Source organism: Copidosoma floridanum, unplaced genomic scaffold (genome assembly GCF_036245765.1).
Source record: "Copidosoma floridanum isolate Cflo_tuat_1 unplaced genomic scaffold, Cflo_Japanese_pri ptg000034l, whole genome shotgun sequence".
In the NCBI taxonomy this organism is placed as follows: domain Eukaryota; kingdom Metazoa; phylum Arthropoda; class Insecta; order Hymenoptera; family Encyrtidae; genus Copidosoma; species Copidosoma floridanum.
The window spans coordinates 6,862,132-7,945,498 of record NW_028321911.1 but is presented as its reverse complement, the minus strand read 5'-3'; the positions used below and the strand labels follow the sequence as shown (position 1 = coordinate 7,945,498).

The 1,083,367-nt window shown below is 33.6% G+C and overlaps 5 protein-coding genes across 6 annotated transcripts; 1 reads left to right on the top strand and 4 right to left on the bottom strand.

Moving 5' to 3' along the window:
* Window positions 1–67,871: 67,871 nt before the first annotated feature.
* Window positions 67,872–68,489, top strand: LOC149373259 (histone-lysine N-methyltransferase SETMAR). The gene has a single exon (XM_089597578.1). The coding sequence runs from the start codon at window positions 67,872–67,874 to the stop codon at window positions 68,487–68,489; it is 618 nt and encodes a 205-aa protein (XP_089453704.1).
* A 117,131-nt stretch (window positions 68,490–185,620) lies between these two features.
* LOC149373258 (uncharacterized) lies at window positions 185,621–186,083 on the bottom strand. The gene is made up of 2 exons (XM_089597576.1): window positions 185,745–186,083; window positions 185,621–185,653 (listed from the first exon to the last, which is right to left on the bottom strand). Exons 1-2 carry the CDS (start codon window positions 186,081–186,083, stop codon window positions 185,621–185,623), a joined length of 372 nt encoding a protein of 123 aa, XP_089453702.1.
* Window positions 186,084–200,737: 14,654 nt separating this feature from the next.
* On the bottom strand, window positions 200,738–687,227 carry LOC106641746 (G protein-coupled receptor Mth2). Its single transcript, XM_089597612.1, has 5 exons — window positions 686,983–687,227; window positions 613,009–613,175; window positions 389,226–389,459; window positions 305,665–305,934; window positions 200,738–201,270 (listed from the first exon to the last, which is right to left on the bottom strand). Exons 1-5 carry the CDS (start codon window positions 687,210–687,212, stop codon window positions 200,855–200,857), a joined length of 1,317 nt encoding a protein of 438 aa, XP_089453738.1. The 5' UTR covers window positions 687,213–687,227; the 3' UTR covers window positions 200,738–200,854.
* A 190,333-nt stretch (window positions 687,228–877,560) lies between these two features.
* Window positions 877,561–970,816, bottom strand: LOC149373257 (uncharacterized). The gene is made up of 4 exons (XM_089597575.1): window positions 970,740–970,816; window positions 970,557–970,663; window positions 970,450–970,515; window positions 877,561–877,999 (listed from the first exon to the last, which is right to left on the bottom strand). The coding sequence occupies exons 1-4, from the start codon at window positions 970,814–970,816 to the stop codon at window positions 877,707–877,709; spliced, it is 543 nt and encodes a 180-aa protein (XP_089453701.1). The 3' UTR covers window positions 877,561–877,706.
* On the bottom strand, window positions 901,998–952,377 carry UHRF1 (ubiquitin-like with PHD and ring finger domains 1). Of its 2 annotated transcripts, XM_089597617.1 has the most exons (3): window positions 951,957–952,019; window positions 946,289–946,379; window positions 901,998–904,101 (listed from the first exon to the last, which is right to left on the bottom strand). In XM_089597617.1, the coding sequence occupies exon 3, from the start codon at window positions 904,096–904,098 to the stop codon at window positions 902,092–902,094; it is 2,007 nt and encodes a 668-aa protein (XP_089453743.1). In that variant the 5' UTR covers window positions 904,099–904,101; window positions 946,289–946,379; window positions 951,957–952,019; the 3' UTR covers window positions 901,998–902,091. The 2 variants fall into 2 exon arrangements, with proteins under 2 accessions (XP_089453743.1, XP_014205107.2); XM_014349621.2 differs by lacking the exon at window positions 946,289–946,379 and having other exon boundaries at window positions 951,957–952,377.
* Window positions 970,817–1,083,367: the final 112,551 nt, after the last annotated feature.

Sequence of the window (1,083,367 nt, the reverse complement as noted above, 5' to 3'; positions counted from 1 at the left end):
TACAATGGACTTTTATTTTCTTCGGCCTACCTTGAATTCTCCTCCTAAGAGTTTCCCGTATTTTAAATATGCGCGCCAGAGGTCAATCGCTATCAGCCAGTTCTTTATTCTCTTGTTCGTCGGTTAGCTGATATAGCTCTTGACAAGGCCTTGCGGGATTTACTTCCCCCTCTTGTAGTACTGGGTTTTGTGAAAATGCGTCAGGTGGTCTGTTGCTTACGCCCGGGTGGTGTACAACTTCAAACTCATACCCTCTCAGTTCCACTTTAAGCCTGTTGAAGCGAATATCAGGTTTTTTAGACGAAAGAAAGTGCTTAAGCGGCTCGTGGTCTGTCACGACCTTAAACTTGCGCCCGTATAAATATGGTCTAAATTGCTCTTTTGCAAATGCAATTGCCAACAATTCTTTGTCACACGCCGGGTAGTGGAGTTTGCTCCCTTTAAAGCAGTGAGACGCGTATTCGCACGGTCTATCTTTTCCGATCTCTCCCTGACTAAGAATTGCTCTGATTGCGTAATCTGATGCGTTTGTTGTGGCGATAAAGTGTTTTCCTAAATCTGGGGCGATAAGCACAGGTACACTGCACAGTGTATTTACGAGAGTATTAAATGCCTTCTTCTCTTGGTCACCCCATTTAAATGCAGTGCCTGCTTTTAGGAGACTTGATATAGTCTGGGCAATTCGTGCATAATTTTTGACAAATCGCATGTAGTAATCTAAAAATTCTAAAACTTGTTTCATTTTCTTTACGTTTATCGGTCGAGAATAATTTCTAGCCGCTTCAAGTTTCTTAGCGTCAGTCATTATTTGTCCATTGCCTACAATGTGACTGAGCACTTTTGCTTTTTTTTTCAAGAATTGACACTTTTTAGGTTTAATCTTAAGGTTTGCAGCTGCCAGCCATTTTAACAGTTTCATTAATTGTCTCACATGTTCCTTAAGGTCAGGGGCAAAAACCATTATGTCATCAAGATACACTTCTATTTCATAGCCTTGTAATCCTGAGAGTGCTAGTAATACAGTCCTTAGAAATATGTTTGGCAAGTCTATGCATCCCATTGGCATTTTCTTGTATTGGTAGTGCCCGTCTAGGCCTGAAAATGCTGTCTTGTATGCATTGTCTTCGTGTATTTCCACCTAAAAAAATCGCGATTTGAGATCCACTACCGATGTTGCAAAATGTTATGGCTTTAGGTGGTTTGACTGTATTTGACACATTTGTTAACTTTATAGCTAATGTCTTTCAAAAAATTTATTAAATACTCTTATTGAAGCTGAATTGTTATTATGGGTTATTGGGTTATTGGTGATGTAAACGGCTGACGCTAGGTTCTCTAAAATTTCACTTTAAAACGGTAGTGGGTAACATGAGCCTACCGTAACTTCGTTTAGTAGTCGAAAATCCGTGACTACTCTCACCCTTTTTTCATTGTTTGGCCCTGGTTGTTTCGCCACTATTCAGGTGTTCGAGCTATATGGCGAGGTAGAGGGTTCAATTATTCCTTGTTCAAGCATTTTCTTTATTTCGATTTTCATCTGATCCCTTACCGCCAGTGGATATCTAAATCTTTTCGCCACGATGGGTTTGTCCGACGTCGTTATAATTTGATATTTTAATAGGTGTATTGCCTCGAGAGGTTCTCCATCAAGGCCAAATACGTAAGGGTTTGACTCGATCAGTCTTCTCACATGTTTTATTTGTCCAACGTTGCAACCGGCTGTGTCTACAAGTTGCATTATCTTGTCCACCCATTTTTATTTCTCTAACTCCTTTTTGTTTTTCGAAAAATTTTCCGTTTTTTCCTTATTAAAGAACCTTATCACTGCTTCCCTCAAGCTTTTATTATTGTCCTTTTCAACGTCTTTTGAGTGATCCCGGTAAATTTTTTCGTAATCTAGTAGCTTTACTCCTGGAATAGGCACGTATTTTATCGCTTTACTCATATTAGTGCATTCTGCGACTTATTTCCCTTTTGTATTTCTGGCTATAAAGTTTCCAAATAATATTCCTTCCTCCACCTCTTGGAGGGGTATCCAGTCATATTCTGCTTCATTCTTGCTTTTTATTATTCTCGCATAAATTATTTGTCTCGATTTCGCAGGTATTTTAAAACACTCCGGGTTTGACAGTGGTATCTCTACATCATCTTATCTAATCATATTTTTGGCGACGCTCTTCTGGCCCCGATATCGCTTAGAAGTATCCCACCCTATGATTCCTTCCGCTTCAATAGGAAAGTCATGGCGGATGACATGTAATGTGCACTCCAATCCGTGAAATTGAGTCTGTACTGTGCCCAGTGTTCTGCTTGTTCCGTGAGTTGCGCTAATTATATCCACTCGATACCTACTATCTATTAGCATGTCTGTGCTAAGAAAATTCTCCTTTATAACCGAAATCTCTGCGTCTGTATCCGCATAAAAAGTCGCCTTTACATTCTTTCATTGTGGTCCCCGTTACTGGACCGATGGTGGCATATGCCCCATTCCTAAAAGTTTTATAGTTATTTTGGGAGGCTGCTTCGTTTTTTCGTCACACTCTGAAAGCTTTGTTTCGTCATTCTCTAAATGTGTGTCCGACGCCTTTATCCGATTACTCTTTCTGCGGGCACTTCTGTCTTTCGTTGTGCGTCTGCTCCCCTGTTGTGTAGGAGTATCTTCGCACTCTGCAGTGTTGCATTCTATACTTTCTTGCACTGCGTAAGTACTCGGACTGTTGACGTGTGATTCTGCCTCCACTATTTTTTGCTCTTCCTCTTGTAGCCTTTCTCTCACACCTTCTCTCTCGCCGAACACTCTGTTTCCTTCTCTAATTTATGTTCGACGTTTGAGGAGCACGCCGAACATCTTGCGAGTTTAAAGCTGCTGGTTAGTCTTTCCTGTTATCAGGGCCGTATGCGCTGTTTTTTCACTACTGTGGACCCCCATCCTGTGGTGGCCCGTTTCTAACTGGATCCCTGTTATAGCCGTTCCTGCTATCTTGATCCTTATTGTTGTTTCCATAACGATTGAATGTTTCTCCGTTGTTGTTATTATACGGGTCACTGCAGCTGCAGTTGAAGTAATAATTACTGCCTGTGGAATTGTTGTTATTGTACCTATTATTGTAATCATTCGTATCATTATAATTATTTTTATTTTTGTAACTGTTATTTCTGTTATTTCCATAACTGTTATTGTTGTTTTTGTTATTGTAGTTGTTATTTCTTTTGCGTTAGTTATTATTTCTGTTATAAGGCTCTGTTGGGCCATTGTTAAAGCCGCTGTTATAATTATTATCATTATAATTGTGAGCATGGTCATTTTCATTCCCGTAATTATAGGCGTTTCTGAAGGTATTGGTATTATCTACGGGTTGGTTGTGCCCCTTGTTTCGCTGTCTCTCCTCCTTCTCCCTGTCTTGCTTACGCGAGGGGCAGTCTCTCGCATAGTGTCCCGGTCTCTGACAATAATTGCAGTTTCCCTTTGGTTCTCTCCCGTTATCTCTTAGCGTTTTTCTGTCGTTTATCACCGCTGACAGTTTTTGGCATTCTTCGACTAAATGCCCGATTTGGCTATCGCAGTATATACAGCGTTATACGTTTGCTGCTGCTGCTGCTCCTTGTGCTCCATTAGTGGTTTCTGTTGTTTTTCCTCTTATATTCTCCAGGTTTACTATTGGCCCCCATTCGGTTGTTGCTTTATTGTGTACGGGCAGCCTATGTACTGGTATCGCATGCCGTAAGCTAAGATTGCTCTCTATTTTCAGTGCCTCTATGATTGCTTCGCAGAAGGTCCTTGGGTTTAAACACGTAATTTCACATCCATATGTTAGATGCAGGCCATATGTAAATTCTTTTACTGCCTCTGCCTCTGCACTTCATTTTAGAACATGCTTCTGAATAGAATTCTGATCAGAATCATGCAGCATCGTCAGCCTGTTATACAATCCTTGTACTCTTCAGCCGTAATCGTCTATCGGTTCATGGTTTTGCTGTCTAATTATATTTAGTTGTGCCATCAGCGTGTCCGAATTATTTATGCTCCCATGTCTCCTCGCAAGTTCCCGAAGAAATTCCTGAACTGTCATAAACTGAGCCAGTCTGGGCGCGAAATGTTCAGCCACTTTTCCCTTTAGCCTGCTTGCAAGTGTGCCGAAAAAAATAATTCATTTTCTGGGCCCACCCTTTCTGCAGTCATCCTTACCATCCTTTTGAATTTGAATGTGGCAGGTTGATTGGGTCTCCATCAAAGAACGGGGTATTGCTAGCCATGTGACTGAGCGTGGGCAGAATATTTAGTTGCGCGTTCTGCGGTCTGTGTGGGTGGTTATGGTTGCTTGTAGCATGTATGTATTCTGTGTTTTGGGCCTTGGTAGGTGCTAAATCATCCCATGTTCTATCTCTATTTACTTCAGAATCGACTCGATTTGCATAATTATTATTTAGCGGTAGTACTATTGCTATAAATGCGGCTTTCTTCATTCTTTCGAGTTCCTCGCTAATATTTTTTACTATGTCCCACAGCTGTTAATTGTGTTAGTCTTTTATCGCGGCGTTACTTTGTATTCATGATAAATATATTCGTTACTAGATGCAACCGAAACCCGCTGCTCTGATTTTTCCGGTATGCCCCCTTGTGTCGATAGCATTCCGATTTTGTTTGTTCAAGCTCCACACACTTCTTCAGCTATTCTCGTATTTCGCTCGCTGACTAATCCACTCGAAAAAAGACCCGCTTCTTTGTTCATACATCCTGTGTTTACGTCTGTGTCACAAGATATGTCCCTGTAATCCCCATTTGTCGGTGACAAATTTTGGATGGTTCCTGTGATCACCTTGTGCGGAACGTCCACCTTCTCTGTCTTCTCTAGCTTTACCCTAATCATTGAAAATTACCCTATTACTATTGCCTTAGTCTTTCCGTCTAGGGCGTCAAGTTTTTCACACCCTTCTGGTTCGGGCTCCAATTCTAACCTTTGCTCCGTCATATTTTCTTTTTTCTGTCTTCTACCGGGCCCTGGCGTGCCCATGTCAGCTATAATATCATTACCTGGGCCTTCAATATTGCCTTCCATATCGTTAAGAAAGTCACTGAACTGAGTCATATTTCTTTCTACTTTTTATATCTATACATATGTCGTATTTCCTTTCTTGATTGTAATAAATCTTGTTTATTTTCCTAGCTGCAGGGCTTTTTTCGATTACCTACGTGGCAGCTCAATGATAATTCGACGAATAGAAACGTAAGTGGCGAGATAAGATGGTAAAAGAGCGGCGTTCGTCTTTCACTTGACTTTTGCTTTTTATCGCTATATTTTTGTTTGGTGGTAATTGTGTGGAACTATTATTTTGGGGCTGTCTGTCGTTTATTTTCGTTAAAAAGATAATAATAATAAAGACAGCTGTAAAATCCTCAGCCTAAATAAATGTTCGTAATTAATTACGGGTGTTCCGTGTATCTGTACCAGGCGTACTAATAAAATCTCTTTGTTTCCCGTTTATTATTCAAAAATTTGTCTATTCAACTGTATATTTAAGTCTGTTATCCCGCGTGATTTTTGTTTCGAGTCTTGAGCAAAAAACCACCAAAAAAAAAAAAAACAAAAAGGGTAGCCGGTGAAATAATAAATATATATTTAAATTAAAAATTTTCCCCAACCCTATCTTTTCCTAATAAGTGCCTCGGGAGTAAAGAAAAAAAAATTACTACAAATGTACTTACGTGCACGGCGCTATGCACACCAATAGGAATAAGGTCTTGGAGACCATTTCCCTCGCCTTTTGTCTGCTTGATCCCGTGATTATCAGCAATTAGTACCCTAGTCCTACTGGCTCCCGGGATGCTGTCACCGCTGCTCGTAATTCGGTCCTGTCACTTATGGTTGGACCCTCGGCTTTTTGATTTCAAATCGTCGTATTCTCGTGGCACTGCACTATGTGTGCTTCTCGGCGGAATTTTTTTGAAACGCGTAAAATAAAAAATTCAGATTCTCACCAAACCTCACACTTAGCACCAAAACTGTTACGTGGGAATGATATTGGTGTGAAGGTGCATTGCGGAATTGACCAACACTGATTATGTCAAGAGCTTTATTTAAGATACCAGAATTAAAGGCAAAGTAGTGCGCGTGTTTGTCTCTAAGGCTCGTCGTGTACTCCCCTTGGTCTGTCCGATCTTCGTGGTTCGCCTGACCCCCTTGAAATGCCTGAGCCCCTTGAACTGCCTTGATCTGAGGCTCTCTGTGTTTTATATAATCTCGTCCCCCTCCTGTTGATTGTCTCTTGCTGAAATCGCCTCGCAGTGGCCATGGGGGTCAGTATGATATGCCCTGCATATCGTACGTAATAGTAATGTATAAATTTTCAAATTTCTTAAATTTTATTTTTAAGAATGAGAAATCCAGAAAAAAAGTAACCATCTGTTTTTTAAATATACATAAATATTTTTTAGGTTCTATGGAAACGTTATGAAAATTAATGCAAAAAAAAGTGCATTGACATTATTAATTGAAACATTAAAATTTTTAACTTATTTTAGGTCACATGATGCAGTTGAGCTTAAAATATAACACTGAACTCACACAATCGATTAAATACAACTTGTAACAAAAATTGTGTTTCAGTTTAAAAGAATTATTTATCTGCAGTGTATGCAAAACACAATTTTTTAACCCTAAAAAGTTAATAAAACATAAGAAGACACATCAAAAATTATTATACATTTGTGATATTTGTAAAATTGTATTTTTATTTAAAAAAAATTCTGTTAGACATCAAAAGGAACACAGCTTAGAAAAAACAATTATATCTATGTATTGTAATAAAAAATTCAAGAGATCAACACATTTGAGTAGACATATAAATCAAATTTCTACAAAATGTGGAAAAGGATTTTCAAGGTTTTTGGATTTTCAAGGTGTGGATAAGGATTTTACTATGATATAAGTTTAAGACATCTTAAAAACATATCAAAGTCTTTTTTACAACGCTTGAATTGATTGTCATAATCAAAACAACTACCCTACAAAACGCAATTATTTTTTAAACTGTTAAAGTTGTTTAAAAGTAAGGTGGGGATGGAGGGGGATGCATGGGGATGCATGAGGGATTGAGGAGAATGGATGGGGATGTAATTAAATAGACAAAACAGCAAGATAACAAACGAATAACAAGGTATTTTGAGGGGGATGGGTAGGAAATGGAGGGGGTTAGAGGCTTCATTCACTCGAAATAACTGTATAGAAAGATATATACATTTATTTTGAAGTTATCTTCTCGTTGTTGTAAAGTTATCTGTATGTCATCTTTAAAGCAAATTTTAAATTATTTAAAGTTATTGTTCAGTCATTTTTATGATCCGTCCTCCTCTATTTTGTTTTAGACGCAATTTAAAATTTAACAGGTCAATATTGTATTTTACTCGTGATGCCAGTTTATGCGAAACCTATAACGGATGGATTTTTGAAAAATATGTAATCTGCCATTTTGTAATGTCTGCCATATTTTGTTTTTAGCAACGTTATATAGCTTATTGTTTTGGACTTGCTTGCCCATTTATTTAATACACACATTAATGGGATTGTAATAAAGTTGGCAGTCAGCCATTTTGTAACTGGCAACATATTGAGTCTTAAGTAATGATGTACAACTTATTATATTCTCCTTGGGACGCCCTTACGTTCGATATTTATGACAAGAGGGTTTGAAAAGAAAATGCTATTTTCCATTTTTTTAATTAGCGCCATCTTGAATTTCAAGCAATATTACATATCTTATTGTCTTCTACTCTCTGTGCCTGTTAACTTGATACCCATATTGATGGGGTTGTAGTAGAAAAGGTACTTCGCCATTTTGTTGTCACAGCCATGTTGGATTAACTATCCTATTGAATATACCATATTGCATTCTCTTCAGAACTAGAGGTGTGTGAAAAATTTCAGCCTGATTGGATATTAGGAACTGGTCGAAAAATAGATCACAAGATTTGTCCAAGACAAACGGGAAACCAAGTAAAATAAAAGATTGTAAAAACATATTTACAATTTTCTAAAGTACATGTCAGGGGCATTATTAGTGTACGTGAAATTCCTCTTGACCAAAAGTTGTTAAGGTGTATTGAGACGTGCACGGGCTTAAAAAACCAGTTTTTATCCTTTAATTTTTTAGGAGATTTGAAAGTATTATGTAGAGAGGTGAGGAACAGAGAGTCCCCCCGAAACGCACAGATGTACTCCTTTACCACGCACCTCCTCGTGAACTCTACAAACTTGAAACTGTACGACTGTTATTGATTATATTTTTGAAAAACGCCTGGCAGGTCGTGATGTTTTTTGGTGAGCATTTTCCTTTTGTACTACGATATCTATAAAAACGTTGTTTTTAAATCTCACACAGTTTGAATGTACCCCAATTTCAATTAAAAGGCCACATAACGTCGTTCCTTTATAAGAGGCCGTGTTCAACTTTGAATATTTATTAACTTGTTTTAATTTTTCAAAAATTTTCCTGGTGAAAAATCTGAAAAAATTCATGTGCATTTCTGATATGCTCCAATATAACGTACATTTTTTGAAACGATTTTATAATTTAAACTCTCCTCCCAAACCTCCCTAATGCCACGTGGGATAAATATTAAATCAAGAAGAGCAAACCTTAGTGCCTCTTATAAGCCAACAGAGTACTTGAGAAAAATAAATTTTTTTATTATTTAGCTTCATAAACATTTCTAAAGATAGAGAAAAAGGTTGAGTATGTATAACTATCATTTTTCAACATGATTATGGTTCTAACTATAGTTAAAAATACGTTTAACTACATCTTACCCCAAAAGACTGGTTAATAATTGTAAAACACGTAAGACCGACAACATGTTGTTACGTTGTTTATGAAGAAACGGTTTTTTTTCACACGGATATGAAATTATAACTTTGTTACTGTCCCACCTGTATAAACAGTTGCAACTATACACTCCTAATCTCAAAAAATGGTAAATGCAACTGTTTTACTTTTGAAAAAGAACTCTTTGCATGATTTTGAAACCAAAAAAAAGAGTTTTCTTCACGTGATGCTCACTGCCAAGCACCACAGAAACCTTAGCCTGAGCCTAAAACTGGTCACATTATTATTAACCCCAAGAAAGTAATTGCATAAGTAATTTTTTGCCATATTTGGCTCTTTAGCCCGTCAAAACCAAGAAAATAATTTTTTTGAAGCTTTGTTATTTTTAAATATAGTAACGACTATCGATTAAATCTAAATTTCAGTACCTCTTCTATAACCTTGAAATAAAAGACTAAGAAAGCTTTTTTACGTTATAATAGAGCTGCTAGTTCGAGTCAGGGTGGTAAAAATATTTTTCTAGCGCTTTTATTATTTTTGAACAATATTTTAACCAAAATCTTGACTCACAACATGCTGTGATATTTTTTTCTTCAAAAACAGTGTTCAACATTCGTATTAAATTCTAGAAAGAAGCATTGGGCTCTTCTGAAAAATCTGAAAATACCTTTATCATGTGTGATTCTCAGTTTGAAGCACTGCAAAGACCAAAACGTGAATTGATAGCCCTACGCATTATCTATTACCTCAAAAATGTGTACGCAATTCTGACGCACTGCAAGTGTGGCAGACTGTACGACCAGAGTATTTTTGACATCATATATGTCATAAATCTTAAACCTATAGATTTCCTTTTAAAGTGCACTAAAATAATAATTAATACTTATGTCAGTATAAATATAATGGTTCGTACATATAATAATTAATTAGTAAATCTAACTTATTGTTTTTACTCTTGTTAAGTTTCCGTAACGTCTATTTACAAGTTTTTGCTGACATTACATTTTTAATATAAATACTTAAGCGTATTTGGTTGTGCTGTGACATACCTACAACGAAACTGATCTGGGTGATCAAGCATTTAAAGACATCATGTATTGTGTAGTACACGTGTAGAAGGTGTAATACATGTGTGAAACTTATTTTTATACATGAAGTGCACAGAAAAGAGGACATAAATAATATTATGTTGAACGTTTTCGTAAATAATATTGAATAATACTTTTGAACTTCTATGTGTCTGTTTGTCAGTTCATTGTTTTATTGCGATAAGCAATGTATGCCATGTTGGAAATAAAACGTTTGCAAGATTTTAATTTTGAATTTAGAGTTTTTATTAAGTTTTTATCAAATTTAACATTGCGTTGTGTTTTATTAACGTGTTAAACAAGTGATAATCTTTCTCTTACGTGCTAAAAATTACTTATGTGCTCTGCTAATCTTATTTCAAATCGTATTTTGGTTTGTCATGTACACTCGCAGTGAAAGTTGTCACAAATTTTTGATTAAATAATATAAAAAGTTCATCACTATTTGGTTTTTATTGAATATTATCAGGTATTCTTTTTTAATGATGAGTATTATGAATTTTAATTTAAGTCTCATTTGTATATAAATGCCAGATTTTACTTCATCCCTAACCTAAGGGTAAAAATAACATTTTATTTGAAAAATTTCTTCGAAAATAACCTGAAAATAGCTTCAAATTTAATTTTTCTTCCGTTTTAACTTAAACTATCAGTTGTATGAAAAAAATCCAGATTCTTTGTCAAATTTCATATTGTAAAAAACACTCCAATTTTTCCAAAATATCAGGAAATCTAGAAAACGAGAAGAGATAAATTTTAATATATACATGACGTTAAAATCTGTTTAGTCAAAGTGGCACATTAAAAAAACTTTTTTAATGGTTATCCTAGTAGAAATCTCAATATTATCAACAAAAAAAGTCTTTAGGGGGTGGCACAGGTAAACATAAAGTATTGGTAAATAAGGGACATCTTTAAGAGTGTATGCATCTGAGTAATAAGAACTTCATTTTTTTTCAGTAAGTATCAAAAGTTAAAAAAACTGGAAGATGATAGCAGATGGAAAGTATATATTTTTACCCTTTTTTGCAAATTTAAGAACTTAACAGTAACGATTTTCCAAAATAAACCTAAATTCGGAAACCCTATGTAGGTCTACGTAGACTTGTTTCATGACTGTTAATTTTATTCTTCCGATCTAAATTCTTACTTTACTTAAAGTCATCACAGATGGTTTTAGACAATGATACATGTTAGCCAACAGGAGGGCATTATAAGTAGGTAAATTAGAATTATTTTCCCTACGCCTGCTCCATAGTTTAAGGACCGTTTCTCTGCGTTCCACAGTCGTACACAACATCGTTTTTTTTTTATTTTGTGTACGCAGCTTTTACTATTTAGATTGCATTTTGCCATATCCAGCTATCAACTAGCTTTCTGTTTCTTTGCATAGGGCATCGTTTAATTTATTTCAATATTTTTTAAATATCACCTGCTCTAGAAATGGTCATTATTTTTGCGATAACTAGAAGTAAGCTTCTTTAAAGAGGCTTTCAAAAAATAGATTTTTTAAAAAGATTTTTAAATTTATGTACGTATTTTATTTATACTTATTTCATACAATTAAATTTTTAATGACTAAAGCTATGCTCTTTTCAGGTATTTCTGAACTCACGTATTTTTACCTTCGTACACATATTTTTAAATAAAAATTCAATTAAAAAATACTTCTAGAGTGCCTAAGTTCTAAATCCGTGGGATTTGTAACAAACAAAATAAGGAATAATTTTTTACTGTGGATTACAACGTATTTATTTTTCTAAAAGCTGCTTTGAATTTCTTATTTTTATAGTTATTTATTATTATTTCAGTTGATTTTATTTCTATTTATTACATGTAGTATTATTTACTATGACAAGAGCTATACTTATACCAGGTATTTTGCAACTCACGTGTTTTTAAATTCTTATTTTTATTCCGAAAAATATAATTTCAAAAAAAACCCTGTAAATGCCTTAAATTTTAATTTACTGCTTTCTTAACAAATAAGAAAAAAAATAAAAAAAATAAAAAAAATAAAAATGAAGAAAAAAAACTTAATTTAGTCCTTTATTTTACATTAAATTTTTTTACTTTATAATTAAATTCATAATTTACAAACTTTGTTCAATTTAATTAGATTATTAAATGCATCTTCGTAATCTGCAAGTCAATAGGAATCGAGTCGTACTGGTAGAATTAAGTTTCAATCTAATTTAGTACTTTAAACTAAGGTTTTTATATTCTAGCGCCACGACTTCCGCTTACGACGTTTTATTTTGCAAATATCTCGCAAACTATTGATCTGCAGATAAAAATTCAAGAGGAGAATAAATCTGCTAATTAGTAGGAATGGCTAGAGCCCCGAATGGTTGCAAAATATTGATGTTTAATATTTACAAGCAACCGCTTCACAAGTCTCCTATATAGAGAGAGTTCCTACGCGCATGCACACACATACACACGCTCCGGCTTTCTGCTGTGTAGTATATTGGTTTCTAAATAAGTATATCCGTATTTATGTAGACGTGTGTGCTTGTTCTTTCTCTACCCCTGCTACACATTCACTCCAATGCGCATGCGCGATACTCCCATGAATCTCTTCCCGCTCTTTCCTTACCACCAAAATCCGGATGTACACTATTGCGTTGCATCAGCTAGTATAACTTACCGCTACATTTCTAATAAGTGGCTGTAGATGTTTTACTTTAAAAATTGTTTTAAACTGTGTTCGGTACAGTAATGAAACATACATATATACATAATATAGTTGTATTGACGACAGTGAGTCTCAGCCTCCCCCGATACTCCCAGCTCCCCGTCGATTTACGTAGTTATTTGCTTGTTTTAACGTCATTTTTAATCAAATTATATTTGAGTGAGCTCCCCCTTAGCTCTCCCTTGCTCCCCCTTCACCTCTCCCTTAATAAAATACTTATTTATCTAATGTTTTACAATCATAAATGTTATAAAATATACGCAATTCAGTACCTAAAGCATACCTCGTTTTTATGGTTTTTTAAGTCACTAATCATAGGTCTCCCTCTGTCTATTCGCTTCCCCTTACTCACTATGTGTCTCTGAAGTACCATTATTTGTTTAACTTGATTGTACTTTTACATTTCAAATCTCTTTCTGGTCCATGTCTACTTTACCCAAAAAAAAAATTCTTGATTACTTGAGGACTTTATTAAGTAAAAGACCGAATTCAGAAGGAGATATAATTAAATAGACAAACACAATTAAGCTTTTAAAACAATAATTTATTCTGTTAGCTTAATGTTGTGACATTTTATGTGTCATTATAACCCATCTGTTCTTTTAAAACGTCGTTATTTTGTCTACTTAATCTGTTAGCGGGGGGTTGACGCGTGGAGCGCTCAGGGGGGCCGCATCCTCACTAGTTCATAACATATATACAATAGTATAGTTAATATACAATAGCGGGGCTTCGTCCCCTTGCTGGCTTCGCGTGCCATCTGCTTGTGTAAAAAAATAAAAACTTATTTTTTGTAAATTTTCAATTACTTTGACATAGTCAATCAACTATTACAAAATCTGTTCGTGGTATTATTTTTCCTTTAAAATACACTTTCATTAACATTCTGAAATAAATTATATTTACATAATGTCAAAAAATGGGACTTACGGAAGGAGTATTGAAAGCAAAAGCTTCTCAGATTTATTTGATGTTTGTATAATATATTATTATATTAATTTCTCGAACAACAATATTCAAACATTTAATAATTCAAATAGTAATGTTAAACTAAAGTTTTTTTTTTTGGAAATACTGATTCTGGTCATTATGAAATATTAGTTTTTAAAAATCTAACAAAAAATTTCATTGATGATAGCTTACGAAAATCATTCGGAAAACCAAAAGAAATCTGTCTTAATAATAATAATAAAAGTAATAATACAAACAAAATTTTAACCAACAGATCAACAATACTACATCTTCAAGACACGAATTAAAAAAAAAACTTCTGATAAATCATGTAATATCATAAATAATTATTATTATAAAAAAAATCTTTCTCAAAATAAAAAGCTTCAAATCCTCAAAAAATTAAAATAATATTGAACAGAAGTTGACAGTTCAACAAGTAATATGTTAAACAAACAATGAAGAGAATCCTATAATAACTCAATAGTTAATGATACGCAACCGAAATAATTAAAAAACTCATAAGATAATAATTTATTTTATACAGATGGGAATAGATTATTCAAGTATTTTTTTTTTTTATGTATGATAAAGACTATTTTCATTCTTGAACAAGATAAATAAGAGTTAAAATTTTCGTGGGAAAATGGAACTAACATGTCGATCTCATTATTGGGAATAAATGTTTTAAAAATGTAAAAATTCTTAGGATTATGTTTTAATAATAAGTAAATCAGGAACTTAGGGTACGTCAATTAAATTTCAAAGTTTTGTGAGTGTAATGAACATCCTCAGTAACTGTGAATTCAGGTATACTTAAGTTATTGTGTTATCAAAATATAGGTATTAAAATAAAAAAATGAAATCTCATATACATTGAATCTTAAATAAAATAAAAATCTAAATACAAGAAAATTATTAAAACATTTGGTAATGAAAATTAAAATCAAATTTTGAAAAAAAATAACGATTTATTAGTAAATCCTACGTTTTGTATTAAAACGAGTTATAAGTGTATGTAGTATTTAGCAGTAGTTTGGCTAGAAGAAAGAAAAAAGTCAACGTGTTGTCATAAGGAAAAAGTTCGTCTTAGTACGTTGGGTAAATATAATTTCAAATTAAGAGAACCTTTACTTTATGATAAAAATTGCAAAATACTTATCAGGTATTACAGTAATATGTTTAGCTATGCATCTTTGATAAGTAGAGGAATAGAACAATCAGAAAAAGGTGTACAATATTCTAAAATTCAAGATCAAATTTTTCATGTTGCCTAAAACGCTTCAAATTCTGATCTTGAGAAAAACCAAAAAAAAATCAACTCTAAATGTATGATGATAAAATTGCTATTGATATAAGGTTGAAATCTATAAATAATTGTAAGATTCTTAAAAAACATATCGAAACTTTGACGAAAATTTCAAAGGAAAATCCAATAGCAAAAAAGTACAAACATTCACATCAAATCACAAATGTAGAAAATCTATTAAACTATTGAATAATTTTTTTGAGGAAAACCAGGGAGCAAAAACATACATACAATAAACTATTGACAGCAAAATGCAGTGCTGTTATAGTTTCAGACTCTGGACTACCAGAAAGTTTCGATCTTTGTGTACACCCGAAAGAATCACCTGATAATTATCCTAAAGAAACATTTTTAAATAAACTGTCTCATTTTATCGATCCGATAGTATTTCCATTATTTTTTCCCTTAGAAGTGCTGGTTATTTTAAAAATTACTTCAATAAGAGCGAAAAACTGACTACGTTACAGTATGATTCATACAGGCTGTCTTACAGACCAAATGAAATAAACTTTAATCCATTATTATAGGGGAAACGGCTGACACAGCAGTTTTTTATTCATTCTTACATTATGATAGAATATAAGCATTTAAATTATTCAAGATATAATAAACAAAATTAAAGAATAGAATGCTGTCAAGGTTTATTAGACGTAATTGTTAACAGTGCATCCAACATTTCTAAAAATTTCGAGACACAGGAAAAAATTGAAAATCTTTTTATACTTCTATCTACATACGTTAAAAGTCCAAGATATATGCAGAAACATCATTTAGATGCAATGTCTATAATGAGGAAATGTGGTATGCCAGATTTATTTAAAACAGTAACATGCAATTTCAAATGGAAAGAATTAAAGTTAATTTTATCAAACTTCCTAAAAATACATCAATTGATTTTTTAAACTTAACTATTAGACTATTTCACTTGAAATTAATGTTAGTTTTGGATGACATCATTTAAAACAATATATTCGGTAGAGTATCAGCATACGTCTACACCATCGAATTTCAAAAACGTGGTCTACCTCATGCACATATTTCAATAACCTTGCATCCTGATAGAAAAATTGTTACACCTGAACAAATTAATGCAATCATTTCAGTTGAAATTCCTTCTGGTAATACGAAGCTCACAAAATTAGTGATTCAATACTTGCTTTATAGACCTTATACAGAACAAAGTCCTTGTATGATTGATAAATACTGTACAAAAAATTTTCCCAAATCTTTTTCAAACGTTTTATAATTTGAACGAACCGTTACCCTGAATGTAGAGCTAGAAATAATACTTCCGAACAAAATTTTTATAAAATTGGAAGAAAAAATCAAATTTTAGTAGATAATTAAAAGGTCGTACCGTATACTAAATTTTTGTTAATGAAACATAAATGTCAAATCATAAATTATATTTATGACTATGTACATAAAGGCACTGACAAAGCATACATCAAAATTATAAAATTAAAAGACCAAAATGAAGAAATATTTGATGAAATTAATAGCTACATTGATGCTAGATATGTAGGTCCAATGGAAGCAGCTTGGAGATTACAAGAATTTCCAATTTGCGGTAGAAGTCATACAGTTGTAAATGTAGCTGTTCACCTTAAAAATAAAGAAAATCTGGTATTTGAAGAAAATAATATTGAAACTGTTATAGAAAACTACGAGACACAGTGAACACCTAGGTTCAAATTAAATGAACATGATGACTTCGCAAAATCCATAAAGTATGTTGACATTCTACAATATTAAATTTTTAATAATGTATTAAAAATTTGGCGGAGAAGAAAAAATGTAATAAATAATATTGCAATAGGTAGATTGAACATTGTATCTCCAAAAGATTATCAAAGATTTTTTTTAAACTTGTATTAAATAAAGTAACTGGTTCAACATCGTTCAAAGATATTAGAACGGATATAGGAATAACTTATAAAATTTTTAAAGATACTGCAATTGCAACTGGTTTACTAGACAATGATAAAAAAATTGATGATAATTTTGAAGACGTAACTGCTGTTATGTTTCTAAATTAATTAGGACATTTTTTTGCTTGTTTTAAAATTCAGAAAACGTTTAAGTTGATAAAATATGGAATAAATAAACTAAATCTAAAAATTAGTTCAATATTGATGTTACTCAAAAATTTAAGTATATCAGATAGACTGTGTAATAGAACATGCTTGCGAATCATAAAATTATTACAGTATAATGCAGGAGGAGAAATAATAACTGGAGAAAAAATTGGAACAATAGAGTCTTCATTCCAAGAATAACTTTAGTCATAGGAAACACATTAGCATTAGCTTTCATTTTGTATCGTTAACAGGTTTCAATCGTTTTAGGATTTGCTATGACAATGAACAAATCTCAAAGTTTCTATAATGTACGTTTGTATTCAAGAAAACTCTTATTTTCTCATGGTCAATGATATGTAGCTTCATCAAGATGCAAAAATAAGAATAATTTATTTTTTTAAGTAGAAAAAGAAAAAATACAGAAATAGAAAATATTGCTCCGAAAGAGATTTTTACATAACTAATTAACTTCACTTGAGAATTGTTATAGATAAGTCGGCAATATTTATGGCAATAAATTAAAAATTCCTATATTCATGAATATTTCATCTCTTAACAAATATAAATGACATGATGTATTTTTTAATTTTTTTAAAATTTTTTTCATAATACATTTTGTTAAGAAAGATTAATTTAAAATTTTTCAGAATGAAGTATTTCCAATTTTTCTAAAAAAATTCATTAGTATATTATAGCTAAGTGTCCATGTTATAAAAAAATCATTACAGCTGTTTTGTTAACATTGGGTTATTTTTTATCATTAATATTTTAAATTACAGTTATAAAATTAAATTTTCATTCATTAATTTACAAAGCTTAAGTACAACAATAATTATTTTATGACACGTATACGTCGAAGAAATAGGTTAGAGACAGATGGGTTGTTTAAATTAGGATAATATATATATTTGTACATACACATAAATAATTGATATATTCAAAAACTGTATAAATGGATAATATACATAAAACAAGCATATTTACATTGATATGAATATTATCCTGATTTAAAATTGGGTATGGGGACTTCTGTTTCTTTGTGGTTATGATATAGCTGAATTTAAAAGGTTATTTACTTAACCTTTTCAAATTAGGTGATAGTTCCACGTTTGTTATTATTCAATAATTATCTATCGTTTTAATTTGTAAATGTAGTTGTATCTTGTCATCTATATTCGTGTAAGGAATAATGAATTCTATATTGTTTTAAAATAATAGTAGCACAAGAAGCGTTGAATATACCGAGAAATTTATACTTATAATTGAATTAAAACAATTTGATGATCATTTTATTACGATTCTTAATTTATTCTGTATTTGCCTCCTTGTCCGTGTGAAAAAGTAGACGAAAATAATTATTTTTGCAACTAAGTATAATTAAATATATTGTGAATAGGAGTGATTTATACTTAATAAAAGAGGTTGTAAGGGGACAAAAAAAATGGTGTTGAAATGCTGTGGGGTAAAAGAAAAATGGTGTGGTGGGGCACACCCACCGGGGGATTTCAGGAAAAAGTGAGAAATGTCAATTTAATGTGGTGTGGGGGGGGATTATGTTGAATGCCCCACACGAATAACTATTTAATATAGGGAGATGTATAAATGGGTCATTCTTTGTCAAGCGACGACCCGCTATTGTCCAAAATTGTATTGAGTTAATTTAAACGAATTTGGGATTCATACAAAAGTATAACCTTATAGTTTTATATGCTGACAGGCATTCTACCAAAACTTATTCTTTTTATCCAAGATGGTGGCTTCAAGTTAGTGTAAACCTTGTTTTTGCTTAAATAGTGACAGAAAAAAACTTATTTTAGCACTTTTTCCATGAGAACATAGGTCTGTACTGGTTACTGTTATGAAATATAATGTTAGGCTTCAATTTATATTTTAAATCTTAGCAATAATCTTGAAAAATAATTTAAAAATCACGTGAAAAGCCAACCTTTTCGGTTTCACGTCAACCCAATAGTTAATACTTGCCATTAAACTGATACTAATAAGGGTATTGAAAGTTGGTAGCTCATTTAAATTTCAAAGGATAATTTCCTTACTTAATCACTTTCTTGACATAACCTTCAAATCAGGCTATGTTCATTTTTGTGAGTATCAAGTATACGAAACAGTGAATGTATTGGACAAACTGTAACTGTATACTATATTGAATTCATCGACTTACTTCTTTATTTTCTTATAGGAATTCTTATAAGAATATCCAGGACCTCCTATAGGATTTTGGCCCAAAAATCATATAAGAATCTTCTGACGCTTTTTCAAATTTTAATGTTGCATGGTAATCATTATCATCAATATAATCGCCTTCAATGGTATTAACATAATTAACATGTTAATTAACATAATACCAAAACAGGGGAGTTTGAGTGTTTTTCGTTAAATTTTGAAAAAATAGTAAAAAAATTTTTCTTAGAGAACTGGACGAAAAATACGTGAACCCCCCTGTGTTAACATTATTTTCAGCATGATAATACCATTTATATTAATTACATCTCAAATAATTGTCACCATGAAATTCTGAAATGCGGAAGAGCGTCTGAATATTTATATAGGACTTATGCACTAAAATCCTATAGGAATTAAATATTTTTATAAGACTTCTTATAAGAATCCTCATAAGAAAGTTTTGTAAGGGACGTTGAATCATATGCTTATCTTTGAATGTGGTATCTGTCACGATTCTATTAGCGTAGTGGTAGTTTAGGTACATAGCTGTATGTAAGTAAAACTTTTAATTTAATAATTTTTTTTATGCCTATCTATGAAGTCATACAAATTATTTTTCTATTTATTTTTGTATCGACAATTGAGTTCTTATCAATATGCATGTGTAAAATTGATGTAGAAAAAATTTTTGTCGCTAAAAAATACGTACCACCATGCCATTAGTACATTTTTGAACCTTAATCTTTTACATCGTCAAGCCATATTTACTCATTACATATAATTTACTCACTACATATACATAGTTAATTAACAGCTCTGTTTAAACTAATTTATTGAATTCTTAAGTGTTGCAAATACAGCAGCGTTTATGTAATAAGCTTAATACAACAAACCTTTTTTTCTTGCTTTTAAGACTGTTAAATATATACATCGGACATTCCACGTCAACCGGGACACCTGAGTGGCCAAAATCCAACGCAATCTTGAAAATTCATTTTGGGATTCAATTGTTTCGTATTATCATAGGCTTTTGAAAGTTATCTGGTCTTTTAAAAATTCGAAATGGCAGATCCAATATGGCGGCCTGACTCCGAAAAATAAGAGGATTTTATTTCTAAAAAATACTATCATACACTAATGATAGTTCTTAGCAAGAATTGTCTTTTGCGAATTTCTATTTAATTTTGCCGTTTTCGAGAAAAAAGATCATAAATACTTACAAATATGTCCAACTTGATAAAAACGCAAGTTTTGGTCCTATACAGAAAGAGATAGCCTAACTGGAGAAGTTTGCAAAATACGTCGGTGTTTAAGGTCACTGACTACGAATCCAAGATCAGGTGTATATAAATTTAAAATGGTGGATCCTAAATATCGTTGAAAAGGATAGGAAATCCCTAATATTTAAATAAGGTTATCAGTAAACCACTATTTTTTACCCAATGGACATAAGTGATAAATTTTAGCGTCATGTGTTAGAATTTGACATATTTCTATATTCTAGTGCATGTATAGATACCATAATATCCACACTGTGAATGTGCTTTTTAGATTCCAAGTCAAATATACAGGGAATCGACAAAGATTTCACTTGTATTATTTTATGTTAGATTTTTCAACGAAATTTACATTTCAAGTAGTGTCAAATCTATAATTTCAGTTACAAACATACCCTTGCCCTTATTATATACCCATAGCTGAGATAAACGTACGATAAAGATAAAGCCCTCAATGTAGAAAGTATTGTAAGCTCTTCTAAATGACCTGACCTTTGTATCTGATCGTGATATTTAACCTAATTTTACGGTCAAAAGTTTTTTTTTGTTCAAGAGTCCAACCTCTATATTATATCTGGTACAGAAGTTAGATTTATCAACGAAAAAATGTATCTAATCGTAAAGGTTAGTTGAATTTTAGGGTCAGATAAACAGGTCAGGTCATTTAACATCCCAGGCTATAGGGCAATCAAATCTTAGCAAGAAAAGAGGTTTAAGACGATCCAATCAAATCCATTAAGATATGTTTAACAACCTTGCTAAGTCTCCTTTAGTAGGCCGCTCCCATATAGAAGCGTGTGGACGCGTGCGTCCCGTGGATTTTAAAAATACTGGAGGTATGATAGACTTGTAAGGTTTGGATCTGATAAGTCTGGTAAGTTTGTTGTTATACCAGTTATTTTACAAAAAAGTATTAAGAGAACATTTCTACTTCAAATGGATTACCGGAACCAGAAGTTTTTTTTACGTAAGTTACTACTTTTAATATTTAATAAAATAATTTTTTTTCAAACAGCCACATACCTAAACTGACACTATGCTAATAGGTATAATCATGTCACTCAAAATCTCGCACTGACCGATTAGATTGAAACTGCACATATGATGCATGCGATATCTATCGTACAAAAATAGTGATACACTGATGAATACAAAAATTATTTTAATTAGAGAATACGTCAATCAAAATATGTTTCGTTAATAATAAGAATAATAATGAATTTTGAGAAATAAACTTAAATTAATTCATTAAAGGGTACATTAAAATTTCAATTAGTTTAAGAGTAAAATACAGTAATACGTTATTTTATACATTAACAAGACAATATCTTTTGTTCTAGCTTTCTGTAAATCTAGTAGTTGACTTTTTCGTGCTGTTTTCAAGAGCTGCTTGACGAGTTGATAATATTTTTTCTATTTTTTTTACTGTCGTGCTCATAACATGTAATATATCGTTGTCAGTATGTCTACATTTTAGAATGAGATGCATACTGATAGATGTTTTAATCCTTATAATAACCCAGGTCACGTAGGCAAAGAGATAAGATGTATTTCTAGAAGTATGCAAGCAGCATTCCCAAGTATCTCTCTCACAGCTAGAGTATGAAAAAATTGTCGACTGTTGTTCTCGGTAAGTCAACATTCAGTGAATGAGACTGATGAGCTAGTTAGTTCAGCTGATCCAGTACCCCATTCTTCGTGTTTAGTATTGGAAGATTTAGATGATGAAATGCTTTTACCAAAAAAAAATCCGTTTATCAAGAGAGGCTGCTGTAGAGAATATGTTACAAAATCTTAAAGACAAGTTTTCAAGTTTATCTGCAAACGATCCTCTGCGAATAACAATTTTGACTACAGCACCAAGTTGCTGGAGTATACGTGACACTGCGAAAGAGATTTGTACCTCTCGGAGAGTTGTTGTTTAAGCACATGAGCTGAGAAAACTTAATGATGTGCTAGCATTTCCTCAGATGAAAACTTGAAAATCCTTATCTGATAATACTGTAAAAAGAGTTGTAGAGTCTTATAAAAACGATTTTAACAGCGGAATAATGCCTAATAAAGAAGACTATGTTTCTGTAACAATTAATAATGCTAAAATTAAAATGCAGAAAAGATTATTGTTATGTGATTTAAAGGTCCTTCATTGTCAATTTAAAGAACAAAACCCTACATTTCCTATTGGCTTAAGTAAATTTGCAGATCCCCGACCAAAATGGTGTATATTGGCTGTTGCCAGTGGTACACATAGTATACATGTTTGTATACTACACCAAAACCTAATGTCAATGATCGATGCGTCAAATTTACAAAAATTGACTCTGAATCATGAGAATAAAATAACATTTTTTACAGACTCGTTCAAGATTGTTGTGTGTGACAATTCATCAGTATCTTATTATTTGAGTGATTGTAAAAACTGCCCAGATTTTCAAAAGTTTTCGAATTTCATTTATGATATTTTTAGAAAATATGGTATCTTGGAGGTTATTTTTTCAACTTGGTAAACAACTTACCGTTGTACTCTTAAGGAAGAATATCTTCCAGTCGATGATTTCGTTGATAATTTATCTACCAGACTAAAAACTCTTTTACCTTATCATTTCATTTCTAAAGTGCAGTCCCAATTTATATCAGACTCAAAAAATAATTTGAAAGAGGAAAAAGTCTTAGTACACACGGACTTTTCAGAAAATTATGCATATATTGCCCAAGATGCAGCGAAAGGGGTTTCATTACAATAATGTATAATGCACTGTGCGTCCCGTTGTTGTATATTATAAAGAAAAAGGAGTGTTACAGCATAAAAGTTTTATTTTATTATCCGACTGCTCGACACATAACACTACTGCAGTATTTATAATGCAGCAACTGGTAATTCCAGAAATTAAAGAATTCCGCCCACAAATCAATAAAATAATATATGTCAGCGACAGGGCTAAGCAGTACTACACAAATAAGTATCAAATGGGCAACCTCATCAGCCATGAAGAGGATTTTGGTGTAATAGCTGAATGGCATTGTAACGCTACTGCTCACGGTAAGGGCGTGTGTGACGGCGTAGGAGCTATCTTCAAACGAGAAGCGTCCCGTGCTAGTCTCCAAGCTGATTGGGCTGAAGCAATGTTGACACCAAAAAGCCTACTTGATTGGGCAACAGAAATGTTTAAGAACATAGAGTTTTCTTACTACAGCCCACAGCATCATAAAGGGACGCTAAAAAATCTGACTAGAAGATTTTCTAAAGCTCCTGCTGTATTAGGAATATCCACAGCTCATGCATTTATTGTGATTCCAAATAAAAAATGTAAATTATGAGATTTTCAACAGCTCAGGATCCAATAAGGATTTTGCAATATTAAAAATCGTTAAAACAATATAAAATTTTAAATAAGATTTTAGATAAGAAAACTCTTTATAGTAAAAAAACTGCTATTTGAGTTAAAGTCACAGAAACTTTGAGTTACATTGTTATTAATGTATTAAATAATGTTTAAATTTATTTAGGATGAAATAATGAACATGACTGGTAACTGATAACCTAAGTTAGTTATTGGGAGTTTCCTATCCTTTTTAATGCCATTTAGGATCCACCATTTTAAATTTATGTACACCTGACCTTGGCTTTGTAGTCGGCGACCTTAAACACCAACGTATTTTGCAAACTTCTCCAGTTGGGCTATCTCTTTTTGTATAGGACCAAAACATGCGTTTTTATCGAGTTAGACATATTTTTGAATATTAGAAATTTTTTTTATCGAAAATGGCTAATTTAAGCAAAAACTCGCAGGAATTAGTTCTTGCCCAGGATTATAAGTAGTAAGCGATAGAATTGTTTAAAAATACGATCCATTAGTTTTTTGGAATTTCCCTGCCATGTTGGATCTGCCATTTTTAATTTATGTACATCTGACCTTCGATTAAACGCCAACGTACTTTAGAAAGTTCTCCAGTAAGGCTATCTCTTTCTGTATAGGACCAAAACATGTGTTTTTATCAAGTTTAACGTATTTGTAAATATTCATAATTTTTTTTCTCGAAAACGGTGAAATTAAAGAGAAATTCGCAAAAGACAGCTCTTGCTAAGAATTATAATCAGTATATGATAGTTTTTTCAAAAAATAAAATCCTCTGATTTTTTGGAATCAGGCCACCACATTGGATCCACCATTTTTAATTTTTAAAAAGACCAGATAACTTTTGAAAGCCTATGATAATACGAACAATTTAAGCTCAAAACGATTTTCAAGATAGCGTTGAATTTTGGCCATTCAGGTGTCCCAGTTGACATGGAATGTCTGATATATATGTCTACACACACATATATATATATACACTTGTAGGGCTTCGTTCTCCTACGCGCTCCGCGCGCCAACTCCCTACTAGTGTAACTTAAAAGGAGAGTCCCTAAATTTCATCTGTTAGTGGGGAGAGGTTGGTGCCCAGAATTTCGTGAGGAAGAAGAGTTTTTGATTTACATCGTTAAGCATTAGTTATATATTTATCAGAAAATTTCCACAGTACCCAGAAGGTACTATTGTGGCACGTTTAGAGTTTTTTTGGAACTCTCCAATATGTTTAGAGAAAAAAGGTATATATAAGCTTTGCTAGTTTTGACAACTTTCATTTCATTCGAATATGATTAAGAAAAAACAGTCCTTTAACTTTCATGTTGAATGTTAATAGTACTGTAAAATAACAAGTAATTTTATCAATAAAAATATCATTACATTTTACAATATTCTTTGATTGTATAAATAACACTTATAACACAATAAAGCTTTTGATGAATTATATTATCTAAACAATATTTTTTTGGTTTTTTTTTAAATAGTCAGAGAATATAATTCTTTTTTTAAAACAGCCATGTGAATATTCATGAATATTTAAAATTCTTAAAAAACTTATCGAAACTTTGACAAAAATTATGAAAGAAAATTTAATAGTCAAAAAGTACAAATATTTAAATCAAGTTAAATAAAGTTACTGGTTTAAAATCGTTTAAAAATGTTAGAACATATAAGAGAATAACTTATGAAACTTTCAAAGATACTGCAATTACAATGGGTTTTAGAGACAATGATCAAAAATCGATGATATTTTTAAAGAAGCATTTGCTGTTATGTTTTCATATCAATTCAGACAAGGCATATCATACTGACTCTTCCTAGTAACAGCGAGGCTTCATTATCAAGAAGGCATCGACAGGTGGGGAACAAGCTAATGTAAGGCCCAGCGAGCTTTAAATCGCGGCACTCGGGCAGTCAACCAGTCAGGGAGTCAAGAGTCAAGAGTCAAGGAGTTGAGCAGTCAGGCATTTGCAGATTTGGGAATTAAGTGCTCACGACGAGCCTTTGAGGGAAATACACGCGCTACTTTGCCTTTAATTTCGGTGATTTGAATGAAGCTCTTGATATAATCAATTGTTAGTCATTCTCGCAACGCACCTCCTACCTATGTCTTTCTCACGTAACACCGGTACTAGAAAAATTAAAATTGAACAAACTGTTAAATCTTTATTTTTATGAAACTTATTCCAAATTTTAAAATCAAAATTATTGTTCGTTCTAGCGATAAAAAATTTATAAATTATTATTGAAAATTGGAAAAAGGAAAATAAAAACTTCTATCATTCCTAAAAATTAGATCTCAAATGATGTATGTTCTCAAATATTTTCTAACTAGTAGCCTCCCGTCTCGGCTTCGCTCAAGACTTACTAAATAAAACACCGTAGTGTGTTGACATGTAATGTGAAACGTTTTCAGTTAAAAATTTTACACATATTCCTGACACATCTCAGAACAAAAATCTTCTTATTAAGAACATATTTTTTCGGAATCCATACAGTTTGTTTGGTCGAATAATGTGTAAAATTCAAAAAAATAATCATGCTGAAAAGTACCGTGCGTTCTTTATGCCATAAAATAATCGGTGGCCATAAGGAGCCATTTATTTGCAGTTTCTCCCGTGTAATTCATGAAGAAGGCTATTTTTTGAAGCTGTTAACATTTTAAACTCCCAAAAAATTTATATTAAAAAAAAATTTTTTTTCTCTTATCTCACAACTTTATTACCAGAGCAACAAAGTCCTGGACCTTAAAACCTACATTTTTATTGCCACAAAAACACAAATACATTTTCTACTTATTTAAAAATCTGAAGTAGAATCTTTAAAGATTTCAGAGATTGCTGTGAGGGTACAATGAAAAGCTGATCTCTCCCGTAATGGATTCTTTATTTGTCGATTTTGATGCTGTTGTTTCAACCTCGATAAATTTTCTGCATCAGTTTCTTGACGCCTAAGTAGAATTGTATTTACTAGATACATTTGAAGTTTTTCTTTCAATTCACCCTCTTGCGACTTTTGGCATGCTTGAAATTTTTGTGACCCCTAATGGCTGTTTTCTGTTAACTTTGTTAAGTTCTAACGTAATTGTTGGCAAGGTAGTTTGACGTCTGATGGCCCTAAAAAAGACTGGTGAGCTTCTTAAATAAACTCTTTCTTGACTTCAGTTAACAGCAATTGTGACTGCCTGGATATCTCAGGGTGATCTTCTCTGGCCTGCTGTTGAAGACCTAGACCGATCGGGAGAAAAATTACAAAGTCTGAAGCTTTGGGGGTTAGTTGTAGTGCTCTTTCCCAACGTCTCCTGATATAACGTCGAAGACGTTGGTGTCTAAAGCACCTTTTTTATTTGCAGATTCAGTTGTTTTGGTGATCTTAAGATGGGGAGATTGGTTAGTGATACTTGTCCAGTGGAGGCTCAAGTCCCGTTGGCTCAAGTTTTTTTTCCTTCACAGCTTTTATAGCTGTTATAGGTTTGCCCAACGCAGACCTTGGAGAGGATTAGTGATTCCTGATTGAATGCTTAGAGTCGAGAGGGTAATATAGGGTCATCAGTCACCGGGTTTTCCAGCATTGTGAAGAATAACTCTGCACGTGACGTTTGCCAGTGAATGGCTGACTTGGTTTCATAGTGCCCGTCTGTAGTTATTATAGTCTTTTAGTCGACAAATTGCTTTCGGAAATTGCTACGTTTTTGGTAGTAAAAATGTATTTGTTGGCAAGGTAGTTTATACTTAGGTGGCCCCTTAAAGAACCGATGAGATTGATGGTTAAGTAGGAAACGTAAATACTTATAATGGCCACAAAAAGCGCCAGTGGTGAGACTTTCAGCTATTCTCTATTATTATTCCTACTTTTACTGAACTACAGTGGAAAGCTAGCGTATTTTTGCAAAACTTTGAGCTCATTTATTGCTATTGTTATTAAATTTTTTAAGATAAAAACTATACTAAAACCATCTAGGAAGTATCATGAATCAGTGTGCAAAATTTTAGCAAAATCGGTTCAGTAGTTCTCGTGGTTAGCGATTACAGCGGTTTTAGCGACTTTGCTTTATATATTAGTAAGATATCTACAGTTGTTCAATGAATAGTGTTTTACTTACATCGCATAACAAGTACACTTATTATTTGAATAATAAAATTCCTAAAAAACTAACTGGAGAAATTAAAACTCATTTTAGTATAGATAACGCAACTTATGAAGGGGTTGATGAATCAGACAATAATATTTATTTTAATTTTCTGGTGCAAATGTTAAACAATCTTCGTTAAGGATTACCACCTCATGAACTAAATTTAAAAATTGGTACAATAGTAATGTTACTGAGAAATTTAATCGTTGTGGCATTTGCAATGACAATAAACAAATCCCAAAATCAAAGTTTTGATACTATAAGTTTGTATTTTAAAAAACCCTTATTGTCTCATTTTCAATTATATGTAGATTTATCAAGATACAAAGATAAAAATAATTTATTTATTTAAGTAGAAAGGCAAAAAATTACAGAAACAGAAAATATTTTTTGGAAACAGATTTTTACATCATTTATTGACTTAAATTAATTATTTTTATAGATAAATTAGCAATAATTATTGTAATAAATTGAAAGTCACTTATTCATATTATATCATTCAACAAGTATACATGACATGCATTTTTTTTTAAGATGTTAATTTACGTTAAGAAAATTTAATGATTTACAGTATTAAAATACAACAATAATTATTTTATAACACGTATACGTTGAAGCAATAGATAAGAGACAGTCGGGTTCTTTGAATTGAGATAATATTTATAAATATACATATAAAATATTGATACATCTAAAACATGTATAAATTTATAATATACATAAAACAAGAATTCATGTGTATCGTTATAAATATCATCAAAATTTACGATTGGGTGCAGGGAGTTCTATCTCTTCGTGGTTATGATGGAGCTCAATTTAATAGGTTATTTACTTAACCTTTTAAATTAGGCAATATTTCCACGGTTATTATTATTTAATAATTAAGTAACATTTTTATTTATATATGTAGTTGTATCATGTCATATATGTACGTATAAAAATGAACGAATGATACATTGTTCTAAAATAATAGTAACACAAAAAAAGCTGAATGCACCGAGAACTTTATACTTATCAATGACTCTTAACAATTTAATAATTATTATATTACAATTTTTAATAAATTATTTATTAACATTATTACATAATTGAACATGAATCAAATATTCCATTTATATGTATGAAGTTCGTCTATTTGACTTCTTGGCGGTGTGAAAAAACAAATACAAATGAATATTTTTAAAACTAAGTAAAGTTAAAATTTATTGTTAATAAGAGTAATTTATATTCAATAGTGAAAGTTTTAAGGAGACAAGAAAAATGGTATGGAGAGGCTTTGGGAGACAAGAAAAATAGCGTGTTGGGTCAATGGGGGGCTGTGGCGGCACAAGAAAAATAGTATGGGGGCCTGTGGGGGGTCTGTGGAGAGACAGGCAAAATTGTGTGGGGGTTGTGGGGGGCTGTGGGTGGTTGTGGGGGGTCTAAGAAAAAGTTAGGAAATGTCAAATTCACGATGAAAAAGGTCAAATTTTAGCTAATTTGTGGAGTGGGCTGTTGGGAAGCCATGTAGGGGATCTGTGGGTGGAGGGGCTGTGGGGGGATATGTAGAATGCTTCACACAAATAACTTTATAATATAGGGAAATATATTTAAAAGTCTTAAAATCAAGAAAAAACCGCTTAGTTGTATTAAGTTTATTACATAAACGCTGCTGTATTTGCAACACTTAAGAATTCAATAAATTATTTTAAATGAAGCTGTTAATTAACTATATATATATAGTGATTAAATTATATATAATGAGTATATTAATAATGAGTAAATATAGCTTGATGATGTATAAGATTAAGGTTCGAAAATGTACTAGTAGCATGGTGGTACGTGCTTGTTCGAGACAAAAATTTTTTCTACATCAATTTTACATATGCATATTGATAAGAACTCAAACATCGACACATAAATAAATAGAAAAAGAATTTGTATGACTTCATAGATAGGCATAAAAGAAATTGATAAATTAAAAGTTTTACATGAAATTACAATTCATTAAATAAACGCTGCTGTATTGCAACACTTAAAAATTTAATAAAGTAGTTTTAACGGAGATGTTAATCAACAGAATATGGGAATCGCTTAAAACGTCGTGTGGACATGATAACTTTGGAAAAAATATTTCGAATGTATGATGTAATGTTACGTATTCCAATAATAAAACTGCGCTGAATAGTTAAGGCCACGAAAGTGTCAATCTGCTAGATGGGTGCCGCGTTTGCTGTGAGCTTAGAAAAACGTTGCCACGTGGTCGTCCTTAGACTCTTTTAAAGCTTTTATTTGTCATAACCTAGATAAAAGTTAAGTATTAAAATTAACAATGCTTGGGTATGTAAGACAGCTACATGTTACATGATTCCTTAAAATTAACGTTAGTTATAATCAGTGGATAATTAACGTAAAGTACGAACTCTTTATGGGTAAAATCTGTTCACTTTTAGTAGCATGACTATTTCATCTGAAGTAATTAAAAGACTATTTAGTCAATCGTCGAATCACCATTAATTTAATTGATTAGGACCTAAACTTATTAATTAGCTTGTGTCATTTAATTTTAATCATGTTGTGTATTTGAATGAGGGATCAAATAAAGGAAGTACATTTGGGATATAACTTGGTTGTTCTTTATTTGATACCCTTAACTTAATTACATATGTACGCTGGTTGGCAGTTACACGCGGACTGCTCGCTCCTCGCTCGCTTGTACATGGTCACACTTCTGACGCGTTCACACTTCTATGCCCTACATACATAAACCTACACACACACATACTTTTCGCGTTCGCTCATGTGTGCGTAAGCATTGACTCGCACCTAACAAATCAATAATTTAATTTCGAAACAGATTCACGCTTAATCCATGACCATATTGATTAATTTTTTCAAAAAAATTAAATTTGCTTTAGAGGATCATAATTTCTAATGAATCACAAACTTATTGTTATGATGAGAAACCGAAAGTTTAACTATTTTAATGAAAGCTGAATGTGAAGGTTCGAAACTTAGTGTCCTTTGATTGTAAGTGTAACAAACAAAAGCACCCACATTACACGAAGTTGTTAATTGATAGCACTGCATACATATTCACACAGTTAATTTAAGGTTACTGTTTTAATAGTAATGGGTATGGTCAGTAACTCGTGTCAACTTCGTAATTATTGTTATGTTTTTTTTCTAAGTCATCTATGTGTTTCTTCTGTATATTTTTAAAGACAGTTGATGCACGAAATTTTAAATACCACGTTGGTAGTATCTCATTTTTTAATTTATTTTTTCTTAGCTGTAGAATCTAATTTAAGTTTTTTGTTACTCTGGAAGTAGTACTTGTTTTGTACTTTAAAAAATATTATTTTGTTTTTTCAAACATGTTGAGAAAATACTGCCGAATAATATTATCACTTTTGCATGTTTCAAATAAACGGCTTAATGATTCTTTAATTTGCACAAGTCTTTTCTTTATATATTTACTGTCAAAATGTGTGGGTTATTCGATTTGAGACAATATCTGACTTTGGCAATATCTTTGATAGAGTTTTTGGAGAAATTTTGGGAAATTATAATCACAACACAGTTTTTGAGTTTTTGTATAGTGGCGTTTTGTTGACTGAAGCGTCTACCTCTTCAGGCTTCATGGAGAAATTTGACCATAAATAAATACAAAACTAACACATGATAAAAACAATTTAAAGCAAGATCACTTTTAATACAAAAGCTGACTATAATTAATTATTTAACGTAGCGAGTTTCACTCGTATGCAAGTCAAATATGCAAAAGCACCCATATCACACGAAGTTATCAACTGATCTCATAACATACTTATTTACACTGTTACTTTAGGCCAATAAACTGAAAGTAGTAAATATGGTCAGTAATGTATTAATTAAATAAAACTTGTATAGGTCCTCTTTCTTACTCACATTATTGTCGTCTGATACTATTTGGAGTGTTTCAGAACTTTTTTAAAAAGTATGATTATTCAAAATTTGATGTACAAATACGAAAGATTCGGCTTCGTAATTGTTTTTTCTTTCTTCTTGTTTCTTTAACTGTACTATTCGTTTTACCTATTTATTTTTAAAGACAGTTTTTGTACAAAATTTCATATGCCATATAAGTGTTAACCGATTTTTTTTCATCTTCTTTTAATTGTATAATATAATTCAATTTTTTCATTATTCTGGGAATGTAACATACTTTGACCTTTTTACATAAGGTTTTTTTCTTTCGGGCATGTTAGAAAAATACGACAATTAAATAATGTTGTCGTTTTTGCATGTTTTGAATGTATGGTTAAAAATTCCTTTCATGTAAATTAAGTCTTTTATTTATATATTCACTGATAAATTGTATGGGATATTTATTTTCAGACAATATTCGACTTCTAATCTTAATATTATTATCATTCACAAATTATTTGACAGTTTTATTGCCCTATCTACCAAATAATATTTGAAATTAATCTACAGTATGGCGTGCGCATATTTCAAGACTCTCAAGAACACGATCGCATGAAATATTTGTGAACAGTGACACAACTTCTTGAAATACCAACACATAATTATCAAAACTTTTTACTGTTTTAGAAAACTAGGATAGTATTAGTTTGTTGTATTTTCTTAACATACTTAAAAGAACAAAACATTATTTTAAATAGTTCAAGGTAAGTTATATTCCCAGAAAAATGAAAGAATTTAATCACATTGTACAATATGTCATATGAAACTTTGTGCAACAACTGTCCTAAAAAGTATACAGGTTAAACAAATAGATTACTTGAAACAACAAGAAAAAAACAAAAATAACAACAAAGCTGAATCTTTGGTATCTGTACATCAAATTTTGAATAATCATACTTTTAAAAGAAATAATATTAGAGTCTTAGACAAAGAGCCAAATTTCATGAAACAATTAAGTTCTAAAATGCTCCATATTGTGATAGAAGACAACAATGAAAAGAAAAAAGAGAGCATATACAAGTTCTTCCTAGTAAACACGTTACTGACCATATTTATTACTTTTAGTTCATTGACCTCAAGTAAATGTGTAAATATGTATGCTGTAGGATGAATTGACAGCTTCGTTGAATGTGGGTGCTTTTGCCTGTCTGACTTGCTTACAAGTGAATCTCACTACGTTTAATATGTTACATTCACATTTAACACAGACAGATCATATTATAAGTGAAAATGCGTATTGTAAAAAATTGTGTATACATATATACAAGCTCATATGACAAGTGAAGCTTACACGTCACTAATATGCATGTGTGTGTATTATGTTTAAGGAGGGTGTTTCATAGTATGCTGAAATATGATACGGCCAGCCTTGTCGTGAGAATGCATGTGTGTATTGAAATAGGACGTTACATTTATAAATGCATAAATTGAACTGTAAGTATAAATAAATAGTTGACTCGCGCATTAATTGTCCATTTATAATAATGTATGCCAATTACCAAATTGTGATTAACACATTATTTAATTGTACTCAAAGTTGATTGCAAAATGCCCAAAAGGATTAATTGCAAAATTTGTCAACTTACTGTCACACTTAAACTTGTATTTGATGTTCTCCTATTGCTGATGAAAGCTTCCATCATCACTGACCCAAAAACTCAATCGCACTGGTCAGAAAATGACAATTGATACTGTTGTATTGTTATTTCTTAATATGTAAAATCATAACATGTAACATCATCATGCAAGCCTACTGTTTTGCTGTCAACGCAGTCTGCAAGAACATCGCACATTGGTTGACTTAATTCAACCGAAGACCTCTTTTACTCGCTCTGACGCTATAAAAACGCACCATCAAAAGATACAATTGCTCTTTTTACGTCTGTCACCTGTCCTCTGAAGTTTTAGTCTACTCTTGATTCCCGAGACTCGCGAGATCTTTATGCACGTAAGGCATAACGTGTTGGATGAGGAAACTCAGGTGCATTTCGAGAACATCAATAGTATCGGACTACGCTAAGGAGTGAGGTACAACGAAGGAGTCCCGCCAAAAGTGGTTTTGGCGATAGCAGAGAAAGCAGAAACTGCAAAATTTTTACTGACCTCGAACTCATTGTGTCATTTTAAGAGCCACTAGAAATTACTACAAGAAGCATAAGGTAACCTCGAAGTAGCAGTAACAACAATCAGTGATGGATGTAAGTTATTTATCAGTAATATAATTTATATTAAAGCTTGTTAAAATAACCCTAGTAAACTGTATTTCAAAAAATAAATCATTTTAAATTGTTTTAATAAAGGAATACAGTTTCTACATCATGTGAATCGAAATTTTTACCAAACTAAAAAGAACAAATAAAGCCCACGAGTTGAACCTTAAGAGATCAATGAATGACACCACAATAACACAGTTAAGTCATAACAAATTGTAATCCCTTACGTGTTCTTTAAATCTTAGCTTTGTTCATAAAAAAAAAAATTAAAAAAAAAACCATTTGAATAAATTGTATGTGAGTTAATAAGAAAAAAAAAAAAAATAAATAAAATACCGGAGAATAGTAGAGAAAACCAGTCTGCGAACGACTCTCTTATACAACAGCTTTTAAATGTTCCACAGGGATTCAATGCGTCTAATTCATTAATATGCATAAATAAAGCATTTTAACATATACTCTTTCATGACAGATACTTGACTTTCTTAAAAGTCTTTTCACAAGACGTAGAAAATGAATAAACTCTCATAACAGCTACTCAAAAACCCATATACCTTTGTACAGTTATTTCTAGCCTTAAAGGCAAAGCTTGAGAAAGTTTGATAGATTATACTCTTGCATCAATTGATCAGTTAAAAAAAATATGTAAAACAAGAATTTTCTCCAACCAAATCGCATCATAAATATATAGTAAAAGTTTTAAATATTACAATAAAACAAAACAAATTAGTTCGAAATTTAAATCATAGCATGATTTCTCTCACAGAAACTCCTTTAACAGCCCTATTGACTAAATTGAATGATGACAAACTCACGACAACACAGAAATCACAACTTAAAAAATTAGCACTACAACCGTTTACATATAATGGTTTACCTGACTCTTGTAAATTAAGTAAAGCACTTTAAAAACCTAAATACATCCACTAAGCTTTGAAAGCTGCTTCACTTACTTAACGCACTTTCCCTCCAGTATATAATCAGGTCAAGTACGTTTACAAGGCCGTACCCAGGACCTCTATTTCTACGACTCCCGAACCTTTGGAACCAAATGTTACTGAAGTTCCTGTTCCTGTCTCTACTCACTTTGACCACCAAAAATAAGAAGTCAGTTTTAATGACCCATTGACCCATATTAGAAATTCTATTCCTTATACTTACGATAAAAATGATGTTTAGATGACTAAGCCAAAATTTGACGATTACGGTCCAAAAATTTTTCCATCCCACACTTACCTATGTACCTCAACGTCAATCAAGCACTCCGTCACCAAGCCATTCACCACCTCCACCCTGGAGTAATCAACCTAATCACTATCACTACCCTTTAAATTTCCAAGAATTTCCATATTTTCAACTACCACCCTTTTATACACCTTACTATCCACTAATGTATTTTCTTTTTTCTCATACTTAAAGCTATCCTTACTTTCAATAAGCCCCATTTCAATACCTTAATTAAAAGCAATATCAAACTCATAATCTAAAACGATACCGAGACTCTCACCCTAACTCCTAACTCTCCAAAAAACGAGGACAAGACTCGCTCTTTGGACACGACGACGAGTTTTAATCTGATCACGCGTCTGGAATCAATAATGACAATGAAACGTACAGAGCCTTCCGATCAAGAAAAATAGGAAATTTGTCAGCACTTAAGTCACGTTGCGAAACATTCCGCAGAGATTTGGAAATTTTATATTAGATTCAGGCGCAGAAGTAAATATAATTAGTTATAACGCATTAAAGATCGGCACAGAAAATTCTTAAGACTGAAAATGAAACAAAATTTCGAGTTAACTTTTGAAAAATTTGTTTTTTTATTTCATGACGGAGTTAAAATACCCACACCCCCAGGAGATACTGTTTATTAAAAATTTTCAAGAATTTAAAGTTAATAAAAACAGTAGTTAAAATTTGTCAGCCAGAACAAGAGTAGCTATTAAATTACCGACTTAAAATAAAATCATCGGCCATGCTTATCTTCGTAAGTACTACCGTACCTGGAATGTACATAGTTGAGGCGGTAGTAGATTGTAAAAAAGGTCACTGTTACACAATAACTATAAACACAAAAGATGAGCCAACAAAAATAGAAATACCTGCACAAGAACTTGAGCCTTCGGATATCATGGAATCTAAAGACTTTTTCGACACTGACTTCGAAGAAAACAATTTAGACGACATATAAGATTGCATTGAATTTATAATGGATAATATAAAAAGTTCTCATCACTCAAAAGCTAGTCTATCAGAAGTAAGGAAAATTGTAGAAAATGACGCTCACGTATTTTACATTTAAGTGACCGGCTCCTCGTACTTCTATTATGACTCATAAAGTACCTACGACAGACGACCGTCTTATATGTTCAACAATACGCTACTCCTAATCGTTATACCAAGAAACTGAAACTTACACAGAAAAATTATTAGCTGACAGGACGATCATAAAATTAATCAGCCTTTACCGTAAGCCTCTCTGGATAGTACTCAAGAAATAAGAACCTCATGGAACAAAAAGATACGAAGTAGTTATAGATTACCGTCAACTAAACAAAAAAATCATCTCTGATGCCTGTCCACTTCCAAACTTTACTGAATTATTAGAGCAAATCGAAGGCTCAAACTACTTCTCTGTATTTGATCTAGCCAGTAGATTCCATCAAATAGAAGTTGACCCTAAAAATAGACCTAAAATTGTTTTTAGCATCCCTAGTGGTCATTAAAAATATGTAGAAATGCCGTTTGGACTATGCAATGGAACCTGCGACATTTCAACATCTAATGGACGTTATTTTGTCAGGAAAACATTGAGTTATTTATATTTCTTGGTGATATAACTGTAAACTAAAAAACTTTAAAAGAGCATGTGGCAAAAATCACTCAATTTTTTAAAAAACTTTTGAAACTAAATTTAAAATTATATTTTGACAGATGTGAATTATTAATGACCGAGGCCATTTATTCAGGACACAAAATAGGTAGCTACGGAGTCGAACCAAATTCAAAAAAATTAGGAGCTGTTGAAAACTTTCCGAAACCAAAAAATCAAACAAATGTTAGACATTTTTTAGGATTAGCGAACTATTACTTTCGTTTTTTTAAAAATTTTGCAGAAATCGCAGAGCTTTTAACGTTTCTGCTAAGGGAGGAAAGAAATTAAAGCGGACAGATCCTCAGCAAAAAAGCTTTGAACAGTTAAGGAGAATAGTATGCAAAGTACCTGAGTTAGCTCGCGTCGATTTAAATAAGTCATTTATATTAACGATAGACCCATCTAATACAGCTATTGTGGCTGTTTCAAGCCAAGAAGAATCAGGAAAAGATCGCCTCATTGCGTACACGACAAAAACACTAAATAAATCTGGAAAAAATTATTTTACAACAAAAAAAAATGCTTAGCAGTAATTGTAGCAGTCCAATATTTTAGACATTATTTATACGGCAGAAAACTTACGGCTTACGAAGATCATGAACTACTATCTTGGTTTGAGTCTATTAAAGATTTTATGAGTAGGCTAAATGGATGGACAGCAAGACTTGGAGGTTATATCTGCACTTATTAATACAAACCTGGTAGACTAAATACTAACGCAGACGCTTTATCAAGAAATCCAATAGAATTGAACGAAGACGAAAGTGATGAAGATGATTTTTCGGACGAAAAAATATCATTGAAAGCTCGCTTGTTACCTATTAAACCTAAACAAACTAAAAATTTAATAGCTCGCCAAATTATGTCAAAAACCAATTAATCTAATTCCGATACAATCGGAAGCTTACAACTGGCACCAAGAGTTAAAAAAAACAACCTAGAGATACACATTTAAAAGTACCTTGGGGTATGGAAGGCAAACAAGGTAAATTAAATGCACTTAAAATAGTGCAAAGATTAAAATCGAGACGAAGGAAAGGAACACAAAGAGGTCAAACAAAAGTGTCTTCATCCGAACCTGACATCGCGTTGACTTCACAGTTTAGTGACTCACAATCTGACGTACCAATATTATTATAAAAACAATTATTTATGCCAAGTTTATAATAAACGCACTTGCAGATGAAACCTCAAGTGATGAAAATTCAGAAATCAGTAAAGTTGAAGAAATAATCGAAAGAAATGTAGGAATCTCAGCAAGACGATTTTTTATTCTAATTAAACTCAGTGCATCCTGAGCCAATGACTTTATTGAAAAATCTGTTACATTTCAACCACACAAAGACTACTTTTTTTGATGGAGAAATCTTAAATTTAATTATAATAAAACCAAAATCTTAATCTACTTTTCGACCCTCTGTACAAGATCAAGTACACTTTACAAATAAAAATAAGGAGCAGTTATCTGATTTAACAATCAATACTTACAGTAATCAAAATTGTGACAGAAAAAGATTTATTGAAGATTGGAATCAAAACTCATTATGGTGAGATGGTTACAATAAGAAAAATGAAATACCAAGTAACAGCGTTCTTGGACAAATATGATCTTTACCTACATCTCCTACCAAACGTCATGATGGCAGTTACTTAAATCAAAAACAAATAAATTTACTTCCATTGTCACGTCAAAATTTAATCTCTTCTACAACAGTTAATAAATGGATCGATGAAACAATGAATGAATTAATTGCAAATGGAAATTCTACGAGATCAAAGTCCCCAATTAAACCATACAGCAATGTTCCTACTAAAAATAAATTATAAAACTCTAATGATAAATTATTCAAAAGAACTTTATGACTTATTGAATAAAATAGTAGTGAAGAAAGAGACGACAACCTATCTGAATCAAAAAACATAGAAAATAAAACTGATTACGATACTAAAAAAACTTCCAGTTAAAATATTTTACTGCAAGCAAATTATACAATAGCGTTAGAAACCGAACAGCAAAATCACAACTTAGCTCGTAGCAAAAAGGCAACAAGAAATATAAGCCTGGCTGAAAATCCATCAAATATAACTTATACGACAAATAAATTAACATGTTTAAGAACTCGCGAAAATTTAACTTACACCAAGGATTATTGCATCCATTTTATCTTTGAAACTATAAATTTAAAAACAATAAACAATAAACTACTATCAGATATAGGAGTTATATCGAAAGGAAAATTATTAGATGTTCAACCAAAATTAGGAGACGTTATAACTATAAAAAAATCGAAATTGCTATATATTTTCACTGGTCATGAACATAAACTTTACTGATGAAATAACACCTATCATTTAACGAAGCTGCTTTAAAAATTTTGCATATGCTATATCAGTAAAGAAAGTTAATACCGCTCATATTTCTAGGAAAGGTGAACTTGCCAATAATCTCCATAGAGGAGAAATTTTATCAATTTTATATGAAGAATTACGTTACCCTCTCCTTACAGTAAAAATTTAATATGGTGCATGTTCTTATCTCCCTCTAGAAGACAGAAACGAACTAAGTTGAATGTTGAACTAGCTTATTCAAAGGTGATAGAGGAGTGGCAAAAACTCGTAAACGAATGAGAAAAAAATAATATTCGAAGGAAATGTGTAACAACATTGCTGATTACATTCAAAATTGTAATATTTGCCAGAAACAAAAATTAGTCCATACAAAAACCAGAGGACTTATAGTAATTACACACACAAAATTAAAAGTATTTTACAAAGCCGCAAAAGATAAAGTAGGTCCTTTTCCACAAAGTACGTCTACAAATAAGCACATTTCAACAACGCAATGCTTACTTACAAAATTTTTTATTACAGTTTATGTTTTTTATATACAGGCAATAACTATTGCCAATGTTGTATTAAGATATTTTATTTTAACTTTCGACAGTCCTAGTGGGATTTGCCTAAGTGGCAGATTATGAAATTTCATTAATCAAGTATTGACAGAAGTGTTAAAAATTTATGGATTTCGTTCAGCTCTTATTAGTGCATATCACCTACAACCTAATGGTTCGTTAGAGGGAAGCAACGGTGTGTTAAACAATTTTTTGAGAACTAACTCTGAAAACAAAAATGACTGTGATATAATGGTTTTCTGCAATGCATGAAAGACTTTAGTTCATTCAGCAATAGGCTTTACACCCTTAAAATTTGTCATTGGTAGACAATTACATTCTCCAAATCTACTTCCAGACGAATTCCAACTAGAAACATGCAGCTCATATGCTAGTGGCCTTGCCCGCTGTTAATGGGCAATTCTAGAAATAGCTTGGGATGGACTTCAATTATCATAGTAAAATACAAAATCACGCTTTGACAATAAGTCAAGGCCACAAAACTTAAAAGTTGGAATGACAGTCTATGTGCTCAAAGAACCCTGGAAAGGATAATTTAAAAAATTTTATAACGGAACTATCACCCCCCTCTTGACCATGCCCGACGTACTTAATAAAACTCCGTAGTGTTGACATATATTATGAATCGTTTTCAGTTAAAAATTTTACACTCATCCTGAAATTTCTCAGAATAAAAACCTTCATACTAAAACATTTGTTTGAAATCCATACAGTTCGTTTGGTCATGTAATAAGCTGTAAAAAGTAAAAAAAAAAAATATATTGAAAAGTACCGTGCGTTTCTGATACTATGAAATAATCGTTAGCCCTAAAGGGCCGTTAAGTTCTAGTTTCTCCTGTATAATCTCCGAGAAAAGGGATTTTTTATAACTGTAAAGATTCAAGACTCAAAAAAATATATAATAAAGAAAACATTTCTTCTCTTATCTTACAACTTTATTACAAAAGCAAAAAAGTCCTAGAGCCTAATCTGTAGATGTTTTATCGCCCCATAGATATAAATACATATTCTACCTATTTGAAAATCTGAAATATTATACAGATTACTGTAAAAGTACAATAAAAAGCAGGTCTCTCATGCAATGGATTCTTTCTTTATCGATTTTGACCCTGCTGTTTCAACTTCGATAAATGTTCTACGTCAGTTTCTTGATGCCTAAGATTTTATACATTAGATAGATTTAAAGTTTTCCTTCCAATTTTTCCTCTTGCGACTTTTCGCATGGTTGAGACTTTCGTGAGCCCTAAAAGCTATTTTTTGTAACTTTGTTTAGTTCTAACATATTTTTTGGCAATAGAGTTTGACGTCCGATAGCCCTAAAAATGACCAGTGAGCTTTTTAAATAAACTCTTCCTTGACTAAAGTTTCTAGCAAACGGGATTATCTCTACATCTTGGGGTGATCTTCTCTGGCCTGTTATTGAAGTACCACACTAATAGGAAGGAAAACTACAACGTTTGAAGCTTTGAAGCTAGTTGTAAGCCTCTTTTTCAACGTCTCGTTTTATTACGCCTAATTTTTCCTCCATAGCTCCTAGGTTCTCCCAGTGCAGACCTTGAATAGGATCAGTGATTTATCGTTAAATGCTTAGAGTTAATAAGATAATGTTGGGTTGTTGGTGGCGAAGGTTTTCAACCTTGTGACGAACAACGCTGCTTGTAACGGCTGCCAGTGAATGACTGACTTGATTTAATATTGAGCAGTCTTACATAGTCTCTTAGTAGACGAATCATTGACGGAAATGATAGTAAATGTGTGTTTATTAGCAAGGTAGCTTAACGTCGTTATATGGCCCTAAAAAGGATCAATGAGAGTTATCGTTAAGTAGAGAACATAAGTACTTATAATGGCCCTGAAAAGAGCTTGTGATGGAACTTTCAGCTATTCCTTATTATTCTTGATGATGGTGAGCTGGCTGCGGGTAGCTTGACTCTTACCCTCAGAGTCTCTGTGTGCAGAAATCGGGCTGAAGGGAGGTATCCCACTAACCAAAAAAATCTTTTCTTTAAGTCGTTCTCCAGATAAACAACTGCTCGTTGTAAATCGGAAAAATGGGCCTGGAGAATACCTTCTCTGTGGGTATGCCGTTGGGATGACCACTGAGAAGGAGGCCGCTGTGGCTGCCCATACTCCTTAGGGCTGTTTTTTGTGGCATGCATTTGTAGTGTAAATTCTCTGACCGCACAACGTTAGATGGTCTAACGACCACAAAACTCTGAAGTGTTGGAGTGGGTTTTGTTCTTGTTCGACGCGTCTCCTGGTATTCCGCCGCAGACATTATCACTTAAAACATTTTTTTATTGGTTGCATTCGTTAATTCGGGTAATTCAGGGTTAAAGTAGACGTAGATTGCTTTCCCATTGAAGTAAAGTGACGTCGGTAGCCGGGCTTCCCCTGTGCACAACTAATAATTATATTATTGATGTACTGCCCATGGATGACTATGGAAGTCGTTGAGACGCTCGAGTGTATTATAACCACAAATATTTAATTCTATTAAAGGTAGCCTCAATTTTACGTCTACACCACCAAGTGAATTCTACTAAACTACTGCGAAAATCTATCATTTTCTTAAAAACTTTGAGCTCATTTATTAATACTTTTGTTAAAAATTAATGAGCCTGGAAAAATAAATACTTTACAACATCTTCTATAAAAGACTTGAATTTATTAATATTAATACTTCATATATTACTTGAGACATCTTTCTTGAGCAACAGTTACCTAATCACTGAATATACGTATAGTTATCAAACATGTATCAATCACGCGAATCAAGAGCTTATACGCATGCTCAATGCCTTAGCATCCCAGCGTTGCGGGCATAATTTTAAATTTACTTATATTCTAAGACGCCTCCTTAAATTTAAAATTTTATCATGTTACACATTTAAATTAATCATGTTTTTATTTTAAATCAATCTTAAACCCTTTTTTGAAATTTAATTCTCCCTGATGCCTTAGTAAAAACGTCTGCTTCATTATCTTCTGAGTTTACTTTGACTATATTAATTATACCGTTTGAACAATTCTCGTTTACAAAGTAAAAATGAATCTCATATTTCGAGTTTTTCGTATAATTGCCGAATGTAGTAATACTAATCGCACCAGAGTTATCTTCAAAAATATTTATTTGAGAAATTTTTTAATATTTCTCTTATCCATGAGATTTCGCTAACGCTTTCAGACAACGCCACATACTCAGCTGCTACTAAAGATTTTTTTACACTTCCTTGTTTGTTAGATTTCCAATACATTACACTATTAAACAGCTTTATAGCGTAACTAGTAGTTGATTTTCTATCAACTCCATCACCTGCCCAGTCTGCATCCACAGAACAAGTCGTGATATCTAATTTTGCGTCAGATAATAGACACCTTGCTGTATCCATTACTCATCGGTTGTATCTTACTGCAGTTTCATTTAACTCATGCACATATGGAGGGCATGGATTTATTATAATACCTTTCTGTTTTGTAAATTCATAAATACTTTTGTTTAGGAATTTTTTCCCATTATCACATCTCATTTTTTTACTCTTTTTCCTGTAAAATTTTCCAAATTTATTTATTTAATCTACTAAACAATCATAAGTTCCATTCTTAAACCTTATGATGTATACTTTAACAATTTTACTGTAATCGTCATTAATAATTATGAAATATTTATCTCCATCATAACTATCTCTATAAGGCCCATTCAAATCCATATGTGAGATTTCTAAGATATCATTTGCTCTACGTCTATCGTTATGAAATTTAATATTATGCGTTTTGTTTTGAATACAAGTGGCACTTTTCAAATAATCATTCTATAAATTATTATGCAGACCTTCAACTAACTTTTCTTTACACAAAATATTTAAATAATCAAAATTAACATGGCCTAGTATTCTATGATATTTTTCTTTTTGACTCATATTACATGTTACATTGTATGACATTTTTTTATCTTTCATGCTAAAAATCTTGTATGCATTATTCATTTTATATGCTGTTGTAAGCATTCGTTCTTTTTACTAAATTTTTTTGCAGTATTGTTTTCCATAATAATTTTGTTATAATTTATTATTTTACTAACACTTATTAGATTTCCATCCATTTTTTTAACATAGTGAACATTTTTCATATTGACTTCTTTAATCTTATCATTTAGTCTAAATAATAGATTTATATTTGCTATTTTTGTAGCTTTCAAAGTTTTTCCCTCGCCTACTTTAAAATTGACTGGATTTTGTACATTTATATATTCCGAAAAATAATTAAAATTATTAATAATATGATCAGTACAATCACCATCCAAAATCCATTTGATTTCATAACTACGATTATTTTCTTCGCAATTGGCAAGATTGTCATTATTACTTACATTGCTATCTACAATTTTATAAAATAAGTCTTTGTTAGTACTTTGATCTTCGCCCTCACTTCTATCACAATTGGCACTGTTATCTTAATAATGTTGTTGTTGCCAATGTTGATTCTGTCACTGTTGATATCCACCATGACCACTCTGTGCTTTGCCATGGCTTCTGTTGTTGTTGTAAGAATTTTGCTGCTTTTGGTTGCCGAACTGACCTCGTCCGCCTTCTCGCTGTTGATTACTTCTTTCTCTGTTCACATTTGAAATATCAGTCTACGATCCTTTTGATGTATTTTGTCGTTAATTATAGTTGTTATAACATTGAGTTTAAAAATGTTCTGGTTTACCACACTTATAACAGTTTTTGTTTTTTTTCTTTTCCACTTTAACCACACTTGAATTTCCACTATTATGTTTATTTTTGTATCTTTGATCTCTTCTCTCGTTCATTTTAATTTTGTTTTAAACATATTCAACTGTTTGTTTCTCTTCTTTCAAAACGTCTATTAAATCACCAATATGTTCCAATACGGGAGGTAATGTTTTTAGTAAATAGTTAACCTTTTCTTTTCCAATAACAGTTGCTCCAGCATTTATTAATTCAATTATTATCTTATCTAATTCGCTAAAAAAATCACTAGATTTTTCAAACTCATTCAATTTAATTATATCTAATTTATTCCTCACACATATCTACAATGCTGTTGATTCTCTTAAGTATAACTTATCTAATTTTTTTATAATCTTATACGAATTTGTTTCCTCATGTTTCAATTCAAATTGCTTTACAGTTAATGCACTACATATGTAATTCATCGCTTTCAAACTTTTTTCTTTCCAAGCTGATTCTGTTTTGTTTTGATTTCTTGTTTCTCGATCAATTACATTTTCACATTTTCTCAACTCAAATACATCGATACTCTCTCGTTCCAAAAACAATAATCAAAAATTGGTAACATAAATTTATTATCGTCCGCTATCTTGCCTTCTCCTTTTTTGCTTTTAATTGCTTTTAATATACACATCACCTTTTCAAATTTAAAAAAAACTCTTTCTCACGTTGTCTTTGTCTTCCTTTTTAACACAAAATTTGCACTGTTTATCTCTTTCAAGATTTTTTCGTTGTCCACCTGTTAAGCTCTCTCTCATAAAGCTTTTTAATCATTTTGCATCTCAATAAATTTTTCTCTAAAACACATATGGAACACATAACTACACACATTTTACACTGATCTTTTTAATACTTTACATATTTTTTTTATCCATTTTTAATTTTAGCCTCACTTACAAGTGATTGTCACGTGCCTCCGAAGAGATAAAATTTCAAATTTACTTATATTCTCACAGTTATTAATTATTTTTTGATTATAAAAACTATACTAAAACCATCTAGCAAGTATCAGTTGTCAGTATGCAAAATTTCAGCCAGATCGATTGAATAGTTTTCGTGGTTAGCGATTACAACAGTTTCAGCGACTTTGCTTTATATATTAGTAAGATTTTTAAAATCAAAGGAACACATAGTAATAATATCGTCATATTAATATCATTAAACAGAAAATAAATTAACAAATATATTGACTACGTAAAACTCTACTACCTATAAAAAAAAAATTTTTTTAATAATTATTTTGCTGCAGGTTGATCTGATCTACATGTTGACTAAAAATATTGTCTTTTTACTTCTGCTATTACTAAGGCCTAGTGTTATAAAAAGTGAAAAAGAGATACGTGCAAAAACATACGACAGTATGCTTTTAGTAAATAATCTATATGTATGTGTATATAAAGAGGTATATATATATGTGTATATATATATATATATATATATATATATATATATATATATATATATTAAGAGTACACTAATGAAGTCAGACTGATTTTTACCGAATGGCACGTTACTACTACGATAGATTTTTGTAATATTGAAGATCAAACTAAATTATAGCATAAATAACTTGATACAATGTTAAAAAAATATACTAAAGTACTTAAAAATCAAGAATGCTAATATTTAATTCTCGATACACATTAAATAATATGATTCGCTTAACAAAATCAACATACGAACATTTAAAATTATTTTTTGCACCTGAAATATAAATACATAGTAAAAAAACAAACTGAAACAATGTGATAGAATTCATTCCTGGCCACATGATAATGAGACAAGCACCACTAGATTTCGTGAGGTGAATTTCGAAAAAATTATTTGGATCTATCGAAGCAGATAATATAAATACGGATATAAATAATTTTTTACGATTCTATACAAATAATGTCATACTTAGATGTAAAACAGACTCGTATTGTACTCTCAAATCTCGAAAAAATACGTATAGAATCAGAAAAAAATAAAAGACATTGTAAAAAAGTAATAAAAAATGGAGAGTTTAACTAAAGAAGATTGAATAATTATAATAGAAAAATTGAGTATAAAATTAATGTATAAAAATAGAGTATTTCTTCCGAAAAATCTGTATTTTTCATTTTAAATTCTTATAAAACGCTTATCAGTGCAGTGGAAAGCACATCGCAAGGACACCTACATCTGCTAATGATACAAATTGAACAACCATCCGAAATTTGTAATGAATTCAATTCATACAAAAAAGAGCATAGGTTACCTTGGAAAGATTTCACTGTAAAACTTGAACGCCTGCACGCACTATCCTAAAAGAAACGTAGTAGTAATAAAAGGTGTATAATCAGTTAAACTTAATTTCTTACTGATAGATAAAAAATAATGCAGTAATTATGCCATGCACTTGATTCCAGTTCCGAGAAATATACACTCAGATTTAAAAGGATATGTCAGAATTGATCCCCGACATAGTAATCTGGTTATAAGCAATAATCTTTAAAATTATTTCGGGACCAACGAAAATTGTCTAAATAATTGTATTAAAGATGAAAATATTTTATGTTGCTGACTGGATATGCTTATTTTTGAGTGAAATATAAATTATCCTTGCGATGATTGCAAATGAAGTAGATCAAATGAACTTAAAATTTTTATAACGCAATGTAATACTCTAAAAAGAGTACGAACAATTGAGTGAAATCCAGCATGACCACTTCCTGGTAGAACAACAGATGACTACTTGACGGTACAAGGTCACTATTAATTCATTAAATGTCTGACCAAAAGCAGTATATAAATACTTTTGTCGAGAGAATTACTTCAATTTTCATGAAAAAAAAATAAAAAAATAAAAATAAATTAAAAATATTTTACTCGCACATTTAGTAATTATATATGTTATTGTCATGACTTTTAAATTTTAGAACTACTTTCAATGTTTGAACCCAAGCTTAAAAAGTATACAAGAAAATCAGCAATCAAAAACTTAATCACATCGCTTTTTCTCCTCTTCTTTTACTTTGCCTTTCGTAGAGCATGAAACACAACCCTACAGTATTAGCACACGTTATCACCACTTGATTTACTGCATCTCACTTGAAAAGATTCTAACTACACAATTTATTTAAAACTTCAATCATTAAACCAATAAAGCAAAAAAAATGTATATTAAAAAAAAATACAAAGTTTTGAATACCTAATGCACGCATTTTTATTTAACAACTTGATACGTACACTGCCTTACGATAAAAGCAGGAGAGTTAAATGATTGACCAATTATTCTTTTAACAAACAGAGAAAAAGGAAATTTACATCTAAAACGATATTGTAATAGTTTTTCTCATCAACTCGTATGAATTTTCGAAGGTGGCAACAATCTAAAATGGGGGTGATACGTCCCAAGTTGATACAGAGGAGTCGTATCATAAGTAAAAACACAATTCCTCTTTACAATTCATACAAGACGTATTGTGTACGTACAACCAGCTCATATACCAAGTAGAGCTCATACGTCACTTATATGCGTGTGTATGTATAAGGTTTAAGGTTAATGTTTTATAAACGACCACCCTTGTCGTTAGAATGCATGTGTGTATTCAAATCGGAAGTTACATGTATGAATGCATAAATTGTATTGTATGTATAAATAAATAGTTTACTCGTGCATCAATTGTAAAAGGATTAATTGTGAAATTCGCCAACTTACTGTCATACTTGAACTTGTGTCTGGCGTTCTTTTATTGCTGATGTGAGCTTTAATCATCACTGATCCATAAAAACTCAATCGCACTTGTCAGAAAAATGAGATTGCTGCTATTGTATTGTTATTTCCTAATACATCAAAACATAACATGGAATATTATCGGGCAAGCCTACGGTTTTGCTGTCAATGAAGTCTGCAAGAACATCACTTATTGGTGGACCTAATTCAACTAAAGGCCTCGTTTACTCGCTTTGACGCTATAAAAACGTACCATCAAATAATGAAATTGTTCTTTTTACGTCAGTCACCTGTCCTCTAAAGTCTTAGACTACTCTTGACTTCCGCAACTCGTGAGATCCTTATGCACGTAAGGCATAACGTGTTGGCTGAGGCAACTCGGGTGCATTTCGAGAACATCAATAGTATCGGACTACGCTAAGGAGTGAGATGCAACGAAGGAGGCCTGCCGAAAGTGGTTTCGGTGATAGCAGAGAAAGCAGAAACCGCAACATTTTTACTGACCACCAACTCATTCGTTTAGTTGACAGAACCACTATAAATTATTGTACGAAGCGTTAGGGAACCCCAAAACAGCAGTAACAACAAGCAGTGATGGATGTAAGTTGTTTATCAGTAATGTAACTAACACTGAACCTTGTTAAAGCGACCTAAGTAAATTGTAATTTAAGGAATAGATTGTTTTGAATTGTTCTGATAAGAGAATTTATTATCCATATTCAAATCAAGATTTTATCTAACTGAAAAGAACAAATAACGTTCACGAGCTGAACCCTAAGAGATGCATGAATGACACTAAAATAAAACAGTTAATGCCATACTCTGAACAAGTCCAGTCATCACATTAGTAAGCGAAGAAAGCAGTTAATGTATTGTTTAGTGACTTATAACTACGGATATCCATAAATGTACTTGTGTACTTCAATTTAATGCTCTGAACAAATTAGTTTGTGCCACTATTAAGTGTTTATAACCAACATAAATAAAATACCAAAAGGATGAGTATGAATTCATACACAAACTAGGTGTGCAATTTTTATATTAAATCGATAATACAATGTCATGTTGTACACCAAAACCTTTTTTTGAGGTTATACGAACAAAAACGTCAACTTTCAAAAATATAAAAATACGTTTAATTTAAGTAATCACGTAGGTTAATTTTCAGAAATAAACTTGGTATTATGGAACAGGACTATTAATAACTAATAGTTATGCTCCATAATACCAATTTTATTTCTTAATATTAATAATGATGACTAAGGAGCAAGTGGAAGGAGTATATAGTTATGTGTGATTACGTAAGTGTCAGCATTTTTGATCGATTAAAAAATAAAAATTCTTACTTCATCATAAATTACCTTATGTAAATAAGTGCACTTTAAGTTAGGGTGTCTCAATTTAAAATACACAGGCTTATTGAGCCCCGTCGTAAGACCCGTACCACCCTGGCCATTGGGCAGTGTGGTTTTTTTTAGATACTAAGCTTCAATGTTGTTTTGTAAATGAAGCCTTCAGCTACCTACTATTTAAGAGGGTTAACTTTGTTCCTACATTGTCAAAGAATTTATTTAGCATTCTATAGTTAAGTATTTACGATAATATTCTTAATTTCCAAGTGATGTCAATCCATTGGTTACCCATACGGCCTTGGTATCCCCTAGTAGTGGTATTTGTCGTGGATGTACTAGTGTTGGTGGTTGTGATTGTGTTAGTGGTAGTGGAAGTTGTGGTAAAGTTGATGATAGGAGTTAGTATTTTAAATTTAAAGAATAATGTATTTACCACTAGGATCTATCCAGGAGTTCAGAAACTGCCTGTTCAAGATATCTTGGACCTGCCTGGTAGAATGAATAGGAGCACCATCATGCTGATACCATACTCACAGCCTATTTTGTTCAGGCTGGTTTTGGAGTAATCCTCTCAAGTTATTTTTCAGAAGTCAGCTCTAGTCAGGCACTAGCCATTCAGTTAGGGAACTGTACTGAACCATTTTTTTTTAAATTATATAATTATATCAGTGGTATGTTAAGTATAATATATTTCCTGCTCAACGATAGTTTAGTACAAAATATAGCACACGATTTTCGAGAATGCCTGCTTGCTTATTGGTACTAAACCTATGTTGGTGCTTATTTACAACTATTATATTTGGATCAACTTCTGAATAGAAGTTATTGTTGTGAATATTGAATGTCTCATCTCGACCAAATGTAGATTCATCAGAGAAAATTATCCTACACAGGAAATTCTCGTCTTCCATGATTCGCCTCAGCATCTCTTGACAGAAAGTCAGTCCAAAAAATAAAATAATTACAAATTTAAATGAACTAATCAATGCGTAATGCATACAAAGTCTTAATTGTTACTTATTCTAGAAAATTGTTTGTTTATCATCATTCCGAATATTATGCATGACTTATTTTAAATTGTTGATGGATATATTATACAATCATATTACTCGTATTAATTCAAATATTATAAATGCGATACTGAGACAGTAACATTAAGTTAGCAAAAGTAAAAAATTGAATAAGAAATGTAGTACGCAGATAAAATAGCCATATCCTTTATCGTTTATATATCTAGTTTTAAAATCTTGTTTTAAAAAATCATGCACGCTGATATAATATAAAATATATAATAAAATGATGACAACTTTAATAGAAAGTGAACATTTATATTTTTACTTCAATTAAATTCTTTTGTACCTTAATCCCTAAAATCTTTAGTTTTTAATATTTCAGTCTAACTTGAGAAAAAATACAAAGTTTTTGTTGATCAACTGCTTCGTTTTTAACTGTTAGCAGCAAATAATTTTTCTACACTGATAGGGAATAGGAACCCCTCTTACCCACGCATACACGACGAGAGAACAACTCTAATGGCAGTCCGAAGAAAATTAAAGTCTCCTACCTTATCGATGGGGTCAATTTAAGTCTTATGCATTGTAAAGTTATTTAGTCAATATCTAGCTATTTTATAAGAAAAAAAAGGACTTGATGCACATTCTTGACATTCTGTAGAGTAATTCAAGCGTAGACTTGACGAGGTTGATTGAAAATTGAGATGTCAAATCAGATGTCAAACGAACGATGCATGAACTGATTTTTCATCTTTTGTTCTTAAATCACGATTAATCTCACTATAATGAGGCCTTATAAACTTCTTAGAGAATCAATAATGTGCCCCAACTCTTCTTAAGTCAATAAACTGTACCAAAGATTATTTTTAAAATAACGCCAAAGAACTTCGATAGCTTAGTGAATAGCGTGCTAGCCTCCTAGCTAGAGATACTCAAAGGGATGTGGGTTTAAATCCCGTAAAAAATTATTGAGATTTTTTTCTTGGGCTTTTCCGATGCAATGAGTACCTAGAATGCTGAAACACTACTTATCCGAATTTAAAAATTTTGTTTATGAAGGAAAGTCAGCAACTGACCAGCTCATCGAGTATAAAGTCATTATTGGTTATAAGAAGGTCTGTACAGTAAAATAGATGGTTTATTGGAAAATATCTTTCCGTCAAACCTAATAATAGCTGGAGTGTACTTGAGACAATCGCTGCGCCCTGTATATAGCACAGTCCCTCGTTGGGCAGTGGGAAGAAGGTTACCATCATTATACCCACAGTTGACTGCAACAAAAATTGTATTTGCTACTGGGTTATGGAAATCGCTTAGCACACAACTGAGCTGCTGCTTCAGAATTGAAGTGACACCCATACATAAGGACCATGTCTATATATTCGTGGTGAGCGCAGTATTTCTAACTACCCAAGCGTTTTCGCGCACACTTGTGCGCAGGTTTACTCTCTCTCTCACACACTGACCAGGAGTAGGGGAGCGCCTTCTCCTCAACTTTAACTTAAGCCCCACCTCTTTCTAACAGCTTAAATATAACATTTCATGATCAGATCCCAAGTCAACGATAGGGCAATTGGATAAGCATTTTGCCCACACGAGACTCTGCACAGCCAAGTCTTCGATTTCTGGCCAATACAACTTTTTTTTTTTTTTTTTTTTTTGAAAATATAAATAAATGATAAAATGGAGAAACATTATGGCATTCAAAAACACGCTGGATAAATTTCTGCTTTATTTTATAAGAAAAATTATTCATCATAAGATTACATTTAAATGCGCCTGACAAAAAATAATGAATAAGCAGAGTACGATGTGTTAATTATCCTGCTTTTTATCAAACAACTACTAAAATTGTAAGTATGAATACTGTATTTTTCGTGCATGACATGCGTAAATTCGAAATATCGCAAACCAGACCAGCTTGATATAAATGTACATAATAAGCAATAACATACAAATTAACAAAAGGTATAATGCGCGCTTTTTTCTATTAATGAGTGAACTGTGTAAGGAGAAAATTATGTAGTCAATTTTATGTATTAAGTGATAGGGCGTGACAAGTCGGTTAGCGGACGATAATGCGCTTTCGGCGCGGAGATGTTTGTTTTGATTCCGCGGCTTCTGCACGTCGTTTTTTTTGGGAAGACGCATAAAAATAAGACAAAACGATACTGTTTCCACACCACCTAGCGGTAAGTATCTCGGCGCGTTTTTTTTTTAAGAAAAAATTAAAAAATGTTGATATAAATATGGCGAAAAAATCTCGTTACGTAAGAAGTTCAATTTACAGTGAATTTATATTTAGCTAAAGAATTATAAATGAAGTTTTAATTTTTTCTTTGAGTGGTTTCCCTCATAGGCCTAGTCCACTCTTGATCAGATATTAAAATAATATTTTAATTGATGAATTGAAGTGGCAAAAAATAATTTATCTTTGAAGTACTAAATGAAATAGATAATTATATACATTACACAAATTCCGATATTTTTATACAAGCAAATAAATTTCTAACTCATGCAATAACAGTAACAACCAACACCATCCCCAGTTATTAATTACTAAACGAATAGATAATATACTAATCGCAAAATGACTAGGTAAATAAGGTACACGTTTACAACATACAATACTATATTACAGAAATGTACATAATACTGTTGGTTACTAAAGTAGGAAGTAAATAATTGTATTAATATTTAAATTATTATTAATTATGAACGTCTTATTATTGAGTGACTTTCGTTTCGTGCTTATACATTTTTGCATTAAATAAATTAAGGTGACTACTGGAAATTTTAAAATTTATTGAATTAATACCGGCGAGTGGAAAATAAGATCTTATAAAACATATTGCATTTAATACTTTAACATCCATTTTATTTTGTTTTTTAGTTTTAACATCAGTAACAATGGAAAAAATTCTTTCAGCCTCGGCATTAGAATGTGGCAAAGTTAAAACACTATCAATTAAAATTTTTAAATTTTTAAACAATAAATTTCCTTTTTTGCAACGCGTATCAACTACTTTTTTCCAGAATTCGTCAATATTTAAATTACATAATTCATTCTCAATATGGCCAAAACATTTGGGTAATAACTTGAATTCGTCTTTTAATACATCAAAATTAATATCAGTGTATGGAAAGAATTTTTGAAGATCATTTACTATATTAGCATATTCGTTCCAAAACTCTTCACTCAAAGCATTTACAGGTTCTAAAAAATTAAGCGTAATCAAAACGTCGTCATTCTTAAAAAAAGTTTTTTGAATTTCTTGTAATGCTGTCACGTAAAATTTTAAACAGTTTCTTCGAACTTCTAACTCATCTTCTTTTGGAATACCTTTTAAAATTGAAGCGCACACTGTACCAACATTAATATCTTCCAAGGATTTGAAGTCTTCATCATTTACTTTACTACTTTTGTCTTTAACAATTCTTTTCACTGCATTTTCATTCAGAAAATTAGAGCAAACCGTGTGTAAAATTTCTGAACATGAACTACTTAATTTATGAATAATTGTACTTTTTGTTTGAAATTTTGCGTTAAATGTATTAAAGTGAATCAGACTATAATGCAAAAAATGTACGTAAGCTAAGACCTTTTGATTAGTTAATAATCTGTAAATATTTTTCGGTGAGCTCGATTTTTCTTCATCATTTTTGCAGGGTTGATTTTCGTGACACTCGAGCATAAAAAAATACTCTAAAGCTGGTAAATTTTCGACAACACGGTCGGTGCAATTAAAAAGGGAGAGCCATCTAGTATTAGCTAATTTGAGAATTTTTTTTGTTGAAACTTCATAAAAAATTTGAAAATCTTTAAAATTTTGTGACCTTTTAGAACTATTCGAAAAATATTTTGAAATCACCTTAAGCAATGATTGGCACTCCGCAGGAATATTCGCGCAACTCTTTTTCGCAACTAAAGCAGAACTGTGACAAATACACGGTAGCAAAATTAAGTTTGGAGATTTTTGTTTCAGCAAAGTGTAAAAAGAATTCTTAGAACCGGTCATTATACTCGCATTGTCGCAGCCTAAACTAGTAATATTACTAAGAGGAATTTCATTATCATTAAAAAATTTTTCAAACGAATTAAAAACTTCCTTTGCGCCGCACTCTCTTGCATCTAATTCAATCAAAGTTAAAAGATGTGACATAACTTTACCGTTGTCTGGACTAACGTAATTTACTACTATACATAAAATTTTTTTTAAAGAAATTTCCGTGGATTCATCAACCAAAACCGAGATCCGTTGTTTTCTCAATATATCGAGAATTTTTGTAAGCTCGTGTGCACTCAAAACATTTTTAATTATGCTTGTGCATTTATCTTTTTTCATTCCCATTTTTTCAACTATGTGAGGTTTTTTGCACATTTTTTGAATAAAGGGAATGAAATCGTCAACAAGTTGAATCGGTACGTTGTGTTCTGCCAAAAAAAGAGCAGTCATTAACTCAAACTCTTTGACTTGTGTGTCGATATCTACATACTCTTCATCTTTAAGGGTTCCATTTTCCCTTGCAACAATAAGATTATCTCTGTGAGTTTGAGTCCCAGCGTGCCTAATCAAATCTTGTCGGTTATAACAGGTAATGTTAACACAACAAACAAAGCAACGAGCAGGTTTATCAATATTTGAAGGATCTTTGCAAAGCCAATTGAATTCATTTTCTTGTAGCCATGCATCTACAAAAATACAAATTTTTTTTCGTTTTTTTGCTGTGTCATCATTACTAGAACTTTCGGGCATTCGCTTTGAAGTCTTTTTTTCAACTGAAGACATTTTTTAAATATTATTAATATACCAAAAATACTCAGAAAAATTATATTTGAATAATTTGAAAAAAAAAACTACGTTAAAAAATGATCAGTACAAACTAACAGAATTTATAATGTAAAAATTTTTGTTTAAAAAAATTTTTAAAAAATTAAAAGAACGCCATTAACAAGACTCTTGAGCTCCAACCAAAACTTTAAAAGTATGAATAACAGGTAAAATAAAAAAATCACGTTGATTTTCTGGGAAATTTTCATAAAGCTATTTGCATTATATTGAATACTTAAAATAAAATCAGTTTTCTTGTTAATTTGATAACAGTATGTTATAAAAAAAATTTTTTTTACGTAATTTAATATCACTTATAGTATCACAGAAAGTTTTATCAACATAAGCTTATATTAATTAATTTATATTTATGTCTTCAAAAAAAGGTCTAATTTCAAAAATATTCTTAAAAATATATTACTTTCTTGCTCAATTAATAACATGAAAAATAAATCTCTCACCTGCAAAAAGTTAAAATTATAAAAGTACACTAATAAAATAGAATCAATATACCTTCAGGTAAGACCAAACGAAGTGCGTTGAAGGTAAAAGTAACTTAAAATAATTTTTTGTATTAATAAAAGATAGAAAATTTACCAGACATCAACTCAATTGCACATGAATATACCCCAGAATCCTTGAATGCACTGCATGCTATTATCAAGGTGTCCAAGCATTACCTTACATATTTTTATCACATGCACCAACACGTTCACAAGTTACAAAATACACATTATGTTAAAATTCAGCCGATGCAAGCACTACGTTTTACTATATATAATTTTACTTCTTAATAATATTCAGAAAGCGAGAAAATACACGTTATTTATAAAGCACATGCACTTAGATACTTATAAACAATAATAATCACGTAATACAGCGACAGTACATGCACTACACAATGCACCGTGTACGCTGCATTAACAATCTTAAAAAAGTATTTAGGTTGAACGTCACAAATAAAACATCACCATGCACCAACTATATACCTACAATATTGCAGCCAACACAATACTTAAACAATTTACTTAAGAATTGCTATTTTTCCAGCTCGAAGCAACTATCAACACAATTCTATGATAAATATCAAGCTATAAACATTAAAAAACCGTTGAACTACCCAAGCAATCTAAACCAAGAAAACATGCTTTCTTGAGAGCTACACGACAACTGACGAACTGACGTAATGAAAACAAAAAACAACAGTCTGCATGCACGAGCGCGTCTTCCCAAAAAAAACGGCGTGCAGAAGCCGCGGAATCAAAACAAACATCTCCGCGCCGAAAGCGCATTATCGTCCGCTAACCGACTTGTCACGCCCTATCACTTAATACATAAAATTGACTACATAATTTTCTCCTTACACAGTTCACTCATTAATAGAAAAAAGCGCGCATTATACCTTTTGTTAATTTGTATGTTATTGCTTATTATGTACATTTATATCAAGCTGGTCTGGTTTGCGATATTTCGAATTTACGCATGTCATGCACGAAAAATACAGTATTCATACTTACAATTTTAGTAGTTGTTTGATAAAAAGCAGGATAATTAACACATCGTACTCTGCTTATTCATTATTTTTTGTCAGGCGCTTTTAAATGAATAATTAATGTAATCTTATGATGAATAATTTTTCTTATAAAATAAAGCAGAAATTTATCCAGCGTGTTTTTGAATGCCATAATGTTTCTCCATTTTATCATTTATTTATATTTTCAAAAAAAAAAAAAAAAAAAAAAAGTTGTATTGGCCAGAAATCGAAGACTTGGCTGTGCAGAGTCTCGTGTGGGCAAAATGCTTATCCAATTGCCCTACCGTTGACTTGGGATCTGATCATGAAATGTTATATTTAAGCTGTTAGAAAGAGGTGGGGCTTAAGTTAAAGTTGAGGAGAAGGCGCTCCCCTACTCCTGGTCAGTGTGTGAGAGAGAGAGTAAGCCTGCGCACAAGTGTGCGCGAAAACGCTTGGGTAGTTAGAAACACTGGGTGAGCGTAGGCTTGTGACCCACCTGGACGACGATCTGCCGATCTACATCGTCATCAACGAAAAAGTTTCTACCTTCTCCCAACGAGATCAAACGAGGGTGCTCACTACACTTCAACATCGTCTCCCCGCGAGACTCAAATTATTTCGTGGCGACGAAAATACGGTCCTGCCTGGCCAGCAGACCCGAGAAAGCCGAGTGCCAGCTCGCATAACCAGACTCTCCCCCTTGGGAAGCTTTCGAAGCTCACGACTTTGAGGTACATTTTCACCTTATGCAACATATACATATTCACATACATACTCACAAGAGCGATCGCTGTATTGGTTATTATTAACGACTGTATCACATTCTTGTATGTTAACACGAACAATAAAACAGGTTTTTTACCGAAAGGTTTTTTCCTGTAATGAATATCTTTTACTTACATCACTACTAACAACTCATAAAATAACCAATAAACAATAATAATATTGAGAGCGACGCTTACCCCTAAGGTCTTACTCTCATTGCGACATAAAAATTAAAATTTAAATCGTCGCCCACGCTACATACACAAATGACACAATATACGCACACAATATAATTAAATAGGAATCGCAAGCAGTTCCTTGTGAGACAATCGTAAGCAGATCATATTTTTCTAATACCGTAAATGAACGGGGCCCTCGAATCATAAACATCAAGTTAGCCTCCTTTCTTAATTGACGTAACGAGAGACTTGTAACAATTTTTTAATTTTTCTGTATCTTGTTGTCTATTAATATTATTTTTGGAATAATGTATATTTACCATTTCTGAACAATATAAGTAAGTAGACAGACTCCAATAGGCTTCCCGTTAAGCCTGCAAAAGCAAAGGCAGTTTGGTTTGGTACGCGAAATTTTCGATCTAAACTCTCTAAACAAGTTATACCAGATATTAGGCTAAAAAAAAGTATTATTGTTCTTTTTAACTCACTCAAATTGTTGAGCATAACCCTTAATGCAAATCTAATATTAGGACTACATACTACTGACATTGCTGACAGATATTTTGGGGCACTGGCCCACTTACGGAGAAATGCTTACTTTCTTCTAGTGAGTACTAGTCTAGTGATATAATAAGCTCATGCTTGTAAAAGCACTAGTTTTCTCCATCCTGCATAAGTGCCTGGCTGTTTATCTAGGACTGTCTTGTGAACTAACGGTGAAGCTCAGCAGGTGCAAAAATGCTGTCCTTCGTCTTGTGGTTGGCATTAAAAAGTCCGTCTGTATTACACACACCTATCATAGGTTTAAACTAATGACGTTTGAAATTCGGTCGAAATCTCTTACTGTGCGCTTTTTGGCCTCCATACTTAGGGCGTGACAACCATCCTGTTTATTGGGTTGCTTTGAATTGAGGATTACTGAATAATCTGTGACAAGAGTAAGTCATCTTGACCTGATTGTGTCCTCAGTGTGGATTGATTTTGATGTGAAATATCTATTGGGGCGCTTGGGAGTTCATTTGACGTGATGAAGTGACCTGTGCTATGGCGCCATCTCTGGTTAAACTTGGCTCGGCTCGGCTCTCTGTCTTCTTCTTCACTCGCTTACTGCATCCCTCTCTCATTTGTAAAATGTACTAACCGTACTATTATAGCTATATAGAAAAGTACATAATAATTAAACATCATATGTGTACTGTATATATAGCATGTGAGGAACTAGGTACATGTACAAGTGTCTATCGCCAATTTGAATTTAATCTAATACCCCTTAACACCGTCTATCTGATTTACTAGAATGTGAATACATAAAATAAATATAATAGTGCCTGTAATGACGATATAGAATACTTATGTGTATATCGAAACACACAATAGATGCGAATTGTGGCGAAATATGCAAGTCATTCGAGCCACCTAATCAAAGCCGCTGACGCCGCTGCTTCTCTGAGGGTATAAAAGGACCATGTAAGACCATGTTAATCACTTTTGCAAAGGAGTTAATGTACCTGCGAATCTTAAGGGCAACACGAAGTGGAGAGACTCCGGGGAATCAGCGACTTACCACACCCAACAGGAGCAAAAGAGAGTCAATAAAATCTTGTTAAGTAGTATCATAAGACCACGGGGCATTGTGTACCATGGGTCAGGGGCATTACGAACCTGATTACGTCCCTACACACCCCCTCTGAGGTATCTCATAGTACGAATTGGGGGCAATACAAATCTAACTTCGTACCTACGGGTCCTCATTGCTCCCCATCCCTCTTAAAGGTGAATCCATAAATACTAATACACATGAATATATGACGTCACGTGCAAGAACTGGAAAGTAATATTGATTCAATTAACAGTAAAAATATCTCTATATAATCACGACCCTCATAATTGGCGGTCGACGGGTTTAGTACGTGATATGTTCATGTAAAAAAAAAGGGGAGGGAAGATAGTAGAAAGTACATGTATAATAAAATATTGAAAGTTTCACATTCACAAAGATGTCAAGAAGAGCCACCATTTTCATAACAAAAATGGAGGAGAACACTCAAAATAAAACTGGTGAAAAAGAAAAATTAGAATTGGAATGGAAAAAAATACTAGTAGAATAACTACAACCAGTAGAAAAAACACAAAATGAAAACATAAGCGAAATGAAAACTCTCAAAAAAGAGAACGAATCTTTAAGAGCACAAATGGTAAGTATAAACGAAAATGTAAGAAAAATTTTAGAAGAAAATAGAAACATACAAGAACGTCTTCAAGTCATAGAAAAAGAAAACGACCAATTGATTGATTCAACTTATAATTTGAAAGTAAAATATGATAAAATTATACAAACTATTATTGTTAATGATGATCTTAAAGTTTAAAAATAAACATATTGTGATTAAATGAGTGAAAGCACGAAAAAAATTGACACAAAAATCAAATCTCTCGAGCAAAAAATAAAAAATAAAATAAGTATAGGCCTATAAATTGAATCTATACCTAAATTACCTAAAATTCCATTACCTAAATTTAAAGGTTATGCCAATGAAAAACCGATGAAATTTTCATCAAACTTAAAAAAATACCTTACATTCTTACAACTAGAGGATCACGATCTAAAATATATTTTTACATTGTTTAGAAGAAGCGGCTCAAAAATGGTGGTACCTTCAGGAAGATACGATGGATAATTTCAAAAGTTTTTTAGAAACATTGAAAAATCGGTACTGGAACAACAATACTCAAAAACGAATTATTCGTAAAGTAGAATCTCGAAAATACAACATTCATGGTAAATTAAAGCGTGTTGATTATGCAACGAATATTCTCGGCTTCGCAAAAGATTTAAAAATAGACTTTGTAGATTTCGATTTTATTTATATGATGGCTAATCATTTTGACAATAACTTAAAATTAATTATTAAAGCTCGAAACCTAAATAATATTGATGATTTATTGAAAATTTCATTGGATTATGATAATGAAGAGAGGCAACTTTACATGGAACAAAGTTCAACTAACAAAAATCAATATTCTTACAATACAGCTATGAACAATACTTATAACCAAAGCAGTAATGCCACATTCCACAACAATCCTAATCAACCATCTCAAAAATACCCTCAAAATAGTGCCAATGTTAGAAATATAACAACACATAATACCCCAAAAAATGTATATGCTCATGAAAATCAAGAGGAAATTAAACTGAATCCTGTATTAGAATATGAGGAAACGAATTATGATCTTACTTCAAGAATGAAATTTTTTACAAACTCAGGAAATGAGCAATTGTTGCATTTAAAAGTTCGGATTTTTTTCACAATAAAAAGCATAAAGAAAAATTAAATGCAACTAATATCAATACAGTATTCAAAGACACTAGAAATAAGCTAGTACATGATATAGAAACAAAAGATAGCATCCATTAAATTTAAAAATGTCCAGAAATAAGTAGCGAATTAAAAGGAATCAAAGCTAAAGCATTAATTCATACAGAGAGTGAAATAACTTGTCTATCAGAAGAATTTTATCGAAATCATATAAACATATTGAAATCTGTATGAATATTATCAATCACGGGCAAGTTTGTAAAGGGACTCATGGGAGAACGTTCCACACGTCTAAAAACACAAGTCTTGATAAATACTAGAACAGGTGAATTGGAAGTAGAACAGATTTTTATCATAATACTAAAGTTGATAAGAAATTGCATAATCAGATATGCCTTATTAAAACGAATAAAATTAATATTAAATAAGTTTCAGCAAGAAATAAAGTTAAGTCACTCATATGACACGGTACACTATGAAGATGTAATACTCACGAATGAAGAATATACGTTTATAAGGATAAAAGAAAAAATTGAACCTTTAAACTAAAAAATTCTTTTTCTTTGGACAATGTATCTTCATTTGATGAGGATCTTGAATATATAAACGATACTTCCCAAAAAGAGATCGTTTAAAAATTAAAAAGTTATAAAAATCTAAATGATCGACAACTAGATCAAATATTTTATTTAATATGAACTATAAAAATATATTTGAAAATAAACAGGTTTGTTAACAATCTATGAACACAAACTAGTGCTTAAAGATGAAAATCCGTTCTACTCAAAACCGTATCCAATACCCTGAAAATATAGAGAACAAGTAAAAAAAGAAATTGATAAAATTTTAAAACTTAATATCATCAGACGATCAACAAGTCTCTACATAAATCTCAATGCAATTACTATTAAAAAAGATGGAACAATAACAATGTACTTAGACGCTCGAAAATTGAACAAAAAATTAGTAGATGATTATGGCTCCGCCAGGTATTGAAGAATTGCTTCCTAGATGTAAAAATGTAAAAATTATTTGAAATCTGGATTTCACAAGTAGCTATTGACAAATTCCGCTATATAATATAATCTTAAATTAAAATTTGAAAAATCAAGATTATTTTTAAATTTCCACATATACATGAACCAGATAAACTAACTACGGACGCAAGTGATTTTGCCATAGCAGCGGTTCTTTCTCAATTAAGCGACAATGACGAAGAAGAAATAATAACTCGTATCAGTAGAACACTTAAAGGTAGTGCATTAAACTATAGTACAACTGAAAAAAAAATGCTAGCTATAGTTTGGTCCATACAAAGATTAAACCTATATTTAAAAGGGGCCTCCAAAATTATTGTGAAAACAAATCATCCAGCACTTTCATTTTTAAAAACCTGTAAATTTAAAAACTCTAGATTACACAGATGGGTATTGGCATTTTAAGATTGTAACCTACATCTAAAATACCTCCGGGTAATCAAAATTCAGTAGCTAACTATTTAAGCAGTTGTATACATTCATTTAATAAATATATAACTGAAGTTATTGTTGCTTCTCTTCTAGCAGACGAACCTAGTAAAGAATTAATAACATCTCTAAAAAAATTTAATGAATTTAAAAACCAAGATAAATACATTGAAAGTGTAAAAAGTCATATAAGATTCGGGACAGTATTTAAGTTGAATCAAGACAATTTGTTGTGTAAAATTCATGATGGGAATGAAAAAATAACAAATACCTCAAAATATTATAAGTATGCTCATAAGAGAAATACATATAATATGTGGTCATATAGGACCCAAAAAAATATTTAAGATAATAAAAGATTTTTCCATACCTAAATCAAAATTACATGTTTACGAATTATTACGTAAATTTACAGTATGTCAAAAAACCTAATATATGACATATAAATTGAAATAAAAAGCAGAAGCAATTTAAGCTGACAAACCGAATGAAATTCTCGGTATCGATTTTTATCGACCATTGTCTAAATCTATAGGTGGAGTTCGTTACTTGCTCACAACTATGAATGTATTTCCAAAATTTGTTATTATATATCCTATAAAAAGGCCAATACAAATGTAGGAATAAATAAGCTTTTTAAAGATTACTTTGAAAATTATGGAAAACCTACAAAAATCATTACAGACCATGGTAGTCAATACACAAACGATAAATGAACAGAAAAACTAAAAGAAAATAATATAATACTAGTATTTTTTTTAATAAGATTTCCACAATTAAATTCAGTAGAAAGAATTCATAGAGAACTAGGTCGATTTCTTAGAACGTTATTACAACAATGTAAACACACTAAATAGGTTTCTTTTGTAGAAATCATTCAAAATATCATGAATGAATCATACCATGATACCACCATGTTTACATTAATAGAACTACACTTAAATAAATAACCTACTCGAATGTGGGAAATATATTTCAAAATTAAGAAATATAACAACACGAAAATACACTTGGCTAGGAATCTTATGCATCGAAAACTAAGAAAACGCATGAATAATAAAAACATAAGCATAAGACACAAAACCATTAATATAAATGATCTAGATTTAATAAAAGCTTTGAATGTATCAAACAATCAAAATAAACAGATTGCCAAGTTTTTTGAAATACATGAAGAGCCTTTTAAAGTAAAAGAAATACTTGGAACAGACACTTACTTACTGTGCAATCGGGAACTTTTCACTTACAAAACACACATGTAGAATACATGAATGAAAAAAAAAAATAATAATAAAAATAATAATAGTAATAATATGTGTGAATGTAGTCAGAGGTGACAGCTCGTTCATTCACACATAACAAAAATATAACAATTTACACAATATGTGAGAGTGGTCAGAGTTGGCAGCCCGTACATTCACATAAACATAAAACAAATATAATATCAATGGCTATTTCTGTTTTCTACTTGAACAACGGTAGAAAAAATATTGAAAATCCTTATGATTGTCTAAAATCGCACAAAGAATCAAAAAAAGTGGAAAGAAAGGGCACTTAACGCTCCGTTGCTTCAATAACGCTGAACAGTTAAGATGTGCGATCAGAAAGTACAAGCCGAAAATTATCTGAAAGATTGAAGAACTAAAAAATTGATCTATTGGTCAGGTGCATGTCATGCAGCGCCACTCTTGATGTCAAAATCATGCAACTGTGAGTACCCACATTGTACTGCAACAGCATACACCGATGCACACTTTTAGGAATAATCAATTAACTATCAGAAAATTAGTATATTTTTTCATCTGATAATGGATGTTGTCATAAAAATAGGCCTTAAAAATATCACACTTTCGATTTTTCTTAACTCTAAAGCCCTAAAAAAAGGTTAACAGTTGGTTGAAAGTAGTCATGTGTGCGATGTTACAGAATTTCAAAGTGATGGAGTTAGCAATTTGCAATTGCCGTAGTAATAACGCAGACCTTGGTTACTTCAGCTTCCTACAAAGTTAACCTGTATGTACGTTTTATTCAGATTATTTTGAAAATTGTCTAATTGCAATGCACATTAACAATACCTTAATTTACAGTTGGATAATCATCGAAATTTATGTAATTTTACTTCATCTGTCTTTACGCTACTGTTACACTGAACAACACAGCACTTTCTTATACCCATATTTTATAAACGTTTAAATAATAGAAATCACAATAATCATGTCTTATTTCACGTATTTATCTTTCTTTTTGCCAACTGCTTCTGAGAGTGTGCTCTGGATTGAAAACTGACAAGGCTTCATTAATATATTGTTACATTCAAATATTTTATAACCGCTCTTGGCACAACATAGTTCTTTTTTTCACATATGTGTAACTGTAATTTTATAATATTGATACTTTTAATGCATACGTGATAATAACATCTGTAAATTTTACGAAATACTGTTATTATTTTTCTTTTCTTAATTAAGCAACAATGACAGTAATTTGGCACCCCAGGTTACTTGTTTTCGCTACTACGCACGCTGGCATTGACTAATCTATCCCCTACCGTTACTTGCACCTGGCCAGTAATTGGGTGTTTTTTATATTATATACAATAGAGCCCACCGATTTCAAAAGAAATAGTTATGATTATTTTTGAGTGGTTTATTAATGTCAAAACTGTGTAAAATTGTGTTTTAAAGTTCGTTTTACTTGTACCCTTAAAGGTTTCATATACAGAAAAAATAAAAATACCATCGTGTAGGACGAAACATTTTCTATCTTGCGCTTGTAGAATATGATTAATTATTATTAGAATAAGTATCATTTTTTCATCATTTAAGAAATTTTTTCTCTGTGAACAGGATTACTTTAAAATATCAATATTTGACCGTAATGCAAAATTTTCTCGGGTTCTCCCAAATTGTGTTTATTTGAACTTCACCTTAACCCGTCTTCAGTAAAGAGCCAACCCAGCGAAATTCGCGCACGTGCTTAACTTCGCACGGTAAACAGGTATCCAAATCCGAAAAGAGACAGAGAAAGTAATGCACGTGAACGGTTGCTGAACTAATGTATGCACTTCTGTGCAGGTAGATACTATAGATACTTTTTGCCATCTATTATTGATTTTCCTCGTTCTTGTTGTTTATATGTTAATGAACGAAAAAATTATAAGAATAATCTGATTTTTTTAAATCTAAAATACTCACTGATCAAGTTACATATTTATAAATAAGCTCTCCTTTTAACAAAAAACTGTAAAATAAAGATTATTTAGAATCAAAAAAATTGCTCCGTCGCTGCCTTACGTCTCTCAGGCCCTGCTTTGCATATCCCGTTGGCCGTGAAATAGCCCTGGAGATGATGGTACTTATCTGACAAAGACTACTGTTTTCATCATAGCCAATCAAATACTATCGAGTTTAACAACATGTTCTGTAAAGTTCCACGTCTTTCGTGGGTTCTGAGACCCACCTGATTTTTTTTTGTAGCTCCTTTTAGAGTTAGTGCAGCTAAGTTATGGAAAAAAATCCTGACGTATGTTCGAGCTTATTTCTCAAAACCATGCTTTGGTGATAGACTGTACAGGCTTTATTTTCAGGGATCTAGTCTAGTTAACTCCTGAGCCTGTGATTTAGTAGATTTAGTGGATATTCCAATCCCAGTGGTATTTATTTTTTGCTAAAATTAATTTAGCTACACTGATGATTGCTTATAAGCTACATTTTTATTCTTACTTTATAGGTTTTTTGTATTACTATACATACTTTTAATGTTATTTTATTTGTATAACTTATGTATTTGTATGTCTATTATGTAGTATAGTGTATTAACTCTATCCTTTAGTTTCGTACACACTACGCTTTTGGCTAACTTGGACCTTAAGTCCCTAGCTACTTATGAATCAAAAAAAAATCTAAAAAAAAAAATCTTAAGAAGAGTGGTTATCTCTTTTGTAGTATCCTTTTCCTTCTTGCTACTCGTCAACATCATAAAATACTGAGTAAAAAGCTAGTTATGACATGCATTTATATTATCTGTTTATAGAATGTAGCGACATCTCCTCTAATATACTAGAAAAATTATCAACAATACGAATATGGATAAGTCTTTTACAAACCAGACAGATTGAGATAAAATTTAACCGAGAAATTTTTTATTTGGCTGTAAATTTTTTTATGAGTTCTATATTGAACAAATGAAATACCTATTAAAAATTTTTTTTTAGATAGAGGGGGTTGATAATTAGTGATTTTCGTAATTTTTGCATTGGAGACTCATTTTCAAACACTTATAACCCTGATTTTTTTAGGTAGAGTAAGAATTTTTTTATTTTGAAGATAATAAAGTAAATTTTAACACATAAGAAAAAAAAATCGTAAACAATTTCATATTGTTTTTAATAGTTCAAATGTTTGAGTTGATTTCTAACTATGGTCCCCAAAATTTAGAAATTATGTAATACAATCATCGTATTCTACGTCAAATTTTATATAAAAAACATTTTTTTATTAATGGAGAAACTATTATCACTGGAAGAGATACGCTAATTTATGTAGCGTGGCACGTCGTATCGGTGCGTGGACACCTCAGCACGGCTCTCTTTCTAACCCTTCATCGTTTTTCTTAATAATATTCATGGTCATCAATACTATTACATGTTAGTAAATGAAAAAACATACGTATTTTCATTTTCAAACATGACTTACAATCAACTTAATATCCATTTAAAGATTCTTACAGATTTTGTTTTAACATTTAATAAAAATGTTTTGGCTTTTAGTCTCTAAAGAAAGATCGGTATCATGCAAGGGAGTTCTGAAGTGCATTTTAATTGTTAAAGCTTTTTGAAATTGTTCTGACAATATTTGTTCTTCCTCATCACATTCATCATTAGTTGTACGAGGGTGGATTGATAAGTTTCCGGCCTGACCAAGAGATGGTGCCACTAGGCCTACCTTGAGGTGGCGTTCTATAGTACCATCCTTAGATAGCCTGTAGCTATAGTTTTAGTCCAACCGCCATGTTAGTTTAGGTTTGAGAGCACGCTGAACAAGACGCCTCTGTGTTTTTCGTAAAAATGGAAAGCTGGAAAATCGTGCTGTCATCAAATACTTTTATTTGAAGGGGTTAAAGCCAAAGGAAATTAAAGAAGAGATGGACTCAACACTGGGGACATCCTCCCTATCATATTTAACCGTTAAGCAGTGGGTTTCCGAGTTTAAAAAGGGTCGTGTGAGCACCTCTGATGAGCCTCGCTCAGGACGCCCCATTGAGGTCACAACTCCAGATATGATCGAAAAAATATATCAAATAGTGCTGAAAGACCACAGATTAAAAGTGCGTGAGATAGCTGAGACCTGTAAGATGTTATATGAACGTGTACAAAATATTTTGCACCAACATTTGTACATGGAAAAGCTCTGTGCAAGATGGGTGCCGCGTTTGCTAACAGTTGACCAAAAATTGATTCGAAAGAACATTTCTACCGCCAATTTGGCGTTGTATAAGCGTAATCCAAGCAAATTTTTGCGTCGATTCGTAACCGTTGACGAAACTTGGGTCCACCACTACACTCCTGAAACCAAAGAACAGTCTAAACAGTGGATTGGACCAGGGGAACCAACTCCAAAGAAGGCAAAAACAAATTTTTCGGCGAACAAGGTTATGGCTACTGTTTTTTGGGATGCAAGAGGTATTATATACATTGATTCCCTTGACACTTTACACTTTACGCTTTGCAAAGCTTCTGTTGCTGAGGTGAATAATTCGTGAGGTATTCAAATAGTACCATATATCCTTTAAAGACCAGCTCTGGCAGCAAGTGGCTTTAACGTCCCAACTATTCCATTGCATGGTCCCTTGCTATGAGACGTAGGGAAAAAATTCCATTCAGCTAATAGTCCATAATCTTCTACATGATAAGTAAGATTAATAAAGTTTTTTTGTTTTTGTACTGTGTGCTTAAATCGTCCAAAAAATATATTAATTTATTAAAACCTTTTAAATTTGTCTTAATAAAGTCTACAAGTTGTTTTTTAAAAAGATCAACAGCAACTGTGTTATGATGCAAGCATCAGAAATGCAAGCAGAACTTTTGACATTTAATTCATCTTTTTCATCTTTGTAGTAAATTGCGAATGGATGTACAGTTGTTTCATGATTATTTTAGTTCACACATTGTATGAAATTTTGTAAAACAAATACATAACTTTTGCTAAAATCACATATCAAAATACATTTATTTTTCATTAGGTTTTTTTTTTTGAAGTCTAAAAACTCCATTTGTTTTTTGACCAAAAAAGAGTGGATCAGCAATTTTTTCAAGCCATTGCTTAAAAGTTGTAATAATTAATCTACACTAAATATCAAAGTTTGTAGTGAATTTCTATCTATTGTCACCCACTGTTTGTATTCTCGATTTGTATTCTCACTGCACATTCTCGATGAATTTGTTATCAAAATTTTGTTGTAATTCTTCAATAATTTTATCTACACCATGGCACTTATCGTATAATCTCAAAAAGCAAGTAGTAGATAGAATATTACAAGTCATACAATTCTAACAACTGCAATGATTATTTATTGGTTTTTTAGAGTTGACTGTGAAACATTTAACGTTTTCTCCATTTATCGTGAGTTTAACATTTTTACGTATTGGACACACACACTGAATGAGTACCATTGGCTCCTGCCGTACACAAAGTGTACGTCATATGCTGGCAAACTTTGGAAACTGCACTTTACTGTCGAATATTTTTTTTTTAGATAGTTCATACAATTGTTTTAAATTGTTAAAAATCAGCCGTTTTTGCATCTGTGTTTTGTGACCATCTACTATCATAGAGACGAGATCTTTTATCAGGAATAATTTTGTGTGTGTTTATCAGATTAATAGACGTTCATCGTATTGTTAGTAACATTCACTCCTAAAGATGGATGGGTCATTGGAACAGGTATATTTTTTGTTCGATATAAGACCCTTAAAAAAATTTTAAGCTTAATAAAAAATATGACATTCTGAAAAGTGTTCAGTTTGTAAAATAATTACCCATGTATGATAACCAGTGTTAGAATGATGTATGCGTAACCTTTTTTTATAACAGCTACTTCCTACTTTTTCTCTCTCTCTCTCTCTCTTTCACCCTTACTATCTACTCTATCTTAACAAGACCTTTCAAAAATAACATAATTATTATTATGTAATGAGTAAAAGAGATAAAAGAAACAAGTGACTCACTTTTCACAACTATAACAATTTCTTTTTCTACAGAGTTGGTATATGATATTTATTTAGTATAAAAATTTTTTTTTAAGAAATTATAAAATTAGAGAAAAAATGGATGTTTTCAATTTTGTAAAGTATAACACTATTTATTTTAGAATTTTCCTCAAGATTTCTTTACATTATCAAGTCTTACTATATGTAAATTCATCACATTTTATATGATTATTACAATATATTTTGTCACCATCTTTTACATATGCATACCAGAAGACGCACACCAGTCATTTTGGCAGTCATCATCTTGCGCACAGCTATTACAAATATATATGTTATCGTATTCGTACGTATTATAAATAATGATTATTATACCTTAAGATTTCAGCAATCATTACATTTTATAATTCCTGAGTATTATAGTTATTTTACTCAGAACCATGATAATTTATTATACTTTAACTTATAAACTAGCCTATAAGTTTTACATAAAATAACATATTTTAACTTGTTTGCATACTGTACATTTTTTAAAAATAATTATCTATAGACGGGTATGAGTCTTTTCTTTTTTAATTCTATCAAGGTATGAAAAAATGAGTGCCACGATAAGCCTTGCAGCGTCTGGCGAAAAGTTGAAAAGCACAGACATTCAGAGAATCTACAAACTTTTTCAAGACGTGAACATGTTGGTGAAGAGCAGTATGTTTAAATAGTACGTAAGAGATCTATAACAAACAAATTAAAGTATTCAATTAGTGTACTCAAGTAATTTTAGTATTAATAAAAACAAGAATTCTAAGAATTCATTTTCTAATAATCTTAGTCTACGTCTATGTTGAATACGTTAACCAGTTAGTTGTAATATGTTCTTTTTATCAAATGATCGCTGCGATATTTAAAAATCACACCGTCATCACGCTGCTCTTCATCCGAATATTGAACTTTATAAAACTGAATTCTTATAATTTGATTTGTTATGATTAGATATAAGATTTCTCATGTTTTAATATTCTAAAAAAAATGCGCATCTAATAGCTTGTTATACAATACAGTGTTTAACTCATCGTTAAAGTTCCAACTTTTAACAGATTTTTGAAGCTTCCATATGACGATCAAAATATTAATATAACCTAATACTCTTACATGCTCAAACAGCGTTTCAAACAAGTTATACTTAATCAGATTTTCATACGTTTCACGATACACTCTGACTTCTTAATCTGCTTTAAGTTTAATTATTGCATGTAAAAGAGAGTGCTATGCTAACCCTCCTATAGAAGATTTGGCAGGTGGATAGTACTTGCATATTGGTACACGACAATAGTACAGATGTCAATCACAATTTTCTTTAGCACATACTTTTTTGGTTACCCGTACTGATTCTATAGCAATAATAATTTATTTATTATAAATTCATTTTTCCTTATAACTGGAAAGATAAAATAAGGCTTCCAAAATAAACAGTTGCTTTTTAAAAACTATTTCACATGTTTTTTCCTTATTACGCGTTACTACTTCATGTACATTAGACTTTCTGATCATCCTATTTTTAATTTTTATTGTGCTATCTGATTCTACGTTATTTTCATTTTATTGATCAACCATAGTTACAGTGGAATCAAAATTTATTATTAACGAATTTTCGTAATTTAAATTAATACCCTTGACTTTGCATACATTCTGAAACCCTCCAGTAACTGTTTGCACACGATGGAGTGGATGATAAATATTTACTGAGATTTTCGTCATTACTTGTAAATATTACCGAATCTGTATAGTAATATAAAACTCTTTGATCAATTTTTTAAAAGTATAAGTATAGTTTTAAGCGTGTTTAAGCTGTCGTATATGCAGCTACAGCAACGTTTGTACCCGGCTAAGAAAGAGCTACTTCCTCTTTATATCGCCACGTTACACACATAACACTATCATTTACCACTAGAAAATTTTTTACATACTTTTTACTATCACATAATATCTTAACTAACTCCTTATAATCATTAACTATACTAGTTTGAGGTTAATTTCTCCTCTGACCAAATTTTTGCCGAAACAAATTTAAACATAATTTTGTTACAGAACGGAAACCAGGATTATTTTTAATGTTGCTGGTATCTAACTTAATACCTTCTTTATAATCATAACTATTTATGTGTTCTAATTTACCTTCTTCTTTTTGGACTATACTGGGCCCACCGCTTGCTTCTGGGTTAATTTTTAAGAAAGTGTTTACATACTCTGTAGATAAACTACCACTTTGGGAAAGAGGATCGTACTTAGCAACTTCATATTGCCATATGAACTCAATTTTAATAATTAATACCCTATTTCTAGAAATTGTCTCATTTCTGTGGATACTCATGTACTGGATAAAGCCTGACTGGTACTAAATCATGAGTACATTCTTCCTGGAATAATGTTGCCATACACATGTGACATAACCCAATAAGTAAACGACTATTCTTTTTTGTAGGGAGTATAGGGTGAAATAAATGTCGTTGTGATAAAGTTTTACATTTTACTAAGCCCTTAATATTCTTTTAAAAATTTTCAAAGTTCTTTTTAAGTAATTTCATACAGTCATTCCCTGTATAAATTTTTGGATGGTTGGGTGGGGATGTACCTGTTTTACGAATACGAGGTCGGTCTGGAAAGTATCGGGCCTACCTCTACATTTCCGCGCTGGCGTTATTTTTCATCATCCAGTGCATGACATCCTTCAAAGTAATCTTTATTTAATTGAACAACACAGTTCCAGCGATGTTTCCACTTTTCGAAACAGTCTTGGAAATCACTTTTAGGGATGGCCTTGAGTTCTCTCGTCACATTATTCTTAATCGTCGTTTTGTCATCAAACCGCTGTCTTTTAAGTGGTTTCTCAGTTTTGGAAACAGCCAAAAGTCACAGGGGGCTATGTTGGGACTGTGTAGAGGTTTTCTCAGTAATGCAATACTGTGTTTGGTCAAAAACTGTTGCACAAGATTCGATTAATGTGCTAGCACATTATCGTGATAAGGGAGCCAGTCACCACTTGACCAAAAGTTCGGGCGTTTTCTTCTCGCTGCTTCATGCACACATTTTGAAACCTAAATGTTAAATTTTTTATTGATTGTCTGATCTGTTGGTGCATATTTGTGGGGCACAACACCTTGCATAAAAAAAAAAGAATTAATATTGACTTAACATCGATTCGACTTTAACGTGCTTTTTTTTAGTACGTAAAAAAACTATATAATGACCTCTTTCTTCGTACACGATAGGGTGGTCCTGACGGCGCAAACTTTGAATCCCAATAATTCCAACTTAAATCCCAATATACTCCCCCCTTGATGACTCCCTATCAGCAAATTATCAAACAAAAAAAAAACAATTTTACGCAAGCTCGATTTACAACCAATATTCTCACATTTTTGAATGGTAACCATTTATAAAATATATCTAATACCATTAAAATATGAATTATATATTATTATTATCAAGTGGCAAAAGTTTGTACAAAAATTAAAGTTCAACAAAAGATTTTAAAAAGTGCTCTGAGCCGTAAATACAAATTCAACTATACAAAGACGCATAATTTAACTACAACCATACATTTAATTTATAATCAACTATAACGTACTGTATAGAATACCATGCAAAACATTCAACCAAGCAAAATGATTTTACGCTCTTAAAGAATGTCCAGTTTTTTTAATCTAACAGTTACTATAATGATTAACATCTACAGTCCATATTTAAAAACAGTCTATTTCACTTCACCATCAATTTCACATTACTTCTTAGCTATCGATTGGTTTTTCAAGTACTCTTCAATTTCTGGCTCAGTAGGCAATCTAATCAGCTCGGACGAACGAAAATAGTAGTAGCTGTCTTCAGCATAACGACTCGTACCAGATTATCCTTACCCTTACTTCCAAAACTTGTGCTAAAGGCCACTGAGCTGGTGGAGTAAGCTCGTCCTTGACTGTGATATCCAAGAATAATATATTAGTTCACTTATTTATATACCTTTGATCGGAATGCTCGAGTCAGTCTTACTCTGGTCGGCAACCGATAAACATCGAATATTATGTACACATTATATTTATACTTATAGTTACCTTGAATAAAGTTATACGTTATTATATGAAACTTCAGTTTAACCAGTATTCTATTTAAGCCCACTACTCTCCTTCAATACATCACAAATGGCGACGAGGATGATTTTCTAAAGGACTATGACGCGTGAGGTGTATGGAAAGAGAAACCGCGTTCAAATTGTAGAAAGGTACTTTTGAACTATCAGTGAAGTCGTGTATAAATGTAGAAAGGTGCATTTATATAAGTAATCGATCGAAATAGTGCAATAAGAAGTGAAATGGAGGTATGACTGATAAAAGTGGAACTAGCTGGATACAAAATCTTAGTAAACAGCAGATAATAGAAGAACTAAAAAATCGTAATATACAGAGTGATGATCAAGAGAAATATGAGGTACTTCGTGAGCGATTACGAAGAGTTTTAAAATCCTCAGTAGCTAAGCCGACCGGTGTCGAAAACATAAGTGAAAAAGAAGAAGAACAATCTTCGGAGAGCTCAAGTGAAGACTCAGAAACAAATAGCACGATGTCGAGTGAGAGTGTGAAACTGCAATTTTGTCTTGAACGTGATGATTGGGAAACTTTTATAGAACAATTTGAGTTTTTTATAATTGAAAAAGACATTAAAGATGATAAACGGAAAGTATCGACGCTAATGACGCGTATAGATCAGGAGGCGTTTAAATTAGTTAAGCAGTTAGTGGCTCCCGACAAAATAGTAGATCAAAAATTTGAGGATTTAGTGAAAATTGTGTCAACACATTTTAAACCAAAGCCTTCGGTAGCAATGGAGCGTTGCAATTTTCATCAGGCTAAGCAGGAAGCTAGTGAGTCGGTTGCTGATTATGCTGCCAAGTTGAAAAAGCTGTCTTTAAATTGTAAGTTTGATGATATAAAAGTAGCCTTACATGACCAATTAGTTTGTGGTATAAGAGATAAGGATATACGAGTGAAGTTATTTGAAGATGATAGTCTAGATTATGATAAAGCGGTAAAGGTGGCAATGGCACATGAATCTGCTGTTAAAAATGCTGCAGCGTCATCGAACGCACTAGAAAATAAATACAAAAAATCAGAGGTTTTTTATACACGCCGAGAACACGAAAGTCCACGTAATAGAGGCGGCAAAAATAGCAAGAGAGTTAGGGGTAGACCCGATACAGAGCATCGAAACTCCAAACCTACGACTCAGTGGAAAGGAACAGAAAGAGATAGTACACAATGTTCGAGCACAGCATATCAAGGAACGGTGTGTTATTGTTGCGGTAAAAACAATCATATCAGGAAAGACTGCCGTTTTCGTGATTATACGTGCAATTATTGTAGTAAAAAAGGACATATCGAAAAGGCATGTCGCAAGAAAGAAGAATCTCAACAGTCCAAAAGAGCGGTAAAATTGATGTCATGGCAAGAGGATCAAGGTGATATCCAGGCCGAACAAACACATCAAGAGGATTTCTTTAATTTAACGATGAATGCGTGTGAGTGTGAGAAAGAATGTGTGAATATCGAGTCGAATGATAAAGTTGGCGATAAGGTAGTTAACATAAACAAAGTTTTTGAGAACCGAGTAATCGTAAGTTCGGACAAAACATATAATTCTGAAAATCAGATTAAATACCTTCATAATACGGAACCTATGTATATGAACGTAACTGTAAATAAACAAAGATTAAAATTTGAAATTGATACGGGAACTTTTGCGACGGTGATTTCGGAGAAAATTTACATTAAATACTTTAGCGATCTTGGACTCTCAAAAACTAATGTTAAATTAAATGCTTACGGCGGAACACCTTTACAAGCGATAGGCAAACTTACTGAATTGTTGGTAACATTTAATAATAAATCGAGCGTACTTGAATGTTTTGTTTTACCTGGTCAGGGACCGCCGTTGATTGGTAGACAATGGTTAAATTGCTTTGAATTATGGCCGCTAATATTACCAGGAATAAGCAATATCGACGTAAATAAGCTAGACTTTGAAAATTTATCAAGCTACTTGATGGATAAATACAAAGAATTATTTAGTGATGAGCCTGGCCTATATAATAAAAGTACGACGAAAATTCATCTATCAGACAAGGCACGGCCGATTGCGTTGAAATGTAGGCACGTCGCGCATGCCATTAAGCCACTTATAGAAAAGGAACTTGATCGTTTAGTTTCATTAGGTCATTTGAAGCCCGTAGAAGTAAGTGAATGGGTTACACCGATCGTCCCCATATTTAAAAGCAATGGCAATATTCGCATATGCGGCGACTTCAAACTGACGTTAAATCCGTTTATAATCGTTGATAAATATCCGCTTCATACCATCGATGATATTTTTACAAAATTGCAAGGTGGTATCTATTTTTCGGAATTAGATTTAGCGCACGCATACATGCAATTTCCTGTAGACGAAAGCTGTGAGAAACTATTAACGATTGTAACTCACAAGGGACTTTTCCGATATACAAAGATTCCCGAAGGCATTTCTCCTGCTCCAGCAGATGTGCAAAGAAAAATGGATGAATGTCTTCGCGGAATAGATAGTACCATTGCATATTTAGATAATATCTATGTTACTGGTAAATCGGAAAAGGAGCACATGGAAAATTTGGAAAAGGTACTTAATCGGTTACAAGGGTGTGGACTGAGGCTAAATCGAAATAAGTGCAAATTCAAGCAAGATAGAATCGAAGTGTTGGGGTTTGTTATCGATAAGAATGGGCTTCATAAAGCGAAATCAAAAATAAATGCGATGACCAATGCGCCTCGTCCTACCAATACTAAAGAATTGGCTTCTTTTTTAGGGCTAGTAAATTTTTACGCGCGATTTTTGAAAGACCGTTCGGCTAGAATGAAACCGTTATACGACTTATTACATAGCAAAAACTTTGATTGGAAAAATGAACAGAGTGAAGCATTTGAGTGGGTGAAAAACGAACTAATTTCACCACGCGTATTAGCTAATTTCGATCCGAAGGAGGAAGTTCTACTGGCTTGCGACGCGTCCGATTACGGGTTGTCCGCTATACTTTCTCATAAGTACAAAGACGGTTCCGAAAGGCCCATCGCTTATGCATCCAAAAAAATTTCGAAAAACGAACTTAAAAGATCTATTATTGATAAAGAAGCTATGGCGATAGTGTTCGGTTTTAAACGATTTTATCAATTTATTTTCGGTAGAGAAATTATTTTAAGAACCGATAACAAGCCATTGGAACTCATCCTCGGACCACGAAAAGGTATTCCAGTCACAGCAGACAATAGGCTTCAAAGGTGGGCGTATTTCCTATCTGGATTCAAATATCGCATAGAACATGTTAAGTCTGCGGCCAATGCAAACTGCGACGCTCTCTCTAGGCTTCCGATAAATGACGAAACTAGTGTGTGTGATACCGATTTTTCCAACATTTGTTATTTTGAAAGTGGCACAGTTTCATTTAATGGCCAAATGTTGGAAACTGAGAGTAAAAAAGATAAGACAATAAGTAATATAATACGATATATTAATAATGATTGGCCAAGTTGTAACAATTTGTCAAGCGACGAAAAATTGTATTATAATAAAAGATTAGAATTAGTAGTAGAGAGAGGATGTTTATTTTGGGGTGTGAGAGCATGTATTCCCGAAACAATGCACAAAATTATACTTGACGAGCTACATGCCTCTCACCTTGGAATCGTAAAAATAAAGATGTATGCGCGCTCACATGTGTGGTGGCCAGGAATTGACCATATGATTGAAAGTATTGTTAATGAATGTTCAATTTGTTCAGTAAAAAAGAAAAAACCGGCGAATACCCCACTTACAACGTGGCCATGGCCATCAAAAGCATGGAGCCGCATACACTGCGATTTTGCCGGCCCGTTTTTTGGAGATATGTTTTTAATTGTAATAGACGCGCATAGTAAATGGCCGGAAATTATTAATTTTAAAAATAACACAAGAGCTCATAAGCTTGTTCTGGAATTGAAAATATTGTTTGCTCGGCATGGACTTCCCTTGCACTGCGTTACTGATGGTGGTCCGCAATTTCGAAGCACTGATTTTCAGAACTTTCTTAAAGAAAATGGTGTGTATCATAGTTTTTCACCTCCGTATCATCCCGCCACGAATGGCGCAGCAGAGAACTTTGTCCAGACTTTCAAAGACAAAGTCACAAAAATAGTAAAAGGGGGAGAGATGCTGGAAGCAGCGGTAAATAAATTTTTGTATGATTACCGTAGTTTTCCTCATTGTACTACGGGAGAGAGCCCTGCTTTTCTATTGTATAAGCGCGAACTTAGGACACGCTTAGATATGCTTAAACCAAATGTATTGCAAACAGTAGAAAAGCGACAGCGAGCCCAAATAGTAGCAAGACCGGGAAAGCGTAAGATAAATCTATGCGCAGGTGATAAAATATTTTTAGATAGTTTTGGAACCAGAAGCGAGAAACGTGAAAAAGGCGAGATTGTTAAGAAAATTTCACCATCTACATATATTGTGAAAAGCGATGAAAATAAAATCCAAAAACGACATGTAGACCAATTAATAAAATGTGATGAACCCATTTTGCGGCGATCTCAGCGCTTAATAAATAAAAGAGGGAAGAGTTGTGATATCCAAGAATAATATATTAGTTCACTTATTTATATACCTTTGATCGGAATGCTCGAGTCAGTCTTACTCTGGTCGGCAACCGATAAACATCGAATATTATGTACACATTATATTTATACTTATAGTTACCTTGAATAAAGTTATACGTTATTATATGAAACTTCAGTTTAACCAGTATTCTATTTAAGCCCACTACTCTCCTTCAATACATCACATTGACCAGCACAACGTCTCCCTTTTTAAAGTTGAGAACTAGTTTAATCCACTTATTTTGCTGCTGCAACTGATTTTGCACCTCCTTGCGCCAACGCGACCAAAATGCGTTTCGTATGCCAACTATTTGACTCCAGCGCTGCTTCAAAGTTGTAGAGACGTCTGGCTCGCTGTATGGCTAAGGATGCAACGGTAAAGCAGATTCCACCAAGAAATGTCCCGGAGTCAGGGCCAGATCGTCCAAGGCATCTCCACTCAAAGGACAAAACGGATGCGAGTTCAAACATCCCTCCACCCGAGCTGCGAGCATGAAGAGCTCCTCAAAAGTCAATGTAGCATTTCCCAGTGCACGTTGCAGATGATACTTAAAACTGCGCACTGCAGCCTCCCATGAGCCTCCAAAATGAGAAGCGCGGGGGGGGAGGATAAATTTTCATGCCGTTCCCCGCGTCGCCAAGCGACCCGAGACTTCACCAACGAATCCAGACGATCGTGAAAACAACCTCTTAAGCTTGGATGCCGCTCCTCGAAAATTCGTTGCATTGTCGGAGTAAAGTACCAAACAGCCTCCACGCCGAGCCACAAATCTAGCATACACTGCTAAAAAAGCTGCTGTTGACAGATCCGAAACTATTTTTATATGCATGGCCCTGGTCACGAGGCAAAAAAAAATTTCGATGTAGCCCTTTGTAGATCTTGCACCCCTACTGTACCAAAATCAGGCCCACGTAATCCACGCCAGTGCCTAAAAAAAGACGCTGTCGTTTCAGTCTGATCAACGGCAGCGGGGCCATTTGTTGCTGATTGTGCCACTAGAAAAACGCAGGCATTTTACGAATCGATGTAAAACTCCGGACACCATTCGTTGACCCTGAAGTATCCACAACGAACGGTCAATGTGGGACAGCACAAGCCGAGTGCCTCCGTGGAGAGTGGGCATATGAACTTCCTCTATGAGTCGTCTCACCAACAGACACCTGCCCGGCAAGACCACCGGATGCTTCTCTTGGAAGGACAACGAGAACTCCTGCAATCAGCCTCCCACTCGAATTAGGCCCTGTTTGCACACAAAGCGCGCCAGGCGGGCCAACGACGATGACCTTGGAAGTGCTTGTTGCTGCAACAAAATTTTTTTTTCGTTAAAAAAAAACCTATGTGCCTGAATTGCTCGATAACAAGTAAAACGAGCCCAACGATACTCTTTAGCTGTCAACTTTCGAATTCTTTGCTGATTCAACGGTTCAGCCTCTCCATGCAACCAGCGTCCACAGTACCCCACAATTCTTAGTACTCGTAAGAAACTTGAGTGTTTTTCCAACTTAGTGAGCACGTCCGATTTCACCTCTGATTGAGTGATGCATACGGCAACCTCTGCCTCTCTCTGCTCCCCATGCGACAGGTCCACGTGTTCGTCGATTGAGGGCCACTCTGAACTCGACCAGGTCAGCCAATCGGGTCCTTTCCACCAGAGCACTGGACAATTCAGACCCTTCAAGGCCCAAACCGAGTCTTTTGTTTTATCTAAGATCTGGATTAAATCTTAGAGATTTCCAGGTCTAACCGTCAATAGATTTATTAGGCTTTCAAGATGATTGTACAAGCGTATTTGAGAGTGATCGAAACGACGCTTCAATTTGTCCCACGCAACATCGAAGTTAGTGTCTTTTATTTCTAAACCTTTTAATCTCTGCAGAGCTGAGCACTGTACAATCGCTAGAAAATGCTGTAATTTAACAGCCTTAGGCATCTCCCAATCAACCACAAGCGATGTGAAAAGTTGTTTAAACGACTCCCTGCATTCTTCGTGTTTACCCGAAAAAGTCAGAAAAGTTGGAGCGGGAAATTTGGCTTTTATTAAATTATTTGGATGCTGGTACGCACTTATCACCGGGGGAGTCGCATGCTCGCGCTCCAATTCGATAACAAAATCATTAAACTTGCCCAACGAATCAAAGTACGCCTCAGCAACCTGATCGAGTAATTGCTTCGCGTAATAATCGTGTGATGCTAAAATATCTTTGCTTCCTTGAATTAAAGCGTGTTTTTTAAACTCAGCCAGATCTATATCAAGTCGGTTTATACGCGCACGAGCTTGATCTAACGTCATGTTCGCTTTTCCTTTTTTTTTTTAAATTCTTGATCACATTCTTTATTCTCTTTCCAATTTGTAACCTGATCCGTATACCACTTTTCCGATATTCTAATCAAACTATCTAGCTATCCAAAGAATCAACACAAACTTTACTAGTGATACTAATACGAGTGCACTACTCTCAATGATCCGACAAGAGAGAGAGAGAGAGAGAGAGAAAGAGAGAAAAAGAGACAACATTAATAACGTACGCGTACCTGTTTATCAGTTGCCGCAGTGAGCCCCCTCTCACCTCGGTCGCAGCCGTTTAAATGCTGAAGAAGGCTGACTGTGCGCGAATACCGTCAGAAGGCAAAGAAAAGGCCTGTAGCACCTGAATCCGCACCCCCCTCCACCCGGTGGGAATTTGGCGAAAGAAAGCCGTGAAACTGTTGTCGAAGCACTGACGATGACTCCGATGTAAACAATACACGTACTTCTGTTGCCTCTTGATACTTCTCTCTTCAATAACTGCTTGCTGTTTATGAACCACTCTCTGCTACCAAAATGTTAGGTTATCATTTTGACCGATTTGAATGGTGAAGGAAAGAAGGTCACTGAGATGTTCCACTAAATTTGATCATGCTTAACTGTGAAATTAGCAGTGGAAGCAACTTTTCCAATATGAATATAATTGACAACATTTCATTAAAGTTACGGCTATTTGCATATTCACAGTGTACAATAATAGTTAAGAATTACTATAATGAACGATGTAACTTGACTTGCCATTCATTTTCAATGAGCCGTGTGCATTTCCAAATTTCCTTTAGCGAGCGAGATAAAATTGAATGACAACGAAATTCGACTATGATACCTGCTGAGCCAATGGGAGCTAGCAAAGTGATAGGCTATCCAAGTATGGAGTGACCTTGATCCACACAACAATGATACGATGGTAAAAACTAATTTCTTGTGCAGCGATTCAAAACAGTTGTTCAAACGATCTTAGCTATTCGAAAGCTTCAAGGCAAGAGCGTGGAAGAGGCGATCCGTACGAGCCAACGAAGCAGTGGTCTAGCTGCCGCAAAAGAAGGAGAGGCTTCTCCTAATTACAATGGGCAGTTAGCCATGCAAAACAAAATTATGTAATAACCTCTTTCTTCGTACCAGACAGGGCAGCCCTGACGGCACGAACTTCGAATCCCAATAAATTCAACTTAAATCCCAACAAAGACTGTTGTATTATTTCAGGATCATAACCATAAACTCATAACTCATTACGAGTTCTTACCTTATTGACAATTTCTAAGTTGTCCTGTGCGATTTCTACGTGGAGCTATTTTTGCTCTGTGCTGAGCAATTTTGGTATAAACTTAGCACACACCTGTGTCATTTGTAAATTTGAGTTCAAAATTTTTTAAATTATAGTTTTTGGTATTTCAAGGTCTTCTTCTAGCTCCCGCACAGTCATATGACGATCCTGTTCAATTGCAACTTGCACCCACTCAATATTATCCAATGTTTTTGTCATTAAAAGTCAGCCAGAACAAGGATCACTATCAACGGAAGTACGGACTTCTTTAAATTATTTCATTTTTTTATTCTTTTTTATTTGTTATTTTTTGTTTATTTTTCTCTTTTTTATTCATGATTTGCTCATATACTTATTCCTCAAAGCTTTCTGCATTACCTGAAAAGTTTCAGAACTCGTTTTTCTGAGCTGACAGCAAAGAGAATACCACCTGTAAGACTGAAACATGGTTTATTTCGAACTATTTTTTTCTACTTGAGGTTTTAAATAAACATCAACAAGAGGATCTTCTATTAAACGATATTTCTGTAGTCACCCTGCATGTATAATCTCTACATTCATTACTTTTTCTTCCCACAGAAGCCAATGGATGGATTTCTTAGAAAATTACCCTGCGTGCTCATATTTGGTTACAGGAATAATATCGCTTGTACCTTTTTTTAAAAAGTTTTCTCTGTACAGAACAGAACACGCACTCAGTATTGTCATGCTTTTAACAAAGGGGTCTACTTTTTCCGACTTACATAAAACTTTTTTGGAAAGCCGTGCAAGATTCACGTATTACAACATATTACACACAGTATTTAACACGTTCTTTTTAAAGTCAAACTAAGTAGTTACGTTTTAAGTTACATTATCGTAACATTCTGAAAACTCTGTGCGATCGCGGGTATTGATAGAATCTGACATGTAGAAGCGTGAATCTGGATAAGGACCTTCATAATTTTTGTCATTCGTAACTAATAAATTTTAAAAACACCTTTTTTTATATTTCGTGCAAGACTAAACGTTTTGGGTACATTGGCCAATTTCATAAATGAGTAATTCAAACTTTTTTTAAACTTAGTCTTTACTAACAATATACAAAGACATTGCGCCCATTAGGAATAACCTCTGGGGCGGCTTTTTTATTATCTACAATATATTTCAACATAAACTGAACATTAAAAGCCTTAGAGTTATGTGCAATACAAATAAACGAAGTGTAAGTTTTGCTTTCAAATTTTACTGCAAAATCAACAAAATTGTTCAGACCCTTCTGACCCTCGAAAAAAATATGTTTAACACTGCAGAGAGGGCAAATCGTGTGGATATTTTCTTCTACCTCGTCTCTACATGCATAGCATCGTACTTGTACCACACAAAGGATCAGTATGTGTACATGCATGTCGGCAGTATCATGTTATTCTACGCCTTGTTACGTTTAAAAATCGTAAAAAATAAAGGAATTATTTTTAGTATTTAATCTATACTTTTATGTAATAGGTTGCATACTACATAGCAAGTTAAGCTTATGAAGACTTTTACACTCTTTGCAATAATTTTTTTCCGCAATCATGCTTACTTTTTGACAAATAGCTAGATCTGTCACAGGTGTTTCATATTTTTCATTGTCTCGCAAATGTTTTTTATCGCATGCATAGGAGATTCCGTTCTTGAAAGAAAACCTTTAGCTTTATGATTATTATCCAAACATTCCTGACCATCAAATTTTTGCCCAAAATTCGTACAAAGCATTTTTTTAAAGTTATTTATGTTACTGCAATTAGAATTTTCATTTCAGGCAGAACAGACAGACACACAATCATGACTTCCTTTATAATTATATGATTTATTACACGTAGTGTGATAGTAACTCTACTTTATAGCTAATATATTTTAATAAGATTATAGTAACCTATATTGTAATATATAATATTTATCGATAAACAACAACTATCTACTTCATCGTTATTATCATTATAAATTAAAGAAGATTCATAGCCAAAAGTATCGTTTTCTCCTACCCGAATATGTATATTATGTTGTTTAAAACATCGTTGAAATTTAGCAATTTCTACATATGCATACCCTTGTTCGTTATTTATTATAATGTCACACTCTTGCATTCGTTTCACAGCCTCTTTTTTGTTTATTGTCTGTTTTTATTTTCTTTTATTGTCTGGACCATGCGGGCGAGCAATTTTTTTCGGTCAAAACCTTACCATATACAGCGTATGAGCAAGTTACTATGATTCGTCTGAGAGTGTTGGATAAGGACTGATCTTTTTTTACGTTTTCTTCTTTTCCTTACGTCTTACCTACTTCGATACATCCTCCCTTTTAGCAAAAATTGTAGCCAATGTATGATGAACGTAAAAGGTATACACAGTCAAATAGCTCCACTGTAGTTATAGTCTGGAACATTCTATAGTTACAGTATGGTAGTAAAATAATGCACCTAAGGGGCCATTACTCACTTTTGCCGTGATAACTAACTCTTCTTCATATTTCAAAAAGATTAGAAATTATTGCAGCTGAGGAGCAATTGCACACATCCACTGTCATCACTTATTTTCTTCTACAGCTGTTTGCAAATATTTTTTTGCTAACTAAACCAGAGACTCTTTTAGGTTTAAGCATGTTTGACAAGTTTTTACGCAGTAGTTTATATGATAAAATGAAGAGTATACTATCTCTCCTTATAAATCATATATTAAAAAAGAAGTTTGAGTAGAAGAGAGCACCAGGTATAATAATTTTAAGAGAGAGAGTGTAACAGCTATACAAGTTTTTAAATGCGAGGGTTTCACTCTTCTATAGACCCATTAGTCTTTCCTACAACTTAGATACTGACCAACATAGATCATTTTTCCAGTGCCCGCAAAATTTGGTCGGTAAAGTAATTTTTAATTTAAATTGACTGTGTCGTACGAATCTGTAAATAATAGCTTGTGTTGAATCAAGACGAACACATTTTTTATTACGTTACATCTATCAGATTTTATTAATTCTATGTTAAATAAAAAAGACAATGAAAACGCTACATCATCTACTGCAAAAGTATTACTGCACATGTATCCACGCAACAAGACGGCTACGGAAAAGATCGTTGTGGAGCATCACTATAATATACATCATCAGAGTTTTGAGCCTTTGTTGCAGCTTTCCAAGTGTCAGTTTACAGGAGGTGTGATTATAAATGCATACGTATGGACCGAGTTGAGTGATTATTTTGCTTCTATAAATGATTACTTTACTAATAAAAATATCAGTCAAATCGAACACATACCAGCGGATGATATCGAGTTAATATTCACATCATTTCACGGAATAAAATCAGCAATTTTTAATAAAAATGCAATTAGTGACGAACAAGACGAAAATGAGAAAGAAAGGAAAACGTACGGTTCAAACATTATCATGCAACACTGTATCTTTAATTGTTTTATTAGAAAGTATAACTCTAGTGAGTAAAATCAGTATCAAATTTGAAAAAGCTGATTAAAGATTACTGAGCTCTACAAAAAAATATTAAAGAAAGTTTTCTTTCTGCAACTAATCATTTTTTTTTCAAAAGCCTTAATATTTACTGAACACAGTAAAAAAGTAGAGAAAATTTTTTTAAAAAGAATAGAGAAGAAAAATTTACTGACTAGACACAGTCGGTAGTGGGGTGCCCCTTCATTTTTCCTCCGCTAGAAAAAAAAAATTACTGACCAAGCAATGTCCATGATCATTAAAATTCCCCTCCGTGGGAAAATAAATTGTTGTTACCGGCCGAGCAACGTCGATAATTATATTTAAATTACGTGGGACACCTCGCACTTTTTTCTGCGCACCAGTTATTAGATTATTGGCTTGCTGGATCATGTGGCGTCTGCAAATAACGGACCCTGGGCCATGCCTCCAGCGCCAGCTATATGACAAACATTTATAAAACTGTCTGGAAAAAACTTTTCCCTTACAACTCAACTAAACACCATACTGCTTTTTTAATTTTTTAAAAATAGGTATTTTAATGGCTACATTTTTTATTTTGCTACAAATCGAAGATCAAGGAAACTTAACATTACAAATAAAACAATCTAACTTCTGTCTCATCTAAATGAGCTTAAAAAATTAAAATAAAAAAGGGTACACATCTAAACTTACCTTACTCTCTCATTCCAAGTGTAAAACGCTAAGACAATGTAAGGCAACTATGAATTGATGTACTTGATAATTTTGTTTTTTAACTATTGCACTCTAAATCTAAATTCCTCGTGCCACTTTTTAAGTAAAACCAAATTTTAAACATGCTAGTGATGCTGTCAATATGGCTAAAGAGCTCATACAAGCCATTGAGAAAAACATAAAAAATCGCAGAAAAATTGATGATTTTATTGAAAGAGAAGATAGAAAAATATCAAAAATTTAGCACCCTAACAGCTGGCGGAAGTTCTCCGCTTCCATCTGTACATCTCCCTTGCGACGAAGTAACCGAACGGTTGCAGGGCGCATGGAGAAAAATACGAGCTATGGCTGGCATTAGAATTTGAATAATCTCTCGTTTATGATTGTACAGTTACAAACATAGAATCTTGTACTAAACAAATTTTTTATGTAGATTCTTAAGCATTTTTCTCTTGAGTATTTTTTTTTTTCTTGCTACAAAGAATATTTTCATTGTCCTATAGGATAAAAATTAATACACTGAAAATAAAGATTTTAATTTTTCTAATGCTAACGGTTACTTCAAAGAAAACTTAAAAAATTTTTTTCATAAATTTTCTTGAAAAATTGTTTCGAAAAAAATGTTGAGTGCATTGAAGTTACAATTTGGAAAGAAGACTGCATATTGGTAATTCTGTTGTAACTGTCTCAGATTCAGTTTAAAATTTTTGATTTTTCGAATTGAACTTTATAAATATTTTGTGGCTAATTATTGATTATCAGTGTATAAAAAACAATTATCTACAATTAATTCGCTACAAACCATTAGTGTCAAAACTTATACAGCTTTTATGATTTTGCATGGGGGTTGGAACTGACCTATTTGTAAAGAATACTTATAATTCGTTTTTTAACTGTAAAAGTCTCGAAAAAATTTGTATGGATATTTCTTAACATGTTAATACCAAAAAAATAATTTTTGAATAATTTATTATTTTTTTTACATTTAAAACATAATATTTTAAAGTTTTAAATTGAAATATGAAGACTGCAACTACACACAAAATATTTAATTTTTACTATCATAAAAAAAATTTCTTTTCTACAATAACTTATTATAAAAAAATAGTTATCTCATCATTAATTCTAGTAATAGTTCATTTAAACATGATTAATATTTTAACGTTTAAACACCCTATTTTTCATTAACTATTTATTTATTCCTATACTATATTATAATTCTTCGACTTAAAATTACAGTTTGCTATAATTTTTGCTAAAAAGACTTATTTACTCAATAAATATAGTCAGTTTTAATTTTAGTTGCCTTAGGTACTTTGCTGCTCCGCCTCAATTTCACTGCATTCAAATCACTGACTATTTCATTTAAACTTTTCAATGGATCATGTTTCTGATGTTTTGGTTCTTCTTCGAACACTGTTACCGAGCCACATGCGAAAAAAGTCTGAAATTCATGTAAAGAATAAATATTCAATGATGAGAAGTTAATTTTTCAATGACTTAAGACCTTAAAATGTAGAGAAACTTAACTACAATTGATTATCAATTTTATGAGGTTGGAACTGACAAGGTCGGAGCTGACATTTTGAGCTTTAAAGCTCTCGGATTGTCAGCGAACGAGACACACTGACTTTTCCGCTTACACAATATCTGCCATCGCCAAATAGTGTAAGAAAGTACAATTTACGTATCTATTCAAGTAAATCTAGTAGCTGCTGTAGGGGAGGGTTGGAACTGACAAAAGTATTTGTACACACGAAAAGCGAGAAATGATTCACTAGCCAGTCCCAGTGATTTCAATTTTTAGCGGCACTGGCCAGTGCACCTTTCAAGTAACAGTATGTCGATCGAAAAATTACCATAAGGTGGCATTGCAGAACTAAATTAAGCGTTTTATAAAGCTATTTCTATACTTATTATAATATTTATATAAATCGAGGGACAAAAATTATGCATTATACGTTCTTACTTGTTTTCTTAAGCACGTGTAATTTCAGTATCAATATAATCTATGATGGCTAACGTTTTATAATGTAGGTGCACAAATTCCAGAAAAAAGCTTCATTTTGGTATGCTAGAGTCTTTAGTTTAAAAAGTTGAGTTTTGTTGGAACTGATATTTTGAGGTTATTTTTGCAATTTTCTTCGTGAAAGAAACAAGAAATTGGTTACATTTGTAATTAATCAATAATTCATAACATTTAATATGTCTTGGCACTGCAAGTATAATTAATTTTAGTTTCAAAACGCCGTACAAGTTCTAGACGCAATTTGAGCCTGTTACGGCGGAATCACCTATATACGATAATGCATTCAAAATACCTTTAACCTCAGACAAAATACCATACAGATTAGACAAAGTTACTGATACCAGTGTAACGCAAGAGTTTGTAGATGATAACAACTGTATGTCTACAATGATGGATGGTGCAACAAACACATACAATGTACAACTACTAATTTAAATTCTAAAGCCAGTCACCACCCATGTTTTGTCCCATTCGCACAGCAACCCGTTGGCCACCTAGTCGCTGGAGAAGGGTACAAATGGAAGCGCACAGCGGCCACTGGCTTTTACAATGCGATATTATACAATTTTTGCAGATGCAGATGATACACAAATTTTTTTGCATAAAAAAAGTAAATAGTTAGTCTGTTATTGAAAAAAACAATAATTTCTTTCATTTTGGTTTCAGAATAAGCTAGAGCATTTTTTTTTTTTTAACAAACATAATGCTGTTTATTGGAAAAAAATGGGCGATTGACTGAGATATTTGCAATTGTTAATGTTGCAAAATAAAATTTTTTGTGATATAACGTCAAAATTATTTTGAAATTTTACAAATAGCTTTTCTGATGTGCAACTTAATACCTTTATTTTTTCACAGTAACGTTCAAATTGACAAAATAGTTTTGTTTTCAACGTAAACTTTTCGGTATAAAAAGTGTCTATTATATAGGGAATCTTATGACTAAGCAATTGAGAGTCTTAAAATGCCTCTAAGAGCAATAGAAGCGAAGATTTAAGCAAATAAAAAAAAATTTGCATTTGTTTATAAATTGTTAAACAAATAAATGAAGCCGACTTCTGATTTGGACAAAACTATAGTTTCCGTAATACCTTAGGGGAATGACCAATTTAGTCTCTATTGGAAAACGTAAGATTAAAAAATCCGTTGCTCCACGGATATAATATGGAGCTGAAACTAGCCGATGTACTAAATGGAGCGCTTAATAATGTAACAAAAATTCTTTTTTTTACAGATGACCTAATTGCTTTTTTTTTGTTTCAAACTACCAGATCATATCTGTTTAGATGTGGGCTTGTATATATCTGTTTAGATGTGGGCTTAATAAAAATGCTTATTCAACAGTACTGCACGAATGAACATAAAAAATTGACATGAAACTGTACTAGATTACGAAGCGATCCTATTTTTGCTTCGAGAGTTACAGATAATTTTTCAGCTGCTAGGTTATGTGAGCTACTGCATTTATGCACGATCCGAAAATGAACGATCGTCCAGTGCTACAGAGGACTATGAATGTCATTGTTCAATTTTAAGTTGGTGTGTACTGTGTATTCCAGCATTGTACTGACTGATGATCTGGCTCTGCAGTAACATTTATTTCACAATGTGTAGGCTCTGACTATGCTAAAGTTTTATTACGTGGTTAAACTGTAAGTTAGATGCTGTAAGTCAGAGCCTGCAAATTGTATTCATTGTATTTAATTCAATAAGAAAAAACTGGTACTCAAAGTTGTCGGGCTACAATAAGCTGGGTTTTTTATTTTTGTAGCCAGTGTTGTAAGATAACTCAGTAGTAACTCACATTTGCAACCTCATCGTCTCCTTGCACTACCCTTTTGCAGCTGCGAGTCATGCATCTTTTTAGCGAGTAAGTGAGGACAAAAGACAATCTGATAATTTTCAGACTTTTTGTCTATAACTGTGTGAGTTTATGAGAGCACTTCAGTAGCAAGCTATGATCAAGAGCTCTCGCACATTAAATATCGCAAGTCAATCAGTTAATTTTTTTTTTCCAAAATTCAATGATAGACAAAACAAAAGTAAATGATTAAATCAATGGATAATTCCGAGTTCTAGATACTGATATTTTTATTTCAATTTTATCTCAAACTATTTACAAGATATTTTTATCTTTTGATAAAGTTATCTTTGATATTTTGTTTTCTTGGTGTTTGACAGCACTACTACGTTTTTGTCGTAGTCTACAAGTTAGAATACGTATAAGAAGTGTGCAGTTGGAAGAAAGATGATCGTATCTAACTAAATCTGCCATGTCAGATAGAAGTACAGGCGTGCTCTGTTTGAAATAAGTAAAGTTTGTATTTCAATTACTCCTATGCATTCAATGGCTCAACGATAAATGTTTTAAAGTAAATCGAATACAATCATGTTTTGTACCATAAACGCTGTATCATTCAAATTTACGAAATGAATTTGCCGACCTCAAACATTTTTGTTTTTATGAGAATTTAACGGTCGACATCAATTCGTCTAAATCCAGCCTGCTGATAGTTGTATGGTTTTCATATTGATATTTCGCTAATAGTTATGTTTTCTTTAGTGCATTGGTTATCAAATATTCTATATGGTAGTTCCGATGTGGTCCAGTGCATGTGAACGTGCATTGACATGCGCATGGTAATCTCTGTTTAAGTAAGCATGGTAGTGCTTCTTACGCTAATTGATCGATTAGAGAGCACCTACTAAGATCTAACCCTAATCGTGAGTTCGTGACTATAATATACGGGTGTACGTGTATTTGCGTACGTGCGTGCAATGGTGCAAATGTGCAACGCTTGCATATTGTTTGTGTATGTATGTACTTGTTTGTGAAAAAATGCATCGCTTGATATACACACACCGCACATTTGCATCATTGTACGACTGCTTACATGTATTAGAACTTTGCACATGGTGTTGATGATGTTACAGCCATTCCAATATGCTTATGCACGTTTGCAAAAAGTAAATTAAGGATTCTAAATACCGTAACTATTAATAGTATGAATGAAAATAGATAAACGTAATAGAATAGAACTAGAGCATTAATAAATATTGAATATTAAAGATGACGAACACTACTTACGAATGCTGTTTGTTTTGCCAAATAGAGCTTTCACTTATCCAGCCTATTCTGTACAAGGTAGATACTAATTTTGAAATTTCGTACAATATACAGTTTTTAACAGATATGAACTGATTGATACTGATACAAATCGATTTATTTCTTAATTTTAAAAAATAGACTCTTTGTATCTCAGGATTTTGCGTGTGGAAATTACGCAGGCAAATCGCCAATCGACACAAAGTGATTTATTAAACATTAAAATAGTTTTATTCCTTTGTGTAAACATTTTTAGCTGCTGTTCTTTAAACTAAAAAGATACTGGTGATATTTAATAACAGTCATGTTTATCATAAATTTATTGACCTGAACAATTTTTAAAAACTTGTTATTCATTAATCTTGAAAGCTTTCATAAAGTCTGCCAAGGTAAATAATTACAACGAGGAGAAGAATTCATCTACAGTACCAGAAAACTTGCAGATCCAAGGCACGGGTGAAACGTAATCTTATAAAAAAAATAAGACGTTCACTTAGAAAAAAACAGTTACAACTGTTGTATCAGTTTTCCTACTTCTTAACGTGGATCTTCGGTATAAGTTGATTACGGTAATGTTTGCATGTAATGCTAATGAGTTGTTATTTATTTGTTTATTTAAATTTTATTTTTTAATAAATTCGAATAGTTCCCAACCAAGGAGATGCTTCAGAAGAGGTGCAGGATGCATTAACAGCCAAAAAAATTCACCGAATCAAGAAACTTTTAGTAAAATTACATTTATAGCTTTTAATAAACGAAAATTTTCTAATACAAAAATAATTATTGCGTACTTTTAACAGCTTTAACAGTAATAGAGAAAAATACTACTATAAAGTCAAATGACGCAAATGAAGACATTACATCGAAAATACCTATGAAAACATAGAATAATATAGCAAGTACGTTTGCGGTGTGTCGAGAAGGAAGTCTTTGAGAAATAGAAAGGGACTTTTGGGAGAAATTCGATGGGCTCAAGGAGAACTTATCTGGACATTTCAGTTGTCCTTCTGTTGATATTATGAGTACTTGTAAGGGACTTGAGAAAGACTGACAGGAGACTTTTTAGGGATTTATAAAGAATGTGTAGAGGACTTTTTAAGAAATTAGAGGGTTCCATAGAGAAATTTTGGTGGACTTTTGTTGTATATGTGCGTGTACTGCGTGTGCGATAGCTGCAATGTGTATGTGTGTCGTATGCGCGTGCAAGTGAGCAACGAGGATAGATAGCGAGTGGGCAAGATCGGGAGATATAAGGTCCGAGAGACTCGAGTCGATTAAGAGAAGTCAGTCCGGTATACGACCTTACAAGTACGAGAACGGGCGCACTAAGAATCATGAAAATTGAAGAAACGAAAAAGGCAGCGTACCTCCTGCATTACATCGGCGAATAAGCTTACAATAAGCTTGGAGACCATTTGGGAAGTGATGATCCATATGCTAAAACTTTCCAAGAAATCAAAGACACTCTAAAAGATCTTTACGAGCCTGCAGCTTTAGAGATTACTGAAAACTTTAAATTCAATTCCCGGAAACAGCAACCAGACGAAGACACACAGTCTTTCGCTGACGCATTAAACAAGCTAAGCATCACCTGTAATTTCGGAAATTTCAAAAACACCGCATTACGCAACCAACTAGTATACGGACTAGCTAACAGACGTATACAAGGCAGATTATTGGAAACCAAAGATTTGACCTACACCAGAGCCATGCAAACAGCTTTGGCGATGGAATTATCGGAAAAGGAAACAAATAGACTTCAACAAAGCTCTAGCTCTGATGACTATTTACACTACAATACACGAGCAAGTAAGAATTCTAAGAAGAACATACCCAAAGGTACATCAAATCCTGTACACAAGAAATCGATGACTCATAGTAAAATTTATTGTTTTAAGTGTGCGGGGCCACACAAAGCAAATGCCTGTACACTCCCACCGAATATTATATGTAATTTTTGTAAAAACAAAGGACATGTTGAAAAAGCATGCTTTAAGAAAAGAAATGCAGTACATGAAATGCAACAGGAATCCAGTGGACAAAGTTCAAGCGATTGTGATGAAGTAAATTCTTTTGGAGTTGAAGACATTTTCAACGTAATGGACCTTTTATCGGAACACGCAGCAAGCAGGAAGAAATATCAAACCACACTCATCGTAAACGACAATCTGGTGACCTTTGAAGTGGACTGCGGAGCAGCCGTCACATTAATGCATAAGGACCAAGCGTTTAAGTTAAATAAGTACGATGCACTTTGTTAAACAAAATTGCGGTTAGTGTCTTTTTGCGAATCAAGTATTGGAGTGCTTAGCTATATGGAGGTAAGAGTGAGTGTGGGTGATATTGTGCTTGCGTTAAATACATACGTTACCGATTTTAAGAGAGAACCTCTTCTGGGTCGAGAATGGATTAGACAGCTGATGGCTATAGGGGGTAAAAATTTTCTAGGGAAATTGTTTGATACGATTAATGTAGTTGAAAAAGAAAAAATAATAATAAACGATAATGATAAAAATTCAGCAGTAAAAAATTTACTAGCAAAATACAAGAATATAACTAGCGATCAGCTGTCTAAAATTAAAAATTTGAAAACAAGTCTTTCTTTGAAACCGGACGCGAAACCAGTTTTTTTAAGGCCTAGAGCATTACCGTTCAAACTTGTTCCTTTAGTTGATAAAGAAATTGAGTTTTTGATTAAAGAAGGTATTTGTGAAAGAGTGGAAACCTCGGAGTTCGCCACGCCGCTGGTGCCGGTTTTAAAGAAAGACAACAGTGTACGATTGTGTGGCGATTATAGCGTCACAGTTAATCCTCAACTGTTGATTAACGAGTACCCTTTGCCAACAATCGATGAACTTTTCGCAGAGATGGCAGGGTGCAACGTGTTTGCTAAAATTGATTTAAAAATGGCATATTTACAATTAGAAGTAGACGATGCTAGTGCTAAAATTTTGACACTAAACACTCATAGAGGGTTATTAAAATGTAACAGACTAATGTATAGAGTAGCGTCTGCCCCGGCCATCTGGTAAAAATTTATGGAAGGTATTTTAAGTAAGATTGCGGGAATTAAAGTGTTTCTTGATGATATTCGCATTGTGGCTAAATCTCACGATGAATTTTTGTGCAGAATTAATTTGATTTTTGACACATTAAATGAATATAACATTAAAATCAGATTACAGAAATGCGAATTTTTCCGCACTCAGATAGTTTACTGTGATTACGTAATCGGTAAAGAGGGAATTTCAAAAGATAGAACAAAGATGGAAGCTATTACTGAAATGAAAAGACCCGAATCAATAGATAAAGTTCGTGCATTTATTGGAATGATCAATTATTATGAAAGATTTATTAAAAATGTTAGTATGATTTTAAACCCTCTTTACGAACTGTTGCGTAACGACAAGAAGTTTTTCTGGGCCGATCGCCAGGAAGAAGCCTTCGTCAAAGCAAAAGAGGAATTGATAAGTGAAAAGTGCCTGGCTTTCTACGACCTTGGACTCCCACTGATTCTGGCAACAGATGCGAGTCCGTATGGAGTCGGAGCGGTACTGTCCCATCGATACCCGGATGGATCAGAGCGCGATTCAGTATGTGTCGAAAAAGCTGAATCAAACGCAGTGCAAATATTGTCAGATTAACAAGGAAGCATTTACGATAGTTTTTGCCGTTAAACGCCTGTACCAGTATTTATATGGGAAAAGGTATACTTTGATTACGGATCACAGGCCTTTGACGCAAATTTTCTCTAACAGCAAAGGGCTGCCGGTTTTCAGCGCAATGCGCATGCAACATTACGCTATATTTTTGCGTGGGTTTCAGTTTGATATTATTTACAGGTGCTCTGATGTACACGAAAATGCCGATTGTTTGTCGCGTCTGCCCGTATATCATAAAGAGGATAACAATAACACCATTGATGTTCTAGATGCATTTTTTATTGACCAGAAACAAAATTCACCGGTAGACGTGAAGATGATTAAAACGGCATTAAAAAACGAACCAGACTTGAATAAAATATATACGGCTCTGCAACAAGGCATTGAGTTATCTCGTAAAGATACATGGGGTGTAGAGCCAAAAGATTTTGCGTTAGAGTAGGGATTATTAGTACGTGGTCACAGAGTAATCATACCCAAAAGTTTACGTAACACATTACTAAAAGAATTACATACAGGGCATTTTGGCATCGTTAAAATGAAAGGCCTCGCTCGTGAGTACGTCTGGTGGCCAGGAATAGATCAAGACATTGAGAAATTAGCAAAAACTTGCTCCGAATGTCAATTATTAATGAACAATCCAAGAAAAGTAGAATTACATATCTGGGAGCCACCAATTGAACCTTTTCAACGCGTACACATCGATTTCGCGAGACCGTATCTGAATTTTTTAAATTTATTTTAGTTGACGCGTATACAAAATGGCCTGAAGTTCACGTAATGCAAAATATGTTAGCAGAAACAACCGTCAATAAATAAAATAAAATAAAAAAATCGATAGCCAAAGAAAAGAATCACAAAGAGTTAATAACAAAAATACAAATAATCCTTGCTCAATACAGAATCACACCGCATACTACAACAGGGAAATCTCCCTCGAAATTGATGTTTTACCGGCGTATTAATTGTAAACTAGATTTATTGAGAAAGGAAATTAACATGACTGAAAGCACTCATTCTGGTAACGAATGTAATTTTTTTACTGTGGGTGAAAGAGTGATCGCTAGAGATTACGGCAAGCAAAAGTGGCAAATAGGTAACATAAAAAAACGCGTTGGACATTTGCATTACGAGGTATTGCTACAGGACGGCAGAGTGTGGCGTAGACACGTCGACCAATTACAAGCTGCTCCACCCGCCGAGCAGACAAATGAGCTGAACTGGGATTTCGATCATTTTGTACCGTTCGAAGAAATGATCGAGAACTCTCCTCATTTACACTCTCACCAACAATAATCGTCCAATAAAGCCCCAGGAGCTGTACCTGTAGCAGGATCTCAACATACTGGGAACAATAGAAAAAGCCGCGAACGAGGTAGAGGTTTGAGTTTGGATACAACAGGAGCAGCTGGAAGTCGTCCACAAAGAAACAGAACAGCACCTGTGTATTTAAGGGACTATGAATGTAATTTTTATTAATTGGAATTATTTGTATCCAGACGCCATCACGCGCATTCTTTTTGTACAGAGGGAAGTGTTGTATATGTGCGTGTACTGCGTGTGCGATAGCTGCAATGTGTATGTGTGTCGTGTGCGCGTGCGAGTGAGCAACGAGGATAGATAGCGAGTGGGCAAGATTGGGAGATATAGGGTCCGAGAGACTCGAGCCGATTAAGAGAAGTCAGTCCGGTATACGACCTTACAAGTACGAGAACGGGCGCGCACTACCTTACACATTTCTGTACTTACCATTACACTTACCTATAATAAATAATTACTATAATATATAGTGTGGCTTATTCTCTTCACCTACGCCCAGCCCTTACGAATACAATAACTTTCATCAATCTTGCCACGGATTTGTGGAGAGCTGGTAGAGAACTCATAGAGAAAATTGTGGGTGTATCCAGAAAAACTTTAAAACGGCATTGCAGCGGACTTTGTATAATTTGTTAATAACTTTTTGTGTACTTGTTGAGGGATGTTTGCGGACGTGTGAAAGACTCGTGTAGGACTTGTAAGAGACTATTCAAAAGGTTTGTGTAGAACTTAAGGGTAACTTTTGGGGGACTAAAAGGTAACTTGTGAAGGACTTGTCGTTCTCTTTATTTAGAATTTTGTAGGACTTCTATGGACATAGGGAGATCTTTGAAAAAAAATTAGAAAAATTATTGAACAGTTCAAAGAAACTTTAGAAAAATTAAAAGAAGACTGAAAAATTATCTCTCAGAGGCCATACTAAGGATGAAAAAAACCTCACAATAATACATTCTTAAAATAAATTTAAATGAAATATTCATTTTAGGTTAAGGTGCATAAGTCTTACAAAATCCCAGTTTCAAAAAAAAGTTGACTCGAGTTCTACGAAATGCGGGAAGTGCAAACGATTTGTTTACAGGACTAACAAAAGCCATTATCAGAGTAGAGTAGTTAATACTTATGCTAGTTACAGGAAGAGGAGTTTACGTAGCCATTCATAACGACATGTGCAAATGAGTTTATGGTATGTTGTTATAAAGTAAAAATACAGTTACTTAAATATTTGTTAACTGAATTACTTTTATCCTGACTAGGTTTTATGCAAGAAAAGGCAAAAGATGGATTGAATGCCAAAGAATATCATGTTGTCTTGACCAAAATATTCTGGCATCTTAGGAGCACAAGAAAAAAAATGCTTTATACGAGACTTATGCCATTACCAACTGTTTGTTACAAAAATAGTTTAAGAAGCACACATTAATTCCTTTTCTTCTGCTATATTTACTCTAAATAACACGTTTATAATAAAATAAATTTTTTCATTGTAATGCGTATTTTTAATATTACAAATCGATAAATTTCTCTAGAGTATATCACAGGTCTCTTAAAAGTCCCCCAGAAGATCTCAACAAGTCCTTCACAAGTCTCCCACAAAATCCACTGAAGTCCACTAAAACTACACCAAAAAGTTTCTCCCAATGTCCCCTAAAAATCCTCCACAAGTCCGTCAAAAGTGCTCCAAATGTACCCTTGACGTCTTCTACATGTCCCCCAACAGTCCCTAAAAAATCCTCTATAACTCTCCCAACAATCCTCCGCAAGTCCTTCAGAAGTACCTCAAAAGCCCACCACAAATTCTACGCAACAACTCAAAAATTTCTTGACGAGTCCCCCATATATCCTTTACATGTTGCTTAAAAGATTCTCAAAAGATCTTCGCAAATCCCTTAAAATTCCTCCACATGTAGCCTTAAAGTACCCTGAATGTCCTTTACAAGTCCTATGTAACTCATCCTGAATTTCTCCATAAATCTCTCAAAAGTCTTCACAAGTCCCTTACGAGTATACTGAAGGCCTCCTTAACGCACTTTACAAGTCCACAGTAAGTCCTCCAAAGGTCCTTTACAACTCTCTGAAAAGTCTTCTAAAACAACCTTAACAGTACTCCACAAGTCCTCTACGAAATCATTACAACGTCAATAAAAGTCTCTCAAATACCCGCAAAATCTCCTCCACAAGTCCTCTACATATCCTCAAAAAGTCCTTCACAAGTCTTTTTTACAAATTCTCCACAAATACTCAAATAGGTCCACAAAAGCTCCCCAAGAAGTCTCCAAGAATATCCTAAAAGTCCTACGCAAGTATCTCCTAATTACTCTGAAGGTCGCCTGAAGTACTCCACCAGAACCCCAGAAGTCCTCCACAAGTCATTCACAAGTCTCCAAAAGTTCTCTAGAAGTCCTTCACATGGCGCCCAAAAGTTCTTCAGAAGTCCACAACAAGTGCACTAAAAGTCCCCCTAAAGTACTCCACAAGTCCTCCTTAAGTCCTCTACAAATGCCCAAAAAGTATCCCAAAAGACCTTCTCAAGTCCCCTAAGAATCATCCACGAGTCCTTTAAAGGTATGTTTCAAGTTCACCTAAGGTCCTTCAATAGTACTCCGAAAGTTTTCCGTAAGTCTCCGAAAGTTTTTCAAATATCTCTGTTCCAAATAAACCGAGCTTTTATTTTTAAAGTGAAATATGTGAAAGTTTGTCTGTTGTGTACGTGTAGTGAAGTAAGAAAAACATTTTTGAATGTAAATGACAATCGTCGTCATGTTAAAAAAGATGTTAATTTTGGTTAAAAAGACGTTCAGTTTTGTTACCAACTTCAATGACTTAAAGTCACATTTTATTTTGCAGCAAATAAAAATCCTTAGAAATTCAATAATTTCCCAAAGATGCTTCTCTCTTTGCGCGAAGCTGATTTTTTCAGCTACATTTTGGTGCCTAAACCCGGGACTTATAGTTATATCGGGAGATCGAGCCAGAGAGAATATGGAAGAGAGAAAGCAAACGGCTCCAGAAAACACTTGAACAACACAGCGCAGCAAGAATAACAGCAATAACTGAAGCAGTGACCGTGACAGCGAAAGCAGCAGCATCGTTGGAGCAGGGGACGAGCCACCGCTGCCATTTCCCACACAATCTCGTGTGCCTTACCGTGTTTCTGCCTCCTCGTCACCCTTACCCTGGTACACGATAGTGTATTCACACACGTCATCTCTTTGTCGTCATGGCCCAGTTAATCGGTAGTGCTTTTGCTGCACACCATCCCCTCATCATTCTTATCCTTAAGCAACAGTGCGTTCACACACGCCGTTTCTTCTTCGTCCTGGTTCTGCTCAGCGGCAGTGCGTTCGCGCTCGCCGTAACCTCATCGTACTGGCATGGTCCTGTTAAGGTGGTTGATGCGAAAATTAAAAACTGGTTTATGAAAGTAAAACTTGGAGAGGATCTTAACGAACCTTATATATACCTCTCTGCAAAATTTCATATAGGCTTATGACATTAAATCACGAGAACGAGACGCTTGGAAATCGTCGCTGAGCACTGGGATAACACGGGCTCTTATGGATGTACACAATTTTGTCACCATATGTCATGCGACTACTTTTCGTAGAACTGGGCCAGGATAGTCAAAAACTAGAGCAATAAACTAAAAGTCATCCCATTTATAATGGTTCGTTGAAAATTGTACCTTAAAGGACAAAATTCAAAGATATCGATGGAAACGCAATCATGCATTGCCGTTTACTATGTTAAAAGCATAGACGAGAGTCGACTGCTAATTTTTAAAGGTTAATCAGAGTCACTTCAAATAGTTTTTAGAAACCTTAATATTAGATACTAGAGTCTATAATGTGACATGGATGCTTTATTTCTTTCAATAAAGAATCTTTCATAACATATTAATGAAAATTGACGGCTTGAATAGAAATTATCTTTTCAGTTGCACATTTATTTGACTCGGAAATCGAGCATGAACCACCTTAAGCGGCAGTTCGTTCACGCACGCTGTAATCTCGTCGTTCTGATCCATAAGCGGCAGAGCGTTCGCGCACGCCGTCTCTTTTTCGACCTGGTCCTGCTTAGCGGCAGTTCATTCCCGCATGTAATCCCTTCGTCGTTCTGATCCTGTTAATCGGCAGTGCTTTTGCGCACACCATCTTCTTGTCGTCATGGTCCTGTTGATCGGCAGTGCGTTCGCTACATGCAGTCCCCTCGTCGTTCTCATCCTTAAGCAACACTGCGTTCACGCACGCCATCCCCTCGTCGTTCTGATCCTTAAGTGGCAGTGCGTTCGCGCACGCCGTCTCTTTTTCGTCCTAGTTCTGCTAAGTGTCTCGTCTTCCTGGTTCTACTTACCGGCAATGCGTATGGGCACTTGTCTCCTTGTCATCGTGGTGTCTTAGCGAAAATGTCTTTATGCGTGCTGCGTTTTCCTCTTTTCACAAGTCCTACACCTGTCATTGCATTCAGGTCGTGCACAGTACGTTAATGTATGTCTTTATTCTGCAGTTAAGTAGTAGTGGGACAAGTGCGCGAATAACAATCTCATCTTGACTACGTAAAGGTGTTATGTATTGTATTGCATCTTCTACGTCTTTAAGTTACGTAGCGAAAGCATAATGACTCGTTACTCATGCGATTTTTCGTAATATTTTGTTATTTCTGTAAAGCAAGTTTTACTAGATAAGATACAACTTAAATGTAAATTAAAAGTTATTGGCCTATGAGCATTAAGCCTGAATTAGATTTGCTTTTAAAAATAATAGTCTCCTCAGCCGTGTCACTGACTTGTGATCCACTGTAAGCATGGTTAAACAATGCATGGCGGAAATGCCGGGCCAGTTAGTGGTCACGTGATACATGATACTGGGCTTGAGACGGCAGGGAAGCGCATCCTGAGCAGTGAAGGACCCGGAAGTTCATTCTGATATCGACCCAGATTGCAATGGCAGAGATGCGCTTCTCAAGTTGCTAAGGTCTGAGAGTGCTGGCAAGACGAAGCTTTCAGTGAGGGAGGCTAAGATTTTCTTGGTGAGAAGCCGCATTTAGTTGACCTCATACGCAAGCAAAGTCTTCTCTTGTCGGCTTAGCAAATCAGTTATTGATATTCTCCAAAATTTCAGTTTGCCTGTTATTTGATTATTTCTTGTTATTAATTTAGTAAAGTTAGAACAAACATTTATCGTAAGGTGGAGATTGTTCAGGACATCAGATAAAACAATTTGAATAAATATGAGGTTTGGATGCATGTTTTTGTAGTATAAATGTGATACGATTGTGACACAATTAGTAATGACAAAAAAATGTATTTATTTTATTTTTTGTAGCTTCGACGAATCATAATCAGAATCTTTTAAAACTTGTATTATCATACTCTTCTAGAACTATATTAATTTAAATGATCATTTCAAGAGAAGTTTTCTTTTGTTTCGATGAGGGTGGCACTTGGACAGAGAGATTAAAAGTGAGATTAATCTGTGGCTTGACTGTCAGTGATAATAACTAAAGAATATCTGATTTACGACGGATTGTAGTTTGAAACACATATTATTCAAAATAATTGATGGCTGCTGACATCTGAATTGAAAATTGGAAAGTTTGATTTTATTTAAAAAAATTGAAAAGAGTTTGCAAAGAAAGTTGTTTCAACACTCATGATTAAAAGGCGTCGTTTGTGTTAGCTGTAGTGTTGCAAAAACTCTGAGAGTTATCGGGAGCACATTCTCTGTAGATCCTATAGGCATCGGGTAACAATTGTAGAAGTTTGTTGCGGACAGTTAGCTGTGAGGCAATTATCTTGGCGTATTTTAAGTTATCGAATACAAGAATTAATTTTTTGAAGTGAATTTGTTTTTTACGAATTAAATAAGCCCACTCATCAAATGTAGACTATTTAATTTATCATGATTTTAAGTTTGAATTATTCGACTCTCTAAAACTAGTCATACTCCTACCACGTTATTCAGTTTTTATATATGGTATAAACCTAATGTTTGTACGCGGGGAAGGATGTTCTGGATAAACCGAGCTTGTATTTTTAAAGTAAAATATGTGAAAGTGTATCTGTTATGTATGTGTAGTGAAGTAAGAAAAATGTGTTCGAATGTAAATGACGATCGTTGTCATGTTAAAAAGATGTTGTTGATTTTGGTTAAAACGACACTCAGTTTTGTTACCAATTTCAATGACTTAAAGTCACATTTTATTTGGCAGCAATAAATATCCTTTAAAATTCGATAATTTCCCAAAGATGTTTCTTTCTTTGCACAACGCTGATTTTGTCAGCTACATTCTTCTAAATATCCTCCACATTTCTCCACGATTTTTCTGAAAGTCCTTAACATGTCCTCCATAAGTCCTCAGGCATTTCTCTGAAAGTCCTTCGCAAGTGTTTCACAAGTCCCTTAGAAGTCCATCACAAGTTCCCCAAATAATTTCCCAAATATTCCCTGACAGTTCTATACAAGTCCTCCGCTCGTCTCTTGTGAGTCCCCCTGAAGTCCCTCTGGAGTACTCTACAAATCCTCCAAAAGTCTCTTACAAGTCCCCCAAAAGTTCCCTGAAAGTCCCCTCAAAGTCGTTCACAAGTTCCCTTAGAAGTCCTTCACAAGTCTCGTGTAAGTCTTCGTGGAGTTCTCCAGTAGTCCCACTGGAGTTTTTGACAAGTCTTCGTTGTATTGTTAATTTTGTTGCCACTAAAAAGTGAACTTATGAAACATAGCTCCAAAATATTAGTCAAGGATTTATTGATATGTCTCTATACTTAGTTAAATGATATTAGGCAGTACTTTACTTAGAGTATTATACTTATAGATACGAATTGAAAGTGACAAAAATGTTTTACACCGAACTTTTATTTATATCTTTTGTTAACGTTTATGCGTGACAGTAAAAACTTCTTATATTGTGATATTGACATTAAATCTTTTTATTGTTTACGAAAGTTGAAAAAGTTTGAGCTTTTTTGGGAGTAGAGCGACGTGCAAGTGAAAAAAGATGACGTAATGCAGGAGCTCTTTGTTCTTCTAATCGTTCCATTTCGTGCTTGTAAAAAGAGTTCTGGTTTTTCTAATCTGGATAGGTTCAGGAAGTTGTGGTTTTGCCATACATCCAGTTTTGAAAATTAGACAGGAATGAAGGGAAGATGGTTTTGACTCAAAATCCCAGCTTGCTGCACCTGTAAGTATGGGAGAAATATTACGTAAGAATGTGAAATCCATAAATAAGCCATAAAATTTGTTGATCTATTTTTTAAAAATTATTATAATTATTTGTAAATATTAAAAAGTCTTATTATTTTTAAAGTCTCAGATAAATGATCCTTGGTCACGGTTAGGGGTGTCACAATGTTACTTTTTTAGCCCTGGGCTCTAATAAGAAAATATCCTCCCCCCTTTACCGCTATAAGACAAACAGTGACCCTAATAACTTAGTGCGCTGTAATATCAAGCTCTTATGTGTACCGTAAACAATAATAGTTATGCTAAGTTCATTATGGTTTATAACAAAAAGAACTCTGTAACATCCATAATTATCATGGTCTTTACGACACAGCTGTTCTTGTATTTTCTTATGTAGCTACAATACATCTTAATAAATATACAACTTCCAAAATGCCACAAAAGCACGGCTCAAGGACTTTTGAGTTATTTTTTTATAGCTTTTACGTATCCTTAAATAACATCTTGTTTTGTTTTATTATTGTTAAAGTATTGTAGAATATTACAAGAGTAACGTAGCATTGCCAAAATAAGATATTTTCTAGCGTATTTCTACGATAAATCTTCCTGTTGTTTTTACTCTGCCGCTAATAGATTATTGCGTAAATTCGACCAAATACTGTTTGTGTTAAGCTCAAGTCCTGTCCAAATCATACTCAATTATTAATTTTGTAAAAAAACAATGCTTTTTTCTACTAGAGAGACATAATAGAAAATTAAAAAAAACATGAGCGGGTATATTAAGTTATGGCTTACGCATAGTAATAGTTTTAACATTCTTTGCTGACTTGTAAATCGACGCTTAAGGAATATTAAATTTAGCCGTTGATATCATCAATAATCACTTATCGCGCTGTATTGCTGACTGTAATGTAATTGGACGCTTCCAAATGAGTGCCATGTCTTGGTCGATGGCGAATATGTCTACGTGGTACTAACTGACATACAGCTTCGTTGCTATGATGTTGTTATTTGTCAAAGCCTGCACCTTTACGTTGACCAACACTACTAAGATCGTGTTTTAAATAAACCAAAAAAAAAAAGATCTTGTATTGAAAATTATTTAGAAATAAATTATTGAAAATATGTGTAATATATATTTTAACGTATTTTAACTTAGAATGCATCGCTATACATGCTGGTACCGCTTCTTAAGTACTTAGGAATATCCCTATGTGTACTAATACTTTTTGAATTTTCTAAACAGTACTTTTCTCCTCTAGAGTGCTAAAATACAGGTTTAACTTACGTTCACATGCAAGTAGTTCAGATATTGGTTGCTAAAGTTATAAATTTGGTATTAGTATTTTGATTTGTAGGATTCTTTTAAGCTTTTGCCGCATCAGAGACTTTTTTAGCTTTCAATTTTTTTGCCTTAATTGCATGGTGTGTGAGTCTTTCATTAACAGCAAAACATATAAATGTTACATTCACTACGTCCATAAGCGTGAAGAGATAAATGTTATTAAGGAGTACTGTTGTAACTATGCTAATGGTCTACGGACGAGTGGCAGTTGTTGCCATGTTGCAACGCTATTGTATCATTTATCTCACGGTAGATATTTATCTGACGTAATTTGACCTGTGGATGTGCTTACAAATCTTTTTGACTTGGACAATGTATGTCCTGTAATCGATCAAGACAGTAAAGAAAATAAAAAATATGTAAAAATAAAACAAATACGTATATTATTTACTCATTAATTACTTATATATGATTTTGTTACAAATTACGTAATTGAAAACCTGCATTTATTTATTGCAGCTCTAACAGAAGCAAGCTTAGAATGCTAAGCAAATATTTGTTTAAGAATAGAAAAACTTGAAAATCCTGATGTTCTAAATGTGAACCCAACTAACGACGAAGACGATTTAAGTTTAAATCCTGTTTCTACAGCTATTGGCGAAATTTTCTGTAAAAAATATCAAACGCACTGGTTGTGGAATCTCAATAGTAGTATGAAAGTCCATAAAATACATATTTTCACTGTAAGAAAAATATTATTTATATAACAACCAAAAAAGTTCGAAAAGATGTAAAAACATTTTTGGCATGCTGAAAATGACCGATTCAAGGATTTGTCGCATTTTTCAACGTAGCACACTTCTAAATAAAATCTGAAAAAATGTATAAGAGTCTATTCTTTTCCACTCTACGAGAGAGTGTAATGATGTTGAACGTTCCAAATAGGCAACACGCTCAAAATCATGTTTTAAAGTCAAAATAATTTTTTTGGAGGTTGAGGCGACCCTGCATGACGTTAAAAAATGTTTCATATAAAAGTAATCAAAATTTCTATAATTTTTTAACGTATAAGAAGCCGAGATAAAAAATAAACGCAAAAAACAAGGCTTTTTGGGTTTCAAGGATCCAAAGAAAATATTTGGGTCTTTGGACTACTTTTTTTTTTAATACTTTAATATACCTCTTATCAAAATTAAAAAACAAATTGAGGGAATTTTATTCTTACTAACCGAGGATACCCTTTGATAATCTTAACAGTAACTTTTTGTTTTTTTCTGAAATAGCTATATAAGCTTTTATAATTCTTACACCTTATAAATTTAACTAAGAAATAAGTATTCAAAGAAATATAATGCCTTAATGACATTCCTATTTAAAGTTCAGTCTTGATTTTTAATAATTTCTTTTTAAATTAAATATTTCTTTTCAAACTATATTTTAAGTCATAAATTTAGTATCTGATTCGTTTCAAATAAAAATATTGTTGAAATTTTATGCTTAACCGTGGATGAAAAATGATTTTTTTAAATGTATCCTAACATAAAGAAATTTTGATCCTAAGCCTTTATAACTGTTATGGAAGATGCGGGTATCAAAGGAAATTATTTTTCGCTAGGAGGGGTTGAGCATGCAATTTTAGGTCCTCTCAAGTACCTAACGTATTTTTATGTTTTCGGGGTCGCTGATTCTGAATTTCGAGGGTACCAGGCCCAATTCTGGTCCCATTTCAAGCTAGGGCCCATTTTTGGCCCAAAATTGCTGTTTTTCAAATATTCACAGCAAAATTTAAAATTTTTGCCTTTAAACTATTATGTTTACATTAATAAAATGTTTTTTAAAATAGTTTTTATAAGTATAAATTATTTGTTAAATTAATATTTAGGCTACAAAGCAAACAAAAGAATATAAGTGTTGCTATATAGTAGTTATGTCACTCAGATAACGACCCAGGCAGAGAAAAGCTTAATTCATATTTTTCAATGTTATTTTAAACAGGACCTTTGAATTAAGTTTTTCTTCGTCTAGGCTATCGAATAATAATAAAAATTTAAAACTTTTAATATGTTTGATAATTCAAGAAAATGTAAATAGTTAAACTACCTCATATATATTGTTAGAATAACAGTTTATATGTAGCACTATCTGTACACGTAAATATGTACTATGCCTAGGTGAGCCCCGATGCTGCGCATCAGGCCAGTTCAGTTGATTGCTAGCCTCTAGCCAGTAAAGACTTATTTGTAACAACAGCTTGTAAAGGCAGTATAACGACAGTTTCATCAAAATAATAATAATTCTGATTCCTCTACAAAGTGTTTAGTGCTTTTCTCTTCTTGTTATTCTTCCTGGCTTTTTCCCAAATCTTGAGAGCCTCGCGCAATGGACTTAAACGTCAATAGGTTATGGGCCCAGCACGCTTCCACTGCGTGGGGCTTTCTTTATGATAAGGGACTTGCGCCGGGATTGACGCGTGTGCCAGAACGCCGTCACCGCGGCGCAATCATGGCGGTCGGCTCGTTTCTTTCCTCTTTGTAGTCCCATAGTTCGTGCACATGTGTTGTGTTCACATATGTGTGCGCATGTACAAGCAGCTCATGCTCCATCTTTTCCTCCTTTAATTGTATCCCGACGTGCCGGACTGTATGTGTTCTACGGTTTACGTGTGCGCGGGGAAAGGGCAGCTCAACCTGCCTGCTGTTCGCGCGCAAAGTGATCACGTGTGCTGTATGCGTGAACAACTGTGTCTCGCTGTTTACGCACGTTTGTACATTTCCATTTGTATCCCTTCTTAGAACTAAACAGGTAAACTTACGTAATGACGGCTTTATTTTAGATGAGGATGTGATCAACGCGTATATGCGATTTTTCTAACTCGGTGCGGATATTTGCGGAGAAGATCTCGTAAGAGATTTATCTGTGAGATCAGAAGACGGATTAATTATATTTGCGAATAAGAAAGAATCGATCGCAGCTATTTCAAAGGGTAACTTTAAGCCTTCAGAGTTTGACAAAATATCACGGACAATTAGAAACTCTGGCGGCGTTGTATCTCTGTCTGCAAAAAGGACTGAAAATTCGCAAGTCCCAAAATTTTTGGACGCGCTTGATTTCTCACCCAGGTATTCAAAGAAAGCACTGTTTAACAAGACTGAACTGCAAAAGACTGAACTTCTGACTGATAAAAGGACGGACGACGAGAGTGTTGACGAAATGCATTTTGGTAATTATCGTGACAAAGTCCCAAAAGAGAAATCAGCGAGTTCAACTATCTCGGGAAAGCCGAAAATAATAAAGAATAAAAACGTTAATTTTAAATACGACAGAGAAAAAGATAAACTGGTTATTAAAAAACAAGTTATCAATAACTACTCAAGACAAGCAATTGATTAAAATGAACTTTTAGTTAGAAGGAGTACGGCCGTGGAAGAAAGGGACAGCCTGAGACGTCGAATAGGCTGGCTTAAAGAACGAGTGAGGGCGGAGCACCAGAGTGCTGTACAGACCATGACCGAGGCCGCCGCCCGTATAAGGGACTTAGAAGAGGCAGTGGCAACAATGTCCAGGTTGTCCGAACGACTGGAACACTTTATGACAGCTCAAGAGGTAGGTCAATTAAATTTTTGAGTAGACGCGTTAAACTCTACTACAATATCTTCACCAAATCAAAATCGTAAACACAAAATTGATTCATTCTCGGAAAGAACCCTAGATTAAACACTGCATGACAGAACGACTGATCTTGATCGGAGTAAAAGGTTTCAACTCGAACTGTTAAACAAGGACTCACCTTCCCGTTACGATTATAAATTAACTTCTGAAATAAGAATAGAATTGTTTCTCGATAAATTATTTTTAGAATTAAAGATTAAAAAACTATTATACGTCTTGGATGATACCGTTGAGTTTACCGCATTTTTGTCTGCTAAAGAATTAGATGATCGCAAAGAAAGGGTACGACATGTTATAATCAATCACATTGATGACTTTTACTATTTAAAGACTGCTTATTATTCCGATCCTAAAGAACTGCTAGATAAAATGAAAGGAATCGAAAAAAACGAGTGAAACCTATCGTCAAATGAAATCAGACAAAAACTGTATACTTTTCGTTATTTATCCAATTAAATGACAGGGTCCGATTTCGTTGAAACATTTTAAGAGCTTTTTAGAAGCTACGAAAATTTACAGGGAAAACAACCCTTGTCCAAAAAAGAAATACGTGACGCATTTTATAAAGCCTTCGTTAATAACGTATCGCAGATTAAAACCCTCGACGCTGTGTTTGAAGATGCGCAAGGAAAAAGGATGACTTATGACCGATTAAAATCTTTTTTTTTAGAGACAGAGTCGAGATGACAGAGAACTGGAGCTGCTGGGGGAACTGTTCCTGCAACAGCGCTATAGGTGCACGAGCCCAAATCAACCCACGATAATGCCCGGTGTTACTGGTGCGATGATTACGGGCACCACTCCTATAACTGCCTGGTCGACGCAGGAATGAGAAAATGCTTCTCCTGCAGAAGGCTTCAACGCAACCTCATGGAGCATAAGAAGAATTGCAGGGGCGCCAAATCAGGTGAGACGAGAATTTTAAATTGGGTTTCAAAAGACGGGAAAACAAAGACGGACAAGTATAAAAAAACTCGATAAATAAAAGGGGAAAAAGAGAGCATGACAGTGAAAATAACAACCAAAATAAAAGACTGAAAAGGGACAGTGACAAAACTAGTAAAAATAAGAGAAAACAGAAGGACAACGTAGAAACACAAATGACAAGAAAGGTAAGATCGTTTTTAAGCAAAGCGACATTGCCTTTTCGCTGTTTTCAAGTTCTGCAAATAAATTAAAGACAGAAAACTACAATCTGGTTAAATTCATTGCCAACTCAGGAGCAACCCACCAATTGGTCAACTCTTGGCTAGTATTTAAGAGCTTCAATTATAATAAGACAGGCAAAATTAAGTGTGCGAATAGTAATCCTCTGGCAGACTTGAAAACGGAGGGAGAAGGCACCATCATCGGTAAAAATAATAACCATGATCTGACATTAAATAATGTGATCTGCTCTGAATCCTTGTCGGAAAACTTACTTTCTTTGAGAAAATTTGTGGATTTAGGCCTGGCCATATATCTCGATGATAACAAAATTGATATATTTGACCCGACTTTGAACGAGTCATTCGTCACAGGAGTCAATCAACAGCTGTACTGGCTTGTTAAGTTAAATGTTCACAATAAAGATAAAAACAAATTTAACAGAAAATTAGCATATCAAGTGACGAATCGCTCGGGTGAACCTCGGTATAATACACGAAGCAAAGCTATAACAAAAGACATTGATTAAGACAGAGACTTAAGTACAAATGTCAAGCAAGAGGAAGCTATTGGAAATCCGTTGGCACTACATCCCATAGGATCTTGCTTTAATAACTCAGTCAATGACCGTAAGCTTTTGAATCCAGATATAATAAGCGTATACAATACACCCATTAATTACAGCTATAAAACTCTCGAGAAGACAAGCCCCATCGACAAGGCCTTCCTATGGCACGTGAGATTAGGGCATGCTTTCCTCGCTTATCTAAAGGCATTACAGAAGAAATTTCTGAATTGCAAAGATCTGAAGAAAGTTAAATTTAAAGACAGTATAGCTAATTGTGATGTATGCTCCAAGGCAAAATTTAACAAACTTCCGGCTAAGACAGTTAGAGTGAGATCCACCGCTCCCCTCCAAATTATTCATTCGGATACCATGGGTCCCATAAGTCCAACTTCATACCCCAAACGCTACAAGTTTGTGTCAGTGTTAGTGGATGATTATTCAAGAATGGCCATGGCATATTCAATAAAAGCTAAATGTGACACAGGGTTTGCCTAGAAAATTTTGTCTGGAGCGCCAGAAACATCTTGGGGTATGACGCCAACTTATGCTATCTTAAGTCTGACCAAGGTACGGAATTCACTGGTGGCCATATCCGAGAGGTCTTAGAGGAACTAGAAGCTGAACTGCAGTTAGCCAGCCCAGATACACTGGAGCACAACGGCACGGCAGATTGATTCAACTAAACAATTACAAAGAAGACAAGAGTCTACATGTTCGACTCCGGTCTCCCAGAGAACATGTGGGACTTGGCTCTGAGTGCAGCAGTTTATGCTTACAACCGAACACCTCACAGGTCGAATGGAATGGAAATCCCGTTAGTAAAATTTGCACCGCATAAGGATCTCAATATCGAAAAACTGAAACGGTTTGGGTGCTTGGGATATATTAAGATTTGAAGAAATTCCGGTCCAAAGTTCAGTCCGTTAGCTCAACGAATTGTTCTAGTGGGATACACTGTGACAGGAATTATTCTGATGAAACCTAAAGACGGAAAATTTTATGAAACAACGATGTGAGATATTATGAGCAACTGGTATGCAAAGACAGATACCTGAAAAACGATTTAGTGAATTGGTAATTAGTTACAAGGACAGTTGATAACGACAGCTGGCTCCTGAAGTTCGACGAAGAGACGGAAGAGAGCACAAAAACAAAGAGAGAAATCTTCAAACGAAAGAAAGGACGACCGCCAAAAACATCTGGTTCAGGAAATACGGAAGAGCTCTTACCGGTGAAACGACGGAAGCTAATACGTGACACTAGTTACACAGGACTGCAGGTGCCCCATGATTCAAATAATAAATCAGCTTTGGACAGGAAAATTTTAATGAAGAAGACTGCTCTGTGGATCAAAATCAGGATAAAGTAAATCATGCATTGTTAGCAGAAATTTGCAAAGATTAAACCAGCTACTAAGATGCTCTGAAGAGCAAAAACAGCACAGAATGGTGGAAAGCTATAGAAGAAGAACTGAATCGATGAACGACAACTGTGTTTGGAAAATTGTAAAGAAACTAATGAGTGATAGCAAAGGCAGAAAATCAAATATAATTGACTCCCGGTGGGTTCTGAAAAGGAAAGAAGACAACTCTGGAAATATAAAATATAAAGCCAGGTTCGTTATCCGTGGATTTAAAGACAGAAACCAATATGATCTGTTGTAAACTTATGCTCCAGTCTCAAGACTAGCTGTAATTCGAGTCTTACTGGCAGTCATAAGCAAATATAACTTGGAAACACGACAGCTTGATGTAAAGACTGCCTTCTTGAATGGTACATTAAATGACGATATGTACATGAAAATACCAGATGGTGTTCCGTGTGCCCAAGAGTTAAGAGAAACTAAAGTTTGCAAGTTGGAAAGATCCCTGTACGGTCTTAAAATTAGTCCTAAACGTTGGTATGAGAGGTTTTCAGAGACTGCTACAAAAATAGGACTCCAGGAACACCCAAGTGAGCCCTGTCTTTTAATATGGAAATGTGAGGACTAATTTTTATTTTTGATTCTGTATGTGGATGATATGCTGATGGCAAGCAACGATGTCGATAAACTTACGGAAGTGAGTGATAAGCTTAAAGCCAAATTCGAAATGACAGATCTAGGGTAAGCAAATAATTTTCTGGGAATACAAATCGACAGAGACAAAGGAAATCAAACCATTCGGTCAACCTAGGACAAGTCATAAATCAGCGACGAAGAAACAGAGAAGAATCTGGAAACGAAGAAGAGCAAAGTGTGGATAAGCCGGAAGATTTCCCATATCGGGAAGCAGTTGGCAGTTTGCTGTACTTAGCAAACACTGTTAGACCTGATATATCTTATGCAGTGAACGTATTAAGTAGACATCAGATCAATCCCACAGAAGAAGACAGACAAATTGTCAAGAGAGTTTTCCGTTACCTCAATGGTACTAGAAAGAAAGGACTGACTTTTAAAGGCAGCACAGAAATCATGACAGCTTATTCGGACGCAAGTTTTGCAGATTGCAAAGATTCGCATACGACGAGTGGAGACGTCATAAAATTATTTGGTGACTCTGTATCTTGGAGAACGCATAACAAACTTACGTCTCGTTATTAACCTGCCAAGCTGAATATATAGCTATGAGTGAGGCATGTCAAGAACTCATGGCTCTAAGAAACACTTTGACAGCTGTGCTAAATATCACACTTTATCCTATGACTGTGTGGTGTGACAATAAAGCAGCTGAAGCCAGCGCCAAGTCCTGTGGAGGAACTAAACTTAGACACATGTCATCAGTGCGAGAACATTATGTGAAAGAATATGCTAAATATGGGTTCATAGAAATCAAGTAGGTTGCCCCTAAAGAACAGATTGCCGACATTTTTACTAAAACTTTACCGATTGAATTGCATGAGAGAATGATTGCAAAATTTTTAAATGTTTGTTAGAACTACACGACAGTGAATTCCGTTTAATCATTAGAATCTAATCCTTATGGTTTGAATTCTGTTTTAGGTAACAACCATCAGTGAGCAGACTCTAAAGATCTAAAGAACTGCGAGATTAAGGCTGACTCATTGATACCTTTTAATTATTGTTTTTATATTACTTATTTTATCACCGTCCAGAGATAGGCGCTCCATTAAACTGAAAGAAGTGTTAGAATAAGAGTTTATATGTAGCACCATCTATACACGTATATAAGTACTATGCCTACGCGAGCCCTGATGCTGCGCATCAGGTCAGTTCAATTGATCGCTAGCCTGTAGCCAGTAAAGACTTATTTGTAACAACAGCTTGTAAAGATTGTATAACGACAGTTTCATCAAAATAATAATGATTCTGATTTCTCTACAAAGTGTTCAGTGCTTTTCCCTTCTTGTTATCCTTCTTGGCTTTTTCTCAAATCCTCAGAGCCTCACTCAGTGGACTTAAAAGTCAATATATATTTTTACAAGTCTTTGTTGATTCTCATACACTAAATGAAATACAAGAAATTCCAGCTGATCTACAAGGGCATTGTTTTGTAGTGCATTTTTTACAATTACATTTTGGTGGTTAGTCTTCAACGGATGGGTATAATATATTTTTCTTTTCTGGTTGTTTGGGATTGAAAACCTAATGATTGTGGACTGTATGATTTGATTTACTGGTTTCGAGGAAAAAGAGTGGGAGCCAAATTGCTTGGTTTAATTGAAAGATTAACACTCACACCTTTTATATATAACAAAACAAAAAAGTATATTAACAGCAGAAATTACAACATTTGATGAGAAAAAAAATTGAAAAACTGTGGTAAATAACAAAATTACGTTTTATGTGCGCTGGTTTAAGGATATTGAACGAAGTTGAAGAACAGTTATTTTACTAATATAATTCAACTGAAAATAATGTTGTTTGAGTCACGCGAGTAAATAACACAAGACATTTTTTCTTTTCATTTAAAATGATTTACTCGAGAAAATGTCTGCTTGGTTGGTGTACACAGTAACCGCACTGTGATTCACTGGACAAGCGATCGGTGCGGACTGACTAAATGCTCACAGGCGAGTAGTCGTGAGCAGCCAAAGTAACTTAAACGTGGAGCGCTATGATTGGTGGTCACGCAGAACCATCGAACGCACGCTATTGGTTACAAAATACTAAAGTTAATTGCTAGCGCGCGAATATATAAATTCTATATAGTTAATGTTTGTAATACTAGTTTGATGTTGAACACTGGTACTAAATTATTTTCTTTAATAAGATAACCAAAGTAAGAAGGATCTAATTTCCTGATATTAGATTGCAACAAATTAATTCGAGAGTATGTTACATACAGAGCTCTCAAAATATGCAGTCTTATCGATTGACTTGTTGGTGGGAGTTCATGAATAGAAACTATATTAGCAAAGTGATACATCCAATATCTAAAATCGTCAAACGATGAACATACATTATTCTCTTTAATAACTTGTAAAAGATATTGTTCAGCTTTATAGACGGATAAATTTATTTCTAAATCAGACACACCTACAAAAAAAATGTTAAAATTATTTTTAAATACAATATAGTTCTTAAATTTAAATGCATTATTTAAATACGTAAATGATAAAAAACCTTGAGCAAAAGTGGTGAGAAACATTTCAGGGTGAGCTTGTAAAGCACCATATTTGGTGCCAACTTTGCTGTTATGATCCGCACCAGTGAGATGATGCAAAGCTGTAAGTACGGAGCAGAATTCATATCTGACTTTTTTAGCCAAATTATAAAGGGGTAAAAATGTTTTTTTCGCAGCGGCACCCACACAAATTCAAAGTTCCTAACATAAACATGTATTTGTACGTGTAGAGTGTATAACAAAAAAAAAAAAATTTTGAAAATGAAAATATTTTTACCCGCAAACTTTTTTCTTCAAATTTTGTCCAATAGTATAACAATCGAACAACCACATCTGTATCTGATGATAAAACTTATATTTTGCGATTTCCATCTGCGCATGTTTGGTATACATGGAAAATAATTTTAAAATCAGCTTCTTCGACATCATATTTTTGTAATGATTGTAATTTATTAGAATCATACAGAATATTGATTTCACATGGTTTCTCATCTGTTGCACTACATATTATTTCTATTCCTGGCCAATATTTCGTACTGTTCTCTAATACGTATTTCCGGAGAAAGTCTTGTAATCATTTTTTGTTTTTGTTGGATCCCCAAAATAAATTTTCTTGTTTTGGCATAGGTACATTTTCATTAATACTATGCACGTCTATCATTTCATTTTTATATCTTTGTAATCTCTCTCCAAATTTTACAGAATTTTCAAAATACGAGTCAACTATAAAGTCAATTCGATAGACTCCTTTTTTTGATTGTAAAGAGATAGAATCCCAAAAAGCAACTGAAAAATCCTTAAACGTTTTCATATTTTTCCATTGTAATGTTCGGCATACAAGCCTAACATCTAAAACTAAGGTAAAACTTGTAAGGGCACGGATATTCGCAATAAATTCAATTTCTGCCTTTGCCTATGATCCCTTTGTAAGATCGCTTTTGTTTTTTTTTTTTTTTTTATACTACCACTTTCAGTAAACAAATAATTAATTGGTATCAACTTGAATGTAAATAATTGACGTAAGCTAAAATTTGGCTCTTTTGCTAATTCTATTATTTTCTGAGCCATTTCATTTTGTTGGATCATTGAAAGACTTTTGTATGAGTTCTTAACCGTTTTAATACTTTGAACATTTGGAAAATCGATTTTGGAAATTGTGTCAGATAAACATTTTGACTTTTCAACGAATCTTTCTTTAAAAAACTCGGAATAAATGTCGCAACTTGTAAAAAAAATATTTAAAAGAGCTTCGCTACACTCTGATGGTATCAATTCTTGAGTAACTAAATTTTTGAGCTGTTTACTGCTGTTTTTAAAAGGATTGCCATGAGAAACTATAAAATCCATAATTTAATGAACTTCATGTTCCGAGCGTTCAGTAGTCGCTGTACTAAAATCGTGATGAAGCTGTAACTCTTGATTCTCGCATTTAAGGTTCGTCTCTTCTCTATAGAAGTTACATAGCGATAAAAGTTCGTGGTGGTTAAGATTCCATCCTGCAATATCTTCTTTCTTTTGCGTACAGCCTGTAATTCCTGCACGACCTTTTTGAGATTTATTGATTGTTTGCTCTAGACCTTGGTCACCTCCAACAGATGTGAAAGGAACTGATGACCTATTAACTTTAAACTGTCATTCGAAATACTTTTTTACATTTATCACGAGTATACGTACTGCAAATAATACATAAATGACTCTCACTTGAATTTTCGTCAGTAGTATGTGATTGTGATCTTGTTAATTTGGAAACATTTTCTCTTGTCGATTGATTACCACTCGCTAAACCACTAGCCTTGCTTAATTCATTCTGTTTACTTAATTTTTTGGCAGCCCTTTCAAGTTTTGCTGAATTTGTGTATGTTTTGTAACACTGATTTGTCAGGTGATATTCAAATGAATCTTCAGTTTTTAAATTTTTTAATCTTTCAAACACCAAGTCTTTTCTTTTATTTGCAACCCATCGAATCATTTCACAGCTATTGCTAGTACTTGTGAGTTTTCCACTTTTTAAACAAATGATACACACATCTTTAAACATTTTTAACTAAGTTTACATAATTGTAATGCAAGTACACAAAGAATTTTAACTATAATGACTGTAACATTCGTCTGCGGTTTACCAGCACTCGCATAGCTACTGGCAAATTAAAACACTTGATACGAGTCAAGTACAAGCGTGTGACGAGTCTAAGCGCGCTTATAAATATAAGCGTGTCCTGCACAAAACATAGATAACTAAGTTGCAATGCAAATTTCGAAACAAATTGTTGTCTGAGTATCTTAAATTTTATATTTTAAGTGTGTGAAAAAATTGTTCGTGTTTTTTATTTACTTTTTCAACAATAAATAAAGTTTTTTTTACCAATAAAATAAACTTCTTAGTAATAATTTATATAAGTAATGCTTTGGGAGAATAAATATTTTCAAAAAGTATAAACAAATTCATAATCAATCTATTTCTAAAAATAAGTATTTAGCTTATGTGTATAAAGCATCGCGATGAAGTAGAAGGCCATTGGTACGGTTTTTTTTTCAGGAAAAAAATTAAGAAATAACAAAACTATTTTAAAAAACATTTTATTGATGTAAACAATGTTTTGGAGGCAAAAATTATAAATTTTGCCGTGAATAGTCAAAAAACAGCGATTTTGGGCCAAAAATGGGCCCTAGCTGGAAATGGGACCAGAATTGAGCCGGGTACCCTCGAAATTCAGAATCAACGACCCCGGAAACATGTAAATACGTTAGGTACTTGAGGGGACCTAAAATTGCATGCTCAACCCCTTCTAGCGCCAGTAAAGAAGAATTTTCTGTGTTCGAAGTTTCAACTATCACTGAACTATTTACTGGAATTATTTGATTACTATTTCTTATTTTATAAATACTATTATCTTATCCATTATCCATTTTCTCATACTCCGGGTAACTTTTTGATTTTGAGACGGTATTCTTAGTAAACATCATTAGAAAACTTTTGATGTAAAACATTTATTGGCGCGTTTGGGGGTTCGAACGACTCGATGAAGCGACTTGTATGATGGCACGATCTCTGGTTTAACTTGTATATATAGCTATATAGAAGAGTGAATAGTAATTAAATATTATACATGTTGAAACGGTCCACTTTGTGAAGGGTAATTCGTGAAGGAAAGTGGATTGTGGTATAACGGCAGACAGAGGAGCTGAGGAGACACGCAACAAAAAAGAAACGAACTCAAATATTAATCTTATTCAATTCTTGGTATTTATTCAAATTTCTTAATTGACAGAAAAAAGGGCCTTTAATATCAATCAAATAAAATCATTAGAAATTAAAGAACTGAAATCGATTATCTTACACAATGAATCATTTTTTATCATTGAAAACAAACAAAAAAAAGGAATTTTCTATATAATTATTTTTGTTTCTGTAAAAATCTGACTTAATTACAGAACGCTATTTTTTACAAAATCAAGAGAAATTAAATAACAAAATATCGACGAGATTCTATCATAACAAAAAATTACATCATCGCAGAAGACTCGTTTTTGTAGAATCCCCCTTATATCTCCCCGTTACAAATATTTCACCTTTGTACATCAGATTTCTTTACCTTAAGTCTAGGCGTGAAAACTATGTTATGATAACTTAAAATACGACCCTTCAATGGGAGAGTTTCAAAGTTCGAACAATAATAGTAAGACGCATATGTATGAGATCGCTATGTATTAGAAGAAAAGCATCGCGAGTAAGATCAAAATGAACTACGGTTGAATACCTCAAATTCTTTATGAATGTTATATGCAAAAATCAAAAATTAAAAATTAAACAAGAGAAGGGCACAGAATTCGAGCACACATACAGTTAATACTACTGTGCGGATCGTTACACAAGAGCATCGCCGATTCAATCAAAAACTTGTAATAAAAAATAAATAAAAACCCTTAAGGATGACACAAAAAGCGGTCAGAAGGTCACCTCTCGGTTGAATGAACAACCGGGGATTTCTACCGACTAACTAAATGATCCCACGAAGTGAGATCAACGCTTGTCATCAAGCTTAAAAAAAAAAACCAACCAATCGGATTCTTCCCCAAACACAATAAGCACTCCGTTAAAAAGAAAACTATGTCTTCCAAGGCAAAGGAAACACCGGAGAAAACTCCTCCAAACTAAATCACGCTCACCGGGAGACTCAACATGCACAAAAAAATCTTCTTCGTATCCGATCGCTGACCTAAGGCCACCACTTGGTTGATCAATTAAGCAACTAGGGATTTCCGTCTTGTTTGGTCTAAACTCATCAACTAGAGTTGATGAGAAAACGATATCGGAAATCAAAGGGAACACTTACTCCTCTTACTGTGCAGCAATCTGTAATAATGTCAAAGTAGCTAAACGATTCCCAGCGATAACTAGACGCTCGACTGAATTCCACAGGTCCCCCTGGTACTGCTGCCAACGTCGTCCCCTTGGAGGCGAGCCGATCTAACTGCCCTCACGAGCTCTCTTTTTCGAACTCCTCTCCAGCGAGACCCTACTCTCGGACCCCGTCAAGCGCCGCCGTCCCGGTGCGCGTCCCTTACAAATCCCATTCTCGCGCAGTCCCATTCTAATTTTACCCCCCAACGCTCTAGTGCACACACACACACACAAGGTGCCCCTATATGTGTACTCTCAATGTATTTTATACATAGCATATACACACGTTCGCATGTATATTATATATTGTATGTGTAAATAAGGTTTTCAAATTTTACTGACTCCAAGAATCGAACCACATCCTTTGGATTGGTAGTCAGGGACCTTATCGATTGTGCTACGTAGCACGTCAATTCAATCTTTATTCTTATCATTTATGGATACCAACCGAGAAACTTTTGAATTAGAAAATTGATCGATAATCACGCATTTTTTATATTATATATAATTGAGCCAGCCAATTTCAAAAGAAATAGTTATGATTATTTTTGGGTGGTCTAATAATGTTAAAATTGTGTAAGATTATAATCGAAAGTTATTTTTGCTTGTATCCTTTAATGGTTTGATATACAGAAAAAATAGAAATACTATCGTGTAGGGCGAAAAATTTTCTATTAAAAAACATTTTTAATTCTGTTTCAGTTAGCACAAAAATGTTTAGAAATAAAACTAAAAACACAGTACCTGTAAAAGTAAGTAAGGGAGAGAGAGAGAGCCATTGATCGTCTGCTGTAGCACTTGCTCTCTCTCTCTCTCTCTCTCTCTCTCTCTCTCTCTTACAGCGTGACGAGCAATCACAGTGACAGAGTATACTCTTTCAGGCTGACCTGGATCTGTTGCAATGACTGCAGTGGCAGTGGATTTCTGCTTAAGTTTGCGAGCGCGTATTCCTTCGTTTAGCGCACCTTAACGTTAACTCCGTACGTGAGTATTTAGATGACGTCCGGTACCACCTGCATCACCATAATATTGATGTCCTGGTACTGTTTAAAACTTAGTTCACACCTTTGCAATGTTACTCTTTATTTTATACACCTGGTTACAAATTATTACGCAACTGTAGAGGCCTAGCGGCGACTACGGGTTGGCGACAGTACGTTCAAGGCGGCGGGGTGGCGGGATATTTGCGTGAGGACATTGACTGTGGTATTGTGGTGTCACCACAGATCCTTAGACTAAACGAAATTGAATACCTAATGTTAGATCTCAAGATTAATGATAGTTTTCGAGTCCAATTAGTGGTAGTCTATCGGCGTCCAAAGGGCGACGTCCTCGCTGAATTCTTTATTGCACTCCAGAGGGCCGCAGCACGTTTCTCGGGTATTCTGGTGACTGTTAATTTGAATTCGGATCTTCTGGGCAGGACTATTATTCGAATTATCTTTGTAATTTGGTCCTTGAGAACTCTCATTACTTGGTCTTCTTTGGGGCTACACATCATCGTGAGGCCTGACACACCTGGCTGGATGTGATCTTGATGGATTCGGGTGTACGTGTCCTGATGTTGTGGTCGTCTGATGCACCCTATATAAATGGCCACGACTATTTAATTGTCGATTACAGCGTTGTTGTGTCCCATCGGGTAACGCCACGCATGGCCCGAAATTTTCGTTGTTTTTCTGCTGCACGGTTCAATCAGGATGTGATTCTTGATCATCAAATGTGTGGAGCGGAGGAGTAGAGTGGTGGCTGGGGACGTAGACGTTGCCCTTGATAAGTTCCAAGAAGTCGTGTTGAGAGCACTTGACTCTCATGTGCCCATAAAAACTTGTCCCGAGCGCCGTGCCGCCATCACTAGCGCCGTGATTTGATTGGGAATTGAAGGCCAGGTGCAAGGTGCGTGATCGTCTTTACGGCTTAGCGAGAAGGACGAGTGATATGGCGTTGCTTACCCAGTATTGTGTAGTGCGCGCAGAGTTGCAACGGAATATTTGCTTGGCCTGTGACGAGTTTCTGAAGGGCAAGGCGAACCTATCTGGGTGTTGGTGGATGTTGCGCAAATATGGTCTTTTGGAAAAAAATCGTGAGTCTCTTTTGCGTCACTTCTCAGCCGATGCCGTTGAGTATTTCTCCCTCATGACATGCGTTCACCCTCCTTGCGATGATTCTGCGTTGGCACGTACTCTTCGACGATTGCCGTATATTGTTGCTGGGTTCACGTTTGCGCCTGTGACATACACTGAGGTTGACTTGGAAATTATGCATTGCAGCAGGAAGACCAGGGGCCACAGCTTCGATGGGTTGTCGTTCGCTTACCTTTATGAGTCATCTTCTTTCTTCATATTGTTTTTAGTTTATTTATTTAATTTATTTCTTAAAACATGTGTCCATACCAAGGCATGGAAAAAATCTGTGATTGTGCCACTCTCTTCGGTGCCACACCCTAGTGACCCATCGGATGACCGACCTGTGGCTAACCTCGCTCACTTGGCGAAGATGTTTGATGTCCTGATTGCGCAGCAAATTTATGACTATCTAGAGACTAACCATTTGCTATCGCCTATTTTGAAAGGGCCATAGCACGTGGACGGCATCGTTAAAAATCACTAATGACATACGCCTGGGTATGGAGCGTAGTATGGTAACGATATTAGTCTTGTTCGATTTTCGCTCAGCGTTTGACTCGATTAGCCATGAGTGATTGTTGCGCCTGATGGGTGATGGGGTTTCCAGCCAAGTCCCTAAAGTGGTTCCACTCTTACTTGTTAGATCGTTCTCAGGCATTCCTTACGCTTGAGGGGGGGGGGCGCACTGAATTTTTCCAACATCTATCGGTGTACCTCAGGGTACTTTTATTAGTTCCATCATTTTCTTAATGTTCATAAGTAAAGTTGGTAGCAATCTTATTTAGTACGTGCCAGCCGCTAATGAGGGTGGACCAGACTCGATTGCCTCATGACATTGCTGATGGTGTTGTGGTTCCTCTGGCCGAAAAAATTAAGGACCTAGGAGTCATGATCTCGAGTGATCTGACTTGGAACGCCCGTGTATTAGTTGTTTGCTCTTGGATCTTTTATATAGATTAAGACACGCCCATCTCGTATACATGAGCCTCTCCTGATATTTCGCATTGAAACTTTATCGACTTTGCAATACAGTTATACGTTATGTCTTTAATCTTCGTCACGATGCAGCAATGTTGCTGCATTATGCTAAGTTGGGTTGGCTGGCCCTAGTAAAAGACGCGAGTACTTTTTGGGAGTAGCAACGTATAAGCTCTTAACCACGCAGAGGCCACACCACTTGTTCAAATTGTTTCAACCGGCTTCAGATGAGCCCTGTAGACCAACGATTTGGGGGCGGACTGGACTGCAAGTTCCACATGCTACTCTTGCATCATACGCTTCCTAGTTTTCAATAACGGCAATGATGTTCCGGGAGTCAATCCCAGCTTCTATTAGGTTTAAAACATATAATTAAAGCATTCAAAGCCTCATTATTTGAATACCTGACCTTACCACTGCCAGAGTAAGGCCTACACGCATTGTACCTATATAAGTACGAAGTACATATATTACCTTTAATAAAACAGAGAGAGATTATACTGTATTATATTATATTATATTATATTATTTTATATAATTACATAGTTTAAATAGCATTATCAATATAATTTCATAAGTTTTTAGTTTATTACAAGTTTTTTATTACATTTCAAATTGCGATTTATTGGCTCTATATGTAAAGATTCCTTGTAAACTTATTCTGTTTTCTTACTGTAAAATTTTGTATTATTGTTAATCATGATATTTTTACAAATATAAATGTATATATATTAAATATTGCTTTTGCCATACGCACTGCAGGTCCTTGCCATAATAAAAAGTGCTTCAAGTCAAGTCTCTCTATTGTACTGATACAGGTAGGCCATTTTCATTGCTTTTTTGAATAATTTGCGCTTAATAAAAATGATGGATTAATATTATAATTAGTATCATTTTTATCATTTTTACATAATTTCTTCTTTGTGAGCAGGATTATTTCAAAATATCAATATTTTACCATGATGCAAAGTTTTCTTGGTGTCTTCCAGTAAAATTTACTCAAACTTCATCTTCACCCGTCTTTAGTAAAGAGCTAACGATATTCACGCACATTCGCAACTACGTACAGTAAACAGGTATCCAAAAAGAGATAGAGGGACAGAGAAAGTAAGACACACGATTGTTTGTTGAACTAATGTTTGCATGTATGTTAATGAACAAGACATACTTGTTTATCGCCAATCAGAAATGATGTTGAACTAGAAATAAACGTATGCTTATTTTTTCTGTTTATTCATAGTACATGTGCTAACGTGTAACGTGAAGTGTCCTCACATACTGGATTTCCTAATATTTATAGCAGAAAGAATGGCACTCAACTGGTGCATCTGGTAAGAATGAAGACAAATTATGTACTCTTCTTAATAAAATCCTGTAATAGTAACAATGATAAGAATATTCTTCGATAAATAACTAATTTAAATCATGCTAATTGCTAATTGATTATTAAACATGAAATAAACTTAAGCTTTATAGAAATAGCATAGTAGACTTGAATGTTATAACTCCTTATCAGATTACTACCACCACATGTATATAATGCTCGGTAATCTAATACACTGGAGTAAATTAACTTTTGATGAAAGACATTAATTTCAAGCATTTAATACAAAGTCATCTTAAAGCCTTGGGTCTGTGCACGTCAAAAGATGAAACAAATTATTTATTTTCTAACTTGAATTTAAGGAAGCCTTATAATTTAAATTCCCTTGCATTGTTAAATAATACGTATACTATTTATATTTTAATACAAATTTACTTATTAGTTTTCATTGTCAGAGTTATTATTTATAATACTTATCAAATAGGTCAAACGTAATTACATTTCATCAAAAGATTAACATCTTTAAAAACTCGTCTCAACAACACCAATCATCTTACAGTGTCTTCACTTCAAATTTATTATTTAATTGATTTGATTCATGACTACAAACCTTTTTTACTGTTCCACCTAACGCTCCCAGCGTCGTGCTTAAATCTTATCCTAGCTTCGGTGCGACTACTACACCCTTATGACCTTTAAGCCACTCTAGCATATCATGAAGCGGATCCTCAACGTCTTTAGGAGAACCTGAGTTTCTAGGCTCGCTCTCTTTCTCCAGCACACGTCGTTTGTCACCCAACAAATTTTTGGTAGCTTTCACCATCATGATCACACCCAAGAGGAAAGCATAAAAGATGTGGAGAGCAAAAAAAAGGTGAGAAAATTGGTTTGATCACTTACGAAAAAAAAAACTGGAAGTTAAAGATGTCTCGAGAGCACACCTACGTTACACTATTTTAGGGCCCATAATCTGTTAGCTATATAAGTATGGGTGTATGGACGTGTAAATAAAAGTTTGACACAGTCACTCTGATTTCAAATTAAAACACACTTATTTATTGAATCTTCAGTCCGTACTATCTTAACTATCTTGACTTTTCAATGCAATCAAAGTAAAAAGAACTAAGGAAAAGCGAAATTGGATTAATAGACAGAAAAAACGAATGTAAGAGAGGGTATCCACAGACTGACAGTGTGGAAATGAACCAAACTATACAATTTTTGATGCTGCAGTGCAACGCTGCAGCATCTCTACTTCTTGCTACAGCACATGTACTAAAATTTAGATATGAGTGCCAAATACAAATCTCACACATAACTTATGCGTACTGGAAAAAATACTATTGATAAAGAATTTTTTTTTTAAGTAAAAATAAATGTAGAATTTGTTGTTGAAAAATTTTATAAATACTTCCAATTAATCATACTATCATTCTTTTTCTTATACTTTCATCGTGATTTTACAGAGAGTTTTTTTTTAAACTATCTTCTAATAAATACTACAACCAACACAAGTACTTTTTTACAATAAATTTTATGTTTGGAGCATGAGACGATATATGTAAGAAACAATTATGTAAACTAATGGTTTTTACTTAAACTTCATTCTCAATGCAATTAAATATTTATTGTTTGGAAATTCAAAGTGATCAGTGATCCGTTGGGGGCGAAATGTGAGAAAATAAATAAATACAAGTAAAGTGTATTTAAATTTTCTTGCGTTGATTTATTAATGCGCAACGTTTCGCTGACAATATGCGTCAGCCTCATCAGGCGCAGGTACGCGAGAATTCGTAACTGACAGTTGATAGCACGACAGGTGACGAGTAAGTCAACCAATCTGAAAAAGGCTATATCGGTGTCTCATGAAAACATTGCTAGCAAGCGTAACCTTAAAATTTGAAAGATTTTTACCAACGTTTTTTGGCATTCGTTGATTTTTTTTTCAATCGAAGTTTTTTATCAATTGAAGTTCTCTTTTTAAAACTGTTACGTACTATATATTCATTTTTCAGCTTATTTTGTGTGTTTTTATCCTTATTTAAAGCATAAAGACCGATTGTAATAAGGTCAAATCTTTTTTACACGGTGTAAAAAAGTGCTACTTAAGTCACGGAAAAGCATGATCTTAGTGCGGGCTCAAGGCACGCAGTGCTAAGAAAGAGTAAATTAAACTCTCAAGTTGATTTGATTTGCGGAAAAGCTATACAATTAACATATTAATTGAAAAAGTATTTCATTATATCAATTCAAAAATATTGTAGAAGATAATAGTTATGTAAACAATTTATAAATTTATTCATTAAGTAAGCAGTTAATGAATGTAGCGAATGTTAATTAGTAATTTCGATCACTTGCGTGCTAACAACTATTACTAATATTGGATGGATGAAAAATTAAATATTGTAATTGCAATTCGCTTTTAATTCATACAATAATTAAAAGACCTTCTTTGCATTGCAATCAACTGCAAATTTATTGTTTTTTGTTGCCACTCGAAGTTCGAAAAAGTTCGTATAAATAATCTCATTGTACGTCAAAAACTTTTATTATCTACTTTTATCATACAAACCTTATGAGATGAGGTGATTCACCATTTTTTTGTTCAAACATACATAAATACATACATACACATATATTGAAGGTCCCAAATTCAAGACCTACAAGATATTTTTGATTTATTCAGTTACATATGGGTTACTCAGATTATAAGAATACTTATTAACTTTTTATGCCAATAAGTAAGAGCTACAATTTTTTTCTTATACTTTCTATTATCTTATAGTTTTTCTTATAAACTGCGAAACATGAAGAAAATTATATCTATGACAAGGGTATTCTAAGGAAAAAAGTGGTCGGCCATTTTGTTATGGCGGCCATATTAGATGTACCATAATATTAAATACTCTAAATTGTGTTATCATCAGAATCAGGGGTAAGTGCCGAATTTCAGGCTTACTTTCGACAGGCAGGTATAAAACCAAAAACTTTACAATAAAAAAAGTGTCAACATAAGGTCCTTATGACACATTTTGCACGGAATAAGTTTAAAAATTTGTTGTAAGTCACATTAAAAAAAAGTATTCATAAAATGTAACTAATTTTATTAGTTAAAACATAAAATATAGCTTTTACATTTTTTTTGAGGTTAGATTGCCGTCTGCGTGACTTTACTTTTTTTTTCTGTGTCTAAAATTTGATTTCCTACAAAATAAAAAAAAACAAACCTCTATCTTATTTCTATCTTAAGATATTAGATTTAGAACAAACCTACCTTTGATCTTATTATTTCAGAACATAGTGCAGACTATCGAATAAAAATTACTTGTTATTATATGATTTATAATAATTATAAATTTAACACTATTGTGGATAGGTCTCACACTTCTACGGGCCACAGGACCAACAGTATATCAAACTACTTACGTACTTGATTGTTCTTTTACTGCCAATTTGATGTGTTAACCCACTACTAGCGCCACCCTGGTATCTGGATAGAAAACCATACTGGGCTGCACATTCTTAATTTAACTACTTAAAAAATAAATTTGTTTTAAAATGACTGATTGTCAAAAAAGAATTCGTGTAAATACTTGTCACATTTCCGGATGCGGTGAAAAATCTTCGGAGAATGGTGTGACATTACACAAGTTACCATCACTCGTTGAAATTTTCTAACAGTGGTTATAGAAATGCAATTATACTTCATTAACGAAAGAAATTTTTATTTGCAATCATCATTTGAAGCCTGAAGATGATTTTTCCGTAAATCAGATTTATCGTTCATATTCGCTATATTCAATTAAACTTTATATAAGTACACTTTTTTTTGATTCCGTAGATACTAAATAGAAATTACTACAAAAATATAGCCGTGTCATCAGTGAATATTAATGAGAAAGGGAGAAATAAAACGCTGCGCAAGATAAAAAATACCAAATCATGGTACATACACCACCTCAATAATAATTTACTACATTTGTATAAAGTTCTTGCATGCCTACAAAATGTTTTAAGTTCCATGAATTTTTTACAAAAATCAAATATTTTGGTGATAAACAATGAAAATACTTTGCAAAAAGTTCAAAAGCCATGCAATGAACAAACAGATGATTGTATTGAAATCATAGAAACTTCTTGTCAAAACCATTTTAACGATTCTGCCCAACCAGCAGTGTACGAAAGCGAAAAAAAGAAAAACAATCTTAGAGAAGAGATGGTAATTGATAATAGGTCTCACGAAACATCGTTTATTAGAACAGTATTGTCAACTTCCATGACTTATCAAACAAGCAAAATAACTCTTGCAACTTTAATAAGAAACGAAAAAGAATTGCAAGGTCTTACAGAAGTTTCTAACAATTTATTGAAAAGTTTAGTAAATGCAGTTTATGCATGTAAAAAAAAAGAGGACGGTGGTAAATCATCGTTTGTTAATTCTTTTTAGAGAAGATTGATAATGTCTTCGACCAGGTTGTACTTAGATTTATCTTTTCACAGTTTAGAAACACTGTTTAGCTTAAGCAGGTAGAGCTTCGCTAATAATTTTTTCTAGATGGTTCATCTTTTGACAAGACTATTAAAAAACTTTTTGTATTGACCATCAAAAACTAAAATACTGCAAAACATGCCAAAATGCTTCTTAAATTTCCAAAGTACTTACTGTATATTGTACTGTACTAAAATTCTAATAGAAAAACCGCACGGCTTGAAATGCAGACTTGAACTTTATGCACACTTTTAGAGCATCCGATAAAAGTGTTTTCAATCAGTCTAGTAATTTTCAGAAACTGGTACCTACAAGGGATTCTTTGATGGGAGATGAAGGTTTCGATATCTAGTTGAAGTGCTTACAGAGTCACATCCAATTGATTATGCCTCCGAAATTGCGCAAAAGTAAGCAATTAAATGGAAATGATGTTTATTTTACCTATAGCCAAAGCTAGAGTCCACGTTGAAAAGACTATTCAGCGTTTAAAGACGTTTAAAATAACAAAAAATAGAATTCCGTGGACTCTTGTACCGTAGTTGATAATATATTCACAGTCATTGCAGCTATCGTCAATCTAAAAAATTATGTGCTGGCTGATAATAAATTTAAATTTTGATTGTATCAAACGCTATTTACTTTAAAAAACTAAGTAGCATTATAACATAAATAATCTTTTTTTTTTTTTAATCATCGACTGAAGTATCACAGTTTAAGACACTTTTGTAAGAATAAAGTATTGTAAGTTTTAATTACATAAATTTTACTACTTAAAGTATTAATAAACTTAATATATTAATTTTTGAAGGACTTTCTAAATGTTTCAAGTATAGGATGGAGTTTTCTTGAAATGGAAAGTAAATTTTAGAATTTAAGATTTGTTGAAATAATTCTCGTTCAATGAATGGAGATACTGAAAGTGCAGCTGTTTTTGGCCTTAATGTTCCGAATCCTAGTTTAAGTTTGATGATTATGCTTGAGAGATTGCCTAAAAAATTTTTGGTTTTGATATAAGTTTCAACAATGTATGCATTAAGTTTGTTGCACTGGTGAAAGTGTTTTATCAAGATAACTTTATTTTTTTTAATTAATTGACTTCCGTAAGAATGTGTTTCATGACTAATTTCTAGAACTTTATATTTTGAATGTCTGGCAGTGCCATGATGAAATTTTTTTTAAGGGTATAACTTTGTACATAGCATTTTCTACGTTCGGTGACTTTTTCCCCATATTTGTTTGACATCTGTACATGTCGCAGCTTCAATATAACATTTTTCAGTCCTATTTAATAGCAAAACAAGTTAAAGAAACATTACTGAGACTGTAAGAAATTAATATCAAGCTAATACCTAGGTAAAAACATTGATACTACAACACTATGTTTACATGTGCCGTTCTGTGCACCTTTGCAACTACATGGACAAATTAACTTTATCTCATTTTTTTCACCAGATACATTATTAATAATTTCATGAGGAGCTCCAAACAAATTACTGGATCTTAGAACAAATGATGTTATTTAGGTCTTGTTTGCAGTCTTACTGGTTATATACCACAAAACAATACATGATTAGTATTTAAAACATATTTTCCTTTGATGAATTTCCTTTTTCCATCACCTACGTAACTAACTAAATCACAGATTGAAATTAAATATGAATTTTTTCTGAACTGATCGCCCTACAATTTTGAAAATACGTCTGGCAGCCCAGTAGGGTTCTCTTTCCCGCCTAGGGTTATGCTAGTAGTGGGTTAACACGTTGAATACGTTGGACTCATAGTTCATGCGGAATGTGTCGTTGTTTACAAAGTCATTTTTGAGTTTGGTGGATTTCATGATTGTTAAAAATGACTGAAAAGCAAGATCAACGAATTTGCATTAAATTTTGCTTTCAGCTCGGAAAAACAAGTTCTGAAACCATTTAGATAATGCAGAAGGCTTTCGGGAATGATTGTATGATCAAATCACGATTAAAAAAGTGGTTTAATCGTTTCAAAGAAGGCCGTACTTCTGTTAATAGTGATCCGCCTCGTTCTGGCCTACCTTCAATGACAAAAATATTGGATGATATTTTGCGACTTGCGATCGAATAAAATCATCATATGACTGTGTGGGAGCCAAAAGAAGATCTTAAAATACCAAAAACTATAATTTGGAAAATTTTCAACTCAAATTTACAAATGACACGCGTGTGTGCGAAGTTCATACTGAAATAGCTCAGCGCAGAGCAAATACAGCTTTGCTTACAAATCGCACAGGACAAATTAGAAATGGTCAATAATGATTATACTTTGCTCAGAAAGGTCACTGCTCGTATGAGTCATGGGTTTATGGTCATAATCCTGAAACAAAGCAACAGTCTTCTCAGTGGAAACACTCTGGATCGCTAAGACCAAAAAAAGCAGGTCAAAGCCGAATCGATGTTAAGTCAATGTTGATTTTTTTTTTTGATTGGGAAGGTGTTGTGCCCCACAAATAGGCACCAACAGGTCAGACAATCAATACAAAATTTAATACTAAAGTTTTAAATCGTTTGTGTGAAGCAACAAGAAGAAAACGCTGGAACTTTTAGTCAAGTGATGACTGGCTCCTTTATCACGATAATGTACCAGCGCATTCATCGAATCTTCTGCACCAGTTTTTGAACAAACACAGTATCTTATTACTGTGACAACCTCCATACAGTTCTGACATAGCCCCCTGTGACTTTTGGCTGTTTACAAAACTGAAAAACCACTTAAAGGACAGTGGTTTGATGACAAAACGACGATTGAGAATAATGCAACGAGAGAACTCAAGGCCATCCTTAAAAGTGAGTTTCAGGACTGTTCCAAGAAGTGGAACCATCGCTCATGAAAACGTGTTGATCAACTAAATAGGTATTGCTTTAAAGAATGCCATGCACTGGATGCTGAAGAATAATTCCAGGTTATAGAGGTAGGCCTGATAATTTCCAGACAGACCTTTATTTTATTATTATCATAAAAAAAATCTTATTTGTAGAATATTTGATAACAATGATATTTCAGTGCATATTGTATTACTGTAATAAATTGTACTTAGCTGATTGCTTAATGTGGTCTATAAATACATTTGATAAATAAGTAAACCAGTGAACACTGGGGGCTTGAGTACCCAAGTAAGGAGTTAGACTTCTATAAAATTATATTGCAGATAAGATATCTAGATAATAATTATAAATATAAATACATCTATCATGAAACAATACTGTGTACAAAGGTGGTACAATTATCGTTTGGAAAAGTATACCTACGTTAGTTGGGTGCGGTTTCAATAAGTATTTTAATATAGTGGAAAGAGAATGTTGTGTGGCGTGGTCGTGTTGTGTGGTACTTTGGGACCGGAAGAACGTCAAGAGGGGTGGGTTGAAGGGGGAGAATGAACCATAATCCACTTTCGTTACACTTTTTTTCAAGGTAAAAAATCTGAAATCGTTAATTTACCCCGTAGGGCAGAACGCGCCTATAGAAGTACAACTTCAAAAAGAAATTTTTACTGCTCTTGTTAAGGTACAGTACACCACTAAAATGAAACGATATTTTTTGATTTTTAAAAAAGAATTTCCGTTGAACCTTCTCTTATCTAATGATACTATAATGGGATCTAGTTTTACATGTAAAAATTCTGACACGTCATCTAAATCTTTATTTAAAAGAGTTGTATGGCTGATTTGATTGCGATCACAAAAATAATTTTTTGACTCATTTTTCTTCTTTCTTTTTGAAGAATTATGTTGCAAACATAATACTTGTTAATTTTTGTCATAAAATAATCTTTTAAATATATGAAGATGGGTAAGTTTCCGTTGAGAATTTCTGTATATTTCTTGGCATACCTGACAAAAACATTTTATGAAGCATATTTGGGTAAATGCTAAAATGATTTTATTGAAAAAAATTTTAATTTGCATTTTTGACCTTATTTCAACACCTTTTATTAATGACAATTAATTATTTCTATGAATGTGTTAATAAGTTTTTATTTATTAAAAAACTTTGTTTGAAATACGTTTTTTTCTAATTAAAGGAAGTTCACTCGCTAAGAAAATAAAGTCCCTTCATAGCTTATAAAGTGAGATATCGATAATTTTATGTTTGAACTTTCAACGTGCAGTCTTATGAAAATTTGTACTGTTATGATACATAACCTGCAATATATGGATAATTGACGTCAAGATTTGATTGAAATTTTTTTTGAAAATAGCTAAAAACCTGGCGATTACGAAGCTATAGTCTCATCTTCATTCATGGCTAGTGGAGTAAGCAATTAATTAGTGAATAAAATAATTCTCTTTTGACAGATACTGTTAGTACGTCACTTTATATATGTATAAATAGTTATACAGATTACAAAAAAGCTGATCTTGTACGTCAAGAAGGTTGGGTACGAGTGAACTCCCTTAAAAGTAGGACTGAAATAGTAATTCTTTTAATTTTAATAAATTAGAGAATTTATCTTTCATAGTAGAATAATGCTTTATTTACAATAAGATTGTTAGTATCCAATGTTTCAAACACCAAATTTATTAAATCTTGGTTTTATTAAGTAAGACAACATCGTTATACTGATTAAAATTTGAAAGTACTTGCCTTCAATGAAAAATTTTCTGCGTCACTGTAACTGCAAAGTATATTCTTCAAAAGCTTACCACTTTGTTTGTGCTCAAATTTGGATAAGTTATTGGACACGCTATTTATTAATAGCTGTAAAAAACAAATTTTTTTGTAAAATTAAATTTTATTATGATTCAACAAGATAATGACAAGTTTTACAAAAATATTATTTTTGTTTTAAACGAAATAACATATTTTTCTGAAGAATTTTTTAAAAACATTCAAGAACATTTAAAAGAAGGGTACATAAGACTTTTAGTTATTTTCAAAAATGAATAACTATTAATGCTTTTATTTTTGTACATAAAATATAGAATATACTTTTACAAAAAAAAAATTTGCCCTTTCGATGTTTTTCATGTTGTTCTATGTTATTAAACGATTGCGTTTCAAACAAATTTTACGACTTCATTATATTGCTATACACAACATATTCAGGTTTAGAAACAAAAGTAGACATATACGGGTGATTCTGCTGTAACTTGCTCAGATCGACTTGGAAAACTTATTAAAAAGTAGTTAGCGAAAAAAAATTGTTTTTATAGTTTTTCTACTAATACAGCATCAGTAACCGATATCTCAAGCGATGCAACTATAAAATTTTCTGGTCAAAAGTTGTACGAAATTTTATAAAAGTCAGTTTTCATCGATTTTTGAAAAATTGTATCACTTTCTAGCACGTATAGCTAAGCTCCTTTAACAGTTTAAGTGTTCTTACTGGGCTAAAATAAAATCTGGGATCAAGACCTATTGATTAAAATAAAAATTTTGTTCGATTTTGTGCCTCCATTCAAAAGTTACAGCTGGTGGAAGCTTTCATAAGTGAAATTGAGTTGCGGACATGAGTCGGAATGGAAAATTTGACTCTAAATGATCGATTACCTCAATGAAGCGATCAATATATTGGTATAAGATGATATGCCAAGTAAAGTTGATAAAATTTGACACAATTTGATGTTTTTAAAGTTTTGGATTTCATTACGGCACGTGTGCATGAGTACCTGACACGATCTGAGCAAGTTACAGCAGAATCAACCATGACACACAACCCCATTCAATTGATCAACTCTCTCTCAGTTGTGTAAATAGTTATTTACAAATTTTTACATAGTTTTACGAATAATTGTGTTTTAGTGAGCTCCCCCACTCCTCCATAGTACCAACACCACTACTTCCCAATCCACCTCACTACCTTTATTTCTTCTAAATTACGTAATTATTTGTTCATAATATTTTGATTATTTCTATTTTAAGAAATGATAAAAAATGAGAAAAATGTATTCTCTGGGTATAATAGAACACCCAACCTTCTATATACTAGACAGTTTCTCTACCAACTGAGCTACTGAGGGTTGTACATTCACTTGCACTGTTATTCAGATAAGTATTTATTTTCAGTTTCAACTGTTTTCCATCCAAATTCCAGCCTAATGACATTTAGGTAATATCTCCCTTACCAATCTCTATTTTTTCAAGATTATTCATTGACAACTAAAGAACAATTTGTTTATTTCTTTCAATCCTCTTTAGTCTAACTCTACCTGATCCTTAACTTTCTGGGAAACTAACAGTTTGTTAATAAAAAAAAAGCTGATAAAGTTGTCATTATTTGTACTTATTTAAAATTTACCTCCAATAAATATCTGAGGGTTGTGAGCAGGACTGACGCTTCTATACAGGCCATGGAACCAGCAGTATGTTAAACTAGTTGCGTACCTTAATATTTATTAATCACTGAGGTCTTATAATTTTACTTCTGATTTTTATATGATATATTATACATTTATTTATTTTATGTGTATACTTAAAGAGTATATTTTTGAGTTTACTATTATCATAAGAAGAATATATTCTTAAAAAAAAGTATTTTTCAGTGGGTTGTTGCAAGAGGTTCAAAGCTACATTAACTGTATAATATTTACTGATAGGCTGGAACGTTAGTATAATCAAAAGCTTATAGATATAGTAGTGCGCAAGCTTTTGTAGTAATTTGCTGCCAGAGCACTTATATTCATACGTTATAGCAAAAACGAGATGCTGTGTGAGCACATTTTCTTATTCTTTCTACCTCTTTCTTTGTATGTACCATTTAGTAAAACTAATATCAGAGCACTGTGGATACCTGTATGTCCTTCAAATATTAAAAAAACAACATTCCCAACATATGTACCTTATTTAAGTAACCATCTTTGTATAGATTCTAGGATCAAGTGAAGCGATCCATTGTTATTAAATTACTTCACTAATAATTAATTTAGTAATGTAATTGTAAGTTACATTAAAAATTTGTACTTATTAAAAATTTCAAAAATTCTCTTGGTTCTTATTATATAAATAAATTGTAATTATGTTATTACATAGAATACATATTTATTTGTTGTTTCTTAACAAAAATATTAATTCAACGAAAATTATCATAGAATTTTCAATGTATACAACGGTATATTTGTCATTAAGACTACATTAAGTTTATATACTACATAAAAAGTTTGTTCTTACAAAAGATCCACAGACATTGACTTATCTAGGTTTCCAATATGTATAAGAAAATTTTCGCATCCACTCCACTTTCATATTTTTTAGAAAAGATTTTTATCAAAGGAAAACCAAGTAACTAAAGAAGCAGCTTGTGGTTAAATTACTTTATTAGAACTTTTTATCTGTGAGGGTAGTAGAGCGCATCTTTTGGTCTTGTAGGCCTGGTCCTTTTGCTCTTGTATCTCTTGCTAATCTTCGTTACTAACCGTCTCTTGCTTCGCTTTTCCTCTTCCATACCTTCTCTCCTCTATTTCCCTACCTTTTAGGGCCCATGCTAGAAGGGTCGCTCGGATACATAGCTATGTACTGTCGCACATAACATGTCCTAGACCTTGCCGTTGACATTCTTGGCGGCAATTTCCTTCTTGATTTGTATGTTTGTGATAGAAAAGTGTTCATGTTATGTTGTTTGTGTTGTACATTATTTCTAGTTCGAGAAAAAAAGGTTGTTTCAAGCACCATATCCCTATTTTCCCTAATAATTTATTTTCACTATATCTTATGTGCATACACGTTTGTTTATGTTCGTGGGCTTTCCTCATACAATTTTAAGTTTCAAAATTTTCTTAGCGACTTATGTTACATAATTACTATTAACGTCTCTTCTTGTTATTTTTCTTAAATATAAACGTGTGTATGGACGTTACACACTGGATTATAAGAACGAGTTTCTATTTTTTTCTTATTTTATTACCTCTTGGATTTTGTTTCTGTTATCTATTTTTCATTCATTTCCAATGAGTCGTTGGCTTCTGTTTGATTTCAAGGTGCTTCGGTTGCTTCTTATAATTTTATGACTGGTCTTAGTGCCAAACTATTGCCCCGTGATGTCTCGTTGGCTCTGCGATTGGTGTTTTGACGTCTGTTACCTGAAATGATTCTATTAGCTCCAACACAGTGCAGAGGCTACGCCCTCTACATCAGATATTTGACAAAAGTTCTTGTATGTTAACAGGGGCCTCATATCATGTGGCTGCTTGTGATTGGCAGGTTAGAGAGAGAACGACGATCCCCTCCTGCCCTTTCTTTCAGTGAACCTGCCAACCGCAAGTAGCTGTAAGCCATTTGCTTACATGCAAGAATTTTTTTTAGAGAGGCCCTTCTATGTTACGTAAATCTTTATTATTACTGCAATACCTGTAGTTACGGCTCTGTACATTTGCCCTTTGTCAATTTCGTACTATACCTATACTACACCTATATTCCTGACTACACTATATATACGTCAACAAGGTGTAGTCGTTCCTAGAACGTGCTTGATAATTTATCTAATTTCATTTGGCACGTATTACAATTTGATATAATTTAATGAGTTATTAGTTGTACGTCATAGTTAGTATAATCCTCTATATAGTTTAAGGGTTCACTATGGGTGCATATAAGCAATGCATTAAGTGCCTTGCAGTTTTCTAAAGTTGATGCTGGTACTGGTATGTATTCGCTATAATTTTTATCGACAGCAATGTACTGGTGGTCAGGTGAGATGTATACTATGGCTTATGTTATCTTTAGGCCTTATTGTCTTATAGATGAAGGCGAGGTCTTGTATAGAGTGAAACGTTTCTTATCGAACGGTGGTATTGCTATATAGAATACTCACTGCTTGCTTGTGTATATTATTGTGACTGTTGATATAGCTATGATATTAAGGGCACTCGCGTCTGTTCTTCGTCCGGGAAATACTAGGTTTGGTCTAGCTTGTTCTCCTATCGTTGCCGAGTTATAAAGACTTACGGGGATAAAAATCATCGATGAATTGTCTTTTTTTATGCAAATAAAATTGTGTCGTTAAGTTCCGCCGTATCCACTTGTTATTGATGCATGGTATCCACCAGATTTTCTCCTGCCAGTGACAAGGAGAATTATTGTTCTAGCAACTCTTCATTGAGTTTGAGTTTGTTTACTTTTTGTTCTGTTTTTATTTTTTCCCTTTTTATTGATGATATTTCTTTCATAACTTACTCCGTTGAATTTGCTAATAAGATGGCGAGTATTCTTATATTGTTGTTCCCGCTTTCGATGATATTTTTAATGTTCCTCTTGTCTTCCCCGTTAAATGTGCCAAATAGAGATCTATTTATTTTGCCTATGACAAGGCTTCTTGTCTGTCTCTTTCTTTTAGCCTGTATAGCGTGTTAAGCTAGTAGATCAATCTTTTATTCGGCTAGTTCTTTTATTTGTAATATGTTTTAACGGATCTCTGTTATGTGTTGGCGTAACATGGCTCTATCCAAGGAGTCTCTTAGGTGTTCAAAGATGGATGATATTTTTGTTAGTTTGCATTGCTTATACAATTTATCTTTAAGAATTAGCTACTGTGAGCCCTATGAAAAGTAGTGATCTAAATTGACCCTCTGAATTACTTTTCATGTAGTACGAATAGTGGCCATCATGAATTTATTTTCTACTTCTAACCCAATGCTGTTCTTAATTTGTATTATAGACCATGGATTATCTTTCAGAATCATGGCCTGGCTTCTGTAACAGGGAAAGGTTTTCTTATATTATCTTAGTGGTCATTGATTTGATCGGTTATTAGTCTTTCTTTCTTTTTTCTGCGTTGTTGTTGTTTGAATTTCTTGTTTCTTTGTTTATTTGTATATGTACTTCGTTATTAATTAATTTTTTTATTTATTCGTTGTGTTCATTATTTATTTATCATATTGTTTGTGTACGTATACATAGAGGTTTTGTGTTATTAGTCTATAATTAAGAATCTACATTATGCCGTATCATTATTTCTATTGTTGGCGTACTTTTCTTTCTCTTCTAGACTGTTACTTTTTTTTAAGTTATACTTTTATAGGTGTGTTATACGCGAGAGTACATCAACGATTTCAGATAAGTGACCTTAAGAAAATGTGTCATCGAAGTAGATTTTGTATTTTACTTCCCCTTCGTCCTTTCCCACTCACCGGACCACCCGTGGTCTTTTCTGGAAAAAAAAGTTTCCAAATAGATCTGAACCTCCAACTTCCTGCACCCTCTCCGAGTCCCTTACTCACTCTGCTACAAGTGGGCCCGGGATACAAAGTATGATAACTTTTTGTTATCGTGTGGTTCACACCTCATTTTTAGAGTCAATTTCAATTCACCGTAATGAATTAATTTAGTTTGATTATAAATAACATTAATAAGTTATTCGTTTGTGTAATAAACTAATGTTTTTCGAATAATGTTTTTTTTTAAACTTAGAAATTAGTATATCGTAGCAGAGCAGCTTTCCTATGTACTAATAAAAGTTTTTGTATTTTTTATTAATTTGTTACTTTTACAATGAAAAAATTATTATTCATACAATTACTTTATATTTTTCCAAAATTTTTGAAAATTAGAAAAAATAATTTTGTACTGAATAAGTACGATAATTTGTTCCTATTGCGTTTTATTCTTTTACTTTTTTTTCTTTGTAATCCGGATGATTTTTTAACTTCAGGACCTTCATCAGATAGTGAGTGGGAAAAAAAATCAGAAAGGTGGAAGGAACGAAAAAACATGCAACAATATGCAACAACGCTAGCAGTTGTTTTTCTCATACAGATGTAAAAGCAATTCCCGTAAAAATAGCTCTTATCAAAACTAAAATGTTCGGTAAGTTTAAAGTGTTGAGTTCAAATTTTGTAAGGAATTCCTAAAACTTTTATACATTGGCAATAAATAGTATTCTTTCTAATAAATCTGTAGCCTTAAAAAGTTCTGAAATCCAAACATAAAAATGGTTAAGTTTTTTTTTTACGTAACACACATTTTGTACAATACTGGTTGTATAATACTGTCCAGAACTCGTACTTTAACCAAATCCAACAAAGTAATATTGACTTTTGACTGGTACTTAATGCGAACTTTACGTACAATACATTCACGCCTTGCTATGTCAAAAGTACGTAAAAATGTTAGGGCACAAGTCAATATTACTTAGTTTAATTTTGTTAAAGTACGAGTATTTTACACTACTATAATACGAGTGTAATAAAAAATTTATGTTGCACCAAAAAAAAACTTGACCGTTTTTTAGATCTAATTTCAAAACTTCTTAAGGCTACAGATTTATTAGGAAGGATACTATTCATTGGCAGTGTATAAAGGCTTCAAAAATTTCTTACAAAACATGAACCCAACACATCAAACTTACATAACGTTTTAGTTTTGTTACAAGCTATTTTCATAAACATATCATAACTTTCAATGTTTATTCTTGAAAACTTAATAACATATAGTATCGCTTATATTTGGAAGTACTGGATAGAAGCGAAGTGTCTACAACATAGCAATTTTACTTTGAGAGAGTCATCAACCCACTCCACCCTCTCTCCTAACGCATTGTTGTTCTTTAATATTATCTGTAAATCTGCATGCGACAGTAAAAGATATTATAATATTTGTCTACTTATATGATATTCTAGTAATGAGATCATATAAAAAATACCACCTAGTTAACTGGGAGAAAGTAACGGAGTGGAGTCTCGAACCCAAACCTTTCAGGTGGAAAGCAAGTGCTCTTCTATCTTCTCCACTGAGAACTTCTAACGCTGCGTGCTATCTACTTTGAGATTAGGTAGTACCTGTCATCAATATCACATGGTTGGCAGTTCTTCTTGATTTCAAGAACACGCCTATCCCAATTATACACAGACAAAAATTTGGCTTGTAGCTCGCTTAACGATAATACCACTTTTCGTAAGGGTTGAGCCAGGAAAAGTACTAGGGTGATAGTTACCGAGCCATTTTGCAGTGTTCCCTTTAGGTGTCAATTGCATTTCCTCTAGGTTATCTGGTTGTATGTGTGCCGGCCTGTCCCGTCGACGTAGAATCGTATGAAGGCCAACCTTATGATTCTTGAGTTCTCTACCATCCTAGCTCTCATTGCGTGTCCTGCTCATGGCTCGATAACTTTTTTCCGATCTTGTTTTCTTTATTTTTTTTTCTTACCAAGAGCCTGCTGATGCGTATTGGCTGTTACAATGCCGACATCGGCTTCTCCCGTTGGCTGTGGTCTGGAGTCAACCAGGACTAGCTCCTTCATAGATGCCGAGGCTGCCTCAATGAGTAGGACATTTTGTTGTTTGCTTGGAACTTGGTCTAAAAGAGGGATATATATTATTTATTATGGAAGAATATTGTACCTTTAATTATTTATACAACCTTTTATACCGCAATTCATCTAGACTTTTTAATGTGAAACATCTTATGGCGGGCAGTGAACAGCTGCGTAAGGAGAATTATGCAACGAAAAGTCTGGTCCGCTCCTCAGTTACTGTACACCCCACTTCTGGGACTCGTTCTCTCCATACGCAGTGGAACTTGTGTCTACACGCAGTGGAACTTGTACATCTATAACTAATATATACGTGCATATAGTACTGTACCACTGGTACATTGCCGTGTATATATAGCTTTTTGTTTTAAAGTACGTGTATTGGTGTATTATCCGCCTCATTGCTACATAGAAATAAGTATATATATATACAAAGAAATATATATATACATAGAAATATGTGTATATATATATATATATATATATATATATATATATATAAAATGCATGTGTACATGTGTAATGTATATGCTACATACATACAGTACATATATGATGTTTACTTAAATATCGACGCCTCGTACAAAGATCAGCACAGTTCAGATTTTCCCGTTTAAAATAAAATTAAAAAGTCTTAACTGTAATGGTCTTCGTACGAGGCGTCGACATATACACGTACACTTCTATATAGCAATGAGGCGAATAATACACCAGTACACGTACTTTACAACAAAAAGCTATATATACACGACAATGTACCAGTGGTACAGTACCATATGCAAGTATATAATATTTATAGATGTACAAGTTCCACTGCGTGTAGAGACAAGTTCCACTGCGTATGGAGAGAGCAACTGAGCAGCGGACCAGACTTTTCGTTGCATGTTTCCCCTTACGCGGAAATATACATATACACTGATTTGGCTTCGCCCCCTGCACGCTCCACGCGCCAACCACCTCTTGTTGTGTTATAAGTCTAATTTTTTTAAAATAAGCTTTGTAGTAAAATTTTGTAAAGCCTTAAAAAATGATAAAAATAATTGTTAGCATGAAAAAAATATGTTAAGGTATATTTGACAGAATTCGGAAGACTATGGCATTTTTCAAAAATACTCGGAAATACATGTTCTACGCTGGAAAATGATTAGTAGGCTGCTTTTAAGGAAATATGAAGAACAAGCTGCTAATATTGAATAAAAGTGGTAAAGTTTATACAGAAAGAGAGATGTGCCCTTGACTTTTTTTTGGTGAGCTGTATTATTCCTTCTAGTCGCCCCCTTTTTTGAATGATCTGTCTTTTCTTCCTGTGTCAATAGATATTTCTAGAATTTTGTTCTAAACTCTTTCAACTATGTCCGCCCCCTGCACGCTCTGCGCACCAACCCCCATAATTGCGAGTATAGATTTACGAAGTATGAAAAAAAATACGCATTATATGAATTGTTACCTAAAATTTATATATGTAATAAATGTTTATTGATCATAATTAATGACAGGATTTTTCACAATCATTTTCTATTTTCTCTGACTAATGCCTAATTTTTATATTTTTAAAACGACAACGGATTGAAAGATTTTAAATATCGTCAAAAATTAAGAAGTTACGATATCGTTAGAATTACAAATTGATTTTGTTTTAACAGTATCGTTAGTTGATTGTTTTTTTTCTTTTAATTTTTTATAACTAAAATTTTGGCCCATTACTATATTACGGACTGATAATGTTAAAATCGTGTTTTAAAGTGTGTCTTCTTATATCTTGTAACGGTTTAATATACGGAAAAAATAAGAGTATTAGCGTGCAGGGTAAAAAATTTTCTATCAATGAACACTTTTAATTTTGATTCAACAAGCGCAAAATGTTGAGAAAAATAACTGCCAAAACGAAAAAGACATTTTGTCAGTACCTGTAAGACAGTTAGTAAAATAGAGAGAGCTATTGATCGTCTGCTTTGCTGTCACGCTCGCTCTCTTTTTATTGTACCCATAGAGAGAAAAAATGATAAATTTATATTGAAATAAGTATTATTTATTTATGATTTTTAATAAATTTGTTCTTTGTTAATAGGATAATTTTAAAACATAAATATTTGACCATAATGCAAAGTTTTTCGGGGGTCTTCCAGTTTTGTTTATTCAAACCCCATCTTAACCTATTTTTAGTAAAGAGCCAACGAAATTTGCGCACTTGCGCAACTACGCACAGGTATCCGAAAAGAGATAGAGAGACACAGAAAGAAATATTAACAAACATATTGTTAAATATGTATATACATACGTGTAAGTAGGCAGTACGGATTCTTTTTTCTACGTATTATTGTTCTTTGTCGTTCTCGTTGTTTATTTCTTAATGAACAAAAATAATATAAGCATTATTTAATACTTCCTTTTTCCTAATCTATAACATTCACTGATAAAAATACATATTCTTCCATTCGTAAGGTCTCCACAAGTCCCTCGGGCCGCAAAATAGCCCCAGAGACAATGTCATTTATCTGACGAAAATAACTTTTTTCGTCATAGGCAATCAAATACCACTGAGTTAAATAATATATTCTTAGATGTTTCACATTTGACGGGGTTTCCGAGACCCACACCTGGTTCTTTTCTCTCTGCCTGTCCCTTTTTGTTACATTGTACACATTTTTTTTCCAATCTTTTGTGCTCACTTACATTACGCGTTTTATTGTATTTCATAACACTTAGAGACGTGCGTTTTTTTGTAGGCTGAGGCAGTGCTACGCTCCATATTCGTATGCATAATTGGCTTAACCAACATAAGTATGATTGACAGGAGTCTGTTACCATTAGGAATAAAAAAATTTAAGAAAAGAAAAAAAGAATGATTGGTTTATCAACTCCTGATGATTTTTGTTGTGGTTTAAGTTGTTTTTTATTACTGTTTGTGTCTTTTTTCCCAAGAAACGTCTAATGGCCCCAAATAAAAAGAAGTAGTATACTTTATATATAGGTATACATGCCGTCTACATACCCATATATATATATATATATATATATATATATATATATATATATATATTTCGTGATATCAATAAAAGAGGTACGTTTTAACGTTATAAATAAATGGAATAACTTTTATGTTTTTAGTCGTACTAAGTTGGGAGTATATGCATATTGTGGGTGCTATTTTTCTACAAATTAAAAAAAAAAGTAGCTCTAACTATCTAAGGAGCTAAGATAATTTCATTTTCAGTTTGATCGTATTTATTTAAAAAATAGTTATTTTTCTTTAAAATTTCTACAGTGTACTCATTGATTGCTTATTTTCCTCATTAATTAATTCCATACAAAAATTGCTGGCCGTTATTGCATAACGGCATTAGCAATAGTAATTTATTGATAACGGAGGATTCCAAAGTGATGACGTCACCACTGCTCTACAGAGGCGCGAAGATATCCCTCAGTCTGCTTCAAAAATGAACCAGCCGTAAAAAATAGCATTATATCGGGAACCATAGGTCATAGAGTGAAATTTTTTTTAAAATTTAAGTTAGCTATTTTCAACTTGTCTCCTAAATCTTATATTTCAGCTTTACTACTTGCGAGTGGTTCATCGATAGTTTAATCATAATGCATGAAGTTATTTTCAACTTCTGCTGTAGTTATGTCCTCATTTGTGCATGATTTTCTATGATAGCCAGAGCACAGTAAAGTGCATTTTAACTTATGGTTTTTACAGCTGCATACATTTGACTTGCATTTTGAAGTGCAGTGACGCTGCATTTTTTTCCGTTGTCGTATTTCAAACTTCAATGAAATTCTATTTCTATTTCTCCTGTTGCCTCTCCTTCTTGTACAGTCCCGCAGCCACAGTCTCTTTAAAAAACATGAATTGAAATGCACTTCATTGTGTTCTGGCTGTCATGGAGAATCATATACACACGAGGACATAATTACAGCAGAAGTTGAAAATAACTTTATGCATTATGATGAAACTGTCGATGAAATACTCGCAAGAAGTAGAGCTTGAATGGAAGAATCAGAAGACTAGTTGGAAATAGCTACCCTAAATTAAAAAAAAAATGTTGCTCTACGACCTATAGTTCCCAAGATACTGCTATTTTTTATGGTTGGTTCGTTTTTGAAGCGGACTGAAAGTATCTGCGCACCTTTATAGAGTGGTAGTGACATCATCGCTTGCAAATCTTCCGTTATCAATGGTAAAATAATTACTATTTCTAATGCCGTTATGCAATAACAGCCAGCAACTTTTGTATAAAATTTATTTATTATGAAGATAAGCAATCAATATGTAAGCTGTAGAAATTTCAAAGAAAAATATTTATTTTTCAAAGAGATACAATCAAGCTAAATAAAAACTATCACAGCTCCTGAGATAGTTAGAGCTACTTTTTTTTCAATTTGTGGAAAAATAGCACCACAACATGGATATATTCCCAACATTGTACGAATAAAAATATAAAAGTTATTCTATTTATGTATAACGTTAAAACGTATCTGTTTTTCAAATACGTTTTAAAATAATATAATTTAAGAAAATTTATAAAATAAGAATCGCAGTTGATGATGTAATGGTTCAAAAAGAGGATTTAATTAAAAAAGTAAGGTTATATAAAAAAAAAAGGAAGCGATTTTACCGAAGTATTTTTGTTGTAAACAAATGACTTTTCACAATAACTATCTATTACATCGTTTTGAAATTTTGAGCGTTGATTAATGTCATCAAGACAAACAACTTTTGTTTGTTTTGGAAGCATTTAATGGAAAGGGTTATTTGTTATTGATAATCGAAAAATACGCTTGTTTTAGTGGTCATTTTAACTTTGTTGACTAACGAAATGACCTGTTGCAATCAATTTTCTTTTATTTTGTAGATCTCTTTAAGAGCTACATTTTACATGTATACCAATTCTTCGTACTGTATGTACTTTTTATGCTGTTTTGAAAAAAACAATTCTTTTAATTTTACGAATTTTTAAATAACGTTTCAAAAAACTTAGCTGTTTCGAAAGACGGATATTTAAAAGTCTAGGTTAATGCTATATGAAAATACTTTTTTTCCCACTATAGATATAGTCTATATATCTGTGAGTTTTTGAAACGGGGTCTTAAATAGGTATTTCTCTTTCACTACGGGCCGTAACTGCGTCGCACTTGAGTGGGGTTGCGATCTCTTCCTCTCTGCATTTCTTTAGCACGTTCCAGATGCTCTCTATGAGGATCGCTAAATTCTCCTTGGACGTACTCGTGGTGTCCTTCACTGCATCATGGACAGTCATTGAGGTCTGTCTCTCGGCAGCCAATTTCGGCAAAATCTACGGATCAGTGGTGCATCGCAATCTTCAGAATTATGCCTGCTTTTCTAGCAGGTGAACCAGGTGTGTGGTGGGGGATCTACACGCAGGTTGGTAGGTGTTGCCCTCTCCTCGCGGAGTATTACCCTTTTTATTTTGACAGACAAAAACTCTGCTTGTGGGACTTAGTCCCATGGCATTCTAGCTTCTCGCTGAAGGGGTGGGGGAGGGGGTAAGCAACGACTTCCGGTGCCTCCCAATTCCTTGCATTTACGTGCATAATGGGATTTTTTATTTTAGTTGGGTGCGTGATTTTCTTGAAGCAAAGAAGGTGGCCCGTTTTGCCATGTAGACAGATTGGATCTCGGCTCCTCATACTCCCAATCCATGAGGTCCATTTCTGCCAGAATCTGGGAGATTTTTCGAGGCTACGAGTCATAAACCTATGGGAGCGGCGCAAGAAAGTCGGATTTTGCGAGGTTACCGATGACTAGATCTCGCGTTAGCTCGAAGAGAGGTCTAGCGTTCTCAATAGAGGCAAGGTTATACAGTGGATTGTGTAGAGGGTGGCGTGGCTTTGTCTGGAGAGGTGGATCTCAGAGAGAAATTGGGTGACTCGTAGTCGTGTAGCTGAAGCTGACGTAATCCCTTAGCCTTATTATTTTTCTTTGGTTTGCCCTTTCACGGTCCCTTAAAACATTCTACCATGGTCTTAATGTCATGCCCGAGATCTCGTTTCGTTTTGGGCTCATTACGCAGATATCCAAGCGAGAACCTAACCAACGTTGGGATATCGTCTTACTCAGAGCTTGGCAAGGGGGTGACTCTTATTCAAAGGTGTTTCTTGTACTTTTTTCTGCAACTTATTGGCACTCTTCTCATCGTCTTCTTCTACACGTAAAAAGGGGGTAAATGTGACGTTTCTGAGGGAGCCACAGGCTTTTGTTCCAAACACAGCTTTCTGCTACAGACGAATCTATCTAGACAGGTTTAGCTTGCCATCCACCAGAGAATCTGAGTCATTGATCCATGGGTGTGCAAGAACCCGTCTCATCGTTGGCAAGGCAACTTCTAACCGTCCCTCTTGGTCTCCAACAAGATTCTAAGATTCTCGGTCATGTCCTGCTCCTGTGGCTCCATTAAGTCAAGAACAGGTGCGGCAAGATTTAGAGGGACAGCTTCTGACCCTTGTGCTCTGCTTTTCAGCTGCTTAGAAGCCTGGCATGACTCCTGGACAGCACTTGGTAGCTCAAAGTTTTAGAGAGGTGCTTGAGGTGGCTATCCACAATTTTTAAAGGATAGGATAGGGTCCTTAGGGTCAACGATTCTGGCTGGGTGACGGGGGAGAGCAAGGGCTCTCACCAGCCATAGTGCTGACCTTCACTACGTTGTTCTCTTTTGGCTCTGATGACTCCACTACTGGCACCTATTCTTGGCGTTACTCAGATGTTCACACAAACAAAAAGAGGGAAAAATATTAAAGTAAAGCAGAATTAGGAAGCGACACATTAAATAAAGACAGGAAAAAATAGTTAGAAACTTTAGTTGCAAAAGAAAAACGGGCGATTCCATTAATCATATCGCTTTTTTACTTACATTGGGGCTTAGAGGGATGTAACACTTTATTTCCGACACATGTGGAGCACGCTCTTTAGTCCCCTTCCTTAAAATGTGAAAAAAAGACGATTTTACTGCTAGAATCTCATAGGAATCCTCAAACTTTGGCGATAATTTGGCCGAAAACTTTTTTGCTGCGTCTGATTGAAAATGCGTTTACTTCATCACTTGTGTACCTAGTTTAAAACGTGTATTTTTTTAGCCCCAGTTTATAATATCTCTTCTGTTTTGACCTCGAATCCTCGATATACTTGGCTCCTAAATCGTGTAACTCATTAGGTCTCTTCACTCGATCTCCCCACGCTTCTGGCGTTATTCTCTCGAACGGTTCTCCTGCTTTAATTTCTTGGCGCAATCTTTTCACAGACTTCGGTTGTTGCTGCCGCTTTAAGGCGATCTTTGATAGATATTTCGCATTTCTCAACCTGTTTAAAATCACGTCCATGCTCAGTAACGGGTACGCGTCTCACTTCGTGACTTTATTTAAATCACGAAAATCTATGTAAAACTTGTATCTCCCATCTGATTTACTAATAATTACTGGCGCACTACTATAATCACTTCAAATTTCTCAATAGTGCCTTAATCAAAGAAACGCTCTACGCTTGCCCTCTGATTACCATCTATTTCTATTATTCCTGCACACTCTACATAAATAATTTGCTCTGGCTCGTCACTTCCTTCTACAAAAGAGATCCAAGGCCTTTAGTTTGCTCACCATAATCTCTCTCTAAACTTAGTCTTGATTTTAAAAGCTTGCTCCTGGATTGAACAAGGCCTTATACTCTTGACCTCTCCATGACATCTCCAGCCCATGATATCCCCTAGTCTAAAATCACTTTCTGTCTCAGTGCTAGTATGTCCAGCTGGTATAACATTATTGGGTAGTACGGGTCGATAAAAGAGCGCGGTTTGACTTGTGCCTGGGAATCGGTCTACTCGCTTACCAATCCTTTTCCTTAGCATCTCTTCTACTGTTCTTGTATTGTTGGAGACGGACTCTGTACTCTCGTGCGAAGAGGATGTGCCAGTGATGGCTCTGTATCAGTCTAATTGCTTGCTGACTATTGGTGTGCCCTTTGAAATTTTGCTTGTGATATATGATCAAGTTTTTTTGCAGGCTTTTCTGTGTCATGTTATGTGCAGTGATTAATCTGGTAATCACTGACTTTTACCGTTTTTATTAAATTCATGCATCGTGTGGGCTTGATGTTGATTCCCACACCTATACGACGCGCTCGCGTGGTCTTGACAGCTGAAACGTATGCGTTATGATTAGCTGTTGATGGATCTGGACAATTTTGATCAGACAGTGAGTAACAACACGAGGAAAAGACCGCGCAGTGACTCACGTGATATTGACGACTCGTGGCCTCGGCTCTTATCGGCCGACGATATTAACAAGCTGATTGAGTGTGCCACACATGGGCACGGTATCCTGCTCGAGCGTCTTATTAACGAGAAAGAGACTGGTACAAAAAAAGCAATCCATAATGCTATTGGCTTCTTTAGTGATGCATTATTAAAGACTTCCTCTGGTGGGGCTCCGCGGTTGGGCGTGTCGGACGGCTTGTTATCGGCCCGATAGAGAGCCGTTGACAGGATTTCCCGTCTTTTAAGGATACTAAGGAGACCATCCTTCGAACGATCAACCCTAGGAGTTTAAAATTTGGCGTACAATTTGTGCTTCATGGGCCTGATAGTTCAGTAATAATAGAGAGCAACTCGTTGAATGCCACGGTGCTCGCAGGCAATGCGTCTCTTGCTGCTACTGGCCTTCAAGTTCAGCTGGACCTTAAATTGAACCCACACATATTGATCCACGATATTTCTAAGGACTGAGATGGTGAAGAAATATCAGCATAATACTTGGCCAGAACCTCCTAAACGTCACACTGGACGATGTTAAAGTGGTATACCTATACCCGATACACGAAGGAAAAAGATGCAGATCGTGTGTGCTTAAAGTGAGGCCAGCTGCCATGGTGGCTCTCCGGCATCGAGCTCGAATTAGCATAGGCTGGCTTTTATATCGGTATGAGGACCATGTATCACTCGCTTAGTGCTATAAATTTTGTCAATTTGGGCACATAGTGAAGAACTGTAGCAGTGCCCTACGATGCGGCCACTGCGCGGGTAACCATGAATCAAGATCTTGTACTGTCAAGGACGCTGTGCGCTGTAAAAACTGGGTTGAAAGCAAACTTTCAGCCCCCTCACATGCGGCCACGGACAGGGAAAAATGCCGTCTGCTACGTAAGTGGTTGGAGCGTATTATCTCAATGATAGACTATGGATCGCTGTGATGCTTCTTTGTTTACGATCGGCCGTTTGAACGCTCAATCGCTTGAACCGCATTACCTTGACGTTAAACAGATCGTACTCAGTTGCAGATTGCATGTGCTTGCCATCAGTGAGTCTTGGCTGAGATCTGAGAGATACTTAAACCATGTTAGCATAGATAGTTACCGGCTTTTCCGTGTGGACAGGTCCGGGAGAGTGGGAGGGGGTGTGGCCACCACCGATATTAGATTAAATTCTATTCAAAGAATAAGGGCTCAATTATCCTATAGTGCCTACATGGCTTACATAAAGATAACGTACAAACGTTGATAAATACTAATAGGGTGTTTATATCATAGGTCTAGATACGTAGATGAAAAAAACAGTGAATTATAAGGTCACAAACATAGTAATAAGAAAAATTATGAATAAAAATAAAGTACAGTGAGATAAAGAAAGTTATATAAAAAAAAATAAAAATAAATTATCCTCGTAAAAACAAAAATAAAATAAATTACATAGAGATAAAAATTAAAATAGCCTCATATAGCTGAACAAAATGGAGCAGTCAATTATATAACTTATCCATAAAACACAAATCGTAGACGCATTTAGACAAAATAAAACAAATCAAAAACCGCTATCACAGATCATTAATACTAAAAGCGCATTGCCATTATAAAATAAGTCAGAAAAATTCCTGACTGTAGTCATCATAAATCTAGCGTTTAAAACATGGTCGCTGATTTAACTCTCTTGTTTTTATGGTAAGCCATTCTACCTTACCACACCACTGACATAGAAAGATTCCCATAGGTTCTCTATTGCAGTGCTAGAGATCAGCTAATCTAGACTTGAATTTACAGGTTACAGTAATAAAACGTACAGCGGTATTCATGCTCTGTCGAAGCTTGGTAACAAGCTCATTAGAAAGACAGAGAAACAGATCCGCTCAGTAATTAAAATACGGCAGTACTAGAGGCCTAACAAAGGTTAATCGGTAGTCAAAAGAAAAAGACGAATCACACGTGTAAAGGTAGTAGAGGTTAGCATGACACTTGTTAGCAGTCACATTACAATGAGCTCTAAAGCCTAATGTTAAATCCAAGGTCACATCCAGCAACTGAAGCCCATAGCCTACCAACAAAACCTTGTGACCCGAACCACATCGCACTTTTTTTTTCTTCATTAATGACAAGACCATTTTTCCGAGCTCACCACACAATAGTTGGCAGATCCCCATTGACCCGTCTGATAATATCAGAAACCTCATTAATACCAGCATGGAGATAAATAAAAAAATTATCTGCGTACAAGTAATGGAAACAGTACTGAAGTGATAAACTAATGTCATTAATAAAAAGTAAAAAGAGTAGCCGGCCTAAAACAGAACCCTGGAAAACCCCAGAATGTCGGGTTAAAAGCTGAGAGCGTTTATGGGTAGAGGACACAATGAATTGTGATCGGTCAGATAAATATGAATTGACCTACTTACAAGCAGACCACAAAAATCCTAAACTCTAATTTTGGTGCAAATTAGATCAATACTAATATCATCAAAGGCACGGGAAAAATGTATACTAATCAGCAGTGTAACCTGCTGTCTATTAATAGCGACTCTGAAATCGTCAACTAACTTAATAATATCTGTTTGTGTTCCATAGAACTTTTGGAATCTTAACTGAAACGGGTTTAGTAAATTAAATCTCCATAAATATTCTAGGATTTGATTATGCACTATGATTTCTAGAACCTTTGCAGTAGCACATACGTGGTAAGATCTAAAAGTTTCAGGCCTAAACTATAAAATAAAGAAAAAATCTTGAACCATTTATAATATTTTGCAACATAATCACCCCTTATTGCAATACATTTATTATAGTGCTTAATTAACATTTCTTTACCTTTGGATAAATAGTTTAAATTTTTCCCTTGAAAATGTTGTCACTATGGGACACGCCAGGACTATATGATGGATGATCGAAGTCAGTGAAACCGCATTCTTCAATGGTAGCTTTTAAAACACCTGATGTGTAAACCAGGGCGTTGTCATGAAGCAACAACACTCTTCATGACAGTTTTTCTCTACGTTTATTTTAATGGCATCTCGCAACTGATTAAAAAAGGAAGCATAGTATTCGCACGTTACAGCTTTGTTGTTCTTTTTAAAATCCACCAATGAAATTTCTCTAGAATCCCAAAATATTGTAGCCACAATTTTTTTTTGCGATTGAGTCACCTTTACTTTTTTTGGCTTTGGTGATCTTGGACGACGCCACTCCATTAATTCCCTTTTCAACAAAGGATCATAATAAAGAACCATGGTTTAATCTCCTGTAGCAAAATAATTCAAAACTTTTTCTGTCGGTCTTCACAAAGGAATAAAAAGTAAGCACAGCACTTTACACGTTCTTGTTTTTAAACGGTGGATAGGAGTTTTGGGACTCACCTTGCACTGACCTTATTCATACCCAAATATTTATGTAGGATTCTAAGCACAGTTTTTTTTAAAAGTCTTGTCATAGCTGCTTATTCTTTAGTTTTAAGCTGTCTATCTTCCAGTACTTTTTGCTCCACATATTCAATATTTTTATCAGTAATGGCCTCGGATGGGCACCCTGGACGAGGTTCATCTTCAATTGATTGCCTTTGCAAATAAAGTTGTTTTGCCCATTCTTTGACGGTGGGATACAAAGCGGAAAATTTTTTGTATACAACATCCAAACGATATTTGATTTCGGCGGGCGTGTTGCATTTTTTTTTTAAGAATGTGATCACAGCTTGATACTCAATTTTATCTATTTTAAATTTTCAATCATCTATTTGACTTTAAAATGCTATATCCTTCCAATGAAATGAAATGACTTAAAATCTTTTATTGTAGGTAGATTACTAAAAGTCTAGTAATTTATTGATATGTTAGTTTTGTGCCTCCAAGTAATGTAATGTGGGAAGGTCGGAAACTTTTGGACCTTACTACGCAATACACTAATCGGCCTTAAGTCCTTTGTAATTTTAGGGATCCTAATCTTAGGAGTTGGGCGTACAATAGATTGTTTTCATGGCTGAGGAAGAACTTTAGATTGAAGTGATGCGTTCAATATATTAATGAAAATTAGAACAATGTAGGGAATGTACTTTTTTAGAAATCGAATCGGTATGATATTAGGACCAATCGCACCCTTAGTGACCCTATTGATAGTGTAACATACATCCGGAGCTTTAATAGGTTTGAAATAGAATTTGTTACTATCATCAACTTCATCAGGATAAGTTTTATTGCTGAAAGTAAGGGCTACCTATAAAAAATCAATTGAGCGAGTTAAAATCAACCGGAAAATTGTCATTTTGCTTAACTCTATTTGACAGACTAGTCTCTCTTACACATCTCCAAAAGTCACGGAATATTATAACTTGAGAATCTGTGTTTATAATAGTTAGAAGTAGCATTGCTTATAGAAATCTTTTTGCTGTTACGAGGGTCATTACGAGTCACTTTATCACAGTCATGATGTGTACGATTATATTTGCTACAAGCAGCGTTTCTTGCATGGAAGAGCACACGCAGGTCAACAGTTGCGCAAGGTGTGGCATGGGCACAGCAAATCGAAAATGTGTGAGAGGGTGCATGGCAATCATACAGGTAAAGGAAGTTGCTCGTATAGCATGAGACCTTAACATCAATATTAGGTGAGTCATATTCTGGTTGCCAATCAAGTAGTTGGAAGTCATGATGAAGGCACAGAATATTAAAGTTTTTATAACAATAGCGAGTAATTAAATTACGTAGATGTGGTGTATGATCGTATTTAAAGCAGGCAAGAAGAACTTCATGTTTGGATATACTTAGTATAAAGTGCTGCAAGTAAAAGGCTAGTTGGGAGTCGCCAACGAGACAAAAGTAATCAATTAGTCAGATAGAAGTAAAAAATTCCCCTTGTGGAGCGTATTATCAAAAGGCAGATGCTTAAGATAAAATGCCTGCAGGGAGTCAAAAAGTGTGTTTTTCGTTCAAAGTGAAGAGTGCCAGTTAATATTAAAGTTCCCAAAAAGTAAGACGTTATCGTACGCACGATAACAGTTCAACAGAGCCTCCTCAACTGTCTCACATCAGTAGTCAGCCTTTGGGGGATTGTAAGCCAGGGTACAAAGAAATTCAAAAAATTCAACATATAACTTCACAAAAAAGTATTCTGCTTGTATGAACCCCAACGGCCACGCAGGCAAGGCCGCAATAATCCTGGACTTAACAGATTTATGCACATATATAGTGACACCCCCACCACCCCTGTTAACCTGATTTTTATGCAGCAGTGAGTAATGCGGAATGTTTTAGTTTGGCCGGATCAATTATTTTTTAACAGCCTCATAAATTACTTTAGAGGTAGGAAAGTCTGACTTAGTACCCTCACGTAGACCTACAGTGACACGAACAGATAATAGCAGAGCAAATAGCTCCATCTGTCTCCAAGTAATATCACCTCTCTCATGATGCGTACTGCCAAGAGCTAGCGTAGGAAGAACAGCGGCAACAAAAGAAGAGAATGAGTGTATATGAAAGCAGGCACCAATGATAGGTACCAGGTGGTGATCATCAGCGCACACTGTTTCAATTTTCGCGCATATACCATTTAGAGCCTGCAAACAGGAGCCTTGCTCATGCTTAATCTAAAGCTTACACAAATAGGGCGTGGCAATTTTAGTTATAATGGAACTAAAATCATTGATTGCCTCACGTATTTGTACCTTAATGTCAGTAGCCCTTTTGTTACCAAGTGAGGTAAGCATTAAATTGAGATGATTATTCACTTTATGTAGCATTTTTATAACAATCCTGTGAGAATGTGAGAAAGCAATGATGAGCCAGCAATCGTATTAACAGAAGCGATACTGCTATCACTGACGTCATCACTTTCAGTTTCGCTTTCGATTTCGTTACCCATCGAGTTATCAACGAAGAAACTATACGACACTATGTAAACACAGCTATGACAACACAACGCTACAAAGAACCACCCACACGTACTGTGATTTATATTGTATGATCAATATAATGATAAATAATCCCAGTAGATGCGCACCAATTCTCTGGAGAATAGCAGACCTGATGGCTACGCTGTCCAAGAGATGATATTTACCATGCTACGAAGGACAAAAATGTCAGGCTGAACATCTCTCTATGTATGGGCACCAATTCTTTCGATACTCAGCATACTCCAGAAGAAAAACCAGATGTTGTACCGAAGATGACACACTATAAAAGCAGTTGAGGGCAGCACAGCAATAAGGCATCCAGAAAGCCAGAGAATAGCAACTTCTATGGGAGATAACGCTCACGCAGAAGGTTGTACTAATGGAGCGTGCAACCAACCTAAAACAAAGATGCTCAGGGGCATTTGATGGCAGCAAGAAGCTCAAAAATAAGCAGAGCGATATAAGAAAGCGTAAGTCATGTATCGGGGGTGGCACATACTTACTGTCTAGGTCCTGATGTCGTTTCCACTAGTGTTCGTACTCTAAGATATTGTCTAACGATAGTATGAGCTAGCTGCACGTTGCCTTTCGATAATTAAAAAGTAATTTCTGACACGCGGTTTTAGTAACAATCTTGGCTGATGGCAGTTTGGTAAATTGGGATGCTATATACTTCACACATGTTTTATAATCATTAACCTTTTTCCCCTTTTCCTGGGTATACCAACGCAAGTCATTGAGCAGGTCTTCGTGATCGTACTTCTCAATAAACTGTCGTTGAAACGCACGCTAAAACTTTTTACACGTCACAATTCTCCTCTCACCACTCTGTACCATTGATTTGCTTTCCTCAGTCGTGTAATGGGCACTGCCTGATGAAACTCCCTTACTTGCTTCTACGCTTATACGACAATCCACTAGACGCTCGAGAAAATCGTCAGGATTCTCATTCTAATCTTCTGCGAAGAACTAGAGCTTTCAACTCTGGAGAACCTTGGGAGCATGATTTTCTCGTTGATCTATCCTCTTGCTCTCATTTCGCTCTGATCAGGCACTACGTCACACGTTACTTTTACAAATACGCTGGCCCGTAAACTCAACTTCACTGTCACTGTTAGCACTCGTAAGTTCTTCTGGAATACACGTTTTTATTCGAGAGCATTGAGCAGCCCGATAGTCATGGCCTGGTCTCTTCACTTGCGTAGCCTTGCACTAGTTTCTACTCTTTCTCTGGTCTCTATCGGTATCTCACTCTCCCCAGTCCCTTTCTGGTATTATTAGGTTAAGTACAAGAGTTTGATGAGTGGACTCCAAGAGTGGGGAAATCAGGCTGGGTCTTGGTAAACCTCGTATTGGCCTGCCACACTAAGTTAATGCTGGGCACTTATGCCTTATACATTACACGCATTGCTACCGTGCTTCAGCCCCTATCTTGCCGTGGCGGAGCAGTAACCTCACTCTTCATCGTAGCATGGCGCGAGGCCGTGCGCTTCCTGATCTGGCAGTTGTTTCTATTGTTACCATCCAACTCGTATGCCCTCATCACCTTGCGAAAGTCAGCAGTCACTTGAGCATACGTTTCTTTCAGACGCTGGTCACTCCAATCGCTCCTCTTAATCGTATCGACTGGTGGACTCGACAGCTGGCTTATGCACTAAGCTTCTGTCTCGTGTAGTTGTCAGCTATGATCTGGAATTATTAGTTGGGGAGCAACAACCATTGGCTCCACGCTCAAAGGACGCTCTAGCCCAATCTGTATGCCTTCCAGCAGTAGTGGAATAAATAAGGTCGATCTACTGGATCTCAATGCAGGAGAACTTTTATAACTCGGCGCCGAATTCTCTATCTGTCTCTTTTCTGGAAAATAGCTGGTTCTAAAATGCTATCTTTTAAATTCGTTTCATGAAAGTTTCATGCGTACTTTGACCCTCAGTTTTTTCGCTTGCTGCTCCAGCTTTTGGATTAAATTAGGCCACCTCGGGTGCTATGGCTTCTCCAAATCGCAAAGTTATCTTGCGGTTAAATAAACTGAACGCACCTAAGTCGATGTGCCCCAAGATAATGGCAGGCGCTGGCTCCACGAGGCTTCTGTTTATATGACCTGGTAGCAACAATCCTGGCCTGCGGGGTGGAAGTGACGCGGGCATTATGAAAGACGTATACACAGTCATCGTAGTCACTGTTGCTGGCAAAGAAATGAGGCATGCTTGCAGTATAAGGTTAAGTACATCAAGGCTCGTGAGGTAATCAAGGCTCCTAACAGTACTGGATACACTCGCCCCATCTGAAGAGCCTATATTTTGCAATACCAAACTTTGATGATAGGGGAGTCATGGACTAAGCCTGGTAATGTGTGGCCATAATATAAAAAGTAAAAGAATGAGACAGCGGAGGGGAGGGGGAGCGATTATGCAGGATAATAAATCGGAAAAAGGTTTGAAGGTTTAAAGAATTAAATTTTTGTTTATTCCTTTGATATCCAAAATCAATACGTCACGAAATATACAAATACTATCAGCAAGAATTCGCAGTTTTTTGTCTTTTAAATAATAATAGAATAAAGAGAAAACAAACTTTTCATCGCGATAAAGAATCACTCAAAATTCCAATTTCATCTAATAAAATATATGTAACGCAAGGTGGACGGACAACTTAGCGCTTGGAAAAAATATCATATTTTACTCGTACAAGACTCAGCATTTGATTGGTAGTCTATAAACGAAAGGTTTACTAAATAGAAAAAAGAAAACTTAAAAAAAAATTGTTTTTTCTGGACTTAATTCTATGTATTAATTGAATGTTGTACAATCGGCTTTCTCAGGAGTCATTGTAATCACGTTTGAAAATAAAAAGAAAAATGTAACTGTCACAGTTAATTTTTAACACAAGATTTCAACTTACTTTTGATGAAATGTACAGAATATGATTTTTCTGATTTTATTCTTACGCTCAATTAATGCGTCGCATGTAATTGCAAAGCGATGAGCGCACATGCACTCAAGCCCAGGAGTAATTGTGTTGCTTAATAAGCTTTTGGATTTTCCTATAATAAACTAAATTGACAAAATGTCACGGCTCAACAGTCCAATGAAAGAAAAATTGCACGTACCACTCAAAGAACGAGAAGATAAGATACCACCAGAAACACCCACGCACGGAAACACTGTCATGGAACCCATCAAGGCAGTGCACACTGAAATAACATAAAAGTGTTTCTCTCGCAACCAGGAGTCGATCCTAAGCCACTATTTGGTTGGGTCAATTAAGTAACCAGGGCTTTGTGCTATGGATCCAAATCTCTAAAATCCAGATATAGAGAGGGATTTTACTTACTTTCCCTACGACCTCTTAGTTGCTCCGCGAAGTCTTGATCCTTTTTCTCTCTTAATTACACTAACTAGGATCCCCTTGCACCTCAATCCTCTACACTTATCCTTTTGACAATCAAGCCACAGTCCCCTTCACCTTTTTCTGCCACTGAAAATGATATGCAATAATCAGCAAAATAAGTTTTTATGCATTTTCCCCTAGCACGGTACTCCTGACTCGGTTTACACACACACATACCCTCTCGCTCTCGTACGTGACCATTGCATCACCCCCCCCCCTTATTTTTTGTGAAAGGAAAATTCGAATGAGCAAAAAATTAAGAACAAAGCCTAAGATGAATTGTTGTGCAACTTAATGCAATTTACGCCCAAGGTTATCCCACCAAACTTCGTCCGAACATACTTCTTCTTCGTTGAATAAATAAAGACGATTATCAGAACTATTTGGCGTAAGGCCTGGATGTCAAATATTATATTCATTTTCAGATGATGTATTGTCCGCAGGTTCTATCTGTATTGCAACATCTCACTTCTTCTTAATTCCACCCCGATGAGCCGGCTTTTTACGCAGGTATAACGGGCTGTAGGATGGATGATGCTTTCCTCTTGAGTGGTTCATGGCTGTGACCACGTTTTTTAGTAGAAATCTCAGAAGCCTCTCTTTTTCATCGGTGATCATCGTGTTGGCGATCTCGTAAACGAAGTATGTGGGAGCTGTTGCGTCGGTCTTCCTGGCTCATAGTAACCTGAGAAATACGAGTAAAAAAAAAATTATATGGAGATCGGAAAAAAATAAGAATCTGGACGAGAGACAAATGCAACATATAGTCACTCGGTATTATCACTTGGAAAGGGTATGGTTTCACCACTTTTTCTGTTGATCATGACGCGTGCTGTTCTAAACAGATCTGTTCTCTGATCTAAGGATCTGCTCCTGCTCTTGAAATCGGTTGCGATGGTTAGTATCTCAAAGGGTGGACTCCTTTCTCTGTAATGCCGCATTTTTTGAGTCCCGAGTCCTTTTTGACAGCGATGAGGCACTGTGGTAGAGTTAATAAAGCTTTCGCTTGTGCTCTTCTCGTTTTTCTTCTTAACAAGCTGCTTGATAGGTACTCCATCGGATTTTTTTTGCTCGTCGCCGCTGCGCGTCCTTTAACATACGCTCGATCTTTCGAGACGGATGCTCCAGCCCACGTCATACTTGCTGAATAACTTTATGCATAGTCTGGATATAGAAAGTTAGCAAATCATATAGTAAAGTGAATAAGAATAGAATAAAACTTTTGGACTAAATTATGATATTAAGTGATAGACAAATGACTTGCATTAAACGACACAAACAAATAAATCACATAAACTATGATGACTTTTGATCACCATTCAATTCATCCCATGGCTCATAGAAATTGAGATTGAGCACATCGTCATCCTGATCCTTTTTGGATACTCTCGATGCAGAGACAGCAGGACCTTTGTTCATTTGGTCACACAGTACACTGAGACGTTCTTGGATTCGCAACAACCTTAACTTCATACGCTTGATCTTTCGATTAGCCCTCTCGCGTCTTCTGCGATTGCCCCCATCTCGTTCTACAAACAGTTGTAGCTCTAAGCCGTGATAGACTTCCTGAATTTTTCGCGCAACCTGATCTGTAAGTTCATATTATGCATTGTTGATAATCCTCGTGATAGCAAAAGGCCCTTCATATAAATGGAAAAACTTAGTCGTTATTCTGGAATTGGCAACTGAAAATTTATACGCTTTCACAAGGACTTTGTCATTTTTCTTGTATCCATGTCAGCTGTGACTTTCATTGTATTTTTCTGCATGCAATTGAACCGGAGTACACTCACCAGTATCGTGATAGGTCTTATTCATGATATCTTGAATAATCGGTGCATACTTTACCCAACCACTATTTGGCAACCAACAAAATTCTAATAAATCTACACGTTTCTTTTATGACTCGTTCGGCCTTTTTACTCTGTGGGTGGAAGATGGATTAAAAAACTGGTTTGATTCTCTTTTTCACAAGCACGACTATTCACTTGAAGTAAATTATGTTCCCTACTCACTCTGAATACGTTTTGGTCTTCCATATGAAGGAATGTAATGATTCAGAATCCTATTTAATGTAATCGCCGTAGTGGCTGTTTTAATTAGGTACAGAACATCTAACTTTGAGAAGACGTCGATAGTCACCAACACATAATGTACACCCCCACCGCAGGCAACAGTCCATAATAATCTATGGACAGCAAGTCGTTCAGACCCTCCGGAATAATAGGCCATGTTTCAAAATACGTCGGTCCTGTGTAAACTTTAACTTTTTTACACGATTCATGTAAACGAATTATTTCCAAGATAGTTTGCTTAAGGTGCGATAAAATAAAATATTGGTTAATAATATGGTAATACTTTTTCATCTCGATATACCCGTATACCTCATGAATTTCCTGGGTCAACGTTTTCAACAAATCGATTGGTACGATTCCCTTAATTTTGGAGTGAATCGTTCAGTACAGAACCCACTTTTCCATGAAATAATCAGTCACTTCATCTCTACCTGTCTTTGATCAATTTAGTTTAGCAGTCAGTGTCTTGGATTGGGCCTAAATTTCGGAAATCACTCAATAATTACCTATCAGGATTTCTACTCAAAAGATAAAAAATAAAAATTTCTTCATTCTTTTTTATACCCGTCGTATAGAAATAACGACTCAAGGCATCTGATACCAATTGATTTGTGTAATCTCAATATCATAACCCTGGATCGACAACATCCAACGCTCAAGACGACCGCTCAAAGTTGGGCATGAAAAAAAAGACAAGGCGTGGTCATCAGTTTTGACAATAACCGTGGTCCCCAAAACAAATGAACGAAATTTCTGGCACCAAGTCCGATTCCGCTTGCATCCGTGTCTAAGACAAAGGAGCGATCTAATTTCGGGTAAGCTAACATCATTTGATCGACGAAAAGCTTCTTAATGTTCTCGAAGGCGTCATTTTGTTTCTCACTCTGAAGCCACTGAATCCCTGTTTGCAGAAGGGAGAGCAAAGACTGAAGGATTTCTGTAACATTAACAGAGTCTTCAAACAGAAATTAATCAGAAAGGCTTGTGTTTGTTTAGTGTTAACGGGCTGAGGAAATTCACAAATGGTACAAACTTTGTCCGGGTCTATACCCAAACTGTTTTTTGTCAGAGTTGGATCTAAAAATCGAATTTCTCCCTAACAAAAAACAATTTTCTGGAAGTCAACTGTCACACTTTCCTTGAAGAAAAATTAAAATGCCTTTATAAATGTTTACGGTGTTCCGTAAAAGAATTTGACAAACAAATACAATTATCAACAAAATCATGGACGAACCTCATCACCTTACTTTTAATCCAAACGGAACTCGGCAATATTGATAAGTACGACCACAATGCAAAAAAATCGGTATACTTGTGCAATCCATGTTCGAGAGGTACATGCCAAAAACTGGTGGTTTGGTCAACAATCGGTATGACTTCAATATCCTGACAGTGTCGAAACAGATCATCTACGTCTAGTGCACCTTTATGATCGTTCTCAAGTTTCTTATTAAGCTCCCGTGCATCCAAGCAAAGTCTTGCACTATCGTTACTCTTAATAACCAGTCTTAGCGGGTTTATATAACCAGTATTTAACCTTTTGATAATACTCAACGCGATCATTCGTTCAATTTCAGCGTCAAATTTATCGCATAAATTCATGGGAATTGGATAATTTTTGTGGAAATAAGACTCATAATTTGTTAAAATTAACTTATGTTCGTATCAATGGAAACAACCGCGTATCTCACTAAAAAAAGGTTTGAATGGGCAGATCAAGGAACGCAACATACTTCTCTCCTCAGCAGCGAGTTCCTGAATAGGATCAACTATCTCGTTAATTATCCATCTAATAACACTGGTCCCTTCACTCCTATATAACACACTGTTTCGGGTTCTAACTCATCAATGTCTCTATTCACTTCCTGCTCACCCTCGAGAGCGCTTTTCTCAAATAAAAGAGATCTAATTACCTCACTCATCGAAAAAGATACAATTCCCTTCCCAGTACTGATTATGGGTCCCGTAATTTGTTGACTATCTATTCCAAAAATTCACTCTCATGCTAGCCAGGGAATGACAAAAAAAATTAAAAGAAACTTCCGACTCATTGATTTGAGTCGTACACCGAAATTGCTTTTTAATGCACCCTGATTTCTCTCTAACAAATCTCGTTGCCTGTATACCAACTGTTGGGAAAGATAAACATTTATTGAATCTTTCTTGATTTCTTTTAAAAAATTCCTCCGGCACAAAAGTCACGCGACTACCCGTATCGATCAAAGCTCCTACTTGGAACGCCATTAAGCTTAACATTAACCTCGGGGCAAAAAGGAAAATCTTATTTTCTACGAGGACTATTATTTGTAAAGTTATTCTCTTTGAGTAGTTCTTCCGCTGGAGGCACATTAAAAAAAATGACAGTGTGTGAATGAACAGATTTCGACTGATTACATCGATCAGACTTGCCCCAACCACCTTCAGATTTTGTTGTTAATGTCAGGGCAGAATTACTCACAACCTTTTCTAGTTTTCTGGGGCATCAATGGCAATCTCATTAACTTGCGGGCGACCTTTCCAATTTTCGCGGGCACCCCGAGTGTTACTTTGTAAAGGAAGGTGATAATGATCACTCTTGGACAAATGAAAGGGACTAAAGTGATTGTTAGAACGAGGAGAAAAATCCGTTGAACTATTAAAACTGTTATTATTATGCCACTTGAAATCCGATTATTTTGTCTATTCATAATCTGAGATAGGTTTCAAATCGGTGTAGAAGTTTTACGATCCTGGAAATGGGTACGCCACAGAGACTCATTTTTATAAAGAGAATATAAGCCTTCCATCTTATCTAACGAATCCAATGTTTTTGTTAGTTCATGAATCGTGTGAATTTTGCGCATTATAGTTAACTGCTTAACTTGAGCATCCAATTGGTACGCAACTCGCCGTACCGCTTCCCGTTCTGTTGGTCCATTCGTTAATTGACTGACTTTGTTCTACAGATGCATGACGTATTCACTTTGCAACAGATTTCCCTCTGCATGGTAATAGCCAAGTTTGAGATCCCAGTAGATTCTACGTCGTGTTTTTTTACTCAAATATTCCTCGTAAAAAGCATTTATATACTGGGAAAAATCTTGAAATGTTCCAGATTTATATAACGATCAATCGTAAGCCAACTTAAGGCTTACCCCAAATCGTATCTAAGCTCATTTTGGTAAACGCGCATCCTTTCAACGTAATCAGTAAGATCGCGTATAAAATGAGTTGGGTGATCAGAAGGTGCCACCCGCCCCCAAACGTGAGAAACTCTAATTTTAAGGTTTGAATTACTCTCTGTCTCTCTGCTTCCCCAGGCACGTTAACGGGCACAGGTGGAATCGCCCCATTATTAAGGTTATTAAGAAAATTGGGCTGATCTCAACATCGAGCAGCCTGTTCAAAGGACATCAAAACGAGCATCCTGCTCCAGGTGAGTGCGTCGAAGTTCCTTTTTCGTCCACTCCAGAGCGCTGCCCTGACCATATATTCCTGCGAAAAAAAAGTTCGTTCTTCAGCAGGATTTATGGCGTTTGTGAGAATCAAAGCAAATACCGAAAAAGCATAGCCTGCACTACTTAGAAGACCAAACCCATTGTCATTGGCATCAGGCCGAATGTCACCCCTACCGGCCTCATCCAAATTCTCCTCCGATGACCAGAAAATACGAGTCAAGGGTTGCAGATTTTTTTGCCCTTTTCTCTGTGAAGTAAGGATACCTTCCCCCCCCACCCCAGTTTGATTAGGAAGTCTAATTTTTCTTTGAGGAAAAAATTAGTAGTTTTTTTTTTTTTTGTCATGCTCTCGTAGAATGTATCCATGAATTCTTTTGCCCAACCAAGTGTACCAGATGCAAGGGCAAACTTTGAGTAGTGGAAAATCGTAGACTGAGCCCAGTAATGGGTGGCCATAAAAAAAAAAAAAATTAAAAAAAACAGAAAGAAGGAGGGATGGCGATTATGCAAGACAATAAATAAAAAAACGTTTAAAGCTTTGAAAAATAAGGTTTTTGTTTATTCTGTCCAATAGTGGTACTGTCAAATTTTGTATTTATTAAAAAACAAAATGACGTTTTGGCTCTTTGGGCAACGTCCCAGCCCTCATCAGGTACAAAAATCAAAGAGTAATAAGAGATTCTTTACAATTCAAATTTTGGTAAATACAATATACGCAAAACACGTGAAGTGTATAACATACCTCTGACTCTTACTAAAGGAATGTTAAATCATAGTGTAGTCAGAGGTTCAAGTTTAGTTGCTTTTATACCTTGCGCATACACAAATGACGTAGTGTACGCACGTAATACAATTAAATAAGAATCACTGTTAGTTTCTTGTGAGACGCACATAAACAGTTCATGTTTTCCTACTACTATAAATGAAAGGGTCCTTCAAATCATGTACATCAAGTTAGTCTTCTATCTGAAGTGACTTAATGAGAGACTTATAAAAATTTTTTAATTTCTCTGGATCTTGTTGTCTATTAATATTATGATTGAAGTAATGTACATTTAACATTTCGGAAAAAAAGCGCTTTTTGTAACTTTGTTCTGCGTCTAAAATTTTGATTTTATCAAAATTGAAGTTATGTGTAAATTTTATGCTATGTTTCGATAGTACGCATGTATTTTTTTTCTCTACGTCTCTTTTGTGTTCTGCCATTCTTAATTTTACAGCTCTCCATGTTTCACTGATACAACAGCAGTTGCAATTCGCATATGGTGTGTGGTAAACGACAATATTTTCATTGAGTGGCTCGATTACATCTTTTCTAAGTGAAAAAATGGAATTTAATTTGTTGTTTGAACTGTATACAAGACCAATGTAAAGCTTCTTACAATAATATTTAATAGTACCGTGCAAGTGGAGAATATACGGTAATGATAAGATTAATTTATAATTATTACTATTTATATTGCGATTGTCAATCATATTCATGGTTTTTATGGAATACATTTTTTTTCAAAATTTATAAATAAATTTTAGAGTATAGTTGTTAGCTAGTAAAAATTTATTACTTAATTTTAAATCATCGTTATGAAATTGAGTGTTTGCTGATTTAATAGAGAAGTCTACTATTGTGTAAATGATACCTATTTTTTGATGGTGGGAGAGGAAATTCAAGTATTAGCCTGAGTGTGTGGGTTTCTGGTGCCATACAGTTCGTATTGTGTTATTTCGATAAATAATAATTTTAAAATCTGAGAAACTAATGCTGTTATCATTACATGTCTCAACAGTGAATTGTGATTCTGGACAAAGCTATGAACAATACTTTTAGAATAGTTGATGCATTTTGTTGGTACACATACAAGGATATTATTCTTATACCGTACATACAGTTAAACATCAAAACATAACTCTTCTAAGCATGAAATTTCAAGCAAAGCATTGCAAGATCACGCAGTACTAAACTACAGGAAATGCCCATTAGGAAGCCAAAAACTTGTTTATAAAATTTGTTGTTAAAATGAAAAAAAAGCAAATTTAAAATAAGAAATACACCTGTGCGAAAATTCATTGATAAAAACATTGATTTTATTATTTAAGAATTTCTATAAACTCACACACTCTATCCAGAAATCCACACACTTAGGTCGATACTTGAATTTTTTCTCCCACCATCCAACATAACATAAAAGAGCTATCAATTATACGTTAGCAGACTTCTCCATTAAATAAGCTGACATCTAATTCCATAACGAGAGTTGACAATTAATCACTAAATTTTTACAAGCTTACAACTGTACTCCTAAATTTATTGATAAATTTTTAAACAAAAAAATTATTCCTTTAAAAACATGCCTATGATTAACAATCGCAATAGAAATGATAATAACTAAAACAAATCGTATCATCTTACTAATATATAAAGCAAAGTCGATAAAACCGTTGTAATCGCTAACCGCGAAAACTACTGAACCGATTTTGCTGAAATTTTGCACACTGATTCATGATACTTCCTAGATGGTTTAAGTATAGTTTTTATCTTAAACAATTTAATAACAATAGCAATAAATAAGCTCAAAGTTTTGCAAAAATACGCCAGCCTTTCACTTTAGTTCACTAAAATCCGCTAGGTGGCATCGACATAAAATCGAAGCTATCTGCAACATAATTAAATAAGTGTGGTTATAATACGCTGGAGCGTCTCGATAGTTATTGTAGTCGAACTTTGGCAGTTCAACGAGCTGTAAAGAGAATGATGATGATAGTCTTGCAGCTGGGTATCCCGGTTACGGACGACACATTTCTCTAAGGGAGAAGGGACCTAGGTGTCCATTCACCCTGAATCTCGACAAGTGCGATCAAAAAAAAAAAATTAATTCCAACCGATGCCGTCTCTGCCACAATATCAGGAGACATATCTAGCCAGAGCACAATCTGCACCAACTCTTCAGAGTTGTGTGGTAGTCCTGCCATCCCACCTGGTGGAGTTAGAGAAATTTTGGCTACAAATGTAAGCAAGGGAAAACAGCTCTGACGGGAATGGGCAGCCATAACGGCTACCTTCTTGGTCGTCGTGTCCCCAACGCGCTTACCCACATGTTCCCGTCTAACGATGAGCGGTTGGTTATCTGGGGAACGACCCGAGACGAGATATTCTTTGGTCAGCAGCGTACCTTCCTCCATCATTGTCTCCACACATCGAGACTCCTGGGGTAAGAATCAACCAACCCGTAGCCAGCTCCTCATCATCAGGAATAATAATAAGTATAGTTTCGAAGTTTCACCACAGGCACTTTTGAGGGCCATTATAAGTATTTACGTTCCCTACTTAATCATCAATTTCATCGGCTCTTTTTAGGATCCACCTAAGTGTAAACTACCTTGCCAACAAATACATTTTTATGACCATTTTCGGAAGCGATTCGTCGACTAAAAGACTATATAAACTAAAGATGGGCACTATTAAACCAGGTCAGCCATTTACTAGCAGACGTCACCTGCGGAGTTGTTCTTCGCAAGGCTGGAAAACCCGGTGACCGATGACCCTATATTACCCTCTCGACTCTAAGCATTTAACCAGGAATCACTAATCCTCTCCAAGATCTGCGTTGGGCAAACCTATAACAGCTATGAAAGCTATGAAGGAAAAAAAACTTGAGCCAACGGGACAGCCTCCACTGGACAAGTATCACTAACCAATCTTTCCATCTAAGATCACCAAAACAACTGAATCTGCAAATAAAAAAGGTGCTTTAGACATCAACGTCTTCAACGTTATACCGGAAGACGTTGGGAAAGAGCACTACAACTAGCCCCGAAGCTTCGGACTTTGTAATTTTTCTCCCAATCAGTCTGGGTCTTCAACAGCAAGCCAGAGAAGATCACCATGAGGTATCCAGGCAGTCACAATTGCTGTTAACTGCAGTCAAGAAAAAGTTAATTTAAGAAGTTCACTGGTCTTTTTTACGGCCATTGGACGTCGAACTACCTTGCCAACAAATATATTAGAACTTAACAAAGTTGACAGAAAATAGCTTTTAGGGGTCACACAAAATTTTAAGCATGCCAAAAGTCGCAAGAGGGTGAATTAGAAGAAAAACTTTAAGTGTATCTAATAAATACAATTTTACTTAGGCGTCAAGAAACTGACGCAAAAAATTTATCAAGATTAAAACAGCAGCGTCAAAATCGACAACTAAAGAGTCCATTACGTGAGAGATCAGCTTTTCATTGTACCCTCACAGCAATCTCTGAAATCTTTAAAGATCCTACTTTAGATTTTTTAATGAGTAGAAGATACATTTGTGTTTTTGCGTCCATAAAAATGTAGGGTTGAAGGTCCAGGACTTTGTTGCTCAGGTCATAAAGTTGTGAGATATGAAAAAAAAATTTTTTTTTAATATAAATTTTTTGGGGGCTCCAAATCTTAACGGCTTCAAGAAATAGCCGTTTTCGTAAATTACACGGGAGTAACTGTAAATCAATGGCTTCTTATGGCCACCGATTATTTTATGGCATAAAGAACGCACGGTACTTTTTAGCATAATTATTTTTTTGAATTTTTACAACCCAATAACCTTATAATTTGACTAAATGAACTATATGGATTCCGAAAAAATATGTTTTTAATAAGAAGATTTTTGTTTTGAGATGTATCAGGAATATGTGTAAAATTTCTAACTAAAAATGTTTCATATTACATGTCAACACACTACGGTATTTTATTTAGTAAATCCGGGCGAAGCCAAGGTGGGAGGCTGCTAGTTACCCAATATTCCCCACTTGCACGGTCCTATTATCACTGAAATATTTTCGTGAGCAGCTTAACATCGCTCTTGTATACAGTTTAAACAATAAATTGAATTCAATTTTTTTACTTGGAAAAGATGTAATCGAGCCACTCAATGAAAATTTTGTCGTTTACCTCACACCATGTGCGAATTGCAACTGCTGTTGTATCAGTGAAACATGAAGAGCTGTAAAATTAAGAATGGCAGAACACAAGAGAAACGTAGAGGAAAAAAAATACATACGTACTATTACAACATACCATAGAATTTACACATAACTTCAATTTTGATAAAATCAAAATTTTAGACGCAGAACAAAGTTATAAAAAGCGCTTTTTTTCCGAAATGTTAAATGTACATTACTTTAATCATAATATTAATAGACAACAAGATACAGAGAAATTAAAAAATTTTCATGAGTCTCTCATTAAGTCACTTGAGAAAGTAGACTAACTTGATGTACATGGTTTGAAGGATCCTTTTATTTATAGTATTCGGAAAATATGAACGGTTTATGTGCGTCTCTCAAGGAACTGCTTGCGATTCTTATTCAATTGTATTACGTGCGTATACTATGTCATTTTTGTTTGTGCAAGGTATAAAAGCAACTAAACTTTAAACTCTGACTGCACTACGATTTTACATTTCTTTCGTAAGAGTCAGAGGTATGTTATACACTTTGCTTAATTTGCGTTTGTTGTATTAACCAAAATTTGTATGGTAATTAATTTTTATTTTTTATAGATTTTTATACGTGATGACGTTCAGTACATTATCTAAGCAACTAAAATGTCGTTTTGTTTTTTAATAATTATAAAATTTGACAGTACCACTATTGGACGGTGTTTTAAATTATTTACCAATTTTCATTGGAAATTTTTTTTTATTATTTGTGCACGCTGGTTGGAGCTGTACGTCCTTTATATTTACATATGCATTCACACTTTGCTGCTATGGTGAAAACTAGATTACATTAACTATTTACCATTCTTACGAGTAAGGAGTTTGAATCACTTTTAAGGGTGCTTGACTCTATACGTGCATGCTTTGGTAGAAATGTAAGTTTTCATTTTCATAAGCTTAGTTATGTTCAGAACGAATTGAATTGCTAATTTTTCATGTAATATATGACTTATGACGTTTTTCCAAGTCATATCACACAATGTACTACAAAACTCAAATATGTTACCTTCTTTAGTTTCCGATCGATAAAAAAACATATATTAGCTAAATGTTAATTTCAAAACGAATCGATTTCAGAGTTTGCCGTTCATGTTGTCAAATAAATTGACGACTTAGAAGAAATGTGGGGTCATTGTTATTACAATTGAAAATAAAAAGGAAGATATTACTGTCGCAGTTTATTTTCAAAAAGAGATTTTACCTTACTTTCGATGAAATGTACGGAATACAATTTTTTCGATGTAATTTTTACGTTGAGTTAATGCGTCGCATGTTATTGCAAATTGATAAGCGCAAACGTTATTAATCCTAGGAGTAGTTGTGTCGCTTAGTAACAAACAAGACAATGCATAATGGAATAACATAAAAGTGCTTTTCTTGCAACCAGGAGTTGATCCTAACATTCCACTTGGTTAGATCAATTAAACAACCAGGGCTTTATGCTATGGATTAAAATCGCTAGAATCGTCTAACAATAAACTCGCTTATCTAGAGGGGAATCTAACTTACCTTTCCTGCGATCACCAAGTTGCTCAGTGAGGTCTCAATCCTTTCTCTCTCTCGATCTCACTAAATGGGATCCTCTCACACCTCGCTCCTCTACGCTTGTCCCTTCGACAGTTAGGCCATACCTTCTTCACCGGTATTTGCTACCAAAAATGATGCGTAATAATTAGCAAAATAAGTTTACGCATTTCCCCCAGAATTGTACTTCTGACTCGGTTTAAACGCACACATATCCTCTTGCTCTTGTACGTGACCATTGCAATCTGAACTCTTGGTGACTGATCATGAGACCCTACGTTTTTGATCTTCTTTACTGTGCCTTTTCTGGAATGAGGCCACACCTGTTTTGTTTTTACTCGCGTTTGTTGTGGCACTACGCTCCCACTATGCCATTAGTGTCTCGCACTTGAGGCAAGCTTGCACATCTAGCTCATTAACTTCTTCACTCACTTCTCTAGCTACATCAGTCTCAAACCGCTGTATCAGTAGATTACCTGGCTTATATTCTAAGATCCGATTGCTTAATAATCAATCGTGAAGGACCAACATAGCTCCCCCTCAAGCTCAACCTTGATCATAAAGCTGTTCTACCACTATTTTCAATGGTATTGCAAATAATTATCCTCCAAGCTCTCTCCGTTTCCGGATCCATACTACTCTTACCATGCAACTGTCCTGAGCCTGCGTCTTTGCCAGCACAACGTTTAGCAGGTACCCTAGTCCATGGTTCAAAGGATTCTTCAATCTTATATTTTCCAGGAGAAAAATTGATCTGGAATTATTATAAATAGAAATGGAATTTCTTTTTTCATAAATTAAAAAAAATTTTTTTTAGTGTAATTAAATAAAAACCTAAACAGTGTAGTTTGCACAGAAATAAATAAATAAATACTGTTTAAAACAAAACTGCTTTGATATCGAGCACGTTGAAGGTTCAAATAATTAAGAAGACTGCATTTACGACGATGTATCGAAAATACCTTCAACCCCGCACAAAATACCTAAAAGAATGGACAATAAAACTGATACCGATGTAACGCAAAAGTTTGTACACAGACGATAGGTGTTATAAAAGTTCATCATAAAAAAAAAAAATTTTTAAGTATCAAAAAAAGCTGAAATTTAATGTTATAATGTAAACTAAAATTTGAATAAGTATATATTTCTTATTATTATCTCTTTTTGTCTCTTATTTATTTATTAAGTGCCCTTTGAATTGAAAGAAAAAAATATCTTTATTATATTCAATCAACTTTTTTCTGTATTGCAATGAAGTTATACTTAGTAAAGATTAATAAATCAGGCATGATCAATGTTGAATTCTAAGTTTGTAACCGCATAGTTATATAAAACAACTTATTGAGCTTTAAATGCAAGCCGTAGCCCGTGTTTTGAAAAACGCGTACTTAAACTGGTCGGCCAGTTAGTCGTACAAGAGGTATACAGATGGGAGTGCTTGGCTGCCCCGGCTGTTACAATGCGACTTTCTTGATTTTTTTTTCAGCCTTTCTTTCTATAGATTAAGAAAGTGCTTTAGCAGTGTATTGCAAAAATACATGAAGATAATACACAAATTTTTTCGCGATAAAAAATTCGATTATCAGTCCGTTATTTCAAAAAACACCAATTCTCGTGTGTCAGCTTCAGAGTGAGCTAGAGCATTGTTTTTTTTTAATTCGTATTTTTTTACGATTAATTGAATGACATCCATTAGAAAAAATAGTATGCGAAATTAACTAAAATATTTGCGATCGCTTACGTTGAAAAATGCAATTTTTGCTGGCAAAACGTCAAAATTCACAAAAATTAGTTTTTTCTTACATGTTACCATTACTAACATTAAATACAATGGTTATATCAAAGCAAAATGTCGTTAAACCGACTGTGAAGTTTGTAATACCACTTCAAAGTTTTATTTTAAGAAGTTAGTTAATGAAAAACTAACAATTATTTTGCAATTTTACAAATAGGTATTAGTTATGCAATTTAATACCTATACTTTCTCTTGGTTACATTTACAGTAACATGATAGTTTTTCTTTACGTCGATCTAAAGTTTTTTAATGTATAAGAATTTTTTTCAGCACTTTTTTTCTATTTATGTATTATTAACACTGAAATAATGGATTGCACAAAAAACTAAATAAAAAATTGGCATTTTCCCATAAAATGTTCAATAAATTAATGATGTTGACGTTTGATTTGGACAAAACTATTTTTTCGTATTTCTTAGAAAATTCTGAAGGGGAATGTTCAACTTCTTGCCTACTAGAAAACATAAGATTAAGCTTTTTTTTGTCTCTGGGTAATGTACCACCCCATGCTCACACTTCCTTAAAAACACTTGCAATAAAAATTCACTCTGAAAAGATCCCCTATGCACAATGATAATTATTTCTTTTATTGCTTCCTTGACACTACCAAAAAAACCAAGTACAAGTAGCACTCCAGGAGTGCAGGCAGAAGTGAAAACTTGAACTTATGGCGTGTTGGGCACTCTTTTGGGTGAGCATTTTTAGGTGCGCTCGCGACATGAGAAATTGTACATAAAAAATCAAGTTTATCAAAGCAATGTGGGCACTTTTTGAATAGACATGAAGTATAATAATATAGAAACTATTTCAAATGAGTAAATATTAATAAATAGTAAATACAAAATTTATCAATTTTTTGAACACAATACCATAGCAGCAACACAAGTCAAATGAAATATTCAAATAAACACATTTCCAATTTAAAATTCATTTCAAAATAAATATAAAAAACTCTCAATCTCGTCTGTCGCGAGGGCACAAATGAATGCCCATGCAAAGACTGCGTATCAGCATTGGTCTGAGCATTATTCCACGCTCACAGTTCATGCTTGTGTGGGGACCCTCTCGCACACATGTACACTTCGGCTCTCCGTCCTTTTCCAACCATCCGCTAGGTGTCTAACCATTTAACTCGACCTTCTCGCAAGTGCCCGGATTTCATGTTGGTTAATATATAAATACACTTGATCGCACATAGCGCCACTGACTGGATCCCACCGAAAACTACTTCGCGCGAGAATTCGAATTCAAAATCGTATGATTTTTTCAACAGAAAGTAGGCGCGAAAATTCAAATTCGAAAGAATTCTTGGTATACTATTTATGCATGTAATCATACAACATTATCCAATATTTTTAGGCATTAATTAGCCGATACATACAAAGATTTCTTTCGAATTTGAATTTCTGCGCCTACTGTCCGCTGAAAAAATCATACGATTTCGAATTTGAATTCTCGCGCCAAGTAGTTTGCGCTGAGATCCAGGCAGCGGCGCTATGTGCGATCAAGCATGAACTGTAAGCGTCGAATAAATGAATAATACGCTGCTGCGTATAGCATGCAGCGCTCTCGCATACCTATACACTCTGAGTATACATATAGGTATGTAATCCCGTCTGTCGCGAGAGCACGAACGAATGCCCATGCAAAGAGCGCGTACAGTATACATATACACGTGGAGTATATCTGTGTAAAATCTCGTCTGTCGCGAGAACGGCTGAAAATGCTCACCCACAAAAGTGCCCAACGCGCCATAAGAAGTTTTTACTTCAAAAAAAAAAAAAACTTTATGACATATCGTGATTGATCCGAATCCTGGTGCTCCAAGTTCTGAGAAGAAAAAGTGACTTTGTCATATATTTATAGGGTTATATAAAACTATACGTTTCTTGGTATTTAATTGCTATTAGTGATTTATGGAATATAATGGATAAAAATTCAATTTGTAAATTTTATACTATGTACTGTAATTGCTGATTATTGTTTTCCAAGACGCTAAGTCGGATGCTTTAAAGGAGTAGGAGTGGGACTAAGAGTATGACATAAACAACACGAACACCTTTTATTCAGCAAAAACATTTCATTAACACATTAAAATATATAGCAAAAAACACAACAACGCTTGCTTTAAACGAAGCAGTTGCTTAACTGCTTGGAGCTATTGCATGAAAAAGAAGAATTGGTCTAGTTTTGATTATAATGCTCTTCAGATTAAACAAAGGAAACACTCTTATTAAAAAAATATAGTCATGCGAGAAAACTAAAAGGGTCACAACAATATGCCTAAGCGAGTATGCTTGTGGATTAGCTTATTTGCTTAAACAAACAGTCAGGACTGACTAGGATGTTGGTGCAAAGATCGCATTTAAGCGTTATGTTATGTCATTAAGCAATCTAGTTCGATGTCATGTATACTTCTCTGGTTAATAGACAGCAGTCAGTTCGAACGTACATCAAAAAATAAACAGAAATCACCAAATTCATAGTCGAAATCCGATACAATCTTTATTAAGGGGAGAAAATAAAGTTTTAATTCAGGTCACTTTTCTACTGACGAGTGTAACCGTTGACAACTATAAGAGATTGAAAAAAATTTAATTACACATACATATTTAAAAAAATGTATGTAAATAACGATCTTAAATGACACCCTTTGTTCAGTAATTAGATTTAAATTGTAGGGCCATTGAATGCAACGCAAAATCTTAACAGAATATTATTTCAACTTGACTGACAAAATCTTTCTTATATACATCTTGCGAGTTTGTTCCGACTTCAGAGTTACTCCTCAACAGAATTAGCTTATGAATGGGTCCAAATGTCATAGTGTTGCTTGTGTTAACCTTTACTACTCTGATAAGGGGCTAAGGATCCTTAGTAACTTCTACAATGTAACCCGAAGGCCATCTGCCAGGCGATGTCAATTTGTTTTTAATGAGTACTAGATCTCCAACTTGCATCGACCTTTAAGGTGTGAACCACTTATCTTTAGCCTACAGTGTGTTAAGATATTCAGAGGACCATTTCTTCCAAAAAAATTGGATGGACTGAGTCATGCGCCTCTATCTACGTAACTAGGATATTTTTTTTTTCTGACACGTCAGGTTTGGGAATAGTATAAAAAGGCCAGAGTGTTAACTAATGTGCCGGGGTGAGCAGATTAAGGTCATCGAGATCGTTGGTTACTGGACAAAGTGGTCACAAATGGAGGCAAGCTTCTATTCGACAGAGTAGAGTTAATAATTCTACGAAGGTAAGGACTCTTCAACGACCCACTTTAGGTGGTATTTGGCTGACTTTACATCAGATTCTTGAACACTACGAAAGTAGAATTTAGCTGGTAGATAACAGCACCACTAAGTGTCTGCAGATGCCAAACTATCCGACAAGGAGCTGAAGCGCTCTCGTTATAGCCACATCTACCTGAATTTGTTGTCAGCACTAATAAAATTGGTACCTCAGTCACTATAAAAATGGGTGCAGTGACCTTCACGGGACACAAAGCAATGGAAGGCCACTATGAATGACTCAGTTGAGTACTCCCCTGCTAATCCTAAATGCACAGCTTTAGTAGACATACATGTAAGCATAAATGTATAACCATTGAGAGTGCCTTTTTTTCGTCTATAGACTAACGAACTAAAAAGGACCAGCATAGTCCACTCCAGTTTTTTGGAACAAAGGACTAGTAATAACTTTGGAGCTTGGTAGACCATCTATGAGTTGCGTTTAAGTTTTAGCTCTGTATCTATTGCAAGTCATGCAATGGCTGAGCTCAGCATGAACAACCTCACAATATCACAGTATTCAAAATTTACGTCTTAGATTGACCAGAACCATGTCAGTACCTCCATATAACAAGTCACGATGACAATTATCAGTCAACAACCTCGAGATATAATCGTATCAATAGAGAACCAAGGGATGTTTCAATTCTTCATCTAACAGCAAGTATCTGAGTCTACCACTGACTCGTATTAGTTTGACAATGAAAATTAGTTTAAGCAAACGACTAGACAACGAAAGAAGTTCAGTTTTTTTAAGCTATGGTAGCAGAAAAACACTGTTGCTGGTGAGCATAAACTAACAAAACGAGAAGTGGTCTCTGATTCTTTGATCATTCGATTTTTTCAGAAGTGATGTAAATAGCTTTCTACTGCTATAAATGATAAGTTTCATAAAAGAGACACTTCTAATTTTGAAAAAGTTTGTGACTTCTTTTGCTTAAGTTAAAGAAGACATTCATAGACAAATCGACAACAGTAAGCAAAGACCCTAAGTAGCCTTTCCCACTTGGAAAAACGTCCATACGAATCTTTAACAAACATCTGCAGGATATAATGTGACGGTGGCATTTCACGGAAACAGCGTGTAGAGCAATTTTTTCTGATGTGAACCCCGTTGGAATTAATTTTTTAGGGCAAATAGCTTTTGAATGGGAGGTGCTTGAAAACACGTTCCAAACTACTCCTTAATGGGGTACAAGGGTATGGCGCGCACGCATGAACTCGCAACGTTGCCACATTGTCATTGAAATTATTTGGTAAGCAACGAGAACTGTATACATGGGTACATCCATGTGCGCACGCACGAGCGTCTGCTATACTATACTGCTGGGAATTTGAAGGTTGGATGTTACAAGATAAATATTGTCTGCACTTTATGCTGTCATGTTTTTCAGCCATGCATCAGATATAATTGCAAGAATTTTTCAAGGATAACATGTCAAATCATGTAACAACAAGAGTGTAATGGGATAAACGTATCACCTACTAATAGTCATAACAGTTATTAAAATTACATTGCAAATATTTTAACAATAATATTTTATATGTGATAATTTCAATTAATTATAAGTATCTCTTTTTAGATGAATAAGCTCATATCTTATACATTTTATCACAAACAGAAGTTTTATGAGCTGATCAAGTCGAGACAAACACAAATTTGAAGATAATAAGTAAAAGTAAACACACATCGTCATGTACATGTTTACTTATACATATTAATATTTGTTTGTCCACGCACTTTTTGTCTTACTTACTCTCATCTTTCGAAGGACCGAAAGTGATCTCTTTATTTCTTGGGCACGGACGGACTTTTATAGATTCTCCTTCCGAGTGCATGCGGCGTGACTGTGGAATAGATTGCCCTCGGATCTGCGAGCACTGATGTCTGCTCCGTGCTTCAAACAACGCTTTAAGGAGCACTTTCTATGTCAATACTTTGGATGGTAGACATTGTATGGGATTGTCGGTGGTACTTGGCAGGCACTTGGCGGATATTTGCTGGGTACTTAGCAGGCACTTGGCGGGTACTTGCCGAGTACTTAGCTGGTACTTGCCGGGAACTTAGCGAGAACTTAGTGGGTACGTGCCGGGTACTTGGCAAGTACTAGCCGGGTACTTACCATGTATTAGCCAGGCACTTGGCGGGTACTTGGCGAGTACTTGCCGCACACATGGTTGGCACTAGCCGAGCACTTGGCGGGTACTTGCCGGTCACTTGGCGGGTACTTGGCGGGTACTTGCCGGGCACTTGGTGGGTACTTGCCGGGAACTCAGTGGGCATTTGGTGGGTACTCGAATCAGACCGACCGATCGACCGACTGACTAAAAAAAACGTACCCTACGTTTATGAAAATTATGAATTTTGAAAATGAAGTATAAACAATTTTTTTCGTATGTGGCGCTATTTTGAAATATTTAATGGAGTGAATATCACGGGTTCATAATCTATTATAGGCTCTAAATTAGTATTCTGTTTGTTTCGTAAACGCATGTATGTGGCACTTCACATAACTTTACTTTCATGTAAACTGTAAATTCAGTCCACTGTAAATTGTATAAGAAAGTGTAAGATATGTACTTTCGTAGTCGAATAGAATTTTTCGTGCCTTAGAAGTGTTAACCGTAACCTATTTTGATTCATTTTTCTTTGTGCTTCATAAAGATTTACGTACTTAACGATTTATATTAATTATAACACGATAAATCAACTTATAATTTTATAAACAGTTTAAAAGACAAGCTTTACGTTCATTGATATATTTTAAAGTAAACAAAACATTTTCTTTAGTTTTCTACGTTTTCTACAGTTTCTACAACTTATCTACGTTTTAGGCAGTTTCTTATAAATCTATCAATGATAGTATCCAGGGATGGGTTTCTTTTTCTACAAAATTTTCAGTATTCTATGGTATATTCGTAAGAAACTAACAAAAACGTAAGAACGTACGTGAAGTTTCTCTTTTAATCTGTGTATAAAATTATAAGTTTATCTACGGTTTTATAACTAATATTCGTCGTTAAATATGTTAATATTTTTAAAATACAAAGAAAAATAAGTCGAAAAAGGTGAGACAAACACTTGTAAAGCACGTTATATTCAATTCAACAACGAAAGTACATATCTTACATTCTCTTATGAAGCTCACAGTAGACTGAATTTACGGTTTACTTGAAATTAAGGTTATGTGAAGTGTCGAAGACTCTATTTTCATTAGTATGTAGAAAAGCCTTAAAATTTTCTACAGTATTTAAAGTATTTGACGTGTTTTCTATACGTATAAAACTTACTTATTCCATACCCAGTTTTCTATATAAAATTCGTTAAACCTCACAAGTAACATCTAAAGGGTAGTTCTTGATGCTACATTTACTACATGCAATACAACTCGTAGATTACAAGAAAAACAGTTAAAAAATTAAAATTCATCAACACCGTCAAAATAGCGTATACAAATTATTTTGATAATATCTTGTAAATGGTGGGAGATAGAATAAAAATAAAAATACTATCATGTAGAGCGGAAAATTCCCTTCCGATTTAGTGTTTAAATTTAATTCGAGGTAGCACTAATTATAAGTCTAAAAATATAATAAAGATGAGAGTGAGTAAGACAGAAATCGCGTGGACAAACAAATATCAATATGTATAAGTATACATGTACATGACAATGTGTGTTTACTTTTACTAATTATCTTAAAGTTTGTGCTAGTCTTGACTTTATCGGCTCATAAGACTTCTGTTAGTGATAAAATGTATAAGATATAAGTTTGTTTATCTAAAAAAGGATACTAATACTTAATTGAAATCATCGCATATAAAATATTATTGTTCAAAAATTTGCAATTTAATTTTAATAACTGTTATGATTATAAGTAGGTAATACGTTTATCCCATTACACTCTTGTTGTTACATGATTTGATATGTTATCCTTGAAAAATTCATGCAATCACATCTGATGCATGGCTTCAAAACATGACAGCATAAGGTGCAGACAATATTTATCTTGTAACATCCAACCTTCAAATTACCAGCAGTATAGTATAGCAGACGCTCGTGCGTGCGCGCATGTATACAGTTTTCATTGGTTACTAAATAAGCTCAATGTCAATATGGCAACGTTGCGAATTCATGCAAGCGCACCATACCCTTCCAACCCTATTTAAGGGTAGTTTGGAACGTGTTTTCAATTGCCTTCTATTTAAAAGCTGTTTGCCCTAAAAAATTATTTCCAACGGGGTTCGCTTTAGAAAAGATTGTTCTACAGGCTGTTCCCGAGAAATACCACTGATACATATCATCCTGTATATTCCCTTTTTTCTAAGCAACAAACTTATCCATGGTGGGTCTTTGGGTATCTTGACTTTAAGCCTTGGATAATCGGGTTAAAACTCATGCAAAATTTCTCGTCCTGTCTACTATGAACATTGCTCGTGCATTTGCAAGGGATTAATGCCGTGGAAAACTATATCGGCTGGATCTTCCTTTGACCGTATTAAGTTTCACTTAGCCTTGAGAGTCATGTCCAAAATATCATAGCATTTATTAGCTACAAAGGATGACTACTTTGTAATCGAAGCGTTAAGCCAATGCAGTACGTTTATAGAGTCTGTTTATCAATTAACAAAAACTGATTTCACAGAACAGCAGTTTGGAAAGTGTTTGACAATTCTTATTAGTAGATGAGACGAGCAGAGCTTCAACCGTCATATATTCAGAAGTTTAATGGGACTTACCTCAGTCTTAGCTAATTGAAGCTTAGCAGCACTAGGATATAAATTCTGACGATCAACTGCTAGTTAGCGAAGAACTCGAAAGGCAATATAAGAGGAGCTTAGCAAGCTACAAGTAAGCGTTGTAAACAAATAGGTATTTGTAAGGCCTGAACACTCGATGCACGATAGAATCACCTGAAAGGGCTGATCATCAGGGAGAACTAATATTTGCTGAAACATCTTTTCCACATTAGTGGTCAAAGCAAATTCATAAAAATGCCATTTTAAAGAAATTTTAAATAAATCATGCAGCAAATTTGGGCCTCAATGTAGGACTGAATTTAGAGAAACGCCGTCATGATTTTTAACTGGTACGTTGAACTTAACCCGTAACTTCGTTTTTTCACCATTGATCTTAGAAACACCGTGATTTGGTGAGAAGTAAATGGCAAGATCATGCTCGGAGCCCTTCTGTATAGGTCTCATTGATAAATACTCCGAAGTAAATGTACTATGGGCCGATCGCAATTCAAAATTTCTCATGAGTCATTCTTCGAGTTACTTAAATATAACTACAGTGGTTCGATTCGTATTAATACTAGACTTTCTCAAATGATTTACTGCAGTCTTAAAAGGCAGATATATTGAAAAGCGACCACCCAGTAACCTGAGGTGAGTAGCAGAGAAACGGTTCTCATAATCAGTGTCCTCAGCACTGAGCGCTGGTAGGAAACAGGGCTTCATACTGCCTAAAATTTTTGTACAAACTCAAAGAGATCTGGCCTGGACAAAAGCCAACCTAGTTTCGAAAAAGAAACTATTGGCTGACCTATTTCACCCCCTTTAATGAAATGATCCATGATCAGGGTCTTCCAGGCTTGTATACAGTTCTCTTTGATGAGAGGAAAACTTTTCATTAGGTCTGAAGCTTCACAAGAAATGTGAGTCATTAAATGTTGTTACTTGATGATACCTAGAAGATCCTACTTCCTATGCACCAGAGCTCTCAAAGCGTCTCTAAAGATATTCCGACTTTCTGAATTACCGTCAAGAACTGGATAATCAATTGAAGGCAAAGAAGAGTTATTCTGAAGAGTAGGTGTAGGATTTTGAGGGTTGAGAAAAAAAGTAGGATTACTGCTTAGCAAGGAAAGCCATATGGTTTATATGGTTAAACTTTTCCAATACATCCTTGATCAGCTGTAAGCGAGACACAGCTTGGCCCCTAGTCATGTTTGCTGCCCCAAACTTTTTGAAATTGATAAGGGCATTTTTTAATTTAAAACGACGCCAAGCTGTGTACCATATAGTGCTCCCATCATGAACACTCGTAACATAGACAGACTTTGCCTGGCAGATAACCCAAGTTTACTAGACGTTAATAATCAGGGGCCTATAGTAAAGGCCTTCTAGCTTGAGTCAAGATTAAGTACCACTGAGTTGAGTTAGCTTACAACTTATTCACCGGTACAGCAACAGCAGCAGTGACGAAAGCAGTCATGAGGTGGCCTCCAGAGAGGCCCGCGCAGCAACAGAAGCACTTACGAGAGCAGGCAAAAAATGGCCCGCAGTGAAAGCCTGCGCAGCAACAACAGCAATGACGGAAGCATGGATGAAATGGGCTGCAGAAGCAAGCTGTAGTGTTGAGTGCCTGCCCAGACAAACGGGTGTAATAGAGTTATGACAACAGCAGCACTACAGAATATAAGAATGGAACAGAAGGCAGGATAGCCAACCAGCAATATCTTGCTGGTGGGATTATAAGAGAGCCGTGCGCCTCAAGTGTTAAGTTACTTTGGTTGGCAAAGAAGGCCCCAGTGGAAGCGAGCTGAGCGCTATATATTGTGCATGCGTAAGAGAGAGCACAAAAACGTCAACGGAGGCATGACTGTTAGTAACCTGAATGCTTTATTATTTGTGTGCGTGTGTGTGTAAGAGAGAAAGTTGGAAAACACACGAGAATATTGACCACATCTGCCCTTAAAAGGACCGGTCAGCTTTTGAAGTAAACTCTTTCTTGACTGAAGTTTCCAGCAAACGGGACTGTCTCTATACCTCAGGGTGATCATGTCTGGCATGTTACTGTAGCACCAGACTAATCGGGGGGGAAATAACAACGTTTGAAGCATTGAACCAAGTTTTAGAGCTCTTTCTCAACGTCTTCTTGTATTACTCCAGAGACGTTGGTGTCCAAAGCACCTTTTTTTGCAGACTTAGTTATTTTGGTAATCTAACGTGGAGGAATTGGTTCGTAATTCCTGTTTGTTAAATACTGTCCCGTTTACTAATGTTGATTTTTCTTTCATAGCTGTTAGGTTCTCGCAGCGCAGACCTTGAAGAGAATCGGTGGTTCCTCGTTCAATGCTTAGAGCCAATAGGGCAATGCATAGTCGTTGGTGGGCAGGGTTTCCAGCTTCGTGGCAAACAACTCCGCTTGTAACCTCTGCCAGTGAGGGGATAGATTTATGAGGTGGATAAACCAACTTTATAGTTATAAATAATTTTAAAAACCTTTTTTGCAAATGAATATATAAAGTTTCTTTAGTTACTTGTTTTGTAAAGTGGTTTCTAGACTATTCTTCGACATTAAGTTCTTAGTACGTTGACTTTACTATTATTATTGTTATTATTCTTATAATTATTATTATTCTTAGAGTTATTATTATTATTATCATTATTATTGATAGTATTATTATAAGAACTATAATAATAATTATTACTATTATAATTATCATAAATATATAAAAATGATATTATTCAAAATTGCGCTTAATAATTCGGGACTCATACTGGGCATGGAGGTGGGACGTGGTGCTAGAGGATAGTTAATGTAAACGATATGGGGTATTTACAACGGGGGTACGACTGTTAAGAGAAAATCAAGGTGTGTTAAATCGAATCAGTTTTTGTGCAGTATCCAGATGCACTTACTCGAGGCACGCCTAAAGTTTGTCAACGTTACCCAGATCTGTATAGTCCCGTTTTTAATCTAAAAACTACCCATACCGTTACGTATGTCAAAATAAGGGAAGTTTATTTACTTACTTATGTCTTTTCTTTGTCCTTTACATCCAAGTCTTACAGAATTTTATCATAATTAGTTGATCAAACGAACTTACCTGTAAGTGAAGTTCGATCACAATTATATGAAGAGTCCTCGTTCGAAGAGATTACATGTGGTAGTACCCCTCCTCTCTTGTTGAGTGCTATGGTGCTTTAGAGTCAAAACGCAATGAGGGGGGAAGGGGGGTCCCTGTGGTGTCCGCGCCCCGTGCTTGCGCGCGTTGCGTCATTTTTAAAGTGGTGGTTTGAAATTGCGGACTACTCTTGGGATGGGAGTGCTTGGGTGGGAGTGTAATCTCTTCGAACGAGGACTCTTCATATAATTGTGATCGAACTTCACTTACAGGTAAGTTCGTTTGATTAACTAATTATATTTTAGAGCCTCGTTCTCGAGATTACATGTGGTAGCTGCTTAGAGTTTAGCGATTTCGAAGTTCCCTTTAATTATTTATTTGGCACCGGTTGTTTACAGTCTGTGTATAACAGTATGCTATGACCAAACAACAGTATTATTAATGTTATTCTTATTATTATTATTTTTAATCTATTTTTTTTTTTTTTTTTTTTATCACATTCGCTTGTTCCCACTTCTTTGTTGATTGATCTGTGAGGCGGAGGCGGTCGCCAGTCGCTTTATTTGCTCATTGGGTTCGCTGACAGTAGTACACTGGAAGCGAAGGCGTGTCTGTTCAAACGAATTGGTCTATCATAAAATTTTGCAAGCACTCCGGAATTGGCGGTCCAGCCCACCGTTTTCCTAATTAAATCTATGCTTACTCCTTTCCTTTTTGCTGCAGAGACTGCCGCGTGTCTAACTGAATAGGCTGTATAAGTGTGCCTGTCTACCCCGCTTTTTTCTAGGATCTGGTTTATCCAGTTGCTGAGTGTTTGCGTGCTCGCTGCCTTGTGTGGCTTCCGGGTGCTTATAAATAGGAGGTCCACTCCACCCCTGAGCTCTTGGGTCGCCTTTATGTAGGCTGTTACGTGGGACGCGATGCAGAGTTCCGGATGGTCACTGAACTTTGGCAGGATTAAGTACGGTTGGACGGCCTTGGGCCCTGATGTTTTGATGTTGTCTGTGATTTCGACCTCTAGCCTGACTGGAGACGCGCGTATGTTTGACAGCTTTATTGCTCGCAGCGTCTGCATCTGGTGCGCAGTACCCAGGACTAGCAGGGTTACCGTTTTTAAGGGTGAGCATCTTAAGCTCTAGGTGTTCTGGTGGTTGCAGTTTCCTGAGGAAATCTGTTACCAGGTTCGCGTCCCACGTTTGCTCGTATTTGGGTCGCGCTGGCCGCAGCCTAAAGGCCCCTTTAAGGAATCTGCATACCACTTGGTCTTTGCCTATCTCTCGGTTCCCTAATATCCATGCTACCGCCAAACGTGCCGAGTTTAGAGTGCCGTAAGTAGCCCCTGCTTCGAACAGTGACGCCAAGAAGCTTAGGAGTGACTCTCTGGATAGTGCAAGTATATCTAGTCCCTGTTTGACGCAAAATGCGATCCACTTTTTTAATTCCGTCACATATTGTTTTGTCGTGGCTGGGGCAAGGGCCGCTGCGACTATGTCCAGGGCCTCTTCTAGCATGCGTGAGTTGATCAGCGCTTGTCGCATACAGTGCCCGCCAGTAGTCTCAGGTGTTGAGCTTGCGGGTGTGCCGTTCGCCTGGAATTAGACAGCATTACAGGATCTGGGCCCAGTATCAGGGGCTGGCTGTCCAGCATCTCCAGCAGCAAGGGGTACCAGATCTGCGTGGGCCAGTAGGGCACCACTACTACTCCCCTGGCGCTTTCTCGCTTCATTTTTGTTAACGTTTTCAATATGAGGCTGAATGGAGGAAAGGCGTAAAAGAAAATATTGGACCAACTGAGCGTGAATGCGTCTATTTGGTGCGCGCCTCGTTCAGGCGGCCAGGCTATGTATGTTTCGCATTTGGCATTGCCATTGTTTGCAAACAGACCGACGTCGGGCGTGCCGAGCAAGTTGCAGATTTTTTCGAAATATGCATCCCCAAGGCTCCACTCTGTGTGGATATTCTTGATGCGAGATAGCCTGTCCGCGTCTTTGTTTTCCCGCGAGGGGATGTATGTGGCCGTAAAGAAAATGTTCCGAGACAGCGTCCAGTGCCAGATACTTCTGGCTACCTCATTGTACGTTCTGTGTCTGACGCCCCCCATTTTATTAATGTACGCTATTGCTGTCGTGTTATCTGTCCGTAACAACAGTTCACCGTCCTTTGCGTTGTTTGCTAGCGCTGCTAGGGCAAGTTCAACAGCCATTAGTTCTTTGTAATTAATGTGCCATAGCATCTGCTGCTTGGTCTCGTGCCGTCCGTGGCTCCCCAGCCCTTGTCCGACGCGTCTGAGTAGATTTCTAGGATGAATTTTTGGGTCTTCATACGTCTCGCGTTGTCCAGATTTCCGAGCCACTAGAGGATGTCCGGGCGAACCGATGGTGGGGTTCCCATTCGTGCGCAAAAATTCCCACCGTTGCGAGCTAGGGCCTTGATCTTTTCCCTCTCTAATGCTCTGGTGTGTAGTAAATAGTATTCTACCCCCTGGCACGCAAACGTTAGTTTCCCTATGATGCTTGCAAATTTCCGGATGCAGTGCGACTTTTCTGACAATAGGGATAGCAGAAGTGCTCTCGTTTTTGATTTGGACTCCTCTGTGAGCTCTACCCAGTAGTTTCCAGAATCTAGTATGACCCCTAGGTACTTGCATCTTGTCGCTGGTGCTAGGACGCTTTTTTCGTAATTAACTAAGAACCTGAGCGATTGCAGTAATTTCACCGTATAGTTCACGTTCTTTTCGCATTTTTCGCGGCTTTCACCTACGCACAGAAAATTGTTCAGGTAGATTATAGAGAGATATCCGCCGTTCCTGAGAAGGTGTACTATGGGTTTCATTAGTTTCGTGTATACGAAGGGGCTCAAGCTCAGTCCAAAAAGCAAGCAGTTGAATTCGAATAGTTGACCTTGAAACTTGAATCTCACGTATTTTTTGCAGGACTCGTGCAGCGAAATCAGGAAGTACGCGACTTGCAAGTCGATGGTGCTCATCCAATAGTTTGGGAGTAGCAGCGCTGTCGCTGATTTTAGTCCCTCGAGCTTGAAATGATTTTTGGCTAAGAATTTATTGAGTTCGGTTAGGTTGAGGATAAACTGGTGAGACCCGTCGCGTTTTTGTCTAAGGAAGTAAGGTGACAAGAATTGATCGCTGTGGTGTTTGCACGGCCTGATCGCGCCCTTGGTCAGCAGCATGTCTAATTCGGCCCAAAGTCTTATTTGGTTAGATGCGCTCGTCACGTTCAAGGGAAGTCTAGTCTGATATGGCTTATCTATGAAAACTATCCTATAGCCTGAGATGCATTGCAACGTGAAAAAATTTCCCTTGATTTCCCTTCATTTAGCCTCGCGTTTTGTTAGTCTGCCAGCTATTTCACTTACGGTTATTGCTGTGGTTGCTGGTGCTTGGGGTCTCGTGGTTGTCTCGTTCGGAGGTTCCCTCGCCCTCTCCCTCTAGAGTGTTGTTGACCCTGCCTCGGAGGATGATTTTGCGCCCCTATGAAGCCTGCTTGGTTGGGAAAAGGGCTGGCTCCCTGCAGACCCGTGGAGTTTAAAGGCTTGACTACGGGGTTTGCGTTGTTTGCGATGACCTTCTTGTTCCTGAATCCTAACAGTTGTGCGCATGCCTTTTCCTCCTTGATCTTCTTTACGAGTTTTTCTCCGAAGAGGAGCTTGGTTGGCTTGGAGTCCACTAGCGCCCGTCTGATCTCTTTGGGAGCGACTGCTATGACGGACTCTGCTCGAGTCTTGGACTGGCTGCGGGAAGAGGTCTGCTAGCAGTGTCTAAGAGCGATTGGAACAGTGCTTTCTTGTCTAGTTCCGCTGTCTTAGAGGTCAAAATTTGCATGCTCTTGCTAACGGCTCCGAGCGCTCCACTGGTTAGTTGTTGCCTTAACCTCTGATATGCGTCCTTTGTTTTGATGTTTTTCGGTAGGTGGTCTAAAAAGTTGGTGTTGACTTCCGGAACGGTGAAGTCCTCCGGGGCCTTGTGGGTCTCCAGGAGTTATCTCCTGTCTAGCTTAGCCAGACCCTTGTTGACATAGTACTGCCATCTTTTTAGGATTGCTGGATGCACCTCGGCGTTTGACATTTTTGGTGTGTCTGGGTCAATTCCTAGGGCCTCCACCAACACGGGATCTAGAGGTTCCTCTGTCCCATCTTGGTCCTTCCCGTTTGTATCGCCTTCTGAAACGGTTGGGCCATTGAGGTTAGAGAGTTACATTTGTAATGTACGGATGCCGTCGTGCTTTCGGCACATGTCGGCTGCCTTCCTTATTACAGCGCCGTAAGAAACGTAACGCTGCCCTCTCTCCAACATGTTGCTCGACTATCATGGATTGCCTGGCTGGTTGCCATGGTTTCCTGCCGAGCAACGCTTCTCGCAGCGGACACTGTCAACGCTACGCGAGTGCTGGTATGGGTGGGAAAATATCTTAACCTAACTAAGAATATTTTACCTGTCTCCTTATTTTCCTCGTCTGAGATTTAATATTCTGGTTCCTTGAAGGAAAGGCTGGCCAACCACGTGCTCCTGCTTCCACGGTCGTCGTCCTTATCTGTGCTCGCTACCTGAGGCAGTTGCGCCGTCGTCCTCCTCGTCGGTCTCTGGAGTGCCTGGCGCCCTGGTTTTCTTCGTGAATCCTAGTAGGTCCTCTGCCAGGTCCAGAACCGCCTCGTGGTTTAGCTTGCGCTTAGGCATTGCAAAACTTCCTCTTTTTTTCCGAGTTCACTCACGTGGACTCACTTTCTACACACAAGAAGAGAGAATGACGCAACGCGCGCGAGCACGGGGCGCGGACACCACAGGGACCCCCCTCCCCCCTCATTCCGTTTTCACTCTAAAGCATCGTGGCACTTAACAAGAGAAGAGGGGTACTACCACATGTAATCTCGAGAACGAGGCTTTAACATATAACTTAATATTAACAGTCAAAATATAATATTATTAATATTTACTAATGCTAAACACCGTTCATTCACTCAACTGAACTCGTTGCAAAAAGAGTGGTGAAAATCGCTTAGCAATTCAATTAATGCTTGGATGAATAAGCGATCGGTGTGTTATAATACATCAATTAACACTAATACTTAAACAACAGTAACGATGGCCGTTGCCATAATAGCTTATAATTATAATATAAGTGGAGTAGTTATGATAATAATAATCATAATAATAATAATAATAATAATAATGATAAAAAAATCGTAATACGAATAATTGTAGTAGTAAGAATAATGATAAAAATAATAGTACTTCGTCTGTCGCGAGTTCACATAATTAAGTTTACGAGTAGTTTGACTGATTATAGTGTTAAAAAAATTATTAAGGATTTTAATAGAATTTTAGTCAACATGTTTTTCGCTTCTAGTCATTAGAGAGGGAGTCGACTCCTGGTGCTCTGGGGAATTGAAAATTCCGTTACCCCTATTGTATGCATGTACACGAATCGTAATTGTGCTGCAGATACAAGTCACTTGTAGGCGATTCACCTCTTTTTAGATGCACGTTGGTCCTTGTTCAAAATACTTTCAAAACAATATGAAAAATTTCGAAGGAATAAGTAGACAAATAATTAATTAGTAGTTTTAGTTTACGGACGTTATATGGTAATGGAAATTTTTGGCAAAACGGCTCATATACATTTAAAATTTTGAGAAAATATAATTTCTACTTTTAAAACGCCATGTTTACTACCGTGTGATATAAGCTTAGTCAAAATCCAGTGATAGCTATGTAAGTTATTGCAAGATTTTACATGTGCAATATAACGTAACGTGTAGTCATAATTTTAATATGTGCACTTTGTGATACGATCATCAGATAATATCTCAGCTGAAATTTTTTTAAAAGTGTTCTTACTGAAAAGAATGAAAAACTTATGTTCCTGTATTCAAAGCTACCCCGTTGGTGACACCATTTAGATAATACATCGAACAACACATCTTTAAAAGTGTTTTATGTCAATTTTTTAAATTCTTAAGTAAGATCTCATCAGATATTTCATCTAAAAAAGCACCTGAAATCTCACCTGAGAGCTTAAATTTATTTCATCTGTAAGAAGCTTACATAAAACACTTTTAACTATGTTCACAGTTATCTCGGGGGAGAACTCTACACGACCCCCCACAGCCTTCTATAGACTCTCATTTGACCCCTACCACCCCCTCTACACTGCCCCCCACAAAATAAGTTAAAAACTCGTTATTTTCTCCCTTACTTTGACACATTCCAGTTCTTCCCAAAACCCCCCCACAGCCCCACCACACTCTTTTTGGGGAACCTGACAGGGATCATACCGTTTTTCTCAGACCTTGATGTGTATACAGACGTGTACGTGTCGTATATGAATTAATCTTTTATTTGTAATTTGGTTCATTATTATATTACTTTAAAATAAAATTATAGTATCGCCATGATTGATCTCATCATCAAGGAGAAATTTAGAGTCATAATTGATTTATAGGGGATCGTTGCGCAAAATATTATTATTATTATATATTAAATTATAAAGTTAATTGTTATATTATATAGTTAACTGTGTGGGGCATTCCAAGCAACGTTCCACCATATAAAGCCATTTAAATTGGTAGTTGAAAGATTATTAATTTATTTATGTTTTACTCAAAGTCTTTTAATGCAAATATAATTTAATATATCATAAGAATAATATGTCATATAGATGCTATCTACTTATTGTAGATATGCAATAATATCTACTTTATAATAATTTCATCTGATTATTTCACACTGGGCCACTCGTACATTCCAGCGCTTATGACCCCAACAACTAAGTAACTTTTAATTAGTATAATGATTAAATATAACAATAGTAACAACAGATTACATTACCGTTTTTACTATGTATATATATATATATATGTCGGCTAATCGGCACAAAATAAAACTTGATATCACCGCAAGCCCGTCGTAATATTATCATTCCTTGAAATATTGAAACATTGGCTCCAGAGAGCTGCAGTGCAGCGTCAACCCTTTAGCAGATTTCCATTTCAGACGAGAAGCCGTGATATATATATTGAAGGATTTTGTTAGAGTCGTTGCAACTTTAAATCTACGTAAAACGACCCTTCTGTACACAAAGGGCAACTGTGCGCAAATTACTCGGATTTGGACCTAACAGTTGGTCAAATTTATTTTTTTTGATATTCAGGTAGTCAATGGAACGTAAAAAGTAAGCTACTCTTGTAAAATATGCCCGAAAAGTTACTGTTTTTTTTGCATCAATACCATTACCTTGACTCGTCGAAGATTTGAAACCACTAGGTGGATAGAAATAAAAAATTTGCACTCAAGTTTCCCACCCCTTGTGAGTACAAGTCTTAACTTTTGACCCTCAGTCCAAAAAATCATGGATGAGAGAGGACAAAAGTAGTATTCTTAAGGATATCCCAAGTATAGGTACTGCTCAATGACAGGAGCGTGCCACGCAAAAGCATTTCCACCCCCTATTCCTCTATCTCATAATTTTTCATAGATATGCACCTGCACGCACACGTATAACATTGAGGTACACCCTTGCGCCCGATGCCCATCAGAGTTGGGTGATGGCTCTCTCGCCTCAGCGTCCCTTTTCATCGTACATATTATCCAAACTTATCTAACGGAGGGCGTAGAAACTGGATACATGTATATACTCTTTACTACATCGGAAGCGGTGCTGTTACAGAGTACGAGTGTTCATTTCAAAGAAAAAAGCATAGCCACTGTCGGGCGCATTGACACTGACACGCTGTACCGTTTGGGACCAATACGCTTCCAAAATTGGTTAGTGTCAGTACTGTAGAGTCGTCAATGTTGGTAATGCAACTGTACCTACTTTCTCTCAGTGCACGTGTGTACGTACACACGGCAGCTGCAGTGACACCCGATCCTCTTCTCATCCCCAGTGTCATTCGGGTCTTCGGGATATTATTGCACATCTATGTAACAGCACATACAACGCAACCTGGAGTGAACTGCGCCTACCACTTTTTTTTCATTCGCTGCTCGCGATTCTCTATATATTTTCCATTAGAATCAAGAGGGTCTCGCCGTGGTGCACTCTATTGTAACTCCGTGTTCGACTAACGATATGCCCGCCCATTGCCAATATGTTACGTGCATACAGAGACTGTCCATGGGAAAATTTATACGAATATTATCATCTGATTTATCAACACCTTTATAGGTTGCAGTATCAATGCTGTAATAACCCGTTAGTTGTGTAAGGGATTGAAGTCACAATTAAATCTGATATGGTTTTTTACTATGCCAATGACGATAGCATATACGTGCACAGTAACACAGCAATGCAGAGCCGTTATACGCACCATTTGTCAGAGTGGTTATGAAATATAAAAAATTTGTCTTGATTTTTATTAAATTTCTACCGAGTTATTTAGTATTAGCCTTCCTCAAAATCTGTCAGCTACTCCTAAGCTCCATGAGTTAATTTATTTAATAGTGAAGTGCTTAACTGATTCAAAAGTTGGGGGGTTGGAGCGTGAAGCGAGATATTGTATGTAGTTATAAATATGTTTTATGCTCTTAATAGATGCACAGAATTAGACGTTGTTATGACATTTATACTCCATCAACAAAAATTTATTATACGGTACAACCATTGAATTATCTATTAAAATTTCATCGTTTCTCAGAAGTTTGTATATATGTTGTTTAGAAGTATTATTTTTTCTTTTATATTAAGGGTTTTTTATTCAATTGAAATAAAGTTACGTTTGTAAAAGATAAGGGAAAATTTTGTGTACATTTTTTATCAATTATACAAGGACTTTGTTGGTATGAGGTCCAAAGAGCATGTGTATAATCACTAATTTTGTTAGTTTTGTATGACCAGAAGAAATGTTAGCTGAAAAAAATGCATTAATTCGTTCAGGTGTAATAATTTTTTTATCAGGATGCAAAGTTATTAAAATGTGTGCATGAGGTAGACCACATTTTTAGAACTTGATGATATAAACGTATGCTAATATTTTACTGAATGTATTTTTTTTAATGATTTCATCCAAAAATGACATTAATTTCAACTTAAGTATTTTAACAGTTATGTTTGAAACATCATTTGGTGCCATATTTTTAGGACATTTAGATAAAATCAACTTTAACTCTTTTCATTCAGGATTGCATTTTACTGTTTTAAATACATTTGGTCCACCACATTTTCTCTTCGGAGACATTGCTTCTTAATAAGTTTTCTGCATACATCTTGGACTTCCAATGTATGTAAATGAAAGTATAAAAAAAGTACCAATTTTTTCCTTTGTCTCGAAATGTCTAGAAATATGGCATGCACTATTTACAATTGCATCTTATAAACCTTGATAACATTTAATTCCAAACGTATTTTATTACATCTGAAATAATTTAAACGCTTGTGTTTAATCACGATGTAAGAATGAATAAGAAATTGTTGTGTCAGCCGTCCACCATACAATAATGTGTTAAAACGTATTTCATTTGGTCAGTAAGATAATCTGTAAGAATAATACAACAGTTAGTTTTTTACTCTTATTTAAGTAATTTTTAAAATAACCAGTACTCCGTCCTAAATCTCCTGAAAAAAAAATTAATAGAAACACCATGGGATCGACAAAATGATTTAGTTTATTTAAAAATGCTTCTTTGTGATGATTATCAAGTAATTTTTTCGGGTATACACAAAGATCGAAGGTTTCTGAAAGTCCAGAGTTTGAAACTAATAGCACTATATTTTGTGGTCAATGGTTTATTGTCTGTGTGTTTGGGTAGCCAGTTTTTCGTAAAAAAATCATTTTATAATTTCGTAGTTTTTCTACATTTGTGATTTGATGTTGATGTTTGTATTTTTTTTCTATTGAATTTTCCTTCACATTTTTTGACAAAGATTTTATTGTTTTTTAAGAATCTTAAAATTAATCATAAATTTTAACCTTGGATCAATAGCGATTTCATTATCCCCATATATACAGGTATATATATAGCTGACTACTCATTTGGTTTTTCATTAGGATCAGAATTCAATTTGTTTTGCGTAACATAAAAAATTTTTCCTTGAATTTTAATATTTTATACACCTTTTCTTTATCGTTCTATTTCCCTACTTATCAAATATGCAAAACTAAATACATTGTTGTAGTACCTAATAAGTACTCTAAAACTTTTATCATAAAGTAAAAGTTCTTTTAATTAAAAATTATATTTACTCAACGGGATAGACGAACTTTTCCCTTATGAAAACACGTTGACTTTTTTTTTTCTTCTGGCCAAACTACTGCTGAATAGTACATACAATTATTTGAATATGAAACGCAAGATTTACTAATAAATCATTATTTTTATTTTTCGTAATATTTAAAATTCGATTTAAATTTTGATTATCAAATGTATTATTCGTTTATTTATTCTTAGATTTTTTTCTTATTTCAGATTCAGGGTGTATTCCGTTATTGTCGCGCGACTCGCAAAGAGAATCGGAACGCTCCGATATTCTCGCGAAAATAAAAGGGAGCGTTCCGAAACCTACGAATGCGAGACTGCGAGATCGCCGCGTGATTGCTTGCGTATGAGTATAGTCGGTCACGTCGAACGATAGCTGGCGCTGCGCATCATCAAACATGTACTTAATGTACGCAACTGTGGGGTTTTGCATTCGTTACGTATATGATTCGAAGCGAATTGCATCTTGGTCTCGTAATTCTCGACAAAATCTTTCTTTTTGTTATGTTCCCGTGTATTCTTCTGGATGTATTTGTCAACTTAATTTCAATTAGTTCTAGGAGAAAATTATAAGTGGTTCGATTCAGTCGAAAATTTTTACGAAAACCTTCATCGCTGTACTGATCGATTACATTGATGTAATTATAATTACAAATCTTGATTCTCTTTATTTTACTTCTTTGAACTGCAAGAAGCGACACTACAATATCCTCCTCTTCACTTGAAGAATCTTCGGAGGATTCTAATAAGTGGTTAATACGTATAATGGCATTTGTCCTAATGTTTCAAATCCGATTCATTGTTGTTGTTTTTTTTAATATTAAACTTTCACACGGGCTTACTAATTTCAATACGTATGGTTAAATTACAAAAAAAATACTAAAAGAAAAAGGTCCAGTCGAGAATTACGAGACCAAGATGCAATTCGCTTCGAATCATATACGTAACGAATGCAAAACCCCACAGTTGCGTACAATAAGTATATGTTTGATGATGTGCAGCGCTAGCTATCGTTCGACGTGACCGACTATACTCATACGCAAGCAATCACGTAGCGATCTCGCAGTCTCGCATTCGTAGGTTTCGGAACGCTCCTTTTTATTTTCGCGAGAATATCGGAGCGTTCCGATTCTCTTTGCGAGTCGCGCGACAATAACGGAATACACCCTCAATATACATAAGATTTCATAGTTCTCTTTTATTACCACTATTTTGATAACACAATAACTTAAATATACCTGAATATACAGTTCCTGAGCATTAAATAATGATTTTTTAATTCATTTAAACAATCACATTAATATAACACGTTAATAGAATTCTGAACAACAATTGTAATGTATAGATTTATTTTACCCACAAAACTTTGTACTTTCATTGACGTACCATAACTTTCTGAGTTATTCAATCTTTCAAAATAATTTTTAGAATTTTTACATTTTTGAAATATTCATTCCCAAAAGTGTAATTGACATGAAAGTCTTATTTTTTCCGATATTTTAACTTAGCATCAATCTTGTTTTAGAAAAAAAATAGTCCTTATTATGTAAAAAAGAAAAAGGAAAAAATTTTGAATAGTTCATTCACACTTTTTTTATGTAAGCTATTATCTAATAAGTTTTTAAATAGTTTAGGCTTCGTACGATTAACTATTGAGTTATCATAAGATTTTTGTTTTTGTTTAATGTTTAACATATTACTTATCGAACTGTCAACTTATGTTGGAATGTTACTTTTATTTTTCAAGGATTTAAATTGTTTTATTTCTAGAAAGTTTTTTTTCTGAGTTATAATCATTTATTCTATTATATGATTTATCAGAAGTTTTTTACATTTAATTCGTAATTTTAAATTGTAATATTATTGAGAAATTGGTTAAATTTTTTTTTTTCAACAAAACTTTCATCATTATTACGACAGATTTTTTTTGTTTTCTGAATGATTTTCATAAGATATTATTAATTAGATTGTTTGTTAAATTTTCAAAATCTTAATTATATAATGACTAGAATCAACAATTCCATAAATAAATAAATTTAGTTTAAAATTACTAGTTAAATTTTTAGTTGCTCAAATATCGTTTTCAAAGAAATCAACTATAACGTGGAACATCAAATAAATCTGAAAAGCTTTTGATTTCAATACCATGAGTCCCTTTGCTTCTCACGTTTGGAATGCTCATTAACCGTGAGTCCTCTTGCCTCTTACGTTTGCGGGGCTTAGTTTCTGTCAGTCCTCTTGCCTCTCTCAATCAGTTAAAATAAGAACGATGATTCCTCATTACTGTCATTTTTTAAATTATAGAGCAAACATTTTAAGCTGCCTCCATTCATTTGCAAACACATCGTAAAACTCCTGCAAAAATGACACATGGTGTTAAGCAAAGTTTGTGTTGGAATTGCAGCACATGCTTCACGAATGCGGTTTTGTGTATTTTCTCTATTTATGGGCCAATGTTGCTAATCTACATTTTTTAAATAATCTGGTAAGTAAAGATCTAAGGATGTTAAGTAAGGTGAGTTTGGTGGACAGTCAACTGGACCTCCTCTGCCCATTAAGCTGCCATTATAATTTTGATTTTAAAAAGTACATAGTATAAGTGCAAAATGTGTTACTGCGCCACGTCTTGCTGAAACCTATTTCTTCGTCTGGTTTTCAAATCAACATCTTTTAACAACTCTGGCAAATGATGTCTGATTAATTCTTAATATCTAGCACCGTTTACATTTTGCTCAAAAAATTAAGGACTGATAAGATATCCATTTACAATTTCGCACCATACCATTATACTATATCGATACTGACGTCTGCACTTTTGTGCCAGTGGGGGTCCTCGTTCGACCAATAATAGCAATTGTGCCTATTAACTTGTCCATCACTACCAAACTCAGTCTCATTTGAAAAAGCACAAACTTAAAAAAATTGTGTATCATTTTTTAAAATACGTAAATCCTATTGGCAAAATTGAATACGTAGTTGAATGTGATTTTGTCTCAGTTCTTGGACAAGTGTAATGTGATCAATATGATAACTAAGTCTTCTCAGAATTCTCAAGAATGTTCTTTTTGGGGTATTGGATTATTTCAACTTGACGACTGCTTACGTGAGGATCAAGATTAACTGCTGCAAGAATAGTAAGAACACAAGTATTCTCTTCATTATATTCACAACGCCTATATTAGCGAATTAGGTGTCCCTGACGATCTCTGATGGTTACACTGCGTATAGTCATATCGCTAGAATGTCCTCTATCTGGAAAAGTTTGAGCGTAACGCCTTGCCACCATACGATGATTATCATCCCATTGAATTAACACCGTTATCATGTCAACAATTTCATTAGCAGGATTGTCAGCCGTTCTTAAAATTCCACTTCAACAAAAAGACTGTTTGAATTTTATTTCTATTTTAAGTTTGCTAAACTAAACAGCACTAATTACTTAATATTAAACACGCTCTTATACGTACGTAGATAAAGTATCATAAGCTTTTTGTACATAATATAAAAAAAAAAACAATTTTTAAGCAACTGCACATCACTAAAATCATGCACTTCCTTTACAATAAAAATACGTTTTCTTTGCGCTAATAACGTTTGGAAATAAAATCACTGCAAAACTGAGAGGTCATTTTAAATTCTTGTGTGCAGACTGGCTTGAATAAGTGAAATTGATTATACAAAGTTAAAATAATCACATACATTAGATAAATGCGCAGCACGCAGTAGGCAGAAAACAATACAGAAAAGTGCGATATTTAATGCTTTTAACGAGAGTGCCCAATTTTTTTTTACTACATTTTTTTAACGGCTAACTATTCAACTATCCTATGTATTAAATCGTTAAAAGAATAATGGTGCCACGAAAATGTGATAATATTTTGAAAATGTGGTTTATTAACAGCGGTCTGGGTAACGTCGGGATAGCGCTTAAAGTAAGATTAGGGCTCGAAGAAAAATTTTTCAATTAAGAAATACTACTTAGATGTTTGAAAGACCTTGTAAGTTTTACCAGGATCTGAGACATTATGGCAATCAAAGGGTTTTTCATCAACACTAACAACCTTAATTAGCACAATTTTGTAATTCTGTTGTTTCAAATGGGATATTCAGGCATATTGCATGGATTTTAATTTCAATATGATGACTAACGGTCACTAAACACACCATGTGGTTCAAGGAGTACAAACACAAATAAAAAATTCTTAAAGTTCATCCTAAATTTGTTTTCTATGATATAATTTTCAACAATTTTTTGTGTTATTTTTTAAGAATTTTGACCTTAGAACGATCTTCATAGGTTACAAAAATGGATGCAAGCTCCCATTTTAAAACTTTGCAGTTTTTCAGAATTCGAAATAAAAAATAGGGCTTTTCATATGAAAAATATAATTTTACTTTAAAAAGACCTTGAAAATTGAGGTTAAGGTCAAATTTTAGGTCACCATTATACGTCCTCCTTTGTACTTAAGTAACTTTTGTTCAGGTCATTTTTTAATGGGTGGCACCTCTGGCAAAATATTTAGATCCATAGATTAAAAGGGGCCACCGCGTATATTATTAGTTTTTTAATGTCTGGGAATTTTAAATGTTTTAATTTTTTCTTCTCCAATCTTTAATAACATTTTAAAATAATTTATATCCAACAAATAAGTATTTGTAGTTTACTTTCAAATATGAAAAAAATTCTATAAAAATGATTACTTAAGGTAGTCGTTTCCTATTTCAAAAATATCTTAAAAGGTACGAAATTGTCAGCAAAACTAATGTAAGTATCGAGAAATATGTGTAAGAAATTTTAGACCGATTTGCCACGTCGTTATTGAAATATTCTCGTCAGAAAATCACTTTTTTAACATTGGAGCAATGGTGCAATTAAAGAAAGATTATTAAATTATATATATATTGTATATATATTATATATTATATTAGCCCATTATTAAAGAAAGTGTAACTTTCCGCATATGAATAAGTAATTAAAAAACTATTGAAAACTACCTTAGACAGTAAAGAAACCCATACATTTTTTTGAGAATTTTTCACCACATAGTTTTAAGGTAATAGTAATCAAAAAGTACTTTTTCTAAGGCATTTTCTTGAATCATTGATACCTCATCCTATATTATTAAATCCACTTCTTATAATATATTTTTCAGATTTCATTTCTAAAAATACAGTCTCTTTATTTTCTAAGTGCAATGGTAAACTAAAGGTTCTGTGACTGGTTATTTTTTTGGAAGCAATACTGTTGCAATGGCACTTCAAGCTATTGATACCATTTTTTTATAGGGAGAAATTAAGGAATAAATCGATATTCCGTACAAAAATGGTTTTTTCCAATCTTCCAGTACAATTATTTAAAAAAATTCTGTTAGTTTGCATGCATATAACTTTGAAAGTATTTTTTTGGACACCATGTAACTGAAGATACATTGAATTAAACATGTCTTTATGAAATGCAATTTCTTTAGCGTTATCATATATTAATACTGCGGTTAAAGATTCATGAAAGAAAACACAGAAATGAATTTTTTTTAATGTAACTAAGACTAACGGAGCTAAGACTTTCCTATTTTAATGAACATGGAAAAATCTGAGCTCCGTTAGTCTTTGTAAGAGACATATGGTTTTAGAGACATTTAGACAAATTATATGTCTAAATTTCTCTAAAACCTTATGTCTCTTAGGTTCTAAAATGTTTAAGAGACAAACATATCGATTTTGTGACATATTTATGCACACTTCTCAAAACTTAAAAATATATTCAGAATGTAGAAGTAAATTTTTGTGAAATGATTCACTAAAAAGACATTAAGTTTACGTAGATAAAAAAGTAAGTATATTAGAGAACTATTACTTTTCAAACTTTTTTAAAAAGGATCCTTTTATGAAATTTATTGATAAAGTTATCATAATTTTTAAAACTTTTAAAACTCAATCAAGAAGAAAAGTTTGTTTCTAGATAATGAAGAATAGTAAAAAAATATTTTTAGAATAATTAAGTAAATATAAAGTGATAAAGTTTTATATCAAAAAATAAAATGAAAAAATAAACGAAAATGTTGTTATAGAGTTTTTTCAAATTTATTTTACAAAAACCATAATTAAAATAATAAAATAATAGTAAGCAACACAGTAAAAGTAGTAACTTTAGAAAAAAGTTTTATACTTAAAGTTAAAATCTATTTATTGGGGGTTGTCACTCAAGGTATATGTATATGTATGTAACGTAATGCACAAGTTTCACTTGCCACACGAGCTTGTGTGCATAAATTTTCACATATTGTATGAATGTAATACAGTTGTTTTTGTAGTACGATTCGTCTGTATAAAGCCGAGATGTTACAACCACTTTCGGAGGACTACGGCTTTTCTTTGTGACTCTCTAAGTCACCTTAGCTGTTGAGAGAACTTTACCTGAACTTATATAATTTAATAACCAAAGTAATTGCAGATGACCATGGCAAGTTATACAAGGCAGGACGTGGGGGAAGTAAAATAATTTAACTTATACATAATTAAGGAAATATCAATCCAATTGTTTTATAATTGTTCTATATTTTGTGGATAGGAGTGATAGAAAAAGCTGTTGTCGAATACACTAAAAGAACTACGGAATATTTAAATGTGGATAAGTTTAAGTGCGCGTGAGTGTATTAGTATTCATATTTAAATATAATTTTCTTACATATTGCCATGTTTATTGCCAACCTTTCAGAGTAACGTTTTGTAATCCAATAAATTAATCAAACACTTATTTTTAATTCTAGACTTTATATCAATGAACTCATTGTTAAATTATTTGCCTTGAGATAAAATTTGAAAGACAAAGATTGTACTGAGTATCACTTTGCTTGACATCTGATATAAATTTTTTTATGTTATTTCCCTTCAAAACGTTGAGAGCAGTCGCTTTTACTTTGTTTTCTGTACCAGATTTAAAGGAAGAGAACTTATTATTCTATAATACTGTTAAGGTATAAGCTTCAAGAGAGGCAAAAGTCGAGGCAAAAGTTGTATGTGCAAGATGGGAAATATTTAAAATTATTGCATATATAAAACACATATTTGTTATTTCGAAGAAAACTGTTTTACTAAACACATGAAATAAGACGACATTACAAAACAATTTTGATGTATAATATGCAAAAAAATTTGGCAAAAATCTGTTAGAAAAATCATAAATGTCATAAATGTCTAAAAAAAATTTTTTTGATTCATTAATGGAAAGCTTTTTTGCGATTAGATAATGTATTTTATAGGTAATATATTTAGAAAAAACATGTGAGCATATACCTAGTAGTACCTGTAAAATAAAAAGGAAGTGAAAGGATTTAAGAAGTAGGCAAGAAGGACATGAATTACAGGAAAAACTTAAGTTCAACTGTATTAAATCAGAAGGAGCTAAGAAAAAGTGAGAAAAATGACACAGTTGAACGAATATGATGTTTAAAGATAAACTGATGATTTCCCTGATAAATGACAATTATTTTTTTTTAATTTTATGATAGACACTTATTATTCTGTACCATTGAACATTCATCCTATCATAAGTGATAAAAGTATGAAATATAAGTCTAAGCTGTTATTTTTCATAAAAGGCGGTCAAATAGATTTTGGATAGGTAAATCAAAAATTCTCCACTGTATTAGTTCACGGTAACAAAGGTGATTGTGGCTGTAAAGTTAGCTAGTAAACTTATTTGCTAATGTGTCTGTAAGATTCATGACCCTAAGACATTAATAGTCGTGTTCTAAGGTTCATCTGAATCTTGAAATGCCCGTTGATCCTCAAATCTGCGTACAAGATTGTACCAGATTATTGTTCGAAGTGGTGATCGTATCACAAAAAGTCCAAAGACGACAATGCCCTGGAGCGCATTGATAATATCAAACGCTGAACAAGCATGCCAACTGCTACCTACCCACCACGATGCAAGCTCAATCATCCAGTTGATGCCCATAAGACAAAATAGACCAAGGCATAAGAAGACAATGTGCTTTAACCAACGCTCTTTGTGCACTGACTGGATATTACTAGCGAATTGGCGCAGTTCTATCTTTCGCTGGAATTGTATGATTTCTAATGCTATCAGTACAACTAATACCAGATTCATGCAAATCAGCAAGCTTAACGGTACGTAGAATAATAGCTTGGCTCCTTTGTCAGCTGCAACATATAAAAATTCTCTTTTAGTGTTATTTTTATTGATTTATTAATGTATTGTTACCGTTTTTATTTTTGTTATCTTTACTAAAAAATATTTCAGAATTATAAATATCTGTCGTATAGTAGATCCTTGTTACACAGCGCTGCATAAAAAATAAAATTACTTTTTCGAACAATAAAAATTTTGCAGCAAGCGTTTTTTTAATAATACATTTATAAATTCTATTGCAAATGATAACATTCTAATGAAATGTAATATAAAGTCATCCATAAATGAACGCTGTATTACAAAGAATTTATTTTAATAATTATATATCTCAGAAGATTCACAATTCTGGAAATTTTTTTTATGGCGAGTGTAATGTGAGAATTGGATACTTTTTCTAAACAAGAAAAATTCTTATTTCTATCGTAACAAAGTGCAAAAGTAAAATAACAAATTTATTCCTACTTGATTCAACTATTTAAAATGGTACGAGTATTAATAAATGAATCATAAAACGTGGGAGTGCAATCAAGTACTTTACTTAGCTCTCAGAAATAATTAAATATCGGTGTGGTTGTCTTCTACAATCGTGATTTAATGTACATATTTCAATTCAATAGTTGAAGAAAATACATTGAAAAATTAAAATTTCTTGGAAAGTGTTTATAAGAATTCGAAAAAAAAAAATTGAAATCACCAAGTTTGTTAATATAGATAATACACAGTCTAAAATTGTACATACAAGTATGTGCACAATGTACATTACAAACAAAACCTATTCTCAAAATGAAGTTTCTTTATGGCTTACGACACATACCGCTTCCTAATTTTATGAACAAGCCATTATTATAAATAACCTAAGATCGTTATTTTTACAAGTTTTTAACAATTTTAACTTGTGCTCATTGTCTTACATTTATAATAGGACTTCTTTATACTAAACCTAATAACATGCGCACATCATCAGTAGGTTGATTTTAGCTTATTTTACGAACATCGGACCAAAAACCTAATGAAACCTTCATGTTATCTTTCAGAGTTTTTTCTTATATTTTCCTATGAATCACGTGGCTAAAGTAAACCATGGTTTCTAAATAAACTTTTTGCAGTAAAATTACATAACTTTACCTATTTAGTTCTTACTTACTTCTTAAAAATATCTCAAAGCAATAATATAATGTCTATATGACATAGTATAGAATCAGTTCTAATAACCAGAAATTTTTTTTGTATTTTGGAGAGGTATTCTGTTAGATTATAATGAGAAATGTGTAATGAAAGCTAAATCTAGAGGGCGCCAGGGCCATTGAGTCCTGATTTATGGACGTATTAGTGTATCTGTGTATGTGTGTAAAATTGTGTGTAGGGCGATACTATCGAGGAATTTGACGATTCACGTTATCGATGAATAGTATGTATTATATAAGACGCTTACACGGATACACGAATACATTTATAAATCAGGACCAAGTTTCCCTGGCGCCCTTTAAGCTCAGCTTTCACCATACTTTTGTTGGCACCATTTGCTTAACACAATAAGGTTCAGTGACAGTTTATAAGTGACAGTGAACACTGTCACTAAGGGACTGATTTACACTTTGAATAATTTATCTTATTAACCTATTATAAAAAAACCACACGATTGGTTTCACCACGTTAGTAAGAGTTTGTGAAATATGACATAGTCACAAGACTCTATCCCAGACAAATTAGATGGAGCGGCCCATAATTATTTTTAATACTTAACACACTCATGGTATACTTTGAAACTCGATACAAAGTGTCAGGTATAAGTGTTAGTTGAGTGTTCATTTGATTCACTCTTAAAAATATTTGTATCCTTCGAACTATAGCCTTGTGTCAAAAACGTTGTGCTCACAAAAATTTAACAAACCTTTCAATAGGCATTATTTGAGATACACACAAAGATTTATTAAATAAAGTCTTTTTTAGTACAGTCTTCACTGTTTTATTAGAATGTTATTCGTGGATCATCTGACTCAGGCTATTGTATTTATTGGAATTTTGTATTAGTGTAAGTAATCATTTATATTATAAACGTGCAGCAAAAATGCAAAATATAGTGTTTAAGGGCACAGAAAATCTACAAGAAGTCAAAGAAGAATGTATAATTATAAGCAGAATTCAAATTTTATACTGTTCTGTTATCATAGCCAACTGAGCTATGGTATTAATATTCTGAAGTTAAATGTAAACTGACTAACTGGAAAAGCGAAAAAAACGTCTTTTAAGCCATTTCGTTAAAAATATTATACGCTGACTGAGCCATTTACTTACTTGTCACCACATTTGTTAATCGATTAAATAAACGTTATCCCAAGTAGTTAATTCCCAATAACCCAGGGCGCTTGGTTGCCTCAACTTTTGTTTATTTATAGTACAAACAAAATTCCAAATAGCATATTCCCAATTATCTGAAGCACTTACTTGTCCGTATTTTCATTTATTTATTAAGTAAACAAACTCTTGAGCGGAAAATCTCCAGAAATACAGTGCACTTACTTGTCCACACTTTTTGTATTTTTAAAGTAAACAACGTTATACCGTTAGGATGACCACTGAAGAGGAAGCCGCTGTGGCTGCCTGTGCTTCTCAGGGCTATCTTCCCTGGCTTACATTTGCAGTGAAAAATTCTCTGACGGCACCAGGCTGGATGTTGGAATGGCCACATAATTCTAAAGTGTTGGAGCGGGTTGTGCTCTGGCTAGACACGTCTCCTGGTATACCGTTGGAGACGTTATCGGTTAGAATAATATTTATTGGTGGCACTCGTCGATCCTGAAGGTTCAGGGTAAAAATAGACCTAGGTTAATTGCCCATTGGAGAAGAGTGCCGTTGGGAACCGGGATACCCAGCTGCATGACTATCATCTACATTCTCGATGCAGCTCGATGAACTGCCGGTAGACGACTGCAGAAAATTTTGGAGACGCTCCAACCTATTATAACCCCTTACTTAATTCTGTTGCAGGTACCTTCGATTTTATGTCGACGCCACCTAGTGGATCCTACTGAGCTAAAGTGAAAAGCTGGTGTATTTTTTAAAATTTTTAAGCTTATTCATCGCTATTGTTATTAAAATTCTTAAGATAAAAACTATACTAAAACCATCTAGGAAGTGTCAAGAATCAGTATGCGAAATTTCAGCAATATCTGTTCAGTAGTTTTCGTGGTTAGCGATTAGAACGTTTTCAGCGACTTTGCTTTAAAAAGTAGTAAGATGTTACAAAAATCCTGTGCGGTTAACCCCAAATAACTAAGTAAGCTGACTTCTTCGCACGTTTATTTATTCATTAAATAGACAGAATCACAAGTGGGCAGTTTCTTATGACCCAGTGCCTTTATTTGTCCACAAGTTTTTTTAATTGTTAAATAAAGTAAATTAAAAAAAATCAATTTTCAATGACCAAGTGCGCTTACTTGTCTGTTTTTTTTTCTTAAACTTAGTAAGCAATACTTCATGCGATTAATCTCTAACGGCCTAGTGCGCTAACTCGTCCGCACATTTGTGGACTTATAAAATAAACAAAATCCAAGGAGGCCGATCCCCTACAACCCAGTGCGCTTACTTGTCAGCCCTTTGTTTTATTCATTTAGTAAGCAAAATCTTAAGTGGGCAATCTCCAGTGATCCAATGACTTATTCACATTTTTGTTTATTTAATTAGTAAATAGTTAATTACTAATCATCCAGTGCCCTGTCTTTTTTTTGTAATTTAAGAAAAATCTAAAGCAACAAATTCTGAATGACAAACTGCACTTACTTGCTTGTTTTTTATTTATTGAGTAAACAAAATCCCCACCGGGTTATATCTAATTATTATCCAGTAAGCTGACTCTTCTGGACTTTTGTTAACGTATGAAATAAACAAAATTCCAAGCAGTTAATTCCTAATAACCTAGTCCACTTATTTGTCTGCATTTTTTTCCATAATTGAATGAACCAAATTTTGAGCAGCCAATCTCCAGTAAATTAGTGCGCCTACTTGTTTGCTCTTTTATTTATTTATTGAGTGAGAAAATTCTTAAGTGGATAATCCTTAATATACCAGTACTCTCACTTTTTCGCACTTTTGTTTATTCATTAAGTAAGCGAAATTTCGATTGGTTAAGCCTTAATGACCTTTTGTGCTTGCTTGACTACATTCTTTTATTTCTTTAATAAACGAACCATTAAGTGGCTTATTTTTAGTGACCTAGTGAACTTACTTTCTTGCACTTTTGTTTTTTTCTTATACATAAACAAAATTCCAAGCAGCTTGGCCACAAGTAACCAATTTGCTTAGTTGTGTGCACTTGCTAATTTATTAGGTCAACAAAATCTCCTGCAAACAATCTCAAATATCCAGTGTGCTTATTTAAATACACTGTTATTAAATTATTATAAAACTAAAATAATTTATTAATCGCTTATTATCGTTATTAAGTGAGCAAAATCTTGAGTCCAAAGCCTTAATGACTTGTTGCTTTTTTCCCCACACTTTCGTGTATTTATAAATGAACAAAATTCCTAGTGGCCAATTGAGAATGCTTTTTTGCATCTACTCGTTAACACTTCTCTTTATTTATTAAATTTATGTATGTTTATAAGATCAACGAAATTTAAGGCAACCAATCTCTCATGACTCAGTGCACTTTTTTGTCCATTTTTTAAAATTTATTAAATAAGCAAAATCTCTACAATCCAATCTTTGATAATCCAGTGCACTTATTTGTGCGCATTTTTCAAAAGTTATTACCTTAACCAAATGTAAAGCAGTTAATTTTCAGTAAATGAGTAGGCTTACTTGTTTATACTTCTGATTATTTGTTGAGTAAGGAAAATTTCGAGCAGCCAATCACCAATTAACTAGTGCGCTTACTTGTCTGCCCTTTTTTTTCAATAATAAGTAAGCGAAATCCCAGACAGTTAATCCCTAGTGACCCAGTGCGCTTACTCGTCTACATCTTTGTTGATTCGTGAAATAAACAAAATCTAAGATGACTTACTCCTAATGTCCCAGTGCACTTGCTTGTCCGCACTTTTAAATTTAATAAATAAGCAAAATACCAAACGGTCATCCTCCAATGATTCAGTGCGATAACCTGTCCACATTATTGTTTATTCGTAATATAAACAAAGTCTTAAGCAGATAATTCCCCCTGCTCCAGTGTGCTCACTTGCTTGCACTTTTGCTCATTTAGAAAGTAAGCAATATTTCCAGCAGACATCCCTTAATTACTCAAAACTGGTTACTTGTCTGTACATATTTTTATTTTTAAAATAAACAAAATCTGAAGTAACCACTTCCCAAAAATCCAATTTGCTTACTTGTTTCCACTTTTGCTTATGTATCACAAAAACGAGATCCTAAGTGGGCAATCCCCAACGACCCAGTGCGATTACTTGTCTGCACTCTTATTAATTTATTAGCAAAATATTAATCAGGCACTTCCTTATGACCTAGTGGAGTCGTACACATTTTGCCCGGTTGACGTTTGGCCCGACGCTTGTTCCCAAGGCAACTATCATTGTTGATGAGTTGTCTTTGAAAACATTCTTAAGAAATTTTGTTTACCTACCAAAAAAATCTGAAGAAAATTTGAAGAAAATCTTAAAGTGATCCAAGATTTTTTTGAAAATTTTTAAAATAATCTGAAGGTAATCTTAAGATGTCTTTGAAAACTTTAAAAAAATTTTCGAAATCCTCAAGAAAATCTTGAGATGATCTTTACATTTTTTAAAGTATTTCCTAGAGATTATTTGCGATTTAAAAAGAAAATTTCAAGAAAATTAGGAGAATTTTAATATTAAGTTTATTATTGGCAATGAATCTGAAGGAAATCTTCTTAAAAATTGTAAAATAAAAAGTTATTGCCTAAAAGACGTTTGTTTCTACACGTGTACTTAAAGTGGGTAACTAACAACATCCTCGCGTTTTCCCTGGACATAAGAAGTAATATGAATTTGGTAGTGATTACAACTATAGATGATGCACGTAGAATAGTAACCTTATCTTCAACTAACAACGTTAATGTTGGCTAATTTTTAATTTTATCGAATAGAAAAAGAAATGTCAGTTAATCAGTTGAGAAAAGATAGTGTTGTTTTCAATTCTGGTAAAACTGTGTCTGACATTGATGATAAAGAGAAATTGTGGGTTAAAATAACAGTTTTTTTCAATGCAAATGTGCCTCTTGAACGAAAAGTGAAAAGGTTTTTTGATTTTTATTAATCATCACTTAGTTGTTTAACTTAACAATTTAATAATTTTTGTAATATTTAGAAAAATAGTAAGCCGTTAATGAGACATTTAAAAAACATTCAGAATACAATTGAAGGTGACATAAAAAAAATAATGTTTTGATTACTTATCAAAAGGGTGAGTTATTAACATTTATTCGAATATTTTATTATATATATTTTATTTTGTTTGTTATTTATAGATGTTTAAGTTCTGAAACAATACAATAATAATGCAAAAATTATGCAGATTTTCACACTCTGAGTTAAATTTTATATGTATTATGGTCGTAGAAACGTACATATTCGCAAAGTGTAAGTGCAATGTATTTTTTACCGATCTAGCTACCAAATGATCACCATCATCACGAGTGAAAGATGCTTCTTTTCAATCTCATTCAAAGACTTGAGGATTGGCTGGACGTCATTTTTTAGATTTTCAATCAAAAGAAGGTACTTGAATTTCTTTTGTCCTTAGAGAAATGTATGATAATGTTAGACATGAAAGTAATGTGTGTGTGTTTCCTGTACATTAACTGTGCCTAAATAAGTCAGTTTGTTAAAATCTATTAGTTTGTCTTTGACGTTTTTTTATCATTAGCAATTAACTCTTATATTTTTCAGTTATACAATGCTTAATTTTCGAGTTATCAAGCTTTAAACAGTTTTATAAATCTTATTGAAAAAAAAAATTATTTCTATTATTTACTTAATTTCAAAACTTTTTTTAAAATAGTAGTTTTCGTCGGGTAAGTGCCATCGTCTCTGGGGCTATTTTGCAGCCCGAGGGACTTGCGAAGCAGGACCTGAGGGACATAAGGTGGCCGCAGAGCGATGGCACTTATGTGGCAAATCCTATGTTTCCTACCGAGGGCACACCTAACACTCAAAAACGCTCGTGGTCGAAAAAAAATTATTTTGTTCTATTTTAAAGTTAATAATAATGACGACAACGACCAGTCAGTGTACGTGTACTTACTTTTTTATTTGAATACATATGTTTTTGATATTTAAATTTTGTAGATTTTTTTTAACTGTATTACTGTATTACAAGAAAGTCATTGGATATATCGATGAAACGACTGTTCCGAAGGAAGTTAGAACTCTTAGAAAATATCTACTAAAGATATTCGTGCTCAATAACAGCAATGGAAAGCGGATTACCTGTCTCATCATATACATTATTATTTTTTTTAGATTCTACATATTGATGGTGCTCATTGCAAGAGTGTGAAACAAACTTTCATGCATGCAGCGCAAAAAAATTAAAATAAATAATCTATTGTAACACAACAATGACTTTTCTTAGATTATATAATCAAAACAGCTATGGATCGTAGGAAGCAAAAGAAGTAACTTATGAAAATATTAATCGAGCAACTGGATTGATACGTAAGTTTTTTAATTAAATTTTTAATTTGAACAACAGTTTATCAGTACAATTTTGTTTTTGTATAGGTCTTCGAACTTATTTAAAGACACCGTTTGCTTTACCGACCAGTCACTTTGACAATTCAACGAATGGCTGTGGTTTTGTTACTGATCGCAGGTGGAAAGTAACTGTTATCACTGCTAACTTTGAATCTTTGTCAATTGACAAGGGTGTGTATATCCAAGTAACCAGATAAATTAAACATACTAATTTAAAGTTTAGTTCAGTCCAAAGAACTTAAAAGAAACTAAGTCAGAAGGATTTTAAATCCATACGAAAAAGCGGCGTTTTTGCAGAAAATGTGATTTTACGTCATTTTGAAATATTGACCTTAATGATTCGTACCTTTTCTTCTCATAAGTATTTTTGACTAAATCTGAGCTTACATTTAAGCTCTTTTTAAGCACTGCATAGTATTAAATGACTAAATATCTTACCTAATTTGGGAGTTGTGTTATAAGGAAAATAGTAGTACCATGTTTTTTATTTAAAGTCGTGCCATCACGGTTTTTAACAACCACTCGGCTTACTGTTTATTTGAGATATTATTTTGGACAGGAATTAAAAGCACTTTTACACAGTCTGAATTTGATCCTTAAATGGGTTAAACATAATGTTTAGATCAAAACTAACGAGCAATGTAAAGTATTGATGAAAAATCATTGATTTTATATTTATGAGCTCAAACTAAAAGTATTCTTGTGCGCTGTAGGTTGCTTCTTAAGTTGATGGCATAACTTAATTTCGAATCGAGCTACAGTGCCTGGATGAGATGTGTGATTTTTAGAAAAATTTGGTCTTAGCGCTGCTGCGTTTTCTTTACTGTAGCTCCTTCCAGGTTAAAATTTTTTATTAAAAGCATCCAGCTGGCCTATTTGGGTTTACCAGGATAAAACAAAGAGAATGAGCCTATTTGGAGCTTTTTTAGTTTTTTCGAGGCAATTTGATTCATGAAAATGTTTTTTTTATTTTTGGTACTCCAAAAGTGGTTATTTACTTTTCGTTGATTACGTTTATTATAATTGATTAGGTATTAATACTGCAATGAGAACCTGTAATAATTTACTTCATGTCGTTCCTTGCACATGGGTTCTTATGATAAGACAGACGACTAAAGCATGCAACAGTGTATGGAAATTCTTTAAAAATCGATATCCGTACTTTGATTCAATGAGAGCTATCTGTGATTATAAGAAAACGCTTATGAAATTGATGAATATGAATTTTTAAAAAACAGTCATTCATAAATCTTGTTTGCACTTTGCTCAGGTGTCGTTAATTATTTTTCTCCTCGCTGTTATATCTTGCTATTTTTTAGGCACAATTATTATACTGACAGAGTGCTTATGTTCTTGCCCACGCAAAAAAAGAGATTGATATTTCATTAGTATTTGGATGTCTTATTTCAACTCAATCGAGGTAAAATTGCAGCATTTAACTTGTATTTATTGAGGGAAGTTAGCAGCGCTAAGATCAAATTTTTCTAAAAATCACACATCTCATCCAGGCACTGTAGCTCGATTCGAAATTAAGTTATGCCATCAACTTAAGAAGCAACCTACAGCGCACAAAAATACTTTTAGTTTGAGCTCATAAATATAAAATCAATGATTTTTCATCAATACGTTACATTGCTCGTTAGTTTTGATCTAAACATTATGTTTAACCCATTTAAGGATCAAATTCAGACTGTGTAAAAGTGCTTTTAATTCCTGTCCAAAATAATATCTCAAATAAACAGTAAGCCGAGTGGTTGTTAAAAACCGTGATGGCACGACTTTAAATAAAAAACATGGTACTACTATTTTCCTTATAACACAACTCCCAAATTAGGTAAGATATTTAGTCATTTGATACTCTGCAGTGCTTAAAAAGAGCTTAAATGTAAGCTCAGATTTAGTCAAAAATACTTATGAGAAGAAAAGGTACGAATCATTAAGGTCAATATTTCAAAATGACGTAAAATCACATTTTCTGCAAAAACGCCGCTTTTTCGTATGGATTTGAAATCCTTCTGACTTAGTTTCTTTTAAGTTCTTTGGACTGAACTTAACTTTAAATTTAAGCTTTTTTAAAACTTTTGTATTATTTTCAAAATCGAGTAGAAGAGAAGTTTCAAGAGTTAAGCTACAAATTTTATCATTGTACTTGTGTTGTCACAATTCATGCGATAAAAAATGTAAAGAGTGTCTTTTCTATGAAAAATAAAAAGAGCAAATGAACTTTATGAAAGCTCTGCAAATATTAAAAGATTTTACCAGAAGTAAAGTCATAAGCATTTCAAATTGATACGACAAAACGGCGTTTTCGCAGAAAATCTGATTTTACCTCATTTGGAAGTATTCACTTTAAAGCTTTGTATCTTTCCTTCTCGTAAGTATTTTTGACAGAATAAAAGCTTAAATTATAGCTATTTTCAGACACTATGGAGTACTAAATAATAAGTTATCTTACCTAATTCGAGAGTTTAGTGATCATGCCATCACAGTGTTTAACACTCACTCAGCTGAGAGTTGATTTGAGAAATTATTTTGGACATTAATTAAAAGCAGAGTCTAAACTTTAACCTTAGTTGGATTAAATATAACGTTTGGATCAAAACTTACGAGCAATATAAAGTATTGATGAAATATCATTGATTTTATAGACGGTTACTAATTTTCAATATCAAATAAAAACTTTCATTACTGGCGCTCAGTATAAGATTTTTGACTCAACTAGGGCTTAAATCAAAGGTGTTTTATTTTCTTAAGGTTGTTCCTTAAGCCAATGGCGTAACTTTAATTTGAATCAAGCTGCAGTGCTACGAGAAGATGTGTGATTTTTAGAAAAGCTCGATTTTTGCGCTGCTGCGTTCTTTTTGCGGTAGCTCTTTCTAGGTTAAGAGTTCTCGGTATCCAGCTAGCCTATTTGGGTTTACTAGGAACAAACAAAGCCAATAAGCCAATTTAAAAGTTCTTCTGTTTTATCAGGACAATTTAATTCACGATAACGTTTTTCTCACTTTTGGTCCCCAAATGTACTTTTTCTTCGTAAATTTCGATGTATAAAATAGTTAACATAAAAAGTAACGAATTGGTAGTTTTTGTCAGATAAGTGCCATCGTCTCTAAGGCCATTTTGCGGCCCCAAGGACCTGCGAAGCAGGGACCGAGGGACGTAAGATAGCCACGGAGCGATGGCACTTATGTGGTGAAACCTATTTTTCCTACCGAGGGCACACCTGACCCTCAAAAATGCCAAGGTTGGAAATGGTACATTACGTCACTAGAGCAGAAAGTACAAACATAAGTGCCCGAAGGGCATGGTTGTTGTATGTTAGTGTCCAAGTCACGTATAATGTTATACTTACCGAGGGTGCCTGTGGGCACACTTTGCGCCCGGTAAATCACTTTCGGCCCAAGGGCAGAAAATAACTTTGCACAAAAAACTTTTTTGCCCGTGGGCCCAAATCAATTTCAAGGGCTGAAAATGAGACCCGAGGATGCAAAGCGGCAGTTACAGCTTAGGGCCATGGTTAGAAAAAGTTTTTTTCAGGCGGTTGCATTAACGTATCTTATATTGCTGGCTCTGGAAGCGTGTCCCGGAGTCTGTAATTTGTAAATAATGAGCAGTGCGCAGAAAAAGGCGTGAGGTGTCCTGCGTAGTTTCAATATTGCTTGGATCGTAACAGCAATTTTTTTTTTCCACCATTGGGAAATTCTAATGATTACTGACATTACTTGGTAGATAAAATTTTTTTATTTTTTATTTTTTTATTTTATTTTTTGTCACTGATCTACAAGGAATATTCCAGTTGTTGCTGCATGTATATTGCAAAGAGCTCTACGTAGCTTTAACGAGTCCATGATAAAAGATATGTGAATTTTTATTTGTTAAAATTCACAACTACTTGACGATTTGAGTCTATTTCCAATATGTTGTCCAATTCAGCATATAAAACGCAATTTATAGTTTTTATGAGAGCCGTCTTGAAGCATACTTTTATTCGTACTATACCGATCTTTAGTAAATTTCAATGACCTGCAGAATGTGACGAGAGATCGGGCGTACGATAAAATGTAAATAAACATTACACATACTGGATAGTCTTTTCAGTGAACACTATTTCCCTTACTCATGTAGTAGATCCCAATACCTGAAAATAACGTACGAAATGCTTTCACGTACATAGGTTTGCGTAGAACGACAAAAAAAATTTATAGAATAATTTTGAAAGTTGAAAGGATTCATCTTTCGATATCCATTGAAGGCCTTATTGTCAACAAAACCTAAAATGATTCTTTTCGGAAGTTGTCCAAAAATAGCATTTAAAAAATTTTTTTTTTTGCACTTTTTAACGAGACGCTTACACCACCGCTTCTATGCTGAGACTGTGCTTTTTTTATATGGTAAAGTAATATACCCTGATCCTTCTATCAGCTTCACAGTTTTTTTTGTAGCTTTGCGTTCTGAATTTTTATCAAATTCGTTCATCTAATTCTTATATGCATCTTTTAATGGTATATTTCTCTCTCCAATATCGTCAATTATATTCACTCCCGCTTGTAAAGCTTCTTTTCTAACGGCACAAGTACCTCTAACTATGTAAGGCATAGCACTCTGAAATAATCCAGTGAAAAAAGCGCCTAATTTATGCCCTCTCTGTCTATACGACCCTGCAAAAATGATATTGGTTTACCAAATTGATCACTTATATCTGTATCGATCGGATGAAACCTACTATTAAGGAGGGGGTTGTAGGCTGTCGGAGTATGCCTCTTGATAATTGTGCTTCCGAAATAAATTTTTTGAGTGGCTGAATTTACTATCTTCAGCAAGGAAGCAAATGTATCACCAGCAATACTTGGTTTATACTTACACATATTAGAATAGATAAAAAGTTGATCACGTACCACTCTTGACAAGCTTGCTGGTTGTTTACCATGCAACAATAGCCTGTCATTTCCTCTTATTTCGGCACGGGCACGTTCAATTCCTGTCAACCCCTCCTCAAACTCAATAACACGTTTTACTGTAGTCGATATGGCAAAAGTTTTTTCACATGTTCTTGTACGTCCTGATTCTGTTATTAGAAAACCAATAAATACAAATCCACCTCGATGATCACAAACTAGCTGCTGACATTTTTAATCCTTATGATAATATTTCAACCGTTTGCTGTTTATTTCCTCGCGTAAACTATGTACAGAGTCAAAGATACCGTGCTGAATTTACCACTCATTTTCTTTACTCGGTTCGTTTATCACTACCTCTTCTCGTCGAAGATGTAAAATGATGAATGGTACGTGAATTTTAGAAATTCTAACCTCCCATTTACCGCCCATTTTACTCCCAAAATTTGTTGTAGTGTTGTTTGGGAAAAATTGCATGCTACTATTACTAGGTAGAGTTACCGTGAACTCGTTATGTCGCATTGTTTTTTAAATCTCTTGAATATGTCCACCAGTTCAATTTTTCAGGGTATTCTACCTAACCAAAAAATTTTTGTTTTTTTTTTTCCTCTAGTTTTCAAGATCTTGGTAGTTTTATGCTTCTACTCGCTGACGCGCTCTTTATGAACAGGGTTAAGTTTTTAAAAGTAAAAAACCCCTCAATTTTTTCACCATCCGAATCATTGATCTTATACACATTTGAACTTTGTCTTTTCGAAATTCGAGTAGTTTCAAATATGTCTTCACTCCAGGTTTTTACTGCACCTTTTTCAAAGACATTTTTATTCCGGCTTATGCGTACATAATCACCTACTTTATATTTATCTTAATACTTTGACTGTAACGTTGTTTTGTTCGAGGCTCTCTCGAATCGGCTAAATTTTGTCGTGCTATATGTGCATTAGATATTGTTACACTTTATTACTGATTGGTGCTAGCTTAGTTGTAGAGTGAGGGGTATTATTGTAACCACTCATTAAATGTTGTAAAACGTCTACGTAACGGTACGTATTTTTGTATGTAAAATATCTGTTCATACGCTCTTTGAAGGTTTGAATGACACACTGTACTACGGCAGCTTTAACATCAGGATTTTTGACAACTCGGAATTTTATAGCACTAGATCTTAATCACGTGTACTACGCAAGCGATATTTTATTTCGGACGTATAGGCTTAAGACAAAAATATCCATAATGTAATGAACTTTAAAGTTACATTTTAAAAAAATTGAAAAGTATATGTTATTTTTCGTTATATAAATTTGTAGTGTATTATAAGTTATTGTGCAGCAATGTAATTTACAGATCCATTTACTATGCACAATTGTTTACAGATATATCCTCATATATTTTTCAAAAGATGCAAATAAACTTATAAACGCGTTGCAAAAGTTAAACTGATTTTTTAAGTTTGCCTAATATGAAATTTATTTTACTTAATAATGTCTTAGCTATACCTTTACCTCGCTTGCTAAAATTATTTGATATACTGCATATTTTCAAAGCACTATAGTAAATATTAATTGACTTTAATTTAAAGTGTAGGTAGCACGTACGTAATACTTAACAATAAATAAATATATTACTCCAACCTTGGGCGTTTTTGAGGGTCGCGTGTGCCTTCGGTAGAAAAAAAAGGATTCGCCAAATAAGCACCATCGCTCCATGGCTACCTTACGTCCCTCAGGCCCTACTTTGTAGATGCCTTGGGCTGCAAAATAGTCCTGGAGACGACGGCACTTATCTGACGAAAACTACTATTTATTACCATGGGCAAAAAGCCCTCGGGTCACACTTTGTGCCCTCGTAATCACTTTGGGCCCACGGGCAGAAAAGTTTTTTGAGCCTTCTGGGCCCAATGTGCTTTTCTGCCCTAGGATCCAAAGTGATTTACTGGACGCAGCGTGTGCCTATGAGTGCAAAATTGCACTTTGCGCCCTTGGTAAGAAAAACATTATACGTGACTCGGACACCATAGCCGCCCTACAACAAGCGCGCCCTTCGGATGCTCATGTTTGTACATTGTGCTCTAGTGGCGTAATGTACCATTCCATTTAATTTTACGATTGTATTATTTGAAGAATCACTAACGGAAAGCGTAGAGTTAATATTTGTATATACAACAGTAAAATTTCATTCATATGTATAATTCTTTGAAAACATAATTTTTAATGGTAGTGTCTTCTCACCAATGTCCTAAAAAAACGTTTAAAGTATCTCAAAATCGTACTATAGACATAGCTACGTACAGCTGATCATGATTAAACACGTCTCTACGAATATTTATACCTATTCTGTCAAATGTTTATCCTTGCAATTTATAAATAGTCATTACAGAAGCTACCTTAACAGAAAATTGCCTTCTTTTTAAAGAGAATGGATATTCGTTTTCACACTTAAGAGAAACGCGATTTAAAATTAAAATATTATTACGTTAATCACCAGTTAAAATTATACATTTTTAAAAATAGTAAAAAAAATCAATGACTTGTAATCGTGTTATATTGCATACGCCCTCAGTACTACTTATATTCCTTATTAGCATAATAATGCTGTATTTTCTTGAACGTAACTTGTAAGAAGGTAAGTTTGAAGGGTTCAGAGAATTAAGGTTTTCTGGTAAAAGGGTGCGAGAACTAAATTCACCATTATCACAACCATCGGTACTGTCAATCCCAGTGTATACATGCTCTCTAGTCTGATCTAACAAATTAATAGCTTGTTCATTGACGTCATTGACATCAACATTTCTTGCAGAGAGTATAGCGTATTTACTAATTTCTTCTGATCTGTTTTATTTCATTAGCTTACCAAAAACGTGATTTACGATGCATTCATTGCTTTTGAGTATGAGCTTATCTGGAAGGTTGATAGTATCATTTTGGTTGTTGATGGTACCATCACTTACATCTAGTAGACATTTAATGAATTCACTTCTTGTGATGATACTTTAATAATTAGTGTCAATTTGAATTTTAAAAAATGTTTTCATAAATTGCTGTACTTAATAAATAAGTTTAATATTTCGTTATGAGTTTCATGAACTTTGATTGAAAGAAGCTGCCTAAAATCTCCACCTAAATCCTTAACTTTGCCTCACAATAGTAAGTCGTTATTCATTGTATCTCTCAATGTTCTATGAACTATTTCTAAATCATACCTTGGTGCCATTGGTGCCTTATCCCAAATAAATACCTGGACTTCTTTCGAAAACAAACCTTCTTTTGATTACATTTTGATGTTTAATGAAGAATCATGAAACATTGGAACTGATAAGCCGAATGTTTTATAGACTGTTTTACCATTTGGAAGTAAAGTTACCGCAGTACCAATAAAAGCCATCGAACATACTTATTATTTTCAGAAGTAAAAGCATTATGAATAGTTTTATGTATAAATTTTTTTTGAGATCCTCCTGGACCGTCAATAAAAAGCAGTTTGACTCGTGACTTTCTTCTCTTAAAACTTCTAAAACTGTGTCTATTATTATTTAATTGTTCTACACTTAATAATATTGTTTACTACTATATTGTCCAATATTTAATTCATCATATTGATCTCGGCTTTTTTGTAATCTTGTTGTATAGTATTATTAATTTTTGCTGTATAAACTACCGTTTCTTTCAAAGAAGGATAATCACTTTAGTTTTGATCTTTAATATTTAACAAATTGTTTTTATGAGATTAAGCTAATTGATGAGTGATTTCTTTATCATACGTTCGTGAAAAATCTTCTGACATAGCATCTCTAAATATTTTCTATAATTCTTCAGGACAAATTGGTTGATAATGTATTAACATACGGACAAACAAAAGTCGAAGTCTTTGTGGCATCATCCATACTGTAGCTTCATTGATTGACTTAAACCACTCATCATCGTCCTCAATAACCCCTGAAGCTGAGCATGCTACTGTAAAAAAAGGTTGTAAGACACCATCAACTGTTTTTAAATCTGTAGAACTTGTAGCACCTTTAACATGTTATAACAGCAACCTTAAATGAAATAATTTAGTTTAATTTGGGCTGAAAACATACGACCAATACAATTAAAACGTTGTTTTCTTTCGTTTACAGGAATTTACAGTAACATTACCACATTTCTTTTTTTTACAAGAAAAAAAAAGTTGGGATTTCAGCATAGAAAAGTTGTCTTGCATTTTAGTTTTCCATATTCAATTTAAAATAATTGAGAAGCATACTACTAAAATTATTTAAAGTATCTAATACAGTTTGATCTTCAGCATTTTCTGGAACTATGAGAAGCTGTTTATTTGGTAAGTGCTTCTACTGGACCAACATATTGAGTTTCAATAAAATTTCGGACTTCATCGTGATCAATTGTACTACCTTCTTGTGCTCCTATTATTGTAACTGTGGCAGCATCTTATCCTTTATAAATAAATAAATATATATATATATATATATTTGCATTTGCTTCTACATTAATATGACAATTAAATATTTCTAATAATGTCGGGCAGTATGAGACAACCCACTAATTATTAACTGTATAACCACCAGGACGCTCGAAAGTTTTACCGGTATCTCGACGACGATCGTGAGGATAACCATTTTCATCGAAAATTGTTTTTGAATAAAACTATTTAGAAAATTTTTTCGATCACTTACTGTCTTTCATAAACCAATAAGCACTCGATCCATGAATCATATTTTTCATCACGATTTTATGCAAATTAGAATTTGTTCTTTCATCAGGAATTCCTGCAGAAATAAATTCATCTATAATTTCTGATGTAATAATATTAAAGCCATGTTCTAATGTAATTAATGAATACATATGAGGCAGTTCTTGCTTTTGAAATTCAATAACATATACATAAGCAGCAACTTTTTTGAAATATTCTTTTTTATAATGTGGTCAAGTAAACGATCCTTTTTTGAGTGAAAAATGCGTGCTACTAAGTCTGGTCTCTCTGATAACTGTTGTCCAGGTTATAAATGATCTTTGATTTCACACCAATTAGGATTGCATTTCATAGTTAAAAAAATATCAAGTTCTCCTTTTTTATTCACGATTGCCATGGCGTCTTGATAACATTGTTGCATATATCGAGGAGAACTAACAATTATGAAGGGAAGTATTACAGTTTTACCAACATGGCCACTTATATCGTATGTGGAAATTTAAAAGTAATCATGTGAACCTTTGTACGTATCTGCTTTAATTTCATGTTGATTATCTTTAATAAGTTGTATTTTATCTTTTTCTACTCCACCATAATTATTATCTAACTATTGTAGATATAATTTACGCCCCATAATAAAAGGATTAAATTCTTGAGGTCTCATAGTCATGCGGTATCTAATATATGCCATTTGAGTGACACTTTGATGCGAGTCATTGTTACACATGATATTTTGATACCATCCTTGTATACCGTGAGGGTAACATAAAGGATAAATTCAAGATTGAACATAAGGATCCATGTAACTAAAATATTTTAAATCCTTAGTATTTTTATTTCGAACAGTTACGTATAGGAGTCAGGAATTTACCATCAAGTGCTGCTGAAAAAATAGCAGCAACTTCATTAACTCTTTGAAAATCGTATTCACCTACATCTTGACCTGGTTATTATGTGAACAAGAATTGTAATTTGGGCCAACGTTTACTGTTATCTAACAGTTGTTGTGTTTTAATTTCTTTATGCATTATTTCATAAGACTTAGCAAAAAATCTGTTTAACGTAGATATAAGTTCATAATCTATAACAGAATTTTGTTGAATACGGTAATTAATTACTTCTTCTTGGTTGGTGATAAAAAGTTGACCGTAAGATAAATATTTATCTTTAGAAGAGTACAAAGCAGTGTTAATTTGATAATACCTTCAATCTTGTATTTTACAACAAAATAAGCCAAAATCAATTAAATTAGTATTAGAAGATGCCAAAAAAAGAAATTGTTATAAAGCCGAGTACGTTTAAAAAATATATTTGATTGTGGGTGTTGCCTTTAAATAATGATGTCAGATTGTTAGAAAATTCAGGTAATAGGTTTATTGTTACTGAGCCATGACCACAACAATCACTAAAAAATTATTCTTCACTTGAAACATGTTCACTACTGAAATATTTTGCTATATAATATGAACAAAAGTTGTCCACTGGCCCTAGGTTATCTTGTGTAATGGGCGCTTGATGTGATTGTCTGCCACAATTACCATCATTTTGAACTTGACGAGCATTTTGTCGTTGTTGACGCATAAATTCAGCGTGCCGTGTGCGTCTGTTTGGTATTACAATATTTCATTCGTCTTGCGACTGACTATTTTTTGCTACACGGCTCATACTTACCAAGAAACAGTTGAATGTTCTGAAATACGGTTGTTTTGGAAGTTATTGTTATAGGCATCGTTAAAATCAGTTGCAGTTTATTCTCATGTTATTGAATAATTCATGTACTGGGTAATTCGGTTTATTTCAGTAAGGTTGTAGTTATGACTATTGTTGTGGTTATGGTTGCGTTAAGGGTTGTGGTTATTGTTGTGGTTATGGTGGTTGTGAGGATTGTAATTATAATTATTAAAGTTAATTTGATAACAATTTCTATTAAACAAAATAGTTATAATGTATTTATTTCGTTCATATATTCACATGCATATTTAATATTAACTTAATATAATATTACGAAAAATCAGATAAAGGCACCTGAAAAAAGTGCATTTCAAACTAATTCAATATATTAGAAGGATAATTCATTGTTTTCATATTTAGTATTAATTATTAAAATCAGTAGAATATTTTGATTAACGAAGAAAAAAAAATTGTATGATATTGTACATATGTTTGCAACGATGTATTTCACATATACTCTAATATTTCCATGTAATACGATAACAATATCTTTATCAATCAATATTTATCAATCAATATTCCAAAAAAACGTAAAAAAAAGATTTTTCGTATTGTTGGTTAAAGTTCATCCGATTCGACTGAGAAAATCTTTAAAATTACTAAATCCTTTTTTAAAACATATCGAGAAAAACATTTGCAAAGTTAAAAAAAAAATTTGTTTGGAACGCAATTTTATTTAACCACAGAGTTATAGAAACGTTTAAATAATTACTGTATTTTTCAACCTTAAACGGTTGGACCTTGAAGCTCGAAAACGTCCGTTCCGATGCTACTGGATTAAAATCTAATAATACTATTAGGTCATTTATTAAATAAAAAATCATTCACAAATACGTGAAAAACATTGAAAAGAAAGGTTTTCTCGAATTTTAGGTTAGGTTGAACTAATAAAAAAAAGTTTTTTTAATATGTACAAGTTGTATTTTATCTCGCTGTAAAATATATCTTTGTCGATACATTATAAAAATCATGTTCAGAAATATAAAAACAATTTTGAGGTTATTACGATATCTATTGTTCCTAAAAAATTTCTTTAAAAAAATTGTTGCGTACAAAGTATACTAACAAATTTTTGAAGATACTTTTTCGTCCAAAAAAAATGAAATTAATATTCAATTAGGAAATAATTGTTAACCAGCTTAAAAACTTCAAAGAAAAAATCATATTCAAGGTTGCATTGAAACTATTTATTGCTTTTTGTCCTCTACACGTTTTTTTTTTTTTTTAATAAAAATAGACATATTAAATTGAATTACCTAAATAATATAAATGTATTTTGAATGTCATTTACAGGCTTTAGAAATAACTTTTATGTCATTTTTATGTCATATTTATTACCAACATGCACGGTTTAAAAAGGCAGTCTGAAAATTATAAACGTATGACTATTAAACATAGAAAAATATTATACTATTACTATACGTATTAAATACATATTCATGTATAATTATTCATTTATTAAGTAAAAAGGTATTTGGAAATTTCTGTTACTTTTTTATTTATGTAAGAAATAATAACTTTACTATAATGTAAGATTACAAATAAAAAATATGAAAACTATTTTTTTACTGCAAAATGAAATCTGATGTGTAGCGCTATATGCATTAGTTTCCTAAAAACTTTAAATTTGATGTAAATCAATACATAAAATATTTTCAGTTTCCATAATTATTTATTGAATTCTATTTGGTACAGTTTAATTTCAAGTTAATAAGCTTAAAATTGATAAGAACACAAAACTCAACGAAAAAGTATGAAATTCTTCAACGTTGACCAATATACATAATGATTTATGTAAGTTTTTATTTAATAAACAATATAAAGAGCAAAGACGATTCACCCATACTTAATATATTTTAAGCTGAATTTTACATCAAAGTATAAAGAGCTGTATGAAATCAAAGATAATTAACCGGTACTCCATACCTTTTAAGCTACATTTCACATAAAAGGATAAAATTTTTCACAAGAGAGATTAGAAGACAAAAAGAAACAAAACTTAAAATCAAACTATGGCAAAGATATACAATGCAATAAGAATTGTATCTTGTTAATTATAAATTGCAAAATGCCAGAATTTCAGAGATAATTCCAAGGAAAAATCAACACCAAAACAACTGTTTAATCAATAACTGTTTATGCCAGCAATCACAATGATACTAATTATAATAATAATAACAGTAATAATAATAATAATACTAATAATAATCATAATGATGATCGTGATGTTAGATGAAAAAACCAAGATAATTCAAGGGAAAATCGATGTTTTAGAACAGAAAACTGTTGTTTTGGAAAAAAAGTATACTACGGCTTTAATTTTTTCGTTTTTGTCCCTAGAATGTAGACATTTATAATTAATATTTATAAATACTTTGTTAGGAAAATTTATACTTTTCATTTTTTACTTTTAAGAGGTTAACAAAAAAGATGTTAAAAATAAAAGTATCTAAATAGTAAATACCTCAATAGTATGTAAAGCAAGGAAAATCTAGCTTGCCAAATTGAAAATCCTGAAAATTTGTAGGTTATACACTACAATGAAGCTAGCCGATTTGTAACTGTACTTTTCTATGGATTTACTGATTACAGCATTAAAACTTACTTCACAATTATTCAATTTTTATTAATAAAAAAGTAATCTGAGTATCGGAAGGTAAATCAATTGAAGACGAAAGTAACACGTACTAATATACGCGAGAACTATACACATATATATAGACTGCTGATACTCGTACAAGCGAATTACACTACCACCAGAAAAAAGGAACAAATGAGAACATCTATATATATAATAGATACACAATGTTTCAAGCTCAGGTTATCATAATACACAGGCATACTATCCAATGATGATGGGAAATTTGTTCGTGGTAAATAAATTAACATGTTTAAATGTATAAAAAAAAACAAATCTTAAAGTTTAATTTCAAAATCATGCAAATCTTTACAATGATAATACATTTTTCATAAAACCATTTTTTTGGATGTAACGACTTTTTGCTTAACAAAAATCTGAATATTTTTAAATATTTTACAAACAAAAAAGTTAACTTAAGCACTACTGTAGAAACTTCTAAGATACATATATATCTAACTAATACATAAAGCAAAGTTGCTAAGACCTATGTAATCGCTAACCACGAAAACTACTGAGCTGATTTTGCTGAAATTTTGCATACTGATTCATGATGATTCTGAGATGGTTTTCGCATAGTTTTTTTCTTGAAAAACGAGCTCGAAGTTTTGCTAAAATAAGGTAGCTTCACGCTTTAATTCAATAGGATTCGTTACGTGGCCTTGAGGTAAAATTAAAGGCATCCACACTCAAAGATAGTGAAAGTGGTTAAAAAGTGCCTTATCGAGTTATCGATTGTCGAAGTCGTTCAACGGCAGTACACCAAGCATAAAGGTGTTAGTCGTGCAGCGGGCATCCTGGCTACCGATGACACTTTTTTTTATAGGCTAGCGAAATAAATCAGTTATTATCCCGGATCCCTAAGATAACCGAGTACCACGGAAAAATAGGCCTTTAGAACGTCAACGTCAACATCTCCAGCGCAATACTAGAAGATGCGTCTAGCTAGAGTACAACGTGCTCCAACACTTCAGAGCTATGTGGCTGTTCAACCATCTAGCCTGGTGTCGTCAGAGAATTTTCTATTTTGAATGCAAGCCAGGGAAGACATCCCTAAAGAATACGGGCAACCACAAGGGCTTCCTTCTTAGTGGTCATCTCGAGGGTGTACCTACAGAGAAAGTATTCTCCAGGCTCACTTTTCCGACTAAATATAAGCAGTTGGTTATCCAGAGAACGTCCCAAAGACGAGATGTTCTTTGGTTATCGGTGTACCTCCCTCTGTCACGGTCTCTTTACACAGAGACTTCGAAAATGAGAGTCCTGCTCTCTGCAACTAGCTCTCCATCATCAAGAATAATGATAAGGAATAGCTAGAAATTTTCACCACTGGCCCTTTTCAGGGCCACTTTAAATATTAACGTTCCCCACTTAACCATCAATCTCATCTGTTCTTTTAAGAGCTACCTTGATTCAAACTACTTTGCCAACTTATATATTTCTACTACCATTTCTGAAAGCAATTCGTCGACTAAAAGAGTACGTAAAACCGGCCGCTATGAAACCAAGTCAGTCATTCACTGGCAGACGTCACGAGTGGAGTTGTTTGTCGCAAGGCTGGGAAACTAGGAATCACCAATTCTCTCCAAAGTCTGCGCTGGGAGAACCTAATAGCTATAAAGAAAAAATAAACTAGAGCCAACGGGACAACCTCTAATGAAAAAGCATCACGAACCAATCTCTCCACCTTAGATCACCAAAATAAGTGAGTCTGAAAAATAGGTGAGGGTCTGACAAATAATTAATTTGTGAGATAAAAAAAAACAATTTTTTTTTAATTAAATTTTTTTTGTGAGTTTTGAATCTTTGCAGGTTTAAAAAATAGCCCTAATTATAAATAATAAGGGAAAAGCTGCAAATCAATGGCCTTTTAGGTGCAACGATTATTTCATGTATTAAGGAATGCACGGTACTTTTCAGCATAATTATAATTTTTTCACGTTTAACATCTTTTTTCTTGATCAAATACACTTTATGGATTCGAAACAAATATGTTTTTAATAAGAAGATTTTTGTTCTGAGAAGTGTCAAAAATAGATGTAAAATTTTTCACTCAAAATGTTTAACATTACATGTCAACACACTACTGTGCTCCATTTAGTGATTCTCGGGTGAAGCCGAGATGGGGGCTATGTATATATATACTAGACTAACCTTTGGCTTGAAAAAAAAAAAAGTACGGCCTTTTCAACACTTTATTTGGTTCCTATTATACAAAAATCATTTAAATAAATAATTAAATATTTTGTAAATATTTACAAGAATACAGATGTTTTAAGAACATCGCAAACATTCAAAATTCAATAGTAAAGTGATCGTACCATTTTTTAAACATTGATAAATATAATATCTTAAACGAATGAGCTTGCCTAACACTTAGAAAATTATCTTTTTGTATGTCCTTATAATTTTAATTATATATGAAAAACAAATGTAGAGAAAATCTATTTTTGAACGTTACATACTTATTTTTTTATGTACGTACATCAATATAGAATTGCTTATTATTGTTCAACAAAATTAGGACTATATTTATAAATTTAAAATAAATTAATATCACTTCGTGATGAGAAAGCCAAGAAGCTGTACATTCTTTTTGAAAAACTTATTATGTGTACGAAGAAATAGTAGCTTAATGCAGCAGTACATATAAAAAAAATTAAAGTGGCCATTAAAAGTTAAATGTTGAACCTGAAAAAACCATAACTAAAGATAAAAAAAATTAAAAGTTACAAAATTGTTCAGTTTTAAAGTGAACTTGTGCTTAAATGAACTGTACATTTTATCGCTATGCGAAATTGCTGTAATATTTAAATGTCTGTTACTTCTTCGCGAGCTTCTAAGAATTGAATATCTTATGTTTCGTACGTTACTACTTGGATTAAAACAATACTCTAGAGACTGTGCTACATTTATACTTTTCTATGTTATAATATATTCAATAGTTGTTATCTGCGAAACGAAATATTCGCGAACATTCACATATAAGCATATAAATACACCGTGCTCTGCGTAGCACTAGTCAGTCCAAGCAAGCACCGCGGCTGAGTTGAACGCTTCACTCAGTTCGCACCTGTACATAGTATACCAATTGATTGAAAATAAATGTTGCTGTTAATTTACAACTACAAGTCTCGCGTTAATCCTTTTCCCTGTATCTGTCTGTCTTCGACGTGGTCTGGGCTTTAGCTCGTGACGGTAACGGCCCTTCCACGAACATTTTTGGTAGCAGAGCGTGGTTCCTTGAAACAAAAAGTCGAGGCAGTTTGAAATTGGAGGCGCGAGAATTTTTGTATTGACAGAGGTAGTGCTGTGCGGGTGAGTGTCGATCAAGCTTAAGAGTCTTGAGTTTTCGTTTAGTGTTCTTCGGCTGCGAGTACAAGCAGTTTACCGACGTCTAGGATTTGGCCAAGATGGGCGGGTTTTTTTGTCACCTTGAATTTATACACACTACTGCTAAGAGTTTAGGCATGTCGCTAACGCTAGATCCATTGGGTATCCGCCAGCAAGAGTTGTTCGGTAGAGTATCTCGAGCGTACGATAATCTACTGAAGCTTGGACAGAACAACATTACGCGACAAGCAATAGAAAATCGCCTCGATCAGTTACGCGCTAACTGGAATGAGTTCCTGCAGAATCACTTCCGGATTCTGGCGCTGCGCACGGGTGATACTACAGCGATTGATTACTTCAAGTCAGATTGCTATGGCCTTGCGGAGTAGGGTTACTTGAAATCAGCGTCAGGTATGTCTATAGAGCTACAAAAGCTACCTCCAGATCCAGTGCCACAACCTTCTCCAATCGCTGTTCCTGTAGTACGGAGAAGTTTGCCTGCCGTACCAGTGCCTACATTCTCGGGCAACTTCTGCGACTGGCTCGAATTCAAAGACTTGTTTCCAGCCATTGTGTTACGTGAGTCTCGCATAAGCAATGTTGCGAAATTGCAACAGCTGAAAACTCACGTACAGGGTGAGGCTGCCGAAATGTTGCGAATCGTGCAAGTAATCGATGCCAATTTCCAGGTCGCATGGAGGATGCTTTAGGATCATTACACCAACACAAGATGCCTGGTAGCAGCAATAACTCGTGATCTTCTCTCAGTGCCAGCTGTAACTGCGGAATCAGCGCACGACCTTAAGGCATTGCTCAGTGGCACTGTGAATGCCTTAGCCATGCTCAAACAACTTAAACGACCCACAGCTCAATGGGATGACCTGGTGGTCGCTTTCACTGTCCGGAAGCTCGATGCTCAAACTTTTAGAAAGTGGGAATCTACACTTAGCAACACCACCAAGCCACCAACATTTGCTACGCTCAAGCTCTTTATTGAACAACGTATCTCGATGCTTGAGATTGTCGCATCTTCAATAGACAAGCATAACCGCAAGAAGGACAAGGGATCGAGCAGCTCAACCTTCACGCACACGACGATTACGGAGAAGTGCACCTTATTCCAAGGCAAACACTTCATCCTGCGCTTCGTCGAATTCAAGGCTAAAGAACCGCAAGAACGCAAACAGGTAGTTGAAGCGAAGGGCCTTTGCTACAATTGCCTCGGGGCGCACAAGCTTGATAACTGCAAATCGCTCAAGCATTGTCAAACTTGCAATGGCAAGCATCATTCAATGCTGCATGGTAATCTTTCAACTGCAACGCATCTCGCAACTTTAGCTTGGCCTGCAACCCTTGCTAAAGGTAATCGTTTATCATGCAACTGGAGTGCATCTTCAGGTGACACTACACTTTTACCTTCTGCTCTGGTAAAATCTGCCTACATAAAACCGTCGTACCCTTACTTAGCAGTAGCAGCAGACCATAATTCGTATTCACGACTAAACGAAGTTACATTAAACCGATGTGATAAGATGGTATATAGTTATATATACTTGGATATGGAACCACTGAAGGAACCCTATTCTATGAACAAATGTGAAATTCTTATGTTATTACGACCTGGACCAGAAGTATTTAAATACTGTGAAATTATGTTTACGCTGAAAACCGATAGCCAATGGATTTATTTACCAGCTGATAGTTCATGGTTATTCTTAACACCCTATAAAGAACAATTGAACATTATCTGTCCTAATGAAATGGATCAACAAGAAAAAGTAAAAGGTATAGGTCTTCTAAGAATAAATGATAGATGTACCGGAAAAACTCACGGATTAACCTTAACCAGTAAACACAAAATTATCACTCAAATACAATATATCTATCAAGTAGTAGTAAACTTAAACTTAACAGCACTACATGAACCTTAAAAAGACACTGATGACTTCCATGACGCTATGAAATCGATTCAAGAATTAAACTTTAATAAACAAGCACGTACAGATGAAGAATTAAATGTACAAAATATAATGAATCATATGGAGAAAATACGGACCCGAAAGTTGGAGGAAAAGCAAACTCCTCTTTTTTCTTTAATACGATATGTCATTGAAGTTATTATTATTATGATTACAATAGCAATACTCATCAGCAAAGCAAGAAGCTGTTTCAAGAAGATTATGAAACGTAGTGTCTAGAAAAAATTTATAAGACGTACTATCAACCCACTGAACGCAGAACCCCAAGTAACCATAAAACAAGAACCAAATGAACACGAACCAACTGAACTGTATTTGAAAATTGAAGAAAAACAAAAAATACCTATATCATCTAAAGCTAGACCTATAATAAAGACACGGAGTTTCATGCTCCCACGCCATACACCCCAAAAACTGGAAATGGACTCATAAATCAACAGTAATTTGATACTGTTTTCCTTCCAGGTAGAACAATAAACCCCGAATATAAAATAATAATAAAGACTAGAGTCAGCATCAACCAATCTTTACATGAAGTTATCGAACAATTAGAAAATAAAGGAAATATTAAGGAAATTGACATACTTACGGATTTACATAGTTATGAACATCGAACTATAACTGCCAAATACAATAGTGATTCATTTACTAAAGTAACTGATGGAACACTAAATACAGGAGAAGAAGTTTAAGACTTTCTCCTTTTAAAATGAAATCCACTATTTACCAAGCAGAAAAGATCTCTTCACCAACACCATCAAGAAACTACAATGATACACCAAACATGGATCCAAAAAGACTTTTCTGTCTTTTGCCATGGGATATAGAAGAAACAAAAAGGGAAAGAGATTCCTTTATTCATTTCTCTTAATTTGGCACTCTAGAATATTGTTATGCCATTAGAGATCGGCGAGGAAGATTATCCCAAGGATATGTAAAATAGATGGATCCTAATTGCGCTATTTTAGCATTGCAGAACGATGAACCCGAATATTGCACGAAATACACTGAACTAATTAAAAGGAGTACAAATGAACCGAAAATTGACTCACCAATTATGTCAACAACAAGTTGAGTTAATGACCTACCACAGACATGTGATTACATGCAGAAGACAACGCTGTACACAAACTACAGAAACGAAATCAATCCTTACTAAAACCATTGATCTACGAGTAAAGATCAAAAATTGCAGAAAATGAACCCAATAATTAAACCCTATCATTCAACTAGCCACCTTCTACGTTGAATACACATCACTGAGTTCTTAGATTTTAACTTTAATGTTTGTAAAATCAATTTTTCTTTTCACGTATTCCTTCTTCTTAACTTTCTACTTAACTTCACTCTGAAGTTTAATTTTATCTGTAGGATTTATATGAAGTACGTTTATTATTAGTAAAAAAAAAGAAAAAAAAAAATTTATGTACATTAAAATTAACAAATCAATATAATAAATATAAAAATAATAATAATAATTCGGCTTTAAATTTAAAGCGCATGTTGTATTCTATTTTAGCTGCATGTTACTCTATTGTCAAGATTTTTTTTCTCCTCTTTTGTAATATTAAGCTTTAGCATGTATTAAAACTACTTGTTCAATTGTATTACAAATACGCAAAAATTTCGGCATAGCATGATAAGTAATAATTGTATCTATCCATGTATTCCCTACCCATTATCCAATAGTTTCATAAACCTAATTTTATTCTCATATCTGCATTCCATACATTACTTTCGAACAATAACAACACGAATTTCACTACAAGAACTCATTCATGTACAGTATCAAGTAATGATCCTCACAACATCCATCATATTTACGCTTGCTGAATTACACACACAATGGACAAACAAAACGCTAATATCACAGAAGCAATGGCTGATGGACCCCGGCTTAGCATACTACTGCAGGGGGATTACAGTAGGCTAATGCTAAAAAAAATTCTGGAAAACTTCAGGATCGTGAGGTCCATCGAACGGGAACCCTGTGCTATAGGGTACTCAAGTTACGAAGTGGCATTCCTTCCACCACGGGAGGCAGTGATAGCGGCTGATAACCTAAATGCAGCGCCAACGCTACAGGAGCTATTCGACTCATTGTCGAATGTATCAGACGAGAGGAATTGGGCAAAGTCAACGGCACCTGTCCCCTTGCCAAATAAAAGACAAGTCAAGGTCCACAATATATCGGAAAATGGACGTTGGTTAAACATAATGACCGAAGAACCAATTGATAAGCGCCAATTGGAAACATCGCTTAACAAATTTGGTCCAATGTTATCATTAAAAGAACAGCCATGCTCGGCCCCATACACCAGCTGCTTCGAGGCCGAATATTACCAACTATGTGATGCAGCAGTTGCTGCAGCAACCTTAAATGACACAACAACCATTTAAACAGAAGACAAATCATCTTCATGAAACATCGAAGCACCAACTAAGAATGTAGAGTCAACGACGGAAGTCAAAACCCTTAAAAAATTTAATGAAGAAGAGCTTAGTCCAATATTACGATTTGTAAGAGTAAATCGTACCGGGACTAAAATAAGCGTCATTTTAAAAAACCTATTAACACAAACTATATTATTGAATTTTTCGAAAACAAATATCTCATAGGAGATATTTATTATTCAACCAAAAAACAAACACGGCAAGATATTATTCCCGTTCATATAACGTATGGATCCGCTGTGTGGGCAGAAAACATGTGCCAGATAGTAGTGTATTGCATAACTCAGCAGCCAAAAAATGTAATCACAAAAAAACCAAAAATAGAAAACACGATCAAAATAAATAACGATTCAAAAGACAATGACTCACTTCCGCAAAAAGTAGTATCTAAGGTACCAGCCATCATGAATCTAGATGAATACACCCGGTTGTTAATGACCTTTGGCCCTTTAAGCCATTTAAACTACTACCCACTAGATGTCAAACGCAACTATGGAAGACAGTTATACCTAAGCTTCGCTACATACTGTAACGAAGAATCGACGGAAAGGGCCCTCAAAGGACTCAAAATGTATGGGGCGAATTACTCCCAAAAAGACGCGCAAAAAAGCCGTGAAATAGTAACACATTCATCGTGTGGAAATTGAATATCTGAATGCCACCTTACAGTGCACAGTCTTCTGTGCAAAATACAAATGAAATTTAAAAAGATCTGCCTATCATGCCAGGAAAATACCAACTTGGTAAAATACAACTGGCACTACAAACTATGTCTTGAGATGGGAATGTCAGCAAATCTCAATGCACTCAATAGATTAGTAATTAACAATACAAAATCAGGGGCCAAGGAGAAGAAGAAGACGTAATATTCACGAGTCCATTCCTTCCCTTACTCTCAGTCCCAAATAAACAAATGTAATAATTTTGTAAATAAATACTTTATTACATTACTATAATGATTATAAGGATCATTGTAAAATGTTTATGTTATGTAACTCATAAATGTTTACTTATAAGATGAAAGCATAAAAAAAAAAAAATTAAAAAAAACCAATAAAATAATATAATATAATATATATTCACCGAGGACGGTGATAGTTTTAAGAAGGGGAGGCTGTTAGGTGACGACTTGCGTAAATTAAAAATTTTTTATTTTTATTCTATTTTATCCTGTTATATTTAATTCCAAATGATAAAATTTCAAGACTCTTTACAGAGTCATACTCAACGAGAGTCGTCGCCTAACAAAGCTGACTGTGTACTTCGTGGCTCTTGGAAGTGTCAAGTGACAACCGTAGCGAGCCATGAAGCCTAAACACATGAAGTCAGCAAGTACCGGCCCCATAGCAAGTAAGACGAAGAAGTTTTTACCAAAACTTCGTGCAAGGTGCATTTCTTTGCGCGGCGTTTTAGTTGGTAGCCCGCTGCCGCTCATCAAGTGCAGACGTAATAACTAATTTTGTAAGATAAACCAGACGTTCCGTCCTTTTTTCTTTCTTTTCTGTTTCCTTTTATATGTATACTAGTGATATAAAACAAAGTGACATAAAACTAATTGGAAAAGGAATTTAAATTATTATAAAATAATAAATAACAAATAAATAAATATTAAAATGAATAATTATAAATCAACGGAAAGAGGAAGTAGAGGTCATCCGAATTAATAATTGGCGGAAAGAAAGGTAAGTTAATCTGGATATTATATTCAATACTCTACTTCTTCCTTCCTTTTAATTTTTCTTAAACAAACAAATAGTTGGACTATCTGCTGTCGCGCAGCCTATGAAGGAGCGTGAGACTGTAGTCCACAGTTTTTAGTTTTTGATTTGAAGCTAAAAACAAACTTAAATGACATTAAACGTTATTTAACAAGAATTAAATAATGTCCAAATCTTCCTATGATAACAGGTATAACAAAAAGCAAATTCATAATAAAGGCACGATTAGTTACTAGAGAATTATAAATTTGATCATTCCCAATAATTCACTCTGGATTTTCTAATTCTAATCGAATTGAGATTCATAATCTTCATCCTCAAATTCCTGATCATAACCCAAAAATAAAATATAATATACTTATGATTAGTTATGAATAACTACATTTTTATTATTCCATACATATAAAATTAAAATATTATGTTTTTAATATAGAAATAAAAAAGTTCTTATAAGTACTTTAGAATACAATTATTTTTTATGTATTTTTATTAATAAATTTTAAGATAAAATATTTAAATTTACAATTATTTTTATTTATAGAATGGATAATCTGAATATTATTATTAAATTGAAAAATAAGTTATTTGAATAAATTTTAAATTATAAAATTTTTTAATTTTATCAATAAAATTTTCAGAAATAAAATTTTGTAACGTACGAAATGCAAAGCATATCATACTGACTCTCTGTAGTAACAGCAAGGCTTCTTTATTAAAAAGGCATTGACAGGTGAGAAAAAAGCTAATATAAGGCCCAGAAAGCTTCAAATCGCGGCACTCGGGCACTGGGACACTCAGGCGGCACTCAGGCAGTCAATTAGTCAGGGAGTCAGGAGTCAAGGAGTCGAGCGGTCAGGCATTCGCGAATTTGGAAGTCAAGGGTACATGACGAGCCTTCAAGGGAAAGACACGCGCTACTTTGCCTTTAATTTCAGTGATTGAATAAAATTCTTGATATAATTAATTGTCAATCATTCTCGCGACACCCCTCTTACCTATCTCTTTCCTACGTAACAGTTTGTTATTTCTTTATAAATTAGAAAATCATTTTTTTTTACAAATTTCGATACATAAAAGTTAAAACTAAGATTTAGATTACGTAAGGAATATATTCCAAAAAAAAAAATAATTTTTTTTAAAATGTCTTAAGGAGGCTTGGGCGATTTTGAATTAAATGCTGGCTAGGTCTGAAATTCAGAGATTATATAGATAAAGTTTGCTAGATTTTTTTAGGAAAACAAAATAGGTAGGTCAACACATTTATTTTCGAGAAAATCGCTTGTGAAAATTCGTCATTTCAACACGCAACCTAACGGAACCCGAAATTCAATAGACTACCTTACCGCAATAAAAAGCTGTGGGCCCACACATTAAATTGGTACATGTACTTGAAAGTATAAAGAATCTATTATTTAAAAAAAAGAATAGGATCAACACGTTAAATTTTGAGAAAATAGCGAGGAAAACATCGAACATGAGAATTGTTTTGTTCAGGTACTTTAAGTACGCATGCGCTGTACATTCATAAACATACAAGCATGAAAATTTGAGTCTAACACAAGTATAGGTATATAATAGCAGATGAGAGCAAGAGAGTACAGTGCTGTCAGCTTTGTCGTGGCAGGGCCGTCATCTTTACACAAGGTACCTCGGGAAAACTAATAAATTTTTTAATATCGATTTTCCCAATGACTTTTCCGCGTATTATTGCTATTTTGTTAACACATGTGTATAATCAAAATGATTATAAAAAAAATATTACAAAGGATCATTTGTATGACAAATACCCCACAGGGGCCCCTCAATAGATACGACACCAAACGCCCAAGCCCCCTTAATTCGAATAGAAAAGGACTTAAAATTAAAGAAATCAAACATAGAATTCAAATTTTAATTTTTTTTATTTTAATAAAAAGATTATTTTAATGTCTATAACAATCATATGAAAAAGATATTTTTCGAAAATTATTAAATAAATTATTCAGATAAATATAAAAAATTTTTTAATTTTATAACAATAACAATTCAAATAACTTTAAAAATTTATTTTCTTAATAATTGAATAATAAATTAATCGGATTGAATATATAACAACTTATATAGTTAAAATATAAAAAGTAAAATATGAAATTAAAAAGAAATAATTTATAAAAATATTTTTTTTTCATGTAATCTTTAGAATAATATTCAGAAAAAGCTTATAAGCCACATAAAAAAAAGTAAGAAATTGTTATTATTATTAGTATAACAAAAGCTATACAATTTATTAGACTTTTAATAAAACGAATATCTTAATAATTTTTTATTGAATAAATAATAATAACAAAACAAATAAATATTATTGATTTGAATATTGCATAAATTACTAAATAAAAATAAAATAAAATAAAATAAAAAATTTTGTTTCATAAATCACTAATATTAATCCTAGTTGAGATAAGGAAGAATACGCAATAAATTTCTAAAAATTCTACTCAAAATAGGCAGATAAACCAGCTATTATTATAGCAATTATTCCTGAATAATAATTCTTATAAATCCCATAGTTAGCATTTTTTCAATTCCTCTGTACATATCAATAATATGAAATTTCGATTCATTGTAAGGAATTTGCTTAATAGTCCAATAAAATAACAGGATTACTTTTATCTTTTCATTATTGTCCTAATATTAATTCAGCATATTATAGAATTTTTTATTTTTGTCACGTACGATATCATAGCTAGACGTACGTGCGCCCCCTCTTTTTGGGGCCTACTACAGATGATTGTAGTGGGAAAGAGTAAAGCGATAAGCAGATAGGATGCGGAAAAGAGCACTTTCTCTGGCTGGAACCATCAAGGACGAAGGTCGTACACACGCAATGCGCTCTTCTCTCGTTTTTGCATGAATAAAGACGTTGATACTAGTTCCTCGACTATTTGTTTCGTGCGCACCCCAAGACCATAGAATCCTGTGCAACAGTTTTGGTGTCAGAAGTGGGACAATCATCACATAGTGTCGTGCTACGAAGTGAACTAGGAACTCCTACGAGAGAAGTTAGCGGAGCAAGGAGTTGCTGAAGTACAGAACAAAAAGCAGCTTCAATCAAGGACCAAGGCGGAGGATACCCGGGACTACGATAGAAATCAAGCAAACAAGGATGATAAAGATCTTGGTCGCTATTATTTTAGCCGGAGGCATATGGTAAGTACTTGAGATTTATAAATAAATAAATATATTTAACTGTCCTAGGGGTCCTGTTTTGTTTTTTTAAGTGCGTTATAAATTTATTTATTTTTTTGCTATATCGGTTTTGCGTTCGGTATCCTCCTCATAGTATCGGCGGTGCGTCATTAGAGTAATTTGTCATGAGTCAGGAAAATTTCGAACCGTGAAAATAAATTGGTCAGATTAACAGTAAGTAAATAATAAAAAAATTAATAATAAATTAGACACACGGTAAATGTCAAAGTAAAGCGGTTTTGTCATCGTGAGATAGGAACGCAAAGAATCGTACAGAAATTTACTGAGAAGTGTTTAAGCGCTCTCATACAAACAGGAAATAAAGAATTTCAATAAAAAAGAATAATAAAGAATCTACGATGAAAAACTTTGATGAAGCACACAGTGATGTAGTAAGTGTAAGGGAGGATGAAATTCCCTCGTATCCGAAAAATGAGTCGGAGTCAGAAATACTGACCGTATTTTTAGAGCACAGCCCCGAAACTCAAATGGAATGGGAAAAAATGGGTAAGAAACAGCGTATGCTAATGTTAAAGTTTAAAAAAAAAATGAAACCAGTTGTGATTAGGGAGAAAGTTTTACAAACAACGTCATGCATAATAGGGTTGGGTGCAGAATATTCAAACACCGTAAAAACGACGCCGCGAATACGTCACCCTTAAAGAATGCAGATTATACAGCCGGAAATGGGATGAGCAAAATTTTGAGGGACGTAAACTCGTACTCGAAAGATAGGTTTGACAGTAAAGATACACAGGACACCCCCTTCGGTATTTATGACAAGCACTTAACTGAGAAGGGGGGGAAGCAAAATTCTATGCGGACACAGGAGCTGAGATTTCTCCTATAAAGGAAGGCAGTATTTTTCTAAATGCATTCTTTGACGTGAGGAACCGAGTAAGAATTGTGGGTGTTACGCATGGAGAGCGTAGAACTTTATGTATAGTTGAAATACCACTGAATGGCCTTAAAAATAGGTTGCATGTGGTCCGACGCGACTTTTCAATAGATGGGAAAGGTATTATTGGATGGGACATTTTTAAGTTATATCAAGGTCGCATAAGCGCGGCAGAAAATATTTTTGAATTAGGAGGAACAAAAATTAATTTAATCGAGCCAGAGATGCTCGAGATTCTTGCTAGGTCAAGGCAAGTTATATATGCCCGTGTCGGGGTAAATAGCGAAAAAATAAAAGTAGGGTGGGTTCCTTTGCAAAGAATGAGAGGAGGAGTTTTATTTGGAAATTTTATAGCCACAAATAATGGTGAAAAAGTTTATGCTGCGTGTGTAAACACACTAAATGAAACAATAAGCATACCTGTATCGGAAATAGAGTTATTATAATGCGAAGTGATGCGAGAGGCCGATCCATTTAGCGTCAAAGGGGACGACGCTTGAGGCGTTAATGAGGCAATTATAAGACTTTTTGAGGCAGATGGCCGAAAAAGGAGAAAAATCAACAAAGTTGAATATGGCGTTACAAATAGTCATACAAGTGTCGGGAATAATAATGATTTCAAGAACACTGACAATTTAAGTAGGTTGTCAGATGAAGGAAAAATAGCAAGAATCGATAAAATAATGCAGCTTCTTGATGTTTCAAGTTGCAACGAGGAAGAAAAATCACACGTCCAGAAACTCATAGGGTATAATCCGTATGTATTTGGCCTAGATGGAGAACCACTGAAAGCAACTCATATATTAAAACACCGCATCATAACTATGACGGACAAGCCTGTGACGGCGAAGCGCTATAGGTACCCACCAGCGCTAAGAGAACAGATGGAAAAAGAGATAGAGAAATTGCTCGAGCAAGGAATCGTCGAGCCTTCGAAATTGCCGTTCAATTCCAACATGTGGATTGTACCCAAGCATCTAGGACTGGATTGGGAAAAGCGTTGGCGTGTGGTAACTGATCTTAGGCAGTTCAACGAAATTACTGTAGAAAACTGTCATCCCTTACCATTCCAAAGCGATTTACTCGAGCATTTAGCATCAGCTCGATACATTACAGTAGTCGATCTAAAACAGGAATTTTTATGAATAGAAATTCATGAGGATGACGCACACAAAACAGCATTTTCTGGGCCAGACGATCATTATTAGTATAAGAAAATGCCAATGGGGTGTACGGACTCGCCAAATACATTTTTAAGATTTATGTTACTTGCGTTAGCGGGTCTACAAGGGCATGAAATCGAAGTGTATTGGATGATATCATGGTGTTTACTCCAAACCTCGAAGAGCACGGGAGGCGTTTTATTAGACTTTTAAAGCGGCTTTCGGAAGAAAACTTGACAATTGAGCTGAAAAAATGCCAATTTTTAAAACGCGAAGCGAAAGTACTGGGACACGTAGTAGTAAACGGACAAATAAAAACAGATCCAAAAAAAATCGAAGCAGCGAAAAAATATCGCCTACGAATGAAAAGAAAATTAAAAAATTTCTTGGATTTGTCGGATATTATAGACAATTTATCCAGAATTATGCAAAAATTACTCAGCCACTCTTCAAACTCTTGAGAAAAGGAGCAGAGTTCAAATGGAAAGAGCAGCAGAAGCAAGCTTTCAAAACATTAGTTGACGCATTATGAAGTGAGCCGGTACTTATTGCACCTAATCTAGACAAGCCTTTTATAGTCACAACAGATGCGTCAGACTACGCAATAGAAGCAATATTAAGCCGAGGCAAGGTGGGGAAAGATTTACCGTGTGAATATGCTTCACGATGCCTTCGAGGGAGCGAATTACGCTACCCAACGTATGATAAGGAACTGTTGGCTATAGTGTTTGCAAAAGAACAGTTTCGGCCGTACTTATTAGGTCGCAAATTTACAGTGGTCACGGATCATGAGCCATTAAAACATTATCATACGTCAAAGAAGCCCGATATAATAAGCCTGATAAGATTCAATAGGCTAAAAGCAGAGCTACGAGGCTACGAATTTGACGTAGTATATTGGCCAGGCATTTCAAACAAAGCACCCGACGCACTCTCTTAAAATCCAGTAATAAGAGAGGGAGAAATAAACACTGAGCGGCCACGCCAAGAACTGTATCAGCTGGCGGATGAACAGGAGAAAGAAGGACTAGCCGATAGCGATGGGCCTCCAGCGCGCATTTTTAAAATACGAGCGACCCGTAAACAGCGTATTCAGGAAAATACTAAAAAGGGGAAAATTATTTACTCTGATTCAGAGGATTTTGATAAGAAAGTACAGAGAAAAAAACAAAATTTTGATGGACGGAAAGGAAATAAATATGAAACGAAAATAGATGGTTAAGCTGATGATGAGGGAGATTCTGAATCCAAGGAAAAAGTAGCCATAAACGAAAAATTAAGCAGGAAAATAAAAAAAACAGTGAGAGAAAAAGGTCGCCCTAGAAAGAATATTATAGTTGACAATTTAAAAACAGAAACTGATATGGAACGCAACGAGATTCCGTCAAAAGATGTTATTGTTGCAAATTGCGGAACACCAGTAATAATAAATAGCGAATCAGAAAATCACAGTACGGGACTCGATGATTGGGGCTGGCAGCTGATACAACCGAGCTTGGCGGCCGAAGAGGCGAGGGGAGTGAAAGGCATCCGAAAGTTAACGGAAGCCAACGAGGTAGCTGGAAGCATCGAAAAATTAGGAAGAGGCGTTTTCAAAGGCAGAGGCGTTGAAGCGTCGGAGAGAGCCGATCAAGCACGAGAAAGATCGAAGGAAGAGAAGAGTGAAGGAGAGACACCACAGTCAAACATACAGCAAATAAGCCGCTCACTGACGGTACTTATAAATGTAATAAAAGGATGCAAGAAAAAAAACAATTATATGAAGGACAGAACGAAAATAAGCTCGATATGGAAATATAAGGCACAGGTTCGGATACATCAGACGATGGAGTTAAAAAAATAACGAGACCAATCGCTACCGCAGGGGATGATTCTATTTTCCAAGCAACGACGGACGGAAAATGAGGTTATATTATGAAAGAACCGGGGTTTCAAAGGGGAGTAAAAATGACGAGTACGCCAGAAGCAGTACTAATCCAGGAGAGAAAACGAAAATTGCGCAAGAGACAACTGGATACATTAAATAGACAAAAGCCTAATTTTTCAATTATGCCAACAATAATGAGCCCTTTAAAGGAAATAATAATAGCTAATTGAGATACGTCACTAACGTCAAATAGTACAACGGCACAAAACACGGAAGAAGAAGAACGTTGGTCAGCGGAGCTCTCAGAGAGCGCGGAAACAAATTTCGCTCCAACAACAGAGGCAGACAAGGAACCGGATATACACGATTTGTTAGAGGGAAAATCAGACGAACTGCGGGCGCAAGTTATGATCGACGTAAGAAGGCGAGATGAAAAAGGAAGGCCGGGAATAAGGATTGACATGTGGGAGCCCAACGTAAAAAGCATAAGGCCTCCACCTGAACCACCACCCCCACCAGACCCTTAAAGCCACTGTAAGCCATTGAATGAAAAGAGTACAACGACGATAGTAATAACAATATTGACAATGTTAATAATAATAATTGTAATATTAGTAATAATAATGATGACAGAAGCAATACCGAATGTAAGAATAATAAAGCTAGTACACTAATATAGTATATTGTACAGAAGACAGGATGAACAGAAATATTTGTGTATAAATATATACAGGGAAAAACGTTATGTTTTGTTAATTTGCAGCCCTCAGACGAGCTGCAAGTGAATAACAAATTACAATTGAAACATGATTGAGAAAAAGTAAAATAACTGATATCTGCGTAACCAAAAAATATTTTGTACAACCAACCTACCCCTTTGTAAAGAAAGAATATTGATAAAATACTTACAACAATTTAGTTTTCCTAAGTTTTCGCGGCCCCTAGACTTGCCGCAAAAAAAAAAAAAAAAAAAATGAGCTGTCGGAGGCAGGTAAATAAACAATAACTTTAGGCCCGAAGAAAAACGAAAACACATATATAATCACTGGTAAAGGCGGGAAGTTATAAAAATAACATACGACCGATATGAGAACAAAAAATAAAGCACACAAGATGCGCGTGTGGCATTCTCTAACAGAAAATGTAACAAAAAGAATGTATAATAAGAATAATAATAATAGTAATAAGAGTTATGTTATAATAACGATAAAAATAACAAAAAGGTAATTAACAGGTAGCACTACCAAAACGAAAGAGAGAAGCTACAATCAACAAAAAATTATATAACACGTATAAAAATATTAACATTAGGCTGCAAGCAAGGAAGATACAGGGTCAAATAGACAAAAAAAATAAATTAAAAGGCAGAGAAGAGTCCGAAAAGAATATCAATCAGATTTTAGGTAACACGACTTATTGTTGTTGTTGCTGAACAGTGTGATCTCTTAAAGCAATCACATTCATGGCATTTAAAACCACCACTTCCTTCCTCGAAGATATCCTAAAATACCCTACTACTCCCAGCAATTCCACAAAGATCCTTCCAGCACGTACCTGGAGCAATTGAAAGCAATTCTCGTGAACAACGGAGGCCCATGGACTGCACAGTGAACTCCCTTAGCTGACGCTAATATCGGGGAGAGCACAAGCAAGTAATGCTTTAAAATTAACAGAAAAAATCAACAAAATAGATTACTCAGATACAAGAATGACGTTACAGAAATAACTAGCTATGCTGCTGAAAACAACCCCAACGATTTCCGCTGAAATGAACTCGTCCAGTACCTCATGGTATGGGGCATACCGAAGACCCGTGGAGATTACGGTGACGGAAAACTATACTCGAAAAAGCAGAAAAAAAAAAAAAAAAAAAAAAAAAGAAAAAAAAGTAGAAAAAAATAAAATAAAATAAAAAAATAAAAAAAGATGAGAATGGTGATTAAGTAATCACCAACCTGGGCAAACATAGTGGCTACGGCACGCAAAGAGAAGTGTATGAATCTATAAAAAGCCACAATACAAGCTAGCAAAAAGGGAGAGAAGAAAGTGAAAAATAATAGTTGCAGTGAATGGGCACAAGTACTGTCGGATTATTGAAATCTATAAGGCTTTATCGTAACTCCCTTTCCATACATGACACACAAGAACGAAATGAAGGGAAAGGGAAAATTTTACGAACAGAAAATCGGACAGACTAATATAAGCCAATTGACAATCTTTGCGGACTCGCCTCTGTTGGAGTATAATAATAATTAAATGTGTTAATAAAGTATACTTATTGGATTACTAACAAGAATGAGAAATATAAAAGAAAAAAAATCATAAAAATAATAAAGACAGAGTAAGAAAACATTAAGCGTGTGACAACAAGAAAGCGTAGTCGTAGTAAAATAGCCAGAAATAGATTTATGTATACTATATAGCGTGTGAGAAAACAGATATCTGTAAAGAGAGTGCCACACTAGCAACTCAAAATAAGCACACGGTTCTTGTATGGTATAATGCATTGGGTAGCGTCATATTCGAGTAAAGCATCTTCCACGTACAGATATGTGCATGAACGTAGATATAGGAAAATAGAACGTTAAAAAAGACGACACAGCCAACCACTCTGTTTTCTCGCCCCTCACTCTCTCTACTGCGGTTTTTAAAAGATGTCAAAAACAAGAATATACCAGTGGGAATAGAGAAGGATATACGGAATAAGAAACCATTACGGTGAAGTGTATCACCCAGCATACGAATACGAAGATATACAAATAAAAGGAGAACTGTCAGTCTGCAAGGGTTAACCGTGGACGGTGGCAGAAATATTATTAGGCACGGCGGTGAAGTCATTTTGATTTTTAAAAATGGGGGGCCCCTTAATACTAAATTTGGCTAGAGTGCTTACCGGTAGAAGAAACCGTTCCGGAAGCGAAAGCACAGCGGCGGGTGCAGTGACAGCGCAACCAATAATGCTACAGACCATACAAAGACCAGTCGCGTCGCAAAACCAAGTACGCGTAGCGGTCAGAAGTGCACCTCCAGCAGCTGACAAAATGAAACGTCTTCTTGCATAAGAGGATATATATATATATATATGAAAAAAAAAAAAAAAAAAATTTTAATTAAATTTTGTATACATACATAAATCTAGGTTACGTTTGTTTATTATAATTTAGTTACCATATTTACGAACAAAAATGCATTATGTAAAAATATCTAACAGGCTCGTAGCGCAGCCAACTGTAACAATAACACGAATCAAAAACATCAAAAGAATGATTGAATCAACAGTAGTAAAATAAGTAATACTATACGATACATTTTAACATACTGTAATGCCATATTTTACAAGTTTAACATGAATAACATATAGTGGGATTAAATAATTCGTTAATAATTAGTAGAAATAACTTGAAGATTATTACACTCTATGAATTTATAAACAAGAATTTTACAATATTGCACAAAATTATAAAGGGAGAAGAGCGTGAACAAAAACAATAAATGTTTACACAAAAAAAAAACAATTTAGCGAATTTGTGTAAAGGAGGAACAAGGACAGGTTTTTTTTCTCCACCTTTTTACTCCTAGGCTAGAAATCTTACATACAATATAAACAACATTACACAAAAATTACTATAGCACAAATATATAAATTAAAAAGGGAAATCGCCATCGAGGATGATAGCGGCACGGCCTCGGACGTGTCACGTACGATATCATAGCTACACGTACATGCGCCCTCTCTTTTTGGGGCCTACTACAGATGATTGTAGTGGGATAGAGTAAAGCCATAAACAGATAGGATGCAGAAAGGAGCACTCTCTCTGGCTGGAACCGTCAAGGACGAAGGTCATACACACGTGACGCGCTCTTCTCTCGTTTTTGCATTAATAAAGACGTTGATACTAGTTCTTCGAATATTTACTTCGTGCACACCCTAAGACCATAGAATCTTACGCAACATATTATACAAGATGTTTATTATTGTTGATTTTTTTGATTGAGTCATATAAATAAAGCTACAATACTTTTTATCTGTTTGTTTATGTATATAAATTAAACTTAGAATTTATTATAACTCACTTCCTTTTTATAAAACACGAAATTCAGGAATTTTCATCTTTTTTTATTAACTATGATAACTGCTTTTTACGGTTATGTATTACTTTGAGGTCAAGTATTATTTTGAGAAGCTACAGTTATAACAAAATTTTTATTAGCGATTCCTAACATTGGTAATTCTGTAGTTTAATGATTATGAGGAGGTTTTTCTATTAATAATGCTTCATTTAGTTAATAATTATTTATTTACTGTTTTTTTATGAATCAGTATCTTTTAATCCCCTAAGAATAAATAGAAATTATAAAATTCCTTCAATCCTAATTTTTCAGTGTAAGATATTTATAGTTAAGGTTGTTTTTTATAATTCTTTTAGTTATTTTTTGATATATACCTCATAATTTATCTAATCCAAAAAATTGTTATGAAGCTCACCCAATAATAACTTCTGTTCATATTGAACCACAATAACATTTTTTATTTGCTTATGCATTTTTACGATTCATCCCAAATAAATAACGAGAAATTATTGCTTAATCACTGTCAATTTTAATTTTAATAATTAAACCCTCTAATTTTGAACGTATATACAAAATTTTTCTAACTTTAGTTTTAAAATTCAATTTCAGTATATAACTTTATTGGATTATTTATTATTCTAATATGAATTGGAGCTTAACCTATTAAAGATCCTTATAATTTTATCGGGCAAATATTATCAATTTTTTATTTTTTATATTTTTTTTAGTCTTTTTTACATTTTTTAATATTCTGAGTTGCATTTAACTAAATTGTTAATTATTCTTCAAAACTATATTTTTTTTGAATTATATACAAAACGAACGTTGCTTATAATTCAAGATTTTATTCATTAAACTAAATATTAATTAATTAAACCTTACAGAAAGATATCTCATTCTAGTTAATGACCATAATTTATCATACCGCAATTGAGGAAAAGTACCTTGACTTTGATTAATTAAAAATAAAATTCAAATTTTAGAATATTTCTGCCTATAAATATAAACATAATGAATATTATTGTAAAAATATTTATTATATATTCAGCAATAAAAATCAACTCAAATCTCCCTCTTATATAATCAATAGTAAAATCTGAAACTAACTCAGATTTACGCTCAGAAAAATCAAAAGAAGTACGATTTATTTTTGCTAACAATCTTACTAAAAAAATTTATATCAATGGAAAGATAAAAAAAAATCACGGATATATATGTATATTTATTAAGCTGAACCATTAATTTATTTTACTTCAAATTAAAATAGATAAAATTATTGAACTTATTTTTTCCTCATAAAAAATAGTTTAAGCAGATTGTCGTAAATTTCCTAACAATGAGTATATTCTATTTGAAGATCACTCCTCAATTATTAAAGGATAAACTCTTAGACATATTAAATACAAAATTAATGTTGATTTTATTTCTATTAAAATTATTACATTTAAATAAGGAATTAAACTTCATAAAATTTAAATTGACAGTATACTTGTTATAAGCCTAATTAAGTAAAATAAGTAACTACGTTTAAAAATCGAAGAAATTTTCTTATTCAATAATTTAGTTGCATCTTTAAAAACTTGAAATAATTCTATAGGTTCAACTTTATTTGGTCTTTTACGAGTTCAAATATAATCTAAAACTTTTCATTCGAATAAAGTGATAAAAGTTACTCCAATTAGAACTATTCAAAGTATATTTAACAGTCTAATAATGAAATTGAATAATGTATATATGTGTATTTATTTATAAATGTATAATAATTATTTTGAACAATTTGAATCAGTTAATTATAAATTCAGTACACTTATTTGACAAAATAGTATTAATTCAATAAATAAATGAGATATGGAAAAAGCAAAGAACTTTTGTACGAATAGTTTTTAAATTTATAAAGATAAAATCTTATCTAGCACACATTGATTTTAACTCAAACTATGTAAGATTTTAAAAGTCAAACAGACCTTATTTATTAATTTTCACATTAATTATTTATCTTAATTGAGCATCAAGGTCACCATCTTTTTTACTTATTTGGTCTTACATAAAAAATAACGCTGTTTTACCCAAGGTATTTTATTTTAATATTTGTAATTAAATTTTTTGAAACAATTTATTAATAATGAATCTACAAAAAATTTGTACAATTTTTTTTTATTTCCCCAATGTAATATAATTCAATTATAAAGATTTTTTTAAACTATTTATCAAATAATAATATAAAGTTCTACGGCGTCTTATCGTGTTTTTTAAATATTTGACATTTTTTCCTTAAATATATAATTTAATTATTTTATTTTAAAAATTGATATTTAATAAAATATTTTATTCTAGACGTTACTGAAACTTAAATGTTTAAAGCTACTTAAGTACAAAATTGCAGCTATTTAAAAAAATTTATGGAGCAGAAATTATTTATTCTTATTTATTTAACGAGCTATATTCTGATTAAACAGATAAATATACATTATTGGCAAATTCATGAAATTAATTTTTGAAATTTTAAAATCTTATTATTTCTATTTTAATCAATTTAATCATCATAAACTTAGATTTATCATTAAATTAAATAACTTTATGTAATTCATGAGTTTAATTAAAATGTTATAAATTCGTTTTTATTTTCTATTATAAAATATTAAAAAATAAAAATTTTTAATTTTGTTTTCAAAGTCTATAAATTGATTAAATTATTGAAATAAATTATAAGCTTTTGCCTAAAAATTTTTTGAAAGAATTTATATAAATTATTTATCTATGTCATATATTAGTTTTTTAATTTAAATTATTTTAATTTTACAATATTTAGATATAAATAATTATAAATATCATGTAATTTTAAAATAAACATTGAAAATAATAATTTAGAATAATTCTAATATTTATTTATTTTAATTATATACAAAAAAATAAAATTTATTATTTAATTTTAATTAAGCCTGATACAAAAGGTAAAATATAATAATTTATAATTTATTTATTTGATCAATTTTTTTTGAATACTATAAATATAAAACCTTTTAAAATTTTATGAAATAATCACTAGTTACATTATTATTTATTGGAGAATTATGATTTCAAAAACTCTATTTCTAATTAGTTTTTTCATATGAAGATAATTTGTTAAATAATTTTTATACGCAAAATAAATGTTACAAATTTAATTCTTTTTCTGAAATATACATACTCTTTCCAGTACATTTACTTTGTTTTGACTTATTCTAAATAAGTTAAAAAAGTGACAGGCAACTTGTACATTTTTGAAATTCAATTCGAAAAAAATTATTTTTTTTATTTTTAAACTCATTTTTCAAATTATAATTTTATCACTTTTAATGAATGAAAATGAAATTTGTTGTATTTTAATTATATTCTAACATATAATTTAATGTTATTTTACTATTTCAATTTTACTATTTCTTTTTTAATCTGCATCCTGGTAAAACTGTGCCAATCCTAACCTGTTTCGCCTGTAGCCTATCGGCATAATCCGTATTGTACATAGTGTGTTTTCTTCGTGTGGCAATGGGCAGTAACAGATCTTCCCATTCTACCTATGAGCGTGCGAACGACGATGACAATGTCCTGGACTGTATTAAATGTAGTTCGTGTTTTCATGTTGAGTGTGCCCGAAGCTCTAGTGCTAGTGTTACGGAGAAAAATGGGGAGATCACGTTTATCGTATGCTCGGCCTGTAGCCTGGTGGCGCATCTGTCTCTGGAGAACTCTGCTGCACTTATTGATCCAACACAGTGCCAATAAAGAGCTCATCCCTTTCTGCATGGTATTATCACGGCCGCGGTGTCACAGGCTGACAGTCGGCTGTCTGCTTCTTGGGAAGATAAAATGCAGCAGGCCATCGACAGGGCCATTGTCCGTTACAGTGCCCAGATGGATGCGGTGGTAGCTAGGTATGTCCAGAGAGTGATTGAGCCGGTTGAGAGCAAGCTGGCATCCCATGATGAGGATATATCTGATATACGGGCATCGCTGCAGGGGCTGAGAGACAATTTTAACGCTCTCTCTCAGGGTGGGGTCGTTCGTTCTGGTTCCGAGACCGGCCTGTCCGCAGACAGCATCTCTGCTGAACTCAATGACAGAATCGTTAGATCTCGTAACGTCCTGATGTTCAACTTGGCAGAGCTCGATCACGGTCCGGCTCCCTCGGGGAAGAGTGCTGACAAGGACTCTACTGCTGCCTTGATTGGTAAGGTTCACGACGTGGATATGAAAGCTCTTAGTGTCAGATGTATGGGTAGACGTGACCCGGTTGGTTACTCTAGATCCAGGCTCTTGCTAGTAACTTTTCCTTTACAGGCTGATGCCCTGGCCGTTATCCGGAAGAGGAAGCACATACCTAAGCCCTACTATTTCAGGGCGGACTTGACGAATTGGAAAAAAAGAGAGCTCGAGTCATTGAATAAACGGCTAGATGCACTTAATGCCGATGGTGTTGTCAAGACTATCAGATACATAAATAACACTCTCACAATTATGGACTCTGAACAGTCAACGGATGGCCGGAGGGACTCTATTGAGTCTGGTTCTTCCGCTTCCTCAACTATGGCTAAAGCTGAGAGGGGACACTGTGATGCACCGAACTTAGGCAGAAAACGTAAAACTCAGGCTGTCGTGCCTGGGTGCAGCTCTGAGCCACTACAAAAGAAAGGACGGGGACGACCCAGGGGTCCAAAAAACGATCCTCCTCTACAGTCTACTACCAAAATGTGAGGAGCATTGGGGGTGCTAGGAAGCTGAGTATGTTTTGAAGTGGTGTGAGTAGTGTCAGTCCCCCATATAACATCATTGTTTTGACTGAGACTTGGCTCAGACCCTGCATCCTGGATACAGAGCCTGGCCTGCTTGACTATACTGTATATCGCTCGGATCGTAATGCGCAACATACTGGTTTATTCCGGGGTGGAGAAGTACTGATCGCCGTTCACTCGCGTCTTCGTTCAACGTTGTGTCACTGTGACGACGTGATTAACCAGATAATACTGAAGATATTTTGTTCGTCTGGTGCAGTGATACTCGGGGCTTCCTATATCCCCCCCAACGCGTCATGTGCGGTTTACAGTGATGCTCTTATAAATCTTGATAGAGTGATGGCGTCAAACATGCATAATGAGTTAATCTCCGTTGGTGATTTTAACTTGAGGAACCTGGACTGGGCGTCTGACCCCCTTGGTTTTACTGCTTTGGAATATGTGCCGCCAGGATTATTGAGTGCTGCATCTAAACTGACTGAAGTTTTCTCCTTTCACGGTCTGACCTAGGTTTTTTCTGCTCACCCTCATAAAAACTACACCTTGGACCTTCTCTTCGGCAATTACAATATTGTCTTCTTGATCGACGACTTTGACGTACTATTGTTGAGTGACGCTCATCATGTTGCCGCGGTCTTTGAAGTGAAGCTTGAGCTGTCAGTGTCCAGGGAGGCTGGCCCAGCTGTGAGGAACTTCAATCGGGCCGAATAAGCGGCTATATCATCTTATTTGTCAGGGATCGATTGGGAGGCTTGACTAGTGTCTGGTGATGTGAATGTAAATGTGTGTTAATTTTATAATGTCTTAAATGAGTGTGTTGATCTTTTTGTGCACTTCGGTGTCCCACATTCTGGCACATTTCCGAAGTGGTACAGCTCTGAGCTTAAACAGCTTATATTGGACAAGAAGCTGGCACATGCCAGGTGTAGGGCCTCAGGTCTAATGAATGACTATATTGAATTTAAAAGACTATGAGAAACGTGTCTACGCCACTCGAAATTGTGTTATAAAAATTATGTTGTTAGTGTCAAAAAATCTGCGTTGCGTAATGTTAAAGCTTTTTGGTCTTATGTTAATGGATTGTGTAAAGATAGAACCGATTCGGGCACTATGATATTTAATGGAAGTTCTCTCAGCGATCCCCACTTAATTGCTAATGCTTTTGCACAGTATTTTGATTCAGTGTACACTGGTTCTAGATGTGATTGTGACTATAGTTTTGATAAAATTGTCTGCATGAATGACATTCATATTGAGATCAGGGATGTTAAGAGAGCTATCTCTAGTTTGAAATGCGCCATGCGTCTGGGCCCCAACGGGATTCCCTCAGCCTTTCTAAAAAATTGTCATATCTTTCTATGCGATCCACTTGTGCTGTTATATAATCAATTTTTTAGCATGGGTTTTTTCCCGGACTGCTGAAAGAATTTATTTGTACAGCTTATTCTCAAGGTAGGTGTCAAGATAGATATTTTAAATTATCGACCCATATCTGTTATAAGTGCGATCCCTAAGGTCCTTGATGCCGTAGTTGCAAGTAAGATTTCTGACTGCTTTAGTGCTTTAATCATAGAGCAGCAGCATGGCTTCGTGAGGGCTAGATCGACCACAACGAATCTTTTGTCGTTTATCAATTTTGTCTCCAGGTCACTTAATGATTCTTATCAAGTTGACGCTGTATTTACGGATTTTTTTAAGGCCTTCGATAAGATTAACTACGAGGTTTTACTCTGCAAACTGTGGAATCTCGGGATCAGGGGCAGGATGCACGCTTTGCTCTCGTCGTACCTTACGGGTCGTGTTCATTTGTTCGTTACCGTGATGCTGTCTCTGGACGAATTAAGGCATTGTCTGGCGTCCCACAGGGCTCACATATTGGCCCAATACTGTTTGTTTTATTTATAAATGACTTACTTTGCTATTTGAACTTCGCACAGTTTTTGATTTATGCAGACGACGTTCAGATATTTACTACAATTAGGTCACCATTTGACTCTTTCAAATTACAATATTACTTAAATTATTTCAATGAGTGGGTTTCAATTAATAATTTGCCGTTGAATATACGCAAGTGCCATATTGTTAGATTTTGTGAACATAGAGACCCATTTACATACGATTACAACTCTAGTGGTAGTGAGATAAATACTGTGAAATCTATCAGCGATCTGGGCGTAATCCTGAATGACAAGCTCTCTTTTGACGAGCACTTGGTGAAAGTCATGTCTAGGGCTCGCAATAGTTTGGGTTTCTTGAAAAGAAATACGTCCGACTTTAGGGACCCCAGGACGCTGATTTACTTATACATAACGCTGGTGCTGCCTATTATAAAATATTGTTTGGTCGTTTGGACCCCCCATTACCAAAATCGTGTGGAAATATTGGAAAGAGTCAATCATAGTTTTTTAAGATTCATGTCATATAAATTACGTAGACCTATGTCGTATCTGAGTCATGACTACACTGCTATTGCGTCAATGTTGAATGTTTGTTCTGTAGAGTCTGGTTATGACCTCATTGACACTTGTTTTATTTATAAAATTGCACATAACCTCGTTAATTACCCTAATCTTACAAGTCTATTCGTTGCAAGATCAATCTCATGCAATTTGAGACACCATGCGCTGGTCGTTGAGCGTACCTATGTTAACAATTTTCCGTTTTTTATACCTACTGCAAGACTGAGAAGAGAATGGAACTATATCGCATCTTTAGATTGTGACTAACATGAGTTCGATAATGTTATCCAGTTTAAATCATATATGTTCCCACTTACTCTCAAATTCATATACCAGCCCATAACATTAATTAAGTACGTTGCATTAATTTTTGATTTTTAATTTTTATTTTTCTATTAAAATAGCGTTTTATAGTGCCTAGTTGACAGTATGTATATGTTGACTGTTTTGTACGACTTATTCGTTTGTGTTACCCGAGCACTGTCCATGAGAGCACTTATTATATTGATCTTTCGCCTTAACTTTATATTATTATTTAAGCTACACAATTACATGTTATGAGATTCTGGTCCTGTAAATTTTACTAAATAAATAAATAATTAAATGAAAAAAATAATTTAATTATAATCATACGTCAATTTAATATTATAAGTTTATTTTATTGTGGACTATCAAATAAGACATTTATAAATTAAAATACCATCATAATATTCAATTTTAATTTTATGAAAGGTATTAATTCATAAAATTTATTTTTAATTTAATAAAAGGGTATCTAATTCAAGGTCTTTTTTAACTTTTTTAATGAATCTCTATTTAGTTCAAAAAAGTTTCGTTTAGTAAAACTTTAAAATTGTATTCAAAACATTTATTAAAATTATTCTTAAAAATTGACATCAAAAAAGCTTTTTATGTAGATTTATTAATTTATATGTTTTGTACAACCGCAAATGCTGGCACAAAATAAATTCACATTATTTTTATATCTACTAATTAAATTATTAGAAATTTATTATCTTATAAACTAAAATAATTTAAATTATTTAAATCTGTCAATTAGTCATCTTTATATACACATATATATTAAAAATAATGAATTTTGAACAAAATTCAAATTTATAAAATTTAATTTTATGAATTTTTTTTTTTATATAAAAAACAAATTCTATAATTATCTTAAATTTTTTCTAAAAAAGTTAAATTTATCTTTTAATTATGAATTGAAGGACTAAGATTCGTCTCTTTCTTAAATTAAATTTAAAAAACTTATTTGAATAATATTAAATTATTAACTTTTGATAACGATCTCAGTTTTTTAATATTTGATATAGAACTAATAACGCCATACCACAAAGAGTGCAGGCCCACTAATATACATACATATATATATATATGTATGTATATACATATATATATAAATCGGACATTCCACGTCAAACGGGACACCTGAATGGCCAAAATTCAACGCAATCTTGAAAATTCGCTTGAAGCTTACATTGCTCGTATTATCATAGGCTTTTAAAAGATTTCTGATCTTTTGAAAAATTTAAAATAGTAGATCTAATATGAAGGCCTGATTCCAAAAGATAAGAGGATTTTGTTTAAAAAAAAAATTATTACATACTAATAATAATTCTTAGCAATAATTGTCTCTTGCAAATTTCTTCTTAATTTCGCCGTTTTCGAAAAAAAAAAACAAAAACTTACAAAGATGTCCAACTTGATAAAAAATCATGCTTTGGTCCTGTACAGAAAGAGATAGCCTAACTAGAGAAGTTTGCAAAATACGTTGGTGTTTAAGGTCACTGACTACGAATCTAAGATCAGGTGTACATAAATTTAAGATGGTGGATCCTAAATATCGTTGAAAAGGATAGGAAATGCCTTATATTTAAATTAGGTTATCAGTAAACCACTATTTTTTTACCCAATGTACGTAAGTGACAAATTTTAGCGTCATGTATTAGAATTTGACATATTTCTATATTCTAGTGCATGTATAGATACCATAATATCCACACTGTGAATGTGCTTTTCAGATTCCAAGTGGAATATACAGGGAATCGACAAAGACTTCACTTGTATCATTTTATGTTACTTTTTTCAACGAGGTTTACATTTGAAGTAGTGTGAAATCTATAATTTCAGTTACGAACATACCCTTGTCCTTATTATATACTCATAGCTAGGACAAACGTACGATAAAGATAAAGCCCTAAATGTTATTCCCTTAGAAAATATTGTAAGCTCTTCTAACAGACTTAACCTTTGTATCTGATTGTGATATTTAACCTACCTTTACGGTCAAGAGTATTTTTTTGTTTAAGAGTCCAACCTCTGTATTATACTTGGTTTTCGGATTTCATTTATAATATTTTGAGAAAAAATGGCATATTGGAGGTTATTTTTTCAACTTGGCAAACAACTCACCGTTTTTCTCTTGAGAAAAAATATCTTCCAGTCGATGATTTTGTTGATGATTTATCTACAAGACTAAAAACTCTATTACCCCATCATTTTATTTCAAAAGCGCAGTCTCAATTTATATCAGACCTTAGAAAATAATTTGAAAGTGGCGGAAATCTCATTACACACGGACTTTTCAGAAAATTATGCATACGTTGCCCAAGATGCAGCAGAGGAATTTCATTAGAAAAATGTCCAATGCACTGTACACTCCGCTGTTGTATATTATAAAGAAAAAGGAGTCGTACAGCACAAAAGTTTTATTTTACTATCTGACTGCTTGACACATGAGACTACTGTAGTATACATAATGGAGCAACTGATAATTCCAGAAATTAAAGAATTTTGCCCACAAATCAATAAAATAATGTATGTCATCGACGGGGCTAAGAAGCACTACAAAAATAAGTATCAAATGAGCAACCTCATCAGCCATGAGGAGGATTTTGGTGTAATAGCTAAATGGCATTGTTACGCTACTCCACATGGTAAGGGCGCGTGTGAGGGCGTAGGAGCTGTCTTTAAACGAGTAGCATCCCGTGCTAGTCTCCGAACTGAGTGAGCTATAGCAATGTTTCCACCAAAAAGCCGACTTGATTGGACCACAGAAGAGTTTGAGAACATACAGTTTATATACTACAGCCTACAGCATCATAAAAAGACGCTATAACATCTGACTAAAAATGTTCTAAAGCTCATGCTGTATTAGAAACATCTACAACTCATGCATTTATTGTGATTCCTATTAAAAAATTAAAAATTAGGAGATTTCCAACAGCTTAGGATCCAATGAGATTAAAGCAATATTAGAAGTCATCAAAACAATATTATATTTTAAATAAGAATATTGAATCCAAGCATCTTGCTCCTTTGTCATTATTATTAAAACAAATAACACGTTAAATACTTGTGATATAGAGCATGACTTCATTAAGTCTTAATATACCTGTGATATAGAGCATGACTTAATAAAGTCATGTTCTATTTCACAAGTATATAACGTGTAATTTATTTTATTTTAAATGAGATCTTAGATAAGAAAACTCTTTATAGAAAAAAAACTGCTATTTAAGTTTAAGTCATACAAACTTTGAGTTACATTGTTATTATTGTATTAAATAATGTTAAAATTTATTGGCATTAAATAATAAACATGACTGTTAACTGATAACTTTAGTTATTTATAAGGAGTTTCCTATCCTTTTTAACACTATTTAGGATCCACCATTTTAAATTTATGTACACCTGACCTTAGATTCGTAGTCAGTGACCTTAAACACCAACGTATTTTGCAAACCTTTCTCGTTAGGCTATCTCTTTCTGTATAAAACTAAAACATGGGTTTTCATTAAGTTGGACATACTTTTAAATATTCACAATTTTTTTTTTTTAAACAGCAAATTTAAACAAAAATTCGAAAGAATTATTATTTGTCTAGGATTATAAGTAGTATACGATGGAATTGTTTTTTAAAATACGTTAATTTTTCATAATTTTGCTGCCATGTTATATCCGCTATTTTTAATTTATGTACACCTGACCTTCGATTCGTAGTTAGCAGCCTTAAACATCAATGTACTTGAGAAATTTTTCCAGTAAGCATATCTCCTTTAGTACAGAACTAAAACGTGCATTTTTATCATGCTAAGCGTACTTGTTAATATTCATAATTTTTTTATCGAAAACGACAAAATTAAATGAAAATTCGCAAGAAAAAATTCTTGCTAAGAATTATTATTAGTACATGATATTATTTTTTCAAAATATAATCCTTCAATTTTTCTAAATCAGGCCGCCATCTTAAATCTGCCATTTTTAATTTTTTAAAAGACCAAATAACTTTTTAAAGCCTATTATAATACGAACAATTGAAGCCCAAAATGAATTTTCAAAATTGCGTTGAACTTTGGCCATTCAGGCCATTCAGGTGTCTCGGTGGACGTGGAAAGTCATATGTGTGTATATATATATATATATATATATAACATTATTATTTGTGTTGGGCATTCCACACATACCCCCCACAGACCCTTCACAGCCGCCGCCCCCCCCCCCCACAGGGGTGTACGGTGAGGTGTACATAAATTTAAAATGGTGGATCCTAAATATCGGTGAAAAGGATAGGAAATGCCTAATATTTAAATTAGGTTATCAGTAAACTACTACTTTTTACCCAATGTACGTAAGTGACAAATTTTAGCGTCATGTATTAGAATTTGACATGTTTCTATATTCTAGTGCATGTATAGATACCATAATATCCACACTGTGAATGTGCTTTTCAGATTCCAAGTGGAATATACAGGGAATCGACAAAGACTTCACTTGTATCATTTTATGTTACTTTTTTCAACGAGGTTTACATTTGAAGTAGTGTCAAATCTATAATTTCAGCCGATTTGCCTGTCCTCTATATACACTCGTACTAGTGGGGCTGCACCCCTCTGCGCGCTTCGCACGCCAACCCCCTACTGTTCTAACTTAAAATGAGAGTCTTTAAATTTCATCTGTGGGGAGAGGTTAGTGCCCAGAATATCGTGATGAAGAAGAGTTTTTGATCTACATCGATAAGCATGAGTTATTTATTTATTAGTAAACTTCCCCACCATCCAGATGGTACTATTGTGGTAGGTTGAGAGTTTTTTTTAGAAGTCGATGTTATGTTTAGAGAAAAAAGGTATACTAAATTTTCTTAATAATTAAGTTGTAAACAACGAGAAGTTACAATTACATATAAATTATTTAAATTGTATATAACATACACTTCATATTATTTTTGTCACTATTGTGCATTCTATATTTTATTAATTTGATAGAAAGAATTTTTCATTTCCAGATTCAATGACAAATGTGGAAATAATTATTTCACAGTGCTCTACACTGTAAATTGGAAAAATCGTTTGTTTTTTTGTACTATAACAATTTAATTTAAATTCAAACTGAACATTTTAAAGATTTTTGAAAATAAACAATATAAAAGTTAGCGTAAAAGAGGACGGAAATCGTTCATTCAGATTTTTTCTTTATTCTCTCTATAGTCACGAACATGAGGAACTTGAGAGCTCGTTCTTGAGTAATCCATAATGTTGTAAATAAATGGCAAAATTATTATGAATTTATAGTAGGAAACGATTATTATCAAAATAGAAAGAGTAGTGAAAAATATATTAACATAATGTCAAAAAATGGGACTTACGGTACGAACATTGAAATTCAAAGCTTCTCAGATATATTTAATGTTGATGTTATAGTTAATTTTTTGAACAACGATATTTTAATCTATGAAAATTCAAGTAGTAATCTTTAACTAAAAATTAATCTTAACAGGAAAATGTAATAAAAAATATTGCAATTGGTCGACTAAACATGTTAAAAGACATTTAAACATTAAAAGAAATAACTTATGAAACTTCTAACGATACTGCAATTGCAATGGGTTCAATAGACAATGATGAAAAAAACCGATGATATTTTTAAATAAGCAAATGCTGTTATGTTTTCATATTAATTGAGACAATTTTTTGCTTGGTTTCCAATTTCAGAAAACGTTCAAGGTGATGAAATATGGAATACATACAAAAAACTTTTCATGAAAGGTTTGCCTAATAATAAAGATAATTTAGCTCTTTTACATATTAACCAAATTTTAAAATCAGAAGGTAAGTCATGTGGATACTTTAATTTATCTACACCAAAAAAAATGTAGAGTAAAAAAAAGATAAAGATGATAAAATACGTTTCAGTAAGGAAATGTTTTACTCAATGTATAAAAGTTTAAATAATGACCAGAAAAACATATTTCATATTATTTGCGAACAAAAAAATAGTATTTTTTTTATAAATGGTCTTAGAGGGTCAGAAACAACTTATTTATGTGAAACGTTAATTTATTTTTTAATTTCTCACAATAGAAAAATCATGTCAATGGCATGGACTGGCATAGCATTAATTTTGCTTTCAAAAAGGATGACCAGTCATAGAACTCATAGACTTCCTTTAAATCTTAATAATATAGAAATTGCATTTTTAAAATTCAAGTCCGATAAAAAAAAATTAGAAAAGTTGGTTCAATTATTTGGGATAAGGCTTTAATGATTTAAAAAAAAAACATTATGAATAGTAGACAGAACGTTAAAAGATTTACGTGATACTAAAAAATATTTTGGAAGTAAGTTAATTATTTTAGGAGGTGATTTTCGTCAGATTTTCTTAATAATAAAAAACAGTAATAAAAAAAAATACTTGAACAAACTATTAAATCTTCATTCTTATGGAACTCATTCCACATTTGAAAATAAGAAATCAATATTCGTTCTTACGATAAAGAATTTTCAAAATAATTATTAAAAATTGGGGAAAGGGAAATATAAACTTTTAACATTACTAGAAATTGCATCTAAAATAATGTATGTTCTCAAATATTTTCTAATATCTATAATTGTTCGATGAATATTCGAATGTTATACTTACATTGCATTACGAGAACACTTCTTATTTGAAATAAAATTCTTAAAAAATTAACTGGAGGAATCAAAACTTACTAGAGTAAAGATAATGCAACTTATAAAGGGGTTGATGAATTAGATGATAATATTAATTTAAATTTTCTGGTGAAAATGTTAAACAATATTCAAGACAGATTACCTCCTCATGAAATAAAACTTAAAATTGGTACAATAGTCATGTTACTGAGAAATTTAAGTATATCAGATGGACTCTGTAATTGAACATGTTTACAAATTTCAAAACTATTACAGTATTATATAGAAGAAGAAATAAAAACAGGAGAGAAAAAATGAAAATAGAGTCTTCATTCAAAAGATAACTTTAAATACAGGAAACTCTTCAACATTACCGTTTATTTTGTATCGTAAACAATTTCCAATCGTTGTGTCATTTGCTATGACAATAAACAAATCCCCAGGTAAAAGTTTCAGTGATGTAGGTTTGCTTTTAAAAAAACCCTTATTTTCTTATGGTCAATTATATGTGGCTTTATCGAGATTTGAAAATAAAAATAATTTATTTATTTAAGTAGAAAGGCAAAAAAATCAGAAATAGAAAATATTGTTTGGAAAGAGATTTTTACATAATTTATTGACTTTACTTAATAATTTTTGTAGATAAATCAGTCATATTTATGGTTACAAATTGAAAGTCACTTATTAATATTTCATCATATAACAAGTACACATTTCATGATGGAAGAAAAATGGTGTGGGGGTCCATGTGGAGGGTCTGTGAGGGGGCTTCAGAGGGCTGTGAGGGGTATGTGGAATGCTCAACACAAGTTACTGTGTAATATAGGGATATATATATATATATATACATAGTTGTATTGATGGAATGAGTCTCAGCCCCCTCCACTGCTTCCTGCTCCCCCTCAGCTCCCCCTTGATTCACATGGTTATTTGCTTGTTTTTACGTTATTTTTGATCAAATTATACTTGAGTTACCTCCCCTCTAGTCCCTCTCCACCACCCCTCGATTAAATACTTATTTATAGAATATTTTTCCATCTGAAATGTTTAAAAATATATGTAATTTAGTACACAAGTCATACCTCGTTTTTAGAGTTTTTTAAGTCACTGATCTTAGGTCCCTCTCTGTCTTTTTTCTCCCCCTTACTTACTTTATGCCTCTGAAGGACCATTATTTGATTAACTTGATTGAACTTTTACATTTGGAATCTCTTTCTGGTCCATGTTTTTTACCTGAATATAAAATTGTTGATTAACCGAGGACTTCATTTACACAAAGACAGAATTCAGGCAAAGATATAATTAAATAGACAAACACAATTAAGCTTTTGGAACAATAATTTATTCTGTTCATTTAATGTTTTAACATTTCATGTGTCGTTTTAACCCATCTGTTCTTTCAAAACCCTTACCACATTTTTCGAATATTTTTTTTTTTTTTTTTTAAGAATAAACATGTTTGTTTCAATGTGACGATCGTTGAAGTTTGAACATATTTTTGAATTACTGAAAAATGTCTTGCTTAACAATATTTTCAATTTCTGATTTATTTCCGGATTCATTTCGAATAAAAATTTTTTTTGAATGCTTACATCTTGATAAAGCAACGTATAGTTGTCCGTGAGAGAATAAAGGTTTCTTAATATACAATCCTAAGGAATCAAAACTCTTTCCTTATGATTTGTTGATAGTCATAGAAAATGCTACTACAAAGGGAAATTTTTTTCTGTGTAAGACAAAAGATAATGATGATGTTATTTTAGTAGTACACACTTTGCTTCCTTTTTTCTATTTGTTATTAATTTTGCTTTTATATTATACATAAATAGTTTTGTTATTCTTAATCTTGTGTTATTACAAAGATCGTCTGATAGACATAAATTTCTTATTCGCATTACTATAGCATTTATTTTTAATTTTAATTCGTGTGGTGAAAGACCTTGTCATATATTATTTTAAAATTCTATTTGAAAATTAATATATATGTTATCATCTGTTTTATTAACTCCTTTGTGAGTCACGTATTCTGCTGTTGTCAAAGTCAATTGATTAACAATCAAAAAATTTCTTCCCACACGATATTTTTTATCTTATTATAAATTTTATTTTTTATTTTGCACGTTGCACAATTTTTAGTTTCATATCTTGATAAGGCAACATGTAACTAACCATGTGAAAATAATGGCTTGGTACCAAATCAAATGTTTAACTTTGTGCTTAATCAAATGTTTATTCATGCTTATTGCAAATGCTAAAACTAATCGTTATGAAGATGTATTTCCAGCACTTAAAGTGATTTTTGTATAACAACTTTCTGGTAAATTTTTTTATCCACTGTTATTTCTGCCTTAATATTAAATTTAAACTACTTCATTATTGTTAACCTTGTATTATTACACAAACATTTAATAATCTTCAATTTTTTGTTCCTATAACAATTGCTCCAATTTTTAAATTAAGTTTATGTAGTGGTAGACCTATACCAATATTATTTAGTATTCCTATTCAAAAATTAGGATTGATATAATTGTTAAATTGGTAAGCTTTTTTAAGTGTTGCTTCGTCAATACTATAGAATATCTTTATTTTACTTTTTATCTGATTCAAAACCTTAGTATACAAAGTATTGTAATAATAATAATAATGATGATAATGATAATAATAATAACAATACTAATAATAATAATACTAATATCAATAATAAAAAAAATAATAATATCAATAACAAAAAAAAATAACAATAATAATAAAATAATAATAATAAATGCTTGCCTTCCCTAATATTTTTTTCAAACTTTTTTTGCACCTCAGCCACAGCCATCCTTCATTTCTCCTTAATTTGTTCTTCAGCCTACTCACCCTCTACCGTTCTTTTCCACGCTTGTCTTAGACGATTTGAACATTTTTATTTACATCAAGTAATTTTGTTTAACTTATCTGTTTTGGACACAGTCAATATTTTTAGGTGTAGGTTAACAAAGTGATTTATGAAACTTGTCTTCTACAGCAAGAATTTTTAGTTATGTGCAAAAAAGCAACATTTTTTTATCAAAAATAAGATTTTTTGTAAAATGGGCTCTATAATTATTCCACATATTTTACAAAAAATATTTTCTGAAAGTAAAAAACCATGCAAAAAATTGTTCTTATCGATAAGGCAACATAATGTTTATAGCTTCTTTTGATATACCATCAATTTGAGTGTCAAACTCCATCAACGTCATTGCTATAGCAGTATCTTTTAATGTTTTATGGAAAATATTATTTGCAACACCTTTTTTTCGTATAATACTTTAGTATAATCGCAGTACTAAGACAACAAAGGATATTTGTTTATGCCGCAAAAACTATGGAATTAGAGTCCAACACGTTGTTATTAAAGTCAACTACTTGTTAAAGGGTAGACTCATTGCCCAGTGGAAAAATAAGTAATTTTAGTCGTGGATTTAATTTATAAAAGAAAATAAGAAAAACTTTATTCTTTTGTCAAATAATCTTAGAATCCTTGCAATTTATACAACGATTATTTAGGATTATTACTATACTGATTGATAAAAATTTTAATTCAATAATATCGTTAAATTTCAATACCTCCTGAACTTGAATTACTAGCCATCGGTTGAAACGTATATACTTAAATAAGTAACTCAATTATGTTACTTTAGTGAATTTTAATTCAATCTAAAGCTTATAAATACTTATAAAGAACTAGCAATCGCCTATAAGGGGAAAGGTTATTTGAAATGAGCGCACACAAAAGTTAAATTGATACAGAATATTCATTTAATAATTAACACCATGTAAAAAAATAGCCTTTCAATCTGAATGCACTACTAAATGTATCTAATGTTAAGAATGTTTCATTGATAATTAAATTCCAAAGTTTTTAAAGTCAAATTCTCGCGGTTTCCTAAATTATATGCTTCCATGGTCAAATATATAGATGGCACAAGGTGAGAGCAATTAAAGTAAACTTTTAGTAGATGTCGCTTATTTAGGGCTCTGGGAGCTCGTAAGCACAGCTTACGATGGCTCTCCCAGATTACTTTCATCCTATATATAAGCGTTTCCTATCTACAAGAGTAACTGGGGCATGCACAGAAGTTTTAATCTCCCAGTAGAAACCGCAAAAATTGTTTACCTTATAGGTTTGTGTGTGTGTGTGTGTGTGTGCGCGCGTGCGTGCGTGTGTGTGTGTGCCCCTGCACGCTTTGCGTGCCAACCCCCAAAGAATATTTCAAACTTAAATATTTAATAATAACATATAATTAAAAATTTATATTTACGAAATGATGGACTTGTTGGATAAATTATCAGTTGTTTCTCAGTTTACTTACTTTTCTTAATGATGTTTCTCATATTTCATTATATTTAAAAAATATCCATTTAACATGTAGTTTTCTAATACAATTTTTATAATATAATAAATATAACTTATATTTAAAGTTAAAGTATTTAGAAATAGAAGTTTTATTAGAAAGGTTTTTTTGTAAGAAAAAAATTTATATATCTGTATAATCGTATGAATTAAAATATTTTTTAATTGATGTTAAACATTATTATAACATAGCAGCGATATGGTATTTGGAACACGAAATAAGAGTATAGAATTTTCATAGTTCTGAAATCAGTACTCGAAAATATACGACGATTTTTGGCATTATAGAATATCTAGAGCAAAATTAAAGGCTGTCCTGTCTTTCAATTTCGTATAACTAATTTTTTACCAAAATTCAAAATGTTTAAGATAGATGTCAAAGTTATAATATGCATGAAAAATTTTGTAATGTGAGCATTTCTTTTTTTTTTTGTAAACGTAAAAATTTAGAAAAGCAGTATCTTGATATATTAGTTTTTTTTTTATGTTTTCACTTGTTAAAGTTCTAATTTCAAGATGAATTTTATATATTTAAAAAACTTAATTTCTTACAGAAAAATAAAAAGGTATAAAGAATTAACTTTGACAAACAAATAATTAAATTGTTAACGATCAAAAATTTCTTGCCTTACAATGTTTTCAATGTTTGCTTGGTTCTCCAAATGATTTTGTATAAATATTTTCTCAGGACTTCTACATCTTGATACCAATACGTACAGTTGACCATGAGAACACAAAGGTCTTTTGTAGTAAGATTTAAATTTCTTAAAACTTTGACCTTGCGATTCATAGATTGTCATAGAAAAACCAAGAACTATGGAAAATTGTTTTTTTATAGAATAAACGGTAAATTATATTATTACTGGTATTAACCATAATTCTTGGAATGGAAACTTTACCATCCGATTTTTCACCAGTTACTATTTCTCCTTCTGGAAAATATTTACATAATTTTGCTACACGTATCTAGCGCCATTGCACAATCCATTAAATATTTTTAAGTTTCTTGTCGACATAACAATAGCACGATCACTACCTTTATATTTTGCCTAATCTATGCTGTAATAAGTATGTTCTGCTCCTTTAATAAAAATGAGAATTTTATTATTTGAAATGCACGAAAGTTTGTTATGAGTTGTTAGAATTACTTTGTGTAGGCAGCTATTTATACCATCTCTATAAATTTTTTTAGAAACATCATCAGTTTTCCATTCTTGTGGAATTTCAAAAGACTTTATTGTTTCATTTGCAATGTCCATTAACAATAACAAAAATTTTGAATCTGTATAGCACATATTACTTTTTGATTTCATAATTTTACAGTGTTTCCATAAAAATAAATAACTTATAGTTACACTAATTATAAAACTCTCACACTCATGTTTTACCACTTTGTCCAAGACTGCCTCCTAAAATCAATAATTTTTTACTAAATAGTATATTATTATCACGTATATCTTTCAAAGTTTTATCTACTTTCTCCGAAGCTTCTTAGAGATCATTGGAGTTTCGTCCCAAACAAGTACATTTACTTCTCGTAATTTTTTTCAATCAGCTTTGTATTCTAAGAAAAAAGTTTCAAGTACATTGATATCTAACGGTTATCAAAATGTTCCATGATTTGTTGTTTCTTTAGGTAACGAAATTAAAGCAATCCCTGTCAAGAAAAAAAAAAATTAATTTTTTGTATAAAAAGGTTCTCCAGAACCTTCTGGACCATCAATAAAATATATATTTGTACTTCTATTAATATTTATTATAAGAATTATACTTTGATCACTATGAAGGTTAGCAAAAAAATCCTTAAAATTTGTTTGTAAATTAATAAAATTTTTATTGTCCTCAATATTTCCAGATTTAACTGTTTTAATAATTTCTGGTAAGCCATTATTTTTACATAAAATTCCTTCAAATTTTAAGATTTCATTTAAATATCAGTAGATAAGCTATGCTGGCTCTGGACTAAACCCCCTTAGGATGGTAGGGAATAGGGGGAAGGGGGAGCTCGTGCTGTTGTACGAGTGCTTTTGACCGTGATAGTGGTGGGGGGAGAGGGATATTGCGTCAGCTCGCCAACAGCTCGCGCTGTTGTAAGAGTGCTCCAGGGTACGGTGGAGGGGGAAACTACGTGGGCAAGTTATTTTTTCTCTCTAGCTCGGATGTAAGATTTGTGGATCTGGACACTCCATGTATGAGCTCTCTCTTCCCGCTCTTACCTTAGGCAGCACAGATATTTTTATCTTGCTCAGCAGAGTACTTTCTCTTTCTTCCTCCTGCTGTAAGTCAAGGGTTTAAACGCTGTATGTATGTGTAGGTATGTATATATTTTCGTCCTCTCACACACAAGCTCACGTATACACCTGCACAGTCTCACACTCCTACGGTATACCGTACATGCTTATTACTCTTGTACAAGCACACGCATACAAGCGCAAGCATACGCATACATGCGATCGTACACGTGCACCACGCGCGAGCGTTCGCCTGGTTGCACAAGCATAATTGTGCTCACGTGATCGTACGCGTGCACCACGGACGATCGTACGCCTGCTCGCGCGATTGTACGCTTGCACCACGGGCGAGGGTACGTATGTATTGCGCGCGAGAGTATGCATGCTTACGCGATAGTACGCGTGCATCACGAGCGAGCTTACATGCAAGCACCACGTGTGGGTGTACGCATGCACGCACAAGCATACAAATTCTTACACGAAAATAGATAAGTATATTTATAATCATAAATTTTTATACAGAAAGCAGCATAGGCTTGCGTTCAAAAAGTTTGCATATGTGCATGCCGTTGTTGTAAAATGTAGATCTCACCCGTGCTCAATAATATGCAAGTTCTCAATAGCTCAGTTAGTTAACTATCTCATTGGTATAAATTGGTTAATCATAGAGATATGTTGAAGACTTAAACTTTTTCTATTTTAGTTTATAAATTAAACTTTTTTTTCTATAATTTTTAATTTTTGTAAGCAAGTAATAAAAAAAAGATTGCTTAAAAGTAATTTAATGAAAACATAATGTAATAGCTTAAAAAATTTACTAATTATAACCTTACTTCAACATGTACAAATAAAAATTTTATAAATTATATTATTTTTAACACTTTGCTACGCAATCGACAACATCTTCACCAATAAACCATTTTGAAATTTCTTTTTTTTCATTTATAATGGTTGCATAAATTAAAATCACTATGATACGTCCAAATTTTTAAAGATAAAGTCTTGACAAACCATTCTTCCAGTAAGTATGCTTTATGTTATACACAAAATCGCTGTTTGTTTTTGAAATGTTGATGTGCATATGTGAGACATATGGGTGAAGAGTTATCTTTAATTTTTTTTAAGTAAAAACAAATTGTTTACAAATCATAAAGTTCACGTGCTAAGAGTGAACTAACGTACTTAGACTCACCATTATCACAAGATAAGGATCGGTTAAATATTCAGATGGTTTTGACAACCCCTTATAAAATTTAATTTGCCATAACCTTTTTACAAAATTTTACTTCTATAACCATCCTGTGACTACGCATAGTAAAATAAAATACGCTTGAACGTAAAATTTGTCATTTCATATGTATTGATTATATTTTTTTAAACAAAAACCGTTTTACCACAGGCAGTTGAACTTCACATCATAATTGTCCACGGATGTTGCCAGCAGGTATCCATCATGACAATATTTTTTATACTTATTACCCTTTGAAAAGCTTGAACCGTAAATACAAGGTGATAGTATTTGTGATGGTACAGTGGCATAGCTAATACTTTCCCGTATACATGTATACTTACATATAAAGAAATACATCCACGTATGGATTGGTTCAATTTGTGTGCGCCAGCTAATTTGTCTCTACGCTTACATCAAACGCCACTCTCTCCTTTTTTCAACTACTCTCTTAGGTATACAAACATGCAGCAGAAAAACGTTAGCTGACTTTGTATACAACATCAAAAATGGTCGACTCATATACTTTTATTACTTTTATTACTTACAAAGTTGTTGTCGTACCTCATTCGGATTTCGGAAGATGCAAGTGCTCAGTTGGTTAATGGTTTTATTGGCGTGAAACGTTGATTCAACTGGAGCTCTTCGGGACTTAAATATTATTTTTTTTGTTTGCATATTTTTTATTTCCAATATTTATAAGTATAGAATTTTTGAAAATAAAATTTTGAATAGAAAACCTCTCTTAAAAACACATAAACTCTAATTACAACGTTTATTTGCAAAATCTTCTCAAAAAAGTACAGTAAAAACTCATTGTTTGATTTTTTTATTATCACTGATACTATCCACTACGACTTGACAACTGAAAAATGGTGGTTGTGAACTTTCACTGTTAAGATTCTGGAAGGCGTTACAGTATGTATCACTATCCTGCGATAATGCTTTTAGAGATGAAGCCTTGATGATAAATTCTTTTAACAAACATGCTGTATGCAGTGCACAAAATAACTGTTTGTCTTCGAAATATTTTTGTGCGTTTGTTAGACATATTGTTAAAGCAATTTCTTGTTTATTTACATCATTGTAAATAAGGTATGAATTTGCGATAAGTCATGAACCTCGCGTTTTAATAATGAACTTATAAATTTGGTTTCATTATTACCATACATGTGAATTCTCTCGAGATTGTTAGTGAGTGTAATAAGTTAATGTTTCAAATCACTTATTATGATATCACCTTTAAACCTCTCTATCCCGTGAACTTCTAGCGTGCGAAGATTGTTATGATTCTTTATATTGATAGGTAAATCATCAAATGGGTGGGGTGGTTTAATTAACCAATGACCGACGACATTTGTGTGTATCGATACCACTGCTACTTCTTTTGGTATAAAATGCCTGTTAGAGTCGTAAAAACCTTGGATATCTATGACAAAATTTACCATGATGAACCACTACACTCTCTTGTAATATTTTTTCTCTGGACAAGATTTTTTGGTTAGTGAAGAATCAATCGGTCGTGAATTTTTTTACCGATGAAAATTGCGATTTATTTTTTTATCCTCGTCCCTTCTGTTAGGAAATGGGGTCTTTTCTTGTATGATACCCTTTTCTGTCTGACAACTTGTAAACATTATGAAATACTAAATAAAAGAACAGGTTGCAAGATGCATTTTTAATATCTTTCTACAAAATGTAGCAACATCTTCCTTATATGTTTGAGTTGAGTATTACAAATGTTATTATTAGATTAAGTATGTTAGAATATTGTGTACGTAAACTTTTTTTTTATAACACTTCTTTTCTTGTCTCCCCTTCTCTCCTCTCTCTCTCTTGACTTTATCTTAATTAGCACTGTTAAAAAATATTATAAAAATGATTGTCTTATAAGTAAAAGAGTTAAAAGAAGCAAGTGACTCACCTTTTAAAACTATAACCATCGTCATTTCTTCTTCTAAAGCGTTGGTATTTAGTACAAATTCAGTATTAAAATTTTATAAAAAATTTTAAACTAGGGAACAATAAAACGTTTTACATTTATGTTGGAAAAACACTCAACTTATTAAAAAATTTCTGAAAATTATAGTTACGCTATATTTTGTCTATATCTTTTGCAAGTACAAACCAACAGACGCAGACCAGTTCTTTTGACAATTGTCATCGTGTATTGCTATCACATAAAAATCTATTATAATGTGTTTATGAAAAGGTCACTTATGCGGACAATTACATGTGTGGAAGAGAAATTATGAGGATAAAAGAGGAATTATGTGGCTGACCGCATAATTCCCCTATGTTATTATTATATGTGTTAGAAGCACGTAAAATCTGCATAAGTCACTTTGTTTAAACATATCTATTTGTATTTATTATGAACAAGATTTTAGCCACTATAATATATTTAAATTTTTAAATATTATCGTTATACTCCGCAGAGCCATGATAATTTATCATACTTAAACTTTTATAATAGCCTATAAATTTCACATGAAACATGATATCTGAAAGTGTTTTCATGATGTACATTTTTTCATACAATTATTTGTAGGTGGATATCTGCTGTTTATTTTTTAAATTCTATCCAGGTATAAAATAATAAGTGCCACGATAAGCTTTACAACGTTAGACAAAAATTTGAAAGCGTACACATTTGGGAAATCTACAAACTTTTTTACAACATGAATATTTTTATAGAGAGCAGTATGTTAAAATAGTGTGCAAGAGATCTATAACAAACAAATTAAGGTATCAAATGAGTTTGATCAAGTAATTTTCATAGACATAAGAAGATTTTTTTTTTTGATATTTATTTTTCAATAACCTCAGTCTACGTCTATGTTTAGCGACATTATTCCATCGTTTTAAATATGTTTTTTTATCAAATGACCGTTGCGACATTTAAAAATTATACCATAATCATGCTGCTCTTCATCTAAACGTCGAACTTCATTAAAGTGAATTTTTATACTTAGATAGATTAGACTACTTGGATAGATTTCCATATATTTCACGATACAATTTAACCTTTCCATCTGATTTGAGTTAAACAAGCGTACATATAAGGGAGTGTTGTGCTAATCTTTTTATAGAGGATTTATGGACTGGTCAAAACTTGCACATTGGCACACAACAACAGTAACAATAAAAATCATAATTCCCCTCTGCACAGACGTTTTTAATTTTGCGTACGGTATCTATAACAAAAATAATTTATTTGTTTTCATTTATTTTTTTATAACCAAAAGGATACGATATGGTTTCTGAGATAAGTTGCCGCTTTTTTAAGACTATCGCCCATGCTTTATCTTCATTACGCCTCATCACTTTATGTATGCAGACTTTCTAATCATCGTATTTTTGATTGTTATTGTGTTATCTGATTCTATGTTATATCCATTCCATTGTGCGATCATAGTTACAATAAAATCAAGATTTATTTATAATGAATTTTTGTAATTTAATTTAATACTTTTAGCATTGCATACATTATGAAACCCCTCACTAGCTGTACGCATGTGGTACGCATAAAATTTAGGACCTCCTGAAACAAAGGTCTTCATACGCGATCCTTCACCATACACCTCTAATTCATGTACTAATAATGAGGCATTCGATGGTTAATTTACTTCGGTTTTCATTATTACTTCTTGTACATATTACTGAGTCTGTCCGTCCATTGAGAGTTACCTCAAGGGGTACTATTTCTATTATCAACAGTATATATTATTAGAAAATTGACCATCAAAAGCCTGGGAGTTATATGCTATGCAAATAAACAAAGTAACAGTTTTACTTTCAAATTCCACTGCAAAATGAACTTAATTTGTGTGACCTAAGAATGAACCAAAAAACCATTAGTGGTAACATGTAATTATATATCTTGACGCGTCATAAAATCATAAAAATGAAACAATTCGAAGTATTTTAATTATGCTTGGATGTAATATGTTGCATACTACATAAGGTAAATGTCCCTATTCGTGGAATAAGTTTCTATTCATGGAATTTAGAAAATTCATGTATTTGTTATGCAACTCAGTTGATAAAAAAATTTTGGTAGTTGTATGTTTTATGTTTCTTTATAAATTCACAAGAAAAATTTCATTTAACGTACAATAAGTAACTTATTTTAGAGATAATTCCATAAATAGGAACAAAGTCGTACGTAACCTAACTTTTAAACTGTATAACGTATTATGGTACCAAACTTCAACGAGTTACTCATATACTTTTAGTAAACGAATAGACGATACAATTATTTTTATTAAATAAAATAGTGTTATGCAAGTAAAAAAACTTTAATTATCTGAAATTGTTATTCTAAATTAACAGTTTTCTTAAAGTTTTATAAATAGGGACACAATATATAACAATAGGTACAACGTTTCATAACCATTCACATTTTGGTCTTATAATCTTTTTATAAAATGAAGCATTTTAACGATCAAGAACAATACTTAAAAATGAGAATTTTACTGGTAAATTCTTAGTGCACTAGCTAATACCCAAAATTTCTACTGTTAAAGTTCATAGTTGAGAATAAAATTAAAGGAGCAAGTATGATAATATTTGTGGTCATAATAAGGACATTTACCTTAGCGTGTTAAGCTTATGAACACTTTTAGACTCTTTGAAATATTTTTTTGCAGTTATGCTTACTTTTTGACAAATTTATGAATTTGTCACAGATATTATACATTGTTATTGTCTTGAAAATGGTTTTTAAGGAGTGTTTAGGAGATCGAGTTGTCGAAATAGAATGTTCAGCTTTATGATTATCAAAACATTTCTGACCATTAAATTTTCACCCACAATCCGTAAGTACATAGTATTTTTTTTTTGAGTTATTTATGTTACTTCAATCAGGATTTCTATTTTAGACAAAAAAGAGAGACACACAATCATAACTTCCTACATAACAAAATGATTTTTTAACAGGTAATGTAAAAATAATTCAACTTTGCAGCTAATACATTTTTAATTAAAATGTAGTGTCTTATATTGTCATAATACATAATATTTATCAATAAAAAACCACATACATGTGCCCTAGCTAAACATAGATTATCTTTATTATTTATCTCTTAAATGCTTGTTTAACTTAAGTTATTAAATACTTCTTCCGGTGCACCCACCCTTGAGAAATTTTTATGTATGTAACCTCCACTTCCAAAGTTCTTGCGATGTTGATGATTTGTTCACTCTGTTTGATTTTTTTCATTGATCCCAGATATCTTGAAAATTTGAAGTAGACACCTGTTGATTCTTTAGTTAACACTTCTGAGTGCAAGTCTATCTACACAGAAAATGACTCTTAGTGTAATTTTTGTAGTAACTGTAATAAATTTCCGAAGAGCATTCTTAAGCCATTCCAAAGTACTTGCTGCATCCGTCGGCTTGGTAATTAAAAATTTTTTTAGCGTGACAAGTTTTTCGAATGATTTTATAAAATTGGTTCATCGCTTACAATGATATATTTTGTAAGTCTTAGTGCGTCCGGTTCATCCTCGGTCTGCATGGCAACGTTTGCAACGCCTCTTCCATCTTGATACTCGTAGTGTCACGAAGATGGTCCTGGGGTTTTTTGATGGGAGCACTCTTATTCCTATCGAGTCTCTGTGTAAAATACAAAATAGTTGTAATAAGAATGCAATACAAAATTTTTGACAAATTTAAATGTTAAATTTGTTATTTACCCATGTTGGTGTCATACGTCATAGTTACACCTGACGGATCAGGTGTCAGATGTCTCCTCTAGTGGGCAGTCAGGTTGGTTTCACCCGCAATATTTTAAAATAAATATAATTTGAGAGTTAAAATTAATGATAGAAAAAGACATGTCTATAAATATTTTTAATTACCTGAAGATATTTTTTTCTTGTTAGAAAGTTCCACCCCTGACGGTTCAGGTGTACGATCGTCCAAAGGGTCCTCCTGCTTTCTTTTAAGTGTGCCGTCAACGTTTGGAAGATTCTCAGGATCTTCGAAAAATATTTTGGCAACTCACAAGGAATTCCGTTTATTTTATTTTTTCCAATTATGCAAAATTTTGTAAGCATAACAATTTTTGTAAAACTGTAATATATCACTTACCAATTTAATCGTACGCCTTGTACATTTCTACGAGTGTATTACGAGTTAGATGTGAAGCGTGCAACGCGACCTCGCGTACTCTCTCTAGGTCAATGATAAAGAACTCCTGCAATACTCCTATTAATCCGTTAATAGAGTATGCAGGTGGCATGTTCTTTAATCACTTCACACAGTACACTTTACGTGCATCTTCTGGTACTATGGTCGCATATCATTCACAAGAACGTACGATCCCAAATGAAGCAGTGATCACGGATGCATCCATTCTTACTTTTTGTAGAACATGTAGCAACACACTGTTACAGAACTGAATCAAGTTTAAGTATAATGCAAAAAATACACGAACTAAGAAAAAACGGGGTAGCTAGAAAAAATTAATGCAACGCAACAGTAGAAACAAACTATTACAGAATTTTAATAAGGTTTAGAAAATGCAAAAAATACAGTGTATAAAACTCTTAAGTAAATTGAGAATGGAAAAGACTTCGAACGAGATCGTGTATCAAACTCTCCTTATTACAATTTAAAAGCTTGTTACGTATAAATGCGTAGAAAAAGTACTGAAATTCACTTTTTGTATAACTAAACAATGACGGGGGTAGAAATTAGACTGAACTCTAGTTTCAAGAAAGCAGTGTTAAAAATAAAATTTGATTTTTGAATGTGTCAATATTTTGAGAAACAGTTTATTTCTCATAAGGCTCTAGGGTTATGAAGATGGATCAACCACAAAACTGAAAACGTAGGTGAAAGTGAAGAAGTCGTAAAACCCACACTACCCAACAATATTTGTAAGTCTTAGAGATGATGTAGAAATTTTGAAAACAGTTTGCAAAACTATAAACAATATTATGAAACGAAACGTCAAACAAAATGTTCTAACGTTTTACAGTATTCTATATTCTATTCAATTTAAAATGCCTGTTATTTAAAAGATTTCTAAGCAGTACATAGTTAACTCCTAAACTGTATGTCTATTTCCATGTTATCTGTCGTTAATTTCATTTTTACCAAAAGTTATTGATTCCATTCCGTAAAATAATGTGAATATCAACTCGATATTACCCACTTGTATGCATTCCATTCGGCTAATGTTTTTATCGTTAAAGTAATCATTTATAGAAGCAAAATGATTCTTAAGCTCACTCCTTACATGTGCATTTATAATTACACTTCCTGTAAACTGACATTTGGAAAGCTGCAACAAAGGCTCAAAACACTGAGGATTTACATTATAATAAAGCCCTCCGACGATTTTTTTCTTAGCCATCTTATTGAGTAAATACGAATTCAGTAATACCTTTGCAGTGAATATTATACCACTTTCATTGTTTTTTGATCATATATAAGTTTCCTAAAATCTGCTGAATATTTACCGCTATCACGCAATAGAAGACGCTTTTTTCTTGATTCAACACAAGCCATTTTTACAGATGTGTGCGACACAGTCAAGTCGGATTAAAAATCATTTTCCCAAAAAAATTTTGCGGGCTCTGTGAAAATTAGCTATGTCAGCTATCATCTCAGTTGTAACAAAAAATAACGGGTCCATACAAAAGTATAACCCTCGCGTTGGAAAAACTTTTATAGCTGTTGCATCCCCCCCCCAAATTTTCATATCAGGTGCATCTCCCTCTCAATTTTTTTGGCAATGTGTGACTCATAAGGGAGATAGTATATTCTTCATTTTATCATAAAAAAATGCTGGGGAAAAAAATCATCTAACATGCTCAAATCTGAAAGACATCTCTCACTTACTCACCCAAAAAATATCTGCGAACGGTTGTAGAGAAAAGTAAGTAACGACAGCGGGAGTGCAATATGAAGAAGAGTAAATAACCTTGGTGGAAGTAAGCGATTGCCCCTTAAGTAAATTATTTCACTACCAAACTTTAACCCTAGAATTTTCCAGACTAGGACTAGAGTGGACCACCTGACTTCGTTTACCTATAACGTTAATCATACATTGGCAAAAATTTTGGCCAAAAAGGTGAAAGCATAAAAGTAAATAAGGAAAAGAAAAAAGCGTAAAAGAAAATCAGTCCTTATCCAATACTCTGAGTTAAATCATGTGTTATTGTTTATACGCTATTGATTTTATGCTTGATACACGATCTCGTTCGAAGTCTTTTCCATTCTCAATTTACTTAAGAGTTTTATACACTGTATTTTTTGCATTTTCTAAACCTTATTAAAATTCTGTAATAGTTTGTTTCTACTGTTGCGTTGCATTAATTTTTTCTAGCTACCCCGTTTTTTCTTAGTTCGTGTATTTTTTGCATTATACTTAAACTTGATTCAGTTCTGTAACAGTGTGTTGCTACATGTTCTACAAAAAGTAAGAATGGATGCATCCGTGATCACTGCTTCATTTGGGATCGTACGTTCTTGTGAATGATATGCGACCATAGTACCAGAAGATGCACGTAAAGTGTACTGTGTGAAGTGATTAAAGAACATGCCACCTGCATACTCTATTAACGGATTAATAGGAGTATTGCAGGAGTTCTTTATCATTGACCTAGAGAGAGTACGCGAGGTCGCGTTGCACGCTTCACATCTAACTCGTAATACACTCGTAGAAATGTACAAGGCGTACGATTAAATTGGTAAGTGATATATTACAGTTTTACAAAAATTGTTATGCTTACAAAATTTTGCATAATTGGAAAAAATAAAATAAACGGAATTCCTTGTGAGTTGCCAAAATATTTTTCGAAGATCCTGAGAATCTTCCAAACGTTGACGGCACACTTAAAAGAAAGCAGGAGGACCCTTTGGACGATCGTACACCTGAACCGTCAGGGGTGGAACTTTCTAACAAGAAAAAAATATCTTCAGGTAATTAAAAATATTTATAGACATGTCTTTTTCTATCATTAATTTTAACTCTCAAATTATATTTATTTTAAAATATTGCGGGTGAAACCAACCTGACTGCCCACTAGAGGAGACATCTGACACCTGATCCGTCAGGTGTAACTATGACGTATGACACCAACATGGGTAAATAACAAATTTAACATTTAAATTTGTCAAAAATTTTGTATTGCATTCTTATTACAACTATTTTGTATTTTACACAGAGACTCGATAGGAATAAGAGTGCTCCCATCAAAAAACCCCAGGACCATCTTCGTGACACTACGAGTATCAAGATGGAAGAGGCGTTGCAAACGTTGCCATGCAGACCGAGGATGAACCGGACGCACTAAGACTTACAAAATATATCATTGTAAGCGATGAACCAATTTTATAAAATCATTCGAAAAACTTGTCACGCTAAAAAAATTTTTAATTACCAAGCCGACGGATGCAGCAAGTACTTTGGAATGGCTTAAGAATGCTCTTCGGAAATTTATTACAGTTACTACAAAAATTACACTAAGAGTCATTTTCTGTGTAGATAGACTTGCACTCAGAAGTGTTAACTAAAGAATCAACAGGTGTCTACTTCAAATTTTCAAGATATCTGGGATCAATGAAAAAAATCAAACAGAGTGAACAAATCATCAACATCGCAAGAACTTTGGAAGTGGAGGTTACATACATAAAAATTTCTCAAGGGTGGGTGCACCGGAAGAAGTATTTAATAACTTAAGTTAAACAAGCATTTAAGAGATAAATAATAAAGATAATCTATGTTTAGCTAGGGCACATGTATGTGGTTTTTTATTGATAAATATTATGTATTATGACAATATAAGACACTACATTTTAATTAAAAATGTATTAGCTGCAAAGTTGAATTATTTTTACATTACCTGTTAAAAAATCATTTTGTTATGTAGGAAGTTATGATTGTGTGTCTCTCTTTTTTGTCTAAAATAGAAATCCTGATTGAAGTAACATAAATAACTCAAAAAAAAAATACTATGTACTTACGGATTGTGGGTGAAAATTTAATGGTCAGAAATGTTTTGATAATCATAAAGCTGAACATTCTATTTCGACAACTCGATCTCCTAAACACTCCTTAAAAACCATTTTCAAGACAATAACAATGTATAATATCTGTGACAAATTCATAAATTTGTCAAAAAGTAAGCATAACTGCAAAAAAATATTTCAAAGAGTCTAAAAGTGTTCATAAGCTTAACACGCTAAGGTAAATGTCCTTATTATGACCACAAATATTATCATACTTGCTCCTTTAATTTTATTCTCAACTATGAACTTTAACAGTAGAAATTTTGGGTATTAGCTAGTGCACTAAGAATTTACCAGTAAAATTCTCATTTTTAAGTATTGTTCTTGATCGTTAAAATGCTTCATTTTATAAAAAGATTATAAGACCAAAATGTGAATGGTTATGAAACGTTGTACCTATTGTTATATATTGTGTCCCTATTTATAAAACTTTAAGAAAACTGTTAATTTAGAATAACAATTTCAGATAATTAAAGTTTTTTTACTTGCATAACACTATTTTATTTAATAAAAATAATTGTATCGTCTATTCGTTTACTAAAAGTATATGAGTAACTCGTTGAAGTTTGGTACCATAATACGTTATACAGTTTAAAAGTTAGGTTACGTACGACTTTGTTCCTATTTATGGAATTATCTCTAAAATAAGTTACTTATTGTACGTTAAATGAAATTTTTCTTGTGAATTTATAAAGAAACATAAAACATACAACTACCAAAATTTTTTTATCAACTGAGTTGCATAACAAATACATGAATTTTCTAAATTCCATGAATAGAAACTTATTCCACGAATAGGGACATTTACCTTATGTAGTATGCAACATATTACATCCAAGCATAATTAAAATACTTCGAATTGTTTCATTTTTATGATTTTATGACGCGTCAAGATATATAATTACATGTTACCACTAATGGTTTTTTGGTTCATTCTTAGGTCACACAAATTAAGTTCATTTTGCAGTGGAATTTGAAAGTAAAACTGTTACTTTGTTTATTTGCATAGCATATAACTCCCAGGCTTTTGATGGTCAATTTTCTAATAATATATACTGTTGATAATAGAAATAGTACCCCTTGAGGTAACTCTCAATGGACGGACAGACTCAGTAATATGTACAAGAAGTAATAATGAAAACCGAAGTAAATTAACCATCGAATGCCTCATTATTAGTACATGAATTAGAGGTGTATGGTGAAGGATCGCGTATGAAGACCATTGTTTCAGGAGGTCCTAAATTCTATGCGTACCACATGCGTACAGCTAGTGAGGGGTTTCATAATGTATGCAATGCTAAAAGTATTAAATTAAATTACAAAAATTCATTATAAATAAATCTTGATTTTATTGTAACTATGATCGCACAATGGAATGGATATAACATAGAATCAGATAACACAATAACAATTAAAAATACGATGATTAGAAAGTCTGCATACATAAAGTCATGAGGCGAAATGAAGATAAAGCATGGGCGATAGTTTTAAAAAAGCGGCAACTCATCTCAGAAACCATATCGTATCTTTTTGGTTATAAAAAAAATAAATGAAAACAAATAAATCATTTTTGTTATAGATACCGTACGCAAAATTAAAAACGTCTGTGCAGAGGGGAATTATGATTTTTATTGTTACTGTTGTTGTGTGCCAATAACTTTTGCATAAAGAGAGAAACAATGTTCGAACACATAAGCTCACGCGAGAGCTATTGCATGTGTTTATGCGTTTGTATACACAAGCGTGTAAGGTTGTGTGTGCATATTAGCTTATATACTATACTATTATATAAAATAAAATATGAAAGCATGCGTAGACAGTTAAAAATATGATGAGAGAGTAAGCCCTGTATAAATCGTCGAACAGCTCCCTCATTCACTACTATAGAGAGCTCCTAAGGTAACTCATGCAATAAGACGATCATATTTTCCCATCTACGAATGTAAGGTAAAGGCCAGAAAAGAGAGCTCATGCACGCAGTGTCTTTGTCCACAAATCTTACATTGGAACGAGAGAGAAAAAAGAACTTTTTCACGTGGTTTCCCCCTACACCGTACCCTGAAGCCCTCGTACAACAGCGTGAGCTGTCAGCGAGCTGACGCACTATCCCTCTTCCCCCACCACCACGGTCAAAAGCACTCATGCAACAGCATGAGTTCCCCCTTCCCCCTACCCCCCTAGGTGGTTGAGTCCAGAACCAGCATAGCTTATCTACTAATGTCATGAGGTATTACCTTATTCTTTGTCTTTTGAATCTTCAATAAAAAATTTTTGGAGCACTTCCCAAATAGACTTACCACAAACGTTTTCAGATATGAAAAACCATGTGAAAAGTTTCCTCAGTTGATATGGCAGCATAACGTTGCAAGCTTCTTTGAATATTTTATACATTTTAGAGTCGTGTTAAACTCAACCTTCAGATACAGTAGTATGTCTCAACATACTGTCATGTATGTTATAAACTGTTTTTATACTTTTAAAAGATTCAGCTTCACTTGCCAAATCTAAAATTTACTAAAATAAACGCTTCAAGTCCTTACTGATAAATCAAATACAGAATGGCAACGTCCACTCAGACGAAACTTTTGCAACTATCATGCTGCTTCCATAGGGCTAAAATAGTAGCCCTCTACATACTCTGATATTTCATCAAAATCATCTACATCGTCTTTTTTATCACTCGTATCTGTTATTATTATTTTACGTTATGCTTTATCTCTTCCTTCATGTATATAATTAAAAATATACTTTATACTTTAAGTGGATGCACAATACTCAATATTTATGTGGCAATTAAATTTTGTCAATAAAAATGAATTATACGGTACTACCATTGAATCATCAACTGCAATTTTTTCTATTGTCACTTCTTTTGTAATTTGGGTATACATTTTTCGTAAAAACTGTATGATTAATGAACTTTTTCGAAATATTTTTTGTACAAATTTTTTGATGCTGGTAAGACATGAGCTATTTTTACCATTAGGTCCATAAAGCATGCGTTAAATAACTAATTTTTGTATTTGTGAATCAAGTGGAATTTCCATTGAAATATATGTATCTATGTCTGTAGTAGTAAATAATTTATTGCTTCGATAAAATGTAACAATAATATGAGAATAAGATAATTTACATTTTTAAAATTCAAAAATATTAACGTAAGCAATAACTTTCCCTTGTGCTTATTTACATTGTCTAAAATTTATTTTAATTTTGTATTGAATAATCAAACAGCAATATTCATTATGGTACCTTTAGTCAAGTTTTAAAAAATTTGCTTTATTTATTTTCATTTAAGGTTAAATGTTACAGTGATAAAAAAATCAGGGCATCCAACCTCTCGCATTATTGCCATTGCATCTTGATAGTGATTCTGCATATATCTAGTACTACCAATGTATATTAAAGGTAAAATAAAAATATTTCCAACATTATTTTCTTTTTAATTTTTAGAGTTATTTGAGGCACTACGCATTATGTGATTCATTAATCCTTGAAAACATTAAATCCTTAGAATTGTTTGGTTATTATAAAAAAAATTTACTCTATTGCTTTTTATCATGATATATGAGCATGCAAAAAAAAATTGTTGCGTTAATCTTCGAGTATAGAGTATGGGACTACAAATTTTACTGTTTGATTGATAAAAAGTTGAGTATAAGTAATATTGAAACATCGTAAGATCTTCTAGTTTTGTTCAAAATTTTTGTGTATCGTATGTACTCTATTCTACATCTCCTATTGGATGACATACTATCAGATCGACATGCTGTATTCGGCATACAGTATCAATAATGCAACCTATAAAGATGTTAATAAATCAGATAATAATGTTTATATAAATTTTGCCGTAGAAATGCTAAACAATATAAGTGAAGGCTTGCCACCTCATAAACATAAATTAAGAATAGTTACAATAATAGCGTTTATTCGAAATTTCTGTACATCAGAGGGCTTATGTAACGGTACACGATAAAAAATTACTGAATTGGTGAAGTATAACGTAGAAGGTGAGAAAGCTACGGGAGAAAAATTTTATGATGAAGTTTTTATTCTAAAAATTATAATAAATGCCAAAAATAATTCATTATCACCTTTCATTTTATACAGAAAACAATTCCCATTAGTTTTAGCATTTACTATAACTATAAACAAGTATCAAGGTCAAAACTTTGATAATTTGGGATTATTCTTAAAAAACCTTTATTTTATCATGGTCAATTGTACGTGGCTTTTTCGAGACGCAAAAATAAAAATGAAGTTTTTGTTTGATAGAGAACAAGTTTAAGATATTGAAAATATATTTTTGAAAAAAGTTCTTGATTATAAATTATAATGTATCTAATAATTACAACATAAGTTGAATATTCTTATATATATAGACAAAATTTACTATTTAATAATACATCCTATAAATGTATATTGTGTTCATCTATTGTACTAATTTTGACATTAATTTAAAACAAAACAGAAATAGACGTGAGTCTTTGTAATTTAATAGGGCTTTATAAGTTGACTAAGAAAATAAGTCATCTTAATGCGAAACATCAATAGTTTGTTTTAATAATAAAATAAATGTAATTTGAATTTACGTATGTATTGGTTTTATTAATACATATACGTAATAATATAATACATACGCATAAAAATTAACATTTTACACATAGCTTATCATGAATGCTAACAAAACAAAAACTCAGCCTACCGAAAACTGTATACTTACAAATAAATTGAAATACAATTGATATGAATTGATTTTTGATCATACTCTTAGTTTCATAAATGAAATGGTTAATAATTCTTAGTATGTATAAAGTTAATCTTTTGCCATCTAAGTGGTGTGAAAAAATAGATAAAAAATAAGTTAATTATGAAAAAAAAATGTTTTTATTAGTTAACATTCTTTGCAAATGAAAATTCTTACGGTACAAAAATATATATGACATATTATTTTTATGATGTTTTAAATTATATTTTCATTGAAAAAATTAAAGTTAAACATGGATAAATAAATAATCTCTTAACTACCAATATAAATGGCTTTGTGTGATGAAAAGTTATTTAGAATTTCCCCACATAGTTTCTTATATGATGTAAAAGATAACTTTATAACTTAAAATATAATCATAATAACACTTTGCTCAACGTCTCCTTATAAATCAATTATAACTTTAAATTTCTTCTTAACGATGAGATAATCCATGTCAATGAAACAGTTTTGTTTTAAGTAATTTAATAATGAAGCAGATTAAAATTAATAAATTAATCCATTTTTGACATCTACATGTCTGAATATACTATAAGGTCCAAGAAAGAATGTATCATCCCTGTCAGGTTTCCAAAAAGTAGTTTGGGGGTGGTAGATGGCAGTGGGGTTCCAAGTTCTTTCAATGTTGTAATTCCTTTTTATATAGAGTAATCACATGTTAAAATGATAAGAATAATTATAATTTACGTTTAGGAATAGTTTAAATTAGGTGTACATGAAACTTTTCTTTCAATAAGAATAAACTTACATCTATCTCTGTTTTTAGTAACTAATAGACTCATGGTTATTATTCAGCTAAATCTTTTATGCACCTAATTATTTCACACCACCATTGCAGTGAATAGACAAGGCCTGTTAATCTTTTTTTTGTTTATATAATTTTAATTCAAACACAAAATCTATTAAATGAATATAAGTGACCATGTAACATGCTTCAATATTAAGTATAGATAAAGTTTTTGTATTGGAACATAAATAACAAAACCTGTGGTACTCATCGCCAGGAGCCCTACACATCTATGGTTGTATTTGTAGGTAAAAGCTTATGTATTTACGTTACTTCAGTAGTTCTAATATTAGGATAATTATCTATTTGACAAATTACAAAATAACTGCAGATGGTTTTAATTAAAATATGTGGAGTACATTTTACTGTTATTTTTAATTCTGCATTATTATATATACGTAAGAACTGACTTACAAAGACTCTACGTTTTTTAAAGATACATACTTATACTGATAGTCAGAATATGACAGTAGGAGTCTGCATAAATAAAATTTTTGCTTGTAGAGTGTTAGCATAAATCAGAATACTCATATGTATCATGTTATATTATATTTTTAATTGTGTATGTTATTCCACATAACCAACTACTAACGTCCTACGAACCCCCACGGAACCTCCATATGCGATGGTAAAACTCACTTGGTAATTACGTTACTTCAATGTATTTGATTTTTAAAACCTTCCACAGACCCCTTTACAATTTTTTTGTTCCCCCACCCATCCCCCAGACATCTCCTACCAGCACGTGGAACGATTTTTATTGTCCACCTACTGACCACTCACCTATATACATTCCTTTTACCTATGTGAGTCAGTATAAGCAATGACTTTTACAACATTGTCACTTCCTTGTTTGGCTAGCTCTAAGGATTCCAATGGAAGAGACAGTAGTAATCCAGGAATAAATAGCATTTTTCTTACACGGCCAGTTTTTTTAGTCTTTTAATCTTATCGAAGTGTCTGAGGATAGTGTTAACAGTGCCACTGGAGACGCTCTTAATCTTAGTACATAATATTTAGAATACAATATTATTGTTATACAGTATCTAACATCTCAGACAGCACTTTAAAAGAGAATAATAATTTTTTAGTAAATCCTACAATGTTTCTACGAAATTTGAAACGAAGTATAAACTTTAAAATTTTTAGATACTGCCACCCACATATATTGGGAATCTAAGATATGTGCAGAAGTACTATCAGAAGGCAATGGCTAGAATAAGAAAATACGGTAGACTAGATTTATTTATAACAGTATCATTGTGTCTTAAATAGAAAGAACTAGAGCTACTTTCATACGAATTTCCAAAAACACGACTCCAAAGATATTCTAACTATTATAGTTAGATTATGTTATGTAAAACTAATACCCATTTCGGATGATATTCTTCAAAATAATAATTTTGGTAAAATGTTTGCATAAGTTTATACAATTAAATCTCAGAAGCGTAGTCTACCTCATGCACACATTTTGATAACTGTACATTATGTAAATGAAATTTCTTTGGGTAATTTGAAACTTAAAACATTACATTTCTTCCCGTCATTCCTTCCGCAGTAAAAAATGTTTACATTTTCTTTGTAAGTACTCAGGATGTTAGTAAATTAATTTTCTTCTTCTGAATCTTTTTTATTGTCCAGTTTTAAAGTCCATGTTTGTTTTAAATATGGATTTTGATTTTTCCATAGTAACACATGGTCCAATTCTAAGTACATTTAATTTTTATCGGTTAAGCTTGCTTTTATTTGTTATAAACATTAAATAAACCATATAGAAATTTCAGATTTTTTATTTTTGTCGTATAATGTTTTGTGATGTACGTGGGATTTTCGAAAATTTTCAAAAGCAATTTTTGTTTCTGCGATCTAATCTTAGTATGTGATTCTTCTTTTATTCTTTTAGATAATATTGTAATGTCAACACCTTACATTAGATATATAGGTGGATGTCCAGAGATGCTGTGTCTTGTATTATTATATTTTTGCACACATTTATGTGCTACAGTTATCCAAGCATTTTTTTAGTTTCGTTGGTTTTATAAGTAATTATATTTAGGATGGTTTAATTAAATACTTTATCTAGACCATTTAATAACAGTAAGTTAACTGTTGTTAAAATTATTTTAATATTTTCTTCATAGAAGAAAATTCTTAGCTCTTTTGAATTAATGCCCAGATATTAGTTTGATAAAATTATTTTAATTTATTTTGTGTCTGTGGTACGTTTCATTAATTTAACAAAATCAGATGCATTTTGCGCTTTTGACATCATGATGTGAGCGTACGTTGTAAAATTATCTACTAACAACTGTTGATTCTTTGTATATTTTAACCTCCCAATCCTCCTGTATTATCTATCGACATGATTCTGAACGGTTTCAAGGCAGGATCCAGTTGGAAGAGAAGTCCATAGCTTTGTTGTCCTCTTGATTTATGCTTCGTACTGACTGCAATTTTGAAATATATTTTTTATATTTTCTGCTAAAAATTTTTCTGTGTAATTTGTACAAATGTTTTTCTGCATCTATGTTATACCTATAAGACAAAAATTTGTATAAACATCCCTGAGAAATTTAATAATAAATTTTTCTGACTAGATAATTCTTTTCTTCTGCCCTACTTCTATTCATAGATGTTAATTTATACTTATTAGATTATTCATATTCTTCATTGTCAGCATTTCAGACTGGGTTTTTGCTAAGAAAGTCAGCTTCTTGATTGTATTTCCTTGGTGAGCACTTAGTTTCCAAATCGTATCGTAACAAGTAATGTATTAGGTCTCCTAATTTGTCATCTGTTTTTGATCCTATATTTAAATTCTGACATGGTTTATGGTCAGAAAAGACTTTGAATTCTTTTCTATAAGTAAGTGCTGCCGACATTTAATGGATTCCTTGACTGTCAGACATTCCAGGTTAATCGCTTTTAATCTTTTTCTGTATTTCATTCAGTTTTTTCGAGAAGTATGCCACTGGTTTTTTCTCTCCATTTTTTTCAGGTTGTTACAGTGTAGTGCCAACTCCTTGAAAACTAGCATTAGTATACATGTGAAGTGGCAACTTTGGGTGAAAAATTATTCGTACAGATTGAGTACACAATATTTGCTTTATTTCTTCTAAACATTTTTGGCAATCTTTAGTCCAGATAAACTCCTTACCTTTTCTTTGTTAGTTGTGCAAGGGTTTCAATTATACCACCATCACTATTTTTAGTCCGTATTTATGATAGAACTATGTTTCGTTGGAGGTCGAAATAAAGTCTTGGTTTTTAAGAGGAAGAGTGCGATAGAGAGACAAAGAGAGAACGCATTGGGTTCAATCGGTTAGTTTCGGTCTTTCCATCAATCCCTTACGCTATATCTTTTGTTCCCTTTCTTTTCCTCCTTTTTCATTTAGTCATTGCGTCGTAGAGTTTTTCTCGTCATAGTGTGCAACTTAGTAGCAGCAGATTAGTAACGCACGCTAATTGTCTTTTTTTATCTCATAGAATCGACAGCAGGGGTGGAAGAATCGAAGCGCATCTTGTAAGGGTCAACGGTGGCATTTGACAGTACAGCTATTCATCTCGTCGCATAAGCTTCGTAATTAGTTAGCCAGTATATTTATCTTTTACATACGAATTTTTTTCTTGTTTTTCCTGTCTCCACTTTTTCTCGTAGCCAAGCTTCGGCACCCATGAACATTTCACAATTTTCATCGCTTCTTACCTGACACTGATAAAACGTTGCACCCCAATGATGGCAGTATCTGCTTGCCTGCTCTTGCTGGCTTAGTTCATCTTCACGCGCGTAGACTGCAGTAACACGCGCTCATGTCAGGATCGTTCAAATCTCGAGACGTCTTCTTTACACATACTTACTCACTCAGACACATATATGCGTTTTCTTTTTACATTTTTATTTCATGATTGTTGTATTTAGTTCAAGTGTCAACTATCTTTTCTATTCGTTTTTTTGTGTGTTGTTATTTAATAATACGGTTTTTTTCCATAAACAGCTTTTTGCCGTTAACGCGTATTTTATTGTGTTGGCTATTTGTTATCCAGTATCCTTATTAATAATTCAACTACTTGGTTTTTCCTACGTGAGGAGCAATCAAAACAGATTACCACTGACCGCTCGTTCAAATTTTATTTTTTCTTAAAACTGTATGATATTTTTGTGCTTTTTTGATACACGGGAATCTTTTACAGAATTGAAATGATTTTTTACAGGTATAACCGACTTATTTTTATCATGTTCAGGTAAATGTCCCAGTAGTTGGCTACCAAAAAAACTGGTCCTATTACTTTACCACTGTATAAAATACACAGATAAAACTGGTGGCCAACTATGAGGCCATGCATGTGTCCCAATAGTTGACCACCAGCTTTTGTATATATTTACCGTGGAGGTAGCCAAGTACTGGGATACAACAGCCTGAAGGTGGCCAACTACTAAGATATTTACCTTACCTATGTATTTCACTAAACTTTAAGCAAAGGAACATTTTGAGAACTTGTGTCTAAGACCTTATTTTATTATTGCATAGAATATTTGTGTTAGTTCCTGAATATGCTTTTTAAAAGTTCTTGAAAACACATAAATATCATCAATAAAAGTACTGTGAAATTTAGAAGCTAATGTATTCTCATTATGTTGGACATTATTCTTTGATAAATTGCTGGTAAAATTTTCAGGCTAAATTTTAAGCATATTCACTGAAAGTGGCCTCTTTGCATGACAAATTCTGTTTTTTATCTGTTGAAGACTCGCAGAGGTATTCACCAAAATGATGAGTTAACATCTAATGTTCAAAAATATGTACAGTTCCTTATTTTTGTCATTACGTCGTTGATAAGCAGAAACCATTAAGAATATGATGCAACAATTTTATTTTAATCTTCGCAATTTATGAACCGTTTTTTTTACTGATGTTATACTTAATCCATGGGCACAATGCGAGTATCTCCGGTAAAATACCTTGCCAGTTAAGCTGACACTCTTTGCACCAATGTTGCAACGGATCCACTCGCCACTGTGAAGCCTTTCCTCGGAGAGGACTCCATATTTCAGGACGTCCACTCCTCACTAGTTAAGCTGGCGCTCTCGGCCAAAGCATCATATTCAGGCTAATTAGTATCCTCGGAGAAGCCCCATGTTTCAGGGACCAATCCCTTGCCAGTAAGGTTAGCAATCCCTGCCTGGCGCATCGGATCCGCTAATCTTTACTTCTAGCCCTAACACTGTTTTACATTTACCGAGGCCGGAACACCTGTGGGGCAAGGAAAAAACCCTGTAATTACTCTGAAGGAAAATTCCACGAAAAACCCGCCCTGAAACATCAGATGTTGGGGATATACAGGAACTTTGCCTTCACTGGGAATTAAACCCACGACCTCTAGAACGGCGTTTTATTAATACCAAGCACGCTAACCACTGAGCCAACGCTGCTCATGCAGTAGTGTATTAAGCTCTTGCAAAGATGACCATACTTTCATTTATTAAATTATGTATTTTTACTTGTTATTCATAATCTAAATGATTGAAGCAGATGTAAACAATTTTTTTTATTTGTGTGTTTATTATAGGGCTTATTGTAAGATTATCTTTGAATCCATAAGTCTTTTTGTTTTTAGTGTATTCTAAATTTTTAGAACTGAGTTTTTCATTTTAAGATATTTCAATTTCTTTGGTAATACTGTTGTTCATTTGGATACTGGCTGATTTTTAAGTTTTGGTCTTATATCAAGGAGAATTCTTCAATTCAGCCCAGTCCTATTAAAAAATCATTATCAAAGTTTTTTGATCTATAACAGAGATATTGATTTTTTTTTAATTTTTAGAATTTTCACTTAGCAAATCGTCACACCGCTTGTTTTTGTAAAGCCATCGATGGTTTTTTAATTTCGTTTATTTCTGATTAATCTATTTTATCTGTTATAAAGTCTGGCAGTTCTACAGCAATCAAATTTATAAACATTTTTGGGTCTATGATTTTATCCACTGCAAGTAAAAGTTTTCCATTATTTAGTGTATAATTAAGTAAAGGACCATTTACATATTTTAATACTAGTGCATATTTTACAGTTGACTATTGTTTATTAGCATAGGTTTCACTAAAATTGTCTTTCTAGTTTTTTTACTCATAGTTAGTTCGTAGTTACATTAGCATTAAGCTCCATTAATCTGAAGCTAAATTCACTAAAAACAATCGAAAAATTATAATTTTTGTAGGGTCTTCATTTTAACTTAAACTGACGCTCTGGGTGAAGACTATAACCTGATTGGCCCTGGGCAAAAACTATGACTTTTTGATGTCTTGGGCTACGCCCTTTTCTTCTAATCAGAATAAAACTATGCCCTTTTTTGATTCCAGACGAAGACTATGCCCCTTATTTCGAGCTTGTTCAACGACTATGCCCTTTTCCGGAGTTCAGACGAAAACTATACCTTTTTTCTAGTCTCGACGGAAATTATGACCTTTTTTGATCCTGGATGAAGACTATGCCCTTTTTTCTAGTCTACACGAAAACTATGCCATTTTTTTGGTCCTGGAGAAAGACTATGCCCCTCTTTTACCGTCTAGATGAAAACAATGCCTTTCTTATAGCTCGGACGAAAACTATACAATTTTATCCGAGTCTGGGCTAAAACTATGCTCACGTCTGAACGAAAATTAAATTTAAAAACATTCAAATATTATTTACTGACCCTTTTTATGTTGTACTTCCCCTACAATAAAAAAACGTTTTAAGATTTCACGATGCTTGTCTCACAGTGGTGGTGTTGTAAGTTTTATCTTTCCATTGAAATTCACGTGTACATGAGTGCACGGATCATTTTGTAATAAAACAATACGTAACCCTTACTCTTAGCAGATTTAGCAGCTCCATTATTGAGAATTCTAGTAAGTATGTGAAAAAAAAAATAAGTAAGCGTTTGTAAAATATTTCATGCATATTACAATAACTGTAGACAAAAATCATGATATAAACATACTTCTCTATATATCTAACTACAAACGTAATTGTCAGGTAGGCTTAAATAAATTCCACTTCATCTGAGCTCCAGAAAAGATTAATATCTTTGTCCAAACTCAGAGAAAATGAAACAATCTTAGCCCAGACTAGAAAAAAAAGGTATAGTTTTTATTCAAACTACGAAAAAGGGCATAGTATTCGTCCAACCTCTGAAAAAGGAGTTGGTCTTCGTTCAGGATCCTAAGAGTGTAAAGTTTTGATCTGAACTAGTCAAAAGAATATAGTTTTTGTTCAAACTTCAGAAAAGGACATAGCCTTTGCCTGGGATCCAAAAAATGGCATAGTTTTTGTTCAGACTAAGGTAAAAGACATAGTTTTTGTCCGGACTTGGGAAAAAAGCATAGTCTTCTTCCAGGCTTAGAAGCAGGGCATAGTCTTTGTCTGGGAAGTCAAAACGCTAACATCCATTTTCAAACTACTCCAGCTATTAAATGACACATATCAGATTAAATAAAAAAGTAGACTTATTATGTACTGTCGATCTTCACTTTATTCGTTAAAAACGTGTTACAGCTGTTTCGGTATCACAGTACCTTCGTCAGACAAATGTACATCAAGACTTAATAATATTATACAGCGTGCTATCAAGAACATACACGCTGTGCCGTGGTCGACAATCAGATAACAGGGGCTGTATACAAACCTACATTCATAAATTCATACGTACACACACAAATGCATACATTTTGTATGTAGTCAATAATACTGGTCATTTCAAAGCTAAATTAAGTAGAGGCGAATTATTCAAATTTAACATATCATTCAATAAGATATGAGAGCGTTTTAATTTAATAATTTCTAGTAGTTCTAATGCATCTAATTTTAATCCTTTGTTACATGTGTGTAAAATTTTAAAATTGTTATTGTAAATATGATTACATTTAAGAATGTGATTGGCATAACTAGAAGTATCTAGTTGTTTCTCGTAGGCATTTTCGTGTTCCTTGAGTCTAAACTTGAAAGCTCTACCTGTCTGTCCTCTATATTTCTTATCACAAGAACCACAACTAAGTTTGTAAATGCCTGATTTGTTTTGTTTTTCGGTCTGATCTTTATTATTTTTGATAATAGTTTGTAAAGTTTTATTTGATTTAAAAGCTATGTTTATATTGTACTTCTTCAACTAAATTTATTTTTCAAACATATTAATACGTTACATAAAAATATTGAATTCACTAAAGAACAAGAAAACAACAATAGAATTAATTTTTTGGATTTATTAATACATAGAATTCACGATCAACTAGAGTATAGTATTTTCCATAAACCTACCCACACAGATTCCACAACACATAAAAATTCTATTTATCCGTACTCGCATAAAATGTCTGCATTTAATAGTTATATTCACAGACTCATTTCCATACCTTTAAACTCCAAGAACTATACCAAACAATTACAAATAATTTAACAAATAGCTCACAATAATGGCTATGATTTCAACACTATCGACAAGTTAATTAAAAATATACAGTATAAAAAAGCTATAAGCAAAGTTTTTCCTCAGTCCCCAAGAGAAATTGCACCGTATCATGTAATTACTTACGTAGGCAATTTGTCAGAAAAAATTAAACAGCACTTGAAGAAGTACAAAATAAACATAGCTTTTAAATCAAATAAAACTTTACAAACTATTATCAAAAATAATAAAGATCAGACCAAAAAAGAAAACAAATCAGGCATTTACGAACTCAGTTGTGGTTCTTGTGTTAAGAAATATAGAGGACAGACAAGTAGAGCTTTAAAGTTTAGAATAATAAGACATCAACTAGTACCCAAATACATTTCGATAAAAACCAACTTTAACAACTCTTCGGCGAAGAAATCAGTGGCCGGGGCAATTAGAAGATGGCTAGTGGAAGATAGAAGAAAAGCATACAACAAAAGAGACGTTGTGAGTGTTTACCTTAAAGTGCTTCATACTGAACTATTATCCAAACTCCATAACATTGAATTTACGGTACTTGACAGTGATGTAAGAGTGAAAATAGATTGTATCATTCAGAAAAAGTACATAACACAAAAAAATAAAGTAAATAGACTGAAATATTTTAAAAGAATAAACACATCTTACACAGACACTAACACTAATAATGAACATAGATATTCTGACCAAAACTTTTTTAATAGATTCGTTAATTTGTCAAACACTCATTTTTCAGAAAAACAAACCGCTTTACTTGAGAAAAGTTTTAAGTTTAATTTTAATATACAAAATTTTAAAAAAGCAAAAGAACTCATAGCTGTTGAATGTAAAACTATACTGAACAACAAAAGAGTTTTACCGAATTATTTAGTTAATAATTAAAACAAAGAGAAATATTTGCTAGCTAGTTTAATAAAAGAATATTCAAATTTTGAGATTAAAAACTATCAGAAAATAGCCATTAGTATTAGAAACAAGTTGAAAGATAATAATATTATTGTAACTCGAGCGGACAAAGGAAATACAGTTATAGCTATAGATAAGCATCACTATGTCTTGAAAACCTTTGAATTTCTAAATTCTGGTCATTTTCAAAAACTGAAAAAAGGTCCTACACATTAATTTCAACAAGACGTTATAAGTCTACATAAAAACCTAACCATTCTATCAAATCTCGCGTACTATGCAATTGTCCAGATGAATCCCCAGCCACCAAAACTATACTCTTTAATTAAACTACACAAAAACAATATGCCTATTAAAACAGTTGTCTCATTTAATAGTTCCCCATCGTATAAAGTATCCAAAAAGTTAATTAAATTAATTACATATAATACTAAATTCACATCCACCTACAGCATACAAAATTCCATACAACTTATAGATAATTTAAAAAATCAACAACTACCCGAAAATTCGACTCTTATTTCATTTGATGTAAAAAATCTCTTTCCAAGCGTACCAGTATTAGAAGTAAGAAACATTATTAAAAATCTACTTAGTAGATCCACTACTAGCCAATTATTTTCAGAAGAAATTTCACACATTCACGACGTCTGCTTGAAACAAAACTATTTTTAATTCCAAAACCGAATATTTTTAGCTAGAGATGGCCTTACAATAGGTGATCCCATAAGTCCACTCTTAGCAGAGATTTTTATGAATGACTTAGAAAATAAAATTATGGAACGTGGTCTTAGTAAAAATTTGCTCTTTTGGTATCGGTACGTAGATAACGTAATTTGTTGTTGGACTGGTACAAAAAGGCAACTAAATTTTTTTTTCAAACATATTAATACATTACATAAAAATATTGAATTCACTATGGAACAAGAAAACAACAATAGAATTAATTTTTTGGATTTAACAATACATAGAATTTACGATCAACTAGATTATAGTATTTTCCATAAACCTACCCACACAGATTCCACAATACATAAAAATTGTATTCATCCGTACTCGCATAAAATGTCTGCATTCAATAGTTATACTCACAGACTCCTTTACATACCCTTAAACTCCGAAAACTATACCAAAGAATTACAAATAATTAAACAAATAGCTCACAATAATGGCTATGATTCCAACATTATCGATAAGTTAATTAAAAATATACAGTATAAGAAAGCTATAAGCAAAGTTTTCCCTCAGTCCGCAAGAGAAATTGCACCGTATCATGTAATTACTTACGTAGGCAATTTGTCAGAAAAAATTAAACAGCACTTAAAGAAGTACAATATAAACATAGCTTTCAAATCAAATAAAACTTTACAAACTATTATCAAAAATAATAAAGATCAGATCGAAAAAGAAAACAAATCAGGCATTTACGAACTTAGTTGTGGTTCTTGTGATAAGAAATATAGAGGACAGACAGGTAGAGCTTTCAAGTTTAGACTCAAGGAACACGAAAATGCCTACGAGAAACAACTAGATACTTCTAGTTATGCCAATCACATTCTTAAATGTAATCATATTTACAATAACAATTTTAAAATTTTACACACATGTAACAAAGGATTAAAATTAGATGCATTAGAACTACTAGAAATTATTAAATTAAAACGCTCTCATATCTTATTGAATGATATGTTAAATTTGAATAATTCGCCTCTACTTAATTTAGCTTTGAAATGACCAGTATTATTGACTACATACAAAATGTATGCATTTGTGTGTGTACGTATGAATTTATGAATGTAGGTTTGTATACAGCCCCTGTTATCTGATTGTCGACCACGGCACAGCGTGTATGTTCTTGATAGCACGCTGTATAATATTATTAAGTCTTGATGTACATTTGTCTGACGAAGGTACTGTGATACCGAAACAGCTGTAACACGTTTTTAACGAATAAAGTGAAGATCGACAGTACATAATAAGTCTACTTTTTTATTTAATCTGATATGGATCTTCATCAAGTTACGACTGATAATATAGAATAACTAAATAACACTGCTATTTTTGCCCGAGAATTTTTCCAAAACAAATTTTTCTGCTAGCTTAAGTCATTTTTTCGATTCGCATATGTTCTAGGGTACATAATTAAAAACTTTTTAAAGTTTGTTTTAAATCTTCTTTGGAGATTTCACTAGTAGCGGGGGCTGGCTTAGAAATTTTTTTTTTTAACAACCACCAACAAATTAAATATTTTCATCTCCACCAATATATATATATATATATATATATATATATATATATATATATTGCTTTTAACGTTTTGTTCAATATCAGCCAAGCATTTCCTTTTTGCCCTCTCATTCTATTTGAATTTTTTACTTTTTTAAAAGTAACAGTTTTAGTTAGTTCTAAATGTAGATTCACATTTTTCAGATCTGTTGGTTTTATATATCTTTTACCTGAAGAAATTCTAAGAGAATTTATGCATATAATGTTTGTATTACCATCATCTGAATTTGCTCTAACAATGAGTTCAAACCTTAGTGTTTCCATTGTTTTTGCTTTTACTAAAAGTGGTTTTTTTGTGTTTTTTTTTTCAGAAATATCGTTTTTTTAGACACTTCATGATTATGGTGGTAGATACCAATAATTAGAAAAACATAACTTAGTTTCTTCAATGAGAGGAATACATTTTATTGTTTGCACTTTTATCTTTCTTATGATACACCATTTAAAAATCTTACGTGTTGTAAGAAAAGTGATAGTTAATGTTCATAGTTCTAAGTGTCAGTTCCAATTACAAGTAACTTATTATTTATTAACAATCAATGCAATTACATATAAGAAAAACTGAGCGGGCTTTGTTTTTGTCTCCTTGGCATAGTGGTCTAACGCACTAAGCCTTAAATAAGCGCTAAGGTATTAAAGTTAAAGAAAATAAAGTTTTTTTTACGTATACATAGGTGTACATTAATGTTCATCATCTATTTTTGGGGATTAGTATACAGAACGCCTCTATGACATATACAATTTTTTTTTTAAGTTTGTTACATTATACAACGATGAAACTAATAATAGAAAATCCCAAATTTCTTTGCTGTCCTACAGACATTTTTTAAATATTTATTTTTCAATCTTTAATCGTCTAGGTATTCATTTTATTTTATTCTATTATTTTTTAAAAAGCATCAGTCAACATAATTCTTCTCAACACTAACCATTTCTTATTTGAATCTACAGTTAAAAAATGTCGTAACAAATTAAAATTAACAGTATGTTAGATAATAGCATGTCATTTAAAACTGTGGAAGTTACAAGAATCTTTACTTAAAATCTTTAGTTAAATACTTTTTTAACTTTGCAGTCACATGAGTTACTTCTTGTTCACTTCAAAATGGCAATGGCACTTTAGTGCTTTGTTTTTTAAAGTGAACTATAAGTTCATAGGAAGATTTGCCAACTTAACTTAATTTTGACTTATCTAATTGCATTTTCATGATATAAATAGTTACTGGTTTGACAAAAGTTTAATTTGCCTAATGCAGTCCTAAATGATTCATCTAAAATTAACAATTTTATTATAGGTCTTAAAACTGCTCTCGTGTCTATAAACAGTTGTTTTAAAATTTCGTTTATCAAAATCTAGACTTTCCAAACTTTGTAAAGACGGCCCTTACCGCGTTTTTACAAAAAGTTTTAGAGAAATTTGAGAAGATTCACCACTTTTTGGGTTTGTTTTGTTTTTTGTGTGAAATTCCAAAATTAGTATGCATGAAACATAGGATTTTTCTTTCTCTTTTACTTTCGATACAGCCTATTGAATATTTTTTTTAAGCATTTTGCTATTCAAGTGAATCTTTAACTAAAAGATGTAAAATGTGTGCCATACAAAAAATTGATTTATTTTTGTACTTTTGTTTTAGTAGAGACCACGCTGCTTGCACTTTTTGCTTGTTGTTTGTGACAATGCCAAAGATGTTTTTTATTTCGATTGACTTTATAACAGTGAAAATCTCGTAGAGAATAAGATAGTTGGTATCGCGATGGAAGGTAAAATGAAGGCCTTAGCTTTACAAATAGTTTTTGACAATATATATATTTTCCGTCAGTTGAAGTGTGACGCCAGACGGGTATCTTGCCTTAGCAGGTAATTCACAATATGCCTTCGTTTCATCGGGTAACATAAAATTAAAATATTCCCAGATACCTGACGAAGAACTGTGTACAGTTTTGAGTTGACTGAAACTTGCTTTAGGTGAAGAAATATCACTTAAAATCTCCGATGGCGTTGAATTAGCTAATATTTTGGCTCTGTGAGTCTGTGGCTCATCTAAAAATAAAAGATTTGAGAAAAAAAATATATTCAACATACATGCACACACATATGTATCAATACGTGCATATAATAATGTAAATAAGTAATCAAGTACCGCTCCCTTTGCTTAAGGAGCGATCTGATTGAGAAATTAAAGAAACGTTTCCATTCAGGTTGACTTTGATGCCTCGTATTTGTTAAAAATCTTACCTGAAATCCAGTGGGCATTCCTTGCCATTTTCGGCGGGGTGATACTCTATTCACGTGATACGTTCACTGTAATGTATTTTCAGTAACTGCACGAGTAGGATTAAATTTTTTGGTTTGGCTCACGATGCAAAGGAGTAAAATTTTTTTCAAGAACCTTTAAAATCCATATGATCTGGAAACGTTCAATTCTATTTGATTACATTACATTCTTTCAGAATGTAGGTTATGATTTTTAAATAACCAAGTTTCCTGAGATTTTTAATTAGTACAACTTCGTTTCAGTTCAATGTAAGATTAAAACAAGCTCACCTTAATTTATGTATAACTATAGCTAAAAATCACATGAGCGTAAACACAAAGGATGCAAACATCTTGCCAGTTGTTAAACCAGGCTCGAAACGAAAGCGTGAAAGAGTAAAAGCATAAGAGCCAAAGAGACTGATGAAATATGTAAAATAACCTTAACTAATTTTTTTTTGAAATGTAGTAACCAGTAGATTTTTCTTTTTCTCAACAGATGGTGGCGAACGTATCTGTAAGACTTTGGTAGCCAAAAGCTAGGCTAACATAAACTTAAGCTACCACTTAATTCAAAAATACAAAAGCAAAATCTTTTACCAAAACAAAAAAAAATACTAATGTTCTTTACTCTCTACATAGACATAGGTTTGATGATCATTAAAAATTTTGACAGGTCTACCAAAAGTTGTGATTGAGTGTCAACTATTTTTTTGTCAATTCACAGTTATGACCGTGAATTGATTGGTCAGTTGTCCAGTCGATTGACCAGCTCACATCACTGGGTATATTCCAAGCAGATTGGCCACTTGCTTGTGCGTACACACATATAACTTTGAAGTATGAGCGAGACAAGAGATGAGGTGCATGAGTCTGAATAATATCTATTACGTGCACCTAAGACAGTAGATTGGTGGTACAAAGAACGCAAGTGGAAGAGAGTACGAGCTCGAGGAAAGAAATAAAGTTAAGAGTGAGAGCTTGATACCTGGGGGGACTCTGATATAATCATCCAGGTGAGGCCTTATGCATCACGTGAGTGGACTTGGCACAGTGTCAGAGAAAGTGTTGCATTTCGCTTGCACTTAGAAAGAAGCAGCAAATTCCTTATATATCAACCAAGTTGTAGTTAAGCTCCTTTTTCTCTGTGGGTTTGGAGTCTGTCATTTTTTTTTTGGGTACCTACACTTTTCTGTTGGCTGCCTGGCAAGCTTCTGTTTTTCAATGTTTTGTGCCCTGCGCTATTTTTATCTCTCTTTAGGCGTGACCAAGCTTACACTTCTTATATATTACGTGATAAGATGTAAGGTCTGAGTTAATAATAATAGATAACTTCGTAGTGATCTAACCTCAAGCTGCTAGCTGTCTGGGGATCTGTGTATCCATATCGCTTAATACGTTTATGATTGTCATGTCTTTTCTCTTTTTAGACCTGTGATACTTGTGTGACCTATGGATTAAATTATGACCTGTATTTTTGCTTTGTTCATTTTGATTTAATATAATAGTGCACTTTAACTTAATGTAACACGTTTCTTTTTTCTTTTATTGCATTTTAAACTTACTTGATAAGTTATATTTCATTTATACCGTAGTACATCTGTGTATTGAATTTTGCACCTTGCATAGCGTGACTTTAAGTTGTTTACTTTGAAATATGGTACGAATAAAACTTATAGTAGTCTATTCTACATTTTTTTACATTGTTTGATTAATAACAGAGTTTCCATCATCGGAAATTTCGCGTTATAAGTGCCTAATTGTTAGATTTGTCTGGTTGTCGGTGCGTAGGCAAAGTGCACCATAGTTTATTACTTTTATTTCAAATACTAGCTAGACCGCACACCTTTGTCTTTTTTATAAGTACATTACACTACTAAGGTTTAAAACAGCTTTTCTCGATTACATTTTTTCGTATTGTAAGCAAGACCTAATTATAGGCTTTTTCTTTGAATTTGTTAGAAAACACCACAGACCATTTTTTTTATATGTTTGAAAATGATTGTATTGATAAAATCGATTTTTGTTTTCTCAAATAAGGTTCCTTCTAAAATTTGGATAAATATTAGGACATTATTAATTTTGGATTGAATATCTTTAGTGTAAAATTCTGTGTCCTTACTCCTCTTGGTTACGAAATGATTTGAAGGGTAAATACGGAGGTCCTGTCTAAAGATGACCCTATTTATCTCTATTCTTCTAAATCCCACTATCAAAAAAAGGAAGTTTACAATAAATATGTATACATGAATTTTTTTACGTTGAGTAGATGAAATATCGATGTACATTGAAAAGGTTATAGTGTAGCACGTTTAAGAAATTTGATTATAAATATATATGCCACATTTAGTTTAAGCTCTTCCACATTCTATTTATCCTTTTGCAAAATCTACTTTCGACATTGGCTGGGCTTAAGGTGGCTCCAGTGTCCTCAACGTTAAAATTATAAATAACCCAACCGAGATTTATAAAATTGAATTATATTCTTTGAATTCCCATCTTTCTATTCGTATAAAAAAAAATTAAGGTTGACGATGAAAATTGTAAGAAATCATGCTTACAAAATCGTAGTTTTAAGACGGGTTAGATAGGAAATTCAAGCTTACGCGATGTACAACCTACTGCTGCACTTATATAAATAACCCGTAAGGTGTAAAAAACATACTATCTTGTATATATTATTACGCAGTTTTCGATGACATGAGAAAAGTGTCTTGTTATCGAACAAAATCTTTAAATAATCGGAGACTAAGTATACAGTTGCGAGTGCAAGTCAGCTCTCAGCTGTCTGCATTCTGCAGAGTACATATATATAGGTATAACTACTCTTGAACTTAGGAGCGTACCGTAACAGTTCATCAATTAGGGCACCATAAAACTTTTTTGTTATTTTATATTAACTCACTAAAGTAACAGATAAAATGTAGAATATGGCTAACAACAGTCTCTACGATAATTTTATACCATATTTCAAAGAAAATAATGATTAATTTTAGTCTCCCCATTTTGATACGGCACTAGGCGCTGGAGCCACCTTAACTCGTGACGGAAACGTCCCTTCCACGAACAAGAGATGAATGAAGTTTAATCATCTCCATAAATACATTTTTATTCAATAAAACATGTTTTTTATTAAACAACTGACGTTATCAGCAGACATTTGTTACTTTAACGGGTTTGCCCATTTAACCTATTTTTACTGATGTCATTATGAAAGATCTCGAGACTGACAGCTTAGGTTACTTAAAACAAAATTAAAACATTAACCCTCCCTGATATTTTCTTCTAAGTTGATGACACTATTCTGTGCTTAAAATCTAATTATATCAATTTCGCTTAACATTGTTTTGATGACTATAATTAGCATCCAAAATTTACTCATAAACTGTCTCCTAACATCATAGCAATATTTAAGACGTAACTGTAACTATGGACACAAATAATAATAATAATATTATCCAATGATTTTCTACGCTCTTGGCCTCTGGTCATTTCCTTAACTTCAATTTTAATCATGTAATATCATTAACAAATATTATTCACAAGTTTTTATAAATCTTATTATAGGTATAACATTGTAACTCCTTTTGTCACTCAAAATATAGTTTTACAATTGTATAATTCTTACAACAATATAACTCAAAAGCCACAACTAAACTTCAGAATAATTTGAATGAACTTTTTAAGTAAGGTAAAAATTCCACTCCTACTCTTTAAAATACATAAAATTTTTATCAGTTTCGGTGTGAAAACTGTCGTTGCAAATAAGTAAGTGAAACAAAAAGAGAAGCTAAAGAGAAAGTCAACAAACACATGCATAAGTCTAATTTCGATCCTGTAGTAACTAAATATATGAATAACTATAAGCATAAGCGGAAAAGAGTCGAGATTCTTGATAAAGAGGGTATCTATAAAAACAGGTTTTTTTAGCAGTGGCTCATAATAATATAAATAAGAATAGTATTTAAAATCGTGGAGACTTTCGATTTCTTAGTCATATACGTACTTCTATTTTATTCAAGTTTTAATAATTGTAATCCCTAGTGATCAGTTGTATTTATAATGTTCAATTTACTTTTATGTACTATCTTCCAAAAGCATACTTCAATGTACAAACATTCTATAAACATTGTTTTCATGTGTACTAAGTCCTTTAATTATGTTATAGTTCTATCATTGTATACTGTTATAAGAAATTTTACTGCCAATGGCTACACATTATGTGCAGCTGGCTTATTTCTAACTATGTATAGTAATTTTAATAAAGTTTTCCACAATTCTCCCCGCAGCTTCTAACAATATAAGGGAAGGCTCCCTTATTGCAGTAGATTCAGTTTTCCATTGAGACCACCCACACCCCCTCACAGCCTCCCACAGTTACCCCACTGAACTATTATGGCCCTCTCAGATAACTTCCACAAGGACAGTGTACTATATAAATTAATTTTTGACATCTTCCCATTCAGTTTATTTAAAATTTTTTTATTTTGGAAATAAGTGTTCTCATCATGGTAAGTCAGGATGACATTATTCAGAAAACACACATTACGCTGATTAAGTATTCTCAAACATATATTGTTAGTTTTTCAATGTCTATGAGTCTTATACGTTCGTATTCTTTAATCTCTTTTTCTAATCTCTAATAACAATTAAGGAAAACTTGTGTTTATCCAACGAATGTTTATTGTTAACTTTAAAATATGAAAAGAATTTATAAAAATGATAACTTTATACTCTCAACAATTACCGTACTTTTATTATTGTTTTCATAACAAAAGAAATTTGACAAAAATCTCCTCATAAAAAATTTATTTCCAAAATGTATGTTTCTATTACATAAATCATGCTTTCAAAATGTATGTTTGTATCACATCGATCACGTTTTCAAAATGTATGTTTGTATTACATGGATCACGTCAGGTCCTGTTTACTATTTCTAAGATTATTTTGGAATGATAGAGGCTTTATCCCTAAAAATAGAATAAACTTCTTATGATTTTTTTTTTTTAGATTCCATCGCTACAAAAAAATTCTTCACATTTTTTAAGTCCAAAAGTAAACGAAAACCTCTGTGACTGGTCATTTGTTTGAGAAGCAATACCGATGCGATGTCGGTCCAAGCCATTAAAAAAAATTTCTTTACCTTGAGGAATCAAGTAGTAATTTAATATTTTGTACAAAAAAGGTTTAATGAAATCTTTAAGAGCATGAATAAAAAGAGTTCTATTAGTTTGCTCAATGTAGTTTCAGAAAATTTTTTGATTATCATTTAACTTAAAATACGTTGAGTCAAACATGTTTTCAAAAAAATGCTATTTCTTGCGTGTTATAATTTAGGTTTTAATCAATTTCGTTTGGAATTGGTAAGGTTAACATTAATCTCGATTCATCCTTTGATCCAAGGATTTGATTTCTTTTAAGAAGAGCAATGTTTTTCTATCATTAATAAAATCTTCTGTAAAATTAGTTTTTTTTTCGAATTTTTTTCCATATATGCCTTAAACATTTTCTAAAGATAAAAATCACGCAAAAAGTGTTGTAATTGAAAAGGACGCTTAACTGTGCTATCTTCTTCAAAAATTACATTAGTAAGAGCATCACCATCACTTAAATCCATAGCAATTTTGGTATCTTTCAACAATTATTATTCAATATTCTTATTTGTTTTCGTATTTTTGAATAATAATAATGCTACATGCTTTTGATTTAATCATAACTTTAAAAAAAACCTTATGATTTTTAGAAGATACTATGTTAAATTTTCTTACAGCTGTATTTTTTTTACATTCTTACTTTGTACACAGGGAAAACAATCACGTGAATTTTTACCATAAAAATAACGATAAGGTTGGGACAGTGTGAGAATCACTATAATTTTTGCCGCACTGTAAGGGTAACTCTTTTGTCTGCAAAATGTACTCTAATGCTACTATAATTTTAAGTGTAGAGTGACGGTTATTAGGTTACCCCTTACTTAGCAGTAAAAAGGGTATCACGTGGGATGGAGGTGAAGGCAAAACAAGCGTCTGCTACTGTTGTAGATTTACAACCTAAAAACTGCCGTGCTTAACATGATCCCCCTCTTTACTGCCAAGTGAGGGGAAGAATTATCGTTACTGTCCTATAGAAATTATGGAAGTATTAAAATAAACTTTGCTAAAAAAAGTCATCCTTGCAGTGTGATGAAAATTCCAGTTGTTGTCACACCATTCTAACTTTAATATTGCTTTCTCCATAAAAATTTGAGTGATTGTTTTCTCCATGTACCCAAATTTCATTATTATTGTTAAAAATAAGATTTTCAGGAATGCTTATGTACTTAAGAGAATTTGCAAGATCATTGATTTTATTAACTTTAAGCCAAGCTGTTAAGGATGTTTGCCATTTAATCACTGTATTTTCAGTTTTACTTTCTTTGAATATTAAGTTTTACTCATTTTCAAGACGTACTGGTACGTGTGCCATCTTTTAACTTCTACTACAGAATGGAAAATATTGCAATCTATGCGCTGCTTCTGTTGGAATTAAATGTGTACTAGTGACATTTTAATTATGATAAACATAAGATAATAGCTAATAACTTGAATTGAAAGGATATGAAATCAGTACATGAACCGAATACAACTGTAAATTAATTTATTTACATGATACAGTATAGTGTAGGAAAAAAAAGAAAAATTAAATACAAATGGAAAAAACGACTAGCGTCCTTAGAAAAAGATGGATAACTTATAAAATAATAAAATCTTGTGAAAATAAGGAAAATTTTTATAAGAAAATAAAGAATAGTACCAAAAATAATCAACGAAATGTTAAATATAACATCCATGTTGAAATATGTCTTCTTTATTTTTCGTTTCACAATAATAAACATCCAAATACTTTTTTTTTTAATGAACCGTAGGTTACCATTTAACGATTTTTTTCTTTTCTTTCCTTAAACGATGTTACACCAGTGAAAGGCTTAGAAAATTTATTTGCACATTGAATATTACGTTAATCTGTGAGTAGTACATAAATTTACTTGAGTGTGAGGTATGTGCCGTAGTAATCAAAGTAAACAAACATTATGAACGTTATACAGAAAAGCATATTATCGATAAATTACTTAAAAGTGATTTTTGTCCAAAAATAATTAAGAAACAAACGCATATGTGCCATAACATATTTTAATACAATCCTATAAATTCAAAGATTTGTGCAGAATGTGGAAGTAAATTTTGATGAGGTGATGCATTAAAAAGATACGTCGTTAATGTACATAAAAAATTAAGTACACAAAACTACTATTATGTAATTATTTTTAAAGAATGCCTTTTTACGAAATTTATTTACAAAGTAATAGTTACTTGATAACATTTAGAAGCATAATCAGCACAAAAAATTAATTTCAAGGTAAACCATACACAAGCATGCAAACATTGAAAAATATTTTCATAAGAATTAAGAGAACATATAGTGATCAAATTTCTTACAATGAAATAAAATTGGAAAAAAAAGTGAGAAATACTGTTGGAATGAAGGTGTTATGAATAATTTATAGTTGACACGATCAAAATAATACAATAATAGTTAATAAAATTATAATATACTAAAAAAAAAAATTTCCAAGAAAGTTTAAAACTTAAAATGACAATTTATTGATAGGGGCTTGGTGCGCGAAGTGCGCAGGACAGCGAAACCCCATTAGTATATTTATGTATACAAAGTGACTCTGTGAGGTATTATATTGATTTTGATTGCATCTCAAATTTTTTATATTCAGTAATATATTATGTACGTATGCGTTATTTTTAGTTTGCTTAATGAGACCCATCGAACTTGGAAGATACGTGGCACTGAATAAATGTTCCAATTCATAATTGTATAGGTATTTTTTTGTGCTAACTTTAATCCTTTAATCATCTTTATCGTCCTTACTTTAACAAGAAATAACTTAACTTATTTTTATTTAATTCAAATATTACTTTATGGATATTGTATAACGAATTTTATAATTTTACTATACTTTAAGTTTAATTATAAAATTGATAATCTAGTACACAATGGATTTTAAAATTCTGATTAAGGATTACGTGAACAATAAAGCACAAAGAGACAAAGTATTATATTACATAATTTTTTAATTATAGTTAATCGCTGTGTAATAGCGTTCAATTTTTTAACAATGGTTCGAACGTTAATTTTTGCAGCAATGGTTTTTTTGCAGAGCTTTAAAATTCTATTAAAATAGACATTACTGTTTAATTAGATAGGTATTATTTTTTCATACCATGTTTATAACTTTGCTGTTACAATTGTAAAACAAATTTTTTTCTTTTAAAGCAGTAATGAATTTTCTAATAGCAGTTTACGTTAAATAAAATGTTTTTACGCAGTGTATTCTGTTTTATAGTTACGTACTTCCTAACATTAGGATAATTAAAACATTTTTGTTTTAGTTTAATTAACGTGAGTAATGTACATAACAAAAGCACAGATTTCTCGAATCTTAAAAGCGGATACCTATGCGCACTTGTGTACGTGGGACATTCCCCGTCATGGCAAACGCTTATTAATTGACATTTTTCACCTAGCACTGTTCATATTGCTCATTTAATAAACAATATTCTAATTTTCTCAGATTTTTTGACCCATTCTCCACTGATGGTCATAAAATTAGGATTTTGCTCTTTACACCAAAAATAAACATAATTTCATTATGTTTTTCTGATAGTTTAAAAAAATAAAAAAAACAATACGTTGGCAGTAAGTATTTTGTGGATATTTATGCCTAGATTGAGAAAAAAATGTTTAAACATTTTTATGGGTAGATTTCACCCTTTAATTTAATATTAAAGTTTGAAATCGAAATTTGGACTAGTATGTTATGATTTAAAAATAAATTTTCTAAAAATTTTTTTCATTTTTTCTCTCTTCGTTAAAGTTGCACATTGTGCATGATCCGGTTACTTGCTATTAGTGAGAAATGAAGGCAGAAATTGGCAGTTTATTACTTTAGACATCAAATTTTAGCAATTTTTAAACTTCGTTTCTTTTAACTTTCAGAAATTTTTACTATAGTATTGAGTTTATTTTAACCTTTTTGATAATATTTTTTTATTTTCTGAAGTATCTTTTGTTACACTCTTATTTTTGGCATAGTATGTTTTTCATATAATTTTTTCGAAACATATCAGTTTGTAATTTATGAATTATTCTGATTGGCAAGTTAACGAAGAGACTTTGTCAATTTTGATAAGTTTTTTTTTTAGACAACTAAATGAAAAGCAACAAATGTATGAGGATTATTACAAAAAACGCGCTGAAGAGACCATATAATTTTTTTTTTTTTTTTTGCAAAAAAATATGTTTTTTTCAGTAGTTAGTAATATATAAAGTGAAACTCACTGCTTGAGAATAGACATACAAAAATCGTGTTAAGTATCAGAAAATACTTATGAATCGATCAAACTATTTTTTCCTCGAAAAAAGTACACCTTAAAGTTTTTGTTATGTGGGCTAAACGTTTAACACAACTTTTGGCTTTACTTAGGTTTACTTGCATGGATGTGTATATTATTTGCTTGCTCTACAATCTGAAGTTGTAGCTTTGGCTTACAGACTTATAAGTAAATATAAAAAAGTGGTTGACTTAGCTAAATTTCAGGGGTGCATGCCTCTAACATACGGAGCTAATATACGGTTGTCTAGTGCTTCACTTTATGTCACATGATATATAAATAGTTTTTTTCATCTAAAACCCACCTTTTATTCCTTATTTTCCATTTTAATCTTGTATTTTTTACCGTATTTGTGTTTTCTCTTCCTTATACCTGTCCCAACTAGACAGCTTGGTTTTTGGCTTCAACATGGGTGAATACAGTAAGGGTTATTTGCTTCAAGCTCCAAAACAGTTATTCCTTAGAACTAAAGATGAAAATATTAAATTTATTTAAGTGAATACTACAACATACTTTTATATAACGACAGAATTAAAAAAAATTTACTGGTTTACTTGTTCCACAGTTCTAAAGAGTTTGGTCAAAATTTAATTATGTTTTTGTATAGTGCCTAAGAACTGGAATCAAAATTATAATTATTAATTCCATACAGCTTTAGCAATAGTGAACCTTTTATAAAAGTTATGTGAGAGTCTTATCAGACTTATTGGGTCCAAGCAGATAGTATGATATTATAACGCTGAAGATAGAAACTTGTAATATATAATGCTAAATTAGTGGTCCATACCCCTATGTATTTTTTAGCCATGCTATTACTTTTTAAAATAAAAAAAATTCCATTACATTTTTAAAATAAGAAAAATTATTATATTTTTAGTACTTTTGCAGCAGTTAGCCAATGGTACTAAGGTGTTACATAGAGATTAGTAACTATAAAGCTTTCAACTTCATTTGCAAATAATCAGTTAAGTTTTCATGAATACAAATTATCTTATTAAGGATTACAAAAGGCGTAAAGTTCTATGTTTAAAAAATTGCAGTTAAGCAATCTTAAATTCTTGGATATCATAGTATATAGTTTGAAAAAAAAACATAATTTAGTGGTATATAGGAGCTGTTCTTGCCACTTGATAAAATAAAAGTACTCACAGTGAGACCAGCAGCTTTTATATCCAAAATATTGCTTAACATAGATAGCAGGTACAATCGGGTTTGACTTCATGTACAGAGTCACAACAACAAAAAAAGCTGTAGAACCCCAGGCCCATAATGAATAGTAGAAGAATTCCCTCTTCTTGTTACAATTAGAAACAATGATATTGTTGCCTCTAGTGTATCTGTGCACCAGCGTGTATGTCTCGATGCAAATTACGTTAAGCCAGAAAAAGCATGCTATTAACGAGAAATGAATGATGAGTGCTAAAACAGAAGGAAACGAACAGTTAATGTGCATTGAGTCATAGCATTATCAATTAAATAATGTTTTTTTCCAACAACAAATGTATACCTACAGTAGTTTAATTTTAATTTAACACAAAGTGTGTAAGGAAAATTACTCATTTAGAGACAAATCCATAAGTACGTAAAACTATTCCTCTGATCACCTTTCACTACATTTAAAAACTAGTAAGGTGTATAACATTTTTCTTGTTATTGTTATAGCTATGTAAGAATATTAAAATTTACTCCAATTTATCGATGGGTAAGTATTAAATGCGAGTAATTGAATTTATCGACATTTCCAATCCAATACGTTATTACAAAGGCAACTCGACTTTTTCAGTTTAAACTAACATTTGTAGAAAATTGTCATACGTAGCAATTTAAAAAAAAGTGCCACCTCAACCAGGACTTGAACCTGGAACTCTTTTCTTACCGGGAAAGTGCGTCACCAATTCCGCCATCGAGGTCTCGGTGACTCTTCTTCTCAATCGCTACATTTTATACTTTTTCGGCGATTTTTCAGTCCAACGCCTTACTCATATGGTATGCAAGAATATTAGAGTTTACTCTAGTTTACCAATGGGTGTAACGAAGAATGCACAGCTGTTTTCAAATTAAAAATGAAATGCCATGTAGAGAGTAAGACCCCAGGGATCAAGAGTCACTCTCTAAATTTAATTAGGGGATGATTTTTGAGTATTTAAAATAAGATAGTATAAAATAAAAGAAGCTTATTGCAGGAAAAAGCCTTTTGGCAGAAAACCTGATTTATTATGCCAAAGGGTTGTACATTAGTAAATCATGGGTGAAAATAACAAAATATACTCAAGTACATTAATATTTATGTAAGTTTGTGGTGTTTAAAAATAATAATTGTACCTTGTCAGGAACAACGGTTGCAATAAATCTGTCGCTTCGATTCATTTAACGTGGACAAGATAATGAGCAAGGAGCTCGGCTTTTTTGAGTCTGCTGACCAGGCAGGACCGCTTTTTTCGTTGCCACGAAATATCGTTAATGCCTTGCTGGGAGACGATGTTTGGTCACGATTGACGCAAGCTTGAAGTCGATCTCAATTTTCTTTTTAGGGTTAAAAACGAGGGTTAAAGTGACGTGCGATCAGGGAGAGAGTTTCGTGAGAAGTGTAGTTGCATGCGCAAAAAATCGGAGATTTTTTCATATATTCCGATCGTCTGTTCTTTATACATTCTTTTGTCAAATTGCGCGCACGAATCTTACGACTTTTATCGAACACCAAAGTTCGTATTTTTTAAAAGAATGAACTACACAACAATGGGTAGGTTTAAAATGCGAGTATTTGAGGTGGCACTTTTTTTAAATTGCTACATATGACAATTTTCTACAAACGGTTGTTTTAACTGAAAAAGTCAATTTGCCTTGGCAATATCGTATTAGATGGGAAATGTCAATGAATTCAATTACTCGCATTTATTATTATAGCTATCTTAAGCAACAAAGAAACTTTAATATAATATAAACATACTGTTCACATATATTCTAATTTTAATTAACGGTTAAAATGAAGAGTTTAAAAAAAAAAAAAAAACCGTGACACGTATGAAAAGAAGCAAAAAAAGAAACATTTATTGTTATACTTAAATACGTTAGTAGAACCACTAATTAGCATTTTTTATGAATTTTTAATTAACCATTTTCGGTGGCTACACCCCCGATCATCATTTTAATTTTTTTTCCGGAGTTTTTGATGCCATTTTTATTAAAAAAAATAAAATCGAATGAAATATAAGAATCTTAATTGTGTCCCTTAGGTTAAAAAACACTTTCTATTCGTCAAGACCTCCGTGACGTGACGAGTACCTAAAAAGCCTTCCTTTAATGTAGAGAGGACACGGAAAACATGCTTTTTTATTAATTTCATTCTATTCTCCGAATTTTTTATCAATTATAAAGTAATCATAAGTCTAAACGATGTATCAGGTGTACATCACTTTTTTTGACAAATCAGCATTAGGTGTTAAAATAAAGATTCTACAAATCCTTAATTTTTCTTCTATTTATTTTATATATTTGAAAGTTCTTTAAAAAGGGCTGTCCACACACCCTCCCTATACCTCCATGGTCGTACCACCCCCCCCCCACAGCCACCCCGTCAACACCAAAAAATACTAGGAAAAATTCTTTTTATTTGTCTATAAATTTAACGTACGAAAATTCGTAAATTCAGTGCCTCGTACATTCCCTACTACCCGCAGAGGAGTTTAAAATATTTTTAAAAAATTTTATAATAATCTGATTTAAATCGAAATATATGTTAAAGAAGGGTACATATACGATAATTTCGCACCCCACAGCCCTTCCTCACATTTTCTCACAAAAACATACAATAAATTATAAAGATAATCTTCATGTAAAAATTATAATTTTTTTAGATATCTGTTATTTTTATATTTGGCGACAGGTCACCTCAACTTTACAAGAACTTTAATTTGTGTTGTTTTTTGTCGTCAGTTTCCGTCTAAATAACAATAGATTTCATAATAAATTAAAACTTTTTAAGCAAAAGTTGTCGACAAGGTGTAAAGTCTTGATGGTATACCGAATTATATTATTTTAAAATCCTTTAATATAGAACACATAGTATTATGAATTTATTATATAGCTCTTTATTGACCGTAATACTAATCTCTAACTTCTTTACAGAAAAAATAAAAATCATAAGGAATAAACTTTGACAAATAAATAATAAAATTGTGAATGATCAAAAACTTTTTGCGATACAATGTTTTCAATGTTTGCTTGATTCTCCAAATTATGCTGTATAAATATATTTTCAGAAATTTTACATCTTGATGCCAATACATATAGCTGACCATTACAAAACAAAGTTTTTTTGTAGTAAAATCCTTATTTCTTAAAACTTTGACATTGCAATTAATTGGTTGTCATGGAAGAAGCTAGAACTAATGGAAGCTGTTTTCTTGATATAATTAACGGTAAAGATAAATTATTAGCGGTATTTAACATGATTCTTAGAATAAAAACTTTATTACCTGATTCTTTACCAATTATTATTTCTGCTTCTAAATTATATTTAAATAATTTTGTTATACGTAGGATAGTGCCATTGCATAATCCATAGAATGTAATTTAGTTTCTTATCAACATAACAATAGGGTCTACTTTCAAATTTTAAACATGTGGTGGTGATTCATTATGTTAGTTAGAATTACTTTGCTTAGGCAGCCATTTTCATAAATTTGTCTACAAACGTCATCAGTTTTTCATCTCTGTGGAATTTCAAAAGACTTTATGGATACATTTCCAATGTCCATTAGCAATAATAAAAATTTTTAATCTGTATTCTGCATACTATTTTTAATTTTATAATTTTAAAGTGTTTCAATGTAAATAAATACTTAATAGTTTTACTAATTATAGAACTTTTAAACTCATGCTTTATTACTCGCAGTATTTTTCTAAGGTCACCTTCTGAAATAAATAATTTTGCACCGAATAGAATTTGATTATCACATAAATTTTTTAAATTTTACCCACTATTCCAAAAGTTTCCTTAGAAATCATTGAAGCTTCGTCTCAAATAATTTTATTTACGTCTTGTGATTTTTTTTAATCAGTTTTGTATTCTGAACAAGAACTTTCAATATAATGTAAATCCAATCGTAACTAAAATGTTCGATGACTTGTCCTTTATTTAGATTATACAATTGAAGTAATTCCTGTCCAAGCTATAGATATAACTTTTTTGATATTAGTGTTTTATATAAAAAAATTTTTCTAGAACCTCTTGAACCACCAATAAAACACAATTTTGTATCATTCATAAAAATTTCATTAAAATTTTTTTTTTTAATCACTATTTGACTGTTACATTTGGTTCTGGTAATTCATATTCTTTACATTATTTTTCTTAAAATTTGAAGGTCTTATTTAAATGTAACAAAACATTATTTAATTCATCATTTTTTAAATCTTCAATAAAAAATTTCTTATGATTTTCAAGTAGTCACATAACAAACATCTTGAGATATTAAAAACCATAAAAAAATTTCTTCAGTTAATATGGCAGCATTTTTTTTATAGCTATATATTTTTTTTTTATAAGCTTATTTTATATTTGATATATTTTATAGTGATGTTCAACTAAACCTAAAGCAATGGTTATATCTATAAATATTTTTCTTTTAACGCAAGTTTTAACCGAGCTATTAATTTTATTTCAGAGTTTTCTATAGCTTTGAACATATGATTTTCTTGGAAAACAGTTTTTTGTTTACTTTCAATATGTACTGGTAAGTTAAATACAGAATAACTACGTCCACACAGAGGAAACATTTGCAATCGCTATGCTGCTTCCATGGGGATTAAATAGCAGCCATCCACATACTCTGATATTTCTTTAAAAATTTCTGTATCGTCTTTTCTCCTGCCCGTATCTGTTTTCGTTATTTAACATAATGCTCTGTGCCCTCCTTTATGACTATGATCAAAAATATACTCAATACTTTAAATATAATAATCAGAAGATACTTAAATATCCTAGCAAATTTATTCCTGTATTAATGTATATTTTAAAACCACGGTTTTTGGTTGTATTCGTGTAGGCCTGTTTTTCAAAAATTTTATCACTATAACCGACAAGGGATCTCAAGTATGAATAAACATGTAGAAAAACTATTTTGTTATAATAATGAATGCTAACTCAATATAAGAAATGAGAATGCCGATTTATCATCAATTTTTAAGTACGAATACATAAAGTTTCTTGATAAAAATAAAATAATTTTTTTTTTGTATTCTCACTCAAGCTGTAACCTTTCCTTTAAGACATTTTTTGTAAATCATCGTAGGAGAAGAAATGAGTACACTAAATATTTTAGTGATATGAAAGATTATATTAATACATTTATGCACTGCTAGGTGTTTTACGTTGACAGCGATTGTTTCAAATAAAAAAATCAATTTTTTTTTTTAATTCTTAATTTTGACCAGACTTTAGTTAGTAAGTATATTTTTAAACTGAATAAATGTTAAATAAAATTTGTTACATATATTTTGTTGCTTAAATGAATTAAATTATGGTGTGAACCCAGTATGTTTTCATAAAAATAATCATTTAGTAGTTTTGTTATTTATAAAACTTTTTGAAGGAAAGCCCACACCTCGCCAGCTTATTGGGTAAAGTCACTTTAAATTATAAAAAGATCCGCACAGTAAGTTTGATAACTTATTGAAAAATATATTTTCTTTAAAGTTAATAACAGTTTGGGTGTGCTTTAGACAGATGCTGTGCCCTGTAAATAGTATCCAGGGTGATAAACTATGTGTAACTATTCTTGATTTGCGAACTATAATTTTTTTTTTACTATTTTTTCAATACACTTGCGGTTATTACATTTATTGTAACTTATAACATGTAAACATGTAAATTACATATCTATTGAACTAAATAAATACAACTTAATATAAAGATAAAACTTCTTGGATATAATAGAATCAGCGTAGGTAGTGTCACGTCTAGTGACGTCTACCCACTGCTGGAAACAATTACCATAAGGTATTCGTCATCTAGCTACAGCACTCATAAATCGATACCAACGCACGCTTAGTCGATGGCGTGCTCACCAGCCATTCCTGCTACATAACTCCACCCCCGCCAAATACAACAGCTGGCTTACGCCTGCAGCTGCACCTTATTTCCAAGAATGTGTTAATCAAATTTACCTCCACGCCTTGACTCTTCACCAGTCCTACCCCCGATTATCGATCCAATTCAGGTTTTAAATGGAACTACGCTCTGCTAGCTCATCCTCTTTCCTGGAGAATCCGTCGACCAACAAACAAGTAGCCGGCATTAAATACAGCGAGTTATATTATTAAACTTCTGATTGTCTAAATTATCCTTATAATATTTGTAATTCAATTAGGCAAGTTTTGCTGATAATTCAATTAAACTTTTCTGTTCTTATAATATACAATCGGCTTAATAAGAAATTTACTTCACTGGCCAACCTCGGAGAGCTGTGAACTGCTAATCATACATTACTCGTAAAAGTACTGGTAAATTAATTTTACTACTTTAATTTCATTACAAACATTGCTAAACGCAAACGCATTTGCTGTCCACGCGCTGCACGCTACATTCAAGTTCTCGCACGCTAAATTTATACTGAAGAGACAGGACATAACAATTGGGAGCTCGTCCTAAAAAAACCATTACCTTTTACATATTTGCAATGGACAACCGCAACGCTGATGCACTCAAAATTCTACTGACTCACATTAGCAGAATTGTACCTACTTTTACTGCAAAAAGACAAGCAACTTTATCAGATTGTTTAACTTATTTACAAAGGATAGAAAAAGACTCACCCAACAGTATAAATCTCGCTAACGCTCTCAAAATGAAGAAGTTAGTGGCATCCTTACCTGGAATAATGGACATGGAAATTGTCACAAGCGTCTGTCAAGACGGATTAATGATTGATATCTTAAAAGATTAACTTACTAAAATTATAAATCCCTTGAAAATAATAACTGCCATTCAGCAAAAAAAGCCATCGCTGATTTCAACCTAGAAATTAGTAAACTTTTACGAATGACATGGAAATTACCAAAGATCTTTCAAAACGAGACCTCAATACCCCACTTAATCCATACATGAGAGCATCACAGTAAAACAAATTATGAATCATAATTTCAACTGGGTAATAATTCAGTCAAATCTACTGAAAACAAAATTACTAACAATTCAAGCACCGGCAAACTTACCATAATTATCGAAGCATCTAAAAATCAGAACTCCAACAATATTACTCACAATAATTACTCCAGTTTTTTAAAAAATTTCTCATCAAGTATTCCTTTCCAAACTATAAATAGCTTGTATAACATAAATAATTCAACTCTGGCACCTATTCGCAATCTTTCTATAAAAGACGCAATCGAAATGATGCCTATTTATAATGAGTCAAACATCACACTCTCAACTTTTTTAGACGGCTGCAGAGAAGCATGCTATGTAATTACTAGAATAAACGAACTCGATCTAGCAAAATTAATTAAAATGCGACTTTTGGAAGAATCATTACCCTCTACTAAAAATAAAATTTTTGACACCATCGAAAAAATGGTGTTATTTTTTACAATCATTTTTAGATCCGCAAAAACATGGCATCAAATAATGGTCAAGCTAGTGGCGTTAAAACAAAAAAAAGAGACATTATCTTCTTTTCTAATAGAGTTAAAGGCACTGCCTAAGAATTGATTGAAGCAACTGTCGGTGACGGTCAAATACGTCAGGAATTCTGTTAATAACTAGAACAGGACAAAGTTAAATATATAATAAGAGAGTTACACTGGGTAATAAAAGTACGTATGAGCTACGCGACCAATCTAGAAGCTGCCTCAACTTAAGCGATAGAAATCGAAAAAGACTTTACATGTTACAAACCCAAACATTTACAAGAAACTGTAAAAATCATAACTAATAGACAACGTCAAGATGCACGAATAAACTTAATCCAAACTCCTAAAAAAAAGCCAAATTTGTTAAAGACGAAGCACATAGCAGGCAATTGCTGGTATCGCTATAATACTAGTAAAGCCGATACCAAGAAACGCAGAACCTTCAGAAACAGCATAATCTGAACTCATCAGTAACCAAGAAAAAAGAAATCCCGAATTATCAAAGATCTTTAAGATCCGAAATCATGAAATTAAAAATGACATTTCAAAAGCCGAAATCCAAAATCATGAAATAAGAAACAAAATTTCAAAAACTGGAATTCAAGACTATGAAATAAAAAATAATACTCCAAAAGCCAAAATCCAAAATCATGAAATAAAAGCTAACATTACAATCACCAAAATCCGAAATCAAGAAATAAAAAACTATTCTACGAACGCTGAAATCTGGAATCAAAATATAAAAACTCTTGTAATAAACTCCGAAATCCGAAATTCGAATAATAAGGACTCAAACAACCATGACACGAAAATCTGAAACTTCAAACTCAACAACAATCAAGTATCCATGTACAAAAATTTAAAAAATTCTAACCCCAATAGAAAATATTGCGAAACTGCCGATAATTGAAAAAGCATCGAAGCTAAGAATCATAACAACAATTCATATGCACTACATCAGGATACAAACGAAAGTGATATAGAAAATAAACTCCTTGAAAGCCTCAAAAGCTTAAAAAAATCACTTGTTTACAAAAATAGAAGCTCTCACAATATTTAAACCTACATTAAAAGTATTTCAACACTTAATATCAAGAAGGACTACAAATATTGCAAAAACAAATAAGCACATATTCAAAAGAACAAAACCCTCAGAAAATCATACAAGCAAAAGAACGCGCTAACAATTGCATTAAAAACCTTAAATTATAAGTAAAAAGAAAATATGCTCCAAATATCAAAAATAAAAAAATCTTAAACACATCATTAAACTTGAACGTGACTCCACGCGAACAAAAGGTTCTAAATTTATTACATCCCGAGCACATCGAGCACAGCAAGCTAACAACCACAAAAAAGATAATAGTGGACTATGCTGATAGGTTTAACCTTAAAGGTGAAAGTTTACCTACCACGGACCTCATGGAGCTAAATCTAAAGCACATCTCAACAATAACTAGTACCCTCATTATAAATAAGCCTTTCTGGCAACCTTCCATCTTGTGGAAAGAAATAAACATACAAGTCAAAGAAATGCTTGAGAACAAAGTCATTGAGCCCTTCATGAGCCCTTATGTGGTGCCTGTTTTCTGCGTGCCAAAAAAACCAAGACCCAACGGACAAAAAAGATACAGAGTCATAATAGACTTTTTTACTTCATGAGATACCCTTTTGGATTAAAGACAAGTGCACCAATATTTTTAGCACTAAAAGCTGCCTTCACTTCAAACATTAAAGGAGCAGCTTCTTTCCTCGAAGATGTATATATTCACTACCAAGAATTTGATTAACACTAAGAAATTATTATTTAATTTCTAAAGTAACTAAGAGAAGCAAATTTATTTTTGCAGCCAGAAAAATGCGAAATTTTAAAACAAGAGATAAATTATCTTAGTAAAGAAAGAATGAAATCCGACCCAAAGAAGATAGAAGCAATTAAAGAATTTCCTTGACCAAAAAATAAAAAAAACGTCCATCAATTTTTAGGACTAGTAGACTACTACCGTCGACTTAAAAAAAACTTTACTAAATTAGCAAAACCCTTAAACATACTATTAAAAAAGGATCAGGAGTTCTCATGCAACGAAGAAACTCAAACAGAATTTGAAATCCTGAGAGGTATAATATGCTCCCCTTCGATTTTAATTAACCCCAACTTTAAAAAAAAGTTTATGCTTACATCAGATGCTTTGGGCTACCTTATAAAAGGCGTGCTCTCACAAGAAGAAATTTGGAAAGACAAGCCCATAGCTTTCATGTCTTGCACCTTGTCCAAAAGTGAAAGCAACTACTGTACATACTTTAAATAAGCCCTAGCTCTAACATTTTGCATGGGGCAATTTAGAGTATACCTGTACGGAAGAAAATTTGTATTAGTGACCGATCATCGACCCTTTGTATAACACAATTTGATGAAAGACCCATGCTCCCGGGTCACACGCTGGTAATTTTAACTCGCTGACTTTCAATTTGATATAATAGACAAACCAGGCTTTCAGAACGTTAACGCAGACGCATTATCTAGGAACCTAATCAACCCTCACATACTTTTACTCACCTGCACAAAAGAAGAGCCGCAACAGCTGCTAAATACCGTATCAGAAGAAACCCAGCAATACGGCACACCGACACGCCAAAGAGCAGGTAAAAGCATCAGCTCCTGCTACAAAGAAGCCCTATCAGTTTTAGCTCCCAAAAAACGAAAACTCGACAACAATAACAATAAAGACTATGCACCCGGCTCAACTATTTTTGAACTAGAGCAGGCGGTCTCTTTCATAGAAGTAAGGCAAATCAAAGAAAACTCGCTAAGCACCCATCACAAAACTAATAAAAGTCAGCAGCGAGACTCTCATAACGACGAAGAAAATTTTTTCAAAACCCTACCTTTATGTGAAGCATCCATTCTAGGAGAACACGAAGAAAATAAGACACAGAATAACCATAGGAACAATATTAGCCCATCTACCCTCAACACACAAAAAAATAAAATAATTTTTTCAAAGAAAAAGATCTACATGAGAAAAGACAATTAAGTTAATTTCACCGACAACCTTAGCCAACCATTAGATGACGAGGCACAAGGAATTCGTACAATGAACAAATTACCCCACTCGGCAAAAATGATAATCGGCACATCTAAATTAGTAAAACACAACACCAATTTTCACATAGTTTTACCCATAAGAGACCAAAACAAAGAAATAATATCAAACATAACAATAGTGCTAAATAAGTAATTCATTAATTTAAATGAAATATTAATAGAAAAAATACATTTTAACAGTCAGTATCGTTAGAACCACCAAATTAAAAAATATTGTGTTTCAAAAAATATTAGAGATGTTACAAGAATATATCAAGCAAAACAAAATAACAATTTTTCTGGGAATAATACAGCATCCTTCGCCGCAGAAAAGATATAACATTTTTAAGGAAATGCACAATTCCGCCATAGAAGGGCATAAAGGTGTAAATAAAACTTTTGTTTGGAATTATCAGAAGAAAGACATCCAATCGTACATACAAAAATGCCTTAAATGTCAACTGAAAAAACTAGTACATCTTAAAACCAAACAAAAATAAATTATTATCGATACACCTATTAAACCATTTGCTAAACTCGTTTCAGACATAGTGGGTCCGTTACCAGCAACTCAGCAAAATAAGGAGTACATTCTTACGATGCAGTGCTTATTTTCAAAATACACTATAGCAATCCCATTAAAAGATAAAGCTGCTATATTAATAGCTAATGCTTCCGTTAAGAAGTTTATTTGTACTCATGGAGCTTTAGCAGCTATATTTACGGATCAAGGCACTAACTTTTTAAGTAAGTTAATTAAAATGGTAGCTAGTCAATTCCAAATCAAGCAGTTTAAAACAACAGCGTTCTACCCCCAATCGAACGGTTCCCTTGAAAGATTTCCTCACACCCTTAATGTATATCTTTAAATATTTATTACAAGAGAACAACAGTGGGATGAAAGGATAGAATAAGCGACGTTTAATTTCAATAATAATAAACACTAAAGTACTCAGCATTTTTCAGTCATATTATAATATTTATCATAATAATAAAGAGTGCCGAGCTAATACTTGAATTTCATCAATCACATTTTTACCCAGGAATTGCTTTTGAACAGATACAAGATACATGGATAATAAGCGAATTTTGGTCTATTCTGTCTTTCATGGACACTAAATATCTTAAATAAGCTTACTACGACCTTGTTATGACCAGACTCGTACAGAATAGAGTTGTAACTGTTTTATTTAAGTGTCATTCGTAGGGTTCTTAGAATTCAGCTCGTAAGCTTTATTTGTTCTTTTTTTGTATCAAATAATAATCTTCAATGAAATAATATGGGTAAATAATGTATTTCTTTATTAAAGCAATTTAATAATAACTTGTTGTTTTAATACCATTTATTCGGGTCACTTTAACAAGGCTCAGCATAAATTTTATTACTGATATTTTACTTACATCTATCACTGATTGTTGTTACTGATGCTTCGTATTTCTGTAATGCTTCGTGCTGTAACCGTCGGTGTTTCCTTAAACTACACGAATGAGTTCGTAGCCAGTAGGATGTCGCAATTTCTGCTTTCTCTGCTATCGCCGGAATCACTTTCGGTGGGCCTCCTTTGCTGTACCTCACTCCTTAGCGTAGTCTGATACTATTGATGCTCTCGATACGCACATGAGTTGCCTCAGCCAACACGTTATGCCTTACGTGTATAAGTTACTCATGAGTCACAAGAGTCAAGAATTGACTTAAAACTTAGAGGACAGATAACAGACGTTAAGAGAGCGATTTATCCTCTTGATGGTGCGTTTTTATAGCATCAGAGTGAGTTAAAAAAGCCTTTGGTTGAATTGAGTCAACCAATGAGCGATGTTCTTGCAGACTGCGTTGACCGTTGCACGATGATGTTACATGTTATCATTTTACATATTAGAAAATAACAATACAGCAGTACCAATCGCAGTTTCTGACAAGTGCGATTGAGTTTTTGGGTCAGTGATGATGAAAGCTCGTATCAGCAATATAAGAACACCAAATACAAGTTCAATTATGACAGTAAGTTTACGAATTTTGAAATGATTCGTTCTGAGGATTTTATAATCAATTTTGAATATAATGAAGTAATGTGTGTATTACAAATTTTTAATTAGTATACATTATCAGAACCAAGCCATTAGTGAGCAAGTAACTATTCATTCGAACATACATGCATTCTTACAATGAGGCTGGCCGTATTCTATGTCAGCATATTATGAAGCATTCAACTTAAAGCTAATACGCACATGCACACACATAAACGACGTACGAACTCCTCTTGTCATATGAGCATGCTTTATATTAACATCACGTCCTATCTGAATTTTAACGGATAGATAGTCTTTAGTTAAAATATAATTCGTATCAACTCTAGATGTAACAACTTCGTCAACATTTTAACCAATATTAACACAACCGTCCTGGAAAAGAACATCTACAATGACACCTTGTTTTACACAGTAGAAGAATTAGCAAAAGAAATTCAAGAACTATGAAACCTTAATTCAATATTCTACAAATTATTAACATCGTACAAAGTTAACAAAGCAACAACGCATTCCAAAGAAATTAGAGTTATCAAAAAAATGTATGGTAGCCAACAGCAAACTATCGCTAAACGTGAAAAATTCGCTTATTACATGGACAATGAAATAAATTAAAGCGAGAAAGCAGGTACGGAGTGACTAAAAAACTTATTAGTAAACATTACTGGATTAAAAAAGAGCTCTAGCATACGTACTAAGACACAAGCGCAAGCCGACGTCTTCTTACTTGAAAACTACCACATCTTAATTATGTTTAAAATTGTCATAGAAAAAACTAGTGACTCAATGCAACAAAACAATTTTATATTTTCAGTAAGAATAATACAGTATGTTAGTTATTTTCAAAATACCTCTTCTCTACAAGAAACTCTGATTCCAGTCGAAGCAACAAATACTTAATTTTTATAATAATGCAGTCAATTTCAATTTCACGTAACTAATAGAGAAATCATAATTCAATTAATAACTTTGCTCGTAAAAATAATGACTTTTAAACTATTCAAATGCATAATATGGCTAGTATTTCAAAAGACAAATAGCAGCAATAGCATGATCGCAGCTCACATCATACTCACAGCAGATTATTTAGCACTAACAGATAGTCACCGTAAATACTATTTCATTGACCAGTCAGAACTAAGTAAATGCCTTTTCAACGACGTGTACTGATGCCAATCACTATTACGTGACATAAAACCGAACTCTTGCGAAATAGAAATATTCCGTCGTCCTAAAAATATCGATCTCTGTAGGTGTAATATACAAGTACTTAACGCCAAGCCATCTTATATTATTGAAACATACAACCCGTCTAATTGGCTCTTTTCAACAGAAAATAAACACAATATTACCGTTCTCTACGGTAAAAATAAGTATCACCCACTAGCAGTTGGATATGGCATCATGAAAGCAGGCTTCAGATGCACCATAAAAGACGTAGAAAAACGCTTTGACTCCGGAACCAATAGATACGTAAAAAGCAATATAACTATCCCGCCCCTCACTTTTACGATGTACGAACCTGAAAAAATTCTAAACTATACTTGTATATATTCGTCACAATAACACCTGTACCTTGTGGGTAATGCAAAAACCCTAACGAACGTCGTTATAGCAGCGGTAATACTCTTGATAAGCTTAACGCTAGCCTTATCGATCCTTATTATATGTTATGTAATTTTTACCAAAAAAACTTTGGAAAAGATAGTAACCAAGCTAGACTAAACCAGTATGAGCTATACACCCATTGGTACTATTGACCCCAATTTTCGTTGCAACTTTAAAGGCCCGACATGCACTCCAGAAAATAATACCAACCCCACAGCCAAAAGGACAAAACAAATTTACGATGTCCCCAACTTTCCGCCTGTACGAGTTGCGCACAGCATAGGATCTCTATATAGTGATGGGAAACGAGTCACAGTCTAAGAATCAGCCACAGAAAAAGTGGTGTACTATTTAAACGTTCACAAAGACAATCTTATGACTCTATGACGATATTATCAACACCTTCCACTGTGATGGCCACCCGAGATTTCAAAGTTCACAAAAAATCCTAAAAAATGGGAGTGGCCGAAATGCCCACCCAATACCCTCGTAGTCTAATAAAATTTTCCAGAAGCCAAGCCATTGGCCCTAAATTTTCCTGAAGTCAAGACCATTTTTTTGCAGATCTAATTGATGTAAAGAAAACATAGTTTGCCACGCCCGTTTTTTTCGCACAACATGCAAACAAGAGAGTCCCAAACGGTATTTGAACGCGAGCACAAACAATCTTCATTTTTTTGGGTCTCTCAGACTTGTAGTACCTATTAGCTCTTAACTTTCTTATCTGTTTCTCGTAAAAATGACTCCAATGACAATCTTGACCAAAGATACGCTGACGTTCGAAATCTTGGTAACAGTCATGCTAACGATGTTAGCGTCCTGGATTTTGGCACGAACCACTGTGTCGGGGTACGAGCAAAGAAGAAGGATTGAGGCCAAAGCTGTGAACAGGAAGAATAATACAACAACCACGAAAACCAACACCAAAAATACGCCCACAAATAAATATCGGATCCAGGAGCTTCTTTGGACCCTCAAGTATAGTTTGAGGCGACTCGATAGCGAGGAAGAAAATCTGCCGATGGAAACGTTTAAAAACAAGATTCATTTTATGGTGAACGAACTCCTGTGGAAACAGGAATCTTTCAGAAAGGTAGTCCAGGATGCCAGGTGAAATGCCAGCTCTAAACAAGGAAATGGAACGAGGTTTTAATAGCTAATTTGTGCATCGGGAAATAACCGAGTTCTCCGGAAATCCACGAAACGATGCTTACGAGCTTCGTTGCTGGCAAGAAGCAGCTGCGGATGATAGTGGAATAATCTATGCAGGTTTTCTAGAGACAACGAACCTCGGAGATAAAGACAGCCTCGCAAACTCACCTAACTTTGGCACTTGCCAATATTTAGGTGACGAATTACCAGTCTGGAGATCATGCAGACAATGTTACCACTGGTACATTAACTACAGACTGGAGGACATTCAAACCAGGTGCATCTTTAAGTGCACTATACAAGATCACGTCAGGGAATTGGCAAACCAAAAGTATAGTTGGAGCTGTGGAGGACCCTCAGAACTCAGTGCAGTTATAATTAATCCAGTAGAACTAGATAATGATGATTTAAAAAATTAGAATAAGTGTTTTTTTTTTTTCATAAAACACAAAATAAAATGGAGTTACATAAACTAAGAAAAAAAAAAAAAAAGAAAAAAAAAGAAAAAAATTAGAAATACACACTCATAAGAACAAAAAAAAATCAAAATCATCACACACACACAAAAAAAAAGAACAAAAAAAATTGCAACACTAAAATTTCAACGCAGACAAAAAAAACAAATAAAAAATGCAGAGACAGAAATCAACTAACAAAAAATCATAACAGGAAAACACAAAAAAAAAAATCAAAAGAAAACAAAAAAACAACACGAATAAGAAATACAAGAAAAAAATTTTAAAACGACACGCACAAAACAAGAGATACGCAGAACACTACTAACAAAAAAAACATGTATGATAAAGAGCTATTATACCCTCTGACGATGATTTGCACACATAAATTAAGCGCACTAGGATAATAATGTATGCATAATAATGCATAATAATGATAGACTGTCAGCTGGTTACAGAAAAAATTAACCAATTTTTTACAGTCTGCCAATTATAGGGGATGTATTTACAGCCCCAAGCTACAGAAAAATGTATTAAATAAGATTCTATACGCGTTAATGCATTGTTAAACATAAATGTTAGTTTGCAAAAAAAAACAGCTTTTTAAAAAAACTTTTTACAGTCTGCCACTTATTTAAATAAAAGACCAGACTGTTCAACATACTACAAATTTATTGGCAGACGAATACTCCAAATACTAACTTTTACATAATACTATTAGTTTGCAAAAAAAAAATTGTACTAGACACAATGTTCTACAGTCTGCCAAGGATAGTGTAGAGTTGCGCAAGCATAAGGTTGGAGAAATTTCATATGGCAGACGAATTTACGATGTATATATATTTTAGACGTACTGGTGAATTAGCATTTTTTTCCCAATAACTCGGAACAATTTTTAACAGTCTGCCTTTTTAATCAATGCAAATTTGTAATTAAATATGACATTCAAAATTATGGGCATACTTATTCGCAAAGTTAGATGTGTAGGCAGACGAGGTTAAACTTGTTAAAAAAACACAACAATTTTTAACAATGTATTTCAGTCTGCCAATTTTTTTTCGCAATATTTAGTTGTTAAATAGACAAACTAAAAAATGGCAGACGATTTATTATGATATTAGTGTCCATGTACAAAAAAGAATAAAACATTTATTCCATATACTGGCCTCTTACAGTATTGTAACGAATAAATCAATTTTTCCCAGTCTGCCGCTGTTTTGCAGCATTAATTAGTTAATTAATTATCTAAACATTAATTGGCAGACGTTCTTATTTATGGTACAAGTTTTTGTTATACGTGTAAAAATTTTTTTTTTATTTTACAACAGTTAGCACTTACAAATTACATCGTATAAAACAGTACAAAAAAAAATTTTAATTAGAAAATACAATAAGTAAATAAATTTAATTAAGAGCTTTCATCAGATTTGTCTTAATAAGACATGTTTATGTCAATGCTGATATCGCTTTTCGCGTCACTATTCTGATCAAAATCATCACTATCATCATGCAAAGATTTGTTTTCTTGCAACACATTCTCGTCTTTTTCTTCTGTTAAATAAGAAAAAGAATTTTCATTACATAACACTCATTATCGGCGAAAAATTTCAAAACAAACTGCATTGTCTTATGACAATTTATTTTAATAATAACATACCTTGAGAACATTTTGTTGGCAATCGAATTTCTTTGATGGTTTCTGGTGTTTCAGGGCCATCAAACCATTTAAATTCGTAATGGCCATCATCACTTAAGATCCAACCATAATTGGTTGCATCTAATGATAAAGGAATATTTTCTATTGCATTTATCCATACATGTGCCACGTAAGCGCTCCTTAAGATTTGTTGCAGCAACTCCCTTGAACACAGTGGCAGATTAGATGCATCAGCAGAGACAACAGATTTCTTAAATGACTCCATGTCATTCATCACGCCAAACGTTTGTGTAAACAATACAGATCACGCTTCATTTACTGTATTTATGTTTCGTAATTTATTTTTTTTTGTTGCATACATTTCGCACACAAACTGTTCAATGGTCTCTACTGCGTTAGTAACTAATGCCGGATCTGCCAGATCTCTCAAAGCTTCTTGGTATTTTTTGTTACTACGTAATATTTGAAATAGTTTGCTTTTCCCTTTTTTATGAAATGCTGGCGTAAAATCACTACCAGTAAACGCGTGAAAAGCAGGTAGTGCAGAGCAGAGTAGGCTGCCCAGACTATTTCTGATTTCGTTTACATTAATAAACCTGGTATTATTTCCTCCTCTTAACTGCAACCAAACATAAAGACCATCATCAAATTGGACTATATTAGCCAAACTTATAACTAAAATGTCAGTGTCAGCACATCTTATTACAGCGTTTTTCCGACCTTCGACTTTACTTAAAAAAAAAAACTAATTTAGTGTCGGCCTCGATAGACCTTCGTAGCTGAGGTGCACAAAAGTATATAAATTTTTTTTTCTTTTTTTAACATAGACACTAATATCATAATAAATCGTCTGCCATTTTGTAGTTTGTGTATTTAACAACTAAATATTGCGAGAAAAAATTGGCAGACTGGAAAACATTGTAAAAAATTATTGGTTTTTTTTTTTCAAGTTGAAAACAGTTTTGCAGTGTCCTTTATGAGTTCTTTTTGTCTGCCATTCATGTTATTTAACATTTTGCATTGTTAAGTTTGTAACAAAACAAGTTTGAAACTGTAAAAAATTGTTCTGAGTTATTGGGAAAAAAATGCTAATTCACCAGTACGTCTAAAATATATATACATCGTAAATTCGTCTGCCATGTGAAATTTCTCCAACCTTATGCTTGCGCAACTCTACACTATCCTTGGCAGACTGTAGAACATTGTGTCTAGTACTATTTATTTTTTTGCAAACTAATAGTATTATGTAAAAGTTAGTATTTGGAGTATTCGTCTGCCAATAAATTTGTAGTATGTTGAACAGTCTGGTCTTTCATTTAAATAAGTGGCAGACTGTAAAAAGTTGTTTTGAAAAGCTGTTTTTTTTTGCAAACTAACATTTATGTTTAACAATGCATTAACGCGTATAGAATCTTATTTGATACATTTTTCTGTAGCTTAGGGCTGTAAATATATCCCCTATAATTGGCAGACTGTAAAAAGTTGGTTAATTTTTTCTGTCACCAGCTGACAGTCTATTATCACTAAAACCTTTCCCCATTCGTAATAATATGTACGCCCCTTTTAGCAGTCTTCAGCATCGTGAAGTAAGAATTTTCATAGAACACCTCCAAAGGGATCGAGCCGAAACCCGTGAATGAGAGCAAGCCGCGATTAGTGCAGCCGGTATAACATACGCAAGTCTTTAAGAGTGGTTTCCATTGGGAGAAAAGGGTTACGAACGTCATGTAACTCTTCATCGATGAAAACTTTGTGTCCTTAACATTAAACCCCGGAAAGACTACTGCGCATGTACCGTGCATCATTTCCAAGGTAATAGAGACGACACCCTTGCGATATGCAAGTTTAAGTGCCCTAACCAAGTACTTACATAATGATGTTTGCCGTTACTGAGGGTCTACTTCGGACAAATTCGATTTCAACATCGTAGTCCAGCGATAACCACCTTGCTTTTCTCCTACCATCCTATCTGCATGTCATTTTTATTGCCTCTTTACTCCATTAACCTAATACCATCGTAATTAACTGTAAGAATATTTTTAAGAAATCGTATTGATTACAGATTTTAAGCACATTCCCGATAGCAAGAAAAAAAATTTCTATTACTTAGATGTTAGCTTTCACTGCAGTTGTAGCTAATAAATGAGAATAATAATAATAATAGTAATATAAATAAATTATTAATAATAATATTCATAATAATCATAATAACAATATTATAATAACATTAATAATAATGACAACATTATTAATAATAATAACAATAATAATAATGAAAACATTATTTATAATAACAACAATAACAATAATAATAACAATAATGATAGTAATAATTATAGTAATAATGATAATAATGATATAAAAATAAAAAATTCTATAAAAAACACCGCACATTACTTACTATATCATTAGAAAATAAGATAATTGTTAGCTATCAATTCACATTGTAATATGAAATAATAACATGTAAAGACAAAATTGCATACAAATTTAATCCTAGATTCATTCAAATTTTGTAAAACATTTATCTGTAAAACGCAAGCCAATTTTACCAGGCATGAATTTGCCTGGCAAGTAAGAACTTAGGGGGAGGGGGGCGTGTCACGTCTAGTGACGTCTACCAGCTGTCAGTAACAAATACTATATGGTATTCGTCACCTAGATACCACACCCATAAATCGATACCAACGCACGATCGGTCGATTGCGTGCTCACCAGACATTCCTGCTCCCTAACCCCACCCTCGGCAAATACAACAGCTGGCTTACACCAGCAGCTGCACCTTTTTTTCAAGAATATGTTAATCAAACGTACCTTCACTCCTTGACTCACCACCGGTCCTACCCCCGATTACTAATCCGATTAAGGGCTTAAATAAAACGGCACCCTGTGAGCTCGTCCTCTTTTCTGGAGAATCCGTCGACAAACAAACAAATAGCTGGCATTAACTACAGCGAGTTGTATTATTAAACCTCCGATTGTCTTAATTATCCTTATAATATTTGTGACTTAATGAAGCAAGTGTTGCTGATAATTCAATTAAGCTCTTCTTTTCTTTTAATACACTACTGGCTTAACAAGCAATTCAATGTACTGGCCAACCTAGGAGAGCTACTGGTAAATAACTTTTAATACTTTAATTACATTACAAATACTGCTAAACACAAACGCATTTGCTATCCATGTGCTGCACGCTGCATTCAAATTCTCGCACGATAAAATCACGTCGAAGAGACAGGAAGTAACGATTAGGGGCTCGTTTAAAAAAAACATTACCTTTTACATATTAACAATAGACAACCGCAACGCTGACGCACTCAAAATTCTACTCACTCACATTAGCAGAATTATACCTACTTTTAGCGCTGTTACATTTAAATTCTCGTGCGCTAAAGTTACGTCAAAGAGCCACGATGTAACAGTTGCATGGAGAGGGACCAGAGGGGGGACTGAAGGGGGGGTTGCAAAATGATAAGACTCTACTAGCATAAGAAAAAACTAACGTAATGTAGTTGTCTATAACTGTATTGTGAACAGCATGTAAATTACTCAATTAACTTATTTTCTTATGGAATGGGGTTCAAAAGTCTTTATTTTTTTAAATACAATTAATACAAGCAGCCCCCCGTCTCGGCTTCGCTCGAGACTTACTGAATGGAACACAATAGTATGTTAACGCTTTTAGTTCGAAATTTTACATCTATTCCTGATGCTTCTCAGAACAAAAATCTTTTTATTAAAAACTTTTTTGTTCAAAATCCGTACAGTTTATTTGGTTGAATAATAAGCTGTTAGAATTTAAAAAAATGTAACTATGCTGAAAAGTACCGTGCGTTTTTTATGCCATAAAATACTCATTGGCCATAAGGGGCCATTGATTTGCAGTTTCTCCCTTATAGTTTGCGAAGAGGGCTTTTTTTTTAATCTATTAAAATTTAAAACTCCCAATAAATATATGCTAAAAAAAATTTTTGTTCTCTTATCTCACAATTTTTTTTCTAGAGCCACGAAGTCCTCAAGTTTTATGTCTGGATTTTTTATCACCACAAAAATACAAATAAATTTTTTACTTATTCAAAAAACTGAATGATTTACGAGATTACTTTGAGAATACAATGAAAATCTGATCTCTCACGTAATGGATTCTTTGTTTGTCGATTTCGACGCTGTTGTTCCAATCTCAATAAATTTTCTGCATCAGCTTCTTGATGCCTGAAATTGTATTCATTAGATACATTTGAAGTTTTCCTTCCAATTCATTCTCATGCAACTTTCGGCATGCTTAAGACTTTTATAATCCCTAAAAGCTGTTTTCTGTAAACTTTGTTAAGTTCTTATATATTTGTTGGCAAGGTAGTTCGACTTCCGATAGCCTTAAAAAAGATTGGTGAGCTTTTTAAGTAAACTCTTTCTTGACTGAAGTTAACAGCAATTGTGACTGCCTGGATACCTCAGGGTGATCTTCTCTGGCCTACTGTTGAAGCCCCAGACTTATTGGGAGAAAAATTACGAAGCCCGAAGCTTTGGAGCTAGTTGTAAAGATCTTTTCCAATGTCTTCTGGTATAACGTTGAAGACCTTGGTGTCAATTTTTTTTCCCTTCGTAGCTATCAGGTTCGCCCAGCACAGACCTTGGAGAGGATCAGTGATTCCTGGTTGAATGTTAAAAATTGAAAGGGTAATATAGGATCGTTGGTTACCAGGACACTCTGCCTCGCGAAGAAAAACTCCACTCGTGACGACTGCGAGTGAATGACTGACTAGGTTTAATAAAGTCCGTCGTTAGTTAATGTAGTCTTTTAGTCAACAAATCGCTTTCAGAAATGGTAGTTAAAATATATTTGTTAGCCAGGTAGTTTGAACTTAGGTGGCCCTTAATAGAACTGATGAGATTTATGGTTAAGTAGGGAACGCCAATACTTTTTTAATGGCCCTGAAGAGGGCCAAAAGTGAAACTTCCAGCTATTCCTTATTATTGTTCCTGATAATAAAAAGCTTGCTGCGGATAGCTGGACTTTTACCCTCGAAGTCTCTGTGCACCTAAACTTTGATAGAGGAAGGTACGCCTCTGACCAAAGAATATCTCGTCTTCGGGTCGTTCCCCGGATAACTAACCGCTGATCGTTAGTTAGAAAAATGGGCCTAGAGAATACCTTCTCTGTGGGTATACCGTTTGGGACACGACTTCTGTGAAGGAAGCCATTGTGGTTGCCCGTGCTTCTCAGGGATGTCTTCCCTGGCTTACAGTTCTAATCAAAAGTTCTCTGACGGCATCAGGCAGGATGGTGGAATGGCCACATAATTCTAAAGTGTTGTAAGCAGTTTGCGATCTAGCTAGATACGTCTCCGAGTATTTCGTTGGAGACTTTATTAGTGAGAACAATTTTTTATCAGTGGCACTCGTTAATCCTGGAGAATCAGGGTGGATGTAGATCTAGGGCACTTGCCCATTGTAGGAGTGTGTTGTTGGTAACTGGGATACCTAGCTGCATGACTATTATTTATATTCTCGATGCAGCTTGATGAACTGCTGGTAGATGACTGTATAAAGTTTTGAGATGCTTTGGCCTATTATAACTACACTTATTAAATTCTATTGCAGGTAGCTTAGATTTTATATCGATGCCACCTAGTGGATCAAACTGAACTTCAGTGAAAAGCTAGTGTATCTTTGCAAAACTTTGAGCTTATTTATTGCTATTAATATTAAATTTTTTAAGATGAAAACTATACTAAAACCATCTAGGAAGTTTCAAGAATCGGTATGCAAAATTTCAGCAAAATCGGTTTAGTAGTTTTCGTGGTTAGCGATTACAACGGTTTTAGCGACTTTGCTATATGTATATACTAGCAGCCCCCCGTCTCGGCTTCGCCCGAGACTTACGTAATAAAACACCCTAGTGTGTTGACATGTAATGTGAAATATTTTTAGTTAGAAATTTGACACATATTCCTGATACATCTCAGAACAAAAATCTTCTTATTAAAAACATATTTTTTCGGAATCCATATAGTTTATTTGGTCATATAATATGGTGTAAAAATTCGAAAAAATAATTATGCTGAAAAGTACTGTGCGTTCTTTATGCCATAAAATAATCAGTGGCCATAAGAAGCCGTTGATTTACAGTTTCTTCCGTGTAATTCACGAAAACGGCTATTTTTTAAAGCTGTTAAAATTTTAAGCCCCCAAAAAATTTATATTAAAAAAAAATTTTTTTTTCTCATATCTCACAACTTTATTACCAGAGCAACAAAGTCCTGGACCTTAAACCATACATTTTTATTGCGACAAAAACACAAATACAGTTTCTACTCATTAAAAAATCTGAAGTAGGATCTTTAAAGATTTCAGAGATTGCTGTGAGGGTACAATGAAAAGCTGATCTCTCACGTAATGGACTCTTAAGTTGTCGATTTTGACGCTGCTGTTTCAATCTCGATAAATTTTCTGCGTTAGTTCCTTGACGCCTATGACGCCTAAAAGTAAAATTGTTTTTATTTGATATACTTGAAGTTTTTCTTCCAATTCACCCTCTTGCGACTTTTGGCATGCTTAAAATTTGTGTGACCCCTAAAGGCTGTTTTCTGTCAACTTTGTTAAGTTCTAATATATTTGTTGGCAAGGAAGTTTGACGTCCAATGGCCCTAAAAAAGACCGGTGAGCTTATTAAGTAAACTCTTTCTTGACTTCAGTTGACAGCAATTGTGACTGCCTGGATATCTCAGGGTGATCTTCTCTGGCTTGCTGTTGAAGACCCAGACTGATTGGGAGAAAAATTACAAAGTCTGAAGCTTTGGGGCTAGTTGTAGTGCTCTTTCCCAACGTCTCCTGGTATAACGTCGAAGACGTTGGTGTCTAAAGCACCTTTTTTATTGGCAGATTCAGTTATTTTGGTGATCTTAGATGGGAAGATTGGTTAGTGATACTTGTCCAGTGGAGGCTGTCCCGTTGGCTCAAGTTTTTTTTCCTTCATAGCTGTTATAGGTTTGCCCAACGGAGACCTTGGCGAGGATCAGTGATTCCTGGTTAAATGCTTAGAGTTGAGAGGGTAGTATAGGGTCGTCGGTCACCGGGTTTTCCAGCCTTGCGAAGAACAACTCCGCAGGTGACGTCTGCTAGTGAATGGCTGACCTGGTTTAATAGTGCCCATCTTTAGTTAATATAGTCTTTTAGTCGACGAATCGCTCTCAGAAATGGTAATAAAAATGTATTTGTTGGCAAGATAGTTTACACTTAGGTGGATCATAAGAAGAACCGATGAAATTGATGGTTAAGTAGGGAACGTAAATACTTATAATGGCCCTAAAAAGCGCCAGTGGTGAAACTTTCAGGCTATTCTTTATTATTATTCCTAATGATGAAGAGCTGGCTACGGGTTGCTTGATTCTTACCCTGGGAGTCTCGATGTACGGAGACTGTGATGGAGGGAGGTACGCCGCTGCCTAAAGAATATCTCGTCTTCGGGTCTATCCCCGGATAACCAACAACCGCTCATCGTTAGACGGGAACATGTGAGTAAGCGCGTTGGGGATGCGACGACCAAGAAGGTAGCCGTTGTGGCTGCCCGTGCCCCTCAGAGCTGTTCTTCCTTGCTTACATTTGTAGCCACAAATTCTCTAACTGCACCAGGTGGGATGGTGGGACTACCACACAACTCTGATGAGTTGGAGCAGATTGTGCTCTGGCTAGATGTGTCTCCTGGTATTGTGGCAGAGACGGTATCGGTTAGAATTAATTTTTTTTTTGATCCCACTCGTCGAGATTAAGGGTGAATGAACTCCTAGGTCCCTTCCCCCTTAGAGAAGAGTGTCGTCCGTAACCAGGATACCCAGCTGCAAAACTGTAATCAGCATTTTTTATACAGTTCGTTGAATTGCCGAAGCTCGACTACAACACTATGGAGACGCTCCAGCCTATTACAACCACACTTATTTAATTATGTTGCAGGGAGCTTTAATTTTATGTCGACGCCACCTAGCGGATTTTACTGAACTAAAGTGAAAAGCTGGCGTATGTTTGCAAAACTTTGAGCTCATTTATTGCTATTGTTATTTAATTTTTTAAGATAAAAAATATATTAAAACTGTCTAGGAAGTATCATGAATCAGTGTGCAAAATTTCAACAAAATCGGTTCAGTAGTTTTTGCGGTTAGCGATTACAACGGTTTTAACGCTTTTGCTTTATATATTTGTAAAATTAGTAAGATCATTTTAAGAAGCCATAACTATTATTACTCTTAACATGTAAGTTTTTTTTTAATTAGCACACAGTTAAAAAAGTGTACATCTTCCTAGCTAAATAGGGAGTTATTTATCTTTCTAAAACTTGAGAAATACTCCTTAGATTATAGCAAAAAATTTGTTGACACTTTCTTGATTGTTTGGTTTTAAGTAGCTTAGGAAAATTTTGTTTAGTTGTGTTGTTATTATTATACAGAAGTTTAAGGTGTAGCGTAAGTAAAAGTGGAAATAAGGATTTTGCAAAAGATTTGAGTTAAAAAAAAATTTTTTTTTAATACACTTCAAGATTAGTCTCGATGTTTTAATTTTATTGAATTTTTTTCAACAAGTTTTGTGTGTATTACCTTTTATTCAATTTTTTTTCGCATTTGTCAATTTATTTATGTTTTTTTATTACATTTTTATCACATACTACCAAATAGTGCTGAAAATGGTGCAATATCCTTAGCGCTGAGGTCAGAGGTTCATGCGTAGTTCAAACAGTACTCTTAGTCAATGAATTTTGTGATGGGTGTTTGTTGATATATTCCAGAATGGTTCTTATGTAAATATCTTCTACGCAATAATTGACTTAAAAATAGTTAGATTAGTTTCATTATCTCTATATTGGAAGCCAATCACCGCAATAAAAAGAAAGGCCGTTGTTGGCCCAATTAGTGAGGCTGCGCTTGCTTTTAATATTAACTTTTTCTTACAACGCTAAGTAAATAAATCAGTTGCTTTTCTAAGGTAATTTGAAACCTTTTTTTAGTAATGTAAATTGTTATTATGATAACAAGCGTTACCAGATAGTTGATTTACTTTTCAACGGTGTTGCCTTTTCGTAGCACTTTATCAAATACTATTGTTCTGCTGGATTTGCAAATGGTCTTTCGGAAGTACTAATTTTTTCACCGTATCTTGCTAACTTTTAAGGTCATCCTATTCTTAAGAAGTTCTAGAGGCTCTACACCAGTCCCTGTGCATACCAATTATGCAATAGATAAGTGCTCCCAGTAATTATTGTCCACAGTGTTTTCTGGTCCTAGACTTTTTTAAAGAAGTAATTTTTTTTTGTTTGACAGATCTTCTCAGAATATTCTTCAGGTTTGGTGGTTTCGTTTAAATTGATCATGCAAAAAAAAATGTCCATGAAGTTATTTTTGTGAACCCAGTGAGTTTTAAAAGTTCCAGAGACATACCTATAGTCATGATAAAAGTAAATGTCACTATTGATAGAAACTACTACACAGGTAAGGAGTCAGGTTATGATTTCATTTTTTTAATAGCAGCTAAAAAAGAAGCATTCTCCAGCTGAGGAAGCACGTGGATGATAGCTCAGTTAATTAAACTTTTGATAAGATGTTAGGGGTGTGGACATTTGACTGCTCCCCTCTTCTTCTGGTGGTTTTAGCAGAGCGTGTGAGTTAAGGAGCTCGAGTGAGAATCGCTGTAGGAGAAATTGATGTTGTAGTAATAAAGTCATTTAACCATTTTTGCAAATGTTTGAATAGTGCATGGTCTTTCGTGTACCAGCTTCTATAATGGTAACTCGTTGTACATCGCTATGTACGGATCCTATACTGTGAAGTACTCTTACAAAGGAAATGTTCTGGATACCTTACATTTGCTCTGATCCCTCTGTTGTAGGGCTTGCGTTATTGTCCGGGGTACACCTTGGTCCTTTCATTTCACAAAGAAAATCTGGATCGACGTTACTAATAAAAATCAAAGGATAACATGATGCTACAGTGTTTTTAGTATCAAAATATTTTTCCTCCTTTCGGGTGGAAAGTGAGGGCCAAAAATATTTTTTGTGCCTTTTTTACTTGTTAAAAGTGAAACCTACTCTAGGGTACAAAGTTTATTGTCACCCACAAATAAGATAAATAAATAAATTTTTTAATTGGAGCTGCACATTATAAGTATGTAATATATAGCATCTTTTAAATGTCTTTCTTTGTACATCTTTAATAGAAAACCTAATATTTGTATAAAATTTTATTACATATTTTGTATAGAATTCATTACAAAAAATTAAATATTTTAATGAGGGAGTACCTAGGGCTTTAGGTCAGGCATCAAACTTTAAAGAGTGGCGACCAACTCTGAGTTTCAAAAAATTAGCTGCCTCAAATTATTTTTTCTAACTTTCATGTATAACTATAAACTCTTAATCCTACGATGATGATGCTTTTTAGTGGTCATTTTTGATATTAATATTCTCATTCCATCAAGTTTATTTTTTTTGTTTGAAAAATGTTTAGAGATTGTTTTTTTTTTGAACGATCATTTGGTTCCTTGGAGGGGGTAAGGCTTTGCCACCTAGTTTTTACCAGGAGCTGTCGCCCCTGGACCCCGCACCACCTTTGATGAAAAACTTAGTTTATTAACAACGAATTCTTACTTATTTTTAAGACAGTTCCCTACCCTTACTGACTTCTTCTTTAGACTTTTATTATTTTGTAAAGAAGAAATCATACTCAATTTTTAATGACTGATGCAAAATAAATTTTTGTAGATTAAATAGATGTTGGATGAGATTTTGTACAGTCTTAATTTTGTAGTTACACCTTTATTAAGTTATTTATTAACCAGATAAAATACAATATTATTTTGCGCCCTTAAAGAGAAACGTAGGATACGCAACTCGGGTGGAGGCCTCCCTGCCCTTAAACGCTCTTTTCGCTCTTCGAGCACTTTTCACCGTAGGGCCGAAAGTACTCGGCGACAAAAAGTGCACCCGTAGGCAGAAAGTGGCACCCTAGTGGCGTAATATACTATTTTTTTTCATTTTTGATCATTACTAAGGTGTGTTGTTGTTCTCAGGTCATAAAAATTTTTTTTATAACGTTCCGCGTTAAGTCATTTATTGTTTATTATAAAATATCTTAAGAGCTACATGGTCAAAATCGCCCAAAAAATGTACGTTAATTGCTGATAACACATATGATTTAAAAAGGAGATTAGACCAATATTGACAACATGTATCAAACCTCTTTAACAGAATTATTCTGGCTGTGATAATGTTTGACTCAATTTTTGAATTAGCTGGAGAGTTTTATTTCTGTTCGTCTGAATACGTGCAAGTATAGTTCAAAATTGATATTAATTTAAATGTAATGAAGATAAAATGTGGAATATTAACATTGCTGTTTACAAATTGATTGTTCCCATAGTGAAGCATTTTTTAGCATCTTTTGAGTTGCATCCAAAATCTGCCTTTATGATGCCACGTCCAATGAACTACTGGTGGTATCGATTTATTTGCAAGTAACTATGATACTTAATAATTTTTTTGCTGCAAAAATCTAATCAGGCTGGCTGATTGTTTAAGTAATTTTCAACAGCTAAGCGTTAAATATTTGTATGTATAATGAGCGCGCAGTGGCCCAGTCGGCTAGGTCATGGATTGGCCCACCGGAAACCATGGTTCAATTCCTGGCCAGTGCGACTTTTCAGGCAAATACCGCTGTGATTTTTCACATACATTTACAAAAAAATAACCGTGACACTATTGAAAAGTTATGGTCAAAATTCGTTTTTTACAATTATAGCCTTACTATTACCGTCAAAATTTATGTAACTTTTCATTAGTGCTGTGGTTGCATAATGCAATTTTTTTTTATCTATTAAAGAATAAGCGTAACATGATGCAAGTCCTAGCCAAGCTCTGTCTTCCAAACTTAGAAAATAAAAGTTCTTTAAAACAGGATTTTGTGCAACTTTTGTAATCATTTATACAAAAACTTCAATTTTTAAACAATTGTAGTGTAATGTATCAATAGAGTGCTTACAATGTACATTTATAAAATTATTTTTTTAACTATTTACTGGAGTATTTTGTATTTATGTTTGTGCGTATACCTTAAAAAAGGACTTCATCTTCCAGGCTCTTTGATCTAATTGCACTACCACATTCAAATTTCACTCATAAAATAACAACCTCTATTTTGGTATCCACAGTAGAATAGTTCAAACAGTATTGGAGTAGAAGACAGGTTTAGCAACTTGCTAAGTTTTCAATGATTGGCATAAAGTTTTTTTACCAGGATGTACTGTGGATAAATACGTATTTTTACTAGAACTCTAATCTACTTTACTCTGTGCCAGTGTTATATAATTACTTTGTTACCAATACGTCAAAATATGCATCATGCAAGTTTATTAAAAAGCGATAAACTTGAGGGGGCTTCAGCGGGAGGAGTTAGGAGGTCACAAGTAGCTTGATTGATAGATAAAAATACGCTGATTCCAACGGTGTCCTTGTTTACCCCTCTAACCTTGGAAAATTTTGAGATACTTGCTCTCAAAGTTCGTACATTATACATAGCCTCTCATGGAGCAACGTGAAAACATCAGTATTTTTTATCAATAATCGAGGAGTTTCATATTAGGACTGTAACTGTTTTATAGAAAAACATCTTAGCTTTCAAATGGTTCCTTCAAAATATAGGTAAGCCTGGAAATATTTGAGATATTTCGTAAAGAATTGATCAAGTCATTGAATTAGCATGGTCATGATGGGATGCCATCTTGTTTTTTGTAAGGCACGCGCTTTTGAATATTTCAGAATTACACTGCAAGTACTTACGTAGGATTCATGTCATTTGTAACTCTTTTTTAATCGTGTTCTCCTATGGATAACTTACATTTTTTTTTTTTTAAATAAAATAGAACATTGAAAAATGTTAACTGCAATTATTTTTTATTTTATCACAAATTTTTTATTACACAAAAAAACTAATTCTAAATAAAATACTTTGTACGTGACAGAAGCTGCTGTTTGTTTACCATAGGTACGAATATATCATATATATAGATGATGGTGCTCGCCTGCTCGCATATATATACACGTATATATATATGTATACTCACAGCAGTGATACCAACTGACCGAATAGTTTTCGGGTTGGTACCAAGTGCTCGCTGGAGCCCCCTTAAATGAAGGTAATGATATGTTCTATTGTTTGTTTTTTTCAACCCTCATTTATAACTACAAAACTTAGAGAAAAAACGGGCATTGACTGGTACTACCAGAATCTGTCTTATACTTTTACAAACAAAAATATTGTTAATATATTGAGGAATATATTCCGTGGATTGGGAAATGAGAAAGCTTACCTCGTAATAGTTAATAAAATTTAATAAAAGGAGAATATACTTATAAAAACGATACACATCACGGCCAACGACAAACGGCTGTTTGCATGCATGACTACATGCTTCGACAAACAGACGAGATCTATCTTGCGCCCACGTTCAAGCACCAAGTGTCCACAAATATCTTACAACTGTAGTTGGCCAGAGATGGCACTACGAGTCTATTTCTGATATGTATACATACATATTCGTTGGTGTAAATGTAAAATATACTCAACACGCCTCCTTACATTTATGCCATATTTAACATATTTCTAAATTTTTCAAATCTTAACTTCAAGTAACTTTCGTGAATATACTATTAATGCACCTCAATATACTTCAAATTTTTTGTAAATTCTCTAAATTTTGCAATGCTTAAGGCTAATGAATTATCTTTATAAATTTTTATCAGTTCATTCAACTTTCACTTAAAAATGTCTTCCAAATCTTTTATCAACTTTTATTCCCTTACAGCCTCTGACAAAGCAACATACTCCAAAGTCGAAGACTTTGTTACACTATTTTATTTTTGCATTTTCCAATAAATCACAGTACCTAAGAATCTAATTACATAGCACGATGTGGATTTTCTATCTAGACTGTCACCTGCCCAGCCTGAATCAACAAAGCAATCTACTATATCTGCATTATCACTTTTCTTATACATAAGGTTTAAATCTCTTGTTAGATACTCGTATTTTAAAATCCTCATTGCTTACTTCAAATGTGTTTCATTATAACAATTTTTAAATTGACTTAAGTAATTAAGCATTAAGTAATTAATGCTATAACTTATTTTAGGTCTCGTGCCTGAACTAATATACAAAAGTTTGCTCATCAAATTTCTATACTTCATATCATTTCTTTTGCTTCTTCTAGCTTTAAATTTATTTCCATTGGTGTGTCATATAATTCAGCATTTTCTAGTTTGTCAGTAAAGATTCAATATAATATGTTCGACTCAAAGGTATTGCATTTTTCTTTACATTATAATTAATATTTATTCCTAAACAATTCTTCACTTTACCCAAATTCTTTATACAAAATCGTTTTGACATTTTTCCTTAATCACATCAATAGTTTTTTTGACTTTTACAACAAATTAATAGATCATCAACAAATAAAATAATGTAATCTTTATCTTTTTTATTTCTCAAGGAATATAAACAACTATCTACTTTATTATTTTTAAATCCTAATTTTTTTTTAATTCGTCAAAACATTAAAACCAAGCTCTAGGACTTTCTCTCAAATCATACAATGCTTTTTGCAATTTACATACTTCATTAGAATTGTTGTCAAAACCTTGCGGTTGTTTGACATTTACCTCTGATCTTATTTTCCTTTTTAAAAATGCAGTTTTAGCATCCATCTGATCAATAATAAAGCCTTCTTGGCAGCAATACAATAACAGAATTTTCAAAGTTTGCATCTTAGCTACAGAAAAGTAAATATCTTCAATAATCTCTTTTTGTTGAAACCCTCTAACTACTAATCTAGCTTTAAATTTGTTTTCATCCTTTTTTGAATAAACCCATGTTGAAACTAAAACTTTGTTATCTTTTGGCTTATCTACCAATACCCAAGTCTTATTTTTACTTAAACATTCAATTTCTTTTTTCATCACATTTTTTCAATTATCAGATTAAAAACTTCCTACAGCTCCATCAAAACTTTAAGGATCTTCTGCACTACAATAATTAACATAAATTGTATTATATACATACTTATCATCATATCTTTCTGGACGCTTTACATTTCTTTTCGATCTACTCTTAACATTATTGTTTTTTTGATTTTGATATTCATTTTCTCTTTTAGTAATATCATTGTCATTTTCATACTCAGCATCTTCAAATTAGTCGCTTGACTCGGATTTGTTATCTACAATTTCATTTTTATTTTTTGATTCATCATCATTATTATCCCTTAATCCAATACAATATTCATCTTTTTCAATGACATTCATGTTTTGCTACGATAACTCTACAATTAATCAAAATTTGATATGCTACATTTTTATAACCTACAAGACTTTCTCAATCTGCTTTTCTATCCCATTTCGACCACCTTTTCTGTTCAGGTATACGTACAAATACCCTACTTCCATACATTTTTGAATGTTTAACATTAGGTTTTATACCAAAGAAAAACTCAAAAAGAGTTTTTGAGTCATCAGTATTTGCAAGTGTCCTGTTCTTTAAATATGCTGCCATGCATACAACTTCTGGATGAAATCAACTATTTATTCTAGCTTCAGATAACAAACATCTAACAATGCCCATAATGCTCCCATTATATCTTTCAGCAGTACCATTTAATTCGTGCACATACAGTGGGCATGCATCTAGACTTATTCGTTTTCCTGTTACTAGACCAAAAATTATTTTATTTGTATATTCCTTACCATTATCACACCTTCATTTTTAATTCTTTTTCTAGTAATATTTTCAACTTTATTCATATATGACACAAAACAGTCATAGACTTGATCTTTTGATTTAATTGGATATACTCTGGCTATTTTGCTATAGTCGTCAATAAAAGTTAAAAAATGTTTTTCCCCATTTAATCCAGTAGTATTATGAGGCCTATTTGGATCAGTATATACTATTTCTAAAATTTTCCAGGCCTTTTGTCTATTATTTTTAAATGGTAAATTGTGCATTTCATTTTCCATACAAATAGACCATTTTATCAAGTTACTCTTAATTTCTTTTGGCATACGTTCTGCTGGTTCATTTTTACATAGAACATTCAAATATTTAAAAATTACATGTCCCAAAATACGATGCCATTCTTCCTTTAAAGTAATTTTAGCATTATTCTCGGTACTCATAGTATTAACGGTAATCTTATGTTCATTTCGAATTTTACTTCATATTCTGTTCAATTTATCTGTTTTATACGTGATACCTGAAAACGCACCCCCACTATTACAAATTTTTGCCATATTATTTTGAGCAATAACTCTACTTATATCTGTAATTTTCAATAAACTTAATAAATTTTCTTTCATTTTTTTAACATAGTTCACATTAAACATTTTAATTCTTACTTGTTTATTGTACACTTTAAAATAACTCGAAATTTTTTCTTATTTTAGTCGCTTTTAAACTTCTACCATCTTCTATATTGACGTTAACTGGATTTCTTATTTTAATAAAATAAACAAAAACATCATCTCGATTTACCACATGATCAGTACAACCACTATCTAAAAGCCAGTCAATACGTTTACCTTGAGTTTGGATATGCATCGCAGTAGACTGGACGATCTTCACAGAGATAGCGCTGAACGAGCTGTTGCCTTTCTGCCACATTTCTTGTTGTGACGCGTAGTCTCTGCCTCATTGTCTGCTTGAGCCTCTGCCTCTACCTCAGCCTTTTGATGCTCCTTATTGCGTGTTGTTTTCACGAAATTGTTGGCATCTGCCCCTCTGTGCTCGGCCTCCATAGCCAGCATTGTTTACATTCAGGCAATCTTTCTTGAAATGTCCAATTTCACCAAAGCTGTAACAGGATCTGTCTTGTTTTCTTTCTTGTTTCTCGTGACCTTCTGATTTCGACACGAAAGCATTCGATTTTACGCTTACACTAGTACTTTCACTTTTATTTTTAATTTTCAACATTTTTATTTTATCGATCACATAACTAACTGTTTGATCCTCCGATTTTACCGTGTCTACTAAATCGCCAATATAACTATACGATTTTGGCAATGTTCTCAATAAATAATTTAACTTTCCTTTTTCATTCTCTGTAGCACCAGCTGATTTCAACTCGTTCACTAATTTTTCAAATTCACTTATAAAGACTGATGATTCTTGAAAATCTTTTAACCCGATTTTCTCCAGCTTGTTCTGTTATATAATCTGCAAGGCTGTTGATTCCTTTAGATACATAGTATCAAACTTTTTCATAATCTCAAGTACCGTGTCCAAATCACCAACAAATTCCAGCTGCTTATTCGAAATAGCACTGTAAATATGATTCATGGCCTCCAAGTCGTTCTCGGCCCATTCGTCTTCTTTGTCCGTCAATAATTTTTCTCTATCTATCACCGTTGCAGATTTCTTTAACCTTAAAAACATTGTTATTCTGTTTTTCCAATGTACATAATCTTGGCCATCAAACACAGGTATAGAAATTTCTGCCATTTTGGAATTGCTCATTTCCTCTCTTCTGTCTCCTTGAAAATATACTCTTTCAGCAGCAGTATACCTTTGATTTCATTTACCAAAATTTTTCTTTAACTTCTCAGTGTTGGATTGACACCCATTTAATCTGGGATCGCTTGCATATAATCTCTTTAATTTTTAAAACTTGAATGGAACACATAAATAACAACGGTACACTTTCGCAAGAATTTTTTCTCGATTTTCAGTGTGTGATTTACACTTTAATCACACGTAATCACAGACCTCTAATACCATGTTAATAAATTGAAGGATTTATTTCGTGGATTAGAAAATGAGCAAACACACCTTGTAATACTTAATAATATTTATTGAAAGGAGAATATACTTATAAGAACTATACACATCACAGATAACGACAAACGGCTGCTTGCATGCATGACCGCATGCTTCGACGGACAGACGAGATCTATCTTTCGCCCAAGTTCAAGCGCCAAGCGTCCGCAAATATCTTACAACTTTTGTTGACCAGAGATGGCGCCACGAGTCCATTTCTCATACGTATACATATATATTCATTGGTATAAATGTACAATTTACTCAACAAATACATATATTCACAATCATACTAACGCTTTTATATTCACATAAATATCACTTGCGTGTAGTTGGGCAGCCTTTGCAGAAAAAGACCTACTTAATGCAGTGCAACGTGCACTCTGGTTAAAACTAAGCGGTTGGCCAATTAGAAATAATGTCGATATAGCTTTAGTGCCTTCTATGGTCTGGTCATGTAACTATGACTTGGTTTACTGGCGCTTTTACTTTTGTGAGAACCACACGGAAAAAATTTTGTGTTAAAAGAGTACAAATATTCAGGATAGAAAAGTCTAAGTAAGTACTTAATCCACATTGTTTTACTAATGGAGCATCACCAAGCTCAAAACGTTGTTTGCACCAGACATGCACTAGGAACATTTAACACATGCACGGCACAAGAAGGTGCTTTCGCGAATAAAAGATATCTAAGGATAGGCATCGTTGTCAAAAAAAGTCTGAGGAAAAAGTAATACAAATGAGTATAATGAGTTTATTATTGAAAATGGTATTCACATTATCAAAAATATTGCCATCATTCTATAAGTGGCAATAAAATATTGTGGAAAAACGCAAAGAATAAAAAGAATTAGAAATTTTGCTGAGCAGAAAGAAGTGCACAAAAGATTCATGGTGTAAGAGGTTGAAGTCGATAAAAGAAGCCTAGCATTTTACAATGGAGCGTTTAGTAGACAAAGAAATAATTCTAGCTGTAGAAATTAAAAAAAAGAAAACATAAAAAGTGGTGATAAATTTTTAACTAATAATAATAACAGAAACTTTGGAGCAAAAAATTGTTCTCCGTAAAATAAAAAATATGGGGATAACAGTAGCCAAACAGAGAAAGTCGTATAGGTGAAGTACTTAAGGGAGTAATTAAAATAAAATCAACGAATTGATAGATCTTTGACTTCTATTTTAAATCCTTGATAGCATTTCTTTGTATTTTCTCTAGCAGCAGTTGCAATCTTTATGCTCAATTTAAAAGATATTTAGGATCAACTTAGCTGGGGAGTCACTTTTGTTTACCTTGAGATAACGAGTTTTCTCATGTATTGCGACTGTCACTTATTCCATAAATTATTTAGTAAGATGTTTTTTGCGTGTATTGCAGTATAAGAAAATTAATAATCATTATGTGCCCTACTATATGTTAGTACATCTGTGACTACTACTGTATTGTGATGATATGTAAAGTCGTTTGGACCTTGTAGTGGATTGTACTCCATTTTAAATTGGGCGCGCTAATCAAAAAGAAGCTGTAATAGAATACAGTAGCTCAGTTGTACCGTCGATGCATTTTTTAGTCAAGCACACTCTTTCGTGCAAGGTTGTTGCGATAGGCTGCCCAGTGAGACGCTCCATGCTTAGGCGAAGGCGTCGATCGATTGATGTAAGTGCGGCCTTTGGGCGTATTGATTTCTTTTATGTTTTTCTTTAATGTCCTGTGAACAGGTACTTAATACTTGAATACGTTGATTTGCAATGTTTAGGGCCACCAGAGTAGTCGACTGATTGCGCTTATCGAGACGCTGAAAACTTCTCTGAGGGCAAGTTCTACGTCATGACGTACCGCTTGTGGAATCCGGAACGTGCAGTACCCTCAGCTGCTTGGCTGGAAAGGACACGTAAGAATTAAAGTCAGAATAAGAATTTATTATCAAAATAGAGCTAAGAGCTCAGAATCCTTTAAAGCTAGGCTCGTAACAACGGTAGAATACATTATGTACATTGCCTAGATCGCAACGTTAACATAATGGTCAATATTAACATCGGTCCGCGCCCCAAAAATGTTCAAGTGATGACGCTATTTTGTAGCCCACCCTATGCATGGGTCTGTAACTGAACTTATCTACCAGGTATGCCAGCTCACCAGATTTTGACACCTAGCACAGCAAACAGATATACATAAAATCACGTCAAACATTATGGGGCATAACTCCTGAGCGTTTGTATGCAGGTGTTATATGATCACTCTTTCTGAGTCCCACGACAAATTGGATAGCAGCGTTCATACTGCGCTTCATTCTCACCACCCCATAGGTCCAGTAAACTGTGGGACCTTTATCGACGTAGAGACAAGAACAAGATCGTGTCGTGAAACACTCGGATACCGCACCTGTGTATATCTATGAACTTGATCGAAGTCTTAACATATATACAATCTATCGTATTGTGTCAATCTCCCACGTGGTGCATCCGTGAGAAGAGTAGTGGCTCGAGATCAGATACTCCGATCTTTTAGCATAAATCACTGGATGCTCCTCAAGACACAGCACTCTGCAGGGAATGGAACTGTGCCCATAGAACTCCACTCCACCACGATCTCTGCCAATACGGTTTGCTCTCAACAGTGTGTAATTGTCTATGCCGACATTATTGGCAGTGGAAAACGTCTCTATTTTTAATCAAGACTCTGAAATTGTAAGGAGATAAAGCTAATGATCCGTAATAATTTTCAAAATGTCCAAGAAATGTGGTGCTATCGACTAAGCATTAATGTGGCCAATATAACATCAATTATTGTTGTACGGGTCTATAACCAATTCTACTGATTCTGCGTTTCATTTTTCTCTGATGTATTAGATATTTCGTCTTGTCAAAGGCTGAATGTGCGTGATTCGCAGTAATTCTCGCTATCTTGCAGTTGCAGCATGTAAAACTACCACTGTCTTTTTTTGTGCATTTATTACTGATACATTTTTCCACACAGTATTCACAGCAGAAATTGCTAGAGCACTTGTCAGCTATGTGATTGTATCCTGCTCACTTGTAGCTATGCATTATGTGAATATGGTTCTTAACCAGACATCTCGACCTGTTAACATAAACAGCTTCCCGCAAAATAAAAATTTCGCTTGGAAAAACTTTTTTTAAAGTTTTGTTTTGTATAAGTTTTTTTAAACGTTTTAAGCGCAACATTTCAAAACTTTTTCAAATTTAAAATTTTGGTCCTGTTTACTGGTAAAAAATTGAAACAAAACCTTTTTAAAACCTTATTACAACTTTTTAAATAGTTTTTGTAGCTTTTTTTTTTAATTGATAAAACACATTTTCTTATCAAAGACTTCTTAAAGTTGCATTTAAGTTAAACGTTACCGAAATAAAGCTTTTTTAAAGGTTTTAGAATTCAACGCACTTTTAAAAATTGTTTTGAGTTAACAAATGGAAATTTTCTCTGAATGAAATAACTTTGTATGTAATATAAAATAATAAATGAATCAGGTTTTGTACTTTTTTTTATTCCAACTCATGATTATTCAATCTTACAGTCACACACAATTGTTCATTGACTACATAAAAATAATAAACAGTTACAATATCTTTAACTTCTATAACAGTTAATTCGTCTGTTTTTTCACAACTGAAAGTAGAAGGTAAATAATTATCAAGTTCTCAACAGTAAGAAATTTCTTTCACATTACATTTCAATATTACTGCGTAACTTTTAAATTCGGCAGTGCAATTTTGACCTATGGAATAAAATAAGCATTGACATCCCATAATAAACCGATTAATTCAATATGAATATTATCATTTCACTTATATTGAATACATGAGGATATCATTTCTTTATTTTTAGCATATGAAGTCGTTTCATTTTAAATTGAATGGCTTTAAAGTCTACTAAATAAGTAACAGTGACACTTGTCAAAGTAAATATGTTTTCTAATTAATAAATTAATCATATCTTCTAAATTATCTTGTAGTTCTTTAGTTATTCCAACAATAAAAATATCTTTATAAATCAACTTTACACTTTACAAAAATCAGATGCATCAGTCTCAGGTTATAAAAATTTTTCTTTTATTTCAGCCAAATTTAGAAAACTAATTATGAAAGAGCTTATTTAAAGCTCGAATTTTTTAGAGCCATGTACGAACACCTTCAAAATTCCGTTTAAGCTTCCAAAAAAAACAACAACTCATGATCCAAAAAGGCCCAAATTTTTTTACTTGATTAGGTAAGTGTAATAGTAAGTGAATATTACATGTTATGTACTTTTTTCCATGTAACAAATCGAATTGTTTTAAAAATTCTGTTAATGTAAATCTTGCGTCATCTATCACTTGTTCACTGATGCTTGATAACTCTAATAGTGAAATAGCGTTTACAAGTTATATATAAATATTAAAGTACTCAGATTTCATTAAATATTTTAATATTAAGAAGCTGTAAGATAATATAAACATTTTCAATTCAGAAGACTTCCAATAAGCATATTCTCAAATTTTTCTTGGACTTCTTTGTACAAACGAAGGCCTTTTAATATTTTTTATTGTTTCATAGACCATGTTTACAAAAGCAAATAGATAAAATGGATGAGTACGACTTTCTTTGTCAAAACAAAGTGTCATTAATTTCTTCATAACACCTTGAAAGACACGGTGCATTTCATCAATAGCCGTTGATTTTATATGACTTTTAATGATTAAATTCAAAGAATATGGTCCTTTTACACCACTAACAATTATTCCTGTCTTCTAAGCTTGTTTGGCTAAATTTTTACCACTTACCACTTATAATCATGCATCTTACAAGAATTTTATTTTCAGAGTCAGGAATTTCGAAACTCACACCTTTATACAATTTTCTTAAATCATTTTCGAATACTCATGTAAATAATCTTAGAGAACGCTTTGTTTTGCCAATCCATATTCCAATAACAATCATAATTTCCTTCCTTACTCGTCGTTTATGAGGTAATTCATTGATCATTAAATACATTGGCCAAATACTTATTTTTGATGATTTGAAAATCGGTACTTCATCAGTATTCCAAGTGAAAGTGAGATTATTCTCATTTTGAGTGAATCTGTTTGGAAGAAATTTATATATTGATCCGTCATATAAATCTTCATAATCACATTTATTTTGTTTTTTTCTCGAAGATCTAAATTTTAAATTTTCTGTAAAGCTTTTTCGTTTAAACATGAATTCTAGCTGACTTGTGATAGGTATTTCTAAAAAATAATTTTTACTGTTTTTCTATTACATTCAGAACAAAATTCAGAAGTACACTCTAATTTTTTGAAACAATTACTACGATAATAGTGACGCTTTAGAGGGTAATCCATACTTGCAAACAAATTTTTAGTTTGTAGACCGTTTTTGCACACTTATTGGGCTTAATGCAATGCATCGCAATGAGGCTTAATATACTCGCTAAAAGTGAGCCTGAAATATTGAAAGAAATAGCTATTGTGAACACAAATATTTAACTTTCCGCTACCGTTAATGGAGCACCAACGTATATGGACTTATTGGCTTCATCAAATTCATTATTGCTTTCTGTGTCTGAATCTTCACTGGGTGCATCTGATGAAATTTATGTATGACTACTTTCGGCAGATTCAACTAAACTCTCTTCAGAGTCACTTGCACTTGAATTTGATTGTAGATCTAAATCGTCATTATTTTTACAACTGATATCATAATTTTGAAGAGCATAATCTTGTTCGTTTATTGTATTTTATCTACATTAAAAAAAAATTAGAAAAATTTGTAATGAAAAATTGTTTAAAAAAAAAAAGTTTATGCAGGATTTTAAAATTTAATACTAAATCGTTACTATTTAAATTACAAAACGTGCTGAAAAAAATATTGGTAGTTCAAGAGAAATCGGAAAGATCCGATATCTGATATTGAATACATATATATTTTGTACACGATCATTTTTCTCTTTCAAATGTAAAAAAGTTATCCAAGGAAATTTCCTACAGTGAGAAATATTCCTCACTGTACTTTACATAATACTATTGTATATTAGGTATTTTTTGACTTATTTACTTCGAATGCATCGTTCCGAGGTCCTTATCACGCGATTTCTCCAACAGTATGTAGTTCTTACATTACTGCTTGCAGATGATTCCGACTCATCTAGTAATGAAAAAAATCATCATATTTTTTCCTAGTCAACAGTTCCTCAGACTCAACATAGCGCTCATGTTAAATTTTATTCAAATTTAAATTACAATTATGATTCAAAAAAATGTTATTATATAGTATACCCATTTGCAGGATTTTACGTATCTCACATCCCTAACATCTGTTATCCTTCTTAATTTTTTGTATAACTACCCTCCTTACAGGGTGCTGCGATCGTCTCAAGCGTACATTAGCTATTATCCAGTTTGATGATCGGATCTCTTCTAAAAAACCGTCTAACTCTATGTACCGACTTTTTAAAAACTGATAGTGACTTTACCGATAAAATTGTCTTTTCCTTTAAAAGGGGTCCCTTGAAGGTCCAGAAATCACCAGAAAATACACTATTTTTCTGAAAAATTGGATTAATTTTTCGGCATCCTAGGTACTTATCCCATTTAAAAATCCCAAATAATAATCTCGATATTTTTTGGCGGGACTTGAACCCACGACTCCTTAAGAGTTTCTCCGACTACAAGGCTGGCACACTTACCACCAAGCCGTCGAAGCTCTCTAAATGGTTTTTTCATGAAAATGAGAAATAGCAGAATAAAATTTTGAGCAATAAAATACTTATTCGTAAATTAGTAGAGCCATCAAAGGATGTATCAGAACTGCTTACAGTAATCTTCTCCATTAAATGCATGCGTTTCAAGTATCTGTATAGTCCGCTTCTGGAATATTCATTTAGTGGACGACTCATATTTCCAAATCCTGTGCTTTCTTGGTTTTTTGATGATCTGTTTCTTTATAGTACGTCGCAAATTTCTCCGTAACACACTCAATTAAAAATTACAAAACTGATGGAACAACTAACAACAGGAATGGATTTTGTTCGTTGCCTCAGTGTAACCAGTCGATAACAATTTTTTTTATCACTTTTCATATCAATCGCTTTGATACATCACCCAAGGTTGCTTCATGTTTTGTTCATATATATGATGTAAACTTAACGTATTAACAAAATAAAGCTACAATAAAATAGAAAAAACTTTGACGCAAAAGTTGACAACGCGTTGAAGAAAATAATCTACTACAGTAATATAATAATTAAAAAAAAGTAATTGTAAAATGTCCTAAAAGTTTGCTTTAATATTATGGATAAGAACGAAGCAAATAAGTACGGTATCCATGGAAGATGTCAAGGACGGAAAAGCAAAATGTGAAAATTTCTGGTATGCTTGCAAGGTGTTAAAAGAAAGTTGTAAGTTTCAGTATCAAGGAGTAAAACAGTATAAGTGGATTTAACAATGAAGTATGTACGGATTTATGAAAGTGTGGTTTCATGTGTATGCGAATAATTAAAAATGTGTGTGCATCATATGTCAAAAGATAAATTACCCTCATTAGTAATGAGCCTACAAGTATTATAACCCTCTTTTCTTGATCGATTGGTGTTAAGCGCATGTATCGATTGCATACGTTTGCGTACACACGGCTTAAATTTCACGTTTAAATAAATGTATCATACGTTTCTTTCATTGTCGGGTGGGTGACTGTGGGTCAGCAACGCGGGAGACCATGATTCGATTACTGGCCAGTGCAAAACGTTGAGCAAGTACCTCTGTGACTTTTACATGTGCTTTGTCACCACGCAGTGCTCCTTGTAAAGGGGATGGGTGGCTTTCTCGCAGTAAAATTGCCTATTCACCCCCTACCCCCTCCCTTCACTAGGAGGACTCCCATCCCTCTTCTCTTACCCTCGCCCAAGTTCTCAGTGTTCAGAGTAGTGCCCGTATTAGGAGCCGGACGTCTCGTCCGATAATATAAAAAAAAAAAGATGTATATCTAACTTTTTCGCGTTTTTTAAGACATTTGGACATTTACTGCCCCCTCGTTAGTAACAGCAGAATTTGCCGTACACATGCGCTATCTGGCTGGTGCTATTAAATAGTCTCTTAAGCTTAATAATAGCCCTGGTAGCAAAACTCATATTTTGACGATTCTCTTAGGTCACAAGGAATCGCTTGATTCATATGCTATTACTGTTGATGAAGTTTTGTCTCCGCATGACGAATTGATAAATACGTAAGTACTATTAGAAAGGAAAAAAATTATGAAGAAGCAAATAAGAGAAAGAAAAAGATTGGAAAGATAGTAGATAAAGCAGAAAATGAGAAAATTTTTTATCAAAAAGCAATTTATCAATAATAAGTGTAATCTTAGCACAAGTGGTGAACACAGTGACATTGATAAAAGAGAAAATACTAGTTTTGAAAGTGACGAGAGACTGAGCAACACTGACGAAAACGAATGCTGTTAATAAGAACAAATTGGATCAAAGTAATATTTAAATACATCTCAATTTTGATTTAATACAGTACAATATAAGTAACTTAAATTACACTTATTTTTTCACTTGTTCTTACGGTCAAAGAAAAATCCAAAAATCTGAAACGAAAACAATTCTATCCAGTACAGTTTCCATAGTAGAAAATCAAAAGCAGCTATGCAAGTGTTATCTACTAACAAAAAGGAGGTCAATTTCATTCAAGTATTAATGTTAAATTTGTCATTCATAGATTTATGGGAAATAATCATTTTTCAGTATCAGTGGAGGACATGGAAAAAATGATTTTAATCGCAGAAATATTGCAAACTTAAAATGTTTATGCAAGTAAATTCTAAAGATTGAAATATTACAAACTTTAATGTTAAAAATATTAATACGTATTGTAATTTCAGCAATATAATTATACAAAAAAAAAGTTTGATTACTGTTGGGACAAACGTACAGATACATGTTAAGTTGATGCTACTGATGAAAGTAACGCTGATTTAAGCTTTGTAAGTTTTTATAACCTTTCATCTTAGTATAAGCATAATCGGTTGTAATTAAAATTTTTCATAATTTAATTTGAAGAAGAAAATTCAGATTTCATTCCTTATTACGAGAAACGTGGTATGCATTTCAAGAGTATACTTACCTACCTCGTACACGCTCGTTACGCTGTCATCATCGACTTTGCAGAAAACTCGTGTATTTTTGTCACTACACTGGTAAATAAATATAACTATTAGCACTAAGGCACCTCATATCCTAGTCCTTCCAGTTGTATTTCTACACTCGTGTGGCCAAAACACACTCGTATTCGGCTACGCCTTCGACTCATGTGTAAAGATCACTACTTGGAAAGGTAATTGCATTTTCTTCAGTAGTATTATAATATACTAATTTTTTATGTTTCTAGGTATCATTGACAAATATGTCAGAAATTATAATTCAGAAATGGAAGTTAAATTTGTATCGAGATACCTACAGTAAAAAAACCAAAGAATATGGTGAAAGCATTGATAATTGACATCTTAGGTAAAGACAAATTGATACATATGTCACTGACATGGAAAAATAACCAGGTACCCATACCAATAAATATTTATGACAATATTTTTGGTGAATACTTTTTCTTAAATATAAATTTGATAAAGTTTAAAGTATATATAGTAGTACATTGTGCCACTAGGAAAAAAATGCGATTTCCTTGCGGAATAGTGATCTTCACACACAAGTTGAAAGTGGACCCAAATACAAGTGCAGATTGTCCACACGAGTGCAGAAATACAACAGACAAAGTGAACAAGTTTTTAGCAAAGCCGATGACTAGAGCGTAACGAGTGCTTACGAGATAGGAAACCATACTCCCAAGTTGCATGCAATATTTTCTGTAACAATTCTGTAATATTTAAGTTTTCTTCCCATCAACCAGGAGAGAAAATATTTTCTCCCACTCCGCAGAAATAGTGACGAAAGAATCATTTTCTCTCCTGGTTTGATCGGAAAGAACCATGTTCTCTTTCCTACATTATGATAACAAATAAGTGATAATGATTAACTTTTAAACTTACAGAATTTGTCAACGTGAACACGAAAAAACATACCAACTAAAACAAAATCAGTACAAAGAATATGTGACGTCGTATTATGCGAATCTGCGAAACTCAAAGCCTGAGGTACAAAAAAAAAATTAGAAGAAAAAAGATCAATGCAAGAAAAAAGAATACGAAAGTGAAAGTGAGCTAACTAAGAAAAAATCTGAGAAGAAAACCTTGTCTTCGAGGAAGGAAATGCATAACAGCCAAAAAAAGAGGCCTCTTCAAAACGAAGGTAATAAAAATGATAAAGAACTAGAGAAACCAAGTACTGTTGAAATTGAAGATATTGAAGTAGAAAGACAAAAAAAGGAGTTAAATTTAAAATACCTCGAAGAATTAAGAAAAAAGGAGAAATCAGTAGTTACGAAAAAACAAGAACGACTAAAAACTGGCCTTAAAAAGATAAATAATACCGATAAAATGTTTTTACGTTCAAAGAAAAGTAGAAATAATTAAAATTGTAGCTCACATTGTTATAAGTTATAAGTAATTGTTAACTGTTTTTATCTTAAATACTATTTCGTTATCAGCTTGAGTGTTTAATCGTTCTAACAAACATACATGTAGTGATTGTATGATTGTAAGATCTAATCTAATTATTCAACCACCAGGTATACATTATTATATTACTATTCTAGTATAGTTAATCTCTATCTTATTATTTACAGTATGTAAGTAAATATTTTAATTTCTAAAATCATACAGTAACAAAAACAGTTTTTCTGAGTTTTATTTTTATAATGTTGAACTTGAATTTAAACTTATAAAAACTTATGTAAAATTTGATGAAAACAATCTGTTTTTTTTTTTCATTGAAAAAATGGATCCATTGCCCACAGTCACCACGTGGAGGTGCCCTGGTTACAGGCACAAGCAATGAGTCCTTACGTGATGTGAATTTGAAGTATCTAAATACTAGAGGCCTCTTTCTGATGAATTGAAGTTGCTTTACAAAGAGTGCTACGAGTTGAAAATTTCTAATCAGAATGAGAACTGGATGCCACATACAGTTTGCAGTTCGTGTTATACGATGTTGACACGATGGGGTAAGACTAGAAAAAAAGAGATTTTGAGATTCACGAAGCCAATGTTATGGTCTGCTTCATTATGCCGTGAAAACTGTTATTTCTGTATGACAAACACAACAGGTCTTACCACAGCTACGAAAACTAAAGTTTCGTACGCTAATGTTTCTTAAGTTAGGAGATCTGAAAAAATAGTAGCCTCAAACAAAACAAGAGCTCCAGAAACCATGGATGTTGACCAATTTTGCGAAGAGGAAGCAATGCAAACTGATGAGTTTTGCGAAGAAGAACGTGAGGAAGATGACGAGGAAGACGATTACTCACCAGTCTCTAAGAGGAGTGCTCCTCAAACATTTACCCAAGAAGAATTGGATGATTTGATCCGAGATCTTGGTTTACCCAAAGATGGAGCTGAATACCTGGCAGCAGCACTGAAGAAGAAGAATTTGCTATCAAAAGGAACTAGTGCTTACGTTTATCGTGATAGAGATAAGGAGTTTCGAAAATTCTTCACCAAAGATGAGGATAACTCACTGGTATTCTGCTCTGACGTAAAATAATTAGTTGATGAGTTAAAACCAAATATTTACAAGGACGAAAAGTGGAGACTTTTTATTGATTCATCAAAACGAAGTCTCAAAGCAGTTCTGATTCACAACGGAAATTCGTACGCTCCTATTCCAATAGCTTATTCTACGAAACTAAAAAAGATCTATAAAAATTTACAGATAGTTTCGGAGAAAAAAGACTACGTGAAACAACAATGGAAAGTTTTGTAGTGATCTCAAAGTTTCAACTCTTATACTAGATCAACAATCCAGAGTCATAGAAAATCGCTGTTTCTACTCACTAGATAATAAATTATATCAAACAGATAGAAATAAATTGTTCAAAAAAATTTTTTTTTGTAAGATAAAGACTATTTTTATTCTGGAACAAGATTAATGATACTCAAAAATGTCATGGAAAAATAGAACTTTTATGTTGATTTTATTGTTAGAAATAAATATTTTAAGTTGTAAAGAATTGAGACAATTATTTTTTAAATAATGAATAACCTACGGACTTATGGTACGTCACTTAAAATACAAAGTTTTGTGGATAAAGAAACATTTTCAAATAAACTGTCTTATTTTATCGATTCCATGGTAATTCCATTATTTTTTTCCTTAGGAGATCAAACATGTAGGACTGGTGAATTGAAAAATAACTTAAATAAGAGGAAAAAACCAACCATTTTATAAGATTATTCCTACTGCCTATCTTACAGACCAAATAAAATTTTAATCTATTATTACACGGGAGACAACTGACACAAAAAATTTTTATTTATTCTTACATTACAATTTAATAAAACCGTTTAAATTATTTAAGACATACTCAAAAAAATTTAGGAATATAATATTATCAAGGTTTATTAGATGCAATTATTAATAGTACATCCAACATTTCTAAAAATTTCTAGACAAAGGAAAACATTGGAAATTTCTTTATACTCTCATCTACATACGTTGGAAGTCCAAGATATATGCAGAAACACTATCATGATGCAATATTCCAAATGAGGAAATGTGGTAGACCAGATTTATTTATAACAGTAACATGCAATCCTAAATAGAAAAAATTAAACTTAATTTTATCGAAATTTCCTAAAAAAACAACACCAACTGATACCCAAACTCAACTGTTAGACTATTTCACTTGAAATTAATGTCAGTTTTGGATGACATTATTAAAAACAATATATTCGATAAAGTATTAGCGTACGTCGATACCATCGAATTTTAAAAATGTGGTCCACCTCATGCACATATTTAAATAACTTTGCATCCTGATGAAAAAAATGTTACACCTGAACAAATTGATGCAATTATTTCAGCTGAAGTTCCTTCTGGTAATACGAAGCTCACAAAATTAGTGATTAAACACATGTTTTATGGACCTTATACACAACAAAGTCCTGGTATAATTAATGAAAAATGTACAAAAAATTTTCCTAAATCTTTAACAAACGTAACTTTATTTGAAACGTATGGTTACCCTAAATATAGAAGAAGAAATAATACTTCTCAACAACATATTTAAGAAATTTAGAGAAAAAGTAAAATTTTTGTGGATAATTCAATGGCCGCACCGTATAATACATTTTTTTAAAGAAATATACATGTCATATTAACAGCGAATTGTGTGCAGCTGTTTAAAGCATAAAATATTGTTATGACTATACACTGTTACGTCAGCGCAACGTATTGTTCAAGTCTAAGCTTTCGCTTAATAACTCGGGACTCGCACTGGGCGCATAGGTAGAACGCAGGGCCAAAGGAATGTTAAATTTCTATTCGAGTATTTGAAAAGGAGCGAGAACGGCCGTTTTGATTTAATTGACGTGGTTGTCAAGCATTAAGGCGATGTACTCGTTTATGGCGCGCCTCAGATTTATCGAGAATACCTGGTGCAATGTGTCGAATAGTATATCGTTCGCGATCTAGAGGTTACCAGTACCGTAACGAGCAAAGGTAGTTACACTTGAGAGGTTACGCAAGGGGGTAAAATAGTCTAATTTCGCGACTGGTCTAGGATCCACCAGTACCATTCAAAGTAAATGTGATTGCCCTAGACTTTACGTGAGGAATAATTCTTTTTATTTAATCTCGTTTGTGGTGTTTTACCGATACTTAATTTCAAACTATAACAAAACACGTCCTCGTTAAAACTGAAAGGAAAAAATAAAAATACTTGTCACTTAAGTATTCAAATTTGACTTAATCTTATTTTCAGTATAAAACGTACAACAGAGTGAACCAGCGTCGGGCGTCCGAGATCAAAGATTCAACACCGCACTTGTGGAGGACCGTGAGATATTAGAGGCGGACTCTAGCTACCTAGTCAACCGTTCGAGGGTGAAATTAAACTGTAACTGTTCCTCACTTCGCATTAGACTGGGTTGTTGCAGGGGCGGACTCTTACTATTCAGTCTACTTTGAAGGGCTATCGTTGAGCCGAAACAAGTGCTTTTCTCGGGGCCTCTGGGCCTTTTTATAAAAAGTAGCGGACCTCAACCACGCGCTGGCTGGAAAACGACACAGGAAAGCTTTCCACCGAAAATTTTGGGGGAAATGACAATAGCCGAAGATCTAATTGGCTGGAGTTGCTCTAGTTTAGCCACTCAAAATTGGCACTTCCCACTTCTGGCTAGCTTTCCTACATGCTTCAAGAGAGGGGAAGGTGATTCACTTACTTGCACCTTTCCTTTCTTTTTAACATCAAGATCTTAAAAATATTTCATGTTATTAAATATTAACATATAAATGACATATTGCTAAAATTTACTTAGACTAAGCATTGTTTGTTCATTCAGTCAAATTTGTTGCAACAAGAGCGGTGAAAATTGCCCAGTATTTCATGTAGGTGTTGACTAAATAATCGTTTACTGCGTTGTCATATTTATGATAGGGTTAGTAATAATAATTTTTACACATTAATAACTATAATAAGTGTTATAAGAGTTCCCAGATACATGAATCGAACAAGTTGATAGTCAGAAAGAGTAACTGTTGACAGCAGTCCAACCACTTATCTCTAAAGTAGCTGTAGTTGTGGTCCAAATACAAATCAGGTGTTCATCACGACCCATTGTTAGCTAATTTAGCTAAGTTTGTCAGTCATTTTAATTTATTGTTAGCTACGAATATATTTTGGAATGTTAGTAGTGGGATCAATTCTCATTTTTCCTTTTGCTTACTCTTTGGAGAGGATATCGACACGTGGTATTCTGGGGATTTGAAAATTCCGTTACTTATGTTGTCTCGATCGTACAAACTCTCTCTTTCGACATATCTAAGTCAGAAAAAGAGAAAAGGAGCTATTGTTGACAGTTGGCTCAACCTTTTAGCTTTTCTTTACATATTGAAAAGTAGCAACATCTGTCCAGATTACAAAAATTAGGTTTTTGCGAATGGTATAATATCTCTATGGTGTAAGAGGGTAGCTTGGCAACTCATGTATCAAAAATGAGCGAAAAACTTACAATGTCGCTATGTTAGACTTACAGTAGTTAACATTATTACTCATAATGTGGTTGCTCATCAACTATCCATGAACTCTACCTTAGTCTACTTGTATTAGTTCTTTTCTACTAGTGTAACTGTTTCTAGCTAATCTTTTGCATCTGTTAGTTATTTAAAGTTATTTTATTATTTTACGCTTCGAAAAGTATTTCATTTGATTTCTTTTCCAGTCAGCATGAGCCAGCGTGCATGTATGTGAGTCATGCATGGTCGTAGTACCTTAGCTACGAGAAATCTTGTAGGTGATTCACCTCTTTTCAGATGCACATTGGCCCCTGCGTTTAGTGATGGCTAAAATCGGCATGGAAAGTTTTGAAGAAAGGGAAAAAAAAATTAATACTGATACACCGATGTTACAATACATAAAGGTTGTGACAGAGCATACATCAAAATTTAAAAATTAGAAGACTAAGATAAGAAAATATTTAATGGTATTAATAGTTGCATTGATGCTAGATGTGTAGGTCCAATGGATGCAACTTGGAGATTACAAGAATGTCCAATTCGCAGTAGAAGTCATACAGTATTAAATTTAGCTGTTCACCTTGAAAACAAATAAAAACTGTTATTTAAATAAAATCATATTAAAACTGTTATAAAAAACCATGAGACACAGTTAACAGTTTGGATCAAATTAAATAAACATGATGACTTTGCAAAATACATAAAGTATGTGAACATTCTAAAGTACTACATTTTGAATAATAAATTCTAAATTTGATAAAGTAGATATCAAAAAATAATGGAGAGTAAAAAAGAAAATAAGGATGATGAAATACGTTGAAGTAAAGGCATGTTTAACTCAATGTATAAAAGTGTGGATAAGGACCGGAAAAAATTTATTTAATATTATTTGCTAACAAAAAAATGACAGTTTATTTAAAGATGGTCGCAGAGGGTCGGGGAAAACTTATTTATGTATAATGTTAATTAACTTTCTGATTTCTCCAAATAAATAAATCATGTCAATGGCATGGACTGACATAGCATCAATTTTGCTTTCAATGGGGTCATCAGTCCACGGGGTAATCAGTCATCAACTTTGAGGTTTCCTTTGTATCTTAATTATTATTAAGAGAGTATATTTAGAGAGTGCGTTTTTAGAATTCGAATTAGATAAAAAAAAATTAAGAGAAGTTAATTTAATCATTTGAGATAAAGACTTAAAGATTCAATAAAAAAGCATTTAAAATAATTGATAGTATGTTAAAAGATGTTTGTGATACTGAAAAATATTTTGAAAATAAAATAATTGTCTTAGGAGGAGACTTTTGTCAGATTCTCCCAGTGATTAAAAAACAGTAATAGAAAAATTATAATTAAATAAATGATTAAATCTTCATTCTAATGAAACTTATTTTAAATTCTAAATTGAAAAAATAGTTTTCGTTCTAACGATGAAAAATTTTCGAAATTATTATTCGAAATTGGAAAAGGGGGAACTAACACCTTTTAACACTCATTAAAATTTGATCTTAAATAATATATGTTTTTAAATATCTTTTAATATTTACAATTGTTTAATGAATACTGATATTCTTATATCGAACAATGAGTAGACCTCTTAATTTAATAATAAAATTTTTAAAAAATTAACTGGAGAAATTGAAACTTACTACAGTATAGATAATGCAATTTCAAAGCGATTGATGAATCGGACGATAATATTTACAAGATTAATGGTGTAGGGGGTCCCTGGGGGGACAAGAAAAAATGTTCGGTGGCTGTGGAGGGGATGGGGGGGGCTGTAGGGAAGGGTATTTAGAATTCCCCACACAAATAACTATATAATAAAGAAGAACATATATTTCCATATTGTACAGTTATTTGGTATGATTGTCCATGCATTCACCTACACTCCATGGTCCGCTACAGCCCCCCACAACCCCCTTAACCCCTCACAATACAAGGAAAAATCTTTTTTATTTTTGTATATTAAACACAACAAACATGTGTGAACATTTCGCCCCTAAGTATCCCCATGCCCCCCACGGGAATTTTGTGTCACCTTACATCTCATTCTTACCCCACACAGAAACTTATAATATTTTCAGAAAATGCAAAAATTCATCCTGTTTTTATAAAAATATGTTATAAAAAGGACCATAGGGGGTATTTTATACACCCCACGTTCCTTTCCCACACCTTCTTACAAGAACTTACAATTTATTGTAAAGACACATTATCGTAGGGTCATTATGAAATACTTACCCTTACAGACCCTCTAAACTCTCTTAATTAACTTATACTTTTTTGTGGAATTAATTTATGATAGGGACAAAAGAGGTAAATACCCATCCCTCCTTGTTAAAAAAATTAGAACTTTTTTTGATACCTTTTATTTATGTATTTGTCAACACCGTCAACACCACATTTTTCCTGAACAATAGATTCAATTTGTGTTTCTCCTGTTTCATCAGTCTCTGTCCTTATATTAATAAATTTGTACATGACTATATACTCCTTTTTCTTGCTTCTCAGTCCTTACAAGTAATATTAAGAAACAGACTTGGTATTGTGCAGCATGACTATTTATAAACATTTCATTTACATTGTACTAATATTTCGCGGTCCTGCTGACAAACTCTTAAGGATTAAAAATCTCTAATTATAACAGAATACGATTTAGTAAAAGCTTAAAAGAAGTAAAACAATCAACATATATACACATGTACATAAAAAAATTTATTATGACGATAATATACTATGTAGATGGCAAGAGAACTTGTAACATAGATACCGATAGTACCTGTAATCTTGTCGACATTTTGCAACAAAATTTTTAAGATAATCATATAATTGAATTTTTAAGAACATGACTTTTATTGGAATCAAGTTAAGTTGTTGCAAAATGTTGATGGAATTATAGGCGCCATCGGTATTCATGTTAAGTGTTGTCTTGGCACTTACATGGTATAGTATTGTATATATATATATTTATATGTAAATTGATTCTTTTACTTCTCTTAAACTTTTACTAAATTGTATTCTATTGTAGTTGTAGATTTCTTATTCTAAAGAGGCTGTCAGCAGGGCAGCAAAATATTGATGCAATGTAAATTAAATGTTAATAAATACTTATGCTTCATACAACCTAGTTTGCTTCTTAATATTAACAATTAATTTAATTGTAAATTAAAAACAGTCTCAATGGTACTGTTACGTACGATAGCATACACCTATGCTTGCGTGCGCCTCCACTGGCTTGGGCCCAAAAGGTAGGGGACTAGAGAGGAGAAGTAATGGTAAAGAGAGAGCGAAGAAAGAGACTAAAGGGAAAATCAGCTAGAGACACGAGAGCGGAAGGACCGCGCCCATGAAATTAGAACACGCGCAGCTTCTCTCGAACATAAGGAATTCCAATAAAGTATAAGTTAACCACAAATCGGTCTATTATTTGTTTCCTTACCGTAAAACCCACGTAACAGCTGGTATTAGAAGTGAGATACAGACAAAATTTTTTACAGTCTAACGTGTGCACAGAATCTACTTAGTCTCGCAAATCAAAAAGTTTAGAAATTTTTTCTCTCGATTAATTAACATAATCAAATAAAGAATAGAATAAGAATATATCGTTCATCTTAAAGTGAAAAAAAGTGTCAAAAGTGTCAGACGGGACACAGGATATATCATTCAAAAGTAGGAAACAACGGAGAAAAACGAAGGCAGGTCAACTCACAGAAGGATTAAACTCAAAATCATGGATGTACACAATATCATCTATTATATATAACACAATATCACATATTATTACTAAATCACAAATCCTAAGGACCTTGGTTGTAACACATAATTGCATGCACAAGCATATACTTAATATACGAGCGACAAATACCCCATGGAAAATTTTTTAAATTAATTAATAAATTCAAGGAGAAGTTAACCAAAAGCGAGAAAAAAAAGACTACTGAAAAATACTAATTTGAGTGTGCATATCCATCGGGTTAACACAAAATATACAACAACGACAGTATTTCGCGATTAAACAAAAAAATGTACACATATAAATAAACATGTATATATATGTACATACACGAACACACAAAATAAACTACAGATGAATCTAGATATTAACATTATGAGTGATGTAAAGACAAACGATACACTGGGAGAAGGAGTACAGGAAGTTGAGAGGTGCACAGATGCACATGCAGTGGGACCGATTAACACAGACAACTAGGTGATACTGTGATTTTTATATTAAAAATATGAAGGAAATTAATGCCAAACATAAGACGCAAGTGGTTATCTCATAAGCAAGAAATAAGCGATAACGAAGCTGATGTTCCATCCCATACAAAAACACGTAAGCCTCCCTTATTTAAGAAATTAACTCTCCATACCAAGCGTGAAAATGCGACAACTAACAAAAGCCAACCCTTTACTGATCAACGTAGCGATAAAGCGCAAATTAGATGCAACACAAATGTAAACGATATAATAAGAGAAGCAGCTGCTTAGGTGGTGCAACAATATACAAACTAAATATCTACACAATTGAAATATCCATTATTACAACAAACGTACCACACATTAAAGTACCACACAGCGTCAAACACAAATACGAATCCCAGTAATTCAAGAGGACTTAGTATTTGGAAGCCACGAGGTTGCTCGTGACACGAACTACAAAAATAATAACTATAGACAAAGTTCAACGAGACAACCCCATCCTGCAGAGGAATTTGAATCAAGTTGGGCGAATAAAAATAACTTGAATGCCCAAAACCAATTCACGGTACCTCCACATTATACGGAAAATTTTATTTGCGTACGCCAAATTCAGAACACAGTATCGTCATTAAGCCACTTAGCAATAAACATGCTAACATTTGAATGGGATCCCGTTAAGATACGTCTATTTGAGCAAATGGTAATAATGGTATCATGGACTGTAGGCCCTTTATACGAAAAGTTTTTTATTGGCTCACTAGAAAATAAATTCAAGGACAAGGCAGTCGAATTCATACCATGGCTAGCACAGTTCTCTTCTGTAGACCAATTTTTAGTAGAACTGGAAAACAGATACAGCAGCATTGGCAGCGTTGATACGTTCTTAGCAAAATTAAAAGCCATAAAGCAATACAAAGGCGAACTCGTAGATTGTTACAGCAGCCACGTGCAGAAAACGTACGATAAAATAATAACACTCTACGACTTGAACACGACGCTACTCTCTAGTCAATGGTGGGCGTTAAAAAAGAGCGCTGAAAAAGAAGCCTTAAGGCAATACACATATGGTATACAATCGCCTTATAACTACGGGGTAACTTGCCTTAGTCCAAAAACATTGAGAAAAGCTATAGTAGCCAGGCTGAAAATAGAAAGCGACCTCAGCTTATACCAGATTATGCCAGCAGGAATCGAGGCTCAAGTATGCCTAGTGAGAAAAAAAACAAGAGATACGAACGATTGTGCGTGCAACCAAGAGCAAGAAAAAGCTGGCGAAACGACAGAAAAGGTAAAACAACCGGAGATTATCAATATTGCTCGTATTGCAATAAAAATAAAGAGCATGCTACAAACTTATGTATGAGTCTGGTAGCAGACGCGACGAATGAGAAAATTCAAAACTCGGATGTAAAAGCAAATGACCCACCAGCGCAGACAGCACAAGATAAATAAAATGTAAGATGGGAAAATAAATCGGAGCAACGAATGCGGACAATTCAACAATAGTAACAGGGAAAATACGGAGAGCAATTTTAACTATGGAAATATTCATAACTACCACCTTTATACGTATAACCAAAACTGTAATAACGATTATAGAAGGAGCCCCTATCATAATGCTAGTTACAACAGATATAACAACTACAACAGGAACGTTGGTGACCCAAGAAATAACAACATTATTGAAAAACAACCAGTACGGTAACTACAATAATTATAAAAGCAATTATAATTATAACAGAAATTATAATAGGGGCAAATATTAAAGCGACAGAAGGCCTCCGAATAAAACAAATGAAACACCTGATGAAAAAACATTTACGCATAGCACGGAACTTTTAAACTCGTAGGACACTTGTGCTCCCCAAGCGCCGAGCAGGCCCCGAGAATAGAAAGAAACATAGAAAGTAGAAATGAGACAGAGGCAGCCAAGAGAGTAGGAGCCAGCAGAATCAGACAAAATACACATCAAAGGAACAGACCTCGAGCAGGCTCCTCAAACGGCTGAAAATAGTAACAAAAAAAAAAGTTGAAATAAAACCTATGAATAGTAGCACTTTAGCTGACGAAGAAAGCATCAAGGAAAAAATGAACCTACCTATCCGCAGGTTAAGTATTACGAGTATTGGGATCACACCACTATCAGTAATATTAAGCAGCAATCAACTGCAATCAGATAGCGCAAAATTTTATGCGGATACTGGTGCCAAAGTAACAATTAAAAAAAAATGCTGTCTCACCACAGACATGCATAAAGAAAGCAGAGAAAATGTCCTAATAACTGGCGTCACACACGGAGCACGCTGCACGTTAGGGACAACTAAAATACCTCTTAATGGCATCATAATGAATCTGCATGTAGTCCCAAGGCAATATTGGCTGGGACGCGTTTAAGTTACATAATAACCTCATAAGTGCCAAAGAAAATTCCTTAGAACTAAAAGGCATCAAAATCCCATGACTAAAACGAAAATATTTTAAAATTCCCACCAAAACGAGAAAAATAATATTTGCGCGTATAAAAGATGATAGCAGTCACGTACAGGTTTCTCTACAAAACATAAAAAAGGAAATCTTATTCGAAAATTTTAAAGGAGAAAGTAAAAACTCATAAATATATGCAAAAATTCAAAACATAACAGACAAACAAATTGACGTGCCAGAATCAGAGGTAGATGATTTCGAATGTGAGACCAGACACGGGGTGGAACCATTCAGCATCGCTGGGGACGACATTAAAGCTTTAAATGAAGCCATGGTTGGGCTTTATAATATGAAGAATTGAGATAAAAATGAAGAAGATAATAAAATTATAAAAGAAAAAAGTGCCATGAGCGGTTAAAATAATTATGATGTCAAGGGTGACATTAAAAATTCTGGAGATATTAAGAAATCAGAAATAGTGGCTTGAGTAAGCAAAATGATGACCACCTCCGGAACCTTATAGAGTGCAATCCTTTCGTATTTGGCCTCAACAGCGAGCCACTAAGGGCTTCAAACTTTCTTAATCAAATAATAACAACGTGGTTTAATCGTGTCCAAAAGGGTACGTTATCCAATAAAACTAAATGACCAAATGCAAATAAAAAAAGATAAGCTACTTTAACAACAAACAATCAAACCCTCGACATCCCCATTTAACTAAAATATGCGGATTGTCCCGAAAAACGTGGAACCAAACGAAGAAAAACGCTGGAGGGTTATAACAGATTTCTGGTTATTAAATAAAATAACGTTTAGTACGTGTTATCCGCTGCTATTCCAGAATATAATGTTGAAAAATTCAGCAGCTGCAAAATATATAACCGCGGTAGCCTTGAGGAATGGGGTTTCCAAGTAGAAAGTTACGATGAGGATGATCATAAGACCGCGTTCTCAGGACCAAACGGACATTACTAATATAAACGAATGCCGATGGGATGTATAGACTCTCCAAGTACATTCATGTGAGTGACAAGACTGGCAACATCAAAACAAATCTAGAATAAGTTAAAGCAGTAAGAAATTTTCCTAAATCGACAAATGTGATGCAAATGAAACAATTTTTCAGGCTAGCAGAGTTCTATCGACGCTTCATTAAGGGTTTCACGAAAATAGTTTAACCTTTCTCAAAGCTTACTAGAAAAACAGCTGAATTTAAATGGGAGGAACAACAAGAGCATGCTTTTATAGAACTTAAAAACGCTCTGTGCAGTGAGCCAGTACTAAGACCCCCAGATATAAATGAACCCTTCATCGTAACAACTGACGCATCCGACTACGCTATCAGAGCCATTTTAAGCCAGGTAGGGATAGGTAAAGATCACCCTTGTAAATATGCATCCAGATGCTTGAAAGGCAGTGAATTACGATATCCGACATACGACAAGGAATTATTGAAGATAGTGTACGCCAAGGAGCAGTTCAGGCCATATTTGTTTGGTCGTAAATTTACAGTCATAACTGACCATGAACCACTTAAACATTACCACACATCAAATAAACCGGACTTAAGATTCACATGAGGGAAAGAAGAACTCCGGGGATATGAGTTCAATAATGACTACAGACCTCGACAGAAACATAAAGCACCAGATGCTCTTTTTCGCAATCCAGTATTAAAAGAAGGGGAGGAAAACCCAGAACTACCACGCCAGGAGCTGTATGAGCTTGCGGAAAAACAAAAAAGGGACAATCACGAAGACGTAATCGCACCACCAGCACGACTATATAAAATGCGTACAAAGAGACAGAGAAATCAAATACGAAAGAATAAGGAAGTCAAAACAAAAATATCTGACTCAGATAAGTCAGACGAGAAAGTAAGTAAAAAGGTACCCAGAAAACGGAGAGGAAGCAAGCACGTATCAAGCACCAGCAGTTACAGTGATAAAGATACAGAATTAGAAGGAAAAATAATGGAAAAACCAAAAGATGAGACAAAAAAACATAACCTTACAGCGGTTAACGATGAAGAGGAAATTTTATCGCAAAGATTAGCAGATAATAAACTAGCATACATACGCAAAGAAAAAAAATGGAAAAAGAGATTAAAACAGCAATCACACCATTTATAAACAAAGATATTGTAGAAGACATAGAACACAGAATTTATAATAGTCAATTGGACACACTACATAGGAAGATCCCAGACTTTCGTAATACTGTTGATCATTCGCGCAACTCGGAAGAGATTATTATTGCACACTGTAATACACTGGCAGCAACGCGGAAGGAATCTGAGACAAAAAAACATTGGGGAAATCAACTAACGCAGAATAGCGAGGCAGAAAGAGCAGGAAAAAAGAGAGCGGATAGCTAGAGAGGCAGCAGAAAAAATGGCAGCAACAAAAATACCTGGCACAGGTGAAGACAGCGAGAAAGAGAAAGAAAGGGAAAAGGTTGATAAAGAGCACATAAGGCCCTCACGTGAACCAACACCACCAGACCCTTGAAGCGACTGCAAGTCATTCACTGACAAAAATACAACGACAGTAGTTATAAAAATAATAATAATAATAATAATAATAATAATAATAATAATAATAATAACAATAATAATATCAATAATAACAATACTAACAATAATAATAATAATAGTATCAATAATAACAATTATAATAACAATAATAATAATAACAATAATAATAATAATGATAACAATAATAATATTAACTATAATGACAGAAGCAATATAAAGATAAAAAAAACAGAGCAAGTATACTAATATAGTAATGTGTAGAAAGATAGGATAAACAGAGCCATACATGTATAAATGTATTGAGAAAAGCGTTATTTTTTATTGATTTGCGGTCCTCGGACGAGCAGCGAGGGAAGAACGAATTATACGGAAAGAAAATGTAAAATAACGCATAACTACGTAAGTAACAGACATTCAGACAATTAACACCCTCCCTCCCTTTCTAAAGAAACAATATTAATCAAATACGCCCAAACAACTTTTTTCCCTTATCGGGGCCCTCGGATGTACGTGAAAAGTAAAGGCGAAAAATATTTTACAACCCTTAACAAGAAAGGCATTGACAAAAAAAAATAATGAGAGTTATTGTTTATAATGAGAAAATTATATCTTTACATTCAGAACTATAGTGAAAAAAATAGTAATAATAATGATAACAAATAAATAAATAATTATAATTAGAACTGTAATTCTGCAAGAACAAAAGAAGTACGAAAAAAAACAATCAAAAGAAAAACATTATTAAATTACAAAAAAAAGGATTTACTTAGAAAATATTCACAAGATCACTTACGATTATATGTGACACACTTTAGAATAGTGTAATTAGTGGATTTGAAAGGACGTGAGACATGCAAAGTTAAAAAAAAATCTTATTTTTAAAATTCTTTGATTTTAATTATCAATAAATACAGCTGCATTTGAAAATTTTTACTCATCACGCACTCAGCAATAATCTATCAATCACTTTATTAATAGTCAATCCTGATACTTCTTAACTATTATCAAAATCAATTCGATAATAAAACTACTGTCTTCTTGCTCCTTTGCCATAATTAAGGAAATTTAAATGAAAAAACTTGGAATCTTGGAGCATGGCTATTTATTCCATATAGTAGTTGGACAATGTGATCCAATATTTCGGAGTCATCCTGACTCCCTCTTCAGGGAACTATGCAGATGCGAAAATGAAAATTCCAAACGCAGCATGACTGATAAAGACTAGTCAGTCATAACCATGGCAATGAAGTACTAATAATTAAATAAACTTAATATTATAAACTTTACCAGTCAAAATGTATATACAGTTAAGTTATCTACAATATAAGTCACATCCTGACTCAGCACATGTAACTGAAAGATGCTTTACAGTTACATGTGCTGAGTCAGGATGTGACTTATATTGTAGATAACTTAACTGTATATACATTTTGACTGGTAAAGTTTATAATATTAAGTTTATTTAATTATAAGTACTCCATTGCCATGGTTATGACTGACTAGTCTTTATCAGTCATGCTGCGTTTGGAATTTTCATTTTCGCATCTGCATAGTTCCCTGAAGAGGGAGTCAGGATGACTCCGAAATATTGGATCACATTGTCCAACTACTATATGAAATAAATAGCCATGCTCCAAGATTCCAAGTTTTTTCATTTGAATTTCCTTATTATCAAAATCAACAGTCAAAATAGATAAACCCTAGTTCAACTTTAAGAATCGTTGGTTGGAGATCACAGTGAAAAAAAGCTATGATTGTATAATTGATCATAAGATTTGAATTAAACAGTTATGAGGGGATGATAACAACTACTGAAAATTCTGAAAATTCGTTTCACATAATGAGACTAAAATAAAACTGAGCAAAGGGAAATACTTACGCACATTTGGTTTGAAAGCCATGCAAGATAAGGTCTTCTCCAATGTGTAAGGTATCAAAATCACAATCAAATCTGGGGCAGCACTTCAACGTGCCAGTGACAATAGCATATACATGCATAGTAACACAACATTATAGAGCCTATAGGACACAGTTCTGAGAAAAAGAATACAATGTCTGTAAAATACGTAATAAAGAAAAATTTTGTATATACATATATGTATATTTATACATGGAAAAACTCTACTCGAGAGAGTAGTAGGAGTCATCAGTTCCATGAACAAAGTCAGAACATCCTAAGCAGACACCTGTAATATAATTTTTAAGAATCACCATATGGTCTTATCAGTAAAAATCAACACTACAATGACAAAAAATATTCGCATTGGAAAAAACTGTCGGCTAACAAGAGTATGTTTCCCGTGCAAAAAAAGCCAAATATTTGCGGGACATACAGAAATGAGAAAAAAAACCAACAAACTTTTGCCTAAAAATACCTACGAATTGCCTATAAATTTTTCCTTTCAATAATGTACACAGTACCAAATTAAAAAAAGAAGCAAACATTTTTTATGCCTCAGAAAAATTTTTAATTGAGATTGAGTGAAAAAAAATGTACATTTTATATATGATTGAATCGCGTACGTAATCAACACATCTTTTAGAGTCCACAAATAAAAGTAATGAAAAAAGAAAAAAAAATAACGATGCTATGTTTTGTAAGAAAACTAGTAAAAGCATTTTAGTTACAAAAAAAATTTAGCTATAAAAAAGTTAGAATTTACTATGAGGCAAGAAAATATACGTGTGAAAGGGGTGCAAGATATAACTACTAAATGGATTAATTCTGTTCGTATGATAAATTATTAACTGATCGATTTTTCTGTAGTACGTTGGATGCAAGGATTCAGTATATTTACTCAACACGCCTTCTCATTTTATATTAAACTGGTCGCGTTTAAGTGCCGTTTCCCATCCGGGGGTCCCTTTTACAAATACGTGTTATAGATAGTTTACAAATAACGACCAACAAAACGGAAAGTGAACAGTAGATGAGACAACATCTGAGTGCAACACCACTCAGTGACCTATGGATAAACTTGAAAGATTAATAGCAATAATAAAAAAGGAAGGTAGCAATAATAATAAAATAATACTTAGAGAAAAATAAATAGGTATAGATAGTAACAAAAAAAAAAAAATTTTTTTAACGACTAGTGCATACTCGACAAACCACCTTCACGCTTCAAACTACCACCCTCTTTCCTTTAATCGGAAATACTATACAATACAAACAACATAACAGAGGCACTACTTTACCACAGACATACATATAGAGAAGAAAATCGCCGCTAAGGACGTCAGCGTCGTGGCCTCAGACGTGTTACGTAAGATAGCATATAGCTATGCATATGTGCGCCTCCACTGGCTTGGGCCCGAAGGGTACGGTAATAGAGAGGAGAAGTGATAGAAAAGGGAGAGCAAAGGGTGAGAGTAAAGGAGAGATCAGCTAGAGACACGAGAGCAGAAGGACCGGGCCCACAGGATTAGCACACGCACAGCATAGCTTGAACATTCCAAATATAAAAATTCCAATAAAGTATAAGTTAACTACAAGTTGACCTATTTTATATTAATTTCCGCACGTAGCCCACCCACAATTGAAACCCGCGTAACAGTACATCGAATTCCATTACGTTTAAATTTTTCTGTAAAGTATGAATAGTATTTTTAATTTCCTTTATACAATTTTTTGTTCATGGGGATAGTCCACAGAATGTTTAATGACCAGCTTATTATAAATTTTGAGTCAGTCAGAAACGATGCTAAAATTAAAAAAAGTATTACGTTTTAATATTTAATTTTCAAATTTCATCTGTCACCATTTTTAATAAGGTAACTTTTTCATAAGAAATTGTAGAAAAAAAAAACTTTATTTTTACTTATCAAGTTTTAACCAGTTATGGGAGGTTGATGAGCAGAGTGCACAAGGGGCTTAGTCTTCCTTAATGTCATTTACGTAAACCTTATTGGCTTTACTTGATTTGCAGAAAAATAACAATTTTTGTGAATTTCTCTGTAGGGCTACTATTCACAAGATAAATATATGTATGCATATATATATATATCCTTATATTATGTTGTTGTATTAACGAAAGTGAGTCTTAGCTCCCCACGCGCTCCCTTAGCTCCCCCTCGATTCACACAGTTACTTGCTTGTTTTAACATTATTTTTGTTCAAATTATATTTGAGTAATCTCCCCACCACTCCCCCTTCGCTCCCTTTCACTATCCCTCTACCTTCACCTCTATCCCCCCCAAAAAAATACTTATTTATTGAATGTTTTTTTAACACAAATGTTAAGCAATATGTGATTTAGTACTCAAGTCATACCTCGTTTTCAGAGTTTTCCAAGTCACCGATCATAGATCTTCCTCTGTCTATTTGCTCCCCCTTACTTACTATATGCCTCTGAAGTACCATTATTTGTTTAACTTAATTAAACTTTAACATTTCAAATCTCTTTCTGGTCCATGTGTACTTTACTCCAATATAAAGTTCTTGATTACCTGAGGATCTTATTCACAAATATACAGAATTCAGGAGAAGGTATAAATAAATAGACGAACACACTTAAGCTTTTAAAACAATAATTCATTATATTAGTTTCATGTTGTGACATTTCATGTGTCGTTTGAACCCATCTGTTCTTTTAGAACCCTTTCCACATTTTTCACATATTTCTTATTCATAATTTTTTTTAATGAACATACGTCTGTTTTAATGTGACAATCTTTAAAGTTACATATTTTCAAATTACTAAACAATTTATTGCTAAACAATATTTTTAATTTCTGAATTATTCTCGGATTCAATTTGAATAAAAATTTGTTTTGGATTCTTACGTAATAATGAAGTAACGTATGATTGTCCGTAAAAGAATAAAGGTTTTTTGATAAACAATCCTAAGGAATCAAAGCTCTGTCCTTGTAATTTGTTGGTAAACAAAAGACGTGCTAATATAAAGGGAAGCTGTTTTCTATAGAAGATGATAATGATGAGGTGCCAGTATTCAATGTTATTCTAGGAATATAAATTTTGCTTTTTTTTTCTCTCGTTATTATTTCTGCTTCTATATGAAACTTAAATAATTTTGTTATTTTCAATCTTGTGCCTCGAAAGAGACCGTGTGATATACTTGAAGTTCTTATTAACATTACTATAGTATTTATTTTTAGTTTTCATTCGTGTGGTGGAAGATCTTTTGTAATATTGTTTAAAAATTCTATTGGAAAATTAATACTTATGTTATCATAGTATGTTTTATCAACTCCTTTTTTAATCACGTATTCTGCTGTTGTGAACTAATTATTAGCCTGCATTGATGTATACACGAGTAATGGCGTTATTTTGTCTACTCAATCTATTAGTGGAAAGTTGGCGCATGGAGCATGTAGGGGGGCGTTGGCCCCACTAATATATATATCTTTAGTACATATTTATGGATAGTGTTCCTACAAACAAATTCACACAAATTGTTGTTTTACGGTAAATCAAGTGAGCCAAATAAGGTTTGCGTAAATGACAAAAAAATAGTTTAAAAAGTTATACATGCAAATCAAAAAATCATCTATAATTTTTTATGATAAAACAATAGAATCTACAAAATTTTAAGCTGACAATACTCACTTGAGTTAAAAAAACAATTTTGTTAATAGATTAGTCACAGTCCAATGGGTTCTTCTGTCACTCCACTATCCGGCAGTTTAGTGTTAGAAGATTTTGAGACAGTAGCTTCATGATTGTTGAATAAAAATGATAACTACGTTCTGTTGATATAAAAAAAAACCGTTGATAACACTCTTATAAGTATATAAAAGTCATCCAATCTACTTTAAGCGATTTTCAATAAACATGACAATCGCTCGAAATTTTCTTGTGATATTAACAAAAAACAATTGTAATAATTTCTAAAAGACTACAGTTACACATAAAAATTTAAAATAACAAGAAATTGGTATGTAAGGCCAATTGCATTAATAGAGTAACTATTGTCGTTTAAACCATCCTCCATACAAGAGAGTTAATGCTGTATATGGCTTAGTTCATCGAGCTTTTCTTTCATCTGATAAGTATGAACGTACGAAAATATTTGGATGGCTAAAAGAATCTCACGCGATAATGATTACACATAATTTTTTGTTCAAAAATATGTTAAGAAAAGACTTTACCGCATAAAAAACACGAATACAGATTATAAAAATAAAGTAAATGATAGGCTACCGATTAAAATGAATATTTTTATCTCTTACACCTATAGTTTTAGAGATTTTGTTTAAAAACTTTTAATAGTAAAAACAGTAAGAAACTAAACATGAAACTTTTATCTTACTATTTGAATTAAATGAGATAACATTATTTTTCGAAGTAAAAATGACATCGATAAAATTAATGGTGCTAAATTTATGCATTATTTTGCTTACGATTCTTGCTCTTCATCATATGGAGACAAGACAAAGAGAGCATTAAAAAATACGCCAAATAAACGTTAAAATAAAAAGAAAGATAAACTTGTCCATAAATAGAACATAAAAAAATTCAATTTTAATTTAAATTTTTTCCAAACTGAAGTCTTAGACCCTGAACCAAAAATACAAAAAAGATTGTTATCTGATCTGTTATCCACACACTTTACTCAACACGTAATCACTAGTAAGGAGGACACCTTATTTCTCAATAATATATACAACGGCTTCATGACTAAATCTCTCTTAATTTTACATCACAGATATGTACAAAAGCTGTATATATTCGTGGTATACGTTGATTTATAATTTATATTTATATACATTTAATTGAATGTTTGACCCTTAACGTTGACAAACAGTCTGTAAAGATCGTCATAACAATATAGACGTGAGTAACAATTTTATTTTTAAAATTTTTACGTTCGTATTCTATATTTGATTACTTGCATACAATAATTAAAAGGATTAATATATTATATATCATGTAGATGTAAGATAAAAGTTAGTCACCCATTGCCCTTGCCCACCCCTCAACCCCACTCAAAAAATTAAATCTTTTTAGCTCTCACCACTCACACCCACCACACCTTAGAAGATAAGGTAATATTTTGTTGTTTTTTCCCTCATTTCTACACATGACGATTTATATCTAAACCCCCCAGTGCCCCCCATAGACCTTCCACAGACTCCCTATAGACTTCCTACTTACCCTCTATTCATTTTTTCTTGATCCCCCATTTTTGGTCAACCTGATGGAAACCCTACCAATCTTTACGAACCATGATATGTTTGCATAAATATTCGTATCGTATATGTATATTTACATAAATGTGTATGTATTTTATGTAAAAATTTATACATTTAATTTAGTTTTTACCTACTTTGGTGTCTAACTTCGGTAAAACAAAAAATTTTTTTATTACTAGATACAATCAGTTTTTTCACATTGAAATAACGTATGAAATCAATAAACCTCAATTCAAATTGAAACTTCCCACTGCTCCTACAGTTCCTTGACCATTTTCAGAGAATCTGGTAGAGACCCCGCTGATCTTTACAAACCCTGATATGTATACATACATATGCGTATCGTGCATGTCAGCATACTTATATGTGTATGAATTTTATTTACATAGGTATACAGTAATTTTTGTAATCCACACACACACACGTGTGTGCTTATGAATAGTGACTTATACGGACTTCACGTGATTTAAACATATATATTAATAACAAATGGGAGACTTATGCGGACGTCCACATAATTCAACTTTTGTCCTCACAACAACCCTTACATACATGTGATTGTCCGCATAAGTCACCTATTGATAAACACACACACATACACACACACACACACACACACAAAAGAATGTAAGAATGAAAAACAAGGAGAGAGTAGCTTGATTTTAGAATACTATATGTTATCGATTGTTTGTAAAACGGCGCCTGCAAATTATAAAGTTGATGATTCGAAAAGCCGCGTGCACGGCTTTCGTTTGGAATGTCTGGGACCGCATTTTCCTGTTTAAAAATGAAAGGAGCACCGGGGCAAGAGGGGTAATGGCTCTTTTGCGGGCGGGAGGCTATAGTGGCAATTATTTTATGCAGCAAATAACTTGGTAACAAGAAAAATTAACAAAGTGACTATGATGTCAAGCAGAAGCAAATCTCTCTTCACATCTTTCTGAAGACTCGAACTTCTCACACCGTTTCCATTTTCCTCCGTCATACCGTTCACTTTTATTTTATAAATTATAAAAGACATAATACCAGTTACACGTCCTTATTTTAGAAATAGGTTTTTTACATTTTTGGTGCTCAATGTGGGGCCTCTTGTTAAAAATCCCGCGAACGTGTAGTTCTCAACATAAAGAGAGGACAACGAGATATCGAAGACCGTCCACTAACAAAGGGAAAGCCTCGAAACGAGGTCCTTGAAGGTGATGAGGTTAACGAGGTTGACGATGCTGTATCAGACGAGGAACTGGCGGACGAGTTCAAGAATGAGATCGGTGCAGCTGATCAGGTTGTGCTCCAAAATGTTGGCGAGTCCTCGGAGGAGGAAATAGAGGAAGGAGACAGAAAATTGCAGGAGATGGGTCTCTCTCCTTCAACCGCAGCATCACAGGGCCTCTCATCGACCTTGACGTCTGATGAACTCGGTTTTGTGGCACATGCCCACCTGCTTTTATTTCTGACAATGTCAATTTCGCGCCAGCGCAGAAACGCCACCACCTCCTCGTGCAAAGAGTTCAGCGTCGAACTCTGCAGCAGCGCGTAACCACGTACCACCACCCTCTCAGATGACTTCAGTGGAGCGTTCTGCAGTGACGCGTAAACATGCACCACCACCTCCTACGGCGACATCAGTGACGGGTTCTGCAGTAGCACACAAGCGCGCACTACCACCCCGTGCGACGACCTCAACGACGGGTTCTACAGTGGAACACAAGCATACACTGTTTACCTAGTCAAAATTACCAGCAGCGACTGGTCACGCGTAGTAAGCTGAACCAATTTTAAATCAGGAGCACCCTTTTCCGAACTGTGAGTCTTAATAATCGGCTTCCTTTGCATTTTTTTCTAACCGTTATGACTTCGGAAATGATTTTGATATGATGGGAGATCGTTTTGAGAAGAATTTTGCTAATAACGGTTCAAATTCCGAAATTGCATCAGAAAATGAGTTTGAAATTGTAAATTATTTTGAGAATTTATATGATCCTAGTAATTTTCATAATAGACTCGCGAATTGTAAAACTTAATGTGATCGTTTGAATGTAGACTCCATAAAAGATTTAGCAGATGCAATAAAAAAGATCTTAAAAGAAGTTCGAAATTCAAGTTTGAGCAATGATGATTCGGTTGTTTTAAATAGAATGACATCAGCTAAATCATTGCCTATCTTATCTGGAGAACCACTCAAATGGTCTAGAGTTAAGCAATCCTTTTAAATCTCGACTTCCTTGGGAAATCACTCAGATGCAGAGAATCTTGTTCGTCTTTCTAAAGCCATGCGAGGTGAAGCTCAGCAAGCTACTCGAATTTCGTGTATTGCCGGACACAATACAGAGCAAATTTTAAAAACGCTAGAAATGCGGTTTGTAAATAAAAAACTGATTCTTAAAAAAATAATCAAAGAGATTCCAGAGCTCCAGAGCTTGAAAAATTCAAGTGTTGACTTAGTAGATTTTTCGACAAAACTAAAAGATTCCGTAATTGTGATTGTGATAAAATCGATTGATAAAAATGTAGGTTATCTTTTTAGTCTAGAGCTTGCAAATCAATTGTATCAAAAGTTGCCAAATTCAATGATACACGATTATGTAAGATTTTCTGCTAATGAGAACTCATCAAAACCTGATTTTAAAAAGATAGCTGATTTTGTTTTTCAAGAAGTTGAATGAAACATAAAAGCTGATATAATTGCTGTAGATTTGAACAAAGCAACTGCGAAACTGTCTAAACCTAATTTTCGAACGTTTTATGGTAACAAAAGAGTATTTTTGAACCTTATTGTTGAAGAAGATACAAAAAAAGTCATACAGTGAAAAAAGAATGCTTTCACTGTGGTCGCAAGAACCATTTCATTACTGAATGTAGAGATTTCGCGAAATCTCCAATTTCTCAAAGTTCAGAAACTGTAACAACAAACAAGCTGTGCTTTAATTGTTTGGATAAGAGTCATGTGAGAGATAGGTTTACCGCGCGATCGTGTGGAAAATGTGGTATTAAGCATAACGAGCTTCTACACACTCTTTTTAACAATAATACTAATTTTAATGTCAAAACTGAGACTAAAACAGAAGTTTTAAACCTAAAAGATTCTGAGCCTGACGCTTTGTCAGTTAGCAAACAGTCATGACTACATTTAATAGTTTTATTAAAATCAGTACCCGTTCGTTTATTGAATAACCAATCTTTAGTTCTGATTCATGCCTTATCGGATGAAGGTTCCATGATTTCATTAATTAACCTAAAGATTGTAAAAAAGCTTAATTTAAGGAATTCACGTATAAATGCAGTTTTGAAGGAAATTGGTGGGGACGATAACGTTACATTTTCCACAGAGCGTATTATTTGTCAATTAAAGCATGATTCAAAGATTTCTAATTTAAAAAATCTACTTTTTGTCGATGACCATGCACTTCCATACAAAGTGTGAATTATAAATTGTCTCAATATTGCGAGCAAAAAACAAAAGTTTTTATTCATCCGTACAACGAAGCTCCGCAAATGTTGCTAGACCAGGATAATATTGGTTTAATAGTTACCCAAGAGTTTAAAGAACTAAGAAAGAATTCGATACTAATTCCTCGATGTAATTTGGGCTAGTAAATTCACGGGTATTTGGTAGGAATAAGTCTAAAAGCTTGCAAGCTATTTCCGTAAGTCTCAGTGCCAATTCGCGAAAGGAAACTTATGCGGACGAGGAGCTTAACGAATTGGTAGAAACTATTTTTTAATCGATGATTTCAGCGTGACAGACTGCAAAAATAAAATAAGTTTCAGAGATGAATGCGCTATCAAAACTTTACAAGATACATGTAAATATAACAGTAAGGCGTGGAAGATCAGTTGTCACGTGCACGGCTTTTCTTTAGAATATTCAAATAAAACGTCCAATGACAGTTGGTAAATAATTAAAAACAACGTCCAATGGTGGTACTGTCAAATTTTGAATTTATTAAAAAACAAAACGACGTTTCGGCCGTTTGGACAACGTCCCGGCCCTCATCAGGTACAAAAATCTATGAGTAATAAAATTCTTTGCAATACAAATTTAAGTAAAATATAATAAACGCAAATTAAGTTACATGTATAACATACCTCTGACTCTTACGAAAGGGATGTAAAATCGTAATGTAGTCAGAGTTTCAAGCTAAGTTGCTTTTATACCCTGCACATACACAAATGACATAGTACACGCACGTAATACAATCGAATAAGAATCGCAAGCAGTTCCTTGAGACGCACATAAACAGTTCATGTTTTCTTAATACTATGAATGAAAGGGGTCCTCGAATCATGTATATAAAGTTAGTCACCTTTCTTAATTGACATAACGAGAGACCTATAACAATCTTTCAATTTTTCTGTATCTTGTTGTCTGTTAATATTATTATTAAAGTAATGTATATTTAGCATTTCGGAAAAAAGGCGCTTTTTGTAATTTTGTTCTATGTCTAAAATTTTAATATTATCAAAATTAAAATTATGTGTGAATTCAATGCTGTGTTGTGATAGTACCGATGTATTCTTTTTTTTTCTCGATGTCTCTTTTGTGTTCTGTCATTCTTAACTTTACAGCTCTCGATGTTTGACCAACATAACAGCGGTTGCAATTCGCACATGGTATGTGGTAAACAACATTTTTTTTATCGAGTGGCTCAGTTACATCTTTTCCAAGTGAAAAGATCGATTTTAATTTATTGTTTAAACTTTATATAAGACCAATGTGAAGCTTCTTACAATAATATTTAATATGACTATGCAAGTGGGGAATATACGGTAATGATAAGATTAATTTATAATTATTTTTATTTCTGTTGCTATTGTCAATCGTATTCATGTTTTTCAAGGTATTTAATCTTTTATTCACAAATTTGTCAATAAATCTTTGAGGATAGTTGTTAGCTAATAAAAATTTATTAATCAATTTTAAATTATTATTATGAAATTGTGTGTCTGCTAATTTAATAGAAAAGTCTACAAGTGTGTAAATGATACCTATTTTATGTTGTATTGGATGGTGGGAAAGAAAATTCAAGTATCGGCCTGAGTGTGTAGGTTTTTGGTACCAATTAGTTAGTACTGTGTTATTTTTTTGAATAATAATCTCCAAATCTAAGAAACTGATGCTGTTGTTATTGTTACATGTCTCAACAGTGAATTGTAATTCAGGACAATAGCTATTAAAAATGTTTTTGGTATAGTAGATATATTTAGTAGGCACGCATATGAGGATATCATCCACATACCGTACGTACAATGGAACATCAAAACATAACTTATCTAAACATGAAATTTCAAGTAAACGCATTACGAGATCACACATTACTGGACTACAGGGACTGCCCATTGGAGAGCCGAAAACTTGTTTGTAAAATTTTTTGTTAAATTGAAAAAAAGTTGAATTCAAAACCAATGACACTCCTGCGCAAAATTCATTTAAAGAAACATTGATCTTATTATTCAAGAATTTCCAAAAATGTTTTATTGCATTTGTGATTAAGGTTTCACTAGTATTAGTGAATAGACTAACTACATCTAGACTAATAAGAGTGTAACCAGGTGGAATGATAACTTCTTTTAATTTATTTTTTAATTCATAGCTATTTTTTATGTGTGATTTTGCCAGCGGAATATTCTTAATCAAAAAATCAGAAAGAAATTTAGAAAAACTATATGTGGGTGAATTCAATGTTGAGACAATGATACGGATAGGAAAGTCTTTTTTGTGTATTTTTATCAGTCCATAGCATTTAGATAAGTCTTTTTTATGAATATCTTTATCAAATTTACTTAATTCATCAAATTCATCAAAAACACCGTATTTATCCCACTTGCTTACAAAATTCTTAGTATCTTTTATTAAATGGTATAAAGGATTTTTCTCTATTTGTAAATAATATTTATCATCACTTAACAATTCTTCTACTTTATTAAAGTAAGTTTCTTTTTCAATGACAACAGTGGCATTACCTTTGTCTGCTTTAGTAATTAAAATGTGTTCATTATTTTTAAGGAAGGCTCGTGTTCGCTTTAAATTGTCTTGGAGAACTCCATCATTTAAAGAAAGACGAGTAGATACATTATGTTTATTGTTATTGATAATGTTAAGAAGTTCCTTTCTAACAGTCTCAAATTCTCCAGAATATTTAAGTGAATGTTCAACATTCTTAAAAAGATGAAAATAATCAGATTTTTTAATATTAGAAACAAAATTAAATTTATCGCCTAATTCTAATATGCTTGATACACAATCTGGCAGCGGTGTATTAGAAAGGTTACATAGCCAGTTTTCTTTTATTTCACTTGTGCCTTCATTGTTGACAATTTCAGGGCACCGAACCGGGCCAGGGTCATTTTCTTTAGAATGTTTGGGGTCGCATTTTCCTGTTTAAAAATGATAGCAGCACGGGGAATAGGAGGGCTCTTATATATAATGGCTCTCTTGCAGACAGGAGGCTATGGTGCCAATCATTTTATGCAGCAAATAACTTGGTAACAAGAAAAATTAACAAAGTGACTATGATGTCAAGCAGAAGCAATACTCTCTTCACATCTTTCTGGAGACTCGAACCTCTCACACCGTTTATATTTTCCTTCGTCGTACTTCTGTTCAATAAATTATCAAAGACATAATACGAGTTACACGTCTTTATTTTAGAAATAAAAATTTTACACACACACACACAAACACACACACTCACCCGCAGCTCCCCCTTTATCTCCCCCTCAACCGCTCTCCAAAAAAATACTTATTTATTTAACGTTTCATCATCATAAATGTTAAAAAATATATGTAATTTAGAACCCAAGTCATACCTCGTTTTTAGGGTTTTCCGATTCACTGATCATAGGCCACCTTCTGTCTGTTTGCTCCTCCTTACTTACTATATATCTCTGAAGTACCATTATTTGTTAAACTTAACTAAACTTTTTAATTTAAATCTCTGTCTGATCTATGTGTACTTGACTCCAATATAAAGTTCTTGATTATCTGAGGATCTTATTCACAAAAAGACAGAATTCAGGAGAAGATATAATCAAAAAGACAAACACACTTACGCTTTTAAAACAATAATTTATTCTGTTAGCTTAATGTTGTGACATTTCATGTGTCGTTTTAATCCACCTGTTCTATTAAAACCCTTTCCACATTTTTTACATATTTCTTTTTCATGGTTTTTATGAATTAGCATTCATCTGTTTAAATGTGACGATCTTTAAAGTAACATATTTTTAAATTACTAAATAATTTATTGCTAAGCAATATTTTTAATTTCTAAATTTTTCTCGGATTCAATTTGAATACGAATTTACATCCCTTTCGTAAGAGTCAGAGATTTTTGTACCTGATGAGGGCCGGGACGTTGTCCAAACGGCCGAAACGTCGTTTTGTTTTTTAATAAATTCAAAATTTGACAGTACCACCATTGGACGTTGTTTTTAATTATTTACCAACTGTCATTGGACGTTTTATTTGAATACGAATTTGTTTTGAATTCTTACGTATTAATAAAGTAACGTATAATTGTCCGTAAAAAAATGAAGGTTTTTTAATAAACAATCGTAAAAAATCAAAACTCTGTTCTTGTAATTTGTTGATAGACATAAAACGTGCTAATATAAAGAAAAACTGTTTTCTGCAGAAGACAAAAGGTAATGATGATGAGGTGCAAGTATTCAATGTTATTAAACGAATATATACTTCGCTTTCTATTTTTTCTCCCGTTATTATTTCTGCTTACATAGTATACTTAAAAAATTTTGTTATTTTCAATCTTGTGCCTCTACAGAGACTGTCTGATACACTTAAAGTTCTTATTAACATTACTATAGCATTTATTTTTAATTTTCATTCGTGTGGTGAACGACCTTCTCTGATATTATTTGAAAATTTTATTAAAGAATTAATATTTATGTTATAATATGTTTTATCAACTTTTGTTTAAGTAACGCATTCTGCTGTTGTGAACTAATTATCAGCCTGCATTAATAAATACACCAGTATTGTCATTATTTTGTCTAGTTAATCTGTAAGTTAAAGGTTGAAGCGCGAAGCGTGCAGAGGGGCATCATATTTATTATTTATATAATATCAGTGACTTGGAAAACCCTAAAAACGAGGTCGGACTTGGGTACTGTAATACATATGTTTTTTTACATTGAAGATGGTAAAACATAATATAAATAAGTATTTTATTGGGGGTACGTTGAGGGGGAGATAAAGGGGGAGCAAGAGGAAGCTGAGAGCGAGTAGGGGGGAGCGGAGGGGAGCTGAGACTCACTTTCGTTAAGACAACTAAATAATGTAGGGATTTATATATATATAAATGTTAATATACACAGTCAGATTAAGTAGACAAAATAACGTTATTCCTCGTGTATTTATCAATGCAGGCCAATAATTAGTTCACAACAGCAGAATACGTCACTTTAGAAGGAGGTTATAAGATATATAATAACAGAAATATTTATTTTCCAAATGAATTTTCAAGTAATATTACAGTAGGCCTTTCAGCACACGAACAAAAATTAAAAATAAATGCCATAGTCACGTTAATATGAACTTTAACTATATCAGACGGTCTCTGTAAAGGCGCAAGATTAAAAATAACAAAACTATTTGAGTATAATATAGAAGCAGAAATAAAAACGATAGAAAAAATAGAAAGCAAATTTTATATTTATAGAATAACATAAAATACTGGCACCTTATCATTAGTACGTTTTGGTTTTTATGGAAAACAGTTTTCTTTTATATTAGCATGTTCTATGTTTATCAACAAATTACAAGGACAGAATTTTGATTTCTTAGGATTGTTCATTAAAAATCCTTTATTCTTTTACGGACAATTATACGTTGCTTTATTAATACGTAAGAATCCAAAACAAATTTGTATTTAAATTGAATCCGAGAAAAATTTAGAAATTAAAAACATTGTTTAGCAATAAATTGCTTAGTAATTTAGAAATATGTTACTTTAAAGATCGTCACATTTAAACAGACGTATGCTAATTCATAAAAATAATATTATTATTTACTACATGTACTAAATAACATATATTTTTTAACATTTAAGATGGTAAAACATTTAATAAACAAGTATTGTCTCATTCCCTACTACCCCTCTACAAAATAAGGGAGTAACCCGTAATTTTCTGGCTTACTTTAACACATCGCATTTGTTTTCAAAACCCCCTTTAGCCCCCCACAGCCCTCTCACAGACCCTTCCAAGACCCTGTACGTATTTTTTCGTGACATCTTTTTTTTTCGCATGCATGTATAATAATAGAAAACAATGAAATAAGCTTCTTTCGCAATAATCAAAAAATCCTAAGAACGAAATGTTATCAAGGTTCAATAGATCACGTAATGCGTAGTGCCTTAAATAACGTTAAAAATTTTGAAAACAATAAGCTTTGAAAGTATGTTTTTCACCTTTAACATGTATCGGTGGTACTATGTATATGAAAAAATATTCTGAAGATGCAATGGCAATAATGCTAAAGTTTGGATGACCTGATATTTTTGTCACCGTGACATTTAACCCTAATTTAAAATAAAATAAAATAAATGTTTAAAACTATTTTTAAAGGTACTACTGTAAACAATATTTTAAATATTACTGTTAGATTATCCCACTTTAAATTGAAATTTATTTTAGATGAGATAACTCAACACAATGCTTGTGGAGAAGTCATTGCTTACGTTCACCATTGAACTTCGAAAAAAAGAATTACCTCATTTCCATATTATTGTAAAGTTTCATCTTAATAATCAACTATTACTACAACAGACGTAGATAAATTTATTTCAGCAGAAATTTTACTTTATTAACAACTACAAAGATTAGTTATTAAACACATGATTTCTGGACTTCATGGTAAAGATAGTTGATGTCTTACCAGTCATCGAAAAATTTGTACAAGACAGTTTCTAAAAAAGTTCACTAATCGTTTTTTTTTTTTTACAAAAAATGGATACCCAAATTAAAATAGAAGTAACCATAAATGTGATAATCACATATACAGAAACGAAAACAGTAAATAAAAAATTTTAGTTGCTAATTCAATGGTTGTACCATATAGTCCATTTCTATTAACGGAATATAATTGCCACATTAATGTTGAGTATTGTGCATCTAGTTAAAGGTTAAAGTATATTTTTGATTATGTTCATGGAGCAGGAGATGAAGCTTTACGTAAAATAACGAAAACAGATACGAGTAATAAAAAAAAAGATGTAGAAATTTTTAATGAAATATCAGAGTATGTAGATGGCCAGTATATAAGCCCCATGCAAGCAGTATGGCGATTGCACGAGCTCCCTTTGTGTGGACGTAGTCATTCTGTATTTAATCTATCAGTAAATATTGAAATTAAACGAAAAATCGTGTTTCAAAAAAAAAAAAAATGCTTAAGGCAATAAAAAAACTTTGAAATGGCATTAACGGCTTGGTTTAAGTTGAATAAAATAGATAGTTTTGCGAAAACTAATTAGAATTAGAAAAAAAAATTAGATACGTAAATATTCCAGAATATTAGTTTTAATTCGACAGTAAGAACTTAGGTTAGAAAAGGAAGAGTTAGACGTAGCTTAACAATAGGGCAACTAAATATAACGTCACCTAAGCACTTTGAGCGTTTTTTTTTTTTTAGTAAATATTAAAGTTGGTTGGTAAAGCTAAATCTTTTAAAAGTTTAAAAACAGTTATTAACATACAGAACGCTTAGACGTATTGCTATAACTTAAGGTTAAGTTAAACACAACTCTAAAATATTTAAAATATTTAATGATGTTTGTAAACTTATGCTGTCATATTAACTAAGGAGACTTTTTGAATGGATTTTAATATCTGAAGACGTTTGTGGTTAGTCTATTTGGGAATCACTCCAAAAATTTCTTATTGAAGATTCAAAAGACGATAAATAAAACAATGCTTTATTACATTTAAAAGAAATCTTTAAATTTATAGGAAATTTATGTAAATATTATGGATTATCAATAATAAATAAAACAGTGAAATCTTAATACATTGAGGACAATAAAACTGTTATTGATTTAAAAACAAATTTTAAGAATTCATTTGCTAACGCTAAAAGAGATTGAAAAATAATTCTCAATATAAATATAAATTGTGATACAAACATATATTTTCATAATGGTGCTGGAGGTTCTGACACAGCATTTTTATACAAAGCATTATTTTTTTCTTGGTGTTACAAACAAGAATACAAAGCTGATTAAAAAGAAATCATAAGAAGTAAATGTCATTATTAGGGACGACGCTTCCATTCGCTCCAAAAAGTTTCGAAAATAGTAGATACAACTTTGAAAAATTTATGTGATTATGATATTTTATTCGGTGGAAAATTATTTATCTTAGGAGGTAATTTCAGACAAAATACTAAAGCATGAGTGTGAGAGTTTTATAATTAGTGAAACTGTAAGTTATTCATTTCTATGGAAACACTGTAAAATAATAAAATTAAAAAGTAATATGTGGTATACAGATTCAAAACTTTGACTATTGTTCATGGACATTTCAAATGGAACTATAAAATCTTTTGGATTCCACAGGGATAGAAAACTAATGATGTTTCTAAAAAAATTCATTGAGATACTATAAATAGCTGCCCTTGCAATATGTATATATATATATATATATATACATATATACACACATATATATATAACGCTTGGACTCCGTCTCATAGCTCGTCTTATAGTACCCCCTTTACCACTAGCACAATATTGCTCTCCCCTCACTACCATGGCCTGATTCCCCCGAACAACAGCACAAGCTGTTCTCATTCTACCACTATAGTCTATCTACTTATCTTATATGTTAAATTATTAGATAAATACATTTGCATGTCAACAGCATTTAACCATAAATACCCTGATATAATTATTTCTTAGACTCCTGCACATTGGTTGTTGCAAACGTCACATGTTTGATTGTTATAAGATTTTCCAGCAATCATTTAATTATTGTTTCTATAATCAGATTGAGGTTAAAAATTTACTACAATGCATATAACTTAAAAGGAATACATACATTGCACGTTAAATTTGTCATACAGGAGTTGAACGCGTACTTCATGCACAGAAGTTTCTTTAAAGCTCGAAAAATATAAATAAACGCTGTGTAGGCCAGTACTCAATACTTATGCACTTCTGCATTGCTGTATTAAATGTATGCTTGTATTATACTGATCACGTTAAGTCCTCTTTACTATTTCTAAGGTTTTTTTAAAAATCTTGGAGGGCTCATACCAAATAATAAATTAACTTTCGTGTTTTTTTTTTTTCCTATTCCATCTTAGGTTTTAAGTTATCGAGAAGTTCTCTTACAAGTCATCGTATTATAAAGCATTATTGATTTGATATTAGTCCAAGCCATAGATAAAATAAATAAATTAACTTATGTCATGTACAAAAAAGCTTTTTCTGGCCCTCCTAATTACATCATTTAACTGAAGATACATCAAATTAATTGTGTGATTATACAATGTCTGGAATATTACCGATTAAAATTTTTTTTTTGAGATAGGTAAATTATACACTAAGCACGATTAATCTTTAGATACAAAAATTTAAGTTTATGAAGGATCAGAATTTTTTTTTACTAGAAACCAAATTTTTGTACATTTATGATATAAATTTTTGCTATAAATAAACGGCAGGAATATGTTTTTCTTAATTAAAGGCCACACAAACAACTATTTCAATTGCAATAGAAGCATAATTGTTGTAGCTATACTAAAAATTTTATTGTCTTACGTATTATTTTAAATTAAGCTCATACTAGTTAGAGTATCACTAAGCGCTTGACATTAACTATTGTTATGTATTCTCCAACCTTCAGGTGTTGTTATTCATTTAAGAATGCTCAATACTCAAGAATAGCTTTAATAAAAACTTCTTGTGATCTTTATAAGATTTTATATTTAATCTGCTATTGCTGTGTTTTCTAAATGATTTTTGTATCTTCAAGTTATTACTAAAAACATGGTTTTTTTAACGTGCAGGTACTAATAGTTTTGTAAGTGTCTTAATATTAATTAATAAAACTAAGCTGTTAACAGTGATAGCTTTTTTTATTGTGCTTCTTTTTTTTCCTTTCTTTGTCAAATACTTATTTTTACTTATTTGTAAGTTGTGAAGCTAAATTAACTACTTTAGAACTTTTAAAACGAGCAACTTTATTTAATAGTTCGAGAACACACTACAATACAACTTTTAAATCCCCTTTAACAGAACATTTTATATGAATAACCAAAAGTTTATTAACAACGAAACTTTTTTCTAAGCTTTAGATTTAGCGAATACTAATGCTATTTTAAAATTATCAGAACAAAAAAAAAGAAACAGTAGATTTAATTGTATGGTATAAGGCTTTTATAACTCCTCATTTACTTTTTTTTTTTTTACTCAACGATTTCGTTTCTAGTAGTAGTAGTAATAGTAGTATGATTGCAACGTATACCCATTGCAGGGTTATTACGTATCTTATGTCCCTTATCTTTACCTTCTATGCTTTTTTTTTTCGTAAATACCAATAATTTCTCCAAGTATGCGAGTTTTTCGTGTGGGCCCCTTGCAAAGTTTCCCTCAGACGACTCGGTCATCCATCCTACTGGGTACTATTCACGACGCAGCGATTGTCTCAAGGACACCCCAGTTGTTATCAAATTTAATGGAGAGATATTTTTCCAATAAACCATCGAACTCACTGTACCGACATTTTTGTAACCAACAGTAACTTTACTCGATGAGCTGGCGAGGTGTTGGCTTTTCTTCGCAAAGGAAGCCCCTGGAGATTCAGACATCATCAGGAATAGTGCACTTATCGTTTTACAATTCAGATAAGTGGTGTTATGGCATCCTGGATACCCATCGCTTCGGAAAAGATAGAGAAAAGATCTCGATAATTTTCGACGGGATTCGAACCCACGACACTTCGAGTATCTACGGTTAGAAGGCTATCGCGCTAATCACTAAGCTATTAAAAGTCTTATTTCATTTCTATTTTAAATCTATTAAAAATGATAAACAGAGAAAAAATTAGAATCAAAGTTTTTAAGCCATAATTGGCTATGAATATAGGAAATTTTCTTTATTACTTTTAACTATGTACAAAAAACTGTTTTTTTTAGTCATAGCGTTTTCTATGACTATGAACAAATCTGAAGATACTGACAATGTGTTAAACTTTATTGAAAAATCTTTATAAATTTTACTAAAAAGAGAAGGGAGGAAAGATTTTTATCTTTACGTCGTAAACAAGGATACTGACATGATTTACTGTACAAACATTCTGTAAGCTTATTTATTGCTTTTCGATAGAGAAGAAAGTAATAATATGATAATATTATTTAAATAATACAAAAACAATTTAGTTGAAATTAAAAAAAATCAGCATTCCATAAAAATACTTTCATGTCAGTATGAACAGGTTAAAACTGGTTTGCAGAGGGGGAAAGCTTTGAGCAGAGGGGGAAAGGGTTAGGGTTGATGAGATTCACCTTCTGAGTCAAAACGTCCCTTCAAACCAAATAACAATGGTGGTATACCACCCAAAGCCGTGGGCAGTAATAGGTTTATCGTTCTCGTCGAGGTCCGGATCGTTGTGAGTGTATGGCAGATGTGCAGTAATCCATAGAGTCGGGAGGGGCTTAGTCACTAGGGTGGTTGATACATATATATACATGAATCTTTTCATTAATTTTTTACTTTATTTTTTTTTCTCGTCCCTATACCGAGATGCCTCTGGATCCTGAAGTGGTGGCAATACTTTGGTAGATCCTAGAGTGGTGGCACTGGACTAGTGGCCAGGGTAGTAGAGGACGGTGGCCCTTGGTGAAGGCGCAACCCCGAGGGGGTGTGGGGGAGTATTTTTTTAAGACGTCCTTTGGAGACTGAATGGGTACGTCCCACTTAGGCTTCTTTGGGACGAGCTCTAGGTAAGTTAATACCACGTAGCTCTTATACAGTCGTCTATACGCTGACCAGGGGTCAATTTCCTCCACTCTTGGTGGGGAGGTGGAGAGGTCATGAGCTCCTGGTACATACTAAATATGAGAGAAAGAAAGGGAATTGAATCAGAGGAGTAGAAAAAAAGGAGAGCAAAGAGTTTAATGTACAGTGATATTTACTAAATGTGCACGAACTTCAGCCACTGCTTTATACGAAGACAGTTGAAAGGATGAGATACATGAAATACACGTATTTGCATAATCTAAGGTGATGATTTGTAGTAGTCACACAGATCCTCTTATAAACTATAAGCTAATTTTTTACTTGTAATGTTTACCAGAAACTAGTAGTTGCCACCTAGCAAGTGGTTGGTGGTACTATTCAGTTTAAAGTTTAAAGTCGGAGCTGCGCGTGATATTCAAAAAATTAAATTTTTCAAAAATGATTGAATTTAATAAATTCTGATTATATTAATAAATGATAATTGATAAAATAGTACCCCGGATAGTAAGAAAGATTAGCTCACAAATTATACATAAAATGTAGTGATATATTTTTTCACTAAAATTAAATAAATTTCATCCAAAAAACCTTATCATTATTAAAGTAGTGCTAATGAATTCGAAATTTTATATTGGTATTTTAAAAATATCAAAAGGTACTAGGCCAGAAGAACAAAAAAAACTAGCGAAAAATTTTTTCTTATATTTATAAAACTAAAAGTCAAAAAGAATTAGTGTCGTTAAGAGTATCAAACAAAGAAATAAATCAATAAAATAACAAACCAAATGTGGTAGTTTAAATCCCTACTGAAAGTAGCTAAGCTGGAGCTTTAGTTAAAAACTAATTAGGTACTGAGAGGAGAAGGACCCATAAAGTTATGAGGGGGTAAAGTAATTCTTCTTACCTTAGAACCTTCAATTTGTGTTCTAAAATGGATAGTCAACTTCATTCCCAATTGAGAGAATGCTAATGTTTTCTATATGTTAAAATAAATTTTATCCACCTGCAAGTTTATAAGTTAGCTATGTAGTTAAAATTGTTTTTACGTATAAAATATATTACTGGTTGAAAAATTTAAGTAAGCTCATAACCTATTTTTTATACAAAATTAATTGTTAAAGAATTTTTTGACACACACTAGCCAAAGTGTGAAATAAGAAATAGGCTAAATATTGAGATAAAATATACAATGTAATAAATGTATGTGTTTATTTATTGATAGAATTACTACATCAAAATAATATTCCTAATTAAATTTCACAAAGGCACAGGGAAGTTATGTTGCTTCACCGTCTAATAGCATAGGCTTTGATACACATTCTTGCCTGTTTGACTTACGTGCAAGCAAATTTTGCTACGTTATATAGTTCCATTTGGTATTTGCGTTTAAGCCTAAAAAGGTTAACGCCCTAGTCAATGAAATGTCACTACGTACAAAACATGTAGTGTTTTTTATTTGGAAGTTTGCCCTAACAGATCAACCAAGAATTATTAAATAATTTTAATGACAGTTATTCTTGAATAAAAAGCATTACAAGTAAAAAACCATACCTGTCTTATTAAAAAATATTAATCACACTTTAAGTAAGTTTTGTATTTCAACTTGGTCTAACTAGGAAAACTTTGATACTTACATAAACTGCAAACAAATTCATTTATTAATAAATTGAATAACGCACAGTTTTTTCTTTTTTAAAAATACTTATAATTCAAATAGCTTGATATTGTTAGTTGAGAATACAAACTTCTGTTACGTTAAGTTAGCTGTGAGGACTGTAACACGATAGTGGAAATAAAAAGACCCATATCAAGATATTGAGTGTTTTATTGTAGTTACCTGCAGTATAACAGACATCAAAGGACATGTAGGTACTCGTGAGCTGGACAATGGCTAGACTCATGAAGGCAAGCACAAGACAACAACAATAACAGCAGAGAGCTAGTCCATGTAGGTCTTGAAGTATTGGCGTTATAAGATAAGCAGTTATTGTCAGAAGTAAAAGTGATAGTGAGACCAATAGCACACATGTGTACAGGATGATTAAAATGTTTTCTCCTGGTAGATCTGATTCTGAAAATTACAGTGTAAGGTTTAACTGTTATAATGAATATTGAGTATTTACATTAAAATATGATTGTTTTATACCATCTTACACTTTATTCATACTATTTATAGACCATGACTTACCAGGTTACCATATAGTTTTATTCATATATAAACTTTTTTTTATCTCAAAGATAGATAGATCTGTTTAAAAACTTTGCTATTATCTAAACTAACTATTAGTTTCGTGCTAAATTTCAAGGCAATTTGAAGTTCCACCCTTAGTCACAGGCTTCAATTTCGGGCATCTGCTGAGGAGACGGTGCAAAACTGAATATACGAATAGAAATGCATGAATTTTATTTGTTTATTAATTTTTTTTAGTTTTATGCCAAAATTTTTGAAACAAAAAAAACTGCAAAAACTTTGATTATTTTCCCGATAACATTTTTGGTAAGCACTACAAAGAACAAAAAGTGAATAAAATTTTTTTAGATAATATTTAGTCAAAAGTAATTATTTGTTAAAGATTAGCTAAAGTATAGTTACTTAGGGTCGTCTTTCTTCAAATTCTAATTTTTATTTTTCTAATGGTAACGAAATTGTTACTTTGATAAAGGAATTATAATTTTTATCATTGAGGAAGTTTTTTAGGGTATATTAATTTATAATTCATAAAAGTGATAATGACAAGATTTGACAATCACTTTTTTGTTATCAAATTGGAATATAAAATGTACGAGTATTACGATTACTTTTTAATTATTCACAACGTGTAAAAATTAGGAAAACTACATTAGTGTTCAAAACCAATTTTAAGTTTATCAATTAACTTCTACACAAAATTTTTATTTAAAATATTTATCTCTTTGAATCAAAGTCAGTAACACGTAAGATATAAATCTGATACCGATTGAAGTACAGTATCTTAACAGTTTAATAAATGCTATGTAGTGTTACTGTCTTGTGTTTAATTTGAAAACAAGAAAGTGCATATTAAGACTGCCAAAACGGATGAGGATGTCAATATACTTATTTTACAATGCACAGACAAAAAAGGATAATAGCAAAAAAGTATCTTTTTTTGCTAAAACATGAGCATTCTTAATATTTCATGACTAATGGTGGTTTTAAGTTGAACTTGTATGAGTTGATAAGTAAGTTAAAGTATCTTATTTTTTGGATGACTTTTTCAGCAATAAAAGTAACATCATTTAAACAACAAAAATACAGTTTAAATTGATTTATTTTCAAGATGCTCAAAAAAGTCAAAAATTACTTTAAAAATAACTTGCTTACATTGAAAAAACATACAACGTGTCATACCTTAAAATAAACATTAAAAAATCTTTTATTTAGTGTTTATATCGAGTATTAACGTTTTTTCACATCGATGTAGGAATTTCGAATGTTACAATTTTTTTTGACAATTATGTCAAGCGCTAAAGTATAGATGAAGTCTCAAAACCAGAGACAGGTAAGACTCTTCGCTCTTGATCTTGAGCAGCTAATATTTTTTATTTACGTACTAGACAATAAGCAGCAGTAACAGTCTTTGTATATGTGTATCCCAGTATACATTAATATTGAGCTACAAAACTTCTGTAACATTTTCAAGGGTCAGTTTACTTTTTAAAACCTAATATCTCAGTGACTTTTAAAGTTTTTTTGGTGTGTATTACAAAGTAAGTAATATAGTGTACTAATATTTAATCCTTTATTGGCAAGGAAAATAAGCATTTTGGAAAAAGTAAGTGCAGAACTGAGTTTCCATTTTCTTAAAGCTCTTAGTCACGTACATAAATGATCAACTCTTTTGTATGGTTACGTTAATGTGGCAAAGATTATTGTAGCTTTATGGTATCAAGAAATTGGTTTTTCTTGCCTAGAGGGAAAAATGCAACGCTTGCTTTTTGTCATTGGGCTGCACATTGCGCTCTTGTGATAACTTTATTATCAGATTTAACTTCTCAGACACAAAGTAATTTTCTGATAAAGCTATTTACAGGGCACAAAGTGTTCCCAGAAAGCTGAATGTGCGAAGCTGCACTATTTACTTTAGGCGAAAAAGATGAATGTACGTGTCTCAGGGACAAACGTGCAATAATTTCACCACTTAGGTCCTTAAGCTAATACTTTATGCGTTAGTAATACAATTTAAAATCTCTGGTCATAGCACTTTTATGTTGGATTTATTTAAAAATGCATCGTAGAAAGAAGCTTTTTAGAGTTACATTAATATGCAATCAGTTAAAATAAAAATTAACATTAAATATTGAATATCAACAACACCTTATAAAAACTTAACGAGCCCTTTTTTTATTCTGTCAGACGGCTTTCCGCGTAGTAAGTTAAATTTTATTAGCAACTGTGAAGATGCAAGGATGATTAAACATAAAACAATCACTTTTAAAGATGTTATCAAGCGAAGATTTGCAATCGTGGAATATTTATAAAAGGCTGAGATTTATGTATTGGATACTTAGAAATAAACTATAAAAATTAGTTTTGCATTGAATTTTCTTATTTTTTAATAAGCAAGCAAGTAGATTGTTAACAATCACAATTTCGTAGGTTTTTAAAATACCTACATTTTTGAACGGAAAAGTTTAAAACTATTGCACTATAAAAATGCTACTGTTAAAAACGTATTTTTCCAGGCTGTAACTAAGTAACAACCAAGTATCAAAAACCAACATAATCTGAAATAAGTTTATACGTTGACATCCAAGTTAGCTTTATAGAAAAGTCTTTATTTCTCTGTCAATTAGGTAACAACCAATGTGCGTGCTAGTGAAAAGCACATTTTAGATTTAACTTTTTTTTTTTTTTTTTCAAATTTAATATAACAATTTTATAACGCTAGGGGGAGACTGGGTATGGTTGTGCCAAATTACAGTTGTGACAGTGGTCATATTGGCAAAACTATAAGAGAGAACCACCACATACAAGAGGGGAGAGGGGTGAAGTACTGGGCTACTTGTCTTTCACAATATAGCATTAGCTGCCGTGTGATATCAACGACAGCAGAGACCTTCATTACTTTTGGGAATTGAAATGTAAGTATTTTCATTAAGCTTTTTTTTGCAACTATCGCTGAATACGTACAGATCGAGTAATGAGTATTTTTCCTTGTTATAAGATACACACTAGTGTATAAAGAGCAGTGGTTAATTTTCATGTAAGTTATGTTGTGTTTACATGGTAATTTTTTTTTCTTTTCGATGCCTTGTAAACGTTCTAAGAGAATGGAAAGAGGTACGTGTGATGTTGAAAGGCATACAATAATACAAAACAGGAGATTTCTATACAAAAAGCTGCAGAAATGTACTAAATAAATCACATGACATTACTGCGATACGTTCGTATACGTAATGCAGCCAATGCGAACGGTAACAACAGAGGCTGTATCAGTATAGGTTACGTTACTCATAATAAAGTCTTTTTCAAGAAGCAAGAATAGTGATTGTCAAAATACATACCATGTTGCGCTGATATAGACTATGGGTATATAATATCTATAATAGATTATACTGTTCGAAATTACATACAAGCCATAAAATGTTCCAAATTTGATGTCTTTAATTAAAAGTTAATGTTATATTTTTCAAGAAAAAGATGCTGTTACATTATGTTTAACATGTAATACAATAAAATTAATTTAAAATGGTTTAAATACATTTTTTTTACCTGTCATAACCGTCCGCAGGCATAGTTACAACCACCTCTGGGGTGTGGTTGGTTGTGCCATTTTTTTTTTTTTTTAACAACTTGTACATGTAAACAGCTGTACCTGCAGTCATAATTTTTGTATACACATGTAGAAAAGTCCTGAATTCGTCATGACCATTAATTTTCATCCTACTAAGTGTTATACTTTCAAAGTTACGGGCTCTTAACTAAAAATTGGTACAACCATACCCAGTCTCCCACTACTGAAAATTACTTTTTTTCTATTTACAATGATTCCTGATACTTAGGCTTTCATGGATTTTTCACAATAAAAAAAATATACAAATGTCAGTGGAAGATCTTGCTTACTTATTGCCATGAGAAGATTATTGTGTACATCCCAATTTGATTTAAATAAGCAATTATTAATGGTAGTTAAATTAATTAACTATAGTAGTTATACACAAAGACAGTATAGCCAAAGTTTTAAGTAGAAAACGAATGTTTCGTACTTGTTAATACTGTTTTGCAGCAATGACATTACCAATCATTTTGTGGGTTCTCTAGTTGAAGCTTGTATAATGCTGGAGACGACAATAACATATGATGTTGATGGTAATAATCATAATAATCCATAAATATAATTATTATGATAAAAGTAACAAAAATAATGATGTCAATAATGATAGAAATAACGCTCATACTGATGATAATGGAAACAATAATGTGAAGGAAAATGGTAGATGATGGTAGTGAGAATAAAGTTGATAGGAATAATGACAATAATAATGATGATGATGATGATGCCATTAAAAATATTACTTGAATAGACATTGTTAATACTTACAGTGAAAGTAATATATATTAGCCCTGTTCCAAATATGTGTGTATGAACTTGTTTTATTTTTATCATACGTTAATGTGTACATTACATTTGTTTAAAGTGCAAAATATTAACTTCTCTTTTAATAATGACATGTTACATTTGCGACTTATTTACATATTTTATATACCCCTAACTTATTTATATTTTATTTAGGCGCTTAAATAACTATAATGAAAACTACAAAATATATTATAGTGGGGCTTCGTTTTCCTGCAAGGTTTGCGTGCGAACTTCACACAAACAAATTGTAACTTCAAATTAAAAACTTTTTAAGAAAGTTTTTTTTAAAGTTTTTGTTTTACTACTAATAAATTGTACATTACTTTATGTATAATAATTATAAATTTTTCATTACTTAAATATTGTGTAATTAATATTTTTAGTTTTTTTTTTTTTTTTCGTTATTTAAAACTTTTTTACTTTCTTTTCACTTAGTTTCTTCATTTTTCTATGTCTTGTGATAGTCTGTGGTTTTTTATACAATTAAATTTTTTTCTTAATTATGTTTCAAAACTAAAATCAACGAAAATCTTTTTATTAATAAATTCCATGAAATGGTATTTTTTTGAAATGCTTACATTATAATAATTCTTTTTATACATACGTTTTAGTCAGGACCAATGTAAAAGAGTGCCTCATAATCGTGTCAGAGCAAAAGGTGTAATGATTTATAAGTTGACTACTTTTTAACCAAGTATACGGATGATCTGAGTTTCTCACATAGTGTAGATGTATAGAAGTGTGTATGCACGTCATTAAGTCTTTTGACTAACTCAAAAAATGATGGTTCAAATGGGCCCAAATTTTGTTCGTAACTTCTAGTTAGATATTTTATCTATTAGTTTGCATCTAAGTAAGTTTTATCGTAAGAAAGAATTTTTACAGCATTTTCAGTGCAGCGTTCTGAGACAAAAATATCAGTTTTTCAGTAATAAATCTTTTCACAAACGATTAACACGTTCCCGTTTAAGGACAGAGTTTTAGACCTCGTTGAAATACAAGTGTATTGAATCATACTCTTTGCTCTAGACCGCATTGAATGTGAAAAATGTAGATCTTCTAAAAAAACACTTTTTTATTATAACCATTTGAACCTTTAGTGTTGTAAGGACACTTAATATCAAGAAATATTTTAAAATAGCTGAAAAAGCGTTTGTTACTTTAAATTTAAAATAAACACATTGATACTAATACTCAATTGAATATGACAACGGAATAGTAAAAAAATTAATTTTTATAACTCAAATAACACTGTTCGCTCTAGCACTTTCTAGATTAGTCGTGACTTATGAGCAACACTGCAAGACACAGTGTTTTGCACAAGTTAAGCCACTCGTTTATGTGTATTAACTTTATGTTTTTTTAAATATAATATTTCGCAAAGACTTACTTCTATATTCTGAACATATTTTTCAATTTTTGAGACAATTTGTTACAATCATGCAATATTTATCAGTTCAATACTGCCCATATGGCAAATAGATCAGCTTTTTTGCTACAAATTATGTTAAAACTGTTTTTTTTTAATAATAATACAATTAATTAACTGTAAATTGTTTTAGAAATTAGTCCCATAATATTTCTGATAGTGAAATTTTCATTGCATTAACTTTTTAATAATTAATATTATTGTAATAATACGTAAAAATTTATAAAAACATGTTACAGACTGTCTTACGGACCAAATGGAAAGAATTTTTATCCATTATTCTATAGGTGACAGTTGGCATAACAATTTTGTATTTATTCTTACATAACTATTAAACATAACTGCTTTAATTATTTCAAATACAAGCAAAAAGTATAATAACTTAATGTCGTAAAATTTTATTAAACGCAATCGTTAATAGTGCATTCAAGATTTTTTAACATTTCGAGACGAAGGAAAACAATTTGAAATTTTTTAATACTTTTATCTTCATGTATCAAAAGTCCGAGGTATGTACAAAAACATTTTTAAAATGCAATGTCTCAAATAAGAGAATATGGTATACTAGACTTATGTTTAACAGTTACGTATATCACCTATGCACGTATTTCAATAACCTTACAACGTAGTAAAAAAATTATTGTAACTTTACGAATAAATGGAATTATTTTAGCTGAAATTCCTTCTGGTAATACAAGACTCACAGAACTCTTAAAAATATAAGAAAAATTTTACAAAACCTTTCATAAATGTCACTTTATTATAAACCAAAGGTCGCCCTGAATATTAAACAGAAAATAATACTTTTCAACATGTTAATTTACTTCGGAGAAAAGGCCAGATTTGAGTAAATAATTTGATGGATGCATTGTATGATACATTTTTTTGACTTAATATAAATGTCATAATAACGTCAAATTCTGGGCATCTATTCATAACATAAAACATATTAATAGTTACATACATAAAGACAGGGATAAGGTGTGAAGAAAAATTCTAAAATTGAAAGACCAAGGAAAATTAATATTTCATAAAATTAATAGGTACGTTGATGCTCAATATCTAGGTCCAATGGGAAAAGCTAGAAAACTGTAAAAACTTCTAATTTGTGGTAAAAGTCAGACTTGTAAATTTAAATTTTTATCTCGAAAACGAGCAAAAAATTTCACCCAAAGAAAGTAGTCTTAAAAGTGTTTTAAAAAACTATGAAACATAGTTTACAGCTGGATTTAAGTAAAATAAATATGATAACTTTGTAAGATCGATAAAGTATGTCAATATTTCAGAATACTACATTTTCTAATCAAATATTTAAAATTTAGAGAAAAGAAAAAATATAATAAAAAACACTACAATAGGTAGACTAAACATTGTATCTCCAAAAAATAATGAAAGATTTATTTTTTAACTTCTATTGAATAAAGTAACTGTTTTGACACTATTCAAATATATTAGAACATAAAAAAAGTAAGATATGTAACGTTAGAGTATATTACAATTAAAATGGATTTTATAAATGATAATAAAAAAATTAATGATGTTTTTAAAAAAGAAATCGCTGTTACATTTATGTATTAATGAAGACAATTTTTTGCTGGGTTTTTAATTATAGAAAACATTTAAGGATATAACATATTAAATAAGTATAAATGATTTTCTAAAGAGGATTTGCCGGATGCTGAAAGTAGTTAAGCTCTCTTACATATTAACCAAATTTTAGAATCAGAGGATGTATCGTGTAAGTTTTTTAATTTACTTACGTCAAAAAAAAACCATGATCGAGAAATACGTTTAAGTAAAGAAGTGTTCAACGCAGCATACGTAAGTTCAAATAACAACGAGAAAAGAATATTTAATATTGTTTGCGAAAAATAAAATATTTTCTTACAAATGGTCTGAGAGGGTAAGGAAAAACTTATTTATCTGAAACATTAATTATCTATTTTATTGCTTAAAATAAGAAAAGTTCGTTTATGGTGTTACGTCGCGACACGTATTTTTAGGCCATGGCTTTCGCCTTATAGCCTGGGATTGATAGCGCAGGGACAGGGGAGCACTTGCGACTTAGGCCGAATCCATCGGCTCACGTTGGGTCCTAACTGGGTCCTAAACATTGGATTTTAAATGATGTAAAGCTTCAAATATTTCCTGATATATTTATATCTGTTCCATAAAGAGTAATACATTAACATCGTATAACGAGCACCTTTGTTATTTAAATCATAAAATTTTTTTTCAATTGACTGGAAAACTAAAATTGACTATATTATCGATCATGCTGCTAACGAAAGAGATGATAAATGGAACGATGATTTATTTATATTTTCCAGTGGTTATGTGGCACAATATTCATGAAGGATTCCTACCTCGTAAACTAAACCTTCAAATTGGTACTATAGTAATGTTACTTAAAAATTTAAGTATGTCAAATAACTGTGTAATGAAACGTGATTGAAAATAGGATAATGTAAAATAAGAAATAATAAAAAAAAATAAATAAAAAAAACTAAAATTACAGTCTTTATTCTAAAAATCACTTAAAATAAGGGAAACCTTTTAAATTTACTTTCTATTTTGTGTCGTTAGCAACTTTCAATCATTGTGGCATTTGCTATGACAATAGGCAAATCTAAAGATCAAGGCCTTAATAACATCAATTTATACTTATGAAAACCTTTATTTTCTTATGGTTGATTAGTAATATGTGGCGTTATCAAGATGCAAAAAGACAATAATTGATTTGTTAAAGTAGTAAAAAGAATAATAACAGAAATAAGTAATATTCTTAGAAAAAATATTTTTAAATCATAAATTGACTTTACTTGATTATTTTAAGGAATAAATTAACTTATTTTACATTAGTGAATTAATAGTTATTTTATTTATTTGTACTATATCCTTTAATGATAAAATATAACACATTTTTTTTCTAAATACTACGTTTTAGTTTAAAAAACTTGATCATGACCTTATTATAATAGGAAATCTCTAAGTTTTTAAACAATATTTATTGTGACAAAATATAATAGCTTGGTACACATGTAATAAAAAAATTATCGTAGCATTGTTTATATAACACTCAACAAATGTTATTATCTTCAATATTTTAAATTGCAGTTGCAGAAGTTAATTTTCATTTATTATTTTATAATATACATTGATAATTATTTTACAACACATATACGTCAAGAAAATAGATAAAAGACATATGCGTTTTTTAAATTAGAATAAATAATTTATCATTGAGTATAAAGTTCTCCGTGCATGTCTTTTTTTGTTACTATCATTATAAAATAATAACACGTTCATTATATACTAGATGTATTGTTATGACATGATACAACTACGGACACACTAATAAAAACGTTACGTTAGCATTAAATTACATCAATGAATTAACACAATTTTATAACTATTATTAATTGATTTCAAATATGTCATTAACTAATAGTATTACATAAATGAACGTTAATTTATATTTTATTAATATGCATAAGATCTATTTATTTGCATCTTTAGCAGTAAGAAAAAGTAGATGAAAATAATTTTTTCTTAAATTAAGTACAAACTGTCGATACTTAGTATGTGGGTGGTCTATAGGGGGTTGTGGAGGGATACAAAAAATAATGTGGGGGCTGTAGAAGGGCAGTAGAGGAGTTGTGGGCTTAATATGGGATGCTCGATAGGAATAACTATATAATATAGTTATATATATATATATATATATATATATTGTCTAGCTATCTATCTTTTGATGCAACTAAGTGCTTGATGGGACTGTATTTGTAAATAAGTGCCAGATTAGTAAGGGATGAGAGAAGGAGACACCAATTGTTCATACACTTGTTTTTACAGTAATTTTAACAGACTTCAATAAATTCGGGCATACTAGGCTCGTTGTTTTTCGAGCATTACAAATAAATCTAAAGAAATTAAGTAGAATTTTTATTACATAGATAGAAGTTCTCGTAAAAATAGTCCTTAGTATAGTCTCTATAACTCAAATAAACTACTCTCACATAAAAAAAAGTCTTAAACTAAAGAAAATTAACCACGTCTTTTGTCGAAATCAGATTAAAGGTTTTTCACTTAACAATACTGCAATTACATACTTAATTTGTTGGATTAATTTTACTGTCTTTACTTGCTTTCTCTAGTTTCTATTATACCTTTTCTCAGTAGTAATTCCCAATTTTAACGCAAATTTTAACGTGATCTTTGTCGTGAGCACCAGCGAGATTGAATGTGGCTATGCCCACTCAAATCCTAGGCTGAGTTGCGAAGAGCCCAGCTCATTAGTGCAACGACCAAAAGAAACCGTACGATTAATGCTATAGCGCTCTGACCTCGTGTGTGAGAAGGCTGACAGGCTCATCTGCTCTTCTCTACACCCGGTAGCAGTCTACCCAGGGCACGTACTACTCGACGCTTCTCTCACTGGCGCTGTGAACACGGCGCTTGAGGTGACGTAACGTCAAGCGTCTCTCTTCACTCACCTTACTTTTCACTTTACCATGCCAATTCCAATATATATATCCTTACATTATATAGTTGTATTAACAAAAGTAAGACTCAGCCCCCTGCCCCCCTGCTTCCCCTCGATTTACGTAGTTATTTGCTTGTTTTAACGTCATTTTTGATCAAATTATGTTTAAATGAGATTTTCCCCACTCCCCCTCAGCTCCCTCTCACTCCTTCTCCACTCCCCCAAAGAATACTTATTTATAGAATGTTTAACCATCATACATGTTAAAAAATATACGTAATTTAGTACCCAAGTCATACCTCGTTGTTAGGGTTTTCCAATTCACTGATCATAGGCCTCCCTCTGTCTGTTCGCTCCTTCTGACTTACTATATATCTCAGAAGTACTATTATTTGTTTAACTTAATTAAACTTTAACATTTAAATCTGTTTCTGGTCCATGTGTACTTTACTCCAATATAAAGTTCTTGATTACCTGAGGGTCTTATTCACAAAAAGACAGAATTCAGGAGAAGGTGTAAATTAAAACGACAAATACACTTAAGCTTTTAAAAAAATAATTCATTCTGTTAGCTTAATGTTGCGATATTTCATGAGTCATTTTGAGCCATCTGTACTTTTATAACCGTTTCCACATTTTTCACATATTTCTTGTTCATGGTTTTTATGAATTACCATACGTCTGTTCAAATGTCACGATCTTCAAAAATACATATTTTTGAAGTACTGAAAAGTTTCTTGCTAAAAAATATTTTGAATTTCTGAAATATTCTCGGATTCAATTTGAATTAAAATTTGTTTTTGATTCTTATGTCCTAATGCAGCAACGTATAATTGTCCGTAAAAAAATAAAGGTTTTTTAATACACAATTCTAAGGAATCAAAACTCTGATGATGAGGTGCCAGTATTTAATGTTATTCTAGAAGTATAAGCTGTGCTTTTTTTTTCTCTCGTTAATATTTCTGCTTCCATATTAAACTCAAATAATTTTATTATTTTTAATGTTGTGCCTCTAAAGAGACCGTCAGATATACTTAAAGTTTTTATTAACATTACTATAGCATTTATTTTTAATTTCAATTCGTATGGTTGAAGACCTTCTCTGATATTATTTAAAAGTTCTATTGGAAAATTAACATTTATGTTATTATATGTTTTATCAACTCCTTTGTGAGTCACGTATTTTGCTATTGTAAACTAATTATCAGCCTGCATTGATAAATATGCGAGTAATGTCGTTATTTTGTCTACTCAATCTGTTAGTGGGGGGTTGGCGCACGAAGCGCGCAGGGGGGCGTTAGCCACACTAGTTTTTATGTGTTTATACATACATGTAACAACTATTTTTAAATAGTTCATTGATCTACTGTTTTAATAAAATTTATTGAAATGTAAATAGTAAATGAGAAGAAAAATTCACTTCATGCCAATCAAACGGTGGTGGAAGTCCTAATGAAGTCACTTAATGCAAACCTTACGTTTCAGCATGCAATGAATGGTATCTCTATACTTAAGGGATAAATTCTGTTTCTTGTAGATTGTATTTAAAATGTAATAAATGGCAAGAGCTGAATGTGAGACAATTAAAAAGAATGGTTTAAAAACGGCAATACTTTAAAATTGGTGCCAAATTGCACGTGTTTGCAACAGTGGTCAAGATTTAAATGATATTTATAAATTTAAAATTTATTTGAAAGACAAATACGTGACAAAAAAAAATGAAGTATATTGTCAGGCACGGTTCCAAAAAGTTTACCAAAAACAAAAAAAAGGGTATAGCACATTAATATGATGTTAATCTTTTGATAAGTAAAGCTGAGAAGATTCTCATTAAAAATAGAGAAAATAGATGCAATGAGCAGACGATAAAACGTATTGAAGAAATGGCACTGTATATTTTTATAAAGGAATTAGCATCTTTAATAAGTTAACAAGTTAGGGTGAATTGTTATGACTGGCCTTGTTTAGAGTATAGTCTTAACTTTTTCATTTTAGTGTCAGTCATGGGTATCTTAGGATTGAGCTTATGAGCTTTATTTGTTTTTTTTAAGTAAAGTAAACTTCTTTTTTCAAGTAATATGGATGATTCAAATTAATGTTTAATCCTTAATTCTCTTATTTAAACAATTAAAATAGCTATTCTTTTAGATGCAATCTATTCAGATCACCTTAACAAAATTTTGATGTTAATTATTTTACTGATAAATAACTTACATCTACCACTCATTGTTGTTACTGCTACTTTGGTGTTCCCTAATGCTTTGTGCAGTAATTTTCAGTGGTTCTTTAAACTACACAAATGAGTTCGTAGCTGGTAAGATGTTGCGGTTTCTGCTTATTCTGCTATCGCCGGAACCACTTTTGGGCGGGCCTCCTTCGTTGTACCTCGCTCCTTAGCGTAGTCTTATATTATTGATGCTCTTGAACTGCACCAAAGTTGCTTCAGCCAACATGTTATGCCTAACGTGTATAAGGTACTCGCAAGTCACGGAAGTCAAGAGTAGACTAAGACTTAAGAGGCCAGGTGACAGACGTAAAAAGAGCGACTTTCCCTCTGGGTGGTGAGTTTTTATAGCATCAGAGCGAGTAAAAGTCATTTTGGGGATTTTACAATTAATTTTTAGTAAAATGAAATGATGATTAGTTACAATTTTTAAATTGGCATACATTCTTAGAAATAAACAATCAATGCGCAAGTGAAGTATTTATTTATACACACAGTATGATTTATGCATTTATACATGTTACGTACAATTTTAATACATCAATCAATGCGCAAGTAAACTATTTATTTATACACACAGTATGATTTATGCATTTATACGTGTTACGTACAATTTAAATACATACATTCATTTTTACAGCGAGTCTGGCTGTAGTTACATGTCAACATATCATAAAACATTCACCTTAAAGCTAATACACACACACACACGCATATAAGTGACGTACGAGCTCCACTTACACTTACTATATATACACAATATGTCTTGTATGAATTTTACGGATGAATTGCGTTTTTACTTAGAATGTGATTCGTCTGTGTCAACTCAGGGTGTAACACGAAAGAGTCTTCTACTTTTTTTACTAAGTTACCGTGACAGCCTATTAGCATAGTGACCAAAGTCACTCGCTCACTGCCTGCATGTGGGCGTGTTTTGCCACATTTATTTTCAAACTCTTTATTAATACTTTACCTAACCATACCATAGACACAGTGTTAGTATCTCCAGTAAAACACCTTGCGAGTTAAGCTCAAATTCTCTGCACTAATGGTGAATTGACTCCACTTACCACTGTGTAGTTTTCCCCCAGAGAAAACTTTGTATTCTAGGACGTCCGCTCTTTACCAATTAAGCCAGCACTCTCTGCCAAAGCATTGAATCCAGGCTAATAAGCATCATTGGAGATGTTCCATCTTTCAAGGATCACTTCTCACTAGTAAGGCTGGCGATCCCTTCCTGACACCTGACATGAGATCCACTAATCTCTTCTTACAGCCCTAATACTAGCTTATATTTACCCAGGCCTGGAGACCTATGATGCAAGAAAAAAATCCTGAAATCACTCTGAAGGAAGATTCTATAGAAAAATCAGCCCCAAAACAGCCGGGGTTGCAGAGAAATTTTTCTGGTGATAACAGACATTGAAAAAATCTGCTCTCACCAGAAATCGAACCTACAACCGCTAAAACGGCGTTGTATCAATTACAAGCACGCTTACCATTGAGCCAACACCGCTTTCTAAGAATCTGCTACTTAAGCAGATGCCTCTGAAAATGCCTTGCGATTTAAAAATTGAGCTTAACCTTGATTTTTATACAAGACACCCGTAATAAGGAATTCTTTAGTGAGATTTTGAGAATAATAGTAATAATAATTGTCGAAACTAATACTACAAGAAACGTGTACTGCACTTAGCAAGACAAAAATATAGTTACTTACTTAATAATTTAACTTATAATTTTAGCAGGCAGTATACTAACCAAAATTTTTAAAAAATTATAGAATTCATGGTAGATCATTACGAAAAATTTTTAATAACCTAAAAAATAACTATGATTTTTGTACCAATGAGAACCTGAATAGACATAATTCCTAATGCTACTGACACTTTAATCCAAGAAGTAATTGAATCTACTATGGCAAAAATAAGAATTTTGTAACATAACATTCAAATAGTAACAATTACAACAATAACGAACAAAAAAATTTAATTCTAATTACTGAAGACAAACTGTATAAATTATTAAAAAAAAAAAAAATCATTAACTGCTAAGAGACAATTATTTACTTAGTTGTTTTGAGTCGCAGGTGGCTGGTCACAGTTGTTGCTAGAAGGTAAGCCTACAATTACAGCATACATAAACTATGCTGAATACATCGGCATAAATAATGCGAATAAAGACAAAGACATACACACTTATACCATCCTATGTAAAGGACTTGGAGTAGATGATAGTTTAACGAGTATACGATTAAGTGTGCCTCAAGTTAGAAATCGATACATCACTTTCGTGGTATATAATGGTGCTGTAACAAATGAAATTGAGGTTATTAAATTAAATTAGGAACTTTTAGTAGAATTTTGTAATTAAATGAGTTTAACAGAAATAACACCCCATCTTGCTTAAACGATAAAACTGTGTTCATAACCATACAAAAAGCGCCCACATTTTTTTATACAGTTTTGAGTAATTGTCATTTTTAAATACGGTGGATTATTGGCATAAAACTTTGAAAAGAAAGTCAAGTAACGTTATCATATTATTCTGAAGCTATAGTGTGGAATAATAACATCAAGAATCATTTACTATTTTTGAAGATACAAAATGATAACAAATTGATAGAAAAGAAAGGTAATAAATCCAAAAAATTAAAAAGTTGCCCCAAAGACATCGAATATTAGGAATCACCCTTATAATGATAATTAAACTGAGCAAAACATATTTCATAATAAATACATTAATTGCCACAAAAAAAACTAAATATCCCCAAGTATAAGACATGTTAAGTGAAATATGCATAAATGAATAAATTTATTGTTTCGTTCGATTTTAAATCATATTTTTCATTCTCTCCATAATAAGACCTTGAATAAACTGATTTGAGACTCTTAAAATAGTCATCGTTAACGACACCTATCAAAGCTGACTGTGTACTTCGTGGCTCTCGGAAGTGACAAGTGACAGTCGAAGCAAGCCACTAAGCCCAAACACATGAAGTTAGCAAGTACCAGCCCCATAGCATGTAAGACAAAGAAGTCTTAACAAAAAGTTTGCAAATGGTGACGGTTGCATGGCGTTTTGATCAGTAGCCTGCTACTGTTCATCGAGTGCAGAAATTAATTACTAATTTTTAAGTAACTTGCAGATATGTCAACACGATTATTATTTGCAACTTTTTCTCTTTCTCTTCTTATAAACAAACAGATAGTTGGACTGTCTACTAGCTCTGCAGACTGCAAATAAGCTGGAGACTACACGCTACAAGCGTCAGTGTTAAATTAAAGGCGAAATTAAATGATAACAATAATTTAACAAAAATGATAGCAAAGCGCGGTTAAGTCTCTAGCTTTTTGTTTGTTTATAATATACTTTCTCAGTTTTAAAGAAACAATAAACGTCATTTAAAGAAGCATATTGTTAAACTTCGGGTAACACCGCTTATAGTGGAGTGTGCATGGATGTGTACGTGCCGTGCCTTTGCGGTGATCGTAGTATATGCGGTATTATGTAATACTTAAAAAAAATAAACAAATTAAAAATAATAGTACATTAATATTGAGATTTTAATCCACTGCGTGAGGCTTTCAGGATTCGGAAAAAAGCCAGGAAGGATAACAAGAAGGAAAAAGCACTAAACACTTTGTAGAGAAATAAGAATTATTATTATTTAGAATAAACTGTCGTAATACCGTCTTTACAAGCTGTTGTTACAATTAAGTCTTTACTGGCTAGAGACTAGCGATCAACTGAACTGGCCTGATGCGCAGCATCGGGGCTCGCGTATGCACAGTACATATATAATAGCAGAGATGGTTGACATGCCTCACTCATAGCTATATATTCAGCTTGGCAGGTTGACAACGAGACGTAAGTTTGTTTATGCGTTCTCCAAGATACAGAGTCGCCAAATAGTTTTATGACGTATCCACTCGTCGTATGCGAATCTTTGCAGTCTGCGAAACTTGCGTCCGAATAAGCCGTCATGAATTCTGTGCTTCCTTTAAAAGTCAGTCCTTTCTTTCTAGTTCCATTGAGGTAACGGAAAACTCTCTTGACCATTTGTCTATCTTCTTCTGTGGGATTGATCTGATGTCTACTTAATACGTTCACTGCATAAGATATATCAGGTCGAACAGTGTTTGCTAAGTACAGTAAACTGCCGACTGCTTCTCGATATGGGAAATCTTCTGGCCTATTTACACTTTGCTCTTCTTCGTTTCCAGATTCTTCTCTGTCTCTTTGTTGCTGATTTATGACTTGTCTCGTCACCATAGGTGTCCTGCACTGTCGTGCATTGTCGAAACCAAACCTCTGCAGTATTTTGTTCGTATATTTGTCCTGTGTTAAATGAATGATTTGATTTTTTCTGTCTCTGTCGATTTGTATTCCCAGGAAATTATTTTCTTCCCCTAGATCTGTCATTTCGAATTAGGCTTTAAGCTTATCACTCACTTCTGTAAGTTTATCGACATCGTTGCTTGCCATCAGCATATCATCCACGTACAAAATCAAAAATAGAAATTTGCTTTCACATCTCTATATGAAAAGACAGGGCTCACTTGGGTGTTCCTGGAGTCCTATTTTTGTAGCAGTCTCTGAAAACCTCTCATACCAGCGTTTGGGACTAATTTTAAGACCGTACAGGGATCTTTCCAACTTGCACACTTTGGTTTTTCTCAACTCTTGGGCACACGGAACACCATCAGGTATTTCCATGTATATATCATCATTCAATGTACCATTTAAGAAGGCAGTCTTTACATCAAGCTGTCGTGTTTCCAAGTTATATTTGTTTATGACTGCCAGTAAGACTCGAATCACTGCTAGTCTTGAGACTGGAGCATAAGTTTCCATCAGATCATATTGGTTTCTGTCTTTAAATCCACGGATCACTAACCTGGCTCTATATTTTATGTTTCCAGAGTTGTCTTCTTTCCTTTTCAGAACCCACCGGGAGTCAATCATATTTGGTTTTCTGCCTTTGCTATCACTCATTGGTTTATTTACAATTTTCCAAACAAAGTTGTCATTCATCGACTTCAGTTCCTCTTCTATTGCTTTCCGCCATTCTGTGTTGTTTTTGCTCTTCAGAGCATCTTGGTAGTTGGTTGGATCTTTGTAAATTTCTGCTAACAATGCATGATATACTTCATCCTAATTTAGATCCACAGAGCAGTCTTCTTCGTTAAAATTTTCCTGTCCAAATCTGATTTGATTATTTGAGTCATGGGGCACCTGCAGTCCTGTGAAACTGGTGTCATATATTAGCTTTTGTCGTTTCACTGGTAAGAGCTCTTCCGTATTTCCTGAACCAGATGGTTTCGGCGGTCGTCCTCTCTTTCGTTTGACGATTTCTCCCTTCGTTTTTGTGCTTTCTTCCGTCTCTTCGTCGAACTTCAGGAGCCAGCTGTCGTTATCAACTGTCGTTGTAACTAATTCCCAATTCACTATATCGTTTTTCAGGTATCTGTCTTTGTATACCAGTCGTTCATTGAATCTCACATCTTTGCTTTCATAAAATTTTTCGTCTTCAGGTTTCATCAGGATAAATCCTGTGTTTGTGTATCCCACTAGAACAATTCGTTGAGCTAACGGACTAAACTTCGGGCCGGACTTTCTTTGAATCTTGATGTATCCCAAGCACCCAAACCGTTTCAGTTTTTCGATATTGAGATTCTCATGCGGCGCAAATTTTACCAACGGAATTTCCATTCTATTTGACCTGTGAGGTGTTCGGTTGTAAGCATAAACTGCTGCACTCAGAGCCAAGTTCCACATGTTCTCTGGGAGACCGGAGTCGAACATGTAGACTCTTGTCTTCTTTGCGATTTTTTGGTTGAATCGTTTTGCCATCCCGTTGTGCTCCGGTGTATCCGGGCTAGCTAGCTGCAGTTCGGCCCCCAGTTCCTTTAAGACCTCTCGGGTATGGCCACCAGTGAATTTCGTACCTTGGTCAGACCTAAGATAGCAGAACTTGGCGTCATACCCCAAGATGTTTCTGGCGCTCTGGACAAAATTTTCCAGGCAAATCCCTGTATCACTTTTAGCTTTCATTGGATATGCCATGGCCATTCTTGAGTAATCATCCACAAACACTGACACAAACTTGTAGCGTTTGGGGTATGAAGTTGGACTTATGGGACCCATGGTATCCGAATGAACAATTTGGAGGGGAGCGGTGAATCTCACTCTAACTGTCTTAGCCGGAAGTTTGTTGAATTTTGCCTTGGAGCATACATCACAACTAGCTTTACTGTCATCAAATATAACTTTCTTCAAATCTTTGCAATTTGGAAATTTCTTCTGAAATGCCTTTAGATAAGCGAGGGAAGCATGCCCTAATCTCACGTGCCATAGGATGGCCTCGTTAATGGGGCTTGTTGTTTTCAAGAGTTCTATAGCTGTCATTAATAGGTGTGTTGTACACGCTTATTTTATTAGAATTCGGAAGCTTACGGTCATTGACTGAGTTATCAAAGCAAGATCCTATGGGATGTAGTGCCAACGGATTTCCAATAGCTTCCTCTTGCTCGACATTTTTACTTAAGTCTCTGTCTTGTTCACTGTCTTTTGTTATAGCTTTGCTTCGTGTATTATACCAAGGTTCACCCGAGCTATTCGTCACAAGATATGTATATTTCCTGTCAAATTTGTTTTTATCTTTATTGTGAACATTTAATTCAACAAGCCAGTATGGCTGTCGATAGACTCCTGTGACGAATGACTCGTTCAAAGTCGGGTCAAATATATCAATTTTGTTATCATCGAGATATATGGCCAGGCCTAAATCCACAAATTTTCTCAAAGAAAGTAAGTTTTCCGACAAGGATTCAGAGCAGATCACATTATTTAATGTCAGATCATGGTTATTATTTTTACCGATGATGGTGCCTTCTCCCTCCGTTTTCAAGTTTGCCAGAGGATTACTATTCGCGCACTTAATTTTGCTTGTTTTATTACAATTTAAGCTCTTAAATACTAGCCGAGAGTTTACCAAGTGGTCGGTCGCTCCTGAGTCAGCGATGAATTTAACTTGATTGTAATTGTCGGTTTTTAATTTATTAGCAGAACTTGAAAACAGCGAAGAGGCAATGTCGCTTTGCTTAAAAACAGTCTAACCTTTCTTGTCATTTGTGTTTCCACTCTGTCTTTTTGTTTTACTTTCATTTTTACTAGTTTTATGACTGTCCCTTTTCTGTCTTTTGTTTTGGTTGTTATTTTCACTGTCATGCTCTCTTTTTCCCCTTTTATTTGTCGAATTTTTAGATCCTTGTCCGTCTTTGTTTTCCCGTCTTTTAAAGTCCCAATTTAAATTTTTCTTCTCACCTGATTTGGCAGCCCTGCAATTTTTCTTATGCTCCATGAGGTTCTGTTGAAGCCTTCCGCAGGATTAGCACTTTCTCATTCCTGCGTCGACCGGGCAGTTATAGGAGTGGTGCCCGTAGTCATCGCACCGATAACACCGTTCGTTATCGTGGGTTGAGTTGGGCTGGTGCACCCGTAGCGCTGTTGCAGGCGCAGTTCCCCCAGCAGCTCCGGTCCTCTGTCGTCTCGACTTTGTCTTTAAAAAGAAAGATTTCAAACGGTCATAAGTAATCCTTTTTCCTTGCGCATCTTCAATCACAGCGTCGAGGGTTTTAATCTGCGCTACGTTATTAACGACGGCATTATAGAATGCGTCACGTATTTCTCCTTCTGACAAGGGTTGTTTTACCTGTAAATTTTCGTAGCTTCTGAGAAGCTCTTCAAACTTATCAACGAAATCAGACCCTGTTATTTTATTTGGGAAATACCGAAAAGTATACAGTTTTTGTCTGATTTCATTTGACGATAGGTTTCACTCGTTTTTTTCGATTCCTTTCATTTTATCTAGCAGTTCTTTAGGATCGGAATAATAAGCAGTCTTTAAATAGTAAAAGTCATCAATGTGATTGATTATAACATGTCGTACCCTTTCTTTGTGATCATCTAATTCTTTGGCAGACAGAAATGTGGGAAACTCAACGGTATCATCCAAGACGCACAGTAGTTTTTTAATTTTTAATTCTGAAAATAATTTATCAAGAAACAATTCTATCTTTGTTTTAGGGGTTAATTTATAATTATAACGGGACGGTGAGTCCTTGTTTAACAGTTCGAGTTGGAACCTTTCACTCTGATCAAGATCAGTCGTTTTGTCATGCAGTACTCGATTTAGGGTTCTTTCCGAGAGTGGATCAATTTTGTATTTACGATTTTGATTTGGTGAAGGTATTGCAGAAGAGTTTAACGCGTCTACTTCAAAATTTGATTGACCTACCTCTTGAGCTGTCATAAAATGTTCCAGTCGTTCGGACAACCTGGACATTGTCGCCACTGCCTCTTCTAAGGCCCTTATACGGGCAACGGCCTCAGTCGTGGTCTGTACAGCACTCTGGTGCTCCGCCTTCTGCCGTTCTTCAAGCCAGCCAATCCGACGTCTCAGGCTGTCCCTTTCTTCCGCGGCCGCACTCCTTCTAACTAAAAGTTCATTTTTATCAATTGCCTGTCTTGAGTAGTTATTGATGACTTGTCTTTGAGTGACCAGTTTATCTTTTTCTCTGTCGTATTTAAAATTAACGTTTTCATTCTTTATTATTTTCGGCTTTCCCGAGATAGTTGAACTCGTTGATTTCTCTTTTGGAACTCTGTCACGATAATTTCCGAAATGCATTTCGTCAACACTCTTATCGTCCGTCCTTTTATCAGTCAGAAGTTCAGTCTTTTGCAGTTCCGTCGTTTTAAACAGTGCTTTCTTTGAATACCCGGGCGAGAAATCAAGCGCGTCCAAAAATTTTGGGACTTGCGAATTTTCTGTCCTTTTTGCAGACAGGGATACAACGCCGCCAGAGTTTCTAATTGTTCGCGATATTTTGTCAAACTCTAAGGGCTTAAAGTTACCCTTTGAGATGGCTGCGATCGATTCGTTCTTATTTGCGAATAGAATTAATCCGTCTTCTAATCTGACAGATAAATCTCTTACGAGATCTTCTCCGCAAATATCCACACCGAATTGGAAAAGTCGCATATACGCGTCGATCACATCTTCATCTAAAATGAAGTCGTCATTACGTAAGTTTACCTGTTTATTTCCAAGAAGGGATACAATTGAAAATGTACAAGCGTGCGTAAACAACGAGACACAGTTGTTAATGCACACTGCACACGTTACCACTTTGCGCGCGAAGAGCAGGCAGGTTGGGCCGCCCCTTCCCCACGCACACGTAAACCGTAGAACACATACAGTCCGGCACGCCGGGATGTAATTAAAGGAAGAAAAGATGGCGCATAAGCTGCTCGTACATGCACACACATATGTGAACACAACACATGCGCGCGCACTACGGGACTACAAAGAGGAAAGAAACGAGCCGACCGCCATGATTGCGCCGCGGTGACGGCGTTCTGGCACACAGGTGTGACCAGGCGTCCCCAGCCCCTACCCGGCGCCTCGGCCGCCCGCGACAGCAACCACGGACAGCGCCGCCAATCCGTCCGTGCGCTCGCTCACCTCGTCTTCCAGGGCTAGGCCCAGCCAAAAGGCAACGAATTTTAAGCACGAAAAATGACTGCCCCCTTAACACAATTACAACACAGGACTCATTAATACCTTGGCATGCTGCGTCCTTCATGATCCTTTCTCTTCCCTCCTGTCCTTGTATCCTCGTCTCCGGTGACACAGCTCGTGCCTCCTCTATGCCTTCCAACCCAGTTGGGGCCACCTCGCTGTCGTTGGCCGACGTCTCGCCGTCATTTACTCGCACCTCTACCTCAACCCCGATCTCATTTACTGGCACTTCTGCTTCGAGCCCAATCTCATTTACTGGCACTTCTGCCTCGAACCCAATCTCATTTACTGGCACGCTGCTTTCTTTACTTTCACTCATTTTAGAAGTTGCTAGATGGAAAAGAGAAAAACGCGTCAATCCCGGCGCAAGTCCCTTATCACAAAGAAAAGCCCCGCGCAGTGGAAGCGTGCCTGGGCCCATAACCTATTGAGATTTTAATCCACTGCGTGAGGCTTTCAGGATTGGGGAAAAAGCCAGGAAGGATAACAAGAAGGGAAAAGCACTAAACACTTTGTAGAGAAATCAGAATTATTATTATTTAGAATAAACTGTCGTAATACCGTCTTTACAAGCTGTTGTTACAATTAAGTCTTCACTGGCTAGAGACTAGCGATCAACTGAACTGGCCTGATGCGCAGCATCGGGGCTCGCGTATGCACAGTACATATATTATAGCAGAGATGGCGCTTTATACAAACTCTTATTCTAACAATTAATAAACAATAAAATAAACAAGGATAGTTAGCAGTTATAAAACTAAGAAGTAAAATATAAAACAACGTTGTCTATTAAGTATTAGTAGAAAAATAAAAACTAGTTTTATCTTATACTACACATACAGATATACACCTTAATATCACATCTGCTAACTAAGGTGATCTATCTTTTTCTACCCTACATCTGTTAATCAAAGCGATTTATTTCATTAGTCTGCTTTAATAGCGAACATTATACATACAGAATTTGCTTATTAGAGCGATCTTTTTCTAACTCACAAAAGCATAATAACACAGTAAATAGATTTTATATAAATATATATATATTTATAAGGATACGAAGTACAAATAATATCAGCACTTAAATTCTCTAATGTGGATAAGTAACAAGAAAAACAAAAGAAGTGGCAAAAATCTTTACTTACAAAAACTAATGGCTGAGAAAGCTTTTCTGTAAAGAAAATTAGTTTATATTAATAAACAATTACAACATTCTTGTAATTCTTATAAACTAAGCACCAATTTAGCAAAAAACAACAAATACGCAATACAAGTAGTATGTACGCTTCAGAAAAATAATTTTGACAATTTAGGAATCTACGTTCAGGACAATTAAAATATTTTCAAAATTCAACCTAATACACAGTTTGACGAATTCATAGTTTTTATGTGAAAAGAGTTTCGTGAAAGACCTCAAGAACGTATAAACACATAGGCAGAAGATTACTCACAAAAATGTGAATGTATAAAAATTTTTAATACAATGTTCAAGCGTGGACCATCCTGCTCCCTCCAAATATAAAGAGGAAAAAAATCCAAGTTGTATGTCGGATACTCTCTGTCTCTGAGCAGAAAGAGACTTTAATAATACACCACGTAGTAGATGATGCTCACGTAACAATTTAGTATATAGCCGCACATGTTTTGCTAAAAATCTCTGCGCCGTATACTCTCTTTCTAGCTTAAAGCAGAGAGTACGAAATATGCACGCTATATTAGACTCTTTCACTTAAGCTTCTGGATATTACATATAGTATACCTATCGTTCCGTTAGCAGGTGTACACCTAGAAGAAAATCTGCTACTTTATAATACATGGATGCGCCAAACAAGTATTTACGCTGGAAATACATGAATGTATACATTTTTTTTGTTGTACACACGCACCAAAAAAAATATTCTTGTGTATTATCCATAATTAATTATGGGTATCACATCAAATGCATAATTATCGATATTACTTATTAATAGGTCATTCTACTGAAAACGGGATCTTTCGAGGGGCAAAATGGACAAACACTTAAAACGGGTTTTTAATTTTTCTCAAAAAAAATATTGTATTGTTTCTAACTAAAATAAGCGAAAACTTTTTGGGCCCTAGTAAATCTGCATGAAAAAAATTTTTTAAGACTTTTTAAATTATATTCTTTACAAATAGTAGCGTTACAGGTTGGAGAAACCATCATAAGATCATAATTATGCCAGTCACAGTTAAAGTTTATCTGTATCCTTGCATTTTATGATGTAAAAAGTACACACTATTATATACTACACTATCCAAGTCAATAATATAACGCTGCACAAAAACAAAATGCGATTGGTCCAAAAAAGAAGTGTTCCGGGTTCGAAAAATCATCTTAAAACCATGATGATACCACTTACAGTGAAAATTTAACTTTATTCTCGTTTTACACAATGCACTGTGTCCCTTATACAATGTTCTTTATTATTTCAACCGATAAGCTAAGACTAAGTGAAGATACAATGCGTTTTGTATCGTTACAGGCTCTCACAAGATCGTCAAAAAATTGAGATTATAACACGCCAAACGTAAATTAAGCTTTGTCACTGCACTTATATTGTATAAAAAACAGCATAACTCTAACCCTTTACCTTCTGAGTCGATAACTGAACTATTAAAAAAGTTACATGATATTCCTTAGCGTTACGAGCTCTTAGTTTTAATTTTGGGGAGACGCAATTTTCAAACCCGTAAGCCTGTAGATCTGTCTTAATGGAGAGAAAAAATTCTAGTAAATTCTATCAACATCCTCAACTTTTGTAAAATATAAAACGCTCCAACTAAAATACCCATATTCAACCACTTGCGTTTGTGAGAGTGTTTTCCATTCAAATTTTAAATTCATAATATTTTGATCCCCCAATTTTGACAGCAGCCAACTCTTGGATAAAATTTTTTTTTGGCTGTCTAAAATGCGTAAAAATGTTGTTTGCGTTCATAAACATAAGACTCCATACCGTATAAAAATTTAAACCTTCGTGTTTTGATTCCAGGTGTCGAAAAACTGCAAATTTTTAAATAATACACGATCCTGTAACGCTAATTAAGCTTTTTTCTGCATCTGAGACCAAAGGAATACTTTTTTGTGGTCTTAATTTAGTTGTACCTTCAGCAGTAAGTATCCCTTGAATAATTAAAAAAGTCTCCGAATCGATATCTCCTTAAACAACTTTGTATCTGACTGGGACATGAAATATGCCATTTTGAGTTGAATGACCCATATGTATCTATCTTATTATTTTTTTTATTGCTTGTATCTTTTATAATGCACGGCAAGGACCTTATGCAATTTTTTTTTTGGAATAACTAAGCAAAATAAAATGAAAATATGATAGTGAATTTTTTTCTCGAAAGCGATTACATCTAGTTAACGAAAAAAAAAAAAAAGAATAGAAGATAGTATAAGAATAACAAGAAAGGAGAAAAAAACACCCACACAACCTCACCCTTACAACAAAAATAATAATTAAATAATAAAAATGGTAAACCAAAACGATTATACAGCTGATGCCGATATAACAGTAGATGAAGCGCTATTGAGGTTCCTTAACGCCAACTTCTCATTTTAACATGCAATCTAATTAATTTGTGTACTTGATGGACAAAATATCCAGTTTAAGTACTATATTTAAGATGTTAAAAAAAGAGGAAGTTAGGTTAGAGACGACCAAAAAGATTTATATAAAAAAGCAGTATTTCAACTGCGAGATGCTGCACGTATAAGCGTAAATGGCCAAGACTTCGAAAACCTTGAGGCATTTATAATACATTTTAAGAAAAGATAAATACTAGAAAAAATAGTTGCTTTGTATCAAAGTCAGCTGCAGAAAGTGCGCCATTAACAAGGTCAATCAGTTGGGGAATATGATGATTATGTAAACCTACTGCTTATTGGTGCAGAATAGGCTTTAATGGAAGATAAGGGCAAAGCATACAACGTACATATAATGACGTCAATAAGAGACATGTTGCTAAAAATTATTATAAAAGTACTAGCACATATGATAAGCCAGCAAGTAAATGCAAAAATGCAAAAGAACCTGCTTTCTTAGCCGATGCCTTCAAGTATGCGTTAAGATTGGAGAGCCTAATAAGAACGCGTACAATGCCGGACACACATTACCAAGCACTACCTTGCAGTAATTTTAGAAATAATCTAGATAACTCATATTAACAGCAGAATAGGTACCCTGAGCAGCCATTCTCGTCATATTAAATGAGACAAGTTAATGAACACCAAATCATCGATCAGAATTACAGTCCCAATAGGCAATTGAATGATTTTTTAAATTTTCTAGAATATTTTAGGAATAATGAAATAAGTCGATATTATCCAAATTAACAAAATAGTAATAATTATGAGCAAAACTATTTTTATCGATATAACAACGAAAATTCTAATAGTTATTATACACGACAAAATTAATTTTAGTTCTAGAAATAACCAATGTTGTTATTAAGGCCGAACAAACAATTCTAATAGATACCCCCAAGATAAAAGTCGTAGTAGTTATACCAATTACAACCAGCAAAATTTGAATCCTAGTTGTCAGAGATAAGATTTTTAGAATTATCAACAGACAAGAGACAATTATTCACCACGATATTTAAACTTGCAGGTGCCAGGGACTTGGCGTAGAAGACAAGCTTACAATCATTAGGTTGTTAGTCCCGGAAGGAAAAAATCGTTTTATCAGACCCGTGCAGGCAAGTGGCTTCCAACACATTTCTATAGCTCAACATGATAAGTATAAGATAGCATTTACGACATTACCAATATTGACGGATACCCGAAGGTTTAAAAAATGCGCCTGCGACATTCCAACGACTAATGGATCTCACATTAAAAGATTTATTAAATGTTGAAATGTTGGTATATTTAGATTATATTCTTCTTTACGCAAAAGATCTAGTAGACCGTAATTGTAAACTAAGGTTACTTTTTGGCTAGTTAACATTAGCAAATATACTTCAGCTAGATACAGAGGATTTTTTGCGAAAAGAAGTAATATTTATTGGGCATAGAGTAAGTCAAGAAGGAATTAAACCAGATCCTAAAAAGATACAAGCCGTTAGAGAATTTGCTTAACCGAAAACTATGGAAAATATAAGTGGTTCTTATTACTATCATAATACTATAGACGTTTTATGAAAGATTTTTCAAAAATATTAAGGTCTTTATGAGATTTAGTTAGAAAAAAAGAAAAATTTAAATGGACCAAAGTGCAAGACAAGAGTTTTTAAATATTAAAAAACCATCAACATCCAGAGCCTATTTTAAAACTTACCAACTCTAGTAAATCCTGCAAGTTAATTACAAATGCATCTGACTACGCTATTTTAGTGGTATTAAGTCAAGAAAAAGCTGAGTTTGACTATCCTGTCACCGTATCTTAAAGAACTCTTAATGAAGCCGAAATTGATTATTCCACGACTGAAAGGAAGTGCTTTCTGCACTATATGAAATGCATTATTTTCGTCCGTATTTATTAGGAAATAAGTTTGTTTTTTCAGCTAATCATAAGCCATGGAACTAGATGCAAACAAGAAGAGACCCAGAACAACGTTTAATGCGCTGGATGTTTCAATTCACTGATAAGAAATAAACTTTCAAGTACAAGCCAGAAAAACTCAATATCGTTGATGATACATTATCTAAAAATTTAGTAGTACTATTTCTGTATGCAGAAAACAATATAAATAATGGATTACCCTTGTTAAAAGTAATGATAATGGGACAGAAAAAATAAAGGAAACTAGATAATCAAAATTAAAAAGTCAGTGAAAAGAAATAGTAAGAACATCCCATTAAACGTCTATCAAACTTAAATCACTGCCAGCAACCTTGAAAGAGACAGTGAAAGTAACAAAACCTAGAAGCATGATTAAATCATAAGCATGTAAATCTTAATTGGATAACCCTTTACTTCAAAAACAAACAAGGAACAGCCAAAGTTAAATCATTGTGTGACTGCCTGAAGAACTCAAACAAAAACAATCCCACAGTCACAGACATTATCTGCATCTGGATTAAGTTTATTAGAAAATGTCACTAAAAATATATCAAAAGATTGTAGCTCATTAAAAAAAAATTTCTCAGAATCAGTAGCTTTACTATCCCATGCTAGTGATGCAAGTACAGAAGTCACCGGAATAAAATCCAATAGTTCTAAAAATGGAAAAATGGCACAGTTACAATTCAGATTTAATTAACCTTGGTGTATCATTAAGGACAATTACTTTTTTCGAAAAGAACCTGAGTAATACTGAAGAGTCGTCAGGTGAGAAGATATACTACCATGATTATATGAAGTGGATTATGGCAAGAACTGACTGAAACAGGAGTAGCTCTGAATAAAGATACTGATTCTGACTCAGATGCGACAAATACTGAAATCTTAGTTACACCTATTTTACTTAGAGAAGGTTCAAATGACGATGTTTTTGAAAACCAACTTAAATCAACGACAAGTAATTTTAATAATGTTACCTATCAAGAAGAACAACAGTTGAAAAAAAATTTTCACCAATTACTTTAAGAATATTTGGACAAATCTAACAACAATTATAAGCTCGAGCAAGCTGATGAGGATTTTTTATTGTTAACTACATTTTCTGATAATGATAAGCCAGATTTCTAAATTCAAGACATATTAAATAAAATAGACACCTTTGACCCTGACAACTTTAATGATTCTGTATTTGATGAAAATATTTTAGATATATCAAGACATTTAACAGGTTTTGAACCCCTATTTGACGAAGATAAGATCTAAAAAAAATATATGACGAGTAAAAAATTAATAATTACCCTTCGTATTTAGGAAAATACATCCTTAAGTTCTAGTACACCTATATACACGAGTACTTTCGTTATTGCAAGAAACCGGCGATCAAAAGCACTGGGCTTGGAAAAATAAAATAAAAAACCCAGGGAAACGTAAACGAAAACAGCAACAAAAGATCAAACGACAATGGAAATAGATCAATGAACTGAAATATTTCAACTGATTTCGTGCTACTATTATACTTATACAATTTTCAACTAAACAATCGATACAAACAACCGTACGAAAAGATGTACGTAAGTCTTAGTGATAGTAGCAGAATCACTGACAACTATAAGAATTTAAATAGAGCTAAGCAAATAAAGAATGTAATCTCCACGAGACATTGTCTTACATAGAAAAGAACCGTATGGTTTATTTTATAAGCCAACCAGTCACATCTGTCTCAAGAGTCTTGAGATCGATAGGTGCACTGGACTTCAATCATTTGAAACGAATAAAATCTAATGTCGGCCAAATATTGATATTACCTTATAGATGACATACTGTATTATTAATCGTTATTAGTGAAACATCTACCGACTTATTAACTTCAGAGGGTTTTGCAAAAGCTTTTAAATCACTTAGAAAAATATTATTAAGATAAAATCTTAAAATTTTTCGAATTTCAAGAAGGGGAGATTTGACAGAAAAATAAGAACCTGGATCAATAACACAAATGTTATTAAAAACTTTTAATAAAATACTTACATCAATTACTGTTTGCTACGGTAAAGTTAAATTTCCGAAAGTTCAAGAACGTAATAAAATAAGACAAACACTACATGACGGCCCAGTTGGAGGACATGAGGGAATAAACAAAACTTATCGGAGAATAAGAGAACAATTGACTGGCCTGAAATAAGAAATAATATTCTCAATATATTTGTTAATGCAGCAAATGTCGAGAGAAAAAAGAATTAAACGAATAAAAAACAAGGAGCCTGGTAAGTTGAGAATGGCCTAAATGGTAATTGCCATTTCTGAACCATGCGGCGCAATTTGACTAAGTAAATCGTATTTGTCCTTGTATCAGAAGTAAGATCAAGTACGCTTGCCGATGCACTCGTACAAAATCTAATATAAATTTACGGCCTGCTTATAGCAATTTTCACAAACAGACATACTGTATTTATGTCTAATTTATAGGAACAACTCATGAAAACCCTGACAACCAATTATCTTACTAATCAGCATATCATCCTCAAACAAATGGATCACTAGAGCAAAGTCATGCTGCCTTAGCTGACTTGGTAAGAACTTACTCTGAAACTTATAACGATTAGGACAATTTGGCCAAATTTGCAGACTTCACGTATAACACAAGTGTCCAAGCAAAAACTAATTGTACACCCCATGAACTAGTTTTTGGGAAAGTAGCAAAGTTAGCTTGAATATACCTAATGATAAAAGGTTACAAACCTATCTATTTTATTTACAAGATATTACTAAGTAATCTCAACAAATGCAACTTGCGCTAGACAATTACCAAATAAAAATGAAAATACAAGAAAAAACAAGTTACGATAAAAAATTAAAGCCTTTTATTGTTCAACCAGTGGATTACGTTCAGGTCAAGAAAGAACTATGTTCCCATAAATTGATAATAAACCCCTAAAGGTAAAACCAGTTTTAAAAAGAAATGATGTATTTCTTGAGAAACACAATAACGGAATCATATGAAAACACACATGTAAGGCGAAATTCATTACCCAATAATAGTATCCTTGTAAGAATTATGCTCTGCATGTCTTCAGTAAGAAAAAAGTGATGTGTATTAGAACATTGTATTAGCCATCTTGACGACATAAGTATTTAAAGGTTGTGTAGATTAAAACACTGCTAACCACGGCAACTATAACTACTAAAAACAAACCTTGAAATATACTATGTTCGCATTAGTATTACAGAAATTAAAAGAGCTGATTGGAAGACAGTGATATTTTTTGGAATTATCGTAAGCATTTCTAGAGGACTTTTCAGTTTAGTCACAGAAGACGATATCAATGTTATGAACACTAACACTAATAACTGCATGCTGATTAAAAATAATATAGTAAATTGTAGCTACAAAATAGCCGTACTTTTTCAGTTACATTTAAAGAACTATATAACACTACGAAACGTTATCAGTATATTCTAAAACAAGTTACTAGTACATTGACTTCAGCACAAGATCTTACTCTCGACAGATATCTGATACGCTTATCAGCTTACCTTACAAGAACTAAGGCTACGTTAGATCATAATATTCGTTCCTATGAAGATCTGATTGAAATCTTGCATGATTAACAAAGTGGTCAAGCACATCCAAAGCTATTTTTTCTAAATATATTTTTAACTGTGGCCCAGGAGGTGAAGAGCCTAGCAGGGAATCTAGAATTTCTAGCATCTATAGAGAATTTCATGCTAGCAAAATAGCTACTCAAAGAAAATTAGATGTTGTGCATTGAGAAAATAGAGCCATGGTAATATTACGTTTGACACTCATACATTGAACCCCTTATAATTTTTATAGACTACATTTAGTCATAATTCTTAAATCTGGACAAAACAGATCTGCCTACATAAAACCATCGTATCCTTACTTATCAGTAGTAGAAGATCATAATTTTTATTTATGATTAAAAGAAGTAACATTTAACCAATGTGATAAAATAGTATATGGTTATATATGCTCTGCCATGGAACCATTAAAAGGACCTTATTCTATGAGCGAATGTGAAATTCTTATGCTATTACGACCTAAAACAGAAGTATTCAAATACTGCGTAAATATATTTATCCTGAAAACAGAAAGTCAATTGATTCAGTCACCATCTGATAATTCATGGGGGTTATGTAATTTGACACAGCATGATAAGTAATAATTGCATTCATCTATGTTTTCACTGCGCATCATCCAAGAGTTTCATAACCATACTTTTATTCTTACATTTACATTTCACACTAAGCCTAAGAATTATATCACTTATGACTAACACAAAAAGGACTACAATAGTACTCAAACACATATATCAATTAATAATCATCATAACACTCATTATTTGTACGCTTACAGATTACATAAAATGGCCAATATAATATACATCATCGCCAGTGGATGTTTCCTCAACCTTTTTATAGAGAGCCCCATAAAAAAACTAGAACTAAAACAGTTGCTAAAACAATACGGCAAGGTTCAAGTCTTTTAAAAGCAGCCCTGTATTGCGTTATACACAATCTACGATGCCGTATACTACGCATCATCAGAGTTTGTTGATGCAGCTACATCATTAATGATGGGTCCCAATTGGTACTGATTGATACCATAAGAAAGGAGATGCCAATATTGGTGCCTCCAAAAGCGTTTGCGAATAAAACACCCTGCAATATGCCTATGACAGAACAAACGTCAGTTAAGCGACAGCCATCTATATCTAGACCGTTTAATTCTAAATTAGATAAAAATACCACGATCAAGGCATGCGACGAAGATCAAGAAATATCTATTTTTTACTTTATACGAGTGAAACGTACAAATAGGGAAATTTATGTCCTAATAAGGAAACCTTAAAATACTAAATACCTGAGGAAGTTCTTTAAGTATTTGTACGATACACAAGATATTTATTTTTTCCGCAAACCCCGGGAAAAATATTGTACCTGCTCATATCAAATTAGTGCAAAAGATAGTTGTGCGTTGCATTACAACCTAACAAAATGAGCCGGACGCCATCGCCAACACAACAACAACCACAACTACAACCAATATTCCACTAGTTGTAGACACTTCAAGCGGTACAACTGGAAAATTACCACCAAGGCTAATGATGTAGGTAACGATTGTAATTACAATCGACGAGTGGACCAAGTATCTAATGACTTTTGGCCCATTTAATGATATTAGTTGTTTGAAACTCCAAGCCACGAGAGATGGTGAAAAGGATTTATACACGGTATTTTCCATGTATTACACCGAAAGGCGTAATGATATACGCCATGCGGGAATTGTGTATACAAATGTGACTTACGACTGCACAGTATATTGTGTATAATCAAAATTGAAACGGAAATAAGATACAATATTTGTAATAAGAATATCAGCCTCGTCAAATATGACTGGCACCACGACCTGTGTTGTAGAACAAAAATGTTGTAAGGTTATACAAATAAGAGCACATCACAGGAAAAAAAACAAACGAGAAAGGTAGAAAATAAAAGAAACAATCAAACCTTTCTTTGTACGAAACTATGAAGATACTTTAACTCACATACCTATTCCTTTTTAGAAATAAGATTCTTGTACTAAATATAGATATATGTATACATATATTTATAATTTCATAACCTTGTTTTGTACAATGCTCAAATAACTTTATATTCATTAAGGACGGTAATAATTTTAAGAAAAGGAGGCTGTTAAGGGACGACTTGCGTTAATGATTAATTTTTTTACTTTATACTATTTTATATTATATTTCTTCCTTAAATAATAAAATTTTGAGACAGCTAAAAGAGTCATACTTAACAAAAGTAGTCACCAAATAAAGCTGACTATGTACTTCGTGGCTCTTGAAAGTGTCAAGTGACAACCAAAGGCAGCCTCATTATTCTCTGCAATAAGGTTCTGGTCATGCTTGTAACGCTTATCTGATCATACACTGGTCATTTGAATGGTTTCATCAATACTTTAAGGACGTTACGCTATTTATGTAAATTATTACAAAAATTGATAAAACTTGGAAGTAAGGTAATATCAACTCACAAGCGTTTTTTGAGCATATGTTATAGCACTTAAAAAAGGGAAATATAGAACCAAAGAAAAGCAGTTAACACTAGCTATATGAGACAATGATAAAAAAATCCAATGAAAAATGATAGAAATTACACATATGAATGATTTTTCGATGATAAAAAAAAAATATTAGTTGAATGAATCCTTAAAGTTTTACCCCATGTTATAATACTTTTTAGCAAGATAAAATGAAAACAATAACAAAGTAATACGGTTGCAGTCAGCAGAGCAACTCTTAATTTAAGACAAAATAAGTAAAATAGACCAGATCAAACGGTGGCACTCATTAATTAATTTTAATTTAATGGCACTGAATGAATAAACTTTTTAAAATGCATTTAAAGATAAAAAAAACCTTAAAAGAATTTCAATAATGAAAGTAACTGACTTAGAGATAAGGATCCAGGGCAACACCCTTAAGCATCTAGTATGTGCATAAGCCTACTGTGCAACTCATCTTATACGTATAAAGCATGTTGTCCTTTGTGACTTTTGAACCAATTTGTGTATACGTATACGCATATGCATACCCAGTAACACACACGTTTGTCTTGCAGACATACACATCCCTGCTTAAAACAAAGCTAAGACTTTTTATCAATACTGTTACAAGGAAGCTGAAATAACTGTTCATTGTATTAATTTGCTAGTTCAGCTTAGATATGGGTTAATAATGAAAAAAGGGTTACTGATAAAAGAAGACATGTGAAAGTCTTAAAGTCAGTACCATCAAGTTTAAAATAAGAACGTTGATAGTCCAAACAAGCTAGTTATACGATAAAGAAGGTATAAGACTTATACATACAGTCATCAAGTAGCACGGTCGCGCTACATACATGTTTCAGTAGGCGATGTATGGCACCGTGATTTTATATACGTGTAAATTCAGATCTCCAATTCTCAAAATTTAAGAAAAAATATTGAACATCACTGTAACTCTGAAGTTTTGCGGTTATAAGACCTTTTAAGCGTTAATCAACAACGTTCAAAACAAATCCCGATAAGAAAAGCCTTTTAACACCATTATAAAGAGATACAAAGATGTGGTACGCTCGTTTTTAAAATTGTCCAAAGTTTTGTCCCGATTGGCTGAAACCTTTCAACCCTGAAATTGGCTGCGAGTGAACCTATTATGCAGATTGTTGATAGCAAACCCACGTAATAGTAGCTTAATTTTTCCAAACTTAAGCAAAACTCTTGGTTTGCATAATTTTGCCTATGATTGCTACTAATAATTTGCCACACTGGCGTCATCACCTCTGGTAAAGTTGGGCAATCATTTGCTTTCATTTGCCCACGTCTTCCCACGTTGTTTCACATATTCCCAACTTTGTAAGAATATGAACGTGTTGATGAAATTTTATCAGGTTATACTATTTTTCCCTAACTACAACAAAACAGCATACAATAAGGCATAAATTTAAAACTTTAATTTTTTAGTTAAAAATAATACTATAATAAGAAAAATAATATTGATGCAAAGCACAATAAAGTACTGTTCTTAAAATAACTCCCACGATTCCATGTAATTTTTTCAATTACAAACATTAATAATAAGAAAATATTCAGCAGCATTCTGTTAGTTTATCCTTGCCTTTTTTTGGTTTCATTTAAATTTACAGTATTTTTAATTTTTCTTTTATTTTCTTGTATTTTCGGAATTTCTTGATTAAGTACAAATTTACTTTGTTCGTGCTGTGTAGATTCAGTGTCATCCTGTTTGGAATTAGCTTTTACTTTGGAATTATTGTTTTTTTTGTCATTAGTATATTCAGAATTACGTAGCGTAGTGCAAAGGTACTTCATAACGTCTTTCTAATCTATGACAGAAAATTTATCCTCCTTTTTTGTTGCATTTTCAATAATGAACTCTGAAATATGACAATTACAACTTTTAATTTTCAAAAATTTCAGACAGCGTTTCAATAGCAATCTTAGACGATAAAGTTAAAACTTACTTTGAACAGTAATGTATACATTCTCCAGTATAGGCTGCCATTCCTTTCTACAAGTAACTGAGCTGATTCTTAGTTATACTTTGTCTAAAATTAATTTTATCATTTTTCTCGACATTTATCGCAGTTGATTGTCAAATAGCCCTTGTAAATCATTTAGCTGCAGCTGATTAACTATCACATTTGACCCTTTTCTGAGCTCTAGTTGTATAAAAGTCAAAATTAATCTGCATGTGATATAAAATAATTTAAGAAATATCAGTAGTTACCACGTTTTTTTTTTTTAAATTTTTGGAAACTAAGAAATTGCCAATCTAGAGTTTTGTGCAAAGTGTATGGTTTCCACCAACTTTAAAATTACTTTGTAATTTTTGGGGTTGAATTTGGTCAACTGCCTAAAAAAGTTATTGATACTTGATTTAAAAACTAATTTCTTTGCACTCTTAACAGAGAGTTGGCTTATTTGCACAAACACATGCAAATATGAGAAATGATTGTTAAACTAATCATAAAAAGACAAGTACGTGATATAAGTTAAAACAAAACATGTTTTACAAAGTAAATAATTATAATTTTCTAAAAATAACATTAAAAATTAAAAATAAAAAAATCTTTAGCATCTTCATTATTGTAAATTCGAGATTCCTCGGTATTTTTGTATGTTCAAGCACAAGCAAGTTTTTCTTGTATCTCGACATTGTTGCATTTTCTTCGTCATTTCGACTTCAGTGTGGGAAGCTACGAGTGGCAAAAGAGAATCCGTAACCCCCACGTTTTTCTCGCTGATGATAGAAGTTTCCCTGTCAATAGTCTCATTTTTCATTGAGTTTTAATTTTTGTTTTCAGACTCCTTGTTTTTGTCCAGTGCTCTAAAGATAAAAAATTTTATGTACAAATTTTTTTTTCTTGTGTTTTTATTTTTTTTTATTTTTTTTTTCTTAATTTACTCAATTTTAAAAATACACTTTTTCTGAAAAATAATCGTACTTTTTTCTTTCGTTATTTCTTGCATCATGAACAGCATAATCTTAATTTTGGCATCATACTGCCATTTCTTGTAAATTGATTCATCTAAAGTCGATAAACACTTATCAGGCGTGACATTACTATCTGCCATAACGTACAACGATTCTAGCAAGTGGGGAGGGGTTGGTGCCCAGATATTCGTGAGGAAGAAAAGTTTTTGATCTACATCGTTAAGCATTAGTTATGTATTGTTCAGTAAATTTGCACACCACCCAGAAGGTACTATGGTGCTGCGTTAAAAGTTATTCTTAGAACTCTCCGTTATGTTTACAGAAAAAAGGTATACGTTATTTTTTTATGGCTAACATCCTAAACAACGAAAAGCTTCAATGACTTTAATCACATCTAAATTATTTAAGTTTAATGTAACATTTACTTTATATTAATTTTGTTACTGTTATGCATTCTACATTTTATCAATTGATGTAAGTGGTTCGAATAAATTTTTCATTTTCAGATTCAATGACTAATATGAAAATAATTTCTTCACAGAATTCCACACTGTAAATTGGAATAATTATTTGTATCTTGTACTATTAACATTTGATTTGAAATCTAACTAAATAATTTTAAAATTTTTTAAAATAAACAATTTAAAAGTTAGCATAAACGGAGACGGAAAGTGTTTATTCAGAACTTTTTCTTATTTTCTGTATAGTGAAAAATATTTCCACATAAGAGCTCGTTCCTCAGTAATCAATAATGTTGTAAATAAATGGCAAAATTATGATAAATTAATAGTAGGAAACGATTATTATCAAAATGTAAAAATTAGTGATAGGTATATTAACATAATATCAAAAAATGGGGCTTGTCGTACGAGTATTGAAATTGAAAGCTTCTCAGATTCATTTAATGTTCACGTTATAGTTAATTTCTCAATCAACGATGTTGAAATATATAAAGATTTAAATAGTAATCTTAAACTAAAAATTAATCTTAAAGGAAAAATATAATAAGAAATATTGCAATTGGTCGATTAAATGTTATATCGCCAAAAGATTATGAAAGATTTTTTTTTTAACTTATTTTAAATAAAGTAATTAGTTCGACATCGTTCCAAGACATTAGAACGTATAAAGGAATAACTTATAAAACTTTTAAAGACACTGCAATTGCAATCGGTTTAATAGACAATAATAAAAAAAATAATGATATTTTTGAAAAATCAATTGCTGTTATGCTTCCATATTAATTAAGACAATTATTTGCTTGGTTTTTAATTTCAGAAAACGTTTAAAGTGATGAAATATAAAATAAATACAAAGAATTTTTTTCGAATAGTTTGCCTAATAATAAGGATAATTTAGCTTTTTTACATATTAACCAAATTTTAGAATTAGTAGATAAATTATGTGAACGCTTAAATTTACCTAGACCAAAAAAAATGAAGAGTAAAAATGAAAATATAGATAAAGAAATACGTTTCAGTAAAGAAATGTTTGACTTGATGTATAAAAGTTTCAATAATGACCAGAAAAATATATTTCATATTATTTGTGAACAAAAAAATAATATTTTTATTATAGATGGTCCTGGAGGGTCAGGAAAAACTTATTTATGTAAGACGTTAATTTGTTCTTTTATTTCTTAAAATAAAAAAATCATGTCAATGGCATGGACTGGCATATCATATATTTGGCCTCCAAAGGGGTGACCAGTCATAGAACTTTGAGACTTCCTATAGATCTTAATAATATAGAGAAAGCATTTTTAGAATTCGAGTCATATAAAAAAATATTAAGAGGAGTTGAATCCATTATTCGGGATGAGGCTTTAATGATTCCAAAAAAAGCTTTGGAAATTGTAGACAAAACGTTAAGAGATTTATATGATACTTAAAAATATTTTAGAAATAAATCAATTATTTTATATGTTGATTTTTGTCAGATTCTCCCAGTGATAAAAAATTGTTATCAACAAATTACACTTGAACAACTTGTGAAATCTTCATTTTTATGGAATTCATTCCTAATTTTTAAATTAGAAATCAATATTTGTTCTAACGATAAATAATTTTCAAAATTATTATTAAAATTTGGAAAAGAGGAAATGAAAACTTTTAACATTCCTAAAAATTGCATCTCACATGATGTATATTCTCAAATGTTTTCTAATATCTACAATTAATCGATGAATAGTGTTATACTTACATCGCATAACGAGAACACCTCTTATTTTAATAATAAAATTCTCAAAAAATTCACTTGAGGAATTAAAACTTGCTATAGTTTAGATAACGTAACTTATGACGGGGTTGATAAATCAGACAATTACATTTATTTAAATTTTCCGGTGAAAAAGTCGAACAATAATAGTGAAGAATTACCACCTCATAAACTTAATCCAAAAATTGATACAATAGTGATGTTAATAAGAAATTAAAGTATATCAGATGGACTCTGTAATGAAACACGTTAACAAATTACAAAATTATTACAGTATAATATAAAAGGAGAAATAATAACTGAAGAGAAAATTGGAAATTGAGTCTTTTTTCCAAGAATAAACTTAGACACAGAAAACTTCTTGACATTACCGTTTATTCTGTTTTGTAAACAATTTTCAATCGTTGCTATGAAAATAAACAAATCCCAAGGTCAAAGTTTCTATAATGTAGGTTTGTATTTAAATAAACCCTTATTTTCTCATGGTCAATTACATGTGGCTTTTATCAAGATGCTAAAATAAAAACAATTTATTCATTTGAGTAGAAAGGCAAAAAATGTATATAATAATAATAATAAAATAAACAGATAATATTGTTTGAAAAGAGGTTTTTACATGTTTTATTGACTCTAGTTTATGAATTTCATAGATAATTCGGCAATATTTATGGTAATAAATTGAAAGTCACGTATTAATATTTCATCATTTTACAAGTATACATGACATTATGTAAAAAAAATGGTGTGGGGGCCCTGCGGGGGGGCAGTAGGGGGTCTGCGGAGGGACAAGCAAAATTGTATGGGGGGCTGCGGGAGGGATGTGGAGGGGCTGTGGGGGGCTGTGGGGGATATGTGGAATGTCCCACACAAGTAACCATATAATATGAGGATATATATCTATATATAGTTATATATGTATACAATTATATAAATGCATATATATATATATATATATCGTTATAAGTGTATAACTAGATGGAGATAAACAAATAAATAAATATAATATACATACATGCATATTCACACCAAAAAACGCAGATGCACACTAACGTGTACAAGTTCGTATCATGTACATATTGTAGGGTCAGAGCCAGAAAGAGCCTTTTCCAAGGCAATGGCAAGAGAGAGCCTTTTTAAACTTTTTGTCACGAAAAAGCCTTTTCGAATTTTTCGGCAAGCGAAAGCCTTTTCAAACATAATGGCAAGGAAGAGCCATTTTAAATTTTTGAGCAAGCGAGAGCAAGCGAGAGCATGAGAGCCTTTTCAAACGTAATGGCAAAAAAGAGCCTTTTCAAAAAAAAGCTTCTTTAACTTGATTTTAAGTTGGTAATTCATTTAGTGTAGATATACAAATCGCTTTAAACGTATTATGTATATTATTGACTCGATGTGCTTCTCGACTGATGAACTAATAATTAATTACTAAAGAGCTTCGGACCAATAACTCTAAGACTCATTGTGCGTCTTCAATATTGGATAAATTAATTATATTGGTAATTATTTAAAAAACACCTTGAAACTCACGAAGCAACGCACTTCTTGGTAAATGAAAAGAAAATGTATAAAGGTAATCGTTATCCAAAGTATGTACAAGATCTATTGACTAGCATATACATTTGTTTAAGCACGAACAGCTACAGTATATTAACGAAGAAATGAAGAGATAAGATTAGATTATAAACTCTGAGGTCTAAGTAAGTATCTATACACAATAAATATAAAAGTGAAAGTTACTTTTATTATAAATCTAGAAAATCGAACTATTAAATTAAGCGAGTTACATCAAAGCAAGTCAAATTAAACTTCTAGTAGTTTGACCGACTATAAGTAATTTGTTTCGCCATCAGTAGCTTCAGATTGGTTTGAACATGTTAAGTGTAATATATTCGTGTACATATTTCCAGTGACAAAATACGATAAAGTGTTAGTAATCTGTTCAATATCATTAATTTATTAACTAGTCGTTTCTTATTAAGTTTTTTTTCTTTAATATCGGAATCAAGTTGTATAATAATTGAAAAAAAACCTTTTTGTTTTACTGTAATGTAGATTTCTACTTACTTAACAGTGATAAGCACTATGACGTTCCTTTTAATGAGAATAAAAGTGATGTTTCTGTTGAGAATTTCTTACTACCCGACACGTACTAGAAATCGCTTCACGTACCAGGTGAATTTTATAGGACAAATCTGTCAAGGGTCAGTACAGATGAATGTACGTCGGGTTGTGAGATGTACCCTTACAATGAAGAATATTCTTATAAGTGGAGATATCCTCATTTGGAGATATCTTTAATGTATTATAGTAGAAAAATAGCTATATACAATCTAACAATGTTTGACATGGTTATAAATCATGGTTCTTGCCATGTGTGGAACGAAACTGATGGTAAACGCGGCACAAATGTAATCAGTAGTATAATTTGGCAATTTATAAAAGCTCAAGTAGAATCTGAAGTGCACCGTTTTCACTTTTATTCTGACAACTTTGCAGTCCAAAATAAAAATAACATCATTTTTATTATGTATCCCAAAGCAGCAGTTGACTTTCAAGGGACAATTCAACATCGGTGGGATATAATATACTAGGTTTATCACAGAATTTATTTAGTATTTTTTTTTAAAGTTACCTTTTTAATATTATTTATAACCAATTTATCTGAATCAAATTTAATCTGCTGACTCATAAAATATTTCTTGTTGACCTATTTAGTTTAATCTAAAAATAATGACTTAATCTTAATGATATATTGTATTCCAATTACTTAGTCAAGGGTCAGACCCAAACAGAAGGTGACTCCATGCACTCTACTATAGAAATAGCTGCTAGACATCAATCTTTTTTTTTCGCTAGACCAATGTTATTAAATAATGATGGAAGCTTAACGCACAACACCAAAATATAAAGTCAACCAAATAAATGCAAGCGATATTCTTGACTCAGAAAAGTTGTCGCAAAGAAGTTTTTGAAGAAAAATAAGAACATCTAGTGTAAGTTAAATTCAATTTCATGCTAACAAAACTATTCACTATATTTATAGCTATCAAGAAAAAAACAATATGGAAGCAAACATAGATTCAAGTAGTGATATTTTATCTACATGTTACGGAAAAAAATTACCCTTAGACGATAACAAAAAAAAAGATCCTAATAATCTCATAAAGAAAGGATTAATCCCAGATAACTACCTTGATTCTTATAATAACATTTTAAATATTTAACGAACAAATTCTTTGGTATTATACCTAACGAATTAACAGTATCTTTCAAGGACAAATATGTCATGTAGGCTACTGCTGCTTGGCTGTATAGTTTTATCTGTGATACGAATTGTTGTTAAAAAGAATTTTAATAAAAAAAAAAATCTGATAATGTATATAGTTACTTACCGTAGTAACCATTAAAGAAGTGCTTAGAATTATATTTATTATATTTCAAGAACAATGATAGTAATTATTCTACTTCAGAGCAAATTATTCTTTTTTTATTAATAATTCTTTAATCTACCAAAAAAGTGTTGCTTTATGAGTTTAGAGGTGTTTTTTTTTAAATAACCTACATATCTCATCTATAAGTTTATCAATCGAAAAGCATATCGAGTCAATAATATACATAATACTTTAAAAGCAGCTTGTATATCTATACTAAATGTATAACCAACTTAAAACCAAGTTAAAAAAACTTTTTTATAAAAAGACTCTTTCTTGCCATTAAGTTTAAAAAAGCTCTTTCTTGCCATTGCCTCGAAAAAAGCTGTTTCTTGCGCTTACACGACGATATGTACATATCCTTGATAACTTGATTTTTCTTTCATTATAAGCGTACGATTGACTAACGGCACTTGACCATAAGAATTATAAAAATAAAAGCTCCTCTGAAGATGAGGCTAAAAAAAGTTCTTTAGAAGGAGAAGAATCGACAAGTAAAACTTCCTTTTAAAGCAAAAATGAGTTGGATAATTATGACATCTTGGCAGATGCTGACGTAACTTTATACTCGCAAGCTTTGCTTACTGTTGCACAAAGTATTCTAGCTATTTTTGTCCTAATTTCTAGATTCCAAATTATAGGCTTACTTTAATAAAAAGTTTTTTTTCTTATAGAATTACATTTCATTAAGCCAAATAGTGTGCAAAATCATTGTATAAATTTAAATAGTTTTCCGCAGACTATGAAATCTGGCTTAATTAACATTATTATTGCTTAAGATGTTATTCTAAAGTTAGTAAAAGTACGCATTGCACAAAATGTCACAAAAATACGTTTGATAATGTTATGAAAATCCCTATATTGTCTTAATAAACGTTAATGTTAAGAAGGAATAATTTTAGAAAAAAATTAGTATACCATTTTGCTTGAGTTAAAAAATATAAAAATAATTACGAAGATATTTATGATAGACTATTATACAAATGTTAACCTGTAAATTTGGTACAAAATAAGAATAACGTCACTTTTTCTTGGTACTCTAAAGCGATAGTTTTATTTAAATCATTTAGTATCAGTGTCTGGCCTTCGTATTTTATGATCAATAAACTACCTCCTAATTTGCGGATAGAAAAAAAAAAATTTTAGGAGGTCTGTAGATTGCTCAGAGCAAGCCTGTCGTTAATTTGTTCGTATTGATTTTTGAAGATTACTTAAGAAAATTATTACGTGGTATTGACTATCTAACTCCAAATAAAATTATTGTTGTAAGAGTTGAAGAAATGATGATTAGTGACACTGGTAATCTCCTTATAAAAGCTTTATTTTTAAATACCCAACAGTATGTTGGAAAGTATGGGTGTCTAAACTGTAAAATAGAAAAAAAAAATCAAACATGTTCAAATTTACCCTTTAAATCGCAATTGTAGTCTGCGAACGACTAAAAAAACACTGTCATACGCAAAACACGCTGTGGAAAGTAAATCTCCAGTACTAAGTGTAAAAGGTTGAAGTACATTAGGTTCAAGATAAAATGTTGTTACCTCCGCACTTTTAAGTGAAGGGGGGAACTCGTAGACTTTTTCTACAAACGAATGAATTTAATTTTTTTTTTCATCAGAAACCAGCCGTCGGTCCAAAAGCCTTATTTGCTCTTACTCACAATATGCTTTCCTTTTAAATCGTTGACTCGGCATTGTGGTGTTAGAATTCACCGTGTGATATAAATGAAATAATGTTAGTATGTCATACGCCAAACTGACGTTGACCTACTGTATGAATTTCTGTCTGATAAAATGTAGTAGTTGCGTATTTATTTCGTTTTTTTATCTGACGTCATTGTAAAGGTCTATGTCATACTTCAGTCTGTTTATTTTTGTGTAGTGTTCAATTTCTTCATTAAAACTAAAATTTTGTTATAATCAACTGGAATTTCAAATTTAGAAATATTTGAGTTTATAAAATATATCTAACGATTGAAATATTTTATTTGAGAAAATTTAATTAACAACTAAGTAATGCCTTATCTGATGATTTAATAAATTCAGTAAAGCAGGAAATATTCGAGATTTCCAGAGTATTAATTATAAATTTTCAGGTAAGCATTTAAAACGTTTTTAACAATTTTTAATTCTTATTAACTTAACTTACTTTTATTAATCATTCGTTAGCCACTGCTTGCACGCACACAGTTGCAAGATCTGACAAGGTTAACCGCAACGATGATTTTAATCCTACACGAGAATACTCGTGGCGATGACGATAATTCAGTTGCTACTTTTAACGTCGGATCCCTTTTCGACGGTCCTTTCTTTCTTGTTCCTCCTTGATTCACTTTTTAGGTGAGTCTACAATGGTCTGGGTTTCTCGAGCTTTTCTCACACAGCTTAGTCACCGAACTGAGTCTTCTATTTGCTTGAAATGCACGCTTCTAACACGTAGCTTAATCACCGAATTAGGTCTTACATCCGCTTAAAAGATGCCAGAGAACTCACTCTCCAACCTTAATAGTTACTTTGGAGCACTTGATGAAAGAGAAAAGGCAATTATTGGTATGCGCAGGGAGTTTTTATACCATTACATTTAAAGAGGACACGTTAAGTTGGGGATCTAAACGACCAATCAGAGCTTAACCCAATTACTCTTAATTTATCCAAGCATAAACGCGGTGCAACAACTATACCACGATCAATTGTAAAAATCGCTGATCTCTCAGATTTTGCATTTGGTACAATTGATGTTGAAACTGTGCATGACAGTTGCTGTGGATCATTCTCAGTAATAAATGTTAAAACTGTTGATTGTTTTCATTCTTGTAGACATTTAATGCACATTGATTTTGTAAGATGAGCGCTATGTAAGATTATTTGGAGGTTGCACGCGTAGTTCGAGTTTTGCGACGGCACCTCTTTTTAAAAAAAGGAAGTTATATGTTACGAGATTGGAGAAGCAGCTATACAGCTCAATGGTTAACAATCGCTAAGCACTCACTTTTCCTAAGTTTTTAACGGAGCTGTGTATTCCGAAATAATGAATATTAAGTATATCACATGAAATTTCCTCCCCCCCTTAGCTGATTGCCGCGCTCGGCAGTCATAAGAGCGAAAACAATTGAGCCTATGTTAGGTAGAAAAAAAAATTATAAATAATTTAATCAAGAAATAAGACATACATAAATTATGTTTCTATATGAATTAGTATATATTATAATGCTAGGGTGTTTAATTCCTCGAGGATTTGCTGTTGTAAGTCTTCCATTGGTGGTTTGGAAGTTACGTTTTAGTTTTATATTTATATTTTTTATCGAATACAATAAAAGAATGCAATTTAAACGAAAAATAATACACAAGTTGATATAAAAAAAATTTTTTTGAATTCATTTAATCATTTACATAGATTTTTATTGATATCAGAACTATGGGTTATAATTCATTTATTTTATTGGTAATAAAATTTTGGACATCACTTACATTCAAATGGTATGTACAGAATTCTAATTTCAAAAATCAATGAATTAATATTAATTTATTTATACCATAAACTATTGAAATTATTGCTGTACAAAATTGTTATTAGAGTTATTTCGGTTTGATTTGATTATTGATTTAATTTGTAATGAGTTATGTACTATAATTATATGACAAACATTTTTATTTTATTACTTTTTTTTAAAGATCACATTGTTTAAAATTAGTAGTAACCCATTGTATTGACAATAATTTAGTTGTTGATTAGTTAAAAGTATATAAAAAAAATGCTTCATACAGTGCATTGCAAGAGGTAAAATGAAGAAAGCTGTATTCCACGTATACATATTTTTGCAGCTATCGTACTCAAATTGTTCCTGATGTGCAGTTTTTTAAGGTGAGCCTGAGGAACGAAGCTTTTCTCCTTTTTTTTTTTTTTTTTTTTAGTCTTAATCGTGTTGTCTTGTACGCCAGTTGGTAAATAAAATATATATAATACAAGAAAATGTATTGTCGAAGTTCAACTGTTTTAGATAGTAGAGAAAAAGAAAAATGCAACAAAGTTATTTGCCGTAATGGATCCTATTATGAGTAGCTTTAGAATCATCTGGACAGGTTGCGGAGATTCCTGTAACAAGAAGGAAATCTTATTCGTAACAGCGCTTCATTTTATCTAAATGCTTGATAATTATTCTTTCTATTCTCTGCCTTTAGAGTTACGTTATTATTATTATCTTAATTGATATTAGTGGTTTCAAAAATTCTATTGTAATATTTATCTAATTTTCCTTTACGAGCTTCTTTTATGAAGTAAACCCTCATACCAACTTCTAGATGTTGAGGTCTGGCATGTTTGTCATAGTTTTGTTTACTTTTATGTTTGCATTTTATCAGCTCATCATGAGCTTTTTTATGCATGTCTCTTAAGCAATGAATCAAATCAATAAGATAATTATTATAGGATTACATTTCATTCTCGCTTGGATATGGGTTTGGTGGACATGCTTTTTTGCCATATACTAATCCACATGGTGTGAATCCTGTAGCTGTATGCAATGATGTATTGTATTCAGGTATAGCAAAAGGTAACAATTTATCCCAATCTTGTTTGGTTGTAGCTTTTGTTCTTAAAAAGCTTGCAAGCATGGCATGGCTACGTTCTAAAGAACCATTAGATTGGGGATGGTAGGGTGTAGTTGTCTTAAGGTTGAAACGGTATATTTGGGCTAAATTTGATAGTATATGATTTTGAAGACTTCGTCCATTATCACTGAGAACTATTTTAAGTACTCCACACAAAGCTATGAAGTGTCTTGCCAAAGCGTCTGCAACTGTGATAGCTCGGATGTCCGGTACAGCTACTGCTGCACAGTATTTTGAAAATAAGCATTGTATAGTTAATACATGTTTATTTACAGATGTCGTTGTCGCTAACGGTCCTATGGTATCTATGACTATTTTGGAAAAAAATTCAGCCGGAGTATCAGTTGTTGTCATGGATTCTTTAGTTTTTATTCGTGTTAATTTTTGTTCTTGGCAAGTTTTGCATTTTCGTACATAATTTTCAATATCTTTTCTCATACATTCCCAATAATACAATTTTCTCATTGATTTGTTAGTATATATCAGTGCCCTCCGGTGAATTTGGAAATTCAAAGTGATCAGTGATCCGTTGGGGGCGAAATGTAAGAAAATAAATAAATACAAGTAAAGTGTATTTAAATTTTCTGCGTTGATTTATTGATGCGCAACGTTTCGCTGACAATATGCGTCAGCCTCATCAGGCGCAGGTACGCGAAAATTCGTAAGTTTGGTTGACTTACTCGTCACCTGTCGTGCTGTCGACTGACAATGACAAAAGAAATCAAACATGTTCAAATTTACCCTTTAAATCGCAATTGTAGTCTGCAAACGACTGAAAAACACTGTCACATGCAAAACACGCTGTGGAAAGTAAATCTCCAGTACTAAGTGTAAAAGGTTGAAGTACATTAGGTTCAAGATAAAATGTTGTTACGTCCGTACTTTTAAGTAAAGAATGAAAGTCGTGAATTCGTTCTACAAACAAATACTCATAATATGCTTTCCTTTTAAATCGCTGACTTGGCGTTGTGGTGTTAGGTTTGACCGTGTGATATAAATTAAGTAATGTTAGTATATCATACGCCGTTGACCTACTGTATGAATTTCTGTCTGATAAAATAAAGTAGTTGCGTATTTATTTAATTTTTTAGCTAACGTCCTTGTAAAGGTCTATGTCATACGTCAGTCTCTTTATTTTTATGTAGTATTCAATTCATTCATTGAAACTAAAACTTTGTTCTTATCAACTAGAATTTTTAATTTTGAAATATTTGAATTTAGAAATTATATTTAACAATTAAAATGTTTTAGTTAAGAAAATTTAATCAACAACCAAGTTATGTCTTATCTAACGATCTCATCAATTCAGTGAAGCAGAAAATATTCGAAATTTCCAGAGTATTAATTATAAATTTTTAGGTACGCATTTAAAATGTTTTTAACAATTTTTAATTCTTATTAACTTAACTTACTTCTATTAATCGTTGGTAAGCCACTACTTACGCGCACGCAGTTGCAAGATCTTACAAGGTTGACTGGAACAATGAATTTAATCCTACATGAGAATACTCGTGGCGATGATGATAATTCAGCTGCTACTTTTAACGTAGGATCCCTTTTCGACGGTTCTTTCTTTCTTGTTCCTCCTTGATTCACTTATTAGGTGAGTCTACAATAGTCTGGGTTTCTCGAGGTTTTCTCACACAGCTTAGTCAACGAACTGAGGCTTACATTTGCTTGAAATGGACGCTTTCAACACGTAGCTTAATCACCGAATTAAGTCTTACATCCACTTAAAAGATGCAACAGAACTTACTCTCCAACCTCTATAGTTACTTTGGAGCACTCGATGAAAGAGAAAAGGCAATTATTGGTATGCGCAGGGAGTTTTTATACTCTTACACTTAAAGAGGACACGTCAAGTTGGGGATCCAAATGACCAATCCGAGCTTAACCCAATTACTCTTAATTTATTCAAGCATAAACGCGGTGCAACAACTATACCGCGAACAATTGTAAAAATCACTGATCTCTCAGATTTTTCATTTGGTACAGTTAAAGTTAAAACTGTGCTTGACATTCGCTGTGGATCATTCTCAGTAATAAATGTTGAAACTGTTGAGTGTTTTCATTCTTGCTGACATTTAGTGCAAATTGATTTTGTAAGATGAGCACTATATAAGATTATTTGGAGGTTGCACGCGTTGTTTGAGTCTTGCGATGGCAGCTCTTTTCAAAGGAAGTAAGTTATATGTTACGAGATTGCAGAAGCAGCTATGCAGCTCAATGTTTAACAATCACTGAGCACTCGTTTTTTATAAGTTTTGAACGGAGCTGTGTATTTCGAAATAATTAATATTACGTATATGACATAGGATGTTACAGTGTACTATATTTACCAAGGTCACGGTAAAAGACTTGTAGCATTTTGGTTCATCTTAGATTTGTGAAATTACCCATCATTATTGCTATACCTTTTATTAATGTCATTGTTAAGATTATGAAAAATTTCACGCCTTCTTTGCTTTTGGATTGTTTTCCAAGAAAAATTCCAGACTACTTATACTGGAAAGTGCACTAATTGAAAACTTTTTTATTCGCCTACAGCTTACCTGTATTGAAAAAATTTAAGAAAATCAAGTCTCTATAATATCACATTCTATTAATTTACGGAATTTATTTTCAAAGTTATCTTAGTGTCAGCAATTATATGATTGAAAAAGTGAGACATTGATTTTATCGATATGTTGCAAATTTGAGACTTTGTATGGTGATAAGTACTTGACGTGTAACTTACATCTCTTACTCCACCCACCACATGAAGTAAAAAAATTGGTACTATTATGAGTTTTGTTATGTTGTGCATTTGAAAACCTCAGTGAAATCATAAAAAATTATACAGAACTAAAAGAAAAATATGTCAAAGTAAATAGTAATATTTCTTATTATTGTATGAAAATAAAAGAAAGTATCACGCATGGAAGAAAACTTAAACGAATAAATAACAACACGTTTATTTCAGGCATAGTCAAAAAATTAATTGCAGGCTTACCTGATTATATAAATGACATTTGTCATAATAATGGAATAAACGTACTTGTTAATGCTTATAACAAATGCTACTTTTTTAATAGCATATTAAGTAAAAATGTTTATTGAGAAACACAATTATATGCATTCAAGAAAAAAACAAATTTATTATCTATACATTTTCTTCAAAACCATACATTGCATATAAGATTTATCAAACCTTTTCTTCAATGGTGTTATTGTGAATGTTTGTATTTGTGTAACGATTGCAATGTAAATTGTAAAAATTACGACGTCGTTACAAAATATAAGGTACGTGATACTTTTAAGTGTAATAGTCTCCAATGTTATGTTTCTACCATTTATTTTTGTATTTTGTAAAAAAACAGAGCAGTCAGTTTCATTATAGCGATTATTATTTAGATATTAGCGATATTGTAAGTGTTTGTTACAACTTTAAAATTAACGATAAAATATTTACGATTGAAGCATCGTACATAAAGAAATCTGAAAAAAAAAACACTTAAATTATATAAAGATCAATTATTTTTCTTGATGAAAAACGTTCCTAAACTAATTTTTTCTAATAAACACATCTTAAGTTTTTAATTTATATTTTTACGAAGTTGGGAAAACGTAGGGAAACATGGGCAAACGTATGCAAATTTTTGTCCAACTTTACTAAAGGTGAAAATGTAAGTGCGGCAAATTATTAGTGGCAATCATGGGCAAACTTTTGCCAGCCTAATTTTTCCTTAAGTTTAATAAACTTAAGCCATTTCTACGTGATCCAAAGAGAGAAAGAGACAGAGTCTGAAATCAACTATCAAAAATCGAACTCGACGCTGTATTGTTTATATGGCTTTATACTTTTGTTTACTTTGATATTTTTTATTAACTTCTTATTATTTATTCATAGTGGCATGTTTAAAAAATGGCATGCTTTTTTTATTAGAGTTAATCAATTGTACGAGAAAGGATGATATGAAAAAAACCGCAATAGATTTATTTTTATTCGTGTGTTGATTGGTTAATATGTAAATAATAAAATGCCATATCAAGTGCAAAATTAAAATCCAAATCTTGATAAGCAATAGATTTATCTGGCACATTACGAAAATTGAAAAATTTAGTATTAATAGTTTTTAGTTATTTATTTTTGCGAATGTCCGTTGGTCATGAAGTTAGAATGAAAAATGAATTGACAGAACCAAACAATTCAGAATAACTTCATCGCTAGTGATCCAATGATTCTTCAACATACTTTTGTTTTAATTTGCAGCATAAAAACGAGCTACAGTTATGATGGGGTCATTTTTCATTTTGAGCCAAGAAAACACTTAAACTCGACTTTACGTAAAAATTAATGATTTAGGCTCGTTTTAATGTCCCGCGTACGCGTGTTTAATTGTGTTTCATTCTGTTTCATGCGAGGAAAGCGGAGAGGATGACGGAGAAACATAGCTGAGGAGACGAGCAAAGAGAAGTGCAAGCAAGAAAGGCGACGGGAACTTTCCGAAGAAACGTGTAATAAGGATAAGGACAATGAGTGATATGCGTGTATCTTAATGTGAATCAGCGCCTTCGACAGTTTCTAAAAGACAATGTGTCAAGAATGAGTATGAGCGATGTGTTTGGTCAGTGGGAAACGATGAAACGTGAGAGAACTTGGAGACTAGAGCCTATGAGAAGCGATCTCAGGCTCTGAAAGGAGTGTCCGCGAGGTCCCGCGGTGTCACTTCTTCGATAGCTTCGAAGCTGAAGAGACAGTTCGCGTGCATCTCTTTTTCGTGAGACACAGAGAAAGTTATTTTCCAAGGTCGATAAGCCAACCGATCGACTCTCGCCAAGGACTTTCTCGCTCAATCCTTCTCCTACGGCCGTCAGTCCAGGAAAAAGGGAAGATGTCGCAGCTTAAGGTAGGAGTTAGGGGCTGAGTGCCCCGTGGCGACGCGACGGTGAGTGAGTGGTGGAGAGTAGTGCGCGAGAGGGTACGGAAAGGAAGACAGTGTAAGGGCGATAACTAGAGTGCAAACAGGCGCGAGAAGAGTGACTGGGAAACAGGAAGGAACGATGTGAGGATAGCGGAGTGCGGAAGTCTACGAAAAGCATGACGGGGAAGTGAAAGGGGATGATGTGCGGGTAATGAAGAGTGGGTACGAGTGCTTTATAGGGAGAGAGAAAGAGAGGGAATGAGATGCTCCAGGATGGGAGCCCAACGTACCTGATTGCAACGCCCGTGGGCGTCCCGGAGGGGACCCGGACCAGTCGAGAGCAGCCTTCAAAGCGAGGGGCCAATCGTGTGTGGGGGAAGTGGAAGTCGTAAAGCGGGCCCATCGTGTGTGTGCGTGAAGCGGGACTCGTAAAGCGGCATGTGCGTTACTTTTGAAGCGTCTCCTGGGCCTCGACAGCTGGCGTGTGGCCGGTCCCAGCGCGCAATTCAACAGGTGTAGGGTGTTCTCAACGCCAGGATAACCCTGGGGTGACTCGAGGGTAGGGGTGCTACGGTACGATTGCGAAAATTCTCGTGGGAGAGCTGGATGTTCGTCGCTTCGGCGCTGGTTTTCCGTTGAACTCAAAGAGTGTGAAGTTCAGGATACGGGAGGAAGGTGTGTACGTTTGAGTGGGCGTATGCGGGCCTGAGAATGCATGGCATGAGACGTTAGTAGTAAGCGAAGGATGTCACGCGGGAAAAAAGTGTGGATAGAAAGGTGTGCAAACCTAGTTGTGAGAGGTGGCTTAGTGACTAGCGTAGCGATGGTTCTCCTTGATTTCATCTTTTGTAAATGAAGTAAATCAATGTTAAACGTGCAAATTTATGTAGAGTGTATTTACTTGTGAAGTACGTAGGGTGTTCCCTAGTCATTTTCCTCCGGAACTGTCCGCCTCCCGACGGACAGTCTGCGACGGGGTCCCTTATAGGTGAAGAGTCTACATCGAAAGAGCAGAGCTGAGCCAAGCCAAGGCGTTTGATAGGGTATTAAGTCGCAGAGTTTTATTGTTTTAGTTGCTGGATACGATTGGAGTTGTTTTAGTGCATTGTATTGGGACGGATTTGCGTCGACGTGAAAACGTCGATTCGGGGCTGAAAATGCAACGTCACACAGTACTGAACATGAAGAAGTTACTTCATCGCTGGGGATCTAATCTATTTACTAAGAACATTACCTCCCGCATTAGAACATATTTATGATTTAATAGACATTTTTAAAGAAAAGGAGCAAACTTTTGAATATGTTAGAAACGAAATTAAAATGTAGGAGATAACAAATCAAACATACAATAATAAATGTAATAGTGGAAATTCAAGTGTGTTTTAAGTGGAAAAAAAATAGAAACTGTTTTAAGTTTGGTAAACCAGGACATTTTTAAAATCAATCTTATAATAACAACTATAATCAACGACAAAATGTATCAAGAGGATCGTAGACTGGTGTTTTAAATGTCAACAGAGGAAGAAGTAATTAACAGAAAGGAGGCGGACGAGGTAAGTTCGGCAACCAACAGCAGCAAAACTTTTACAACAATAATAGAAGTCATGGCAGAGCACAGCATGGTCGTGGTGGATATCAACAGTGGCAGAATCGACATTAGCAACAACAACATTATCAAGATAAAAGTACCAATTACGCTAGAAGCGATAACGAAAATCAAAGTACTAACAAATACTTATTTATAGATAACTATATGAGTATTTATAAGAATCAGAGTCTTACTGATTGCGAAGCGAATAATTGTAGTAATAAAATTGAATCGATTTTGGATAGTGATTGTACTGATCACATTATTATTAACTTGGATTACTTTTTTGAATGTATAAATTTACAAAATCCAATCAATGTTAAAATGAGCGATGGAAAAACTTTGAAACCTACAAAAATAGAAAATATGAATGTGTTATTCAAACTAAATGATGAGATAAAAGAAATCCATTGGAAAAACGTATACTCTGTTTAAAAAATGGATAAAAATTTAGTGAGTGTTAAAAAAATAACAAATTATAATAAAATCATTATGGAAAATTATACTCCAAAAATATTTAATAAAACGAATGAATTGCTTATAACAGCATATAAAATAAATAATATGTACAAGATTTTAAGTATGGTAGATAAAAAACTGTCATACGATGTAACACATAATATGAGTCAAAAAGAAAAATATCATAGAATGCTAGGCCATCTTAATTTTGATTATTTAAATATTTTATGTAAGGAAAAATTAGTTGAAGGTCTGCTTAATAATTGAGAGAATTATGACTTAAAATGTGGCACTTGTATCCAAAATGAAATGCATACTACTAAATTTTGTAATAAGAGACAAAGAGCAAATAATGTCTTAAAAATCTTACATATGGATTTGAATGGACCACGTAGAGATGGTTATAACGGAGATGAATACTTTTTAATTATTGTTGACGATTACAGTAAAATTGCTAAAGTATACATTATGAAGTTTAAGAATAAAACTTATGATTGCTTCGTAGATTATATAAATAAATTAGAGAACTTGACAGAAAAGAGAGTAAGAAGGTTAAGATGGTGATAATAGGAAAGAATTCATGAACAAAAGTACTTATGAATTTGCAAAGTATAAAGGTATTATAATTGATTCATGCCCTCCATATGTGCATGAGTTAAACGGGACTGCAAAAAGATACAATCAATCAGTGATGAATACAGCAAGGTGTCTGTTATCTGACGCAAAATCAGATAAAAAATTTTGGCCAGACGTAGTAAAAACGGTAGTTTACTTAAAGAACCGTACCTTAGCAAATACTTTTGAAAGGAAAACTCCATATAAGATTATGATAGGAGTTAAGCCAAACTTGAATAATATAAAATTGTATGGAAGGAAGATATTTGTAAGAGTGCCAGAGGTTAAACGAAATAATAAATGGGATAAAAAGGCAGAACTAGGAATATAAGTAGCAGCATATGAAAGTGTTCGTTATAGAATACTCATTAATAATAAAGTTATAATTGCTAAGCATGATGATATTGCAGAGGAGGATATTAAATTAGTAGTCTTTAATGATGCAGAAAATGAGAATTTTTACGGTAAAGAAAATGATAATAATGATAGCAGCGATAATGATTCGGTTTTTGATGAAAATATTAAAACTGTAAAGAGTAATAAAACTAAAAATAAAAATAATAGTACAATAAAAATGTCTAGTAGAACACGTGAAAAACCAGAAAGGTATAAACCAGAAAGTTATGCATCATGTATTTACGTAAATTATGTTAGTGCAAACACACAAAATTTTAATAAAACAATAAGCGATGAAGAGTGTGTAAATTGGAAAGAAGCTATGGACAAGGAAACAAATTCCATTATCAAAAATAAAACTTGTGATTAAGTAGATGGACCAGAAGATGGGAAGATTATTGATTTAAAATGTGTGTACACCAAGAAATCACATAATAGATATAAAGCTAGATTAGTTGTAAAAGGTTCTTAACAAAAAGAAAAAATTTATAACATGTAATCACCTGTAGCAAAAACACAACTTTTCAAAATTTCATTGGCTTCTTGTTTACAAACTAATCTAATTATTAATTAAATGGATGTGGAATCAGCTTTTTTCAATGGGAATGTGAAATCTGTAGTATATGTTAAGCAACCAGATGGTATTAATGATGGAACAGGCAGAGTATGCTGGTTAAAAAAAGCATTATATGGTTTGAGAGAGAGCCCTGAAGCGTGGTATGAGTGTTTGAATGCATATATTAAAAGTGAAAATTTCAAAATAAGTGAGAATGATTATTATTTATGTTATGTACATGATGGATATAATTCACTTTATATAAATATCTTTGTGGACGATTTATTGATATGTTGTTAAAGTCAAAATAAAATTAACGAAACAAAAAAGGTATTAACAAATAAATTGAATATGAAAGACATAGGTGACGTTAATACATATCTTGGTATAAATATTAATCACGATCGTAAAAGTGGTATAATGACATTAGATCAGGAAATATGTGTAAAATCTTTAGCAGAAAAGTATGATGTAATAAAAGAAAAATTATACGAAACTCCAATAAGGCAAAACTTAAAATATGAGCCTGCACGGTCAGCATCTGAATTTAAAAACTACAGAAATTTTGGTAGGAGCACTTTTATATACAAGCTCAGGAACAAGACCAGATATCAGTTGTAGCGTAAACTATTGAAATAGATTTTAAAAGTGTTTAAATCAAACTTATTACAAATATGCAATCAGAATTTTTGAATATTTGTATTTAACTAAAGATATTAGGTTAACGTACGAAATAAATTTTAAAGTAGATATCTGGACTCATTCTACGGATGCAGACTGAGCAGGTGTTATGGTTGATAGAAAATCAACTACTGGTTATGTTATAAAGCTGACTAATAATGTAATGTACTAGAAATCTAAGAAACAAGAAAGTGTAACAAAATCTTCGACAGCAGCTGAGTACGTGGCGTTATCAGAAAGCGTAGGCGAAATCTTATGGATAAGAGAAATATTAAAAGATTTCTTAATTTTTTTTATGAACTAAGTAATGTTTTTGAAGATAACTTTGGTGCGTTTAGTAATGCTAAATTTAGTAACCATACGAAAAACTCGGAATACATCGAAACACATTTTCACTTTGTAAACGAGAATAGTTCAAACGGTATAATTAATATAGTTAAAGTAAACTCAGAAGATGATGCAGCAGACATTTTTACTAAGGCATTAGGACTCCTACCATGCGTAAAAATAAATGAGCATGGGGAAATAAATAATTCATGACATCTTACATAATATATTTAAATTTATTAATATTAATACTCCATGTATTACACGAGGCATGCTTCCTCAGCAACGGTCACCTAATCACTGAATATGCGTATCGTCATCAAGCATGTATCAATCATGCGACTCGAGAGCTTCTACGCATGTTCAATGCCTACCATCCCAGCACCGCGCGCGTAGTTTCAAATTTACTTATATTCTAACACAAATAAAAGAACATATTGAGTATACTTATGAAAAAAAGAATTAATACATTTTCCTGGTGCTATGAGTTGGTCTATACTGGCTGTTTTGATTGCTGTCATCAAGACAGAACACAATATAAAGTTAGTAAATGTTGTGAAATCCTTTAGTAGTAAAGATGTTCAGTGACTTAAACTGTTTTACTTAAAAATCATGCGCGTATATTATTTCTTTGGAAAAATATTTTTATAACATCAAAGCTATCATACAAAAGTACAATAATCCTAATCAGCACATTGTATTCAGCCCTTGAAACATTGAATAATAGAATTCAAAGTTTTAATTTTGGATCTTCTAAGGTAAGTAACAAGCCACCTGTTGCAGAAATGCTCTGCTTAGTGCGTATTTTTGGAGTTATGCTCGGTGTGGAATTAAAAAATGGCCCTCTATTATCATACTAGGGTATGCATTTTGAAACACTGAACTGTATAACGAGGATTGCTGCTTAATTCAGCAGTAATAAAAAAAATTTATTGGTTATAATAGTAACAAAATAAATGCTGAAGAAGTGTAAAGACTTTTATAATTTAGAATTTGACAACTGTACGAAATTTGGTTCACTCCTTAAGTATAAGATAGTCAACAATAGTTCAACAATGGACTATTACAATGACATTGAAACTAATACTGTTACCTATGAAGTAGAATTTTTTATACTGACGTCTTTTGAAGAAAGCAAATCTAATTTGGTTTACCTTAAAGATTTATAGCGAGTTTGTTTTTGACAACCATCATTATGCCTACGGCGTTACTCACCAAAAACAATTTAAATCACTAAACCACTCTGAATTACAAATGGCAATAACAGTATTTTCAATTATTAAATATAAAGTACACTACATCATAGTGCCTTACAAAGTATAAATTAATTTCGTTGAATACCAGAGCTTACTAATTGTGTACATTGGACAAATGGTATCTTGACCTTTGAAGCGTTTGGTATTACAGTTTTTTATTACAACAGTAAATTTTTTTTGTTTAATAAATAAACTTGAGTCTTTGTAAAAAATTTCTATAAGTATGTTTCAGATTTTCTAACATAAAACATTCTACAATACCGGTGAATAATAAAAAATGAGCTTATACTAAAAAACATTTTTCTTTTACGTTTATGAGAATACTTTTCTTCTATAAGTACATGTTTTTTACTTTTATCTTTTTTTTATTAAAATACAATACTGTGAATAATTTTCACACTATGTATATTTCGTCACTTATAGCATACTATTATTGTCTTATTACTAGTCTACTTAAACTTCAACAACAATAAATAAAAAAAATCAATTTTTCATGAAAAAATTGACTTTCCACACTCGAAAAATTGAAATTTAAAAAAATGGACCGGCTTAAACTCTTTTTTTTTACTTGATGGTAATAAGGATTTGTAAACAAAAAAAATAAGCCATATTTGAATAATATCGATTTGAGGATTCAGGAGCTGTACTATTCTAAAGTAGGAGAATAATTCTAATAATCCGTTAGTATACGTGTTCACCCGTGTCTGGCACTGCTCCATGTCAAAGAAAAAAGTATTGCCACTGTTCAGCGCGTTGGCACAGACATACTAAAGTTTGGTACCACTACTCTCCCAAAATTGGTAGCGCGTGCGCCACAGTGTTAGTACTGTACAGTCGCCACTGTTGGTAATGCAGCTGCGTACTGACGTTCTCTCAGTGTACCTAGGGCGCAAAGTAAAATTGACGCTTTTTGCCCTTAAGCTGCATTTTGCGACCTTATTAACACTCTGCCTCCTTGATTTGCCGGGGTAAGATAAAAGTATATGCGACTCAGACAAGAAAGCATAGTAACTGGAAGTGCGACTTTGTTCCCTATTTTCAGGGAGCAAAAAGCAAAATTCGTGCCAGGTAAAGAGTTGCATGTACTGCTTGTAGGAAAAGTGTTTTGATATCCCTTGCGTATTTACCTCCCTCACTTTCAGCTTACGAGGTGATTTCTTTACAGAGAAGGCCAAAATACTTTTCTTAATAAGCAGTAAATGTATTTTTACCTAATAGGTTGTTACATTTTTCTCTGTTGAATCACGGAAATGCGTCGTACTTTAATCTGTATTCATATCAATTAAAGAGAAAATCACATTTTTTTTAAATAACAATAGAAACTTCAGTTAGGTTCATAAGATCAATGCATTTATGCTATAGGAACGAACTACATAATGTTCTGTCATCAATACCTTGAGCTTCCTATACTCTCAACCCCGCTTCGCTACCTCGCTGAAAAACTGTATCAAACCTTTTTAAAGAGAAGAAGACTGTAGTAGCAAGTCTCCTTAATAAGGGTAACCACGATTAATAAGTACATGGTTATAACCAGAATGACTTGACTTGATACAGACGGTTGTGAGTACTCGCAGAACTCCAATAGCGTCATAGCCACTTATGAGACTTTAATTCATTTTAATACAGGTTATGGATGGTACTAATATCGGAATGCCGTAAAAAGCCTACTCTTGGATATGGAAAAACTCATCCCCTTACGTCAATTTACTTTGACAATAAGCGTATCAACTTAGTTTAAATATGTGAATCGCAGTCCAAGCATCGCTTTTGCTACGGTGTCAAAAAGTAGCTTTTCAAACGTCAAAATCATTTTCATCAAAAACTAAAAAAATAAAGCTAAGTGATTTGTCCAGAAAGGTACCAATTTTTTTGATTTAACCATCAAAATTTTTTGAATGCTCAATCGGAGAGTACGAAATTTAATGTACATCAAGTGCATTGTTTTAACAAGTTTTTCCGTGTGAGCATATTGCATGGCTCATTCTATTGAACACGGTCTACTTCGTGTCCCAGTCAATTATAATATTATGTGAGGAGATACCGATCTGAAAACTTTTTTAAATATTAGGAAGTATTCTGCTAAAGGTACAACAGAATTTAAATCATAAAAAAAGCATCACTTTAGTTTGAGATGCAAAAAAAGGGCTAAATTAGCGTTACGCGAGCTCGTGTCTCACTCGTCAATTTAAGTTTTGACGGCATCCAGAAGTAAAACGCAGCTTTTAATTTTTCTGTGACGTAGAATTCTATAAAAAATGTTCTCATAAATGTATGAAATTAAATTTAGATGTTCCAATTCAAAAGTCTTATATTCTACGGACGTTTTGTACTCTACGCTAACGAATTTATTATATCTTTGCAAAGCATTCAGTTATCGACTAGGAAGGTAGTAAATTAAAATAAAGCTGTTTTGTATACATTATAGGTGTACAAGTTTAGTTTTGATTCCATGCGTCACAATATCAATTTTTTCAACGAATTTATAAAAACCCGTAACGCTATCTCGTAACGCTTTGTATCTTTGTTTAATGGTGGATTATCAACTCAGACAATAACTTTTACAAATTTTAATGGTAAATTCATTATATTAATACAAAAAAAGTTGAATTTTTATGAAGAGCGCCTTTATCTCGGTTGTAATGAGTTTTTATAAGAGCCGTGTAAGACTCATATTTTCCTTAAAAATAAAAATTACGTCGTAAAACATTTCTCGTACAAATCCAGCAGGATCTAATGTATTATAGCTTGTTTTAATTTCTGACAACGTAAACGAAGTATTTAAATGATAAAAAATCTGTATGAAGTGTTTGTATATTCTGTTCCTTAAAATAGCCCGGTTTTGTAAAATAATCCGTATGAAATACATAATGTTAGAAAAACTGTTTTTTCTTGCAGCACCGACTGTAGGCCGCATTGTCGATTGGATATTGTTTCAAAAGATTGAAAGTTAACGGGCTTGTGTTTAACATTGCTCGTGTAACTGTAAATTTGTAATTTATTTTGCTATAGCTATATGCAAAGAGTGAGAGCACCATTACTGTAAAAGGTAATGTTAATATTCTACAAGCTTCATCATCATAACTTGAGGTACAGTGAGCTTTCAAACGAAACGTGACATACTAATTTGTTTTTGTGAGTACGTACGTGTGTGATAAAAATTATTTTTTAAGCTGATTAAAGGCACCTAAATGAATGTGGCTTAAAAAAAATGTTCATGGTCATGACCGTGTGCATGGGTGTCAGGCGTCAGATAAAGTCAGGGCTTACTTTAAAAACGTGTAAAGCTTGTTGTTTATTGATCTCTACCATAAAATTGCAAAGACACCTCATGTTGAGGCAAAGTTACCATATTATACATGATAACATAACTACTCAAAAAAATACATAGCATATGAGCCGGTATCTACTTGTAATTTAATGTCATTTATGACATAAATTATTGAATGGTTTGATGGTAGTATTTTTTGAATACGAGTTGTTACAGCAATTTTAAGTGAAATATGAAAAATAAGAATTACATTTTCATAAAACGTTACAATAGATGAGTAATTCAAAAACATCTTTATTATTCTAGCGTCCTTTTCTGTATCCATTATTCAGCCCAATGATATCAAGATTTTCAGAAATGTTATTTTCAAAAAAATTTTTCCTTTTAACAGCCTTGAAATCTGCTAAGCAGTGGATGTTTTGGCACCTACTATTGCATAAAAACTGTCTGGTCCTTGAAATAATTAGTTTCTGATTTCCTATCGTGTTCTTTGAGATAACTCAACTCCTTTTACCAAAATGTTGGTACAGTAATCAAATTTTGAAGTGATAACATTATGGATTAACTTTCTTTTTATAGTTCATGGACCAAAAATCTTTAATTTTTTTTTTTATCTAGTGAACGTACGCAAAACTGTAAGTGATGTTTTGGCTTTGATACAAACAGCAACTTGTAAAGTGTGCATTGTAACTTTTTGTCATACATTTAGTTGGGATCCCTCATTTTTATGCTAATTCAACAAGGTTTTATGGTCTAACCTTATATAACCTTCACTCTTAATATTGTTATTAAAATTAAGTTCATATTAATGTTTATTTTATCCCTTTCACTGGTTTAAACATAACATCATAAGTTAGTCCAATGCTTTAAAATGTTAAATTTTATTTTCGCATTTAAATACAAGCTTAATGAGCACTTTCAGTCAGTTATGGTGGATTATAACTATTCATTTTTTGTAACAACCTTTGTGATAAAATATATGTTGCATTCTTAATTCTTTAACTTGGTGTCAATTCTCGGTGTCAATTTGCTCCTAGAAAGAAATATCGTACTTTCGCAATTTTTCTAAAATTACAAATGACATTCCAAATTTTGATATCCACTTGCAATAAAAGCTGTTTATTAAATTATGGAGTAATTATTGCACACGAATTTGACAAAAAATTTGTCTACATTACACTCGATGAATTACTTATACTACAGTTATCCTTTTATCACCACTACGATTAACAGAGCCTATCTACGAGGGTCGATTGATAAGTTTCCGGCCTGACCAAGAGATGGTGCCACTAGGCCTACCTTGAGGTGGCGTTCTATAGTACCATCCTTAGATAGCTTGTAGCTATAGTTTCAGTCCGATCGCCATGTTAGTTTAGGTTTGAGAGCACGCTCAACAAGACGCCTCTGTGTTTTTCGTAAAAATGGAAAATAATTTAAAAAAAAAAAAAAAAAATACTCCAAATTGTTGAAAAAAATGCATTTTTTTATTATAAAAGGTCCGAAATGTTTCAATCAATCTGACCCACTTCCCTTTATCAAAAGTTACTCTTTTGCAAGTTTTTTTGTTGCTGTTTTGTCTCGTTCACACATCTGTAACTGGCTTAATTTTTTTTCCATTTTTCTTGAAAAAAAGTCGCATTTTACTAAGTGCAATTTTTTGGGTGCTGTTTTTTGCAAATATCTTTCAAACAAACAATCGCAGCCGCAATTACGTTACACATTCTTATAGCTGGTATTTTTTTGGTATTTTTTTACTTATTTAAAACAAATAGATTGTTGTAAAATATTTATAAACTGAGGTAATTTTTAAAATTATTTATCACGCCATTTGTTTAGTGAGAAAAATATGTTATTAAAATTGACAGGGTAGCTGGTTATATCCATCAACTTTATAATTTCGCAAACTTATTTATGTAACGCAAAATGTTACTTTCAATATTGTCCAATTCAAATGCTTATAAGTCACAATTTTTAAGAGCCATTGGGAATTACGAGTCAAAATTTTTCCCACAACTCTTTTTCGATCGAGCAAATTCTCAGGGATATTTACTATCTATAAAAACACTCGATACTATATGTGGTCACTTGTATGGAATTTCGTCCAAAAGAAGCTTTCAAAGTAGCTTATTCTATTGGTCTATATTAGAAGTAATAAAAAAAAGACGTCAAAATGATCCACCTGTTGCATAATGAATAACAGATCTACCAAACATTTTAGAAAATTACGAATTCTGCAGAAATATATACAGGAGACTATGTCTTTTACCTGACGATAGCTGTGGAGTAATATTTATTACACATGTCAAGTTACAAGCTCTACGACAAAGTACTGAATTTTACATGGATAGTACTAATATTTTTCACTTATTAAGTACACCCCCACTTACTAAGAAGTTTAATCATAAAACCAGCAATAAAAATAGTGGAAAAAGCTTTCAAATAAATTCTTTATACAGCATACTCGAGTGTTAATATTTATATTATGTTGCACCTAGAGAAAAGTTTTGTTAAAACATGTATGCTACACTTCTACTGAACAGAAAAACATTGATAAAATCTTATACACAGTGCACAGTACATAAAAATTACTAAATCAAGTCAAAGAAACTCTTTACTGTAATTGAATCACGTATATTAATATTAAACACCGTATATTGACGCATATTTTGCATATTTATTAGTTATTAGGTATGTGCATGTTTTAGATTGAGTTAGATGTATCCACTACTTGCAGATCGAATATGATGCTGAAGACCAGTATCATAGACTATATATTCAATTCATTCGATACAAATAATGTATTTTCTTTCTATTCACGACGCCTGACAGTAAATACGACAAATTAATTATTTCTATAATATAGCATCTTTAAAATAATAGTTCAAGCTGTTTTTTTACACATTTAAGAAAACAAAAAATACGTTTCAATGATGTACTAGTGAAAAATACCCTCAAAAAAATATCTTATTTCATTTAGGTGCTCTGATTCAAACGATTTATATTCTACGGAGGTTTAATGAATTGTAAAAATTTTTCAAATTTTTTTACAATCACGAGCCAGTGCTGTGGACTTTCAAACTTATGATGTTGGTCTCTTAAAACTATAAATTTAGAGACTGTAATGCATAAAGGTTGGATTATTGCTTAGTTTGTCATACTCACGACTAATCGATGATTTTTTCAGAACCCGTAACGCTCCTTTTTTTTTAGAGGCCATAAAGATACCCATTACGTTATTGTTCGAAAATTCTATTCCTGCAATGCCCAAAAAATTACAACTCATTTTAAAATCAATTTTTTCAAGCAATACAAAAAAAAAATTGAAATTAAAAACCATCTTTTGTTGTATAACACATGTGCACATGTATAAAACAGCAATGCATAAATTAAATAAATTATAAGAAGATCTGGAGAGCTATACAGTGTATCGTCAGTGAGGGTGAGTGGTGGCAGCTATACGTGTGCAGCTTTACGTATGCGTCTTCTGATAGTTTGATAGCTTTAGTGGTATAATATGTATATGTATACATTTTTCAGAAATTTTTTATTTTTTGAGCTTCAAGAATCAAGCTGACAAAGCAAATTATTTGACTGGTTCAAATATTAGGGGGTTGGGGTGCAGAACACACAGGAGGTGAAGCCCCAGTAGTACACACGCACGCATCCACGCACACACACACTACTACACATATACACCACTAACCCTCCAAGAAATATTTAAAATTTAAAAATTTAATAACTACGTATGATTTAAATTTAATATCAACAAAATGATGGACTGGTTGGATAAATTATCAAGTGTTACTCAGGTGGCTCTTTTTTCTTAATGATGTTTTCAAGATTCCAATAAACCTACTTAAAATATACGTACAACATATAGTTTCGCATCACAATATTTTATTGTATGATAAATACAATTTATATTTGGAATTAAAGTATTCAGAGATGAAAATTTCATTGTAAAGATTTTTTTGTAAAAGAAAAATGTACATGCTTGTACAATCGTATAAATAAAAATATTCACTAATTAATATTGAATATTATTATTTTATAGCAGCGATATGGTATTTGGCAAAAAAAATAAAAGTATGAAATTTTTATAATTATAAAATTTGCATTTAAAAATATGTGACAATTTTTGTAGTTATAAAATTTATGGTACGAAATTAAAGGCTGTCCTGTTCTTTAATTTTGTAAAATTTATTTTTTACAAAAATTCAAGATTCTTAAAATCAATGTCAAAGTTACAATATGCATGAAAAATTTTTTAATGTCAGAATTAAGATTTTTTTTTTATGTGATGATATTAAAATATATTGTCTTAAAATATAAGTTTTTTTTATGTTTTTACTTGTTAAAAGTCTAATTTTTAAGATGCATTTTATATATTTAAAACACTAAATTTCTTAGAGAAAAATTAAAAATTATTAGGAATATACTTTGACAAACAAATAATAAAATTGTTAACAATCAAAAATATCTTGCCATACAATGTTTCTAATACTTGCTTGGTTCTCCAAATCATTTTGTATAAATATATTCTCAGGATTTTACATCTGAATACTTATACGTCTAGTTGACCATGAGAAAATAAAGGTCTTTTGTAGTAAAATCCTAATTTTTCAACACCTTGACCTTACGATTTATTGATTGTCATGAAAAAAGCTAGGACTATTAGAAACCGTTTTGTGGATATAATAAACGGTAAAGATGAATCATTACCGGTATTTAACGTGATTCTTGGAATGAAAACTATATTATTATATTTTCACCACTTATGTTTTCTGCTTCTTAATTACATTTAAATAATTTCATTATACGTAGTCTAGTATTGTTGCACAATCCATCGAATATACTCAAGTTTCCTATCAATATAACAGTGGCATCTACTTTTAAATTTAAAACACGTGGCAGTAATTTTTGATGTATATTATTTATAGTTTCTATAAAAAAATGTATGTTTATATTTTTATGAGTGCGATCACTACCTTTATATTTTGCACAATAATAAAAATTTCATATCTGTAGACCATATACTACTTTTTAACGTAAATGGATACTTTGTATTTCATTTATTATAGATTTTTTACACCCATGGTTTATCACTGCCAGTATTTGTGTACGATCGCCTCCTAAAATAAATTATTTTCCACTAAGTGGGATATTCTGATCACATAAATTTTTTAAAGTTTTATCCATTACTTCCAAAGCTTTTTTAGGGGTCATTGAAGCTTTAATTCAAATAATGACTCATTTTTCTCGTACCTTTTTTTATCTGTTTCGTATTATAAAAAAAAACTTCTAATGATATTAAAATCTAATGATAATCGAAATTTTCTATGACTTGTCATTCTTTTAGGTGATAAAATTGAAACAATTTTCGTCCAAGCCATAGATATAGTCTTTTTGTCTTTAAACAAAAAAAAAAACTAATGTCTTGTATAAAAGTGTTTTTTCGGAATCTTCTAAGCTATCTACAAAATATAATTTTGTATCACTATTAGTAATTTTATTATAAATTTTTTTTTCATCATCATTGAGTTTAACATGCAAATTTTTTTCTAAATTAATCACAGTTTCGTTATTTTCAATATTCTTAGATTTTACTGTTTTATTTTTTTTTTTTAAATTAAAGATTTCATTTAAAAGTAATGAGGAATTATTTTGTTTATCGTCTTGTCAATCGTTATAAAAATGTTTTGGAATGACTCCCAAATAGTCTTACCACAAATGTCTTCAGATATTATAAGCCATGCGAAAAGTTTCCTCAGTTGATATGGCAGCATAACGTTAAAAGCTTCTATAAATATTTTATATATTTAAGAGTCGTGTTCAACTAAACCTAAAGCAATAGCAGTATTTCTGAGCGTACCGTAATGTCTTTTATTAACTGTTTTCAAACTTTCGAAAGATTCAGCTCTACTTACCAGATTTAGAATTAATTTTAAAAAAAAGACACTTAGGGTCATTATGTGACCCAATATTTAGTCACGCTATTGTTAAATTACGTCTAACTCTTTTTCTTCTAATCGAAGTTTTTACTATCAAATAAAAACAGTAATATTCTGTAATATTCATGTACCTGAAATTTTTAGGTCAGTCGAGGGGGGTCAAGGAAGAGCGAAGGGGGATCGGAGACTGAATTTGGTCTTACAAATTTGGCCAACCCCCAGCGTTAGAAGTTTAAAGCTTATTTTCGTTAATCTTGAATAAAAAAAAAAAATTTAAACCCATTTCTAAACGATACTACATCTCTAAGACACGAATTTAATGAAAAAACTTCTGATGAATTATGTATTGTATTAAATAATTATTATTTAGAAAAAACTATTTCAAAAAATAAGATATTTGAATCCTCAAAAAATATAAATAATATTTGAACAAAAGGTGACAATTCAATAAGTAATAGGTTTAACATAAAACAAGGAAGGTCTTTTGATAACTGAATAGCTATTTGTACTAAACCAGGGATGAGTAGAGAGATTGCTAACGCCAATGCTACGGCGTGAGACAACTTTTTTCCACTGATCAGGGTGACCCGCCACGGCCAGCCGTCGAACCAAGGCGCACATTTTTCGAGAGTGCGAGACTCGTATCAAAGAGCGTGCGCCTGTAAAAAGAGAAGTGGATTTGCGTGGTAATAAGCATATAGGCGCACATTTTGGCGACACGTAGAAGGGGTATACCGAATGTGTGCCTACGAGGAGAGGAGTGGAAATGTTGACTATAGCTATATATCTGAGCGCACAGCTAAAGCAAGCGACGACATGAGTTTTTCTCTTTTGACTGCAACCGAGTTTATGCTATATATATTTAACTTACTCTTGCTCTCTCGCTCTTGCTTGAATGTTATGTATCAACCTTACATTAGATTAAGTCATGAAACTAAATGTTTATAATTTTATGCACAGAATTTGATATCAAAACATTTTTTTTATTTTTTTCATACGTTTATACTTAATTTGAAATCTAGTATTATTTTTAAAAAATGTTCAGCTAATTTTTTTAAGGATAGCAGTTCAGCTATATAACCACTGGTTAATTATTTTTCCTCATCATAATTGTTATGAACTGTAGGACAAGCCCCAGAGGTTATCGATGAACATATGTGACTTTAAGATCTCCTTCCCTCGAAGTTTCGATAGCTAAGGTAGCAAGGGCTTATGCCACCACTTGTCTTGTTTTGCTATCTGAGGATCGATTCCAACTGTCGGCAAATTTTTTTTTTTCACGTGATTCATCATTCTAGTTTATTTTCTTTTTATATATGTTTTATTGAAATTTATAACATTAAAAAACCCTTTTTTCCCTATATGTCGAAATATATTTTTTTTATACTAATTATATTAAACAATTTCATAAGCTGATACTTATCGTTAGCATGGCCATTTCGGAATTTCGTAATAATAGAATAATTTCTCAGGATATGAGTATAATTATTACATTTATAACTCCCAAGAAATTACTAACACAACTCATAATGTAAATTATTAACACTTATACATAATTTTTATTAATTTTTAATTTTTTTTTTTCTAAGAAATGATTAAGCTGTTCTAATCGATATTTTTATCTATCTATACAATAATCATAATTTTCGAAGGCACAAAAAAACTAACACAAAACTCCCTAAACATTTATTTTCCGTCTTTTGTTGTAAAAAAATTTAAGGTATAGCAGCTATACTTATTGTGTTGATTAAATATGTCATTTCAATGTCAATTCCATAATATTGTTTCCAGACCAAACTTTTAATTAGCGTTTGTGAATGTCAAAACTTGATACCTTTAAAAATTATACAACAAAAATCTGAACAGTAATGAAAAACAGATCTTATATATCAAGTTAACTGTTACGTTACTTAAAATTTTTACCTGGTAGTTACAACCACTTGTCACTTACATTATGAATTTCAAAAAAGTAAAAGTTTACAGCTTCAACACAATTTTCGATAATGTATAAGATCTGTTTTTAAATTGTTTAAATTTATAAGTTCTAATAATTTATAATCTAAGTTATGTTAACAACTTCTTGGGAGTTTTGAATGTTATAATTATACTCATAGTTATACTCATATCCTAGGAAATTATTTTATTATTATGAAATTCCGAAATGGCCATGCTAACGATAAGTATCAGCTTATGAAATTATTTAATATAATCAGTATTAAAAAAATGTATTTCGATGTATAGGGAAAAAAGGGTTTTTTAATATTATTTATAAATTTCAATAAAACATATATGAAAAGAAAATAAACTAGAATGATGAATCACGTTAAAAAAAAAAATTTGCCGACAGTTGGAATCGATCCTCAGATAGCAAAACAAGACTAGTGGTAGCATAAGCCCTTGCTACCTTAGCTATTGAAACTTCGAGGGAAGGAGATCTTAAAGTCACATATGTTCATCGATAACCTCTGGGGCTTGTCCTACAGTTCATAACAATTATGATGAGGAAAAATAACTAACCAGTGGTTAAAAAGCTGAGCTGTCATCCTTAAAAAAATTAGCTGAACATTTTTTCAAAATAATACTAGATTTTAAATTAAGTATTAACGTACGGAAGAAATAAAAAAAATGTTTTGATATCATATTCTGTGCATATAATTATGAGCATTTAGTTTCACGATTTATTCTAATGTAAGATTGATACATAACCTTCAAGCAAGAGCGAGAGGTATACCCCTTCTACGTGTCGCCAAAATGTGCGCCTATATGCTCATTACCACGCAAATCCACTTCTCTTCTTGTAGGCGCATGCTCTTCGATACGAGTCTCGCACTCTCGAAAAATGTGCGCCTTGGTTCAACGGCTGGCCACGGCGGGTCGCCCCAATCAGTGGAAAAAAGTTGTCTCACGCCGTAGCATTGGCGTTAGCAATCTCTCTACTCATCTCTGACTAAACCTAAATAATTCAAAAACCTATTAGTTGATAGTTTATATCAAGCAGATGGGAATAAATTATTCAAAATTTTGCTCTTTTTTAAAACGAAGTTCTTTATGTCGCGTTACTCGGGGGGCTGGAATTTTAAAACCGACAGATTTTTTTTTCTTTTGAATCAGAAATCTCTTCCTCTCAAGTTTTTCCCCTCACCCCGTCCCCCCTCACCAAGTGTTCTCTACACACTTCCCCTCTCTTAACTATATATGTACATTTGTCAACCGTGCCGTCTTACTCTTCTGCATACCTTTACCCACCATTCCACCTCACACTCCCAAGCAATTAATTTTTTAACAAATTTTAATTTTATTTCCCCACAGTAATTTTTCTTTCACTTTAAATTTTTTTTTCTTTTACAATTCTTAAAAAAAAAAAAAAAAAAAAAAAAAAAAAAAAAAAACATTTTCCAATAAAGAGATTTGAACCCTCGACCTTCTGCATGTCAGTCCTGTACCTTACCCACTCTGCTACGAGCGCTGCCGACTATAGAAGTCAGTTTCTTGTACTTATCGTGTAATTCGTAACTATAACATTCCATTTTTAAATGTATTCACTGATAATACATTCAATTATGAATTTGTTTTACAAATTGTGTATTTGTTTTCTAAATAATACATCTAAAAAAAAAAAAAAAAAAAAAAAGAAATTTAATTAGCATAAATATGGTTATGTAGATTAAATATAATAAGGCGCGTTATTACGCATTAAATATTTATATTTTCATTAAACCTGAGGTTTTTTTTGCATTACAGTAATGCTAATAATTACTGTTATAAATGAAAAAAGGTAATGAAATTAAATATGGAAAAAAAAGAAACGAAATATGAAAAAATGAAATATGAAAAAAAGAAGTAATGAAATTAAATGAAATTTGAACAAATAAAATAATATATTAAAAAATAATGAAATGAAATATGAAAAAATAAATGAAAAAAAAGAAAAAACAAAAGAATGAACATAAATAGAAAAATATAAAAAAAAGAAATAAAGGAAATACAAAAGAATGAAAAAAAAAGTAATGAAATTAAATATGAAAAAAAAAGAATGATATATGAAAAAAAAGGAAATGAAAAAAAAAAGATTAAATATGAAAATAAGAAAGAAATTAAATAAAGGAAATACAAAAAAAAAAAAAAAATGTAATGAAATGAAATATGAAAAAAAATAAAACAAGAAATGAAAAAAAAAAAAAATAAAACAAGAAATTAAAAAAAAAAAAAAATAATAAAAAAAAAAAAAAAAAACAACAACAAACCAGGGGGGATAAATGGGTCATGGGACCCACGGTAAGAACGAAGTTCTTTGAACATGACGAGTATAAAAACACAATTTCTCAGGTAACAAGGGGGTCGCCAGACCCATTGAAAGAACGAAGCTCTATAAACATTAATACTGCATTCATGTAGTTCACTAAACAAAAACTTGAAAAACGAATAAAAAAAAAAAATAAAAATAATAGTTCAGTACTCACGATGGTTAAACTTCGTGAGTACTGTATTTATGCACGACGTTCTCACGAAGTTCAACCATCGTGAGTACTGAACTATTATTTTTATTTTTTTTTTTTATTCGTTTTTCAAGTTTTTGTTTAGTGAACTACATGAATGCAGTATTAACGTTTATAGAGCTTCGTTCTTTCAATGGGTCTGGCGACCCCCTTGTTACCTGAGAAATTGTGTTTTTATACTCGTCATGTTCAAAGAACTTCGTTCTTACCATGGGTCCCATGACCCATTTATCCCCCCTGGTTTGTTGTTTTGTATGATAAAGACTATTTTCAGTCGAGAACAAAATTGATCATGGTTAAATATGTTGTAAAGTAATGAAATTTTTGTCAATTTCACTGTTTGGAATAAATATTTCAAAAATGTAAGAATTCTGAAAATTATGTTGAGCTCATGTGTTATCAGAAGAATAGTATTTAATGATAACTACAAAATCTTCTATTTATTAAATCTAAAAAATCGAAAAAAAATCTGAGCACAAAAAACTGAATGATTGATCTAATAATGAAAATTTAACTCAAATTTTAAATAGTTTTCTAAATAAAAATGATGATTTATTAGTAAATTCTTCGTTATATGGTGAAATGAGTTACAAGTGTATGTGTTGTTTAACACTATTTTGCCCAGAAGAAAGAAAAAATTTAACGTGTTGTCATAAGGAAGAACTTTGTCTTATTCCGTTGAATAAATATAATTTAAAATTTAAAGACGTTTTACTTCACAATAAAAACTGTAAAATACTTATCAGGTACAACAACAATGTGTTCAGTGTTGCATCTTTGATAAGTAGAAAATATAACAAAAAGAAAAAAGGTATGTATAATATTTAAACGTATAGACGAATTTTTTTTGTTGCGCAAAACACATTCAATTCTGATCCTAATTAAAAATGAAAAAAAATTATATATATATTATATTGATAAAATTGCTATGGATGTTAGGTTGAAATTTATAAATAACAGTAAGATTTTTAAAAAGCATTGACAAAAATAATGAAGGGAGATCCAACAGCAAAAAAAAGTACAAAGATTTACATTAAATCACAAATGTCAAAAAACTACCAAATTATAAAATGATTTTCTTACAAAAACCAGCCAGCAAAAACATACATACATCAAACCATTTCTACACGCCAATCGTGAACTTTTAATCCTCTTTTAATTCTAATTTTCTTTAGCACAATACGTTAAATGCAATAGTTATGTTTGCTGTAATTATAATAGCTTTATCTTTGCTTTATCATCTAAAAGTAACACTTATCAGTTTTATAACTTTTACTTTACATTTATACATACCTTAATTTCAGAACTTATATTTTCTTATCTTATCTCTTTTTTTCTACTCTGATTCATATAACGACTACAGTGTATATTTGTATAGTTAACTTCAGTTATTCTCCTTGCTTTATTGTAATAAATCAGATACGTCTCAACAAGCAAAGAGCAAACATCAATTGCGCTCTGAGCTCCGCTAACCGCTATTGTAAATACATACGCTATTAAATAAACGCTATTTAAACTACTATCACTCAACAGTTTATTGATCCTCAGTAATTCCCGAACAATCGATATTAACATCCCCGCGTTCGTCAAGCATTTTTTGCTTGAACGTAACACCATTGACTGCAAAATGCGGTACTATCATAGTATTAAACTCTGGACTTCCAGAAAGCTTCAATCTTTATTAACACCAACAGAATTTAAAAACGACGTTTATCCTAAAGAAACATTTTTAAATAAACTCATATTATATTCCATAGTGTTTCTATTATTTCTTTCCTTAGGAAATTTAGGATGGAGTATTGGTTATTTCAAAAATTACTCAAATAAGAGTGAAAAACCAACTTTGTTACAATATTATTACTAAAGACTATCTTACAGACCAAACAGAATTCGTTTTAATCTATTATTGTATAAGGTACGGCTGACGTAACAACTTTTTAATTATTCTTACATCACGATTAAATATAACTGTTTAAAACGTTTGAGAAATAATCAAAAAAATTTAAGAATCAAATGTTATCAAAGTTTATTAGACGCAATCGATGATAGTGCATCAAACATTTCTAAAGATCTTGAGACAAAAGAAAAAAATTAGAGATTTTTTTATACTATCATCTACACACATTGGCAGTCCAAGATAAATGCAAAAACATTATCAAGATGCCATGTCTCTACTGAGAAAATATGGTAGACCAGATTTATTTGTAATAGTAATATGTTATCATAATTGGAAATAATTAAAATTGATTTTATCAAAATATCCTAAAAAAATTAAATATTCCAAACATTACTGTTAGACTATTCTACTCAAAACTAATGTCAGTTTTAAATAACAACATCAAAAACAATAGAAATGTCGCGCTTATTTTTAGAGTGAAAATCGCTGGAGTGCAAAAAACTTTGTCAATTAAAAATTAGAAAGCAGTAAAAAAAGTTATCGGCTTCGGCCAAGAGTCAAGAAAGAGGCCTAGGTTCGACTCCTGGCCGAAGCGGATAACTTTTTTCACTTCTTTGTAATTTTTAATTGACAAAGTTTCTCACACTCCAGCGATTTTCACTCTAAAAATAAGCGTGACGTTTCTATAAAAAATATACATAGCGTAATTTAGATGAAAGAGGTCACTGTATAATAATTTGACATAATACTAACCCATCGATTAATAACATCAATATCTACAATATCGGCGTTCAACCTAAAGACACGCCTAAGCAGAGCTGTGGAGAAGGGTGTCCGCCGAGACTTCGGTGGCGAAGTTGTTTAATGCACCTTCCCGGCAAGAAGGAGGCCCAGGTTCGACTCCTGGCCGAAGCGGATAACTTTTTTCACTGCTTCGTAATTTTTAATTGGCAAAGTTTTTCTTACTCCAGCGATTTTCACTCTAAAAATAAGCGCGACGTTTCTACAAAAAATATACATAGCGCAATTTCAAATGGAAGAGGTCAATGTATAATAATTTGACGTAATACTTACCCATCGATTAATAGCATCAATATTTATTAAAAACAATATATTCGATAAAGTATTATCGTACGTCTATACCATCAAATTTCAAAAACAAGGTCTAGCTCATTCACATAAAAATAACTTCGCTTGCTGATAAAAAAAATTATTACATCCAAACAAAGTGATGAAATTATTTCAGCTGAAATTTCTTCTGGTATTTAACACACTCTTCATGGACCTCATACAGAACCAAGTCCGTGTATGATTCATAAGAAATGTACAAAAAATTTTTCGAAATCTTTTACAAACGTAACTCTGATTCAACCTAACCTTAATATATGAGAAAAAAATAATACTTCCAAACAACCTGTTTATAAACTTTGGAGCAAAGATTAAATTTTAGTAGATAATTCAATGGTTGTACCGTTTAATAAACTTATTTATATAAAGTATACGTCATATCAACGTCAAATTCTGTGATTCTATTCGAAGCATAAAATATATTTATGACTACATACATAAAGACTGTGACAGAGCATAAATCAAAATTTTAAAATTAAAAGACGGAGATGGAGAAACATTTGATGAAATTAATAGTTACGTTAATGCTAGACAGTAGGTCCAATGGAAGCAGTTTGGAGATAGCAAGAATTTTTGATTTGTGGTAGAAGTCATACAGTTGTAAGTTCAGCTGTTCATCTTGAAAACAAACAGAAATCGTATTCAAAGAAAATAATGTTGGAACTGTTGTAAAAAACTATGGGACATAGGTGAGAGCATGATTAAGATTAAATAAACATGATGACTTTGCAAAATCCACGAAGTATGTGAGCATTCCAAAATACTAATACATTAAAAAATTTGGCAAAGAAGAAAAAATTTCATAAAAAATACTACAATAGGTAGATTAAATATTATACCTCCAAAAGATCATGAACGATTTTTTTTCAACTTGATATACATAAAATAACTGGTTTGACACTGTCCAAAGATATTTTAACTTATAAGGAAATAATCCATCGAACTTTCTAAGATACTGGGTTTAATAGATACCATCCTCAAAAAAGCAATTGCGGTTATGCTTTCAAATCAATTAAGACAGTTTTTTGGTTGGTTTTTAATAAGAAAAAACGATCGAGATGTTATAATATGGAATCAATACAAAGAATTTTTTACGGTGGATTTTCCTGATAATAAAGATAATTTAGCTCTTTTACGTATAAAACAATTTTATAATTAGAAGATAAACCATGTTAGTGTTATAATTTACCTACACCAAGGAAAATAAGAAAATTAAAAAGACGATCTAGATAATGAAATACGTTTCAGTAAAGTAATGTTACTTAACTTGTTAACTTAATAATAAAATTTTGGGATAATAATTGAGCAAACTATTAAATCTTCATTTTTATGGAACTCATTTAAAGTTTTAAGGCTAGAAATCAATATTCGTTCTAACGATAAAGAATTTTCAAAGTTATTATTAGAAATTGTGTAAGGGTAAATAAAAACTTTTAACATTTCTTAAAATACATCAAATAGTCCATGTTTTTCAATAATTTTTAATGTATATAACTATTCGATGAAGAGTGTTATACTACATCACATAACAAGTACCCCTGTTATTAAAATAATAAAATTTTCAAATATTTCACTGGAAAAATTAAAATTTACTGTAGTATAGGTAACGAAACTTATAAAAAGTTTATTAATCGGACGATGGTATAAATTTTCTGGTGGAAATATTAAACAATAATCGTAAAAGATAACCACCTCATAAAACAAATCTAAAAATTGGTAAAATAGTAATGTTACTTAGAAATTTAAGTACACATGATGACGGTGTAATGGAACATGCTTACGAATCACGAAATTGTTACAGTATAATATAGAAAGTGAAATAATAACCGAAGAAAAAATTGAAAATAGAGTTTTCATTCCAAGAATAACCTAAGACACAGGAAACACCTCAACATTACCTTTCATTTTATATCGTAAACAATTTCCAATCGTTGTGGCATTTGATATGAAAATAAACAAATCTAAAGGTCAAAGTTTTTATAATGTAGGCTTGTACTTAAAAAAATCTGTATTTTCTCATGCTTAATTATTGGGATTTATCAAAGTGCAAAAATAAAAATAATTTATTTATTCAATTAGAAACAAGAAAAAACACAGAAATAGGAGATATTGTTTGGAAAGAGATTTTTACATCATTAGTTAACTTTACTTAATCATTTTTATAAATAAATCATCAATATTTATGGAGAAAAATTAAAAGTTATTTTATCTATGAATACCTTATTATTTAATAAGTATACACGACATGATGTATTATTTTTTTTTATGATGATACATTTTCGTTAAAAAAAATTTATACTTGAATTTTTCAGAACAAAAAATCTCTGATGTTTTTTACAAAATTTAGTATAATATAAGGGCCTAGTGAACATGTTATAAAAATAATTACTGTCGCTGTTTTTCAAATAGTTGGTTAATTTTATAATCATTTATATTTTAAAATGCAGTTATAGAATTACGGGTTATAAAACAATTATTGTCGTATTTTTACTTTGTCAACCAATAAATCTAAATTTAACCCGTATACGTTGAAAAAATAGGTAAGAGACAGACGGGTTCTTTTAATTACGAAAATATACATAAATATACGTAGAAGTTATGGATATACCAGAAAAATGTAGAAATTTATAATATACATAAAACAAATACAGATATATATATATTTATATCTATACATACATCATTTCAATTTATATTATAATTATTAAAACCTAATTTTATTTATACTATTGCAATATATACGTATTCGTACTTACGCAGTCAAACATAAATTGTAATTGTATGTATTATATATACTGATGATATTGGAATTATGCTGACAGTCAGAGTAATTTTTTCGTATTATTAGTATACATCCTTGAATCGTGTAATGTCTGCATAAAACCTATTCTATAAATGTGTATATGAGAGAAATAAAAAAAGCACCAAGGTCACTTTAATGTGTAAAAAACAATTTTTTTTTAAAGGCACTGTCCTTGGGCAAAGCCTGTGTTGTTCTCCATACCCTCTGAAACATTAGAAAAATCGTGTGCTTGAAAAATATCCACGGTAATTATTTTTAGTAATGTTTTTGTAAAATTGATGGTTTGATAAGTAACCCTTGTGGAGTATCGGAGGTATATTTTTATAAGACTGTAATATATTGTAAATTATAAAAAAAAGAGATACGCATTTTTTTCATGGGTATAGAAGCATTTTTAGGTTGTATGAACAATTATTTAAAACTACCACTGAAAAAAAATCTTACTTAATATCTCTAAAATATTAAATATTGATATAATTTAAACACTTAATTATTTGTTATGAAATGGCAGTTTTATGACCAATATTTTGACATTCAAGGGTTGCAATTCTTAATTCTTCCAAGTACATTCTTTTGTTTGTTTAATTTTTCAAACACAAATTTGCTACTTAGTGAATATAAGGGTAGTTAATCCCCATAAATGGACTTTTTGATTAAATCCCCAAAATACTTTGACACTCATTTATAATTTTCCTAACAAAAGACTTTAACTTAATTTAGGTGAATTTAAAAATTGGGTATTCTAAAAATTTGTGAAGTAAATAAATTTTTTTCTCGAAATTATGCGTTGCAACTCTTTAGAGTCCAAAAAATCGTCATAGAACTGCCATTTCATAAAAAAATGAGTAGGCGTTGCAGTTACATGATTAATAAATTTTTGTAAACATATTAAGACAAATTCGTTTTCAGGGGTGGTTTTTAAGAGTAGTTTTAGCCCCCTAAAAATGCTTCTCCACTGATGGAAAAAAACTAGATACGTTTTGATCCTAAAGAACTGGAAATCAAATTTTAAAAAAAATTGTTATTTACAAGATACGTGTCTTTTTATTGGCGGAAAAGTATTTTTAGGGGGTGAAAACAATTCTTGAAAGTCATCTTTAAAAAAAAGTTTTTCTTTATTTGTCTAAAAAAATGTTTTATCTAATACGTATCCCGTGTTTTTTATGTACTACAACGTATTACAGTTTTATTAAAATCGGCGGTGGGCACCTCACAATTATTCCTTGTAGATTATAATTTAAAAAACAGTACCAAAAATATGGCCTTAAATTTTTTCCAAGTACATAACTTTCCTGATATTTCGGAGGATATGGGAAAAAATACAAACTTTGTCTCGTGACTGCCGAAAATACTTTTTTTCTGGCTTTCTTGACGGTCTTTTTTTTGTAGAATAACTTATATTTGTATTATTCATTTAACGCAATAATGTAAGTATACAAATGTCATTCTAAAAAATTTATTTGAATCCAAACGTATTTGACAAAATTTATTAATTTGCATCCCTTATAGTTAATTTTGTGCTTTACTCCCGCTGAAAAGGAAGCTTGGTACGTTTGTTAGCTGATGAGTAGGTTATTTTCGTGTGCATATTATATCTATAAACAAAAAGCTAGCGCGCGCACACACACACAAACACACACTCACACACACACACACATATATATATATATATATATATATATAAGCACAAAAGTTGATTTATAAGTCAATGGATTTTGCATAGGGTAATTTGTGCAAAACACACAATAAGTATTGTTGTTGATGCTAGTTAAAACTGTTATTTATTTACACTATGTACAAGATATTAAAGATAATTAAATAATAATGTGTACATACACAAATAAGCATACCTGAATCAACTACAAGTACACTTTTGATTCTAACGGTAATCAGCAAAATGCTGTGAGTTCGATTGCTCAGTGTCAGCGTGCTTACTCAGCTGACGTGGCTAATACGACTGACAGTACAACAGCTGCTTGTCTTGAAAATTTGGCGCTGTCTTCCGTCGCTTATAAGTTTAGACCTGTCTCATACTTACATATATATATATATATATATGGGTCAATCTACTTAAAATGGCATATTCCAATAACCCATTCAATTACATAGTCGTTGAAAGATATTTCGATCTGGAAATGTTTTCAATTATTTAAGGGATGTTGACTGCTAAAAACAAAACAGAATGTATGCCATAAAAGAATATTTCTTTAGTTAGAAATGGGAAAAAGGGCTAAGTTAGCGTTACAAGCTCATGTTTCGTTCGAAAAGTTGTAGTTTTGACGATGCCAGGAATCAAAACATGGAGTTGTTAATTCTTTCACGGTACGGGATCTTAAAGTTAGTATAGCAAAAAATATTTTCATGCATTTTAGACAGCCAAAAAATATTGTATTCAAAAGTTGCATGCCGTTAAAGTTTCAGGACTGAAATCTTATAAATTTAAAATTTTAACGGAAAATACTCTCACAATTGCACGTGATTGAATTTGTGCATTTCAATTAGAACATCTTATATTCTACAAGTATCAAAAATACATCCTAATAAGCCAGTTATACAAGCTCGCGAATTTTAAGATTCTGTCTCCCAAAATAAAAACTAAGATCCCGTAACGCTAATGAATGTTATATATTTTTTTTAAGCATTTGAGTATCGACTTGAAACGTGGCTGGTTAAAATTCAACTATTTTACATATAATATAAGTGCAGTGGAAAAGTTAAACTAGTGTTTGATGCACTACAATCTCGATTTTTTGACGATTTTATAAGAGCTCGTAACACTATCTCGTAACGATACAAAACGCATTGTATTTTCACTGAAGGATAGTTTATCAGCTGAAATAGTGTAATATACAATAAGATGGACACAACACATCGTACAAGTGCGAAAATAGTTAAATTAATAAAAAGTTAAATTTTCACTGTAAGTAGTATAATGATGATTTTAATATGAATTTTCGAACCCATAACACTCTTTTTCTAACGAATTGCATGATATCTTTGTGCAGTATTTTATCACTAACTCGGATAGTGTTGTAAATAATAATGTGGATACAGTACATTGTACGAGTGCAAATTTAAGCTTATTTTAATCACGGGCAACAGAAAAACGATTTTTAGAAAAATTGAAAACCCGTTTTAAGTGTTTGTCCATTCTGGCCCTCGAAATATGCCGTTCTCAGTAGAATGACATATATATATATATATGTACTTATAGTTATTAAATTTTTCCTTTCGCAATACCTAATAATAGTTTCAAGAATGTTTCGTCAATTAAACGAATATAGATGATATTAAGTTATATTATACGAAACAACGACCAAAGATATTATGATTTAATACTTTGTTGTGTAATCATGCTTTTATTACTGTTTCTTAAAACTAGAAAAATCCGTCTCAAATCACCTGCTGAAACAATTAATTTATTACCAAAATCTATATTTGTATCACATGAGCCTCTCAATGTTCTTTCAACTATTTCTAAGGTTTTTTTTAAGTTTATACAAGCCTCATTCTTATTTGCACTCAATATTAGGCCTAATTAAAATCCCATATATTTATCAGGATGTTAAAGTAAAGTAAAAGGAATCTATAAGACCTCTTTCTTCCAAAAACATTATATAATTAATAAAATGATTAAAGATGTTCTTTTAATTTTATCTCCTTGGATATTGTCTGCAATAAGAAGAAAGGCAAAGAATTGTCTTAAAAATTTATAAAAAAGTATTTATTAAATATTCGACACTTCTATTAATTCCTAAACTACTTAATAAAGATTTTTAATTTTTTTTACTTCAAGAAGCAAACTTAAAAAACAAAGTATATGACTGATTGGGACATTAGGGGGTTGGTGCAAGAAGCGCGCAGAAGGGTGAAGCTCCACTAGTATTTTCCTGTATTATGTAGTTATTTTGAGTGGATTCAGCCTCTAACCCCCTCCATGCCTCTCCAACCTCCGCAATGCGCCTTTAACCCCAACCTGTCCCCCTTAAAATACCTTCTATTCGTTTATTTTCTTGCTGTTTTGTATATTTCATTACGTCCCCCTCCATGCTTCTCTATCACCCATTCATTCACCATGCATCTCCCTCCAATCTCCCTCAGTCCCATTTCACCTTAGGTCGAGCGGCTACGGGGGGGGCAGACATATATACGTCCAGCTCCTAATAAAGGCATTACTATGGGAATTGAGCACTTGGAAGAAGGAATGGAAGAAAGATAGCGAGGCCTCCCATTATACGGAGGTGGTAGGGAAAACTAGGCAATTTTGTTCTAAAAATGTTGTGGTCGCCCATCCCCTTCATGAGGAGAATTGCGTGGAGAAAAAGCACATATGAAAAATTACAGAGGCACTTGCTCAAAAAAGTCTGCACTGGCCGAAAATCATACCACGATCTCCTACGTGCTGATCCACGACCTAGCCAACTGAGCCACCGCTTGCTCTTATATATATCTCCCTATATTACATAGCTATTTCAAATGAATTCAGCCTTCAACTCCCTCCATTACCCGTATTTAGAAGTTAGTAAAGTAATTAAAAACACGAAAAGATTAGCAGAACTTTTGACAAATTAACTATTCATTATAAGTTGATTTTTGCGCCCTATTCGCATTTCAACCATTAACAGAGAATTGTATGAAGTAACTTAAAAATACGATATACTTATAAATTACAAAGTATTTTATCAAATTACTTAAAAAATGTTATAAATTATCAGAGTCTAACGTATTAAGAGATAAATTTTTTTGAAATTATAAAAGCTTATCATTACTATCATACATGAAAATAATCTAGAAGAAGTAACTCATTGCAAATGTTCTGAAAAAAATAAAAATATTTCAATGAAAAACATTTTAAAATTAAGATTACATTGAATTAAAATTTAATTTTTTTAATGATTACTTATTTTATGTATACGTTTATAGTAACACTTTATAGCATCTCTTCGGGAAAACATTTTTACCACACTGACGACACAATATTTGTCTATTTGTTTTATGTATAAGCAAACGCCTCTTCAAATTTGTTTGTCTTTAAAATGATTCGTTATAAATAATACATAGTTTTAGCTCATTATCTTTATGTTCTTTAAAATAATAATTGAAATATTTTCAATTTCGTATCATTATTTTGCAAATGTTATATGGAAAAAATTTTTGATTGTATTTTTTTTTTCTGAATTTTCAGTGCGTCTCCTTCTCGAAAAAATAAGTAGCAGTATTTTCACTTGAAAAGAAATAAAGAGATGAAAAATTATGTTATTGCAAATTTTTATATAATGATGTTAATTATAGTAATGATTATTTAAATTGCATGTCACTATTTGGAATTGACGGAAATGGAGTAAAAATGAAAAGTTTTTCTGAATTTTTTAATGTGAAAAATTAAAAAAAAAAGCAATCATCTTTTTTTTATGTGTACACAAATATTTTTCAGGTTTTTTGGAAATGTAATAAGTAAAAGTTGATGCAAAAAAACAAATTTGAATGAATAGACATTATCAGTTGGAAAATTAAATTTTTTAAGGTCACACAATGCAGTTAAGATAAAAATATATCTTTGAACTCACACAATTATTGAAATACAACTTGTAATAGAAAAACAATGTTTCAGTTTGTAAGACTTATTAATCGGCAATGTATGCAAAACAAAATTTTCGAACCCTGAAAAAATAATAAAACATAAGAAGACATATCGAAAATTAACATACGTTTGTAACACTTGTAAAATTGTATTAAATTTAAAACAAAATTTCGTTTGACATTAAGAAGAACATAGTTTAGAAAGAATAATTACATGCGTATATTGTAATAAAGAATTCAAGCGATCAACACATTTAAGTAGACATGTGAAAATTTACAGTAAATGTGCAACTAAGAAAAACTGTACAAAATGTGGAAAAGGATTTTTAAGCTCAGAAAATTAAATAAGACATATAAAAATTCATAATTCAAGAACTTACAATGTACAATTTTTTCGAAAGAAATTACTATTTTGCGATACGAATAGTTTTATTTTTCTTCATTATTACTGGATATTATTCTAAAAAATTTTACTATCGTACATGTTTAAGAATTCCTGAAAATATATTAGTCTCTTGTACAACACTCGAACTGAGTGGTGCAATAAAAACAACTACCCAACAAAACACAATAATTCTTTAAAATGTTAAGGTTTTTTAGAAGTAAGGTGGAGATGGAAGGGAATGAGGGAAATGGAGGGGTTTGAGGCTCAATCCACTTAAAATAACTATGTAATATAGGAAGATTTATATGTAAGAGCATGCAGTGGCTCAGTTAGCTAGGTTGTGTATCGGTACGTGAGAGACCGTTGTGTGATTCCCGGCCAGTGCAGACTTTTTTGGGCAAGTATCTCTGTGATTTTTTATATGTGCTTTTTCACCATGTAATACTCCTCATGAAGGGGATGAGTGACCACAACCTTTTCACAAACAAATTTTCTAATTTCCCCTTCCCCCTCCATGTTATGGGAGGACTCCTTATCCCTTGTCCCTTTCTTCGCCTAAGTGCTTATTACCCATAGTATAGTTTAGGCGCCAGGTAGGGTCCCGTGGCCTTTTCAATTAGAACGGACCCACCAAGGTTTTTTTAATGTATTTTTGCCTGCTGAACACGATTATCGATGGTGGGTCGCGATCCGGATAGACAATTTTTTTTTATCAACAAATTTTATAAACAAATTTAAATTATTTATTTTTTTGGAAAAAAAAAAATTTTTCCTATTCTTTAGCTCATTTTGAACAAAAAAGTTCATATGCACCATATGCCTAAACCCAATACTTTTCCCGTAAAAAATTCGACAACTTTCAAAAAATGCGTTTTTTGCTATTTTCAATAGCTTGCTACTTAAAGCCCGATTAATATTTTTCAACTCAACACCTCTCAAATTGTGAGCCAAACATAGTATTTGAAGAATACGTAAAGACCAATTGATTTCATTTGGTTGTTCTTATCCAGCGAGCTTGACGGTCTGTGCCTTTTTAATGTGACCGTACGGCCTCGGCGCAATACAATATATTCTGGCATTAAATGTTTGTTATCTGGACAGCCATACATAGATTGTTTTTTATGTATTTTTGCCTGCTGAACATGATTATTGATGGTGGGTCGTAATATCGAATGTGATCAATGTTTTTTTATTAACAAATTTTATAAACAAATTGCAAAAATGTAGTTTTTTCTAAAAATAATTTTTTTCCGCTTCTCGAGCTTATTTTAAACAAAAAGTTTTGTATAATGTATAATGTACATCTGTTAAGCCCATACTATTTCCGCAAAAAAACGTGAACTGTAAAAAATTCACTTTTTCCGTTTTTCACACAGCTGCAACGTGGGGCTTTTATTATAATTTTTTACTAAAAAGTTTTTAATTCTTCAGCTCATGCAGGGGTTTAAGAATGTCTCATAGTTGATTCACTTTATTCGTTTGTTATTTTTGTTCTGTGAACTTAGCAGCTTCATGCTTTTTAACTCAAAGTAGAAAAATGCAAGACAACCCAACGTCTTTAATACTATCCCCTTCTTTTGTCAAACTTTTTGTCTCACAAAAATCGTTTGAAAACAATTTATTTGTGTTACGTATACAATCAATTAGTAAAGTAAATTGATCAATGTTTTTCAGATTACTCTGAGTCAAATTTGAATGAAAGTATCACCAAGGCTGAAGAGTATTTGGTACGTGTTGTTAATAAAAATTCTAAATGCAATAGCTTTGATGAATTGCGTGTATGGTCTTATCATCATCAAAAACAGTGCTTAATTGAAGATCTACCTCCGACCTCTAATTCTATCAATTTGCACATTGTAAGAGCATATTTCGTAGTATATTATCAAATTAAATGTTTGAATGTTGATGTTAAACAATTAGATCCGAAAGAGTTTGGTTACTTAGAGTGTGACGATCTCCTTATGCCACGAAAAATTGAAACTTTAATTCCACCTTACGAAGAATTATTACAACCTTGTTCTTGTAAAGTATGCAGTAGAAAAACCTGCTTATGTGTTGCAGAACAAATACCGTGCTGCACTTTTTGTAATTGTAAAAAAGAAAACACATGTAAAAATAAGTACAGTGGAAAATAAAATAACAAAAATTGTGGTAACTTCGTAAGATATGTATGTATATATGTACAAGATGCAGTATACTATAAAATAGATTCTAAACAAAGAAATGTATCGTACCTTAATAAACTACGTATTATCACATTATTATACTTTGGGGTAGTCCTGTTATATTTTCTTAAATTTTATTTTGCACACATTGATAAGATCAAAAATTTTTGATTACTGGTTTATGCTAATTTGTTGACAACAAGAAACTGACTACATAGCTATATATATACTACCGTAAGCCCCTATATAAACTGGAGAATTAAAAACTTTTTAGTAAAAAAATATAACAAAAGCAAAAAAACATTATTTTTAGAAAAAACTACATTTTTGCAATTTTTTTATAAAATTTGTAAATAAAAAAACATTGATCACATTCGATATTACGACCCACCATCAATAATCATGTTCAGCAGGCAAAAATACATAAAAAACAATCTATGTATGGCTGTCCAGATAACAAACATTTAATGCCAGAATATATTGTATTGCGCCGAGGCCGTACGGTCACATTAAAAAGGCACAGACCGTCAAGCTCGCTGGATAAGAACAACCAAATGAAATCAATTGGTCTTTACGTATTCTTTAAATACTATGTTTGGCTCACAATTTGAGAGGTGTTGAGTTGAAAAATATTAATCGGGCTTTAAGTAGCAAGCTATTGAAAATAGCAAAAAACGCATTTTTTGAAAGTTGTCGAATTTTTTACGGGAAAAGTATTGGGTTTAGGCATATGGTGTATATAAACTTTTTTGTTCAAAATGAGCTAAAGAATAGGAAAAATTTTTTTTTTTCCAAAAAAATAAATAATTTAAATTTGTTTATAAAATTTGTTGATAAAAAAAAATTGTCCATCCGGATCGCGACCCACCATCGATAATCGTGTTCAGCAGGCAAAAATACATTAAAAAAACCTTGGTGGGTCCGTTCTAATTGAAAAGGCCACGGGACCCTACCTGGCGCCTAAACTAGTAGTGTCCTTATAAGGAGCTGGATGTATATAAGTCTGCAGCCCGACCATCTCTAAGGTGGAGAAGGATGAACGGGGATTAATGGGAGATGCCTAGGGGTTGTATTGTAGATGCATGGAAGATGGAGAGAGATGGAGAAGGATGGTAGTGGATTGAAGGGTATGGAAGGGGACGTTATTAAATAGACAAAACAGCGAGAAAACAAATAAATAACAAGGTATTTTGATGTACGTATAGTTTTTTTTTATATTATAGTGCTCTACGTCCAGCTCCTTTTAATAAGGGCACTACTATGGGCACTTAGCACTTGGGACAGGGACAAGGAAAGGGATGGGAGGCCTCCCATTACTGGGAGCGAGGTAGGGGAAAATTAGGCAATTTTGCTGCGAGAAGGTTGCCTAAACCCTCTTCAAGAAGCATTGCAGTAAAAAGCACATGAAAAAATCACAGAGGTACTTACCCAAAAAGTCGCACTGGTTGGGAATCAAACCACGGTCACATATACCCCCACAACCCCTCCACAGCCCCCTTACATTCCCCACACACCACCCACAGTCTCCTCACAAATAAGCTAAAATTTAACCGTTTTCTTTATTAAATTAACAATTTGCACTTTCTTCTAAAACCACTCACAGCCACACTACAGCCTCTTTATACTATTTGTCTTGTCCCTCCATAGACCCACCACAGATCCCCACACCATTTTTCTTGTCCCCACAGCCTTTCTACACAATTGTTCTTGTCCCATTATACTATTTTCAATTAAGTAGAAATCACCCATCCTGGGAATAGATTTAATTATACTATGTTTTAAAAGTAATTATCTTTATGTTTTTTTTCACACCAGCAAAGAGGCAAATAAATGGACTTTATACATATTAATGAAATATAGAATTCACGTTTCATTATGTAAACAATATTATTAAATTATATCTTGAAAATCGTAGTATAATGATCATTAAATTGTTTTAATTTACTAATAAGCATCAAGTTTTCAGTGCATTCAATTTTGTTTGTGTTAATATTATTTTAAAACAATGTAGCATTTATTATTTCTTACATGCATATATATGGCATGATACAACTATACATATAAATTAAAAAGTTACATAATCGTTAAAAAGAATAATAACCTTGGAAGTATCGCCTAGTTTAAGAAGGTTGAGTAAATAACCTTTTAAATCTAGCTATATCATAACCACGAAAAGACAGAACTCCCCGTATCAAGTTTATATAAGGGTGATATTTATGACAATATATATACATATGTGTATACAGAGGTGACTTTTGCGGGCAATCACATGTATGCAAGGGTAATTATGAGGACAAAAGTGGAATAATGCGGACGTCCACATGATTCTACCATGTTATTAATATACATCTTGAAAGCACGTAAAGTCTGCATAAATCACTTTCTATGTATATATAGTCATGGACGTGGCTTGGTTTAGTCAAGTCAGCACCCGTGTGTTTGCAAACTGGCGTACAACTGACGACATAATAGAGTGCATCGAAGAGTGAAATTAATACAGCCACTCTTGATGGCGTTCGTAGCTGAGCGATCAGCGTTAAGTTTCACGGATCCTTACTTGATCGGGTTTCGAGCTCCTGCTCTACCTTTTCAGCAGAGCTTTTAACTACAATATTTTGGACACATCTATACGAGAACTCCCGAAGCTTCTTCTGTAACAATATATATATATATATATATATATATATATATATATATATATATATATATATAGACAATATTAGAATTATGCTGACAGTCAAGAAAATATGATCACACACGTATTTAGTCTTGTATTTTTTGCATGTATGATACATACAACTTTTTGACACGATGCGCGTAGCAAAGAAAAAAGGTATACAGCCATTGGAAGGATGGCTATATAAAGGCCTTAACTTCCACACGTATTCGCACAAGTATGCAAACAAACTTAAACAAATAAACCAAAGAGTGTCAAAAAAATATTATGAAATTACTTTAAAAGTAGACGCAATAATATTAATTAAATAATCATCATTTTACACAATCAGTTACGTAAAAAAAAGAAATATAATTCCATTTTGCATGATTATGATGTTATTTGCACACTTTGCCCCGTGAACCCCATGACTTAAAGCAAATGTACACGATGTACATAAAAAGACAAGATTTAGTGATTTTGATGTTTTTATGTCTAGATTATAAATATAATTTCAAGTTTCAACTAATGTATTGTTATTTGTATGATTATCGTACGGACAAAATTGTGCGGAGAATGTAACCAACAAGTAACCAAAATGCTTACAAATATTTATGAATAAGACAGAACTATTACACTTATGTTTATAAGTTACGTTAAACAAAGTCTTATAAATGCTTTTGGACATGTTTCTGATTTGGCATATGAGTAATTCTACCAAACTTTTAACGATCGTGTAACTGTTGATTTCAACCAATGTTTGTAGATAAAACAATCCTCAGTGAGTAAAGAAATTAAAAGGAATAATCAACGGTTATCATAGAGACTTTCCAAATAAGCCTTTCCAGATTTTTATCATTATTATTTAATTAATCAGTTTCATTATTATTAAATTAATAAGTTGGATAAAAGTGCCAATGATTTGTTGATGGTTCTATAGATTTTAATAAAAAAAGTATTAAGCAACATGACTAAATCTCATTTTTGTCAACAATTAAAAGTGCTTAGAGGTAGGCAAAATATCTTGTACTAGCGTACCTTAATATCTTTTTTTCCTGAAAATTTAAATGTTAAAAGTTTGGTAGAGTTACTCATATAGATGCATCTGACTAATTTTCTTGAAGAAAATTAGTGTTATGACACTATTTGTAGAATAACTTTTTAGAGATCATTTATTTAATGTAAAATCTTAATATAGCTTTGAAATGTATTAGAGTAAGAATTATTCCAAAATAATAATTTTTATCTATAATTAAACTTTAGTTCTAACAATTTACACCAAAAAAAAGTGTTTAAAAATAAAATTCATCTGATAGAATAAGTGTGTTTTTTATTTCGAAAAAATTTTAATTATTGATTTGTAAGACTACAGATTATTAAAATTTTTCGTAATCCTGTTTTGAATCGCTTAGAAAATAAGATAAATTTTAATATAATCACTCAGAGGATTTGCAACATGTCTTTTTCTTTAAGTTAATCGTATTTTAACTTATCATATCTACCTCTGTACAAAATAAACGGAATCCATTAAAATTAGTTATGGAATATAAAATAATATAAAAACATTTAATTAATATTACATAAAAGGATACGTAGAATCGTAACAAACTTAAAACAAATTAATAAAGTTGCATAATTTGATTTTTCTTTTCTTTTTAACATTTTGATAACAAGTGAAGAAATTATTTGTTCAAATATTATCCATTCAAAATAATTTTATTTTTTTCTAAATATTTTTATATACTTGTATCATTCGATTGAGCTACAATAACTTAAATTATTACCGTTATCATTATTTTATTCAAAATGAAATTTGTATAATAATACTAAAAATACATAGATACAAGCATACAGTAAAATGCATACACTGAGAGAAATTTTTTATGAATTTTATAGTAAATGCCCATCAAAATTACTGTGCAGAACGACAACTGTGAGAGTAAAACGTCACTCCGAACTTTTCACCAAACCTTAACAATTTTTATCGTTGCACCCTGTAAAAATTATCGGGGCTCAACAAAAGTCACCTTACAACTCACGAGAAAATATTCACTGTTAAAAAATAGGGACTACAGTTAACGTATTTATTGTCAGTACAAGATGAGTTAAAACATTTTTTTTAACTACTTGAGTGTAGAACAGTGTCACTGTAATCATTTTTGAAGATTTTTTTAAAGTTTTTTTTAATGTGAAACATCTGTAGGCGCGCGTAAGCACGGTGAGTAAACGTGAGCGATGCATGGTGACCGTAAAGAAAAAGCGTTACAAAAAATTTATAGATATACATTGGGTACGTAGCATGTTGAACAGGAGAAGTGTATGAATGAGAGAGTAAAAGGAATCAAAGAACACGGCTGGAGGATCCCCCATCCACTCTCTTACTGTTCGCGCATACAGCAGGTATGGCTATAGATTATAGAAGCATATTGTGTCATTGCTCCCAAACCTCTGTACCTAATACAATATTAGTATATCTAAAACATACTTAGCGTCGCTTGGTTTAGCGTGTGCGTGTTTGATGTGAAACATCTATTGGCGCGCTTGGGAGTTTAATAAACGCAATGAAGCGACCCATGCGATGGCACGATCTCCGGTTAAAATCGGCTCAGCTTAGCTCTCCGTCTCTATCTCCACGCACCTCCTGCCACCCCTCTCGTTTGTAAAGTGTACTACCCGTATTATTATAGCTATATAAAAAAGTATATAATAACAATAGCAATAAATAAGCTCAAAACTTTGAAAAAATACGCCAGCTTTTTACCATGGTTCAGTAGGATCTGCTCGGTGGCGTCAACATGAAATCGAAGCTACCTCTAACAGAATTAAACAAGTGTGATGATAATACGCCAAAGCGTCTCGAAAATTATAGCAGTCGTTTAGTGGCAATTCATCGAGCTGCATCGAGAATGTAGATGATAGTCGAGCAGCTGGGTATCCTGGTTACCGACGACAGTCTTCTCCAATGGGCAAGTAGCCTAGGTCTAGTTTCACCCTTAAACCTCCAGGAATGACGAGTGCCACCAATAAAAATTATTCTAACCGATAACGTCTCCGGCGGAATACCAAGATACATGTCTAGCCAGAGCACAACCTGCTCTAATAGTTCAGAATTATGTGTCCACTCCATCATCCAATTTCGTGCCGTCAGAGAATTTTTTACTACAAATGTAAGCCAGGGAAGACAGCCCTAAGAGGCACAGACAGCCACAATGGCTTTCTTCTCAGTGGTCGTCCCAACGGCATAACTACAGAGAAGGTGTTCTCCAGGCCCACTTTCCCAACTAACGATGAGTGGTTGGTTATCCAGGGAACGACCGGAAGACGAGATATTCTTTGGTCAGTGGCGTACCTTCCTCCATCACGGTCTCCGTACATAGAGACTTCAAGGGTAAGAGTTAATCTACCTGCAGCCAGCTCGTTATCATCAAGAATAATAATAAGGAATAGCTCAAAGTCTCACCACTGGCCTTTTTCAGGGACATTACAAGTACTTACGTTCCCTACTTAACCATCAATCTCATCAATTCTTTTAAGGGCCACCTAAGCTTAAGCTACCTTGTCAACAAATACATTTTTAATACCAGTTCCGGAAGCGAGTCGTTGACTAAAAGACTATGTTAACTAAAGACGGCCACTATTACACCAAGTCAGTCATTCACTGGCAGTCATCACAAGTGGAATTGTTTTTCGCAAGGCTGTGAACCCTGGTGACCGACGACCATTTATTATCCTCTCGACTCTAAGCATTCAACCATGAATCACCTATCCTTTTCAAGGTCTGCGCTGGGTGAACGTAACAGACATGAAGGGAAAAAAATTTTGAGCCAACGGAATAGTTTCCAACGGGCAAGAATCACGAACCTCCCGATCTTAGATCATCAAAACAACTGAGTCTGCAAAAAAAAAGTGCTTTAGACACCAGTGTCTTCGACGGTATACCAGGAGATGTTGGGAAAGATCTCTACAACTAGCTTCGAAGCTTCGGACTTTGTAATTTTTCTCCTGATCAGTCTGGGGCTTCAACAGCAGGCCAAAAAAGATCACCCTGAGGTATTCAGGCAGTCACAATTGCTGTTAACTTCAGTCAAAAAAGAGTTCACTTATGACGCTCACCGTTTTTTTTTAGGACCACTGGACGTCAAATAACCTTGCCAACAAACATATTAGAACTTAGCAAAGTTGACAGAATTTAGACTTTAGGGGTAACAAAGGTCTCAAGCATGCCAAAAGTCCTAAGTGGGTGAATTGGAAGGAAAATTTCAAACGTATCTAGTGAATACAATTTTAGGCGTCAAGAAACTGACGCAGAAAATTTATAGAGATTGGAACACCAACGTCAAAATCGACAAATAAAGAATCCATTACGAGACAGATCAGCTTTTTATTGTATGCTCACAGTAATCTCTTGAATTTATCAGATTTTAAAATAAGTTAAAAATATATTTGCATTTTTGTGGCGATGAAAAATGTAGAGATTAAGCTCCAGGACTCCATTGCTCTGGTAATGAAGTTTTGAGATAAGAGAAAAAAAATTTTTTTTTAATATACATTGTTTACAAGTTTTAAATCCTAACAGCAGCAAAAAAAGCCCTTTTTGTAAATTATACGGGAGAAACTGAAAATCAACGGCCACTTATGGCCAACGATTATTTTACGGCATAACGAACCTACGGTACTTTTCAGCATAATCACATTTTTTTAAATTTTTACACCTTATTAGTTAACCAAATAAACTGTATGGATTCCGAACAAATATGTTTTTAATAAGAAGATTTTTGTTCCGAGAAGTGTCTGATATAGATTTTTAACTGAAAACGTTTCACATGCGGTGTTCCATTTAGTAAGTCTCACGGGGGGGCCGATAGTAGCATATACATACACGTACCCATATATATATTATATATCATATATTTTATATGTGTGAATAAAATTTTCAAATTATACTGCCTCCAAAAATTAAACTACATGTTTAAGATTAGTAGTCAGGGACCTTGTCGATTGTGCTATGCAGCACACCAATCCAATCTTCATTCTTATTATTTATGGACACCAATCGAGAAGCTTCTAAATTAGAAAATTGATTTATAATTGGGCGTTTTTTATATTACATACAATTGAGCCCACCAATTTCAAAAGAAATAGTTATAATTATTTTTGAGTGGTCTGTTAACGTCAATTGTGTAAAATTGTGTTTCAAAGTTCATTTTGCTTATTTGTTTTAACAGTTTGATTTACAGGAAAAATAAAAATACCAGCGTGTAGATCAAAAAATTTTCTAACAACAAGCGAACATAAACAACAAAGTTTACTGTCGGGGATGACGAAAAATTATTTTACAAGTTTAATAAATCGTGAGCACTTTAATCATTTGTTTATTTTTTTAAAGATTTACTAAATAGTATAAATTGTGATACTCTTCCTACTTGATTTTCATTTAAATTCTATAGTATCATCAATAAGTGTCATGTCTTTACTAACACTATGCCAAGGAAATTTCAATTTTATACTTTTAGTTTACGGTTTGGTTTTAACCTCTATTTAGATCTTATCCTCTTTTAAAGCTCTTATCTTATCGAAATAAGAAAATTAGTATAAATTAAATGATTACAAAATCTGAGAAAAACGTTATCTACGATTTTTCTATCTTTATTTAAAATCTTACTCACTTTTCTCTATTCAAGTTGCCAATCAATCAACTCATATTTTTACGTTTTATTTCTTAAAATTCAAAGAATTGTAGTAAAGTCTTATTTTGTAATGAAAAGCGTTATTTTTTAAGAAAATACTGTTATAAGGTAATGCAATTTACATCAACTCAGTTAATGAGGTAGGTTTCTTTAATTATTTCCACAACGCTCTTCTGGACACTTAAAAAAATCAGTTTTGTTGTCCTAAGAACGTCTTGAGATACTTTTAAGTCATAAATAAGTTGGTCCAGATCTTTTTGTAAAAGAATCGATCCTTGTAAGAAATTGATTCTCAGAGTATCAAAATATTGGAAAGAATTGCACGTTATTATTTTAAATTACCCTTATGATACTCTAACATTTTCTCCTGCCGGTACTCGTCTACATAAACATCAGATTATTAAGCTGCATATATTTTCATGATCAGCTGTTTTTTTGTACTAGTAAATAAATTTCTGTGTAACAATTCTTAATTTAATAAGTATCAAAGCCAGTTATAATAGCCGTACTATAAAACGATACTGTTTTGGGCTTTTAGTCAAAAATTTTTTTTTTGAATTTAGACGGATAACTTCTGAGTAAAACGTTTGGTATGCATAACATGAGCATTGTTGTTTAATAATCCGTAACTAAGATATCAATTGACATACTTCCAACCCGTAATGCTATTATTTTTACAGAAAATATACAAAATTATCATTAAGAGAAACAATTAGTAAGAGAAAAGGTAAAAATGTAGCTATTTAACTAGTATATAACATGAAATTAAAAAAAGTTTTTTCATGAGCTTTCCTGAGGCAGTTATGTTTACAGTATTACCGTGAAATACAGCAGAACTCTTAGATAGGTTTGTATAAAACACATTTTTATACATTTTGCATATAAGTACTACTATAGTCATATGTTTTTGTAGGTCAAACGTATGCTTCAAATTCTGTAAATAGTACAAAGTACCCTAGTAGCACATCATAAGTTTTAGGAAGCAGACCAGTGCCCTTCTTACGCACTTCTTACGTAGTTACGTAATAATTGTGTAAGAAGTGCATGCTTTCCAAAACTTACGATGTGCTACTAGGGTAGCAGCCTTCTAGTTACTGCCACTCCAAATGTCATTTATTGCATTTGAAAAAAAAGGTAAGCCGAAGGTGTACAAGGGATTTTTTATACCTCATATCACCACTGACATCAGATTTTTTTCTCAAATTAGTGCTATTTTTCATTAGTGTACACTTATTTTGATGTATCCTATTCTCTTGTATAAATACTAATGATCTGTTATATAATATGAGCACACTAAGTTAACTGTTATTACAGACATTTTTTTATTGAGTGGTGATTTTTGAAATTATTAAAATTTTTTGATTCATTAACGCTATCCAGTAATGTCATTGCAAATTAAGCTTCTAATTGTGTGTATTGAAACTCCATCTTAACCCGTCTTTAGCAAAGAGCCAACCCAACGAAAGTCGTGCACGTGCGCAACTACGTACAGTAAACAGGTATCTAAGTTCAAAAAAAGACAAAAAATTAACACAAACGTTTATAAAAAGATCTATGTATCTTATCTTTGTGTAGGTAGGTAGTAAAGATACTCTTCGCCGTATATCATTACTGTTCTTTCTCATCCTCGTTGCTTATATGTTAATGAACAAAAAAAAATATCATTATAATTGGTTTTTCCACATTCTAAGTAGTACCATATTTTCTATGATGTATGTATTTATATATGTATGAATTTTCGGTCATGTAATGCAGAAAGAAACAAAAATTTTCACCGTAGTGCCCCAAAAAAGGTACTATTGTTCAGTTACGCGGGATAAAAATACCTTTTATTTAAGATTTTCTATTCGTGCATTATGGCTACCATAAAAGTAAAATAATCCACTCTATCTGATTGAGATTAAGGAAAACAGTATACTTATAGCTATTTTCTTCTTTTTAAAGGTAAGATTGTTATTTCATACACATTCAATACTTTGTGCACGTTTTTTTACATAAATATATACGTATTAACATCTTTGCAATGACTGGGACGTGCAACACGAATATATGTATACGAAATACATACGTATAATTTGCCTCTTGTACAGTTGTTGTTTTTCTCTTCTTTTCTCGTTTCTCCATACTTGTACCTCAGCTTAAGCAAACGCATTGGTTTACTGCTAATTTAGAAACATACATACTAACATAGCTATTACATATTATGTATACATATATAGGTATAGTACCAGCGTGAGGGAAAGGTATAAAGCGGCTTACATGCGGGAGAGAGACGTAACGGTAGACAGTAGAGTGGCGTGCGCTTCGAAAGAGAGCAGTAGAGCGGGATGAAGTGTATAAGAGAGGAGATTGAGGAGAGGGTTTGGGCCACAGGGTCGGTGGATACGTTTTCTTGTCATGCATTTTCTCTCATGGTCTATTCACGACCCAATGTAAAAAGTTTCACTTAAAAAATAAATACTTTTTCTACCTTTCGGATTTTTAAGAAGATGGTGTGCACTCGGTAGAAGAAATAGAACTCTCCATATAAGCGCCATTGCTCCATGGCTGCCTCACGTCCCTATTTCGCAAGTACTTTGGGCCACAAAATAGCCCTCGAGACGATGGCACTTATCTGACGAAAACTATTATTTTCATCATAGACAAGCCAATACTGCCGAGCTTAATAACATATTTTTTAATGTTTCACGTCAGTCGTGGATCCCGAGACCAACACCTGGTTTTTTTGTTTTTTGTTTTATTAATGTAACCAATTGGACATTGTACCATTTTTTTTACAAATACTTATGTACAGTAATTTAAATGCATCAATTAAATTCATTCAAACAGTTTTAACCTAAGCTGATTTAGTATTGTAAGCTAACAGTACAATATCCACAAGATTTTTAAAGAATGTATATCGGTCGATCAAAAAGTACTTTAACTATAATAACTTTTGTTGTTTCAAATACAATGCCATTTAATTATGTTAACCGTTGTCTCTGTTATACCTAGTGTGAATTTTTGGTCATGAGTTGTGAAGAAAGCTTTTGTTGGGTGCCTGATGATTTTTACTGGGCGTAACGGTAAGAATTGTTAAGGTTAGGTAAAAAGTCCGTAGTGACGTTCTAGTCCCAAGATTACCGTTCTGCACGGTAATTTTTATGTGAGTTTACTCTAAAATTTATAAAAATATTTCTCTCAGTGTATTGTCTTATAAAGATAACCATCTTTTATAAAATGTATAGGACTAAGAAAAAATAATGAGCTGATTTATGTTACACAGGGGTTTCCGGTTACATTATTTCTTTGCGATTTAATGATGGATTTCGAAAGGGCAACTATTAAGGCTATTAGGCGAGTATTACAAAATGTCAGGATAATGGCATGTATCTTTCACTACATTAGGATAAGTATTTATTATAAAAGTAAAAGCAATACATATTGAATAATTAGGTGTCAAAGAGTTTAATATTAGATTTGTGAAACATGTGTTTATTAAAAGTATTTTGAGTACTTAACAATTTCATGAAACGGTTGCAATGCTCCTTAAGATTCGACGCTAACACCATTCTATCGTCTAGATATACCTCTAACTCATGGCCTTGCAGCCCTGCCAGTGCTAGTATTACTGCTCGTAAAAACGTATTAGGACAGTTTGTGTGACTCATAGGAATTCTCTTGTACTGGTAGTGCCCATCCTGTCTCGAAAACGCTGTTTTACGGGCATCATCTTTATATATCTTCATCTGAAAAAATCCCTGCTTCAAGTCCACCACGTGTTGTCACCAGATGTGCCAGTATATCACTCTGACAAGGAAATGGGTGACAACTGCGTACTGTTATCTCGTTGAGTTGCCTGAAATCCGTTACCACTTTCCAGCGTTTTTCGCCGTCTAGTCCTGCGTTTTTTTGTACGATCCACGTGTCCGAGCTGTATGGCGATTCTGAAGGCTCTATTATGCCTTGTTCGAGTAAATTCTTAATTTTAACTTTCATTTGCTCTCTCACAGCTGATAGATATCTATACACTTCGTTACTATAGGTTTATCTGTTGTCGTGTTTGTCCTATGTTTAAGAAAACTTGTCAATTTCAGTTGTTCAAAAACATACTGGTTAACTTCTATAAGCCTTGCAAATGTTTTTTCTCTTCTTCGTTGCATTCCCATGTATCAACTGACTGTCTTATTCTGTCGACTCGAGCTTTTCTGTAACTGAAGCCGAATGTTTAAATGTTTTTCTCAAGTCTCTAAGTATTTTCATTGTCAGGGCCATCCTTGTTACAACCCCTGTTTTCCGCGATATTATTCTTCACGCATATGCAGCTGACATCGTTTCTTATTTTATGGCCTAGCTCTTTGTTTTCTCCAAGGTTTTTAGCTGCTTTAACCATTTATATAAAGGCCCTCTCTAATGCTTCTTGTTGTGTTTAAACATTTGGCATACACCCTACCATTGTTGTTCGTTGCAATAAAATTACCAAACATAATACATGGGGGACCACATATAGGGTACACATAAAATCTTCCACGGATAATCTTATAGATTCCAAATTTTGGCAAGCTTCGTGCGTTACGCATTTTAATTTTAATTTTTCCCTACCGTTTAACGATACTCCAAGATCGAGATGATTCTCCTTGATAATTGAAATTTCCGTGCCTGCATAAAATGTTGCACCTTCGTTTATATAAGGGCTTCTTAGAATTACTGTAGGTGGTGTCTATCCTTTCCCAGATAAATTTATTTTTATCGTGGGAAATAACTGCTGCTCATCATCCTACTTAGCCTTAGAATCATTTTCCTCACTCTCACATCATTTTTTTTATAGCCTTTTTGTTGCGTTCAGGTTCCATGGATTATTTTTTTATTGTATTTTGAGTGACATGGCAAGAAGCGTATATTATTTCCTTTGCTTTCCAACGAAGTATCCATCAATTATTTGTTGTCAGCAACTGCCTCATCATTACATGTCGTGGCATACGTTTCTAACACTTTATGCTTACTATTATCCACACCCTTCTCGAAAGCTCTTAAATTTCTCTTGTGAGTTTCTTCATTTATTGGGCTGTTACGTTTGACGATTGGGAATCGCATCAAACATCCTGCAAGTGCTTAAATGCCTGGTTTTCAAGTTGCTTACCCCCGAATTTTTTTATTAAAATTATTTCCCCTATAAACATCCCTACGATTATTTTAGATGCAGTACTGGTTATTTCGCCTGTCACGATATTTACCCTTCCTTTGGTCATATCTATTATTATCATGACCTTCTTTTCTGTTATTATAATTGTTCCTACCATAATTAATATTATTATTAGTGATTGTCTTAATAACATGGGACTTTCCCATACTTTTCTTGCTATCTATCCAAATTCCTATCGTTTTCATACCGACCTTAATAATCATTTTATACCCCATTTCTATCGTATCATTCTTCTTCTTCAGCATCCAGCCACAATTTTTCACATTCGCTAGTAAAACGTGTGCCATGTTTTTGACAATATAACAATATTTTACATCATCCACACCATTCCACTCGTTTGTATCTGACTTTTCAACTGCTCATAAGACCCACCATGGCATCACACCATCTTTCAGCGTTATTTGCCCTGCATCTCGTCTTTTGATTTATCATTGTCTGGCGCAGACTTAATTCGTTATTTACAGCAATGACTGCTTCAATAGCCTCCTCTAACGTCTTTATCTGGAACCTTGCAACATTCCAGTTATACGAAGCCTCTAAGCCGTACGAAAACTGTCTCACTACTTCGCCATCTGATTTTTTTTTTGACACTTCTTTCTTGACCTTCGTCAAGTATGGATTCACCTTATGTGCCATCATAATCCCATTGTGCGACTAATGAACTAGCTCACTTTATTCTATGATTTGTTACTTGTCCCGTTGGATAACAGTCTTCAGCTCCACTGAAAGTACCTCTACTCCTTCCATGTTACCAAATCTCTGAGAGAGAGCCAACAGAAGCTTGTGAACGGAGTTAAATAATGACAGTCGCATGCAGAACTGATCGTCTGCTAAGCCTCAAAATTTACTACAAAAGTCCTATAAAACATTTTTCGTATGGGACGGGTATTGTTGACTTTACTATTTTGAGCATATGTTTGAATAAGGGAAACTGCATGTGGTATCTATTATACAGTGGTATGTCATTTACTGCGTTGTTAAGGTAGCCTAAGATAAAAAAACTCACGCCTAAAGACAACGGTACATCTGCTTGCTGCCTATTACTAGGGAGAAATTGCAAAGTTTCACGCTAAGGGTCATTCTGTATGTTATCCTGTATCTTCTGGAAAAGTCTGACTATTTATTCATCTGCGGTTTAATTAGTGACTTAAATAAAGGGAAAGGGTATTCTTTATTTGCGTACATGTTGAATTTCTTCGTATCCAAACCTTAGCCTACTTGTCCTCTTGCTTGACGTATAGTAGTTATAATTCTTGTCATTTGGATGCAGAGGTGACCAATCGCAGAATGGGATAAAAGGTTGTTCAACACTTGTATTTTCTTGTTTTTTTCTTTTGGGATACTCTACCTGACAACTCGTTCTATCTAGCCCTTCCGTATTTACTTGGTTGCAACTCCTGTCTACCAATATTTTTTCTTTATTCGCATTCATCTTTAATTTTAATTGTTCTGCTCCAGTTTTCAACCTTTCTATTTTTGCTGTTCCATTTGTTGCCTCTCCTAATTTTGCAATAGGATTTTTCTTAAAAGAAATTTTTGGTTTTATATTTTTAAATATTCTAAGCATAAGAATTCGATTTTTCTTATCCATCTTTTTCCAAAGTGCATACGATTAGGGGTCGGGTTCAAGCATAACCGTTATTGTGTCTGAATCTTCCTGTGTCATCAAAAACGTATCGTATAAATCATATCCTGCATTGTCTATTTCTTGCCCATAGTTAGACATTATTATAATTTATTTTATTTTATTATTAATAGAGTGATGGAAGCTTTGTAATGTGAGTTCATTTCAGATTACGCACAAAGAAATAAAACAGAGAAAAAGAAAAGAAATCCTATTTTATTTTATATTCTATATCTCTACTTTGTTGGCTACTAGAATAAGCAAAACTAACCGTATTAAGTTTGCTTATTATTATATTTCTTTGTATGTCGTTCCCTTTTTGAAAGAATCCCGAGGGACAATATGTATATATAGTTGGAAGATAAAAAGAATTATTACCTCCTTCAAGGCAAAGGACGAAACAGTAGGTGTTAAAATAACACCAGTCATCCTCTTGATGATGGGTCCTCTTAAACATGGTTACTGACCCTTGTTCTTCCTTATTTGTCAGTGGATACAGGTGAACGCCTCAAATTTTTGGCACTTGATGTGGTACTGCACTATTTATGCTTTCCAATGGTCACCCAAAAATTCTGATATATCACGGGTAAAAAAAAAAAAAAATATATTGACGCCTACCCCACACTTATACGTATATCGATCTGGAAACATTTTCAAATATTTCAGTGATGGCCAAAACAGAATTTTTAATCATCTATGCATGAGATTTTATAGTTATAATTGTAAATAATATTTTTAAGCATTTTAAAGAACCTGTCTCGTACAGTATGAGACATACTGCAAAGGATGGGCCTCAGCTATTAGTAAAACAAAGGTGGACGAGTGGGGAAGGAAAGAGCATGAAAAGGCCGGCAGCAGTGGTCACAGAGCTCAAGAATGCCGGGAATAGAAAGAGGGTAGTCGCAACAAATAACTTGGAACCGCTAAGTGCTTTCTCTCAAGGGAAAGTAATAAAGTGATTAACTAAATTTAACTGCCATTTTGTTATTAAGCACTCCGAGCTTTTGTAATCTCACGTAACAGTTCTCATGCTAAGTATGGGGTAGGCGTCAATATATTTTTTTCTCTTTTTTACCCGTGATATATCAGAATTTATGGATGACCATTGGGAAGCACAAATAGTGTAGTACCACATCAAGATCAAAAAATTTAAGGCGTTCACCTGTATCAACTGACAAATAAGGAAGAACAAGGGTCAGTAACCATGTTTAAGAGGACTCATCATCAAGAGGATGACTGGTGTTATTTTAACACCTACTGTTTCGTCCTTTGCCTTGAAGGAGGTAATAATTCTTTTTATCTTCCAACTATATATACATATTGTCCCTCGGGATTCTTTCAAAAAGGGAACGACATACAAAGAAATATAATAATAAGCAAACTTAATACAGTTAGTTTCGCTTATTCTAGTAGCCAACAAAGTAGAGATATAGAATATAAAATAAAATAGGATTTCCTTTCTTTTTCTCTGTTTTATTTCTTTGTGCGTAATCTGAAATCAACTCACATTACAAAGCTTACATCACTTTATTAATAATAAAATAAAAAAAATGATAATAATGTCTAACTATGGCAAAGAAATAGACCATTTTTGATAGAACATCCCATGGAAAAAAATCTTTTTTTTAAATTTATAATAGTAATAAATACACATTTTTCTTTGTCTTTTTTTTTTTGTTTAAATATAAGTTTGTAATATAAACGAATAATTTTTTATAGAATTCCCCATGAATAATAACAGAGCTCGTCAACAAAATACACCTGGATCGTCAGCTAACACAAGTATTGTAGGAACAGGTTCATGTTCATTAATTAATTATTTTTAAATGCATAAAGTAAGTAAAAAGTCCGTCATTTTCCTATTTTGATTTTTTGGTCATGTATTCTTTGTGATTTCGTCTTTATATTCTAAAATTTAAATCCATTTCCTTAAATGCCAAATATTTTGGAGTTAACGCGTGCCACCAGACATAAGAAGATTTCTTATTCTTTTTATAGATTTCAGTCTCATTTAAATGTTATTTGAATTTCCGAGCTACACAAGATTTTGAAAGTAAAACAGAATATGTCATGTATGGTGGCATGTGTTAATATCATGATTTTTTGGTGTACAAAACATGAATTTCAGTTATATTATAAAATGAAGAAACTTCTAAAGGTATACAAAAAAAAAGTCAAGAAATAATAGACACTGTAGGTGGTGATTGTTATATATATGTTCTTCATATAAGACATTCTTTTACAAACTGGACAGATTTTGACAAAAATTGACCTTCACATCATCGTTGGCCTGAAATTCTTTTTATATGTTTTATGTATGAACTAGTAGGACTTTGACCTCCTGCACACTGTGTGCTCCAATTCCCCACTAGTATTTCATGGTTACATAGAAATATTGTATGTAAATAACAATATCTTTATTTTACTATGCAGTTTTATCAATTTTATGAAAAATGACATAACAAACGTTATGTAACATAGGATATGCAAAGCATATCATACTGACTCTCCCTAGTAACAGTGAGGATACCTAATCAAAAAGGCATCAACAGGTCGGAAACAAGCTAATTTAAGACCCAGCGAGCCTCAAATCGTGGCAGTCAGGCAAATAGGCAGTCAAGCAGTCAAGCAGTCAAGCAGGCAGTCAGTCAAGCAGTCAAGCAGTCAAGCAGTCGAACAGTCAGAGAACGAAGGCAGTCAGACATTTGCGCACTCGGGAATTAAGAGTACACGACTAGCCTCCAAGGAAAACACACGCGCTACTTTGACTATGATAACAGTCACTTGAGTAAAGGTCTCCGAAATAACAAGTGCTGGTCATTTTTGCGACGCACTTCCTTACCAACATCTTCCCTACGTAACAGTTTTAGTGCTAAGTGTGGGTCTGGTAGGAGTCGTAATTTTCTTTTTTCTTTCATTGCACGCGTTTCAAGAAGAGTTCCGCCGAGACGCATACATAGTGCAGTGCCACGAGAATACGACGCTTGAGAATCGGAAAGCTGAGGAGCTGGCCCAAGACGACAGTTCCAATCATATTCAACAAGTGGCGGTGACAACAGCCTGGAAGCCAACAGGATCAGGATACCAATTGTAGATAATCCCAGGATAAAAGAAGCAAGTGGCGAGCGCTGAATGGAGAAGGTTGTCAAAATTTTATTCTAATTGGCGTGCATATCTACGAGCACGTAAGTACATTTATAATAAAATTTATTTTTATCCCGTACCCCTAAGGCAAGATAGGGAAGGAACTGACTAGGTAAAGATTAGATCGTGGAAAATTTTTATTATTGATATATATACACTAGTAGGGCGGACGCTCCCCTACGCGCTCCGCACGCTAACCCCCTACTAACAAATTAAGTAGACAAAATAACGACACTACTCGTGTATTTATATATGCAGGCTGATAATTCGCTTACAACAGCAGAATAAATGACTCACAAAGGAGTTGATAAAAGATATGATAACATAAATATTAATTTTTCAAAAAATTTTTTAATTATATAAGAGAAGGTCTTCCACCACACAAATTAAATTTAAAAATAAATGGTATAGTAGTCTTAATAAGAACTTTAAGTAAATTAGACGGTCTCTGTGGAGGCACAAGATTAAAAATAACAAAATTATTTAAATATAATATACAAGTAGAAATAGTAACGGGAAAACAAAAAAGCAAAGTTTATATTCCTAGAATAACATTGAATACTGGCACCTCATTATCATTACCTTTGGTCTTCTATAGAAAACAGTTTCTCTTTGTATTAGCATGTTCTATGTTTATCAACAAATGAGAAAAACAGATTCTTGATTCCTTAGGATTGTTTATTAAGAAACCTTTATTTTTTAAGGGATAATTATACGTTGCTTTATTAAGATGTAAGAATTCAAAAAGAATTTTTACTCAAATTGGATTCAAGTATTAATCAGAAATTAAAAATATTTTTTAGCAAGAAATTTTTCAGTAACTCAAAAATATGTAACTTTGAAGATCGTCACATTTAAACAGACGTATGTTAATTCATAAAAACCATGCAAAACAAATATGTGAAAAATATGGAAAAGGTTTTGAAAGAACAGATGGGTTAAAACGACACATGAAATGTCACAACATTAAGCTAACAAAATGATCTATTGTTTTAAGAGCCTAATTATGTTTGTCTATTTAATCATAATTTCTCCTGAATTCTGTCTTTTTGTTAATAAAGTTCTTAGGTAATCAAGAATTTTATATTTGAGCAAAGTAAATATGGACCAGAAAAAGATTCAAAATGTAAAAGTTCAATCGAGTTAAACAAATAATGGTACTTCAGAGACATATACTGAGTAAAGAGGAGCGAATAGACAGAGGGAGACCTATAATCAGTGACTTAAAAAACCCTAAAATCGAGGTATGACTTGGGTACTAAATTACGTATATTTTTTAACATTTATGATAGTGAAACATTCTATAAACAAGTATTTTGGGGGGCGGGGGGTGAAGGAGAAGGTAGAGAAAAAGCTGAGGGGGAGCAGGGGGGAGCTCACTCAATTATAATTTAATCAATAATGACGTCAAAACAAGCAAATAACTACGTAAATCGAGTTATTATTAAGCAAACTCTGCGTAAAAAATTCTTTGTATTCATTCCATGTTTAATCATCTTGAACGTTCTCTGAAATTAAAAACCAAGCAAAAAATTTGTCCTCATTGATATAAAAACATAACAGCAATTGCTTTTTTGACAATGTCATCGATTTCATTGTCTATTGAACCCATTGCAATTGTAGTATTTTTAAAAGTTTCATTAGTTACAAACGCTTCATAAAGTACGTAAAGTTTCATAAAGTGTCGAACTAGTTACTTTATTTAATACAAGATAAAAAAAAATCTTTCATGATTTTTTGGATATACAATGTTTAATCGACTAATTTCAATATTTTATAATAACGAAGTTCTTTATGTCAGGTACTCGGGGGGCTGGAATTTTAAAACTGACAGATTTTTTGAAACGGAAGTGGTTTACCCGAAGTCTCTTCCTCTCAAGTTTCCTCCCTTACCCCGTCCCCACACCTACTGTTCTTTACACACTTTCCCTCCCCCCACTATATATGTATATCTGCCAACCATGCCGTGATACTCTTCTGCACACCTTTGCCCACCATTCCCCATCACACTCCCAAGCAACTAATTTTTAAACAAATTTTAATTTTATATTCTCACAATAATTTTTCTTTAACTGGGAAATTTTTCCTTTTACAAAAAAAAAAAAAAAAAAAAAAAAAAAAAAAAAAAAAAAAAAAAAAAACACCTTTCACTTCAGAGATTTGAGCCCTCAACCTCCTGCATATGAGCCCAGTACCTTACCCACTCTGCTACGAACGCTGCCGACTATACAAACTTGGTTTCTTGTACTTATCGTGTGGTTCGTAACTATTATATTTCATTTTTATATGCATTCACTGATAATACATTCAATTAATGATAAATTATGTATTTGTTTTTTAAATAATACATCTTAAAATAAAAAAAAAAAAAGTAATAAAATTAAGTATGAAACAAAAGAAATAAAATATAAAAGAATAAAATATGAAAAAAATAATAATAAAATAAAATAAAATATGAACAAATAAGATTTAATCTTAAAAAACAATGGAATAAAAGTAAATGAATTATGAAAAAAAAACGAGAAATGACAAAAACAAAAAAAGGGAATAAAAAATATAAAATTAAGTATAAAAATAAACAAAGAAACAAACTATAGGAAATACAACAGAATAAAAATAAATAGAAAAATTAAAAAAATGAATTAAAGGAAATACAAAAGAATGAAAATAAATAAAACAATAAGAAAAATAAAATAAAGGAAATACAAAAGAATGAAAAAAAAAGGAAAACAATTAAATATGAAAAAAAAAAAAATGAAATACAAAAAAAAAATAAAAAAAAGGAAATAAAATGAAATAAAATCAAACAAGAAATGAAAACAAAAAATTAAATCAATGAATAAAATATGAAGGAAATTAAAACAACAAACAAAGAGGGATAAATGGGTCATGGGACCCACGGTAAGAACGAAGTTCTTTAAACATTACATGAGTATAAAAACACAATTTCTCAGTTAACAAAGGGGTCGCCAGACCCGTAGGAAGAACGAAGCTCTATAAACGTTAGTACTGCATGTATGTAGTTTACTAAACAAAAACCAATTAAAAAAAAAAAAAAATAGTTCAGTACTCACGATGGTTGAACTTCGTGAGTACTGAACTATTTTTTTTTTTTTTATTCGTTTTTATTTAGTGAACTACATGGATGCAGTACTAACGTTTATAGAGCTTCGTTCTTCCTATGGGTCTGGTGACCCCCTTGTTACCTGAGAAATTGTGTTTTTGTTCTCATGTCATGTTTAAAGAACTTCGTTCTTACCGTGGGTCCAATGACCTATTTTTTATTATATTTTTATCTTAAGATTACTTTTTAGTGTAAGATTACTATTTGAACTTCTATATGTTCAAATATCATAGTTCGAAGAAATAACTATAACGTGATCATATTATAAATCTGTGAAGCTTTTTATTTTAATACTTGTACCATAAGTCCCATTTTTTAATATGATGATAATATATTTATCCCTACTTTTCACATTTTGATAATAATCGTTTCCTACTATTTATTTATCATAATTCTGCTTTTTATTGACAACATTATTGATAACTGAAGAACGAGCTTTCATGTGGAAACCTTCGTCACTATACAGGAAATAATAAAAAGACCTAAACAAACAATTTTCATACCCTTTCACGCTAACTTCTATATTGTTCATTTTAAAAAATTTTAAAAATATTTAGTTTCATTTTAAATTAAATTTGAACAGTTGAAAGTACTAACGGTTCTTCCAATTGACAGTGTGGAACACTGTGCAGAAATTTTTTCCATGTTTGTCTTTCAATTTGAAAATGAAAAATTCTTTATAACTACTTATATCAATTGATAAAACATAGAATGCGTAATAGTAACAAAAATAATATAAAATTTAAGTTATATTAAATTAAGATACTTTATATGTGATTAAAGTGATTTAAGATTTTCGTTGTTTAGAATTTGATCATTAAAATAATAATGTATACCTTTTTCTTTCCAAACATAACGGAGAGTTCTAAAAAAAACTCTCAACGTACCACAATAGTATTTTCTGGGTGGTGTGGAAATTTACTGATAAATATTTAACTAATGTTCAACGATGTTGATCAAAAACTCTTCTTTGCCACGGAATTCTGGGCACCAACCTCTCTCCACTAACATATGAAATTTAAAGACTCTCCTTTTAAGTAAGAACAGTAGGGGGTTGGCCCTCGGAGCGCGAAGTGGGGTGAAGCCCTACTAGTGTATATATATTCTTTTTTGTTTCAATGATTCTCATGGTTGATTATATGTGGCTTTATCAAGATGCAAAGATGAAAATAATTTATTTTTTTAAGTAGAAAGGCAAAAAAATAGATAAATATAAAATATTCTTTAGAAAGAGATTTTTACATGATTTATTGACTTTACTTTATGATTTTTATAGATTAATCGACAATATTTATGGTAATAAATTGAAAAGTCACTCATTAATGTTTCATTATTAAACAAGTATACATGACATGATGGATGAAAAATTATGTGGGGGACCTGTGGGAGGGGGCTGTGCGGGGTCAGTGGAGGGACAGGCAAAACTGTGTGGGGGGCTGCGAGGGGACTGTGTGGGATCTAAAAAAAAAGTTAGAAAATGTCAAATAAGCGATGAAAGAGGTCGAGTTTCAGCTCATTTGTGGGGGGCTATGAGGGGTCCATGTAGAAGGTATGTGGGGGGCTGTGAAGCGTCTGTGGAGGGGCTGTGGAAGGAAAATGTGGAACGTCCTACACAAATAACTATATAATATAGGGAAAGATGTATGAATTATTTCGTTCACTCCTTTTTTAGTGTTTTTTTTTGCAAACAAAAAATCCAAAACAAAAATCACGCGAAATAACATACTCAAATGAGCCATGGACTAGGAAAATTTTTGCACAATAAACGTTATTTAAAGATATTTCATTAGTAGGCTTGGTGAGACACAGAAAGCATCTGAAAATCACTACTCGGCTGAAAAATTTATTAAGAGCTTGAACCAGAGGGGTGTAAAAACCTGGATGCCCTAGACGAAAAAACCAAAGCAATAGTGATGGACTTATTTTTTAAAATCAAAACAAAGCTAAAGAAAGCAAAGGAGGTGAATGTCCCTCATAAGGTGGTTACAGAGACCATTTAAAATTCGCCACCGATAGGTTGTGATCACAAGGATATATCTGGTGACACAGACGTAAATATAGGATGCATTAACAAAGAAGCGAATCCTATTTCTGGTGGACGAGTCAGCGAGCAAAATGCGAGGAGGGCTAAAGAGATATGCGGAGTTTTAACAGACAAATTAAACTTACTACTAACGTAATGGGGCATGCTAGGTAAACCGTAGTGGTTGACTTCCGTTGCACCCTGTAACGAATTTAAAGGTTAAAGAAATCCTGGGGTAGGAGCCGTACATAATATACAGCTACGGGACAGAATGAAAGATATGAGAGAGGAACTTAAAATAATAAGAGAAGCCGCATTTAGGGTAACGGTACCACCACTAACTGATAACTACACGAATTGGGTAGACTTGGATACGAATAGGGATATACTACGGAGTGATACCAATGTTTAGAAGAAAAACATGCTACACACAATCATAACCACGCACACATAGCGCAGAATGTACAACTAAAGATTCTGCCAACGCTCACTTATATGGCAGGAAACATTTCGTTTTTTCATGGAGATCCAATTAACCTGCCACTATTCAAAGAAATGATAAAGATGACTGTGGAAAGGGTGGGCCCAGAAAAAAAATCATTTTTTCTCAGCACACTTGCGAGCAGACTGAAGGGAAAAGCGGCTGAACATTTCGTGCCCAGACTGGCTTAATTCGTAACAGTTTAGAAATTTCTTCGGGAACTTGCGAGGAGATATAGGAGTATAAATAAGTCGGACACGCTGATGGCACAGCTGAAGATAATTAGACAGCAAAACCGGAAATCGATAGAGGACTACGGCAGAAGAGTACATGGATTGTATAACAGGCTGACGATGCTGCATGATTCGAATCCAAGCCTTCTCCCTATTCAGAAGCAGGTTTGGAAAAAAGCGCAAAGGCAGAGGCAGTAAAGCAATTTACATATGGCTTGCACCGTACATACAGATGTAAAATTACATGCTTAAACCTGAGGACCCTCTGCGAAGTAATTATAGAAGCGCTAAAAATAGAGAGCGATCTTAGCTTACGAAACGAAATACCAGTACGTTCACTGCCCGCACACAATAAAGCAATAACCAAGTGGGGGCAAATAGTAAATCTGGGAAATATTAAAGAAAAAACAACAGAAACTATGAATGGGGCACAAGGAGCAGCAGCAGCAGCAAACGTAAAACGCTGTATATACTGTGACGGCCAAACCGAACATTTACTTGAATAATTCCAAAAACTGCTAGAAATGATAAACAACTGAAAAACGCCAAGAGATAACGGAAGGGAACCAAAGGGAAACTGCAGTTATTGTCAGAGACCGAGATACTATGCAAGAGACTGCCACTCACGTAAGCAAGACAGGGAGGAAGAGGAGAGACAGCAAATCGAGGGGCACAACCAACCCATAGATAACACCAATACCAACAGAAACGCCTATAATTATGAGACCGGAAATAATAATCCCCACAACTATAATGATAATAATAATAACAGGGGCTATAAAATGACCCAACAGAGCCTTATAACAGAAATAATAAATATTACAACGGAAATAAGAACTACAATACCGAAAACAACAATTACAATAATAGAAATAATAAAAATAACGATTATAATGATAGGAGTGATTACAATAACAGGTACAAAAACTAGAATCCCACAAGCAGTAATTATTACTCTAACCACGGCTGTGGTGATCCGTATAATAACAACAACGGGGAAACATTCAACCATTATGAAAAAAACAAAAAGAATCAATACAGCAGGAACAGCTATAACAGGGACCATGTTAAGAACGGGCCACCACAGGATGGGGCCCACAGCAGCGAGAAAACGGCACATACGGCCCTGACAACAGAATAGATGCACCCGCAGTCTTAAACTCGCAAGATTTTTGTCGTGCTCCTCAAACATCGAACATAAATTGGAGAAAGAGATGGAGAGAAACGTGTATGGCAAAAAAGAACGTGCGAGAGAAAGGCTGCAAGAGGCAGAGCAAAAAATAGTGGAGGCAGAATCGCGTAACAACAGCCTGAGTACTTACGCAGTGCAGGGAAGTATAGAATCCAATACTGCAAAATGCGAAGACACTCCTACACAATAGGGGGGCAACCGCACGATAAAAGGCAGCAAGGCCTGCAGAATAAGTAATCGGATAAAGGCGCTGGACACATATGTAGAGGATGACGAACCCAAGCTTTCAGAGTGTGACGAAGAAAAAGAGCAGCTTTCCAAACTAACTATAAAACTTTCAGGAATGGGGCTTATGCCACTAATGATCCAGTTACGGGGGCGTATTGAAGAATGAAAAGGCGACTTTTTATGTGGATACAGGCACAAAGATTTTGATTATTGAGGAAAATTTTCTTAGCATAGATATGCTTATAGACAGTAGGTATTGAGTTGCTATGATTGGCGTGACTTACGAAGCACCCAAATGCACAGTACAGGCTCAGTTGCACGGATTAAAGTGCATATTACATGTCGTCCCTCATAACTTCCCTTTTGACATGGAAGGAATCATAGAGTGGGATACTTTTAAGCGATATTGAGGCCAGATAAGCGCTGACGAAAATATGATTTAATTAGATGATGTAAGGATACCACTGTTAAAGTCAAAGTGTTTTAAAATACCTGCAAATTAGGGACAAATAATTTATGCACGAATAATAAAAAGCAGGAATCAAGCAGAATATAGCTGAATACCCCTCCAAGAGTTGGAGAAAAGATAATTATTTTGAAACTTTCTAGCCAGAATTATTAAGGGGAAATTAGTTGCAGTATGCATTACTATAAGTGACGAGATAAAATACATGCCTATTCTGGAAGTAGAACTGCTAGATTACAAAGAAATTTATCATGATCACTCAGAAGACGATAAAGGGGATAATGTCAAAAGCTTGGGGGAAGCAGTTATAAGGTTATTTGATAAGGAAAAAATCATGATAAAGAAAAAACGGAAAATTTCCGTAAAACTAAGAGAAGCTAGAGAAACAAAAGCGGGTGGACAAGATAATGCAACTTGTAGACACAGTCGGTTGCAACGATGAAGAAATAGAACATGTAAGAAGACTGATCGAGTCAAACCCTTACATATTTGGCCTTGATGGAGAACCTCTTAACGCAACGCACCTCTTAATACATAGAATCATAAAAACGTCAGATAAACCGATCGAAGCAAAAAGGTTTAAATATCCACTGGCGATAAGGGATCACATGAAAATCAAAATAAAGAAGATGCTTGAACAAGAGATAATTGAACCCTCTACTTTGCCATATAGCTCAAACACTTGGATAGTGGCAAAATAACCAGGGCCAAACAATAAAAAAAAGTGAGAGTAGTCACGGATCTTCGACTACTAATCGAAGTTACGGTAGGCTCATGTTACCCGCTACCGTTTCAGAGTGATATCTGAGAGAACCTAGAGTAAGCACGTTACATCATGGTAGTAGATCTCAAATCAGGACTTTTCCAGGTGGAAATACACGAAGATAATGCACATAAGACAGCATTTTCAGGCCCAAACGGGCCCTACCAATAAAAAAGAATGCCAATGGGATGCAAATACTCACCTAACACATTTGTAAGGGCTATTGCACTAGCACTCGAAGGATTACAAGGCCATGAAATAGAGGTGTATCTTGGTAACATAATAGTCTTTGCCCCTGACTTTGACAAACATGAGAGACGATTCACGAAACTATTAAAACAGCTGGCAGCTGCAAACCGCACGATTGAACCTAAAAAATTTCAGTTCCTTAAAAAAGAAGCGAAAGTGCTTGGTCACATAGTAGGCAATGGACAAATAATAACTGACCCCAAGAAAGTTAAAGCGGCTAGAAATTACCCTCGACCGACATTCGTAAAAAAAGTAAAACAATTTTTAGGATTCGTAGGGTACTACAGGCGATTTTTCAAAGATTATGCATGAATTGCCTAGTCTATATCGAGTCTCAAAAAGCAGGCACTGCATTTGAGTGGGGTGATCAAGGGAAGGAGGAATAGAAAACTCTTGTAGATACACTATGCAGTAGACCTGTACACATCGCCACAGATTTGGAAAAACCCTTTATCATCACGATAGGCGCATCAGATTACGAGATCGGACCGATTCTTTGTCAGGCAGAAATCAGACATATGACAAGGAATTTTTGGCGATTGTATTTGCAAACGAGCAAATCGGACTATATTTATATGGACGCAAGTTTACAGTGGTTACAGACCACGAGCCACTTAAGCACTTTCATTCGTCTAAAAAACCTGGCACTTGCTTTAACAGACTTAAAGCGGAACTGAGAGGGTATGAGTTCGAATAGGGTATACCGAGGTTATACCGCCTGGGCGTAAACAACAGACGACCTGACACATTATCATGAAACCCAGTACTACAAGAGGGAAAAGTAAATTTTAAACGACCTTGCCAAGAGCTTTATTAGCTGACAGACGAACAGGGGAATGAAGGACTGGCTGAAAGCGATGAACCTTTGGCACGCATATTTAAAGTACAGGCAATTCTTAGAAAGATAATTCAAGGTAAGCCAACGGAAACAAAAGTCTAGTGTACGGATTCGAAAATCTCGAACGTCATAAAACAAAAAAAGAAGCGATATTGCGGTGAGAGTATTGAAAAACGTTTCGATATACGTACATGAAAGTGGCGATGTGGACTCTGAATCACAGAAGCCTTACGAAAACAATTTACTGCCACAGCAAGTACTGAAGGGGCGAAACGAATAAGGAACACGAGATGCTGCACATAAAGGAGGACTTATTCCACAGGGGCCAGCAGACAGGAAATTAGGCACTATTATAAAAAAACCAAGCTTTTGAAAGGGTATAACAGCTACAAGCACGCCAGCAATCTTAGAACAAAAAGAGAAATTACGAAAAACACGTAAGCGACAACTTAACACTTAGCACAGACACAAACCACGTTTCTTAGCCACGCAGCTGACGACGATACCCGTCAAAAGAAATAATAATAGCGAATTGTGACACACTATTGCCCAGCGTTGCAAATAAAAATCAAGAGTTAATTACAGAAGAGCAAAAAACTGATACAGTAGAAAAAGAAGGAAGCACGAAACAAGCGAAGGAATTTTCAACAGACAAACAAGAAGAGCCGAATATACTTATTGGAGGGAAGGTCTGATTAACTGTAGGCTCTAGTTATGATTGACATTAAAAAGCAAGATGTAGAAGGCAAAACAGGAATGAGGATAGATATATGGGAGCCTAGGGAGATATTAACGACAGATATAGCAGCACTACGCACAAGAGACGAAGTAAACGAAAACGCACATAACGGGGGGAGTCTAGCTCAGTCAGAGAAAAATGGTAACATGGTACGAAACGAACGCGATGAGCTGCTAGAAAAAGTTACACCCCCAGATAAATGGCTGGAATATTTAAAAGATAAAGGGCGAAGGAAGACTTATAAATGTACAAAACCTGGTAGTACTCTGGCAAAAATATTAGAAGTACCATCCAACCCACCCAGAAACTGTATGTTTCACAGCCTTATATGGTTGTACGAAATTGATATCTCAACTGCTTACTTACGAACGATTCTGCGCAATTCTAATTTATAACAAAAATGTAGAGAGTCGGAAGAAGCAAAGGAAATTTTGCACTCACAAACATTATATGGGAACAGCAATTGTACTTATCTGTTTTCTCAAGAATTTAAGAAAAATATTTGTGTACATTTTGCACTAGTCAATGGAAATAATATTTACACTCATTACATTGCTACGACAGACTGTTAATTTGGCCATTTAACATCTAGAAGGCGTAGGTAAAAATGCACATTATACTTCTCTTATGCAAGTTTCTAGCGCAATAAATGAAGAACTTTAGTCAGGGGTTGAGACCCCACAAATATATCGTAGCAAAATGAGGAAAATGAGAAGTGTAAGCGTAGGTCTGAACTAGACAAGAAAGTGGACAGAGGCAAGCAGGGAAAGGAAGACAAATGTCATTTAGAAAAGGAGCAAGACACTTTGAAAAGTGCAGTGGATACAAGTAAGCATACAAAAGAACGGGGAGAGAACAGACAGCAAACAAGCAGCGACGACGACAGCAATGAAAGTACAGCAGAGGTAGAAGAAGAGCAAGCTAAAGAGTTGAATGACCCGCTATGTGAAACAGAGAGCGAGAACGAAGCTAACACAGTCATACACTCACCATCGATGGAAAAATACAGAGTGTGCAGAACACACCTACCAAGGGCAAGGCCACCATGGGCACCAAAAGAGGGAGAAGACCCACCCCTACTACAAAAACTTAACAGGATCGAGGGCCATCAATTTAAGCACTTAGACAATCTAGCGTTTATGACGATAACCGAAGCAGTACCCAACACAGAGGTCATAGATGTGCTGCTCGAGAGAAGATAAATTAATCCGACACGCATGAATAACGAAGAACAAAGCGTAGGAGAAACTAAAATAATAAATGCAAGGAGAATAAAAATTATGCATATGTATGTAAAGCAGCATTTTGAAGAAACTGCCCTTAAATTAAACATTAAAAAATTTATTAAGGCCCTTAAAGAGGCAATAGTAGCAAATGAAATAAAAACGATTGGTATCGTTAGGGACCTAGCAATCCTCGATCTGACCCAGTGGAGATACTTTGTCGATACCTTTGAAGAAATATTCAGAGATATTAGACTAGCAGCAGTACTTCACACGAACACTCTGGTAATGCTACCAGCAGATCAAAGATTTAAAACCATTAGAGAATACCACAAAGCGGCAATAGGTGGACATAACGGAATGAATAAGACATATAATAGGATCGCCAAAGACTACTACTAGAAAAACATACGCCCAGATGTGAGACAAGTCATCCTGGGATGTGCATCATGCCAACCGAAAAAACTCGTCCAAATTAAAACAAAACAAGCCATGCTTATCACCGACGAAAAACTGTCTATAGACTCCTAGGGGCCCATCAGTAAGCCCTCAGCAAATTAGTATACACATATTTTATCCATACAAGACTGGCTAACAAAATTTATAGTTCTTGCACCTGTCAAGAGAGCAACAGCCAAAGAAACGGTAAGAGCGATAACAGATAAGTTAATAGCGTACTTCGGGCTGCCAGAACAATTATTATTGGACCAAGGCACTCATTTTATGAACAAAAATATAAATGAACTTGCAAGGTTGTTTAAAATAGTCAAAATAGACAGCACAGAATTCCTATTAAAATAACTTAATCCTAACTAATAACAACAAGTAACAACTCACAAATACCAGAGGCGCTTCCCCTTTGACATCACGATTGTATTCTATTAACAGTGACACATGTTTAAAGTCATATGACTGAATTTACAATAATTAAAGTTATATGAAAAACAATAGAACGTAAAAAAATTTTTTGCTTTATACAAATGGGACACTAAGTATACTGAAAAAAAACACAATAACGTTACGCTGACCTAACAATAAGAGAAAAACTGAGAGTCAGAAACCCATACATAGATGCCCCAAACCACTTAATGTATTAGAGGTGCTCCCCCGCCGTAGACTATAAAGTATGTAAATAGATGTTATGGGCGGTACAACGGACGGAACTAAGGAATTGGAACACATCTACAGTGACAGTAAAAGAAGGTATAATACTCTGGAAATGGTTTAAAACTGGTGTAATATAACTAACAAAAAGCAGTATTTTGAATAGTAAAAAAATATATATGTTAAAAATAGGATTTAATATTAATCATCTACTTTATAACGTACATATCTAATGAAATTAGTGTAAAATGCATTAAGATTATTTACATCAGTCCTTCTGTTAAAATTTATTTTACTTTGAATTTTTTTCTTTAACAATTCTAGAAAAAAAAAAAAAATAACATTTTCTAATAAAGAGATTTCAATCCTCGACTTCCTGCATATAAGCCCATTACCTTACCCACTCTGCTACGAGCGCTGCCGTCTATAGAAATCGATTTCTTGTACTTATGGTGTGGTAACATGTGGAATAGAGTTGAAGAAATGTATCAATGGTTTTTAGAGGCACTCATTTCGAATTCAACAAACAAATTATGTTACAATATCACATAATTTCATAAATAAAGTAATTCATTAAATCAATCATAAATGAAATGCAATAAATACTAACTCCAATGGCTGTTCTGTTAAAAACTAGTTTAATGTTAGTATTTATTGCATTTCGTCCTACCCGCTGTTATTGGAGTCATTAACATCATTCAATCATAATTGTATTATGTAAGATCATTATATAAATATATTTCGAGTTTCATATCATTTGAATGGTTCTTAAGGGCACTTATTTTGAATTTGATAAACAAATAATGGCACAATGTGATTGAGTAATTATATAAAAATAAAACAAAAATTGTATTAATGGGCTATAAAATCGCAAAAAAATAAGTGAAAAAAAATTATTTTTTTTTAATTAATAAAATGAAATATAAAAATAAAATAAATTAAAATTACAAAAGACATAAATAAATACAATAGAATGTAAAAAATTAAATAAAAAAGAGAATGAAAAAAAAAATAAATATGAATATAAAAAAAGAAATTAAATAAAAAAAATACAAAACAATCGAAAAAAATGTAATAAAATTAAATATGAAAAAAAATAAAACAAGAAATTAAAAAAAAAAAAAAAAAAAAAAAAAAAAAAAAAAAAAAAAATTATAAAGGAAATTAAAACAACAAACCAGGGGGTATCAATGGGTCATGGGACCCACGGTAAAAAAACGAAGTTCTTTGAATATGAGATGAGTATAAACACAATTTCTCAGGTAACAAGGGAGTCGCCAGATTTACAGGAAGAACGAAGCTTTGTAAACGTTAGTACTGCATTCATGTTGTTTACTAAAACAAAAACTTGAAAAACGACTAAAAAAAAAAAAAAAACAATAGTTGAGTACTCACGATGGTTGAACTTCGTGAGAACGTCGTGCATAAATACAGTACTCACGAAGTTCAACCATCGTGAGTACTCAACTATTGTTTTTGTTTTTTTTTAGTCGTTTTTCAAGTTTTTGTTTTAGTAAACAACATGAATGCAGTACTAACGTTTACAAAGCTTCGTTCTTCCTGTGGGTCTGGCCACTCCCTTGTTACCTGAGAAATTGTGTCCATACTCATCTCATATTTAAAGAACTTCGTTCTTACCGTGGGTCCCATGATCCATTAATACCCCCTGGTTTGTTGTTTTAATTTCCTTTATAATTTTTTCATTTTTTTTTTTTGTTAAAATGGGGGACGAAACGGGATATTTTTTGTGGATTTTCTCATATACATCATTACTCTTGAGATTAATCATATTTTCTGTACCTTATACCTTAATAACTGCATTTGTATTCTGAAAGAATAACTGTAAACAATATAAAACAAATATCCTGCAGCAAAGTTATTCTCAACAACGTATATAATTTATTACGGTACACGTGAAAAACTTTAAGGTGATTAAAAGTAATAAATATACATAATATTTTATAGAAGTACGATCAGCATGGATCAGGTGAGGTAGTATATCCTTAAGCATTAAAGAGCCTATGCTTACCATGCAAAAATGCATCACCTAATAATGAGTTGATAACAAAACTAAGTTGCTGTAAGCATTTAGTGTGTATCGTGTAACCTGCAAATTTTCTCTTAATTTTTAATATAGAAAGACCATTTTATAATCTTCTGTATTAGGCTTAAAATATTAAACGACGATTCACGCTGCTGTGGCAACAAATATCAAAATTTTACTGTTATGGTATTTTACATTTTCTATTTGACATAATTATTCCACACATCGTTATTTAACATAGCTATTCTACATAGCATGGCGTATATTCTACATACAGATATCTTAGTTTTCAAAATAAACATCATATCGTTTAGCATGTTGCACGTAGCACTAGTTCTATATGATAAAATACTTAAAGCATTCGGCATGAAACTATTGAACATTTACAAACTCAACTAGAAAAAATTTATTTTACATAATTATATTCAGTGCAAGTGTATTCTGCATAATTTGTTGAGTTCGACACAAGTACTGAAGACATGTAATATAAATATTATAAAGAAAGAGAATGTTTAGTAATATGTTGAATGATGAATATGTGAATGTATAAATTTAGAAAGCGGATTCAAAGAATGGAGTACATGTTGATTGAGTATCATCAATTTAAGTAGTACGTTTTTAAAAATACCTGATGAACGAGTACATGCTGAGTTAAACAATGTCTTAAAAATATTAAGAAATGTTTTTTTACGTATAAGAAAAAATAATACTAAACAAATTTCGTGTGAAATCAAAATATGTAGAAAACAATTTGGATCAAAATGAGATTTTTTTAGAATTCTGTAGAAAAGCTACTACCTTAGACATGCAATTATTTTACTGACTATCCACATCACTTGGTTCTGTATAAGTAACAATTGTCTCCACCCATTAAACATGTCAATATGTAGATACTTTCAACATACCTATAATTTTACATGGCACTTTTACTTGTGTAGGATTGACAAATGTTAAATGACAGAATGTTAAAATTGCGCGTGTTAAGTATGTATGCCCATGTAGGATTTCCGAAAAATATTAATCATTACATGCCGGTCCTTTTATTAATTTAGAAAGAAAATAATGGTGCCTAATTTATTAGAAAATCATCTCTTATTTTGACAAAGGATGTATGCAAGTATGGAACCAACAGAGAAAAAAGTAATTTAAAAAGAATGGAAGAATTAAAAAGTTTAAACGAAGCTTGTACAATTTTGCTAAATGGTTAGGGATTGTCAAAAAAAAACCAGCTTTTAAAGTAGTGTATTACAAAATAGCATACGATCTATACTGCAAAAAAACGAAAGACGCCATGTCTTATAAATCGATTTCGTCCAGATAGTCAGTCAGAATGTTACTAGTTTTTGTTATTATTGTTGTTTCATTCAAAGAGAAATTTGGATGAACTAAAAGGTTTGAAAAATACGTATATGGATGCATTTTGATGTAAGCAAGCAGATTTTACAGAAACGATGAAATATCAAGATAAAAGTGCAACCATACAAGTAGCTATGGACAATATGAATAGGCTTCTTTGAAACGATGTAGAACAAAGTAAAACAAATACACTACCAAACTTTGCTAAAATTACAGATGGTTGCGCACCTGTGGAACTGGAAAATGTTATAGATCATTTTAAAGCAGTGGCACAAAAATTGATCTTCAATAAAGAAGATTTACATGATTTAATTTTAAAATTAAATTCGGATTAATTAAGAGTTTTTAATTAAATAAAATTACATCAATTTTAGAATTCAAAGATACGATTTTGAGAATGTTTGTGAGAGGACCTGAAGGTTCAGGAAACAGTTTTGCCATTGAAAACTTAGTTTTATCGAGTAAAACTATCTGCGGAGGAGATACTGCCGTTATATGCTAGGTAACTACCTATGGTGTGAAACGCCCGTGCCATCTCATGGATGTACTTTTCAATAGAGAGGTGAGAGAAGCTGAATAGGTATGTGATAACTATGTAAATAGAGTAATTTTGTTTATGAGTTTTACGTGATTATAGGACGTTGCAAGTTGTAGAAATGTTTATGAAAGTGAAATTAGTCCAAAAATTCAAAACGAAGACATTTTAAAATGACAGTTTTTTTACGAAGTCAGAATTTCATAAGCCGGAAGGATCTATTTAAGCACGTGAGAGCAAGGGAGAGACAGAGAGAGAGAGAGAGAGACGAGCATACCTGACCTCTCTTTTGCTCTTATATGCTTAAATTGATTCCGTACAGTCAGCTTATTTCATAAGATTTCAGCTTTGTAGATTACTTGTTTTGTACAAACACACTTGTATTCACTACTCAGATATCAAATTCAACCATCACAACATTCATACCCCTTTCAGCATTTCATAATCGCGTAATATTTGAAAACAAGTAACTCTTTGTACATGGTTATCGCATACCTGCTTAGCTTTCCGCACCCCCCTATTAAGGCATTTTGACAACTGATGTCGCTGTTGGCGGTACTTACCTAGCGTATAGCTCATATCAGCATTGCTGCATACAACATTAAAGGACTTACGGTTCACAGGCTATCACAGCTTTTTGAAGAGCATGGTTTTTGTATAGTATGATGGAATTCAAAGAGTTATCAGGGACAGTATTAAAACAGATTAGATAAACTTTAGAGATGTTTAATGCATCTAATGATAAAGTTGGATGGTTAAGTAAGACATAATTACTAGTTTTTGGCAATCTTCTTCAGCTTCTACCTGTTCGTAAAAATTTCGTGTTTGTTGGTATAACCAAGAAAAAATAGATAAAAGGAAGTCCAATCAATAGGTACCTTTAAGAAATGGGAGATATTTGACTACAATTAATTAACAATCAAAATGTGACAGCAAAACGATAAGGCTTACTCAGAAATATTTTAACGTATTCGTTTAGATCTTACTGCTTACTTTGACATAGATATATCACAAGCTGGGGTATTTGAATTAACATATATTGACTTTTGATTAATGTCTAAAATTTGTGGAAGTATTTGAGTAAGTTAGCTGTCAATACGGTGTGCCTATTATACTTACTAGAAAAATGTATGACATTTCAAATAAAGCAATGATAAATAATCACAATTGATTTATAAAAGATTATTCTTATTAAGAATAACTCATAGAAGTTTGCAAAAAATATTGAGAAAAAAGTCCTACAAATGTTAAATGCAGACAAAGATAATATGTGTGGCTTTGATCGTGTAACTCAAATTAAAAGTAGTTCTAAGATAATGATTAGATGAAATATAGATATTTTTATTGGATTAGTTAATGGAACTATTTAATCAGTAACATCAGTTTCTTAAGATACATCTGAACAGATCATAACTATACCCATCTTATAGCAATCTGATAGAGAATACGAGATAACTTGATTACAGTATTGTGATTAAACCTGGTTACAACGTATTAACTGATGGTCGAACATATGTTGCGTTCTCACGAGCTACATCTTTAAAGGGCTTATATCTTATTAACTTTGATTCATTATGTTGCACTGCTAGCATATTCTCGAATACAATTAATTCGGGGAAAATCTTAACAATTTTGATCCATAAAAAAAATTCCTTTTAAAAGACAGTAAAACTTAAGCAAGTTTAAGGTTATTATCAGCCCGAATGTTATGTATAAAGCCTAATTACGTCAATTACTTTTTAAATAGAAGAGAGTTTTTGCATGATTTCTGAACCAATTTTATTGTAAGTAATTAATAACCAACTATCTTTATTTTATATCAGCATCAAGCTTTGGCATCGCAAAAAAGTGAAATCAATAGCTAATATCCAAGTTTGCAGTTCACACATAATTTAACGTATGATTATCAAAAAATTCTTAATGTCATAAAAAAAGTTCTTAGGGATAGGGTCATAAAATACTGGAAGTAGCTTAATTACGGCAAGTGAAGTTTTGTTGGTTTTAAATACTCCGTTATAGATATGTGCACACATACAATACTCTTAAAATAAAATTATGATTCTACAATAAACATTGTTTATACACAAAATACTTAACCAACTTTTATTCTTTCAAAGAAATAAGATTAGTAGAAAGGATTAAATTTTTAAATTTATTTACTAAAATCTTACATTGATTATGAAAAAACTAATTTTTTTTAAAATATGGAGTTTGGAAAAATTATATTTATTATCAGCCTACATAACACAGAAATGTTTTTCTCTTAATTTACTAAAATCAATTTTAAATAAAGCATGAAAGTTTCATTAAATATAATACACTATTATTGTGGAACGTGTTCTAGCTTACATTTTAATTTAAGGATTAAATATTAAATTACAGAAGGCGTATCACATATATGATTTTCCGTGCATGCTGTAAAATTTGTTTAAATCACTACGACACAATTTTTGTACGCTACTAGGACAGACAAATCTAAGCCATGAGATCTAATTCTTCTTCCAGTCTACTTTTTAGGTGCAATAACCGCATCTTAAATTGGAACTAGTCAATCTCAGTATAGTGCCAAGCTATCGACTGAGTGAAGTCCAAAGCCATTTCAGGCCCGGAAAAGTTTGCAATACTCTTCTGTAATTTAATATTAAATTCTCAAATTAAAATGTTATCTAAAAACTTTTTACATTAATAATGCATTTTCACGGAACTTTAACGCTTTATTTCTTATGAACATTAGTAACTTAAAAGAAAAGCATTTTTGTGATATGTGGACTTATAAATAATCAATATACCTTTGCCAAACTCCGTATTTTCTTAAAAATGAGTTTTTTCATAATTAATATGAAATCTGAGGGGCCCCTGTAGGGTACTTACCATGTAAATAATTATTTGTATTTTTTTTCACAATTATATTTATCATATAAGTGTGTACACGAAGTATCAATAAGCGAGTATATTATGACTAAGAGCCATGTTAGATTTATGCCTTATTCACAAGCATTAAAATCATTTTCCAATGTAAAATTTGTGTTTAAAAACAATTCAACCTAATTTTTTTTGACTTTTTACTTTGATAATTATTCTTTTATTCTCTTTAGTCCTCTCTAGTCCTTTTTATTCTTTTGTAGTCTCCGTTAGGTGACGACTTGCGTAAATAAATAAATTTTTATTTTTATTCTATTTTATCCTGTTATATTTCATTCCCAATGATAAAATTTTAAGACTCTTTACAGATTCATACACAACGAGAGTCGTCGCCTAACAAAGCTGATTGTGTACTTCGTGGCTCTTGGAAGTGTCAAGTGACAACCGAAGCGAGCCATAAAGCCTAAACACATAAAGTCAGCAAGTACCGGCCCCATAGCAAGTAAGACGAAGAAGTTTTAACTAAAACTTCGTGCAATGTGCATTTCTTTGCGCGGCGTTTTAGATAGTAGCCCACTGCCGCTCATCAAGTGCAGACGTTAATAACTAATTTTAAAAGATTGACCAGACGTTCCGTCTTTTCTCTGTTTCTTTTTATATATATACGAGCAACATAAAATAAAGTGATACAAGAGTTATTAGAAAAAGAATTTAAGTTATGATAAAATAAATAATTATAAATCCAACGAAAAGAAGTACAAGTCATCTGAATTGGTCATCCGTATTAATAATTAAAGCAGAGTTGCCAGTATTAGTTGCTAGTGGAAAGAAAGGTAAGTTAACCTGGATATTATATTTAAATCTCTACTTCTTCCTTCTTTTTTTAAACTAACAAATAGTTGGACTATCTGCTGTCCAGCTGCCTGTGAAAGAGCGTGAGACTGTAGCCCACAATTTTTGGTTTGAAGCTGAAAACAAACTTAAATGACATTAATCGTTATTTAACAGCCTCCTTAGATATTTTTTTATACTTCAACGTATAAATCTTCATTTTGTCTTACAAAATATAAAAAAAAAGTATCAGAGAAGGTTGCTGTGGACAACATGAATCATAATAGATGATAAATAGAAGACTTGAAGTGTCGACCCCCTTGCTTATGACAGTATTCTTTGTTTAATTCAAAATTAGTGACGATATGATTCTCAGTCTTTTAAGAGCACCATTCCGTCAAAAATAATAACATTATCAAGTAGGCAAAATGCTACAAGAAATTTGTCATAATACGGAGAATGTCAAAACTATAAAAACACAACAACAAAACGTGAGAAAAACATTTTATTTATTTAACGCAGAAGATTAATTTATTAAATGAATAATAACCATTTTAATAATACTCAATTGTTATAATTTTGTTGTCTAAAATTTCGGAAGTTCATGTAAAGTAGGTAAATCAAAAAATCTACAGAGAGTATGTCAGTTTTACTATGCCCGTGTTAGTTAGTACGTCAGCTTAGGTGGATCAACGAATGCTTCGGATTTGGTGGCACAGGTTTAAAGAAGTTCACTAGCTAAGAGAATGAACGTCATCATATTGTTAATACTTCAAACAGAGATAAATTAGTGTATGAAAAACCTTTGATTCCAATTTCAAGTCCTTTTATAGCTTATAAAGTGAGATATTGATAATTTTTTTCTTCAACTTTTGACGTGCAGTCTTATGGGAATCGGTATTCTTCAGATACATAACTTGCAATATCTGGATAATTGACGTCAAGATTTTATTGGAAATTTTTTTGAAAAAAGCTAAAAACTTCTTGATTACCTAGCTATAGTCTCATCTCATTCATGGCATGGAATGAGCAATAAATTAGTAAATTAAAGGATTCTCCTTTCACAGCTACTATTAGTACATCACGTTATACCTGTATATATATTCATACAGTTAACATACACAGCTGATATTATGCGTCAAAAAGATTAAGTTCAATTGAACCTCCTAAAGACACGACTTTGTAAATTGTAATTTGAAAATACTTTTAATCGGATGAAATGGAATCAACTTCTGAAGGTAAACAAAATAAGAAAAAGATTTACCAAACAAAATTATTAATTTTATCATTTGAATTCGTTCGATTATGATACAATGATATAAAAAAAACATATTCTTCTGCGTCGTTCTACCATAAAAATTATTTTTAGTTGTCCTACCATGTATTTTAATAAATAAAACAAAAAAAACTACGTCAACTTGTGCTTTTTTTTAAGTTGTAATGAAAAAAATCATGCTAGTCAGTGTTAATAATTTCTTGACAGTAGAGGATAAAGAATTATAATTTTATATTCTCTTCTTAGACACTTTTTTTACAAATCCAACCTCATAGTATAATAAACTAAACTTGGGATACACAAACATTTACAGGATTACACACGCATACACAGACACATTTTTTCTCGAGTACAAAAATAATACAATACTTATATTTATAAATACGAATAGATTGATGTTTGACAGAACAAAAGTCGCTTAAGAAATATTTTTGTAAAATTGACAATAATAGATTTGTTATAGGAATATTCTAGTGATGGTATTGTAACTATGAAAATTTTTAAAATAATTATTTCATATATTATAAGCAAAAGTTAATTAAATAATCTATTAGTATAACCAACGGAAACATGTGAAATCAAATAATCTAGTCTTTTCCTTAAGTAAAAGTACTTTCTAAAATACATCGACTAGGAAGGAGATTTACAATTCGGTTCAGAAAACTTTAGTGTAACTGCATCAGAAAGATATTTTATAATCGAAGAATTGATGTCCACAATGCTTGAATCATGTTACGCTTTATCTCAGTCTTTTAAAAAAACCGTTCAAACATTATAATCCAAAATTAAAGCAAGATGGGAAACAAGCTGTAGAAAAAAGTCAAGATTTTAGAGAAAAACAGAAGTTGGCTGTATCAATTGGTCGAATTTAGAAAAGATTTTAAAAATACTCTACAGTAATACTTGATAGAAGCAAATAAAGAAGAACTCATACTTTACGTGAGACAGTCAGGACCAATGAACTTAGATTTGCAGCTCAAACTAGGCTGCGTGATGATGGAAAAATTAATGCTGCAAAATTCTTAAGTGACATAACAACAAATAGTCCAACAAAAGCAAGGAAATACCCCTGAGAACCTGTTAAGGTTATCCTAGGGTACAACATATTTACAGCTAATGAAGCACTTTATTTATTTATTGAATCACAGCTCTCTTAAAATAGGTATCACCAGTTACGCAACGTCTATTAAAAAAAAAAATCCGCCGTACTAGCCGGTACGTGAAGCAAAAATGAATTGTTCGGTAACATTTGATATTGAAGTAACATAAACAAAAACGCAAATGATAATTTAGTCATTGCTTTTATCATTCTCGTGCGTTGCACACTCAGATGGATGTTCTTAAAAACTTATGAGAAGAGGATCCGAAAAGTTTAAATTTAATTTGCAAAAGTGGTTATGATGGCTGTTCTCGGCATACTATGTAGAAACGGAAATTCAGTAATAGTTTTGCATCAGATGAGAGTGTGTGTTTTTACGTTGATTGTTCCGTTGCAGCTATTGCATACAAACCAAAAAAACTGATAAAATCATCGTCGTTTGAAAAAATCCTCGCCTATCTTCTCTACGATTTTGCAGACGTACAAAAATTGAATACATTTGGGAAAACCAAGATGTTATAAACGGAAAAGTGAATAGTATAAAGAAACAGTTCAATGAACGTGTACCTTATTCGACTACAATTAATGAAAGAGTTGTCGTTATTTAATATCAAGGAGTGTTTTGTATGTTCCATCAATAGTAAAAAATGTAATTTTCTTACAAGGACATCTTTTGCTAAATATTGCTATTTCTGTGGAGTGACATCTAAAGATTTTAATAATGTTAATTTAATAGTAAGCAAGCTTGTTACTGATCAGTTCTTAAATTTTGGTATGTGATCGTTACATGCATGGATTCGGTACTCTGAATGTACATTACACGTAGTTTACAAAATTGATGTAAAAAATGGAAAGCTTGAAGTTGTGGAGACGAAAAAACAGTAGAAAAAAAATATATATCCAAGACGACTTTAAAAGTAAATTAGGATTGATTGTTGACATGCCTAAACTTGGATACGTTCCGTTTAATAACAGTAATAGTACTCGACGATTTTTCGATGGTAGTAAAGTCTCTGCAATTATGACTGAACTTGACATAAATTTGATTTACTGATTTCCTGTAACATTACAAGCTATATCACAAGGGTACGATATTAATACTGAAAAATTTCAGCAGTATAATTAAGATACTGCTTCAAAATTTGTAGAGCTATGCAAGTGGTACTTTATGCCCATGACTATTTATAAGCTCCTAATACACGGAACTGATATAATTTCTCACTCGTTATTACAAATTGGACAGATGTTTGAATATGCCCATGAATCGTGCAACAAATATTTTAAGAAATTTAGAGAGGCTTTTGCACGAAAATATTCACAGACTATAACAATGAAAGAAATTCTTTTACGATTTTTGGTTACATCAGACCCATGTATATCAAGTTGTCAATAGTTACCAGACAAAAACGTAAGATCGAGATCAGTACCTGTTACCCCCAGATGTGACAGTGGAAAATAATCTGATAGACTACAGAGCCATATTTCCAGTTCAGACTTTTTATTATTAAAAGACACTTATGTGTCATTGAGCTGGTTGTCTGATACTAAAACAAATTTTATTTTGTAAAAATAGTTGCATTTTTTAAAAACAAATAATAAAAAAACTTTTTTTTAAGTAATATTGCAACTATTTACTTATATTCGTAATCAGCGTCCCAACGCCTGAAAAATAATATATGGCTCAATTCTTTATTGAAATATGCGACATTTTATGCCAGAGAGGGATCAATAAGGGGTGTGAAGGGGGTAAATTTTCATAAATTTGACATTACATTTGTAATTAGCGACCTAAAAGCCTCGAAGGTAATATGTTGCTTGACTCTTTTTAAAACTGTGCGATATTTAATGCTGAGGGGTAATCAATAAGGGGTACAAGGGGTAAATTCTCGTCAATTTGAAAGTTTATTCATAATCAGCGATCCCTAAAATGCCCAGTTCATGATTTGAAGTAAATTACTTAAATTTTGACTTTTGACCACCTATTTCGGAATCGGCTGTACTACGTGATGCAGGTTGATTTTTTTTTTTGTAGCAAAGCTTCTTGTGGGGCGTTCTGGGGCTAGGAGTGAAATAGCATAAAGTGACAGATTTAAAACGACCGACATGCTTCCCCCACTCCAGTCAGTACCGCAATAGCGGGACGTGTGTATACATATATATAGCTGCTACCACTGCTACTGCTGCTGTTGCTGATGCTGCTGCTGCTGCTGCTGTAGTATTGGGAGTTAGTCGTACGAGCTCGGAAACAGTCGAGTTTTTCCTTCTCTGATCCCTCATCGACTTCGTATTTGTATCACTACGTCGTACTGTATTGGGAATAGGCCTGTATCACGTGACATATATATATATATATATATATATATATATATATATATATATATATATATATATATATATATATATATATATATATATATATATATATATATATATGTAAGTTTCAAGTTGCTTTAAACGTGAAACTTCGGACGGTTAGGAGTGGTGTTGAATGGCACAAAATCAGACACAAGTTGATGCAGAAAGAAATATAACTGGAATTTCAATAACAATAATAATTGTAAATAACAATACACAATATTAAAATTAAAACAATGTTACAATGTTGATTACCTGAATCAACAATTATGTCGCTTTAGGTGTTACAAGCTTACATTAACAACTTTACATTACACAACAATTATACAATACAGTTTTATATTTGGTGCGAACACATTGAGCGCTTGTAGCTAACTGACTAGAGTACGTGGACAACGAGAGGCGAGGGTGATGATGACGGTTGAGCTGTGTGCTTTCATAATGACTCATGAGAATCATGAGTCGCACCAGCGGCTAAGTTTGTAAGTGTTAAATACAACAAACTTACATCCCCCGTCCCCGAGAGGATTCGGCAGGAACAGGATCGTAAGGGATCATTTTACTCTTATGAAAAATATTTAAGCTTTTTTTTTTCTCTCACCGGTATCTATTTCGTAAATGGATTCGGATAGTTTTTTTGTTATTCTAAATGGACCTATCTGGACTAGATCTAACTTCTTCTTATTCATCTTATTACCACTCTGAATGTAAACTAAATCATTTTTTTGATATTGTATATTTTTAGTATGTTTATCATAATACTGTTTGTTTACAATATGTGATCTGTTGGCATTTTTTTGTGCTAGAGATCTGTTAAAGTCTAAATTATTATTCATATTTGTGTTTAGTTCTCTTAGAATTATTGAGTTATCCTCTTCTGTTAATAAATAATTGGGTGAAAACCCCGTCGAGCTATGTATCGTATTATTTTATTCGCGAATACATTATTCTGCAATAACAGACCATGGTTTGTGTTTATTTTCGTATATTCTACAACGGATTCTGTTTATCAAAGTTTGATTAGTCCTCTCATTCTGTCCGTTTGAAAATGCACAATCTACTGCTGTAAATATTAATTGAATATTTTTCTGATTTTAGTAATTTTTAAATTCTGTGGAATTTATCCCCGGATATTGATCTGTTAAAATCATCCCAACATTTCCTTTGTTTTCAACCGTTTTTACTAAATGAATGAAATCCCGTGCTATTTGTGTTTTTAATGTCAAAATAAATGCGTATCAAGTTAATTGGTCCACCATCAAGTGTAAGTATTTTTTTGGGGATCTGTTTCCACTGAAACCTCCAATTGTATCTAATGATAGTATTTCTAACGGTTTTGACGCTGGACCAAATTGCGACAACGGAGCTTTAAAATTGCCAAATCTCGTTTTATTATTTATACATATTTCACAACTTCTGCAAACAAGTTTGATATGTTTATGCATATTCTTAAAATATATGACTGGTGTAAATGTTAATAACATTTGTTTGACACCAATATGCCCTTGTGAATCGTGCAGTTTCTTAAGAACCGTTAAACCAAATTTTTCTGTTAAATATATTTTTTCTGTCCTATTTAGGTTTTTATATTGATATTATCTTTTATTTTACAATATTTATCACGAACTAACTCTTTTTGATCATTCAAGATATTTTCCAATGTTAAAAAATTTACTATCTTTATTTTTGATTCCTCAACATTGTTGTCATCAGACAAAACGGGATTTCTTGGAAGACAATCAGCCTCCGAATTGTCTTTTCCTGGATTGTACTGAATATCAAATTCGAATTGCGATATATAATTTAAAATATGTAAGAGTTCTGTATCTTTAGAATTTTTTATATTAAAATTTTGTAAAGGCTTGTGATCAGTGAATACTTTAAAATGTAGGCCTATTAAATAATACTGCCAATATAAAATGGCTTCTTTTATCGCTAAACATGAGATATAAATTGCCCTTTTTGTCTTTTGAGATGAGTTGAGCTTTCGTAAAAAATAAAATACTGGTTTAATAGATCCGTCTTCCTGGGGTTGTTTCAAAATTGCACCAACTCCTTCTAAACTAGCATCTGTGTAAATGTATATAGGTTTTTTAGGATCAAATATTGCTAATATCGGTGAAGTACACAGATAATTTTTTATTTTTGTAAAATTTTTCTCACATTTGTTTGACCACACAAAATTTACATTTTTCCTCAGAAGATTGTGTAAAGGCTCCAGTACAATTGCTGATTTGGGGATATATTTTAAATAAAAATTTACTTTGCCCACAAATTGTCTGATATGTATTCTGGTTTTCGGAGTGGGAAAATTTTTTATCGCTATTACATTATCGTTAATTGGCCTTATGTTATTGTTTGATATTATGTTTCCTAAGTATGTTACTTCTTTCTGTGCAAACCTGCATTTATTTTCATGTAATTTAAAACCGTTTTCTTCTAAAACTTGCAACGTCCTTTGAATATGTTTAAGATGATCAGAATAGTTTTTAGAAAAAATCAAAATGCCATCTATATAATTTATAGCAAAGGAATCCAAATCGTTATTTCTTAGTATACTTGAAAGAATCCGCTGAAATATAGCTGGAGCTGACTTCAACCCAAAAGGTAAGCATCTCCATTGCCAATGACCATGATGAGTCACGAAGGCCGTTTTGTATTTTTCCTTAGCTCGCAAGGGAATAGACCAGAAGGCCAAATTGATATCTAGTTTTAAAAAGTAAATACACTTTCCTACACGTACCACTAGATCATCAATTCTAGGAAACGGCTGGCCTTCAGGAATAATTAATTTATTTAATTCACGATAGTCAATACACAATCGCGATTTTTTCCCTTCATCTTTTTTATAAGTCAAAGTGACTGGCGCGGCATATGGACTGTACGACTCTTCCACGAGTCCCACTTTTAACAAATTGTTTATTTGCGTTTCTATTTCTGTTTCATCCGAAATTGAGCATTTATATGGTTTTTTTGGAATATATTTACATTCAGTTAATTTGACTGTTGCCTCGAAATTTTTTATTGTACCAATATCGAATTTACCCTTAGCAAATATTGCCTTATGTTTTTTCAAGAGATTATTTAAATTATTATTATCATTTTTATCTTCAAGCATCAAATTTTGGCATTCTTTGGCATTTATATTTTTAGAAATAGAATTCGCACTTTGAAAAATTTTTAAATTTTCATTCTGACACAGAGAAAACTCCTTGATACAATCCAAACCTATCAATAAGTGATTCTTGAATAAATCATTTTTAACAATTGTAAAAGAAAATTTTCTTGTTAAATTAAAAATCTTTAAATCCACCGTTACTGTTCCATAAGCTTGTATTGAACCATTTAATGTTTTTATCGATGTGATCCCGCTTATTCCGCTTGTTAATGGTAGTGTCTCATAAAAATTGTAGTTTATCGGTGACACATTGGCTCCAGTATCATATAGCCCACTGGCCTCAGTATCATTAACAAATATCCTTAATTTTATAAGCGGGATCGAATTTAGTTTTTTGTTTCTGCTGATTTTATAATCTATTTTGTTTTGTTTCTACATAAATTTTCTGGGTGGAATCTGTTCGGGTATCCGATTTTCTCGCAAATACGACAAGGTAAGTACTTTTGTTTCTGTTTATATGTATCCACCTCGGATCTCCTCGTATTTGTGTGTGTGTTTACAGTTTGCTCAAGTGTGCGCAGTACCGACATTAAGTTTTCAATTGTTATTATGTTTTTCTTATTTAAATGTGTTCTAACGGATTTTGGTAAAGCCAGTACAATAAAATTGATTTGAGAATTTATACTAAGATCAGGATCAACGTTTATTAAAAGATTTCTCTTTTTTAATGCAAAATCCAAGAAAGGTCCACCCAACCAACGTAAAGAATAAGCTTTTTCAATCTCACACCAAGAAATCTCCCCGAATGTATCCAGAAAAGACTGTGCCCAATAATTCCAAGGCTTTATCAAAGCACCAGACTTAAATAGAACCGAAAACCTATCCAAAGCAGGTCCCTCCAAACAAGTTTTTAAAACCCCTGGAAACTGGGATTCGGCGATATTCAATCTTTTGCACTCAAGAATAAATAAATCTTACCACGACTTTGCGTTTTGATACTTACTCAAAAATTTTTGCAGAATCATGTTGCTTGCGACTAATTTCATCGGATTATCATTAAGAGAAGTGGGCAATGTGCTGTCCGTGGGTGGGGGGAAATTATCAACTACCTCTAAATAGTAACCGCCAAACACCACATTACCTTCCTCATCCGTGTAAGCTTCTTTTAATTTTTCTGTTAACGTGATGCCAATTTTCCTGAATTTTCCTCTTGCATTCCAAATCTTTACAGCTCCCTGGATCGTTGACAATTTTATCAATTCTGTATGTTGAGAGATGGGCTCAAACTTGGGCGGGAAAAAGAATTTCTCTTCTTGTCCCAGGATTTGGATAGTCTTCACTTTTACAATCGTGGTTTTACTATCCTGAGCTTCCGCAGATAGGAGAAATGTTGCCTTGATTTTGCCTTTCATAATTGTTGATTTGTAAGTTTCAAGTTGCTTTAAACGTGAAACTTCGGACGGTTTGGAGTGGTGTTAAATGGCACAAAATCAGACACAAGTTGATGCAGAAAGAAATACAACTGGAATTTTAATAACAATAATAATTGTAAATAACAATACACAATATTAAAATTAAAACAATGTTACAATGTTGATTACCTGAATCAACAATTTTGTCGCTTTAGGTGTTACAAGCTTACATTAACAACTTTACATTACACAACAATTATACAATACAGTTTTATATTTGGTGCGAACACATTGAACGCTTGTAGCTAACTGACTAGAGTATGTGGACAACGAGAGGCGAGGGTGATGATGACGGTTGAGCTGTGTGCTTTCATAATGACTCATGAGAATCATGAGTCGCACCAGCGGCTAAGTTTGTAAGTGTTAAATACAACAAACTTACATCCCCCGTCCCCGAGAGGATTCGGCAGGAACAGGATCGTAAGGGATCATTTTACTCTTATGAAAAATATTTAAGCTTTTTTTTTTCTCTCACCGGTATCTATTTCGTAAATGGATTCGGATAGTTTTTTTGTTATTCTAAATGGACCTATCTGGACTGGATCTAACTTCTTCTTATTCATCTTATTACCACTCTGAATGTAAACTAAATCATTTTTTTTATATTCTATATTTTTAGTATGTTTATCATAATACTGTTTGTTTACAATATGTGATCTGTTGGCATTTTTTTGTGCTAGAGATCTGTTAAAGTCTAAATTATTATTCATATTTGTGTTTAGTTCTCTTAGAATTATTGAGTTATCCTCTCCTGTTAATAAATAATTGGGTGAAAACCCCGTCGAGCTATGTATCGTATCATTTTATTCGCGAATACATTGTTCTGCAATAACAGACCATGGTTTGTGTTTATTTTCGTATATTCTACAACGGATTCTGTTTATCAAAGTTTGATTAGTCCTCTCATTCTGTCCGTTTGAAAATGCACAATCTACTGCTGTGAAAATTAATTGAATATTTTTCTGATTTAAGTAATTTTTAAATTCTGTGGAATTTATCCCCGGATATTGATCTGTTAAAATCATCCCAATATTTCCTTTGTTTTTAACCGTTTTTACTAAATGAATGAAATCCCGTGCTATTTGTGTTTTTGATGTCAAAATAAATGCGTATCGAGTTAATTGGTCCACCATCAAGTGTAAGTATTTTTTTGGGGATCTGTTTCCACTAAAACCTCCAATTGTATCTAATGATAGTATTTCTAACGGTTTTGACGCTGGACCTAATTGCGACAACGGAGCTTTAAAATTGCCAAATCTCGTTTTATTTTTTATACATATTTCACAACTTCTGCAAACAAGTTTAATATGTTTATGCATATTCTTAAAATATATGACTGGTGTAAATGTTAATAACATTTGTTTGACACCAATATGCCCTTGTGAATCGTGCAGTTTCTTAAGAACCGTTAAACCAAATTTTTCTGTTAAATATATTTTTTCTGTCCTATTTAGGTTTTTATATATAATATTATCTTTTATTTTACAATATTTATCACGAACTAACTCTTTTTGATCATTCAAGATATTTTCCAATGTTAAAAAATTTACTATCTTTATTTTTGATTTCTCAACATTGTTGTCATCAGACAAAACGGGATTTCTTGGAAGACAATCAGCCTCCGAATTGTCTTTTCCTGGATTGTACTGAATATCAAATTCGAATTGCGATATATAATTTAAAATATGTAAGAGTTCTGTATCTTTACAATTTTTTATATTAAAATTTTGTAAAGGCTTGTGATCAGTGAATACTTTAAAATGTAGGCCTATTAAATAATACTGCCAATATAAAATGGCTTCTTTTATCGCTAAACATTAGATATAAATTGCCCTTTTTGTCTTTTGAGATGAGTTGAGCTTTCGTGAAAAATAAAATACTGGTTTAATAGATCCGTTTTCCTGGGGTTGTTTCAAAATTGCACCAACTCCTTCTAAACTAGCATCTGTGTAAATGTATATAGGTTTATTAGGATCAAATATTGCTAATATCGGTGAAGTACACAGATAATTTTTTATTTTTGTAAAATTTTTCTCACATTTGTTTGACCACACAAAATTTACATTTTTCCTCAGAAGATTGTGTAAAGGCTCCAGTACAATTGCTGATTTGGGGATATATTTTAAATAAAAATTTACTTTGCCCACAAATTGTCTGATATGTATTCTGGTTTTCGGAGTGGGAAAATTTTTTATCGCTATTACATTATCGTTAATTGGCCTTATGTTATTGTTTGATATTATGTTTCCTAAGTATGTTACTTCTTTCTGTGCAAACCTGCATTTATTTTCATGTAATTTAAAACCGTTTTCTTCTAAAACTTGCAACGTCCTTTGAATATGTTTAAGATGATCAGAATAGTTTTTAGAAAAAATCAGAATGCCATCTATATAATTTATAGCAAAGGAATCCAAATCGTTATTTCTTAGTATACTAGAAAGAATCCGCTGAAATATAGCCGGAGCTGACTTCAACCCAAAAGGTAAGCATCTCCATTGCCAATGACCATGATGAGTCACGAAGGCCGTTTTGTATTTTTCCTTAGCTCGCAAGGGAATAGACCAGAAGGCCAAATTGATATCTAGTTTTGAAAAGTAAATACACTTTCCTACACGTACCACTAGATCATCAATTCTAGGAAACGGCTGGCCTTCAGGAATAATTAATTTATTTAATTCACGATAGTCAATACACAATCGCGATTTTTTCCCTTTATCTTTTTTATAAGTCAAAGTGACTGGCGCGGCATATGGACTGTACGACTCTTCCACGAGTCCCACTTTTAACAAATTGTTTATTTGCGTTTCTATTTCTGTTTTATCCGAAATTGAGCATTTATATGGTTTTTTTGGAATATATTTACATTCAGTTAATTTGACTGTTGCCTCGAAATTTTTTATTGTACCAATATCGAATTTACTCTTAGCAAATATTGCATTATGTTTTTTCAAGAGATTATTTAAATTATTATTATCATTTTTATCTTTAAGCATCAAATTTTGGCATTCTTTGGCATTTATATTTTTAGAAATAGAATTCGCACTTTGAAAAGTTTTTAAATTTTCATTCTGACACAGAGAAAACTCCTTGATACAATCCAAACCTATCAATAAGTGATCCTTGAATAAATCATTTTTAACAATTGTAAAAGAAAATTTTCTTGTTAAATTAAAAATCTTTAAATCTACCGTTACTGTTCCATAAGCTTGTATTGAACCATTTAATGTTTTTATCGATGTGATCCCGCTTATTCCGCTTGTTAATGGTAGTGTCTTATAAAAATTGTAGTTTATCAGTGACACATTGGCTCCAGTATCATATAGCCCACTGGCCTCAGTATCATTAACAAATATCCTTAATTTTATAAGCGGGATCGAATTTAGTTTTTTGTTTCTGCTGATTTTATAATCGAATTTGTTTTGTTTCTACATAAATTTTCTGGGTGGAATCTGTTCGGGTATCCAATTTTCTCGCAAATACGACAAGGTAAGTACTTTTGTTTCTGTTTATATGTATCCACCTCGGATCTCCTCGTATTTGTGTGTGTGTTTACAGTTTGCTCAAGTGTGCGCAGTACCGACATTAAGTTTTCAATTGTTATTATGTTTTTCTTATTTAAATGTGTTCTAACGGATTTTGGTAAAGCCAGTACAATAAAATTGATTTGAGAATTTATACTAAGATCAGGATCAACGTTTATTAAAAGATTTCTCTTTTTTAATGCAAAATCCAAGAAAGGTCCACCCAACCAACGGAAAGAATAAGCTTTTTCAATCTCACACCAAGAAATCTCCCCGAATGTATACAGAAAAGACTGTGCCCAATAATTCCAAGGCTTTATCAAAGCACCAGACTTAAATAGAACCGAAAACCAATCCAAAGCAGGTCCCTCCAAACAAGTTTTTAAAACCTCTGGAAACTGAGATTCGGCGATATTCAATCTTTTGCACTCAAGAATAAATAAATCTAACCACGACTTTGCGTTTTGATACTTACTCAAAAATTTTTGCAGAATCATGTTGCTTGCGACAAATTTCATCGGATTATCATTAAGAGAAGTGGGCAATGTGCTGTCCGTGGGTGGGGGGAAATTATCAACTACCTCTAAATAGTAACCGCCAAACACCACATTACCTTCCTCATCCGTGTAAGCTTCTTTTAATTTTTCTGTTAACGTGATGCCAATTTTCCTGAATTTTCCTCTTGCATTCCAAATCTTTACAGCTCCCTGGATCGTTGACAATTTTATCAATTCTGTATGTTGAGAGATGGGCTCAAACTTGGGCGGGAAAAAGAATTTCTCTTCTTGTCCCAGGATTTGGATAGTCTTTACTTTTACAATCGTGGTTTTACTATCCTGAGCTTCCGCAGATAGGAGAAATGTTGCCTTGATTTTGCCTTTCATAATTGTTGATTTGTAAGTTTCAAGTTGCTTTAAACGTGAAACTTCGGACGGTTTGGAGTGGTGTTGAATGGCTTAAAATCAGACACAAGTTGATGCAGAAAGAAATACAACTGGAATTTTAATAACAATAATAATTGTAAATAACAATACACAATATTAAAATTAAAACAATGTTACAATGTTGATTACCTGAATCAACAATTATGTCGCTTTAGGTGTTACAAGCTTACATTAACAACTTTACATTACACAACAATTATACAATACAGTTTTATATTTGGTGCGAACACATTGAGCGCTTGTAGCTAACTGACTAGAGTATGTGGACAACGAGAGGCGAGGGTGGTGATGACGGTTGAGCTGTGTGCTTTCATAATGACTCATGAGAATCATGAGTCGCACCAGCGGCTAAGTTTGTAAGTGTTAAATACAACAAACTTACATATATATATATATATATATATACATGTGCGTATATATTTATGACAGTTAGAGGAAAAGTAGTACAGGCCTTATCGGAGAAATTAAGTTTTTATGTTTTTTTGTGGTTGAAAAGGTGTTGAACACAAAAAGTTTCCAGAGTACATATTTTTAACACTGTCAGAGTTAGGTTTTTTTTTTTTTCATGACAAAATCGTTGATTGAGGCCGAAAACATCTTTTTAAAGGTACGAAGTACAGTTTAACCTAACATCAAGCTGATTGTTTACCTTTGAGCAGGAGCTACAGTGACAGTAGCAGCAGCAGAAAGGAGTAGCTCAACGTAGGGCTAACTGTACTTCGTACATTCAAAATGCTGTTTACGGCCTTTATAAACGATTTCATTGTATGAAAAAATAACAACCTTACTCTCATAATGTTAAAAAAATGTAATCCAATAACTTTTTGTATTCAACACCTTTTTCACCATAAAAAACAATAAAAAATTAATTTTTCCCTTCAGACCTGTACTATTTTCCCTCTAATTGTTATATATGTATCACCATGTCACGTGATACAGGCATATTCCCAATAATTATGCGGCTGCATGTTACATGTACATTGCTTACACGTGTGGGCGTGTGTACAGTGCAGCTCGCAAGGTCTGACTAAGTTATTATATCAAACTAATACTTTATAGGTATATCTTTTTTTCCTATATTTATTATGGTAATTTTTTTCAATTTTATTAATTTTTTTTTTTTTTAAATATTATTTATTTTCTTTCGGCAAAAACTACATAGACTTACGTATTGGACATTAAATTGTTAGATATTTTTCCGAAAAATATGTGTGCGTAGGAGTGAGTGGGTGAATTAGTGTGTGGGCGCTTGTATATGATTTGGCATGTATATCACGACTGTGTCAAACTGAAACCGTTCGGAAGGTTTGACTTGTTAACAAATTGATCGATATTAATGCATGTATACTACTTTATGTATTGATGTGTTATTACTTTTTTTTTAAGAAATGAACACAAATTACAGTTGACTCAAAATTAACTGTGTCAGACGAACGAGTAGTGTTACTGGAACAGTCGTAAAGAATTATAAAATAAAATGAAGTCAAAATATTGTATAAAGTACAATCAAGTTGGCTCTTTTTACTACAATGATTGTTAATCTTCAGTAAGTGTTGATGAATTCTATGAGATAGTTTTAAAAGATTTACTTAAAAAAACAATTACTTAAAAATTTGACAATAAAATTATATTTCACTAAAGAAAAAAGAAAAAAAAAAAAAACATTTGTCATGTCTTGAACCTAAGCCATCAGATGCAAAGAAGTTCAAAAATCTATTTGTAAAGTAGGTATTAAGGTTAGTAGATTTCTTAGCTTACTCATGGAATCTCGATGTTTTTAGTGATTCCATGTTATTTGGAACTAATACTTGATTATTAAATTATTGAGTTTTTTTCTTTGATAACAAGATCTTGTAAGTACGCTACATCTTTAAGATTTTACAGCATTGTACTTCTTCATACAGTATATTAAAATTTTTTTAGCATTTCACTTTAGTAAAAAAAAAATTAAATGATTTAGGAGGGATTGTTCAGACTTCTAAGAACTAGATCGTTACTCGTTTTTTAATTAGATAAAAAATACCGAAATTCAAATGCATCCAGTTACTTTCGTAATTAAACATTAGGATATGCATTTTTCATTCAATAAATAGTCAATAAAGTTATTTATGTGCATTAGGGTATCAGAAGTTTTGCAGCCTGTTGATTCATTTATTTATTTAATTGATACACATGATAAGAAAGAACATATTGAAACATAAAGAAAAAGGGTATCAGTAGATAAGCTGGTTAGGATTATGTGTATCCTTGTAATAAGTTATGTTGTTTTAATTTTAGAAAAGTTTTTGTTTAACAAAGCAAACTAATGCACCAAGGACTACTTAGAATTTCAATTCCGTAACAGTGTTTCGTAGAGTTTATATAAGAATTATAGATAACTTTAGATTAGATTCGGCTTCTTACTGTACACACTTTAATGAATTCATTATGAGAGCTTTGTAGTCAATAAATAACAAAATAATTTTAACAAACAAATTCAGCAAAATATATTCGGATAAAACATCACCAATAGCTATCATATGTTTGGTATTAAACAAATGAGATTTGAAACAGCCAAGCAAAGCCTCATATAAGTCAACTCGTTGCAGTATTGCAAGAATTATTTCGTGCTTAATATAATCAAACGCCCTTCACAAGTCTATACACACTGAGTCAATCTGGAGGGCTCTATCGAGATTATCAGCAATAGTACTGCAGTATACTAACAGTTACATGACAATCGAACGCCCTCGTCAGAATCCATGCTGCTCATCAACTAACTTACTACTTATCATTTGTGACAACTTGACAAAAATAATTATCTCAAACACTTTGGCCACAGTGCCTTAGAAAAATTTGCTTGTAATTTTTAAAATTGTATTCATCACCTTCTCAGTGGATAAGTGGATACGTATAACGTACGACAACTTTCAACACTGGAGCATAAATCCCGTTTACCAGTTAAAAAGCCCCAGTAGAGGCTTACCAACATTAATTCCGCAATTCTTAATAAATGATGCTGGAGAAAAATCTGTTACCTATTGCTATTTAATTTAAAAGTATTTATTATTTTGTGTATGTCATCGATCGTCACTGGCACAAAACTTAACCACTTATACTTTGGCGATGCTACATTGCATGTACAAAGCATACTGCTATTTCTACCGTGATAAATTGAACTAAAATAATTTGAAAACAGATTGTCCCTTTCCACTGGAACTACGGTGGAGCGTTCCCTATGATTAGTGGTCATAGGTAAATCATCACTTCTTTTAAGGCTAATGACATACTTATAAGAGTATTTTTTCATCCTTTTTATATTGCATTGCACTTTATAGATATAATTTTGATAAAATTCTTAAGAGAGTCTAATGCACTTAGCTCTTATATGCTTTAATTCAATAAGGTCACTTGATACCATAATTAATTCGTGCATTTTCTTCTTTGTGATAATAAGACGCTTCAAATTTTTATCTCTGGTGTCTGCTCATAAATTCTTTAACAGTACGAAAATATCTAAGGTAAAGATTCAGGGAGGAACGTGATGTCCAGTATACAGCTGTAGGCGACTAACATCAGAACATCCCTGTTACTTCATAGAGACATACAACTGTTCAGTCTTCTCATTGCAAAATAACAGAAAACTGACAAGCTTATTACTCAGAGTGATTAATGGGCTTTCAATAGGAGAAGTTGAAAGGTCGTAGGTAGTTTAATTAATAGATAAGAGTCCACTAAATCCAGTGGTGTCTTTATTTACTCCTCTAACCATGAAAACTTTGGAGTAATTTGCTTTCAAAGTTCGCACATTATACACAACCTCTTATGAGCAATATACATACATCTTAACTTTCTTACCGTTATATAGAAATCACATGTTAGGACAGTTACTGTTTTATGAAAAAAAATCTAAGCTTTAAGATGGTACCTTGTTAAATATAGGTAACCCTAAGAAAATTGCAGAAATTCTGTAAAGTATTCATCGAGTAGTTGTAATCCTTTTGTATTAGCATACAGTTTTTAAAGTTACCGATATACATACACACGATGGTGCTCGCACATATACCTGTAACACTGATACCAACTGACACAATTATTTTTGGGTTGGTACCAGTGCTCGCTGGAGCCTCCTTAATACACCTTCACAATACTTAGTCAAACCGTCCAAATTTAATTTAAATTCCAAATAATCTTCTATTTTTCAATTGACGAAAGTCTCAGTAATAACAACAATAACAGGTGTAAAGACTATTAGCTGGACATAAATGCAGTAAGAAATTATATGGTTTTAAAAAAACCGTATGTCTGTGAATGATGTAGTTTTCTAGGAAATCTTTTTAAGCTTAATTTACATGTGTTACGTACGATGGCATATAGCTATGCGTGCATGCGTCTCTGCTGACTGGGGCCTGAAAGGTAGGGGAATAGAGAAGAGAGGCGATAGGAAAGGTAGAGAGAAGGGACAGAGGAGATTAGCTAGAGACGCGAGAGGGTAATAGTCCGGTAGCTGAAGCATCAAAAAATAGCCAATAAGGAACAAATCGGAGATAGCGTCCAAACTTTGCAGATCGCTTCGTATTATGGTCTGTAAACATGGAAAAATAGTTTTGTCCAACCAAACCACGGGTTTCAATTGTTATTAAACAATTAGTAAAAATTTACCATTTTTTTTCTTAGTTTTTCTCATATAACTTTTTTTGTGGCTGTCGGATTGCAAAAATAGCTAAAGATATTTCGTTCGTTATTAAATTATCTACCGATCTGTGTAGGTTAGATCATTGGAAAACTTTTTTTTGCGAAGTTATATTGCAAAAAAGTGCAAAAATCGTCGTTATAAATTGTCATTTTGAAATATCCATAACTTTTATAATGTTTAATGAAAATGCTTCAAAATTTGGTATTCGATAGCTCTTATAGAGATCGTAAGCCATGCCCAAGGCTTTTCTTGTATTATGAAAAATAACGTAAATAAACTATAATTAATTAAAAAATTCATTTGATTGTCCTGATCGTTTAAATTGAGCTAGACTGAAACTTTAAAATGGATTTTATTCAAAATACAAAGGACTTTAATATTGTAAAAAAAAAAAATTTTTTTTTCAATTTTTACCCCGATTTTTCCAAAATTTAATTTTACAATTTTAACAAATTAACATTACTCGATCATTTTTTATTGTGGAGAAGTAGAACTAGTTCCATCTAATAGTGTATATTTTTACACAAATTTACAAAAAAAAATTTTTACGATACGATATTTTTAACTATAGTTATTAATAATTTAGTGTTTTTTGCAAGTGTTTAATTTCTATCGGTTTTTTCGATTTGAAAAAAATATTATAGTATCTACATAGCATCTGTTTTTGTAATATATGACTTACAGATTTTTTAACAAATAATTGACAGTTAGAAAAAATTACTTATTTACACAGTTTTACGTGCGATAACGGCCTGTGTACGGCGGATTGCATGTTTCAGGCGTCGACGCATGTGAACGATAATTTTCTTTTTGAACGTATTTGAGAATCCCTACCTTTCAATTTTACTGCGTACGAAGAGAGAACAATGGAATCCATTGCTCAGCCGTGTGTAAATACTGTGAAGGTAAAAATTATGCTAACATGGAAGACAGAATAGTGTCTTTTAGTGAAGATGAAGATGATAACGACATATACAGTATCCAGAACGTAGAGCATGAGCAAATTTAAATCCAGATAAGTGAATTAGTATTAGAAGACGATTCTGATGACATCTTGTTCGACGAAATAGAAGATGACACCGAGAGTGATAGTGATCACACACCAGTGACAAAAAAACGTAAAATATAAGAAATAGTATTTTATAAAAAATTTATGCAACAAATATCATGTACATCGTATTTTCTTGCATTCACATAATAAATTTTGTATAAAAATGTATGTTTATGTATTTTTAGTTATTACAAAACAATAATAAAAGTAAAAGATCAAATAATATGATTTTTCGAAATGGTATGGAAACGCCTGAAACATGCAATCCGCCATACACAGGCCGTTATCGCACGTAAAACTGTGTAAATAAGTAATTTTTTCTAACTGTCAATTATTTGTTAAAAAATCTGTAAGTCATATATTACAACAACAGATGCTATGTAGATACTATAATATTTTTTTTAAATCGAAAAAACCGATAGAAATTAAACAAAACAGTTTCAGTCTAGCTCAATTTTAACGATCAGGACAATCAAATGAATTTTTTAATTAATTATAGTTTATTTACGTTATTTTTCATAATACAAGAAAAGCCTTGGGCATGGCTTACGATCTCTATAAGAGCTATCGAATACCAAATTTTAAAGCATTTTCATTAAACATTATAAAAGTTATGGATGTTTCAAAATTACAATTTATAACGACGATTTTTGCACTTTTTTGCAATATAACTTTGCGAAAAAAAGTCTTTTAATGATCTAACCTACACAAATCGGTAGATAATTAAATAACGAAAAAAATATCTTTAGCTATTTTTGCAATCCGACAGCCACAAAAAAAGTTATATGAGAAAAACTAAGAAAAAAAATGGTAAATTTTTACTAATTGTTTAATAACAATTGAAGCCCGTGGTTTGGTTGGACAAAACTATTTTTCCATGTTTACAGACCATAATACGAAGCGATCTGCAAAGTTTGGACGCTATCTCCGATTTGTTCCTTATTGATAGCTTCAGCTACCGAACTATAAGAACGAAGTCCGCGAGACGATAATACACGCACAACTTCCCTCAATGATAAGTAATTCTAATAAAGCATAAGTAATAACAAGTCACGCTTCTATTTATTCCTGCACCGAGAATCCCACGTAACAGCTGGTGTCAGAAGTGGGATACAGATAAAAATTTTTTTCGGTCTGTCACGTGCACGGAAATCACTTAGTCTCGCGAAACAAAAAAAAAAATTTTTTTTAACTATTTTTTTCTCAACTTAAATGACGTAATAAATAAAAGAAAAAAAAAAAATATATCTCTCGTCATAAAGAAAAAAGTGCCAAAGTGCCAGATGCCAAATTCAGCGTGTCAAGTGCCACAATATAAGGAAATTGGAAAAGTAGAGGAGAACAGGAAGATATAATCGGAAAAATCTTCGATACCACAAGGATACCAGACAAGGAAAAACTGCATATCAAGCCAGTGGACCAATATACCAGGACACTAGAGGCAGCTACCGTCCACTAAACCCAGAAAAATACAGACAAAGAGAAAAAAGCATGGTACGCCAAGCCTGGACTACAGCCGCAGAGAGAACACGGAATACACGGCACAGGGAAAAGGAACAACGAGCGGAAGCAGAAGCTAAGCAACTCCAGGAAGGATCAAAGAAGGGACCCATAAGTATGCACGGAATTATCATCATGCTGACCATCGTCACGGCGATCTGGTAAGTGAATTTTCTTTACTCGTATATACTATACTCATAACCCCCGAGGGAAATACGCACCTAAAAGAAAAAAACTTATATATCGATATTATTTCTAAATCGTAATATCCTAAAACCTTAGCGGCAACCCATAATTGCATGCACAAGAATATAACCAATACAAACGACAAACACACCATACAAAATTTTTTTAATTAGTAAATAAACACAAGGAGTAGCCAACCGAAAACAAAAACGAAAAAAAAGACTATCGACTAACACTCGATAGAGCGCGCGTATTTATCAGGTTAACACGAAGTACCCAGAAACGACGGTGTTTTACGATAAGAAAAATATATATACGAACTAGAAAAGTACAAGACGAACTACAGAAAAAAAAGATATTAAAGAGCAACACTATGAGTAATGTAGAAATAAATAATACACTGGGAAGGAGAGTACGGGAAGCTATGAGGTGCACAGATATACACAAAACAGGACCAATTGACACAGATGACGAAGTAATACAAATTAATCTAGAAGATGATCGGGAAACATGGACAGAGTGGCAGAAGGCCAGCAAAAAACAGAAGCTCTTTATGATGAAAATGTTAAGGAAATCAATGCCAAGCATAAAACACGGACAGTTATCTCATAGACAAAACATAAGCAATAACAAAACTGATGCGCCATCCTACACAGAAACACATAGACCCCCCGTATTTGAAAAATTAACTTCATATACCGAACGTGAAAACGCGACAACTGACATGAATCGACGAGTCAATAATCCACATAGCGATAAAACACAAGCCAAACACGACACAAATCTACACGATATAATAAGAGAAGCAGCGGCACAAGTGGTGCAACAATATACAAATCGAATACCTACACCTACACAACCAAAACATCAATTATCACAACAGACGTACGGAGAAGTTACACGGCGTCAAAGACAAATAGCTCAAGGCGAGCAAGAAATCGGGAATGACGGCATCACCCACAATACAAACCACGATAATAATTATTATAGACAGAACACAGCGGCACCACTTTATTCTGCAGGAGAAGACGAGTTAGGTTGGGCAAATAGAAATTACTTAAACGCTCAAGACCAATTTACAGTACCCCCACATTACACAGGAAATCCTAATTACGAACGCCCAATTCAGAACACACTGTTATCACTAAGTCACTTAGCAGCAAACATGCCGATATTTGACGGCGATTCGATTAAACTACCCTTTTTCGAACAAATAGTAAGAGTAGTATCGTGAACGGTAAGCCCCGTATACGAAAAATTTTTTATAGGCTCACTAGCGAATACGCTGAAAGAAGCAGCCACCGAATTTATACCACGCTTGGCACAGTTCGCATTTGTAGATGAATTCTTGGTAGGATTGAAAAATAGGTACAGCAGCATCGGAAGCATCGACACGTTATTAGCAAAATTAAAAGTAGTGAAACAGTACAGAGGGGAATTAGTGGAGGAATACAGCAGGCGTCTCTAAAAATTATAAGATGGAATAGTTACCATATACGATACGGACACGACACTATCGCCCAGGCAACGACACGCATTAAAGGAGAGCGCGGAAAAAGAAGCTATAAAGCAATATACGTATGGGATACAATCACCTTACAACTACAGAATAACATGCCTTAACCCAAAAATGTCAGGTGAAGCTATAGTGGCCGCGCTGAAAACGGAAAGTGACTTAAGCCTACGAGAAATAATGACGGCACGAATCGAGGCCCAAATATACCGAGCGAGAGCAGAACCAAGAGATACGGACGATCATGCGAGCAGCCATGAGCAGGCAGAAGTACGCGACACAACAAATAACAATGAAATAACAAGGGACTATCAATATTGCTCATATTGCAATGAATACGGGGAGCATGCTACAAAAGTATGTAGAAAATTCGTCGCAGACGCAGCAAATAAGAGAATTCAAAACCCAGACTTAAAAGCGAATGATCCACCAGTGCAGGTATCACAAGATAAAAAAAGCATAAGGAATAAAAATTGCGCTTACTGCAAACGCAGGGGGCACTATACAAGCGAATGCCACACACTTGTAAGAGATGCAGAGAACGGGAGAATAAATCGGAGCAACGGACGCGAACAATTTAACAATGATAACAGGGAAAATACGGAAGGAAGTTTTAACTACCGGAATAATTATAATTACCCCCCTAATGTGTATAGCCAAAACTATAACAACGATTATAGAAGGAACTCTTATAACAATACAGGTTACAACGAAAATAATAACTACAACAAAAACTCTGATTACTCAAGAAATAGTAATAACAACTCCAACAGCCAGTACGGTGAATCCAATAATTATAGAGGAAATTATAATTATAACAGAAATTATAAAAGGGATAAAAATTATAACGACAGAGGACCTCCGAATGAAACAAATATTGCACCTGATGAAAAAATATCCACGCGTAGCACGGAACATTTGAACTTGCAGGACGCTCGTCGTGCTCCCCAAGTGCCGAGCGGGCCCCGAAAATAGAGAAAGAGATAGAACATAAAAACAAAACGGAGTCAGCTGAAAGAGAGGAGCAAGCAGAGTCGAATAAAATACGCATCGGAGGTAAAGATAGCGAGACATCACGCAAAGAAAAGTATACGAGAAATAAAACAATCAAAGTATCGCTAGAAATAGACTCCAAACAGGCTCCTTAAACAGCTGAGAATGCTCACGAAGATTAAAGAAATAAAACAGAATTTATAACTAGTAGCCCTTTAGCGAGTGAAGAAAAAATTCATGAAAGCATGAATTTACCTCTCCGCAAGGTAAGTATATCGAGTACTGGAAGCACACCACCATCAGTAATATTAAACAGCAATCAGCTGCAATCTTATAGCGCAAAATTTTACGCGGATACTAGTGCCAAAGTATTTATTATAAAAGAATGCTGTCTCACTACAGACACGCAAATAAAGAGCAGAGAAAAAGTCCTAATAACTGGCGTCACACACGGAGCACGCTGCACGTTAGGGACGACTAAAATACCTCTTAACGGTATGATAGTGAATCTGCACGTAGTCCCCGACACCTTTCCGATAGAAATGGAAAGCATTATAAGCTGGGACGCTTTTAAGTTGTATAATGGCCTCATAAGTGCCAAAGAAAATTATTTAGAATTAAAAGACATCAAAATCCCATTACTAAAACCAGAATATTTTAAAATCCCCGCAAAATCGAGGAAAATAATATTTGCGCGTATAAAAGATAAGAGCAGCCACGTACAAGTCAGCTAGGTCCCTCTACGAAATACAAAGGAGGGAATCTTAGTTGGAAATTTTATAGGAGGAAATAGAAAATCAAAAATATATGCGGAAATTATAAACATAACAGACAAACAAATTGACGTGCCAGTACCAGAAATAAATGTTTTCGAATGTGAAACCAGACAAGGGGCGGAACCATTTAGCATCGCTGGGAACGACGCTAAAGGGTTAAACGAAGCCATGATTGGGCTTTTTAACACTAAAAATTCAGACAGAAAGGTGAAAAATAATAAAATTATAAAAGTAAGAAATGCCGTAAGCAGTAAAATAATGATGATATAAAGAACAACATCGAAAATTTCAAAGATATTAAGAAATCGGATATAGCGACTCGAGTAAGCAAAATAATGGAAATCGTCGATACTTCTGGCTGCAACATGGAAGAATTAAACCACATCTGGATTATACATAGAGTATAATCCGTTCGTATTTGGCCTTGACGGCGAGCCACTAAAGGCTACATACTTACTTAAGCATCGAATAACAACGGCAACAGAGAAGCCAATAGTAGCCAAAAGGGTTGGCTATCCAATAAAACTAAAGGAATAGATGCAAGTAGAAATAGATAAACTACTGCAGCAACAAATAATTGAGTCATCGACATCCCCATATAACTCAAGTATGTGGATTGTCCTGAAAAACGTGGAACCAAACGAAGAAAAACGCTGGAGGGTCGTAACAGATTTCCGGCTATTCAACAAAATAACAGTCGGTACCTGCTACCCACTGCCATTCCAGAATGAAATTTTGGAAAATTTAGCAGCTGCAAAATATATAACCATGGTAGATCTGAAGAGTGCATTTTTCAAAGTAGAGATTCACGAGGAGGACGCTCATAAAACTGCGTTCTCAGGACCAAACGGACATTACCTATATAAACGAATGCCGATGGAATGCATAGACTCGCCAAGTACATTCATGCGAGTGACAACACTGGCACTAGCAGGCTTACAAGGACGGGAGATAGAGGTATATATGAATGACATCATGGTATTCACAGAAAACTTGGAACAACACGAGATAAGATTCAAAAGGCTCTTAAAACGGCTAGCCGATGCAAACCTCACAATAGAGCCAAGAAAATGCTAATTCTTGAAAAAAAAAGCGAAAGTGCTTGGTCATATTGTAGGCAACGGCCAGATCCAAACAAACCTGGGAAAAATTGAGGCAGTAAAAAGTTTTCCTAGACCAACAAATGCGAGAAAAATGAAACAATTCCTTGGGTTGGCGGGGTACTATCGACGCTTCATCAAGAATTAAGCAAAAATAGCCCAACCTCTCTCAAAGCTTAAAAAAAAAACAGCCGAATTTAAATGGGAAGAGGAAGAAAAACATGCATTTACAAAACTTAAAAACGCTCTGTGCAGTGAGCCAGTGCTGAGAGCCCCAGATATAAACGAACCCTTTATCGTAACAACTGACGCATTCGACTACGCTATCGGAGAAATTTTAAGCCAAGGAGAGATAGGCAAAGATAACCCTTGCAAATATGCATCCAGATGCTTGAAGGGCAGTGAATTACGATATCCGACATACGACAAGAAATTGTTGGCGATAGTGTACGCCAAGGAGCAGTTAAGGCCATATTTGTTCGGTCGTGAATTTACTGTCATAACTGACCATGAACCACTCAATCATTACCACACATCAAATAAACCGGACTTAAGATTCACAAGATTGAAGGCAGAACTCTGTGGATATGAGTTCGATATTGTTTATAGACCTGGACAGAAAACTAAAGCACCGGATGCTCTTTCTTGCAATCCAGTACACAAAGAAGGGGAAGAAGACCCAGAAATACCACGCCGGGAGCTGTAGAGCTTACGGAAAAACAGGAAAAGGACAATTACGAAGACATATATGCAGCACCAGCACGAATATATAAAATGCGTAAAAAAAAGACTGAGGAATCTAATACGAAACAACAGGAAAGTAAAAATCGAAGCGTCTGACTCACACGAGCCAGACGAGAAGGCAATGAAAAAAAAGCCCAGAAAACTTAGAGAAAGCGAACAGGTATAAAGTATTCACAACTGATGTAGTACAGACACAGAATTAGAACGGAAAATGACGGAAAAACTAAAAGATAAGGCAGATAAAAACACCCTTACAGCGGTAAACGATAAAGTAAAAATTCTGTCGTAAGGACCAGCGGACGATAAACTGGCGTACATATGCAAAAAAGAAAAACATGGAAAAAGAGGCAAAAACGACGAGCACACCATTTATCAACAAGGGTGTAACAGAGAAAAGACAACACAGAACACGTAAACAACAGTGAGATACTCTACATAGGAAAATTGCATATTTTTCTAACACCGCCGAGCAACCACACAACTCAAAGGAAATTATTATCGCGCACTGTGATACACCGGCAGCAGCACAGAGAAATACCGAGCAAGAAAAACATTGGGATTACCAACTAGTGCGGAATAGTGAGGCAGCAGAAAGAGTGGAGAAAGAAAGAGCGGAAAGCTAGGAAAACAAAAGGGGAAACAGCAGCAACAAAAACACCTGACAGAGACAAAGAATATGAAGCAAACATATGTATACACCTACGAGTATCATCTGATAAGATAGTATACCAACAATTCATGGGGGGGAAAGACGAAGAATTGAAACACATGCATCTCAGAAACCAACACTATCAAGCCCTCGTGGAAGGAACTAGCGGCGATCACTCACCCAAATATAATGATGAGAATCAAAACGACGATTTCGATACTCAGGAACCTCGAGATAACACAGAAGGAAATTTTGAAGGAGATAGCAACGACCACGCCATAAACGAACAAGACGAAGAGAACGATGAATAGGATGCATGGGATACAGAGATCGAGGAAAAAAGTGAGAGGGAGGAAGAAGGAGAGTGGGCAGATGAAGAACGCAGCATGCCCCTGCCTAAACCTCCACCATCTCTAAACACTTATACTAAACGAGACTCTCTTTCACTAGATAGCGACCAGGGCATAAACAAAGCGCTGATAGAGGAAAGTGATGAGAGCTGCAGCAAGGAAAAGAAAATCGTGGATAAGATGGGCATAATGGAAAAATATAGGGTATGTAGAACACGATTACCACGCAACATACCTCCATGGGTCCCGCAAAACGGCTTAGAACCCACCCCGTTTCAAAAAATGAAAAAGGTCGACGATCACCTATTCAGGTATATCGACAACCTCGCATTCGTCACAATAACGGACGACGTCCCAGGCACAGAGACCATCGACGCATTATACGAGTGGGGCTATATAAATCCAGCAGTCATGAATAACGAGACAAAAGCAGTGGGTAATATCATGCTATCTAAAATAAGAAAAGTATGCGTAATGCGAATGTACGCAAAAACTTACTTTGAAGATACAGAACTGAAATCTGACATAAAGAAATGCGTAAAGGCCCTTAGATCACTAGTAATGGTAAACAAACTAAAAACAATTGGGCTGGTGAGATATTTTGCGATACTGAATCGTAATCAATGGACATACATGGTCGAAAAATTTGAAGAAATCCTAAAAGACATAAAAATGAGCGCTACTTTATATACAAGCACATTAGTGGCACTGCCAGTAGATCAAAGGTATAAGCTTATAAAAGAATATCATGAATCGGCTGTAGGCAGGCATCGTGGTAATAATAAATCATATAGCAAAATAGCAAAGGATTTCTATTGGCGAAATATGAGACCAGACGTAAGACAGTAAATACTCGGCTGCCCGTCATGCCAAACAAAAAAGTTGGTGCGAATAAAAAGAAAACAAGCCATGATAATTACGGACACTCCGAGTAGACCATTTGAAAAGATATCGAAGGATTTCTACGGACCGATAAACAAACAATCGGCACATAACAATACACACATCATATCAATACAGGAGTGGCTAACCAAATACATAGTACTAGCCCCCGTACAGAAAGCAACAGCAGAGAAATCAGTAAGAGTCCTAACGGACAAATTCATAGCGTACTTCAGAGCCCCAGAAAAATTATTATCGGATAGGGGGACAGACTTCATGAACAAAACCATGGAAAAATTCGCGAAACTATTTAAAGTCAAAAAAATTGGGAGCACAGCTTACCACCCTCAAAGCAATGGCGCAATCGAACGGATGCGCCACGTCTTGACGGAATATTTGAAAGCATACGTCAGCCAGACTGGAAAATGGGACGAAGTATTACCACTATGCGTACTGGGACGCAACACATCAGAGCATGAGTGCACAGGATATTCCCCATACGAACTAGTATTCGGCCAACGTGCAAAACTTCCCTTGAGCTTTAAAAAGCCAGAAAAAGGACATACGTATACAGCACTACTAGAACAAATAACAGAAAACCTCACACAACTACGAACGCTAGCAGCAATGAAACAGACACAAAATAGGTACAAATCAAAATACTACTACGACAAGAAACTCATTACAAAGTTCTTCATGGAAGGGGAAATATATCTTCCTATATTATATAGTTAACTCAGTGGGGCATTTCACACAAACCCCTCATCACCCCCCACTGCCCCCCATTTGCCCCCCCCAACTCCCCCTACCAACCCCCACAAAATAAGGTGAAAATTCGTTATTTTCTTGCTTATTTTGACAAATCGTAGTTTTACTCAAAACCCCCCACAGCCCCCCACCGACCCCTCACTGACCACCCACACATTTTTTCATGGACCCCCACCGCCCCTCCACCGACCCTCAACAAAATATTATATGAATAGTATAGAAGTATGGTATAAGTCTTTATTCAAGCCAGGGGGTTCAACCACGTATGGCTTCATGGGATAATAACAATGTGTGTTTTTATATTTAATTAAATAGTTACAGATTACTGCACAATACTACAATCAGCTAAACTTAAATACAATCAATTGTATTTCGATTTACTGGATCCCTTGGTTTCTTCGTAAGCATAAAGTTTTACGTCCATATCTATTTTTTTTTAAATTAATGCTGAAATTGGTACAATAGATGAATACGACATACATTTATGATATGTAATATTAATTAATAAATTTTACCTATACATGAAAAAGTAATAATTAAATCATGTTATGAATATTAGATACATAATTATATTAAAAAATTTCTTTCCAAACCATATTTTAAATCTCTAAACTGTTTTTTCTACTGACTTGAACAAAATTCCATTTTTTTTGGCAACTTAATGAAGCCACGTTTAATTGACAATGAGAAACTAAAGGGTTTTTAAGGTATAATCCCACATTATTAAAACTTTGACCTTGAGACTTATTTATAGTCATAACAAATGCTACAACTAATGGGAATTGTTTTCTATATAAAATAAAAGGTAATGATGAAGTATTTCCCGTATTTAATGTAATTTTTGGAATAGAAACTTTATCATCAATTTTTTTTCCCGTTACTATTTCGCCTTCTACGTTATACTTTAGGAATTGAGTAATTTGCAATCGTGTACCGTTACATAATCCGTCTGATATACTCAAAGTTCAAATTAACATTACTATTGTACCTATTTTTTATTTAAGATCATGAGGTGGCAAGCCTTCACGAATGTTGTTTAACATTTCTACGGAAAAATTTATATAAATATTATCATCTGATTTATCAACACACTATTATATGTTGCAGTGTCGATGCTGTAATAAGTTTTAGTTTCCCAATGTAATTTACTTAAAATCTTGTTGTTTAAAAAAAAAGTATATTCATTATGTAAAGTTAGTATCACGTTATTGTCAAAACAGTTGCTGTAATTACCAAATATTTTAGTACAGACATTATCTGTTATCCAGGATTTAGGAATGTTAAATGTTTCTATGTCCCCTTCTCCAATTCTTAACACTAATTTTGGAAATTCATTATAACTAGAACGGATATTATTTTGTAATCTTATAATTTTGAAAAAGATACATAAAAATAATGATTTAATAGTTTCTTCTATTATTATAGTTCTATTACCGTTTTTTATAACTGGAAGGATTTGTCGAAAATCTCCTCCTAATACTATTAATTTATCACTAAAGCAAAGTTTTGTATTACACAAGTCTCTCAACGTTCTATCGACGATTTCTAAAGCTTTTTTCGGAATCATAGAAGCCTCGTCCCATATTATTAAATTAATTTCCCTTAATTTTTTTTTTTCAGTTTCAAATTCTAAAAATACACTTTCAATATTGTCCAAGTCTAGAGGTAAACGAAAAGTTCTATGACTGGTCATACCTTTTGGTAGTAATGCAGATGCAATTCCTGTCCAAGCCATTGACAAAATGTTTTTACCTTTAGAAATAAAGTAATAAATGAGTGTCTTATATAAGTAGGTTTTTTCGGATCCACCAGGACCATCTATAAAACATATTTTTTCATCTTGTTCACAAATAGTTTTAAAAATTTTTCTTTGATCTTCATTTAAATTTGTGTACATTATATCGAACATTTTTTTACTGAAAGATATTTCCTCAATATTGCAATTATTTATATAGTTGCTAACGGTTGGTGTCGGTAAACTAAAAGACTCACATGATTTACCTTCCGATACAAAAATTCGATTAATACGTACAATTATTATTATTATTATCGAAGTCTTCTGTAAAATACTTTTTATATTAATTCCATATTTTATTTCCTTAAATGTTTTCTGAAATCAAAAACCAAGCAAAAAATTGTCTTAACTGGTATGGGAACATAATTGTTATGGCTTTTTTAAAAATATTGTCGATTTTAGAATCATGTTCTATTAAACCCATTGCAATTGCAGTATCCCTGAAATTTTTATATGTTATTCTATTATGCTTTTTGACGTCTTCAAACGATATAACCCCATGTAATTTATTCAAAATAAGTTTTAAAAAAAGCGTTTACGATCTATTGGAGAAACTATGTTAAATCTACCTATATCATTATTTTTCAGTGTAACTTTCCTTTTTTTTCAAATTTTAAGTTTATTGTCAAAAATGTAATGTTCTGGAATGTTAACATATTTTAGTGATTTTGTAAAATCATCTACTTTATTTAATTCAAACCAAGCTGTAAGGGGTGTTTGATAATTTTTTATTACATTTTTGATATTATTTTCTTCAAATATGAGTTTTTGTTCATTTTCAGAATGAACAGCTAGATTTACAACTGTATGACTTCTACCACAAATTGGATATTCTTGAAGTCTCTAAGCTGCTTCCATTGGATTTACATATCTAGCATCCACGTAACTACTAATTTCATCTACTATTTCTTTATTTAGTTCGTTTGATTTTCCTATTTTATTGTATGTTTGATATCACTAATTAACATAAATAGAATGTTGAATTTTATTAAAAAGTTTACGTGTTTTTTGATTCCAGATAATAACTTTAATGTTTCAAGATAACTTAATGTATCAGGAATCACAAATTCCCACTAAAAATTTGACGTGGTGACGTCAAATTTATAACATTCCAATATTTATTATTTTTCAACAATTACTTTACTGTGTAGTTAAAAAAGTTAAGAATAAATAAGAATAAATACACAAAAATTGTAAAAATGTATTTTTAATAAAATATTCGAAAGTTGGGGGGTTGGTGCGCAGTGCGCGCAGGGGGGCATAAGCCCCACTTGTATATATATATACATATATATATATATATACATCTTTCTATATTGTATAGTCGTAAGAGTAAGAGCAAGGTTTTGCTCCCCCCCCCTTCCCGGCTTCTCCTCAGCACCCACAAAATGAGGAAGTTATTCTTTCATTTTCTTGCATTTTTCGAGTAATCCTACTTTTTGGCTAGCTCCTCCCGCTCCCTCTCAGCTCCCCTCCCTACTCCTTCCCAGCTCCCCCCAAACTTCCCCATACATAATGTAAATATATTCGTGAAGCCTTATATATTAACTGTTACAAGCAGTGTTGTACATTGTGGCAGAAAATTAGCCGCGAAATTCAAAATTACAAAAAAGTGAAAATAAGTAATATTAAAAAAAAATTTAATTTAGGCATTTAAAAATCATAATAAACTAGAATAAGCGTAATAACAGTGATAAAATAATTTTTAAGCTATTATGTAAGCAATAAATGGCAATTTAATGTTACCTCAGGTAAACGAATATTTTCCCTATATTTGAGTAAGCTAGGACCTATCCGAGTTATAATAAGTTTCTAACATCACTATTGAACATCATGGTGATAAAAGGTATGATTTATTTATTAATAAATTAATGTTATATTGCAAGATTTCATGCTCATAAAAAACATGTACTGGAGTATATCTATATATGTGATACATCAATTTTGCTGCTTGAAAGTTAGCAGCATCTTTCAAGCCAGCAGACAGCTGAAGTAGGGCAGTGGAAAAGGCGCTTTACGTTTATTTACGTTTTTGGCAAGTGTTGCGGTATTAAAACCGAATCTTTTGATTTGTACTCATTTATATTAAATATAATATGAGAATAAAAACTAATTAGTTTCATACGGTCATCGAAGAGTTAGTGCCTAGCATACTCGATGCTTGACAGGGTTAATATGGATTAACCTATAGTATGTCAGATAAGTAAAAACATTGCTTTACACAATAAACATTATATTTTCTTAAAAGGCAAGTCATCTTTTCATTTTAAGATCTATTTACTTTGTTCAAAATTATCATTTCAGGTGTAATGTGCAACAGTACTTTCCACATCAACTGCAGTTTTCTCAAGGGAGTGCTCAAGCACGGCTACTGTTTGCGCTGAAATTATGGATTTAGTTCTTCAATTAAAAAGTAAATTTCAGCCAAGCAAGAAAGAGAGAATGCCAAATACCTAAAGATGCAAGATGTCACCTATTGAAGGATAATTGCAGCTTCTTAATCAATCGAAAGCTGATTAAAAAAGAAACAACATCATCCAAGGAAATTGTGACGTTTTTTTTTCCACAACATTGTATCACAGTATTTACCAAGAAAGCTAATTCTGAATTCTTTTTTCCTGAGCAAAAGTGCAAAAGTACTAGCTCTTAAACTCAATGACAAACAAATCTGAAAATCATAACCATTTGGAGATGCAAGATGTCACCTGTCGAAGAGTATTGGCAACTTCTAGAGTCATCCTAATGAATAATAAGTTGCATGGAGAAGAACCAACACCCTCTATAAAATTATGACTTGGTTTTTTCGAAATATGCATCGAAGCATTTATTAGTGGGACGGATTAAAAATTGCTCTTACTTAAGCTAAAGTGCAATTAATAATAAGCTTATTAGTTTTTTGCACTAGCTGTTGTACTGAATATCAACCAAATTTTAAAGTTCTCAATTAAGCTAGAAGTTTTCTCAAACTTGAAGTCAAGCTATAAATATCTTTGGGCCATTTTTAAATGTAGTGATATTCTTAATTGTTGACTGATAAATCTCTGAAATTACAACTTGAAATGCTCTTTTTTTCCTCATCCACTTGAGCCTTGAATGTGGTTTGTGATTTCTTGTAAATACTAAAATTCTGCATTCAATTTATTCAGAGGATCAATTTCATCAGAGTGACAGGGTCTTCTAAATAACCTGACAATGCAAGATGTCACCTGTGGATGAATAAATAATGCTTCTAGACTCATTTTAGTTAATCAAGAGTTGGATGCAGATGAAAATAATCAATTATAAAATTGTGACAACTTTTTTCCACAATTTAGCCTTAAAGTATTTTAAAGTGAAATAAACATGAAAATTTTTTTTTTATTCTTGAGCAAAATAACAATGAATGATAAGTTCTTAGTTGTACTAGCTTTTATTTTGAACAGCAATCAAATCAAAAACATTTACAACAAGTTTAAAATGTTCATAAACAATTAGGCTGGCTAGAGACATTTTTGGCTTCTTTTTGAATGGATATTGAATAAGTTATTTTTTGTCGTTGGCTGACTAATCTCTGATATTAAAAATAGTTATGCTTCTAGTTACAACTAATTAGAACTAGTTATTTTTTCCATTAATTTTATTCTGAAATTTGATTTATGACTTTTAGTTCATATGACAGGTCTGGATTCAAGGTATCCATTTCATCGGAAGAAGTGAGAAAGAGATCAGAGAGACTGCTTAATACTTCGAAATGCAAGATGTCATCAAGCACAGAATATTTGCCTTTATTACATTTAGGACCCTGTGATCTTCTATTATTTTACAGGAATACTTAGAGCTTTTTATATTAGTTGAATCTTCTAGCTTTGAACTTAATTCGTGGTCGATGTTATTGCTTTTTTTGCAATACATTGAAGCTTGGGTTAGCAAGCGTTAGAGTTGAAGAGCTCTACTCTCTTTTAGCGTGAAAAAAAATAATTTCATTTTTAGGAAACAAGCGCAGATTATCAAAAGCTTAATTATATTTAAGTTATAAATCATAATTAAATTAATTTTAATTAATGGTTGGTCGAGCCAGCGCCGCAGATGAAAAGCGAACTCTCCTTATGTTATAAATAACAACTCAATTCATTTTTCCGAAAACAAGCTCAGGTAATAAAGAAGCTTAACTGTTTTTCAATCATGAATAATAATAAAATTAATTTATAAGAAAGTGACCGGTATTATGACGACTAAATCTACTTTCTGTAATGATAAATAACAAATAAATTAATGCTTGGGTGAGCAAGCTCTGCAGAAGAGAATCTTAACTCTCTTCGAGTTATAAATAATAACTCAATTCATGGGAACAAGCTCAGGTAATAAGAAGCTTAACTGTTTTTCATTTATAAATAATTATTAAAATAATTTTTAAGAAAGTAAGCGCTGATGATGACTACATAATTATTTTTCTTATTATGAATATTTAACAAATGAATGCTTTGGCGAGCAAGCGCTGTGGATGAGGAGTCCAACTCTCTTTGAGTTATAAATAATAACTAAATTTATTTTTTGGGGAACAAGCGCAGACAATGAGAAGCTTTATGGTTTTTTAATCATGAACAATAACTAAAGTTATTTTTAAAAAAGTAAGCGCTGGGGATGACCGAATAAATTTTTTCTAGTCATAAATAATAAAAAAATCCACGCTTGGGCAATCAAGTGCCATAGATGAGGAGTCTGACTTTTTTTCTTATAAATAATAACGACATTAGTTTTTTGGGAAACAAGGGCAGGTGATAAGCTTAACTATTTTTTATTTATGAATATTAATTCAATGAATTTTTAAGAAAGTAAGTACTAGTGACGACTAAAAAAACTTTTTTTGTTTTGTTAAAAATTATTAATTAATAAATGCTAAGGCAAGCACGCGTCGCAGAAATGATGTTCAACTTTTATTGAGTTATAAGTAATAAATAAATTCATTTTTCGAAGATCGAGCTTAGGTAATGATAAGAAGCTTAACTTGTTTTATTTATAAACAATTATTAAATAAATTTTTACGAAAGCAAGTGCTGGTGATAATTAAATAAATTTTTTTCTAATTATAAATAACAAGCAAATTAATGCTCGGGCGAGAAAGTGCCGTAGATGCGGAGGAGCTCAATTCTCTTTTACTTTTGAATGATCACTTCTTTAATTTTTCGGACAATAAGATCAGGTGATGAGCAGCTTAACTGTTTTCATTTATGAATAATTATCGAAATAAATTTTAAGACAGTAAGCGCTGGTGATGACTACACACTTATTTTTCTTATTATAAATATTTAATAAATTAATGCTTTGGCGAGCAAGCGCCGTGGATGAGGAGCTTAACTATCTTTTACTATCGATTTATCACTACATTAGTTTTTTGGGAAACAAGGGCAGGTGACGAGAAGTTTAACTGTCTTTCATTTATGAATACCTATTAAAAGAATTTTTAAGCAAGAACGCGCTAGTATGGCGACTACATGAACTTTCTCTAATATGATCAATAATAAATAAATTAATGCTTGGGTGAGCAAGCTCCGCAGAAGAGAATCTCAACTCTCTTTGAGTTATAAGTCATAACTAAATTAATTTTTCGGGGAACGCGCTTAGGCAATGAGAACCTTAACTGTTTTTTATTTATAAATAATAATTGAACGAATTTTTAAGAAAGTAAGCGCTTGCGACAACTAAATAATCAACTTAATTATTTTCATTATAAGTAATTAACAAATTTATAATGAAGGGAGCAAGTGCTACATGAGAAGTGCTCCAATCTATTATAGTCATAAATGATAACTAAATTAGTTTTTGGAAAATAAGTGCAAACGAAGATCAGTTATATAATTTAAATAATTAATTGCTTATGCAAGTAAGTACGTGGATAAATAAATGAACTGTTTATTTATTATAAATGATATATATTTAATGCTCAGACAAGCTACTACCGCAGATGAGGATCTCAACTTTTTTTTTTTTATAAATAAAAGTTGAATTTATTTACTGAGGAACAAGCACAGATGCGGTGGAAGCTGAACTGTTTTTCAGTTACAAATTATAATAAAAGTAATTTTTAAGAAAGTAAGCGCTGGTGGTGACCACATATTATTTTTCTCATGAAAAATATTTAAAAAATTAATGCTTTGGTGAGCAAGCGCCGTGGATGAGAAGTCTAACTCTCTTTGAGTTATAAATAATAACTAAATTTATTTCCTGAAGAACAAGCGCAGATAATGAGAAGCTTCACGGTTTTTTAATTATGAATAATAATTAAATTGATTCTTAAGAAAGTCAGATCTGGTGACAACTGCATAGATTTTTTTAGTTATAAATAATAAACAAGTTTAAGCTTGGGCAAGCAAGCGCCGCCATAGATAAGGAGTCTAACTTTTTTTGAGTTATAAATAGTATCTCAATTTATTTTTCAAGGAACAAGCTCAGGTAGTGAGAAGCTTATCTGTTTTTTTATTTATAAATAGTAAATAAATGAATTTATTGAAAAGTAAGTGACAGTGACGACTGAATTTAATTTTTATTTTGCGATAAATATCAAATTAATAAATGCTTGGGCGAGCCAGTGCCACAACAAAAGAGCTCAACTTTCTTTGATTCATAAATACTAACTATAAGAACAAAATCAATATTCAGAGATACAGGCAAAGGTGATAATAAATTTTACTGTTTTTCAGTTATGTATGATAAATAAATTAATTTTATCTTGGTTCTAATCGATATTTTTGCATATTTATCTATAAATACATGTTTTCGTTATAAATATCAAACTAAATTTGTTCATCCAGGTAACAAGTGTAGGCGAGGAAAAGCTTAACTGTTTCTTAGTAAAAAATAATAATCATTTTAATTGTAAGGTAAATATTTTCTTGGGATGACTAGATAAAATTTGTTTTTATCATAAATAGTAAAAAAATAAATGTTTCGCTAAGCATCTGCCGTATACAAAAAGTTCAACTTTTATTTAGTTATAACTAATATCTGAATTCATTTTTCGGGATAGAAGTGCAGGTGAGATGAAGCTGAATTGTTTTTTACTTATGAATGATAACTATATTAATTTTTGGGGAAGTAAGCGCTAGTGGTGAGAATCTTAACTGAGTTTTACTTATACAAATTCTTACAATTGATTGTTATACAAAGAAAGCGAACAGTTTTATTTTTTATAAACAATTACCAAATGGATAATTTGTCGAGCAAGCGCCGCAGAAGAGAATATCAATTCTCTTTGAGTTATAAGTAATAACTACATTTATTTTTTCTGGAAATAAGCGTAGGCGATTAAAAGCCTAATTGTTTTTAGTTTTATACGTTTTTAGTTTTAAATAGTCGTCACCAGCACTTACTTGTCCTAGAATTCTTTGAATTATCATTTATAACTATAAATCAGTTGAGTTTCTTATTGCCTGCGCTTTCTTTCCTAAAAATGAATTTAGTTACTATTTAAAAATAAAAGAGAGTTCAGCTTCTTATCTACGGCACTAACAAGCCCAAGCATGAATAAAAATTAGTTAATTTTCATTCATAACTAACAGACACTAACCTTCTTCTCATCTGCGCATATTTACCGAAAAATTAATTTAGTTCTTATTAATAAGTAAAAGAGAGTTCAACTACTCATTACAGACACTTGCTGCAAGAAAAATTAATATATTCATTATTTACAACTAAAGGAGAATTAAGCTACTTATCTACAGCACTTTCTCGACCACGCAAAAATCAAAATTAATTAATTTCTATTGATGACTAAGAAACAGTGAGCTTATCCTTATTTACGCTTGTTCTCCGAAAAATTAATTCAGTTATTATTTATAATTCAAACCTCATCTACGGCGCTTGCTCGCCGAATCATCAATTTGGCAATTCTTTATAATAAAACAAATAAATTTCTATTCGTCCATAGCGTTTTCGTTTATAACAATTAATTTGGTAATTTTTTTATAACTAAAAAAAAGTTAAGGTTTTCACCACTGATGCTTATTTCCTCACAAATTAATTTAGTTGTTGAAAACTTAAAAAGAAGTTGAGCTCCTTGTTTACAGCGGTTGCTTGCTCAAACACTTTTTTACTATTTATAATAAAAAAAATTCATTCAGTCATCCCAATCACATATTTGTCTACTAATTACAATAATTATCTTTTCTTACTAAGAAACAGTTAAGCTTCTCCTCACCTGCATTTGTTTCCCGATCAATGAATTTAGTTTAATAATTATACCTAAAAAATTGTGGAGCTCTCCAAGCGAGGCCCTCGCCAGAGCCCTCGCTGACCTAAGCATTATTTTATACAAAAAATGCAATAACAACGACATCAATAAAGTTACAAATGGTTAATTTATTATGCCTACTAAAAAACAAGTAAATCTGTTTATCACCTACACATGTTTTCCTAAAAATTGATTTAGTTATAATAATTAATATTTAGAACGAAAAGACAGTTGAGTTCTTATTCCGCAGCGCTTGCTAGCCCGAACGTTCATTAGTTTATTATTTATAACAAAAATTTAAAAAAAAGCATTAGTTTCTTATCACCTGTGTCTGATATCCGAAAAATTGATGTTATTATTTATAAGAAAAAGAGAGGTAGACTCCTTATTAACATTGCTTGCTCGCCCAAGCATTAATTTGTTAAGTATTTATAATAAGAAAAAAAATATATAGTCGTTACCAGCGCTTAATTGCTTAAGCATTGCTATTATCATTATTCATGATTAAAAAACGGTTAAGCTCCTCATTGCCTGCGCTTGTTACCTGGAAAATTAATTTAGTATCATTTATAAGAAAAAGACAGTTGAGATATTCGTCTGCGGTACTGATGTAAAAGAGCATTAAATTTTTGTTATTTATAGTAAATAATAAGTTTATTTATTCATCAAAGCACGCACTTGCAAAAACAATCAGTTAATTATGATTTATAATTAAAAATCAGTGAAGCATCTTATCGCCTGCACTTATTTTCCAGAAATTGATTTCGTTGTCATTTATATCTTAAAGAGACTTAAGCTTTTCTTCTGCGGTGCTTTCTCGTCCAAGCGTGAATTTATTTATTGGTTGTAACTAGAAAAATATTTTTCAGTCGTCACCAACGCTCAATTTCTTAAAAATCAATTTAATTATCATTTATCTATGAAGAATCATCAAGCATTTTATCACCTTTGCTTGCTCCCCGAAAAATGAAAAAAAAAAAAAAAATTTTTTGGAACCAAAAATAAATTTAGTTTTTTTTCTGGGGTACTAGCTCGCTTAAGCATTTAAAAATCATTGATTAAAAAAAAAATTAATTTATCCAGTTGTCAGTAGCACTTACTTTTTTGAAAATTCATTAAATTACTATTTATAGATGAAAAATAGATAAGATGTTCATCACCTACCCTTGTTACCCAAAAAACTAATGTAGTTATTATTTATAAGAAAAAAAGAATTAGACTCCCCAATACGCAGATTTTCCAGGTAAAATAATTCTTTAAGAAAGTGTGAATCTCCGCACTAAAAGAATTTATGTAAGACATACTTATAACACTCTCAAAGTTGTCAAAAAGAATTATAATAAGCATTACTGTGAGCATTCATTGAGCATACTAAAAATGATAATTTGTAATACTGTAATGTTGAAGTGCTTGCCAACTTTAAAGCTATGAGAATACTTTTAAAATTCGTATATGTTACTAAAACTAAACATAAAATATCACATAAAAACTTATTTATGCGTATAAAAAAAAAAAAAATTTTGAAATTTTTTTTACTTATTTTACATTTAATTATAAAAGATTTTAAGACGAATATCAGAGTTTTTGGATTAATTTAAAAAAAAAACTCTGTCATCCCCGTTACAAAAGAATTGCAAGATATCAAAGGTTTGTGTCATTAGACCACATTAGTTGTGGTAGTTTTATATGATTCGAGAAAAATAACTTTTAGTTTTGAGATGTGTCGCATTATGATATGTATCAGACCTCCAGTTTTTTGCTGGCAAAGAATGAAGATTCTACGCTTGTAGTCTATGGCTCTTTTGAGAAACTAAAAAAAGTATATATTTATGTGTTTCTTGTAATATTAATACACTAATATTCAAACACTGAAAAAGGACTCTAATACAGATGACATTCACTATTTTTTAAAGACGTAAATAAGTATTATACTCGATTACTTTTTGGGACACAGAATTCTTCAATGTTCTAATTTACTTCATGTAATCCTTTTAGCGTATTGGGGATACGTCATCTACGGTGCTTGCTCGATAAAGAATTAAACTGTTTATTATTCATAACGAAAAAACTTCTATTCAGTCGTCACCAGATCTTACTTTCGTAAGAATCAATTGAATTATTATTTGTATTATTCATAATTAAAAAATCGTAAAGCTTCTCATCACCTGAGCTTGTTCCCCAAAAAATTAAAGAAAAGAGAGTTGAGCTCTTCTACGGCACTTGATCGTCCAAGCATTAACTTATTTGTTATTAAAAATAAAAAACATTTAGTCGTCACTATGGCTCACTTTCTTAAAAATTCTTCAACTATTATTTATGAACAAAAAACAGTTAAGCTTAACACTTGCGCTTTTTCCACAAAAATTAAATCAGTTATTATTTATAAGAAAAACAGAGTTTAGATCCTCATTTGTGGCGCTAGTTTGTCTGAGCATTAAATATTTACTATTTACAGTTACAAAAAAGTTCATTAATTCATCAAAGTACTCACTTGCATGAGCAATCAATTACTTAAGATTTATAACTAAAAAATAGTGAAGCATCTCATCGCCTGCCCTTATTTCCCGAAAATTAATTTAGTTATCACTTATAATTTAAAGAAAGTTAAGCTTCAATTTTACAGCGCTTGCTCACCCAAACATTAATTTGTTAATTACTTCTTATATGAGAAAAATATGTATTCGGTTGCTGCAAGCGCTTAATTCCTTAAAAGATTATATATTTAATTCTCATTTATAAATAAAATGAGCTTGTCATCACTTGCTCATCTTCCCCAAAAATAAATTTATTTATTACTTATAACGCAGCGAGACTTAAGCGCCTTTTTTGCGGCGCTTACTCCACCAAGCATCAAATTGTTCATTATTTACTATTAAAAAAAATTAATTTAGTCGTTAGACTTATTTTTTAAAATATTATTTTAATAATTATCGATGAATGAAAACGGTAAAGCTTCTCATCGCCTGATCTTGCTCATCCAAGCATTAACGTGTTAATTAATTTCACTATAAAAAGTACATGTAGTCGTTATACTACCGTTTACGGTGGTCAAAAATAATTGAGTTGATGTTTATCAATGAAAATCGGTTAAACTTCTCTGAGAAATAAATTGAGCTTTTATTTATGACATAAAGAGATTTCGCTTTTCATCTACGGTGCTTGCTCGCCCAACCATTAACTATAACTAATTGGATTATTATTTATAACTAAAAAGTAATTAAGCTTTTGAGTGCCTGCGCTTGATTCTTGAAAATAGATGTAGTTGTTATTCATAACTGAAAGAGAGTGGAGCTGTTTAATGCTAGCGCTTGCTCACCCAAGCTCCACTTTATTGCAAAAAGATCGACATGAATTAAGTTCAAAGCAAGAAGATTAAAGTAATGTAAAAAAATTCAAATACTCCAGTAAAATATTGAAAAAACGGTGACCTCTTGTATCTCAAAGTATTAAGCAGTCCCTCTGATCTCTTTCTTGCTTGTTCCAATGAAATGGATACCAGTCATATGAACTAAAAGTCATAAATTAAATATCAGAATAAAATTAACGAAAAAAATTAGTAACTCTAGTTTTAATATTGGAGATAAATCAGTTGACAATAAAAAATAACTTATTCAATATCCATTTAAAAAGGAGCCCGAAAATGTCACTAGCCTGTCTAATCGTTTGTTAACATTTAAAACTTGTAAATATTTTGATTTGATTACTGTTCAAAATGAAAGCTAGTACAACTAAGAACTTATTGTTCATTGTACTTTTACTTAAGAATAAAACGAAAACATGAAGTTCATTTGTCACAATTTTATAATTGAAAGTTTTCTTCTGCATCCTGCTCTCAATTGACTAAATTTAGTACAGAAGCAATATTCATTCATCGATAGTTGACATCTTGCATCTCCAGGTATATAGCAGACCCTGTCAATCCGCTGAAACTGATCATCTGAATAAACTGAACTCAGACTTTCAGTATTACTAAAAAACCACAAACCACATATACGGCTTAAGTGGATGAGAAAAACAAAGAGCATTTCTAGTTTTAATGCCAGAGATTTATCAGTCTACATTAATAAATAACAAACACTACATCTAACAATGTCCCAAAGATATGTTTAGCCTGAGTGAATGTTTAAGAAAACTTCAAGCTTAATGTAGAATTTTAAGAATCAGTTGCTATTCAATACAACAGCTAGTACAAAAAACTAATAACTAAATGATTTATTGTACTTTAGCTTACGTAAAAACCAATTTTTAATCCATCCCATTGATAGTGTCCCTTCTCCATCCAGTTTATGATTCATAAGGATGACTCTAGAAGTTGCCAATACTCTTCGACAGGTTACATCTTGCATCTCCAGATGGTTAACAGTCCCTGTCCTTCCGACAAAGTAGATCCTCTAAATAAACTTAATCCTGAGTACTAGTATACTGAAGTCAAAATCACCATCAACATTTGAGGCCTAAGTGGATAAACAGAGCATTTTTGGGTATAGTGACAGATGAATAAGTTATTAAGCGAAAAGTTTTTAAATTAAAAGAAAAATTGTTAATTTATCCAGCCTAGTTGCTTGTTTACAAAAACACTTTATAATCCATTCCAATGAAAATTACATAGATGCAGAATTGAGGGAAAAAGTAACAGTTTCGTAGGTGATATTTCTTCTCCATTCGACTAATGATTCATTGGAATCAGTCCAGAAGTTGCCAATACTCTTCGACAGGTGACATCTTGCATTTCCACGTGGTTAGCAGTTCCAGTCCTTCCGATAAAGTTGATCCTCTAAATAAACTTAATCCTGAGTACTAGTATACTGAAGTCAAAGTCACCATCAACATTGGAGGCCTCAGTGGATAAACCAAATGAGCATTTTTGGGTATAGTGACAGATGAAAAAGTTATAAAGTGAAAAGTATCTAAATTAAAAAAAAAATCAAAGATTGATCCAGCCTGCTTGCTTGTTTCTAAAAACACTTTATAATCCATCCCACTGAAAAATACTTTGATGCAGAATTAAGAAAAAAAGTCACAATTTCATAGATTTTTCTTCTTCATTCAACTAATGATTCATTAGGATCAGTCCAGAAGTTGCCATTCTTCTTCGACAGATGACATCTTGCATTTTCAAGTGGTTAGCAGTTCCAGTCCTTCCGATAAAGTTGATCCTCTTAATAAACTGAATCCTGAGTTGTAGTATACTGTAGTAGAAGTCACGATCAATATTTGAGGCCTTAGTGGATGAAAAAAATGAGCAATTTTAGATGTAATGACAGATTAATCAATTAATAATTGAAAACTGTTTTAATTAAAAAACAAACTTAAAGGTTTGTCTAGCCTACCTGCTTGTTTATGAACACTTTACACTTAATATATGATTTTCAGATTTGTTTGTCATTGAGTTTAAAAGCTAGTACTTTTGCACTTTTGCTCAGGAAAAAAGAATTCAGAATTAGCTTTCTTGGAAAATACTGTGATACAATGTTGTGGAAAAAAAAACGTCACAATTTCCTTGGATGATGTTGTTTATTTTTCAATCAGCTCTTGACTGATTAAGAAGCTGCAATTATCCTTCAATAGGTGACATCTTGCATCTCCAGGTATTTGGCATTCTCTTTTTCTTGCTTGGCTGAAATTTACTTTTTAATTGAAGAACTAAATCCATAATTTCAGCGCAAACAGTAGCCGTGCTTGAGCACTCCCTTGAGAAAACTGCAGTTGATGTGGAAAGTACTGTTGCACATTACACCTGAAATGATAATTTTGAACAAAGTAAATAGATCTTAAAATGGAAAGATGACTTGTCTTTTAAGAGAATATAATGTTTATTGTGTAAAGCAATGTTTTTACTTATCTGACATACTATAGGTTAATCCATATTAACCCTGTCAAGCATCGAGTATACTAGGCACTAACTCTTCGATGACCGTATGGAACTAATTAGTTTTTATTCTCATATTATATTTAATATAAATGAGTACAAATCAAAAGATTCGGTTTTAATACCGCAACACTTGCCGAAAACGTTAATAAACGTAAAGCGCGTTTTCCACTGCCCTACTTCAGCTGTCTGCTGGCTTGAGAGATGCTGCCAACTTTCGAGCAGCAAAATTGATGTATCACATATATAGATATACTCCAGTACATGTTTTGTATGAGCATGAAATCTTGCAATATAACATTAATTTATTAATAAATAAATCACACCTTTTATCACCATGATGTTTAATAGTGATGTTAGAAACTTATTATAACTCGGATAGGTCCTAGCTTACTCAAATATAGGGAAAATATTCGTTTACCTGAGGTAACATTAAATTGCCATTTATTGCTTAAATAATGGCTTAAAAATTATTTTATCACTGTAATTATGCTTATTCTAGTTTATTATGATTTTTAAATGCCTAAATTAAATTTTTTTTTTAATATTACTTTTTTTCACTTTTTTGTAATTTTGAATTTCGCGGCTAATTTTCTGCCACAATGTACAACACTGGTTACAAGTGGTATAATTTTCACATTTAATTTTATTTGACCATAACAAAAAATTTTGTTACAATTATCTTACTTGTGATGTTTATTTTGATTACATACTCTAAAATGTCTTTTTAGGTGCTCTGCTCTGACATAACCCTTTTCACAATTTTGACAAATACTTTTTTTAACGTTTTTTTCATGACTTTTCAAATGTCTTAGTAAGTGAAAATTTCTTTTGAAACTTTTTCACATTTAATACACTTAAAATTTTTCTCAATGTTTTCGAATTTCTTTGTGTGACGCAAATAGTTTTTCTTGTCTAATATTATAATGCTACACAGATCACATAAAAAAAATTTGTTTTTGTGAATTTTTTTGTGTGATAATAGACACTCTTGATTTGAAAATTTTGAGTTACATTTGTCACACTGATAAAATTTTGGATCTATGATGGTGTATCTGAAAACATATAACAAAAAACGGATCGTTTATGATTACATAAATCTGGGTACTAGACGGTACTGAAATTTGCTTTTTTGATAAAAGAGAAAATTTGCAAAAAAGTATAAAAATAGTAATGAACTATAAAATAGTTTTTTGGTTACTCTAAAATTTTATTCCGAACAATATTTTTAATTTCAAATTTGTTTTCTGATTCAATTTGGATAAAATTTTTTTTTAGGTTTCTACATCTAGACAATGCAACATATAATTCCCAATGAAAAAATAATGGTTTTCTTAGGTATAATCCTAAGGCATCAAAACTTTGACCTTGAGATTTATTGATAGTCATAGAAAAAGCTTAGGTAAACGGAAATTTTTTTCTGTACAATATAAACGATAGCAAAAAAGAATTGTTTGTTTGTAGTGTTATTCTTGAAATAAAGACCTTATTTCTTTTTTTTTCACCTGTGATTATTTCAGCTTCAATGTTGTATTTAAATAATTTTGTAATTCATAATTTTGTACTGTTGCGAATTCCTTCAGATATGTTTAGGTTTCATATTAACATAACAATAGCGTTAATTTTAAAATTCAATTCATGTGGAGGAAGACCTCCTTTAATACTATTTAAATATTCTGTAGGGAAATTAATATAAATATTATCGTCTGATTTATCTACTCCTTTGTGAGTTGCTTTATCAATACTATAGTACGTAATTAATGTTCCTACCATATTATTTAAAATTTTTCTGTTCAAAAAATAAGTGTATTCATTGTGAGATGTTAATGTAGCTTTACTTATAAAAAAATCATCATCATTATTAAAAATTCTAGAACATACATCATTTGTTTTCCATGTCTGAGGAATTATGAAAGTTTAAATTTCGCCTTCTCCTATATCCAGTAGCAATGAAGAAAATTTTTTATCAAGTGAACGTATATAATTTTTTAAATGAAAAATAATTAATAAAGGCCAAAAATTGGAAAATTTGATGGTTTCTTGAACAATAGTAATTTTGCTTCTGTTTTTTACTACTGGGAAAATGTGACTAAAGTCTCCACCTAAAATTATTATTTTATTTCCAAAAGGTTTATTACTACTAGATAAATCTTTTAAAGTCCTATCAACGATTTCTAACGCTTTTTTTGGTAGTATCGAAGCTTTATCCCAAATAATTACTGTTGCATTACGTAATTTTTGTTTATCTGGCTCAAATTGGAAGAATGCACTTTCTATAGTGCTTAAGTCTAAAGAAAGTCTGAAAGTTCTGTGAGTGGTCATTCCTTTTGGGAGCAGAATAGTAGCAATACCTTTGGGCCAAAATTTTGGTTACAAAAATTTAAAAGAAAAAAAAACAATCAACTAACGATACGGTTAAAACAAAATCAATTTTTAATTCTAACAATTTCGTTACTTTGTAATTTTTGACGATATTTAAAATCTTTTAACACGTTGTCGTTTTAAATATATAAAAATTAGGCATTAGTCAGGGAAAATAAAAAGTGATTATTAATTTATGTAATTAGTTATGATCAATATACATTTATTACATATATAAATTTTAAGTAACAATTAATGTAACTCGGGTTTTCTTCCATACTTCGTAAATCCGATTGCAATTACGGGGGTTGGTGCGCAGAGCGCGCAGGGGACATATGTAGTTGTAAGAGCTTAGAAATATCTATTGACACATACAGGATAAACAGCTCATTTAAAAAAGGGAGCTACTAAAAGAAATAATAAAGCCTACCAACAAAAAGTCAAGGGCACATCTCTCTGTCTATATAAACTTTACCACTTTTATTGAAATTAGCAGCTTGTTTTTCATATTTTCTTAAAAGCAGACCAGTAATCATTCCCCAGCGTAGAAAATTTATTCCCAAGTATTTTTGAAAAACGACACAGTCTTCCGAATTCTGTAAAATATACTTCAACATATTATTTTCATACGAACATTTATTTTATCATTTTTTAAGGTTTCAAAAAATATTAATACAAACCTTATTTTAAAAAATTAAAAGAACCGCCCAAAGGAAAGTACGACAACCAATTCGAGGGGCTATATGAGATAACAGGTATAGATTTCAAAAACAACAATGTAAAATTACAAAGGGACAACGAAATACGCGTAGCACATGTAGACAAAATTAAAAAAGCATGCATATTAAAATCCCCGAGTACACTACAAGACGAGAAAGAAAAAGGAGCAAGATAATACAGAATAACTACGCGTTTCTTGCTCACGACCCTTATACGGGCAAAAGAAAAAACACACACACACACAGAAATAACACAATTACATACGGAAAATCGCACACCCCCCTACGAAATCAAAATCAACAGGCACAGGCAGTAGTCACTAAAAGTAAACTCTTTTCCCCTTCTCTTTTTCGCGGCCCCCGGACGCACCACGAAGGAAAGCACACTAAAGGCCGACGCACACACACGTATACAATTACACAAAAAAACCAAGATCTAAAATAAATGAAAATAAAGCAAACATGCGTGCGAAGGGCTGCCTTAACCGAACTGGTAGAATAAAAATGAGGAGTAAGTACCAAGGAAAAAAAGACAAAGCAAAAATCGATAGAAAAAAAATCACAACTTTAATTTTGTATTGAACATAACTGAGCAATCAATCTGGCCAAATCAAGCGCCCTCGTTGTTAGTAAGGCGGAAAGGCATTAAATTGAAAACAACACTAACAAAATAAAAAAATTTAAAAAAAAGATACCTCCGCACAAAAAAAAACGGCCGTTTGTGTTTTAGGGCCACTCGAGCAAAAGATTGACCAGGAGAAATAGAACAAATTTAAAAAAACCCTGGAATTCTGGTAGAAGACTTAGGCTCAATCCAACTGGTTGCAATGACATGGACGGTAATATGGTACGTGGACTGGGCCCAATTAGCGGAAGAGACTCATACATTCCCTAAAGCAAGCAGGCAAATGAGATGGGAATGCAGGGTAATCATAAGGGAGCAGGAGGAGTGCGAAGGGCGGATAGAACGCACAGTAAACAAGGTATCAGTAGCATTAAAAAAAATGGAAATAGCATACAGGGCAGTAGTAGGACAAAAGATCGGAAATAACCAAACTAGAATACAAATACTCCAGGGGAAAATAATGGACAAAAAAAAGGAGAAAATACGGGAACTAATGGAGTTGAACCGGGCACGAACGATAGACACAACAAAGTATCTGAAGAAACAGATAAGAGTTGCAACATTCGGCGATCACGACAAAGTTCTACAAGTGATAAAAAAACTAGAGAATAAAGCGGGAAAAATAACGGAGGAAGGACTGAAAATGTTCACAGACCTTATAAATAGGTACGATAGAACATCAAAAATGATAAGAGAATTGGAGAAACTGTTCGACGAACTAGTGGTGAGATTCGAAACAGCGACGTATGTAGTATACCTAGCAAGCCGAGGCACTTCACACCTACCAGAGACAGCCTTAAAGGCATTATCGGAAGTAAAAATACTAGCAAAACAATTCAGACTAGATCTCAGGTTCCCAGGGGAAACTAATACAACAGAGGAAGAAGTAGCAGAGGTTTCGGAAATAGTGACAATAGCATTGAACAAAAAAATTATATACTACATTGAATTACCGCTAGTGACTATGGAGAAATTAGAATTTTTCAGAATATCACCGCTACCAGCGGTACAAGAGGGAATAAATAAAACAGATGTAGTCGCATACCTGCAACCAACCTATGAATATATTGCCAGCACGAGTGAAAAAAGGTTTACACCAGTATCAGAGGAGACAGCCAAACGATGCAAAAAGCTAAGAAAAATAAACATATGTACGAATGTAGAACCAACACAGGATGTAGAGGAGGTTCACCCCTGCGAGGTACGATTGATACTTGAGGAAACCATAGAAAAACCAGAGGATTGCCCAATAATACTAGCTAAGCTAAAAGGAACGTACTGGACACGCCTACATGCGCGAAATCAGCATGCGTTCAGCACAACAAGGAAAGAGAAAGTACATATACAATGAATTATTTATGAATCATTTTCATTTCTTATACTATAAAAAACGTTGGTAACTGATTTCCAGAAAAATTTTTTTTCTGCCGATACAATAAATTTCCTTAATGAGATAGCAAAACTAGTGTATTCATAATATTTTCCTAATTTTTTTCTTATATAAAGTTAATTTGTTATCTTAAGGTGCTGACTGTACATAAAAAATGTTAATGCAGAAAAACAAATGTCTTCCACAACCATATAAGAAAATGTCAAGAAATTTCTGATGTTAAAATCTCACTTGAGAAATTTCTTCATAATTTCTAAACCAGCAAAAACGTAAGATATATTTTATTACAAGCAAAATAAGTCAATACCATGGTTAAAACAGCTTGTGTTAATGATTGTCTCCCAAGAATTCTGCGAAATTCTGAAACATAGAGGAGTGCATCGAATAAAAATAATAAAGCACTCGATTGACCGTAAGATTTGTGTACTTCTTATGCAAGAGTCTTGCTTACTCACCTGCCCACAAATCTTGCGCAAATCTGCTGCAATCAGGAGTGCGTCGAATCAAGACGTATAACATACTCAACTTATCGTCAGAGTTGTGCACTTCTTACGCAAGCGTTTTTTCACACTAGCTTTCATGCAAATCTTGCACAAATCTGCCACAAAGCGTCTTATGCACTCGTCATGTATCAGAATTACACAAGATCTTGGAATGCTAACTCGTTTAGAAGAACGTTTTACTAATAAGTAATTTTATTTATTAAAAATACTAAAAAAAACTGTTGGATTTTTTATTACCGATGTTTGCTTCTCTAAAACCATATTTTATTAATAAAGTAACTAAAAAACAGGTAACTTTTTAATCACCAATGCATACTTGCTTAAATGCGTATTCGATTTATTAATAATACTATAATCTGTTGGGCTTCTAATTATCTACACTTACTCGATTCGAATCGCTTTTCATCGATGAATAGTACTAAAAAACTGCTGTTTTTGAACAAAAAACTAGTTAAAAAAAAAATTGTACTGGAATCTATGATGCTTACCTGCCTAAGGCGGTATTTTATTTATTAAAATCACTTTAAAAACTATTGGGTTTTTAATCACCGATGCTCACTGGCCTTAAATCGTATTTTATGTATTATTAATACTAAGAAACCGCTAGGCTTTTAACTGCTCATGTGTACTCGCTTAACAGCGTATTCTATTCAATAACAATACGAAATAACTGTTGAGTTTCTTATCACTAATGCTTATTCATTCAAAAGCCCATTTTAATTATTAATTATACTAAGAAACTATTGGGTCTCTAATCACCGTTGCTTACTCACCTAAGAGAGTATTTAATTTAATAATTATACTAACAAAATTGACTTAAAAAACTATAAGATTTTCAATGACCGATGCTTACTCGCCTGAAATCATATTTTATTTATTAATTATATTAAAAAATTATAAGGTTTTTTAATCACCGATGCTTATTAGTGTAGAGGGAATCTTATTTATTAATATAACTTAAAAACTGTAGGGTTTCATACTGCCGATGCCTATTCACATGAGACCATATTTTATCAATTAATAATACTAAGAAACTGTAAGGTATCTAGTTGCTGATATTAACTTGCCTTAGAGCGTATCCTATTTAATGATAACACAAAATAACTTTTGGGTTTCTTGTCACTAATGCTTATTCACTCGGAAGCACATTTTAATTATCAACAATACTAAAAAACTATTGGATTTCCAACCACCAATGCTTACCCACCTAAAAGCGTATTTTGTTGATTGAAATGACTAAAAAACTATTCAATTTTTAATTAGCTATGCTTACTCGCCTGATGTCGTATTTTATTTATTAATATTATTAGAAGACTGTGAGATTCTTAATCACCAATGATTACTTGCCTAATAGCGTATCTTATATTTTGATATTACTTAAAATCTGTCTGGTCACTTATCGCTGATGATTTTTTGCCTTAGAGCATATTTTATTTCATAATAATAAAAATCAAGTGGCTAAATTAACGCCAAAACCGCGTTTTTGCACTTAAGGCATGACCAATGTGAGGGAGTATATTACTATTATTACCATACGTTGTACGAATTCGGTACTGTTTGGTGCAGAGTTGGTAAAAAAATTCATAAATCCTACTGGGCAAAATGAAGAGTGCCTCAGAACGTAACAATTATCGCCATTGGCTTCGCTTTGAGCGTCCATCGTATGTATTTGAAAAAATCTGAACTGTTTCGTTTTTGCCAAGAGATGTAACATTTTATTTTAAGAGCAAAATGTATTAGTTAGTTAATCAATTTATGTATCATTCTTATTGCTAGGCAGTGAATTAAACTATTAGCTCTGAATACTAAACTCAGAAAGGAAAACTTGATTTTACCATTTTTTTACTTTCATTATTTTTGGTACAATTTAATACTTTTTAAATGTTGACAGGGGAGCGTGTCTGTCCACGATCATAAACAAAGGTTTGAAACGATTGATAACAGTAGATTACCTAGGGCAGAAAGTATAATTTGCGCGTCCGAAAGGCGTAGTTGTTGTATGTTTGTGCACGAGGTGAGAACGATGTTTTTTGTATCGAGGGCGGAAATTGCAACTTAGTGCCCGTGGGCTCACTTTCGGCATGCCAATTACTTTCCACCCTCAGGTGGGGACAAACTTTGGGCCCGACAAGGCCCAAATGTTTCTTCCTACCCGTGGGTGGAAAGTAATTGGTGGGCGAAAAGTGTGCCCTAGGGCACAAAGCACTGTGCACGAAGGACGAAAATGAATTTTGCCTAATTTTTATTTTTTGTTTATATGTATACCTTTTTTACATTGCTATTAATAATTTAATTATTTCTAGAAAATAAGTTAATAATAAGTCGTAATATTTGCTATAGAAAACCATCACAAAATAAAGAAAATAATTTATAAATAATCACAACAGTACAAAAAATTTATAACAAAATGTCTTGTGTTTATGAAATTTTAATATGATATTCGGAAAAAAAATTATATTTTTTGTTTAAACTTTAAATGTTTAAAATAATTACGTTTATAATCGTATAACTTTGTGATCACTAAATATAGATTCATGATAATCAGCTGTTAAAGATTTAACCAATAAACAATAATATCCTACTTGAGAATTATTATTGTTAATTAGTGTTGAAATGGTGTAATTAATTTCATATTAAATTTTTTCATAAAATTTATTAGATTTTTAGTTTTGTTATTTGTTTCATTTTTTAAGTTTGTTCTAAAATTACTAACAATGTAAATTTTGGAATTAACTTGGTCAGATTCCCTGAATGTTTCAATGCTTTGATAATCATCATTGTTTATATGTTACATGGTTAATTAGTTATAATTATTAACAAATACAATTTCATTATTGCTGACTTAAAACCAATTAACTTCGATAAACTGTTTATGGTTTTATCATAAAATTTACGTATATAACATTTATTCAACTACGATTGTTGTACAAAAGTTGTATGTATGAAATAATAATTCCTTGGTTTACAATCTCTTGATAAAAATAGTGCAAATCCGTCAAGTCATAGTAAACCTGTAATAAATGTAGATATTTTAGTCAATACATGTATATCAGAATTTATGAGACATTGTTTCCAGGATATAGTCCGGGCGCCACGGGGGTTCCCGTAGCCTTTTGAGGTCTAGGGCTGTACCAAGGTTTTTTTTATGTAGTTTTATTTCCTAAATTAGAATTTTAAGGGTGAAACCTCGAAAAACCAAGCAAAAAAGGTTATTAACAATTTTTATAAACAATTTTTAAAATTATGTTTTTTCGATTAAAAAAAATGTTTTTCTTTTTCTTTAACAAATTACAACCAAAAAATCAATTGAGATGTATACATCTAAATCCCATAGAATTTGAGTAAAAATTTCTGAATTTTAAAAAAAATGCGTGTTTCTCATATTTCAACAGCGTGTTAAGCAATAACTATTTTTTGACTCTCTACAAGAGCTCCAAATATTTGTCAAACATTGTACTTTAACAATGCATAAAAAATTTTCCAATTAAAACTTTCCATTTTTCCCCAGAGAGCTTTAAATGTCAGGTGATTTGACACGTATACAACATTCCTATACAGAGGATCGATTGCATCTATATCTCTATTTATACATTGTATCTCTGAACCTTCTAGGATTCCACCAAGGTTTTTTTTAAGTAGTTTTATCTCCTGAATTAGGATTTCGAGGCTGAAACCTCGAAAAACCACGCAAAAAAAAGTTATTAACAATTTGTATAAACAGTTTTTAAAATTACGTGTTTTCAGAAAAAAAAAATTCTTCTGCACATCATCTTTTTTATTTAAAACAAAAAGGTCTCTGGCGAAATTTGTTAAAACTTCAGATGACGCATTAAAAATTTACAATGTTTTGAAATTCGTTTTTTTTTTTTAATTGAATAATGTATTAAAGATTATTATTATATATTTATAACATATATTATTCATTTTTTACACATAACTTAGAATATGAGATCAAACATCAAATTAAAATGGCAGAAAAATTTTTGTGCCTAGTGTATAAGAGAAGTACGAATTGTAAAACTTTTAACAAATTACGATATTGGGTATATAAATATTCCAAATTTAAATCGATAAAAGAGTTACCCCCCACTTCTAGCGCTATAAGGTTGCATATTTTACGATTATTTTATATAGTGTATAATCAAACTCAATGTCTTAACGACAAAGCATTGAAACTTAATCCCACAGCTCTTGGTTACTTAAAAGGAGATGATTTGATCTTACCTCAAAAAGCACAAATGTTATTACCATTTATAATAGATTAAGTGCCTAATTGCAACTGCAAGAGTTGTAAAAAAAATTTTACTACTGCCTAATAGCTAAGATTACCTGCTGTTCTTTCTGTGGTTACCAAAAAGAAAAAACCTGTTTAAATATTTATAAGGATTAACTAATAAAAACGTGTACAAATGTAACAACATCCTTTTACTACACTTAATAAAAAAACTTATGCTTGGAATTCGTTATGCTGACCCTTAAAATAATATTTCTTTATCATTAATCACGTTTTCACTCATTGTTTGTACTTTTTTTTTCAAGTATTAGACATGTTTGCTTAATACTTTTTTTTATATGACATTCAGTAGCTTTTTATTGTGCAATTCGGATATTTTTAGTCACATCAAAGTAGGCTCGTAAGTGAGTAAAATAAAAAAAAATAAAAAAGAATTTTGAATTATTGTAAATTTTTTACACGTTATCTGAAGTTTTAACGAATTTTGCCAGAGATCTTTTTGTTTTAAATAAAAGAGATAATGTGCAAAAGAATTTTTTTTCTGAAAAAACGTAATTTTAAAAATTGCTTATAAAAATTGTTAATAACTTTTTTTTGCGTGATTTTTCGAGATTTTAGCCTTGAAATTATAATTTAGGAGATAAAACTACATTAAAAAAAAACTTTGTGGAACCTTAGACCCCAAAAGGCTACGGAAACCCCCCTGGCGCTCGGACTAATATATCGATTGAATGCATATTAAATGACCTAAAGTTCTGAAATATGACTGTTATTTTATCGCTACATACATTATCTTGAAATTTTAAGTATATTCCGTCTTTAAGATTTTTTTTTGCAATATCACACTTTGAATTTTTGGGGAGCCACAAAATTTCCATCAATATATAATGTATTTGCTGATGGTATTTGGCTACAAGCTACGTAGAGAAATCGAGAATTCACATAATTTCTCACATGCACAACCATATCTATAAATGTACTTCTTTGAGATTAATGTATCGTTATTCCTCCAGCTGTCACTATTTAAATTTGTTATCTCATGATTTTATAAATACTATTTTTTTGCACATCTATATATAGACTTCGTAACGTATTTAATTGAAGTCTATGAAGAGTATTTTTGATAATTTATCATGTATGACTTCATTTTATTTCACGTTATTTTTCCTACATCTTTGTGATCGGATTTAATAAGAATTTTTTGTATTATTTTTTCTACAGTTTTTTTTGTTTACATAAGACGTGTCAAAGTCCACCACTATCATCATTAGTAAGCCTACCTTTGACATCAATATTTAGTGTTATCATAATAGTACATTAATCTCAGCTTTCATTTTGTAAGATAATCCTTGAGTTCATTGGGTTCGAAATTTTAAAATTTATTCCAATGCAGAATCTTTTACATTTGCAGGAGCGCTTTTAACTATTACGTCGATTACTGTTATGATAAATAATTCTGTTTAAAACGTTAGCAGTAAAAGGTACTTATACTTATCTTTTTGTATATTGGTAGAAAATAAATGAATAGTTTCTTGTAGCTAAAAATAGTTTTGTTTTATTAAATCTGATACTTGTCTAGATCCAAATAATGAATTCATTTCTTTAGTAACAGTTCCATAAGCTAAATGGCTTAATAAAGTAGCAAATACGTGATCATCTTTCTGTCTCATAATTTCATCTGATTCGTAAATAACAAATTCGTTCCATTGAAGTCCCTAAGAGGATCTTTTTTGTTAACATCAAATATGCATTCATTAATTACTGGCTGCAGTTGATTAAAATCTCCTAAAACAATTACTAAAATTTTTCCAAATATCTCATTCAAGTGAAACATGTCTTGTAACCGTATTTCTGATGGATCTTTTAGTATTATAATTTTTGTATTTTTTATTGGTAATTTAAGATAACCAAATCTATAAATCAATTTTGTATTTCTATCATTTTTCTTACATGAGTTATTATGTTTACAAAGCAACAAGTTTAGAAATTCCTCGAGCATTTTTGTAGGTTATGAATTGGTTAATAAATTTTTTGCACTTTGTTTATGAATTAAGGATTATCATACTTAAAATAGGAAGTATCTTTTAATTATAAAACATCATAGTGATGCGTGCTTTTTCGGTGTTCAAATTAACATCAATTGAAATAATTAATAACATAACATTTTTCTACAATTTCATTTTTCAATTTTAAAACTTAATAAAATTCTTTTAGACGATGATCAAAATAACAAGCACAAAATATAGCATTACTTTGAATTAATTGAACTTTTTCTTTCCAAGATACACTTTCACTCTAATTTTTCGATACAATTCTATTATCTTATATCTTTATTAGAATGCTTCATAATTCCGACCACTTTGTTTCTGCATCTGAAATTGTTAAAAATATTGTGAATATTCCTAGTTTTCGTATTATGCTAAACAATTATTTTTTTCCAAAAAGCAGCACTTGATCTATTGACTTATAAGATTTTATATCTATCGTTACGTTCAATTAATGTATCAATTGTACTGTCATTCAAACGTTTTCAACGGTTATGTTGGATGTTCTTTCTTTTTTTAAACATACTATACTAATATTTAATATTAGTTTTTGCAGAAGATTGATATAGTGACTAATTATCAGCTTAGAAATGTTCATAGTGCATCTTCTGTCAAACACATGAGCTTCTGATTTCAACATTTGTATGAAACTTACGTTAATTTTTAGTATACGAGGTTGTCCACAATAAATTTTTGCAAATGACAAAAGCTCTCAATATTTGTTAAATAATAATGAGATCGACTATTTCTTTTTACCTGGAGCAATTCGTATAGCTACAAATTTATCGTGTAGTATTATTTCTTCAAAAAGTCGTGTAGGCTTGTCATTTCTTGTTTCAATCCAATCACCAAAGTTAGAATATTCATTCTCAACATTAGCATTCTCTACATTAGTTGAATCTTCTTTCATATTTCCTCGTTGCATTTCTAACGAATTTTAAAAAATAGTATTGCCATGTAGTCGGTACAAGGGTTGATTCATTAAATACTTTGCAGCTTCATAAGATGCAGTCTAATTGTTTCTAAAGAATATAATATTTTATCGGTCATTTTTCTCATCAATTTTTATTGAATGGTTTGAATATTGTCAACTCCTCGAGGAAAAACTGAGATAGATATGTCAAATTCAATTGGTATATGTACATAGTCTTCAACCAATCTATGTTATTTATCTATTCCAAAATAAGATATTTTTAAATGTGGTTATTGTAGAGATAACAACCTTTTTTCAACTAGAAGCAAATTTTTCAATACTAGAGAAATTTTTGAAAAGCTTAGGCCATTTACTAGAGCTAGTTTTGAAATCCTGTTATTCAAGACGCCATTTTTACTCGTACAACATAAAATCATTGTGTTTTTTGTCAAATAACAGACTTTTTTCCAATTCGTCAGTAGATTTTTATGATATATTATAAATTTTCCTATACATTTTGTAATTGTAATAGATCAAACCAGAGACCACCACAACACGAGCAAGTCTAAACTGGACCTTCCCCGATTGATTCAAAGTAATTCTTAGTTTTTTCAGCAAAATGTTGTCGTTTTATTAAATTTAAAGCATCGATTGGAATGCAATCTTCTAAAGATAAATAATTCAATAAATTCGTTATCGTTGCAGTTTTGTAATTTTCCTTTTGCAATTTACTGTTTTCACGATGATTGAAAACATAATTTTACACTTTTTAATTAAAAACAAAATTATACTCTTACTGCAGTTGTTAGTAATCTTACAATTACAAGTATTTCTTTCTTTATAATTATTCAGAGAAATAAGATCAATATTATTCAAGTTTCTATTTTGGGTTTCAAATTAGGCTGATAACTTATTTTGTCCTAAGGTTATTCAACCATCATCTAATATTTGTTTATTGTTGGCAGTTGATGTGTTTTATTACTACATGTTTGAGTTCTTAAATATTGATTGCTTTCTTCTTGTAATGTAATTGTCTTATTTTGTTTTAATAAATCTCTAGAAAACAGTTTGTTGTTCTGGAATGTACTTTTTATAATGTTGTTATCCTTACGTTTATTTTTTAATGCTGCTTAATCATAATCATTACAATATCTAGAAAACATACCAGCTTCAACAGATGATGCATAACAATAATCTTAGTTCATGTTATTAACATAAAAATATACACCATTTACTTAATATTCGGCTTTTACATGTTCGGTGAATTCAGCGCTGCAATTGTTTTTCATGTAATGAACTATATTTCTTGTAAATTTGGAATGACAAATTTGTGTCAGATAAATAGCATTACTCATTGAGCAAAAAAGACTGTTATCATCCCCTTCAATTTTAATTCTGTTAAAATCGTTAATTGGTAAGATATTTGACTCTGCCATTGTTCTTAGTACAGTTTAATTCATAATTTTATATTTAATGCATATGTTATATAATGTAGTTGTTAATTAAATTATGATATTAAGAGCTGCCAAAATGTAACACGAAGTTATTAAAGTATGAAATTTTAATGTATGTTTCCAAGCTGCCAAAGTGTGGCGCTATAATGCCAAAGTGTTGCAACAAGCGGCCAAAGTGCGGTGCTAAGCTGCCACAGTGCCTTTCTAAGCTACCAAGGTGGGATGCTGCTGAGATCTGGCGCTGCAACTATTAATAACAATAAAGTTAGGAGTTAAAAAAGTACTTACCAATTCTAGGGATACTGTTGGTATTCTGAGAAAATATATTTATTTATTCATTTATTTAAAAAATCAATGGGCAAGACCCCTATACAGTATATAACAAAATTTCGTGGAAAAATAAGCTTAAATTCTACCGTCAACTCTTATAAATAACAACCACATCTACCACCGTCCCATACACTGCATCAGCTGCCTCTTAAAGGCGATAATATTACTCGTATTTCTAATCTCAGCAGGAAGAGAGTTCCGTACTCTCCTTAAGCGAGGCAACGCAGAATTGTGTACATAATTGTGCACTGTATTGGTTTAGAGCAAAGGTCTTACATTTCTTAAAGGATAATTATAATCTCAAGGTACGAATGATAAAGTGATCGAAACAAACTCAACAGTTTCTGCAAGTAATCCAAACGTAAAACAACAGTCGTTATAGTTATGAAGCTGACGAACATCTAATAGGCCAGTCTCTAACTGAAAACGCGAGTAATCGTGATTCATTGACAACATGGGAAACCCACTTCTGAACGATACAAGTCTTAAAAATCTATGATGTATTTGTTCAACCTCATATATCGCTTGATGTGAATACGGTATCTAGATCTGTGAGCCATACAATAGGTGAAGCAATAGAAGGGTCTTGTACATATAAGCCAGTGTACACACGTTAGAGAAATTCCTGAAACTTCTCATCAAAAATCCCAAGGCTTTATATGCCACCAATAAGAGTGTTTTTTGCGAATATCTTTTAAACAAATCATTACAGAAGCTATTGCGTAACATATTCTTGTAGCTAGTATTTTTCTACAAATTAAAAAAAAAGATGTAAAATGTTCATGAGTCAAGATAATTTTTTCGTTGTTTATTACACCATTTGCCTAATAAGGAACATTAACTTTTGTAATTGACAGGGTACCTGGTAATAGTCTTTGACTTTAGAATTTCGAAAACTAACTTGCTAAATGTTACTTTCAACATTGTCCATTTCAAATGTTTAAAAGTCACATTTTTTACGAATCATTGAGAAACATCCACCAAAATTTTTCCCTTACCTCTTTTCCGATCAAGCAACTTCAAATTCGATTGATGAAAAAGAATGCTATATCTCGGTGAATTATCATCTATTTTTAATAATTTTTTTTATATGTTGTTGATAAATTTGTTATAAACAATTTATAAAAAACAACAACAATAGATTGTCGTTCCACCCCTACTTAAAAAAAAAAGATTGGAATCGGATGGAAACTAACCGAGATACTTGAAGTTGCTTGATCAGAAAAGAGTTAAGGGAAAAATTTTGGTGAGTCTCAATGATTCGTCAAAAATGTGACATTTAAACATTCGAAATGGACACTATTGAAAGTAACGTTTTGCAAATTAGTTTGCAAAATTTTAAAGTCAAAAGCTGTAACCAGGTACCCTATTAATTTCAAAAGTTAATGTTTCTTATTAAACAAATGGCGTAATAATCAACGAAAAAATTATCTCGGCTTGTAAACATTTTACACCATCTTTTTTTTTAATGTGTAGAAAAATACCAGCTACAAGAATATGTAACGTAATTGCCTCTGTAATGGTTTGTTTAAAAGGTACTCGCAAAAAACAACGCCCAAAAAAGTTGCACTTTGTAAAACACGATTTTTTTTTAAGAAAAAAGGGGTAAAAAATCGAGTCAGTTACAGATACGTAAGCTAGACGTAACAAAAACAAAAATGAACTGTGAAAGACTCACTTTTAATAGCAGGAACTAGGTAAGATTTATTTAAACATTTGAACCCTTTTTATTTACCAAATGTATTTTTTTTAACAATTTGAATTCTTTTTTTCAAATTACAGTGGTTATATGACAACAAAATACATATTTATACTTAGTTTTAAGACTATAGGATAATTATTAATAAAATAAAAAAATAAACAAAATTTGGTTTTTTTAGCGCTCTATTGCCATTATTAACAACAAATACTGACGAATTTTGATATTTTTGGTCACAAACTCACTGGTTATTTACCGCTTACTCAACAAAAATCTTTGTTTCTGTATATTATTAATAGGCTTGTAGCTATTTTACACGTACTGAAAAACTGTTTTTTTTTTGCATGAAAACGTGAGAAAAAAAAATCCAACCTTTTAACATTGAAGCTATTTATTAGGAACTTTTGTGATTTAAATAGACACTCTACAGGTGATGGTAGCAGGAACGTCTAGAACAGAGCGCATCTCGTTAACATATATCACAACCAGCCTTTTGAGAAGGGTGGCTGTGAACAGCGAAGGGGGTTTACGGTGGCGAGAGTTGTCTTCGAGTAGATCAGATAGACTAACAACATTAAGCAACAGTGGAAGCAACCTGGGCTAGAGCCTCTGGGTATCGAGAGACAGAACTTCTGCTGCATTCCGATGCCACCGCTGGAGCTGGTACCACTGATGGGTGGTTTGGCAGTGACTCGTGGCAGTCAAGAAGAGCCCGTTGCCAATCTATTTGTATGCTTTTCTCAGCCATCAGGTAATAGCGCTAAGGGGTGTAGACAATTGTTGGCGAAAGTAGGTTGAAAGAAAATCAAAGCACTGAGTTTTATGTGGTAGTAAACATTGGTGTTTCATTGGAATTAATTAGTGCTGTAGCGACTGATGTGGCGTAGGTCTCGTAGAGCGAGTGAGAACCTATAGCTTTGGTTTATGATCAAATAATCTGTGTGGGCGATTTTGAGAAGTTGCGCAGCCTTTCTTGTATACTATAAGCTATTTTTTTGCTTGCAATGTTCACCAAAAACTAGTAGTTGCCACCTAGTGAGTGGTAGGTGCTACTACCAAGCACACAGTTTGAAATTGGAGCTACTAGCGACACTTAGAAACCAAATTTATATAAAACGATCGAATTTAATGAATAGTAGTTATTTTAATAATTAATAAACCATAAAATAATGCCCCAGACGAAAACGCCAGTTTCAAAAATTTTTTAATATTTTTGTACATCTCATTTTAAACTTAATTTATATCATTAACACGACTTCCTAATACACACAGCTCTTAAATGCTTAAACTCAATACAGTCATCTAACACACTAGTTTGCAGCTAAGTGTTAATTAGACATCAACACTATCCAATAAGAAAGACCAATTTACACCCTGCATGTACTCAAAATGCTCTGAATATCTGTCGCCCCAAAATCAAAGTACACACTGTCAGCAACACCAGACGAGCAGATTACACCAGATACCTCGAAACACGCCAGAAAAAGATACTTATTCACTGGAACCAACTCATTCAGTACTGGCATACAACTAATACCAGCACCATGTGAGTCAGTGAGTAGGAGATCAAGCTTGTAATCCTTGAGTGGGTGGACTGGAAAAAGTTGACAAGGATCCAGAAATGACACCTGATGACTCATCTCTTGAGCACACTCCTGAATGAGAGCATCACTCTCCGTGTAGATTAGCATGGGGTCAGAGATTTCATCCCAAGTTTTATTGGATAAGTTAAAATCTCTAAGCAGGACAATATTTAAGCCCTGGTGTCCATCTAATAGAGTTTTAATAGTAATCATTCCACGATGGCAGCTAGCCAATAGTAATCTAGGGCACAAATAGGCTCCTCCAATAATACATGAAAAACTAAACACTCTTACACTCATTTACAACTACTCAACAATCTCCTCAAAGACTAGCATAGCGCTATCGAACTATATATTTACTACATGAGGACACCACTACCAAGACTTGTAGAGCCATCTGAATAAATGTCCCTTTGGTACAACACGTAACCAGAAAGATCCAACTCAGCATCCTTGATATCCCCATGCAGATATGTTTCAGTGATTACCATAATATTTGGTTCAGGTAAAAGTAGCCTTACATCTAGCCGTACATTTACTCTTAACATCATGTAAAGAGCTTAGTGCGCAGGCCATTTACATTCTGAGAATAGAGTGTAAGATAATCTAGTTTTCTAAAGGGCCTTGTTTAACTGAGGCTCAAAAACTTCTCTTTTTCTTTTTGAGATCTATGGTGCAAAGTGCAGGTGCACCCTTAACTAGCCTTACGGTCTGTTTATTGTCGGTACTAGTATTATTAAACAGTTAATTTTCTTATCCTAGGGACTGGAAAAGACTTCTTTGAGTGGCCGTCAGATCCATTGCAGCTGATATACCAGTCGGCAAATGACGCCATCCAGCTAAGACATGATTAACATCAGTCCTGGTTCTCATACACTTAATGATTGGCCGAATTTTACCATCTGCCAGCTTAACAATTCTACGAATATTGTAATCTCCTATCTCAGTTTCTAATGAGAATGATTGGAGGATTTTTTCAACCTCAACAATTTCTTTACTTCTATTATTGTTAGAATTCTGAGCAACACCAAATAGCAGTGTATTTAGCATTCTTTTTGATCTTTCCTGGTATTCAGCCATAGCATCCTGCAGCTGGAATTTACTCTGTGCAGCGGGATAGTTTTTCAGCACAAGCACATCATGAGGAAGCTGTTGCAAATTCTGCAACGGACTGCCAACTGTCACTGTAATGACAGAAAACTGGTCCATATCTACAATAAGCTTGTTTGCATCCTTTCTGATGACCTTCACCTCAGTCTGTAATCCTGACATGGACGAGACTGCCTTCGTTATTTTGTCTACAGACTCCTGCAGAGTTTTAACAACAACAGTAACATTCTATTTAAACTTAAAGTGCTCAAGGTCCAACCATGTATACAAATACAAATGTCCTATTGAAACGCAGCCAAGGGTATTCACCAGTACCAACACTGAAAGAAACTTAATCCAACAGATAAGGACTATTTTACAATTGATAGAAGCAACACAACTTATTTTATCAACAACAATTAAGCGCTCAAGCGCTAATAGCAGACGAATATACTCACATAATATTAAAAGTAATGTAACAACTTTCAATTATTTACTTAATTTTTTGTTATGATGTATTAAAAAAACGTTGCGAGGTTTTGAGAACCCTGCAAGAAGTAATAAATAAAAAAGATTTGTTACTAAAATTGATGTTAATATTAGATAGACCAGTTAAAATAAAACAACTTCAGACGTCAGTCTTCATCGCCTAAATCAAACTTTTTTCTGAGCATCCAAATCTCTTGGACAATCTTTTTTTTTTTTAGTATAAATTTATTTTAAACAATTGTTCATTTTGGTCATTTTTCTCAAAGGAGGGTCAAGATTATTATGAAAAAACTTTTTTAATATTTCAGTTTTGTCAAACTTTTTAGGTTCGACAAACACTACATTTTGAGTCATCCGTCTCAGCTCATCTTATAGTTTTTTTAAGCATGAATCCTATAAAATTGTCCAGTTATTATCTTTACACAACTAGCTTTGCGAAAAATCTATCAAAATAAATTCGGCAGGGTTGTCTTGTCTTGCATGTACGCTGAAGAGTATAAATTTGGTGGAGAATTCGATCCAAGAGTTAAATGATTCAACAGTGATCTGAATTGCACTGCCACTTGACTAAGTTTCACTAATTTAGTAGAAGTAAGAAAGTAAATGTACATATAAATGACCGCTTACTACATGTCTAGCAAAGCTTGCTTTTTTCTGCATAGGTGACACGACTTTAAGCAATAATTGAGGGCAACTGACAAAAAAATGCAATAGCTAAAAAATGTAATCGTACTGTACACAGTGTAAATAACAATTGACTCGTGGTTAAAGGTTAAAGGGGTGGGAAGTTTTTTTCAAAGCCGAAAGAGCTATGCGTTGAATACATGTACATTAAACTGCTTTGAAAAATCTGAGCTTTACCTTTTAAGTTTATTTATATTAACGATAAGGTTATTGCGAATCAATTAATGTTGAAGCTTATTTGTTTAAATTAACTTTTACAAAATTAACAATTCTTTGAATTAAAAAGTACTGTAATTTTCGATACGGATGCTGAATGAAACCCAGTAGAAATCAATCAATGTTATTACGAAAAAGTTCTAATGCAAATTTGTCACCTACATACTAACTTTGTTATTAGCAAAAACAATACTGATCTTAATTTTAAGACTTTGGGATTATACAACAAACCTTATTCTAATTATTGTAACATCTCACCAGCAGGGTTTGAGCCTCAAAATTATTTTTTCAATCAAAGTAAGTACGACAAAATTTTTGACATTCAAAAGTCAAAATTCATGAAGTTATTATTAAATCATTCCAGATCTGATGTCAAAATATTTTAAACTATGGGTCAATTATGCATTAGATCTCTATATCTCATAAACATAGCTAATAATATGCCACTCATCAATCCAACTATTGATGCTGCTCATGTTGACCAACCAAATTATAATAACAAGCAACAAGAAAGTAAGCAATAATATTTAAAATAACTTAAGAATTTTTTGTAGGAGTAATAATAATACTGAATTAAAATATTAAATAACTGGCAACTTTTTAATTTATTTGATAACTTTTTTTAGCGTCTTTTAAACCAAGAGGAACTCGTGCATGCAAAAACAGTTAATGCAATAACAGTATCAAAATCTGTAAAATTTTCTCGTTGATTTGAGTAGGGCAGCCAATAATACTACCAATGATAACCGAAAGAGTCATCGATATCAACCATATAACTGGAACAGACCACAACAAAATTTGAATACGTATTTTAATGAATATCTGATGTTGAATAATCAACAGCAGTAACAATAACAAGTCATAGTACTTAAACAGCAGCAGTAACAACCAACTGATGATTTACAGTAATACAAAGTTAAAACCGGTAAATTAAAAACCTTTAACAGACTTAATAATTATTACAAAAAAGTCAAATGTCTGTAGTCTTTTAAATTGTACACATAGTTGTATAAAAAAAATATTCGGAATACTTTCCATTTTAATGAAATGTCTGTAAAAGATTTCAAATTTCAATCCAATCCACGAAAGCTGCTTAAATTCATCAAAAAACTTGATTACGCCCACGCTTATATACATACACCCCTGACGCCAAGGTACGCAATCGGAATTCTTTTATACCAAAACTTCTTCTTATACAAGAACAATAAGTTTTAAGAGTACTTACACTTTTGGCTCTGGCAAAAATGCAAGGCACTCCGATATATCCGTCGTTCTTAAAAACTTTCGAATTTCTAGCCACCAATGCTCACTCACCTAAAAGTGTATTTCGTTTATTAATAATACTAAAAAGCCTCTGGGTTTCTAATCACCGATGTTTTCTCATTCAAAAGCGTATTTTATCAATAAATACATCATAAAACAGTTGTATTTCTAATTGCCGACAATTTTTCACCTGAGATCATATTTTATTTATAAGGAATAATAAATAACTGCTGGGTTGCTCACCACTAATGCTTACTCATCTACAAAATACAGTCGGAAAGAGTAGATCAAGGGCTAGTTAGATGTCTATTTAGCTAGAACTTGTCTTAAACATTTAATTAGGACAGACGTAATCAGTACATATCATCTGTAGCTAATCCTCAGTCTATAGTCAACGACTTAGCACGATCTGCAGTGACGAGCAATTCACCAGCAAGTCAACCATCTTCGAAAAAAATTGAGTGAGAGTGAGCTTAAACGTGAGCACCAGGTGAGCACCTAGGGCTGAGGTAATTCAGTGTGGAAAGGACAGAACCCTATACCTTTTTTTATTGAGCATTGGATTCAATAAAAACGTATTAGTCGTGTGTTTGCGTGCAAGAGCGTATTTGAGGAGAAAGTATAGGACTATCGGTCAGTCATGCATGTGCGTACTAAAAAAGACGAGGTGTAAGTCGTTCTTAGACAATTTAGTGTCCACTCATTCAGGAGTGTGTTTGAGGAGAAAGTGCTGGTGGCGTGTGCACGTTCAATAAAGTATTGGTTGGACACGTACGTGTGTGCGTATGTGTAAATGCGCTGTTAGAGGTATCAGTCAGCCAGTGGCATTCTTGAAATTAATGGCACATGGCAGTGTACTATTTGTCAGCAATTTATGTGTGTGTTTCTGTGTAGGTATGTTTGATGTATGTGAGAGTATATTTCAGGAGAAAACATCACGGTGCTAGCGGCTACTTGGTCCAGGGCAGGGGACCCGATCAAAGTTGTTATGTATGCGTCTAAGAACATGTTTGATGAGAAGTGATGAGACGTTAGTCAGTTGGTGGATCAATTGAGTGTGTATGTGTTCAAGGAGAAGGCGTTAGTAGTTTGTAAGTCAGTTAGTCAGTGTTTGTGCATCCACGTGTAGTGCATCCAAGAAGACATTAGATGTGAGTGTGTGTGTCTGTGTAAATGCCCGTGGTGAGAGTGTAAGTCAATATGCATGTAAGCATATAAAGCCAAAACTGTTACCCGATCAGAAAGCTTAAGAGGGCTTCATGTTGGGCCTACATTGGTTACCCAGTTACCTATGTAGGTCCAACCAGGGCAAATACATAGAGGTAGATGGTACAGTGTAATGGGGAATTATGTGGGGCCAATATTGGCATTATAATTAACCTATAAAAGACAGGGTCAGAAAAATAAAGTATATATATATATATACCTCTCTGCTCTCGAATCTCTCGATACGTACAAGGAAAAGCTAGGTAGACGATAACTTTTGTGTCCCTAGTTAGCGCCCACACAGAGCCCCATTACAATCTTAGCTTGGTACCACCTAGGCAACTCACATAGGTCCCAGCTAACTAGTCTGAAAGCCCTGCCAACTTTCCAATCGGGTAATTGTATTTCTAAAACTAACCATTTCTTGGTATTTATATTCTTTATGTAGTATAAAGTTCTCTTGCTGACATACCATTCTTTCTTCTGCTGCTCATATATTTCGATTACTTTGCCAATAAAGTTTTAGAATGGATGTTCATTGAAGTCATAACTGCTAGATAAATTTTGTTGTGTTCATAAACTAAAAAACAGATTTATCAAAATTAACGCTTTGCGAAAGAACCAATGGACCTTTTTAGCTCCATCACGGCTTATTTTACTCAATTTTTTTAATCTGTACTTTTTCTCGAGTGTCTTTATCTTTTTCTTTTAAGCACAAAAAACTGTTAAGATTCTTTGAATTGTCGTTTATATAGTTTAACGAAAATGCTCGTTGTTAATTATTTGTATTATCTTTTGTATACTGAGAATACGAAATTTAAATTCTTAGTTGATTGGCTAGCGTAACGCTTATACAAACACAAACGAATGTAAAATATACTTCTTTAATAGTCCTGCTCAACCAACCAACTTTTTTCTTTATTTCTATAGTAATGGAAGTATACTAGGTTTTATAACATGTTTTAAATGATGATTTTGTTTCAGATTTCTTAAAATCTACATGGCAGATGCTTGAGTACGAATTATAATTTACTAATGAATACCTCAGTTACTGTAAAATATTGTATGTTTTATGTAATAAATGCTTTTTTATTACAAAAAATGAAGAAAGATCATTATTATAACATGCACAATTTTTGTAGCATTGATTATTTAATTTGCAGTTTTCTTACAACCAAATCTCAACTAAACTTATAACAATAACAAAACTTACAACCTTAACGGAATTGATATCCTTCACCAAACTCACAACCTTTAAAAAACTTATAACCTCTATAAAACTGACAAGTTTTACCAAACTGGCAACCTCCAAGACTTACAACTAATAAAATTCATAACCTTATCAAAACCTATAAGCTAACAACTACATCTTAATGACTTATTTAACTAGATTCATTAATAATTTTAACTGATTCTACAGCTGAACTTACTGATTTAGTCAATTTTCCAATATTTATTCGCATTAATATTACAAATATCACTATCATCGTTAAACAAAATACATTTAAAAAATTTAAGAATAAAGATTTTTAGCCAATACAAGTTAATAATGTTTAACTACCAATACTTATATTTACACATCATTTTAATATTCTTACTTTCATAATTTCATCACTTTCGTGACCAAAACTTCATTTAAAAATGCCATGTTTATCCAATAACACCCAAAAATCACAACGAGAGTTTTTGAGATACAGAAAAAAACGTTGAGCAAACAATCAACGTCAGCAAAGACAAACGGCTTGACAACTTCTGATTGATAGTATTCATGTAGAGGAAGATTACTTAGGTCTTATGAATATTCTTTGTTTGCATTGCAATGCAACCGTTATGAATAACTTGAGCAGTTTAAGTAGTATGTTACTTGATTATTTCAAATTAAATAAAAACTGTGCAATTACATCTTCTTGAAACCTGAGTCATTATATTTCATTTATATTTTTAAAAATAATTTTATTGGAGCTTAAATAATATTTAACATTTTTTTTTGCAGCAACTTGCTTAGTACTGGGACTCATGGAAGGTGATGAAGAATGCATTAAAGCTGTGGAAGAAGCAACACTCTGGATGATGCCTAAAAGACTTCGTCTTTTATTTGTTCAGATACTTTTACATAGTTAACCTATTTATCCCGAAAAATTCTGGAAAAAACATAAACATGCAATGTCTGAAAATTTTTTCAAACTAATGATCGTGGAGTGAGTCACCAAATGGCTTATTCTGACATAAATAATCCACTAAGAAATAAGGGTTGAAGCTTTCTTGGTTATTTTATCAAGAAACAATCTGTTATTAACACAGTCAATTACAATTGTCATGTGTCAACAGTGGATGCATTAGAAGTGAGTAAAGGTTATTATAACCACTTAACAACTGAACAAAAAGATGGTCGACATCGTACTTACAGCTTCCCCTGATAAGAATTACGATGGCCCTACTTGGTTTTATTTAAACGGACAATGAAGATCTAGAAAAACTTTTGTATACACAACTACATACAATACATTATTTTTGAAGAATATCAAAAGTTTCTCGTAGTAAAATGGTTCACAAAACCTTTGCCTTACTAGTTCCTATGTTTCATGATTCTTCTTTAAGTTTAAAAGCGCAATCAAAAGAAAGTACGTTATTGAAAGATACCAAAGTTTTTATTTGCGATGAAATACAAATGGCACTAAGATGTGCATTAGAAATAGTAGACAGGACATTAAAACGTATTATGCATAATAATTTGCCTTTTGAAAGAAAAATAATGTTATTAGGCAGAGACTTCAAGCACCTTCCTCCTCCAAGAAATCATGGAACTCGGAACAAAATACTAAATTTATTTATTAAGTATGGTTCATTATATCATAATTTTTAAAACTTTAATAAAAAAACGAATATGAAATCATCACTAGAAATAGAATTTTTTCAATTTTTATTGAACAACCATAATGATAACATTCGACTTTCTCATCGTTGTATACTACCGATCGATAGTTGTATTGTTCAAAACGTTTTTAGGAAGCTCATACAAGGCAATAACTTCGAGGACATACATAAAAGTACTATTTTATCAGCTAGAAATGTGAAAGTTGATGATATTAATGACCAAGTAACTAATTTATTATTAGATCAACATAACATGTCTATACAGGGATTGATAGTATTGGAAACTCTAGTAATAGGGAACTTACTGACCTTCTTTTATCAGAGAACTTTAATACTTTAGGGTCACTAAGTGTGCCTTCCTTTTACTAAAGGATTATTTTAATAATATTTACCACTAATATAGTTATTAAATGCTTACGACATAAAAATGAAGAGCATTGCAATTATTATTGCATAGTACAGTTATCATCCAAACCCTATAACTAAACTTCATATACTATTACAAATGAGCTGACTGAAATGAGGTTATAATAAATTGCTGTTTATTCTTTATGTAAGCAAGTAAACGAAACTCAAATGAAAATTAATGTGTACAAAATTTAAGTAAAAAATTAGAAATAATTTGATAGCTACTTAATATATAGAGGACAGCAAATTTTATAAACATAAATGGATATTCTAAATTTGTATTTTTACACCTCTTTCGGATGAAATCATCAGTCATAAAAATAAACTGATATCACAGCTATATGTTTTTGACTAAGTAAGTGAAAATATTAACATTACATCTTGTATTTAAAATTATATTATTAATACTATGCTTAATTATAGTACTTTTATGAATAAAGATTTTATTAAGTTACAAAAAAGCTTTTAAGTAATAATTTTGACGAATAATCAAAATAAACAGTAATATAGATGTTTTTTATTATCGCTATTAACAGATTCAATATTTATATTTTACGGGTTATCAAAACGGATAAGACTAATTATTTTTTATCCATACTTAACTTTTTATTATTTTTATTATTAGTATGATTATTATTATTATTATTATCACTGCTATATTTTTATACCAAATAATTTTTTGAAATTAAAAATAAATCAATTTAATTTTAAATATTTTTTTTTAGACTTGTGTCCTGGAGAGCCAAAACGTTAAGTTCCATGTGAATAAAATTTATGACATGTTGTATACCTTTACTTAGCAACAATGTAAGATGATCTATAAAATATGTACTACGTAATCATACATTTATAAGTTGACATCTTTTAGACTTTACTTTCTTATCTTAACAAGAGTCTCAAATTTTAGAACATTTGTAAGGCTTTTATTTTACATTTCTTATGAAGTTGAATTCGACGAATTCAATACTTGAAAGTTGTTAATAATACCTTTTGTTTGAAATAACAAACTTATAATACTTAGTTTTATTTATAAACTTTTTTTTCTCAATTTTACAATTAAAAAATGCGGTATTTGCTTGGCCAATATTATAGTTTAAGCTACATAACAGTTATATTAAAAAATTTGAAAAATTATAGTACAAATTGAATTACAGCTACATTTAAATGAAAACCTATGTCACGGCGCACGTACACAAATTTAGTTTCTAGTTCATTATTATCATTAAAAACCTGTTAAATTTCTAGCTGTCAACGCTCACTTGCCTAAGAGAGTATTTCTTATATTAATAATACTCAGAAGCTGTTGGGTTTTTAATTGCAGATGCTTACTCACTCAAAAGCATATTTTATTTATCAATAATACTAAAAATTAATTAAGCATCAAATCACCGATGCTTACCAGCCTGAGCCTGTATTTTATTTATCAACAATACTAAAATACTGTAAGATTTTTACTACCGATACTTAGTCACTTAAGAGCACATTGTATTTATTATTGATACTAAAAAACTATTGGGTTTTTTGTCGCCAATGCTTACTGGTCTGAGATCGTATTTTATTTATCGATACTAAATATTTGTTGTTCTACTGACGGTTCTAAAACGCGGCTAAATCAGTGAAATAAGTCTTGCATTCACTTAAAAGACACAACTTAACGCATTAACTAAACATTATACTTTATTTAGGGCACTCAATGAAAGAGAAATGACGAATATTTGTAAGTGCAAAAAGTTTATATACTCTCACATTTAAAGAGGACACGTCAGATTGGAGATCCAAATGACTAATCTGAGCCCAATCAAATTACTCTTGATTAACAAGAGCCAAATATTGGTGCAATAATTATGTAGCGGTTGACGGTTACCACTGCTGATCTCTCGAACCTTACATACGGTACAACTTGCTGTCAAAATTTTTTGCGATATTTCTTGTGAATATACGCAGTAACGAATTTTGAAATTGGTTTTTATTCACATTATTGGCTGTGGTCGTGCGAATTAGTATTATAAAATGAGCGTTTTATTAGATTCTTTAGAGGTTGCACGCGTAGTTCTAGTCTTGAAACAGTAGTTTTTTTAAAGGGAGTGAGTTATACGTCACTCAATTGCAGAAGCAGGTATATATCTCAATGTTTGAAGATTGCTGAGCATTCGATTTTTATAACTTTTAAACGGAACGATGTGTTCTGAAGTAATAAATATAAATTATATGATATGGAATCTCGCAACTGTAGTCATCTACTCAACAGTTTCAAATTCTTTCAAGATACAAAGTGTTACGGTAATGACCTCTTATTTTACCGAGAAAGACGCTCTGTATTTAAAATAATACTACAAATGGCCACGTTCAAATGTTTCTTAATCTTGGTTGACATTGTTGATTCAGCTTACTCGATTCAAAGACATATTTTTGTGTCATTTAAAAATAATGGACATTTAACTGAGGTGCAAACTTATTTTAACACACAACTATCAAAAGCTAGATTAGTTGTTAAACGTGCGATTGGAATGTTAAAAGGTAGATGGAGAAGACTTTTAAAAAAATTACGTCAATTCAATCCCTCAATTTATTATGGCTGCTTGTGTTCTCCATAACATCTGTATTTTGCAAGAGGATTTGTATAATGTTGGACGCCAACAAAGAAGACGTATAGCAGTTTAGAATAATGTTGGATCGCGAGCGAGTCGAATCACTGTCCAAGCGAAAAAAAATGATATTGCTAACGCTTTGTATAACGCTTGTTTAATTACAAATATCAACTATGGTATAGGTATACAGAGGTTTCAGTCGACTATAAAACAAGCTACATAGAATTAATAGAATAAATTTTACCTTGTAAAATTATTGTTCATACTTCAATCGTAAGTAAACAAACGCCTAATAAAAAGTCGAATTCTAGAAAATTCAAAGTTCTATGAAAATTTATATGAAATTACTGACATTAAAAAAAATTCTTGTTTCATACTATCTACTTGTACAAACGAAAAATTATTCAGGAAAAAAAGATAAGAGATGTTAAGACTAATGCTGATTTTAAAGTTAAATTTTTGAAACAGTACTTTATTTATTACACTTCCAAGATTACAAACAAGGGTCACGTTTATACGTATTTGTTATGAATCATATTATTTTCAGAGGCTTAACAGTAATCATAATTAAAACTTACAAATTAGTCACTCTATGTCAATTAAAAATTAAAAAGTAACCTCTTTCTTGGAATGTTTTGTTTTTGTGAAGAATACTGCAATGATCGGTTTATACTGTCACAAAATTACATACAGAAAGCAATGCAATAATTAAATACAGTAAAATAAAAAAAAGTAGATGTTAAAATTATTTTAAATTTTTGATTTAAAAAAAATTGTTAGTTTGTAGTTACAACAAATTGTTTCCCAAAATCTTATGGAGACTCACATGCAGAGTTTGCTACACAATTTTCTGTAAGCTTACCTGCATGTATACTGCTCCTTTTTTTCTGCAGCTGCAAACATTTCTACAGAAAATTCCGCAGAGAAATCTGCATGAAATTTTGGTAAGGGATTTACAGCAACGAAAAGGTTTTTAAGTACTTTCTTCACTATCATTCGCAGTTTTGGTAGACTTCACCAATTTTTCAAGTGTTAATGTAAGGCTTTAGAAATTTTTCACACTTTTTTTAAATTCTTCTTCCTTGCATCTTCGGTTCTTTTTTTGTCATCGACTAGTTCGCGTACACATTCATCTATACTTAGTTTTGAAGCTCTAGATATTTTTTTCCTTGTACGTGCTACTCTCTCCTCTTTTGAGTCATCGTTACTGCTTGAGCCTTTCATGGAAGAAGCAGTTGAAACTGGAGACATGAATACTTTATTCTTCAACATGCTGTCCATTTCCTGGTACCAATACATACATCACAGTCTTGCTTTAAACATTTACGTATGCATTTTACTGATATAATTTTACCTTTTCATATTCAAATTCATGCCAATCATTTTCACTCTTTTTATTATGGTCTTTAACTTCTTTATACTTCGCCTTCAAATAATCAAACCTTTGTCGGCATTGCTCAGAACTAACTTCATAGCCAGATGATTCCATTTTTTTCTCTATTTTTTCCAACAATTGCTCTTCGATCCTTTAGGACTTTTGAATAAATGACTAATTTTTTCATATTCGTGCAATAACAGCAGTGTCATTGGCTTATTCCATCGAAATACTGCAATGTACGAATAAATTTGTAAGCTGAATTATAAATGGTTTCGAGGATAGGTTATAAATATGTTTGTCGATAAATAAATATATAAATGAATAAACAAATGCAGTGAACTTATTACCCAAGGAGACTGCAGCAACCTCCTGCATCACTTTTCTTCCTTTCACATTCTTCACCAGTATTCTTTTGGATTTTTTTTTGGTTTCATTTGTGGACTTGGCAGATGTATACATATAGTTCAGCTCATAATTATCGTTTGAAAAGTCAAAATCAACTGATTGGTTCTTACGAGAAATCGAGGGTGCATCTTGAGATGTAAGTGATGATTGTTTGGACTTAGCTGATGTCATGACAGTCCAATCCTCATCGTTCGATGATGATGTTTCTGACTCATCATTTGGTTTTTATGTTTGCCCTTCTTGCATACATTTTACATGCATCAACAAACCCAGACGAAACTTTGCATCTACATAATACCCATGATTTGTTCTTATTAAGTAAACAAACGAATCATTACGTATTTTAAGAATCAGCTAGTACCGAATAATTCTTAACCTCGAAATGTGTATTTCTTAAAAACAATTTACATTTATAAATACGTACCAGTTTCAGCTTCCTGAGCAGTTTTTTGGCTCACTTGCACAACATAATTTTTGCCAGTTTCTGGATCAGTTAATGTAATTTTGGTCTTAGCACACTCCATGTTACTTTAATTATATAAGTGTTGGTGTGTCAGAAGGGATTAGCATGTGTTCAATGACAAAACAAAAAAAGGTTAGATCTTGACTTTATAGATTAAGATGCAATATGACGTGAGGTGTTGTTGCGAACTGACTAAACTAATATGTATAGGTAATATTACAGGCAGCACGCAGCACTTCGTGACCAACACGACCACGTGGACAGAGGTCTCTCGGAGTCTCGCACTCATAGATTTCGGAACGCTCCCATTTAGTTTCGCGAAAATTTTGGAGGGCTCCGTTTTCCTTTGCGAGTCTCGCGACAATAACGGAATGCACCCATTAACTGGTTATCAACGAAATAAGATCGAAGATAACGTATGCTAGACAATAAAAATTGTAGATAATTTTTCTTTTCTTTTACTGAAATATTCAGATAAAAAGTCGCAATCTGACAATAAAATTCCATTAAAGATACATTACATATATATATATATATATATATATATATATATATATATATATATATTAATTTAGTTCTATGAGCTTTATGTTTAGAACATAATTTTCTAATTTAAAATAAATTTTTCAGTCTGATATGAGTCTGTGTAATGTATTGGGTTAGGGAAAACATAATTTCGATTATTTTAATGTTTTGCTAAGCGAATTTATTCATATGAATTTCAAACACTAATTATCGATACATCGACGGTCCATGTGTAAAAAAGCATAGCTCAGGCATATATAAAAACAAGCACAGCTACCGCGTTTAGGAAAAAAGAAGCATAGCTTGCTGCATATAATTGAAAAAAGCACAGCTTACGCGTTGAGATAAAAACAAGCATGGCTCGTCACACTCAAGTAAAAAGAAGCACAGCTCAAACTTTCATAAGAAAATCAGCACAAATCATCAGACCCAAATGAAAAAAAGCCCATCACGTGTTCAACTGGCAACAAGCATGGCTAGTTGCATTCAGACAAAAAGAAGTACAGCTCAAGCATTCAGATGAACACAAGCAAGGCTCTTCATTCTTACTGCCTATACACTAAGACTTAAAGTATCATGACCTAATTATATCAAACAATTGTGTACATTACTTAATAAGAACTTTGATAACTTTCTCACTATGTAGTTGATGATATTCATGTAATATCTATAAATGTTGAACTACGCAAGTGTGTGAGTGTCAACGCAACCAAAACAGTGGGAGCGCTCGCGCTCTGATTGGCTGAGGATGGATTTGGACAACAACAAGGAGCCTACGAGTGATAAGATCCGTAAGGTGATGCTACGATGATGACCCCAGTGATGGTGGCTTACTGTCTCTGCTTTTGACTGCTGAAGAAGTAAACAAGCTTTTGAAGCGCATTAACGATGATTGTGATATACTGCTCGAGCACCTTTGCAATGAAAAAGAAACTAGCTTGAAGAAAACCAATTGGTCGGCCATCAATTCTTTCTGCAAAGCGATTATGTCTATTACTAGAACTCACATTTTGTAGAAACGGGTAATTGAATAATGCAATGTGGTAGTTAAGAACACTTATGAGCGTATCGAAAGACAGCTAAGTCGCTGTCCACTGGTATCCAACCCCATGTGAGTGGTCTTTCTTTTGCTGATGTCTTGTCTCGTTTTACGTCCGTAGTCTTAGCAGGAAATTGTCGATTTAATTCTCGACCAGAATGTTAATGGCTTTTTTAATGCTGAAGTCAAAGTTGCTTACCTGTACCTAATATGCAAAGGAAAAAAGCAAGATCCTGTGTGATCGAGGTCAAGCCAGCTGTGAGGGTTGACCTGCGCCTGCGCCCAAGAATTAATATTGAATGATCTTTGTGTAGTTATGACGATCACGTTGTGCTTGTTCAATGCTACAAGTGCTGTCAATTCGGTTGTATTGCTAAAGACTGCAAGAACATTCCTCGATGTGGTCACTGCACCGGGGCGCATGAAGCTAAAAAATGTACCATGAGAAACACTACATGCTGCATAAATTGCACTGCAAATAAATTTCCTGCTACTTTGCATTCTGCTACAGATAGGGAAAAGTGTCCACTGCTGCGTAAATTAATAGAGCGAGTTATTCTACTGATCAACTATGGTTTAGTATAATGTCTCAACATTTAAAATTGGCCATATTAATGCCCAATTGCTCGAGCCCCACTTTATCGATATAAGGCAGGTTATCTTCAACCACCCTCTTTATATTTTGTCGATAAGTGAATCTTGGCTGGAGGCCATACAGGCACTCAAATCTGCTTAGCAATGATGGCTACTACCTGATACGAGTGGACCGTCTGGGTAGAGCTGGTGGAGGTGTGGTAGCGTACGTGAGTACTGCTTGTCAAGGAGAAATTGTTAGACGCTAAGTTTATCAGCCTGGTAAACCAGTTAGACCCGAACATATATTTGTTAAATTACGTTTAGTAAGCACATGGATATTTTTTAGGGGTTATTTCCAACCCACCTTAAAGTGGATACTGGTGTGACGTGGAGGATGTGCTACTCGATTGTAATCGCTTTTGTGACTATTTGCTGCTTGTAGGTAATTTCACCATTGATTTTGCCAATGATTCCAGTCTGAGAAAAACTATGCATTTAGCCTTGAGTCTTTGCCTTCTAATCCCATGCACCTTACCAGGTCGTCGCACACTACCATCGACTATATATGTGTCAGCCATCGTTTTCGGGTGCTCTCAAGTGAACAATTTACCTCTCTATCTGTCTTTAGGCATGACTTGTTATTGGCTGAAGTTGATTTCTTATTGCCTGCGCCTTCGACTACTAGGATTGTGCGCCGATACTTCGCGTCATTTGACGAAAAAAGGTTTAAACGTGATCTCTCTGCTATCCGATAAAATGCATTGCACTCTTTCAACTATTGACGAAAAGGTTGATTCGCTCACATCAGCTATAATAGGGCTCTATGACCACCATGCCCCTTATCAAAGCGTTACTGCTAGAAAGCTACATGCCCCATGTTTCTGCTTGGAGCTCAAGTCCTTAATTGCTCAACGCAATAGATCGGGGAGGTTATATAAAAGGACAGATAAATCGGAACACCATCAGATCTATAAGCTGCTGCGCAATCAGGCAAAAAACAAAATCCGTGATGCAAAAGCAGCTTATTACCGCAATAGGCTCTCAAGGTGCACCGATGCTAGGAAGCTTTGGTGCTGTATTGATGAGGTTGGCATGCGTATGAAGGAAAGCTTAACTGACGGTATCAGTGTCAACATTGAATCTTTTAATGTACATTTTGCTAATGGTGGTGACGCCATTGATGCACTATACGCTGGACAAGCTACGACATTGACACGTACGGGCGATGGTTTTTATTTTCGTCACGTTATTCCGATTATCGTATTGGATGCTCTGGCATCAATTGGATCAAACGCCAGAGACCCGGATGACCTGCTAATTTCCTTAATTAAGGATTGCACGCCTACAATTTGTCTTGTTCTGCTGCATATCTTTGATTTCTCATTGCAATCAGCTATCTTTCCATTTAGCTGGAAAAGTGCTACTAATTGTTCAATTCCCAAGTGCTTCCCTCCCCGGAGCCTTAATGACTGGAGACAAATCAGTGTTACTCGTGCACTATCTAAGCTTCTTGAGTTTGTTGCACTACGTCAGATCGAGCAGTTTGTTAGTCATGAGGAGCTCATCTATCCTTTGCAGTAGAGATTTCGCAGGGGACACATTGCTCACTCTGCACTTGTCTAGATAGTGGATGGTCTGCTCTGGGCTGTTGACAATAAGAAGATCACTGTTATGATTTCCATCGACTTTGCCAGAGCGTTTGATCTTGTGAACGTCGAGCTCTTTGTGTGTAGGCTCGTAGCTCTTGGATTCTCTCTTTCGGCTACTAGATAGATTTGGAGCTTTCCAACTGGTAGATCTCAGTCTTTCATTTCCTCGGATGGCTCTTGTTCTCGTCCAACCTCCAGGATGGTGGGTATGCCGTAGGAATTCCTGCTCAACCCGTTGCTATTTGCCCTGTTTATCAACAACATGCCGTTGGTCCTTCGCTACTGCTTTTACCACATGTATGCTGACGATCTTACTTTCTGGAGCAGTGGACCCTTTGATGAGGCCGTTCGTATTGTTAAGGAAGAAGCCTTGAACTTAAGGCTCTATAAAGGTGGGTCCTTCCAAGCTCCCTGCATATTAAGCCTGAAAAATCACAGGCCGTTTGGCTTGCTACCAGAATCTATATTACCAAACTGCAATTTCAACGTTAGCCTATGCTACGTGTTGGTGATCGTACCATTAAATATGGAAGCGTCGTTGAGATACTGGGAATATTGATTGGCAGCACGCTGTCTGGGCTTTATCAGACAAATGCCACGGTTCGTAAGTATTATGCGGTCCTAATGTACTTGCGTAAGTGTGGCAATTTTCTGCCGTGACTTACTCTGATCAAGGCCCTAATATTCTCTGACTTGGATTACTGCCCTGGGATTTTTCTAGACCTCTCGCTTAAGCTTTAGAGTAAGGTATGCCGGTGTGAGAACGCTGCATTGCGTTTTGTCACTGCTACCAGGATCCACGAGCACATTACCCTTGTATGTAGGCAGCTCTAAGTACTTGGCTACAAGGACAATCGTGACTACCAGTGTCTGTGTCTGTTTACTAATGTGCTCTATCGCAATGTACCACGCTACATGCGAGAGAACTTGCAATTTGTCACTGTAGACTGTCCAGGGTACAGGAAACGTTCCGAAGTGAACCTGATTATTCCCCACGCACGCACTGAGTATTTCAAGCACTCCTTCACGGTCTACACCTCAGAGTATGGAATGACATACCGGTCGTTTGGAAGGGACAGTCTGGAACACCTTAATTCAAAATACATCTTCGGTAACGTTTCCTCTCATCCTTTCTTTACAATGTTATTTCACTTATGATGACTTTTCAGAGCTCAGCTTGTTGATTTGCCATTCTTGCTTTTTCTACACAACATCTACTTCATAAATTTGCTAACTAGTCAATTCTCACTATTAGTTTTATTTTATTGAGTTCTTGACAACAATTACTTCTTTGTACTTATTTACTTAACCGTTTTGTAATCTTAACACTTTTTTAGCTCTGACATGTTTTACTTATTAATTTGTTCCTTTATTTTTTTGCTATTTTACATAACTCTTCTTAAAATCTGTGTATGTATTTTTATTTATTTGTTGTCTCAAGTTTTTGTTGGTATTATTGCTACTTATCTATTAATTTCGTTCTTTATTTTATTTACGTATTACTTCATTTATCTGATTAGTGATTCAGCTAGTAGTTATGCTATTCTTTAAATGTATCTGTACTAACTGTAAACAATATTGTAATGTCCTATATAGGTCCCCAGAGCCCTTAGTACTAAATAAATGACTTAATGATTTAATGGTTATCATCATTAGGTGGCTCTTTGGTTCTTACTTTTGTCACTTAATTGTTTTTATTAGTGTTTCAGTAGTTATGAATTATGCGTGAATTTTTTCATTTTTTTCTTGTTGTGATAACAGTTATCTTCTAAAGATCTGTTATTGATTTCAAAATTTTGCTAAGTTTTTTTTTACTTTTCATTTCTTTCTAACTTCAACTCTCTGTATTTTATTTCACATTCTGTATAAAAAACTCATACTGATCATTATTTTGATAATTAGAGCACAACTTTTTAAATTTAGTTTATGATATATGTGAGTTCACAAGATTACCATACACATTATTCAAATCAATATTATCCTAATGACGTAAAACTACAAAATTTACGTTGGCTTTCTCAAAACATTTTGGTACTTGAGCATATGACTAACAAAGATACAAACAGTCTATGTCTATATGTCTTCCGGTGCAGATGAGGGCTGCAAAATTTTTTTGTTTCTCGTAAGCTATATCATCGAAAATCATAGTAGGATTTGATCAGGCATCATATGACGAAGCTACAGCTTTATGTTTACTAACAAATAAGTACTTAACACCATCTACAGGTTCGAATGGCTCTTTTTAATATTTATATTTTGATTAAATCTGTGACTTTAAATATACGTACATATTTCTAAATTTAGTTTATAAAATGTACTATTAATGCTAATTAAGTATTAAATTTACTACAGTTAAATGGACGACAAAATACAGCTCAAATACTACCTGGAAGGAGCTTGCTGATTTAAACGCTTTGTTTGTTATACAAGAGCATAAAAACTTGTGACTTCTAAAAATGTAGATTATTCTTTTAATTTTATGTCTATACTGTATCACGAACTAGTCACAACTGAGCTGTGAGATAAAATAACATTAGTACTGTGGTACAGGTACTTGGAGGTTTATCTTGGAGTAAATTCCTTAGATGGACTAAGAGCATGATACAACTTATTTAAAAAATCGATATGATCTTGAAGCTAGAAATCTAGCAGAAAAGTTTTGGCTGAGAGAGTTTGGTGATATGTTAAAGCTTCAAATTTAAGTATCAGTAAAAAAATATCGGCAGTTTTGGTAACAGATGCAATAAAACTTAAGAAGAAATTAAGTATGGTTTCGGACAGGCAAAAAAAGCTCAAGAAAGAAATACAGTACAAATAAGAAACTTAAGACGGCTATGAATGTACTTAGGGGTAAATAAACTTACTATCGTACAGTTCTGCACTAACTATTTTCAGGAGATTTTGCCACATCATGGTTTGTAGTTAAATCGTGATTCAAAACATTTTAAATCTTTGTTTTGGATTCCTCAAACGTAAGAAATTTTTTTGGCCACATTACCCTACCAAAGAAATTTTCTAAAGAACAAATGAATTTGATTTGAATTTTGAACAATATTTGAATAATAAATTATTTATTGATGAATTTATTACTACCTTAATATTTTTTTTTTATGTATATTTGATCACAGTTGTTTTGATGCTACTCCATTAAAGTTAGGCCTTTTTCCACTAAAATAGGCTTCCGAGACACTTTATTTCGAGTAATTAATCCTGATTTTTTTTCCATTGCCACTACAGAATCACGCACTTGCATCTTCGATTTTACAATTTTTATTCTTAACTTTTATTAATACTTTTACAGTGATGAAAACGAAAACAGAAATAATTAAGCATGAATGCAGTTACACGCTAGATTTAAGATTATACTCTTGTTTATCATTATGCGATCAGTATTAAGAACACTGACGGTGGATAGGGTGTAGTAATAGGATCAGCTGTACGATAATTAGAGTCACGATTTTAAAATGATTTATTCGTTCCTGAATCATTTTTGTAGAGTAGTACGACAACAAAAAAAATTTTTATCCAAAGATTCAAAAAATATGAACTTAAACGTTTTAAATTTATATTTGATAGTAAACCATAATAAAGTGAGATTGATATAAAGTAGTCAATACAGAACTATACGGTAATGAGTACGTATATGTCCATTAAAGCTGCCTTCCATCAAATGTATACTAAAAGCAAAAATGCTTGTTAACTATCAAGTAGTGCTTAAAATAGTACTTACAGAATAGTTAAAAAGCGTTGTGGGAGAATATCTTTTAAAAAAGCTTCGTTTTACATTGACACTCATTTAAAAAATATCAAAACTTAGGGTGTCTAGTACTTGTTCTATCCTAGGAGGACAATATTTTCCACGTATTACATTATCACCAAAACACACATATATTCTTAGTTCAGTAGAACTTTTAACATTCGTTTTAATTCCTAATATTAATGTAGATGATAATGAATCTCAGGTTGGTGATCGAGTGATAGGTATTCTATGTGGAACGTAGGGGTAAACGCACCATTTACCGTACGACCGTGAATGCACTCTATTTTCTTAACGTGGTTGAAAGAAAATTTGACACTAAATATTAGCTCAGTAAACTTTTAATTGTTGTTTAAAATCTTAAGAAAGCATATAAACTTTTTTAAGTGACTCAAGCTTATAAATACGATTTTTTTAATCAAAAATGAAATGAAAACCGTGTTCCTGTTTCTGTACCACTGTTCTCATAACCGTACCCCATCTACCATACACGTTCCTAATACCGGAACCCATTCACCGTATGTTTCATACTATCGTGAGTAAATTACTATTGTAGTCTCCAGCTGCTATTTTACTGATTCTTGTTTATCCAATTAAAATACAAAAAAACAATAATACCTTATGATATGAAACATGAATTTTCTAAATAAATTAAGCATTTTAAAATAAATCAAAATAAGTTAACTTATATAAACAAGCAGTATTTAAATTTTGATTAGTTAAAGCAAAACAGCAACAATAAAATCTTTTGATATCACTTACATCACTTACGATGGATTTTTGTTTCTTTTTGGTTCAGTTTTAATTGTTTCTCTTGAAGCTCTGCAATCTGCGTTTCTCATTCAATCGCTTTTGCCTCGTCTATTAAATCTTCATCAACAGACTTTTTTCTGTTTTCAATGACTTTTAACTTATTTTCTTGTTTCCGTAATTTCTCACTTTTTTCTCATCCTTTGTTGCTCTCTCTGTAATTGTTTTTTTTTAATTTTATTTTTCCGTCTGCTAACATTTTAACTTTCAATTCTTCTTGTTTTTCTAGCTTAATTTTTTTTTTTTTTCGTAACAAATCTTCTTCTTGTTGACGTTTTTTATTCAATCTTAACTTTTCCGTTTTCATCCTATCTTTTCCTGTCAAAATACATAAAATTTTTGTAATTTTTCTATTACTTTTCTTTTTGGTCACATCAATGCTTGAATATGGTATAAATAAGCTGATGGACTTGTGTACTTGAGTACAGCATTCAGTGGCTGTTACATTTTTTTAAACTCTGGTAACTGAGTGTTGATTATTCGTTTGCTTAGTGAGCAATGCATTAAATTTTTTACCTGAATTGCTAGTAAAACAACCAATTTCTTTATTCGAATTAGATTCTGCATTTAAATGCAATAAATTTTTTTTCCATGTCCAAGTGATGTTTTATGAGATTTTAAAGTCGCTTCTTGAATAGATAAGGGTGATAAGTTTGGATCAGTGTTTGAAATTAGGGGCACAGTTTTTTTTGGGTATGTGATTAAAACGTTTAAAACTGAATTTTTCTTCAAAATTAGGAGAATCTTTATTCATCGCTTGATCATTAAGATTACTCTCAAGTTGTTTCTCCTGTTCGTTAGAGAAGACTTCGACTGAGCTTTTGGTGGGCAATAAGGTATTCACTGCTACACCAGCACTACTGATAAGACTTTCAGACTTATTGAAGCTACCAGTAAGTGTTATAATACTACTCAAAGAACGTATAAAATTTAAATCCAAACACTCATCTATTTCTAAAATAATAGCTGGTTGATTTTCTAAGGAGTTATCTTGACCCTAGAAAAGATATAAAACGAGGTACTCTCAGGTGGTTCCATAAAATTAAAGTAAGAGCTTCAAAACTGGATCCTTCAGTGCTGGGTGCTTCAGTACTTGGATTTTGCTCAAGACGATGGAAAATTCTTGAAAAATCTACTGCTTCTACATTGATGAGCATAAGCCCACATTTCTAAAAACCGTTACGTAAAATAAATTTAGCGTCAAGTTGATCAAGAGTTATCTTAAAACAGTTAAAAATTGATTTTTACGAATTCCAACGCTTGAAAACTCCAAGCGAAATTGCTTGTGCGTTTTTCTCCACGTAACCTTAAATGATCGAAAAAATGCAACATCTACTGATTGGGTTACGTTAGTTGTGTTTGGATCTAGAGTAATCAGAGTAATTTAATAATTCAAACCGAGCTCAAAAGACATATACGATTCATGTCCATCAACACAACTGGTCGTTTTTCCCCATTTTTGTCAACCATGACTCAAAAGCATTTGCAATCCACTCAAAAAATGTTTGAGCTGTCATATAACCATTCTCACTGTACCCAAAAACGTAGTCATCTGGTGCAAATTGTGCAGCATCGTGTAGTAATGACTGTCCTTTAAAAAGAATGAAAGGTAGAGCCAGTTCACGAGCAGAATTTGCTGTGATTAGCACACTAACATTTTCTTTTTCATTATTATCGACAACTTTGTATGTATTCTTGCAATCTTTTGGTGCTAACACAGTGAGTGGATGAGGATTGAGAAGAACTCCTAAAAAGTAACAGTAAATCTGTATGAAAAAATTTTTGTTTAAAAAGATGCTTACAATTTAAGATTGTACTCTTACCTGTCTCATCAGTGTTGAAGATCAGTGTTGAAGATGCAATCAGCTTCAATATCCAAAAGATTTTCTTCTACAAAATAATGATGTACATTCTGATGTACTCTGGTACCATTTTCTGTTACATTTGCTTTGTTAAGAGTTACTCTCTGAGATACCCTTGAGACTATTTTTGGGTGTCTTTTCATGAATAAATTAAACCATTTTCTACCAGGTTTTTGATCAGTAAATAGATTTGGTTTGCCGAGATTCAAAAAAATATTTTTTACAGTTTGAATTAACTTAAACTTAGATGGAGGAAAACCTTTTCTAACGGCTTCAAAAATCCACTCTTCCAACTCATTTTCTTGTTGTTGTGTAAGGACAGAACTAAGTACTGGTTTACTGTCTGAATATTTTTTCCTTATTTTGTCTCTGAGAATGTTTAAAAGAACGGCATACTTAGCTGACACTGGTTGATGATATTTGTCCCATTCTTAATCTCATCTAGAGCTCGCACGAATTTTTCTTTTGAATAGTTTATTCTAGTTTTTTTTTAAATCACTTTTGAATTGCACAATTGACTTTGCGCTTTTTTCTTGGACTTAGATTTTTCATTTTTCTCTGCTTTTGACACTTTCATTGTGATTGATGTAGCAGGCAATGAGATCAACATGCAGTTGTAAACAAAAATTGATGTTATAGCCAAATTGGCCGTCAAACGGTGAATGGGGCCCAGTATGAGGAACGAGTATGGTAGATGGGGTACGGTAATGAGAACAGTGATACGGAAATAGGAACACGGTTTTTATTTCGTTTTTTTTATTAAACAATAATTTTTATAAGCTCAAATAGCTCAAAAAAATTTATATGCTTTTTTGAGATACTAAACAACAATTAAAAATTTACTGAGCCAATATTTAGTATCAAACTGTCTTTCAATTACGTTAAAAAATAGAGTGCATTCACAGTCGTGCGGTAATGGAGCGTTAACTCCTATGACATTAAAGATGTTGAGTCATTTTGAGTCAATGTGTAATAACCAAATCATCTAAGTATTAGTATAAAGCCAAATAACTGTATGCTCCGCAGTGTTATTAGGTGTAGCCATATTATTCATTACAGACCATAAAATTCTATAGAGTGACAACTAGGTTTTCCAGAGTGAGTACTTTAAGATTAATTAACTCGTGACTCTAACATACCTGTACTATTCTCAAAGTTAACGCACTATGAGTTGAGTGCAACATTAATAGTTAAGCTTATATAAACGGGAATAAACTTTATACAATTTAAAAATTTTATCTGTAATACCACAAGAACGTTAAATTTTTTAAGTTCTATTACAAGCAATCAACTTACCTGTCATTCGAAAAGTCATAGATGACTTACAACTACGCGTAGTGAGTAAAGATAGTAGTTTAATTAACTTTTATAAAAAAGTCAGAAAGATAAAATATATACCAAACCCTTATCTTAATAGATGTTATCCACGATAACATAAAGTGTATTAGTAGCTTGATACATACTCCTGCGCTCAATCAATAGCAAGCTTTTAAACTGTTCAGCCGTCAGAAAAACTATAAAGGCTTAAAAATTAACAAATTGAAATATACAGTTTCTTAAAAGTCTTGGCACAAGGTATGACTTAACGTTCAAATATTTTTTTTCTTCAAAGATAGATGACATTTGAGGTATTAGAACTCATGTCACGATTGATAACTCTATCGTGGACTATAAAAGTCCTACTCAATAACCATATGCATTATTATTCTATAATAACAGTAACGAAATTTGTGTATCAATTCAAAACATCAAGACGTATGCCTGCTACCATTCCGTAGTTCTTTACCCATTCATTGAAGATTTGTCATAGCAGACAGTAGTACAATGGCTTCATGCAAATACATTAGCTTAATGCTTTATTTTATACGATGATATTGCTCAGTGCAGTCCAATCGTAGAGGATGTCTTAAAACTTATATTCAGCAATAGGACTCAATGCATAAAACTGCAAGCAGTTTTCATCTGTTTATCCCCATGGAGAAACGTCAAAGTAGTTGAACCAGAAAAAAAGAGAATATGTGAAGACAAAACGAGTGGAAAAATTTGAGAAGAGACACATGCTGAGGAGTGAAAAGAAAAATCAAAAGATCATAAATTTTTTAACTGGAGAGTTAAAACACAAGTAGCTTGAGTTATTTTAATTGAAAGTTACTGATATGACAGATTATTCTTCGTTTGAGCTCACAAGACAGGTTACAACTTACCCTTATCATGATGGAGCTGAAAAATACGTATGTGTTTTTTATAACGTCAAACACATGTCAAAGTTTTACTTTCATACGGAATGGGAAGATGATGTCAATGATGATAAGGAGCTACATACATAACAATTTTTAGATGATGTGAAAATAATGTTATACATACTTTGTAAATATATTTTCAATTTTATTTAACAATAATGATTCTAAGGAATAAAATCAAAAATATTTTAAGATTTATTATTTAAAAAAAATCAATTCACTTCTTATATTTTTTAACTCTATAGAAAATGTATACACAAATAATATCCTATGGGAAAAAGTAAAGAAATTATGAGTTGTACTCAATAGGTAAGAGTGTATAGTTGGAGCCTTTACCTCCAATTCGCTTATTTCCAATTTAAACCAAAAAAATACATACACTCGGTCATCGTAAGTAAGTATTTATAAATTTGTGTACGTGCATATGTATATGTAAACGTATATTATCTTTGAGAGATATTACTTATTCATCACACCATACAGGTATAAGCGTTTAGTTGAGACTCTCATCCATACACACAAAACAACTCTCTCTCTCTCTCAAACAGGCTAACTGGAGAAGAGGTAGCTGTGCACAACCTCCTAGTGCTTCGAGTTAAGATATGGCTGTCTACATACTGTTGTGCCCGTGGACAGAGAGTGGAAGTGTGCTCGATTTGGCAAGCGCTGGTATCAGTTCTTTGTTTATCTACCTAGTTTTTTCACTCACATCCTTTGCTATCTACTTTTAATCTTCCGGAAGAACTGCTGTAAGCGTATTTAGTAAGTTATTTATTCTAACTTTTAAGAACACTTAAAGATAACTAAGATTCAAAAAGTGTTAACACTATTGTATTACACGTATCAAGCAAATCTTTTTACGTATTCCTTAAAAGCCAACTTTTAGTATTAGAGACGTATAAACATCTGTATGAATTAAAGCTACGAGTTTCATTACTATTATAACCTTTTGTATAGTTTTTCATTATTTAGTTAGTATTTTTATGATTATTTTCAGCACACTTGTGTTTATTGGTATGACATTCATTACTATCACTTCTGATGATAAGCTTTAAATCCTACTCATTACTTATTATATCTATTTGAGTTAACTCTGCATGAATTTACGTGTTCCTAGATTTCATGCTAGAACCGACTGTAGGTATAGCACTTTCAATCTTAAGGCAATTCTTTGAAGCAAGACATTTATCGTTACACTTATATGACAGCGTACTAGCACAATTCCGAAATCACGCCCCCACTGGGCATAATTTGAGAACGATTGGTCATGATTAGAAAAAGGCAGTACTATGAGTTGATTTCCATATATTTGTAGAGAAGCGACATTTAAGGGTTAGACACCTGGTAACTGGAGCTGAAAGCTCGATTTCATAATAATTACCTTTTCTGATGACGACCAATCATTCTCAAAGTGTCCAGTGAAGGTGTGATTTTGAAGTTGTGCTCAAAGCGATTAAATTAAAATGATAACGTTTTCAATTAGCATTAACTTTAATATCTTCTTTTAATTATTTTGACACTTTGCAGTATTACGCGAGGATCAGTAATATATCACATTCAGTTTCAACACTCAAGGGCCTATATAGTTAATATCAGATTCAATACTTGTTTGTCATCTTTATCCATGTTTTGTTTAGTGACATTTAAGATAGCTCATATTTTTGGATAGGTTGGATGCAGTAGTGATCTTATAATAAAGTGATTAGTCAATGCAACACCATATTGTTAAAGTTCTTTCAAATTTAAAATGTGCGTGAAAATTTAAATACTTTGTAAATGTAATAAATATTTTAAAAGTGGATACAAAAAAGCATTACTTAATAGTATTAAAAAAAGAAGTATAGACTTAAAGTAGGTTATATAAAAATATTTCTGTATTTTACCTAAAAATATATTTAAAAATTTTTAAACATGAAGGTAGTGATATAAAATTTTTTTTTTACATATTATAAACAATTTAAAGAAAATATAGTCAAAAAAATCAAAGCTTACAGAAGTATCATTTTCGAAAATTGATCAATGTTGAAGATATTGTTTGAAAAAATTGTTCAAGAAATCATAATAGCGTGATTGGTACTGGTTAAAAAAAATTAGATGTCATAATCGTTAGTACAAGAAAGTTATCAGTTATAAATTAATGCGAGAGTCTCCTCTGGTAACTTTACTAAAAGTGAACACCTTCCAGAGCTAGAGAGATCCTGGTTGTATTTTCGCGTCGCTGCAAAAAAATATTTTTTTTTCATTTATACTGTACATATAAATATAACTTTTTCAGGCATATAATAATAATAAAAGTAAGAAAAATATTTTGTACAAAAATTTAATTTGTTATCTCTTTTTTACTTAGTATTACTGTACATAGCAACACTCTTACCTGCATACGGATACTTTAAAGTACTTTTAACTGTTTTAGAATATACTCTCAGCCTTAACTTGTTATAGTATTTTAATATCTTGTCTTTTAAATCATAGTACAGAGAAATTTTAAAATGAATCTCATTGAACTTAGCTGTAAAAAACTGCTTCGCATTAATGTTTAAACCATATATGTAACTGTAGTACGTTTCAAATATTTTGTCCATTTGGAAGAAGAATGAAAAAGTTTTCAAGTTTGGAAAATATTTTTTGCTTCCAAGCTTTAATCTTGGTAAATAAATAGAAGAAATCCAATAAAACAGTTTTTTATTATACGGCGTTCGCACAAACATCACAAATTTTCTGATTTTTTTAAATATTGGATACAATGTATTCAGCTATGTAATACAGTACATTCCATTCATCTTCGTCAAATAATATATCAGTGTCGATGTGGAGAACGTAGCTCCGTGAACTGGGCACCCGGCATTGTTTAAGTGAATAAATAAAATATTTAATGAATTGTGTCTCATTCACACTTTTTATATTCGCTTAAAACACATTTTTGCGTCTTTTTGTTTTGTTTAATTAAATAATTAAATCCGAGTGCTCGAATTTTTTCATTTGCATATTGAGCCATGAAAAATATTATTTCAGGTATCTTCAACTTTCTTATCAAATTGCGCTTCATTTGTTCTTTCGATTTAGCTTTTTGTTCTATCAAAATGATTAATATTTCGCAAGATATTATAAAAAAAGATATTATACAAATACAAATAATAAATACAATTCTGCGCATGCGTATTGTGCGAGACTTTCAGACTCCAGTCCACAGTCCACGCTCCACTCATCTGCTCAATCACTCCAGAGAGTCCATCGCTTAGCCCAGTCCTCCGTCCAATTTTTAAATCCTTACACGATTATATTCTTAGATATACGTATATATAGCATCGACTTTGAATTAAGAAAAGGCTAAACAAAATCTCAATTTAGTCTGCATGCTTACCTATATTATTTAATAAAAATTTTATACAAGATTTTATGATAACAGGCACAGTGCGATGGATACGTTATTGGAATATTATCACAATGCTAGTTTACAGTCAATGCATTCAAAAATCAGTAAGGATAAGGAGAATTATATTAAAAATGACACCATTCAACAGCTTCGTAAGTTAAAATCTGATGTGTCGATGAACCCTATCTTGAAAGAAATGGGAGCTAAACCTTTTCATGTATTATACTGGTTTCCTAATCAAATGGATTTGTTAAAAGAAGTTAAGTCTATTGGAGTACCCATACGTTTAGAGGTTTCTGATATCTTTGTACAGAAAGCACGAGTTTTTATCAATGATAGTAAGGATTTAGTGATGTTTGTTCTGTTTAGTCTAATTAATAAGAAAACAATTCCATTTGCTCAGATGATTACCAAAAGATCAAATAAAGAATTCGTTTTTTATTTTTTATGTGAAATTGAAACATGTACCTACTTCATTGTTTTTGCACTATTCCTTCTCGGGTATTGTTAGAATCAGCTACTTTGGCTTTCAATCAGGGTAGCTTAGAAGATTATTGTATAAGACGGTACCAGCATTTAATTAGAGAAAACATTAATCTGCCAGCTTGTTATCTAAATCTTGATGAACGTTTGTTGTTTGGTTTCTTAAAGAATTTACTTTATAAAACTATAGATGTTGATTTCAATGCAATATATGAATTTTGTCTCGAATGTTTTATTTTTTAATTAGAACCACAAACTTTGAAAAATTTTTAGCATTCGCTAAAAATTTCTTTGTAGTTTTGAATAAAAATGATCGTGACAGAGAATTTGAAGAAGCACGAGACCAATGAATGGTTGACATTACAAAAGATGGTATTTCCAATATAATTCATAAGTTTGAAAAGTGCAACAAAATACATTTTGAATGTCATGTAAAGGATACTTTTAAGTGTTCAAAAATTCTGAGTGAGTTTAAAAAATATAAAAATGATAATGATATCTGTATGTATTTTAGAAACATTTGCTTGACAATGACAAATAGATTATATAGAAATTTAGAAAATGATTTGAATCCTTACGAAGATAAAATATTACTAGAACATCTGATAAATTTTTTAACTTTTTTTCCCATATGGAGTAGCTTATTAAATGATGAAAAGATTGAACTTTGTGAAACTCTAATGAAAACCAGTGACATTTTTGAAAGAATAAACACAACAAAAATATGTCCGGAGCGTACTGAGTCGTCAATTAACGAAACGATAAGTTTTGAACATAGCTTCTCATACCAGTCTGCTTCTAATTTTGCACTTCAAAACATTTCACCAGAAAATATTTCATTAACCAAAAATATTTTACATTCGACACCAATTGTAAATAAAAAATTATATAGTAAAAATGGTAAAAAATCGAAATATATAGATCCGTGTCTTTTTATTAATACAATGTATGATAAACCATCGAAACAGAATTTTGAAGATCCTGTCTTGATAAATGGTAATAAACTAAGATTAGAAGCATTGTTGAACAAAAAGTATAAATTAAAGAGCACTTGCTTATTTGATAGTCTTGCAGAAGTTATCCATTCTGTGAAAAATTGTTAAGAGTTTCATAATTTTTGACAAGAAATTTTGAAAAAACCTAGTGATTTGACCTTTTTCAAAATAGTATTTGACTATGTGAGAAATATCAATCAATAACTTTATTACGATGGTGGATTTCAGTTTATCTTTCAGAATAGCAACTTAGATAGAAATAGAATTTTTTGTAACGATGACTTAAGTACTTATTTTATACAACTCATGCATCATAAGCATAGTTTAGTTATAAAAATGTGTTGTGTAGACTGTAAAAAAAATGTTCAAGATATGAAAATATTATTTGCTTACCAGTTTCAAGTATTACTGTTAATACTCGTGATGATAACTTTGTCAAAATCTTAGGTCTTAACTACGAAAAAGTTTGTGAAACATACACATTTGAAAGCGTTTGATGAATGTCACACACAGTGACAAAATATTTAGCTATATCACTTCGGCCTGAACATGATATAATAAATATTAATAGTATTCAAGATCAAATCAAGTTTTGTAATAAATGTTTTGTTTTAACTGGAATAATTGAGCATATACCAGCATTTATTATAAATGGACAATCTCACTATATTTCTTACATTAGATTTATGAATGGACAATGGCAAAAGCATGATAGTAAAAATAGCAAAGTTTCCCGGGTTAACAAAGATTTAAAAATAAAAATAGCTTTCGCATTGCATGTTTATACTGAAAAGTGAAACACCAGCATATTTCTTAAAAAAATCAACATACTGTAACTATTGAATGAACAATAAAAAAAACTGAAATAAATTGTTCTTGCTGTTATGTATTGCATATTCTTACCCAAAACATGGTCTTATAACAAATTTTGCATAATACATTTAGATAACAGGATAAGGATAATCATACACCCATCACTATCATAAAACTTCATACTTCAAGTAAAAAATTATACTATTTACAACTTCACGTAGATAACAGAATAAAATAATATAAACATAATTAATCTACATGTATTATAAATAAGAGAACTAAAATATCAACGAATACCAGAAGATAATGGACCCCAAAACATTTCATTTCTTAATAAGAGTTTCCTTGGTAATTTACCTGAAAATATTAATTACATTGATCATAATAATCAATCGTACAGATTTTTGAATAATATTAATTATAATCTACATTCTATTTATTGTGAAATTATTAATGTTAGATATTAAAGCAATAAATAGCAATGACCTAATAAGAATACATTTGTTGTTAAGATAATTCTTACCATTTCACTTTCCATCATTATATAATTATCTGTCATAGCCTTGCTATCAATTGCAAAAGCAGACCACAATGATTAAAAGTAGCTTAATCTTTTTTTCTGTGTTCTTAGATAAAAGAGCAGCCTGAATTTTGAGCAAAGCATCATGATAAGCAATAGTAAGTCTTGGTAGCAACTTCTTCAATGTTTCGTTGCTGCAAATAGCAAGTTGAAAATGAGCAGGATGTATGTATATATAAGAATATAATCGTGTTAGGATTTAAAGATTGGACGGAGGACTGAGCTGAACAATGGACTCTCTGGAATGATTGAGCAGATGAGTGGAGCATGGACTGTGGACTGGAGTCTGAAAGTCTCGCACAATACGCATGCGCAGAATTGTATTTATTATTTGTATTTGTTTAAAGCCTTTTTTTATAATATCTCGCGAAATATTAATAATTTTGATAGAACAAAAAGCTAAATCGAAAGAACAAATGAAGCGCAATTTAATGAGAAAGTTAAAGATGCCTGAAATAATGTTTTTCGCGGCTCAAAATGCAAATGAAAAAATTCGAGCATCTGGATTTAATTATTTAATTAAACAAAAACAAAAGGATGCACAAATGTGTTTCAACCGAATATAAAACCCGCAAATAAGACAAAATTCATTGAAAATTTTATTTATTCTCTTAAACAATGCCGGGTGCCCAATCTTGGGTCAATCGTGACGGTAAAAGAAAGGTAAATCCGTTGTCAAGTAAACACGATGATAAACCGAGAGCTGTTCTCCTTGATAAAATCATCGCGGTTTTAAAAGGTTTCTAAAATTACTTGCAACCAACTTTGAAATTTATGAACAGATCAATAGCTTCATTAAGAAAAATTATAGTAGCAGAGTATACTTTAATGTGTCTGTCACTCAATGCTAATTTAATACTTCTGGAACTCGTTAAATCAAACTATTTGCTCATATAATCTAAGAACCATGCCGTTGTCAACTTACAAGGATCGGATTTGAATGCTAAGTATTGGAGAGCAGACCCAACGTCATCCCTGAAAAATTGCTTGGCATTTCAAACTCGCATTGTATGATAGTGATTACTTGTATTGAGATATTCTCCCTTCAAATTTGGAGCTAATTTTAGGTGATGAGAGCTATCACTACTTAAAACATCAAATAAATAGAACTGTAAACAGTGATAGTTGGCAAACTGTACTTTTTCACAAATGTATCAGGACTCTGTATTATTTTGTTCATAAGCAAACTAGATTTCATGTTTTTGAAGGCATGCAGGGCATCAGAATGAAAATATAATCGTCGTGTCAGATCATTCAGATAGATGCATGAATTTACAGTAACAGAATGTCGAGATGCGGTTATACCATATGACTTCCACATGGCTTGATTTGCCAACTCCATACCAGGTGTTACTGCATGCACTCTAAGACCTACTTCTTCAGCTAGATTGATTATTTCGTCAATAATAATTTTAAAGCTTCCACCAACGACACTGTCTGCTGTAAGTTCATATCTTACCACCTGTTTCTAACGTGCACCGAGACCCGCTAGCATAAAAACTAAACCGTGTGTTGTACTAATATGTGTGTCGTGTTCTATTAAAGTTACATTTCCAATAAATGTATTTGTGGAAGTATCATAGAATGAGCCCAGAGTTATGGACATCTCGTCTAGTACGATAATACAATCTTTGTGAAAATCTTAAAGAAAATGAGTGACCTTAATTCTTAAAAAAATTGAATATTTCCTAAATAGAAATCCGCAAACAAATTAAAAATTTTCCAACTTTCTTGTTAAACTCCTAACAGAGAAAAAAGGGAAACCTTGCTTTAAAATTTCTTTTACAGCTGCCCCATAAGCAAATCTAAGTTTGTAAGCATTCATTAGAGTCGCATTGCACTACTAAGGTACTTTTTTGTAGCACATTTCAAGAGCATTTATATGATCGGGATTTAATATTTTTTGAAGGGCCATCCTTAAATTAGATTGACGCACCTGCGTTTCCAAATATTAAATTTTTTCTTTGGCAGCATCCAGTTTCCAGTATGCCCGTTGCTTGGATTTTTTCGTTCTCTCATAGACCGTCACAAGTTTCTGTAAGTGCTCTTCTCACCTTTTTGTCTCCAAAAGCAAGCGCTGATTTCTTTTGTTGTAGCAAAAACTTATGATATGCTTGGGCCAAGTTAACAGCAGGATCTGTAATGTTTATTGAAAATAAGTAATACAATAACATTTTCCTACTTCAGGCGTTTTTGAGGGGCTTATGCACCCTTGGTAGAAAAAGAAGGATTCGCCACATAAGTGCTTTTGCACCGGAATAGCCTTACGTCTTTCGGGCTCTGCTTTGCATGTCCCTCGAGCCGTGAAATAGCCCCAAAGACGATGGCACCTATCAGACGAAAACTACTATTTCATGGCCTAATAAAAAAAGCGAAAATGTACAACGTACCAGACTCAATTAAAGATTTGATCACAGCTTTGCACTTATTATAAGTGGCACTAGGTAGTACATTTCCATTACTGCCACTTACGTCTCAGATACTTGTTTGAAATGTGTTAGCAGCTATAGCATTTAAAGAGACATGTTCTTTTGTAACTTCAGTGACACTGGACTCAGCCCGTTCTTCAATCCCCGCAAGAGAATTTTCACGATTCGCTGATGGTATCTCGTGTTTGAAAATTGTTGGGATGGGTGTCTTTTTCGGTTTCATTTTTTTATTAGCTTTACTTTCCAAACAGTCTGATGAAAAGTGGTCCTAAAAAAATTTCAACATGTTGATGAACATAAACACCCACACACACAAAATAAACAATATAGTAGGTTATGAATACACCCTGCATAAACAATTAAACTTATAAATAACAATTCCTTATTAAACTACTTATAAACTATAGTAATTATTTTTTAAAATAATTTAAAATGTAATGAAAATTATACTAAAAAAACACAGCATAGCACTAAGCCCAGGATTTAAATCACGTCTGTTTATGTCCACCGTCCACATTTTTTTTCTTTCCACGTCTGATGGGGAACGGTACATCCTGTACCTATTTGTTGAAGAATTTTTACAATTCACTATGCAACAACTAGTCATGACGAATTACCGTTTAATTATATAATCTTGAACTTTCCGGTATCACATCGACTTTAACTCAAAGCAGAAGTAATGTATATATATAAAGCAAACATTATACTATCTGAGATTACTTGAGATTGTTTATCCATCAGTACAGATGACAATCTTAGATAAATCAGATTATTTTGAAACAAAATTTTCGTTAACCAATCAGCAACTAGAGAGGCTAAGTCTAATCACTTAACTCATAAGATCTCTAGGATGCAGTAACTTGTTATATTTAAGGTAAAAGCACCAGTACGTGAACACTTCCTAAAATTGCACCAGTAGATTGAACAGCTTGAATAAACTATTTTAAATTTAAGTGAATAGAAAAAAAAAAAAATGTTTCTGATATCCTTTGATCGTTCTTTAGATAAAACAAAATTTATATTTCAGTAAGTCTTTATACTCAACGAGAAAAAAATTATTCATTCGTGCAACTTGTATAAGGTGGCTGGTGAGACTGTTCAGATACTGGTAATTAGGTTTTACCTATACCCAGTACTCGAACACATAAAAATGATTGAAATCACTGTGAATCAATAACAATAGTATGTCAAGCCAGTCGTTATAATTTTCATAATATGTTACCAATGAAATTAGAAAGAAATTTTTCGATTTGGTTATTTGCAATACATAATAAAAATAGAAATTAGTAGAAGGCAGCTAACATAACCTCTCTCCCATTTAATTAACATGGGATGTTCAAGTACTCGGTCAAAAATACGTATCGGTACCAATACCTGAACACGCTGTTCATCTACTGGGTCATTGGGAAAAAAACTTAATAATTAATTTATTAATTGTACACATGACCTAGAAAAACTTTTATGTTTTTTTTTTAAAGGAAAAAATATAAACTTACTGGCGCAATGACTGTTTTGTTGTTATGCAAATCAGAAATTCAATAAAAATGAGAAAACAAAGACTTTATGGAAAAAGTGTTCACGTACTGGTGCTTTTACCTTATTGTTACGGCATTAATTCATTCTATATTTAATTCGTAACAAAATAATTAACATAACCAGTTTTATTTCTATTAATAACCTTAATCTTCAAAAAAATTTGACTGGCTATCAACGAGTAATTAGTAAAGCTAGCAGCTGAATCTATCAGTGTTCAATCTGATGTTAAAGAGTTTTTAGATATTTCTCTGTACGTCCTGGAAGTGACAATTTGTGTTATTCATATCATTCATCTGTTTGAAGTGAAAGATTGCATTCGTTTATTTTTATCTTAAGATCTTTGTTTGTGCACATGGTATCGTCTTGCAAATCTTCAGATCTTCTAATCAAATATCTTTTTTAATCTTAGCTATTTAAGTTTTGGTATCCACAGAACCTTCGACTAAAACATGCTGCTAATGTTTGGAAATGATACGAATTTTACCATTACATTTTTTTTTTATTAAAAAGATCTTTTTAATATTTATCATTACTTACATCACCTGCTACAATAACTCAAACTGAGTTATCATTTTCAGGCCATCAACTGAGTCCAAACTATGTCACTAGAAAACATGAGCAGACACGCTTCGTAATGCACGTGCACCAGCCATGAAATAAGATGAAGCAGATGATTCAAGCATGTGAACGCAACACGTCAAAATTTAACAACCGTAGTAACACGATTCTGGCCTGAACAGACACAATTGTATACATAACAGAAGCAGGATAAAAGCGTTTCTTAAACATGACATTTGTTCAGTAAACGCAAATGAGGCTACGTTTTTACTACGTGTTATCACTACTAAGTTCTACCTTAGTATGTTAATATGTTAGTATATTATAAGAGGATAATATTATAAATATTTAATTGGTTTTTAACAACGGCAAAATTTTTCCACTTAGAAAATGATAAATTTAAAAGAAAAATCCTTTGAAATTATTGGGTTTAAGATTATTGCATGCTTGAGTTATTACCTTCAGAGAAACATACAAGGATAGACAGTCCACGAGAAGGGACTACTTCCATACAGTAATCGACACCTGGTATCAGCATCGCTGGTAGATGGTTTGGAGCATAGACAGTCCCATTAGAAAGCAGGTAGTATTCATCGTCACTGTTTGTATCTGGTTCAAGCATGTATCTAAAACATGTGTATTCAAGCTTAGTAATAGTTGTATTTTGAGCTTATTCTTTCTTTAATTATGAATCTTACTATCGTGAAACTTACTAATGACTACAAATGTTTTCATGGCATGTGAGTTTTTTTTATAAGTTAGTCAAACAAATATCAAAGACAAAGTGAAGACCTGAGGACAAAACTTAAAATTTTTCTTGAATAAATACAAAAAAAAAAAAATTGTAAGTATTTAGGAGTTATGGTACCTATTTTTTAGTTAGTTTTTAAACATGTTTCTAAAACTTTGCATTAACTATTATGAAACATTTAAAAAACTTTTTGAAAACTGAGACTTAGTAAGATATTTTTCCGCTGTTGTGTACGTATTACGTCTACGTATTACCGCGTATATTTTAATCACTGTGTCTCAGTTACCGTGAGAAAATAGTTTTCATAACATGTTTTTGCAGTGTATCTGAAAGATACAAATGTCAACAACTTATTCTTAAGGAGGCTTGGGCGTTTGGTGTCGTATCTATTGAGGGGCCCCTGTGGGGTACTTGTCATACAAATGATTCTTTGTAATATTTTTTTAATGATCATTTTGATTATACACGTGTGTGAACAAAATAGCAATAATACGCGGAAAAGTCAGTGGGAAAATCGATATTAAAAAATTTATTAGTTTTCCCGAGGTACCTTGTGTAAAGATGACGGCCCTGCCACGATAAAGCTGACAACACTGTACTCTCTTGCTCTCATCTGCTATTATACACCTATACTTGTGTTAGACTTAAATTTTCATGCTTGTATGTTTATGAATGTACAGCGCATGCGCACTTACAGTACCTGAACAAAACAATTCTCATGTTCGATGTTTTCCTCGCTATTTTCTCAAAATTTAACGTGTTGATCCTATTCTTTTTTTTAAATAATAGATTCTTTATACTTTCAAGTACATGTACCAATTTAATGTGTGGGCCCACAGCTTTTTATTGCGGTACGGTAGTCTATTGAATTTCGGGTTCCGTAAGGTTGCGTGTTAAAATGACGAATTTTCACAAGCAATTTTCTCGAAAATAAATGTGTTGACCTACCTATTTTGTTTTCCTAAAAAAATCTAGCAAACTTTATCTATATAAACTCTGAGTTTCAGACCTAGCCCGCATTTAATTCAAAATCGCCCAAGCCTCCTTAAAAATTAATTTCCTATTTTAAATGAATGTGCGTATAAGCTTTTTGTTGAGGGGCTCACTTTTGAGCGGTCTAAAAATATATCATAAGGCTATGTACAGGTCCAAAGTTTGTGCTAGATTAGTTAATAAGCACAGCGATTAACAAAACTTTCGCTTACTAAAAGGTGAGAAACGAAGGCAAAAGTTGCTTTACAAACGAAAACTTTACTTGAAAATAATTAATTTTTTCTACCTCAGGCATTTTTGAGAAGCTGGTGTGCCCTCGGTAGGAAAAATAGAATTCGTCACATAAATGCTATCGCTCCGCGGCTACCTTACGTCCCTCAGGCCCTGCTTCGCAAGTCTCTCAAGCTGCAAAATAGCCCCAGAGACGATGGCACTTATCCGACAAAAACTACCATATGTTAACAGTAATATTATTTCGTATGATGTGTGAAGACACTTACTTTCCCAAAACAATTTTTTAATTTTTTTATTAGTTTTTATTAACGAAAGAGAAACCTTCTAATCGCCATTTTTTTTTTTTTTTATTACTTATGACATCTACGTAAGATTACATCCCTACCCTTGAGTAAAAGCGAAGCCTTTCATCGTTCTCTCCTTTCCCTTGCTTATACATGGCTTAGTAATAAGTACTACCCGTGAGAGAAGAAGACCTCCTGTTTCCATTTTCTCTATGCTTAAATCGTTGATATGAAATTATTACACGATAAAAGAGCAAACATCTTCTCATATTTAAATCATAGTTTTCAAGAAAACTTATTGAGAACATCCTTCCCCACCTAAAAATTCTAGTTTTTTGCCTTTGTAAATTTAATTAGTTTAATGGTTGGCCTACACAAAATTCCATTTTGGATACGTTAATAATTAAACCTGTTCTCCACAGGTTTTTGGGAAATATTATTATCAAAAGTTAAAACTATCGCCAACTTTCAATGAAACGTCGTTTACAAAGCATTTTTTACAATGAATTTGTCAAAGAAGGTATTTTCACAACCATTTATGTTAAAATGCAATCTGCATAGTGTTGCACCTCTTGCAACTTGCCTACTAAAGGTGCTGCTTTCATTAAACGAATCAGTATCTCCCATTTACCAGTCTTATAATAAGCGGTAGAAGTATGAAAATTTCAAATAATTTCTTTTTGCGCCAAAAACTTTTTATGTTTTGTGTTATTTAGTTTAGTCATACTTATGTTTCTCTACTTCAACGTTCATTCCTATTTTAAGAATCACTGGACCAAAAAATCTATGCTGCAATAAGTAAAATGTTAATGACACTTAAATGGTTAGTAGGAAGGAGTTTTTCATCGTACGATATTATTTACGAAAGACTGAATAAATTTTTTTCATCTAAAATAACTTTTTGTGAATTAAAATTTGCTTCTAAAAGATTTCCACTCTACCTTTAGCACGTAGGACCTCACGAGCATCACAGAAAACAATTTTTTATTTAAATTTAACTATTTTAAGAAATTGTTTTTTTACTGTCAGAGCTTTGATTTTACTAAAAAATGTAACCAATTAGCTTAGTTTTATGCATAATCCTTTTGCTTTTGATGTACAGTCTGATTCGTACATTAAATTAACCGCTTGTAAAATTGTGCTACTATATTTAACAGTTGATTGTACAAAGAAAACCATTAAAAGTCAAGGAAAAAGTCTAAAATAAGTGTATTTAATACTACTCTTTTCATTTATAACTTAAAATTGACTTGTAATAATCTCTTCCGCCTAAAAAATTTTATCTCAACGTCAGCCTGTCAGATGTAACATTTATGTTCCTCCCTTAATCAACGCATCGTTATTAAATCAAGTCACTTCGTCCACAGGGTCTTCTTATTGAGAAACCCACTTTCACTCGGACATCCATGTACTCTCGCTCATTTATGTAACTGATTGACAAAAAAAACTTTAAAATCACGTGCTTCTTTTTGAATCTTATTTAAAACTGTTTCTGAATTGGTCTTGAATCACGCTTTTTAATAAGAAAGTTATGTTGCGTACTAATTATTCTTGGTATTTTAGTAGCTAGCACTACAGCTTGTAATTTAATGCCAGAAATGGTCATTATTTTAGACTCATTTACCATCTAAGAATAAATGTCATTTTCAGTACATCTTTTATTTTTGTGAGCAAAATGAATTTTATCTTTGACTGTCACAATGTTAATGGATTGATGGATAAACTAAAGAAGGGTATTGACAAAGCTGATGAATGAAGACTATTTATAGATTCTTCTCAACGTAGCTTTAAGGCCATATTATTACATAATACTTATAAATATGCTTTAATACCTATAGCACATTCAGTAACGCTGAAAGAAGATAACAAGAATATTGAAATGGTACTAAATAAAATAAAGTACAAGGAATATAACTGGCTAATCTGCGGTGATTTTAAAATCCTTAACATGATGTTTAGTCAATAGTTAGCATTCGTTGAGCACCCATGTTTCCTATGCTTGTAGGATAGCAGGGACCGTAAGAACTATAATCTTAAAGCAGACTGGCCTACTGGAGTTGCGTTAGAAGAAGATAAAAGTAACGTCATTAAGAAGCCTTAAGTAGAGCTATGAAAGGTTCTCCTTTCTCCTTTTCATACAAAACTTGGCTTAATAAAATAGTTTTTTAAAGCACTACATAAAGAACGTAAATTTTTTTCTTAGATAAAAACAAAATTTCCAAAAATATCAGATGCCACTTTAAGAGAACGTATATTTGACAGGGCAAAATTCCGAAAAATGCTAAAAAATCCAAATTTCATTAATGAGATCGATAATCCAGAAAAATCAGTATACCTTAGCTTCAAATATATAGTGGAAAGCTTTTCAGATAATTATAAGAGTGAGAATTACAGACAGATAGTAAGAAATTTGCTTCAGAATTATGAAAAATTAGGTTGCTTAATGAATTACAAATTACACTTTCTTTACTCATATTTACACAATTTTCCTCAAAGTCTTGAAGATTATAGCGAGGAATATAGGGAACATTTTCACCAAGATATAAAAAGCGTAGAAAGACTATATCAGAGTCGATGGGACATACATACAATGGCAGACTTCTGTTAGATATTGAAAAGAGAAAGTGCTAATGATAAGAAACAAAAACAAAACTCACTATATAGGTCATTTGAAAATTAAAGAGTAAGAAAAAATATAAAATTATGACAAGGGATTAGATCTCGTGTCATAAGATCTTGTGAAACTGCATATTTCAAAATTATACGATAGTGATACTAACTTCATTCAGTGACTACAAAAATAGCAATATCACTCTTTTAATCACTAATTTTGTAGTTTTACCATAATATGCTCATTATCCTGACGTGCAACTTTAAAATGGATTTCAGATTCGTATTCAGTGGAAAAAAATACACGGGAATACATATTTTTATTTTTTTAGATCGCTAAGCACTGATTTAACCTTAAAATGACCTTGATCCCGATATACTACGAGTAAACGGACAACGAATTCATACTTGGCAGGAAAAAAATACATGGGATTGCATTTGTTCAGAATCTTTAATCACTATTGCGCTGATTTAACCTTGAAATAATTTTAATCCTACGATTACGGAATACGCTTAACCGTGCTACAGTTAAACGGACTACGGATTCGTATTCAGTGGAAAAAGGTGCATAAGAACACAATGTTCTTATTTCTGGAAGAGAAAAAATTTTTCTTCGTAAGCCTATATATCTATACAATGTAATGTTGGTAAGCTACGATTACTAACATTTCTTTTCAAGTTATCTTCCAAAATTTTCCAAATTGATTGGGAAGTTTGTAAAGCAGGAGTCAACGTGCATCTAAAAAGAGTTGAATCACCAGCAAGTTTGCTTGTAGCTGCAGCACAATAACCAACTATGATTCATGCACATTCACATTCACACTGGTCTTAGCTGACCGAAAATGAAAAAATAATATAATTTCACACACAAATATTTAAAAACATTTTTAGAATAAATCAAAAACTCGAAAGTTTCACTGGAAACAGCTGCGTTGGGATATATTGCTAGAACAATTTAGGGTTAACAAAAATAATATTTGACACTAATATTGTTACATATAGTTAGAAGATAAAACAACCCATGCATGCTACACCTGTAGCAACCAACAGCCATACATAACATACAGAAGAGTTGACTACGTTAAACCTAGCAGAACAACTTTATTAACTTTCAATTAATTATTTGATTCTTACCGTTCATGTCAGCACACTTATATTTTATCAAGTACTCCCTTTTTCTAGACTCTAATAGTTTCATTAACCAACTGCAACAGCCTGGTCAAACTTTGTCATTTTTCTAATGTAAAGAAAAACAGGAAAGTCTTGACCTTTTCCCCTTTTCTTGCTTCAGATATGTCGTGAAAAAGTCCGCATACCTGGCTCCAACCCTAACTCCTCCCTGAGGAATGCATGCTGATTTCCCCTCCACCAACTAGGTGTAAGAAATAGGCTGACCAAAATTTTTTACAAAATTCTGAATTACGTTTGTAACATTATAATCAGTCAAAACTACCGGTAAACCTAATTATATAACTTCGCGACAGACGTAGTACTATTATTTTTATCGTTATCCTCAGTTTTATTATTATTATTATTATTATTATTATTATTATTATTATAATTATTATTACTATTATTTTTACTATTATTAGTACTATAATCATAGTAATAATAATAGTAATAATAATAATTATTATTATTATTATTATTACTATTATTACTATTATTACCATTATAATTATTTTTATTGTTATTATTATTTATACTACGATTAATAATATTTTTAATATCATTGACATTGTTATTATAACTGCTACTACCACCAATATTATAACCATCATTTATTATAGTAACGGCCACCGTGAAAAACTAATTTACCATGTTGGTGCCAAAACATTCCGTAGAACAGACACTTGTGCTTCCAAGAGCCTTATCTACGAACCACAGCATAATACTTTATGATATGAACCAGTATTAAATACATGCTTCTATAACTACAGAATATATCGTAGAACAAATAACTTAATTTTAAAAAATCACATAAAGTTAAAACAGATATGTTATAAGCAAAAAGTAAGTTAGGTCAAAGACATGAACTGAATAAACATCAAGAGAGCAGTGAACCAGAAAGAGACCCAATTCCAAAGATGTAAAAGTGACATCTAAAATTTATATGAAGCCATTAACTATAGTTAGTATAGAAATTTAAAAATATTTTAAATATAATGATGGTAAACTGAAAACAGTAATTTAATTTTTATTTTTTTCTTATTTTCAAGTGAAAAATTATTATATAAGTCTAGTATTTGTGTATTTAATTGTATACTGATGTTATTATTCATTGCTGTAGCAATTATTTCGGAGAATTCACGCCTGGATTTATTTGGTTAATGATTAAGAATCACCGCTGTCTCAAAATGAAACCCCTGCAGACATTGTATACAGTAGGCGTATAATGCAGACCTCTTGTCCCTGTATCTAATGCTACTCTCATCTCCACGCAGATGCATGCATAAGTGTCTCTTAATTTGGCTGATGTAACATTCTGCACCTACATATCATATAGACAATGCCATATCGAATCTACTCATTGAGTCCTTTTCTAACCAAGCAGTTTGAGACAAATGTCCAGAACCTGTGTAAACTCAATTCACGAATTAAAAAAACGATTAATGTTACAGAAAAACCATCTTCATATGCCTTGATTGGGCCATAAGCCTTAGACAAACAACTGCTATTTAAGTAAGAAATATCAGGTGTACATACAGGTATTTACAGTTCTCCATCAGTGAATATTTACAAGTATTAACAAAACGTTAATTATTTTTGTTAATATTAGAGTTGATAATAAATAGACAAGTAAAATTGCTTTTTCATATATGTCTAAAATTTTTCATAGAATAATAAATAATATATCTGTATTATGCAAATTTGGGTGAGACTAGAGAAAACCCTAAGCTGAGACACTTATACAATTAATATAACCATTTTTTCTTTAAACAGTACATGCATGTGTCTGTGGCCATCCTTTATCTTAACATTGAAGGTTACGAACTCAAGTTTACCAATATATTTATTATGTTCTTTCAATGAAATGAAGTTTTTTAAGAAGAAAGAGTAAAGATAATGCATACTATTGTTAATATGTTTGGGTAACAAGCCATACGATCTAGTCTAAGTAAAAAAAGTGTTATGTAATTCAACATTAGCCAATACGTAAGAAGTATTAATTTATTGTTCAAAATTCTTTTAATGTACTACAATTTATTTGCAAAATATTTATTCAATTATCGCTCAACTTAATGTACACTAAATTAAATCTCTGTTCACAGAATGTAACTTCTTTAGTTCATCGTTTCCGTTAATGTTAAATTTCTTAGTGATGGTAAATTAAATTATCTTCATGATCCATCTTTTTATTTAAATATTTTAAGCATGTGCAGACAAGCATTCATTTTGTATCAAACTAGTGAAGGAAATGCACAGCATTTGATTTTGCAACAAAAAGTGAGAGCTGCTTCAGTGGGATATAACACGGAAAGATATTGCAGCGTATCGGCAAGAAAAAATAATTCAACTGAGAGTATCGAACAAGGAATTTTTTTTACGTTTTCTTCTTTTCCCTACCTACTTCTGTACTTTCTACCTTTTTGAAAATAATTTGGCCCATGTATGATAAACGTAAAAGGTATACACAGGTAGATAGGTCTCCTCTAGCCATGGTCTGGAAAATTCTACAGTTATAGTATTGTAGTAAAATTTTGCATCCAAGGGACAATTGCTCACTTCCACCATTGTGACTTACTCCTTTCCGTATTATGGAAAATATTAAAAATCATTGCAGCTGAAGGACAATTGCTCATATCCAGTGTCGTCGTTTAGTTTCCTTCGTTTGCAGATATTTTTCATGTGACCAAACGAGATACGTCTTTAAGGTTTGAGCATGTTTGACAAGTTTTTCCGCAGAATTTTGTAAGATAAAATGAAGGGCAAACTATAGTTCCTAATGAATTACATATTACCAAAAAAATTCGAGTGGGAGATTGGACCGAATCTGGAAATTTTGATAGGCAGAGTACAGCAGCTAACTTCTTAAACGCAAGAGTTTCACTTTTTTATAGACCCATGAGTCTTCTTTACAACTTAGATACTGACTGGCATAGATAATTTTCGCAATGCGTGCAGAACTTTGTCATATCCGCTCAACAAGACAGCTACGAAAAAAATCTTCGTGGGACTTTATTGTAATGTAAATTGTCAGTGTTTCGAGCCTTTCTTACAGCTTTCCGAATGTCAGTGTACAGAGGGTGCAATTATAGACGAGCATGTATGGAGCGAGTTGAAAGATTATTTTGCTTCTATAAATGATTACTTTACTGACAAAAACATCAGTCAAATGGATTGCATACAAGTGGATAATATCAAGTTAATATTCACATCATCTTACAGAATGAAATCAGTAGTCTTACTAATATATAAAGCAAAGTCACTAAAACCGTTGTAATTGCTAATTACAAAAACTACTAAACCAATTTAGCTGAAATTTCGCATACTGATTCTTGATGATTCCAACATGGTTTTTCCATAGCTTTTTTTTTAAAAAGATAAAAATCATAGCGATAAATGAGCTCAAAGTTTTGCTAAAATGAGGTAGTTTTGCGCTTTATTTCAATAGAATCTGCTAAGTGGCATCAAGGTAAAATTTTAAGCCACCCGCAATCAAAGATAGTAAAGAGCGGTTATAAGATGCTCCATCGAGGTGTCAACTATCGTAGTTGTTCATCGGCCGTACACCAAGAACAAAGTTGTTAGTCGTGCAGCTGGGCATCTCGGCTACCGATGACTCTTTTCTATCATGGACAAGCAAAATAAATCGGTTTTTACCCCGAATCACCAAAATAACCGAGTACCATGGAAAAATATGTATTCGGAACGTCAACGTCTTTGGGGGAATACCATGAGATGTGTCTAGTCAAAAGCACAACCTGCTCCAATACTTCAGAGTTTTGTGGACGTTTGACCTCTCCGTCCTGGTGCTGTCAGAAAATTTTCTACTTCAAATGCAAGCCAGGGGAGACAGCCTTGAAGAGTACAGGCAGCCACAGTGGCCTTCTTAGTGGTAGTCTCAATAGCATACCTACAGAGAAGGTATTCTCCAGGCCTACTTTCCCGACTAACGATGAGCGGTTGGTTATCTGGGGAACAATCTAAAGACGACATTTTCTTTGCTCAGCGGCATACCTCCCTCCAGTACGGTCTCCGTACACATAAACTCCAAGGATAAGAACCAACCTACCGACAGCTGGCTCTCTATCATCAATAATAATAATAATGAATAACTGGAAATTTTACCATTGGCCCTTTTCAGGGCCATTATAAGTATTTACATTTCCTACTTAACCATTAATCAACAAATACATTACAACCTTACAAAGTTAAAAAAAATAGTTTTCAGTACTCACAAAAGTCTCAACAATAGCAAAAGTCGCAAGAAGTCATATTGGTAGGAAAACTTCACATGCATGTAATGAATAAAATTTTAGGCGTCAAGAAAATGACGCTGAACATTCATCGAGATAAAAGCAGCATCAAAATCGATAATTAAAGAATTTGTTAAGCGAGAGATAAGCTTTTTATTAGAACCTTTATAGTAATCTTTTGAATCTTCCATATTTTTAAACATCTAGAATATGTATTTGTATTTTTCTGGCGATAAAAAATGTAGAGATTAAGCTCCAAGACTTTCTTGCTGTGGTAATAAAGTTGTCAGAGAAGAAAAAAAAATTTTTTTTAACTATATATTTTTTGTGAGTTTTAAATTGTTACAGCTTAAAAAATAGCCCTGTTTATAGATTACATGAGAAAAACTCTAAATCATTGACCTTTCAGGGTCAACGATCATTTTATGGCACAAGAAAGTGAGTCTTCAGCAAAGCCAAGGGGGGGGGGGAGCGCCGCTAGTCTTTGATAAAAATGCAATTAGTGACGAACAAGATGGAAATGAGAAGAAAAGAAAAAAAGTACTCCTTCAAGCTGTCAGATGTGTGGATGAAAGATTATGCCATATCCAGTGTGCAGCAACGTTAGTTAATAAGTGCAAGGATTTTTAGTGAATAAGTTAACTATTTTATTAGAAAGTATCACTGTAGTAAATAAAATAAGTGCGTCTAATTTAAAAAAGCTGATTAAAGGACAATACTCAGCACTACGAAAAAATGTTAAAGGAAATCTTTAGTCTGCAATTGATAATTTCTTTTTAGAACAACATTTTGACATGGTATTTTTAGAGTTAACGAAGTACTGTTGGGAAATACTTTCAAATGACATAAATTTTAAATTAAATAAAACTAATAATATTGTGGAATATTGAAACATTGTATTCAACGTTTCATTTTAAAATATTAATTGCTTTTACGATATATTTAAGTAAAAATATTTTTCAAACTATTATCAAAATTCTTACATCACCTCTTAAATTTATGACTATTATAATGTAGTGTAAGTAATACTTATCATTAATTTTCAACTTCGTTTAAAAGTATGTGTATCAAGTTTTGTTTGCGCGCTCATACGTAAGATTAGTTTTGAGATGTGTGTTTTCTATACAATATATGCATTAAATTTATTTTTACATTATTTTTATTTCAATAACCCTTCTCTTTACCAAACAATCAAATTTTTGCACTTTTGAATTTATTAATTTTTCACACTTACCGATCTGCGTGATTGGAGGGCCCATGAATTTTTTCTCCACTGAAAAAAAAAAAAATTGTTGCCAGTCAAGCAACGTTGGTATTTATATTTAAATTATGCGAGACACCTCGCGCTTTTTTCTGCACTTATTGGCTAGCCGGGTCAGTTGACGTCTGCGAAAAAAATTATTGTTTCCAGCCCAAGTCAGTAATTATATTCAAATAACGCGTAAAATCCAGCGCCATTATTTACATGAAGTTATCAGTTTGAATTTTTCCACCGCTCTGGTCTCATGTCGTCTGCGAAAAATAGAACCCTCGAAAAGCCTTCGGCACGAGCCATATGACATATATCTGCGAAAGTGTCTGGAACAATAGTTCCCTTACTACTTAAGTTTTTTCGTAACGCATTTCCCCTTACGCGGCTGTTCACGGTCTAACATAAAAAAATTTACTTTAAAAACGAAGCTTGTCACAGTATATGCACCGTATGGCCGTGTTAAAAAGCAAACGATAGTATGTATACAAGATTTTTCGTAAAAACAATTAACAAGATTCGTAAAGACTACATGATACGGTAAAATCGTAACAGAAAAAACTGGAAGAGGAAATTGTATTTTAAGAATAACACAAAATATATCAAATACTTAATTAGTACCGCTCATTGTGCATAGAAAACTATTGACATGGAGTATAACATTTGCTTTTGATATAAACAAGTCTGAAGGTAATAAATTAAATAAAGTGAGATTATACCTTAAAAAACATACATTTTTCAAAAGTTAATTATATGTAGCTTTACTTATATACGGAAATATAGAAAACATTTTTCTTCGAATAAAAATATATAGTCATTCATAAATTCAAAATATTTAAAAAAAAAAATTTACAATAACAATTTTTTTTTTTACTACTAAATTACTTCTTAATAATCTTGCACTGGACCATAATGATTTGAATAATTACATCAATAAATTATTCATCATTTGATAATCATACGTAATATAATGTATTTTTATCCTACAGCATCTCAGTTTTGCAATAAAATTAAAATTGTACAAAATTATAACTTTGAATGTAGAGGGCAGAAGAGAAAATGATCTTTGTGTTATTAAAAAAAGGGGGAGAAGCGTTCTGTTTTTTAACTTTTGAGAGTACGCTTTTTAAAATAAAAATAAACAATTTATTTTTTTTAATTAAAAATTACTCCTTTGAAAAAACTTTCCCACGCATATTATTTTTATTAAACTTATAAGTCACATGAATACACTACATAGTTGTAATTAAATATTATTTAGTTTGAAAGAATTTTTTAAATTCTTATTTATTATTGGGCAGCACTAAGAAATTAAATGTACTTATTCTAAAATTTAAAACAATTTCAATCGTAATTAACTGAGGAATAGCAATTTTTGATTTTAAAAGTAATTGCATTCGAGGTTCTCAAAAAATACAATTTTATATAGAGTTAATCGTAGCTGTCAGCCAGTGCTCTCAAATGTAGTAGATGATCTGGAGCGATTTAAAAAAATTTTATAATATAAAGTATAATATAGATAACGATAATGTTAATGAAGATGTTGACGTGGTAGCTAAAACTATCACGTCACTATATCTATATTTTTGGGAGAGTTATTGGCAGCTACCGAGTCCTATGGAAGGACCAGGATCGAGAGCTTCGTCGTAAAACGAAGGAAAAGGCAAACGAGGAAAGGAGAAAAAAGGAGAGGCAAGATCAACGCGATGCTAGAGAGTCTCAGAGACAATCGGGACAGGAGAAGAGGACCCACTCTTCGGAATCAAGGGGGGGCTCGTGCCTTGGGCATCGACGTCACCGATCCCACTCGAGAAGGAGCGACCTCCATTCTCGTGGCGGTCGACTGGAAGCAGCCTTGCGGTTGGTCGAGCACACCGACGACTTATTATCTACCACTAGACAGCGGGTGATGGACGGAACTTTCCAGAAGTCGTCCTCATCACCCTAGAGGTATAAATCACCGAGAACGCAAAGATAGAGGAGATTTGGGGGACCAGAAATTAAAAAACAAGGACGCGAAGGGCCAAAGAGAAAGGAGATATGAAGAAAAAAAAAAAAAAAAAAAAAAAAAAAAAAAAAGGGAAGTAGAGCTAGTTAGGCGAACGGAGAAGGAGAGAGTAATTTTATTTTTCAGGACTAGGACTAGTGAAGGCAGAGAGGAGAGAGACCTTAGATACGGGGGAACCCCAGACCAGACTAATAATTATTTATTTCAGGTAACCAGGGGACACCTGAGAGTAGGAACGAAGAGTCATCGGGAAAGATACCCCAGGTAAGCGTCTTTCATTACTTATATAGGTAGTCGCCAATAGTAGACGGCTTTAGACATACGGGGGGAGGTCTAGCCTAGGAGGGGGGTTTGTGACGTGGTAGCTAAAACTATCACGCCACTATATACCTGTATTTTTGGGCAAGTCATTGGTGGCTACCAAGTCTTATGATACTGTATATATTTTATATGTATATCATTTCACAAAACATTCTTAATGTGTGTTCTCGGTGCCACGGACTACGAGCAAAGAGGAGAGAGGAGGATGAGAGGCAACGACAGAAGTTTACGGTGTGTAAGGTATGGTTGAGAGAGTATATGTGTAAGGAAGAGAGGGGAGATGGAGAAGTTCGCGACGCGTCGGGATTAAACCAAAGGCCAGGTTGTCGGATCAGGAGTTTTAGTTTTTAGAAACCTCCAACGATTTACCGGATTTTAACAACGTTGGAGGTTCCGAGATGCGACGGGAGGGGCACTCTCGTCTATGCAGACTTACTGCATAGTATAGCAGAGTCAGTACCGCAAGAGGCATCAGAGAGAGCTGAGCAGGCTGGATAAAAAAATTGGTGGGAGATAGGGAAGTGATAGGGCAGAGGAAGGGATTGAGGAGAGCTGGATCAAGGTTGAGCGTAACGAGAGAGCAGCTGAGGCTAGAAAAAGGGAATTTACGAGGGACCATCGTGGAAGAGCACCGGAGATCGCCCGAGGCCGAGAGCATTGCCAAGCCGTTAAGACGAGTAAGACGAGTTCCAGATAGCCGTACCCTGCAAGGATAACCAAGAGGTAAGTGTGCTGTAAACACTGCACCAGGTGGTATACGGGATAGTGTTGGGATGATCCGAGCGGGCGCGGGTGAGTGTGTGTAGACGTGATAAGAGGGTGTAGTCGAGGGTAGAGGTGTTACCCAAGTTCAGGGCATTCGAGAAAGGTAGAGAGGCACGAGGTGTGAGTGAGGCTGTGTGTGAGCGTGTGCGTGTGAGTGAGAGATTCAGGTACGGGTCACCGCCAACCGGATAAAGGTTAAGGCCGGCGGAGGACGACCAGGAGGCGCCCACCCCGGGACATCTATCTCGAGGGCAGCGGAACAATATATATATATATATATATATATACATACATGCCTACAGAGAGAAAGAGAAAGAGAGAGAGAGAGAGAGAGAGAGAAAGAGAGAGAGAGAGAGAAAGAGAGAGAGAGAGAGAGAGAGGTAGGACTTGTAACAGGATTAGGAAGGGACTTCCGGGCCCTAAAGTTGAGGTGAGATTTTAATGTGTGGATGAAAGTGTTGACGAATTGAGAGTGTTGCTCAGATCGGGGAATAAGTAATAAGTAATAAGTCAATAAGTAATTTTAAGAATATTTTTCTTTATTTTCACATATATATATACATAAAATTTTCCATATTTGTTTTGTGGTGTTTAGAGACTGTCGGCGACAAGTGCGGGTAGGCGACGATACGCAAACAGTGTATCTTCGTTAGGACGAAACAATGCAGGCACTTATAAATACATGGGAGCTGCGTGCACTCAGGCGTAGCATCATGAGAATGCCACTAGAGACATTAGAGGGCGAATTGTTTTTGAGGGGATTTAGTACCGAGGGGACAGAGGCCGCTGTGAGAGATAGGTTCCTCCGAGCACTGATGTTTGAGATGGAGCCAGATGATGAAAGGGTACCCTGCTACGAAGAGGACGTGCTTGCGGACGGAGAGGAGGGGAAATTAGAACACAGTACTCCACGGACGACCCAACTCAGTACCGCCGGCGAGTTGATACAGAGGGAGTTGTCACATGGAGATGGATCAAATTCCGAGAAAAGAGAAAGTTCGGTGTCTCCATCAGAGCCAGTGGCTACGGATTCAACGAGAGAGACCCAAGGGTCAGTGCCAGGGAGACAGGGGAGCGGAAATGCGAGCGTGAGTGACTCCGGAATAGAGGATGAGTTACGGCGATCGGATGAAAAGGGGGTTAATGTGTATAGGCCACTGACAGAGTCTAGGATACAGACCGTGACGACGACGACGTACACGACGACGTATTAGACGCCCGTCACCGCGTCAGTAATAGGGGGGGGGGGAGAGTAGACTGAAATTAGGGAGGGAACAGATGTGAACGATCATGATCGATCCTTACCTGCAGAAGTTGCTGATGGCCAGCCTCCAAGGGGAGCCAACTTTCAGGGCGACAACCTACACCCTTGGTGGATGTTTCCCCGCTCCGCAGGGGCTATCCCAAGAAAGGTGGGAACATCTCGCGAAAAATCCTTCTAAGTTGACCCTAGAGAATATAGAACTTTTGGAAACTCCACAGGGACACCAGAGGGCCAATCAGGTAGCGTCAGAGGATGGTCAGGGTTTTATAGTGGTTGATAGGGGTACCGGAGAAACAAATCCGGCAACTTCAAAAGATAATAAGGTACCACCTAAGGAGAATAGGGGAACCCTGAAAATCAAATTTATCACTCAACAGTCAATGTTGAAGAAATCTGCGCGGGACTTCACTTTACCCAATTGAACTGAACGGAGCGAATATTTTACCCCTGAACAGGTACTAAAAGCGATTGATTCAAATTCGGAGGAGGACGGCTACGATAGCGATGGGAGGGCTAGCGATCAGAGTCACCATGCTGAGGAAGAGTAAAGGTTGGAGTGCGCAAGGATCAAAAGAGAGTTGGAGGAGAGACGCCGAGCAGAAGATTGGAGAAAAGGTTTTTCGAATAAGCGGGAATATATAAGGACGAATGAGGGTCAGGGGGAGGAACCAATGAGTGAAGAGTCGGGTACTGAGAAAACTCAGTTAAGAAGATTTCCGCTCCCCCAAAGGAAGCTGGTGTATAGAAAGTCAACGAGGGAAGTCAGCAATGCCAATGCAGTAAGGAGAGTGGCCGAGGACATGGATCAGGGTGGCTCGGGAGGGGATCGGCGTAGCTTAAGGAAGCCCCCTCCTCTATTCCAGGATAGGATGTTGCAACTGAAGAATCACCAAAAGCCAAGCCTGCAGAGCAGGCGTTTGGAAATGGCCCCCGGCAATGACCTCCCCCCGGAGAACCATAGGCACGCAGACCACCGAGGGACGAGATCCTGGCCGGATCTACAGCCCAGCCAGAGGAGACAAGCAAGCTCCCCAGATGAGAGACGTGGTGATTGACGCAAATCCAGAGAAAATGAGCGGCGTACTGAAGATCGGGGACAGCGCAGGCCAAGCCTCAGGGCCGAGGAGACTCCGAGCGAGTCGAGTAGCCCCACGGAAGGTTATAGGACAAACGGTCCCCGATCTCAGGCGGTCAAACTTCTCAAGGGGTGGGGAGTGAAATTTTCTGGTGAAGACAAAGGTGAAGATGCGGAAGAGTTCTTGGAGCAATTAGAGGATTGCCGAGAAAGCGCAGAGTTCAGTGACCACAAACTCCTGAGCATGCTGCCATGCGTGTTATCCAAGGGAGCGAGCCGCTGGTTTCGAACGATCCGAGGAGAGCTGAGGGATTGGGACACTTTCAAGGTGTCATTTAAAAGGCAGTTTATAGGGGAGTATGACGAGGAAGATTTTTGGGATGACTTGCGTCAGCGCACGCAAGCTAAGACAGAGAAGATCGCCGTGTATTTGTCAAAGTTCAAATACATTGTCTCAAGATTTCCAGTGCCGCTCTCTAGGAGATCGGTAGTAGAGTTGGCGCGACGGAACTTGCTACCCGAATATTGTCGGGCCCTATCCGACAAACTGGTCATGAGTCTCGATGATATTGAGACTTATGGTTTGCGGTGGAAGAGGCAGAAGGAGCTAGACAGTCGCTATGTCCCGCCGCCACCAGCGGAAAAAATGCACGTACCTGGAGCAGGATTTTCCAGAACCCCCACGGTTTAAGCCAAGATCGTGACGGTAGCAGAAGTAAGTGATAAAGAGGAGCCAAAGGAAGAAAATCCGTTCGACAACAGGGAGGGAAACAAGGGAAAGAAAAAGGGGAAAGGTGGCAAGAAGCAGGATGGTGGAGACAGTGGGATCAAGAAGGAGGAGGGGAACTAGGGGGGAACCGGATCTCCGTGTTTTGGGGTACCACCGGAGTTGATTGTGAACTTCGCCCAAGCCCAGGACCGTCCGCTGTGGGCCTAGTATTGTAAGCCGATACCCTGAAACAATCAGGCGACAGCGAAGTCCCCGACTAACATCAAGGAGGGGGGCCAGCCGATGGGACCAACGGCCAGTGGAGCTCAACAGGGAGCTGTCCCTAAGCAGACGGCCAGCCGAGACGAAGCTGTGGGAGGGAATGGATTCTATACCACGTGCTATACCTGCCGGGCCGTGGGTCATCGTTCCGCACAATGCCCGGGGGTGCTTTGCTACACGTGTGGGAACAAAGGACACCTGGCACGAAATTTCCCGTCAAAAAGACCCCCTGGGAATCCCGAGCCTAAGCCAACAGTCGAGTGTCAGGTTTGTGGTACTCCGGGAGTAGTCTTCTCATCCTGTCCTAAGTGTGTGTTTTGGCGAAAAACGATGGGAAATAAGGCAAGTGGGGGCCAGAATTCAACAAGTTAACTTCTGCAACCCCCACGCTCCGTCCGAGGCGAGAAGTGAAGGAGAATAGGATCGAGACGAGATATAAGGGAGAGGTTGAGAATGAAGTAAAGTATTCAGGGATACTTGAGGGAAGCAAAGGGCAGAGAATCGATAGCGAAAAAACGTGGATTTTGGGAGCAGATGGCTAATTGGTTTTGGTCCCTAGGAAGACCCTCCAAGAGCTACAGAGTAAGAATAAGAACCAGTGGACGGGGATACCGTCAGAGGATGAGCGAGTCCAAGCGACTAACGATGCTCAGGAAGCGGCTGAATTTTCTCGGAAAATTTTAGACAGTGTTACCATCCGGGGCATTATTTTATTAATTATCGTATATTAAAATAAGCATTAGATTATTTATACATGAATTTGAATTTTGAAATTTCGCGCCAAATTTCGCCAGGTGGTGACCAAAATCGCAAGTAAAAAAGCGACGTAAAGTATATAAGAAGGACTGTGTGACGACTGATAGATATCGATCCGAGTTATGCAAATATGTGTAATGCATACCTCTGAAGCCACTCAAATACTTAAAGTACATATTCAATAAATATCACTGTACCAATACAAAACACTTGTCTACACCCTTTTTGTTTTCCCCTCAGAACAAAAATAAAACAACATCAAACATCCACCGGTCAACCTGGCGACCAACCCATCGAGGCCTCTACGCATCACTGCTCAAACGCCACATCTCTTCGATGAGTTGGATTCCGAGGAATGAAGCGAAACCACTACGCCAACAACATCGGACATAGTACCACCATCGTTGTTTAACCTAAAGGGAAGGCTTGTGACACTTGCGAGTGACTCCAATCTCTTCCAACTACATCCCCCTTGTTCAAAGTGGCCCACCCCCAAAGGCCACTTTTAACAATTTGGCGCTCAACGTGGGGCCATCTCCCAAGAACTCTCAGCTGCTGCTGGGGGGAACCCGCGAGCAGTGTGCCCACGAGACACCGAGTCCAACAGCACCACCGACTGATAAATGCCTAACTCGCCATCAAGCAAAACTCCTTCTAGGTGGGAAAAAACACCTAGTGGCGCTCGAAAATAAAAAAAAAAGAAGAAAAAAACACACCATACAATGCCTGCCACAGATACTACCGGCCTCGAGGAACTACTAGCTAATCTCCTGCAAAGGACTCAGGAGTAGTTACCCGAGCTACCTACATATGGAGCTTGCAACCATGAAGACCCGGAGGTCTTTCTCGCCCAATGTGAACTTTATTTTAAGGCTCATCGAACCCTGGATACCCAGCAGATTTTGGTAGCAACAAAGGGGCTTCGAGGTGACGCCAAAAAATAATGGTAGGTTTATAAATATCTGTCTTTCACCTTCAAACAATTTGGAGAGCTTCTTCGGGCACGCTTCAACAGTCTGGCGATCCAGGGAAGACTACATTCCGAGCTATATTCCAAACATCAAACCGAGAAGGAACCAGTAGCAGCATTTCTGCAGGAGAAGTACCTTCTGTTTAAAAGAATCAACTCTGCAGCCGAGGAGTCTGGTACAGATGCCAAGCAAGCCCCAGTGACTAAAGGAGCAAACCCAAACCCTTGGCCACCAAGGTGCCACTTCTGTCCCGATTACCACCTCCACAAGGACTGTCCCATTCGTATTGCTTGAGCTTCAACTATCCCGGGAAACGAAACCGGAGTGTCAGGAGAACCGGCAACAGGCGCTCCGGAGGGACGCCGGCAATAAATGTCATCAGCATGCCCCGCCAACCACTACAAAAAATTATGGTTGGACTAGGTCAGCGAGAAGTAGCTGCCCTGGTTGATCAAGTGTCTACCGACAATTTTGTACATCCCTCACTACTTTTGGGACAAGAGAAGATCATACCCTATACTCAACAGTGTGACTTGGCCTGTGGTAGCGCAACTCTTATGACCTCCGGCAGTGTTTGTCTTGACCTACGAGACGAAGGCGGAGGCCTCTCGGACCTATCGCCCCATCCAACCCCACAATCGATTTTTCGCCGAGGAAGAGGAGAGTTGGGACATAATCTTCCCCACCCCCTCTCAAAACCAAGGGCACCGGGAAAGCTAGAGGCCATCCCGGAGGAAACCCCATTGGAGAAGGGACCCGTCATCAAGACGGTCCAGGTATTCCCCCATCCAAATCGAGCGATTGTGAAGCCGTCGAGGGGAGCCATGAAGGTCAAGACGGTGGGCACCACCTTTGGCAACCTACTGCCCATCCCGTTTGATCCCGCACTAGACCCCCACCCTTCCGATGTTTACACTGTTGGCAGCCTGGCCACATCGCGCTCAAGTGCCCTAGGCCACCCGTGAAGCATTGCCGAAACTGTGGGCGTCGGGAGGTAGACATCAAGGATTGTCCTCGATGTGAGACCGAGGAGAAGCGTTGACGGCAAGAGCGAAAAAGGAGGGCAGAAGAAGCCACGATGAACCCGAGCGTGGTCACTGGTCTAGCCGCTCGCTTAGATCTAACCAGGGAAGGAAAGCCAAGTCCACCTCTACATCATGGCGAGTACCCCCACCACTTCCAAGACCACGGCCGGGAAAATCTCGCGAAGGAAGCCGAAGCGAAGAGGGAAGAACGGAAGGACGCCAAAACTCAAGAAACCAAGGGAGAGCAGACTTCGCAACTTCCGGACCTGCAAGAACAATTGGATTAGCTACAAGCAAAGAAGGAAAGGATAAACATCTATGAGCGGCGCCTCTAAGAGGAACGAAATCAAAGGGAAAAACATAATCGGGAAGAGGAGCGAAGGAACCAGGAAAAACGGCCAGCAACTAGGTTGAGGGACGAGAAAGTGGAGGAGCAGAGGAGAAGTAAGAGAGTAAGAGAGGGGCAAGAAAAAAGACAAATGGAAGATCAGAAGAAGGTAAGGGAAGAAGAGCAAAGAAAAGAAAAAAAAGAAAGAGAAGATCACGAGGGAAGAGAGAAGAAAGAAAGAGAAGATCAAGAAAAAAGAGAGAAAAGAGAAAGAGAAGATCAAGAAAGAAGACAGATGGAGTACCAGAGGAAGACAAGAGAGGAAGGGCAAAGGGAAAGGAGAAGAGGAATAGCTGAGCAAGAGAGGAGGGGAGCGGAATGGAGCGAAGCGATCAGTGAATCCGAAAAACAGAGAGAGAGAGAGAGAGAGAGAGAGAATGGGAGAGCCAAGGAGGGTTGACGGAGCAGTGGAATAAGTATATGGCCGAAAAAACACGAAAAAAAAAGGACGAGGCGAGAGCTCAAAAAGAGGTAAGAAAGAATGAAAGGAAAAGGGGAGAGAAAAAAAGACATGAAGGATAACGACAGGTAGAACTGTATCATAAGAAACTGAAGCAAAGGATCAAGAAAAAGCGATTGGAAGATACTAAAAGAAGAAAGAACCAGGATCGAGAGCTTCGTCGTAAAACGAAGGAAAAGGCAAACGAGGAAAGGAGAAAAAAGGAGAGGCAAGATCGACGCGACGCTAGAAGGTCTCGGAGACAATCGGGACTGGAGGAAGGGACCCACTCTTCGGAATCAAGGGGAGGGCTCGTGCCCTGGGCATCGACGTCACCGATCCCACTCGAGGAAGAGTGATCTCCATTCTCGTGGTGATCGACTAAAAGCAGCCTTGCGGTTGGTCGAGCACATCAACGACTTACCATCCAACACTAGACAGCGGGTGTTGGACGGGACTTTCAGGAAGTCATCCTCATCACCCTAGAGGTATAAGTCGCTGAGGATGCAAAGATAGAGGAGAGTAGGGGGACCAGAAATTGGAGAACAAGGACACGGAGGGCCAGAGAGAAAGGAGATATAAAGAAAGAAAGGAAAAAAAAAAAAAAAAAAAAGGAAAAATCCGAAGAAATAGAGCTAGTTAAGCGAACGGAGAAGAAGAAAATAATTTTATTTTTCAGAACTAGGACTAGTGAAGGCAAAGAGGAGAGAGATATTAGATTGGGGGGAACCCCAGACCAGACCATTAATTATTTATTTCAGGTAACCAGGGGATACCTAAGAGTAGGAACGAAGAGTCATCGGAAGAGATACCCCAGGTAAGCGTCTTTCATTACTTATATAGGTAGTTGCCAATAGTAGACGGCTTTAGACATACAGGGGGAAGTCTAGCCTAGGAAGGGGGTTTGTGACGTGGTAGCTAAAACTATCACGCCACTATATACCTGTATTTTTGGGCAAGTCATTGGTGGCTACCAAGTCCTATGATACTGTATATATTTTATATATATATCGTTTCACAACACATTGTTAATGTGTGTTCTCAGTGATACGGACTACGAGCCAAGAAGAGAGGGGAGAACGAGAGGCAACGAGAGAAGTTGACGGTGTGTGAGGTATGGTTGAGAGAGTGTATGTGTGAGGAAGAGAGGGGCGATGGAGGAGTTTGCGACGCGTCGGGAGAAAACCAAAGGCCAGGTTGTCGGATCAGGAGTTTTAGTTTTAAGAAACCTCCAACGATTTACCGGATTTTAACAACGTTGGAGTTTCCAAGATGCGATGGGAGGGGCGCACTCGTCTATGCAGACTTACTGCATAGTATAGCAGAGTCAGTACCGCGAGAGGCATCAGAGAGAGCAGAGCAGGCTGAATAAAAAAATTGGTGAGAGATAGGAAAGTAATAGGGCAGAGGAAAGGATTGAGGAGAGCTGGGTCAAGATCGAGCGTAACGAGAGAGCAGCTGAGGCTAGGAAAAGGGCATTTGAGAGGGACCATCGTGGAAGAGCAACGGAGATCGCCCGAGGCCGAGAGCATTGCCAAGCCGTCGCGACGAGTGAGACGAGTTCCAGGTAGCCGTACCTGCAAGGATAACCAGGAGGTAAGTGTGCTTTAAACAGTGCACCAGGTGGTATACGGGATAGTGTTGGGACGATCCGAGCGAGCGCGGGTGAGTGTGTGTAGACGTGATAAGGGGGTGTTGTTGAGGGTTGAGGTGTTACCCGAGTTCAGTGCATTCGAGGAAGGTAGAGAGACACAAGGTGTGAGTGAGGCTGTGTGCGAGCATGTGCATGTGAGTGAGAGATTCAGGTACGGGTCACCACCAACCAGATAATGGTTAAGGCCGGCGGAGGATTACCAGGTGGCGCCCACCTCAGGACATTTATCTCGAGGGCAGCAGAACAATATATATATATATATATATATATATATATATATATATATATATGTGTGTGTGTGTGTGTGTGTGTGTGTGTGTGTGTGTGTGTGTGTGTGTGTGTGTGTGTGTGTATGTATATGTATATATATACATACATGCCTACAGAGAGAAAGAGAGAGAGAGAATGAGGTGGGACTTGTGACGAGTAGAGAAGGGAGAATAAATAGCGCGTGCGTGCCGGAAGTGATACCAGGGAGTTTTTTTTTTTGTAGTTGGTGCCCCGAAGTTCCCTTCTAGTTTTTTCCCAAGAGTGTTCGGCGTTTTCGAGCTGAGCCCTAGTGGCAGACCTCCCGGAGGAGAGAAATCCAGTGGAGAGGGACGAGAAGGAGTAAGTAAGCGAGTTTTTGAGGGGAATTCGGGACGGCTGTTATTCCGGCCAAAAAATTCGATGATGATGAGGACGTTAATGATGATGATTATGATGATGATGATGTCAATGATGATAATGATTATGATAATGATGATGATAATAATGGTAATCCTGATTATAGTGATTATAATAATGATGATACTAAAAAATTTGACGATTATGACACTAAGAATGATGATTATAATGATGATGATGGCAATGCTGATCGTAATAATAATTTTCACGTCGATAATAATTGTAATTATGATGAAAATGGTGATGATAATAATAATGATAATTATAGTAATGGTGGTTACGATAATTATGATCCTTATAATGATTATGCTAGTGACGATGATAATCAGACTAATAATCATGATAATGATGACAATAATAATGAGAATAATAAAGTAAATAATAATGATAATAGTCTGGTGAATATGATGATACTTATGATAACAAAGATAGTGATGATGATTATTATGATAATAATGTTAATGCCGATAATAATAGTGATACTGATGTTTTTATCCATGTTGGTTATTTTATCGATGATGATCATAATTTAACTGATGATGATGTCAATGTTAACGACGACGACGATGATGAAGGTGATGATGATGATGATGATAATAATGATGTTGATGCTGATAGTGATCATGATGATGAAGATAATAATAATGGTAACAATGATCATGCTAATGATAATAATAATGATACTAAAGAATACGATGATTATTACACTGATAATAATGACCATATAAATTAATAATTTTTTATATTGATAATAAAAGTATTGATCAGATTTGGATATTGATAGTAAAGACGATAATAATATTAATGATAAATTTAAAAATAATGATGATTGTGAAGATGATTCTTTTAATAACTATGATGGTCATGTTTGGATTAATGATGATAAAGGTAATTATAGTGTGGACAATGTTGATGATAATGATTATAACGATAAAGTTGAGAAAGATGATGATGAGGCAGTTATTGATGATGATGATGATGATGATGATGATGATGATGATGATGATGATGATGATGATGATGATGATGATGATAATAATGATGTTGATGATGATAATAATCATGATAATGATGATTATAATAATGGTAATGGTAATTATAGAGATCATAATAATGATGATACAAGAAAATTGACGATGATGACACTAAGAATGATGACCATAATGGTGATGACGGCAATGCCGATGATAATAATGATTCTCATGTCGATTATAATTGTAATCATAATGAAAATAGTAATGGTTATGATAATGATAATAATAGTAATGATGGTTACAATTATAATGATATCTATAATGGTTATGCTTGTAATGATGATAATCGGACTAATAATCATTTTAATGATGACAATAATAATGAAAATATTAACATCAATAATAATGATAATATTCGGGTGAAGATGATGATACTTATGATGATAAAGTTAGTGATGATGATCATCATGATAATAATGTTAATGCCGATAATAATTGTTATAATGATATTGTTATCCATGTTGGTCATTTCATCGATAATAATCATAATTTAACTGATGATGATGTCAATGTTAACGACTACTACGATGATGATGATGATGATTATGATGTTGATGCTGATAGTGATCATGATGATGATGATAGTAATGATAGTTACGATGATTATGGTAATAATAAGAATAATGATACAAAAGAATACGATGATTATAACACTGATAATGATGACCCTAATGATTTAAATGGCAATGCTGATGTTGATAATGATTTTTATTTTGATCACAACAGTTATCATGATGATAATGGTGATGGTTATGACAATGATAATGATGATAATGATGGTTGTGACAATTATGATAATAACATTGATAATGTTTGTGATGATGATAATGAGATGAATAATGATGATAATGATGATAGTAATAATACGGATAATAACAACGATGATAGTGATAACAGTGCTGGTTAACATGATGATTATAATTATGATGCATATAATGATAATGATTATCATGATAATAATGTGAATGCCGATAATAATAGTAATGACAATGATATTGTCCATGATGGTCATACTATCGATGATGATCATAATTCAACTTATGATGATGTTAATGATAGTGATAACGATGCTGATGTTAATGATGATGATGATGATGATGATGATAATAATAATGCCCATAAAGATAATGCTTATGATAATAGTAGACTAAGCGCTATTAAATAATATTAACTAATTTTTTGGCTTATACTATCTTCAAATATTTTTGTTTTAGTTAAACATTGAAATTAATTTTTTTCCATTATTGTACTTATTCAATTGTGAAAATCGAAAGTTTTTATCGTTTTAATAATTTTTTTCTGATGTTATGCGTTCAATATATCAATATCCATAGAAATTTACACATAGTTGTCTTTATATATCTCGGGTGCTTTACATTGTTTTCCAATTAACTGTTAGAATTGTCTTTTTTTTTATTTCAACATTTTTTATTTGATGTGTTTTTTTTAAATCATTCTCCCTGTTCTTAGTTATTTTGATCTTTTGTTACTTAAATCTATATTTTTTTTCTAGGGCATTTTTTCAACTCAGTTATTTATTTATTTTTTTTCCTGAATTTTTATTTCTCAATCTATTAACTTTGCTTATTATCGATATTTAAAATCCTATATTCTTATAACTTACAAAAGTTTTTATGTTTTCTTTTTTTTCTTATTTAGTTATTTTGCTCCGTGCTGGCACACGTACGAATACCCATATTTTAAACTACTTGGAATGACTGGTAGCAAGTGTAGTACTGATGGAAATTTAAAAAGGTGTCATTGATTTACCATTAATAGCCCAGCTTTCTACTTTCTTGGCTTTACTAAATGAACATCTACCAATTTTTTTTAGAAACTTTATAGATCTCTTAGCAGTACCATTAAATCGATGAACTTATGTTAGACATCCATTTAGACTTTCCTCTTTTTTTTAAATAAAATAAAAATATTTTTATTTCTGTACCTCTGTCCATTGTTACATTCTAACTTTCTGATTTTTTCACCGTTAAATTTCTTAACTATGTTGATACATAAAAAAAAACAAACGTAAGCTTTATATTTTAATTTAATATCTTATACTCTTACTATCATGATGAATGAACGTTAAACAATTTTTTTCCCATTCAATTCGCTTATATTACACGGATAATTTAATTCAATGTAATCTGTTTACAAAATGTCTTTTGCCCTTTGTCTATTCTTCTAAAATAGCAAATTATGCATTTTATTTTTTCTACAAACGGAACGTTTTATATATTTATTTTTAAGTTTTTTAGGCAATTCTATAGCCAATTTATTTTTACGTAACTTATGTAAATATTTTAAATTCACATGTATAAAAATACGATGCAATATTTTATTTAGAGTTAATATATTATTCTTCTAAGGACTTATAGAATCATCGGTCGTTCTAAAATCATTGTGAGTTTTACTGTACTTTGATTTTTACTTCCGCATTAATATTTACTTGATTTTTTAAAACAATAAATTTACCAAAAATATCATTACGATTTACTACATCATTCGTACAAGTGCTATCTACAAGCCAGTACATACGCTTACTTTTTGTTTCACTGTGCATTGCAGTAAACTCAACTACTTTCGCTAAAAACGCTCCATATGCAGCCATATCCAGCATTGTTTACGTTTGGGCAATGTTTCTTGAAATGTCTAATTCTACCACAGCCATATAAGGCTCCTTTATATTTCTCGTGATCTTTTTATTTTGACACGAAAGCATTCGATTTCATGCTGACACTAGCACTTTAACTTTTATTTCTAATTTCCAACATTTTCATTTTATTGATCACATTAATAACAATCTGATTTTCTTTTTTCAAAGTGTCTATCAAATCACCTATGTAACTGTGCGATTCTGGCAATGTCCTTAATTAGTTTCGATAAATCATCTGCAGCACTGTCGATTTATTTCAGTACATTGCATCAAACTTTTTTATTATCTTAAATACCGTGTCAAAATCATTGACAAATTTGAGCTGCTTATTTGAAATAGCACTGTATACATAATTTATGGCTTTCAAATCCATTTCAGCCCATTCGTCTACCTTCTCCATCTATATTCTTTTCCTTTCTACTACTATTGTGCATTTCTTTAAGTTCAAAGACATCGTTATCCTTGTATTCCAGTGTGCATAGTCTTGGCCATTAAATATAGGTATTGAAACTTTAGCCATTGATATCACTTGTATCAGTTCTTGAACCTACTAAATTTTCATTCTTTTTTTCTCTTCGTAAATATACTCCTTTATCACAAGTATATCATTGATCACCTTAACAAATTTTTCCTTAAACTTCTCAGTGTTGAATTGACACTTTTTAATCTGTGATTACTTGCATACATTCTCTTAAATCTTGAAACTTAAACAGGGCGCGTGAATAATAACAGTACATTTTTACAAGGACCCTATTCTCGATGTTTGAGCGTTAGATTTAAACTTTTATCACATGTGAACACCAAGCTGCTACCATGTAAATGTACGAGAATTATTTCGTTGATTGTAGGAGATGAAAAAATACACTTTGTATAAGTTAATAGATTTAATAAAGAGAAGAGAATACAGTCATAACAACGATACACAATACAGCCAACGACAAACGGTTGCGCACATGCATGACGCATGTTTTGGCGGACAGACAAGATCTATCAGCCTGCATGCTTTGTCGGAGCACTAGGCTTTCACGAAGCTATTTGCTTGCAGTTGTCTAGAGATGGCGCCGCTAGTCTATCTCTCTTATATCACTACAATTTTCCTCAAAAGCTCACATCTAGCCCAATTCTTTATGAACTATATACAGCAAAGGCTAGCTCTATCCTTAGTGGACTAACAGAAAAACTACAATTTTCTGATGACGAGGCACTCTTTATCTTCTTATATGGCACTTAGCAAGCTATTGACACTATGGATAGTGACTCACAAAAGTTAATCCAATTTTTCAAAAAAATTACTTAAGAATAGAGCCTGAAAAATGCCACTTCCTGATCTGCAGCTAAAACAAAATCAAACTCAACTCATACTCTTTAAAAATTGATAGAACAGAGTTAAACCAGCCAAGGATGTCAAATTTCTAGCAATGTATCTGGACAAAAATCTCAAGTGAAGCAAACACATTGAATATGTTGTTGCAAGATGTAAAACTTCAATCAAAATCATTAGTTGCCTGAGGAAAATCTGGTTGGGAGCAGACCCAAATTTCCTTGTCATGCTTTACAAATCTTTAGTGCAACCAATTATAGAATATGAGGGACTTCTTTCATCTCTTTGTGCGGAAACGCATATCAAAAAATTACAGACCATACAAAATCAATGCATTAGAATTTAAAGTATGCAGTCAAATTTTGTTATTATTTTTGTAAAACATTAATCATTAATTGCGCCATGGCTGTGTAACATAAACTTTGCCAATAAAAATTATTACTATACTACTATACTATATTAGTACAACATATACATAATCTCCAGTGTAAATGTATTATATTTTTAATAATGTTAACGATATTTTAAGGCTTTTGTGTATTGATTTGATATTCATGTGTTTCAAATGAAAACGTTTCGTTTTCCCCTTAGAAGTACCAACGAACAACTTTTATCTGGAAATAGTCAGCGATCTCGTATCGTTGTGTAAGAGCATATGGTAGAATTTGTATCGACGCTTGCAGTGGTCCGAGATGTATGCACTGACATGGATATGTGAAGAGTTCTGACACATTTTCTTGACAACGTTCGATCACTGGGAAATTTTTAGATTTTCAAAAGGTAGACTCTTAAAAATCGTATAATCGACATCATAATGCACCCAATTTGATGTAACGCCAGTAAGTAACATGTGGGCCCCATCCTTATTACAACGAAGTTCATTCGAGTAGTATGGAATGATTTGACTACATTCAAAACTTCTTTTGAAGATAATTTTTTCCCTTTTGACTTTTAAGTGGACTATGTTTAATTGAAAAGAGACTTCACTGATAAATTTTTAAATGTCATTCCAGTCTGGAAACTCGTCCAAAGTCAAAGATTCTTCCCATTTAATCCTACTTTAATTTAATTAGGCAGCGCGTTGTCTAATATTCGAACCTCTATTCTATCATCTGAAGTCACTCCCAGTGGCTTTCACTTAGCTAAATGCTGTTTAGCCGAGTTAACGAGACCAAATAAACCCATTAAAGTTAGCTTAGTGGCAAAGAGAATACGCAGTTATGCATTTAAGTGATTGACTGCTAACCAATATTTGTTTTTTATTAAAACTATTTACCAAAAGCTTTTAAGCATGCTGATAGTTGCTACTCTAAGATCGTAAACTGCGAGTTTAGTTAAGGCTTCGCCTAACAGAGCGCTATTTAAATAGAGATGAGTGTGAGTATCAACAATAGAATTAAAAGCTTTATGAGAAGACAACCATCTTTCTGAATTTACATCCAAACTCGAAATTTTTCTACTAGCAGTTTTGGAAGCGTTGGTCAATCTAAAAAAATGTAATTTAAAAAGGAAGGGGTTGCTGAATCATTTCGCAATGGACGTCAGCTCTCAAGCTGACCTGTCAAATTATAGAAACACTGGCACCATACATTTGCTTCTTGAATATACTCATGCTCTGAACTGAGTGTAGTTAATTCACCGTGTAATTTCTTACACTTATTTAATGCATCAGTTATATGAGTTAAGCGTAACTCTGTTTCCAATGTAGAGACGTTTTCTAAATCAAGAGCAGTTTTTGTCTCTTATAATAAGTTGTAAAATCCCGTGCCCTTTTGAGCTCTAAGAGCGATTATTTTTACTTGTGGTTGTGACATATCTTTAAACAAGGTTACGTGCCCACGAAAAAGACTGTGTGATAACCCAAATACGTGTGAAATTACCAACGTTACACCAAAGATCATGCTTCGTTTCTTCTGTCAAAACCTCAATGCTTTTTACGCTCAGACGTTCTAGACGATTACTGGCATTAAAGATGGGACAGAAGAGAATCGTTGATAGAGACCATAAAGTTTTGGCCAATGGTGATGATCTGATGGATGTTAAGATGACTCTGTTTTAAACGCAGAGAAGATGTGTCTCATACCTTACAGAAGGTACTGATGGTGATTTCATCCAGGTTTATTTTGGCCTTTTAAATCAGTGGGAGGTTAGAATTTCAGGGTGGAAGATTTGCTCTCCTGTATTCATATTTGACTCTTGAACACAATGAGCCAAACTTCTATACTTGAATAAATCAAATTAAAAGACTTTTAATTATATGAGAAATATTTATACATAAATTCAAGAACTACAAACTAATAAAATGTAACAAAAGTGAAATGTTCACGTCACAAGAATACACGTACAGAAAATAACTTATAAGAAAAGAATACCACAGGTTTTACTCAAATTCATGATTAGAATGACAACAGCAAGAGCATTACGTTCTTGCTAAGCAGGGGTGAGAAATGTCCTACATCGCCTTTGAATTGGCTGGCCAAGAATAACCGCAACTCAGCAGTATAGATAGTTTTGACGTACTTAAAAATGTCATTTTATATTAAATGCGTACATGTTCAGTATTTCTCTAAGAGTGAGTTAAGAGACAAAGAGGTCAATTTTTTTTCTGCAATTCAGAGAAGTTTATCGCAAAAAGTTATGGTACATCGAAATAAAAAGGAAATAATCGTACTGATAGTTAATATTGACTCTTTTATCTGACGACAAGAACGTTTATAAAAATCAGGGCAGTAAAATAAATTTTTAAATAAGTAATGGTTTTGTAACGTCATTTCTAATGTTAGACAAAGACCCTTTCATGTGGATAAAGACCTTCCTAAAACGTATTGACTTTCAAAGTTAGTAAATTGAATGGTGATTTTCACACTTTTTGAAGTGAAACTTTTATAGCTACGGATTGAAAATCTACTGGTGAGTAAAACTGGTGGATGCAACGCAAAAGTGTCCATCCGATTCTTGGTAGTAAGGGAAGAGCGGAGAGTGGGGCACGGGAGTAGCGTGCATGCGTATGAGAATAAATGTGTAACAGGGAGAGAGAAAAAAAGGAAGAAAAAGAGAGAGAAAGAGCAAGTGCACGTATCTACAGAAATAGGTGTATACTCATTAAGAAACGAATATGTTATATAGCAGAAAGTTGGAGCGTGTGAACGTATGTGTGCATGCACTTAGCAACTCTCTCTGTATTCGCTACGTGCACAAGCTGAAAAAGCGATCGCAGCAATACCTGAGAAGGAAAGTTCTGTAAATAATAGAAAGTTATGTGTTTATACATTGACAACCATTCTAAGGGTTACATTTTTAATAAAATTATGAGTAGTATGTATATATTTTACTCATGCATGCTCATTAAATAAGCAATAAAATACATCGTATACTGTGTATTTCTTAGAGTTTTTAGCTGGGGCCTGATCCTCTAAGCGTATCGTACATGAACATGTGTACATACTGTGTGAACATGCTGATATAGGGCTAATAGAGCTCTCCGATTGGTCAGAGGAGGTCTGTGTTTACTACATTGCAAACTAATAAAACGTATCATGTATCACACAGTACACGGACTTGTGTTGAAGCCAATACTCAAGCGCTTATAGTGCTTGTAGTACAAATTTTGTCTTTAGATATTCACATAGGATTGTACCACTTGAGACATTGTATTAATTCGTGATATAATAAACACAGAACTTTTCGTGTATCTATCGAGGTGCTGTGTTCCTATAGGTATCAAGCACATATCGCGAATATTGCCTTCTGCTGTGCCAAATCAATAGTTCTCGTTTTTGCCTTGGTGGTGCTACTTCAAAATTGTGCACGTAGCGAATAAGAGACTTTTGAAGCTGGTGCCTGTAAGTAATAAATATTACTATTTTGCAACAGTTCAGGGCTTCAACAATTTCTCCTGACGTGCGGATTTATTATCCATTTGAAATTCTATTTGTAGATCAATAGTTTGCAAGGTATTTGCAAAGAAAAAGTCGAAAAAGAAAGTACTAATTCAGATTAAAATTTATTCTACCTCTACCATTCGTTTCTTATCTCTTGCAGATTACAGAGGTGCGTTAATTAATGTAATTAAATGTCACGAAGTTTGTAAATAATGAATTTAATTATTGAATTAGAAGATCGAGTAAAAAAAGGAAGTAACATATTCACGTTTTTTTCTTCATTCTTTTTTAATTCTTTTTAATATAGTAAAAAGATAGCAGATTTAAAGTTCAAGAACTTACAGAGTGTTTTTTAACTCAATTTTTGAAAATGAAAATACGAACGTGAAAACACGTGAGTTCCAAAATAGCTCATAAATGCATAGCTCTTGTCACCGTAAATAAAACTACATGTAATATATAGGATAAAAATTAATAGAAATAATAATGAATAACTATAAAAACAAAAATTTAAAGCAGCTATTAGAAAAATATGTACGTTGTTATCCACAATAAAAAATTATTTCTTGTTTTGTTCGTAACAAATCCAATGGCTTTGAAATTCCAGCTGTTTTAAATTACTTTTTAATTAAATTCTTATTTAAAAATATGTATATAAAGATAAAAATACATTAGTTTGGAAATATCAAAAAAGAGCAAAGCTTTTGTCATGAAAAGTTCAATTGTAGGTAAAAAAAGTATTAAAAAACCAGGTGTGGGTCTCGGGACCCCCAGCAGAAGTGATACTTCCAAATCAAATGTTATTAAACTTGGTTTAATAGACACTGAAAAATTTATAGTACACCTTATTTCAATAGATCTTTTAAAATGCAATATTAAAACAGTAAAAATTTTAATATTATTACGTATTCGAGCACGTGCATGCATAGAATACAAATACTTATAAATGCTACTTATGTTACGCGTAACTCGCGTATTCTAAGTACTTCCATGTTTGCTATGGTATATGCAATACATGTACGAATTGTTGGTCTTTTAATGCAGGATTAAAAAAAAATTTTACCATACTGAGCCGAAAGAAGGTACTTTTGTCCTATTACGAGGGACGAAAATTCCTTTTATTCAAAACTACTATTCGTGCATTCGATATTACGTTATAGTGTACAATAAATTCTTGTTGGAATCTTTGTATGCTACAAATAAAATTTTTTTTTAATTTTGGCTTCCATAAAAGTATAATAGTTCACTCTATCTTTTTGAGATTAAGAAAAACAATAGATATTTTCTATTGTGAAGTTGTAGTTTTTCATTTAATTTGTTTTCTATGAATAGTTATTATTAAATAATAAAATCATCCGTGCTTAACTAATATCTACTGATCTTAAAATTAATAATAAAAATAAAGGTTTTGGTCACGTAACAATTTCTCTGATAATACATGATAGAGAATAGAAAATCAATTTATTCGTAGGATATGAAGGATGTAGCTTTAAAACATTTTTGAACCTCAACACCTTTTTTCTATACGTGTAATTAATTTTAGCCTATCTAGCTTCCTTTTTGAGATACAACTGTTTTTCTTATTTTGAGAGGTTATGTCGTAACAAAATTTTTTTGAATATCTGATTCACCTCCATAATAATTTTCCAAACATATTAGATTGAATAAAGATACAATTTTTTTTTCTTTTTTCCATCTTTTCTTTTCAAGATACAGTCGGAAAACAAAAAATTGAGGTGATGGTTGTGCATAGTCCAATCCCTCTCTATTGGTGTACGTCGGCCATGTAGTAACCTTTTAGGAAACCCGTTAAATGGTTATTTTGTTAGTTACTGTACAGTTAACTCAAATAAATGCAAAATGCCATATTTGTATTTTTATATCATGCTCCTATCATTAAATAATTTGTCACGAAACATCTTCTTCGTTGACTTACAAAGAAAGTATCTCCTAATTATATCCATGAATACTCATGTTAAATTAAAAATAAGGTATTTAACAATTCACGTGGGAGCGTACCATAATGAGTTTAAGGAAGCAGACGAAGCCTTGGCAACTTTGCTGCTATTTACTTAAAATTCGCATACTCAAATTTTTGAATGACGAAAAATAATTATTTTTGTCGGTATGTCTCAATCATTTCAGTTAAAGGACCCTGCCGCAACTCAATGGACTTTTGGTTCCCACTGAAATTGGCTAAAATTAATACACGCTGTGGATTATGATTTGCTGAACTAAAGTTTCCACACGCACAAGTCCCGAAAATGGACAGTTTTTAAGTAAATAATTGTTCAAGTCACCGATTTTGCAAAGGATAGTTTGACAGGCGACGCAGTAGGTACAGTCAATGGAAGTAGCTCGTTCAATGTACAGAGATGTGATCAAAAAGAATTTTGTTGAGTGTATCCACCGTTCTTGACTATTAATAAGTGCAATATAAGTTAATTATAGTTCAATGAAAGTAGCATAGCTCATTTGTATAAGCGGACCATACTCTTTACGAGATGCCATTGTACCTAGAAATCCCAGCTATTGTCGTCGTCGCTTCTCGCGATTGTCTTAATACAATGTACAGAAGGGGAGGGAAGCAAAATGAATTCAAAACAAATACTGGAGAATAATATTGTAAAAAAAGGACAATATAATTAGAAATAATAATAAAAATTGTTCTTTGTATCTATAATTAACTGAAATATCAATTAAAGTCTTTTAGAGCCCCCATCATGCGAAACGCTTGTTATTGAAAAAATCGATAAAACTTCCATTTTTTTTTGAAATCGAAAATCAAAAAAACCCGCCACATGTGGAACACTATGAGTTTTCCACTTCTTCAGGTATACATTTTAAAAAATATGTGAATTAATTAAATAGTAACAAATATATCTTTGTTGGGAGGTGTGTGTGTTTTTTCCGATTAGTTTGCGTCCATGTTGTGTTGTAGGAAGAGAGAGAGTGTATACATAAGTATGGCTGTCGTTTGGTATCGAGTGCGTGGTCTCTCGGCTTGCCGAAATATCACCAGCGGTACAAAGAGTAGGAGGAATATCAGGGCATAGTATTGCGCGGCGAGGCAGCGACAGTTAGTTCGGTACGGGCCAATGAAGTAAGTAGATGTATGGCCTGGCTGCTCTTAGTGCTTCTTCTATCGTGCTCATCGGAGCATTATTTTCGACTTGGTGAGACAGACTTTTTCTTCGAGGTTGGACTGCATCTCGAAGGGGTCGACACCAGCCAAGGAACTCTTCGTTGTGGAGTTGCTGCCTCTGATCGTTTGACGCTGCTGATGGTCCTCCAAGTCAAGCCATCGGCCACTTCGAGGGGCACGAGAGCTGCGTGCCAGTACAAAGAGGTAAATCGATTGTCGTATGTACACAGTTTAGAGGCGAGAAAGAAAACAAAAAGCCAATTAGAAAGCAGGTATTTTTTGTTTCTTTACTGTAAATCCATATGAGGAAGTGAGTGACCAAGCACGTTATTTTTCATATAATTTCTGACCGATTCAAGTGAAAACGAATAAATTGTTATGGTCAGTTTGTTATACTTGATGGTTAATCGTTTAATATATCCTTTCACGCAACCAAGATATATTCGTTGTTGCTCCGTCTCGCTCACTAATAAATCGATTAATGGAGATGTCAACATAAGATGGTAGCAGAGTGTGGTTACGTTGTGGGAGGAGTAATGCATCGTGTTAAGGCTGCGTTAAACTTGTGTAACTGAAGCGGATTTTGAAAACAGATTTTTGGATCGCTGGATGCCATTGGATACTTCTTTCTTTGTTGCTGGGGCATGTGGGAGAAGTCGTCTTGTTGATCTTTGGCTTACACGACATAAACATCGAGCGCTATTTCACAACAAAGACGAGAGGCGAAACCAAGCAGTCATATTCGACATCGCTGTCACCTCTACAGCGTATTTACATTTCATCGCTGGAGAACTTGTCAACGTGAGGCTTTCACCTATCCAAAGTCAACTATTATTGTGAACTCATGGGAGTTCGTACACTATATTAAAATAGCTAAGTATATCTGCGGGCTCAGCAGAAGTTTATGTATTGTTTTTGTTTCGACAAGATTTGCGCTATACTTATCATTGTGTTTTGAGCACGTTCATTATCACGGCACACGTTATATTCGAAATATATGTGTCCTGTGTTGATTTCGTTCTTTCAACTTGCGAATTTGACTCTTGAGTTATACATATCGTACATATCGTTGTATTTTAAGCGCTTTTATTAAACATTCGTTGAGCTTGAAATAATTGTTTTCATGTTAATTCTTTGTAATCGTGAAACTCGAAAGTATTATTGAATAGCACAATGGCTGAAAAGGAAATGACTGAGCAATTAAAACGAGTAAATTTAATTTTGAATTTTTCATGCAACACCTTCAAGAAGATCAGTACTGCTAAACAAACTATTGAATATTTTGAGTCTCGAGCAAAATTATTAAAGCAGTATTGGTTGACGTTTGTAGTTGAAAATTATGCTATTTTAGACTACGAATCCCTTTTTGGAAAACATGAATATTTCGATCAAGACGCTTATTCGTGCACGGAAAACGCATATGTGGAGACACGTGCTGTTATATAGGCAAAAATTAAAATGCTGAAGACTGTTTCACCAGTTCCGACGAGTAATCCTCCAGTATTTTCGGGTGATTCGGTGAATTCTGCGTTGCTGGAATTGTCGCTACCCACGTTTTCCGGTCATTAAGAGGATTGAAAAAGTTTTAAACAGCACTTCGAGGCTGCTATGAAGGCTCATTCGCATATGAAGGCGTGTATTTTGGGCGTTGCAAATTACAGCACTTGCTAAATTTAGTGCAGGGTACGGCCACCCAACGATTGAAGGGACTGGCAGTCGTTAAGGCTAATTATAGTGTCACCTGGGAGCACTTGCTGAGGCGTTTTGATAATCGATGACTTCATCTTGCTACTCATTTGGAGAGGTTGATTCAGTTGCCTAAAGTTCGTTCTCGTTATGCTGAGGATCTCTCAAAGGTAGTTGATTGCGCTGAGGAAGCTGTGGAGGCTCTCGTTGGTTTGGACTGGCCTATTGATCAGTGTAACCATTTTGTAGTTCACTGTGTAGTTCGTAAGCTCGATTCAGGTATGAAAGAGTCCTGAAACGTGTCACAGAAAAATCAAGAAGAATTTTATAACTACAAAGAATTAATCTCGAGTTATTGTCGCTCATATAGGTCGTGAACATTCGAATGTATTATGTATATGTTTTAAAGATAATCATAATTTGTATATGTGTGATAAGTTTCACGAATAAGAAATACCATTGCATTTTAAGTTTTGTAAGAAAGAACAGCTTTGTTTAAATTGCCTGGCTAAAGTTCACCGCATGGCCGACTGTCTCTCGAAGTGGAATTGCAATCATTGTGGCAAACGTCATCACTTCTTGCTACACATGCAGAGTTCAGCTGATTTGGGACATGCTTCGTTGGAGGCTGCAGCCCATCAGGCTCGGACAGTTTCATCGAGCTGGGCCATTGGTGGGAAGACTGTTCATTTGGAGGGATCTGCCCTTGCTTTTGCCGCGTCCATTGGTGGCCGAGTGCTGTAGTGCTGTTGGCCACCACCAGCACAACTATTCTTAATCAGCATGGTGAGTTGCTAATAATTTGGGTGCTCATTGATCCTGCTGCTGAGCCGTTTTTGCCTGATCGCATTGCTTCGTGTTTGTTGCTTCCTTATCGTAGGGCTTCGATATCGATTTCTGGAGTAGGCTCGGCGATTTGCGCATAGGCTTCAAAAGAAGTTACTGCGGTATGGACTTTGGGATTCGATCCTTATTTTTCAGTTGAATGTCGGTTTATCGTATTAAGCGAGTTATTCCGCTTGCTTCCCTCAAGAGTAGTAGAGATACCTAATAGTCAATACTTGAATGTTCTGCATTTGGTGGATGAAAGATATTCGTTGCCTGGTCGTATCGACGCAATTCTGGGCGTTGATGTGTATGCTGACATCCACGGGGAAGGGCTTCGTCGTGGACCTCCTGATTCACCTGTAGCTCAGATCACTGTCTTAGGATGGGTTCTGACTGGATCGGTTCCAGGTCTCACTGAACAGTCGTCGTCTGCTCAGGCTTATCACGTACGAGTTGTTGATAGATTGGGGGCTCTGATTTCTTAATTTTTGGAAATAGAGGAGGTTCTGTGCAAGCCAATATTGTTGACTGAGAATGAATATTGCGAAAACTACTTTAAGGAAACTACTACTAATGATAGTCCGGGTCGCTTTGTTGTTCGTTAACCCCTTCATTCTCGTGATTTGTCATGCAATTCTAAGGAAATTGCTTTTGCATGTTTAGTACGTTCGGAAAAGCGTAGGTCAAGATCTGAGAAAATTGGGGCAGCCTATGCCAAATTTATGAGTCAGTATAAAGAATTGGGTCACATAATGACGACGTAAGATCAGAGTTGTCTTCAATGCTTCCCAGAGGTATTCTAATGGTTGTTCACTTAATGATCTCCTTTATTTAGGACCAAAATTGCAGGTCAACACTTCTGCCTTGATAATTCATTGGTTTTTTTATCGATATGTGTTTGTAATAGACATCGTTAAGATGTTCTATCAGATTCTCGCACATCCTGAGGATCATAAGTGGCAGCATATCCTCTGGGGATCAAGCCCCTCGCAATTGGTTCAGGTCTTCCAGTTGCTGACATTGACGTACGGCACTGCTTCTGCGACATTTTTGGCAATTCGCACTTGGCTTTAATTAGCCAAAGAGGGTGAGTCTTCTTATCCACAGGCAGCTGCTATACTTCATTCGCAGGTTTATATTGAAGATATATTATCTACCGCTGATACCTTAACACAGTCTGTGAGTTGTCGTGATGAGTTAATTAAGTTATTAGCTAGTACAGGAATAGAATTGTATAAGTGGGCCTCTAATGCAAAGGACTTACTTGATGAATTAGAGGGGGTCCATGAGGCTGAGGTTCCGGTTGAGCGAGATGAAACGGTCTTAACGCTGGGATTGAAGTGGAGTTCTCGCGTAGATGAATTTTTCTTTATGTGGAGCTTTCTGAATCATCGATACGGGTGACTAGAGAGGGTCGTTTTGTCAGATATGGCGGGAATATATGATTATCTTGGATTTTTGGCTCCTGTGATCATCGTTCCTAAAATTCTCATGCAGGACTTATGGTTAGAAAAGCTGGATTGGGATGTGGAGCTTACTGGCGACATGAGGTCTCGCTGGTCAAGTCTTTGTTCTTTGTAGACATTCTTGAAAGAGATTAGGATTGCTCGTCCACTGGCAGTTTCGGTGTCTGATAACTGGAGTCTGCATGGCTTTTGCGCAACAAGCACGTTATTTTTTATGTAATTTCCGACCAATTCAAAAGAAAACGAGTAAATTGTTATAGTCAGTTTGTCATACTTGATGGTTAATCGTTTAATATATCCTTTCACGCAACCTAGATATATTCGTTGTTGCTCCGTCTAACTCACTAATAAATCGATCAGTGGAGACGTCAACCATCATCAAAAACGATGCTGGACCTCGCACTTTATACTTTGTCATTTGTTTTTTGTGTACAGGTTATGAACACAGTCAAACTGTGTGTCACAATAATACAATTATCTTTTGTAGTCAAGAAAATTTTTTCCTAATAATTGAAATAATTCCTTAGGCACTTACAGTAGTGTATTGTGAATATAAAACGAACTTCGAACATATAACGCTAATAATCACAGCTAGTTTTTTTTTTTTTTTTTTTTTTTTTTTATCGGGTTACTGTGACAGCCTATTGACATCACTGAAGCTACTCACTCACGACCTATGTAAAGGGGATGTATTTCCGAATTCATTTCCAAACTTTTAATTGATAAATTACCTTTATTATACTACCGGCTCAGTGTGAGTATCTTTGGTAAAACACCTTGCCAGTTAAGCTGGCACTGTCTTCACTAATGGTTAATCTAGCTCACTCGCCACTATATAGCCTTTCCTTGGAGAAGATGCCGTATTTCAGGATGTCCACTGCTCACCGGTTAATCCTGAGCTCTCTGCCAAAACATCAGATCCAGACTAATTAGCATCCTCAGAGAAGCCCCATGTTTTAGGGACAACTCCTCACTGGTAAGACCGGCGATTCTTTCCTGGCGTTGGATCTGCTAATCCCTACTTACAGCCCTAACACTGTTTTGCATCCACAATGGCCCCAAGACCTGTAAAGAAAGAAAAAAACCACGGAATTACTCTGAAGAAAAATTCTACGGAAAAATCCACCCCTAAAAGCCAGGGTTGCATAGAAACTCTTTCTAGAAGTAACAGTTTTTGAAAAAATCAGCACTCACCAGGAATCCTAGCTACAACCCCTAGAACAGCGTTGTATCAGGTACAAGCATGCCTACCACTGAGCCAATGCTGCTTATCTAATCAGAGTTAGTTTTCACATACACATGAGTGTTTTCAACGTAATTGATAAAGATAATGGCTTAAGTACGCGTAAGTTTTCGAAAATAATCGAAATACAGTAATCAAATGGTCCGTTTTTATGTAAAAAATGTTGATCTTTTTCCTGCCAATCGACATAAGTTCTTAGGCACTAAAGATTGTATATTGTAAATGTAAAAGGAACTGTAAATCTAGTACGCAAATAATGAGAGTTGGCTACATAAACAAGCCCATATGCATATGCGTGATTTCGATGTCACTGACTAAGATGATGCTTCGAGTAAATTCAACAATAAAATGGTCCATATTGATGTAAAAAATAACGCTCTTTCTCCTTTAATTATAAAAGCCAGAATAAAATGTTGCTTTCATCAAGTGTTGTGCCTTTTATTTACTTTTTTTTTTGCCCTCGTTCTGCAAATACTAAGTTTGTATATTCTAACTCTGAGTCCACATAAAAACGTTGGAGATGTATTCGAGCTTTCATCACTTATATCGCAACAGAATTTCCACATTCCAATCTGCAATTTGTGTATACATTTAAGGCTCAAAACCTAGTCAAAAAGTAGTTTCTCACTCACCACATTTTGAAAGTAAGACTGATGGGTTGATGGCACTATATAAGGTTGGTTTGTTCAACTATAATATGCAAGTGATCCATTGGCGGCGCTTGTCTGGCTAAATGTCTGGCTCAAAGTCTGGCCAAGTGTTTGGCCTAATGTCTGACAAATAAGATTTTTTCCCCTTGAATTTTGGCAAAATATAGCTAATACTCAGCGATAAATACTTATGCTGCTTTATGTAACAATCGATATGCTTACATTGTCACTTACAACAGTTGAGAAAATAAAATTTAATTATTTACATTAAAAATAAATTAGAATGGTTTAATAAGTTTCAAGATTTGATATAAAGTTTTATTATGTAGTTTTTTATAACATCACTTTAACTTTGACGCTAGTAAATCTTAGCAATGTCCTTATAATTTTTTCAATTAATATATTTTTATCATTTTTTGAAAGAAAAGTTGTAAGAACAAAAGTATTATGTGTCCTAAGAGATGGTTATTTGTCTTAGCAAAACTTATTCATATGTCTGGGAATCAATAATCATCGCCACAAGAAGAGGTTTAAGATAACGCAAGATCTTCAAGTAGTAGGTCTTAGAAACAGGATGAGAAAGTGGTGATGGTGTCAAGATCTAAGCTGACTGTACCTGTAAGCAATAGCACAAATAAAATAATTAGTTCATAAGATGAGAAAACTATTTACTATCACCAAGCGATTTATCTAATTATAAGAACTTACTAAATAGATTTAACTAGTAATAATAATGTTAACACTCCTTTAATAACTTATTTGTTAGATAGTAGGGTCAGCTTATCTATTTGCATAATAATAACTGTGACAACTTATTATAATAAACCTGATTGAGTAATTTTGGCTTGCATTTATATTGAAAAAATAATAAAATCACTCTTTATCAATTCATTATACAATATGCGCTTTTTCGAAGTAGAAATAGTCGATTTCCCATTTAAAATAATAATGCAAATGAGCTAAAGCTATTATTGTTTGAACTATAGTAATCTTGTACCTCGCTTATTCATGGTTCAGAACGGTAGATGCACTCGACATAACCATTTTCAATCATATCTCTGTAAGTAGATAAGCTAAGCTGGTTCTGGACTCAACCCCACTAGGGTGGTAGGGGGAAGGAGGAGCACTTGCTGTTATACTAGGGCTCCAGGGCACGGTGGAGGGAAAAACCCGTAAGCAAGTTCTTTTTTCTCTCTCGCCCCGTTGTAAGATTTGTGGATAAGAAAACTGTGCATGAGCTTCCTCTTCTTGCTCTTACCTAATTTAACATGGATATATTTATCTTGCTCCGCAAAGTGCTCTCTGTTCCTTGCTTTTGATGTAAGGCAAGAGTTCAAGCACTCCATGGATGTGTGTGTGTGTGTATATATGCTCGTTTTTACTTTATCTCACCGATCACAAGAACATTTGAAGCATCTTCAAGATTCTCTTGGAGCACGTTGCCAATTTCTGTGTAGTTTATATTGCCTGATCGCCAATCTAGTACATAATATTTGAGTAATAGTTGAGCTCAAGACATAAATTCAATCGTTTGTATTTATCACTTAGTTTACGCTACGAAGATGGTGGCTTAAAGAGAAAAACACATGGCTCAACATTTTCATTAGGCGAAAGAATTGCTAACTCTTTTAGCACATAATCATTACCAGGCTTCTTGAAGCCCTGCATGTCTACTACATACTCCATCAAGATAGAAGACTAACTTAAATGACTAATGCTAAAATATTTTAATCCCCAGACAACTCTAGACGAGTTTTTTCACGTCTCTACTCACAGGATTATATTAAACTACACTTTCATGTAACATCAGATAATATGCAGCTCTTCTTGGTGGGAAATTATCTTTTGACTCGAATTCCAAACGCACATTGACAAGTGCGCTCTTCAAAGCTTAATTTTGTTTTGAGCAGTCAATAACGATGAAGGGCATGTGTGTAATAAAATCTTATTTATCAAGCATACGTTCTATTTTTTTACCATAGTATGAATTTTGAAAATTTGTATACAGACTGTAAAGTAATGCAAACTAATTATTGTAAATACTAAGATTAAGATTGCCGTAGGGATAATACTGTAAGTTGAGAGTAATTTAGCATTACCCATGCCACAATGATCAAAGCGGCTAGCACTCAGTGCTTTTTGACCTTTACGGTTTGTTTGAAATCCCAAAATGACGAAGCATGGTTTTTCAAGCTGATTTGATGTTTTGACAGTCAAAACGTGTTTTGAAGTTGATGGGAGGAGAGGGTACTCATACAGCTCCAAATTACGAAAACTCATAGAAAGAGGTCAGTTGTTTGCAATCACATCAAGCAGACAAATTTTTTGCCTGTCTGACGCATTGGCATAAGGCGTGAGCCATTTTATACGAATCAATAAGATTTTTAAATCCTCGTAAGCATTATCGGCAGCTGTTTATATGACTTTCTTTAAGTCATTTCTCGATCCTATGAGAATCAATTCATGCTTTGCGTTTACAACAACTTTACGATAGTCTTCAGCAAAGCTGAGTATCGTGCTCAAAGGTATGGAAACGTCAAAAAGACCTGCATCTTTTATCAGTTTGCTTGTCTTTGCAATATCTAACCAGCCCGCGTTTTCTACCATTGAACTTTGAGAGGGATAGTGTGACACCAGCCTTTCATTAATATTGTTATGCCAACATTCTTGCATTTATCTATTTCAATGCCGTTGAGTTTGTAACGTACTTCTTCAAACAAATGACAAGTAGCGTTATTAACTAATGTGATTCGTATAACTACAGCATCATTGTCAATGTGAGCCTCCCACGAATATGTAGAGCACTGTGCAAAGGTAACAGGCATAAATCTTAATGTTGAATCGTGATACGAATTTCATCACTATTATTAAATGCCGATGAAATGTATGGTTGATGAACAAGAACTCTATAGTGTGCAATTGACTAATTAAATGCAACACTTGACTGAATGTTTAGAATTTCTTCCATCTTTAAAGCTTGTTTGGCTCCATTAATTGCCTTATATATACTGCTCGCTCCATTAGCAATAGCACCTACTGCACTTAGACCTGCAAACGCAGGGATAACATAGGGTAAAAAACCACCAATTTTTGGGGGTATAGGTAAAATACGATGTGTTGAAACATTTTTTTACCACCACCTTTTTTTATAGCGTCTCAAGCCCCCCTTAAAGCCTAATTTACAACTTTGCGAGCATATTTACTGTGAACCATAGACTTTTTAGTACTTTACATGAATTTTTTCAAAGTAACTACCAATCAATCTTTTTTTTCACAATTTTTTCGTCTTATTCTTAGATAAGCCCAGTTCAGGTTTTGATTTGACTTTCATTACACCAGTTACACCAAAGCAGCATCCTTCTTACCAATGCTTGAATCATTTGCTTTAAAGTATTGCCAAGCACTTTCTGCAAAAATTTTGTCTGCTACGTTTCTAGTCGTAATATCTTCAAGATTCTGCTATATCATGCTGATTATAACCTTCATTCAGAGAATTGATGCCAGGATCACTGCAAGCAAGTCTTTTAGACAACTTGAATCCCGGACCGCAGTATAGATAATCTGGTATATGTAGTTCTACAGGTAAACTATTGATTAGTCTGTTAATCACTCCACAACCTTTTTTTCGGTGAATGATCATCACTGCCTAATAGCTCGATTGTAAATGATCTTAAACTATAAAAAATACCCTATTTACAACTTGAACAATGAGTTGTACGTGAGTCATTGCGTAGTCAACATGATTTTTACTAAGCAAAAAATAAAACTTCCGTTTGAAAATCTTGACATATTTGTTAAACAAAAGAAAAAAACAAAAACGGCATAGAGATCTACTTCCTAACACTATTAGGGCTGTTTTTTTTTAGTCCTTCAAACTATGGAAAGACACAGTTAAAGAACAGCTAACTTTGTTAAATAACTTATCCTAATGAATTAAGATTTAAAAATATATATCTTTATTTAAAATCATTAAATTAACCAAAATACAAGTTCTTAAAGGAGCTGTTAACACCTATTAAGAGAATTGAATTTATTTTATTTAGTGAACATGAAGTTGTAATAGCGCCAGACAAAGCACTCCTTAATTCTATTAGATTTTTTACGATATAGCGTGTGAAAAGCAAGATAATGTTAAAACATTTTTTTGTATGGGAAGACACACAAAAAGGTTGATTGTTTTTATCTGTCAATCTTACGCACAAGTTACAAAACATTTGATTCGAGATAATGTTAATCTATTTGCAATATTCTTACACAACAATATGAATTTAAAGTATATTTATTATGATCATGTAAATACGAACATATTTTTTGCAGAATTAAGAAACTTATGCATAAAATGTTGGAAATATGAAAAACATGGATTTATCGTGATGGATAAGGATAAAGATGATGAGGAGGGTAGATATAGCAAAGGGTTTGATTATTTCGCTATAAATATAACACACACACTTTGAAGTTATTTTAGTCTTGTTATATTCAGCAAATAAACAACATGTCTGCATTTCGTCAGGAAAAACAAATTCTTTAGCAGATTGACAAGTCAAGAAAAGCTATAAGACATAAGCAAAAATTGTTAAAAAATGAAAGATTATTTTTTGACAAAGCCATCGATGAAAAATTTAAATTAATCACTGATCCTCTTTAAGAGATCATTCAAAAAAGCAAGAGAACTATTACTTTTTGTATGTCTATACCCTTAGTTGGTCAAAAGAAGTTCGATGAACGCATGCAGAAGAGAAAACAACATGCTCATAAATCTTTACTATTACAGCCATCCATTATTTATGATGTCCTATGAGTCATAACACCTAAGAGTCGTAACACTAATGACGTTTATGTTTCTTTGGATAGTACTTTAGAAGGCTACAACACAGTAGTTGAGTATGATGACACTGAACATGATTTACCTAATGACGTCAATTTGTATCTTCAAATATTTGATAAAAAATCAGTGGACAGTGGGTGCGTAGGTACCCAAGTATGAAGCAATACTTCTATGAAATCATACGACGAACAATATAATTTTTAATATACAAATACCTCCTATAAAACAATATTGTGTACGAAGGTAGTGCAATTATCGTGGAAATGAGTATACCTGCGTTGATTAGGTATTATTTTAATTATTAATTAATGAGTTAACAATAATAAGTAATATATTATGGCACAATACAATAGAAATAATATATAGGCTGGCTAGTACAAGACTATGCGCTTTCATCGGACCTTCCAGTGATTTCAGAACAACTTTCTACTGTCTATGCTAATTACATTTATAACGTCACGCTCACATTTATCACATACGATCCCACACTTATTCCTCATCCATATTTAATACCCAAAATATGATTTTATACAGAAAATTAATGCAAACCATCCTGTAGTACCACTTTCTTCAATAGGGTACTACTACATGCCAGTGAACGTCTCTTGAGGACGTTTATCACACATAGGTTTCTTTGACAGATATTATTCAAACGTCAAACGTACATTAAAAAAGCTCACTTGAACATCGCTCACTAGTAACAGCGTTGGATTTAAGAATGCCTATTACTGCTACTGCCATCACTCTTATGAACGATGATTTGGTGGCATATTCTCCAGTACTTGACAGTGATCAACAAGTACCATTGATTGACTTAACCACATCAACGCGTTCTACTCAAAAATTGCCAGAAGTGATACTGGTAGTAGAAAAATGATACGCAGTAAAAAAAATTTAATTAATTTCGTGAGAGACTAAGAAAACTTTTCAGTGTATTGTTTAACAATTTGTAGAACATGTGTGTATTAATAGAAAACTGTTAATAATAACAGTTATTAAATGTTCAATCAGCTTGTGTAATTTTTGTTTGGATATATTTTGTACTATAATAACTTTTTATCGTTGCAGCTCCTCCATCTACTACTTTAGAGAGCTTGGAAGGAACCTCATGCAAGAGGACGATCATATTTCCCTATCTACGAATGTAAGACAAAGGCAAAAAGAGAGAGAGCTCATGCACGCAGTGTCCCCATCAAAAAACTTTACATCTGAGCGAGAGAAAAAAATAACTTGTACATGTGATTTTCCCCTACACCGTGTCTTGAAGCCCTCAATTTACAGCACGAGCTGTCTAAGGTAAGAGTTAGAAGATATAGCTCATGCACGCAGTGTCCTCATCCACAAATCTTACATCGGAGCAAGAGGAAAAAAGAACTTGGTCAAGTGGTTTCTCCCTTCAACGCGCCCTGAAGCCCTCGTACAGTAGCGCGAGCTGGCGCACTATTCCTCTACCCCCACCACCACCGTCGAAAGCACTCGTACGATAGCACGAGCTCGTCCTCCCCCCTACCACTCTAGGGGGGTTGAGTTCAGAGCTATCCTAGCTTATCTACTTATGTACATTAGTCAAGCTACATCTATTGACTGTACTGCATTGCCTGTCAAACTAACCTTTGTAATATCGGCGACTTCAATAGTTATTTAATTAAAAACTGTCCATTTTCGGGACTTGCGCCTGTGAAAGTTTTTGTTCAGAAAATCATCATCTACAATTTATAATAATTTCAGCCAATTTCACCAGGAACCAAAAGTCCATTGAGCTGCTGTTGTGTTTTTTAATTATATGCTACAGCTTTACTGACTAATATGAGACAAAAAGTTATTTAAATACGAAAAATCGTATGTGAAAATCTAAGAATGCTAAAATAAATATTTTTTTAGGCTTAGCCTTAACAAAAAGTGGTCTTACCGTTATGTTAGCTGCAAACCATAATTTTTACTACGTATGGTTTGTAAAGGCTTCTACTTAAAATCACGCAGTACTTTTTCAAACAGTGTGATATTCGCTACGGGTACTTCCTAAATCTACCGTAGAAAGCACCAGAGATGAGTAGAAAGATTGCTAACTCCAATGCTACGATGCAAGACGACTTTTTGGCACTGATCGGAACGACCTGTCACGATCAGCCGTCGAACCAGACGCACATTTTTCGAGAGTGTAAATCTCGTATCGAAAAGCGTGCGCGTACGAAAAGCAGCATTCATTTGAGTAGAAATGAGCATATATGCGCACACTTTGGGGAGACATGGAAGGGGTACACCAAATGTGTGCCTATGAGAAGAGAAGTGGAAATGTCGACTATAGCTATGTAGCTGAGCGCACAGCCAAAGCAAGCGACAACACGAGTTTTTCTCTCTTTTGAATGTAACCAAGTATATACTATACATTTAACTGACTCTTGTTGTCGCTCAGGCTTTGGCTTCAATGTTAGCATTTATGCCTATCATATTAACCCTCGCACTTGATTAATACTAGTATACTATCGAATGTTATGAGACGAAGGTGTGCTTTGGACTACTCGTCCGTACAACACTCGTTTTAGCTTTCGTATTATTGTTAGAGCCTTGATGCTCACGCATGCGTGATACAATCAAAATGTCAATTACAATTTATATACTGTACATCTCCCCCCCCCCTGACAAGAATGAATAAGTACTGTTTATTGTTAATTTGTACTTTTAGTAGTAAGAGCTGGTACGAGTGCGAATTGGGGTTTTCATATCCTGTATTAATTTGATTTATAAAGTTTGATAATTTCTTTAAAATTTTAAATGGGCCGATTCACAATTCGTCCATTTTTTTCTGCTTAGTATGTTACCGTTGTCTACATGTACTGATTTACCTGGGTAAAATTTATGAGTGCTTTTAATTATAGTTATGCTATTTTATAATGTTTTTTAAAGTGGTCAGTCTATCTTCTTCCAGCTCTGTCTGTATTTTTTCTTGTTTCAGTTTGTTAGGTAGAATTTCGATATGTTTTCCTTCCAGGAGGTATAATGGTGGGAAACCCGTTACCAAACGCTTAGTACGATGCCAGTTTTTATTTAACTCATGTTTATCTTACACCTTATTTTATTAATCAAAGTCTGGTTGAGCCTCTTATTTAGAGCATTTGAAAACGACGTATTTACCATTGTAAAAACTATTTGTATATTTTGGTTGAAATAACATTGCTTGAAATCGACAGAACTTATCCCTGGGTATCGATGTGGTAAAAGCATTCTAATTTTATTATCCTTTGTAACGTTCTTTAATAGCTTTATAAGATCGTTTGTGTTTTGCGTACCTAATGTGTGCATGTATGCATACGTTGTGAAATGATCAACAAGTAGATGCAAGTACTTCTTTGTAGAGTAACTAACCTCCAAATCCTCCAACAGTATCCATAGACATAATTTCGTACGATTCTTTTGCAGGTCCTAATTGAGGTTATAATCCTATTTTTTCTGTCCTCTTGGATTACTTTTTATACGAATTTTACAATTTTTACAAGTACCTTGTATGTTTTTTATTAAATTTTTACTTATCAAGAATGGTTTAATTTTGTTCATAATTTGGTTTACTTCTACGTAACAATAATAACTATGAAGTTTTTTAATAAAATCTTGACCAGAATTCTCCAATAAAATGATTTTGTTTATTTATTTTTTTATAATACATATTTTGCTGTAGAATTAACTGACCTATTTTTTTTGTATCTTTAAATTTATTTTTTAATTGTTCAAAATATCTACCAATTTCACTGTATTGATAGGCTTAAAAAAATGATGAGTATCCGGTTTTAAATCTGGATTCCTACTCAGACAGTCTGCTTCAATGTTTTGTTTTCCGGGAGATTATTTAATTTTGAAATCATACTGCGAAAGGTTATGCATTAAGTCCTCTAATTCTTTGCCTATTCTTGCTTTGATATTCATAGAAGGTTAATGATCTAAAAACACTGTACATGATCTACCTATTAATCAGTACTGCTAGTATCTAACTGCCTTTTTTATTGCCAAGATTTCTAAGTCTATAGCTTTTTTTTCGTTCTTGGCATTCATTCAGTTTTTTTTTTTAAATAGGCTACTGGTTTTTTTTTTGTTGATTAGTTGGTTTTGTTTTGAAACTTCTCTTATGCCTTTTAAGCTCGTATCTGTATCGATGTGTATGGGCAAATTTTTATCAAACATTTCTTGTATGGGCTTAGAGCACAGTAATTCTTTAATTTTTGTAAACGATTTTTGGCATTCATCGGTCCAAATAAATTGACGATTTTCTTTTAATAAATTATGCAGTGGGTCAAGTAGTATCACCACTATAGAGATGAATTTATTATCAAAGCTAACTTTACCTAAAAATTGCCTGATATTTTTTTGCGTCCTTAGAGTTGGAAAATTTCTTATTGCGATCAAATTATTGTTTAACGAGGTAATTGAATAATCTTTGATTATGTGACCCAAATATTTTATGAGTTTGCAGCAAATGTACATTTACAAAATTTTAATTTGAAACCCTCTTGTTGTATTGCATCCAATAACAACGTTTAATGGTTTCTGTGCTCTGTGAAAGATTTTGAGAATACAATAATATTGTCTGTGCAGTCAGCTACATAGTCATTTGGATTGTATTTCCTTATCATATTACTTAGAATTCTTTGAAATATAGTAGGAACAGGTTTTAATCCTAAGGGCAGGCAAGTCTATTGAAAATGACCTTCTTGTATCATACAAGCTGTCTTGCGCCTATCTTTAATTCGTTAAGGGATCAACTAAAATGCTGAGTTAATATCCAAGGTATTTGAAATATCTTAATCTTTAAAGTCAATGCAAAGTCTTGATTTTTCCCATATTTTTTTTTGTATTCTAAGGTTACTGAAGAAGAAAATGGACTATATGATTCCTTTAATAATCTTTTTTTTAATAAAATTGATATTTTTTTATCTATTTGTTGCCTATCTTTAAACGTACACCTTTAAGGTTTTTTAATGCAGAATTTTTATTGTTAAATCTATGTGGACTTCGTAATCATTCACTCTTCTGATGTCATATTCATCGTTAGCAAAATTCAACTTATACTTGTCTCATGATTCTTTCATTTTTGCTATTTTATGGGAATCAAGATCACTTGTAAAAATTTTGAGCATTTTTACATCAACGCTTTGAATTAAAATTTACTTTGGTGGAATATTCGAATTTGTAGTCTTTATTGTCAATCTTAAGATTTTTTTCTTCGTGGTTTTCGTTAGTAATTCTTTGTCATAATTATCTGCATTAATGTATTATGTTTGTTAGCTTGTATTTACGTTTCTAATTTTTGCCTTGCGGTTAATACCTCTTATACTTACAATATGGATTTCAAAGAAATAAGAATTGTATTATGTGCCAACAATCAACCATTTTTCTTACAATGCGTTATGACTAAAATTTTATACAAATTATAACCAAAATCCTTTAAGAGTCCATAAGTTATAAAAAGAGAAAAAAGGTTTAACAAATTATTGTCTGAAAACGTTTTTTTTTGTTTTTATTCAATTTTAGGAAGTAATGAAGATGTTGCGAGTAGGAATATATTTATTTATATGTGTCAGTACGATAAATAATTTCTTAGGATATAACTCTAACTCATAAATTTTAATATTCCCAAGAAATCATAAACATTCAGTCGGAGAGAGGAAAGGCACAAGAAAACTTAAATTTATAACAGTAATATTAACACGATTGTGTAGATATGGTTACGTACATACACATACATACGCAGATATTTACGAACAAATACATACTCAGTAAGTATATACTAGTCATTTCCGCGCTTAGACTACTTGTTCATAAGCGCGACCAATCAACCCTATCACCGCTGCCGTGCCACCTCAAACCACAACACATGCGATGTGTTAACAGCTCTCTGTCAATGAACAGATCATGCATTGCCGTGTTTACTGATGTTCTGAATCAATAAGTATTTGATTTATACTTTAATTTGGCATTTTCTGCAGCAACTATTGGCCGTTGCATAGACATTGTTAGTTCATGGGTGCGTATTGTAATTGCAGTGTATGTTAGTGGAAATAATAGTGAAACGATATAAAAAATTAAGGTAAGTAAAGTTGTTGTTGTTATTGTTATTGTTGTTGTGGTAGGCTATTATGGCAATGAGAGTCTAAGATTTTTGTAAGTATCGGGGCTGTAAGAAATCGAAGCAGTCTGCGGTGAAAATCTTTCGGTTCCCCAATGCTGTAATACAAAAAGATCGTCATGACAAATAGATTCTGCATTCTGGTAAGTTATATCGCACTTGCTGTGTTTCATCCTTAGGTAAGTGGGTCGTTTTTTATAAAGAGAGTGCAAAATCACGTTTTGCACCCATAGTTGTACTCTTGGGCATAGTAAGGAACTATCGTGGCTTGAAGAACGTGAGCTGCTGATGGAGGGATTTGGCGCTCTTACAAGTTTACGTGATCGCAGGTGCAAGCATTCAAATTTGCACTTACGTATGAAAAAAAAATTGAGTGTTTTTAAAGGCACAACTTTGAAATAAACTTTTTCTTGTTCTATATACCCTTTAAAAAAAGCAAAAAACCGTGCACCATAATGGGTTTTTATGGCACAGAAAATTGTGATATTCAATGTTTGAATACTACTAGGTGATCAAGAACTCATATTGGTTCATTAAACCAGCTTTTCTGGTCAATGCTGTAAAAACAGTTTTCCTACGAGTTTGAAAAGTGTCTGTTTGCGAACCGAGAGGTTTGCAGCCCGAGCCGAATGCGAGGTCCGTAACGAGGTTCGTAAAGGAGACTTTTCGAACGAGTTCCGGAAAACTGCTTTTTCGCCCGAGGAAGTACCAGCCTCCCAAAACCATCCGAGGGTGGAAAAAACTTGTACGCAACTTGTGCACGACGATTTCTCACACTAGTGTGATAGACTCGCACTCGTGGCTGGTGACGGTAACTCGTGCTGTGCGATCACACTCGTGGTACGCACTCGTGTGCTCAATTGGCACTCGTTCCCGTCAACTCCGGCCACTCGTGAGAGTCAATCACGACTCGTGCGGGAAATCGTCTTTTGCGCACTTGTTACGTTAATAACTAAAGTGTTTATCAAGTAAGGAACCTTGATAACCAATCACACACAACAACTGAGAATTTATTTACTTTTTTAATTTGTAGTTCAATGTTTCACTAAAGTTATGAAACAGCATTAAAAATTTAAAAGTTAGTAGGCATACTATCGATAAAAAAAATTAATTATTTCAGAACACTTTTTTGATATAGTGCGGGTAATAGCATTAAATCAAATTAAAGATGTTGTGGGTATACTCAGAATTTCATCTGAACTAGTACCTAATATAAATCATTTTAAATTAAGATGTATAATGCTTGAAAAAATGATGTATTTATTTATTTATTGCAGCATCAATGCAAATACTTGTAAATATTTTATTGAAAACAGATTATTTTGTCTAATACATTTTAACAACCGTATTTAAGCACTATTAAGTAGTAATAAGTTGCTTCTTTAGGCGTGCAAGCATTAGCGATTAAAAATCCAGCTGTTCTTAAGTATTGTTTATAAATAAAATGTGCCCTTTAGTAAAGCACACATTGGCTATTGGAAATTCAATTATTATTTAATTTTATATACTTATTCAATGTGCCCTAAGACCAGCAAGCATAGGTAATGAGCAAACCCAACTGCTTATGAGAATTATTTATTTAACAATTGTACCCGTCGATGAGCAAACGTCGGCGATTTGTAAACAGTCACGTTTTTCTCACCCAAGGATGTATTTTGTTAATTAACTTCTACTAGAAACATGAATTTCAATCAAAAATACGTTTGAATTTTCGAAGACATTTGAAATAGTAAGTAGTATTTAAGATATTTTAACGTGTAACGGGTGTATATACATACGTATACATAACTTAAAACTAGGAATGATCAAAAAAGTTGACTGCAAATGAAGGTAAGAACAATAGTACTGATTTAAGAAACAAGACAAAATTTAGGAAAATATCGTATTATCTTGTCTTGAGACGGGACCAATAATGAACGCATTTTATTTAATTCAAAAGTAAATTGATGAAATATTTTTCTACATGGTAATCTTCGTACTTGGTTAGCATCCTCTATACGATCAGTAGGTCTGTGCACTGGTTATTTTGTGGACAATGACGTGATACAAAACGAAGACGGTACTCTACGTTTGCGGGCTAACGCAGTACCCATTGATTGGTGAGTGGTTGAAGCTCAGATCATAAACGAAGAATCTGATCTTGAATCTCAACAAATGGCAAAACTGTGTTCTATAGACCATAATGCAAGGGACGGCCGAAACGAACAGAGAGACATTGCCGTTAGTAGTCAGCAAGAAAGTGTATGTAATAGCGAAGCATTTTCAATCCCTGCATATTAGAACAATGTAGTTAGTTGCAGCATTGAATGTAGCAGAAGCATGTAAATCAGCGTATTCAAAATAACAGGATTTTAAAGAAAAAGGCCACCATCCGAAAATTTTGTTCAGTCAAGTGTGAAAGGGAAACGCGGTTTATTGAGCATCGAATAAAGATTCTTGAAGAAAAAGTGAAGCATTTAATTATGGTATGCAGGAATGTTGAACAAAATAACTCTTGATTAATATAACGCCTAGATCTTGAAAAGGATAAGCAAACAAAAGATATTAAAGATTTTCTGATAGACCTTGATTGTAACGAGTCTCGTAAAACCTTAGTAGCGATGCAATTCAAACCACAAAATAGACAAAAGATAACACTTGCTAAACAATATTTATGCAAAAAAATGTATTACAATTCTGCAGCTGGCTATTCTCAGTTAATTATATTAGGCATAAGGTTAGCTGTAGAGTCAATTGTTAGGAGTTGGATAGCACAGTTAGATGTAACGTCAGGATGAGATCAGAATATTTTGAAAGAAATCAGACAGAAGTAAAGTTTATTACCTGTTCAGGAGCGTATATGTTCTTAGAAGCTTTACGAGATGAGCCTTAAAAAATTGAATGATATTCTTCAAAATACGATGGTATAAAAGGTTTGGATGACATGGGCGGTAGTATAAAAAATGCAAAAGTTTCTAGATATGCCCTTTTATTTTGTTTAGATAGAATTAATGCTAAAAATCCTTGGCACCCGGTTCTTTGTATCAGTTTCAATGAAAATGGTGCATGTGCTGAACAGTTGCATACTCTTTTATGTCAAATATTATCAGCACTGATTAAAATTGGGGCACTTGTGAAAATTATTATATATGACCACGGTCCAAACAACCAGTCATTGTTAAAAAAACTTTCAAAGGTAGACCTAGAACGACTATACTTTAAGCATGAAGACAAGAGAGTTTTTGCAACTTGTGGTTAGCCTCATCTTCTCAAACGTTTGATTTATCAGTTGAGAACGCGTAGAAATATTTTCGTACATGAAAAAGTTATTATGTCTTGAAAATATATATTAGACACTTATGAGGTAGAGGAAATGAACTCCTTATCTAATTTACTTACGTTTTTGAGTGGTAGACATTTTAATCCAAATGACTTTAAGAGTATAAAAGTAAAACTAGCTTTTCAACTTTTTAGCAGACTAATGGCAGCTGCTATAAGAACTGCTGGAGAAATAGGTAGAAAAGGTGATGGAACACGGTTGATATCGGACACGTGGGAACAATCGGCTGAGTTTATTAAGCAATTGGATGCTGTAATTAATGCTATAATTTATATAGATTGTGCAACATAGAAAAAAAAAAGTCTGATTCCCCATCTCAACCTGGAAATCCAAAAGTGCATCGAAGAGTTCGTGCAATGGTCTAAAAATTTGAATTTTCGTCACGCTCGAATAAACGTGAAAAATTTGAGACAGTGTGACCACTGTGTTTTATTGGCTTATCTTTAACTGCTATCTATATATTACAATTGTTTAAAAAACTTTGAAGTAGAGTTAATCGACTCAAAGTTTGAGTTAGCAGCTGGTCTTTGTAAACAAGATAGTGTCAAGCATTGTTATTTGAAATATCGAGGTAGAGGTGGCTTCAATCCTAATTCAACTTGCCATACGTATCGTCTTACTTTTAGACACATTCTATTAACTGACTTTATTGCCACTTGTCAGCATGGAAATGTTGAAACAACGGAATCAAAGTTATTAATGAATACGAAACAGACTGAATATACTGATAAAAACGTAGACTTGTTAGCAGCTGGTGTAAACAACTTACCTGATTTAGAATTTGACAAAATATGTGATTTATTAAAATCAGATAATACAATTTCTAATAATATCAAATTAACAAAAAGTTTCCTAAAGGACTACGCTGAACTATTAGTTACTAGGGCAGACAAAGGAGGCGCAACTGTTGTTTTGTATAAGGAGGATTATTTGTGTAAAGTCAATGCCATTTTGTCTGATATTTCATATTACATTAAATTAAAAGATAATGATAGCAAAGGGGTCCTTTCCTATATGATTTCTGCTGTGAAGAATCTTATTAAAAAATGGGACTAGAGGGATATTTTTAAAACAGTGAAGGCCTGATATTTTGAACCTAAATTGAAGCCAAATGTCTAAGGCTTATGGCCTAATTATGGCTTATAAGTATGGTTTTCCGGTAAGGTGAATCGTGTCTTCAATTGGTTTCTCCATTTATCAACTGGATAAATAGTTTTCAAAATTTTTCAATAAATTTCTAAGCAAATATGAATATTCAGTAAAAATCTCTTACGAAGTTAGAGAAAAAAATCAAGAAATTAATAATCCCAAATAATTATTCTCTTGTGTCCTTTGACGTAGTATCATTATACACAAATCTCCCTTCTTCTCTAATAAAAAGTTGCATTTAACGAAAAATTAATAACTTCGTCAACCTTTTAGGTACAGACAGAAGTGAGTTTTTAGATGGAACAGACTTTCTCATCAATTCTAATTATTTCACTTTAAATGGCAACGTATACAAACAATCCTGTGCAACTCCCATGAAAGGTTATTTTTTACTTTGGTTCGCAGAAATCATATTGGAATCCTTGGAGAGTTCTGTATTATATCGTTGCCATGATTCTGTTTTGCTGTATTTGAGATATGTTAATGATTGCTTATTGGTTATAAAAACTAATCAAATAAATCATGTCCTAAATTTTTTCAATAGTTTTAACACCTTTATACAGTTTACAGTTAAATACGAAGTTAATAACTCAATTTCTTTTTTAGATACTTTCATTACACGTATAACGAATTCCATTAGCATAATAGATTTATATAAAAACCTTCAACTTCAAGTAGAATACTTAATTTTTTTCACATAATCCACAATGCCCAAAAATAGCTATTATACTCTCTATGATTGACAAAACCTTCAAACTGGTAGACTCCTCGTTCAGATTCAAGAATATTACAGCAGATCGCAATATTCTTATCGATAATGCTTATCCTTCATCATTTATAAGCAGATACGTAAAAGCCAGAGTCAGGTTTCTTAATAGACGGAAAAAAGGTGCACAGGAATCCTACATCCTTAAAATCTCCAAGAATGCGATTCAAGAGGGGATTTTGGGTTCTCGAATAGGTCTGGTTTAAAGAGGAATGTGTTCCTTGCCACTCCTCATTTCCGACCTATGAAAACATCTCTCCATAAGGCCCTGTCTAAATACAACATACGGGTGGTCTACACGGGTTCGGGTAACTTAACTCATATTATCAGATTGGGAAAAGACTCTATAAATAAGTTAAACATGAGTAGCATAGTCTATGAGATAATATGTGGGTGCGAGATGTGCTACATTGGCCAAAGTAAGAAATGCCTACGTGTACGATTGCGCGAACACGAACGTTACATAAAAAACGAGGACAAAAGGTCTGCCCTCTACTGTCATTGTATACATTGCCCGCAGTGCTTTGAACTCGAGAGAACAGTGATTCTTGATCGAGAGCCTAATAGGTACAAAAGAAAATTTCCTGAAATGATTTTTGGAACATTAAATAATAATAATGTTAGTACACATTTAGATACACAAAAACTTTACAATTTTTATAAAAAATTTTTATTTTAAATCAAAAATAATATAAATGTTAGATCATAGGTTACGAGAAAAAATTTTTATATTAAACACACTAGAATGTATGTGTACCGATTTTGATAAGCTTTTATAATTTACTTGTCTGCGCTGTCTAAATATGACTTTTCTAAAAAGATTATAATGTTTATAACTTAATTTTTAAGAACTTGACTGTTATTAGAACTAAGTGAAAAGTTGCGATGTGTGGACGAAGTAATAGGCGCCATAGGTGTCCATAATGCGTGTTGTCTTGGCACCTACCTGCGTGGTATATTGTATTTATAAATATTATATAGATATTGCTTATGTTACTGCTATTAAATTTTAACTAAGTTTTATTCTTTATTCTGTACAGTTGTAGAATATTCATCCTGAAGAGGCTGTCAGAGAGACAGCTAAATATTGTAATATGTAATTCAATTGTAACATCGGTGTATCCACATTAATTTTTTTTCCTCTTGCTTTAAATCTTTCCGTGCCGATTGTAAAATACAAAACGCAGGGACCAATGTGCATCTGCAAAGAGGTGAATCACCTACAAGAATGCTCGTAGCTAAGGTACTACGACCATGCATGACTCATTTACATGCACGCTGGCCCACGCTGACCGGAAATGCAAAATAAAATATTTTTCTACAACCATAGATACAAAAGTTTAACTGCGAACAGTTAAACTGAAATATTAAATTCAGATATATTTAGATAAACATAAGGTTGAACATTAGGATAGTTTAGAATTAATGCATAGAAATAAGCGAAAATATTATTACAAGCCAGAATCATCACAAACAACCAGTACGTACTACACCACTAGCAAACAACTACATTACATATTAACTATAATAAATTTGGTACACAACTTTAGTAACCTTCAAAGAACTATCCGATTTTTACCATTCAAGTAAGCAAACTCATAATTCACAGAGTAACCATTTTTTCATCGAATTAATAATTTCATAAACATACTGCAATAGTCCAATTTGTAATCTAGTTGATTGCTAACACCTTTTCCCAAATGTAAAGGAAAAACAGAAAATAACCCTTCCCTTTTTCTTGACTCGGAGAGAGAGTCCGTATGCCTGCCTCCAATAGGGGTAACAGAGTCCTGATTCCCCAGGGTACCACAAGACGACTCCCTCTCCAACTACTAGCAGCAGAAAAACATGTTTACTAAAATTATACCAAAATTCCGCATTATTTTCGTAACATTATAAACATTCAAACTATCGGTAAAACACATTATGTTAACTCACAACAAGCAAAGCACTAGTATTCTAACAACTGCTATTCTTATTATCATTATTATGATTATTATTATTGTTATTATTATTATTATTATTATTATTATTATTATTGTTACTACTATTATTATAAATACCACCGCTAATTATAAGTTAGTACGGCCGCAGCCACCGTTTTGGCGCTTCAGTAGTAGTATTAACTAACAACTCACCAATCGTTTGTTCACCCTAGCATCAACCGAATTGTTAAGCGATTTTCACCGCTCTTTTTGCAATGAACTTAGCTAAACGAACAACAAATATGTAGCATTAGTAAATATTAACAATACCTGGTCGTAATGTTAAGATTGAAATATATTGAAATTCTGTCAACTTTTGATGTAAAAGAGAAAGGAAGGGCATGAGTAAGTGAATCACCTTCCCTTCTCTTGACGCACAGAGGAGAACAAGCCGGATGTGGGATGTGCCAATTTCTGAGTGGCTAAACTAGAGCAGTTCTAGCCAATTAGATTTTCGGCTATTATCTTTTCTTCAAAATTTTCCCCCGGCAAGTTTTCCTGCGTTTTTGAGCCAGCGCGTGACCGAGGTCCGCTTCTCGCAATAAAAAGGCCCGTAGGCCCAGAGGAAAATCAGTTTGCAGTTCGTAGTTCAGAGTTTGACTCGACTCGACTCGGCTCGAAGATAGCCCTTTAAAGTGGACTGAGTAGTAAGAGTCCGCCTCTGCTACAACCCAGTCTACTGCGAAGTGAGGTAAACCAATTCAATTCGGCACGCGAAATTCGACGATACCCTTCGAAGTAGACTGAGTAGTGAGAGCCCGACTCTGCTACAACCCAGTCTTCTGCGAAGCGAGGACACTGTCGAATTTCGCTACCACCCTCGTACGATCAACTGGTTGCCAGAGTCCGTCTCTACTGCCACTTGATATTTCTCGAGAGCAACTTACATTCACGCTGGTTCAACGTCTGTATAACAACTTTCACATTTAAATAAAAGTAAGTGACAACATATCATATTCTTTCTTTTGACCAAGTGTTTCCTTTTGCGCGAATACCATTACTCGCCCTAGTATTGGTACCCGTGGATCACCGGGAAGTGTAAAGTGTTTTCGTTTGCGCGAACGCCATATTAATACCCGCGGATCACCGGGAAGTATAAAGTGTTTTTGTTTGCGCGAACGCCATTACTCGCCATAGTATTGGCACCCGTGGATCACCGGGAAGTATAAAGTGTTTTGTTTGCGCGAATACCATATTAATACCCGTGGATCACCGGGAAGTATAAAGTGTTTGTTTGCGCGAATGCCATATTAACACCCGTGGATCACCGGGAAGTATAAAGTGTTTTCCGCGAACGCCACTACTCGCCACAGTATTGGCACCCTTCGGTCACCGGTAATAACAAATTAATCTTCAGTATAAAGTGTTCTTCGCGAACGCCATTACTCGCCACAGTATTGGCATCCTTCGGTCACCGGTAATATCAAATTAGCCAAGGACAATCCGTTGCCCTCCGTGATAATAATACTATTAGAATAACAACGAACGATCGAGTTAAGGCAAATGCCTACCGTGATATTAATGTGTCAAGGTCAAATTACATACGATATCCTTACTCGTGACGGTGTTAACTGTTTTTAGATCGTGAACGAGGTATACACCGCTCTTGACAAAAGAAAACCGCGAGCAAGTGCATCGGAATATTGCACAGCAGTTAGTCTTAGTCGCGTGAAAGCAATTGTACCCCTTTTTGAGTAACGCGTCTTTAAGCTGAATTACCCTTTTAACCCCGCGTCCCACCTACGCGCCCAGTGTGAATCCCGAGCTATTGAGCGAAAGCTTAGGCTCAAATAATACGTTGCGCCGACGTAACACAATTATAAATAAATAGTCATGCTCCACATTACCAAGATTGCGTCTAAATATTATTTGATGACAAAGAAGCAAGTAAAGGGAGTTTGCAGAATTCTTATTTTAATTGTTTTTATAAATTATATTATTTAAAAACGTATTCGAAAAAACAGTACATTTCAACGTTATAAATAAATGGAATAAATTTTTTTTAGCAACGTTTTTTGAGTTGGGGTAGCTCGTTAGAATAATGAAATTTACCGCAATTTTACTTTTCTAAGAATTAGTGCAGAATATTCATTTAACAGTTAATATTTTTCAATGAACACAGGCTTTGTTTTCCTCACTTTAAAGTGATCAAACTATTACAATACTTCAAAAATAACGTTTTTTGTGTCACATAATATCCTACATTATCTTTATAATATAGAGCATAAAAAGTTTAGTGTACTGTAAAAATAATTTTTAAAATGTTACGTAGGGCGTACGAAATACGTAGATACATATATAAATATATATTTGCAACTTTATTAAGTGATATATATATATATATAAATATATATATATATATATGTATTGCTGTTATTAGTTATAAGAAGGGTTGTTTTAAAAATAATAAATTATCTACTTCTTCCTCTTCCTCAGTATCAATAGCTATTTCCAATTGGTCTTCTGCTTCTTCCATTTCAGCTTTACAACTTGCAAGTATTTCATCGAGAATTTTATCGTAAGGCGTGAAATCATTTTCAACCTCTGATCTCCTCGATTCTCCATGACAGCCAGAACACAGTACAGCGAAGTGCATTTGAATCCATGTTTTTTACAGCTGTATACATTTGACTTGTATTTTGAAGCTCAACGACACGTTATTTTTTTCAAAATGCTTTGAGGAATCAGTTTAGAGCTTGAATAAACTGGCATCAAACCATTTTGTGTGTGTTTCTAGCCCTACTGCAAAGCCAATAGTCATCGCCAGTAGTAGAGCTAAAATGGAGAAATCAGAAGCCAATTGGAAATAGCTATTGATACCGAGAAAGAGAAATTAATAAATAGATCATTATTTATAAAATAACACTTTCTTACAACTAACAACAGCAATATATATATACATCACTTAATGAAGTTCAAAATACATGTATCTACATATTTTATATGCCCTTCGTAACATTTTATAAAAGTTACTTTCACAATACACTAAATTTTTTATGCTCCGTATTATAATGATAATATAGAATATTATGTGAAACAAAAAACGTAACTTTTTTTAATAATTGTAATAGTAAGATCAGTTTAATGTGAAAAAAACGATGTCTGCATTGATTGAAAAATATTAATTCTCAAATAAATATTCTGCACTAATTTTTAGAAAGTAAAAATTTTAGTAAATGTCGTTATTTTTACGAGCTACTTTAACGAAAAAAAAGTCGCTCTACGACGTATGGTTCCCGAGACAATGCTATTATTTCGTCTGGCTCATTTTTAAAGCGGACTGAAAGAGATCTGTGCGCCTCTGTAGAGCGGTAGTAACGTTATCACTTTCTAAGTCTCCGTTATCAATGGGAAAATCATTTCTATTCCTTATGCCATCATGCAATAACGGCGGGAAACTTTTGTATGAAATTTATTTATAAGGAAGATAAACAATTGATGTGTCCACTGTAAAAATTTTAAAGAAAAATATTTGTTTTTCAAAGAGATGCAATCAAACTAAAAAAAGTTATCTCAGCTCCTGTGTCAGTAAGAGCTGTTTTGTTTTTTGAAATTTGTAGAAAAATAGCACCTACATTATGCATCCACTCCCAACATCGTACGATTAAAAACGTAAAAGTTGTTTCATTTATTTACAACGTTGAAAAGTACCGCTTCTTCGAATACGTTTTGAAATAATAAAATTTATGAAAATTATTAAAATAAGAACTGTAGATGATAAAGTAATTCTTTAATAAGAAAATTTAATTCAAACTATTAATGTCACACGTAAAAAAATGACAGCTATTTCATGGAAGCATCTTTATTATAAATAAATAACTTTTTATAATAACTATCAATTATATCGATTTAAAATTTTTAACGTTGTTTAATGCCATTACGATACATGACTTTCATTTGTTTTGAAAGTAGTAGATTGAAGGGGTTATTTTTTAAAAACAATCGAAAAATATGCTAGTTTTAGTGGTTTTTTTAACTTTGCGGACGAACAAAATGATCTATTGGAATTAATTTTTTTTTCATTTTGTAGATATTTTTACGAGCTACATTTTACATGTGGACCAATTTTTTGTACAGTATATACTCTTTATGCTATATAAAAAAAAAAAACAATTTTTTTCACTTTACGAATTTTTAAAACAATTTTTAAAAAAAATTTAGCTGTTCCTAAAAATGAATATATGAAAGTCTAGGTTAATTCTTCGTAAAAATATTTTTTTTCCTGCATTATCTGTGAGTTTTTAAAACGGAGTCCCAAAGAGGTATTTCTCGTACACTATCATTCTGACGGTTCACTCTCAGAAATTGCGTACTTAACAAGACCCACAAACATTTTTTCTCAAATTTTTTCTATCAGTTAGATGATTATGAACAATACCATGCAAGTCTTTGGCCTGTTAAAATTTTTATTAGAAGTAAAAGCGTTTAAAACAACTCGAAAAAACAATGAAAAATGCAAAGCAGAAGCAAAACTAGCTAGCAAAACAATTAGTCGTAAAGTAAAAACAGTAGAATATGCTTAATTTTTTCCTTAGTATCAAAAATTTGATAATTTTAAATGTTTAAGTATCGATAAGAGATTTTTTTAATGTCCCCCCTAAAAAAGGTTTTCACCTACATTAAGAACAAAATTTAGAAAACATATTTTAACTTTTTACCAGCAGTCAATAGTTTGATGAGTGATTAAGTTGTTTGCATAAGTAAGATTTCGTCTTATGTTTAGTGTCAAGAGACACTTTTTTAAAAATTGTATAAAGTTATCTTTTTATTCGAACGTATAATAATTAATAATTAGTTATAAAAAATTTTCCTTTAATGTCTAAGAAGCAGCAAATACGAATTAAAGTGTAAACTTTATGTACTTCCAAATCAGTATTTATGAATAAGTACGTATCTACAAAGATGTCGCCAAAAATATGTATGTATATGTGTGTATCCATAAATATGTGGATACGTCAATATGTATTATCAATGTCAATATGTATCATATACGTAAATATGTATACATGAAGCAATGCGTGCGACCCTTTTTAATGTTCATACATAATAAAAGTAAGTTTTTTTGTGGCTTTGGCTTTTTTCTCATGTAAAAATTGTGTTATTCTTTTAGTCATATTTTATATTTGCACCTTTACATTAAATAGCTTAAACTACTACAAAGTATATTATTGGTCCTAATTGAGATAGTTTATATCTAATTTATCATATTGATATAGTAAAACCTGATTTTTTTTTTAAAAAAGTAGGCAAACACCAAAAAGTGCTTTTAAGTTAGAGAAATTGTCTACTGACGTATTTGTGATCAAACAAAAACGTAAATTTGAATTAAAAAAAAAGCAAAGTTGTCTAGAAAAAAAGAATTTTATTGGCTTGATGGCAAAGAAAGAAATTACCAACTATTTTGTAACTAATAATTTGTTTAACCTTTTTAACACACTTTTACTAGCTTCACTTGTAACTAACTATGTATGTAAGAAAATCTTGGAATCTTAATTTGACCCACTTCCCGGTCTTCGATTAAGATGAAATTTTGCACACGCTCTGAGTTCTGATGACAATACATGACTAGCTAAGAAACGTCGTTACAAATCCAACATAACGGCTGTCTGAAAGCAACCCCATGATATGGGTATCAAATGAAAGGGTTTGCTGTCAGAAATACAAAAAAAATAGTCACGTAACCTAAATCCAACATGGCGGACACCCAAGATGGCGGATTGACTACTTAAAATGCAACCCCATGATATGAGTATTAAATGAAAGGGTTTGCTGAATGGCATACGAAAAAAATAATCACGTGACCTAAGTCGAACATAGCGGCCATCCTAAGGTAGTGGATTGGCTATTTGAAAGGCAGCCTCATGACATAGGTACAAAATGAAAGAGTTTGCTGAAAATGATGCGAAATGCCATTTTCGTATCAAATTATCATGTCATAGGTATCAATCAATAAGGTTCGATGAGAGGAATACAAAGATTGGTCTTTGAGTCTATGAGATCCCACCTTAGCCAAGGTAGAATACGTGCCAAGGGCTGAATGGTACGAGAGTGGTAAAAAATATCATTTTGCTAGCTTCATCTAAGGGCACCAGGAAGAACCCTATTGTAATGAGCCTTGCCACTTTGCCCTCCTACATGGACGTCTGGGAGGAGTCGATCATCGATAAGACTAAAAAGTATAAAATAAAAATAATAGTTTAAAAACTACAAAACATGCTTGTAGCATGCACTAAAAATTACAAAATTTAATGTGAAAGAAAGTGGGGACCGTTTTGTCCGAAAAGGGTAAAGATTACATAAACGCTCCACTCTTTCTTTCATAATAAATCATAGTATATATTTAATAAAGATAATTACCTACTTATAACCATTTCGCATAGGTAATTATTTATCGTTTATCACGAGCTAAGATTGTTTATGTTTACCTCCGATCTAATGATGATTTGGCAAAGGGAAAACTCTTCAGTCATTAAACTTAATGTCTGAATTATTTTGTAATTTTTAATGCGTGCTACAAGCGTGTTTTTTAGTTCTTTGAACTATTATTTTTTTCTCTGTTTTTAACTAATGCACGGTAAGAGGATTTTGGTAACCATCTGATTAAAATCACAGTCATAATGTATTGTAGGAAAAAAAGGTTGATTGTTGGCACATAATACAATTCTTATTTCTATGAAATCCATACTGTAAGTATAAGTTAAATTAACCACTAGGTAAAAATTTGAAATGTAAACGCAAGCTAAAAAATATAATACACGAATGCAGACAACTATTAATGTATTCTCAGATGTACGTTCTGCCTTGCTAGTAATTATCATATTCGACACAAGTGTAATAAAGGTAAGTTTTCTTGTGCCTTTTTTATCCCAGATTGGATGTTTATGATTTCTTGGGAGTTTTAAAATGTATGAGCTAGATTTATATTCCATGAAATTATTTTACAATCATAAAATTACAAAATGACCTCGTCAACGATAAGTATTAACTTATACAATTATTTAATAAAATTAGTATTGAAAACATATTTATTTGGACGTATCGGAAAGACAGTGTTTGCAACATATTATTTAAGTTTAAATAAAACACAAATAAAAGAAATCTTAATAAAGTAATGAATTGTATTGAAAAAAAAAAAAAAAATACGCTGACAATCGAAATCGATCCAAACATAGCAAAATGATTCAGGAAGCGGCATAAGCCTTTGCCATCTCAGCTATTGAAGCTCCAGACAATACTGATTTTAATGTGATATGTGCTCAGTAATAGCTTCTAGAGCTTGTCCTTCGATTTATATTGCTTATGACGAGGAAAAATGATCAATTGATGGTTACAGCTAAACTGACATCCTTAAAAAAAGCTAAATATTTTCTCAAAATATTAACAGAATTTAAAATAAGTATTAAAATTACGAGAAAAATAATATAAATAAAAAAAAATTTCTTGAAATGAAAAGTCTGTGCGTGTAATTATGAGCATTTAGTTTTTTGATTTAAGTAAATAAGATTAATCAATAAAGTTGGAGCCAGAGCAAGAGCAAGAACAAGAGTTAGTTAAGTATATAGCATATACTTGGTTACATTCAAAAAAGAGAAAAACTCGTGTTTTCGCTTACCTTGGCTGTGCGCTCAGCTATATAGCTATAGTCAACACTTCCACTCTTCTTCTTGTAGGCACACATTTCATACACCCTTTTCACGTCTCTTGAAAATGTGCGCTTATATTCTCACTTCTACGCAAATCAACTTCTCTTCTTGTAGGCGTACGCTCATCGATACAAGCCTCGTACTTTAAGAAAATGTGCACCCGGTTCAAAGGCTGGCCATGGTTGGTCACTCCAATCCGTGTCAAAAAGTCGTCTTGCATTATAGCATCAGTGTTAGCAATCTTTCTATCTATCTCTGATAGCCCATAGCATTGAAAGTTCTCAGTGGCAAAGGTGGTAGAGCACCAGCTTCCCGCCACACAGTGAGTAAAACAGCACTTTTTTGGTTTAAAAGTTTCTAGGATAGTCTCTCAAAGACCATTTATTTTCCAGGTTTAACACTTCGTAAGACATCTGTCGAAGCTAACTTTTAATTTTCATAATCAAATTTATTCTACGTAACCTGACATGTCTAAAAATAGCAAAACCCGCTGAATCAAAGGTTATTAGCTATAAATTATTTTAATTTTTTAAATATACCTGCACAATATCAAATGTATAGTTCATTTTAAGTTTGTTTATTATAAATGAATAAAAATAATAAGTAAATTCAAGAAAATGGATCCAATACAGTGGACCAAAATAAATAAATTTCCTAAATCTCACTGAAAGTTATTACTCGGGGATTTTCAAGGTGGCTAATTACAAGTCTGTTATCGTAACTTACAAATTTAAGATGGACCAAAATTGATTAATTTCCCAAATCTTATCGAGAAATATTACTCGGGAATTCCTGAGGTCGCTGATTACAAATCTGTTATCGTATTTTATAAATTCAAGATGTGGGATCCAATAAAACTGACCAAAATCTGATTTAGTATCCCAATATTAGCTAAAATAACCATTCGGGAGTTTTTAAGACTGCCAATTATAAGGTTGTCATTGTTGTTTGCAAATTAGGTATGGTAAATGATATAGAAAGACTACAAATGAAATAGATTTTGGGATATTACAGATTTAAATGTTTATAAATGTGTGGTAACAATAAGTTTGGTTTACTAACACTTTTGTGTGATAAGTTAAATAGTTGAAATCAGAAGCTGTCAATTGCCAGTAATTCAATAGGCTTAACTGTAAACATTATGTATGTTAATTAATTATTTTTATCAGAAGCAGTCAATCACCAGAAACCCAATTGAGAAATTGTTTAAACTTAAAATATTTTAAAAAGTCGTGTGACAACAAATTCTTGATAAATTTTTTACCAAGTTGTACTGCATTTTTATTAGGAATATAGAATTACCTGACTTTTAGAAGTAATTTACCTGAGATTTGCATTACGAATATTTGACTCTTACTCAAAACTTATTACAGATTTAAGTATAACTTTCATCTGAGACTTATCTGATTTCCAGCAAACAAATATGTATGTTACGGAGAAGTAAAAAAAAATTTTAATTACAGCAGTAGCAATGACAATTTAAGCCTTAACTTGCTTTTAACTATTTAATAAAAACATAAAAAAAGGAAGATTAGGTATCAAATAGATGTAGCTCCTTAACAAAAAAATTTTGTTGTATAAATCTAAAAGTGTAATTCCCTTATTTTTAAAATCTAGTTATATTATCTAAAAGTTGATTAAATTATTATTGCACTTAATTTAGTAAATACAAGGTGCAGCGATGTAAAGAAAAATTGACGTCTCCATAAATTATAGCCGTTTTTAGATAATGGAGTCTAGCACGCTATAGAAATAACTATGAGAAATAATGCCGAGTAAGAAAACACACTGTTTATATATCTTAACATAGAACCATGAGAATAAATAAAAAAGCCTTGTTGTTTTTCTTATACTCCTGTACATGCAGATAAGCTACGTTAGACCAAGGTGGATTATAACTGCACCTTCAAAATAAAATTGAAGAGTAAGTTGAACTATACCTCCAGGTCAAAACGCAGTTAACAGTGCCCTTATATTATTTGAAAATTTGTCGTAGATTTTGACGTCAACATTTAGTATAACTAGTGTTAAATGAAAGTAAAATTTCTTTATAGATTTCGTATGTTGAAATTTGAACTTTAATTTTTGCATTGAATTTTGACTTCAGATTTCTGCTTTGAGTTTTATATGTAGTCTCTAATATAATATTGTGCATGGAAAAACTGCATAATTTCAACATTAAAATCAGTTAGGCGAGAAAATATTGTGCTAGGAATTCTCAATTACAGCTCAATGCCTAATTTTCACTGGTGATTTCATTAGATTAAACTAATAGACCGACAGTTATAGAAAGTAATATTAAGTGCCCTTTTTTCTGAAATCCACCCACAAAAAATAAAGATAATTAACAACATAGAGTTAGACCGTTCAGTCAAAATAATATACAAGCTATGGGAATTCATCTATGATTCTCATCTATACTTAAAAGTTATCATGGTGCTTTGTGGTCATAAGAATCCTTTGAAATTATTACACGATAAAAATAACTATGAATTCTAGAGTAAAGTATACTACAAGTTGCTGTCAATAAATATTTGTCTAATAATTTTATGAAAAGGTAAAATATAAATAAATCAATTATTTCAACTCGCCCTAAATATAAGGTTAAAACGTGGAAAGATTGTGAATTTGAAAGATTATAGTACAAAGCTTCCAGATTTTTGCTGCTCGTGACTTGATTAATAATCAATTTTAACAGTTTTAATTTTTGAGAATCGATGGCACGTGCCACCATTAAAATCACTGTTAGACACTGATTATTGATTCTGATCTACTATGTAGGATTTGCTAGCTTAAATTTGTTAAATATGATATTACATACTTTAACTAGTGACCTCAAAAACTGACAAGTAATGATTTTGAAGAGTTTCGAGAACTTAATTAATGTTAATCTGCTAAATTGCTTCCGGCATCTCTGCTTGCGCTAGCAGATTCGTAATCAAATCATTAATATATTATACAATTCTTAATGTATACTGATGACATAATACTATGATGGTAATTCTTACTAACTCCTTTCTGAATTTTCAAGGTACTTCCTCATGTCAGTACCATTACCAGGAAAGTAGGAGTGCATCAATATATTTTGAAGGTTCGAAACTTACAGTGAGAATTAAGGCAGTTCTAAGAAATGTAAGAATTTTTAGAATTTCTAAATCAGTTTTGACCCAAAAAAACATATTTGGAAGTGTGAATAAGTTATTGTATAATTATTATTAGCATGAAAATGAGAAAAAACTTTTTTAAGTTATACACATCACGACTTTTTGTTGTATGCTAAAATAAGACGATTAACATTAATATTGTTTTAAGCCATATTTATTACACATTGTTTATCATGTGGACTACAACAGGATCTTTTATGCTGAAACTTTTCTTCACACTAGTATGATAAGCCTATTGTTTCCTGCAAAAAATCCTTCTAAATTACAATGTATGTCATTTATCTTTTTCTTAAAAAGCTTGCATTTTACAATTAAATATCTTACAAACTTCTGGACTTCTGCTGTCTGATTCATCGTACTGTTAGCTAAATATACATTTGTCATGAAATCATCACTATAACTAATTCTTTGATAACTGTTATAACAATAACCACAAACATTAAAATTAAAATAACTGTAGGAGAAACAAAACGATTTCTCTGCTTGTGTGCAGAAAGTATATGGACAGAGCTCAGTAAATATACCTATAGCCAACATCATATGCTATTAGCAGCACTACTTCTTTTCAAGAGCATGCTTTTCTATCAACTACCATACTCGTAGCTAACATAAAGATAAGACCATTTCGCAAATACTGAGACTGAAAAAATCTTGTTTTGAGTATTTTGAGATACATGTGTCTCATTTTCGTTATTCTAACGACCATTTAGCCCATATTTTTCGATAAAGTTGTAGAGTAGGATTAAAAAGGCTAAACAAAACCAAAATAAGTAAAGAACACTGATAAAAAGAACTTTTTTTTGCTATTGGAAAATCCACGTATGCAAATAGCAAGTAAACAGTAGCATGGTCGTCGAGGCTTCGACTGCTTTCTCAAACTTACCTTGTCACGCTCTCACGTGACTTTGTTTGAAAGTGTGTACGGAAAAAGCTATCACAAAAGATGGTAGCTACAAAGTATCTGCCATCAAAAGCATTTACCAATCTCTATACTCCCATCTTTAAAATCACTCTGAAGGCCCAGTGGAAAAGCTAATAATGCGATTGAAAAAAAAACTGATAATATTTTGAAACTGATATAGAACATTCTTATAAGGAAGCAATACGTAGGTATTTGCATAATATGCATGCGAGTAACGGCAGGAACTTATGAAATTGCCTAAAGATGTTCCATCTTATCTATCCTCTCAAGAAAATTTGAAAAACAGTATGTAAAGGCAGTCACCTCGCAATTTCCTACCAAATTAAATTCCTGTCTGCTTTTACATAATTGCTAGAATTTTTGCTCATAGCGTTGTAAACACACTCTTACTGATAACAATTTTTTCAAGTAAAACTTCAATAGGCGTGTTATGCGTGAGAATAAATCATTAATTTTAGATTTTTGACCTTGAGAAAAAGTGTAACGGAAATGGATTTTGTATGTTGCTCCCACATCACCCCGCCACACAGTGCCGAAAAAAGCCCTTTTTTTGTTCAAAAATCTGCTAACACTACAATTTCCGACGTAATTCTCCCATTTTTTTTTTTTTTATAAACTTCTTAGATGTCAAGCTTCAGTGTGTCACTGCCACTTTTTCTGAAGAGTCCAAACCCTAACCTCAAAAAATCGGGAAATACAGACAAAACAGATTTGAAAAAAAATTTTCTGCAAAAATTAAATTTAATTCGAAAATGGTGGAGACAACATGGGCCCAAAAATTAAAAATTTTGCTTGATTTTGCTTTGCTTTATACAAATAAGTACACAATACAATTTCTTCAATCCGAAAAATACTACATCTCAATCAAAAATGCCTTATCATGTGTACAAAAACTTTGAGAAAAATTATTCTAAGCTTGAAAAAAATAACTTTATAAATGTGTCATTCTTTGGTTTCTTTTCCATAGTATTCAACGAACTACAGAAAATGGACGAAAATATTCCTCTTCAAAATAAAAAATTTTTTTTTCTTTGAAAATAATAGAACTCACTTTGTTTTAAACGGTCTAATTTATTTGTTCCTATCTGTTTTAAAGATAAACTGAATGTAATTAAAGTTTTTACACTTCAAAAATAAAATATTCCATATATAAACAACTTATGAAGACAGTAAACAGTAATATAATTTTTTTGAGTTTTACTTGACTTAAAATACCTGATACGATCTAGGTTTTCCTGCTGTACTTGATTTTTTTCCTAAACATACTATATTATAGTAGATACTTTTTATGTGCTTTCTCTTCTCAAAACTGTTATTCTTGCTTAAAAAAAACAATACGATAATAAACTTTTATTGCGATTTGTTCTTTTACAATTTAGTCATTCGTGATTCAGATGACTTTTTGACGTCAGGACGTTATTCATATATTTACTGGGGAGAAAGGTCAGAAAGGTGAGTGGAGCGCAAATACATGCAGCAACGCTGACAAATGGTTTTTCTTATGTGGATTATGCATGCTTTTACGCATACTTAATTCTTTCTTTCTAAATTTATTCAGAAGCTAACTCGTAGATCTATAGTAGTGACAGGAAATTGAAACAAGACTCGACTTTTAATAATAAAGTGATATTCAATAAAATAAGTGTAACAAAAATATTAGACCGAGTTCGCTTCGAGGAAGCACAACTCTTCGAATACAAGGTAATAGAACTAAGCTGAAGACGACGAAGAAGTGAGTCGTTTGAGCTGGCATTGAAGAATAAAGTTGTCTTGACTCGAAGAAGACTTTCGCTAACTTACAGACGACAATTCAGTGCCAATGAGAAGGCTATCCTGACCATGACGTAATGCGTTGCAAACTTAACAAGAGAGTTTTGTAGCAACTTTTAAAGTCAGGAGCGACTTTGTGAGAGCATCTTTCAACTTCAAAGGTCTGCGAGCAAAAAGAAGAAACTGAAACAAATGTGCAAGCTAACCAGCAATGAAACTCGACTTTTGAAGCCAGAAAGCCAAAGAGGGAGCACCTACACTTGTCAGAATAAATAAATTTCGAATCATCAACTGTCAAGTGTGCATACCCCCACTACGACAGGCTCTTATCTCCCCATGACAACATTAAAGGGCGCATTACGCCGATCATGGCAGCGTTCTCTTACGACATTCACTCTTAGGTCAACAATTCCGTTGTTATTAACAGAAAACTCTTTGTAAAAACGGTATGGTTTGTTTTAATAGTAGCTTATTTTACTTTTAAGATATTATGAACTGTTACTTAATATATGGTGAAAAGTAACATTAAAGCAAGACATAAAATGCCAGCAATAAGTAATATACCATTAAAATAAATTAAAACACTATGTATCAGAACTATTTGTTACTATCAAGAGCTGAAAGAATTATACGTAAAGTTCTTGTAAAGTATTTTTTTCTGTATACTATTATATTCAACATGCCAACCGTTCCTAGACTAAAACGAAAATAACAACTTTCTTTTAAATATCAACAAAATATGTTTTATTCTAAGATCTGCCTCAAATGTATGAATACTGAACAAATTTCATCGACAAAAAATAGACTCAATGTAAAAAATGTATATGACGTGATTTTTAATAAATCCTAATAAATAGTATTTAAAGAAAACAAAAATTAAAACTACATAAAAATTGAGTAATGTCAGAATCTTTGAGAGATGACAAATTGAAATATTTGTTGATGTAAGACATAAAATATTCTTATAAAAGTAACGATTGTATAAAAACTTTAATTACCTTTTATGCTGACACGGATCATGCACAACTGCTGCAAATTCTGTAGTTGTATAACTCGGATTTATATAACCAGTAGTATTAAAGTTGTAAAATACTGGTGAGAACTCTTTGTATGAGGTATTATTTTTTTGACATTCTGCTGCTTTAGTCAAGTTTTTCTTATTCATAAATTCACCAAACTGACAACATTTTGACACAAGAGCTAAATCTTTGTATTTATGAGAAATCATATTCAGCCAAAACGATACGTTCTGAAATTTAAAACATAAATTGAAAATATAAAAGTGATTGCTAAAATAGTGCTACAAAACAATAAAATAAATGATAAATACTATTTAGAAAGATGTATTCATCAAAAATCTATAATTTACTAGTATATTATACAAGGTGCTTAAGAAAGAACTACCAAAGAAAACAAAAACCAAAAAGGAACAAGAAATAAATTTGTAACTATTAAAAAAATGTCACAAAAACGAGAACTCCTTGAAAACGAAGAAAACAGATGAATTACAGTTGAAAAGTTATTTATTTATTCATATTTTTTGATCACTTATGAGTTCAAAGCCAATGTTTTTACAAGATATGTTGAAATAAATTTAGGTTAAACATACTTACATGTTCCTTGCTAAACCCCCTTTTAAAATAATTAGCATTACTATTTTTATTATTCATCCTGTTTTGGTAATATTATATGCAAACTAGAAGAATCAATTTGTAATAGCAAAAAATTAAGAAAACTATTTTAACCAACATTCTGCATAAGTGAGATGCTGCAGACTTGAGCCAAAAACAAGTTTAAATAAACATCGCGATACTTAGTTCCTAATTGAATATAATAAAAGCCTCTAACATAGCTTAATTTTAAACGTTAACCCCAAGAAAAAAAAACAACAAATCAACCAGATGCACAGTGAAAATTTTCAAACCAATAAGACACTAATACTTCGTTTTAAAAAAGGTAGGAGACTTCAAGTAGATGACTGTTTATGGGCTGAGAATATCAATCAGGCGTAAAGGCTATTAGAACAATATAGTTAAATTAACTCTATGCTTATCTGTCAATAAATATTATAACTGTCCTGTCAAAATTCTTCTATGATAGCAAACATTAAGTATAAGCTTCTAAAAAAAAAGTATTCAAAATAAGCAGGAAACATGAAACACTTTTAGCTTTCCTAAGAATTTTTCTAGAAAACTTTGATAAACAAAGAGCCCTACATCATCATCATCATCATCATCATCATTATCATCATCATCATCATCATCATCATCATCATCATCATCATCATCATCATCATCATCATCATCATCATCATCATCATCATCATCATCATCATCATCATCATCATTATCATTATCATCATCATGAATATCACTATGATCATCATTATCATTATTGTCATCGTCATCATTATTATCATTATTAAATCGTCATCATTATTAATATTGTCATCACCTTCATACTTTTTTCATTAATTTTTTTTTATTTTTCATGATTATCAACATTAATAACATTATGATTACTATTATCGTCATTATGATTGTTGTTATTATTTTCACTATCATAATCATAATTTTGATCATTACAATCATTATCATTATCATTATTATTATTATGTAAATTACGATTATCATCATCATCATCATCATCTTCATCATCATCATCATCTTCATTATAATCGTCATCACTATTATTATTATCATCATTGTCATCATCATCATTGTTTAGAATTGTCATAGCAAAGTTAAATTGCTCTTTTTATTTAAGTTGTAAGTGCACAAGCGTGTGCGCAATTTATAGTTGTTTTTTTGGAAATGTGCTTAATAGAGCGATTAAATTTTTTCCTTTCGAAATTCCCAGTTAAGGTGGCAGTGGTTACTCGTAAATCTGGTCTGCTACGTTTAAATGAACCACATGTAAGCTTACTAGCAAATAAGCCAGCGACCAATCAGAAAGCTTTTCAACGTTCGTATTGAACTCAAGACCGACAGGAGCTCCAACTCCAGTCAGTTCGCCTCGGGAGCTCACTCGCATAGGCAGCTTACTGCTTTTGTTGCTAGACATGATTTTGTCTCGTTAGTTTGAAGAATACTTAGTTATTCTCCGTTTAGACGACATGTCTTACAGGTCACTCGTTTTCTCCTCTTTGGTGTGAAGATTACCAGTACATTAACTAAAAGAACATTTTTATAAAGTGCTTCTTCTTCAGAGTTCGGGCGATAAGAAAGTTTGGTCGATAACGGTGAGGTGATTTGCTGTATGATGTTTCTGCAGGCTGTGTGTGCTGTGGATCTTCAGTGTTTCCAACCTCTTGGCAGGCGCTCTACACCTGCTGCGGGCACTCGACGATTGCCTTGCTGTGGACCGTTTGTGCTCGCAACCTCTCGGTAGGCGCTCAACACTTTCTCCTGGCTCTCGACGGCTCACCTTGCTACGGACCGTCAGCGCTCGCAACCTCTTGGCAGGCTCTCTAAATCTGCTGAGGGCCCTCGACGATCGCTTTGCTGCGGACCGTCGGCACTCGCAACCTCTCGGCAGGTGATCTACACCTGCTGCTGGCATTTAAGACTCGCCTTGCTGTGGACAGTCGGTGCTCGCAACCTCTCGGCAGGCGCTCTACAACGGGCTGCGGGCACTGGAAGATTACCTTGGCGTGAACCGTCGGCGCTCTCAACTTTGTACCAGGGTAGCTACAACTGAGCTATACTGAGAGATTCTGTTAGCCTTAGAAGCAACTTTGGTTGCTTATTTCTCGAGTTTTTGTAATAAATTGTCATGTATTTTTTTAAGTTCGTTTAATTATCATAAAATGGATGAATTCAGTGAACAGCAAACTGCTATTAGCAACAATATCTCTCAGTCTTATGAAAATTTTAGAAAACTAGGTCAAGCTAAAATGACCAAAGGCCAAGCACTTTCTAGGATAGAATAATTAAAAAGGAACTTTGAAGTCTTTCAAAAAAAAATCATGATAGGGTGGTTAAAGCAAAGGATGTTAATTTGGGTCATACATATTTTACTTCATCGTTAATGGATCTGACTGAGGATAAATACTATTCTCAAGTTGGTGAGTTTGAAGACCACTTGTTTCATTTGAGTTCTAGTGGGACTGCTGGTAGAGCTGACCCTCCTCCCCCAGCTCTGATTAACCAGGGGAGTGTTGGACATGCTTCTACGTTGCCTAAATTAGAAATAGCTAAGTTCGATGGTAGCTATTCTAATTGGGAGAGTTTTTGAGATTTAAATCGCGCTTTGGTACATAGGAAAGAAAATATTCTAGGAATCCTTAAGTTTTTTTACCTAAGAACTCATGTGTCTGGCGAAGCGGAAGACCTTATAAAAAATGTACCTCTGACGGAGAATAAGTACATTAGAGATTGGGAGAGTCTCGTTACGTTCTATGATAGCCTCAGTCGTCTAGTGAATTATTATACAAATTAGTTGCTTACAATAGCTCCGATTAAGGCTGAATCCTTTTCTGAGGTTAAAAAGTTAGTTAAGGAAGTCTTTGGTTCCTTAGATGCCTTAGAGGCTTTGGATAGAGGGTTCGGCGATGGAGATGTTATAGTGGCTCTGGCAATCAGTAAATTAAATCTTTTAATGAAAAAGGACTGGCAAAAACATTAAGGCGACAGTCACAACTCTTCTAGTCTTGCTCAATTACGAGCTTTTCTCAACACTCAAGTAGTGACTCTTGAATCGTATCAGGAGAAACCTAGTGATGATAGTAAAAGGATAGTTGCTAACAAGAGAACGTTTTCTTCACATGAGGTGTGTAAAACTGTTAGCTTTCAAGTGTGTTCTTGCTGTGGGAGGAATCATCCTCTATAAAAGTGTAGTAGTTTTCAAAGTAAGACTCATCAAGAAAAAAAGGATTAAGTTTTAAAAAAGTTGTATTGTTTTAATTGTCTAGGAAAACATAAAATTAAAGATTGTAAATCTGCGGTGACTTGCAAGAAGTGTAAAAAGAAGCATCATACGCTGCTACACTTCGATAGTTTTGGTCCTTATAGTCGCAGCAGTCCTGAAAGCAAAACTGAAACCAAGACAGAGATAACTACCAGTTGCCTTCAAGTATGCAAGAAGGTTAAAGCGATAGAGACGAATTCAGTTGGTCGGTTACTTCCTACTGTTTTAGTTAATGTTAATGGTCCCAGTGGAGTAAAATATCTGATTCGAGCTTTAATTGACCAATGCTCAAAATGTTCATTAATTTCGCAATCATTGAGTGACTTAATAGGTTTAAAACAAAGTAAGGTAAATTTTCAAATAACAGGAGTAGGCGGAGACTTGAAGGTCAGTACTAGGAAGGAAGTCAGTTTCCAGATTTAGTTTAAATTCAGTAAAAGTTTTGAGTATCAGGTTTCAGCTTTAGTGCTTCCCAAAGTTTCTTCGTATCAACCTCCTCGTGAGTGTTCATCTGTTGGCTTGTCTCACTTGGAAGGATTAGTTTTAGCGGTCCCTAATTTTCTGGAAAATCATAAAATTGATCTTTTGCTAGATTCTGCTATTCATACTCTAATAATGAAATATGACGTTAGGAGGTCTGCCTATAATGCCAGTTTAACTTCGTTAGGATGGATGGTTTCAGGGCTTATTGATTGTAATGGATCTAGTTTCAAACCATCAACAGTGCAACCAATTGAACGATTACGTGATGAGCCACTGGATAAACTGTTAAAGAGATTTTCATACTTAAAGGAACCTTTGGTTCATGGTTCAAAGTTGTCCCCTTTGGAGGAAGTGTGTAAAAATATTTTCTTACAGAGTTACAAGGGAGATGGCGATGACTAATGTATTGTTAGTTTACCCTTTAAGGAAAGCAGACCTACGGCAAACTTGAAAGTTTATAGTTATAAGGCTGCAGTATCTATGTTAAAGTCTATGGAGCGACGGTCATCAAAACATCCTGATCATCAGTGCTCATACTGTGCATTCATGAAAGAATACCTAGACCTGAATCACATGAAGTTGAGTAGTTATAGTGTAGCAAAGTGTTTTCTCCCACACTTTGGGATTCTTCGAGAAGATAGTTCGACTACCAGGTTAAGAGTAGTTTTTAATGGCTCAAGTAAAAATCTTTTCGATTTAGTGATGCGTTGGCGCAATTATTCTCACGCCTTTGTAGCTGACATTGAAAAGATGTTTAGGCAAAAGGGAGTATCTGAAAAGGATCAGGATTTCCAGTCAATTTTGTGGCGTTTTAATCCCTCAGACTCAATTCAAGTGTTCAAATTTACCACAGTGACTTACGGTTTGGAATGTTCACATTATCTAGCTAGTAGAGTTTTAAAACAATTAGCTCATGAATATCAAGATTCACTACTTATTGTCACTGGAGTTCTTGAGTCAAAAATTTACATAGATGAAGATACTTTTGCAGTCCCTGTGGTTATTACAATTGTCATGGGATGAGAAACTGCCGGGTAGTATAATTCAGGAGTGGTTTAAGTGGCTAAAGGAACTTCCTGGGTCAAAGGAATTCAGAATTCTACGTTGGAACGGTTTCTCCCTTTTATTAGAAAGTATCAAACTATACGGCTTTTCTGACGCTTCAAAAAATGCTTATACGGCCGTAATCTATTTGAGAACTGTCCAAGAAACTGGAATTTCAGTTCAGCTATTGATTGCCAAAACTAAGGTTGCTCCTATCAAGACCGTCAGCATTTCTAGATTGGAACTCTGTGCAGCTTATCTGCTAAGCAAGTTGGTCCAACACTATTTGGATATATCTCAGATCGGTATTTCCGAGTCTTGTGTTCATCTTTGGACAGACTCAAAAAATGTTTTGTGTTGGTTGAGCTCTCCTTCCAACAGGTGTTGTACCTTTGTGGCTAATCGCACTTTTGAGATATACACTTTGACACCAGCTGCGAAATAGCATAACGTTCAGTCTCGTTATAATCCAGCTGATGTTGCCTCTCGAGAAATATCTCCTAGTCAGTTGCTTCAGCAAATATCTTGGATACATGGACCTATCTTTCTATACCAGAACCCAACAACGTATCCAAGTTTTGTTGTGAGCTCCATTTCCACTGATCCAAATCAAGTAGACTGTTAAGTTACAACGACTAGTGAGAAGTTCGATGCTAGAGAATCTTGGGATCTATATTCCCATTATTCCTCTCTTAAAAGGCTGCTGCATGTTACCGCCTACTGTATGAGATAATTTTTCTTTGTCACATGAGAGTAGCTAAGAGAAATGGACATAGTAAAGCCATAAAACCAAACAAAATTAATACAGAACAGAAGTTTTTGAATCTTGACCTTTTCGAGGATAAATTCGGAGTAGTTCTGTCCACCTCTAAAGTGAATAACGCTAGATTGTTTTAGATTTATTATCATTAGCAATTTTATTTTTGTTCAGAGTTGAAGATTCTTAAAGGAAATTTAGATAAGCCTTTAATTGAACATAAATCACTTCCTGCTACTAGCTGTCTTTTGAAGCTTAAACCATATCTCCAGGATGGTCTTCTACGAGTGGGTGGTCACCTTAGTCGTTCTCTTTTTGACAAAGATGCCAAACACCTGCTAGTTTTGAGGTCTTAGGACCATCTAGCTAGTTTATTGATAGGGGAAGCTCATGATCGTACTTTACATGAGGTGTTCAAATCACTTTGATGACCATTCAAAGAAATGTTTGGCTTGTTAAGAGACCTCAGGCAGTTAGGTCATTTATTGGGAAGCGCTTTACATGTAAAAGATACTCTTCTGTTACATTACACCAATAAATGGCAGATCTGCCAAAAAAAAAATTAACCCTAGTCCTCCATTTCGTAAAACAGGGACAGATTACACCGGTCCATTTAAAGTTCGTCTCTCAAAAAGTTGCGGAAAAATTACTCTTAAAGGGTATATTGTGGTCTTCGTGTGTATGAGCACAAAAGCCATACATTTAGAATTCGTAGAAAATTATACTAGTGCTAGCTTGATTGCGGCATTTCACCGGTTTACTGCCAGACGCGGTTACTGCTCAGATCTTTATAGCGATTAGGGGAGTAATTTGGTAGGAGCTTCGAGTGGATAAAGAGAGCTGTGGGAAGGTTTAAGGGGTTTGAGAGTTTTTTCAGAAGAACTTCTAAAACTAAACATAAATTGGCATTTCAACACTCCTTCTGCTCCCCATTTTAGTGGATTATGGGAGGCGGCCGTTAAGTCTTGTAAGTTTCATTTAAAGATAATTGTAGGTGAGCAGGTAGAATATTCCACTTTATTATGTCAAGTAGAGGCGTGCTTAAATTCACGTACATTGACTTTCTTGTCAGATGACCCTGAAGATCCTTGTGCCTTGTCACTTTCTCATTTTTTTATTCAACAACCATCGTTTTTAATACCGAAACATGACCATACTAATGACGAGCTGCCGTCGAGCTCACGCTGGGAATTAGTTTTGCAATTGACTCAGCAGTTTTGAAAGCGTTGGCGGGATAAGTATTTAAACACTCTTAATTCTTGTGCTAAGTGGTTGAAGCTTCGAAATTCCTTGCAAATTGGCGATTTAGTGTTAATTAAAAATAAGATAACTCCACTGGGCCTTTAGCCATTAGGCCGAGTAGTTGAAACTTTCCCCGGTTCTAATGATCTGACAAGAGTGGTTAGAGTTAAAACAGCCTTGTCGATGTATACTCGACCTATTGTGAAGTTGATTCTTTTGCGTAAAAACCACGATTTACTCTAAAGTTAAGTTTAGTTTTTTCACAGCAAATGTATTAAACTAAAATTTATCGTTATAAATTTCTTGATCCGAATGAAATTCTTTTCTTCTGTTTAAATTTGAAAAATCAAATAATTAATAAAATTTTTTTTTATGAAAGCTGTGAACTTACTATTTAACTGTTGTTTAATTACTAACACACTAAATTTCTTCTACTAATATTGATTCCCTTCCACTGAGGCAGTAAATCAACGGTGAGAGGATGTTTAGGTGCACAAGCATGTGCAAAATTCATAGTGATTTATTTTTAAATGTGATTAATAAAGCGGTTGAATTATTACAGTGGTTACTCGTAAATCTAGACTGCTACATTTAAATGAACCACGTGTAAGCTTACTAGCAAATAAGCCAGCGACCAATTAGAAAGCCGTTATTGAACTCAAGACCGACAGGAGCTCCAACTCCAGTCAGTCCGCCTCGGAAGCTCACTCACATAGACAGCTTCCTGTTTTTGTTGGCAGACATAAATTCGTCTCGTTAGTTTAAAGAATACTGAGTCGCCATAGTTCGAGCGTTAAGAAAAGTATCAGTTTTGTCATATCATTTTAGACACGTTAAAAGTTTAACTTTCGTTAATGTACACAGCGCGTTGCTTTAATTACATTTTGTTACATCAATTGACAATTTTTAATATAGATAATTTTTCTTTGAGTGCAAAAAATGTAGTGATCATCTTCTCCTTGCATTTTCCTGCTCCCCACCAGAATAACTTTCCAAGCTCAAGGCAGCTCAAATTATACAGTCCACTAAAAGATAAGTTCAAAAAATCATCATCATTATCATTATCACGATCATCATCTTCATTAACTTCATTATTATCATCAATGTAAGCAGTGTCATTATGATAATCATTTTTATTATCGTCATGATTATTGTAATAATTAACATTGTCATCATCATCATCATTATACTCATCATTATCCTTATCATCATTGTCATTATCAAAACGAACTGTATTATTTTTATAATCATAATTATTGTCGTTATTTTAATCGTTATAATTATTAGCATTATCATCATCGTCATCAGCATCTTTAAACTCTTTAATATCATGATCATCATCATTATCATCATTATCATCAGTATCGTCATCATCATCACTATTGTCATCATTTTTAACACTATCATTGTCACTATTACTATCGTTGTCATCATCGTAGTCATGATTATTATAATTATCATAGTTATCATCATCATGATCATTAAAATAATCATGATCGTCTTTATTCTCAATACCATTATAATCATTGTTATCATTATCATTATCATCATCATGGTCTTTATTATTACAATTATTATCATTATTATCGCAATCGTTTGCCTTACTACAGTATCGTTATTATAATCATTCTTTTCTTCATTCTCATTATCATTACTATTTTAATTATGATCATTTAAATTACTGTTAGCAACTTCGATTTAATTATTATCATTATAATTGTCATCATTATTATCTATATGAGTATTACCATCGTACTTATAACCACAATTACTATTATTATTATTACTATTATTGTCAATATCATAATTTATCATTATCATTATTATTATTATCATGATCGTTGTCATCATAATTATCATCATCATCAACATCATTATGGTTATCATCATCATAATCATCATCATCACTTACTTGATGAATGTTATCGTTATAACTTTAGTTATTGAAATCAATATTATAACCATCATCGTTGCTGTTATATTATGATTATTATTATCTTTCACATTATTATCATCATCATTATCGTTATTCATGTTGTCGTTAACGATATTTTTATTATTATTATTATTATTATCATGATTATTATTATTATTATTATTATTATAATTATTACTATTGACAGCGTTCTCATCATCATTATCATTTTCATAACCATCGATATTGTCGTTATTTTTATTTTCAATGTTATTGTTATAATTACTATTATCATCATCAACAGTATCATCATCGTCATCGTTATCACAATCATCATTATTACAAAAACCATCATTTACGTAACCGATATTATAAATATCATGAGAATTTAATACGTCCAATAGGTATACAAGCGAACGTCGATACACTTTAATCATTGTATCAATAGGCGCATATGTATAGATGGCGGTACTCTTCATACAAGCACTCTCTATTACCATCAATACATGCCCTTTTTCAATATATAAGATATAGAAAATACTTGATAATACAAATCCACATGATTTCTTTTTTTTTTTTTTTTTTTTTTTTTCAAGAAATTTTCCTTTAGAAAAAAAATTAAGAACGAGAAAAAATTCTTCCCGGGTGCAGATCGAACACACAACCTCCTGTTTACTAGACAGTTGCTCTACCACTTGAGCTACCGAGGAGCCGTGCATTCACTCGCACCGTAAGTTTAGATAAGTTCTCGTTCTCAATTCTTAAGCTGTCTTTCACCTAAGCTTGATATTGTCGGCATGTAACTCTAATGCTTCTCGGTAAATAAAAATTCAATACGTCCAATAGGTATACAAGCGAACGTCGATACACTTTAATCATTGTATTAATAGGCGCATATGTATAGATGGCGGTACTTTTCATACAAGCACTCTCTATTACCATCCATACATGCCCTTTCTCAATATATAAGATATAGAAAATACTTGATAATACAAATCCACATGCCTACAATATCGAGCTTAGGTGAAAGACAGCTTGAGAATTGAGAGCGAGAACTTATCTAAACATACGGTGCGAGTGAATGCACGGCTCCTCGTAAGCTCAAGTGGCAACTGTCTAGTAAACAGGAGGTTGTGTATTCGATCCGCACCCGAGGAGGATTTTTTCTCAGTCTTAATTATTTCTCCAAAGGAAAATTTCTTGAAAAAAAAAAAAAAAAAAAAAAAAAAGAAATTATGTGGATTTGTATTATTAAGTATTTTCTACATCTTATATTTTGAGAAAGGGCATGTATTGATGGTAATAGACAGTGCTTGTATGAAGAGTATCGCCATCTATACATATGCGCCTATTAATACAATGATTAAAGTGTATCGAAGTTCACTTGTATACCTATTGGACGTATTAAATTCTAATTTACCGACAAGCATTAGAGTCACATGCCTATAAATATAATTATTGATTTTATTATTTTTATCACTATCATTTTTACTATTAGTATCATTATCATTGATATTATTATCATTATCATCATTATCATTATTATCATCGTTATATCTATCATCATTATTATTATAACCATCATACGAATTATCTATACAATTATCATTATTGTTGTCACTAATATTATCATTATAACTATCATTATCATTATTATCATCGTGTATTGATCATCATCATTATAATCATTATTTATATTATCATCTTCATCATTATTATCTTTAACATCATTATTATTATCATTATTATTGTTATCCTCATTGTCGTTATCATTATTATTCTTAATTATATTTATAATTATTTTTTTTAATCGTCCACAATGCCTTCATGGACGATAAAAGGGTGTACTTCATGTACATCATAATTATCATCATTATCATTATCATTATTATCATTCACGTCATTATCATTATCATCTTTAAGTTTGTCATTATTATCATCATCATCTTCGTCATTATAATATTAATATTATCATCGTCATGATCATGAGCATATAGTTATCATTATTATAATTAGTACCATAAACATTATGATACATATCATAATCATTATCGTTAGCAATATCACAATCATTATTATCATTATCATTATCATCATGATTATCATTATGATTATTATCTTAGTTATCGTTATTATTATTATTATTAATGTCGTCATCATTATTATTATTACCATCATCGTCATAATTTTTATTATTATCATGTTATACATTATCATCCTTACTATCATAATTATCATTTTTTTTCCCCGAGGTCGTCTAAGATGCCGTTATGCACGATAGACGAGTGAACGAACCGTTCTCTGTGTGGGACTCGTTATGACCATACCTACTACACAGGCAGGATCTTTCTCTAGGAACATCCGGCTTGGAATCTGCTCTCCTATTTACACTTTAAGCCGGAGCAACGGTGGCTCATCTCCTGGTTCAGGCTTCCTTTTATGTTTCGTTACCAACTTGTCTCGTAACTTTTGCGTCCGCTAGAAAATTTTCTAGTTTCCCTCATGCATCCAAGCTGCTCTTCTCTGCCCACTTGAAGGTATCAAGCAAAATAATAGGCAGATGCTTTACAGCGCTAGTCCAAACCCGGCCAGCCCCATCAAAGGCGCAAAGAGTGCACCTACCATAGAGCCTGAGGAGCAAAGACCTCGACCACCGAAGTACAGCCACTCATCGGTAGGACAGTGATATAGCGAAGTGGTTTACGGGAGTCTGCACGCGCTTAAGCACTTACGCAGGCCTCCATCCCGCACACTCACTTCCCCGCTGGCCCCACTTTCAAAGCTCTGCCACCACTCCTTCCTAAACCCCCCGGACGACACAGCAAAAACACAACCCTACGCCCCCCTCCACTAGCACCGGATCCACGCTCGCACCACCTCCAATCAGTTCTCCAGAAAACCATTTTTTTATTTGGCCCGGAGAACTGTATGTATGTATTGGGCTACTGCATGACACCTTTCTTCGTTGAGTAGCATTTTATTTATGACATTATCAAAATTAAAAATTTCGATCCATTCTTGTAGCACGTTTCGTTCGGCTTGCCACTTGATGCAGTCAAAGAACAAATGTTCAACGTCATCTTTGTTGTAGCCACAGTATTTGCAAGCAGCCATCTGTGTTTTCCGCATCTTGTTGAGGTATGAGTGGAAATACCCATGATTTGAGAGAAATTGGGTAAGGTAGTCATGTACTTTACCGTGTTTCTGCTCTGTATATTTCTTAACATCTTTTATCGGTTGTGCTGTCCATCTACGTTTAGATTCCTCTTGCCATCTATGTTTCCAGCGTTCCCAGGTGATTTTCCAGGCGTTTTTCTTAACCTTCATTCTCCCTAGGTCCTGCTCCGTAATGTGCTTTAATCGTCTTTTCCTCGCAAGGAGGTTGATGGAGATTACGCCCGCTATCACTATTATTGCAGACTCTAATACTGCAACTTTAAGTCCGTGGTTGTCCATCCATGGAGCCACTCTCCACATAACCTGGTTAAGTCGTATCTGGACAAGTTCCATCGTGCGTTTGACGATCAATACAGCAGCATCGTCCACGTATCATACTAAGAACGTCCCCTCTGGCTTTTCCTGGCAGAGTAGTCTATCGTATGACACGTTCCACAAATCGGGTCCAAGTATGGAATCCTGGAATGCCCCTGCAGTTATTTTCTTCTCTGATTTGCCTTTTGTTGTCGTATAAATCAAGAAGCGGTCCTTGAGATAATCTCTCAATACTCTCAAGAAATAGTCTGGTGTTCTGAATGTGAATTTAGAGCATGTCCTTCTATCTTGCTGAGTTGAAAGCGTTCTTTACGTCCAAGATCACCATGAGAATGAGAGGTCTTGCACCATGGCATATGTCTTGAGTGCTTTGAACTGCTTTTATTACTTCTTCTACTGCTCCTATGGTAGACCTGCCTTTTCTCAATCCGTACTGCCTATCGGATAAGTCTCCCGCGTTTTGTATGGCCTGTAGAAGATCGGCCTTAAGTAGCTTTTCGTTTAACTTTCGAGGTGTGTCTAGCATGCATAATGGCCTAAAAGATGACAGGGAGTAAGGCAATAACCAATAACCTCCTTGCCTTTGTCGATCAGTACCAGCCGTGCGTTTTTCCAGGGGGTTGGGAACAACTCTCTCCATAAACATGCATTGTATAGGTTTAAGAGCAGCTGTGGGTATTTTGCCACCACTGTCTTAATGACTTTTGCCGGTATACCATCTGGTCCAGAAGCTTTCCCATTTTTTAGCAATCCAGCTGCTAGCTCCAGTTTCGTCTGGGTAAATAAAGATACATCTTCTATGAGCTCCAAGTCTGCTTGATCCTCGAGTTCTGGATTCGTCGGGAATAGCGTATCCACGATATGTCTCATAAGACCTGCGTCTTTGTTTGCAGTTGGTGCAAGTGTTTCCAATTTTCCCATCACTATCTGATATGCTCTATCCCAGTGGTCGTTATATACTTCCCAGCACATAGTCTGCCAGCACTGCTTTTTGCTGTTCTTAATAGCAGCTTGCATCGTCTTTCTTGTAAGCTGGTACTCGGAACCTTTGTCCGGCCTCTGGTCTGTTACTGGCCTTTTGATAGAGGCGTTTGTGTTTGAGACATTGGCGCCTTAATTCCGAAATTTCCTTGTTCCACCAGTAAGTTGAGGGTTTGCCATTTCATCTTTTTTTCCTGGGTATGGAGGTCTTGCATGCAGTTTTTAGGAGTTGCACGGTTACCTCGGTGTTTTGCGTGCTATGCCTCTTCTGTCTATTGTACCGATAATTTTGAAGACAACATATTGGTTATTGCTGCCATTTTCGTCCTCGCTTAACTGCCATACCTTCACTCTCGGCACAAGGCTCTCCGAAGCTAGTGTAATGTCTGGTATTGATTTGCCAAATTCTGGCCCTCGGAAAGTCAGGGTCCTTCCTTCGTTTACAACGACCAGTCCTAGCCTTGCCACCATATCTAGAACTGCCCGACCCTTAGAGTTCGTTGTAGGCATTTCCCATTTTACTACTCTTGCATTAAAGGCTCCAGCGACTAATAGGTCGCCTTCCATGCCATCCCTGATGGTATCTTCGAATTAATTTATTATTCTCCTGTATTCCTTAATACTAGTGTTGGGTAAAAGTAGCAGCTGACATACGTGATTCCCCCACTTTTTAACCAGACAAAATATCTTTCCAATCCGCTTGCATCTTAACGGATTTTGTCTGGTCTAGGAACTAAAATGGCCGACATATTTGTTGCGTTGCTAAGCGTTCCTATACTGCTCGCTTATGAGCGCTACGTCCACCCTTCTTTCACATCATATTTGTGGTAGTAGGGCATATGCGTCAATTGCCCTGTTTATGTTTCCTTAGAGAACTCTGGGCAATATGTCGGGTTTCTTTTTGTTCTGTCCAGGACCTGTCTAAAGGCCCTGCTAGCTCAAGATCCAGTCACATGATTTGTGCTCTCTCCTCCATGCGTCAATTCACTGCATAGGACACATCGTGGTTCGGCCTTGCAGTCCTTAGCTCTGTATTGGTCTTTACCGCATCTCTAGCAGAGGCCTGATCGGTACGGGCCTCTACAGTAGTATCTTGTGTTGTTACTGTTTAATCTTAGATTATAACTATTACTATCATCCTAATAACCATCAATAGCATTATTATCTTTGTCATTATTATCACCATTGATATCATTATCATTATCACTACGATCGTCATCATCATTATTATTATTATCTTTAAAACTATCGTAATGATCATTATTATAAACATTATCACTATCGTCACTTTTATCATTATTACTATCAATGTTATGACGATTTTTATCATCATTATTATTATCGTCATTATCATTCCAATAATCATTATTATTCTAATTAACATGATATTATTTTCATCATTAACATCAATACTAACATAATAGTCGTCATTATTATCATTATTCTCATTGTGAGCATCATCATCATTCCAATCTTAGTTGTTATGATTATTTATCATTATCATTACAATCATCATTTCATACATCATAGTTATCTTCATGATTTTTATTCTTATCATCGATATCATTATCCTTCTTATCATCATCATTATCATAATTATTATTGTGGTCATCAACGTTATCAAAATTATCATTAACATCATGGTCATTGTCATTATTGATATTGTCACTCTAGTCGTCGTTGTAGCCATCGCTGACGTTTTTTATGTCATCGACATTGACTTTTTTTATGTCATCGACATTGACTTTTTTTATGTCATCAACATTGACTTTGTCATCGTCGTCAATATTATAAATATCACTCTCGCCATTATTGTGTTAACTAAAATCATCAACTGTTTTTATGATTTTAACTTTTACCATCAATTTTTTTTATTATTCATGATTAATAACGTTAATAATACCATAAATATTATTATCGTCATTATAATTGTTGTTACTATTGCCACTATCATCATCATCATCATCATCATCACCATCATCATCATCATCATCATCATCATTATCATCATCATCATCATCATTATCATCATCAACATTATCATTATTATTATTGTTTTCGTTATTATAATTATCATTGTTATTAAAATCATGATAATTATCATCATATTCATTATCTTCTTTATCATTTCTTACATTATCATCATTATAGTCATCAGTATCTTAATAATCATTATAATTATCATAATTATTATTATTATAATCATCATCGTCATCAATATTAAAATTATCATTATTGGCCTTATTATCGTTAGTATCATAATTATTATACTTGTTATTATCATCATCCTAAACATTTATACTTTATAATTATCATCACCATGATCATTATTATTATTACAATTATAATCATTATAATCATCATTTTCATCACCATCATCTCTATCACTATTATCACTATTACGATTATCATTACTTTTACTTTAACGATCGTTATTATCATCATTATTATGACTATTGCTTCTATCAGTCCCATTTTCATTATAATGATTACTATAATAATTATCTTCTTTATTACCACCATCATCATCCTTATTGCCCTCATCATAATTATCTTTATTATTGTTACCATTATTATCATTGCCTTTATCATCATTATTATTTTTATTTTTTATTATTATTGTTATTTTTTTTCGGAGGTCGTCCAGAATGCCTTTCTGCACGATAGAAGGGTATGCGAACCCTCCCCTGTGGGCACTCGTTATGACCATACCCACCAAACTGGCGAGACCTTTCTTCTGGGACAACCGGCTCAGAATCTTCCCTCGCATTTACACTTCAAGCCGGAGCCACGGAAGCTAAGCCCCTGGTTTGGGTTTCCTCTAGTGCTTGTAACCAACTTGTCTTGCAACTTTTGCGTACTCAAGGATATTTTCTACTTTTCGTCATGCATCCAAGCTGCTCTTCTCTTTTTACTTGAAGGGATGGAGAAAAATAATAAGCAGATGCTCCATAAACCCGGCCACCCCCAACAAAGGCGCAAGGAGCGCACCCACCGCAGATCCCGAGGGGCAAGGCCCTAAGCTACCGAGGTACAGCCACTCATCGGTAGGACGGTGATATAGTGAAGTGGTTCTCAGGAGCCTGCTTGCGTTGAAGCGCTCACGCAAGCCCCCATACCACACACCAACCGCCCCATGACCACACCCCAGAAGCCCAGCTAAGAGAAAAAAAGGGAGCGGAAGGGAAGCACCTGAAAGCATGGGTGGTAAGAAAATATTTTATCATTATTGTTATTATAATTATCATTATTATTAAAATTATTAAGATCAATGTTATTTTATTCATCGCCATCATCGTCATTAAGTTTATCATCATAATTATTATCATTTTCAGCATCGTTATGATCAGTATTGTAATAAGCTAGATCATCAATTTCATCACCATCAGGATTGTTACCCAATTATTATAATTATTGTATCTTTTATTATAATGATCATTGTTACTATCATGTTAATTATCATCACAATTTACATTCTACTTATTATTTTCATTATCATCACCGTTATCACTATCATTTTTGTTAATATCTTTATTATAATTACCTTAATCAAAATTATCGTTGTTTTTATTATCATCATTATTATTATCATCGTCAGTATTATCATTCTTGTAATAATTAACACAATCATTCCCCTTATTGTTATTGTCACAACCATCGATAAAATGGTTATTTTCTTTATTATTAATATCATTTTTATAACCATTGTTACTATTATCATTAACGTTATTATTCTTGTCATCATTATTATCATCGTTAATAATATTTTTATCTTTATCATAATTACTATCATTATTTTTTCTATTGTTGTAATCATCATTGTTATTATTATTATTATCATCATCATCATCATCATCATCATCAGTAACATCATTATCTTCATCATGATCATAAAAATCGTTATTGTCACGGCATTATTATCATCATTACTATCATTGTTCTTATCGTTATCATGATTATCATTATTAACATTATCATCATCTCTACCATTATCTTCATAATCATCATCATTGTTTTCGTCTCTTTTTTATTATAATTATATTTACCATCATAATCATTTTAATCATAGTCAACATTATCATTACTATTATCATCAGCATCGTCATCATCATTATCATTATTATTATTATCACTGTCATAATCATTACGATTTTCATAATCATTACTACAATTATTATTATCATTATTATCCTTAATTTTTTTTTTCATCATCATTAGTCTTATCGTCATTATTATCATCACCATTATCATCTTTATCATCATTATTATCATTAATATTATAAGCATCATTATCGTCCTCATTATGATCATTATGATTATTATTATTAGTATTATCATTATTATCAATATTATCATTATCATCATCATTATCATTATTATCATCATCATCATCATCATTATAATTATCATTATCATCATCATCCTCATTATTATCATCATCATCATTATCATGATTATCATTATTATCATCATCATCATTATCATTATTGTCATCATCATCATTATTATCATTATTATTAGCATCATTATTATCATTATTATCACTATTATCGTTGCCTTTATTAAAAGCGTAGAAACCTTTACGTTATTGGTCATTGTTTATCTGTTTATGAATTTTGATAACAATAAAGCCATATGCAAAAGCTGCATCATGGAAAGTAATTACCAAGAGCAAAGATGCCTACAAAGTTATTACTCGGGCTTTGAAGGGAGCACGTAATGCACTATAGAAAGCAGGTGGCAAAACAAGCGTAAAAATACTACGTTTCTTTTCTCTTTCTGCTTAAACTGGCAGTGTACTATTTCTTATACCCTTTTTTGCTGGTTTGAGTGTAACTCCTTCACAAGCTTATGATGTAGCTGGAATAGTAAAAAGTATAAATTATTCTAAGGCTGCTAAATAGCATCTGCAAGAAAGTTAAAAGAGCAATATAACTTTGGAGGCTATTGCACTCAGAAAAGGCCTTAAACTTCGACCATATTGAACTGGATTAGGTGTCTACTTGAAGCAGTGCGCTGGAAGTGGTTAAAAAAAAGTGAATGTAATTAAAATTTCTGATCGAGCTGTAACCACCATTGATTCACTAAAAATATGCTAAAAAACTGAACATTTTCAATTGTCATGGGTTATTTATGTGAAACAACTATTCTTTGGAACAGCCACGATATTATACAACTACTATTGTAAGTCTTAACGATTAGGATGTATTTAGAACGTATTTGGTAGCGTATCCAAAATGTGGTAATGATGTCACATACTTTTGCAGCTTGAGTGACCTGCATTTACTTTTAGATTTAATACTGTATTTGAAAGTTGACAAGGTTAAGTATAACTACCAAAAATATCAAGATTTTGATTCTATTAACTGTGGGCATTGGTGCTTGATATTCTTATCGACGAGATTGTTAAATATTTAGGAGTGTCATAATAAGAAATTATTTATTTGCTTTTTAGCAGTCATGGAGGACGTATTGACACTTAGGCCTTTGGTACTTCTTTTGTATCAGAGGGGCAGTTTTTTTTACTTATTGAATCATTTACAAAACATAACTACGTTCTTGGCTTAGTAGAACTTCTTACATTCAATTGGATTTCAAATATTGACATAGGTAATAATAAATTTATACCTTGGGGATCAAGTGGTCATTTTTCCAACAGGTAGCTATCAAATTTGAGATATAAAGTCATTTTTAGTGGATGTATTAAAACTTATTGATATAACTGTTTGTATTAAACTTAATAATAACACACTTCGTAGTGTAATTATCTGTAGCCATACCATTGATTTTAGACCGAAAGATTTTATAGGCCATTTCTAGGGTTTCACTGAACGAGTTTAAGAAGATGATGTCACACATAACTCAGACTTACATGTAGCTATTTTCAAAGTTAACGCTTTACGAGTTGAGTGCAACATTACTACTGAAGCCTATTTAAACGGAAAAAAGATTCATACAATTCACGAATTTTTTCCAGCTGTCCCACTGGAATACAAAATGGTTCAAATTTTTTTACAAATAATTTATTTACCGATCGTTGGGAGCACTATTGATCACATACAATTACGTATAGTTGACCAGGACAGAGAATCAGTTAATTGTCATGGGGAAGTCATTACGATTAGATTGCACATGAAACCCTCGCAATAATGGGAATAGTGTATAATCATAAAAGGTATACAAACAGCCTGACATGCACTCCAGCGTTCAGTCGAAAACGAGCATCCGAACCGTCAACATGTCAACGGAGAAGACAGCTGAAACGTCAAAAGATAACGTATCAAAACATTTAATTTCAAAAGAAGTCTTGGATAATGAATTAGAAGGCCCGTATTAAAACTAACTTGTATATTCTTATTTTGTTGCATTAAGCATGGAAGAGATTCCTAGCATTCAGTCACCTATCACCTTTGACGAGTCCATTGCATACTATGAGATCCATGCTCATCAACCATACGCATCTCAAACTTATAATAATAGTGATAAAATCCGTATATTGATTTAATATGGAGACCTGTATCTGCTACCATTACGCAGTTCTTTTTATATTCATGGAAGGTTAGTAATATCAGATGGTAATACTACAACAGTAAGTACTTAATTGGTAAAAAACGCCATCTGCCATTTATTCGAATAAATCAAATATGAGATGGATGCTATTGAGACAGATAAATGTTAGAACGTGGGTCTGACGACTCTTATAAAAATTGGCTAACATTTAGTCCTGATCAGGATCTAATGACTCAAAATGCCAGTTGTTTTGTAATTTTGGATGAAACAACTCTAACTTAAACTAACGTCTACTTTAACGTCTAAATTCCTCTAGATATGATACAAGATTTCGCTCAAGCATTTCGTAAGATTGTTGTTAACGTGAAATATGAACTAATACTCACAAAATCAAGAACTAATTTAAATGCAGTCATTCAATGGCTAATGGTGACGCTAACGCAGTACGAGTCTGGGAAAAGTTCAAGATAAAAATATTGAAACTCGAATGGTATATACCCTATATAGTAATGTCAGATTCTCATAAAATTTGACTGCTTAATTATTTACAGTTCCTATCTATGAGTTTTCGATCTCGGAAGCTCTATGAATATCTACTCTTGCCCACAATATTAACACATATTTGGACAGTCAAAACGTCCAATCAGTTGAAAAAACCATGCTATGTAATTTTAGCTTCCCAGACAAACTGTAAGAATTAAAGAGGAGTTAATGCTAGAATGTTTAATCACTGCAACATAAGGAATGTTAAACTCTATTTGAATTCGCAATATTATGCCTACGATGATCTCAATCTCGATATAGCAAAAAATCAGTTAGCATTGTTGGATGATATGTAAGCTAATTTTCAGAATTCATATTAGGATAAAAAAATGCCCCACTATTAAGCAAAGTCCAATTTCCATCCCATATATCTCTCATCGTGATTGATTGCTCCAAGCAAATTGAGTTACTGAAAAAAGCTCCATTTGATGTACGGTTTGAATTTGAATATCGTAATAATTTTGCTGTCAACACATCAGTCTACTGATTAATTCTACGCAATCGCATTGTTCAATACAATCCGATGAGCGAAGATGTCAAGAAACTCATAATAAGTAGTGGCGGTGGTAGTAGATAGTAGTAGTAGGGATGAAACTATCAGAGCTCATGTCTAGCTCTCTCAATATCTATAGTCTTTCAACTGTCATGGAGAAAAATCACAGCAGCAGCTGGAGCAGATAAGAAAAAGAGAAAAATTAAAGACAAGAAGAGTGAGAAAAATTTGAGAAGATACGCGTGAAGTAAAAACCGGCTCAGAAAAAATCTGGAGACAAATCTAAAAAAAAAAAATTGCGGTATTTTATAACAGCTATTTAAACATAAAAAAGCCGACCATCATGAGACAAGGTCAGAGAGTGGAAAGGAAAGAGTACAATAAAAAATACAAGGAGTGTTAAAGTTCATTGATAGGTATGTAAAGTGGATGAAGCATAAGAAGAAAAAAGAATCAGAAAAAAGTAATGAAAAATAGTGATTCATTAGGGAGGCAAATATTAAGTATCCAAAAAGGTTCTAAGCACTTAAGACTAATGAATTACATAGTTAGTATGCAAAGTTTTAAGCAGCCTGTCGACAATTCAGTTCTCAAGGAGTTTACTACCACTTCATTCTGTTGGTGAACCTATAGTATCTCCTTTCACAAAGATATTTCCATGGCAATGACTCTCAGACAAATGCAGAAGAGAAAACTCATTATTTGAAAGCTGTTTCCATGGTATACCGTGGGAATCAGGAAATTTTCCACACAATACTATAGAAACACTTCTCCAAGAACACCTACACAATGCTAGAAAAATGCAAGTAGTTGGCTCATTGAGGAAACAGTAGTTGGAAATATTCAGATTCATTGTTCATAATATCACTGATTTAATCTATTTTTTAACTGATAAAATGAGACTAGCCACTATATGCCCGCTAGACAATGGCGCATACAAAGCCAACTGTGCGCATTATAACGTTAGACTGTACAAAAAGTTTCTCCTAGATTTGCCTGAGTCCATAGAATGGATAAAAATGATACTTGTAAAAATAAAATAATTTGCTTTCATTTTTTTAAATATTATGTTTAAAAAATGATTTTAATAAAGTTTCAATTTTATTATTAATTTTTCCCATTTATGTAAGAACAAGATTTTTTTTTTTTTTCAACCACGACGCCTGAGAGTAGCAAGTTTAACAGTGGAACTGCTGTACGACAACAGCTCTTACGTGCTGTTTGCTGCTACTGCGCAGTACCCAGGTAAAAATTAGTCATAAGTTCTTACACAAGTTCTCATGTAATTTCTTATGTAATTTCTTGCATAATTTCTTACATATGTTCTTATGTAAGTTGTCATATAAGTTCTTTAAATAGAACTAATGTCAGAACTTGCACGCGATCATACGTTTGCTTCTCAACCAAGAACTTACATAAGATCTAATTTAATTTCTTATTTAAGTTCTTATAAGAGTTCGTGTATCGGTCGTTTAAACGTATTTAACTACTATTTACATACATACATGGTGAATTTTAAAATTTTTCCTGCATCAAAGCTGTAAGAATAGCTTACATAAATGAGTGAATACAAAAAAAAGCATCTTTTACCTCCACTAAGAGGATTTGAACCTGGTCCAGAGAATCTCCAGTCTTACTCGCTTGGCCAGAGTGGATTCGATACATGGGAAAGAATTGACGTCCACAAAAGGTACTTCTAAATCTAATGTTTATTTTTTTATTTCGTGAATGACATTTATCACCTTGTTCACTTCATTGGTTAATAAACATTTTATAAATGTACGTATAACATTGTTTTGAGTCTGATAATGCGTTTCTCAACAATAAATCTAGTAATTCATTTCATAACTACTTTTCGTTAACGGATTTTATTTAAACTTTACTTATACTTTTTATTTTAAGAGAAAAATAATTTATTCTCAAAAGTGTAATAAATTTCTTGTAATTGTTACAACGAAGTTGAGGATCAACTTTTTCTCTTTAATACTTTAATGTTGGTATCGAAAACCAGCAGAAAATATAATTTCTGTTTTATTTATACCTTATTCAAAAATTTTTATAAATTCTTAAAATAGTCATTTATTTATGAAATAGAGTTTTTTTTTAATGTATTCAATTTAAACAGAGCGTGGAAAAACGTTTCTTAACTAGTATCAGAGATTGTAAAAAGTTATAACTTAAGAACCTAATAACATCGATTTTGGTGTAATGTCGGAGACGCATGCTGAAATTTCAGTTAAGTTTTTTAGTGCAACGACTCAAATTTTAAATTCATTAAAAATTAAATGTTTACCAAACGCTTTTAACTACGCAGCTCCATCAAATAGGTACAAAAACAATAGATAAGCCATCGTAAAGATAGAACGCGCAATCTCAACAGCATAAGAAAAAATGATAGTAACCAAGCCCTTAATTATTAACGAGAAGTGTTTCACATGATTTCAACAATATTGTAATCCTATGCAATTGCACCACAAGTTATCATCCTTCTTAAACTGTGACGCCGACCATAGGAACATATAAATATGTACACACACACACACACACACACACACACACACACACACACACATAAATATATATATATATATGTAATGCCACACAAATGTATAAAAACTATAGAATTACCTGGTTTGAGCCTATCAAGCTGAAACAATAAGATTTTTATTATTCCTATCTTTTCAGCAGCTTTATTAACCCAACTCGGTTGTATAAGTTATTTAATTGTAAGGTTTACAAACTACTACATCAAAATCATACGCACCAAAACTTTATACGGGAACACTGAACGTGATAAGCCCCGTTTCCTAACGATATAAGTAAAGCAGGAGAACTCAAAAAGGCCCTGATTGGAAAACAAGTCATTAGTGATCCCCTGCCAAACTGCACAACAAGGTGTTGGAAACGTAGAAAAGGCCGAGCATTTGGTCCAAAATCAGAGCTCTTGTCTGGAGGACAAACTCGGAGACAACTCTCTCGCTGGATGTTCACATCGGAGGACAACCCCGATACGTTTACCCAGCGACCATTGTCAGCGAGCGTTGAAAGAGCGTTTTAAAATCTATTAAGACGTACACTCGACCTCCGGACTTGCCCATGCACGTTTAGCGTCCCCTCACAATTAATAACTTAAAATTGGAATAAGAGTTAGTCATTCTAAAGGTCTCTTTTCTTACCATTTTTTTTATTTTTCAAATCCATTTTATCCGCAAAAGTACGCACGATCTCGTAATCTTGCAACACCGTTTTGTACAAAACAAAAAATCTTACAAAACGGTATTGTAAGATTATCCGCACTAGCAAACTGGGGTGACAGGCGACACGACCCCACACTCTAAGTTCATCTTGCGATATTTGTATGACCAAACTCCGAGGCATTTTAGCCCCAACCGACGACACACCAGTGGGAAGCTCGGACGTACATATAAAGCAGGCGTAGCAAGAAAGGAGCTCACCTCTTTGCTTACTACGACTGTTTTGACATAAGCAGCACCTTCACATATACATTATTGCTGTGATAGCTTAACCCCAGCTAGACGACAGACCCAGCGGGAAGCCAGACAGTGTGTATGTGACAGAAGCAGTTGAGCCGGGACACACTCTTCTGATTGAACATAAGTGCCAACCTTAGCATTTTTTCGACCGATTCCAATTGTATTTCTCAAACCCGAACAACTTTCCAGGTTATGAAGCGCAAGCTTAGACCAAGGAACAATTATAATCTAGTTGCGTCCTTCCGACGTAACATTAATATCAGATGTACCTTACGAGGACGTCAATTATTTCCCAAATATCTAATCTACTCTGGCCAAGTGGGTAAGATACTTGACTAGAGATTATTCGGATCAGGTTCAAATCTCCTTAGTGGAGGTAAGAGATGCTTTTTTTTGTATTCACTAATTTATATTAGCTATTCTAACAGTTTTTATGCAGAAAAAAATTTTAAATTCACCATGTATGCATCTAGGTAGTAGTTAAATACGTTTAAACGACTGATACATGAACTCTTACAAAAACTTACACAAGAAATTAAATTAGATCTTATGTAAGTTCTTGGTTGAGAAGCAAATGTATGATCGTGTACAAATTCTGACATACGTTCTATTTAAAAAACTTATATGAGAACTTATATAAGAACATATGTAAAAAATTACATAAGAAATTACATAAGAACTAATGTAAGAACTTATCACAAATTTTTAGTTAAGTAATGTGCTCAGAAAAGAGTGGAGGTATTAGAGCAGTATCAGGCAACGCAGTAGCATTGCTGCCACCAGGCCGCAGACCCCTATGAGATTCTAGGATAGTGAGGATTCTAGGACAGTAATGATTCAAAACAATGGGGATTCTAAGACAGTGAGGATTAGAGGACAGTGGGAAGGATAATGCACGGAAATAAAATCAGATATAAATAGGTACAGGGATGTGTATTAGATACTTCTCTCGGTGTTACGTATTTATTACTTTGTTTTAATAACTGATTTGTGATTTTTACATCTGCGATGAGTATTCCTTTATTGTAACCTTAAATATATTATTCTGATACTCCTTTTTTGATCTATGATTACATATACTTTGATGTGCCATTATTTAAAGGTGAACTAAAAATATCTACTTTTACGTTGATAACGTATTTTAAAATTGTTATAATGTAGTGATCAGAAATACAAAGAAGTAACTACAGAGATCATAATTGTAACCTTCTTTTATTGAAACTTGAATCATAGAAAAAACTGGTAAAACTTGAACCAAGGAGAAGGTAGATCTGATTTTTTGAATGTTATGATTGTAAGTTAAAAAACTAATTATTTATTTAACAAAGAAAAAGCTGGATTTTGTGTCTCTCACTTGTTTCTAAAATGTTTAAAGGTATAGTTGATGAATGAAAAAATTGATTTCTGTTTTAAAGGAGTAGGTTGCATGAATATTATACTGACCCAGACTTACTGTGTTTTTTTTTTTTGTATAAAATTTGTAGAGTATGTTGCATTATTTTACGAATTCATAGTTTGTTCTGCCAAACTTCTTTTTATTTATAATTTTGCACAATACACAGAAATATTTCAGCTTAGTGAGAAGTTAAATACTACGTCTAAATACAATAGATTAATAACCTTGTTGATAACCATCCAGAAAACATTTCTTTTAGAGCAAGCGAAATCTGTGACGTTATCGTAAGTCCTTTCACATTTAGATTATTTTTATTATTATGTTTATTAGACCTCACAGAATACAGATATTTGTGTTGCCAGCGAGCAACCTGGTCATAATTTATTTAAACGATTTTTCCTGCAATAAATTAGCCAAATTTTTTTGTACAAAAGTATTCTTGGGCACATTTAGGATGAAAAACTAAATATAATCTCCAAACCTCACAATTTCTAAGTGAAAATTCCCAAAGTTTTTAAAAATGCGTTTTTTCCAAATTTTTGAGTCTCAGCAAATTATGAAAAAAAAAAAAAAAAGAACATTTTCACAAAATATGTCATGTAAACACTAACTATCTTTCCTTTATTATCTCCAAAAGAGAAAGTTTTTATTTACCAAAACAAAAAAATTATTTAGGACCTAGTGTAACTGACAAATAACTATCAGTGATACAAAAGTCCACTTTCCCTCAAAGGCAATTTTTTCCCGTTATAAATATTTCATTAGGACTTCTTATATTTTTTGGACGTTTGGCAAAAAGGAAAAAGATATTTCGGCTGATTTAAAGCCCGTATTTAAAATTCTAAGGACTTGTAACGATCGATGTTTAATCATTTGTTAGTTTACAAAGACACATGTGTCGTCAATAAATTAATTACTAGGACAATACATTTAAGGTAACAATAAATAAACATTCATCAGACATGTGAAAAATACAAACAAGTGATTATAACAAAGGAATGAATGCATATAACCAAAAGACGTATCTAATACACAGCCCCAATTTTATTTATATCTGATTTTATTTTATGATCGACAAAAAATTTTCCACCCTATTGCGCTGAAATAAGAAACGACAATTCCTTCTCCAGCACGGATTAGAAAAGTATAGTATAACATTCAGGGAGTAAGAAATGAACTTTTCTTCATAAGTGTTATTTTTTTATTTTTAACCTTCTTTTAAAGATATATTTAAAACAAGTTTGAAATTAGTACAAATAAAATAGTGTGAAAAAAATATTTTATATATTTATTTTGAGACTCTTTTGCTACTTTTCGGACTATCTATGCTTAATCGATAGAGCATTCAACATAATGTTAAAATTCAGTCTTAACGATACTGTTTTTTGTTCTATAAATAGCATTTTACGAGTACTATACTTTTTTGTCTTTAGCCTCGATGTAACGTTTATACTTAAAAAAAAAGAGTACCAATAAAATTTTAGAAGTTACAATTTTCTCAAAACGAGAGATTTCTTTTGTATCAGTAAAAATAGTTTGTTATTTATATAATTTATCGCTATTCAAAAAATATCTGGGTACGTTTAACTTAAGTACTTTGTTTTAATTTTTCTTTGTCAGGATGCCGTGACCGATTGGCCGAGCTAGTGCCAACGTACAAACTGTAAGTAAAGGCTCGAAATACAAGTATTCATCAATTTTTATTACATTGAAATTTTTAGTTTTAAATCACATGTCGTTTTTTTAATCATACTTTTAACAGCAAATTTTTAACAGCAGACCTACTGCAATCAACAGACAATTATAGATAATACGAAAATCAACTTTTCTTCAGAAATATTTTTTTCCTCCCATTGTAAATATTTCATTGGGACTTGTAATATTTCTCACGCGTCTAGAAAACAGAAAAAGGAAATTTCAGCTGAGTGCAAGATGTGTGCTAGCCATTTTCCTTTCTCCTTTCCACGATAAATATGTCCCACCACGCGTGGTGAAGGAACTGCTGCAGGCCGTCGCTTATTGGACCAGTATATCTATGTATAAACGTCATTTTGCATTCAGTTTTTCACAGCCGCTTTTCTCGAGATTTGATGTTGGTCAACATAGTGTAAATAATTGTTTTCTGTGTATATCTTCCTCCTCTTTCGAACGGTGTAAGCTATTTTTGATTTGCATCACCATTTGCAAGATATAAACATTTTTTTACAAAACACATGGAGCCCGTACAGTTAGGAACCTAAAAAAATTTTGCCATTTTTTTCTACGACCTTGATTTACCTTATAAGTAACAATATAGACATATAACCCACTAGATTATTTAAATGCTACCGTGACTGCTTAGAAATTAGTACTCAATTTAATACTAGCCGTGACATCTACGGGACATTTATCATATTACATTTTATCCACACAATCAATAAAAGATATTGTGAGCTGCGTTCAGACGCAACGTAAATAAAGTGTGCAATGCAATAAAAGGAATACTATCTAGAGAAGAGGGGGAAGAAGTATTGCTACTTGCAAAAGAAGGATTGCAAAAAAGTATTATTGCCACCATGAGAGTAGGGCACACTGTTTAATTGCTCTCAGCTACAATAGCTAATACTTTTTCCGTCTTTTCTCTAGATAGTATTGCTTTTGTTGCATTGCTAACTCCTACTGATGTTGCATCTGAACGCACCCTTGTTCACTGTACACTCTGCCATAACATTATTTTTGTCGTTACAATTTGAGTTTGCTACAGTTCACGTTACCCCGTGAGTGTATGAAAACTTTTGAACTACCCTTGTGCTGATTAGTGGTTGATATTTTCAATATCATCTCCTCATTAATGGGCGTTTTGTTGAAATGTCCATGACTTGCAAAGCATAACTACGTTGTAGTGAACCATTAGATTGAGGATAGTAAGGTGATCTTAAAGTAAAAACAGAAAATTTGAGCTAGGTTTATTAGTATATTATTCCGAAAAATCTTTGCATTGTCACTGAGAACTATTTTAGGCACTGCATTTAAAGCGTTGCCAGAGCATCTGTAACTGTGATAGCTCAGATGTCTGGCATAGTTACTGCTACACAGTATTTTAAAAGTAAGCATTATGAACGTATGTACACTTAGTTAATACATTTTTGTTTCCAGATGTTGTCGATGCTAACGGTCCTACAGCATCAATAACTATTTTTGGGAAAAATTTCTAACAGAGTATGAGTAATTATTATAGATTTTATTTTTACCGTTAAATAATGATTAATGTCATTCAAGTTTGTTTTCAGCTTCAAACCAAAAACTGTGGACTACAGTCTCACGCTCCTTCACAGGCTGCGGGACAGCAGATAGTCCAACTATTTGTTTGTTTAAAAAAAGAAGGAAGAAGTAGAGAGTTGAATATAATATCCAGGTTAACTTACCTTTCTTTCCACTAGAAACTAATACTGGCAACTCTGCTTTAATTATTAATTCGAATGACCAATTTGGATGATTTAAACTTCTTCTTTTCGTTGGATTTATAATTATTTATTTTATGAAAACTTAAATTCTTTTTCTAATAAGTTTGTATCACTTTATTTTATGTTACTTGTATACTTATAAAAAGAAACAGAGAAAAGACGGAACGTCTGGTCAATCTTTTAATATTAGTTGTTAACGTCTGCACTTGATGAGCGGCAGCGGGCTACTAACTAAAACGCCGCGCAAAGAAATGCACCTTGCACGAAGTTTTAGTTAAAACTTCTTCGTCTTACTTGCTATGGGGCCGGTACTTGCTGACTTCATATGTTTAGGCTTCATGGCTCGCTTCAGTTGTCACTTGACACTTCCAAGAGCCACGAAGTACACAGTCAGCTTTGTTAGGCGACGACTCTCGTTGAGTATGACTCTGTAAAGAGTCTTAAAGTTTTATCCTTGGGAATGAAATATAACAGGATAAAATAGAATAAAAATACAAATTTATTAATTTACGCAAGTCGTCACCTAACAGCCTCTTCTTCTTAAAACTATCACCGTCCTCGGTGAATATATGTGATATTATTATTATTATTATTATTATTATTATTATGATCATTTTTTTTTTGTTATACTTTCATCTTATAAGTCAACATTTATAAGTTACATAACATAAACATTTTACAATAATCCTTATAGTAATATAATAAAGTGTTAATTTACAGAATTATTACATTTGTTTATTCGGGACTGAGAGTAAGGGAGGGAATGGACTCGTGTATATGACGTCTTCTTCTCCTCCTTGGCCCCTGGTTTTGAGTTGTTGATTACTTGCTGAGTTATGCAATACACTTCAATCTGGCTCATGTTTTCTGCCCACTCAGCAGATCTATACGTTATATAAACGAGAATAATATCTTCCCGTGTTTGTTTTTTGGTTCAAAAATAAATATCTTCTATTGGATGTTTGTTTTCGAAAAATTTAATAATATAGTTTGTGTTCATAGGTTTTCAATAATGACGCTTATTTTAGTCCTGGTACGATTTACTCTTACAAATCGTAATATTGGACTAAGCTCTTCTTCATTACCTTTTTAAGGGTTTTGACTTCCGTCGTTGACTCTACATTCTTAGTTGGTGCTTCGATGTTTCGTGAAGATAATTTGTCTTTTATTTCAATGGTTGTTGTGTCATTGAAGGTTGCTGCAGCAACTGCCACATCACATAGTTGGTAATATTCGGCCTCGTTAGATGATTTAGGTATTTATTGTTTTTCTTTAATTTCAACATACAGCTCAGTTGGTTCGTGTTTATTTGGTTCTTGTTTTATGGTTACTTAGGGTTCTGCGTTCAGTGGGTTGATGGTACGTTTTATAAATTTTTCCGAGACACTACGTTTTACGATCTTCTAGAAACAGCTTCTTGCTTTGCTGATGAATATTGCTATTATAATCATAATAATAATAGCTTCAATGACATTTCGTATTAAAAAAAAAGAGAAGTTTGTTTTTCCTCCAATTTTCGGGTCCATATTTTCTCCATTTGATTTATTATATTTTGTACATTTAATTCTTCATCTGTCCATGCTTGTTCATTAAAGTTTAATTCTCGAATCAATTTCATAGCGTCATGGAAGTCATCAGTGTCTTTTAAAGGTTCATGTAGTACTAATAAGTTTAAGTTCACTTCTATCTGATAGGTATATTGTATTTGAGTGGTAATCTTATGTTCACTGGTTAAGGTTAATCTGGGAGTTGTTCCCGTATATCCATCATTCATGCGTAAAAGACCTATACCTTTTACTCTTTCTTGTTGATCCATTTTATTAGGACAGATAATGTTCAATTGTTCTTCATTGGGTGTTGAGAATAACCATGAACTATCAGCTGGTAAATAAATCCATTGGGTTTCAGTTTTCGGCGTAAACATAATTTCACAGTATTTAAATACTTCTGGTCCAGGTCGTAATAACATAAGAATTTCACATTCGTTCATAGAATAGGGTTCCTTCAGCGGTTCCACAGCCGAGCTTATATAACCATATACCGTCTTATCACATTGCTTAAATGTAACTTCGTTTAGCCGTAAATACGAATTATGGTCTACTGTTACTGCTAAGTAAGGGTACGACGATCTTATGTAGGCAGATCTATTTTGTCCAGATTGAGTTATCATGACTAGATATAGTCTATAAAGGTTCTAAAGGGTTTGATCTACGAGTGGCAAATGTTATATTATCATGGTTCTATTTTCTTGATGTACACCATCTAATTTTCGTAGGGTACTTATTTCACCAGCATAAAGATTCCATTCTATTCTATCATTTCTATTGGTGCTACAAACTCTAGATTTCTTGCAAGGTTCTTTACATCCTCGGCTACTTTTCTAAATATATTTGGAGAAAATAGCTTTGGATGTGCTTGACCTCTTTGTAAATCATCCAAGATGTCAATCAGATCTTCATGGGAACAAATAATGTGATCTAATGTAGCCTCAGTTCTTCTAAGGTATGCTGACAAATAAATCAGATATTTGTCAAGAGTAAAATCCTGTCCTGAAGTCAATATATCAGCAACTTGTTTTAAAATATGCTCATGGCGTTTCGTGGTATTGTATAGTTCTTTGAATGCGGTTGCAAAAATATGGCTATTTTGTTCATACAATTTAATATATTATTTTGATTGGTATCCAAATTCTTGATGTTAGTGTTTATAACGTTAATATCATCTTCTGTGACTAAGCCATAAAGTCCTTTAGCAATGCTCCCAATAATTCCAAAAGGTGTCAATTTTTTTACTCGTATACTGGGGGGTGAAATAATGTTATCTCCCGCATGGATTCCCACAGTAATTATTATGTTCAATAGTGTTGCTTTAAGGTTTGTCAATCGCTTTATTTTCAAACTCAAGAGGTTCATTTCCATATATTGAGTGCAATTAGAATAACCAAACTGTACAATAGAATATCGAAAAGTTTCGTTTAATCCTTGAGTAGGTGTTTGTTCCAATATGAATTTATTAACATCCAGCCATATCACAATCTTCCAATTGGCTCTCTTAATTTTTGTTAAACCGATTCGTTCGTAGTGTATTCCAGGGTTTGTTTCAAGTGGTTCTATGCTATAGTGGCCATGATTAGCATATTTCAAATCTGCACGACCTTTGAACGCTATTGTCATTAATTCGAACGCACTTCTTTCTCTACCCAAACGTAATCTTCTGGCTTATTATTTAGAGGTTTCAATTTTCTATTAGATCTTGTTTTTGCTTATTCTTTTATCTTTATTCGTTGATTTCCTGCCACAATTTGCATTTCTTGAAGTTGCCTTATGAGATTTTGTAAATATAATGGGTATGTTCGTAATCTTTCATCTTTAGGTATCTTCAAGGGCAACCTTGCTACTCTCCCAAATACAAGTTCATACGGCGTAAAAATTGTAGCTGCATATACACTCATGTTATACGTGAAAGCTGAAAATTTTGCTAAGTTGTCCCAGTCATCATATGTTTCAGAGTAAGTTTGTATAAAGTCAGCTAGGGCAGCATGACTTCGCTCTAGTGATCCGTTTGTTTGAGGCTGGTATGCTGATGTAGTAAGATGATTGGTTTTGAGGGTTCTCATGATTTGTTCTAATAAATTAGACATAAGTGTAGCATGTCCATCTGATAGAATTGCTCTAGGCGCACCATAAACTAATATTAGATTTTGTACGAGTGCATCGGCAAGAGTGCTTGATCTTAGGTCTGGTACAGGGACTTATATGATATATTTAGTCAAATTACACTGTATGGTCAGCAAATGGCAATTACCATTTGGTGTTATTCTTAATTTACCAACGGGATCGATGGAAACCTTATCGAAAGCTTCAATACGTGTATCTGTAAGTACCAAGGGTTCTCTTGTTTTTAGTCGTTCAATTTTTTTGTCTTGACACTTGCTACATTTATGTACATAATTGAGAATATCATTTCTCATTCCAGGCCAATAAAACCGTTCTCTTATTTACCGGTAAGTTAAGTTTATTCCCTCACGTCCTCCAACAGGGCTCTCATGTAATGTTTGTATTATTTCATTACGTTCTTGGATTTTTGGAAAATCAACCTTACCGTAACAGACAGTAATTTGTATGGGTGTTTTATCAAAAATTTTTTATAACATTTCTGTCATCAATCCAGGTTCTAATTTGTCTGTAAGATTTCCCCTTCTTGAAATTCGGAAGGTTTTAAGATTTTGTCTCATCAATATTTTTTTAAGCGATTAAAAGCTTTTGTAGGACTTTCTAAAGATACTAAACTGGTCGACGTTTCATTAATAACGATTGACAGTATATTATGTCCTCCATAAGGTGTTATTAAAATTTGGCCAACTCTTGGTTTCTTTGATTTCAAATAGCTAGAGTCCAGTGCACCTATCGATCTCAACAGCCTTGAGACAGATTTGACTGGTTGACAATCCTTGCTAATAAAATGAACTATATTGTCTCTTTTGTATGTAAGGCAATATCTGGTGGTAATGACATTGTTTACTAGCTTAGCTCCATTTTCGTTTTTATAATTATCAGTACTACTGCTACTATCACTAAGACTTACATACACTTTTCCGTGCTGTTGTTTGTATTAATTGATGGGTCGAAAAGAGTATAAGTCTAATGGTTACATGAAATCAGGTGAAATAGTTCGATTCATTGATTTATTTTTATTGCAGTTTATTTGTTTGTCGTTTTCATTTAAGTTATCCGGGGTTTCTTCTGCTATTTGTTGCAAGTCCAGTGCTTTAGATCATCTGTTTTTTGCAGTAGCAAAAGTACTCGTTTGCGTCGGTGAGCTAGAATGTAAGGGTGTATTTTTCTGAATGCGTGGGGTAGTTAATAATTTTCCAATGGTCCTATATTTTCTTAAAATTACTCCTTTATCGAATAGGGGTTCAAGACCTGTTGTACGTCTTGATATATCCGCAATTCTTTTATCTAATACAGAATCATCAAAATTATCATGATCATAGGTGTCCATTTCGGTTAATATGTCTTGAATTTTGGGGTCCGGTTTATCACCATCAGAAAATCTAGTTACTGATAAAAAATCGGCTTGTTCGGGCTCATCATCGTTGTTAGACTTGTCCAAATATTCTTGAAGGCTTTGGTTAAATCTCTCTGTTAACTCTTCTATTCCTTGATCAGTAACTTTACCAGTATTATTTGTCGTAGTTTTAGGTTAGTCTTCAAAAACGTCATCATTTCAGTGTATTGAGATGATATTATTATTTAAGCAAAAGATCTAGTAGACCACAACCGTAAAGTTAGGTTACTTTTCAATTGGTTAAGATCAGCGAATATGTTACTCCAACCAGATAAAGTTGAATTTTTGGGAAAAGAAGTTAAATTTCTTGGGCATATAGTGAGTCAACGAGGGATTGAACTGGACCCTAAGAAGATACAAGCCGTTAGAGAATTTACCCAACCAAAAACTATGAAAAATATTTGACAATTTTTAGGACTAGCAGGATACTATAGACCCTTTTTTTAAGATTTTCCAAAAATAGCTAAACCATTATCAGATTTATTAAAAAAGGGAGGAAAATTTGAATGGACTGAAGTGCAGGAAAAAAGTTTTTAAATACTAAAGGATCACCTATGCCAATAGCCTATTTTACAATTCCCCGACTTTAGTAAATCATTCAAATTAACAACAGATGCATCTGACTATGCAATTGGAGTTGTATTGAGTCAAGAAAAGATGGGTTTGACCATCCTGTCGCTTACCTTTCAAGAACTTTAAATAAAGCCGAAATAAATTATTTCACGACTGAAAAGGAATGTCTACCCGCACTATATGCAATGCATCACTTTCGTTTGTATTTGTTAGGAAATAAATTCGTTCTCGAAGCCAATCATGAGGCATTGAATTGGATGCATACAAGAAAAGACCCAGGTCAGCGTTTGATGCGCTGGACGTTTAAATTCACCAATTATGAATACACTTTTAAATACAAACCAGGAAGACTTAACACCAACGTTGATGCATTATCTAGAAACCCAGTAGGACCATTTCTTAATGCAGAAAGTAATATAATCAGTGGATTACCATTACTAAGAGTTATGATGATGGGTCAAAAGAAAATAGAGGAAAAGAAGAAAACAGAATTACAAAGTCAGAGGAAAGGAATAGTAGGAGCATCCAAACTAACGACGATCAAACCTAAAGCATTGCCAACAATCTCGAATGAAATAATAGGAGTAACAAAACCAAGAAGCATGACCAAATCAGAAACAGATGTACCTTAGTTGATCAAGGATCCTGGACGACCCCTTGATTCAAAAACAAACAAAGAACGGCCGAAATTAGATCATAGTGTGATTGCTTAAAGAATTCGAACAAAAAAATTTCCACAGCCACAGAAATCATCTACATCTCAACCGAATGTATTAAGAAATGTCAGCTGTTCTCTATTAACCATTTGCATCTGTTGGTTCTTTAAAGTTGTTTTATTATTTTATGCTTTGAAAAGTATTTGATTTGATTTCTTTTCCAGTCAGCATGGGCCAGCGTGCATGTATGTGAGTCATGCATGGTCGTAGTACCTTAGCTACGAGCAATCTCGTAGGTGATTCATCTCTTTGCAGATGCACATTGGCCCCTGTGTTTAGTGTTATAAAATCGGTACGGAAAGTTTTGAAGAAAGGGGAAAAAATTTAATGTGGATACACCGATGTTACATAGGCTTTGATTGTGTGAATCACTGGCTCTCTTACCACGTGCAATAGATAGTTTAGTTTTCCAGAGGATTTTTTAACTAGGTGCACTGTTGAAGTTTGAGCTATTGGAGCGACTACTGCTTCTGTTACAGCTGGATGATTAAATTTTTCTAATTCTTTTATGCCCCTCTTTTAATCTTTGTGATCCTTTACGGCATTTATTTTTTAAAAGTCTGAGACGTTACTCGAGAACTCGTCAGTGTTTAAATTCAAACGTCCAGGATTGTACTTATAGGTGTAGTTGTATCTGCAAAGTTTCGCTCTCCATCGGTTGAGTTGACTAATGGGGTGTTTTATTGATTCGATCCATGTTAAAAGTTCATTGTCTCCATAAACTGTAAATTGTGGTTCGTATAAATGGTGTCAGAAATATTGTGCGGTGGCTATTACAGCTAAACACTTTTTTTCGTAGTGGAGTAGTTTCGTTTTGCATTTATTGAGAGTGGGAGATATGTAGCCTACAAGGTAGTCTTCTCCTAGATCTCCTTTACTTAAACAGCACGGAGAATGAAATTGGATGCGTCAATGGTTAAAATAAATGGTTTGTCGTGGTGGAAACATACAAGTACTAAGGGTTTTTCAAAGCTCTCTGCATCAGTCATAGTGCAATAAAATTTGTAACTTTTTTATAATGAGGGCTATTCTGCCACTGACAGGCGCTCAACATCACAGGAGGTACTCAATACGTCTTGCTATATCTATATTTTATAAGAGTGCATGCGCATCGTAATATAAAGATATACGAAATACACACGAGTACCTCATGTGATGGTGAGCACCCCCAGTGGTAGAATAGCTCCCACATTAGGCTCAAAGGTTCAATGATTTTACAATAATTTTTAATAAATTGCTTATTATCTTCTATGAACCCTTTAACTTCTTAAATTTTGGTGAAATTTGTTGGTATTGGCAACTTTTGAACGGCTTGAAGTTTTTTTGGACCAGGAATTACTGCATAACCACTTATTTGATGTCCTAAATATGACACTTTGGGGGTTAAAAATTTGCATTGATCTAGCTGTAATAATAATCTAGCATCTAATAGTCTATTCACTAATTTTCTTATTTTATTCATGTCCTTTTAAAATTTTGGCACATAAAACAAAACCACACAATCCACCCCCCTCGTTTCAGAAACAAACTTAGCCCCCACCTGCCCTGCCTGGGTCAGATTCGTCCGCTGAGTCCTGCAATATATCCTCGCTGGTGTCGTCAGTTTAGACGGGCAGCAGAGACAACTTGCTGACAGGGTGGACGTACTCACCGATCGCAGTCTGGATGGTGGCAGCTCGGACGAGTCTATTAGGACCAGGATGGATGGAAATCATGCGGATAATTGGCCAAGAATCGTTAGATTGGAGAAGCGTGTCGTCTAAGAGGGCGATGATGTCATTAACCTTGAAGTTTTAACGCGGAACCCTGCACTTGGGCCGTTGTTCAAGCGTGTTTAAATACTCGTGACTCCAGCGACCCCAGAATTGATTTCGGATGCCGTGGGCAAGCTTTAATTGAACCAAGCGATCGAGCGTGCCCAACATGGAGTTAGCATAAGCGACATAGTTCAAGGGGCTGCCGACAAGGAAATGTCCAGGAGTGAGCACGTCAAGATAGATGGGGCTACTGGTCAACGGAGTGAGAGGGTTGCTGTTGAGGACCACCTCGATGCTGGTAAGCGCAGTGGAAAATTCCTTATAAGTGAGGTTTCGCAGCCCAACGGCACGGTAAACGAGATGATTTATGGATTTGACACCAACCTCCGTTAGTCCACCAAAGTGGGGTGCTCGAGGAGAAATGAAGTGCTACGTGATTCCTTGATCGGTTAGCGAGCCATTGACGCGCTCCTACTGCAACTCTGCCTCCTGAAGAGCCTATCGCAGTTCCCGGTTGATGACGCAAAATCAGATGGCGTTGTTGCTTCAGATTTCGAATCCCAAGAGCGCTGCATCAACGCTACCAACTGATCATGCCAAGGCGGGGTACCAGCACCTTGCGTCATAAGGCAAGTGGTAGCCAGGAGATAGGGTGGTACAATTCCCGACCGGTCAATGTCCAGCCTACGATGGTGAGCTGCATGATGAGATTTCGCTGGAGCAGGAGCCCTGGCCGCAGCAGGTAAGAGTACACGTTGGCACCAAGTAGTATGTCCACGTCACCCGGGGTTCCAAAGGTCGGATCCAAGAGGTCTGATAGGTCACGCCATATGTTCATGATGACCAGAGGCAGTGGTGCCAAAGGAGTGCGGAGTCCTAATCTATGCAATGTTCATCCAGCTGCAACAACCATCCCAAATTCCGGGTTTTTGCACCTGTAATTGCACGGTCATCGGCGAGCACGTGACCTCGACTTCATCGACGCCCAAAATGTTCGTGGCAACAGGCTTGAGCCTAGCACCAAAATTTTGAGCGAGTCCCGTGGATGTAATCGTAAATTTGGAGCAGGCGTCGACGAGTTATCTGACTGTGATTACCTGCTCTCGGACCCCCTTCAGCTGGACCTTGATCGTTGGAAGGACGACTTGTCACAACTGCGAGTTGACCGCCAGGTCGATGATTTCCTTGGAATCTATGGTGGGTTATGCTTACTGGGCCTGAGCGCTTATTGACTCGTGCTCGGCCTTATGTTTACAGCCACCGTCATGAATAAAGATGTGATGTATCACGCTGCAGTGCTGACATACGCCTCGAGATGGGCAGAAGTGAGAAATGTGGCCTGACCTCAAACAGTTAAAGTACAGTTCCGATTGAGCGACGAAAGCCCGGCGTGCTAGCCTATTAATCTGGAGAATAGAACTGCAGTAGCCAACATAGTGAGGCTCACGTCAAACAGAGCAGTCAGCTTCGACCACCTGTGTAGCAAGAGTCCTGTGGTTGCGGCTAATCGATGCTGGCCTGGTGGAATGGTCACTCGTTAAACGTGAGCTGGATGAATCGTTTGTTGAGCGCAAGATGCGCGAATCCTCTACTGAGGTTAGAGAGCAGCCACGCCTCCGCAGAAAGCTGGACAGATTGGCGAATATAGCTACTTTTTCAGGCATCGAGGCAGTGGCATCCAGGTTCTTAAGCTCGTCTTTCCAGGCTCTCCGAATTGATGGGTCCATAGTGGTCGAGGCATAAGAGATCATCCACACGTCCTACTGCTTCATGAACTGCTTCAGTACTTTCAACTGGTTCTGGAACTTCTTCTAGGTATCAAGCAGGCCTTGCAGACTAGCAGCAGACTCTTCGCGTAAGGTTTGAAGCGTTCTTAGCGCCATGATGTGATTCTGCGCGAGGAACGGTAATGCTCAAACCATGAAGTAAGGAGACTAGGTGGTTGAATACTTGGAGCCAATGAGCTGCAATATGTCCGACACCGCCTTTGCCTTGCCTTGTAAATGCGACTTTTGATAATTAAGTCTCTCGACATCCGTGAAACGAGCATCTTGGTATGCGAGAGCTTGAAACAAGTCGCTAAATGACTGCTAGTCTTTGCGATGACCTGAAAAAAGCGGGATGTTGATGCTTATCTTATCTTATCGGCGTATATCTTGTCATCTCTTAACCGTACAACATCGTTTCAAGCTGTGTCATCACGATCACGCGTGAGATCCACAACGCAGAATACACGGCAGTTGCGGCAGATGTCTTGGCGACTCTCGCCTCCTCCATCACGTGGAGCTTCATCTAATCTCGATGTCTCATGGCACGACTCTGTCTAAATGTATCACGTGCACCAAGGGCCCAATGTCTCAAAGCGTTTGAAACGCCAGCTTTCCTGGCTAACCTGGATCCAGCTTGTAGCACCAATGATTGAATTCAACTCCTTTATTCTGCTTACAGTTGATCAAAATCACGAACGAGAGACAAAAAATTATAGAATAGGCACACTGATTATGATTAAAGTTATTATAGTGGATACAAGTTACAGGCAAGCGTTGTGGCATTGATAGGCTTCGTCTTACTTGCTTCTTTTCTTGTTGAGCCATTTATAATGTAATGAGAAACTCAGTTGTCCGTGTTCGAGCATACAGTTGGTGGCACCCACTGTTGTTTATCTAACGAGGGGAGGGATGACGAAGGGAAAACGAGCCCAAAAGACGAATTTTGCTCACGTGAAAAACGTGATTTTTATTAAATATTTTTAACGTTACTGATCCTTGTAATATAATATTTTAAGAGATTTTTCCAGTAAGTGCAATTTTTGTATCATTATTTATAATAATATTTGACAGTCGATGCTGATTCAGGTCCTTGCTCACCACTGCGTCTCGGCAACGATCACCGTTGCCGTTTAAAGGATGGCTTAGGTTAGAAGAAGTTAGTCTGAAATTTTATTGAAGATTGACAGAATTCAACCTCGAATGAAGGCTAGTGTCGTTTCATGATTCTCGTGGTGGCTGAACGTTTTTGTAATTGCAGGGGTAGTTTTTCATTGGAGAAGTGGACAAGTCGTGAAATACGTACTGCAATAAGCACATGTAAGAAGGGCTATTCAAATAGGCTAAAAATTTATTTCGGTCTTGTATTGGTTCTGTAGGACCAAAATTTTAAACATTTTTCCGTGTTAATAAGATTGCATTCCCTCCAATTTTAGTACTGATTTTACAGATTAATTAAAAGAGTCATTTTTTTGATATTGAAGAGGTAAATGTGGTACTATTTTTTCATCTGAATTAGACGTAGAATGGAAAATGTTTGTGTCATCAGGATTTTAATGATAAGATAAATTATCACGATTATACATGTTAGGATCATCATATTCAACTCGTTGCATATTGTTTTACTTGGGCTGAAAATATAATAAATGTTCTTTTGTGCTTTGTTGGTGTATTAAGACACTATGTCTTGCTAAAGGGTGTAACTGCTAGGCAAGGCACGTATGTGAATTTTTGTTGTACATGATAGCGTGAGTATTGAGGTATAACATTAATTAGATCGTCGTGAAACAGGTTAGTTTCACCCTACTGATGACTTTGTCGTTGCAATAGTAATCCTGCTCAGTACGAGAGGAACCGTAAGTTCGGACATTTGGTTCACGCACTCGGTCGAGCGGCCAGTGGTGCAAAGTTACCATCCGTGGGATTATGCCTGAACGCCTCGAAGGCCGTATCCTTTCTAGTCAAAGGTGGTAACGATATATTTAGGAGTCTCATAAGTCGAAAGGCTCAAAAAATATGATACTTACTATTACTAAGTGATCTGGTTTTCTTCGGGAGGCCAGATTATCGCACGGGCCCAAATTACCGGACGACGTTCATAAAAATTGCCACCGGCCTCGGGATCTCACCGAGCAAGTTGGGGGTTAACGTCTGACGATCGACCATGGGTTTTTTAAGCCAAGTTTGATGTCGAGACTCGGAATTGTCTGTAGACGACTTAGGTACCACCTACTGTTCTCAATATCTTGCGAGAAATCTCTAAGTGATGTATTTTGGCTACTTTTTGTACTCTTACATTAATGAGGGATACGTCATGTTAGCGATCCGAATGACCAATCAGAGCTCAACTCAATGACTCTCGATTGACACAAGCACAGTTGTGGTGTTATGATTATGGAGTAATTGATGGTTGAAATAGCTGATCACTCGGATCTCACATTTTCTACGATTTTCTGTCAAAATTGTGAATAACATTTCTTATGGATATTCGCAGTAAAGAATGTTCAAATTGTTGATTGTTCAATTCCTGGGTCGTAGTAGTGCGAATTAATGTTATTAGGTAAGCGCTTTACTAGATTATTTAGATATTTTACGCATAATTCAAGTTTTTGGATGGTAGCTTGTTTCAAAAGAAGTAAGTTACACGTCACGCGATTGCAGAAACAGGTATACAGCTTGATGTTTAAAGATAGCTAAGCATGCGCTTTTTGTAATTTTAGAACCGAACTCTGTGTTCTGAAAGGATAAATATTAAGTGTATGACATGGGATCTCACAGCAATAAATTTGTGGTGGTAAAGAAGGCCTTATATAAATCAAAGAGTCACTACTGGCACCAAAAATTTCAAGAGACTTTTTATTGGACAGCTTACGATACTTCCTAATTACGTATCATTATGAAAGATAATTTAACAACTCCTCGTGTAGTGCATGATTTACTAGACTGACTTTGTTCTGTTGATTTATTTACTGTATGTCATTTCTGAATGGAAACAACGAGCTTTTCATAGTCATCACATTATACAGCTGTAAAAATATCACCAAAAATTGGCGGATCAGATAACATAACTGTTTTCAGCACCTCGATTATAACAAGTTTAGCAGTATCTAGTAAACGAGAGTGTGATGTACTACAATTAATTGCTATGCGTACTACCACGATTTTTGAAATGATTTTTATTTGTTAAGTATTTATTAGACTACGAAGATCAACTAGACGCTGTGAGACTGTATCAGACGAGTTTCTTATTTCTACGTCGAGGATACCAAGATAATTCAAAATATCAACCAATGTTGATTCAGAACCATTGCTCCTCATATTATTTTGAGAATCAAAATCAAGAGAAGCTATAGGTGGACTTAAGGTTTGTACACTTTTAATCTGGGTCAGCGATTCCAGTAGAAAAGAATTTCAGTTTCTTTTAATGGAGCGTATAATATGGGTAAAACGCTTATTTTTGCATATGAACTTGCGTATATTAGAGTGTGGCACAACAGCACAGCAATTAAATACAAAACCTCTTATAATATCTAAACTTACGCCTTAAGCACAATAAGCAGTGCATCAATTTTTTATGTCCAGTAGTGAAATATTTTGAGACGGACTTGATTTAAGCTTAGTGTAAATAGAACTAATAATAACTATGGTACACTATGTATGTATATCTAACGTTTCTTATAAAAGCACAACGGTGATAATATGAATTAAACTTATTTTAAATAAATAACAGAAAAACTAACGAGAATTACACGGTTCAAATTAAATGAAATAATATAATAGAAAGTTAAATGAAAATAAACCGGTGCGAATGAATCCCTTACTGATTGATCACTGTAAGAAGATGATATTTCATGCCACAAGAAAGCCATATCAGACTATTAATATAAATACCGCTGAATTTTTAAAGTAAGTCGCTGCACTATTAGCACTTAATACGATACCAGTCTCATCAAGTCGTTGTTATAAATCTCTTGGAACCCATGTAGGATAGCCAGCCTTTCCCCATGCGTTAGCTGCTACATAATATATGCGATTTATTCCGAAAGATGACTACAGAATCTTAGAGCAGGGCTGCTTTATCTTGTAAATAAAATTACACTAGTAAAAAAATTTTGTGCACCAAAACTTGACAATATTATGAAATTTATATAATTCAACGAATCAGATATTATTGTAATTATTTATTCAGATAGTTAGAATTATAATAATTAGTTCAATAGTTCATTTATATCTTATTAGGATCACTAGAGTTTACTTAATTTTGAGTTTAAAGGAACATTGTACTTTGTTATAAGCATAAAAGTTGAGAGTTACTTCTTGCAAGGACTAAGCTGCTTATCATTAAAAGACTTCAGCTGGCCTTGACATCAGAAGCTTGAATGAAAATTTTTTGTCTGGAACTTAAGGCAGACCTGCTTGCAACTCAGCTGCTGCGTTCTATTGCTCAGAAACTCTCTGTGCCAACGAACTACTTTTACGCATAGAGTGATTCGTAAATAGCTCTGCACTGGATGAGATCCACCAAGTTTAATAACGCGCTATTACATAATTACGTGGCTTATATATAAAAACTTTTTATATCTTACATTAGGAGATACGTACCAGTTGAGTCCAACCCAGCTAACGCGGCTTCTCAAGAGGTCGATTTCTCCACCTTTAAACTACAGAAAACATGACAGAAATATCTTACTTGGCTTCAAAGGAGGACTGGCCACTTAAGGTCAAGAGATTGTACAAACCTGGTGAACTGCTCACCCAACCGTCAACTATTCATTGTTGTGTTATGCAGCACACTGTACTAGAGAAGTTCTCCATGTTAAACTGACTTCTTTATTTTTTCACTTGCCTGTGTCAATGGGTTTAACACTGCCTCAAGAGAGATCTGGATACTCTGATCTTCTCTCCTCTTTTAAAGAATTCTACCTCATTTGTGTTCACCTTACCTGGCGACAGCCCCTTACAATAGAGATTAAATGTTTACAAGCAGAAAATCAACTTCCAAATAAACATCTTTTGATGTCCTTAACTTGATTTATCATGTTCGATGGGGTTCTACGAGGTTGTCACCTGCAACGGCCAATGCTGAACTACAACAAGCAATATTACCACTCTAATGACAAACAAGTCTTGATCCGTTGGTGGTCCCTACCTGGTAGTGACTCATGCAGCAGCCATACATCGCCTGTGTACGATGCCAGGCTCGAGAAGCCACTCAGCTCATGTTCTGGTATCCAGAATCACCCTGGTACGAACTTTTACATGCATAGACATTAATTATACCAGCCTTTTCAACGAACTCGCCACTAAAAGTAGTGGGATTAGAACAAGTAAGGGCTTTATCAATGTATACATGGATCTATCCACAAAAGCACTTTACTTGAAGCTTGGGGGGACATCACAACTACCTTGTTTTTTGGAGAACTTATCCCATTTTACAGTCATCGTAGAGGATCAACTGAGATATAGGTGATAAAGGCAGAACTACGTGAAGTGCTTCAGAGAACAGAATTAAATTGAAACCTCGTGGCTCACAGCCTTGCTGAATAAATAATCACGTAGAATTTTATTTCTCCTCAAGATCCACACTTCAGAGGCGTTAGCTAATGTGGAGTTGGTTAGGGGCCACCTTCAACATACTATTGGTTCCAAAAACCTGACGTACGGAAAGTTCTCCACAATACTCACGAGCGTTTAGATCGTACTCAACATGTGGTCACTTACTCCACTTATCAACGGTACTAAAGATCTTAAAATCTTTATCCTTGGTCACTTCCTTATTGAAAGGTCCTTGAACTCTATCATTTATCCGGAACTCTCGGCTGACCGTCTCGATTGATTAACATAGTCGAAACCCACACTGGATCTCTGATTACGAATACAATGTCAAATGGAAGAAAATTCATCCTCTTGACTTCTTATTGACCACCCTATGGCATGAAATATCGCACATTTTGAAAAATTACCAAGTCACATATTTCTTTTGAGACTTGCTAAAAAAAATATAAGTAAGCAGTTGTTGTATAACATAAAAGAATGTTTTTTTATTTTATTATAAAAACTGGAATTTTTCGTACGAAAACAAATTTATTTCATAATCAGTCAACAAACTCAATGACGCATTAATGTCTTCTAATGATGGAAAATTTTAACTGGAAATATCTCTCTGCAAATCATTCTGACTATTTTCTCCTGTTACATCTGAGGGTGACAGCAAATCTACAACTTCACTTGATAGTAATCTCAGCTTTTTAGCTAGTAGTTGACAACTTCACGTACATGGATCTAACGTAAACAAATTTATGTCAAGCCCAGTTATAACTGTAGAAATTTCACTGTTTTCAAAAAATTGTCTAGCAGTGCTACCATCATTAGACGTTTCGTACCCACGTTCAGACATGGCAACATCAATCCTAATTCATTTTTAGAACAGTCTTATTTTTTTTTCTTTTGTCTACTATAATTTAGTTTCTGATACTTCGAGCTTGCCTTTTTTTTTATCGTAAACTATGTATAATAAGCATTCAAAGCATCAATACCTTTTGATGCAGTGACCTTGAGATCGTATTCAACTTAATCGTAAATCTCTCTAATGGTTAATCCATTGTATGAAGTACTACCTTAATTTGATCTTGCATCTTTTAGTTGGTTCAATTATTTTATTAATTAATTAGTTTTTGTTGACTATACCTTGAATACTTATTTTAGAACCATTCTTAGTTATAATCCTGCCAGAATATTCTAATAATGAAATCGTTATTGTCAGTTCAACAAAAATTTTTTTTAAGCGATCTTTGTTTTTTTTAAACGTTCATCTAGTTGTATTTATAAATATTCAATTGTTGTAATATAAAATTTTTTACAATGATTTCTTTCATTAAAGGGGTTTGAATTTTCTGTCATATTTATTAACCTGTCACGTGACAGTTCTCTATCTCCTTATGGTTATAAGATTCCCATCTTCATCAATATATTTACACACAACGATATTCAAAAAAAGATGTGATTCTTGTATTGTACTGCATCTTTATTTAAGCCTTGTGTGACACCATATCTGGCCCTCCAAAATAGTATAGAGAATAAATTTATAAATTAAACAAAATGAAATAGAATAAAATTCAGCTTTTTCAAATATAAAAAAAAAGATTAACATGTGAGTGTTTCGAATAGGAATGCGGATACTAGTGTATCAAATTAGATTATTTAATTTAATTTACTTAAATTATCAACGAATAGCCGCATTTACAGAGAAAAAAATAAAATAAGAAATGACAAGAATATAATAAAAAATTTATAAGAATCCGAAAATACAGAAGTAAATACAAAGTAACCCAAGTCCACACATTAACACAATCCTTGCATAAGTCAGTAAAATTACTATAGGAAATCTATAAACCAATAGTATTTAAAAAAAAAAATATATATAAAGTAAGGAATTGAAAAATAATCAGATATACTGAGACAATAAAAGCCATCGATAAAAAAAAATGTATAAAAATTCTGTTAAGCACTATGTAATTATAACTATAACTATTTATGTTAATGGAAATCATTTAAACCATTAACTTATTATAAATTGGTTTGGGACTTACAAGTAAATCTACCCAAGTGTGACAGCCCAAATTAGACAAAACTTGGTATACGAGTAGAACATTGAAAAATATAAGACACGTGTTTTTTAGAGGCCCTAGCTCACTTTTAAGGGTAGAGACTACCCTTACAAAACCACCCCTTACGGAACCACAGGCTAACGCACCTCACCCGGAGAACAGGGAGTTTAGTGGCTTATTTTTCTTAAAATGATTAAATATCACACCACAAGCAGGCTAACCCTCCTAATTACCTAATCACCTCAACCTTAAAAGTCACTCCTACCTAACCACAAGCAGGATAACTCATCTACTCCTGAGAGCAGTGAGTATTATCACCTATGTTTCGTATTTTGCTTAAAACAAGATCAATTTTTTTTTCAAATTAGGATTTGTCAAAAAATATATTTGAGAGGTCTAGTAAATCAATTAATTAATTAATCCACAAATGATACTTATCAAACTTAAAATTCGCACTTTCTTTTACCCAGGAATAACCACGAGGAGGTGGCGAGTATGTACTTCCATTTCTTTTGTTTTATTTTAACTTTTTTGTTTTTTTTTGTGATTTTAAGAATTTTTCGTTTGTTAGTTTTTATTCAAAATTTTCTAATTTACTTTAAACAATAATAGTAAAAACATAATAACATAATCTTCATTTTCATTTTGGAGAATCCAACTTTTTAATTGGTAATAATGTATGGTATCGTCACTATCTAATCCAAAGAAGTGATTTATGCATAACAACGTTGTACACCAACTGCATCTCATAGTAGCTGTTTCACCACACTTTTTACACACGAAATTGTAGTTATTAAATTAATACTAAGCTGTAGTCTCACATTTTGAAGGTACTTCGATTACATACCCACTTTAGTACCATGCGTATTTCAACATTTAGACAAATCGCGGTGATGAAAATTGATTGTGGACAATAGACTGTAACTATAAAACATTATTCCTTCTATGTGAGTTGATATCAAATGAATGTAACATCACGAGGTCACTAAAGTACTTATCAAAATTTTTTCACGGGCGAAAACCATACACATTAAGTGGCTGAACCATTTCAGTTGTACCTGCTGATATACTTATAACTTTTACTTTTTTTTAACTTATTTTTTCAGTTGCAAACTTTTTTTCACCTTGACCACTCCAAAAATCCATGCATAATAATATTCATCACCAATATTCAGTAAAAAATATCTCTTTGAACCACTTTATTAATAAATCTGCTGTAAGCTTACCAGATGTTGAGGCAAACACTATAATTTTAGGAGCTCTAAATAAAGTTTTTTCAACCATAGGACCAAACTGTCCATTTTTTTCTTGCATGACTATCAATAAAGGTGATTTCAAAAGACCTTCTACTGATACAAACAGCTGAATTGTGTAACTATGGGTTAAAGAATTAAGGGATTGAGGTAATGATTCCACTTTAAGGGTTCTAATATACGACAAAGTTTGCCCTGCGTCCATTTCTAATGAGAATTCAGAATGATCAGAATTATATTATTTATGATTCTCACATACTACAGAATTATATCACAGAAAACAAGCTGTTAAATTTTGGAAGTCTGGAAAACGAAAGAAAAAATTTGAAACTGTTCAACATCATTTAAAAAAAGTAAAGTATAGGTCTCAACTATACAGATGGAAGGCACAATTTTCTGAAGGTGGCTCACAGTTAGACAAATTAAAAAAACATATCAAGTAACATATTAAAATGATTCGAAGATGTTCTTCAACATTCTGCACCCATTTATGATTGTGATTTAAAAAAGTAATTCCTCGATGCTCGAAAAAAAGTTGGTTTATCCGATAAAATCTTTAATGCATCTCCAAAATACGTACAATATTTTTTAAAAAAACACAGAATCGTATCAAGAAAAATTATTAGATTTATTACAAAGTCTATACTAACGAGTAAGGAAGAGTTAATTAATCAGTCTGGATTCTCTTTAGAAATGGACGCAGGTGAACTTTGTTGTATATTAGAACTCTTAAAGTGAAATCATTAGCACAATCACTTAATTCTTTAACCTATAGTTACACGTTACACATAAAGCTGGGAAATAAGACTAGAAAGACTGAACTAAACCAAAATACATTAGGCATACTGGCAAAAATACTTATTTTTTGATATTTGAAAATACAAGTGTGCAAATCTAAAGTAAATAGTAGCACGGTCACTGAGTTTTTGTCTGCTTTCTCAAATTTACCTCGTCGCGCTTCCACATGACTTGATCTTAGTTACAATTAAACAGATGTTCCACTACTAGTAGATCCAAAAGCTTGCTCAGCAAAGAACTACAATTGATCTATAACTTCTGATAACGTCTCAGTTGCATTTTTCATAAATTGGATAAATGAAGAAATTTTCCCGTAGCAATGAAAAAGAACGTTTTGTAAGAGATTTGTTGGAAATAATTTCTTAAGGTTAAGTGCATAAGCACACGATCAGTAAGAGCTAATTTAGGAATGAGAATAAAAACTCCAAAGTCAGGTGTTAGTTTGAGCAACGTTTCTTTGGTCTTAACGCCAACCTTATCAGGCTCACTTTATTAACAGAAAAATCATGACAAATTTCATAAATTACATTGCAGGGTCAATGTTTACAAATATCTACATTAATGCAAAATTAATTATAAGTAAGTAGTCACAAATAAAATAGTAATATAAATAATTTTAAAATTGAACAATTACTCACGTCTATATCGTTAAGACGATCGTTACAGACTGTTGGGCGCCTCGAACGAATAACGTAAGTGTCAAACATGTATGTATTTACGCATATACATATAAACAGTAAATGTACGCTTCTTAGGAATATAGATAACAGCAGTACATAACTAAATTGTATTATTTAGAAAGATTACTTGTAAAATCTTTATATATGTTATTGAGAAGTAAGGTATCTCCTTTCTTATTAATTGTGTGTAAGTAAAGTGTATGTATAGCGTTTCAGATATTAATCTTTTTTGTCTATTAGGTTCACAGTCTAGAATCTTTGTTTGAGAAAAATTAAAATTATGGTTGAATTTTTTCATGTGTGAAGCGACAACAAGTTCATCTTTCTTGGTACTTTTATGTTCATTCAGGCGTTTTTTCAATGCTCTCTTTGTTTCACCTACATATGATGCAGAGCAAGAATCACATGCAAAATGATACACAAGATTGGTTTGACCAAGCTTATCAATCTTGTCTTTTCCAAGAATGATAACACTGTCCAATTTATTTTGAATAATAGGGTACATTTGTATATTTAATTTTTTCAAAATTTTTGAGATGATTTTTGAGATTGAAACAATTGGGAGCAGAACGGCACGTTCAACAAACACTACCTAAGTTAAAATCATAATGTGCATCGTTAAAATACATACTTAATTAAAGATTCTAATCATTATTTAAATTTTTTATGCTTCAAAAAAGACTTAGAATAACTTAACAAATTGTTTATAGTGGTATTAAGATACTTTTGGTTGTTCTAATGCACACAGCTCTTAATTTCGTCAATTCTATATAAGTATTATAACTGTTAGTATGGCACCAGGTTAAATAAGCACTTTTTATATGGATAATCAAATTAATATTCTCAGAGATATACCAGAAGCAAAACAAATTACACAACCGTCGTTGGACAAGAATATGACTTGAAATCTGATTATTATTAACATTGTAAAAGGAATTCAAGGAAGGAAGCTTTGAGCTTGCACCGAGCACTCGAAGAACATCAGCTCTGGCTAATGAGGTTACTAGAAAAGGGCGAGTTTCATCGGCAACTATTTTGCCCCACTGTTGGACTCCCAACTTTGAGGTATTAAAGTTATTGATGGTAGAAAACATATTGGAGATATGGGCTTTGTGCGAAGAAGCAGCGTCATGGGTAAAGGATTCAGTAATTCCATAAAAAATGTCATTTTAAGCACTTGATAAGCTGTTTTGAATCTCTTGGTCGATCATATCCATGTTGACAGATCCGATCTTTAATTTAGGTTTAGAGGTATATTTTACTTTGACTTCTAGAGCTGAAAATTTTGAACCAGTGACATAGGATCAGGGATTTTAGTGACTTCGGTGCAAATTTTATCAACAAAAAGAAAATTAAGTATTGATACAAGCTGAGTCCTAACGAAGAACCTGCATGTCATTCCTTAGAGACGACGCATCCTCGGTCGAGAAGTTAGTATTATAAATTTTTGCACAACCGATGTTAAGTCGATGAATGGAGGATTATAGCATCGTAACAGCAAAAAGAAAAGTGGAGTTTCCTCCAGCTTGAGAACATTTCTTACATCTAAAAACAAGTAGAGACTTAGTATTTTTTAGGGGGAGGATTTTTGTTGAGAGAAAGTAACGCCAGTGCAGGTGGTAGTGCCATTGTAAATATCACCACAGCAGAATCAGCGTATGATGCTAGACAAGCAATTAAGCCCTTAGCTACATGCAGCACACAACGATAATAAAACATTTAATTTCCAGGTTGAATTTGTACACATGATCTACTACTCTTTTTTTTATGGTTGCAAGTTTCGTTTGCTCTATCAGTTCATGATTAATTTCGGATATTTTTTCACGTGACATAATATTCGAGTGTTATAATGTGCTAAGAAAATTTTTGTTTGTAATGCTTATGCTACATTTTCTTTCTATTGGCGATTCAAGATTCTTGATGCAACTGCTAGTATGTTCCGTAGCTTGTATAAGTTTCTTAATATTTTATTTCTTTAAATATACATCTTATCATCTGTTCAGAATTTTAAGCTCTTCTTTGTACTTAGAAGTGGATATTTCTTGGAGCAGCTTGAGTATTGGGTGTAGTTGAGGCCCTTATATACGGTTTAAGTAATTTTTGTAAGTTATTAAGGCTCTCGAGAAGCTCATTTTCCTAGTCACTTTAATTTGTACTATAGTTCTGGATAGAAAGAAGTTGAGTGGTGTGAGATTTTAAGGTTCTTATTATTTTGGCTTAGAGTAAAGTGTCATTGTAATATCGAATTTCAGCGTTATTGCTACTATCGGGGGTTTCGCAATTTTTCATAATAAAGTTTAAACTTTTTCATTTTAAAAATACAGATATTTTTTGATTACTGATTTTGGAGTTCAAACATTTTTTTTTGTCAATATTGTCTGCGTTCTCGTTTTTCAAATTTCTGATTTCGAAGCTAGTAAAAGGATTTTTTGTTCTTGGACTTTGGATTTTGAATTTTGGAGCTGTTTATTATTTCATAGTTTTTTATTTTTTTATTCATACTGAGCTCGGATTTTTTGGTTTTCTGAGGTTCTGAGGATGTTTGATTAAGCGTAAGAAGTTTTTGTGCATGTGATGGGATTTTCTTTCAGTGTTTGGATATAATTGGTGTTATTTATTCTAATTTTAACGGGTATGACGTGATTTTATATCTTTAAGTAATGTTAATAGAAATTAATTTGTACTTGATTTGCACAAAATATTACACTTTTTATCAGACCGTATGTTTCTATACGAAAGTTGTCTATTACGATGTAATTTTCAAAGAAGCATTCATGGACATATAGTACAATATATCCTTGAGCTTTTACTTCTTCGTTCATTATACCTTCAAGGTGTACAAATTGTATAAAAAAATTGTAAGGTTGGGTGTCATGACAGATTTTTTGATCAGAGAGGTTTTTGTGACTGCATTTAGGATGAAAGTTAATGGTTAATTATTGTCTGTTGTAGGAAGATGTTAGTGTTAAAATGCTAGTTTCTCCAAAGCTTACCTTCTGAAAGAAACTTAAGTTATATTCCAATCCTTTTTGCTTAATTATATCAGTATTGTCCTTTTTTATATTTAATTTTTCAGTGACCTATTTTTCTGCAGTAGTTTCATGTTTTTTGGTTTGTTCAAACTTTAATTTCACTGATGAAGTTAATGTTTTATTGTATATATTTACTTCGTAAGTTATTAATAGGTTAATATGTGTAAAAGGTTATTATGCAGTAGTTGACTCCATAACACGACCTTTTTTTATAACTCTTTGTACAATGTCGTTAGGGAGTGGCTTGAGCGATGTTATGTTGAAGATGCATTAAAATAAACAGCAACATTGTATACTTGAGATTTCAGAGGAAAAGCTTAAGAGGATATAGTTGGGTAGTTTCCTGAGCACTTAATTTATTATGCCACACATACGAGTGAATATTGTGTGACGGCTTCCATAAGCCAATCGGTCAGTCTTCCACTATTTAGGCTACTGTGGGTGACGTGGCGTTATTCCACTTGACTGGTGGCAGGCAGTAAACGCTTAGGATCGAAGTTTCAGCAGGAATTTTAGTTTACCTACTTCCTTATTAACGATAAATGTATTAACAAAATTTAACAAAAACAGTTCTTTTATCTAGAAAGCTATTATTTCATACGAAGTTATGCTAGGTCCAAAGTAAACGTAGTAACGTAGTCAGCTTTTATGGGTAAAAAGTAAAATATACAGTAACTCACCTCATGCGTGGAGAAAATAAATTAGCATATTTTATCGTCAAAGTATCAGTTATTTCTCCCTAGTTAAGAAAAATGTCGTCAACTGTCTTGTTCATATACATTATTACCTTATTCCGTAATTAAAAATGTGATTAAAATATGCATTCACATTCTTAATAGTTGTCATGATTTTGTATCTCAATCAAATAAAAAGTTGCCGTTTATTAGATTACAGTCAAAAGTATCGATGATTGAAATAACTTTAGTTGAAAGTTTAAGCGTAACGCTATTGTACAATTATAGTAAAAATTCTCTTTTCACAACTATACCATTGCAAAAATTTACATCACTTTTTATCCATGTAGGGTTCTTACAAAAACAATTTCTTGCTTATTCATAAAAAATTACTGTAATCAAATATACTTCATTAGAAAAAACTAGCATAGGTAAGTTGACATTTGCATATGAAAAAAATCTCGACAGTGGTATTTTGAGCTTAACACAGTCAGAAAGAAAATTTGTTAGTGAGCCACGTAAAGCTAGCAATCAAATAAAAGAAAAACTAACTAGAAGTAGGTGCATATATTTTATGATGAGGGAAAATAAATTGCTTGAAAATAGCTCAGGACTGAAAGAAATACGAACGAATAGTTGTATGTATGTGTGCTGTATCGGTTAATACGCAAGGAAAAGAGCAAGTTGATATACGTGCGTATAAAATAAGTGTAAGTATGAGTAAATGCGCGGCTTGGAGCCGACTTATGTAGTACTTGCCAATCTCAGCGTCCTGACTAAATATCAAGATAATGAGTTTGAATGTATTCAACACAGGGTGTGCTCTCATTTACCAGCTTACTCTTCAACTTTACCCCACAAAAGAATACACGCATACATATACAACAACTGGCAACGAGAACGAACAGCAAGAATTTGAGACAGGCTTTCATGTGACAAGCATTTGAGAATTTATGCAGGAACTAATTAGTACAACCAGGTGTAAGGAAATCGTGAGTGACATATTCAGATTTACGTTTACAAAGCCATGTTTACATTGTATGGAAGCAAGGTCACATGGTTACTTCGTCACAACGAGTGTTAATTAAGTTACTGTTACCTTTGACAAAGAGAGCCATAAGCTATAAGGGCATGTATACTCAGAAGTAAAAGAAACCAGTCAATAAGTAGTAGTGAGGCAACAAGTGAAAAAGTGACTGTTGAGCAGTAACACATAACAGAAACACAACTAACTGTTATCAAAAATCATTATCTAAGTAAAGCAGAAATCATTGAGCAACTAAAGAAATAAGGATGAAACTAAGACAACACAGCCTCGAAATACAATTTAAGAAAGTGTCTCATGGAATTACTAAATTTATAAAGCTATGAGAACGAAACTAAATTCAAGATAGAAAAAACTGTATCATCAGGCTTATCAACGAAAAGTGTCAATAGCTATGCAATACCTTTCAACATAAGCCGCAACAAAGAGCACACCATACCGTTAGAAATAGAAATTCTGTTAAAAATGCGGTTAACTGAGTAGTGTCTTCGTAGCGCTTAGAATTAGACTCTTATGCAAAAAAAATTTTGAAAGCAGAGCAGCAATGAAAAAGCAGTATTACTAATGCATGTCGATGAACTGACCTACAAACTCATAATTGTGTTAGGTACACCTGCAAAGATTTCAGAACATACTAAGCTCCAATTTACTAAAACCGAACAGTCCATGGCCGAAAGATTTTTCAATCTTAAGTTTTCCAGTAGAGGAGAAATTGATCATTCCCCTTCAGAATTTTTCCAGGAAACGGGAAAACTAGTTTTCTGCAAATCAAAAGTCAGCTTCCTTCATTTTGTTGAACAATTTAAGAAAAAATTTCAGCTTTTTATTTAGTTTTTTGCTTATACCACCGCTTCTATTGCTCTTAGAGACATTTTTTGACCACGAATCTCTTCGTCATCGAATTTTTTTATAAAGTAGACACTTTTTCAAATCCATTATTAATTTTTAATAACATGTTAATGGCGAAACTGTGCAGGAAAAACCTTTATACCGATTGGCCAAAAAAAATTTCTTTTGTATAGGTCTCAAGCAGTCCCGATAACAAACGTAACTACTTTTGGACAAAAAAAATGTCAGCAAAATATCTAAAAAAAATGGTTAAAATGGCCAAATCAGGTTTTTTGATTCTATCGGGAAAGCTGTAGTTCGGCCAAAAAAAACGTTCCATATGAAAAAGATGTGATTGTGATTCTTAACAAACCTACAAAATTCCAAGACGATTGGATGCAAACTTTTTGCAAACCGTCAAATAAACTTAAAAAAGGTCTTTCCGAAAACAGGCTCTAAAAAAGTTGTTAAACTAGATAGACCCATTTTTCAAAATGTTTTCTTTTAATGAGATGTTAATCTAACACTGGTTCAATTTTTGTATCCCTAACTTTTTCATTAGTATCCTAAAAATGAGTTGAAAAATAGTGTTTTTTCGCAAAGTACCAGCAGTGGCTCGCGGTGGCGCTGGATTGACCGCACCGCAGATTTAGACCATGTCCTCTTCCTCGCAGCGTCATGCCAATTCAGCGCCACCACCAATACTTTGTACAAGGGCCATTGGGCTCACCAAAGCTTATTTTGTTTGTCTTGAAATTGCGCATTTTTTTCATATGGAACGTTTTTTTAGCCAAATTACAGCTTTTCCGATAGAAGCGAAAAACCTGATTTTGCCATTTTTAGCATTTTTTTTTCGATCTTTTGCTAACATTTTTTTTGTCTAAATGTGGTTACATTTGCTATCGGGCTTGAGATATACAAAAAAATTTTTTGGCCTTGTCTGAATTTCTTAGTCAAATATTTAGTTTGCTCACACTATCGGTCCGAAAAAAGCGTTCTACAAACAGCAAATATGAAACTTCAGCGTAGGAAAATTTTTCTTTCAGGGTTTGATGACAAAATTGTATAGATAAACTCAAGCGAGAATGCGATCTATGATATGTTATGGTGACTACCACTTGACAATAATACCGAACTATTTGAAAACACAAATTTGCATTCGAATTTTATAGCAGATATGGCAAAAGTTGTAGATTACAAAATAATGATTAAAGATAATAAAGAAACAAAAAATACAAAACCAAACGTAGTACCATGGGGCGCCACCAAATTTTGTACTTTTAGCTAGCCCAGGGACAGTATAGACTTAAACAGCAAAACGAATTATTAGTAGAAAAGCATTGTCTTTTCTAAGGCTATAGAGTAATAATTCCATAAGGCCTGCATGATGAAATTTTAAATGATTTTTATAATCCCCATCTCAGCATGGTAAGAATAAATTTGTTTGGCCCGTCATACGTATAGTGGTCAGAAGTAGACACGGACATCGAACACGGAGTAAATCATTTTTATACGTGCCATGCGTCAAAAATTAAACGACAACGCCACATACACCACTGCTATCATAGCCTGGCCAGAGAGCTTGGGACGAGTGAAACATAGTTTCTTGCCATTATATCATCCTATATTATCTGACAGCAAATTCTGGCACTGAAAACTTAATTAGGACTTTTAACGATAATGTGACGAAAGTTATAAAAAAAGAGAAAAAGATAGATACAGCGATCGATCAGTTTTTATTTGAGTATTATAACGTACTGCATAGCATGACTGGAAAATGGTGTTACAGTTGTTTCGTGGGATCAAATTTCGAACACGATTCGATACATGGCGTTGTAACTTACGCTTCAAAGTTAAAGAAAAATGAGGTGCACAAATTATAACTAGGCCATTTCAGCTACTCATTACCAATAGTTGCTTGCTCAAGAACAGCATAATCATTGTTAAAACTATGTTATAATAATTTTTTTGGACTTATTTTCATTTTTTAAATCAAGTATTCTCATTTTTTCAAATTATCTTTGATTTTAAGAATTATTTATACTTATTTTGTAAGAAAAAATACACAGTTTTGAAATATTTATACACGCTCTAAACTAAGATATATATGTGCGAAAAGTCAATAAGAAAATATTTTCCATGAAATGCTGTTGCATATCCCGCGAGATTAAATAGCTAAAGGTAAGTAAGTCTTCGTTGGTATCATACGAAATAAATAAGTCAATCAACAAATTTACATCATAACTGTGTTTATTCCCAATACAATAAAAATTATAACTATCTGAAATGTCCTGTTATTTGCAAAATATAAGTTCATTTTTCAACCTGTTTTTGTAGTGTATTAATTGACATATATTCATTGTAATAAGAGATTAAGTTGATTGCGTGCGTATCACTAGATAAAAAGTTAATATTATTCATAATTTACCATCTTTTAATTATGTGGATAATTTCATGACAGAAAGATCTGGATAGTGTATTGTGCACTTTCAAAAGCGACTAATATTTGTACTTAGCAGATTATAGATAGGTGTGGCGTGACACTCAAAAGTCATGGCACTCCCATAGGTAGATTGAGGACAAGATTTTCTAGGCAAGCTAAATAGAAAATTATATCGTTTGCTGTTACAACACTAAACGTTTTCTTACATAATTTTAATAACTAGAGTACTAGATTTTTTAGTATTTATAAAATAGTTCCTTTAATCTAAAAATATGAATATGAATGCATGAATAAATGTTCTTATTCAAAGTAAACGTTTAAAATGTTTATTTAGCTTAAGTAAAAAAATACATTTAGAAAAGCCTGTGTTAACTGTAGAGTATAGTATAATAAACATTTATTATCTTAGCAACTAAAAAACCACGGCCACACAAGTCCAAAGCTCTTTTAAGCACGAGGGCAGCTAAAAAATAAAAAATAAAACATTTCGAGGGTCTGGATCATTACAAACTCTCAATAGGCATCTGAAGTATTTTTTTTTTTTTTTTTATTTGTTAACTTTTTTTAAACTCGACAAGTAAGGTACCAAATTGTTTAAAAAATGAATAAATAAAGTAACGCAAACAAAATGCTTTACAAGAACAAACTAGATATTAAATGAAATTGATATTGCATCCTAATCTTGATTGTTGATGTGTTAATAAGAGCCCATAACACTCCTTTTTCAAATAGCCCGTAACACTAAAAGACGTTATGTATCTTTTTGAAACGTTTTATTATTGACTTGGAAAGTAGGAGATTACAATATAGCTGTTTTGTATATGATACGAGTGCTAAGGCAGACTTTAATTTTCAATTGGTGGGCACATCATAGAGTTTTCAATGCATTTTCAAGAGCCCGTAATGCTTTTTTTGAGCTCGTAACGCTATCCCGTAATGCTTTGTGTCTTCGTTGAATTTTAATTGAACAATTCAGAAAGTAAAGTACATAAGTCCATGGTAAGGACATGACATTAATGTAAGAATAAAATCAAATTTCTTTAAAGAGCACCATTATTTCGATTATTATAAGACTTTAAACGAGCCCATAACGCTATTATTTATTAAAAATAAAAAAAAGTTAAAAAATTTTCTCGTGCAAAAATAGCCAGGTCCAAAATTTTTATTTGTATATGATCACGGATAAGTACTACGAAAAAGAATTTTGAAGCAATGAAAATCCCATTTGAAGTGTTTGTCTATTCGGGCTTTCGAAATATTACAGTTTTTTGTTGAATGACTTGTATACATATGTCTGATACTACTATACGTTATATTTATTTAAGTCTTATCGCAATACCCGCAGCCCAAAAAAAATACTAAAAATGAAATAACTGTCAATTATTTGAACAGTACCATGAATACTATGTAATATGTTTGAAAAATTTAGTGATCGGCTTTCCTGACGTTGTGCCTAGACTCAAAAAACCGCATGAAAATATTTAACTGCTTACAAAATGAGCGATTTACTGCTCTACTTTATAGACTAAGTTACTACTTATTGGTTATACAATTACAATTATTATATATAATAAAGAAAGTAACACTTGACAAATGTAATGAAATTTTTTCTGAAATAAATTATTAAATTTTTATTTTTATTTAACTATAAACATCTGAATAAGAAGTATTACTACTTTGAAATTTTTTGTACATGTAGTTTAATAGACTAATATTAATGGACATTGTGATTTACAACTCTTAGTAAGAGTTTGTTTTAATAAAAACTTGTAATCTACTCTTGAAAACGAATAAGTCTTGAGGAGAAGTTTTTAAATTAAATTTTACAAAAATAACTCTACGTTTCCCGCATGAAATCAATAAGAGAATCCTTTTCAGGAACTTTTTTCAAAAGACCAATGATTTTTAAACCATTAAGTTGTGTCGAAGTATTAACGTACTCTAGAATAGCTTTAAACACCTTAACGAATAATAAAATGATCATTCAGACAATAATTCCCAACTAAAACACATGTAACTTGTAGGGAAACTTTAAACTTATCAATAAAATGTTATTTTTTGTGGCAATGTTATGTAAAATTTAAGTTGATAACAAATACACTTTTGGTCCACTAATAAAAAAAAAATACGAAAAGATTGAATGAAATGAATAAAAGTCCGATATTATCAGCCAGGAATATGGATGTTCATGAAACAAACTATCAAGTGATTAATTTATTTGACAGTACTACCGAAGATATATGTACTAAGCTTAAAACTACTAATAATTGTGACAACTGCGAATTTGATTTCAGTATTAATTTATTTGTACATTTAAATTCTTTCAATTCTGCCAGCTGGTTTCCAAATTGCTTTTAAGGAAAAAAATCAGGTGCGGGATTTGAGATCCCTAGCAGAAGTAAAACTTCTAACTCATAGGTTATTAAACTCAGTATAACAGAGACTAAGAAAATATGAATACCCCTGATTGCAACAGGTCTTTAGGAATTTGATATTAATGTAGGAAAAATTTAAATATTATTACGTGTTCGAGCACGTGCGTGTCTAGTATACGTATACTTTAATATACTACTTGTATAACATGTGATTGGCAAATTCTAAGAACTTCCACATTTGTTGTAATACGGAATACACGTACGTGTATTAATATATTTACGAAAAGTTGGTCACGTAATGCAAAACGAAACAAAAATTTTTACCATACTGCGCCAAAAGAAAGTACTTTTGTACCGCTACGTGGGACAAAAATTGCTTCTATTGGTGCAGCACTGGTAAAAAAACCGTATCCAACCGACAGAATGAAGTAAAGAAGCCTTAGATTTCATGTTAATTGTCACTTTGGCACTAATATCTCGGGCCACTATCCTACGTCTACAATCAATGCTTGTAAGAATCTTTGAAGACAACAAAAGAAATGTTTTTTAAATTTTTGCTACCATGAAAGTAAAATAATCCACTCTATCTGATTCATATGAAGAGAAACAATCGACATAGCTGTTTTTCATTGTAAAATTGTAATTTTTCATTCAATTCGTAATTATTTAAATTTTAATACTGAAATTTACCCGTGGCTCATAATTTGTTACTTATCTGAAAATTGATAATAAGAATGTAGGTTTCGGTTACGTAACCATTATTCTTTTAACTTATGATAGAAAATAAACATAAAGCTTTGCCTTCGAGATATTACTCTTGTTGTTATTAGAAATGTTACAATTGTTTGTATGAATCCGTGAAATATAAATTTTGGCACCTTAATACTTATTTTCTATACATGGAATTATTTTTGATAAAATAAGCTTCCCTTTCAAGAAACGACTATTTTTCTAATATAAGTAGCTATTTTGTAACAAAAATTTTTTTAACATTTTGTCAACGTTCGTATTTATTTTTCAAACACGCCATACCAAATAAGAAAAAATTTTTTGGCTTGTTCTTTCCAAGATACAGTCAAAAAACGAGAAAATTGAGGTTACGTTTGTGCCTGGTGAAACCCCTCTCTATTTGGGTGCCTCGGTTATGTAGTTCTCCTTCAAAAAACCTGAAAAAATGATAGTTTGGGTCGACCTAGTTTCTTTTCCGAGATATGACTGTTTTTGTAATTTTGAGAGATTGTGTTGTAACAAAAATTTTTCGAAGATCTTGCAAATCTTTATATTAATTTTTCAACTACGGTATACGAAAGAAAAAATTTGTATTACTCGTTCTTTAAAAATAATATCGAAAAAAGAAATAATGAAGGTTATGCTTGTGCATAGTCCAACCCCTTTTCTATTTGTGCACCTGAATCATGTAGTTTCTCTTCAGAAGACCCATAAAATTATTATTTTTAGCCGATTCTGCTTTCCTTTCAAAATACAGCATTTTTTCTTGTTTTCAAAGGTTACGTTGTCGTATTATACATATTTGATATTTTATGTACGTTTAGTTACGTACATACATACATATAAAACGATAATTAGGAGAAGAGAACAATTTTTACTTTGTTTTTTTAAAGACTTTAAAGAGACCAAGTGAAGTTTTGTGTCAATCATTATTTACCTGATAGTACCTTATCTGTAATAGAGGCCCAGCTTAGCCTGTATTACAGACACGTTACCATTTCCATCATGCAGCAGTAGATATAGAGTACTATAAAGGAAGTCATATCAATAGATTATAAATATTGATAGAGTAACTACAGGGCATCATTGTACGCATGCGAAAGGGAGAGAGAAGAGAGGAAAAGAAACAGACAAACAGAGCCTCTGTGCTGCAGTCAGCACTGGCTGGTACGTAGATAATACATGTCAATATGTACATGCCGGAATTTGCTCGTTTCATGAGCTCACTCCCCATACAAGGTGTGCCTAATCAAGCTTTACTTCAAAATTAAAATATAATGTTTATAAGAAACATTTGTATTATTAAAAGATTTTGCAATTGAACTTAAATATCAATTGTTAATTTCTCAAACCCTTTGCTGAGACGTAAAGTTTTATTTAAGTGGTTACAAACAAAATAATATTGTTTTTTTAAATCGTATAATTCTTTATTGTGAAAACGAATATTTACTTACATAAAAAAGACTGTTTCCTATCAAATTAGCTTTTTTAATGACAATTAATGCAGTACAAAGGTAAACATTTAATTGGATCGATACAGATATTCGTACAAATGTTTTGAATCATGATCAGCTTTATGTCACTTTCTCCAGAGTTCGGACGTGGTAAATATTAAAAATTTACTTAAGGCATCCGACAGAGAACACTACTTTTAAAAATCATGTGTTTAAAGAGTTGTATGCGTATATATGAAATATTTTTGACTTATGATTATATATTAAGTGGTGTGCATGATTACGCTCAAGGGACACTTCTCTAGTACTGGGATACGTCTCAACAGACAGAAGAGGCCATGGTAGCCATATGGCCCGCACAGTTAGAGTAATCTCTACGCCCTGATAACCTGTCACTGTACTGGATGGATATAGAAGCCGCCTAACCCGTGCTCTGGGAGACATACATGCTCTGGGGAGCAAACATTACGCCGCGCCACGAAAGTTTCACATGCTTGCACCTTTTTTTCTCTCCTCTATCTCGCTTTCTCCATATAATGCTATAGCTGTGATTGGACGGTACCCGTGCCACCAGTAAATCATTAAACGTTGACATAGGTGGCCTTGCTCATGAATCGTGATCCCTCGCTGATCAAACATTTAAGTTTCACTTATAGATTAGGCGTTGAACTAAGTCCCCGTTCTGTTAAAGATTTAAAGAGAATAAAACTGCCTCGGTTGGAACCCGGAAAGCCTTTGCTAAAGTTATAACCAGCTTTGCACTCGAGGTAACGAGTGTGCCGACGAGTCCATGTATACATAGATCAGTAGAGGTGCACCTCTAGCTTCTGAACCCAAGCCCTGTCTATCGATGGCAGCATGCAAGGATCAATCCTGAGTTGCCACGGGCCATAATTACTACAAATCAATATCCCAAATTTTTCAGGCAAGCAGGAAGACTAGGAGCCACGTCGGGCCCCCTTAGCACTAACAACTCATATCATTGTTACAGCGCTTTGGAGAGCTGGAAGATACACCCTAAGTACACCAGCGATAACCGCAAAAACATTTGGTTGAAGAAAAAATAACTCAAGTTTTTTTTCATGTTTTGCAAATCAAATTTATTTATACAAATTTCAGACACTAACCAACGATGTACTTGCCGTTTTAATCGATAACCTTTTACCACTTCTCTGGTAGAACTATAATTATATAGAACTTCACTATAGAACTATAGAACTTCTGAGGTTTCTGGCCAAAAAACTGAATCAAGTGATTTTCATAAGCTTTTTTTTAAGCCAACCTTATACTACTAAGAGAGTTCTGCAGAAGTGACTGCATTAAAATTTCTAAGGTTTCTTAATTTGTAGCCTGAATTACGTACTGTATGCCGGCTCTTAACTCCAGCCGGTACTACCTAATGTTCTTTTGCGCTGGTGAAGATATCGTGTAGCCTTTTGCAGTGATGTCTAAATGATGTTTCGTCGAATCTGATTGCATGAGTGTGACGTTAACTTGCAGTGAATTGCATAAAACTCTATGCCACATATACCCCCCACGCACTATCAGCTGCTGACCGTCACCTCCAGAGCTTGTTACTCAGCTGAGCAGAGATAGAGAATCTAACTGACTTGACGCCGTGCCCGTCATCCTGAACGACCACTACCTCTCAGGTATGGATTTTATAAAGACTGACTATCATCTTTGTGATCAGATAATTGAACTTTTACAAGCCAGTTAATTCTCCTAAGGTTGCTAAGGCACCCAAGCTGTTGGACAACCTCTCTTAAGATATCCACTTGAGATGCTTGTGGCTTTAACTTGGTGAAGATAGGTCCATAAGCAAGCAAGATGGTCAACTGAGATCCTATTTCAGATAACTTCAAGCTCGTGCTTTCAGACGTTCAGCCACAAAGAATGACGAGTGACACGCTTGCTGCTCTTGCTCGCCTATGCGAGCCATGTGGCTGGCTAGCGTCTATCACCTCAAATGCCAAGCTCTTGGTACAAGATCTCTGGCATGCTAGACTTGATTGGAATGAAGGTGCCCCCCCGCCTCCGGTGATTGATATGGGATCAGCCACTTTTATTGATCAGCTCACATGATCATCCCACGATTGGAGCTCAGAGCGATACTTTCGGCCACAAAACTACTGCAATTCATCGCAAATGAGCTCGGAGTCACAATCGATTATTGTCATGCATCGTGTGACTCTCAAGTAATTCTCAGCTGGGTCTACTCAGATGAGCCCACAAAAAACTCTCTCGTTGACACTAACGTGGCTAATATCTAAGAAATGCTGCCAACCCAAATCTGGTATTATGCTCCAATTGAGTCCAACCCCTCAGACGTCGCCATCCAAAGCTTAGTCATGAACGAACTACATCTTCACCCCCTGTGGTGTAAATCATCATCAGTGGATCGTGTCACCAGGACCAGCTAGTGACCTCGTGGCCACACTCTCGAACACTTAATGGTGGCTACCACCTTACGAACGCCTTCATAGCCAAACGTGCTTGGATTGTTGGAGGCCCGAGAAGAATTAAGACTTTTGTCCACCAATGTGTAATGTGTGCCCGACTTCAAGCTCGTCCTGCCTCCCAGATGATGGCCCACCTTCCAGCCTCAAGAGTTACTCCCTCCGCACAATTTCTTAGACTTAGTTTATGCGACGATTGCAAAAAAAAACAGATTTTTTAAATTTTCTTGTGACTGTGCAAAAAAATATTTTTCATTCTGATAGTCAAGCTCTATAATGCAGCCTTGCAAGCTGATGACTGAGATGGTTATAAGAATAACTCTATGGAAGTTGAATGATTTTTTTGTACAAAAGCTGAGTCATGTTGTTTTGGTGATTTTTGTTGATTCTAAAAATATTGATGTTTATTTCAGGTGTCTGTAATAAAAACAGCCAAGGACACCTTCCAATCAGTACACCTATACTTACTTGAGTTAAAAAATGGTGCTGATCTTTTTCAACAAACCTGCATGGGAGTAGAACTAGATTTAATAATGATATCGACAGTAAATGTAAAACATCTTATTTGTATACCGTTAGACAGGATTCCTGTATTATTACGTAAGGAAATGTAAGAGGTGACCAGTTTCATTTTTTTGCTCTGGTACTTCATTTATTGTTACTGAATACAAACACAAGTTTGATAAGTCTAAGATAGAAGTATTTATAAACTGTTTGGGATTTTCTTATTTAAACTTAAGTTCAAAAAATGGTTAGAACATTCAAGTTATTGCACCTTCGTCGAATAGGCCTGTTTGCGTGATTCTTTTTTTTTTTATTTGTAGCTGCAAAGCTTATTCTATATCGGAGGATTATATGTTTTCTAAAAATTCATTTTAGTTTTCAATAATCATCATTTTCTTTCACCTAAATCTGAATAAAAAGAGAATCTTACAATTTGAAGTGAAAAAATAGTTTTTTAGAGTTTTCTGCTATTTTGAGTTAATCCACAGTTATCCAAAGGAATTTTTCTTGTTAAAAAACGTTTATTACATAGTTTCAAGTCTAGTTAACATAATGCATTGCTTTTTGAGTGGATTCCATATTTTTAGAGTAGTAAAAAAAAAACATTTCTTAAAAATGTTGAGACTCACATATTATTTAAGTAAGAAGGCGGTTTGTGTCTGCTGACACGTATTAAGCTCATTTCCTACTTGGAACTGTAGCAGCTTCTGACTAAGCACCAATTGTCCATTCAAAATTCTGCTAGCCAAAAATTTCAAGTTTCAACAAGTCACACACATTGACACACACGTCAATGGGGATGTCAACCAAGCTTGCTCAGTCACCATCCCCGTAGGTCCAGCGAATCTGAGAATGAAGTGATTGGTTTTCTGTTCTATGACCAACGGAAATCTGTTACCAAAAGCCCACGAAAAATAAAATATATTTTTCATTCTTATTTGTAAGGCCATTATCTCAAACAGTAGAAAATCTTCCACAGCTTAAAGCTTTATTGAACGCTGATATTTGAACAGACAAAATATTAGTGATGAGCTAGATAAGTATTGGGAAAGTGTCTTAGCTTCTATACACGGAAAAGTAGGTTTGCTACTGAAAATGGAGGTGGAGAGAAGGCCTGTGATAAAAAGAAGTTTAATTTACGCTCATATGCAATTATTAACAATGGTTTGGATCAAACAGTTGGTTTCTTGGAAGGTAATCCAGTCCGAAGTGTTCGGCAGCTACTAAATGTGCTGGATATAGGTGTTCGTGAAAGTACCATCTGTATTTCATTGTGAAAACGAACGAAAATGAGGTACCGAAGAGGGGTACGAAATCCTACAATGAATGAAAACCTTTATTTGTTAGTAAAACTACAGTATGCTAAGGCTTCTGTGAATACACCAGTTTAAAAGTGGCGTTGGACTGTTTATGGACGAACAAGTTTTTCAACTACTGAAGATTGTAAATAAATTTAAATTAAGCACTAAGTGGCTATTGTTTTGAGAATCGCTTTCCAAAATTTTTTATCTTTTTACTTTTATGCACCGCAGTTAGAAGTGGGACTTGGCGAGTGCCCAACACAAGATATGACATTGGTAAAAATATTGCAACAACTAACAACAGCCGGCGAACAACTCCGTTTTTTGAATGGGTATCAGCTGAGGATATAGATAATCTGGTGCAGACTGAGAGACGAAAAAATGCTGGCGAATACGTTAACATTCTGTAAGAACATTTTCTGCCATCTATCACATGCAGATTTCCTAATGGTCTGACTTTTATGGTGGAAGACAAACAGCCCATTACACACCGTTGTGTTGGTCCGCGAAGGGTACTGACAGCAGCCACGTCTCGTAAGATTGCCTCATCCACCAAAATCTCTAGACCTTAGCTACATTGAAAATATTTTGGCAAGAATTACCAAAGAGTAGAAATCCACCCAGATAAACAAAAACAATAACTTTATCGAAGGAATAAAAAACTTTAGTTTGATTTAAGCAATGTGCCAAATCACTTGACAAATTTAGATGACTCGATGCCAACATGCTTACACGAAATTATACAAAATAATGGTGCACACAAGTGCTAACAAACAGATTATTAATCTACTTACATTGTAATTTATTTCTATAATCTATATATATATATACAGTATACTATCTTGTTCAAACAAATCTACCACTTGCTTTAAAGCATATAGATTAACAATCTATTTGTTAGCGCTTATACGCGCCGTTGTTTCGTATAATTTCGTAGAAGCATGTTGGCATCGAGTTATTTAAATTTCTTAAGTAATTTGGCACACTGTTTAAATTCTAATGATCAAATAATGGATAAAATTACCGTAATTATACAAATACCTGTACTCCTACACACTATCTTTTACAATTTTCGAAATGAAATGATTAAAAAATCACAATAAATGTTAATTGCTGTCTTAAAAATAAAACACAACAATTAGCTGTGACCTGTAAAAATATATTACTTCTCATTACTGGTATAAGTATGGTAAAAAACATTATAAAATACTTAAAGTTACGTAAAATAACTGTTTATTTTTTAGTTAAGAAAGTAGTGGAGGCACGTGTTTGAAAATGTAAAACACTAGAACATCCAGTTTACAGTATTTGATAAAGGAGTTCTTCACATAAACTGGTAGTTGTTGTCAAAGAATGATCGTAAGTCTATGGTTGCAGAATGTTTCAAGAAACATTACTGCCTCGATATTTTGAATACATTCTTGGCTTTTGAACTTTGGCTTTCAAACTTTAGCTTTCATTGAACACTTAACGTGTACTTTTTACTGATTATCAACAAGCAAATTCAGAAGTATATTATCCTATTCAAGTATGTTAGTTTCTATGTACACACTAAATTAGTCAGCTACACAAAAAAATCGTGGGTGGCCTTCACTACAATGACAAAGAACTACGTTTCGATTTATAAGTACAGATTTCAAAGAGATAATTTGCAGAAGTCATTTTTCATTCACATTTATAGAGTAAATTACATAATTAATTGTATGCAACAATAAGTAGTTATTACAACAACACAGACATGAATACTATAGATAAGATAGAAGTAAATGACAGAGGAAATGATATACTACGACGATTGTGGTGCATAACAGTACCTGTACTCACACACGCGCGCGCACGAGCACACACACACAAACGCGCCTACTAGCGCTGAAGAGCCTGTATAAAAATAAATGAAGTGGCTAAAGTTAATAATAAGACCCATCCTATTTAACGTGTTCGAAAAAAGGAGCGCCAATGTAGCGCCATTTTATGATATAAAACTTCACCACGCGGCAATAACTAATAGTAGAACCTGCACTACAAGTCTCATCTTGAATTCAAATACACGGTGCCCTATGCTCAGCCACGGTGGTGTCAAATCTTTATAATCGTTTATAAACACAACCGTTGTATTTTCATTTTCAGACGCACTTTATACTTCATATAGTCTTTGAAATAATAATTACAAAAAGTTGTATTGATATACACAAACTATACTGCTACTTCAAATTCTTTCGTCTCATGTTGTGAAATCTTAAAAAATTTCAACCAAACTTTATAATTTTATACTTTGTCCGCAATCCTTTTTTCTGCAATTATCTTAACTTTGAATCTGATTAACTCTTTCTTGGAGAGTAGCATTAAAAAAATGGAGTTTTAAATGGAATAGAATTCTGAAATCTCTGTTGACTTATTACATCAGAAAAATTTGTTTAAAATTTTGATTTATCAAGTTTACTGTTTGTACCATAAAAATGTATAACAAATAAAGGAACTTTGAGCACAAATATCTCAAAATTTTGACAGTTAAGAATTTTTAAAAATATGCCACCAAGTTCCTCGTGATTTCAATTTGTATACGTCTGGTTCTCCAAATATGGGTGTTTGAACTTACGTAATAAATTTGAGAGCTTAATTCTGAGTCAGTCAATTTTTTTTCTAAAAACACAACGCTTTTTAAAAAAAATTGTTGCAGTTAGTACAGAAAACGTTGTTACAGTAAGTATATTTTTATTGAAAAAAAAATGTGAGACGAAAATTTGACGATTAAAGTAATAGATATTATTTTTAACAATTTTTAAAATTTCATTTTTAAAAATTTGATACGATTTTTTTCAAACTATTAAAAGAAACCCATTAAAACTCAGGTGACATCCACTGGTGTATAGAAAAAACACTACGTCTGTCAGTCTATCATTATCATAATTTCTCTCTTATGATGTTTGGCAGAGGGATACATAGATGATATGCGGGCATTTCTTATTTAGACTACCATAGCCGCTTTTCTGAATGTTTTTTTCAAAAGCAGCAAGTCTTTTAAGTACTTGGAGTAAAAAACTTATCGGTAATTTTATGATATTTTATCATAAGAAAGAAAAAAGCCATTTGTGTCTACATAATGCATCAAACGCCCTTAAATGCACCTCAATAACTTCTAATAACTGCGTTACGAAAAAATGGTCCGTAACAGGTAAACCATATTTATTTGATGAATCATTAAATAGTATGCGCTGTCGTGCTAAAAGAGTGTTGTACTTAATTCTTTTCCTGTATTTTGAGTTTCAAATTTGTACACCCTAAAAAGAAGTTTTAATAAAAAATAAATAAATAAGCTTGTGAGTAGTAGTAACATTTTTCGTAACGATTGTTTATTCTTTTTAATAAACGTTATAAATCCAATGTAAATCAGAAGTGATAACAATTTGTTCAATTTTATGCGACCATCTTGTTTTCGTCACATTATTTAGCATTATACTATTGTTATGTTATAAGAAACTTCTTGGCTTGAATTTTTATTTATTTAAAAATAATAGTTACATTTACATCATTATTCTGAGTAAAGGAACAGAGAAAATAGAATAACATTTAATTTCTCGGTACGGCTAAAGCAGCGTCCTATAGATAACAATATATAGTATGTATAAATGAGTAGGTGAAATAACGATTCTGCATAAGTGTATACGATCTTTTTTATATAACTATGGAATTGGAAAAAAAATGCTTGATGTCAATTGTAACAATATATTACTAATATAGGTAAAGTGAAGGGTCGATTGTTTCGTACAAACAGAGCAACGACACTTTAGAGCCAAATTATAAATAATAACATCTGTCTAAATTACATGCCACCACCACCATTCTTGTATAAGAGACACTTTAAAACATAACGCAAATAAACAGTTGGTACAAACGATACATAAATGTATACGTATGGTCCACGTATAGACATAGAAGCTTTTAAGTAGTTCTCTGAAATTTGAGTATTAATAATTTCTAAACCATAAAAAATATCCTAGAAGCTGACAAACCTCTAGAGTTTTTTTGTGCCTGTTTGTTTGTGGTGTATGATAACTTACGTCGGGTATGGTCTCCATAAGGAAATGAATATTTTGGATGATCCCTGTCTTATTTGTCTCTTGGTTACTTGAGCATTCACAGTAGAATACAAGTAGCCCACTCGAAAACATTACCCAGAAGACACTTGTAAGACCTAACATTGATTATTGGTTCTTTTACTTTTTTCACCGTCGAGTGATTGGCAACCGCTTTGTTATATATCGTAACACTCTACTTCTAGCTCTTATAACTTTAATGGAGATTTTGTAGTTACCACACATGACAGGTATGACTTAAATCTAGCATAGCTAAAAGGTGCTACCAGTCTTGGTGCAATCCTTTTTTTAGTGATCACAATGCACTATCACAATATGCTTTAGCCAATGAACTTAAAAATATTGTCTCTAAATTAATTGTATCCTAACTAACATAGTAGCTTATGTTACAAGCCTGGTTCACATTCACTTGTTGACGAGCTGTGGTACACATCCAAAAATCCTGCAAAGCACTGTAAAGTTTTTGCAATAATAAAGTTCCCAAGCTTACGATATGTTGCATAAAATTTACGTAGTAGCTTATGCAAATATGCTAACAATATTAATAACTAAAGCTTTTTTGCAGAAAACTAAAGTACCTAAAAGCTGGCACTAAATTGGATACACATCTCAACTGGCAGCTTCTGTAGAACAGTCTACTGACCAAGTCGATGACATTCGTAGCCTGATGGCTAGTAAAAAAAGACGCACGGATCAAAACTTTTCAATGCCGATAAGTGTTGTCGTCCATGTGGAACTTATACTGTTCAAGGTTATAGATAACTGCTATTCCTCCTTATATCTGAAAAGACTTATTGTCACGTGACTGAAGCTCTTTTAAAAATTCAGTCATTAGTTAAAGAAGGTAAGTTAGTTTGTTTTCCGGATTTTGTAAAATATGGTTACATCAAATAATCAAACAGCAATTAAACTAAAAAAAATGTAAAAAGATTTCTATGTAAAAACAATCTATGGTTACATTTTTTTAATTCATTTTCGACAATAAATTATTAATTAGACAAAACTCCGTATAATTTCAGTTAAGTTAAAGTAAAATAAAATCTGATTTTTCATGCTGATGAGTTACATCCAATACATAGAAGATGTGCTAATAAAAGCTTGAAAAATTCTTATTCATTCGAATACTTAACAAAACTTATACTTGAAGTTATATTCGAATCAAGATTGAAGAATGGACGAAGATTTTATATGTTAGCTATAGTACGTATATATGTTCATAAATATTCAAATATGTTTATAAAGACGAAACAAATGAGCTTAAAAAAGTGTTAATAGTAAGGTATTCTATTTTAGAAGCAACGTATTTTAGCTTATTTTTTAATTGTAGAGAAGTTCTTAACTCGTAATACACATACAGCAACAATAATTATGGTTGAAATAGATACATCTAACATAGCCAGAATTGTTAAATGAAGTTCGTTGGAAAAAAAAATTGAGAAGAAATAAGAAACGTAAAAGTATGTTTAAAGTGACACTAAATTCAAAAGCTAAAACATTTACATTTAGTAAAAAAAAAAGTCCGAATAGCTTTATTTATGCAATTAAAAAATACTTCTTTGAAATTCAACCTGTCTGTCTATATTTCAACATTCATGCACTTTTTAAATTAGGGTAGGACTTGTAAGTAAAAAAATACTGGAGATTTGAAATTTTAATTAGAGTGTGTATCTATAAATTTTTCACACAGCTACATTTTCATAAGTACATTAATAAAAAGTACGGCAACCTTTTTATTCAATCAAAAAAGAGTTCACCAACACCAGCAACAGTCAGATTTCGATCATTAATACCTCACAAATGTAGAGGTAAGTTGATTGATTAAATAGTAAAATATGTTCTGCTGTGGCCAGAACTAAGAAATGTAACAGTTAAATAGCTCAACCTACACCTGTTTGCAAGATGTCAAATTATTGGAATTGTTTCCTTGGTTTTTAGATTAGATACTGATGCAATTAATTGAGAAGCGATGTATTGACAAAAAATTTGAAGAATGCCATATAAAATTTGTAATACTTTACTTTAAAAAATACATTAGTCTTTTAGGTTTCTGTAATAGTAAATATTTTGAATCTAATGATCTGAACCTTCAGGTTATTTACATACTACATTAGTATATTTGCTTCTCAGTGCTCACGAAGTTTCAGAGATTTAAGTTTAAACTATTAATATAAACGTGACAAGCATTGGATCTGTTCTAAAAATAAATTGCCAAATTGTGTAAGGTTGGCGGCATTACCTTTGCTATGATCAAACAGGTGGAGTTGTGTTCTAGGTACGTAAATTCCGTTAAACAGCTGATTTAAGAGATGTACCACAAATCCAAGCTACAACTTTTCATATTTATCTAGTCAGCCATTTTTGCGAATGTTTCAATAGTACACTGACTTTTTTATTTGTGCATCTATAATTGTGACTTGTTTTACGTCACTATTAATGTATCCTATGCTTCAAGCTACTCTTATAGAGGAAATATTTGGGACATCGTAAACTTGCTTTGTCCTTTTAGCTGCAGGACTCGCATTATTCTCTGAACTGAGTGAACGGCTTTTAAAATTGCAGTGAAAATTGGGGTCAATACTACTGATTTGTGTATAACTGATGCTAGTATTGTCTAGCTTTGTTATTAACTTTTCGAAAGCTTTCTTAGTGAATACTACATAGCATACAATGAGAACTAAAAGAAATAGCGTTATGCATATTAAGACGATTGTTGCTACTATAATAACATTTGCCTGGACTCTTTAATTAACTGTAAAAATTGTTGTTGGGGTGGATAGGTACAAGAATAGATTAAAATTTTTTTCTGATTCGTTCATCGTAAAACTAAGAAGTGGGATTATTACACTGCTGTTTACGTATCGATTAGTTTCAAAGTTTAGTCATTTTTCAGCGTCCTTAATGATGCACCCAAAATCTGCTTTTATGATGCCATATCCAAAGGATGGTAGGTGATATTTCCTTTCTCCGCAGAGGACTGAAATACTGGATTTATACTTTGTCAAAAAAAGCTAATGAGAGGGGCTTATCGTCTTAAAAATATATGATGACTTAGCGTTAAAAACTCGTGAGGTGACGGACCTGATCGTCGATGGTGACTTGAAAGCCGATAATATAGGAATAAAAAATATTAAAAATGCTTACCAATGTTTATCGCAAAAAAAGACATTTTTTTCAAATACCTGACTTGATACAAAATAAGTTATTTACTATAATACAAATTTTCTAGTGAAATTTAAACTGAAAAATAATTTTTTCGTTATTGTCTCAGGTTTTGTCATGTTACACTAGATTCCCTCAGCTCAGTGCGTAAGGCAGTATAGCATAAAATTGAAGCATTTATTATTTATTTAATAAAGTTTTTGAGTGGAAGTCTTGTTATTAGTTTCAAAAAGTAACAATGGACTAACAAAAAACAGTAAGAAGTGAAAAATTTCTGTCATATTAATAAAAGCCATTATCGACATTGGGATCACGATGATGTATAGTGGAGTAAATAGCTATAGTTTATTTACATGTTTGTAGTTACTGTTTTTATGAAAAATTAAGTTGCAAATTCAATTCTTGTTACAATTACGTAGGGTCTAAAAAAATGTAAATAAATACAATAATCTTTATAGATTTAAGTATAGGATTTGACTAAATTATTTTATTCTAAGTGTATTAAATCCTAATAATGAACGTAATTCGTATTGTCTATCCATATTCAGGATATTATGCTATTGATACTCCCTACATCTGTGACATTCAGTACACATAAGTTTATTCTAATCTAACCCATGTCCTGTTATAGAACTTCGATAGAAGTAAACTTTTTTCTTCTTCATTTGCTTCACTAAAAACATAAACCTAATATAGAAATGATAATATACGGAATATCACACTTATATTTATGTTGTTTCATGTCAGTGTATTTGATCTAACTCTTAAATATATTGACTACCGGGTCCATAACTTTATATGACATTTGTAGAGAACGATGTTTTTAGGATTTCAGAACATTTCTACATCGCAAGAGTTTGGTTTTGTATCAGGCGGTAATGATTGGAACAGATACACTATCTATCAAAAGACATTTGTTTAATTCTAACTGGTTAATTATATAGTATTCAAAGTTACCATCTGTTAGCAATAATTCACGGTGCGTATTCAGCAAGCTGCGATGACGTTACTACGACTGCTTGTTTTTTGAGATTCTGACCATAATATGCACTTGAATAATTTAAAATTCTTCATTTATACAAGTAAAAATATAAATTGTATTATAAATTCACTAATATCAATTACCTAAAATTGAAGTAGACTAAATTCGTATAAGGATTAAGTATTCATGGCATCTACTAGATTCAGCATTTCTTGTTAAGAAATAGGGTTTATAAAATAGCTAACATACTGGGTTAGTCTTACTAAAACTATGAACTTATTTTGTTACATTAAGTTGGCAATTTTTTCTATAAAATTTTTGAAGATGGTAACGATGTAGCAAATTTCTAGTACTAAGGCGTTTGCTTGCGCTTGCATCTTAGTTGGTGTGTTTGCGATCCTATTTAGTTCCATGAGATTGCTTTGCAAGTTTTTTAGTCGTTCCGTTACCGTTTTTTGCTGTAACTCATTTTTTTGTTTATTTAATATGTGGATTTTTCAGGTTAAACGATGGATTGTTGTTTAATGCAATAGAAATGTTTGAAAATTTTAATTGTTTCAGAATGTGTTGGTGCATTGTTGGGTTTGTACAATGTTAATAATCTGTAGAATATAGACTTAAGGTTGCCTTGTTCTTTTATTAGAAAATATTATTGACCATTTTTTGCTTATTATTCTTCTATCTTATATTTGTTCAAAAGCACATCTTGGGTTAAGATTGGACTGAAAAAATTCGAGTATTTTTTTTTTGCTTGTGTAGGCAGTCATCATGATAACGATCATAAATTTAATGTGATTTAGAAATATTTCTTGTATCTGAAAATAAAATATATATATTTTAATGAAGAAAAACAATTGCAATTGCCTCCTTTTTTTTGCTGTGTTACGTGGTCAGTTCTAAGTATTGTTGCAAATTCAGATGTAAAATTTCTTCTATATTGAGTATAAATCAATAAAAATTTACTATATAAGAATAGATAATTTATATATCGCCATCAATCCGTACTCACCATATATGCATTATCTCTCATTTCTGCGGTGTTTGATATGGGGCGAAAATCAGAGATTGTTAACGAACTGGATAATTTGAATATATATATGTATTAAATAATTATTTCATTACAAAATATTCGCTATAACAAGAGCAGAGTTGCACATAGGGTTACACGCTACACGTAATGTCCTTTTGTCCATATATTTATCTGTCTTTTATCAACACTAATTTTAAACAAACTTATCTGCCATGAGTGGTGTTGGTAATTCTTGGTCTCTTTCACGTCCCTAAGTTCATTTCTTCGGGTCCCTGCTGGTTTCGATGGTGAGTGTACACCCGACGTCCACTGGTACTCCAAACGGTTCAGACCTCGGTCGAGCGTCCCCGACCGGGCACTTTCTTTCAGGCCTCTCGTCCTCCGGGTAGTCTCACCGTCGACGGGCCTATTTGAATCCGTACCGTTATTCCGTACCGTATACTTATTTATTTTGCATTTGGTCTACTTTAGCGATCGACCGTCGTTCGATTTTCACCTTGCGCGGCCCGAAAGAAAAAAGAGAGCGAGGGCCTTCTCCTGCCCCATTTTATACCTTCGGCTGAGCGCTACTATTTAATACGGCAATACTTGAAACTTCGCAATCAATTTATTCCAACTGCCCACTATCCTTTATTGCGGGATAGTCAGGGATAGCGTGATTAACACATCTTACGTTACACAGATTTATAAGATCTTGCAAGTGATTGTAAATTTTTCCGTGCTAGTGGTACACTTTAAGGAATCAATGGTGTATAGATGGGTCACATCATGAAAGGGAATCCAGATAGGCTAAAAATAATTTCACGGATAGAAAATAATTGTCGAGGTGCTAAAATATATGTTACACGGATTTATGTAAACAATCGTAATAATTATAAATATAGTAAGCCATATCTCAAGGGCAAAGCTATATCCTACATATCCTAGATATAAATTAATCAATTTTACATTATTTATTATATATTATAAGAATAATTGTCACGTGACAAAGACCTGTACTCTTGTTATTAATTTCAAGATGAGTAGAAATTAGATAGAAAGACGTGTGAGTTTTGATATTAAATTGTTAGTAGTCATAGAATACGAATTGAATGGAAAAATCCAACTTCACAATGGAAAATAGCTATATGTCACTTGTTTTCCTTAATCACAATAAGGAATTATTTTACTTTGACGGTAGCCAAAATTTTTAAAAATTTTTATTTGTCTAGTACAATGATTCTAACAAGAATTAATAGTACATATACTTATGATGCCATATGAAATGCAAGAATTTTATACAAAAGTAATTTTTGTCTCACGTTATTGGACAAAAGTACCTTTTTCGTGGCACTATGGTGAAATTTATTTTTTTTTTCGGCATTGCATGACCATAAATTCGTAAATATATTAATATGTATATCATAGCAAACAGGGAAGTACTTAGAATCTATGAGTCACATGTTACATAAGTATATGTATTTCATGCACGCGCTTGCTCGAATACGTCACATTAATAAAATTTTCACTATTTTAATATTGAATTCTTAAGGACCTTTAAAAATAAGTTGTAATCTAATTTTTTTCAGTTTTTTGTTATACCGAGTATAATGACATTTAAGTTAGAAGTTTCACTTCTGCCAGGGGTCCCGAGACCCACACCTGGTTTTATTATATTTTAGAAGCGTGGAGGGAATATACCGAGTCTATGCCTACGGATTCGTGTAGAAATGTAGGCACACAGTTTGAAGACGCCGATAGTGAGCCTGTAAAGAGGAAAGAAGTGTTTCCCCGCTTCTGACTGTTACTAATGTGAGCGATGAGCGAGACGATAAGGGTATTTTTATACTGGTATAGTATTTTAATACACTGATACGCTTCAACCTCATATGGTAAATATGAATGATTTTTTCTTTTTCAGATTTTTACGTTTACATGTCGGAATAGCCGCTAACTATAGTCTAAGCTTTTGAGGTTCTCTATAAACATATGGAATTTCTAAACATGGGTAGGTACGTTACTTTGGTAGCCAAGGTAGCTAATGCTCCCGAATCCATTAGAATTATGTTTTGGTCCTCGATTCGATTCCAGACAATTTTTTCCCCCTGCAATCTAACACATGTATATTGCACTGTAATTAAATTGCTTTTTTTTACATTTGATTTTTCAGATACGTAAGAATTAGTCAACCTTCAATATTTTTTAAAATAAAATGCCTAATGTGCTATTTTATAAAAGGTAAATAAATAGAAAGTTTTATCTTGGTACTTTAGTTTGTTGACGCTTACAGAAAAAATTGTGTTGGTTAAAAAAGTATTTTTTTGTGCACGTATACGTGTTATGTATTCATATAATAATCAACCATACCTTTAGATTCCGTCAGCCAAATGTAATGATCCAGTGCGTTAGCTTTACACTTTTTTAATTACTCTAGAGCGATCAAACAATCTAAATTTTCTGTAAATTTATAACTCTTTTTGATATGGCCCAATGATTGATAAGGTTTATAAAACATTACATTTGTTATAGTTTGTTGCGAGATCTCGAAATGGTCTAAATAAGAATTCAAGACAACGCCATAGTAAGTTACACAAAAATATTGGCAGACAAAACATTAATAGATAAAATATTAAGTGATTGCAAAAGCGGTATGAGTGCGCTATATTAGCCACTTTATTGCGTTACATTTTTTTGTCTAATCCATAAAGAGTATGATCTTATAGACGTAGTAGCAATCATTTTTCAGAAATTTACTCCAATATAGCCCCTTAAAAAACTTAATAAGAATAATTAAGCAACATTTTGCGACTCGTGTTAGTACACTAGCACTTGATCTCTCAATATTATAATCGATTAATTAAAAGTAATAATATAAGGCCATGTCATGATAGTAATGGAGAGCACTCTTGGTACAAAAGCTAAATGATTTATTTATTTATTTATTTATAGAATTTATGGGCCGTGTGCCCAATTACACTTATATAACAGTGTGTTGCCAAGCGTACGCCCATAACAAAACGTCTGCGCGATATCGTGCAACTTATTCTACACGATATCTTACAAGATATCCTACACACAATCTTTTAGGATATCGTGGAAGACTGCTTGCACAGCAGTCTACTGATATTCTGCACGATATTAAGCAAGATTTTCGGCAATTAAAAAATAAAAAAGTCTAAATTGTAACCCATGTAAATAAAAAATTTCTCTTCTTAAAAACTGTTATAAAAGCTAATATAAGTTAAAAAAGAAAAAACCATCTCTTTGCTCCAGTTAGGTAATTTAAACCTGGTCTGGAGGACTCGTAGTCGAGTATCTTACCCACGTGGCCAGAGTGGATGAGACATTCGGGAAAGAATTTACGTCGTTATGAGGTACATCTGAAACTTATGTTTATTATCTTATTATTTCGTAAATAATATTTACCATCTTGGTTACCTGATTGATAATTAAAATCTTATAAATGCACATTTTATATTGTTTCGTGTCTCTGAACATGTTCGTCAACAATAAATCTAGTAATTGATTTTACTACTACTTATCGTTCACGGATTTTACTTAAACTTTACGTATACTTGTTATTCCAAGAAAAAATTAGACCATATTTAAAAATGCCCCAATGGAAAAAAATAATGTAAGAAAACTTAACAAACCGTAAATTTCTGTGATGTAATGGAAGATTTCGTTAGATTTTGTACCGCAGTTACAGTTTGTTACGTTTTGTTACATTTACTTATAGTCGACTACAACTCAATATTTTACCTTACGACTCGTTACGTTTACTATTATGATTCTAAAAAGGCACTCAAATCTCGTGAAAAAGCAACTACAATAAACTCTATTAAAACGTAAGGAAATGTTATCGTGTGTTATATTTTATAACAGCTTACAGTTTTTGGCAGTTTATTACACTATTTTATATTTTGTTATAATTAATAACTTTTAGACACATTTCCTTACATTTTAAAATAAAAATTACTTTTAACGAATAAAGTTGAGTAATTATTATGAAAAATTGTTAGTGTAATAGTATGTGGTAAATTATATTAAAACGTAACAAATATGTAAGAAAACGTAACACAACATAATAAAATCTAAAAAATGTCTGAATTCCATGAGAATAATAGTTTCTTACATCCTCCTACATTTTCTTACGGGTCACGGCGTATTATCACACGTGTTTACTTTTTTTTCCATTTTGTTACGATTGAAAATTCCCACTAGGGTCTAATTAATTTATTGTTATTATTACAACAAAGTTTTGAACCTTTTTCTCTTTCACACATTAATCTGGGTATGGAATACCAGCAATAAAAATAATATTTTCTACTTATTTCTACAGTACTCAGATAAATTTCATAAATTTTTACAACATAAGTTTATACATAAAATAAAGTTTTTTTAAAAACTATAAGATCTTAACAAAAATTAGGAAAATTTTTTTTCAAGTCGAATAAGAGACTGTGAACAAGCATTATCTTAAAGACATAATAACATCATCAAATGTTGTTTTACATAGTTTTGCTCAATTTATTGAATTTTTGGTAATTTTAATAATAATAATAATTCTTTTTTCATCATTTTGTTAAAGAAAAAAATTGTGAAATACGGTGAAGAAGTATTATATAGGGTTTACTTTGCATTCTTAATAACGCATGTTGAATTAAAATAGCAAAACAAAAAATTTTTTAAATATTTATGTAAAGTTTATTTAGTTCTATACTATTGAAAACACAAAACTTATTTTTACAACAAAAAACTCGTCAACAAGCAATGCTTTTCAATCATTTATATTATTTAAAAAATGTGTAAGTTGTCTCACTTTAGTATGATGAAATGTAATGGGATTGAGATCTTTTTAATGCTACTACACAAAGTAAATACATACATATTTGTTCACATATTTAACAATTTTACAGGTACTGTTTATGAAGATATAAGACTCATGACAGCGACAATAATAATTTTCAAGAAGCATCGATCAAATACTGTGTTTTTGTTCTAAGACTCAAATTTTTTAATTGTTTTTACTAAAAACGTTATAGGTACTTGCTTTACTACTCTTTTTAAATAGCCTAGGCTATTGATTCCGTTTTATCAACAATTTTTGTTTTTGATTTATGTTTTTTTTATTTTTTTAAAAACTACGAAACTAGCCAGTTAAAGAAATTCGTGGATCAAAATATGGTTTATGAAAAAAAGTAACACCAAGAATTACGTGAGAAAAAAGCCAAGGGCACAAAAAAACTCGCTGTATCAAAATACTAATACAGCAACTTAAATTTATATGCATTTTACACATTAACATTATATATACAATAATATATATACATACATATACATTGATTCTAAATTATTTTCTTACATTTCTTACTTCGTAAAAGTTATATTAAAAAAAAATCTTTCTAATTTATATTATATACAAGTAATATGTGGTGAACAAAAAGAGCGCATAGTGTTAGAAATTTCTGTAATAATTTTGGCACATTTAAGAGCTAGGAATTATTAATTAATATCTCAAAAGAGAAAAAAAATTTTTTCGGCTTTGTTCCAAGGGTCTAAATCTTTAATTAGTCCATATTATCAAGACATGTCCGTATATTTAACCGTAATTATCAAGACTAATTTTATTCTAATTAATCATTACATTTTTAAATAGTGCGGTACAAAAGAATGTAAGTAATCTATTTATAAATTAAACCTTATATAAATTCTCTATTAACATTAATTAAATTTTTCATACATTCATGTACTTAAGTAAATCACAAAATAGTTGAAGACATATTTTTTTTTTTTTTTTTTGATAAAACAACGAATAAAAGCTCTAATTAATTCTTCTTTGAATACTACTTAAGTCAAAGAATAGAAGGATTAAAATATGATATGTTTATGATAAATTATATAGGTTGTTGAGGGTTAAAATATATTAATTATTTTTAAAAAATTGGCACTCACGAACTACAACGTCTTTAATACTAATATTATTATAACTCAAATGGTCGTAATAGAGACAGACTCGATAATAGGACTATTTACCCCTATAAACATACATGTAATACATCTAAAACAAGCTTTATGCCAAAGCTTCCTCACCAGGGATAGATTGAACTCTATACATGTAAATAACTTTCAAAAAAATAACGATTTCAACGTTTTTTACAATAAGCATTTGATGGTTGTTAATTTTTATGTGTTTTTTAACCTCTGCTTTCCATTTTTGATTATTTTCCCGAATAGTTTTGAAAACTTTCACCTCAACAAAATTTTTAAGGCTTTCACTCGATGTTCATATTAGGGATTATTCTCATCAAACCACTGAGAAAAGTGATCGTTTGTTATTTTTTTAACTACATCTGTTAAACAAGTTATTAGTTTTCTTTGATACCAAAGACTTGCATGAAAAAAAGACAAGTATATATTTTTTAAAACCTTGCAACTGACAAGAAATAATTTTAGGAAAAAATTCAGTGGGTCTCGACAAATACGCTATTTCTGAGTGTTTCATCAGTATGCTAGTATTCTTTACATTTTTTAGAAAACTCGTCATCGGTGACCCGTTGTTCAGAACTTTTCATAAATATGTTCTTACTATTAGAACATTTACTTTTTTTTAAAGCACTTTTGACTGTGTATCTGCTTAAGTAAGTAACGGCATTTTTTTTCATACAAACCTTTGATTTCAAAGTATACTATTCCTTCTGAAACTATAGGCGAAAATGTTTCCATCATTTCAGCTGCTTGCAAAAGATCTTCTATTTCTCGCATTTCTGCTACTTCTGCTTCATCAGATAAATAATTTGCAACAGCTGCCAATAAATCTACAGTTTCATTACCTAAGTCATTCTGATTCGAGTTTACCAAAGAATGAGTTTTTAAAATTTTATCGTTAACTTATTGACGAGTATCTATAAAATCGGTAAAAAGAATATGCCTAAAAGTAAGGCGATTCATTCGGCAAGTGAGATTTGGATTAAAACAGCCCCTTCCTCAAAATTTCAAATTAGTATGCTCTATGCTAAGCTGGTTACAAAGATCAGTCACTACCTCGAAGTTCAGATCGTTTGATTCTTTTTTTATATTATCAAACGCCTGCAACAAACAGTTGGTACTCAAGAACAAACCAATAAAACAAGGTGATCTACTCACTCGCTCGGCATTTTTACGAAATTTCGTGTTCTCCATTGTCTTGACCAATCTACAAAATTTATCAAACATTCTTCAATCTCTGAGTTACGACGTGACAGCGGTCGCTTTTGCTTTGCAACATTGCGCAATCTATAGGAATTACAGGCATCAATTACAACATCCGTTTTTTTACGAACTCAGCCAATTGCTCCTACGTGTCAGATACAAATCCATTCACATCGCCTTTTCTGGTAGCTTCACCAGCAGTTTTTATCGCTGCAGCCGTTCGCCTACTCAAAAATTGAAAAGCTAATTTCACTTTCATACATTGAAAATTATTTGGGTTGAAATAAGTATCACTTAAAAATGCTAATAAATTTGAGGTATCGTTTGTATTGTTTACTTCATAAGTTTTAACCAAGTCATTATAAGACATTAAAACTTTGTCTTGTGTGAAAATATATTTATGCACTCTCAACTGATACAGCAAACGTTTGATGAGGTGCGACCAATCAAAAGCAGCAAAAATTTTCCTGCCCTCATGTTCAAAAAAAGGTTCATCAATACTAACTTTCAACAATTTATTTAAAAGTGTTTGATTATTTGGACCTTGGTCACAAACAATAATTTTAACAATTGCTCCTATTTTTGATGACGCTGTCAATATTTCACGCAAAAGTACTAGCAGTTGTTCACTACTAGCACCATTCTCATTGAATCCGAAACATAAAAGTTGATGCCAAGGATTTTTGGCATTGATACTATCTAAACAAACTAATAGGGCATGTTTAGCAACGTTTGAATTTCTAAAATTACCACCCCAATCTTTAAGATCTTTAATATCGTCGTATTTTGAATAATATTCTTCCATACTTTTGATGCTCATCGCATCAAATTTCAATGCACTCATCTGTTGATTTACTGGTAGCTTACTTAACTTTTGCTCAATTTTACTCGAAACGTTGTTATTTAAACCAGGTTTAACATCTAGTTGGGCTATCCAACTTCTTACAGTGAATTCTCCAGCTAACCTAATCCCTAATTTTATCAACTGGTTGTAACCAGTAGCTGAATGGATGTATATGATTTTGTATAAATTTTGCTCTTCAAGTGTGAATTTTTGTATATTTTTCGGCATAAACTTCATTGCTATCAAAGTATTCTGTGATCACTGAAATCTGTGTCTTAAATAAAATCGCTTACATCCGTAGCTTGTTTTAATTTTTCTACACATGCGTGCCGTTTCAGACGAAAGTTTTGATCTTCAACATTTTTTTGAATTTTTTTCAAAGACTACTTTTTCTTCTAATAATTTTATCCGACGCTCTAGAGACTGCGTATACAGCTTACACTTAACTGAACAAAATATTCGATTCAAAACATCTTTTTTTTGTAACTCTTTTTTATTTGGCTCAGACGCAGAGTTTTTTTTTAAGTGCAACTACATTAGGCATTACATCATTCATACTCTTACTGACATCCACCATTTCATAATTCAAATAAACCTCATTTGACTCACTTTTCACCTTTCATCAAAATTTAAGAATAAATATTTTCGAGAAGGGTATAATGAATCATTTAAATATTTCGTGACACTAAACGATTTATTGTTTTCAAGAACATTGTAAAGTGCTTCATTACTTAGTTCGGTGGAAGTTTTAACCGGTATTGTCAACTGTGATTACTTGCTGTCCTCTAAAACCAATTTTCGTTGGTTGCTTTTTTCTATTGGCTTCGATTGGTTTTTCTTAAAGTTGTCTTTCTTATAGTTCCTTGTTTGCTGTGGAATCCGGTATTTGTGAAATAATCTGAGGTTCTGCTGATTGCCAATTAATTGGAACAGCGGTAGCACGCAAGCGAATTTTTCCTTGGATAATTTGTACGAAATCATCCTTTGAAAAATGATTTGCACACAACCCATCAAACAGTAATGAAGATACTGCCCAGCGTAAAAGATTGTTTTTACCTAAATATACAAACAATATTTTGCGCTACTTTTGTACAAAAAACACATAAAATGTGTTAAACTGCTGTCAATTTTTTCTATAAAAGTTTTCTCAAAATTTACTTTTCTGGTTTTGCATTCAAGATAATAAATTTAAAACCAACAAAGATTCTTTTTATTTCAACATGTCATTTTGTAGGTAATTGTTATGCAATAAATTTGATTGAGGTAATGCCAAAGGTAGCACTAATAAAAAGAGCTGAACCCTTTTCGTATCTCAAGGTATTAGCAGCAGTAGAGGGGGAACTGAAAGCGATAGGCCAGTGTGAGCTCAAAGTCAAGCTACCCCAAATCGATTCCGAAAGAATTTTTTGCGTGCAGAGAAAGCGGAAAAAATGATATTTTAGCAAGCATAGAATATTTGAAACCACTTGCTCGCTTTTCGTTAAGCTGCGATCAGAGAGCCGCTGCCGCAAGAGTGCATCTCCCTTTTCACTGAAACTACGAATCTGGCGCATGCCATGACGACAGTAGTGCTTGTTTTATCAAGATTTCATTATTATCCAGCTGCATACATATTGGTACTGTTTTTTTTAATAAAAATATAAGTATTGAGCAACAACACATGTAAGTTTCAGCCAGATCGGTTAATAATTACCGGCTGAGGAACTGTAAGAAAAAAAATTATCTTGGCTCCTGAGAATGCTAGGCCTTTTTTTTTAATTCATAAAAAAATAGCAGCTTTTTAACAGTATAAAAACGAATCCTCAAGATGTTTAATTAAAAAAGTTATACAGTTTTGTACGTGTGTCTAAAAATAGTGTCGCTACAAAATCATCATGAAATCGGTCGAAATGAATATTGTTTTTTTAATTTGAATGGCATCGAAAACTTTGATAGTTTTTGAAATTTTCTGGCTTGGTTTAAAAGGTCTAACTGTTTTTTACAAGTCTAGGGACATTTTGCAACTAATGAAAAAAAAAAAAAATCGTCAAATGCTCGAAAAGTTTGAAACCGTGTTTGATAAAATTTGGTGCGATTGCTTATATCATTATTATCAACAATTTAAAAAAGTTTCAAGCTTCTAGATATTATTTTTCTTAAGATATTAAATATGTAACTTTAAATGCTATTTACCGTCAAACAAAAAAGTTTACCGATCTCTACTTGCACTTATATTGTAGACAATTGAGTAAGAAACAAAAAACTCTATGGGTATGTATTGTAAAAAAATGCACAAGAAAGGTGATATCAAGCACAACGTAAAAACGTAACTTTTTTTCTCAATATTTTATTAAATTAAAAAAAAAAGCACAACTTTTATAGAGTGCAGATAACGATAATCGTATTCTGTGGCAAAAATTGCTTGTTTTTATTTTTCGGAGCGGAAAAATTGGGCGTATAGTGGCGGTCAGAATTTGTTTTGGCAATGTTTTCTCAAACGCATTCACGTTGAAATGACATACATCAATCGTAATGTCAAACGTTGTCAACTAACAGATACAACAAAATTGAGGTTATAAAAAATGTGGATTTTAAACGTTTTTATCGTTAACTCTCCGCAACCGACTTTTAAAACAAACGTTTAAGTAAACATGTGTGGATTAACGGTTACCTGCGTTTTATAACACGTGTTGTGGCGATCCTTTTGATTAGTGGCATCTAGAAATCTGCAGAGTTTATCACCAGAAATCTTTAATTCCGTGCAGCCCCTGTATTTACAAAAGTGGTACAGTCTTGTTGCCATTTTTGTTTAACCACTGAAAAAACATCGTAGCCCGTGTAACACAACCGTAAAATAGCCAAAAGCAAACTTATTGATTACGAGAAAGCAAAAATTCTTACCTTTGTTTATTTTGTCTTTGCACGTATGAGATTATACATAATCACTTTAATCACGTGTATAAAAAACCTGCCACAGGCAGCTGCCACAACAGCAAATCTAAACTCGCTGATGTAACCTCTAACCAAAAAAACGTCTCTGTTTATGTTGTTACGCTTTATTCAGTCACACACTTGTTCGCACACCAAGTGTCATATGCAACACGTGTACACACAAGGAATACAGATCGGAAAAATACTTAATCAGGACAATATTAAACCTTGGTACTTGTCGTACTAACGGTTGATGTGTGTATTTACAACAAAAACAATAAAAACGTACGTTAGCTGCAGACTATCATAACAATGCGTGATTGTAGCTCACGGCACGGTGCAGGTGGTAGGAGGTTGAGCTATAAGACAAAAAACAGTCGTCCGCCTTAACGCGGAAATCAGTCTCAAAGGTAGTGGACGGTCCATAAATCATTTGCATGGAAACTAAAGGTATGGCTAATTATTATATAAATACATAACACACATACGTGCACAAAAAAAACTTTTTTTAACTAACACAATTTTTTCTGTAAGCGTCAACAAACTAAAGTACCTAGATAAAACTTTTTATTTACCTACCTTTTATAAAATAGTACATGACGCATTTGTTTTAATAAGTATTAAAGGTTGATTAATTCTTACGTATCTGAAAAATCAGATGTAAAAAAAGCAATCTTATAACAATGCAATATACATCTGTTGGATTGCAGGGGGACGAAATAGTGTCTGGAACAGAATCGAGGACCAAAACATCATTCTAATGAGTTAAGGAGCTTTAGCTACCTCGGCTACCGAAGCAACAAACCTACCTAATGTTTAGAAGTCCCATATGTTCATCGAGACCTCAAAAGCGTAGGCTATAGTTAAAGGCTATTACGACGTGTAAACGTTAAAATCTGAAAAGAAAAAAATCATACATATTTATCATATGATGTTGAAGCATACCAGTGTACTAGAATACGATACCTGCATTAAAATACACTCATTTCCTTGCTCATCGCTCCCATTCAGCTACATTATACATATATACTTATATATAGAAACAATCAGAAGTGGAGAAACACTTCTCTTCTATTTGGGGAGAATCACGTGAACTGTCCCAGCGCCACGGTGGACGGCCTGCGCGGTCGTCAAACACGACGTTTTCAACTCGTCGTTTCGGTGTCAAAACTTTGATAAAATAATTATGTAAAAACATATTCTTACGTATTTTTTCCTAAGCTTTCCAGTGGTAGCATCAGTTTTTCGAAAATTTTCTCCCATAACCTTGAAAAATGCACTTGTTTGGAAAACACGTTTTATCTCCATGATCTTCAACTTTTGGAATTTTTTTGATAGTCTAGATCGAAAGATGAGACATTTTTACGTAGATATCAACAATAAAAAAGAGGGGTTTTTCGTTTTTTTAACGTATGTAAACGACGAACGAGACGATGGGAGCCGTGGCGGCCGGGCCATGCGCGGCAGGAGCGCGCCGTCTGCTACCGTCTCTCTGACTGGATCTAAACAAATACACCTAACCGTGACGGTTTGCACTTCGCAACAAGTTTCGATTAATTAATTAAATATTAGTATTTATTATTTTTATGACTTGAGGTTGTGCTATCGTAAGTCGAAGTTTTCGTAGGTTTTACTGCAAAGGAACGAAGGTTTTTTTAGTAGCAAATCTGACTACGAAGAAACTTCCTTGAGATTAAAAGACGAAATTTCCAGTGCGAAACTGATTCCAGGGACACTGAATTATCATGCGTTTATCCCCATTAAGGATAATAAATTAATGTTGAAGAAAACTTCTTTGAGTAACCAGTATGAAATTTTTCCGAAACTGAAAGAACGTAAAACAAGTGTCACTTCGATTACCATGCCTAAAAAGAAAAAAAAACGAAGTAGAACAAATTTGTTTTTATTTTTTGCTTTATTTATGTAAATATCTAATATTTCATCAATATTAATCATTATTTATTTCTTTATTATAAAATTGTTGTATATATAAATAAATTTTATCAGAACATTTATTATTTATCCATTGTAAGCCCCAGTTAACTAATTGTTGTTTATATCGCCACTACTACATTATATATTATATAGCCAAACAGACTCACCGTCGCAGACGACACACGGCGGACGCGCTGCTGCCGCGCGTGGCCCGGCCGCTGCGGCTCGCATCGTCTCGTTCGTCGTTTAAATACGTTATAAAAACGAAAAACCCCTTTTTTTTTATTGTCGATATCTACGTAAAAATGTCTCATCTTTCGATCTAGACTATCAAAAAAATTCCAAAAGTTGAAGATCATGGAGATAAAACGTGTTTTTAAAACAAGTGCATTTTTCGAGGTTGTGGGAGCAAATTTTCGAAAAACTGATGCCACCACTGGAAAGCTGAGGAAAATATACGTAAGAATATGTTTTTAGATTATTTTTTTATCAAAGTTTTGACACCGAAACGACGAGTTGAAAACGTCGTGTTTGACGACCGCGCAGGCCGTCCACCGCAGCGCTGGGACATTTGACGTGATTCTCCCCATTTATAGGCTCACTATCGGCATACCCCTTTTATGCATCTTCAAAATGTGTGTCTACATGCACATTTCTACGCGACTCAGCAAGGGCACACTCAGCATGGACCTCCAAAGTATGTGCCTGTATATACATTTTTACACGAATCCGTAGGCGCACACTCTGTATATCCCCTCCACGCTTCTTAAATAAAATAAAAATGTGCTCATGGTTCGACCACTTGGCCGCAACGGGGCGCTCGAAACAGAGGCAGAAAGTGAACTAACGCTGTAGCATTGCAGTCAGAAATCTCTCTACTAATTTCTGTTTGTTTTATCCTACAGAAAATTTATGCATTTCTTTAATAGTTGTGTATTTTCCGTCTAGAGGTGGGTGTTGCATCATTTCCAAACAAATCATTATTTTTGTTTGTGTAATGTATTTTTGTAATATCTGCAATACTTTTTGGAATTTAATGTTTTCTTACTTGATAGTTTTAGAAATGCTGACTGTCAATATGTTTTACTTTTTAATCAATATTTGGCTAGGTTAATAAATGACTTATTAAGAGATGTTGTTATAATGGTTATGCTTTGTCCATCTTAACCTCTTATGGGTGAAACTATGTAAAAAGTTTATGTTATGTTTAATCAAATAAAGTGTGCTGATGAATAATTTTTCAAAGCGGGATGATTTGTTTATTGTGCATAGGTCTTGTGCTTTATCATTATCTATTGGTTAGCCAAAATTATCCGTGAAGTAAACCTAATTGTCTTTCCTTATATAGGTAATTCTGCCCAAAGTGACTCAAGTTACTTGAAAGAATCGTTCAAAAAAAATTTGTTTGAAAAAAATCAATGTTTATAGTAGTTTAACCTTAAATATCATCCACACCAAATATCCAAAACGATTATACTACAAAGTATTTGAGTCTAAAGATCTACGGTATCTTCTATAAGTCAATTTTAGTCAATTTTCGAAAAAAATACGTCTGCTTTTAATGTGCGTAACTAAGGTGTTCGTACAGTTAAAAGCTTCTAAATCAGATTAAATTGAAGCTAGGATCAAACCCTATTGATTTCAATAAGAGATTCTTTTATTTAATACCTCCATTCAAAAGTAATAGCTATTTAAAGAGGAGCAATGAAAATTGCTTAAAATGAGATTTCATAGATTTTTGTAAAGGATTTTTGATTTTCTAAAGAATCCCTATAACTTTTGATTGGGGGCAACAAATTCAAAAATTTTTCTTAATCGATAGAGCTTCTTTCCAGCATTCTTTTAACCCTTTCTTAAACCACTTAAAATACTGTAGACCTTTGTTAATAGTGTTGGATGTGTAATCAATATTCATAGATATAATTCACAAGAAAAGACCTGTTAAGCCAAACGCTAAGACATGTATCTCACGTTTTAGCCCAACATTGCTGGGGAAAATGAGGGGTACGGAATTAACAGGTGCGAAAGTGACATTTCAGTCTTTGGAGAACAGTTTTGGGCTCGTAGACTTAACATAACCTGTTTTCTGCTAACAAAACCTGGCATCAATAAATAGTTAAGGAAAAAAAATTTTTCCTACCTGTATCAATAACAGAGTAGCGAGTCTAGAGGGCAATGGAAGTCATCAAAATTTTTGTTCACACGAAAATTAACTATTAAATGTTTGTCAATTAAAAAAATTGGAATTTTTTACAGCCTGAACTTGAAAATTTGTCTTCTTATGATGTAAGATGTAAAAAATGATCCCCAAGAGGTGCTATGAAATACAAGAGTATGATTTTTAAAGGGATTTTCACTATAATCGACTTTTTAGTTCAAATCGTAGGATATTTGGTTAAGACTCTTGCTCGTAGATTAAAAATTGATAAAAGTATCCAGAAAAGCTTATTTTTACCAAGTAAAAGCTTATAGCTGTGCAAAATTGAAATTGAAATGGAGTATGAAAACGACATTTTTACTATATTTTCTTAATTATCTAATTGAGGAGTCAAGACGTTAGCTTTAAAGTTTTTTCGACCAATTTTAACTGTTTTAACATTAGTTAACACAATTTTAATATTTAATTTTAGTTTCTTTTAGAAGCATGAGCTCTAAACATAAAGTTGGCCACTTACAGTAAAATCACCCATATAAATTTTTTCTCTAGTAAAAATTATTTTAATTTTTCGAGTAAGTTAAGTGGGTAGACTGTTTGGTGTATTATATTTTTCGTGATCTTCTAGAATCAATGCTTTGCATAAGGGTAGAGTAAAAAAATGGTCTTCACCCTAATGAGAGTCTTCCTGTTGGCTTTATTAATTTTATGATGGGTGGTTAGCACGTTTTTTTTGGTTTGCCTTTTTTTCAAAGAAAACCACCTGTTTTTGTACGGTGTTCTTGAATTTAGATGAGTTGGATGCATGCTAATTATTTTTATTGCTGTCGAGTCTTTGTGTTTTGAAAGCTTAGGCTGAAGTAAGTGATGAATTTTAGTAATAAAGGTACGACAAAAAATTCTCTTTGAAAAGTATAAAAGCTGTAATATTGATTTTTGTTTTTTTCGAGAATTCTTACTAAACCAACCAACACAACGAAGATACATGTAAAGAAATACACATTATAAGAATAAAGTAAAAGTTATGATTGAGATAAAAGGAGCTAGCACTGTCTGGTACTTGATCTTGACGATACTTAATAATTATATTGGGCAGGCAATTTACACGTACCTATTCTATGGTTGGTGAAATTTGGTAGATCTTAACAAGTTCTTTGGCGATCTTCAGGTGTACATAAGATGAACTTGAGGAAGGAACTTGGACTTGACATCGCTAACTACGACTGGGAACGTGCCAGAAACTTTGCGAGATCATGGTGGGTACTTGCCAGGTACTTACAGGGTACTTACCGAGTACTTGCCGAGTACTGTGTAGGCACTTACCAGAAATTTTGCAAGCACTTCGCCGGTACTTTCCGGCTACTTTGCAAGATCTGGAGGGGGCGTACTTGGCGGACACTTGGTGTGGGCACATAGTGGGTACTTTTCCATCTCACAATATTGGTGGCAGGTACCTGGAAAAAATCATTGCCAGAAAACTATCCAGCAAGTACCCGACGAGTAGCCACCAATATCTCGAAAATTTGCCAGCAAGTACCCACCGAGATAACCAAAGTTTCCAGCAGTTAGCCACCAAGTGCCTACGAAATACCCGGCAAGTATCAACCAAAATCTTGCAAAATACCCAGCAAATACCCGCTAAGTATTTGCAAAGTCCTCACGAAGTTACCGTAAAGTACCTGGCAAGTACTCGGTATATGCCCGTAAAGTACCTGGTAAGTCCCCGGCACGTACCTGGCAAGTACCCACTATGATCTCGCAAAGTTTCTGACAAATACGCGGCAGTAATTAGTGATGTTAAGTCTAAGTTCCTTCGACAAGGTCATCCTATATATACCCGAAGGCTGTCACAGAACTTGTTAAGGGGGTTAGAGCGGTACAATTAGCCTCAAAAGTTGATTTAAATTAACGTAGTGTCTATTCGCACCAAAACGCACCGTATATCCACGTGATTACGTGGATATAGTGAATACGCATGCGCAGTGGGTAACTCTACTGTCTGGTACTTATAGGGTCCAATTTTTTTTTTTCCGAGCGAGCGAAGCGAGCGAGGCGTATGCGTGTACGTGGATATAAGGTGCGAATAGACACAGCGTTAAATTAAAAATGAGTGTTTCTTATCATTATTCTTGATGAATCATGCAAGCTATTTTATATTGTTGCGCAGAAGATTACTAATAAGGGAGACAATAAAAAATTAGTACTTTAAAACTGGAGTTAAGCACAATTTTTCATTTCTCGTCTGCTGCATATACATATACCAATAGCATTTTGTTGAAACATTTAATTGAAGTATTTCTCAAACCATGACAACAAGCTTCCTCAAATTTATACATGTTATTCGAATTGTTATTTACAATAAGATACTAGTTTTTTTTTAAGATTTGTAAAAATATTTTCCAAGTTATTGGGGAAAATGTAAATTTCGTGACGACGTTCTCGTAAGTGCCTGTGTAAGATCCTAATTTTGCTATATTTTTTCTCAAAAACTGTGACGCTACGGTTCCTAAAATTTTAATATGTTGTTAACATAATAAAAACGAACATATTACGATTTTTTTAAGACTGTCGTAAGAAACTCCTTTTTCTCTCTAACCCCCTTAAGATCTAGGAACCCTCACCAACTAACGAATAGGTACTTGTAAATTGCTTGCTCAATAAAATTATTACGTATCGTCAAAATCAAGTACAGAAAAGTGCTAGCTCTTTTTATCTCTCAATCATAACTTTAACTTTATTCTTACGATGTGTATTTCTTAACATGTATCCTCGTTGCATTGGTTGGTTTAGTAAGAACCTTCGAAAGAAAAAAAAATTAAATTACAATTCCTATACTTCTCAAAGAGAATTTTCTTTCTGTAGCTTTATTTCTAAAATTTATCGTTTATTTAATGAAAAAAATGTATATAACAGTAGGTAAACTAGGCAAGTACGGGGCTTCCTCCCCCCTCCATCAGAGTTTCGTGCTACTGCATGCCCCTTTAGTCCCTCTGGCAGAGGGGTGTGCTTATATCCATCGACCCCATCGGGGCCTTAATCCAGCAACCGTACCCTAATTCGAAACATCAGATTGTTAAAAAAGTTGTGTAAACTAGGCAGGTACGGGGCCACCTCCCCCCTGGCCACGCTCCGGGGACAGCCATGGCTTCATAGCTAGGCAGGTACGGGGCTACCTCTCCTCTCTATCAGAGTTTCGTGTTATTGTACGTTCCTTTAGTCCCCCCCACGGGAGGTGGCAGAGAGGTGTGCTCAAACCCTCTGACCCTAGTAAGATAACAGAGTAGGAAGTGGGCCACTCCATCTATACAAGTACTAGGCCACCCTTCCGTGCCTATGCTCATACCACGCAAATATGAGCACTGGCTGTGCCCGTAGCCCTCATGGCAGTCGTATCTGTATCGTATTCGCCCGTGTGCTTGTCTTGCTCTTGTGCCCATAGCGCCCATGGCTGCCATGTGCTCGCTATGCTATTGTGCCCGTAGCGCCCATGGCTGCCATGTGCTCGTCCTACTCTTGTACCCGTGGCTGCCAGATTAGTCCCTGTCCCGCTCTTATGCTCACTTGCATCACCGTAATGCCCCCGTGCTCATTTAAAACACGTGCTGCTAGTAAACCCCATTAAAACTATCGAGCACAGTGATTGCTCCCAAAAGCTAGTACAGTCGTGGGCCAGTCCCTGCACGGGTACAAGCACACCCCCTCTCTGACACCTATGTTTGTAGAGCACTACTTCTGATCATCACTGATACCCCCACTCCATCACTTTTCAATAAAGAGCAGTGGTAAGAGAGCTAGGAGGCTCAGTCAGTGCTCGGAGTCGTAGAAAGACACGTCTATGCTCAGCAGTGTCTAGCAACTGACTAAGCTCTTCGTCTTCTACTTACTCCTTTTCTCTTTTATCCCTACCCCTCACTCCCACTATGCTTCGTATAGCCATACGGATCTAAGGCTACCCCCCCTCCACCTATTCGGGTACTGGGCCACCCTCCAGCTTGCAGGTACGAGGCCACCTCAGTTGGGCTACTTCTGATCTGCAGGCACTTATAGATACAGATATGTTTGGATATTATCGACAGTGAATGTTAGTCAAAATGACTTAAAAATAGCTTGAAGATGACTTCAGGATTATCTGACATAATTTCAAAGATGACTAATTGCAAAGATTACTAAAAAGATGCCTTAAAGATAACTAAAACACGTCTGGAAGTTAAAATAAAGACCACTTGAAAATAACAAACATGACACTACTACTATTGTTTGTTAGTTGTTAAAAAGAAAGTGGTGGTGGCCCTATTCCTGCCTCTCATAAATGAAGGACAGCCATACGTTTTCCTCTTCTTAGACTTTTGTATTTTTAATTTTATTATACAATTTTACACATCATCATCAAAGTCCAGAATATCATCATTTATTGTATCCACTGTATCTCTGGAGGTGAGCAGCCAGTCCTTTAGTGCAGAGACATTTTTAGAAGCACAAACTGGTTTTAAGCATAATTAATGTGCAAAGCATGCTTCATGTTTTGTATTAATTTTGCTAATAGCAGGGCATCCTAAATCTTCAGCATTGCAAATGTGAAACATAAAGAGCAATGTTAAGATTGAATTTCATGAATGATGTGGATTGTAGTACTTACTGTTCAGATAGCATCTCTTTTCACCAGTTTTTTTTTCTAACCCTTTAATGTAAATGATCTTGGCGTTCCTTAAGAAATATTGAATGACAAAAATCACTCTGGACGAGAATGTGCTCCCAGAATCCCAGGGCTTATCATGAAAATTTCTCTCAAGGCAAGTATTGACCATATGTTCCTTATGCAAAAGTTTTGACCACTTACATAAAGCATTAAAATAAAAAAACGATTGGTAGATCATTTTTCTTTAAACGTAAAATAACAAGCTCCTTAGGAATAAAAATGTGAGAAGATCTTTGAAAACTCTGAACATTAACGACGTAGTCCATGATCAAAGAGGTCTGATCTCATGACTAGCTGGTTGACAACTGAGCTCTCTAGCTCTAGCCAGTTTCTTATATTCACTCTCCCCCACTCCTACTCTACCACTTCTCAACATAGAGCAATTGTAAGAGAGCTAGGAGACTTAGTGCTTGAAGTCATAGACTGATACGTCTTTTTTTAGTAGTATCTAGCAACTGAATGAATTCTTACTGACTCCCTCTCTCTATTATTCCCACTCCTTACCCCTCACTATATAGATCTGATTCAGAAGTTAACTTAATGCTGATTATTTCAAACCCCCTTTAACATTTTGAGGAGTGGAGATGAGCAGTAAGTATAAAAAGTTGGAAGAAAACGCAGAGAGGCTCAGTCTGTACAAAGAGGTCAATATGAGCAGAGCTATAAGCACTGTCTAACAATCATCATTGTACTTTTATTCATTGTCATTTTAAGTAGTTATGTGGGAGTCAGAGCTACATTTATCCTTTCTGGAGCTCAGTATTCATTATATGGTAAGAAAATTTTTTACAAAACTCATTATTTAAGGAGTTTGGTGGATGGATTGATGGAGACTTGCTCCCACCGCCACTGATTTTTCTCTCATAATATTCCGTTTCATTCGTAGATATCATGAACGTTCAGTACTTTAAGTACACTGCAAATTTGCTGCAAAAAGCCTTGAGGCAGATTTCTGAAGCAAACGATGACGATCTACAAAGATGGTTGGAGTTGATTAATCAAGCGCTTGAAGCGTTGAAAAAGTACGTCTTGACATAATTATCCAGAGGGGGGATGCAACTCTGCCAATCCATATGGGATACTTTGCTCTGCGTTCAAGATAAGTTGACCAGTTTACTGAGGAAGACCGGAGGAGAATAACACAAAGCACCTTCCAGAGCAGCAATGTAGTGAACAAAATACTGATAGTGTCAAAAACAGTGCAGATCATTCTAGTATGCAGAACAGTGCAGATTATCTTAGTGCACCAAACAATGTTAATCGGTAACACAGTGTGCAGAACAGTGACAACGCAGATGATCCCAGTGTATCGAACAGTGTAGATAGTCTGAGTATGCAGTAGAAAGATTTACCATCAGCGTCCAAGAATCGTATAGCCATAGATATGATAATCAATCGTGGACATATAAGCATTGCATCCTTTTTGGATGATATAAAAGTTCTGATAGTGTCGAAAGTTACAAGTGCTCTAGAACAACACAATACTCCAAAAATTAATTTTGAGCTTGCTGCAGAGTACATGATACAAAAGAATGATGCGGATGTCATTGATCAGAAGCATTTTAACACTTAAAATGCTGAATTATTGAGATCAACAGATATGGATGACGATTGGTTTGATTTAAACAGGAAGCAACCTATCATGCACCATGATGGAAGAGTTTGAAGGGAGAGATTCTGGATGGACCATATAGCAAATTATCAGTTTGATAGTTAATATAAATAAATTCAATCCAATGAAGGCAAGCTCATATATTGAATCATCAAAAGATATATTGCTAAGAAAAGCTTGTGTAAACGTGAAGAATAATGATAAGAGGTATTTTTTATGTGGTGCTTTCTACTGTACACGAAGCAAATAGACATTCATATCGAGTCACTCATTATAATAAACTATATAAAAATGAATTCAACTTCAATGGAATAGAATTTCCAGTTTCTTTAAAGTAAGTCAGCAAGTTTGAGAAACCAGTACGTGCAGGTCAAAAATTTGTCAAGGCTGGTGACAGATCAGATATCTAAGAGAGAAAAAAAGTGTTGGGTTTATGACAGATGCTTACACTTTTTCTACAGTAAAGATAAGCTCAAGATACATTAACTTGATTGTGCTAGTGTGAACAAATGCCCGATAAATCTGCCAACTGAAGGAAACAGCATTCTCAAGTTCAATAACTTTAATTCTGCCGAAAGAGTCCCTTACGTTATCTATGCAGACTTTGAGTGTTTACTTGAGCCTGTGGAGAATAACATACGCGTATATCAGAAGCATTAAGCTTATATTATAGGCTATTATATGAAATGTAGCTTTGAAAACAGTCAATCAGTTTACAAGAGTTACTGAAGAGAAGATGGTATGGAGTCTCCAGCTTAGTGGTTCACTTGAGAACTGTAAGCTATCGCAGAATATCTGCAAGAATTCTATGAGAATCCAAAACCCATGATCTTAACTCAAAGAGAAAAGAATGAGTTCAGACATGCTAAAGCTAGTCATACTTGTGGTAGTTTATTTGGAAAAAATGAGAAGAAAGTGTGAGATCATTATCATCTGACCAGAAAATTTAGAGGTGCTGTACATGAAAGTTGTAGCATCAATTATCAAAATTCAAGATTCATTCCAGTGATATTCTACAATTTCACCGGCTACAATACGCACTTTATCGTCAAAGAGTTGGCCACCAGTGAAGACTTTGAGGGATATATCAATCTCATAGCTGAGAACAAGGAGAAGTACATTTCATTCACGAAGCACATAAAAGGCAGTGATATCAGTTTCCGATTTATCAATTTGTTTCGATTCATACCCTCCTCCTTCAAAAAATTAGCATCATATATGGATGAGTATGATATTACAAGCAGTGAATTCCAGCAAAACAATATTTACTCCAGGCTACACATCGTCCATGCAGAGCAACAGCGGAAAATAGCTCACAGTCCGCAAGGTGACAAACGTCAGTTACTCCCGGAAAGTACAGATACGCTATCATGATGCTACATAAAACTGGACGATAAAGATCTCCAGCTACTGGATATGCGCATCCATCTTAATGATGAGATGAGAGAAGAAGTGAAGAAGGAATAAGAGCTATAAATAGAGATGCATCCTCCAGAAGAGCTCATTCTGTCACTTGAATAGCTAGAGAGCTCACTCACTCCTTGGAAGTATTCACCTCTAAGCAAGAAAGCAAGAAATCTTTGAGGTAAATTACTGTTTTTTGTGTTAACACCTGCTTGGTTAATACGTTTCCATTTGTAAGTTTGTAAATAAATAAAAGAGAAAGTTTAATGAAGGTGAAAATGCATGAAAGGATTTTCATCACAGGACGGGGCGCTTGATGGGGCCCCCTTCCCTTTCTCTCTTTCTTAAATATCTGACTTGTCAATCCAACCGTTATGTGATTTATAGAATATTTTTAGCTTTACTCACACGCACTTTATCATTAACCTTGAATTTTGCCCTTTTTATCATTTTATCACTAATCGCGAATTTTTGTAAAACTTAAGCTTGATTGTCGGCTGTTACATCGGCAAGCTTCATACCAATTGTTCGATGCTTGCAAGCGTTGTACGCTGCAATTCAATCTGGTAAGATATCAAGCCATTTGTAATTTCCACGAAGACTAAGCTTTGTCCACATTTCGTTTTTCAAAGTGCGATTGAACCGTTCCCAAATCGATGTTTTCAGATTACTATATGTCGAATAGAGATTGATGTTATATTATTGCATGAGGTCTTGAAAACTTGTGTTATAGAATTCTTTACCCGTGTTGGTATGCAGATTTCTTGGTACTCGATCATCTCATAATACAAACTTCATTGCTGCTGTAACATCTTTTCTAGTTTTCCTCTTTACAGGTACAGCCCATGCATACTTTGAAAATACATCTATTACAGTTAGCATGTACCTATGACCTTTGTTCTCCCAAGCATAGGGTATCATTTCTACAAGATCAGCCTGCCATGTTTCATCCAAACCTCGAATATTATACTTTCGTCATGGATAGTTACGACAAACTGGTTTATGGAGCTCTTCAACAACAACTTCCTTGTTACGATCCATCCTCATTGACGGGCAATAAACAAATGAGACTCAAATCTTTGGATCATTTATTTTATATATATTATGTTCAATTATTTTCTGAAGTGATATTAGGGATCTCAGACAATATTTTTCTCATTGTATTTACTTCCCACTCCAAGTTTGCAATTTTTGTAGCACACACTTTACTTGAGTTGCCTAGCTTTTTACCTTGCTCATCCCTACTCATTTTTATTTCATTCTGAGAAGTGTTGAAGTTTACCGCATCATTTTGGTGGATAGCTACTGCAACATTTTACAGTCTTTTATGTTCGATATCATATTTTGCATCTGTAGTGAGTTTATAGCCAACACCTGGAGGACCAGGAGGACCTTGGCTATCGCCTTCACTTTCACGTTAGAACACGTCGATGCTGATTTTGCTACTAACGTGAACGCTCGCCAGTTTCAGTATATACACCCAGCTTCACGCAACTTTTCTATAATCGATATTATCTCATTGTCATGGCTAAGATTTCCTACAGATCTTTCTGCTATAAGTAATCAAAGGCGATCGACTAGCTCATTTGGATCATCCAAGTGCACATAATCTACTTGCTGCATTGTTTTAGCAATTTTGTAATGAGATAACAACAATCCACCTTTTTTGCTTGCAATGAGGTCAAACATTGGAGCTATGATTTCATTAAATTTATTACTATTTTGCGTTCTAAAAGATCTATTTCTAATGTAGTCCCTCCTGTGAATTCAAAAGCAAGAAATATTTTTCCAAATCATCTTTAGTCATGTGAGATCTATCAGGATGTTTTTTCACCAGTAACTCCATTAACCCATTACTCACTAAAAAGCTCAACTCACCCATCTTAATTTGCTTATTTTAAAAATTTTTTGACGAATTACCAAGCTTGTATGATCCATCTCCTTTTTGCACTCCATAAACCAAATCTAATTTATCTCTTATATTTTTACAAACTATCTGTAAAAATATATTGTCATGGGGTTGAATGGTAACATTCATTTTATCATTATCATCATCATTCTCACTTTGACTAACAGCAGACTCAAATATCATATCATCCTCGCTGTATTTTTCTTTTTTCATTTGTTTGATGGGTAGTGGTTTATTAGAAATTATGGAATTATTTCTTTTTGTCCTCGTTTTAGTGATAATTTCCCGCAGAAGATCAGTAATATATTTAAAGGTCTCATTGAGAACTTCTTTTACCTTGTCTTTTCCAAATTTCAATAATTAATATTTCTTTTTTGACGGCTTCTCTGGCCTTCACCAGCTAATGAAAAACATCTTTTTCTCCTTTGTACATGTTGATACTTCAACATCTAAGAGTAGACAGAGAGTGAATGTAGTACACTATGTGCAACCTACATTTATAGCAAAATTGTCAAAAACTTTGCTATATCGACCACAGTTCACTTTGTTATTTTTATTGATTACAACAAAACCATATTCATCATCATTCCAACAGTTTTCGCAGAGATTTTCAAACTGGGTCTATGACATGTCGGAGTTCACATGATCATCATACACATGTTTTAAGTTCAGCTTATCTTAACGAAATAGAGCTAAAATATTAACATTTTCTCTCACAAGGTGTTTTGGTACTTGTGCGTATCACTGTCATTGATATAAACAGTCCACGTTTTTGCGTCTTCCCATACAGTAGAAAGCTCTTACATTATCCTGCTTTTTACAAGCTATGTCATCGAAAGTCATGATAGAGTTGGGTAGTTTATCATCTGGAGATAATACTACTTAATATTTACTGAATGTAAAAAATTGTATGTCATCGATGGGCTCTAACAAATCTTTCAAAAACTTGTACTTTGGCTGATTAAACGACTGTGAGTACAAATAGACGTTTTCAAAGCTAAGGCCATTGGGGTCTACAATTAGTGTTAGTAAACTATTTGTCCTACCACAATTGGATGGGCCACAGAATACGGCTCGAATATTATCTGGGAGTAATTCAACTTGTCAATTCAAACGCTTTTCCTGTTTCATAACAGCGTCAAAGTTTGGAACTTGCAATTTTACAGTTTGCTTTTTGAACTAAAGGTCTGCCCAGTATAATGGGTAGGTAACGGCTAATGTGATAATTGAACACGTAGTGCTTTCATACCCTATAAATACAATGCTTTCAGACGAAGGTGCTCAGTCGTGATTCAACCACTGATGAGTGACGATCATTTATCGCACAAAAGGATGTGGTCTTTTAAATAGGGTTATAAATACTTTACCTGTAAAATTACACGTACCAGGCTACCAGTACTGCGGTCCTGGCACTAAATTTGTCAAACATCTGGCCAGAAGTGATAAAAGAATAAATCCACTAGACGCAGCGTGCACGAAACATGATATAGCCTATTCGCAGAATCAAGAAAACATCGAGGCTACAAACTCAGCAGATAGAGTCTTAGCTGAGAAAATTTGGCAAAGAGTCAAAGCCAGAAATTTAAGTATGTGGAAAAAAACAGCTGCTCTAGCCATTGCGAGTACCGTGAAGCTTTAAAGTAAACTTGGTATGGGTGCGAAAAATAAGAAGAAGCCATGAACTTCTTTAAGTACAGTTATTTAGGCTGCACCACGAAAAATAAATAGCAAAGATACACAGAAGGTTATTACTTCGGCTCTGAAGAGGGCACGTTATGCAGTTAAGAAAGCAGGTGGTAAGAAAAGTGTAAAAATACCAAGTATCTTACCTCTCCCTGAGATAACGATGGTGCTGTACCTCTAATACCATTATTTGCTAGCTTGAGTGCACCTGGTGCACTAACTAATGGTGTAGCTGGAATATTAAAAAGTACAAGTGCAAGTAAGGCTGCTAAGGAGCAACTACAAGAAATCCAAAGACACAATAAAACTATGGAGGACATTGCTCTCAGAAAAGGTCTAAAACTTTAACCATATCAAACTGTATGAAATGTCTACTTGAAGCCGTATGCTGGAAAAAGTTTGAAAAAAAACTTAAAGTAAGACTACCTGCTAGAGCGCTGACGAGTGTTGATTTATTAAAATGTGCTAAAAATTTAAAAGTCTCCGATTTTCGTGGAGTATTTATGCGAAATGACTTACCAGTTGATGGACCTCCTTATCGTGAAATTGCTATAGTTAATCTTAATAATAAAAATGGTCCTGGAACACACTAGGTGTCGTATCAAAAACGCGATAATAATGTTGTCTATTTTGACAGTTATGGTGATCTACGACCACCAATGGATTTAATGCTATACTTGGGAGTTGCCAGTATCAAGTATAACCATGTCAAATATCAAGATTATACTTATAATTGTGGTCAACTGTGCTTAAGATTTCTCTCAAAAAGTACATAATAAGGTAATGTCATAGCACAAAATCATTCACTCGCTTTTGAGAAGTCATGGAAGAAACATTGACACGAAGTTTGTCTGGGACTTCTTCTGTATTAGAAACACAATATATTTCCCCCAATCGATTAATCATCGAAACATATTTACGTTCTTGGCTTAGTAGAACTCCAAACATTTAATTCAATTCCAAATATTGACGTAGGTATAGTAATTAATTTTACGTGGCTGATCAAGTGGTGGTTTTTTGAACAGGCAGCTACGAAGTTCGAGATATCGAGTAATTTTTAGTTGACGTAATTGAGTCTAACGATATAACTATTGATATCAAACCTAACAATAATACACTTTGTAGTGTAATCACTTGTTATCATACAATTGATTTTAGACTAAAAGATTCTATCGGCTGTCTCGTAAGTTTCACTGAACGTGTTTTTGAAGATAGCATAACCCACAGCTCAGATGTACCTGTAGCTATTCTCAAAGTCAACGCACTGAGAGTTGAGTGTAATATCATTACTGGAGCATGTGTAAACGGAGAACAAATTCTTACCATTCACAAATTTTTTTCAGCTGTACCACCAGGTTACAAAATCATCGAAGTACTATCACAAATTATTTATTACCAATTGTTGGACGCATTGTCGACTTTATACAACTACGCATTGTTAATCAGGACGGTAATTTAGTAAATTTTTAAGGAGAAGACATAACCATGAGGTTACATATGAAACCTTCATTATAATGGAGATCGCATACAACAATAAAAGCTATATGAGTAGTTAAAAATATGCTCCAACAGTCAGTTGGCAATGAACAGTCAAACTGTCAACACGTCAAAGACAACTAACATGTCAAAAAATACAGTTTCTAAAAAGTTTGGGTTAAAAAATAAAAGGCCATGGTGGAAATTAACCCGCATATTTTTATTTTGCTGCGTAAACATGGAAGAAATTCTAAGCATTCAGTCTTCTGTCAACTTTGATGAATCCATAGCACACTATGAGATTCATGCTCATCAGCCATGCGTATCCGCAACTTACGGTAACAGCAATGAAATCTGTGAATCAATTCAACATCAGTACCTATGTCTACTACCATCTCGTAGCTCGTTACACATTTATGGAAAATTAGTTAAGACTTCTCGAAATACCGCAACGATGAATACTAAACTGGTGAATAACGCCGTTTACCACCTATTTGAAGAAATTAGGTATGAGATGAACGCTATTGAGATAGATAAGTGTAAAAATGTGGATCTAACAACCCTCATAAAAAATTGGTCAACACTTAGCCCAGATCAAGACATATTGAGTCAGAATGCAGGTTGAAAGAAAACTCGTGCTTTAAGTCTAACGGAGGGTAGCCACTTTAATCTCTTGATTCCCCTCAGCATGATTTTATGTTTCGCTGAAGATTGTCGAAAGATTGTGGTCAATATAAAACACGAACTTATACTTACAAGGTCGAAAAATGATTTAAATGTAGTTGTTCAAGATGCTAATACTGCTGCAAATGATAATAAACTATCGACTTGAGAAAAGTTTAAAATAATAATACTGAAGCTAGAATGGCTCATGCCCTATGTAGTGATGTCAGATTCACATAAAATTCGTCTGCTTAATTATTTGCAAAAAGACAAATTGATATCTATGAGCTCTATAAATATCCACTCTTGCCCACCACTAAGAAAAATATCTGGACAGTCAATACGTCCAATCAGCTAGAAAGGCCACATTACGTTATACTAGCATTCCAAACAAACCGGAAGAATCAGAGAGCTGCTAGTACTAGTAAGTTCGATCACTGTAATATAATCAATGTGAGACTGTATTTAAATTCACAATATTATTTTTATGGTGATCTCAATTTCAATGTGACGAATAGTCAGTATGCACTGTTGTATGACATGCATGCTCATTATCAGAATTCATATTATACTAAAGATCCCGTACCTTTGCTAAACAGATATGATTTTATGAGCGTCACGCCTTTGATTGTGATTGATTGTTCCAAACAAAATGAGTTATTGAAAAATGCTCCAGTAAATGTACGTTTGGAATTTGAATCTTACGCTAATTTTCCCACCTACACATAATTCTACTGCTTAATTCTACATGATCGTATTGTGCAATATGATCCCATGAGCAGAGATGTGAAGAAACTCATGTCGAGCTATGAAAGCTCATCATGCATAACATCATTTGTCTTTCAATCATCATGGAAAAAGGTAAAGAGAGCAAAGAATATAATAAACGACGACAAGAAGAGTGGGCAAAATTTGAGAAGAGACACACAGAGAAATGGGCGAAAAAAAATCAAAGAACAAAAATAAAAAGTGAATCATTCTAAAAATTCATTTTTCAAGACATGTCTCACAAGCCGACTGTTAGCAAATTTACCATCTATGTGAAGTATTAAAATCTTTCTACCAAGAATGAGAAGAAATCTTGGTTGAAGAATTTAACAGAAAAGTTTTCAACAAATACATCATCATTTCCTCAAGGTGAAGGTTACAAGCGATTGTAAGTAACGGATTACGTATCATGATCGTGGGGATACAGCTATAAAGGCTGATGCATAATTCCACTAACGTCATTCATCCATCAACCGTCATGGGACAAGGTCAGAGCGCAGAGAAGAAACAATACGATAGAAAATACAAAGAGTGTAAAAATTTCATTAATATGTTTGTCAAGTAGACTGAACAGAAGAAAAAAGAATCTAAAAAAAAGAATAAAAAATAAAGATAAGGTAGGAAACTATTCAAAAATAAGATAGTGATAAAGTTGTAAGCAATCAATGGGTTACATAGTTTATATGCAAGGATTCAAACAGCCTGTTAACGATGTAGTTCTTAAGGAATTAGCTATATTACTTAAGTATTTCTACATAAGTATTTCTTGTCAAAGAGCCATTTTCATGGCAAAGACTCTGAGACTAGTACAGAACAGAAAACTTATGGTTGGAACGCTGTTATCACGGTATACCATGGGCGTCAGCAAATTTCCCGTACAATACTTTCGAAAAAATTCTGCGAGAACACTTACACAATGCAAGCAAAGTGCATGTATTTGGATCATTAAGAAAACAATGGTTGAAGAGATTTAAATTTAAAATTTACGATTTTACAGATTTGGGCTATCCTCTAACCAATAAAATAAAACTGGCCACTGTTTGCCCTCATCATAGTAGGGCGTACAAGTCAAACTGTGCACATCATAACGTTAGACTGTACAAAAATTTTCTTCTAGATTTGTCTGGGATGGGTATAAACATTGCTTTTTAATCATTTCATTTAATATTTTTTTACTTTACGAACACCCTCTAGCAGTCAATAGACGAACTAAAATGTTTGGCTACGTTTGTTTTGGAGATATAAGATTCGATGGTTCTACCTCACAGATAAACGCGTATGGTTGGGGCTCTCATCAAACTTGCCACAAAATAAACAAAATAACGTAAAATTTCTTTAAATCATATTATGGGTAATGAACAGCATAAGAAGCATGTTTAAGTTATTTTTAAGTCACTTTTTAGCTATCTTTAAAGTGATCTTTCAGCCACATTTAAGACTATTTCAGATACCCCTAAAGTCATCTTCAAGTTATTTACACAAGACATGTACACTTTGTATCGATAAGACAATCCCCCGTACCTGACAATCACCCCGGAGACCAAGAATCAAATCCGAGTAAGAGAAAAATTTTTTATACTTGGATTTTTTTTTAGAGTAGCTTCATGCTGACATTAGAATGGGGCCTGGTAGGGGGGGGGGGTCTAGTACCTGTATGGGTGAGGTGGGCTCGGAGCGAGGCCACGGTAGCCTAATACCTGTATGGCTGGGGTAGCCTAGTACCTGTATGGGCGGCCTGGCCTATTCCAGTTCCTGCTCTGTTATCTCAAAGCTGGGCGACCTCGGGTACGAGGCACGAACACAGGTATGGGAGGGTGGCCTAGTACCTGTATGGAAGGCGTGTGCTCAGAGCGAGGCCAGGGATAGCCTAGTACCTGTATGGGTAGAGTGGCCCAGTCCCTGCTCTGTTATCTCGAAGCTGGGCCACCTCGGGTACGAGCACAGGCATGGGAGGATGGCCTAGTCCCTACTCTGTTATCTCAAAGCTGGGTTAACTTGAGTACGAGCACTGTATGGGTGGGGTGGCCCAGTCTCTGCTCTGTTATCTCGGAGCTGGGCCACCTTGGGTACGAGCACAGGCATGGAAAGGTGGCCTAGTACCTGTATGGGTGAGATGGACCAGTAGGGACCAGACCCAGGCTCAGTCCCTGCTCTGTTTACTTATTTATAACTAATAATTATAGGAATTCATTCATTGACATCAATAAAACCTATAAAATTATTCAGCCAGAGTCACTCCAAAAAACGATCATCATTGTTAGCATTAGTTACTAGTCAATTTATGAATACCATTCGCTTTTTGACTTTCTCAACTCATTCATAAATGTATGAGTGCCACCTCCTACCCTGTGTCAAAAATACTGCTGCGCTGCTTACCAACGTACAGCTCGTTGCTATGCAATTATTTAGCGATCAAAAGTATGCTCTATGCTAGCCCAAGCTATCGAAAAAGCGTTCCAAACAGGACTTAAATAAACAATCTTGAAGTAGGTCTTATTTAAATACGCATCATCCAAAAAAATTTCTTTTACACTATTCGACTCAAGATGAATCGCTGTACACGCTGGTCACCACTGTTAAAGTACTTTAGAAGGTCCCTATACTATATCAAATAGAAAATCGGCAAATTTAAGTCACCAACGTGTAACTCAAAAGCATGGATCTTTCTTCGAACTGAGCTATATCATGTGGGAATGATCGGTGGCTAATATGAATTTTTTTTTACCATAAGAACAAAGTACAACTACCTTTTTACACCCTTAAAATTACTTTAAGTCTACGGGCAAAAACTTTTTTGTGCCCTCCAGGCTAAAAATATTTTAGGGCCCAAAATGATTTACTGAGCGCAAGGCTTAATATTGCACTTTGCGCCTCGGTAAGAAGAACAATATACGTGACTCAAGCACCAGCATACAAGTACCACACCTTTCAGCGTTTGTACTTTGTGCTCTATAGTGACGTGATGCGTTTCCGACTTGGGTGTGCCCTTGGTAGGGAAAATAGGATTCGTCACATAAGCGCCATTGCTCCATGGCTACCTTACGTCCCTCGGATCCCAAAATCCCTCCAGAGTCAATAGCACTTCTCCGACAAAAACTACTATTCTTCCATATACAATAAATTCTAACTCGAGCTTTTTTAAAGAAAGTACAGTAGTTGCTTTTACTTTTGGTCGAGGTGTGGGATATAAAAGAGATGAGTCTACTTTTGTCGATCCCTCCTTGTGAGAGTAACCCTCCTATAGGGTAGCCTGATGCATTTGTTGTGAGTATAAATGAGTATGCTTTCTCAAAGTCAGGGTTGATTAAAATTGGAGGTGAGCATATTTTATCCCTTATGATTTCAAATGCTGATTGAGTTTCTTCGATTAATAAAAGGCTCAATGAGTTCGTTGTCTAGCATTTCTTTGACTTGTCTATTTATTTGTTCTCGTAAGACGGCAGGTTACACAAATGGCTTTATTTTAATAAGGGTACTAGTTATGGTGGAGATGCTTACCTTTATGAGGTCTGTAGCATGTAAGCTGTCACTGTTAAGGTAAAATGCATCTGCGTAGTCTGCTATTATTTTTTATGGTTGTTCGTTCTTTATGCTTAATGTGTTTGGACCGTAGTAAATTAAAGATTTTCTGTTCACATTATATTACTTTCGAGAGTATTAATGTAATTAACAATTTGTTATTTTTGATGTTTATACTATGATTTCTTTTCATTCGTGACTTGAGCTTCTTGATGCAATTGCTAGTACGTTCATCGGCTTGTACGATTTTTTAAGTTCTTTGTTCTTTTACATATATGTCTATCTGTTTGTACGAAATTTCAATCCCTTCTAAGTACTTAGTGTTAAAATGTTTTTGTGATAGCTTTGAATGTTAAGTGTAACCAAAGTGTTTATTCTATCAAAAGATTGTAAGTATCGAAGTCTGTATTCTTATTTTTTTGATTTAAGATTTCGGTGTTTGCTACAGAAGTGATCGTTTCTTGATTTCAGATTCCAGCGTCTGTGATATGATTTTTTGTTCCATAATTTTGGATTTCGGAGATATTTGATACTTCGAGATTTTTCGTTTTTTAATTACTACTAAGTTCGGATTTCTTGGTTTTTAAAGCTTCTCAGTAAGAGTGTTCTATTTATTTAGCGTAAGAAGTTGAACAGGATGTTTGTGTATGGGACAGAATTTTTAGTCTATCTTCTAAAATGCTTCGTGTGATTTATTGTGATTTCAACAAGTATTACATAATTTTGAATTTCAATGTAGTTTTCAAAGTAATCAACTTGTATTTTATATGTACAAAATATCTGATTACCTATAAGGCTGTATGTTTCTATAGGGATATCATTCGTTTTGATGTGAAATTTAAAGAAGCATTCATAAAAGCTAAGTATGTTATTTCTTTGCTTCTTATGCCTTGCATAATGGTATCATTTAAAGTTATAAGGTAAAGTTGAATAATGGATTTTTTAATGAGTGAATCCTCTTCATCGATGTCGAGAATAAACGATCAGGGTTGATTGATTTTACTGAATTCGATTGTTATGATAGGTGTTTATGTTTTGATATTTAGTTAGACAGTTTTGTTATCTATTTTCTGTTTAGGTTAGATGTTAGTGTTACATTAATGGTTTCTCTAAAGCTTTCTCTCGAAAAAAATATTCAATCGTGTCCCAAAGCTGTTTACTTAGTTTTATCGTTAAAGGGCTTTTTTTACATTTATTTATACAGTGAACTAAGTTTTTGCAATAGTTGCATGTTTTTTAATTTGTCCGATCATTGACACAATTAATTAAATTTACAGCTTACTTCTAAGTTAATTGATTTTGTATATGATTGTTAAGTTAATATGTAAAGAGAAGATTATTTTGTGATACTTGACTCTACGACACGCTCTTTTTTGATGACCGTGTGTATAGTGGTGTAAGAGAGTGACTTCGACGACTTTCGGTTGTAGATGGTATAACATTGTACATAGGCTTGGCTTGGAGTGGGTCGTCTTAACTAGTATTATAGCGATACCAGCAATTGCCTACTGTGTACCCTCGTCTTTCACAAATTTGGATTTTTTTTTATGTTTTGATTAAGTGTATTTGTGCATCTTGACTTTGTCTATTAATTGTAATTTTTACTATTCCTTGTAAATGTCCGGATTCGTAGCACGTAAAGTATCTTTCGATGCCTATAGCTTGAGTTAAGGTTGTTTCATGGACACTTGCGTTGCTCATACATATGCTTTTATTATTCAGTGCAGCCCTCTGATAAAGTATGTAACATTGTTCTGTTCTAGTTGTGGTTGTCATGCCTAATGTATTCGAACATCACAGAGAGTTGCTCCAATTGATTCTTAAGTAGTGCCTTTAACTCTATTAGAAAAGGAGATAACGGTCTCTTCTTTTTTTGTCTCAAACTGCTAGTTCACCCAATATTTGGTACTATGTTTTTGTGGATCTGAATATGTTTCTAAAAATTATTGCAATTTCTTCGATTGTTTCTCCGAAAATTTGCATTTTAATTGATTCTGCTGAACAAAGTTAGTTTATTTTCAAAATAACGTGGTATATTACTCTGTGACCATCGAAAAAGGTTATATCGAAAAATGTTTGACCCATTGTAAATAGGTTCCATATGAATTGTATCTTTTATAAAAAGATTTGAAATTGGTGCCAAAATTGAATTATTCAAATTATACAAGCTGTTCATTGTTTGGAAAGGGGTGCTAGAGTTACGTTTATTAAAAAAATGGGAAAAGTTATAGTGTTTAAAGTTGTTGAAATTGTGATTTTAAGGTGTTTTGATAATTTCTTTGGTTTTTGGTATTGTACCAGTGCTTGAAGTGGCAGCGATTCTGTTTTTAGTTAATTTGGTTGTATTATTGTTTTTAAAAAAAATCATGATTCATCGGTTGTTCTATAAGCATTGAAGACATGTGATGCTCTTATGTATGATTAAATGAGGTGTTGACATCCAATTTAAAAAAATCTTTGTTTATTTCTATGTCGTTCGTTTCGTTATTTCTTGTTTAAAGTCAACAATGGCTTTATTGTTCTCAATGGCAATTATTATTCAAGAAGGACTTATTTTCTAAGTTAATAAATCTTTTAAAATGTCAAGCATACAATTTACGCACTAATACATGAATGTAGCGTACAGTGCCTGAAAAACAAGTGTGTTTGTGTTTAGCAGTACTTTTAGGCAATTAAAATAATTAATGTAATGGATCATTATATTTACGTATAATAGACGATTCAACGCCAACAGCTTTTCTGAAATGGCCAGTAAAGTAGAGTCAGTATTACGTTGGTAACTTATTTGACAAGTAGAAAATGCTCGATTGAGTAATTAGCGAAACTCTATTTTATTTAATCACTTATATTACAAAGACAATTGGAACAACTGGATGAATTTTTATAATGGCGACAAGCATTATTAATACCGGCTATTACTTGCTAATACTTACTTACTGGTTGGCTGCTTCTCCAGGAAAAAGTACAAGCCCGCAGGGCACGGTCCTGTTTAAATCCCAAATCGAATCAATAATCGTAGATGGGACTGGGGGCGAGTTAGAGAGTGGAGGTAAATTTTATAAGCTTATTCCTGGGGAAGATGCAGCTAGCAGACCTAGGCCAGATATTGAATTTAGTGGGGGTGTGTCCCAAATCAAAAATTTCTGGTGAGTAGGCAACCGATCGATTTAGCATCAGTTTTTATCCGTGGGTGAGCCTGTTAGGCGAGGAACGCTATGTGGTATTTGTTAATGACGGTGGATGGATGTCACTAAACGTGACATATTCAAGTGAAAATTAAAATCTTGCCTATAAGTTCTTACCAGTTTAAATTCAAAGTTGTGTCACATAAACGCATATCCAATATTGTGAAATACTAAGAGCAGAGATTAGTAGAAAGATTTCCAGTGCCTATAGTCAAAAGGATATCACTTTGTTTCACTTATTTAAGAGCCACGTTGTTGAAAACCAACCAAAAGATATGCACAGCCTGAGCATCAGAAGAAAAGACTTAAACGTGCGTTTCGTAAGTACTTTCTAGAGTGAACAGAAATATGTGCACATACATGCATGCGCGCACGCATCTTTGTGTGTGTGAATATAGCTACAGAAATGTTTTGTTAGTAAACTGGCTGCATAGCTCTCGGCTCTTGTGGATCGCAGATCTATGAATATATTAGTTACTTCAGTGCTACTTTCTCAAAAGGGATTTAAAATGTCTAACAGAGTAATTATGTTCGGCCAATATAACTCGCTAATACTTGTACAGCTAAATACTGAGTTTGTCTTTGTATGAAATGACTTATTAGGTGATAAAAGCATACTTGATGAAATTAAATGTCAAGCCTCAGAAATTCTTAATAAAGTTATCATTTCAATAACTTTAATTATTTATTGTAGCATGAGTCATATCAGTGTCCTCCGATACATTAAGAAATAAGGCGAATGGTGGTCTGTTGGGGGCAAGGTTTGAGAAACGATATCACCTAGATAGAGTATTTTTATTTTTTAGTTTAATACAGCAACTTTTCACTGACTATTCGTGTCAGCCTTATCAGGCTAACAGAGATTTTAATATCATTACATATGCACAACGATACAAGGGCATTGCTCTTAATGGGAACATTTCAACTTTTGTAATAACAAAAGGTATGATTTGTTATACTGTAGAACGTCTCTTCCTTCTTGTTGATGTTATTGCTATCTGACTTTATACAAAGCATTTGGAAAAGAGTTCGTTTTTTATAGTAAGCTTTTTTCTGTGTTCATTTATGCGTACTTCAGTTGCTCACTTCGTCTCACAGACATATGACGCCAGATAATTTTTGAAGTACAATTCATAAGCAACGTTACTCTTTCTAAGATTGTCCGTTGTATCTTTTTCCAAATGAATAACGGCATTGAGATTATTATTTACATGTAGGGTATGTTTTGTTTTGTTTAGTTTCAATTGCATTGTTATGTTCAAAGCCTTCGGTATTATAATTTTATAATTTTAATTTTAGTCTTCGCACAACTAGCTATGCAAACGCTTCACACTCTGTTTATAACTAAAGTATATTTTCAGCACTTGCGTAACTCATAGCTATGCTAGTGTCTAGAAGCATTGCTGAACTCATTAGACTGTCTATAGTAATTAAAGTTTTGCTTATTACTTGTTAAAAAGCTGATTGTTTCTTATTGCTTTCCCCATATCCCTTACCCTTGATCTGTGACTTAACACGAATTGCTCTGCTTTTCTGGTGTCTCTTTTCATCACATACAGTCCACTTAATATCAAACACTTGGTCCTTTCAGTGACTAAGCAGTAACAAAGTGTTGTGTGATGTACAAGTTGGAACCTTACAACCTCTACACGGAAAAAATCACAGATCCTGCTACGATTACTGCCTCTGCCCTGGGAAGGAGCTCTCCTATAGTGAATTTTCTAGTTTTCTCCGGTCAATTTGGCAATTTGATTGTGTTCTAAGATATTTTTAATACCATCATCAAGCACGATACTTGACTCAGCAGTGTCAAGAAACTTCATCAGTTAACCCACGTTCAAAAATCCATACGCAGAATAAAATTACGGATATGCTTAAAACAGTCAAAGTTACTAAAGCCAACTACGTGGTTGCTTGGAAATATCTTAAGGATGACTAGACGAATAACCAGCGTCTTGTTTTATCATGTACTCAAGATTTGCTTAAATTGCCTGCAGTTGCCTCAGAGTAAGCATTATATCTAAAAGTGTTTTCTCATGGTACTATAAATGCCCTATCTATCCTCACACAATTAAATCAACCAGCAGCTCAGAGAGATGATCTGGTAGTTGCAATTACCACTCGGAAGCTTGATGCTCAGGAATTTCGAGAATGGGAAGCGTCCTCCGGTGCATCAACTAGTTCGCCTACTTTCACTGTACTCAAGGCCTTCATCGAACAATGCTTTTAAGAGCTGGAAATCATAAACTCTTTGATAAAGCAGGCCTAAAAATAGGAGAAGACTTTTGAGTGCACTCATTCATACTTTATTTCAAAGAAAAATTGGTTGTCTTGTAATGAAGTGCATTTTATAAAGTCAACTACAGTAGTATGTACTACAGTTACATAGGACTATTCAACAAACTTACATTTTATGATTTAATTCTATCATTTAATTAGCAATAAAATTTAATTTTTCTTAAGAATGTTATGACCTAGTTAATAATAGAAATCCATCAATTATTAGAGCATTAGTTTTAACACTAATTAAAATGACTATCTCAAATAATTATTTGATAAGTATAAGATTTTGCTTATACATCGGGAATTTAAAAACAAATATTTATTACTATATTATTTTGAAATAAGTAAAAATTATTAACTCTCGTCAATAAATAAAAGCTTCAAAATTTTATCCACACTGGATGGAGCTGCACGAAGTGCATATTCGATTATTTAACTAATTAATCGTAGTTTCATTACTAATTATTGTTCAGACAGTTTTAATAATTTTCTTGAAGAATCCAATATTCTTTTTCGAATCGGTAATAACTATTTTTGAATGCTAAATAATAATATCATTAGTTCATGGTTTAAAAAGCCTAAATACATAATAAAACTCCAAGTTTATTGGGAATAAAAAAAAACCAACTGGTTTAATCAGTAATTTAGAATAAAAAAATTATTTTCAGCCAGAAAAGCAAAAACCTAAAATAATTAAACCATATTTCTAAGTTTAGTCATGAAATTTCTTACAAGGCAAAAGATCTTAAGTTATTATATCTTAAATCTCAATAGTTTTTAAGCGATAAAATAATTATCATCACTCTGAGTTGCGTTGCTTGAATTATTGATAAATGAACTAAATGTTTTTCAAACATAAGTAATGATAAAATGAATTTGTTAGTAAGACAGCATCGGTTACAGATAAAACAACTGGTTTTTAATGTGAAACAACAATGATAATAGCCAGACTTCTTAAACTTATGAATAAGAACTATAATAATATTCATAAAGATTATTTATTAATTAAATGCGTCTTTAGCAAAGCAAGCATCAATGATAATAAATCTATCTGTTTCTTAGTGTTGTTAATTTATGAAATGTGATCTCATCCAAACAAGCATTGATGATTAAAAAAATTAGTGTTTTTTAGTATTATAAATTAATAAAATATTTCCTTTGGCAAAGCAAGCATTAGCGATTCAAAATCCAACAGTTTTTTAGAATAGTAAAATAATGAAATATATCCTTGGGTAAACAAGCTTTGGCGAAGAAAGACTAAAGTATTTAAAATAATTATTATTAATAAAAGTTTAACTCAGTCAAGCCAGGATTGGCGTTTGAAAACCAAAATGTTTTTATGTATTATTCATTGATACAATGTGCCCTATGACAAGCCAGCTTCAGCGATTAAAAGCTGGACTGTGTTTAAGTATTGTTACTCAATAAAGTGTTATTTCACATAAATATTATTAAGCCAGCATTGTCACTTATAAACATTCTTGTTTTTTAAAAATTTTTAATAAATTATATCTCACCCAATCAGGCATTGGCAAATAGAATCCCAACTCTCTTTTAGTATTACTACAAAGTTAGCCCTTAGTTGAGCAAGCATTGGTAATTAGATACCCAACTGTTTTTTTTAATGTTAATTGTTCAAAAATGCCCCTCAGCTAGCAAATACTAGCGGTTATAAGCCCAGATTTTTATTAGTAATATAAACAGTTAAAATGTGTCCTTAGGCCAGTAGGCATCAGTGATTAGGAACCTAAAAATTTTAAAGTATCATAAATTATTTAAATTTAAGCAAGCTAGCACCAGTAATTACGAAAGCAACTGTTATTCAGTAAAATTATTAAGTAATACGATGGGATTTTAACAGAGCAATCATCAATAGTTAAAAACTTAACTGGTTTTAGAATTATTAATTAGTAAAACTTGCTCTGAGCTAAACAAGCAGCGGCGTTTGAGAACCCATATACTTTTCAGTACTCATAGTTAATAAAATGTGGCCTTAGGCAAGGAAGTATTCGTAACTAAATACCCAACTGTATTTTAGTATTCTCGATTCATCAAATGTGCTTTGAGGTTAAAAAACATTAGTGAATCAGCACCAAACTGTCATTTATTTATTTATATTATTAATTTATAAAATGTGCTCTTATACAAACAAGCATCAGCGATAAGTAACCAAATAGTTTTTAGTAGTATTATTATACATTAACAAGTGCCTTCATGCAAGCAAGAATTAGTAATTGAAAAACCGATTTTTATTTATTATTATTCATTAATAATATGTCATTTGAACACAGCAAGAATTAGCGAATAAAAGTGTCACTACTTCATAGTATTATATATCAGTCAAATGTGTCCCTTGCCAACCTAGCATTGGCATTCAAAAACCAAACTACTTTTTAGTACTGTGAATAAATGAAAATTGCATATAGGAAAGAAAGAATTAGTGATTAAAAACCTGTTTTTACGTATTATTAATTATTAAAATGTACCCCCACGCGAGTAAGTATCATCAATACAGAACCAAATTGTAGTCCAATATTAATGTTCCACTCCGTAGCCCGAGCGCTGGCATATGGAAGATAGAATCTGATAGATTAGTCTATACACGGGAAGGTTAGTTTTCAGTCAGTAGGCGTCAGAACTATCTGGTGAATCCAACACTGTTCTGGATTTCACCTGTTCGTCTATAAACAATTTTTCCTCCTCGTTCCATCAAAGAAAAAAAAAAAAAAAAAAACTAATAAAATATACCTTCAGGCAAGCAAGCATTACCACTTAAAAAAAACTTGTTTTTATTGTTATTATTAAATAAAATGTCCTCATAGGCAAGCAAGCAATGGCAGTTAGAAATCCAATTATTTTTCAGTGTTGTTAATAATTAAAATATTTTAACCGAGCAAGTGTTGGCAATTAAAAGGCTAAATGTCTTTCAGTATTGTTAATTCATAATACGTACATTCTACCGAGCAAGCATCAGCGATTGAAATCTTCATTGTTTCCAATAATGTTATATTTGAAAAAAAGGCCTTGGCCAAGCCAGCATCGACGTTTAGAAATCTGACTGTTTTTTAGTGTTGATAATTACAAAAATATGAACCCCAGTAGACAATAATTGATAATTACAAACTTACCTTTTATTTAGTAACATTGTTTGGTAAAATCCGCCTTTAGCCGAGCAAACACCAGTGACTAGAAACCCAGCTGCTTTCTTAGTATTTTCAATTTATCAAATATGCCCTGAGATTAGCAAGCATTAGTAATTAAATACAAAATTGTAATTGAGTATTATCAATTAATAAAATATACCGTTACATAAAAAAAAAATCAACGATAATCAACTAAACTTTTTTTTTAGTATTATCAATTATTAATATATGCTTTTCAGCTAGCAAGCATCAGTGATTAAAAATTCAACTGTGATTTGGGATTATTTTTTGATAAAATATAATTCCAATAGCTCGGCGCAAGCATTAGCGATCCAACACTTTACTGCTTCTTAGTATTAATTATTAATTAAATGTCCCCTAAACCAAAAAAGCATCAGCGATTATTATGAAGAACACTTGTCTTTGCCTTGATCAGAGAGAAAGAGAGAGAGAGAGAGAGAAAGAGAGAGCTAAGTCTACAGTTCAACGTATCTTGGCTCTCATTGTCTCCGCTCCAAAGCATCACGCCAGCGCCGTATCATTCCATCACGAGCCCTCGTCCAGACGACATCAACACGGCAGTCTCTCTCACGTTTACCTCTGTTCACGTATACACGGCTCAGTTAATTGCCATATTGTGCTCCTTTAATACAATAAATACCTTTAGCTACCTAAACTAGTAAAAGTCCTTTTGTGTGCGCTTGCTGCCTGCCGTCACATCCAAGCGACTCTCTCGCACACAAGACCTACGTAGGTCTAAAAAGCTATGGGCACCATAGCACGTGATGACAGGCATATCTCTGCATAAGTTTTGCCTGTTGATTTTCGCTGCACTGACACGAGAGTTGCAAGTAAGTGCTAAATCAGAAGTTTTTTCTTCCTTTTGACTAAGTGTTGGATTCTAATGGTGGTTCGTTGTCAAAAAGTTATTCAGAGCTGCCACGTATTTCAGTAATGTAAATGCGTGATATATTTGTATATATAAGTGACTTCATACGAAACCAATCAGTACTGATCGAGACGTTCCACAGATACTCGGGCGGTCTCAACTCAATAATAATAAATGCATGCATGCATAGTCTTTAAAGTTTATGATAATTTTTTTCTTTTTTTTTCCTTCATTTTTTGCCAAAAATTCAGAGATGGCAGATGATATAATCAATGAGGCGATAAAACTCTATGATACATGAGCGCTCAGAGACAGGAAATTCTCAAAATCAGAAAGATTTGGCTTCTTTCCCAGGTGAGATGTTGCATTTACATACAAGTAATCAGAACGTACCCAATATATTCAGAGAGGCCTATGTAAAGGACTTGCAAAACAAGCAACTCCAAAGCTTTTGATACACAAACGAAATCAAAATCATCGGCTGTACTACATATATTTGATACAAATACTGGAAGCAGCAAAGCAAATCCCTGACCTTATCAAGCTCATAAAGCTATCCATCGACGGACTAAGAGGCGCATTTGAAAAGATGGACAAGGTCACAAAGTATCCAAGAAAAAATATCAAGTTACTTACCAATGCAAATTCAGAGGTAACATTTTCTTTATACTCTACCATTATTAAAGAGAAAACTCAGAGCAAGAAAAATATACTTACAATTAAGTCGTCTTGATAATTTTATCTAGGCAACTTTTTTGACTACCCATAACCTAAATCAGAAATCTACATTATCCTCACTATATGGTGAACGTAGTGTCAACCTAGACACCTTAAATAAAACTGTGAACAACTTAAAGAGTTCACTCGAAGCGAATCAATTTCCTAAATCTCTTTATCGGAAAAATTATAGACTGACTCAGAAGGGATCTCTTAGCATCTGGCTCGATTCTTTAATGAACGATTTACGGTCACACGGCCTTTCAGGCGTCGTTAAAAAGAATGGCGATCTCAAGGAGTGGAATACGCCAGAGGATTTGGAAAAAATGAAAAATTTTGTCAGAGACTTGATCATTAATCACATGGATGAATATTATCACAAAAAGTGTTGGAACTAAGAGATTCTAAGCTGATGTTTCAGAAGATGAAGAAAATCAGAAGTATTGAATCCAACATTTCTGCTTCAAAATTGAGCTGTAAGATTTAAAAATTAATCCCAAAGAGGACGCAAGTCAGTTTATTGATTGTTATGACGCAATAATATCCGAGTATGAAAATTATGATAGATGGTTCCTCTGACAGACAAAGAAAAAAGGTCAGCGTTTTACCAAGCAGTTGCTGGCAAGTATGGAGACATCCATACAGCCAACGTGGTGACACGTCAGACCGTCGGATCAGAGATGTCATTAGAAGAATTAATTAACAACTTTATCCAGGTCTAGGCAGGCAGAAGGCAGAATCAGAGCCAAACTCAGAGAGAGGACAGTCAGAGGCAAATAGTTAGAGCCAACTGTGTGAGCCAAGATAACAGGCCAGAGAGTACATCTTGTTGTCGGTATAGAAAATCAGGTTACCGGATGTACGATTGTCTACTGATTTTCTATGGGCTTTGGTACTGCTACTACTTCCAGGATCTAGAATATCATAAAGGAGATAATTGTCCAAACAAAGACAATATTAAAGATGGGTATGCAAAAATTAATTCTTTTAACTCTAATAAATTGAAAAATTATAATAAAAAATGGTAATAATAAACAAGTCAGAAATAAAGGTGATGGTAGAGGTAAAATTCAGAGTGAATTTAATAACAATAGCAGAGTCACTAAAAAGCAATTAAAGCTTGCTACCCCAGGGAAAAATAAAAATTTAATAAAAGAACATAAAGGCTATGATGGCAGGTAATAATGAGAACAAATTGCATGATAATTTAAACATGATGTTTCTAGCAGACTCTTGAGTCATACATTATCAACAAAGCTTTGATATTAAAAAATTTAACCAAATGTAAAAACCAAACTATCAAATGTGCTAACAAAAAGAAGGCTGTCAACATCCAAATAGATGGTAAAGGCGACCTAGTCTTAAAAATAAGTTCAGGTGACAAGATTAAATTGACAAACGTGATTATTACAAAAGAAGTCTCAGAGAATCTCCGATCCCTCAGACGATTTGCAGATGCAGGCTTAGAAATCTACTGAGATGATCAGAGATTAGAAATTTTTGACAAAGAAACAGGCTCAGAGTGTTCATCCGGTGCCTACATAAAACCGATTGGCTATAAACGGTAGATGTTAAATCAGACAAAGAAATTTAGCGCAAATTCGATACATACTTGATCCTGACTCTAATGGTTTCTTTGGAGGAGTTCAGCAGCAATCCCAGACGGATATCATGGACTTAATCTAGAGAAAAGAACCTGTTTGGTCCACCAACCCATCCAGTTCAAAAGATAGTCCGTCTGAGATTGGGAGGGAGAAAAGTCATGAACTATGTCAGCTGAAAATAAAATCTACAGAAATCTAAGAGCCAAATATCATTCAGAATGAGGTGACAAAAGCAACTTTAGAAAATAGAGAAAACTTGCAACGATGAAATTTAAAAAAGGTTTTCTATGGCATATTAAACTGGATCATCCATCCCTTAAATACTTATGGAAATTATAGAAGACAGAGGAAACTTTGGCAGATGTAAAATTTGGCAATTCTATACTAAACTGCGAAATATACATCCTGGAAAAAATGGAAAAACTAACATTTCCAGACATTAGAACCAGAGCAACAAAACTTTTAGAGAAACTCCACGCTAATACTATGGGACCAATAAAACCTCCATCATACCCAGGAGGAAACAGGTTCATTGTTGTTTTCATAGATGATTACACCAGATATGCAAAAACATATCCTATTCAGAATAAAGATCAAGCAGGCAACAGTCTCGAAGACTTCATAAAACACATGAGAAATATTTTAGGATCAGATGAGAAAGTATGTTACATCAGAGCAGACAATGGTACAGAATTTACCAAAGGGAGGTTTTTAGAAGTCATGGTAAAAGAAAAATATGAGGGCGAATTTGCACCACCTCACACTCCTGAACTAAATGGAACTTTAGAGAGATTCAACAAAACAATATAGTGGAAAATCAGAGCACTTATACTAGACTCGAGCTTACCAAAAAGCATGTGATCTCTAACTTTAGATGTAGCCACATACGTATACAACAGAACTCCTCATGCTAGTGTAGGATTAATTACACCTTTAAAGAAATTAATCCCTTCTTTAAAATCACACTTGGATAAAGTTAGACGTTTCGGTTGTCTGCAATCACAAAACTCCCCATCACTGAACTTAAATTTTCAGAGAGAGCTATCAGAATAATTCTGGTAGGTTTTACTAAGACAGGCAACATATTGTGGCATCAACAGACTCGGAAATTTATTATCTCATGGCATGTAAAGTTCAATGAAAAAGTTGTCTACAAAGACATTCAGATCAACAAACCTAACTTGGTAAAATAAATTTAAAAGATGATTTAGAAAAACAGTTAGAATTTGACGACCATATTTCAGATGCAAAAGATAGTGAACAACCTAAATTTCCAAATGATAGTAATAAGTTTAAACCTTAGAAACCAAGAAAAAGAAAACCAGATTAGACGACAATAGAAAACAAGCTTAAGATTCGCAAGCTACCAGAGAGAACAGCCAGAATGAACCAACCAATTTGGTTACTTGTAAGACTGGCAGAAATATAACGCACTCAGAGAAAATTAAAGAAAGTTTAGAAGATGCAGTCAGACACACCTACATCGCAAGAATAAACAGAGATCCAGTAAATTACAAGGAAGCAATTAATTCAGAGGAAAAAGAAAAGTGGCTTGAAGCTGTCAAAGAAGAACTTAAATCAATGAAAGAAAATCAAGTGTGGAAAATAGTGGACTGACCGTCATTAGACAGAAGTGGTGCTACAGTCCATACAATAGACTCAAAATGGGTCTTAAAAAAACCGATTCTGAAGATAACCCCATATTTAAAGGAAGACTCGTAATCAGAGGCTTCAAGGACAGGAAAGAGTATATAGTATAAGAAAAGCCTTCCTTTAGTCTCTAGACTAGCAGTAGTAGAATAGCTTTTGCAATCATCAACAAATACTATTTAGATGTACATCAAATGAATGTAAGAACCGCGTTCCTCAACCGCTCTTTATCAGATGATATTTATATGGAAATTCCTAATGGATTAAGCTTTGATTCAGAGTTCAAGAAAGAGAAGGTCTGTAAATTTCAATGATCCTTATATGGACTTCGAATCAGCCTACAGCGGTGGTATGTAAGATTCATACCAGAAGCTTTCAAACTCGGCCTTGAAAAAGACATAACTGAACCATGTTTCTTCACGTGGTACAAGAACGGCCAGAATGTCCTTTTAGTACTGTTCATAGATGATATTCTACTAACAAGCAACCATAAAGAAAAATTGAAAGAGATTATAACTAAGTTAAACTCTACATTTAAGATAAGAAATCCGGGAGAACCCAATAAATTTCTTGGAATGAAAATTGTCAGAAATAGAAAACAGAAAATCTTGACTATCACACAATCAGAGTATACAGAAAATATCTTAGAGAGATTTAACAGGAAAGAAAGTAAATCTCAGAAGACACCGATGATCATCCGACAAGTTAAAATACGAGAACAAACAAATTTAAAGTGCAGTGGAGACGAAGTTGCGCAGCAGACTAAAGTTCCCTTGAGATAGGTGATCAGAAGTCTGATATACTTAGCAGGAGCCACAAGACTAGAAATCGCACTCACGGTTAACTACTTATCAAGAAAACAACTCCAATCTCCAGATGCAGATTGGAAAGATGTAAAAAGAATTTTCAGGTATCTCAGAGGTACCGCTAACCTCGGACTGAACTTCAGAGGCTCAGGGAATGACTTAATAGCCATGACAGGCACAAGCTTTAAAGATCTACACGACTCAGCTACGGCTAGTAGGTATGTGATAAAACTATTTTAAGATCCAGTAATGTAAAAAAATCATAAACAGTCGTATGTAACCCTTTCCACATGTCAAGCAGAGGACCTAGCCATGAGCGATGCTTGTCAAGGATTGACTACTTTGGACAAAGCGATCAGAAGTATACTAGGTAAAACGATGTTTCCAATGACAGTTTAGTGTGATAAGTAATCAGCCTTCAGTGTACTCAGATGGATGGCAACAACAAGCTGAAAAATTTTGATGACAGTATTCAGACAATTAACGATCAATTAAAAATTAGAGAGAAAAAAGGTATTAAGAGCTATATTGCAAACACACATGGAAATTATATTAAGTCATGTGTATTGGATAAAAAAATAAATGTCAGAACCTTTATCTCAGAGAAAAAATTTGTAGCATCAGAAAAATGTAAACAAATTTCTTTATTTTAATTCAACCTTTCATTCTAGATATGTCAAATCTTCTGAACAGTAGTGAGAAAGATAAACATGCAGAGCTTCAACTTCCGAACCAGTTAATCAGGAAAAAATCAATCAGAAGTCACAACTTTGATCACTACAAAGGGAGGGAGTGTAAAGAACGCTTGGCTTTGCCTTAATCAGAGAGAGAGAGAGAGAGAGAGAGAGAGAGAGAGAGCTAAGTCTACAGTTCAACGTATCTCGCCTCTCATTGTCTCCACTTTACAAGCATCACGCCAGGACCGATTTATTCCATCATGAGCCCTCGTCCAAACGACGTCAACACAGAAGTCTCTCTTAAGTATATCTCTGTCCATGTCTACATGGCTCAGTTAGTTTCCGTATTGTACTCCTTTAATACAATAAATCCCTTTTGCTACATAAGCTAGTAAAAGTCCTTTTGTGTGTGCTTGCTACCTGCCATCACTTCCATGCGACTCTCTCGCACACAAAACCTACACTGGTCTAACAATTGTGAACCTTTTTTTTGTTAAATATCAGTTAGTTATTCAAATGTGACTTTAACCAAGCAAGCATCGACGTTTATAGACCACACTCTGTCTTAGTATTGTTAATTGATTGTTATTTCATGTGTTTCGATAGCGACAAATAATCTACCTGTTCTTTAGGATTGTTATTTTCAAAATGTGCCCTTACGCGTTCAAGTATCAGCAACAAGAAGCCAAACTGTATTTGAGTATGATTAGTTAATAAAATATAACCTTAGGTGAGCAAGCATTAGCGCTTTAAAAAGTAACTGTTTTTTATCATTATTAATTATAGAATGGGCCTTTACGTAAGCGAACAACAGCAATCAGATACCCAACTGCTTTTCAGTACTCTCAGTAATAAAAATGTAATTTCAACCGCGAAAGCAGTGGCAATTGAAAGCCCAATTATTTCATAATATAGTTAAATATTAACATATTATTTCTCTGAGCAAGCTTCAGCGATTGAAATGTTAACTGTTTTATAATGATATTACGTAATAAAAAAGCCCTTAGCTAAGACGGCATCAATGTTTAAAAACCCGACAGTTTTTTATTTTTAATAATAAATAAAATGTGAATTTTTGCAAGCAAGCATCGGTTTTTAAGAAATTGACAGTTGTGCGGTATTGTTAATTAATAAAAAATTTATTTTTACCTAGCAAGCAGTAGCAATTACAAAAAATTTTTTTTGTTTTATTGATAATTACAATTGACGCTTAGGCAAGTTGTCATAAGCAACAAAAAACCTAACTATTTTTAGTATTGTTAATTAAAGATTGAAATTTACACTAAATAATATCACGAAGTTATAAATCCAAAAGTTTTAGTATAATTAATTAATGAAATTTTCCCTTAGAGAAGCAATCGTGAGCCATAAGAAACTTAACTGGATTAAATATTAATAATAAATAAATTGATGTTTCTAAGCAGGCAATGACAATCATAAACAAAAACTGTTTTTTTAATATCATTAATAAGTGAAATGTTACCATAGGCAAGCAAGCGTCGGCGATTAAATATCAAAATGTAATTTAGTATTTTCAATGAATTACATGAAAACATTGGTAAGCAAGCATTGGCAAAAAAAAAGTAAATTGTATTTGATTACTATTCATTTCACAAGTCCACAAAAAAAAAGTTTCTGAATTGGGCCTGTAAAACATGTTCTTTTTACGTATTTTCTTTACGTAAATCTTTGTTTGGAGTGAAAAAATTCAGAAAATCAGTCTAAAACATCTTATCCACCCTCTTCAAATGCTTAATGTGCAAGAATCATAAATATCTTATTTTTCGGTGTACAAAAGAAACGGACTTTAAGCTATTCATCTAAACGAGTTGAAAAAAAATTAAGAATTCCGTTGACCCCAAAGCCCCAGTTGGCTGTAAGCTTATGCCTCCATATGTTTCATTCAATTTTTCGATCGTTTACGTATTTTTTTATCCTCGAAAGATCTACGTAGGAGATTTCTCTTACGTTTTTTTAACTCTTCTTCTCATTCGTTTCTCTATTTAATGTCCAGCAATAGTCAGCCATCATATTAATATCCCACCGTCTTTGATAACGTCTTTCCATCCCTTGAATATTCTCATGAAACCGTTCACCTTGCTCTGTGCTAAAATCTCCAAGATTCTCTGGGAAAGAGTTTAGGTGAGAGTCAAGGACATGTAGTTTGAGATTTATGAGACATCCTAATTCTCGGAAACTCTCTATCATGTTCTTCGCAATTTTTTGATATTGTACAGTCTTAGTGTTTCCAAGAAAATTTTCCACGATATGTTTGAAACCAAGCCTTCCTGCTTTTTCAATAGCAGTCATAGTAGTTGCAAGAATTTTATCTCTGAATAAAGTCCGGGTCTATGATTCATCAAATACAGCTTGTTGGAGTTTAGCATCGGACAACTTAGGGAAGGCACGCTTGATATATCCGAAGCATTACTCATCCTTGTCTAGAGCCTTAACAAACTGTTTCATCAATCCTAATTTAATATGTAAAGGAGGTAAAAGAATTTTACCTGGCTCAACTAATGGCTGCTTTGTGATATTCCTTGAACAAGGCTGTAAATATATTCTAGGTGTCCATTCCTTTTTAACGTAACGGTTTTGTCGATCTCGGCTATCCAATTCACACAAGAAACATGGATACTTCGTAAATCCTGACTGCTAACCCAGAATCATTGATGAAATTTTCAAATCCCCACAAATCAACCATTTGTGCCCTTCATAACTTTGTAACCCACGTCACTTTGATTGATTGAGTCAACATCTATGTTTATTGTAAATCTGAGACCAATAATTTAGCTAAGAATCAGCTAAATCTTAGAGATCTTAGCAAAGAGCAAGGTGAGCGGTTTCATAAGGATATTAAAGAGATGGAGAGACGTTATCAAGGACCGTGAAATATTAATATGATGGCTGACTATTGCTGGACATTAAATAGAGAAACGAATGAGAAGAAAAGTTAAAAAAACGTAAGATAAATCTCCTATGCAGATCTTTCGAGGAGAAAAAGATACGTAAACTATCGAAAAACTGAATAAAATATATGGAGACACAAGCTTACAGCCAACTGAGGCTTTAGGGTCATTGGAATCATTAATTTTTTTTCAACTCATTTGGTCGAATAGCTTGAAGTTTGTTCCTTTTGTACACCGAAAAATAAAATATTTATGATTCTTGCACATTAAGCATTTGAAGAGGGTTGATAAGGTGTTTTAGACTGATTTTCTGAATTTTTCTACTTCAAACGAAGATTTACTCAAAATTTCCCCGCAAGACCCCTTATTCTGACTTCGGATTCAGATTTAGTACCAAAAAATACGTAAAAAAACATGTTTCACAGGCCCGATTCAGAAACTTTTTTTTTGTGGGCCTGTGTTATGTACGTGTGCCCTTACACGAGCGACCATTTCTAATTAAAAACTGAAGTGTATTCTAGTATTATTAGATAGTAAAATGATATTTTAACTCAGCAAGGATTTAAAAGCATTTGAAAACCCTACGGTTATCAGTATGAATGATTAATAAAATGTGCCATGAGACAAGCAAACATTGGTGATGAAAGGCATGATTTTTAAATAAAACATTATTTATAAATAAATTTCAATCCTACTAGAGCCAGTATAGGCAAACAAAAGCCCAATTTTTTTTTAGTGTAATTAAATGACAAAATATGCCTTTAGTCAAACAAGCATTGGTAACTAGATACGTGACTGTTTTTTACTATTCTAATTTGTTAAAAAATACTTTTGGGTTAGCGTCAATTGGCGCATTGAAACCCAGATGTTTTTCATTAATATAAACTATCAAAATGTGCTTATAGGGGAGCAAGCATCAACAAATACCTATCCAACCGTTTTTAGTATAAATATTTTCTGATATAATGTGATTGTAACAGAACAAGCACCGATGATTAAAAACTTAACTGTTTTTTCGTACTATTTATGAGTAAAATGTGCCCTTAGGCTAGAAAGTATCAGCAAGTTAGAACCCAATTGTTTCCTAGTATTGTAGAGAATTAAGATGTGACTTTAACCGAGAAAGTATCAGCAATTAAGAGATCAACTATTTTTTTAATGAATTAACTAATTAAATCTGCTCTTAGGCAAGCCAACATCAGTGGTAAAAAAATTAACTAGTTTAGAGTATTGTTATTTGATAGATTTGATAGAATACTTAAATCGAGTAAGCCTCAGCGATTGAAAACTTAACTTTTTTTTAGTATAATTAACTATAAAAGCGTGCCCTTAACCAAGCGAGCATTAGCGTTAAAAAATCCAACTGATTAAATAAGCCCTTATGTGAACAAGCATCCACGATTGTACATCTTAATTATCTTTTAGTATTGTTAATTAATAAATTATGTTCTTAGCCAATCAAGCATTGGCATTAGCAAATTCAGCTGTTTTTTGTGTTGTTAATTAATAAAATGTGCCCTTAGGCAAGCACTCCTCGGTAATAAGAAATTTACCTGTTATTCGGTATTACCTAATGAATAAGGTGTAATTTTAACTAAGTGAGCGTTAGGGTTTGGAAACTCAACTGTTCTAGTATCATATTAATGGATAAAATTTACTTTTAAGTGAACAATCACAGGCGATAAGATATCAAACTTGATTTAGTATTGTTAATAAATGAATTGTAACTTTTATCAAACATGCATTTTGAATTATGAATGCAACTGTTTTTTAAGTATTATTACTTGATAAAATGCGCTCTTATGCAAGAAAGCATCAATGTTTAGAAAACAAACTGTTATTAAGTATTGTTAATTATTAAAATGTATTCTAAGGCAAGCAAGCATCTACAACTAGGCAATGAAAAGTTTTTAGAATAATCTGTTGATTAATTTTTTCCTCAGGTAAACAAGCATTAGCTATTAGAAGCTTCACTGTTTTTAACAGTATATTATAAATTAAAGATGTCCCTAGACGAGGCATTGGCAATGAGAAAACCAACTGTTTTTCAAGGTATTAACCATTTATTAGATTTTTCCTTAGATAAAAAAGCTTTAGTCATTAGAAACCTAACTGTTTTTCAATATTGATAATTATTGGAATGTAAATAAACATGCATCGGTGTTAAAAAATCCTGTTGTTTAGTATTATTAAATAAATACTTAAATAAATAAATAAATACTGTATTATTAAATAAAAATGTGTCCTTAGGTAAGTAAGCATCGGTAATTATAAGCCTGACTGTTTTATGGTATTAATAATTTATAAAATGTACTATTAGGCAAAAACGCATCTGCATTGAGTAATCACACTGTTTTGCAGCATAATTAACTAATCAAATACGACCTTAGACGAGCCATAATTGTTATCTTAGTCAAGCAAGCATCGGCGATAAGAATCCTTACTGGTTTTAAGTATTGTTACCTTACAGAATAAGCCCTGAGGCGAACAAGTACATTTTAATTAATATCTCATTTAAAATATTGAAATATACCACCAAACCGAAGCTATCGTGAATTTAAATATTCGGGCCATTAAAAATTTAAAAGCGCCTTAATAATCAAACATATGACATGGAGGCACACTTTATACTAGAACTCGCAACTATTCTATTCGAACCGCCTAATCAAAGCCGCTGACGCCGCTTCTCAGGAGGGTATAAAAGGCCCATGTCAGCCCATGTTATTCACTTTTGCCATCAGCAACGAGTCCAGTACTTTGACTAGTGATCTCTGCTCTTCAAATCACTGTTATAGTTTTGTATATCACAAGAAATAGCGAAATTATTCCTATATACTTAGTTACAACTTTTTACATTATACTATTCATATTATTTATTACTCTGGCCAAACGGGCGATGAAGAGGCTATTGCAGTCTCCTAGTTTTCCCCATCCACCAGTGACGATCCTGGAACATTGGCGACTTACCACGCCCAACGGTAGCACAAGAGAGTCAACAAATCTATACTTAGTAATATCGTAAGACCCCAGGATGTTGTGTAACACGAGTCAGGGGTATGGAGAATCTGACTATGTTCCTGCACACTCCTACTGAGGTGCCTCGTAATACATGTTGGGGGCAATACGAACTCAACTTTATAAAATATACGATCAATTTACACTAATATATCTGTGTGAAATCACGACCCTCATAATTGGCGCTAGACGTTTTTTGGCACGTGATGTTTTCATGTATATAAGATTTATCATTTATAATTAAAAATTTCGTGTAAATTTTTAAAATAGATAACCAACAATTTAGTCTTGCTAAATAAGCATATCCATGTACAGCAAACGAAGACAAGTGGTTTAGTATGCTGAAAGAAGTTAATAATATTTTTTATAAAAAGCAAAAAGAACAAGAATGTGAAACTAAAAAATTAAGGGATGAAGTAGATCATTTAGTTTTCGAAATGAAAGTTTTTAAAATTGCCAAAGAAAGTTTAGAAATTAAACAAAGATCTTTTTAATCATATACGAGACAACGTAAAAATAAGCTATTCTCATTAACTGAAATTTTTAAAACACAGTATTTAGACAAATAAAAGAAAAATTGTCTATATCTCATATAAATTATTAGATTTATCGTGAATGACTATTGACTACATTTCTACAATATATTTTATAAAAAGTTTTGTATATATACAAAAAAAATAGATGTGTGTAAGTTACGCCACATACATTCTTGCAATAGCAAAAGATTTGGAAATCGATATTCATAATCCTGACTTTATATCAAACCTAAGCAAACACTTTTAAAAAGAGATGAGGCTTGTATTTATGTGAAGGAGCATTAGCAATATTAAAGATTTTTAAAACTTATTACCTTATTACGATGAAGAAAAAGAAATGACAAACAAAGTTTAACCAAATTTATGGTAATCAAAGGAGGCATTATATTTAGTCAAGCACATCAAAGTGTAAACATGAACATAAATATACAACTTAAGCTCATATGCAAGAAAAATAAGACTACTACGACAGACAAAAAGAAAATTTTTTTGAATTATAATTTAAAACGTAGAAAAGTACAAAATATAAACTATGTACCAATTTTAAATGAGAATACAAACATAAAAAATGATTATTTAAAAACTCAGAATTCGTTTATTCGGACTTGTACTCATACTGGTAGTTCTCACAAATATGATGTTTTTAGCGAAAATGATATTATAAAACCAATAATTAAAGATAAAAATACGTATGGTTAAGCAAGAAAAGAGTAATATTGATAGTGGCAAATCTGAAATTCAAAAAATAACGAAATGCCCAGAGTTACCTGGTGATTGGTGCTTGTATTATTAAATAGTTTTTATATCAACTTATTAAGTTTTCTTGAAGCACCTTTTGATGATTAACACTTTAATTACAGAGTAATAATTTATTAACTAATGATGTAGCCAATAGGTACCCTAGGTTATCTGGTGATTAGCGCTTGTATTATTCATTTTCAATCAATGCAAATATGGCTGTTTGTTGAAATAGGTAATGGGATTGAATAGTTCATAAAAAATTAGGTTATATAGTTAAAAGCTTTGAGATTTCTGGGCTAAGGGGTTAAATACTTTAGGATTATTGGGTTTAAGAAACCAAGTTAAAGTTTTTGATTTTTCCATGATTCTGGATCCACTTTTGAATTTTGTTCCAATCGTACTGAACTATGCTGACTACTATCAATAGTGCCAATTCAGTTCGATTGGGACATCGGGAATAATTTTCTATGCAGCTCTGAGTGAACTTGAAATTGTAAGTATCAAGAATATAAACGAACACGAATACCGTACAGTACAATTTAGTGATTCTAACTTTTAGGTAAACATTACCTGTGTGGAAAAGCTGTGCATAGACATGCAGCAGCAACCAACAAAGAGAAAAGTATGGTGAAAGCTAAATCGAGAGGGCACCATGCCCACTTAGTCCTGATTCATGGATGTATTAGTGAATTTTTATGAGTGCGTTACTGTGTATGGGGTGACACTGTCAATGAACTCGACGATTCACGTTATCAAGAATAGTATACATAGTAGGAAGCACTCACATATACTAATACATCCATGAATCAGGACTAGGTGACTCAATTGACCTCTGAGCTAAGCTTTCACCATACATTCCTCATTCGCCTTGAGCGGAAGTGTGCCAGCACCATGCGTAGCCACTAATAGAACTGCTGTTACGCATGTAAACAAGCAAATAAGCATGGACGAGATGTGTAAAAAATCTTTTTCTTATTGATCATATCAAAGTTTTCAGCTATAAGATAGGTATATTAAGTAAATAATAAAGAATGTTCTGCGACTACGAGAGTTGTTGGGATAGCTTCGTGTTAAGATTAGAATGCATGGAAAAATAGTTTTTATTGTGATAATTGTACCGGCTTTTTTATTATAAAACTACCAGTGAAAGTCAACCAGATTTTTTCTTCAAATTTCGATTCTATTTTTTTTAGGGTATCGCATTGCAAAAAAAGCTAAACATGAATTAAGATTTTATATTTTACCTTGCTGCAACTATTATCACTTGATAGAGTATATTTTTACACGAATATAAAAAAAATTGCAATAACGTTTTTGTAACACTAGTTATTAACAGTTTCGTGTTTATTAGAATTGTTTAAATTTTAACTGCTGTTTTAACTAAAAAACAAAATTTCTCACTTCTCCAGGGTATGTCTTGTTGATTTAAACAAGTGTATTGTGTTAACATACATAAAAAATATTTAAAAAAAAAAATTAAATTTTAACACTGAAATGCTATGCCATTTTTCAAATATGCATTTTCCTTTGAAAGTCGATTTTTGGATAGTAGATGAGTATCAATTTTGCCATCAATGTCACTTATCTGTAAAAACTTTTTATTCTTTATCCATTGGGTCCGCTAGCGGTAGGTTTACATTTTGTGCGTTTGGCAATTTTTATATACTAATATAACTCGTTAAAGTCAGAGTATATCGCGAATATACTTTGGATCTCTGCGAATTATAAGGTATACAGACTGTTGTAAGATTGGCTGCAGGTATTAATTTTTTGCCTATCGGTACCCCAGCTCTTCGTTTTAAGTGCATGCAGTCCACCGCTTGGAGAACGGTATAGCAACGTCAAAGCGTTAAAATATAATATTTTTATCATGGTTAATATATACATAAAAATTATACACTCGTTCAAATTAACAAGACATACCCTTTAGAAATATAAAAAATTTTTTTTAAGTCGAAACAACTGTTAAAATGTGAAGTATTCAAATAAACACTAAACTATTATTAATTAGTTTTTCGACTCGCCATGCGTCGTCGTGCATATGTTGTAGCTCTAAAGAACTCGATTCACCCACGCGACTCACAATTTGTGCTGCGCACTAGTGTGAGTGCATGTGTACGTCGAGCACCATGAATAGAAGATCCGTATTATTTAACATTTCTTTCAACTCTTTAGTAGATACTTACACATCAGAAGAATCTCAGGGAATATATTCCTTGTTTTCGAAGAAATTTAACGGGAAGCCACGAGTTACAAGTTCCTCAGCTGTAATTGAAAAATTCATTTAATTTTTAAACAGCATCATTACTGTTGATAATGAGCTGTAACTGGCTAAAATTTTTTCTATCTAAGATTAAAATTAAAATTATATTGTGACAGTAGCACTTACTAAGATTTTGCTGTGATTAGACTATACTAACGTATTCACATGTATTTATTTGTATTTTACGACGTTCCTTTTTGTAATCAGTCTTGTTATGTAAGAAATCAATGGATCTCATGACTTAATATGTTATGCAAAAACATTATTTCATACAATAAGTTTTCAAAGTTCATACAAATTTTAGATATACTAGACAATAAATAATGTTAACAAAGTCATCTTTACTATTTATCACGAACCATTGCTCAATACTTTGCCTTAACGACAAATCACACTTAAAGGGGGTCAGTTAGTTGAAAAAAGGAGCACAAATACGAGTAGGTTAATCTTATTTATACACAAATACATATGAACTTAAACTATTAAAAGCGACATAACTGTTTTATTATTAATATTATTACTATCATTATTATAATTATGACTATTATTATTATAAATGTTATTGTTATTATAATAATAATTATTATTATAACTATTATTTTTATTATAATTATTATTATCATCATTATTATTATTATTATTATTATTATTATTATTATTGTTATAATTATTAATAGACTGAAAATTTATCATAAATACGAAAATTTTGAGGTGGTATGTTCTAATCGAAATGGAGTTGTACCGATTTACAAGCTTGAAGTTCATTTACGTTTACCAATCGGTTATAATAATTTATTTTTATTTATTTTAAATTTTCCCACACATACAGGTCTTATTAGTACCCTAGTCTGCATACTGTTTTTTTGTGCAAATTATAGTAGGTTTTTTACACCGTCCAATTACTCAATAATGTTAAATTTCTAAGCATTTACGTTGCATATACTACCCCATCAAAGGACAGTTCGTTTGATAATCACCATAGCTCGATCGAGAATGTACACATTTTATTAGATAATAAAACCTATGAAAATTGAACTGCTTGACTGAAGACCAATGGATTTATGAACTATCCAAAAACCAAAACAAAGTCTCCAATCACCGATGCTTCCTAGCCTAAGAGCGTATTTCATATATTAATAACACTAAAATCTGTTAGATCTTTCAACGCCAATGCTTACTGAGCTAAGACCGTACTTTATTTATTTATAATACTTCAATCTAATGAATTTTTCATCCACAAGGCTTACTCACCTAATAGCATGTTTTATTCAATAATAATCCAAAAAAAATTTGGTCTCTAATCGTCAATGCTTCCTCGCCTGATAGCATATTTCATTTAATAATAGTACGAAAAAAATGTTAGGTCTCTAATCACTGATGCTCACTCGACTAAGAAGATGTATATTTTATTTATTTATAATACTTACATCTGTTGGATTTTTAATCAGCGAAGCTTTCTCGCCTAAAGGCATGTTTTATTCAATAATAATACGAAAAAAATTTAGGGTCACTAATCTCCGATGCTTACTCGCCTGATAGCATGTTTTATTTAATAATAGTATACAAAAGTTTTGGGTGTCTAATCACTGATGCTTACTCGCTTAAGAGCATATTTTATACATTAATAACACTAAAGTCAGTTGAGTTTCTAATCACCGATGCTTACTTGCCTAAAGAGACATTCAATTCATAAGTAATACTCGAATTTAGTTGAGTTTCATATCACCTGGCACAGGGAGATAATGCCACCCTAATGACTGCATCTTTTTTCTAGTGGCGCTACTTTTTCTCTCTCCCTCATCCCCCCTTTTTTTCTCATGCTGGCCAATTAGTGGAGGTGTTATTCATCTCGAATGTCAATCGGGCGTCGGGACCCAAACAATGCCGAAGATGGACTAGAAAAACTAAGAAGTCAGTTTTAAAAGGGGAGAGAGAATGAAGATCTGGAGCAAAATAAGAAACACGCGTAACGCGTGTGCGTGTGAAGTAAATAAATTTTAGCGAGGTTTCATGTGTCGATGAAAACGAACATGCTGTGAGCTTAAATCTTCCTCCACTCACATAGCGGTACTGAATTTAGTCACGTTCGACTAAAAATCGCCGATACTTGCACACCTGAGGGCAAATTTAATTAATAAACAATACCAAAATGAATTTGGTGTCTTGTTGCTGATGCTTGTTTGCCTAAGGAAATAGTTTATTGATAAATAATACTATGAAATGGTAGAGTTTCTAATCGTCGGTGCTTGCTCTAGTAGATAGGCTACTAGGCCGATTCTGGATTCAACCCCCTTCGATGGTAGAAGGATAAATAGCTCGCGATGTTGTACGAGGGCTTCAGGCCACGGTGGAGGGGGGAACCGCGTGAACAAGTACTTTTTTCTCTCTCGCTCCGATGTATGATTTGTGGATATGGACACTGCATGCATGAGCTCTATCGTCTCGCTCTTACCTTAAGCAGCATATATATATATATATATATATATAATCTGGCTCCGCAAAGTGCTCTTTCTTTCTTCCTCCTGCTATTAGACTAGACAAAGATTCAAGCGTTCTACGTATGTGTATGTATGTATATATATTTGAACTCTCATGCCCACGCTTGCGTATACTCCTACACACTCATACGGAATAACGTTCATGCTTATGCGTTACTCTTGTACAAACACACGCGTACATACGCGATCGTACGAATACACGCACGAGCATTCTCATTCAACCACTAACGTACGTATGCACCACGCGTGATCGCATGCGTGCATCAGACGCGAGAGTACACATGCACGCAAAAGTGCACGAGCTCTCACACGAGGTTAGATGAGTGTATTAATAATCTTAAATTATTATACAGACAGCAACATAGCTTAATGCTCAGAAAATTTGCATTTGTACTTGCCGTTGTTCTGGAACGTAGATCTCATTCATGCTTTGTAATATGCAAGTCCTCAATACAGCTTTTTCCAGACACTTTCATAGATATATGTCATATGGGCTGGCTCCAGAGACACGACTCAGAGCCCCTTTTTCGTAGATGTCACGTGATCAGAGAGGGAAGTATTCAAACCAACAACTCAATAACCCTAAGAATTCAAAAAAATGGTGCCAGGTTTTGCGCGTAATTTAAATATAGATAACAACAATGCTCGCCCGGTAACAATAGTTTTTTTTCGCACTAATCACGTAATCTGGCAAGCCAATAACCCAATAAACAGTGTGCAGAAAAAAGCGCTCGATGCCCTGCGTAATTAAAATATAATTACCGATATTGCGTGGCCGGCAATATTTTTTCTTTTATTTACTTTTTAATTCTTATGAAGGTAACAGAAAAGGATAGTTAGCAAAGTTTTTTAAATAAAAACTATTCAAAATTTACTAAATACATATATTCTACAAAAAAAACCTCTCATAGAAGCATTATATACATACTAGTGGGGCTCCAACCCCCTGCGCGCTCCGCACACCAACCCCCCCTTTTATTGAGTTATAAAAGTAATTTTTTAAAATAAGGTTTGTATTAATATTTTTTAAAGCCTTAAAAAATGATAAAATAAATTGTTAGTTTAAAAATAATATGTTGAAAAATATTTTACAGAATTCGGAGAACTATGGCATTTTTCGAAAATAATCGAGAATAAATTTTCCATGCTGGGGAATAATTACTGGTCTGCTTTTAAGAAAATATAAAGAACAAGCTGCTAATTTCAAATAAAAATGGTAAAGTTTATGTAGACAGAGAGATGTGCCCTTGACTTTTTGTTAATGAGCTTTATTATTTCTTTTAGTGGCTCTCTTTTTTAAATGAGCTGTCTATCCTGTATGAGTCGATAGATATTTCTAAGCTCTTATAACTGTATATGCCTCCTGCGTACTCTGCGCACCAACCCCCGCAATTGCAAATTAGATTTACGAAGTATAGAAAAAAACCTGAATTATAATAACTGTTACTTAAAATTAATATATGTAAAAAATGTATATTGATCATAGTTGATTACATAAATTTTCAACAGTCACTTTTTATTTCTCCTGACTAATAACCGCTATTTATATGGGATTAGTAGAACACGATTTTCAAAACGATATAATCTTTTAAAAAGCATGTAACGTTATGCTGCCTTTTTAACTACGAAAATTTATCGCATGGTTTATTATGTCTAAAAAATTTTTTGGTAATACTATTTGGAACAAATACAAAAAATTTTTTATGAAAGATCGTAGAGATGATCAAAATGAAGCTCTTTTACAATCAAACGAAATATTTAATTCTTAAAATATGTCTTGTAAAGATTTCAGTTTACCAGAACAAACAGAAACGACAAAAAAAATCGATACTGACAATAATAAAAGAATAATTTTTATAAAATGTTGTCACAACGTAGTCATGGTCAACATGTAATTTTTTAAAAAATAATAAAATTTAGGAGACATATTTTATTTTTGGTGGTCCTAGTGGATCTGGAAAATCTTTTCTATACCAATCATTAATTTATTATTTCATCTCAATTTAAAAAAAAATCCTTACAATGGCTTGGACAGGTTTTGCTTCTATTCTGCTTCCAAAGGGAAGGACCACTCACAAAACTTTCAGACTTCCTTTAGACTTAAGCACTATAGAAAGTGCATTCTTCCAGTTTAAGCCAGATAAACAAAAATTACGTAATGTAGAAATAATTATTTGAGATGAAGCTTTTGTGATACCGAAAAAAGCGTTACAAATCGTTGATAGGACCTTAAAAGATTCATCTAGTAGTAATAAACCTTTTGGAAATAAAATAATAATAATATTTGGTGCAGATTTCGTTAAATTCCTCCGGTGGTTAAAAAAATAGAAGCAAAATTTCTATTGTTCAAGATACCATGAAATTTTCTAATTTTTGGCCTTTGTTTAATATTTTTTATTTAAAAAATAATGTACGTCTGATTGATAAAAAAATTTTTCATTGCTACTGGATATAGGAGAAGGCAAAATTAAAACTTTTATCATTCCTCAGACATGGAAAACAAATGATGTGTCTTCTAAAATTTTTAATAATGATGATGATTATTTTATAAGTAAAGCTATATTAACATCTCACTATAAATACACTCATTTTTTGAACGAAAGAATTTTAAATAATATGGTAGGAACATAAGTGACGTACTATAGTATTAATAAAGCAACTCACAAAGGAAAAGATAAATCAGACGATAATATTTATATTAATTTCCCTACAGAAAATTTAAATAGTATTAAAGAAGGTCTTCCTCGACATAAATTAAATTTAAAAAGTAACGCTATTGTTATGTCAGTATGAAACTCAATCGTATCTGAAGGACTTTGCAATGGTACTAGATTACGAATTACAAAATTATTTGAATATAATATTGAAGCTAAAGTAATCACAGGTGAAAGAAAAGGAAATAAAGTCTTTATTCCAGGAATAACACTAAATATACAAGCAATTCTTTTTCACTACCATTTATGTTGTACGAAAAACAATTTTCATTTACCTTAACTTTTTCTATGACTATCGATAAAACTCAAGGTCAAAGTTTTGGTGCCTTAGGATTATACTTGCGAAAGCCTTTATTTTCTCATACGCAATTATATGTTGCATTTTCTGGATGTAGAAGCAAAAACAAAAAGTTTATCCAAATTGAATCAGAAAACAAATTTAAAATTTAAAATATTATTTGAAATAAAACTTTAGAGTAACAAAAATACTATTCCATAATTTATAACTATTTTTATAGTCTCTTGCAAATTTTTTCTTTCATCAAAAAAGCAAATTTCAGTACCTTCTAGTACCCAAATTTATGTAATCATAAACAATTCGTTTTTTGTAATATGTTTTCAGATACACCATCATGGATGCAAAATTTAATCAGTGTGACAAATGTAACTCAAAATTTTTAAATCAAGAGTGTCTATCATCGCACGAAAAAATTCACAAAAAAAAATTTTGTGTACGTGATCTGTGTAGCATTATAATATTAGACAAGAAAAACTATTTGCGTCATTCAAAGGAATGCCAAAACATTGAAAAAAATTTTAAGTTTTTGAAACGCGAAAAAAGTTTCCAAAGAAATTATCACTTCCAGAGACATTTATAAATCACGAAAAAATGTTGAAAAAAATATTTGTCAAAATTGTGGAAAAGGTTATGTAAGAGCAGAGGGCCTAAAAAGACATTTTAGAGTATGTAATTAAAATTAATATCGTCAGTAAGATAATTGTAACAAAATTTTTTTTCATGGTCAAATAAAATTATATGTCAAAATTAGACCACTTGTAACAGTTAATATTTAAGGCTTTACGAATATATTTACATTATATATTGGGGGAAGCTGGGGGGGAGTCAGGAGGGGAGCTAGCGAAAAAGTAGGATTACTCGAAAAATGCAAGAAAATGAAAGAATTACTATTACGGTGTTTGTTGAACGTGCCGTTCTGCTCCCAATTGTTTCCATGATTTCTTGAGGTTTTGTACATAAGCACACGATCAGTAAGAGCTAATTTAGGAGTGAGAATAAAAACTCCAAAGTCAGGTGTTAGTTTGAGCAACGTTTCGTTGGTCTTAACGCCAACCTCATCAGGCTCAGTCTATATCGTTAAGACATTGAGTCTGTAACGACCGTCTTAACGATATAGACTGAGCCTGATGAGGTTGGCGTTAAGACCAACGAAACGTTGCTCAAACTAACACCTGACTTTGGAGTTTTTATTCTCACTCCTAAATTAGCTCTTACTGATCGTGTGCTTATGCACAAAACCTCAAGAAATCATGAAAGAATTACTACCTTATTTGGGGGGGAGCTGGGGGAGAGGGGGGAGCAAGGGGGGAAAAAACCTTGCTCTAACTCTTACGACCTTATAATATAGGAAGATATATATATATATATATATATATATATATATAGGTGCACATAAATTTTAAACATAACCAAAAAATTCTTTAGAATATTTTTTCCATTTAAAAAATAAAAAAAATTACATTAGTGCATATGAAATTGAAAAATGTGATATTCTATATCTACTCTTTAGTTTACTTATTTTACGAAAAAAAATTCACACTTCAAGTACAGTTTTGCAATTAAAAAGCTGTAGTGAAATACTCTTGAGGCTCGCGACACTTTTCTTCACACCCCTTTGTTTCACAACTTACTTCTAGTGTATTTTAGTTATGAAGACGAAAGTGGCGACTCTGAAACATGAAAGTAGCCTTCCAAACTGTATATCAAACATCGGTTGATAGTCTGAACATACATGAAAACTGTTTCCGTAATAGTTGTTCAAAAAAAGCCAGAGTACCTTTATATCTTTGCGTAAATTCTTCTATATTCTCGGCAATATTACAAAGGTGGTACTCCACACACATTTTTCCCTTTACTTGTCTGTGTTTAAGATGGTTTGCAGACCCCAGCAAGGTTGTTACACTGTTGGTCAGGATTCCACATTACATCACGAAAATTGCACAAAAACACTCTCTAAGACTTAATTTTATTATTTATAAAATTATTACACTTCGTATTCCAAATCCTCTCTTCTACAGGCATGCGTTAACGTTAAACGACATTCTCTACATTTCTGGATATAAAATATTTGTCTAATTGATGGTTACAAAGTTTCATTATTCTGATTAAAAACTTGTCAAATACAAGCGGATGGAGTAAGTATTGAAACACATTTTTCGCATAACTGAACACTGACGGGGTCAAAATTACAGTGAACCCTAGTGTCAAGGAAGCAATGTTGAAGAAAATAAAGTTTGATTTTTGAATGTGTCCACATTTTGAGAAACAATTTATTAGTCACAAGGCTCTAGGGTTATAAAGGTGGATTAACCACGGAGCTAAAAACGCAGGTGAAAGTTAAGGAGTCGTATAACGCACACTACCAAACAATATTCGTAAGTCTTAGAGGTGGTGTAAAAGTTTTGAAAATAGTTTGCAAACTATATCGTTAAACAAACAATATTTTGAAATGAAACATCAAACACAATGATTCAATATTGTAACGGTGTTTACGTGATCACGGATTTTGCGCCCATGGTCGAAGAGAGAGGCAGAGAGAAGGGGGAGGGGCGCCGCAATAAGCCACCGAAAAGTTGAGTAGCTGGTCGCTTGCGCTCCAATTTACTGGAAAAAAGCAATCAATATCGAGAAGTACACGCCCACACCAACGGCAGAAACTCAACGTCGTCAGAGACCACAGCTACAGATCTACAAAAACCGTATTCTGGCTCATCTTTTGAAAGATTAAGAAAAGCAGCTCGAGGCCTAACCCACGTAACAACCACAATGGGAGGGCATTTTCTCTTGCTTATTCAAGAAGATCACTACGCCAAAAGACTTCAAGTAATACCAGCCTGCCTGGGCTGAACAAAAAGTACTGTTTCCTCTGTCTCTCTCTGCTGGCGCCCCCCCCCCAAAAAAAAAAATAAAATACGTTAACCTCACGACCAAGAAAATCAATAAACCGCGCTGTTCTATTGTGTGATATTCCAGTTTTCTGTTTACATATTATAAGTTTGCGATTTATATTAAATACGATGCATTGAAATGATTTACTTAAAATAAATGCAGTGAGCCTGCATTGTAGCTTTAACCCATCAGTTTATCTGTAAATAAACTAGGAGAAGTGTTATAGTGTATTTTGTTCACATTTATCAACCATATGTTCTCGCCAAAATCCCTATTTCGAGAGTACCTCAAAATTCTTTAGGCTTAGGTAAATCTAACATCGTTAGTATACCATATTAAATTTATATTCTTGCACTTGTTTGCAGTACACGCATCTTTGCATGTTTTGTTGTTATATCCCCCATTTAATTTACAATATCCAACAATATTACTTATTCTATTCAATTTAAAATGTATGTCACTTAAAAGTATTTCCAAGCAGTGCGTAGTTAACACTAAAAATACCATGTCAAAATTTTGCTTTAAAAAAAATTATTAATTGCAGAATAAGGATTTTCTTTTACATTTTTCCATACAGTTGACTAATGTTCCGTAGTTAGCTTTTCCAAATTTGATATACTTATTTTATTCACTAGAGTCATACTTTCTAATAATACAGTTAACTCATTCACCATAAATTTCTTTTACTTATTAACTAGCTTTGCTGCACACTCAATATGACATAGTCTTTCATCCGCACACATGATAGCTTGAGTGAGTCCTAAAAAGGTACAGTGTTGCATGACTATAGTCGAACCGAACGTATTCTTTTTTTTCTTATTTACATCTTGTCTATCGCTAATCTCATTTTCATCAAAAATTATACTGATTTCATTCCGTAAGACGATGTGAATATCAACTCAATATTACCCACTTGTATACGTTCTATGAAACTAATATTTTATCATTAAAATAATCATTTATAGAAGCAAAATTATCTTTAAGCTCGCTCCATAGATCTGCATTTTAAATTACATCCCCTGTAAACTATCGTTTGGAAAGCTGCAATAAAAGCTTGAAACACTAACGATTTACATTATAGTGTAGCTCTACGACAATTTTGTTCGTAGCCGTATATTAATATAATCTGCTGGATGTTTAACACTGTTACGCATTAAAAAAAATTTGTTTTTCTTGATTCAACAATACAATTAATTAAAATTAAAAATCACTTTACCGACAAACTTTTGCGGAAACTGTAAAAATTATCTATGTCAGTCGTTATCTAAGTTGTAGGAAAGACTGACGGATCTATGCAGAAGTGAAACGCTTGCGTTTGAAAAACATGTATAGCTGTTGCACTCTCCACTCTCAAAATTTTCATATCCGGTGCAATCTTCCACTCAAATTTTTTGGCAATATGTTATTTATAAGCAGAGATGATAAGCCCCTTATTTCATCACATAAAATGCTGTGAAAAATTTCGTCAAACATGCTCAAACCTGAAAAACATCTCTCGTTTAGTCACCCGAAAAATATCTGCGAACAGTTGTAGAGAAAAGTAAGTGACAACAGCGGAAATGTGCAATATGAAGAAGATCAAGTACACTGAAAAAAATTTAGTCTGCTGGAGGTACCTCAGTTTGATGAGACGCATTTACATTTACTCGTGTCTCACTAGTGGCGCCACAGGTGGTGCATAGTAGACACCACGCAGTTGAGTGATTGAAAGTAGAACCACCGTGGTCCTGAATCTCGACTACTAGTAGCTGACAAATCGCTTCTTTAAAATGTGACAGTACAGGCTGTCTCGCTGTGAGCTGTTTACTGCACCATCCGTGGTACCGTGGCGTATATATATATACATATAATATATAACGACGCTCTTTCCACTATATTGTGTGTGTGTGTGTGTGTGAACGTCCTTTACTACGCTCTTATATTTTTTTTGGGCTGTCATCTAATATTACTTCACCTAATTATCATTAACAGATAGTACATAGAAATATATCAATTATACATAGTAAACATGGTATGTTAAATAGTTTTTTGCGCACTGATAATATAAGAAGAAAAATTAAGAAAAATTAATTACTACAATTTTTAAAATGCAACCATTTTTACCTCAATGAATTCAAAATGTACATTGTTTCTCTAGGATTACCACCAAATAATCAGTAAAATAGCAGCATATTCCACAGAAAAACAAAAATCATTTTTTACTCTGAATACACTTCTACAATTATAAGGAATGACTGCATGTTTCTTGTGTCATTGAAATCAAAATTGAACATTGAATCGTAACTGAAAATTTTAACCGTGGGACTAATGTTTTAGCACATCAAACACAGTAGTAAGGGTAATTTTTTTTTTATGGTCACACACGTCAACTGCTTTCTATTTCAAATTAAATACAAACTACTAGCAATAGAGAGATTGCAAGCGAGGTTATGTCTAGAAGAAAAAGACTTTTTTCTACCTCAGCAGTCTTTTTTTCAGCCTCGGGTATGTGTTGCACTTAAAGTATGAAGAACCATACTAAGCGGTAACCACGCTCACTCATGTATGGCTGCTGTCACCGATCACTCGTGGAAGAAATTCTGGACCACGGTGGTTCGATCCAAATACATACACTTAACTGTGGTGCATAAGGCTAGCTATAGGTGGTGCTGCGTGTAACCCACAGTGAGAGCTATTGAGAACCACATTTTTGTGAAATGAGATCGCTCCCGCTTTTGGTAGCAACAGCAGACCAAATTTCTTTTAGTGTAACTACGATGGGAGTCAGCGATTGCCTCTACAGTGCAATATTTTACTACCAAACTTTAACTGTAACAATTTCCAGACTATGGCTAGAGCGGACCTATCAGACTGTGTATACCTATTACGTTAATCATACGTTGGCCAAAAAGTGGAAAGTATAAAAGTTAGTAAGGAAAAGAAAAAAAACGTAAAAGAAAATCAGTCCTTATCTGACACTCTCAGCCAAATCATATTTTCTTGCTGATATGCTGCGATAACTTTACGTGTTATATCTAGTTTGAAGTCATTTTCATCGTCAATTTACTTGCAAGTCTCATACAGTGTATTTTTTGCATTTGATTGAACTAGTACAAGTTCTGTAACAGTGTGTTTCTACTGTTGCATTGCATTAATTTTTTCTAGCTACACCGTTTTTTCTTAGTTCGTATATTTTTTGCGTTTTACTTAAACTTTTTTAAGTTGTGTAAAAGTGTGTTTCTACTGTTTCGTTACATTAGTTTTTGGTAGCTACACAGGTTTTCTTAGTTTTTAATACATGAATAAAACAAGTAAAAATTAATGCATCCATGATCACTGCTTTGTTTAAGGTTGTACGTTATTGTGCGCGATACGTGAATGTAGTGTCAGAAGATTCACGTAAAGTGTACGCTAAAAAGTGGTTCAAAGACGTGCTATCTGCATACTCTATTAACGAATTAATAGGAGTATTGCAGGAGCTCTTTATCATTTACCTGGCGGGGGTACACGCAGTCGCATGGTACCCTGTGTATCTAACTCGCAGTGCTATAGCCATCCAAGGGGTGGTAAAATTTCTACTACCTAACGCTAGGAACAGGATGCTGAAGGATATGTGCGAGGCGTACCATAAAATTGGTAAGTAATATATTACAGTTTTACAAAAATTTTTTACGCTTACAAAATTTTGCATGATGGGAAAAAAAATTAAAAGGAATACTTTTTTAGTTGCCAAAATATGTTTCGAAGATTTTGAGAATCTTTCAAACGTTAACAGTATACTAAAAAAAACAGGAAGATCCCTTAGACTATGGTATGCCTGGGCCGTCAGGGGTGAAACTTTCTTACAAGAAAACAACTCCAGGTAAATTAAAATATACATGGACATGTCTTTTTTCTTCTATTAATTTCAACTTTCATATTATCTTTATTTTAAAATATTACGTAGAAAACCAACCTGACAGCCCGCAAGAGGAGGTATTCAACCCCCGATCCATCGGAAGTAACTATGACGCATGATACCAACAGAGGAAACTAATAAATTTTATATTTATACTTCTCAAAAGCCTTGTATGGCATTCAAATTACAACTACTTTTTATTTTATGGATAACGTCGATAAAAATGAGAGTGCTCCTATAGAACAACCCTGTAGTCAGGGTGCCAGAGCATTGGAATGTGGTAGTCCTTTGTAACAATACGATATTCAGCCTAAAATTCAAAAAAAAGTACGTTACATAACACACTCAATAAATCGTCGACTTCGACGGAGATACGCGTCATAGTTTTTTATGGCAAAATAACTTTAAAAAAGGATTTTTTTCAGTTTACATTCAATATCTCGGAAAGTTTTGGTTTTGGAGCAAAATTTTAAATACAAAAGTTATTAACCTGATGATTTTATAAGGAATAAGTGTTAAAAAAAATTAGAGAATTTTTCCTCTTCTTTAAACAAGCGAGAAAACCGAAAAACACAGAAAAATTAAAATGCATGAAAATAAATGGTGCAATATTAAAAATTAAATAAAAAATAAAAATTTAATACACATTTGTATGTTTCTTCTTAGCCAAGTCCCATCGCAAAATTTCGAAATGGCTGCCTATTGGACAATTGTTAATAAAAAATTTCGATTCTGTATCAAATGTGTCATGGGCATAGCAGCGATATATAACTTTTTAAAATCAGCGAGGAATAAACTTTACTACCTAATGAACTGGACTTATTGAAAAAACAAATAAACAAGATATTAATAAGAAACCTAAAGTACAAGACCATATTTCCTGTAGTTTTCCATTGAGACAAAAACAATTTAGAGCAATCAATTACAATTATTTTTACATGAGTTAATAAAAAAAAGGTTGTTACATGAACAATTAAAGCCAAGATACAATACTTTCAGTTTTTTACGCATTTTGGCCGTTATATTCGATTTTTAGACTTCGGACTGGCACGATTTTTTTGATAAAGGTTTATTGTACTATACAAAATTTTTTTCCTATAAAATTGGTCAATCTTTTTGTATGTAATGACTAATTAAAGTAGTGTGAAATAGCGTGTAAGCCGCGGTACTTGATTAGCTGCAGCCAGCGATGCATCGCGCATGCGCAGTAGCTCGAAAAGTGTTAATTATGCAACAAAGAATCAGTGTTTGGATATAGTTTAGACCAGACTTGGGAATTCTCTAGGATCCAACCTCTCTGACGTGGGAAATCACTTGATCAAAAAAAAAATAGTACCAAACGTGAGGTACGAAATTCAAATAAGGTCCAATAACACAAGCACCTATCACCCGATGACCCGGGGTGCTTACTAGCAACTCTATTAAATAAATAATTATTAGTAAATAAGACAAGTGACTATCACCCAATGACCTATGATGCTTACTGGCCACTCTGTTAAATAAATAATTATTAATAAACTAGCGGCCCCCCTCTCGGCTTCGCCCGAGACTTACTAAATGGAACACCGTAGTGTGTTGACATGTTATGTGAAATGTTTTCAGTTAAAAATTTTACATATACTCCTGACACTTATCAGAAAAAAACTCTTCTTATTAAAAACATATTTGTTTGAAATCCATACAGTTCATTTGGTCAAATAATAAACTGTAAAAATTATGAAAAATGTAATTATGCTTAAAAGTACCGTGCGTTCCTTATGCCATAAAATGGTTGTTGGCCATAAAGAGCCGTTGATTTACAGTTTCTCCCATATAATTAACGAAAAGGGCTATTTTTTAAAGCTGTTAAGATTTCAAACTCCCAAAAAATATATTAAAAAAACTTTTTTTTCTCTTATCTCACAACTTTATTACCAGAGCAACAAAGTCCTGGAGCTTAATCTTTACATTTTTTATTGCCTCAAAAACACAAGTATATTTTCTATTTATTCAAAAAACTTAATTTAGATCTTTAAAGATTTGAAAGATTACTATCAGGGTACAATAAAAAGCTAATCTCCCACGTAATGGATTCTTTATTTAACGATTTTGATGCTGCTGTTCCGATCTCGATAAATTTTCTGCGTCGGTTTCTTGACGCCTGAAATTGTATTTATTAGATACATTTGAAGTTTTTCTTCCAATTCACTCTCTTGTGTCTTTTGGCATGCTTAAAACTTGTGACCCCTAAAGGCTGTTTTCTGTCAAATTTGTTAAGTTCTAATATATTTGTTGGCAAGCCCTAGACTGATCAGGAAAAAAGTTACAAAGTCCGAAGCTTTGGAGCTAGTTGTAGGGATCTTTCTCAACGTCTCCCGGTATAACGTCGAAGACGTTGGTGTCTAAAGCACCTTTTTTTTTTTGCAGACTCAGTTGTTTTGGGTGATCTAAGATGGGGAGATTGGTTCTTGGTGCTTGCCCGTTGGAGACTGTCCCGTTCGCTTAAGTTTTTGATTCCCTTTATAGCTGTTAGGTTCACCCAGCGCAGACCTTGGAGAGGATTGGTGATTCAGTGTTGAAAGTGTTGAATGCTTAGAGTCGAGAGGGTAATATAGGGTTGTTAGACAGCGAGATTCCCAGCTTTGCGAAAAACAACTCCGCTCGTGATGACTGCCAGTGAACGACTGACTTGGTTTAATAGTGGCCGTCTTTAGTTGATATAGTCTTTTAGTCGAAAAATCGCCGGAAATGGTAGTGTATTCGTTCGCAAGGTAGTTTAAACTTAGGTGGTCCTTAAAAGAACCGATGAGATTAATGGTTAAGTAGGGAACGTGAATATTTACAATGGCCCTTAAAAGGGCAAGTGGTGAAACTTCCAGCTATTCCTTATTATTATTCCTGATAATGAAGAGCTGGCTGCAGGCTGCAGGTAGCTTGACTCTTACCCTCGAATACTCTATGTATGGAGACTGTGATGGAGCGAGGTAAGCCGCTGACCAAAGAATATCTCGTCTTGGAGTCGTTCCCCGGATAACCAACCGCTCATCGTTAGTCGGGAAAAAGTGGGTATGCCATTGGGGATACAGTCACTGAGAAGGGAGCCGTTGTGGCTGCTCGTGCTCCTCAGAGCTGTCTTCCCTGGTTTACATTTATAGCCAAAAATTCTCTGACGGTATCAGGTGGGATGGTAGTACGAACACATAACTATAAAGTGTTGGAGCAGGTTTTGCTCTGGCTAGATTCGTCTCCTAGTATTACTCCGGAGAATTTATGGAGTAGAATAATTTTTTGTTGGTCACACTCGTCAATACTTGAGACTTAGGATGGAAGTAGACCGTGGTCACTTGTTCTTCAGAGAAGAGGGTCACCGGTAACCGGGTTTCCCAGCTGCACGTCTATCATCTACATTCTCAATGCAGCTCGATGAACTGCCAGTAGGCACCTGCAGAAGATTTTGAGACTCCCCGGCGTATTATAACCACATTTATTTAATTCTGTTGTAGGTAGCCTCGATTTTATGTCGACACCACCTGACGGATCCTACTGAACTGAAGTGAAAAGCTGGCGTATCTTTGCAAAACTTGGAGCTTATTTATTGCTATTGTTATCAAATTTTTCAAGATAAACACCATACTAAAACCATCTAAGAAGTGTCACGAATCAGTGTGCAAAATTTCAGCAAAATCAGTTCAGCAGTTTTCGTGGTTAGCCATTACAACGGTTTGAGCGACTTTGCTTTATATATAAGTAAGATAAGACAAGTGCCTATCACCCAACGACCCAGGCTGCTTACTGGCCACTCTAATAAATAAATAATTATTAATAACACAAGCGCCAATCACCTAATGACCTGAGGCGCTTACTGGCCACTCTATCAAATGAATAATTATTAATAAATAGCACAAGTGCCTATCATGAGATGACCAGGGATGATTACTGGCCACTCTGTTAAATAAATAATTATTAATAACACAAGCACCTACTACCTGATAACCTGGGGCGCTTATTGTGAATTTAGTAAATAAATAATTATAAATAAATAAGTAAAGCACCTATTTTCTGACGATCAAGGACACTTATTGGGCCACACTATTAAATAATAAAAAGTTAATTGATAATATATGAAAACAATTTAAAATTGTGATTGATTGTCTAGTACGACAAATATCTTTTTAACTGGCGCTCTTGTAATTTATTTAATAGTGGCCAGTAAGCACCCCGGGACATTGCGTGATAGGCACTTGTATTATTAATAATCATTTATTTATTAGAGTGGCCAGTAAGCTTCCTGGGTCATTGGGTGATAGGCACTTGTGTTATTTATTAAAAACTATTTATTTATTAGAGTGGACAGTAAGCGCCCTGGATCTTTGGGTGATAGGCGCTTGCGTTATTAATAATTATTTATTTAACAGAGTTGCCAGTAAGCACCCCGGTTCATCGGGTGATAGGTATTTGTGTTATTGGACCTTATAAGAATTTTACGCCTTACGTTCGGTACTATTTTCTTTTGATCTAGTGATTTCCCATGTCAGAGGGGTTGGGTCTTAGAGAATTTCCAAGTCTGGCTGGAACTATATCTCAACACTGCTAAGTATCCAGGCACAACGCCGAAAGGCTCTACTAAAGCGCTTTCCGAGCTACTGCGCATGCACGCTGCATCGCAGGCTGCAGCTGCTCAAGTACTGCGGCTCACGCGCGACTTTAATTAGTCGTCACATGCAAAAAGATTGACTAATTCTATAGAAAAAAAATTGTATATGGTACAATAAACCTTTAGCAAAAAAATCGTTCGAAGTCTAAAAATTGGATGTAACGGCCACAATGCGTAAAAAACTAAAAGTATTGTATCTTAGCTTCTATTGGTCCTATAGCAACTTTTTTTTTAATTCATGTAGAAATAAGCGTAACAGATAACACAAAATTATATTTGTCTAAATGGAAAACTGCAGAAAATACGGTCTTGAACTTTCAGTTTTTTGTAAATAAATTTTTCATTTGCTTATTTAATAAGTCCAGTTTCTTAGGTCGTAGAGGTAATGTTATTGCTCACTAATTCCAAAAAGTTAGATATGGATGCCATGCACATGACACATTTTATACACAATCGAAATTTTTTATTAACAAGTGTGCAATAGCGATTGGACTTGGCGTATAATAAAAAACACGCTCATGTCTATTAAACTTTTATTTTTTTATCCAATTTTGAGTATCGCAGCGTGCACTTTGACGCATTTGAATTTTTTTGCGTTTTTCGGTTTTCTCGCTTGGTTAAACAATAAAATAAATTTTCTAATTCTTGTAATTCTTAGTTTTCATGTAAAATTATTATGTTAACAACTTTTGTATTTATTATTTTGCTCCAAAAATAAAACTTTTCGAGATAATTGATAAAAACTGAAAAAAAGCCTCTCTCTCAAAGTTGTTTTGCGATAAAAAAAGAATGACGCGTATCTCCGTCGAAGTCAACGATTTTGGGTTTAGTGCAACGTACTTTTATTTGAATTTCAAGCTAAATATCATATTGTTACAGAGGGCCACCAATTTTTCCAATTTTTTTGCTCTGGCGCCCTGACTACGAAGAGCATTCCCTATGTCATTCTGAACATCAAGATGGAAGAGGTGTAACAAGCGTTGCCATGCAGACCGAAGATCAACTGGATACATCAAGAAGTACAAAATACATTATTTTATAAAACGATAAAAAAAAAGCTTATAAAATCATTCAAAACAACTAGTTATGCTATAAAATTCAAAATTACCAAGCTTACGGATACAGTGAATACTTTGGAATGGCTTTATAATGCTTTTTAGGAGCTCGTATTACAGTTTTAAAAAAAATTAAACTACGAATACTTATCTTGTGGGGATAGACTTGCACCCAGAAGCATTAACCAATGGATCGGTAGATATCTATTAAAAATTTTCAATATATCTGGAATCCATGCGAAAAAATTAAACAGAGTAAATGAATCATCTACATCGCGAAAACCTTAGAAGCTGAGGTTACGTATGTCAAACTTCCTCAAGGGTGGGGTGTGCTGGAAGATATCTAATAATTTAAGTAAGAAAGGCATTTTAGTGATAAAAAAAAAAGATAATCTATATTAAGCTAGGGTACTTGTATGTGGTATGGTTTTGACCACGAAAAATTGTTCGCCTGATTGGTCTCTACAATAAAAAAAAATAATAAAAAACCGATAATTAACAAAAGTCAGATTCTGTACATCCAATGCAAGAATGTGACATTGAAATAAAAAATAAACAAGGGTATCAATATGTAGAGTTTTCTAATTTTCAACGATATTTCAAATAACAAAATATACGTATTAGGATATTTGATTACGACACTTTTGGCGATGAATCTTCTTTAATTTATGATGGTGATGACGATGTGGCAGGTAGTTGTTTTTTATCGATAAATATATTATGTATTACGCCAATATAGGTCACTATAATCCAATTAAAAACATATTAGCTGTAAAGTCAAGTTATTTTTGCATTACGTGTGACAAACTATACAGTTATGTAGGAAGTCATGATTGTGTATCTGTCTGTTCTTTCTGCAATAGAAGTCCTAATTAGAGTAACATAAATAACTTAGAAAAAATACTCTGTACCGTTTGAGGGCGAAAATTTTATGGTCAGAAATGTTTCGATAATCATAAAGCTAAAGGTTCCCTTTCAAGAACGAAATCTCCTAAACTTGCGATATAAGCTATTTTCGAGACTATAAAAATATGTAATACCTGTGACAAGTTCATAAATTTGTCAAAAAGTAAGCATGATTGAGTAAAAAAATATTGCAGAAAGTGTAAAAGTGTTAATAAGCTTAACACGCTATGTAGTATGCAACGTATTACATCAAAGTATAATTTAAATACTGAAGAGAATCGTTTTATTTTTTATGACTTTGAAATGCGTCAAGATATAGAATTACATGATACCGTTAATACGTTCGTACACATACCGATCCTTATCGTGGTACAAGTACGATGCGATGTAAGTATAGACAAGGTAGATGAAAATCTCTACGCAACTTGTCTCCTCTGTGATGTTAAACAACTCATTTTTGAGGTTGAGGAGTGCCTATAAATTTTGTTGATTTTGCAGTGAGATTCAAAAGTAATACTTTTACTTTGTTTATCTGTATAGCGTTTAACTAAGGCTTTAAATAATCAATTTATATTGAAATATACAGTAGATAATGCAAAAGGTACCTCCCGAGATTACACTTAATGGACACAGTATTATTCCTATGTCATGTCATTAGGAAAAACTAAGTTCATAAATAGTTTAAATTACTTTTACATAGCTATTAAATTAGCTGATTTATCCAAAACGTTTAGCCTTGCAGGAAATGTACAAAAGCGTATTTTCCACATTTATTTGTTACGAGTGATGAAAACTATAAAGGTCCTTATCCGGATTCTCGCTTCTACATGCCAGATTCTATGAACACCCCGATCGTGTAGAATTTTTAAAATGGTACGATAAAGTAACTGCAGTTGTAAGCGCGCAGTTTGACTTGAAAAAAGAGCATCTTGGGTATTAAATGCAAGATGTTAAAATATTACCTGAAGCTTGCACGGCTTGTCAAAAAATTGTTATGCAGTCAAAAAAGTAGACACCTTTGTTAAGGTGTGACAAGAGAAAGTGCGTTCCGTACTCTACAAAAGAAACTTTTAAAAAAAACATGCAATCAGAATTATTTTTGCAAATAGGTATACACATGCAGGTTAATTTTCTAAGAAATGCATTCATTGGCTTTTGTGGGAAGAAAAAGTAAGAAATGTAGAGATCATACATGCAGGAAGATCGCGGGAATATCGTTTAATAGAAGGCCCACTCAATGATGGTTATTTAAAATCTCACATAAAATAAAAAATTCGAAAGGAACCGTATTTCAGTTATGTTATTTTAATAGTTGTATCCACTATTTCTCTAACAACCGATATCACAAATTAAATAGTAACGAAAGTTTCACAGAACGATTCGAAAATAATAAGCAAACAAGTTTTTTAATAAAATAGTACAGCTGCAAAGTGATTGAGATGTGGGAGCACGATTGTGACAAATTTCAAAAGAATAATAACGAGTATTTAGACTACATAAACAATCACCCAATTGCTTAAATCTGTACTTTCAACCCTTGAGATGCTTTTAACGGGCAACGGTCGTACGGGAAATATTGTTACACATTACACAGTTAATGATAATAAAAGGATTGAATATTTTGACGTTAGCTACACCATTATATTTGTAAGACAGGTACGTTTTGATTAAGACATCTAAAAATGTATACCGGTAATGACTTTAGAATCATCAGGAAAAAACTTTGAAAATTTTAAAGAAAAAGTCGAGTGTTTCATAAAATGCATAATTTTACGACCGCAAAATGTATTTTGCCCTATACTTCTAACAAAAATAAAAAGTCATTCACTTTTTGGATTGTGCCAAATGTGTATAGAAACATCCTTTCAGGAAGAATGTATTCACGATTAAGTGTCAGATAAGGCTTTATTAGGTGCATGGGTATCCGTCGAAATAAACAAAGCTCTAGAACTAGGGTATAAGTTATTGAAAATTTATATCATTTGGCAATTTAAAGTTGCTAAATACAATCTTATTTTCCAAAATGGTCTTTTATTTACAGAGAATACAAACACTTTTTATTTAATTGAGCATGTGTGGGTGGCCAAGAACGGTCAAAACGATAGTAAATATATGAGAATACATTGTGACGTACAGTATCTAGAACCTTCGTAAGTTCGCGCCCAAGACTCACCTCTCGAGGCGCATACAGAGTATAACGATCACCTTTCGGCGGCGGGCCCGAGCGTTATCAGCTTTCCCGCTCGCTCTCTCCGATCAGCCTCCGAACCTAACGTCACGCACGCGACTGCTCTCACTTTGAGACTCTAATAAACGGACATATACTTTTATCCACGTGTGTTCAATCCGCTTACACCCCCATACTCCACAATTCCCACGTAACAGGAAGTTGTAGATAACCCAACCCTCAATTTTTGGCGATCGACGTGTGGCAAGTTGTGTACGACAAAGTGATAAAAAAATTGTTTTTTCTTTCGTCGTCGGGAAGCACCCACAGTGCAGTGTAAGTGAAAATAAAAAGGAATGTCGTGAAAAGAAAAGTGAAATAAAAAAAAAGAAATTTCTAAAGACAAAAAAAAAAGAATTTAAAAATAATAAAACAAGAAATAAAGAAAAAAAAATAAATAAATAAATAAAAAAAAAACAACAACAAACCAGGGGGGATAAATGGGTCATGGGACCCACGGTAAGAACGAAGTTCTTTGAACATGACGAGTATAAAAACGCAATTTCTCAGGTAACAAGGGGGTCGCCAGACCCATTGAAAGAACGAAGCTCTATAAACGTTAATACTGCATTCATGTAGTTCACTAAACAAAAACTTGAAAAACGAATAAAAAAATAAAATAAAAAAAATAGTTCAGTACTCACGATGGTTGAACTTCGTGAGAACGTCGTGCATAAATACAGTACTCACGAAGTTCAACCATCGTGAGTACTGAACTATTTTTTTTATTTTATTTTTTTATTCGTTTTTCAAGTTTTTGTTTAGTGAACTACATGAATGCAGTATTAACGTTTATAGAGCTTCGTTCTTTCAATGGGTCTGGCGACCCCCTTGTTACCTGAGAAATTGTGTTTTTATACTCGTCATGTTCAAAGAACTTCGTTCTTACCGTGGGTCCCATGACCCATTTATCCCCCCTGGTTTGTTGTTGTTTTTTTTTTTTATTTATTTATTTTTTTTTTTTTCTTTATTTCTTGTTTTATTAATTTTTTTTTTTATTTCTTGCTTTATTTTTTTTCATATTTCAGTTTATTACATTTTATTCATTTTTTTGTATTTCCTTTATTTAATTTCTTTCTTATTTTCATATTTAATCTTTTTTTTTTCATTCCCTTTTTTTTCATATATCATTCTTTTTTTTTCATATTTAATTTCATTACTTTTTTTTCATTCTTTTGTATTTCCTTTATTTCTTTTTTTTTATATTTTTCTATTTATATTCATTCTTTTGTATTTCCTTTATTTCATTTCTTTTTTCATATTTCATTTCTTCTTTTATATTTCATTTCTTCTTTTATATTTCATTTCGTTATTTTTTAATATATTATTTTATTTGTTCAAATTTCATTTAATTTCATTATTATTTTTTTTCATATTTCATTTTTTCATATTTTGTTTCTTTTTTTATCATATTTAATTTCATTACTTTTTTTCATTTATAACAGTAATTATTAGCATTACTGTAATGCCAAAAAAACCTCAGGTTTAATGAAAATACAACAATTTAATGCATAATAACGCACCTTATTATATTTAATTTACATAACTATATTTATGCTAATTAATTTTTTTTTTTTTTTTTTTTTTTTTAGATGTATTATTTAGAAAACACATACACAATTTATAAAACAAATTCATAATTGAATGTATTGTCAGTGAATACATTTAAAAGTAAAATGTTATAGTTACGAACCACACGATAAGTACAAGAAACCAAATATCTATAGTCGGCAGCGCTCGTAGCAGAGTGGGGAAGGTACAGGACTCATATGCAGAAGGTCGATGGTTCAAATCTCTTCACTGGAAAATGTTTTTTTTTTTTTTTTTTTTTTTTTAGAATTGTAAAAGAAGAAAAAATTCAAAGTGAAAGAAAAATTACTGTGGGGAAATAAAATTAAAATTTGTTAAAAAATTAATTGCTTGGGAGTGTGAGGTGGGTAAAGGTGGGTAAAGGTGTGCAGAAGAGTAACACGGCACGGTTGACAGATATACATATATAGTGAGGAGAGGGGAAGTGTGTAGAGAACACTTGGTGAGGAGGGACGGGGTGAGGGGAAAAACTTGAGAGGAAAAGATTTCTGATTCAAAAAAAAAAAAATCTGTCGGTTTTAAAATTCCAGCCCCCCGAGTAACGCGACATAAAGAACTTCGTTCTAAAAAAAATGGTGAATAATAACAAAAAAAGGAAAAAATACAGTGTTAAGAAGACACACGCGGCAAGACAGGTAAAAAACGAGCAGGTGTCAAATACCAGCGTGGGCGCACAGCAGAAATCCAGGAGGCCGGCACCGTCAGGAAATGAGACAAGGAAGAGCCAAAACACGAAACTACACCACACCACACACCCTCTGGTAGCAATATTTTGTTTTGGACACTTTGTTTACGGACACGGAAATGCTTTGGATCGTACTGCTTACAAGACTGTCCAGGTAGATAAAATTTATATGAACGGTAAATAATATTACTGCTGGGCGATAAGTATTATCAAATAGGCCCATAAGAAACAAATACAACCAAACAAACAAAAAAAAAAAAAAAACAACACAAAAAAAAAACAACTAAGCAAAATAAAACAAAATGCAGTCGGGAAAAATTGATAACATTGTAGGTGGGGCGGTGGACCGCTTAGCAGACGCGGAGGTCATAACAGACGACAGTTTATGGTTACAATTTCGCCACGATCCCGAGGCGGTCAAAAAATTAGAAAAGTTCAAAACAAAAAAACAAAAGACTAAATTGGAAAAATTTTTAAGGGCATGAAAACAAGCTTACTAAGAGATAAGAAAAAAGAGGGCCCTAAGCAAAAAATTGGAGGAGACGAAGCCTCAGAATTATATATAGAGCCCCTACGTAGTGATGATAGTGGAGAGAAAGGGGATAAGTCAGATAGGGGGCTCGCTAGAAATCAGCTTGGCAATTGGAGAAGGGAGTTGCTCCGGAGATGGCCAGAAAGGGAGGGGGGACAAAATGAAAAAAAATACCACAACAGAGATCGAAGAAAAGCTAGACTGATGCGGGAGTTCAAAAATTTTTTAAAATAAACAGAAGAGGTGGAAGCAAACAACACGTGGAGCTACCCACAGATCACCGCATCACCGGGAGTATGAGAGGAATAAAAATTACTCAATTAAGGAATTGAGCACAATGATCCCCACAATACCAATATTTACAGGGGACCCAATAAATCCAACGCTATCCAGCAGGCTAAAAGGTCGAGCGGCAGCACATTTAAATAATAGAATCACACAGTTTAAGTCTATTGAAGAATTTCTCGAGGAGGTTACGGAAAGGTACGGAGCCATCAGTAGCACAGAGACAGTTATGGCAAAAATTAGGTCGGAACGACCAAGGGATAGGGTATATGTAGAAGAATACTCAGATCGCATGCAAAAGTTGTTTAACAGGGCCATGGGGCTTCAAGAAGCAAACCTTAAAGTTTCTGAAATGTTAAGGCAGGAATTTAAGAAAAATATTCAAAAAGAAGTAGTAACCCAATATATATTAGGCCTTAGTCCCCCGTACAACCACAAAGTTTCAATGCACAGGACCACGGCGCTAACAAAAGCCATTACATTGGCATTAAAAGTCGAGCATATAATAGCTATAAAGTCACCTTGAGTAGACAGCAATAAATATTAGACATGAGAAAAAGAATCTAACAAAAGGGAAGACGAGATAAACAAGTGTAAATATTGTGGTTAAATCGGGCACAAAGCAGAAGAGTGTCGCTCATTGTGGCACGACATAGATAAGGGGCGGCTAGTAAAGAAAGGTCACGGTGAGAAGACCAGAGCACCGTACTATAATAGGTACCAGGATAGGGGTGAAGAAAGAAGAAGTACAAGATCATATAATGACAGTGGAGTAAGTTCCGGAGACTACAGACATAATAATATGGCTCAGGCAGAGAATAAATACAACTACGGCAGATATGGGAGAGATTTTTAAAAAGGGTATGCTTATCGCGAAAATAATAACAATAACAATGGCAATAATAGATTTTATGAGCCAAATGACAGAAATTACGGCCAAAGAGACGGTGGTAGGGATGATAGCCGAAATAATTGTGATTGGAAAAGTAACGAGCGTTATGAGCCTAGACACACAAACAGGACACAAGATGCAAGGGAGGCTGAACCTAGACAGGGTGATATCTCTAGTAAACAGGAGCCGAATTTTAAGAACGATGCTCAAAGTACCCCCCCCCCCAACATCGAGCATCGGGGAAAAGTGACTACGTATTGTAAAGGACCAAAAGTAAACGATGGAAAAATTGGAGAGAAAGAAGAAAAACCCATACAGTCGGAGGTGTGGGGAAAGGAGATAAACAAAAAAAAAATTAATACTCGTCAACAAATTAAACCTAATTTAAAAAAAAATCTAAAAGATAAAAATATATCGATGGGAAAAGAGGAAAAGAAAGAAGTCACAACGGTACTAATTAACTATGCAGCAGTTGGACACAGACCACTAACAGTAACGCTAGAGAGTGAGGATTTCCGAAATAAAAGATCAGATTTCTATGCTAATACGGGTGCTGAGATCTTGATACTAAAAAAAGATTATATGAAAGAAAATTCGCCATTGGATGAGAATGTAAAAGTAAAAATAATTGGAGTAACTTACGAAGAACGTGAAACAAAAGGCACGGTGGACATAATGATCCACGGTATGAAGTAAACTTTCCATGCAGTCCCGCAGGATTTTCCAATCGAAGTAGATGGGATCCTTGGATGGGATATGTTCAAAAAATACAATAGCGAGGTGAGCGCAAAAACAAATACACTTAGCCTAGGTGGTTTAAAAACCCCACTGAAGACGGCAGAATATTTCGAGATAGCAGCGAGATCTAGGCAGGTTATATATACAAGAGACAAAAAAGAATTCAGAAAGATCCAAGTTGGATTTGTGCTACTTCAAGATGTGGAAGAACATGTGCATTTTGGAAACTTTTACGGCACTAATAATAAAGGTAAAATATATGCAGAATGCGTGAATTTTTTAAACAAAAAAAGGAGAATTACAGTACCGGAAGTGGATCTAATAGAGTGCGAAAAAGTAAAGAAAATGGAAATAACTGACAACGTGGACGACGGCGCCAGAGAAGAAGAGACTGCATTTGTGGGCTTGCTCGAAAAAGTCAAATTAGAAAAAAATGAAATAGAAAAAAAATACATTTTGAGATATAAAAGCGTAGATGGGGATAGAGAAATCGACACGTACGCGGAAAAAGACTGTGAAATAAAAAGTGTCAAAGAAAGAATTAAAAAAATTATGACACTGATCGACACCGAGGGCTGTAACGAAGAAGAGTTACAGCACGTACGAAAATTAAAATAGATGAATCCGTTTGTGTTTGAGTTGGACGGGGAACCGTTAAAAACAACTCATTTAATTAAACACCAAGTAGAAACTACAACAAATAAGCCAGTAGTGGTCAGAAGATATAGATACCCGGCCGCGGTGGAGGAAAACATCAGAAGAGAAATTTAAAAATTGATGGATTTGGATAAAATAGAACCGTCAACGTCCCCATATAACTTAAATATATGGATAGTGCCTAAACCGCCAGGACAAAACGGCGAGAAGAGGAGGCGACTGGTCACAGATTTCAAACAGCTCAACGAAATAACTGTTGGAAGCTGTTACCCACTACCCTTTGAAAGCGACATATTGGAGCACTAAGCAGCTGCTAAGTACATCACAGTAGTTGATTTGAAGAGTGGATTCCACCAGATTAAAATCCAAGAAGAGGACGCGCATAAAACTGCATTCACGAGATCGAACGAGCACTATCAATATACACGTATGCCAATGGGGTGCTCAGAGTCACCAAATACATTCCTGAGGGCGATAATGTTGGCTCTAGCCGATCTACAAGGGCGAGAAATTGAAGTATACATGAAAGACATCATAGTGTTCACAGCAACTCTCGAAGAACACGAGAAATACTTCAACAAATTGATAGAAAGACTGACAAAAGCGAACATGACCATAGAGCTAAAAAAATGTCAATTTTTAAAGAAAGGAGCAAAAGTCCTTGGTCACGTGGTTGGAAATGGTAAGATAAAGACGGACCCGAAGAAGATCAAAGCCGCAAAAGAATATCCAAAACCAACAAATACAAGGAAAATTAAGCAGTTTCTAGGATTTGCGGCATATTACAGAAAATTCATGAAAAATTATGCAAAGATAGCGCGACCACTTTCTATAATGACAAAGAAGAATACGGAGTTTAATTGGGGCGAAAAAGAGGAAGAGGCCTTGAAAAAACTAGTGGATGCGCTATGTTCGGAACCTGTATTAACAGCACCGGACTTAAGTAGAGTACAACAGATGCATCGAATTATGCCATCGGGGCAATCCTTAGTCAGGGAGAGATAGGTGAAGATAGACCATGTGAATATGCGTCACGGTGCCTCAAGGGTAGTGAACTTAGATATTCAACAAATGATAAGGAGTTGCTAGCAGTAGTTTTTGCAAAGGAACAGTTTGGACCTTATCTGTATCGCAGGAAGTTCACGGTGGTTACGGATCACGAGCCGTTGAAACATTTTAACACGTCCAAAAAACCCGACATTCGGTTTAACAGATTAAAGGCAGAGTTGCGTGGTTACAATTTCGATATAATTTATCGCCCAGGTATCTCAAACAACGCACCAGATACTCTTTCAAGAAATCCAGTCGTAAAAGAGGGCGAAAAGAACCCAGAACTACCGCGAATAGAACTGTATCAAATGGCAGATGAACAAGAGAAGGAAAAGGGTGTAGTAAGTGATGGCCCACCAGCGCGTATGTTCAAAATGCGGGAAAAATCAAAAATACGGATCAACGGTAAGTTAAAGAAGGTAGTAGTGGAATCAGACTCAGATTCATCACATAAAAAACCCAGGAAGAAAAAAACTGAAGTGGAATTGTGTTCGGAAGAAGAAGTTGAGCAAAAACAACAAACTGAAGAGAAAATCTTATCGCAGGGGCCACTAAAGAATAAATTAGAGCACATGAAGAAAGAGAAGGGCTGGATAAAAGAAGTACAAAAAACGAGCACACCTTATGTCGTCATTGTCCACCAAACAAGGCAAAAGCAAAGGAAGAAAAGACAAAGGCAGCTCGACACTCTTAACAGAATTAGACAGAATTTTTCTGTCGCTCCTGTAAAAAACACACAGACTGAAGAAAATGTAATAGTGAATTGGGAAAACAGACCAGAAATTCAACATAATAATTTGGAGGAAATTGAAATAGACTTGAACGGATCAGAGCATGGGAAAAAGAGAGACGACAGAAGGGAGAGAAGCTCAAAAAGTCGTAGCACTTCGGAGGATCGGACGTCCGGGGAAGAAAAAAAATCAGAAAATCCACGACGAGAAAGGCAAAAAGAGTCTAACTATATTGCAAAAAAGGATCCAAAAAAACTTAACGACCTTACCAGCATGTTACAAGAAAAGACAGATAGACTGAAAAAAAAACTTTTGTCGACATCAGAAAAAGAGAGGTAGAGGGAAAACCAGGAGTCAGAATAGATGTATGGGAGGTAGAAGATAGCAGCAGGGATTCAAGTAAAAAAAGTGATCGAAACAAAAAAAAAGAGGAAACAGTAAGTACGGAAGATAAAAGTGAGGAAGAGAAAAAAGAAGGCAAAACCAGCAGCAAAGGAGCAAATCTTTTGTGGGATAATCAGGGAGAAAATCTATCCTTTAATTATGGTGAGACGTCTGGGGCATTCGATAATTTAAATGATGAAGAATTGAGAAAAAGAACCAATTGATTTCAAACGATGCACTTAATAAGCAAAAACGTGGATCAGACAGAAATTGTGCAGAGCCATGGAAAGAACAGGATTTAGTAGATGGAAAGGGCGATGGTCATTGCGGAATGAAATGCGGAATAGTGGAACAAGAAACATCAAAAATATCAGATGACGACGTAAACAATGTATGTCACAAAAAAAAAATTAGCGATAATGAAAATGAAAAGGAGTTACTTAATGCGAACATGGTGGCAGATCATAATCCCGAAAGCACAGATGATGGCAAAATCAATATAAGTATACCAGGTTTAGATAGGTACAGAGCTTGCCAGATACGACTACCAGTACAAAAATTACCCTAGAAGCCAGAGGAAGATAAGGATATACCACCAGTCCAAAGGCTTAAGAAAATAAACGAACACCTATTTAGATACATTGACAACTAAGCCTTCTGTAAAATAACAGAAAACATACCGGATACAGAAGCATAGACGCGCTTCACGAGCGAGGTTATATAAATCCAGCAGCCATAAATTGAAAAAATAGAAGGGTTGAAGAGTTCTTCCCATCTAGAGCAAGAAAAGTATCAGTAATACAGTTATACGTGAAAGAGCACTTTGACAGTGCGGGATTCAAATCGGATATTAAGAAATGCATATCGTTTTTAAAACAGCTCATGTTGTTTAACAAGTTGACAACACCTTCGAAAACACAAAAATATCGGCAGTGTTGTACTTAAACAATTTAGTAGTACCACCAGTTGAACAACGATTTGATGTACTCAAAGAATACCACGAGTCATCGGTAGGAGGCCACAGAGGTTTAGACCAGACTTACAACTAAATTGCGAAATACTATTACTCGCGAAATATGCGACCGGACGTACGTCAGTTCGTGTTAGGTTGTGAATCATGCCAATCTAAGAAACTTGTTAGAGTAAGAACAAAACAGGCTCTAGTTGCAACAGATACACCAGCTGGGCCATTTAAAAAAATATCAATTCATCTTTACGGCCCGATAAACAAACCATCGGCACATGGCAATAGTCACATATTGTCAATGCAGGACTGGCTCACGAAATATATAATGCTCGTACCAGTAAAAAGAGCGACGGCGTTAAAAACAGCAAAATCACTTTTAAACAGAGTAATTGCATACCAGAGAAAATGCTGTCAGACAGAGGTGCCCATTTCCAAAACAAACTGTTGGAAGAGTTTGCAAGAGTATTTAAAATAGACGAAATGGGAACAACAGCCTTCCATCCACAGAGTAAGAGCGCTATAGAACGAATGCATCATACATTAACGGAATATTTAAAGGCGTACGTAAATGAAGATGACTTTTAAGACGATCACTTGCGCATGTGCAAGTGCGTTTACAATTCGACAAAACACTTAGCAACGGGGCTAGCGCCTCAAGAAGTATTGCTGGGCTACCCAGCCAGAATCCCATCAAGCTTTAAAAAAACAATAAATGAACAAACATATGATAAATATGTAGAAGACGTAATAAAAACAATGATGCGGCTAAGGACAATAGCAGCCATGAATCAAGATCAGGCGAAGTACAGGTCCAAATATTATTACGACAAAAAATTAAACACAAGATTTTTCATGGAAGGAAAAATGGTCTATGTTCTCAAAGAGCCGAAAAAAAAATATAAGGATCACTACAAAGGACTATACGAAATCGTAGAAATAAATTACAAAAACCACAATATAAAACTAAAACGTGGCAATGAAACAAGAATTACACACGTGGATAAAATCAAGAGAGCATGCGTTATAAAAACCCAATTGTTAGATAATATGGAACTCGGGAAATAAAGTAGGATAACAAAAACAAATCACATAAGAGTAACAAGCAAATAAAAAAAATAAAAAAATAAAATAAAAAAAAAAGAGAGATTTCAGGAACAACAAGACCAAAATAGTGTACTTCCCTCGTAAGCGTGGCCTTCAGACAACTTACAAGATCAGCAATCAAAACGGTATAAACAAAAAAAAAGAATACAAATCTTGTGTTCCAGGGCTGGAACCTTGCCAGTGACACAGCAACCTGGAGAGATACAGGAAATTAAAAAAAACCCTGGAATATTGGTGGAGAGCTTGGGCCCAGTCCAAGCAGTCGCATCAACTTGGAAAATGACATGGTATGTAGATTGGAATGACTTTGTCGAGGAGGTAAATTTGTTTTTAGACGCGAAAAAGCAAGCAAAATGGAAGTGCAGGGTGACGGTGAAAAAGAAACACGAATATATAGAACAAGTAGAGTACATGGCAGGAAAAGTCTTAAGGGCCTTGGATAGGGTAAAAGAGGCATATAGAACAGTAGTAGGCCAAAAGATCGGTGATCAAAGCAAGATGGTGCAAGCGCTGCAGGGGGGTGTGACTGACGCGGAAAAAGAGAAAATACAAAAGCTAGAAGAGGCGATCCCGACTAACACAATAGAAATAACCAAGTACTTGACGGAACAAATTAGAGTCATAACATATGAAAACAATAAGCGATATCTTTAAGATATAAAAACGTTCAAAGATAAAGCTGGAAGAATAACGGAGGAAGGTTTAAAAATGTTTGTAGAAAACTTCAGCAATTATGACAGATTTACAGAAATGGTGGGCGAATTAAAACACTTAGCCGAGAAACTTATAACAAAATTTGGAACAACGGTGGACATAATATACTTGGAAAGTCGGGGAACGACACATGTACCAGATGCAGCATTGAGAGCGATTTTGGAAGCAAAAATTTTGGCAGAGTAGCTGAGACCAGACCTACAGTTCCCAGTGAGGGAAAATATAACTACAGAAGAAGAAATTGGAGAAATCTCAGAAATAACGACCATGGCATTTAACGGCAAAATAATATATTACATACGGATACCACTGGTTACGAAAGAAAATTTGGACCTTCTTAGGGTATCATCATTGCCAGTGGAACAAAAAGGCTTAAATACTACGGACTTAGTGGCATACTCACGGACTTAGTGACATACTGCGGCTAAAATACTACGGACTTAGTGACATACTGTGGTCTCCATGCTAAAAACCAACATGCTCTTACTACCACGAGAAAGGACAAAAACGACATACAGTGTGAACACACCGAACACAAGACACTGAAGGTGGTGGATTCTGGGGTAGTCAGCTTAGCAAGAGACTGTATAGCTCAAACATCGGATACAAGACTGGATCCAGGACAAGAGGAAGGTGAAAATCGCATAATGAAGCTTGAAAGCGCAAACCTAAGCTTGAAAAATATCGTACAAAAAGTGAAAGGGACTGAAGGAGGTATGTAATTGGAATTAATAGAAGCAGTGATAAAAAGAAACGGACTACAGGAACTCGATAACCAGGAGCACGGAATTGACGATAGGATAAAAACAGGTACGAAGCTAACGGATATACTCCAATGGGTAAACGAGTTAGTTTACACAAAGGAAGAATTTTCAAATTGGAAAGAATACCCATTGTTGGCAGCGGAAATAGTACTAGGAGTGGCAGCCGGATCTTTTGGATTTTTAAAATGGGGGGGTCCAATAATACTTAAAGGTTTGAGAACGTCTATAGGCGGACGGGAGAGGAACAACGGAAACACTCACTTGGTACTACAAGACTTGTCAACTCAGAGGGCCATGGTTAACGCACGAGAGGTACAAGTGCTACTTGGTGAGCGGGTAGGATCAGAAGGCAGAAGACAACTAGCTCAGTTAAAAATCAATCCTTGATGATTATTGAGGTAGACGATGTGATAAAAAGGGTTATACATAAGATGTGTACAGATTAGAAAAAAGAAATTGTAAATAAAAATAAACAAATAATTTAAAAAAAAAAATAACAATAAAAATAAAAAGAATAATTAAATAAATAATAACTGTACAAAGAATTTAATTATACAAAAATAATGTAAAGAGAGCAGCGCAAACAAGAACAATTATGTATACACAAATAATTCACAAACAACACAACACAAATATACTCGCACACACTAACCAGTATGGCCATCGAGGACGATGACCGCGTGGCCTCGGACGTGTGACGTACAGTATTAAGAACCTATGTAAGTTTGCGCCCAAGACTCACCTCTCACGGCGCATGAGCAGCGGATACAGAGTATCATGATCACCTTTCGGCGGCAAGCCCGAGCGTTATCAGCTCTCCCGCTCGCTCTCTTCGATCAGCCTCTGAACCTAACGCCACGCACGCGACTGCTCTCGCTTTGAGACTCTAATAAACGGACATATACTTTCTTCCACGTGTATTCAATCCCCTTACACCCCCAAACTCCACAATTCCCACGTAAAAACATAAATAATTATCAACTTAAAGAAGGTATCAAGTTAAATATCAGTAACATTAAGAAAAATCAGAAAATTTGGTCAAAGAGAAAATTTACCTCAAACTAGTATAGTTAATAATTATAAAGAGCTACTGAAAGCATTGTGTGATAGTGAAAAGTATGTAGAAAATTGTCTACCAGCAAATGATAGGGTTATGTATGTAACGTGGCGATATAAAGAGGATGAGGCGTTTTCCTCCCCATGTACAAACATTGCTGTAGCTGCAAATAAGACAGCTCAAGCACATTTTAAACTATACTTATACTATGAAAATTTTATAGAAGAGTTTTGTCATATGGTACAGACTTAGTAATATTTATAAGAAATAATAAGAATTTCAGTCAATATCAACCACCTACCGGCTCGTTATTAGGACAGTCAAGAGATGATTTAGAGGTGTATGGTAAAGGATCGTTTATAGAGACCTTTGTTTCAGGAGTTCTTAAATTTTATGCGTACCTTGTGCTTACTAGGGGGTTTCATGGCGTATGCAAAGTTAAAGGTATTAAATTAAATTCCGAAAATTCATTAAAAACAAACATTGAATTATTGTAACTATCATTGAAACATATAATGAAAATAATGTAGGATAAGATAAGACAATAAAAATTAAAAACATGATGATTACAAAGTCTGACATACATAAAGTAGTAACGCGTAATGAAGAAAAAACATGTGCGATGGTTTTAAGAAAGTGGCGGTTTATTTCGTAAACTTTATAGTTTCTTTTGAGTTATAAAAAATTAATGAAAACAAACAAATTATTTTTGTCATGGATACTGTATGCATATTTAAAAAAGTCTGTGCTGACGGAAATTGTAATTTCCATCGGAACTGTTGACATATGTCAACGTGCAAGTATTATCCACTCCTAAATTCTTTTTAAAAAGATTAACACGGCCCTCCCTTTTACATATACTTGTTAAACTTAAAGCAGATGGAGAAGTTAAAGCGTATCGTGAGATGTATGAAAATCTTTTCAAGCTTCATTTTATTGTGTCTTTCGAATATGTAAGAGTGTTGGGATATTTTAATGTGTCGAGCGTCATATGGAGGCTTCAAAAGCTGTTGAAAATTTGAAATTTGACGATCAGTTAAACACTGCACCATATAAAAAGCTATTATATGTGCATATTTTTTTAAATATAAAAACATTAGAACTTTTGCACTTAATCGATACAAATCGAATTATGGAAATTAATTTTCATAAACTTCGACGATTGGATGAAGAGCAGAGTGATGACGGTGTGATTTATAAATGTCACGACGGTCATTTAATGAAAATAATATATTTCAACTGATAAATTGACGTATTTTAATATAGACGTATACTAAGGATATTGAAAAATGAATTCTAAAAAAAATTTGTTTTTATGTATATGAAAATTACTTGATTAAACCAATTTCGATACCTTAATTTGTTTGTTATAGATCTTTTGCGCTATATTCAAACATACTGCTCTTTATCAAAATGTTTACTGTTTTAAAAAAGTTTATAGATTTCCTAAATGTGTACGCCTCCTAATTTTTTTCCAGACGTTGCAAGGCTTATCGTGGCACTCATTATTTCATACCTTGACAGAATTAAAAAAATTGAAAGCAGATATACGCCTACAGACAATTGTTTAAGAAAATATACATTATGAAAACACTTTCAGATATCATGTTTCATGTAAAATTTGAAGGCTATTTTAAAAGTTCAAGTATGATAAATCATATCATGGTTCTGTGGAGTATAACGATAATATTCAAGAAGTTGAAAACATTACAATTGCTGAAATTTTATTTATAATAAATACAAATAGAAAAACATATATTTGTATGATAGAAATACAGGATAACGATTGCGAAAATAACTGGTGTGCGTATGTTGGTATGCATTTGTAAAAGATAAAGACAAAATAATTTGTAATCGTAATTTTTTAACTTTTTAAGTAAACAGAGTTTTTCGCGAACATGAATGTGAAACCTTTAATTTTTCCCTAATTTTATATTTTCTTGTAAGATTTTCATACTAAACATGTATTATATGTATTAACGCTGTAGAAGAAAAAACGACGATAGTTACAGTTCTGAAAGGTGAGTCATTTGCTTCTTTAATCTTTTTAATTCATACCACGGTCATTTTTACATTTTTGAAAAGGCTTCTTCAGATGAAGAAAAAAGAGATGGAGAGTGGAAGAGGTGACAGCGAAGGAAAGAACTTTTAATAAAAAAAAATTGCGTACACATTATTTGAACACAGTTAATCTTACATCTGTATTTTTAGTAATTTTCTCAAACATATAAGGGAGATGTCACTACATTCTGTAAAAAAGATATTATAAATGCATGTTGCAACCTGTTTTTACTTAGTATTTTATGATGTCAACAAGTACTAAGAAAGAAAAGAGTATAATAGAAGAGAAGACCCCACTCCTTAGCAGGGAGGATGGGAAGAAAAAAAAAATCGCTTTTTTTATCGGTCCCAAAATTCACGACCAATAGATTTTCCAGTAACCAAAAATCTTGTCCAGAGAATAAATACTACAAGAGAGTGCAGTAGTTCACCATCATAGATTTCGTCATAGACTTCAAAGGTTCTTACGACTCTGACAGGCATTTTATACCAAAAAAAGGTTGCAGTGGTATCGATACACGCAAACGTTATCGGTCATTGGTTATTTAAATCACCCTACCCATTCAAAGATTCACCTTACGATGTAGAAAAACATAATAATCACTGCACGCTAGAAGTTTACGGAATAGAGTGGTTTGAAGGTGATTATCACAATCAGTGATTTAAAATACTACCTTATTACAATTACTCAAAATCTTAAGAGAATTCGCAAATGTGGTAATGATGGAGCCGAATTCCTGAGTTAGTTATTAGAACGCGAGGTTTATGCCTTATCGCAAATTCATACTTGATTCACAATGCATGAAAAAAAAAAAAAAAAAAAATGCTTCACCAATATATCTAATACATGCGCAAAAACATCTCGAAGACAAACAGTTATTTTATGCACTGCATAGAGCGTGTTAGTTGAAAGAATGGATCATCAAGACTTCATCTCGAAAAGCATCATCGCAGGATAGTAATGTGTAACACCTTCCGGAATCTTGAAAGTAAAAGTCCACATCCACCATTTTCCAATAGTTAAGTAGTGGTGGATAGTATCAGTGATAATAAAAAAAAATCCAAAATTTTGTTTTGAAAAATTCTATTCTTATAAATATTGGGAATGAAAAATTGTATAAATAAAAAAAAAGAATGTGCAAGTCCCGAAGAGATCGAGTTGAATCAACGTTTCACGCCAATGAAACCATTAATCAAGTGAGCTAGTCAGGACCTATATTTGCAAAATCCAAAGAAAGTACAACTTTATAGTAATAAAAGTATACGAGTCAATCATTTTTTTAATGGGATACCAAGTCAAGTAATGTTTTTCCGCTGCATGCTCGTTCCATTTACCCAAGAGAGTCGTTGAAAAAAGAAGAGAGTGGTGTCTGATGTGTATGTAGAGATAAATTAGCTGACGCACACACAGTGCAGTACAACTGGCTGTGGAACAACAGTTTTTGTTAAAAGAATTTCAAATAATATACAACAAATGACAAATGTTACCTTTGATAGTATTTTATTTTATCATGCAAAGTGTCAGAATGGTTATAAAAGTGAAAATTTTCTGAAAATGGGTGGCAAATAAAATTTCATAAGGGGTTACCAAAACCATCCCACTATTTAAACGATCCTTATCTAAATGCATGTACACATGCGAATTTTTTGAGCGCTAAGATATGTTGCTGTCTGTATAATAATTAAAGTTTATTAGTATACTAATCTTACATCGTGTAAGAGCTCGTACACTTTTGCGTGCATGTGTACTCTCGCGTCTGATGCACGCATGCGATCGCGCGTAATGCATTCGTACGCTTGCGGTTGAATGAGAACACTCGCGCGTTTATTCGTACAGTCGCGCATGTACTCGTGGGCTTGCACAAGAGTAACACATTAGCATGCACCTTATTCCGTAGGAGTGTGCGGGTTTATACGCAAGCGTGTACATGAGAGGTCGAACATATATACACACATACACGTACATAAATCGCTTGAACCCTAGTCTAATAGCAGGAAGAAAAAACAGAGAGCAATATACAGAGAAATATGTGTGTGTATGTGTGTACATGCTGCTTAAGACAAGAGCGAAAAGAGAAAGCTCATGCACGCAGTGCCCCCATCCACAAATCTTACATCGGAGCAAGAGAGAAAAAGAACTTGTTCCCGTGGTTGCCCTTCCGCCGTGTCCTGAAGCCCTCGTACAATAGCGTGAGCTATCGGCAAGCTGTCGTACTGTTCCTCTCCCCCACCACCATGATCAAAAGCACTCGTACAACAGTACGAGCTCCCCATTTCACCAACCACTCTAGGGGGGATTGAGTGTAGAAGTGGCCTAGCCTATCTACTTACTTTCCCAAGGAAAAATTTTATTGACAATCAATCTTAAAGCTTAGTCAAGTTTCTTGATGCTAATTAATAGTTATATGCCTATGATTACAGATTATTAACAAATAATACTAAAAAATGTTTTAGTATGTAAAAGATGTATTACAGTAGACATGTGTATATTTACGGCAGACCAGTTTAACCACAACAGTTATGATAAAAATTTAGTAGTCTTAGTTTATTCAGTCCACCAGACACTATATTACAATTTTTTGTCTTAAGATGAGTTTTTTGCATTATTGAGGCACTAATCTCGTAGCACAAATATAAGCCATCTGGCTGGAGTGCCTTCGGTAGAGGGTTTGAATCTTTAATGTGTCAAAAATTTTTAGATATTATTTTCTGTTATTAATGAAATTGTAAGTATGTGTGTATCAATTACTACCATAATTAATTACATAATGTTTTTAAACAATATAATATTAATATTTAAACAATATTAATTAATAAAAAGTTTATATAAATATCTGCTCTGATAGAACTATGAATGTTATTAAAATATTATTAATTTAAAAAAATTCAACGAGCCCATAAATAAGAAAATGATATCCCACAAAAAAAAACAAATTTTTTTGTAAAATTAGGCCTCGTAACTTCTGAATTTTTAATATGGTCTCAAAATTTTAAAAAAGTATTAAATTTAAATTCGAAAAGTAATATAGTCTTTAATTTTCAAAGTCTTATCTTAATTTCAAAATGTTTTTAAATTTCCAGACTAGCATATTACTTTTTTTAAAAGTACTTGTATAAAGTAAAATAAATCACGTAAATAAATATTAAATCTAAAAGTTTTGGAAGTTACCAATAAAAGGTATCTTTATCAATTTTGAAAGCCCATTATTGAGGGTGCATTTAATGAATCTAAACTTAAGGTAGTTGTTTCCTAAATCAAAAGTGTCTAAAAAGGTACGAAATTTTTAGGAAAACTAATATAAGTGTCGAGAAATGTGTGTAAAAAATTTGAGAACGATTTACCACGTCGTTATTGCAATATCCTCGTTAAGGAATCACTCTTTTCAGATTGGAGCAATGGTGTAAACGCTACATAGCCCCATTATTTTAAAAAGTGTAACTAAGCACATATCTATAAATAATTGAAAAACAACTGAAAGCTACCTTAGACAGTAAAGAAGCACATACATTTTTTTGAGAATTTTTTACCCCATAGTTTTAAAGTAATAGCAATCAAAAAAGTGCTCTTCGTTTGATTTTGGAAGATAACCGAACAAGTATCGAGTATGGGGCAACGTCACATTGTCGCATGAGTACAAGTAGATAGATGTATATGTTTATGTACGTATAAGTATACGCAAAGGCATTCACATTTCTCTCTGATATTACGAATTTGGAATAATATATGAATATAACCTTAATATAGTATGTCTACGTATACGACTGACCTATACAATTGGGAAACAACTTCCTTAATGTCATCTTACGATAGTTTTTTTATAGTACACAAATAATAATACGATATTCTGATACCATCAAGCAAAACATGTTTCTGGTGTAGGGTACTTCTCAAACTGTCACTGTATTAGTCTCATATAATTATAGATGGCATATATACAGATAACAATGCAAAATTGTTATTACTTTTATTGTTTACGTAGAAAAATAAAAGTTAACGTCTATTTTAATAGTAATACACGTTCCTAGACTTTTATTAGATTTTTATGTCAGAATATTTCTAAATTTTTATATGACACTGTTACACATCGCTTCGTTTACCTGTATGCTTATCTATTTAGGTGATTATAAATCTTGGAAAAATCACTTTATGTATCAAAAAAACTTATTCACACGCAAATCTGACAGGTAAAGCACTTTTAAAATACAAGACGTAATAAAATTATTTTTGAATCCGAACAATGTACTTTCTCTACTACTGGAATAGTTTAATAACATCACTTAAAATTTTAGCATGGTATCAGGTAAAGATCTATTCAGCATATCAAAATATTTACTTAAAGACATTCTGCCTTTGTAAAATGTCAATTTTCATTACAAGAGTAATATTGTATATATTTTTGGAATGAACTTCATAAATACAAGAAACATACACCATAAATTTATACTGTTTTAAAGATGAGATGTTGTAATTTACTAGAATATGAATGTAAGAAATTCTCAAGACACTTACATGTTTTGTCAATGTCATGTAATCATTTGTATTGAGTTTCATAGAATAGTTTAATCATAATGTTACTTAATTAGGAGACTCATAAACATAGGTACATAATTAGTATTTTAACAGTGCCGGAAAAATCGTCTTGATAAATTATCGTACATGTTTTTAAAACGTTGTTACGTAAGAAAATGACTGGTAAGGAGGTGCGTCAAGAGAATGATCAACACTTAATTTCTTAGAGACCTTTATTCTAGATACCATATTTATAAGGCAAAGCCGAGCGTGTGCTTCCGTTCAAGGCTTATCATGTCCTCCCTAATTATCGCCCGGCCTCTTGCTTTGGTAACGCTCGACTGCCCCGATTTAAGGCTCCCTGACAGTTATATCCCCTTGTTTCCCTCCATTCGGGGCCCTCTGCTAGAATAGCCTCGTTGTTACCACGGGGAGTCAGTATGATATGCCCAGAATATCGTACGTAATACGTTCGAGGCTGCGACGTCGTCACCCTCAACAACGCTGGCTTTTTGACTTATACGGTGTTGAGCCTGTAGATTTGTTCACATGTGTGCGTAAGTGTCCTGTATTGTATTTTGTAGTCGGTGTTGTTTATATTGTTTAGTTTTCTACACTCATTCTTCCATTTAATTGTAGGAAACCGCTGTTTTCTTTACATTAATATTTGTGCTTTTCCAGTTATTCAGTTTCCTCTCATCGTGTGCAAAGTGTATAAAAATATTGTTCGTGAATGCCCTTTGCCTTATATTACAATTATATATGAAATTGCCGCAAGGTGGGCATCTGCTTAAGACTACTTTCATTAAGTGTTGTTTTACAGTATAGTTTCTATGTTATATTTTCACATGCGCTTATTCATTATTTATTCGTTTATCAAAAAAAAAATTCCATACATAATTCTTACCATTAGTAATAAAGAGAACAAAAAACTCTTCCCTGTCTTAGTCTTACGGACTGCGCCCTCCGATACAGTCAAGTGACTCCCAACGCTTATTCTCGTCTGCTCATTAATTTTATTATTGTTACTGTCATCCTAATTCTTTTTATTATTATAGCTACAATTTTCGTGTAATGTATTTGACGATAGAGTATTTTTTTTGTTTTCTTTTCAAACATAACTTTCTCGATATCACATATTTTGGGAAAAAAATTCTGTCTAAGTCTCGTCCTGCGGACTGTGCCCCCCAATACAGTCAAGTGACTCCCAACACTCGTTTTCTTGCAAATTTTTATCATGTGCCACGGCCTATGGCAACTCGTCTTGAGGGTTGCAGTCGCCTCTCAGCTTGGAGTTGTACTATTGGCATGTACTAAACTGCTGACAATTCTCGTGTTTCTGCAGAAGTTATTTGTTTTTCTGTCATCATTCTATTACATACTAATAGTAGGACTCCCCGCTGGAAAAGGCACTTGTATATAAGAAAAAGAAGCCCCGCATCTTAATTCTTTAACCCTGTTATATATAAACCTTGTAGCTATTAGTTGCTAACTCTGGTTCCTGCCTACGAGCATGTGCTTTTGTCCATGTGCTAAATATTTGCCCGGACACTAAGTGTACTATCGGTAGCTATCTATTTAAATGTATTTCTGTATGTACCATACCCTTTCTCTTATTTTTGCCTTTTTTTTTTATCAGCGTTGAACTACGAGTGTGGCTCTCTCCTTACGTACAGAGTATATAATAATAAACGTATCTTTTAATTTCCTTGCTTTCCTTTTTTTGTATAATTGTTGTATTTCATTTTAGTAATTTTGTCAAAGTCGGTATTTTCGCCTGGTTAAAAATTCTCAATCGTAAATATGTTTCATTATGTTATCCCTTATTTTGCATTGGCTTTACGTCCACATATGAGTCGCTTTTGAGTTTGTAAATGGTCGGTTATAATATTATGCAACCAGTCTAACCTGTGGGGTCATGTAACATATTCGAAAACACTGTAGAGTCAGACAATTTAACGATCGGTTGCCTTACATTTCATTTGTGTTTTTGTGACCTGTGTCGTACATTTATCTAGTATTTTTCATCCTTACATTTTCTAATACTATGTTCTCCTGCTACTCCTTTTCTGTCTTCTCTTATGAGGTTAGATTAAGATTAAGGGATTATAATGGTATTTTTTGTTGACTTTCACTTTTGACGCCGTAGAAGCATTTGCTGATTTTTCACTGTTTTTCTCTTACAACAGCAAATATTCTATTTTTTCTCTATAATGTCTGGAAAAAGTGCACCTTCTAAGGTGTTCACGTGGTTGACTGAGTTCTTATAGCTGAGCTTCAACACTACTCGTGTCACAACACGACTCCTCGCGCCAAGAGAATCTCTGCTTGTAGTCCTTATGGACGCTATTTTTCAGGAGCAGCTCACATGCACTATTGCGCAATGTCGTTATGTAAGTAACAGCATATGTGATTTCAAACGCCCTATATTTCTTTTAGTTAAGCATGCGGGTTGTAGATTCGTATGCCTTCTCTCTTGTACCAACACCCCTCTTTGAATGATAATGAACTGGTAACGTTGTCCTTCGATGTTCAAGTCCTCAGAAAACACTGCCGTTTACTATGTACGGTTGATCAATCCTCTCGATAGTCGACCGGGGATCTGAGGGCGTTACTATTATTTTCCCTCAGACGAACGATTAAGTACTGGTCCATGAAGTTTTTGCAAAATCATGCTTTCTTTAAGGTGGACAGTCCAACGAACGGTCTGTTCGTTGCCTTAGACGTGGTAGTTGATTCGATACCTCATGACGACTAAGTATGTCATTCCAGGCGTTCTGGTTGTCAGCGGATTATGACGGTGGCAGTAGGATTGTTTGTGATGGGGGACGGAAGGGGGGAAGAAAAGGAGGTTCAACCTCTTGTACTCGACGTGGGCTTGTGGGCCTGTTAAGAAATAAATTTATTTTTCCTGCGATCGCTTAATTTATTTTACTTTCATTCCTTCATGCTCTTCTCTACCTAACAATAATTGCAAACATCAGTTATCTTATACAATAATGATGTCAATGGGTAAAAAAAAAATTATTGTTTGTTCATGTTCTTTTCGTTTGCTGATTTCACATTAACTTTTTGTGTACCCCTCGCATAAATTTATTTAAATTAACTTGTACAACTCAGCTCATACGTATTTACATTTTTTTCTATTTTACTATTTATAATGTAGAGTATGTCTCCTCATTAGAGAGTGCCACACACGTGCCTCGTTCGTTTTGTTTCTTTTCTTTTCATGTTATGCAAATTCTACTATTGATTGATGTTATTAATACTTTGTTTATGCATACCTCCCCATTATGGTTGCTTTTTTTGTGTGAGCTTGCGAATCTAAATCTAATATATGTTTATATCCGATGATAAATGTTACTACGGCCCGAAGTACGCTATAAATTTATCTGTAATCGTTCTTACTGTTTATTCGGTTGTTGCTTTTTTTACAGGTGCGCTGACGATAAATTTTGCTAGCTAGTCTTAAATAGACAGTACGAGTGTGTACTGATTTGCTGAGGGTTTACTGATGGGCCCGTAGAAGTCTATATAAAACTTTACGAACTGTATACTCAGTGTTTTGGTGATGAGAATGGCTAGTTTCGTCTTAATGCGGACGAGTTTCTTCGTTTGGCATGCGGTGCATCTCAGGATGACTTGTCTCACATCTGGGCGCATGTTTCTCCAATAGTAGTCTTTACCGATACTGTTATATTTCTTATTTGTTCTCCTACGTCTACTTATTGCCACTTACTGGTATTCTCTAATGATTTTTAATCTTTGATCTGCTGGTAAGATTACCAGAGTGTTCGTGTAGAGTACTGCTGCTAGTCTAAAATCTTTGAATATTTCCTCAAAGGTATCGACAAAGTATCCCCACTGGGTCAGATTGTAGGTTCCAAACGATAATAATCGTTTTTACTTTATTTGCTACTGTTACCTCTTTAAGAGCCTTAATACACTTTTTAATGTTTAATTTAAGCGCAGTTTCTTCGAAATGCTGCTTTACATACATGAGCATGATTTTTATTCTTCTTGCATTTATAATTTTAGTTTCTCCTACGCTTCTTTCTTCCTTATTCATGCGTATCAGATTAAGGTATCATCTCTTATGCAGCGCCTCTATGATCTCTGTGTTGGGTACTGCTTCTAATATTGTCATAATCGCTAGGTTGTCTCTCAGTATTTAAATGGGTGGCCCTCAACCTTATTCAGTTGTTGTAATAGGGATGGGTCTCCCCCTTCTTTTGGTGCCCATGATGGCCTTCCCGTTGGTAGACGTGTTCTGCACCCTGTTTATTTTTCCATCGATGGATTTTTTTGGTTTTATTCTCGCTCTCTGTTTTGCATAGCAAGTTATTTAACTCGTTGGCTTGCTCTACTTCTTTCTCAACTGCACTTTCACTGCTATCGTCATCAGTGCTTATTTGCTGTCCATTACCGTTCCGTTTTTCCGTATATTTACTTGCATCCGCTGCCCTTCCGGGAGAGTTTTGCTCCTTTCCTGAATGACTTTCGTCGTCCTTCCCCCACTTGCCACTATCTACTCTTTTGTCTAGCTTAGAACCATGCTCACGCTGCTCAGTTCTCTCACTACTGCTATCGTCTCTCCAAAGTGGCTCTACCCCTGACTCATGTTCTGTATTTATCGCGCTGAAGGCTTGTGTGAGAGGAGCATAATGTGAATTTTAACCTCCACCTTCTAGTTGTAAAAGGCCAAACTTACCTTCTGTCATTTTAATATAATAAGTGTTAATGTAATTTTCGTTGGTTAATTCAAAATGTACACTAATATTTTTCCTAAATTCTTACGAGAACAGATGAGTACAATCGCTGTTCCCATACATTATTTATATTATTTATAACTGCAAAATTTCTTTTGTTTCTTTCGGCTTCCTGCATTTCGGTAGTAAATTAGAGTTGTACAGAATTTTTCTGGACTCTTACGATAGGATATCTCCGTATATCCATGTAAGGCTTTGAAAGAAACAGTTGACGAGTAGATCGGATGGTATTTCCAAAATTTTTGCCAAGATATTACCAGGTTGTGCGCATTAACCAGTTTCCCTTCAGGTTTTGTCTTTTAAATAGCCAAGCCACTAATCTAGGGGTGAAACTTTTTTCAACTTCTTATTCCGTTTTTTTCGTGCTGCATTCTTATTGTCCTCCGACTGAACCATATTTCCCTGTTATTGGTATGTTCATTTACTTCTTCTCTTGTATGTAGCGCTGCTTCGTCTGTTGTCATTATCTCGCTAGGTTTCCACATATCTATCCTCATTCCCAGTCTGCTTTCTACATCTCGCTTTCTAATGTCAATGATTACTGGAGCCTGCAATTTAGAAGAATCAGTACAGAATGAATTCGTTTTTCAGCTTTATGAATTGGTGGAAATATTTGAAATGATTCTCACTATAAAAATTTTCTTAACTCTAGTCGCTTAGATCTTACAACAGACTTTATACAATGGTAAGATAGTGTACCTGGAACCATTACTGCTTATTCAAATCTTTTATTTAGCTGTTCGTGAGCAACCAGATAGTCTTGTTTTGTTGTATGGAAACAGGTAATATTCTTACAGTTTCTCTTGGCCCAGTCATAAATATTTTGAGGTGTTGAAATTGTATTATTTGAAACCATTCTCAAACTAACTCGGCAAGCATTACTTTTGATTGCAGCCCCTATACCGTCACAACAATTGTTACCGTGTGCTGAAGCATGAAAATGCCACTCTGTTTCAACAGAAAAGTCATCTAAATGGTGTAATATATTTAAAACATTATATCCATTTTTAAAGCGCTGGGACACTCCGTCTGTAAAGCATATAACCTTATTAACCGATTTAAATGTTTTCTTCTCAAAATCAATTAATATTTTTTGCACGCAATGTACGGCTACCATGTCATAAATCAAATTATCTGAGAAAATTGTAATAATTTTATACTGTAACTTTTAATCAAATTCTTTATAACAAACAACAATAGATTTTGAGATATATTATGAAATTATAAGATCTCTAGTAAGGTTAGGTATTGATCACAAAAAAACATGGTGCAAAGAATTTTCTGGGCCACTCACTGTGTTAAAAATGTCATGTTTACACACAAACAAGACAATACAGTCACCGAAATCCTATCATTCAAAATGATAAATACAAAATAAAGCTTACTTAATTAGCTGTAGTAGACTGCTGCAAAGCACGAAGAAAAATACTTATACCTCTAACTCATAGAGCAGCCGACGTGCGGTGAAGATACGAGGTAGCGTTCAACCACACGCGTTAGGATATTTGATTGTTCACCACTCGTTCGCTTTTTGCCCTTCCAACTAAAAAATTTAAGGGATTGTAGTTGTAACGAGGCAAAATAGCCTCTATATTCCAAAATTCTCTCGCTGATACAACGTGTATACAGAGAGCATTAATTTGACGCTTCTCCCAACTGTTTATTTTTTGGGAGCTGTATACGCGCTGAGAGGAAGGGACGAGGACGCCAACGGACAAACAGTTGAGCCGCAGAGACGCAGCAGCGCCAGCGAGAAAAGACAAAAAAATGCGAACGCGACTACCGAGACACAGCAGCTGCTAAGTATGTTGAGAGTTACTGCAAGAGGAGATACGTGGCGGCAGCAGTGGCGGCGGCCATTGCTCGAGCGGAAGATTGTGAGTCAGTCTGGAGTAGATCCTCGAGCTGCACGCTTAAGAGCGAGCAGCGAGAGCTTCGGTGATTTTGCGGGGTTTCAAGGCGAGAGTTGAGAGAGAGAGAGAGAGAGAGAGGGTTGAGAGAGTTTTCGAGGAGGTGCGGAGAGTGTTGAGACAAAAGAGAGGAGTGTGCGTGTGAGTCGGGAAGCTGCTGTGTTCTCCCAGGACGACGAGGAGTCCAGGTCGAGGACTACGACCGCTGAGAGAAGAAGAAGAGGGTAAGAGAGAGCGAGAGAGAGAAGAGAAAGGGTAAAGCCGCAGGACGAACGAGCCGCTCGAGGACGCCGGACGATATAGCGCCGGGTTGGACTCGCAGACGTTTGACCAGGAGGTGCGGCTAGAGAGAGAGAGAGAGAGAGAAAGTGAGTTTGGGTTGACGAGACGAGGCGTAAAAGAGACCGCGAGGTGCATGCTTGGGAGTTCCGCCATTGTTCGCGCGTTTTGTTGTGTGTAATGGTAGATAGAAGAGTCGAGAGAGAGAGAGAGAAAGGCATAGTCGAGCAGAGAGAGAGAGAGAGAGAGTATAGTAGTGTGTGAGGTTAGGGATGGAGTGTGAGTGTGTGCATAGTAGTGTGGGCCTAGCACGAGCGGGAGCCCCTCCTGGTCCAGGACGAGCCGGACATGGTGGACGTGCGCTCACGGCTCGCGTGGTGCGAGGCAGAGCCGCTGCGTCGCAGTCCAGAGGACGGGGGGAAGCGTTGTATCGTGTATTGTGAAGAGAGAGACTGTGTTTTAGTGTAAGTGATTAAATAAAAGAAACAGTGAAAGGTATTTGTTTGTGCGTTAATTATTAGTTCTTCCGTAGAACGGAGAACTCCCTCTCCAATCCCCCTTTTTCAGGAGCAGAAACCCAAGAGGTGAGAGAGACAATGGTGACGAACGTGATTGAGATTTGCTCATACTGCGTCGGCGCCTCTTTTCGTTTCAGGTCAAGAAGCAGTGTTATATAGTTCAAGACTTGCTCTTTAGAATGATACCAGAAAAAGAATTTTTATAAAAAGCTGTTTCCGTTGTAATGCTCTAATTTTCTCTATAAAAAAAATTCTCAATCCCAAACTGCATTATTAAAGAGAGCAGATTAAAATCTATCGATTTGTTTAAGTTGATATTTTTTTAGTACCTTACCTTTCTCTGTGAGCAAGTTGAAGAGAGCGTCCTCCACTGAAAAAATGCATCGTGCGCGCCTAGTGTCCGGAACTCAATGGAATTGCTAATATTTGGCTTTCCTAATTTATTGTTGAACATTCCTTCACTCGTTTTATGCTTTCTCATTTTTCTTTTATATCTGTTCCCTGTTTTTCTGATATTAATTCTTGATTTTTAATTGTAACGCTAGGTAATGGTGTGTCATAATTCGCTATTTTTAGTTTTTTATAAAGATTCGTCATCAGTTGCGTAGCTGAAGAATACGGTTTTTGTGCATGCGATGTATTAAGTTGTTTACATGCTTTTCGTAATTTTTTTTTTTGTTATAATATTGCTGGCGTGCTTATAGCCGTTATACCCTTTCAAAAGTCTGATTCTTTTTTAATGTAGCTTAATTTGGCGTCTGCTGGCTCCTATAAAATAAGTCGTCCTTTCTCTGCAACATCTCGTGTTTTTAACTTGTTTTGACCCTTCAGTGCTTGCTGCGGCAGCGACTTCTTTTCGTAAGGCTCCTCTGATTCAGACTCTGCATCACCGTTTCTAAATTATACACTTCTTTGGGTGCGTTGGGCGATTTTGGATGGGGAACAACTTTTGATTTCACATCAAATCGCTCTCATTTGAAAGCAAGGCGATCTCTGCAATAAGTCGCGTATGAGCTCAAAAGAATGAAATGGCGGCAAGAGTACGGGAGGAGAGGGGGACCCGCTCTGTATTAGCTGGTGGTAGAGAAGGAGAGAGTAGCTTGGTAACGCGGTGGAGTGCGGCGAGGTATGGCCATATGGATACCCGTACTACCATACCCTGCTGCATTTTACAACGCCGACAACAGCTAAGTACTCTCTCCTTGTCTAACAGCAGCTAATTTTTTTGTAACGCTGACAAATGTGACGACAAGACTACTGTAAACATTTTTTAATTAAATCATGCTTTATAATATCTTACAATATATTAAAATTATTTCAATTTATAAAGGTATAATTTAATATTTAATTGACAGTTTAATTACCTTACTCTCTTCCTTAAGAAAATTTATCAGTAGTGATTAACAATTATCCTACAAATTATTTGATAGCCTTCTCAGAAAACTATATTATTCATGAAAAAAAATTTTTTTTTGACCTTGTGTACTCATATCTAAACCTCTTTCAATATTGTCACCGCAATATCACTTTTTTTTCTGTATTATGACGTTTAAGTTTTCTGATTCAGTACAATGGATTTTTATTTTCTTTGGATTACCTTGAATTTTCTTCTTAAAAGATACCCGTATTTTAAGTATGCACGTCGGTGGTCCGTCACTGTCAGCCAGTTCTTCATTCTCTTGTTCGGTCGCTAGCTAATATAGCTCCAAGCCTGTTAAAAAAAATGTCTGGTTTTTGAGATAAATGAAAGTGCTTGAGCTGCTTGTGGTCTGTAATCACCGTGAACATCCGTCTGGGGCAATTAGTACAGGTCCAGTGTACATTGTGTCCATGAGAATTTTAAACGCCTGTTCCTCTTCACTATCGCAACTAATTGCAGTACCCGTTTTTAAGAGTCTTGACAGCGATTGGAAAATTTGTGCATAATTTTTTATATATCGCCTGTAGTAGCCTACAAATTCTAGAAACTGTTTGACTTTCTTCACGCTTATCGGTCTCAGGTAATTTCTAGCTGCCTCAAGTTTATGTAAGTCAGTCATCATCTATCCATTGACTACAAAGTGACCGAGCACTTTCGTTTCTTTTTTAAAGAATCAACACATTTAAGGTTAACTCGTGAGATTTTTAGCTGCCAGCTGTTTGAACAGTTTCGTAAATCGTCTCGTAAATTCCTCAAAATCAGGAGCAAAGACCATTATGTCGTCAAAATACGCTTCTATTTCATGGCCTTGTAATCCTGCGAGTGCTGGTGCGATAACCCTTTAAAACGTCTGGGCCCGAGAATGCCGCCTTATGCGCATCATCTTTGTGTATTTCCACCTGAATAAATTCCGATTTGAGGTCCACTACTGTGATGTACCATGCTGACGCTAGATTCTCTATGATGTCGCTCTAAAACGGTAGCGAATAACATGAACCCACTGTAACTTCGTTTAGAAGTCGAAAATCAGTGACTACTCTCACCCTTTTTTCGTTGTTTGGCTACTATCTAAGTATTTGAGCTATATGGAGAGGTGGAGGGTTCAATTATCCCTTGTTCGAGCATTTTCTTTATTTTAATTTTCATTTGATCTCTTATTGCTGGAGAATATCTAAATCTTTTCGCCACGATGGGTTTATCCGCCGTCGTTAAAATTCGATATCAAGTGTGTTGCCTTGAGAGGCTCACCATCGAGGTCAAATACATAAGGGTTTAACTTGATTAGATTTCTCACATGTTCTTTTACTCCATGGTATAACCGGCTGTGTCTACGAGTTGCATTGTCTTATCTACTCGTTTTTGTTTCTCGAACTCTTTTTTGTCTTTTGTAAAATTTTCTGTTTTTTCTGTATCATCAACTATTTCTTCATTAAATAACCTTATCACCGCTTCCCCCAAAATTTAGACATAGTCCCCTTTAACGTTTTCTAAGTGCTTTCGATAAATTTCTTCTTAATCCAGCAGCTTTACTTCCGGAACAGACACGTATTTTATCTCGTCACTCATATTAATGCATTCTGCAACTATTTTCCCGTAAATATTTCTAGCTATAAAGTTTCCGAGCAATATTGCTTCCTTCTTTTTTCGAAGGGGTATCTAGCAATTTTCTGATTCATTTCTGCTTTTTATTATTCGCGCATGAATTATATGTCACGTTTTCGCAGATATTTTAAAACACTTCAGCTTTAACAGTAGTATCTCTACGTCATCTAATCTAGTCATATTCTTAGCGGCGCTTATCTGGCCCTGGTATCGCTTATAAGTCTTCCACCCTTGATTTCTTCCACGTCAATAGGGAAGTCATGGGGGATGGCATGTAATGTGCACTCTAATTCATGCAACTAAGCCCATACTATGCCCAATGTTTTTTGTGCTTTGTGAGTCACGCCGATGATAGCTACTCGATACCAACTGTCTATTAGCAGGTCTGTGCTTAAAAAATCGTTTTTATAATCAATATCTCTGCACCTGTATCCGCATGAAAAGTCACCTTTCCATTTTTTTAACGGTGGTCCCCGTCACTGGACCGATAGTAGCATATGCCCTGTTCTCGCAAATTTTATAGTCATTTCAGGAAGCTGCTCTATTTCTTCGTCACTTTTTAAAAGCTTTAGTTCGTCATGTTCTACATGTACATCTAGCGCCTTTATCCAATTACTCTTTTTGCGGACCCTCTTACCTTTCTTCGTGCATCTTCCTCCCCCCCCCCTCACCATTGTGTAGGAGTGTCTTCGTACTCTGCAGTGTGAAGTTCTACTTTTCCCAGCACTGCGAAAGTACTCAGGCTGTTGATGTGCGTTTCCGCCACCACTATTTTTTGCTCCGTCTTCTGCGGCCTCTCTCATACTCCCTCACCAAATACGCTTCTCTTCACTTCTTTCTCTAATTCATGTTCAACGGTTGAAGACCATACCGAACATATTGTGAGTTTAAAGCTACGGGTGGATCTTTTCGACTGTCAGGAGCGTATACACTGTTTTTTTTGCTGCTGTTAGCCACTATCACAAATAAATCCCTGTTATAGCCATCCCTGCTATCTTGACTTTTGTAGCCGTTTCCATAACGATGGAATGTATCCCTGTAGTAATTATCATACGAGTCACTGTAGCCTCGGTGACCGTAATAATTATTACCTCTGGGGTTATAATTATTATACCTGTCAGTGTAATCATTATTACTGTTATCGTAATTATTATTCCTGTCATTACGATTAATATTTCTGCTATTGTAATTATTGTTCCTGTTAAATGATTCCATTGGGCCATTGTTATAGCTTCCATAATGATCATTTTTCATCAAAATTATCATTCCCGCCCCAATAATTATAAGCATTTCCATTGGTACGGGTATCATTTGTGGATTGGTTATGCTCCTTGTTTTAACGTCTCTCCTCTTCATCCCTGTCTTGCTTGCGTGAGCGACAGTCTCTCGCATAGTGTCCCATTTTCTGACAATAAAACCGATTTTCCTTTTGTTCTGTTCCGTCATCCCTTGAAGCCTTCCCGTCATTTATCACCGATAGTAGTTTTCAGTATTCCTCGACTAAATTCTCGGTTTGGCCATCACAGTACATACAGAATTTTTCGTTTGCTGCTGCTACATCTTGTACCCCATTGGTAATTTCCGTTGTTTTTTCTCTTTTTTTTCCAGGGTTACTAGTGGATCCCTGTTACCTTACTGTATGCGAGCAGCGCACTTACTCGTATTGCGTGCCGTAAACTAAGGTCACTCTTGATTAAGAGTACCTCTATGATTGCTTTTCCTAGTGTTCCCAGGTTAAGGCTTGCCATTCTCCAACTTAAAGTTGCAAGTAATCTATGTACAGATTGTTTTGCTGCCTCTGATTCCAAGTTTGCTTTTGGCGTCAGTTTTTAAATTGGGGGAAAATGTGGGTTTGAATCGTACAACATCGTTAGTCTATCATACAATTTTTGGACTCGTCCACCGCCATCATCTATTGCTTTGCTGTCTTGTTGTATCATTATTTTTAATTTTTGCCATGAGCGAGTCTGCGTTGTTAATGCTGCAGTATTTATTCAAGATCTCTCTAATAAAATCTTTGACTGTTCTAAACTGCGTTGATCTTGGAGCGAAATGTTCCACTGTTTTTCCTTTCAGTCTATTCACAAGGATACCTAAAAAAAAATAATTCGTTTTTCAGTCCTATTGTTTGTGCAATCACCATTCTTTCGAACAGCCGTTAGTTGACTGAGTCCCCGTTGAAGTACGGGATGTATCTTGTCACATGGCTGAGCATGGGCAGAATGTTTTGTTACGCGTTCTGCGGTCTGCATGGATGGTTATGGTTGTGTAGCGTGTGTATATTATGTAAATTGGGCCATGGAAGGTACTATATTACCCCGTAGTCTATCTTTATTTGCATCAGAATTGGCCCATTTTGTGTTATTAGTTATTGGTGGTATCGTTGCTATAAACATGGCTTTTTTCATTCTTTCAAGTTTATCGATCCTATCTGTTGATTATGTTAGTCTCTTGTACCGCGGTTTCTTGACTCTTAATATTCATAACAGGATGCAATGAAATTTGGCGACTCTAATTTCTCTGGCATGCCATATTGCGTCCATAACATATTTTTTTTGTGTGTTCAAGCTCCGCTATTTCTTCAGTTGATCTCACATTCCGCTCACTGGCTCGTTTGACAAAAAAAAGACCTTATTCTTTGTTCATAAGTCCTATATTTACCTCTGTATCACGAGATATGTCCTTGGGATCCCTACTTATCGGTGACAAATTTTGGATGGTCTCTATGACCGCCAAATGTTGCGCACCCACTTCTTCTGCTTTCTTTAACTTTGTTCTGATCTTAGAAAACAAGCCCAATAGCTTTTTCGTCAAGGGCGTCAAGTTTCTCCCACTTTTCTGATTCAAGATCTAATTTTAACATCTGTTCCTTCATGTTTTCCTTTTGCTGTTTTACATTGGGATCTGGTCTGCACATATCAGTTATCATATGACCCAGGCCTTCGTTATTGCTTTTCGACTCATGGGTAATGTCGCCGAGAAGAATAATTTTTTCTTTTACTTTTTTATTTTATATATTTGTGTGTGTATGTGGTCAGTCGTAAGCTTATTTAATCGGGGCTGCGTTTGATTACCTATGTCACGGCTCAACAATAAGCAGACGAAAATAATAGTAAAAGGTGGGACAAGAAAGTAAAAGAGCGGCGTTCGTCTTTCACTTGGTTTCTTTAATTTTGTACTGTATTCTCGTTTGGTGGTAAATGTGGAGAAATATTTTTTTAGGAATATCTCTCCTGTTTTCGTTAAAAAAAATCATGATAAAAATAGTGATAAATACTTTAGTCGATATGGGTGTGATTTATTATTTTCAGACGTTTCCTGTGTCTGTACAAGGCCTACTAATAATTTTTCTCTGTTTTGCATTCATTATACACAAATTATTCTAGTCCACTGCTTATTTAAGTCTGTTATTACGCGCGATTTTCGTTTTGGGTTTTAAAAGAAAGAACAGTGAAAATGGAGGGGGCAGATAAAATAATAAATATACATCACAAATGAAAATTTCCCACATCCTTATCTTTGCTTAAGAAGTGTCTCCCCTATCCTGCCTCGGGAGTAAGGGATAACATTAAGTTTATTACAAATGTATTTACGTGCTCGTCGATATGTGATTACCTGCAATTGGTATCCTAGTTCTGTTGGCTTCCGGGCTGTTCTCACCACTGCTTGTAGAATATGACTGGAACTGTTGTCTTTGATCAGCTCCTCGGCTTCTTGATTTTTAATCGTTATATTCTGGCAGCGCTGCATCATTCAATTCAATTGAATGACCGCATTTACGATTATTAGTGGAGCAAAAAAATAAATAAAAATCATATGCGTACGATGGAGAATTTAATAGAAATAGTAAATAGTGGAGAAGTTGATATGAACGAAATGATTATACCTACCCAAGAGGAGGCGGAAACAGTGGCAATCATACTTAAGCATGACTCAGAGTAGCTAGATAAGCTCTGTGGGAAAAAGCCGATGAAAAACATCGGTTACTTATGATGAAAATTTTTAAAAACGTGAAAGGCAAAATTTTTGTAAAATAGAAAAAGCCACTACAAAATACAATCAGAGCGAATGAAGCCATCGAAAGAGAAAATTTTGGAGCCGAATGAGGATTTATGCCAGTGGGGGAACAATTACTGGAAAATGCAATAACCATGGGGGGGAGTTTAGTTAGCAGACTGGAAATAACCGTAACAGAACAATTATAAAAGCAGGGCATAGCAAGGTTCACCTAGGGCAACAAGCAAGACAGACGTCAGAACAGCAAGCGGGGACAAACACTTCCACAAGGGAAATTTAACAGAGGACAAATAGGAGGGATCTCACAAAATATGCTCGTAAATACTAGAGCGAAATGGGCAGATAATGAAGGGCCCTTTAGTACGAACTGCAACAAACAGTTTCAGGCTTACTTACGAAAGCTTGAAGAAGAAAACAAAAATTTTGGACAAATATGTAACTCTGCACGAGACGGAATTTCCCAACCCCGTACTATAATCAAGATACCCAATACGGTCCAAATGTGACAGAAAATAGTCAAACTCGAAAGGTACCCAACATTAATAACGACAATCCTTTAAATCCGTTCGACTGGCTTTTAGATGAGCAGAAAAACAAGCAAATAAGATCATTCCAGGGCTTAGGAAATAATTTTTACAATATGAGCGAACACTCGGGATGCACTCTAATCTATGATCAAACCAACGAAAGTATGAGTCACAAACATCTCAGGGGTATAATTTTAACGTGCTTAACCATCTAACCAGCGCAGTGAGTAGAATACTAATATTTAATGGGGATCCTACACAATTACTGCTATTTGAAAAGACAGTAAGAACGGAAAAATTGGCAATAGCTCGACAATATGAAAAATATTTCATAGGAACGTTGGTGAATAGGTTGAGGGGAATAGCGGCTAATCAATTTGGCACGAGTCTTTCTCTCTTTAACACAGTAGAAGAGTTTTTGCTCGCACTATCACGTCGGTTTGGATGCAGAGGAGGCACCAATACTCTGCTCACATAACATAAACTACTAATTCAGCAAAGCGACGAGATAATCATCCAGTACTCTGGTCAGGCGCAACGATTACATAACAGGATAATGATGTCACACGATACTCACCCGCACTTACATAAAGTTCAAAAAGTTGCATTGAAAGAAGCTACCGATAGAAAAGCAGCAAAGCAATTTGTATTCGGCCTAAAGGCGCCATAGCTGGAATGTAGCGAATCTTTAAACTACAATACTGAAAGAAGCAATTGAGGTGGCCTTAAACATGGATGACGAGCTGAGTATACGCCCAGTAACACAGCAAACAATCACTATGAAAAATAATTGGGGAATGCAAAAATCTGTATGAAGATGCACTAACTGGAAAAATAACTAGCCCTGATAAACCACCCGACGAATCGTGCCCAAAATCGGATGGCAGGGAAAACAAGAGCAGGACTGCGTATAATAACTTACCTTATGTTACGCGGCAAAATGGTCCCAACTTTAATAGTAGATAGTAAAAATAATTATTTTCAACAGAAAAAAAAATATGGGCATAACGGTAACAGACGCCCTAATAATAACTATTAAAATAATAATAACTATTACAATAATAACTATATAAACAACAATAATAATGACAATACTTACATCAGTCACTGGCCAAAAAATAGTTATGCAAGTAACTATAACAGGGCAAATGGAGTGAATCAAAATTTTAATAATAGAAACAGAAATAGTCGTACGAATGCAGGAAATCATCATAAGGGGCAGTATCAATACCGAATGGGTTATGATAACCAGGGCTTACAATGAGGGCACTTCAGAAATGAGTCACAAGACGCAAGGAAAAGTCAACCCTGTGCGAAAAATTTAAACTCCAACGATGCCCGATGCTCTCGGGGAATAAAAATAATGTACGTTGCCGCGTACATGGAATCTTCGCTCAAATTAATGTACGTTGCCGCGTATGCCGACTTCATTATGATTATACATACGCAGGTAAAGTCACGGACGCGGAGTTTTTACTAAATAAGAAATCCAATAGTTTGTTAGTATTCTTAATAAATATAATATGATTGAAGACAAATAAGCATCAACGATAAAAAATCAAATAGTGTTTTAGATTTGTATAGATAAATCAAATACGCTCTGAGACAAATAAGCATCAGCGATGAAAAATCCAATAGTTTTTTAGTATTCTGAATAAATACTAATGTGATTGAAGGCGAGTAAGTATCGGCCATGAGAAATCCAATAGTTTTTTAGTATTCTGAATGAATGTAATATGATTTGAGGTAAGTAAGCATCGGCGATAAGATATCTAATAGTTTTTAAGAATTGTAAATAAACAAATTACGCTCTGAGGAAAGTTCTCATTTGCGATAAAAAATCCAACAGTTTGTTATTATGATAAATAAATAAAATACAATCTCAGGCGAGTAAGCATCGGCGATTAGAAACCCATTAGTTGTTTAGTACTATTTATAAACAAGATACAACCTTAGGTGAGTAAGCAACGGAGATTAGAAATTCAATAGTTTTTTAGTATAAATAATAAACAAAATGTGCTTTCGAGAGAGTGAGCATTCACGATTGAAAAGGATACAATTTTTGAGTATGATAAATCAATAAAATACCATTTTAGACAACTAAGCGTCGGTGATTAGAAGCCCAATAGTTGTTTACTATTATTGATAAATAAAGTGAATTGAAAGTACTTGCTTTATCACGTACGCGGACTTTATTATAACTATACAAATGCTGGTGGAGCCACGTACGCGGAATTTTCACAGACTTTAATTGATTTTTTGCGTACGCGGATTTTGTTATAGGTGTGCGCTAATACTCTACTGGGACTTTTTGACTGCCCCCCCCCCCATACATGTTTTGTTGTGTTCATCTGTTTCTGTACTTCAGAGGTCATTCAATAAATAAATGAGATTTCTCAAGTGTAAATTACATATTGCTCATAACAATACTAAAAAAATGTGTGGGTTTTAATCAAAAGAGTTTATTGTACTTTTTTTTTATTCTTCGTGTACGTGTCTTTTATTTTAAGTGTATACATAGTAGTCAAAGTACAAAATATTATTTTCATGAAATTGTAAAGTATATTTTTTTTTTAATGAACGTTTTAATTGGTTTTTTTTCAAACAAACATCGCAAAACCATACATCAACATCTATGTCGTTTGAAACACCTGAGCAAGCGAAATGTGACTAACTATGGCATAAATCGCATCCTATGATGTCTGAACGTACCGGTTTTTCGCATATCTGACATATGCAAGTCTTAGGCATTTTTTTCTTCAAATCGATGAGCTTTTTGTAGGCGGGTTCATCGAAGTACGGTTTCAAAACACTTATTTTTATTTTGTTATCTTTAAAAGTTTCTGGAAGTTCGATGCCGGTCAAATCAGTAATAATCTTCTTCTTATTAAGTGCTTCTTTTATAGCTGTATCGTCGAGTTGAAGCAATGAGAGCAGTTTTTCGCCTGAAGATTTTTCCAGATCTGTAATGAAAAAGTAAACTTTATTAATTAAAACAAATGCCATACACTAATTGTATCAGTACAAAAAAAGTAATTCGGTATTTATGACAGTTTGTTGTTTTTTATATTTTAGCCATGACAATTACACATCGTACGTGGGATATGTAAAGGATATGTAATGTACTATACTAAACTTTGTATTGACATGTCTACTCTAAAGGGTGAAAGTAATTTAATAACACCATTCCTCACAGAACCCCCCTCTCCACCCAACTCTTTTGTCCTCTCCGCTCCTAAGTTTTAAGTACCTCACAGAACAAGGATAATGACACATGTATAAAAAAATTGAGGTGTACTTTCCCGAGTAATGGCACCAATAGCTCATCGATGTATATATCAGTGGCTCTATGTTGCCTTTTTTGCACTGATATTTCGACAGCTCCACCTCGTTTGCTTGTTTGTAATCATCTATAGCTGCACTCAATACAGTGTAGCTGTCGAATTCTTTCCCAATCATTGCATAAAAAAAGAGTTTCAACTTGATTGAAACAAATACGCACTCATTGGATAAAATAAACACCAGTTACAATCGAGATATATCCTTAGACACAAAGGCAGAGAATAATTTTCACGGAAACAACAAGTCTATATGGAGCCAGCTTTCGGTCTGAACTCAATACATGCGACGCGGCTAGCGAGGTGGCGGCGACGGCGGCGGCGTGTGTGGCCTGATATGTGTGCTTGCACGTGTACTTTCTTACTTTTTTCTCTCTAAGACTCATTTATGTATGTGTATGTGTGTTTATCCCTCCTCTCTTTCTCACCACCCTTTTTCAAAACAGGAAACAGAAAAAACAGAAAGTCCACTTGCCGCAAAAAAATTTTTTAAATATTCTTCAACGGATAAACAAATACTTTTTATATAAAATATTCCTATGTACATGGTACGTTTTATTCTTTACTTACTTTGAAGAGAAACATACAGTGTACACACACCCCATATTATTAATTATAAAATTTTTTTTCTACTTATTATTCTTCGCAATCAGCGTACGCAAAACTCTAAAACAGATAAGTGGGTCTATATAAGAAATACATAAAATATATAGGTAAAAAGGAGGATGGAGAGGAAAAACGATTCTGCTGCTGCTGCTAAGGTCCCCTTATAGAGTACCGTGGTGTTCTGCGTGACTTTCAGGTGTGATATTGAACAACAACCTAACGTGTGATCGCCGTTTCTCGTCGTTATATGTTAATTTGTGATGAATAGAAGTGCCTAAGACATTGCTGTTAGTTTTTATATCAGCTTTTAAATCATCAATTCTGTGTTGATACATACAAATAAATATTTTTATTAGAGCAAATACTTAGCACCTTTGTGTCGGGACAGAAAACGAACTGCCTGTGGCAATTTGCTGGATTTTCGTATCATCTGAAGAATATGTACAAAGACACTACGGAAGCTAATGTTTTTCCACGCTTGTTGGTGTATAATTCTGCTATCCCTCTCTGATAAAAGGCTTGTTGGGATAATTGTAATAATGCGTCAATGTGTGGATGTTACGTATGGCTGTATATTTTTAAGGAATCGATAGAAAGTAATCTTAGCGTGTGCAGCCATATCGCGGATGTAAATTTTTCGTATACATCATTAGTGCTTTTATATTAATACATGTAAAAACTTCGCTTGGATCTGCACCTACGGCCAAAGTCGCGTGTGCGGAAAACTTTCTGTACGAACGTTCTTTGTGTCTTTTTCCGCGCATGAGGCATGTTGCGTACGCAGTATTTTTTTTTTTTTTTTTTTTTTTTTTTTTTCCTTAACTAAGAATGCCACGGATGCAAGATATTCGGTCGGCATAGGTTCCGTGCCTTTTTTATGCACGCGGCATTTAACGATGGTAGATTAATTTTTGAAAAATTTCTCTAATATACACCTACGTACATAACGAATGTAATCAATTTTTAGGTACTTGCATTGCATTAAGAAGAACTGCAAGGCACATGGAAAGTGTGTGCAAGGTGTTTTTTATTCATCGGAAACAAAACACAGTCATCCCACAGACCCATGTCTTTTGCAAAAAAAAGAGTTTAGTAATATACTATTTGAGAATAGTGATTTTTACAATGCTAAACCAAAGCAAATTTGGAAAACTGCTTTGTTTAAGTAAGATTTTTTTTTGTTATTTTTAAATATTTTATTAACTTGTTACTACTATAAAATTATGATAGTTGACTGACATGTTGAATATTTAAAATTAAGTTTAAAAACTTGAAACATAATTCGTTAATTCAATAGTACTGTTACAGAATTCCTTACCAAATTGTCTGTAACTTGGGATTAACCAACTTTACTACATTTTTCAGGAATCCACAACTTACGGCACAATATCAGTATGCAACTGTCAGGAGAAAAATTCAGCGATATATGGTGAAAAACAATCCAAACACTACGAAACTTTGAGATACGGCCAATACGATGTCGGGATGTGGTCACATTATGGTGGCAACGCCACAACAACTCATGTACGGTCCTAGACAGGAACACAATATAAATGTTGCCGTGGATGATTTTGAATTTACAAATAACAAAAATATTTGTTTGGTAAAAAAAATAATATTTATATGTATATATATACTAGTGGGGCTCCGCCTCCCTGCGCGCTCCGCGCACTAACCCCCCCCCCTTTTATTGTGTTATAAGTGTGATTTTTTCAAAATAAGGTTTGTATTAATATTTTTTAAGGCCTTAAAAAATGATAAAATTAATTGTTAGTTTAAAAATAATATGTTGAAGTATATTTTACAGAATTCGGAAGACTATGGCATTTTTCGAAAGTACTCGGGAATAAATTTTCTACGCTGGGGTATGATTACTGGTCTGTTTTTAAAGAAATATAAAGAACAAGCTGCTAATTTCAAATAAAAGTGGTAAAGTTTATATAGACAGAGAGATGTGCCCTTGAATTTTTGTTGGTGAGCTTTATTATTTCTTCTCGTGGCTCCCTTCTTTAAATGAGCTGTCTATCCTGTATGTGTCAATAGATATTTCTAAGCTCTTATAACTATATATGCCCCCTGCGCGCTCTGCGCACCACCCCCCGTAATTGCAAATTAGATTAACGAAGTATGGAAAAATACCCGAATTATATTAATTGTTACTTAAAATTTATATATGTAATAAATGTATATTGATCATAATTAATTACATGAATTTTTAACCATCACTTTTTATTTTCCCTCACTAATATCAGCTATTACTATGGGATTAGTAGAACACGATTTTCAAAACAATATAATTTTTGAAGAAGCATGTAACGTTATGCTGCCTTTTCAACTACGAAAATTTTTCGCATGGTTTATTATGTCTGAAAATTTTTTTGGTAATATTATTTGGAACAAATACAAAAAATTTTTCATTGATAATTGTAAAGATGATCAAAATAAAGCTCTTTTACATTTAAACGAAATTTTTAATTCTGAAAATATGTCTTGTAAAGATTTCAGTTTACCAGAACCAACAGAAACGATGAAAAAAAATATTGATACTCACAATGATGAAAAAATATTTTGTAAACATAAATTCCATGAAATGTTTTTACAACTTAATCATAATGAATGTCGAATTTTTCAAGAAATAATAAAATTTAAAAAAAAAATTTTTTTCATCGATGGTCCTGGTGGATCTGGAAAAACTTTTCTATACAAAAGATTAATTGATTATTTCATATCAATTGAAAAAAAATTCTTACAATGGCTTGGACAGGTATTGCTTCTATTCTGCTTCCAAAGGGAATGACCACTTACAGAACTTTCAGACTTCCTTTGGAATTAAGCACTATAGAAAGTGCATTCTTCCAGTTTGAGCCAGATAAACAAAAATTACGTAATGTAAAAGTAATTATTTTGGATAAAGCTTCTATGGTACCAAAAAAAGCGTTAGAAATTGCTGATAGGACTTAAAAAGATTTATCTAGTGGTAATCAACCTTTTGGAAATAAAATAATAATTTTATGTTAAGACTTTCGTCAAATTCTCCCAGTAGTAAAAAACGGAAGCAAAATTACTATTGTTCAAGAAACCATAAAATTTTCCAGTTTTTGGCCTTTATTTAATATTTTCTATTTAAAAAATAATATACGTTCAATTGATAAAAAATTATCTTCATTGCTACTGGATATAGGAGAAGGCAAAATTGAAACTTTTATAATTCCTCAGACATTGAAAACAAATGATATGTGTTCTTAAATTTTTAATAATGATGATTCTTTTATAAGTAAAGCTATATTAACATCTCACAATAAATACACTCACTTTTTGAACAAAAAAATTTAAAACAATATGGTAGGAATATTAGTAACGTACTATAGTTTTGATAAAGCAAATCACAAAGGAGTAGATAAATAAGACAATAATATTTATACTAATTTCTCTACAGAATATTTAAATAGTAGTAAAGAAAGTCTTTTTTCACACGAATTAGATTTAAAAATCAACGCTATTATTATGTTAATACGAAACTTAAACATATCTGAAGGACTTGGCAATGGTACAAGATTATGAATTACAAAATTATTTACATACAACATCGAAGCTGGAATAATCTTAGGTAAAAAAAAAAGGAAATAAAGTCTTTAGTCTAAGTATATAACACTCAATACAAACAATTCTTCTTCACTACCATTTATATTGTACAGAAAACGATTTCCATTTATCTTAACTCTTCCTACGGCTATCAATAATTCTTAAGGTCAAAGTTTTGATGCCTAAGGGTTGTACTTTAGAAAACCATTATTTTCTAATGGGAAATTATATGTTGCACTGTCTAGATGTTGAAACCAAAAAAAAAATTTTATTTCAATTGAATCAGAAAACAAATTTGAAATTAAAAATATTGTTTGGAATGAAATTTTAGAGTAACAAAAAAACTATTCTATAGTTCATTACTATTTTTATACTCTCTTGCTAATTTTATCTTTCATCAAAAAAGCAAATTTCAGTACCGTCTAGTACCCAGATTTATGTAGTCATAAACAATCCGTTTTTTGTTACATGTTTTCAGATACACCATCATGGATGATAAATGTAACTCACAATTTTCAAATCAAGAGTGTCTATCATTGCACTAAAAAATTCATAAAAAAAAATTTTTTGTATGTGATCTGTGTAGCATTATAATATTAAACAAGAAAAACTATTTGCGTCACACAAAGGAATGCCAAAACATTGAAAAAAATTTTAAGAGTATTAAATGCGAAAAAAGTTTAAAAAGAAATCATCACTTACAGAGACATTTGAAAAGTCATGAAAAAAACGTTCAAAAAAATATTTGTCAAAATTGTGGAAAAGGTTATGCAGGGTTAACTTAATTTTTTATTTTTATTACAAAATTATTTTAACAAGCTCTAACACCTCAAAAAAATTTCGGTGCTCTCTTGAGATCCTAAACAACAATTTAAAATTTACTGAGTCAATATTTAGTATCAAACTGTCTTACAATCATGGTAACAAAATAAAGTGAATTTACGGGTGTACGGTAGATGGTGCGTTTACCCCTAAAAGCAGAGCACCTAAAAAGACATTTTAGGCAAAACCAAAACCTTGCTCTAACTCTTACGACTATATAATATAGGAAGATATATGTTTGATAGACAGTTCGTTAATAGTTGTCTCCCATATGACAAGATCGTTTTCATAAATGCCACATTTAAAATCGTCCTTTCGCTTAAGGGAGCCTATCGATTATTCACAATAATGTTGAAGATGAAGTGTGGAGAACGACATGCGGTAAAAAATTGTTAAGATCCAATACTGTTTTATGCTTTATGATTTCTAAATAGATAAGACATAAATGATTTATATTGCAGGTGGTGCCCATGTTTTTCTGCTTTATGTCTCATAAGGGCGAAGACTGCTATATAAGGCTATTCAGTTACGTTAAGTCAACATTTCCAACTCTCGTACCAAAAGAATGCTCCTGTGATTTTGAACCTGCAATACCTAATGCCATACAACGTGTGTATGGCAATATGATTGTACGATGTTGTTTTTGTTATTACGTACAGGTTGGTCTTTTTTTATTATTTCTAAACACTGTTTTTTAAAATATATATCTCAGGAAATACACAAAAAATATCTCGGTTTTGTCACAAGTTAACACAAGTTTAAATGAGGGTAACTTGAGAGGTTTCAACTGTTTGCTTAAAAACAATTGTTATTATGAAAATGGGGGACAAAAACGAGATTTTTTTGTGAATTTTCTCATATATATTTATATTCTTGCAACTTGCTCGTATCTCCTTCAAAACGTCTTTAAAAAAAAGTTGGCAAAAAAATTTTTTGTTTTAGTGATTTCATCACAAACTACATATCTAACAAATATTGTAAGTGATCTTACTATAAACTTTGCATAGTTTTAATTAAAACTAGTATCAAATCTTATCGATACAAAAAAGTGCTACCGATGAAAAGTGAGAACAGTTGTAAGGAGAGCCCAAAAAACGTAAAAAATAAGATTGTGGGGGTATTGGTCAGGAATTCGTAATTTTTCATAAAATTGTTATAATTTTTGAGCAGTGGCGCAAAATAAAAATCTCTATTTTGTCTGTATTTCTCTTCCCTGTTGCATTAATTAATAATTAAATCATTAGCTGTAATGCAACGTAAGTCCATTATATAATTAATAATCTCTAAAACAAATAAAAGGGGGATTATAACGCTGTCATTAATTAAGAGCTACTTTTTTTTTTTTTTTTCTTTATTGAGAAATGAATAATTGTCGTAGTCAAGTGCTTCAATAATAATTTTTGTGCAAAACAAATTAAGGGGCTAAGCACTTTGGATTATTCAGTTATAATTTGCAGTTAATCATTCAACATTGTAAAAAGGCCAGTAAGAGCTCGGGATTTTATTTCAGTTTTTATTTATAATTTATTGCCCTTGAAAATAAATCAGTCACAAAGTGTTCCAAGGTCACGCAGTTTTTTAAAGTATTTATGGTAATAATCGGCGCGTGTAATTATCCAAGACAATAAGCACTTTGACAATATAGTGTGTTTCTCTTTCTCTCTCGGTGTGTGTGTGTGTGTGTGTGTGTGTGTGTGTGTATGTATTAAATTATAAAAAGAGGCAAGTAAGCGTTTTAGGATACATTTTTTTTTTTTATCTATAAAAAACATTTATTAACCAACAAACGAGGATTATTAGTGCTCTAGCTCATTTGATATAAAAACTTATGTTGATAACAATTTATTAATAGATCAACAACTACAGTAAGAGCTCTGGGTCAATAGCTTGCAACACTCATAGTAAAAACAATTTATTTACTGATAAACGCGGCTAGTAAGCGTCTTTAGTAACTCCGATTTCATTTGCAGTAAATAATTACAATTCATTATCTTAAAATCGAGAAACATAAGAGTGCAATCGTATCTCCACAACGATAGAGGAAAAAATAGGGGAAATAGCAGAGATAGCAAACATTTAGCTCAACAAAAAGGTTATATTTTTCATCCAAATACATTTAGTAACAGAAGAAGACTTGCAACTCCTTAGGATATTACTTCTACCGGTCGAACAGGAAGAGGTTAATGTAATGAATATGGTAGCTTAGTTACAGCCAACATACGAATATGTAGTGAGCAGCATTAACAAAAAAAGATTTTTACCAACAGCGCGCCAGGCAGTGGACCAATGCAAGAAAGTGTATAAAATAAATGTATGTACTCAAATAGAGCTAACACAGAAAGTGGTAAAGGACCACCACTGCGAGATACAACACATATTAGGAGAGACCGTAGAGAAGCCGGAAGAGAGTCAGGTTACATGAGCTAGATTGAAAAGCGCATATTGGACTCGTCTGCACTCAAGAAATCAACATGCTTTTAATACAAAAAGGGAGAAAAAATACACGTGCAGTGCGGGCGCACCAACCACGAGACGCTCAGAGTAATGCACGCTGGAGTAAAGGACCTAGCGAGAGACTGCACAACTCAAATGTCAGAAACAAGATTGGAACCAGGTCAGGAGGAAGGTAAAAGACAGATAGTTAATTTTACAGTTCCCCAATCTGAACTTAAAAATAATAATACAAGGGATAAGGGGAGTGCAATAAAGAGGAGATACAAGGAGATGAAACACCAAGTCTAATAAGATCGGTTATAGAAAGAGATAGGTTGCAAGACTTCGGTAGTCAAGAGCACGGACCCGAGAATAAGTTAACAGTGGGTACAAAACTAACAGATATAATCCAACGCGTTCGAGAGGTAGTTCAAACGGAGGAAAAGTTATCTAACTGGGAAGAGTACGTATAGATGGTGGCAGAAATAGCACTAGGCGCAGTGGCAGGGTCGTTCCAATTCTTAAAATGGGGGGTCCCTTAATACTAAACTTGGCTAGGTTGGTGACAAGTAGAGGAAGCAGAAACAATGTTACGAGGAATAAAAGTACAATGAATCCTACGAGGCTGCAGCCAATTGTCATCCCAATGCAAAGCAATTAACTGCAAGAGCATCAGCCAGAATACGGCAACTACAATGAATACCAAAAAACTATGTACGGTAGAATGAACGTGTAAGAAAAAAAATGAAATATTAAAAATAATAATAATAATAATAATAATAATAATAATAACAATAACAATAATAATAATAATAAAATAGTAAAAAATATCCTAACAAAAATAAGTCAACGGTAAACAATGAATAAAAACAAAAGTCTTTATGACATTTTACTCATAAACAAATAATACATTCACCAAGTTCGTTCTAGAAAATTTGATCTTTTATGCACCATAAATTTGTATGTTTGAAAGCTGGGTTCTAAATTGGAGCCACTTAAAACTTGTTGATACATACTTTTAATCAAGTTTAAGAAATTTTTTTAGCATTCAGAAAGTGTCATTTGAAATGCTATTATTATGAAGGAGCCAATTAGTAATAATTAATTTATATGTAATGTCCTTTATTTATTGCAACAAAGTGAGGACGCCCTTTTGGCATCTCACTTAAAATTATTAGAGTAATTTTATAGTTTTAGTCCCTGCTGACGCTCACTTTTGAGGTACTTTTTCTGTAAGTTTTCTCATCTCTCAGTACTAAGGTAGTTCGTTAACATTAATCCTTATGCTTCTTACAAACTGGGTAAATCGTTAACGTAAGTTCCCTTACCTCTCTCAGTCAGGGCAATTTTTTAACGTGATCACTTCTCGCGGTCGGGTTGATTTATTAACATGGGGCCCTTTACCTCACACGGTTAGGGTGATTAGTTAACGTGAGTCTCCTCACCTCTCGACGTTAGGTTTATTTGTTAACGTGTGTCTCCTCACCTCTCGCAGTCAGGTTGATTTGTTGAAATGAGTCCCTTTACCTCTCGCGGTCGGGTTGATTTGTTATCATGAGTCCCTTTACCTCTTACGGTTCGGGTGATTAGTTAACGTGAGTCTCCTCACCTCTCGAGGTTGCGTTTATTTGTTAACGTGTGTCCCCTCACCTCTCACGGTCAGGATGATTTATTAACGTGATTTCCTTCAGCTTTCACAGCCGGGTTTATTTGTTAACGTGAGTCCCTTTGCCTTTCAGTATTGGGGTACTTTAGTGACGTGAGTCTTCTTACCTCTCACGATTGGGGTGATTTATTAACGTAAGTCCCATTGCCTCTCATGGTTGGGTTGATTAGTTAACATGAGTTCCGTTGCGTCTCCCGATCAGGGTTATTTGTTGACGGAAGTCTCCTTACCTCTAATGTTCGGGTTCATTTATTAACATGAGTCCTTTTGCCGCCCTTACGAGCAGGATGATTTTTTAACGAAAGTCTCCTCGCCTTTCACGATCGGGTTAATTTATTAACACGAGTCCTCTCACCTCTCACGTTTAGGGGGATTTTTTACCGTGAATACCCTCACCTCTCACGATCAGGGTGATTTATCAACGTGTGTCCCGTTGCCTTCCAGTGTTAGGGTACTTTCTTAACGTGAGTCATCTTGCCTCTCACGGTGAGGGTGATTTGTTAACGTGAGTCCCCTTGCCTTTTATGGTCCGGGTGATTTTTTATTAGGAGTTCCCTTGCCTCTCACCATTGGGGTAATTTATTATCGTTAGTCCCCTTGGTTCTTACTTTTAGGGTTATTTGTAATCATAAGATCCTCCACTTTTTAAATTTTAGAGGAAAAAAAACGTTTGGTATTGACTGTGTTTGGTGATTTTGCAAATTAAGTTCATGAACATAGAATACAATTATTATTGTTTCCTATAATTTATATTCGCCAACATGAAACGTGAGCAAATCTTAGGCAGTTGCAACATTGAAGCAGAAAGTCAGTGGATTCGTTCTCACTGAATCTACCGTCATTCATCATTGATTCTGACTTGTATACACGGAGAGAAAAGTGGGAACGGTGATGTACGAGCGGTGGTAATGTTAAGCTCTTATAGTTGTAGGACGCATCTAGTGCCACTTACGGTACAATAGGTATTCCACACTCAAAGGACCGCTTGTATCCTGCATCAGTGGGAGCTGTGGCGTACCACTGGGCAGACAAAATCATCCCGTTCATGAAAGAGCCGTTTTGACAGTGAATATTGCTTTATCGTAAAATAGAATTCTTTCATTTATAAAAAAATATAAAATAAAGAAGTGTTAGATTGACAAATGTTAAAATTTCATGTTTACCTATACAATATTTTATTAATCTCCATTAATAAAATCCACAATAATTGAAGCTGGATTACAACTGATAACGCAGAACAATATATTTTGATTTATTTATTGATTAACGTAAAATAATGCTGGGGGTATAGACAATTAATTTTATAATTTTTTAAACGATATATGTTTGTACACTCGATGGCACAAGCATGATATTGCTCATCAAACGTAATTTCTTTAAAACTTTTAAGATTATATAGAATTTGATCTTCTAGACAAACTATGTCTGATATTTCACCTAATTTTTTTTCGCTGTTTTTGGTATCAGTAACAATAAATATTGCAATTTTGTACGAAGTTCTGTACATATTTACAGAGTTATACAATACAGCACTGTCTTTTTTTTAAATAATCTAGTTATTTTTTTTTATTATTAATCGAGCCAAATGTTATCAAATTTTCAAATTCTAAGGAATGGATTAACTCGCACATTTTCAACATTTTCTTTTTGGCTACTGTTACTAACAAATTTTTTGTATTATTTGAGGACTGAGCTGCAAGTTTGATTTGTTGGTAACGCAATTCCGGGCACATACTTGAATAATGAATAGGTGGTCCGGTCTAAAAGTATAAGCGAAGCATAGTGCGTCAAAAAGTGAAATTTCGGCTTGAGGTGACCATATAATTTTAAACATAGCTGATTGTGATCTTCAATTGATATTTTCAAACACTTAGCGTGCGCCAGAGCAATACGTGGAGGAGTTAAAATATCCACAATTCATCGCAAGTATTTGTATAATTGCCAGTGAATATCTTCGTCGGATATTAAATCTTCAATTATGAAATCAAAGTTTTTTACGAAACATGGTACTGAAATTTTAAAATCAGACTTATTTTTGAGATGGTTTAATTCTATAACAGGCGGTTCATCAAGAATAATACATAAACTACTACTGAAACGTTTAATTCTAGCATTTAAAGTTTCGAGTGTGAACATTTTTTTCAAATATAAATGTATTAATGAAAGCATTCATGTCATACATGCATACGCGTTCAAGGACATCGTGCACCATGTCAAGCGTTATATTTTCCGCAACATGAAATCCATCTACTGTTAAAAAAAACACATGATTCTTTTATACCTGTCTCTGAAGCGATGAATCGTTTCATATCAGTTTCATAATTAACTTTGGATCTTAATTTTAACGGTATTTCAGTAACAGATATTTTACAATTTTCAAAAGATAATCAACTCACTCTATAAAAGAAGATGGATGTAAAAGGTTCTATATTCAATATGTGGTGGAAGGCACGCGATTGATGCATACACAGCTTCAAATTTATGTATCCCGGAATGACTTCCAAGAGCGTTTCCCGTTTCTATCTCATCGTAAAATAAGAAAAGAGGTAACAGAATTCCGTCTCCACAAGAATTTGCATATTTTTTTCCACAGATCAGCTTGAATAGAGTTAGAAATAATATTGGATTTCCTAAATAAAACACTCATATAATTTAAAATTTGATTATATAATCCCAGTATTTCTAAGAATAGTTTTAGCGTCTGTTTTAAAGGAACACGAATTCCAAATACTTTTTCTGAAACCAGTTTTAGATTGTTATCAAATATTTTTTCTTTTAACGACATGCTAATGACGAATTTTTCATACTCAATTAGGCCTTTTCTTTTTAGTAAATTAAATCTCTTCGCTTCAGTCGATACAGGTTCTGATATATTACTATATTCTTTTAAAAAATTGTTTATTTCTCTTAACGAACTATCAGAAAAACTTTTTTTCTCTAAAATATAGCAAGAATTTTACGTAAATCGACTATTTATTTTATTCAATATTCAAAAGGGTTTCTATCGAAGGAACTTTTGATGAAATACTGATTGTTTTGGATAATCATAGTACATTACACAAACAATAAAATATTATTAAAGAAATTTAATGTTTACTTTTTAATTGGTAATGTCATGTAAAAATTTAGTAATGTTCGGAGTACTTGGTTTTAAAACTCATTCGTAACTGATTTTATCAATGAATGTCCAAATAAAATCACAAATCCAAGGAAAAGAATGAATTGCAATCAAGCATTCGTAACATATATCTACTGCGTCTATAAGGTTATCGTAAGGGTACTTCTCGTTTTTTAAGATAACCAATGATTTTATAGACGGCAGCTTGCCTGCACGAATAACATATAGATAAAGAGGTTTCTCTAAAGGTTTTAACCAGATTTCAAATTTTTTTTTTTTTTTCATCTACATTTTTTTCCTATAAGCAATTAAAATAAATGGTACAAAACATTTCATTATTGAAACACATTTTTTATATATAACCTATATCATCGAAGTGCACAATAAAACTATTTGCAATCTCCGTTCCGCTTAGACTGACATTTTTACCAATGCTTTGAATTTTAGCAATTTTTTGTGACCTTAGAATATGTGGCAAGAGAAGTAATGCTAATTCATTCTTGTGATCACCTAAAAATATTACATCCATGTTATTAAGTATAAAAGTTTAACAAAGAAACACTAATTATATGAAATCAATTACCTTGGGTTGCAGTTGTCTCATTGTCGTTCAAATCAACTTTTACTTCTTTAACTTTCAAATTTTGGCGATGAGAAATTATTTTAGCAGCAACAGCTTTCCATGTACTTCGTCATTTTGATGCATTCGAGGAATCCGCTGGATTTGTACTTGTATCCTTAACGATTTGACGACAACCTTGTTCAAGCTGTGTTACGTGATGAAAAAAAAAGTAGTTATCATGTACAATTTTTCAATAATCATTTTCTAGCAGCTCATGCAATTTATGAAAAAAAGCATTTGCTGGTACAATTGAAAACCAAGTTCTTGAAATTCTATCAAGTAATATAATAAATAGATATTTTTCACACACAATCCTAGAGGATAATGTATACAGGGAGAGCTATTCAAATATTTTTCAATCTGAACATTTTTTTTTCTTTTAAGAAGAGTTTCACTACGCTGAATGAAAGTTGCCTCCCAATCTTTCTATATTTTAGTTGCTTGATATTTTTTTTTGCTTGTATTATAACTTCATTCAATTTGTTATCATCTGTATTCAAACTTAATAAATCATTTGTATGTTTTCTCCGAGAGCTCACTAACTTTTTCATCAATTCTATTATTTCGTCCACTGGCTGAAAATTTAAAATACCTTTATCTGTTATTTAATAATTACCTAACATCACTTTGCGCATGTTATCAGATGTGAGTCGACTTCTACGATCAGTTTTTAACAATTTCATTTATCTCTACACTCTTTCCGAACCAGCGTTAGAATTAGAAATACTTAATACATGTAAGGCAAATGTAGCTAAATTGTAAAAAAATATGCAAGCTGTTCTCCGTAGAGTCTTTTACTATGTACCAAAACTCATCGGCATTTAAATCCAAAGGTAAATTTGTCACTAATATCTTCATCAAATTCGTATGAAGCAATCAAGCTCCACTCTTTACTGATGTTTGTTTTTAAATCAGTCTCTTTTTCATGAATAATGGATTTATATGTTTTATAGACGCAATCTAAATCAAAATATTTTCATAAAATTCATTGTCCAGGAGCATGATCTTTATTAAATCATATAATACGTATATTTTGTGCATCGTCAACATTAAATCTTTTCAGTATTTATATGCTTATTTCTACATAACAGTTGGAAAGTCTTTTAAAATACTTAACTTGTTTTCTTCAAGTACATTCTTTTTGCTAAAAAATGCTTTTGTTTTTGTCCTACCTACATTTCTTTTAAAATTTTTAAGTTTACTTTTCATAGTAACATTAATGTTTGACAAGTATGATCATGCAACATACTCATTGACGTACTCTTCATTTATATAGACTTTAAGAAAATAAATTAACAATTATACTACATTATCGCTGTTTCTAGTAACAGTTGGTACTTCAGCTTGCAATATTACATTAACATTGGTCAATTTTACTAAGAAAAATTATAAAATTAGGTACGTAGTTCTGACTTTTTCATCTAATAGCATGTCTAGTATATGTTCGGTAGTTTTTTTAGTAGAATCAGATTGATTTACATTGAATTGCATACTTTTATCAGTAAAACATATTGTTAAGGCATTCCAGTGCCTTAGTAATAGTTGTACGTAATCATAATATACTAGCCATCGAGTTTCTAATGGTTTTTAAATTTCTAATGGATTATAGCCTAAGCCCTCTATTTGTTCGGCTGGAATTACCATTTGTATAGTTATAAATTAGTGTTATCAATTTCAAAGGTTCAGCTGGCAATAATTTTGATCTATAAAGAGCACACAAATTTTTATTGTGACGTATGCATTTCACTTTTATTACACTAGTCTGAATAAATTGATATTATATTTTTCAAGTCTACATCAGCAGTCTCGAACGTGTTAACAACCTTTTTATACATTGTTTTAGCATCAGCTTTTGAATTATTATTATCGTACAACGGAACAACGTCTCATAAAGTTTCTACCACTTCTTTTCTTTCATCGTCATGTGTCATGAAATCTAACCATAACACATATAAAATATTTTAGAGTTCTGTCAGTTGATTTATCTAAGAGAATAGAGAATATCTTATTGTTCCATATTTGTATCAATCTATCTTTTTGAAAATGTGCTATTACATTTGTAATTATGTCACTTATATGAAGGCTCTCTTTACTGAGTTTCATAATAATTTCTAAATGGTGGTAATAAGTGCTTTAAAAATACAAGTAAATCTTGTAGTAAAAGTAAGGGAATATTTTTAGCAGTAGCAAATGCTGCGAACTTGATTTGAGCTTTAGCTGCGTCTTTATCAACATTGGGTTCTTCACTACTGTTCGGCTTGTATGTTTGTGAATCCAACTGACGTTTGATATTCTATTTTTTTTCTTACATCCTTTTCACATATTATACATCTCATAAGGAAATCATCATTACGAGGCACTGTTCCGCAGTTGTTTCTGATGTCCTTTACATTTGATATGTTTTTTTGCAGTTTCCTCATCTCTCGACGTACTTCATTTGTACCAATCATATACTATTAACTTGTCTGATTTGACTTTTATCTCAGTTGCATTTTCAGGTTCTAGTTCCCATTTCTCATCTTAATAATTTGTAATAGTAGAAATAATAAATATGAGACGTAAGCTGGGATAAACAGAAACTAAAAAATAAAAGTAAAAAAAGTCTAGATAAAACAGATACCGTAAAAGGACTCTAGCTAATAATAAATTATTTTTGTTGTTCATGTGCTAGAAAATCAAGTTTTTAATGAACTCTTTACACCTTTGCATTCAGATACTAGGTTAAGCACCAGGTTAAATATGCGAAAAAATGTTATGCTCCACACAAATTTCTTTCCCCTCTAGAATCCCTGTTGAAATTAACTTTTTCATTTAAATGTGTGCAGAATGACTTTGCATTGCTGTGTAACTCTGTGCATATTCTATTGTTAATAAACATATTGGTGTATTAAAAAATTTTCGGATTTATTGTTAATTATTGAAAGTCATGCCAATCGAAGCATCCTATTTTACTTGGCTTTCGAAATGTAAGGCCTGCATGATTGAAATTCCCACATTAGTTTCCCAGAAAGTTATTAAAATTTTTTATACTTCATAACTACTTAATTTACATTCAAATCCTTATTTTTTGCCTCGTTGACTTTTGCTGTAGCTTTTTCTCTGATGAAAACTTTTTATAGACGTTAATTTTAATATTTCCAGCATGCAATTAAATATATTTTTTTATTTTTCCATTATACAACATTGGGATGAGCATTATGTAAAAAAAAATTATTAAATAAAATTTTAATGATGGATTTAGATTCAGGTCCATCCCATTTACCTCTATGAAAGTAGTTTTGATTGTCCCTGTATACATTAGTGAGGCTTGATTTGCTACGTACTTCATAGTGCTAACCTCTCAGTTCTAATGCTTATGAATACTTCTTTTATATTAAGATTCTTATTTCAAACTTTTTAACAACTAACTAATTTGCGATACATTGCTGTAATCATAGATTTTTAATTGTTTTATTTCTGTATCAACTTTAAGCAGCATTAACAATAGTACGATTCATACATTATCTGAAATGAAATACTCAATGCCTTTCCTTTGTTTACACATTTGTCTTACAAAGTATATACTTTATAATTAAAATATCCGCACAGTTCTTTCATTTTTTTATAACAACTCATGATAACTAGGTGTGCAATAATTCTTCCATAAAATAAGATTAAGGAATACTTAAAAAATCAAACAGATATATAGATCACATACAAATTCTAGTCCTGATGTTTAAAAAATTAGAAATCACTTCGCAAGATATACAAAAGTATAATTTGGGAAATGAATTTTTGGATGACAATAGTTATTTATATTACAATTGTGGAAAAGAATATTGACCACGAGAGTTGTGATTGACACGCATAAGAGGTCGGAGTTGCTAGGAACGAATTTTAGTTCAACACTGCATGAGTAACTGGCTTTATAAGTAAAACTTAGAATTATTTACATACATACGAGCTATACATTGTTAACAATAAATATAGAGAATTTTTTCCATTATTTGATACAGAAAGTACTAAAAGACATGTATATATACATACATATATATATAAAGTAGAAAAAAATGATTTATTTTGGCAACATCACCCATGAGTCGAAGCGATAATGAAGGCCCAGGCAATACAATAACCGACATGTGCAGGCCCAGGCCCAGTAAAAAACAGCGATGGGAAAACATGATGAAACAGATGTTGGAATTAGAGCTCGAACCGGAAGGGTGTGAGAAACTTGACGCCCTGGACAAAAAAACTAAGGCCACAGTAATGGGCTTGTTTTCAAAAATCAGAACAAAGTAACAGAAAGCAGAGGAAGTGGGTGCACCACACAAGACGGTCACAGAGACCATCCAAAATTCGTCAACGACAAGTAGGGATCACAGGGATATATTTCGTAACACAGAAGTAAACATGAGACTTATTAACAAATAAGCCGGCGTTATTTCTGGCAAACGAGTCAGCGAGCAAAATGTGAGCAGAGCTGAAGAAATAGGCGGAGCTCGAACAAACAAAACAAATATGCTATCGACACAATGGGGCATACCAATGAAACCAGAGAAGCCGAATTCCATTGCAACCTATTAAAAATATTAAGAGTCAAGAAACCGCGGAACAAGAGGTTAACGTAATCAACAGCTATGAGACAGAATAAAAGTTATGAGCGAGGAACTTGAAAAAATGAAAAAAGCCGCGTTTATGGTAACGGTATCACTACTAACTAATAACTACCCAAATTGGATCAATTCTAATGCGAATGGAAATAGACTACGGAGTAATATAGCAACTACCATGGCCCAATATACAGAATATACACAAGCTACACGCAACCATAATTACCTATACAGACCGTAAAACGCGCAACAAAACATTCTGCTCACGCTCAGCCATATGGCGAGTAAAATCCCGTTTTTTACGGTAACCTAATCAATCTGCCGCTAATTGAATGGATGGCAACGATGACTGCTGAAATGGTGGGTCCAGAGAACAAATCATTCTTTTTAGGCACCTTCGTGTATAGACTAAAAGGAAAAGTAGCGGAACATTTCGCTTCAAGATCAACGCAGTTTAGAACAGCTAAAGAGTTCATTAGAGCTCTCAAATAGATACTACAGCATTAAAAACGCAGACTCGTTCATGGAAAAATTAAAAATAATAGTACAAGACAGCAAAGCAATAGACAACCAACTTTGTACGAGTACAACAGTCATATAACAGATTAACGATTTTGTAAGATTCGAACCCATATGTTCCCCAAATTCAAAAACAAACGCTGAAAGCAAACTTGAAATCCGAGGCAGTGAAACAATTTATACATGGATTACTTGCAACTTTTACTTGGAGAATGGCAAGCTCCAACCTGGGGAAAGCAATCCTAGAAGCAATAAAAATCGAGAGCGACCTTAGTTTATGGCACGCAGTACCAGTAAGTGCACTGCCTGCATACAATAAGGCAACAACCGAGTAGGGACCACAAGAAAATACAAAAGAGCCCGAAAAAAGGGTAATCGGACAAAGGCACCGGACACATATGTAGAGAATGACGAACCCAAGCTTTCAGAGTGTGACGAAGAAATAAGGCAGCTTCCCAAAACTATCAAACTTGCGAGAACAGGGCATAGGCCACGATCGGTCCAGTTACGGAACTCACAATTAAGGGACATAAGGCGACTTTTTATGCGGATACAGGCCCAGAGATTTCGCTTATAAAGAAAAATTTTCTTAGCACAGACATGCTAATAGGCAGTTGGTATCGAGTAGCTAGTGCAGTAGGATAGAGTTAGCTTTTTGAAAAATATAATTGCTATTAGCGCGAAAAAAATCATGGTGGTAGTTATTCGGTTTCTGAACAGATCTAAATAGTTTTGGACTCCAAATTGTGTCAGCTAACGGCCCAAAAAAAATGTTAAATGTGGTCAAACGTGGTTTTTCGCATCTAGAAAAAAACAGGAGAGTCGGACAAAAAAGTTGTAGTATTGAAAAAGATGCACAATTTGAAGACAAAGAAAATGAGCTCCAGTGGGATCAAATTAGCCCAGCCGTTTTTTCGTCATTTGCCAACATTTAAGTGTTCTATAATTGATTAAAACCATATCATACTACTGTGGCACGTGCAGGAGGGAAAACCGGCAACTGTAAGTTATAACAAATTTTTAACGTTGATTGTATAGGTCCTCCAATGATTTATGTAAAGTTTTGAATAAGCGCAATTTTACTATTATGAAAAGCTACCCGATATTTAAAAAAAAAATCAATTTATCTTAAGTGGTTCCTGAGCTATCGTTATTTTTGATGCGCGTTTTCATTTTAAACGCTGCCGCTCGGAAATCCCAGAGGGATGATGGAGAGAGTGGGCGTAGCCTACGTCGGTGGCTCGCCACGCCCGCGCCGCCACATACACGAAAAATAGCTGCTTTTTGACATCGATTTTTCGCGTATTTACAGAATGTCAAACGGAACGGCGTTTTAGTAGGTTGTAGAATAACTCTCTATAGGTACAATGCCGTTTGAAAAATGGCAATATGTTGAAAAACCAGCCATGTCCAAGTTTTTTGTGGGCAGAACATTTTTTGCTTCTTGAAGCGGTTCACAAAAAGTTTACAACCAATCTTCTTGAAATTTAGTGTGGATGTTAAGGGGCACAAGATCTGCCTTGTATTCAATTTTCAAGTCTTAATATTCAAATAAACGTGAGTAATAGATTTAAAAAAAAAAAACAAGGGTCCAAAACATTTTTGGCAAATTGCGAAAAAACAGCTGGGCCAATTTTATCCCACTAGAGCTCATTTTCTTTGTCTTGAAATTAAGCATCTTTTTCAACACTACAACTTTTTTGTCTGACTCTTCAGTTTTTTTTCTAGACGCGAAAAACCATTTTTGACTACATTTAACATTTTTTTTGGACGTTAGCTGACACAATTTGGAGTCTAAAACTATTTAGATTTGTTTAGAAACCGAATAACTACCACCATGATTTTTTTTGCGCTAATAGCAAAAATTAACCATGCTTTTTTGCTAATTATATCCTACTAGTATCAGCGTGACTCACGGAGCACGAAAAACTTTGAGCACAGTACAGTCTTAGTTGCGCGTATTGGAGTGCATATTACATGTCGTCTCCCATGACTTCCCAATTGACACAGAAGGAATCATAGGGTGGGATACTTTTAAGCGATATCAGGGCTAAGTAAGCACTACTGAGAATATGATTAGACTAGATGACAAAGAGATAGCATTGTTAAGTCTGAAGTGTTTTAAAATACCTGCAAAACCGAGACAAATAATTTATATGCGAAAAATATAAAGCAGAAATGAATCAGAAAATGGTTGTATATCTCTCAAAGAGATGGAGGAAGGAATATTGTTCGGAAAACCCTTTATAGTCACGACAGACACATCAGATAATGTGATTGGAGCGATTTTTAGTCAGGGAGAGATCAGAAAAGCTTCAGCACTTTCATTCATTTGAAAAACCAGATATACGTTTTAACAGACTCAAATCAGAATCGGAAAGGTACGAGTTCGAAGTTATATACTGCCCAGGCGTAAACAACATACCACCTAACGCATTTTCACGAAACGCACATTTAAAATACGGGCAACTCTTATGAAGAGAATTCAAGGTAATCTGAAGAAAATAAAAATTCATTGTACTGACTCAGAAAACTCAAACTTTATAATACAGGGAAAGAAACCGTATTGCGGTGAGAATATTGAAAAAGAATCGAATATAATTACAGAAGGTCAAGAAAACATCGATTTGGACTCTGAATCAGAGGAGCCTAAAGAAAAGAATTTGCTGCCATGGCAAGCACTACGAGATCAAAATGAGTTAAAAACACGAGATGTCTCAGAGAAAGGAGGTCTTATTTCACAGGGGCCAACTGACTGAAAATTAGGCTACATTGTAAAAGAACCAGGAGTTTAAAAAGGGAATCATTAAAAAGAAATGCAGAATATGAACAAAATGTGAAGAAAAAGAAGGGAAAATGACGAAAGTATTAAAAATACTTACCGATTTGATAACGGGAATGGATAAGGTGTCAAACATGATAGAAGAATTTTAAAAAATAGCCAAAGAATTTGCGACAAAATTTAGGAAATCAACTGATATAACATACTTAGCGAGTCGAGGCGTCACACCTACCAGAGGAAGCATCAATAACTGTATTGGAAGCCAAAATCTTAGCAGGACAACTAAGATCAGACCTTATATTTTCAGAGCAAGAAAGTGCAACAACAGAGGAAGAAGTTGGAGAAACTTTAGAAACCACGACCGTAGCATTTAATGATAAAATGTTATACTATGTAGAGATACTTTGGTAAAAAGAGAGGACTTTAATCTCCTTAAAATATCACCATTACCAGTGGAACAAGAAAGGGTTACACCCTATCATTGATCACAATACATGGAAATTGTAGATAAAAATAATAAAAATAATATTAACAATAATAATATAAAGGATATAAATAATAATTATATGAATGATAATAATAATGAGCGGACGAGAATGAGCACCAGGAGTCACTTAACTGAAGGGGGGGGGGCGCAGTCCGTAGGACAAAGACAGGAAAGGTCTTTCTTTCATCTTTAATACTGATGGTAAGAAATTTGTATGAAATTTTTTTTTTCATATATAAACAGATAATTAATAGGCGTATGTGTAATTATAAAACAGAAACCCCATATAAAATAATATTATGTATTCACTTCGTGCAGAAATTCGAAACAATGCCACCTGCAGGAGAAAATTTGTCGATGCTAACTAACAAGAATACATAGCATTAGATAGACAATGATAGATTACAAGTGTTTATTTCAGCAACAATTAATATTTAGGAACTAAAATAAGTTTTTTCAGTCCTAAGTAACATATTAATGGCAAATAATACTTTTGTTTTCAATTTCATGAAAAAAAAGTAAATTTTTAGTCTGCAATGGAAGTAATTTATGAGTGAGCACAGTATGTATTACTATTTAATGTGCAGATTTTAAAGTACTTTACGAAATAAATTGATATTCGAGAAAAATCGCAATACTTACTAACTAAATACAACCATGAACGAAGAAAAATTTTTGAAGTTATACTTCTATAGGCGCGTTCTGCCTTACAGAGTAAATCAACGATTTCAGATTGGTGACCTTGAGAAAAAGTGTAACGTAAGTGGATTTTGCTTGATTCTCCCTCTTCGCCCCACCCCTCTTGACGTACTTCCTCCCCTACACCACCCAACATCATCATCCCACCATACTACACAACATCATGGCAGCACACACATTACATACTTTGAATTTTATCATTTTTTTCTTTTAACCATTTTCTAAAAAAAAAAACTCCGTCCTCTTGCGCACTGGGCCTTTAGCCACTCTGCTATGAGCGGGCCCAATATTGGAAAACCGATTACTTTAATTTATCTTACAGTTCGTAACTTATTTTCAATGTAAATTTTCATTTATTGTTGATTCATTTATTTGGTTTTATTTGACATTAAATAAACAATTTATTTAATGAAATACATTTTTTTGCTACTTTCAAAATAAACAAATTATTGTTTATACAATTTTTTCACATTTTTTCAGAACTTTCATAAATAAATAAAAAAACCATTTTCGCACTGTATAAATAAAATAATTGATTTTTATTGCGTTTTTTTTTTTCACAATTTTTCCTTTGTATTTGAGAACCAAATTCAGAGAGGTGGGAGGAGCGAAAATATATGGTATAACGCTGAAAATTATTTTTTTTTAAGAATGAACTGATATATACGCGTTTCCGCATACTCGGCCCTTTTTTTTGTGTTAATTAAAAAAAAAAAAAAAATTTTTTTAGATCTGTTTGAAAATGAAACAGGTTTATCTAATCTAAGGTTACATGTTAAATTGCAAATTCTTTAAATTAAACATGTGAAAAAAGATACAATTGAACGATCTGCTATTTTACAAGGGTATTTCTTATTTTCTTATAAAGTTTTTTTTAAACCATAGGAAGATTTGATGAAAGAGCACAATCTTGTACTGGCCAGCTGCCATTTTGTTTATATTGTATTGTACCATAAAATTTTGTTTATAATTGTTCTATTATTATATATTACAATATTTATTAAAACCACACCCAATTAATGAAGGTACACTTCCGACGATAATTGCACTATTTTCGTACATAATAGCGTTTCATACAAGGTACACTTACGTTTATAATTATATTATTTGCCATATAATTTTATAGAAGTATAACTTCTTACTTGGGTACCCAAGCACCCAGTGTGCACTGGTTCTTTTATTACGGTACTATTAAATAGGAATTTCTTGGCTTAAAAGTATACTCAACACCCAAAAAAATTACGTCATTTGTTAAATATACATTACTGTTGAAATAAACGCTTGTAACAGATCATTATCCATAAGATACTGTGTATTCTTGTTAGTTAGCATCGACCACTTGTCCCCTGCAGGTGGCGTTGTTTCAAATTGCTGCACGAAACAAATAATTTCAAATGTATTATTTTGTATGTGAAACAACACTTAACATAAAGTAGTCTTAAGGACGTTATTCACACATAGCATTTTCTGCACTATCTTTCTGAAATTTTAACAGGACAACTATAGTTATTGGAAAATTTGGTATTTAGAGTTAGATAAGGATACAAAAACGAAACAAATTAAAAGAAATAACTTGTTTTATTCAACTGATATGACAGATTTAAATATCATGCAATTTGAAATAGTTAATATAAAACTGTATTTTAAAAATGTAACAGAAATTAAGATTGAATACTTTAGATTGACTTCAAATAATTTAAAAATACACAATTAGAATAAATACTTAATACTGATATTTACAAAGAATATTGAACTTTATAAGATAAAATAAATAGAAAATACATATTTATTATCTTGGTTCACATTCTGTAAACATAAAGAGCAGGATAGACTGTAGAGTTTCATTGATTTCTATTTTATAATTTTTTTCTAATGCAGAGCGACACATTGGACAAGTATAAGTATTAACTTCAAAACTTCTTTTTAAGCAAGCACTGCATATATTGTGTGCACATGGTGTCGTGATAGGCTTGTGTACTAAATCTTGGCAAATAATACAAATAAATTCTGCAGCAACTTTTTCATAAAATGCTTGCTTCCCATCAGCAACATACTCCCTACATTGGCTCCACAATTTAGCATTAGCCGAATCTGTTTCTATTAATTCCAAAAGTTTATTGTTCAATTTGTAGCCATTTTTCTGTTTTTTCGCTGGAGAATCGATTGTATCAGTTATCAAGTCTAATTTGCGTTTTTTTGTCTCATTTTTCTGATTATTTTTCGCTCCATTTTCTTTATTTTTTTTTTTTAGAGCTTCTTGATAACCCTCAGGATATATAATTTTTAGATTTAATTCTTTTATTCTGGCTATGCCCTCTTTTGTCCATGGAGCCGGTACCGGGTCATCTCTTCTTAACAAGTAGCGCCACACTTTAAATCCACTCCGTCCTTTTTCTTGCCAGTACTTGACTACTTTATAAATGCCGTCATATCGATTTCCATCATTAGGAGCATAGTCGCTGTGTTTTGCCAGTTTAAAATTTCTGACAACCCGAATTGGTATACCTTGTTTCCAGTCTGTAGCTTCAGCCCCATTTGGATTGAGTGTAGCTTTGCAGTTTAAAGCTAAAGCTTTATTCATAAGGGTCAATTGCTGGTCAGAACTTTGTTTTGCTGTCCTCTTGTTGCCAGACAAATCCCTGCCCCCAGATCCAGTATAAAAAAATTCTTCTCCATTGTCTACGTCATCTTCGTATCCTCCTGATAAGACAATAGAGAAGGCACACATGTCAGAACGGCCATGTATGCCAGCCACGTGAGGTCTATGAACACCAGCTTCAGACACTTGAAATCTATACTTCCAAGTGGTGCCCACTTCTATACCAGGAATGGGACCTTTATGATTAAGTGGGACAATAGTACAGACTTTTGTTCGACCCACACATGCCATTCCCTTTCCCCAATCTCTTTTCTTGACAACAGCAATACTACTCACCTTTTTTGCCATTACTTTTTGACCAATTTTTACAATCTCATTTGCATTCACCTTACAATTTGGACAATACCAATCATCATCTTTAGGAATTTCAGTCAACGGAGGTTTTAAGCAACTTAAATGATAAGCATCATCACATTCATCGCAAAGTAAGGTAAGATGAGGGTCCTTCTTCTCAGCGCAAACTCTACAACTACACTCTCTACACTTTTTACGCGGGTTATCTTGGCAGCTTTTACATTTCACCGGTATTTCTCTACGAGACTTAGGTATGCGCAATGTCATTAAAGTGTCATCTCTTTCAGTCAGCAGGACTGGCTTTTCTATTCTGTAGACTCCAAGAGATGTATTAGTAGTGCAGTTATCAATATTATTATAAATATTGCTTTGATTTCCCACATGAATCGTACCAGTTAATTTGTTTATACTTTGAGTGCATTCTATTTTTTTTATCGTAAAATCATACCAGCATCCAATTTCTTTTGCATTTTCTAAATTGTAATTTAACATAACTCTTTGACCAATTTCTAACTCATCAAAATTTAAAACTTTCCAAGCCCTAGGTCTTAAAAACTTTTCTTCTACATTAAACGGCTCGTCATTAGAATCTGTCAAATCCCATCGGATTTTGTAAAACAATTTTCCAGCATTAAAAAATATTCGCAGAATAATTGCCTCGTACCAAGCTCCATGAGCATTGTCTGTACAATCAACTGCATCTCCTATTTTATAATATTGGCTAACAGCATCAATTTCTGTCTCTTTATCTTTCTCTTGATTTTTATCTTTTGTGTTTTTCACTAACGTATCTCTTTTCTTGTTTTCTTTACTGTTTGTCGATTTTTTCTCTGATTTGACCATGACCTACAAAAAATTTTAAAATGTTAAAAATTCAGAAACTCTGAAGGAACTTACAATTTTACAATATTACTGCTCATCACAAGAAAAAATAATAATATGAAATTGAATTTTAACTTAATGTGCAAGTCAGATGATTATCAAAATATTTGTTAGAAACATAAGAAAAACCAGAAGGACTATTGTTAACTCGTAGTAATGATTAAATAATGCAAAATAAACTAAATTAGATCCTCTCTAAAAGGGATAAAATTTCCGCATTGATGGTATCTAAGATACTTTAAAAACTAAATACATAATATAAGAAATAAGTTCTAAATATGAATCAGATAGTAGAAAGACAAGCTTGTATCTTAAAAACTAAAATAGAAGCAAACTTGAGGAGTTTCTTCGTCATTTTTAGTAGTTAAAAATATAATTTTTCTCCTATTGCTTTATATAGCGTCCAACAAATTTTTACAGCTACCTTTTTAAGATCCCCATAACCTTCACGATGTACGTAAGGATTTATACTATCGCAGCTTGTTAAATATTCCAACGGTAATCCTCCACAAATCAACTCGAGCAAAACTCTTACGAAGTGCGTCTTTGATTAAATAATTGTTTCGTTAATTAAAACCTACGTAAAAAAAATTTTTTCTTTTATTTTGCTATAAATTTTCATTGTACGTAAAATTGTAACATAATTCAAGAATAAGTATAAAAAACTTAGAAATTCGAAGTGATCAGTGATCCGTTGGGGGCGAAATGTAAGAAAATAAATAAATACAAGTAAAGTGTATTTAAATTTTCTGCGTTGATTTATTGATGCGCAACGTTTCGCTGACAATATGCGTCAGCCTCATCAGGCTACAAAATTAAAATTAAAAACACACAATGAGTGATCTGGAAGGCTCAAACACAAAAATACAATAAATTTATTGTAAATTGTTACCGCAGATACGCGAGAATTCGTAAGTTTGGTTGACTTACTCGTCACCTGTCGTGCTGTCGACTGACAATCAATTACAACCACAAGCCAGCGCTTATATAGGCGGAGCCGCAAAGGTAGACGGTAAAGGGCGATGAACTCGATCGGGACATTTAAACTTTCGTAGTAAAGGAAGGTATGCTCTATTAAAGGAAAGCACATCCTCCTTTCTATTGATGTTGTGTTTATCGAGTTTTATATAAAGCATTTCGGAAATAATTCTTTTTTTATAATTGGATTCTTTGTCAAGGATTTTAAAGTTATCCCAATCGAATTCATGGTCAAAATTGATTTGGTGTGCACAAACAACGGAATCGGAGTTTTTACTTTTCATATGTTCACTGATGCGGACCTCCGCCGCTCGCTTTGTTTCACCCACATATGACGCGGGACAATTTTTACAATAAAACTTATATACTACATTTGTCTGTTTATGTTTATTCGTTGTATCTTTTCCCAAGCGGACGATATGCTGCAGTTTATTGTTAATAAGAGGGTAAGTGTGAATATTGTAGGGTTTTAACATGGTTGAAATTTTTTCAAAATTATTGTCAATATATGGTATGCCAATTTTGCAGAGAGGGTAGGTGTTTGTAGTGCTTCTGTTATGATTACTATATTTGTGTCTTTTTAATCTGACCTTTATGTTTTTATTAATAAAGTTAAAAGGGTAATTGTTTTTTATCAACAGGTTTTTCACCCTAGCAATATTCACACCGTGAAAACGTGTACTGGCAAGTAAGATCGCCCTATCAACCAAATTAAAAACAATATTTCTCTTATAGCTAACTGGATGACCAGAAAAATAATTTAAGATTCGTCCGGAAGAAGTAGGTTTTTCAAACCAGTCAAAATTAAAATTATTAGAATTTCTTATTATCGTCAAGTCTAAAAAGTTGAGTTTCTTGTCAATCTCCATTTCATATGTAAATTGTAGTTTGGGATGATATGAATTAAAAATATTTAAGATTTGGTCAATATGGTCGACATTAATAAAAAGCAATACATCGTCCACGTAACGAAAATAAAAAGATGGAATAATATTATAGGTATTTTTTAAAATGGAGAGACAATCATTTTCCAGGTCGTCCATTACAAGGTCAGCAAACAAAGGTGAAATAGGAGAACCCATTGGCGTGCCGAAAATTTGTTGATAAAAAATGTTATCAAAAGTAAAAAAAGTATTATTGAACAAAAATTCTGTACATTGTCGAATTTCATCAACCGGGATTCGACATTTATTCATTATGGTCACAATACGTCGATCGATGCTCCGTAGTACCAACTCTAGAGGAATATTAGTAAATAGGGAGCTGACATCTAAAGACATTAGTCTATAATTAGTAGTGGGTTTTATATTTTTTAGTTTGTTTTTCAATTCAAAGCTATTATTAATGTGTGATATTGGAACGTTGACTGACTTTTTGAGTTCATCGTAAAAACTCCGATTCCGTTGTTTGTGCACACCAAATCAATTTTGACCATGAATTCGATTGGGATAACTTTAAAATCCTTGACAAAGAATCCAATTATAAAAAAAGAATTATTTCCGAAATGCTTTATATAAAACTCGATAAACACAACATCAATAGAAAGGAGGATGTGCTTTCCTTTAATAGAGCATACCTTCCTTTACTACGAAAGTTTAAATGTCCCGATCGAGTTCATCGCCCTTTACCGTCTACCTTTGCGGCTCCGCCTATATAAGCGCTGGCTTGTGGTTGTAATTGATTGTCAGTCGACAGCACGACAGGTGACGAGTAAGTCAACCAAACTTACGAATTCTCGCGTATCTGCGGTAACAATTTACAATAAATTTATTGTATTTTTGTGTTTGAGCCTTCCAGATCACTCATTGTGTGTTTTTAATTTTAATTTTGTAGCCTGATGAGGCTGACGCATATTGTCAGCGAAACGTTGCGCATCAATAAATCAACGCAGAAAATTTAAATACACTTTACTTGTATTTATTTATTTTCTTACATTTCGCCCCCAACGGATCACTGATCACTTCGAATTTCCAAATTCACCGGAGGGCACCGATATATACTAGCAAATCATATAAAAAACTTAGTTACGCAATACCAGAAAAAAAATTATCATTATCATCATTCTTCTCCAAACACGTATTATTAAATACCACGTACAACAAAATTCTGTCAGATACAAATATCAGAATACTTTATTAACATGCACAATTCATACATATTATTAATTTCTTTTTAAACTATGTTTTCATTTCAAAATCACTGTCAATCCAATTTCAACAAAAAATCATCTTCACCATTGTACCTCAATGATTTTCCTTTTAACTGACCATAGGATAATTAGTTTGTTATGAATTTTAAACCACTTTTAATAGAACTTTGTTTTCAAGTTTTTTTTTAATAATTATTGAAAACGCTAAAACTAAAGGAAACAGCTTTTTTAATAAAATGCAAAGTAATGTAGATGTTTTTCTTAAATTTTATGGTGCTTTTGCTATAAAAACTTTAGTACCATTTTTCTCCACTTACAATTTTTTTTTTTGGTGATGTACATCAATCAAACTGACAGATTTGCAATCGTCTATTATTAATGATTATGTAATATTTGTAATGAATCCATACAAACTATATATAAATATCACTGTAGAGCTTGGATAGGTAAGTGGTTAATGTACTAACCTCCTAGTCTAAGAAAATTGATTAATTAGGTGTCGTAATCTCGTAGAAAGATATGGAGAGTTTTTCTCAGATCATTCAATAAGCTGAATGTCCAAGGATGCTGAAAAACCACTTATCAATTTTTTGACCTATAACAGTTTTCTTCGGTTGATGGACCTCCAGAGGCTAACTTTACAAGGAAGAAAATAACAAATCAGCTCATTTCAAAGTAACTATCGAGTTTGATAAACGTAGTATGGTGAAATTATAGTCAATGGAAGAGTTCTTTTCGATCAACCGCATAACGCTAGCGTGTGTTTTAAACAATCGCTACAATAGTACCTGTTAGGATAGCTGAACAAGTCATCAGAGGGAAATTAGCTCTGTGGGTCGGCACAGAAAACTCGAATACTTAGGAAAAGAGATGAGATTTCAAGTAAAAATAGGAATAAAAGATAGGAACTTAAAATACATAAAAATCCTGGAACGAGTGTAAGCAAAATTCAATACAATACAATTTGAATATCAATATCAAATTTATCTATGTCCATACTTATTAAATAATCTATTGTATAGTAATACTCTATTTTCATTTTGAACTGGTTTACAATTTTATGATTAAGAAAATGAAAATATTTACATTCAAATCCACACTACAAATTTGAAGTTCACAAAGTTATTTTTTTACTTCTTAGAGACTTCATTATAATTTTAATACTAACGCTAAATATCCATTGTTAGTTTGACGAATGATAGCAGATAATAACAAAAAAGCTGTACATAGTGATTGTCGTCTTCTCATTGTCCTTTTTACTTAGCTTCTTTTAAAATTAATTTTTTTTTATCAGCTTACCGCGACAGCCAATTGGCCTAGTAACCGCGGCTACACATACACACAAACACGCACACACACACACACCGCTTGTGTATTGGGGTGTATTGCCGCACCCTTTAATCAGCCCCTTAATTAATATCGTACCTACTATACCATGGGCACAGTAGAAATATTTCCGGTTCAACCTCTTACTAGTTAAGCTGGCACTCTCTGCACCAATGATGCTTCGGGTTCACTCGCCACTGTGTAGCCTTTTCCCAGAGATGACTCCATATTTCAGGATATCTACATTTCACCAGTTAAGCCAACTCTCTCTGCCAAAGCATCGAATCCAGGCTAATTAGCATTCCCAGAAAAGCCCCATATTTCTGGGACCACTTCTCACCGACAAGGCCAACGATTCCTCCGTGGCGCTTGGTATGGGATCCGTTAATACCTATCTATAGCCATAACACTGCTCCACATCCACTCTGCTCTGAAGACCTGGAAGGGCTAGAAAAAAATCCTGGAATCACTCTGAAGAAATTCTACGAAAAAGTTCACTGCAAAATAGCTGGGGTATCATTAGGAATTTTTTTCAGTCAAAATAGTTTTTGAAAAAATTTGTACTCACAGGAATCGAACACACGACCCCTAAAACGGTGTTTTACCAGTAAGAAACACGCTTACCACTGAGTTGACGCCACTCTAATACATATATATACATATATATATATTGAGAAAAATGTATATATATTTTTTTTCAACGTCAATTCTAGAATATATTACTTGATTAATAGTGCATAACTTGGAAATTCTTATAATTTTGAAGCAGAATTTATGAGACTCAAGAATCTATCATTATCATTAATATCCTGTACAATATCTAAATCAAAATCATTTCCTTATTTTTTTGCCTCTTTTTTTGGAACTCCAATAACAAACGTATTTCATACTTTTAATAGGCGTACAATATTAAATATTCATAGAAAATTCAGTGTAACTAGCCTAATTTATTCAACTCGCTTTTATATTAGTATAATAACGTACATCCATCGTAATCAATAATGAAGTAAATTAAAATTAAAAAAACAATTAACTAAGTTAATTAATTGTAGCTCTTTAATAGGTATGCAAGATTTTTTTGACAAGCTGTATAAAAAATTACATAAATTGTTTTTTTCATATTTGCGGTACGCAAAATGAATGTTTAAGTTGGTATAAAAGTTTTATATATTCATCATTTTTTTTTTTTTAATACCAATTAAAGCGATTAGTATTTCCAGAACGCTGGCTCAAAAAGTAAAACACCTTAAACTGATTAATATTGATTGACTCGGTAAATGCTCTTGTCTAAAAAGATTTACGTTTGTACAAAAAAAATAATTACTAATGCTAAATGTTACATTTAAAAAAAATTGTATATTAAGATTTGTCTTAAAGTAAATATAATTAAAAGTATACTTTGAAAACTCAATATCTGGGCTAAGAAATACAGAATCACTACATTTAAATGAGACATATTTTTGATGATGGATAAATTTGTTTTAATAATGAAGACATTAGTGAATTTGCAATGATCTATAATAAGGACACAATTAATTAATTAACATTTTGTAATACAACTTTTTTTATAAGAAAAAAGGCGTTTTTAATATTAAAATACTTATGCAATGATTAATTGTACAGGAAATAACACTTATTTACAAGATTCACAATGATAGCAATAACTTTTTTTATGCATATAAAATTTGATAAAAACTAATTGAAAGTTATACACTTTCTTTATTTGAGTACTTAAATGTCTTAATTATTGATAATACGTTTTTTAACGTTTTTGCGTTGGTAGAGTGTGACCTAACGATTTTAACTTTACTAAAAATTTAACATAAATTTATTTTTATGGGCAGTTTGAGGTGCGTTAACTTTAAGAACAGTATAACTATAAATGAAAAGCAAAAGTTTTTAGTTAAACATAACTAAGGAATAATTGGACATAACTAAGGAATAGTGAGGATACTTATCAGCTGCACTTGCTCATCGAAAAATAAACTTATTTTTCTACTTTGGACGTTTACAGAGCCCTCAGTAGAAAAAGTAGAGTTCACACATAACGCGAATTTAACCAGGGTAAGCAAAAGGAGTTCCTCGGGCCTGATGCTTGCCCTGACGACATGCGCTACCAGGTACTGTAACTACTATTTTGTATATCACTATAACAAAATTGAGCCACTTATCACCGACGCTGGCTCACCCAAAAATTCATCTAATTGTTGTTAAACTAAAAATGAATTGAACCGTTCATCACTAGCACTTGCTGACCTAAAAGTTTCTGTAATTATTGTCACACTAAAAAACGGTAGAGCTACTAATCTTCGGAATTTTTTGCCCAAAAATTTATTCTATTGTCGTAAAACTAAAAAACGATAGAGCTACTGATGGCTGGCACTTGCTTGTTCAAAAGTTTATTTAACTATTTATTGTGAAACTGAAAAGTAGTAGAGCTACTCATCGCTGCTGCTGCTTGTTCACCCAAGAATTCATTCAATTGTTAAAAAACTAAAAAACGGTTAAGCTACCAGCCGTCGACACTTGCTTGCTTAAAAATTTATTGAACTGTCATGTGCTCACCCTAAGATTTATCCAATTATTATCGTTTAACTGAAGGGTAGTAAATCTATACATCGTTGGTGCTTTCTCACCCAAGAATTGATTTAATTTTTGTTAAACTGAATAGTAGTAGATCTGCTCAACTTCTAATTTATCACATAAAAAACGGGAGCGAAAAAATATAGGGAAAAATTTTTTTAGAGGAAACAAAAATCATCACATCTTTCTTATTTTTTTCATCACACCTAAAATATATACTTGCAGCAAGGAAACAGGAGCAGTCAGTCGTAAAGCGCAACTAGAAGAAGCGTAACGCAAAGGTGATTCAATTACATTTGAAGTGACAGAAGAATGAAAAAAAAGAGAAAGATCAGCAAAGCCGAACACTTAAAAATTCATGAGTAAAGCAAGAGAACACTGAATGAGCCAATCATTCATGGGATGGTAAAGGATAGTTAAATCATGACAAAAGGGGATTTGAGCGAAAAGAAAATAAAAAAAGGAACTTACGTATTATAAACGAAGCGCTTAATTAGAAAAAGCATGGATCAGATGAAAGTTGGGCAAAACCCTGAAAAAAGTAAGAGCTTTTGAACGTTACGGGAAACGGCAACATTTAAAAACATAATTGTATTATTTAATTCAGACTTAACAGCGAAAAAATTAAGAAAAATTCGGCTACATTCAAAGCTCTTCAAATGTGTGCTACTAACACTAGGAAAATTTTAAGAACAGATCACGAATCAGGAAATTTTTCGCATCAAAAGCGTTCTTTTCAACTCGTTTACGACGGATGGGAAACAGTTAGAAAAAAAGGGTAAGGACATGAATCGATAGAAGCTTCACGAATGATATGCACTCAAAGATAGCGAGGTGTAGTCTAGCGCTGGCACGCACGTATCTCGGTGAGTGCTAGGTGAGATACTATTTTACAACTCGCTCGTAATCTAAGACAAGTAGCTGAAAAAATAAATAAAAATGCAAAAATTCATAGATTTTTATATATTCTTTTTTAATCCGCAGGGAAATTCAGATTGAAACTTGGCTTTAACATCAAAAAAGGAGCAGATCTTTCAAGAAGTTGACGTGGCAGCAAACACATGTAGTTTTCATGATATACATATTTATAAATAATTAAGCTAGCAACAAAAATGAGACTATTTGATTTTACATCTTCGTATTTATTTACATGTATTTACAGTATTTTATTATAAACTGTTTTTTGTCACTTTGCGTTTTAAGTAAGATTTTTTTGAAACAGTTTTCTTATTTTTTTTTGTTCGAGTAACATCTTTTGATTTTTCTGATTTTTTTAACGTTTTCTTAAGAGGTGGAAACTAATGAAACGCTACTGATGCGGAAGATTCTTCCAACTCTAAATGAGTGATATCTTAAGGTTTTATACAATGGTACGATAGTTTTCAGTGGAGATGTAAATTCAAACTAAGGTTCCCTAAAAATATAAGTCATAACTCATAAAATAGCATAAATAAATGAAGTACAAACTCACCTTCAAGATCACATCTTTTTTATAGAAATGAGAGACATAGCGTGACAGGTTGTAAACAAAGTAGATAGAACAGTGTCATCTGATAAAACAACAGGGCTTGCTTACCTCGTCTCGCTCCCTTGCAACGCTAAATTTTCATACTTTTTGTCGCAAACATTTAAGGTTTTTTAAATATAATACGAATGATTGTTATTATTTATTTGAACTCTCATGGATAGAACTTAACTATAATTTTTTACATTTAAAAAATATGAAAATTAAATATGCTTTTTTTTTAATTCTTTGAAATAGAGAAATATTTTAATATTTAAAGAAGTTAACTTTACGAATTTGTTATTAATACATCCTAAAAAAAATTTTTAAATTGAAAATTAATTGTGTGAAAGAAAAAACACATAAAAATCTGTCAATTTGTTCATTTTCATTTAATTTTTTACTAACTTGTTTTGGATTACAGGTGAGTTGTGAAACAGTATCACTCAGCACTCACCGAGATACGTGCGATCCAGCGCTAGACTACACATTGCTATTTTCAAGTCCATGTCATTTGTAAAGCTCTTCAAGTCCCAACTTAAAAATTGGCCAAGTTAAAAAAAAAAAAAAAAAAAAAACTGAAAAAAACACCCTCAACTTGGAAATCGATTTAAGCAAGGAAAAAAATTTGTTAGGTAAAAACTGACTGCACTATATGAAAAAACAGGTTAAAATTTATCGTTTTACATCCTTAACTTTTTTTTAAACTGTTTTTCATACGTTGTAAACGAGTTAAAAATAACGCTTGTAGCGTAGGCGACTATTTAAATTTCAATTTTTATGTCGCAATGAGAGTAAGACCTTAGGGGTAAGCGTCGCTCTTAATATTATTATTGTTTATTGGTTATTTTATGAGTTGTTAGTAGTGATGTAAATAAAAAATATTCATTACAGGAAAAAACCTTTCGGTAAAAAACCTGTTTTATTGTTCGTGTTAATATACAAGAATGTGATACAGTCGTTAATAATAACCGATACAGCGATCGTTCTTGTGAGTATGTATATTAGTTTAGGCGCCAGGTAGGGTCCCGTGGCCTTTTCAATTAGAACGGACCCACCAAGGTTTTTTTAATGTATTTTTGCCTGCTGAACACGATTATCGATGGTGGGTCGCGATCCGGATGGACAATTTTTTTTTATCAACAAATTTTATAAACAAATTTAAATTATTTATTTTTTTGGAAAAAAAAAAATTTTTCCTATTCTTTAGCTCATTTTGAACAAAAAAGTTTATATGCACCATATGCCTAAACCCAATACTTTTCCCGTAAAAAATTCGACAACTTTCAAAAAATGCGTTTTTTGCTATTTTCAATAGCTTGCTACTTAAAGCCCGATTAATATTTTTCAACTCAACACCTCTCAAATTGTGAGCCAAACATAGTATTTGAAGAATACGTAAAGACCAATTGATTTCATTTGGTTGTTCTTATCCAGCGAGCTTGACGGTCTGTGCCTTTTTAATGTGACCGTACGGCCTCGGCGCAATACAATATATTCTGGCATTAAATGTTTGTTATCTGGACAGCCATACATAGATTGTTTTTTATGTATTTTTGCCTGCTGAACATGATTATTGATGGTGGGTCGTAATATCGAATGTGATCAATGTTTTTTTATTAAAAAATTTTATAAACAAATTGCAAAAATGTAGTTTTTTCTAAAAATAATTTTTTTCCGCTTCTCGAGCTTATTTTAAACAAAAAGTTTTGTATAATGTATAATGTACATCTGTTAAGCCCATACTATTTCCGCAAAAAAACGTGAACTGTAAAAAATTCACTTTTTCCGTTTTTCACACAGCTGCAACGTGGGGCTTTTATTATAATTTTTTACTAAAAAGTTTTTAATTCTTCAGCTCATGCAGGGGTTTAAGAATGTCTCATAGTTGATTAACTTTATTCGTTTGTTATTTTTGTTCTGTGAACTTAGCAGCTTCATGCTTTTTAACTCAAAGTAGAAAAATGCAAGACAACCCAACGTCTTTAATACTATCCTCTTCTTTTGTCAAACTTTTTGTCTCACAAAAATCGTTTGAAAACAATTTATTTGTGTTACGTATACAATCAATTAGTAAAGTAAATTGATCAATGTTTTTCAGATTACTCTGAGTCAAATTTGAATGAAAGTATCACCAAGGCTGAAGAGTATTTGGTACGTGTTGTTAATAAAAATTCTAAATGCAATAGCTTTGATGAATTGCGTGTATGGTCTTATCATCATCAAAAACAGTGCTTAATTGAAGATCTACCTCCGACCTCTAATTCTATCAATTTGCACATTGTAAGAGCATATTTCGTAGTATATTATCAAATTAAATGTTTGAATGTTGATGTTAAACAATTAGATCCGAAAGAGTTTGGTTACATAGAGTGTGACGATCTCCTTATGCCACGAAAAATTGAAACTTTAATTCCACCTTACGAAGAATTATTACAACCTTGTTCTTGTAAAGTATGCAGTAGAAAAACCTGCTTATGTGTTGCAGAACAAATACCGTGCTGCACTTTTTGTAATTGTAAAAAAGAAAACACATGTAAAAATAAGTACAGTGGAAAATAAAATAACAAAAATTGTGGTAACTTCGTAAGATATGTATGTATATATGTACAAGATGCAGTATACTATAAAATAGATTCTAAACAAAGAAATGTATCGTACCTTAATAAACTACGTATTATCACATTATTATACTTTGGGGTAGTCCTGTTATATTTTCTTAAATTTTATTTTGCACACATTGATAAGATCAAAAATTTTTGATTACTGGTTTATGCTAATTTGTTGACAACAAGAAACTGACTACATAGCTATATATATACTACCGTAAGCCCCTATATAAACTGGAGAATTAAAAACTTTTTAGTAAAAAAATATAACAAAAGCAAAAAAACATTATTTTTAGAAAAAACTACATTTTTGCAATTTGTTTATAAAATTTGTAAATAAAAAAACATTGATCACATTCGATATTACGACCCACCATCAATAATCATGTTCAGCAGGCAAAAATACATAAAAAACAATCTATGTATGGCTGTCCAGATAACAAACATTTAATGCCAGAATATATTGTATTGCGCCGAGGCCGTACGGTCACATTAAAAAGGCACAGACCGTCAAGCTCGCTGGATAAGAACAACCAAATGAAATCAATTGGTCTTTACGTATTCTTTAAATACTATGTTTGGCTCACAATTTGAGAGGTGTTGAGTTGAAAAATATTAATCGGGCTTTAAGTAGCAAGCTATTGAAAATAGCAAAAAACGCATTTTTTGAAAGTTGTCGAATTTTTTACGGGAAAAGTATTGGGTTTAGGCATATGGTGTATATAAACTTTTTTGTTCAAAATGAGCTAAAGAATAGGAAAAATTTTTTTTTTTCCAAAAAAATAAATAATTTAAAATTGTTTATAAAATTTGTTGATAAAAAAAAATTGTCCATCCGGATCGCGACCCACCATCGATAATCGTGTTCAGCAGGCAAAAATACATTAAAAAAACCTTGGTGGGTCCGTTCTAATTGAAAAGGCCACGGGACCCTACCTGGCGCCTAAACTATATGAATATGTGTATGTTGCATGAGGTGAAAATGTACCTTAAAGTCGTGAGCTTTCGAAAGCTTCCCAAGGGGGAGAGGCTGGTTATGCGAGCTATCTCAGGTCTGCTGGCCAGGCAGGACCGCATTTTCGTCGCCACGAAATAATTTGAGTCTCGCGGGAAGACGATGTTGAAGTGTAGTGAGCACCCTCGTTTGATCTCGTTGGGAGACGGTAGAAACTTTTTCGTCGATGACAATGAGACGTCGAAGGAAAAAATATAACGATATAAAGCTCTAGGTTAGATTGCTAATATCGTGACACGTCCGTTCCGTTCCAAAGCCCCAAGGAAAGTGAAGTTTAACGCGCAAAAAAACAAAAGTCTTGCAAGCCACCGATAGTTATTTTTTATTAGCGATATATGATGATGAAGAAAATAAGACGCGCGTTTTGTTAAACATTTGCCGATCTTCAAAATTCGAACATTTATAGTGACCTATGAAACAACGCTTTTCATGCGAAAAAGACATTTTTTACACTTATTAATTAGAACATCTAAATATTCATCGTATGTATCAATACTCATCGTTAAAAATAATTTTTTTTCACAAATTTTGGGTAATAAACAAATTTTACAGCAATACTTTACAGCGTGATGAGACAGATCGACTTTCAGTAAGTAGTATATGCTCTATAGACCAAGAGCTGAGGCCCAAGGATGATCGAAAATCTCAACCAGCTATCACTCTTACCAAAATTGAAAATCCTGATGATTCAGAGACCCCAAATATTTTTGTCATATTTCATGCTGGTAAAGAGTCATGTGGTTATTAAAGTAGTGCTATGTGGTCGATTTTATAAACCAGCCGCAACTTTGACCAAAGGATAGAAAACAAAAAGTAGAATAATTACATGTCATTTGAATCTTTGTCTTTCTTTACTACAATGAAATTTGACAAAAATATTTTGGATCTTTACCAATATTGAGGTTTTTTAATGCTGGTGAGAGTGATACATAACCTAAAGAGTGTTAACTTTCTTGAATGCTTTCGTTATATATACAATATACCTTATACTTACTGATTACGAATTTGTAAGAGCACTTATGAGAAATTTACTTTTAATCCTTGTCATAATTATTGATTACAGTGCGAGAGCACGAAGCACGAACTGTAAGTTCGGTAGAAATATACATACATGTAAATTGCAGTCAATGCGATATTTCCTAATCCCCATTAAGAGTAATTGCTGCATGTAACTTGAACACTAGATATTATTTTTACTATCTCGTGTTATTTGGATCACTGTACTTTTACCATCGGAACGCAATATTACTATCATCTTGTATTTTTCCAAGGGATGTGAAACGTATATTTACTATCCAAAAGTAAAATTTTTATCGTCTAGTAATTTTTTACCGATTTTATTTATCATGCAGCTAGTAAAATCAATATGCTGAGCATAGGTCTCACTTTTCCCTATGCTCAGTACATTAATTTTAATAGCAGATAGTGATATAAATACATCGCTAGTAAAATTACGATGCTTAAGACATAGTTTTCACCATCAGATATTATAAACACTGTGCTTAGGATAATGAAAAAAGTAACTATCCGCTAGTAATTATACTACAACATTTTTTACAGTGTAAGTATTGAGTGGCAAGCATCAAAATTTTTGTTTATTTCGTATTTAGTGACTTTGTTGTTCGAGCTTATACGAATTCCGACGAAAAGCACACATAGTGCTACAAAAATCAAACTTGAGTACCGGAACGGACTTAAACGGGACATAGGATAAACCAGTAACTATTCCTACGAGCGATTCCCAATAACAACGATCTGAAAGTCTACAAGGCAGGCTTCGTGGATACTGTTGACCAGGTAAGCAATTGTTTTATAGAATAAGGAATTTTTTTAAATTTCTTTTTGGTTGCTTCTCTTTCCTTTTTTTCTTGACCTCGGGATAATAAAAATAAGATCTAGCATAACAAACCTACAACGATAGAGGGATTTATTTAGTAAGCCCAGTGGAAATACAGGAAACGTCCGAAAGTAATAACCCGCACCCGTATGAGCTGGAGGTTAGATTGTTATTTTCTTTATATCATTATTTATTCCCATTCCACTACCAACGAAAATAAGGCAAAAAATTGAAATAGACCGAGTGAAAGACGAACGCTACTCTTTTGCTTTCTTTTCTCGTCTGTTTTCATTTGTCGAGTCCAATTATTGTTAAGCCGTTACATAGTTTATCAATTGCGGTCCCACAACTTGAAGAATACACAAGCTTAACCGGAAAAATACGTTTCACAACACACCAATACAAAAAGAACGATGACTCATTTCGGTGATGTCATCCACAAGTTGGCAAGTGATAGCGAAGGCCCAAGTAATACAACGACCGATACGTGCAGGCTAAGGCTCGGTAGGGATCCAAGAACGAAACATATGTCGGAACAAATGTTACAAGTGGAGCTCGAACCGAAAGAGTGTGAGAAACTAGACGGCCTGGATGAGGAAAATAAAGGCGATAGTAATGGACTTATTCTCGGAAATAAAGGCTAATTTAAAGAATGCAAGTTTCAGCGAACGAGTCATCAAGGGAAATACTAAAGAAGCTACAGAAATATGCGGGGCTGGAATAGAAGAAACAAACATACTGTCAACACAATTGGGCATACCAGGGAAACCAGAATGGCCAATTTTCGCTACACTGGGCAATAAGTATACAGAGTCAAGAAACTTTACAGCAGAAGACATACAAAATCAACAGCTATGGAATATAGTAAAGGCAATGAGCGATGAACTTGAGAGAGTTAAGGAGGCCGCGTTTATGGCAGCGATACTCACACAAATAGGGCAAATTCTGATACGAATAGATATAGACAATGTGGTGACATAACCTCAATCATGGCCCTATATACGGAGAGCATGCACTGTACACGCAACAATGACTACCTGCACAGATTGCAGAGCTCGCAGCAAAATATTTTGTCCACGCTCAAACATATGACGAGCAATGTCTCGTTTTTCAACGGGGATATAATCAGCTAACGGCTATTCAAGATAACGGTGCGAATGGTCGCGCAAGTGATATGGCCGGAAAACGAACTATTTTTTTAGGCACTCTCGTCAATAGACTGAGAGATAGAGCAGCAGAGCATTTCGCACCGATACTCACACAATTTTTAATAGTTGAGAAGTTTATTAAAAAGTTTTTAAATACATACTGCAGCAATAATGACGTCAACTTGCTCATGACGAAGTTGAGAGTGATAACACATCAAGACAACAAACCTGAAGAAGACTACAGTGGACAACAGTTGTACAACAGATTAACTATGGTGTTCGATATGAGGCCGTACTTTCTTCAGATATCGTATAAATACTTTAAAGAGCTGGTAATAACACTGACGGAGACGAGAACAATTGCTGAAATAAATCAGGTACAAACAAAATACCGGTTGAAGATTTATTATGATCGTCAACTAAATATGAGATATTACCTCAAGGGAAAAATGGTTTACGTGAAATCAAACAGAAAGATTAATGCACAGTAATAGGGTCCGTACAAAATAACAGATATTGATTATGCAAAACAAAATGTAAAGCATAAAAGAAAAGATAAGGTAAGAGTATATTGCACGTAAATAACATCAATAAAGTATGCGTGGTGAAAGACTTACCAGAGAATGCAAACAGGGAGTAGGACAGGGAGGTACAGACTTAAACATTCAACTTCGCTTGAAATTCCCGCAGCCCCCCAGGCACATCACGATAATGTAAAATATATAGGGATAAGCAAGAAAAATTTATGACGTCCGATATCAATAAAGCAAGAGAAGCAGAGGTAAGATCGGTGAATAATACAGGTAATAGTAAGAGAAATATTTTCAGATAGACGACGAATCAAATAGCATGGGGTATCAATTATTAAATTGTTTAAGCAAAGCTAAAGTAGGGCATATGGTACTACCTCATATAATTAGTTTTTTTATGAAGAAAAAGGAAAAAATATGCTAGTAAACTAATGCACGTATCGTATTTGAATCAACGCATAAGTTAATATAAACCAGAAGAATAATAAATTTAAATCTTTTTAACGCTCAAGAAAAAGAAGCACAAATGATACGACGAAAAGACGCGAAGAGTCACAAAGAAGCGGTATGGTAAAACTCAAGAGCAGTTGATATTTGCATTAATTTTGTTTATTTGCATATGTATACATACTAGTGGGGCTTCACCCCCTGCGCGCTTCATGCGCCAACCCCCCCCCCCAATACTCTACCTTAAAATAATAGTTGTACAATTCAATGTAACTACTTTATTTCAGTCTTAAATTCGGAGCCATGTGATCTCATACCTTAAATTGCATACAAATATTTTTATGACAAGAAATGTAGTTTTTGAAACAGAAATAAAATATAAAGTTTTGTTGAAATTTATGATATTTTTGTTACATTTGAATATTAAAATTTAAATTTCACTCTGATTTGGGAATAATTTAGATTGTAAAAGTAGTTTGAATTTCCAACTTTTTTCCGGTAGTAATAACAGCGGGCATCAGGACTTATAACGCTGCGATAATATCAGAATTAAGGCAAAACCAAAGAAAATTATAAACAAAAATTATTAAAATTTAAAAAAAAGAAAGCTGCAAGATAATGTAAATATTAAAAAATCTATTAAAAAAAACTGAAAATTTATAGCATTACGAGTAGTAAAATGAGATAAAAAAATAATAGTTCGGAGAAAAACAGATCTAAATAAAAATGTTCTACATAAAAAACAAAAATTTTAAAAAACAAGCTATTTTGACGAACGTTTTTTTTCAAAAGTTGAGTCATCTCATATATAATTGACTGTAAAAAAGATAATCAGGATGGGTTATAAGAGATTTACGTACAATGTGACAAACTTCAACCTTGAATATTGAAATAATAAATATATTTTTTTCTTTACTCACGACATTGGCACTAAATAATGCAAATGAAAAAAGATTGTTGTAATATCGAATAAAATATCAGAAATCATCGTGAATTCAATAGTTTCTTTAATTTATCATACAGACTTTAAGCAGGTAAAAATATTTTTTCACGCTTTAAACAATTCAATTTTTGGTTTTTACTTTGCCAAAATTTTACAGACTAAAATTTGCTATGTTAATATTCTATAATACTGCTGTTTTATTGTAATAACAAAAACTTGGCCAAAACGGAAGAGTTCGAAGTAACTTCACAATAGGTCGACTTAACATAGTGTCTCCTAAAGACTTGGAGCATTTATTTTGTAGGCTAATTTTAAATCACATTAATGAAGCAGAATCTTTTTAAATGTTAAGAACGGTTAACGTCATCAATATTTGTAAAGAAGCATCTAACGTTATTCTGCCATGCCAATTAAGGAATATGTTTGGATAGTTCTTAATGTCTGAAGATATTCAAGGCAAAAATTTGTAAGAAACATTTTATCAACTTTTTATTAAAGATTTTAAAAAAGTAAAAGAAAAAAATGCTTTATGACTGCTACATTCAATTCTTAAATTTAATGAAAACTCCAAAAAATTCCTAAAAGGGCCTTACAAATAGTTAAAAGAACATTACGTGATTGATGTAATATAAATATCCATTATCGTAATGAATTACTTGTTTTAAGGAAAGATCAGATTCTTCTTATTTTAAGAAATAGTAATAGAAGCATGATTATACAAGAAAGTATTAAATAAGCATTAAATAATTATATCTTTGGCCATTGTTCTCTACTTTTTAACTTAATTTCAACACTTGGTTTATTGACAATACATTTTTAAAATTATTATTAAACATCGGAGACAAAAAAATCAAAACATTAAAAGTACCAAATAAATGGTAAATAACTGATGTTTATCTCAACATTTTTTCGTAAAGATACAAGCTTCTTAATGAATAATTCTCATAACAAATACATAAACTTCACGAAAAATGGTGAAATGAAAACATATTACAGCATAGATCATGCCACTTACAAGGGTGGTGATTAATCTCATAGTGATGTTTATGTAAATTTTTAATTGAATTTCTAAACAATATTTGTAAAGACTTATTTCAACAAAAGCTTATTGCAATAATAAAAAAAATTGTTACATAGATATGAAATAATGCAATAAAAAGACTTATTGAGAATTCAAAATAAAAAAACAAGCACACCATAGCAGTAACTAAAGGGTGGTGTGAAAATATGTTAACAAATTATAGGGATAAAATAATTGTCAGAGAAGTGGTGGAAAATAGCTGAAGAGGGGTAGAACAAATTGGAGCGTTGCTAAGACAATGTGTCTAGAAATTGTAAGGGGGCTGAGGTGGATTTCTGAAAAAGTGTAAGAAAAGCTGAGAACTGGGGTGCATAAAGTAATTTAACTGAAAATGACATGAAAATCCACATAATTTAACTTCATTGTGAACTGCAGATAAAGGGTGCCTGAAAGGAGTTCTTAAAAATTGTGAAGGAGACCTATCGGGTTATTCAACAGTGAAGAGGGGAAAGTGGACTAAATCAAAATTAAACTCAATAAAAATAAGGTAAAAACTGATAGTATTTTACTTTCCATAGATGGTGGCTGAAAAGAGAGCTGAGGGGGGGCTCTTAACAATCTAGCGGAAAATTGAGGGGAGCCGTGGTCGATAAGGGGGTGTTAACAAAATTGGGGGCAAGAGGAGGCTGAGAGAGATGGAGGGGGCTGTTTGGAATGACTCTCCAAAATCACTATATAATATAGAAAGATATATGTTTTTTTTTGCACACGCCTTTTTTTTTATTTTAAATTTTTTCCAATTTTATTTGTTCCATTTTCATTCTCATCTCCAAGGTCGACGCACAGCAGACACAACCCAGATCTCTTCTACTAATGTAGGACGACTCGAAGCAGGCTGCACTTGATGAGTACCAAGGGCACAGTGGCAGCCTGATAAGTCATAGAGCCCAGAGTGTATTTGCTGTCTATCGTCGCCACATTGGCAACGGCAAACAACCTGCTATCCTTCTACTGGACATACTAATAAAAAACTGGAAAATCAGCGCAAGATGTCAGAGAATTGAACATATATATTTACGGTAAAGAAAGTCCTGACGCGTGTAATAGGCCGTTTTTTCAACGGGAACCCATTGAGGGTCGTCCGCTGCTACATTAACCACCAGGACGAAGAACATACCGTGACATGAGCAGCCCAGACTGACAACGTATGATGCCCCCGACTCCAAAATGTCGACTTCTCTCGTATGCTCACAATTTTATGGTTGTCCTACCACAACTTCTATGTCCCATGCGACGGGCAGATCTTGCGCACTAAGACGGAAATCTGACTTGGAGGCGGAATCGCAAGTTTGCTTATTTCGACGATAGTAAAGCGTTGAATCGAGCTCAAGAAAGATTCCAGATCAGCAAAGGAACTAGCGAGCGTTTCCACCAGCTAATCTTCTCGGTTAGGAGCAGACGCGTAGGGCCTAAATTCTCCAGGTATCCAACCTTAACGTTAAACACAAACGGTTTTTTTCGATTCACCACCATTCACAGACGACTCTAACTTTCTCACGTTGCTTCAAGAAAAACCACTCTCACACTCTCTTTCTACTAACAACCGCTACGGATGGAGTCCCAATCTACTCCAACTCTCCTTACTCTGCTGCTCTTCTTTCCAGCCTCCCTATGCCAAAAGGTATGAGTCAATAAAAATATATATATATATATATACCTGTATTAGATAGGGATTTGGAAGGTCTTCCCACACAACCCCCCTCCATCCCCCTTAGCCGCTCATTTTTGTTTGAATCCCCTCAATTCTTCTTCACCCCGTCAACTCAACCCACTAGATTTTGAAGAGCCCCCCTCAGCTCCCCCCTCAGCCACCATCTTCATAAGTTAAAATATTATCAGTTTTTACCTTATTTTTATTGAGTTGAATTTTTATTAAGTCCCCCTCCCCCATCCACCCCCCTCACTGTTATATAACCCGACAACAGGATAACCCATTAGGCCTCTCTCACAATTTTTAAGAATTCCTTTCAGGCACCCTGTAGCTGCAGTTCAGAATGAATGAGGTAAAGTTATGCGGATTTTCATATCATTTCCAGTTAAATTACTTTATGCACTCAAGTTCTCAGCTTTTCTTACATTTTTTTAGAAACCCACCTCAGCCCCTCACTATCTTTAGACACATTGGCTTAGCAACGCTTCAATAATTGTTCTTGGTTGTGCATGGCTTAAGATCCTCATAAGAGGTATCAAATGACGAATTTTCAGGAATTTATCTAAAAGATGTATAACTTAATAATGTTGAAAAATTGAGATTTTAAATGTTAATTTGTGCACTTTTTGTTGTACAAATTTATTAAAAAAATGTTTTAGATAATTTAGCTACCACCGATCGACGGATAATCAAATAGCAATTAAATTGTCCACAGCTTTTTTCTTGCAATACGATGCTAAAAAAAATCATAAACTGAATTCGAAGAAAAAATCCAGTCGATTTTCATAATTTGTTTAATAACAAAGCAAGCCGGCACGATTAAGATCTTTAACCATTTTTCTATGTTATCTGATCGCAATACGAGGCGATTCTAATAATTTTCATCGTACTTGCAGAAAATTCCTTATGGACTATTTTTTGAGGCTCCATCCTGCCTACTAATATTGTAACGTGATTGTTTCAACCAAAAAAAAATATAGAATTTTTTAATAACTTTACATCCAATTTTGTATTTATTTAAGTTTTGAAATTTTGTATAATTAAAAAAATGTCAAGAAGAAGTAAAAAAACAATTTAAATTCTTTAATTTTGAGAAAAAAAAGTTATTCCATGATCGTTTAACAGATAATTAAAAGTCCAAATTCAAAGTTGAAGATAAACCAATTTATGCGACTTACTATTATATCCATGTTACTCCTACTACTTTAACTACTATTATTGCTATTAGTATACTATTATTATTATTATTATTATCATCGAGTTAGCAAGTGCTCAGCTCATCTTTTGTGGATTTGAAACTTGTTGAAAATATCACGTACGATAAATTCAAAGAAACAGCTATTTCTATAGGATTAATAGAACATGATTCTCAAATAGATGTCATTTTTAAAGATGCATGTAACGTTATGCTAATTTTTTAACCTTCCAAGTTTTTTTGCTAGATTTGTTTTACTAACGAAAAAATGCAAGAAATTTTTTATGAAGTATTGTAAAGATGATAAAAACAAAGATCTTTTACATGCAACTAAAATTTTTGTGTCTAAAAACATGTCTTGCAAAAATTTTAGTTAACCTGAACCAACATAATCGATAAAAAAAATTTTCTATAGTAATAACAATGAAATGAAATTTTTTTAAATTTTATTGAATGCTTTTATAATTAAGTAACAATAAAAATTTTGATTTTTTAAGTAGTAAAATTAAAAAAAAAGTGTTTTATCATTGATGGTTCTGGTGGATCTGTAAAAATTTTTTTCATATAAGGCATTAATTGAGTATTTCGTATCAACTGGAAAAAAAATTTCAACCATGGATTAGACTTTTTACAGAATCTTTAGACTTCCATTAGATTTGAGCACTATAGAAAGCGCGTTCCAGTTTAACTTGAATGAACAAAAATTACGTTACGTAAAAGTAATTACTTGGAATGAAGCTTCTATGATACCAAAAAAAAAAAACGTGAGAAACAGTTGACAGAACTTTAAGAGATTTGTCTGATGATAAAAAACCTGTTGAAGATAAAATAATCATTAAAGGTGTAGATTTTTGTGTAATAATACTAGTTGTAATTAATGAAAACATAATAAATATCATTGGAGAAATGAAAGTATTCTCATCTTAGATTTATATTTCCGATTGTTTATTTGAAAACTAATATAGGCTTGATAAATAAAACGTTCTTCTCGCTGTTATTGCAAATAGGAGAAGGAATAATTAAAACTTTTCGAAAGTGAAAAAAAATGACGTATGTTCTAAAATTGCCAGCATTATTGATGGATCTTTAATAAATAAAGCTGTACCAACATTTCAACGAATATACAATTCATTTAACATGGGGAATCCTGAGTAACATGCTGAAAAAATGAGTAACTTACTATATAGCATTGATTATGCAACTCACAAAGGAGTTGTTAAATCAGATAAAAATATTTACATAAATTTTCCAACGAAACATTTAAGTACTAGGTAAACTCTTCCACCACAGAAATTAAATTGCAAATTAATGCTATTGTTGTTTGGATACAAATATTAAATATATCAGAAGGAATTCGCAATGGTACATTGTAAAAACTTCAATATTATTTAAATACAACGTCAAAGCCGAAATAAATACTAGAAATAAAAGAACAGTCTTTATGCCACGAATAACGCTGAGTACAGAAAATTCTTTTTTACTTCTTTTTAATTCGTATAGAAAACAATTTTTATTCACATTAGCCTTTTCTATGAGTATCTATCAATAAATCTCAAGGTCAATATTTTGATGCCCAAGACTTATACTTCAAAAAACCATTACTTTTTCACAGACAATGGTATGTTGCATTGTCAAGATGCAAGCACCAAAAAAAATTCTTTATTCTAATAGAATGAGAAAACAAATTTGAAATTGAAAATACCGTTTGTAAATAAATTTTTGAATAACAAAAAGTTATCGTGACAATCCAAACGTACAAACAAACTGAGTTAATTAAGGTGAAGTACGGTATAGTGGGACTCTTTTTTGAGTGTACAATTTTAAACGAATGATTTCAATATTATAAGTTATTAAAATGAAGTCACAGTTTTTTTCAATAGAAAATATAAGTTTTGAAGATTTGATTGAAAAAAAAAATGTCAATTATTCATATTTATAATTCTTTACTGATTTTTTAAAGAAAGACAGTAGTAGGACGCACTGATTGAGAACAGAGGATATACTTGGACATTTGAAGTGGTAGAAGTGGGACAGTATAAAAATTAATCCTGAAACTTAAAGTTGGTTGTTTTTTATTATTTATAGTGATGTGAAATCACAAGAAAAATTTTTAACAAGAAAAATATGAATACTGATAAATAAATGATACCCAAATCTTTTTAATGCTGACAAAATTTATAATCTCTCTTTTTTTATTTTTATTTTACTTTGTAACAGTTTGATTTCATATTCAGTAAGTTTGATATGGACGCCCTCCAGTTCAGTGTTCAATTTTTGTATTTTCTCGTGCAGTTTATTAGCATTTTCGTTTGGACTAGTTGCTTTTAACTCTTTTCTTAACTTTTTCATTGTTTCATGTGCCTTCTTCTTCTTTTCCAAAAGCTTTTTTTATTTTCTTGAAACGCCTCATTCAAAGATAGTTCTTTTTTCGTACTTTTTTGTTTTTTTCCTGTTTTTCCTTACTTGTTAAAATTTGTTTTTTCTTTAGTTTTCTTACTTCTTCTTTATTCTCTAAATAAATTAACATATCATCGATGACTGCAGCAATCGGTTTTCTTAGTATCAGTTTTCTTTTTTTCTGAAATTTTAATGCTGGGTACGGTAAAAAAAATCTTATGTACATGTTGAATTTTTTTGAATCCCTAAAAATTAGTTTTTCCTTATTTGTGCGGCAGAATAAGAATACTTTGTTGTGTAAGGGATAATAAAATGTACTGAAAGAAAATAATTACCTCAAGTGTCATTATCAAGAAAGCCTTTAATACTTTGGACCACCAAAGACTTTTGCTAACACTTATTTAAACACTTATTAACAATTAAATTTCTCGGGCCACTCAATTCGTTTTGTACAATCTTTTTTATCCCAACGCTCTTTATCAGTGATAGAAGGAAGTGGGGGAACGGTTGAGCCTCGATACGTTACTTCGGGAGTTTCACAGGGATCCTCGCCCGGACCCGTGTTGTTCCTTATTTACATAAACTCGATCATATCATGTCTTAAATATAGTAAAGCTATGCTCTTCGCAGACTACTATAAGGTGTACATCCAGTGCTTGCCTTCTGATGTTCCAGACACCATCAGAAATTTTAACGAGGACATTAACGCTGTTGACGGTTGGGCTGCAGACTATGGGTTGTCATTTAACTTCTTTAAGATAAAGGCACAATTTTTAGCTACGGCACAGTTAGGGGGATAGATCGTTCAGGTGTGCCACCGGTTGTCGTCCACGGCACTGTGATACCCTTTGTAGCTTCGGTTAGGAATTTGGGTGTTATCTTTGCTGATGATCTTACCTGGAACGCACAGGTGTCTCGGGTTTGCTCGGCCGTTCGTGGGGCGTTGCATCGGCTTCGGTATAGGGCTGGCTCACTGTCGGAAGATGCTCGTGACCGCGCTTGTGCTCAACCATTTCGACAACGCGTCGCTGACCTACCTTGATCTTTCAAAGTATCTCCAGCTAAAGTTACACCGTCTTCTTAATACAGTTGTAAGGTTTATTTTTGGGGTGGGTCGCGATGTAGAAATGAGGCTGCTCTACCGACAGCTTGGATGGTTAACTGTTGATGACCGGAGGAGATACTTTCTGGGCAGTATGGTGTATCGGATGATCACTTTGGAAAGACCAAAACATTTAGCAGAATCGTTCCCGCCGATTGAGGGTTTGAGGAGATCCGCTAGGCGTGTTGCAGGTGATTTTTTGTCTCTTTTGCGCGAACAGTCACGTATGAGCGTTCTTTTGTTTTAAGTGCTTTGAAAGTATGGGAAGAGATACCTGCGACAATTAAATCAAAAAATTCTATTGAATTTTTCAAAGTTGCGTTTTTTGACTATTTGTTTGTAGCCGGCTGATATTGTTACGCTATTTTGTGATGAATTTCTTGTGATTTGTACTTAATTATTTCCTATAGAAGTATATATTGTTACTGTTGAATTTGCTTCTCATGGAAGTAACTTGAATAATTTATTTTTATTTTTATTGTAATCGGTGAATTATCTATGTACGTCAATATGTAAAAACTTGTATGTACTCTTTTGTTGCCATTCGGTTTCTTAAACCCTGGCATAAATAAATCAGTTTCATCATCATCATCTCTCTCTATCTTCCTCTCTCTTTCTTCTTTCTCTCTCTCATACTCATACAGGTAGGCCTTTTTCATGGCTTTTTTAAATATTTCATGTATGTAGAAAATGATGAATTACAATTACAATTAGTATGAAGCTGTTTATTCAGATGTTTATCGTATTTTTTAAATAAGGACGAGCATGGGTATGGTAATTTCAGGGAAAAAATTCTTGATTTTGTTGTTACAAATTGGTATGACTTAAGAAACCTATTAAATGATACGTGCGTAGAAAAGTCATGTGTAAGTTGTATCGATTACGAATGTACCATGGGAAATGATAAGGAGTACGGAACTGATTTTGAGCTGGAAATTATTTCTCAGATGTTTAAAGCCAAGGTTATTGTCTTTGAAAGTATTGACAGAAAATATATATGGTGGAAACATCGCTTGATCACCCCAACAGCAATAAAGTTAACTATAAATTATTATTCAATGGTCATGAGAGACAGGGGCATTGGAATGTTTTGGAACAACTTGAAGTGTGCTAAAATGGAACTTGTAGTACAAACATAAAAAGTAAAACTTCGTATAAAAAGCAAACAATGAATAAAGTTAGTATTGAAAATTTTGGTAATACAGAGTGTAAATAATCACAATACATACAAGTTAATAAATAAGCTTGAGAAAGTATTGGACATGCATAAAGAGGATTCTAAAATGAATCACAAAAATTATGATAAACTTCAAAATTTCAAATTAGAAAAAAAATGACAATGTACAAAAAGATTTTTTAAATACAAATACTCAAGTAGAAAATGATATTGAAATATAACAAGATACTAAAGCAGAAGAAATTATTGAAAAAGAACAACCCATCGAAGTATACGAAAATATTAAAGTAGAAGACAATTGTGAAGTAGAAAAAAATTTTGAAGGGGAAGACGATTTTAAAGTAGAAGAAAACACTGAAGTACATGGAAATAATAAAGTAGAAGAAAATTTTGAAGTAGACGACGATATTGAAACATAAAAAATAGCATAAAAAATCAGGAACAAGTGATACAGACATTAGTTCTGGAACAGTAAGCTACAAAGATATAGAAACTAAAGCCTAGTTTCCAGACAGCTGGAAACCAGTAGAAAAGATATTTTAGCTAAATTACATCTTAATGTTAACTTGAAAAGCACGACAAGAAGTAAAAAATCGATTTATCTCGAAACAGCGCAAGACCTCACATTAGAGAAGCGTTGGGGAAAAGGTGAAAAAGAACGAAACAGTCAAAGAGGGCATGTAGAAGCAACAATAATACGTAACAAACGGAAAGAAATAGAAGAAGAAAAAATCAATGCTGCTGCTGCTGTAACTGCTGAGTTTGTTAAATCCCTCACCAACTCGCAAAAATATAGACCCTTAACAAGATAAAAAATCTAAAAAGCGGAAAAAACAAGCAAACGTAAATGTCGGAGTAAAACGAGGTAAGTGTATTAAAAGTGGCAAAAAAAATGGTGTACATGTAAATATTAATCCAGCTAATAAAACAGAAAATGAACAAGGCAACAGTCAAACTGCAAGTGAGTTTCAGCGTAAAAGTGCTGATGCTTTCAATAAAACCGCCGTAAAAATGATTGAAAGTAACGTTAATGGTGCAAGTAAAGAACAGATAAAAATTCTTAAACAAGTGCAAACATGTACTGAAGATAAATATTTTAATGGCATACTTAAATATAAGATCCATGGGATAAAGTGACTTTTATATGTACCGACTACTCTTTAGCCCTTTTAGGTAGTTTAAGCGAAAATAGAATTGTTAAAACAAAAAAAAACGTTGCCAATAAATTTATGGATACTATTTTAATATTTTTTTTTGTTTGACTGCCATTGGTATCATTCTTAAAATTTTATTCAAAAAAAAGAGTAATGCAAGAATTCAAGTTCTTTTGTGAAAATAATAAAAGGGATTTTGCATGCTACAATTTACGTCGAATCAAATGGACTTTTAAAGACATACAAGAACGACCTTATCAGACACATCTGGATGGACATAGTTGTGTAATGTATATAATTCATTACACCCATTGCATAGAAAGAAAACATCAGTTTGACAAAGATTTTAACGAAGCTAAATACCGCGAAATTATAGATAACGATTTATTGAGGCTCTCAGAAAATATTATAGATGAGTGCTTGCATTGTTGCCGGGACACAAAAAACGAATACGTATAACGTAAATATTGTAAACGCAAGTGCCATTTCCAATGTATTTATTTTTTAGAAATAGAGACAGGTGATGAAGAAGATTATTTTACAAGTAATCATAAAAAAAGGAAATAAAAAAAAATTAAAAATTAAAAAAAAAGTCCCATGAATTACAAAAATTATTTATTTGCAGATTATGCCAAAAAAAAATAGCGACATTAGCAATAACAAATGAAGAAAAAACGAAGTAATTGATACTACATACACAATTATTTATGTAACGCTAGAACCAGACTTTTTTTCAAACAAGACGGCTTCGAGGGTAAGCTATAGATGTGCAATGACGATTCATAGCTCGCTGAGCAAACAGCCTATAATGCACAATGTTTTTGAAATTTTTATGATCTCCTTAATCGAACATTTTTTCATTACAAGTCCGTTAAAATTTGATGTATGGTAAGTGCCTCGTAAACAATACGTCATGCTTAATAACTTATATGAAATATTAGTTATGTATACGTTGTTGAAGGTGGTGTTGCTGGCTAGGTGTCTTTACAGACTGTTGTAAGTTTCGAATCATGAAAATAATGAATAAAATTTATTGAATGTCATATTACAATGTCAAATCAAACAAATTCTTCTCTTACTGAATTTATGCTTGATTATCATAGACTAAGATTTTTTAAGTATCAATATGTATATTTAAAGCTCATGACTTATCCTACACAAACGGATATAGCTAACGTACGAAAGGTAGCATCCTACAAAAAATTTTTTTTCAAAAAACAAAAAACTTCACATGTAATTTTTTCTACTCCATCAATTACAAATAACAATAACGGCTTTATTTAAAGTACCTAGAAAAGTAAAAGATTAAGATGTTAAAAACAAAAAAATCAAACACGCACAAATAAATGAATATTCTAATAATAAGTTTCTCGCATCAGTCTTCCAGATCATAGGACTACTGTGAAAACTGACACTATGGGTCTTAGTGTACTCATAAACACTAACAAACAAGTTTTTTATTGGCAGGGAAGTTAATCAAGTTAATAAAGTTATCTAAATTACAGAAAGCACAAATCAAAAAAAATTTTTTTTAATTACCTCAACTTTCCGAACTTCAGAAATTGTTAAAAAATTATAATTAATATCGAGTGAAGATATATAATCAAGATTAATTAAAAAATTCACGTGGATATCAGTGCACCTGAATTAGATAATAACGGAAAAATATGAAAATTGTTAATTTTATGTCGTTTAATCTCAGTTTAATAGGTGTAAGAGGCTTTTTCGCAACTTGGAAAAATTTAAAATAATTGTATGTTAGACTTAGAGTAAACATTCTTACAATAAAACAAGAATTTTTCAGATATCAGCTTTTTTACCCAAGCTGCAGTCGGAAGCCCTCCTTATCCGAACATCCCGTTGGATTAACTACACGTGTAAAATTGCTTTCCGCAATGTGAAAAATTCTGAAAAAATTCATGTCAATTTCAAGATATATAATCAAGCTTATGTAAAAAATTTACGTGGGTATCACTGCGTCTGACTTGGATATCATTAGAAAACACTCGTAAGTTTTAATTTTTCGTCGTTGTATTGGTCTGTGAGGCTTTTCCGCAAATTAAAAATAATTTATGTATATCATGCAATGTGTCAATAGGCTGTAGACAAAAATTTTCGAGGATATTGGCATTCTAATTACAGCTGTACCTGAAAAACCTATAGCGATACTTTTTTGAGCTTTTATGACGTGGAAAACGCTTTCCATAATACTAAAAATCCACTTTTATTCGTTTTTAGCGTGTAATACGTTAATTGCCAGCCATTATTAGTCGATTTATTCACCAAGGTTCAATTAAAAATTTTTGCGATTTGGACTGGTCCAAACTTCAGACACATTATACAGTAGAGTACGAATCAGAAACGTTTTTGATGCTTTTTATAATTACTTTGACACTTCGTTATAGATATTTTGGAAAGCCTCGAACGTTTCAGAAGCGTTTTTGAGGCCTTTGTTTCAGCGAGCGCGAGGGCTCTTTCAAAACAGTGGTCTTGTGTTTGTATTTGTATACATTATAACGCTAAAAATGGAGAGACAAGGCTCCAGGACTTTGTTTTTCTGGTGGTTCAGTTTCGAAATTGGAAACAAATTTTCAATTGTTTATTTTTTATAAGTTTTGAATCTTGACAGCTTAACAAATAGACCTGATCATAAATTAAACGGTAAGAAAGAAGAATAGATGCAAAACTTTGAAGTATTGATTAACTGAAAATGTTTTGAATTGCGTGTGAACACACTAAGGTGCTCCACTCAGTAAATCTTGGGCAAAGCCGAGACGGGGCAGCTAATTGGTTCATAAATAAAAGCACTTGTCATGTGTATATTTATGGCGCTATAATGTAGATAATTACGAAGAAAAACAATTAAATGATGAATGTGTCGAAAAAAATACAAGAGAGGAGGTTCTTTGTAAAATATGAAACAAGTCCTGTCTTTTCATGATGTGTTTAGGAATTAAAAGTAACGCACAACTTTCTAAACAGCGGACACCTAAATTAATATCGGTGCTTTTTCACTGTTTCAGAAAAAAATGTAAGGTCGAAAAAATTTTAAAATATACAGTAATCTTAACATGAACGTCTGAAATATCCGAAAATAAAATTATGAAATAATCAGGAGTAAGTGAATGTACTGTTTTCTTACTATTAACAGTACTAACCTAGGGCGCTCGATGCGTGCCAATGGTTAGTTTGACATCTAAACTTACATCTAACTTCAGCACATTTTATAAAATCTCAGCTTGAATTCGATATAATTGAACCTTTAATTCGACACTAATCGCTATCTCCCTTTTATCATAGGATATCAACAGATAAGTGTTTGATGTCTACTTCAAGTAACTATACAGGGTGTGTCCTGAAAGTAGTAGGACTGAGTCAAGAACAAAATATTTATTGCTCACATAGGTACATCGCTTTAAAAACCTTCAAAGTAGGTCCCTTGGGCGTCGACACAATGCTGCCAACGTGTTTTCCACACAGCATACGCTTCCTGGAAGGTTGACTCCAGAATGTCCTTCAAAACACGCGTCACGGCCTTTTGGAAAGCTTCCACCGACCCGTGGTGATGTCCTTTCAGCGGGGTCTTGAGCTTGGGGAAGATAAAGAAGTCTGGGGGGGTGGGCGATATCTGGACTGTAGGGTAGTGAGACAGGGTAGCAACACCGTGTTTCGCCAGGTCGTCGACGACAATGAACGCGGTGTGGGATGGCGTATTGTCGTGTTGCAAGACCCACGAAGCGACGATAGTTGGTTGGACGCGGACAAGGCATTTTCGCAGTCTTTTGAGTACTTGCACGTAAAAAGCTGCACTAACGGTTTGCCTTGGTGGCACAAACTCACTGTGAATGACACTTTCTAAATCGAAGAAGCACATGAGCAAGGATTTTCGCTTCGATTTTGACATGCGAGCTTTTTTGGGTTTCGGCGATGTTGCTGTGTGCCGCTCCACGCTTCGTTTTTGGGTCGTATTCAAAAGTCCAGCTTTTATCTCCAGTAACCACGTTATCTCAAAAGTCTGGATTTTCATTCACGAGGTCGAGATTTTCTTGTAAAAGTCACGCGCACTTTTCTTTTTGCTCGTCCATGAGCACACGTGGCACCAACTTCGCACAAACGTTTCTCATGGCCAATTTTTCAGTCACAATTTCGTGCACTTGAGATTTAGGCATTCCATGTTCATCCGCTAACATTCTTACACTCATTCGGCGGTCACTGTTCTATAAATTTTTTACTCGCCGCCACATTGTCGTCTGTTTTCAAGGTCACAGGGCGTCCGGAGCGCTTGACGTCTTCTCTCCTCTCTTGAAAAAGCTTATGACACTTCAATGCGGTTGATCTGCTTATGGCACTATTCCCGTAAGCTGCCTTGATGAGTTCATGGGCCTCCTTGCCGGTTTTTCCGAGTTTAACGGAGAATTTCACTGCGTAGTGCTGCTCCGGCAAACGGTCCATGACGCATCATGACGCACGGAAAGACCGAGATCATTGAAAATCCCCTACTACATTCAGTTACGAGTTTTTAATAGCTTGGTAAGGTTTTTTCCCGTACTAGGTCCGTCTAAAACCTATCACGAAAAGACCGAGTTCATTGAAAATCCTCTACTATACTTAGTTATGAGTTTTTCATAGCTTGGTACGGTTTTTTCCCATACCACGTCTGTCTAAAACCTACGCTCAAGTATGTTATGTAAAATCTCCTTCTACTGCGTTAGGTATAAGTTTATATGAACACTAAGTACGGTATTATCTCATGTAAATAATTAAGTAATTGAATAATTTTACTCTCATGAAAAAATATTAGTGAGGCATTGTAATTTCCTACTCACTAAAATATTTTTAACAAAGTCATCCATGATCCACTTTGAGGTTACTTTTGATATTTATAGTAACAACATTAACAATTTATCACTGCACCAGTATCCTAATTAACTGTCACTTATTTTTTTAACGCTGGTACATACATTTATTATGATAAAAATAATATTACAATGAATGTGGATAATTTTTAATGTACCTACAGGTATATTAAAAATGCATACCACAAGAAAAAAAAACTGCTCTGCGCACTATAGTACGTCGTAAACACCTACTGGATACATCTATTTTTCATAGCTACAGTTGGTAAGGGAAAAAACCGTACCACCGTCACTAAATACTTGTACTGATATCTTAAAACCTATATACTTGGCACGAAATTTAAGACCACTTAAGGTGACACTAAAAATTCTTGTGTTAGTAAGCAACAAATATAACGTTGGTGTAGTATTTCTTACGATCAAATATTGTAGTAGGGGATTTTCAATGATCTCGGTCTTTCCGTGCGAGGTCACTTGACAGAGGTCCAGGAAAGCTACGATGCACAGTCCGCAAGAGCTCGCAGTCCCCCCCCCCCCCCACCACCACCTACAACCCAAAAAATTTCCGTCCAACCGTCGGCACGAGCAGAAAAAAATCAGTCCTACTACTTTCACGATAAACTCTGTAAGAATAAATCAAAAACATTTTGTGAAGCAGAACTAAAAATGAGGGGTTCAGTTTACACCACCACTAGTGACAGACGTCATTCAGTTTTCAGCACATGGGATCTACTTAGGGTGCATGTGCGTTTTCGTAAGTGCGTGGTTCCTTTAGATTACAGCTCCGCTTGATCATACATTTTTATTCCCTTTTTCTCACCAAACTAACAAGCCTTCGATTGTTTCCTTTTACCCTACTCTTTCTCCGCAATCTTTTTCCCAATATCATAATCTTTACCCACCCTACGGCCTTAACTATAGCCGTAGCCGCCTCCATAATTGGCGAACTGCCGTCTTCTAATGCTGACAAGGTCGATTTTTCTCGCTTAGACATGGTCAAATCTAGATCTAAAGAGCTCAAAAATAAGCACTTAACGAATTCCTCAGACTCCTCTAAAAAACTGCAAGTAGGCTCCGAACCTTCGCAAGCTGACAATCAAAACGGCATGGAGGCAGAAAACACATACACAGATGAATACAACTCAAATCCTCCTCTGCTTCCTTCTATGTCTCTCTTACCCTTAAAAACAAGCATGTTCCTTCCCTCGACACAAAAAACAAAGCTCTGCTAAAATCTCTCTGCGAAGAATCCTTCAGCACTCTTCCTGCCCAAACCACCACAATCGACCCACACAAGCCCCAATACATAAGCTCCTACTTCCTCTCTCAACGCCCAACAACCGTCAACCACCCCTCCACCCTTTGATTTTAATAAAACGGCACAACTCTAATCAGAAAATAGAACCCTTTCTTCCCCCTATCATAAGCTTACTCATACCCCCCCCCGTCGGCAAATCATCTAAAACCTTAAAAAACAAAACCATTACTTTCCTACCCTCGCTCAAAGACAATCTAACGGCAAACGTCAACAGAAGCTCCCAATTGTCACTAAACCTTTAACACAGCAAAGCTCACCAAGGCCCCTTTGTTGATTTTTTTAACATTTTGACTCATCTACATTAACAGGCAAGCTTCATCCAACCACAGTAGGAAGACTAATAGCTGCCACATACAAAGGCAAAATTACATCTGTTGCCTCTTCTGGACCCTTAAAGATTTCTGTCACCACGACTGACGGCATAACTTCCAACCAACTTCTCTCAAATCCGCTTCTCTCTCTAGAAAACCTCAGAGCGTCAATGCCAAACCACTGCATCTACATACAAGGAATCATAAGAGATGTCCGACGCGATCTTTTAGAGGATGAAATCCTCTCATATTTCAATGCTCTTCTTGCATCTCTTTCGCAAGCTCACACAGTTAAAAGACTTAACCGAAAAGTTCTTGATAAAGATACCAATACCACATCCTTTACCCTTACCTTATTCATACTAATCACTTTCCTCGGCCAATCACTTCCCTCAACCGTTTACCTTTAAAGTGTCATAGAGCCATTCATGCGACCTATCAAGTCCTGCTTTAAATACTTTAGATACGGTCACATCCAAAAGCTTTGCTGCTCAAAAAATGCCCACTAATTACAAAGTCGACTCTCCCACATGCATTAAGTGCTGCGGCCCCCATAACCCACTAGATAAAACCTATCCAGAATACATCTTCCAACAAAAGGTACACCAATTTGCTGCTACAAACAACTTATCTCTTAAAGACGCTAACACTTAAACCCAGCCTGCTCCCGACACTAAAGTAAACTATCCACCCTCCAAAATCACACCAATCCTTTCAGGTCACCTACCTCCCTCCCCATATTCTAACCATAAACCTAACCACCCCCTATGATGGAACTCTGATGAGTGTGCAGAAGCCGGAAAAAGTCCGAAAACTGCCTTCACAAACTTCAGACGCAACCCCAACCTGTAGGATTCCATTGTGAAAGCCGAAAGATTCGCCAAAGCCACCATAAAAAAATAAAAATCCGAATCCTTTAAAAACTTCTGCGAAAACCTTTCCTCAATATCTTCACCAACTGTCATTTGGAACACTGTCAAAAGATTTCGGCATAAAGCTTTTCCAGTCTCTGCTCTTCAAGCCTTGACAAAATAGACTACATTATCAACAACCTTTCTAGCAATATCATAACATTATAACAAGCTGGAAGCCCCTAATTCAAGATACATCTACGAAAACGTTTCCTCTCATCCTTTTTTCACAATGTTAATTGACCTACAGTGACTTTTCAGAGCTCAACTTGCTGATTTGCTATTCTTGCTTTCTGTACATGACATCTGCTTCATGAATTAGTTAACTAGCAAATTCTCACTATCAGTTTTATTTTATTTAGATCTTGCCAACAATTTATTTTTGTACTCAATTACTAATTGACCACTTTATAAATTGAACACTTTTTTTGCTTTGACATGTTTTACGTATTTATTTATTTTTAGCTATTTTATATTACTCTACTTGTGATCTTTACATGTGTTTTTATTTATTTGTTGTCTGTAATTGTTGTTGATGTTATTGCTTCTTATCTATCATTTAGTTATTTATTCTATTTACATATTAATTTATTCATCTGATTAGTGCCCCGGCAAACAGTTCTGCTATTGTTTTAATGTACCTGTACTGATTATAAATAATATTGTCATGTACTATATAGAGTCTCTGTGTCATTAATACCAAATAAATGATTCAATGATTCAATAACATCCCTCTGTGAATCATTCAACGAAGTATTCTCTCAAGATCTCTTCCCAGATACCTGGAGAGAATATCTTATCTTTTTCATCCTAAAAAGTGCATCCCTAACAAATATAGACCAATCACTCTAACCCAATCTCGTCTTAAACTTCTTAAAAGAATGATCCATAGTAGACTGATTTGGTGGCTTGAACATCACTTTCATCTCATCCTTTAATTCGGCTTTCGTAAAAATAGATCCTACATTGACAATCTTTTCATTCTCACCTCCTCAATTTACTCCAGCTTCGCCAATAATGGCTTCACCACCACCCTCTTCCTTGACGTAAAAATAATAGTACCTTTGACTGTATCGATCCATGCTCACTATAGTATTATCGTAACATAACACTCTTATATTATACAAAATACATATGCTAAAAGACATAGGGATACCCGAGAATATCTGCCACTTTTTTTTTAATCTAACCTCCTCGAGACTCATCACATTCCAAATTTATGGTGAACTAATTCTATTCCAACCAAGGTCTCCCTCAAGGCTGCATTTGCAGCCCCACCTTCTAAAACATAGGCACCAAGGACCTCGTAAAACACCTAGATCCTCCATGCAAACTCATTAAATTTGCCGAGGATATAGCCGCCTTCGCCTTATCCGGCGACCCAGGCTTCTGGACATTACTGAATCTAACCTCCCCAAAATAGACCAGTTACTGGAGCAGTTAGACATATAGATTTCGGTTTTGGCGTGATGTAACGGATTTTGTTGGTGAAATCGGTGGGGAACGGCACCCTCAACAATATCTAGGGGGTGCGCAAGCATGAAATCAACAGGAAAATTTACGGGAGCTCGGAAACTGCAAAATTCGGTAAAAATGACCTGTTTTTTGCCTTTTCTTGATAAATATCTCCTAATGAGAGCTTCTAGGCGAAAAGTTTGCTGCACATGATTTGTTCGTTATTTAATTTGCTAAAAGATGACACAATTTTAATTTTTTTAATTTCCACTTTTGCATTGCAAAATGGCCAAAAACTGCGAAAAAACGTATAGTCACTTTAATCCTTCGCCAAGATAAGAAAATACCCATATTTTTTTATGAAATTCGGGAATTTAGTAGTTTGAGGTATGTATAACTTATATTCAAAACCTCATCACTGTCGGTCAAATAGTTTTTGCATAATGTATTTTGCAATTAAGCGAATTTAAAAAATTAAATTTGTTGCAGCGCCCAAAAAAAAAATCTCATGTTGCTCCTGATTTTTGTACATAGGCTCTGAGACGCACTTTACAATATGTGATCATAAAATTGTTTGTTTAAAAATTTTTTATATGGTTTTTAATTTTTTTAAAAAAACGCCTTACATGCAAAATAGCATAACTCCGCGATTTTTCGAAATAAATTTATAAAACTTGGTGAGCTTATAGGAGGCATCTTACTGAACAATTAGAGCTTTGGAAATCTTTGCTAGCTGCATTAGAACTAAAGTTATAAACGTTCAAAGTTAATAAACTTTTATCACACATAAGACAATGTTATAGCGGAATAAAAAATTTGTTAGTATTTGTTGATACCCACTGTAGCCAAGAACGTTAAGTGTTGCGTTGCATGGTCAGGAAACAGTTTTTTAAAAAATTAAGAACGTACCGAATATTCGTGCGAAATCGGTCGAAAGGTCGGAGTGGGGATGAGAGAACACCGGCGCCAGAAATGCCTCGGCGCGTTTCAAATTCGCTCGAGCCGAAAAAATTGCATTTTCTCAGCTTCTGTTGCACCAATTCAGCTGTTTGTTTTTTTAAGTTGGGGTAGCAAATCGAGAAAAGCTTAACTATCACAGAGAGAAATGTGGTAAAACATTGTTAATAACAATTTTTTAAACAAATTAAAAAAATTACTCATTTTTGTTGGAAAAAAATTTGTAATTTTTTTGTTTTTTTGTTTTATAAAACAATTACATTTTTACACTATCTACAGAATACATAAAATGATAAAATGATATTTTGTATCCATAGTCGTAGCTTTTGAAGGTGTTTCATGTACTAATACTTTATTGATATATTTTTTTATCTTACGCATACGTAGATTTACTTTCAATTTACAGTATAATATATTATGCCGAACTTACCACAATTTAAAATTTGAAAGCTTTATTTTCATGAACAACTGGACATGGACAAGTTTTGTATGCTAAACTAGCCCAGATGTATGTGACCTAACTTGATCCTTACAGTCGTTTCTTACACCGAACGTTGTAAGAAGTTGGGCTACAAATTATGAATGCTCTATATAATGGCAAAAAATCCAGCACCTTTTTAAACGAGTTACGCTACTTATTGTTTAAAAAGAACTCTCGTAAAAGTATATTCAAATTAGAAGCATTACCACCGACAGAATCTGCTACTGCTCTTCACGCTCTACGAACGTACCATCAAGTCCAAGAATGGCTAGGAAATAAACTTAATCCACTAGACTGGGGCTGGGAACTTAAAGAAGGTAAATTATTACCTATATTCGTTGATGGACCTCTTGTACCCGATGAGATATTAAAAGACATCAAATGCAGATGCCAGAAGAACTGTTTGAAATCTTGTACCTGTGTCAAACACGGTTTGCGTTGCTCAGAATATTGTACAAATTGTGCTGGACAAACTTGCAACAACTTTGAGTATAAAAAAATAGAAACGGAAGAAGTCGTAGAAAAAATAATTGATGATGATGATAATGATGATGAAGATATAATGGTTGAACAAGATGATATTAACTTTATTGAAAATTATGAAGAAGAGATAGAACAGGAGGAGGATAAGGAGGAGGAAAAAGAAAGTGAGGAGACAAACGAAAATGAAGTTAATAATATGATTAACCTTAAGCGTAGGTATGTTGATGAAATTTAAATTTAAATTTTTTTAAAATAAATAATGTACTATCCATTTTAACTTATTTTGTAACAATGAAGAAGACAGTTGTATTATTAAAAAGGCAAAAAAAAAAAAATACAAATTTTTTTCCAACGAAAATGAGTAATTTTTTAAATTTGTTTAAAAAATTGTTATTAACAATGTTTTACCACATTTCTCTCTGTGATAGCTAAGCTTTTCTCGATTTGCTACCCCAACTTAAAAAAAAAAACAGCTGAATCGGTGCAACAGAAGCTGAGAAAATGCAATTTTTTCGGCTCGAGCGAATTTGAAACGCGCCGAGGCATTTCTGGTGCCGGTGTTCTCTCATCCCCACTCCGACCTTTCGACCGATTTCGCACGATTATTCGGTACGTTCTTAATTTTTTAAAAAACTGTTTCCTGACCATGCAACGCAACACTTAACGTTCTTGGCTACAGTGGGTATCAACAAATACTAACAAATTTTTTATTCCGCTATAACATTGTCGTATGTGTGATAAAAGTTTATTAACTTTGAACGTTTATAACTTTAGTTCTAATGCAGCTAGCAAAGATTTCCAAAGCTCTAATTGTTCAGTAAGATGCCTCCTATAAGCTCACCAAGTTTTATAAATTTATTTTGAAAAATCGCGGAGTTATGCTATTTTGCATGTAAGGCGTTTTTTTAAAAAAATTAAAAACCATATAAAAAATTTTTAAACAAACAATTTTATGATCACATATTGTAAAGTGCGTCTCAGAGCCTATGTACAAAAATCAAGAGCAACATGAGATTTTTTTTTTGGGCGCTGTAACAAATTAAATTTTTTAAATTCGCTTAATTGCAAAATACATTATGCAAAAACTATTTGACCGACAGTGATGAGGTTTTGAATATAAGTTATACATACCTCAAACTACTAAATTCCCGAATTTCATAAAAAAATATGGGTATTTTCTTATCTTGGCGAAGGATTAAAGTGACTATACGTTTTTTCGCAGTTTTTGGCCATTTTGCAATGCAAAAGTGGAAATTAAAAAAATTAAAATCGTGTCATCTTTTAGCAAATTAAATAACGAACAAATCATGTGCAGCAAACTTTTCGCCTAGAAGCTCTCATTAGGAGATATTTATCAAGAAAAGGCAAAAAACAGGTCATTTTTACCGAATTTTGCAGTTTCCGAGCTCCCGTAAATTTTCCTGTTGATTTCATGCTTGCGCACCCCCTAGATATTGTTGAGGGTGCCGTTCCCCACCGATTCCACCAACAAAATCCGTTACATCACGCCAAAACCACATAAAAATCTATAGTACCTGGACTAAAACCAACAGATACCTTAACAAACAAGGCCTCTCTATCTCTCTTCCCAAATCCTACTGAGTTATCTTCTTTGAGAATGCAATAGACCCCTCACAATTCTCCATTAATTTTGAAAATTAACTTATCCATTTAAGCATCCAACTAAAAAAAAAAAAAAAAAAAAAAAATACTCAACGTAAATACAAACTAGTGACATAGTGTACTATATTAGGTAGATTTCCACACTCCCTTTGAGATACTGCCTACAGCGCGTTTGGTTGTTTTATTTACATGTACACCCAAAATTTTAACTAGACTTGGTACGTTTGACGTAAAAACTGAATAATTATCTTTAAATAATGACGCAAATGTTAATAAAAATGTACTTGTAACGTAGATCTTTTCTCTCATAATTCCAATCGCAAGTACAAAAATATAAATAATTATACAGTAATAAGAAAAGCTCAAGCAAAGGTACACAAATGCAAGGGAAATTTTTATTTAATAAAACACCCACCGGAAATCTCTTCTTTGTAGGTACACGACAGAAAAACAACTATACTTTCTAAAGCAATTGAGTTTACACATCTCACTGAGATTCACTTTGAAATTCGAAATCATACTTTCAATTTGTAACCCTGTTGTAGTTATTACTCAAAATAAAAAAATGGAGAGCGTTCTTAAAAAAAAATACAATGCAGCTTAAAAAAGTTATATATATTTTATGACTTAAAACTCAAGAAACTGACTAAAAAAATCAAGCCTATGCTAAAATTATTGTTCTACTTTTCCTTATAGTCTTCGTGCGATTTTCTGGCGCATTGAAAATATATTTTTACTCATCAAATGCTTTAAAAAACTATATTTTCTGTTTTTTTTTTTTAGCGTTATTTTACGTCTACCTAAGTTAAAAAACAGTTTTTGATATTCTTTTTGCTCTTACGTTTGAAATGTCATTTAAAAGTCATTCAATCGCTTACAGCTTCAGTCGACGATAATATATTGAACGTGCTATGTCCGAGTAAACAGAAGAGAGAATACGGACGGGGTAGAACACAAAGAGGTAAAACAGAAATAAGCGGGAACACCTTTATTGCAGTTACAGTTAAGCACGTTTGTACAGTACGAAGGCTCTAGACCAAGTGTCCTTGCCAGGACCGCTCGTCGTACCTTCTCACGCTCGCACTACTGATGGCGCTACTCCTTGCTACTCCTACATATACATTACAGAACGATTCTATGAGTATACAATAATAAAAACTGTGTTAATACACCTATCATTTTTATAAAGACTCCATGTGACTTCATGTAGCTTAGTTAAAAATAATCAGTTCATGAAATTTCTAATCGATGTACCATTATACATGCTGTGAATTGATATTTTACAAAATATAACTGTAGTTATTTACGTTTGGCGGTCTGCTGCACTACCATATGTTGTCTCCCAATGTTTTATGTATCTGTCGTGAATTCCTATGGATGCAATTAATTGATATCACACAAAACATAACTATAGTTGTGTACGTTTGTCGGTTTGTTGCACTACCGTGTATTGTCTAAGTTTTTCATGCCTATGCCACCTGATATCGCCAGTAAGCATACATGCAATATATTTGCTCAGTGAATGATATAATTATATGTTGTAAACTTTTTGCATTTTGCTGTACAAACTGCGTCGTCTTTTGTTTCTACACACTTATAGTCATGTAGTATAGAATCTACAGAATACAAGCACGTACTTTTCTGCTTTATTATTTTCTCGGTGACTTGTGATACGGTGATTACTGTGTTTTTAGGTATAATTCCGCTTCTATAAAGTTCATTAGTGCATGCATATGATTACATAAAATATCGATAGCGCTCTTTTTTTTAATTTTTCAGACAGTATTGGGATCAAGTCGTGATCTGTGTTGCATTAGGCTTACTTGCGTTTCTTATATTTTAAGCACGCGTTGATTTACAGGTGTCCATTTTTTCGTATGTTAATCGATATTTGTTACTGTTTTTGTGCTTATGGTGTTTAACTAAATTAATCTGTTTGTTTAAGATTAGCTATAAATAGACTCTTGCGTAGCTTTATTCGTGTGTATTTGGTGTTTTTTAGATTAGTGACAATCAGTATTGTTTTTAGTGTGGATTTATACAATTTTTTTTGTGTTAGTTCAATTATCCCCTGTATGTGCATTTTGCTGAACCGTAGACTTTTTTATCGGATCTCTACTTTAGTTTCATGTTGGCTTCTTTGTTTATTAGTACTGAACAGCTTTGCTTTTGTACTTTTTTTTCAATTTCAACATGTCGTCAAAACTTGACTTGAAGTGGAAATCTAGCAAAGATCGAAGTGCACCCCCCAAAACAAAGTACATTTAATGTTGAATGGCAAGATGAATGGTCACGTGACCCACAGTTTAAAGATTGCTTAAAAAATCACCAAATTTTACTGCAGACCGCAGAATGCATTCATTGCAAAAAAAAAAAATTTAATTTACGAGAAAATCAAATCTTTACCGGCGTACCTTGTCATGTTTACATTGCAACTCTATCGATAAAGACAAAAAATTGGGAGCATTCAAAATTGTCGAGTTACCCTGTTCTTTCGCTTAAACAAAGAAGTTCTGAAATGAGAGTTGCATATTTTATGGCAGAACACAACGTCTCAATCGAGTTGGTGGATGTTTTAGTACCACTGATTCAAAAGGTGGCACTTGATGCTCCAGCAGCAAATTGCATGCAGATGAAGCGGACAAAAGCCTCTTGCGTTATAAAAACAGTGCTGTAGCGTCTTTTATTTTAAAGCGTTCTAAAAACTGTAAACAGTGTTCATTATTCTATTCTTGTTGAACGAAAGCAACAAAGACTTCGGCTTTGGATATATTTTTAGTTTTACAGAAATTTTTCAAAGATAATAATATCAGCTTTGACAATTTAATATCTTTAGCTTGCGATAATGCTAGTATTGAAAAAAGAATGGTTTTCAAAAGCATTTAAAAGATTTTCTTACCTCTTTAATATTATTGAATTGTATGACATACCTTTTCTTTAATTGCTAAGTCAAGTAGACGTCAAATCCCCAAAATGGTTGAAACTAGGATCAAGGCGATTCATAACTATTTTTCTCACTGCCTGAAACATTTCAAGAAGCTTTAAGAACGTCTTGGCTTACGCGGATTGCCACAAAATAAAATCGAAAGGTTATCAGGTACACGGCGGCTAGAAGCTCAGAAATGTTGTGACAGAATACACGTTGATTACCTTGGATTAATTAATCATTTCAGGCTTGAAGTTTTTGATAAGAGTAGTGCAAAAATTAATAAATTAAAATTTGAAACGGAAAATTATGATGAAATTGGAGAAGAGAAAAAATCTAGTGCGAATAATTTATTAGATGCCTTATGCTATACTTGTTTCAAATTTTACGTTTCGTTTATGAGCTTTGTGCTTCAATTTTTCAACTGTTTTGATGCTATTTTCCGAACGAAAGGATTGATGATTCATCTGCTTAACCGGTCCACAATACAATTCATGAAAGAAATCGGGTCTAATTTTTTACATGCAAAATCCCTTGATCTTTTACTTTCAACCAATTTTATTGTTCACGATCACATAAAAGAAATCTTTGATGTTCACTTTAGCCCGTATGCTCCCGAAATTTTTTCTAAAATGTCGAAAGAATTAACTAATAAAGTTCAAAAAACTTGTTTAAATTTTTATATAACATCGTTGAAAAAAATGAAAACGCGTTTCTTAGAACACCACACATTTTTGCAGTATCTAGTCTTTTGTTGAGCCATCGGTGGCCTTAAGTACTGAAAGGAAAGGAGAATTCAAAGATTTGTATTGTTTTACACAAAAATAGCTGCGGAATGGATAAAATTACAGTTTCTCTTTGACCCTCCAAAACGCGATGAATTATTAAAATTATCAGTTGAAGAGTTTTGGACGATTATATTCAAAACGACTATTGGAGATATCTTAATTTTTCCATCTTTAAAGTTATTAGTGACAGCAGTTTTTCCTGTTCCCCATTCCAATGCGGAACCAGTAAGAACGTTTTTTGATGTTACTGACCTTAAAGATGTCAAAGGTAACAAGAACGGTGTAAAGTTACTTAACGAACGATGTTGTTTGCGTTCACTTGGTAAACCTGGGGGTGAGAGTGACATTGATTTTGAACCAACGGAGCAAAACTTTGATCTTTTTAATTCTGCTTCAGTATGTAACTGACACGATCTCTTCATTCTTCTTTAGTGATGGCTAATATTTTCTATTGCATGTTACATGCGCATGTTTTAATAAATACGGTGATAGATAAGATTAAATTATGGCTAGTGACAAAGATATCTACGTTACAAGTACATCTTTATTAACATTCGCGTCAGTTTGTTAAGATACTTGTTCAGTTTTTTAAGCCAAACGTATTAAGCCTAGTTAAAATTTTAGGGAGTACTTGTAACTAAAACAACCTAACGCGGTATAGGCAGTACCTCAAGGGGAGTGGGGAAATTTGCCTACTATAGCACGCTGTGCCATAATAAATAAAGTAATAATCTTTGATCATTAGCTCCTCATGGGCAGCAAATTATTTCAAGAGCGCAAAGCAGCATTTACATTTGTGCCTACGGTAATTTTATTTGAATAGTTATTATCATTGTCAAATTAAGTTTAAAACAATGAAATAAAATAAAATTTTCCCCCTTACCTGTGATTAATAGAAGCCTTTAGAAAGGTATAAAACAGTACAACGTGCATAAAACTAAATGTATTTCAAATTAATTATTCATGCACTTTTTGTAACCATTTGTTTATTGTAATCAACAAATTGAAATAGTAGTAATTAAGCAATAATCACAGGATAAAAAAATAAAATCGACAATGATGAGGTTTGAAGATATAACCAGCACAAGTATAGAGTACGCAGCCCACTCGGCTACGGCGTAATGTGACTGAGGAAGTACAGATGAAATACATAAGCTGTTAACCAGGCTTGGAAAAAACATGCACATCACATGGAAAGGGAGAATATTTGTCATGAGACGCGAGGGAGAGGTTTTAGTTCCAGTTATTGCCACATGATGCTTTTTTTACATTGCAAAATGGCGCTAAATTTTTGCGGTTTTCTTTTGAATGTGTAAATTGGTAGAGGTTTTAGTTTTAACTTTAGCTACTTCATTTACTTTTGTAAGGACTCTTTGGTGCTAGTAGTCGCACCTAATAACGAATAGGAGCAGTGTTGGCGAAGAGGATCTTCGCATACCCCCACTACTATCGGAACTTTCCATTGGAAAAGTTCCGAAGCCAATCAGAGCAGAGCTACAGCAGGAGTGTAGGAAAAGACTTATTTCTCCTGGATTTCCTATTTACTAAGGCGTGTTTGGTTATTTAATAACAGGGCTCCCAAATCTTTCAAACTAATAACACAAGCACATGTCATCCAATGACCCAGGGCGCTTCCTGGCCACTCTAATAAATAATTCAATCTTGAATAATAAGGCAAGCGACTATCACCTGATAACCCGCAGCGTTTACTGGCCACTCCATTAAATAGTTAAAACGTTAAGTAACAACACAAGCGCTTATCACTCGATAACCCGGGGCGCCTACTGGCTACTCTAATAAGTAATAAAATGTTGAAAATAACACAAGCGCCTATCACCCGATGACCCGGGGCCTATACTGGTCGCTCTGATAGATAATTGGAACGTTAAATAACAACACAAGCGACTATCGCCCGATGACCTGGGGCGCCTACTGGCCACTCTAATAAGTAATAAAATGTTGAATAATAACACAAGCGCCTATTACCTGATGACCCGGGGCCTATACTGGTCGCTTTGATAGATAATTGAAACGTTAAATAATAACGCAAGCGCCTATCACCCGGGACGCTTACTGGCCGCTCTATTAAACAATAAAATCTGAAATAATGACGCAAGCGACTATTATCGGATGACTCTGGGCGCTAACTGGCCTACTATTAAAAAAATAATATTTTAACTAAGAGAAAAAATTTTATGATGGTAAGAATGGTTAGTGAAGTGCTATTAGCCCGGCAAGCCATACAAGAAGGTGGAAGTAAACATTTTATCCCAAGTAAAGAAATGACCATAATGGTTTTAAACCGAAACTATAACTGTTATAACTAAAAACAAATTGTAGGCCGTATTATTTTTTTCTGCCATTTTTTACTAAAAACTTTAAATAGTGAAGTACCACAAAGATTTTGTTAGAAATATATTTTTATTTCATCACTTAACGTAATAAAAAAAAATTTTATGTGGCGGTTTCAGAGTAAAAAAATTTTTCATTTTTAAAATTTATTTATTAAATTTTCATTAATTATCAAGATGGCCAGTAAGTCCCTGGGTCATAAGGTGATAGGCCCTTGTGTTATTATCTAACATTTTGGTTATTTATTAGAGTGGTCAATAAACGCCTTAGGTCGACGGGTGATGGCCACTTGTGTTATTATTTAACATTTGAATTATTAATAAGAGTGGCCTGATAAAGAAGTGCTCTGAAGGTTGCGATAGGCAGCCAACTTTTGACCATCGCGGCCAACGCTGGAGTTCGCGTGGTTACGAGAATACATGGAGTAGCATGGTTGCCTAAAATTAATAATTTCTTTTATTTATATCAAGATCCTTCCTAATAGTCTGATCGTCTTAATAAGAATCCCTTACTCCTTAACTTTGATGGTATTTTTTTCAGCATGAGATTTTGCTTTAATAAGTTGTAAAAGAGACATATGTTTCATTGTTGCTCGTACATGTGAGCCACATTGCATGTGTTTTTACTACTAAGTGTTCTCTATTCCTCTCTCACACTTTACTGACACATACAATGTAGCTCACATGTACGAGCAACAATGGAACATATGTCTCTTTTACAACTTATTAAAGCAAAATCTCATGCTGAAAAAAATATCATCGTAAAGTTAAGGAGTTAAGGATTTTAATTGAGACGATCACACTATTAGGAACGGGCTTGATATTGATGAAAAAAATTATTGACTTTATGTAACCATGCTACTCCATGTATTCTCGTAACCACGCGGATTCACCATTTAGCCACAAGTTAGCGCTAGGGTTTTTTGTGCACGGAGCCTATAGCTTGCGGATCTCTAGACTACTGAACTCTACTTTGAGGGGAAAGCCGTTCTGTCTGGCATCACTGAAATGGAACCACTTCGCTGGGTGCGAGCCAGCTGGTTGCTGATATTGGTTTCGTTAATGGCCGTACAGATTACGCCGCGGTTGCATCGGGCGGAAATTGCCAGAGGAACGTCACAGCTGAAAGAGAAAAGAGTTCTACTACCACCACTTTAACGAGTTACACGTTTCGCTTCGACTGGAAAAAATGTCCATCGTGCACATGGAACATAACAAAGCGAAGCGTAACGGCGGAAGCCGACTAAATAATAAAATAACCTTATTCTTCGACTATTATTAAATTTTCCAGACATCTGAAGATGATTATAGCTATAAATAGTAAAATGTCTACCGTAATATATCATAGGTAAGCAATAATAATTTATGTCAAATGCATAACATCGAATGTTTGCCGCTGGAAAGCTGGGCCCTCAGTGGCTGCTGTCATGGCTCAGCCTTTCTGTTCCGCTACATGTGCACAATGGACATTTTTCCCAGCGGAAGTGGAGCACGTAACTCAGTAAAGTAGCAGTAGAAGAACTCTTTTGACTCTTTTCTCTTTCCGCTGTGACGTTCCACTGATAATTTCCGCCCCATGTAACCGCGACCTTACACTGCTAACGAGGAGCCAAACTGGAGCTACCAAACTTAGAAAAAGAACTAAAAATGAATTGTGATATTGTTGAATTCCGTGACCAATGAAAAGTGTTACTGTATTTCTTGAAAAACTTAATGACTGACTTATTTAAATACTATTTTTTGAATGCAGTAATTGTAAACATTTTAATTTCCGACGTCTTGTTTCAGATTACATTGAAAAAAGGAATTACAAGTTATTGTTATCAGTTTTCTTGATAGTATAATAAATTTTTGGAATGAATATAAAAATATTTATTTACTTGACAGATTTCAAGTTTTCTGAACTGTCACAAAATGTCCAAATTAAATAAATTGTTAATATATTGATAAGACATTCACCAAAACACAATACAAACTCTTCTTGTATCTTTCTAAGGTACACATATAAAAAGCTTGAAATAAAATCAAGAGCATTCAAAAATAAGTAATTAATACTCAATAAGTATTTCTATGATACTATCTTAGAGTTTTAACTTGAAAAAATGTACAACTAGCAGAAAAGCAAGTTTTCAGTCTCCAGAAAGCCATTCAAACTTCTGCACTTGACAGACGTAAAAGGTAACTTTACGCACAGCTTTTTGGCGACAATTTCTTCGATTTTTCGAACTTTAATTAAATGGCTTCATTACGTGATCAATGCCTATTCTCAAATATTTTATACCACAAAAGAAAAAATCCGAAGGAATACATTTTATTAATGGATATATAAAACTAGCAGTTTGAATGATATATATTGAAGGTTCACTTCACAATAAAAGATATTCTTTGAAATTGAAAAGAAGAAAAATAATGACATTACATGTCAATTTACAAGTGTAAGAAATCGGTTGTTTAGCATGTTGGCTGAATGTTAAGAAGAGGAAATTATACAGAATCAATACTTTATACACCGTTGAAAGCAATTTCGTCGTACCTGTATAACGTTGTTCAAGTTGATGCTATAATCGTAGAGGGTACAGTCATCCTCTAGATGTTTTCCACGAAAAAAGAGTGCCTGCTCACGTGTCTCAATTCCAAACTCTTCCTCGACATCCTTCTTTAGGTCAATTATTTTTGTCAGCTTCGAAGCATTAAGTACAGTCTTTTTATTGGAGTCAATCGTTACCACTTGCACATACATTTTACAAATTGACACTCTTAAAAGTTGGTATACTAGTACCGGTTGGATATAAATGGAGACATTCCTTTACTTAATAGTAACGTAACGAACCCCAGTAACGCTAAACCATCAGTTTTTATTCTAAATTTACTAATAAAACAATCCAACTCAAGATTACGGATACAGTCGTAATAGTAATATAAAAATTGCGCGCGAAAGCTAGCGTAAGCCGTAAGGGCAGCACACCAGGTACAACCATAGACATACAAGAAATAAACTGCTCGTGTGCTCGTTCTAATGTACGGCACTGAAGCACAAGTAGAAAGAGACACAACATCGAACTTGTATATTTGTCTCTGTTGCTCGTTGCCAACGGTTGGGGTCAGTAAACTATGTCTAGCTAATGCAACCATTGCAACTTCCCCAACGTTGCCAACGGTTGGGGTCAGTAAACTATAGATTCGTTCACCTTATAATCCAGGGACTGTCGGGGACAGTGTGGGCGAGTCGGAGACGAAAGTGAACAAGTGCTCTTCTCCGATCGTCCACGATCGTCCCTGACCGTACGCGATGCGCAGTTGTACACGTTAGGTTAGTTTAATGCTGTATGTAAACAATAGTTTGTAAATAAAGAAGTGCAAATACAAACAAGTTTGTTTACTTTTTGCATTAACCTAACCTAACGTGTACAACTGCGCATCGCATACGGTCAGGGACGATCGCGGACGATCGGAGAAGAGCACTTGTTCACTTTCGTCTCCGACTCGCCCACACTGTCCCCGACCGTCCCTGGATTGTAAGGTGAACGAATCTTATGTCTAGCTAATGCAACCATCGCAACTTCCCCACCGTTGGCAACGAGCAACAGAGACAAATATACACGTTCGATGTTGTGTCTCTTTCTACTTGTGATTTAGCACCGTACATAAAAACAAGCAAAGTAGTCTATTTTTTATATGTCTATGGCTAGGACTAGAAGCTTAAAACAATGGATCATAGAGGTATAAGAATAGAGGAGAAAAGGGGGCGTGAAGTGAAGGCGTGATATGCGACAGCAGAATTCGCTACGTAACAGGGCATCTGTCTTTGTCTGGCAGTTATGTTATTGGTTGAGTTCTACATGAGATTGAATCAACTGTAGGATTTAGGACGAAGAAGTAGCCAATAACATGGCTTTGGCAACAAGGACAGATGCCCCGTTACACTTAATTATACTGTCGCTGCCGCTAATGGGCTAGTATAGCGCTTTTCTCCTCTATTCTTACATCTCTGTGCAATGGACATATAGGAAGTATAGACTTGCTCGTTCTTATGTATAGTACTAAAGCACGAGTAGAGACACAGCACTGAGCGTGGATATCTGTCTCTCTTGCGCATTGCCGATGGTGGGGAGGTTGCATAAGCCCGACAAGAATTTGATTCAGGCTACTGGACGGGTGACTGGAGTCATGCTTAACGATGAGAAAATTTATGCGATTCTTTATGCCTCAGTACAGCATCACATGCGCATCGATAAGACAACATTGCCGCCAATATTGTTAAGGGGTCATCCTGTTGCGCTGACCAGCACGGTTAGAAGCCTGGGGGTTGTTTTTAGTGAGGACTTGTCTTAGAACCGTCATGGCGTCATGTGTCGAGGGTGTGCTCCAGGGTTTATGGCGTGCTTTATCGTCTTCTCCGCAATGGTGAGGCGCTTTCGGTACGTTTTCGTTCGATGCTGGCGGGTGCGTTGATTGTCCCTCACTTTGATTTTTACTGCCTGGTGCTTACTGACATGTCTAGCTATCTCGAGTTGAAGCTCCATCAGCGGTTGCTAAATACGGCGGTACGTTATGTGTTTTCTCTGAGGCGTAATGCGAAATTGAAGTCTTATTTTAGACGTTAAGGTTGGCTTACTTTGACCTTGCGTCGACGGTACTTCCTTGGGCTATTAATGTATTGCACGTTAAAGACTGGCCGCCCAGATTACCTTACGGGACTTTTTCCAGAGGTGGTGGATGTGCCGAGGTCCGTAAGGGTTGGGGTTTTCTCGCTATACTTAGGCTGGTGGTTCGCACTGCTACTTACCAGCGTTCCTTCACACTCACGTCATTACAAGTCTGAGAAGAATTGCCCTTCGATATTTCTTTGCCAGTCAGATCTTGAATCCTTGGAATAAAAAAACCCTATCAAAAACTTCAATGCTGAATCAATGCTGAATCAACATTGATTCTAGCGTTGAATCAACGCTGAACCAACGTTGAATCAACGTTGATTCAACGTTGATTCCATGAATGACGGAACACTGAAATCAGTCGTAATTTACATTGTTGATTTAACACTGATTCAACGTTGAATCAGCGTTGATTCAGCGTCGATCGAAACGTTAAAATTAAATTTTTTAAAATTACAAAGTAGAATAGTAACATTTGGGGCAGATATATTGACGTTTATAAAGGTACTGTCCGGATGGTAACACCAAAACAGGGGGGTTCAGTTATTTGATGTTAAACTGTATTGAATACGCATTATATTTTTTTAAATTAAATTAACGTTTAAATCAACACTGATTTAACGCTGATTCAATGTTGAATTGGTGTTCATTCAACGTTGAATCATTGTTGAATCAACAATATAAATTACGACTGATTTCAGTGTTCTATCATTCATGGAATCAACGTTGATTCAACGTTGGTTCAGCGTTGATGTATCGCTGAAATCAACGTTGATTCAGCATTAAAGTTTTTGATTGGGATATCTATCTATCTCTCTCACACGTCCAGCATGGTACTGAGAATAGTGCAATACTGCGTCAGTAGTAGAGCTTTGTGCTGTAAAATGGGATCCATGCGTTACATATATATCTTGCTCCACTGAGTTCTCTTTATTTCTTCATCCTGTTATTTGACAAGGGTTCAGGCGCTCCATGTAGGACCACGCAAGCTTATGTGGGCACCACGCGCGAGCATGCGTGTGCACTGTGTTAGATCGTACGCGTGCGTGCGCTATCGTACACATGCATTACGCGCAGGCTTACGTGTGCACCACCCGCGAGCCTATGCATGCACGCATAAGCGCGAGAACTCTTACACGAGGTTAGATTATTATATTCATGATCCTAAATTATTGTACAGACAGCAACGTAGCTTATCGTTGAAAAAATTCGTGTATGTACATGCATATAGATAAGGATCGTTTAAAAAATCCGATGGTTTTGGCAACCCTTTATAAAATTTAATTTGCCTTCCCATTTTTCAGAAAATTTTTACTTTTATAACCATCCTGTCACTCGCTGCATAATAAAATAAAATACGGTCGAACGAAAATTTGCTATTTGTTATATATTGTTTTAAAATCTTTTCATAAAAAATTTTTTTTTCACAGCTACGTAATTGGACAACACATCATATTTTTACACGGGTGTTCCAGCGATCAAGTATCCATTATAAAAATATTTTTATACTAATTATATTTTGAAAAGCTTTGACGTTAAATACTAGGGATGAAGTTTGCGAAGGTACAGTAACGTAGCTATTTACACGTATACATATTGTATACTCACATGTATAGATATACATCCGCGCATGAGTTGGTTCAATGTGTATGCGTCAGCTGATTTGTTTCTACCTATGTACACATCAAACGCCACTCTTATCTCCTTCTCTCAACTATACTCTCTTGGGTATTATCGCTGTGCGCCTACGTCAGGTGGCGCCGTCGAGTGAGAGAAAATGTCCCTCGCTAAGATCGCCATAATTTAAAAAAAAGTTATTAAGAGTGAATTGACCAAATGAATCAGAGATCTGATCGTGTATTATGTTAGTGTACAGTAATAAATTTTTTTGGTGTTGTCATGTGTACTACAAGATTTGAAAAAATAAAAACATACGTTGCGACCGTCATAACACAGCATATATTCGCTCCGTGCATCAGTATGGAGGGGATAAAAAAAACGACTGCAGCGCTGTAGGTGAGCAAAGTTGGCGAACCCGTACCCCCATGAATCGTACAGTAAGCGTTGTCTTATATGAGAAAAGATATTATTTCATTTGAAGTAATTAGTTGAGAAATCGAAGGCGGAAAAAAATGTTATTTAGCCAAACCGGGTCTATAATACGGATAAATAATTTTGCTAGGCACTTCAAATCGCCCGAAATTTTAAATAATGGGTTATTAAATATCATCTGTCATATAGTACACAACACACATACTTATCTGTAATGTTGTATACGTGAGAACAAGAACTCCAAGCAGTCGACATAGGCTGCCGCTAGCTGAATAATCTGAATCAGTGTTTACGTTTACAAAGTAACGAAATGCGTACGAGACAGTGCTGCGTTATTAATTGCAACAAGAAAGAAAACAGGGGGTACACTTACACTTTTTGCTCTGATTAGCTACACATTCGCAGCTCACGTCGGATACAGCGGTTTTCGTTAATCTGATAAATAAATTACACATTTATGTATATGTTACCATAACCTACATTTTTCAAGCATAGGCACTAATGTACTTACAGATAATTCTACTTTGTATGGATTTAAGCTGACAGATGTTTGCCTCACAACATAGCAATTGATCAGATGACCGACTCCTTTATTTACATATTCCTGTACGTAGGCAACGTGCCCACTCTCTACTAATTTTTTAGCTTTTTTCAGCGTTTTATTATTAAAAAGTATGTTGCAACTTACACTTTTAAAGCCTGTTTGGATAATCATATCCATTTTTTGGGGTGCTGATGTTTACGCGATAGCAGTATGTACGTCTTATTCAATGAATAATACTTTCTTCTATAAGCGACAGTGTTACGATTTAATCATACGGGGGTACGGTATTGCGCGATTCTGACACCGAGGGCGGCGCTGCGTGTCATGCACGGAGCGAATAAGTGCATATGTACATGCTTTTAGTTGTGTAGAGCTTGAGAAAACACAAGTACTGCTTACATTTATCTATTTCTCACAACACAGAGTGTTTAATAAACGTAAATACTTATGACAGGTTAGGTTAACTTTTATACATCTATATTACGCTTCCGTGTATTACCTGTATCCTTTAAGCTTTACACAAGTGTGAGCATGTATAATGCACTCATATTTGCTATGTTATCATAGTCGCAATCTATGTTTTTATATTTTACAATCTTGTAGTACACATATGACAACACCAAACAAAATTTTTACTAACATATGATACACACTCAAATCACTGATTAATTTAGTCAATTAACTATTAATAATGTTTTTTTTAATTTATTAAAAAATTTTCCTACAAGTCTCCATGCATTCTGGCGATCTTCGCGAGGGACAATTTCTCTCATTCGACGGCGCCACCTGACATAGGCGCATAGCATAAATAGCATAGCGAGTACGGACCGAGCATGCAGCGGAAAAACATTACGTGACTTGGTATCCAACTACAAAAATGATCCACTCGTATACTTTTAGTACTTACGAAGTTGTTGTAGTACCTTATTCGGATTTTAGAAGATGCAAGTCCTGAATAGCTTAGTTGGTTAAGGAGGTTTGGAAGAAAAGTTAAAAATGGAGACATGTGCCAAAAAAAATTTATGTTATATTTGAGCACGTTAGGAGTTACATTAAATTTTTTTAGATTTTTCACCACGGAAAATTTTCGAGAAAAAAATTATGAAATATTGACAGTTTAACACGATCTCTTATGAAAGAACGAGGTTAGGTTCGCCTTTTAATTAAAATTTAGGTATATTCTAAATGTTTTGGAAAAAAAAAACGTTTTCATAGAAACGTTAGTACAAAGGAAAATTCTCAAGAAAAATCATGACTCACCAGGCATTTTTTAAAAATATAATCAATTACAGTCGTACAGTTTCAAGTTTGTATTAAGAGGAGGTGCACGGTAAAAGGGTCCCAGATGCGCAGGCAAGAAGGACTCCTCGTTCCTCGCCTCTGTGAATGAAACTCCCAAACTTCCTTAATAGTTTCGTTGATGTGAAACGTTGGTACAACTTGATATCTTCAGGACTGGAATATTATTTATATATTTTTTATTCCCAATATATATATAAGTATTAAATTTTTACAAAATAAAATTTCGGATGGGAAACCTCTCTAAAAAAAAGCATACATATTAACGCTTATTTGCAATATCTTTTTCAAGAACCAGGCGCAAACTTTTTTTTAATTTGAGAAGTGAGGAGGGGGGAAGCCGAGTGTGTGCCTACAGATTCGCGCAGAAATGGGCATGTAGGCACATGCTTTGGAGACGAATAGAAAGGGCACACTGAATATGTGCCTATACCATTTTTGAGTTATCAGCGTTCTTCGTCTCAATTCGCCAAGAAACGTTATCTTCGCAAGAATCGCAACACTCACAGCATTTTTGGTATTTTCCCGTAATCAGCAGGGTCGATTACGTAACATACCAAAGTGGCAGTACAGCATTTTCTGGGCGATTTCAGAACTTCTTTTATCAGTCTATAGCTTACTAACCCCAGGTTTTGCAACTGCCCGAGTAGAAATTGAAAGTGGGCGAAAACTGGGTCAAAGCTTGGCTGCCATGCCGGCCACGTTGGCCGCAGCTTGGCATCTAAATCCGACTTGGCCTCCACTGTGTTACAGTAGCGCTCGCCAACAACTTACCGACAACTCAAACATGATCGACGCAAGATAACGTAAGACATAATCAGCGCTCGGAGACAGAATATTTTTTCCGAGGATGCAAGGTTTAAGTTGGTAACACCTTGCATGAGCGGTCTCAAAAGTGACTGCCAAACTTGCGAGAAATTCAAATTGGCTATATGAAGCAAGACGCAAAACCCCAGATAACTCGACAACATTTCATACACCATAACTTGATAAATTAATCCTAAGCTATTTAACCCAATAACCCAACGCGCCTAAAAGCAGTATCACAAGCTTTAATGATTAATAAAATACAATAAACAATAACGCAAGCGCCAATCTCCACACAACCCGGGGCGCTTACTGGCCGCTTTGTTTATTAATTAAATAAATAAAATAACACAAGCACCGATCACCACACAACCCGGAGCACTTACAAGTTGCTTTGTTAATTAAAATAATAAATAAAATAACACAAGCACCGATCACCACACAACCCGGGGCGCTTACTGGCCGCTTTGTTTTTTAATGTAATAAATAAAATAACACAAGCGCCAATCACCACACAACCCAGGGCGCTTACTGGCCGCTTTGTTTTTTAATGTAATAAATAAAATAACACAAGCGCCAATCACCACACAACCCGGGGCACTTACTGGCTGCTTTGTTTATTAATTAAATAAATAAAATAACACAAGCACCGATCACCACACAATCCGGGGCACTTACTGGCTGCTTTGTTTATTAATTAAATAAATAAAATAACACAAGCGCCAATCACCACACAACCCGGGGCGCTTACTGGCCGCTTTGTGTTTTAATTAAAAAAAATAAAATAACATTTCGGAATGTTATTCTTTATTTTATTTATTCAATTAATAAACAAAGCGGCCAGTAAGCGCCCCGGGTTGTGTGGTGATTGGCGCTTGTGTTATTTTATTTATTCAATTAATAAACAAAGTGGCCAGTAAGCGCCCTGGGTTGCGTGGGGATTGACGCTTGTGTTATTTTATTTATTATTTTAATTAACAAAGCAACTAGTAAGTGCTCCGGGTTATGTGGGGATTGGCGCTTGTGTTATTTTATTTATTGTTTTGATTAACAAAGCAACCAGTAAGCGCTCCGGGTTGTGTGGTGATCGGTACTTGTGTTATTTTATTTTTTTTTTAAGAAAACACAAAGCGGCCAGTAACCACCCTGGGTTGCGTGGGGATTGACGCTTGTGTTATTTTATTTATTATTTTAATTAACAAAGCAACTAGTAAGTGCTCTGGGTTGTGTGGGGATTGGCGCTTGTGTTATTTTATTTATTGTTTTAATTAACAAAGCAACCAGTAAGCGCTCCGGGTTGTGTGGTGATCGGTACTTGTGTTATTTTATTTTTTTTAATTAAAACACAAAGCGGCCAGTAATCGCCCCGGGTTGTGTGGGGATTGGCGCTTGTGTTATTTTATTTATTATTTTAATAAACAAAGTGGCCAGTAATCGCCCTGGGTTGTGTGGGGATTGGCGCTTGTGTTATTTTATTTATTATTTTAATTAACAAAGCAACTAGTAAGTGCTCCGGGTTGCGTGGGGATTGACGCTTGTATTATTTTATTTATTATTTTAATTAACAAAGCAACTAGTAACTGCTCCGGGTTGTGTGGGGATTGGTGCTTGCGTTATTGTTTATTGTATTTTATTAATCATTAAAGCTTGTGATACTGCTTTTAGGCGCGTTGGGTTATTGGGTTAAATAGCTTAGGATTAATTTATCAAGTTATGGTGTATGAAATGTTGTCGAGTTATCTGGGGTTTTGCGTCTTGCTCCATATAGCCAATTTGAATTTCCCGCAAGTTTGGCAGTCACTTTTGAGACCGCTCATGCAAGGTGCTACCAACTTAAACCTTGCATCCTCGGAAAAAATATTTTGTCTCCGAGCGCTGGACATAATTGAGTTGTCATGACTATACGATAAATTTGTATACACTTTTTTTAATAAAAAACATACCTACTAATTTTAAATCATGATGATATCTTTAAAACATACTTGACACGTGTTTCCCGAAGTATAAATTAACGAGAAGTTACTTGAGTTTCTTAAAAAATCTTGAAAACCTACAAGGGGTTTATGCCAGTATTGAAGCATGTATTAATTTTCGTGTACTTTTTAGCAATGGCAATTGCCTACGGGATTTAAAAATCATATTTGAGAATGTTTATAGTGTTTTGACACGTGAATTCTTTTTAAAATCGTTATTGCATAATAGTATCGAAAAATAATATGTAATATTTTATGTTTGAATTGTTAATAATAATTTTATTGACCAAAAACAGTTTAAGTGTGTTTTAAAAACTCATAACACCAAGTTGTCAGATATTGGTGTGAAAAATTGTTTAGGATTAAAAAAAATTTTCATAATGATTTTAATTCAGACAGAGAGTTATACACACAGAATCAGATTATGAGTCTACTGTAAAGCCTTATTTTTCAAGGCTTACTTCATTTTTATTACATTAATCATCATACCTCTAAAGTGTGTCCATCTCATCAAATATGCATTATTTAAGAGATTGAAAGGTATTAACTGTAAAACGAAATAAAGAATGTTAATTAGATCAGTACTGTAGTAGTGTGCAACGTCGTCGTCGTCGTCATTAACCGGATGGTACCTACAAATGGCTGTACAATTTTTATTTTTTAAATAATTTTATAAGTCAAGAGAATCCAGAGTTACTATGGGTTGCAATTGTGCGTATAATATCTATCTTGTAAATCAATATATGTATATCTGTAAATACGGCATATACATGTAGAAAAAGTTCCAAATGCAAAAATGCCGAGAATCCTTCTGTACCGACGTTTAATTGTCGCGACACGACTCAACAGCTACGCGACAAAAACCATTGTGTCAATAGTGTCTCGACACTGCGAGAGTATCGCGACACGACGCAACACGCAACAGTGACTCGACAAAATTAATAGTCTCAACGATGGGTCGGCACTGCATGAGTATCGCGTATATAGTCGATAGTATCGAAATTTGTTTAGATAGTAGGAGCACCCAAGATTCATAGATGGCAGAGTCAGTGTATTGACAAATATATATATATATATATATATATATATATATATATGATAGTCTTAACGGTGTCCGGACACTGGGAGACTATCACATATACATTCGAAAGTATCGAAATTCGTTTAAAGACATAGGGTAGTTGAGTTGCATAGATGGCAGTGTAAGTGTAGTGTACAATGAGTTACTTTGAGCCAACTCAAAAAATATATCCATATATTAATGATACATCTGAAGCATATCAATGTTATTGGAATAGTACACCCATATTCCGATACATCGATAGATGTGTATATAAATGCACACGGAAATTGGGTTTAATTTCAAGTATTAGCACATACAAAAATAATTAACTGATAAAAAACGCACTGTGTATATTTGCAGTGCGTAATTTTTTCCACCGTTCTTCTTGTTTTTAATAATCTTGACTGTTAAATGTTTGTATGGACGAAAATGTATTGTTCATGATGTTATTTCGATACCGTTGAAAATCTATCGATCTACGATAGATCGGTGGAAAAATGTAACGGCAAAACGTGTAGATATATCGGTGAAAAAATATCGGTACTTCCGGTATATCGATATATATTTTGCCCATCCGTATTGTCACGTCAAGCAATCCCATTTAAAACGCATGTTAATGCATCGCGCGACATCGACGCATCACACCTCACGTGGAAGTACGGTGTACCGCAAAAAGACGTGTATACATATAGTTTGCGCATGTATATACATATGTATATTGTGATTGAAACTAAGCTCAAGCGCCAATTACCAATGTAGTTTTACGTGAGGTGCTGAATTTTGGAAGGTGCGAGACTCCGCGAGAGTAGGCTCTCCGACGTCAGCGCCACGCCTCCTTCTATCCATGTACATTGTGGTAAACATTTGAAACTCCAATATTAGGCTTTTGAGTTCCAAATAACTCAATAACCCGATCCCAATACAAACGAATACATGTAGACATTGTATATATGCTTACACTTGAAGACGCCACATTCTCGTAGGCACGATCGCGCCATCTGGGGGATAAGCTTGTGTGGCATAACCTAATACGTCCAGTGTAAGTCTAAAGACTGCATTCCGTAACTTCGTGCACCAGCTAGCCTATAGCGCTAGACTATAGACTAGCTAGCTTTGACAAAACGTTACCATTCACTTTAGCATTGTAACATGACGTCAAGTTTAGTTTGTCTAGTCTAGCTAGGGCAAATGTAAGCTAGACACGTTACAAAATACCACCCTGGGGGTAACTTCATGCAATAGCTAGCTAGTTGCTGACACTTGCGCTAACTGGAGTCTACTGTAGTAAGCGTAAATGTAAGCTGGACAAGTTACGGAATACGAACCCAGTCACATGATGCTCAATAGAGCGATGCAGGATGGAATTTCTCCATAAGCTGCCGTGTGAAGTCTATCCTGCAGTGCAAAAGGTCTATCCTGTAGTAACTGTGGTATTGCGTTACCTAAGGCTGCGTTCGATTTACATCAGTCGGTTGCGTATCAGTCACGTATCGATTGCTGATCGGATATAGTCTGGTATATTCATGTACAAGTACCAGTATTATTTGTAGATATACTGTACTTGGGAGTAACTAACCGATGAGAGATCAATACGCGGTCACCCGATGTGAATCGAACGCACCCTTAAGTATCTGGGTTTTGCTGCGGTCGCAGCATCAACCATGAATCTTGACGTCACGTCCAAACAGATATCTAAATGTTAACGCGACGTCAGGTTTTTATGTTGAAGTTGAGACCAGAGCTAAAATCATATATTTTAGATACCCAAAACCACTCAAGGAGCCTTGTCACACGTCTCGATATATCGAAAAAACTAAAAAATTGTGCGATATTCCCTAAGACTGTGCTTGCGATTTTAGTTTTTTTGTGTTAAGCCGCATGCGTGGTCTATGGGATATCGCAAAAAACTATTTTTTTCGATACATCGAAACTCGTCACAAGAGGCTCTACCAACTTAAATATATATCACGATATCACAAACTTCTCTTGAAAGTCTTCGAATAAAAAAGGTTTGAGAAAATTGAGAAAACTAAAGAAATTTTAGAGAGGAATTTTGCAATATGACGATACATCGTTTACTATTGTAGAGCCCCAGGATAGACTAAGCATAGCAGCTTATAGAGAGAATTCTGTCCTGCAGCTCTACCCTGCATCTATGGGGCTACCACAACATAACGATTCCAAATTTAAATTGGCATATACATGATATGCAAAGACGTAAGAATAGCACTGTTTAGTACATCTATATACACGTGCATACACAAGCACTATGCACTTACGTTTTCACAGATAGTGTGAAAACGGTGCATGCGGCGGAAGTTAGGTCACTCCTTCACCCTGTATGTCTCTAATACTAACAAGGAATTAATAAAAAAAATTATTTTGAATTGATTGTCCTGAATGTTTTTTGCTGATTCTTCTAAAAAACTAAATTACGAACATAATAATAATAGTAATTTAGTACAAGTAGCGGTTACAATTGTCAATCGAAAAAAATGGCCGTACGAGAATTTTCAAATACCAGTTTGACACGGCAATGTTTAGTATACATGATTATAATACTGTGCATTTGAAATTACATTTTTTTCATAGCTTTACTCCAAGAAGTTTCGTCATTATTAATTAATAAAGTTGGGCTGCCGGTAGTGCCCCATACTTCCCCACATACATATGTATCAACCAATGCTTTTCTTACGTCCCTGTGCTTTTGATCGCGATACTTCGGTACAGCCCGATATCACTCGATGCAGCTCTTTGATTGGTCAGTTATTCTGAACTAAGTATTCCATCGAATATCACTGGAACTAACCAATTAGAGCGCTATTTTCGAGATTTATAGAACAGTATCAGGCTGTATCGAAATATCGCGATCAGATCCCCCAACAGGGGATCAATCGGTGAATTCGATAAATCGGAAAGTGTATTGGTCTTGTAACGTTATTTACTTTTTAAATATGGGATAAAAGGTTAAGTTGACGCCACGTTACTTTGATTTATCTCGTCGAAGTCGACGATTATCGGATTCCCCGATTGAACCACTGAGTTTCTGAGTGTATTGTGACCGGTCACCAGTCGCGATCAACTCTCAAAAAGCCATTAATATCGATTCCTGGCGAGCGCGCTACATTTACTAAACTAGTGGAGCCCGTAAGGTAAGACGCATACCTACACCGAATGCCCTCAAACTAGTAAGAAATAGATCGCACACTTTAACATTTTTTTTTTCTGTTAAGGTAAAAGCACCAGTACGTGAACACTTTTTCCAGAAAGTCTTTGTTTTCTCATTTTTATTGAATTTCTGATTTGCATAACAACAAAACAGTCATTGCGCCAGTAAGTTTATATTTTTTCCTTTAAAAAAAAAACAAAAAAGTTTTTCTAGGTCATGTGTACAATTAATAAATTAATTTTAAAGTTTTTTTACCAATGACCCAGTAGATGAACAGCGTGTTCAGGTATTGGTACCGATACGTATTTTTGACCGAGTACTTGAACATCCCATGTTAATTAAATGGGAGAGAGGTTATGTTAGCTGCCTTCTACTGATTTCTATTTTTATTATGTATTGCAAATAACCAAATCGAAAAATTTCTTTCTAATTTCATTGGTGACATATTATGAAAACTATAACGACTGGCTTGACATACTATTATTATTGATTAACAGTGATTTCAATCATTTTTATGTGTTCGAGTACTGGGTATAGGTAAAACCTAATGGTACCAGTACCTGAACAGTCTCTCAAGCCACCACATACAAGTTGCACAAATAAATAATTTTTTTCTCGTTGAGTATAAAGGCTTACTGAAATATAAATTTTGTTTTATCTAAAGAACGATCAAAGGATATCAGAAACATTTTTTTTTTTTATCCACTTAAATTGAAAATAGTTTATTCAAGCTGTTCAATCTACTGGTGCAATTTTAGGAAGTGTTCACGTACTGGTGCTTTTACCTTACGTGTCTTAACAATCAAATCAAGTTTAAATTCAGCCCGAGTTTTAAGATAATGCATGCCTAGTGGTAAGATACTTTTGAACAAACATTTAATATTACACCCAAATGGCCCCAGTCAAATCCTTTTGCTGGTGTTGAAGTATTTTTTGCACGTCTACACACCCTTTTCACAGCAACGATGGGACATGTGGCGTAAAATCACCAAATTTAAGATTTTGTTTTTTATGAAACGTCGTAAATATAATATTTGACCCGATGCCAATTATATTTACGACATGGCTCAAGTTACACGCTCAGCCCTGACACTAGTTTTATACTAGTGTCTACCACTGTGAACGCAGCCCACATCTATACATTCCCACAGGTCACATATGTATACAGATATATAATATTTTAACGCTCTTTCGTTTGTAAAACAAAATGAGTAAATATAGGTATTAAGAGTAAGGGTATGCAACAATGCGTTGATTTTGAAATCCACTTTTCGTATTATGAATAAGTACAGTAATTATTTTTCATTCTTTACTATCCTCATATATTTTATACCATTCTTGTAAATAATTGAATGATTTATTCTTCAAAAAAAATGAGAATAACTCAACCAGAAAGTGTTGATGCAAAGCTTCGGAGCAGAAAGTAGTTATATTTCTTACTATGTAATAAAATGAGACTCAACGATTTGTCATTAAATACGAATTTCAGATGCATAAAGACTTTTAAAACAGGAATACTTCATGTGTAACTTGCTTTTTTTTTATTTTTTTATTTCTTTTTTTTTTTGTATTTGCAAATGAATAAATAAAAAATTATTCTTGTACAAACATGTATTTTTTCAATATTTGATTTTAATTTAAATATAAAAAATAATTATTTTATTCATAGGTGTAATAAAAAGTATTCTTTGTGAAAAAGTTGAAAAACTGAAAACAGTTGACTGTGCCAATGCACTTTTTGTTTTACTCGCATTCCTCAACGTACGTGTGGCATGATAAATCAATATAGCTAATAAAATTAAAGAAAAAGAAAAAAAAAAAAAAAAGAAAAAGAAAGTGTAGTATCTGAGAAGAGCGTCCTACGTTCAAAATTATTGTTAATTTAACGAAAAACTAAACAGCACTTGAGTGTCAATTAATTGTTGGAGTTAACAATCGCCTTTTCAATTTTATGGGTAGAAAATATTAAAGTAAATTATTGATATTCCAAGTTTTACTTCTTTATTTGGTTTCTTTGACGCAACTGCTTGAATGATTACTTGACACTTTGATGGCGTTAGCATAGTTTAAGAAAAAAAAAATTATAGTTTCAAAGTTATACTTAGCTTAACCAAAAAATGCTTAATGTGCATAGAAAAAGATCTATGATAAACGTAGTTAGCCTTTCGCAAGATATGTTAATTTGAGAATATAAATCTAACCTTTTATAAATAAAAATTTAAAAATGTAGTGATTAAAGAAAAATCTTTCTACAACGTTAAGTGCTATCCATGTCATGTCTCTAATCTGATGAAAGAAACCACGACGATGAATTAGTGAGTGAATATTTTTAATAAATGGAACATCAAATGATTAGAAATCTAGTTGTATTTTTATTTCAACCTTATGACTCTGACCTAAATTCTGTAAATGTAAAGTGTTAGTATGTGTTAGTATTATGTTAAAAAATTTTTTGAAGAAACAATTAAGAAACATTTTCTGCAAACATGTGAAACAACATTTTATGTGCCACTTGAACGATGCAATACTTACAAATGATATCCTGCAGCTCCAGTGCATATCTTATGTTGTTAACCCTATTGTTGCGGTCCAATAAAAACCAATAAAAAATTCATTGATTTTACCATAGGATTTTTCTATTGGTTTGTTATCGGTATTTGCACCCGTAAATCCAAATAAAATCCGAAATGGTCAAAAATAGATTTTCTATATCATTTATTATAACTAGGACATGATTGAACAAAAATAAATTGACAAATTTATGTCATACTATCCGGATGGTAACACCAAAACGGGGGGACTAAAGTATTTTTTACTAAATTCTAATAAAAATTAATAACTAACTTTTCTTTCAATTTACATATAAAATACTCTAATCCCCCCGTTTTGATGTTACCATCCGGATGGTATGACATAAATTTGTCAATTTATTTTTGTTCAATCATGTCCTAGTTATAATAAATGATATAGAAAATCTATTTTTAACCATTTCGGATTTTATTTGGATTTACGGGTGCAAATACCGATAAGAAACTAATAGAAAAATCCTATTGTAAAATTTTATTGGTTTTTATTGGACCGCAACAACAGGGAAGGGATAAGAAAATAGAATAAATTCATTATTTACAACACCGTCATTTATTGCAGTTCTTGGCCGACGAAACTTCGTTTACAGTCTCCGTGCACGTACGTTGGCGCTGCTTAAAATCTGTTCGCAACATGCATACACTTGATCAGACTCTCTCTCAATTTCTCCTCAATACATTTTTGCTCATTCATCCTCATATATCGACTCGATCATTTTCACGTATAATATAATTATGTATAATTTTTGTGTTATTATTTACATGTAAGATAATGCTCAGGGTCCCTCTACCAGCTCTCGGTACGATATATGTTATGTTTAGGTCATAATATTTGGTCCCTTTCACCTAGCTGCAGCAGCATGAGAGAGAACCATAGAGGTATAAGAATAGAGGGGAAAAGCGCTATACTAGACCATTAGCGGCAGCGACAGCATAACTAAGTGTAACGGGGCATCTGTCCTTGTTGCCAAAGCCACGTTATTGGCTACTTCTTCGTTCTGAATCCTACAGTTGATTCAATCTCATGTATGACTCGACCAATAACATAACTGCCAGACAAAGACATATGCCCCGTTACGTAGCGAATTCTGCTGTCGCATATCACGCCCCCTTTTCTCCTCTATTCTTATACCTCTATGGAGATAACAGACGGGCGAGAGAGTCGTTTCCCTACTTTTCGTGCTTGATCCAATTTATGGAACTTATCCTCTCCTTAAGACGCTGTTCTCTCTCCCCTCTGGTCTCTGCACGAAAAAAGAAATCAAGCATCTGTAGCATGAATACCATCCATATATCGACAGTGTGAGAGAAGTATTGGGTTAAACGCATCGGTTCACATAGCAACACTGTGCGATACAGGATAGACGGTATAAGATCCGCTCAAACGAATGTAGTATGGTTTGCTAGCGTATACACTGTGACACACACGGTCGTAGCGTGTGGAGCCCACGCGCAAAGTGTTTCGTGTGTACTCATACTGATTTTGAATGAGAGACATGCATGATCGAGATGCACAGGCATCTCAGGTATTCTACGTGCCTATCATGGGTTTGGTCTTTTTCACTGTGCTTACTAAGGTATACTTAATCTGTTAGAATACACATTACTGTAAATTCAAGGGCTGTCCTATGATAAAATATTACGTAAAAAAATATTTTTATATATTTATATGGCAGAAAAATCCTAATATTTGATATAATCAAGATTCAATTATAATAGACAATTCTTTGGATATAAATACGTAGTTCCAACTTCTACTGATATTTACCAATGCGATTGACATTAGAGTACATAATTAGTTAAATCCATCATTTTAACACATACTGGTAACAAAAAATGATTTTTGTATTTACCCAAAGTAATTTTAAAAAATCTTACAAAAACTATGAGGAATTTTTCTATTGGCATTGTCATACTGTTTAATATTTTCACGCTGACACAGGTGTTTATTAATTTACCTTTTGCCGTATAACCTTCAAAATTGTAACGTATACTGATGTTTCGGGGATTGTCTCCACTCTCTCTCTCTCTCTCTCTCTCTCTCTCTCTCTCTCTATATATATATATATATATATATATATATATAATGCACTCAGCGCAGGGTGTTGACAAATAAAGTTGAGCACAATTCACATGTAGTACACTTGAACAAAATATTAGTAATTAATGATGAACAATCGCCACATTAATTTAGTACTTATTAAAGAAATAACTATTACCTTGGTTATTCATCATTATACACATAAAATCACACGAGCATCACACATATCACATCAGTATATCAGCTGTAATGAATGAGTATTGCAGACCGCGTATGTTATGTATAGGATATGCCTATAGCTCCCACTCGAATTCAGCGTGCGTACACGCGAAACACTTTGCGCGTGGGCTCCACGCGCTACGACCGTGTGTGTCATAGTGTATATGCTAGCAGACCATACTATATTACTTTGAGCGCATCTCATACGATCTATACTTGAAATCCAAGCATTGCACACGTGAATCGATAGTCATACTAACGCAGTATAGATTCTCATATCATGCTACAGCTGCTTGATTTTTTTTTCAGTGTGCTGTTTCCTGTTTTCAACGGACTTGTCAAGTTTTTGCGTTATGAGTCACTGATTTTTCTCCTTGTTTTCCAATTCTTTTATCACGTGAATCGTTTTCTCAACAAAATTCTACTAATTCAATGCGTTTTAGGTCTATTTTATCGCGTAATTTATGTTTTGCGCTTAAGAAAAACGGCGGATAAATAATATGTATATATCAAGGATAAAAAAATTAAAATCCATTGCTCTCATCTCTACCTAACTAGTGCCTCTCCTATTTTGCCTTAGGAGTAAGGAATATACAATTAATTTTATTAAATATGTACTCACGTGCTAGGCGATATGCACACCAATAGGAATAAAATTTCTGGGACCATTTTCCTTGCCTCTTGTTTTCTTGATCCTGTGGTTATCAGCAATTGTTACCCTAGTCCTACTGGCTTCCGGGCTGCTGTCGCCGCTGCTTGTTAGCCGGTCCTGTTGCCTCTGATCAAATCCTCGGCTTCTTAATTTTAAATCGTCATCGTATTCTCGCGGCACTGCACTATGTGTGCTTCTCGGCGAAAATTTTTTGAAACGAGTACAATGAAAATAAAAAAAAATTCCGACTCTTACCGTACCCCACACTTAGCACCGATATGCGGAGCGAGAGAAGGCTGCCAGTGAGTTCCCCTGTGTCCTTGTCAAATAACCGCATGCGTAATGTTATGCGTATTGACTCTTTTCGTTCTGTACACTTGTTTTAAACAATAGTTAGAGCAATGATGCGTAATTATAGTATCAGCAAAATAACCCGATGACACTTGGTAACATTAATTGCAGTAGTAGCGATTTCCAACCTTCCGTCCATTTAAACTAATGCTCCCCATTCATCGAGAACCAAGATATGGGCCAGCCGAAATTTTTTTTCAGCAGAAACGTACGGGCTGATTTGAAACACGGAATTATTAAAAAAAAAAATTAAAATAAACTAAAAAAAATTTTTTCCTTAATAATGATGTGTTTCAAATCAGCTGGTACGTTTCGGCTGGAAAAATTGTGTCATGTACGTTAGGAGTAACCTTTCTGTTAATTGTAGTTTGGTTCGGTTAACAAGCAAAAACAAAATTTTTTTTTCATCGCCCCATATCTCGGTTCTCGATGAATGAGGAGCATTAGTTTAAACGAAAGAAAGGTTGGAAATCGCTTCTACTGCAATGTTACCAAGTGTCATGCGGTTATTTTGCTGATGCTATAACCACGCATCATTGCCCTAACTACAAGAGCAAGGGGACTCACTGGCAGTCTTTTCTCTCTTTGCGCATATCGCATGATTTGGCCTCTATCGTGGTCTATTCTGATAGCTGTATGATTTTCATCGTAAAAAAATATACTCTACGGATAAATACGATGCTAAATCCGGTGGAATGAAAAAGTGCCCAATTCTCATTGTCAGTTTGTGTAAGTATAACTAGAAGTTGAAACATTCACGTTATTACTGTAATATACCTTGCACAGGCTTGGATATACTGCATTTTTACTGTTTGTACAACCTAAAAATTATTTTGCTTTTTCGCGTGCATAGGTTTCGAAAGCGATATAAATATAAGGGACATGGAAATAAGAAAGACGTATTTGAGAAGTTCAGCTACAGTGACTCGGCTAATTTTTGCTATGATAATGATAATGACACAGCTGATAACCCTAATGATAACATCTGAGTTATAGTATAGTCATGTCACATCAGTAATGGGCGTATTCGTAAATTCGTTTGAATTGTAATTATAATTCCACAATTTCACAATTTTTTACAGGAAAAGCTGGTAGAAGTTAAAAAGCCGAAAATATTGCTAAAAAAAATATTATTAAATTAGAATTGCAAAAGTTACGATCAACATCTCAAAATGTTGATAGTATTGAAAATAGACACTGTAATAATGAAACATCTCAAAATGCTGATAGTATTGAAAATAGACACTGTAATAATGAAACATCTCAAGAAATTTTTGAAACTAAATGCTCAGAATATGAATGTGTAGTTGATTGTTTAAGAAAAGGAAATAAAACACTACATGTAATCAAGACGAAAAAATTGCAAATTTAAGCTACTTAAACATCAAATTACGAAACATGATATTTTGAAACGAACAACTAGGTAAGTTGACTCACAGATGTGATATATGTAGTTTATCGCTCTGTGTATTATTTTAAAGTGATAATTTTTATCAAGTAGTATTTGTCAGGGTGCCTATCCATGCTTGGAGCAGTCACTTAGGCCACTGTTACACGGGAGAGACCTTTATCGTTGAAAATCCCCGACCAAGATTTTTAACATCAAGTAATTAACTAACTGGGTTGTACCAATGTCAGACTAGTAACCTTTTACGCCCGTCTAGTAATTGAAATTTCTAGCCCCATGTTAGTTACGACAAAATTCATACTGAATGCGTATTCAGTGGCTGTGGTATTAGCACGGTTGGGGTATAGAGAAGAGTGGATTCGCGTGGAAATGTCCATATAGGCGCACAGTTTGGAGACGCGTGGAAGGGGTATATCGAAATGTCGGCTGTATAGCTGTATATATCTAAACGCATGCGTGCACAGCCAAAGCAAGCGGCGACACGAGTTTTTCTTTTTTGAGAGTCTTTTGACTCTGCAACCGAGTACATGATATGTATATATTTTACTGACTTGCTCTCGCTCTGGCTTCAATGTTATCTATAAATCTTATTTAATTAAATCGTGGAACTAAATGCTCATTAATTATACACACAGAATTTTGATTTCAATACATTATTTTTTAACTCTCCCGTACTCTTAAAATTGCCAAATCCATTTATGTTTTCAAAAAATTAACCACTAATTTATTAATTTCACACATCCTAACTGCTGTAAACTGTAGGACAAGCTCTGGAGGATATCCATGAACGTATGTGACTTTGAAAGAGATACCTTCCGTCCTTCGGAGATCTAAAATGGTTAAGGTTTATGCCCCTTTGTAGATTGTTTTGCACTTAAGGGTTCAAATCCACTTCACAGTAGATATTTTTTTATTTTTTTTTTTATTTAATGTATCATTTTGTCTTCATTTCATTTATTTACGTTTCGTTAAAAAAAAATATATATACATTAAAAAAAAAAAAATATATCTACCATGAAGTAGATATGAACCCTTAAGTGTATAACAATCTACAAAGGGGCATAAGCCTTAACCATCTTAGCTATCCGAAGGACGGACGGTATCTCTTTCAAAGTCACGTATGTTCATGGATATCCTCCGGAGCTTGTCCTACAGTTTACAGCAGTTAGAATGTGTGAAATTAATGAGTTAGTGGTTAATTTTTTGAAAACATAAATGGATTTGGGAATTTTAAGAGTACGGGAGAGTTAAAAAATAATGTATTGAAATTAAAATTCTGTGTGTATAATTAATGAGCATTTAGTTCCACGATTTAATTAAATAAGATTTATAGATAACATTGAAGCCAGAGCGAGAGCAAGTCAGTTAAATTTATACATATCATGTACTCGGTTGCAGAGTCAAAAGACTCTCAAAAAAGAAAAACTCGTGTCGTTGCTTGCTTTGGCTGTGCGTTTAGATATATACAGCTATACAGCCGACATTTCCACTCCTCTCCTCGTAGGCGCACATTCGGTATACCCCTTCCACGCGTCTCCAAACTGTGCGCCTATATGGACATTTCCACGCGAATCAACTCTTCTCATACCCCTACCGCTCCAATGCCATGCTTCTCAAAATCTCAAATAAAAAAAAAAAATGTGCGCCTTGTTCGGCCGCTCGAACCACTGGAAAAAAAAGGGCACACTCCGTAGCATGGCAGTCAGCAATCTCCCTACTAATCTCTGGTAGCGTGTACATGTACACCCAAGCGTAAGTGATTAGTGATTCTTTCCAGGCAGTGACCCTAAATCCTAAATGGCAACGTGGACTATTGTTTTCTCTTGATTAACAAGAGGTGGCGCTAGCATTCGTAGGGCACCCAGCTTTTCGCCATAAAAACAGCAGGATCAGAGAATGAGAGAAGTGCATATGTCGCCTGCGTTATCTGTTAGAGTTTTTGTTTGTAACGTCCTCGAATCGGAGCAATCGTCAACGTTGGTAACATTGGCCCGTTAAAAAGTGATAACACACTAGGTCTTTACTTTGAATAAAATGATGGTGTTGCTACTACCAAGTGTAGATGCTTTTTTGTTTAAAGCTACATTCTGGATAGACTATCAAAGAATTGTCATTTTCAACTATCTCTTATCATTGCTTTGACGGTAGTTCAGTTATTATTGAATACTATCTTGCTTAAAGCTAGCAAAGAAACTTTTATCTGATGAGTAATGATAGTTGATTTTTAAGAACTTTACGCTGGAAATCTAATACTTTATATGGGTATTTTTTGTTTAAAATTGAATATCTGTAATATATAAGTGCAGCTATTTTGCGTTGCAAGGCATGAGTTTAAAATTATCAATGAACATCAAGGAAAAAAATAATTTTATTGATCTTATAGTAATTGAAGTCATTTTTTAACTCTTTCTTGATCTTGAAAAAATATAATCTAATCAACAAGAAACTGCTAAATAGCTGTAAAGACTCTAGAGTGCTTGTTTGTTAATGGATTCCCGAAGAATTTTCAAAATTTATATAGTTTTATTGGTTATGCTAACATCAAGGTGAGTAGATAAAGTTGGATAAATCTAACAAATATTATGAACTCCTCTTATACCTACTCCTTTGTCATCATAAGTATTAAATGAGAACTAAAAACTTAGTATTATGGAGCATGACTGTTTAAACAAGCTTGATAAGTAAAAAAGCAAGCCTTGAACCAGAAAATAGTTGCAGTTATAATTTATAGATATTTAATTATGAAAAAAAAACGTCTACACACTCAAAGTATTAAGTTGCCAGGGTAGAGTTATTAAAAAAAAAGCAATGATTATTACTTATCTAACAAAAGGTTTTTGCTAGCATTAAGCAAGATACTAATTGCTAACTACTTTCAAAGCAATGGTAAAAGCAATGGTATTTTTTATTATATGAACAAAACTATTGAGCGATTTTTATCATAAATTCTTTATTACGGGCGTGATACACTTGTTGAAAGAGCGCTGCTCAGTAGTAATAATTTTATCATTATAGACGGAGTTAAGGCCCAAAAGCAGTCAAGAATTTAAACCAGCCGCAATTGTAACCATACTTACAAACTCTACGACTTGTTTAGATTCAAAATAATTTTGTTATCATTCATTTTGCTAAAGAGTTATGGAGTAATAAAAATAATGCTACGCAATCTATTTATTAAGCCAGCCGCACTTTTAACAACTAGATAGGAAACAAAATGTTTTACTAGAATTTGCCATTTGCGGCTAGATTAAAAGTCCATCATATACTTGAAAATTGACCGTGGATCAACTTTATTGATGGTCAAATTTTAGGCCGAAAACCAACTTTAATTTTACTCTAAATAAAATAACTTATAATAATTTTTATTTTCTATTTATTGGTAAAAGTCGCAGCTGGTTTATAAAATTGACTACATGGCACTACTTTAATTACCACGTAACTCTTTACTGGTATAGAATATTACAAAAATATTTTAGGCTGCGGTTATACGAGGCTAAAATTTCCAGTGAAACGTCACAGCAAAAAAAAAAAAGAGTTTTCCTACCACCATTTTAACAAGTAACGGGTTACGCTCTCGCTGGGAAAAATGTTCATCGTACACATGGAGCGGAGCACAGCAGAGCGTAGTGGCGAAAGTCGACTAAATAATTAAATAACTTTCTTCTTATGCTGTTATTAAAATTTTCATATTTGTTAGCATGATTATGGTCTTAATATTCATGTCAATATTTTGATGTATATTAGGTAAGCGTTAATAATTTACATAAAATAATAACATTGCAAGTTTGCCGCTAGAAAGCTATGCCCTCATTGGATGTTGTTGTTATGCGGCCTTTTTATTCGACTCCATGTGCACGATAGACATTCTTCCCAGCAGGAGCAGGACGCGTAACTTGTTAGGTACTCTTTTATTCATATTATGCTCTCGAATAAAAGTAGGAGCTATTCACATAGACATTTTTTGCTTATTTCATTGTGAACGTTCTTTTAAAAAAGGGGTTCCGCTTTCCAATAAACTTAAGGTGAGTGTACAGACTGAACAGACCTATACCTCTTTTTTCATCAGGCAACTGAGCCTATGGACTGTGTGTGTATGTGGGAGACTGTAAGGTGTTTTTCGCCTACCAACAGTACTAGTGCTCCCGAAAGTGGCACCCAAAGTAGCGCGAAATTCAAATTGGCTATATGGAGCAAAACACAAAAACCCCCATAACTCAACAGAATTATCTAACATAATAAATAAATAAACCCCAAGCTGATATACCCAAAAACCCAATGCTAATTAACCCAGTAACACAGAACACCTACTGGGCACTTTTGAATTTAATGCTTACCATAATAACAAAAGTGCCAATCACCACACAACCCAGGTCACTTCCTGGTCGCTTTGTTAATTAATATAATAAATAAAATAACACAAGCGCCAATCACCACACAACCCAGAGCGCTTACTGGCCGATTTCTTTATCAATTTAATTAATAAAACAACACAAGCACCGATCACCACACAACCCAGAGCGCTTACTTACCAATTTGTTTATCAATTAAATAAATAAAACAACACAAGCACCGATCACCACACAACCCGGGGCACTTACTGGCCACTTTATTTTGTTTATTTAATTATTAAAAAAATCGGCCAGTAAGCGCCCCGGGTTGTGTGGTGACTGGCGCTTTTGTTATTTTATTTATTTTATGAATTAACAAAAATGCCAGTAAGCGCCCCGGACTGTGTGGTAATTGGTGCTTTTGTTATTTTAAATATTATATTAATTAACAAAGATGCTAGGAAGCGCCCCAGGTTGTGTTGTGACTGGCGCTTGTGTTATTTAATTTATTTAATTAATAAACAAAGCGGCCAGTAACGGCCCTAGTTTGTGTGGTGATTGGCACTTTTGTTATTTTATTTATTAGATTAATTAACAAAGTGGCAAGTAAGCGCCCTGGGTAAGGTGGTAATGAGCGCTTGTGTTAATTTATTTATTAAATTAAGAAAATAATTGGCCAGTAAGCATCCCGGGTTGTGTGGTAATTGGCGCTTGTGTTATTTTATTTATTCAATTAATAAATAAAGGGGCCAGGAAGCGCTCTGGGTTGTGAGGTGATTGGCGCTTTTGTTATTTTGTTTATTATATTGATCAACAAAGATGCTAGTAAGCGCTGCGTGTTGTGTGGTGATTGGCGCTTTTGTTATTTTATTCATTTAATCAATAAACAAAGCGGCCAGTAAGCGCCTCAAATTGTATGGTGATCGGTGCTTGTGTTATTTTATTTATTATAATAATAAACAAAGATGCCAGAAAGCGCCCCAGGTCGTGTTATGATTAATGCTTTTGTTATTTTATTTTTAATATTTATTAACAAAGTGGCAAGTAAGCGCCCCGGGTTGTGTGGTGATTGGCGCTCGTGTTATTTTTTTCACTAAAATAATAAATAAATCAAACAGTAAGCGCCCTAGGTTGTGTGGCGATTGGCGCTTGTGTTATTTTATTTAGTATATTAATTAAGAAAGTGGCGAGTAAGCGCCCCGAGTTCTGTGGTGATAAGCGCTTGTGTTTTTTTATTTATTAAATTAATAAACCAGGCTGCCAGTAAGCCCCCCGGGTTGCGTGGTTATCGATCCATGTGTTGTTTCAGTTATTTAATTAATAAAAAAATCGGCCAGTAGGCGCCCTAAGCTGTGTGGTGATTGGCGCTTTTGTGATTTTACTTATTATATTGAGTAACAAAGTGGCCAGTAAGCGCCCTGGGTTGTGTGGTGATTGGCGCTTGTGTTTTTTTATTTATTGGATTAATAACCAAATGGGCCAGTGAACGCCTTAAGTTGTGTGGTGATTGGCGCTTTTGTTTTGTAATTTAGTACATTAATTAACAAAAATGTTAGTAAGCACCCTGGATTGTGTGGTGATTCGCGCTTTTGTTATTTTATTTATTATATTGAGTAACAAAGTGGCCAGTGAGTGCCCTGGGTTGTGTGGTGATTTGCGCTTGTGTTATTTCATTTACTTAATTAATAAACAAATCGGCCAGTCAGCGCCCCGGGTTGTGTTGTAATCGGCCCTTTTGTTATTTTGTTTAGTATATTAATTAACGAAGTGGTTAGTAAGCGCCCCGAGTTGTGTGGTGATTGGCGCTTTTGTTATTTTATTTATTATATTAAGTAATAAAGCGGTAAGTGAGCGCCCCGGGTTGTGTGGTAATTAGAGCTTGTGTAATATTATTTACTTAAATAATAAATAAATCAGCCAGTAAGCGCCCCGGGTTGTGTGGTGATTGGCGCGTTTGTTATTTTATTTAGTATATAATTAACAAAGTTGTTAGTAAGCACCCTGAGTTGTGTGGTAATTGATCTTTTGTTATTTTATTTGGTATATTAATTAACATAGTGGCGAGTTAGCGCCCTGGGTTGTGAGGTGATTGGTGCTTGTGTTCTTTTATTTATTCAATTAATAAACAAAGCGGTTAGTAAGCGCCCTGTGTTGTGTGGTGATTGGCGCTTTTGTTATTTTAATTATTATATTAATTAACAAAGCGGCAAGTAAGCACCCCGGGTTGTAAGTTGATTGGCGCCCGTGTCATTTTATTTACCTAAATAAAAAATAAATTGATTAGTAAGCGTCCTAAGCTGTGTGGTAATTGGCGCGTTTGTTGTTTTATTTAGTATATTAATTAACAAAGTTGTTAGTAAGCACCCTGAGTTGTGTGGTGATTAGATCTTTTGTTATTTTATTTTGTATATTAATTAACAAAGTGGCGAGTAAGCGCCCCGGGTTGTGTAGTGATTGGTGCTTGTGTTCTTTTATTTATTCAATTAATAAACAAAGTGGTTAGACAGCGCCCTGGGTTGTGTGGTAATCGGTGCATGTGTTGTTTTATTTATCTAAATAATAAAAAAATCAGCCAGTTAGCGCCCCGAGCTGTGTGGTAATTGGCACTTGTGTTATTTTATTCATTCAATTAATAAACAAAGCGGTTAGTAAGCGCCCTGGGTTGTGTGGTAATCGGTGCATGTGTTGTTTTATTTATCTAATTAATAAAAAAATCGGCCAGTAAGCGCCCCGAGCTGTGTAATAATTGGCACTTGTGTTATTTCATTTACCTGAATAATAAAAAAATTGGCCAGTAAGCACCCCGGGTTGTGTGGTGATTGGCGCTTTTGTTATTTTATATAGTTTAATCATTACCAAAGTAGTTAGTAAGCGCCCCGAGTTGTGTGGTAATTAACGCTTTTGTTATTTTAATTATTATATTAATTAACAAATCGGACAGTTAGCGCCCTGGGTTGTGTGGTGATTGACGCGTTTGTTATTTTATTGAGTATATTGATTTTCAACGTGGTTAGTAAGAGCCCTGGGTTGTGTGGCGATTGGCGCTTGTGTTATTTGATTTAGTATATTAATTCAAAAAGTGGCTAGTAAGCGCCCCGGGTCGTGTGGTGATCGGTGCTTGTGTTGTTTCATTTATTTAATTAATAAAAAAATCGGCAGGTAAGCGCCCCAGGTTGTGTGGTGATTGGCGCTTTTGTTATTTTATTAAGTATATTTATTTTCAACGTGGTTAGTAAGCGCCCTGGGTTGTGTGGTGATTGGCAGTTGTGTTATTTTATTTACTTAAGTAATAAATAAATCAGCCAGTAAGCGCCCTGGGTTGTGTGGCAAATGGCGCTCGTGTTATTCGATTTAGTATATTAATTAAAAAAGTGGCGAGTAAGCGCCCCAAGTTGTGTGGTGATTGGTGCTTGTGTTGTTTCATTTATTTAATTGATAAAAAAATCGGCCAGTAAGCGCCCCGAGTATTGTGGTGATTGGCGCTTTTGTTTTTTAATTTAGTACTTTAATTAACAAAGTTGTTAGTGAGCGCCCCGGATTGTGTGGTGATTCGCGCTTTTGTCATTTTATTTATTATATCGAGTAACAAAGTGGATAGTGAGTGCCCTGGGTTGTGTGGTGATTTGCACTTGTGTTTTTTTATTTACTTAATTAATAAACAAATCGGCCAGTCAGCGCCCCGGGTTGTGAAGTGATTGGCGCTTTTGTTATTTTATATAGTATAATTATTACCAAAGTAGTTAGTAAGCGCCCCGAGTTGTGTGGTGATCAACGCTTTTGTTATTTTAATTATTATATTAATTAACAAATCGGACAGTAAGCGCCCTGAGTTGTGTGGTGATTGACGCGTTTGTTATTTTATTTAGTATATTAATTAACAAAGTGGTTAGTAAGCGCCCCGAGTTGTGTGGTGATTGGCGCTTTTGTTATTTTAACTATTATATTAATTAACAAGGCGGCAAGTAAGCGCCCTGGGTTGTGTGGTGATTGACGCTTTTGTTATTTTATTAAGTATGTTAATTAACAAAGTGGTAAGTAAGCGCCCCGAGTTGTGTGGTGATTAACGCTTTTGTTATTTTAATTATTATATTAATTACCTAATCGGACAGTTAGTGCCCTGGGTTGTGTGGTGATTGACGCGTTTGTTATTTTATTTAGTATATTAATTAACAAAGTTGTTAGTAAGCACCCTGAGTTGTGTGGTGATTGGATCTTTTGTTATTTTATTTGGTATATTAATTAACAATGTTGCGAGTTAGCGCCCCGGGTTGTGTGGTGATTGGTGCTTGTGTTCTTTTATTTATTCAATTAATAAACAAAGCGGTTAGAAAGCGCCCTGGGTTGTGTGGTAATCGGTGCTTGTGTTGTTTTATTTATCTTATTAATGAAAAAATCGGCCAGTAAGCGCCCCGAGCTGTGTAATAAATGGCACTTGTGTTATTTTATTTACGTGAATAATAAAAAAATCGGCCAGTAAGCGCCAAGGGTTGTGTGGTGATTGGCGCTTTTGTTATTTTATATAGTATAATTATTACCAAAGTTGTTAGTAAGCACCCTGGGTTGTGTGGTGATTGGCGCTTTTGTTATTTTACATAGTAAATTAATTACCAAAGTGGTTAGTAAGCACCCTGGGTTGTGTGGTGATTAGCACTTGTGTTATTTCAGTTATTTAATAATAAATAAATCTGCCAGTAAGCGCCCCGGGTTGTGTGCCGATTGGCTCTCGTGTTATTTTTCTTACTAAAATAATATAAAAATCGGCCAGTAAGCGCCCCGGGCTGTGTGGTGATTGGCGCTTTTGTTATTCTATTTATTATATTAAGTAACAAAGTGGCCAGTGAGCGCCCTGGGTTGTGTGGTGATTGGCGCTTGTGTTATATTATTTACTTAATTAAAAAAAAATTGGCCAGTAAGGGCCCCGGGTTGTGTTGTAATCGGCGCTTTTGTTATTTTAATTAGTATATTTATTAACAAAGTGGTTCGTAAGCGCCCCGAGTTGTGCGTTAATTGGCTCTTTTATTATTTGATTTATTATATTAATTAACACAGTGGCTAGTAAGCGCCTCGGTTTGTGTGGTGATCGGCGCTTTTATTATTTTATTCATTATATTAATTAACAAAGCGGCAAGTAAGTGCCCCAGGTTGTTTGGTGATTGGCGCTTTTGTTATTTTATTAAGTATATTAATTTTCAACGTGGTTAGTAAGAGCCCTGGGTTGTGTGGTGATTGGGAGTTGTGTTATTATATTTACTTAAATAATAAATAAATCAGCCAGTAAGCGCCCTGGGTTGTGTGGTGATTGGCGCTTTTGTTATTTTATTACGTATATTAATTTTCAACGTGGTTAGTAAGCGCCCTGGGTTGTGTGGTGATCGGCAGTTGTGTTATTTTATTTACTTAAATAATGAATAAATCAGCCAGTAAGCGCCCTGGGTTCTGTGGCGATTGGCGCTTGTGTTATTTGATTTAGTATATTAATTAAAAAAGTGGCGAGTGAGCGCCCCGGTTTGTGTGGTGATTGGTGCTTGTGTTGTTTCATTTATTTAATTGATAAAAAAATCGGCCAGTAAGCGCCCCGAGTTTTGTGATGATTGGCACTTTTGTAATTTAACTTATTATATTGAGTAACAAATTGGCCAGTGAGCGCCCTGGGTTGTGTGGTTATTGGCGCTTGTGTTTTTTTATTTATTAGATTAATAACCGAATTGGCCAGTAAGCGCCTTAAGTTGTGTAGTGATTGGCGCTTTTGTTTTTTAATTTAGTACATTAATTAACAAAGTTGTATGTAAGCGCCCCGGATTGTGTGGTGATTCGCGCTTTTGTCATTTTATTTATTATATTGAGTAACAAAGTGGCCAGTGAGTGCCCTGGGTTGTGTGGTGATTTGCACTTGTGTTTTTTTATTTACTTAATTAATAAACAAATCGGCCAGTCAGCGCCCCGGGTTGTGTTGTAATCGGCGCTTTTGTTATTTAATTTAGTATATTAATTAACGAAGTGGTTAGTAAGCGCCCCGAGTTGTGTGGTGATTGGTGCTTGTGTTCTTTTATTTATTCAATTAATAAACAAAGCGGTTAGTAAGCGCCCTGAATTGTGTGGTAATCGGTGCTTGTGTTGTTTTATTTATCTTATTAATGAAAAAATCAGCCAGTAAGCGCCCCGAGCTGTGTTATAATTGGCACTTGTGTTATTTCATTTACCTGAATAATAAAAAAATCGGCCAGTAAGCGCCCTGGGTTGTGTGGTGATTTGCGCTTGTGTTATTTTATTTACTTAATTAATAAACAAATTGGCCAGTAAGCGCCCCGATTTGTGTTGTTATCTGCACTTTTGTTATTTTATTTAGTGTATTAATTAACAAAGTGGTTAGTAAGCGCCCCGGGTTTTGTAGTGATTGGCGCTTTTTTATTCATTTATTATTTTAATTAACAAGGTGGCAAGTAAGCGCCTTAGGTTGTGTGGTGATTGGCACTTGTGTAATTAAATTTTTTTAAATAATAAATAAATTGGCCAGTGAGCGCCCCGGATTGTGTGGTGATTGACAGTTGTGTTATTTTATTTACTTAAATAATAAATAAATCAGCCAGTAAGCGCCCTGGGTTGTGCGGCGATTGGCGCTTGTGTTATTTTAGTTACTTAAATAATAAATAAATCGGCAAGTAAGCGCCCCGGGTTTTGTGCCGATTGGCTTTCGTGTTATTTTTCTTACTAAAATAATAAAAAAATCGGCCAGTAAGCGCCGCGGGCTGTGTGGTGATTGGCGCTTCTGTGATTTTACTTATTATATTGAGTAACAAAGTGGCCAGTAAGCGCCCCAGGTTGTGTGGTGATTGGCGCTTTTGTTATTTAATTAAGTATATTAATTTTCAACGTGGTTAGTAAGCGCCCTGGGTTGTGTGGTGATTGACAGTTGTGTTATTTTATTTACTTAAATAATAAATAAATCAGCCAGTAAGCGCCCTGGGTTGTGCGGCGATTGGCGCTTGTGTTATTTGATTTAGTATATTAATTAAAAAAGTTTCGAGTAAGCGCCCCGGGTTGTGTGATGATTGGTTCTTATGTTGTTTCATTTATTTAATTGATAAAAAAATCGGCCAGCAAGCGCCCCGAGTTTTGTAGTGACTGGCACTTATGTAATTTAACTTATTATATTGAGTAACAAAGTGGCTAGTGAGCACCCTAGGCTGTGTGGTGATTGCCGCTTGTGTTTTTTTATTTATTGGATTAATAACTAAATTGGCCATTAAGCGCCTCAAGTTGTGTGGTGATTGGCGCTTTTGTTTTTTAATTTAGTTCATTAATTAACAAAGTTGTTAGTAAGCGCCCCGGATTGTGTGGTGATTCGCGCTTTTGTCACTTTTTTTTATTTAATTGAGTAACAAAGTGGCCAATGAGTGCCCTGGGTTGTGTGGTAATTTGCACTTGTGTTTTTTTATTTACTTAATTAATAAACAAATCGGCCAGTCAGCGCCCCGGGTTGTGTTGTAATCGGCGCTTTTGTTATTTTATTTAGTATATTAATTAACGAAGTGGTTAGTAAGCGCCCCGAGTTGTGTGGTGATTGGCGCTTTTGTTATTTTAATTATTATATTAATTAACAAAGCGGCAAGTAAGCGCCCTGGGTTGTGTGTTGATGGGCGCTCGTGTAATTTTATTTACCTAAATAACAAATAAATTGATTAGTGAGCGTCCCAAGCTGTGTGGTAATTGGCGCGTTTGTTGTTTTATTTAGTATATTAATTAACAAAGTTGTTAGTAAGCACCCTGAGTTGTGTGGTGATTAGATCTTTCGTTATTTCATTTGGTAAATTAATTAACAAAGTGGCGAGTGAGCGCCCCGGGTTGTGTGGTAATTGGTGCTTGAGTTCTTTTATTTATTTAATTAATTAACAAAGCGGCAAGTAAGCGCCCCGGGTTGTGTGTTGATGGGCGCTCGTGTAATTTTATTTACCTAAATAAAAAATAAATTGATTAGTGAGCGTCCCAAGCTGTGTGGTGATTGGCGCGTTTGTTGTTTTATTTAGTATATTAATTAACAAAGTTGTTAGTAAGCACCCTGAGTTGTGTGGTGATTGGATCTTCTGTTATTTTATTTGGTATATTAATTAACAAAGTGGCGAGTAAGCGCCCCGGGTTGTATGGTAATTGGTGCTTGTGTTCTTTTATTTATTCAATTAATAAACAAATCGGACAGTAAGCGCCCTGGGTTGTGTGGTGATTGACGCGTTTGTTATTTTATTTAGTATATTAATTAACAAAGTGGTTAGTAAGCGCCCCGAGTTGTGTGGTGATTGGCGCTTTTGTTATTTTAACTATTATATTAATTAACAAAGCGGCAAGTAAGCGCCCTGAGTTGTGTGGTGATTGAATCTTTTGTTATTTTATTTGGTATATTAATTAACAAAGTTGCGACTTAGCGCCCCGGGTTGTGTGGTGATTGTTGCTTCTGTTTTTTTATTTATTCAATTAATAAACAAAGCGGTTAGTAAGCGCCCTGGGTTGTGTGGTAATCGGTGCTTGTGTTGTTTTATTTATCTAATAAATGAAAAAATCGGCCAGTAAGCGCCCCGAGCTGTGTAATAAATGGCACTTGTGTTATTTTATTTACCTGAATAATAAAAAAATCGGCCAGTAAGCGCCCCGGGTTGGGTGGTGAATGGCGCTTTTGTTATTTTATATAGTATAATTATTACCAAAGTAGTTAGTAAGCGCCCCGAGTTGCGTGGTGATTAACGCTTTTGTTATTTTAATTATTATATTAATTAACAAATCGGACAGTAAGCGCCCTGTGTTGTGTGGTGATTGACGCGTTTGTTATTTTATCTAGTTTATTAATTAACAAAGTGGTTAGTAAGCGCCCCGAGTTGTGTGGTGATTGGCGCTTTTGTTATTTTAACTATTATATTAATTAACAAAGCGGCAAGTAATTGCCCTGGGTTGTGTGGTGATTGACGCTCTTGTTATTTTATTAAGTATATTAATTAACAAAGTGGTTAGTAAGCGCCCCGAGTTGTGTGATGGTTAACGCTTTTGTTATTTAAATTATTATATTAATTAACAAATCGGACAGTAAGCGCCCTGGGTTGTGTGGTGATTGACGCGTTTGTTATTTTATTTAGTATATTAATTAACAAAGATGTTAGTAAGCACCCTAAGTTGTGTGGTGATTGGATCTTTTGTTATTTTATTTGGTATATTAATTAACAAAGTTGCGAGTTAGCGCCCCGGGTTGTGTTGTGATTGGTGCTTGTGTTCTTTTATTTATTCAATTAATAAACAAAGCGGTTAGTAAGCGCCCTGGGTTGTGTGGTAATCGGTGCTTGTGTTGTTTTATTTATCTAATTAATGAAAAAATCGGCCAGTAAGCGCCCTGAGCTGTGTAATAATTGGCACTTGTGTTATTTTATTTACCTGAATAATAAAAAAATCGGCCAGTAAGCGCCCCGGGTTGGGTGGTGAATGGCGCTTTTGTTATTTTATATAGTATAATTATTACCAAAGTAGTTAGTAAGCGCCCCGAGTTGCGTGGTGATTAACGCTTTTGTTATTTTAATTATTATATTAATTAACAAATCGGACAGTAAGCGCCCTGTGTTGTGTGGTGATTGACGCGTTTGTTATTTTATCTAGTTTATTAATTAACAAAGTGGTTAGTAAGCGCCCCGAGTTGTGTGGTAATTGGCGCTTTTGTTATTTTAACTATTATATTAATTAACAAAGCGGCAAGTAATTGCCCTGGGTTGTGTGGTGATTGACGCTTTTGTTATTTTATTAAGTATATTAATTAACAAAGTGGTTAGTAAGCGCCCCGAGTTGTGTGATGGTTAACGCTTTTGTTATTTTAATTATTATATTAATTAACAAATCGGACAGTAAGCGCCCTGGGTTGTGTGGTGATTGACGCGTTTGTTATTTTATTTAGTATATTAATTAACAAAGTTGTTAGTAAGCACCCTGAGTTGTGTGGTGATTGGATCTTTTGTTATTTTATTTGGTATATTAATTAACAAAGTTGCGAGTTAGCGCCCCGGGTTGTGTTGTGATTGGTGCTTGTGTTCTTTTATTTATTCAATTAATAAACAAAGCGGTTAGTAAGCGCCCTGGGTTGTGTGGTAATCGGTGCTTGTGTTGTTTTATTTATCTAATTAATGAAAAAATCGGCCAGTAAGCGCCCTGAGCTGTGTAATAATTGGCACTTGTGTTATTTTATTTACCTGAATAATAAAAAAATCGGCCAGTAAGCGCCCTGGGTTGTGTGGTGATTTGCGCTTGTAATATTTTATTTAGTATATTAATTAACAAAGTGGTTAGTAAGCGCCCCGGGTTTTGTGGTGATTGGCGCTTTTTTATTTTATTTATTATATTCATTTACAAAGTGGCAAGTAAGCGCCTAAGGTTTTGTGGTGATTGGCACTTGTGTAATAAAGTTTACTTAAATAATAAATAAATCGGCCAGTGAGCTCCCCGGATTGTGTGGTGATTGGCGCTTTTGTTATTTTACATAGTAAATTAATTACCAAAGTGGTTAGTAAGCACCCCGGGTTGTGTAGTGATTGGCGTTTATGTTATTTTATTTACTTTAATAATAAATAAATCGGCTAGTAAGCACCCCGGGCTGTGTGGTGATTGGCGCTTCTGTGATTTTGCTTATTACATTGAGTAACAAAGTGGCCAGTGAGCGCCCTGGGTTGTGTTGTGTTTGGCCCTCGTATTTTTTTATTTATTCAAATAATAAACAAATTGGCCAGTAAGCGCCCCGTGTTGTGTTGTAATCGCCGCTTCTGTTATCTTATTTATGATATTATTTAACAAATTGGCCAGTAAGCGCCCCGGTTTGTGTGTTGATGGGCGCTCGTGTAATTTTATTTACCTAAATAAAAAATAAATTGATTAGTGAGCGTCCCAAGCTGTGTGGTGATTGGCGCGTTTGTTGTTTTATTTAGTATATTAATAAACAAAGTTGTTAGTAAGCACCCTGAGTTGTGTGGTGATTGGATCTTTTGTCATTTTATTTAGTATATTAATTAACAATGTGGCGAGTAAGCGCCCCGAGTTGTGTGGTGATTGGTGCTTGTGTTCTTTTATTTATTCAATTAATTAACAAAGCGGTTAGTCAGCGCCCTAGGTTGTGTGGTAATCGGTGCTTGTGTTGTTTTATTTATCTCATTAATAAAAAAATCAGCCAGTTAGCGCCCCAAGCTGTGTAGTAATTGGCACTTGTGTTATTTCATTCATTCAATTAATAAACAAAGAGGTTAGTAAGCGCCCTGGGTTGTGTGGTAATCGGTGCTTGTGTTGATTTATTTATCTAATTAATAAAAAAATCGGCCAGTAAGCGCCCCGAGCTGTGTAATAATTGGCACTTGTGTTATTTCATTTACCTAATTAATAAAAAAATCGGCTAGTAAGCACCCCGGGTTGTGTGGTGATTGGCGCTTTTGTTATTTTAACTATTATATTAATTAACAAAGCGGCAAGTGAGCGCCCTGGGTTGTGTGGTGATTGACGCTTTTGTTATATTATTAAGTATATTAATTAACAAAGTGGTTAGTAAGCACCCCGAGTTGTGTGGTGATTAACGCTTTTGTCATTTTAATTATTATATTAATTAACAAATTGGACAGTAAGCGCCCTGGGTTGTGTGGTGATTGACGCGTTTGTTTTTTTATTTAGTATATTAATTAACAAAGTGGTTAGTAAGCGCCCTGAGTTGTGTGGTGATTGGCGCTTTTGTTATTTGATTTAGTATATTAATTAAAAAAGTGGCGAGTAAGCGCCCCGGGTTGTGTAATGATTGGTGCTTATGTCGTTTCATTTATTTAATTGATAGAAAAATCGGCCAGTAAGCGCCCCGAGTTTTGTGGTGACTGGCACTTTTGTAATTTAACTTATTATATTGAGTAACAAAGTGGCTAGTGAGCACCCTGGGCTGTGTGGTGATTGGCGCTTGTGTTTTTTTATTTATTGGATTAATAACCAAATTGGCCAGTAAGCGCCTCAAGTTGTGTGGTTATTGGCGCTTTTGTTTTTTAATTTAGTACATTAATTAACAAAGTTGTTAGTAAGCGCCCCGGATTGTGTGGTGATTGGTGCTTGTGTTCTTTTATTTATTTAATTAATGAACAAAGCGGTTAGTGAGGGCCCTGGGTTGTGTGGTAATTGGTGCTTGTGTTATTTTATTTATCTAATTAATAAAAGAATCGGCCAGTAAGCGCCCCGAGCTGTGTAATAATTGGCACTTGTGTTATTTTATTTACCTGAATAATTTAAAAATCGGCCAGTAAGCGCCCTGGGTTGTGTGGCGATTGGCGCTTGTGTTATTTGATTTAGTATATTAATTAACAAAGAGGCTAGTAAGCGCCCCGGGTTGTGTGGTGATCGGTGCTTGTGTTGTTTCATTTATTTAATTAATAAAAAAATTGGCAAGTAAGCACCCTGGGTTGTGTGGTAATTGGCAGTTGTGTTATTTCATTTACTTAAATAATAAATAAATCAGCCAGTAAGCGTCCTGGGTTGTGTGGCGATTGGCGCTTGTGTTATTTAATTTAGTATATTAATTAACAAAGTGGCTAGTAAGCGCCCTGGGCTGTGTGGTGATTGGTGCTTGCGTTATTTTATTTATTTAATTAATAAACAAATCAGCCAGTAAGCGCCCTGGGTTGTGTTGTAATCGGCGCTTCCGTTATTTTATTTATTATATTAATTAACAAAGTGGCAAGTAAGCGCCTCGGGTTGTGTGGTAATTGACGCCTATGTTGATTTTTTCACTTAAATAATAAATAAATCGGCCAGTAAGTGCCTCGGGTTGTGTAGTGATCGGTGCTTGTGTTATTTTATTTAGTATATTAATTAACAAAGTGGCCAGTGAGCACCCCGGGTTGTGTGGTGATTGGCGCTTTTGTTATTTTATTAAGTATTCTAATTCAGAAAGTGGCCAGTAAGCGCTTCTAGTTGTGGGTTATAGGCGCTTTTGATATTTTATTTATTATATTAAGTAACAAAGTAAACAGTGAGCGCCCTGGGTTGTGTGGTGGTTAGTGTTTGTGTTGTGTTATTTATTTAATTAATAAACAAGGCTGCCAGTAAGCGCCCCGGGTTGGGTGGTGATTGGTGCTTATGTTATTTTAATTACTCAAATAATAAATTAATTGGCCAGTGATCGCTCTGAGTTGTGTGGTGTTCGGTGCTTGTGTTGTTTTATTTATTTAATTAATAATCGAAGCTGCCAGTAAGCGCCCCGGGTTGTGTTGTAATTGGCGCTTTTGTTATTTTATTTTGTCAATTAATAAACGAAGTTGGCAACAAGTGCCCTGGGTTGTGTGGTGATTAGTGCTTGTGTTATTTTATTCACTTCAATAATAAATAAATCGGCCAGTAAGCGCCCCGGGTTGTGTGCTGATTGGCACTTTCGTTATTTTACTCAGTATATCAATGATCAAAGTAGTTAGTAAGCGCCTCAGGTTGTGTGGTGTATGGCGCTTGTGTTTTTTTATTTACTTAAATAATAAATAAATTGGCCAGTGAGTGCCCTGAGTTGTGTGTTGATTGGCACTTTTGTTTTTTTATTTATTTAATTAATAAACTAAGTGGCCAGTAAGCGCTCTGAGTTGTGTTGTGATTGGTGCTTGTGTTGTGTTTTTTATTTAATTAATGAAAAAATTGGCCAGTAAGCGCCCCGGGTTGTCTGGTGATTGGCAGTTGTGTTACTTTAATTACTTAAATAAATAATAAATTCGCCAGTGATCGCTCTGGGTTGTGTGGCGATTAGCACTTGTGTTAATTTATTTACTTAAATAATAAACAATTTTACTAGTAAGCGCCCCAAGTTGTGTTGTGATTGGCGCTTTTGTTATTTTATGAAGTATACTAATTAAGAAAGTGGCCAGTAAGCGCCTTGGGTTGTGGGTTATTGGCGCTTTTAATATTTGTTTTATTATATTAAGTGACAAAGTGGCCAGTGAGTGCCCCGGGTTGTGTGGTTATTGGCGCTTTTGTTATTTTATTCTGTGATTTAATTAACGAAGTTTGCAGTAAACGCCCTGGGTTGTGTGGTAATAAGTGCTTTTGTTTTTTTATTTATTTAATTAATAAACAAAGCGGCCAGTAATTGCCCCGGGTTGTGTGGTGATCGGTGCTTGGGTTGTTTTATTTATTTGAATAATAAACAAAGCTGCCAGTAAGTGCCCCGGGTTGTGTGATGATTGGCGCTTTTGTTATTTTATTCTGTAATTCAATAAACGAAGTTTGCAGTAAACGCCCTGGGTTTTGTGGTAATTGGTGCTTTTGTTTTTTTATTTATTCAATTAATAAACAAAGCGGCCAGTAAGTGCCCCGGGTTGTGTGGTGATTGGTGCTTATGTTATTTAAATTATCTAAATAATAAATAAATCGGCCAGTGAGCGCCCTGGGTTGTGTGATGTATGGCGCTTGAGTTATTTTAATTACTTGAATAATAAATAAATTGGCCAGTGATCGCCTTGGGTTGTGTAGTGATCGGTGCTTGTGTTGTTTTATTAATTTGATTAATAAACAAAGCTGCCAGTAAGTGCCCCGGGTTGTGTGATAATTGGCGCTTTTGTTATTTTCTTCTGTAATTTAATTAACGAAGTTTGCAGTAAACGCCCTGGGTTGTGTGGTAATTGGTGCTTTTGTTTTTTTATTTATTCAATTAATAAACAAAGCGGCCAGTAAGTGCCCCGGGTTGCGTGGTGATTGGTGCTTATGTTATTTAAATTATCTAAATAATAAATAAATCGGCCAGTGAGCGCCCCGGGTTGTGTTATGTATGGCGCTTGAGTTATTTTAATTACTCGAATAATAAATAAATCGGCCAGTGAGCGCCCCGGGTTGTGTGATGTATGGCGCTTGAGTTATTTTAATTACTCGAATAATAAATAAATTGGCCAGTGATCGCCTTGGGTTGTGTGGTGATTGGTGCTTGTGTTGTTTTATTAATTTGATTAACAAACAAAGCTGCCAGTAAGTGCCCCGGGTTGTGTGATAATTGGCGCTTTTGTTATTTTCTTCTGTAATTTAATTAACGAAGTTTGCAGTAAACGCCCTGGGTTGTGTGGTGATTGGTGCTTATGTTATTTAAATTATTTCAATAATAAATAAATCGGCCAGTGAGCGCCCTGGGTTGTGTGGTGATTGGTGCTTGTGTTGATTTATTATCTAATCAATAAAAAAATTAGCCAGTTAGCGCCCCGAATTGTCTGGTAATTTGCGCTTTTGTTATTTTCTTTATTATTTTAATTCACAAAGCGGCCAGTAAGCGACCCAGGTTGTGTGGTTAGTGTTGGTTGTGGTAATTTATTCACTTAAATAATAAATAAATTGGCCAGTGAGCGCCGTGGGTTGTGTGACGATTGGCGCCGTTGTTATTTTATTTATGTTATTAATAAACAAAGTCGCCATTAAGCGCTCCGGGTTGTGTGGTGATTGGCATTTGTGTTATTTTATTTACTTAAATAATAAATGAATTAACCAGTAAGTGCCCCAAGTTATGTTGTGATTGGCGTTTTTGTTATTTTATTAAGTATACTAATTAAGAAAGTGGCCAGTAAGCGCCTTGGGTTGTAGGTTACTGGTGCTTTTAATATTTTATTTATTATATTAAGTAACAAAGTAGCCAGTGAGAGCCCCGGGTTGTATGGTAATTGGCGCTTTTGTTATTTTATTTTGTAAATTAATCAACGAAGTTAGCAGTAAACGCCGTAAATTGTGTGATAATTGGCAATTTGTTATTTTATTTATTATAATAATTAACAAAGTAGTAAGTAAGCGCCTCGGGTTGTGTGGTTATTGGCGCTTTTGTAATTTTATTTTGTAAATTAATTAATGAAGTTGGCAGTAAGAGCCCTAGGTTGTGTGGTGATTGGCACTTTTGTTATTTTATTTATTATATTAAGTAACAAAGTGGCTAGTAAGCGCCCTGGATTGTGTGTTATTTGGCGCCTTTGTTATTTTATTTACTTAAATAATAAATGAATCGGCCAGTAAGCGCCCCGGGTTGTGCTGATTTGCGCTTTTGTTATTTTATTTAGTATAATAATGAACCAAGTTTTTAGTAAGCGCCCTGGGTTGTGTGGTGATTGGCGCTTGTGTTTTTTTATTTATTTAATTAATAAACAAAGTGGCCAGAATGCGCCCCGGGTTTTGTGGTGATTAGTGCTTGTGTTGTTTCATTTATTTAATTAATAAATAAATTGGCCAGTAAGCACCCTGGGATGTCTGGTGATTTGCGCTTTTGTTATTTTATTTATTATATTAATTCACAAAGCGGCAAGTAAGCGCCCCGGGTGGTGTGGTGATTGGCACTTGTGTTATTTTATTTACTTAAATAATAAATAAATTAACCAGTAAGTGCCCAAAGTTGTGTTGTGATTGGCGCTTTTGTTATTTTATTAAGTATACTAATTTAGAAAGTGGCCAGTAAGCGCCTTGGGTTGTGGGTTATAGGCGCTTTTAATATTGTATTTATTATATTAAGTAACAAAGAGGCCAGTGAGCACCCTGGGTTGTGTGGTGATTGGTGCTTTTGTTATTTTATGTATTTAATTAATAAACAAAGCTGCCAGAAATCGCCCCGGGTTGTGTAGTAATTGGCGCTTGTAATATTTTAATTACTTGAATGATAAATAAATTGGCCAGTGATCGCCCTGGGTTGTGTGGTAATTGGCACTTTTGTTATTTTATTTCCTTGAATAATAAATAAATCGGCCAGTAAGCGCCCCGGGTTGTGTGGTGAATGGTGCTTGTGTTGTTTTATTTATTTAATTAATAAACAAAGCTGCCAGTAAGCGCATCGAGTTGTGTGGTAATTGGTGCTTTTATTATTTTATTTTGTAAATTAATTAACGAGGTTGGCACTAAGTGCCCTAGGTTGTTTGGTAATTGGCACTTTTGTTATTTTATTTATTTTATTAAGAAACGAAGTGGCCAGTGAGTGCCCTGAGATGTGTGTTGATTGGCGCCTTTATTTTTTTATTTACTTAAATAATAAATAAATCGGCCAGTAAGCGCCCTGAGTTGTGTGATGATCTGTGCTTGTAATGTTTTATTTAGTATATTAAATAACAAAGTTGTTAGTTAGCGCCCCGGGATGTGTGGTGATTAATGGTTGTTTTATTTTATTTACTTAAACAACACATAAATTGGCCAGTAAGTGCCTAGGAATGTGTGCTGATTGGCGCTTTTGTTATATTATTTAGTATATTAGTAAACAAAGTGGTTAGTAAGCGCCCCGGGTTGTGTGGTGATTGGCGCTTGTGTTATTTTATTTACTTAAATAATAAATAAATCGGCCAGTAAGCGCCCTAGGTTGTGTGTTGATTGCTGCTTTTGTTTTTTTATTTATTTAATAAATAAACAAAGTCGCCAGTAAGTGCCCCGGGTTGTGTGGCGATTGGCACTTCTGTTAATTTAATCACTTAAATAATAAATAAATTAACCAGTAAGTGCCCCAAGTTGTGTTGTGATTGGCGCATTTGTTATTTTATTTAGTATACTAATTCAGAAAGTGGCTAGTAAGCGTCTTGGGTTAAGGGTTATTAGCGCTTTTAATATTTTATTTATTATATTAAGTAACAAAGTGGCCAATAAGCGCCCCGGGTTGTGTGGTGATTAGTGCTTGTGTTATTTTATTGACTTAAATAATAAATAAATTGGCCAGTGATCGCTCTGGGTTCTGTGGTTATCGATGCTTGTGTTGTTTTGTTTATTTAATTAATAATCAAAGCTGCCAGTAAGCGCCCGGGTTGGGTGCTGATTGGCGCTTGTGTTATTTTATTGACTTAAATAATAAATAAATTGGCCAGTAAGCGCCTCAAGTTGTGTGGTGATTGGCGCTTCTGTTATTTTATTTATTATATTAAGTAACAAAGTGGCTAGTAAGCGCTCTAGGATGTGTGTTATTTGGCGCTTTTGTTATTTCATTTACTTAAATAATAAATGAATCGGCCAGTAAGCGCCCCGGGTTGTGTGATGATCTGTGCTTGTGTTGTTTTATTTTGTATATTGATTAACAAAGTTGTTAAAAAGCGTTCCGGATTGTGTGGTGATTGGCGCTTGTGTTATTTTATTTACTTAAATAATAAATAAACAGGCCAGTTAGAACCCTGGATTGTGTGTTGTTTGGCGCTTTTGTTTTTTTATTTATTTAATTAATAAACAAAGTGGCCAGTATGCGCCCCGGGTTTTGCGTTGATTTTTCTTGTGTTGTTTCATTTATTTAATTAATACATAAATTGGCCAGTTAGCACCCTGGGATGTCTGGTGATTTGCGCTTTTGTTATTTTATTTATTATACTAATTTACAAAGCGGCAAGAAAGCGCCCCGGGTTGTGTGGTCATTGGCACTTGTGTTATTTTATTTACTTAAATAATAATCAAATTAACCAGTAAGTGCCCAAAGTTGTGTTGTGATTGCCGCTTTTGTTATTTTATTAAGTATACTAATTTAGAAAGTGGACAGTAAGCGCCTTGGGTTGTGGGTTATAGGCGCTTTTAATATTTTATTTATTATATTAAGTAACAAAGAGGCCAGTGAGCACCCTGAGTTGTGTGGTGATTGGTTCTTTTGTTATTTTATGTATTTAATTAATAAACAAAGCTGCCAGTAATGGCCCCGGGTTGTGAGATGATCTGTGCTTGTGTTGTTTTATTTTGTATATTGATTAACAAAGTTGTTAAAAAGCGTTCCAGATTGTGTGGTGATTGGCGCTTGTGTTATTTTATTTACTCAAATAATAAATAAATTGGCCAGTAAGCGCCTTAAGTTGTGTGGTGATTGGCGCTTTTGTAATTTTATTAAGTATACTAATCAACAAAGTGGCCAGTAAGTGCCTTGGGTTGTGGGGTAATTGGTGCTTACGTTGTTTTATTTATTTAAATAATAAATAAAATGTCCAGTAAGTGACTCGGGTTGCGTGTTAATTGGCGCTTTTGTTATTTTATTTAATTAAATAATAAATAAAATGGCTAGTGATCGCTCTCTGTTGTGTGTTAATTGGCACTTTTGTTTCTTTATTTATTTAATTAATGAACAAAGCTGCTAGTAAGTGCCCCAAGTTGTGTGCTGCTTGGCGCTTTTGTTATTTTATTTAGCATATCAAAGATCAAAGTGGTTAGTAAGCGCCCCGAATTGTGTGCTGATTGTTGCTTGTGTTATTTTATTTACTTAAATAATAAATAAATTAGCCAGTAAGCGCCCTGGGTAGTGTGTTAGTTGGCGCTATTGTTTTTTTTATTTATTCGATTAATTAACTAAGAGGCCAGTAAGCGCTTGGGGTTGTGTGGTGATTGTCGCTTGTGTAATTTTATTTACTTAAATAATAAATAAATTGGCCAGTGAGCACCCTGGATTGTGTGTTGTTTGGCGCTTTTGTTTTTTTATTTATTTAATTAATAAACAAAGTGGCCAGTATGCGCCCCGCGTTTTGCGGTGATTGGTGCTCGTGTTGTTTCATTTATTTAATTAATACATAAATTGGCCAGTTAGCACCCTGGGATGTCTGGTGATTTGCGCTTTTGTTTTTTTAATTATTATATTAATTCACAAAGCGGCAAGTAAGCGCCCCGGGTTGTGTGGTGATTGGCACTTGTAATATTTTAATTACTTGAATGATAAATAAATTGGCCAGTGATCGCTCTGGGTTGTGTGTTGATCTTTGCTTGTGTTGTTTTATTTATTTGATTAATAATTAAAGCTGCCAGTAAGCGCCCTGGGTAGTGTGTTAGTTGGCTCTATTGTTGTTTTTATTTATTTGATTAATTAACTAAGTGGCCAGTAAGCGCTTGGGGTTGTGTGGTGATTGTCGCTTGTGTTATTTTATTTACTTAAATAATAAATAATTTAACCAGTAAGTGCTCAAAGTTGTGTTGTGATTGCCGCTTTTGTTATTTTATTAAGTATACTAATTTAGAAAGTGGCCAGTAAGCGCCTTGGGTTGTGGGTTATAGGCGCTTTTAATATTTTATTTATTATATTAAGTAACAAAGAGGCCAGTGAGCACCCTGAGTTGTGTGGTGATTGGTTCTTTTATTATTTTATGTATTTAATTAATAAACAAAGCTGCCAGTAATGGCCCCGTGTTGTGTGGTGATTGGCGCTTGTAATATTTTAATTACTTGAATGATAAATAAATTGGCCAGTGATCGCTCTGGGTTGTGTGTTGATCTTTGCTTGTGTTGTTTTATTTATTTGATTAATAATTAAAGCTGCCAGTAAGCGCCCTGGGTTGTGTGGTAATTTGCGCTTTTGTTATTTTATTTTGTGAATTAATTAACGAAGTTAGCAGTAAGCGTCCCAGGTTGTGTGGCGATTGGCACTTCTGTTATTTTATTTACTAAAATAATAAATAAATTAACCAGTAAGTGCCCCAAGTTGTGTTGTGATTGGCGCATTTGTTATTTTATTAAGTATACTAATTCAGAAAGTGGCTAGTAAGCGCCTTGGGTTGAGGGTTATTAGCGCTTTAAATATTTTATTTATTATATTAAGTAAAAAAGTGGCCAATGAGCGCCCCGGGTTGTATGGTGATTGGCGCTTGTGTTATTTTATTGACTTAAATAATAAATAAATTGGCCAGTAATCGCTCTGGGTTGTGTGGTTATCGATGCTTGTGTTGTTTTATTTATTTAATTAATAATCAAAGCTGCCAGTAAGCGCCCGGGTTGGGTGCTGATTGGCGCTTGTGTTATTTTATTGACTTAAATAATAAATAAATTGGCCAGTAAGCGCCTCAAGTTGTGTGGTGATTGGCGCTTCTGTTAATTTATTAAGTAAACTAATTAACAAAGTGTCCAGTAAGTGCCTTGGGTTGTGTGACAATTTGCGCTTTTGTTATTTTATTAACTTGAATAATAAATAAATTGGCTAGTAATCGCCCTGGATTGTGTGGTGATTCGCACTTTTGTTATTTTATTTATTATATTGATTATTTAAGTGGTTAGTAAGCACCCTGGGTTGTGTGGTGATTGGTGCTTACGTTATTTTATTTACTTAAATAATAAATAAATTGGCCAGTAAGCGCCTTAATTTGTGTGGTGATTGGCGCTTTTGTAATTTTATTAAGTATACTAATTAACAAAGTGGCCAGTAAGTGCCTTGGGTTGTGGGGTAATTGGTGCTTACGTTGTTTTATTTATTTAAATTATTAATAAAATGTCCAGTAAGTGACTCAAGTTGCGTGTTAATTAGCGCTTTTGTTATTTTATTTACTTAAATAATAAATAAAATGGCTAGTGATCGCTCTCGGTTGTGTGTTAATTGGCACTTTTGTTTCTTTATTTATTTAATTAATAAACAAAGCTGCTAGTAAGTGCCCCAAGTTGTGTGCTGCTTGGCGCTTTTGTTATTTTATTTAGCGTATTAAAGATCAAAGTGGTTAGTAAGCACCCCGAATTGTGTGCTGATTGTCGCTTGTGTTATTTTATTTACTTAAATAATAAATAAATTAGCCAGTGAGCGCCCTGGGTAGTCTGTTAATTGGCGCTATTGTTTTTTTTATTTATTTGATCAATTAACTAAGTGGCCAGTAAGCGCTTGGGGTTGTGTGGTGATTGTCGCTTGTGTTATTTTATTTACTTAAATAATAAATAAATTAACCAGTAAGCGCCCTAAGTTGTGTTGTGATTTGCGTTTTTGTTATTTTATTAAGTATACTAATTTAGAAAGTGGACAGTAAGCGCCTTGGGTTGTAGGTTATAGGCGCTTTTAATATTTTATTTATTATATTAAGTAACAAAGAGGCCAGTGAGCACCCTGAGTTGTGTGGTGATTGGTTCTTTTGTTATTTTATGTATTTAATTAATAAACAAAGCTGCCAGTAATGGCCCCGGGTTGTGAGATGATCTGTGCTTGTGTTGTTTTATTTTGTATATTGATTAACAAAGTTGTTAAAAAGCGTTCCAGATTGTGTGGTGATTGGCGCTTGTGTTATTTTATTTACTCAAATAATAAATAAATTGGCCAGTAAGCGCCTTAAGTTGTGTGGTGATTGGCGCTTTTGTAATTTTATTAAGTATACTAATCAACAAAGTGGCCAGTAAGTGCCTTGGGTTGTGGGGTAATTGGTGCTTACGTTGTTTTATTTATTTAAATAATAAATAAAATGTCCAGTAAGTGACTCGGGTTGCGTGTTAATTGGCGCTTTTGTTATTTTATTTAATTAAATAATAAATAAAATGGCTAGTGATCGCTCTCTGTTGTGTGTTAATTGGCACTTTTGTTTCTTTATTTATTTAATTAATGAACAAAGCTGCTAGTAAGTGCCCCAAGTTGTGTGCTGCTTGGCGCTTTTGTTATTTTATTTAGCATATCAAAGATCAAAGTGGTTAGTAAGCGCCCCGAATTGTGTGCTGATTGTTGCTTGTGTTATTTTATTTACTTAAATAATAAATAAATTAGCCAGTAAGCGCCCTGGGTAGTGTGTTAGTTGGCGCTATTGTTTTTTTTATTTATTCGATTAATTAACTAAGAGGCCAGTAAGCGCTTGGGGTTGTGTGGTGATTGTCGCTTGTGTAATTTTATTTACTTAAATAATAAATAAATTGGCCAGTGAGCACCCTGGATTGTGTGTTGTTTGGCGCTTTTGTTTTTTTATTTATTTAATTAATAAACAAAGTGGCCAGTATGCGCCCCGCGTTTTGCGGTGATTGGTGCTCGTGTTGTTTCATTTATTTAATTAATACATAAATTGGCCAGTTAGCACCCTGGGATGTCTGGTGATTTGCGCTTTTGTTTTTTTAATTATTATATTAATTCACAAAGCGGCAAGTAAGCGCCCCGGGTTGTGTGGTGATTGGCACTTGTAATATTTTAATTACTTGAATGATAAATAAATTGGCCAGTGATCGCTCTGGGTTGTGTGTTGATCTTTGCTTGTGTTGTTTTATTTATTTGATTAATAATTAAAGCTGCCAGTAAGCGCCCTGGGTAGTGTGTTAGTTGGCTCTATTGTTGTTTTTATTTATTCGATTAATTAACTAAGTGGCCAGTAAGCGCTTGGGGTTGTGTGGTGATTGTCGCTTGTGTTATTTTATTTACTTAAATAATAAATAATTTAACCAGTAAGTGCTCAAAGTTGTGTTGTGATTGCCGCTTTTGTTATTTTATTAAGTATACTAATTTAGAAAGTGGCCAGTAAGCGCCTTGGGTTGTGGGTTATAGGCGCTTTTAATATTTTATTTATTATATTAAGTAACAAAGAGGCCAGTGAGCACCCTGAGTTGTGTGGTGATTGGTTCTTTTATTATTTTATGTATTTAATTAATAAACAAAGCTGCCAGTAATGGCCCCGTGTTGTGTGGTGATTGGCGCTTGTAATATTTTAATTACTTGAATGATAAATAAATTGGCCAGTGATCGCTCTGGGTTGTGTGTTGATCTTTGCTTGTGTTGTTTTATTTATTTGATTAATAATTAAAGCTGCCAGTAAGCGCCCTGGGTTGTGTGGTAATTTGCGCTTTTGTTATTTTATTTTGTGAATTAATTAACGAAGTTAGCAGTAAGCGTCCCAGGTTGTGTGGCGATTGGCACTTCTGTTATTTTATTTACTAAAATAATAAATAAATTAACCAGTAAGTGCCCCAAGTTGTGTTGTGATTGGCGCATTTGTTATTTTATTAAGTATACTAATTCAGAAAGTGGCTAGTAAGCGCCTTGGGTTAAGGGTTATTAGCGCTTTTAATATTTTATTTATTATATTAAGTAACAAAGTGGCCAATGAGCGCCCCGGGTTGTGTGGTGATTGGCGCTTGTGTTATTTTATTGACTTAAATAATAAATAAATTGGCCAGTAATCGCTCTGGGTTGTGTGGTTATCGATGCTTGTGTTGTTTTATTTATTTAATTAATAATCAAAGCTGCCAGTAAGCGCCCGGGTTGGGTGCTGATTGGCGCTTGTGTTATTTTATTGACTTAAATAATAAATAAATTGGCCAGTAAGCGCCTCAAGTTGTGTGGTGATTGGCGCTTCTGTTAATTTATTAAGTAAACTAATTAACAAAGTGTCCAGTAAGTGCCTTGGGTTGTGTGACAATTTGCGCTTTTGTTATTTTATTAACTTGAATAATAAATAAATTGGCTAGTAATCGCCCTGGATTGTGTGGTGATTCGCACTTTTGTTATTTTATTTATTATATTGATTATTTAAGTGGTTAGTAAGCACCCTGGGTTGTGTGGTGATTGGTGCTTACGTTATTTTATTTACTTAAATAATAAATAAATTGGCCAGTAAGCGCCTTAAGTTGTGTGGTGATTGGCGCTTTTGTAATTTTATTAAGTATACTAATTAACAAAGTGGCCAGTAAGTGCCTTGGGTTGTGGGGTAATTGGTGCTTACGTTGTTTTATTTATTTAAATTATTAATAAAATGTCCAGTAAGTGACTCAAGTTGCGTGTTAATTAGCGCTTTTGTTATTTTATTTACTTAAATAATAAATAAAATGGCTAGTGATCGCTCTCGGTTGTGTGTTAATTGGCACTTTTGTTTCTTTATTTATTTAATTAATAAACAAAGCTGCTAGTAAGTGCCCCAAGTTGTGTGCTGCTTGGCGCTTTTGTTATTTTATTTAGCGTATTAAAGATCAAAGTGGTTAGTAAGCACCCCGAATTGTGTGCTGATTGTCGCTTGTGTTATTTTATTTACTTAAATAATAAATAAATTAGCCAGTGAGCGCCCTGGGTAGTCTGTTAATTGGCGCTATTGTTTTTTTTATTTATTTGATCAATTAACTAAGTGGCCAGTAAGCGCTTGGGGTTGTGTGGTGATTGTCGCTTGTGTTATTTTATTTACTTAAATAATAAATAAATTAACCAGTAAGCGCCCTAAGTTGTGTTGTGATTTGCGTTTTTGTTATTTTATTAAGTATACTAATTAAGGAAGTGGCCAGTAAGCGCCTTGGGTTGTAGGATATTGGTGCTTTTAATATTTTATTTATTATATTAAGTAACAAAGTAGCCAGTGAGAGCCCCGGGTTGTGTGTCGATTGGTGCTTGTGTTGTTTTATTTATTTAATTAATAAACAAATGTGCCTGTAAGTGCCCCGTGTTGTATGGTAATTGGCGCTTTTGTTATTGTATTTTGTGAATTAATTAACGAAGTTGGCAGTAAGCGCCCTAGGTTGTGTGGTGACTGGCACTTTTGTTTTTTTTTTTTATTATATTAAGTAACAAAGTGGCTAGTAAGCGCTCTAGGATGTGTGTTATTTGGCGCCTTTGTTATTTCATTTACTTTAATAATAAATGAATCGGCCAGTAAGCGCCCCGGGTAGTGTGATGATCTGTGCTTGTGTTGTTTTATTTTGTATATTGATTAACAAAGTTGTTAAAAAGCGTTCCGGGTTGTGTGGTGATTGGCGCTAGTGTTATTTTATTTACTTAAATAATAAATAAATTGGCCAGTGAGCACCCTAGATTGTGTGTTGTTTGGCGCTTTTGTTTTTTTATTTATTTAATTAATAAACAAAGTGGCCAGTATGCGCCCCGGGTTTTGCGGTGATTGGTGCTTATGTTGTTTCATTTATTTAAATAATACATAAATTGGCCAGTTAGCACCCTGGGATGTCTAGTGATTTGCGCTTTTGTTATTTTATTTATTATATTAATTCACAAAGCGGCAAGTAAGCGCCCCGGGTTGTGTAGTGATTGGCACTTGTGTTATTTTATTTACTTAAATAATAAATAAATTAACCAGTAAGTGCCCAAAGTTGTGTTGTGATTGCTGCTTTTGTTATTTTATTAAGTATACTAATTTAGAAAGTGGCCAGTAAGCGCCTTGGGTTGTGGGTTATAGGCGCTTTTAATATTTTATTTATTATATTAAGTAACAAAGAGGCCAGTGAGCACCCTAAGTTGTGTGGTGATTGGTTCTTTTGTTATTTTATGTATTTAATTAATAAACAAAGCTGCCAGTAATGGCCCCGGGTTGTGTGGTGATTGGCGCTTGTAATATTTTAATTACTTGAATGATAAATAAATTGGCCAGTGATCGCTCTGGGTTGTGTGTTGATCTTCGCTTGTGTTGTTTTATTTATTTGATTAATAATCAAAGCTGCCAGTAAGCGCCCTGGGTTGTGTGGTAATTGGCGCTTTTGTTATTTTATTTTGTGAATTAATTAACGAAGTTGGCAGTAAATGCCCCGGGTTGTGTGGTGATTGTCGCTTGTGTTATTTTATTTACTTAAATAATAAATAAATTAGCCAGTAAGCGCCTCGGGTTGTGTGATGATATGCGGTTATGTTAATTTATTTACTTAAATAATAAATAAATTGGCCAGTGATCGCCCTGGGTTGTGTGTTGATTGGCGCTTTGGTTATTATATTTATTTAATTAATAATTAAAGCGGCCAGTGAGCTTTTTGGGTGGTGTGGTGATTGGCGATTGTAATGTTTTATTTATTTAATTATTAAAAAAATTGGCCAGTAAGCGCCCCAAGTTGTTGGTTATTGGCACTTTTGTTATTTTATTTCTTATATTAATTCACAAAGTGGCAAGTAAGCGCCCTGGGTTGTGTGGTGATTGGCACTTGTGTTATTACATTTACTTAAATAATAAACAGTTTAACCAGTAAGTGCCCAAAGTTGTGTTGTGATTGGCGCTTTTGTTATTTTATTAAGTATACTAATTAAAAAAGTGGCCAGTAAGCGACTTGGGTTGTGGGTTATTGGCGCTTCTAATATTTTATTCATAATATTAAGTAACAAAGTGGCCGGTAAAGGCCCCGGGTTGTGTGGTGATTGGTGCTTGTGTTGTTGTATTTATTCAATTAATAAACAAAGCTGCCAGTAAACGCCCCGAGCTGTGTGGTAATTGGCGCTTGTATTATTTTAATTACTTAAATAATAAATAAATTGGCCAGTGATCGCCCTGGGTTGTGTGGTAATCGGTGCTTGTGTTGTTTTATTTATTTGATTGATAATTAAAGCTCCCAGTAAGGGCCCTGAATTGTGTGGTAATTGGCGCTTTTGTTATTTTATTTTGTAAATTAATTAACAAAGTTGTTAGTAAGCGCCCTGGGTTTTGTGGTGATTGGCGCTTGTATTATTTTATTTACTTATATAATAAATAAATCGGCCAGTAAGCGCCCCGGGTTGTGTGGTGATTGGTGCTTGTGTTGTTTTATTTATTTAATTAATAAATAAATTGGCCAGTAAGCGCCCGGGGTTGTCCGGTAATTTGCACTTTTGTAATTTTATTTATTATATTAATTTACAAAGCGACAAGTAAGCGCCCTGGGTTGTGTAGTAATTGTCGCCTGTGTTATTTTATTTACTTAAATGATAAATAATTTGGCCAGTTAGTGCCCTGGGTAGTGTGGTAATTGGTGATTGTGTTGTTTTATTTATTAATTTAATAAAAAAAATGGCCAGTAAGCGCCCCGGGTTGTGTGGTAATTAACGCTTTTGTTATTTTATTTTGTAAATTAATTGACGAAGTTTGCAGTAAACGCCCTGGGTTGTGTGGTAATTGGCTTTTTTGTTATTTTATTTAATATAATAATTAACAAAGTGGTTAGTAAGCGCCCCAGGTTGTGTGTTTATTTACGGTTATGTTAATTTATTTACTTAAATAAAAAATAAATCGGCCAGTAAGTGCCCTGGGTTAAGTGATGATCTGTGCTTGTGATGTTTTGTTTAGTATATTAATTAACAAAGTTGTTAGTTAGCGCCCCGGGATATGTGGTGATTGGTTGTTGTTTCATTTTATTTACTTAAATAACACATAAATCGGCCAGTAAGCGCCTAGGGTTGTGTGCTGATTAGCGCTTTCGTTATTTTATTTAGTATATTAGTAAACGAAGTGGTTAGTAAGCGCCCCGGGTTGTGTAGTGATTTGCGCTTGTGTTATTTTATTTACTTAAATAATAAATAAATTGGCCAGTGAGCGCCCTAGGTTGTGTGTTGATTGCTGCTTTGGTTTTCTTATTTATTTAATAAATAAACAAATTGGCCAGTAAGCGCCCCGGGTTGTGTGGCGATTGGCACTTGTGTTATTTTATTTACTTAAATAATAAATAAATTAACCGGTAAGTGCTCCAAGTTGTGTTGTGATTGGCGCATTTGTTATTTTATTAGGTATATTAATTTTCAACGTGGTTAGTAAGCGCCCTGGGTTGTGGGGTGATTGGCAGTTGTGTTATTTGATTTACTTAAATAATAAATAAATCAGCCAGTAAGCGCCCTGGGTTGTGTGGCGATTGGCGCTTGTGTTATTTGATTTAGTATATTAATTTAAAAAGTGGCGAGTAAGCGCCCCGGGTTGTGTGGTGATCGGTGCTTGTGTTGTTTTATTTATTTAATCAATAAAAAAATCATCCAGTAAGCGCCCCAAACTTTGTGGTGATTAGCGCTTGTAATTGTTTATTTATTAAACTAATAAACCAGGCTGCCAGTAAGCCCCCCGGGTTGCGTGGTTTTCATTGCATGTGTTGTGTCATTTATTTAATTAATAAAAAAATTGGCCAGTTAGCGCCCTGGGCTGTGTGGTGATTGGTGCTTGCGTTATTTTATTTATTTAATTAATAAACAAATCAGCCAGTAAGCCCTTCGGGTTGTGTTGTAATCGGCGCTTCTGTTATCTTATTTATTATATTAATTAACAAATTGGCCAGTAAGCGCCCCGGTTTGTGTGGTAATTGGCGCTTGTGTTTTTTTATTTATTGGATTATTAAACAAATCGGCCATTAAGCTATTCAAGTTGTACGGTAATTGGCGCTTTTGTTTTTTAATTTAGTACATTAATTAACAAAGTAGTTAGTAAGCGCCAAGGATTGTGTGGTGATTAGCGCTTTTGTAATTCTATTTATTATATTAAGTAACAAAGTGGCCAGTGAGCGCCCTGGGTTGTGTGGTGATTGGCAGTTGTGTTATTTTATTTACTAAAATAATAAATAAATCAGCCAGTAAGCGTCCTGGGTTGTGTGGCGATTGGCGCTTGTGTTATTTGATTTAGTATATTAATTAACAAAAAGGCTAGTAAGCGCCCCGGGTTGTGTGGTGATCGGTGCTTGTGTTGTTTCATTTATTTAATTAATAAAAAAATCGGCAAGTAAGCACCCTGGGTTGTGTGGTGATTGGCAGTTGTGTTATTTCATTTACTTAAATAATAAATAAATCAGCCAGTAAGCGTCCTGGGTTGTGTGGCGATTGGCGCTTTAGTTATTTGATTTAGTATATTAATTAACAAAGTGGCTAGTAAGTGCCCTTGGCTGTGTGGTGATTGGTGCTTGCGTTATTTTATTTATTTAATTAATAAACAAATCAGCCAGTAAGCGCCCCGGGTTGTGTTGTAATCGGCGCTTCTGTTATTTTATTTATTATATTAATTAACAAAGTGGCAAGTAAGCGCCTTGGGTTGTGTGGTAATTGACGCCTATGTTGATTTTTTCACTTAAATAATAAATAAATCGGCCAGTAAGTGCCTCGGGTTGTGTAGTGATCGGTGCTTGTGTTATTTTATTTAGTATATTAATTAACAAAGTGGCCAGTGAGCACCCCCGGTTGTGTGGTGGTTGGCGCTTTTGTTATTTTATTAAGTATACTAATTCAGAAAGTGGCCAGTAAGCGCTTTGGGTTGTGGGTTATAGGCGCTTTTGATATTTTATTTATTATATTAAGTAACAAAGTAAACAGTGAGCGCCCCGGGTTGTGTGGTGGTTAGTGCTTGTGTTGTATTATTTATTTAATTAATAAACAAGGCTGCCAGTAAGCGCCCCGGGTTGTGTGGTTATTGGCGCTTGTGTTATTTTAATTTCTTAAATAATAAATTAATTGGCCAGTGATCGCTCTGAGTTGTGTGGTGTTCGGTGCTTGTGTTGTTTTATTTATTTAATTAATAATCAAAGCTGCCAGTAAGCGCCCCGGGTTGTGTTGTAATTGGCGCTTTTGTTATTTTATTTTGTCAATTAATAAACGAAGTTGGCAACAAGTGCCCTGGGTTGTGTGGTGATTAGTGCTTGTTTTATTTTATTCACTAAAATAATAAATAAATCGGCCAGTAAGCGCCCCGGGTTGTGTGCTGATTGGCACTTTCGTTATTTTACTCAGTATATCAATGATCAAAGTGGTTAGTAAGCGCCTCAGGTTGTGTGGTGTATGGCGCTTGTGTTTTTATATTTACTTAAATAATAAATGAATTGGCCAGTGAGCGCCCTGAGTTGTGTGTTGATTGGCACTTTTGTTTTTTTATTTATTTAATTAATAAACTAAGTGGCCAGTAAGCGCTCCGAGTTGTGTTGTGATTGGTGCTTGTGTTGTGTTTTTTATTTAATTAATAAAAAAATTGGCCAGTAAGCATCCCGGGTTGTCTGGTGATTTGCGCCTTTGTTATTTTATTTATTATATTAATTTACAAAGTAACAAGTTAGCGCTTTGGGTTGTGTGGTGATTAGCACTTGTGTTAATTTATTTACTTAAATAATAAACAATTTTACTAGTAAGCGCCCCAAGTTGTGTTAAGATTGGCGCTTTCGTTATTTTATGAAGTATACTAATCAAGAAAGTGGCCAGTAAGCGCCTTGGGTTGTGGGTTATTAACGCTTTTAATATTTGTTTTATTATATTAAGTGACAAAGTGGCCAGTGAGTGCCCCGGGTTGTGTGATGATCTGTGCTTGTGTTGTTTTATTTTGTATATTGATTAACAAAGTTGTTAAAAAGCGTTCCGGATTGTGTGGTGATTGGCGCTTGTGTTATTTTATTTACTTAAATAATAAATAAACAGGCCAGTTAGAACCCTGGATTGTGTGTTGTTTGGCGCTTTTGTTTTCTTATTTATTTAATTAATAAACAAAGTGGCCAGTATGCGCCCCGGGTTTTGCGTTGATTTTTCTTGTGTTGTTTCATTTATTTAATTAATACATAAATTGGCCAGTTAGCACCCTGGGATGTCTGGTGATTTGCGCTTTTGTTATTTTATTTATTATACTAATTTACAAAGCGGCAAGAAATCGCCCCGGGTTGTGTGGTCATTGGCACTTGTGTTATTTTATTTACTTAAATAATAATCAAATTAACCAGTAAGTGCCCAAAGTTGTGTTGTGATTGCCGCTTTTGTTATTTTATTAAGTATACTAATTTAGAAAGTGGACAGTAAGCGCCTTGGGTTGTGGGTTATAGGCGCTTTTAATATTTTATTTATTATATTAAGTAACAAAGAGGCCAGTGAGCACCCTGAGTTGTGTGGTGATTGGTTCTTTTGTTATTTTATGTATTTAATTAATAAACAAAGCTGCCAGTAATGGCCCCGGGTTGTGAGATGATCTGTGCTTGTGTTGTTTTATTTTGTATATTGATTAACAAAGTTGTTAAAAAGCGTTCCAGATTGTGTGGTGATTGGCGCTTGTGTTATTTTATTTACTCAAATAATAAATAAATTGGCCAGTAAGCGCCTTAAGTTGTGTGGTGATTGGCGCTTTTGTAATTTTATTAAGTATACTAATCAACAAAGTGGCCAGTAAGTGCCTTGGGTTGTGGGGTAATTGGTGCTTACGTTGTTTTATTTATTTAAATAATAAATAAAATGTCCAGTAAGTGACTCGGGTTGCGTGTTAATTGGCGCTTTTGTTATTTTATTTAATTAAATAATAAATAAAATGGCTAGTGATCGCTCTCTGTTGTGTGTTAATTGGCACTTTTGTTACTTTATTTATTTAATTAATGAACAAAGCTGCTAGTAAGTGCCCCAAGTTGTGTGCTGCTTGGCGCTTTTGTTATTTTATTTAGCATATCAAAGATCAAAGTGGTTAGTAAGCGCCCCGAATTGTGTGCTGATTGTTGCTTGTGTTATTTTATTTACTTAAATAATAAATAAATTAGCCAGTGAGCGCCCTGGGTAGTGTGTTAGTTGGCGCTATTGTTTTTTTTATTTATTCGATTAATTAACTAAGAGGCCAGTAAGCGCTTGGGGTTGTGTGGTGATTGTCGCTTGTGTAATATTATTTACTTAAATAATAAATAAATTGGCCAGTGAGCACCCTGGATTGTGTGTTGTTTGGCGCTTTTGTTTTTTTATTTATTTAATTAATAAACAAAGTGGCCAGTATGCGCCCCGGGTTTTGCGGTGATTGGTGCTTGTGTTGTTTCATTTATTTAATTAATACATAAATTGTCCAGTTAGCACCCTGGGATGTCTGGTGATTTGCGCTTTTGTTTTTTTAATTATTATATTAATTCACAAAGCGGCAAGTAAGCGCCCCGGGTTGTGTGGTGATTGGCACTTGTAATATTTTAATTACTTGAATGATAAATAAATTGGCCAGTGATCGCTCTGGGTTGTGTGTTGATCTTTGCTTGTGTTGTTTTATTTATTTGATTAATAATTAAAGCTGCCAGTAAGCGCCCTGGGTAGTGTGTTAGTTGGCTCTATTGTTGTTTTTATTTATTCCATTAATTAACTAAGTGGCCAGTAAGCGCTTGGGGTTGTGTGGTGATTGTCGCTTGTGTTATTTTATTTACTTAAATAATAAATAATTTAACCAGTAAGTGCTCAAAGTTGTGTTGTGATTGCCGCTTTTGTTATTTTATTAAGTATACTAATTTAGAAAGTGGCCAGTAAGCGCCTTGGGTTGTGGGTTATAGGCGCTTTTAATATTTTATTTATTATATTAAGTAACAAAGAGGCCAGTGAGCACCCTGAGTTGTGTGGTGATTGGTTCTTTTATTATTTTATGTATTTAATTAATAAACAAAGCTGCCAGTAATGGCCCCGTGTTGTGTGGTGATTGGCGCTTGTAATATTTTAATTACTTGAATGATAAATAAATTGGCCAGTGATCGCTCTGGGTTGTGTGTTGATCTTTGCTTGTGTTGTTTTATTTATTTGATTAATAATTAAAGCTGCCAGTAAGCGCCCTGGGTTGTGTGGTAATTTGCGCTTTTGTTATTTTATTTTGTGAATTAATTAACGAAGTTAGCAGTAAGCGTCCCAGGTTGTGTGGCGATTGGCACTTCTGTTATTTTATTTACTAAAATAATAAATAAATTAACCAGTAAGTGCCCCAAGTTGTGTTGTGATTGGCGCATTTGTTATTTTATTAAGTATACTAATTCAGAAAGTGGCTAGTAAGCGCCTTGGGTTGAGGGTTATTAGCGCTTTAAATATTTTATTTATTATATTAAGTAAAAAAGTGGCCAATGAGCGCCCCGGGTTGTATGGTGATTGGCGCTTGTGTTATTTTATTGACTTAAATAATAAATAAATTGGCCAGTAATCGCTCTGGGTTGTGTGGTTATCGATGCTTGTGTTGTTTTATTTATTTAATTAATAATCAAAGCTGCCAGTAAGCGCCCGGGTTGGGTGCTGATTGGCGCTTGTGTTATTTTATTGACTTAAATAATAAATAAATTGGCCAGTAAGCGCCTCAAGTTGTGTGGTGATTGGCGCTTCTGTTAATTTATTAAGTAAACTAATTAACAAAGTGTCCAGTAAGTGCCTTGGGTTGTGTGACAATTTGCGCTTTTGTTATTTTATTAACTTGAATAATAAATAAATTGGCTAGTAATCGCCCTGGATTGTGTGGTGATTCGCACTTTTGTTATTTTATTTATTATATTGATTATTTAAGTGGTTAGTAAGCACCCTGGGTTGTGTGGTGATTGGTGCTTACGTTATTTTATTTACTTAAATAATAAATAAATTGGCCAGTAAGCGCCTTAAGTTGTGTGGTGATTGGCGCTTTTGTAATTTTATTAAGTATACTAATTAACAAAGTGGCCAGTAAGTGCCTTGGGTTGTGGGGTAATTGGTGCTTACGTTGTTTTATTTATTTAAATTATTAATAAAATGTCCAGTAAGTGACTCAAGTTGCGTGTTAATTGGCGCTTTTGTTATTTTATTTACTTAAATAATAAATAAAATGGCTAGTGATCGCTCTCGGTTGTGTGTTAATTGGCACTTTCGTTTCTTTATTTATTTAATTAATGAACAAAGCTGCTAGTAAGTGCCCCAAGTTGTGTGCTGCTTGGCGCTTTTGTTATTTTATTTAGCGTATCAAAGATCAAAGTGGTTAGTAAGCACCCCGAATTGTGTGCTGATTGTCGCTTGTGTTATTTTATTTACTTAAATAATAAATAAATTAGCCAGTGAGCGCCCTGGGTAGTCTGTTAATTGGCGCTATTGTTTTTTTTATTTATTTGATCAATTAACTAAGTGGCCAGTAAGCGCTTGGGGTTGTGTGGTGATTGTCGCTTGTGTTATTTTATTTACTTAAATAATAAATAAATTAACCAGTAAGCGCCCTAAGTTGTGTTGTGATTTGCGTTTTTGTTATTTTATTAAGTATACTAATTAAGGAAGTGGCCAGAAAGCGCCTTGGGTTGTAGGTTATTGGTGCTTTTAATATTTTATTTATTATATTAAGTAACAAAGTAGCCAGTGAGAGCCCCGGGTTGTGTGTCGATTGGTGCTTGTGTTGTTTTATTTATTTAATTAATAAACAAATCTGCCTGTAAGTGCCCCGTGTTGTATGGTAATTGGCGCTTTTGTTATTGTATTTTGTGAATAAATTAACGAAGTTGGCAGTAAGCGCCCTAGGTTGTGTGGTGACTGGCACTTTTGTTATTTTATTTATTATATTAAGTAACAAAGTGGCTAGTAAGCGCTCTAGGATGTGTGTTATTTGGCGCCTTTGTTATTTCATTTACTTTAATAATAAATGAATCGGCCAGTAAGCGCCCCGGGTAGTGTGATGATCTGTGCTTGTGTTGTTTTATTTTGTATATTGATTAACAAAGTTGTTAAAAAGCGTTCCGGGTTGTGTGGTGATTGGCGCTAGTGTTATTTTATTTACTTAAATAATAAATAAATTGGCCAGTGAGCACCCTGGATTGTGTGTTGTTTGGCGCTTTTGTTTTTTTATTTATTTAATTAATAAACAAAGTGGCCAGTATGCGCCCCGGGTTTTGCAGTGATTGGTGCTTGTGTTGTTTCATTTATTTAAATAATACATAAATTGGCCAGTTAGCACCCTGGGATGTCTAGTGATTTGCGCTTTTGTTATTTTATTTATTATATTAATTCACAAAGCGGCAAGTAAGCGCCCCGGGTTGTGTAGTGATTGGCACTTGTGTTATTTTATTTACTTAAATAATAAATAAATTAACCAGTAAGTGCCCAAAGTTGTGTTGTGATTGCTGCTTTTGTTATTTTATTAAGTATACTAATTTAGAAAGTGGCCAGTAAGCGCCTTGGGTTGTGGGTTATAGGCGCTTTTAATATTTTATTTATTATATTAAGTAACAAAGAGGCCAGTGAGCACCCTAAGTTGTGTGGTGATTGGTTCTTTTGTTATTTTATGTATTTAATTAATAAACAAAGCTGCCAGTAATGGCCCCGGGTTGTGTGGTGATTGGCGCTTGTAATATTTTAATTACTTGAATGATAAATAAATTGGCCAGTGATCGCTCTGGATTGTGTGTTGATCTTCGCTTGTGTTGTTTTATTTATTTGATTAATAATCAAAGCTGCCAGTAAGCGCCCTGGGTTGTGTGGTAATTGGCGCTTTTGTTATTTTATTTTGTGAATTAATTAACGAAGTTGGCAGTAAATGCCCCGGGTTGTGTGGTGATTGTCGCTTGTGTTATTTTATTTACTTAAATAATAAATAAATTAGCCAGTAAGCGCCTTGGGTTGTGTGTTGATTGGCGCTTGTGTTATTTTAATAACTTAAATTATAAATAAATTGGCCAGTGATCGCCCTGGGTTGTGTGGTGATCGATGCTTGTGTTGTTTTATTTGTTTGATTAATAAACAAATCTGCCAGTAAGTGCCCCAGGTTGTGTGGTAATTAGCGCTTTTGTTATTTTATTTTGTAAATTAATCAACGAAGTTGGCAGTAAACGCCCTGGGTTGTGTGGTAATTGGCACTTTTGTTATTTCTTTTATTATATTAATTAAAAAAGTGGTTAGTAAGTGCCTCGGGTTGTGTGATGATATGCGGTTATGTTAATTTATTTACTTAAATAATAAATAAATTGGCCAGTGATCGCCCTGGGTTGTGTGTTGATTGGCGCTTTGGTTATTATATTTATTTAATTAATAATTAAAGCGGCCAGTGAGCTTTTTGGGTGGTGTGGTGATTGGCGATTGTAATGTTTTATTTATTTAATTATTAAAAAAATTGGCCAGTAAGCGCCCCGGGTTGTTGGTTATTGGCACTTTTGTTATTTTATTTCTTATATTAATTCACAAAGTGGCAAGTAAGCGCCCTGGGTTGTGTGGTGATTGGCACTTGTGTTATTACATTTACTTAAATAATAAACAGTTTAACCAGTAAGTGCCCAAAGTTGTGTTGTGATTGGCGCTTTTGTTATTTTATTAAGTATACTAATTAAAAAAGTGGCCAGTAAGCGACTTGGGTTGTGGGTTATTGGCGCTTCTAATATTTTATTCATAATATTAAGTAACAAAGTGGCCGGTAAAGGCCCCGGGTTGTGTGGTGATTGGTGCTTGTGTTGTTGTATTTATTTAATTAATAAACAAAGCTGCCAGTAAACGCCCCGAGCTGTGTGGTAATTGGCGCTTGTGTTATTTTAATTACTTAAATAATAAATAAATTGGCCAGTGATCGCCCTGGGTTGTGTGGTAATCGGTGCTTGTGTTGTTTTATTTATTTGATTGATAATTAAAGCTGCCAGTAAGGGCCCTGGGTTGTGTGGTAATTGGCGCTTTTGTTATTTTATTTTGTAAATTAATTAACAAAGTTGTTAGTAAGCGCCCTGGGTTTTGTGGTGATTGGCGCTTGTATTATTTTATTTACTTATATAATAAATAAATCGGCCAGTAAGCGCCCCGGGTTGTGTGGTGATTGGTGCTTGTGTTGTTTTATTTATTTAATTAATAAATAAATTGGCCAGTAAGCGCCCGGGGTTGTCCGGTAATTTGCACTTTCGTAATTTTATTTATTATATTAATTTACAAAGCGACAAGTAAGCGCCCTGGGTTGTGTAGTAATTGTCGCCTGTGTTATTTTATTTACTTAAATGATAAATAATTTGGCCAGTTAGCGCCCTGGGTAGTGTGGTAATTGGTGATTGTGTTGTTTTATTTATTAATTTAATAAAAAAAATGGCCAGTAAGCGCCCCGGGTTGTGTGGTAATTAACGCTTTTGTTATTTTATTTTGTAAATTAATTGACGAAGTTTGCAGTAAACGCCCTGGGTTGTGTGGTAATTGGCTTTTTTGTTATTTTATTTAATATAATAATTAACAAAGTGGTTAGTAAGCGCCCCAGGTTGTGTGTTTATTTACAGTTATGTTAATTTATTTACTTAAATAAAAAATAAATCGGCCAGTAAGTGCCCTGGGTTAAGTGATGATCTGTGCTTGTGATGTTTTGTTTAGTATATTAATTAACAAAGTTGTTAGTTAGCGCCCCGGGATATGTGGTGATTGGTTGTTGTTTCATTTTATTTACTTAAATAACACATAAATCGGCCAGTAAGCGCCTAGGGTTGTGTGCTGATTAGCGCTTTCGTTATTTTATTTAGTATATTAGTAAACGAAGTGGTTAGTAAGCGCCCCGGGTTGTGTAGTGATTTGCGCTTGTGTTATTTTATTTACTTAAATAATAAATAAATCGGCCAGTGAGCGCCCTAGGTTGTGTGTTGATTGCTGCTTTGGTTTTCTTATTTATTTAATAAATAAACAAATTGGCCAGTAAGCGCCCCGGGTTGTGTGGCGATTGGCACTTGTGTTATTTTATTTACTTAAATAATAAATAAATTAACCGGTAAGTGCTCCAAGTTGTGTTGTGATTGGCGCATTTGTTATTTTATTAGGTATATTAATTTTCAACGTGGTTAGTAAGCGCCCTGGGTTGTGTGGTGATTGGCAGTTGTGTTATTTGATTTACTTAAATAATAAATAAATCAGCCAGTAAGCGCCCTGGGTTGTGTGGCGATTGGCGCTTGTGTTATTTGATTTAGTATATTAATTTAAAAAGTGGCGAGTAAGCGCCCCGGGTTGTGTGGTGTTCAGTGCTTGTGTTGTTTTATTTATTTAATCAATAAAAAAATCATCCAGTAAGCGCCCCAAACTTTGTGGTGATTAGCGCTTGTAATTGTTTATTTATTAAACTAATAAACCAGGCTGCCAGTAAGCCCCCCGGGTTGCGTGGTTTTCATTGCATGTGTTGTGTCAATTATTTAATTAATAAAAAAATTGGCCAGTTAGCGCCCTGGGCTGTGTGGTGATTGGTGCTTGCGTTATTTTATTTATTTAATTAATAAACAAATCAGCCAGTAAGCCCTTCGGGTTGTGTTGTAATCGGCGCTTCTGTTATCTTATTTATTATATTAATTAACAAATTGGCCAGTAAGCGCCCCGGTTTGTGTGGTAATTGGCGCTTGTGTTTTTTTATTTATTGGATTATTAAACAAATTGGCCATTAAGCTATTCAAGTTGTACGGTAATTGGCGCTTTTGTTTTTTAATTTAGTACATTAATTAACAAAGTAGTTAGTAAGCGCCAAGGATTGTGTGGTGATTAGCGCTTTTGTAATTCTATTTATTATATTAAGTAACAAAGTGGCCAGTGAGCGCCCTGGGTTGTGTGGTGATTGGCAGTTGTGTTATTTTATTTACTAAAATAATAAATAAATCAGCCAGTAAGCGTCCTGAGTTGTGTGGCGATTGGCGCTTGTGTTATTTGATTTAGTATATTAATTAACAAAAAGGCTAGTAAGCGCCCCGGGTTGTGTGGTGATCGGTGCTTGTGTTGTTTCATTTATTTAATTAATAAAAAAATCGGCAAGTAAGCACCCTGGGTTGTGTGGTGATTGGCAGTTGTGTTATTTCATTTACTTAAATAATAAATAAATCAGCCAGTAAGCGTCCTGGGTTGTGTGGCGATTGGCGCTTGTGTTATTTGATTTAGTATATTAATTAACAAAGTGGCTAGTAAGTGCCCTTGGCTGTGTGGTGATTGGTGCTTGCGTTATTTTATTTATTTAATTAATAAACAAATCAGCCAGTAAGCGCCCCGGGTTGTGTTGTAATCGGCGCTTCTGTTATTTTATTTATTATATTAATTAACAAAGTGGCAAGTAAGCGCCTTGGGTTGTGTGGTAATTGACGCCTATGTTGATTTTTTCACTTAAATAATAAATAAATCGGCCAGTAAGTGCCTCGGGTTTTGTAGTGATCGGTGCTTGTATTATTTTATTTAGTATATTAATTAACAAAGTGGCCAGTGAGCACCCCGGGTTGTGTGGTGGTTGGCGCTTTTGTTATTTTATTAAGTATACTAATTCAGAAAGTGGCCAGTAAGCGCTTTGGGTTGTGGGTTATAGGCGCTTTTGATATTTTATTTATTATATTAAGTAACAAAGTAAACAGTGAGCGCCCCGGGTTGTGTGGTGGTTAGTGCTTGTGTTGTATTATTTATTTAATTAATAAACAAGGCTGCCAGTAAGCGCCCCGGGTTGTGTGGTTATTGGCGCTTGTGTTATTTTAATTACTTAAATAATAAATTAATTGGCCAGTGATCGCTCTGAGTTGTGTGGTGTTCGGTGCTTGTGTTGTTTTATTTATTTAATTAATAATCAAAGCTGCCAGTAAGCGCCCCGGGTTGTGTTGTAATTGGCGCTTTTGTTATTTTATTTTGTCAATTAATAAACGAAGTTGGCAACAAGTGCCCTGGGTTGTGTGGTGATTAGTGCTTGTTTTATTTTATTCACTAAAATAATAAATAAATCGGCCAGTAAGCGCCCCGGGTTGTGTGCTGATTGGTGCTTGTGTTGTTTTATTTATTTAATTAATAAACAAATCTGCCTGTAAGTGCCCCGTGTTGTATGGTAATTGGCGCTTTTGTTATTGTATTTTGTGAATTAATTAACGAAGTTGGCAGTAAGCGCCCTAGGTTGTGTGGTGACTGGCACTTTTGTTATTTTATTTATTATATTAAGTAACAAAGTGGCTAGTAAGCGCTCTAGGATGTGTGTTATTTGGCGCCTTTGTTATTTCATTTACTTTAATAATAAATGAATCGGCCAGTAAGCGCCCCGGGTAGTGTGATGATCTGTGCTTGTGTTGTTTTATTTTGTATATTGATTAACAAAGTTGTTAAAAAGCGTTCCGGGTTGTGTGGTGATTGGCGCTAGTGTTATTTTATTTACTTAAATAATAAATAAATTGGCCAGTGAGCACCCTGGATTCTGTGTTGTTTGGCGCTTTTGTTTTTTTATTTATTTAATTAATAAACAAAGTGGCCAGTATGCGCCCCGGGTTTTGCAGTGATTGGTGCTTGTGTTGTTTCATTTATTTAAATAATACATAAATTGGCCAGTTAGCACCCTGGGATGTCTAGTGATTTGCGCTTTTGTTATTTTATTTATTATATTAATTCACAAAGCGGCAAGTAAGCGCCCCGGGTTGTGTAGTGATTGGCACTTGTGTTATTTTATTTACTTAAATAATAAATAAATTAACCAGTAAGTGCCCAAAGTTGTGTTGTGATTGCTGCTTTTGTTATTTTATTAAGTATACTAATTTAGAAAGTGGCCAGTAAGCGCCTTGGGTTGTGGGTTATAGGCGCTTTTAATATTTTATTTATTATATTAAGTAACAAAGAGGCCAGTGAGCACCCTAAGTTGTGTGGTGATTGGTTCTTTTGTTATTTTATGTATTTAATTAATAAACAAAGCTGCCAGTAATGGCCCCGGGTTGTGTGGTGATTGGCGCTTGTAATATTTTAATTACTTGAATGATAAATAAATTGGCCAGTGATCGCTCTGGGTTGTGTGTTGATCTTCGCTTGTGTTGTTTTATTTATTTGATTAATAATCAAAGCTGCCAGTAAGCGCCCTGGGTTGTGTGGTAATTGGCGCTTTTGTTATTTTATTTTGTGAATTAATTAACGAAGTTGGCAGTAAATGCCCCGGGTTGTGTGGTGATTGTCGCTTGTGTTATTTTATTTACTTAAATAATAAATAAATTAGCCAGTAAGCGCCTTGGGTTGTGTGTTGATTGGCGCTTGTGTTATTTTAATAACTTAAATTATAAATAAATTGGCCAGTGATCGCCCTGGGTTGTGTGGTGATCGATGCTTGTGTTGTTTTATTTGTTTGATTAATAAACAAATCTGCCAGTAAGTGCCCCAGGTTGTGTGGTAATTAGCGCTTTTGTTATTTTATTTTGTAAATTAATCAACGAAGTTGGCAGTAAACGCCCTGGGTTGTGTGGTAATTGGCACTTTTGTTATTTCTTTTATTATATTAATTAAAAAAGTGGTTAGTAAGTGCCTCGGGTTGTGTGATGATATGCGGTTATGTTAATTTATTTACTTAAATAATAAATAAATTGGCCAGTGATCGCCCTGGGTTGTGTGTTGATTGGCGCTTTGGTTATTATATTTATTTAATTAATAATTAAAGCGGCCAGTGAGCTTTTTGGGTGGTGTGGTGATTGGCGATTGTAATGTTTTATTTATTTAATTATTAAAAAAATTGGCCAGTAAGCGCCCCGGGTTGTTGGTTATTGGCACTTTTGTTATTTTATTTCTTATATTAATTCACAAAGTGGCAAGTAAGCGCCCTGGGTTGTGTGGTGATTGGCACTTGTGTTATTACATTTACTTAAATAATAAACAGTTTAACCAGTAAGTGCCCAAAGTTGTGTTGTGATTGGCGCTTTTGTTATTTTATTAAGTATACTAATTAAAAAAGTGGCCAGTAAGCGACTTGGGTTGTGGGTTATTGGCGCTTCTAATATTTTATTCATAATATTAAGTAACAAAGTGGCCGGTAAAGGCCCCGGGTTGTGTGGTGATTGGTGCTTGTGTTGTTGTATTTATTTAATTAATAAACAAAGCTGCCAGTAAACGCCCCGAGCTGTGTGGTAATTGGCGCTTGTGTTATTTTAATTACTTAAATAATAAATAAATTGGCCAGTGATCGCCCTGGGTTGTGTGGTAATCGGTGCTTGTGTTGTTTTATTTATTTGATTAATAATTAAAGCTGCCAGTAAGGGCCCTGGGTTGTGTGGTAATTGGCGCTTTTGTTATTTTATTTTGTAAATTAATTAACAAAGTTGTTAGTAAGCGCCCTGGGTTTTGTGGTGATTGGCGCTTGTATTATTTTATTTACTTATATAATAAATAAATCGGCCAGTAAGCGCCCCGGGTTGTGTGGTGATTGGTGCTTGTGTTGTTTTATTTATTTAATTAATAAATAAATTGGCCAGTAAGCGCCCGGGGTTGTCCGGTAATTTGCACTTTCGTAATTTTATTTATTATATTAATTTACAAAGCGACAAGTAAGCGCCCTGGGTTGTGTAGTAATTGTCGCCTGTGTTATTTTATTTACTTAAATGATAAATAATTTGGCCAGTTAGCGCCCTGGGTAGTGTGGTAATTGGTGATTGTGTTGTTTTATTTATTAATTTAATAAAAAAAATGGCCAGTAAGCGCCCCGGGTTGTGTGGTAATTAACGCTTTTGTTATTTTATTTTGTAAATTAATTGACGAAGTTTGCAGTAAACGCCCTGGGTTGTGTGGTAATTGGCTTTTTTGTTATTTTATTTAATATAATAATTAACAAAGTGGTTAGTAAGCGCCCCAGGTTGTGTGTTTATTTACAGTTATGTTAATTTATTTACTTAAATAAAAAATAAATCGGCCAGTAAGTGCCCTGGGTTAAGTGATGATCTGTGCTTGTGATGTTTTGTTTAGTATATTAATTAACAAAGTTGTTAGTTAGCGCCCCGGGATATGTGGTGATTGGTTGTTGTTTCATTTTATTTACTTAAATAACACATAAATCGGCCAGTAAGCGCCTAGGGTTGTGTGCTGATTAGCGCTTTCGTTATTTTATTTAGTATATTAGTAAACGAAGTGGTTAGTAAGCGCTTCGGGTTGTGTAGTGATTTGCGCTTGTGTTATTTTATTTACTTAAATAATAAATAAATCGGCCAGTGAGCGCCCTAGGTTGTGTGTTGATTGCTGCTTTGGTTTTCTTATTTATTTAATAAATAAACAAATTGGCCAGTAAGCGCCCCGGGTTGTGTGGCGATTGGCACTTGTGTTATTTTATTTACTTAAATAATAAATAAATTAACCGGTAAGTGCTCCAAGTTGTGTTGTGATTGGCGCATTTGTTATTTTATTAGGTATATTAATTTTCAACGTGGTTAGTAAGCGCCCTGGGTTGTGTGGTGATTGGCAGTTGTGTTATTTGATTTACTTAAATAATAAATAAATCAGCCAGTAAGCGCCCTGGGTTGTGTGGCGATTGGCGCTTGTGTTATTTGATTTAGTATATTAATTTAAAAAGTGGCGAGTAAGCGCCCCGGGTTGTGTGGTGTTCAGTGCTTGTGTTGTTTTATTTATTTAATCAATAAAAAAATCATCCAGTAAGCGCCCCAAACTTTGTGGTGATTAGCGCTTGTAATTGTTTATTTATTAAACTAATAAACCAGGCTGCCAGTAAGCCCCCCGGGTTGCGTGGTTTTCATTGCATGTGTTGTGTCAATTATTTAATTAATAAAAAAATTGGCCAGTTAGCGCCCTGGGCTGTGTGGTGATTGGTGCTTGCGTTATTTTATTTATTTAATTAATAAACAAATCAGCCAGTAAGCCCTTCGGGTTGTGTTGTAATCGGCGCTTCTGTTATCTTATTTATTATATTAATTAACAAATTGGCCAGTAAGCGCCCCGGTTTGTGTGGTAATTGGCGCTTGTGTTTTTTTATTTATTGGATTATTAAACAAATTGGCCATTAAGCTATTCAAGTTGTACGGTAATTGGCGCTTTTGTCTTTTAATTTAGTACATTAATTAACAAAGTAGTTAGTAAGCGCCAAGGATTGTGTGGTGATTAGCGCTTTTGTAATTCTATTTATTATATTAAGTAACAAAGTGGCCAGTGAGCGCCCTGGGTTGTGTGGTGATTGGCAGTTGTGTTATTTTATTTACTAAAATAATAAATAAATCAGCCAGTAAGCGTCCTGAGTTGTGTGGCGATTGGCGCTTGTGTTATTTGATTTAGTATATTAATTAACAAAAAGGCTAGTAAGCGCCCCGGGTTGTGTGGTGATCGGTGCTTGTGTTGTTTCATTTATTTAATTAATAAAAAAATCGGCAAGTAAGCACCCTGGGTTGTGTGGTGATTGGCAGTTGTGTTATTTCATTTACTTAAATAATAAATAAATCAGCCAGTAAGCGTCCTGGGTTGTGTGGCGATTGGCGCTTGTGTTATTTGATTTAGTATATTAATTAACAAAGTGGCTAGTAAGTGCCCTTGGCTGTGTGGTGATTGGTGCTTGCGTTATTTTATTTATTTAATTAATAAACAAATCAGCCAGTAAGCGCCCCGGGTTGTGTTGTAATCGGCGCTTCTGTTATTTTATTTATTATATTAATTAACAAAGTGGCAAGTAAGCGCCTTGGGTTGTGTGGTAATTGACGCCTATGTTGATTTTTTCACTTAAATAATAAATAAATCGGCCAGTAAGTGCCTCGGGTTTTGTAGTGATCGGTGCTTGTATTATTTTATTTAGTATATTAATTAACAAAGTGGCCAGTGAGCACCCCGGGTTGTGTGGTGGTTGGCGCTTTTGTTATTTTATTAAGTATACTAATTCAGAAAGTGGCCAGTAAGCGCTTTGGGTTGTGGGTTATAGGCGCTTTTGATATTTTATTTATTATATTAAGTAACAAAGTAAACAGTGAGCGCCCCGGGTTGTGTGGTGGTTAGTGCTTGTGTTGTATTATTTATTTAATTAATAAACAAGGCTGCCAGTAAGCGCCCCGGGTTGTGTGGTTATTGGCGCTTGTGTTATTTTAATTACTTAAATAATAAATTAATTGGCCAGTGATCGCTCTGAGTTGTGTGGTGTTCGGTGCTTGTGTTGTTTTATTTATTTAATTAATAATCAAAGCTGCCAGTAAGCGCCCCGGGTTGTGTTGTAATTGGCGCTTTTGTTATTTTATTTTGTCAATTAATAAACGAAGTTGGCAACAAGTGCCCTGGGTTGTGTGGTGATTAGTGCTTGTTTTATTTTATTCACTAAAATAATAAATAAATCGGCCAGTAAGCGCCCCGGGTTGTGTGCTGATTGGCACTTTCGTTATTTTACTCAGTATATCAATGATCAAAGTGGTTAGTAAGCGCCTCAGGTTGTGTGGTGTATGGCGCTTGTGTTTTTATATTTACTTAAATAATAAATGAATTGGCCAGTGAGCGCCCTGAGTTGTGTGTTGATTGGCACTTTTGTTTTTTTATTTATTTAATTAATAAACTAAGTGGCCAGTAAGCGCTCCGAGTTGTGTTGTGATTGGTGCTTGTGTTGTGTTTTTTATTTAATTAATAAAAAAATTGGCCAGTAAGCGCCCCGGGTTGTCTGGTGATTTGCGCCTTTGTTATTTTATTTATTATATTAATTTACAAAGTAACAAGTTAGCGCTTTGGGTTGTGTGGTGATTAGCACTTGTGTTAATTTATTTACTTAAATAATAAACAATTTTACTAGTAAGCGCCCCAAGTTGTGTTAAGATTGGCGCTTTCGTTATTTTATGAAGTATACTAATCAAGAAAGTGGCCAGTAAGCGCCTTGGGTTGTGGGTTATTAACGCTTTTAATATTTGTTTTATTATATTAAGTGACAAAGTGGCCAGTGAGTGCCCCGGGTTGTGTGGTTATTGGCGCTTTTGTTATTTTATTCTGTAATTTAATTAACGAAGTTTGCAGTAAACGCCCTGGGTTGTGTGGTTATTAGTGCTTTTGTTTTTTTATTTATTTAATTAATAAACAAAGCGGCCAGTAATTGCCTCGGGTTGTGTGGTGATTGGTGCTTGGGTTGTTTTATTTATTTGATTAATAAACAAAGCTGCCAGTAAGTGCCCCAGGTTGTGTGATAATTGGCGCTTTTGTTATTTTATTCTGTAATTTAATTAACGAAGTATGCAGTAAACGCCCTGGGTTGTGTGGTAATTAGTGCTTTTGTTTTTTTATTTATTTAATTAATAAACAAAGCGGCCAGTAATTGCCCCGGGTTGTGTGGTGATCGGTGCTTGGGTTGCTTTATTTATTTGATTAATAAACAAAGCTGCCAGTAAGTGCCCCGGGTTGTGTGATAATTGGCGCTTTTGTTATTTTATTCTGTAATTCAATTAACGAAGTTTGCAGTAAACGCCCTGGGTTGTGTGGTAATTGGTGCTTTTGTTTTTTTATTTATTCAATTAATAAACAAAGTGGCCAGTAAGTGCCCCGGGTTGTGTGGTGATTGGTGCTTATGTTATTTAAATTATCTAAATAATAAATAAATCGGCCAGTGAGCGCCCCGGGTTGTGTGATGTATGGCGCTTGAGTTATTTTAATTACTCGAATAATAAATAAATTGGCCAGTGATCGCCTTGGGTTGTGTGGTGATCGGTGCTTGTGTTGTTTTATTAATTTGATTAATAAACAAAGCTGCCAGTAAGTGCCCCGGGATGTGTGATAATTGGCGCTTTTGTTATTTTCTTCTGTAATTTAATTAACGAAGTTTGCAGTAAACGCCCTGGTTTGTGTGGTAATTGGTGCTTTTGTTTTTTCATTTATTCAATTAATAAACAAAGCGGCCAGTAATTGCCCCGGGTTGTGTGGTGATTGAAGCTTATGTTATTTAAATTATTTAAATAATAAATAAATCGGCCAGTGAGCGCCCTGGGTTGTGTGGTGATTTGTGCTTGTGTTGATTTATTATCTAATCAATAAAAAAATTAGCCAGTTAGCGCCCCGAATTGTGTGGTAATTTGCGCTTTTGTTAATTTCTTTATTATTTTTATTCACAAAGCGGCCAGTAAGCGACCCAGGTTGTGTGGATAGTGATGGTTGTGGTAATTTATTCACTTAAATAATAAATAAATTGGCCAGTGAGCGCCCTGGGTTGTGTGACGATTGGCGCTGTTGTTATTTTATTTATATTATTAATAAACAAAGTCGCCATTAAGCGCTCCGGATTGTGTGGCGATTGGCACTTCTGTTATTTTATTTACTTAAATAATAAATAAATTAACGAGTAAGTGCCCCAAGTTGTGTTGTGATTGGCGCATTTGTTATTTTATTTAGTATACTAATTCAGAAAGTGGCTAGTAAGCGCCTTGGGTTAAGGGTTATTAGCGCTTTTAATATTTTATTTATTATATTAAGTAACAAAGTGGCCAATGAGCGCCCCGGGTTGTGTGGTGATTAGCGCTTGAGTTATTTTATTGACTTAAATAATAAATAAATTGGCCAGTGATCTATCTGGGTTGTGTGGTTATCGATGCTTGTGTTGTTTTATTTATTTAATTAATAATCAAAGCTGCCAGTAAGCGCCCGGGTTGGGTGCTGATTGGCGCTTGTGTTATTTTATTGACTTAAATAATAAATAAATTGGCCAGTAAGCGCCTCAAGTTGTGTGGTGATTGGCGCTTCTGTTATTTTATTTATTATATTAAGTAACAAAGTGAATAGTAAGCGCTCTAGGATGTGTGTTATTTGGCGCCTTTGTTATTTCATTTACTTAAATAATAAATGAATCGGTCAGTAAGCGCCACGGGTTGTGTGATGATCTGTGCTTGTGTTGTTTTATTTTGTATATTGATTAACAAAGTTGTTAAAAAGCGTTCCGGATTGTGTGGTGATTGGCGCTTGTGTTATTTTATTTACTTAAATAATAAATAAATTGGCCAGTAAGCACCCTGGATTGTGTGTTGTTTGGCGCTTTTGTTTTTTTATTTATTTAATTAATAAACAAAGTGGCCAGTATGCGCCCCGGGTTTTGCGGTGATTGGTGCTTGTGTTGTTTCATTTATTCAATTAATACATAAATTGGCCAGTTAGCACCCTGGGATGTCTGGTGATTTGCGCTTTTGTTATTTTATTTATTAAATTAATTCACAAAGCGGCAAGTAAGCGCCCCGGGTTGTGTGGTGATTGGCACTTGTGTTATTTTATTTACTTAAATAATAAATAAATGAACCAGTAAGTGCCCAAAGTTGTGTTGTGATTGCCGCTTTTGTTATTTTATTAAGTATACTAATTTAGAAAGTGGACAGTAAGCGCCTTGGGTTGTGGGTTATAGGCGCTTTTAATATTTTATTTATTATATTAAGTAACAAAGAGGCCAGTGAGCACCCTGAGTTGTGTGGTGATTGGTTCTTTTGTTATTTTATGTATTTAATTAATAAACAAAGCTGCCAGTAATGGCCCCGGGTTTTGTGGTGATTGGCGCTTGTAATATTTTAATTACTTGAATGATAAATAAATTGGCCAGTGATCGCTCTGGGTTGTGTGTTGATCTTCGCTTGTGTTGTTTTATTTATTTGATTAATAATCAAAGCTGTCAGTAAGCGCCTTGGGTTGTGTGGTAATTGGCGCTTTTGTTATTTTATTTTGTGAATTAATTAACGAAGTTGGCAGTAAGCGCCCTGGGTTGTGTGGCGATTGGCACTTCTGTTATTTTATTTACTTAAATAATAAATAAATTAACGAGTAAGTGCCCCAAGTTGTGTTGTGATTGGCGCATTTGTTATTTTATTTAGTATACTAATTCAGAAAGTGGCTAGTAAGCGCCTTGGGTTAAGGGTTATTAGCGCTTTTAATATTTTATTTATTATATTAAGTAACAAAGTGGCCAATGAGCGCCCCGGGTTGTGTGGTGATTGGCGCTTGTGTTATTTTATTGACTTAAATAATAAATAAATTGGCCAGTGATCGCTCTGGGTTGTGTGGTTATCGATGCTTGTGTTGTTTTATTTATTTAATTAATAATCAAAGCTGCCAGTAAGCGCCCGGGTTGTGTGGTGATTGGTGCTTGTGTTATTTTATTTACTTAAATAATAAATGAATCGGCCAGTAAGCGCCCCGGGTTGTGTGATGATCTGTGCTTGTGTTGTTTTATTTTGTATATTGATTAACAAAGTTGTTAAAAAGCGTTCCGGATTGTGTGGTGATTGGCGATTGTGTTATTTTATTTACTTAGATAATAAATAAATTGGCCAGTAAGCGCCTTAAGTTGTGTGGTGATTGGCGCTTTTGTAATTTTATTAAGTATACTAATCAACAAAGTGGCCAGTTAGTGCCTTGGGTTGTGGGGTAATTGGTGCTTACGTTGTTTTATTTATTTAAATAATAAATAAAATGTCCAGTAAGTGACTCGGGTTGCGTGTTGATTGGCGCTTTTGATATTTTATTTAATTAAATAATAAATAAAATGGCTAGTGATCGCTCTCTGTTGTGTGTTAATTGGCTCTTTTGTTTCTTTATTTATTTAATTAATAAATAAAATGGCTAGTGATCGCTCTCGGTTGTGTGTTAATTGGCACTTTTGTTTCTTTATTTATTTAATTAATGAACAAAGCTGCTAGTAAGTGCCCCAAGTTGTGTGCTGCTTGCCGCTTTTGTTATTTTATTAAGTATACTAATTTAGAAAGTGGACAGTAAGCGCCTTGGGTTGTGGGTTATAGGCGCTTTTAATATTTTATTTATTATATTAAGTAACAAAGAGGCCAGTGAGCACCCTGAGTTGTGTGGTGATTGGTTCTTTTGTTATTTTATGTATTTAATTAATAAACAAAGCTGCCAGTAATGGCCCCGGGTTTTGTGGTGATTGGCGCTTGTAATATTTTAATTACTTGAATGATAAATAAATTGGCCAGTGATCGCTCTGGGTTGTGTGTTGATCTTCGCTTGTGTTGTTTTATTTATTTGATTAATAATCAAAGCTGCCAGTAAGCGCCTTGGGTTGTGTGGTAATTGGCGCTTTTGTTATTTTATTTTGTGAATTAATTAACGAAGTTGGCAGTAAGCGCCCTGGGTTGTGTGGCGATTGGCACTTCTGTTATTTTATTTACTAAAATAATAAATAAATTAACCAGTAAGTGCCCCAAGTTGTGTTGTGATTGGCGCATTTGTTATTTTATTAAGTATACTAATTCAGAAAGTGGCTAGTAAGCGCCTTGGGTTGAGGGTTATTAGCGCTTTAAATATTTTATTTATTATATTAAGTAAAAAAGTGGCCAATGAGCGCCCCGGGTTGTATGGTGATTGGCGCTTGTGTTATTTTATTGACTTAAATAATAAATAAATTGGCCAGTAATCGCTCTGGGTTGTGTGGTTATCGATGCTTGTGTTGTTTTATTTATTTAATTAATAATCAAAGCTGCCAGTAAGCGCCCGGGTTGGGTGCTGATTGGCGCTTGTGTTATTTTATTGACTTAAATAATAAATAAATTGGCCAGTAAGCGCCTCAAGTTGTGTGGTGATTGGCGCTTCTGTTAATTTATTAAGTAAACTAATTAACAAAGTGTCCAGTAAGTGCCTTGGGTTGTGTGACAATTTGCGCTTTTGTTATTTTATTAACTTGAATAATAAATAAATTGGCTAGTAATCGCCCTGGATTGTGTGGTGATTCGCACTTTTGTTATTTTATTTATTATATTGATTATTTAAGTGGTTAGTAAGCACCCTGGGTTGTGTGGTGATTGGTGCTTACGTTATTTTATTTACTTAAATAATAAATAAATTGGCCAGTAAGCGCCTTAAGTTGTGTGGTGATTGGCGCTTTTGTAATTTTATTAAGTATACTAATTAACAAAGTGGCCAGTAAGTGCCTTGGGTTGTGGGGTAATTGGTGCTTACGTTGTTGTATTTATTTAAATTATTAATAAAATGTCCAGTAAGTGACTCAAGTTGCGTGTTAATTGGCGCTTTTGTTATTTTATTTACTTAAATAATAAATAAAATGGCTAGTGATCGCTCTCGGTTGTGTGTTAATTGGCACTTTTGTTTCTTTATTTATTTAATTAATGAACAAAGCTGCTAGTAAGTGCCCCAAGTTGTGTGCTGCTTGGCGCTTTTGTTATTTTATTTAGCGTATCAAAGATCAAAGTGGTTAGTAAGCACCCCGAATTGTGTGCTGATTGTCGCTTGTGTTATTTTATTTACTTAAATAATAAATAAATTAGCCAGTGAGCGCCCTGGGTAGTCTGTTAATTGGCGCTATTGTTTTTTTTATTTATTTGATCAATTAACTAAGTGGCCAGTAAGCGCTTGGGGTTGTGTGGTGATTGTCGCTTGTGTTATTTTATTTACTTAAATAATAAATAAATTAACCAGTAAGCGCCCTAAGTTGTGTTGTGATTTGCGTTTTTGTTATTTTATTAAGTATACTAATTAAGGAAGTGGCCAGTAAGCGCCTTGGGTTGTAGGTTATTGGTGCTTTTAATATTTTATTTATTATATTAAGTAACAAAGTAGCCAGTGAGAGCCCCGGGTTGTGTGTCGATTGGTGCTTGTGTTGTTTTATTTATTTAATTAATAAACAAATCTGCCTGTAAGTGCCCCGTGTTGTATGGTAATTGGCGCTTTTGTTATTGTATTTTGTGAATTAATTAACGAAGTTGGCAGTAAGCGCCCTAGGTTGTGTGGTGACTGGCACTTTTGTTATTTTATTTATTATATTAAGTAACAAAGTGGCTAGTAAGCGCTCTAGGATGTGTGTTATTTGGCGCCTTTGTTATTTCATTTACTTTAATAATAAATGAATCGGCCAGTAAGCGCCCCGGGTAGTGTGATGATCTGTGCTTGTGTTGTTTTATTTTGTATATTGATTAACAAAGTTGTTAAAAAGCGTTCCGGGTTGTGTGGTGATTGGCGCTAGTGTTATTTTATTTACTTAAATAATAAATAAATTGGCCAGTGAGCACCCTGGATTGTGTGTTGTTTGGCGCTTTTGTTTATTTATTTATTTAATTAATAAACAAAGTGGCCAGTATGCGCCCCGGGTTTTGCGGTGATTGGTGCTTGTGTTGTTTCATTTATTTAATTAATACATAAATTGGCCAGTTAGCACCCTGGGATGTCTAGTGATTTGCGCTTTTGTTATTTTATTTATTATATTAATTCACAAAGCGGCAAGTAAGCGCCCCGGGTTGTGTAGTGATTGGCACTTGTGTTATTTTATTTACTTAAATAATAAATAAATTAACCAGTTAGTGCCCAAAGTTGTGTTGTGATTGCTGCTTTTGTTATTTTATTAAGTATACTAATTTAGAAAGTGGCCAGTAAGCGCCTTGGGTTGTGGGTTATAGGCGCTTTTAATATTTTATTTATTATATTAAGTAACAAAGAGGCCAGTGAGCACCCTAAGTTGTGTGGTGATTGGTTCTTTTGTTATTTTATGTATTTAATTAATAAACAAAGCTGCCAGTAATGGCCCCGGGTTGTGTGGTGATTGGCGCTTGTAATATTTTAATAACTTGAATGATAAATAAATTGGCCAGTGATCGCTCTGGGTTGTGTGTTGATCTTCGCTTGTGTTGTTTTATTTATTTGATTAATAATCAAAGCTGCCAGTAAGCGCCCTGGGTTGTGTGGTAATTGGCGCTTTTGTTATTTTATTTTGTGAATTAATTAACGAAGTTGGCAGTAAATGCCCCGGGTTGTGTGGTGATTGTCGCTTGTGTTATTTTATTTACTTAAATAATAAATAAATTAGCCAGTAAGCGCCTTGGGTTGTGTGTTGATTGGCGCTTGTGTTATTTTAATAACTTAAATTATAAATAAATTGGCCAGTGATCGCCCTGGGTTGTGTGGTGATCGATGCTTGTGTTGTTTTATTTGTTTGATTAATAAACAAATCTGCCAGTAAGTGCCCCAGGTTGTGTGGTAATTAGCGCTTTTGTTATTTTATTTTGTAAATTAATCAACGAAGTTGGCAGTAAACGCCCTGGGTTGTGTGGTAATTGGCACTTTTGTTATTTCTTTTATTATATTAATTAAAAAAGTGGTTAGTAAGTGCCTCGGGTTGTGTGATGATATGCGGTTATGTTAATTTATTTACTTAAATAATAAATAAATTGGCCAGTGATTGCCCTGGGTTGTGTGTTGATTGGCGCTTTGGTTATTATATTTATTTAATTAATAATTAAAGCGGCCAGTGAGCTTTTTGGGTGGTGTGGTGATTGGCGATTGTAATGTTTTATTTATTTAATTATTAAAAAAATTGGCCAGTAAGCGCCCCGGGTTGTTGGTTATTGGCACTTTTGTTATTTTATTTCTTATATTAATTCACAAAGTGGCAAGTAAGCGCCCTGGGTTGTGTGGTGATTGGCACTTGTGTTATTACATTTACTTAAATAATAAACAGTTTAACCAGTAAGTGCCCAAAGTTGTGTTGTGATTGGCGCTTTTGTTATTTTATTAAGTATACTAATTAAAAAAGTGGCCAGTAAGCGACTTGGGTTGTGGGTTATTGGCGCTTCTAATATTTTATTCATAATATTAAGTAACAAAGTGGCCGGTAAAGGCCCCGGGTTGTGTGGTGATTGGTGCTTGTGTTGTTGTATTTATTTAATTAATAAACAAAGCTGCCAGTAAACGCCCCGAGCTGTGTGGTAATTGGCGCTTGTGTTATTTTAATTACTTAAGTAATAAATAAATTGGCCAGTGATCGCTTTGGGTTGTGTGGTAATCGGTGCTTGTGTTGTTTTATTTATTTGATTGATAATCAAAGCTGCCAGTAAGCGCCTTGGGTTGTGTGGTAATTGGCGCTTTTGTTATTTTATTTTGTGAATTAATTAACGAAGTTGGCAGTAAGCGCCCTGGGTTGTGTGGCGATTGGCACTTCTGTTATTTTATTTACTTAAATAATAAATAAATTAACGAGTAAGTGCCCCAAGTTGTGTTGTGATTGGCGCATTTGTTATTTTATTTAGTATACTAATTCAGAAAGTGGCTAGTAAGCGCCTTGGGTTAAGGGTTATTAGCGCTTTTAATATTTTATTTATTATATTAAGTAACAAAGTGGCCAATGAGCGCCCCGGGTTGTGTGGTGATTGGCGCTTGTGTTATTTTATTGACTTAAATAATAAATAAATTGGCCAGTGATCGCTCTGGGTTGTGTGGTTATCGATGCTTGTGTTGTTTTATTTATTTAATTAAAAATCAAAGCTGCCAGTAAGCGCCCGGGTTGTGTGGTGATTGGTGCTTGTGTTATTTTATTTACTTAAATAATAAATGAATCGGCCAGTAAGCGCCCCGGGTTGTGTGATGATCTGTGCTTGTGTTGTTTTATTTTGTATATTGATTAACAAAGTTGTTAAAAAGCGTTCCGGATTGTGTGGTGATTGGCGATTGTGTTATTTTATTTACTTAGATAATAAATAAATTGGCCAGTAAGCGCCTTAAGTTGTGTGGTGATTGGCGCTTTTGTAATTTTATTAAGTATACTAATCAACAAAGTGGCCAGTAAGTGCCTTGGGTTGTGGGGTAATTGGTGCTTACGTTGTTTTATTTATTTAAATAATAAATAAAATGTCCAGTAAGTGACTCGGGTTGCGTGTTAATTGGCGCTTTTGATATTTTATTTAATTAAATAATAAATAAAATGGCTAGTGATCGCTCTCTGTTGTGTGTTAATTGGCTCTTTTGTTTCTTTATTTATTTAATTAATGAACAAAGCTGCTAGTAAAAGCCCCAAGTTGTGTGCTGCTTGGCGCTTTTGTTATTTTATTTAGCATATCAAAGATCAAAGTGGTTAGTAAGCGCCCCGAATTGTGTGCTGATTGTTGCTTGTGTTATTTTATTTACTTAAATAATAAATAAATTAGCCAGTGAGCGCCCTGGGTAGTGTGTTAGTTGGCGCTATTGTTATTTTTATTTATTCGATTTATTAACTAAGAGGCCAGTAAGCGCTTCGGGTTGTGTGGTGATTGTCGCTTGTGTAATTTTAGTTACTTAAATAATAAATAAATTGGCCAGTGAGCACCCTGGATTGTGTGTTGTTTGGCGCTTTTGTTTTTTTATTTATTTAATTAATAAACAAAGTGGCCAGTATGCGCCCCGGGTTTTGCGGTGATTGGTGCTTGTGTTGTTTCATTTATTTAATTAATACATAAATTGGCCAGTTAGCACCCTGGGATGTCTGGTGATTTGCGCTTTTGTTTTTTTAATTATTATATTAATTCACAAAGCGGCAAGTAAGCGCCCCGGGTTGTGTGGTGATTGGCACTTGTTTTATTTTATTTACTTAAATAATAAATAAATTAACCAGTAAGTGCTCAAAGTTGTGTTGTGATTGCCGCTTTTGTTATTTTATTAAGTATACTAATTTAGAAAGTGGCCAGTAAGCGCCTTGGGTTGTGGGTTATAGGCGCTTTGAATATTTTATTTATTATATTAAGTAACAAAGAGGCCAGTGAGCACCCTGAGTTGTGTGGTGATTGGTTCTTTTGTTATTTTATGTATTTAATTAATAAACAAAGCTGCCAGTAATGGCCCCGGGTTGTGTGGTGATTGGCGCTTGTAATATTTTAATTACTTGAATGATAAATAAATTGGCCAGTGATCGCTCTGGGTTGTGTGTTGATCTTCACTTGTGTTGTTTTATTTATTTGATTAATAATCAAAGCTGCCAGTAAGCGCCCTGGGTTGTGTGTTGATTGGCGCTTTGGTTATTATATTTATTTAATTAATAATTAAAGCGGCCAGTGAGCTTTTTGGGTTGTGTGGTGATTGGCAATTGTAATGTTTTATTTATTTAATTATTAAAAAAATTGGCCAGTAAGCGCCCCGGGTTGTTGGTTATTGGCACTTTTGTTATTTTATTTATTATATTAATTCACAAAGTGGCAAGTAAGCGCCCTGGGTTGTGTGGTGATTGGCACTTGTGTTATTATATTTACTTAAATAATAAACAGTTTAACCAGTAAGTGCTTAAAGTTGTGTTGTGATTGGCGCTTTTGTTATTTTATTAAGTATACTAATTAAAAAAGTGGCCAGTAAGCGACTTGGGTTGTGGGTTATTGGCGCTTCTAATATTTTATTCATAATATTAAGTAACAAAGTGGCCAGTGGGGGCCCTGGGTTGTGTGGTGATTGGTGCTTGTGTTGTTGTATTTATTCAATTAATAAACAGAGCTGCCAGTAAGCGCCCCGAGCTGTGTGGTAATTGGCGCTTGTGTTATTTTAATTACTTGAATAATAAATAAATTGGCCAGTGATCGCCCTGGGTTGTGTGGTAATCGGTGCTTGTGTTGTTTTATTTATTTGATTGATAATTAAAGCTGCCAGTAAGCGCCCTGGGTTGTGTGGTAATTGGCGCTTTTGTTATTTTATTTTGTAAATTAATTACCAAAGTTGTTAGTAAGCGCCCTGGGTTTTGTGGTGATTGGCGCTTGTATTATTTTATTTACTTAAATAATAAATAAATCGGCCAGTAAGCGCCCTAGGTTGTGTGTTGATTGCTGCTTTTGTTTTTTTATTTATTTAATAAATAAACAAAGTGGCCAGTAAGTGCCCCGGGTTGTGTGGCGATTGGCACTTCTGTTAATTTAATCACTTAAATAATAAATAAATTAACCAGTAAGCGCCCCGAGCTGTGTGGTGATTAGCGCTTGTGTTATTTTATTGACTTAAATAATAAATAAATTGGACAGTGATCTATCTGGGTTGTGTGGTTATCGATGCTTGTGTTGTTTTATTTATTTAATTAATAATCAAAGCTGCCAGTAAGCGCCCGGGTTGGGTGCTGATTGGCGCTTGTGTTATTTTATTGACTTAAATAATAAATAAATTGGCCAGTAAGCGCCTCAAGTTGTGTGGTGATTGGCGCTTCTGTTATTTTATTTATTATATTAAGTAACAAAGTGAATAGTAAGCGCTCTAGGATGTGTGTTATTTGGCGCCTTTGTTATTTCATTTACTTAAATAATAAATGAATCGGTCAGTAAGCGCCACGGGTTGTGTGATGATCTGTGCTTGTGTTGTTTTATTTTGTATATTGATTAACAAAGTTGTTAAAAAGCGTTCCGGATTGTGTGGTGATTGGCGCTTGTGTTATTTTATTTACTTAAATAATAAATAAATTGGCCAGTAAGCACCCTGGATTGTGTGTTGTTTGGCGCTTTTGTTTTTTTATTTATTTAATTAATAAACAAAGGGGCCAGTATGCGCCCCGGGTTTTGCGGTGATTGGTGCTTGTGTTGTTTTATTTATTCAATTAATACATAAATTGGCCAGTTAGCACCCTGGGATGTCTGGTGATTTGCGCTTTTGTTATTTTATTTATTAAATTAATTCACAAAGCGGCAAATAAGCGCCCCGGGTTGTGTAGTGATTGGCACTTGTGTTATTTTATTTACTTAAATAATAAATAAATTAACCAGTAAGTGCCCAAAGTTTTGTTGTGATTGCCGCTTTTGTTATTTTATTAAGTATACTAATTTAGAAAGTGGACAGTAAGCGCCTTGGGTTGTGGGTTATAGGCGCTTTTAACATTTTATTTATTAAATTAAGTAACAAAGAGGCCAGTGAGCACCCTGAGTTGTGTGGTGATTGGTTCTTTTGTTATTTTATGTATTTAATTAATGAACAAAGCTGCCAGTAATGGCCCCGGGTTGTGTGGTGATTGGCGCTTGTAATATTTTAATTACTTAAATGACAAATAAATTGGCCAGTGATCGCTCTGGGTTGTGTGTTGATCTTCGCTTGTGTTGTTTTATTTATTTGATTAATAATCAAAGCTGCCAGTAAGCGCCCTGGGTTGTGTGGTAATTGGCGCTTTTGTTATTTTATTTTGTGAATTAATTAACGAAGTTGGCAGTAAGCGCCCCGGGTTGTGTGGCGATTGGCACTTCTGTTATTTTATTTACTTAAATAATAAATAAATTAACGAGTAAGTGCCCCAAGTTGTGTTGTGATTGGCGCATTTGTTATTTTATTTAGTATACTAATTCAGAAAGTGGCTAGTAAGCGCCCTGGGTTAAGGGTTATTAGCGCTTTTAATATTTTATTTATTATATTAAGTAACAAAGTGGCCAATGAGCGCCCCGGGTTGTGTGGTGATTGGCGCTTGTGTTATTTTATTGACTTAAATAATAAATAAATTGGCCAGTGATCGCTCTGGGTTGTGTGGTTATCGATGCTTGTGTTGTTTTATTTATTTAATTAATAATCAAAGCTGCCAGTAAGCGCCCGGGTTGGGTGCTGATTGGCGCTTGTGTTATTTTATTGACTCAAATAATAAATAAATTGGCCAGTAAGCGCCTCAAGTTGTGTGGTGATTGGCGCTTCTGTTAATTTATTAAGTAAACTAATTAACAAAGTGTCCAGTAAGTGCCTTGGGTTGTGTGACACTTGGCGCTTTTGTTATTTTATTTACTTGAATAATAAATAAATTGGCTAGTAATCGCCCTGAATTGTGTGGTGATTCGCACTTTTGTTATTTTATTTATTATATTGATTATTTAAGTTGTTAGTAAGCGCCCTGGGTTGTGTGGTGATTGGTGCTTGTGTTATTTTATTTACTTAAATAATAAATGAATCGGCCAGTAAGCGCCCCGGGTTGTGAGATGATCTGTGCTTGTGTTGTTTTATTTTGTATATTGATTAACAAAGTTGTTAAAAAGCGTTCCGGATTGTGTGGTGATTGGCGCTTGTGTTATTTTATTTACTTAGATAATAAATAAATTGGCCAGTAAGCGCCTTAAGTTGTGTGGTGATTGGCGCTTTTGTAATTTTATTAAGTATACTAATCAACAAAGTGGCCAGTAAGTGCCTTGGGTTGTGGGGTAATTGGTGCTTACGTTGTTTTATTTATTTAAATAATAAATAAAATGTCCAGTAAGTGACTCGGGTTGCGTGTTAATTGGCGCTTTTGTTATTTTATTTAATTAAATAATAAATAAATTGGCCAGTGAGCACCCTGGATTGTGTGTTGTTTGGCGCTTTTGTTTTTTTATTTATTTAATTAATAAACAAAGTGGCCAGTATGCGCCCCGGGTTTTGCGGTGATTGGTGCTTGTGTTGTTTCATTTATTTAATTAACACATAAATTGGCCAGTTAGCACCCTGGGATGTCTGGTGATTTGCGCTTTTGTTTTTTTAATTATTATATTAATTCACAAAGCGGCAAGTAAGCGCCCCGGGTTGTGTGGTGATTGGCACTTGTTTTATTTTATTTACTTAAATAATAAATAAATTAACCAGTAAATGCTCAAAGTTGTGTTGTGATTGCCGCTTTTGTTATTTTATTAAGTATACTAATTTAGAAAGTGGCCAGTAAGCGCCTTGGGTTGTGGGTTATAGGCGCTTTTAATATTTTATTTATTATATTAAGTAACAAAGAGGCCAGTGAGCACCCTGAGTTGTGTGGTGATTGGTTCTTTTGTTTTTTTATGTATTTAATTAATAAACAAAGCTGCCAGTAATGGCCCCGGGTTGTGTGGTGATTGGCGCTTGTAATATTTTAATTACTTGAATGATAAATAAATTGGCCAGTGATCGCTCTGGGTTGTGTGTTGATCTTCGCTTGTGCTGTTTTATTTATTTGATTAATAATCAAAGCTGCCAGTAAGCGCCCTGGGTTGTGTGTTGATTGGCGCTTTGGTTATTATATTTATTTAATTAATAATTAAAGCGGCCAGTGAGCTTTTTGGGTTGTGTGGTGATTGGCGATTGTAATGTTTTATTTATTTAATTATTAAAAAAATTGGCCAGTAAGCGCCCCGGGTTGTTGGTTATTGGCACTTTTGTTATTTTATTTATTATATTAATTCACAAAGTGGCAAGTAAGCGCCCTGGGTTGTGTGGTGCGTGGCACTTGTGTTATTATATTTACTTAAATAATAAACAGTTTAACCAGTAAGTGCCCAAAGTTGTGTTGTGATTGGCGCTTTTGTTATTTCATTAAGTATACTAATTAAAAAAGTGGCCAGTAAGCGACTTGGGTTGTGGGTTATTGGCGCTTCTAATATTTTATTCATAATATTAAAAAACAAAGTGGCCAGTGGGGGCCCTGGGTTGTGTGGTGATTGGTGCTTGTGTTGTTTTATTTATTCAATTAATAAACAAAGCTGCCAGTAAGCGCCCCGAGCTGTGTGGTAATTGGCGCTTGTGTTATTTTAATTACTTAAATAATAAATAAATTGGCCAGTGATCGCCCTGGGTTGTGTGGTAATCGGTGCTTGTGTTGTTTTATTTAATTGATTGACAATTAAAGCTGCCAGTAAGCGCCCTGGGTTGTGTGGTAATTGGCGCTTTTGTTATTTTATTTTGTAAATTAATTAACAAAGTTGTTAGTAAGCGCCCCGGGTTGTGTAGTCATTGGCGCTTGTTTTATTTTTTTTACCTAAATAATAAATAAATCGGCCAGTTAGCGCCCCGGGTTGTGTGCTGATTGGCGCTTTTGGTATTTTATTCAGTATATCAATGATCAAAGTGGTTAGTAAGCGCCTTGGGTTGGGTAGTAATTGTCGCCTGTGTTATTTTATTTACTTAAATGATGAATAATTTGGCCAGTTAGCGCCCTGGGTAGTGTGTTAATTGGCGCTATTGTTTTTTTATTTATTTGATTAATACACTAAGTGGCCAGTAAGCGCTCCGGGTTGTGTGGTAATTGGTGATTGTGTTGTTTTATTTATTAATTTAATAAAAAAAATGGCCAGTAAGCGCCCCGGGTTGTGTGGTAATTGGCGCTTTTGTTATTTTATTTAGTAAATTAATCGACGAAGTTGGCAGTAAACGCCCTGGGTTATGTGGTAATTGGCTTTTTTGTTATTTTATTTATTATAATAATTAACAAAGTGGTTAGTAAGCGCCCCGAATTGTGTGTTTATTTACAGTTATGTTAATTTATTTACTTAAATAATAAATAAATTGGCCAGTCAGCGCCCTATGTTGTGTTACGATTGGCGCTTTTGTTAATTTATTTATTTAATTAATAATTAAAGCCGCTAGTAAGCTCCCTGAGTTGTGTGGTGATTGGTGCTTGTGTTATTTTATTTATTTTATTAAGCAATGAAGTGGCCAGAGAGTGCCCTGGGATGTGTGTTGATTGGCGCCTTTATTTTTTTATTTACTTTAATAAAAAATAAATCGGCCAGTAAGCGCCCTGGGTTAAGTGATGATCTGTGCTTGTAATGTTCTATTTAGTATATTAATTAACAAAGTTGTTAGTTAGCGCCCCGGGATGTGTGGTGATTGGTTGTTGTTTCATTTTATTTACTTAAATAACACATAAATCAGCCAGTAAGCGCCTAGGGTTGTGTGCTGATTAGCGCTTTCGTTATTTTATTTAGTATATTAGTAAACAAAGTGGTTAGTAAGCGCCCCGGGTTGTGTAGTGATTTGCGCTTGTGTTATTTTATTTACTTAAATAATAAATAAATCGGCCAGTAAGCGCCCTAGGTTGTGTGTTGATTGCTGCTTTGGTTTTCTTATTTATTTAATAAGTAAACAAATTGGCCAGTAAGCGCCCCGGGTTGTGTGGCGATTGGCACTTGTGTTATTTTATTTACTTAAATAATAAATAAATTAACCGGTAATTGCTCCAAGTTGTGTTGTGATTGGCGCATTTGTTATTTTATTTAGTATACTAATTTAGAAAGTGGCTAGTAAGCGCCTTGGGTTAAGAGTTATTAGCGCTTTTGATATTTCATTTATTATATTAAGTAACAAAGTGGCCAGTAAGCGCCCCGGGTTGTGTGGTGATTGGTGCTCGTGTTGTTTTATTTATTTAATTGATAAACAAAGCTGCCAGTAAGCGATCCGGGTTGTGTGGTGATTGGCGCTTGTGTTAATTTAATTACTTGAATATTAAATAAATTGGCCAGTGATCGCTCTGGGTTGTGTGGTTATCGATGCTTGTGTTGTTTTATTTATTTAATTAATAATTAAAGCTGCCAGTAAGCGCCCAGGTTGGGTGCTGATCTGTGCTTGTAATGTTTTATTTAGTATATTAAGTAACAAAGTTGTTAGTTAGCGCCCCGGGATGTGTGGTGATTGGCGGTTGTTATATTTTATTTACTTAAATAACACATAAATTGGCTAGTAAGCGCCTAGGGTTGTGTGCTGATTAGCGCTCTTGTTATTTTATTTAGTATATTAGTAAACAAAGTGGTTAGTGAGCGCCCCGGGTTGTGTGGTGATTGGCGCTTGTGTTATTTTATTTATTATATTGATTATTTAAGTGGTTAGTAGGCACCCTGGGTTGTGTGGTGATTGGTGCTTGTTTTGTTTTATTTATTAATTTAATAAAAAAAATGGCCAGTAAGCGCCCTGGGTTGTGTGGTGATCTGTACTTGTAATGTTTTATTGAGTATATTAATTAACAAAGTTGTTAGTTAGCGCCCCGGGATGTGTGGTAATTGGCGGTTGTTTTATTTTATTTACTCAAATAACACATAAATCGGCCAGTAAGTGCCTAGGGTTGTGTGCTGATTAGAGCTTTTGTTATTTTATTTATTATAATAATTAACAAAGTGGTTAGTAAGCGCCCCGGGTTGTGTGTTGATTTGCGGTTATGTTAATTTATTTACTTAAATAATAAATAAATTGGCCAGTCAGCGCCCTGGGTTGTGTGTTGATTGCTGCGTTTGTTTTTTTATTTATTTAATAAATAAACAAAGTGGCCAGTAAGCTCCCCGGTTTGTGTGGCGATTGGCACTTGTGTTATTTTATTTACTTGAATAATAAATAAATTAACCGGTAAGTGCCCCAAGTTGTGTTTTAATTGGCGCATTTGTTATTTTATTTAGTATACTAATGCAGAAAGTGGCTAGTAAGCGCCTTGGGTTGTGTGGTGATTGGTGCTCGTGTTGTTTTATTTATTTAATTAATAAACAAAGCTGCCAGTAAGCGGCCTGGGTTGTGTGGTGAATGGCGCTTGTGTTAATTTAATTACTTGAATAATAAATAAATTGGCTAGTGATCGCTCTGGGTTGTGTGGTTATCGATGCTTGTGTTGTTTTATTTATTTAATTAATAATCAAAGCTGCCAGTAAGCTCCTGGGTTGGGTGCTGTTTGGCGCTTGTGTTATTTTATTGACTCAAATAATAAATAAATTGGCCAGTAAGCGCCTTAAGTTGTGTGGTGATTGGCGCTTTTGTTATTTTATTAAGTATACTAATCAACAAAGTGTCCAGTAGGTGCCTTGGGTTGTGTGACAATTGGCGCTTCTGTTATTTTATTAACTTGAATAATAAATAAATTGGCTAGTAATCGCCCTAAGTTGTGTGGTGATTCGCACTTTTGTTATTTTATTAAGTATACTAATCAACAAAGTGGCCAGGAAGTGCCTTGGATGGTGTGGTAATTGGTGCTTACGTTGTTTTATTTATTTAAATAATAAATAAAATGTCCAGTAAGTGCCCCAAGTTGTGTTCTGCTTGGCGCTTTTGTTATTTTATTTAGCATATCAATGATCAAAGTGGTTACTAAGCGCCTTGAATTGTGTGCTGATTGTCGCTTGTGTTATTTTATTTACTTAAATACTAAATAAATTGGCCAGTAAGCGCCCTGGGTTGTGTGATGATCTGTGCTCGTAATGTTTTATTTAGTATATTAATTAACAAAGTTGTTAGTTAGCGCCCCGGGATGTGTGGTGATTGGCGCTTGTTTTATTTTATTTACTAAAATAACACATAAATCGGCAGGTAAGCGCCCAGGGTTGTGTGCTGATTGGCGCTTTTGTTATTTTATTTTGTAAATTAATCAACGAAGTTAGCAGTAAACGCCCTGAATTGTGTGGTAATTGGCACCTTTGTTATTTTATTTATTATATTAATTAACAAAGTGGTAAGTAAGCGCCTCGGGTTGTGTGGTAATTGGCGCTTCTGTAATTTTATTTTGTAAATTAATTAACGAAGTTGGCAGTAAGAGCCCTAGGTTGTGTGAGGATTCGCGCTTTTGTTATTTTATTTAATTAAATAATAAATAAAATGGCTAGTGATCGCTCTCTGTTGTGTGTTAATTGGCACTTTTGTTTCTTTATTTATTTAATTAATGAACAAAGCTGCTAGTAAGTGCCCCAAGTTGTGTGCTGCTTGGCGCTTTTGTTATTTTATTTAGCATATCAAAGATCAAAGTGGTTAGTAAGCGCCCCGAATTGTGTGCTGATTGTTGCTTGTGTTATTTTATTTACTTAAATAATAAATAAATTAGCCAGTGAGTGCCCTGGGTAGTGTGTTAGTTAGCGCTATTGTTTTTTTTATTTATTCGATTAATTAACTAAGTGGCCAGTAAGCGCTTGGGGTTGTGTGGTGATTGTCGCTTGTGTTATTTTATTTACTTAAATTATAAATAAATTGGCCAGTGAGCACCCTGGATTGTGTATTGTTCGGCGCTTTTGTTTTTTTATTTATTTAATTAATAAACAAAGTGGCCAGTATGCGCCCCGGGTTTTGCGGTGATTGGTGCTTGTGTTGTTTTATTTATTTAATTAATGCATAAATTGGCCAGTTAGCACCCTGGGATGTCTGGTGATTTGCGCTTTTGTTATTTTAATTATTATATTAATCCACAAAGCGGCAAGTAAGCGCCCCGGGTTGTGTGGTGATTGGCACTTGTGTTATTTTATTTACTTAAATAATAAATAAATTAATCAGTAAGTGCTCAAAGTTGTGTTGTGATTGCCGCTTTTGTTATTTTATTAAGTATACTAATTTAGAAAGTGGCCAGTAAGCGCCTTGGGTTGTGGGTTATAGGCGCTTTTAATATTTTATTTATTATATTAAGTAACAAAGAGGCCAGTGAGCACCCTGAGTTGTGTGGTGATTGGTTCTTTTGTTATTTTATGTATTTAATTAATAAACAAAGCTGCCAGTAATGGCCCCGGGTTGTGTAGTGATTGGTGCTTGTGTTATTTTATTGACTTAAATAATAAATAAATTGGCCAGTAAGCGCCTCAAGTTGTGTGATGGTGATTGGCGCTTCTGTTAATTTATTAAGTAAACTAATTAACAAAGTGTCCAGTAAGTGCCTTGGGTTGTGTGACAATTTGCGCTTTTGTTATTTTATTAACTTGAATAATAAATAAATTGGCTAGTAATCGCCCTGGATTGTGTGGTGATTCGCACTTTTGTTATTTTATTTATTATATTGATTATTTAAGTATTTAGTAGGCACCCTGGGTTGTGTGGTGATCTGTGCTTGTAATGTTTTATTGAGTATATTAATTAACAAAGTTGTTAGTTAGCGCCCCGGGATGTGTGGTAATTGGCGGTTGTTTTATTTTATTTACTCAAATAACACATAAATCGGCCAGGAAGCGCCTAGGGTTGTGTGCTGATTAGAGCTTTTGTTATTTTATTTATTATAATAATTAACAAAGTGGTTAGTAAGCGCCCCGGGTTTTGTGGTGATTGGCGCTTGTATTATTTTATTTACTTAAATAATAAATAAATCGGCCAGTAAGCGCCCTAGGTTGTGTGTTGATTGCTGCTTTTGTTTTTTTATTTATTTAATAAATAAACAAAGTGGCCAGTAAGTGCCCCGGGTTGTGTGGCGATTGGCACTTCTGTTAATTTAATCACTTAAATAATAAATAAATTAACCAGTAAGTGCCCCAAGTTGTGTTGTAATTGGCGCATTTGTTATTTTATTTAGTATACTAATTCAGAAAGTGGCTAGTAAGCGTCTTGGGTTAAGGGTTATTAGCGATTTTAATATTTTATTTATTATATTAAGTAACAAAGTGGCCAATGAGCGCCCCGGGTTGTGTGGTGATTAGCGCTTGTGTTATTTTATTGACTTAAATAATAAATAAATTGGACAGTGATCTATCTGGGTTGTGTGGTTATCGATGCTTGTGTTGTTTTATTTATTTAATTAATAATCAAAGCTGCCAGTAAGCGCCCGGGTTGGGTGCTGATTGGCGCTTGTGTTATTTTATTGACTTAAATAATAAATAAATTGGCCAGTAAGCGCCTCAAGTTGTGTGGTGATTGGCGCTTCTGTTATTTTATTTATTATATTAAGTAACAAAGTGAATAGTAAGCGCTCTAGGATGTGTGTTATTTGGCGCCTTTGTTATTTCATTTACTTAAATAATAAATGAATCGGTCAGTAAGCGCCACGGGTTGTGTGATGATCTGTGCTTGTGTTGTTTTATTTTGTATATTGATTAACAAAGTTGTTAAAAAGCGTTCCGGATTGTGTGGTGATTGGCGCTTGTGTTATTTTATTTACTTAAATAATAAATAAATTGGCCAGTAAGCACCCTGGATTGTGTGTTGTTTGGCGCTTTTGTTTTTTTATTTATTTAATTAATAAACAAAGGGGCCAGTATGCGCCCCGGGTTTTGCGGTGATTGGTGCTTGTGTTGTTTTATTTATTCAATTAATACATAAATTGGCCAGTTAGCACCCTGGGATGTCTGGTGATTTGCGCTTTTGTTATTTTATTTATTAAATTAATTCACAAAGCGGCAAGTAAGCGCCCCGGGTTGTGTAGTGATTGGCACTTGTGTTATTTTATTTACTTAAATAATAAATAAATTAACCAGTAAGTGCCCAAAGTTTTGTTGTGATTGCCGCTTTTGTTATTTTATTAAGTATACTAATTTAGAAAGTGGACAGTAAGCGCCTTGGGTTGTGGGTTATAGGCGCTTTTAACATTTTATTTATTGAATTAAGTAACAAAGAGGCCAGTGAGCACCCTGAGTTGTGTGGGGATTGGTTCTTTTGTTATTTTATGTATTTAATTAATGAACAAAGCTGCCAGTAATGGCCCCGGGTTGTGTGGTGATTGGCGCTTGTAATATTTTAATTACTTGAATGATAAATAAATTGGCCAGTGATCGCTCTGGGTTGTGTGTTGATCTTCGCTTGTGTTGTTTTATTTATTTGATTAATAATCAAAGCTGCCAGTAAGCGCCCTGGGTTGTGTGGTAATTGGCGCTTTTGTTATTTTATTTTGTGAATTAATTAACGAAGTTGGCAGTAAGCGCCCCGGGTTGTGTGGCGATTGGCACTTCTGTTATTTTATTTACTTAAATAATAACTAAATTAACGAGTAAGTGCCCCAAGTTGTGTTGTGATTGGCGCATTTGTTATTTTATTTAGTATACTAATTTAGAAAGTGGCTAGTAAGCGCCCTGGGTTAAGGGTTATTAGCGCTTTTAATATTTTATTTATTATATTAAGTAACAAAGTGGCCAATGAGCGCCCCGGGTTGTGTGGTGATTGGCGCTTGTGTTATTTTATTGACTTAAATAATAAATAAATTGGCCAGTGATCGCTCTGGGTTGTGTGGTTATCGATGCTTGTGTTGTTTTATTTATTTAATTAATAATCAAAGCTGTCAGTAAGCGCCCGGGTTGGGTGCTGATTGGCGCTTGTGTTATTTTATTGACTCAAATAATAAATAAATTGGCCAGTAAGCGCCTCAAGTTGTGTGGTGATTGGCGCTTCTGTTAATTTATTAAGTAAACTAATTAACAAAGTGTCCAGTAAGTGCCTTGGGTTGTGTGACACTTGGCGCTTTTGTTATTTTATTTACTTGAATAATAAATAAATTGGCTAGTAATCGCCCTGAATTGTGTGGTGATTCGCACTTTTGTTATTTTATTTATTATATTGATTATTTAAGTGGTTAAAAAGCGCCCTGGGTTGTGTGGTGATTGGTGCTTGTGTTATTTTATTTACTTAAATAATAAATGAATCGGCCAGTAAGCGCCCCGGGTTGTGAGATGATCTGTGCTTGTGTTGTTTTATTTTGTATATTGATTAACAAAGTTGTTAAAAAGCGTTCCGGATTGTGTGGTGATTGGCGCTTGTGTTATTTTATTTACTTAGATAATAAATAAATTGGCCAGTAAGCGCCTTAAGTTGTGTGGTGATTGGCGCTTTTGTAATTTTATTAAGTATACTAATCAACAAAGTGGCCAGTAAGTGCCTTGGGTTGTGGGGTAATTGGTGCTTACGTTGTTTTATTTATTCAAATAATAAATAAAATGTCCAGTAAGTGACTCGGGTTGCGTGTTAATTGGCGCTTTTGTTATTTTATTTAATTAAATAATAAATAAAATGGCTAGTGATCGCTCTCTGTTGTGTGTTAATTGGCACTTTTGTTTCTTTATTTATTCAATTAATGAACAAAGCTGCTAGTAAGTGCCCCAAGTTGTGTGCTGCTTGGCGCTTTTGTTATTTTATTTAGCATATCAAAGATCAAAGTGGTTAGTAAGCGCCCCGAATTGTGTGCTGATTGTTGCTTGTGTTATTTTATTTACTTAAATAATAAATAAATTAGCCAGTGAGCGCCCTGGGTAGTGTGTTAGTTGGCGCTATTGTTTTTTTTATTTATTCGATTAATTAACTGAGAGGCCAGTAAGCGCTTGGGGTTGTGTGGTGATTGTCGCTTGTGTAATTTTGTTTACTTAAATAATAAATAAATTGGCCAGTGAGCACCCTGGATTGTGTGTTGTTTGGCGCTTTTGTTTTTTTATTTATTTAATTAATAAACAAAGTGGCCAGTATGCGCCCCTGGTTTTGCGGTGATTGGTGCTTGTGTTGTTTCATTTATTTAATTAATACATAAATTGGCCAGTTAGCACCCTGGGATGTCTGGTGATTTGCGCTTTTGTTTTTTTAATTATTATATTAATTCACAAAGCGGCAAGTAAGCGCCCCGGGTTGTGTGGTGATTGGCACTTGTTTTATTTTATTTACTTAATTAATAAATAAGTTAACCAGTAAATGCTCAAAGTTGTGTTGTGATTGCCGCTTTTGTTATTTTATTAAGTATACTAATTTAGAAAGTGGCCAGTAAGCGCCTTGGGTTGTGGGTTATAGGCGCTTTTAATATTTTATTTATTATATTAAGTAACAAAGAGGCCAGTGAGCACCCTGAGTTGTGTGGTGATTGGTTCTTTTGTTATTTTATGTATTTAATTAATAAACAAAGCTGCCAGTAATGGCCCCGGGTTGTGTGGTGATTGGCGCTTGTAATATTTTAATTACTTGAATGATAAATAAATTGGCCAGTGATCGCTCTGGGTTGTGTGTTGATCTTCGCTTGTGCTGTTTTATTTATTTGATTAATAATCAAAGCTGCCAGTAAGCGCCCTGGGTTGTGTGTTGATTGGCGCTTTGGTTATTATATTTATTTAATTAATAATTTAAGCGGCCAGTGAGCTTTTTGGGTTGTGTGGTGATTGGCGATTGTAATGTTTTATTTATTTAATTATTAAAAAAATTGGCCAGTAAGCGCCCCGGGTTGTTGGTTATTGGCACTTTTGTTATTTTATTTATTATATTAATTCACAAAGTGGCAAGTAAGCGCCCTGGGTTGTGTGGTGATTGGCACTTGTGTCATTATATTTACTTAAATAATAAACAGTTTAACCAGTAAGTGCCCAAAGTTGTGTTGTGATTGGCGCTTTTGTTATTTCATTAAGTATACTAATTAAAAAAGTGGCCAGTAAGCGACTTGGGTTGTGGGTTATTGGCGCTTCTAATATTTTATTCATAATATTAAGTAACAAAGTGGCCAGTGGGGGCCCTGGGTTGTGTGGTGATTGGTGCTTGTGTTGTTTTATTTATTCAATTAATAAACAAAGCTGCCAGTAAGCGCCCCGAGCTGTGTGGTAATTGGCGCTTGTGTTATTTTAATTACTTAAATGATAAATAATTTAGCCAGTTAGCGCCCTGGGTAGTGTGTTAATTGGCGCTATTGTTTTTTTATTTATTTGATTAATACACTAAGTGGCCAGTAAGCGCTCCGGGTTGTGTGGTAATTGGTGATTGTGTTGTTTTATTTATTAATTTAATAAAAAAAATGGCCAGTAAGCGCCCCGGGTTGTGTGGTAATTGGCGCTTTTGTTATTTTGTTTTGTAAATTAATCGACGAAGTTGGCAGTAAACGCCCTGGGTTATGTGGTAATTGGCTTTTTTGTTATTTTATTTATTATAATAATTAACAAAGTGGTTAGTAAGCGCCCCGAATTGTGTGTTTATTTACAGTTATGTTAATTTATTTACTTAAATAATAAATAAATTGGCCAGTCAGCGCCCTATGTTGTGTTACGATTGGCGCTTTTGTTAATTTATTTATTTAATTAATAATTAAAGCCGCTAGTAAGCTCCCTGAGTTGTGTGGTGATTGGTGCTTGTGTTATTTTATTTATTTTATTAAGCAATGAAGTGGCCAGAGAGTGCCCTGGGATGTGTGTTGATTGGCGCCTTTATTTTTTTATTTACTTAAATAAAAAATAAATCGGCCAGTTAGCGCCCTGGGTTAAGTGATGATCTGTGCTTGTAATGTTTTATTTAGTATATTAATTAACAAAGTTGTTAGTTAGCGCCCCGGGATGTGTGGTGATTGGTTGTTGTTTCATTTTATTTACTTAAATAACACATAAATCAGCCAGTAAGCGCCTAGGGTTGTGTGCTGATTAGCGCTTTCGTTATTTTATTTAGTATATTAGTAAACAAAGTGGTTAGTAAGCGCCCCGGGTTGTGTAGTGATTTGCGCTTGTGTTATTTTATTTACTTAAATAATAAATAAATCGGCCAGTGAGCGCCCTAGGTTGTGTGTTGATTGCTGCTTTGGTTTTCTTATTTATTTAATAAGTAAACAAATTGGCCAGTAAGCGCCCCGGGTTGTGTGGCGATTGGCACTTGTGTTATTTTATTTACTTAAATAATAAATAAATTAACCGGTAAGTGCTCCAAGTTGTGTTGTGATTGGCGCATTTGTTATTTTATTTAGTATACTAATTTAGAAAGTGGCTAGTAAGCGCCTTGGGTTAAGGGTTATTAGCGCTTTTGATATTTCATTTATTATATTAAGTAACAAAGTGGCCAGTAAGCGCCCCGGGTTGTGTGGTGATTGGTGCTCGTGTTGTTTTATTTATTTAATTGATAAACAAAGCTGCCAGTAAGCGATCCGGGTTGTGTGGTGATTGGCGCTTGTGTTAATTTAATTACTTGAATAATAAATAAATTGGCCAGTGATCGCTCTGGGTTGTGTGGTTATCGATGCTTGTGTTGTTTTATTTATTTAATTAATAATTAAAGCTGCCAGTAAGCGCCCAGGTTGGGTGCTGATCTGTGCTTGTAATGTTTTATTTAGTATATTAAGTAACAAAGTTGTTAGTTAGCGCCCCGGGATGTGTGGTGATTGGCGGTTGTTATATTTTATTTACTTAAATAACACATAAATTGGCTAGTAAGCGCCTAGGGTTGTGTGCTGATTAGCGCTCTTGTTATTTTATTTAGTATATTAGTAAACAAAGTAGTTAGTGAGCGCCCCGGGTTGTGTGGTGATTGGCGCTTGTGTTATTTTATTTATTATATTGATTATTTAAGTGGTTAGTAGGCACCCTGGGTTGTGTGGTGATTGGTGCTTGTGTTGTTTTATTTATTAATTTAATAAAAAAAATGGCCAGTAAGCGCCCTGGGTTGTGTGGTGATCTGTGCTTGTAATGTTTTATTGAGTATATTAATTAACAAAGTTGTTAGTTAGCGCCCCGAGATGTGTGGTAATTGGCGGTTGTTTTATTTTATTTACTCAAATAACACATAAATCGGCCAGTAAGCGCCTAGGGTTGTGTGCTGATTAGAGCTTTTGTTATTTTATTTATTATAATAATTAACAAAGTGGTTAGTAAGCGCCCCGGGTTGTGTGTTGATTTGCGGTTATGTTAATTTATTTACTTAAATAATAAATAAATTGGCCAGTCAGCGCCCTGGGTTGTGTGTTGATTGCTGCGTTTGTTTTTTTATTTATTTAATAAATAAACAAAGTGGCCAGTAAGCTCCCCGGTTTGTGTGGCGATTGGCACTTGTGTTATTTTATTTACTTGAATAATAAATAAATCAACCGGTAAGTGCCCCAAGTTGTGTTTTAATTGGCGCATTTGTTATTTTATTTAGTATACTAATGCAGAAAGTGGCTAGTAAGCGCCTTGGGTTGTGTGGTGATTGGTGCTCGTGTTGTTTTATTTATTTAATTAATAAACAAAGCTGCCAGTAAGCGGCCTGGGTTGTGTGGTGAATGGTGCTTGTGTTAATTTAATTACTTGAATAATAAATAAATTGGCTAGTGATCGCTCTGGGTTGTGTGGTTATCGATGCTTGTGTTGTTTTATTTATTTAAATAATAATCAAAGCTGCCAGTAAGCTCCTAAGTTGGGTGCTGTTTGGCGCTTGTGTTATTTTATTGACTCAAATAATAAATAAATTGGCCAGTAAGCGCCTTAAGTTGTGTGGTGATTGGCGCTTTTGTTATTTTATTAAGTATACTAATCAACAAAGTGTCCAGTAGGTGCCTTGGGTTGTGTGACAATTGGCGCTTCTGTTATTTTATTAACTTGAATAATAAATTAATTGGCTAGTAATCGCCCTAAGTTGTGTGGTGATTCGCACTTTTGTTATTTTATTAAGTATACTAATCAACAAAGTGGCCAGTAAGTGCCTTGGATGGTGTGGTAATTGGTGCTTACGTTGTTTTATTTATTTAAATAATAAATAAAATGTCCAGTAAGTGCCCCAAGTTGTGTTCTGCTTGGCGCTTTTGTTATTTTATTTAGCATATCAATGATCAAAGTGGTTACTAAGCGCCTCGAATTGTGTGCTGATTGTCGCTTGTGTTATTTTATTTACTTAAATACTAAATAAATTGGCCAGTAAGCGCCCTGGGTTGTGTGATGATCTGTGCTCGTAATGTTTTATTTAGTATATTAATTAACAAAGTTGTTAGTTAGCGCCCCGGGATGTGTGGTGATTGGCGCTTGTTTTATTTTATTCACTAAAATAACACATAAATCGGCAGGTAAGCGCCCAGGGTTGTGTGCTGATTGGCGCTTTTGTTATTTTATTTCGTAAATTAATCAACGAAGTTAGCAGTAAACGCCCTGAATTGTGTGGTAATTGGCACCTTTGTTATTTTATTTATTATATTAATTAACAAAGTGGTAAGTAAGCGCCTCGGGTTGTGTGGTAATTGGCGCTTTTGTAATTTTATTTTGTAAATTAATTAACGAAGTTGGCAGTAAGAGCCCTAGGTTGTGTGAGGATTCGCGCTTTTGTTATTTTATTTAATTAAATAATAAATAAAATGGCTAGTGATCGCTCTCTGTTGTGTGTTAATTGGCACTTTTGTTTCTTTATTTATTTAATTAATGAACAAAGCTGCTAGTAAGTGCCCCAAGTTGTGTGCTGCTTGGCGCTTTTGTTATTTTATTTAGCATATCAAAGATCAAAGTGGTTAGTAAGCGCCCCGAATTGTGTGCTGATTGTTGCTTGTGTTATTTTATTTACTTAAATAATAAATAAATTAGCCAGTGAGTGCCCTGGGTAGTGTGTTGATTTGCGGTTATGTTAATTTATTTACTTAAATAATAAATAAATTGGCCAGTAATCGCTCTGGGTTGTGTGGTTATCGATGCTTGTGTTGTTTTATTTATTTAATTAATAATCAAAGCTGCCAGTAAGCGCCCAGGTTGGGTGCTGATTAGCGCTTGTGTTATTTTATTGACTTAAATAATAAATAAATTGGCCAGTAAGCGCCTCAAGTTGTGTGATGGTGATTGGCGCTTCTGTTAATTTATTAAGTAAACTAATTAACAAAGTGTCCAGTAAGTGCCTTGGGTTGTGTTACAATTTGCGCTTTTGTTATTTTATTAACTTGAATAATAAATAAATTGGCTAGTAATCGCCCTGGATTGTGTAGTGATTCGCACTTTTGTTATTTTATTTATTATATTGATTATTTAAGTGGTTAGTAGGCACCCTGGGTTGTGTGGTGATTGGTGCTTGTGTTGTTTTATTTATTAATTTAATAAAAAAAATGGCCAGTAAGCACCCTGGGTTGTGTGGTGATCTGTGCTTGTAATGTTTTATTGAGTATATTAATTAACAAAGTTGTTAGTTAGCGCCCCGGGATGTGTGGTAATTGGCTGTTGTTTTATTTTATTTACTCAAATAACACATAAATCGGCCAGTAAGCGCCTAGGGTTGTGTGCTGATTAGAGCTTCTGTTATTTTATTTATTATAATAATTAACAAAGTGGTTAGTAAGCGCCCCGGGTTGTGTGTTGATTTGCGGTAATGTTAATTTATTTACTTAAATAATAAATAAATTGGCCAGTCAGCCCCCTGGGTTGTGTGACGATTGGCGCTTTTGTTGATTTATTCATTTAATTAATAATTAAAGCGGCCAGTAAGCTGCCCGAGTTGTGTGGTGATCTGTGCTTGTAATGTTTTATTGAGTATATTAATTAACAAAGTTGTTAGTTAGCGCCCCGGGATGAGTGGTGATTGGTGGTTGTTTTATTTTATTTACTCAAATAACACATAAATCGGCCAGTAAGCGCCTAGGGTTGTGTGCTAATTAGCGCTTTTGTTATTTTATTTAGTATATTAGTAAAAAAAATGGTTAGTAAGCGCCCCGGGTTGTGTGGTGATAAGCGCTTGTGTTATTTTATTTACTTAAATAATAAATAAATCGGCCTGTAAGCACCTTCGGTTGTGTGTTGATTGCTGCTTTTGTTTTTTCATTTATTTAATAAATAAACAAAGTGGCCAGTAAGCGCCCGGGGTTGTGTGGCGATTGGCACTTGTGTTCTTTTATTTACTTAAATAATAAATAAATTAACCGGTAAGTGCCCCAAGTTGTGTTGTAATTTGCGCATTTGTTATTTTATTTAGTATACTAATTCAGAAAGTGGCTAGTAAGCGCCTTGGGTTAAGGGTTATTAGCGCTTTTAATATTTTATTTATTATATTAAGTAACAAAGTTGCCAGTAAGTGCCCCGGGTTGTGTGGTGATTGGTGCTTGTGTTGTTTTATTTATTTATTTAATAAACAAAGCTGCCAGTAAGCGGCCCGGGTTGTGTGGTGATTGGCGCTTGTGTTATTTTATTGACTTAAATAATAAATAAATTGGCCAGTAAGCGCCTTAAGTTGTGTGGTGATTGGCTATTCTGTTATTTTATTAAGTATACTAATTAACAAAGTGTCCAGTAAGTGCTTTGGGTTGTGTGACAATTGGCGCTTTTGTTATTTTATTAACTTGAATAATAAATAAATTGGCTAGTAATCGCCCTGAGTTGTGTGGTGATTCGCACTTTTGTTATTTTATTTATTATATTGATTATTTAAGTGGTTAGTAAGCGCCCCGGGTTGTGTGGTGATTGGTGCTTGTGTTATTTTATTTACTTAAATAATAAATAAATTGGCCAGTAAGTGCCTTAAGTTGTGAAGTGATTGGCACTTTTGTAATTTTATTAAGTATACTAATTAACAAAGTGGCCAGTAAGTGCCTTGGATTGTGTGGTAATTGGGGCTTACGTTGTTTTATTTATTTAAATAATAAATAAAATGTCCAGTAAGTTATTAGGGTTGCGTGTTAATTGGCGCTTTTGTTATTTTATTTACTTAAATAATAAATAAAATGGCTAGTGATCGCTCTCGGTTGTGTCATAATTGGCGCTTTTGTTTTTTTATTTATTTAATTAATGATCAAAGCTGCTAGTAAGTGCCCCAAGTTGTGTGCTGCTTGGAGCTTTTGTTATTTTATTTAGCATATCAATGATCAAAGTGGTTACTAAGCGCCCCGAATTGTGTGCTAATTGTCGCTTGTGTTATTTTATTTACTTAAATAATAAATAAATTAGCCAGTGATTGCCCTGGGTAGTGTGTTGATTGGCGCTATTGTTTTTTTTATTTATTTAAATAATTAACTGAGTGGCCAGTAAGCGCTCCGGGTTTTGTGGTGATTGGTGCTTGTGTTGTTTAATTTATTTAATTAATACATAAATTGGCCAGTAAGCACCCTGGGATGTCTGGTGATTTGCGCTTTTGTTATTTGATTTATTATAATAATTAACAAAGTGGATAGTAAGCGCCCCGGGTTGTGTGTTGATTGGCGGTTATGTTAATTTATTTACTTAAATAATAAATAAATTGGCCAGTCAGCTTCCTGGGTTGTGTGACGATTGGCGCTTTTGTTAATTTATTTATTTAATTAATAATTAAAGTGGCCAGTAAGCTCCCCGAGTTGTGTGGTGATCTGTGCTTGTAATGTTTTATTGAGTATATTAATTAACGAAGTTGTTAGTTAGCGCCCCGGGATGTGTGGTGATTGGCGGTTGTTTTATTTTATTTACTCAAATAACTTATAAATCGGCCAGTAAGCGCCTAGGGTTGTGTGCTGATTAGCACTTTTGTTATTTTATTTAGTATATTAGTAAACAAAGTGGTTAGTAAGCTCCCCGGGTTGTGTGGTGATAAGCGCTTGTGTTATTTTATTTACTTAAATAATAAATAAATCGGCCTGTGAGCACCTTCGGTTGTGTGTTGATTGCTGCTTTTGTTTTTTCATTTATTTAATAAATAAACAAAGTGGCCAGTAAGTGCCCGGGGTTGTGTGGCGATTGGCACTTGTGTTCTTTTATTTACTTAAATAATAAATAAATTAACCGGTAAGTGCCCCAAGTTGTGTTGTAATTTGCGCATTTGTTATTTTATTTAGTATACTAATTCAGAAAGTGGCTAGTAAGCGCCTTGGGTTAAGGGTTATTAGCGCTTTTAATATTTTATTTATTATATTAAGTAACAAAGTTGCCAGTAAGCGCCCCGGGTTGTGTGGTGATTGGTGCTTGTGTTGTTTTATTTATTTAATTAATAAACAAAGCTGCCAGTAAGCGGCCCGGGTTGTGTGGTGATTGGCGCTTGTGTTATTTTATTGACTTAAATAATAAATAAATTGGCCAGTAAGCGCCTTAAGTTGTGTGGTGATTGGCGCTTCTGTTATTTTATTAAGTATACTAATTAACAAAGTGTCCAGTAAGTGCTTTGGGTTGTGTGACAATTGGCGCTTTTGTAATTTTATTAACTTGAATAATAAATAAATTGGCTAGTAATCGCCCTGAGTTGTGTGGTGATTCGCACTTTTGTTATTTTATTTATTATATTGATTATTTAAGTGGTAAGTAAGCGCCCCGGGTTGTGTGGTGATTGGTGCTTGTGTTATTTTATTTACTTGAATAATAAATAAATTGGCCAGTAAGTGCCTTGGATTGTGTGGTAATTAGGGCTTACGTTGTTTTATTTATTTAAATAATAAATAAAATGTCCAGTAAGTTATTAGGGTTGCGTGTTAATTGGCGCTTTTGTTATTTTATTTACTTAAATAATAAATAAAATGGCTAGTGATCGCTCTCGGTTGTGTCATAATTGGCGCTTTTGTTTTTTTATTTATTTAATTAATGATCAAAGCTGCTAGTAAGTGCCCCAAGTCGTGTGCTGCTTGGAGCTTTTGTTATTTTATTTAGCATATCAATGATCAAAGTGGTTACTAAGCGCCCCGAATTGTGTGCTAATTGTCGCTTGTGTTATTTTATTTACTTAAATAAAAAATAAATTAGCCAATGATTGCCCTGGGTAGTGTGTTGATTGGCGCTATTGTTTTTTTTATTTATTTAAATAATTAACTGAGTGGCCAGTAAGCGCTCCGGGTTTTGTGGTGATTGGTGCTTGTGTTGTTTAATTTATTTAATTAATACATAAATTGGCCAGTGATCGCTCTGGGTTGTGTGGTAATCGATGCTTGTAATATTTTAATTACTTAAATGATAAATAAATTGGCCAGTGATCGCTCTGGGTTGTGTGGTGATCGATGCTTGTGTTGTTTTATTTGTTTGATTAATAAACAAATCCGCCAGTAATGGCCCCGGGTTGTGTGGTGATTGGCGCTTGTAATATTTTGATTACTTGAATGATAAATAAATTGGCCAGTGATCGCTCTGGGTTGTGTGGTGATCGATGCTTGTGTTGTTTTATTTGTTTAATTAATAAACAAATCTGCCAGTTAGCGCTCCGGGTTGTGTGGTAATTGGCGCTTTTGTTATTTGATTTAGTATATTAATGAACAAAGTGGTTAGTAAGCGCCCCGGGTTGTGTGGTGATTGGCGCTTGTGTTATTTTATTTACTTAAATAATAAATAAATTGGCCAGTGATCGCTCTGGATTGTGTGGTAATCGATGCTTGTAATATTTTAATTACTTGAATGATAAATAAATTGGCCAGTGATCGCTCTGGGTTGTGTGGTGATCGATGCTTGTGTTGTTTTATTTGTTTGATTAATAAACAAATCTGCCAGTTATGGCCCTGGGTTGTGTGGTGATTGGCGCTTGTAATATTTCAATTACTTGAATGATAAATAAATTGGCCAGTGATCGCTCTGGGTTGTGTGGTGATCGATGCTTGTAATATTTTAATTACTTGAATGATAAATAAAATGGCCAGTGATCGCTCTGGGTTGTGTGGTGATCGATGCTTGTGTTGTTTTATTTGTTTGATTAACAAACAAATCTGCCAGTAATTGCCCCGGGTTGTGTGGTGATTGGCGCTTGTAATATTTTAATTACTTGAATGATAAATAAATTGGCCAGTGATCGCTCTGGGTTGTGTGGTGATTGATGCTTGTGTTGTTTTATTTGTTTGATTAATAAACAAATCCGCCAGTAATGGCCCCGGGTTGTGTGGTGATTGGCGCTTGTAATATTTTAATTACTTGAATGATAAATAAATTGGCCAGTGATCGCCTTGGGTTGTGTGGTAATTGGCGCTTTTGTTATTATTATTTTGTAAATTAATTAACGAAGTTGGCAGTCAACGCCCTGGGTTGTGTGATGATCTGTGCTTGTGTTGTTTTATTTTGTATATTGATTAACAGAGTTGTTAGAAAGCGTTCCGGGTTGTGTTGTGATTGGCGCTTGTGTTATTTTATTTACTCAAATAATAAATAAATCGGCCAGTAAGGGCCCCGGGTTGTGCTGATTTGCGCTTTTGTTATTTTATTTAGTATATAATTGAACAAAGTGGTTAGTAAGCGCCCCGGGTTGTGTGGTGATTGGCGCTTGTGTTATTTTATTTACTTAAATAATAAATAAATCGGCCAGTGAGCACCCTGGATTGTGTGTTGATTGGCGCTTTTGTTTTTTTATTTATTTAATTAATAAACAAAGTGGCCAGTATGCGCCCCGGGTTTTGTGGTGATTGGTGCTTGTGTTGTTTAATTTATTTAATTAATACATAAATTGGCCAGTAAACACCCTGGGATGTCTGGTGATATGCGCTTTTGTTATTTTATTTATAATATTAATTCACAAACCGGCAAGTAAGCGCCCCGGGTTGTGTGATGATTGGCGCTTGTAATATTTTAATTACTTAAATAATAAATAAATTGGCCAGTGATCGCTCTGGGTTGTGTGGTGATCGATGCTTGTAATATTTTAATTACTTAAATGATAAATAAATTGGCCAGTGATCGCTCTGAGTTGTGTGGTGATCGATGCTTGTGTTGTTTTATTTGTTTGATTAATAAACAAATCTGCCAGTAATGGCCTCGGGTTGTGTGGTGATTGGCGCTTGTAATATTTTAATTACTTGAATGATAAATAAATTGGCCAGTGATCGCTCTGAGTTGTGTGGTGATCGATGCTTGTGTTGTTTTATTTGTTTAATTAATATACAAATCTGCCAGTTAGCGCCCCGGGTTGTGTGGTAATTGGCGCTTTTGTTATTTTATTTTGTAAATTAATTATTGAAGTTGGCAGTAAACGCCCTGGGTTGTGTGGTAATTGGCACTTTTGTTATTTTATTTATTATATTAATTAAAAAAGTGGTTAGTAAGCGCCTCGGGTTGTGTAATGATATGCGGTTATGTTAATTTATTTACTTAAATAATAAATAAATTGGCCAGTGATTGCCTTGGGTTGTGTGGTAATTGGCGCTTTTGTTATTTTATTTATTATATTAATTAAAAAAAAGGTTAGTAAGCGCCTCGGGTTGTGTGGTGATTGGCACATGTGTTATTTTATTTACTTAAATAATAAACAATTTAACCAGTAAGTGCCCTAAGTTGTGTTGTGTTTGGCGCTTTTGTTATTTTATTAGATATACTAGTTGAGAAAGTGGCCAGTAAGCGACTTGGGTTGTGGGTTATTGGCGCTTTTAATATTTTATTCATAATATTAAGTAACAAAGTGGCCAGTAAAAGCCCCGGGTTGTGTGGTGATTGGTGCTTGTGTTGTTTTATTTATTTAATTAATAAACAAAGCTGCCAGTAAGCGCCTCGAGTTGTGTGGTAATTGGTGCTTGTGTTATTTTAATTAATTAAATAATAAATAAATTGGCCAGTGATCGCCCTGGGTTAAGTGGTAATTGGTGCTAGTGTTGTTTTATTTATTTGATCGATAAACAAAGCTGCCAGTAAGCGCCCCAGGTTTTGTGGTGTTTGGCGCTTGTAATATTTTATTTACTTAAAAAATAAATAAATTGTCCAGTAAGTGTCCCAGGTTGTGTGCTGATTTGCGCTTTTGTTATTTAATTTAGTATATTAATAATTAAAGTGGTTAGTAAGCGCCCTGGGTTGTGTGCTGATTGGCGCTTGTGTTATTTTATTTACTTAAATAATAAATAAATCGGCCAGTAAGCGCCCCGGGTTGTGTGGTGTTTGATGCTTGTTTTGTTTTATTTATTTAATTAATAAATAAATTGGCCAGTAAGCGTTCCGGGGTGTCCGGTAATTTGCGCTTTTGTTATTTTATTTATTATATTAATTTACAAAGCGACAAGTAAGCGCCCTGGGTTGTGTGGTTATTGGCACTTATGTTATTTTATTTACTTAAATAATAAATAAATTGGCAAGTGAGCACCCTGGGTAGTGTGTTGATTGGCGCTATTGTTTTTTTATTTATTCGATTAATACACTAAGTGGCCAGTAAGCGCTCCGGGTTGTGTGGTAATTGGTGCTTGTGTTGTTTTATTTATTAATTTAATAAAAAAAATGGCCAGTAAGCGCCCCGGGTTGTGTGGTGATTTGTGCTTGTAATGTTTTATTGAGTATATTAGTTAACAAAGTTGTTAGTTAGCGCCCCGGGATGTGTGGTGATTGGCGGTTGTTTTATTTTATTTACTCAAATAACTTATAAATCGGCCAGTAAGCGCCTAGGGTTGTGTGACGATTGGCGCTTTTGTTATTTTATTAAGTATTCTAATTAACAAAGTGGCCACTAAGCGCCTTGGGTTGTGGGTTATTGGCGCTTTTGTTATTTTATTTTGTAAATTCATTAATGAAGTTGGCAGTAAGTGCCCCGGGTTGTGTGGTGATTGGCACATGTGTTATTTTATTTACTTAAATAGTAAACAATTTAACCAGTAAGTGCCCTAAGTTGTGTTGTGTTTGGCGCTTTTGTTATTTTATTAGATATACTAGTTGAGAAAGTGGCCAGTAAGCCTCTTGGGTTGTGGGTTATTGGCGCTTTTGTTATTTTATTTTGTAAATTCATTAACGAAGTTGGCAGTAAGTGCTTCGGGTTGTGTAGTGATTTGCGCTTGTTTTATGTTTTTTACTTTAATAATAAATAAATCGGCCAGTAAGCGCCTAGGGTTGTGTGCTGATTAGCGCTTTTGATATTTTATTTATTATAATAATTAACAAAGTGGTTAGTAAGCGCCCCGGGTTGTGTGTTGATTGGCGGTTATGTTAATTTATTTACTTAAATAATAAATAAATTGGCCAGTCAGCTTCCTGGGTTGTGTGACGATTGGCGCTTTTGTTAATTTATTCATTTAATTAATAATTAAAGTGGCCAGTAAGCTCCCCGAGTTGTGTGGTGATCTGTGCTTGTAATGTTTTATTGAGTATATTAATTAACAAAGTTGTTAGTTAGCGCCCCGGGATGTGTGGTGATTGGCGGTTGTTTTATTTTATTTACTCAAATAACTTATAAATCGGCCAGTAAGCGCCTAGGGTTGTGTGCTGATTAGCACTTTTGTTATTTTATTTAGTATATATGTAAACAAAGTGGTTAGTAAGCTCCCCGGGTTGCGTGGTGACAAGCGCTTGTGTTATTTTATTTACTTAAATAATAAATAAATTGGCCAGTGAGCGCTCTGGGTAGTGTGTTGATTGGCGCTATTGTTTTTTTATTTATTTGATTAATACACTAAGTGGCCAGTAAGCGCTCCGGGTTGTGTGGTGATTGGTGCTTGTGTTGTTTTATTTATTAATTTAGAAAAAAAAAATGTCCAGTAAGCGCCCCGGGTTGTGTGGTAATTGGTGCTTTTTTTATTTCATTTTGTAAATTAATTGACGAAGTTGGCAGTAAGCGCCCTGGGTCGTGTGACGATTGGCGCTTTTGTTAATTTATTTATTTAATTAATAATTAAAGCGGCCAGTAAGCTCCCCGAGTTGTGTGGTGATTGGTGCTTGTGTTTTTTTATTTTTCTAATTAATAAACAAAGCTGCCAGTAAGCGCATCGGGTTGTGTGGTAATTGGCGCTTTTGTTATTTAATTTTGTAAATCAACTAACGAGGTCAGCACTAAGTGCCCTAGCTTGTTTGGTAATTGGCACTTTTGTTATTTTATTTATTTTATTAAGTAAAGAAGTGGCCAGTGAGTGCCCTGGGATGTGTGTTGATTGGCGTCTTTATTTTTTCATTTACTTAAATAATAAATAAATCGGCCAGTAAGCGCCCCGGGTTGTGTGGTGTTTGATGCTTGTTTTGTTTTATTTATTTAATTAATAAATAAATTGGCCAGTAAGCGTTCCGGGGTGTCCGGTAATTTGCGCTTTTGTTATTTTATTTATTATATTAATTTACAAAGCGACAAGTAAGCGCCCTGGGTTGTGTGGTTATTGGCACTTATGTTATTTTATTTACTTAAATAATAAATAAATTGGCAAGTGAGCACCCTGGGTAGTGTGTTGATTGGCGCTATTGTTTTTTTATTTATTCGATTAATACACTAAGTGGCCAGTAAGCGCTCCGGGTTGTGTGGTAATTGGTGCTTGTGTTGTTTTATTTATTAATTTAATAAAAAAAATGGCCAGTAAGCGCCCCGGGTTGTGTGGTGATCTGTGCTTGTAATGTTTTATTGAGTATATTAGTTAACAAAGTTGTTAGTTAGCGCCCCGGGATGTGTGGTGATTGGCGGTTGTTTTATTTTATTTACTCAAATAACTTATAAATCGGCCAGTAAGCGCCTAGGGTTGTGTGACGATTGGCGCTTTTGTTATTTTATTAAGTATTCTAATTAACAAAGTGGCCACTAAGCGCCTTGGGTTGTGGGTTATTGGCGCTTTTGTTATTTTATTTTGTAAATTCATTAATGAAGTTGGCAGTAAGTGCCCCGGGTTGTGTGGTGATTGGCACATGTGTTATTTTATTTACTTAAATAGTAAACAATTTAACCAGTAAGTTCCCTAAGTTGTGTTGTGTTTGGCGCTTTTGTTATTTTATTAGATATACTAGTTGAGAAAGTGGCCAGTAAGCGCCTTGGGTTGTGGGTTATTGGCGCTTTTGTTATTTTATTTTGTAAATTCATTAACGAAGTTGGCAGTAAGTGCTTCGGGTTGTGTAGTGATTTGCGCTTGTTTTATGTTTTTTACTTTAATAATAAATAAATCGGCCAGTAAGCGCCTAGGGTTGTGTGCTGATTAGCGCTTTTGATATTTTATTTATTATAATAATTAACAAAGTGGTTAGTAAGCGCCCCGGGTTGTGTGTTGATTGGCGGTTATGTTAATTTATTTACTTAAATAATAAATAAATTGGCCAGTCAGCTTCCTGGGTTGTGTGACGATTGGCGCTTTTGTTAATTTATTCATTTAATTAATAATTAAAGTGGCCAGTAAGCTCCCCGAGTTGTGTGGTGATCTGTGCTTGTAATGTTTTATTGAGTATATTAATTAACAAAGTTGTTAGTTAGCGCCCCGGGATGTGTGGTGATTGGCGGTTGTTTTATTTTATTTACTCAAATAACTTATAAATCGGCCAGTAAGCGCCTAGGGTTGTGTGCTGATTAGCACTTTTGTTATTTTATTTAGTATATTAGTAAACAAAGTGGTTAGTAAGCTCCCCGGGTTGCGTGGTGACAAGCGCTTGTGTTATTTTATTTACTTAAATAATAAATAAATTGGCCAGTGAGCGCTCTGGGTAGTGTGTTGATTGGCGCTATTGTTTTTTTATTTATTTGATTAATACACTAAGTGGCCAGTAAGCGCTCCGGGTTGTGTGGTGATTGGTGCTTGTGTTGTTTTATTTATTAATTTAGAAAAAAAAAATGTCCAGTAAGCGCCCCGGGTTGTGTGGTAATTGGTGCTTTTTTTATTTCATTTTGTAAATTAATTGACGAAGTTGGCAGTAAGCGCCCTGGGTCGTGTGACGATTGGCGCTTTTGTTAATTTATTTATTTAATTAATAATTAAAGCGGCCAGTAAGCTCCCCGAGTTGTGTGGTGATTGGTGCTTGTGTTTTTTTATTTTTCTAATTAATAAACAAAGCTGCCAGTAAGCGCATCGGGTTGTGTGGTAATTGGCGCTTTTGTTATTTAATTTTGTAAATCAACTAACGAGGTCAGCACTAAGTGCCCTAGCTTGTTTGGTAATTGGCACTTTTGTTATTTTATTTATTTTATTAAGTAAAGAAGTGGCCAGTGAGTGCCCTGGGATGTGTGTTGATTGGCGTCTTTATTTTTTCATTTACTTAAATAATAAATAAATCGGCCAGTAAGCGCCCTGGGTTGTGTGATGATCTGTGCTTGTATTGTTTTATTTAGTATATTAATTAACAAAGTTGTTAGTTAGCGCCCCGGGATGTGTGGTGATTGGCGGTTGTTTTATTTTATTTACTTAAATAACACATTAATCGGCCAGTAAGCGCCTAGGGTTGTGTGCTGATTGGCGCTTTTGTTATTTTATTTGGTATATTAGTAAACAAAGTGGTTAGTGAGCGCATCGAGTTGTGTGGTGATTGGCGCTTGTGTTATTTTGCTTACTTAAATAATAAATAAATTGGCCAGTAAGCGCCCTAGGTTGTGTGTTGATTGCTGCTTTTGTTTCTTTATTTATCTAATAAATAAACAAAGTGGCCAGTAAGCGCCCTGGGTTGAGTGGCGATTGGCACTTTGTTATTTTATTTACTTAAATGATAAATAAATTAACCGGTAAGTGCCCCAAGTTGTGTTGTGATTAGCGCATTTGTTAATTTATTTAGTATAATAATTAAAAAGTGGCTTGTAAGCGCCTTGGGTTAAGGGTTATTAGCGCTTTTAATATTTTATTTATTATATTAAGTAACATAGTGGCCAGTGAGTGCCGCGGGTTGTGTGGTGATAAGCGCTTTTGTTATTTTATTTATTATAATAATTAACAAAGTGGTTAGTAAGCGCCCCGAGTTGTGTGTTGATTGGCGGTTATGTTAATTCATTTACTTAAAGAATAAATAAATTGGCCAGTCAGCACCCTGGGTTGTGTGACGATTGGAGCTTTTGTTAATTTATTCATTTAATTAATAATTAAAGTGGCCAGTAAGCTCCCCGAGTTGTGTGGTGATCTGTTCTTGTAATGTTTTATTGAGTATATTAATTAACAAAGTTGTTAGTTAGCGCCCTGGAATGTGTGGTGATTGGCGACTGTTTTATTTTATTTACTTAAATAACACATAAATTGGCCAGTAAGCGCCTAGAGTTGTGTGCTAATTAGCGCCTTTGTTATTTTATTTAGTATATTAGTAAACAAAGTGGTTAGTAAGCGCCCCGGGTTGTGTGGTGATAAGCGCTTGTGTTATTTTATTTACTTAAATAATAAATAAATCGGCCTGTGAGCGCCTTCGGTTGTTTGTTGATTGCTGCTTTTGTTTTTTTATTTATTTAATAAATAAACAAAGTGGCCAGTAAGCGCCTGGGGTTGTGTGGCGATTGGCACTTTTGTTATTTCAGTTACTTAAATAATAAATAAATTAACCGGTAAGTGCCCCAAGTTGTGTTGTGATTTGCGCATTTGTTATTTTATTTAGTATACTAATTCAGAAAGTGGCTAGTAAGCGCCCTGGGTTAAGGGTTATTAGCGCTTTTAATATTTTATTTATTATATTGTGTAACAAAGTGGCCAGTAAGCGCCCAGGGTTGTGTGGTGATTGGTGCTCGTGTTGTTTTATTTATTTAATTAATAAACAAAGCTGCCAGTAAGCGGCCCGGGTTGTGTGGTGATTGGCGCTTGTGTTATTTTATTGACTTAAATAATAAATAAATTGGCCAGTAAGCGCCTTAAGTTGTGTGGTGATTGGCGCTTCTGTTATTTTATTAAGTATACTAATTAACAAAGTGGCCAGTAAGTGCCTTGGATTGTGTGGTAATTGGTGCTTACGTTGTTTTATTAATTTTAATAATAAAAAAAATGTTCAGTAAGTTATTAGGTTTGCGTGTTAATTGGCGCTTTTGTTATTTTATTTACTTAAATAATAAATAAAATGGCTAGTGATCGCTCTCGATTGTGTGTTAATTGGCGCTTTTGTTTTTTTATTTATTTAATTAATGATCAAAGCTGCTAGTAAGTGCCCCAAGTTGTGTGCTGCTTGGAGCTTTTGTTCTTTTATTTAGCATATCAATGATCAAAGTGGTTACTAAGCGCCCCAAATTGTGTGCTGATTGTTGCTTGTGTTATTTTATTTACTTAAATAATAAATAAATCAGCCAGTGAGCGCCCTGGGTAGTGTAGTGATCGGTGCTTGTGTTGTTTTATTCATTTAATTAATAAACAAAGCTGCCAGTAAGCGCCCCGGGTTGTGTGGTAATTAGCGCTTTTGTTATTTTATTTTGTAAATTAATTGACGAAGTTGGCAGTAAACGCCCTGGGTTGTGTGGTAATTGGCACTTTTGTTATTTTATTTATTATATTAATTAACAAAGTGGTTAGTAAGCGCCCCGGGTTGTGTGGTGATTGGTGGTTATGTTAATTTATCTACTTAAATAATGAATAAATTAGCCAGTAAGCGCCCTGGGTTGTGTGATGATCTGTGCTCGTTATGTTTTATTTTGTATATTAATTAACAAAGTTGTTAGTTAGCGCCCCAGGATGTGTGGTGATTGGCGCTTGTTTTATTTTATTTATCCAAATAACACATAAATCGGCCAGTAAGCGCCCAGGGTTGTGTGCTGATTGGCGCTTTTGTTATTTTATTTAGTATATTAGTGAACAAAGTGGTTAGTGAGCGCCTCGGGTTGTGTGGTGATTGGCTCTTGTGTTATTTTATTCACTTAAATAATAAATAAATCGGCCAGTAAGCGCCCCGGGTTGTGTGCTGATTGGCGCTTTTGGTATTTTATTCAGTATATCAATGATCAAAGTGGTTAGTAAGCGCCCCGGGTTGTGTAGTGATTGTCGCCTATGTTATTTTATTCACTTAAATAATAATTAAATTGGCCAGTGAGCGCCCTGGGTAGTGTGTTGATTGGCGCTATTGTTTTTTTATTTATTTGATTAATACACTAAGTGGCCAGTAAGCGCTCCGGGTTGTGTGGTGATTGGTGCTTGTGTTAATTTATTTATTTAATAAATAATTAAAGCGGCCAGTAAGCTCTTCGAGTTGTGTGGTGATTGGTGCTTGTGTTTTTCTATTTTTCTAATTAATAAACAATGCTGCCAGTAAGCGCATCGGGTTGTGTGGTAATTAGCGCTTTTGTTATTTCATTTTGTAAATTAATTGACAAAGTTGGCAGTAAACGCCCTAGGTCGTGTGACGATTGGCGCTTTTGTTAATTTATTTATTTAATTAATAATTAAAGCGGCCAGTAAGCTCTTCGAGTTGTGTGGTGATTGGTGCTTGTGTTTTTCTATTTTTCTAATTAATAAACAAAGCTGCCAGTAAGCGCATCGGGTTGTGTGGTAATTGGCGCTTTTGTTATTTAATTTTGTAAATCAACTAACGAGGTTAGCACTAAGTGCCCTAGGTTGTTTGGTAATTGGCACTTTTGTTATTTTATTTATTTTATTAAGTAACGAAGTGGCCAGTGAGTGCCCTGGGATGTGTGTTGATTGGCGTCTTTATTTTTTTATTTTCTTAAATAATAAATAAATCGGCCAGTAAGCGCCCTGGGTTGTGTGATGATCTGTGCTTGTATTGTTTTATTTAGTATATTAATTAACAAAGTTGTTAGTTAGCGCCCCGGGATGTGTGGTGATTGGCGGTTGTTTTATTTTATTTACTTAAATAACACATAAATCGGCCCGTAAGCGCCTAGGTTTGTGTGCTGATTGGCGCTTTTGTTATTTTATTTGGTATATTAGTAAACAAAGTGGTTAGTAAGCGCATCGGGTTGTGTGGTGATTGGCGCTTGTGTTATTTTATTTACTTAAATAATAAATAAATCGGCCAGTGAGCGCCCTAGGTTGTGTGTTGATTGCTGCTTTTGTTTTTTTATTTATTTAATAAATAAACAAAGTAGCCAGTAAGCGCCCTAGGTTGAGTGGCGATTGGCACTTGTGTTATTTTATTTAATTAAATAATAAATAAATTAACCGGTAAGTGCCCCAAGTTGTGTTGTGATTAGCGCATTTGTTAATTTATTTAGTATACTAATTTAAAAAGTGGCTTGTAAGCGCCTTGGGTTAAGGGTTATTAGCGCTTTTAATATTTTATTTATTATATTAAGTAACAAAGTGGCCAGTGAGTGCCGCGGGTTGTGTGGTGATTGGTGCTCGTGTTGTTTTATTTATTTAATTAATAAACAAAGCTGCTAGTAAGCGGCCCGAATTGTGTGGTGATAAGCGCTTATGTTAATTTAATTACTTGAATAATAAATAAATTGGCCAGTTATCGCTCTGGGTTGTGTGGTTATCGATGCTTGTGTTGTTTTATTTATATAATTAATAATCAAAGCTGCCAGTAAGCGCCCAGGTTGGGTGCTGATTGGCACTTGTGTTATTTTATTGACTTAAATAATAAATAAATTGGCCAGTAAGCGCCTTAAATTGTGTGGTGATTGGCGCTTCTGTTATTTTATTAAGTATAATAATTAACAAAGTGTCCAGTAAGTTCCTTGGGTTGTGTGACAATTGGCGCTTTTGTTATTTTATTAACTTAAATAATAAATAAATTGGCTAGTAATCGCCCTGGGTTGTGTGGTGATTTGCACTTTTGTTATTTTATTTATTATATTGATTATTTAAGTGGTTAGTAAGCGCCCCGGATGTGTGGTTATTGGTGCTTGTGTTATTTCATTTACTTAAATAATAAATAAATTGGCCAGTAAGCGCCTTAAGTTGTGTGGTGATTGGCGCTTTTGTTATTTTATTAAGTATACTAATTAACAAAGTGGCCAGTAAGTGCCTTGGGTTGTGTGGTAATTGGTGCTGATGTTGTTTTATTTATTTAAATAATAAATAAAATGTCCAGTAAGTGACTCGGGTTGCGTGTTAATTGGCGCTTTTGTTATTTTATTTACTTAAATAATAAATAAAATGGCTAGTGATCGCTCTCAATTGTGTGTTCATTGGCGCTTTTGTTTATTTATTTATTTATTTAATAAACATAGCTGCTAGTAAGCGCCCCAAGTTGTGTGCTGCTTGGCGCTTTTGTTATTTTATTTAGCATTTCAATGATCAAAGTGGTTAGTGAGCGCCCCGGGTTGTGTGCTGATTGTCGCTTGTGTTATTTTATTTACTTAAATAATAAATAAATTGGGCAGTGAGCGCCCTGGGTAGTGTGTTGATTGGTGCTATTGTTTTTTTATTTATTTGATTGATAAACTAAGTGGCCAATAAGCGCTCCGGGTTGTGTGGTGATTGGTGCTTGTGTTGTTTTATTTATTTATTTAATAAAAAAAATGGCCAGTAAGCGCCCTGGGTTGTGAGGTAATTGGCGCTTGTGCTGTTTTAATTATTTGAATAATAAATAAATTGGCCAGTGATCGCCCTGGGTTGTGTGGTGATCGGTGCTTGTGTTGTTTTATTTATTTAATTAATAAACAAAGCTTTTAGTAAACGCCCCGGCTTGTGTGGTTATTGGCGCTTTTGATATTTTATATTGTAAATTAATTGACGAAGTCGGCAGTAAACTTCCTGGGTTGTGTGGTAATTGGCACTTTTGTTATTTTATTTATTATATTAATTAACAAAGTGGTTAGTTAGTGCCCCGGGTTGTATGGTGATTGGTGGTTATTTTAATTTATTCACTTAAATAATAAATAAATTGGCCAGTAAGCGCCCTGGATTGTGTAATGATCTCTGCTCGTAATGTTTTATTTAGTTTATTAATTAACAAAGTTGTTAGTTAGCGCCCCGGGATGTGTGGTAATTGGCGCTTGTTTTATTTTATTTACTTGAATAACACATAAATCGGCCAGAAAACGCCCAGGGTTGTGTGCTGATTGGCGCTTTTGTTATTTTATTTAGTATATTAGTGAACAAAGTGGTTAGTAAGCGCCCTGGGTTGTGTGGTGATTGGCTCTTGTGTTATTTTATTTACTTAAATAATAAATAAATCAGCCAGTGAGCGCCCTATGTTGTGTGTAGGTTGTCGCTTTTGTTTTTTTATTCATTTAATAAATAATCAAAGTGGCCCGCAAGCGCCCTGAATTGTGTGGCAATTGGTGCTTGTGTTGTTTTATTTATTGAATTAATAAATAAATTGGCCAGTAATTGCCCCGGGTTGTCTCGTAATTTGCGCTTTGGTATTTTATTTATTACATTATTTTACAAAGCGGCAAGTGAGCTTCCCGGGTTGTGTGGTAATCGGCACTTATGTTATTTTATTGACTTAAATAATAAATAAATTAATTAGTAAGTGCCCCAAGTTGTGTTGTGATTGGCTCATTTGATATTTTATTAAGTATACTAATTCAGAAAGTGGCCAGTAAGCGCCTTGGGTTGTGTAGTGATTGGCGCTTGTGTTAATTTATTTACTTGAATAATAAATAAATTGACCAGTGATCGCTCTGGGTTGTGTGGTAATTGGCGCTTTTGTTATTTTATTAATTATACTAATTAACAAAGTGGCCAGTAAGTGCCTTGGGTTGTGTGGCAATTGGCGCTTTTGTTATTTTATTAACTTTAATAATGAATAAATTGGCTAGTGACCGCCCTGGGTTGTGTGGTGATTAGCGATTTTGTTATGTTATTAATTATATTAATTATTTAAGTGGTTAGTAAGCGCCTCGGCTTGTATGGTGATTGGTGCTTTCGTTATTTTATTAACTTGAATAAAAAATAAATTGGCCAGTAAGCGCCTTGAGTTGTGTGGTGATTGGCGCTTTTGTAATTTTATTAAGTATACTAATTAACAAAGTGGCCAGTAAGCGCCCCGGGTTGTGTGGTAATTGTTGCTTGTGTTGTTTTATTTTCTAAATTAATAAATAAATTGGCCAGTAAGCGCCCCGGGTTGTCTGGTATTTTGCGTTTTTGTTATTTTATTTATTATATTAATTCACAAAGCGACAAGTAAGCGCCCCAGGTTGTGTGGTGATTGGCACTTGTGTTATTTTATTTACCTAAATAATAAATAAATTAACCAGTAAGTGCCCCAAGTTGTGTTTTGATTGGCGCTTGTGTTATTTTTTTTACTTAAATAATAAATAAATCGGCCAGTAAGCGCCCCGGGTTGTGTGCTAATTGGCGCTTTTGGTATTTTATTCAGTATATCAATGATCAAAGTGGTTAGTAAGCGCTTTGACTTGAGTGGTAATTGTCGCTGTTGTTATTTTTTTTACTCAAATAATAAATAAATTGGCCAGTGAGCGCCCTGGGTAGTGTGTTGATTGGCGCTATTGTTTTTTTATGTATTTAATTAATACACTAAGTGGCTAGTAAGCGCTCCTGGTTGTGTGGTGATTGATGCTTGTGATGTTTTATTTATTAATTTAATTAAAAAAATGGCCAGTAAGCAACCCGGGTTGTGTGGTAATTGGCGCTTTTGTTATTCTATTTTGTAAATTAATTAACGAGGTTGGCACTAAGTGCCCTAGGTTGTTTGGTAATTGGCACTTTTGTTATTTTATTTATTATAATAATTAACAAAGTGGTTAGAAAGCGCTCGGGGTCTTGTGGTAATTGGCGATTGTGTTGTTTTATTTATTTAATTAACAAATAAAGCTGCCAATAAGAGCCCCGGGTTGTGTAGTGATTGGTGCTTGTGTTGTTTTATTTATTTGATTAATTAACAAAGCTGCCCGTAAGCGCCCCGGGTTGTGTGGTGATTGGTGCTTGTGTTGTTTTATTTTCTTGATAAATAAACAAAGCTGCCCGTGAGCGCCCCGGGTTGTGTGGTGATTGGCTGTTGTGTTACTTTAATTACTTAAATAAATAATGAATTCGCCAGTGATCGCTCTGGGTTGTTTGGTGATCGGTGCTTGTGTTATTTTATTTACTCAAATAATAAATAAATCAGCCAGTAAGCGCCCTGGGTTGTGTGGTAATTGGCGCTTTTGTTATTTTAGTTTGTAAATTAATTAACGAAGTTGGCGGTAGGCGCTTCGGGTTGTGTGGTTATTGGCGCTTTTAATATTATATTTTCGATATTAATTAATAAAAAGGCTAGTAAGCGCCCTGGGTTGTGTGGTAATTGGTGCTTGTGTTGTTTTATTTACTTAAATAATAAATAAATCGGCCAGTAAGCTCCCCGGGTTGTGTGGTGATTGGTGCTCGTGTTGTTTTATTTATTTAATTAATAAACAAAGCTGCCAGTAAGCGCCCCGGGTTGTGTGGTGATTGGCAGTTGTGTTACTTTAATTACTTAAATAATAAATAAATTAACCGGTAAGTGCCCCAAGTTGTGTTGTGATTTGCGCATTTGTTATTTTATTTAGTATACTAATTCAGAAAGTGGCTAGTAAGCGCCCTGGGTTAAGGGTTATTAGCGCTTTTAATATTTTATTTATTATATTGTGTAACAAAGTGGCCAGTAAGCGCCCAGGGTTGTGTGGTGATTGGTGCTCGTGTTGTTTTATTTATTTAATTAATAAACAAAGCTGCCAGTAAGCGGCCCGGGTTGTGTGGTGATTGGCGCTTGTGTTATTTTATTGACTTAAATAATAAATAAATTGGCCAGTAAGCGCCTTAAGTTGTGTGGTGATTGGCGCTTCTGTTATTTTATTAAGTATACTAATAAACAAAGTGGCCAGTAAGTGCCTTGGATTGTGTGGTAATTGGTGCTTACGTTGTTTTATTTATTTTAATAATAAAAAAAATGTTCAGTAAGTTATTAGGTTTGCGTGTTAATTGGCGCTTTTGTTATTTTATTTACTTAAATAATAAATAAAATGGCTAGTGATCGCTCTCGATTGTGTGTTAATTGGCGCTTTTGTTTTTTTATTTATTTGATTAATGATCAAAGCTGCTAGTAAGTGCCCCAAGTTGTGTGCTGCTTGGAGCTTTTGTTCTTTTATTTAGCATATCAATGATCAAAGTGGTTACTAAGCGCCCCAAATTGTGTGCTGATTGTTGCTTGTGTTATTTTATTTTCTTAAATGATAAATAAATCAGCTAGTAAGCGCCCTGGGTAGTGTAGTGATCGGTGCTTGTGTTGTTTTATTCATTTAATTAATAAACAAAGCTGCCAGTAAGCGCCCCGGGTTGTGTGGTAATTAGCGCTTTTGTTATTTTATTTTGTAAATTAATTGACGAAGTTGGCAGTAAACGCCCTGGGTTGTGTGGTACTTGGCACTTTTGTTATTTTATTTATTATATTAATTAACAAAGTGGTTAGTAAGCGCCCCGGGTTGTGTGGTGATTGGTGGTTATGTTAATTTATCTACTTAAATAATGAATAAATTAGCCAGTAAGCGCCCTGGGTTGTGTGATGATCTGTGCTCGTAATGTTTTATTTAGTATATTAATTAACAAAGTTGTTAGTTAGCGCCCCAGGATGTGTGGTGATTGGCGCTTGTTTTATTTTATTTATCCAAATAACACATAAATCGGCCAGTAAGCGCCCAGGGTTGTGTGCTGATTGGCGCTTTTGTTATTTTATTTAGTATATTAGTGAACAAAGTGGTTAGTGAGCGCCTCGGGTTGTGTGGTGATTGGCTCTTGTGTTATTCTATTCACTTAAATAATAAATAAATCGGCCAGTAAGCGCCCCGGGTTGTGTGCTGATTGGCGCTTTTGGTATTTTATTCAGTATATCAATGATCAAAGTGGTTAGTAAGCGCCCCGGGTTGTGTAGTGATTGTCGCCTATGTTATTTTATTTACTTAAATAATAATTAAATTGGCCAGTGAGCGCCCTGGGTAGTGTGTTGATTGGCGCTATTGTTTTTTTATTTATTTGATTAATACACTACGTGGCCAGTAAGCGCTCCGGGTTGTGTGGTGATTGGTGCTTGTGTTAATTTATTTATTTAATTAATAATTAAAGCGGCCAGTAAGCTATTCGAGTTGTGTGGTGATTGGTGCTTGTGTTTTTCTATTTTTCTAATTAATAAACAAAGCTGCCAGTAAGCGCATCGGGTTGTGTGGTAATTGGCGCTTTTGTTATTTCATTTTGTAAATTAATTGACAAAGTTGGCAGTAAACGCCCTAGGTCGTGTGACGATTGGCGCTTTTGTTAATTTATTTATTTAATTAATAATTAAAGCGGCCAGTAAGCTCTTCGAGTTGTGTGGTGATTGGTGCTTGTGTTTTTCTATTTTTCTAATTAATAAACAAAGCTGCCAGTAAGCGCATCGGGTTGTGTGGTAATTGGCGCTTTTGAAATTTAATTTTGTAAATCAACTAACGAGGTTAGCACTAAGTGCCCTAGGTTGTTTGGTAATTGGCACTTTTGTTATTTTATTTATTTTATTAAGTAACGAAGTGGCCAGTGAGTGCCCTGGGATGTGTGTTGATTGGCGTCTTTATTTTTTTATTTTCTTAAATAATAAATAAATCGGCCAGTAAGCGCCCTGGGTTGTGTGATGATCTGTGCTTGTATTGTTTTACTTAGTATATTAATTAACAAAGTTGTTAGTTAGCGCCCCGGGATGTGTGGTGATTGGCGGTTGTTTTATTTTATTTACTTAAATAACACATAAATTGGCCCGTAAGCGCCTAGGTTTGTGTGCTGATTGGCGCTTTTGTTATTTTATTTGGTATATTAGTAAACAAAGTGGTTAGTAAGCGCATCGGGTTGTGTGGTGATTGGCGCTTGTGTTATTTTATTTACTTAAATAATAAATAAATCGGCCAGTGAGCGCCCTAGGTTGTGTGTTGATTGCTGCTTTTGTTTTTTTATTTATTTAATAAATAAACAAAGTAGCCAGTAAGCGCCCTAGGATGAGTGGCGATTGGCACTTGTGTTATTTTATTTAATTAAATAATAAATAAATTAACCGGTAAGTGCCCCAAGTTGTGTTGTGATTAGCGCATTTGTTAATTTATTTAGTATACTAATTTAAAAAGTGGCTTGTAAGCGCCTTGGGTTAAGGGTTATTAGCGCTTTTAATATTTTATTTATTATATTAAGTAACAAAGTGGCCAGTGAGTGCCGCGGGTTGTGTGGTGATTGGTGCTCGTGTTGTTTTATTTATTTAATTAATAAACAAAGCTGCTAGTAAGCGGCCCGAATTGTGTGGTGATAAGCGCTTATGTTAATTTAATTACTTGAATAATAAATAAATTGGCCAGTTATCGCTCTGGGTTGTGTGGTTATCGATGCTTGTGTTGTTTTATTTATATAATTAATAATCAAAGCTGCCAGTAAGCGCCCAGGTTGGGTGCTGATTGGCACTTGTGTTATTTTATTGACTCAAATAATAAATAAATTGGCCAGTAAGCGCCTTAAGTTGTGTGGTGATTGGCGCTTCTGTTATTTTATTAAGTATAATAATTAACAAAGTGTCCAGTAAGTTCCTTGGGTTGTGTGACAATTGGCGCTTTTGTTATTTTATTAACTTAAATAATAAATAAATTGGCTAGTAATCGCCCTGGGTTGTGTGGTGATTTGCGTTTTTGTTATTTTATTTATTATATTGATTATTTAAGTGGTTAGTAAGCGCCCCGGATGTGTGGTAATTGGTGCTTGTGTTATTTTATTTACTTAAATAATAAATAAATTGGCCAGTAAGCGCCTTAAGTTGTGTGGTGATTGGCGCTTTTGTTATTTTATTAAGTATACTAATTAACAAAGTGGCCAGTAAGTGCCTTGGGTTGTGTGGTAATTGGTGCTGATGTTGTTTTATTTATTTAAATAATAAATAAAATGTCCAGTAAGTGACTCGGGTTGCGTGTTAATTGGCGCTTTTGTTATTTTATTTACTTAAATAATAAATAAAATGGCTAGTGATCGCTCTCAATTGTGTGTTCATTGGCGCTTTTGTTTATTTATTTATTTATTTAATAAACATAGCTGCTAGTAAGCGCCCCAAGTTGTGTGCTGCTTGGCGCTTTTGTTATTTTATTTAGCATATCAATGATCAAAGTGGTTAGTGAGCGCCCCGGGTTGTGTGCTGATTGTCGCTTGTGTTATTTTATTTACTTAAATAATAAATAAATTGGGCAGTGAGCGCCCTGGGTAGTGTGTTAATTGGTGCTATTGTTTTTTTATTTATTTGATTGATAAACTAAGTGGCCAATAAGCGCTCCGGGTTGTGTGGTGATTGGTGCTTGTGTTGTTTTATTTATTCATTTAATAAAAAAAATGGCCAGTAAGCGCCCTGGGTTGTGAGGTAATTGGCGCTTGTGCTGTTTTAATTATTTGAATAATAAATAAATTGGCCAGTGATCGCCCTGGGTTGTGTGTCGATCGGTGCTTGTGTTGTTTTATTTATTTAATTAATAAACAAAGCTTTTAGTAAACGCCCCGGCTTGTGTGGTTATTGGCGCTTTTGATATTTTATTTTGTAAATTAATTGACGAAGTCGGCAGTAAACTTCCTGGGTTGTGTGGTAATTGGCACTTTTGTTATTTTATTTATTATATTAATTAACAAAGTGGTTAGTTAGTGCCCCGGGTTGTATGGTGATTGGTGGTTATTTTAATTTATTCACTTAAATAATAAATAAATTGGCCAGTAAGCGCCCTGGATTGTGTAATGATCTCTGCTCGTAATGTTTTATTTAGTTTATTAATTAACAAAGTTGTTAGTTAGCGCCCCGGGATGTGTGGTAATTGGCGCTTGTTTTATTTTATTTACTTGAATAACACATAAATCGGCCAGAAAACGCCCAGGGTTGTGTGCTGATTGGCGCTTTTGTTATTTTATTTAGTATATTAGTGAACAAAGTGGTTAGTAAGCGCCCTGGGTTGTGTGGTGATTGGCTCTTGTGTTATTTTATTTACTTAAATAATAAATAAATCAGCCAGTAAGCACCCTATGTTGTGTGTAGGTTGTCGCTTTTGTTTTTTTATTTATTTAATAAATAATCAAAGTGGCCCGCAAGCGCCCTGAATTGTGTGGCAATTGGTGCTTGTGTTGTTTTATTTATTGAATTAATAAATAAATTGGCCAGTAATTGCCCCGGGTTGTCTCGTAATTTGCGCTTTGGTATTTTATTTATTACATTATTTTACAAAGCGGCAAGTGAGCTTCCCGGGTTGTGTGGTAATCGGCACTTATGTTATTTTATTGACTTAAATAATAAATAAATTAATTAGTAAGTGCCCCAAGTTGTGTTGTGATTAGCTCATTTGATATTTTATTAAGTATACTAATTCAGAAAGTGGCCAGTAAGCGCCTTGGGTTGTGTAGTGATTGGCGCTTGTGTTAATTTATTTACTTGAATAATAAATAAATTGACCAGTGATCGCTCTGGGTTGTGTGGTAATTGGCGCTTTTGTTTTTTTATTAATTATACTAATTAACAAAGTGGCCAGTAAGTGCCTTGGGTTGTGTGGCAATTGGCGCTTTTGTTATTTTATTAACTTTAATAATGAATAAATTGGCTAGTGACCGCCCTGGGTTGTGTGGTGATTAGCGATTTTGTTATTTTATTAATTATATTAATTATTTAAGTGGTTAGTAAGCGCCTCGGCTTGTGTGGTGATTGGTGCTTTCGTTATTTTATTAACTTGAATAAAAAATAAATTGGCCAGTAAGCGCCTTGAGTTGTGTGGTGATTGGCGCTTTTGTAATTTTATTAAGTATACTAATTAACAAAGTGGCCAGTAAACGCCCCGGGTTGTGTGGTAATTGTTGCTTGTGTTGTTTTATTTTCTAAATTAATAAATAAATTGGCCAGTAAGCGCTTCGGGTTGTCTGGTATTTTGCGTTTTTGTTATTTTATTTATTATATTAATTCACAAAGCGACAAGTAAGCGCCCCAGGTTGTGTGGTGATTGGCACTTGTGTTATTTTATTTACCTAAATAATATATAAATTAACCAGTAAGTGCCCCAAGTTGTGTTTTGATTGGCGCTTGTGTTATTTTTTTTACTTAAATAATAAATAAATCGGCCAGTAAGCGCCCCGGGTTGTGTGCTAATTGGCGCTTTTGGTATTTTATTCAGTATATCAATGATCAAAGTGGTTAGTAAGCGCTTTGACTTGAGTGGTAATTGTCGCTGTTGTTATTTTTTTTACTCAAATAATAAATAAATTGGCCAGTGAGCGCCCTGGGTAGTGTGTTGATTGGCGCTATTGTTCTTTTATGTATTTAATTAATTCACTAAGTGGCTAGTAAGCGCTCCTGGTTGTGTGGTGATTGATGCTTGTGATGTTTTATTTATTAATTTAATTAAAAAAATGGCCAGTAAGCGCCCCGGGTTGTGTGGTAATTGGCGCTTTTGTTATTCTATTTTGTAAATTAATTAACGAGGTTGGCACTAAGTGCCCTAGGTTGTTTGGTAATTGGCACTTTTGTTATTTTATTTATTATAATAATTAACAAAGTGGTTAGAAAGCGCTCGGGGTCTTGTGGTGATTGGCAATTGTGTTGTTTTATTTATTTAATTAACAAATAAAGCTGCCAATAAGAGCCCCGGGTTGTGTAGTGATTGGTGCTTGTGTTGTTTTATTTATTTGATTAATTAACAAAGCTGCCCGTAAGCGCCCCGGGTTGTGTGGTGATTGGTGCTTGTGTTGTTTTATTTTCTTGATAAATAAACAAAGCTGCCCGTGAGCGCCCCGGGTTGTGTGGTGATTGGCTGTTGTGTTACTTTAATTACTTAAATAAATAATGAATTCGCCAGTGATCGCTCTGGGTTGTTTGGTGATCGGTGCTTGTGTTATTTTATTTACTCAAATAATAAATAAATCAGCCAGTAAGCGCCCTGGGTTGTGTGGTAATTGGCGCTTTTGTTATTTTAGTTTGTAAATTAATTAACGAATTTGGCGATAGGCGCTTCGGGTTGTGTGGTTATTGGCGCTTTTAATATTATATTTTCGATATTAATTAATAAAAAGGCTAGTAAGCGCCCTGGGTTGTGTGGTAATTGGTGCTTGTGTTGTTTTATTTACTTAAATAATAAATAAATCGGCCAGTAAGCTCCCCGGGTTGTGTGGTGATTGGTGCTTGTGTTGTTTTATTTATTTAATTAATAAACAAAGCTGCCAGTAAGCGCCCCGGGTTGTGTGGTGATTGGCAGTTGTGTTACTTTAATTACTTAAATAAATAATAAATTCGCCAGTGATCGCTCTGGGTTGTGTGGTGATCGGTGCTTGTGTTATTTTATTTACTCAAATAATAAATAAATCAGCCAGTAATCGCCCCGGGTTGTGTGGTGATTGGCACTTGTGTTATTTTATTTTGTAAATTAATTAACGAAGTTGGCAGTCAACGCCCTGGGTTGTGTGGTAATTGGCACTTTTGTTATTTTATTTATTATAATAATTAACAAAGTGGTTAGTTAGCGCCCTGGGTTGTGTGACGATTGGTGCTTGTGTTGTTATATTTATTTAATTAATAAAAAAATTGGCTAGTAAGCGCCCTGGGTTGTCTGGTGATTTGCGCTTTTGTTATTTTATTTATTATATTAATTCACAAAGTGGAAAGTAAGCGCTCCGTATTGTGTGGTGATTGGCACTTGTGTTATTTTATTTTGTAAATTAATTAACGAAGTTGGCAGTAAACGCCCTGGGTTGTGTGGTAATTGGCACTTTTGTTATTTCATTTATTATATTAATTAACAAAGTGGTTAGTAAGCGCCCCGGGTTGTGTGGTAATTGGCACTTGTGTTTTTTTATTGACTTAAATAATAAATAAATTAATTAGTAAGTGCCCCAAGTTGTGTTGTGATTGGCGCATTTGTTATTTTATTAAGTATACTAATTCAGAAAGTGGCCAGTAAGTGCCTTGAGTTAAGAGATATTAGCGCTTCTAATATTTTATTTATTATATTAAGTAACAAAGTGGCCAGTTAGCGCCTTGAGTTGTGTGGTGATTAATGCTCGTTTTGTTTTAATTATTTAATTAATCAACAAAGCTGCCAGTAAGTGGCCTGGGTTGTGTGGTAATTGATGCTTGTGTTATTTTATTTACTTAAATAATAAATAAATTGGCCAGTAAGCGCCTTAAGTTGTGTGGTGATTGTCGCTTTTGTAATTTTATCAAGTATACTAATTAACAAAGTGGCCAGTAAGTGCCTTGGGTTGTGTGGTAATTGGCGCTTGTGTTATTTTATTTACTTAAATAATTAATAAATTCGCCAGTAAGCGCCCTAGGTTGTGTGGTAATTGGCGCTTTTGTTATTTTAGTTTGTAAATTAATTAACGAAGTTGGCAGTAAGTGCCACGAATTGTGTGGTGATCGACGCTTGTGTTATTTCATTTACTCAAATAATAAATAAATCAGCCAGTAAGCGCCCTGGGTTGTGTGTTAATTGGCGCTTTTGTTATTTTAGTTTGTAAATTAATTAACGAAGTTGGCAGTAAGCGCTTCGGGTTGTGTGGTGATTGGCGCTTTTAATATTATATTTTCGATATTAATTAATAAAAAGGCTAGTAAGCGCCCTGGGTTGTGTGGTAATTGGTGCATGTGTTGTTTTATTTACTTAAATAATAAATAAATCGGCCAGTGAGTGGTCTGGGTTGTCTGGTGATTTGCGCTTCTGTTATTTTATTAATTATATTAATTTAAAAAGTGGAAAGTAAGCGCCCCGGGTTGTGTGGTGATTGGCACTTGTGTTATTTTATTTTGTAAATTAATTAACGAAGTTGGCAGTAAACGCCCTAAGTTGTGTGGTAATTGGCACTTTTGTTATTTTATTTATTATATTAATTAACAAAGTGGTTAGTAAGCGCCCTGGGTTGTGTGACAATTGGTGCTTGTGTTGTTATATTTATTTAATTAATAAATAAATTGGCCAGTTAGTGCCCTGGGTTGTCTGGTAATTGGCGCTTTTGTTATTTTATTAACTTAAATAATGAATAAATTGGCTAGTGATCGCTCTGGGTTGTGTGATGATTGGCGCTTTTGTTATGATATTTTCTATATTAATTAAGAAAGTGGCCAGTAAGCACCCTGGGTTGTGTGGTGATTTTCGCTTTTAATATTATATTTTCGATATCAATTAATAAAGTGGCCAGTAAGCGCCCTGGGTTGTGTGGTGATTGGTGCTTGTGTTGTTTTATTTACTTAAATAATAAATAAATCGGCCAGTGAGCGCCCTAGGTTGTCTGGTGATTTGCGCTTTTGTTATTTTATTTATTATATTAATTCAAAAAGTGGAAAGTAAGCGTCCCGGGTTGTGTGGTGATTGGCACTTTTGTTATTTTATTCATTATATTAATTAACAAAGTGGTTAGTAGGCGCCCTGGGTTGTGTGACGATTGATGCTTGTGTTGTTATATTTATTTGATTAATAAATAAGTTGGCCAGTAAGCGCCCTGGGTTGTCTGGTGATTTGCGCTTTTGTTATTTTATTTATTATATTAATTCACAAAGTGGAGAGTTAGCAGCCCGTATTGTGTGGTGATTGGCACTTGTGTTATTTTATTTTGTAAATTAATTAACGAAGTTGGCAGTAAACGCCCTGGGTTGTGTGGTAATTAGCTCTTTTGTTATTTTATTCATTATATTAATTAACAAAGTAGTTAGTAAGCACCCCGGGTTGTGTGGTAATTGGCACTTGTGTTATTTTATTGACTTAAATAATAAATAAATTAATTAGTAAGTGCCCCAAGTTGTGTTGTGATTGGCGCATTTGTTATTTTATTAAGTATACTAATTTAGAAAGTGGCAAGTAAGCGCCTTGGGTTAAGGGATATTAGCGCTTCTAATATTTTATTTATTATATTAAGTAACAAAGTTGCCAGTGAGCGCCTCGGGTTGTGTGGTGATTGGTAATCGTGTTGTTTTATTTATTTAATTAATTAACGAAGCTGTCAGTAAGCTGCCTGGGTTGTGTGGTGATTGGCGCTTGTGTTAATTTATTTACTTGAATAATAAATATATTGACCAGTGATCGATCTGGGTTGTGTGGTAATTGGCGCTTTTGTTATTTTATTAAGTATACTAATTAAGAAAGTGGCCAGTAAGCGCCTTGGGTTGTGGGTTATTGGCGCTTTTAATATTTCATTTATTATATTAAGTAACAAAGTGGCCAGTGAGCGCTGCAGGTTGTGCGGTGATGGGTGCTTGTGTTGTTTTATTCATTCAATTAATAAACGAAGCTGCCAGTAAGCGCCCCGGATTGTGTGGTAGTTGGCGCTTGTGTTATTTTAATTACTTGAATAATAAACAATTTAACCAGTGAGTGCCATAAGTTGTGTTGTGATTGGCACGTTTGTTGTTTCATTAAGTATACTAATTAGAAAAGTGGCCAGTAAGCGCCTTGGATTGTGGGAAATTGGCGGTTTTGTTATTTTATTAACTTGAATAATGAATAAATTGGCTAGTGATTGCCATGGGTTGTGTGGTGATTCGCGATTTTGTTATTTTATTTATTATATTAATTATTTAAGTGATTAGTAAGTGCCCCGGGTTGTGTAGTGATTGGCGCTTGTGTTATTTTATCGACTTAAATAATAAATAAATTAATTTGTAAGTGCCCCAAGTTGTGTTGTGATTGGCGCATTTGTTATTTTATTAAGTATACTAATTAACAAAGTGGCCAGTAAGCGCCTTGGGTTGTGTGGCAATTGGCGCTTTTGTTATTTTATTAACTTGAATAATGAATAAATTGGCTAGTGATCGCCCTGGGTTGTGTGGTGATTCGCGATTTTGTTATTTTATTTATTATATTAATTATTTAAGTGATTAGTAAGTGCCCCGGGTTGTGTAGTGATTGGCGCTTGTGTTATTTTTTTTACTTACATAATAAAAAAATCGGCCAGTAAGCGCCCCGGGTTGTGTGCTAATTGGCGCTTTTGGTATTTTATTCAGTATTTCATTGATCAAAGTGGTTAGTAAGCGCTTTGAGTTGAGTGGTAATTATCGCTGTTGTTATTTTATTTACTCAAATAATAAATAAATTGGCCAGTGAGCGCCCTGGGTAGTGTGTTGATTGGCGCTATTGTTTTTTTATTTATTTGATTAATACACTAAGTGGCCAGTAAGCGCTCCTGGTTGTGTGGTGATTGATGCTTGTGATGTTTTATTTATTAATTTAATAAAAAAAATGGCCAGTAAGCGCCTTGGGTTGTGTGGTAATTGGCGCTTTTGTTATTTTATTTTGTAAATTAATTAACGAGGTTGGCACTAAGTGCCCTAGGTTGTTTGGTAAATGACACTTTTGTTATTTTATTTATTATAATAATTAACAAAGTGGTTAGAAAGCGCTCTGGGTTGTGTTGTGATTGGCGTTTGAGTTATTTTATTTACTTAAATAATAAAAAAATTGGCTAGTTAGCGCCCTGGGTTGTGCGGTGATTGGCGCTTTTGTTTATATATTTTCTATATTAATTAACAAAGTGGCCAGTAAGCACCCTGGGTTGTGTGGTGATTAGCGCTTTTAATATTATATTTTTTATATTAATTAATAAAGTGGCCAGTAAGCGCCCTGGGTTGTATGGTGATCGACACTTGTGTTGTTTTATTTATTTTAATAAAAAACAAAGCGGTTAGTAAGCGCCCCGGGATGTGTGGTAATTGGAGCTTTTGTTATTTTATTTTGTATATTAGTTAACAAAGTGGTTAGTATGCGCCCCGGGGTTGTGTTGTGATTGGCGTTTGTGTTATTTTATTTACTTAAATAATAAAAAAATTGGCTAGTAAGCACCCCGGGTTGTCTGGTAATTTGCGCTTTTGTTATTTTATTTAATATATTAATTAACAAAGTGGAAAGTAAGCGCCCCGGGTGGTGTGGTGATTGGCACATGTGTTATTTTATTAACTTGAATGAAAAACAATTTAGCCAGTGAGCTCCCTAAGTTGTGTTGTGATTGGCGCTTTTGTTATTTTATTAAGTATACTAATTAAGAAAGTGGCCAGCAAGCGCCTTGGGTTGTGGGTTATTGGCGCTTTTAATATTATGTTTTCGATATTAATTAATAAAGTGGCCAGTAAGCGCCCTGGGTTGTGTCATGATTGGTGCTTGTGTTGTTTTATTCACTTAAATAATAAATAAATCGGCCAGTAAGCGCCCTGGGTTGTCTGGTAATTTGCTCTTTTGTTATTTTATTTATTATATTAATTCAAAAAGTGGGAAGTAAGCGCCCTGGGTGGTGTGGTGATTGGCACATGTGTTATTTTATTAACTTGAATGAAAAACAATTTAGCCAGTGAGCTCCCCAAGTTCTGTTGTGATTGGCGCTTTTGTTATTATATTAAGTATACTAATTAAGAAAGTGGCCAGTAAGCGCCTTGGGTTGTGGGTTATTGGCGCTTTTAATATATTATTTATTATTTTAAGTAACAAAGTGGCCAGTAAGCGCTGCAGGTTGTGCGGTGATGGGTGCTTGTAATGTTTTATTTATTCAATTAATAAACGAAGCTGCCAGTGAGCGCCCCGGGTTGCGTGGTGATCGGTGCTTGTGTTGATTTATTTATTTGATTAATAAACAAAGCTGCCAGTAACCACCGTGGGTTGTGTGGTAATTGGCGCTCTTGTTATTTTATTTTGTTAATTAATTAACGAAAATGGCAGTAAACGCCCTGGGTTGTGTGATAATTGGCACTTTTGTTATTTTATTCATTATATTAATCAACAAAGTGGTTAGTAAGCGCCCCAGGAAGTGTGGTGATTGGCGGTTGTGTTAATTTATTTACTCAAATAAAAAATAAATTGGCCAGTGAGCGCCCTGGGTTGTGTGGTGATTGGTGCTTGTGTCGTTTTATATATTTGATTAATAAATAAATTAGCTAGTAAGCGCCTTGGGTTGTCTGGTGATTTGCGCTTTTGTTTTTTTATTTATTTTATTAATTCACAAAGCGGCAAGTAAGCGCACTAGGGTGTGTGTTAATTGGCACTTGTGTTATTTAATTTACTTCAATAATAAATAAATTAACCAGTAAGTGCGCCAAGTTGTGTTGTAATTGGCGCTTTTGTTATTTTATTAAGTTTACTAATTCAAAAAGTGGCCAGTAAGTGCCTTGGGTTGTGGGTTATTAGCGCTTTTAATATTTTATTTATTATATTAAGTAACAAAGTGGCCAGTGAGCGCCCCGGGTTGTGTGGTAATTCGTGCTTGTGTTGTTTAATTTATTTTATTAATAAACAAAGCTGCCAGTAAGCGCCCCGGGTTTTGTGGTGATTGGCGCTTGTGTTAATTTGAATACTTAAATAATAAATAAATTGGCCAGTGATCGCTCTGAGTTGTGTGGTTATCGATGCTTGTGATTTTCTTATTTATTTAATTAATAAACGAAGCTGGCAGTAAGCGCCCCGGGTTGTGTGGTAATTGGCGCTTTTGTTATTTTATTTTGTAAATTAATTAAAGAAGTTGGCAGTAAGTGCCCTAGGTTAAGTGGTAATTGGCTCTTTTGTTATTTTATTTATTATATTAAGTAACAAAGTGGCCAGCGAGCGCCCTGGAATGTGTGTTATTTTGCACCTTTGTTATTTTATTTACTTAAATAATAAATAAATTAGCCAGTAAGTGCCCTGGGTTGTGTGGTAATTGGCTCTTGTGTTATTTTATTTACTTTTATAATAAATAAATTGGCCAGTGAGCGCCCTGAGTTGTGTATTGATTGGCGCTTTTGTTTTTTTATTTATTAAATTAATAAACAAAGTAGCCAGTCAGCGCCCTGGGTTGTGTGGTGATTAGTGCTTGTGTTGTTTTATTTATTTAATTAATAAATAAATTGGCCAGTAAGCACCCCGGGTTGTCTGGTGATTTGCGCTTTTGTTATTTTATTTAATATATTTATTCACAAAGCGGCAAGTAAGCGCACTGGGGTTTGTGTTAATTGGCACTTGTGTCATTTTATTTACTTCAATAATAAATAAATTAACCAGTAATTCCCCCAAGTTGTGTTGTAATTGGCGCTTTTGTTATTTTATTAAGTATACTAATTCAGAAAGTGGCCAGTAAGTGCCTTGGGTTGTGGGTTATTAGCGCTTTTAATATTTTATTTTGGATATTAATTAATAAAGTGGCCAGTAAGCGCCCTGGGTTGTGTCGTGATTGGTGCTTGTGTTGTTTTATTCACTTAAATAATAAATAATTCGGCCAGTGAGCGCATTGGGTTGTCTGGTGATTTGCGCTTTTGTTATTTTATTTATTATATTAATTCAAAAAGTGGAAAGTAAGCGCCCCGGGTTGTGTGGTGATTGGCACTTGTGTTATTTTATTTTGTAAATTAATTAACGAAGTTAGCAGTAAACGCCCTGGGTTGTGTGGTAATCGGCACTTTTGTTATTTTATTCATTATATTAATTAACAAAGTGGTTAGTAAGCGCCCTGGGTTGTGTGACGATTGGTGCTTGTGTTGTTATATTTATTTAATTAATAAATAAATTGGCCAGTAAGCGCCCTGGGTTGTCTGGTGATTTGCGCTTTTGTTATTTTATTTATTATATTAATTCACAAAGTGGAAAGTAAGCGCCCCGGGTTGTGTGGTAACTGACGCTTCTGTGATTTTATTTTGTAAATTAATTAACAAAGTTGGCAGTAAACGCCCTGGGTTGTGTGGTAATTGGCACTTATGTTATTTATATTATTATATTAAGTAACAAAGTGGCCAGTGAGCTCTCTAGGTTGTGTGGTAATTGGCACTTGTGTTATTTTATTGACTTCAATAATGAATAAATTAATTAGTAAGTGCCCCAAGTTGTGTTGTGATTGGCGCATTTGTTATTTATATTATTATATTAAGTAACAAAGTGTCCAGTGAGCTCTCTGGGATGTGTGTTATTTGGCGCCTTTGTTATTTTATTTATTTAAATAATAAATAATTCGGCCAGTAAGCGCCCCGGGTTGCGTGGTGATTGGCGCTTGTGTTATTATATTTACTTAAATAATAAATAAATCAT

Bases quoted from the DNA above. Each gene is read 5' to 3' on its own strand.
- LOC149373259 (XM_089597578.1), top strand. From the start codon at position 67,872: ATGGACTCAACACTGGGGACATCCTCCCTATCATATTTAACCGTTAAG.
- LOC149373258 (XM_089597576.1), bottom strand. From the start codon at position 186,083: ATGCTGCTGACCAAGGGCGCGATCAGGCCGTGCAAACACCACAGCGAT. The intron at 185,654-185,744 runs GTATACACGAAA...TTCTGTGCGTAG, and splicing joins GACTGAGCTTGAGCCCCTTC to GTGAAAGCCGCGAAAAATGC.
- LOC106641746 (XM_089597612.1), bottom strand. From the start codon at position 687,212: ATGATTTCTCATAAATACAAAGATTTAGCTCTTGTGTCAAAATGTTGT. The intron at 613,176-686,982 runs GTAATTAAAGTT...CACATGTTTTAG, and splicing joins GATCCGTGTCAGCATAAAAG to ATACATGCTTGAACCAGATA. The intron at 305,935-389,225 runs GTAACTACAATA...CTTCTGTTTTAG, and splicing joins TGATGTCTGTTATACTGCAG to CACTCATCATTCATTTCTCG.
- UHRF1 (XM_014349621.2), bottom strand. From the start codon at position 952,163: ATGTATGTGCAAGTGGTAACGATTGACTCCAATAAAAAGACTGTACTT. The intron at 904,102-951,956 runs GTACGACGAAAT...AATTTTTTGTAG, and splicing joins ACTTGAACAACGTTATACAG to GTCATGGTCAAATCAGAGAA.
- LOC149373257 (XM_089597575.1), bottom strand. From the start codon at position 970,816: ATGCGGTTATTTGACAAGGACACAGGGGAACTCACTGGCAGCCTTCTC. The intron at 970,664-970,739 runs GTACGGTAAGAG...AAGCACACATAG, and splicing joins ATATCGGTGCTAAGTGTGGG to TGCAGTGCCGCGAGAATACG. The intron at 878,000-970,449 runs GTGAGTACATAT...TTTTCATTACAG, and splicing joins GTGTGCATATCGCCTAGCAC to ATCTGGAAAAATCTTCAGGC.